Consider the following 985,901-nt stretch of genomic DNA (forward strand, 5'->3'; position numbering starts at 1 on the left):
AACCTAAAAAGTTAATAATGTCTCTTTGAATATATTATTTTGGATATCTATCTGTATTTGAAGATACTTTTATTACCTAAGATTCTATTAAAGATAATTCAGTGTAAATGTATTGCTTATTTTTTGTTAAATTGGTGTCCTCTAAACCAAAGTTATACAAATTAGTCATGGGTTCAGAAGAAAAAGATGGGAAGAGGAAATATACTATGACGAGAGACGCAGGAATCAATTTTTTGATATGTCACATAACTTGAAATAATTTGGCAATTGGACAATAGAGTTGTCTCTTTTATTAGCACATTCAAACAGCAGCAGAAAACAACCTTCCATTTGATTCTTACTGAGATTTATTATTTTTAATAATGCCACTTTTCAGAAGTATAGTCATGTGCTCACTTAGACAGGCTGACGAAGTGAAAACTTGTATGTGATGCAAAGTACCCTTTGGGCCATCGATTAAGACATAATATAATGCAGTGACAAGTCAAGTCAAATGCCCGCAGCAGACAACAAACCCCAGCCTCCCCTTCCCATGGCCTGGCTCCCATTTTGCACCATAGAACCCACAATGGAAATCTGGCAAGACATAGAACACAGATGGCTACTGACTGACAGGAAAAGTAAATTTTATTAAACATGTTTACATACATGAGTTGGAATTTCATTTAAAAGCACAGGGGAGTGTTAAGACAAGTGGTCAAAATAGAAAGATACTACCCAATTATAATCAGTTGATTGTTGGCCACTAAGACAGAACGGAATCTAGTAGAAGTGCACCAATGCTTCAGTTCCTCCTGCTCAGCATGGTGAGCAGTGGTCAATCTGTGCCCTGTGGAATGATGGGCAGATAATTCTGGCATGTGTAAATAATAATAAATAATTCACTTGGTGCAGGCAGTATGTCTATGAATTAAAACCTAGTGTGTACACAGTGTCTACATGTGTTACAGCCCCACAGTAGGAATCTACACCAAAATATTTATTAGAAGGAATTTGGTCCGTACTACATCACGTTTTCTGGAGGGTAAAAAATAAAGTCCATCTATAGACATTTCACCACAGACCCAGAGACTGAGTCTGGCTAAAACCTGCAAAATGTCTATAACAAAAATGGATGGCTTAGATTTCTTGATTATTTCGGTATAGTAATTAACAAGCAAACTGTACAAGTACATGCAACATACAAGCTGGCCTATGTGGAACTAACATACATTATTAAATAACCTTTTGTTTCTTTTCTTTTTAAAATTTTTTTTTACAAAATGTGCATGCAGCTTTGAACAGTTCCAAGTCATGCTGCTCTATTTGTGTAATCACAAAAGTGGAGTGACTCATAAAAGGAGGGAGAACATATCAATGCACCTGCAGAGACTGCAGTTTGTAGCACATGTACAGAATGTCACAAGGGAAATTCAAGGCCAAGAAAAACTAAATGAAAATGCAAATTGAAAGTTGATTTTGTTTATTTTCCCCCCAAAAAGTAAGATACTTTGCATTAAAAAATCAAGCTGTGTGCTTGCATCAGTCTCAAAGAAATGTAAACTAAAATTCAATAAAAACAATAGTTTAGTGCAGAATATTTCAACTGGAATTTCCAGTGGAATATTGAACAGCTCATACCATGCTCTTTCCAGGGCAGATGGGTGTGTCTACACTGAGGCATGGCTGAGAAGCCTGGGCATAGCTCAAAGTGTCTTAGGCTCAAATCCATTCCTAGTCACCATTTTTGGGAAGTCAAAGTATGGTTTATACACATGAGCATTTTTTTTATATCAGGAAGAAAAAGGCATTACAAGGAGTGTTTTCAAAGAACAATTATGCAGTTAGTTTTAGTCCCCAGCATTAGTTGCAGATTGACTTCTTTAAAAGTCTTCCATGCAAAACAATGGAAACCATAAATTAATTTTCTAGAATGCAAACAGATAGGCTCTTCATTAAAAAAGTACTTCTGTGATTATTTATTTTGGAAGATAACTTTTTGTCTCTTGGGTTTCCACACATAAGACTTTAAATAATTATAAAATGAAAGCTAGTGAAACCCTTCCTTGGCTTCACCTTATGTAGCTGTTTAACACTTTGGGGAGATGCTACAGAGACCACTTCAGCCCTTTTTTTTTGGTGCTTTTGGAAAAAAGAAGGGAAGAATCTCTGTTAGCATCATGAGGCCTGTCATGACACAGCCAAAAAAAAAAAAACTAGTGGAAATAACAGATGTGGTGAAAACAAAACAAAAACTCAAGAAACAAAAACTAACAAACAACATACAAATAAACAAAACACACAAAAGAACAAAACAATTCAAACATCAGGGAAATAACACTGCTTGTGGTCTGTGCAGAAACGTGTAGAATACAACTTTTCACAGAGTGAGAGTTTCCAGTTTGTTCAATTTGGTGTGTGTGTGTGTGTGTGTGTGTGCATGTGTGTATGTGTATGCGTGGATTTAAAGTTTCCTCTTTTTCTATTTGTTAGAAGCATCAGTGACTCTCACCAGCATGTTGATTCTTCCTGTAAATTTGATAGATTGCCTTGTTCTGTCATATGAAGCCATGTTTTAAATAACAATTGGGACATATTGAAAAACTACTACAGGCAAAACACAAGTTGATTGTCTGTCTCCAACAATGCTTTTGATCATGAAATATCTGGTTCAGATTATTATCCTGAAAAGTAGAGTTTTATTGGAATGACTCTGGTATGAGTTCACTATGATCGAATACAGGGAGGCCCAGTTGAACTTTCCAGAGATGACTGGGAAGCCCGGCGGGTGAGGGGAGTGAGTGTGGGATCCACCAGTGAGGACGGTGGGAACAATTTGTACCATCCAATCACCATGCTGGACAGGTCGAGTTCTTCCAACAAGATCTGAGCCACACCCATAAAGCATTTGTGGTCCATTCTGCCATAGTCTCCCCAGACAATCACCTGCAGAGATAGAGAAATGCAACATTACCTGGACTTCTCTCTGCTTCACATTTGAAGGGCTCAAAGCAACTATGCTGTAAAAGTGGGCCAGTCAGTGAAGCAGAGGAAAAGAGTAATGAATACAACTATCACCAAGGAGAAGGCACAGAGAAGAAGATACACAAACCTTAAGGTGCTCATAGACACTTCACAATAATTTTTAGTCTGATGGAGTGAAGGATTGTGTGTTCCTAGTCAATGAGGAGTATTATCTACATAAGCCATGTTAAAGAAATAAATACAGAAGATTAATTTTATATGAATGCAACACCTTTCTTGTGTGACTACTATCTAATTAGCGATGTGCAGGACCATAAAAATATAAAAATTAAAATTTGTGCAATTTAGGAGGGCAAGATGAGCAATCCAACTCAGTGTACCATGGAATGTATGTACCAGAAAGTATGTACAAATAATGAGAGTATTCATTTGATTTCTTTTGTATTATGGTCTTTTTAGTGAAGGGGTAGGTCAAAAAATAATTGTGAGCTGGTACCTTTTGAGGACTTGCCTGCCAATTTTGATTTAGATGATTAATATTTCAATTAGATCATTAAAAATTACCACAATCTAGGTCAACTTCTATTGGCTACTGGTGTCAGACAAGCCTTCCATTTCACATACTCCCAGGTTCTATTTTCTAATACTTCATTCATCTGTAAAGGTTCTCAACTTAACTCATTCACCTGTTTTACACAAGCAGAGTTGGTGGTGAATCACGCCTTTAAAATTTACTGAGTAACTTTGTGAAATTACTTTACCTCTTGAATCTCAGACAAAATCTTTAAAATGGGGATAATGATGCTTATTGCACATGTTAGTTACAAAATTTAAATAATGTATATAAGCACCTAGAAATGCATCTGGCATTCCACTAGGACTCAATATTTGCTGGTGTCTGCACACTTCTCTTTTCCTCTCCCTCTTCCTCTTTGTACCCGATGTTTGGTATATAGCAATGCTCAACCAACTATTATTGGCATTGTTTTGTTTGATATATCTATACCTATCTATCATCTATCTATCTAGTGAGGATATATCTCTATCTATCTATCATCTATCTATCTAGTGAGGAGTGAGGAGGGGCGGGAACAGGGCAAAGCTAGAAGGAGAGGATAGAGAGAGAAAAGACAAGAAGAGAGAGAGATAAAATAAAATTGTTCTCTATTAGACCCACCAAATATTTTTAATATTATATACTATTTATATTATAAACTAACCATTTGAATTTTGTCTATTCAAGAATATTATCCTACATTTATCTTTACCAAATTTTATTCTCTTTGTGTTTGACCATCTCTTTGATGTATGGATAAAACAGACATTTCAATGTCAAAGCCAAACAAACTATTACTGACCTGAAGAACTTTACCCTGTGGACTTTCATCAAAAACCAGAGACTGCTGATACAAAGGATCAAGGGTTTTTCGTGCAATTCTTGTCTTCTTCTTGGCTATACAGGCCCCATTTTCCAAAAGATAGACTTTGACATATGGAGCTAAACAAAGGTATATTAACATATAAGAAATTATTCCTTAAATTCAACTATTTTTTAATTAGAGAATTCCCTATTAGAGAATTAGAGATGCTTACTGAAAGTTTCCCATTGACTGTTTAAATTACTTAAAATTTCCATTGCTCCATAAATTCTGTTCCTTAAATCTATATGTTACCATTACTGCCATTTTCCTCATTTTGATTCAATGTATACGAAGTTATTTGAAGACTTTGACTTACTTGGGTTACAATGCAGGTTTATATCTTAAAGCTCATTGTTCCCTTTTTATGATTAGAACTATATTCTTTCTTTCTTTTCCCTTTCTAAGTGTGCAAAAAGAAAATAATTGACACAAGCTAAGAAACGACCATAACTAAACTTTAAAAAAATATTATAACATACTTCCTAACACCTTCTGAAAGAATAACTGTGCAAGGAAAACCCAAATCCATTTTAATAACATCAAAGAACACAGAAACACTGCTTTTTAATCAATCAGATGATGCAAAACAGAGCATATGAAATTAAAATGCAGCAAATATTTTTATTTGTTTGCCTATTAAGTAGTCCCTTCACCAAATTCAGGAATACTTCTCCTTACCAGGTGTAGATTTGGAACCAGGCTTTTGTGTGAGGCTTCGTGCTCTAATGACTTCTACTTCTAATTGGCCCTTTTTGTCCTCCATTCCAATTTGTATATCACCTGCAAATGGAAGGGAGCAAGATGTGTTTCAGCTTCTTTGCAGTTATGTGCAGTTAATACAAAAAGGAGAGCCCATAACAGACTACAGATTTTTATCTTCAAGATTTTGATAAGAAACTAATATTTAGACCCGTCACTCCACAATCCACTTTTCTTTCTTAGTTTCCAAATCAAATTTGGAGACCATTCTCTTATTTTTTCTGGTATTAATACCTCTTATGAGATCTGCAAATTAATAAATGACTATAACAACACTGAAATATTTCTATACTTCTCATACTTAATAAGATTTCTTACTCTTATTTCATCCAGTATATAATAAAAAATTGTAATCATATGTATTTTCATTATCCAGAGAAAGCCACCATTAATATTTGGTGAATATCCTAGCATTCTTATACTTCTATCAATCTCTCTGCCTGTCTATCTATCTATCATCTATCTATTATCTATCTATCTATCTATCTATCTATCTATCTATCTATCTATCATCTATCTATCTATCATCTATCATCTATCATCAGCAATCATGATCATACACCATCATTTTATTGACTGTATGGACTACTGCATGGACATGTCATTACCTATTAAATCAGACTCCTATTGATGGAAATAAAGGTTATTTACATAAACTATTTTATAGTGCAGTGTATGTAAATAGGGTTATAATGAACAGTTTTTTAAGAATTCTTGTACACATTCTTGTATCAGTTATTTTTTGAACATAAAATTCCAAGATTTAAAATTTTCATATCTAATAGTATGGACATCCAAAAATTCCATGCATACTGCCAACTCCTCCAGAAAGGTTGTACCAGTTTGCACTATCACCAGAAATATCATTCTTCCTGCCTCCCACACTCACTAACATTGGTATTAGCAGTATGACTAATCAGTATCAAAAATATGCTTAATTTTTGCCAATCTGGTTAAAATGATATTTTAATTTGCATTTCTTTGATTATTAAGGAGTATTATGTAGCTCATATATAGTTTGATACAAAATTAGATTAGCAACTAGAATGAGTCCCTTCCTTTTTATTTCATGAAAATATCTGTTTCATAATTTTCATGTCTCTTGAGTTCATATTTATTAGAACTCATCTGTGAAAACATCTGGGTGTATTCTCCCCATTTTTTGGTAAGTAGAATGTTAAATACTGGTAGTTATAGTTCTACTCAGGTTTTTTCAGCTTTCAATTTACTCTTAAATTCTTTGTGGTAGGTTATATTTTTTAACAACTGTCCCTCTTAAATAAATTTCCAAATTTTAAGCTTTATTTATTTATTTATTTATTTGAGACAGACGCTTGCTCTGTCATCCAGGCTGGAGTGCAGAGGTGTGATCTCGGCTCACTGTAACCTCCATCTCCTGGGTTCAAGCGAGTCTCCTGCCTCAGTCTCCTGAGTAGCTGGGACTACAGGCATGTGCCACCATGCCTGGCTATATTTTGTATTTTTAGTGGAGACAGGGTTTTGCCACGTTGGTCAGGCTGGTGTCAAACTCCTGACCTCAGGTGATCTGCCTGCCTCGGCCTCCCTAAGTGCTGGGATTACAGGTGTGAGCCACCGTGTCCAGCCTAAGCATTTGTATAAGTGGTATCATTCAGCAATTTTCTTTCTTCACTTAATAACATTTTCTTAGATATCCATCCAAGTTGATGTGTTGAGATCTAGAACATTCCCTTTAATTTCTCTATAATATTCTATTACATGAATGTCATATTTATTTATCTACTCTCCAATTAGGGGTCTTGGTTTTCCTATTTGGTGCTGCTACAAAAAAATGCTGCAAAGAGTTTCTTGAGGATATGTAATTAGAAGTTGTATTGCTGAGTCACAGCACATCTACATTTTTATTTTTACTAGATGCTGCCATATTATTCCAATTGGTGACTGCACCAAATTACACTTCTAACAGTAGTGTATGAGAATGCATATTTCTGAATGTCTTTGCTACTTATATTGAAAGATTTAAACAATTTGGACAATCTGATGTGCAAATACACAAATACACACACACATACACACGTGTGTTTTGTAGAAACGTTAACAGGTAAGTAAACTCCACTCTATTTTCAGTTTGATAATTTTTTATCATAAATTAAAACTGAATTTTATGAAACTTTTTTTGCATACTTAAGATGGTCATTTTTGTTTTTTTATTACAGTAATGTGATCAATTATATTATTTTTCAAATATTAAACCAAACGTGTTCATGAAAAAAAATCCCATTTGGTTGTGATAATATTATTTTTAGTATTGCTGAATTTGCTTTTCGTGGGGTTCATGAGGGTCTCTGGACAGTATGACTATATTTATTTTCAGTTCTCAAAATTTTTCAATTATATATATAATTTTTATTGTTACATTTTATTGTCTTTATTTTCCATTTTACTTTTTATTTATTGGTACATAATATGTACATAATATATGTACATATTTTTGAGGTACGTGTGATAATTTAATACATTCATATACTTTGTTATGATCAAATCAGTGTAATTGGGATATCATTACCTTAAATATGTGTTTTTTTTTTATGCTAGAAACATGTGAATAATTCTCACTCAACCATTATATTTTCAATGGCTTCTGGCCTATACTCCTTCTTTCCTTATTCTGGGACTAATTAGACATATATTAGACCTCACTTTTCTGCTCGGTCTTATAACGTCTTATTCATATTTTCCATTATTTTGTGTGTCCAATTAATTCTGGATACTTTCTTATGGCTCTGTCCTCCAATTAACCATTAACCAATTCTCTCCTCAACTCTATCTAAACTGCTGGTAACTCATCCATTGAATTCTTAAGTTAGTTATATTTTCCAATTCTATAATTTCTATTGGGCTCTTAAAGATTTGAGTTTTCTGATTAAATTCTCCATCGTGTTTTTTATTTTAGGTAATCTTCTTTTTCTTCTTCATGACTTGAGATGATGTCCTGAAATTGCATTAAGAAGCTTTTCCTTGTTTGTTTTGTACAGATTGTTCAGTTCACCACTCAGTGTGCTCTTTCAATCTCTCAGGTTTTATGTTTTTCTTAAACAGTTCAGGCATCATTATTTTTCTCCAAAAACTGTCTCTCTATTCTCTTTTTAGGCTCCTATTAGAGTAAGTTTGAGCTTTTTGGTTTATTCTTCCTACATCCTGAATTCTCCTCTCTTACAAAAGATTTTTTTTCAATTTAAATAAGCCATGTTATTGGTGGTATTCTATAGTTCTTGTATTTAATTATATCTTAAGCTTTGTTCAGTATACTATTTAGCTCATCCGCTGAGTTTTAAATTTTGAGTCATTATATTTTCCATTCTCTAACTTTCTTTCTTAAAAATATATGCTTCTTTTTTGTTTAATAGTCTCTTGGTGTTTTTTTCTGTGGATTATATGATAGTTTATCTCTGAAAATTTCTAAGTTATTTTTACTTAGTTGAATCATTTCCATTTTCTCAGGGATGGATTCTCTTTATTTGTCTGGTCAGTTGATCAACTTTGTTGTTCTAGACATTTATTAGTTTTATAATTCTGTTTTAGATCTCAGTTCCTAGAAGTCTTTTGTTCTCTTTTTGTCTTTTTAATGTTTCTTAAAGATTTTTTTTTAAATCACACACATATCCCCAACTGTTCTATAAAACCTGTTATGTTTATACATAACTAACTTCTACCTGTCTCTCAACTTCTTGTCTTCCAGAAATTATTGCTTCCAAAATTTTCAATATTTTTATCTGATTTACTTTCTGGAATTTGCCTCCTTATTTCTAGGCACTATACTTATATTTTCCTTTTTGCAGTTTCAGATATTATTATTGACTTTCAATTTTGATCTTTCACTGCCTTCCTACCCCTACTACATACGTGACAATTTCTGTCATACCATTCTCCCAATATTAATATTTATATTATTTTGACTATGTAGCCTTATGCATAACTGTGTGAACTAGAATATTATAACTACTTCTCATTTCTTAGACAGATCTTCCTTTTCCCTACACTTAATTAGTATCTTTTAAAAAAGCATTTGCTTACATTTTTATGTAGACCTCACTAGTTCAAATCTTAGTTTCTCCTGGTTGTTTATCTCTTCCATAAAAATCAAACCCATTAGGTATTCTATAGATTTTATCTCATGAAGTCTGACATGATGCAATTTGAACGCTGCTTTGAAACCTAGCTGCAGCTATCTTTAGTTCTTCCTTTGCTATCATCCTGGGTATCCCAATCATCTTTATCTTGTGAGGAAGCATTTATTTATTGGTTCCATCTTTTTTTTTTTTTTTTAGTTCATAATTTTGAAAATTCGTTTAGTTCATTTGGTCAAAGTAAATCTTCTAGTAGCTTTCTGAGAAATGATAGAAATGAGGAAAATGATTTGAGGCCTTGCTTGGGGCCGAGTATGTATCTACTCTGGGGCCGAGTATGTACCTACTCTAGCCTCAAAATTATTTGATAGTTTGGCTGGCTTTTGTATTCTAGGTTGGAAATCTGTTATTATTCAGAATTCTGAAGGTAACGCTAATAGTCTTCTGGCTTCCAGTATATTGAAGAATCCAATGAAAATATGAAGAGCCCAGTGAGAATCCGATTTTTTTTTTTCTTGGAGACGGAGTCTTGCTCTGTTGCCCAGGCTGGAGTGCAGTGCTGTGATCTCGGCTCACTGCAAGCTCCACCTCCCGGGTTCATGCCATTCTCCTGCCTCAGCTTCCCGAGTAGCTGGGACTACAGGCACCCACCACCATGCCCGGCTAATTTTTTTTGTATTTTAAGTAGAGACGGGGGTTTCACTGTGTTAGCCAGGATGGTCTCAATCTCCTGACCTCGTGATCCGCCTGTCTTGGCCTCCCAAAGTGCTGGGATTACAGGCGTGAGCCACCGTGCCTGGCGAGAATCTGATTTTTGATAGTTTTTTTGTAAAATTATTTTTCCTCTTAGGAAGCTTGCATGATTTTCTATCAAGCCTCAGTATTGTGAAATTCCACTATGTTGTGTCTTCAAGCTGATCTATTTTCATGCATTTTGCTGAAGTTCTTTCCCACTGCAAGATTACAGAAAGATTAACTTAAGTGTTCTCCAGTACTTTTTAGTGTTTTTCTCCACCTTCCCTTTTCTTTTTTATAGTTGAGTCTAAAATATTAACTGTTTTGGTAGGTTGTGTAAGGGTGAGGGAATTCCATTAATTTTTTCACACAGGTAAATAGTTATGTTACTATACTTTACTGAACAGTCTTTTTTTTCTTTTTTCCATGCTGTGAAATGCCACCCTTGTCCTACATTTACATCTATTATATCAGGGTTTCTGGTAATTCAAATATTTATGGCTAATTTTACTTCCTTTTTCATAATATCTCAAATTAGAAAAATGCACTTGAAATTAGAATAGTTGTTTGCAAACAGTAACTCCCTAGCTAAAATGTTGCTTCTCACTTGTATTGCTATTACACAATTTTAAATATTTTAAATGACTTTGTCAAACACAAAACATCAATTTTCCTGTAGAAAAAAAAAATGATTCTTACCCATTGCAGGGGTGGCAAGGGTTTGGCGGCCAACGAGCTGGGCTGGTCCCAATCCATCAAGAAAATCACTGAATTGACTGTCAGCTCCCAGTCGCACTCCAGGAAATATTAAACTATCAGCAAAAGGATAAAAACCAAAGGAAAAAACCCATGAAATCTTCTAAAATTCTTTTCACTAGTTTCCATTTGACTAATTATGATCATGAAACATAAATATTACTTAGACAATCTGTTTTTTAATTGATTCTTTGCATTGCCTTTGAGCCAAGCATATGAGGCTTAACATTGATTGAGGAAAGGTGTAAACTCTCAGTTTAACACCTAACCCTCTATTCAAGAGGGCTCAGTTATAGTTTTTAATATACCAAGTTCCAAATCCTTATATAAATGTGTTGCTGACAAAAAAAGTAAGATGCAAATTTTTATATCATAAACTTCACACAGATACTTGCTCATGAGCATTAGGTAACATTCACGCTAAATTTTTAAAGTGGCCAATAATTTCTTGAATAAATGTTATAACATAGTTCAAGTTCTTATTTATAAACATTTAATTGATTCAAAGATGAATTATTTGAGACTTTTATTTGGTTCCAATGGAAATTAGTTGGTAAAAAAATCTGTATTTCTTACTATAATACGACTTCCTGATAGCCCCAGGATGTAAGCTGCACAAAGGCAGCATCTGTTCTCTTCTTGTTGACTGATGTAGTTATCACTGGGTAATGAGAACTATGCTCATTATGTGGTAGGCATTCAGTAAGCATTTTTTGAATAAGCATATTTCTATAGAGACTTACTCTTCCCATTGTGCTTTCACATCTATTATTTCTCTTAATCAAGGGAATTAAATGGGACACAGATTATAATCCCATCCAGAGACCATGGAAATAAATCCAAGAGATTAAGTGGTTTATGATGGAGGCAAATTTTATTTGTTACTTTTTTATATCAGAAAATGATGTGTTCAAGTCTCATTTGTGTATTACTTTATGCTACTTCATCAAATATTGGTATTTTGTCAGTAAGTTTATCTCCATAACTTTCATACCTGCTGATTTTTGTTCTTAGATATTCCTTACTGGAAACATGCATAACAAGCCAATCATTTGACCAACTAAACAGAGACCAACTAGTTTCAGGAATGAGAAAGAATATCACAAACAGTAACTTGGCATAATTCTGTTAAATTTTCTAAACAATATAGAAAAATTCCAGTAAAGACAAGAAATTAGAAATATCAAATTGGTATATGAGTAATGTGAATGGTAATGAACACATAATTATGGAAAATTTATATGTGGTGAATCTCCATGTAATCCAAACAACACATTATTTACTTATTTGTAAGATCCACTATCTCAATAAAAATTCAATTTTACCAGAAATATTCTCAATCATAGGAAGAAGCAGGTTTTGTGCAGGATCCATATGAAATGGTAAAAAAAAAAAAAAAAAAAATCAGAGTAAATTTTTAAAAATCGTATTCTATTTTTTCAGAATTAACTAAAACATTTTAGTCAGAAAAATAATGAAGCTGATAGACCCTGGATTATTGCCTAAGGTAAAAATGAGTCAGCAATGTTTTAAAAACAAGAAAATGTAACTTACTTACACATATGACAGTGTTAGACTTAGAAAAGCTTAGGGTCCAAAATAGCTTGGAGAAAATCAAGAAAATGGGAAATCAGTTCCTTACTTATAAATTTTAATTTGGACTTTGGTGACAGGGACAGACTATGAGTTTCCCATATGAAAGAATCCATTACCTGTGGCATTTCTACACTAAACATCCAGTAAGGAACTAGTCTGGGCTTTCCTAGATGGAGGAAATCAATTTGTTCATGTGGACTCAGAATTTCTTCACCCTTTGAAAGGTATGAATGACCAAGTGTAGAGGTGTGTCCATGTGTACTTACTTATAAGCCATCAGGGTGGTTTAAAATGGATGGTTGAACTTCTGGTTAAATAGAGAAGCTGCACAGTAACACTCAGTGGCTTTGTTATCTTACTGATTAGTACACAATTCCTGGTTCCACAGCCATGCAGACGTGCTGACAGCACTTACTTGCCCTCAGAGCTGTAACTGTTGATGCTGCCATCAGTAGACTCTCGGCTCGGCTGCCTTACCATCTTTCTCATTTCAGCTGCCATGCCTGTTTCTGTGCTTCTCTGGATGGTACTTTTTAACTTTTTGTGGCCCGACTCTGACAGGAGAGAGTAAAAGAAACCCTAAGTTTTATTTAGACAGTTTTCCCCTGAATATCAATTGATCCTGCAAATCCAATAGTTAATTTTACACATAATTACAAATTTAATCAGAAAAATAGTAACCTAAGGGAGTACTTTGCTTGATTCAGGCTCCTTGCCAAAGTGTGCTTGGCTAAGGGGAGCACCACTGGATGCTACGCCATGGCCACAGTTTCAGTGACTGCCCAAATCTCAATCAGCCAAAATGAAATCATTGTATTATTGATGGTGACAACTTCAATGAAAATCTGAATTTGGCACCCAACTGTTATGTAGAAAGATAATGGTGAACAATCTGATAGGTTTCTCTTAATACGGAATTCACTAAATGTGTATGAATAGTTCCAAAGGACAGGTCGTGTTCTTTTAAGGAGAAGGTGCATTTGTAACCCAGTATGAAAAATACCACAGTTTTACTGTCACGTATCAGCAATCCTCATAAAGAGAAACTAGTATTTTAATTGATAATTTTTGCAACACTTTAACATACACTATGTAATATTTATACTTATTTGAGATGGTATATAGATCATGGAGTTAGATGTAACAGGTTTTATCTTAATTCAAAGACTACACAGCTATCTCATGGCCTTTTGACTCAGCTGCATGAGTTCTGACTGGCAGCTTTGGGGTGTCCACCTCCATTTGCACTGGGAATTACATACATTTGCATTTCAGTTCTTGATAAGTTCAGAGGAATTTTCTTGAGCCACTTTGAAATGCACTAACCAGCATTCTATTCATAGCATGGAAATAAATTCTAAAATATTTACTTGCTTACATGTATAAGCAGTATCAATAGGTTAGGAAAACTGTTAGACTTTATTCCATCTATACATCCTATATACATTTCTGGTTTTCGCTTTAGTTTCTGTATAGTATCATTTAATACCCAATAATAATATATGAAAAATGCTCTATATACATAATTACATACATAACTACTATATAAACACATTAACTTTTCAATCCACATAAAACCTTTACAAAGCAGGTACCTAAATACACTCTTAGATAAGCCATCTGAAACACTGCATTTTTTCTCTCTCATTTTTGGTCACTGGATTCCTTTTGTAAATTGTCTAATCAAAGATGTAACAGGTTATGCTATATGAACTTAATGCTGATGCTTCCTACACATTTAGTATGTTCATTAAAATTTTTATTTTTTATTGTTCTTAACCTTTTTATCGCTATTTTTGCTTACAAAGACAATATATGTATATTACAAAATATTTAAATGTTATAGAAATTGCCAACATTGAATGCCCCCTATAATTTCACCACTCAAGGAAGACAATGGTTAGTAATTTGGGAACTATTTTTTCTTTATACCTATACAAGCTTCTTCACTTGGCTACTGTGATCCACACTCTCCGTTTTTCCTTCTTTGATGTTGGTTGTTACTTTCCAGTCTCTTCTGTTGGATTTTTCCTCTTTGAGATTTTTAGAAATAGACAATCCCTAGACCTCAGGACTCAGACCTTTTGCTTTCTTCTACACTTACTTCCTAGGTGATCTCTAACACAGCTTTAACATAGCTAACAAAGCCACCTATGCCCTTGTGCCTCCCAAATATACATCAAGGTCTTAACCTTTCTCATAAATGCTGAAGTCATTAATCCAATTGCCTAGTAGCTCCATTTACAGATCTAACAGGCACTTCAACATTAACATATCCAAGACAGAACTCTCCCCCACCTCCACCACACTACCACCTCCTACTACTAAATCCTCCTCCTGCAGTAAATGGTACTGCAATTCACTTGGGTGATCAGGCCTAAATCCTTGTAATCATCTTTGATTCCTCTAACACACCCCACACCCAATCCATCAGCGAATCCTCTTGGCTTTGCCTTCAAAATGCATCACAAATCTGGTCATTCTTCTTCCTCTCCACAGCTCCAACCCTACGTCCAGACACTATCATCACTCAAAAGAGCAGTGCCATACCCATACAGCTGGTCTCACTGCTTCTATTCCTTTCCTCCTCAGAATATTCTTGACATAACAGCCATGGTGAGTCTTTAAAAATGTAAATCTGAATATATCATTCCCCTGCTCAAGATCTTATAATGATTAATCACCAAAGTCAAATGAAAATCCAAAATTGTTATCGTGGCCCAGGAAATGCCATTATCATCTGGTCCTTGGACACCTCACATCTCATCTTCTGTCCCTCATTCCATAGGATGAATGCTCTCCAGTCACACTGTCTTCCCTGCATTTCCTCAAGCCTGCAAGCATGCTGCTTCTGGGCCTCTTTTACTTCTGTTTGTCTCTTCTGACTTTCTTGCCTTGCTCCTTGTTCAGATTTCTGCTTCAAGAGAGGCTGTCTCCTCAGATAGGCTTTGTATAGTATCCCTTTGCTGTGCTTTATTTTTCTTCACAGCACTGCTTCATCTGCCATTAAACCTTTATCTTTTTGTGGTCTGTTTTCCAATTAGAATTTAATTTCTATGAGAGCAGGGCCATTGTGAGTATTGTTCACTGTTATTCCTCATATCTAGAACAGGAGTATAAACTGTTGATAGTGAAATCACACCACATATACTAATGTGCAATTTTCACATTCCATTTAATATAATGTAACACAAACAGGTATATATTTATTCTTTTTAAAGACTGCACTATTCTATTTTATGACTATGTGGTTCATCGTTAAACCATCTCTTTATTGATGGGCTATTGGATATTTCCAGTTGTTATAGGAGAGCTTCTACAGAATGAATTACTAGAAGTTGAAATGCTACTGAAAGGTAGGAATCTATTTAATTTAAATAGCTATTTCTAAATTCCCCTTTAGAAACACTGTAGTGATTTACACTCCTACCAACAGTCACATGGATGTGCCCACTTACCTACCTATGGCTCAAGAATTCTCTACCTTTCCCCTTTTTGGACTCTGTCTTGTCCACTTGACTTGTCACTGTGGAACGTGCACACTTACCGAAGGCAGGGACTTAATCTACGGCCATTGTAAATGCTGTTTAGTTTAGTTTTGGCATTTATTCATTTATATACTGATTCCTTTCTAGAGGTAATTCATTTGTGAAGTCACTATGGTAGAGCAGTGGCCACTCATGGCCACATACTGGCCAGATCCCACTTGAAGGACAGGGGTAAGCCCCAGGGGTATATTACCAAAGTATTGAGCCAAGATGAATTACAAGTGTTTATCCAAGACAGCATGAGATAATAAAATCTGGGTAGAACACCAGTTATTGAAAATCATGAGGATCATGCCTAAAGAAATTACAGGAACTTTAAATCTAAATGGTGACGTGCTGCTGGAAACTGGAGGAGAAACAGTTAAGAGGATCAACAATATGGCGGGTTCAGGTTAGAGTGTTAGTTCATTCTGTTTTTTGTTCATTCATCTATCTAACAAATATTTATGGAGCATCTATTATGTGTCATACACTGCTCGAGGTGCTGGAGATATATGGATGGATAAGAAATTTCCTGCTTTAAAGGAGCGTAGATTCCAGTTTGCCTGTGTATACAAGAAAGACAGCGAATAGGCTGGGCGTGGTGGCTCATGCCTGTAATCCCAGCACTTTGGGAGGCCGAGGCGGGTGGATCACGAGGTCAGGAGATCAAGACCATCCTGGCTAACATGGTGAAACCCCGTCTCTACTAAAAATACAAAAAAAATTAGCTGGGTGTAGTGGCGGGCACCTGTAGTCCCAGCTGCTCGGGAGGCTGAGGCAGGAGAATGGCTTGAACCCAGGAGGCGGAGCTTGCAGTGAGCAGAGATTGCGCCATTGCTCTCCAGCCTGGGCGACTCATCAAGACTCCTTCTCAAAAAAAAAAAAAAAAAAAAAAAGAAAGACAGTGAACAAAGATACAATATCGCTGATAAGTGCTATGGGAAAAAATTAGGCAGGATGAGAGGGGTAGAGAGTGATAAGGTGGAGCCGGAATTGTTTTGTTTGAAAAGGGGCCAGGGTCTGATTAAGCAGGGCAGGAGGAAGTGAGGACACAAGCCATGAGGAAAGAGAGAAGCAGCACACTGCGGGGATCAGTCCTGGTGACGGGAGGCTGTGAGTAATGGTGGCTGTGGCAGAGGGGAAGGGGAGGGCTGCAGTCTTCCAGGTAGCGCACAGGTCCCCAGGCTTCCTCTCCAGTCTTTGTAATGTCGATGTTGACTCCAACCCAGAGGCTCTGTCACCAGTGATCTCGGGCTCTGTGCGTTGCTGGCAGTCCAGATGACAGTGAAGTGCAGACTGTCAATAACTGATTTCTCTTGCATTATCTAACAGAGGTTTCACATGACTGTTGTTCATTACATATCTGGTGACGAATGAAAATGAAAACTGAAAAGAAAAACTTTAAAAGTGAATAATCTTTATTCATTTGTATATTTTAGTTGGGATAACAAGTTTTCTTAAAGGGTATATCTACAGGGTGTCTCAAAATTCTTACAGCAGTTTTAAACTTTAATAGCTTCCACGGTGTAAAGGATACAAATGCTTGTAAAACATCATTTGAGGGGCTAGTTATTGAATTTTCTTTTATATTTACTTGATTTTGTGACTTTGAATAATATATTTTTAATATTAAAGTTTTTGTTTTAGTCCTGCTGAATGAAGATGGCAGATGAACTGACATCTGTTGTCTTATTCAGATTAATAAATATTCATGAAAAGAGCTTCAATTGACTAAGCAATATAAAGGTCCAGGCAGAAGCTCAATAAACAGTTCTAGTTTTAAATTTGCCTTATTTAAATTCATAAGGGCCCCAATATTAATTTGGAATGTGAGGATTAGAAGAAATAGTGTTATATGAAATATGTGGAAACTAAATCTGGAGAAACAGAATTCATGCAACAAATTCGTTCAGCCCTTACTCTGGGTCCAGTCTTTTCCAGATGCTGGTAATACAGCAATGAGCACAACAGACAAAATCCCTGCCCCAATGGAGCTTACATTCTAGTGGATGTAATGACTTGCTTAACATCACATTAGTTAGCAGCAAAAGCTGAATTAGAAACCTGTCTTTCTAAATCTTAGTCTTGCAATCATTCCATTATACAACATTTTAGGAAAATGTAAAGTCTGGTCTTATTTATTTTGCAAATAGAACAATGGTTATTTACACAGGTATTTTTATGTATACATTAACATATGGCTTTACAAGTTAATTTCTAGAAGTTTGTTAAAAAGCACATATGTTCTATGCAAGCACAAATGTATAATTATCTGCATCTATGTACATATACTGTAATTATAACAAATATGTGTTACATCTATGTAATATGTTTAATGTCAATACAGTCCATTAAAATATATACAATATTAAAAAATGCTTTTACACTTTTAGGAATGCCATCATTATTAATTATTTGTATCCATTAAAGAATCATTAACCTTATAAAGACATAAAGTCTACTACCAATTATGACATGAAACCTTTGATTTGTGAACACCATCTGAATTATTCTATTAAGAATACAAAATATTAGAAAAGTAGTGCATTTTAATATTCTCTAGTCACATGAAAATTTACTAAAATCCAAAATGTCTGGGGGCAATATTTCGCCCGTGTTCCAGAAGGGCAAACTTTCTCTCAAAGAGTATTCCAAAAGGTGTCATATTTACAGGTGAACTCTTTCTCTCTTTGCTTATTTAGAGATATGTGTTACATTTAGAAACACCCACTGACTTATTCATTCATTCTATAAATACTCATTAAACACCAAGGTTCTAGGTGCTTCAGACACAACAGTAATAAGATAAAATAGGGAATACAGTAAACATGTATTTATAAGTTAGGACCATGAGAAACGGGTCAAGGCTAGAAAGATAGACAGAGAGATAGAATATATTGACATGCAGATAACAATTAAAATCTATGGTGCTAAATATAACAACTTAGGGAGGAAATACAGATAAAGAGTAAAGAGAACGGAGCTTGGAATATTCCCACAGTTAGAGGTACAAAAGAAATTCAGGACTGTCAAGGAGGCTGAAAAGGAGGACCTTTTAAGGTGGGAGAAAAGCAGTAAGTGCAATGGTACAGAAATCAGAAGAAGAAAGTGTGTCAAGAAGTAAAAAAATAATGTTGTTGATTACTACTTAAGAGGTTTAGTAAGAAAAAAATACAGACGTGACCACAGTGCTTGGCTTCATGGAGATAACTGACTGAGAGGAGTAGATTCAGTGAAGCAGTAGGGTTAGGTGCCCAAAAGGAGTGGTCAGTCAGAAGAGGGAATGAGAGGTGATTAAATAGAGACAGCTCCTATGACTATTTTGTAAAGATTTGTTGTGATTGAGAGGTAGTATTTGGAAAGTCACACAGTATTAGGGGAGGTTGTCCTTTTCTTTAAGATGCGTGGTAGTAGAGCTTGTTTCTATGTAGATTGGAATAATTAGATGAACAGGGAAAAACACATTGTTAGGCTTAATATTATCAGTTGGAGAGATGCATAAAAATAGATAACATCAGATAAATCACCTTCCAATCAAAGCAGTCTCTGAGGCCAAAGCAGTCTCTGATGGAATTGGATACACTATCCAATTCCATCAATTAATTGGAAAAATCAATAAAAGAGTATTACCCAATTGATTAAGCAATTTAGGTCCAAAATAAATGCAATAATGGTTGGTTAACTCACAAAAACAAAGTATCAAGTAAGTATAACCTTTCTGGTTATTCTGAAATAATATTTTTTTTTATTTTGAGGTGACAAATTCAGTTATTTTGTAAAAATTATTTTCTTAAGAGATAGGGTCTTGCTAGGTCTCAGTAACAAGATCACAGTAAGCTATGATTATGCCATCACTAGGCTGGAGTGCAGTGGTGTGATCACAGCTTACTGTTACCTTAAACTCCTGGGCTCAAATGATCCTCCCCTCTCAGCCTTCTGAACAGCCAGGACTGCAGGCACATGCCACCACACCTGACTAATTGTTTTAGTTTTTTTTTTTTTTTTTTTTTTAGAGATGGGGTCTTGCTACATTGCCCAGGCTGGTCTTCAACTCCTGGCCTCAAGTGATCCTCCCATCTCGGCTTCCCAAAGTGCTGGGATCACAGGCATGAGCCACTGTGCCTGGCCAAAATTCAGTTGTTTTTTTCTTTCTTTTTGTGGAACCGCAGTGAGAACTTGAAAATTCAGTTTTAAAAAAAATTGTTGTGGTTAGTATATTACACTTGTTCATTTTGTCCTTTAGTCATTCAACAAACTATTTCCTTAGTGCTTTGTGCCCCAATACTGTATATGTAAGTGTGAAAAGGAAAGAAGCTCATCAACCATTTCATGGTCTAGAAGGAGACATAGACAAGTAAAAGTCTCATTGTGATGTGGTATAAGTGCTGTGCAGTGGATTTATTTTATATGTATTTAACTTTATGTATTTATGTCATGTAAATTCAATGATATGAAGAGAAGAAGAGAAGGGGAGAGAATAATTCAAGCAGTGAGTGTGAGTCGCAGCTTGCAATGCCACTTAATGAGCATGTAAACTGGAGAGATCATGAGCTGAGAAATGCAAATCTTCTTTGTTTCAGTTCCTCAAGATAATTCTGGTGTTTATGAAGATTTCTAAAAAAAGGCTGCCTAAAAGCAAGCCAATGGCTTTATCTGGATTCAAACAAAACAGCACCAATGTAGTCAAACCGTGTAAAAGCAGACAGTATTGGAATTACTGAGAGACTGTAGATTGCTATTCAAGAGATTTTCACAGGAAATTTTAACTCTGTGTAGAGGTAGAGGACGGATGGAGGCAGGGTGGAAGGGAATTGTATAGTTGTATTTCAAGCCAGGAGAGCAGCATACGTAAAGGTCCTGAAGAGAAAGAGTATGGTCCCTCGAGATAACTACATTTCCTGAATCACCAGAGTTAATTTAATGGTGAGTGAAGATAGTGAGGTGTGAAGCCAGAGAAGTAAACACTGTAGGGTCTTTTATCTAAGGCCCTCAGGGTGCACAGTGACATATCATTTGAGCTGATGTTGTATTGTTATTAATGCTGTCCTTAATAATCTCAAGGTCCTGGTCTTCCTTATACAATTTTACCCATACACAATTGTGTGTAGTTTGTATTACACGCAATATAATATAGTAATATTGTCATCTATCTCCAACAATTATTCTTTTAAAAGAAAATATGCAGCAGCTCTCCTTTGTTGATGTCAGATGCTTCCAATGCGTGGTAACCATATAGTTGGAAATTTTTATTAGTCTTCCCTAATAGTGCCATCATTTTCTTTAGTATTTAAGCAAATAAACACAAATGTTCCTTTTGTGTTGTGCCAAGGTTTTCGAATATATTTTATCCCAAGCCAGATAAGTACAACTTGTAAAAATTTCATAGGTCGGAGGATTATTTTTAGAAAATGCCACGAGAGTTCTTTGGCTTTTATTGTTTTCCTCATTTTCTCTCACTTATTCTCCAGGTTAATCCTATCAGTCATAAACTCCACTATTTTCCTTCCATTTTCCCATTTTCCAAAGATATTTCTAATGAAAGAATACAGTGGTCAAGAAACTAAAAACAGTATCATTCTGAGTATTTTTGTGAGATAGATGGAATCATTCTTTTGATGATACTTTCCTTCAAGAGAATACTTCAAATCTTTCCTAGTGATGTACTTGTCCACTTTTATTCGATTTCCCTAACCCAAAAGATATAAAATGTTTTCTTTTGTTACCATGTACTTAGTTATTTACAGATACTACTTCAGAAAAGGATTCATCTGTTCGAACATTCACCTTTATTTTCAGCTCTTCCGTGGCTAATAGCTATTCTTTCATTAAAAATCTGGTATTGCTATGATTGACTATGAAGCCTTGCCTGTCAGATCTGCTTAGATCACTCAATTACACTTCTATTTTCAGCAAAATGTTAGCTAACATAACTTTAGGGTTTTTCCATTCGCTGAGCTATTGAAAGTATAAATAATAGCAAGTGCAACATGGCTTTTCATGTTTTAAATAATCTTCATATTAAACTTAAAAAGGCTGCCCAAAAATATTTAAGTAAAGAGATTTGTATACACCGAAACATACCATCCGTACTACCTCTTATTTTGGCTAAAGCCAGATAAGAGAGCGGGAAACATCCAAATGCTGAACTTCTCACTCGTGTAAATTGTTGGATTTCACAGATTCAATGTTTCCAAAGTATTTCTAGTGTTAGGAGCTAAATTATGTCCCTCTAAAACACATGTTGAAGCCCTAACCACTATACCTCAGAATGTGACTGTAGTTGTAGAAAAGGCCTTTTAAAGAAGTGATTAAGTTAGAACGAGGTCATTAAAGTTGACCCTAATCCAGTTTGACTGGTGTTCTTATAAGAGCTGGAGATCAGGCCTCACAGAGACACCAGGGGCCACTGGCACAAGAGGGACCACCCTAGGAAGACGCAACAAAACGGTGGCCAACAGCAAGACAAGGAGAGAGCCTCAGAAGAAACCAAACCTGCTGACACATTGATCATGAACTTTTGACCTCTAGAATGTTAAGAAAATAAATATCTGCTCTTTAAGCCATCCAGTCTATGGCATTTTGTTATAGCAGCCCTAGTAAATAAACACATTTAGGGAGTGGATTTTATTATTTTATCATGTTGTTTAATAATTGTGATGATTTAGATACTTTAAGCACGTGGGGATAAATAATCACCTACATTGTCTGAGGATGAGATTAAGCCCCAAATACTGGGATGGACTTGTTTTTCAGGTTGCCTTAAATAAGAAGTGGTCTGAAGGCCAGGCATGGTGGCTTATGCCTGTAATCCCAGCACTTTGGAAGGCCCACGTGGGAGGATTGCTTGAGTCTAGGAGTTCAAGACTGGTCTGGGCAACACAGTGAGACCCTATCTCAATTTTAAAAAAAAGTAATCTGAAGTATTACACGGGTATACTGAAATCATTTATTAACAACTCTTGACAACAGGAAGATAAAGGCTCAGATTTTATTTGCTCAGTAGTAGTAAAAATAGCACATTTACTTCACATTTGTTTTCTTTACTCTTCTTTGGTCTAAGTTAATACCTCAGATGAAGCTGGATTTCATTTACTGAGCATAAGCCTAGAATAGCTCCTTATTGTCTACCACCCTGACTTTAATAATAAAGTAATACTTCAGGTTGAAGCCCAGAAAGAAGCAAATGCTTTATTGCATTGTTTCATATATATATATATATATATAAAAATATATATATTATACTTTAAGTTCTAGGTTACATGTACACAACATGCAAGTTTGTTACATATGTATACATGCACCATGTTGGTATGCTGTACCCATTAACTCATCATTTACATTAGGTGTATCTCCTAATGCTATCCCTCCCCCCTCCCCCCACCCCATGACAAACTCCGGTGTGTGATGTTCCCCACCCTGTGTCCAAGTGTTCTCATTGTTCAATTCCCACCTATGAGTGGGAACATGCAGTGTTTGGTTTTTTATCCTTGCGATAGTTTGCTTAGAATGATGGTTTCCAGCTTCATCCATGTCCCTACAAAGGACATGAACTCATCCTTTTTTATGGTTGCAAGTATTCCATGGTGTATATGTGCTATATTTTCTTAATCCAGTCTATCATTGATGGGCATTTGGGTTGGTTCCAAGTCTTTGCTATTGTGAATATATATTTTTAAAAACTTTTATTGAAACTCAAGGTTTTGGGATCTTTCCTCCTATCCAATCTCAACAGGCAGACTAATATTCCAAGTGGAGCCTGGACCAGAAGTGGTTTGAGGGGCAACTCTGGACTCAGAATGCCTGGATTCAAGTACCAGCTCTACCACTTACTAGTTCTGTGCCTGCAGGCAGCCTACTGAGCCTTTTACACCGTAGTTTCCTCACCTTTGAAATGGGGGAATCAAAATACCTAGCTCATAGGGTTGAGTATTAAATGAGATAATTCATGTAAAGCACTCAGGCAAGTGCCTGGTACCTATTTAAAGTTATCTATTGTTACAGAATAAGATCTCAAAGTATTGTGCACAGATTACATCTTCAAGTAGAATAATGCCAATTCTCCTTGCTCCATTCAAAGCACATGTTCTTTCTAGGCCTCACATTTAACTCCAAATGCTATTTAGAATGCAGTAAAATTAAGCTGCAACATGTCACAGGTAATTACATGTGCCCCCAGTATCTATTCATCCTCACCATTTGTTTTACTGGTAAACTTCCCATCCTCTAAGTTAAGGACTGACCACATTTCCCTTCCCTCCTCTGCTCTTGAAGGCATGGGGACATGATGGTGGGAGCTAGAGCAGCTACTTTGGGTCTAGGATAGGAGAATTTGATGAAGCTGGTGAAGCCTAGTCCTCTGACATAAAGGAGTCACCATAACAGCCCAGACTGGGATGACCACTGGGACTATTATGTAAGAGTCTTGATTAAACACTATCTGTGGGTGCCTTGTTACAGCACCCTATCGTGTACCACAGAAGGTAATATTCTAAATCAAACACAGTGTGGATTTTTAAAATAATAAAAGTAGTTTTAGGAATAATAAAGAATACTCTCAGTTCTGTAGCTTCAAACAGAACATTTTAGTCCTCTACAGTTTCATGTTTGGAAGAATAAGGCTCCTCTTCTAATAAGACAGTTAATGGAAATTTTTCTTCCCCAGAAAGTCTCAGAGAATGTTGGGTTAGAAGGGAAGATTCTAGCAATAAACACCGTTTATTAAATACCCTCATGGCACCCTGCAGGGTACAATAAACAGAGGTGTCCTTTTCTTTTTCTTTCCTTGTCTTTTTTTTTTCTTTTTTTGAGATGGCATCTCACTCTGTCGCCCAGGCTGGAGTGAAGTGGCATGATCTCGGCTCACTGCAACCTCCATCCCCCAGGTTCAAGTGATTCTCCTGCCTCAGCCTCCTGAGTAGCTGGGATTATAGGCACCTGCCACCACGCCTGGCTAATTATTATTATTATTATTATTAATCATTATTTTAGTAGAGACAGAATTTTGCCATGTTGGCCAGGCTGGTTGTGAACTCCTGACCTAAGGTGATCCACCCGCCTTGGCCTCCCAAAGTGCTGGGATTACAGGCATAAGCCACTGCACCTGCCCAGAGGTGTCCTTTTCTAATAGTTTAATATTCTGAAACAAACACACATGTATGAAGTTCTTAATTATTGTGTGGCAATGACTGTACTGCACAATTTATAGATAGAAGAGAGGGTTTTAGATCACAAAGAAAATTAAGAAAAAGTGTTTTCTATATTCTGTAAAATGGAATAGATTCTCTGTACTTCTTACCACATTCCATAAAATGAATTAGATGGACTTTTATCAAAATTGGGGTGGTTTGATTTAGAATACAAACTATGCAGTATATGTGAAATTCCTTTTGGGAGACCCAGCAGGGCAACTTAAAGAGATAGGCAGCAATTCTTGAGAAAACGTGAAACAGAAGTACAATTGATCTAGGAGAGATGTGGCATATGTAATTAGTTATCATTAAAGAAGCCCCCACACTGAAACTCAAAATCACAGACAGCATCCGGTACTCTAAATGGTAGGGTGATAAAGGATAATTGGGCAGTTTCCTGTTGGGGGACTCAATGTACCTTGAAACAACAGCAGAGCAGGTATTTATTTATTCTTGAGTGCTTATGATTTTCCCAATCCACAATGGAGAGGCAGACAGCAAGTGTAGGTATACTTTTGTAAGGATGGGTGAGGTAAACACTTAGAACAACTTACACGGCCATTACTGAGAAGTCAACATTAATATTGTTCATATGAAGTAGTTAAATGTTACAAGGAAAGAATAAAATATGTTTGATGATCTCCTAAAGGCAAAGTTTGCGTAAAGAGGAATTTTGATTTCTTTACATCTTTTAATTGTATACATTTATCATATCAGGATTGGCCATGATTTCCTAAGAAACAAGATGAATATAGGTCTGTATGTAAAATAAAAATTCACAAAGATGAAATCAGTGAGTTAGTTAATCAATACAGGCAGTTTATAGGAATATATTATATTCAAGACACTGTGAAAAGATAGTAGCAGCTTGGCCTTCAACCTCTGCTTGGGGCCCTACTCTGTTCTTGCTTTAAAGGGTCTTGCTCTGCCCTCTTCTGATCTTACCTCTTCACATAGCATATAGCCTTCCCTGTCCCATAGATCAAGAGGGGGCCAAGAGGATGTGCCCATCCAGAGTCCATGCCCACTCAGAGCCCATGTTCCCTTCTGAACTAACCTTCAGATCCATGGGATCCTAGAATCTCCTGCCTAAATGGCCTCCATCCAATCCCAGAGCTAGCCCAGATGTCCTTCTAGGGTTTACTCTCCTGAGGATGGACGGTATCAGCAGTGTGCACACCCTGAAGTCCAAGTGGCAGTGGACACAGCTTGAACACATGCGCAAGGACACTCAAGGTACAGGACGGAGCCAAGGTTTGAGAACAGAAGAAGGTGGGTGACAGGTTTCAGCAGGAGGTGGGGTAAGCCAAGCCCAAGCACAGAACTCTGGAGAGCCTGAGAATTCTAAATTGAAATGTGACCTCCTTGGTCATTAAAAAGATATTTTTGTCAAGGAAGGAGACTAAAAGACCTTTTATTTAGCATTTTGTTAGTTTGATTTATAACTTTTAAATGGCATATATGTATGTGTACTTCCATTTGTTGCTCAGGGCCTCCAGTAAGCCTAGAATCTCTCAAGCATTAAACTGTCCCATGTTTCATAAACAATGAATCCTTTATTTTGATCCATTTGAAGGAACTATCATTAGAACAAGTCTGTTGGGTTAATTTTGTTTGGAGTTTTGGTCAGACTCTGAAAAACCTGTGATAAATTTTTGTGATTAAAAACCCAAGGAAATCTTATATGAGTAGCAAAATTTTATTCTCTCTCTCTCTCTCTTTTTTTTTTTTTTTTTGAGACAGAGTCTCTCTCTGTCACCCAGGCTGGAGTGCAATGGTGCGATTTTGGCTCACTGCAACCTCTGCCTCCTGGGCTCTAGTCATCCTTCCACCTTAGTCTCCCAAGTAGCTGGGACTACAGGCGTGCACCACTACGCCCAGCTAATTTTTGTATGTTTTTGTAGAGACAGGGTTTCATCATGTTGCCCAGGCTGGTCTTGAACTCCTGATATCTGCCTCCCAAAGTGCTGGGACTACAGGAGCCCAGCCCTTCTTTTTTATAGAGTTTTTTTCTCTCCTTAGTTCAGAAGACTTGAGGGCCTACAAGGAAAGGAGCAGATGTGGAAGAGTAACAGCTCTACTGGAGACTCAATTCTCACATTAACACAAAGGGGACTGGGAAATCTCTAGACCCAGACAAAATATTCCTCATGGAAGTGAGGCAGGATGACAGCAGGGTAGTCAGAAGTTTAGGGTAGCAAAACAAGGATATGCTAGCACATATTGTAATGACTGGTTTACGATCCTCACATAATTGGGTGAATATATCTCTACACATTTTTAATAGAATGTGAAAGCATTATTTACAAAGATTTGATTCAAGAAGAGTTTAAAAGAAAATTGGGGTGCTAGGGTCAGTCCCTCCAAAACTTATTGGAAATCATATAGTCTTTTTTCCAACTTCAGAATTTTCAGGAGAAAGTAAATTCAGATGCACCAAAAACCATCTCTTTTCTCTTGCATTTATAAAACCAAGAGGCAAGAATGTGGTCAGAGATATTTACCACTGCTAACTTAAAAATATTCCATTTCCATTTTACTAAAAGGGAAATTTGGAATTTTATTGGCAGATAATTCAGTAGGCAAAGATTACAAACATTTTCACTAGTAAGCTTCCAAGGAGCAAGCCAGCAAAAACTGCAGAGATCCCCTACAGGTCATATCTTAGTTACAAGCAATCCAAATCCAATCCAGGTTTGGGTCCCTTGTGTACCCAAACCTTGCCCCACTCCCTCCAGAAGTACCTGCATACAACTCTAGGAGATTTTGTCATCGTAGAAAAAGCAAATTCAACTGTGAAAAGCAATAACTACTCAAGGTAGCTGCGCTCTCCCAAAATGTTATCATCTAGAAATGTTTCACTCTGTTTAGTTATATCATAATTGGAGGTTTATTTGGATTTATGATAACTAACTACATGCGGCTGGTACAAGTTAGTTCATCAGTATAATTTCTAACATCCAACTGACATACCTATTCTAGAGGAAATGTAATGAAAACTTTAAAAAAAAGTTATATATTTACTGAGTGATCAGAAAGGTAATTTATGCTTTTAGAGGAGAAAAAAACTATCAAGATTATTTCGTAGGTATAGAACGAGTTAAGTTATTAGTAAATTCAGGAGAAATTTTGTAAAATGTAAGAAGAGACATAAAAATCAATTAATTAGAGGTGCCAAGAGAAAATCAGAAATGCTAAGCTTTATGAGGCAAAGAGGTCATGAGAGTGAGGATGGCCATCAGCACAGTGTGATTCTGACTGGCTAGTCCTTTTAAAGCAGGGGTCCCCAACCTCTGGGTCATGGAATGGTACCAGTCTGTGGCCTGTTGGGAACCAGGCTGCACAGCAGGAGGTGAGTGGTGGGCGAAGCTTCATCTGTATTTACAGCTGCTCCCCACTGTTTGCATTACTGCCTGAGCTCCGCCTCCTGACAGCTCAGAGGCAGCATTAGATTCTCATAAGAGAATGAACCCTATTGTGAATTGTGCATGTGAGGGATCTAGGTTGTGCATTCTTTTTGAGAATCTAATATCTGATCTGTCACTGTCTCTCATCACCCCCAGATGGGACTGTCTAGTTGTAGGAAAACAAGCTCAGGGCTCCCACTGATTCTATATTATGGTGAGTTGTATAATCATTTCATTATATATTGCAATGTAATAATAATAGAAATAAAGGGCACAACAAAAGTAACGCACTTTAATCATCCTAAAACCATCCTCCCCCTTTACCCCCTGGTCTATGGAAAAATTGTCTTCCACAAAACTGGTCCCTGGTGCCAAAAAGGTTGCTGACCGCTGTTTTAACGCAAAATACTCTGACTACTTCATTTCAGACTGGCACTGAGATCTACTCTAGCTCAAAGTATGGATATGACAAGAGGGTAAATAGGCAAATAATGTAAATTGTGCTAATTTGAGGCCTGGCCACACAGGCCTTGGTAGTAATTTGAGGGTAGGTTGTGTGACACCAATAAAGAATCATTCCATGACTGGGAAGAATATAACTTATGCATAAAAACTTAATTTGAGCCTGGATGCCTAAGGGTTTTGGGAAACTGCTGACTGGTTGCTTTTCCACTGACTGTGGTTAGAATAGGTACTAAATAACAAAACATAGTTGCATATCTGAAGACCAAAAGAAGACTCTTAGGAAATAAAAAGAAATGGTTTGGTGGTGAGAATTGGTACAATGAAGTATTAAAAACATTAGGTCTTTAGGGCCGGGCACGGTGGCTCACATCTGTAATCCCAGCACTATGGGAGGCTGAGGCGGGTGGATCACAAGATTAAGAGATCGAGACCATCCTGGCCAACAAGCTGAAACCCTGTCTCTACTAAAAATACAAAAATTAGCTGGGTGTGGTGGTGCGGACTTGTAGTCACAGCTACTTGGGAGGCTGAGGCAGAAAAATCGCTTGAACCTGGGAGGCAGAGGTTGCAGTGAGCCGAGATCCCACCACTGCACTCCAGCCTGGTGACATAGCGAGACTTCAACTCAAAAAATCAATCAATCAATCAATCAATCAATAACAAAATTAGGTCTTTAGTTTTCATCTCACTACTTATCTTTTAAAAATTAGATGAACATGAACTTGAAATATGCAATACAATAAAAAGTATACTGGTGAAGAAAAAATCTGGTGGATTAAGGTTTACCAATCTTCAGAACTGCATTACTGTATCTAAAGGAAATGACTAAATTACTTCAAGTACAGTATTTAATGATGCTGTGTGAGAAAAACAAATGTGCCTAAGCAGATGTCTAAGCTTTAATGAATGAAAATGCTAACAAAATGAGAGAGAAGAATGATAACATATTACTGACTCTAACTTGACATCCTTAGGAGAATCAATTACTTTCTGCCTCTCTTCTTTCCAGTTTGCTTATTACTCTCAAGGCATTGTCCTAACTTGACTGTAAACAATGACAATCCTGATAATTTGAGGAGTAGGAGGTGTGTTCGGGTTAATCACACACAAAAATGTTTGATTCTGGTTCAGCTACACTTCAATAATTGGGGATGAATGAACATGGCCATGAATGTGGAATTGATAACTCTTCCTGAGAAGGAAAACACTGTAATTCACAAGGTAAAAACAAACCTGACACTTTTTCATTAGAGCAGGTGTACATTTATAAGAATATTAAATACTGGCTTATACAATACTAAAACAGTACTAAAAATAAGCACTGAGCTGAAAACCCTGAAATTCAAATTATAGGTGGGTTAAATTGATCCATTTTAGAATAGAACAGATCAGAAACTTGGCACTGAAACCTTAAAAATAAATGATGGAATCCAAAGCCTGTTCAAAGAATCCAACGTGCAGTAAGGTTAAACCTTTAGCCTATGGTTACTTAGCTCCTTACCAACACAATGAAAATTAGAGCCTTAATCTTTCCACTTCTAAGTCTTTGACCTTTACTTTAGATAAAACTTTAATTTTAATTTTGTTTAAAAAAGAATTGTCTTATTATGAAAGCAGTGGACTGTGTCCTTTATTCCCAGGATTGTTTGTTTCAGAAATAACACACATTGTTACACTCCATTTGTTCACACTCTTAACAGGCCAAGTCCAACCTCCAGTGACTTTAGCATCTCCCTGCTTCAATAAATTGTTATGTAACAGGTCATGCAACCTGGCGGCAGCCATATATAGTTTCCCAACAATGAATAGCAAACCAATCACTGAAGATTAGACACAGTCCAGAGAAACCACTTTTAGTTCTTTTTGATGTTCTTAGAGATAGGGAGATTTTGTCTGCAAACCTAATTCCTAAGTATGCTCCTTCAAATTGCCCCTACAAAGGTACAAAAGGGAGAAAAGTACTGTATGTCCCTGTTTACTCTAAATTCTTGGTAAATTGATTTTGGCTGTATTTCTCTATACAGTAAGTTCACATTTTTTGGAAAGAAAATAAGCAGTCAAGTTCTCAATCAATCTCAGGAAAAAAGAGCGTTTTTGTAGATTTTAATGTTTCACCTACCATTTGCTAAGTTAAACACACACAAAAAAACCTTTAAAACATTAAAAAGATGGAACCCTAGAAAGCATGGCAAAGATAATTATCTCAGGAGTACATTAACAATTTTGATGAGAAATGGTGAGTAATTTTGTAAAGGTTAAATACCATGGAAATATATATCATCAATCTCAATTGTTGAATGAGATACTTTTACCTTTTATTTTCCTCTCAAGAAACCACACACAATATAATATTGACATGAAAAGTCGTGATTCTCACCAACACACATTTACGGCCTGTCCAACACAGATTATGAGGTCTGATTCTGATCCAGAAATTTCAAACAGGCTTCTAGAACCACAGGCCCAGAATCCTCGGCCCAGGTATTTTAGATTCTTGTTTTGAAACAGCCGTTAAGATTGCTGCCTTTATTTTAATACTTCACATTAGGACTTGCTGTGAGCCCAAGATGATCTCAACTGTCTCCTGGTTAGACTGCAACCCAGAGTAGAATAATTATATTCACAAAGAATTCCACTATTTGATAAATATTTTCAGTTTTTTTGATGAGGAAACCAAGGATGAGAGAGGTTAAATGATTTTGCTGAGATCATAGCCAGTAAATGGCAGAATCAGCTCAAATTCAGGGGTTCTAGCTCCAACTTACCAAAAGCTTTGCACCTTGAAAGGCACCAGGTGAACTATGGCTAAGGGGCTCGTCTATCTACACAGGGACTGGTTGGGTCCTGCCCACTGCCTCTTAACTTCCTCTTGAATGCTGGCCAGCACTTCAGGACGTGACCTAACAAACTACATTTCTGTCTTCCTAACTCTGGCCTTCAACTGATTCCTGATTCCTTCGACCTTTCTGGTGTCCATGGGACAGAATTTAGTCAGCTTTTCAGGGTATACTTCACACTTCAACTACATATGCAAATAAACATAAGACTGTAAAATTCAAATGTGGACAAAGTTTCAAGTCTTAATTAAAGTTGTCATAATAGTGCTCTACTAGAAGGAAAAACAGGATGACAGTTTGCTTACACATCTTAGCATCTGCAGCAATCACGTTTCCCCAGGAGAGTACTGTTATTTTACCAGAGTAATAATCCACGAGTTTTTTTCAAAGACACATATTCTGACTTACTAGCACTTGTAATTAATCCTACGATAGCATATGGCTGGGGGGATGTCACACATAGGTGAAATATCAATTAAATAAATTTGTGTAAGAACCACCCATAATAGGCCCTCCAGACCACACATGTGCACACACAGCACACACATACATACATACACATACAGACACAGACACACAGAGATATGAGAGAAAAGGAACAGCTTTCATTGTTATAAATACTTTAAATGCTTTTGATCAGAGTTGACAAATACAATTTTAAAATTTCAAGTTTTTCATATAAAACATCTCATATTTTTAGGAGAAGGCACATTTTCTCATATTCATTTGTCTTTAAGTTTCATGGGAAGACAAATTGCTCCCATACTTCCTCCCAACTACATCCTTCTCTACATCAAACCTCTCCTCCTTTTCTGTACTGGGAGAATGGTAACCCTCCTCTTCCTCTGCAGCATTCCTATCATATAGTCCCCTTCCTTCCTTTTCTTCTCTACTTTATTCTCTTTATTTGTACTCTTTAAGCCCCAGTACTCCCCAAATTTCTTTTTTCACAAGCTGCTTATAAATATTTATGTCTGCTTTCTAAATGCTATCCATACATGTACAAATATTCATACCTTCACTCCCCAAATATACATGCAGCACTTAAATGGTATTGTTATAAGCACTATAGATTAAAAATTAAAAGACACTTACAACCTGGTGGGGGAGGAAGGAAACCACATAAGCAATTCTATTTCAGTAGAATCAGAAGTAAAAAATATTCCTAAGTGAGAGATGAGACAGGGGATCAAGTTAGCATCTCTCCTGGGGTAAGTTAAAGAACTTCCCACTGAGGAGGAGATACTTGAACTATAATTTGAAAGTTAAATATAATTTGCTAGACAGATGAGAAAGGCAAAGGGCATTCATGACTGTGGGGGCAAAGGTCCCAAGTGGTCTTTTCACTAAGTAATTGTAACAGTTGTACCTCTAATTCATTATTATCTACTGTGTCTTGAAATACCTGAGATTTGGAAACCCTTTTAACAATCTTACTTAAATCACACTTTCAAAGTTCACAATAAAACCAATAGCCACTTCTTAGGGGAAATTCTGTCTGAAACTTTGGTAGCAAGGACCCCAAATACAGGTGGAAAACAGGGGAACCAATGCTGTGTTCCCTGCCTCACTGGAAATCTTGGAAAACCAGGCAGAAAGTATAGCAAACAGAGGAACAACTATGACTATATGCTATCTTAGTTATTTTCTTAGCTCTTTAATATTTTTCCCCTTATCTTTAACTCTTCTTTCTTCTGCCCCTTAAAAATGGTTTCTTCCAAGAATTAATCTTTGATGCAGAAGTTCTACAGCCTTCTCCGAGGATCTCCTTAACTCTCTGAAGATCTTCTTAACTCTTCATGTGGATAACTCCCAGGGTGGTATCTCTAATCTCCATAACTTTCGTGAGTTGCAAATCTTAATTTCCAACAGACTTCTGGCTGCTTTCACCTAGAAATCCTACCAGCATCTTAATGTTTACAATACTTTGGGGTTTTCTGATGTGTCAACTTGGCTAGGCTACTGTTGCCAGTTAATCTGGGGTTTCAATCAAATGCAAATTTGAGTGTTGCTGTGAAGGTATTTTGTAGCTGTGAATACAGTCTAGAATCACTTGACTTTAAGTAAGGGAGATTATTCAGATAATTTGAGTGTGCCTAATTCAATCAGTGGAAAGCCCTTAAGAGCACAGTCGAGGCTTCCCTGACAGAAGAAAATCCACCTGCAGACTGCAGCTTCAGCTGGTGCCTGAGAGCTCTAGTGTACCCTTGTCTCATGACCTGCCCTAGAGACTTGCCTAGCCACTTCTCACAGTCATATAAGGCAGTTTCTTGTAACACATCTTTTAATATACATCTCCTACAGATTCTGCTTCACTGGTTAGAATCTGACTGAGATATACAGACCCCAACCAGCCTCCTATGAACTTCCCATTTCTGGTAAAGGCACTGCTCTCTATCACTCACTATCCTCTCACTATCGAAACATGACTGTTAATCTTAACTGCCTTATCTCCTCTACCTGTTCCTCCCTTCTTACTTCAATTGGTCTTCCCACATTGAGATTCTTACCATTTCAATTGGCTTGGTACAGCCATAACAGCTTTTCATAGAGATGGCATATTGATCTCTTGTTCCAATTTTACTGGTTCTCCCCTAGTCTAGCATAACATTTACTGTGCTCCCATACTAGATTCACACCACTTTTGCCATATTTACCTCTTCCTACTCCCTGACAGCAACCCTCTGCTCCAACCAAGCTGGTTACATCCTGTTTCCTCTGCATGAGCTGACATGTTCTGCCTCCAAGCTTTTCCTCATCCCGTTTACTTGGGATGTCCCTTCCTGCGTTTCCCCTACCAATCCTTTAAGATTGCCTCAAAACATCTCTCCCAGCAACCAAGTGTGACCACCCTAAGCTGTAGTGATACTGCTCTCTAAACTCCTATACTATTTTCCCTGTAAATAAATAAGTAATTGACCACAAACTACTCTATGAAAACAGATTAATGCAATAAACTTTAAATAAAATCCTTCCCTTTTATCTAACTTGTCATCTGAATGTATGTGCTTCTAAATCTCTCCCCTCAACACACTCCCGCCAGAGCGCTTTGTGAAGACTGGTGCTTATCACCTCTTCACTGAGTGAGCTGGTGACTGAATTTTAGTAACTAAAACTTATAACATTAACTGTGTATGTATCTTCAAAGAAGCCCAAAGTGGAGGCCGAGGCAGGCGGATCACGAGGTCAGGAGATTGGAGACCATCCTGGCTAACACGGTGAAATCCCTTCTCTACTGAAAATACAAAAAATATATATATATATATCTGGGCGAGGTGGCAGGTGCCTGTAGTCCCAGCTACTCGGGAGGCTGAGGCAGGAGAATGGCATGAACCTGGGAGGCGGAGCTTGCAGTGAGCCGAGATCATGCCACTGCACTCCAGCCTGGGCGACAGAGGGAGACTCTGTCTCAAAAAAAAAAAAAAAAAAAAAAAATCAGACAACACTGATTCTGTACTGTTGGTCTTACACCAAGTTTATAACATAAGGGGGAAAAAAGAAGCTTTTTTACTTAGGTAGAAAAATAATTTCCTGCTGCCTATAAATATTATAACAAGCACAGATAAGAAATAGGACATTTTACGCAGTTGGTTAAGCACGATGATGGCATAAAACCAAATAGATGTTAAGATTCCTTTTAAGACAAATGAATGAAACTAAATTGGAATTATGGGAGTGAAAAATATAAATTACAAATGTATTAAAGCCATCCTAAGTATATTTATACCTTTATTCCACGGATAAGCCCTGCTTCTGAAGGTAATTATTAAATAAAATTGAAATTAGGAATTAATGTAATACAAGTATTACTCAGAATATAAAATAAAAATACATAAATAAAACACAAGCAACATGTAGATGACTCTCCTTGGATAATCTATGAAACCCTTCATTTGCAAAAGTATTCTCCATCATATTTTGATTGACAGTTCTTTTAGAAAGAAGAAAGGAAGTTATTGATAAATATGGATATTACTGCACAGATTATACGTTTAGTCTTTGGAGAACAGCACTGTTTTTGAATATATATATGTATGTAAGGCTGTCCTTTGCAAACTCTAGTGGTGACAACTGTACACTTTCAATTTCAGCCAGGCTGTTTGTGACATCAGAGTATCAGTGAATAAGAAAATGATTCTAGAAATAAATTATGAGGTTATACTTCTACCCACACTTTTTCTGAAAGCACAAAATAAATCTATTTTTGAAATTTCATCACATTATTAACACATGTTTTCTTTGGATCTAAAAGCTGACATTTCCCTGGTCCTTGCCTGAAAATAACAAAATAAAAGGCAAAATTTTGTAAGCCTAAATAGAAAATGTGACCGATAATTTCAAAATGCAAAGTAAATATACTTCTGAATTTCCAAAAGAAATGCTCATATATTTGCACTAAATTGTAGCTGGAAGGGCTATATTGTATATAGTATAGTTGACAAATTTTAAATAAGAATAAAGTTGCTTTAAAGAAAAATATAACTTTATGATACCATTAAGATTTATGTTTTGGTAGTAATGAGTTTAAGGACTGCTCACCTTCAAATCCAGCTTTAAAATCCTGTAAGTCTAGCTTTAAAGTTAATCATATTTGGATATTACAATTCTATAAATAAATCTACTGTTGCAACATCATTTTTTAATTATTTCATCCACTGCATAATTTTTATGTTTTTTCATTTTCATTTAATTATTTGCAATCTGAAGTATAACACTACCTTTGAAAACTTAACACTGAAAGCTTCAGACAAATACAGAAATTTGGCTTTTGGCTAGGTTTTATGAAACGTTATAAATTAAAGTTATAAATTAACAAACTCCCCTTATAACTTAGTAAATACATATATGGAACATAGACTTACCTTGTTTATCTTGAAAAAATTAAGTATCAGCATTAAATTGTTCTCTGGGGAAAACTGAATGCCAAAGAAGCTTTGACCTGGTTTAAATAACTTGTGCGGTCTCTGGCTGGAATATCTGTCTGAGCTGTCTGTGAACTGTCTTCTCTGTCTCTCTCCCATTCTCTCTCCTCCTCCCTCACCCTCTGACTCTCTCTCCTTCTCATGCATATACATGATATAATTAAATTGCTTCTGTCAAGAGTGCTTTTTTTCTATAGCTTATTGTAAGACCATGAAGTGTAACGTCACTAAGCAAATTTGCCATGTGTCATAAATCTGAAAACTGCTAAAGGGCCACAATTTGAAAACTGCCACAGTCACAACATTTTAAACAAACTATGTAACAAAGACATTTAAATCAAATGAAACGAAAATACGTTGCTTACTTTATTAAATACAATATAGTTTCTCCAATTGGTAAGAAATCTCAGAGAAGTAAAGCTCAGGGCTAATACATGATTTCCAGGATAAGTTTGTTTAAAAGGTTTTTACACAATTAAGGGGAAGGTTCCATATCGATCTCTTGTGTTGTACTCACCTGGCACTTTCAATACACATTTAATACACTTCAGCTGTCAAAATGATCACTTTCAATATCTACTTATTAAACACTGATAGGTTTCAGCTGCTTTCCCTGTTTCGTTTCACGTCCCACCCTCCTGCCAGCAGAAAAACACTGGAACACTGGAAATGGAAAAGCTTAGAAGAAAAAGGTTCCAACTTCTGTTGAGCACTTTTTACATACCATGCCTTATGCTGAGAGCTTTACACACATTTCCATTAACCCTCATCATAATTCTCTGGTGTTGGTATTGCTATGTTTTACATGCATGAGAGGTTCAGAGAGTTAAGAAGTAGTAAGCGGCAAAGCTACCACCACAAGCGAAAACAAAACCCTCCAAAACACAAGCACATTCTAAGGCCTGTCTTCTTCAACATCATGTTCATGGAAGGAATATGGAAACAACAGGATCATTTTACCATAAGAGCATATTTCCGTGTGGCTCCTCCTCACCTCCATAATGGCACTAAGGAATTAAAAACATTAGAGTCTAGAGTGTTCTGTTTTTCCTCTTTTTCCCTCCAGGGTTGTATCAACAGCGTGAAGGAGTAAAAGTCAGCAAGAGTGACCATTTTTTCATGGTTAACCAGGATAATCCTGGTTTATGCCCGTTCTAGCATATTACTAATGGTGGCCCTCATTTACTCACAAAGATATTCCAGTTTGGATGCTAAATTATATAGTCAATAGACATACAAGTGGTAGAGCAATACAAGTTAAACTAAACCTGCCTCAAAACTGCAAGTGATATTTTGGAATTTTGAAAGGACTGTTATTAAAATTGAAATGGCAAGGGATGAAATCTGTGTAATTCAAAAGTTTAGCCTACTGGTACCTTGGTAAACAACGTATCTGCCTCTCAGAACTTGGAGTATTTATCTGGGTTTATAGAAGGCTGCCATATCCATGTGGAATGCCATGGTAGGGTGCCCTGAAAATAGGTGGAAAATAAACAGTGTTAAAATCCTGCCAGAGGACCCCAGAAGGGAAGAGAAGGCAGAGAAAGAAGGTAAAAGAATGGCCTCCTCAAGCACATACTGCAAATTTGAACAAATCAGAAATGGAAATAACCTCATAGAACTTGTAGTTGGGCAAAGAGCACTTTTGTGCCTTAGAGCCCCTCACTGGCTGGACACCTCTGTGCAAAGACCAAACCACACAATTAGGTGGAGACTCTGGGCAGAAAACTATGGGAGCAGATGCTGTTGGTATCCTGGCTATGCCCCCTTGACATTCACTGTTCCTGTATGCAAGGATGCTGTCTTACTGGAAGCACCTCCAACCCTCTGCTGAGGGTTCCTTCCAATTGTGTAGTCAGCTGTGAGCTGTTGACATTCACTGTTCCTGTACGCAAGGATGCTGTCTTACTGGAAGCACCTCCAACCCTCTGCTGAGGGTTCCTTCCAGTTGCGTAGTCAGCTGTGAGCATAAGGAAAGCAGGCCTGAAGAAGTCAATTACTCTGCAAGCAGTCCCACAGCCAAGGACAAATGAGAGATGTTGGATAAATCCTACAGTTTCCTCATGCTCAGAGGAAACACTTCTCATAGTCTCCCATAGAACCCCAATTGCCTACAGCAGAAATCTGATAATTAAACACCGTATTTTGACTTCCTTTCCCTGTCTCATTTCCCCACGATCAATACTCGTGCTTCCCTGGGATCACCTCTCAAATAAACTACTTGCACTCAAATCTTTGTTTCAGGGTCTGTTTCTAGGGAAGCCTGACCAACATAGTTGCCAAAGAGAAGCTTACTCTACTTTGTACGGCTGGAGGACTGTGTGGTTTAGCCAATATTTGAGAAAGATAAGAGAATATTTCATTAATTAGTCAATTGATTAGTATTTTATAAAGATTAGAATGACATAACTTTTATTTGCCATAGACTATAAACGACTCACATTTCACAGGTAGCGTGTGGGGACTGCACACAGAGTACAGCCTCCTTCAGATACTCATGCTCTATGGAATAATTTTTATATGGCTATCCATCTTGACTGTTTTTAAAGGTGTAATTAGATCTTGATCAACAGAGAAATGTATCCCAGTGATACATTTCCTCGTTATAATGTATCAGAAGGGGCAGTAAGCTTTTACAAAACAGTGTAAAAAGCTGGATAAAGATATGCAAAAACCACAAAGAAAACAAGTGATGTCACTGGCAATATTGGGGCAGAAAAAAAGGCAAGCCAGAATAGAGTTAATAGAAGTAGAAGAGAGGGCTTGGCCTATTGCCAGGCTTGAAAAGGCAAAAGGAAAGGCCCAGAGTGGAGGAGTTGATGCCAGGCGACTCATCTCAAGATACCTCATGTTCCATGGAATCTGGTGAGGAAGGCATGGTGCCTCTAGGATCAGCAGTCTTGAAGTGTTTAAGCCCACAGGAACGGGAAGCTGTGTGGGATGAGGTTGCCTTTCCTCCCCCACACTACCACCAAGTACTAAATCAAATAACCTTTAAAATCAGTTAAAGAAAGCTTGGTGTGATTTGAGAAGGAGCTTTTTAATACCTGAATTATCCCTTTAACCAGTTGGTTGATGCCTGAAATGCCTGTATTTAGGGAAACTGTTTTCATTATACAATTTGAAATAAAATGCAAACCCCTGGTTGAAGAAACAGGCCAAATGAATCTCAGCACAAAAGCAGTCAATGAAGTATGCTTTCAGTCTTTTTTGTATGTTTTCAGTAGTGCTTAATAAATAATATTTTTTAAAAAAGAATCATTGTCAATGAAAAGGCACGCATATCAGAATCCTTTTTAGAAGCTAATTAACTTGTCTTTATATATTTCAACTCCAAATATTTCTCTTCATCCTAACTCATTTTCTTAAATCCACTCTTGCCATTTCCTCTTGCCCCAGCCCCATTCTCCAAAGCAAACAGGAAAAGCTTTAAATCTGCGAATCAAATTATGCACTATCTTTGCTCAAAACCCTTCAATGGCATTCTACTGCACTTTAGATGAAACCAAAATTGCAAACACAGTCACAAAGCCTTACTGGAGCTGGCCCTAACTTGCTCTTAAGAATGTTTTTGTGCCACTTTTCCCCTTTCTCCCTATACTCTACTGTTTTAACCTTTTTTTACTTCCTTAAAATTAGTTTCACCTTTTCCATCATAGGTCATTATCTATAACATTCCTTTTGTATGGGGTCCTCTTCTTTCCCTTGTGCTACTCCCTTCTGCCTTGCCCCCCATTCCTCATCCCTCAGGTCCTGGAGTAGCAGACTTCATTGCCACCAGTCTAGGTTAAGCCCCCATGTAGGACACTCACAGGGCCCTATACCTCTTCATAACATTTAATGCACTTGAGATGACCTTCCTGTTTCTGTCTTCTTGTTACATTATAAGATCCATGAAGGTAAGGACCATGTCTGTCCTGCTTATTACTGTATTCTCTAAGCCCAGCATAGTGCCTGGTATGTACCAGATTTTTAATAAATATATTTTTAATGAACAAATGAGGAGGGACTTGATCCAAGGTCTTCTGGTCCCAAATTCCATATTCTTTGTGCTACATCTCCCAGAACACATGGAATTGAACAACTGAACTAATAGGGAAAATGACATAAATAAATGAATAAAGATGAAGAGATGGTTAGAAATCAAACTTTGAAGAAAAAATGTTGACAAGAGTTCTACCTATTTATTTTTAATTTAGTCAAAAGATACAGAAGTGCTGAATGAAGCATTTTATCATGCAGTTGTTTTATCTACTATATGGGTACATTAAACAACTGGGGATAATATTAGTTGGGATTAAGTGAGATGCAGCTTGCTTTTTTTTTAAATTTGTATTTTGTTGTCTTCCCCCCTCATTATACATAAGTATACATTTTAGTGCCTAATTTTGTATTCATAATTTTGTTTCTTCATTTTCTTAAAGAGGCCTTTCCACAAAATTCAGACCCTGTAAAGCCTAAATCTGTCTCTGGTAAGTAAAATAATCTCCTCCATATCATGATGTCCAAACTTGGTGCAAGGGAACCATGGAGCCAGTCCACTAATAAATATGGTAATACTCATTTTAAAATTTCTTTATGTTTTATCCTTAAAGAAAACTTAAGTGGTTGATTAGCAAACTTGTACTACTTCATCCTAAATTAAACTGGTAAGAAAACAATGTTTAGTTTTTACTATTCAGAAACTGCGACCTAGGGAAAGATTGGTATGAAAAAAAATCCCTTTCCCTTTCTCAGTGTATATAGCACAACTCTTTGTTACATTTAAACTATATCCATGGATATCAGTCTGCTTTGGAATCCTCTGCTAGCATTAAAGATGGAAACAAAACCATTAATTTGGGCCAAAAAATACAATACAATACAATACAATACAATACAATACAATACAATACAATACAATATAATACAACACAATACAATACAATGCAATACAATACAATAATGGTCCTCCAAAGATGTTCATGTCCTAATGTTTACAACCTATGAACATGTTATGCTGTGTTACATGGCAATGGGGAATTGTGCTGGCAGATGGAATTAAGCTTGCCAAACAGTTAAAGTTATCCTGGATTATCTGAGTGAAGGCAGTATAATCACAAGAGTCTTTATAAGAGGAAGAGGGAGGCAGAAGTGATGTGAGAAAGACTTCATTAGCCATTGCTGGCTTTGATGATAAAAGAAGCCAAGGAATGTGGGCAGCCACTAGAAGCTAGGAAAGCAAGAAAGTAAGTTCTCTCTTAGAGCCTCCAGAATTAATAATTGCAAAAGCAATTGCGGTATTTATCATTACTCTTAATTAAGGGTGATAATTGCAAAAAACACACTTACTTTTGCACCAAGCTCATAACACAGCCTTGACTGTGTTATTGAAATACTTCAAAAATACTTGAAATACTTGAAAATACTTTGACCCATTTTAGACTTCTGACCTCTGGAATAAGATATAAAATTTGTGATTTTTGTTAATTTATTATAGCAGCAATAAGAAAGTAATAGCAGCCGGGTGCAGTGGCTCACACCTGTAATCCCAGCACTTTGGGAGGCCGAGGTGGGTGGATCACTTGAAGTCAGGAGTTCGAGACCAGCCTGGCCAACATGGTGAAACCCTGTCTCTACTAAAAATACAAAAAACAGCAGGGTGTGGCGGCACGTGCCTGTAATCCCAGCTACTCGGGAGGCTGAGGCAGGAGTATTGCTTGAACCAGAGACGGAGGTTGCAGTGAGCTGAGTAGTGCCACTGTACTCCAGCCTGGGCAACAGAGTGAGACTCTGTCTCAAAAAAAAAAAAAAAAAAAAAAAAAAAAAAACGAACGAACGAATGAAAGAAAGAAAGAAAAAGAAAGAAAGAAAGAAGTAAAGAAAAGAAAGAAAGAAAGAGAAAGACCCAGTTCCTACAGAAGATGACTCAAAAAGTTATCACTTTACAAAAGGAACCTCCCTAAATTTCTCTTTTATTTATAAGAAGATCTCATGATCCAAATCCTGAGAATAATATGAAGGTTTCCAAATAACTTAAAAAAAAAAAAACCTATCACTTAAACACAGGATTTCTAAGGCTAGGAAACATATCCACTATACCCATTATTATGTTCTCACCTATGGAAAATAGAGTTGTTTGTAATTAGAATACATTTAGTCAAATATTTATTAAGTATTAAAGAACTATGCACAAAAAAATAAAACGCTGTCTTTTTTCCCATCTTGTTTAGATAGCTGGACTGTATCCACGGTTTTATATATATAGTAAAAATATATATAGTACACATATATATAGCATAGAATATATTAAATATATATAGTATGCATACACACATATACATGTATATATATATTTCCCTTTTATTAAGACTCTGCAAATCTAGATTTAAATCCAAATGCTAGCACTGATATGACTTTTGGTAAGTTATTTAAGTTTCTTTTTAAGTAAAGTGGAAATTGCTCAGTTTGCTGGGAGGAATGGAAATGATAGATTTATCCATTGAATAACAGTGTACTGTGGACCCTTTGGTATTTTCTCACAAATACAGATTCCAAGTAATAACATTTCCATATATGTTTGAAAGCAGATGCTAACAGAAAGACTATTGTACAGAAAGACACAGTGCTCTGGTCAGAAGGTATGTGATAAATAGAACAGATTAATCTTATGAAAATAGAAACTTGTAATTAGCATTAACTATGATTATTCAGAGGGTGTTTATAGTCTATTATTTGATACAAATCAAAATACTACAAAAGCTAGATGCTACTTCCTGCTTTTCAAGGTATGGTGAGGAAGGGATGAAATGTAGGAGTCAGTGAGTAAGCAGAAACTAGTCTCTGCTTGGCAGTTTGAGATGGCTATAAAATTTGAATTTGGAGGGTGAACAAAACTCTGACTTATAAATTTTTCTGTTTTAGCCCAATCACTCCAATTAAGGCAAATAGACATATCTGATAAATTTTATACAACTTGTGTTAGAAATCTATGAAAACGATTGCATATTAAGTCTCTATCTTAAGGTCTCTGTAGTTAAGAGTACACGATGCTGTGAGAAAGTTGGGTAAAACAAGTATTTTATATGGTGGATTGCTGTCACGATTTTGGACAATAATTCTTTAGATATCTGCTCATGGGAAGAAATCACTTTAAAACATAATAACGTATTTTGAAACTCAACCTTGGGATGCACTTTGTGATTTATGTGTTGTGTTATTTCTCTCACATGACCCTTGAAGGGAAATTTTCAACTGGAAAGGAACCCTTGCTATTTTACACATTAGTTAAAAGAAATGCACATCAAAATATAGTAGTCAATTGATTTTCTTGTACTAGGGAGGTTTTGATGACTCTATGGGTGCTGTATGTTAATTTAATGAGCTTTGCTATTTATATTATAGTGTGAAATGGTCAATATTAAGGCAGGTCATTGAAGACGTGCCTAACTGGCTTTGTGATATTTGGAAAGGTCAGTCTCTGGATTAAAGAAAAAAAGAAAAAAAAAAAGCAAACTGCTTGTAGGGAAACAGCCTGTTGCATGGCAAGAGTGATTCTATCTTGAAGTGAAGCCACCATAATAACCGATGTTTGACCCCCACATGTAAAGGTGTTCTCAGTAACATCTTTAAACAATGCCTGCAGCATAGATAATCATGAAGATGTGTATCTAATCTCCCCAGTGGTCATTCGGTAAGAAAGTCTGAAGATGTGACCAGCACATTAAAAGCTTGCTGTATAAAGAATTCTTTCTGGAGGTTGATGCAAGGATCCACCATCTTGCAGCCACCTGAGACATCACTTCTGTTTGTTAAGTCCCTAGTTAATCATTCTTTCTGATAAACTGTATTTGTTAGCCTCTTTCTTTGGCCTCTCAGCTCTGTTGGCCTTTGATGGTAGGTTTGCTTATACTTGCTCACCACAGAACACTGCTTTCTAATGATGTAAGTTAAAAGTGAAGATGAAGCCTAGAGAACACAATAAATAGGAGATTAAAGAATGATCCTTAGGTGGCCTCTTTGAGGTTTAAGATGTCTCATCTGATCTGATATTTATGGTTAAGGCTCTGTTAATGCCCCGTGAGGGCAGTCAGTGTATTATCTGAAGACCTACCTATGGACTTAGGTAGCACCTAGGTAGTTAGCTGGAGCCTGATGTGTCAGATCACTGCACCACTAAACTTCCCACATCTATTCTTTCCCTCTTTCTCTCCTGTAACAATGTAAAAGGTGTCTTTCCTCTTGCTGGATGTGATCCCTCCTGCCTTCAATCAATAGACAAGGCTCTATTGATTAATTCTCTCATCTTTTTATCTTAAAATCTTCCTTTCAATAGAATGTATTTCAAAACCCATGCTCTTCCTTGACAAACTTAACTGCCTCCCCTTCTTTGTTCATATCTCAGAGAACAATTTTTAAACAAATGTCTTCCTTCTCTGTCCCCATGTAATCTCTGGAAAGTGTAATATTTTGCAAACATAAATTCTCTTGAATTTACAAGAAAGACTGGTTAGCAGTCTTTGCTAACCAGTAATTCTGGAATCTCAGCAGCCACTTCAAAATATTTGTTCCAGTTCTCATACAAATGAGAACTTTACTTTGTATTAGAAAAATACTCACTAAAAAAAAAGAGAAAAGTACTCACTGAAAAAAAGAGAAAAATACTCATTGAAATGTTTCAGAAATAATGATCCTAAAAACAGAATTGTAAAGATTTCTCTATCACTTTCATTATCTACCTTGACCCTTGGCCACAGTCTTTAATTATATTTTGTTGGATTATATTTTACAGTACCTATGCTTCTAATCTATCAGCACCTTTTTTTTTTCTTTCTGTTCTTTACTCACTTCTATGAGCAGCAAAAGGGAAAAATAATTTCATATAATTATATAAATCCAGTAATTGTTTTGGGACTCTACTGTGCTATACAGACAAGGTGGTGATACTGTTTAAAATGAACTGTTTCCTAACAGGCACCAGCTGTGTTTGAAATCAACGTATAATATGTGAAAGTTATAACTGCATAAAAATGAAATGTAAAGATGTTGAGCATCACTCAGAAACTGCTATTTTTTGATGTCTCAATCTCTATGAATAACAAGACCTAATATATGTTTATCTTTAGAAAAAATTAAAAAGTTAGGTGATACTTTTAGCATTATCAATTACCAATAATGCAAATTTCAGAAAATTTCAGAGTGGAATTATGACTGAGATACGGTTATGAGCAAGTTTGGTTCCAAGCTTACAGAAGTGCTAAATGTTGAATATCACATATATGTAAAAATCAAGTAAAGAAGGATTTGATTAAAGTCACTGTTGTGAAAAACAAGTTACAGAACCATAGACTGTAGAGCTTGGAAGTATTACAGATCCTGTAGAATCCAATCCCATGATCCTGCTGCAAAGAAAACTGGCTGAAAAGGTGAAAAGAAAATTGCCAAAGTCATATAGCTAGCCTCTGGCAGAGAGGCACCTGAAATACAGGTCTGTTGACCCTCAGTATGGTACATATTCTAATACAAGTAAACATACATACAGAACAATCCCCTAAGTCTATTGGTTACACCTTAGAATATTCTACCCATAAAATACTCCTATCCCAGGATGAGGGGCTGGTGCAGTTCATGTATGTGCACCACTCAGCAGCAGAACTGATCTTTCATCTGAGTAAAGAGATGAGTGATTGCAGGATGCCCTTGGGCTGCTATGAGAACATTTCAGCCCAAAGTGCTGGTCCCACTCACCCTCCAACTGAACCTAGTTGAGGATTAAACATCAAAGCAACCCCAAACCTGGAAGGTTAATGGGAAATCTTTTCTATAGAGGCTCCATGGAAAAGAATCTTTATTCTTTGACCCATGGGCTAAACTGAACTCAATACAAATTACTGAATAGCTTAGACAAATTTTGGTGCCAGGTAAAAAGAAGTTTGCTATCTGTGGTGTTTAGCTGTGCTTTATCCTATAGTCACAGATCTACAGCTGCAATAAAAAATCTTTGCTGTTCACCCACAGATATGTATGTCTGGCTTTAAAATTCTGAATTATATTCATAGGAGGAATTAAGCAGTGTTTCAGAGGATATCTGAAGCTCAAAGATAAATGTAGAATTTAGAGAAGAATGCTCTTTTATACTAAAATATTTTGGAAAAATTTTTATAGTAAACATTAGTATATGATAAGCAGAAGGCTAAAGTCTCATTTTATTTTATCTTATTTTATTTTATTTTATATTATTATTATTTTTTGAGACAGAGTTTTGCTCTTGTCACCCAGGCTGGAGTATAGTGGCGCGATCTTGGCTCACTGCAACCTCTGCCTCTGGGGTTCAAGCGATTCTCCTGCCTCAGCCTCCTGAGTAGTTGGGATTACAGGTGCCTGCCACCACACCCGGCTAATTTTTTGTATTTTTCGTAGAGATGGGGTTTCATCATGTTAGCTAAACTGGTCTCAAACTCCTGACCTCAGGTGATCCACCTGCCTCGGACTCCCAAAGTGCAGGTATTACAAGCGTAAGCCACCGTGCCTGGCCACGTCTCATGATTTTTTAGATAAAATTGAAGACTTAAAAGCATATTCCTCTTTTAGCTGCTGTTTGAGGCTATGCCCTGTCTTTCTGGAGATATGCACTACTTTCCTTTGCCATTAGAGGCCTTTCAGTGGAAGAGTTTAAGAAACACAGAACATCATTTTTTTTTTTTTAAACTTACCTTGGCAGTACATTTCCAAATTCCAGAAAGCAAGCCATAGAATTTCAGGTCTTCTTGAAGCTTAGTGATTTGGAGTTAAAGTAGTTTTTAGTTCATACGTTCCAAAGACAGGAAATAATTATGTTCTAAAGATACTGTTAAGGTCAGTTGTCAGCATAAAGTGGACATAATTTAGAGATTGTTGTGTCAAATGACTGGATATATAATGTTAACCTGTGTTTGGGGTATCACAGGAAAGCTTAACATAGTAGACTGGAATCACCTTCCAGATTATGTGGAAGAATTACATCAATGATGGTATATAATATTCTTTGTACTTTTTGAGATGTCTAAGCCAAATAAGTATCTAGAATGCAACAACAGAATCTTCTGAGAATCAACAGTGGGAGTCGTTATGTGTAATCACGGAAATGTCAAAAGTGTATTTTATCAGCAAATCTGATTATCATGCTCATTATGATATTTTTGTTATTGTTGGGGGAGGAAGGAAAGATGGTTATAAATGATGGGCATAGAATTAGACATGTCAGAAGACTTCATAGAGAGCTCAGTGATTCATTTAACCAAGCAATAAACCACTGGGAAACTAGATGGGAGACATGTATGTTTATTAAAATATCACGCAGAATAGGAGGTGGAAATATCCAGCATCTGGAACTGGCAGTCTCTAACCTGATAACATAACTGCTGCACAATTTTTCAGTGTAGAAAATCAGCTGCTTGTTATAAAGGTGTTTTCACTCATCTTTATGCATACAAAAGAGGAATAACACAATTAGCCTTTTCGATATAAAGAAAAATGGAACAATCAAGGAATAATAGCTTTAATAATTTAAAAATGTTTACAACCCCAAATATATTGTAATGCTATTATTTTCCAGGTTATTTTTGCTCTAACAACAGTATGTAAATACATATATTTTCTTGTTTTGAGAAGTTAAGATTTAGTTGTAATAAAAGTAAATCCTCTAAATAAACTATTTTTTAAAGGGTATGATAAATTGCAGTACTTACAGGGATTTTTATGTAAGTACTGAAAGATGAAGTTTAGAGACAATATAAAATCAACTATGGATTGACTAGAAGATAGTTGTATGTCCCTTTAACCCAAATTTTCATTTTGTCAAAAGTTATTAAGTGACACAACTGTTGTTTAAAAACAGAAAATAAAACTTAAGTATACAAAATGAAAGTATTCATTCTCCTTTCTAAGATATTGTCTACCTTATTGGTTGATAGCATTTTCGGTGCACTATTACAACACATAAAATTCTCCCCACACCAATCTGGCTATATAGGTCTATGAACATTCCTCACGTTTAATATTTAAACAAGCCACTGAGCACAAAACAATGAATTAAAAAAGCAAAATCTAACATTGGCAGTTGGATTAGCAACAGGGCAGACCTCAGATGATGTTTAGACTTACTTCTTGGCCTAGATTTATGTTAACAAGCCCCCAAAAGGTCTAAAGCACTAAAGAGGTTTGCCAACTACACTTAGATGTGGGTAGATGTTCTATGGGTTTACAAATACAAGGTGAATAAAACTGAATATACCCATCAAAATCTTTATATTCTACATAGCAAAAGAGTACTAGGAAAAATTAGAAATAAATCAAGTCTCCTATAGTTAATCAACAGCAACTCTCTCACTTAAAAAGTAACACTGGGCATAGCACATAGAGCATCTAAGTAACGAAATATATGCAATTCCAAATTTTAGATATTACACATTTAACTTTTTTTTGTTAAAGATGTGCTATGTAATCATTACAATTAACTACAGCAAATACATGAGTAGGTTAAAAATTGGTATCTCATATATCCCATAAATATATATACCTTTTATGTACATACAAAAATTTAAAAAAAATTGGCTTAGTGTTAGAAGTAAATTTAATAAAATAGAGTTCTAGCTTAAGAGCTAGAATTTTCCATAGTGAGAAAATTGTCCCCATGGAGTAGCTAAGACGACAGAATATGTAGGTGCAAAGCCTGGGTTTTATTTATTTGTTTGTTTGTTTATTTATTTATTGAGATGGAGTCTCACTCTGTTGCCCAGGCTGGAGTGGAGTGGCATGATCTCAGCTCACTGCAACCTCTGCCTCCCAGGTTCAAGTGATCCTCCTGCCTCAGTCTCCCTAGTAGCTGGGATTGCAGGCACGTGCCACCACACCCGGCTAATTTTTGTATTTTCAGTAGATAGAGGGTTTTGCCATGTTGGCCAGGATGGTCTCTAACTCCTGACCTCAGGTGATTGACCCTCCTTGGCCTCCCAAATTGCTGGGATTACAGGCGTGAGCCACCGTTCCCGGCCAAAGCCTGGGTTTTAATACTAGCTCTGCCAACCCCCAGTTACTTAATCTTTACACCTTAGTTTCCTTACTGTATACAGGAAAAATGTTAGCAGAACCTATTCCTTTGGCCTGTTTTAAAGATTAAATAGTGTTGATAAAACAACCTGTGAGAGTAAATGATATACAAATGTACATGCCTGTTATTTGTAGACATAAACAAGCCAAGAGTAGTAACTGAGTATCAGAGGTGAGAGAGAAGAGAGAGAAAAAGAAAAAGAGCAAAATAATGTGTGCTTTGTGACGTGACCACTTCGCAATCACCTTCCCTCCAATCCCCCCATGACTAACAGTTTCTTCATCAAAGTCTATTAAACTCATAAAGCCTGGACATGAACAAAGGTTTTTGTTTTGTTTTGTTTTATAAAGCAAGGAAATGGCTAAGCTTTATGAAGTCTATGTTGTATTGAACAGGGGAACCTGGACTCTAAGAGTCAAAAGAGGCCAGGAAATTTTAAAACTGACGAATGAATAGAAATTGTGGGGTCAGTTTTGGATTCTGACAGGCTTTGAAACTCGGATAAAGGGGCTCTCAAATTACATTGGCAGTGCACAAATTTTACAGTAACATAAGCAAGCACCAGTATTTTCAGACTCTACTTTAGAACAGAATTTAAACTCAGCCGGGTGTGGTGGCTCATGCCTGTAATCCCAGCACTTTGGGAGGCTGAGGCTGGTGGATCACCCGAGGTCAGGAGTTCAAGACCAGCTTGACCAACATGGTGAAACCCCATCTCTACTAAAAATAAAGTAGCTGGGTGTGGTGGTGGGTGCCAGTAATCCCAGCTACTCAGCAGGCAGGAGAATCACTTGAACCCGGGAGGTGGAGGTTGCAGTGAGCCGAGATCGCGCCATTGCACTGCAGCCTGGGCAACAAGATTGAAACTCCATCTCAAAAAAAAAAAAAAGAATGTAAACTCTCAAATGACTTAATTATTTATAATGAAACCCTTTTCAAGTTGTGTGTGTGACCGTCAGTTAGTGGTTTCTCCGCTTTCCAAGTACAGATTTCATAGTAAGTGGTTGCTAAGTCAGGGATTGTATTTCTCGGCTCCCATCCCTAGCATCTAGGCTTGGCTATGTGATTAACTGTCATTAATAGAGCATTAATAGGAATGATGTGTGATGCTTCTAGAACAAGGCTTTTAGGAGTCAGATATATGTTCTCCATTTCCCTCTTATACTTTTGCGATATGGATTCGAATGACAAAAATGCATAACACGTAAAGAACCTGGGCACCTGAACCACTGCACAGAGGAGAGTTGACTGCCTGCCACGAGCATCTGCCTCAAATTATTAAATTAACAATAAATAGAATTTTACTAAATGTGAGCCTTTATACTTTTAGGGTAAATTTTTATAAAAACTAGAATTATGTTAGCTAATATATCAAATTACTTGAGGATGATATAATAGTATGATGGCTAAGAATAAATTCTACCACACAAATACTATGCCTATTAGTTATTAGCTATGTGATCCTGGGCAAATTAATCTTTCTGAGTTTTAGTTTCCTTATCTAAATAAAATGATGATAATAATGGTACCTGTTTTAAAGTGCTAGAATTGTGCCAGTATGACTCATTGTATGTGTCTGATAAACCCAGTCTTTATTAATATCTACAATTAGGTTTATCCCTGTGGATGAGTGAATCAGCTAAATAAGCAGAACAAGTGAATCCAGTTTTCTTGTAAGCATACAGAAGCATTCTGAACAGTTTAAGATAGTCTACCAAGAAGCTGGCATGGTTGTACAGTAAAATGGTTGCAGAGTCAGAAGGTTCACTGACAGTGCCACCTCCTCTGCGAACTTAATGACATGCCCCATTTAGAGCACAGACTCTGTAGCCCAACTGCTGGATTCAAATTCCAGCTCTGCCCTTACTATATGAACTCAGACATGTTACATGCCTCTCTGTGTTTCAGTTTCCTCATAAGTAAATGGGACTAATAAAGTGAGGCATATCACTGAAGATGAAAAATAGTGGTGTGCTTCAACTTAGTCTTAGGGTATAAAATTATACAGATATACACGTTATAATTTTCTCCTTGTAAAAAAATGAAGTCCAAATTAAATATTTTTCTGGTTACAAATGACAAAATGCTCACCACCAACACTGAAGATTCTGGATATTTACAGGCAATTATACATTTAACTAGTACGTAACAGCACTGTAAACATACTGAAGCCATGTGGTATAGTGGTTAAGGACTGAGGCTATAGGCACAGACTAAAATTCTAATTATTTCTTTGCCACTTACTAGCCATGTGACAATGGTTAAGTGACTTAACTTCTCTCAGCTTCTGTGTTTTCCTTGAAGAATCCAGCCAATTGTCAGAGTCCTGTCACAGTCTCTTGTATCAATGTCATAGGGTTGCTGACAGGGTTAAATGTGACAATACACATTATAAGCCTTACAAAGGACCAGTTATATAACATGGGCTGAACAACTCTTAGTCATTCTTATTAGTAATTATTAGCCACTTGAGCAACATCTGTGGAATGAATGAAATAAATGTTTGACATCACCTAAACATGACTGTCAGTGATGAGTGAAAATAAAAACAGTAGCCATTTAAGTTCAGTGGAAAATGATTGCTGGTTTCAGGCAGTGCTGACCTAAAATTTAATGGTGGGAACAAAGGTAAAGCTTAAAACAGAGCTAATGGCATTTTTTTTTTTTTTTTACATCTTGGGGAGGTGAGTAGGATACAGCTAAGAATAAATCAGATAAATGCAATATGATATGTTACTAAAAACAGATTCTCTAAAAAATTACATTTCATATACCATGTATATAAATATGAAATATTTATGCTCCTTTAAAATTGCATTTAATTCTCACAATTATTTTTTAGATGAGAATAAAGTGAATTATTAAGAATATATTAAACTTTATGGAAACTTTGAGGAATAAAAAGCAGATATTTATATTTTACGTTAAAATTCATTTTCTTCAGGAAGCCTTCCTTAGTTAATGCATTCCTAATCTTTCCCAATCTGATAAGCCTTTTATTTTAAAAGCTTTCAATAATTTTGCACTCTGAGCTGCTGAGCATGAAAGGGCTTTGTAAAAGCTAAAGTTCTATAAAGAAAAAATCTCTCTTTGCCTGTTGATATACTACTTAGTAAATGAGCTTGTAAGTAACTCCAGGGCAAGATAAATGCTTTTACTTCTCATGTACCATAACGAGTGCTCAGTGCCAAGTTCTAAAGGGCATAGGCTCTTTTCAAATGCTTCAGCCAAAGGGTATGCAATGGGTGACAACTATGAAAATATAAAAGCAGAACAAAAGAATAGACAACTGGCATTACTTTAAATAATGTCACTAAGCCATTTACAGAGTAAAAAGCTGCCTGCTGTATTGTGCTATCTGGGCCAGTGAATCTAGGACATGCTGAATATGAAAAGAAAAGCACAGGCAGAGGCCTCCAGAAGACATGCTGATGCCTCCACTGCCATCAGCAGAAAGGAACCAACAGAGCTCACTTATCACAGAGCCACTTTGATTTAGGCACCAAGGGACTCATCATTGAAGCCACAAACCTCTTAGAAATTAAAGTCAATACTTGCAATTGCACTTAGAGCAAATTCAAGCAGCTCTGGAAAAAATATGCTTTATTATCATAATCAACACATTTACTGCAACATCAAAATATCTAAATTTAGCCTTTTTTCCTTCCTTTTTTCTGTGTACAAAAATTAGATTTTTAAAATTATGTGATTTATTAAATATTTTTCCCACAAAAATATACTTTTCAAGTTGTGCTTTGAAAGAGAATACAGAATGATCCATGAGAAGACAGAATTATTAAGCATTATAGAAAGCCAAAGAACTCAACTGAGAGTAAATTTTTACTTCAAAGGTAAATTTTTCCTACTATTTTCCTTGCTATTCACGACAATCTTCTCAATAAGTCTCCAATACCTATGACAATTAGTATGTTTTCTTCTTTGATTAGCTGAAGATCACAGAATCCTACACTAGTTATAAATCTCCATAAATTTTATGTAATAATTTCTTAAAATGACTCTTCTGTTTTTTTCCATTTTAAAAACAATTGAATAATAGGTTGAGTGTATTTCCCAAGGTAGAAACTATAAACAGGAACTAGCATTTTCAGCAGCAGGGTAAATTACCTGAAGATGACTAACTTTGTTTTGGCTTTATTTTTCCTGTGGGTTTCTAATCAACCCTTTCCGGTAAGTTTCTAATCAACACCCTTTCCTTTAAAGAATCCTTCCTCATTAGAGCATTTACATCCATTTTCAGTTTCCATAATGCAGGTAGACAGGTCAAATATTCATTCTTACAATGTCAAATTCAAAGTGATAAAAATATGAATATACGTTAATTAATTTTTTATATTTCCCAACTAATATACTTTTACATCATTACATCACTAGATATAGCAGTGTTTCAATGCAACTACATGCCTATTTATAAATGTAACTTCAGTTATTACAAATAAGTTTTAATCTTTTTCAGTTGAAACTTTCCTACGTGTAGTATAATTATTTACTATTTGATCACTTGTCAGAATCTTCATAGTTTCAAATTAAGAGAAAAATAAGTATGGTATTTCCATTTACAAAAACATCCTATGGCACTGACTTTGAGTCTGGAATACAGAATGTTTTTTACTAGACCTAGAACACAAAGTCTGTTAAGCTTCACTAAAACTATGACTAATCATTGTGCGTACCACATTTTTCGGTTGTAAGAAAATAATCTTTACAGTACAAATGATTTTGTAATGAGTATCACAATGTACTGCCTCAATATCAGAGGTTTGTTTCCCAAGTAAGAATTCACTAGCTTACTTGAAAAGCAGTTACAGTACATCCTTTATTCACAAGCCTCCTCTGGCCCTATGCCCAACAAAAGAAAGATTCCCAAAAAATCTGGACATTTTTGCTTAAATACTTAAGTATTTTCATAAGGTTAATGAACCTTTTATAAATGATATAAAAGGATGTTGTAAATTAATATCTTAATCATTATCTATTATTTCTCATAAATGTACATTTTTATCTTTCAATAATTTTCCAATACAATATTACTTTATTTGACATTTACTGTAATGGTAAAGTAGTAAAATCAGCACCAATTCTGGGGGTTCCACAAGGGGGAGAGGGCAGTAAAGGGAGTGAGTGCTGAAAAAAAGTAACTATCGGGTATAGTGAGTGCTGAAAAAAAGTACCTATCGGGTATAGTGTTTACCTATCGAGTGATGGGTACACTAGAAGCCCAAACCTCACCATTATGCAATTTATCCATGTAACAAACCTGCAAATGTACCCTCTGAATCTATCAAAAAATCAAAATCTTAAAATGATAATTATTTATTCTTGCTTATAAAAGAGTTAATATTTAAAAGCAATAAGGTAGAATTAACTGGTTAAATGTATCGAGAGCAATGTTCAGGTGCTTCTGAAGTGATATATAAGCAAAGAGAAAGAAAGGAAAAGGGAGGTTGCAAAGTAATAGACAAATCACTTCTACAGTCGTCCGACAGTAAACGTTGGGGATTGACTCCAGGATGACCACCGTGTGTACCAAAATCAAAGCTATCCCTCCGCATATGCAGGTTTCTGTAATATTTCCCATGAATACTTTATTTTGGATTTGCATTTGGTTGACAAAAAAATTTTGTATAAGCGGGCCTGCGAAGCTCAAACTGCATTGTTTAAGAGTCAGCTGTACTTGTTACAACTTAAAAAAGATGTTTTTATTTCCTAGGAATAACAAACCAAACGGGGAAGAAAAATTTACCCACTAAGAAGAGCTTGCTTGTCACAATGTTAAATATTATACCACGATTTGATCAATTAATTACCATTTGAGCATTATGTTTTGACTGAGCAAACATCATATTCACCTAATAGATGTTTATCAAGATTCTTCTGCATTAAATGCACTGTTGTGAAAGACTAGAAAAAACCTGTTCCATGGTCATTACCCTTGATTTACTTTGGAGTTCATCTTGTGACATGAATTCTACAGATGTAAACAGCACCACATGAGAACTCCCTAAAAGTCTTATAGGACTTAAGAAAATTACTTTTGGTCCTGGCAGGAAGTTGAAATTTGGGTAGGGCTTGAATGAAGAGAAAGATTTTGACAGACAAACTGACAGATTAAGAATTTTCTGGGTAGAGCACCTGTAGAGGTACAAAGAAAGAAGCTTTAAGTTGTGTTCTGTGAACCCCAGGAAGATAGGTCTGACGCATAGAAAGAAATGAAGTTACACATTTGAGAGATGGAACATCAATAAGAATCATTTGCTCATGTCAAATAAAAGTGGACATTTTTTACTACTATTTTTCTGTTACATACATCACATTGGTTTCACATGTGCACAATACCTGTGGCCTACACCATAAGTTAGATTATTAAAATAAGTTCATATCTATAAACTTTCTGTGATCTACTAAGAACAGTTTGGGGAAATCGAATAGACAATTCAGAATGCAGTAAGGGGGACTGAGTGGCCTCAGAAAGACAGGGAATACAGAAAACTCTTCCAAAAGTTTCTTTCATTCCAGAAAACTTTTCTGTATGTGGTACAGGCTTTGTGTTACATACTGGGATACAATCACTGAAATCACAGACATGGTCCTTGAGCCCCCAACTGGGAAAATTAGGGTTGAGTGACGTGCTTTTACTACTTTATGCAAACAACTAAGCCAGGTATCAATTTTAGGGCAAAGTTGAAGATATAAACAGTCTTATCTATGGGGGCATAAGTCTTCATTCTGAGAATCACTGTGTCTAACAAGAGATATCAATAGATGTATGAATGTAAACATGACAGGTATATGGAAAAAAATAAAATCATAGAAGTAGGGCAAATTAACTCCTGACTCTGAGAAGCAGAGAACAATGATAGAAATGATTATTGTTTACTAATACCTTCTTCTGCATTGCAGGCACTAAGTTGTTGGCCTACAGCAGACCTTAAGAAATGTTCTCCTTAAAGGACTAGACAGTAAATATTTATAACTTTGTGGATTAAGCAGTCTCTGACTTTGTAGCACGCAAGTAGCCATAGACAACATGTAAATGAATGAAGATGGCTGTATTTCAATAAAACTATGTTTATGAACATAAAAATTTGATTTCTCAGAATTTTCATATATCACAAAATATTATTGTCATTTTTATTTTTTTAAACCATTTAAAAAACATAAAAATATTTATTCTCTCATGGGCCCTAAAAACCAGGCTCTAAGCCAGGCTTTGGTGACCTCTAACCTAATAGAGTGAAGGCTGAGTAACAGAGCAGAAGGGAGGAAACTGGCAAAAGAAAACTTGGATTTCTGTCTGGCAGATTATGCCTAATTTGGGATGAACATACTTCTGGGAGTTCATAAACATCGTTCATGTTTGTTTACACAGTGGCGTATGTGAACAAGTGCAATTTACTGAGGCTAGGACTGACAGATTTCACCAGATCCTCAAAGGCAGACTTGACTGGAGGAACTTTGAGAAATACTGACTCAGAAGAACTCAAGCGTTAGATCTTAAGATTCTATTCCTGTATTCTATTAACTACATGTAATGAACAGATAACAATATTAGCTGGATTAATCTGCCTCTGACTGCCATTCATGAACAATGTCACTGATACCTTTTCTTTATCTACTTACTCTTGTGTTTGGTTCCCTAGAATTATTAAAACTGCTAATTATTATTACTGATCCCTTGCCATGTGTCAGGTGCTTTGCTAAATTGTTTAAAACATTTATTTAATCTCCACAACAGTCTTCTGAGGTAGGTACCATTTATGCTTCCATATTATAGTTGCAAAAATGGAGGCTCAAAAAGGACCTTTAACTTTTTGTTTTCTATAGGAGTCTCTTCTAGATCCTCTTTACTTGTATTTTATACTTCTTTCCTAAGTAACTTCATTGATTTCAATTGCCAGTTCTATGTTGTTGATCCTCAAATTGCCTAAACCACATTTCCAATGATGGTCTCAAGCTCAACATGGCCAGAATTGGCAAATGTGGTCCTTTCCCAACAATCACCCTCTTAGTAAATGGCAACATCACATATCCTTATCTCTAATATTCCTCTTCTCCCTATTGCCCAAATGCTCAGATACTAAAGACTGTTTATTCTAAGACATAATTCTAAGCTCCTTCCAGTTCTACCCTAGTACAAGCATCCCGTGATGGTGTACTAAGTGGTCTTAAATACACATTTTTTAAAGTGAAAAAAGGCAAGATTATAGAACAAAATTAAATATTATAAAGCTATGCTTGTTTAAAAAATCTATATGAAAAAGGTATCTCTCTGTGTGAACATACAGTTGGAAAGGAATTATAGTAAAGTGGTTAAGAACATAAGCTCTACTTCAACTTTTAAGAGTTGTGATACCTCAGACAAGTCATGGAACCTGTAAAATGCAAATAATAAGAGTATTTCATGGCTGTTTTTTGTGAATTAAAGGAATTAACACATGTAAAAAATTAAAACACTGGCTGGCATGTAGTAATTGCTCACTAAATCACAACTATTATTGCTAATGGTTTTATCAATATTAATAATACAAATGCATAGAAAGATTATCCAATAATAAACTATCATTTTCACACTGACTTTGCAATTAGTGGTGATACCACAGGAGTTTTATATATCTTCTTTTTGCCTTTCTGTACTTAAAATGTGAAAATCATTAGTAAAATAAATCAACAAAAATCTCTATTAAAAAACACTGAATTAAATAAGGATGTATTAAAATTGGTCATCTTAAAAATAATCAGACACATTTCTTGTTACATCTTTAGCTGCCTGAAATGTTTTGTGACACCTATTTTGAAACTGATCTCATGCTTAACAATTATCTTAGTATAGTTAAAAATATCACCACGTGTAATTATTTTAGTGCTAAGTGTTGTGTTTGAAGGCACTTAACAAATTTAGTTTCCTTTCCTCCTCCAAACCCTGAAATACAAATTAATTATAAAAATTAATTCCACTGAAATCAATAATTTTTTCTGCCAAGCCAACCTAAAAGTATATCTATATCTTAGCCAAACGTAAAATTTATATTTCAGAGCAAGGAAAAGAACAAACATAGACCAGCTGGAGTATGTTTGAAAATACTAATCCTTATTAGGGCATCTCTTCAGAAGATGAGTTACTTTAGCTAAATTGAATCTCTATTAACAGTAGTGAATTCCTAAGGCAGACAGCAACAGTAAATAAAAGAACCCATGCTTACATTCATTTGATGGTTTCGCCGACTTGAGAATCATTTCTGGCACCATGATTTTGTGTTCAGGAAACAAAGAACATGAAACATTACATTCTTCAGAATGTTTTTCTTGTGCCATTAAATGGATCAAGTAAATGAGGCAATAAGGCACAAATAAGGAATTTAGATTTCAGCAATATTTTGATCCACAGTAGCTTTCAGTTTCTGAAACTTTGGAAGGGCCTACATACTTTGTAAGAATTTTTGGCTTATATTGTTAATAATCAACAGAGCCAAGAAAACACTTCTTAGAATGTTCAAAGATACTACCTTAGCCTTCCTTCCCTGCAGCTGTAACATTATTTTTCTAAGAGAAAAGGCAGAGAGTCTTCAGAAAGCCATACCAGACTTAAAATACAGAGAATATTTTGGTAAACTGTATTGGTTAGAAGGAGAAAAATAAGTCCTAGGGCAAATGTCATCCATTTTCCCAAGGTAAATAAAGTAGGCTCTCCAGGAAAGTGCTCATTTGATTTATTTCATGACTTGCATTACCTGTGTGACTTTTGGGTAATAAAACTGGAAAAAATTAACAGAAGGAGATTTAATATTTTTCACATTGATTGGCATAATTATTGTCTAAGGACAATAAGAATTTTAAAATAATACCTGGAACTCATTGTAAATTAGCTTATTCAAGCACTATCCCTTTAGATGTGAGTTACAGTTATATCAGTGTATATTATTCATTTCTTGACAGTAGAACAAGGAAAATTTTGATAGTTTCTATGTATGATTTCATCTTGAGAAGTTAGTGATAATGCCTTGGAAATTCATAAACACTTATTAACCCATTTTGAAATCTGACATCTATAAATCTACCTAAAACACCTTAGGATACTTATATTATTGCCTGTATAATCTCGTAGAATAGTGAACTCCATATGGTTTTGAACTCCACTATGGACCTCCTGAAGTCCTTCATTCCATTGATTATAATGAAAGAATTATTTAATTTCCTAGAAAGAAATTGCCAAAGCAAAAAAAAACAAAAAGCCATTTACAGCCATATTAAGAAAAAGAATGAGCCAGGTGTGGTGGCTCATACCAGTAATCCCAGGACTTTGGGAGGCTGAGGCAGGAAGATCACTTGAGGCCAGGAGTTCAAGACCACGAAAAAAAAAAAAAAAGAAGAAGAAGAAAGAAAAGAAAAGAGTAAGATTTTCTCATTTCCTTGGGAAGACACAATATTAATAAATAAGAAAGAAAGAGCAGAGCTTCAATTTTCTCCAATAAGAATAATAATATGCACGCTAGAAAGACTCAAACTAAACAGTAAATAGTGGCCCAAGAGAGGTGAATCATTAAACGGGCTTAATAATCTAGACTTAACCAGATATTTTCTCAAAGTCTTAAAGAATGTGGCAATATATTCTCAAAGAATCTTATGGTCATTTCAGACACCTTGGCAAGGACACTGGAGATGCACAAAGGCAGGGGATGACAATCTTGAAAGACAAAAGAACAGCTAATGTGAACCAGATACCTGCAAGGGAGGCCTTGATCCCTGATAAATGTTTTTTTAAAGTTACTTTACAGACGACTTGCATTATCCAAACTTAGCTGGATAAGTGCTGCTCAGCAGGATTTTATTCATACCAATTAATTTCTTACAACATTGCTCACCCTATATCATCACTCTCTCCATTTGTTAATACCTCATTTGCACTGAGAAGATCAAGGAGCCTCTGACTCAAGCTCCTTCAGCTTTCAATATCCCCACTGCAATATTCCTTTGTATTTCAGCCATTTCCTCTTTTCTGTCATACTCAGCGAAAAAAAATCAACCTTCTCTGTCTCCAAGAATAAACTTGTCTTCTTGAATTATCGCCTCTGTTCTCTAGAACTTTGCACAATTAAAATTATTTGTATCATATCTTTCAATCTCTCCTTCTAGAGGTGTTATATCTACTCTTCACCTGGAAAAATGATCAGATTCCTTTGTTCTGAAACATGCGTGCACGCACACACACACACACACACACACACACCCCTCTTACTCCTACTACTCCCTCGATTACAGAGTCTGGTACATGAAAAGTGCTAATAAATGTTGGTAGAATCAAAGAAAAAAGGACTGCTACATTTGATCTCTTTCCTTCCTAACGCTAAGCTCCCTGAAGAAAAGTTCATAAGAGTTACCTCCATTTATCCATCTTGCCGGCCCCAGCACCATGCATGTGAACAGATTTTAGGGATGGTGAAGGCAGCCTCACTCTAACCCATTGTAGACCTTCTAGCCCTATCCCCTTGGGCTCCCACCCAGAGTATATCCTGTTCTAGCCTTTCCCACCCATGACAAGAACTGCATGCTAAATCTAATTGTGGAGGGGAATTAAGATAGAGATGAATGAGATGGTTAGAGAGAGGGAGCTGAAATGAATGACAAAATGGAGAGTGGAACAGGCAGCAAGTTGACAGTGAAGTCAGAGAGCTCTATTTAGGAATTCAGAAAAACAAACTGTTCAAATAACTGGGGACAACATATAGAGTTAGAGGGTCTTGAACAGGGTCTTGAAGGAAAGGATCTGCACAGGGGACAAATAAACTTTGATAGTGGAAAAATATTGGAAAGGTACAGAATACTTATTACTAAAGAAGCATAGAAGTGATTTTTAACACATTCATAGCACATCATAATTGACAATTGTTTGAAATTGTGAAAGAGTCCTGCAATATTTTCCATAATTAGAATATAAACATCAACATCATGTCAGTATTTGGAGAAAAGATATTATGATAACAAAGTATTCTCAGCTGTTAATGATATAATAAATAATTTTACTAAATGGTTACAACAAATCATCTACCAATTCTGTATGTGCCCTCATCCTAGTGACTTAGATCCTCGACCAATTTGTCTCCCCACTACCTTTGATAACATACATAAATAGAACTAGATTTTATTATTTCTGGCATTTTACTTTACGTTTTTTCACTTTGTTCCTTGGTTCATGTGTATTTCAGGTGTGAATGATTTCCTTCCACTGTAAGTGATATTTCTATTTTTGAAACACCCACTGTGCCTAGGATAGTACTGCAGATACAGTTACCCAATAGTACAAGTTAAAGTAAATTGAGTAATTTCTAGTTTATAAAACTGATATTTTACATTTATAGATGTCTTCCTCATAAAAGTTGAAAGTTCTATTAGAAATCATAGTCTCAGTTGTACGGAGCTTATTTGATTTGAAATCTGTCCTGAGATGAGGTATCCATGGGAATTAGAGAAATATTTCATATAGGTTTAGGTTCCACACAGATTTGTTTCTCATATCCCAGGAAACTAAGCACCATTTTCAACATTTAATCAATGGCCAGGGCAATCAGGCAGGAGAAGGGAATAAAGGGTATTCAATTAGGAAAAGAGGAAGTCAAATTGTCCCTGTTTGCAGATGACATGATTGTATATCTAGAAAACCCCATTGTCTCAGCCCAACATCTCCTTAAGCTGATAAACAACTTCAGCAGTCTCAGGATAAAAAATCAATGTGCAAAAATCACAAGCATTCTTATACACCAATAACAGACAAACAGAGAGCCAAATCATGAGTGAACAGCCACTCACAACTGCTTCAAACAGAATAAAATACCTAGGAATCCAACTTACAAGGGATGGGAAGGACCTCTTTAAGGAGAACTACAAACCACTGCTCAATGAAATAAAAGAGGATACAAACAAATGGAAGAACATTCCATGCTCATGGGTAGGAAGAATCAATATCGTGAAAATGGCCATACTGCCCAAGGTAATTTATAGATTCAATGCCATCCCCATCAAGCTACCAATGACTTTCTTCACAGAATTGGAAAAAACTACTTTAAAGTTCATATGGAACCAAAAAAGAGCCCGCATCGCCAAGTCAATCCTAAGCCAAAAGAACAAAGCTGGAGGCATCACACTACCTGACTTCAAACTATACTACAAGGCTATAGTAACCCAAACAGCATGGTACTGGTACCAAAACAGAGATATAGACCAATGGAACAGAACAGAGCCCTCAGAAATAATGCCACATATCTACAACCATCTGATCTTTGACAAACCTGACAAAAACAAGAAATGGGGAAAGGATTCCCTATTTAATAAATGGTGCTGGGAAAACCGGCTAGCCATATGTAGAAAGCTGAAACTGGATCCCTTCCTTACACCTTATACAAAAATTAATTCAAGATGGATTGAAGACTTACATGTTAGACCTAAAACCATAAAAACCCTGGAAGAAAACCTAGGCAATACCATTCAGGACATAGGCACGGGCAAGGACTTCACGTCTAAAACACCAAAAGCAATGGCAACAAAAGCCAAAATTGACAATATCTAATTAAACTAAAGAGCTTCTGCACAGCAAAAGAAACTACCATCAGGGTGAACAGGCAACCTACAGAATGGGAGAAAATTTTTGCAACCTACTCATCTGACAAAGGGGTAATATCCGAATTTACAACGAACTCAAACAAATTTACAAGAAAAAAACAAACAACCCCATCAAAAAGTGGGCAAAGGATATGAACAAACACTTCTCAAAAGAAGACATTTATGCAGCCAAAAGACACATGAAAAAATGCTCATCATCACTGGCCATCAGATAAATGCAAATCAAAACCACAATGAGATACCATCTCACACCAGTTAGAATGGCGATCATTAAAAAGTCAGGAAACAGCAGGTGCTGGAGAGGATGTGGAGAAATAGGAACACTTTTACACTGTTGGTGGGACTGTAAACTAGTTCAACCATTGTGCAAGTCGGTGTGGTGATTCCTCAGGGATCTAGAACTAGAAGTACCATTTGACCCAGCCATCCCATTACTGGGTATATACCCAAAGGACTATAAATCATGCTGCTATAAAGACACATGCACACGTATGTTTATAGCAGCACTATTCACAATAGCAAAGACTTGGAACCAACCCAAATGTCCAACAATGATAGACTGGATTAAGAAAATGTGGCACATATACACCATGGAATACTATGCAGCCATGAAAAATGATGAGTTCTTGTCCTTTGTAGGGCCATGGATGAAGCTGGAAACCATCATTCTCAGCAAACTATCACAAGGACAAAAAAACAAACACTGCATGTTCTCACTCACAGCTGGGAATTGAACAATGAGAACACATGGACACAGGAAGGGGAACATCACACACCGGGGACTGTTGTGGGGTGGGGGGAGGGGGGAGGGATAGCATTAGGAGATATACCTAGTGCTAAATGACGAGTTAATGGGTGCAGCACACCAACATGGCACATGTACATGTAGTAACAAACCTGAACGTTGTGCACATTTACCCTAAAACTTAAAGTATAATAATAAAAAAATAAATAAATAATTCAGAAAATGAAAAAAAATGTACTCTTCCTTCTGTTGTGCAAAGTCCTTCCTTGTATACTCATCCTGATTTATTTGTGTTTTGATGCTCAGGCTTTGCCTCTTCAAGAAAGCATCTTGGAATGAGTCTCATCCTTTCCTGTGCTTCCGTTCTACCTACCACTCCGACACTTGTATTTAATATAATTGTCTTTTCTGAGCTGAAATATTTATATGTGATTTGCCCTATGATACTGTGATATCCTTGAGAGCAGGAACAGTATGCCATTCATCCCTTTATCCCTAGTTCTTATCCCAGTGCCTGGCATGATGCCTAGCATGTACTAACCACATAGATGTTCAGTAAATACTTGAACTTATTTCAAAATCTCAAATGTGCTTGCACTCACTTTCTCTCTCTCTTTTTGTAAATTGGTTAAAAGCATGGGTTTGGCACCAGGTAGCCTGGGTTTAAATTCAGGCCCAATCTGTTATGAGACCTCGGGCAAATTACCCAATCCCTCTAAGTCTTAGTGTCTTCAACTTTAAAATGGGAATAGTATGTCCTGTGTCTTTTAGCTGCATAAATGTCTTCTTTGGAGAAGTGTCTGTTCATATCCTTTGCTCACTTTTTGATGGGGTTGTTTTTTTCTTGTAAATTTGTTTGAGTTCATTGTAGATTCTGGATATTAGCCCTTTGTCAGATGAGTAGATTGCAAAAATTTTCTCCTATTCTGTAGGTTGCCTGTTCACTCTGATGCTAGTTTCTTTTACTGTGCAGAAGCTCTTTAGTTAATTAGATCCCATTTGTCAATTCTGGCTTTTGTTGCCATTACTTTTGGTGTTTTAAACATGAAGTCCTTGCCCATGCCTATGTCCTGAATGGTATTGCCTAGGTTTTCTTAAGACACATGAAAAAATGCTCATCATCACTGGCCATCAGAGAAATGCAAATCAAAACCACAATGAGATACCATCTCACACCAGTTAGAATGGCCATCATTGAAAAGTCAGGAAACAACAGGTGCTGGAGAGGATGTGGAGAAATAGGAACACTTTTACGCTGTTGGTGGGACTGCAAACTAGTTCAACCATTGTAGAAGTCAGTGTGGCGATTCCTCAGGGATCCAGAACTAGAAATACCATTTGACCCAGCCATCCCATTACTGGGTATATACCCAAAGGATTATGAATCATGCTGCTATAAAGACACATGCACACATATGTTTATTGCGGCACTATTCACACTAGCAAAGACTTGGAACCAACCCAAATGTCCAACAATGATAGACTGGATTAAGAAAATGTGGCACATATACACAATGAAATACTATGCAGCCATAAAAAGGATGAATTCATGTCCTTTGTAGGGACATGGATGAAGCTGGAAACCATCATTCTCAGCAAACTATCGCAAGGCCGTAAAACCAAACACTGCATGTTCTCACTCATAGCTGGGAATTGAACAATGAGAACACATGGACACAGGAAGGGGAACATCACACACAAGGGCTTGTTGTGGGGTGGAGGGAGGGGGGAGGGATAGCATTAGGAGATATACCTAATGTTAAATGACGAGTTACTGGGTGCAGCACACCAACATGGCACATGTATACATATGTAACAAACCTGCACATTGTGCACATGTACCCTAAAACTTAAAGTATAATAAAAAAATAAATAAAATGAAATAAAAAAAGAAAAAAATTGGAATAATAACATTTCATAAGTTTCTTGTGACCAATGAAGGAGTCAAATTGTATATACTCGCACAAACATAACTTAAGAGGGCATGGAAAAAGCTCTAGAAAGGTAGATATATTATTTTTGTCCACTTAGATACATGAATACTTATCATTCTTATGATACTGATTAGTATAATTTCAAAAGTGTATTTAGAAATGACTTTGCACAGATTTGTAGAACCTTCCCAATAATGCCTTCATTTTCAAGTGAGGAGAAGATATAGGATATTATATGGAATATTATACAGTTAGTATTGAGTGAAGGAAGACAATTCCTTACATTACACAGGCTGGGCCACTAAAACCAACAGAGATTAAAAACTTTATATTTTAAAACCCAACCTGCATTTTACCTAGAGGTTCATTCAATTCCAAAATATTTCTGGCTCAGGGACATTTTCTTAAAATTTACCATTCTTTACTACTTCATACCCTTTCTATCTATATTGAAAGTAAGGGCTGAAAATTAAGAGAATCCAAAGTTATTTTAAGAGAGACATCTAAGAGGGGCTTTCTTATGGGAGATTAAAATTAAGTAATATTTCATGGGGGAAGAGGAATCCAGAAATACAGATCTCATGGTCAGTGCAGAATCTGAAGCAATAAAAACTAACATTTCTTAGAATAATCCTGAATTTTGTTAAATCTCTGTAGGAGAGATGAAAGATAATTAAATTAATGGAGAAAAGCACTAGTGGAAGTCCTAAGAAAGAGAAATATCAGGCTATGCACTAAAACAAAGAGGAGTGATAACTGAGGGTTATCAACATTTGTCACTTGCTTTAGAAAGATCAAGAAGATTGAAATCTAAGGATAGGCTATCAAATGAAAGGTAAAATTATTATGTAGAAAGAGAAGCATAAAATTTTGCACATAGAAAGTTCACAGGAGGACATCCCATTCAACCCATCATTATATAAGAAAATTGAGTTGTAGAGAGAAGTCAAAGTTCATTCATTGAGTCACTTTGGAACAGAACTACCTATTTTGGTGTCTTGGCTTCATAATCCCATTTCCTTTTTGCACCTGTACACTGGAATCCAATCTCTGAAAAGAGGATATTCCATGAAGTCATTAACAATACATCTTCTGGGAAGGAAGATATAATTTGAAGTCAACATCTGACCATAACTGAGATAAAACATAAACGAAAAAAGCAAAGAGGCTAAGTGTTTTGATGACCATAATTTGAACCCATTACTTATTAATACAAAGATGAGCCACAAGTATAGTTTTTATGCAAAATTACTGCTGTGTTTTATAAGAAAACTATGCTCAAGTAATGAATGATAGGGTGCTAACTAGCTAGAGGGGAAAAGAGGGTAAAGAGGGAGAAGAGAGAGAAAAAGAGCCTGGAAAGTTGAGGGAAGAAGTAAAAACAACTCTTAAACTTACAATCTCTCACATAAGAAACACTGGTTTCCTTCAAGGACATCAAATAACGTTTCCATTTCATTTAAGTATTTTGAAGTCTGGTGGTCAAAATCTTCTCCACCACCTCATGCTGTAAAGAATTACTTCAATACCAATAAAATCTATCCATCTGACAAAGGGCTAATATCCAGAATCTACAAAGAACTTAAACAAATTTACAAGAGAAAAACAACCCCATCAAAAAATGGGCAAAGAATATGAACAGACACTTCTCAAGAGAAGACATTTATGTGGCCAACAAACATATGAAGAAAAGCTCATCATCACTGGTCATTAGAGAAATGCAAATCAAAACCACAATGAGATACTATCTCAAGCAAGTTAGAATGGCCATCATTATAAAGTCGGGAAACAACAGATGCTTGAGAGGATGTGGAGGAATGGGAACACTTTTACACTGTTGGTGGGAATGTAAATTAGTTCAACCATTGTGGAAGACAGTGTGGCAATTCCTCAAGCATCTAGAACCAGAAATACCATTTGACCCAGCAATCCCATTACTGGGTATATATCCAAAGGATTATAAATCATTCTACTATAAAGATACATGCACACGTATGTTTATTCCAACACTGTTCACAATAGCAAGGACTTGGAACCAACCCAAATGCCCATCAATGAGACTAGGTAAAGAAAATGTGGCATACGTACACCATGGAACACTATGCAGCCATAAAAAAGGATGAGTTCATGTCCTTTGCAGGGACATGGATGAAGCTGGAAACCACCATTCTCAGCAAACTAACACAAGAACAGAACACCAAACACTAAATGTTCTCACTCATAGGTGGGAGTTAAACAATGAGAACACACGGACACAGGGAAGGGAACATCACACACTGGGGCCTGTCAGCGGGTGGGGGCCTAGGGGATGGATAGCAGAAATATCTCCTAGGAGGCCTAGGAGAAATATCTAATGTAGATGCGGGTTGATGGGTGCAGCAAACCACCACGGCATGTGTATACCTATGTAACAAACCTGCACTTTTCTGCGCATGTATCCCAGAGCTTGAAGTATAATTTAAAAAACAAACAAACAAACAAAACACCAAAAACCAGGAAGCACCACCATAAAAAAATTAAACAAAAGAAACAACACAAATGAAAAATGCCTCTTATACTTACTGTAAAGGAACTTGACTCTAAAGAAGACAAATAATTCTCCTTCATAACAAATAGAACAGTTCATCTGATTGGAAGGGCAAAGATGCAGATCTATCACAGGGATGCTAGCTATTCTAAGTTCATTCTAATCCTGTAATTTTAAGACATGACTCAAATTTCCTCCTTCTAATTTATTTGCCAATATATCCAGTAGAATGAATAATTTAAAATAGGTACTTTCCAGAATGCTGAGTGAGACATAAAAAGGATTTTGTGAAAGCTTTTTGGTATAAGTAAATTTTGTGATAAGGCTCTTGCTATTAAGGAACAGAAAATGGAACCAATGTTGGTTTTAAGAGAAAAAACAGTTGCTGACTATTTAAATCGCTTCAATATTTCACTTACCTTTGATTTTACATAGTATTGAGCATAGTAATGAATAATCTATCTGACCAATTTTATATAATTTTAAGCAGTGTTTTGTTATATTTTACAATACAAAAATAGCCACTCTCTCTTTTGTATTTGCTTTTTAAATATATACCTTTAGGACATTAAGCTTTTAAGCAGCAGAAAATATCTAAAACACATATTCGTATTAAAACATTACTCTTTGCATAAAACCACTGACCCATTTTTCTAAAGTAAAAATCGCTGCTGGGTTTTTACTTACATTGAAACTATAGCAAGTACAGTTCAATTATTATATTTATACAGTACCTTGAAGAGTATATGTCAAGTTGCACAACTGACCTTCTTTTCTATAGAAAGTATAGACATAGCCAAAAATAAGTAATTGAATTATGGAACATTTTGAAAAAGAGAACCCTGTTGCTTTTGTTGCATGTAAATAAATTTGGATGTTTAATACTTCTTTGCATTTCCTTGCATATTTGCAAATATGACCTTAATTTTTTTAATTAAAAAATCTGTCCACTTTACAGATTTAAAAGTGATACCTTGTGAAGAGAGCTGTACAGAAAAAATAAACCCATAAATTTAGCAGATTTTCAGAGACAAAAATAAATTTTCTTTTCAAAGAAGAACCAAATACATGCCACAATTCCATCACAAGCCATAGCATGAAGATCAACTTTTTCTCTCCATAAAAGAACTGAGTTGTTTAGGTTGAATTCACATCACTCACCTGTTTGACTAAGCTGGGATGTGCTTCTACTCCTTCGAGACACTATGGCAACCACTTTGGCACTAAGGCTGGATCTCCGTTTCTTTCCACCTGCTCCAACTGTACCCACGGCTGTGTCTGACTGGCTGCCGTCATTACGCTCCAGTGTGTACATCTCTCCGCTCACACTGGTGCTCTTCATAATGGCTCTTCCTGAAGTTCCCATCCGTCTGCCTTGCATTTTGGGGGTAAATGAACTATATTTACAAAGTAAAAACATATATGCATCCATAAATTACAGGTCAGCATCACTGAAATTCTAAATCTAATTTATTTTGAAACAATCCAGACACATTTTTAGGGGGACAATGCAGTTGAGTAGTGGTTCTATACCTACAAATACTTGAGTATCACATCACCATCTGCAAAGTATTTATTACTAGACGTGGCTTAAAACAATGCCATTTCAACATGGAATAATTTATAAACTTTTTAAAGATTGTAAAAATAAGTGCAACAAATGCCATGCAGGGGGAGATGAATGTTACTGACCAATTTTGTAAACAGTATAGTTACTATGTTACCAGAGAAAAACGAAAATATTTCAATTATTAAGAAAAGTTCATATATATTCCAGAGAGAAAAATAGTTTTAAAAACTTACACTCTTTAAATGTGCCACATAACAAGGCTTAAGAAATGAAAACAGCATTTGTTCAAATTTCCCTTTGGGATTCTAACTAACACATCTTGCTTAATGAGTCTAAGACTGCAAAGAAAGCAAAAACTAAAACAAAAACAACAACAACAAAATGCTTTTGGATTAAGTTTTCCCTCCTCCTTCCTTGTCCCCTCATGCTCCACTTCCTACACACAAACTTCATCTCACTTCCTTCTTTCAGTGCCTCACACTCGCATGATGTAGGCTGATTTCTTTTTGTTTTTTTCTTTCCTGTCAAAACTTGTCTACATTACCAGCTTGTACCAGTTCATCTGAATAGATTCCTTCTCTCCCCAAAGAATATATTATTGTTAATTATTTTATGCAGCATAGAAAGTTAGCTGGGAAAAACTCCTTTCTACTAGCCAAAGTAAAACTATGTCTGGGAGTTGAGGAGAAGTAGGGCAAGCAAGCAGGGAGCATGAATGTTAGGATTCTTACAACCTTTTAAATTACAATGCATATGCAGCTTTATTATCCATCTAGACCAGTACATTTCTGTCTAATAAAAACCTGGTTTGATACACCTAAAAAGACCCTCTTAATTTTATTTTTCCTCAAAATATTTGCAAAAACTAATTATATGACCCTTATTATCATTTTGATCTTCTTCATTTTCTACTTCTTGTTTTGAACTATAAAATACACAGTTGCTGATATAGCATCTTTAACAGTGAGGACATTTAATATGTGAGTCAGAATAAATCCTAATATGATTATAAATTATAAAACAGAAAGTCTTGGGATTATATAAGAAGTTTGTTGTCATATATATAATGAGAGAGAAATTGGTATGAAGTGAGTTCAGAAAGGTGGGAGAGCAAGATCAGGAAGGAAAGTTTATAAGCTACGGAAAAGAGGTAAGACTGGTCCTTAGGATCCTTCATGGATTGTGAATTGAAAATTGAGACCTCTATTTGATGAGGACAATTTGTAACTTTTAATACTTAGCTGCATTACTTGAACTTGTCCACATCAAAATTCTGATAATAATAAATGATTCTTATTCTTTCAACTTATTCCAGTCAGTTTTTCATTAACTCAAAATTTTAAAATTCATTTGCAAATCTGATAATTTTGCTATGCATTTTATATACATTTTTCGAGACACAAATGAGAGTATTATTACATATGATCAGTCCCAAACTGTTTCCTGTGGGATTTATATTCCCAACTCCAGGAGACTTTCTTTCCTGATAAGTATTATGGTCACTTCACCAACATACTTGAATGCATTATCTAAATATGCCACCCATCCTGAAGGCTACTCTATCTGCTTTTCTTTACTATTTTACTTGCAGAATTCTGCTGGAGAATCTACAGAAATGTCAAGATTTGGTCAGTTTCATAGTTACAATGTCCATGCTCAATCGAATGCCTGCAACAGAGAAAGCAGTGGTTTCTCATCTCTCATCAATTATTTCAGCCCACTCTCCACAGTGTTATTGAAAACTTCTCTTCTGATGATTTTTTAACCTTGAAAGGAAAGTATGAATTAATTAACATGTACCCTTTTTTCTTCCCATTTTTCCATAAAGATGGAATTCTATTATAGCTTGAAATTTCCATCTCTAATATCAGTCACAAAAAAATACCATTGTGAAATTCTGGGCAATGTTCTTTAGTTTATAAAGAAGTTTAAGAGTATAGGGAAATGTCTACTATCATATTTTATTATTAGAATTTAAGATGAACTGGGAAGATTCAAAAGTTTATTTCAAGGATAACCAATTTTAGCAGTGAAATATTCTACAGTTTTGACAAATAAAAGTTCTGGAAAAAAATAGAAAAAAATATATAACAAGTGTTATCATTGGGAGGGGGTTAAGTTATATGAAAAATGATTGGGTGAATAAAATAGGTGCTTTTTTTCTCAAAAAATACATGTCTAGATGCTTAAAAGCATTCTTTTATGAGGACCTGTGTAGCTTCCTAAACAGCCTATAATATTATAATATTCAATGAAAAACATTTAAGGTATTTTCATTTCTTCTAACTGAGGAGGTAGTTCATAGAATCTAATCAGTCAGATTAATCTAATCAATCTGAAGATTACAGCACAAATATGCTTTCTACTGCCCCATTTCTTAACTTTCATTTGTTCTGCTTCTGTTTCTTGAAAAATTATTCCTGTCACTTATACATATCTGAATCTTTTAAGACACATCTTAAGGTTTTCTGCTTTATAAAGCTATTCAGTCTCTCTAGCTTCATGACTGTTATCTCCTGGTCCTTTGTTTTACATTTTGTACTGGTTCTATTGGGATTCTGATATTTCATAACAGCATGCACTTTATGCACCACTAAAACTGCTATAGCCCCCTTCCCATTGCTGAATGAATTGATTTATGAGTAGGAAGTGAAAAAAAGAGATCAGTATAGAAACATACTGTGATATAACCCATCTTTAAAAGTCAAACAAAATCCCTTTCCTTTTGATTCCCCCCTTCTTGTAGACTTTTTGCTGAAAAATCTCAAGTAGTTATTTATATATCCTCTCCTCCTATTTTTTTCTGAAGTAAGTTGAATCAGGCTTTGTCCCTAACATTTCACTAAAACTGTCTTTTATCAGTCGCTAATAACTCCACATAGCAAAATCCTGTCACTTACCAGTCTTTATCCTTTTGACCTCTCAATATGTCAAGCATTTGGCAAAGAATTTGATTCCCTTGTCTTGAAAAACTTTACTCTAATGGATTTTCCAAACTTGTGCCTCACTGGCAGGATCTTGATCCTCTTTTATCACTAAATGTAGGAGCTCCTCAATGCCCAGCACTTTGGCCCATAGTCTTCTAAATGAACTGAACTCCATAGATGCCTCGCCTGGTTCCAAGCTTTATGTAGTATCTATATGCTGCAGATCCCAATTATTTTCCTGCACCTTGTGGTATAGATACTACATGTGGAAATCCTGGACTCCGGATTTATGTATCTAGCTGTCAACTGACATATCTGCTTGGATATATCTAATAAGGCTCTCAAACATTAAGTGTCCAACCCCTCAAAAAACCTGCTCCCTCTCCAATCTTCCATATCACATTATAGGCACCCATCTACCCAACTGCTCAGAGTAAGAACAAAATATCCAATCTTGGAAGTAAGACAAACCCAACCAAACAAACAAACAAATTGGTTTTCTGGCCACTTTTCTTGAGCATTCCCTAACATGCTTGTGCACTGGCTAACAAGAGCACCTAAGGGTCATTTGACTCTCTACAGAAGCGTAAAATTTTGACTTAGTATTTACTCTTACAATTATAGTCCAAACATTTTATATTCTTTGTAAAGTTAGATGTTAATTTGAAAAAAAAAATAACTAATAAAGGGCAAATGATTACTATCTGGCTCTAGAGCGGATAACCAATAAGTCATAGTTTCATTGACTTAGAATATGTTATCCAGTTTTGAATCTAACTTAGTAATCTTAGTATTCCATTTTTCCCCAATAATTATATGTACATGTACAAAATTACAAGAGTTTCTTGGATCATCTTTGGAAACAGCTTGTTATACTGTTGGTTTTCTCACTAATTAATTAAAACTCCAACATTTGCTATTTTTCTGGTGATTATTGTTTTAATTTGGAGAATTATGTTCTGACAGTACTGGAAGTCCCACCAAAGACACTTAAATGAACTCCCTATTTAAGCCAATTAGCTGTGTTGTCCAAGCAGGGCATTTCATGGGCTCTATAAGCCCAAGGATGCCTTTTCCTGGCTTCTAGATTTAACCTCAAGAGGCAACAGCACAGTCTTCTTTCTGTTTTCTTTTTTCTGACTCTGGTTTTCTATGCATGGTTTTGTTTTGTTTTGTTTTGTTTCTTTCTGGTTCCAGTTCTTGGCAAGACTGGCTCTGATTCTGCATTGCTTATGACTAATAATACTTTCCCAACTAGTGGCAGTAACAATAGGGAATCTACCTATGGGCGAAATCTGTCAGATGGTTGGCCAACAGATTTCAATGTCAGGAATACATTGAAAGCTGGGTGGCAGATGACAGAAAATCTAGTTTGATAGACTTTTTGCAAGTATTTTTCTTTTTGAATGCTACTAAAAACTCACATCACTCAAGAAATATATTGTGCACACTGAAAGAAGAAAAACCCTTTAAATTATAGGCTTAGATTACTATGTTAATTTTAACCCTATAGCTGAGTGGTAACACTGAACCTGCTAGTTCTGTTTGCTAAAAAATAATCTTTTCAATTGGTGACAAAAAAATTCTTACTTTGTGTATACCATAGGGATAGTTGTCCAGTAGCAAATACTAGATCCCAAGGTATTTTCTTTTTATACTTCTGTTTTAAAAATAAGTTTTAATTTTCAATTTCATGGGTACATAGTAGCTATATATATTTATGGGGTACATAAGATTTTTTGGGTGGAGTTCTTTTTTTTATTACACTTACTCTGAGATACATGTGCAGAACATGAAGGTTTGTTACATAGGTATATACGTGCCATGGTGGTTTGCTGCACCCATCAACCCATCATCTACATTAGGTATTTCTCCTAATGCTATCCCTCCCTTAGCCCCCCACCCCCTGACAGGCTTTGGTGTGTGATGTTCCCCTTCCTGTGTTCTCATTGTTCAACTCCCACTTATGAGTGAGAACATGTGGTGTTTGGTTTTCTGTTCCTGTGTTAGTTTGCTGAGAATGATGATTTCCAGCTTCATCCATGTCCCCACAAAGGACATGAATTCACCCTTTTTACGGCTGCATAGTATTCCATGGTGCATATGTGCCACATGTTCTTTATCCAATCTATCACTGATTGGCATTTGGGTTCGTTCCAAGTCTTTGCTATTGTGAATATTGCTGTAATAAACATACATGTGCATGTCTTTATAGTAGAATGGTATTTTACATTTAATAGAACTTCTGTTCTGATTGATCTGTACAGGTAAGTACTTACATAATTCTAGCATAGAGAATTAAAGAATCCCAGAGAAGAAAGAAACTGAACTTCTAATACTTTAAAAATGCTATCCTTTTAAGAAAATTTCCTTTTCAAAAAATTGCTAACTCAGCAGAATCAAAGTGAATTCCTGAAGATAGCAAAGTAGTTTGATAATTTTGGCTTAACAGCAGGTTTATGAAAACCACAATTATATTCTACTTTAAATGTACTAAGATGGCTATAATAAAAAATAGACAATAACAAGGGTTGACTAGAATTAGGAGAAACTGGAGCCGTCAACTTCGCTGATTGGGATGTAAAGTGATGCAGCTGCTTTAGAAAATATGATGCCATTTTAAATACAGGTAAACTAGAGTTACCATATGATCCAGCAATTCCATTCCTAAGTATATACTCAAGAGAATCGAAAATACATATCCACACAAACGTATATGAACTATTCATATCAAAATTATTCGCAAAAGTAAAAAGTGGAAACAAAACAAATGCCCATCAACTGATGAATGGAGAAACAAACTGTTAAATCCATACAATGAAATATTATCAACCATTAAAAGAAATGAATTTTGGGGACCTCATACTGATAGGTATGGAAAATGAGATCTGGTGATAATAACACTTTGGTCCACATTATAAATTACACATATGATTTGGTATGAAATAATTAAGCATTAAATGGAAAAGGTAATAAAGTATCTATACACATTCAGCCAAATCAAAGATGCCATCAGTATTAAGACACATCATTATTTTATGTATTTTTTTTGGTGGCTTAAAACAACACAAATTTATTATCTTTCAGTTCTGGAGGTCAGAAGCCCTAAAATCAAGGTGTCAGCAGGGCTATGTTCCATCTGGAGGCTTTAGGGGAGAATCTGTTTCTTTGCCTTTTCTAGTTTATGTAGGCTGCCCAAATTCCTTAGCTGATGGCTCCTTTCTCCGTCGTCAAAGGGAACAATGGCTGGTTGCATGCATGTGCAATCACTGTGACCTCTGCTTCTATTGTCATATCTCTGTCTTTGACTGACTCTGCTCCCTCCTTTTTTCACTTATAAGCACTCCTGTTACTACACTGGGCCCACTGGATAACCTTGTACAAGCTCCCTACTTTAAAGTCAGATGACAGAAACCTTAATTCCATCTGATACCCCAATTCCCCATTTTTCTGAGGATTATGATATAGGAACCCTTTGTTGGGGGCACATTGTTCTGCCTATCAGACCAAGTAACTCTGGAATGGGGGTATGGAGTCTCTCTCCTAAGAAAGAAAAATGCTAATTAAACGATGACATGGCATCAATTGTAGAATATGTACTGATTGTATAGGTGGTAAAATACAAACAAGTAATGTGGATAAAATCAATTAAATTATGGTAACAGACAAACAAGAAACGAATTTAAACAAGAATTTTTAAAAATAATAAAATAACATTAAAACATCAGAAGCTTACTTTCCCAAACATAGACTGTTACTTATAGATACAGAAGTGATGGGTGATGTAAGACAATCAAATCTGCACCTTCATTTGCCCGACTTTGGCTCATTATTACAATGTAAGGAGGCTGACACAATGTTTTGGAGGAGGATAAAAGATACAAGTCCTAAAATACCTTCTTTCAGAAAGCGAGAATGTTTTCAGAAGACACGAGGGGCTATGTCAGGATAGTTCCCACTCTTCATGACAAACTTGGCTTAAAAACAATTACAATGAATTTACATATATTCAATCCACTAAAAGAACCTAGAAGTCTACCATAATTCTATTGTAAGCCTTAAGAAGGAACGAGTAGTATAAAGAATAATAATGCATATAAGTTCACAATGCTGTTTACAAAAATTTTAAAAGTTAAATAACAAAAATTACATGAGCCTTACACTTACATCTGGATCAATACACAAGTTACTAACCACAAACAGTAGATCAATATTGTTGATCAATATTAAGAAGCCATCTCCAGGCATCCATCCTATAATTTTCAGTGGTCATAACACAGGGACTGGTGATTAATAATCAACGTGGCATTAAATACTTCCTAAAGGTGTCTGGTGGACCTATTTTGATAATAAGAATCAGAACTAAAAAATGAACTCAAGTTAGATCACTATTTATATTCAATCTCTTCAAGTAAGCTGGACCTTAAGAAGTAATGATCTATGTAATTTTTATTAAACCTCATTCCCACACACATACATGTGTTGAGTTTTATGTGAAGCTATAAGTAGTCTTCAGTTTTGAGGGCTTAGGCACATTTTGTTAGTTTATTCCTAGGTTTCTGAGATTTATTTCTAGGTATTTTATATTTCTGACTATATTACATTGATGGCATTTTGTAAATTTCATTTCCTAAGGTTTGTTGCTAGTACATAAAAATAAAATTCCTTTTTATACGTTAACCTTATACCCAGTGACTTTGCTAAATTCATTAATTCTAATACTTATTTTATATATATGTATTTTTATATAGACTTCTAGGTTCTTTTAGTGGATTGAATATATGTAAATGGACTGTAATTGTTTTTAAGCTAAGTTTGTCATGAAGAGAAATATTTTATATATTTCCTATATGCATAATCACATAAACTAAATAATGATCTATGAATTCATCCATCATTTATCATCCCTCTCTCTATCTGGACTCAATTTGCTAAAATTTTGTTTGGGGTCTATTTTAATGAGAGATTTTGTCCTATTTTTTCTATCTTGTAATGTCCTTACCAAATGTATCAAGGAAAGGCTGGCATCATCGAGTTTCAAAATGTTCCTTAGGAAAAAATTGTGTAAGATAAGAGTATTTATTCTTTAAATATTTGTAATTATCAGGATCCACTATCTGGGTCAGGATATTTCTTTGTGAAAAGGTTGAAAACAATTACAGAATCATTTAAGAAACTAAATATAGAACTCTTCAGCTTTTTAGTTTATTCTTATGTCATTTTTAGTAAGTTGTACTTTTCAGAAAATTTGTATATTTCATGTAAGTCAGGGTTAGAAAAATTTATTTTGTAAAGGGCCAGATAGTAAATATTTCATACTGACTCTGTTGCAACTACTCGACTCTGTTGCAACCACTCAATTGTTGTGGCGGGAAAACAGCCATAGACAATATATTAGGAAATGGGCATAGATGTGTTCCAGTAAATCTTTATTCACAATAATAGGCAGTGGGCCAGATTTAGCCTGTTGGCCATAGTTTGCTCACTGTGATCTGAATTGAAAAACTTACCAGCATAAGTTGTTTACAGTATCATTTATATATCTATAATATGTATTATTGTCCCTTTTCATTCTATGATATTGGTAATTTTTATTGAGTACATTTACTTTTGATGCAATTATTGATACAGATGTAGTTCAGTCCACCACTTTGTTTATTTGTAGTCATTCCATCTGTTTGTTGTTTTACTTCTCCTTTTTGCCTAATTAGGTATTTTTATTATTCCACATTTTCTCAACTAATAGCATCTGAGTTGTTCATTCTTCTATTATGCTATTAGTGACTACCCTAAAGATTAAAATATGCACTTTGACTTACTTAAATCTTCCTTAAGTTAGACATTTTAACCAATTTCAAAATAATGCAAGATCTGTACAATAACTTACTTCCATTTACTCCCCTCCCACCTTTCACTCAGGTATTTTATATATTTTTCACTTCTACATATGTTTTAACTACCACAAGATGTTGTTTTTATCATTATTAACTCTTTCCAATGTTCTTCATTCTTCCTCAAGGCTAGTGCTTCTAACTGGAGATACTTTTCTTCAACATGAACTCCCATTAGTATTTTTTGTAGTGCTGGTCAGCTTGTGATGAATTCTCTTTGTTCTCTATCATCTATCTATCTATTATGTATCTGTCTATCTATCTATCTATCTATCTATCTATCTATCTATCTATCATCTATCTATCATCTATCATCTATCTATCTATCTACCTATCATCTATCTATCATCTATCTGTCTGTCTATCTATCTATCATCTATCTATCTAGCTATCTATCATCTATCTATCTATCTATCTATCTATCTATCTATCTATCTATGCATGCATGCACTCATTTATTTATTTCCTGAAAGACATTTCTGGGTAATATTTACTAAGCATAAAATTGTAAGTTGGACATTTTTGTTTTTTCCTTTCAGAATTCTTTCTTTTGGCCATTTCACCAAATTTGGGGTCTCAAAATATGTGCCGAAATTTCAGCTAGTCATATCTTTGCTTCTCCGAAGATACTATCTCTTTTTTCCCCTGAGATTCTTTTAAGAAATGTTTTTCTTTAGTTTTCTGTACTTTGATTACAATAATGCTGATTTTTTTCTCTCACATATATTATTGGATATGTAAAGATTTCAGATTTGTAATTTGATGTCTTTTATCAGTCCTGGAAAATTATTGGTCTGTATTTCGGTACTCAAGCATTGCTTCTGTCATTTCCTCTCCTTCTGGGACTCTATACACATTAGAACTTTTTATCACGTTCCACTTGTTTATGTTCTCCTCCAATTTCTATCTCTTCTCTCTGTATATCAACTCATATATTTTCTACTGACTAGTTCACTAATCCTTGGTTTTACTGTTTCTCATATGTCATTAAACCCACCTATTACTTTTTTTAATTTTTAAATTATAATTTAATTTTTTAAAATGGATTCCAGGTCTCTGTTAAATAATCCATCCTCCTTTTATTTCTTTAATATATTAATCACAGATATTTTAAAGTCTCTCTCTATTTGATAACTCTTATTAGTGTTTAGCCAGGTAGTCCTTTTTTTCGTTATTAAACATAACTCATAAATTTTAATCAGATGTAAAACTGTGTGGATGAAACGCTGTGGAGGCTCTGGATATTATTTTCCTTCAAAATAGGGAAAATTCTCATTTGATTGACAGAAAGATTTCGTCTTGTTCTTGTACAGAGTTTGGGTTTAAAGATTTGCTATTACTCACAGAGTGTAATGCTTATTTCTAGAGTTTGGCCCTTCTGAGATATTTAAAAGAAACCAGAAGTGTTTGTCATATCCCTCTAACTATGGGATCCAATCCATCTCCCCAGCACTGGCAGCTGCTGGAATTTGTGCTTGGCTCTTTGGCCTTCCAGCTGCTGCTTTTTGTTTGCTTTCCTGGAACCTTCCCTGTGCATAGACAGCTCACTGGTCAACGTATGAGGGAAATCTATAGCAACATTTGAAGCTTTCCACCCTCACAATTTCCAGTTTCTCTGTCAGTTCCTGAATTGTGAAGTTTATTTTCTCAGCCTAGTAAGTAAGAATACTGCTCTCTGCTTAAGGCTCTATTATCCTATGTGACCAAATTGCAAAGTAACTTCAGAGGAAACTAGGATGAACTTACCACTTACCTTGTGTTTTCCCCTCCTTTCAAAAATTGAAACGACTCAAATTTCTGCCTGCTTTGTTGCTCTCAAAGGCCTTCCAATAGTTTTTGCTGTTGTGGTTCATTATTTGTTCTTGTTCAGCTTTTATAGTTTTATATGTGGAGAAGTTAGTCTGATATAAACTATACTGTCATGCCTGGGGAACTGTGACCATGTAATATTATTGCTTATTTTTGAATAAGGGTAGAATTAGACCAGTTATGTTGTTATCAAAATTTTCATAGGGTTTCATAATGAAGACATATGTTAAAATCATGCTATACCAGTTTATTTGTGAATCACACTGAACAGCTTTTGCCACACTGATTCCCATATACAGTCCCCCAATACCCTGCTTCTGCCACAGAATGGCAGACCTGAGATGGCCCTCTTCTGAGTCCATGTAGTCTGCTACTCTGAGGTATAAAATACTGTTTCAAGGTGCTCCAGGGCTGAAACTTCCCCTAGCTCTTACATATTCTAGAAGGGAATTTTTCGTTGGACTTTTTAAGGCTGTGACATTTATTTTAGAGAGCTTTACATTCTGTTCAATAGCTGAATAAGTAAGCATCTATTTTTAGCATTTCCTCTCATTTTGGTTCAGATTTCACTGAATTTGAAAATTGCTTTCTATAGCTTATTATTCACAGATGTGGTTAAATCCTAGTGTCATGTTAGATGGAGTTTTTAGTCTTTTTAGTGTTCTTATAAAATTGAGGTGAATAAACACATCTGTTCTCTGTAACTTTAAATCTGTGATCATGAGATCTCTTTGAGAAGTAAAATGAGTAGGACTTGATGACTCATTTGAACATGCATTCCCATTGGGAGTGATACTGTCCCCAGAAGGGAATAACTGATTCTTGGTGAAGGTAGAGGGAACAAAAAAATCTTAGATAATACAATGGTTAGTGGTCCTCCAAAGGCTTGCAGTATATAAATAGTATGTCTCTAGTATTAAAATTTCACGTGGGGAGGGCAATTAGGAAAGGAACACCTAAAAGCTCCCTTAGGGGAGTGATAATAAAAAAAGATTGAGAAACATTGAATTAGGAAGAGGACTGGGGAGAGGTAAAAATCTGCGTGGCTTCCAGTTTTTCTATTTGGGAACTGGGTGGATAATGGTGTAAAAAGCATATAATTATTCTGTTAAAATACTAAACAAGCCGATAATGTTTTCATACTTGTTCTAAGAAATGTCGTTTTACAAGTAACCAGTTAAAAATACATATGCTCATGTATTTCTAACCTATTGTAAATGCAACACATACAAAAACAAACCCATACTTGAACAAAAGCTGATATACATACTCAGTGAATACCAAAACATGAGAAAACAATTACTTACATTATGTATGGACCATAAAACTATATAAATGAGTCACAAATAGTAAAGTCATAAAATTAAAGACGAATGCACACAAATGCTGCCTTGATATATCTGTTGTAGTTTACAAAGTAAGAAATGATACAACTAATTTGTTGTATTAATGATTCAGAAAGCTTTGAAAATATTTCCACTAATTATAAGAAAATAGCATGTATGCCACCTTGAGGATACATCAAGGTCTATGCTTTCTTTATTCATTATGCTGCATAAGCAGTATGTATACAGTTAGCAAATATCAATCAATCCACACTTGGTTATCATGTCTATGCTTTAAGATAATCTAGCTGAAATCAAGGTAATCACATGTTAAAATGAGTAAAGAAACAAAGCTTTAAAAGATGATTTTCTAAATGAATAAAAAAGATAAAGTAAAAATATACTTTAAAATTTTTACTATATTGCTTTAAATTGAACAGATATCAAGAGTAGTATAAAAAAGCATAGTATAAAGTCTATTAACTGTACAAGCTGAAGTAATGAGCTTGGAAATAATATATATTTCCCTGGACAATCTATATAATACTATTTAAAGCTAAAATGCTAAAAAACAATAATAAGTGTTTATCTCATATACCAAGTGTATAATAAACATAATATATAGTAGAAAAACATACCAACTAAGACCAATATGGAACATTCTACTAGTTTTCTTTTTCTTTGAAATTTGTTTTTTCTTAGTGTATTATACTGAAGCATCACTATACATTGCATAATCCTTCAGCCAAATTATGGTACTATCTGAATTTTAAAAATAGGTAATAACTAGAGAAGTAGAACCACATCTCATATTTTAATTTTCTTCTTGGAAGTAATAGCACTAGAATTTACTGTGCCATGTATTTTGGTTTACAATATGTTTTTAAAGCAGCAGTGCCTAGCTTCCTTTTTAAAAATAAACTACTTCACAGACCTCTGTTGTACTAAACAAATACTAGTAGAACTGCTTTAGTTGAAGTTGCTGAAGTCCTGCAGTCTAGGAATTCTCCTCCCCGTTTAGTTTTTCTCCTGCTCCTTGGATAGTTTTCTCCTGTCTATCAGGCAATTCTTGGAGACGATAAGGTTCATTAGAACACCAACAGTCCATGGGCATAACTTTGAAAACCACTCTAATAAAACTGAACTCTTCAAGTGTCAAATCCAACTGTTAAATTCATCCAACTCACCATGAAGCACTGTGAAGTGGATAAGTTAAATATTAGTAATCAAAATTCAAATTTTAAATGCTGTTGCACTATATTATGTGTTAGCCGTCTCTCATAACACATTCAAGGATGGCTTAAAAGTATAAGGCAACTCATCTAATACTTCATACCATGTATGCAGTAACTGAGTTATAAAGCACAATGCTGTATTTTCAAAGTATTCTGATATACACTATTTCATTTTATTCTCAAACAGTCTGGTAAGGTAGGAGTGGCAGGTATGATTCACATTTTTCAGATGAATATACATTTAATATTATTATTATATTTGTATGAAAATCCACTAAAAACATAGATCTAGGAATAATGTGTTTTGTTTTATACTAGATAGTGTACAGCACCTGCATATAAGATGTAACCAATAAATGACTGGTGAATAAGTAAATGAATAAATGTATGACTAAGTGAAATAAAAAAATCAAGATCTAAAGAAGTTGTACACTTGTTGAATGAAGCTCTCACTATTGGTTAGTAAAAGTACTGATACATAGCTGACAGAACCAAAGATTCACATCTGAGTCAAAAGCAGTCTTTAAGGGCAGGCTGGTAGTCTTCACATTGTCCTGGCATAGGAACTCTGATCACAAGATGCTGTTTATTCAACAATCACTAACCAGTCCCTTAACTTCAGGCTTACTTCATTCTTCTCCCTTATATTTAATATCCTCTGAGACTTCAGAATCTCTTTCTCAGTTTGAGCTGTATCTACCTTTACCTCCCACATTAGTTCTTCATTCTCCTGCTTCCATTACACCTCATGACTGAAATGGTCCTGTCTCTGCTGGCACACTCTTCTTTCCCGAAAGTTTTCCAGTTCTTGGCTCCCTTCACCATCTCCTTCTATGTTCCTTGTTGTATTTTTCTTTAGCCCCTTAGATATTGCTTCCAGTTCAACATCCAACTCTGTTTGCTCTGCCTTGGCATTTGCCCTCTAACTTGGGATAAAGTCTCCAGGGCCCTGACCCTTCTTACTTTTCACACCTACAAGTTTTTTCTTATTTATTAATTATTTTTAAATATTATCTTTTTCAAGTGAGCAAATTAAAAAAAATTAAAAAATGGTAACACATCAAATATGAACTATTTCTGGCAGTATGGTAGATGATATACTCTGATTCTAAAAAATCCTTTCACTTCCAAATGCCTAGTAATTATGATGGGAAAATTACAACAAATGCCTGTTAAAATACCAACTTGAGGTCACAAGAAAGAAAGGCATATCTCCTTAGCCAAAAACCAAACGAGAACTAAAACAGGTCGGTAAGTGAATGATGAATCTTCAGAAACTTTCAGGTCTAGTGAGGAGTTAGAACTGAATCCTCATGAGTCAAGACCCTTAAAGAACAACAAGGAAAAACGTGTCTCAGTCTAAGCTCTCATAGACCCCCAGTGGTGGCTTTCTAATGTACTTTTCTCAGAGAGGAGAATGATCCAGAATGAAGGTCTAAGATGCATGAAAAATGGTTAGCAAAGAAACTAGAATACATACGGCTTAATATAAGGCATTTAAAAAAATAACATGCGATAAGGGGAAAATGAACCAATCTATAATTAAAACATTGTACAAGAATATGCAAATGGGGGAGGGACAGTAGCACAGCGAAGCATATGACAGTCATTTTTTTTTCCCTAGGAGACAGTAGAGGTAATTATTAACTTTAAATTGACTACTTAACAAAATTTATATACTTGAGAAACTAGTCAGTAAAAATCACAGAAACTGCATAATTTCCAGTGTAATGGAGGGGGGAAATAAAAGAAAAATAATTCAATTAAAAAACAATCAGGAAAGAGAATAAATAGAATAAGAAATATTAAAAGCATACACCAATAGAGAAGTAATTCCAAGTCTATAAGAATCAAAATAAACGCAAATTGATAAGCCAGCCAATTAAATGATAGAGATTGTGTGGTCAGAAAAAAATTAAATCTAGCGATTTGCTGTTTATGCGAGTATAACACATTGGTCATAGAAAAGTTGACACAAAAAGATATGAACAGTGAATAGTTAGATTGAATACTAACTGAAAATAGCTTGTGTTATCATGTAAGAAAAACTGACTTTAAAACAAAATAATATTATAAGGGATAAAGAGATTTATTACATAATGATAAAAGGTTAAATCGCCAGAAAGGCAAAAGAATTCTGAACTTGAACCTAATTAAGTAATCTCATATAAGAAAAAATGGACAGAATAATAAAGAAGTTGACAAATCCTCTTCATAGATTTTAACTGAGCATTTCAGTAAATACCAAATCAAATAGGCAAAAGAGTAGTAAAGCAATTGAAGTTCTGGACAGTGTGGATAATAAGCTTCATGTATTGGATATATAGATAACTCTAACTGAAGATTTTCATATGCTATCACAAAAATCCAAGGATTACTTTTGAATTTTATCCTGTATTCCCTTACCGAATTGAAGAACTGTGAAATAAGGGGCATTTGAAATTATTTTATATAACACTTTTCAAACATAACTGTAATATCAAGATTGACATTCCAGAAGATATTAACTTCTATATTTGTTATCACAACTTAAAATATAAAATAATTTAACCTATATTGTTTTAAAATCCTCAAATAAATAGAAGAACATTCCTTTCAGTATATGCTTACTGATTATTATGCCTACTGACAACAAATGCCAAATTTTACTAAATTTACCCTGCAAAGCCCCAGGCCAAGGGCAACTTCTGGGTGGTCGACATAAGCCTGATCCCAGCAGAGTCACTATGGTGGCAGAACACAGCCCTGTGCAGGTGCTGGCAGAACTGGGGTGCATGCGGAGCCTTCGCCAAGGACCTGGGGCCCTACTTGCTGCGAGATGCGCCCAGTCACCTGCCGCCACCCAGTGAGGGCTTCAGCATCAACTCCCTGCTAGGGAACTCTGGGGAGGGGGCACCCTGGTCGGGCCTGGTGCCACAGAGCAGCCCAGCTCCTTCAGGCATGGGGAGCAGTGGGGAGGAGGTGGTGCCCACCCCACCCCTGCCCTCTTCTGAAAGGCCTCTGTGGCCCCTCTGCGCCCTTCCCAGCCCCATAAGAATGCAGGGGGAGGCTTCCCAGCAGGGAGCCACTGGGCCCTCGCCCTCTCCACAGAGCCTAGGGCCTGGTCTCTCCACTTACTGCAGGACACCTCAGTTCTTGGGTGGCTGTCTAGTGGGGGACACAGGGCCTCCCTCTGGGGGCAGCTGTCCACCTCCTACTTGCCTATCTACACTCCCAATGTGGTAATGCCCTTGGCACCACCACCCACCTACTGTCCCCAGTGTCTACCGTCAACCGGCCCTGCCTACTAGGGAGTAGCCTTTGAAACCTGAGGGCCCCAGGACTGCTCTGGGATCTAGACACCCTCTTCCAGGAGGTGCCACCCAACAAAAGCATCTATGACATTTGGGTCAGCCACCCTCGGGACCTGGTGGCTCCTGGTCCAAGCTGGTTGCTCTCTTGGTGCAGACCGTGAGGCTCCTAAGGCAGGGGCTCCTCCTCCCTCCACCTCCCATCCCCAGCTTGTTGATAGGGAGCCAAGGTCAGGAGGGTGTCTGCAACCACAGCAGCCTCAAAACACCAGGCAGCAGCCTTGCTGAGCATCCACGGTATTTACCGGACTACCCCACACGTGGCTGTGGCCAGCTGGGCATGACCCTGATCCTGGTCATGCCTCCGTTTCCCCTACACCCAGAGGCAAGGCTGGAGGAGCAGGGCTGAGCCTGGAATAGCCCTTGTCTCCTCTTCTCTGTCCACCACCCATCCATCTGTCACCAGGTGTCACCTCCCCTCCCGTGCTCCAAGCTGGAGGAGGGAGAGCCTAATGGTAGATCCAGCCTGAAGTCCTGCCCTCTCTCATCTGTCTGGGAAGGAGGTAGCAACTTTCTCGGGAAAAAGGTTAGGGAGTAGACTGGATCCTACATGGTCTTGGTAGTGGGGAAGATAACAGGAATTTACAACTTTTTTTTTTGTTTTGTTTGTTTTAAAAAGAAGATAATAAAGTCCTTACACATGAGAGGAACTAAAAACTTTGCTGCTTATTATTACAACTTATATGTAAATATATTCTATCATTATAATTAATTAGCTGAGTAAACAGAACTATAAAAATTATGCAGATGTTAGTTGCTAAAAAATAAATAAGAAACAGTAATATATTAAGAAAAATTATTCCTCATAGTATTACCTATAAGGGCAGGGAACATTTACATCTGCAGAGCCCACAGTGCTTGTTCACAGGACTTTGATGCTTTTATGCTGATGTCATTTTATTCTTTATCATTCCAAACTATCCTCTCTCAGGTTTTTACTACAGGATTGACGATGGAAACAAAATAATTTCGTGTGTGTGTGTCTCTCTGTGTGTGTGTGTGTGTTTGTGTGTACTGCTGCATGTGTGTCTATGAGAATATGTAGACAGAAGAATGCATATGAAGGGATAACTAGTCTATGGATGTCAGAAGAGAAGACATGTCACATCTTATTTTTTCTCTCTATTCTTCCTAATTATTCTAAGATCAAATATGTACCGCATATGACAAATCACTGACATACAGCATGAGATTACAAGAAAAGTAGCTCTTTATGTTAGCTTAAGGGGAAACTTGTTTAACTATTAGCTGTAGTGCTTAAATTTACATAATCCACTTACATAAAATAAACTCTCAGTTTATATGGGTTTTAAACTACAAAGAAGGGAAAGGAAGCTGAAAACAAAAAAGTGCTTAGAGAAAATAGATTTATCACTAAGAAGTTTATTTGTACTCTTTTTAGGTCCACCCCTCTTCCCACCATCTTCACTAAATATGAAAATTCATATGAAGCAACAAAGGAAAAAAATCCTCTATCTTTTGCTTCTTGTCATGATATAGTCCATGCTGATTTGTTGAGTTGCCATGTTCTCCACAAAGTAACACTGGTTCCAACAAACTACTAACGTAGTTTTCCCCATTTTCCTTGTATAAAATCATAGTCTCTTGTCATTGTTTTCCTATTCTTTCTAAAAGAAATCACACAGCCGAATTTTATAGGAAGATAAATTTTTGAAGAATCCTACTTCTGAAATTTTAGGAGAATGAAAATGAACTCACAGGTTACTCTATGCAATTGGTTAGTAATACAAATTCCATTTACTAGTAATACTTTAAATCATAGGGCTCAAGGTACTTGGCTCTGCAGTGAATATAAACAAAAATTACTTTAAATTGTTTTCAGTGAATAAGGTAAAAAAAAGTCCTTGGTTATGTCCTATTTATTACATTCTTTGGTAATTCAATAGTTTTAAAAACATTCTATCTTATTAAGAATTCAATAAAAAGGAATCTATAAGGATACTTCTTACCCCTTGATCTTAGCTTAATATGGCTACATTCCTGAGCTCTTATAATTCTTCCTTAAATTTTAAAGAACCTTATATTCTTTTAGAGTCAGATGCTGAGAACACCAAAAGACAAAACATTTTCTACTAATACCTTTATCAGTTGAAATTGCTCATGTTAGATTATCAGAGTATGAAATTGTTAAATAACAGCAGGATGATTACTTTTAATTTGCTTCAACAATCAAGAGAGAATCTTCAAAATTCAGTTCATTGTACATCATCAAAATGTGCACTAACATCAGACTTTTAGAGTATTGCAAAAGTGTTTGTTCATATTTTTAACACTTATATTTATTGGACCTCTCATCAACCTCACAATTCCTTCAATTGTAATAAATATTTAGGTTACACAACTATAACTATATGAAACTTGGACTTCCGAAAACTAGTAAAGAACTAATACAAAACATGCTTTGTCCATAATCGATCTGCTTTAGTTTAGATAGCACTTGGATGTCTGGGGTCTTCTCCCTTTCAGCAGGGTATTTGTCTTTTAAGAACACAAAAGCACTACTGGTGACTTAAACAAAATTGATGCAAATGCCTTTCAACTCATATAACGTAACTAGGGATGTCTATTTTGTTACCACATCCACTACAGCCACATACACACACACACACCCGTGTTGATTTATTTGTATAGCTGTCACACTATAATGACATTGCTGAGTAGTTGCAACAAAGACTGTTCTTCAAAGCCTGAAATATTTACTATCTGTCCCTTTACAGAATACACTTCCTGATGTTGGACTAAAGGAAGGGAATTTAATCATATTAGAGGAAACTACTACAAATATGACTCAGAGTGATCTCTAAAATTGTGACTAGGGTTTTAAGCTGTATCTGATAGTAGTCAATACTAAACATTCTGTTGGCAATACTACATGGTAGTCGATAAATACTTAACCCACTATGACCTAAACTGTATTATAGAAAAAATATTCAGGAAGCTAGTTGTATTTTTATATCACAGATAAAGATCCAGTTTATATAAACAGTATTGCCAACTCACCTGATTCTACCCCTGGGGCGCTCAGATTGCTCTGACATAAAGCTTGTGCTGCTGAGGCGTGAGGCACTGCTGGTTCGGGAAATGGCGGAAACATCACTGACATCACTATCTGATGATTTGGCAGAGACGTTATCACAGCTTCTGTACTGATCTTTATGTATGTTATACTAAAGATTAAAAACAAGAAAGTGTGAGCTCCATCATTAGATAAGAGAAAAGACATAGATGGTGAGATGAATGACTATTAAGCCCACACCAAATAAAGGTGTACTTTCATAAAAGTAGCTGTAGTATCTAAAATAATCCAAATGCTACCATATGATTTCCAATATAAAACATTTCCAATATAAAAACATTATCCTTTGAGTGGTAAGAGATGGCTTATGAAAACTGAAATATAAATTAAACACAATCATTAAATGCTTGATTGGAAAAGTCATTAAATTATTTGTACATATTTAGAACCTCAAAAGTGTATTATTCGTTTTTTTCTAGTACATAGCTTCTCTTTTTTGTTTTCGTTTTCATTCTTGTCCATTTTATTCACCTTCTACTCTAGTCAAAGTATAGGCTGAGCATTCCTAATCAAAAAATTCAAAATCTGAAGTGTTCCAAAATCCAAAACTTTTTGAGCACTGACATGATGCGCAAAAGAAATGCTCAGTGGAACATTTTGGATTTTCAGATTAGGATGCTCAACTGGAAAATATATAATGTATATAGAACAAATATACCAAAATATGAAAACATCCAAAATATGAAACACCTCTGGTCCCAAGCATTTTGGGTAAGGGATACTTGACCTGTATAGACTGCTTCCACCTGTATATACTTTTTGATACTTTCTAAAACTAGTCAATTCAGTTAAATACTTTCTAAGACATTATAGTCTCTCTAACATTTCTTAAAAACATATCACTTTTCAAAAACAAGGGCTGATACAAACTGAGCAAAGAGGCAGTGACTTGTCTTTACCTTTCTACTATGGCTTCATTAGACAGTTTCAGATTTAACCTATTAACTTAGTATCAAAAGTAGAATACTGGATCCTTATTAAAATTTCATTGTACATTATATCTTATATTCAAAGATGCCTGTAAATTTGTCTCATATTCATTTCCTAAAATTTTAAGAATCATCAAATAAAAGACTAAAATATGTGAAGCTGTCAAAGCAGTTAATCTACTCTTATTTCTACTTCACTGTCTTATTGTGATGAACCACACAGTGAATAGCTTATGTATTACATATTATTTTTATATATGTTATAATTGTAATAAATAGGTTACATAACTATAAATAACTGAAAGATACCTAAAATGTAAGTAGTTTTCTTAGATACTGGAAGGTAAGATACTATAACTTCTTCTGTAAAACAAAATAACATATGGGTGTTTGTTTCTTAGCAAGCAATTTAATTTTAGATTTATGAGAAATAAAGTATGAAATATCAAATGTTTATTAAACCTGTAGAAAAAGTCATCTATCCTTTGTGACGTTCCATGTCAGAGGAAAGTTTTAATGAATTTGAACTGTCTTGCTAAAACATACTAAATTAACTGATGCTACAACCTGGATTTACATGTACTAAAAAGAAGATTAGACAATAACACTTAAAAATTACCCCAGAGAAAGGTCTCATGTTTATTTAATAATTTCTTACATGAGAGAGTAGTTTAGGACTGAAACATTTAAATGTGAGTTTTGTTTTTGTTTTTGGAGACAGATTCTCCCTCTGTTGCCCAGGCTGGAGTGCAGTGGTGCAATCCTGGCTCACTCCAATCTCCGCCTCCCAGATTTAAGCAATTCTCCTGCCTCAGTCTCCCAAGTAGCTGGGACTACAGGCGCACGCTGCCACGCCTGGCTAGTTTTTTGTATTTTGGTAGAGACGGGGTTTCACCGTGTTACCCAGGCTGGTCTTAAACTCCTGACCTCAGACAATCCACCCACCTCGGCCTCCCTAAATGTGAGTTTTATTTCTTTACCTCTCATGTGTATGTGTTGGTAAAAGAATTTCGTCTCAGGCATGAAAATAATTCCCAATATATAGGATATATATACAATTATTTTTCCCAAGGATTTTTCATAATTGTGTGATTTATCTCTCAAAATCATATGCCAAATTAGAATTCAAAGGAAATTCATGTTATTATATCTAAACTGAGCTATTAATATTTATATGATTTCATGTTTGATCTAAAATTAATGTGATTTAAGATAATGTATTAAAAGCAATGTGACAATATGGTTTACCAGCAAATTCAGTTATATTTAATAACATGATTCTGACTAACACAATTCATTGTAATCAGATCTGTTTTAAATTTACAGAGTATATGTGCTAAAAACTCAATTATGTTCACAGAGTAGAACCTGAATTTAACACTGTTGCTGCGTTACAAACACAACTCCTATATTATTGGTTTTTTGAAACACTGTGCTAAAAGAGAGATGCTATGTAATTATTGTCTCCAAATGTATTGGAATGATACCTTGCCCATGACAGAATATGAAATAATCCCTGTTTTGGGTGTTAGCATTGTGCTGATACCCAGAGCAAATGCTCCCCTTATTTGATATTTGACAATATTAAGCAGTGTACACTAAAGCATAAAGGTATGTGAATATATATGAAAATATTTTTTCAACTAAAATATTTTTAGTTGGAAATAAGCCAAAAGATGGCTTTACTTAAGCCATCTTTTCTTCAACCTTTTTGTATACAGACCTTTGTTATTCCAGAAAGTGGACAAAAAGGGATTTCAAAAATTATGTCATAATAATTTTTTTTATATTGAGACAAAGAACAATCATTCTGATATGATATCCCAGTTTTATTCACATTGATTATTTGAAGAAAGTGAAATACTTTTATATTCACTTTTAACTAATATGTTAACATTTTAATCACTTTGAATTTCATCAGGCATGATCTGTTAAATTTTGAATGTAACAATTTAATATTTTAATGGAAATACATAAAATATATTTTGAGGAACATAATTCCTCAGAAGGAATTTCTACCGATCCTACAGAGGGGAAATAAGTCACCGATGTGAGAGAAATAATTAAATACTACTATTTTTAGAAGTAAGTAATAATAAACACTCTTCAGCTACCTACAAAACCCATCACATCACTCTTGGTTGCTGTTCCTGGGTTACAGAAACATAAACATTGTTTAAATTGTGAGTGCCTAAATGTGAATTCACCTCTAATTATGAATGAATTTCACTTCATCATTAAGGCATGCAACTCTGTATACCACCAATAAAAAAAAAAAAATAGAATGGTGACACATTTCAAGGATACCTAAGCAGCATTGTTGTGCTTTTTCAAAAACAAAGTTAGTCCTAATTCCTTACTCAGGATGGATGTTAGGGTCATTTACTCTTCTAAAAGACGTACTAGGTTTCAAAAAGCATCTCAGGAATTACAGTTGTCTGACAATGTTTTGCCCTGAAAAAAAGTCCAGTTCTACTAGTGGTTGGTTAAAAGTATTTGAGAATAGTTAACTAACTTTGGCTTGGCATAAATTTCAACTAAGGTTCGTTGCTTCATCCAAAATGTCAAATGGATTAAGATGCTAAAAAAGAGTCAGTAACAGAATAAAGTTCAAAATTTAATCAATATAAAATTTTGCCAATACTGGCTCTTAATTATAGCCATAAAAATAGATCTTTGTAAAATAGTTATAAAATATTTGATGTAGAAGAATAAAAATGAAAAAGATAATTTCTCAAGTATATGCAAAAGGCTTGAATTAACAAAAATGGCTACTGAAAACAAAAAGTTCTATTGTATGTGTTAGTATATAATATAAATATTAGAGATGTGGAGAGTATTTTATCTTCTACTTGACATATAAGAAAAGATTAATCATTTGTTTTATCTTATATAATTTCCTATCCTATATTCTTATAAGTTTTTAAAGCTACCGTATCTTTGATCTCATATTTAGTTATTATAATTTTATTTAACATAGTAGTATCTATTCAGTAAAAGCCATAGTACTATATCTGAAAGTAATAGGTTTTAAAATAGTCAAATGCAATGAGAGGAAAACAAAAAGGGTGCCTATGCAAAGGAGGGAGGAAAGATAGAATATGCTAATTTAATTTTTATGCAAATTGAAAGCCACATGGAGACCTTGGAATCAATCTAGAGTAATGTGTTCATTTCAATGATATAAGTAGAACAAAGTCATACCCTAAGTCCCAAATCCATTGTTCTAGGCCTCTTCACTATACAGAGAGGCTCTACTAATTTTAATACAGATTTTAATTAATTACCTCTTTGATTCTGAGCCCCAGTTTTCATAAATTTGGTAAATAAGTGAGCTGGAGTAGAAGATTTTGAGATATTTTCAAGTTTTTAATGTTATGAGTCAGAGAATTTGGAGTCTGCACACCTACCTTTGGTTTACTATGACTATTAGTGGTGGTTTAGACTTCTGAGTACTTCATTTTGTCGATGTTTTGGATCGACTAATGATTAGAGTCCCAGCTCAGGATGATCCAGAAAGGCTTGCAGTATTTTACCCTGATTCTTTACTTGCCTCTTTCTTGTTTCCTAGACTGGCTCTACCTCTCCTTGCTGTTCTATTTGACCTCATCCTTCGAAATAAAGCTAAGAAACTGATAAAAATTTCCAGCTTAAAAGGAGCATTTCCAGTTTAAAGAAACTTTCAAATAACTGCATCCAACTGTAGAGGGAAAACAAAACCCCAAAATACCCTGCCTTATAATTCTTACTGCATTTGTAGTAAGAAAACAAAAACAATGATGATATCTACAAAGACAGATAAGTAGGCTGATTAGGTGATAATACCATAAATAAGTTGCAGACAAGATAAACCTGTACAGAGCTGAAATAGGCAATACTATGGGACATCAAGTTATTTTGCTTACCATCTTTTTGGTAAGACTCTTAGGGAGTTGGGCATCACTGAATCACAGTGACCCTCCAAACTGTCTCATTTGGAAGCTCTTCTGCATCTAACCTAACATGTAAAGTGATAGACTGTATCAAACACACATGACTCTTTGGTAGACTTGGTGATAAATCATATTTTGTAGCCACCTCTTTTTATTTTTATTTATTAGTCACAGAATATCTGGAAAGATAATGAACAACTTACACTGCTTAAAAATAAGTAGGTTTTTCTAGGTCCATATTTCAAGCTAATAATATTAATTCAGTGTAGTTTTATTTACTTTTGATTTCTAATAGCTTATTACTTCCAAAAGAGTTTGTTGAAATTAAATTACAACAAAAGTCAACCTATAATGGCTGCTGCTACTTTTGTAGTATTCTATAAAGAAAAAAAGACTTTTAAATAAACCAGATAATATATTTAAAATTACTTCATGAAGAACAAAAATCTATGCTATTTTATTTAAAATTATCAGATATTAGCAGTTTATAAATTCCTTAGTGTTTCCTTAGAAAATATTATTGAAATAAAAATTAAATGCTTATTGGCACTTGAAACTGTAAATTTCAGCTTCTAGAAGTTTGAAATCAATTACTTTTCTTACTAAAGACAGAGCAATAAGAAATCTCATATCACATAATTTTTATCATTCACAAATATCAAGAGTCAAATATCAATTCAAAGTTGTATTTAAGACTATAAATATATACCTTAATATCTTAAATGGAATATTTAAATGATGTTCAAGCAACAAAATGGCTTCATATAGCTTGGTTATTTATGTGAATTTGACTAATGCTAACCAATCATTAAGTGATTTTAATATCCAATATTTACATATTTTTAGAAAAAAATCAAATCCAAGTTAATATTTCAATGAAGTTATATCACACGAAAATATCAAGAGGAAAGAGTTTTGTTTTTTTTTTCTGGCTTTGGTAGAAATTATGATGCAGGACTATCATTTAATGATACCTTTTCTTTTTTTGTTTTTTTAGATGGAGTCTCGCGCTGTCACCCAGGCTGGTGTGCAGTGGTGCGATCTCGGCTCACTGCAACTTCTGCCTCCCAGGTTCAAGGGATTCTCCTGCCTCAGCCTCCCAAGTAGCTGGGATTACAGGCGCACACCACTACGCCCAGCTAACTTTTGTATTTTTTAGTAGAGACAGGGTTTAACCATGTTGGCTGGTCTTGAACTTCTGACCTTAGGTGATGTGCCTGCCTTGGCCTCCCAAACTGCTGGGATTACAGGCGTGAGCTGCCGTGCCTGGCCCAAATGATACCTTTTCTTATAGAATTCGGTGCTTTCTAATCCTGCCTGGTACACACACTACACATTTTTAAAAGGGAAACTATTTGTTGGATACTACTAATTTTACCTTGGAATATTGCTCGCGATCAAGTTCTTGACTAGAACCAGACCCTGTTGTCTGCTTAAATCGATGCACTTTCATTTTCATCTGTCTTGTTCGCTCCTCCACTACTAAGCTTGCTGCAAAAACACATAATGGAAGCCTATTAAAACACGTGAAGAACCTTTCAGGAACTGAATGGTTTAAGATTTCAATGCTTTTGAAATGACTTGAATTAAATAAAATTTAGAAATAACATGTGATTAATAAATTAAACAAAAATGCAGAATATACAGTACTAGCAACTGTTAATCTAAAGACGAACATGATTCAAATTACACAGAATGGGGAACATAAATGTTAGTAACACTCTATTTCTTGATTTTATATGAAATATTTTCAATTTCCTTCATAAATGACTATGTGAAACCAAATTTAATTGTAAAAATATGTTTTCAATTTAAACAACTGTTTGTTGCATGTACATATATAGAGAAAACAAGTATGCATACTTAACACATTGCACATATATGCACATGCTTACATGCATGCACACATCCACTTAACACCCTCGGCTAACAGTAGTCACCTAAAAATTGTTTTAATTAATAAGTATCTACTTTATTGAGGCATTCTTATAAATCTTTAATTTCTGTCAGTGGCTTCTCATGACTATTTCCCAGTCCTTAAAATGGACTTACTAAAAGATTAGCTCACTATTCCTTATGGCTATACCTGGACCACATAAATGAAATTCGTAAGCTTGAAAATGAATACATGACTTTTAGCCCTTTAATTTATAATATGTAAAGAATGCTTTTAAGCTTTTATTAATCTCCTAAGTAGCAGAGGAGGGCAAGAATTGCAGCCTTTGATAAAGTATGAATTATTCTAAGTTAGAGTCCACCATCAGCAACATCACTTCAAAACCTTGCCTTTAAATTTTGCATTTTTACAAATGAAGGAGAAAGAAACAAATAAGGTACAGTAATGTGTAGGGTAAACGATTCAAAAGCTTATACCTATGTTGTATGAGACCTACGTTTACTTTATACAACATTTGCCAACTTCCCAGACAACTCAACCTCTGCAACAAGTATTCAGATTTTTTTTTTTTTTTTTTTTTATACTTTAGGGTTTTAGGGTACATGCGCACAATGTGCAGGTTTGTTACATATGTATCCATGTGCCATGTTGATTTCCTGCACCCATTAACTCGTCATTTAGCATTAGGTGTATCTCCTAATGCTGTCCCTCCCCGCTCCCCCCACCCCACAACAGTCCCCGGAGCGTGATGTTCCCCTTCCTATGTCCATGAGTTCTCATTGTTCAGTTCCCACCTATGAGTGAGAACATGCGGTGTTTGGTTTTTTGTCCTTGCGATAGTTTACTGAGAATGATGTTTTCCAGTTTCATCCATGTCCCTACAAAGGACACGAACTCATCATTTTTTATGGCTGCATAGTATTCCATGGTGTATATGTGCCACATTTTCTTAATCCAGTCTATCGTTGTTGGACATTTGGGTTGGTTCCAACTCTTTGCTATTGTGAATAGTGCCGTATTCAGATTTTTAAGTTGTAGGGCTGTGTGTGTGTGTGTGAGCGTGCGCGTGTGTATGTATGGAAAATTGCTTATTGGTCACTGATGTACTGGGAACTTCTGCCAAGAGACTAATGGTTTACAAGTTAATGGAAATGTTGATATGTCTGATTGACTTGGCTGCTGATTTTATCTCTTACAAGGAGTTCATAAAGACATTTGCTGACAATTTTTTTTCCATTTCAGTGACTAAATGTGGCCTATCATTCTTGATTATAAAACGCAAACACACACTTTAAAAAAAGAAATAAATCCGTAACTTTTACTGTGTTCAAGTGCAGACCAATAGCCCAAAAGATAATAATATTTGGAATTTGTGGCTAAGTGTTTTAATCATACTTTTATCACTAAATTATAAAATGTTTCACTTTGTTTAAATTCAGTAAATTAGATAACCAATCGCAAATCCCTAACAACCCTTAGTTATGCAAACTAAGCAATGATATACTCCTGCTTTAATAATGTTAACTTCAGAGATAATAAATGTTGACTATTGTTACCATTACAGGATAGTTCAATGGAGAGCTTGAGAAATGTGGTTCACAAATTCATTACTTGGCAACATATAAAGAGTTAAAAGGAGTATTATACAGTAAAATGCTATGTAAGAGTAATTAGAGGGGTGGAGCCAAGATGGCCGAATAGGAACAGCTCTGGTCTACAGCTCCCAGAGTGAGCAAGCAGAAGACGGGTGATTTCTGCATTTCCATCTGAGGTACCGGGTTCATCTCACTAGGGAGTGCCAGACAGTGGGTGCAGGACAGTGGGTGCTCGCACCATGCGTGAGCCGAAGCAGGGTGTGGCACTGCCTCACTTGGGAAGCGCAAGGGGTCAGGGACTTCCCTTTCCTAGTGAAAGAAAGGGGTGACAGACGGCACCTGGAAAATTGGTTCACTCCCACCCTAATACTGCACTTTTCCAACGGGCTTAAAAAACGGCACACCAGGAGATTATATCCCGCACCTGGCTTGGAGGGTCCTATGCCCATGGAGTCTCACTGATTGCTAGCACAGCAGTCTGAGATCAAACTGCAAGGCAGCAGCGAGGCTGGGGGAGGGGTGCCTGCCATTGCTCACACTTGATTAGGTAAACAAAGCAGCCAGGAAGCTCGAACTGGGTGGAGCCCACCACAGCTCAAGGAGGCCTGCCTGCCTCTGTAGGCTCCACTTCTGGGGGCAGGGCACAGACAAACAAAAAGACAGCAGTAACCTCTGCAGACTTAAATGCCCTGTCTGACAGCTTTGAAGAGAGCAATGGTTCTCCCAGCATACAGCTGGAGATCTGAGAACCAGCAGACTGCCTCCTCAAGTGGGTCCCTGACCCCCGAGTAGCCTAACTGGGAGGCACCCCCCAGTAGGGGCAGACTGACACCTCACACGGCTGGGTACTCCTCTGAGACAAAACTTCCAGAGGAACAATCAGGCAGCAGCATTTGTGGGTCTCTAAAATCCACTGTTCTACAGCCACCACTGTTCTGCGGCCACCGCTGCTGACATCCAGGCAGATGGTCTGGAGTGGACCTCTAGCAAACTCCAACAGACCTGCAGCTGAGGATCCCATCTGTTAGAAGGAAAACTAACAAACAGAAAGGACATCCACACCAAAAACCCATCTGTACATCACCATCATCAAAGATCAAAAGTAGATAAAACCACAAAGATGGGGAAAAAACACAACAGAAAAACTAGAAATTCTAAAAAGCAGAGCGCCTCTCCTCCTCCAAAGGAACGCAGTTCCTCATCAGCAATGGAACAAAGCTGGATGGAGAATGACTTTGACGAGTTGAGAGAAGAAGGCTTCAGACGATCAAACTACTCCGAGCTACAGGAGGAAATTCAAACCAAAGGCAAAGAAGTTAAAAACTTTGAAACAAATTTAAATGAATGTATAACTAGAATAACCAATACAGAGAAGTGCTAAAAGGAGCTGATGGAGCTGAAAGCCAAGGCTCGAGAACTACGTGAAGAATGCAGAAGCCTCAGGAGCCGATGCAATCAACTGGAAGAAAGGGTCAGTGACGGAAGATGAAATGAATGAAATGAAGTAAGAAGGAAAGTTTACATAAAAAAGAATAAAAAGAAACGAACAAAGCCTCCAAGAAATATGGGACTATGTGAAAACACCAAATCTACATCTGACTGGTGTACCTGAAAGTGAGGGGGAGAATGGAACCAAATTGGAAAACACTCTGCAGGATATTATCCAGGAGAACTTCCCCAATCTAGCAAGGCAGACCAACATTCAGATTCAGGAAATACAGAGAACGCTACAAAGATACTCCTCGAGAAGAGCAACTCCAAGACACATAATTGTCAGATTCACTGAAGTTGAAATGAAGGAAAAAATGTTAAGGGCAGCCAGAGAGAAAGGTCGGGTTACCCACAAAGGGAAGCCCATCAGACTAACAGCGGATCTCATGGCAGAAACTCTACAAGCCAGAAGAGAGTGGGGGCCAACATTCAACATTCCTAAAGAAAAGAATTTTCAACCCAGAATTTCATATCCAGCCAAACTAAGCTTCATAAGTGAAGGAGAAATAAAACACTTTACGGACAAGCAAATGCTGAGATTTTGTCACCACCAGTCCTGCCCTAGAAGAGCTCCTGAAGGAAGCACAAAACATGGAAAGGAACAACTGGTACCAGCCACTGCAAAAACATGTCAGAATGTAAAGGTCATCAAAGCTAGGAAGACACTGTATCAACTAACGAGCAAAATAACCAGCTAACATCATAATGACAGGATCAAATTCACACATAACAATATTAACTTTAAACGTAAATGGGCTAAATGCTCCAATTAAAAGACACAGACTGGCAAATTGGATAAAGAGTCAAGACCCATCAGTGTGCTGTATTCAGGAAACCCATCTCACGTGCAGAGACACACATAGTCTCAAAATAAAGGGATGGAAGAAGATCTACCAAGCAAATGGAAAACAAAAAAAGGCAGGGGTTGCAATCCCGGTCTCTGATAAAACAGACTTTAAACCAACAAAGATCAAAAGAGACAAAGAAGGCCATTACATAACGGTAAAGGGATCAACTCAACAAGAAGAGCTAACTATCCTAAATATATATGCACCCAATACAGGAGCACCCAGATTCATAAAGCAAGTCCTTAGTGAGCTACAAAGAGACTTAGACTCCCACACAATAATAATGGGAGACTTTAACACCCCACTGTCAACATTAGACAGATCAACGAAACAGAAAGTTAACAAGGATACCCAGGAATTGAACTCAGCTCTAAACCAAGCAGACCTAATAGACATCTACAGAACTCTCCACCCCAAATCAACAGAATATACATTTTTTTCACTTCACACCACACCACACGTATTCCAAAATTGACCACATAGTTGGAAGTAAAGCACTCCTCAGCAAATGTAAAATAACAGAAACTATAACAAACTGTCTCTCAGACCACAGTGCAATCAAACTAGAACTCAGGATTAAGAAACTCACTCAAAACCGCTCAACTACATGGAAACTGAACAACCTGCTCCTGAATGACTACTGGGTACATAACGAAATGAAGGCAGAAATAAAGATGTTCTTTGAAACCAACGAGAACAAAGACACAACATACCAGAATCTCTAGGACACATTCAAAGCAGTGTGTAGAGGGAAATTTATAGCACTAAATGCCTACAAGAGAAAGCAGGAAAGATCCAAAATTGATACCCTAACATCACAATTAAAAGAACTAGAAAAGCAAGAGCAAACACATTCAAAAGCTAGCAGAAGGCAAGAAATAACTAAAATAAGAGCAGAACTGAAGGAAATAGAGACACAGAAAACCCTTCAAAAATTAATGAATCTAGGAGCTGGATTTTGAAAAGATCAACAAAATTGATAGACCGCTAGCAAGACTAATGAAGAAGAAAAGAGAGAAGAATCAATTAGATGCAATAAAAAATGATAAAGGGGATATCACCACTGATCCCACAGAAATACAAACTACTATCAGAGAATACTATAAACACCTCTATGCAAATAAAGTAGAAAATCTAGAAGAAATGGATAAATTCCTCGACACATACACCCTCCCAAGACTAAACCAGAAAGAAGTTGAATCTCCGAATAGACCAATAACAGGCTCTGAAATTGTGGCAATAATCAATAGGTTACCAACCAAAAAAAGTCCAGGACCAGATGGATTCACAGCCGAATTCTACCAGAGGCACAAGGAGGAGCTGGTACCATTCCTTCTGAAACTATTCTAATCAACAGAAAAAGAGGGAATCCTCCCTAACTCATTTTATGAGGCCAGCATCATCCTGATACCAAAGCCTGGCAGAGACACAACAAAAAAAGAGAATTTTAGACCAATATCCTTGATGAACATTGATGCAAAAATCCCAATAAAATACCGGCAAACCGAATCCAGCAGCACATCAAAAAGCTTATCCACCATGATCAAGTGGGCTTCATCCCTGGGATGCAAGGCTGGTTCACCATACACAAATCAATAAATGTAATCCAGCATATAAACAGAACAAAAGACAAAAACCACAAGATTATCTCAACAGATGCAGAAAAGGCATTTGACAAAATTCAACAACGCTTCATGCTAAAAACTCTCAATAAATTAGGTAATGATGGGATGTATCTCAAAATAATGAGCTATCTTTGACAAACCCACAGCCAATATCATACTGAATGTGCAAAAACTGGAATCATTCCCTTTGAAAACTGGCACAAGACAGGGATGCCCTCTCTCACCACTCCTATTCAACGTAGTGATGGAAGTTCTGGCCAGGGCAATCAGGCAGGAGAAGGAAATAAAGGGTATTCAATTAGGAAAAGAGGAAGTCAAATTGTCCCTGTTTGCAGATGACATGATAGTATATCTAGAAAACCCTACTGTCTCAGCCCCAAATCTCCTTAAGCTGATAGTCAACTTCAGCAAAGTCTCAGGATACAAAATCAATGCACAAAACTCACAAGCATTCTTATACACCAATAACAGACAAACAGAGAGCCAAATCATGAGTAAACTCCCATTCACAATTGCTTCAAACAGAATAAAATACCTAGGAATCCAACTTACAAGGGATGGGAAGGACCTCTTCAGGGAGAACTATAAACCACTGCTCAATGAAATAAAAGAGGATACAAACAAATGGAAGAACATTCCATGCTCATGGGTAGGAAGAATCAATATTGTGAAAATGGCCATACTGCCCAAGGTAATTTATAGATTCAATGCCTTCCCATCAAGCTACCAATGACTTTCTTCACAGAATTGGAAAAAACTACTTTAAAGTTTGTATGGAACCAAAAAAGAGCCCGCATCACCAAGTCAATCCTAAGCCAAAAGAACAAAGCCAGAGGCATCATGCTACCTGACTTCAAACTATACTGCAAGGCTACAGTAATCAAAACAGCATGGTACTGGTACCAAAACAGAGATATAGATCAATGGAATAGAACAGAGCCCTCAGAAATAATGCCGCATATCTACAACCATCTGATCTTTGACAAACCTGACAAAGACAAGCAATGGGGAAAGGATTCCCTATTTAATAAATAGTGCTCGGAAAACTGGCTAGCCATATGTAGAAAGCTGAAACTGGATCCCTTCCTTACATCTTATACAAAAATTAATTCAAGATGGATTAAAGACTTACATGTTAGACCTAAAACCATAAAAACCCTAGAAGAAAACCTGGGCAATACCATTCAGGACATAGGCATGGGCAAGACTTCATGTTTACAACACCAAAAGCAATGGCAACAAAAGCCAAAATTGACAAATGGGATCTAATTAAACTAAAGAGCTTCTGCATGGCAAAAGAAACTACCATCAGAGTGAACAGGCAACCTACAAAATGGGAGAAAATTTTTGCAACCTACTCATCTGACAAAGGGCTAATATCCAGAATCTACAATGAACTCAAACAAATTTACAAGAAAAAAACAAACAACCCCATCAAAAAGTGGGCGAAGGACATGAACAGACACTTCTCAAAAGAAGATATTTATGCAGCCAAAAAACACATGAAAAAATGCTCATCATCACTGGCCATCAGAGAAATGCAAATCAAAACCACAATGAGATACCATCTCACACCAGTTAGAATGGCCATCATTAAAAAGTTAGGAAACAACAGGTGCTGGAGAGTATATGGAGAAACAGGAACACTTTTACACTGTTGGTGGGACTGTAAACTAGTTCAACCATTGTGGAAGTCAGTGTGGCGATTCCTCAGGGATCTAGAACTAGAAGTACCATTTGACCCAGACATCTCATTACTGGGTATATACCCAAAGGATTATAAATCATGCTGCTATAAAGACACATGCACATGTATGTTTATTGTGGCACTATTCACAATAGCAAAGAGTTGGAACCAACCCAAATGTCCAACAACGATAGACTGGATTAAGAAAATGTGGCACATATACACCATGGAATACTATGCAGCCATAAAAAAGTATGAGTTCATGTCCTTTGTAGGGACATGGATGAAACTGGAAACCATCATTCTCAGCAAACTATTGCAAGGACAAAAAACCAAATACTGCATGTTCTCACTCATAGGTGGGAATTCAACAATGAGAACACATGGACACAGGAAGGGGAACATCACACACCAGGGACTGTTGTGGGGTGGGGGAGGGGGGATGGATAGCATTAGGAGATATACCTAATGTTAAATGACGAGTTAATGGGTGCAACACACCAACATGGCACATGGATACATATGTAACAAACCTGCACATTGTGCACATGTACCCTAAAATTTAAAGTATAATAATAATACATTTCAAAAAAAAGAGTAGAAACTGAGACAGTTATTGAAAAATGTGATTTGTATTCACAAAAGACACATGCAATATAGAAAATGTGAAAATATCTGCTCTCTGTCTTTTGCCTATGGTGTGAGTACTTCTGGGTACATGCTCAATCATCTGCTTTGAGTTTTGAGTAAGTCAAATGGACTGCAAATTTAGTTCTGCTCTATAATTAAAGCTTAAAGCAACTCAAAACAATCTCAATTTGTAATAAAAACAGACTTAAATGGTGTTAGCTTAACTATTCTCATAAAATGATATTAACTTTATTTAAAAATATGTTGACATTGATTAGCCCACAGCTCTGCAGCCTTTACTTTTAGTGCCATGTAATTTTTAGGGTAGATGGTTACTTAGACACTGATAATTATATCCCAATAGCTACGGGCCAGAAGCAGTTGGACACAGATCTAGGGAGTGAACCTTGCTAGGACAACACTTCATTTCTCTAAACATTAATAGGATTACTTAGCTTATGCTACAGCTGCATTTAAATCTTTATTTGCAAAATGTAAAACTAAATCATAAAAAGACTGGTAATATAACTAAAATGAATCTAAAAATGGTTCTAAATGATTTCATTTTACCTTCCTCAAATCATTACTATACTATATTTACTCCCAATGAAGTTAAAACTGACTTTATTTAATCTGTGAAAGTAAAAAAAAAAATCTCCAAATTAACATTATGATTCAAAATAATGAGCAGACTCCCTTGACTCTCAATCAAAGATGTAGTTACTATGCTATCCTCACTGCTTGCTCTCGGATTCCAACAACAAAACCAAAATGCTAATAGCTTATCATTATTTACTTGTAGCAAAAAGCCAGATAATTACATAGTATCACACACATTTTTTTAGTACTTTTCATTATTTCCCAATGACATGTGCCTTAATGCATATTCTGAAATAACTGTTTATACAAGTTATTGTGCTTCAGTAAAAGTTTTTTCATAATCACTGAAAAACCTTCAGTGTAAATTCTTTAACTTTGCTAAAGAGTTTACATGATTTCCATGTTTATTTTTCAACTATATATCTAGAATAAAATGACATTATTTCTGTATTACAGATGTGTCAAGCCAAATATTAAGACAAATTTATAAAATAAGATAATTACCACCAATTTGAACCAGAAGGCACGATTCCAATAAGTTATATGATTTATATGGAGAATAGTAGTAATGATTAAAAGTTAATTGAATTCTTGAAATGTGACTGTCTCTCTAGTATCTTAGTATAAGTAAAATTAACTGTAACTCAGACAGCTCAAATATCTTCCTTTAAAAAAAGATTACTGTCATTTAAAATTTTTATATTATTTTAACAATTTTAAACCCAAGAGCAAAACTAAAATAGTAAATAAAGTATTTTCCAATTACTCCACAAATCCTAGCATTACATTCACATTTTAGGAACATTCTGAATGTTAATAGTATTGTAAACTAACTAATCATTAAAATGCCAGTTGCTATTTGTTTATAGAAAATTTAAAACTGGGAGGCTATGTGGTTTTTATTTTTAAAAATTTCATAAATGCCACATAATCAAGAGCTAAATAATAACTCATTTTTTACAAGAAATATAATTATACAATTTCACTTAGTCTTTTAATGAAAATTTAGCTTATGTATATAAAAAGTCAAAAGATAAGGATATTTACTATAGACTATATTTCAGCATTAATTATAGATTTTGTAATTATATATCAAAAATGTGTGTATCCTAGTTCCTCAGATGTAATATTGCAATTTTATAAAAATGGGGTTGAAGGGTTGAAATATTTCACTATAAGGTACAAACTGAATTACATGTCTTATGTTTTAAAAAATGGTACTTTCAAAAAGCACATATTGGTTTACAAAAATGTATTTATTGAAGAAGATCCATTTTATTTATTCCAACTTTATATACATTGTTCTTTCCAAACTATGGCTTTTTTAATATTAATCTATGTATGTCACAAATCATTCCAATGTTAAAATTAAGAAAATGTAAAACAAACTTATTTTTAAGAGTTAAATGAAAACCATATTTGTGAAATAATTTCTTGTCTTCTCAAGCTCAACAAGAAAGAATCTGACTGGAGTATGCAAGATAAGAAAAATAAATATAATTTACAAAGTACTGTAATTATTACAATTTTCAAATGTAAACTATTAGTATTAAAAATAAAGATATTAAAATAACTACTCTCTTCATATTCTTTGCTAAGGATTCCTAATTTAGTGTTATCAATGATCTTTAACAAATCTATGACGAAACTAAAATCATTTTATAATCTTGTTTGTCCTATATGCATTTTTCTAGATCTATCCCTTTCATATTATTAAAAGGCCTATGACTTTAAAAATGCCCTCAAAAATCCTTAATAAATCTTCCCTAATCTATCATTTAAAATTTTCTATAATATAACCTCCTTCAAAGAGATAATGTAATTTTCTGGGAAACCTCTTTGACTTATCACATATTTGTAATTTGCTTTAAAATATTGTAAACATTATAGTTATATATAATTTAGGACGCTTATAATTTAAACTTGCATTAATATATTTAAAATATTATTCATAAATTTAATTATATAAAAATAAATGTGTTTGGATCTCAAAATTCCTTAAATCTTTCACATTTCTCTCTATGCACCTTGAAATTAAAATGAATTTGAAATTTCAGATGTTTGTGTTTGTAGGCAAAAAATAATTTATATTAATATATTGTTAAACCTCCTAATATTTTCAAACATTAGATGAAATATGACTGTAAAAGGACAGAAATAAGTAGAACTTTTATTAATGTAAAAATTATTTTTTAACAAGTTCAGCTCATATATGTATCAAAGTTGACACACGATAACATCTGGACAGGATATTTAAGCCTGTCTAGTTAACTATGATGTGCTATCATATTTTATGAATGAAAAAATTAGCATCTCTGCTTCCTTGTTGTATAGCAACACAATGAGTGTTCCATGATAGTGCAGTCCCATTCTTGTACATCTCTCAGGAAGAGCAGTGATAAATGACCGCTTATTTGGAAGTTGTCAGGTAGACAGAAGAATATAAATGACACACTTCCTATGCCTCAGTTATTGACTGCAGTGAAAAAAAAAGCTGAGATTAACAAGAAAACATGAAAAAGGTTTAGCTAATTGAATCAGTATAGACTATACCAAGACTGAATAGGAAGATCAGATCTGAAATATTTAACGTATAAATTATATCTTAAAATATATCAAGAAAGATGGTTTATTTGAAAATTCAAAAATACAATACTAGTCTCTGCCCACAGTTTTTTAGACTTTAGAGAAATAGGAATTGTTTATATGGATAAGCATTCTGCATATACCTGGAATCAATGTGGCAAAATAGTAAGAACCTAGGAATTGGAATTACTAGGCATAGATTACAGTCCTAGATCTACCACCATTCATCAGTTCCTCAATGTTCTTTTGATCAATTCCTGATATATCCCTCCATTACAGAGTTTTTATCTGTAAAAAGAAGAGACTACTCAGAGAACCTTCCATCAGTTGTAGTCTACGATTCTATAGTATTTTAATAGGCTATTTTTAAAATACTTATTTTTTTCATATTTGCAAAAATAGGAATCTCAATGACTTTTGTCTCTTGCTTTATTACCTAATTTCCAGATTTTAAAATTTTCCAATTGACTACAGGTGTCACGAGGAAAAAAATTCACCAGTTGTATTTTACACCACTATTTTCTATCATGTCATTTTCCCAATTTAAAAAATATCTGTTCAAGATTGATTCCAGGAACCCCCCCACCATATGTACCAAAATTCACTGATGCTCAAGTTTCTTATATAAAATGGCATAGTATTTGCATATAACCTAAGCACCTCATCTCATATACTTTCATCTCTAGGTTACTTATAAGAGCTAATACAAGGAAAATGTCATGTAAATAGTGCCTATATGCATTTTTCTAAATCTATCCCTTTCGTATTATTAAATGGCTTATGACTTAAAAAAAATCTCAAAAATCTGTTATACTGTATTGTTTATAGTACAATGACAAGAAAAAAAACTCTGTACATATTCAGTACAGATGCTACCAATCATTTTTCCCCCAAACATTTTTGATCCATGGTTGGTTAAAGCCACCATTGTGGAACCCATGGATGCTGTGGGCCAACTGCAATGTTTTATTTTCATGTTGATCCTTATTTTTGGAGTCATGCAAACATAGTGAGAAACTTTAATGTAGTGCATATCCAACTTCTACATCTTCACACACATATATACCATACATAAAGATTAAATGTTTAAAATATTTTGACTACATAGAAATGCCCTAGTTCTGGCACATTTTCTTGGAATAAAATGACTCCTTTCAACTTGTAAGTGTAAAAATGTTCCAAGTAGTTTCCCATTTTCCCTTATATAATTCTCTTGGATGTTAAGGATTATGCTACAATAATATAAACAATAAAAGAACATCTACCCAGCATCTACCAATAAAATAGACATCTACCCATCATCTACCAATAAAACATACATCTACCAGCACGAGAAACAGAAAATGCAATAAGTGAGTAACACATAAGTGAAAATACCACATTGCCTTACGGACTTTTAGAGCAAAGTACCTATGTTTAGATAAGTGAAATTGAACACTGGCATATGTGAAAGGGGCAATTTGTATATATAATCACTTAAGTCTCACTGCAGCCAAAAACCACAAGACCATCTCCTGTTTTAGCATACTTATTCCCATTGAACTCTCTAAAACGAAGCTCAGGATGTCCAACTCCAGACACAATTTCTCAATGTAAAACTGCCAATTCTCAGAGTGTCACTGAAAATACTAGTCACTGACAAGTAAGAAAGTCAGGCTCTTATAAAAGAATTTGTTATATAACTTGTCCTTCAGGGTTACCCAAAGTTAAACAGCTTTTAAAAGCATGTTTAGGTTTCGAGAGGGAACACTGTCTCCCATAAGATGCACTTCAAATACAATTTTTATAAAAAGCAACCTGTGTAATTAAGCCTTCTTTGGGGGATAACAAAACCAATCACTGAGGAAGCCATGTTATTTATACCAAGTGATCTCTAAAATGTTTAGCCATAATTTCTCATTACTCCAATAATACTAATGGATACAGAATCTATCCTGAAAGACTTGATTGGCACAATTCTGCTAAATTTAAATTTGATTTTTGAAAGTCTTTTCCCGTGTTTTACAATATTTGGGGAACATATACAGCTTTAGAGAAAATACATCAAAGAGCCTGTCCATAGTTAGACATCTGTTTTCCCTAAATTAGGTCTCTCTTGCAAGTTGTGTCTTGGTTAATATGTGTTAAATCCTTTGAAGCTTTAAAAGCCTATGATACTATAAATAAACACATCTGAATCACCAAATGGGAAAACACGGTCAAAAGCATTACTTCTGAATTTTTCTAATCAATCTGCTTAACCCTCTGGGATCTTGAAGTTAAAAGACAAGGCTACAATGACAACATATTTATGAGATTGTGCCAAAAAAAGAGATGGATAAATTACTTTTCCTAATGGAGCTCTAAATATTTATGAGTAAATATTCATTAAAATTCATAATAAGTGTTCAGGAGAAGCAATGCCCAGGAATATTAAGAAACTTGTATTTTCGAAATCTTAACATGCAATAACAGAAAATGATTCACCTGGCTTAATATGCATCTACTACTACTAATAAAAATGTAAATAAAACTGAGACCTTTGCTACTTAATGACAGTTAAAAGAATGCTGATTCTGAAAAACACAAAAATTGGTTTACTTATTTTAAAAAGAGTACATAATTTGTTCTTATAGTGTTTCACAACCACAGTACGCTATTGAAATGTGCTTAATTTTTATTTATACAACCGTACAAAAATTGCTAAAATTAATGTTTTTCACTTCTTTACTTGAATTCCACTAAATTAAAGTTAATACTCATAAGTTTCATGGAAAATATAGTTTGCATAACTTAGCATTCAAGCTGTTCTTGCTGACATTTAAAGAAGGAAAACACAGTTAACTTATTTGAGAACTTATTAAAGAAACCTGGTACTTAAAAATATAGTTGACTAGAGACAATCCTAATGATCTAGTTACAATCTCTATGATCTAGTTACCATAATTATTACATATCTTATTAGTGAAACAGAAAAGCAAAAAGCACCAAAATGCTATTTACTTTGTTCCTATAAATAATAATTTACTTACTTTAATTGTCTTTCATTCTCCATGTGTATAAACTACACACTATTATGATAAAGGAAATTCATATTTGTAGAAGAGATAATATGATGTGTTTTGTTATGATTCAAAATTGCTTCCAAGAGCCAAAAACTTAATGCACTTAAAAAATACTATCTAAAGGCATATAAATCATAAATTTATTATGACAATAACATTTTTCTCACCTTGAAGTCATTTAATTTCTGGTTCAGTTTTGATCTTCTTATATCATTATTTCGATGCCCCCAAACTACATTCATGGGCTCTTTAAAACTGTCCAAGAAATGTAGCAGAGAGGGAAAAATTGGCTTACTTTTAGAACGAATAATTTAAAATAGGCCTATAAAGCAGTTTGTGAAGACTAAGATGATATGGTCTTTCAGCTTTCAACATAAAAGAGGGAGTTAAAACTTAAACAAAGTACTATGAACATTTATAGTCCCTTGGTTAACTTTTTAAGCCAAAGGATGTGTTATCTTTGTTAGCTTTGTTAACTTTCAAGCCAAAGGATTTGTTATCTGTATGGCAATTGGAGGAGGAGGCCAGATGTAGAAGGCTTAACTGAATGCTGCAAAATTGGGTCAATAGGGAAAGGGAGGAAAAACTAAGTGGGCTTCTCCAAAATCCCAGTGTTGACTGGTGATTGTTACAGGAACATGGTGTGGAGCACAGAACATGGGCTGTGGATTCAAAATCTGGTTCTGCCTCACAGCAGCTTTTTTACCTTTGGCATTCAACTTAACCTCTTTCACTCTATTTCAATAAAACAGGGGTGAAAAAAACCTTCCTTGCAGTTATAAATGTGTTACTATAATTACGTGGTGATGCATGCAAAGCAGTTACTTAGTAAATGCTGCCTGAATGTTGAAGAGCCTACAGAGCAAAGTGGATGAGAACAAGTTCCCTGGAGAGGGATCTGTGTCTCGTTTCCTATTCTATCATTTACAAAATGAAATACTGACTGATGAGAGGCCAAGTTTTTAATATAACTTTTAGCTTTTTGGTGGGAAAATAAAGATACTAATAGTTAGGTCTCAGGTTGTTGTGAAAATATAATGAGATAAATATGTAACACTTTTAGTAGAGTCACTGACATAGAGTAAGTGCTCAATATAGCCTATCTACCATTAGTAATGCTTTGAGTATTTTACACTTCTCTTTATGTGACTTTACAAATATATGCTGTAAAATTAATAGACTGGTTCCCTATAGGGTAACCAACCATCCTCGTTTGCTTAGAACTGTCCCAGTTTTAGCACTGAAAGTCTTCCATCTTGGGAAAACTCTCAGTCCCTGACAAACTGGAACCACTGGTTGTCCTACAAGTTCATCTACAGTTAATCAAAAATAAACCCTAATGAACCCCTTAGCTTGTGTACTGGTCTTCATTTATCCGGGATGTACTCACAATAACCTGAATTCTCTAATAAGATAGATCCCAGCAAAGATAAACTTCGGCTCACAGAAGTAGGATTTCTATGCTGTGAACTTTTCCTTTCATTTGGGTTATGTGAGCTTAAAATACGATTTTAATGAAATTTCTTGAGCTTGCTTCTATTCTTTCAAAATTTTGAGAGCCACGTTCAGTGGCTAAACTGTGTTATCTTAAATCCCTAAGGAGAGGCGCAGCATTCTTTTTCTGACCTATACTTCCTGGATGCATTTTGGGATGTGCTTCTTTGGTTATTTCTAAACTGTGGTCTATTCTGTGAGGCATTTCTACATCCTGTTTTCAAGGAACGCTTGGAGAGGTGATGACACTTCTCAGCCAGGACACACTGACTGTATAAACACATAAACTGACATGCTCTGCAGAGATGCCCTAAATGTGCATATTTCATGCAGACTTTAGGTTATACTTATGGATTTTGTTTTGTTTTATTTAGCTAGGTACTGCTTTTGCCTAGTAATATATATGGAAAGAGCTCTAAATGAAGAATTATTATATTTTTCTTTCTTTTGGATAAAGGAATTAGATCATGGCCCATTTCCAATATGAATCTAATACTTTTAGCACACTAAAATTTATCCTGCAAATCCAACTACATTCTTCTGCACCTAAGTAAAAGTACATTGGTCATTCTTGTACTACTGAATCTAATGTTGTGTTTTCAATATCTGATGTAAAAATGCAGCAGGATGGCTAGAAATCTATGCAAAATCTATGGCCAAAACATCTTGATCTCACTGAATTTTTTAAATTTTTAATTAATATATGTATTGCCTAATATATCAGACACTATGCCAGAATAATATATATATGTATAGTGCCTGAATATAAATATTGTTAAATACATTTTTATAAATACAGATTAAATATGTAATTGAAAATGTTCTCTTTGTAATACCGAGATACATAACGCATAACTAAGTATGCTAAGAGTGAGAAATAATATATCTGGGATTTGTACTTACTAAAATAGGATACACCAACATGTAGTGGAAAAGGTCGAAAGTAAAAAGATCTGGGTTTGTAGTCTACTACTGACAAGCAGTTTGGGCAAATGTCATAATCTCTCTGAACTTGTGTCCTTATTCATAAAATAGGAATGATGTTACTTTCAGAACTAGCTTTGAGTTAATTTGTTGTTACTATGGGCAACAAATTAATTCAATCAGTCCACTTTCAAATATTGAAAAAATGTACTTTTATTAAATTATACAGAATTATATAATTATTAAATATAATTAACCTTATCACATTAAGTTGAAAACTCATGTTCAAATAGTTAATTATCAGGCCAACAGCAACTCTGAACAGAAAATGGTGTGGGCAGCATATGACTGTGGGGGGAAGCCTGCAACCTATTTGAAATTCAAGTGCAAAGACCAAAATGCTGAATGGTTTTCTTCTCCTATGACTCTCAGAAAGATAAAATTAATGGGTATTTTAACAGTATTGAGGCAAACAGAAGTAACATTTAGGCAGCAGCTTCTCAGATGTATGACTGCAGCCAGGGCCAGAACATTCACTAAGGTTACCACTATCTGGAAAGTAAAATCCAGAGATTTTCTACTTTTACCAGGTAGTACCCTGAATAGAAGAATTAAATCTTTTATGTATGAGAGCAGGGGAATGCAAACAAACAGAAACAAAGAAAATGTCATTTTCCTAGAAGAACTGTTTTCTAGTTGTCAGTGTAGATAAATTTTAAAAAAACCATTAATTTTAAATAAAATTTTTTAAAAACATTAATTTTAAAGTAATCTTCTCCTCTTTGATATGAACATAGAATATGAAATAATTAATATCAAATACACTACAAAATCATTTCAGGAAAATAGCTACCTGTTAATTTTGCTCATTATTTCAATAAATACAGTTATATAACTCTTGTATATTATATTTTTAAAAGTAACAACATTAAATGGTTAAAAAGTTATGTTAATATTTACCTTTTGTGGAAGAGTTATATTTTTCTTGTTCTTCAATGAATTAAATGCACATAATGATGGAAACAAAAGAAAGAAATCAGCAAATTTATAGTTAGACATGGAAATGTGAATTAACACAATGGCATGAATAATTAAAATGCATAACATATAATGTGACATGATAAATTGCAATGAAAAACCATGAGTTCCCAAATATGGTACTAAAATTAATCAAAGAAAGAATGAATACAGCAATTTAAAGATTTAAAATGAAACAAAAACATTGGGAAATTAGTATGTTTGGCATTTGAAAAATATATTCTATATTATTTTTTCTTTCCTTTTAAGAGCTGTATAAAATTTCAGTACCAATTTTATTAAAACATCTTAACTTGAATCCATTGTGTTTTTTTTTGGAAAAGCATTTAAAAGCATACTTAATTTTCATAACAAAAAATTTTATCATTTCAAAAATGAAAGTTCATATGATAAAGGTTCATATGATAAAATGAAATTTAATTTTTATCTGATAAGCAAAAAATAAATTCCATTTTTACACTTTGTTTGCACCATGGAAATTATTCTGTAACATTTTCCCATGAAAGAAAATTCTAATTTAAGTAATCCTTTTTTCTTCTCAAATTAATTAGATTAAAATACCCCAAAGTAAAATTAGTTGTTTTGTAGAGACTATACTTCTTAGACATTTTATAAGGCTTTATATCCATCTCTTTGTTTTATATTATTTACAGAGCACTAATGGCCTGTTTCTATATTTCTGAAGAGGAATATCATTGGAGTTTTAGGTAGGTGATATAATAATGGAAGATATAAAGCATAACTAACACATCATTTACTGTTAGTTTGTGAATCATCTCTAAATCCTTTAAAAGATCCAGGTGAGCACAAAAAAGTTACTGGTTGGCTTCAGAAATCCATTTTTATACAACCAATTAAGTTGTCTTCAGCCTTACTCTACATAAGGGATATGCTGGGATATTGTGTTGAAATATAACCAGAAAAATTTTGTGGAAGTCTTTGCTTTCAATTATCACATACCATTAGAGTTACTTAAATTATAAGGCTACTTTTTCAAGTACTGTACCTCAAAAATCTGTATTGTGATCACCTCTTTGTTTTTCCCCTAAATCTACTTTAACATAATCTGGCTCTATGTAGCAAATAGGTTAGCATTCTCAATTTTTAAAATAAACTTTAAAACACCTTTTCAAAAATTGATTAAACATGTGTTTCCAAATGATATATTAGCCTTTAAGAGATACTGCCCTTATGGTATAAATAGAGAGTAGTATATTTGATTTACAAGAAAAAAAAATACTTCCAGTGAAACAGTCAAATTGTCCTGGCATACATTCCAAAATCAGAAATGTAGATAACTGTACCCAGAAACGGTATATGAATAAAATTATTTTATAAGTGCCTCAAGAAGTTGTATCAGTATCTAGTAATCTAAACCATTTGAAATATTTGTGCTTACCAATCAGCTGTTTATTAAATTATTTCTAAACAGAAAATCACCCTTTGTTAAAAATTAAAAAAAAATGGGAAGGAATTCAAGTGCAGTAGGGGCTTAACCAATTGTAATAGACTGTGGTCAGCATTAATCTTCATGGGAGATGGAACTAAAGTTTAACAAATAATATCAAAATAATAAAATGACATAATTCTATAGCCTTAAGAACAACAATGAAATAAATCTTAAATGGAACATGCTAAATCCTATCTAACTCATAAATCAAATTAAAATTTACTTTTTTAAACATATTTTAGGACAAACAAAGCTGTCATGTGGACTGTTCATTTTGAAATAGAACCATAAAAAGATGATGGCAGACAGTATAATCATTTACCAAAAGTCCCAAAGCACATATTTATATCATAAAAAACACCAGGTCTCTTTTATTATAGAACATTTAGATATATAGATATATAAAATACATGCTTGTTGTCACATTTTTTAAAAGCTGTATGTATATAACTCTAAAGATCATATATTTCAGGAAACTCAACCAAAATGTTTATTAGTGTATTTGTCATATTAAATATCAAAATAACTCCACCAATGTAGTCATTCCCTTCTTCCCACCTCAATTCAATCCTTACAAATTGATGATTTCTCTGAAAGACAACTGTGAATATGAATATCATAAACAGTAACATCGATATTAACAATAGAACATGAGCTTTTTTAAAAAACCAAAATCCAAAATACAATACAACTTATTTTGTGGAAGCAATTCTTATTTCTACAGAAATAATGTAACCACAATCTCACTATAGGAGAGTTATATGCAGTACCCTTATATGCTTTTGAACCCATAAAATGTTTTATTTGCAACTGGAGGAAATGCAAAGAATTTTAGGAGCACATGACTTTTAGAATATCAATCTTTAGCAAAATATGATCGGTAAGACCGAGTTTGTAACTGAACACCCACATTTGTAGTTCTTTCAGTTGTGCAACAGGAGCTCATGAATAGATAATTTAAATAAACACCAGCTTTTGTTTTAAAAAATAAATTTTAAAACAATTTCATCTGGGTTATTGCCAGATTAATTACAAATAATTTTAAAATGTTCCCAGAGAGGAGAGGAAAAATGTTAAACATGTCAATGAATAATTCCAACAAATTAACTGCTATTTTAAAAAAGAAAGTCAGAGTTTCACAATGCATCATATTTTCATGATTCACTAAATGAATACCCTTTTAACAACCCTGAAAACTAAAGCATGGAGTATCAATAGAATATATTTTTAAAAATATAAACTCAGCGTTTATCACACCAATGTTACTCTATTAATAAGTTGATACCTTTAAAAATCTACACTAATTTTTCCATAATCAAGTATTCTGCAAGGCAATCTATGCCACATCAGTCTTTGAAACAATGCATTTACCTTCTGAGATCTTTGACATATCTGGGATACATTCAGTAAATCACTTCAATTAAGTGAGAAAAACATGTACCCCCGTACCCTCAATATAAAATGATATGCAAGTTTTCCATCAGCAACAATAACACTGCTGAAAAAAAATATTCAAAGTGTTAACCTTTCAGTTGTTTCATAGGGATGAAGGTTTTTAATAAATATCTTAAAAGTAATTATACTGCATTTATATTACAATCCAAAAGTAGAAATTATTTTAGTAAATTGCTTACCAAATCCCTGATTAAAAATATGTGATAAAAAATAATGATAACAAGTCATTTCACCTACTAAGATATGTGATAGCACTTTAGGTCACATGAAGAACACTATTTTAACGTAGTGTCTAAATCATCTAGCTCAGGTAGTTTAGAGAATTTAGTTTCTACTAAAATCAGACCATATACATTCTGTCTCTCTCTCTCTCTCTCTGTCTCTCTCTCTTTCTTTGTTGCTCAGAAAATGAAACAATAATATATGCATAAAATAAGGAAATCTTTAAGCAATATGAACTGCTGAAGACACTAAAACATGTGTTCTGTCATTTTTTTCATCATCAAACTTAAAATATAGGCTACTGCTAATCAAGTTAAATTAAAAAATTAGTAAAGGATTCAGTATGATTAAGTGTTTAATTTTTAAAAAATCTTTTAAAAGGTAAAATATTCTTTTAACACATAAAATGTCATATTGTAATGAGATTTTTAAATTTTATTTTCTTCCTTTGTCCCTTTGGAATAAGATGTTTCTAGGCCTACATCCCTTCTGTTAAATGACCATCTAAAATTCAATCATCCAGCAAAACTCACTCAGCAAAAACTGAGTGCATGCCATGAACCACTGTCACTAGGTGTTGGGGATAAAACTGTAAGAAAATTAAATTTTTAGGGTGCAGCAAACGACATATAATCAAAATACTATCCATTTAATAAAAGGGGTATAAATAGAGGAGGTTCTCAAATCCAAGATTTTTGGACAATGATCTCTCTTTATCGGATACCTTGTTCTATACTGCTGCTTCTCACTGGCACTTGTGGGAGCTGTCTTCCCCTGCGACTGCTGAACGATGTGTCTGCTGGAGGAGATTGTGTTGGACTTCTCTGTCGGTGCATTCTGCAGGCAAAAAGCAAAGTGGGCATGAAACAATGAAATTCCAATGTGGTCTGACAAAAATCTTTTCCTCCTTTCTGTTATGGTTAAAATAGACATAAACCTCCTCACTGGGCCAATGGGAGCAGAATCAAACACTTTTTATGATATGTGTAAATGGAATATTACAAAAAGGGGTTAAATGAGATAGGGCAATATGCACCACACACAGTTCTACATAATGAATTCTTAAACTGAGCAGAATCCAATTCACTTCTTTTCATTAACATTCTATTAAGTTGTTCTACCTGGGCAAGTTATTCAGTTTTGGCAGAACTGAACCAAATATATCTAATTACAGCCTCTGGATCTTAACAATATGGATAAATGAGGTAAGAAAGGCTGTTACCTAAACTGCTACTTTTAAATTGATATCGACTATAGAATTATTTATAACTGATAAGAACTCTAGCTGCAGACTTTTATAAATTACCATTCACTTGCACTTTATTTCTAAATAGGAACAAATTTGAAAGATATTTAAAATAATCCTGGACATATGTTACGAAATACACTGGTTCTAGCATTAAAATTACAAATAAAAGTTTGAGAAGTGTGCCGATATATTACTACTGCCCAGGATTAAGTGGACTTCCATCTGTTGGCATTTAAACACTTTTCAAACTAAAGAACTTTAGAACACTCTAACACTTTACTGAACACATATAAAAGATTTTTAAAATTTCCTCTTACACTTTTTAAAGTAAGCACACATTTAACTCCAGGTAATTTATCATAAAAATTTCACATAATTAAAAAAATTATATATGAATATGCCACAAACAGATGAAAGGACGTAACACAGCCAAATTTAATTTTCAATGAGAGCTAATTGGCAGAAACTATAGAATACCACCAGCACAGTGAAGATAGATGCAACTAATAGAGGATGTGGGAGAGATTTAAGTGTCACAAAGAAAGGATTAAAAGTTATGGTGTCAAAATGAGTGAAAGCTTCGAGTGCTCAGGAAGGTACAACACCACACCAACACCCGGAGGCAGGACACGAATGCTGAGGGGGACACTGAATAGCGACCTTGTCAGAAGCGGAGAAGGTGGCGCCGACCCTCCAGGGACAAGGTGGTGCATAGAACACAGTGTTCTGATACTAGAGTGCTCACTCGACCTTGAGCGAGCAGGATGTTTTCCCCTAATGACTGGCTGATCAGTTGCTCTTGGGGCTGCATGTCCCCTTCTAGAAAGACATGTTGGGAGAACCCTAAAACATTAGGGCCAAAAAAGATCTTCAGTCAGCAGGTTCACATTAACTTTGATACCAACACATTTGTCCAAGGAAAACCTGGTTACTCGTACATGACAGTAATTTCAAAGAAGAGAACCCATCACGCAATTATTGAAATGGAATTCAAATCAAACTGACAAGTTATTATTGCAAATGTGAAAGCCATGTGGTTTTTAAAGACTAATTGGTGTTGCTCTAATGTAATAAACCTTTTGTACGTTCCACCAAGGGCAGAGACTCCTGTCTCTATGTTTTTTTTTTGTTTTGTTTTGTTTTGTGTTTTAGAGCTGTATCTCGAGTGCCTACAACATAGCTGCACAGATAGCAAGAGCTCAATAAAGGTATGTTGCTTGAATGAGTGACTGTAATTAGGAAGATGAATACAGGAAAGCTTCAAGTGCTTGCCTTCAAGAAGAAATACTGTAGGCCTCTATATTTTTACAATGTTCATAATTTTACTCTGTAATAAGCAAGACTATGCCAAAAACAACAAAAGAAGCCTGCCTTTTGAGGTTAATCTAAGTAACAAAAATTAAAACAATATAAGGTGGAGAATGCTTCATTAATTATACATCTGATTAAATATAAATGGCTTGAATATGGATAAAAACATGTTCTCTCAGATATAACAATACCTGAAAATGTACGTGTCCATATTTTGACAACTATATTACTATGGTGTTTAAAATTACTATAAAGCCAATTAATGAATTAAAAATAAACAACTGATGTTTATATATATGTACTTATTTTTTAATGCATGCTTTTGCCTTTTTCGTTGATTTTGGTATACATTTTAAATAAAATGCATGATTAAAATACCTAGCAGGTATTATTTTGACAGAAAGAATAAAATGATACCTCATCCCTTTTAAAGCAATACTGTAAAATTCACTTAGTGACTAAAAATGTGTGAGAATAAAGAATACATATTTATCATCAAAAGCACATAAAGGAGTGTCATTCAACTTCTATTCAGATTGGCAATTTTTCTTTTAAGTAAAATGATTTTTATAGCTATAATGATTTTGATTCTGAGTATCTTATTCATTTAAGAACAACAAAACAGGAAAATGTCACGTTGAAGATAACAAAAAGATGTTCAGCTTAGGTCTTTAATAAAGGCGTATTTTACTTTCTTGAGCTATAAATTAATGCTTTATCACATCGTAATTCAAACGCTGAAACCTGGGCTGTTACCTCAATTTGCAAATTAAAATAAAAAGTAACTCATAGTGTTCTACATATTAAAACTGTTTATTCCAAATTGGCTTTTGACATTAACTCAACTACATAGAATTAATTTCTATGGGATGGAGTACATGATCAAGTCCTTTCCAGTGTTGAGAGTTTTATCTATTATTCTTTAAAAGTCATTATCATGACAATAACTTCAACCTTTGTTCAAGATACTCTTTCTAAACGTGGCTTACAAATGGAATTATACAGTTTTCACCTTAGTACTGAGAAATTTCATGGATATTACAATTTCACTTAAATCTTGCTCCATTCCTTAAAGCAATTCACAAGCACTAAAAGAAAAACTCAAATGTGACTTGAAATGCAAATAATTTAGGTGAACTTTCTGTGGCATCAAACTAAATGGCAAAAGTATAAAAAGCAATTTCAGGAGCAAATAAATGGCTTCCTGGGTGAATATTCACAGCTCAACCACATATAGCGTTCCATCTCCTGAGCTACGAGGCTTGCAGGGTCTGAAAACAGCCTGTAATGTTTGAGGTTAATCGTTTAGCACAAGATACGTTTTTTTCTTTGACATGAAAAGTCCCTCAATAATGAAAGTTCCTGCCCCCAGCCACTCTGTAACAAGCATGAGATCATAGACCAAAGGAGAAGCACAGAAAGCCACTTTGCCATAGGAAGAAAGGAATGTGTTGGCAATGCTGAATTATGGAGGGGAAGCTGGGTAGAGGAAAAATGCAGAGCTTAGAGAGAGAAGAGCAAGGTTTTGCAGAGGAGAGATAATAGAACCAAGTATAGTTTATTTTTAGGCAAGAGGAAAGTACAATTAATCAAGAAATTCTGAGGTACAGAGTGTAAAGTTGAAAGAATCCAGGCTGTTGTGCCCTGATCTTTCCAATGAAATGGGATGTGCTAAGAATGTAAGGATGTAAGAAGAATGACAGAGATTTAGAACAACCTGTTAGAGAATGAAACAGGGAGTATAGGATGGATAAATAACATAATAGTAACAGCTATTCCTTACTGAGCATCAATATAGGGTCATCTATTCATGCCAGGAACTGAAAGTGTTTGTGCGCATATGCAGGCATGCATGTATTCATGCATATTATGTATCTATATGTTTATACACACAAGTATATATCTTTTTGTATTCTCACAAAGAAGTGTTATTACTACAGTTTATTATTGTATTGTATTGTATTGTATTGTATTGTATTGTATTGTATTGTATTGTATTGTATTATTTTATGACTGAGGGTCATAGAGTGACCTGGAGAAAGATAAAGAGCTAAAATGTGGTAGAGGCAGGATCCACACAGGTCTGTCCAGCTCCAATTCTTGCTCTGTTTTCTGTCCAGTGAGATAGGATTGTTCATGTATCATGAAAAAAATGGTAATTTCACATCTCAGGATGTACCATGAATCTTTTAACACAAACCATATGTCCAAGTATCAAATTATTTGGCAAGACTTAACAGAACTGTGTTTGAGAGTTTGTGGAATCAAAATATATGGACAATGGTATTTAACAAATACCTACTCTATTATGTATATTTATATCTCCTCATTTTTAAAAAATGAGGTTTGCGGCCACGTGTGGTGGCTCATGCCTGTAATCCCAGCATTATGGGAGGCTGAGGCGGGTGAATCACTAGGTCAGGAGTTCAAGAGCAGTCTGACCAACATGGTGAAACCCTGTCTCTACTAAAAATACAAAAATTAGCCGGGCGTGTAGTGCACACCTGTAATCCGGCTACTCAGGAGGCTGAGGCGGGAGAATCACTTGAACCCGGGAGGCAGAGGCTGCAGTGAGCCAATATTGTGTCACCGCACTCCAGCCTGGGCGACAGAGCAAGACTCCGTCTCCAAAAAAAAAAAAAAAAAAAAAAAAGAGCTTTGCAGAGCAAAAGTTTAATTCAAACTTATGTATGCCTGACTCTAGTTCACCATCTTCAAGTATGTATCTAAACATTTACCACTAAGTTCAATCCATGCCTACTCTCCTTCATCTAAGACTAGAGTTTTGATTTACACTTAAGTAAAACATACTTCTCAATAAAAATGTGAGTCTTCAGTCAGACATTTTTGTTGCTGCAAATGGACTTGCAGTAAATTGCTTCTACCAAAGCCTAAAAACAATGTAGTTCTGTTATTTGTTTTTGTTTTTAAACAACTTGTTAAAGGATGGACATGTATGTGGTATTTAAGGTCAAATTTTCAAAGTGGTTCCTACTATGCTGGTCTCTTACAGGTCTGCACAGGCACTTTTGCAAGAACACACCATAAAATGCATATGTAAGCAATTCTAAATAGTAGTCCAAATAAAGAAATAAAGCATCCCCAAGTTAGAATGTAGAGTGTAGTTTCTACAGGAAGAAAAGTCACTAGAATGGAATGCAGAAATGATGGGCAGCAGTTCTCACGGGTGAATTCACATGAAGATGAAAAGCTAGACTTTTATCTTATCAAGAAGCTTCCCAAGGAAATATGATGCATTTCTTTAACTGGCTTGACACAAAAGATATAAATCAGTTCTACTTCTCTCCTAACGACACCTGGTCATCATCTCTTTCAAAATATATTCTTACAAGGCTATCTGTCATGAGGTTACATTTGTTGACAGCAATAAAAGGCCTTTAAAATTATGATCATTAAACAGCAAATTTTGCCAGAAACCAATGCAAAACTGTGTAGTATGACTCCTTTTTGGAAGGTATCAACTCTCAAAGGCCAGGAGTCAGTGTCCAAAGCATTTATACTGTGTCTTCGGTTCACGTGTAGCTAGAGGTAAATTCAAGGTATCTTCTTGATAGCTCTTATTCATAGATAACATAAATTAGAAAACCCAGGCCAGTTCTTCTTTTGTAACCTGCTATTCAACAATTCACAAAGAAACTAGGCATGTAGTTTACACTCTAATAAAAATCAATGAAAAGCTTTAATTATAATCAAACACATCTAAAAGGTTACAGCTTTCTACTTTAAACTATAAGCAAAGGCAAGGCAAGAGTACTATGAATATGATTCGTAAGTGTCATACATTTGAAAATGAAAGTCAATCAAATCCTTGCTATTCTGATTGGAGGATTTGTGTTTATCCACAGATTACATTTCAGAGTTGCAAAGGCAGATGCCTCAATATCACTAATCTGGAGTTAAGCACCTCCAGCTGACACTGACATCAACTATCATTTTCTAAAATAGTATCCTATTGCCAAAAAAACTTGTTCACTGATATATCCTTAATATATAACTACATACAGTAGTCACTCAACTAGCATTTTTTTTTTTTTTTTGAGATGGAGTTTTTCTCTTGTCGCCCAGGCTGGAGTGCAATGGCGCAATCTCGGCTCACCGCAACCTCCACCTCCCAGGTTCAAGCGATTCTCCTGCCTCAGCCTCCCGAGTAGCTGGGATTACAGGCATGTGCCACCAGGCCCAGCTACTTTTGTATTTTTAGTAGAGATGGGGTTTCTCCATGTTGGTCAGGTTAGTCTTAAACTCCTGACCTCAGGTGATCTGCCTGCCTTGGCCTCCCAAAGTGCTGGGATTACAGGTGTGAGCCACCATGCCCAGCCTCAACTAGTATTTTTAAAAAATGAATGAAAGAATACTGAATAGAATTAAAAGAATACAACTTCAAGGAAAAGGTTTAATCATGTCAAAATAATTGAAATTGTGTAGAGGGGGGCTGAAAATGATGGTTGAAGATTGAAAATTTATCTAAGAAATTATAGTTATTTACAATAATGGTAAAGAATTGCAGTTAACTGAGCTGGGATTAAAGACTGTGAAAATACAAAAATTGTTTCATCAAAGGCTATCTATCTATCGATTGATCAATTTCCTTCCTCAAAGTCCAACTCCTTTTACTACTCAACACTTTTCGTGAGTCCCCTGTATCCTTATTCCATTGTGAATCAAGTTCCCTAAATAGTCAATTATCTCCATAGACCACTGCCCAGAAGTAAATTTCATCTCCCTTTTACCTATCATATCGCTTGATATGTCTCACACCTACTCATTTTTCAGATTTCAACTCAGTGTTAACATCCTCTGGAAAGCTTTTCCTTTTTGCTACTTGCTATTTTATTACTTGAACTTAGCACATAGTTGGTACATATCTGTTAGCTGAATGAATCACTGAATTGCACAAATTCTATCTCTACTAGGCCTACTGAGATAGCCTGGCTGATGCCTTGCATCTACCCCTAGATCCTTTGATCCACCCTCCAAAAATCAGTCAAAGTGATCTATAATTTTGGAACTCAAAACTGATCCTCTACCTCCCATGTTTAAAGCACATCTGTGGCTCACAGATCAATAAAGAAGCTGAAATTCTTTAGCATGATATTAACATGGCATAGTGATGTCATTCATTTAACCTCTCAGAATTTCTCCAATTTTATTTTCAGGCCTCTTTTCTATTCACTGAATCCTGTTCTCCATCCCAAAACTGGTACCATTTCCCCAAACTCAAGATAATATTTCCAATCTTAGTGTTTTCTCACATTGTGCCCTCTTAGAATACTCCACTCTTCACACATACTTTTACGTATCTGGATTTAGCTCAAGGGACATCTGTTTATGAAGCATTTCCTAATTTCATCCTTACTGCACAACTTTCCTTGTGTTCATACTGTACCTGTGCATGCCTCTATAATGAAAGCTATAATACTTGAATACACTCATTCATTTACATCTGTGTCCCTTTACATGCTCTCAATCACTGCTGGATAAATGAATGGGTGAGTGAATATATGTTAGTTGCAATTCTTAGGTCTTTTAACACTATGTTAAAAAAAAGTGTCAATATGTTGTACCTAAAAATACTTAAAATCTTTGTGGAATTGGACAAATTGCAAACAAAAGGTTAGCAATCCCTTATAATTTTACATTAACTCAATGTATATCCTTGGTTATACCAGTAGAATATTAGAATATACATTTGTAGAAAAGTGATTTTTTAAAAAGATGGCATTATTTAGATAAATAAGACAGTCAATAATTTGCATATTCCAGGCACTACATTCATTGGTAACATTTAAAATGATATCAGAAACAAAATATTAATGTCCTAATATGTATATAGGAATGAGTATGGATTTAACCCTTATTAGTAATCAGAATGATCACTAACAGAAATACATAATTATTTTTTAAACCCTAAGATTTAAGAACCGCCTTGAAATTATCCTTCTCTTACTTCTTCAATGAGATCATTTCCATTTAGGGGTAGGTTTAGTTACATGAATGCCTTTAAACATCACAATTTGTGTTTAAGAACTGATCATGTAAAATGAGAGTGACAGCACCCCTAAACATATTCATAAAATGGAAGATGTCAGCACACCACAACACCAAGCCTACCTTTCTGCATCAGAGGCAGTGCCTTTCCTAGTCTGTTTTTGGATGCTAGATCTTTCAGACTTTCTGGAGTGCCTGCGGAATGAAATGTTAAACACAAAATATATGATGAATAAAGCCACATTAACATCATACAATGATAAACACAATAGACATGAAAAATGGCAACTATATTACCTAAATGATTTTGTCAGTCAGTACTTTTCAAAACTAAATAAACAAATAAATGAATGAATGAATGAATAAAATGAAAACCAGAATTGGTGCCAAGTGGAAGACACAAGTTGCCCAACAGAAGACATGAGAAGCTGACATTTCATTAGTCTAGACAAGTATGTCTAAAACAATGATCTAATATGAACCCCTACTGAGCAACTCGGCCTCTGCTGATGAGCAAACAAATGCAATGGTGAAATGTAATAATGATAAATGTGATGATGGTAATAGTTTAGGTGCTGAAAGGCTTCAAAGGGGTGAAATGCCCCCTACTTTTACAAGTTGAAACTTGGTGCTACAAAGATTTTTTTTGTTTTGTCCCCCACAAATTGTGAAGAAAGAAAAATGCTACAGTTAAAGACGTTTTATATAAATGAAAGTATTTATATAAACTATTAAAATCATTTAAAAATTTTTCATAAAGATGCTTTTATAAATTATATAGCATTTTTAAAAGCACATAGCATTTTAATCACATTACAAATCATAGTCCCCAGTTTATTCTACTTTTTAAAAGTACATATGTGCACTGAACACTTGAAATGCATTTTTCCCACAGAAATAATTTTTCTATAAAAAGTTTGCTTCCCCACAGCAGCTTACATATGTCTAACTAGCCTAAAATGTCTGAAGTACCATATATTTTAAATAAGTAATGTAAAATATTGTGGTCAAGAAGCTCACACTTACTACAAAAAAAAGAGAGAAACCCTAAGAATGTGTATTTAATATTATTAATTATCTACAAATTAAGCTTATTTTTCTTTACTGATATCCCTTCCTTCCAACAATGTTGAGAAAAATATCTGTCTTTACTTATTAATGTGTGACATCCTAATTAAGTATCTAGTATATACCAAGTTCTGCTAGGCACTAGGAACACATATCAAGGTACAAGCCTTCACAGGCTGTTATAGAGTTCTGGGACTGCTCATCTCTCCCAATCTCTTCCGCTTTCACAAGAAATTGTGTTCACACTCTCTTGCCCCTTCAATCCAGGGTTTCAGCTGTGTGTTTTCAGACTCACGTTAATCTGACATCCCACTTTTAAGATAAAAAAGGAAGAAATAGAGGAAGGAGACATCATATTCCCTTACCAGTTGGAAAAGAGCGTACTCAATATATTGAGGGATAACTATGTCAGGCACTGAGGGGGATATGAACTTATTTAAACTCCATGAAAATCCTTTAAGAATACGTCATTTCCATTTTATAGATGAAGAAACAGGCTCAGGGAAAGGCTACTCCGTTAGAAAGTGGCAAAGCTAGAATTAAAATCTAAGTCTATCTGGCTCCTAAGCTGTTTCTGTTATATACTATACAGCAAAGAGAGTGGAAGAGGTAAGATTCTGGCACATGCCTTATGGGTGTATCTTTGTTCTGGAAAGAAGAAATGAAACCATGAAATCAGGTACTGGGAAATCACTAACAGATGACTCTCTCTCTCTCTGACATTAAGGTTCTTACTTACTTTATTGCTTCTATGGGCAGGAGAGGGGATCATGGGTGGTAGGGGGGCAGAGACTTCATGATTGATTTCATGGCTGAAATCAATGGGAGATGGTTGTTGGGAATGGAATCTTGTTCCTGAAGCACAGGGAAGAGGGCATAAGCATAGTGGGAGGATGAGAAGTAAGGGGAGAAGAGAGGATTGGTAATTAGATCTGCAGGCTCAGGAGGTATTGGAGCTCAAAATAAAAATATAGTCATGGGAAATTTATGCTTGGTCCCCACAGTGCTCAAGGCAACTGACTGGAAGATCAAATGCTCCTTTTCTCATCTTCAGCACAAGTAGAGCAGATGAGAGCGGAGAGATTCAGGAAGACCCACAAAACTCACTGTCATTAAAATTTCCACTCATTCATTCATTCATCCATCAAATACTTGTGCATGTATATATACTAGGCACTGTTATAGGTGGTTGGAATATGTCTGGAAAAAAAAAGCACAATTATCTCTACCTTCAAGAAATGTACACTTTGTTGATACAAGACAAAAAATAAACAACAAAAAGTAGCTCAAACAAGTACATTATATAGTATGGGAAAAGGAGATACATGTCAACAACAAAAGCAAACCAGGGTAAGAAGGTGGGAGTTTAGAGGCAGGGGCATATTGCAATTTTAAGTAGCGTGGTTGGAAAGGACTTATTGAAATGGTGACATTTTGGCAAAGACGTAAAGTGAAGGAGATAGCCATGTATATTGTTAGAGAAAAAGTATCTCGGGAAAAGGGAAGAAATAATAAAAAATAATAAGGAGGCAGGGGTCAAGAGAGGTGATTCAGATGAAAACTTTTGCAGGAGAAGGCAGAGAAATTGTGCAGAATTGTGGACCCTTGAATAAAACTTCTGCACAATCAAAGGGCCATAGGCATCTTTTTGAAATAGCCTGCTTTTCTTCTGATCCCTGGCAACTTCTATTAATTTCTAGACCCAATCGATATTTCATTTCCTCTGTGAAACTTTCAAACTCTTCCTCCTCTTTTCATCTCCTAAAATGTAATGGATTCATATATGAGATTATCACAGTAATCAATGATCGTTATAACAGTGATGATGATATTAATAATATATAACATTTACTGAGATCTTTCTCTGTAATAGCATGTTCACTTTATCTGCATAATCTTATATAATCTTCTTTCCAATCCAGAGGTAGGTACTACTCTTTTATCCTTTTTAAGAATAAGAAAATTGAGAGTTAGAGAATACTTTGTTCTAGCTTACATGGTCATTCAACATCTAGCCAGGAGGTGAACTGAGAGTCCATAATCTGAACAGCAGTAATCATGTTGTATCTAGCATAAATGGCTAAAATAATGAATTCTAGAGTCAGACTGGGTGTAATCTCAGCTCTGTTTCTGGCTAGCCAGGCGATTTTGGTGAAATTACTTAATGTCTCTGTGCTTCAGTTTTCTTTTACCTAAAAAGTGGCAATCATACCACTACCACTGCACACACACACAGGTTTTGCTAATTTTAAATATTTCAGTAGTACTCAGTATTGTAGTATTTGTAGTATTACACAGAACTAGAATTGACTATGTTTTTTGCATTACTTGGAATTAGCAAGTGGTGCTATTAAAATATTGCTTTAAATATTTGTTTCTTAAAAGCAGAGACTTTTCTTACTCATCTATAAAAATATAAAACTCAGAGCCAGTGCTCTATAACTGGATAACAAATATTCATGCAAAGGCTCATAATCTAACCTTTTAATTTTTGTTTTCATTTTTAACCCTCTTATTGAGGATGCCCCTTTTTTCTCTTCAAATATCAATGAAATTTACCTCCATTAAAGATTCTTCTAAAGATAACTACAAAGCATATATCTTTATAATTCTTCTAACCCCTTAAAAGAATATGTAAATTAAGTTAAAATGATATGCACTTAATTGCAATAATTTTCTGTAAAGGAGCTGAGAATAAAATAGAAAATTCTAATGTCATTTTCTATTTTGAATCCAAATTATAGCCAAAATATTGTATATTTTAACACAGCCATTTCTTAGAATAAAGTGGATTGAGATATGTAAAATAGGAAAGATTGGAACAATCCATCTATATTCATGTACCATACTACTGAAACTATTAATTGTGTAATCACAACATAGATCACAGTAAAATGAATTACTTTCTACCTTATACCACTTTAAGTTCCCTGTGGTCAGGAATTGTGTCTGTTTGGATTATCAGTGTAATATCAACACCTAGCATATGGTAGTTGCTCAATAATTATTTGTTGAATGGATAGTTTTAAAGGTAACATTTTGAGTATTATCATTAAATTTGAAAGCCCAAAAATTACAGTAAAAAAGAACTAACTAGGGCTATAAAATCTAGTTTGCCTCAAATGAAAAAAATTTAAAAATAAAACTGCATAATTTTCTGGGCTTCAGCAAAATATAAAATACTTAAACATAACATGACCTTTGGTTTACTGAATAATACATAATGAACTGTCAGTCATTATCGAGGGCCTAATGTAGGTTTTAACATGATGCAACAAGGCAGTATAGATTCAATTTTAGAGTCTATAGGACATTAAAATTCAGCTATCCCATGTACAACCAGTTAAGTTCAGAGATGAGGAAACCTAGTCCAAAAGTTTAAGTGTCTTATCCAAGCTATGATAGACCTTAATAAGTTGATGAGGATAACACCATCACACCCCTATGTGCTTAAGTTCTCTGCTGACTCTGCCACATGTTCATTTTGAATGATTAGATGTTTATTTGAGAGATCCCCGGGCACGAGTGAACAAGATAAGACTGTTTCAGTGTTTCATTATGTCTTATTTTTAGTTTAAACATGCTTTTTTGTTCTGGCATAAATTTTTTATCTTTACAATATTATTCACAAAGAATATTTACTTGGTTTTAAACATGCAAGAATCAGAAATCTTGAGTTTTTCTCCCTTTATTCACAACTTAATAGTTGTGTGATTTTTGGCCTTATGCTTTCTAGTTCACAGTGTACTAAAGAAATTCTTTTAAAGCTATAAAAGTACATTCAACTGTAAGGTACAAAAGCAATTATTTTATTATTAAATCAAAGCAAGAGTAAAAATCAGAAAATGAGATGTTTCTACTTAAATCCCAATTCTTTTGAAGTCCCATTTTCTGTGATTATTTCCTTTCTATTAATTTAGTGTGAAGATTTATAAAATGAACTGATGAAAAACAGAGTTATTGTTAAAATCTATGTGTTTTCTTTTCCTTTTCAATAACTAATTTCACTTAGGGTAACTCCCTAAAGACATTGGTAAATAAAGCTTTTCTGAAGTCATTAAAATTTTATTAAAGGATAAAGTTAATACTAACATTTTATTAAAGGACAAAATTAATAAAATAATAATTATTTAAGACTTTTATAACAATGAAAACATAGTCTATTCTGCCTTGGAAATACTGTAACGAAAGTCTACTACATAATGTTTTCACTTAATTAGAGCTAACACTGATATCATAAGAATATATCTGTCCATATTTTGGCTGACTACTTACATGGCTTATACTGTCTTAATGTGCAAAGCAAATCTCTATCACCCTATTTACTCATTAAGTTTGGGAAGGAAAAATTAAATTTGAATAGAATCAACCTAAATAAGAGATGTTCCTATGCAGTGAAGATGGATGAATGCAATTAAGATACATTTACCTTCCTGTATATTATTGATATTTATGTATACGACTGTAGCTATTAAATAGACTCACCATATTTTAGTTCATGGATACACTTTGTTCATTCAAAGAAAGAGTATTTTTGAAAAGCACAGATAATAAAGGATATTATAGAGAAGAAGAAATAATAAGTAATGTACTGAATTTATTTATAAGTGGTTCTACACTAACTTTGAAAATATGTGGCAACTGCCATGAATCCTGGAAGTAAAAAAGTTTGTGATTTGTTTGTCCCAGAAAATTTTCAAAGGAGAAATAAGATTAATTCATTTTAAATCAAAAGAAACCACTTGATACTCTTGGTTGAGGATTCTTACAGACAAGTAGCTGCTACCAACTAATAGGTATAGGAAACTACACGAATTTGGTTATCTGCAAAAGAAATTAGAGCCACTTTAGCAGAACAACTCAGGAATTAAACATAGTGGGATGCTTTACTTAATTGAAAAACTTAAAGTTCTGGAAATAAGATTATTTTACCAAATATTTTTGGTATTTGAGTCATGCACTACTAAATTGTACCCTTAAAAATCATATATATATATATATATATATATATATATATATATATATATATATATATAAACTATTCACAATCAAAATATTGAAGCTAGTAACTGCAGTGATTTGTAAAGCCAGTGACATGTTAAAATATACCTCAAAATGTACCCAATGAAAATACTGCATTTTCTTGAATAAAACATTTACCAAAATAGTTTAAAGTTTTATTCAATAATAACTTACACTAGCCTTTCATTCTTAAAGACGATTGATTAAACTGTAAGCACTAAACTCAGAAATCTGATGCTTCAGGGCCATATTAAAATATATTTTTTCTAAATGGCTACTTACAAGTTTTGGTTAATTTCAAGCTACAACTCAATCTACATTTAATTAAAACTCATATAATTATGTATATATAGGTTCGTTAGCATTTTCATGTATTAAAATAATGTTATTTATTAAAGAGATGCTTTGTTATTGGAATGATGATTTTTTAAGGGTCAACATTTTTAGAAATAAAACTACAAGGAAATTTTCACTACAATTTTAAAATCGGAAACATCCCCTGGGATTCCAAATTTATGTATTTTTTCTTCATTGATGTTTTAAATTTCCTCAATTTCTAGAAAATATTCTTAGATAAAACTACCTTCATGTTAATTCCAAATAAATCTATGGTATCACTTGAGAAAAACTGAGAATGCTTACTGTTAAAATTAAATTATGGAGAAATGGTTCACTAAAAATTCTGTGTCTGTGTACACATACATGCTTTGGGAAACAAGAGGGCAACTAAATGCTTTTCAATTTATTTGAATGTACTGGATAACTCTCTTAAGGAATAATTTATGTTCTGCATTACAATGTTATTTTCAAAATAATCAACTACGGCCCTGATAGAAGATATCCAAAGTTGAATTGTAGAAATTGTCATTAACTTTAGAATATTTTCCTGGCTACCAGTGTCCAATGATAAAAGTCACCTAATGCCGAAATTCTTATGAACATTCACTATATCCAAATCTGATGCCATATTTACTTCATTTAGAAATTGGCAGAAACTTCTGAATGAGTAAATAAAGCTGGTGAGAAATGAAATGCCAGTGTTCATTACGATTTGCCAAGTGGTTGACACGGTAACCTATGAATGTAGCATCAGTTGACATAATTTATCTCTCATTTTATAAGTACATATTTGTCTTATATTTTAATAAAATTGTATTGTAAATAATTTTCTATTCTCTATAGTAATAAATAATAGTATCAAGAGATGTAAAGTGTATTTATTTCGGTTGAACATAGGACTTATCTATAAATATGTCACCATAAAAAAGCAAAATATGTATTCAAAATTATGTATTTAATAATAATTTATTTTAATAATCTTATCTAAAAGGATCATTTCTGGTCCCAAAATCTATTCTTATAGTTATATATACAATCTAGACAATCAAAAGGAATAATTCATATACCACTAAATTAAGCTAATAACATCTCGTGTATGTAAGAACTGAAAGTATTATTTGAATTTTCATTTTGCTTACTCAATGCCCAGATAAACTTACATTTATATTCATTACAAAGATCATCATGTTTAATTTTCCTATACTCAATCAATACAGAAGATGAAATCTACTATTTTATTTGTTTTGGAATACATACAAAGGTTTTCTAGAATTATCTTTTCTTTTTTTCTTTTCTTGGGGATGGGAGGGGGGCAGGGTCTCACTCTGTTGCCCAGGCTGGAATACTGTGGTATGACCACAGCTCACTACAACCTTGACCTCCTGGGCTCACAGACTGTGTGCGCACCTCACCCTTCTGAGTAGCTGGGACTACAGGCATGTGCCACCACACCCAGCTAATTTTGAAACTGTTTGCAGAGATGCAGTCTCACTATGGTGGCCAGGCTGATCTCAAACTCCTGGGCTCAAGTAATCCTCCCCACTTGGCCTTGGCATCTCAAAGTGCTGGGATTACAAGTGTGAGCTACCATGCCTTGCACAGAATTATCTTTTCTAAAAGAAAATTCTAAGTTCCTTGATGTCCAGGACTTTGTCTGTCTTAACCACTGTTGTAACCCAGCCATTAGAATAGGGTGCATAGTAGGGGTACAATAAGTTTTTATTGAATAAATGAGTAGCAATATAGATAGAAATTTTTATTTAATTTACACAATCATTTTATATTGTTTTTTGAGAAGACTCTACATTTGTAATACTTTTTAGATTGGTTACTAGTTTTTCTAGTCCCAGAATTTCTATCCTAGAAATCAGACAGTAGCAGAAAGAATTACATTTAACTTCCAAATATGTAAATATAAACCATATTGAGGCAAGTACCTTAGAGATTAAAAGATGCTAAAATGTTCCTGAAACCTTCATAAAATATCAGTTTGTAGTCTTTTCCAATATTTGTAAAACAACCTTAATTTTTTTCTTGGTGATAATGTTTCCTTTTTCTTTCAAGCTAAAATCCTGAGGATATCTTGATTGTTTACAAATACAGAAAATAGTGTCACGGTTAACTAGGGCTTAAATTACTCTGCCATATGCACACATACTAAAAAAAATCTGTAAGTTTACATGACTAATTATGCTGCTTCTGAGATACCACATCTACTTATCTGCTGAATAAATATTACCAATGTGTTGGCTGAATTTCTGCTTGAACCAGAAGAGAAGCACCTCAAACACCCAAAAACCTTTGTGACCAGTCAGGAAAACACATTTGAAGATAAAGCCTATATATATATATAGGCTTTATATATATATATATAGGCTTTATATATATATATATATATATAGGCTTTATATATATATATATATATATATATATATATATATATACACCATAAAATACAAAAACTGGGTCAACTTCAAACTGAGAATAACAACAAAGTAATGGAAAATATATGTTGTGGCACTTCTGACATATGTGCATAAAGTGGATTCAAAGCACTGATGCTATTTTTAAAAACCTACCTTGTGGACTGACCCCTTAGCCCTGGACAATATTGTGTTTAACAATACAGTATTTATAAAATATATAAAAACCAGGTATTTTACTTTATAAGACAGACATTTCTTAATATAATCAAAGTGTACACAGCAGCAAAACAAGACAACTGAGATAAAACCATCAACCAATATAACAAACAACAGGCTCTGTGACAGATTTTAATATACTCTAAAGCACCTGAGAATTTTTATTTATTTACTTGTCAACAAAAGCAGTATTTAAATTTGTTTCCAGAAATTCAAAACACAATCAAATGCTCTTCAAAACAGAACATCCTTTCAATGGATCCTGACTTCACTGTGTTTAAACTCTGCCATTTGTATGCTGTCCTCATTTCAGTAAATATTCTGAGGTGCTTTACTAGAGCTGGCTACATCCAACCTCAGGCTCCTGGAATAAAATACACCATATTCAACATTTCTCTTGGTTATCCTTCAGTTGGTGGCCTATAAGCTTCTAGAAGCCACTTGTCTGTGAGGAGGAGTTGACTAGTACCTGTCATTCTCCGGAGACGCATGCTGGATTTGAATCCTGGGACTAGGAGGTCGTCTCCTATCTAGGGAGGGGGACCATCTACCCCTGTTTGCCCAGTGAACAAGACAGGAAAAAACAGGACATTTAGTAACTCCTAAAATAAAAGAATACATGGAACAAGAGGACTGGAAAAGCACCCCATAAAGGCAAAGTGTAGATTCTTTTCTCCATAATTTAAAATCTTCACTATTATAAGCCTTGGAAAGATAAGTTACAATACTTTAAGAACATAAAACCTATAATCTTACAAGTGTATAAAGAAACAATTTATTTGGGAAGATGTTTGGAATCCGCCTAGTAAGTGTAGTTTTGTTCTTCCAAAATGTGCTTCTATGTGCATATTTAATCTATAAATATATAAATATTAATGTAACTTTAAGTTCTTAAAGATGCATCTTTAGGAATATGGCTTATGTTTGAATAAATAGGTTTAATAAGTTACCAATGATTTTGTGATACCAGGCCTTGAAATTACTGGGGAGAGTTGCAAAGGTGGGGATGTGTGAATTTAATACAAAGTAGGAGCACAGTTAAGTAGAAGAAACAAAAATGTTCTTTAGTGTTGAAACAGTGACATGAAGAAATAATTCATTGGAAAGCTACCAGTGAATTCTTAAGTTTTCTTGTCAAAAACCACAGGGCTAATTACTGAACTTTAAAGGCTGTAAGTAAATGATACTGATAAATAAAAGCAAAGAACATAGATACATGAAATGATAAATTAGCATTAATTTTTTTTTAGTTTCACTGGTATTTATTTGCAAAAGTATGTCAATTAAATGGATGCTTTTTAGCTCAGCATTTACAATAATACTTTTCTTGTGATTAACAGTAAACACAAGTTAGAAAACTATTTCATTCCTTTGTTAAGCTACCTTTAGATTCTGTCTGTGTACAGCCACAAATTTCAAATATCTAGTTAAAACTGAGGAAATAAGACACTGAATGGGTCAGAATTAAAATTTTTTATTTATTATATATGAAAATTCCAACAGGATATTTTTCTCTAGATATTGGCTTTCTTGTATGAAAGAAGGAATAACTGGATAGTCTTAAAGGACTGATTTAGGTATACGATTTTATAATTATCCAAAGGAGTCTAGTCCTAACATTTCAAAAAGAAAGTTTTCTTTTTGAAAACTTGCCAGATATAACTTGGTTTACTGAATATTTTAGACCATCTGGCCAAACATAGCAAAGGGCTTCTGTCACTCAGGATATGCGAGGTCATCAGATACTCAATTCTGAAATTCTCTGAAAGCCTCTGTTTAATCTATCTTAAATAGACAAACTTAGCATGATTCAAGTCAGGCTTTGAAGAAGCCATGAAGCAAGTGAAGACACTGAATAGCAGATTTTGAGCAGAAGATAAAAATGTGTGGAACATACTCTTAAAGGTGATAAATGTTTATAAAATAACCTTTTGCATTAATTTTATTTAATTTTTAAAAATTATTTAAAGGATTGGTCAATCCAATCTGAACGTTTTAAAAAGTTTCTTTTCACTGTACTGGCTTTTGTTTATAGATAAAATGAAGAAATATTTGTAAAATAATTGGAAAACAATTACGACGACAGAATTTTCTACATTAAGGTATATACTCAGTTGTGTTAAAACTTTTGGTGTTATTTGGAAACACAAATACAGACTTAGTATTTTTCTGTGAAGTAATAATATTAACTGGACAGAATTATGAATAACCTTGCTTCCTAGGGCAAAATTCCAGTCCTTGTGCTTATTTAAACATAAAAGTAAAGAAAAGCAAGTAAAAATGGCATAATTATGAAACATGCAGTGAAAGCTGTGAAGGAGAAAGATGTACATTTAGAAACAAGCAATTGTGAATGCAAGCGATTAAAAGGTAATTTTAAACAAATATTTGGTCTAATACATGTATATTTGTACACTTAAAGTCCTTCTGAATATGCTGATATGTAGTACCAATAATAAATCTGTTTGCTTTTTTCCCATATACAGTGGATACAACGAGAGCAGGATCAATTTATATCCAAGTTTTTGTCCTAAGAATAGATGTCACTTAAGTTTTAATAGCACATCTTTGTAAGTTTTAAATATACTAGCATATTTTATATGCTTTCTATAATAGGTACTACTTCTGTTTTTTTTCCTATTACAAAGAATGACCAAAATTAGAATCTTTATCTCTCTTCCCAACTCTGGTTATTGAGAAATATACACAGCTTCAACTTTCATTTTTATTTTCATTTTACAAGCTAATATGGCAGGCTACATTGGAGATTTTAATCATAAAGTTGAACTAAATCGGTCCTTTCTTGATTTGTATTTCCAAACCAGCCTATCTAAAAGTTCATTGCTTAGTTACTTAATAAATTATTCATACTTTAGTATCAGGTATTCTAAATTCATTAATTGAGGAACATCTATTTCTTGGGAGCCCACTCCTTTCACTGTGATCAGAAGAAAAGAAGAAAGATCACTCTGAAGGCTATAGGATTGAATAAACAGGCTGTGAACTCCCTGCAGAAGGAAATAGTGAGGCTTTTTTTTTTTTTTTTTGATAATTACATCCATTATGCATAGCACAGAATAAATAAATATTTGTGAATGTTTAAGTAAATAATGACATAAGGCTATTGGCTTTGGGGATAAGGAATAATGAGAACCTTAACCAAGAAATAAACAGTGCTATTGATATAAGGGGATTGAGAATTCATAGGCCTCAGAAAGCAATTAAATGATACTTATGTTGTAGCTCTTCCCTCTCCCCCAGGCATTGATAAACTTTAAAACAAATGTATATGTGTGTTTAAATGTGTTATTAATACCTGTACTTGCATATACACACATCTTTTAATGGTGCATACCTCTTGGCAGAACATGGCTAAGAAGCTTAATTATCTAAAAAAGGCATTATATAAAAATGTAAATCATTAATTCCATAAATAGTACAAATTAAAAATATGAGGTATTACAACATTAGAAACCAAAACAAATGAGATAACTGATTATACACATATATATTTTTATTGTGTCATTGTGTTTTCAATTAATAATTTTAGTCCTTAAAATTTTTCCCTATTATTTTAAACTAAATTTCGCTTATTTTATTTTTTTTCTTGAGACGGAGTCTTGCTCTGTCGCCCAGGCTGGTGTGCAGTGGCACCATCTTGGCTCACTGCAACCTCCGCTCCCCGGGTTAAAGCGATTCTCCTGCCTCAGCCTCCCTAGTAGCTGGGACTACAGGCGCACACCGCCACGCCTGGCTACTTTCTGTATTTTTCATAGTGACGGGGTTTCACCATGTTGGTCAGGCTGGTCTCAAACTCCTGACCTAGTGATCCGCCCGCCTCAGCCTCCCAAAGTGCTGGGATTACAGGCATGAGCCACCACGCCCGTCCAGTACTTATACTTTGAAACAAGATCTATGATATATATTTCAATTCAATATATAACTGTTGATTTTTAGGTAGGAACCTCCTTTCCCTTAAGTCTCATGTTTCCATTCTGAGGGAAATTCATTCAAGTAAGCCTTTCCTCATTGCACCCCAAGGAAGAAAGAGTGGCTTATATGATAGGTGACAATGGTAAAGAATTGGGCACAGGAAACTTAGCCCTTTCTGGATTCCTTTTTCCAAATTATGATGCCTGCAAACAGCACAATAAACAAACTTGTAAAGCAGTGATGAGATCTGAGGCCTGACCCTGCAGCAGAAGTTTGTGTGGCTCAGTGAATCTGGCTGATTCTGGGATTAGTTATTAGCCATCTTGCAGACTCAAAGCCACAGCTTTCAATTCTGTTCAAAGTACTTATATTGAAAATTAAATCTCCCATCTTTCTAGTACCTGGGTCTAACTCACAGCTCAATCCAAATTTGAAGTGAAAAATAGAAGGTGTTTTTTAAGCCCCTAAACTCCCCAAATGAACCATTTACCAAGTAAAAAATACATCATGTTGTCACTATAGATGGGAAAGAGAAATAGGATATTATCCCTGTCCTCAATTAGAAATTATAACATTAAAAACCAAACAAAATGAGATAACCGATTACATACATATGTATTTTTATTGTCTGTTCTAATTAGTCATTTTAGTCCTTAAATATTTTTCCCCAATATTGTTTTAAACTAAATTTATTTTAATTAATACAGATAGTTATACTCTGAAACAAGACCTATGATATCTATTTCAATTCAATTTATAGCTGTTGATTTTTAGCCAAGAACTTCCTTTCCCTTAAGCCTAGTGTGTGTGTTTCTTCCACTATATGGCAATATCGTGGAAGAATATCACAATATAGTGGAAGACACAAACATACTACAGTGCTAAGTAAAATACAATGTATTTTAATAGAAGTATATAAAATTAGGTGGGCCCAGAAAAGATAGTAAATAATTCTGACTGGCAAAAGAAAAGGAAGTATGTGCAAGTGTTGGTGGCAGGACTGAGGACAGGGGAGGAGGTTAGGAAGGGTTTTACAAAGATATGGTATTTAACCTATATTTTTGAACAGTGAGCAGAATTTTTAATCAGACAACAAAGGAAGAAGAATATTTTAATTTGAATAGAAAGAAAATGAGATATAAGTTAATAAAGACTATTAGAACTTAAGAAAATTAATGGGAGCAGGAGTGTCACTGGAACTGGAGAAGGGCTATTTATCAATAAATTCAAGGTGAGGGACCTGTTCCGAAGGAATTGATTGAATTTATTGTGACTGAATTTGTGACGGAGCAGGAAGACAAGTAGTTCCAGATTATGTGGCTGGTTATATGTCAAAACCGTAAAATGAGAGAAAAATTTAGAAAGAGGAAGGATTTTGCTGTAAAGGGACTGAAGGGGGGATAATGAAGTTGATTTAGACATCACCATTTAGAAATTTAGGCCTGGTAGGGTCTGGTCAATCACAGTGGAGGGTTGTCTTCATATGCATTGGAGTGGGAACCTTTTATAGAAATAAAATTTAAGGAACAGGACAGCATGGGTGGGGCAAAAGAGGAAAACTGAAGGTGGAGCTAGGGAAATACCTATCTTTATAGGACAGGGGAGTAAGACAAACCTCCAAAGGAGACATCATAACAGAGGTTTAAGAAAATCTGTAGAGGTACTTAATGGAGGAGAGATTCAAGTGACAGGGTGGGTAATGTAAAATGTTGCAAGATGTTGCTGAACAACTAGGGAGCCAATGTAAACCACAGAAGAATTTCAGTACAGCTACAGAGCACTAGGAATGAGTAGATGTCAGATTGCAGGAATTACTGGAAGGTAAAAAATGCAGGTGGTTAAGTATAAACTACCCTTTCATAAGCCTTCATCAAGGATAAGATTGCTCTGAAAGGCCAAGGAAGAAGGTAAACCATCCAAGAAAAGTAAGTTTTCTCTAGTGGCTCTAAAAATCATTGCTTCTGAACATGTAAGTAATAATTTGTTTGAAAACCTAGAAAAGCAAAGGTTAATAGCAGGCCTGTAAGTCACTCCTTGCCAATCAGGGAAGCAAGGGAAATGGGAAGATATAAATGATAAATTATTTCTTATTACAAATAAACCTCAAATATATTGATTTAAGAAGCATAACTGAATTGGAATAATTCACTGAATTATGGTAACCCACAAGCATGTTTTCCATTTGTGTAATCAACAGAACATGAAATGGAGGTGCTCCTAAACTAAAACGTTTTCCTTTCCAAACTGCTTTCTACATGCATTATTCAAAACTCATCCGTTAAAGTAGGCCAAACCATGTAACAAGGGAGAAACAACAGGTATATCTGATGGTTTTCAACTCCTTCAGGAAAAGAATGCTGCTCTTTTATCTTCTGAATCATTAGAAAGGTATTATATTGAGTACTGAGTGTGCTTTGACAATTTCACCCTTTATCTTAACAGAAAACTTGTGTTAAAGGTTAGGAGTTCAGTTGGTATAAAGGCATGTAAATGTTAATCAAAATCGTTTGACCATACATAGTTGACAAATTTGTAGAAATAATGTTCATCTCTTAAGAATATAAAATTAAGTTTTTAAAATATTTGCTCTAACATTTTATTTACTATGTATATATTAGACATTAATACAATAATCTCTGTGGTAAATTAGAGAAATTAAGTAGCCTCGAAAACCCTCTAAGCCTCCCTTCTCCTACTCTTCGCATACTGTCTGGGGGCTTTATATGCATTCTCCAAAGATAACAAAGTCACCACTCTTGATACTGTTATCTTCTGCTTCAAAGCTGCTTTATAGGCATGTTCACAAAGGGTACTTGTAGTCTCTATCCTCCAAACCAATAAGCATCTACAGCTTCTGTAATTACTTGATGAAACCTTATCTAAGGTTTATTTTACATTACATAAAATAATTGTTATTTATTTTACATTACATAAAATAATTGCTGTTCTTCTTGGCAACAAAGTGATCCCAATAAATTTAGGATCATTGATAATACCAAGACTTGTTTCATTGAGTTTTTAAATGAAAAATTCCTTTTTATTCAATATGTAGAGTGAATATATGTTTTCAATATTTTTTCTTCTTCTATTCAAGGTAAATACACTCACTTGGACTTTACAACAATCTGTACAATAACTGTCCCTAGATTATTTGTCTGCTGGTTGACCTGCTTTAAGGGTATTATCTGACAGATTAAATTTGCCAACATGGAGATTTATAAACTCTGTGGCTTCAGTGTCACAAGGGAACATATGCTAGATAGGCTCACCATAAGAATAGACCTGCACTGTCTAGTACAGGAGCCACAAGCCACATGAAGCCATTGAGCACCGTAATGTGGTTAGTCCAAAGTGGGAGTGGTGCAAGTACAAACTGTCTTTAGTATCTATAACTTATTATGCTGTAAAAAAGGGAGTGCAAAATATCTAATAGTTTGTATAATAATGACATGTGAAAATTATATTTTTAATATACAGGGTTAAAAAATTAAAATTAACTTAATCCTTTTAGTATGGCTACTACGAAATATTAAAGTATCAGCTTGCATTATGTTTCTATCAGATGGCACTGATATGGATAATATTAAAAATGTCAGGCTTCTATGGTCAGAAGATTCCGCTGACTTGAGAATTTCTATCCTTGTTTTACTACTAACCAGAAACATGTAAGAAAATAATAACTAAACATATTTTAAAATTTTCTTGCTACTCTTGAAATTACTTGGGGGAAGGGTTATATTTGACTAAAGAGAATGATAAAACAATTCCAATTACGATTTTAGAAGACTCTATAGTCATTTCAACCAAAATTTATGTTACAAAAGTAAAGGGATACAAGACAGTAATTAAATTTCACTTTTTTCTATTACACATTTTACAAATATAAAAGAACACACAATTTAAAAGTAAATTCTTAAGGCGCTAAAACAAGGTATATATACACGTGTACCTATTGTTCAATTCCAGAAATAAATATCTCATAAATAAATGAATAGACTCAGATTAGAAAGTTACCTAAAGAAAAGCTTTAAGTAGCCTACTAAGAAGGAGAAGTGGGTTACATTAGTACAACTAAATATTTTTCTTCAGGATTTGTAAAGAGGTAGTACGCAAATGTCTTCTGAATGACTTCTAATTAAAAAGAGATAGCAATTATAAACAAGACTATCAATTATAACTAAGTCTATTAAAATTATAACTAAGTCTATTAAAAGAGTTCCATCACAATGGAAAAATTAGATGCTTACATCTAGGAGACGGTGTAACACATCATCAATGAATTTATTTGAATTGAAATCAGAATTTATTAAAGTTTTAAGCAAAATTGTCTGTGTACATATATATGTATTTCTTTTTGTCAGGCATCAGGAAATCTATGAATAACATCATTTTTTGTTGTCAAAGTATAATTTAATGTAAAACATTATATCAAAGAGCAGATTGATTAAAAATGAATGTAGATATACAAAGGAAGTATTCTACTTAAAAAGACTTCCCGTTATGAGTTTATAGAAGATTGCTGTTAAACCTATAAATACTATTTATCAGTGCTACTAAGAGGAAAGTGATCCTCCCCTTCGGATAATTCACTGGACCTTATAATATTATCAGCATACTGAAGGTTTCCTGAATAGTCAATAAAATGACTGAACAGCAACAAAAGGGGAAAAGCAGCAGCCAGAAGCAGTTACAAATTACGTCACACCATTTGCAACAACATTCATAGAAATATGTGTATGTGTACCCTTGGGTTTATCCACATACGCATATCTCTAAATAGACATGTATAATAAGGGAAGGGGAAATGTAGACAGTTAGCAAAGTGTACATGAATGAATAAACCTGTGAGGCTGTCATGAAACAAAACAAAGTGATTGAAAAAAATCACTAGTACAAATGATAAGAAATTAAGAAAGTCTTTATTTTATACCTTTCTCGTTCTGGTGAATGCAAACTAGTATCTGGTCTCAAGCAGTTGGTACTAGCACTCCTAGCCCTGTCAAGAAAGGGCTGCAGTTCACTAGTGCCAGTGCATTGCATCCAGTGGTAGAAGAGAAAGACAGAGAAAACAAAGAAAGGAAGACCATGTTAGAGAGTAAAGCATAAAATAATGTCCCCTTTACACAAAATGTAGAATCACTGGGATTCAGTTCATAAGGGTGTGAGAGAGTTGACAGAATGACAGTGTAAAATTTTGTTTAGAAAATGAAGCTAAACAAAGATTATGCTTAAATTGCTTTGCATAATTTTTAAAAGTGTCTCAGACTGAAAAATGAGACTAAATCACACCTACTTATGAAAAAAACTGGATACAGAGAGCACTAAAACAAAATGCCTAAAATTTCATTACCAGGAACAGATGCCACACCAAAACAAAATGAAGGACATCAGAGGAGAAATAATTTTACAACTCAACTTTTTTGGTTCACAACAATAAACAAGGGAAATGGAAGACATCACTTCCAAATGTTCTTACCTAACCAGTATTTCATCAGTAAATCTCAATACTCTTGAGTTAAAGCACTCATGATGAAGGGAAATGTCCTGTCTAGTCACTGATTTGGTCTTAGTATGTGCAGGCAGAATTGAGCTTCACAAATTAAAATTACACAAAAATAAAATAAAATAAATTATAATTAAAATCAACAAGTACAACAATATACAAATGACAAAGCAACTAGAATTCTGACATTTGAGTTAGTAGATTTCATTCAGAGAGAAATATTCTAGTACTAAGTTTTACAGTTAAAACGATTTTAGATATCATTAGTTTAATGTTTCTCACTGTATAATTATTTCAAAAGAGTATTTTATTAAAGTGTAAATTTTCTATTTAATGTTTTATTAGAATGTGAATTTTCTATTTTTAGTAGGCCAGGGATTAGGAATTACTTTATAACTGGATGGGACTCACTGTTATGGCTCTTACCTGTAAATATTCCAGTGAGAACTGCTCTGTAATAAAGGCATCTTGGGAGGTAATGTTTTATAGTGCCTAACAACATGTCTGGAACGTAGCAACACAAACGCGCAGGAAACAGAAAAATATATATGAAACCAATTTTATTAAGATATTCAGAAAGTAGGAGGCCTCTAAAGCTATATAAATCTTTTGTCTTTTTTTCTCAAAAGAACCACAATAACTATTTGAAGGGAAGACTACAATTATTAAAATATGAAATCATAGACACTTGACTTCATAAAATACTCAAAATTATTATTTAATTATCTGAATTAGAAAAATACCTGCTAACCAAACTCTATGAATTATCATTGATCAATATGTAAATGTGCTACTTAATCTCTGATTTAATATTATGCCTACTTCTATGAAAGTAAACAACTCATAGCTAAAAGTAAAAATCAACTAATTTATATAATTTTGGGGTTACAATATGACTAAAAGAGTTAATGTTCTAAAACAAGGCAAAGTGTTGACTAGCATTCCAGGGACAAAGCTGGTCATAGTATCAAACTGCAGCAAAAAAAAGGAAACAGCAAAAGGCCAAGAAGTGATTGCAGAGGAGCAAGCTTTTTTTACTTATCAGCTTCTGTCTGGATCCAGACCCAACCACAGGAAATTTTCCTTTGGAAGTAGGGTAAGATAGGCATTAGATGCAAACCAGAATATGGATTTTGAATTGGCAGAAAATTGGCCCAACGGCACCTGATTCCTTTAAAATCTGTGAGGGTTTCTGGACTGTCTATGCCAAGAAGGACAAACTAGGTCCAGCCATATATTTTTTTGATAATTTAATAATGTTCTATAAATTTAATTACTAATTATGAAAATCCATTATCTACCTCAGCTAGCAGTAAAGCATAATCAAGAGGGAAGGGAATAAACATTTATCAAAGACTTCCTAAACATCAAACACCTCACTGGTTTAATCATGTTTATATTAATGATCAAATCAAAGGAAATCCCTTAAAGCTTCAGTTAAAAAATGAACTAAAATGCCATTTTCTTTTCTTTTCTTTTTTGAGACAGAGTCTCACTCTTGTTGTCTAGGCTGGAGTGCAATGGTGTGATCTTGGCTCACGGCAACCTCTGCCTCCTGGGTTCAAGCAAATCTCCTCTCTCAGCCTCCCAAGTAGCTGGGATTACAAGCACCTGCCACCACACCCACCTAATTTTTTTGTGTGTGTGTGTGTGCGCGCGTCTGTGTGTGTGTGTTTTTTAGTAGAGATGGAGTTTCACCATGTTGGCCACACTGGTCTCAAACTCCTGGCCTCAAGTGATCTGCCTGCTTCAGCTTCCTCCTTATTAAGTACAAGTTGAGGACAAATTTTACTGAAACTAAAGATTTAGCCTCCTTTCTAGATAGTCGAGTCTTCAACTCCTAACCTCAGGCAAATATCTTCAGTAATAGGTTGCTATAAAACTTTTCTAAGCATTGCTTCAAAAGTGATTTTTTTTTCAATAATGGGATCAACATAGAATGGGAAACAGCTAGAAAATAGTACAAAATTTATAGTCCGAATGTTCACGTTCCTGCCTTGGCTTTGCCACTTACTGGCTGTAACCCGGATAATTCGATTAAGTCTCCAAGCCTGTTTCTACATCCACAAAATGTGGGAAATAACTTCCACTTAACAGAGGTGTGTGATAACCTGTACACAATATTTAGGACACAGTAGGATACAGTAAGGCAACTACAGCCTTTTCTCTATACTACCACTTCCTCGACACACGTTTTACTAAAAAAAAGGTTGGGAAATTAAATAATTTGGGAGAGAAGAAACTAAACATACAGATTTCTTTAGAACATGACTTTAATATGCTGTGTGTATTAAATTTCAAGGTAGACATTTTCGGTTGCAAAGTTTCCAAAATGTATTTGACTCACAAAAACTCTTATTGGTGAAACATCTCACAGGACAAGTTTTCATATTTTTGGAAAAACTAGTTAAGTAGAAGATATCAAATAGACCTGATTTTGAATCCTTACTCTATTAGTCATCAAATAAACTTTCTTAGCTTTTTTCCTCATCTCTAAAATCAGGATAATAATATTCACAACATATAATTACTTTCAGGAAATTGACATAAAGTACATTAAGTATTTAACACTGTGCTTGTTATTAAATAAATGTTATTTTCCTTATGTTTACTAGAGACTAGTAAATCCTCAGATTTTATTTTTAAAAGTCCTAAGTGAACATGGTATGATGTATTTTGAAAGCTTTAGATTTTAGCCATGGATAGTTATATAAATAATAAGTGTCTATAGTTTATATGAAACTAAACTATATTATTGATATATCCATATAAAGTTGTGGTTATTTATATGTACACATTTTGACATTCATTTTTATTCAGATATAAATTAATGTTTTTATAAATACATGAATATAAACAGAGAAGAGATTACATACACATACACGCACATATTTTTGAACTCATGTTGTCTCCATACTTTTAGCATTACACATTAGAGAATGAAAGACAGGAAGGAGAAAAGACACTGGTAATATATGTTTTGCACTGACACATTTGGCTAGCTCAGCTTCCGCTTCCTATCTTATTGTCGTAGTACCTGTCCACAGGACATTATCTGCCTCACTGAATATTCATCTATTTTTAAGTTGTATACATACAAATATGATTATTTGCTTAAATCAGGAAATGCAAAGTCAACATACAGAGACTATTAAATAGGACTTGTGGAGCTCAGAATTATTAGCAAAGCACCAATCTTAAGGATAAGATTATATAAAATGATGCAACTATTATATAATATTATATAAGTATATAATATTTTACAAGTACAAAATAAGGGAAAGAAAAAATATCTTTAGTTATTATATTTATACCACTGGTGTGAGTATCCTAGAAATATTCATACACTGAGTGCTAGGCACACACTAAGTAGCTTAAAATATAAGGATTTTTTTTGTGTTTGTTTTGTGTGCATGTTTTTTATTTCTTTTGAAGCTTCAGTCACATCAAGAGGAGTGTGAGAAAACTTTCAGAATTAGTAAATGAACCATTGTTTTAAGAAACTGTCAAGAAGAACAAGTAATAATAAACCTGGATAGTGCATGCTTTGAGTTTCAGTAGGTTTTTACAATATGCATGATTTTACATTTTTTTCTCAGCAAGCAGAACTAATATTTCCTCGATTTTTTCCTGTGGCACTTCAAGCAAACATGGCAGTAGTTATGAGTAGTATAACTTCAGACTGTAAAAAGTTCAAACAATTTTTATTAGCCCAATTTGTTTGCATTATTGGGCAGGACTACATATTACACACAGACATAATAAACCATGCATTTGTCTTTGCATCCCAAGTACTGCGGTAATACCTCTTTCCTTCTCTTTCCTCTTGCTTTTTATTGCCTAAAATGTTTGAGTTTGATTATTATGTGTTAGTTTGTTTCACTGACTTACTACTTCCTTAACTTCTATATTCATTTCAAATATACATTAAGTATTTATAGAATATGTTCCATGAGTAATCTGTAAGAAGTTTTACTTTGGATATGAAATTAAAGATGTAATGAGATTAACATAAAGCATCAGGCTCTAAGCTCCAATTTAGAAGCAAAAATTATATCTTTTGTCGCTTCTAAAGAGGCATTCATATTGTTATATGCCTTTGTGGGAAAGTTTGTACTGCAGCATTTCTGACAACTGGTGGGCTAGGATAGTTAAGATCAGGTTGAACATCTTCACTTTTCATCAAGAAAGAAGCTGAAGCTCAGCCATTAAAAGTGAACTGTTAAAGATTTTATCAAAAGCAAACAGAATACAAACAATAAATTCTAAAAGGAAATAAAAAAGGCTAAAACAGAGCAAACTTACAATTATGAAACAATGACACTGCCATACACAGATTAGACCTCTTGTGACTAGACAGGAATATGTGTGGGAAGGTTGGGGGCACTCACAGTGCGCATTTAGAATTTTAATTGCAGAAACTGGTTCCTCAGTTTTAGAAATGCAAACAGTCCCAGAGAGGCCCACTGGTCTCTGGATTTTTGAATCTACAGATGGCAAAGTAGTCTGCCTGAATCGGAACTGAAATATATTTGGAACCTTTTCCATAACCTCAATATAAAACAAAACAAATTTCGAAAACTTGGGAAATTTATTTGACCTGCTTGTAATAATACCACTAAGGGAGAGACGGAAGAATAATAGAATGGAAAGAGAATCATCACACACAGTCACCATTACCAAATCCCTGTATTTACCTGGTAGTATGTAGGCATTCTGCACTTCGTCCTCGTTTTGCTCTGGGCAGCATAAGAAGCTCACTGCACAGACAGGATGGGTGGTGAGTGAAACAGATAAATTATGTGACATGGGTTATGCCAATGGTATGCCAATGAAAACATGAAAAGGGAAGAAACCAGATTGTCTGCACTAGCATATTTGCTTGAGAGGTTAAACAAAAATAAACATGAAAGCATTTAAAAAATTTAAACAATAAAGTACAAATATTATGGTTGAAGTCCTAGCTGTTGCTGATTTGCCATTGTATTTCAAAATGATTTTATAGAATATTAAAACAAAACAAAATTAAATATTCCTCAAATAAGATATTGGAATCTGTTTCCAATTATAGACAACTATTTTTTTAATACTATAAATTTGGCCTGATACTAATGGGAACTCTGAACATTTTTATATCTTTAGAACAAATTAAAGCATGATAGTTTTCTTGGCTTTTATAGCCACTGAAAATGCAATACCATATTTTATGTTTCTTATTAACCAACTAACAATATAATTGATTAGAATTTTTATTTTAAAATTAATACTTTATCTATATCCAAATTAATTTCACTATATTGACTGCCCTGGTCAAGTAGCCCTGTGCTTTCCCTCCTCACCTAAATTCATGGTGGCCCAAATGAATGTTAATAAAATAGCCCTCATTCAACTCAAGCTGAAATGTCTGGAATCCTATTCCTCAGAGCAGCTCTTCATCCTAGTACCTATTGTGACTCCATTCTTGAAGATCACAACGCTACTTTCCACAGTAGGATGGCAATTAGGTAGGTTAAGAAGTTCTACTTTGTGTCCTTGACTCCATGGTGAAAAATCATTTAGTACCACTATCATGACCCTTCTCCTCATTGAAAGTTTCTCCATTTTAAAAAGCCAGAAGAGAATATTCAACAAGGTGGGTATTATAAAACCTTAAATCAGATTCTGAGCTTATAATCAGGCTAATTGTACAGGTATATGGTTACTTCAAGAAGAAAGTCTGTGGGCATGCAGAGCAACAGATTCATAATGTAGATTTATAGTAATTATTTCTGTGAAATATTAGTTCACAAATGCAGAATTAAATCTAAGCACATATCCCCATAAGAACCCATCTCAATAATTTGTATTCTATAGACATTTTCTAGAAAGAGATTTTATGAAAAGAGGTATATAACGGAAACATTATTATTGAAGTTCTCATAGAAACTCTGCAATTAACTTTCAAATGACATGTATCCACAATGTTTTAAATTATATAAATAACATAATTTTTATGATTACTTAATACCTCAAATGTTGTGACCCACAATAAATAAAATATTTGAAAACTCCTTATGCAGACTCCCTTCTATAATTTAGGTCAGTATCTAAGTCAACAAGTTGTACCTTTAAAGCTGTCTAAGCATAAATTCTGATTTTGTAAAAGAAATTGGATAATTATAACAATATAATATTAGCCAAATATTTCCTAGAGTTGCATTTCTATTACAATATCTTAACAGTTGTTGCTTGAGAGAAACTCATTTTTGAGTGATAAATACTTTTACTCTCTAATGTGCTATGCCACAATATCTGTATATATTAAAACAGAACAAAAAATTCATAACATTGAGATCATAATTTTGACAAATACCTGTCTTGTTCTGATAAATACTGACTATCCACATCTCTGGCTCTATGTTCAACTGGACTTCGGGAGGCATCATGGTGTCTGGTTGGAGAACGTGACCTTCTTGTTGGATGAATTTCATCTAAACTCCTAAAATGATTACAAAATTCTTATATGTCAAATTGTATCATCTTCCCAAAACAGGCAGACAGACTAAAGTGAAGGAACTGGCAGTAATATGCAAATAAACACTGAAAAGTATTTGCATCATAATCAAAACCTATTTTATCAATGAATTGAGAGTATTTATTTTCTATGAGTTTTTGCCTGCGGCTGCATTTCTCCAACCTTCTTTCACACTTCTATAAAAATCGATTTTCATCGGCATAATTAATTACAATTTCAGGAGTGTATATCAGAGTAAAATGAAGTAGAGCACTACATTATATGTTTTAATTATGTTTCCAAGCATTTAAAGTGCTTCAAAGAGAAAATCCTAAATCTCTTCAAAGTCCATTCCGTCTCTTAATCTTTTTTTTTTTTTTTTTTTATTATACTTTAGGGTTTTAGGGTACATGTGCACAATGTGCAGGTTTGTTACATATGTATCCATGTGCCATGTTGATTTCCTGCACCCATTAACTCGTCATTTAGCACTAGGTGTATCTCCTTAATCTCATCCTCTTCGCCACTTCTCCCCACAATTCTGATTTGTTACAATTTTTTTCTAACAAGAAAGAAAACTAGCAAAGAGAATACAATAAAATTATTCTACAATAAAAAATAATACAATAAAATTATTCTACAATAAAAAAATTCTACAATTTTTTTCTAACAAGAAAGAAAACTAGCAAAGACAACACAATAAAATTATTCAAAATTATTCAAAAACTATTCCTGGGACATAAACAACTTCTACTCCCTGGGAAATTTCTTCAGATTAAACAACAGACTGCCACATAGGTTGGATAAAGAATAAAAAAACATTTTGCCTACAATTAATTCTGAAAAAAATAATTTGACCAAACTATTTTTTCATTTCAGTTAGTTTTGCAGCAATTTACACTGCATTATAATAAAAATGTACTGTCAGGGACACTGAGCCCATTTCAAAGCCTACCTCTGTAATGGCACATTTGGTAAACGTGAACGCGGCTTTCCCTGATCATTGCCGCGATGAGGAGATACTGAACGTGAGCGGTGATGAGTTGTTCTTTGCTGTTCTGGCACAGTTAATGTTGTAGATTTACTTTCTCTAGCACTAGACCTATAGCCTACTGGCAAAAGTACACACAGAAAAAATTTAGTCAGTATTCTTCTATAATGCAAACATTAACACAGAAATATAAAATTATTCTAAAGCAGCCATTGATCTATGAAGAATAAATGTCATGCCATCAGTATTAATAGCCTTATCTTCAAAAATATTAAGTATATACCTACACAGAGTGTAACACATACATGCATTGAAACAGGTTACAGTTTTGCTCAAAGGAACCATGGAGATACTAATACGAACATGACAGTTGATGCCTCAGACATTACGATGAGTTGGGGTACTGTTTCAATTCAAATAATGAATGAGTTTGTGACTTAGCAACACAAATGAAGTGCTTGACATGAAACTATAGTTAATATACAAGTCAATCCTTAGAAGTTTGGTGTCTCTTTAAATAAATTCTTCATTTCAATTTTTATTCTAGAGAATAAATTATTTTTGTTGGATTGCAGGTGGCCTCTTTAATAAGAAAAAATATATTATTCCAGTTTTAATTAACAAAGAAGAGTAGCAGATCTTCACCATTATACCGATTGTGAATTTTGCAAACCACAAAAAATACCGCAATTTTCAAATGTAGTATATGACTGAAGATGACTATCACAATAATTTAGAGAAAATGAACCCTTCTAAACAGCCAATCGCCAAATCTGCCTTACACATCTGAAACTACTCCATAATTATTTTAATTAGCATAATTAAGATACTATAGTTAACATACTGCAATTTAAAATAAATTATAACAGCCACTTTTTCCCTGAAGTAAAAAGGTTTATATTGTCTCTGATTTAGTTAAGATAAAACAATAATCTCAAAACCAAAATAAGAGTTTAGAGTTTAAAATTTTTTCACAAGGGTCACTGTTTTTTATTATCAGAAGGAAAATTAAAAAATTATGTGGCCAAAGTAAAAAAAAACTATATTTACAAATACATAAAACATACATAAACCATAAATACGTTAAATTTAACTGGGAAGCTAAAACTGCTGTTCATTTTTTACTTGACAACTCTCACATTATCTCAAAAATATGTTATGAAACATCATGATTAAAGGCAGGCTAATAGTCCCTAGCAGTTTATATATTGTGAATCCATGATCTTATGCTGAATTTTAAGGGACTTCAAACATTTCATTAAGTGTACTTTGACAACATTCAGACCAAAGAAATACAACCATTTTGTCACTCTGTAAAAACATATGTTTAATATTCATAAATGGTATAATTTATAATTTCAAATACTTTAATTTTTTATCTTATCAAAATATCAACTAAGCTATTGAGTTTTGTGTTAAAAGTCTGTTATTCAGATGTAATATTATATTGTAATTTTAAGACTAGAAATTATATTAAGGCTAGAAAGAGACCAACTAAGTTAACACGTAGTGAATACACTATTAATACATAGCTCACTGTAAAAAAAATTGGTCACTTTTTAAAGACAATTAATCCATAGTCTGAATTACTTAAACATTTTTAATTACTATTTGGTATCAATTATACAATAATTATGTAAGGCCAATATTGACTTATGAGCCCTATTTCGAGATTTAAGTGAGTATTCAAGGTATATAAATAGATTTTGTATAATTAATTATTACAGAGAATTCTGGCATCTTGCTGTAAAAGGTATATAATTGTTTCTTGGATTCTTTGTGTTTATATAGAAATTAATGCCCCTTTTATCCTTTTAAGAAGGGACTTTAAGGAAACAAGTGAAATCTTGAAACTTTTAACATATTAACAACTTTTAATGTAACTTAGAAAGTTCTGAATTCATAAAGTATACTGAAGGCAATGTGTACTATTTTGGTGACTCAAAGTCATTTTGAATATAACATATGCTATAATATTCAAAGTTTTAACATTTGACTCTATAGTGAATGATCTCAAATAAATATACATTTATAGTTCTTTGCATTTTACAAAGAAAAAGTTCTTTGCTTTTTACATTTATAGTTGCTTTTTACAAAAAATTTGATTTTCTTCACATTATGTTTAAGTTATTATTGACAACATGCACTCTATCTTCAGAACCATGACTGGGATTAAATTTTTTTTTTTTTTTTTTTCAGATGGAGTCTCACTCTGTCACCCAGGCTGGATGATCTTGGCTTACTGCAACCTCTGCCTCCTGTGTTCAAGTGATTCTCCTGCCTCAGCCTCCTGAATAGATGGGATTACAGGCATGTGCCACCAGGCCCGGCTAATTTTTGCATTTTTAGTAGAGATAGGGTTTCACCACATTGGCCAGGCTGGTCTCGAACTTGTGACCTTGTGATCTGCCCACCTTGGCCTCCCAAAGTGCTGGGATTACAGGCATGAGCCACCATGTCTGGCTGGGATGAAACTATTTTATGGTAATCTCAATGATTTAGTTGGCTCAGGGTTAGAGATTAGAGATTTTTTTTCTCATTTTCTGGTTGAAGTTGCTAGATTCCTCACCTCAGATGAGAGCATTCTGTATATGGTTATTTTTATTCTTCTTAACTAGCTAAAATTATTTACTTTAAATAACAATAAGGCTATAACTACAAAGTTAATAAAATGTGGCTCTGGCAGTCTCTACTGCTGAAAACCTGCTATATTTCCCTAACTGGAAAAAGATAGTAAACACATCAAATAAAAACAGAGAATTTCGTGTTCTAGAAAAGCCAAGGCATTAGGAAGTTTAAGTTTTGGCTGTAGTAGAACATTTTGTATAGAGCTTTTGAGCTTCTCTAGATAATATACAACCAGGAACTTCCTTGAGTACATTAAACATATATAGAAGACGACTTCCATATCTAAACAAATTTTTTCTTCATATTGGATGCTAGGAAATGTAGAAGCAAATTTGTAACCAACATCTAAAAGTACACAGAAATGCACTGTGCTAACTTATCACCTCACTTTATTTTAGCTTCTTGCCCTTATTTTACTGACTCGTCTTTCCTCTTCATTTAAAATGTATTGTATGTAACTATGTGACTAGTTATATTTGCCATACAGATACTACCACATACTCACAATGGATCAATGAAGACTATATCTGAAAATATTAATGAATTACATGATCTCCTTTAATTTATGAGGAGATCTTTGAAACATAAAATATTACTTATCGGTTTTATAAGTTACTAGTCATATTCTATTAAAGTTTGACTCATTACATTTTAACTGCTAAATAAAAATGAAAAATATTATTTGAAAAATACTGCTTTGTATGATAACAGAGATTATGCATGTTTGCAAACACTTTGAGGGACATGGTATATTTCAGTATGGAATAAAAGTATATTTAGAATTCAGTGCTCCTTGGTGGTACTCAAGCACTAATCCCGTCTCTAGTGGATTCCATAACTCACTTTGACTTCTCACAAGATGTTATCCATGTTGCTCTCTCAGAGAAAGAGGAAGAAACTCATCATTTGTGCAAGCATTTATTTAATTGGCCATTTATTTATTCATCATTTACTGCCCTGTCTCATAACTAAAAATATGAAATTTCAGGTCAATAAAATTTGGGAACCACTCACCGAGGTAAATTCTATTTAGATAAATTGGTAATGACAACATTAAGGCTGATTAATAGTTAAGATTCTTGTTAGAGGTGATGATTTTTCTACCATGTATAATCTAATTCCTATTTGAATATCCCAAATGAATTTAAATGTATAATCACTTTACTCTTTCAATTTCATGACAAACTAATTCGATGTTACATTTTGTGTGAACTTTTCTGTTGAGAATGTGTGTAATTATTATGGCCTTCTAAGAAATAAAAACAGAAAGCAAAAACGAAATTCTCTCCAGTATGATCTAAATCTCTCACTGATACACTGACATCAAAGGTTAATACATAAGTATATAGATTTTCACAGCACTAGATTTATTGTTTTAACAATATTTTCTACTTTCACACAGTGATTAAATACTACATTTTTGGCCAGGCATGGTGGCTCACAACTGTAATCCCAGCACTTTGTGAGGCTGAGGCAGGCGGATCACGAGGTCAAGAGAACAAGACCATCCTGGCCAATATGGTGAAATCCAGTCTCTACTAAAAATATAAAAATTAGCTGGATATGGTGGTGCACACCTGTAGTCCCAGCTACTTGGGAGGCTGAGGCAGGAGAATCGCTTGAACCTGGGAGGTGGAGGTTGCAGTGAGCCGAGATTGTGCCACTGTACTCCAGCCTAGTGACAGAGTGAGAATCCATCTCAAATAAATAAATAAATAAATACTATATTTTCTCTGAATTATAGGGAACAAATGAAACCTGATTTTAGAGAACTCTCCATAATTTTCTCCCAGTTTTAAAAAAGTTGTATGCATCTCTCCAAATTGTGAAGTTAGTATTGTAGAATCTACCAATTTGAGCAAAACCATTGCCCTCAAATTAAGTACACTCCCATCTCAGAAATTATGTAAATGAAGGGCATATATATCAATACTGTCTTTAAAAACTGCCTTTAAAATTCATATTTATACATTTTAAGACTGTCTCTTTCATTTCTTCTTATTTGCATATTTACTTCTCCTCTCGTTAGTAAATTTTTAAAAAGTATAGAATTAGTGCCTAGAAAGTAAGTCTTTACCACTTGATTTTACACACTTTTCTGACAAAAGTCAGATGAGAAACATTTAAACCCTACAACATCACAGAAGTTTTACTAACTTACACAATGATAAAGAGATGTTCACTTCAAATTAATACTTAATCTTTCTTAAACATATTATTGTTTTAAAACATATACACACATCCTAGGTATAATCAGTGGGAACACATCGCAAAAGCTTTAAAAGTTATAGCCATGCCACATGCAATTTTAAATCCTGCCATGCACCTTTCTCAGTATATTCCATGGAGGGCTACATTATTTTCAGAAATGGTGGAAGGAAAATCATAGAAATGCAAATATAAAACACAGAATAATGGAATTTTTATTTAATAACCCCATCTTTTCAAAATAAAATTCACATTTTCACTTATGCTCAGAGCATTGTGAAATAATGATTTGTTTCACCTAGTTAAACATGTTTCTATGGAAGAACCTCAATATGGGAATGCTAATTGGTAGAGACTAGTTCATTTAAAACTTTCTTAATAATTTGAAATGTAAGTCACCATGGAATAATATAATACTGATTTCTCTGTGCTATAAATCTTCAGTTTAGTATCCTAAAGAGGTCTGGAAGCTGACAGAGAAAACAAGCAAAGCAGCACAGTGAAGCAGGGCCATGCTCTTCACCCACGCACCTGGAGGAACTACGCCAATACCATCATCAACCTCATAATCTGAGATGTCACTATCACTGATTCGCTGAGATCCTGCACGACAGTAAGGCAAAGAGATACTTCTGTGTCTGGTTGGTTTATGAAATGTAAAGGACACTGTCAAACTTTTTTTAAAAAGTGAATTGCATTATTACTGAAAACTTATGAAGACTAATACAGTAAACACTGAGCTAATTTTAAAAGAAATGTTTGTTCTCTAAGGATAACATTTTATCAGTATTTTTTTCCTCATTACACCAAAGACATATAGAAACAAGGGGACTTCACAGAATAAGATTTTCAAATTAATTCTTTAATTAAAATATTATACTAAAAGCCTGTAGCACAGTATATACAGTACATTGTTTTCTACACAATTAAGTGCTTTCTTCTGCAGTTCAGAGAGAATAGGGCTGAGTGGAAAGGTTCAGAGACATTTCTTGGCTGGAGCTCTATTTAGCCTATATTAATGAAAAAACATCAGGGCCCTTTATAAAATATTTATGTTTAGCTCCCCAAATTAGTCATTATACTTCATTAAACATTAACTTTGAGGAAATTACTGATCAGGGAAGCATCAACATGAAATATTTAATTATGTGAGAAAAATAATTTAGTTCCAGATTACCAAAATGAGGCTTCTTTCAGTTGTTAACTTAGAAATGTAGTTATGACTCAAAAATTACTCAATAAGTACAGAAAAAAATAGCTTTTCCCAATCACTAGATGAATAGCAATAAAGATACTTTCTAATCTTTTAAACAATATTTCTTATGAATAACTATTAAAATATCTATGAACTGGCTGGGCATGGTGGCTCACGCCTGTAATCCCAGCACTTTGGGAGGCCAAGCCGGACGGATCACGAGGTCAGGAGTTCAAGACCAGGCTGGCCAAAACGGTGAAACCCCGTCTCTACTAAATATACAAAAATAAATTAGCTGGGCGTGGTGGCACGCTTCTGTAATCCTAGCTACTCCAGTGGCTGAGGCAGGAGAATTCCTTAACCCGGGTGGTGGAGGTTGCAGTGAGCTGAGATCACGCCAACGCACTCCAGCCTGGGCAACAGAGTGAGATTCTCTCTTGGGCGGGGAGGGGGGCGGAATCTATGAACTATAAAGTTATTAAGATCTCACAGGTAGCAACCCACCAATGATGACAGAAATTATTCCATCAGTCAATAATCAACAGCTCAATTGGCCCTGTGAAAGAATTTTAATTCAGAGGTTTTTGGTTTGCAGCTCTGCAATTACTCTGCTATGCTATCTACATTATTTTCATTGTGAAAATGTAGAAGTAGTTTTGCCAAGTTTCTTCATAAAGATGAACAATTTTCCAATATTTTGATCTCTAATAAAACATTTGAAAAAAAATCTTGAATTATTAATCACTAATTAGATCATTACAGCATAATTACTTTGTGGCAACTAAAAGGACCTTAACCTACTTTGTAGCTTTTTGCTAGAGCTTTCTCCATGAATATGTCGCCTTGGCATGAAAGGTGATGGCTGAGGCAGAGGTAGTGAAGACTCATCATGTGTCTGAAGTTTATACCAATGCGGTTCATCATCTAAAAGCGCTGTCTCCAATTCTATGAGGATCTGAGAGGGTAATTCTCAAATTAAATCAAGTACCTTTATCAAAACATAATGTAATAGCAATCACAATAAATATCACAAAACTTTATTAACTATTTGACTTGAGTTTTTAAAATATACATCACCTCTCCAAGAAATTCACTTTCTTCTTCTTGAACTCTTGGTTGGTCCCACACAGTTATTTCTAACATTCGTTCTCTAAAATCTCTACGATGTACATGCGAATAGACAAAAGTTTGATTCCATTTTGGTTCTAGTATTTTCTTTACTGTTTTTGTCCTCCTTTTACTTTTATCACTGAAAAATAAGTATGTTTTGTAAATGAAAAAGCAAGTATATGCTGCCATCTACTGTAGTTACATGTAAAACTGCCACTGATATTTATATTATTTTAACTTATAACTCATTGAAAGTCTATAAAAAGATAATAGAGTTTAATAATATTCTAACTTCAATTACAATATAAGCAGTAGTTATAATTATAGGGACACATACAAAGGTACATTCTAAATGATGTGTCGCTATCAAAGACTGATATCTATAAACAAGGTAATAGATTTTTTTAATTGACAGATTATTTTCAAATATTTCCAACACAATTCCCAACATTTGAGGGACTTCTTTTTTCAGAGATAATGTACTTTCATCTCCTCAGAAAGAATTATCTATTATATTTTTAAAAAACATCTCAAAAGAGAAAATTCTACCTTTTCTATTAGTACAGATTTTAAGACTTTTTTTTCTAAAATGATTCACTACCTTCTATCTGGAAGAAAATACATTTTTACATAGGGATTTCGAGGACGCCCATCTACTCTAGCAGGTAGATCTGTTGCTTGCAGGACATTTACAATCAGCTGGTGCCCCACTTTATCATACCACAACTTCACCTAGGAGCAATGAGGAAAGGAATTATTTGTAAAAATCATGAGGCATTACAATTTTACATAAAACAAAATTAAAGTTAAATTTAAATGAGGAAATTTTGAATTACAATATAATGCAATTACAGATATTTCTAAAAACATACCGATTCGAAAGCATAAACACACAGAACTTTACTTTTCTCTGAGTACTTTAAACATAACTTACAACTGGCAGGCCTTCAGTGTTACTGTATACTCTCACATATCATTTTATAAAATAAAACTAATAATAATTTTTCCAAAAAACTAAGGGAAGAGGGAGATATAAAATCATTATTCTTGTTCTTAAATGTTAAAAATAAGAGTTTGAAGATTATATGTGTCTAAATTATTATAGCATGACTAAATGCTTTCTCTGGTGTCACAGGTAGTTAAAATTAAAAAAAAATAAGAATTTGGATATTAGGAATAAGAAATATAAGGAATTAGAAGAGATCATAAAACATATTTACTGTGGGCCTATTTTATACATGCACCGTTAAGTATTTCCTGGTATTTTTTCTCATTTTTTTTTTTATTTTTTAGAGACATGGTCTCACTCTGTCACAGGCTGGAATACAGTGGCATGATCATAGCTCACTGCAGCCTCAAACTCCTGGAACCAGCAATCCTCCCAGTTCAGCCTCCCAAGTAGCTGGAACTACAGGTGTACCTCATCATGTCTGGCCAGTTTTTAAAATTTTTTGTGGAATCGGGGGTCTTGCTATGTTGCCAGGCTGGTCTTGAACTCTTTAGTCTCTCCAAGTGCTGGGATTAAAGGTGTGAGCCACTGCACCAAGCCCTCATTTAATTTTTAGAATTAAACTATTACAGGTTATTTTTCATGAGAGAAGGAGGAAAAAACTAAAGATACTACACACAAATGACATCTTCAAACTACAAGAAGGCCAAATGATATTTCTATTAACCAAGATTTCATGAGAGTAGACCAAAGAATAATGGAGAAGTAATATACTAAAATCCTATTGTCAAAATCACAAGAATTGGAATTTTATCAGTCATTACAGTATCTGCCCTGGCAGTGGTGATGACGCTTTAACAATGTTAACTTTAATTTTTTTCCTTTAATCTAGAAGTTACTTTTCATTTTATGTTTAAATAAGCATATGCTGTTAATAGGTATATGTTAGAACATATTTGAGAGTCATTATAAGAAAATAAACTAATTTAACATAGGATTAGCTTTTCACGGTAAGGAACAGATTAAGAATTCAAACCTGGATCTGTGTAAATCCATTTCTCTGATTCTCAATTGATACCTAAGATGTGATTTTCACAGAACCAGAATGGATTTCCATCCTCTTTTAAAATATGTGGAGAATATGAGAGATTTACACATACACTGAAGAAAAAGATGGCTGGGCAGATAAACCCAAAGGGTATTACAAAGATATTCAATACACTAAAAATAAAAGTTAAAACCATAAACGCCCTTGAGCAATAAGCTTACATGTATCTTCTCTGTCTCATTAAAATCAAGAGAAAACCACAAAGGCAGACCACAGAAATCCACAAATTATCAGAGGAGCAAAAGGTCATAATTTGTGTAACAACTTGAAACAAATAGTTTGAAGTCCTTAAATTATAATATCAACATCACATTTTCCATCATAATCTACAAATATATGGCTCTTCATCATACTTAACCCTAGTTTCTTCACTCCAGGTTTCCCCATATCACATAATAAGGCAATAGTGAGAAAATGGTAGCTTTTTCAGAGAGCTTTCAATGGCAACGAAGAGTTTTGCCAAATGCCTTAGGAAGTTAAAAAGAATATTCCAAATTTAGGCTCTTCAGGTTCTAGGCTGATAAGGTTGTTACATAAATGGGGCATGAACTCCTAATATTGTGTGTAAACAATTATTTACCTTAGAAACTTTTACATAGCACACCAAAAATATGAATTCTTTATTTACTTATGTTACCATTCATCAATTAATGTTCAGAGTATCTGGCACACTGCAAGCACTCAGTAATTATTTCTGAATAAATATGTGAATAAAGGAATAATAAAAAATGCATGAAAAACTAATGAAGTAGATTATGGTGTTAAATGACTATGTATTTATTGCAGGCTTCAAGGAAAGGCGAACATATTTAAAGACAGACTCAGACAGTGTATGCAAATACTAACAGCCTCCAACATGTACAAAAAATACATACAGAAAGTTGCCCTGGTAAGACTTGTGGGGCATCTTTTAGAGCTCCAGGACTTGTTGGAGAAATAACAGAAATGGAAGGCCTTTCCATCTTCTGAGATTCAAAGGAACTTGAACCTAAAACAAGAAAAAAAAGTAAGTAATATTTGTAAGTGTAGGAAATATTTTTAATAAAATGTTAAATGCATCCTTTATTTGTATAAAACCATAATTACTACCACTGATAACAGAACCCACTTTTAACGGGATAGATTGTCTTTAGTTGTCTATTTAAAAAATATTAAGAATGTTATAACGAAGTATTGTGCTTATTTCAATTGGAAAGAATTGATCTACATTTCTGGAGTGCACGGTATTGCACAGGCTCTTGTATGACTTCACATATGGGTAAAGGTCTGCTTCAGAGATAAGGAAGATAGTGCCTGAATTATCTTGGCTAATGGATCATCTATTATAAACTGTCCTTACTGAGAAAATAAAATGAATGCATACATAATAAAATTTATAAGCCACATCTAAACCAAGATTTTGTCATTGTTTCAAAATCAGATATACCATCTTTCAAAATCAGATATACCATCTATCTTAGGTTTTTTGTTTTTTTTTTTTTTTTTTTTTTTTTTTGAGACGGAGTTTCGCTCTTGTTGCCCAGGCTGGAGTGCAATGGCACAATCTCGGCTCACTGCACCCTCCACCTCCCAGGTTCAAGCAATTCTTCTGCCTCAGCCTCCTGAGTAGTTGGGATTACAGGCATGCACCACCATGTCCCGCTAATTTTGTATTTTTAGTAGAGATGGGGTTTCTCCATGTTGAGGCTGGTCTCGAACTCCTGACCTCAGGTGATCTGCCCGCCTCAGCCTCCCCATCTATCTTAGTTTTGATCTTATAAATGAGTATCTTGAACCTCTGAAAGTGCTGCTTCAAGTAATTCACCACTAGTGATTTGTTTCAACTTCACATGGAGGCGGCTGGGTCTCCTCTCGGCCACTTGGTGAAGTTCTTCACTGTTCAAGTATACCCTGACACATAGAGCAATATAGAGTGTTTATAGAAGGCTATTGATCCAGCAAGTATAACCTTGAACTCACCACCATTCAAACTTAGCCAATGCTTCACTGAGAAATACTGTTTATGAAGCATTGCCTGAGTATGTGCAATCCACACATTTTTTTCTATAACTACAAATTAATTCTCATGTCATCCTTTTGTGCCCTCCAAAACTTTTGCAATAAAAAACAGCTATATAAAATTGTTACTATGTGTCTTCTCTCAGGTATATTTAAAATACATTTTCCTTAAGTCTCAGAACAGGAACACTGTTATTTCTAATAATGCTTGTTTGTAATATTATGGCAATCAGTGTATTTTTTAATCATATCAATAATATAAATTATGCAATTAGTCCCACTTCCCTCTTTGTATTGGTCACCAGAAAGCTCAAAGCCAAAACTGGGTCAACCTCTAGCAGAACATGATGGTATGCATTTTATATGATAACCTAGTGTCTGTTTCCTTGTTTATGCTACTTTCATATTTTCTTTTCCCTTCTAATCACTATCACTGGTTTTCCCCTAAATCACCTTTTATTTTCTATTTCTTTAACCTGGGTTCTGTAAGAACACCTGGGGAATCAAGCCCAAGTATTAACTTAATTCCCACCCATTGCAAAGTAAATATTTGGGTCATTTCTGCATTATCATTGAAAACTTAATTGCCTATATTTTATTGCACACAATATCATCTTCTGTCATACAGAAATGACTTTAATTCCCATATAGATAATTCTTTCAACCCTCTGGTTTCACAATCCCTTGACCTATTATGTTTACTGAAGTTTACTCCACCCATTCACTTACAAAATCAATCCACACACTTTGTTATTCAGTAATACAATTATTTGTTAAAGTGCCTAACTAGTTTCTTCACTAGGCTGCTCTTGAGACTGAGCTGCTTAGCAATCAAACTGAATAATCCAGTATCACAATAAATGTTTATGTAAATAGAACTATTCCTGATATATTAAGCTCTGTAAGGGTCCTGACTGTTATGATAGTGAAGAGTATTCCCAGTAAAGACTTTTTTTTTTTAATCACATAAAGAAGTAGAGAAAGAAAAATCTTGAAGTAGAACTTCTTTGGATTTCCAGTTATTGCCATCGTTGCCAACATCTAGTACCAATGGAGACATCTTTAGTATAGTAATCCCAATTCATTATATCAAATAACTAAAGAAAATTAGAAATCTTTACTTTCAATTAGTTCAATACTTTTATAATAACAAAGAAATCTTATACTCACTGGACTCCAGCGGAGGGTGAGAGCTCTCAGGAATCCGGGGAATGTCACTAAAAGAAACAGGATATGGTGAAAATCCCATTAGTTAAATGACCCTGCCTGAGGCAATCACAGCCCATTATACGTGATGTGAAAAATCCTGCTGGGTCTTTACAGGTGTGGAAATGAACAGGAGTTACTATTAAGGCAACTACTAATGTGCATGAATGTCAAACACCACACAAAAAAAAACTGCAATAAAAAAGTTTTTACATATTTAAGAGCAAAACACTTTAACATGACAACAATCAGACTAATATTGTGGTTAAAATCACCACAATATTTTTACTACCAAAACAGCAGGTTTTGGAAATAAAAAATGTTAAAGGTAATACTTTCCTTCAATTCTAGGAAATCAAAATGACACAAATTTTACAAATCAGTAATATGCTTTAAAAACACATCTGAAAGAGTTTACTGAGTGAAAGGGATGGGAACATCTCAATAATAAAATGATGTGGTGAATATCATGGGCAAAGTTAAATGAAAAGGATGAGTTGCTTTGGAAAGTAAAAATGGTTCAAGCTTGCAACAAAAAAGCCAAATTATTTTATATATGTGAATATATAATATATATACACATATATACCCTTTATAGAGATTTATATCTCTATACTGAAGTTAGCTAAATATATGGCTATTTACTATATGGTTAGAAAGTGACTTGTGAGACCACCCATTCCTGCCACACTGACAAATTACTCTGATGAAATATATGTACTATAATCTCAACTTAATCCATTACCCATTATGACCTTAAGAACCCTAGATCACCTTGGTTTAGGTATTATACTGCATAGGACTATTTTACTTCTCCTTTTCCAAAGATGTTTTAATATCAATTTAAGAAGATTAACAATATGCAAATATTAACATGACATATTAAAGCAGACTGGAGTTAGCTAGTCCCAACAAAATTATAAGCATATTTTTTAAGAATTTCTAACCACCTACCTTATGAGCTAACTTCACTTTTTCTTTTCAATTTTGGGGGGAATGAAAACAAAAAGAGTTTTCCGTGTTTGATTGTTCTCTGCAGTTGTCATTTTGACTATTTTGTGCAAAGTAATTCTCATAATCAACTATAATTTATACTTCTTAAAAATGACAATCTGGCCTATGCTGTGTATTTTATACATTTTATTATGTATTTCTGTATGACTATACATTTATATAAAATCATTCGAATGAATTAAGAGACTAATTTACAATACCTAAAACACAGAAGAAACTATATATTCTGCTACTTTCTTCTAAATTAATGCAAGCAAATAAAAGTAAATTGTCAAAAAATCCAGCAACAATCAATTTTTAGATAGTATGACTTCTTAAAAAATCAAATTATAAAATCAGAATTTGAAGTTCTAAAGCCAGGTACAAACTTTGGAATTTACATGCCTGTGAAAAAAGAATGGTGGCAAAGTTGTTGAAAATATGTTAAAGTGACTTTTAGTTAAAATTTATTTATGTTAATTGCTTCAGCAATATTTTCAGGCATAAATTTCCACTGGATGTTTACATATCCAGTGGAATTCCTTATTAGTTCTATTTACCAGTTAGGTAGTAGAGCAGTTTTAATAACAATTAAAAGCATAAAGGTCAAGGATATTGTATTTGCTGGGTTCACAAAAAAAGTCAATACCTCGAGATGGCTGATGCCTCTTAGTGTGTACTGATCAATGTGCTTGTAAGTTATATTTACAATGATTCCTGAAATCACTATGCCACTACATTATGAATAAATATATTCTTTTTCCTTTAATTATAGTTGCTAAACAGAACTACATTAAATATTATTATTAAAACATAGCTTTCCAGCCTGGGTAACAGAGGAAGACCATGTATTTTAAAAAAAAAAAAAAGTAGCTAAAATTATTTTTCTAGGATTCCAATAATGTATTCACTAGAAAGTTGATACCACCTTTGATTCTGATTCAATTATAATCTTTGTATTCCATGTCCTTTGAATTCTATAATCTTTAAATTATAATTTTTGTATTCCATGTTTCTTTCAATTCTATAATCTATAATAGTTTAGAATTTGGCTGTGCAGATGATTACTTCTTAATTAACTTTCATAAAAAGTAAAAATAATGTTATTCCAGTCTACTTTAATTGTCTGTTACTTTTTTAAGTCACCATGAATCAATTCTGCTTTAGCTGTTTACTTTTAAACCACTATATATTTGAAAGTATTTGGCAAGTGCACAATGCTTGATTCTAAACTTTAGCTTTCATACTTTTGATTCATTTTCCAATTTACTTACCTCTTTTCCAGCCTTATATTTACCTCAGCACTAGAACATATGTCATGTAAAACTAGCATAAATTTTAGTATTGTTATTTTAAAAGTCTACATGGAAATGTACAACTTTTGCAAATGTCTTCAGTGTTCACTCTTAATAATAACCAGTTAAAATTGGTTAAAAGCTTGCCTTTATTTTATAGTTTTATATATTAATATTATTTGATATATGATCATACATTTTCATTCTTTAAGAATTATAATTATATCTTCTTGTATGTTTTGCATTGACATATATTCATGAGACCAATAAAAATTAAAGGTTAGCATTTTTTCAACATAAAAAGCCTTGAAATAATGGCCGTATTAAATTTTGGAGAATAGGGAAAAAAAGAATCATTTCCAAGAACACATTCAAACATTAAGCCAAGTATAATAAAATAATTCAAAATGCCTTTAAAAATTATAGACTGGCAAAATGAATATTTATTTTGGACCATGTGGGTTTGCCAGAAAAAGGTAACGATATGGGGAAATCTATATACATACATAGAAAATATCCCACCGGCTATAGGTAATTAAATTGTACTGAAAATTGAGGTTTTAAAAATATCATTATGACCAATTAAAATGTTAAAATATTTAACACTTCTTGCTTGATTTTAAATAAAAGTTGAAATTACTCATGGTTAAAGAGACAGAAAAAATATTCTATTCTTTAGTAGAATAATAAAAAGTTCATGTAGACATACGAAATCATTAATATTTTAAATATCACAAGAAGAGGAGTTTGTTAGTGCCTCTCTTAAAGGAAATACTACTTATTAAATTAGAATTACTTAAATATATCTGCCATTAAAAGAAAATATTTTACTTTATATTTCACTTGCAAAAAGGACATATTGATATTTTTTATATTACAATTGTTAAAGTGTGGAGCTTCTAAAATGTAGTGAACTCAGTATTCCAGTTAAAAAATTAAGAAATTTTTAATAATCTAAAAATGTATGCCCATAATTGATGCAAAAACTATCCATGTTAACATGTACTGTATGAATGTATAAAATTCTTTTTAAAACCCTACTAATACATGTAATTTACTAAACTTAAGAAGTAAGTTTTTTTAGCCTTACCCAATAGGCCTTGAAACAATAATTTCAACTTGAGGTTCTGATTTTGATTCTAAAATAATGTTGTAAACTTCTTCATTTGTAGCTCCCGGCAGGGGTTTACCATTCCATTCTAGAACTTCATCCCCTTGAATTTAAAAAAAAGGGTATTTTTTTACCTTATATATTCTGTTTATTTTTCGTATCTTTTCTCTTTTTTAACAAAGAAATGCAAAACATATACAAATAGTTTAATTGTCTAGGCTCTGCTTTCAAAAGCAAATTGATTGCCATATAATGTCAGCTAAATGGTTCTTCTACACACTTTTTCTTTTCTTTTCTTTGTTTTTCTTTTTTTCCCCCAGAATATTACTGGTGACTGGAAACAGTACAATACAAAACTACCTTTATCTTTTGAGATATACCAAAAATCATATAAAAATAATCTCATGCTATGGGATGGAATTAGCACAGCCTATTTGGAAACATTAAAAAATAATAATTAGCAGCATGCCCTCCATATAATAAATGTAGGCGGCTCTATTTTTGAAAGATTCTTATTAAACTGTGCATAAATCCTGTTTTATTTTTGGAAGAAAGAGCAATTAATATTTGTTAGCATGAATATCCCAATTACAAGTCATGCTTTGGTGTCTTCACCAGATGCACAACAGAATAAAAATGCATGAAAAGATTTGAATTCACACCCATCAGTTAACGCAGGTAGCTATGGCAAAATTACAAAGCAAGCAGATGTAAAACTGTTGCATGACAGTTAACCCACTTCCAGATGTTCAAAACACATAGGTACTATACATAATCTATATTGTGAACATTAAAGTACAAGTAGAAAACACTTTAAAATAACAAAACATTAATACAGTACGTAGTAGTTTGTTAAATATTCTAAGATTAATCAAGGGGAGTTAAAAGATGTTGCATTAAAAAAATACAGGCTAACAACTTACAGTTGTTATTTTAACTAGGGTTTTCACACCATAGGTCATGTGAAAAAAAGTATTTATTTTCATAAATATTTAAGAAGTTGTAGGTACCAAATGGTTCTCTGCCTTAGACCCTTCAATTCAAAATGGTAGTCTCAGCTGAAATATTCCAACCTCAATGATGCACTGAGGTGTCTTAATTTGTTGATGCTCATGCTTATTTTGTTGTTCTCAATGTCTAGAACATTTTATGAGCAAAGTAAATTTGTGTTGAAATACTGGATCAATATCATCAGTATACATTTTATAGCCAAGTATAAGCATAAAATCTTTTCAACATGTAGCTACAATTTTTTAAATAAAAGTAGGAAAATTGCTTTGCTAGTATTACTTTAAAGTAATTATTTTTTCCAGTTGTTTGCTCACTGAAGAGTAAAAAGTAAATATGCAAAAAGTACATGATGCTGCTTTGGTTTGGTGAAATACTATGGTAATCACCAATTTTCTTTTTTTTGAGGTGGAGTTTCACTCTTGTTGCCCAGGCTGGAGTACAGTGGCGTGATCTCGGCTCACTACACCCTCCACCTCCCAGATTCAAGCGATCCTCCTGCCTCAGCCTCCTGAGTAGCTAGGATTACAAGCATGCACCACCACGCCCAGCTAATTTTTGTATTTTTAGTAGAGATGGGGTTTCACCATGTTGGCCAGGCTGACCAGGTCTCCTGAACTCCTGAACTCAGGTGATGCACCCGCCTCAGCCTCCCAAAGTGCTGGGATTACAGGTGTGGGTCACCGTGCCCGGCCACCAATTCTAATAGACTGCCTTAAGCTGTTACCTAGAAAAGCTTTTCAAATAGGCAATGAATATACTTCAGTGTAAAAAAAAAAAAGAAAAATAATAATTACAAATTTATAATATATTAAGAGTGCTTTCAAAATTTTTTGACCAAGAAAAGAAACAAAGTTGACATCATGATCCTGTACACATATAATATGAACATGTATATATGTATGTGTGTGTATATATATATTCATATTATATGAGTACATACATATATATATATACACTAAAAACCATTTATAAAACAATACTTACCCTGATTTTTCTATCCTATTATGTTCTACCTCAATTTTTTAAAGTGGTAGATGCAAATGATTAAATTGATTTTACAACCCAATAATGAGTTGCAACGAGCAGTTTGCAAAAGCACTGCATTTTAAAACTCTCCTTTTTATAAGCAGCAACCTGGACGCATAACTTTTAATATCAAATTAAGTTAATACATATGCTTATTTATTTACAGATTAATAATTCCTAAACCATAATGCTTTTTTTTTACATTATTTATGTATGGATAATCAAGCAGGGATGTAGACAATGAGGGTACAAAGATGAAAATGACATTTTATCTGTCTTTAAATTTGGTCATGAAGAAATGATAAAGAAACATCTCTAATAAAATATTTTATATGCAACAATAGAAGTTCATTTGAGGACCAGAAATAGAGCCAAGTGGTGCCAGGGACATAGTAATCAGTTATTGTTCCAGGTGAGATATTAGGAACCACTTTAGAATTAAGGCAACTTCAGATGAATTGTGAAGGATGGAAAGGCCTTCGACAGGAGGAGTAGATAACTAAGTAGACAAGAGTCATTGACCACATCTTCTAGGTGGGAAACAGCCTGACAGGAACTTACAGGTGGACCAACATCCTGGACAGCTGAAAGTGTTAGTAGAGGACAAGGCTACAGAGCTTTGACTTGAACAAATGATAACTAGGAAACACCGAAGGGTCTTCATAATAAAGAGAGTGTCAGTGTCATTTTTGTGTTTTAGAAGGTTAAATGAAGTAGCAGTACAGTGCACAGACTTAAAGGGGGGCAGGACTGGAAAAAGATATTACAAGATTAAAGCAAGATTGCAAATATTAAATAAAAGTCATATTGATTGCACCATAGTTTTATAGGCTAAGGATGTTTATATGCAAATAATTCTATTTGCATAAATGCAAATATTTAGTCAGTTCCTAAATTATAATGTAAATCAAATAGGATATATGATTGAGTCTGCAAAATCACTTTACCTTCTTCAAATACATAAATTGCTTAGAATGAAAAGTACACTTGTCTGTTTTATAGTTCTTTAAGTTGAGCTTTTAACATTTCAGATTTAAGTTTCTCAGGCTCTTGGCTCATAAGGGTATTAAATGAAATGAGTCATTAACACATATTTTATATAGAACACCCCTCTTCTTTTACTTCTTAAGTAACTTCCTATTAAAACATAATAATGTGTTTATAATGTGTATATAATGTTTATAATGTGGTCTGCAAACTCAGGTTTCTGTAGTTAAAGTTATCTTACATTAGCCAACAAGGGATTCTCAGAGTTTCTGAGGCTTATTTTTGAGTCATTAGACAAACGCACACTCAGTTTATTAACAAAGTCAACCCTGATTATTTTCCTACTGAATCATAACTGGTCCTTCATAAGAAATAACAGTGTAACATATCTCTATACATATTCAAAGTTGTATAGCAAATGGAGAAAAATCTGATTAGAATTTTCTTCCTATACACCTGCACAGCAAGTCCTTGTCAAATTAAAAAAAAAAATGAAAATGATTTTGAACTGATATCCTGGTAAACAAATACACTGAAAAGTCTTTAAGAGTCCCAGAATATTTTGCCAACGTTTTCAAGAATCACAAACTTAAGGTTTAAAAGTTAAGAATATCACCTGGAAATGTACTCTTAGTGTTATGGGTTATTAATCTTTAATTCTACAGCTCAGCCAACCCTCTTTCCTTTATAGTTGTCTGGCAAATACATAAACAGCCATCTAACCAAAAGATTTCTACTAAGCTCTGCAGTCAAGTCAACCGGAAGAAATATTTTAATGTGATTTTAACAAAAATGAAAAACAATTTACCAAAAATAGATTTTAAAATGTGTTACTATTTAATATATGATATATTTACATATATTAAATAATTTCATTGTGTCATGTTCAGTTATAGGGTAACAAAAATAAATTTCTAAATACCAAGAGGTAGCACATCTACATGAGTCACTTTTAAATTTACTAATATTTTATTATACAATCTGTATAAGAACTGTGATTATGATTATGCTTTATAAAAAACACTGCTCCTGAATAAGTGTTTTAGGACCACTCTGAAAAAAATTTGGTAATTACTGTAGCTTAAAATATAAACTAAATAACCAAATAGTGATATAAATTTTTTTCTCAAAGATAAATTGTTTTAGATTTCAAATTTTGTAGCAATATTATGACGTCATCTATAAAGATGAGTAATTCTTCTATATTTTACATCTATTTATTTTTATAAAAAGAAGATTCCTACCCTTACTCTCCAGATTGCTGCTGATGTAGAGTTACTTATTATTGCAATTGGTAAATATTTATATCAGTCTTTATTCATACATTAAAATTTAGTGACTTAATTGATATATACATACATACATGTATGTATGTATGTATGTATGTATGTATAAAACTAACCCCAAATTGAAAACCACCAATTCATGTTCATGCATGGAGAACACACTGTTTAAATATTAAAAAAAGAAACTTTACCTGCTCTTAGGTGTCCAACTACATCTGCTAGGCTACCCTTCTTTACTTTGGTGATGAAAGCACCAAGTCGTCCTAAGTCAGTCATTTTTCCTCCAACAACCTGGATAATTACAAATTTATAAGTTTCCAAGACTCATACTAAAACATAAGCTTATTAGTTTGAGGAATTAATCTTACATTCTTTTATGATGTACTTGTAATTGCATGTAGAAACATTAATGAAGTGAAACACTTTTTTTTTTTTTTTTTTTGAGATGGGATCTTGATCTGTCACCCAGGATGGAGTGCAGTGGCATGATCACAGCTCACTGAAGCCTCGACCTCCCAGGCTCAAGTGATCCTTTTAACTTCGGCCTACCAAGTAGCCTAGACCACAGGCATACACCACCACGCCTAGCTAATTTTTAAAATTATTTGTAGAGACAAGGTCTTGCTATGTTGCCCAGACTGATCTTGAACTCGCGGGCTCAAGAGGTCCTCCTGCCTCAGCCTCCCAAAGTGTTGAGATTACAGGTGTGAGCCACCAGCACTTCACCTACATTTTTGATTAAAGTAGCTGGGAGCACAGTTTTGAAAACAAAACATCTCATATTTGAGATGACTATATGTCCTAAGGAAGTTTGTGTACTGATTTCTTTCTTTTCATGTACTGATTTCTTTCTTTCTCTTTTCTTTCTTTCCTTTCCTCCCTCCCTTCCTTCCTTTTTTTCTCTTTCTTTCTTTTTTTCTTTTTGAGACAAGGCCTCACTCTGTCACCCACAGAGGAGTGCGTTGAAGTGATCATAGATGGCTGCAGCCGTGAACTCCCAGGCTCAAGTGTTGCTCCCACCTCAGGCTCCCAAATAGCTGGGACTACAGGCATGTGCAGGCACTACAGTCAGCTAATTTTTTAATTTTAATTTTGTAGAGAAGGGGTCTCGCTATGTTGACCAGGCTGATCCCTAACTCCTGGGCTCAAGCGACCCTCTCACCTTTGCCTTCCAAAGTGTTGAGATTAAAGGCATGAGCCACTGCACCCAGGCTGTACTGATTTCTTAAAAGGAAGCTTGTCCAACCCGCTGTCAGTGGGCCACAAGTGGCCCAGGATGGCTTTGAATGCGGCCCAATAGAAATTTGTAAACTTCCTTAAAACATTATGCTTTTGTTTGTTTGTTTTTGTTTTTTTTAGCTCATCAGTTATTGTTAGTGTTGATGTACTTTATGTGTGACCCAAGACAATTTTTCTTCTTCCAATGTTGCTCAGTGAAGCTAAAAGATTAAATAGCCCTTTCTTAAAGTGACCTAACAATAAAAGGGCACCATAAATAATGCATATACATAGAAGACAAGTGCCAGGTCGTCCCTACCTAGTATCAAACAGCAAGTGTTTGACACTGTTTACATTAAAGTTCATTTTTCTTTATCACCCAAATTCATGTGTACCATTTGAATTATTATTTCTACATGAAGATAATATCCCATTGTCAAGATCAGATCTTGATCTCTTTTGTATATGTGTGGTAAAATGTAGGTCTATGACTATAAAGACTGAAGATTCAAGCCAAGAAAATGACACCTTTGGGAAGCAATTTACCATTGTGCAAAGCTTAACAGCCTAAATGCATCTCTGCAGCTGACCATCTCATCTGAAACATGTATCTATGCCTATAAGACTATCAAAGTCTGAGTTTTATTATAGAATATTTTAAAATCTATGATTAAGAATGCAGGGGCTCAAATATATATAATTTAAAATGAAGAGAATATCACCAAAAGTTGAGGTTCATCCACAATTCTTAGTGGCATACCCATTAGTGGAGGTAATCAGAATTATTTCATAGCAGGAGTAATTAATGGTAATCATCAGTAAGACAGCACTATTAAGTACATTAATTTTTAAAAAATTCTTACAAAACTACTGTAATTAGAAAGTGATCCTTTTAATGATGTTTATGTTGCTGATTAAGTTACAATAAAAGTCCACATTATCTATGCTACTTTCCATTTAAATCTTTTTAATGCAAAAAATCATCCTGAACTTTATAGTCAGAAGAAAATACATTAGTTTTGCTAAATTTTATTCAATTTTCCTAACACATCTATATGCTATATCAACAAAATTATATAAAATATTTAAATGACTTTAAAAACCATTGCCAGAAACTCTGATGAATACAGATCATACTGTAATTCACCCTTTAAGAAACATTTTAAACCAGCATACTTACTTTCAGACCCAGCAATGCACCTGATTCTTTGGGCATGGTTGTTCTCTTGTTAAGAATAACACGTCCAATTAATCGGTCCCCCTCTTTAGATGGTTGCCACGTTACAGGATGCTGTTAAAACATGAATGAGTTTAAAAAGTAATATATACAGAATGGAATGCATTCAGCTATAAAAAGAATGAAGTCTTGTCATTAGAGGTAACATGGATAGAACTGCAGAACATTATGTTAAGTGAAAAAAGCCAGGAACGTGTTAGTTCCCGCATGAAAGCTAAACACTGCATGTTCTCACTCACATGTGGAAGCTAAAAAAATGTTGATGTCATAGTAGTACAAAGTAAAATAGAGGATAACAGAGGCTGGGAAGGTAGGGAGAAGGGAAGGGTAGGGAGAGATTTGTTAAAGAATATACAATTACAGCTATATAGGAGGAATAAGTTCTGGTGTTCTATAGCACTACAGGATGACTATAGTTAATAATATATAGTTTCCAAAAGCTAGAAGGAGGACATTGAATGTTCCCAATACAAAGAAATGATAAATGTTTGAGATGATGGATATGCTAATTACCCTGATCTGATCACTACACATTATAGGTACTGACACATCACTATGTACTGCATAAATATGTACAATTATTATGTGTCAATTAAAAAACAAAACAGAATAGTAACAACTGGCAGAGTAACTTAGAAATCATTACTGAAAAATATTTTCATTTATAATATCAACCTAAAAATATTTTAAAATCCTAAGGAATTGATAAATAAACTGGGCATATCCAGACAAAAATATTATTCAGTGGTAAAAACAAACAAACAAAAAAGCATTATCAAGCCACAAAAAGACAGGGAAGAACCTTAAATGCATATTGCTAAGTGAAATAAGCAAATCTGAACAGGCTATAAATTGTATGATTCCAACCACGTGACATTCTGGAAAAGGAAAAACTATACAATCAGTGGCTGTCAGGGACTCAGTGGGGAAGAAAGGAGAGAGGGATGAATAAGTGGTGCCAGGGATTTTTAGAGCAGCGAAACTATTCTGTGTGATACTGTAATGGTGGACACATGACATTATAAATGTGTTAAAACCCACAGAATGTACAACATGAAGAATGCACCCTAATGTACACTATGGACTTTAGTCACTAATAATAACACATCAATATTGGCTCATCAGTTGTAACAAATGGACCACTCTAATGCAAGATGTTAATAACAAGGTAAACAGGTGGAAAGGGGTGGAGTAAGGAAGTGTATGGGAATTCTGTACCCTCTCCTCAATTTTTCTGTAAACTTAAAACTGCTCGAAAAAGGCCTATTAAATTTTTAAAAAGTACACAACTTGCTTTCTTTCCTATAGACACAAGTTATTGGTTGTAGCATGATGCAATTTCCTCAGTTAAAAGACACTCTAGAGGAAATTATTTCAGTGGACTCCATCCTTGGCTTATAACAATTTTCATTTAGAACTATATTTCATTTGCAGCAGAAATTTATACTAAAAGTTTCTTAAAGTGGTTGGCAAATAAGTATACATTTTTAAATGTTCTAAAATGGAATCAATTGAAATTTAAAAATATATCTGCTTACATAAAAAAACTGATTCTGTATGTTGACTTGTTAATATCAATATCCATAACCAAACATCTCAATCTTACTTATAGTCATTACTTAATAATCTTTTTTACTTAATTAAAAATTTGTTATAATTATTCAGTAATAACTGCTTTTTTCTTCAAAATTGTACTATCTTAAATGAAATCAATATTTGCCCTTACCAAATGAATAATAGAGCAGATATCACATATCAGACAAAGGACAATTAACGAGCACACATATTCCCTAAACTCCAAACACACTTTCCAGAAAACTTACCGAACTAATAGGTGATGTCTCCCGGCTGTGCCACGTGGCAGGATCCAACCAGTAATAATCCAAATCACCTGTGCAATACAAAAAGAATGAAAAGTGTAATGGTATTAAAGAGAAGAGTGTATCACTTTAAGCTTTACTTCTTCAATCTATAAAGTAATGGGTTTTAATATCATAGGCTTGAGCGTGTACATCGCAGAATGATGCACACCTGTGTTGCAAAGGTTGCGATTTGAATCACTGGAATGAATGTATACTACAAGTGCACTTCATACAATGAATGACTACCTTTTTCTCTCATAAATCAGTCTGGAAACACATAAATGTACAGAAAAAAAAAAAAAAAAAAAACAAGGTTAATCTGCCCCTCCTAGCCTTAAAGGACTGTCCATACCCAGCCACAACCTGCTATCTAGTGATGCTAGCTAAAACTTTATTCACTGAAATGAGGTAACTACTAAAATATAGTGTCTCTATACTTTCTGAACTATATAATGTCTTTCAAAATTATTATCTGATCTTTATCTTCTCTCATCAACTAAAAAACATAACATACATTTTTTAGGACATAGTGATGAGTAAATAAATACGAAAAATAACTTTTTCCAAAAGACTGGCTACAAATGACAGAGTACTCATAAGTTCTAACTTTGTAAATATGTGTTTATGAACCTTTATTTTTGATCTTTCGGCTTAACAATATAATGCCAAAGAAGGCATCTGAGGAAAACTGAAAAAACTTCAATGGAAAGTATCAGTGCTTTCAGTATTTGTATAGGATGAAAGGCCAGAGAAAAACTGGGTAACCTACATGAGAAGAGATATTAGGGAAAGCAGGGGAATAATTCCCTTTTAAATTTTCGACATCAGATTAACTCGATAAAATTTTTCTCTGCATAGATCTTGAAAGAGAAAAACATAAAGTGAGTAAAGCATGCTAGTTAATAATGAGCTATCTAACTGTTGGGCAAATATGCTTGGTTGATGCCTGTAAAGATCATAGGTAAAGAATTGTATGTACATGACAGGCATTGCAGATACAGGCACTATAAACAAAATGCTACAGGAAATGATTTTTAATAATATTTAAAATATTCAGGCATAAAAATCCATACACTTCAATTTTTTAGGAACTGCTTCCCTTTTCCTTAAATGTTATTTATACAGCTACTACAATAAACATTTTTCAAATATTCATGTAGATTACAGTAGTATATTCTATGCAGGGGTTAATATTAGAAATTTCATTAGAAAAAACTATATTCTGTTAAAATGTACTTCACACAGATTCCATATCTCTCTCCAAATCACATACTTTAAAAATGTATACATGGTTTGATGCCAAAAAAGACAAATCTCTATACTCCTACTGGGCCACCTCAGTTAATGGAATATTAGGAAGTCAGAAAACAACTTTTTTTCTTTTTTATATTTATTGTTTGTAAAAGTTCACATGACTATTCTTAAAGTAGCTCTCTCTTTAGTATTATGACAGCTTGTTCTGAAAGAAAAACTATATTAATAAAATTGAAATTACTACTAACACAAATGTTATAATTCAAAAGGATTGCAATTTGTAAAACTCTATCCTATAATTTCATATACTGAGTAAAAATGCCTAATGACTTCCTGAATGCTGATTCATTTTGAAATTCTGTGAAAATTAATAGAAACACTGAGATACTTGAAGAGAAAGAAAATTGTATTTCCCCCAAAAAGAAAAACTGATCATTAAATCAAAAGCTACTTTAAAAAGTCTTTGAAGTTTAAAAAAATGACAAAAATTCATTCTACTTTAAACACTTCAAGAAAACAAAAGTTTATTGTATCCCTCGATAACCTGCTTAGGTCTTGAAAACTACCCCTCAGGATTCTTCTCTGGTTCATGCTCCAATTTCTCATATGGTGGTTCAACCGCTTGTTTCACTCATATTATCCTAAGCAAATCTATTAATATTATAAATCAAATATGAGTGAAACATGGAGTTGAACCACCATATGAGATATATATATATATATTCGTGAATATTCGATCTGCAGAAAACTGTTCTTATAGGCAAAGGACCAAAAGCTGATGTTTCTGGGTAAGATTCAATGGTGATACTCAACACACTTTATTAAGAAAACAGTGCTATTCTATGATATATAAGCTTTGTAGAATAACGATGTTGAATGGAGAATCTAATTTAATTGGTTTGGTACTGGATAAATATTAAACACAGTCTGTCAGATGATTCCAGTGAGGAGCCAGGACTCATACAGTATCCTGTAATAAAATGGATGCTACAGATATTGCAGCTTAAACAAATTTTGTTTTTTCCAACTTTGGCCATACATAGTTTTGTAGCTATCTACTAAATACTGCTAATAAATGTAAATGTAAAAAACACATTCATTATTTTAGCATACAATATTTGTATATATTTTAGTATACAATTATACTTCCTTCATATTCTGAATGGCTTCTAATAGTTTTCTTATCACTAATTTCATCATTACCCATTAAAATATAACACTTTTGCTTAAAGACTTACAAAAAATAAAATCTAAAATGTAAATACTTAGTTGTAAACAATATTTGTTTCTTCTATCCCTCTAATTACTGTTTGAAAGATATTACTGAACTTTTAAGCACTCTTAATTTTTCTTTATAACTAAGATTTCACTATTATTAATGGAATAAGCAACACTCAACAAAACATGCTCCTAAAATATTCAGAGTCTAATATTTCATTAACACAAAACATTTTCCTTGATTACTTTTGTAATAGTTGATTAAAGATATTGACTGCCAGGTGGCATAGCTGCAAAATGATAAATTCACGGTATTTGCTTATGGAGTCAATACAAAAGTACCTTGGTCCTCACAGTCAATAAAACGTCCAAGGAACTAATTCACTATTACCATTAATTTAGAATTAGGAAATATGTCAGCTGCTTGTGTCTATGGAAATGTCTCAAGTTCATAACTAGCCAAGTTCAATGAAGTGATATAATTTCGAGCATTATTTTTTGTGAGGGATTTTAAAATTTTTATACTATCCCTTGTGAAAAAGTAGGTTGTTAAACTTAATAAACACACAACTATCAATGCAGAAATAAAAGTCAGCTAAATTACACACGAATTTTCTGTAAAGAGAACCAGTGTTTTCTAAACCCAGGTCATTATGATTAGAGTATGTAACAAGGCATAAACATGTATCTCTATCTCTATAATTTAGAATTGTGTATCTTACGATGTCTAGTGTTAAAGCACAATGGATTTCAATAAGATCAATCTATGCCAATTAAACAAAAATCCCTTCGAAATAATATACAGGCACGATTGAGCATGTGTATGTTAAAAGCATAAAAAAACCATTCCTCTAATTTCAAATATTAAATATCTATTTAGCAATTTATATGACAGCTCTACTTGACCAAGTGGAATGTGTACCTAATGTGCAGGTAGTAAAGGAAAGCTTATCTGTCCCAAAGCCTTGAAGTATTAGAAAATTTGAACTTCTTGACTATCTCTAGAAGTAATATGCAGCGTATCTTTAACATCATTATAATGAATAATAATAAAAGATGGAATTCAAACCAATTCTAAGATTGGCTCACAGCAACTCACAGCAATGAATAGCAATTTCAAATACATACACGTGGTCACCTTCAAAAAGAGATTGTTCTTTCTAGATATTAATAGAATAGATTTTCATTCAAAAAAATGTAAATTTCACAGACCAAAAATCAGAACAATTATCCTTCCCAGGTATTTCCTGAACCTCTTAAAATATTTTCCTCTTTTACTTTTTTGAGTCCTCTATGGCAGGATGTGAGTTGGAACTAAATGAAACATTGAACAAAATATGTTTATTGAATGTTTTTATGCACTGCATACACAAAAAGCTAACTGAGTTCTAAGAATAGGTTTTTAAGTTGAGACAAGGTAAGATATTGACACGTGGACACATACCGTGGTCAGCATACATGAGTTAAGTGCTGTTTTAGTTACACTGTGATATTAAAAATATAAACATTTTAATATTTTACAGGGATATTCATTTGGGAAACAGTCTTCTCATAGACAAGAGTTAAAATCTGAAGTCTAAGAACTAAGATAAACTCTTAACTCTGGGTTAATATACTGAAAATACATTTTGAAATGTTTCTTCATATTTCAGAAGTCTATTTAAGATGTTTCCATGCCTGCAATGGAAAAGTGTGTTTCCACTTCCCCTAAATTATATATAATAGAGGAGCTAACTTTGGAATAAATAAGCAATAATTTGCTATACAGCAAAGTCCTAGAAAGTCTAATTTCACCTAACTACAGGTCAGGGATAAGAAATAAATATTATTTAATAGGGCTTATTATCTAGGCATTACAATAAAATGAGAAGATACACTTGTTAAATTTAATCATTAATCATACAATCTATAAAATATTAAAGTGTATTTTATAAATAAATCTATGTGTACTGTTGCAAAATTTACATAAATTATCTTTCACAACTGAATTACTGTCATTCATGATTAAATTATTGTCAAAGTTCCTAGTATAGTGAAAATACTGGTCCTCAAATACTTTTTGTTAATTTTATCCTAAATTAGGCCAATATTCACTCTCTAAACATATCTGAAGGCAAACACTGCATAAAATTAGGTAATACAGATTTTTGTCCCTTGAGCTCAAGGCCTAAAGCAGGGCTAGGCCTTCAGCCTTCAGACCACTGGGCTTCAGCAAGAACTTCTTTAACAATTTTAAGTAACTTAAAATCAAATTTCTGGTTTTGGTTCTAGGACCAAAAAAAGGTATAAATCCTTGGGAGAGTTACATATTATCTCCAGCCATTAGGAGTTTGTTAGTGCTATTGTTTTCTAAATGCATGTTAGAAATTTCATTTTGAATGGCAGCTATGTTTACCACCAAAGATACTCAATATAAATAACAATCAAAGAAATACAAATCAAAACCACAATGAGATAGCACCTCATACCTGTTAGGATGGCCTATTATAAAAATTTAAAAAGAAATCAGTGTTGATGAGAATGTGGAGAAATTTTGGAACCTTTCTACATGGCTGATGGGAATGTAATCAGTACAGTCACTATGGAAAACAGTATAAACGTTCCTCAAAAAATTAAAAATAGAACTACCATATGGTCTAGCAATGCCACTTCTTATCCAAAGGAATTGAGATCAGAATCTCAAAGATATGTCTGCATTCCCATATTCACTGCAGCACTATTCACTATAGCCAAGAGGTTGAAACAACGTTCACTGACAAATGAATAAAGAAAACGTGGTATAAACATACAACATAGTATTACTAAGCCTTGAAAAAGAAGGAAATCCTGCCATTTTTGACAACATGGATGAAACTTGAGAACATTGTGCTAAGTGAAATAAGCCAAATAAGAAGGAAAATATTATATGAGGAATATAATGAGGAATATAAGTAGTATTATATGAAGAATCTAAAATAGTCAAACTCATGGAAACACAGAATAGAGTGGCAGTTGCTAGCAGATGGGGAACAGGGGAAACGGGGAGGTATAAGTCAAAAGGTACAAAGTTTCAGTAATACAAGATGAATAAACCCTAGAGATTTACTGTATAGAATTGTGTCTAGAGTTAACAATACTGTGTGTCATACTTAAAAATTTGCTAAGAGGGTAAATCTTAACTTTAAGTGTTCTTATTACAAAAAAGAAAATAATAAACAGGGTGGAAGTTTTGGAGGTAACGGATATCTTTATGGCATAGAATGTGGTGCTAGTTTTATGAGTGGGTATTTCTCTCCAAACTCATTAAGTTGTATACAATAAATATGCACAGCGTTTTCTATGTCATATATACCTCAACGAAGTGGTTTTTAAAAAAAGAAAACTATTTCCCTTTTAAAAGTTCCCCTTTGTTCATAATTGCACTCTGCTTCCATCCTCAAACCAAGAACATCCCTTTGTCTTTCTCTCTGATATATAACTTTGATAATTCAGGTAAACTGAAGTATTATTAAGTTGACTCATGTAAATGTATCAATTATTATTTATTAAGTTATTGGTGTGACAAAGATATTTGTATTCAGAAAATATTCGTACTCAATGAAACCTCCGGAGTTGAACTACCCCAGAGAGTGATTAAACATTTGCTTGAAGCCCTGTGGTGCCATCCTTACGTTTTATAATTTTAGGACACAGGCAAGGAAACTCAGTAGCTGGTCCAGGAAAGGGAAACTTTATTAACATATTTGGTAGCGGCAGTACTTTTTCTGGTTGTATGTACTGTTTGTCGAATTTGACAGCAAATTTTGGGGATGCAACCACCACCATGACACAACTCTACAAAGCAGTTATATGGAACTCAGAATCAAAATTTCTGGCTGAATCATGAGCGCAGTCATTCAAATCAGAAGATAACTCTCATAGAACCCCTCTTTCTTCTGAGGGTAGAATGAGATCATGTGCATGAAACTGCTTTGTAACTACAGAGCACCATAGAAATCCACATTGTCAGAGTATAAAAATGTATACTAAAAACATTTTGCAATTTTATATAATTATAAGCATTTCTGTCAATTCTAATAGCACGTACAAACTAAGAAAAATATATTTTTCTACCCAGCAGTTTACTTATTTGAAATCTTGAGTAATCACAAAACTTCATTATATTTTAATTTCTCCATCAACATTATATGCTAATATTTATAATCGTATTCATATAACACTTATAAAATCAGCGATTATGCAGTAAAAAGAACTTTGTACTCCGAGTTGGAGACTTGTGACTATCCTAAATCTGCCATATTAGGTGCATTCTCTTGATAATATCTCCTCATCTCTATTAACCTTGTCCTCTTTTACAAAATAAGAATAGTGCCTTTCCTCACAAACACTTCATGAGGATTAACTGAGATATGTCAGTATTGTGAATTGTAAAGGAGTTTAGAAATAAAGCTTAATGTCTCCCTACACACTTGAGATGAAGAATATGAAATCACGGTGTTAGAGATCAGACTTACAGTTAATTAGTGATCGTAACCAAAATATATGTAATATCTGTAATCTTTGCAAAATATGCTTTGAAATGGGCTTAGAAAAATGCTGAAGTCCTGTTGTTTGTAAAAATTATTAATTGGCCAGATTATTCAAGATATCCCTAACAATGTTTCCTTGAAGCCAGCTGGTATTACACCTTAAAAATTATTTAGTAGACATCAAATGTAAAATATATTTTAATATTTATTTTCTAATAGGTTGTAAACTTCCTAACTTCCTGTAATTTATTTTTTTAGTTTATATTCCTTTAAAAATTATCTAAACAATAACAGGATTGATGGTAGTAAGAAAATAACTATTGTAAGTTTAAACATGAAATAGGGTCACCATAGATAATGGGGCTTTGAGAAAACACAGAAAACATTGTGGGTTTGCTTTGAAAAGGGTAATTGATATTGAGAAATTAAAAGAAATTAGAGACAGTAAATATCAGTCATCAGATTAATTCTTCCTAATTTTAAAAGTTATGTACATTTATATAAATTTAGATTTTGAGACCACATGAAGCTTTGGGGTCCAGAAACATTCCCAAAACACCATGATGTTCGATGCCATCTTTCTTACCTCTACATTGGCCTGGTGCTATAAGGCCTTAGATAAATTTTATAAATTAAAATTCCAGAAAACTTGAACAACAAACACACAAACACATACACACACATGCATGCGCACACAACTTTGTGCCTTAGGATTATAAAATAAGAATGTGGTCATGGTCTTCAAGAAATCTAGACCATACTGTATTATCTGTATTAAATGACAACGAAAATGTATCTGAAGAAAAGTCTCCAAGGTCATTGATAATGGCCAAAATGCTTTCCACACAGAACAGAGTGGAGAAGAATAAATTTCATGTGTAAATATGACCTGAGGCCTAATAACTGAGAAATTTCTCTTCCAGAATCTAAATATAGAATAGTAAGGTAACCTGGATAACAAATCACAAAATTGACAATCTTAGGGATACTTGGTTTTTTTTTTTCAACACAATGACTCTTCATAAATAAGAATTTGGGAAGTGCTGTACAGCAGAAGGAAATATTTTACTGCAACTTTCCAACTGACCAGGCTTCCACATTGACACTGAGTATTCCATTCACGTGGGAGAACAGGTTGTCAAGTGCAAAGTCTCGGAATAACCAGCCAGGAAACCCTGTGGAAAAAATTGGGGTTTATTTGTTTTCATTGTTTGGGGACTGGGTGTTAACCATAGGTTTAAGAAATTGTTGTGCTGGGCAAGTTCACAGCAAAGACATTACAAGAACAAACTCTACATATAAATATCTTTGATAAAGGAAAATGTCAGTCCTTATCCAGACCCAGGCAACACTAGCAAAACAGCATTAAGTTGAAATAATATTCTGAATGTCAAATCAATTTTTACCTGCCTCTATATCCCAAAGACGAGGAAATAAAAAATGTAAAGATGGATACATGCTTTTAGTGATATAAATGAAAATAGTAAAATGATAATAAAGACAAATTTTAAGGGTGTACAGAACAAAACAGAAGTACTTATGTGGGACTGATACTTCTTATTTTAAAATATACTATTAATCTACAAAAAAGTAGAAAAGCTTATACTGTAGCAAATAGTGGGTAATATAAACAAGTGTTGACACCAGAGATCCCTCAAGTGACTATGAATAGTTTGTTTTTGCCTTTCTTTTCTATTTTATTCTACTTATTTTTTGGTTTGTCTTTGTTTTTATTTTGGCTATGCAAACAAATAATTTATAGATACATTAAAGGACTTTATTTTTCAGTTGGAAATTCTTTGACTGGCAGTGGAAAATCACCAGGCCCAGAAGCTTGGAGAACATTTTATTTTATGCCTCGGCATTGTTTTTGAGAAAACTTCTTGATAGCCATATTAATAAAACTCCAAAATTACGGCTATAGGAAATGAGGTTGCAAAACATTGCAGTCACTGGTCTAAATCTCTGACTCAATGCAAAAGTGGTCAAGCTTTATAAAGTCACATTCTTTCAACTGTACTCCAACTTCATGTGACAGAAGTAAATAATTTAAATAAGATAAACCACAAAAAATAAGGATAAAGAAGCAATATCAACAAATCCATATAGATTGTATATATATTTTTTATTAAAAAGCAAACTACGTTAATGTTGGTCAAAGACTAACTTATTGACTCAAGAAAGGAATCATCTTCCAGGGGTCCTAAATATTTGACTGAATAAACAGTTTTAAATCTATATTTCCAATATAATTATTTAAAAATATTTTCATATTGGAACTGTTACTTTAAAAAATAAGTAACCCTCACTGACCTAGACTAAAATTGTTCAATACTGGTTTCTTGGATTTGTCACAGATGCAAGAGAATCCAATTCCCAGCTTTACTGGCTGTTTAAATACATGACTTCACAATAACTAGCTGCATGGAACTACCCGCAAGTACACTTTAGAGAGTTTTCCTTGAAGATACTGCCCTACAAATTTTTGAAATGTTTAACACAAAGCAACAATATATACAGAAGTCTTTGTGAGGGCTATGTGGTAAATCAACTTATATTTTCTGAAACAAAACTATGAATTAATTCACACCATCAAACAACCACGCACCTGGAACACACTATATTTCTAGACAGTCCCTCTCCCCTCACTGCCCCTACAGTTCCTTTTATTGTATTGTCCTTTATCATTATTATATCAGGGTGTTTACTATATGGATCATGGTGACGATGATTCTCATATGGATCATGCTGCTTCTGCTCCTGCTGATAATCTCCTCTATGAAATAACAGAAAAGAAACTTTCTTTTGGTGTTGGTATCAGGAATAATTAGTGTGCACTTATGCAACTGGCTTTTTTTTTTTTTTTTTTGAGACAAGAGTCTCGCTCTGTCGCCCAGGCTGGAGTGCAGTGGCGTGATCTCGGCTCACTGCAAACTCCACCTCCTGGGTTCACACCATTCTCCTGCCTCAGCCTCCTGAGTAGCTGGGACTACAGGTGCCCATCACCACGCCTGGCTAATTTTTTGTATTTTTAGTACAGACAGAGTTTCACCGTGTTAGCCAGGATGGTCTCGATTTCCTGACCTCATGATCCGCCCACCTCAGCCTCCCAAAGTGCTGGGATTACGGGTGTGAGCCATCACACCTGGCCTGCAACTGGCTTATTTTGTGTTAAAGATGTTGTGCATTTGTAATGAATGACATTTTTTTGTGTTGGGATATTTGTGATTAAATATGCAGCCTAATTTTCTACCCTTATTTTCCCTTACTGATCTTTTCTATGTATTTTAAATTTATTTCACTTGGCTACAGTTTTACATTTTCGCAGCTATTGTAAATCACTTCTGACATTAAAATAGGCTTTAAAATGATATTAACATAGCAATTAAAATCAGATTAAATGATATGTACACAATATAATTTAGTATATTTATTGTAACTCTATTTTCATTACAATGCAGTTTTCCCTCCTTCAAACTCAAAATAACTTTGATTCAACAGAAAACAACAAAATGGAATTGACGTGCAGGTATTACTTTATAGTAAATAGCAAGTTATCTTAATTTATTTGAGAGCCTTGCCAAAGGATGGGAAGTAAGTGAAAAGGTCTTCTCATCTGGCAAAAGGCAATAGAACAAAATCTGAGCTCCTAGACTTTATTCCTAGAAAAACACACTAGACCCTCGCTCATAACTTTATAGCCACAATAATACAAGAGTTTCTTTGGTATTCAACCCCACAAAACCATTAAAGATGCACACTACAAATGGGAAAATGGTTTGTTGAAACAAGCACATTGACAGCAATAATTATTGACAAGAAAGGGGGCAGGGAAATCTAAACAAACAAATACACAAAAACAAACAAATCAGCTAAGAGTCTATGTGCCCTCAACACTGTGATACTGTGTGTAGCTCTATGAACATAACTGTGTTAAAGACTGCATGAACAGTTATATATGAAAATAACTGGATTAAAGGGCAAAACATTGATGTTAAAACAATATCCATTAGGCAATAACTAAAAATATTATAGTGTGTAAATTTTTATAAAAACAAGGATGAAATCCCTTTATAACCCTCCTAATTAAAAACAAAGTTTGGTAAATTATAATTCTGATGATATAAATTTTAATTAAAACAATGTAAACAAATAGCAATAATCATAACAATAAGCTGGTTGGCAAATATCTGGCACATCGAAAAACTCAGCTGTAAATAAGAAGAGATCTGAAGCTAAGTTTTTACAATTAAGTCATTATTCATCAACGCAACAAAAAGCAGAAACATACAGCAAATGCTTATTATTGTTTCAGATTAATCATGAACTTAATTTAAAGATTAAATGCACTGTAAATAATAACTCTTATCCCTTTGCATGCTCTATTTCCTGATATTTTTTAAATGCAATACAAAAAAAATGGAAAAGATCAAGTGCTCTTTGCATAATACTCCCCACACAGAGTAGAGGTGAATTGTCTTTTAAAGATTCTTAAATCAATGTCTTTTAAGTAAGAGCAAACCAAGTGAACAAAACTATCTTTTTAGAGAATTATGTAACTGAAATTGTGAAATTAAGAGATATCAGGTCAAAAAAATAAAATCGCAAACCATTGGCACTGATAAACTATTCGATAACACTAAATCTGAAAATTAAAATTACCATTTGAAAGATTACATTTATAAAAAATTAAATTGAATATTATTTTAGTAATGTTAAAAAGTCAATTTTTCATATTTTGTAATTTTTTATAAATCCATAACAAAACGTTCCCAATTGAGACATAAGGTGATGTCACTCACAAAGACAGTAAATATGTTTAACTCGGTTCTCTCAATAAAAATGTGCACATTGAAAATTGATCTAATAATGTCACCAATCTTAACAATATAAAATCATTCTGTTTCACCTAATTTCTATACAAACCAACCCAAATGCTAGCTAAAATATCTTACTGATCACAGCAAGATTGAGCTGGAGAAATATAGAATCCATGAGAAATATCAAATTATAGTAATTATAATAATCTCAGTATTAAGAAAAAATATCATAGCTGAATTTTATCTTTTATAAAACAAGACATTATGTTATATACAGGTATACTATAAATAAAATTAAAGGCTGATCTCCATTTCAAAATAAAAGAGCCAATCAATAGCACCTCCTAAACTCAACCTCAGTTTCTTTTTAACTGGCAAGACCATAAGTAGCATTTACCTTATAAATAAAATGTTTATTATTCACGTTTGAAATATATTTGTAAAGAATTTGCGATAATTGTTGCAACTGTATTCTAATGGCTTAGTTTTCAAATGAGAAACTCATTACTACCCTAGGCTAGCCATTTTGCATTATTTACAGTTGAAAGGGACTTAAAACACTGAAAAACAACGTCTTATTTGCCTTTATAATTTCCATTATTACCAAGAAAAGTTCCATGGTTCTATTTGTTTCTCAAAGTGATGTACTAATAGTCTTAATGAGAAAAAAAATCACACACACACACACACACACACTCACCCCAGATCTTTGGGCCTACCATAATCTCTGACATAATTATCACTGTATCACATTTTAGATCACACATATGGATGTGTACTTAGTTCACAGGTATGCAAACTGTATCCACTGCAATTTAGCTTTGTTAAACCATCCAGGAAATCTGTGGAGAATAAAGATATTACGTTTAAAGATTCTATATAGCAAACTCAAAGGGGACAGCTTCAAGGAAAAACTTCAGAAAGACTATTCTTGTTACAAACCACATGTTTCTTACCAATACTTAAAGGGTCTTTCAGATTAAAGAGATGTTTTAGAGCCCCTTATTCTGTGCTTAATTTTTCCATCACTTTTATGCCTTAATTGAATAGCTCTGATTACAGTAAAATCTCATAATAACAAATCTTATACAGAGATCTCTATAACTAAATGTCTGCCTAAAACAAAACTAGCCTCTGAAATCAGGAAATCACAACATATTTGTCAAAGAAGCCTATTGTCAAGAGAAACCTAGTCTCTGTCAAGCCATTCTAAACAGAAACAAGCTCAATGAATTTGCAGTTATTCCTAATATCTTTGCTTATGCCAATGATCTGTCTAATCATCACATATTTATCTTTTGGAGATTTAAGCTTTGGGTGTATTTGTTTATGATATAAAATGGCAGAGCCCATGAAAACACCAAATAGTAACTAAGTTTTTTTTTTTTAAGCAAGAGCAATTTGAAGCTGGTCTTGAGTTTATTCACTAACCATAGATGAGAAGTGGTGTACCTTTGTGTAGGCAGGACTTTTTCTACCACTGAATTTCAAGTACTTTTTTGTTGTGACTTTTAAGGAAAGGATTACAAACCTGAGTCATGCAAGTCCTTTTACACGGTCCATAATTACATTTAGAGGATCCACACACTCTTTTAAACTGTAAGTAAAATTTTGTGTGCAAAACTATTTTTTCCCTCAAGAGTCCATTGCTTCCTTTATTTCTCAAAGGCCTCTGATCTCTCTCCAAATTAAGAACAAATGGCTAAAGGGACTAAAGGAATGAGTGACTCTGAGTAGGGTATTATGATATGGACTTGTTGCTTTACCTTTAGCTCCCAGAATTATCCTCTCTTGCAGGTCCTCAGCCTCAGCAGTATGCTTTCATTAAGATCACTATTTAAGCCAGGCACTTAGGAAATCAAAAAACCATACTCAGAGAAAATGAGCTTTGTGAGTACATATAGAGAGCAAGGGAATTCACCTCAAAAAGCACTTTCATGACCTATCAACACTCTAATGAATTATATTTTTCAAAAGCCTTTAATATAGAATAGGCAAGAGAAATATTACACACAAATGTACTAACATCTCTTCTCTGATGAATACCTTAGACAATTTCAGATATATGCTAAATAGGAAAATATAGAAAATATAATAACAAACTTTATATAATCTAAATAAGTGATTACAGAACATAATCTTGAAATAAAAGTAAGAAAAAATTTAAGTGGATAAAAAAGTTGTTGCAATTTGAACCTACCCAGAAGAACAAGTTTCAAGGGCTAAGCATTCTCTAGAGAGAAAAACAAGAAACACTGCAGGGCTAACAGCCTCTTTTAACAAAAACAAACAAACAAAAAACCCTCGAAGCTATTTATAAGCCTAAAATATAAGACAGATATTATAGTATTGAAATACGTTTGTTAAAACTCACCAGCCATTATATCAATATGCCCCCCCTTTCTGAAGTCAGTTTTGAAATTTGATGTTTACAGTTCATCATAAGAATTTATTTCCCAGATATTCAAGACTCATAGAAGTCACATAAAACCTTCTCTAAAACTTACTTAAATTAACTATGCAATCAAGATTTTTGGTTACATTTCTGCAAGTAATTGACCCACTCATAATATAATTATGATTATTCCCTTCTTAAAGACAAAAGGTTGGCCTACTTGAAGCAGGTTATATAAAATCTAAAACCATTTCATTAGCCTACAACTTACAGGCATGATGATAGGTATTTAAAAGTTTTCTTGACTATTATCATAGTATCTAATAATTACAAATTCTTTCATTAATTTATCTTCTTTGATAAATTAACATGCTTCTTCCCAATCTCCCTAGCCTTAGAAAATTGAGAATGGCAAGCATTTGTTTTACTTATTAAAAGTGTTTACAGATGACCTGGAGAAGGATAGGGGAGAATATATATTTGCTGTTCATTGAGATTAATTTTTGTTTTTGTTTTCCAAATGACTTCTTCATTTCTCTAACAGAACCCTTGCCAAGAACATTCACAGGTAATACTTCAAAATGAAAATATCTATTTTCCTTGAAGATCTTCCTAACTATGCACTAATAAACAGCAGCACCCCACAAAATCAGAAAGTTGGAAGAGACTTGAGCAGACAAACTTCTATGGAATTCATAATCACTTTACTAATAAAGTTGTTGCCCTCATAAATATATGTGTAGAGACTTATAATTCAGACTGGTTCCTCAGAACTAGACAGAGAAATCAATCACATTGTTTCTCTTTTTCTTTTGTCTCTCATGTATATATATGTGGGAGCATGAACCATCATTGCCTCAGCCTTCCTCTCATAATGGTGGGTGTCTATTATTAAGAAAAAACAGCAAGTATAAACATGAACAGAAGATTCATGATCATTATAAACTGGCAATTATTAGCCGCTCTGTAAGCACATTGTTCAATTTACAATAAAATCCTTCCATCCTCACTAAAGAATATATTTAATGAGGCTAGACTCACAAACATTAACTAGTATTTGGTAGGCAGCAATCTGATTCATATTTTTGCCAGTGGAAGGTGGCTACTTTTCCAGTTGCCTCTGACCCTTTGGATTTTGAGCTTGCCTTCAGCAAAAAGCAGACCTCTTGAAAAACATTTGCTGAGAAAAGAAGGCAGGAGCTCTCTTCAGCTACCCTCAGCAATACACACTGAACCTGAGAGAGAGCAAGGGAGCAGTGAGGAGAGCCCTTGTCCCTGGCCGACTTTCAGGGAGCCCCAGTGCCTCTCTGCATCCAGGTCCTCATCAGGCTGCAGCACAACTGTTATGCCTCTTTCCTCTCCCAAGGAGTGCAGTCTTAATAGCAGGTGCCCTCAGGACACCTCAAACTTAATGCCTATTTGACAAAATAGTTACAATGAAGCCAATAAAAAAAAAAGCAAAAAAAAAGCTGTATTTACCTCTTGCATTAGGAAAACTGCATACCTTTAAGCATTTAATAATTGTGTCTTTTTTCTACATGGAAATCATCAATAGATGATCTTGAGCATCTGAAAAAATGTTTTGCCATTCCTACAGAGAATAACAGGAGAGTCTTTTTCCAAACTGGCAGAAGGGAAACAAGGGCCAGAAGGGGCTAGTCACTAGTTACTCTTTTAACCCAAGGTCACACACCTAAATCTCTGATGCAAAAGATTACACTCCTCTTTCCTTCTTTGTGTCTTGGGCTCTCTGTTCCCCTCATTGGAACAGTTTTCCCTTTAGTCCACGGCTTAACATCACCGAAAACACAGGCATTTCCACGAATGTGTTCTATAATCAGGACTGTCAATTAGGAGAAACCAAACCTGGTCAGCCTTTTTTCTAAACACTTGAAAAGAACAATCTATATATACTTAAATCTTTGTATTTTCAAGAAGATTAAGTTCTGACATTTTCTAATTTTAGTGAAAGTCACTAAATAGGGAAAGCAAACTCTTTGATCCACCAGAGAAGAAAAATGTATCTTTCTGAATTAATTGTATATTATCTAAATATCTCAAGTTAAGGCTTAAATGTAATACTAAAATGTATAATTTAATGTGTACTTCAGATAAACATTTAAAACATAAAAATAACTTTATGTAATACAAGTAATCATTATTGCATCCTAAAATATTTATATAAAGCAAAACATCCTTATTCTCTACTGATAGAATCTAAATGAAACATTTTAATATCTTACTCTTTTGGATAATTAAACAGTAAATTACATTAACTTTACATTTATCCATAGATTAATATAATTTAGTTTACCTGTTCCTGAGTGCAACGTATGAAGTAGTAGAAACTGCAGAAACCCAGCAAACATAACAGCAGCATCGGAGTGGTTAATTAAATGCCACTGGTATCAAATCATTAAATTTCAGCTAGCAATGGCAGCAAATGCACAACACAATTAAAAAATCCACCAAAATACAACATTTTAAATAAAATTCCCTGTGGTCCTTGCATTCCAAATCAAAGCCAAAAAAGCCTGCAGTGTCCAACATTATACAACAGTGACACTAAACAAGGCCATAAGTGCTGCTGTCATCAAAACAGATCTCTGCAGTGAACAGATTCTCATTGATTACAGCATTAATCTATAGTGCTCTGTGCTGTACTAAAGTAGCTCCCAGTGTAGCATACACTAAAGGTCTTTTAGCTCCTCAATTAACCATTTCCTAAAACAATGCACAGAAGCTGCTACCTTTCTGAAGCCAGAGAGATGAAACGTTGTGGTCCTTAAAGCTAACACAGAAGAAAAGACTCAGGGAAATGTTCAGGAGCTCATCTTGTACCCACTGACACTCACTGCGATACCCATGGGTTAAGATGACAAGGTTGAGCAGATGCCTGACTGTCAGACCACAGAAAACTCACCTGAAATGATTTGGTCCCATTATCAATCACTGGCAATCGTCCTGCCAAGCCCTGTGTAACAGATCATTTCCTCTGCAGTTTCCCTAACTGAGGAATCTTACTCAGCTCAATGACAACTGGCACCAGAAAGCATAAACCAAGAGTATACACAATTGATTGTTGGGAACACAGGCAAAAGTGCTTCTTCAGGCTCTTCTGATACGGCCAGCCTAGTGCTAATGGTGGCTCATCTCCAGAGGGCAAAAGGACAACCTCAAACAGGTTTTGCCAGGGAGTTGGGGACAAGAGAAGGTGGCTCATATTTCTGATATTGTTAAAGATGCATATTTTTGAGGACTGTAGATGCATAATTCATAATACAATAGATTTTTTTTTCTCACTGAGACACAATAATTATCCTCTCATTGGCTCACCTACATTTTACTTCATCCACCCATATTTTGTGTTACAGAACAACAGCAACAGTAACAACAAAATTAGTTGATTTGAAATTATGTTACTATCTCAATTACATTTTTATTGTAGTACAACATTCAGATTCCAGAAACAGCGATGAATAATGATACACTTCTCTAATCATATAGGGATTATTTGCTGAAAAACCAAGGTGGACTGCTTCTAGTTTGTTTTAGAAAACGAAATGGCCAAATGATGATAGAGAGAAAATTAGGAACATCTTTCATTTATTTAAAACAAATGGCGCTGTGTTTACTTAAATTACATGTACTTGTCAAAAATAATTATCTCATGAGAAAAAAAATTAAAACTGAGCCATGGATCATCTCATTACCAAAACAACTGCAAAATATCAGCCTTAAATGAAATGACTAATTTGAACAATTTTTCTCTCTTAAAAGAACATATTTACGGTCTCATTCAGAATCTGTTTGCCTTTTTTTCTTTTCCCAAACTTCCGCCTATGCTTAAAGCTGGCTGTGGTCAAAACCTGACCAAGTTATTGTTGGGAAAAGCAAAAGGGAAATAAGCATTAATTGAATGCTTATTATAAATAAACATTAACTGAATGCTTATTAAGTGCCAAATATTATACTATTAATTTTATTTAATTTATTTCTCATAGGCTTATGGAAAAATCAATAACACTTATCCCATATTAGAGATGGGGTTTAGAAGAGCTAATTAACTTGCCCAAAGTCACATGATTTATAAGTAGCAGAGTCGGGATTTGAACTTGGCTTTGTCTGTTTTGAAAGCCACGTATGAGCTTTTCACTACACCATGGTAGTTAGGAGTTACTGCAATTATTTTGTTGAATTACTTCAAAGTTATGTGAGTTTTTGTGAAAGTACTCGTGACTTGTTGGCGGTGCAGCGGGGGCCTATAATGATATACTTCTATTTCCCATGTTTCGAGGTGGTGAGGATTTTCCGGAGCAGCTACTGGGACTGAAGTCTTATACTTGCTGATCTTAAGTTGCTTCCATTATGATATGGTCATTAAGAAGACATACAGATGGCATGGTCTAGAGACAGACCTGCCGGTCCAGCAAGCATACAGAAGAGAACCAATAGAAAGGGAGTCAAAACTTTCAACAACCAATATACTCATTTTGTCTGGTTGAAATCGCTACCATATAAAGTTCTTTGACTAGAATTTAAGAATGCATGAATCAGGCTGGGCGCAGTGGCTCACGCCTATAATACCAACACTTTGGGAGGCCGAGGCAGGTGGATCACCGGAGGTCAGGAGTTTGAAACCAGCCTGGCCAACATGGTGAAACCCCATCTCTACTAAAAATACAAAAAATTAGGTGGGTGTGGTGGTGGGTGCCTGTAATCCCAGCTACTCGGAAGGCTGAGGCAGGAGAATCACTTGAACCTGGGAGGCAGAGGTTGCAGCGAGCCAAGATTGCGCCATTGTACTCCAGCCTGGGTGACAGAGCAAGATTCCATCTCCCAAAAAAAAAGAATGCATGAATCATATAAGCCTATGTAGGCTCAAGTCAACTGAAATAAAACATTTTAATACACTGCATGTGTCTATTGTTGTGCTTGAGTTTTGAGATTTAAAAAAATATTTATTTCTTTATTCCTATTTCTTTTCTCTTGTTTATTATCCAGTAGGGGCTTACTTCAAATTATAAAGTCACTTTGAATGTCATTAATCTAATATTTGTCCCTCATTCCACCTCATGAATTTATGTTAATTTAGTATAATTACCTTGAGTTCCCCAAAGTGCCTTGATATAAGAAAATTTATCAAATAGTAACAAATCGCATTTCTAACAGAAAATACTTGATAAACCCTGTTTGGATTTATCAAGTATTTTCTGTTAGAAAAGCAATTTTTTACCAAACCCTGTTGGATTTATTAAGTATTTTCTGTTAGAAATGCAATTTGTTACCAAACTCTGTTTGGTTTATTAAGTATTTTCTGTTAGAAATGCAATTTAATAAACCAAACAAGGTTTATTAATCAAAATGGTATTCATGGATTTCAAAATTACAGAATCAAAGCAGAGAATCAATATTAGAAGAGATTAATGTTGACCTTATTCTAAAATATCCTTACTCATTTCTGGGTACCACATACTATGAGCTTTCATGCATAGTAACAAGTGTTATTCACTGGAGCCACTGTCTAGGTAAAAGTAGAAAAAATCCTTCTATTTTCATTTTTTAAATTCCAAAATTTATGTTAACAATATTTACTCATTTAAAATACTTCTACAACTCTTGCATCTTGAGCCATACATATCCTTATTCTGGGTTATATATTTCACAGCCTCATACTTAGTTGTAATTCCAGAGCTATATCAAAGACCAGAAAACTGATTTCCTTTGGGAGAGAACACATAAAACCTAACATCAAATGCAATTTTGAGCTTGCTTCATATATTCCATTTGACCTTGTGCTATTGTAGTTTAGGTCAAGGCCTGCATTTGTGAAAAGGTTTTGGTACTTTCACAAGAACCCAGGAACCATTATTTTTAAAAAGTGACACAAACTTCCTATTTTTGAATTGACATCCCACTAATGATACTGCAATTTGTCATGTATTTCTCATTCTTTGTATGAGATAGTAAAGCATGGAACACATTGACAGAAAAAGAAAACCCATGCACAATTAAGTAGCCTGCTATTTTTTTTTATTATTTTCACAGAACATTGATTTTCTAATCTTCAAATCTTTCTTGATTCGGCTATTACACAGGAATCAATCATAAACATAATTAATCATCTTAAAATCATTAGGGCTATATTACAAACCCTACAATCTCATTTCAGAGAAACAGATTAAAGATAAAGTTGGTAACTGGAAATTTTATTCAATTAAGAACACTGTGCACCTGACACACAGAGAATAGAAATATTTTGACTGGAAAATAGATACAGTGGGAGTGTTAAATATAGATTTGGGTACAACTGGGACAAAAATGAAGTGGGATTACCACTATCTATTGCTTACCAGCAACTGCTCGTCGAGCTTCAATTGTTCCCTCTTCGGAATCAACAGACCTCACTTCTTCCCACCCTTCTGAAGAGACATGAATCCCAGGTGCACACATGACAGCAAACTTGCAAATAAATCCAGCTTGAGAGATTTAAGCCTTGCTGTTTAAACCACTCTCTGCTGCTCAAGATCTTATCTAAGAAGAGTGTGAAGTGCCTCCTTCATCACTCTGCTTATATCATTGAACAACAGGACCAGCAGAAAATGGAAACTGAAATAAAACATTGGTGTGAGAACAAGGAAGTCTCCTTGCATGACTGACTCAGGTCACTGCAGGCACTGTGCAGTTACCCAAAGGACTGCTTGGATAAAATACTGTAGACAAGCTTCGGTGGGCCTGATGGTGTGGGGACTGGTAGCATTTACTGAGGAGAAGCATATTGGCATCTCTGTTGGGTTTTAACCAGATCCACAGGATTCAGGAAATAAGCTCTCTGCCAGATGACACTATGCTCCTAGCCATTCCTTCTGTTTACTTATCGTCCAAATTACTCTAACTAGTGTCCTTTGTCGTGCTGTGAGCTTATTTGTGGAGAAGGCTAAATAAAGGATTTTTATGACAATGAAATGGCCATTGGCCCATAGAATGATTTCTTAACCAAACTCTTCTGCTTTTGTTCAGTACCATTAAAATTAATTAAATGGGAGCACTTATTATTATTATATCTTTGATTTATGAAGAAAAACACTTCTTTTTGTTTCTTCTTGAAATATTCAAACTTAGGCTGTATTTTTAACTGTTATATATTCTTTAAATAATACCTCTTATTACATAAACTTTTTAAGGTAGCTTCCCTCTTCCTATTATTTTTCTATCAGATGCAAATACATATATATGTGAATATATTATATATAGATTCCTATTTTATGTGACATGCTACAAAACTAATACACATTTCTGAAATATGAAGAGCTATACCTTCTGATAAATGAGATGCATGTTCCTAATTTATGAAAAAAATTATATATTTTTATCTACTTTAACTGTAGTCTTTTCACTAAAACAAACAAACTAAAAATTTCACATGTAATTTTAATTTAAGCATATTTTCCTGCAGGTAATTATTATTTTTTTGGATTTCAATACAGAAAATGTTGTAAATAGCAAAAATAACACAATCACCTTGCATTTGCATATATTTCATACTTCCCAAATAATATTCATATGCTTCAAAATGAATCTGAGAGGTAACAAAGATGGATAGCATTAACAAGAGAATCAACCATGTAGAGAAACAGACATGGAGTATTACCAAGACTGGTTTATCCTGGAAATGAAATTCCTAAGTCACTAACCTAAGGCTTCTACTTCACCAAACTTTCATTTTCAAATTAAACTTTGGTACTAATATGACAGCCAGAAAGTACAGCTAAAAACCTATTACAATCAAATGCCAATATTTTTAATGTTGAAATATTAATCACATATATCTTAGAAATTCCTTTTTATTCCTCCATAGTCCTATTAATTCCATGTGTAAAATAAATCTGATTTTCAAATCACAAATCTCCTACAAGTATCCTTTGAAGTAATAATCAATAATGTATAGATTTTCTAAGTTCCATATACCACCAGCGTATTAAGGACAGTACTGAAGTACTATACGAAAAATGTATATATTATTTCCAAACTCTTCCAAAGTACTTTCAAAAGCTGAAAAACATCTCTACTAATCTATAGCTGACTCACTTATGTAACATCCTCTGTTGCTTACAATTATATCTTGTAAAAAATGTATATTTCCATGTAAACAAATATGCTAATCATTTTAAATAATGAGAATGTCTACATAATTTAGTTGATAGGATGTAAATCTAGCATCTCATTCTTTATGGGACTACAGAATGAAGACTGCCCAGGTAGAACTAACACATTACTACTGAGTTGACTGGCTAAATCTGCTGTGTGAGCCCTGCTATATTGTATTAATGTATTGGCACTTAAGAATCAATGGCAGGACAAACTCTGGACAGAAGAGGGCAAATCCATTGTCTTTTAATCTGTACATGTGGAAACTCCAGATCCTTTTAGTAATACCAAGATTCTTAATCTGTACAACCAGTAGTAGAATATAATATGTATGAAAGGTTATGGCATAAAAACATGTTCAGGTTCACGATACCTCCTCTGAGAGGTTTTCATTGTCTAAACCCAATGCACATTAATCTTTTCATTGTTTAGCACTTCCCTTTAGGTCTTCAAGGGACAGTCAGCCTTACGTAATATTTCATTCTGTTATTTCTTCCAATTTTCACTGATCCCTGCATGCATGCATTCAGAACTTCTTTCAATCAAACAAAAATTCTGAGTATCAACTATACTAAGCACTGGAGTAAAAGAAAAAATACATAGAACAGGTCTGTGCCTTAAAGATTTAAATGCTATTACTATTCTCATGTTACAGATGAGGAAACCGAGGCTTAGGTATGATAAATGACATATCAAGTCAGTGGCAACACCAGAATTTGAATTCAACAAAAGCAATAATAATCAAAGCTAATATCGCTTTAGATTACCACTTCCTTAAATTTGGGGACTCTCACAATATCTGGTTCTTGGCAGTTTGTGATTGAGGCAAATAAATCTGCACTAAGTAAAACATACATTATGCTATTGGCTAAGATCCTCCATGAGAATATAGTATAGCTCTGCCATGCCTTGATCTCACAATACCAGTTTACAGAGATGTTAGCAGATGGTTTAAAATAAAAGGGACCCAATCACATGTATTCAGGACACACTGCATATTCTGTTCTTTTCTAGAAAAATAACAAGGCACGTTACCAGAAAAGGTGGTCAGAAGTCCTGCATTGAGGACACTTTTAGCTAAAGTTAGCACTGGCTAAACTTACTTGAGCATAAACAATATTTTCGGAAACATTTACTAAGCTTGTTATTTTGCAGAAATAGTTGGAAAAATGCTTGCATTATTAATACTGTGTATTCTGATTTTTGTTAAGCTATCCTAAGGAACAAGAAAGAGAGAGAAGTATTGGATCCCATTTTATAGATTAAGAGTTGATGTTCAGGACCATGTTGCTCCTTTGGGTAGTTTCTGTAATAAAACGGACTCATTGTCTTGTTCTGTCACTGGGATATCTGTGATTCGGCTACCACAAATTATCAACTCAGCTCTCCTTTTCCTAACCCAGATGGACAGCTTCTGTACCAAAGTTCCATGTATTCAACTCTACATAATCAAATGGAGGCAAATGTTTTTTGTTTTATGTTTCTTTCTCTCTTTTTTTTTTTTTTTTTTTTGAGACAGAGTCTCACTCTGTCGCCCAGACTGGAGTGCAGTGGCGCAATCTCAGCTCACCGCAAGCTCCGCCTCCTGGGTTCATGCCATTCTCCTGCCTCAGCCTCCCGAGTAGCTGGGACTACAGGTGCCTGCCACCACATCCAGCTAATTTTTTGTATTTTTAGTAGAGATGGGGTTTCATCGTGTTAGCCAGGATAGTCTCGATCTCCTGACCTCGTGATCCACCCGCTTTGGCCTTCCAAAGTGCTGAGATTACAGGCATGAGCCACTGCGCCTGGCCTGTGTTTATTTCTTTTGCTGAAACTTAAAATATTTCAAGACAAAGTCCAACTGACATAGCCCAGTAAATTCTGATTGCACATAGCTAAACACAGAATAAATCAATATTCAAGATACAATTTGTGAAGCAGCAATAACAAGATAGAAGGCAAAATTAGTTTCGAAGACATAAGAGTTCTCAAAATATTAGGATTTGGGAAATTAATATATTTAGTTCAATTTCTTCCAGGATTGACAACCTCTTTCATAATTACAATTTCCTGAGTTATAAGGCTTCAATGCCTCTTATATCACTATTTACAGGCTTCCCACAAAGGTGATTTGGACACTAGAAGCAACTCCGGTTATAAAATGCCTAACTGGAAAAATTTAAAAGGTTAAAAAAGACTCAAAGTATTTGACGCTATTAAGGGGGCTCTGGATCCCAAATTCCTCTGAAATTCAAATTCAAATTAAGTTACAGGTATGTAAATTATTGTTTTCAAAGTGTAGTAATGATGTCATTTATAACATAAACGAATATGAGTATCCAGTGAATTCTATTCTTTATTTTACAGTGTGTTAAAGGACAAGCATGTTTGAAAGAGATCTTCAATGAGAACTGGTCTGTATCATTTGCTTTGATTTGTGATGTCTTCTAAGCTAAAGAGCCCTAAAGCTTCCAGACCCTGACCCAACCATATGGAGAACCTGAGGCAATTACTTGATATGGAATAAAGGGGATCAGAATAGCAAACATGTCAAAATGTCAGACAGTGCCAGGATGTGACCCATGGTTGAGTAGGGAATTTTTCAGAGATAATATTTTTATTTGGAGAGACGACGTTTGGGTAGGAAAGGAAGATAAAGAAAGATATAAAAGGTAAGTTTGTTGTGTGCCTAATTAATAAACCTGATTCACCTACTACCATGGAATGTCTCTCCTCCAATTTTCACCTTCTAACTGATCTTACACATTACCTACAGGAGACCTTTTGAGTGTTTTTCATGGTGATTAGATATTTAAAGGATAATCAGAAGTTGACAATTTCAGCCTCAAGCTTGGCACAAATGTTTTAGTCATTACTGTATTTCTCTGTAAAAGACAAAAAACATGTCAGAAGAAAAAGGATTCCAATTTACAAAGCCAACATTTTAGCTCTCTGAGCACCATTTCTTAGCATTTGCCTGTTCTTTGTAACTTTAATAATTGATCTTACGGGAATGGAAAAAGTTTTGAGCTTAAAACTGGATGGGAAAGGTATTATAGAATGAGGTATCACTGACCAAGGACCAAATCTAATGTTATTTTCTTGATGTGGGACTATATTACAATGTAGGCAATATAAATTCAGTCTATAAAATCCACTTAATGAACAGATGAGCAGAATGAGATTTCAATTTATTACAACAGACTTATTGTTTGTTTTTGTTTTCACCCACAGTTCAGATAGAAATAAAATTACTCATTTACCTAAGCTGTGTCAAGTTTTATAGTCATCCTTCTTTCATTATGGAGAAAGCACTCTAAGTGTCCTGGTCTTGTATAAAGATGCAAGGTTAAAAAAGAGGTTAAAAATTGCCATTTCCTGCTTCTTAGGAGGGAAACATTCTCATGGCCCTGCGTGGTTTAAAAATGCAAGCCCCCAAACATTGTAAGTCTTGATTTATCCAGGCATATTGCTGAAGTATCACCTCACATACTTATAGATCTAATTTTCTCATTTCATTTCTGGCACTTGGAGGTTGGAGATTCCTCTTTCACACAAACTCAGCTATGCCTTAAAAAATGTTATCTTTATGCATCATTTACAGGTTTTCTCAGTGGAATTTGGGGGGTTTGGAGAGAATTTGTTTGTTTGTTTTGCCTACTTTTAATTTCCTCAGCCTCGGCAGCCATGTTACTGTAAACTGGAAGTAATTTCAAGTAGTGTCCTAATTAGCTTTTTCCCTTTGATATGTTGACAGTTTAAAATCTGATCTGTCAGTTCAGACGCCATTAAATGGATATATTTATTTGTCCTCAAAGAACTACAATTCAAGTAATGCTATCTGAAGTAATAGTGCCTTCTTTATCATCCTATTGCCCATACACCTAGTTGCTTCCTAGGTATAGTCATGGACATCAGCTATTTCTCCACAAAAAAAAAAAATCAACAAATTAAAGAAGCTAAATAGAAATGTTAGGCAAAATATGATGAGACTTAAAATACCAAGTTATTAAAGAAAGCATATAGTCAAGTAGAGTCAAGATTATTTACATGATGTACAAGCTAAGTAATTAAATGCTACACAGAAGCGTATGTCTCACTCTATTATTTCTACACATCATTCTACTTTTCTATTTATATGTATCCACCTGTTGTCCTCTCTATGTGAGAAGTATTTTGAAAATCTATTAGGAATTAAACAAAACAAATCAAAACCGGTGGTTTTCCAGAATAGAAGGCTCCCTAAATTCTCTCTCAGCTGAATTTCTAACCAAATCACATAAAGGCTAGTACTTTCTCTGGGTTATACCTTGCCTATAGGACCAGACTACTTCTTGCTTGTTTATTCCTCTCTCAAATAATTTTCAAAAATTTTTCTTAAAAATATTTATGAACTTTGTGTCAAGATACAAATACACATATAGTCTCCTACCTCTAAAACAATATTTATTTCAAAAAATAAATAGTCATACTACAAAACATAAATAAGATAACTGTAGAGCTGGAATCTTTAAAAAGCAAAGTGGTGAAAGTGGCTGAAGCCACCCAGCCCACTGAAAGGTAGTGCAGGTGGGTAGAGGCTCCTGGAGCTGCAATGTCCTGTCCTGCCAGTAGAGAAGTCAGTCCATGCCTAAAGCTCCTCCCATTAATTAGGCTAAAAGTAACCCCAGTCAATCCCTCCCAGGGTTGCCACTTGCAATGTGCTATATACCCTGTGACTTGGGATCAAGGTACTGGAAACTATGGAAGAAAAAAGTCTATGCTATATACCCAACTAGAATATCATTTAAGAAATGATAACAAACTAACGGTTTCTTACTACCCCCAGACACTCACTGAAAAAATTAACAAAGGACATGCCCTGACAAGAAGAAAAATAAAGCAGAAAGGGAAAATGAGAAGTAACCAAGAACAATGAAATCATTTAAACATGTTGGCAATTAAGTATTAACTATAATAATAACACTGATATCTATTTATGTGAATACTGAAACACAAGTTGAACTTGAATTCCAAATCATATCATAGAAGATAGAATAAAGACAGTAAATTTTTGAGAAAAGTGAAAGCAGGCTAAAAGTCTTCTTTCATAGACATATGATTTAATTTTAGATTTTACTAAAAAGTTCTAAAATTAAGTACTTCATTGAAAAGTGAAGGTTTGCATTAAAGGATAGAAATGAAATGCATAATGCCTTAAGCTCTAAAAGAAATGAACAGACACGGAAAACAACTTGATCGGTCTTTAAGAATGCATGAAAAGTAAAAAAGCAAAGCCAAGGAATGAATGATAAATAGAAAACCTGAGCAAATGCAAATACAAGAGAATATAACTATGGTAGGGGTTTAAAAACACACACAAAAAAAGACAACAGAAAAAAATATAAGCATACTCATTTTGGTATATGTCCTGTTAGTTCTCTGTGCACATATGTAATCATTTTTTCAAAAACACACCATATAGTATACATATAATTAGCAATCCCTTTCCCTCAAGTATCACAAATATATTTTTATGTCATTAAATATAACAATATATAACAAGATTTTCATGGCTATACAATATTCCTATAATCAGTGCTTTTTAACCAGTATCTTATTGTTGGAAACTAAGCTGACTTCCAATGTTTATATTACAGAGTTTGCTGTCATAAAAAATGCTTGCCCATATCTATCATAAAATATTTATTATGCCAAGATACTCTTTGTGATGTGATCACATTTTATAAACTAAATATAAGTAAGTCAGAGGTAATGATTGCAGCTATTAAATAAATTTGACAAGTTGACTCATTATTTGGGTTACAGAAAAGTTCTCACGTGATTTCAGTTCCAAACACCAGGCTTGGTTGAGTTTGAACTACTCCAATCACTATTCTAGTTCCCCCATTAATTGTGAAATACACAATCTCATGCTCAATTCAACTCAGTTTCCCAAAAGTCCCTAATTTCTAACCTAACTCATGGTTTCCCAAAGAAAGAGCTGTCTTGGCAGCCCTTACACCTAATTTAGAGCTCTTATTCTTTCTGGGGATTATGCCAATTAAAATTTCAGCTTCTTTCCTTCTGATCACTTAGCTGTCAGTCTGAGCTTCCTAACCTGTTTTGTGTTTCACTATTATTATTGATGTTATTGATGTTGCTTTATTTCTTTCTTAAATCTAATGGCAATTCTCTCTTAATAACTCAGGTAGTTTTTTCTGTGCATAATTTTTTTTCTCTTTCATTAAAATACACAATAAATTAATGTCTAATGGTAGGAATATTACAGTTACCTCTTTGTAGTTCAAAAATTAATGTCCAAATTACTAAAATAATTAAAGAAACAGAATCCTGAGAACACAGAAGTAATTACTTCTCTGTAATTAGGAGAGGTTTCCGTAATTACACAAGAAACAAAGTAAATAATGTCTTGTCATCCAATGAAAAGGTACTTATTGACCTAAGTAATTTTTCCCAAATGCATGGCCATTAAATCAATAAACTTAACAGATATGCCAAGAATTAGAAGACAAGAAAAATTACCCTTTTTCAAACCCAATCATCCTCAGCAGTACTTTTATATACATCTTTTCTCCCTATGAAATTATAAAATTTATTAGTTTCTTACTTTCTAATTACTTCTACAAATTAGAAAAGAAACATTCAACAATGTACAACTTAATCCAACAACTATAATTTAATGTATGTAACTATAAACTATCACTTTAGTAACCATAAAACAATATATAAATGTAGAAAGATGATTTCTCCATTTAGGCTTATGATTAATTTCCCTTAGGAAAGCACATGCAAACATTAAGAATAAAATTGGGTATTCAAAGAGAATGATTGAGGAGAAGGTGAAATTTGATTTTAGTTTTAAATCACAGCTAGAGATAGAGGACATTTTAAAAAGGCAGAACACTGCCAAATAATGGAGGTGGAAAAGTGTATGCTAAATGTGAAATACAGGAAATAAACACTAATTAGTCGGGAAGAACAGAGTTCTAGAGGTGATTGTGTCAAGACAAGTTAGGGCTACACTGAAGATTGAAGGGTATGGCTGAAGTTTTTTTGGATTTCATTCTGTATATAATGATAACCCAATCTATAGGAGTTTCACCACTGCACCGGTTGGAATGACAAAGTGTTAGGACAGTTACAATTACTACCTTTGTATGATCCTCAAGACTCTGAGCAGCACTTTCCCATTTATTATCTCAAAGTAGACAGGACTTTCAGTTTCTGTTCCAAATATATGCAAAGTCACTCTTGTGTTCCTCAATCCCTCCCTCATTTATGTGCTCCCAAGCACTACAGAGCTATCCCAGGCAGAATTCACACCTGCTAGTCAGTCAGAAAGTGAATTCCTGGGTTAGAGTTCCAAAATATACCTGGATTCATATAACTCTGTATTTTATTCCCCAAACATAAGTTAAATCATTTTGGATACTTTCCCAGTCAAATGTGTCTTCAAATTAATATGCAACTTTTTATTGGAAGCTCATCTTATGATACAAAAAAAAATTCTCATGGTAGGACTAGCACTTCATAATTTATGAAGGGTCAGGTTTGAGATTTGCCAATAACAATACTCAGGCCCCAACCCAGAACACTAAAATCAAAATCTCTGGGCTTGGGACCTGAATACTAGCAGGTTTTTCAAAAATCTCCTCCCTCAAGTGACTGCAATGTGCACTGAACTTATTCAACTACACATTAAAATAAATTTGGGGCACTGCTCCACATTGACTAAACTAGATTAGTTTTTGGTGCTGCCCCAGCACATACTTTTAAATACTCCTCAGATAATTTTAAAAGTACATAAAAATTTTAGAATCACTGATCTAATCCAACCCTCTCCTTCTGTTGCCCAAGGTAACCCAGTTCTTGACAGAACTAGGATAACCTGTTCCCTCAACCTGTAACCTCTGGGCTCTTTTCTCTCTACAGGTCTATAAGCTTATTCTTCCTAGAACAGTGTGTATGCCTGTCTTTCTTTGTTCATGCCAGTCTCCCTCACTAGAATGACACATTGGTTCTTTCTGCCCAAAATCTACCCCAGCTCTAATATTAAACGTTGGCATTCAAGCTTCCTTCCTCACTACTGTAAAATATATTATCTATGCATTCTATTTGGTGCCATAGAAGTAATATTTATGGTGCCAGGTGCGGTGGCTCACGCCTGTAATCCCAGCACTTTGGGAGGCCAAGGTGGGCGGATCACAGGGTCAGGAGATCGAGATCATCCTGGCTAACATGGTGAAACCCTGCCTCTACTAAAAATACAAAAAATTAGCCAAGTGTGGTGGCAGACGCCTGTAGTCCCAGCTACTCGGAAGGCTGAGGCAGGAGAATGGTGTGAACCTAGGAGACGGAACTTGCAGTGAGTCGAGATTGCACCACTGCTCTCCGGCCTGGCGACAGAGCGAGACTCCGTCTCAAAAAATAAAAAATAAAAGAAATAATATTTATGGAGTACTTGCTATGTATCAGGTACAAGGCATACAGAACCATGCATAATCTCATTTAATCTTTACAACTACTCCATGAGGTATGTGCAATTATTATTTCCAGGTTCTAAAACGATTGAACTTGAGGCTTAGAGAGGGGTTAAGTAACATGTCCTGGGTTATCAGTCTCTGGCTATGCCTAGAACTTATGTCCTCATGATCTGGGATATTAAACCCTCTTTATAAAGTAACTTCTCAATAAGGTTCTTCATGATCATATGTTCTTCATAGACAACAATGGAGACAAATGCCAAAATCAGTATTTATCATGTATGTACACAAACATCTACAGGCCTTGGTCTCTTTCCTCCTATGAATATTATCAGTGAGTTGAATTATGTCCCCCTCCAAACTCATCTGTTGATGTCCTAACCCCTATTACCTCAGACTGTAACTATATTTGGAGACAGAGTCTTTAAAGATGCAATTAAACCAAAATGAGGCCATTAGGGAGGTTCCTCATCCAATATGACTGATGTCCTTACAAGAGGAAATTTGGATACAACATGCACAGAGGGAAGATCATGAGAAGATACAGGGAAAAGTCAGTCATCTATAAACCAGGGAGAAAGGCCTGGAACAGATCCTTCCCCAGGTTCCTCCAAAGGAACCAACCCTGCCAACACCCTGATCTCAGACTTCCAGCCTCCAGAACTATGAGAAAATAAATTCCTGTTGTTTAGGACACCCAGTCTGCAGTGTCCTGTTATGGTAACCCTTGGAAACTAATACAATTATTATCTCATGTGGTACACAGCAGCCTCAGAAGGGTTTATTGGAATTAAAATTAGATCTGCCCTTTGGGATGAAACATGTGCTTTTAAAAAAGACTCAGTTGCACAAGTTTAGCTCAGTAGTTAAAACAAGACATACAAAGAAGATGGCTAAATACGATAAACCTAGAATAGCAGTAAGAATCAGAAATGCCCTACGAGGTATGAATAAGAATGATATGGAAGGTAGTATCTGGATTTCCAATACAGTAGTTGACATCAGTCAGTATCTAGGGATCCAGCTTCTGTCTAACTCCTGGACAGGGATTAGTGAGGGCAAGCAAAAGCTTCAGTTCTAAAGACTTGGGCAACAGAATCAGATTCAGCCAGAAGATCTAAGGAAATGGATCTAATAACCAAAATGAGGCACAACTCTGGAACCTGGTCTCAGGAATACGTTAAAAGTTAGACTGTTAGGGTTGAGCCCAGACTGCAGACAGAACAAGTAGAAGGACTGAGTAAATGCTCGTCCTCAGAGGGTACAAGATGAGTTCCAAGCTCTTCCATCTGCAAAGAATAAAGGGCTTCAAAATCTGGCAGATCTCAATACCCATGTTTCCTTCTCTGATCAACAGTGCGTGAAAGGAGAGATTTTTGTTTGCTTCTGAACCCTCTTCCAGATCTGAGATTTCTGTTATTCTGTTAAATTGAACCAAAAGTAAGGACAACCTTTTCATTCACTGGATAAAATGGGTCAAAAACACTGCAGTATGATTCTGCATTTTAAAAGGATACCAAAGAACAACTTACTGAGATAAAACAGGTGATACTGAAATCTTCAATATCAAATCTTTTTCTAAATGAACTTTGAAGCGTAAATGTTTCCCCTTAAAATGACCTTTAGTTACACATCTTTTTAAAAGTTCTATATTAAAGTTGTAAGCATATATTACATGTAAAATTTGTATGATTATTTTTGAAAATGTAGCCCTGATGTTAATTTAGTTTCTCCTGCTTCAAGAATAGAAGTTTCTTTCAAATGCAACTAAATGACTAATATTTCTAGCCATGGACTAATTTGGAAGAAATATTATTGGGTATAATCATGTTAGATTTACCAACTTAATTTCTTTCCTTTTTATAGAACTTATGTTTAGTCATAAGTCCTGTTTTAGAATCAAGGAGACTTTTTTGGTCGTTTATATATTAGGCAGAAGTTGAAACTGAAAATCCAGCCTCTCACCATGATTTCCAAATTTTTCTTAATGCATATTCTTAGAAATTAGAAATTAGCATGTTAGCTCAGACCATACACACACACACACACACACACACACACGTGTCCTTTCAATCTCTTCTCAAGATTTAAATTGCACAGATGATTAAAACAGCTAATGTCCATTCCATATCTACAGTAAGAAGAAATTAGTTCTCAGACTTTCTCTCTCTAAGGCATTAAACTGAAGCATCTAATGCCCCAAGTCATATGTCTCCTTTTCAGTAGTTAAGAGGGAGAATTGTTTATCCTTCCCTCATCAATGGCAGACAGTAGTTTCTCTTCTGTTTTATGCCTATTCTCATTTCTATCCTTCCTAAGACCAGAAAAAGTCAGGCCAGGTAAAACTGTTGAGCATTAGTGCTAAATGTCAACCTGTCCAACTGTCCAAATGTTTCCCTATGGCAATTTCTTTCCTCTTTTGGAGTAATTAAAGAAGAAACTACAGAAAGCATTTCACTGAAGACAGAGGTCTCTGAAAGTGTGTTCCTCACCTTGTGTGGGAAAGGGCCCAGGACAGATGTAGATAAAAGGGAAAAGCACAAAAGAAATCAGGTGGACTCTTTTGAGAGGGCCATTGAAGTCAGGGACTATGCTCTAAGCAATATACTCCCCAAACCTGGTAAGTGCCTGTCATATAGTGGAAGCTCAATGAAAAATTAATATATGAAGAGAAAGGAAAGAGAAACTAGCATAAAAAGAGATGTCAAGGCTTTTACAGTTCCATGTGAACCCACTGCTTTTTGATGTTCTGATTGCTAAAATACCAATTATGGAAGGCCCTAGAAGACACCAAAATTGGTTACTTGCAATTTAATAAAAGTAATATTAAATAGAATTTATTTTCTTATTTTAAAGGATATCAAATTAATGCATGCATATGATAAAAATTAAAATAAATAAGGGCTTCCCATGCATAGCTATAGTAATTGATTTCTCCTCATATCCCTTCTTCCCACAGTATCAATTCTACTTCCCAACCTTATTTTTAGATATTTTCTTAGTCGTTCTAATGGAAAACATCCTAATTTTAAAATAATTTGTCTCTATATGTTGACTGCTTTATTTGTAATATTATCTACTGGTTTCTAATATTAAAATATTACCTATTGTTAAAACTGATTAAAGATGAGATGCTCACTTTATTTACATCATTTTGGTTTCAGAAGCCAATAGTTTTATCTTTCTACAATTCTATATTTAAACATACTTAATCCTCTATTTCTTGTCCTAAAATCTGAACACAATCTTTTAACTCTTGAATATTTTACATAAGACTATTCATATTCCTGCCTATCCCTCCACCTCTGCCCTCTCCAGAGCACTTCAGCTCCCATATCTGTCAGTTTTACCTTTATTTCGATGCAGACACAATATTCATATTCAATTGTGTAGACATTTTTAAGTATTAAATGTAGAAAAGGGTTTATTCTAAAAATTGAAAACCAATAAGCAGCTTTTACAATTTCATTACATCTAAATACTCTAGAACCAAGAAAATGGCAATAATGTGCAAGGGTTAAATTTCCTTTTCTATAGATGCACTGTCAGGCATTCAGAGAAAAATGTAGTTAAGTTTATAGCCCAATTGGCTGTATCAGTTACTTAAATTACATCATATTTTTTCTTGCTTCACATTTGGACAAGGATTTTTTAAGTTTATTTTTTATCAATTTTTAATTGCCCATTTTTATTGTTGAAAGAAGACACAGCCTTTCTTTAACAAGTCTATGATGTCATGTAACTCATTCATTAGTCATTGGATATTTCTTGGAATCCATGACATTCTTCTTAATACAGACATTCTTATTGGAGCCTCCTGGAAATGACCTCCAGTTTTAATTTGAACAAACTTCTTTTTGCACATGTCATTCAGGGACTTCCTTGCATTGAATTTCTGGGTTAGTTCGACTATTTCTTGTTTATTATTTGTCTTGACTACATGATTATTATTCAGTTTTCTTGGGTGCATATATCCTTAAATAACATTCTCAGAACAAGAATAAAATGTAGGTTTTCTGAGAACTTTGAAGTTGATAGTTTAGATGAATACAGAATTGTGGTTTCAAAATTACTTTGCTCATAATTGATTCTGTATATTTTATTTTTATTAACAGATAATATTTGTACATAATTACGGGGTACATGTAATATTTTGTTACATGCATAGCATATGTAATGACCAAGTCAGGGTCTTTAAGATATCCATTATCTCATGTATTTATTGTTTCTATATGTTGGGAACATTTTAAGTCCTCTCTTCTAGCTATTTTGAAATATGAAATATATTGCCGTTAACTATAGTATACTTACTCTACTATCAAACATTAGATCTTATTCCTTCTATCTAACTGTATGTTTGCACCCATTGACCAGCCTCTCTCTCCCATCCCTCTCCCCCCAACACACCCTTCCCCATGTGTGCTAATTATCACTCTACTCTCTACCTCCATGAAATCAATCTATTAGCTCCCACATATGAGTGACAGTATATGATGTTTGCTTTCTTTGCCTGACTTATTTCACTTAACCTCCAGTTCCATCCATGTTACTGCAGATGATGATGATGATGATGATTTCATAATAACCTCCAGTTCCATCCATGTTACTGCAAATAAGAGGATTTCATTCTTTCATATGGGCAAATTGTATTTCATTGTGTATATGCACATTTTCTTTACCCACTCATGCACTGATGGACACTTAGTTTGATTCAGTATCTTTGCTATTGTGAATAGTGCTTCAATAAACATGTGAGTGCAGGTATCCCTTTGATATTCTGATTTCCTTTCCTTTGGATAAATACCAGTAGTGGGACTACTGGATTATATGGTTGTTCTATTTTGTTCTTAGAGAAATCTCAAAATTTTGAAGGCATTCATCAACCGTAGTTTATGTTCAGTCTGTAGTTCATCATTGCTGATGAGAACTATAAAGGCAGTTAACTCTTTTTTGTATATGACCTGGTTTATTTTTTAACCTCCAAAAGCTTATACATTTTTCCCCTTTTCCTTAGCATCTTTAACGGTGTTGGAGTTCCTCTTATGTTTCACAATTATAATCTTTGTACTCATCTTTGGGCATCCCCATGGCTGTATGGGCTTCCTCATAGGTAAGTTTAATGGTTGCCTCTTTGTGGTTTCAAAATTCATCATTTTTACTTCAGCTTTTGTTTTAATGCCTAAGATCAGGTTATTTTATTTCCTGGCTTGGAGAATTGCCCAGATACCATACCTGTAGGCAAGTGTGTGATACTGAGTTTGGTCATATAATCTTGTATTTTGTCCAGTCACCTTTGTCCAAGCACTTCAATGCTATAAATTTTGGTACGCAGAGCTTTCTCTTTATCTTGAGCTCTGTTAATAACTTTAATACCTAAAAAAGTATTTTACACAGAATATTTGTGTGTTTGGGTGAACAAATTTCCCTGTGGGTTAGACATTCCAGGAAGTATTATACTAAACTTGACCAAGATGTGTGGCATTTTGTTCTGTTTTTTAAGCATTCTTCTGCTCTTGAATGATCTCTTATTTTCAGGGTCAATGTGTCTTGGTTTATCTTGGTTCTTCCTATCTTTTGGGTTTTGTTGTTCATTCACATTTAAAATGAGCAACCAATCAGTGGATTTTCCTGTGTGGCTGGTGAGTGTTTCCACGTAGATCATTTTAGGTAGGCTGCTCCGGCAGATACTAAGTGTATCTATGACATTTGTGAATACAGTATGTGAATGGATAGCTTTCACTTTAGGATGAACGAGGTGTGAAGCTCAACTTTAGGATGGTATGGATAGGGGTTCCACAGTGGGGAGGCACCTACTCCTAGTATCTGATTTTTGCTCAAGCAGTGTGCTGAATTGCTTCTGGATATTTACCTAGGATTTCAATCTTGGGCCTTCAGTGTGTGCAAGGCAATAAGGAGGAAGAGGGAATGGTAAGAAGAGTGATGTAAAAGTGTGTGTCAACAAATACTGAATGAACATGCCAACCTGAAGTTCCCCCTCTCACTTCAGCTCCATTGAATCTGATGTCTCTGAGACTGAAGTCTTCATAAGATGCTTTATGGCAAATAGCTCTCTACTCCACCACCATACCCTCATGCCTACTTGGCAAGCACTTACGTGGAAAAGCAGGCTATATTCGCCTTTCCATCTGCTATAAACATCTCATCTACTCATAGTTCACCTTTTCTCATCACTTTTATGAGTATTTTATGGGAGTCTCATGGAGTAAGAAAAACGAATGCTGAGATTTGACAGCCATTTGAAGAGAAAGCTCCTTTTAACCCATCTCCCACTTAGGAAAAAAAAAAAAAAAGTGCAGCTGACTGCCAGCACAGTACTTTCAGGGCAAACGGGAAACGGGTTAAGTTGTAATTGTTTTAAGGTTACAATTTTTAAAATATATGTAGCTAAATTCTTACCACAGAGCCTGATTTTGTTTTGAAGCATCCTGTCTCTCTATAAAGTCCCCAGTTAGACAGATAGACAGACAGACAGACAGACAGACAGACAGACAGAGGAAATAGCCATGGTCCTTGCATTCATGGCATTTTCAACTGACTAGCTAGAAGAGTGCACTCATAATGCAGTAGGTTCTTTTTAGATATTTATTAAACAAATTAATACATGAATAAATAATAGCCAAATTTTTGAATTGCAAACCCTCTTAATGTTACAAGAAAAAATACTAGGACTATGAGAAGAACACAAAATGAATTCTTTGCTCCCAGGAAATACACATAAACCAATAACTTCTTGATATGGTTAGGCTTTGTGTCCCCACCCAAATCTCATCTTGAATTGTAATCCCTATGATCTACATGTATCAATAGAGAGACCCGGTGGGAGGTGATGGATCATGGGGGTGGTGTCCCCCATGCTGTTCTCATGATAGTGAGTTCTCACAACATCTGATGGTTTTATAAGTATCTGACAGCTCCTCCTTCACACTCTGGCCCTCGCCCTCTCTCACCTGCCGTCATGTAAGACGTGCCTCCTCCCCTTCCATCATGATTCTAAGTTTCTTGAGGCCTCCCCAGCCATGCAGAACTATGAGTCAATTAAACCTCTTTATAAATTACCCAGTCTTATGCAGTTCTTTACAGCAGTATGAGAATGGACTAATGCACTTCTAGTCAAAATTATAAGCACTATGTGAGCAGTACGCATTGTACTGCTGAAGCCCAAAGAGGATACTCCCAGCACGTTTAGTTTAAGAACTAAGCAACCATATAAAGCATTGCATAAGTTACATTTAAAGGATGTATCATCTTATAAGAGTTCCCGATTCCCCAATGATTGTCAGGTACCCAAACTTAACAGGCAATTATTCATATTGCCACAATCTATACTTGGTTGCCTAACACTACCTCTATATTTAGGGGTAAAAGTCACATCTGTTATTAAGGGTCCTCAGTCTTATTCAGCTACTCATTGTTTGATATTCTTGCATGTATCATTTCTTAGACTAATCCAGAAACCTTATGCTCCTCAAAAGACTGCTAAACACTGCCTAGCAGTAACAGTTATAAACCAACCAATTGTCCCTCCTTATACAGGTTGACATCTGAAGCCATTCACAAAGCACTGTAGAAATTCAAAGGCATAATTAATTTGTGTTGTACTTTCTCAGTTTACTAAAAGTCAGCAAGGAGAAGATAAAGAAAGAAGGAAATCCTGTTATCCTATGCCAGGCTCTTCTTCCAACTCCCCGCCTTAGGATTTATATATTAAGTTCCCTAAGTATAAGTGGCTTTCCCTTGGATCAAGACAGCACCTTAATTTCGTTGTTTACTCTTAGGCCTCTTTACTCAATTCCTCACAGGCAGTATGAATCTTCAGTAGACCTTCTCTCAATGAATTATATTATATATTTCATTTAAATTTAACTGTTATTTTACAAGCAGGATTTAGTTCACTTTTTCTTCCATTTAGAGAGATTTATATTAGTTAATATTTAGAAGCTAAAAGACAAGAGATGCCCAATTTTTCTCACCTGGCAATAGCAGTATGAATGGCAATCACTTGTAAAACGTGGTTGTTAATCTCAATTTTTAGATAATCCCACCAGATAAAGCCCATTGTTAATCAGTGTGTGTGTGTGCTGTGCATGTGTATTCAAAGGAATTCAACTATATTTAAAAGATTATATTGACTATAAAGGCTGTGTTATCTTTCAGATCCCATTTTGACCAGGTTATCTTTTCGTTTTGTGAGACAGCAGAACACATAGGAAAATTATATCAATACATCAAAGAGAAATGTCCCTTTGAGGCATTTATCAAGTCACATTTTATTGTGTAATTATTCCTTATTGTTTATTTTTCCCAATAGAATATAAACTCCATTAGAGTAGGGAGCATATTTATCTTTTTTTTTTAACCTCAGTAAATACATAGAAAATGTGAAATACCTTTTTTAACAAACATAAGAACCAACTCAGCATAAAATACAAATAACAGTAAATATCTATGACAATAATAGTGCACATATATTAAGTAGTTACCATATGCCAGGTACTGTGTTAAATGTTTAACTTATATGTGTAACTGATAAACTGTCCTTTTAAATTTTATTCCATGAAGATAATCTTCCCCCACCTGAAATTCAAAAATGACATACTATTCTTTTTAACAAATCTAATTCTGTGAAGAATGACATTGGTAATTTCATAGGAATTGCATTGAATTTGTAGATTGCTTTGGATGGTTATGGTCATTTGAACCATACTGATTCTTCTGCTACATGAGCATGAAATGTTTCTCCATTTGTTTGTGTCATCTATTTATTTCATCAGTGTTTTGTAGTTCTCCTTGCAGAGATCTTTCACCTCCTTGGTTAAATGTATTCCTATAGAACACATCTTCCACAAAGTGTTAGATTTTCAATTGTCATTTGAACTAAATATCAAGAAAACTTGAATTACTCCAAAAAAAAATTTCTTCCCAGATCATCCTTTGCCTTCTCACTCTATTGGGGCTCATAACACACAAAACTGTTTCTTTTCCCTTTTCTTTGTATATTATAGATATTGACAATTATCTCACAATTATGATAATATATATGGTATTAGTACCACAGGCAAAATAAAGATATGAAGAATGTTAATTTAGCATCTTATTATAGATGCATTATCTCATCCAAACCACTCAACAACCTTATGAGGTAGATACTTTTATTTCAATTGTGCTATAAGAAAATGGAGATTTATGGAAGTTAAGTAACTTGCGCAGTGTCGCAAGGTGCTGGAGATTATCATGGCTCGTTCCCAAAATCACCCTTAGTAGGTAATGGTGGGGTTTGCTAATAAAGTTATTAATAGCTATTACAGGTGGCATTTCTAATTAAGTTTGAAATAAGCAAATGTCTATGCTACAGTGATAAAAGGTGTTGCTCTTTATAATGTTTCATTTTGTAAAGGTTGAGATTGGTTAAAATATTAGAGTAGGATGGCCACTTTAAGGTATATTCACACAATTTATTTGAGAATGAGATCATTTATGTTAAGAGGAACCAGGTTGTCTTTATCAGATAAATGAGCATCTGGTATCCTTGTGTTCCCAGATGCACAGGTTTAACAGTAACTTCAGAGATGTGTACAACCCAAATGGTAACCAAAGTCTCCAGAGTGATAAATTCCCAAGGAGGGGAAACAGCATGGTGAGGCAATCGGTTCTTCACATCAGACAAGCTCCATCCCTCCAACTGCTCATGCCACCAGTCAGGTTTCTTTCATCATCTGCTGTTATTGTAAATAATTTTAGAATTTAATTATGTCTGATTCCATGCTCACTGTGATTTATAACACATATTCAATAAAAACTGGTGAAGAGCCCTTTAAGGAATGGGAAAATACACATATTGTGATGGTTAATACTGAGTGTTAACTTTATTATAGGATTGAAGGATGCAAAGCATTATTCTGGGTGTGTCTGTGAGGGTACTGCCAAAGGAGATTAACATTTGAGTCTGTGGACTGTGAAAGGCAGACCACCCTCAATCTGAGTGGGCACAATCCCATAAGCTGCCAGCACAGCCAGAATAAAAGCAGGTAGAAGAACATGAAAAGACTAGACTGGCTTAGCCTTTCAGCCCTCCATCTGTGCAACTGGAATAATTAGATACTAAGGTGGCAGGAGCCAAGGGCAGCACTCAACCGTCAAAGGCAAGGTGGGCATAGCTACCATAATGGACAGCAGAGGCAAAGCAGCAATCGGAATAGCCTGACTCACTTAGAGCTCTGGCGTTGGCAAATTAATCACAGTGTTCCTAGAAGTGAAATTGGTAGGACGCCTACTGCATTCTTAATTTATATAAGCAGAAGACTTCCAGGTTGAGTGGACAAAAGACTAATTTGAACTATTAAAACAGAGAATCACGGCCCCTCAATCAATTTCCAGACCTGAGACAGTTTACAGACCCAGCACCCATTGAATGAAGGGAAAGCTGGGTGCTCTTGAGAAAGGACCCCACTACACTATCGACAATTTATGCTGTTACTCTTTCTCCCATCCCTCCTCAAGGAGACCTCCAGCCTTTTACTAGGGTAACTGTGCATTGGAGAAAGGAAAAAATGACCAGACATTTCAGGAACTACTAGACACTGGCTCTGAGCTGACATTGATTCCAGGGAACACAGCACGTCACTGTGGTCCTCCAGTTTAAGTAGGGGTTTATGGAGGTCAGGTAATTAATGGAGTTTTAACTCAGATCCAACTTACAGTGGGTCCAGTGGGTCCCCGGACACATCCTGTGGCCATTTCCCCAGTACCAGAATGCATAATTGGCACAGACGTACTTAACAGCTGGCAGAACCCCCACGTTGGCTCCCTGACTGGTAGGGTGAGGGCTATTATGGTGGGAAAGGCCAAATGAAAGCCAGTAGAGCTGCCTCTACCTAGAAAAATAGTAAATCAAAAACAATATCGCATCCCTGGAGTGACTGAAGAGATTAGTGCCATCATCGAGTACTTGAAAGATGCAGGGGTGGTGACGCCCACCACATTGCCGTTCAACTCTCCTATTTGGTCTCTGCAGAAGACAGATGGATCTTGGAGAATGACAGTGAATTATCATAAGCTTAACCAAGTTGTGGTGACTCCAATTGCAGCTGCTATACCAGATGTGGTTTCATTGCTTGAGCAAATTAACACATCTCCTGGTACTTGGTATGCAGCCATTGATTTGGCAAATGCCTTTTTCTCTATTCTTGTCCATAAGGCCCATCAAAAGCAATTTGCCTTCAGCTGGCAAGGCCAGCAATATACCTTTACTGTTCTACCTCAGGGGTATATCAACTCTCTGGCTTTGTGTCATAATCTTGTTCTGAGAGAGCTTGATTGCTTTTCCCTTCTACAAGGTATCACATTGGTCCATTACATTGATGACATTATGCTGATTGGATCCTGTGAGCATGAAGTAGCAAACACACTGGACTTATTGATGAAACATTTGTATGCCAGAGGATGGGAAATAAATTCGACTAAAATTGAGGGACCTTCTACCTCAGTAAAATTTCTAGGGGTCCTGTGGTGTGGGGCTTGTCAAGATATTCCCTCTAAAGAAGGTAAAGGATAAGTTGCTGCATTTGGCAACCTTCTGCAACCAAGAAAGAAGCATAACACCTAGTGGGCCTATTTGGATTTTGGAGGCAACACATTCTTCACTTGGGTGTGTTACTCTGGCCCATCTATCAGGTGATCCAAAAGGCTGCTAGTTTTGAGTGGGGTCGAGAATAGGAGAAGACTGTACAATAGGTCCAGGCTGCTATGCAAGCTGCTCTGTCACTTGGTTCATATGACCCAGCAGATCCAATGGTGTCTGAGGTGTTAGTGACAGATACAGATGCTGTTTGGAGCCTTTGGCAGGCACCCATAGGTGAATCACAGCAGAAGCTTCTAGGATTTTGGAGCAAAGCCCTGTTGTCTTCTGCAGATAACTATGCTCCTTTTGAGAGACAGCTCTTGGCCTGTTCCTGGGCTTTACTGGAAACTGAATGTTTGACCATGGGTCAAGTCACCACACAACCTGAACTGCCTATCATGAAATGGGTACTTTCTGACCCATCTAGCCATAAACTGGGGTGTGCACAGCAGCATTCCATCATCAAATGGAAATCGTATATATGTGATCAGGCTCAAGCAGGTCCTGAGGCACAAGTAAGTTACATGAGGAAGTGGCTCAAATGCCCATCATCTCCACTCCTGCCACCCTGCCTTCTCTCCCACAGCATGTACCTACGGTCTCATCGGGAGTTTCCTACAATCAGTTGACAGAGGAAGAGGAGACTAGAGCCTGGTTCACAGATGGTTCTGCACCATATGCAGGAACCACCTGAAGGCGGACAGCTCCAGCACTACAGCCCCTACAGCCCCTTTCTTTTTTTTTTTTTTTTTTTTTGAGATAGAGTTTTACTCTTGTTGCCAAGGCTGGAGTGCAATGGCGCGATCTCAGCTCACGGCAACCTCTGCCTCCTGGGTTCAAATGATCCTCCTGCCTCAGCCTCCCAAGTAGCTGGAATTACAGGCATGCACCAATATGCCTGGCTAATTTTGTATTTTTAGTAGAGATGGGGTTTCTCCATGTTGGTCAGGCTGGTCTCGAATTGTTGACCTCAGGTGATCCGCCCACCTCAGCCTCCCAAAGTGCTGGGATTACAGGCATGAGCCAGCATCCCCAGCCCACTACACCCCCTTTCTAGGACATCCCTGAAGGACAGCAGTGAAGGGAAATCTTCCCAGTGGGCAGAACTTCGACCAGTGTACCTGGTTGTACACTTTGCATGAAGGAGAAATGGCCAGATGTGTGATTACATACTGATTCACAGGCTATGGCCAATGGTTTGGCTGGATGGTCAGGGACTTGGAAGAAGCATGACTGGAAAATTGGTGACAAAGAAATTTGGGGAAGAGGTATGTGGATGGACCTCTCTGAGTGGTCAAAAACTGAAGATATTTGTATCCCACATGAGTGTTCACCAACAGGTGACCTCCACAGAGAAGGATTTTAATAATCAAGTGGATAGGATGACTCGTTCTGTGGACAACACTCAGCCTCCTTCCCCAGCCACCTCTGTCATCGCCCAATGGGCCCACGAACACAGTGGCCACAGTGGCAGGAATGGAGGTTACGCATGGGCTCAGCAACATGGACTTCCACTCACCAAGGCTGACCTGGCTATGGCCACTGCTGAGTGCCCAATTTGCCAACAGCAGAGACCAACACTGAGCCCTTAATATGGCACCATTCCTTGGGGTGATCAGCCAGCTACTTGGTGGCAGGTTGATTATACTCGACCTCTTCCATCATGGAAAGGGCAGTGGTTTGTCCTCACTGGAACAGACACTTACTCCAAATATGAGTTTGCCTATCCTGTATGCAATGCTTCTGCCAAGACTACCATCCATGGACTCATGGAATGCCTTATCTACCATCATGGTATTCCACACAACATTGCCTCTGATGAAGGTACTCACTTTATGGCTAAAGAAGTGCAGCAGTGGGCTCATGCTCATGAAATTCACTGGTCTTACCATGTTCCCCATCATCCTGAAGCAGCTGGATTGATAGAACAGTGGAATGGCCTTTTGAAGTCGCAATGACAACACCAAGTAGGTGATAATACTTTGCAGGGCTGGGGCAAAGTTCTCCAGAGGGCTGTGTATGCTCTGAATCAGCGTCCAATATATGGTACTGTTTCTCCCTTAGCCAGGATTCACAGGTCCAGGAATCAAGAGGTAGAAGTGGAAGTGGCACAACTCACCATCATCCCTAGAGACCCACTAGCAAAATTTTTGCTTCCTGTTCCCACAACATTATGTTCTGCTGGTCTAAAGGTCTTAGTTCCAGAGGAAGGAACCTGTCACCAGGAGACACAACGATTCCATTAAACTGTAAGTTAATATTGCCACCTGGCCACTGCTACCTTTAAGTCAACAGGCCAAGAAGGGAATTGCCCTGTTGGCTTCGCTGAATGACCCAGACTATCAGGATGAAATCAGTCTACTACTCCATAATGGAGGTAAGAAAGAGTACGCATGGAATACAGGAGATCCCTTAGGGTGTCTCTTAGTGTTACCATGCCCTGTGATTGAGATAAATGGAAAACTACAACAGCCCAATCCAAGCAGGATTACAAATGGCCCAGACCCTCAGAAATGAAGGTTTGGGTGACTCTACCAGGTAAAAAACCACAAACTGCTGAGGTGCTTGCAGAAGGCAAAGGAAATAAAGAATAGGTAGTAGAAGAAGGTAGTCATCAATTCTAGCTATGGCCATGTGACCAGGTGCAGAAATGAGAACTGTAATTGTCATGAGTATTTCTTATTTTGTTAAGAACGTATTTCTGCAAGTATACACTTGTCCTAAGAAAATATCTTCATCTTATTTCCTTTTTCCTTTATCATGTGACATAAGATTTATTGACTTCATATTAGCACTTCAGTGTTGTTAACTTTATGTAACAGCATTTGGGTTGGGGATTGGTACTTTCTGGTTGTACAAAGGATAGTTGTATTATGTTCGGCATAATTATGACCTTATTATTGTCTTTATTTGAAGATTACATATGATTTCAGGAGATGTGTATGGGTTCAAGTTGACAAGGGTGGACTTGTGATGGTTAATATCGAGTGTCAACTTGATTGGACTGAAGGATGCAAAGTATTATTCCTGGGTTGTCTGTGAGGGTATTGCCAAAGGAGATTAACATTTGAGTCAGTGGACTGGGAAAGGCCAACCCATACTCAATCTGGACAGGAACAATCTCATCAGTTCCCAGCATGGTCAGAATAAAAGCAGGTAGAAGAACATGAAAAGGCTAGACTGGCTTAGTCTTTCAGCCTTCCATCTGTGTGGGATGTTTCCTGCCCTCCAACATCAGACTCCAAGTTCTTCAGCTTTGGGACTCAGACTGGCTTCCTTGCTCTTCAGCTTGCAGACAGCCTATGGTGGGACCTCACCTTGTGACCGTGTGAGTCAATACTCCCTAATAAACTCCCCTTTATATATACATCTATCCTGTAGCTATGTCCCTCTAGAGAACCCTAATACACATATCAATCTCCATCAAGAGATTTCTGGGCCAGGCGCAATGGCTCCCACCTGTAATCCCAGCACTTTGGGAGGCTGAGGTGGGCGGATCACGAGATCAGGAGATCAAGACCATCCTGACCAACATGGTGAAATCCTGTCTCTACTAAAAATACATAAATTAGCTGGGTATGGTGGTGCGCACCTATAGTCCCAGCTACTAGGGTGGCAGAGGCAGTAGAATCACTTGAACTCAGGAAGCGGAGGTTGCAGGGAGGCAGAGGTTGCAGTGAGCCAAGATCACATCACTGCACTGCAGCGTGGTGACAGAGCGAGACTCTGTCTCAAAAAAAAAAAAAAAAAAAAAAAAAGGATATCTGGATGCAAATTAAGTATATCTACATTTCTATTTAATACCTACTTTATTACTTCAGGGAAAAATATGTGTTCATAAAACAATATTAAGGCACAAAAGACAGTCAAGAGAGTCTACCCACCATCTGACTTTTTAGAAGCCCATAAATAATATGCAACTTATAAAGAGAAGTCATTGGAAGGTGAGCTGACTGATCCCATATACATACATTACATTCCAAAGATACTACTTTAAGTTGGGTTGCAGCAATAATAACAGAATGAGCCCTCCGTTCCTTCCTCTGTCCTTCCTTCTTTCCTCCCTTCCTTCCTTCATTCCTCCCTTCCTTCCTTCCTTCCTTCCTTCCTTCCTTCCTTCCTTCCTTCCTTCCTCTCTTCCTTCCTTCCTTCCTCTCTTCCTTCCTTCCTCTCTTCCTCTCCTTCTCTCTTTCCTTCTTGACGGAGTCTCGCTCTATCGCCCAGGCTGGAATGCAGTGGTACAATCTTGGCTCACCGCAACCTCCAGCTCACGAGTTCAGGCAATTCTCCTGTGTCAGCCTCTCAAGTAGCCTACAGGTGCACGCCACCACACCCAGCTAATTTTTTGTATTTTAGTAGAGATGGGGTTTCACCATGTTGCCCAGGCTGGTCTCGAACTCCTGAGCTCAGGCAATTCACCCACCTCGGCCTCCCAAAGTGCTGGAATTATAGGCAAGAGCCACTGCGCCCGGCCAGAATGAGTTTTCTTAATTGTTCCTACAGATAGTATGAGATTGTACAGACATATATATGTGGGGGGGGCCATATACATGCAGTTCGGACATAGAATGAGGAAGCGAAGTAATTCTTAAATTATAATATTTTGTATATAATTTATTATGCAATTTGGCAATTACAAAGAAAGCCAAAAACTGCAAACAGTCCCTCTAAATACAAAAACATTAAGAAACACTAATGGACTCCAACACTTCTACAAGGATGATGACCAGCACCATTAAATTTAGGACTGTGGCCACCTTAAATCTGAGTGAACAGAAGCAAAATGAGGAGAATCTTCAAAATAAGCACATAATTTTAATATTACATTGAAACATTTTCTATATAAGCACTATCTAATGGACCTTTTTGTGATAATCTTCTCGAGCACCAGGCTTTTTGGCTACTTCTTCAGAAGAAGGGGAGTTTTAAGTTCATTTTATTTAATTTAAATAGCTACATGGGGCTACAGTATTATATAGTGAAAATTCAGCCCATCACACAATATTCCCACAACTTTTGGAGTATGAACTTTTTACCTCAAAGTTACTACCCAAAACACCATACATAACACCTTGCTTGATACAATACTTGTGAAGTACAGTTGATGCTTGAATAACACAGGGGTTAAGGTTGACCACCAAGTAGTCAGAAATCTGAGTATAACTTTTGACTCCAGAAAACCTTAACTCCTAATAGCCTACTGTTGACAGGAACCTACTGTTTACTGATAGCATAAACAGTCAATCAACACAAATGTTGTATGTTATATGTATCATATACTCTATTCTCACAATAAAGTAAGCAATAGAAAAGTTATTAAGGAAATCATAAAGAAGAGAAAATATATTTATTAGTCATTACGTAGAAGTGGATCATCAAAAATGTCTTCATCCTAAAGGTCTTCATCCTCGTTGTCTTCACATTGAGGAGGAGAAGGAAAAAGAGCCTTGCTGTCTCTGGATGTCAGAGGCAAAAGAGGTGGAGGAGATGGGAGGGGAAGCAGAAGAGGCAGGCACACCTGGTGTAACTTTATGGAAATGCATAGTAATTTCTGTCTGACATTTTTCCTTTTTTGTTTCTCTAAAAATGTTTCTGTATGGTACCAATCCTTTTTCCACCATGTGCTTTAGTGTCATTGTCTCTATCACAGAAGGATCCATGTGGTAAAAGAAGTCAAAAGGAGTCTTGAACAACAAGAACCCTCTACCAGACTGTCTAATGTCAATCTGTTTTCTGGCACTGCTTCTTTTACATCTTCTTCCTCACTGTCTGTCATTGGTTAAGAAGCACTCATCCATTAAGTTATCTTCTGTTAATCCCTCTGGTGTGGTGTCTATTAACTCTGAAATCTATATTTAGAAAATTTTCACCCTACACCTTTCTTTTTTCATCATATCCACAATCTCTTTCATGATTTCCTTGATTTGCCTGTAAAGTCATGCACAACATCTGATAGTTTTCTCTAGAAGGAATGAATTGTTTTGGGTCTGATGGCTTTGATGGCTTTCATGTTTTTTTCTATAACAATGATGGCATCTTCAATGGTGTAATCCTTCCAGATTTTCATGATATTCTATTTATCGGGGTTCTCTTCCATAGCGTTACAGTCTTGTCCATACAGTACAATGTGAAATGAGCCTTTAAGGTCCAGAAGCCAAACTGGAATCTTTGTGTTTGAAGTCAAGTAGACCACTTCAACACCTTTCGTGTTGAACTCATGGGGTTCTGGGTAGCTAGGGACATTGTTCAATATAAAAAGAACTTTAAAAGACAGTCCGTTACTAGCAATGTACTTCCTGACTTCAGGGACAAGACATCCATGTATCTAGTCCAGGAAAATAACTCTTGTCTAGGCCTTCTTGTACAACCAAAAGGCTGGCAGTTATTGTGTATTTTTTTCCTTCAACACTCAGGGGGTTAACAGCTTTATACATAGAGGCAGCCCTTACTGCATTTGCACAAAACAGTAGAGCTAGCCTAACCCTTCCTGCCTTAAATACTAGTGCTTGCTTCTCTTCCTTACTACTAAATGTCCTTTTTGGCACCTTTTTTTTGTTTGTTTCAGAATAAAGCACCTTGCATTAAAAACCGGTTCAGGCACATATCCTTTCTCCTCAATAATTTTCTTAATGGCATCTGGAACTCATCTCTGCTGGTCCACAGAAGCTGCTTCTACTTTTGACATTTTTTAAAAGCCAAACCTCTTCCTTAAATGATCAAGCCATCCTTTTCCGGCATTAAATTCTCTAGCTTTAGGTCCTTGACTATCCTTCTGCTTTGTTATATAATGACTTCGCTTTTTCTTAATATTAGATTCTATAGATATACATTTTTATAGCAACCCTGCACCCACATAAAAGCTGCATTTTTAAGGCAAGATAACAGTTTTTTACAAAAAGTGCAAGGGTTTTGCTCCTGCTGACCTAGCTGCAGCAACAGCGTCACAAATTTCTTTTTCAACAATGGTCCTTACACTGGTTGAATTTATCTTGAAATGGTGGGCAACTGCAGCTGCAGACCTCAATCTGCGGTACACATCAAGCAATTTAACTTTTTCTTGTAATGTCATGACGTTGCTTCTTGGGAGAACTTCTAGTGTCACTAATGACATTCTGTATGGGTCTTATGGTATTATTCAAAGTTAATGGTTTCGCACTAAACATCACAAAAAATACGTGAGAACCACAAGATACCACGCAATTTACTGGAGAAAGAAGCTGCTCAAAGGGAGATGATAAGCATCACAGGGCATTTTAAAGTGGTGCTCGCAACACTAAAATCACTGGAAGAGGCTAAGGAAATTATTACAGTAATACAGTATGCACTAGAGTTAATTTCATGCAGCTATGATTTAATACCGCATGTTTACATATTTACATTTCTTCCCACTGCAAATGGCGCCATGTACAGTCTATAAGTGTGTGTTTTTCTTTTTAACTTTTTATAATGGATTCATGTACATTTTATGGTAGCAAATGATAAAACAGACTAGTATCTATATATATGGTATGTATTCATGACATACCTAACTTTTTCTTATTTTCTTAAAATATTTCCAGGCTACCCGGTTCGTCCACAAGTATTTAAAATTGCTGCAATTCTCAAAAAAAAATTCAGTATATTTATTGAAAAAACATCCACATATAAATGGACTCATGCAGTTCAAATCGGTATTGTTCAAGAATAAACTGTAATCTGTTCACAAATTGTGAGAAAGATTAATTTGAAGTTTGAAAAAAAAAACCTACCTTTGCAACTGGAATATTACATAACTGATGTGTTTTTTAAATGTCTACTTCCTTTATAAGGCATAATTTTCATTTTCTAGCAAACAAATTGTTTTTCACAGAATCATAAATCCACTCTAAAATAATATCTTAAAAATATTAGACTGCATACCAAATTTACCAGAATGACAGGACGCAAAATCACCAAGAACTTTTGTAGCCTAAACCTGGAGCTTGTTGTGTTTTAAAATCCCACAAATCAATCAACAAATTAAATTAATAAAAATAAGACCTTCCACTGGCGGTAACGCTGTCTCATCTGTGAGCATTCCCAGCCTCAATGCTGAACCCAGCAACTCGCCTAGCACCTGCACCTCTGCCCGCGCCTCTGCACCTGGCTGAAGTCCCCGCACAGCCAGCGCCGCCCCCTTACCTTTCTCGCTAACGCTCTCGCTCTCTAGCTCCACGTCCTCGCAGCTGGTGTACTCGGGCGTCGACACGCCCTCCTCCTCAGAGCTGCTCACCGACATCTGCCGCTTCTTGCCGCCCCTCTTAGACCGGTGCGGCTTGGGCGGGGACGGCCGCACCGACTCCGACTGGTCTGAGCTCAGAGAGTCGTTCCGCAGCATGGTCTCCACCTTCTCGCGCTTGGCCTTCCGCATGAGGACCGCCGAGCTGGGGTCCAGGCGGCTCTGCTTCCTGAGGGGCTCCTGGGCTTTGAGCTCCGGGGCTTCAGCGGGAACCGGCCCATGTCTGGGCGCCGGCGGGCTGTGGTTCGTTAGCTGCTTGGCGCCCGGCGCCCTGGTCTCAGCAGTCCTCTCAGCCGAGTAAGCCCGCGGCGAGTCCGGCGGCGAGGCCCTGGCCGCCGCCGGCGCGCGTTTGCCGGCCTTGCCCTCCGGCAGCGCCGCGCCCGCCTCGGTGCGCGGGAGCGCCACGTCGCTGTGGCGCCGCTCGTGCCTGGCGCGGGACACCCGGGCGTGCATGCGCATCTGCTGCTCCTCAGGCGGCGGTTTCACCGGGTACCGAGCCAGGTTCGGGTCGCTGCGGTACCTGGTCTGATAGTCCTCCTCTTTTCTTTGCTTTTCCTCATCCGCCGCTTTGCCCTCGTCCCGTTTTTCCGGCGTGTCTGGGTAATCCTGTGATCGCCCTTTCTCAAGCCTTCGGCTTTCCCGCCTTTCTTTGCGCTCCCGTTCTTCGACGGCCCCCTCCACGGGCTGCGCTGAGGTCTTTGGCACGCGTTTCCGCTCGCTCTTCAGGGCTCCTTTGCCATTCTGCTCGGAAAGCCCTGGGGTCTTCTTTCTATGATATACAAAGGAACGTCAGGGAGAGCAATTTATAAAGACTAGACATAAAAAACATGTTTTCTTCTCATTCCAGTCTTAAATCATTTCAGTTACAATAATTAGTTATAGGGATTTGGATCTGAAGGTGGAACTGTAAGGGCGTTGGAATTTTACAAGGTAAGGGATCTAATGGGAACACATATTAATTATTAGCAAATATAGTTTTCATAAGAGTGTGATGCTTGTACTATTTAGCAGCTCATTGAAGCATAGTTGCTCTTGTTAGAAGTTTACATTGAATCAATTTACTTTTCTTGAAATGCTGAAAAATACTTACCTTGCAGGGTTCCTGTGAGGTTTAGAGACACCATCTGTGAAGATGTTTTATGAAAGGGTAGAGTGTCATGCAAATGGAAGGAGTTCTCCGGTGTCTCTGATTCTTTGCTCTACTAATTATACTTTTTCTCATCCCTGCCTTTAATTTTCTAACTCCTTGACAGTACAAAATACGATCAAGAATTCTTCAGTAATTTAAAACAAATAAACAGAGTGTCTCTTTCAATCTTACTTCTCCCTGAAGTTGCCCAGCTCTTTACACCGGCCACCTCTCTTCCTGCTCCTGTACCTCCCAATTCCTCATTGCTTTCCTATGAATTTATATCATTAGTAAAGGTATTTGTCCCTATCAATCTTCTTCAAATTTTAACTAAAAAGTCAGAACAAAAAGTATCTATTCAGCCCTCGTTCTTGAAATTTTTGTAGTTTTTCACTATATGTCAAAAACAGAACTCTTTTCTCTTTAGAAACTTTACAGCTCCAAATTCTCTTATTTAAAGATATCATCTTCCAACCAGTTCCAAACTGCAGCTTCAGTATTTTTGTCTCTTCTTCTCCCACAACAATTTGTCACCAAATGCTATTAATTCTACCTTCCCTGAGATATCTCTGGTGTCCTTTCTATCCTTTCTCCAAATAGCTTTAGTTACACTCGTTCTCTCGTACTGCCCTCTTATACACTGTGTAGCTCCCCCACAACTCCTGAGTATCTTATAAAGCTTAATTCAGAAGTCACTTCCTCTATCCTAGGGCTCTCAAAATACTATACATACTGCCTAGCTTTGATCCAATTAGCATCCTGGTTAATTGCCTAGGTGTCTGTCTTCCCTAGGATAGTGTGTGGTCTCTTCCCTAGGATTTGTCAGAAAAGGGACCATGTATGTTCTAATCATCTTTATACCCTCTGGTTCCTGGCACAGTGTTTATCTGTAGTAAATACACAATGACTACTGGCTTGAATAATAGCTACATTCACTGAAAGCCTACCATGTGCCAGCTTGGGAACACATGTTCTCTTTTAATACCTGCCACAACCCTGCAAGTGAGTTTTTACTGCCTATTGTGAGTCCAGACCTATTTAACTTTGAAGTCCTTGATCTTTTACTGTATGGGCTTTGCTTGAAAAGGGGTTCAAAAGCTTTCCTTGGAGCCTCCTTTCTCCAAGTAATGGTTACACATACAAAAACAATAAGCCCAGTCTAGGTGCTAACAAAAGTCCTGGCCCCAAAATCATGAGCCTCATGAAGATAAGGGCTCTGTCTTCTTTGTCAACAATTTTTCCCAGTGCATAGCTTCATGTTTGCCCATGAATACATTTTTGAATGAATGAATCAAAGTAAATAATCTGATCATATTCATCCCTGTTTAAATATTCAGTGGCTTCCCTTTCGCCTACAATAAAAGCTATAAAATGTAACCTGTCCCTTCACTACCTCACCAGCCTTCTCTCCCCCCACATTCCCTCTGCTACTTGCACTGTGGCCAGCAGCTGTCCTTTAGGAGGCCCTCACGTTGGGCTTGTTCCTTCAGGCCATGTGTCTATGCAGATACCTGGAGCACCCATCCTACCCTTCTCCTGGTTAATTCCAAAGTCACTCTTTAGAGCTCAGCATAAAAGAAATATCCTTAAAGAAGGCTTCTCTGATGTGTCCACATACTTTCTGATAGGTCAGATTCCCCCATCACATCCTCTCAGAGCACACTTTTAATTAAAGGGCTAGGTTTATAGGTGAAACATGATCTAAGAGCTTTTCTGAGTTCTTTATTGGAAGTTGGTAGCTCAGCTGGGTGACTTAGTTCATGTTTACATCTGTGCGTGATATGAAAGAAACGCTTTCAACGAAGGTCTCCTAAGGAATACATTCTAGAGATAGACAACGCCCCTCAGGCCTGTTGTTTTTCCATGTGGGGCCTGAGAAGTACTACTTGAGGAGTTAAATTCTTGAAAACGGCTTTGCTCTCCTAGCAAAATCTTGCCTTTTGCTTACAGGGTGAAAGAACTATTACCTCTCTCTAGGAGGTTCACTTCTAGACCTGGATGAAGCCTGCTTCTGTTCAGGCCCCAAGGCTTGCTGTGAGAGCTCAGCCCCTTTGCTCCTGTCTGGCGGTGCGCTGGGAGGAGCAGCGTCCTGGGAGGAGGCAGCTGCTGTGCTCAGGGGTGTCTGAGACCGCGATCGCTCTTGGAGTCGTGCTTTCTTTTCTCTTGGTACCTCAGAGCCAGCACCTGTAGCTGTATCACTCAGGGTTCCATCCTGACTTGTCTGCTGAGGGCCACTTCCAAAGAACCATGCTCCAGATTTGGTTAAGATTTCTTGTTGCTTTCGACATAAATTGCATACCCACATAACCTATTTGAAGAAGAAAGAACAATATAAATTTTTCTGCCCTCTTAGAAATAACTTTTCAGTATCTTAAAATATATTTAAGAAAAAAAGAACAGTATTCATTTTCATATTTATCCTTGCAAATTTCTTGTGAAAATGGTCCTCCCACAAGTCACAGTCAAATATATGAATGCCTAGACAGGGACTTGTCTGAGACTAGAGAGCCTCTCAGAAGCCAGAGTAGAGGTTTTTTTTCTCAGCATTTCTAATTTGATGAGTCTGAGTTTCCTTTTACCATGTATCTGTCATATTTTTTATAATTGACTCTGGAGTGTTAGCAAAAATGTTCTAAGCAAGGTAGTTAACTGATTAGAAAAATGTTACCAGGAAAAAAAAAAAAATGTTACCAGGAACTACAGAATCAATATGTAAATATATAAACCTCAGTACTTGCAAGTATTTTTAAAAAGTCTGTCTTTTCAAAAATCATCCACAATTAAAGGCAATATTAAAAATATTCATATAGAAGAAACAAACATACAAAGTAAGCACACAAAAAAGGTCAATCTGTATATTTTCTCTAGTTTCTTAGTAATAAACTAACCTTAAGCTTATTTATGCTATAAAATATAATTTTCCATGCACATATTTACTAAAGCAATAAATGTGACTCTGAGTTTATTCATATGTGATCACTCCAATGTAATGTTCCCCGAGGAGAGCTATTGGGGAACCATCATTTAGCAACATATCCACTGATAAATTACAAGATGTAGCACCACTTAAAATAACCCTATACATCTGTTCTCCATTTGATGACCTTTGAAATGAATGTAATAATGAGGACGATTATCATAACAAAAAATACTAATAGCAGCAATGACTAGCTGTCACAGGGCAAAGATAGGTGCTAACGGCTCCATGAGACATCTTTTCAAATATCCTCAGTACCTCTGTTTCTTTGTGCTGTGACTTTACATTGCTGCCTCAGTTACATGGCTCTAAAGGCACTTCAGGTGTTTTGTGTTTGTTTCTACTTCAGAAACTACCTCCACAGAAAAGCTAATTACCAAACTCTAGGCTTCCTTTTCACAAATACTGACTCAATCAACAAGTACTCAAAAATATTGTATCAGGATGAATAAATTGTAGATACATTAATTGATAAGCAATAGAAAATAGTAAAAGAAGCATTGTTTAGTAGGTCAAATGAAGAACACTCTGAAAATATTCAGATAAATGGGGAAAAACTGTAACTATAGACATAGAATAAGATAAAGCTAAAATAAGAATAAGAAAAAGACAGGAAAAAAGTAATACATTTTTTTAAAAGGAAAATACTGCAGATGAGTTAAGAACTGCTTTCCAGGCAAGAAAACTCAAATGAATTATAATATAGGAAAAATTAAGACTGAAGAGAAATACTTGCTATAAAAAATTTAAAATTCATGAAGGTTAATTGATTTATTTAGACTTTCCCAGTCATAAAATGAAGTGTACTGGGTTCAAAAAAGCAGTTAGGTATAACGTCTACACAAAGTATTATAACCAATATTATGGAATTCTCATCTACTAAGATGTCAAACAAGATGAACAATTCATTGCATAAACCTATATCAAAATAAGGATTTTATGGGAAGTAACTTCAATTTAAGTGCTAGCCAAATAAGGGTATATTTTACAAAATCTATTACTGAGTAGGTCCCTCAGAAGTCCTGATTGTTTGAACATGGACATATTAAGGGTAACATTAAAAGGTGCAATACTTCAGGGCCAGGACCTTCATGAACAGTCAGTGACAGAGTCTCTTCTGCCCAGACCCTGAGTGGGGACAGGGGACATGTGTGTAGCGGGAAGGTTTTGTTTTGTTTGTTTTTTGTCTCTTTAGCTGACAGACCACAATAAGAAAGTTTGAAATTATGTAATTCAAAAAGATTGGTATGAAATTTTGACTATTTTACATCAAATAAGAAGACATTAAATTTGTATTTCTCAGACTAATAATAAGCAACTTATTACTCATCATTTAAAGTAGGTCCTTTTCAGCCAGGTGTGGTGGCTGACGCCTGTAATCCCAGCACTTTGGGAGGCTGAGGGGAGCAGATCACCTGAGGTCAGGAGTTCGAGACCAGCCAGGCCAACATGGTGAAATCTCGTCTCTACTAAAAATACAAAAATTAGCCGGGCATGGTGGTGCACGCCTGTAATCCCAGCTACTTGGGAGGCTGAGGCAGAAGAATCACTTGAACCTGGAAGGCAGAGGTTGCAGTGAGCTGAGATGCTGCCACTGTTCTCCAGCCTGGACGATAGAGCGAGACTCCGTCTCAAAACAAAAAGAAATAAAATAAAATAAAGTAAGTTCTTTTCTACAGAAATATCAAGGTATACTTAGGATAAATATGCAGTTTTTAAAAAACCAGAAAACACAAATTTACAATTACAAAGTTTCTAAAATTGAATAAAGCTAAATAAAGAAGCAGAAAGGAGCACAATAATACTGATAGAAGGGTAAAGGATACTCTTCATTTTACATTTGAATATTCTCTAGAAATCTTTATCACAATCTTATTTTGTTTGCTTCATATTTTTAAACGTTACAAAAAATGGGTCAATGAGAACCAACTGCCAGATTTGGGCCTGTTCCAAATTTTGAGTATGTGCAGAACTGCTACCAGATCAATTAAAAGAAACACAATTTATTATTATTAAATAAGTTGAATTTTACAATTTAATTTCATTTCCAATTTATTCAAAAAGTTACAATTAGTGACTGTCAAAACAGCATAGGCATTCTAAATTCTATTCTTAAAATAGTGTATTCATTTAAGTCTGTGATGCTTCGTTAATTTTTTTCTGTTTTTAACATTTAGTAAAATATTATATAATTCCAAACTTTTCCTATGTCTTATTTCCTTGTACACCACCACATTTTTAAATTTATATTTTTAAATTAACTGTAAGTGTAGTCAATCCATCCTCCCAACTGAAAGTAAAATTAACCATGAGAATGTTAAAATATTTATTTTTATCAAAATATCACCTCCCAGTCTCTATTTTCAGTTCTACAAATTAATCATACCACAAATTTTACAAATAAAAAATAAATTGCTCATGAGTTATAAAGAAAAATATATAAGATTACAATAGAATATTGTCATACATTTCAACACAGTTAATACCAAACATTGCAGACTTCTATAGTACATTTTGTGAAGTCAGTATTAAGTATTATATTTGCCTAAAGCTATAGATAATACAAGAGTGCGGTAGGGAGTCATTTTTAACAGATTTTTTTTTAAAAAGAGGATAAGACGTAACTTTGCCTACAAAAAAATGCTATTTATTTAAAGCACACAAACACACCTTTTAGAAAGTGCACTATGCAGGATTATACCCTGATTAAATACCCTGGGATGTGTTCCAAACTAATCTAAACTAAAGTAGGCCTGTGCAATAACTTAACAATTTACAGATGTTAAACAATCACACACAAACTCAATTCAAATACTATCGTGAAGTTACATGACTTTTGAAACACCATGCCACATATCAGAAAATATGCAGGATTGAAAATTGTATTCTGACCTTTTGCTGTAACTGCATTTTTAATTGTCTTTTCCTCTTAATTCTTAAGAAGTACAATAAACTCTTTCATAAAACCCATAGGAATTTTTTACCCAGAGAAATAAAAATTGCAACATGTTCTACTATACATATACAGAAAATTCCATAAATAAAACCACAAGTTTGGCAGAAAAACTAAAAAGGTATTTGAGTGGAAGAAATATTAAACTATTTACAGAGCCGGACACACAGAACAAAAGAAATGTGCCCTTGATTTATTCTTGATGATATTACTAAGGTGATTCATGATGAGGCCCAGAATAATTTTTTTTTTTTTTTTTTTTTTTGGGATGGAGTTTTGCTCCTGTTGCCCAGGCTGGAGTGCAGTGTCATGATCTCGGCTCACTGCAACCTCCGCCTCCTGGGTTCAAGCGATTCTCCTGCCCCAGCCTCCTAAGTAGCTGAGATTACAGGTGCCCGCCACCACACCCAGCTAATTTTTGTATTTTTAGTAGAGACGGTGTTTCACCATGTTGGGCAGGCTGGTCTCAAACTCCTGACCGCAGGCGATCCACCCTCCTCAGCCTCCCAAAGTGCTGGGATAACAGGTGTGAGCCACTGCACCCAACTCAGAATTCTTATATTAACACAAATGTCTTCCTTATAAGAATCCATCTGAGGTATTTAGTATTATAACATAAAGAATAAATATAAGCATGAAGGTTTAAAAAAAGAGATTGTGATTCAATTTTCATTTTATATTTTTACAGATAAATTTTAAGATCGATTTTCAATGAATATAGGATGTTTTTAAAAATTATTATGGTACCATTTTGAAAAACATCAAAAAGAAGATGAGATAGTCAATTACAGTTGCTCATTTTCCTTTCGCTATTCAGTAAGCACTCACCCTAGCAGAAACTGGGGACAAAATTATCAAGGTAATATTTCAACTTTGTTGACAAAAGTAGATGAGAGGGTAGAAAACAGTAGATGTCAGAATAAATGAGAATGAGCTCTCTTTGGTTCTTGTAGTGTGAATGTGTATGTGGGTGGGAATGGGTGGGTGTATGTGAGTATGTTTCTCTTAGTCTTTTATTGTTGTTATTGCTATTTCATAAATTTATTTCCCTTTGGAAGTTTATAAAATATGTGGTTTTATGAAAGACAAAAATATGATATAGAATGTTTCTTTTTAATGGGTGAATCACTTCCAATTCCACTCTTACTATTAGCATTTTAATACAATTTTCTATGCAAATTTAAAATAACTGAGATTCCACTGTAACTCTATATCCTGTTTATATATTTAATATTATAACACAAGTATTTCTACGTGATTCTAAACGTTTCTAAAGCATTTCAATATCTACAAAATATTTTATAGAGATGGAATATCACTTACCTAGCCCTTAAACTGCTTATAACCTTTCACATTAACACAGAACTCTGCAGTGAAAAGTGTGTTGATCAAACTTTTTTTCATATTTATGGTCTTTTTTTAGGATACATTAGAAAAAATCAAATTATTTGGTAAAATTTTAGAACATATTTAAAGCTCCTCTCATATAATCACTGTGTGGTAACATTTGGGGCTCTCTGTATAATTTGCAAAATACCTTCCCAAAAGGGGTGCTAAATTGTAACCCAAAAGTGACAATATCAGTTCTGCACTTTAAAATCTAATGACTTAATAATGGCCCCAAACCCTATACTCTTACAAATGTTTCAAATTTGAAATAATACAGTGAGATTCATTTAGACAATAGAACCATAAACCCCACAGCAGAAGAGGAACCTCAAGGAAGGGAGATAACAATGAATTTCTGCTAAGTGTATGTATGTAAAAGGGTGGTAAGTGAAACAAAATGGAGAAAGCTGTAGCTCAAATCACAGACGGAGGAGGGCCATAACCAAGAACAGAGATGATCTTCTCTGCAGAACCCACGAGAAGATCTAGGTTAGATGGCAGACACTATGGCAGGAGAGAAGTGAGAAATAGAATTAAAACAGATGACTATTTGTCTTTTTTTTTTAAGTTTATTTTCCATATGTAGAATGACCACTTTCCCACAAATCTGAAACAGACAGGTGTTGTTGACCTGCAAAGAGCCTTTCTCATTCTAACAGGTAGGTTTTCTCCATCCTAATAGCTGGTTCTCCAATTGGTCACTCAAAAACACCTCCCACATATGCACACACAAACACACACCCCAATCATCCATTCTCATGCCTCGTTTTTGTTTATTCCCCTATATATGACTAATCAAGGAAAACTAAACTATTAAAATAAAAACTATAACATTAAAGAGAAAGGCTAAAATCGGCATAGAGAACAATTAATGTTGGAAGAGTAAGAGATAATTCCAGGAAATATCTTAAAGAAACCTTAAAATAACCTTTAATTAGTGTTCAGATGTCAACCTTAAAAGAGCTTTTAAAATTAATGGTAAAATTGTCTCAATAAAAGAAGAATTTAAAAGAAAGGATGTATGAAAAAACGAGATAAGAAAACACATGAGATAAAACGTTAGAGAGATAAAACACATGAAACAAAAAACATGAGATAAAAGTTCTAGAAAAAAAGAACAAAATATGGAGGGGAATAAGTTGCAAAAATAATAGAAGACAAATTCCCAGAATGGAGAAGTCACTGCATATTAATAAAATGAATGGAAAAAGAAACCACCAAGATAAAAATTATTATGAAATTTCAATATAACAAAGCTAAAGAAAAGATCCTAAAAGTTTCTGGAAAGAAAATGTTGGGTCCTAGAGAAAGGAATAGGAAATAGAATGGTATCAGAATTCCCATCAGCAATGCTGGATGTTTGAAGACAAGGGAGAAATACTATCAATAGTCTTTGGGAAAATGATATGGGTCATGAAATTTTATATACAGGTAAACCATCAATCAAATATAAAGCAGTTTAAGAAATTTTCAGGATTTGGAAGAACTTGGAAAATTTACCACTCACACATATCCTTGTTAGCAAAACAAAATCTACCAAGAAAGAGGAAATCCAGGAAGCAAATGGTTTTCACAGAAGAGCAAGTGTTATCTCTTACTCTTCCCAGGATGAAGAGCCTTCCTTGAAACCCTAGAGAGAAATTTCGAGCAGGAGGATGGAGACTCTAGAATGAGGATTCTGGGAGCAAAAATTAAATAAACCAGAAGACAATAGCAACAACACAAAAGCCAAATTGATCAAATGCATAGTGTGATTTTGAACACAAAACAAATGAAACAAAAACTTCATAGGATAAAGGAATTTAGCTAAAGGGAGGACCCATTTGTATTTGAAGCTAAGAACATTTCCCATCAAGTAGGACAGTGGTCATGGTATCCGATCCATAGAATATGAAGCATAATCTAAATTTACTGCTTGGCTCTATGGTTAATAACTGTGTTAAGCTGCAGAAGTGAACCAAAGAAGAAACAAAATAGAGATTCTGGGTGGAAGGACAGAGGAGTGTCCAAATGATATCTCTGTGCTTTAGTATCTTCCTTTATTTTTATATGTCATGGCAATACTATATGAGCTGTGAAGAGTTTATTAGCTCAAATATAAATGCTTAATAGTGCCTTGTCTCTCATGAACAGACAAAGTTGGGGAAGAATAGTCAAAAGACTTTTGCTCTTTATTATAAGCCTTCTATTTAATCTTTTATCCACATATACACAGTTAAATAGTTATATGTAGTATGACATATAGTTATACATTTATCTTTTAACATATAACATGATTAAAAATAATTTTTGGATCATTTACCATTTATTGATGATTTTATCATTTTTTATTCATTTAAGTTGTACCATTAAGGTAAACACTTTGTTTAAAATGTTTTCCATGTTTGTTAGCATGTAAACTAACCTTTATCAATTAAATTCATAGTATTTCTTACCATTTTAATTGATTTATTACCTCCTTGATATAGTTTTTTCAAAATTTTGTTGCTTGCCATATTGGTTTTTTTCTGTTATCATAAAGATGGTTTTCATTTTATATCATCTATTCTATTATTCTCTTCCTTTGCAATCCTTCTGTTGTACCTTAGCTCAGAAAGTGCTTTTATAAATATTCACTTTTATTTTCATTGACTACGTATATGGTTGAACATTTTACATTGTCTTTCTTGATCTCTCAGAATCTATTTTGAGGTATAACAAGAGTTAGGGAACTACACACTGATTTCTTTTCATAGATAACTGTCTCAACATGTTTACTGAAGGATACTTCATTTCACTATCAACCTACAAAGAAGAGTGATCTCTAGAGTTAAACTGCCTAGGTTCTCATCTCACGTCCATCTGTCAATCCACTTACTTGCAATTCACTCACGCCAACTTGCAAAGCCTCCCAAAGACTCATTGTCATCATCTATAGACAGGGGGTAATAATAGTTCCTATCTCAGAGTTGTTTTGAGGGTTAAATGAGATAATACATCTAAATTGCTTAGCATAGTGCCTGAAATATAGTAAGTAAGCATTATCAGCATTATAATGGTTATTTTATCATTATCAGAAAGGTTCGGGGGGGTATCAGATTCATACAATATCAGTAAGAAAATTATTTTTTCCCATGGAGGGGTGTATATATATATATACACACATATATGTGATATATATTTATTATATATTATATATGTATGTTATATGACATTACTTAAAGTTTCTACATTTTAAAGTTGAGTTTACACACTATCTAATGATCTGTCACTCACTTTTATTGTTTCTGTAAATGACTAAAATTTTTATTACCTTGATTCTGTGTAGGTAATGGCAGGTAAGAGGCAGCAATGAATACTGAATCATGGTTAAGGAGCAGCCCTTGGAGGTAGAATATATGGGCCTGAATCCTTATTTGCTGACGTTCTCATTATCCCACCTAGGACAGCTTATATCTTCTCTCTGTGCTTCAGTATCCTCATTTATAAAATAGGGAAAATAATAATAATGATTTCATAGACTCTATGTTAGGATTGAGTTATACAAAACTGTGTTTGACACATAGTAAACATTCAATAATATTTTTATTAGCATCATACAATATTTATTGCTGATGTGTCTTCAAACTAAAGGTAAATAAATATTATTTTATTTTGCAATATAAAGTGATACACTCAGTACATATTTTTGATTTCCACAAATATTTTAGGTGCCTGTTATGTGTTAGGCATTGTTTTAGGTGCTAGGGATGCAGCACTGAAAAAAATAGACAAAAATTCTCCCCACGGAGTTTATGTTCTAGTGAAAAAAGACAGACAGAAACAAAACATAATGGTAGGCTGGGTGCAGTGGCTCATCCCAACACTTTGGGAGGCTGAAGCGGGTGGATCACAAGGTCAGGAGTTTGAGACCAGCCTGGCCAACATAGTGAAACCCTATCTCTACTAAAAATACAAAAAATTAGCCAGGCGTGGTGGTGGGCACCTGTAATCCCAGCTACTCAGGAGGCTGAGGCAGGAGCATCGCTTGAACCTGGGAGGCGGAGGTTGCAGTGAGCAGAGATCGCACCCTTGCATGCCAGCCTGGGCAACAGTGCAAGACTCTGACTCAAAAAGAAAACAAAAAACCCATAATGGTAAACATATGTGGTATTATAGATGGTGATAAGTACTGAGGAATAAATGCAAAAGACAAAGGCATTGGGCACTGCAAGTGGTGGTAGAGTACAATATAAAATTGGCTAGTCAAAGAAGACTTCATTGAGAAAGTGATATTTGAGTAAAAGTAAACTATGCAGGTATCTGGAGGAAAGCATCTCAGGCTGTAAAAATGGCAAATAAAAAGGACTTTGTGGAGCTTATACCTGGTGGTTTCAAGGCACAGGTGGAGCCGAATAAGTGATGGTTCAGGTCGTATAAGATGTGTTCAGTAAAGTAATGAGTCAGACCCAGTAGGTCTTTGTGGACTATAGCAATGACTTTGACTTCTATGATGAGTCATGACGAGCCATTGGAAGATTCTGAGGAGAGAAGTCATCTCATATATCTTTTGTTTTTGAGACAGGGACTCACTCTGTCACCTAGGCTGGAGTGCAGTGGCACCATCACAGCTCACTGCAGCCTCAACCTCCTTGGCTTAGGTGATCCACCCGCCTCTTCCTCCCAAGTAGCTGGGACCACAGGCAGGCACCACGCTCAGCTAATTTTTGTTTTTTTGTGTTTTTTTTTTGGTAGAGACAGGCTTTCGCCATGTTGCCCAGGCTGGTCTTGAACTCCTGAGCTCAAGCAATCTGCCCGCCTTGGCCTCTGAAAGTGCTGCAATTACAGGCATGTGCCACCGTGCCCAGATATAACTTGGGTTTTAATAGGATCCCTTTGGTTGTTGATTGAGAATAAAATATAGGGAATCAATTATGAAATATTTGTGACTTGAATTCTATTACTGCAATATTTGATCTCTTTTAGCTCATCTTTACAAAATGTGTTCTCTCATTCCTTTATCTTTTTGTGTTACTTTGTTGGAGGTGTTACCTCTGATAGACAGCACAAGGCTGAAATGTATTTTGGATCCAACTGACAATTTTTGTGTTATGATAGCACCTGAATATGCAGCAATCCTTACTTCTCTGTCTTATCTCAGGTCCTCCACTCATCAAAAGTAAATGCATAGACTCATGCACTGAATTTCATACTTTCTGCTGATTGAGGACCTCGCTTATCATTGACTCCTTTATTTTCCTGAGTCTTCAATCTCATGTTCTCTACTACTCCCTTCCTCTTGGCATATAACCACAAAAGTACACAAAATAATCAAGGCTTTTCTTCCAGTAATAACAATTTGAACTTCCTCTTTCTCGTCACTTTTTTCATCATCCTCCTTAAAACCAAGCCACTTGTTAAAGTAACCTAAACTCATAGTCTCTCAACTTGCTCACACCTCATTTCTCCCCACCATTTTGAAATCTGACTCATCCCTACAATTACACTTTTCTTCCAAGGACATTAGTGATTCCTTCCATAGTGCCAATTCTACTTAGTGCAACTTTTTAACTCTCATCTTAATAAGTTCTTTTGAGTATTTGGAATTCCTAACCATCCCTCATTTTTGGTTTCTAAAATTCAGCGACAATTTTCTTTTCTGGTCTTCTTCCTATTTGTATCACCTCTTCTCATATTCCTGGCTAAAATCTTCCTTCTTTACTCTTTTATTAAATGTTGATGTTACACAGGACTCAATTCTTGCTCTTCTACATGTGTTACTTAAATAGGCTTCATGAAAGATGTAAAGTTTTCCAAACATTTTAATCTCAAGCCCTCTGAAAAAATATTTTTGAGAAGGCTTATATAATAAATATTTGTGTAATGCATTATGCATGCCTATTAGAATAACACAGTATTTGCATTGTAAAACATGCAGAAGTAGAAATTAAAATAAGATAAAAATATAAATAGAATTTCAATTTTATTTTGTACCCAAAAAGAATACCTTGCACTATAAACTGCTGACTCTAAAATCATAATTTCTAGCTCAGACACCTTTACAAATATCCAAATCCATTTATCTTCTTATTTACTTATGGCCACTTAAATGTTACACAGGAGCCTCAAACTTAAAATATACAAAACAGAAATGATCATGATTCTCAAAAACTTTCTTGTCCAGCACTTCTTGTTTTAGTTAACAGTACCACCATCTGCAGAGTAACCCAATATATTGATCAGAAATTGATCTTAGCCTACCCTTGTTACAGTAGACAGACATGAGAAGGGCAGGAGAGGGATCCCCACCACTACCAGGAATGTCAGGCTACTATCAGGTGATGGTCAGGCAAAGTTGTTAACTATCTCTCTAAAATAAGAATTGATCTCAGCCAGCTCCAGGAAAAGGCAGTCTCCCGCTAGGAAAAAAAAAAAAAAAAAAACCCTGAAACTAGTGATCAGCAGCTTCCCAAGATCTCAGGAGGTGGGTGAGTGGGCTCAAGCATGTGCACCATGAGACAAAATGACAGAGTTTAACTGGTATATGACCTTCCTCTAGGAATGCTAGACTGGTAAAGGAAGAACAACTCAAATGAGCATTGCGTATAATTCCAGTGAACACACTGTGCATGTTCCCCTCCCAAGTGCTAGCACGCCACTGCACATGTGGACAGCCCACCCCAAACGAATAATCAGGAAAGAAGGGACACAAGACCTTAGAAGTATGCCAACATATAAAACCCCAGTCCAAACGTCAAACTGTGAATTTGATCTCACAAGTCACTTGCTTAGTCCTCTTCCAAGTATACTTTATTTCCTTTCATTTCTGCTCCAAAGCTTTTAAATAAACTTTCACTCTTGCTATAAAACTTGCCTTAGTCTCTTCATCTGCCTTATGCCCCTCAGTCAAATTCTTTCATGTAAGAAGGCAAGAATTGAGGTTGCTGCACACCCATAAGGATTTGCCACTGCTAACACCCTTTCCCCAATCTTTCATCAAATCTTCTTAATTCTGATTCTGGAGCATAACGACTCAAATTTATTCCCTCATGTCTATCCCCATTGTACTGCCTTATTTGGGCCATCTTCTCTAATAGCAGTATCCTAATTGATGTTCTTGCCTCTTTTTATTGCTCCTGCAATAAATTATCCATACCATTTCCAGATCTTTCAAAATTTTAAATTGCCAAAAATCACATAAAGAAGAAAATAACAAATATTAGAGTGAAAATAAATGAAATATAAAGTAAAAAAACAATAAAACCTAGAAAAAAATCAATGGACCCAGAAATTTGCTTATTGAAGGGATTAATAAAATTGATAAAGTCCCACAGCACTGGTCAAGAAAAATAACAGAAAATATAATTACTCAAAGAAAGGACAGCACTACAGAGCCTAGAATTATTAAAAATACAAATAAGAGAATATTATGAATATTATGAATATGAATATTATGAACTGTATGTCAACAAATTCAGTAACATGAATAGAGAAATTTCTCAAAAACTCGAACTACCAAAACTGACACAAAAAAGCAACTGAAAACCCGAATAGTCCTTTAGCTATTAAAGAAGTTGAATTAATAATTGAAAGCCAATTTATAATGAAAATGCCAGAACCAAATATCTTCATTGGCAAATTCCTTAAAACATATTTAAAGAGCAAATGATATCAATCTTACTTGAAGTTTACTATTTAAAAAGAGGGAGGAGAACCACGTTCACTTCTGAACTCACTTTATCAGATCAGCTTAGCCCTAATACTAAAGTCCTGACACAACAAATTTTTGAAAATGATTAAAAATAAAACTAAAAACTAATGTCTCTCAAACAGGGATGCAAAAACATTTAAGAAAAAAAATATCAAACTTAATACAGTACTATATAACCATATAAAAACATTATTACAAAGTGAGATTTATCCTAGCAATCCAAAATATATATACACATATATACGTAAAATAAACATATTTTATACATAAAATATATGTGTATGTATGTATAAATATATATTTAAGAAAAAGTATTGACAAAATCCAACACTTTTAATGAGAAAAAATGCTCAACAAACTAGACATAAAAAAGATTTCGAATAATTCCTCAATATGATAAAGTAGTCATCAAAAAACCTACCACTAACAGTACATTTAAGGATAGAAGGCAAATGTTCTCTACTTAAGATCAGGAACAAGGCAAATATATATACTTTTTAAACCTCTATATGCCAGTGTAATATAGATCATAACAAATATAATCAAGCAATAAAAATAAATAAAGATTAAAAAGGAAAAGGTAAATCCATCTTTGCAGAAGTTATAATAGTATATGTAGGGAATCCTAAAAAAATCTACAAAACACTATTGAGACTAATAAATTAGTTTAGCAATTAGCAAGATACTAAGTCAATAAACATAAGCAATTTTATTTCCATACACCAGAAGCAAACAATTAGAGAGTTACTTTTTTTTTATTTTTTTAAATAGAGATGGGATCTCATTATGCTGCCTAAGCTGGTCTCAAACTCCTGGGCTCAAGTGATCCTCCTGCCTTGGACTCCCAAATCTCTGGGATTACAGGTGTGAGCCACTTGCTCTACCTAGCAAAATTTTTTAATATACAGTTTATTTGTAAATACTCAAAAAACCAAAATTCATAAGGATAAATTTAACAAAATATGTCCAAGAGCTTTACACTAAAATTTACAAAATATTGCTGGGAAAATATTGCTGAGAAAAGTATCCCTAGAAAATTTGTATGTTGAAGCTCTAATTCTGAGTGTGGCTGTATTGTGAGGAACAGACTACAAAGAGGTAATTAAGTTTAAATAAAATCAGGTCATAAAGGTGTAGGCCTAGCTCAATAGGATTAGTGTTCTCAAAAAACAAACAAACAACAACAAAAAAAAAGCAGACACCAAGGAGTTCGTCTGTCTCTCTCTCTGTCTCTGTCTTTCTCTCTCTCTCTCTCACTGTGTATGTGTGCGTGTGTGTGTGTGTGTGTGTGTGTATTTCTTTCTCTAGCTCTCTTTTCACACAAGCCCAGAGGAAGGTCCTCTGAGGACATGGTGAGAAGGTAGCCAACTACAAGCCAGTAAGAGAGCTTTCAACAGAAACTAACCCTGTTGGCACCTTGTTATTGGACTTCTCAGCCTCCAGAACTGTGAGAAAATAATTTTATGTTATTTAAGCTACCCAGCTTATGGTATTTTGTTACAGAAACCCAAACATATTAATACAAAGAGCAAAATAAATGCAGACATATACCATATTTAATGACTAAAAAACTCAGTACTGTTAAGATGCCAATTCTCCCAAATAATAGGTATCAGTAGGATACCACAGGTCAGGAGAGAAAAGTTTAGGTATTTTTCCCTTTGTATTACTGGTAGTTTTGACCATTACTTCATCCCATCATGGTTCCTTTTGGGTGGCCTCCTCATTCATTATTCTCTTATGGCCCTACTAGCAGCATTTTTTCTCCTTACTCATTAGATCTAGGTATATTCATGGGTTCCAGCTTCAAATCTGTTCAATCTCTGATTGAATTAAAATAATCTGCCTCTTCTCTTACTGCCTGCAAGGAGCAAAAGTACATTGTCTCAGTGGATAACAGGATATAAACCTCAAATTATATCTATAATTTTTCAAGAAAAATATAAGTCATCCCTACATAGGCAATACCACATGAAAAGAGAGAGACATACACAGATAGATATAAAGGCAGAAAGAGAAGGAGAGAGAGAGAGAGAGGGAAACATACATAATGGAAATAGACCAACGGACCCACAGGAGATACAGAGATAATGGAGCGGATGTGTAAGGCACATATTTCAATATGTTGTTTGACAAGTTCAGTAAGTTACATAAAAACATGGAGAATTTAAACCGAGAACCTGGAATTACATAAAAGAAATGAAAATTCTAGAACTAAAACTAAACATTAAATGAACTTATATAATTAAGAACTAAGTAGACTTGTGTATTTTCAAATTAGACAAAACGGAATATAAGATTAGAGATTAGTGAACTCAAATTAGAATAAAATACATAGCCTTAAGTAGGGAGAATAAAATGTAAAATACAAAGCAAAGATGATTATAATAAATACACAAAATATGGAAAAAATATTTAATTATATGTATAATTGTTGTCTTAGAAGGAAATAATATTGAGTATGGAGCAGAAGCAATACTTCTGGCCATGGTTTCCCAAAATCAATTGCTATGAATTTAAAGTTATTGTCACCCCAAATTCATTTATTGAAGCACTTATCTGAAATATATTTGGAGTTGGGGCCTTTGGGAGGGTATTAGGTTTACTTGAGGTCATGAGTGTGAAACCTCCATGATGGGATCAGTTCCTTTATAAGAAGAAAAGGAGACTACACTGTTCTCTCCCTGCCATTTGTAGATAGAGTAAAAAGGTTGTTGTTTGCAAACCAGGATTTGAGACAACAAATCTGCTGTTACATCGATGTTGAACTTCTAGTCTCTAGACCTGTGAGAGAGACATGTTTGTTTTTCAAGCCACACAATCTATGGTATATTGTTATAGCAGCTGGAACTGTCTAATAAACCAATGAGAGACATTATGCCACAGATTTAAGAACTGCTGCAAACCATCAGTAGAATAAATACAAAGAAAACAACATATGGGAAAATCATAATAAAACTACAGAAAAATACAAACTTTTGTGGAGCCAAGATGGCTGAATAGGAACAGCTCCAGTCTACAGCTCCAGGCATGAGCGATGCAGAAGATGGGTGATTTCTGCATTTCCAACTGAGATACCGGGATCATCTCACTGGCGAGTGTCAGACAGTGGGTGCAGGACAGTGGGTGCAGTGCACCGAGCATGAGCCGAAGCAGGGTAAGGCATCGCCTCACCTGGGAAGAGCAAGGGGTCAGGGAATTCGCTTTCCTAGTCAAAGAAAGGGGTGACAGACGGCACCGGAAAATCAGGTCACTCCCACCTTAATACTGAGCTTTTCCAACAGTCTTAGCAAATGGCACACCAGGAGATTATAACCCACGCCTGGCTCAGAGGGTCCTATGCCCATGGAGCCTTGCTCATTGCTAGCACAGCAGTCTGAGATCAAACTGCAAGGCAGCAGCAAGGCAGGGGGAGGGGTGCCCGCCATTGCTAAGGCTTGAGTAGGTAAACAAAGTGGCCAGGGAGCTCCAACTGGGTGGAGCCCACCACAGCTCAAGGAGACCTACCTGCCTCTGTAAACTCCACCTCTGGGGGCAGGGAATAGCCAAACAAAAGGCAGCAGAAACTTCTGCAGACTTAAATGTCCCTGTTTGGCTGGAGATCTGAGAACAGACAGACTGCATCCTCAAGTGGGTCCCTGACCCCCGAGTAGCCTAACTGGGAGGCAACCCCCAGTAGGGGCAGACTGACACCTCACACGACCAGGTACTCCTCTGAGACAAAACATTCAGAGTAACGATCAGGCAGCAACATTTGCTGTTCACCAATATCTGCTGTTCTGCAGCTTCCACTGCTGATACCCAGGCAAACAGGGTCTGGAGTGGACCTCCAGCAAACTCCAACAGACCTGCAGCTAAGGGTCCTGTCTGTTAGAAGGAAAATGAACAAACAGAAAGGACACCCACACCAAAACCCCATCTGTACGTCACCATCATCAAAGACCAAAAGTAGATAAAACCACAAAGGTGGGGAAAAAAACAAAGCAGAAAAAATGAAAATTCTAAAAATCAGAGTGCCTCTCTGCCTACAAAGGAACGCAGCTCCTCACCAGCAACAGAACAAAGCTGGATGGAGAATGACTTTGACAAGTTGAGAGAAGAAGGCTCCAGACGATCAAACTACTCTCAACTAAAGGAGGAAGTTGGAACCCATGGCAAAGAAGTTAAAAACCTTGAAAAAAAAATTAGACAAATTGCTAACTAGAATAACCAATGCAGAGAAGTCCTTAAAGGACCTGATGGAGCTGACAACCATGGCATCAGAACTATGTGACGAATGCAGACGCCTCAGTAGCCGATTCGATCAACTGGAAGAAATGGTATCAGTGATGGAAGATGAAATGAATGAAATGAAGTGAGAAGAGAAGTTTAGAGATAAAAGAATAAAAAGAAATGAACAAAGCCTCCAAGTAATATGGGACTATGTGAAAAGACCAAATCTACGTCTGATTGGTGTACCTGAAAGTCACGGGGAGAATGGAACCAAGTTGGAAAACACTCTGCAGGATAATACCCAGGAGAACTTCCCCAATCTAGCAAGGCAGGCCAACACCCAAATTCAGGAAATACAGAGAATGACACAAAGATACTCCTCGAGAAGAGCAACTCCAAGACACATAATTGTCAGATTCACCAAAGTTGAAATGAAGGAAAAAATATTAAGGGCAGCCACAGAGAAAGGTCGGGTTACCCACAAAGGAGACCTACCTGCCTCTGATGGGGAAGCCCATCAGACTAACAGCTGACCTCTCGGCAGAAACTCTACAAGCCAGAAGAGAGTGGGGGCCAATATTCAACATTCTTAAAGAAAAGAATTTTCAACCCAGAATTTCATATCCAGCCAAACTAAGTTTCATAAGTGAAGGAGAAATAAAATACTGTACAGACAAGCAAATGCTGAGAGATTTTATCACCACCAGGCCTGCCTTACAAGAGCTCCTGAAAGAAGCACTAAACGTGGAAATGAACAACTGGTACCAGCCACTGCAAAAACATGCCAAATTGTAAACACCATCAATGCTAGGAAGAAACTGCATCAACTAACAAGCAAAATAACGGGCTAACATCATAATGACAGGATCAAATTCACACATAACGATATTAACCTTAAATGTGAATGGGCTAAATGCTCCAATTAAAGGACACAGACTGACAAATTGGATAAAGAGTCAAGACCCATCCGTGTGCTGTATTCAGGAAACCCACCTCACATGCAGAGACACACATAGGCTCAAAATAAAGGGATGGAAGAAGATCTACCAAGCAAATGGAAAACAAAAAAAGGCAGGGGTTGCAATCCTGGTCTCTGATAAAACAGACTTTCCACCAACAAAGATCAAAAGAGACAAAGAAGGCTATTACATAATGGTAAAGGGATCAATTCATCAAGAAGAGCTAACTCTCCTAAATATATATGCACCCAATACAGCAGCACCCAGATTCATAAAGCAAGTCCTTAGAGTCCTACAAAGAGACTTAGACTCCTACACAATAATAATGGGAGATTTAACACCCCGCTGTCAATATTAGACAGATCAACGAGACAGAAAGTTAACAAGGATATCCAGGAATTGAACTCAGCTCTACATAAAGTGGACCTAATAGACATCTACAGAACTCTCCACCCCAAATCAACAGAATATACATTTTTTTCAGCACCACATCACACTTATTCCAAAATTGACCACATAGTTGGAAGTAAAGCACTCCTCAGCAAATGTAAAAGAACAGAAATCACAACAAACTGTCTCTCAGACCACAGTGTAATCAAACTAGAACTCAGGATTAAGAAACTCACTCAAAACTGCTCAACTACATGGAAACTGAACAACCTGCTACTGAATGACTACTGGGTACATAATGAAATGGAGGCAGAAATAAAGATGTTCTTTGAAACCAGTGAGAACAAAGACACAACATACCAGAATCTCTGGGACACATTCAAAGCAGTGTGTAGAGGGAAATTTATAGCAGTAAATGCCCACAAGAGAAAGCAGGAATGATCTAAAATTGACACCCTAACATCACAATTAAAAGAACTAGAGAAGCAAGAGCGAACACATTCAAAAGCTAGCAGAAGGCAAGAAATAACTAAGATCAGAGCAGAACTGAAGGAAATAGAGACACAAAAAACCCTTCAAAAAATCAATGAATCCAGGAGCTCATTTTTTGAAAAGATCAACAAAATTGATAGACCACTAGCAAGACTAATAAAGAAGAGAGAAGAATCAAATAGACGCAATAAAAAATGATAAAGGGGATATCACCACCGATCCCACACAAATACAAACTACCATCAGTGAATACTATAAACACCTCTACACAAATAAACTAGAAAATCTAGAAGAAATGGATAAATTCCTTGACACATACACCCTCCCAAAACTAAACCAGGAAAAAGTGGAATCTCTGAATAGACAAAGAACAGTTTCTGAAATTGAGGCAATAATTAATAGCTTACCAACCAAAAAAAGTCCAGGACCAGATGGATTCACAGCCAAATTCTACCAGAGATACAAGGAGGAGCTGGTACCATTCCTTCTGAAACTGTTCCAGTCAACAGAAAAAGAGGGAATCCTCCCTAACTCATTTTATGAGGCCAGCATCATCCTGATACCAAAGCCTGGCAGAGACACAACAAAAACAGTGAATTTCAGACCAATATCCCTGATGAACATTGATGCAAAAATCCTCAGTAAAATACTGGCAAACCGAATCCAGCAGCACATCAAAAAGCTTATCCACTATGATCAAGTGGGCTTCATCCCTGGGATGCAAGGCTGGTTCAACATACAAAAATCAATAAACATAATCCAGCATATAAACAGAACCAAAGAAAAAAACCACAAGATTATCTCAATAGATGCAGAAAAGCCTTTGACAAAATTCAACAACCCTTCATGCTAAAAACTCTCAATAAATTAGGTATTGATGGGACATATCTCAAAATAATAAGAGCTATCTATGACAAACCCACAGCCAATATCATACTGAATGGGCAAAAACTGGAAGCATTCCCTTTGAAAACTGGCACAAGACAGGGATGCCCTCTCTCACCACTCCTGTTCAACATAGTGCTGGAAGTTCTGGCCAAGGTAATCAGGCAGGAGAAGGAAATAAAGGGTATTCAATTAGAAAAAGAGAAAGTCAAATTGTCCCTGTTTGCAGATGACATGATTGTATATCTAGAAAACCCCATTGTCTCAGCCCAAAATCTCCTTAAGCTGATAAGCAACTTCAGCAAAGTCTCAGGATACAAAATCAATGTGCAAAAATCACAAGCATTCTTATACACCAATAACAGACAAACAGAGAGCCAAATCATGAGTGAACTCCCATTCACAATTGCTTCAAAGAGAATAAAATATCTAGGAATTCAACTTACAAGGGATGTGAAGGACCTCTTCAAGGAGAACTACAAACCACTGCTCAATGAAATAAAAGAGGATACAAACAAATGGAAGAACATTCCATGCTCATGGGTAGGAAGAATCAATATCATGAAAATGGCCATACTGCCCAAGGTAATTTATAGATTCAATGCCATCCCCATCAAGCTACCAATGACTTTCTTCACAGAATTGGAAAAAACTACTTTAAAGTTCATATGGAACCAAAAAAGAGCCCGCATCGCCAAGTCAATCCTAAGCCAAAAGAACAAAGCTGGAGGCATCATACTACCTGACTTCAAACTATACTACAAGGCTACAATAGCCAAAACAGCATGGTACTGGTACCAAAACAGAGATATAGACCAACAGAACAGAACAGAGCCCTTAGAAATAATGCCGCATATCTACAACTATCTGATCTTTGACAAACCTGACAAAAACAAGAAATGGGGAAAGGATTCCCTATTTAATAAATGGTGCTGGGAAAACTGGCTAGCCATATGTAGAAAGCTGCAACTGGATCCCTTCCTTACACCTTATACAAAAATTAATTCAAGATGGATTAAAGACTTACATGTTAGACCTAAAACCATAAAAACCCTACAAGAAAACGTAGGTAATACCATTCGGGACATAGGCATGGGCAAGGACTTCATTTCTAAAACACCAAAAGCAATGGCAACAAAAGCCAAAATTGACAAATGGGATCTAACTAAACTAAAGACCTTTTGCACAGGAAAAGAAACTACCAGCAGAGTGAACAGGCAACCTACAGAATGGGAGAAAATTTTTGAAATCTACTTATCTGACAAAGGGCTAATATCCAGAATCTACAATGCACTCAAATTTAGAAGAAAAAGGCAAACAACCCCATCGATATGTGGGTGAAGGATATGAACAGACACTTCTCAAAGGAAGACCTTTATGCAGCCAAAAGACACATGAAAAAATGCTCATCATCACTGGCCATCAGAGAAATGCAAATCAAAACCACAATGAGATACCATCTCACACCAGTTAGAATGGCAATCATTAAAAAGTCAGGAAACAACAGGTGCCGGAGAGGATGTGGAGAAATAGGAACACTTTTACACTGTTGGTGGGATTGTAAACTAGTTCGACCATTGTGGAAATCAGTGTGGCAATTCCTCAGGGATCTAGAACTAGAAATACCATTTGACCCAGCCATCCCATTACTGGGTATATACCCAAAGGATTATAAATCATAGTGCTATAAAGACACATGCACACGTATGTTTATTGCGGCACCATTCACAATAGCAAAGACCTGGAACCAACCCAAATGTCCAACAATGATAGACTGGATTAAGAAAATGTGGCATATATACACCATGGAATATGACGCAGCCATAAAAAACGATGAGTTCATGTCCTTTGTAGGGACATGGATGAAGCTGGAAACCATCATTCTCAGCAAACTATTGCAAGGACAAAAAACCAAACACCGCATGTTCTCACTCATATGTCGGAATTGAACAATGAGAACATATGGACACAGGAAGGGGAACATCACACACCGGGGACTGTTGCGGGATGCGGGGAGCGGGGAGGGATAGCATTAGGAGATATACCTAATGTTAAAGGACGAGTTAATGGGTGCAGCACACCAACACGGCACATGTATACATATGTAACAAACCTGCACGTTGTGCACATGGCCATAAAACTTAAAGTATAATTAAAAAAATATAAATTTTTTAAAACAACCAGAGATAAAAGACACATTATTTTCAAAGGAGTAACCATAATACTGATAACTAACTTCTCAACCTAACAGAAGAAAAGACAATGCAATTATACTTTGGTGATGAAGGAAAATAAATGTCAAATGGAATTCTGTAACAGGAAAACATGTTTTTAAAAATAAAGGCATTTTGATTCAAACAAAAAGTGAATGTGTTACCAGAAGAATCACAGGAAAAGAAATACTAAAGAGTGTTTTTAGCTGAAGGAAAATGAAGCTAAATGGAAATAAAAATACAGGAAAGAATAAACAGCAACAGTTGATAAATATAAATGAATATTGATGATAAGCATAATTTAACATATTTGTCATTATAATAAATCACAGAATAATAGCATAAAATATTTGCGGGGATAAGCTATGTTAATGTGGAATGAGGTTCTTATATTGTGGTAAATGTTAGTATATACTAAGCATTAATAACATAAGATTTTATGAATAAAAAAATAATGGCAAAAGAGTGTATTACTGGCAAGATAAGGAAAAGATAGAATGCTAATATAACTAATCCAAAAGAAGGTAATAAAACGGGAAATAGAAAATATAAAGATGACAAATTTCAATACAAATATAGTGCCACCTATGGTATGTAAGAAAATTAAATCTTCCCATTTAAACAATCATCACAATGGACTTTGTAAACAACCTAAGCCAATGTTTTGCTAACTAGAAGAAAGACTACTAGAACATAAGGATACAGAAAGATAGAGTAAAAGATATATTATGCAAACACTGAACAGAAGAAAGCTAGTATGGTTATAATAATGATAGTACAGCCATCACACAAAGTAGACTTGATGCAGTAAACCTTTCTAGAGATGAAAAGGAGCATTTAATTATGATGAAAAATTAATTCACCCAAAAGACACACAACTCTAATTTCATATGCAGTAACAACATAGTCTCAACCTATATAAACTTAAATTAAAAAATAGGCAAATCACAAATACAGTGGGAGACAGAAACACATCTGTAACTGACAGAACATACAGAATAAAAACAGCAAGGATATCGAAGAGTTGGACAAAATTTGATCTCACTGACACATATAAAAAGAGCTGTGTTTGTTAACTACAGAATAACAAGTATAAATATGTTGTTCTACAAATGCTCTATATATTTGATGCAGTCTGCCCCCCACATGCCTGACACATAAATCCCGAAAAGGTTTTCCAGAATTGTATAAAGAGAGTCTAAAACTATCATGGACATTCTGAAAACAAAGAAGAACCAAAACAATCTTGAAAGAGAAAAATTTCAGAGACTTATACTGTTTTTTATTCCAGCATTCCTAAGTACAGACAGATTGCTTTTTTAAGCGTCAGTGCTACTAGACCAATTGCACAGTTATTTCTATATTATTTAGGCAGATGATTATTATCTGCTCTAAAAGAAATTAGTATAAGATACCTATACATGATTACATCTTGGATTATCTGGTAGTCTTGTATTCATGTAATTTAATTATTTCCATAAATGTCAATTAATAAAATGTTTAATTACATGTGGATAAATGCTTTCACACTTGTAAGAATTTTCACATTAATCCATTTGCATTTTTTCTCAGCTTTATTTAATTGTAATTGACAAAATTATATATATTTGAGATATACCAAGGGATGTTTTTTATACATAAACACTGTAAAATGATTACCACAATCAACGTATCCATTACCTTAAGTGGTAGTAGTTACGTTTTCTCTGCCTGTGTGGGGAGGTAGAACACTTAAGATCTATTCTCTTACCAGATTTCAGGTATACAATACACTATTATTCAGTACAGTCAACATGCTGTATTTTAGGCATCCAGACCTATTGATCATAACTCAAAGATAGTACCCTTTTACCTACTTCTCCCTATTTCCTTCATCCCCCAGGCCCTGCCTAGTAATCATTCTTCTGGAATCTATGAGTTCAACTTTTTCAGATTCCATATACAAGTGATAAGTGGTATTTTTCTTTCTGTGCCTAGCTTATTTCACTTAACATGATATCCTCCAGGTTCATCCAGGTTGTCACAAATAATAGGAATTCCTTCTTTTTTAAGGCTGAATAATATTACATTGTATGTTTTTATCACATTTTTTTCATTCATCTGTGAGTGGACATTTAGGTTGTTGCCACTTCTTGGTTACTGTGAATAACACCACAATGAACATGGAAGTGCAGATATCTCTTCAAAATATTGATTTCATTCACTCTTGATGTATACCCAGAAGTGGGATTGCTGGATCATATAGTAGTTCTATTTATAATTTTCTGAGGGAACTCCATACTGTTTTCCACAGTGGCTATGTCAATTTACATTCCTACCAACAGGGTATAAGTGTTATTTTTTTCTCCATATCCTCACCAACACTTGTTATCTTCTAATATTTTGATAATAGGTGTGAGGTGATATCTCATGGTGGTTGTGGTTTCCATTTCTCTGATGATTAGTGATGTTGAGCCCCTACTGATATACCTACAGGCCAGTGATATGGTTTGGCTCTATGTCCCCACCCAAATCTCATCTTGAGTTGTAACTCCCATAATTCCCACGTGTCATGGGAGGAACCTGGTGGGAGGGGATTGAATTATGGGGGCAGGTCTTTCCTGAACTGTTCTTGTGATAGTGAATGAGTCTCACTAGATCTGATGGTTTTAAAAAATGGGAATTTGCCTGCACAAGTGCTCTCTTTGCCTGCTGCCATCCACATAAGAAATGATTTGCTGCTCCTTGCCTTCCACCATGATTGTGAGGCTTCCCCAGCCATGTGGAACTGTAAGTCCAATTAAACCTCCTTCTTTTGTAAATTGCCCAGTCTTGGGTATGTTTTTATTAACAGCGTGAAAATGGACTAATACAGTATATTGGTACCAAGAATGGGGTGTTGCTGAAAACATACCTGAAAATGTGGAAGCAACTTTGGAACTGGGTAACAGGCAGAGGTTGGAACAGTTTGGAGGGCTCAGAGAGATGATTCAGGGTATCTGGAGGAAGAAATTTCTAAGCAGCAAAGCATTCAAGAGGTAACTTGGGTGCTGCTAAAGACGTTCAATTTTATAACGGAAGCAGAGCATAAAAGTTTGAAAAATTTGCAGCCTGACAATGTGATAGAAAAGGTTTAATTCCCAAGGCAATGAAAAAAATGTCTCCAGGGCATGTTAGAGGCCTTCAGAGCAGCTCCTCTCATCACAGGCCTGGACGCCTAGGAGAAAATGGTTTCCTGGACAGCCAGCTCTCTATGCAAGATGCTTATTTTTAGTGTCAGCAGCAAGATTCTTGGGGACACATTTGGGGTGCCCATGAGAGGGTTAAGGGGTGTCAACATGAGAGCAGTTCATTGTCAGGCTTCCTGATAGAATCCATGGAGTGGTAAGTAGAGCCCACAGCCTCTCTTCCTGCTCCCAGCCTCTCTCAACCATTCGGCTATGATGATTATCTTAGTAATCTGGGTGAAGCAAGAAAGAAGTGGGCCTCTAGGGCAGCATCTTGCACACCAGAAGGAGCCAGGAGTTCAAACACTATGTTCTCATTTTTCTCCATGGGATAAATAGTGGGCTAAAAGTCTCTCTTAGCACTGAGCTGTACCACCTTGAGGAAAGTGGGATACAAGAAGTGAAACTGTTCTTTTTATCCTCTTTGATGTTTCTATTCTTAAATTTCTTGCTTTGATGATGTGCTGGAACTTCAGTGAACTCCTAGATTCTCACAAATGTACTCTTATCTGTGGGTAGTTGTCAAAGTTGATACTTGCGCAAGGGCATGATGACAGAAAGAGTCTAGTCTTTCATCTTGCTGATATTACTCATTCAACTTACCAGGTTGTTCGCATTTGTTAACTTCTCATATTATGTTTTGACATATTTTTGCCTTTACATTAGTCTTTAGATTTTTTGCTATTTTGGTTATTGTTTTCATCTCTAATAAACTGCAATTCCTTGACAGGTGAATCTTTTTCCTTTTCTTTTATCAAACATCATATATCCTAGGCATAACTAATGCCATGTATTTTATAATTATACAATCAATACATCCATCTATCTGTCAGTTGTCTGTAAGCACAGCAACATAGTCCTTCATAGAAGGAGCCAAAAACCTCAAGCAAAAGATAAAAGGGAAAGATTTTGCTGTCTGTAAAACACATAACTTTTTCCACATGTAATTATTCTCCTAGCATGCAAATTTTTAGCTATTTCATATACAGCTATTCCTTATATCTTGTCTGTGTGTGTGCGTGCGTATGTGTATTTTTTTTTCTTTCCAGGAATCAAGCACTCTGCTAAGCAGAGATATTATGAAGTAGCATAATTACTTGCATATTCAAGATAATAATTATGTTCCTTCATTAGGTAAGAGTTATGTTCTCAATAGTATCTCCTCCTGCATTTTTATACCTAGCTAGCACGCAAAGAAGTTCTATTTTTTCATGCCTTATACATTTCAATATTTTGAACGTTTTTAAAATTTTAAACTATAAAAAAGTTTATATAGGATTACAACCACCTGTACAAACAAATGAATGCAGCTGTTTGTTATACTCATCAGATTTCTCAAAATATTTAAGAAGATACCAGTATAAACGGGCAGACCCAACCAAATTAGGTCTTCTTCCATAGCCCCTCCTCTGAATGTTTTCTAAAGTTCCTCTGGAATATTCTCCCTTGGTGCAGTAAGTACACAAGTCTTGTTTGACTGCAAGTATATTGGGGGTAGTTTTATCTGATTATTATATAATGCAGTAATGTCCATTTTGATTTCATTGCATAATTTATTGTAAAAAATCTATAGATTATTTACTTCAGTATTTTTAGAGCTAATAGAGATTAGAACATGGCCATGTAAACATTTAATTTCTTTTATACTAGAAAATGATATGTTATTGTGGTTCTTACAAACTTAGAGATTTTTAAAAGTCTTAGGATTGTTTAAGGTTTAAAATATTTGACCAAAATAGGATGTAGTTCTTTCAAATGTCAAGGGTTTGCTCTATGCTGAAAAAAAATCTCATTACTGGTTGCTTTAGAAGTTCCTGATTCAGTTCTAGAATTTGAAGATGAAAAAAAATCAACTAGTCCAACTCTCTTATTTTGAATATAAGTAAATTGATTCAGAATCATAAATTGTCCATGGTCTAACATGCAATTCGTTATGAGGTTTATTGGAGGACATAAGGGGAATATATACATATATTCCATATATATATACATAGGGAATATATACATATATTCCATATATATATACACATAGGGAATATATACATATATTCCATATATATATACATAGGGAATATATACATATATTCCATATATATATACATAGGGAATATATACATATATTCCATATATATACATAGGGAATATATACCTATATTCCATATATATATACATGGGGAATATATACCTATATTCCATATATATATACATAGGGAATATATACCTATATTCCATATATATACATAGGGAATATATACATATACACACACACACACATATATACATATATACATATATTCCATATATATACATATATACACATATATCCCATATATATATACACACACAAATACATATATTCCATATATATCTCTGTGGAATATATATCTTTCCTCCTAATGTAAGGTTCCACTTGTGCCAGAATCTCCATGAGTGCTGTGATAATATCAAACACATGCAAGCACACATTTACAAGCACATGCATGTACATTGTAGATATACACTGCACAAGAACACTGGGAAAATCTGTAGTATAAATCCAACGTTGGTGATACAGTTGGAGAACAGAGCCATAAAAAATGCCTTAAAGATGTCAGAAAAGCATGCAGATGATTTCACAAAGAGCTGCATAGCATAGTGGCTAAGAGTCACCTCTGTCACTTAACCAATTGTGATCCTAGAAAAGCTACCCAACTGTTCTCTGCTTCAGTTTTCTTGTCTGTACAATAGGCATAGTGATAGTACCTCTCCCATAGGTGTGTTGTAAGAGTTAAATTAGCATTTGTGAAGTGCTTGGAATAATGCCTAGCACATAGTAAGTGCTATAAAAATGTTGGTTAAGAAAATGAAATACAGCATTTAAAAATGAGCATTTTGCATCCAACCCATGCGATATAGTTTGGATGTTTGTTCCCTCCAAATCTCATGGTGAAATGTAATCCCTAATATTTGAGGTGGGCCCTGATAGGGTTTGGATCGTGGGGGAGAATCTCTCAGTAATGCTTGGTGCCATTCTCATGGTAATCAGCGAGTCCTCCTTATGAGTTCATGGGAGAGCTCTTTTAAAAGAGTGTGGCACCTCCCCCATCTCTCTTTGTTCTCAATCTGGCCATGTGCTACACTGGCTCCTCCTTTGCCTCCCACCATGTTTGGAACTTCCTGAGGCGCTCACCAGAAGTGGATACTGACACCACACTTCCTGTACATCCTGCAGAACTGTGAGCCAGTTAAACTTCTTTTCCTTACAAATGACCTAGCCTCAGGTATTTCATTATAGCAACACAAAAAATAACATACCATGCTATCCTTTCTTAAAGTAAAATGTCCTGCCCTATATGCAATGACATATTTCAGGAAAAGAGAGAGACAGTTAGAGAGACACATAGAGAGAGATATATGATACTCCTTTTCTTGGTTACAGAAAAACAAAGAATTAGTGATAAGAGCCCATATTGTATTGGCAAGGATTAGCATCTGATATAAGGAAGAACTTATTGACAATACAAGATGCCAAATACAGCTCAGAAAATAGGGACTGCAAGTTTTTCTTCCCTATCAGAGTATTTTTAGTTCACTAATATGAGTAGGTTGTAATGAGGAAGCTATAGAAAAATCAGAAACCCTCTCAAGATTTCTTCTTTATAATTTTAAGACTCATATATCACATCTTTAGACTTTAATCCTGATTCAGCTGGTTACATTTTCCATTAAAATAGAATATATGGGCCAGGTGTGGTGGCTCATGCCTGTAATCCCAGCACTTTGGGAGGCAGAGGCGTGTGGATCACGAGGTCAGGAGATCGAGACCATCCTGGCTAACACAGTGAAATCCCGTCTCTACTAAAAATACAAAAAATTAGCCAGGCATGGTGGCAGGCACCTGTAGTCCCAGCTACTTGGGAGGCTGAGGCAGGAGAATGGCGTGAACTTGGGAGGTAGAGCTTGCAGTGAGCCGAGATTGCACCACTGCACTCCAGCCTGGGTGCAGGACAGAGCGAGACCCCGTCTCAAAAAAATAAATAAATAAATTAGAATATATGTCTTTCCAACTTTATGTTAATTGCTTTCAGAAACCCTAAACAAAAATGATTTCAAATGGATTTATGACTGTCACCATGGTCCATCTAGACCAAATATAACAATAATTCTATCTGCAATTATTACATTCCTTAAGGTTAAAAAGCAGAAAAAGACATCAAATGGCACAATATAATCTGGAACCTGTGGCCCTTCACCTTAGAGCAGATGTCCTTAATTTGAGGAAAAGAGCATGAGGGGAAGCCTGAAAAGTAGAATGGAAAGGAAAACAAAAAGTCAGACTTAGGGGGAGGAGACATGTGAATAGTAATGAACAAACAAAATGAACAGGCAATTACTATTGCATATTTGTTTACTTCAATTCCTACAAAACTAGTTTGTGACATTAGATCACATGTAAGGTGACACATTTGTGGCTATACTAGCTTGAGAGATTTCTGCACAATAACCTGTATCTATGATTAATGAGGACAATGGGGTCAAATATTCTTGAATATTTTTCCTCACAAATATGAGAAAAAGTCTTCACAATCCATATTTCAATGTCTTCAATATCTCATGTCCTGATAATAGTGGTAGGAGGAAGACAAATCCTAAACAGATAGGGGTGGGTCCCTGGTGAAACCCCACTTTCAAGCCAAAAGACAGTTTAAAGTCTGAAAGCCAAAATATAAGTCAAATCCACAGATCAAATTGAGAACCTCTCTTCCCATTTGGTGCTTTCTTCTAATTGATCCTCACCCTTCACATATTTTACATATAACTACCCCTCCATAATTTTTTTTTTACACTGTCATGCCCACCTTTGACTGGCCTTTTTTTAGCCTTTTTTTTTTTTTTGGCATACTCACAAACCAATCAGCATGCCCTCCCCATTCTGAGCCCATAAAAGCCCCAGGCCCAGCCACACTGAGAGAAACCACTTGACTTCAGATAGGGGACCACCCTCACATCTCCTCTCTGCTGACAGCTGTTCTGTCATGAAATAAAATTCTTCTCCACCCCCTTACCTTTCGATTGTCAGTGTAACCTCATTCTTCTTGGATGCAGAAAAAGAACTCGGAGCCACTGAACATTAGTATGAGCTGTAAAACAGGCAGGCTAGGGCATGCCCAGCCACAGGCTGAGCACGGATCCCCTGGTGAGCACAGAATCCAGGCTGGTGTGCAAGCCAGGTGTGGCCCAGTGGGCCGAGTGAATGAGACACATCCTGTAGCAGGCCTAGGGCCAAGCAAGGCTCCAGCAAGGATGTTGCTGGCTGTGGAAGCCCCCAGCTAGCAAACTGAACAAGAAAAATCCTGCATTATTTCTAGGGGCTCATCCAGGATTGTCAGAGGGTGAGTGAATGTGGGCATATAATTCTTCACTTTTTTCCCAAGACTTTTTGTCCTCAGACATTTTTCTGAAGGCAGATAAGCACTGTACCTCCAATTAGCTAGTTAAGAGTGAATGGCATGGCCACAGAGGACAGGATGTGGGGAGGGCTCTGCCAGCATCCCTCACCCTCATCACTCTCAGGTGTAAGGAATCTTCACTTTGTTTCCCTTCATGGAGGTCTAGCTATCACGTGGGATCAGAATAAGGTCCTGAGGAAACTGAAGGCATCTGGCCAAGGAGACACCTCATTGTTGTCCTAAGGCCCCTAGACCAGCTCCAGTCCGCAACTGGAGGGGGTGTTAAGGTGTTAGCCAAGATGCCCAGATTTTTCAATGGTACTTTTTTCTTTCTTTCATGGATTGTAATGGCTGCTATTTCTTCTTTTATAATGTTAAAGGTGCTGTTGCAAACTACACAGATATTACTGGGTAGAATGGGCACTTGGCCCAGTCATAAGAAATGCAGTTTCTGTCTATTCTTAGAAACAGGGAGGATGCAGCAATTAAAGTTTTTTTTTCCCCCTGTTGAAGGAATCTATTTGCATAGAACAAGAGGCTTTGTCCCACAGGCACTTAAGCTGTTTTTTTTCTTTCCTCCACCATGTCAAGGGTTCACAAAGTCCTGTGAATAAAGGGAGCTTTTCTACGTGGCAGATTTTTTTTTTCTTCGCGGAGGTACTAGGGCAGGTTCCCAATTCCTGGGACTCCTTTTCTCTCCCTTATTTGAGGAGGCCCTGGTTCCACAACTTCACCTTAGCGTTCTGCTTATGATAGGGAAGCAACAGAGAAGTGGCCTCAACTACCCCCACCAGTCACTGACTGCAAACATGAGGGTCACCTTGAACTTAATTTAATGAGTCCATGTACCCTACTGAGGCATCTTTTTGTCCCAAACTCAATCCCGAGCTTTGGATTGAAGTCCTAGAAAAAAAAAACCCAGGTCTCAGAAAACCCAAAGGTTAGTGACAGCACAAGTCTAGGGGCACAGCGTAGTTGAGCATGACTAATTCCTGCTGACTAGGCTCCCCACTTCATGGAAGGAGGTCATGCTCGTATCCATGGCATAGATGAGGTAAAGGGAACTCAAGGTTACTGACAGCAGGGAGTATAGGCCAGTGCGTTAGGTGAGTGCAAATAATCCTACCCTCTAGGCCTTCCTGCTACATGGTGAAGGTCACACTGGCACCCATGGGTGGCACTGCCAAGGTCACCAGGACTTGAGGATATAAGGATAGAAGAAAAAATGGAGACATCTTTTTTTTCTCCCCCTCTTGTACCCCAGGTTTTTCTAGAAAGAGAAAGGAACAAAGGGATGCCTTTTCCCCCTTTTTCCAGATGGTTAACCAAACATCTTCAGTCTGTACTTCTCTTCAGTGCATCTTGAATCACTGAGACTCTTTGGAAAAGAAATGCTTTCTTTTTCCTTTTTCTCCTTTATCCTCTCTTCCCAGATGGTTAATTGTGTCCCTGTACCACAGGACACACCCCTCAGATGCATCCCCCAAACTGGAAAAAGCTTAATTTCCTGAAGCCTTAAACTGTTTGGCTTAAAAATGAGCTGGGAAGAAATTACAAATTTAGCTGAGCAATCTCTTGAGAAGGGGCTAACTTTTACAATATGAAGATAACCTCTTTTTCTGTTTCCCCACCGCAGGACTCCAGGGTCAATAGGGCTCCACAGTGTAGGGGAATGGAACCCAGAAGACTGAGATGCTGGCAAAAATTTCTTGCCAGTTGGACTTCTGGCCACTCTCTGTGCAAAATAGTTGCAGGAATGGTAAAAATTGCTGTATTTTCTGTCCTTCTATGAGTTCAAAAGCCAGAAGTATTGGCCATATACCATGGCTAAGGTCAGGTAATAAAAGATTCAAAAGGACTTTTTTAAAAACAGAGCACTATAGTTAAAAGTCAGCTTAATTAAAAGTGGATATCCAAGCTATAGGTATATTTAAAAGGCCTTTGTGCCTTTTCTCTTTGTGGATCTTGTTTTGCCAGAAAAACATTCTTTTCTTCTCAGTCAATGGAATTATTTTTCTTCACTCTTAATGCACACACACATGAGAGGCCCTAGAATAGGTTTTGATAGCCTGGGACTCCTTGGGAAACAGAGGAGGTGCCACTAACCCAGTGTTGGAAAAAATTTCTGTTTTCCTTGTGGAACCCCCAGGATAGAGCCCTTTCAAAATTTGTTTATGTCTTTCAGATATGCCTGCTTATTAGGCCCTAGAAATCACATGCTTTCCTAGCCCTGTTTCTTCAAGGGCTCCACCCTGAGGCCAGTAATCCAATTAAGAAACTGCCCAATGAAAAATCTTACAACTACTCGATCTTCTGTCTCTCTATGTAGTTATATATGTGTTATATATGTGAAGTTTATATAAAAGAGCTCTAATTAACTGGCTAAAGAAAAATAAATGCATAGATCAAATATTTTTGAAGGAAAAATTAAAGCTGTAATGCCTTTTAATTCACATGACTTTAATCTTTGAGAAATAAAAACAGCTTTAAAGATTATTGGTAAAGTAAAAATGTCTTCAAAACGTAGACATGTGGTCTAAATTATGCAGGTCAGATATCAGGTTTGCTAAATGCTTTAAGGTCATAAATTGCTTCTTTGGCTTTTGAAAATTGTTTGACTTGCCTGCTTTACAGTTGGTAAGGTCTGGGGACATATGGAGAGTTAACCACGCCCCTGATTATGCTGGAAAGAGTCAGACCTTATCTACACGTAGTACGTAACTAAAATAACTTACTAGGTTTTACATCAAAATTTAAAATTGCTAAGAATTACCATTATAACATGTAATTGAGACTACTTAAAATAGATTTACATGATAGGTATGTAAGGAAAGTAAAATGTGTTTTTAGTAAAATATTATAAGAAGGCATGGGAATATAAATTTTTGTGTAGGTTAGAGGGTTAAAGGATTGTTTTAAATTAAATAAATCTAAAGGTTTGAACAAGGTGTGGGAGGTTTGTAAAAGTTAATCTTGTAAAAGAAATTCTGTGTATGAACATAGTGACTAAATTCAAAAGGTTATTATTTGGTTTTTTAATTTGATAAATTGAACACTGAAATAAAAGCACAACATGGTTTTCTTAAGACACTAACCTGCTCTTTAACAAAAATTTGTAAAGGGTTATAAAAGATTTATAAGAATTTCACCTTATGGTCAAACTGGTTAAGATTTATCCTTAAGGTTTTATTTAAAAAAATGGGCTTGATCTTAATGGTGGAGTAATGCAAGGATGAAATTAAGCTTTCTACCTCTTGAACAAGGTTTTCATGTAACATAAAAGGATAATGAAAGATTTTTGTTTGCTTTGCAAATAAACTGAAGAAAGAAGGGAAAGACATGTGACAGACTGTTTGGAAAGCTAAGTCTTCCCTCCTGACGAGTAAAGATTTTGCCTTTTTAAAAATATTTGAGTCAATGCAGGTTTCTGATAGCTGTAGAGATTGTGACATTAGAATAGAGGAAAAATGTTCAGGACTCATGAATGTCATGAAGAACAAGAATTAACTGAATGAACTAAACTAATAAGGATTGAAGTAATCATTTTTTACTTTTTGCTTAAAATATTGCTGATCCTTTGTTTCTCAGAGTCAAGAAAATTTTTATTTTGAGCTATTTACAGCTTTTAACAATTGAGTAAGGTATACTTCTGTGAACAAAATTTCCAGCATATTTGTTTCTCTCTGCCTGGTTTCTCCACAATTTGGAAACGATTTGTGCGTATTCTTAACTTATGACAATATGGCTATTTGCATAAGTGCAATAAGAATCTGTTTTCTCTTGCAACAGGGTGCAATTGGAGAAACTGTTTTTGTTTGTTGTTGTTTGTTTTTACCAAGGCTTTGACTGGAAGGGTGTGCTTCCCTTTAAGGAATCAAGCTTGACTTGCAGAGCCAATAAAAGCCCCTTGGGAACACTGGCCTCATAACTTGTCTACACAGTCTTTATACAGGGTTCCTAACCTGTGGTCAGTAAAGAATGTAACTTTCCTTTTTTTTTTTTGAGATGGAGTCTCACTCTGTCACCAGGCTGGGGTGCAGTGGCATGATCTGGGCTCACTGCAACCACTGCCTCCCAAGTTCAAGTGATTCTCCTGACTCAGCCTCCCAAGTAGCTGGGACTACAGGCACGTGCCACCACGCCCAGCTAATTTTTATATTTTTAGTAAAGACAGGGTTTCACCATGTTGGCCAGGTGGACTTGATCTGTTGGCCTTGTGGACCGCCTGCCTCAGCCTCTCAAAGTGCTGGGATTATAGGCGTGCGCTGACACACCTGGCCAAAAATGTCACTTTCTAATAGGCCCAGAAGCCCAAGTTATCTTGCGGACATCAAGAAGAGAGGAATTTACCCAATTCATAGGTATTTGAAGGTGCAAACCCATGGCTGGGCTTGGCTTTAAAAGGTCTTATCTGAGATTCCTTATGAAACAGATTCCATCAAAGCCAATTTTAAAAAGCCTATGGGAAACATAATTATTTTTGCTGCACTTTATGCAAATAATCAGGCCAAGTATAAGACTAAAGTTTATTTTACAAACAACCCAGTTCTATTATGATTTGTTTTTAACAAAAGAACTGGAGAGAGAAAAATTATGCTACTCAGGAGGCTGAGGCAGGAGAATCACTTGAACACGGGAGACAGAGGTTGCGGTGAGCCGAGATCACGCCACTGCACTCCAGCTTGTGTGCCAAGAGCGAAACTCCATCTCAAAAAAAAAAAAAGAAAAAAGAAAGAAAGAAAAAAAAACCTTATCCTACGCTTGTCATTACATTCTAGTCTCATTAGTTGTTTTTAAGTTTTTCTCTACATTTTAGACTAACCCTCATTCCCATGAACCAACCAGTGATCTCCAGCTGTAGCTCAAAATAAATAAAAGGGATGGGTAATGTAAAAACCGGATCAATATTCTAATTCTGGGCAATTATCCTGCAAATCCTGCCAGGTGCTGGGGGTAAATGGGGTGTCTTTAACTTGGAGGCTTCTTTTTTTGGGGGGAAGAAGACCATGGCAGCTAACCAAAGCCAAGCCCCATGCACCCAAATCTTAGCAGGCACAACTGTAGCCACGAATTACCTGGTCATGTCAGCAGCCTTAGGACTTTTGAGCTGTCTTTACCCTCTACTTTCATTTTGATAAATGTCTATGTCTTGATACATGTCTCTTCATGGAGGTCCCCAGCGGGCAAAGTGACCAAGAAAAATACTGCATCACTGATATTTCATGAAGACAGGAGACACATTCTTTAGAGCTTCCATCTCAAAGTCCTGCTCTAACCAGGAAGTTAAGTAGATGTTACTCCTTATTTATTCTCTAACAGAGTGCATATTAGCTGCTTTTCTGAAATTCAGAACCATTGATGCATTGGCAAGAAGTAATCTTGAGTAAAAATGAATATGGCCTTAAAGTACACTATTTTGTTAATGGCCAACTGCTTGAATAACACTTAATAGATGCATAATGAATAGTTGTCAATTTTGTTGTGACTATATCTTAAATTGGTTAAATAATGATATGCTGCTTTAGTAATACTGGCCTGCATTCGCTGCTATAGTGGAAGAACTGGAAGCCATGAATTTCATGCAATAATTTTATCCACCCAAAATACTGTGGTCCAGGATAGGTTTACTTGCTATTATTGCCATCCTCACCTTTCTTTACTCTTCCCTGTCCTTTTACTCAACAATTCCAGGATACATATGCTATCCTTTAATTTCTTTTTTTTTTTTTATTATACTTTAGGGTTTTAGGGTACATGTGCACAATGTGCAGGTTTGTTACATATGTATCCATGTGCCATGTTGATTTCCTGCACCCATTAACTCGTCATTTAGCATTAGGTGTATCTCCTAATGCTGTCCCTCCCCCCTCCACCCACCCCACAACAGTCCCCGGAGTGTGATGTTCTCCTTCCGGTGTCCATGAGTTCTCATTGTTCAATTCCCACCTATGAGTGAGAACATGCAGTGTTTGGTTTTTTGTCCTTGCGATAGTTTACTGAGAATGATGTTTTCCAGCTTCATCCATGTCCCTACAAAGGACACGAACTCATCATTTTTTATGGCTGCATAGTATTCCATGGTGTATATGTGCCACATTTTCTTAATCCAGTCTATCGTTGTTGGACATTTGGGTTGGTTCCAACTCTTTGCTATTGTGAATAGTGCCACAATAAACATACGTGTGCATGTGTCTTTATAGCAGCATGATTTATAGTCCTTTGGGTATATACCCAGTAATGGGATGGCTGGGTCAAATGGTATTTCTAGTTTGAGATCCCTGAGGAATCGCCACACTGACTTCCACAATGGTTGAACTAGTTTACAGTCCCACCAACAGTGTAAAAGTGTTCCTATTTCTCCACATCCTCTCCAGCACCTGTTGTTTCCTGATTTTTTAATGATGGCCATTCTAACTGGTGTGAGATGGTATCTCACTGTGGTTTTGATTTGCATTTCTCTGATGGCCAGTGATGATGAGCATTTCTTCATGTGTTTTTTGGCTGCATAAATGTCTTCTTTTGAGAAGTGTCTGTTCATGTCCTCTGCCCACTTTTTGATGGGGTTGTTTGTTTTTTTCTTGTAAATTTGTTTGAGTTCATTGTAGATTCTGGATATTAGCCCTTTGTCAGATGGGTAGGTTGCAAAAATTTTCTCCCATTCTGTAGGTTGCCTGTTCACTCTGGTGATAGTTTCTTTTGCTGTGCAGAAGCTCTTTAGTTTAATGAGATCCCATTTGTCGATTTTGGCTTTTGTTGCCATTGCTTTTGGTGTTTTAGACATGAAGTCCTTGCCCACGCCTATGTCCTGAATGGTATTGCCTAGGTTTTCTTGTAGGATTTTAATGGTTTTAGGTCTAACATATAAGTCTTTAATCCATCTTGAATTAATTTTTGTATAAGGTGTAAGGAAGGGATCCAGTTGCAGCTTTCTACATATGGCTAGCCAGTTTTCCCAGCACCATTTATTAAATAGGGAATCCTTTCCCCATTTCTTGTTTTTGTCAGGTTTGTGAAAGATCAGATAGTTGTAGATATGCGGCATCATTTCTGAGGGCTCTGTTCTGTTCCATTGATCTATGTCTCTGTTGTGGTACCAGTACCATGCTGTTTTGGTTACTGTAGCCTTGTAGTATAGTTTAAAGTCAGGTAGCGTGATGCCTCCAGCTTTGTTCTTTTGGCTTAGGATTGACTTGGCGATGCGGGCTCTTTTTTGGTTCCATATGAACTTTAAAGTAGTTTTTTCCAATTCTGTGAAGAAAGTCATTGGTAGCTTGATGGGGATGGCATTGAATCTATAAATTACCTTGGGCAGTAAGGCCATTTTCACGATATTGATTCTTCCAACCCATAAGCATGGAATGTTCTTCCATTTGTTTGTATCCTCTTTTATTTCATTGAGCAGTGATTTGTAGTTCTCCTTGAAGAGGTCCTTCACATCCCTTGTAAGTTGGATTCCTAGGTATTTTATTCTCTTTGAAGCAATTGTGAATGGGAGTTCACTCATGATTTGGCTCTCTGTTTGTCTGTTATTGGTGTACAAGAATGCTTGTGATTTTTGTACATTAATTTTGTATCCTGAGACTTTGCTGAAGTTGCTAATCAACTTAAAGAGATTTTGGGCTGAGACAATGGGGTTTTCTAGATATACAATCATGTCATCTGCAAACAGGGAAAATTTGACTTCCTCTTTTTCTAATTGAATACCCTTTATTTCCTTCTCCTGCCTGATTGCTCTGGCCAGAACTTCCAGCACTATGTTGAATAGGAGCGGTGAGAGAGGGCATCCCTGTCTTGTGCCAGTTTTCAGAGGGAATGCTTCCAGTTTTTGCCCATTCAGTATGATATTGGCTGTGGGTTTGTCGTAGATAGCTCTTATTATTTAGAGATACGTCCCGTCAATACCTAATTTATTGAGTTTTTAGCATGAAGGGTTGTTGAATTTTGTCAAAGGCCTTTTCTGCATCTATTGAGATAATCATGTGGTTTTTGTCTTTGGTTCTGTTTATATGCTGGATTACATTTATTGATTTGCATATGTTGAACCAGTCTTGCATCCCAGGGATGAAGCCCACTTGATCATGGTGGATAAGCTTTTTGATGTCCTGCTGGATTCGGTTTGCCAGTATTTTATTGAGGATTTTTGCATCAATGTTCATCAAGGATATTGGTCTGAAATTCTCTTTTTTGGTTATGTCTCTGCCAGGTTTTCGTATCAGGACGATGCTGGTTTCATAAAAAGTGTTAGGGAGAATTCCCTCTTTTTCTATCGATTGGAATAGTTTCAGAAGGAATGGTACCAGTTCCTCCTTGTACCTCTGGTAGAATTCAGCCGTGAATCCATCAGGTCCTGGACTCTTTTTGGTTGGTAAGCTATTGATTATTGCCACAATTTCAGAACCTGTTATTGGTCTATTCAGAGATTCAACTTCTTCCTGGTTTAGTCTTGGGAGGGTGTATTTGTCGAGGAATTTATCCATTTCTTCTAGATTTTCTAGTTTATTTGCATAGAGGTGTTTGTAGTATTCTCTGATGGTAGATTGTATTTCTGTGGGATCGGTGGTGATATCCCCTTTTTCGTTTTTTATTGCATCTATTTGATTCTTCTCTCTTTTCTTCTTTATTAGTCTTGCTAGCAGTCTATCAATTTTGTTGATCTTTTCAAAAAACCAGCTCCTGGATTCATTAATTTTTTGAAGGGTTTTTTGTGTCTCTATTTCCTTCAGTTCTGCTCTGATTTTAGTTATTTCTAGCCTTTTGCTAGCTTTTAAATGTGTTTGCTCTTGCTTTTCTAGTTCTTTTAATGTGATGTTAGGGTGTCAATTTTGGATCTTTCCTGCTTTCTCTTGTGGGCATTTAGTGCTATAAATTTCCCTCTACACACTGCTTTGAATGTGTCCCAGAGATTCTGGTATGTTGTGTCTTTGTTCTCACTGGTTTCAAAGAACATCTTTATTTCTGCCTTCATTTCATTATGTACCCAATAGTCATTCAGGAGCAAGTTGTTCAGTTTCCATGTAGTTGAGCGGTTTTGACTGAGTTTATTAATCCTGAGTTCTAGTTTGATTGCACTGTGTTCTGAGAGACAGTTTGTTATAATTTCTGTTGTTTTACATTTGCTGAGGAGAGCTTTACTTCCAACTATGTGGTCAATTTTGGAATAGGTGTGGTGTGGTGCTGAAAAAAATGTATATTCTGTTGACTTGGGGTGGAGAGTTCTGTAGATGTCTATTAGGTCCACTTTATGTAGAGCTGAGTTCAATTCCTGGATATCCTTGTTAACTTTCTGTCTCGTTGATCTGTCTAATGCTGACAGTGGGGTGTTAAAATCTCCCATTATTATTGTGTGGGAGTTTAAGTCCCTTTGTAGGTCACTCAGGACTTGCTTTATGAATCTGGGTGCTCCTGTGTTGGGTGCATATATATTTAGGATAGTTAGCTCTTCTTGTTGAATTGATCCCTTTACCATTATGTAATGGCCTTCTTTGTCTCTTTTGATCTTTGTTGGTTTAAAGTCTATTTTATCAGAGACTAGGATTGCAACCCCTGCCTTTTTTTGTTTTCCAGTTGCTTGATAGATCTTCCTCCATCCCTTTATTTTGGGTCTATGTGTGTCTCTGCACGTGAGATGGGTTTCCTGAATACAGCACACTGATGGGTCCTGACTCCTTATCCAGTTTGCCAGTCTGTGTCTTTTGATTGGAGCATTTAGCCCATTTACATTTAACGTTAATATTGTTATGTGTGAATCTGATCCTGTCATTATGATGTTAGTTGGTTATTTTGCTCATTAGTTTCTATAGTTTCTTCCTAGCCTCGATGATCTTTACAATTTGGCATTTTTTTGCAGGGGCTGGTACTGGTTGTTCCTTTCCATGTTTAGTGCTTCCTTCAGGAGCTCTTTTAGGGCAGGCCTGGTGGTGACAAAATCACTCAGCGTTTGCTTGTCTGTAAAGTATTTTATTTCTCCTTCACTTATGAAGCTTAGTTTGGCGGGATAGGAAATTCTGGGTTGAAAATTCTTTTCTTTAAGAATGTTGAATATCGGCCCCCACTCTCTTCTGGCTTGTAGAGTTTCTGCTGAGAGATCAGCTGTTAGTCTGATGGGCTTCCCTTTGTGGGTAACCCAACCTTTCTCTCTGGCTGCCCTTAACATTTTTTCCTTCATTTCAACTTTGGTGAATCTGACAATTATGTGTCTTGGAGTTGCCCTTCTCGAGGAATATCTTTGTGGCATTCTCTGTATTTCCTGAATCTGAATGCTGGCCTGCCTTGCTAGATTGGGGAAGTTCTCCTGGATAATATCTTGCAGAGTGTTTTCCAACTTGGTTCCATTCTCCCCATCATTTTCAGGTACACCAATCAGACATAGGTTTGGTCTTTTCACATAGTCCCAAATTTCTTGGAGGCTTTGTTCATTTCTTTTTATTCTTTTTTCTCTAAACTTCCCTACTCTCTTCATTTCATTCATTTCATCTTCTATCAGCGATACCCTTTCTTCCAGTTGATCGCATCTGCTACTGAGGCTTCTGCAATCTTCACGTAGTTCGAAACTTGGCTTTCAGCTCCATCAGCTCCTGGAAGCCCTTCTCTCCATTGGTTATTCTAGTTATCCATTCTTCTAATTTTTTTTCAAAGTTTTTAACTTCTTTGCTATTGTTTTGAATTTCCTCTCGTAGCTCAGAGTAGTTTGATCATCTGAAGCCTTTTTCTCTCAACTCATCAAAGTCATCCTCCATCCAGCTTTGTTCCGTTGCTGGTGAGGAACTGCGTTCCTTTGGAGGAGGAGAGGTGCTCTGTTTTTTAGAGTTTCCAGTTTTTTTGCTCTGTTTTTTCCCCATCTTTGTGGTTTTATCTACTTTTGGTCTTTGATGATGGTGATGTACAGATGGGTTTTTGGTGTGGATGTCCTTTCTGTTTGTTAGTTTTCCTTCTACCAGACAGGACCCTCAGCTGCAGGTCTGTTGGAGTTTACTATAGGTCCACTCCAGACCCTGTTTGGCTGGGTGTCAGCAGCGGTGGCTGCAGAACAGCGGATTTTCATGAGACCACAAATTCAGCTGCCTGATAGTTCCTCTGAAAGTTTTGTCTCAGAGGAGTACCCAGTTGAATGAGGTGTCAGTCTGTCCCTACTGGGGGGGTGCCTCCCAGTTAGGCTGCTCAGGGGTGAGGGACCCACTTTAGGAGGCAGTCTGTCCGTTCTCAGATCTCCAGCTGCGTGCTGGGAGAACCACTACTCTCTTCAAAGCTGTCAGTCAGACAGGGACATTTAAGTCTGTGGAGGTTCTTGATGAGTTTTTGTTTGTCTGTGCCCTGCCCCCAGAGGTGGAGCCTACAGAGGCAGGCAGGCCTCCTTGAGCTGTGGTGGGCTCCACCCAGTTCGAGCTTCCTGGCTGCTTTGTTTACCTAAGCAAGCCTGGGCAATGGCGGGCGCCCCTCCCCCAGCCTCACTGCTGCCTTGCAGCTTGATCTCAGACTGCTGTGCTAGCAATCAGCGAGACTCCGTGGGCATAGGACCCTCTGAGCCAGGTGCGGGACACAATCTCCTAGTGTGCCGTTTTCCAGGCCCATTGGAAAAGCGCAGTATTAGGATTCCAGGTGCCGTCTCTTTCCCCTTTCTTTGTCTAGGAAAGGGAACTCCCTGACCCCTTGTGCTTCCCGAGTGCGGCAATGCCTTGCCCTGCTTCGGCTCGCGCACAGTGCGCTTCACCGACTGTCCTGCACCCACTGTTAGGCACTCCTTAGTGAGATGAAACCGGTACCTCAAGCAGAAATGCAGAAATCACCCGTCTTCTGTGTCGCTGGGGCTGGGAGCTGGAGACCGGAGCTGTTCCTATTTGGCCATCTTGGCTCCACCCTCACGATCCTTTAATTTCTAAAAACTATAGATGGCTCAGAGTTTTCATTCAAAAAATGGGGCTTTATCCAGTAATGTGCCATTTGTTGAAGTGCAATGCTTCTAGCAGAAAAGATGTAAAAATATGATAATGTAGAAAGTATTAAATATGTTTAGAAATTAATTGTATCCTCTTTTTCATTGTCTAGAGCCATCCTCTGCTCAAACTGGAGTCTGATCTCCACAGGCAGTGCTAAACATCAACTAAACACCAACACAGCATGATGGAAGGCTGTTTCATCACCAAGGTTTCAGTGTAGAACCTTCCTCTCTCTACCTTCAGTGCCATAGCCCATAATCACAGAAGCTGTGAAATAGTGCACGCATTTCCACATTCCATTGCTGACAGCCTCTTGACTTCATCCTGACCTCCACCAAGATCTACTTTCTGGAACTGACCATTTTTCCCAAATACCAAGGCCATAGGTTGAGACATTGTGAACCCAATATTTTGCTTTGGACTCTCTTTATGATGCCCAGCTGTCTTAAGTAATTTCAGCTGACTGTCTTTTCTCCAAAACTATGGCAGTTAAACAATATCCTATTTTGATATGCCTTAAATTGAAATAGAAACAAGGCTAAATCCATATCCCAGTCATCTAAAATGTATTTCTTTCTCTCAGAAACCACAACTACGTATATATTTAAAAAGAAATAATATATCTTTCTGCTCATAGTCTTGAGATAAATATCACATTTAAGAGAATTTTATCACTAGCCTATATGTTAGAAACAAATGGAAACAGCTTTCAATTAAAAATAAAGGGAAACAGGCACACCAACCACCATGAATACTATATTTTGGAAATAATTTTATCCACTACATACCAATACATCACAACATCACAATTCTTTGATCACAATTACCATGGTGATCAAAGAATTTGCAAAAATAGCCTGCTTAATAAAACTGTCCTAAGAAGAAAGCTGTTTGCATAAATTTCTGTGCTTCTAATAAATTAGTATTAGAAGGGTTTTTACCATGTACTTCATATACTAGGTAAAATTGTTATTCCCTTCCTAAGTCCGCATGTATTATTGCTGGTTGCAAAGTTTATTAAAAATGTCATCTATCTTCAAGTTTTTATAAAGTTTTTGTAAGTGTCCTCCTGCTGTTTATTTCACACCTGCTAGCATAATCCTTCCTTTATGGTGCGCTGTTTAGTTACCATGGAAATGATATTATAACAAAGCAGAAACAACTGTCATTGCAAGATGATTCCTGCTTAATTTTAAGCTAGTGGTAACCTCATTTCTATATACATAATGGAAAATGTTATTTGACAGTGATTTCACACTGAGATCAATCTGTGACCACTCATAAAAGAGCTATCTTTTATTGATGATCTAGGGTAGCTCTGATAGATTTTAAAAACAATATATGAATAATTATCTACTTTTTTCAGGAAATAGAAAGAGGTCATATCATAGACAAGGAATTTACCATCTAACCTGTTAAAATACATAAAACGATGTTCTACTAATTTCTGTCAGAATATCACTTTAAAATAATAACAAAATACCACATACATTGTTCCAAGGAATAAATAATGTGTTTTCATTTAAAATGGCACTGTAGAGGGGGGAATCACCATCTTTGGAGTTAGGCATACCTGCTTTGTAAATATAGTAGGTCAATTTACTTTTCTCCTACAAAGGGAGGACAATAATGTTTAACCCAATGATTTTTTTTTTCTGCCAGAAGAGATAAAATATTAAATGGCTTGATATTTAGAGGGGCCAGATTAAATTAATTTCCAGTCACATACTTAGTGTACAAATTTAAAAACAGTGATCTCTTATAGGACATCATACAAAATTTAAAAGACCCACTAGCAACTAAGACAAATGCAGTATGTCACTTTTAATAGATGTTTTAAAAGCATAATATAAAATACTTTATCAAAGAACACAAAGTATAAATATTTTTATTACAAAAATGTTAGAACTTGAAGGAAGCTAATAGGCCATCTAATTCAATACCTATCACTTTCTAGGAAAGGAAACTACATTTAGATAACTTGTCCACAGTGATACATTTTACTAACAGCTCAGCTGAGGTAAGAACCAACCACTTTAATCCAAGTCTAGTGACTTATCATGAAATTCTGAAAAACACATTTTAAAAATATAACACCAAAGATTTTTTTCACTATGCTTAAACACTTATTTAAAACTTTAAAACTTTAGTACATACTCTATCACGGGTTATATAAATTGTGTGGTAAAATTTAAATAAATGTATAAAATGTCAAAATGTGAGGAAAATTAATTAGGACCCTCCTTATTTTCTTCCATTTGAAGGCAAGTTTTATTCTTTTGAGTACTAAGCATGCTGGACACCATTCAACACTATTATTCTTATGGAAAATGTAACTTATTAATGGGAGCTTTGCCTCAAATTGCAGCCTCTAATTTACCAAGTGTCACAATAATGGATTATCAGATTTACTAGTCATTTGACTTAAATACCCAAAACCTGGAAGTATATTTAAACTTTTTTTGAGGTGGGGGAGGGAATTTGGAAATTTAATAGCATTAAAAGTTCCATTGGAGTTATTTTCTAGTAACAGCATGCTGATGGCCTTCATGCTCAACTGTCTGGCACTATGTCACTGATGCTCTTATTATCCCTCCCATATATTCATAGACCATACAGTTTCTCAATGAATCTTTATCTAAACTCCACAACTGTGTTATTAGATGGCTAACTTTACAGATTTGTTTCAAATAGTTTGTTAACCTATTAGTGAAAACATCTACTCCTAGAATATATGCAGAAATGTCTATCAAAATATTGTTGGAAATATTGGAAGTCATATCCACCTTAAAATACAGATATGTATAACCTACTACTCATCAATTGGGTAAATTACCAAGTTTTTCCTGCCATCCTGCAGAAGGATAGAGAACATCACCATCTTAAGAAATAAATTCCTCCTTCCTTGAAGACTTGTTCCCAATTTACTTTTCTCAACCCCAAACCCTTAGGAAAACTATGTACTTTTGCTAAAAAGTATCTTTACATCTATATGACAACAGGAAAACAGTTATATTTGAGTATATATTATATAAATGTTGATGTCTCTTAAGGACAGAAATACGAATATGAACTAAAATGGTCTGTAATCCTTGATAATCTGAAGATGGGAAATGCAATCCAAATGTCTTCTTTTCTGATCTCAAAAACCCTGGGAAGTTAGAGGTCTTACAGCACTAACACACATAACAGGGCTCTGCTTTCTTGTTGGAGAAATCAAAGTGCTTTTTCTCATACACTCAGACAAAATACAAATAACTATCATAAAGGGTGCAAGGAGTTAAGTTTTAAATATAGTAATCATGCCAAGTGGAAATATTTAATCATTATCTATCATACTGTATGATAGGGACATTTTCTCTTCCCGATGCTTTGTTAATTCTACCAGGGAAAATATTAAAGAATTTTTAAAATTCTAAATGTACTGAAATGCCTTGGAATGATTCGATATCCAGATAACCTCCTTATAGACTGTAGCCTCTGTTTAACTATGTTACCAACATAATTTCTGATTTTTAATTCTGTTACTACTTGGCAGATAGCATTATACAGAAACTAAAATAATGGTGTTCCTTGCTGATAATTATACATTTAAAAGCATTAAAGTGAAGACAATATTCTTTAGAAAGGCTGGCAGTTCAAGTGATTTTTTTTAAATAAAGGTCACAATAAAATAAATCAGTCTTTTATAGATTACTGATCAGAACAGTTTTCTAAACCAAGATAGCTCCACTTAGAGCTCAGACGTCCACAAGAATGAGGAACATTTTTCTTTTAGAGTAGTAGAAATAAGGTAAGCTGTTCCCTGTCTAGACCAATGCTACAGTTATCCCACAAAGTTAAATACAAAGAAATTAACTTGCTGTTTCCTTCATGACTGTTCATGTAATATCTCAAATCAATCTTCAAGCCTCTTATGTAAAATTAAGGCCTTTAATTAATTTTAAGCTAGAATTTGTTTAGGTGATTTGGAAGACTGTAACTAAAAACATGCTTCCTGGATTAATTTGGAAAGATGACAGATTGATTTGCATTTGGTCTGTGATTTTTAAGTAACTTAATAAAACAACAATGTACACATTAGGGAAATGTATTCTTTTGAAAAAACATTAAAAATAAAGAACTATATAAAGAACTGAAATCTGAAACTTTCCCTTCATACCAAATCTATTATAATTTAGTCCATCCACATAACATTTAATGTATATTATTTAGTGTCTATTATGTGCCAGGTACTAACCAGACCCTAGGGAAACAAGTCCGCATGATCACAAAGCTTATAATCTAGTGGGAAGAAGCAGATAACACTGACAATATACACTATGTTAGGTAGTGCTATATGAAATGTAAATTAGCACAAAGGGCCAGTGCAGGTTAGGAGAGGTGGGTGGGCAGTGCTTTTTAAGAAGGAATTTTTAGAAAGGGCCTCTCTGATGAGATGCCAAGTGAGCAGAGGCACAAACCTTGGGCCACACTCATAAAGGAAGTCGTTCTAGGAATAGGAAACTGAAAATGTTAAGGCCTTACTTGGTGTGCTCATGAACAGCAAAGTAACCAGTGTGTGTGGAGGGGATAATATGAGAGGATGAGATCAAGTTGGGAGAGGTGTGGTGAAGACAAGGAGCCCTACAGCTCTAATAGGACTTTTTAGGTCCTAGAAAAGGCTAGACTCTTTTCATATGTATCCTTCCAACACTATATGCACACATACACACACACACACAGACACACAGAGACAGGTATGTATCTTTATGTATACTTACGTGTGTGTATCTACATATATATACATATAAACATTTATATGCATTTGTGTTTGTGTTTATAGGAATTTTAATTTAGTTATTATAAAATACAGCACTGCTCATCTGTAATTTCCCTAGAATTTAAAAATATAAAAGTAGAATTGTTCATGGTAAACTCCTTTTAAATGTTCATGGAGGCTAACAAATTGCCCTTCACAACAAGCAGTAGCAACTTACACTTCCACCAGCAACATACGATAGTGACCACTTCTCAAAACCCCCAACAACACTGGGTGTTATTAGTCTTCTGAATTTTTGTCAATCTGATAGTGAAAATGATTTTTCATTGCTCATTATAGTTGATTTTTAAAAATATATTTCTTCATTTTTTGTAATGTGCCTTATGCAAATTTACTTTTTATATTTTTTTGTTGAATTATTTTTTATTTAAGACTGTCTATTTAGTTGTTTTTGTTTTGCCTCCCTTGTTCTCATCCCACTTCTCTGATTTTAACCAATGTCAATAGCCAGATGTGTATGCCTTCTCAGCTTTCTCCTGTTCATACAAACGTATACAAGCATTTTTACACATACATAAAATTATTTCATTTTCATTTATTTGAAAAATCCAGAAAAAGCAGATTTATAGAGATAAAAAGTAGATTAGTTTTTGTCTGAAGCTGGGGACAGGAATGAGGATTAATTGTAAATGGGCTTAAGGGATTTCATTGGGGAGATTAAAATGTTCTAAAACTGATTTGTGGTGATGATTGCATTACTCTGTAACGGTACCAAGAAACACTGAAAGTTACTAAGAAACATTAAATTGTACATTTGAAAATAGTAAGTTTCATTTGTGTATATCAATTAACTTGTTTAAAGAAAAAGATGTATACACATTTCTAGCAACTTGCTTTTTTAGATGAAAATGTATCATAGATATCCCACAAGTTAAAAGAAGGAAAGTCTACCTACCTTTGTGAACCGTCTATACACATATACATACACACACACACAGACTCACATACGATCTTTGCATTAAGATCGTATAGACTTGGCCGGGCGTGGTGGCTCATGCCTGTAATCCCAGCACTTTGGGAGGCTGAGGTGGGTGGATCACGAGGTCAGGAGATTGAGACCATCCTGGCTAACATGGTGAAACCCCATCTCTACTAAAAATACAAAAAATTAGCCGGGCGTGGTGGTGGGCGCCTGTAGTCCCAGTTATTCGGGAGGGTGACGTAGGAGAACGGCGTAAACCCAGGAGGCGGAGCTTGCAGTGAGCCGAGATCACGCCACTGCACTCCAGCCTGGGCCACAGAGAAAGACTCCGTCTCAAAAAAAAAAAAGATTGTATAGACTTAATTTTTGCAGACAACTTTGCATCTTAATTTTAGGACAGAAGAACAAAACAAGAAAGCTATAAAGTAAACAAACAATATCAGATTGGAATATATATATATTTAAAATGCATTTAATATATAAAATGCTAATATACTTAATATACAAAGAATGCTTACAAATGGACAAGAAAAATACAACTCAATAGAAAAATAAGCAAAGCTTATGAGCAAATAATTCTCAGAAAAATAAAAATTAAATGTCTCAAAACACATGAAACAATGCATAAGCTTAACAAATCAAAGAAATGCAAATAATTAAATTAATAATAAAATGTTAATTTATATGTATCATGTTCACAAGATTCCAAGAAAAGTATTAACATTTATTATTGGTGCTATGTGAGAAATGTATACTTTCAAACATTGCTGAATTGCTAAAACATTTTTGGAAAGCAGTTTGAAAATAACCTTTTTTTTGGAATTTATTCTTATAAAATGCTACTAAGAATATATGCACAAGGAAAACTGTGGTATTGTTCTTAAAAACCCTTGAAACAACAAGAATGATGAATAAATTATGGGATATACATATGAGATTTTTCAAATTTATTTTATATTTAGCCACCTCACTAAATTTCTCATTAATTTTTATTATGGTATACAATTTCATAGTCAACAAAAAGATACATCTTTACTTCTTTCTCTCCACTTTTATTCTAGTTATTTTATTTTATTGCCTTATATTAACTAAAACATCCAAGACTATGTTAAATGATAATCAGTTAGTGTCCCATGTCTTGATTTTTATTAATATAGTTTTAGTCTTTCACCTGTAAAAATAATAACTGTTGTTAATTTTTGGTAAATGTTCCTATTCATATTCAGGAGGCTTTATTATATTTAAAGCTAGTGTTTCATTAGAAATGGCTGTCAATTTTACCAAACATTTTTCAAGCATTTATTGATTTAATCATATAATTTTATACTTTACTTTTTGATACACTGAGTTATGCTGTTAGATTTTTTTGGTGTTAAGCCATCTTTATCTTCCTAAAGTAAATATTATTTGATCATTTTTTGCACTAAATTTTGGAGTGATTATTTCAGAAAGGGTATGTAAAAGGTAAACTTTCTGAATGTTTTTATGTCCAAAAATTTGTTAACTTTGCCCTCACAACTAGTTAGATACATAATTCTAGATTTCAAAAATTTATGTTTGTTTCAGAACAGTGAATATATTGCTTAATTAACTTCTAACATTTTGTTAAAGATAAATCAGAATGCAATAATTCTCCTTTCTTTGTAAGTAAACCTTTTCATCTTTTTTCTTGAAATATTTTAGGATTTTTCTGTTTATACTGAGTAATAAAATTCCACCAAGATGCATATTTGTGTAAGTATTTTTTCAACAATTATGCTTAACAATTTGGGAATATTTTCTTCCATTTTTGTATTTATGTTCTCGATTATTTTCTTTTTTCATCTTGTGGAACTCCTATTACTTGAAGTTAGACTTCCTTGATTAAGTATCTATGACTAACTCTTCTAACATTCTATTTGTTCTTCTTAAACCAATGAAAATATCATATATTTATCTTACAGATTACTGATTCCGTCCTCAGCTCTGTCTGCTATTTACCAGTTCTATTGGCTTTTAAAGACAAGTTTCGCAAATCTATTTTAATTCCTAACTCATTCTTATCCTCTCATTGCCCCTTTCCTCAGTAGACTGTTTTTATTTGGTGTATGCAAATCTTTGTTATTTCAAATTTCATGGAATCATCTTTATTCATTCTGGAATGAATTTCTTCTGCAATTGTGCAGGTAATAGGGTTATTTTCTAAAGATCCCCATCTTCTAAAGAGATGGGGTCACCGTGGGTTTGGTGTAAATGGGTAGGTACCTTGACTGACTGGCTTTGTTTTATCACTTAGACATCTTACACATGTGCAGAATGGCAGTGACCACCCACTGCTACCCAAACCCACATAAACATTTCTCAATTTTCACTTATTGAAACAAAGTTGGCTGTTCTCTGATTGTAGAATATCCTAGTGAATTTCCCTGTGATGTAGCTGCTTTAAAAATTCTTTTCTTCTCCTTTCCATGTCAGTTTTGGATATCAAGTTACTTCAGGCTCTCCTATTCCCTCATACCCTGACACTCACACTAAACATTCGTTCTCAGACACCGATGCCCATACTAAGCACCTTCCTCAAATAAGTAGCTAAATTTCCTTAGAGTACTGTCTACAAGTTCTCAAGTGTTAGAGAGTTAGCTGCTGCATTTTTTCTTTCAGTGGACATGTAAGGAGTAGTGTTGGGAGGTGAGGTGAACTCAAATGTCCTTGACAGTATGCATGATATTTTTGACAGTGAGGTGACATTATGCATGATAACTGCACTGACAGTTTCCTCTTCTTTTAATATTTATATTGAGTATCATTAAACATAATAAACTCTCCAGCTTTTATCTTTGTAATAATTTTCTATTGCTTATGTTTTGAGCTGGCATGTGGTTTGCTTTTATTAATTAACTCTTTTGGGCTTTCTGTCTTTGGGGAGTATCTAAAAAGTTATGGTCTGCTAATAACACCTTTTCTTACATTTAACTTTGTTCTGAATGCTCCTTGTTATTTAAAGGAATTTTGGGTGGGTGGTGAGGTGTTTATATATGTGTTCTATGCAGCATTTTGAACCAGTCTTCTGCATTATATATTTATTATTGTCACTTAACAAAAATTTTGTGCTTGAACTAAATGTACTCAAACTTAATGTCACATTCTGGAAAGCCTTTATCTCTCCAGGTTAAATAATCACTCCCTTTCTTTCTCCCATTTAACTTACTCAAAACATCTAAAACATCTGTGACCCTTATTGGTATTTGTTTATGTTTGTCTATCCATTAAGTGTGTTGTCGTTGAGACTAGGGAGAATGTATTTTTATTTCTTTTTTAGAACCTAATTATTGAAAACTAAGTGATCAAATTTTATTACTATCACTATCAAATGTGACAGTCAAATGAAAAATAGACTAGCCTACCTCATCTTAGGAATTTATAATGTGTATCATGTTAAGCACATTATAAATGCTAGTAATCATCCCCAAATACTAAGTAGAGAATATTATTGCCTCTATGAATAAGAAACTGAGACTCAGTGTAGTTACATAGATCATCCTAAGTTACCAAACTCATGAGTAGAGAAGCCAGGTTTTAATTCTTTTACACTTCTAAGTTCAGAATCCTAACTATGTTTTTCTATTATTTTCCTGAACAGTAATAATATCAATATTAAAGTGCATTAAAATCTGAAATTCTCATCTCAAAATAAATCTACACAAGCTAATGTTGTAAGAATAAAGATATAAAGCTGTGTGTAATGCTGAGAATGAAGGAAAAATGAAAATCCACAAAAATACATATGTTTATAAGTATAAATATCTATCACAATAAAAATTCATAATAATAAAGTATGTATTTTTTCTGTATGAAGGTAAGGCTTAAACATTACCCTATAAACAACCAGGAACCTGATGAATAAATTATATTGAAATATTAATGGTTTATGATTTAGGATACAAATCTTTCCAAAATGTGTAACACATCTGCAGTATTGTCTTTAAAAGAAGACATTGATAATTAGAAATATAATCATTACCACCATCATTTATTGAAGGCCTAATATATTAAGGGTGCTGTATGTATATTATTGATCACTCTTATATTAACCTAGAAAAATAGGCATTACTAACTCCACTTTGCAAATGAAAAAACTGAGGCACTGAGAGTTGAAATCGTTTTCCTGAAGTTATCCAGCTAATAAGTATGCAGCCAGGATCTGAGTCCTCAGCTGCCTAACACCATATTCCACCCTCTGTAACTATCTTTCATGCTTTTGGAAGATGACAAAGGAAAGATTTTGGATTTCTATTATGTGTTAGGTATCCTGATAGGGAATTTTCCCACCTGCATTATTTACTCTATCTAGGGAGGTTGTTGCTATGACCGCCTCATAGATCAAAAACAAACAAACAAAAAACCTAGTTGCAGAAAACTTAGTGTCATCCACAGTCAGTGAGTAGATGAGCTGAGATTTGAAACTACTCCAAATGGAATATATTTGACTCTAAATTACATACTCTTTTCTCTCTCTATAGCCATCACTGGAAGAAGTGGATTTATTTGCTCATGCTGCAGCAAGGGAGAACTGTAAATAGTCAAGTCCAACTGATATGTGCAAACCAGCTGCACTGTGCATGTCAGATCCAGACTGCAAGTTTTTGAATTCTTGTGTCTGTTTTTCTAGTTTTGAATATCCTCCAAAGTTGTAAGATTCTTGTCACCCAGCATATCTGCTAAATTGGAGCAGCCTTTCTTTTTTTCTAACGCATTTTACAAACTTGAAGGCTAGCAACAAAACCTAGATTTTAAGAGCTATGAATGACTGAGCCACTGCATTCTAGCCTGGGGAACAGAGTGAGACTCTGTCTCAGGAAAAAAAAAAAAAAAGGAGACAGAAAAGAAAAAAAGAGAGAGAGCTATGAATAAACTATGAGTACACTAAGTTCTCTTATGAATTAACGGCATGGATTTGACATGATCAAATTATTTGTGAAATTCCACAGTATCTTTTTGCTAACTTCCTGTTGCCTGTCTGTTTTTCAGACAGCATTCTCAAAGTGACATACGGAGCAGGTCAAGCATGGCCTGGAGAAATTGTGCTGTGACTCAATTTTCTCATTTGTCACAAGGAGATAGTAACAGGGTTGTCCTGACAATTAATAAAAAACATATGGATATTTTACACACATATACAACAAATAACACTGTATTAATATTATGTGCTCAATAAATATTAGTCCAAAAATGTCTGTTTTTCAGATAAGAAAGGTGAAGTTGATAGAGAGGTGAGTTTTGGATAAATGAGATGTTACTTCATTACTAAACCACATTCTATGTTTAGAACATAATATGATAGTATAAGATGTTTGGGGTGGGCCCAAGAAATCTACACTTGAATGAGTCTCTTGAGAGATTTGTCTGCAGTGGCTTAGAGTTTAAAGTGACCATATTTGAGTAATACCATTCTCCAACTGAAGCATGTAGCAAGTCAAGCATGACCTGGAGCAATTGTGCTATGACTCAATTTTCTCACGTGTCACATGGAGATAGTAATAAGGTTACCTCAACAACTAAATAAAAATAGATGGATATATGACATACACATATGCAACTAAGAACACTACAATAATATTATGTACTCAATAAATATTAGTCCAAAAATGTCTGCCTCAACAATTGGTGATATTTTCAAGTAATATATATTTTATGAATTAACTTGTTGCAGGAAGTCAGGGACCCCAAACCGAGGGACCGACTGAAGCCATAGCAGAAAAACGTGGATTGTGAAGATTTCGTGACATCTATTAGTTCCCCAAATTAATACTTTTATAATTTCTTATGCCTGTCTTTACTGCAATCTCTAAACATAAATTGTGAAGATTTCATGGACAGGTATCATGTCCTCAGTCAATACCCTTGTGATTTCCTATGCCTGTCTTTACTTTAATCTCTTAATCCTGTCATCTCGTAAGCTGAGGAGGATGTATGTCACCTCAGGACCCTGTGATAATTGCATTAACTGCACAAATTGTAGAGCATGTGTGTTTAAACAATATGAAATCTGGGCACCTTGAAAAAAGAACAGGATAACAGCAATGTTTAGGGAACAAGAGAGATAACCTTAAACTCTGACTGCCAATGAGCTGGGCGGAACAGAGCCATATTTCTCTTCTTTCAAAAGCAAATGGGAGAAATATCGCTGAATTCTTTTTCTCAGCAAGGAACATCCCTGGGAAAGAGAATACCCGCCTGGGGGTGGGTCTATAGACGGCCCCCTTGGGTGTGGTTGTCTTCTATGGTCGAGACTGTAGGGGTGAAATAAACCCCAGTCTCCCATAGTGCTCCCGGGCTTATTAGAAAGAGGAAATTCCCACCTAATAAATTTTGGTCAGACAGGTTGCTCTCAAAACCCTGTCTCCTGATAAGATGTTATCAATGACAATGGTGCCCGAAACTTCATTAGCAATTTTAATTTCGCCCCAATCCTGTGGTCCTGTGATCTCGTCCTGCCTCCATTTGCCTTGTGATATTCTATTACCTTGTGAAGTATGTGATCTTTGTGACCCACACCCTATTCGTACACTCCCTCCCCTTTTGAAAGTCCCTAATAAAAACTTGCTGGTTTTGCGGCTTGTGGGGCATCACGGAACCTACCGACATGTGATGTCTCCCCTGGACACCCAACTTTAAAATTTCTCTCTTTTGTACTCTGTTCCTTTATTTCTCAAACCGGCTGACGCTTAGGGAAAATAGAAAAGAACCTACGTGACTATCGGGGCAGGTTTCCCCGATATTAACTCTATGATATTATTGACACAATTGTCAAAAATGCTAATTTAGTCACAGTTGTTAGGTCTTCATACTCCTACTTTATCTTTAGAGAGAAACAGGTCCGCTTTCCACTATGCTTAGTATAGGAGAATTCTAACTCCCTTAATGTTGAAGAATGAAGATTAATGAATTTCTCCTTTCCAATCACAATTTGAAATATCAACAGATGTAGGAGATGGTACTTTCTCCATTAGAAAGGAAGGAACCAAGTCAAAAAGATATATTAAGAACACTATAGGAAATTAATCAATGCCTAGGAAACCAAATTGATCAATTTCTATTTCCTTCTTTCCCTCTCATTTTTAACTTTGCACTTTCTGAACTGTTGAACTTCTTTGAAATAACAATATAGAATATTTCCTGTTTTGGGGAGTCTCTCAAGGCTTTTTGACAAATATTTTGCCAATTTCTTTATTTTTGCAAAGAAATGCCTGGCCTTTGTATCTCTTACTATGGGCTTATAAATATTATTTTTTAGTGCCTTAGTGTATTTTCCTCAAGGCATATCAAAATGTCAATATTTTTACCTTTTATGAACTCCCCAAATAGTTGTGGGACATAATATTTTCCTGCAACATAAATGTCTATCATATATGTATTCCAAAATATATTTAAAAACAATGTGTTGTTGGTGGAAGATAAGATAATAACTAAAACAATAAAAGGACTAAACTAAAAAATTTACAATAACACTATCATCTTGCTGCTACCATAATAGAATTTAGTGGATCAAGCAGCACAATATCCCCAAAACACATGTCTCTAAGGAGATTATCATCATTATGACCTACTTTCATAATCGGTTCCTACCTTGATATTATACTTAAAAACAGAAGCAGAATATACACAATTTATGCTTAATGGCACAGCAGTAGCACTGTTAAATTTTGACCTAAAAATATTCAAACCTCACAGAAAAGAAATGAATATATGAATAAGTAAAACATGATTTTCTCTGGAAAATCAGGCGAGTATACAAAATAATACATTCAGAAAAAAAGTAGCTGGGAATGGCTTACACCACATAAAAGTAAATGTCATTCAACATATTAAATAATAAAGTTTCTGAAATAATCACCTAGTCAGAGAGTTTGGGCTCACACAAATAATTGGTGCATTCAGAGGAAACAATAATTTCAACTTCAAAATAGTCGGCAAGATAAAGTAAATAAATAAATATATTTTTCCAGAGTAAGTGAAACAAAATCGGTTGAAATTTCTAACTAAAATCAACTTATTAAACTGGTTTTATTTCTACTTATTTTACAAGACTGAAAATGATATTATCCTGAAATAATGTAGGTAGAAAACTTGTAAAGAAGGAATCATAGAAAAGTCATACATCACAATAATTGAACAGAAATCATAAGTAACAAATGATCTAGTTTTGCACTGTGACCTACCAGGCCATGTTTTGTTTATTAAAATTCATGTATGTTTCTCGAGACTATTTGGTCAGGCAGCCCTAAAGTAATGGTTGAATGCAGTTACCATTTTACCACAAAGATTACAAGCCAACAAAGCTGAACTGTCCATTTTTTTTTTTTTTAGCAGTTTTCCCTGGTTTAATACATTTTAAGAGAAGTAAATCACATAGGGTCCCATCTGCATTAAACGAGCAGTACTGATTAAGGCTCATCTAGATCTTTCTGTTCTACTTAGAATCCAAATCATATGCAAGAAAACATAAACTAGAAAACCCTTATACTCATAAAATATAATCTGAAATTAGAAATTTCTTACTATTTTTATCTGCTCAATAGCTCTGAGAAGTATGTATTGGGTAATAATGTTTTTCTCATTTTTACAAGTAAGCAAAAAAATCTAGGGAAGCTGTGATTTTTCTTTTTTTCAGGTAACACGACTGCAACACAGACCAAAATGATCCAACTCCTAGTGTGTCACTAATCTCATCATCCTAAACATGGCTACCTCTTATACCCAGTGAAAATTATCAATTCTCTATATAGTGAAATGTATATGCCATTTGACACACAGATTCACATGCTGCTGAGGTACTTATGGAATATTATGATGCTTCACAGATAATATTTCATAAGGATAGATCAATATAAATGGTTCTTTAACCATATGTAAACTTTCCACCAGTTTAACTTTTCAAAGATCATTTGAGGGCAAGACAGATAAAAAGACACAGGCTTCCTGGAGTCCAGAAGAGCTAACAGAGAATATTAAAAACAATTTTGAAGGAAACAATTTCAAATGTGGAGGAAATATCCGTAAAATTTGTTAAAGGCAGTAATGAAATGGGAACAATAATTATGCTATGTTACAGATTCTAATGAGTTGATTTAATGTCATAAAATGATCTGGAATTACTGTATGCAATGTGGGAATATTAAAGATGAATATTATTCTCACAAAGGAAATTAACACCTCAATGATGTATATGGTAGTAAAGCTACAGAAGGAAGAAATATTTCCACAAAAAAATTGCTGTATCTGGTCAGTTTGGTTTATTTCAAACATATTTAAGGAGTAAAAGTAATGATAGTGGTGTGGTGGAAAGTAATTTAAGATATTAATCTGTGTTTGTTGTTCCTGGATTTTTAAAGTCACATTCAAATCAGACAAAATATTCTTGATTTCTTTGTCTCAGGGACTTCTTATTTTTTCTGTACAATAGAAGACACATTGTGAATTTTAAGAGAGGAATCCTGGAAGATTCCCCATTCTTGAAGAAACTGGAGGCTGGCAGCCTGGGGAACAGCAGAGACTCACTCATGGTTAGCTGGTCATGTCCTGGGAATGTGGTAACACTTTTAAGAGGATGGCTGTGTTCTGGGTACAGGGAAGCTCTGTAAGGGTGAATATATATATTTTTAAAGGGGGCAAATACATTTTTTTTAAAAAAAGGACAAGAAGCGGGGAGTGGAGGGGAAGGAAGTGGAGAGGAGAGGAGGAGACAGTTTTCCTTCTTAAAAGTAAGTGAAAGGACTCCCTCCTTCTCTGGTTTTCTTGGAGCATTTAATTTAAATTTTCTGTGTCCTTTGAAATGTATGTACATCTTTTTTAAGGTTAAATAAGCCTTTTGCCAGCTTTAACACCCAGTATTGTCTTTTTTTTTTTTTTTTTTTTATGTCTCTGAGATATTTTTTTTTTTAACTTTTTTTTTCTTTTTTTTTTTTATTATACTTTAGGGTTTTAGGGTACATGTGCACAATGTGCAGGTTTGTTACATATGTATCCATGTGCCATGTTGATTTCCTGCACCCATTAACTCGTCATTTAGCATTAGGTGTATCTCCTAATGCTGTCCCTCCCCCCTCCCCCCACCCCACAACAGTCCACAATAGCAAAGAGTTGGAACCAACCCAAATGTCCAACAACGATAGACTGGATTAAGAAAATGTGGCACATATACACCATGGAATACTATGCAGCCATAAAAAATGATGAGTTCGTGTCCTTTGTAGGGACATGGATGAAACTGGAAAACATCATTCTCAGTAAACTATCGCAAGGACAAAAAACCAAACACCACATGTTCTCACTCATAGGTGGGAATTGAACAATGAGAACTCATGGACACAGGAAGGGGAACATCACACTCCAGTATTGTCTTTTTTAAGGACCTGGAGCCATCTGTTTGAAATTTAATCATCCAGGAAGACAGCACCCCTCTCTAGGTTTGTGAGGAAGAGTAGTCTGACTTCAGCAGGCACCTTGCTCCACATTGCCAAATAACCTCTTGTCACAAGGATAGGAGATGCTTATTTTCCCTTTGGACAAAGCCAATTCCCTAACATAGATTAGTTATCAGTTTACCAAAATTACCAATTTAGGGCAAACTATGTGTGCTAACTGCTGCTGCCAAGTCTTCTTACTAGAGGATTAGTTATTTTTAATCTTGAGAACATGTATGGAGTGGGTTGTGTCTACTTGGTTGTATGGAAGGGTAAGATTTATTTCTGTCTCTGCAATCTTAGCAGATTGCCTGTGATAGGCATCACATATTGGCTTAATGCTTATTCAACAAAAAAGTATTTTATTTCTCTACTACCTTCATGGAGAAGATTTCTGGGTTGGAAGAAGATTTTATTTTTAATTATATTTCCCTCAAAAGCTGGACCACAGGAACAGGGCCTCAGCTTCATCAAAGATAGCTATGCTTCAAGTAGGACACAGAACCTCTGGAGAGTGTCTGTACTAGCCAGTGTAGACGTGATGACTGGAGAAGCCTTTATAATGCTTTGATAGTGTCTATATAAGGCACGTCTGTGAGGTCCTGGGAGAATTGGAGGACTAAATTTCAATGATTACTGAGACTGAATTCCTTGCTGGCCTCACAAAATAAATTCTCAAGACATAATTAAGTTAATGAAAATCAATTAAGATAATTTAAATAACTTTATGTACACTGCACAGTTTATATCCCTAAAAGTTGAAAAACAATACATTTCAGTGGAATATACACAAGTGACACAAAACACACGAGGAAAAAAAAAAAAGTCATAGCATCTACTGGTATTAGCCTATAAGAAAGAAGAATGCAGATATAGTTGGTGAAGTAAATTGAAGCTCACAAATTAAAAACTACCTGATATTTTCCTTTTTTTGAAAAGAGACGAATATAAAATATTAACATCAATAATACCATCACTACGCACCAGAATATATGGAAAAATACTCTGGTAATGGGGAAATATGCATTGGGGTGGGTGTTTCTTCTCTGATATAAGCAAATTTATAAAACATGAATATAGAGAAGCTTTGAGAAGGAACCTTGGATCTTAATTCTCAAAATTATGCAAACTGGATCTTCATTCTCAAAATTATGCATGTGCATGTATCTTTTTCACATAATCACTTCTTTCCTTTGGTAGATACCCAGTAGTGGGATTGCCGAATCATATGGCACTTCAACTTTTAGTTGTTTAAGGAATCTCCAAACTGTTTTCCATAGTTGTTGTACTAGTTTACCTTCCTACCAGCAGTGTAGCAGTGTTCCTGGTTCACCATATCTAGGTCACCATCTTTTTTTTTTTTTTTTTTTTTTTTTACTTTTTAATTACAGCCATTCTTGCAGGTGGTATCTCATTGTGGTTTTAATTCACATTTTCCTGATAATCAGTGATGTTGAGCATTTTTTCATATATTTGTTTGCCACTTGTATATCTTCTTTTGAGAACTGTCTGTTCATATTCTTTGCCCACTTTTTGATGGAATTATTTTGTTTTGTTTTCCTTGTTGATTTGTTTCAGTTCCTTGTAGATTTAGGATATTAGTCCTTCACTGAATGCATAGTTTGTGAAGCTCTTCCCCCATTTTGTGGGTTGTCGGCTTACTCTGCTGATTATTTCTTTTGCTGTGCAGAAGCTTTTCAGTTTAATTATGTCCCATTTATTTATTACTGTTTTTGTTGCATTTGCTTTTAGGGTCTTAGTCATGAACTTTTTGCCAAACTAATGTCTAGAAGAGTTTTTCCAACATTATCTTCCAGAATACTTATGGTTTCAGGTCTTAGATTTAAGTCTTTGATTCATCTTGAGCTGATTTTTGTTTAAGGTAAGAGGTGAGGATCCAGTTTCATTCGTCTACATGTGGCTTGTCAGTTTTCCCAGTACCATTTATTCAACAGGGTGTCCTTTCCCCAATTTTTGTTCTTGTATGCTTTGTTAAAGATCAGTTGGCTGAGGAGTTCCAAGATGGTCAAATAGGAACAACTTTGGTCTGCAGCTCCCAGCGAGATTGATGCAGAAGATGGGTGATTTCACATTTCCAACTGAGATGCCTGGTTCATCTCACTGGGAATGGTTGGACAGTGGGTGCACCCCACGGAGGGTGAGCTGAAGCAGGGTGGGGGGTCGCCTCACCCAGGAAGCGCAAGGGGTCAGGGGATTTCCCTTTCCTAGCCAAGGGAAGCTGTGACAGATGGTACCTGGAAAATCAGGACTCTCCCTCCCCAATACTGCACTTTTCCAATGGTCTTAGCAAGCAGCACACCAGGAGATTATATCCTGCACCTGGCTCGGTGGGTCCCATGTCCATGGAGCCTTGCTCACTGCTGGCACAGCAGTCTGAGATCCAACTGTGAGGTGGCAGCCTGGGCTGGGGGAGGGGCATCTGCCATTGCTGAGGCTTGAGTAGTTCAACAAAGCTGCCAGGAAGCTCGAACTGGGTGGATCCCACTGCAGCTCAACAAGGCCTGCCTGCCTCTGTAGACTCTACCTCTGGAGGCAGGGTATAGCTGAACAAAAGGTAGCAGAAACTTCTGCAGACTTAAATGTCCCTGTCTGACAGCTCTGAAGAGAGCAGTGGCTCTCCTAGCATGGAGTTTGAGATCTGAGAATGGACAGACTCTCTCCTCAAGTGGGTCCCTGACCCGTGTGTAGCCTAACTGGGAGATACCTGCCAGTAGGAGCCGACTGACACCTCATACAGCCAGGTGCCCCTCTGAGACGAAGCTTCCAGAGGAAGGATCAGGCAGCAAAATTTTCTGTTCTGCAGCCTCCGCTGGTGATACCCAGGCAAACAGTATCTGGAATGGATTGCCAGCAAACTCCAAGAGACCTGTAGCTGAGGGTCCTAACTGTTAGAAGGAAAACTAACAAAAAGAAAGGAATAGCATAAACATAAACAAAAAGGTCATCTACACCAAAACCCCATCTATATGTCACCATCATCAAAGACCAAAGTTAGATAAAACCACAAAGATGGGGAGAAACCAGAGCAGAAAAGCTGAAAATTCTAAAATCCAGAGTGCTTCTTCTCCTCCAAAGGATCTCAGCTCCTCACCAGCAATGGAACAAAGCTGGACAGAGAATGACTTTGAGAGTTGACAGAAGTAGGCTTCAGAAGGTCGATAATAACAAACTTCTCTGTGCTGAAGGAGGATGTTTGAACCTGTCGCAAGGAAGCTAAAAACCTTGAAAAAAGATCAGACGAATGGCTAACTAGAATAAGCAGCATAGAGAAGACCTTAAATGACCTGATGGAGCTGAAAACCGTGGCATGAGAACTATGTGATGAATGCAGAAGCCTCAGTAGCCGATTCGATCAAGTGGAAGAAAGGGTATCAGAGATTGGAGATCAAATGAATGAAATGAAGTGAGAAAAGAAGTTTAGAGAAAAAAGAGTAAAAAGAAACAAACAAAGCCTCCAAGAAATATGGGACTATGTGAAAAGACCAAATCTTCGTTTGATTGGTGTATCTGAAAGTCACCGGGAGAATGGAACCAAGTTGGAAATCACTCTTCAGGATACTATCCAGGAGAACTTCCCCAACCTAGCAAGGCAGGTCAACATTGAAATTCAGGAAATACAGAGAACACCACAAAGATAATCTTTGAGAAGAGCAACCCCAAGACACATAATTGTCAGATTCACCAAGGTTGAAATAAAGGAGAAATCCTTGAGGGCAGCCTGAGAGAAAGGTCAGGTTACCCACAAAGGTAAAGGGAAGGCCATCAGACTAACAGTGGCACTCTCAGCAGAAACTCTACAAGCCAGAAGAGAGTGGAGGCCAATATTCAACATTCTTAAAGAAAAGAATTTTCAACCCAGAATTTCATATGCAGCCAAGCTAAGCTTCATAAGTGAAGGAGAAATAAAAGCCTTTACAGACAAGCAAATGTGGAGAGATTTTGTCACCACCAGGCCTCCCTTACAAGAGCTCCTGAAGGAAGCACTAAACATGGAAAGGAACAACTGGTACCAGCCACTGCAAAAACATGCCAAATTGTGAACACCATCAATGCTAGGAAGAAACTGCATCAACTAACAAGCAAAATAACCAACTAATATCATAATGACAGGATCAAATTCACAAATAACAATAATAACCTTAAATGTAAGTGGGCTAAATGCTCCAATTAAAAGACACAGACTGACAAATTGGATAAAGAGTCAAGACCCATCAGTGTGCTGTATTCAGGAGATCCATCTCACATGCAGAGACACACATAGGCTCAAAATAAAGGGATGGAGGAAAGTCTACCAAGCAAATGGAAAATAAAAAAAAGCAGGGGTTGCAATCCTAGTCTCTGATAAAACAGACTTTAAACCAACAAAGATCAAAAGAGACAAAGAAGGCCATTACATAATGGTAAAGGGACCAGTTCAACAAGAAGAGCTAACTATCCTAAATATATATGCACCCAATACAGGAGCACCCAGATTCATAAGGCAAGTCCTTAGAGACCTACAAAGAGACTTAGACTCCTACACAATAATAATGGGAGACTTTAACACCCCACTGTCAACATTAGACAGATCAAGGAGACAGAAAGTTAACAAGGATATCCAGGAATTGAACTCAGCTCTGCACCAAGCGGACCTAATAGACATCTACAGAACTCTCCACCCCAAATCAACAGAATATACATTCTTCTCAGCACCACATCACACTTATTCCAAAACTGACCACATAGTTGGAAGTAAAGCACTCCTCAGCAAATGTAAAAGAACAGAAATCACAACAAACTGTCTCTCAGACCACAGTGCAATCCAATTAGAACTCAGGATTAAGAAACTCACTCAAAACCGCACAACTACATGGAAACTGAACAACCTGCTCCTGAATGATTACTGGGTAAATAACAAAATGAAGGCAGAAATAAAGATGTTCTTTGAAACCAGTGAGAACAAAGACACAACATATCATAATCTCTGGGATACATTTAAAGTAGAGGGAAATTTATAGCACTAAATGCCCACAAGAGAAAGCAGGAAAGATCTACAATTGACACCCTAACATCACAATTAAAAGAACTAGAGAAGCAAGAGCAACCAAATTCAAAAGCTAGCAGAAGGCAAGAAATAACTAAGATCAGAGCAGAACTAAAGGAGATAGAGACACAAAAAAAACCCTTCAAAAAAATCAATGAATCCAGGAGCTGGTTTTTCGAAAAGATCAACAAAATAGACCACTAGCAAGACTAATAAAGAAGAAAAGAGAGAAGAATCAAATACATGCAATAAAAAATTATAAAGGGGATATCACCACTGATCCCACAGAAATACAAACTACCGTCAGAGAATACTATAAACATTTCTGCACAAATAAACTAGAAAATCTAGAAGAAATGGGTAAATTCCTGGACACATACACCTTCCAAAGACTAAACCAGGAAGAAGTTGAATCCCTGAATACACCAATAACAGGCTCTGAAATTGAGGCAATAATTAATAGCCTAACAACCATAAGAAGTCCAGGACCAGACAAATTCACAGCCAAATTCCACCAGAGGCACAAAGAGGAGCTGGTACCATTCCTTCTGAAACTATTCCAATCAATAGAAAAAGAGGGCATCTGGCTGGGCACGGTGGCTCACGCCTGTAATCCCAGCACTTTGGGAAGCCGAGGCGGGCGGATCATGAGGTCAGGAGATCAAGACCATCCTGGCTAACACGGTGAAATTCTGTCTCTACTAAAACTACAAAAAAAATTGGCTGGGTGCAGTGGCAGGCACCTGTAGTCCCAGCTACTTGGGAGGCTAAGGCAGGAGAATGGCGTGAACCTGGGAGGTAGAGCTTGCAGCGAGCCAAGATAGCGCCACTGCAATCCAGCCTAGGCGAAAGAGTGAGACTCCGTCTCAAAAAAAAAAGAAAAAGAAAAAGAGGGAATCCTCCCTAACTCATTTTATGAGGCCAGCATCATCCTGATACCAAAGCCTGGCAGAAACACAACGAACAAAAGAGAATTTTAGACAAATATCCCTGATGAACATCTATACAAAAATTCCTCAATAAAATACTGGCAAACCAAATCCAGCAGCACATCAAAAAGCTTATCTACCACAATCAAGTTGGCTTCATCCCTGGGATGCAAGGCTGGTTCCACATATGCAAATGAGTAAACATAATCCATCACATAAACAGAACCAAAGACAAAAACCACAGGATTATCTCAATAGACGCAGAAAAGGCCTTTGACAAAATTCAACAGCCCTTCATCCTAAAAGCTTTCAATAAACTAGGTATTGATAGGACATATCTCAAAATAATAAGAACTATTTATGACAAACCCACAGCCAATATCATACTGAATGGGCAAAAACTGGAAGCATTCCCTTTGAAAACTAGCACAAGACTGGGATATCTTCTCTCACCAATCCTATTCAACATAATGTTGGAAGTTCTGACCAGGGCAATCAGACAACAGAAAGAAATAAAGGGTATTCAATTAGGAAAAGAGGAGGTCAAATTGTCCCTGTTTGCAGACGACATGATTGTGTATTCAGAAAACCCCACTGTCACAGCCCCAAATCTCCTTAAGCTGATAAGCAACTTCAGCAAAGTCTCAGGATACAAAATCAATGTGCAAAAATCACAAGCATTCCTATACACCAACAACAGACAAACAGATAGCCAAATCATGAGTGAACTCCCATTCACAATTGTTTCAAAGAGAATAAAATACCTAGGAATCCAACTCAAAAGGGATGTGAAGGACCTCTTCAAGGAGAACTACAAAACACTGCTCAACGAAATAAAAGAGAACACAAACAAATGGAACAACATTCCATGCTCATGGATAGGAAGAATCAATATCATGAAAATGGCCATACTGCCCAATCTAATTATAGATTCAATGGCATCCCCATCAAGCTACCAATGACTTTCTTCACAGAATTGGAAAAAACTACTTTGAAGTTCTTATGGAACCAAAAAAGAGCCCACGTTGCCAAGACAATCCTAAGCAAAAAGAACAAAGCTGGTGGCATCACGCTACCTGACTTCAAACTATACTACAAGGCTACAGTAACCAAAATGGCATGGTACTGGTACAAAAACAGAGATATAGACCAATGGAACAGAACAGAGGCCTCAGAAATAACACCACATATCTACAACCATCTAGTCTTTGACAAACCTAACAAAAACAAGAAATGTGGAAACAATTCCCTATTTAATAAATGGTGCTGGGAAAACTGGCTAGCCATATGTAGAAAGCTGAAACTGGATCCCTTCCTTACACCTTGTACAAAAATTAATTCATGATGGCTTAAAGACTTAAATGTTGGACCTAAAACCATAAAAACCCTAGAAGAAAACCTAGGCAATACCATTCAGGTCATAGGCATGGGCAAGGACTTCATGACTAAAACACCAAAAGCAATGGCAACAAAAGCCAAAATAGACAAATGGGATCTAATTAAACTAAAGAGCTTCTGCACAGCTAAAGAAACTACCATCAGAGTGAACAGGCAATCTACAGAATGGGAGAAAATTTTTGCAATCTACCCATCTGTCAAAGGGCTAATATCCAGAATCTACAAAGAACTTAAACAAATTTACAATAAAAATCAAACAACCCCATCAACAAGTGGGCAAAGGATATGAACAGACATTTCTCAAAAGAAGATGTTTATGCAGCCAACAGACACATGAAAAAATGCTCATCATCACTGGCCATCAGAGAAATGCAAATCAAAACCACAATGAGATACCATCTCACACCAGTTAGAATGGCCATCATTAAAAAGTCAGGAAACCACAGGTGCTGGAGAGGATATGGAGAATAGGAACACTTTTACACTGTTGGTGGGACTGTAAACTCGTTCAACCATTGTGGAAGACAGTGTGGCAATTCCTCAAGATCTAGAACTAGAAATACCATTTGACCCAGCCATCCCATTACTGTGTATATACCCAAAGGATTATAAATCATGTTACTACAAAGACACATGCACACATATGTTTATTGTGACACTATTCACAGTAGTAAAGACTTGGAACCAACCCAAATGTCCATCAATGATAGACTGGATTAAGAAAATGTGGCACATATACATCATGGAATACTATGCAGCCATAAAAAATGATGAGTTCATGTCCTTTGTAGGGACATGGATGAAGCTGGAAACCATCATTCTGAGCAAACTATCACAACGACAGAAAGCCAAACACCGCATGTTCCCATTCATAGCTGGGAATTGAACAATGAGAATACCTGGACACAGGAGGGGGAACATCACACACAGGGCCCTGTTGTGGGGTTGGGGGAGGGGGGAGGGATAGCATTAAGAGAAATACCTAATGTAAATGATGAGTTAATGGGTGCAGCACACCAGCATGGTACATGAATACATATGTAACAAACCTGCACATTGTGCACATGTACCCTAGAACTTAAAGTATAAAAAAAAAAGATCAGTTGTTTGTAAGTATTTGGCTTTATGTCTTGATTCTCTATTGTGTTCCACTGGTCTATTTTTATACCAGTACCATGCTGTTTTGGTAACTATAGCCTTGTAGTATAATTTGAAGTTGGGTAATGTGATGCTTCCAGATTTGTTCTCTTTTCTAAGTGTTGCTTTGGCTATTCAGGCTCTTTTTTGGTTCCATATAAATTTTAGAATTGTATTTTCTAGTTCTGTGAAGAATGATGATGGGAATTGCCCTAAATCTGTAGATTGCTTTGGGTATTATGGTCATTTTCACAATATTGATTCTACTCATCTGAGCATGGGATGTGTTTCCATTTTTTTTGTGTCATCTATTATTTTTTAGCAGCATTTTGCACTTTTCCTTGTACAGGTCTTTTACCTGCTTGGTTAAGTATTTTATAAATTTTCTGCAGCTGTTGTGAAGGGGATTGAGGTCTTGAGTTGATTCTCAGCTCAGTCATTGTTGGTGTGTAGCAGTGTTACTGATTTGTGTACATTGATTTTGTATCCTGAGACTTTACTGAATTCTTTTATAAGCTCTAGGAGCTTTTTGGATGAGTCTTTAAGGTTTTTTAGGTATACAATCATATCATTGGTGAACAGCAACTGTTTGACTTCCTCTTTTCCAATTTGGATGTCCTTTATTTCTTTCTCTTGTCTGATTTGTCTGGCCAGGACTTCCAATACGATGCTGAATGGAAGTGGTGAAAGTGGGTATCCTTGTCTTGTTTCAGTTCTCAGGGGAAATGCTTTCAACTTTTCCCCACTCAGTATAATGTTCATTGTGGGTCTATCATATAGGGCTTTTATTACTCTGAAGTAGGTCCCTTTTATGACTATGTTTTTGTGGGTTTTTATCGTAAAGGAATGCTGGATTTTGTCAAATGCTTTTTCTACATCTATTGAGATAATCATATGATTTTTGTTTTACTTCTGTATATGTGATGTATCACATTTATTGACTTATTGAGTTGCTTATGTTAAAACATCCCTGCATACCTGGTATGACACCCACTTGATCATGATGTATTATCTTTTTGATATGCTGTTGGATTTAGTTAGCTCGTATTTTGTTGAAGATTTTTGCATCTATGTTCATCAGGAATATCAGTCTGTAGTTTTCCTTCTTTGTTATGTCCTTTCCTGGTTTCGGTATTAGGGTAATACTGGCTTCATAGAATGATTTAGGGAGGATTCCATCTTTCTATATTTTTTGGAATAGTTTCAGTAGTATTGGTACCAATTCTTTGAGTGCCTGATAGAATTCAGCTGTGATTCCATCTGGCCCTGGACTTTTACTTATTGGCAATTTTTTTTAATTACTGAAAAATAAAAAAAATAAAACAGCGGGAATCAGTGGAAAAAGCCTTCTATAACGGCAAATGCCACTACTTGTTATTGATCTGTTCTGGGTTTCTATGTCTTCCTGATTTAATCTAGAAGTACTGTATATTTCCAGGAATGTATCCATCTCTTCTAGATTTTCTAGTTTATGTGTATAATGGTTTTTATAGTAGCTTTGAATGATCTTTTGTATTTCTGTAGTATCAGTCATAATATCTCCAGTTTTGTTTGTAATTGGGCATATTTGGATCTTATCTCTTCTTTTGTTGGTTAATCTCACCAATGGTCTATTGATTTTGTATATCTTTTTAAATAACTGATTTTTAGTTTCATTTCTCTTTTGTATTATTTTACTTCAATTTCACTTAGTTTTGCTCTGATCTTTGTTATTTCTTTTCTTCTGTTAGGTTTGGGTTGAGTTTATTCTTATTTCTCTAGTTCCTTGAGATGTGACATTAGGTTGTCTATTTGTGGTATTTCAGACTTTTTGATGTAGGCATTTAACGCTATGAACTTTCCTGTTAACATTGCTTTTGCCATATCCCAGAGGTTTTGACAAGTTGTGTTCCTACTACCATTCATTTCAAAGAATTTTTTAATTGCATCTTCATTTCATTGTTAACCTAAAAATAATTTTCAAGAGTATATTATTTAATTTCCATGTATTTCTATAGTTCTGAGGGTTCCTTTTAGAGTTGATTTTCAGTTTTATTCCACTGTGGACTGAGAAGATACTTGCTATGATTCCGATTTTCTTAAATTTATTTAGACTTGTTTTGGTCTATCTTGGAGAATGTTACATGTGCTGATGAGAACCATAATAGTGAGAGGCTTTAATATTCCACTGACAGGACTAGACAGATCATCAAGAGAGAAAGTCAACAAAGAAACAATAGACTTAAACTATACCAGAGAACAAATGGACTTAACAGATACTTACAGAACATTCTTACTGCTTCTTTTGTTCCACTTAGGACTGATTGGCAGTATTGATCAGAAGAGAGAGCTATTGTACTAAAGAGGGGTCAGAAACTTATGACCTAGGGGCCAAATCCTGCCTGCCATCCATTTTGTATGGCACAGGAACTAAGAGAAAGATTATTAGAAATGCAGATTTTTTAGCCCCATTCCAAACCTACTGAATTAAAATTTCTGGGAGTGACATCAACAAATCTGCCTTTAAACAAGACCCTCAGAAGATTTGTACGCACTTGCTTAGAGTTTAAAGTGACCAGATATGAGGAACGGAATTCTCCAAGACAAGCATAGAGCAAATCAAACATGACCTGGAGCAATTATGCTGTGACTCAATTTTCTTATCTGTCACATGGAGATAGTAATAAGGTTGTCGTGATGATTAAATAAAAACACATGAATTTATGATATACACACACATACAACTGAAAGCACTGTAACAATATTATGTGCTCAATAAATATTAGTCCAAAAATGTCTGCCTCCACAATTGATGATATTTTCAATGGTAATGTTTTGCAAATTAATAGCTATTATATTTTAATGGTGAGAAAAGAAATTTAAAAATTGATATTTCATGACACATAAAAATTACATAAAATTTCAGTTTCCATATGTAAATTTATTGGATCATGGCCACATCTATTTGTATTATCTATGGCTATATATAGGCATAAAGACAAATCTGGGTAGTTGTAACTGAGACTGTAAAGCTCACAAAGCCTAAGATATTTACTCTCTCATCCTTTACAGAAAAAGTTTGCAGACCTCTATAAAGCAGGGAAATTAAGAAGATTAAATAATTGCCTAAATGTAAGTAAGTGGGGATTTGAAAGAGTAAATCATGTGAGTATAAATTTGTGGAACTGCATCCTGTATTACATTAATATGAAACACTGCACAGTAAAACTGTCTTCAGACTACTTCCAGTTTTCTTGGATTCTGACAATGGTCTCTGGGCTAGTTCTCTTTCATCTCCTTTTTATACACCTTGACCCACACTCAGAATTAGTTTCTGATGTGACAACATCCCTTCCCCCAACATCTGTACTTACACATCTTGATGACTCTTGTTACCAACCTAATAAAGATCATCATGGTCTAAGACAAACAGTAAGAGAAATGGTGTTTGGTACTGCCTATTTTTCAGTATAAAAGTTGAGGCAGAGATACTTCAAGTGAGTTGCCAATCCTTAGAAGACAGTTTAGATTGTGACTAAACTCAGATTCTCTAGCATTCACTGCAGTGCTTCTCACTCTAGTCCAGACTGCCTCAGTAGTCATCTCAGCAATGTCACAAGAAATACATTAAGTAGGAATAGAAAAGATGTATACTATTCCTAAACAAAAATATATAGTAATTACATATTTATATTCTGTCAGTAAGAATTATTCCTGCTAGCCATAGTCTCTAGTTCTAAAATATGTTTAAACATGTACAATTATATCTGTAACACAATTTAGAATGAAATATTTTAAAGATATTTTTGAAGGTTTCTGTGAATGCAAACAAAAAAAAGTTGGGTTCAAATGAAAGCATCTTAATATAAGAAATAAAAGATATGAAAAAAGAAATAAAGGATATGAATGAACCTCGAGCTGTGATTTTTGCATATATACCGTACATTAAATAATATTAACCCTACAGTCGAGAGAGATGTAGGAAATTAGTTATTTGCTATATCCAATTCACATAGTACAATTTGTTACAAAGTTTTAGCCTCCTGAAATTAAAAAGCAAAAATAACACCAGCAAAAGCCTTTAAAAATCACAAAAACATAGAGTAACTTATTATGGAGTAATATTATTTTAGAAAATTAGATTTACTCAAATACTTTCTAATGCATTAAACAAAAGTCTAAGTGGGAAGAAATTCTTACAGAGCATTGACAAACCTAGATAAAGGCAATCTCAAATATAGGTAACAAATTTAATTGCTTTGTAAATTCATCAACTTGACACTGTACATTTGATTGACATATGAAGGATAGCAAAAATAGTATATACATTATGTATTTAGGTCACAGAATTCTCAATAGATGCTCTTTCTAATAAAAAAGTGAATTAAAATAATGGATAAAATCAGTTTCTAATAATACTATGCTTTGTTAAAAATGTGCTATTTTAGGTATGTCTAAGAAAATCCAATGTCTATAATCAAACTCATATGCCAATCAAAGGTATGAATTTAAGTAATACATTCCAATTAATAATAAATTACTGACCAAGAAGTGTAAGATTAAGAAACATTCATGAAACAGAAACTGGATTACTTGAAAGATTTGAGTGAATGGTCCAAAACAATAAAATTTATCTGTTTCCATTTATCATATATGCAGCGTTCAGTAGGTAATTTATATTTGGACATGGATAAACAAAAGAGCTGGTGGGAGCCTCTTTTTATTCTGCTCAACTCAAGTATCTTCTAGAACTTTGTGTGAGGAAGAAGACCAAACATCCCTCCCATACCGTAAAATCTGAATAGAGTAGAGAATGCAAAGCCAGAGATCATAGGTTTGATAAGACAGCACCACAACAATAGCTAAGTACAGTTCTAATGATTCTATTTTAGGAAACATATTCTAAAATACAAAATTATGTTTTATAGTTTTAAACACTGGAGTTTCAAAACAACTTAATTAAGGGTAAAAAAAGGTACAGAGAAATGCCATTCATTCATTCACTTATTCATTCAAAGTTCACTGAGTGCTTTCTATACTTTCAGCACTATAAAGGCTGAGCAAAAGCACCATGAAAATTAAGCATGGCTCATGTCACCCAAGCAAACAGCAAAGTGAAGGAATTAACAAAAAAAATTTGATATTTCCTTTAAAATCTGTTATAAGCAGCATAAAATTTTTATAACAATAATTTATCTTGACATAAATTAATCAAATGATCTTATTTTAAAAGTCAGGAGCTCTGAGGTACGTGCCCTGGATTTTCAACCACATGCTGTCAACTTTATGATGTATAGAAAATCACTAAACTCCTCTGGTCTCACTTTTCTTATATACCTATAAAGAATTTTGCCTGTAATAACTAATACGACTCCAGTGTGAATAAAATTCCATGAAATAATGCATATTAGAAACTACTCTGTACACATTTAAAATAATATACAAATTTAAAAACAAATTATAAAAGTATATTTTTGACTGACTTACATTTACTACATTGTGTCAAGTTAAATTCTAATTTCCTCATTTTCTCTAATCATCACAATATCTTACTTCACCAGTGACAAAGTAGCTACAGTTCAATAATGAGTTTCTACATTTGAAAATTTTTTCTCTTTAAAATAATTTAGACATGCATTAAAGAATAATTACTTAATGTTCATTTGATATTTGACGTAATTACAGTTCATAAAAGTCTCATTATTAAAAAATGAATATACTATAGGTTACATTATTGGTGTCTTTTTATATGTTTTAGGGAAAGGAGTGAAATGATTAAAAAGTGTCTTGCATATAGCATTTATTGCATAGGACTAACCACTAATTGGGAATCCTATATTTTTCTTTGATATTTCAATATCATTTGCATTTCTGGTGTGTATTTTCCCATTGCAGTCACTAGGATACAAACTCACTGAATTTCACTAATGGGTGATCAGCCCAGTGAGAGTTGCAAATATTAAGAATTAGGGCAGGCCTGGTGGTGACAAAATCACTCAGCATTTGCTTGTCTGTAAAGTATTTTATTTCTCCTTCACTTATGAAGCTTAGTTTGGCGGGATAGGAAATTCTGGGTTGAAAATTCTTTTCTTTAAGAATGTTGAATATCGGCCCCCACTCTCTTCTGGCTTGTAGAGTTTCTGCTGAGAGATCAGCTGTTAGTCTGATGGGCTTCCCTTTGTGGGTAACCCGACCTTTCTCTCTGGCTGCCCTTAACATTTTTTCCTTCATTTCAACTTTGGTGAATCTGACAATTATGTGTCTTGGAGTTGCCCTTCTCGAGGAGTATCTTTGTGGCGTTCTCTGTATTTCCTGAATCTGAATGCTGGCCTGCCTTGCTAGATTGGGGAAATTCTCCTGGATAATATCTTGCAGAGTGTTTTCCAACTTGGTTCCATTCTCCCCATCATTTTCAGGTACACCAATCAGACGTAGGTTTGGTCTTTTCACATAGTCCCAAATTTCTTGGAGGCTTTGTTCATTTCTTTTTATTCTTTTTTCTCTAAACTTCCCTTCTCTCTTCATTTCATTCATTTCATCTTCTATCAGCGATACCCTTTCTTCCAGTTGATCGCATCTGCTACTGAGGCTTCTGCATTCTTCGCGTAGTTCTCGAAACTTGGCTTTCAGCTCCATCATCTCCTTTAAGCCCTTCTCTCCGTTGGTTATTCTAGTTATCCATTCTTCTAATTTTTTTTCAAAGTTTTTAACTTCTTTGCTATTGTTTTGAATTTCCTCTCGTAGCTCAGAGTAGTTTGATCGTCTGAAGCCTTCTTCTCTCAACTCATCAAAGTCATCCTCCATCCAGCTTTGTTCCGTTGCTGGTGAGGAACTGCGTTCCTTTGGAGGAGGAGAGGTGCTCTGTTTTTTAGAGTTTCCAGTTTTTTTGGTCTGTTTTTTCCCCATCTTTGTGGTTTTGTCTACTTTTTGTCTTCGATGATGGTGATGTACAGATGGGTTTTTGTTGTGGATGTCCTTTCTGTTTGTTAATTTTCCTTCTACCAGACAAGACCCTCAGCTGCAGGTCTGTTGGAGTTTACTATAGGTCCACTCCAGACCCTGTTTGGCTGGGTGTCAGCACCGGTGGCTGCAGAACAGCGGATTTTCGTGAGACCACAAATTCAGCTGTCTGATAGTTCCTCTGAAAGTTTTGTCTCAGAGGAGTACCCGGTTGAATGAGGTGTCAGTCTGTCCCTACTGGGGGGGTGCCTCCCAGTTAGGCTGCTCAGGGGTGAGGGACCCACTTTAGGAGGCAGTCTGTCCGTTCTCAGATCTCCAGCTGCGTGCTGGGAGAACCACTACTCTCTTCAAAGCTGTCAGTCAGACAGGGACATTTAAGGCTGTGGAGGTTCTCGCTGAGTTTTTGGTTGTCTGTGCCCTGCCCCCAGAGGTGGAGCCTACAGAGGCAGGCAGGCCTCCTTGAGCTGTGGTGGGCTCCACCCAGTAGATGACATGATTGTATATCTAGAAAACCCCATTGTCTCAGCCCAAAATCTCCTTAAGCTGATTAGCAACTTCAGCAAAGTCTCAGGATACAAAATTAATGTACAAAAATCACAAGCATTCTTGTACACCAATAACAGACAAACAGAGAGCCAAATCATGAGTGAACTCCCATTCACAATTGCTTCAAAGAGAATAAAATACCTAGGAATCCAACTTACAAGGGATGTGAAGGACCTCTTCAAGGAGAACTACAAACCACTGCTCAATGAAATCAAAGAGGATACAAACAAATGGAAGAACATTCCATGCTCATGGGTTGGAAGAATCAATATCGTGAAAATGGCCATACTGCCCAAGGTAATTTATAGATTCAATGCCATCCCCATCAAGCTACCAATGACTTTCTTCACAGAATTGGAAAAAACTACTTTAAAGTTCATATGGAACCAAAAAAGAGCCCGCATCGCTAAGTCAATCCTAAGCCAAAAGAACAAAGCTGGAGGCATCACGCTACCTGACTTTAAACTATACTACAAGGCTACAGTAACCAAAACAGCATGGTACTGGTACCACAACAGAGACATAGATCAATGGAACAGAACAGAGCCCTCAGAAATGATGCCGCATAGCTACAACTATCTGATCTTTGACAAACCTGACAAAAACAAGAAATGGGGAAAGGATTCCCTATTTAATAAATGGTGCTGGGAAAACTGGCTAGCCATATGTAGAAAGCTGCAACTGGATCCCTTCCTTACACCTTATACAAAAATTAATTCAAGATGGATTAAAGACTTATATGTTAGACCTAAAACCATTAAAATCCTACAAGAAAACCTAGGCAATACCATTCAGGACATAGGCGTGGGCAAGGACTTCATGTCTAAAACACCAAAAGCAATGGCAACAAAAGCCAAAATCGACAAATGGGATCTCATTAAACTAAAGAGCTTCTGCACAGCAAAAGAAACTATCATCAGAGTGAACAGGCAACCTACACAATGGGAGAAAATTTTTGCAACCTACTCATCTGACAAAGGGCTAATATCCAGAATCTACAATGAACTCAAACAAATTTACAAGAAAAAAACAAACAACCCCATCAAAAAGTGGGCAGAGGACATGAACAGACACTTCTCAAAAGAAGACATTTATGCAGCCAAAAAACACATGAAGAAATGCTCATCATCACTGGCCATCAGAGAAATGCAAATCAAAACCACAGTGAGATACCATCTCACACCAGTTAGAATGGCCATCATTAAAAAGTCAGGAAACAACAGGTGCTGGAGAGGATGTGGAGAAATAGGAACACTTTTACACTGTTGGTGGGACTGTAAACTAGTTCAACCATTGTGGAAGTCAGTGTGGCGATTCCTCAGGGATCTAGAACTAGAAATACCATTTGACCCAGCCATCCCATTACTGGGTATATACCCAAAGGACTATAAATCATGCTGCTATAAAGACACATGCACACGTATGTTTATTGCGGCACTATTCACAATAGCAAAGAGTTGGAACCAACCCAAATGTCCAACAACGATAGACTGGATTAAGAAAATGTGGCACATATACACCATGGAATACTATGCAGCCATAAAAAATGATGAGTTCATGTCCTTTGTAGGGACATGGATGAAACTGGAAAACATCATTCTCAGTAAACTATCGCAAGGACAAAAAACCAAACACCACATGTTCTCACTCATAGATGGGAATTGAACAATGAGAACTCATGGACACAGGAAGGGGAACATCACGCTCCGGGGACTGTTGTGGGGTGGGGGGAGGGGGGAGGGACAGCATTAGGAGATACACCTAATGCTAAATGACGAGTTAATGGGTGCAGGAAATCAACATGGCACAGGGGTACATATGTAACAAACCTGCACATTGTGCACATGTACCCTAAAACCCTAAAGTATAATAAAAAAAAAAAAAAAAAGCATGAAATGTGAAAACACGGCACTAAAAAAAAAAAAAAAAAAAAATTAAAGAGGAAAAAACACTTGGGGTTTATAAGAAAGAAAATAAAAGTACTAAGGTAATATTTGAATATATTTACCAAAAAAGTAATTTTTAATTATTTTTTGCTGCTTATTCTAGAATTCAAAAGAAAGTTTAAAAATTAATCGTGTAGAATGTCATCATAAAAATTAAAAGTTATTCAATTGGCAGAGGGCTACTATTCTATTCAAGGCCTTTCATTATTTTTCCAAAAGTTCAGCTTTATCAAAATTACTCAACAAAGTTTCAGTTCAAAAACACAATTTCCTAATCTTTCAAATGCTATAAAAGTATAAAAATAAGAATAAAATATAGACATATTCCATGACACAAGGATGGAAATCATTAATAATGTAGAAACCTTGAAAAAATTTTGGAAGTCATACAGATGAGAATCAAGCCTAGTAAAACAATGGTCAATCCATGATCCAAGACAGATGAAGGGAAGCCTTTGAAGTAAACAGATTTTCCCCGGAGAACCCTAAACTAAATGACACATGATCCTAGAGCAAGGATAGATGGGGGGTGAAGTGGGTGAGGGTAGAAAAAGCCTTTAATAACTACACCATGACTCTGCACACTGCCCTGTGGCTGAAAATTTCATTTATTTCATTACCTTTTCATGGCAAATATAGCATACCAGGTACAGCAGGGCTTTGCCTGTTGGGATTCTCAAGGTAGAGGGACTGTGCCAATTTAGAAGTGATACTTTGCCCTGGTAACATGAAGCTGACTCCACAAACTCAGAAGCCAAACACTTGCTTCTCAACATTCATCATATATTTAGAGTGGCTACCTGTGCCAGGCAAGTTTGTTGGCACTGAGAATACTGTAAAGTTAAAGTCCCCCTTTTCTACAAAGCTGGCAATGAACAAAGAAAGAGGTAGATATATATTTCACAGGGTGAAGTACTGTGGAGAAAAATCAATCATGGTAAAAAGAAAGGATATTCTATGGTTGGGCTGTGGCTACAATTTTATATGGAGTAATTACAGTGGGCCTCTTTGATAAGGTAATGTTTGAGCAGAGACCTGAAGAGAGTTTGGGAGTGAGGAGTGGAAATAATGTTCCAGGATAAGAGAGTTATGCTAGGAGCCTGAGGCAGGGCTTTGTTTAGTATGCACTGGGGCCAGGAAGAATACAGTGAGCAGAAAGTAGCAGCAGGCAGGTAGGACAGTGACAGGAGATGATGTGTGTATGTGTGGAGTACAGATGGTGCAGGGTGTTGGGTACAATTGTAGGGGTCTTTGCTTTCACTTTGGATGAGATGGGAAGCCATTGGAGGGTTCTGAGCAGAGATGTGCATGGCATGGTCTGGTTTACACATTCAAACAATTATTCTTGCTCAGATTTGTCTTTGGGAGTAGGGTGGGGGATGAGGTGTTGAGGAGGAAAGGCCAATTAGGGGTTCAATGCAATAAACCAGACTAGATGGTGTCTTGGACCAGTTTGGCAAAAGTGGAGGTGGTAAGAAGAGGTTGCATTGTGGATATATTTTGAAGACAAAGCCAAATTCTGGATGAATTGGATGCAGGGGGAGGAAAGGCCAGGAGGATTCCAAGGTTTTCAGTTTTGTTAACTTTAATAATGTATTAGTTTTCACTGCAGTGAAGAAGGCTGGAATAAGCTGGTTTGGAGAGCTAAAGCAGGGATTGGGTTTTACACGTTAAATTTGAGATGCTTATTAAACATCTGCTAATATATTTGACTACCAGGCTGAAGCCTCTTTGGTGGTCTCCTTACTGTTTACTAGGACAATTAGAACTCTGTTATAGATATTTGGAAGTGCAGAGGCACCTCCAGAGGCTGGAGACAAGTATGATCCATGGGACAATTGGGAGAAAAGAAATCTGAATCCCCTGAACAGTACTGAGGACGCTACCAAAGGAATGCAGACTAGGAATGCTAGAGTGGGAGTGGCCCAGAGAGAGACCTCTCCCAGAAACCCTGCCCTAAACTCCCTGCTGCCTGGTATCCTACTCGTTGCATCTTTCATAGGCTTTTCAAGAAATGGACAGATGGGACTCATAGAAAAGTAAAACTCTCCTCTTTATCTAAAACTAAAATTTAGAAGAAGATCAATATAAAATTCCTAAACCAATGGATGAAAACTTGAAAAAGTGGAACTTTACTGAGGAATCAGAGCAAATGTTTCTCTAAGAGACAGCGATATTATACAGTATTACAAGAATTTGGGGAAATTACATTAAAAAGAAAACTGCAATTCATATTCTTAAGGGGTTATGAGAAGACATTTCTTCCATGAAAACAGGACAACCTGCTATCACAAAATTTTGTTTTCAGATTATTGAAATTTACCTGGATGAATAATCATATAAGAGTAGCTTTGAGATTTTGAAAAATATTACTAATGGAAGGTGGTGAAGATGATGAGAAAAAGTATGAGAAGGTAGGTACAGAAAATTCAACATACATTGGGTAATAGAAAGGAGAGGTCAAAGTAGGTAGGTGAGAAACAATGATCAAGGCTAAAGAAAGACATGCCTACAGATCAAAAGAACACACAAAGAACTAAGCAACTTTAATAAGACACTGCCAATTATCCATGTCTTTATACAATGTTTTTCTTTGATCTTGAATACAAAGAAACATTAAAGACATCCAAAACAGACTCATCAAAATTACTTTGCTTTTTAAAGAACAGTTTTGAGGTGGAAACACAAGAAGTGCTAATATACAATTTTTTAACTTATTTTAGACACTCCCTATTACCTTTTATACACCATATCCACCAATTCATCTTAGGATCACAACTTTTACTCTTCACTAAAAACTGAAACTTTAGTTTTAAAGTTTCAAAGATAGAGGAAAAACAGAATCAAATATAGATTGGGAAAAATGAGATACATGTACTTGTAGTTAACCCACAGTGAGGGCAGGAGGATAGTCTTTTGTTTCCTCAATCTCCATGAAAAGAGAGAACTTTAAATAAAAAATAAGAGAGCATATGATCCTGGTAGATAATAGAAATGAAATAGTAAGTTAGGTGATAGTATTGTTTTGTTTCTTAAAATAATTTAGTGGTGATGATGTAGTCAAAGAGTAACAATTAAAAACAATAGAACTGGGCAGGGCCCAGTGGCTCACAACTGTAATCCTAGCACTTTGGGAGGCAGAGGCAGGAGGATCACTTGAGGCCACAAGTTCCAAACCAGCCTGGGCAACATGGTAAAACCCCAGTCTCCACACACACACACACACACACACACACACAAAATTATCCAAGCATGGTGGCAGGCACCTGTAGTCCCAGCTGCAGGAGGCGAAGATGGCCTCAGCCACCTCAGTCCCAGCTACAGGAGATTTCACTTCAGTCCCAGTTACAGAAGGGTGAGGTAGGATGATGGCCTGAGCCCAGGGAAGTCAAGGCTGCAGTGAGCCCTGATCATGGCACTGCACTAGAGCGTAGGCAACAGAATGAGACCCTGTCTCAGAAACAAAACACAATAAAACAAAACAAAACAAACAAACAAAACAGAATGGAATTGGGCTGATACCAGCAAATGCTAAGGCTGTTGTTGGATCTCTGATATAAACATCACAGGAATTAGGCCTTGTGATCAATCTAGTGTTTCAGAAAGACATGCCTAATAAACATTACTTTCTAAGAATGATTTACTGCAGCTACCACTACTAATATTTAATACACATATAATATGTCAGAATTGAAACGAACCTATTTCTTCTCTCATTTAATTAGCATTTTCCCAACAAATATGAAATTTATTTGGTATATTTTGTATAAATGTCTTCTCATAACCCCTTAACTGGCCCCTACCCAGTTCCATTGTTTTTAATTGTCCTTTGACCACATCATCACCACTGAACTATTTTAAGAAGCAAAACAGTACTGTCACCTAACTTAGTATTTCATTTCTTTCTTTCTTTCTTTTTTTTTTTCTTTTGAGATGGAGTCTTACTCTGTTGCCCAGGCAGGAGTACAGTGATGCAATCTTGGCTCACTGCAACCTCCACCTCTCGGGTTCAAGCAATCCTCCCACCTCAGCCTCCCAAGTAGCTGGTAGTACAGGCACCTGCCACCAGGCCTGGTTAATTTTTGTATTTTTAGTAGAAACAGGGTTTCGCCATGTTAGCTAGGCTGGTCTCGAACTCCTGACCTCAGGTGATGCACTCCCTGTGGCCTCTCAAAGTGCTGGGATTACAGGCGTGAGCTACCATGCCTGGCTGGGTTTCATTTCTATTATACATCAGGATTTTATGTTCTCTTACTTGTTCTTCAAGCCAGGTGTTCATCAGAGTATTCAAGGGTGTATATATTCTTTCCTTACCTGCCAGAAACTCACACATCAAAATGGAATCTGTGATAATGATGAAATGTAAATGATGCAGAAAGAGCTAATTCTGGCTGGGACACTCAGGGAGCACTCTGCATGGAGGATGGCATTTGAGTTGCTCTGACCCTTTGATAGACAGCTCTTCATCAATTGGAAAAAGTTTGACAAAAAGTACTTCAACAAAGAGAGAAACTAAAAACAGGTATGAAAGTATGTAAGAGAAAGATATACTAAGAGAAGTTAATAGTTATTGATAGCTGGTAAGTGAAGTTAATCCACATTTGATGCATAAATCTCATATACAAGAGTCCTCCCAAACGGTCCTTTGATATCTAATAACAATTTAAGCATCTCTAGCAATAGTAAATTTTAAAGAGAACTAAAATACATAGATTTCAGAAGATATATTTTTTATGGGGAACAATCATACACTAGTCTGACACGTAATTTAACAAAGTAATTGTAAAAAGTAATACAAGTTTCAACCATGTCTAAAAGTAAAATAAAACAAACAAACAAACAATAAAAACAGCAACAAACAAAACAAGAAAAATCCCAACTACCGATCTGAGGCTTGACTTACTGCCCTACCTAGAAACTTCTGTGATACTGTCCGTCAAGTGCATCTTCTCCTTGTGATTGTCATTCCTGGTTTAGCTTGTACTGAAAAACATTATAATTGCACATTGGCTCAGTAACTGTCATTGTTGGTCTTCTGTGTTTCTATGTAGTTTAAAAGACACAGACATTTTCAAATTCCGTAGAAGTAGTTGAAGAGTCACAAGGCATATTATTTTCTCCCTGAAAGATTTAGTTTTCTACTCTTTTCCATGTAATTTGCTGTAACAGCACTTCATTGGTCAATAAAAACAACTTGATTGATTTTTATAAAAATTAAGTCTTTTATAACAAAGATGTTCATAAATTAAATGCACAAAATTATTTTGCCACCATTATAAAGTGATTCAAAAGGATTACTCTCTGAAAACAAAATATTTGCTGTTGAAGTTTACGTGTGAAAAAACTATTGCATATATACATACAAAAACAAAATAAATTGGCCAATGAATAAATGTATTTGTTACATGCCTTAGTAAGGCCATATATAAAAACAAGTACTTTTTAAGATCTACATATCTAATTTCAAGTTATGGTTACAAGCTTTAGAACATATTTTTAAAGTTTTTAAAGTAACTGCAAAACTAATAAATTTAGAACATATTTTCCAAAATTTAAAAAATATTTTCAAAACTGCTTTAATAAATAGAATATGAGGAATAGTCATGGTCTAGTAGACTTGAGGCTTATAAGAAAATCGGCACGAGATGCTTTTGGCACTAAAAGGTTTGGTGGGGTGTTGGCTGAATTACTAGACAGTTGTCATCCTGTACACTAAGGGGAAATCTGAGGGAATTCTATTTATTCTTTAATATAACATTCATAAAATTATTATGCATCAACATAGCATTATAGTTATACTATACGTATACATATACGTATAGTAAAAATTTAAATTTTTGGCCTCCCAAAGTACTGGAATTACAAGTGTGAGCCACCACAGTAGCCTTTTTATTCACTTTTATTCATTTATTTATTCATTTGTTGGCTTACTGTCATCAGTAGTCTCATATATAATTATTTTTATTTCAAAATTACTATCTCATTCTTTTCAATAAATGCGTTTTACATGTTAATTCATGCCAAGATGCTCTCTTTCTGTTCATTTTAATATAAAAGTTATTTGTATTCAAGAAAATTCAATTGCATTTCATCACTAAGCTTACTTTTGTTTAACCAAGCAGCCACTAAAATTAATTATTATAATTAAGAGTAAATTCTATTCCTTGGGTTACATGAACTCATTCATTTATTCATTTATTCAGGGACTTTTAATTTAATTTTATTATGACTACATTAGGTTAAATAGTTAATATGCAATGCAGATAATAAACACTTTCTTTTGCAAGTTTATTATTTAATAAATTCAGCTTAAAATGTGTATCTATATGCACCATGAAAGAATAGCCTTTTAAAGTAGGCACTTAAGTTTCTCTGTTAATCTTGGACCTATGGCTGAGAGGTAAAACTGAAACTGCTAGTTCTCTGTGAGCTTAAAAAGCAGTCTTTTCAACTGGTCATAAAAATCTCTTACTTTGCATCCTAGGGATAGTTAGTCCAGACAGACAGATACTAAATTCCAAGTTATCTTAAATTTCAGAGTTCCTGTTTGGATTGACTTATACAGATTAGTAAGTACCTATATAATTCTAATTTAGAGAAATAAAGAATCCCCAGAGAAGAAAAAAATTGAACTTCTAAAACTTTGAATATGTCTTAAAAAATTCATTCTCAAGAAATTACTAACTTAGAAGCATTTTTATGTATGAATAAAAGTTCACACAAACTGAATCATTGGAGATATCAAACAAATTTGATAATTTTGGCTAAAAAAACTTTTATGATAACCACAATGAGATACTACTTCATTCCCTTGCAGTATGATGGCTCCTAATCAAAAAGACAATAACAAACATTGACAAAAATGTGGAGAAATTGAAACCCCCATTTATTGCTATGCAGCTGCTTGGGGAAAGTTTGGCAGTTCCTCAAAAGGATAAACATAGAGTTTTAATGTGACCTAGTAATTCCACTCCTAGATACATAAACATAAGATTTGACAATGTATGTTGACAAAAATATCAAGAATTTTGTCCATAGTCCTTAACTTTTTGGAAGCTCTTTCTATGATAGCCCTTTCCTTATACTAGAAAAGGCTAATTTCCTATACCCTTGAGCAGCTGACATAGTCCTACTATGAAACCTTATTTAATACTGATTGAAAAATTATAATTTCTTGAAACAGATTTTATAACTGTACTAAAAGATGATGCGGGAAGATACAAAACCAAGACTAACCAGAACTTTGATAATATGCAATAATATGCAATATGCAATAATCATATGAAGTTTAAAGAATAGTAAGGCTGAATGCAAGAGGTTAAAACAGGCTAGCTAATCTCAAAAACAGGCTAGCAAATTTCAAAAATAGATTTGTTATAAAAAATTCACAGCTTTCTGAATTATCTTCCATAAAAGTTTCTGCAATTTGATGTTTTATTACTCCCTAGGATAAGCTCAGCAAAACCAGACAACTTGTGAAATCTAATCAGCCAAATTGCCAAATGAAAGTTCTCTTGATACCTTCTAAACTTTTCTTATTGATATATTTATCTATATTTATAAACTTTCTATATAGACCTATGTTATTTTTCTGGGAAGAATTTCAAAGAGAACTTTTGTCAGAGAAATCTATCAAAACATCCAGATGAAAAGAAGAAAACATAAAAGTGGGTCCAGGCAAACTCTTATAATCACTTTTTCAAAAGATTGAAGGTTGTAAATTAGGATCATATGCTTCATCATGCCATGAGCTAAATATGGATAACTCGGAGAAGACTTTTCATAATAAGAATAAATATTTAATGCAATCATGCAAATCATTTTTAAAATGGTTATTTTTCTTGGTTGCCTTTAATGCTAGCCAGAGAAAGAAATAAATTATCACTTTGGTATTTAAGAGCTGAGTCTTTGAAAGTAATGTTTTTTAAGCTGTTAAGAATCAACCATCCCACAGACAACACCTTATAATACAGCCAGGTTCAAATTCAGTTGGCAATGTCCCATCCAAGCCAATTCCCACCTTTTATAAGTCTTTCTATAAAAGCATATTTATTTACTAACATATCATTTAGTATGATGTCTTAAAACAAACATCAATGGACAGTTACGAAAAACTAGTTGAAAAATTGTAACTTTGTCAATTTAGTGTCTTCTTATTACTTTGATATAAAAATTATTTTTATATGTGATACTTAAAAGGTAGGTATGTGCAGCTTTCATATGTTGAAAGAATAAGAAAATAGTGAGGTTCTGTTTTTCAGAGTAATGCTAATATTTATTGTAGAATAATCTTAACTTATAAAACCTGACACTTTCTTTGTGAAAATATAGATGAACTAGAAACATAGCAAGTTCATTTTAGTTGCTATATTCATCAACCAATCGTCCCTACTAAAAAAATAGTGATGAAAATTTATGGGAAATCCCAAAGGAATTAAATTTGCAGGATTCAATTCAGTTGGCTTAGAAGCAGCAAAGTGTTAAATATTATCAAGAGAGCTATCTAAATTCAGTCCTCTGCCACCAAATAGTAAAACGAAGATAAAAGTAATTTAAACTGGCTATGGGAAATTTTACAGTATTGCTATATATTTAGGCTTCAAGGACGGCTTTTAATGAAGTAAAAAATATAATCATAATTTTTCCAATGAGAGTGAGCACTTGACAACATAATTTTCTTTTATCAACCATTACATATGCCCATTACAAAGTCATTCTTTAGGACAGCAATTTTCTTTATAAGTAAATGCAAAATCTTCCAGGTTATTATTAGATATGATTTAGGCTGAGGATGAAGTTTTAAAATAAAATATTGCTGATATGGAAAATATGACAATATTTTTGCTGGGCTTAACAAAGGAAACATTTATAAATTAGCTATTCTTAGGAGTTCATTCATACTCCTTTATTTTAATCACAGTTCTTCACCAATTTAAGAGATCAAGTAGAATTTATTATTATTATATTGATCAAGATGAAGATTCCTTTTAGAAAAGTTTTATTCACCCTTATCTCTCTTCCCTTTCCACCCATACCAACACCACACACATGTAAATTATAATTTCTCTACTAAAAATAAAACAGATCAGAAGAATAGGGAAAGAACTGGCAATAAAGTATTTCATTTAATAGTCAGTTATTCTCTTTAACATGGCTAAGACAAAATGTGGCTTCAGTTTCCCTTGGCTAGAAAGGCCATTCATTGAACTCCTTCAATAGGCTAAAATGGTGTTTAAAGAAATTATGACAGAGTACTTAAAAATAAAGTGATAGATATATACATTCTAACCAAAGTGAAGAAAACAATTGAAAGTGATTATATTTTACAGGTCTTTCCATTCTATTTTTAGTCTGAGTCCACAAAACCCACCTGTATTCTCATTACACTATAATCATAACATGCACAAATAACCTACCGTTATGGGAAATCCTGTCAAAGGGATAGTGAGTTTGGCCAGCCCTACAGGAGAGCAGTTTAAATTTTATCACCAAATCTGCCTAAACACCAGCATTATTTACTTACACTTTTACTCTTGAAAGGAACTTTACCCACGTTTCGACTGTGAACTCATCCAAAGTAATCATATTGATGAAATTGGCATTATAATAATATCCCCTAAAATTATCCCACATACAATCAATGGTACAGACAAAAATAAATAGCAAAAATAGATTATCCCATATAATTTTTCAACTCTATTTCTTTTTCATAGAAAAAATCGACGAGCATATCCTAGCATAAATTTAGAAACACAGATTAATGTTCAATTTAATGTCATACTTGCTAATTATGCACTGCAGTGTGTCATATAAGCTTTAAATTTTTGAACAAAGGCAGCTCAGTTGATATATTGAACCTGAAATACTCATTGTCTCATTCTCATATTGGTAGATTAATGAGCTGTGAGGAAGTTTACACCAAATGAAGGTGCAATTTATACCAAATGAAGGTGTATAGTATGCATACAATTTACACCAAATGAAGGTGTATGGTAATTTACACCAAATGAAGGTGTATAGTGTGTATACAAAGGAAAGGCTGATTGAACATTCTACTTGGAGCCTATCTTCCCAGGCACAAAGAGCCTCTGTGGTTTCTACAGCTGATAAGAGTTAGAAGTGACCTTTTACTCTCCTAACAAGTTATTCATATTCATAGGAGAGACGAAAAAGACAAAATGTGGTTCAATATGACAACTCTGCTACCTGTGTTCCATAGAAAAATGATTATACTTTGGCCTCTTTACTTGAATTTGATCCATTCCCTCTACTAAGTGTTTTCCATTCCTTCCGCAATAAAGTTTCAAATCACCTGCATTTGCATGCTGAAAAAGGTAGAGCCCATTAGAATTTATTGTTTCTGAAAGTAGTTGGAATAATCATCAAAACTCAGAGTGAAGCAGATAAATGAGCTTGCAATGATATAAATTATATTAAAATTTCACTGTCATCATGAACTCAAACTATCCAGACTTTATCTATTAATATCAAACTCAGTAATGCTCCTAAATGTTCATTTTTTTTTCATGAGAACTGGAAATGAGCTCTTCCTAGTGTATAATTTCTTGTGAAATATAGCTATTAACAATACTAGGTGCAACATTCACTTAATAAAGTTCACAACAATACAGTAACAAATGATAGAAAAGAAAGTATGGATTCTAACCACTTTGTCCTCCTTTGGGAAAGCATCCAAGGAAGCAGAGTAGAGAAAGAAGAAAAAGAAAAGAAAAACAAAATTGAGCCATGTATTAATAAATTGGTTTTAAGAAAACAATTACGTGTTTCTTTAAAGTATTAATGCATAACTATTTTGAAAAGTAAATGTTTACTTTTCCTAAAAAATAGTACTTGTTCAATCCTTCATTGAAAATGCAAACATTATGGGTCCTGCTATATGTCAGATACAAGTTAGGCACAATAATTTCCTAATATTTTAGAACTTGGATTAGTAAATCTAGATTTAAAATATTCTTCATAAAGAAGGTTAATTCACTACCACATGTAGTCTACCTATTATTGAAAAATATTTTATTAAAATGCATAAAATTGTATGAATACTTTTGTCAAATTATTGTTAAAATATTGATAGTCACAATTTGGGAAAATGTAAAGAATGAGAAATGTTTGTAATAAATAAAAATGGGAAGAAAAATATGTTAACTATTTTGGCTATAAATTATTCCACAGGCAATATTTATTTGTGATACACATTTCAATGTTTATGTTATAGAAAAATACAACTTTATACAATGTTTTTGTCTTGTGCTCCAAATGAAATATCTTAAGATGTGTGCTTTCTTTTATTTTGTTCATTTAAATAGTTTTTCCAAGATTGGATGGGTTTAGTAAAGATGAACTACACTAGGCCTGAGTGTCCTCTCCAAAGCGTAAGTACCTCCTAGCTCAATTTTCTTTAAACACCCTCTCCTTTTTAAGACCTGATGACTTTAATATATCAATCATTAACTGTATTGCTACTGGCATGCCTCAAACCTATAATGAGAAGTTAAAAGCATTTAACAGTTGTGGGTGCTTAGCCAGCACTAGCACTCAGCTGATCCGCGCCTCATTGTTCACTGCAGCATCTTTTCAGACTGAACAGTGTCCTTACCACATGGGTTGTTAAGTATTTTGATGTTGCCTCCAAGTTTTACCTCTAAGAATTTATTCCAAAATAATGTATTAAAGAGCACTATAGAAGGGGAAGTTAACAAATAGATCTTATGTACTTTCTATGTGCCAGATACGACCTTAATATCCAAGTTTATTTTAGAAAGCCTATAAGGTGGCATATGATGATTGCCTATAACAAATCACTATTAGAAGAGGAAAAGAAAACTTATGCAGTCATAAGAATGGGACCCTAAAGAAAGATTAAATATACATATCATAAAGACCTAGATTTTAATTATTTTTATTTAATTTTCATAACACCCATACAAGGTAAATATTACTATCCAGTCTTCATAGGTAAAGAAACTGTTCAGAGACGTTATCTTCCTAAAACCACAGAGGTAGTAACAGTCTCACCTTAAAGTATGAGATTTATTGATCGGCCAGGCACTGTGGCTCACACCTGTAATCCCAGCCCTTTGGGAGGCCGAGACGGGCGGATCACCTGAGGTCAGAAGTTCGAGATCAGCCTGTTCAACATGGTGAAACCCCGTCTCTACTAAAAATACAAAAATTAGCCAGGCATGGTGGCAGCCACCTGTAATCCCAGCTACTCGGGAGGCTGAGGTGGGAGAAGCACTTGAATCCAGGAGGTGGAGATGGCAGTGAGCCAAACGCCACTGCACTCCAGCCTGGGTGACAGAGAGAGACTCTGTCTCAAGAAAAAAAAAAAAAAAAAAGATATATTGATTATACTCAGTGTCTTAAGTCCACTGGAATAAATTTTAGAAATATCTGACTTATAACTCAACTAGACTACTAAAGAATATAATGTTGATTGGGAGGTTTGTTTTAAATTTAACTGTAATGTGCAAATTAGAGAAATATCAAGAGGGCTTAAAGATTTCGTGTTATTTTTAAACATGACTGTATTATAATCTGTTAATGATTAGATAATATGACAAATTATTTACAGGAACACTGGGAATTATTTAGCTACATACTTGTAACTGTTCTACATTAAGCTGCAGATCTCTATCAAGGAAAACTCAGATTTCCCTATAAATAATTATTTGTTTATTTTAGAGAATATGATAAAGTATAACATTAAAATATATTCTAAACTAAATATTAGAATCACTCTAGTATTTCATAAATAATAATATTGGTTCCTATCATATTAGCATCTTAACACTTCAAAAATTGCATTTATTTAAAGCACTGGCATAATAGGAGTAGCTCTTATTTAAGCCAAATAAGGAAACATCATCAGGGGAGAATATATCTTATAGAGAAGAAAATGAGAAGTGCAAATCTCAATAGACTTTAAATATCTAAATAATTTCCATGAGATAAGCTTGCCACTATATTTCTTTAACATGTCAGCAATCTGAATTTACTCTCATAGAGGCTAATCATTGCTTAATATATGACATTCAGTTATTTTGCATTTTACATGCATTCAGTCTGAATACTAATGTTACAGAAATCAAAAATAGTTAACTTTTTTAAAAGAATTGGTCATAACTTTCAAGAGTTTTATAATTGATGATAATATTAAATCTACATTAACTGCATTTTTCAAAAACTAAATGAATTCTCACAGGTAATCTGTTGGTTTTGAATTGGAATCATTTATTAAGAAACAAAGATAAAGTAAGTTCTTTTTAGGAATTATTTTCATCAGTATTCCACTACCTTATTAAGGACATGAACAAAATGAGGGAGGTTCATTATAATGTGTATGTTTATGCACATGTCTGCTTTCTAAGATGCACGTGTTCTCACGTTTGGGAGGCATAATAGTTTTTATCCACATTCACAACGCCCCTTATGTTCATGGAATACTCACGTTGTTTGACCGTAGAGACACGCGGCCTCCGCAGCGCGCACAGAACTTAGTGCGACAATAGGAGCAGAGATGACCGCACCCATCAGCAAACTTTGTTTTATGACAGATTCCACAAGTCGGAGCATCGTCTTTGTGCTCGCCCTGGTAACGCCGCGCTTCTTCCCCTATTTTTCTCACTTGTTCCTTATAGCTTTCAAACTGTTGATGCAATCTCCTAGGCAAAAGAGAAAATGGTAGCAAACTAAGTAAATAGTGGAAGACAAAACCAAGAACAAACAAAACAAGGAATATTTCCTAACAAAAAGGAAGCATAGCTATTTGAACTAAAGCAAAACACACAAAGCTATTTTCCCCACTAACCTTACCTTCAAAGGTAGGATATGTGTTAGCATGATTCCATAGTCCCAGTTTTGCTTATTAGCACTGAACCATGTGTATGTAGAAGCTACATAAGCACTGTTTGTCGCCAGCAATGAAATTTGAGTATCTATTCCATGCCTCTGTTTCTTTTAGATGTTTCAAAATGTTTCAACTGAGAGCTCAACACTTTACAACTACAGTCATGTGTGCATATAACTGAAACAAAAATTACACAAAATATTTAGCCTAAATACATATGATGTACTCTACTATTTTCTATCTATTCTAACTTTAATACTGAATATAATTCAAAAATAAGTTTGTCACAATAAATTGATTCCATGACCCAGTATTTAAGCATGATGCATACTTTGAAAAATATTGTTTTAGACTATGTTGCTGGGCAATCTGTCTTCTACAAAATAGATGCCTTTGCCCCCATTCCTGGAGCCTACTTATCTATTTGGCATCAAGTATCTAATTTAATACAGTACACAGAATGTTAGCTTTTACATTATATTTGAGCTCCTAGTTCTTCCAGTTCACATCAAAAGTTCTAAATCTTACCTTATAGATATGCAGATTTTTACATAGTCCAATTTTTCATTATTTTAACCAGGTAATATGCATGAAGCTTGCTAGCAACCTGATTAACTACTGACTGTGGGGACAACTAAAGCTGTCTAGGGAAACCTCCCATTAGAATGTTCACATTTAATGTGATTAAAGTCTCCTCCCATGGACATCAGTTCAAATCCCAATCTTAAATCTCTATAAATAGAACTGTTTGCCGTTCTGAATGGAACACAAGAACATCCAGTGAATGCCCCAGTGGAAGGATGTCTTGGTTTTGAAAATGAGAACTGAGAGTTGTCCTGAGCCTAGCCAATAGTCGTTGGCTATTTCGCCAAAAGAGGGACTCCTGCTCAAATTCATCTGGGTATCTGAGTTCGTTTTCTGGATTTGAGTGTTCCTTAGGACACAGAGTACACAGATGCTTTTGTTAATTCAGGCAGTTAGTTTGATGTTCTCAATCTAAGATAACTGTGAGGAATTGATACTCCTTGGAAATAGAATCAAATAAGTTAGGTCCAGGTACTGCAGTGTTTGAGGTATTGAGACTTCATTATATTTTCTTTTTAACCTTAATAGCTCTTAAGCAGAACTTCTGTGATTACTTTAAAAATTCTCAAATCCCTTTGCTGCTTTGCCAGTTGACACCTTTTCTATTTAATTCCAATAATTAAAGCAAACATCCAAGCACCAGCACATAACAGTGTAGTTTAGGATCTGAAATATTTCCCAATTTAAAGGCCAGCTAATATCACTTCATAAAGGAATATATGTCATATTTCATTTGATGAATGCAAGAATATCTGGTCAATTTATTGAAGAGTTATTTGATACACTGAACTTTTTATACTTTAAGTATAATTAATCTAGGGTCAAGCTAGTAGAAAACAACTGTGGGCACTTGTTATTTCAAAAGTTATCATGCAAAACGGCACTGGCAATCTTACTTCTTCCGCTAAAGAAAATTATTTTAAGAAAGGGCCGGGCGCGGTGGCTCATGCGTGTAATCCCAGCACTTTGGGAGGCCGAGGCGGGCGGATCACGAGGTCAGGAGATCCAGACAATCCTGGCTAACACGGTGAAACCCCGCCTCTACTAAAAAAAAAAAAAAAAAAAAAAAAAAAATAGTCGGGCGTGGTGACGGGGGCTGTAGTCCCAGCTACTCGAGAGGCTGAGGCAGGAGAATGGCGTGAACCTGGGAGGCGGAGTTTGCAGTGAGCTGAGATCGCACCACTGCACTCCAGCCTGGGTGACAGAGGGAGGCTCCGTCAAAATAAATAAATAAATAAAATAATAATAATAATAATTAAGGAATAATAGCAAGGAAATATATCTAACCAAGGAAGCTCTAAGCATAGAATACATAAATAAATATTTATTGTGAGAACCACCAAATCAAATCTATTTAAGTAAATATAAATGAGAAGGAGAAAACTAGGCTAAGGAAAAAGTTTCCCTATAAACTTACTCTAAAATACAGAACATGATGTAGTATGAGTGTTGGCAAACTTTTTGGAATAAAGCCAGATTGTAAATATTTTAGCCTTTGAGGGTCACGTAGTTTCTTTTGCAACTGCTCATTTCTGCTGTAGTAGGAAAGTAGCCACAGATGGTATGTAGTGAATGAGTGTAAATATGCTCCAATGAAACTTTATTTACAAAAATAGATGGTAGTCCAGATTTTGCCCATACAGCAGTTTGTCAACTCCTGATTAGTATGTGCTTTATGCTAAGATATAATGGCTCGAAAACCAAAGCCTCTGTGTGTTTTTAAATTCAAACATACAGGAATTTTATATGGTGCAATCAAAAGGGAACCTGTTTCAGGAAATCTTTGTACAATATATACATGCAGGGCACTGACCACTGAGATAAAACCTTACTCTATTGCAATCTCATAGCATTTCTTTTGGGTCACTCATAGACCATTTAATATTTTTACTATGTTTTATTACTGTACATAACACCTCTCTTCTACCAAACAGTAAGCAATATTGGAAATGCAGTTTAGCAAATAGTTCAGGCATACACTTCCTCAGTAGCAGCCAATACACACACATATTTGCTGAATGGAAAATTTATACATATAGGTATTATTTTTCTTAGTCTGTTTTGAGAAAAAAATCCATACAACTTACAAACAAGTTCATATTGAGGACAACATATCCTAATACACCCTACTTCACAAAACACTGAAAATTCTGGGTGTAATATTTAAAAAGATAACTTTTAATGTACGTTTGAGCTGGAAAGTATGCAAATTCTCAAAGGACAAAAATGAAAGAGAAGCAGTAATTCAGAACAGTAACACATCTCTGAAGCAGATGCCAAAAACATGTACCGAAGTCCTGTGACCAAGAACTTCAGTTTTAACTCTTGTACAAGTGATTGAAAATAAAATTTTAATTAGGTATTCACCAAAAATAATTGAAATAGAGTGTATGATATCCAAACCAGTAGTGGAAAAAATATGGAATGAGAAAAAAGTCAATCCAAAAGAAGATAAGAGTTAAAATAAATAAATATATAAACATAGACAAAGCAGAACAATTAAATATTACAGTATGACATGGTAAAAAAATCTAACACATGAAGAATCACAAGTGTTACACATTACAAGAAGCATCCTCAAAAGACAAAGATCATCACATTAGATTTTAAAAATCCAGCTAAATGAAGTTTTGAAGAGATATACCCAAAATATAAAGGCACAGAATGTTTGAAATAAAAGGATAGAAAAAAGAGATCTCAGGGAATTATTAAGAAAAACAAACAGACAAGCAAACAAACAAAAACTGGTATAGAACTTAAATTTAAAAGCATTACTACAGAGTGTATACTATTAAAAAGTATTCATTTTGTTTTGCACATGACAATTATAAACTTAATTGTATATAACATATGTATATCTATCCAGTAGATTAAACTTACTAGTTAATCTTGTTGAGTTCTCTGTGTGTGTGTGTGTGTGTATGTGTGTGTATATATGTACATACATATATACACACATGCTTATATATATATACACATACATATGCTTAATACATATCTAAACTTTTCCCAAACCCTAGGACTCAAAATTCCTAAAATCATTTTATTTCTTAAGCTGGTGGCAGAGGGGTTACATGACGTAGTTTATTTTTTCTTTACACCTTACATATATGTTTTATAATACTGTTTTGTATGTATGAATGATTTAATATTAGAAAGAAAAAGATTCAGTTCTATCTCATCAAATAGCATTGAATAACAAATCAGGGCTACATAGAACTGAAGGTCTCCTGGCTGTGACAGGTGGGCAGGCAGCAATTGTTCCTTTTCTAGTTGGTCATGGCAAGTGAGTTGGTTGGATGAGACTTCTCCACTGAGGTATGACGGCGAGATATCTAGCTTCTCACTTTCTCCACGGGGGATCTTGGAGTAGGTCCTAAGGAAGACAGCCACCAGGGCACAGTGTTCTTCTCCCAGAGGGACACACCTAAGTGGCCTGGGGCAGCTTTTCATCAAGTGCTTCATCCCAAAGCTTATGAGGCCATTCACACAGCCATCACTCCAAACTCTACAGGGAATCACATCCTTCTGAATGCTGGCCCTTGGTGACCTGTACCCATCTATGCCCTCCTCTCATGTGCTTTAGAAATTCCTTTTTTGTTTCAGCAGCAGGTCTTGTTTAAACTACTGGTATAGACGTCCCAGTAGGGAGTATAATGAGAGAAAAAAGAGCTTGCTTTTTCTCAGCCTATAACTCTCTTAATCTTCAAATATTTTTTCTTTCTGGGTTTCTTCCATTACTTACAGATAAGATTCTCTTATTCTGCTCTGCAAGAAAAAGTCCAACTCAGGTCCCTGTCAACTTCTCCAACTTATTTCCTGCAATGCTCCTTATGTTACCAGCAGATATTATGGAAGGAAGGAAGGAAGGAAGGAAGGAAGGAAGGAAGGAAGGAAGGAAGGAAGGAAGGAAGGGAGAGAGGGAGGGAGGGAGGGAGGGAAGGATGGAAGGAGGAAAGGGAGAGAGGGCATTCCTCACTCCTACATCCTTAAAATCCACCTACTCCATAACCTGCACTGTTCTATTAAATTGTTCTCTTAAAATACAACCTTAATGCCCTTTTCTCAATTCATATTCCCCTGACATTACTCTGATATCTCATGTTGTCAAGAGGCTGTCCTCATAATAAAATGTGCCTTTGGAAGCAAGATACTGGTAGTGAAACCATAAACAGCACATTTATTTTTTGTATCTGATGTTTTAATGCTTTAATCTATATCAAATTTGTGACAGTGTTCTATTATGAATAATAAATGGAAATACATATTTTATTATATGGTCTTACAGTAAATGCGGGACTGCAAATGTAAAACCTTTTTGTGAAAGGTTTTTATTATTTGTACACTTCGATTTTAGAATTAACAATATATTCTTATTGACTAGTGAGGTTGACAAAATACATGATCACAAATCACATATTTAAATTATCCAAATGGGAAATGGAGAGTATTATAAAATACACAATGCTATCAAAAGAAAAGCATTGGTATTGAAATTTTCTCCCAGGATATGAGGTTCTGTTTTTTTTTCATTGTTTCACTATATAATAATTGTTGCATTATTTTAATAACTGTACATTCAATTCAAGAAACTCTAAAATTCAATTTGTAAACAAGTTGTTTGGGTGATTAATAGTATATATTTCGAAAGAAACAAAGATGAATGCCTAAAAAACTAAATATTATTCTGTAAATGTCTGAAAATCTAAATATCATGCTATGAATGCAAAATAAATAATTTAAACAAGCAATTATTGATGGCAATTGTACAAATTCATATGTATTTGTTGAACAAGTAAATCGTAATAGTGGAATGTAGAGAAATCTTTCTAATTAGCGCAGCAATTCACATTTTTCTATTTTGTATTTTTTCTTCTCCCATTCCCAGAGATATGAGAATCTAGGAGAAAATTCTACCTTTCTTCCTGGATTTCCTTTATGAGGTCTAGGCAAATAGAACTGGATTTTTCCAGAGGAGGAAAAGATGGAAGCTATTGTTTTAAAGTTTTAAAACTCTAAGTGGCAGGTTCTGAGAGCAGGTGAGGGCTTTCTCTGAGATAAAGCAGGGCAGAGGCCAGGATAGTTTGCGTGCAGTTCTCCCAAATGGAGGATTGCTTTAGAATGTGTATACAATGGTGGAAGGGCATAGGTGCTGAAAACAATAAGCATGACCTCTGTTTCCCTTGTCGCCCTTGGCACAGAAAACAGATCAGTACCATCATGCATTCCCTTCGTCAACCTTAGCACATGGACACCACCAAGTCCTTATGAAGTTAATGGCATGGATATTAAAGCCAGGAGAGTTGTTCTGAGAATGATGGACTGATTAAGAGCCTCCAAAAAACATGGGGGTTGTCCAAGAGGGAGCCCTAGTAATGACTGAAATTCAATGTTTTACTAGTCTAGTAGATTGGAGGCTTGTTTGTACACATTTGACATCACACTATACTGTTGAACATAAATTCACAGTTCTTGACTTCAATGAATGTATAATCAATTTAGAAAGTAAGTTATACATAAATATAAATTAGCAGTTTATGACAGCATATACCAGTGTCAAAGAAGGACAGTAAGTCATATAGTTGTACAGTTAAAAAACTCTTTGTTGTCCCCACAACACAATTGTCCCCCTTTTAGTGAAATTGCCTTTTTGATTCCACTCTATAATAGAGGAGCTGTAAAATTTCACAAAATTTCAAGAGTCACTATTTTTTTTTAAATGATGTTTGTACATCGTGGCTTCTTGTGTCAGAGTTGAGTAGAAAATAACAAACAGCACAGTCTTTTAGACAAAAAGGTTAAATAATGGAGTTTTCTGCTACAAAATAGTTGGAAGAGGGATGGTTGTGGGGTCTTGCACTGATCTCTTGGAATGCCCCTCAAAACAAAATCACAAGTTAACTACTCAAAGTTCCACCATCAGGCCAGGCACAGTGGTGCATGCCTATAATTCCAGCACTTGGAGAGGCCAAGGTGGGCGAATCACTTGAGCCTAGGAATTTGAGAAATGCCTGGACAACAAAGCTAAACCCAATCTCTATAAAAAAAATTTAAAAATATATTAGCCAGGCATGGTGGTGCATGTCTGTAGACCCAGCTACTCAGGAGGCTGACATGGTAGGATTGTTTGAGCCTTGCAGGTCAAGGCTACAGTGAGCCATGATCATGCCACTGCACGCCAGCCTGGGTGACAGGGTGAGACCCTGTCTAATACAAAAAACAAAACAAAACAAAAATACCAAAGTTCCTCAATCAGGAAGCTGCAGAAATCAGAAAGCCACTGTCCAAATGGCTAGTGTTAGTGTCCTACCACCTCAGCTAAGGTATTCTGATCTAGAAGCCACCACCAGAGCCACATCAGGAGATCGCAGGAAAATGATGCCCAGTATGTTGTTGTGGCTCTGCATCTAATTCAGTTTTACTTCAAATCTCATGCAAGCACATTTGACTGATGGAACCTAAATTACATCAGGAATTCTAGCTGCAGGAGAGTCTACGAAATTCAGTTTTCAGATTTCTAGCTTTTTCATAAGACTTCCAGAAATTGTTTTGAAATATATATTGTGAGGGTCAGTCTTCCACTTCAGCTACAATCCTCTAATCTATGTCAAATCGCTTAATTCCTTCCACTGTACCATGGGTGAACAATATCTGAGTCTAAGATCTCCCTTTCCCATTCATTTTCCATTTTATCTCTCTCCCCTCCCTCTCTTCCCCTCCCCTCACCTCTCCTTCCCTCTCTTCTCTTCTCTCCTCTCCCTCCCTCTCTTTTTCTTCATCATACACTAAGCACACATTACTATGGAAAGCATTTTGCCACCACCAGGAAATTTAAAAAATAGATTCAGTTCCCCAAGCCAATTACTTATATGAGGGGTCTTCAAAAAGTTCATAGAAAATTAATATTACTAAAAAACTATGCGTTTTCAAAACTTTCTTGCACCAAAATGAACTTGTAATAACTTGTTATAACATGTCTGAAAAGTACCTATTAATAGTTTGAGGCACTAAGAGGGATAAAATGTAAGTTTGAAAAGAACTCCTATGAGAGCAACATGATTCCTCTAAAACTGAAGCAAGAACAAACATGAAATTTCAAGTGACCGGGCGCGATGGCTCACGTCTGCAATCCCAGCACTTTGGGAGGCTGAGGCAGGTGGATCACCTGAGGTCAGGGGTTCGAGACTAGCCTGGAGCCTGGCCGGTGAAACCCCATCTCTACTAAAAATTACAAAAAATTAGCCGGGTGTGGTGGTGGGTGCCTGTAATCCTAGCTACTCGGAAGGCTGAGGCAGGAGAATCACTTGAACCTGGGAGGCAAAGGTTGCAGTGAGCCGAGATCGCGCCATTGCACTCCAGCCTGGGTGACAAGAGTGAGACTCCGTCTCAAAATAATTAACTAATTAATTAATTAAAGTAAATAAATAAAATAAAAATTAATTCAAGTGAAGTTTGGGTGGAAGAATGGTGAAATCACTGATGCTTTATGAAAAATTTATGGAACAATGTTCCAAATAAATCAGCAGTTTACAAGTGGATGACTCATTTTTAGAAGGAATGAGATGATGTTGAAGATGAAGCCTGTAGTAGTAGACCACATACATCAATTTGTGAGGAAAAAAATCATTTTGTTCATATCCTAATTGAACGGTACTGACAATTAACAGCAGAAATAGTAGCCAGCACGATAGACATCTCAATTGGTTCAGCTCACACAATTCTGACTGGAAAATTAAAGTTGACCAAACTTTCCACTTGATGGGTGCCAAAACCATTGCACCCAGATCAGCTGCAGAGAAGAGCAGAGCTTTCAATGGAAATTTTAAAGTGGGATACATATACTAAAGTATTTATTCGAAGAATTGTTAATAGTAGATGAAACACGGCTTTATGAGTATGATCCTGAAAACAAAGCACAATCCAAAGAATGGCCTTCAAGAGGTGGAAGTGGTCTAGTCAAAGTAAAAGCAGACCAGTCAAAAGCAAATGTCATGGCAACAGTTTCTTGGGATGCTCAAGCCATTTTGCTTGCTCACTTTCTGAGGGGCCAAGGAATGATGACATCTGCTTATTATGAGAGTGTTTTGATAAAGTTAGCCAATCTTCAGTAGAAAAAGTCCCAGGGAAATGCCATCTGAGAGTCCTTCTCCACCATGACAATGTTCTTGCTCATTCCTCTCATCAAACAAGGGCAATTCTGCCAGAGTTTTGATAGGCGATCATTAGGCATTTACCTTACAGTCCTAAATTGAATTCTTCTAACTTCCTTTTGTTTCCTAATCTTAAAATGTCTGTGAAGGGCACTAAGTTTTCTTCAGTTAAAGTTGTAAAAAATACTGCATTGGCATGGTAAAATCCCCAGGACTCTCAGTTCTTTAGGGATAAACTAAATGGCTGGTATCATGGGTTATAAAAGCATCTTGAACTTCACGGATCTTATGTCGAGAAATAAAGTTTGTATTTTTTTATTTTTAATCTCATTTTTTTTCTGCAAACTTTGTGGATATATGTACTTGTGTCTGTCTAGTTCATTTTGTCTCGTTAAGAAGCTGCAGGGACAGCAAATCAATGTAAAACTTGGACTGAGATACAAGGTACATATACAATCAAACAAACAAAAAACCTCCTTCTTTCTGTAGAGATTTAATGCACAGCACAAATCTATCACCTGTGAATGAAGGCCCTCATTATTCTTAGCTCGGATTATTTCATTAGCTTTCTAACTAGGCTTCGTGCCGATGGTTTCCATCATTCTAGTGCATCTTTCATACTGCCTGAATGATCTTCCTAATAAACTGAACCAATCATGTCAATCTACTGGTTAAATATCATCTCTGAGGTAGTTCATTTTCTCATCCTGTGGTACAAGGTCCCCACTTACTTATCTATTAGCATCTCTCACATACGTTTTCTCATACATCTTATACTACAGTCAAATTAAACTTTCCAGCTATTTGTCAAACACAGTAGAATCTTACAAACAACAATTCAACAAACATGTATTGAGGTCCGTTGCACAACCCACACTCCTTAAGGCTCTGGGAGTAAAGGAAGTAGCATAAGAAGGTCTTGAGTTTCAGTTATTTTATTACCTGATATTATAAATACAAGTTGTTTACAGGTGTCAGGCATATGCATAGTATCCTGCAAAAAGAAGCAATTGCAATTGCAAACATATGTAACTCAGATGAAATCGCTTTTACAGCAGTGTATTTTTCCTTCAGCCTTGAACTTCCTTTCATAGCTTGAACTCTTACCAAGTATCATTAAAACTTATCAATACTTTACTAATCTAAATTTACTTAGGTGAATTTTTCACCTAACACCAGCTGTAGAAATATAATATGCTATTCTAGATATGAGCATACAGGCTCTCCTTTGTTAGAAGTATGAATTATTCTACCATTTGCCTTTCTTGTCTGCTTCAACGCGTTTTGTGAATCACTTCTGAAATTTAAGAAATCTAGCTGTACAAGCTTAAAACCAAGGTTTTCTTCTCTGCCAGGACTTGGGGTTCATCACTATGGCATCGTTTAAGCACTTAGAGTGAGACAAGATGAAGGAAGGATTCCAAAACCCAGTGTAAAATGAAAATATTTGGGAAAATACAGACGCAGGAGAAACTCCGAAGATTAGTGGGTACAATTTCCTCATTTTATAAATGGGAAAATTTAGGGACATGCTTTATGTGCCTTACACAAGGCTGGTAAAATGGTTGGCGATAATTAGGTCCTCTATTTCAAACTTTCCACTACACCATTCTATTTTCAGAATGCTAATTTTAATTACGGCTAAAGGAACAGAAAGTTATTGCTTTGTAAGAGGTGTTTCCTTGGTATCCTCAAACTAAATATGCATCAGAATTATCTAAGGGGCTTGTTAAAATGCAAATTTTTGGACAAACCTACAGAGCTTCTGATTCAGTAGGTTTGGGATAAATTCCAGGAAGGACCTTTTTTAGTAATTCTGGTACAAATTATCCAGAGACCACCATGTGGCAGAGACTGCAAACATTAAGAATAAACTTGAAAATGAAGGCAATTTTTTCACAGATCTGTCATCTCATTTCATAAAAGTAATCATACCAATGAAACTTTAAGCATAAATGCAAAATCTGGGGCACTACCCCTCTGAAAATATGCTGAATAATTTAATATCATGTTAATACACATATTTAACCCGATAACCATCATTGTTTAAAACTTACAATTTTATGAATCACGGAAATGTGCACATTTGTATATGTGAGTTTTAAAAAGCATCATAGTGTTTTGTACACAGGCTTAAACATAGGTTGCTTCAGAGGCAATATTCTAAATATTTCAGTAATTCAGAAATTTACCCCAGATGTTATTGAGTAATTTTTGAAAACTACTACATTTCAACAAATTATCAGTTTGTATCTAAAAACATGTTTGGTCTTTAAAATGAGTATACTTTTTTCTTATTGCAAATGTCCAGCAGATGGCACTAAAGCTTTTTATTTTTGCATTCAATTCTGCCATAGTTATTTAAATTACTTTTCTTTAAAGCATCTTATGTGTTAAAAAAATTGGTACAATCAGCAGGAGATTTGACTTATTAGGAAAATGTGTTTTCAGAGGTGGCTGAAAAAGAACAAAAGAAAAATTTATAAAATGTTGCAATTTCTGCTCTTTTGCGGATGACTGTCATTCTACATACCCTTTTAAAAAATTACACATTAAGGGTTTTTGTATATTTTTCTATTGTTAGTAGTTTTTATGGTCCCCCATTTAGCATTGTTAAAAATGAAGTTCATCCAATCAGCATCCCACAGTGTTCTGAAAGCACTGAGAGATGACACTTACGAAAAATAAGAGCATAACCGATGATTAGCTATTAGCGTTTTATAGTCTATTACTTCAGTCAAGCATTTATTTTTAATTCCATTTTCAATTTACCATAGGAGGCCACTCCTGAGTAAGCATTAAATGAAGACATCTGAGGACATGGAGGCCCATTAGCATAGATTTAAGTTTTCTGCTGCACTCCATCTCCCAATAAATACCTTCACTGTGTTCCTGAATGCTGTGAGGTGCTACATGTGTAGAAGGCTCATGTGTTGGGTCCTAGAAATACTGTTTCTAGATTATGGAACAATATTACTGCTTTCCAATATTGGAAATATATCAGAGGTCTGAAACTGAAAACCTGGTTCAAGAAAGGGTCATTTTAATATTTTGACAAACAAGTTATCTCATTCACAGTACAATTCAAGAGAAGAAAATCAAGTAAAATTATGAGAAATCATAAAGTAGGATATGAATTAGGAATATAATTTTTAAAAGGAATGAAGTAAGTTTTAAGGAAATAATCTTAATAGGTAATATTGGGATCATCTATATAACAGATATGTATCAACTGATATTAAATAGGTCTAATCATACTCCATGCAAACTTTTCCAGAATGTATCACGTGATCATGCCAACCTATCTAATGCATAAAGAGCAAACTCCATGTGTTGGCAATGTAGAAGACAGTGGTGCCTACATATATGAGCAAGACAAAGTGTTAAGTAACCAATTCATGCTTGCATCTTCTGGAATGCACAACACACTGTAAACATTGCCTTTGCTCTATGGTTGACTATCTTCACCAAATTGCTTTGTTATGTTACTATAAGGAGGGAAAAAAGCCAACCCAACTACGTTATACAACTGGACACTTTTTGGAAGGAATTAAATATAATAGTTCAGGCATAAGTGTGAGTCTGGCCTGGTCAGGATCAAATCTAGTTCTATTACTCAGCTTCATGACCATGAGGAAGTTACTTAAACTCTGTTCCTCGGTCTCCTCATTTATGAACTGGTGATAATAATAGCAACTTTGTAAGATTATTGGGAGGGTTAATTGAGATAATCAATGTAAAGTGCTTAGCACCATGTCTAGCCTATGGTAAAAGCTCAATAAATACTAGCTATTATTATTATACGTAGGCATAGATAATACATGAGGGAAACAGAATACTTCGCTTTTAAGTTTCTGAGTACACTTAGCTGATAACTTTGGGAGGCAGTGATGACTGGCAGGATTTCCTGGCAGATGGGGATCAGTATGAGTGGCTTGGATGACCTATCAATAGATCACTAGTGAGGGGCAAAAAGGTCATCTTGTAAGATGGAAGTAGTCAGAGTGAAAGATGAACCCACAAATTTGTTTTGTGGAAACTCCAGAAGATACAACCACTGGTGGAACATGTGTAATTTTGTCTGAAAATTTTTTTGGCATTTTTATGGTCATTGCTGATTCACAACAAACAAAAAAAAAGAAAGGCGACTCTAAAAATCTGATATTTATAAGAGGAGTATTATCATTAGTATTATCACTGCACTGATAAATGTAAATTGCCTGAATCACAAATATTTCCAATGCTCTGAAATACTTGGTGAATAAATGATATACAGAAAAATTTTAACGTGAAAGACTTGTTTTCCTTTTCATGTTTAATACCTGATAAATTCACATACATCAAATGTATCCTTCTTATTAGTGAGTTAACCAAATTTTGTTGCCTTTTCTTCTTTTAGATGATAAACTATGTTCAGGCATGTGTTACCTAAGGGAGGGGGGCTTTCAACGTTACTTTGACAAAGTATCTTACCTTACATTTTTAATATTTGATCAGAATACTTCTTTTAAAATGTCAATGGTCCTATAAAGCTCTTCAAGCTGCTTTGTTTCTCAGAAATCACAGAGCCACAAGGGAATAAATGAGAAATGCAATGTCCCCTAATTTCCAGAACATCTAATGGCTTCATCTCCCTGGACAAATTCTTCTGTTGGTAAAGTTTGTGCTCACCCATTCTGGTTACCAGGGTCTCTATGTGGCCACCTATGACATTCCTGTCTTGTCTGTTCAGAGGTTCTGAACACCCACTTATCCCTAGTGAGGGTATAATGAAGATAGGCTGCTCCTACTCTGAGTGTAGAAGGAAAGTGTATTACTTGCTTCTTGACTCCAAGAAGTGAGTGCACAAGCATATTTCTTGGTTTTAGATTTGATCTCCATGTGTGCCAATACTTGAGAAAAGAGCAGAGCCCAGTGGTTCTAGGGCCAAATTTCCTGGGTTCAAAACTTTCTTGGGCTATTCTTCTTATTAGCTTCTGACCTGGCAAGTTATTTAACATGCAAAGACTCCACCTCTTCTTCTGTAAAATGAGGATAATAATGCCTACCTACTGTGGGGTTGTTGTGAGGATTAAAATGGCTAATATGTATGTGCAAAGCACTTAGGGAGGTGTGAGACAATAGTAAGTACTCAGTAAAATATTAGCTATTTTATAATTATAGAGGAAATAGTGAACAAAAATCAGATAAAACATCTATTATGGTCCTGTGAAGTGTAACATTATTCAATGGATTGAAATACATAAATAGGATCTAGAACTATGAAATAAAATACACAGATTGGCTCCAGATTCTTGAAAGCAGTGCCATCAAATATTCTATTTGTAAAGCTTAAGTTGAATAGCTGAGTAATAAAAAATTTATTCCAAAAAGGTTTCCTCTTTTTCAGTTTTAAAAGCAGAAGAATACAAGCTTCCTGAATTTTACTTGCACAGTATACTGAATTAGTCAGCCATCATTAGGTACAGTATTTTCTAATGCATTCTGGAGTGCATTTCAAGGCAAGTGACAAGATGTAATTTTCTTCCCATTACATTTGCTAATGATGACATCTGTTTTCATCATTTAATTAAAATACATTGTTAATATGCATATAAAACCTAACTATCATCTAAATAATATAACAGGTGTTGTAAATAACTTAAGTTCTTTTATATCCACGAAAGAGAGATCATAAAACCAATAATTCAAATATTACTGCTAACGTAGAATATAAAATTCCAGAGAATATCAGAAGGATTTTTAATTTATACAAATGCAGATGTATTCTATATCTGTCCCATGTAACCCAGAACCCCTACCACTGTTTAATCAACTTCGGACAACCTCTTCTACCCTCACCAGCCACTGCTTGGTAATAATCAAGTCTATTTTTAAAACTTTACCATTTTATGGTATGGTATATTTAGATACTAAAAAAAATGTCATAATGCTTTCACTAATCACAGTGCACTCAAAGCTAGGAGCAGTCATTTTACCTTTCATAATATTGCACCATCTATGAAAAACTTTGAATAATATCAAGGTACTTTGAATTTGAACCGCATTTAATTCAATAGACTGTGTCAGAACGCTGGACAGAAAATCTTGCAGTTTTTGTCACTGTCATGATCCATTCAAATTAAGCACGATCTAATTCCAACTCAACAGTTCTATTGATTTTGTAGCAATCGGTCAAAATGAAAACACTTTGCTATACTTCACTTATGAGCAACACCCTATTTTATCTATTTTTGGTCATTTCTTTTGAGTATTTGAGTAATCCCCTCTGATAAATCATCTTAACCTTAAAATCTGGGTCTCATCCTTTCTTATCCATTTCAGTAACCCCTGCATCAAGTCCCTTAGAACAGGCAATTGATAAATATTTAGAGTTCAATTGAATTGAAAGCTATTCAGCAGAGTAGCCCAGGAAAGAAAACCTGTGATTCTAAGGAGAAATCTACTTGTCCTCTGACTCTTTAAGTTTTATTGCCCTTTGCCCTTCTTAGGGTTAAACTTGGCATATTGAAAACATTGTAGCTACTCAGAGTGAAATTCATATTATATGAATCTCCTCTTATCTGAGGACTTTGAATGCTAAGTAATGTTTTGTTCCTACTGATTTCCCTGTTTTTTAAAGTGTAAGTAAGGCAGTTAGAGAAGGCTTCACCAAAAGGCGAAATTTGATCAAAGACCCGAAGGAGGTGAGGGAGCACGTTACAGAGAGCCGGGCTTGGCAGAGGACGCAGCAAGTGCCTGGTGAGGCTGAGGCAAAGCGGGTGGGCCCCCATGGTGGGAAAGGACTGAGCAAGGGCAGAGGAGGAAGAGGGTACACGGGTTATGTGAGCTTTCTTCATCTTCATCGGGATTTGGCTTTTACTCTGGGTGAATGCAAAGCCACTGGAAGAGTCTGAGCGGAGGAATCAGATAACTGGACTTACATTTTCATACCCTCCCTCTGGCTCCTATGTTTGTAATAGAAGCCAGCAAGGAGGAAAGCTGAGACTCCAGTCAGGAGGCCTGGCAATAATCCAGTTTACAGACAATGGAAGTCTGGACCATAGCTCTGATAGTGGAGGTGGGGAGTGTTCAGATACATCTTCCTTCTACCTTGCTTTAACTCTCCCAGAGTCTGTGCGGGTAGGCATATTTTATGTTCATGACTGTTATGTATTTTGTTTTTTATTTTATTTTTGAGATGGAGCCACACTGTGTTGCCCAGGCTGGAGTGCAGTGGCATGATCTCGGCTCACTGCAACCTATGCCTCCCGGTTTCCAGCGATTCTCCTGCCTCAGCCTCCCAGGTAGCTGGGATTACAGGCATCTGCCACCATGCCTGGCTAATTTCTGTCTTTTTTTTTTTTTTTTTTTTTTTTTAGTAGAGACACGGTTTCACCATGTTGGCCAGGCTGGTCTTGAACTCCTGACCTCAAGTGATCCACCTGCCTCAGCCTCCCAAAGTGTTAGCATTACAGGAATGAGCCAACGTGCCCGGCCCCTGTTTTGTTTTTTAAAAAACAATTGTCAGGTTGCATTTTTCTATTTTATTGAATTTTGAGATTGATTGAATTTTGAGACAGAGTCTCTGTCTGTCACCTAGGCTGGAGTGCAGTGCAGTGACACAATCATAGCTCACTGTAGCCTCAATCGCCTGGCTCAGGCAATCCTCCCATGTCAGCCTCCCAAGTAGCTGGGACTACAGGCACGCCCCACCATGCCTGGCTAATTTTTAAATTTTTTTGTAGAGATAGGGTCTCACTATGTTACCCAGGCTGGTCTCCAACTCCTGGGTTCAACTGATCCTCCTGCCTTGGCCTCCTAAAATGCTGGGATTACAGGCATGAGCCACCTCACCCAGCTGCATTTTTCTATTTCATACTGTGCATGTTTTCTCAGCATCAAAGACAATTATTGCCAAATCACACAAAGTGAAAGGTATTCAACTTTCTGAGCCTGAGTGACATCAAAGAAAACTGTGTCTCATAATTGGAAGAGGATGCAGAAGTATGATAATATATTATCTCATAGTTTAAAAATCCATGTTTATTTGACACTCTGTTGGCATCATGAATGAAGTATCCACCTGACACCTACCCAGCATCTGAAACCTGGCAATCACTGTAATATGAAGGTAGACCCTGCTTGATACATCAAACAGCTTAAAAGTTCCCAGAAATTTTAATTATTTTATATGTGCTATTAATATTGTGTAAGGAATCTGAATACACAGTAATCCCATGTCTGGAAATCTTATGTAAGTAGTGTTCCTTCAACCTCTTTTTGTTTCTTCTTGCTTCAGTGCCAAGTCCCAGTGGTCATACCTTTTTAGTCCATGTACAAATCAAAGTAGAGGTTATATTAAATGGTTATTAGAACGCAGGCTCCATGAAGGAATAAAAACAGCTCCAACTCTTAAGGGCTTTTTAAATAATCTTTTTCTGTTTGTTTTATAATAGATTCCACCTTTTCTTAGGAAGTTATACAAACGTGAACTGTGATGTGATAAAGTTAACTTCCTCAAACATGTTAAATGCTCAGTATGTATAGTGTTTGGGTGTATCTGTGTGTATGTGTGTATAGATATATACACATATAAATATACAAAAAAACTTTGTTAGATGATCCAGGATACTGCAGAGCCTCACGGTCTTCCATTTAATATGAGTTCTCATTGTGCAATGCTATAAATTTAGATATGGAAAGTAGGCATGTATAATTGGTTCAGATGCTGAGAAAATGCTCCTTTAAATAAAGGAGCATTGTTTTTGTTTGTTTGTTTGTGTTTGTTTTTGCTTCTCCTAAGTCTAGGAGAAAGCTTCTACCTAATGGAGCAAACAGGTAGTGAACTAAAGATAGGTTTGGTATAGCAACCTGTCTCAACTTCCGACATAGGCACTAGTCTCTGCTTAGTAAGCTCTGGGCATGGCTGCTGCAGCCACCACCAGTTTTGTAAGGATAAATATCCTTGCCAATACAACAAGAAAAATTTCACAGAGAAAGGGAACTTGCAAGGAAGATAATGCATGAAGTACTAGGGAATAGAACCGGAAGGAAAGAGAGAGAAACAGGGAGAGCTCAGATTAACTACAGGCAAAGAGTGAGGTAACATTTCATATTAATTACTTGCATCTAAAATCTGGTGTGTACAGTATGTCTCCTGCCCAAAAATAATTTAAACAGCCTGGCTAAGAGCACCACTAATTTGTCACTGTGTGCAACCTGCTGCTCACCTTTCTATAGTATCTGTGTGAAACGGCATTTTAAATCCTACTATAACCACATAATCCAAACATCACCAAATGATCAGATTGCAAGCTTCATTTAGAAATGCTCTCAAGTCTAAGGATACATGGATTATTATAGTTTTTAACAGATTGCTTTCAAAACCCAAAGATTTCTGGGTTTTGTTTTAGCTTTAAATACCATCATAGTAAACAAAAGCGTAGAGGCATGAGGCAAGGGGGGATTGTGTTATAAATTTTGGAAAACTTCACTATCATCTAAGGTGAAGCTATCCCCTTTCCTTTACTCCTAGGTTAACGAAAGCCCAGAAAAGGGTTTCATCGAATGTCCACGGTCAGCATCCCCTGAGTAAGGGCATTATTACCAGATACAAGCCAGGGTTGGAACAAAGGCTCTACCAGTGATTCGCTGAGTGATCATGAATAAGTGAATTAGTCCATCTAAGCTTTATTTCCCTCATCTGTAAATTGAGGGTAGTAACTATACCTCTAGGACTTTAGAGAATGTTGGTGTAATATCTGACACAGCTTTTAATGCTTAGTAGATCTCAGTTCTCTTTCACCACTTTCAATTTTCAGACGAGTGTGGTTTGCTCCTTATCCTGTTTCTACAGAAAAGGGTAGGAGAGAGGAATGGAAAGACCAATAAAGTAAGAAGACCTAAGCGTGAGTTGTGGTTTTGTCTCTTACATCCTGGACAACTTTGGACACAGCCCCTTAGCACTTCTGAACTGGGATTTTTTCTCTCTCTTAAGAGTGATACATTCATAAATTCAACACATAATAATTGAGCATCTACTGCACACCAGGTGCTTTTGAGGCACTGGTGATATAAACATGAACAAAACTAAGTCCTTGTTCACAGAAAACTTGTATGTAACTAAGAGAGGCAGGTGTTAAATCACATTAACAAAAGAACATAGAGAAATAGCAGGTAGCTTTAATAGCTAGGAAAACAAATAAAAGAGAGAAACATACAGACACGCCCCTGGCTAGGCGTAGGACATGGTTACACAGACAGGATTGTCAGGGAAGCCTGAGTGAGGAGTGGGATCCTGAAGGATGAGGAGAAACACGCCTTCCGCCCGTGCGGGGAAGAGGATTCCAGGTAGATGGAGCAGCCAGTGCAAAGGCTGGACAGGAAAGAGCTTGGGTCAGGGCAGACAAGGCAGAGTGGAGTGGGGATTGGAAATAAGGTCAGTTACATGAAGTCAGGAAGGCCTTGAGAACAATGGAAGGAATTTTTTATTTTCTTCTAAGAGGAATGGGAGGTCACTGAAGGATTTTTATTGACAAATGTATATGATGAGACAGAGAATTGAAAGAATCCCTTTGTTTTTCCCAGGGAAACCAGACCATAAGCAAGGCAGTCCAGGAGAGAGGCAAGCCACATGGTTGTTTGAAAGAGTGCTTATGCTGGAGGTAGTAAGGAAAAGTCAAGCTGCGGATTTTTTAAGCCCTCACACCAATGTAAAATATTATTTCAGCACAGAAAATTATTTCCCAGGATAGCATCATCCCTGGAAGTCTCTGGAGCGCACTTTATTTTTAACCACTTACTAGCTCTGTAACACTAAGCAAATTACTCTACCTCCTTTAACCCTCGGTGTTATGGACCGAATATCTGTGTTCCCCCCAATTCACATGTTAAAACTCTACCCCTCAGTGGAGGGGTCATATTTGGAGGTGGGGCATTTGAACGGTAATTAGGTGGAGATGAGGCCATATGGGTGGGGCTCTCAAGGTGGGATGAGTGTCCCTATAATACTTGGAAGAGAAACCAGAACCCTGTCCCTCTCTCCACCATGTGAGAGCACAGTGAGAAGGGGGCCATCTGCAAGGCAGGAAGATGGCCCTTGGCAGGGAACAAAACTGATGGGCACCTTTATCATGGACTTTAAGCCACCCAGCCAATGGTATTTTGTTACGGAAGCCTAAGCTAATACACTGAGTTTCCTCATCGGTAAAATGGGGATAATAATATTGTTTATTCCATAGTACTGTTGTGAGTTCTAAATGAAATAAGATAACTAAAGGACTTAGCACAGTGTCTGGATAAATAGCAGCCACAATTAATGTAATTTAAAATCCTCTCAAGTCATAATGCTTAATAAGGGTAAATTCCTAGGAATAGTAATTTTAAAAGTCTTAAAGCTTGCCAGTGAATATTTACAATAAATGTAATTCACATAGAATTACACATGAACAAACAGGTCACATACTCGCATATTTACTCATAGAGAATTTTTTTATTACTTTTTTCCCCTAGCTGGATGAATATGTTAAAGGTCTAGTCTAACAGAACAGCCTTCATGGAAGAATTCTGTAAAAACAATTCTTACTATTTAATTTTAAAAAACTTATTCAGAGCTATAAGACAGATAGCTCTGTAACACTAAGCAAATTACTCTACCTCCTTTAACCCTCAGTGTTATGGACTGAATATCTGTGTTCCCCCAGAATTTTTGAACTTTTATGTTATTTAGAGACCCACAGAAGGGATTTCTAGCGAACTGATGAGAATTATAGATGGGTTGGTGAGCATTCTGTTTTCATCTTCTAATAAATAATTTTTTTAACTTAAGCACGGATGCCAGAATTAAAGCTCTTTACATGATAGTCCATGTAGAAGTGAAAAATGAAGTTTACCACAACCAGAATATGACATAAAGTAATACCTCTTGCAAATGATTATTATAGGTTTCTTAAGATGATTTCTGAATAATGGACTTCATCATTAGAAGGATATCTCCCCCTTTTCCTGTGTGAAAATACTTAAAGAGGCCAAGTACAGTGCTCATGCTTGTGATCTCAGCAATGTAGGAGGTTGAGGCAGGAGGATCGTCTGAGCCCAGGAGTTCAAAACCAGCCTGGAACAACTAGTAAGACACTATCTCTACATGGTTTTTTTTGTTTTGTTTTGTTTTTTGTTTTTTTTTTTAATTAGCTAGGTGTGCTGGTATATACCTGTGGTCCTAGCTACTTGGGAGTCTGAGGTGGGAAGAGTGCTTGAGCCCAGAAGGTCGAGGCTGCAGTGAGCTGTGATTGCACCACTGCACTCCATCCTGGGTGACAGAGCAAGACCCTGTCTCAAAATAAAAGACTGAAGCCGGGCACAGTGGCTCCTATCTGTCTTCCCAGCTACTTGGGGGATGAGCAGGACTATGCCTTGAACTCAAGAATTTGAGATCAGCCTTGGTAATACTGTGAGACTTGATTTCTTAATTTTTTTAATTAAAAAGAAATAAAAAAGAAAATACTTAAAAGGATAACTACAATTGCACAGCTTCCATTAATTAATCCATAGACTTCATGTCTACGAATTCAGTGATGGATATTTGCTTATGTTAATTACATCCAGAAATCAGCTTACACCCTTAGAAAGTACTTACTGTTTACAGCAGCAGCTATCTAAACTGCAGAAACAATACACATACTTTAATTACCTTAGCTCAATCATCTTCAGGATACTGCCCTGCTAACAGACACAATGTTTCACTCTAATATGATATATTTTTTCCCCTTTGGAGGCAGGATCTCACTCCCATGCCCAGGCTGGAATGCAGTGGCACAATCACGGCTCACTGCAGCTTCGACTTCCTAGGCTCGGGGAATTCTCCCACCTCAGTCTCCCGAGTAGGTGGAACTACAGGTGTGGGCCACCATGTCCGGCTAATTTTTTGTATATTTTGTAGAGATGGTGTTTTGCCATATTGCCCAGGCTGGTCTCGAACTCCTGTACTCAAGTGATCCACCCACCTCAGACTTCCTAAGTGCTGGGATTACAGGCATGAGCCACTGTACTCAGCCTCTAATATGATTTTCAATAAGTCAAATCTAAATTTTAGCATTTCTGCTTTGGCCTAGATTTCAAACAAAAGAAAAATATACCAAGAACACAAAAAAATAACTATGAATACCAGCTATGTAACACAATCCATTATGAATGTTCCTTTGTGGGTATCTTATTTCATGAATCCCTTTAGCATATCTAGTTAGAATACTACCTCTCTTAAGGTAGTAAGGTAGATGGAGAGTGGGTCAGAGAATGTGCCCTACTCCCTTACCAGAAATATATGAAACTTAAAGGTTCCAGACCATTTTTGTGTTATGGACTCCTTCGGCAGTTTATGGATCCCTTCTCAGATTAATATTTTTAAGCATATATCATAAAATACATAGAATCATAAAGGCAACCAATCATGTTTAAAATGCTATCGAGATATTACATAAACAAAATTTTAATGTAGGCATACATACAGTCATTTTAAGTTCTTGGACACATTAAGGAGAATACTTTAAAAAATGGAATATAATAAACTGATGTGTACTTAAGGGGGCAAAGCAATGAGCTAGCTATAGTGATATTCGTAGCCTCACATCACAGAGTTAACAAATGAGGAAACCATGGACCAGAGAAGTAATTACATAGATAAAGGCAGAACTGAACCAAATCCAGGCCACTCACTCATCAGTGAGTAGAATACTTGGTTGTGTTTGACCAGAAAAGCCACTCCTTTTGAATAGTCATTTGACCTGGACACCAAAGTTAACATGCTTTCCTTTGTGAAATTTAATATGGCATTTTTCAACAGTGAGAAGCAATCAGATGCCCAGTGTTAAGTTTCATGCGAAAGAAAAATGGTGGAGATAGAAGTCTGGTATCTATCAAGAGCGAAACCCATCATTTGGCATGAGAAGTATTTTTATCTTTACTGAATTTTTGGCTCGCATTTTGAATTCATCTCAGTGGAAAATTCATGTTGCATTCAGTGTTTTTCTCTTTATTCTGCTAGCAATGAGTCTCAGTTTTAACCTTCAAGTATTTGTTCTGATTTCGTTAAGTGTTTAGCTCTGGCAAGGATATGATTTGCATTTTATTTGTATGAAGAGCCAATACGGATTCATACAACAAGAGATGTTTAGAGTGACAAGAGCTAAGACACAAAGGATGAAATTTCCAGTTTAAATTTTGCAGGTGCTAAAACAGAAAAACAAAACCCCCTAAAAATGGCATGGATGACAAAAATACAAATGCTGCTCAAGAAAGGAGCAGAGGTTTAAAGAGATACTGAGTATCTCACGCCATTTGCTCCACAGTCAGGGCTCGTAATACCCTTCTGAAAGCCCCAAGAGGTATTTCTCTATTGATTTTGCTCTCTCAAAATTTGTAAAACAATAAACATTGTTTTATTTTTCTTGGAGAACCAGGGAATAACAAAAAAACTATGTTTGGCTCACATTCTGCTCGGCATGAGGGCTGTGTCTATTTTGCTCACTGATATATCCCAAGGAGACAAAACAGTTCAGAAGTTCAACAAATATTTGTTGAATGAAATGTTGATGAGTTTTTTAAGCTGGAGGAATGTACAAGAAATTTCCAGTAACTTATCTCATGGCTGAATCACCCAGGAGTTAAGTTACTACAGAGGGGTGGTGTTGACATTGGTTTTCATTTTACTGGGCTGGGAGCTGCTTGAAGGCAGGAATCTTTTCTTGTTCATCTTTGTAACCTCCTTCACACCTTGCTTCGCATTGTGGTTTCCCAAGGTGCTCCTTAAGTGTTGAATGAATAACAAATGAATGTTGTTCTAGCAAGCATTTTTCTTCCCCGCCATACATACCTACTTTCCTAACTGATATTTGTTCCTGCTTGTTTCATTACCTAGAATCTCTGTGCCTTACCACCACTTATCCAAATCCAAACCAATCTTCAGAGCTCCTTTCGGAGCTCACTTCCTTCTGGAGGTCTTCACTGATCCCACTTTCTTTGAATGGCTATAGAATTTCAGTTTATGTACCATTCCTCCTGATGTTTTATGTGGCTCTGTCTTGTTTGCAAAATTCTTTTGTCTCCTGGAAGCCATATCTTGGATTCCCTTTGTATCCTTCACAATTATTTAAAAAATACTCCGCAAATAGTGAATGCTCAATGAATATTAAAATATGTGCATAATACAACAAAATTATTCTCTGAGACACTTCATGTAGAGAGAGATTTTAGGTGTAATTTAATCTAAGTTTCCTTCTGATCCTCAAATCTCTTCAACATCATCCTGACCCAGAGTTCTTCCAGACTGCCCACACCTTCAAGGGAGATAAGGGAATCACCTTGTGAGGCATATAATTCCATATTTACAATAATTAGTATATTTTTTATATTGAGCTTAACATGTCTGCATTATCTCCATAACTGGCATTACCCTTTTGGCTTATTCAGAATAAACCTAACCCTTTTTCCACATGACATTAATCCAAATATTTGAAGACTGCTATCTGTTATGTCCTTCCCTGAGTCTTCTTTTCCTCAGGCTAAGTCATTTACTATTTGGAACGATTTTTTAGCCCTTCACCGCCCTAATAGTTCCCCCATGAAAATGCTTCAGATATGTATTCCATTATGAAAGTAGGACATCTCAAACTGGAATCAATTATTTAGGTGTAGTCTTTCTATTCCTTATTTTATATTCTATACTTTTATTTATAGGTGCATATCACTTTAGATTTTTCTTGGTCATAATCACACAACTGACACCTATTTGAACTTAATGTCAACTAAAACTCCAACATCATTTTTGCACTTCCAAAAGCTAAATTGCTCTAATTGTGTGGTTGTTTTATTTAGGCCAACATACAGGACCTTACTGTCTCACCTGTTGAATTTTATCTTGCTAGATCTAACCCATACCTCCATAAGGACAACATACTTTTAAATTGTGACTATCTTATCTAACTTACTGTTTCTCTAAGTTTTCTTTGTTTGTTTGTTTTTTAAAGATAAGGTCTCACTCTGTCGCCCAGGCTGGAGTGCAGTGGTGCCTGTGATCAGGGCTCACTGCTGCCTGAATTCCCGGGCTCAAGTTATCCTCCCACCTCAGCCTCCCAAGCAGCTGGGACTACAGGCATGAATGACCACACCCAGTTAATCTGTTAAATTTTTTTGTAGAGACTGGGGAGTCTCACTATGTTGCCCAGGCTGATCTCGAACTTCTGGCCTCACGTGATTCTTCTGCCTCACCTCCCAAAGTGCTGTGACTACAGGCACGTGCCACTGTGCTGAGCCTATTTCTCCTAGATTTATATCTTGTGAAATGTAATGTATATTCTGTTCTCATCACCATAGGCAAACTTTTTCCTGAGGATATCTGTGTTCTAATAAAACTTATTTGTACCCATTGAAATTTAAATTTCATGTAATTTTCATGTTACACAGTATTATTCCTTCGATTTTCTTTGACTATTTAAAAATATAGAAGTCATTCATACTTCACAGGCTATACAAAAACAGGTGGGAGGAAGGATTTGGCCCACAGACCAAACTATGGTTTGCTGAGTCCTAATCTAAAAGTGATGTGAATGTGAGGGCCTTTGTCAAAGCTCCTTGACATGCACAAAAGCCTCCCTCCAGGTTATTCCTTCATAACAAGGGCTTAGCAATAAAACTGACCAAAGAAATTTTCAAATGTAAAGTTGAGGCTCTACGCCCTCAAAATCTTGTTCAGTGATTCAGGAGAGTGGCTCGGGAATGTGTATTTTGAAAACACTCCCTGGACGTCTCTTATGTACAGCACAGGTTTTAAAACTTGATTTTAAAGTTGTTAAGAATAAGAAATTCAAAATTTTGAATTTCTTTTGAAGAATGTCTTAATTGTTTTTATGACTAAGTACTGAGAATATAATGGTGAGCAACACAGGCAACAGTACTTGCCCTAACAGACTTCATCATATAATGATATTTTGTTGAAATCATTTATTATGATGCCTTTCCTCCAGTAGACCATAAGCTCCTTAGAGCTAACACCATTGTATTATTCATAATCAGAAATCAATACGTGTGCATCAATGTAATAATATTTCATATAATTATATGAATAAAATGAAATGAAATATGAATAAAAATAATTCATGTGATTTTCCATTTTACATATTTTTAAATGACAGATTTCAAACTACCTCTTTTATTAAATGATCCAAGAATTGTCTATGTGCTAATTTTTACACACTATCTTGCTCTTCATTGTATTATTAGTTCCTAGAATCTTGCCTAGCATATAGAATATTTGTCATTCAAGTATGTTAATTAAATACATTAATATAAGAGAATAATATGCAAGGTATTAAAGGAAAAATTGGGAAGGTATGATAAGCAAAACAAGTATGTCAAATTAAAATGTATGCTGAAACTATTGATAACACAATTTAAGTGTCATACATGTTTTCCTGGGAACAACAATTCATATAGTTATTCTGAGTACTGTATCTGCACCTCTACCTCATCCCAACACGTACAAATAAATCAAATTAAGTTAAGCACAGACCAGAAAACAAAACCAAGAATGCTTGCATGGATAGGAGAGGTCTTGACTGCTGTAGTGATGATCTAAGATGAATTTTTCAATCTGAAGCCTCAATTTACTAGTAAAAACCGAAAATCATATAATTGGCCGATGCTCAAAGATACTGTAAGAACAAAAGAGAGAGCTTCATCTCTCAGGAGCATCAAGAATACAGAAGGTTTTGAGCCGCAACACGTAGATCATAGGGTGAGTAATATTAATGCAGGTGCTTAGGAAACAAAGCATTGACTTCATATTCAAAAGAAATAGAAACAATTGCATCATTTTTCAAAATCCTGAGACATATATTTTTCATTTACCTTTGCCACAACACTAACTTGCAGAGCTAAAGCTTCCTCAAATAATTTCAATCTGATATTTGTCACAAGCATTGCTGAATTTGCCCTTACAGGCTCAACAAACCACCAGAGACTTCTATTAGAGAAGCTGGACAGTGAGCTACAGCTTGTTAGCTCCCTGACTGTTCAGGGCCTTCAGCTACCTTTTCCCTTTGCACCGCCACAGCAGTAGCTGCTGCTATTCTAATACCACAGCAGCGTTAACAGCAGCAAAGCACCTAGGTGCCACTGGCATCTCCTACAGCAGTAAAATCAGTAGCAGGGAAAATTAGGTCCAGCTTTCCATTTTTCCCCCAACTCAGTAGAGCATTAAAGTCATGCTTCCACTGTATGACAATATTACATTCACTTCCTTAGCTGTTACAACTATTGTTAGCCTCCACTGTACACCCAGTGTACTTTAATTGTATTACTCCCAAACACATCACCATCTACTATAGATTACTCCCTCTGTTTGTTATTTCTGGAGCTTTCCTCTTCCTCTGCTTGCTTCAGTTCAATTCCTTTCAGCAGTCCCATCGGCTCATGGCACCTCATAAATTCTTATCAGGCATTGCCACTTCTTGTTCATCATTGATGATACTGTTGCAATTCTGGCCATCTCCTTTCAATCTTCTCATAGCTTTGAATTGTTTCTCTCTCATTCACTCCCCCTACTCCTCCACTTCTCCCAGCTTTATTGCTATCTGCTTTCTCTTCCTCACCTGTTTTCTGCCTTTGAGGACAACTGAGCAGACCTGCAATTGGTGTGTAAGAGTAAAGAAAATATTTCATCTACCAGCGCTTAAGCATGATGATTTTTTGTGGACAAAAAAAATGGTTTCAAATTGTTTTGCATAATAATTACCCATACCATGTAAACTGAAAATCAATTTAAAAAAAAAGCTACCAAGGTTGACAGAAAAAAGAATTGAGGCTGGTTTCATGGCAGTGGTTTGTGAGGCAGATGGAACATGGTAGAATATCAATGGATATTAGAACATTTTCTAGTATACTCGTTACCATGGACCAAAAAAATTGGTCCCTGCCCTGTGGGATGTTTTTATCTTCTTCCAGGCATGAAAAAGAAGAGGCACTGGCCCACCAGTGACATCAGCCAAATCTTGTGATCAAAAGAGTGATATCCTTTCATTTCAATCACCTTCTATTGTATGATTCCTGAACAGTTTGGGTCAAGCATGAACTTCTAGGAATAATGTGATTCTGGGCAAGTTACCCATGTTTCTAAGCTCTCAGTTATTCCATCTGTAAAATGGAAACATTGCCCTCACATAATCTATGAGGAATATATAAATAGATTTTTAAAAGTACTTGACTCACATTAATGAAGAATATAACAGGCTCTGATTTTCTAATGTGTATCATTGGAAAAGAGTATAGTACTCAGTATGCTTCAGGCAATATATGTTAAGTGCTTTTTATTCATTGATTCTTATTGTGACAAATCTATATTGCAAATCTGCCATGTGCCAGGTGCTATTGTAGGCACTGAGGATGTCACGTTGAGTAAGACAAAGACCCTGAGCTCAAGGGGTATATGTTCTAGATGGAGAGAGAGCACATAAACAAATAAAGACATCACACAACAAATAATAGATACTATGATCAGAGTAAGAGGTTGGAGAGTAACTAGGCATGTGGGAGGGCAGTTTTAGATAAATTATCCTAAAAAGTCCTGACCCAGCCCCTCTATGAGCAAGTGAATTTGAATAGAGATGCAAATAAGGTGAGGCAACAGGTCATGCAAATATCTAAGGGAGAATATTCTAGGTAGAGGGAATAGCAAGTACAAAGGCACTGAGGGAGGAACAAGCGTAAGTAGCTGAGTAACAGCAGGAAGGTGAGTGGAGCAGCCTCAGCATGAGCACTGTAGGAGAAACTGAAGACATGGCCAGGGGGCAGTTGCTGTAGGGTCACATCAGCAATGACAAATTGCATACATTTTATTTTAGTGGGATGAGACCCGACTGTAGTATTTTAATCAGGGGAGAGACATGATCTCATTGAAAGATGTACAGGATCACTCTGGCTGCCTCTGGGGGCAGGAGGAATCCATAGTCGAGAGTAGGGGGTAGAAAGAGCAGATACGAATTGCTCTGGTGAAGAAGATGGGGTTCACCAGAGCAATTCATATCTGTAGTATGAAGTGGAGGATGGTCTAGGGTGATAGCAAGGGAGGTATTTAAAATGGCCAGATTCAGGTCTTATTTTGAAGGTAGAGCTCACAGAATCTACTAACGTATCAGCTAGAAGGTATGAATGAAAGAGAAGTTTTAAGGGTGACTCCTAAGTTTTTGACTCCAGCAATTAGGTAAATTATGAAGATTAGAAAGCCAGGGGAGGAGTTTATTTGAGGGAAAACATTCAAGAGTAGCATCTAGATGAAGTTAGGTTTGAGATGCCTACTAGATAGGTGAATGAAGATGTTGAATAAGCAGTTATTTATAAGTACTGGGCCCTCGGGAAAGTGGTTTGGGGTAGGGATACACATGTAAGTCTTGTTTAATGCTCATATTGTTCTAAGATGTAAGAACTATTATTATCTCAATTTTACAGAAGAGAAAATAGGCTTGAAGAAACGAAATAATTTGCTTTTGAGCACAGGGAAGGGTTATAAAGAAAACAAAAGAGGAAAAGGATCCAGTTTCTTTATAAATAGGTGGACTAATATTTGGGTTGGCTGAGGAGATAAATCCAACTGCAGTCAGTAGCAAAAATCTGAAAATGCATAATGATAAAACAAACTTGGATATTGACTGAGATTCAATAATAGCATTTATTATAATACTGAACGACCTCATAAAGAAGATTACAGTTTTACAGTCAGTGAAATGCAAGGAAATATTTTATCAAGTCACAAGTACATAATAGGTCCAATCTGCCAAGGATGTACCTGGAAAGCAACGAAGAAAACTGAAAACTCTAAATATTTTTATCTCGGCTAACTACGTATTTAAAGGGAATGTTGAAATCTGTAGATAGGTAAGAAGACAATGAATCATTTACCAACTTGTGTGTATCTCAAACGCATTTAAATATCTCAGGAAAGGAGGTTGTCCACATACTTGGTTTAATCTGAGTTCCTCCATGGTCTTCACCTGCATATATACAACTACCCCTGAGAAAAAGTTCAATGGAATGGAAAGGGCATGTGTTCCTGTACTTAATCTTGGAGTATTCCCAAAACAATACGAACTCAGTTGGAATATCCACATCCAAAATTCCTTTTTTTTTTTCCAGCTTCTCATTCTATTGTTTCTCTCTCAACATTATTTCTGATTCCTATTCTGCAAGCGATTATCAACTTTTATAAATGTAGTGTATCTGGTTAAAAGCATGACTTCTTGACTCAGCTAGCCTGAATGTGAATCTCAGCTCCATCATTTACCATTATGTGGTCAAAGGCAAGTCACAGAACCTTTCTGTGCCTTACGAAACTTTCACCTGTAAAATGGACATGATAATTGAATGTTCCTCATATGAGTATCAATTGAGATAAACAAAGGCAAAACCTTTGATAAAGTACCTGGCATGGAGTAAGAGATCAATAAAAGTTTAACATTATTATTGTTGTTATTCTATTATTTCTATTATTTTTACATGTACTTAGAATTCCAAGTGTCCTTTGTCTCTTTTTTCCTAGGAGAGGAATAAACAACTAACAAAAAGATAAAAATTATAAAAAGTAAAATTAACAACATTAATAATTTAAAAATTGTTAACATTCAAAAGGACAAAAGGTTTTTGACAAACCTTTTGCAATTTCTATTAGTAAAATTAGGCAGTGTTATTATTCTTTTTTTGTTTTTGAGACGGAGTCTCGCTCTGTCGCCCAGGCTGGAGTGCAGTGGCGCAATCTCGGCTCACTGCAAGCTCTGCCTTCCAGGTTCATGCCATTCTCCTGCCTCAGCCTCTCCGAGTAGCTGGGACTACAGGCACCCGCCACCACGCCCGGCTAATTTTTTTGTATTTTTAGTAGAGACGGGGTTTCACCATGGTCTCGATCTCCTGATCTCGTGATCCACCCGCCTCGGCCTCCCAAAGTGCTGGGATTACAAGCGTGAGCCACCGCGCCCGGCTATTCTTTCATACATGTCTTCAGTAGGTATCGATGGGATATTGTGATTCAACTTCTCATAAAAATAATTCCTTCATCTGTCAAGTTACTGGTAATACAAGTGCAGATGAGACAGGAGCCTTGACAAGAATTTGGTATCCATTAGGCACCACCAAATCACTCTCAGGCTTGGGTTTGTCCTAAGACCTGTTCAGCTCCAAATGGCTCTCTTTTCGCTCCATGTTAATCCATGGAAGACTTCCCTGCCCCTTTCACCAGGACGTGTTCTCCAATCACAGATAATTAATAACTAATCATATCACCATAATTTAGATTAACAACATAAACAGATATTTTAAACAGGACTTCAAATAAATAAGCTTCATACTGTTGCTCTCTATCATATACTGAAAATGAATAACAATATTTTAAAGAGGTGGCTGTAGTATACACCATGCCTATGTTACGGCAAACACATGCCTGCAAAAGGCATACACTAGAAAAAACAGGAACAAAACGCAGGCGCCGAATGTCCAAACCGTAACCCCAAACAAAATTCATCATTTTAACTTTCTTTCAAACAGAACCCTGCACCTGTATTTATACAAGAGACTCCTGGGGTGGTCCTTCAGAGCCCACTGCCCTGAGCACATCTTAAATCCACTCTCAGCTGCTGCAAAACATTTTTTTAAAACTTCATCATCATCATAGAAATGAAAAACAAAGTCTAGCTCTTTTATCTGCCAGATGAAGTCCAGTGAGGTTAAATGGCTTGATCAAGATGACGCACCCAGCTGTGCTGGAACCACATTGTCACAGCCTCGCATTCACAGCTTCCTCTCAAGTGGGCTGATCTTCTTCCCTTTAAGCATTTCTTCCTTCCTTCCCTCCCTCCCTCCCAGAGGACAGAGTGTTATGGGATAAGTCATGTCCCCTCAACAATTCATATGCAGAAGTCCTAACCCCCAGTACCTCAAAATGTAATTCCTTCCTTCCTTCCTTCCTTCCTTCCTTCCTTCCTTCCTTCCCTCCTTCCTTCCCTTCTTCCTTCCTTCCTTCAGTCCTTCCTTCCCTCTCTCTCTCTCTCTTTCTTTCTATGGAGTTTTGCTCTTGTTGCCCAGGCTGGAGTGCAATGGCACGATCTCAGCTCACTGCAACCTCCACCTCCTGGGTTCAAGCAATTCTCCTGTCTCCCCCTCCTGAGTCGCTGGGATTACGGGCACCTGCCACTATGCCCAGCTAATTTTTGTGTTTTTAGTAGAGACGGAGTTTCACCATGTTGGCCAGGCTGGTCTCGAACTCCTGACCTCAGGTGATCCACACACCTCGACCTCCCAAAGTACTGGAATTACAGGTGTGAACCACCACATCCAGCCAAGTAATTTCATTAGACTAATTTAATATGACTGGACTCCTTACAAAAGGAGGTTAAGACAGACAAGTAAAGAGGTAAAGAGGGAAGATGATGTGAGAACACAGGGAAAAGACAGTGATCTACAAGCCAATGAGGCCTCAGAAGGAACCACACAGCCACACTTCAATCCCAGACTTCTTGCTTCCAGAAGCCATCCAGTCTGTGGTACTTTGTTACAGCAGCCCTAGCAAACTGATGGCAACTTTAGTTTTTACAGATAAAACGAATACAAACTAATACGGAGATGAGATTTAAGAAACATGCAGTGGCCACATCATTAAGAACCACGTTAAAAAATGTGAAATTTCACCTAGAAGTAAATGTGAATCACCTGCCTAGAATGAGACACCACTGTAGTTGGAGGGTCCCTCCTCTGATCTATTCCACACGGATTGCTTCCTCCTTTATCCAGCCCTTGAGTGTTGTGGCTTCCTTGGTCGGTCTCCCACTAGTGGACAACATTCACCAGTTCCTTCAGGGTTTGAAGGTATGCCCAAAGTCCTGCTCTGGTTAACATCTGCTACTCCAGATTTTAACTTGCTTCATATTTCCCTAGTACAGTTTGGGTTATGTGCTTTTACACTTATTGTTTCAGGTATTGTCGCAGATGCTGTTGATGTCCCTCCCACGTTCCCTTTCTCTACTTCACTGGGGAGTCACATTCCCCTAGCTCCCATCACTTGCATTTCTGTGCCTGAGGGCTTTCTCTGACCACTGGAGCCTGCTTTGCCTAAAGTGCAGGGCAGAAATAAGGTAAGGGGGAATTAATACTTCCTCTCCCATGACTGATAGGGGTTTGTAAATATATACTCCTGCTCCTTTGTCCCTTTTAGTGTGGTAACTCTGAGGCTTGTATTTTCAACCTGTTCCTAAGTGTTGTTTTCCTGGAATTAAGTTCATTCTTCATCTTGCTTATCGTACCTGTTGTTATGGGTTGAATTATGACCTCCCAAAAAAAGATATGTTGGCGTCCTAGAGTTCTAATCCCAAGTACCTCTGAATGTGACTATTTGGAAAACAGAGTCCTTATAAAGTAATTAAGTTAAAACGAGATTATTAGAGAGAGCCCTAATCCATTAGGGCTTATGAAAAGGGGAAATTTGGCCACAGAGACAGACAAGTACAGAGGAAAGATGATGTGCCTTGTGAAGATGGTGGTTGTAGTGATGCCTCTACAAGCCAAGGGACACCTGACACTATCAGGAGCTACGGAAGTGGCATGGAACCATTCTGTCCCTAGTGCCTCCAAAGGGAGCATGGCCCTGCTAATCCCCAAATTCTGATGTCTGGCTTCCAGCACTGTGCGGCAATACATTTCTGTTGCTATAAGCCCCCCAGTTTTTGGTACTTTGTTAAGGCAGCCCTAGGAGATCATTATACCTGTCTTCTCACTTTACCATTCTCCTACAGGTAGCTCCTTTACCTCCCAAATAAACTACTTGAACTTGAGCTATTATCTCAGAGTTTGCTTAACTAAAATGTATTTTTCCAATTAGGTTTTGAGATTCTTTAGAAAAAACAAGCTCTCTGCTGTTTTTAACCCTTCTGATAGCTAGCAAACTATTCTCCATATAGTCAGTACTTAACAAAGGTTTGGAAAGGAAGTGAGACAGGGATGGAAAGAAGGAGGGAAGAAGGGAGAAAGTGGTATAAAAAAAGTCATAGGATCCAAGTAGTTTGTGCACATAAACATAGATAATTGAAAAAAATAATACAGACCAAATAAGTTGAACTACTATTTGGAAATGGCCAGTTTATGGTTGTCACAAGGACAGAATTGTCATACTTAGTTGCCTCATTACTCCTTTTAAATAAAATATAAAATATTAAGAAATAAATAGAAAAAAAACCCTAAATCTAATAATGAATTTGAAAAATTTTCAAAGTTCCCTGTAGATACACACTACATATCGAAGTTTAAATGCTATTCACTGCAGGCCATATTCCTCTGTCCCAATAGTCCCCTGAGAGATTTAAAGTGCCAGCATAAAATGGTGTCTTTTCTACTGTGAGTAAAGGTCAAGCACAAGTTATCCCCGTAGTTCTTGCTGACATAGCTGTGCTGAATGATTATATTTATGAACACTGCCATGAATATATTTATGAGAATGCAATTGTTTCTGTCTTTAAAAACAATTAAAGATTCCCCCTAGGGGAAAAATAAAAATGTTATTGTGTTATAAATCTTTTCTGGAATTACTGGTAACATATTTCAAATATTAAAAAAATACTTTTACTTGAACTTTATGCATATAATACATTGACCAACTTTGGCGGCTCTTTTGATTTTACAGTCAGCTATTTTCTCAGAGATGCTGAAACAAGCTTAGCGGAAAACTAGAGGAGGGTCCGGGAACAAAGGGTGAACTCCAGGCCTCTCCATCTACCACCACCACCTTATCTATACCCACATTTGACAAGAAACAGAAGAAAAGCCAGAAGAGGATCAGAAGTCAGAAAGCGGGTAATGCACAGCAGCTGAGTGAGTGCAAAGCAGGCCAGTCCATCCGTAGAAACAAACAGACTGTCAACCCATAGTTACTATTCAACATAATCTAAATGTAAGCACATGCTTTTAGGTTAGTAACATTGAGCAATGACCAGCCTAACTGTGTAACTAAAAGGATATTAAATTTTTTGGTGTCATGCTGCAATATTTCCAGTTAAGCTTCACATTTAATCCTGTTAAACTAATCTTTAATATCACATTATAATTTTGAATTAACAGTTTTTCTTATAGTTTGTATATGATAGTATTATAATGTCAACAAAGATATAGTGCAGGTATTTCATAATTCCTTCTGAATTATTTTAGTAGGTCTGAGCTATTAAGAACCAAGCTATATCATGGTAATTATGGAAAAAAAAAGACTAAACAAGAAGGTCAAATATTTGATTATATACAAGGTTCTAGAGTTCCAAATAATCACATACCTCACAAAAATCAATATTTTAAATACACACATCTATCATTTACCTAATTGAAATGCAAATATCAATATCAATATCTGTGTCTCAGAAGATGTTACTTACATAAAGTATACTGGAAAAAAAGAAGAAAATTTTCTCATTCAACAAATAATTATTGAGTGGCAAATAAATATAAGGAAATGTGTTAAGTACATGTGGAATTCAAAGTGAACAAGATTTAGACCCTATCCAGTAGCTGAAAAAAGCCTTGGTCACACATAATTTCAGTATAAAAGATTATACATTCAGTAATTTGAAAGTCAGAAAAATCAGTGTTATGAGTCTAAAAGAGGGAAGAACTACTACCATCTTCACTGTTCAGGGAAGATATAACTGAGATGCTGAACCAGGCTTAGAGGATCTAAAAAAATAGCTTTGGTATTTGTACCCAACTACAGTTGGGAAGGAATTTGATGGAGAAGAAAATGCATAAGAAAGAGAAGAGGTATAAATGCACAAGCTGTGATCTGGTAACAAGTAGCCCTACTTGATCAGAACAATAGTACCTAGTGGTGGAGAGCAGAAAATAAGGCAGAACAAAAACAGGTAGAGGCCAGAACAGGAAGGCCTTGGAGGTCAGATCACAGAGTCAATGAGGAGCTGAGGAAGGTTATTAGAAGTGGGAGAGTGGCACACTTACTGTAATGCAGATGGAAGTTTAACCTGGAGGCAGAGTGTAGGATGCACTGAAATAGTAAGTGTTTAGATCGGGGCTGCAAATTCAAGTGTTTATCAAGGTCAGGAAGATTCTGTAAAAAGCAGCTTCAGGCCAGGCGCGGTGGTTCATGCCTGTAATCCCAGCACTTTGGGAGGCTGAGACAGGTGGATCACCTGAGGTCGGGAGTTTGAGACCAGCCTGACCAACATGGAGAAACCCCGTCTCTACTTAAAATAATAATAATAATAATAATCAAAATTAGCTGGCCGTGGTGGCACATGCCTGTAATCCTAGCTACTCAGGAGGCTGAGGCAGGAGAATAGCTGGAACCCAGGAGGTGGAGGTTGTGGTGAGCTGAGATCGTGCCAGTGCACTCCAGCCTGGGCAAGAAGAGCAAAACTCCGTCTCAAAAAATAAAAATAAAAATAAAAAGCAGCTTCATTGAGGACCTACTCAGTTCTGGCTCATATGAAATTTGGCCTATCCAATTCTGCCAAATATTTCAGTTATTCCAGAAAAACTGCAAATCCAGATTTTGATGTGAAATTTTCTAATTCATAAATTTAAAATAATTCACATTTAATTGATTGATTCATTGATGACTGAAAGACGAATTCAGTTCATGGGCTGACCACCACTAATAAGTACATTAGAATGATTTTAGCATAAATTAATAAGGCATCAAATTGTATAGTGGCATTATATTTAACTATTCCTTCTTATAGCTTAATCAATCAATAAATTGAATTTTAATATATAGTAGTTAACAAGTCTAAACCAACATGATTTAGAAGGTATTTAAAATACCTCGTAGAGGGCCAGATATGGTGGCTCATACCTGTAATTCCAGCACTTTGGGAGGCCGAGGGGGGCGGATGGCTTGAGCCCAGGAGTTCAAGACCAGCCTAGGCAACATGGCAAAACCCCGTCTCAACAAAAAGTTTAAACAATTAGCAGGGCGTGGTAGCAGAAACCTGTGGTTTCAAGCTACTCAGGAGGCAGAGGAGGGAGGATTGCTTGAGCCCAAGAGGTCAAGGCTGCAGTGAGCTGTGACTGTAGCACTGTACTGCAGCGTGGGCAACAGAGCGACAGCCTGTCTAAAAAAAATTAAAAAATTAAAATACCTAGCAGAAATCTGTCATAGTTATATGAACTCATGAAACATATATATATTTTGTATGAAAAATCTAATAGAACCATGTCATTGTTATGTTCTCTGTATATACCATATAGTTGTTCCCAATGATAATCATGAATTTAAAGTTAGAAATAAGAAGACAGAACAGGTAGTAGATACATAGTCCTGAATGAAGGTTCCTTTTACTATCACTATTAATATGTTAAAATGAGTAAATTCATAGCTCTGTTGTAGTACTTTAAACACCCAGTCAGGAGGCTGTTTTCTTCCACGGCTAGTTTTAATAATGCAAATATTTTCAATACTTATTATACAGATAAAGAGGTCATCTGGTACTACTTTAATAAATACTTTCAGACCAAGTGCACTGCTTCTGTGAATTATGTGAAGCAAAACATTTTTCCTGAAACTTTGTGTTTCTCATGTTCACGTTAAGCTTTTTTATAAGGTGTGCTCATAGAATTCGGGATGTCCTCGGCAAGAAATAAGAGGAAGGAGGACTCCTCTGAATGGGTCCACAGACCTGCTGTCAATAATTCAAGAAAAAGGTCTTTGGGGAGGAACCAGAACCTAGGAGAGAATCCAAAGCAGGAAGAGACAAAACACCGATTTCTGGGCTACCCTCCCCTCTACATGAACCTCTAGGAGCACAAACACATATGAAAGGGGTCCTACAAGGGATGGGAGAAAAAAGACAGACTCAGTCAGGTGGAGATACACTGAGAACCTGGCAGGCAGTGCAACCCCCGAGGGGCTTCCAAAATGAAGATGGGTAGACCATTTTGTAATCAGACCACGTAATCAAGATGCTTATCAGTTTCTGGGTATTTCTATCTATAATCGTGGAGCCTTTTGTAAAATTTTGTTTAAATGATAAAGATGGGTGTCATCTCTGAAAAGAAGAATCACACAGAAAATCTGTCTTTACAGAACCTCTCTGAGGCTAGTCTGAGAGTTTCAATGGTGATGAGTGAGAAATCCAAAAAGTAAGGTAAGTTCTGGGAATAAAGGTCAAGGTCAGAAAGTCATGCTGTGAAGTCTTTTCTCTATATAAATTTTACAAGATCAGGGTTTGATTATTTTGCTTTAAGTGGACAAGTTGGTTTCCCTAACAACTTTATATCCACCTTCAGGGGAATCAAGTAAGTACTTTATAAATTCATGAGATTGTTGGAAATATTTTGTAAAGCAATACTGATTTCTAAGCAACTATGCAACTGCACCTATACTAAGTAGGGAAGCCTCTACATGGGTGAGTATGTAAATATGTTCTCCAACAGCCTTAACAATTGTTATTCTGGCTGGTGTCTAAACAAATGATCACCTTTACTAGGGTTACCTTCATCTCACTTTGCCTGGGACAGTTTCTGCTGGGATTTTTTTGTCAAAAGTGTGGTGGTTTGGGGCTGGGCGTAGTGTCTCACACCTGTAATCCCAGCACTTTGGGAGGCCGAGATGGGCAGATCACGAGGTCAAGAGATCGAGACCATCCTGGTTAACACGGTGAAACCCTGTCTCTACTAAAAATACAAAAAATTAGCTAGGCGCGGTGGCGGGCGCCTGTAGTCCAGTTGCTCGGGAGTCTGAGGCAGGAGAATGGCGTAAACCCGGGAGGCGGAGCTTGCAGTGAGCCGAGATCTCGCCATTGCACTCCAGCCTGGGCGACAGAGCAAGACTCTGTCTCAAAAAAAGAAAAAATAAAATAAAATAAAATAAAAAGTGTACTGGTTTGGACAATAATTATATAACAACAGAACCTTTAAGTAGTAGAGAAGGTTATCCCCATATAGCCATGTCAAAGAATCCGAGCCTGAATTTGCTGCATCCAAACACTGCTAACGATTCTCTTTTAGTTAGATAATATATGCCACAATTTTGTTGGCATGGTAGTATCCATTCTCCTGTATTTGTCGTATGTATTGGTTATATGGTTGGAGGTCCAGAAAGCAGTGAATTCAGACAATGTTATCTCAGCACCAAATGAAATCCACCAGTTTGGAGAGCCACAACTGAATATGTGAGTTTGAATTTTTTTTAACTTTTACTTTAAGTTTGGGGTACAAATGCAGGTTTGTTACATAGGTAAACTTGTGTCATGGGGGTTTGTTGTACAGATTATTTAATCACCCAGGTATTAAGCCAAGTACCCATTAGTTATTTTTCCTCTCCCTCCTCCCACCCTCCACCTTCTGATAGGCTCTTCTTTCAGAAAAATATCTGCAGATTACTTTGTGTTAGAAAAGTAATGTAGATTATAATATGTATTTTCCTTGTTTTAGCTGTCATGAAACTGAGAATAATTTTAGAATCTAGGTGTGCAAATTAGCTTTTCTTAGATATCCTTTAATATCTACTGTATATAGTTTAGGTAATCTATTTACTTATTTAACCTTAATTTTCTTATTTTCTATTATGTTTAACTTACAAGCAACTTCAACTTCCTTTGTAAAAGTGAAAGTGCTAAATGAATACTGAAATGAAGAACTGAAACAAATATTCTGAGACAACTACCCATTTAAAAGATAATGGTCATATTTGTCATTAGAGGCCAAATGCAGCACTCATAGGGCTGGCATGGTAGAATTAAGCTTTTAGGCAAGACAGTCATTCATATACTGAAGTCAAAATATGAAAATATGAAAGTAAAAAGTCTACTGTCTTTCCAGTTTGGAGGAGAAAAATCAGAGCAACAATTTCAGTTATGCATAATAATGCATAAGGCATTCTTTTATAGTCTGTTTTAAACTTCTATAATTTACATTTTTAAATTTATGTTTTAACTTTTATTTTAGGTTCAGGGGTACATGTACAGGTTTGTTGGACATGTAAACCGCATGTCATGGGTGTTTGGTATACAGATTATTTTGTCACCCAGGTTATAAGCATAGCACCTGATAAGTAGCTTTTTTTGATCCTCACCGCCTCCCACCCTCCATCCTCAAGTAGGCCCTGGTGTCTGTCATTCTCTTCTTTGTGTACATATGTACTCAGTGTTTAACTCCCACTTGTAAGGGAGAAAATATGGTATTTAGTTTTCTGTTCGTGTGTTAGTTTGCTTAGGATAATGGCCTCCAGCTCCATCCATGTTGCTGCAAAGGGCATGATCTCATTTTTTTATGGCTGCATAGTATTCCATGGTGCATATGTACCACATTTTCTTTATCCAGTCTACTACTGATGGGCATTTAGGTTGATTTCATATCTTTGCTATCGTGAATACTGCTGTGATCAACATATGCATGCATGTGTCTTTATGGTAAAACAACTTTTACTCCTTTGGGCATATACTCAGTAATGGGATTCCTGGGTCAAATGTTAATTCTGTTTTAAGTTCTTTGGGAAATAACCAAACTGCTTTTCACAATGGATAAACTAATTTACATTTCCACCAGTAGTTCATAAGCATTCCCTTTTCTCCACAACCTTACCAGCATCTGTTATTTTTTGACGTTTAATAATAGCCATTTGACTGAAGTGAGATGATATCTCATTATGATTTTGATTTTGATTTCTCTAATAATTAGTGATGTAAAAATAATAAGAACCATCTATGAAAAACCCATGGCCAACATCATACTGAATGTATAAAAGCTGGAGGCAATCCCATTGAACACCAGAACAAGGCAAGTATGCCCATTCTCACCACTCCTATTCAACACAGTGCTGGAAATCCTAGCCAGAGCAATAAGGCAAGAGAAAAATATAAAAGACATCTAAATAGGAAGAGAAGAAGTCAGACTATACCTGTTTACAGTATTTTTGAAAATGTCTTTGGGTTACTCATGGAAATACAAACTGTGTGACTTTTGACAAGAAAATTCACATCTTTGAATCAGTTTCTTTATCTTTAAAGGAAGATTAAGATCTCCCTCATGTACTTGTGAGAAATAAATATAACAATATATAAGGAACACCCAGGAGTGTGCCCTGGATGTAGCAGGTGCTCATGACATGCCACTATTATTCTATTTTAAAAAGAAATAAAAAGCAGTTTCTTGACAATCACAAAGTTTACATCCCAAGACCTCTGTGGACTCCCCAATTCTCAAATGTCCCTCTATTATTTCATGATGAAAAAATAGAGGGACATTACACCTTATACAAAAATTAACTCAAGATGGATTAAAGACTTAAATGTAAAACTCAAAACCATAAAAATCTTAGAAGAAAATCTAAGCAATACCATTCAGGACATAGGCATGGGCAAAGACTTCATGATGAAATGCCAAAAGCAATTGCAACAAAAGCCAAAGTTGGCAAATGGGATCTAATTAAACTAAAGAGCTTCTGCACAGCAAAAGAACTACCATCAGAGTGAATAGGCAACCTACAGAATGGGAGAACAGTTTTGCAATCGACTCATCTGAAAAAGGTCTAATATCCAGAATCTATAAGGAACTTAAACAAATTTACAAGACAAAAACAAATAACCCATCAAAGAGTGGGCAAAGGATATGAACAGACACTTCTCAAAAGAAGACATTTATGCAGCCAACAAACATGAAAAAAAGCTCATTATCACTGATCTCTAGAGAAATGCAAATCAAAACCACAATGAGATACCATCTCATGCCAGTCAGAATGGCAATTATTAAAAAGTCAAGAAACAATAGATGTTGGTGAGGCTGTGGAGAAACATGAACGCATTTACACTGTTGGTGGGAGTGTAAATTAGTTCAACCATTGTGGAAGACAGTGTTGTGATTCCTCAAGGATCAAGAACCAGAAATACCATTTGAGCCAGCAATCCCATTACCGAGTATATACCCAAAGGGATATAAATCATTCTACTATAAAAACACATGCACACATATGTTTATTGCAGCACTATTTACAATAGCAAAGACATGGAACCAACCCAAATGCCCACCAATGATAGACTGGATAAAGAAAATATGGTACATATATACCATGGAATACTATGCAGCCATAAAAATGAATGAGATCATGTCATTTGCAGGGACATGGATGAAACAGGAAGCCATCAACCTCAGCAAACTAACACAGGAACAGAAAACCAAACACCACATTTTCTCACTCATAAGTAGGAGTTGAACAATGAGAACAAATGGACAAATGGAGGGGAACAACACATACCAGGGCCAGTTTGGGGGTGGTGGGTGAGGGGAGGGAGAACATTAGGACAAATAGCTAATGCATGCGGGGCTTAAAACCTCAATGAAAGGTTGATAGGTCCAGCAAACCACCATGGCACACGTATACTTATGTAACAAACTACATATTCTGCATTTGTATCCTGGAACTTAAAGTAAAATAAAAAAATAAAAATAATAAAATGAAATTTGGGGACTGGTTTCAATACTCTGTGAAACAGTTTCATGAATCATTATTGCTTGATTGTATTTACAGAGTATTGTAAACTTATTCATGTCACATATATAAATTACTGCCAAATCTGATATTCTACTCTTAAGTTTTGTAAACCTGAATTTATTTCCTGATTCAAAAGCATTATTTCCTTATACTTCTTTGTGTTCTTTTCTATTCCAATACCAGCCATTAAAATTGGCTTCATTTCCAGGACCATTCTTCACAAAGGAATGAAATGCACCTCACTTGGGGAGAATAACTGCATATATCTTTATGTGTATAGTCCATGAATTTTCAAGCAGATGCCAAAAACACTCTAGGTAGATGGCAAGTATTCTGTGTAATCTTTACTCCTGTCTATCTTATCTCATGTTCAAAACAACCCAAATCTGTGTCTACAAAGTAACAAACCACTACAGGAACGGGGCTGACTGGGTCACTCATAAAGAGTAAGGTATTTCTCCACCAAAGCCAAGGGTCTACTGATTCTCTGTTTTCTTTCCCAGAAATTTGAGAAACACAGAAAGAAATTAAATAGGCAACATAAATATGCCATCTAAAAAATCAGATTGAAGGAGACTATGGTGCAAACATTTCTACATGAGCTACAGCTACTAGAATGTATGTATGAGTCATGGGGAGGAAAGAAACACAGCTCAAAGAGTCTGGTCATCGTATGGAACACAGGGACTGGATACACTTTAGAGAGAGGAGTCAGACCTATGCCAAGGTTGGTTAGACATCAGGATAGATCCTGAGAGAAATGCTTATAGAAACAGCCCGGGTTCTGGGACGTAATTAAACTTGGAAGGTTCACTTCAGGATGTATGAGGCTATCGTTCAGCTCTTCCTGTCTCTCCAGCTAGTAAATGGGTTAAATAAGGTTAACCCTGTGGTCCAACATAGTAGAACCAGTGTAACTGCAGGGATCCTCTCACTCAGAAGCACATTCCCCACCAGCTTGTGAATACAACCTTTGTGCTTTCCCTTTTCATACTAAAAGTGTAAATTGACAAACAACAGATCAAATAAAATGTCTTATATGGTATAATTATGTTCGTGCTATATTATTAGTCAAGCAACAACTAAATCAACAAGGAAGAGAATAACACATAGGCAAAAAGTACAGATGCTTTACCTATAGCATCTCATTTAGCTCTCATTAAACCTCAGTAAATCTCATATTACTTTTACACATAAGGAAGTTGAGATTAAATGATTTGCCCAATGTACGCAAGTGGAAAAACTGAAATACAAAATCTAGGTCAGTACAATTTCAAAGTCCATGATATTTACAGTCCACCATGCTTACACGCCAAAGAAATGTAGATGATGAATATTTTCTAATTTTAATAGATGAAAAAGAGTGAAAGCAGGTCAATGAGTGGTCAACCAAGGAAGTACACCTGCAGAGATAAAAAAGTGGGAGTGAAAGTTTCCAGAGTTCCTCTAAATACTCTTGTCCCTATTTCTCACTATTACTCTGTTCCTTCTACGTCATTCCTCCTGGAATTCCGCAAGATACTACAGTATCCCTTAAGCAACCTAGATGGAGTTCCCTGACTTACAATGGAAAATATCCTACTATATACACGTGCTACAGAGGCAGCAGGTCTTTAACTGGTAACCAAGCAAGCTGGAGGAGCTTCAAATCCCTCTAATGCTGTGAGGACTACACTCTCATCTTGATGGGGGACAGAATCAACATTTCATTTGAGAAAGTGCAACTGTATTCCAGAGGACTCAACACAGTTTTAACCACTTGAAACTAAACTAAGTACACCACTATCTTTACAATAAATAGCTTTAGAATTCTGCGATTTACCATTGATTGTGAAATTTTTGCAAAGCATAATATATCATGAAGAGTACATAAAATTATTCATTTGTTTCCACCTTGTTTGAATCCACCACTAATCTGTGAGCATCATTTTTTAAAACTTCTTTGGTCATCTAATAAGTCTACTACTGATTATGCTTGGGTGTACTAAATTGAAAAAAAAAAACAGCTAAATGGGCACTAAATTATATAATAGTTTGCAAGATTAACTACTTTTGTGGTTAGACAACAGGAGGAGAGTACACTAAAATAATTATCATTTGTTTTAATAAGCTTTTTACTTAGACAGAAAGTACATTTACTAGGATCTTACCATCTCTGGGGTCAGTGATTTACTGCCTTGTAGTTGATACCAAGCTTTAATGAGGCTTCACAGCATTATGACTTAGAATTCTCACTCGTAACGGGAATATTCTCAGGTGTGTCCTCTAAGAGCCACACCCTACTGTTTTAGGATTAGGCTTTCACAAGCCAGGACTAGGCATTACATCTAACAAGCCTCAAGAGGAAGTAGTTAGAACTCAGCCTCTCTCGCTAGACTACCCAGATTTAAATTCTGGCTCTACCACTTAGTAGCATGTGACCTTGGACAGGCAAGACAAACTTTTCTGGGCCTCAGTTTCAAATGAGTTAGGTACACCTCTAAACACATAGTAAACGTTCACTATTACTAGAAGGATAATGTAAAGTCCTTCCTTCTCCCCCTACCCTTCACAAAACAGAATGAGATTATTGCAAAGATGGTGCCTTGATAAAAGAAAAGTTGAGGAAGAAAACCCTAAAATTTCCAGGGCCAAGTTCAAAGTGGGTCCTATTCTTCATACCCTCAAAGGCAAAAGAAGACAAAGCAGTCTCTGGCCTTTGTCAGAGTGAGATAACAAAAAGGGTAGGAGGAAAAAAGAAACTATCTTTTGGAAGAGGTACTGAATTGACATAGTGGCGACTCTCTCTTCACTCTCCCTTCAATCTCACACTTCCTTTTTTCAAGTGTGAAATTTGATAATTCACACTGAATTCACACTGATAATTCTGTCCCCTGACTTGGGAACTGGTGATTGCTTCTTGTCTCAAAGGTATATCTGATGTCATTGGAACTGGAGAAAGGGGCAATATGAAGAGTGCTAGCAGACTGCATTCCCACCATTTGGAAAGGAAAGATAGAAAGATGATAAAATAGAGTCATTCCTGGATGTCCCACACTGGAGCACTGTGCAGGTTCCCACAGAGCCTTCTAAAAGTCTACCACATAAACCTTATGAAAAGACAGACATTTGGATATTCACCCCACAGAGGGTTGCTCAGTGTGAGTCAGAGAAGCAGTGATGACTCCCCAAGGGAGGCCAGACACACCCTGGATGCCACAGGAAGACTGTCTTCTCCCCTCCCAGCTCCAAGCCCCAGTACTAGGAGGACAAGGCAGGGAGGAGGGAGTCAAGTGTCTGAGGAGAGAAGACACACTCACACCCCAAAGCCTACACCCTCCACCGCAGGCCTGGGCCACAGTGACATATACTGAGGAGATAGGGGACAGAGCGAGGTGTGGAAGGAAAGAACTTGGGATTAAATGTGAGACTGAAATATTAAAGAGGATGGATAACTCACTCTTGATACCAGTTTATTTTTACTAAATGAAAGTGACTGAGAAGTGACAGAATTGGATGGACAAGGCTTTAAGAGAGATGAATTCATAGTAGGAGAATAACAGCAGGAGAATCCTCAGGAGGCAGTTTTCACTGGAAAAAAACAGAAATAATTTGATGTCTAGTCCTTGTGAGTTGAGAGTTCTCAATCAAAACATTTTCTTAAAACAATAGCTATTACAATGTCTGCCATGGTCATGAGCACTACACAAATCTGTTCTCAGGATCATCCTCCTCTCAGCCCAGATCCATCCCTCAGCAGAACCAATGGTGGTGGGGTGTGCGCGTATGTGTGAAGGGGTGGGGGTCAGGTGCAAACTCTTTATCACTAATTAACATTTTAGCCTCTTAAAAATCATTTTTCCTTTTCCCTAAGTAATTCTCTGAGTTTTGGGAAGCAGAGTCATCCTATTCTCTTTAATTTTTCTGACCATGCCTTCATCATGGCTTCTTCAATTTTACACTTAAAAAGAGAATTTTCACAAGAGTAATATATACTTACTCAATGTGGAGCTTATGACATAAAATAAGTGCTTTTTCTGAAAAAAACTGTGAAAATATTAGAAAATGCTAAAAATAACAAGGATCAATAATGGAAGCACTAAGAAATATTACTGTACTTCTTCTTCCTTAATTATCCTTTAATATTTTCTTCAACATTATCCTTAATATTTTTCCCCAAACGAAAGCCATATGTCCACAAAGCAAAAATTATACCCAAAGTCTTTTTAAGGGTTGGGAGTGAAGTAAGAACTTATTTTCTTTTATGTTGTTTGCTGACCTTACCTTGTACCTCAGTATTATGCAAACCTAAGCAATTTGGGAAACTGTTCTTTCTCTGTTGTTTAAGTTAAGCAATGACACTTAATCCTCCCACTTTGTCACTTCCTGATACTACACTTGCTGTTATTAGAATGCTCACTATCTTACTGCTATTGAATTTGACCATATCTGAAATAAAGTATAATCAGATGTTACAACTTGTGATGGATGCTTCTGTAATAAGAAGTTCTCAGTCATCTCTGCCCTCATGCTAAACTGTAAGAGGGGGTGAGTTCCCAAATACGGGCTCTGAACTCTGGAAGCTAATTCCAACCCAGTCAGTGAACACATAAGGAAAAAAAAAAAAAAAAACTTGTTTCCCCACAACAGGGCAAGGCAGTATTTTCCCAGTTCTTATGTTCTTTATGGGGCCCAGGCTGCCAGGATTCAGACACTTTTGTTTCCTCAACCTCTTATTTTGATTCTGGATCCCCTGAACTTGGCTTCTGGTCTTGGTCTCTGGCCCTGTGCCCTCCTGAATCAGTGTAAGCTTGGTCTGCTCTGAGCTCAGCCCCTGGTGGTCCTGCTTTTTAGCCACACTCTGAGTCCTCGGCATCAGCAGCACTCCACCTTCTCCCCTATGTCCAGCCTCCCAGCTTTGTGCAATCTTTGCCTGCATCCTTACCTTTTCTTCCCTGTCTCACCTGCCAAAGCCCTGGATCATGCCCACCATGAGGGCAGGATAGGGACTGCAGGTCAGGGGCAAAAAGCCAACACATGGTAGGGCTTATATAGACTGCAGTCAGCCCCTTCCTCAAATATTTTAACTCCAGTGGGAATTTGAGTTTAATCTCAGACATAAGAAATGAATTTACTCTCTGGTCTCAATCTATTTTCATGATTAAAGTTTTTTTTTTTTTTTTTTTTTTTTTTGAGACGGAGTCTCGCTCTGTCGCCCGGGCTGGAGTGCAGTGGCACGAACTCGGCTCACTGCAAGCTCCGCCTCCCGGGTTCACGCCATTCTCCTGCCTCAGCCTCCCGAGTAGCTGGGACTACAGGCGCCCGCCACTGCGCCCATCTAATTTTTTGTATCTTTAGTAGAGACGGGGTTTCACCGTGTTAGCCAGGATGGTCTCAACCTCGTGATCCGCCCACCTCGGCCTCCCAAAGTGCTGGGATTACAGGCGTGAGCTACCGCGCACGGCCGATTAAAGTTTTAAAGGTAAGAAAATAACTTCGATAGGAGGATACCGTTTTCCATTAACATTTTTACATTTAACCTATTTCCTAGCAGGCTGTTGATGGAACACCTCATCCACCAGGTCCAGATCCTTCATTATGGTAGTATCACCCACTGCTGCAGATTCATGTTTGTCTTTTCTCAAACGTTTATTCTATTTTATTTTGTTTTCTACATCCTATAGATGTTATCACACAACTCTTGAGAAGGCAACTTTTAGTCCACATTTTTCTGAAAGTCACTGATCAATGAAAACATATTATTGTCAGCTTTAAAGAATACTGTGCTGTGGGCTCAGGACTCAGGAGAAGGCTACAGTGTTAGCCAAAAAGGACACAGGCCATCTTGGCTAAGCCCCAGCAAAGGAACTTCGTTGGAAGAAAGCAAGCACTCAGACACCCATGAAGGTGATAATTTTTAAATATTTTAGTTCGAAATCCTTCTGCTTTGGATGCAAGAGCTCTGGTTCGGGGCTAGATTTTTGGACTATGGGTCAAAATAGCTCTTGTTATATTTGCCACATGAAGTTTTTTTAATACTTACTTTGTGCTCCACTGTCCACCATTCATACTTAAAAACATTGTATTTTGTTTATCTTCTGTCTCTCCAATAAAATGTAGCTTCATGAGAGTGGGATTTTTGTTTGCTTTGTTCAGTTTGTGTTCCAAATACATAGAAAGGTGCCAAGCACTCAGCAAATAATTTTTGAATGTATAAGTTGTTATGCTAGTAGTAGTGATGGGTTCAAATTCATTACTACTTGCTTACTAACTGGAATAACAGACGTAGAAAGCAAATAAAGACAAACTGCCCAATAAACCCAAAGATTTTGGTGAATAGTCCCAAGCAGTATCCAACTGACTTATTCAGTCACGAACCACACAAAGAGAATAGAATTAACAAAGACTTTCTGACTGGAAAGACGATGTTAAAAGTAACTTAATTCAATCATGTAATTGATACTAACTTCTTGCTTGTTTTAGTGGCCTAGTGTAAATTTTATCAAAGCAGGGAATTTAGATTATTTGTATGTCCTCTAATTTATTACATTCCAGATTGCCAATGAGGCCAAAATAGCTGCAAACTAGCCTCCACAGTTTATAGATCTAGTAGCTACATGTTTTAAAAGCTGTTTCTCTGTTCCATTAAACTTCTTTCCTTCATATGTTATGCTTAAATCTTTAGCTTTGAGATTACAAGGTGTTTAGTTCAGGCAGATTAACAAACTGCTTAAGGCTGGTGAAAATTAAAATAAGGTAGCTCCGCAATGTCCAATGTGATCATCATTTCTAGAATTACTCCAGCCCAGAATCCCTGCTCTGCAGTATTTATCAGGCCTTCAAAGAAATGGAGAAGCCGAAAATTCCATGGTTTGCATTGGGAATTAATTTGGAATTGTTGAGTATCACAATGGTGCTTCTCAGAAATAAAGCTCTACTAAGTAGTTATGTCTGATGAGCTTATTCAAAGAATCTCAAAACTGCAACAGAAGCACAAATAGAAAATCAATCTGCAAGTTAGAGGGTCACAAAAAAGCAATGAGGAGCTAAAACTAGAAACCTGAAGTTGCTTTAAAAAATATCTATTGTTTCTTTACACAGGACACTGTAAATTAGAAACATTTCATTTTAGGCTATATAACAGTAAAACAGACTTTTTTTGGTCAAACGTATATCATAATCTTCCTACAGTGATAAAGGTATTTGAGTAATTTATTTAATAAATATTATTTACTTTCCTGAGTCATATGACTTCAAATTTTATTTCCTTAATACAAAACAAAAAGCATTCTTTGGGGTAATTTATTTGTATTATTGTAGTTTTTTATATAACACTACAGCTTATAGTTAAAGAACAGAGAAGTATAAATATGGGAGCAGAAGTTGTTAAAACAGTCTCAGACATCTATTTTATATGATCTATTGGCCTGAAACAAATATTTAAGGCAAATATTTCTAAATATTCTTCTGGAATTCCTTGTTTTCAAAAATGAATTTTAAAATTCCAATTCTCAGTACCAATTTTCAAATAAATAACTGGCACCTGCCCTGAACCCCCAATTTATAGCAAACAACCTTGCCCTGTTCCATAGAAATGATATGGGTTAATTGGGTAAGATTCACCTCAAAGTCCTCCCACATCTTGTTTGCAAATATACCTTTCCCTGTTCCCATCCTTCTGTGTGCCCTAGTAGGCAACAGTTTTCTTCTAATCAAGGCTAATCCCTCTAAATGTGTTTGGATGTGGACCCCTGCAATATTCTCAGGAATACTATTTTCAAACTTTTCGGGAATTATTGACTCCAGCATCTAAACATGGTCAAAGTTCTTCTATGTCAACACCTTCCCCCAACAATAAAATCTCTACCCTATCTCACTCCCCTCCTAACCCTTTTTCACACACACACACAATGATGGATATGAGAACAGCACCAGGCAGCACTTTCTGAACCGACCAGAGGGTTACGTAAACAGACAACCTGATACTAAGGTTAATATCATCACAGGCTGGTCCCAGGAGTTCAACAACTTCCTGAGAGTTCAAAAGAGACACATGAGTGCTGAATCAGTCACTATCAGTCCAATTATTAAACCACTTATCTGTGAAGCAAAATATTATACTTTGCTTTTACATTAGCAGTGATAATTTTTTTAAAGAAAATTATAATCCCAGCACTTTGGGAGGCCGAGGCGGGCGGATCACGAGGTCAGGAGATCGAGACCACGGTGAAACCCCGTCTCTACTAAAAAATACAAAAAATTAGCCGGGCGCGGTGGCGGGCGCCTGTAGTCCCAGCTACTCGGAGAGGCTGAGGCAGGAGAATGGCGTGAACCCGGGAGGCGGAGCTTGCAGTGAGCCGAGATTGCGCCACTGCACTCCAGCCCGGGCGACAGAGCGAGACTCTGTCTCAAAAAAAAAACAAAACAAAACATTATTCCAAAGACACACACACTATAAGGGAAAATTTCTATTATCAAAACATTAAAAATAAATGTATTTCAAAAACAATAATATTGAAATTTAGCATAACATCTTAAATTAAAGGGTTTCAATTTAAAAAAAAAAATTTAAACACCAATAAATAATACAAAGACCCAAATTGAGGGAGGGGAAAGAATAAAGAATGCATATAAAAAATTCAAAATGAAAACATTATAAATGGCCAATAAACATCTGGAAAATATTTACATTTACTATTAGTAGTAAAAAAATACAAATGAAAATAATAAAAAAGAACCACTTATTACCTATAAAGCTGGAAAAGATTTTACAACATACAATGTCCTGTGCATCTGTGGAAATAGTCACCATCATGAAAATTGGCACAGCCTTTCAGGAAGACATTTGTCAATATACAACAAAAGCATTAAACTTTTATAATTTATTCTAATTAATTTTAATAAAATAGCATTGTAGCTTTTTTAATAATTACAAAATGCTGAAAGCATTTTAAATAACTTAGAATGTATTTTATCCAGGAGATTAAATACTATGGATTTCCCAGCCTACTACTAAAGTGAAATAAAAATTGTTTTCTTCAGGTCTTAGAGTTTTTAAGATAATGAATATGTTTGGTGAATCTCTAAGAGGGATCTAGTGTTCCTCTGTCTTTTATTTTTTATGTCAGGTTAATTAAATAAAATACAATGCAATATAATATGACTCATCATATTTTAGTGTAGTTTGATGCATTTTGACAATAAAGATATAAAACATTATCATCTTTACAAGTACCCTTATATCCCTTTGCAGCCAATTCCCACTCTTTCCCCGAGTCACTGTTTTCTGACCTTATCATTGTTGCTTTTCTTAGCATTTTATATGAATAGAATCCTATAGAATGTGGCCTTTGAGTCTGACTTCTTTTACTTAGCATGATGTTTTTGAGATTCATCAGTGTTGTTGTATGTATCCTTTTTATTGCTTACTAGTAGTAGTATAGATATACCATAATTTGTTTATTCATTCACCAGCCAAGACATTTGAGTTGTTTACAGATTGTGGCTATTATGAATAAAACTGTTATGAACATTGGCATATACATCTGTGTGCGGATGTGAGTTTTTCTTCCTCTTGGCTAAATATCTAAGAGTTAGATTGCTGGGAAATATATTAAACATATATTTAACTTAAGGAATTGCCAAACCGCTTTCCAAAGTAGCTTTCCATTTTATGTTCCCAACATCAGCCTATGATAATCTCAACTACACCAAGATTTTGTCCACACTTGTTAATGTTTGTGTTTTTAATTTTAGCCACTCTAGTGCGTATGAAGGGTATGTTGCTGTGGTTTTGATTTGTGTTTCTCTGGTGACTAAAGATGTTGCACATCTTTTCATATGCTAATTTGCCATGATCATCTCTGGTGAAGGGTTTGTTCAAATATTTTGCCCATTATCAGGGGGTTGTTTGCTGTCTTATTATTTAGTTATTTTTGGTATATGTCTTTTATTAAAAATGTGCTTTATAAACTTTTTCTTTAAGTCTGGTTTTCAGTCATTTTCTGAACAGTGTGTTTCAAGGAACAGAAGTTTTAATTTTGATGCAATACAATTTATCAATTTTTTCCTTTTATGTTTTATGCTTTTGTGTCCATTCCAAGAAATGTTTACCCAATTAAAAGACAAAAATATTTTCTCTGATGTTTTATTTTAATAGTTTTCTAGTTTTAGCTCTGATACTGAGGTTTATAATCCATTTTGAGTTAATTTTTACATACGGTGTGAGGTAAAGGTCTAATTATTTTTTGTTGTTTTCTTTTGTAGATGGATATTCAGTTGTTTCAGCAATGTCTATTGAATTACTTTAGCATATTTGAAAAGTTCTCCACACTTAATTAAAAAACCTATTTATTTTTAAACATTTACTGATTTCTCACACCAGTTTTTAATAAATCCTTTAATAAATTATTAATAATATATTAAAATGTTAATTACATCATTAAAAAGGAAAAAGCTAGCAAAGCAAAACAGTGTGTACATATCTGGACTATATGTACCAAAATATACACACAGGGGTTGTTGGGTTAATCATGGGTAATTTTACTTTTCTTTTATGTATTTCATTAAATTTTTCTTCATTAATGTATATATAAATTATAATAAACACTTTGAAATTTTATTCATTAAAATTTTTGATTCAATGCTTCTTCAGAGTTACCTTTTTATTTAAGCTATGAGTAGAATTAATAATTACATCAGTAAATAAAGTAAGGTTGTACTCAGTCAGGCAGAAAAGGGAAAAAAGTCTAGTTAATAGTACATTAGCATTTACTAAAAGCAACATCAGATTATATTTGACAATTTTACTGTGAAATTAATATTCTCAAAGGAACAGACTCAGAATTTTAAAGTTAAACCAAAGGTTCTCAACAGAACATATCCTTAAGAAGATAAAAAGTCAATGAATGATTTAGCCATAAAATTTCATTGTGCCATAACATCCAATTTTAATGTTGTTCTAGTTTTGACCTCCTTCAACACACTCACAGGTCTTCAGGAACTTTCCACTAATATCATACAGTCCATACAAAATATAAAGAATAATTGTTTGATTTTCTTTTAAAAGATTTTCTTCCTAGATTTTAAAGTAGAAAGATAAAAATGACAACTATAAACATTTATCTTTCTTTATCATACCTTTTCTCTTTCTTATTTCATAAGAATGATAGTTTTGGCAGGGAGGAACTTGCCTTTTCAGGAATTTCTTATTTGCATTCACAGTGTCAGTGATGTAAGTGATCTTGCAGGCGTGTGTGTGTGTGTGTGAGTGTGTGTGTGTGTGCAAGTTCTATGACTATGGCATTATACAGCACAGAGTCTAAGATAAATTGAAACATGGCAAAAATTATAATTAGTACCAAGTGGGTGTAGTGTAAGAGCTAAAAAAGCAAAGTAGAAGTCGGAATTCATTTTCATATCCAATTCAAGTGTCTGAAGCTAGCTCTTGGGTGATTTCTGATTGTTAAAATTATATTTCTTTTGAGCATTTTGAGTAGTAAAAGGATATTGCTTTTTCCACTGACTAATTTCACAGAATACTTATTTGGCCAAGTATTGTGGGTGGTCATTTTACACCTTATTCAAACATCATTTGGGGAAAATCTGGGGACCCATTTTTAAGTTTTTATCATGGTCTGCATGTTAAGAGCATTTATAATGTGAAAGGGAAAGGCAACTCCATTATAAATACTCCTAAAGATAGAACAGATTGTTATTTATTTGTAAATCCTAAGCACAATATGTTAACCTCAGCAGAGGAAAAACTTAGAAAAGAAATGCAGCATGCAGAGAAAGTACAAGTGTTATACAGCACTGTTAGTAATTTGGAAAAATTGCAGACACCCTATGTGGTATGTGGGTAAAGAATTTTAAAAACAAATTATAGCACATGTATACAGGGAAATATTCTCCAAATATTAAATATAATGTGGTTCAAGAACACTCATTTATATAAAATGTTATATATAATTTAAGACCTGATTAAACATGGAAATAAAATTGGGAGTAATTTTTATAACTGTTTTTTATTTATCCAGTGTCTTAAAAAATCTTTCTAAGTAACAGTAGAAACTTGTGAGATCTTAAGGCACAGCTATTGGAATAATACTTTCGTAAAAGTATGTTGCCATAGCCTTTCTCCATAAGAGGGCAGCTCCTGATCAGCAGGGTTTCTTCTCTCAACTGTAGCAAGTGTGCAGCAGAGACCTCTTTCTACTATTAATACAAGACATTTTAGCTTTCTATAGTGTCTGATCTGGGTTGAAAGTTTAGTATATTTGTGTTAAAACTAATAGCAATATTGTGTGTTATCCTAAAATGCACTCATTTGGAGAAAATGTTTTCGTGATACCAAGAAATATTGAACTATAAGAAGACAAAAATATATTGTAAAGCAAGACTTGGGCTTCTCAGATATGGGGAGAAGTAGGCTAACATAATAGTTTAGAGTTGAAGTCTGGAGTTAGGTCAGTCTTGGTGTGAATCCTTGCTCTGCCATTTATCAGCTGTGTTTACATAGGCAAATTACTTTACCTTATTAAGTCTCCGTTTCCTTAACTGTTAAATAAAATAAGAAAAGTCTCTATCCTATAGGGTTATTGTGAAGATTCAACGATGAAATACAAGGAAGATATGTGTTTTGTGTCTGCACAGCATTGGGTATGTGCACAGTAATAAATATACATCAATGCTAGGGGTCCATACTCTCTGACAACTCATGCATATGCTATAGTTATTTTTTGTTCAGTGAAGGCTTAGATGTGTGGAAGGAGACCTCACTTGCAGGGAAGAGGGAGTGAGACCACGTCTTATTAGACAAGAGAGAGTAATAGCAGCAGTATAATTTAAAATGTATTGGTAAAACAAATTTCATACACATATAAAGTTTCATAAAGCCCTAAAGTTGAGATACAACCTATGAAAAGAGTTTGATCTCATTTATCTGCTTTTTAATAGCTAAGCATCCTCCCTTCATCTTAAGTCATCAAGATAAAAACTATAACTTTTGATACCATATCCAGACAGCTTTTTAAGATTTCACAATGTACAACTTTCTTATAAAGCCTTTTCAAAACCTCTCTTTATTATCTAAAAATTAATAAAAATCTACAAAATTTGTTGGCATTGGCTGACTTTAGCAGGTATAGCCAGGTATTCAGGTTTTTCTCCATGGCCAGAATGCAATGCTCTGTCTTCTCAAGAGGTGTGATTCCAATCAGATGGACAGACAGAAAGAACTTCAGTTTGTTTATTTTTTCAAAATTGAATAATTATGTGCATAAAGCCCAACTGGAGCTACTTAATGTGTATTCCCATGTGCATACACACATACACATATAAGCACACAAACATATGTAAGCATGAAGTCAGTCATTATATTCTTAAAACAAATATTAAAGGTCAATTTGTATTGTCTATAAGGTGAGCAGGACAATTTAAAAAGAAAACATCTGAAATGATCGCCAGATAACAAATAGGCTTTTGGGGGGTTGTAGGGTTGTAGGGACACACCAAATATTTTTTAAACCATATTATTAATAATAAAATAAACTTTATCTTTGAACATCTGAAAGGAATTTATAAAATTAAAGTTCAAATTTAAATGAATACTAGAAAAATTATGAGTAAACAAAAGTAAAGTGAAACAATAAAATGGTCTTTTACCTACCAATCTACTATTTATTAGATTTATTTTAGCTTTCCAAGTTTGTTTAGTCATTAAGTGCTAGTGTATGGTACTAATATTCTTTTAATTGTAGATTCGGTAGCTTGCTGAGACATCTTATCCTAAAACCACTTACATATTTTGTATAATAGTAATCATAATATATGGAAGAGTACAGGTCTAATTTTGAGGTTGTTACCTACGTCCCCCAAATATACTAGCCCAAATCCTAAATTTCAGTTCAAGAAATTGTTTAACTTGACTTCAGGCTTAACTCTCAGGGCATAGTGTTTCTCATCTGTAAAAAGTATTGTCCTAAATGCTAGAATTCAAAATCTGGACAGGCATTTCCAAACATCACATTATCGTCATGCTGCCTAGGAAAGTCTGTGACTACTATTCATTAAGTCCTGTTATTGCTCTCACTTTAGCTCCAAATAACAGATGGCTGGAAACTGTAACTGGACACCAGAGTCTATCTTCACTAGTCTTCCAGTGGAATTATCATGCATAAGGGAAAATGGGACATAAGAATACAAATTATAGAACTGGAGAAAGAACGTAGTTCTACTCTTCATTTTGCAGATGAGAAAGTTAAAGTCCCTAGGTCCTAAGTACCTTCTATCCAGTATCATAGAGCCTAACAGTAGCAAAGTAATTATTTTAAAATTTCTTTTGTGTTAGTGGCTAAACGTATGTGCTGTAAACAATGCTAATTTGCAGTCTCTGTGAGTTTAAGTTACCAGTTCTGGCTTATAGCCTTTAGTTATGCAAAAAAAGTGAAAACAACGTTAAGACAAATATTGTAATAATTTGTATGATCCAGTATTTCTTTCTCCTTCCTTATTAAGCCTGCCCACCAAAGAATGCCATATTAATTATACCAGTTTTAGTTTAAGTACGGTGAATGCTTTGAATCATTGTACCTGTATTAGATAAGTGTCTCTGATACAATACACATTGGGCTAAAACGTCCTTTGGGGTATTAAAAATAATAACAACCCATTAAGATTTTTGAATATGCATTTTTAAATGCAAACTAATAACTCCACCCAAATCACAGAAGCAGATAGAATATCCGATACAAAAACTATTTTGTCCCAAAACTCCCCTGGAAGTTGGATCACAGAGGGTCTTGGTGCTTGGGAGGCAGAGGTACTTTGGAAGCGTTTAATGAAGGGCACCTTTTTCTGAGCAGTAAGAAAGTGTTTCAATATTTTAGCAATATGGCTCACCTGCAGATGAAGCCATCAGCCTTGCCTGAATATCAAGAATCATTTAAAACCCACTAAAATGTCAACACACTTTGATCAATCCATTTACAGATTCTTCATACTGTCAAAATGAATGTCAGGTACAAAGGAAGATCTGCTTCAGAAAAAAATTAACATTTTCTCTCTGTATTTGTAAGATTAAGAGAAATATGCCTAATATTTTTTGCTTTTCCTTGCCAAAAATATATAAGAATCATTAAATTGTTTTCTATATTTGACACCAATGATGACAATATGCTATCATGTTTGAATCAACATTATTTGAAACAGGTATGTTGCTAATTCACACCTGTACTTATGAAAAATACTGGTACTTCTTCTTTTGGAAAGCCCTTAATGAATGGTAGTTTCTGGAGAAGAAATGAATACAAACAAAAGAGCATTCAAAAACCACTTGAAAACTGTTAGGAAAAGTCAAATAAGGTCATTTTCAATATTGAATTGTCAGTGAAATCCTATTTTAATTTTTTTCAGATTATCACTGCTAATTAAAAGAAATATTTTTTCAAGTTATAAACTGTAAATATATCAGGAGACACCTAAGAGGGAGATACTTTAAAACAATCATTGTACAAGAAGACTCTTATAGCCCAGCCAGTTCAGGGCAACAGGAAAACACCTCATTATGGTAACTTGAAGAAATCCCAACACAAACCACGTAAGAGCCTTGGATACTTCATTCCCAGCAGGTTCTTGCAAAGTGCAGAACAGCAAGATATATCCTTGTTATTTCTGATGTACTTGCAGCCTGAACACTCTTCCTTTGAGGAACAAAATATGCAATTGGGGCTATCTGTTACTGACACTACTTTCACCACACAACCATTGATTTGCCGCATAACTGACCTTGATTCTTTCCCCTTCATAACCCTTAATAAATGGTTAAGTAAACACTTGTTTTAAAACTCCCTATTTCCCATTTCAATATGAGCTTATAAATGTTCAGTGGTTAAGGCCTAATACATCAGTTTCTATTTGAATTTCTACATGTAAGGTGTTTAAGCCCTAACACGTCTTTAAAATGACATGAACATTTGAAGGGTATTCTTATCTTTAAACATTACACTGAATTATGAGAAACTGTTTTCCCAAAGATTTTGAATACTATCTTTTTTATGGCTCTGATATGACAGTGTTTACAAATTACCACAGATTATCAAAAGCATACTTAAAAGAGAGACTTGCTATTCATTTCTAGAAATATCTTTGTAACGTCATTGTGGTTAATATATCTGGGTTTTTCATATCTCTGTTGTTTAACCTTTTTTACTGAGGACTTCAATAGTGTCCTTGGAAAATTGGGGGTGGAGAAGTTATATATAGATTTTATATATATGTTTTGCTTGTTTGTTCAACAGAGAACTGAATCAAAACTGATTCTCTCCATATCTCCAAAGAGGCTGGGATCATAGGTTACATCAATAACTGAAGAAACGCTTTCATTGTACACGTCAGAGTGCCCAGATTTCTTAAGAGATGAGCAACTCGAGGTGCAGTTCAGGACATATATGCCATATAATACCAAATGTTAAAGGTAATCAGTTGTTGATGTGGTTCTAATTGATACACAGAAACAGCTTCATTTCATTTGAGGCAATTGATGTCTCTCAAATCAACCAAAAATAGGAATAGTGAGGTGAAAACTGTTTGCTCTCTGATAAAGTAAGAACATAAAAAAGCCTACTATTGACCAGCAAAAGCACTGCCTTAAACAAACAAACAAACAAACAAACAAACAAACACCAAAAGAAAGAACAAAAAACCCAAAGGGCACAAGAAAACTTTTGGAGGTGATGGATATGTTTACTACCTTGATTGTAATGACGGTTTAATGGTCTACACATATGTCCAAACTCATCAAATTGTATATATTAAATATATGTAGTTTTTTTGATATCTCTATTACACCTCAATAAAGCTGTTAAAAAAAACTAAAATCTCAAGGGATCATTCGTATTTTGTTAATACACTCTGTGTATTGGTTACTGCTCTTATTTAACTTTAACCCTTTGGGCTCTTTTCCTAAAACTGCACAGGGTGACAAACTAAAATGCTGTGCCTTAGAACAGCAAAAGCCCTGGATTACATCTCTAATTATGAGAATACCAAAGTGTTTTTAGAATATCCAACTCTTTTTTTTTAATGCCTGCCTATACACGCCCCCAAATGCCACTAAATCCTGACAGTCACTTCCTTCTCCCAGTGCCACCTGCTCCCCGAACACCCACCCACGAGCTGCTAAAATCCTCCCGTCACCTCAGCCACATGCCAAAATAGAATGCTGCCTGCCACCCCCACCCCCAACCTCCAAACCGCCTTTGCTATAAGGAAGTAAATATACATAACTCAGTTCACTAAGGATTTTATAATGGCAAAGGGTGATGGCAAAGGGTTCTGGGCCTGATAGCTGGAAAGAACTTCATCATTTTAATATGTACAAATCACAGCTGTTGTTTCTGGTATGAATGTGATACTTACTCACAGATTCTGGTTGCTACGAGAAAGTTCAGGCTAAGATTTACTGATTGATCTAAAAGCAAAGTGGAGGTTATACCTCCCACTAGAGCATTAAAAATTCCCATGTTGCCCCCTTTCATTTCTAGCGTCAGAACAACTCTATATGCGTGACAACTTTAACAGCTCTGCACTTTGGATGGCTTCAGTTTGTTTGAACCTAAAAAGCACAAAGCTTTTTGAAAAATATATCTAGTTATTACTCCATTCTTTAAACAACTATTTACCTACTATATGTCATGCACAGTGAGGATATAGTGTTAAATATGTGGTTGCTGCTAATATGGAGATTATAATTTGCTTCGAAGCTCAGTTATCAAGTGAAAATATTTTCCAATATTTTATTAGATTTATTTTAGAGCCAGACTTACAGAGCTGAGGCTGGAAGTAGATCTGTTTACTTTGTAGGTTTTGGTATAAGTTTCAAACAGCAGCTTTGGGTTCAGGAACTATACTTACTTGTCTTTGTATCTCCTATGCCTTGCATAGTCCTTGGGCATGAATAAATAAATAGGTAAGTGCAGGGATGCATGAATAAACATACAAACAGGTCTGTGAAGAAATGAATGGGTACGATTTTCCACATTAGATGTTCCCGACATTACTGCAAACCAGGAGAGTCTTGCCCTTCCGTATTACATTTCACTTCTCCTTATCTATAGCTTTTGGAAAATTAAGAGACTCCTTAACTAAATTCCAGCTCTTAAAGGAAAGCAACAGCAACAAAAGCCAAAATTGACAAATGGGATTTAATTAAACTAAAGAGCTTCTGCACAGCAAAAGAAACTACCATCAGAGTGAACAGGCAACCTACAGAATGGGAGAAAATTTTCGCAACCTACTCATCTGACAAAGGGCTAATATCCAGAATCTACAAAGAACTCAAACAAATTTACAAAAAAAATCAAACAACCCCATCAAAAAGTGGGCGAAGGACATGAAAAGACACTTCTCAAAAGAAGACATTTATGCAGCCAAAAAACACATGAAAAAATGCTCATCATCACTGGCCATCAGAGAAATGCAAATCAAAACCACAGTGAGATACCATCTCACACCAGTTAGAATGGCCATCATTAAAAAGTCAGGAAACAACAGGTGCTGGAAAGGATGTGGAGAAATAGGAACACTTTTACACTGTTGGTGGGACTGTAAACTAGTTCAACCATTGTGGAAGTCAGTGTGGCGATTCCTCAGGGATCTAGAACTAGAAATACCATTTGACCCAGCCAATATATACCCAAAGGCCTATAAATCATGCTGCTATAAAGACACATGCACACATATGTTTATTGTGGAACTATTCACAATAGCAAAGACTTGGAACCAAGCCAAATGTCCAACAACAATAGATTGGATTAAGAAAATGTGGCACATATACACCACGGAATACTATGCTGCCATAAAAAATGATGAGTTCATGTCCTTTGTATGGACACGGATGAAACTGGAAATCACCATTCTCAGTAAACTATCACAAAGACAAAAAACCAAACACCGCATGTTCTCACTCATAGGTGGGAACTGAACAATGAGAACTCATGGACACAGGAAGGGGAACATCACATTCCAGGGACTGTTGTGGGGTGGGGGGAGGGGGAGGGATAGCATTAGGAGATATACCTAATGCTAAATGACGAGTTAATGGGTGCAGCACACCAACATGGCACATGGATACATATGTAACAAACCTGCACATTGTGCACATGTACCCTAAAACTTAAAGTACAATAAAAAGAAAAAAAAGAACAACAAGTAATAGGTCTCCCTAGGTCTCACAGAGGACTAGGAACACACAATGATTCACTCTCTGCCACAGTCATGCTAAGAGACCAACATAAAGGAAATTGATCTGGATCATGTTGCCATAAACTGTTAGCAGAATTTTATGAATTTGAGTATTTCAGGGAAAAATATGCAGCTCTTCTGTGCCTTAGAGTATTATAATGGATTTGAATCCACCAAATAACAATACAACAGCTACCTACTTGTTTAGTTAAATTTAAAGCAGGTAAAGTATTACTTTATTATAATTATTATTTTTTAAAAAGACCTTTCTATTCAAAAGTATTACTTGGTCTTTTCTGTCCAAAAGTATTACTGAGATAAATACATCCATTTCCCCTGTGGCTTTTCCGGAATTTAACACACTACAGCCACTAAATTTGGAAACATATCCCAAACTTTGCTGGTATAAACCCCTACCTGGAATTACCAGAACTGAAGTGGAAAGCTACTCTTTCTCTTCTTCCCATGAGTGAAGAATTGAGCCTCTTGGGAAGTCACTAAGGCAACCTGAGGCTTAACATGACTGGTTTTCTTGAGTCACTGAAAGAATTGCATGAACACACAAATTCAAATAATAATTTTCTACTGTGGGCACATTTTTCTAATTAATCTTAAAAAGATGAGAGAAGAAATGGGGGCTGAATCTCAGACACGGTATCACTGAAGGCAGTAGGACAGAAACCTGGATATTTGTCTTTGTTGCTAAATTAAAGGAGGGGGGTCTAATGCCCTTTAAAAACATTAAAGCACCAACCTTACAAAGCATTGAATGTTTTGCCTTTGAGTCTTCCATAAAATTACTAAAAATCTATATCTAAATTACAGCTTTCTATCACATTCTTAATCACATATACTCTGATAAAGGTTGGGAAATAATCAGCCCTCACCGTCTGTAGGTATCTGATATATTAACAACACCAAGAAGAATAACAAGGTAATAACAGGTAATTCTTATTAGACCCTTACCAATTTGAGGCATTGTTAGAAATTCTTTACAGAGATCTTCATAAATTCTTACTACAGCCTTTGATGTAGCTATCATTACCATAATCCCTTTTTACAGATAAAGACATTGAGGAACAAAGAAGTTACTTGCCCAAAGTAACATAACAAGTTGGTGGTGCAGCAAGGATTTAAACCAAGCAGTATGTCAGCAACTGGCAATGGATAACTAGTTGAGTATAGCAAACAATTAGTGCTATTGGAGATTGTTATTATGGTTTATAATGTCCAAACAGAAGCATTTCAAAGTTCTTGTATTCAATTAATTTGCTCATTTAAATAACGAAACAATTATGCATCTTAATTATGCAATTAAGCTCATATGTAAATATGAGCACACGTTTTCATATTTACATACCTGTATAACATCAGACTGAGAGCTGGAAGACTTGGGATCTGTCTCAGTTTATTAACCTAACTCATTAATAAGTCACTTAACATCAGAAGCTGTGGCTCAATTTCTTAGCGATAATAAAAATTACTTAGACAAAGTGACATGTAATATCTCTTGCAACTCCAAATTCCTAGAATTCTGTTGTCTCTTGATATTTGTTCTATCTGCCTGATAATAACTCAGATAATGAGGAAGCAATTCCATAATTTTACAGTTTACCACTTTAAAAAGAGAGTTTTAAAAGCCAGCGTATGGAGCACCACACCTGTTCCAGGAAAACATAATTCCTGAGAGCTGCAAAACACATTTCCATAGTTGCCCAGTCTGAGAAATATTGATTCAAAAAACTCAGGTCTTTGTACCGTGGAAATATCTTGTATTTGTGAATCATCCTTACAAAAGAGAAATTTGCTTATTATTATTAATAAGCGGGATTGACAGATTTAGCAAATAAGTATAGAGGACAGCAGTTAAATTTGAATTTTGGATAAACAAAGAATAACTTTTTAGTATGTCCTACTGAGGGACATCCCTATATAAGGGATAAGTATGTCCCATACTAAAAGTTTCAGGGACATAATAAAAATCATTCATTGTTTATCAGAAATTTAGATTTTACTGGGTACTTGTAATTTTTTCTGGCAATTTTACTAGTAAATGAATCACTCATTTAAGGTGAAAACACAAAACCAAAATAAAATAATTAGAACTTATGAACCACTGAGCATGCGAGAAATGCTAGTCTAAGGTATCATTTAATTTTCCTCATTTTGTAGACATCCGTGCCTACCCAACACCAAATTATCATTTATATAGAAAAAGACTAAATTACAATACTAGTTACTATTCAAACAGGCTATGGGCAGTAAAATATTTTTTTAAAAAATGTCTATAAACCAACCCTCTCAGAGTTGTTGTTCTTTAAGTTCCTAATGGTTTTTCTTTAGTCACTGTTACACTAGTAGAAAGGAATGTTCATGCCAAACAACAAAATAAAGAACATGGCCGGGCACGGTAGCTCACACCTGTAATCCCAGCACTCTGGGAGGCTGAGGCGGGTGGATCACCTGAGGTCAGGAGTTTGAAACCAGTCTGGCCAACGTGGTGAAACCCCGTCTCTACTAAAAACACAAAAATTAGCCGGACGTAGTGGCGCCTGCCTGTAATTCCAGCTACTTGGGAGGCTGAGGCAGGAGAATCGCTTGAACCTAGGAGGCGGAGGTAGCAGTGAGCCGAGATCACACCTTTGCACTACTCCAGCCTGGGCAACAAGAGCAAAACTCGGTCTAAAAAAAAAAAAAATTGGCAATTTTGGAAGAGATGACCACTGAAATTTGTTTTTGAAAAGAGGCACACGATGTGATAAGTATAGATGTAAATGATTGTTTATTAGGTAATTAACATGAAACAATTACATGCCCAGGGTAGGGCAAGCAATAGGCAGGAGCTTATTTGGTGGAATAAGGGCAAGATGCCCATGCATAACCCCACACTGCCACTAAGGTTAGCATACTGTAACATGCAACTTGTCAAGAGGGCTTTAATTTGGATGGTTAGTGAACAGAAGGTAACTAGGCAGCCATGATTTTGTTTTTTAAACTGTAGATCTAAGGCGAACAAAGAAATACAAAGATGAATTCTGGAAAATGCAACAGCCAGTTACAAAGAAACGGGAGGGTCAGGCAAGCCTGGAATGTTCATTTTCTTCTTCACTTCCTGAAAAATGTCTACTTATCTTTTAGGACCCAATTCCAGTGTCCCTCCTCTGCAAATCTTTCTCAGTCTTTTGTCATCCCATCTGCACAAATCCCTGCAGGCCTGGCTAGTTATTTCTTCTTTAGAACTCCCTGGTATTTTTTATGTACCCTTCAGTGCTCCCACATAGCCAGTGTCTTATTAGATTGAGTTAGGTGTCCACATGTCTGTTTTCCCCTACGAGGCAAATGCTATTTGAGAATAGGAGTTGTGTCACTAATAAGGGCACGTAGATCCTTCTGAATAAATGCATAAATGGTCACGTGAGATAGAGGATAGAAATAATCAGACATATAGATCACAGAATTTTACACACAAGATCTTTTATTCAGATACCACACTTTCATGGTCTACTTCCCATTGTGAATTTATTTCACACATTTTATTTTTTAAAATTCTACATTTCTTTTTAAGGAGTGGGGGTGAAATCTGATTGAAATGCAATACAGCATTTTTATTTACAGAGGATTTATACAGACAGAACTCCTCTTAAACAAACCCTCATGAATAAATATAAATCCATGATGTGCCAGGGGTATCCTGTCTTCTCTCCTAGATACCATTCATTTCCAGCTAAAATGAAAGAGCCCAGTACTCTAGGACAAGCCAAACTTAAACCCATATATATCAGTATAATGTGAGTACTGCAGAGAGAGCTCCAGGAAGCTAAAGTCTATTTGAGGAGTCTGGAAATTCACACATGAAACAACTGAGGAAGACAGTACTTTTAACTGACAACGAATCGGTTCTTGCTGTATTTTTGGTCCTCTCATACATTCCATTCTTTCTGTTTAATTATGGGTGATTCATTGTTTCTAAGGTCACACGGAAATACCCTCACACATGCACACATTTCCTTGCATACATACTTCCCCACAAACACACACCCCTACACAAACACACCTCTCACTCTCTCCTATACAACTTTGCTTATGTTCTTTAGACCCTGCATTCCTTCCTTTCCCCTGATATACATGCATCATTAGTCTCCAGTATGACCCTCTACAAGAAGACTTCCTTGAATATATTCCTCATTGTTTTCTCTTAAAGCCAATACTTTATATTATATTATAAAACTTTGCTTATGCATTCTAATTATTTTATGTATGCTTATTATTTCCATCTCTATTATTACAGCTTCAAAGGCAAAGCCTTTTTCTTCTAATCTGTGTTTTCTCATCCTTAATAACAGAGCATATTGCTGTGCATCTAATAAATGTTCAAGTAATAGATATTTGAGTAATAAATAAATAAAGAACTAAATAGAAATAAATAGATGTGGAAATGTAAGGATTTCAGGATTTCACCATAAGTGAATCATACTGACATTCAGAGGAGCTTTTACCTCTGCCTGGCATTAACCACCACATACTTCGGAAGCTGGACCATAATGCCGTAGGTTTGTTTTTATTGCTTTCTGAGTGTTTACTCATATGAAATTTTTTCCTATCCAACTATTTCCCCCGGATTTTAGTTTACATCAATTCAAGAGAATCTGAGTTCTATAATTACTTTCCTATATTGAGAAACATTTTCTATATTTTTAATCCCAGTTGCAAGAATAACACTTCCTTATTTGGAATCACTAGCAAATTATACTCAAGTATAAACTGCTATTCTAAGCTATAAATGAAAATGCTTTCTTGGGTGGATGAGTTGAGCTATAAAGAATGGGGTAGGGGCTCTGACAGAAGTATTGTTTAATCATTTATATACTGCTAAATATATACAGGAAGTGGTGGAACTAAAATCTCCACACTTCCCTCAGACAGAAAATCAGAGGTGATATCTCTTCTTTTAGCACTTCTTTTAATGTAGCTTCAAGCTGTAATCTTATAGTTTGTTCTTATTGCTATTTATGACCATCTGTGTAATCTTGGGTCACATGGGAGTGATCACAGGTAAACTAAAGGTTTGCAAAAGAAAGTTTCATAATTACAAGATATAATGTTAAAAACTGTCATGCCATGTGTTGTATTTATTTTACTTATTTGTTTTTATTCTAACAAGAAGACCTCAAAGCCTTCACATGAGATTTGTTAGAAAGGGATGGTAGACAAATAATAGAACCAAAGTTAAAAATCCATAGAAAGTATGTTTCAATTTCTTCTGTGCTCTTTTGTGTGCCATCTTTCCTAACAATAGAACAGTAAGACAAAGAGAGTTTGAACTAAACCTTTCTTTGATCTGTGATCTATTTTAGTGAAAATAGAATGGAAATAAAAGTTATCAATTGAAAGTAATGTTTCTTAAATTTTTCCTTTCTATTTATATGGCATAATTGTGTTGTTTAAAAAGATCACATGGATTTTGAATTTAAAGATTTCTTTACATCATTTAAAATTTTAGAAAAGTGAATATAACATTAAAAATTCCATTTAAAAACTAAATCTCAAATTTATTATAATAATTAAAATGTAATTGTGTAGTGTATCTTTTAAAATTCATATTATTTTATAATCATAGAAATAAATGATGGCCTATGACATGGCAAATTAATGCAAAAAAACTATGGAAAAATGTCATTGTAATTATAAATTTTAACATAACACATCTAGATTCCATTATGTTTTAATACATTACTTTACTTTCAAACATCCATTATGATAGTCCTAACACTACAACAGCTTAAGTAAAAATAAAAGGTCAAAAGTATATTCTGCTAAAATTATAGAAAAAGTCTCTTTATTAACTAATAGAGGGAAAAGTCTCTCTGAATCAAGTAAAATAATTTTAGCAACCAATAGCCACATCGAAATGTAGTCCAAAGACCCACAGCATCACATTACCTGAAGCTTGTTAGACATGCAGAATCTTGGGCACCACCACATGCGAATGAATCAAAATCTACATTTTAGCTAAAACCCTAAGGTGATTTATATGTTCATTAAAGATTGAAAAGCACTGGTCCGTATCTTGAAATTAAAGAACATTTATATCTATGACATGGTCTGGCCCTGAATAAACTTTTGACATCGATTTCCTTTAGTCTTCCTTTGGCATCTCGGGTCCTTACTTGCACGTGACTTCTCGAGGCCAAATCATATCTAGATTGTTCTCTACATGCATCTTGTCCCCTCTTTGAAATATACCATTTCTAGTTCCCATTCGCTCACATGTTCTCTTTTTATGTGACAATGTTAATTGATGTATCTACCTGCTTTGCCTAAGTATGACATCACTCAACAAATATAACAGCAGTAACTTACATTAGCTACATCTTTGGAATTGCTTAATATCTTAATTTTGGAGATAATAAGATGCCAGGAGCTAGAGCGTTTGAGCATAAGGGACAGATGTTTTTGTATTCCTCCATCTCCCACCTTCGTCTCACTACTTCAAAGATTTTGGTGCTACCTTGCAGAAAGTCTTAGCCTGTTCAGACTTCCATAACAAAATATTCTATACTGGATAATTTATAAACAACAGAAATTTATTTCTCACAGTTCTAGAGGCTGGGAAGTCCAATATCATGATGCCAACAAATTCAGTGTCTGGTGAGGACCCTGTTCCTTCTGGATGTCACCTTCTTGCTGTGTCCTCACATGGCAGAGGGGCAAGGCACCTCCACTCAGCCTCTTTTGTAATGGCCCTAATTTCTCATGACTTAATCACCTCCTAAAGGCCCAATCTCTTACATTGGCAATGAATATAAATTTGTGATGAGACACATTCAGACTATGGTATGTAGAAACTATTATTTATAACTTAACATGAAAATTATATGGAGAGCTACTTATCTAACTTATAAAAATCACAAAGTATTTTTTCTGCATTTGATCCAAATGTTTGCTGCATTTGACCAAAAACTTCAATAGTTTTACTGAGACTTTTGTACGTAAAATGCAGAAAGAGAGGTGGCAGGATAAAGCCACATCATAGAAAATAATAAGGCAAAAATTCCTCTTGGATTTTGTTTACTGAAGCTTAAAGAGTTTCCAAGCAAAACTCTTTTCCATATTCCCTTTTTACATGAACTGTGGTTACCAAGCAAACTCTTTAAACTTCAATAAAAAGTTTAATGTCAGATATGAGAAGACAAAAGTCTGACAACTTGATTATCCATTTTCTTCAGTACCACTATGGCACATTTCTGACTATAAGTAAAGCTAGTGTCCAACTGGTTCTGCAGAATATAAAGGGAAGATGAGCACACAGAAGGTGCACAATACATGTATGTTTATTGAATCTCCATCTTTACACAGACTTTTCTTTCAGCATCCAGATGATTTTAAGAGTCTGTATGTTTGGTAAAATAAATATATATTCTGAATACTTCTGAGTACTTTTAGTCTCTAAAATATTTTAAGAAATATCCTATTTTAATCTAAGGAAATTCAACTAAAATAACTGAAAGACATCCATGCTTTCATTTGTCTTTTTAGCAGGGAGTTTGGTAGAAAGGTGTGTTGACTCATCACCAATGTGATAATGCAGAAGCTGAAAAAGGAAGCATTTCATTTTCCATCATGTTGAAAATGGTATTGATTTAGGACAAGACTGTCAAACATTACTCAGCTTCCATTGTTGGCCTATCTGGCAGATTGTAGATTTCCAAATTCCATATGAAATTTTCACACTGCAAAATATATTTTCAAATTTTTAGGTTGTTACAGATATTAAAAATTAAATATTTACAAGAAATATCTACATAGTTAAGTTATAGTAACCAAATAATTGCATAGACTTCTTAGGTCAGTGTATTTACTAGTTTAACAAACATAACTAAATATTCATTTCTTATGAAATATTCTTTTAGAAATGTTACATTAGAAATATTATGACCAAAAGGTTAAGAATTGCACTGGGCTACATGATTCTTTTTACTAAATTAATATTGCATGACTAGCTAAGACCGGTTATTGTTGACTGCTTGGCTAAATCAAATAATCATTGTACTTAACACATCCAGTCAGAATTCAGAATATGTTTCCCTCCATTTAATAAAAATTTGATAGCCTATACAACCTGGTACATATCAGTTTGATTAGGCTTTTCTTTAATCTGAATTCTTAAGATAAGTAATTTTGCACACTGTTCTTACTGAGCAAAATCAAATACACATGGAAATGAAAACGGATGTCTCCAATATACTTAATGCCTCAACAGCATAGCAAAAGACAACAATCAAGACTATTATTATTGATGCTACCATGAAAATCTATTAGATAAGTATCCAAAATCTAAATCATGCAAAGTAAATCTGATAATCCTTGAGTTTCTAATTTCTCCTATACTCCCATTAAAAAAAACCATAAAAACTGAAACTGTTGTTATTGGATTAATTAAGGCATGGGATATAGTCTCAGGTGACAACTTTATGACAGTAAGAAGCTATCTATGAAAGAGGCTGAGACCAGTGAAATTTCTTAGGGCTTTTTTTTTAAATGAAGAGAGAGGCAAGTATACATTTCTAAGTGTAGAGTATTCCTTTAGTTCATTTCCAAGAACTTGATAGGGAGATAGGACTACAGGTCATGTAAAAAGGGAATATTTATATTAGATTGTTATCAGCAAATAATAAATCTGCTTTGATATACATTATTTACATTCTCTGAGGGCATTCCCAAGAAGTAACTGTTATATGTGTCATATTAATTTTTAAGAGTTTTGGTGGTAGAGATGTGGTCAAATTGATCATTTTATATGGCTCATTCTTGTGGTTGCCCTTTCAGAGAGACAAAAATTGTTTGCCCCAGCCACAGGGCCACATGACCTATTTGGCAATTCAAGTCTTCCAGGCTAATGAACCACAAGGCCTCCTGGGCTCGGGTTCTGGGTTCATCTGTTTCTGATGTAAGATAGAGTTTGTGTAGCAGCCAATAAACCAGAAGAATGCCAATTTGGTCTTAGAATGCATAGAAAATTAAGCAGTCACATTACACAATAAAAAAAATCTTGCCTGTCCAAATAATTTTGCCAATATTAATATATTAGTACATTTTAAATCATTCATATTTATATGCACACGTGATTAAAATTTCATTATTGTATTGTTCTTCATTTTTCTAGTTGAATTTAGAGCTTAAACTGCAGATGATGGATGAAAATGATTTTCCCATCTGATTTTCTATACATTCCAAGTTTTCTAATATGAACACATTTTATCTGAATTAGAAAATCAAAAGTCTTGGGAGAATCAAAAGCAATTTAGAAATGACTTTTGCCCTCAAGGGCTTTAAAAGTTTTTTGAAGAGATATGAAATGAACTTATAAAATGGTGATACAAGGTAGTATACAAAAAGTGCCACTACATAGTGAAAACAAAATACTATTTAATTTTTTGAGGGGTTGTTTGAGGTGATGGTGGAAATGATCTTCCTATCTGTTGATTAGATAAGGCTTTCATGTATAAGTTTTCATTTAAGTTGTTCCTAGAAGAAAGGAATGGTAGAAAATCTGGGCAAATTTCTCTAGAAACAAAGGACATATTCCTATATACGTTATTTTACATAATTTGTGAGGTTTGAAGAGTTCCAAAAACCCAAATGGACTCCACATTGGCAGATTCCTCCCTAGTCAAAAAGAATAGTTTGAAAAAAAAAATTGGGTGGGGTGCAGGGGGAGAAGAATACATTAGGGACAGAATTTTTGAGTCTACAATGCGAGGCTATGGTGTTTATACATTGCTCAATTGACAATAAAGAATCACCAAAGTTTTGTAAAAGGGAATTTAGATATAATATACTATAGGCCACCAGCTAGTATGTGATAAATCTGAGGTGGAAAGTAGAGCCATCAGATTCAACATCTGTGCTCTTTCAGACCCAATACACTGCCTCTCTATGCTGAACAAATAATAAAATGTTGCTGTTTTTCTTGAAATGTGGTAGCCAACCTCCATGATAGCCACTGAAAATCCACACCTGTAAAATTCGGGCTCTATCTAGACCTTCTCTGCATTGAAGCAGGGCTGGTCTGTAAGGCTAATAAAATATGAAGGAAGTGACAGTATGCAATTTCTAAGTCTGGGTCATAAAGACATTGCAGCTTCTGCCTTGATTTCTTGGGTTTCTTGCTCTAGAGGAGGTTAGCTGCCATCTTGGGAGGATACACAAGTGGCTCCATAGAGAGATTCATCTGTAGAAGGATGATGACCTTTTCCAGCACCAAGTTGCCCGTCATATCAGTGAATCACTTTGGAAGCGAATCTTCCAGCACTAGTCAAGTCTTTAGTTGAATATAGCATCAGCTGACATCTGACTGTAACCTCATGAAAGAATCCAAGCCTGAACACTCATACAAATTTTTCTCAAATTCCTGACCTATAGAAGCCATGAGATATAAGAGATGATTATAGTTGTTTGAAGACATTACATTTAGGGGTAATTTATGCAGGTGAAGCAATAGATAACTAGTATAAAAAGGTCCTAGCCATCAACTCAACTGGGAGTTCTACTAGACAAAATATTATTTTGGAAAATTAGTGCAACTGTGTGCACTATGTGTGCAGTATGGGCACACATTCCATTATAGGTAGAATAATGGTGTGTGGTATATTACTTATATCACATTATAGTTAGAGTATTATCTAGCAATATATAAATATTTTGCAAACTACCAGCTTCATTTTAGAGAAGCAGCAGAGGCAGTACACTGAAGTAGATTAACCTGTTTTTAAATTTCAGCTCTTCCACCTATGTGAGTAAATCCCTTCACTTCTTCACACTATGTGTGAGTGTGAAGCTGCCCTACTTACCATCACAAAGAAGGATCCTTGGGGAAAAACCAAACTCAAAGGAGCAAATGTCTGTAAAAGTCTAAAACAAATATAAGCAGCATGTGGCAAAAAAGCAATGCAGACTTTGGCCAGGTGCGGTGGCTCGTGTCTGTAATCCCAGCACTTGGGAGGCCAAGATGGGCAGATCACTTGAGGTCAAGAGTTCGAGACCAGCCTGGCCAACATGGTGAAACCCTGTCTCTACTAAAAATACAAAAATTAGCCGGGTATGGTGGCAGAAGCCTGTAGTCCCAGCTACTCAGGAGGCTGAGGCTGGAGAATCACTTGAACCCAGGAGGCGGAGGTTGCTGTGAGCCGAGATAGTGCCATTGCACTCCAGGCTGGGCAACAAAGAGACTCTGCCTCAAAAAAAAAAAAAAAAAAAAAATAACAGATTTTAAGAAACTGATTTCAATTCTCTGCTCTACTATATATTATTTAATATATTATTTATATGACATTGGACAAGTCAGTTGTTCTAAATTTCAATTTATTACCATTCTATTCAGAAAAAATAGGAAAGTACTATGAGACTTAAATTGATAATATATGGAACAGTGCCCAATATTTGCTTGTTTTAGAGTAGGCTTTGTAAGTATGTCATTTGACTTTAAGTTATTTTGGTTTTATTAAGTTGAAAGCTGGTGGAGATATTATTTGTAGCCTAGTGATCATCAAGTGGAAATGATCTGCAGACCCCTGAAAGCTGAGAAAATTTCAAGAGCCCATTGCTGACTAAATATATTGACAATGATATTAGGTGAAATCCTGGGAGCCAAATTTTAATACAAATAACAAATATTCTTTGAGTGCCTTGTATATGTCAAATATTTTACATTCATTATTTCATTTAATCTTCATAATAACCTTATGAGGTCAGGATTGGCATCTCCATTTCACAAATGAAGATACTAAGACTAGGAGATGATGTGTAAATTTTGACAAAGTCGAAGTCTATTAGATTCAGAAGTAGGAGTGCATCTTGCCAGAGAAAACAACAATAAGAGTAAAAATGAGAATTTGTAGAGAAATCCTAGGAACAGAAGAAGATTGGCATACATTACAACGAGGAACAAAGAAGCCAAGAAAGAAGAAAGAGTTAAGAAAATAAAACAAAAAACCTGTAGGCAGAAAGAGAGATGTAGTAAGAGAAATGTTTGAGATGCAAGTAAAGGAACTTTGCTTCGTAAGTTCACCTGTAGATTTCCTTTAAAGCTAATTAGTACATTAAAATCATGTTTTATAGGCTGATTTTTGTGATAAGTTATTGAGACACTAAAGCTTTGTAGTTTCACCTCATTAAGACACAGTCTTCTCATCTCCTAGATGGACATGACCTTTGAAGGAGTTAACCTTTCACATGTTAGCTTACATAAAATTTTCAGTATAGTGTCTGAAACATATCACGTGCTTAACACTTGATTCTTATTAAATACTATTTAGTACATTTAAAGTGTATTTATTTAAATATCTCTGTGAGTTAATATCTCTATGAACTAAATATCTCTATAAATTCAGCATGAAATAAATTTGGTTTCAATATTTTACACAAACAAGATACCTGCATAGTATAACGATACTATGTAATAATTCTGTCTAATCCAAATCAATGAAATTCTTGACTTAGCTACAAATAGTATAGGAATGAAAAAAAACTTACAAATTAAAAAATATCACAAAGCTATGTCTCCCACATCTCAAATAACGTAATAATTACTGAAAGTTTTTCTCTTTCTCTATTTTTTAAAACATTGACTAGAAAAAAAGTTTTATCAAATAAGGTCACATTTTCCTACAGGAAATATAATGCAAATCTAGATTTCTTGAGAGTGAATTTTAGATACTTTAAAATAATAACAAAAAAACCCTACAACTACAAAATATTGTAACAATTTAAGTTATTGGAATTACATATGAATTATTTAAAACTATCAAGTGTGTTAAAAACTTCAATTACATTAGAAAGCTACTGTGCTATTTATTTAAAACACGTAAGTATGACCCTGTTCTATATCACAAATTAGACCTAAAATGTATATGTTAGCTATCAAATCAAACTTTAAACAATATTTTTCTTGCTCTTTCAGAGTGTAAATGAGTTTTTTGCATGATTTGGGTAATTTAAATCACATTGAAAAGCTTCCCAGTTAAGACTAAATGACTATTTTTTTCCTTTGTCGAATTTCTCTGTAGAAAGCAAAATAATTCAAAAATCACTCCAAACAGAAACAGCCTGCAATTCTCAACTCTTTCCACAGATGGAGAACTCATGCACGAGTAAGCAGTCAAAGGTAAGGGAATGAAAGGACTAAAATCTGTACATTTATGTGTATCTGGATGTGTGTGTTTAATGTCACTGATAAAAATCATCTTGCAATATCCATATCACATTAAGAATACATTATGAAAAAAGCCTCTGCCTTTCTAGTCAGTCTCCTCCCCACTGTGTCCTCCTGCTTTAGGATTCATTCATTTGAGGCATTCCTCTTTATTTGCACCTAATGTGTTCCAGAAAATGGGTTCGATAGTAAATTTTCAGATAGTGAGAGTCTTTGTTTCAATATTTTAAATGGGAAAAAAAATAAAGAACTTGAAGCCTATCCAAAAATCTCGAACGAATTTCATCAAACACGACTAAAATCTTCTTAAACATACTTAACAATTCACCAAGGTTTTCTGCATAATGTAAAGCATTTAGGACACTAATTGCCTAATTATTTAATGCTTAAGGAGCTTACATATTTTGTCTGAAGTTAACAACAATACACTAAGGTATTGAATACTTTTTCTTCTATACTACAACAAATAGGTAATATAAATGTACCTAATGTATTAGAATATGTTAGAAAGGTGGATCACCTACTCTCCATATAAGTTTTTCGCTTTCACATCAGCATTTACATGTAATAATTTGGGGAAGATAATAATGATAACGCCCAAGTTTGAATAAGGGGAACAGGGGACTCCATCTTGCCGGGAGAACTGCTAAGATACCCCTGCAGCAGGCTCCACCTTTACGTGTAAACAACTTACGCGTTTTGCTGTCAATGGCTGCAAGTTTGTTACAGTGCGTTTTCAATTAAACTATAAATTTTCTGTAAATATTTTTGAAAAACAATATAGCTTCAAGTTAAAACATCACACGCTAATATTATCATTTTATTATTAACACTTGATAGTTCTTTTCACTTTCACTCCTAGCTAAGTGGGATTTTATTATACTTAGCTGTTCCCTAATATCCATTCTTTCTCTCTTTCATAACAAGATAACCTATCATTCTACTTGAGGATAAAACTGCTTGGAAAAAAAATTGTATTTTCAAACTCTCAGTATATGCAGGATGGCCATGGGGCCACTTTTTAGTCAATGGGATACGTGCCAATGTACTAGGTACAACTTCTGGGACTTACTCCTCAAAGGTGAGAGTGAGTTCTGCATTCTCCCCTTCCTGCTTTCTGATGGCTCCATGCAGACCTAACTGTATAGCAGTAGCCACTTGGGACCATGAGAGCGCTTGGGAATGAAAGCCACAAACAGGGGAGTAATAGGACAGGAGATAAGCCTGAGCTCTGGACCTGGTGAAGCACCACACACTTCCTACTGTACCCTTGTTAGACCTGAGAGAAAAATAAATTTTGATCTTGTTATTTGGGGTATTGTGTTGTTATTACTACTCCCAGACAAACATAACACCAACTAACACCGTGTTCTTTCTTTGTGCACCAGGTATACTGGGATTAAGTTTTACACATAACTTACTACATGCTGCTGCTATTATCTGTTCATCTAGATAAGGATCTAAAGGACAGGGACTGCATCATATTTACCTTTGTATACTCCAAGCATATGGAAAATAGTATAGATCTGATAAATGTTTAAAAAGAGTTGTTGTATACCAAATTGAGTATATCACTGGCAAATACTGTTCATCAACATCTGTCAGCTTCAATACTCAAAGCCCCTATAATTGCATTTTGAAAGCTTCTAGTATATTTGCATTAAACAACAAGTTCTTTCAATATAAACATGTGAATTCTTTACTTTCAACAGAAGGAAACACATTTATTAAGATTATTGTTTAAAAAAATTATGGTCTCACATAGAATGCCTTCTTGGAGGGAGAAGTAAGAGACAATTTCAATCTAAAGTGAGCCAACTCTTTATGATGAAATATGGGGCAAGATCATTAACTTTTATCTATCCATGGGCATGTTCTTATGAATGTAGCCAAATTAGAGTGACTGAATCATCTATTCTATCACATTCACTACAACTTTAGTTAGAAAATGAATCTGGAATATCTTGGAATTAAAAGAAAACAGATACAGTAATCAGTAGTATCACATAAAGCAGGTACTCAGTGATAACATATTAAAACAGTGGCTAGTATTCTAATAGGTTTTAGTTTCAGAAAAGAATGCTCACATTTAAAAAGTGGGTAATTGAGTCAGATTCCTTGTTGGAGTCTGGGCATCTTACTTGCACTCTTTTATCCAGTCTAAGCCATGTTCTCCAACTTGCTTCACCAAAGTATTCTTTGCGAGTTCCCAGCACTAGCCCACTAAAGAGACAGTAGTTCTTTGCCATATGTTATTGTTCTTTGAGAATTTCATGGGAAGAGTAGTCCAACATTTCTGACTTCTCCAGCCACAAACCATCAAATACCATTGAAATATCAAGTGCACTGCAAATGGAGAAATAAAAGGAGAGCAGGAATTGACCAATAGATGTAGCGAAGGAAGGAGAGTGAGAAGACCCCTAGGAGGTAGTGACCCTGAGGCACGAAGGACTTTGGCACAAGAAAGCAGCAGAAGGAAAGCAAGGGCTGCTGGTACATGGTGCAAAGAGACTGAGTGGGCCAAGATCTTGGGTTTAGAACATGGCTTTCCAAACAATTGAAGATGTTTTTACAAAGATAACACCAATAGGTTTTAAGCAGGAAAAACTATGTGATTTTAAGGATTTACTTTGGCTATTGTGCAGACTATTTGAAAAGGATTTTGCAATGCAGACACTTATATTATCTCCAGTACCTCTAAAGAAGGTAGGACAAACTTGCATCATAGAATGTTATCATTATAGTATTAATAGCAATTGTTAATTAATACTAATTGACTGCTATATTAAAAAGAGTAAGAACTGACTATATGTAGAACTAACTTTGATATGTTATTCCAAATAAGTGTAATTACTGTTATTTTCAAATAAGAAAACACACTCCGAGACGTTGAGTGACTTGTGGAAGCGATAGAGCAGGATTTGAACCCCAGTTTTCTGCCTCTGAAGCCTAAGCTCTTTGGGATGTTGTTTTTTTGTTTGTTTGTTTGTTTTAATTGTACTTTAAGTTTTAGGGTACATGTGCACAATGTGCAGGTTTGTTACATATGTGTCCATGTGCCATGCTGGTGTGCTGCACCCATTAACTCGTCATTTAGCATTAGGTGTATCTCCTAATACTATTCCTCCCCCCTCCCCCAACCCCACAACAGTCCCTGGAGTGTGATGTTCCCCTTCCTGTGTCCATGTGTTCTCATTGTTCAATTCCCACCTATGAGTGAGAACATGCGGTGTTTGTTTTTTTGTCCTTGCGATAGTTGTTGTTATATCAGTTCTCAGAATATCTGGTATAGCTTGGCAAAACAAGACATGCCCTCAATCCTCAAGGATCTTACAAGACAATGGTGAATACCACATTTGGACCAAGTATCTGGAGAATATATGTAAATTCACATGCTTATGTGGGGAAAAAAGCTACAATTAACCAGACTTCAAAAACTAAACTGATAAAATGCCATCACTCTCATCCTCCTCCCAAGACATAGAACCCACATTCCCACAGAGCCAAGATTCAGCACAGAAACCAAGAAGAAAGGAAAGGGAAAATATATTTAAATAATTTCCTAGTTTCTTTAGTCAGATTATCAAGGTGAAATAATTTTCCAGAATGTTAAGCCTATAGCCATTCAAATTACATTACAAAAATCCAAAATATAAATTCACATTTGATTAGTCTATGTTTTGCCTTATCTCTATCACAAATTCCCTCAAATAGAAAATGTAAAAGGGTTTTACTATAGTGATTGCTATAACACCTGCAAAGGTTTTTATATAAAAGATTGTCACATGTTATTCATAACATGACAACGTCACATGATTTTCTCCTTTTAATTTTCTTATCTGATCCTCACTTGAGCATTGGCAAGTGAACACAGTAAATATTAGTGACCTCATTTGCTGACCAAGGTTTGTGTTGACTGCAATCTATAAAGGGATCTTAGATATAACAACAGTTTAATGCCTAAATAAACTTCTAAATTGAAAGCCAATTACACTATACTGACAGCACGTGTATACATGTACAAACACCTACAAATCTGATTTCATTCAAAATTCATATAAATATTTTCATCCTATGGGTTTGGAGTTATCATACCTCAAACATGAAGTAATACCACATAAGGATTTTTTAGTATGAAAATATAGTAAGAGCCATAAGGTTTGCACTTCTCTTACAAGAACTCCATGATACATCAACACAGGGCAGGAATCACACTGCCGCCTGTTAGTCAATTTCTTATCCAATCAAGCAGGTCATCTAAAAAGCCAGTGGAGGCCTTCTTCCCTAATGGCTACGACTGTGCATTCCAACTCAGCATCTTTTCTAACATCTATTAAAATGTTGAGCACTATGGTCTAAGATATGGCATATAATTCCTTGAAATTATAAATTTTACATTCTTGGGGAGAATATCTGCTCAATCAAACAATGATTTCTATATTGCTGAACCAAATGGCCAAGTCTCAATCCTAATCTGCTCACTGTCTTCCTTGAGACACTCTTCACTGGCTTCCAGGTTACTACACTCTCTGGGTTTCCTGTTTTTCTCTCCAGCCTCTAAATGGAGAAATGTCCCACGGCTCACACCTGGGATCATTGCTATTTTCTCCCAATACTCTCATCCTTGGTAATCTTCCCAGCCCATGGCTTTAAATGACATCTGTATCCTGATAACTCTCAGTATATTTATCCAGCTCAGACATCTTCCTAAACTCTAGATTGGTGTATATAAATGCCTATTCTATATCTCCATCTATGATGTCTAATAGGCACCTCAGATTTATCTTGTCCAAAATCAAGCTATTGATATTTCAACCTCCACCCCCTACCAACACACACACACAAACACATAAATCCATTTCTTTAAAAGTCTTCCCCATCTCAGTAAATGGAAACTTCATTTTTATGTTTGTTGAGACCAAAAAAACTTAATTATTCTTGACTCTTTTTTCTTACACTCCATATTTTATCTGTCAGGAAATTCTTTCAATTCTACTTCCAAAATATATCTAGAATTCAACTAATACTTAAAACCTAGGCTGCTACTACCCTTAGCAAAGTCATTGCCTCTCATCTATGTTACTTCGATAGCCCTCAAGTAATATCCTTGTTTCTAGCCTGCACTCTTATGGGTTATGTTTAGCCCAGCAGCTACAGTGATATGGTTCAAATGTACCTCAGATCATATCACTTCTCAGGCCAAACTCTTCAAATATCTCCCTATGTCAAACAAAGCAGAATCCAAAGTGCCTCCATTGTCTAATAAAGATCTGCCATTTTGAAACCTCTTTGGCCTTGATTCTGCTGCGAGCACACATGCCTCCCCAGTGATCCAGGCGCAGCTCCATTTTGTGGATATTGCACTTGCATGTCCTTCTGCCCAGAATGGCTCACACACAATTCTTTGAGGTTGTTACTGAAATGTCACTTTCTTAGTTAAGTCCTTTCTTGGGTACCTACATATTATTGCAATATGTTGCAGCAATACTTCCTGCCCCTATTCTCTTTTATTTTGAAAATTTTCTCCTTAAGTATTTTTGAAAATTAAACTGCATCTATTTATCATGACTCTTCCTTAACAGAATTTATCTTTCTTATTTACTACTGTATCTCTAGAATCAAGAACAGTTTCTGATACATAATAAATGCTCTGAAATATTTTTAAATAAATAAACAAATGCCACCATTGTGATGCACTGTGTACGTCCACCATGCTAATGTTTTTACCTTACTTTATTTTTAGTATCAGTTCTCCATTGTGTGCATTATTTCTTATTTAAAATAAAGAAATTCAGCTCTTTCACATCCAATTGGTAAAATGGAAAGAATCACATCTACAGAGGCACTGTATACCATCTCAAGAAGCAAAGTATAGCATTTGTGTTATTTACAAAAAAGCAAATTATTATTACCACTGTTTTCACTGGCAATATATTTCAGCCTTAATGTGCTCCCATTAAAATGAAATTTAAGTATTAATAACTGAATCAAAATATGTAAATATTAAGATAGAGCAGGGATAAAAATAGGGAATAAACACTAATAGAAAGAGATGGAAGCATGTTCTGTTGCATCAGTTGTAGTGAACACATGTTGTCTCTGCCTATGTCTATACCAGGGGCCATCATGAGTAGACCCTACAGGGTGTGTTGGCACATGTGGTTTTCTCAAGAGGCAATATTTTAAAGATTTAATGGACTGAACTCAGCTAATAATATGAAATATTTTAGTTATGTCCATTAACACATTACCATTTCCTCACCAGAGCATAGATAATCAGGATTCCCACTGTATAAGAATTGCCAGGGTCTCATGTCAATGTTACATACTCACAAACTGACTATCCAGAATGTTTTATTCTCCCTATTGTAGGCATTGAAAGGAATTTTGATTCTCATCTACATCATATCATCATCATCTACTTTGTGTTCACATAAAGGTCCAACCGTCTCCTCAAAATATTGCAGATAATTCTCTTTCTGTCAAATACAGTTAAAAGAACACTACAGAAAAAAAGTACTTCTAGAATAAAAAATAAGGGCCTTCAAAAATTATGTCCTCCATAAAATCAATAAGAACACTGACAAAATTTGTCAAAATCAATCAATTTTTTGAGAACTTTTGAAATTAACCACAAGCTTCCAACAATCCAAGGAGCAATTATTCAAGAAAAGATACTGAATAAGATGGAAAGAACAGTATGTTTTATGCTGTTTTCACTTTCACTTATTCCATTCCTTTCTTCCTATCTACAATAGCCTTCAAAATCAGCTGCCCCAGAAACAAAGTATCTGTAAATACGAAAAGCCTAGAATGTGGCTTGTAGAAGGAATTCAAAAAAGAAGAGCAAATTAAACCAAAAGCAAATGGAAGGAAGACAATAATGACATGAGCAGAAATAAATGAAATGGAGAGTAGAAAAACAATACTACCCTGACATCAAAAGACAAACATATGATCCAAAAGGGAAACTGCAGACCAATACCCCTTATAAAAAAATCATCAACAAATTACCAGCAAACTAAATCCAGCCACACATAAAGAAGATTATGTACATCATGACCAAATATAACTTATCAAAGGAATGCAAGGTTGGTTTAACATCTGAAAGTTAATTAATATATCATATTCATAGAATAAAAGATAAAAAGTACATGGTCATCCACAAGATGCAGATAAAGCATTTGAAACAACCCCAAATCTTCCATAATAAAATAATCAGTAAACTAAAATAGAAGAGAACTTTCTCAATTTGATAAATGTCCTCTATGAAAAGCACCTAATATCATACTTTTTTTTTTTTTTTTTTTTGAGACGGAGTCTTGCTCTGTCACCCAGCCGGGAGTACAATCGTGTGATCTCGGCTCACTGCAACCTCTGCCTCCCAGGTTCATGCCATTCTCCTGCCTCAGCCTCCCAAGTAGCTGGGACTACAGGCGCCCACCACCACGCCCAGCTAATTTTTTGTATTTTTAGTAGAGACAGGATTTCACCATGTTAGCCAGGATGGTCTCGATCTCCTGACCTCGTGATCTGCCTGCCTCGGCCTCCCAAAGTGCTGGGATTACAGGCATGAGTCACTGCACCCGGCCAGCAGAGACATATTAAGTTATTTCCCCTATGACATTAACAAGACCAGATTGTCTGCTCTTACCACTTCTGTTAAAAAATTGTACTAAAGAATGTAGCCTGGGAAGTTAGGCAAGAAAAATAAATAAAAGATATCCAGAAAAGATGGAAAGCAACAAAGAATACTATTCCTATTTGCAGATAACATGATCTTCTATACAGAAAAATCTAAGCTGGCCACAAATAACTTGTTAGGATTAATAAACAAGCTCAGCAAGGGTGATGAATATAAAATCAATATACAAAAAATCAGTTATATAGTTTGAACATCCCTGATCCAAAAATTCAAGATTCAAAATGCTCAAAAATCAAAAACTTTTTGAGCACCAACGTAATGCCACATTGAAAAATTGCACACCTGACCTCATGTGATGTGCTGCAGTCAAAACACAGGCAAAACTTTGTTTCATGCAAAAAATTATTTCAAATATTGTATAAAATTACCTTCAGGCTATATGCATAATGTGTATGTGAAATATAAAGAATTTCATGTTTAGACTTTCATCCCATCCCCAAGGTATCTCATTGTTTATATACAAATCTTCCAAAATAAAAAAAAAATGCAAAATGCAAAACCCTTCTGGTCCCAAGCATTTTGGATAAGGGATATTCAACTTTTATTTCTATACTCTAGCAGTTAACAATATAATACAATAATAAAAAGAGAAATAACCTAATAAAAAATCTGAGCCAGAAAAGAAATAGGCAGAGAATTTGATTAGATATTTCTCCAAAGAAGATATATCATGAAAGGATGCTTGACCTTATTATTCATTAGGGATTTGCAAATAAAAACCACAATGAGATATCACTTCATACCCACTAAGATAGCTAAAATCAAGATAACTGATAATGACAAGGCAAGGATGTGGAAAAATTAGAAAACTCATTCATAGCCTGTGGGATTATAAAATGATGCAGCCACTTTGGAAAACGGTTTGTCAGTTCCACAAAATGTTAAACATAGAGTTACTACATGACTATTTATACGTCAAAAAAAATTGAAAACAAATGCCTACACAAAAGCCTATACATGAATGTTCATAGCAACATTATTTATGATAGCCAAGAAGTGGAAATAACCCAAATGTCCAACAACTGATGACCGGATAAATAAAAATGGTATATCCATATAATGGAATATTATCCAGCAATAAAAAAGAATGAAATATATATATATGTTCCATGCAACAACAAGGATGAACCTTGAAAGATTATGCTAAATGATATGGTTTGGCTGTGTCCCACCCAAATCTCATCTTGAATTGCAGTTTCCATAATACCCACGTGTCATAGGAGGGACCAGATGGAGATAACTGAATCATGGGGGTGGTTTCTGCCATGCTGTTCTCCTAACAGTGAGTGAGTTCTCGCAAGATCTAATGGTTTTATAAGGGGATTCCCCCTTCACTTGCCACTCACTTCTCTTCCTGTCATGCTCAAGGACATGTTTGCTTCCCTTTCCACCATGACTATAAGTTTCCTGAGGCCTCCCCAGCCATGCTGAACTGTAAGTCAATTAAACCTCTTTGCTTTATAAATTACCCAGTCACCAGTATGTCTTTATTAGCAGTGTGAGAATGGACTAATACACTAAGTGAAAACAAGTCAGTCATAAAAGACCATATATTGTGTGATTCCATTTATGTGACATGTCTAGGTTCAGCAAATCCATAGAGACAGAAAGTAGATTAGTGGTTACCAAGGATTAGGTGTAAAATACATGGGGAACAATTGCTAATAAGTATGGGTTTTCTTTTTGGGGTGATGAAAATGTACTGCAATTACATAGTGGTGAAGGTTGCACAACTTCATGAATAAACTAAAAACCAGTGAACTGCACACTTTAATACAGCAAATTTTATAGTATGTAGATTATATATCAGTAAAGATGTTATTTTAAAAGAAGACCACTGAGTTTCAGCTTTCCTAAATCTAGCATTTGAAATGAAGGAGAAATTGAGCCAAGAAGTAAAATGACAGACCTAGCCTTATAAATGTCATTGCTGTCTCCTTAGGCAAACTGCTTGCCTCTCTTCTGGATTTTCAGGACACTTAGTCCATATTTTCACATAACAATCACAGTATATTGTCATCATATGTTCCCAGGTCAGTCTTTTTCAGTCTTTTTCATTTCTCTAGTTACTTGTAAGGGTCACATATTTTGTCTTATACTATCTACACAGCCATGGCATTTAGCACAGTTAACATATACACTGGACATTCAAAAGATGGTTGGTGAATAAAAGGTCAGAATAATCAGAATTAGAGTAAAAAATTCTTAATTATAAATCCTGTACTTATTATGACATAATATTTATAAATTATATTGCTTTTTTTTTCATGGGCAAAGACCAATGTTCAGAGATTTGTTAGCTGTCTCCAGACAGGCGTAGGCAATATTGGGGTTATTTTCCGGGCATTCTCTAAACAGGTCTACTTGGCACAATATTTGTGTGATTGGCACACAAATAAATGAATAGGTTTATATAGTTATAGTCCTTGAAGGGACTTTAAGAGTCATTGGGATAAAATCCACCCTAGCAGTGTTTAAGAAACCAGAAACTAAAGTAGTGGTTTGCACAGCATCACCTACATAGACATAGAGAGAGGCATAATTTAAACACAGGTGTCTTGATTCCAAACGCAGTGATGCCTTTGCAAAACATGCTCTAAGACCAAATAACCCTGGGATGCATGCTTTCAAAAAATAAATGCTCTCAACATACAATTTAACCCAAACACCTCTAATTCATCGCCCGAGCCCATAATACCAGAAATATAACAGAGTGGTCTTTTCTAAGACATAATTTAAGTCATGTGATTCTCTAGCTTAAAGTTCTCAAAGGCTTCACATCACATTCCAAATCCAATCTAGATTCTTTACCAATGCCAAGCAGCTTTATTATAACCTTGCTGTGTACATCTCTCCACCCTTACCTTGTGGCACCATTCCTCTTGAGAATTCTCAGGTCCTCTCAGGTCCCAGTATACATCAAGTTCTCTTCTATGCCTCAAAACATATACCCAGGTTGCTTTTTTTTCCCACAAGCTCCACTTCTGTTATTTGTTTTTAATGACTAGTTATTAATCCTTCAAGTTTCAACTTTATTTTTTTTCAGTTTTTTTATTATACTTTAAGTTTTAGAGTACATGTGCACAACATGCAGGTTTGTTACATATGTATCCATGTGCCATGTTGGTGTGCTGCACCCAGTAACTCATCATTTAACATTAGGTATATCTCCTAATGCTATCCCACCCCCTGCCCCCACCCCACAACAGGGCCTGGTGTGTGATGTTCCCCTTCCTGTGTCCATGTGTTCTCATTGTTCAATTCCCACCTGTGAGTGAGAACATGTGGTGTTTGGTTTTTTGTCCTTGTGATAGTTTGCTGAGAATGATGGTTTCCAGCTTCATCCATGTCCCTACAAAGGACATGAACTCATCAGTTTTTATGGCTGCATAGTATTGCATGGTGTATATGTGCCACATTTTCTTAATCCAGTCTATCCTTGTTGGACATTTGGGTTGGTTCCAAGTCTTTGCTATTATGAATAGTGCCGCAATAAACATACGTGTGCGTATATCTTTAGAGCAGCATGATTTATAATCCTTTGGGTATATACCCAGTAATGGGATGGCTAGGTCAAATGATATTTCTAGTTCTAGATCCCTGAAGAATCGCCACACTGACTTCCACAATGGTAAAACTAGTTTACACTCCCACCAGCAGTGTCAAAGTGTTCCTATTTCTCCACATCCTCTCCAGCACCTGTCGTTTCCTGACTTTTTAATGATCGCCATTCTAACTGGTGTGAGATGGTATCTCATTGTGGTTTTGACTTGCATTTCTCTGATGGCCAGTGATGATGAGCATTTTTTCATGTGTCTTTTGGCTACATAAATGTCTTCTTTTGAGAAGTGTGTGTTCATATCCTTCGCCCAATTTTGATGGGGTTATTTGTTTTTTTCTTGTAAATTTGTTTGAGTTCTTTGTAGATTCTGGATATTAGTCCTTTGTCAGATGAGTAGATTGCAAAAATTTTCTCCCATTCTGTAGGTTGCCTGTTCACTCTGAGGGTAGTTTCTTTTGCTGTGCAGAAGCTCTTTTGTTTAATTAGATCCCATTTGTCAATTTTGGCTTTTGTTGCCATTGCTTTTGGTGTTTTAGACATGAAGTCCTTGCCCATGCCTATGTCCTGAATGGTATTGCCTAGGTTTTCTTCTAAGGTTTTTAAGATTTTAGGTCTAACATTTAAGTCTTTAATCCATCTTGAATTAATTTTTGTATAAGGTGTAAGGAAGGGATCCAGTTTCAGCTTTCTACATATGGCTAGCCAGTTTTCCCAGCACCATTTATTAAATAGGGAATCCTTTCCCCATTTCTTGTTTTTGTCAGTTTTGTCAAAGAACAGATAGTTGTAGATGTGTGGCATTATTCCTGAGGGCTCTGTTCTATTCCATTGGTCTATATCTCTGTTTTGGTACCAGTACCATGCTGTTTTGGTTATTGTAGCCTTGTAGTATAGTTTGAAGTCAGGTAGCGTGATGCCTCTAGCTTTGTTCTTTTTGCTTAGGATTGACTTGGCAATGCGGGCTCTTTTTTTTGGTTCCTTACAAACTTTAAAGTAGTTTTTTCCAATTCTGGGAAGAAAGTCATTGGTAGCTTGATGGGGATGGCATTGAATCTATAAATTACCTTGGGTAGTATGGCCATTTTCACAATATTCATTCTTCCTACCCACGAATATGGAATGTTATTCCATTTGTTTGTATCTTCCTTTATTTCGTTGAGCAGTGGTTTGTAGTTCTCCTTGAAGAGGTCCTTCACGTCCCTTGTAAGTTGGATTCCTAGGTATTTTATTCTCTTTGAAGCAATTGTGAATGGGAGTTCACTCATGATTTGGCTCTCTGTTTGTCTGTTATTGGTGTATAAGAATGCTTGTGATTTTTGCACATTGATTTTGTATCCTGAGACTTTGCTGAAGTTGCTTATCAGCTTAAGGAGATTTTGGGCTGAGACGATGGGGTTTCCTAGATATACAATCATGTCATCTGCAAACAGGGACAATTTGACTTCCTCTTTTCCTAATTGAATACCCTTTATTTCCTTCTCCTGTCTGATTGCCCTGGCCAGAACTTCCAACACTATGTTAAATAGGAGTGGTGAGAGAGGGCATCCCTGTCTTGTGCCAGTTTTCAAAGGGAATGCTTCCAGTTTTTGCCCATTCAGTATGATATTGGCTGTGGGTTTGTCATAAATAGCTCTTATTATTTTGAGATACGTCCCATCAACACCTAAATTATTGAGAGTTTTTAGCATGAAGCACTGTTGAATTTTGTCAAAGGCCTTTTCTGCATCTATTGAGATAATCATGTGGTTTTTGTCTTTGCTTCTGTTTATATGCTGGATTACGTTTATTGAGTTGCATATGTTGAACCAGCCTTGCATCCCAGGATGAAGCCCACTTGATCATGGTGGATAAGCTTTTTGATGTGTTGCTGGATTCAGTATGCCAGTATTTTACTGAGGATTTTTGCATCGATGTTCATCAGGGATATTGGTCTAAAATTCTCTTTCTTTTTTTTTTTTTTTTTGTTGTGTCTCTGCCAGGCTTTGGTATCAGGATGATGCTGGCCTCATAAAACGAGTTAGGGAGGATTCCCTCTTTTTCTATTGATTGGAATAGTTTCAGAAGGAATGGTATCAGCTCCTCCTTGTACCTCTGGTACAATTCGGCTGTGAATCTGTCTGGTTCTGGACTTTTTTTGGTTGGTAAGCTATTAATTATTGCCTCAATTTCAGAGCCTGTTATTGGTCTATTCAGAGATTCAACTTCTTCCTGGTTTAGTCTTGGGAGGGTGTGTGTGTGGAGGAATTTATCCCCTTCTTCTAGATTTTCTAGTTTATTTGCGTAGAGGTGTTTATAGTATTCTCTGATAGTAGTTTGTATTTCTGTGGGATCAGTGTTGATATCCCCTTTATCATTTTTTATTGCATCTATTTGATTCTTCTCTCTTTTCTTCTTTATTAATCTTACTAATGGTCCATCAATTTTGTTGATCTTTTCAAAAAACCAGCTCCTGGATTCATTGATTTTTTGAAGGGTTTTTTGTGTCTCTATCTTCTTCAGTTCTACTCTGATTTTAGTTATTTCTTGCCTTCGGCTAGCTTTTGAATGGGTTTGCTCTTTCTTCTCTAGCTCTTTTAATTGTGATGTTAGGGTGTCAATTTTAGATCTGTCCTTCTTTCTCTTGTGGGCATTTAGTCCTATAAATTTCCCTCTACACACTGCTTTAAATGTATCCCGGAGATTCTGGTATGTTGTGTCTTTGTTCTTGTTGGTTTCAAAGAACATCTTTATTTCTGCCTTCATTTTGTTATTTTATCCAGTAGTCATTCAGGAGCAGGTTGTTCAGTTTCCATGTAGTTGAGGAGTTTTGAGTGAGTTTCTTAATCCTGAGTTCTAGTTTGATGGCACTGTGGTCTGAGAGACAGTTTGTTATAATTTCTGTTCTTTTACATTTGCTGATGAGTGCTTTACTTCCAACTATGTGGTCAATTTTGGAATAGGTGTGGTGTGGTGCTGAAAAGAATGTATATTCTGTTGATTTGGGGTGGAGAGTACCGTAGATGTCTATTAGGTCTGCTTGGTGCAGAGCTGCATTCAATTCCTGGATATCCTTGTTAACTTTCTGTTTCGATCTGTCTAATGTTGACAGTGGGGTGTTAAAGTCTCCCATTATTATTGTGTGGGAGTCTAAGTCTCTTTGTAGGTCTCCAAGGACTTGCTTTATGAATCTGGGTGCTCCTGTATTGGGTGCATATATATTTAGGATAGTTAACTCTTGTTGAATTGATCCCTTTATCATTATGTAATGGCCTTCTTTGTCTCTTTTGATCTTTGTTGGTGGAAAGTCTGTTTTATCAGAGACTAGGATTGCAACCCCTGCCTGTTTTTGCTTTCCATTTGCTTGGTAGATCTTCCTCCATCCCTTTATTTTGAGCCTATGTGTGTCTCTGCATGTGAGATGGATCTCCTGAATACAGCACACTGATGGGTTTTGACTCTTTATCCAATTTGCCAGTCTGTGTCTTTTAATTGGAGCATTTAGCCCATTTACATTTAAGGTTAATATTGTTATGTGTGAATTTGATCCTGTCATTATGATGTTAGTTGGTTATTTTGCTCGTTAGTTGATGCAGTTTCTTCCTAGCCTTGATGGTCTTTACAATTTGGCATGTTTTTGCAGTGGCTGGTACCAGTTGTTCCTTTCTATGTTTAGTGCTTGCTTCAGGAGCTCTTTTAGGACAGGCCTGGTGGTGACAAAATCTCTCAGCATTTGCTTGTCTGTAAAGTATTTTATTTCTCCTTCACTTACGAAGCTTAGTTTGGCTGGATATGAAATTCCAGGTTAAAAATTCTTTTCTTTAAGAATGTTGAGTATTGGTCCCCACTCCCTTCTGGCTTGTAGAGTTTCTGCCAAGAGATCCGCTGTTAGTCTGATGGGCTTATGGGCTTCCCTTTGTGGGTAACCCGACCTTTCTCTCTGGCCGCCCTTAACATTTTTTCCTTCATTTCAACTTTGATGAATCTGACAATTATGTGTCGTGGAGTTGCTCTTCTCGAGGAGTATCTTTATGGTGTTCTCTGTATTTCCTGAATTTGAATGTTGGCCTGCCTTGCTAGATTGGGGAAGTTCTTCTGGATAATATCATGCAGAGTGTTTCCAACTTGGTTCCATTCTCTCCATCACTTTCAGGTACACCAATCAGACGTAGATTTGGTCTTTTCACATAGTCCCATATTTCTTGGAGGCTTTATTAGTTTCTTTTTATTCTTTTTTCTCTAAACTTCTCTTCTCACTTCATTTCATTTATTTGATCCTCCATCACTGATATCCTTTCTTCCAGTTGATTGAATCAGCTACTGAAGCTTGTGCATTCGTCACGTAGTTCTCGTGACATGGTTTTCAGCTCCATCAGGTCCTTTTAGGACTTCTCTGCATTGGTTATTCTAGTTAGCCATTCGTCTAATCTTTTTTCAAGGTTTTTTAACTTCTTTGCCATTGGTTCGAACTTCCTCCTTTAGCTCGGAGAAGTTTGATCTTCTGAAGCCTTCTTCTCTCAACTTATCAAAGTCATTCTCCATCCAGCTTTGTTCCATTGCTAGTGAGGAGCTGCATTCCTTTGGAGGAGAAGAGATGCTCTGAGTTTTAGAATTTTCAGTTTTTCCCCATCTTTGTGGTTTTATCTACCTTTGGTCTTTGACGATGGTGATGTACAGATGGGGTTTTGGTGTGGATGTCCTTTCTGTTTTTTAGTTTTCCTTCTAACAGTCAGGACCCTCAGCTGCGGGTCTGTTGGAGTTTGCTGGAGGTCCACTCCAGACCCTGTTTGCCTGGGTATCAGCAGCAGAGGCTGCAGAACAGTGAATATCAGTGGACAGCAAATGTTGCTGCCTGATTGTTACTCTGGAAGTTTTGTCTCAGAGGAGTACCCAGCCGTATGAGGTGTCAGTCTGCCCCTACTGGGGGGTGTCTCCCAGTTAGGCTACTCGGGGGTCAGGGACCCACTTGAGGAGGCAGTCTGTCCGTTCTCAGATCTCAAGCTGCATGCTGGGAGAACTACTAACGTCTTCCAAGCTGTCAGACAAGGACATTTAAGTCTGCAGAGGTTTCTGCTGCCTTTTGTTTGGCTATGCCCTGCCCCCAGAGGTGGAGTCTACAGAGGCAGGCAGACCTCCTTGAGCTGTGGTGGGCTCCACCCAGTTCGAGCTTCCCAGCTGCTTTGTTTACCTACTCAAGCCTCAGCAATGGCAGGTGCCCCTCCCCCAGCCTCCCTGCTGCCTTGCAGTTTGATCTCAGACTACTGTGCTAGCAATGAGCGAGGCTCCATGGGTGTAGGACCCTCCGAGCCAGGCGTGGGATATAATCTCCTGGTGTGCCGTTTGCTAAGACCGTCGGAAATGCGCAGTATTAGGGTGGGAGTGACCCAATTTTCCAGGTGCCGTCTGTCACCCCTTTCCTTGGCTAGGAATGGGAATTCCCTTACCCCTTGTGCTTCCCGGGTGAGGAGATGCCTCGCCCTGCTTCGGCTCATGCTCAGTGCGCTGCACCCACTGTCCTGCACCCACTGTCTGACACTCCCCAGTGAGATGAACCCGGTACCTCATTTGGAAATGCAGAAATCATTCGTCTTCTGTGTTGCTCACGCTGGGAGCTGTAGATTGGAGCTGTTCCTATTTGGCCATCTTGGAACCGCCCTCCAAGTCTCAACTTTAATGTTATCTTCCTAAATAGGTGCTTCTTGAAAACCCTAACTAAGTCGCAACGGAATGAATGTTTGTGTCCCCTGCAACATTCATATGTCGAAATATTAATCCCCAAGAGGATGGTATTATGAGGTGGATCCCCTGGGACGTAATTAGATCATGAGGGCGGGGCCCTTATGAATGGAATTGGTGCTGTGATAAGAATGGACACGAGAGCTTGCTTCCCCTCTGTGCTCTCCACCACTTGAGAGCAAAGCAAGAAGGCCATCTGTAAACCACAAAGCAAGCCCTCACTTCCAGAACCCAACCATGCTGTCACCATTATCTCGGACTTCCAGCCTCCAAAACTGTGAAAAATAAATTTCTGTAGTTTAGTAGCCAACCATTCTATCGTAATTTGCCATAGCAACCTGAATTGACTAAGACATCAGTCTTTCCGTTTACTATATGTTGTGTTACATTGATAGAACTCCAATTTTGTAAATATCTCATTTACTTGGTTTCTGAACCATATTTTGCCTCCCACTAATCTACATGTCCCATGTCAGGAGAGATCCAACTATCGAATTCCTTACTTTATCTCTAGTATGAAGCTCAGAATAGCCATCCAGCATGTTTTTTAGTTGAATAAGCAAATATTGTTAAAAACAGCCTTCTTTCCCAGCACAACAGGCCTTTGAATTCCAGAAGTACTGTAATAGAGGCAAGTCAGTGTCTTTCCTGGTACCTGATTATGGTTTTAGTCTACTCACTTGCCTGAATTTAAGGGAAAGCAAATACAATTTTCTCAAACAGTAAATAATTTTTAAGCTGAAATAAGTAATCTGTTTCGCAGCAATTGGTTAATCAGCAAACACTTACTGATCAGCTCTGTATTAGTTCCTAAGGGGTAAAGAAAAGAAAGATGATCTTTAGCCTCATTCCTCAAATTGCTTAAAATTGAATTGAAGAAAAAGAACGACCATTGTGAACAGTTAATTAAAAGTACATAGCTATATTCAGTAGGTGACTTGACCACTTTTGTTGCAGACGTACATTTTGGACACAGTCATATAGCAGGGACACTTTACATAGAGAGTCTACGTAAATTCTTATCACACACACGGACACACAGACACACAGACACACACACACACCTGCAAGCAAAATTGTATATCTGATAACTTTATTTTCTCTTTTCTAGAAACCCATTGCTAGCTAAATCTGTTAACTTCAGTAAGCTGAAAATTAGGTGTCAGAGAAAATAGAAAGGAATACTGAGGAAGATGGGTCAAGTGTCATTCATTCATTCATTCATTCATTCATGTATTCATCCACTCAGGCAAGCAGGAAGGCATTCTGTGAAGTACTGTGGGGAGTAAGACAACCATGATCACTGCCCTATGGAACTTAAAATCGGATACCAAGAAATATAGAAAAGGAGAGCATTTCAGGAAGGAAAAGTTTAGGTAAGGGTGTCCAGTGCTACAGAAATATTAAGGAGAATTAAGGCAAGAAAAGAGCCATAAGATCTGACAATGAAGAGATCTCTAAGCACATCAGGGTGTCGATGAGATCATTCCCTCTATACCCAACCTATCACAGTCACCCCCATAATCACCCTAAAAGTTATTTTGAGTCCTCCCTCATCTCTCCCCCTACTTCAGCCACTGAGTTCTGGTAATTCTCTTATAATCTGGCCACCCTGTAAGCTGACTGCTGTGGAGAAAAGATAAAAATGGATGTTTCATTAGTGGCTAGAAAGCATACCTGTGACCCCAATGGTGCAGGAGATAGAGACAGAAGTAAGGAGACTAGCAGCTTCAGACACACAGATTCTGCTATGTAAAAGGACAATTACTCCACTGAGTCTTTATTCCTTTATGGGATTTCTGATATGGGATTTAGCCATTTTCTTTCATTGGATGAAAGGGTAAACAACACTCCAGGTGAGTTCTATTTTTTTCCTGTACTTCTGACTTTCAACTTCATCTACTCATCACTCATCCTACCCAATCCTATTTTTATTACATCCTGCCTGATCCTGCCCTGAGTTCCCTGTTCACACAGCTCTGCGGGTTCCACAGGCATCACTAGGGTTCTTGTTTCTGAATGCACAAGCTTTTTGCCTTTGCTCAGTGAAATCCAACTTTGTCACTGCCACCTCCTCAGGCTTCCACGCACGCTTCCCTGACTGGGATGATGTGCTTATGGGAGCGCTGTGGCAGCGTCTGCGCGCTCCTACCCCATGCAACTTTGGTCTTTTGTTCTCTCCAGTTGCACTGAGGTATTTTTAAACATTTTATCTTTAGGATGCTATTTTGAACCTTTTTTTTTCCCTTTTCCAGACTTCTGGGGTATTGTTGCCAAGTCTGACAATAATGGTGCCACGGCTGCTACATCATCTTTCATATTCTATACATTTTAGAACTTTGTAATTTTTTTTTTTTTTTTTTTTGCTAATAACATCTTTTCCTCCTGTTGGAGCCTTAGTGACAGCTGCTCCTAGGACAGAGTTCAAGCAAGTTTTAAAAACGTTCTGATACTTCCTATTTTTTGACATTTTTTTCCTTTATGTTCTTAACGTACTGCCATTTGTAACTTTTTTATGAGTAATAACTCAGCATGCATTTAGCAGCAAGACGGACTGATGAGAGCCAGAAAATGGAGTGTGAGATCTCATCTTTGGCTTTCTTACCAACACAGTGGCAAACTTTAACAAACTTCTCCCCTACCATGTCCTTAGTTTTAACTTGATGACTTTCTAAAGTCATTTGAACAGCTTACATTATAGAGATATAAAGTAAAATGAACATTTTCAGCTCTTTTTAGGATTTCCATATCCTCATCCTCATCATTCATTCATTTACTTATTTATTTTGTGGAATGTTCTGTACCACATTTTAAGCAGAATAAGATCCTTCTACTATCCAAAATATCACAGGGATGTCCCTGGTTACTGATAGTCATTAAACCTCAAAAACTACAAATTCATTAAAACTTAGCCCTAGAAAACTATTTATACTGCTGCAGACAACCATAATATGTGGTGTTTGATACAATATACAATCAAAATTAGTATTAGATTAGTCAAAGTTTTAGTCTATAGTAACCTATAGGAATAAATGCTTGCCTTTCCCCCATCCTTCTTTATGCTTATTATTTAGCAAAACTTTGTTGTTTATATAATATGATCACATTAGATATTATTCCTTCCCTAACAAAGAGCACATTCAGGTGTATATGGGGCATGGGGTGAGTAGGGAGAAGAGAGAAAAAGGCATCAGTAACAGTAAATACTAATATAATTAGTACTAAATTGGTAACATGACCAAGAAGGGTGGATCATAGAGAACAAAATGCCAATTATGAGGATGAGATTATATGTGAACTGCAATCTAATGTTTGAGTAATGGTTTTTCATATATGGAAGAACAGAAAATTCATTTCAGGACAAGAGAAGAACAAAGTAAAATATATCGATGTGTAAGAATGCATGAGGATGAAGACTGGAAGAGCATGATAAGAATGTGCAGTGAGGCTGGGGTGACAGAAAGCCTGGAAATGTAGTATGTGGTCAGGCTCTAGAGGGTCATATACAGTATGCTAAGGAGATCAAGTTTCCTCCTTTAGGTAATTCTGATATTTTCACCTTCAGATAATGAGTGAAATGGATGACCTTAATTGAACTGAGAAACAGTGACTAGAAGCAGAGAATAGGAATTTTTTTACAGGTGTTTTAAATTTAGGATGACCACAGACTACAAAGACAGCAATATTTAGTTGACAGAATGTACAACATAATGTATCTCTGTATGTGCAACATAATAGTAGTAAAAAAAAAAAAAAAAAACATTTGAGAAGTGGGCAGAAGAGGTTTGACAGAAAAAGACTTTGAGGGAAGGATTATTGAGGAGGATGTGGGAAGGTTAATAGCTGTAAAAGTAATGAGAAGAGAGAATTTCATAAAAGATAGGACTATAAACAATGGCAAATGTCCAAAGCTGAGGAAGTCTGATGACAATAAATATAAAACAGAGTTGGTAACTGGAAATGTATTTGTGGCTAGAGGGGGCCGCCTTGAATGCAATGGCAAGAGCAGCAGTCAAACTTTAAGGCTTTAGAAGCAGCCCTCCCTTTGATGAGGTGTGGTAGAAAAGAGAAGGAAGATAGAACAGCAGTAGAAGTGGGGTAGATGCATTAGGGAAAGGCTTATCCACTTGTTTATTTGCAAATGGTAAGATTATTTAAGCGTGATTATGGGTTGTAGAAAAGATTGTAGAGAAGAGAAACAGAAAATGAAAGAATGTAGTAGCAATCATTATACTAAGTCTCAGAGGTGACAAACTTATTAGTCATTTATTTTCCAAAAACAGTGTTATAAATCTGCTAGAGATGCTTGAGGAATATATTTATGTAACTTGAAATTTTGTCATATCTTGAACTCAGTTGATGAAAAATAAATTACCTACAGGAGAAAATTTGGGTTGTTATTTTATACTATATCCCAAGAAATTTTTGCATCACTTGTGAGTCAGGATATGTTTTTCCACTTGATTTATAAGATTTATTAATATCATATAAGATTTATGTTATTAATATATCATATCATATACTGATATCCAAGAAAGATAAGGTAAATTGAAAGTTTACACTGTTTTTTTTCCCTCATTTGATCCATTCTCAGAAACTGGTTAAAATGAATAAAAAGAACAAATTAGAGAAGAAAAGTTCATCAATGCTAAAAATAATGAACAACAGATTAATATCTTAAATTTTGAGAACTATCTGTTAGAGAGTATTTCAATCTAAAGTGTAATAAGATGGTGGAATCTGACATTCAACTATCCTTCTTCAGAACAGTAAAATGACACAGGAACTGGAAGAAATTATGAAAAAAATCAACATCCAATTATGAGAGTGATAGGCTGGAAATATGTGCTGACTACAAAAGATGAAAATACTACACTAAAGACATCTTACCCCACAACCAACAAAAAGTAATTAGAAAATTCAGGTAATCGTCCTGCCTGCTTAATGCCACACTAGTAAACATCAACGTTTAATTTAAAAGAGGTGTGCATTAAATATTATTAAAGGTGGAAAATTTTAATTACCAAAGAATTACACCTTCTTACCTCAAAATGCCAGATTGAGACCAAATTTCAAGCTGTCAATGTTTATATACTATTAAAACCATCCAAGGTTAGGATTCTTGCCAATTTATTTTGCAGAATCAACAGAATTCTGAAAGGAAAACTTAACAAAGATAGCACAGAATACATAATTTGTAGAACAAAAGATAATCATTTCATATCCTTATCTTTGACTGAATCTCTGTGTATTTTTTTGTTCATCCCACCAACTAATAGCCAGGACTATGTATGCTATGTGTACTGGTAACACTAGTAGCATTCTCATTCAAGTCAGGAACAAAACAAGGATCATCGTCATCATTAGTATTTAGTATTGTTCTAGGAACCCTGTCCAATGTATTTCAATATGTACATAAAATTAAAAATCTAAAAATTAGGAAAGAGAAAGCAAGGTTACCAACATTTGGTATGATAGTCTATCTTGAAAGAATAACAAACAAAATTACGTATTTAAATTAGATTTTGATTAGGTGATCAGTTATAATCTATCTTAAAATAAAGATATTTCTATAGTCAGGGAAAAATATTGTAAAAGGGATCATATTAAAAAGTAGAAAAAACATCATAACAATATCCTAACTTGAATTGCAAAAGACCTACATAGAGAACTACAAAACTAATCGCATAGACATAAAAACAAATGAGAAAAAGGGTAATGCTAATCTTGATCTGGAATTAGAAGACAATATTGAAAGAGGCAAATTCATTTATAAATTTAGTCTAATGAATGAGATGTTCATTGGAATCTGACAGTTTTATTCTAAAGCTCATCCTGGAAAAATAAATATAGACTAGTCAGAACGTATTTGAAATGGCAAGGAAATGAGGAGCTCTTTGCTCTTTGCTTTTTTAAGTATGAAAGTGTATTTTAAAGCAATACTAATGAACACAATATAGTATTCAAAAATAGATCTGAAAGAAAAAGAGACTCTAAAAACTATCAACATACAGACAGACATATGACAAATGTGCAATTTCAAATCGATGATATGGATTTACTTATTTAGCCTTTTATTCAGCAAAGATTTATTGAGCAACGACCACTTACTAGGCATTATTCTAAATATTGAACAGGGAGTGGGAAAGAGATTAAAGTTCCCTGCTCTCTTGGAATTTACATTCTAATGGAGGAGGCATGCCATAAACAAACAGATTCACAACTCAGTTAAAGTAGTGATGAGCGACATAAGGAATAATAGCACAGCACAGGGAAGAGGCGCGAGGACCAGTGCTGCTCTAGCACTGCTCTAGATGAAGGCACCAGGAAAGCTCCTTCTGAACAAAGGAAACAGGAAACTGAAGAGTGGAGGGGACAACCACCCATGCACATGTCCAGGCGAGCAGTAAATAAGTGAATCGACCACTGAGGCCGATTGCAATAATATTCTAAATTTTAGAAACAAAAATATTGAAAATCCACAGAAAGTAGGTAAATGTTCCTAAATAATAAAGTGCTGAGAAACATTCTAAGTGCTGAGAAACATTCTAAGCATAATACATTCTAAGCATTTGTTCATGCTGGACAACTTCCTTCAATTCTTATACATTTTTATATTATTCCACCATTAAAAGTTTTTAAGAAGAGCAAGCTAATTTACTTTTCTCTAGAATAGAGTGGCACAGTAGTAACCACAGAGAAAGGTTTAAAAAAGTCACCTGGATATGTTGTACCTATTTTGTTTTCCTATCCACTTCATTTAGCATTTTAAAAACTCTGAGATTTTAAAATAGGAGCCTGTATTAGCCAGCTTCTCTTATAAGAACATGCATATTTGTAATGGTTCCTGTTGCCTGTAATCGCATTAACATTTCCTTTTTCTCTTTTTACCATTCTATATAGAACACACATCTAACTTGCTGTGATGAGATAAAATTATTTTCATGTTTGCCATTCTTATGCAATAACACCTCCTTCAAAACACCTCATTCCCAAAGTGCTATTTAAATTTTGTGATGATTTCTAACATTTCAGCCTAATTGTTTTGGCTTTAGAAAAGAAATTAATGAAAGGGACAACAATTTAAAGCACATGAGCTTTGTTCACACTTCATTCAATATTTTAAATGGCTATTTTATTTTATGGCTTTTGCATTCCTTTTGAATTTTAGCTGGCTTGCTTTCTATAACCAGGAATTTTGATACTGTATTCAAAGAAACCTTGCTGCATATAGGTATCATCTAGTTTATAAATATATTTATTTCTAGTTCTTATTATTCTAAAATGAAGCTAAATTCGAAAACTTATGTCAAGGTTTAATCATTTTAGGGGCAGGTAATGGAGTTCTTCATTAATATGAAAAAGTTTATTTTATCTCTATTCTAAAATTACATGAAAGTGAACTTTGCCTTTCTTCAAAAGTAATTAATTTACTTCATATTATACATTCTGTGCAGAGTAGTCATTAAGAAATGTTTCAGACAAAATGTTTTTATTGCTTTAAGGAAAAAGTGATTTATCAAAATTTAAAATTTCAGTAAGACCACACTGATGAAAATTGATCTGTCATTCCATATGCACACTTTATGATTACAGAGCAGTTACTACATCTGATTAGTTATTACCTATCAATTACAAAATCTACGAATTAATTTCATTATTAATTTGAAACTTGTATCATTAATCAAATCCAGTGCAATTTTAATGGGCAGAGAACAAAGTATCTTTGCAGTAAGACTCCTTTTTTTTTCCCCAAGAAATGCTCCTCCAGCAGCATGATGGATCTCCAAGGTTGTGTTGCCTTGTTTTTGTCACCTCTATCTATGCAGAGGTTGTGTCAGGCAGAACCCCCGGTGTGTACCTTCACAGTCCCTCTGTACAAAGACAATAGACATCAGTGAAGTGATCACAGGCACTATGACTGGGAGGTAATGTAGGCTCATGGATGAGCTTGTCATTTTCTGCCATCTTTATAAATAGTGCAGAGAAAATATCCGTTCAAAGAGAAAGGAATAAAGTACAAATTAGGAAAGAGAGCTTTAGGTCTTGATGTACCCCCGAATCCCTCCATTAAATTCTCTTTCCTTTAGCCATTGTTAAGTTTGATTCTGCTAGTTATAAATTTGAAAAACATAATAGTGAATGTATAGAGTGTAAAGGTATAAAACACAAGCACTTAGCATTAGTAGGGAGGCAAGGTTTTAATAAGGTTTTGAACGTACACATAGATGCTATTTATAGCCAATTTGATTATATAAAAATGGGATTGACTTAACGTCATGGTATATGTTGAATACAAAATTTTAGGTTTGAAGATGTTATAGACGAAATGTTTGAGGCTCTCCAAATTTTGTATGTTGAAGTCCGAACCTCTTGTGTGGCTATACTTGGGAGATGGCACCTCTAAGGAAGAGATGGTTAAATTAAGGTTAAATGATGCCTTGGTCTGATAGGATTGGTGTCCTTAAAAGAATAGATGTCTGGGAGTGGTGGCTCACGCCTGTAATCTCAACACTTTGGGAGGTGGGCGGATCACTGAGGTCAGGAGTTTGAGACCAGCCTGGCTAACATGATGAAATTCCGTCTCTATTAAAATAACAAAAATTAGCCAGGCATGGTGGCACTCACCTGTACTCCCAGTTACTCTGGAGGCTGAGGAAGGAGAATCGTTTGAACTGGGAAGGCAGAGGGTGCAGTGTGCCAAGATCACGCCACTGCACTCCAGCCTGAGCAAAAAAGCAAGACTCTGTCTAAAAAAACATATGTGAATAGATAGATACTGGAGAGCTCAAGCTCTCTTCTTCTGCATGCAGTAAGGCACCAAGGGAAGGTCGTGTGAGGACATAAGATGGCAGCCATTTATAAGCCAGTAACAGAGCTCTTACCAGAAAACCCAGAAGAAACTGATGTTGGACTTCCAGCCTCCAGAACTGTGAGAAAGTATATTTATATTGTTTAAGCCACTGAGTCTATGAGCTTTTGTCATGGCAGCCCAAGAAAATTAATACAAAAAAGATCATCTAGAACACGTCCAGTAAACACACACAGAAACAAACACAAACAAGCAGACAGACCCAGACACAAACATACACACACACACACACACACACGTCGTATTACAGATTAAAATAATCAAAAACCAGAGACAGAACAGCTTGCCTCAGCTCATACTGCATCACTGTAAAAGGGGATAGTGATTTACAATGTACTTATCCTCAAGAGTACAAAGAAAATATAGTCTGAGGCAGAAATGGTTGAGGAACTAGCTTAACGTTTGGAAATTCAATTTGGAAACAGTCATTTCTAAATTAATTTCCTTTTAGTTTTGAACACTGCATTTCAGACATAAGCTCAGCTTTTAAAGTTCTGCTTCAACTTCCCTCTGTTTTTTATAAATAATTCCTGAGGAGTGGCTCAACGGACCTCCCCTACATCACATGTCTTTTCTTCCCAGAGAAACATGGCTCACCCTTCATGACAGAAAGACTGTTAGAGCTACGCTATGAAGAATTCTGTGATCCTAGCTTACTTCTTGATATGTTAATAGATCTCACATAATTCAGAACATCTATTTCTTTCTAACAAAGGCAATATTTCAAAATAATTTCTTTGCTGAAGACTAGAACAAAAGAGTTGGCTTTGAGATGCAAAAACAGAACAACGGCCTTTGTGTTCTGGGCAGTATACCCGCCCTTCCCTTCCCCAGGCACTTAGTATCATAGTTCAGCTTTAGAGAAAGAAGCATGCAAGGCAACAAACATAATTTAAGGGAGAAATTATAACACATCTTTTTAATATGTATAAAATACAATCTTCATTCCACTAGCAAAACTGGACTGCCACTTCAGTTTATTTTCCTTTATTCAAAAGAATAGCTAGTGAGATTGACACATGCTTTTGGGTAGTTATGATGACAAGGTGAAGCATCCTGAGGCAGCTAAGTAGAAAAATACCATTTGGATGAGGCTTAGGAATAGATTGAGACTCCTTGGGCAATTAAAAAACTATATTTAAGACATGACAAAATGTCCCCATTATATTGTCAAAATGACTTGTCTAAAGAGTGCTCTTAAAATGCCTTATACCAATACCATGCTGTGTCTTATGTTTTATGCTTCTTGAGGGCAGGTACTTTCTATTGGCACATTTATCCTTCCAATGACAATTATCTAGTAGTTTCATGCCATTATTTGAACAACAGCTGGCCTATCAACATATGGTAAGGTAAAGAAGCCAAGAGGGTTTCTACCACATGGATTTGCTGGAAATATTTTCTCTTCTTTTCTAATAAAATGTTTTGCCAAACCCCAAATGATTTTTGCTTTATCTTTCTGAAGATCGATTTTAAAGTAATAACACTAAATTCCCCACATAAATCCTCCATATTGAAAATGACAAGGGAGATAAAAATAAACAAAAGTAGCTAGGGGAATTCCCATTACCATCTCCCACGAGCTGTCTTGATAAAACAAACTATAACCATCACTGATCATTCTCCACTCTCACTGACTTAAGAGTACAATGCTCTTGAATTGTAGTCACACAAAGATATATTTTTAGAAAATAAAGCATTTCAAAAAATCACAGTGAGAATATTGACTATGAAAATTGCTTAAACATTGTTCATTTAACCAACAATAGTATAAAAAATCTTCAATCTGTGACCATTTAATAGAAATAAAAATATATTGTGTGCATATCTGAGCCATAATTTCTGAAAGAACTCGTTTTTAAAATAGTAAGGAAATATCTCCCTACCACTATATGAAATCTTGATAGAATCCTCTATATACCAAACTTTATAAACTTTGCAATTTGAAAATAATTGTAAACCTAGAAAAGAATAAAAATGGTTGATGTGGGTTCAACTTGAAACTCACACAGAGCTGTCATTGTCTGTATGCTGTGAGTGCACATATTCACCTGGTTTGTTGCTGCTTTGTCCTCAGGTTTCTGGTTGTTTTGTCCTTATGTACCAAAGACAGAAAGAAGAAACAGAGACCTTTCACTCCATGATTAATTTCTACCAAAGAAGTCTTCCCATTTAAAAAATAGGCCAATTTAAGATGCCAATCACACCAAAAATATGCCAAGTCAAAATGCCAATCACACCAAAATAGCAATGTTCCTGTTTATGTTTCTGCTTTGCATGTCATGAACTTTGGGCATGAGAACAAACAGAAATGAGCATAGATTCCACCTGAAGCTTTCCCTCTCTACATAGTGTTGAAAACAAAACAAAAGAAAATTTAAATAAAGTCACAGAACAGAGGGGCCTTGAGAAACTTTGTGGCCAGTTACTGTCTGGGACCTGTAGGCAAAACAGTCTTCTTTTCTCTCTTTTAAAATGATGGGGAGTGAGTCTTAAAAACCTCTCTTAACAGATCATTCTGGTGTTATAACCACCTGAACATCAAGAAGCAGCTTTACCTATAACTAATCAACATCTCAACTGATTTTATTAAATCCAATTTCTCCTTAACAATCTTCTGTGTGTTTAGATAAAAAAAAAAAAAAACCTGATTAAAGTGCACTTGCTCATTTAAATTCCAATTAGCAGTCCTCTGAAAGTGAAATGTGATTATTTGAAAATTAAAAAAGACAAAGGCCAGACATGGTGGCTCACACCTGTAATCCCTGCACTTTGGAAGGCCAAGACCGGTGGACCACTGGAGCCTAGGAGTTCCAGATAAATCTAGGAAACATGGCGAAACCCCATCTCTACAAAAGATACAAAAACTTAGCCGGGTGTGGTGGTGTGCACCTGTAGTCCCAGCTACCTGGGACACTGAGATGGGAGGATCACCTGAGCCCAGGAGGTTGAGGCTGCAGTGAGCCATGAGCTGCGATCACGCTACTGCACTCCCTACTGGGCAACAGAGTAAAACTGAGGCTCAAAAAAAATAAAAAGAAAAAAGAAGAGGAAGAGGAAGAAGAAGAAGAAGAGGAAGAGGAGGAGGGGAGGAAGAGGAGGAGAAGAAGAAGAAAAAGAAAGGAAGGAAGAAAGGAGAAAGGAAGGAAGGAAAGGAAAGGAAAGGAAAGGAAAGGAAAGGAAAGGAAAGGAAAGGAAATGAAAGGAAAGAAAGGAAGAAAGAAAGAAAGAAAGAAAGAAAGAAAGAAAGAAAGAAAGCAAGCAAGCAAGCAAGCAAAGAAAGAAAGCAAGCAAAGAAAGAAAAAGGAAAAAAGATTAAACTGTATTCTCCGGATAGGCCTTGGCTGTCATGCATAATGTTCCTGGTGCAAACTGGCACCAATGACTCTACTGTAGTGGAGGCAAGTACCTCTGACAGTCAGGAAAACCCCACCCAAACTCCCTGTGTACCACTGGGCAGGATACTCTAATCTGACGTCTCTGAACCTCAGTGGCATTACATGTCATGCAAGGGAGCTGGATTAGATGATCCTTTCAACCTCTTTTAGCTGAGAAATCCTGACTTCTCTATTTTATATAATTTCTTTCCTATTTTTTCTTCTTTTTTGAGACAGAGTTTCACTCTTGTTGCCGAGGCTGAAGTGCAGTGGCGTGATCTCAGCTCACTGCAACCTTTGCCTCCCCGTTAAAGCGATTCTCCTGCCTCAGCCTCCCGAGTAGCTGGGATTACAGGCACATGCCACCACGCCTGGCTAATTTTTTGTATTTTTATTAGAGACAGCGTTTCACCATGTTGGCCAGGCTGGTCTCAAACTCCTGATCTCAGGTGATCCACCCGCCTCGGCCTCCCAAAGTGTTGGGATCGCAGGCGTGAGCCACTGGGCCCGGCCTATTTTATATAATTTTAAGGGTTAACATACAAGCAATTTTTTAAATAAGTAAGTTCCCGTAACAATACATTTGTACCTCCCACTAGATATATGAAGTCTCTAAACTACAGTACTTTATTTCTCTCTTGTTAATGTAACATATAAAAGACTCTGCATTTCATTTGATCACTAGACTGAAACTCTGCTATGAAATCGAATATCCTTGAAGGCAGGAATCCGGTCTGATATCTTTCATAATATTTAACCTAGTGATTTGCACACAGCATGTGCCTGTGTTCAATGACTAAATGAATACTAAATAAACTACACTCAATTTGGGGAATATTTGTTGAACACAGTCATTTGTATGACCTAAAAATACGGAAAGAATCCGGGTTTTAGGATGTGCTACTAAAAAAGAATATGGCCAAGTAAATGATAAAGTAAACAGTATAGAATTAGGCATTTTTAAAAGACATGTTCAGATGTTCTGGGGAAATCGACATAAAATGCTGTTAAAAAACTAAAGTTTTTTTTTTTTTTTAATTAAAAAGACAAGTGATTCATATAGTCCAGAGGCAATTTCAAAAATAAAGTCTGCAATTTAAAGGAAGGCATTTATAAAAATAAAGTGGTTACTATATTCCTCTCAGTATGGCTTAGTGAAGCAAGTCCTAGATAAAATAGAATATAGCTGAGGCTGGTAATTTTGACCTTATAAAAAAACCACTGATCTTTCTGTATTCACTTTGTTTCCTCAAATATAGTTTGAGACCAAAATCTAATGTACATAAACATATTTTAGAGCATCGTTAGATATGCCTTCTTAGATGTGACAGCATTCTGTTACCTTAATTGTTTTAAAATATATTTTATGAAGCCTTAAAAGACTGGTCTGCTATTATCAATAGATGATATTATTTGAGAATACCACTATCAAACTCAAAATGAAACCCACAGTCTCTACCATGTCCTGCATGACCTGGCCTAAGCCTGCTCCTCCAGCCTCACCCCAGGCCACACTAACCGTCGCTCAGAGTGTTCCAGGGACACGTTCCTCCTGATCTCGGAGCTTACTGCCCATCCTGTCAGGGACACCCACATCCCAGCTTTTCCCAGACTGCTTCTCCTCACTTTTCAGCCCCCAGGTTTCTCATGGAAGCCATCTCTGATTTCTTTATTAAATTAGGCCCCTCCGGGCCTCCGCAGGCTGGAGGAGCAGGCTTAGGCCAGGTCAGGCAGGGCACATAGAGACTGCAGGTTTTATTTCAAGTCTGATAGTGGCATTCTCAAATAATATCACCTATTAATAATAGCTGACCATAGTCTTACAAGGCTTCATTAAATGTATTTATTTAATTATGTTTAATTCAATTTGTTTAATGAAACAAATTAAGTATAAAATGTGACTTTATCTTAAATAAAATTATGCCCTTGGAGCAAAACAAAACTTCAATGCCTGTAACTGTAGTGAGTGAAGCCTCACCGTGCAATTAAGTGTATTGTAAATAAGCTGCACGTATCAGTGTTTCTTTCCAAAGGATAGGGGAGATGTTGTTAGTGAAGATTTCTGGAGCTTATGGAACATTTCTGGAGTTTGTGGAGTTTATGTCATTCTGGGTGACATTCAAATAAAACTGGGTAAATATATATTTGTAAATATATAAATAAATACATAAAATAAATAGAGGCTGTGATACGAGGTAGGAATGAAATGAACAGGGGCAATGGTAGAGAATAGCAGAGGGGCCTACTTTAATACAGAAATCAGAGATGGCTTCCATGAGAGAACTGGGGGCTGAAAAGTGAGGAGACACAGTCTGGGAAAAGCTGGGACGTGGGTGTCCCTGACACGATGGACAGCATGCTCTGAGATCAGAGGCAATGTGTCCCTGGAACTCTTTGAGTGAGGGTTAGTGTGGCCTGAGGTGGGGTTGGAGGAGCAGGCTCAGGCCAGGTCATGCAGGACACAGCAAAGACTGTGGGTCTTATTTCGAGTCTGACAGTGGAATAGCTCCTATTCCATGATAGGAAGGGCCTTATCTTTCTAACTCACTGTTCTATTCCTGGTTCCTAGCATGGTACTTGGTATGTAGCAGATGCTCAACATATATCTACTGAATTAATGAATCGATCAATGATTACCATCAAATGTAATCAAGAACCTGTAGCACCTACATTCTTATCCATTTGGAATAAATTGATTGCAACTGTTTGCCAATATTTTGTTTGTAATTAATCGTAATTGTATTTTTTCTCATGCTTTGAGATGAGACAAATTAAGTATAAAATGTGAATTCATCTTAAATAAAATTATGCCCTTAGAGCAAAACAAAACTTCAATGCAGGCTACCCCCTGGTGAGTGAAGCTTCACCCATGAAATTAAGTGCTTTGTAAATAAGCTGCACATATCAGTGTTTCATTCCAAAGGATAGGGGAGATGTTGTTAGTGAAGATTTCTGGAGTTTATGGAACTTGAGGCAGTAATAATGACTGCCTATAATGAAAATAACAGTTAGCAAATATTGAGCACCTGTTATGTGCTAGTCACTGTACTAAAGAAGCATTATTTTTAATTTGAGTCAGTTTAATTAGAAATTAATATGTGCTTATTGCAGCAATTCAGGCAAGAGCAGTGTTCTAGTAGAATGATCTCTTCCTTTCCCTTCCCATGTGTATAATGCACCACTATTGACAATGGTATGCATATACTTCCATACTTCTTCCATTGTTTATGCAATAGTCTTTGGTGTTGGATTTTTAAAGAGCTAGCTACAAACTGATGTTGGCAATTCAGCTGCTCAGAGCTAGAGTACCTTTTATTAAGCTGTGCCTTTTCCTTACAAGTTGTTTAAGAATTGTTTAATAATCTGAATCAGTCCCACTTAGGCATGTATATATGATGCTGTTGTATTAACAAATGGTCCCCACATGTAGATGGTAACATACAAATTACTTTATTCACATAAAAATATCCTGTTCCTATGTTTTCTAATAAAAAAAATGTTGCCAATAGTTGTAATAACGGTTACTCTGTATTACAGTTTGCTATGGGCCAGTCACAATTGTACAGTTTAATTAATTATTCCAACAACTCTCTAGGTTCACCCATTGTTTAGTTGAAGATGCTCAATTCTTTTCAGGAACTCCAAAGAATAACAAGAATTTCACAGCAGGGCAATACCATAATTTATTCAGCCATTTTCCTATGGGTAGACATTCACGTTTTTCCAATTTATCACAGTAAACACTTTTTGTATATATATTATTACATACTGACATCTGATTTCTGCCTGAAATATTCCCAGAAATGGGATTACTAGCTCAATGAGTATACACAGGTTTTTTTTTTTTTAATTCCTAAGTAAAGAATTTCGGATTTTGAATTTAGTTCTCATGGACCCCAAAGAACTTGGATAGGCAAAGCAGAAACTGGATGAAATTTTGAATGAAAAGAATAAGATAGACGAGGAAATGGCAATAGGAAACAACAAGATAAGCCCATGTGGCAATCAGGATTCAGACTCAGTAAAGCTGGTGGTATAATTTTGGGGCAATTAGATATGAAAAATTGGTTACTGAAAGCAGGCTAGCATGAATCTTGATGTCAACTGAAAGAATTTAGATTTGCTGCTATAGGAAGCAAAGAACCATTTATAATTATTATTGTGACATTTGCAATAATGGGACAAATGATTAAGCATCCTTTCAGAATTGGAAGAAAAAAAAAAAAACTCCAGCAGTCTGCTGACCCACACATATTTGAGCATGGTGTTCTTTTCCAGACCATATGGACTTTGGCAGTCTTACTTTCCTTAGAAACTCCTTGAGTAACAGAACTGGAACAACACTCACTGTTCAAATGCAAATGCTTTCTCATCAACGCAAAATTGCTCCTATTATCAAGTTTGAGAAATATGACAACAGCAAAAGCCCTCTAAGGACACAATCAATGACACACCACAGGCAACTCTCTATTCCCAGCCCTTTCTTCTCTTTTCACAAAATGAAACCAGAAAGGCTACTCAGCCAATCAATCTCAAACTCTTGACTAATAAGTCCACCTTCCTCCCAGTCTACATGTCTTTCTTTTCTATTGTAGCCGACCCTTCTGGAGTGATAATGATATTGTGTATCTCTCATCAACCACTAGGTCCAGCCAAGTGTAGTCTTATTAAAGCACAAAAGGTCAAGCCCCTAGGTATCTGTGGTGTTTGGTATTTGTTGTGAACTGAATGTTTGTACCGTCCCAAAATTCATATGTTGTAGTCTAATCCCCAATGGGATGGTATTGGGAAGTGGGACCTTTGAGAGTTAAGTCATGAGGCAGAGCCCTCATAAATGGGATTAGTGCCCTGTACAAGAGGAGACACAAGGGAGTTTGCTTCTTCTATCTCTGCTCTCTGCCTGTGAGGACACCATATGAAGATAACCGTCTGTAAACCAAGAAGAGGGTCCTCAACACAACTTGATCAATTCTGGCACTCCGATCTCAGATTTTCAGCCTCCAGAACTATGAGAAATCAATGTCTGCTTTTAAAGCTACCTAGTCAAAAGCATTTTTTAATAGCAGCCTGGAACTAAGATGACATTTTACAGAAGCCCCTAGGTTTATACAGTATCATTTAAACATAACAATTGCTCTACCAAAAAAATGTGGAGGAGCTTGACATGAAAGCAAGATAATCCATCACCTCTACCATATACAAAATCTAACCAGTCTGCATTTTTCTCTTTGACTATTTTTACTTCTTCTGTATGTCCTATAGATATAAATATTCTCTATGGCTCCATCATTTATCCTCTTCTCCAAATACTCTGTAAATGCTACCATCTACACCCTGAGCATCAGTGTCACCTCAAGTCAGGAGCCCCAAAACTTTCAGATACAAATTCTGCCCAGAGTTTCAGACCCTTAGTTATGATTCCCTATTGGACATTTTTACTGAGTCAAAAGCACTCTTACACAGCAGCACCCTTGGGCTATTGCCCATTCCAATTGATTGATATTCATTCCAATTGGCAATGCCCACACTGAACTGGTGGATAAATATTTTTCATATCATGCCTGGTCACAAGACATCCAATTTAGAATATCCCAAATGGAATCCCTCAATTATTTCTACTGCATCTTATCAACTACACATCTTTTGTTTCTCTCTCAGTTAATGGTGCCATCAACTCCACTGCCCAAATAAGAAACTTCAGAGTCATTTCTATTTTCTCCTCATTCAACGTCTATATCCAGTCATGATGTCTAGTTGTTTCTGCACTAGATTCTTATTTATAATCCATGCTCTCCTCCCCACCACAAGGCATCATCAGTTTCTTGATCACACATTGCCATCACTCATCTGGCCTATTGCCTTAGCCTTCTATCTGGTTGTCGTAATTCCACCATCTCCATTTTCCTGATTTTGTCCACCAGAAACATTTAGAAATGATTCAGTCAGACGAGGAATAAGAAAAATCATGGTATGGATATTATTAAAACAAACAAACAAGCTTCCTATTATGAGCCATTCTTTGTGCTAGACATTATGGACACCATGAGAAAAGACCTAGTATCTCTCTACTAAGAGGGTGAAACATTAAAAAAAAAAATAAAACCCAAAATTGTTATGGTTTCTTGACATCCAGTTAAGTTTGAATTTCTGATGTACAACAAATAATTTTTTCAGTATATGTATGCCCAAGTATTGAATACGACATACTTTCATGAAAAAAATATTAACTGTATCTGAAACTTAAATTTCATGAGGGCTTGGTATTTTTATTTGCTAAATCTAGCAATTCTAAGTGTAATAAATGATGACATATGTTAAAGTAAATATATTCAAAGTATAGAACTACTACAAAGTAGAGAGACTAACCCTGCCTGGGAGGCATAAGCAGCTTTTAGAAAGAAATGACACCAGTTAAAGTGATTAAAAGAAGTTTACTGGTGTGTGTGTGTGTGCCCATACATACACATGTATGTCTCAGACATAGTGAGGGGCACTCCAGGCAGAGGAAAGAACATTTACAACGGCAAGAAGGAGAGACTCAACAGAGTGTGTTTGCAGTGGTGTGCTGATAAATGCTTAACGATTGTTTCTCAAAAACTAAATAAATAAAAACAGAAAAGAAAAAAGAAAGTACCAATTACTGAATTATAGGGTTTGTCAATTTCCATGGTGTAAAACTCCCACCCAAGACATATTTCAAACCTTAAATAGGATGTCACTTTAACATGGAATTGGTAAAAGGTGTGTAGTGCAGTATTTCCACCATGAAGATATAATATATAATGGACGTGCATAACTCAAGAGCATAGACAGTGACATGTATCAAAATAATTAGGAAGTTGGTGAGTTGAGCATTTACCTTTACTTTAATATAATTTATCTATTTTATTTTATTTTATTTTATTTTATTTTAGACAGCGTGTCGCTCAGGCAGCAGTGCAGTGGTGTAATCATAGCCCACTATAACCTCAAACTCCTGGGCTCAAGTGACCCTCCCACCGCAGCCTCCTGAGTAGCTGGGACTACAGGCACACACCACCATGCCTGGCTAATGTTTTATTTTTTAATTTTTTTGGAGTCAGAGGTCTCACTATGTTGCCCAGGCTAGTCTCAAATTTCTGGGCTCAAGCAATTCTCTTACCATGGCCTCCCAAAGAGGGATTACGAGCATGAGCCATCATGCCCAGTCATAATACAGTTTTAATAATAGCCCTATTTAAACTAGATTGCAAACTTTTTGAATATCTAACAGTTGACTCTCCCAAGCTAGTATGGGCTGTCTCATGTACATTGCTGTGTGCTGGTGAACTACAATCTGTATTGGTGGAGTACAAAGTGTTTGTGTGAAGGAGGGAGAGTGTAAGAGTGCTAAGGAATAGGGAAGGGGAGGATGTTGGACCTTCCTTTTATACCACCCTCATCAGCTTATAGATAGATGGATAGGCAATAATGATCATATATTCAAACATAATAGATAGATAGATAGATAGATAGATAGATAGATAGATAGATATGTACATACATACATACATACATACATACATATATAGATGGATACATAGATATGAAGGTTTACAATCTCAACTTACAGGACTCAGTTTACAGTGTTCTGCTTGTTCTATGCAATGAAATAAAAAGAGCACCTGGAAACAGACGTCTGAGTAATAGCTCCATCAAGTACTGGTAACCAGTTTGAGCATTAATTTTCTCAAAGCACAAAGTATAATATAATAATGCCTTCTTCTCTGGGAAAAAAATTAACTAAGGTTTAATGTGTTGAGGGCTTGTAATATAAATTGCCAGATAAAAAATTTTAGTATCACTGTGGTTTCTACATTGTTTTCATAAGATTGTGCATTTGCTGCTTCTGTAAAAGGTAGAGCTGCTTCTGTAAAAGGTAGAGACACAGCCCTATTTGTCACAGTGTAGCTCCAGCAGTACAGTTTTTTTTTTCTTTTCCGTCAAAGATCAACCTCTTAACATTAGCTTTGAGTCCTTCCAGGCATGTCTACAACCTTTACTTCCCATTTCCCTTTCTGTGCCTCCTTCTATTTCATCTAAGAATTATTTAGCATTTCAGAATAGAGAGATGTTTTTTAAGCCTTTTTGCATTCTTCTCAGGCTGATATAAACATATGAGAGAAATCCAATGTTCAATTAAAAATACAGTTTCCTTGTCTCTAATACATTCTGGTTATAGCTATTGAAATAACCAACTATACTTACAATTGATTACACACAAATCAATCAGTAAGTAAAAATTAACGTATTTCATAAGTTACAGAATGTTACTGAAAGCATGTGGAAACCTATGATAAACACATAATAGAAATTAGCAAAGATAAGAGAAATGCCATGAAATCCAGACATCGGAATTTAGGCTTCACATGATAGGCAACAGCAAACCAAAATACATTTTTTAATCAGACAGTAATATGATAAAAATGGAATTTAAGAAAGAACATCTTTTAAATATACAAGATGGTTTGCTATGTAAGTAGCTTCTTCATATTTGTGCTTAAAATTTATCCACGATTTATTTCCCCCAAGTTTTGTGTAATTAGTAGACATAAAATCTGTGCAGAAAAAACATAAATCAGTCCCTGTGCTCCACATCCGAGCATTCAGGACAGTCTGGAAAGAAAACACAAAGAAGATGGCAAGTAGTCATTTCTCTTGTTGTGTATTCTGCAACATCCCTCTTCTGGTAACCACATCTGATGACTTATTTACTTTTAACTGAGAATTTACTTAGGCTGGCTGTACAATCTCAAATTTTCTCAAAAGAAAAAAGTCACAGTCCCTATGCCAATGTTGAAAGAAAAGAAAAAAAAATCAAGTTTATGTCAATAATAAAAAAAGCCCTTTTGTTCTGATTATACAATACTAACTGGGCCTTTCCCTGTATAACTTAATCTCTAAACTTAATATTTAAATGAGAAATAGAAAGAGACCAAGTGTGAGAGTGAGAGCATGAGCATGCTCTTGGTGGTTTCATTCTGGTATCCAATCCCACTTAAGAACCTATTGACCCTTTTTTACAACAATTAGGAAAATAATAGAGAACTAAAATAGAGCTCATAAACTCACAGCAGATCCAAGAAACACACAAATAAGAGGTAGAACATAATGTGTGCTCTAGGTAAGACAGGTATAACCAAAGCTCAGGGAAGAAAAAATTTTGGTGAAGGGGGTGGTCAAGTACGTTTTGGAGGAAATTGTTTTGGAGCAGAGACTTGAGTCACAGGCAGGATTATCATTGGTGGAAAAGGAGGAGTGGGTGAGATACTAAAACAAGCAGTGGCAAAAGCTCAGGGTGGAAATAGAAGGGAGGGTCATCTTCAATGAATAAGGAGTAATGTGGTTTTGTAAAACATTTAGACCAGAGAAGTTACTGTTGAAGAGAAGACAATCAGGCGCTGTGCAGGCAGGACTTAATTTATACACGGGCTACTGGACCTAAAGGCCTTCAGAGAGGGCAGCTGCTCTGAGCAAAGCTGGGTGGGATGAATTAGATTAGCAAAGGAATAGAAGACAAAAGTCCAAGGGGTATCCAACTCCATGCAAAAAGGAGAGCCTGAAATATGAGGATGGGAGTGAGAACTGACAGAAGGAACAGATGTGAGACGATTCAGAGATTCAGAATTAGACCTGACAGGACATAGTGACTGATTACACTTAGGGAGCACACAAGGAAGTGGGGAGCTGAAGATGACTCAGGGGTTTCCCATCTGCGTGACTGTGAGAATGGAAATGTCATAAATAGATGAGAGAAGGTGAAGAAGGATGCATGAGTGTGATTGTGCTTGGGTTTGTTGGGGTGTGATGTGGAAGGAAATACTGAGCTCAGTTCCATTTTAACTTGGAACAAACAACATAATATTTGAGCACCCTTATGTGTAAAGTAGCATGCACTGTCGAGAGGCAAGAACTTTAAATTTTGTGTTAATACCTACAGTCACACACACCCTGAAATAGAACTCAAAGTCACACGTTTTCCAAGCCTGAACATTTCTCATAAATGTGGCCCAAGACTATCAGCTGAGGTATCACACTAAATAATAAGGTCTCATAGTAAAATAACACTGCAAAGAACCAGTCCAAGTATTTTAACACTTTGAATGTTTCAAAGGATAATAGAAGGTGGAAATGGCTCCTTGGAATTGCATGGAAACGCAGTTAGAAAAAAGCGATAAAATGAAAGATGCCTTTATTCTCCTCCCTGATCCTCCAAATCTTTTACTCCATAATGTTTAATGGCTTGGTTTGCCATTATTAATAAGGGAGATAATATAATCCATCTTGAAATCATTTGTCAATTGGCATTCAGTATTCAAATCAAATCAAATCATAGTTCAAACCAAAAAAAAAAAAAGCAATTTATATCAAGTTACAATGGCACAGCTTAGTAGTATGCATTATAGTACACCAATGACTTCCCCGCAATACAGTCTCTTTCTTCAAGAGGTGAATACTGCAGGTGGGGAGGCGAGGCAAAAGAAATGAAAAAGTGAATGATTTAAAAAAAATAAATAAACTAAGGCAACCAGAGGAAACATATCCCAAGACAGCACACGACTTACTGCCAAATGACTAGTGCTCTTTAAAAGTATTGCCGGATTAGAGATTAAACCCCCTTTTCTGCAAGCAAAATAAAGAAGAGCCTTCGTGGTTTATAAATAAGGAAACTTAGATGAAAACATTACCAATGGCAATTTTGTACATTCTCTGTCCACTTTCATCTTTTCTATGAATTTTTTCTAATGTGGGGTGAATACCACAAAGAGTGTGACCTACTCACTGATTATATATTATGCCTACCATACTAGAATGAATTATTTGAATTAAGAATCCTATGGTATTCTTGTCTTCTAGCCCCACTAGAGCCTAGCCCAAGGTTGAGCAAGAAAAATGCTGCCAATGAATCCTGACCTGAATAGTTAAAATGAATAACCAGAAGTTAGTGGGTAAATGAACGTGATTATTAGTGGGTAAATGCACATGAGCAAACAATTTTCTTTTATGTGCCTCAGTTTCCTCATATGTAAAATGGAGACAGTAACAATACTTTTCATGAGGGTTAAATGCACATAAAGTGCCTAAAACACAATAGCATATAATTGCAGTTATTGTTACCAGAGTTGATAGAAAATCAGCAAAAAGCTAAAATTAGACACTCTTCTGCTTTAATCTTATGCAGAACTTAGGCTGGTGAGAAGTTTTGAAAATTTAGATGTGTGCTCTTTTTCTTTTTGATGTTCCCATATGGAATGATTCTCTCCATTGTGCCACAGAATCTTCTTTTCTGTGGATTTCTCTCAGGAATCAGAAAAGAAATGCATACTTTAGGAATGTAATTCCCTAGAAGTACTTGCCTTTTCTATCCTTATTTTTTATTAACTTTCCTTTGGTAATTCCCCGTTCCAAAATCTCAGAAAATTTTTGTCTTATCTCTTCCTTGTCCCTTTCATAACTACATCCACTTGTCATTAAGGCGTACCAGTTTCTTCTTTCAAATGTCTCCCTCATCCATTTTTTCTGGAGTCATTGCCATTATTCTTACCATTATTAGCCATGTCTCATCTATTTTAATCATCTACTAATTGGTCCCTTTTTCTCCAGGAATGCCGTATGCTCATCCGTCATAGATATTCCTGACAAATTCATTATCCTGAAATTTTCCTTTCAACTGGATAGGTCCATGTTCAGATACTTTCGTGTCTCCCTTCAGAGTAAAATCCGTTTATCAAAGCTGGACTTCAATGACATTCATAAACTAGCCTCAACTGCCTTTCACAGGTTTGTGTTCCTCCGACTCATCGGCCAAATATGCTTTTCAAATCAGACTATATATTCAATGTCCCCCTTGCCTGACTGCTTCATTCTGACTCCTGAACTTTTACCCACATTAATAATGTTTAAGATTTGTTATATGTATAATACATGAGTGCCTTCATTTATTCACCATTATCATTTTTCACTAAATACACATTAATTCACTGCATGCTTTGCCCAAGGTCCTAGGCATTATCTTTTTCTTTTATTTAATATCTTCCTTCTAACACTAGTGCAGTAGCCAGTGGGTACCGATCTCAGTTGCCACCAGTAAAGTCCACACCACCATTATATTTTGCCTCCTTCAGCTATAAGCTTCCTGTTTTTTTCACAACAACCAACTATTTTCTTGGCACAGGCAGACTGTTCTCATCCTGGACAAATGACTCTGTAGAAGAGCAGAGGAAATAGCAGTGATTCACAGAGTAACCAGGCTGAGCCCTGAGGCACAGCAACTTTCTAATAATAATATTGCCAATATTTATTTATCCTTGCAATATCTGTATATGAGTTTTGAAAGAGGTCCAATTCAGTGATATTCACATTAATTTTGACTTACAAAATTATCACCCATCCCATCTAGTCTTCATTTTTAATGAGCATATTAGTGGTACATATCAGTGATTCTAAATCAAGAGAATATGCCAAAATCACTTAGGAAAATTTTCCAAATACATGTTTCCTGGCTACCCTACTCATGCATTGTAAGGAGCATTTGATACATAATGGGGTAGTGTGTCATGGACTATAACCTTCTAAAAAGTGACTCTATGCATTTTTACATCATTCCCCTCAATAAGAAACATACAGAGATAAAGATACAGCCTATGTTTTGAGAGGATTGACCAAAAAAGTATTCTCAAATTGTGTCAAGTACACTGTAAGATCATGGTAAATATTTGTTAAATTAACGAAATAAATGAATAACATAGAGATTTTTCACTGCCACTTGAGTAGAATATATGAACAATATTTATATAGTACTTTATGGAATACACAATGCTGTCATGCATATGTCTAAAATTTCACGGATTTTCAGGTCTAGAATCCAGTTATCTTCCCCTGTCCTGCTGGGTGACCCTGGGGCAAGCCACTAACATAGGTCATGTTTTGTCTTCCATATGCCGGCCAAGTACAAGCATCATCAAATCTCAGTTGTTGCCACATCATGTGGCTTAATGTAAAGCTGCCATTAAATACACTCAATCAAAAGTCTGCTTGGGATGGCATGACCTTAGTTACACACACATACACACAACACACACACATACATAGTAGAACTACTTAAGTTCTACTCTTCCAGAACTAAATGCTTTTAATAGTCAAGAAATTGAAGAGGGCACCATCTTCTCTGAGCATTCAGAAAGCGAAAAACACAATATTATCATTAAAATAGCTACGGCAGAACAAGGGGCTTTGTAAGACTTTGTGAATTGGCATAGAACGATTTGCATAAGCCAGCAAATCATATAAAAAGAATGAAGACTATAAAAGCCACATAATTTTTTAAAATTCTGTCATTTCCTAATTATAACCATGAATTGGAAATGTGAGTGTACCTAGAATTCTCTATTTTCAGATTATTGGCTCTACTGACTTTATTCTAAAAGGCGAAAACATTTTATTTCCTAGTTGGACATTTTTTCTAATATCAATAGAAAATTGATATTGATCCCTACTGCAGGTGGTAATACAACTATCGCCTGTGACATTAAACATCTCTTATTTTATGTGAAAACAACTTTTAACGAAGCAAGAAATTAAAACTCAATACAATTTTGTTATAAACATGGCTAAAAATGTACAGAGAAGGCCTGTCTCAGAAAAATAACTTCATTCATGATAAAATATATGACTAAAAGATCCTTTGCATATAACATATTCTTTTTCTTCTTGACTGAATTTTACTCAGTAAATGAGACATATTTTTAAAAGGTGCAATATTTGTATCTAGCATATATTTTAAAAATCAGTTTCTTTACGGGTATCCAAACACCTAGAAAATTATTAAATCTTCTGTCCCAACAGAGTATCAAAGTAAAAAAAATCACAATAAAAATCTTTAAATAAGTTTAAGTGGAAAAATCTAGCAATCTTTCAATTTTTATTCAATTTTACTCTTCATAATTTTTGCCTTCTCTATTTTAAGTGCTATATAAGTATACCTAAAGTAATACACGTGAGATTTCTGAAGTATTCAACAATAGATACCACTTAAGATACAACTGCATCCATAGTAGGATGCTTAGGATTTCATGAGAAAATATGTACATATGCATTCCGCATTCAAAGAACAGTGACCCTCTTAAGCATGTTAGAGATTACACATAGGATTACAGCCTCCTCCCCTTAGTGCACAGAAGTTCCTCTTCTCTATTCTCCCTCATTGCTTTCAAAACTTCATGACTTTTGGCATTTGGCCAAATTCCACATGCTTCATCTCAGCTGCCACCAGTGGAGTCCAGACCACCATTATATTTTGCCCCAACTGCCACAACCGTCTCCTAAAAGATCTCTTATTTCCTTACAATCCATTTGCTACACAACACTGGATCATTATTCCCCCTTCTTTAAAGTGCTTTAAGGGTTCCTCAATGTAAGTCTTAGATAAAATCCAAAGACCCACAAGAGCTCTAGGATGGAACCCTTGCTTGTCTCAGCCATTGCCCTGTTTCTCCTCACTTGCTTTCTCTGGCCTTCTTTACTTCCCTAAACATGATACTCTGCTTTCCACATAAGGACCACTTCACATACCATCATCCTTTCTGCCTGGAATTCCTTTTTCCGGGCTCTTTATAGGGCTGATTTCTCATCTTTCAAGTCTCTTTTTAAAGGTCACCTCCCCTTAGAGCCTTCCTTGAGCATTCTTTCTGAATAGTTTTCCCAGTGTAGTTCTCTTTCATTGCATTCAGGTTAGGCCTTTGCTAAAAGTGAAGGGTTTTATCATCTATTTTTGTTTGTTGTTTAGATTGTCTCCTCCCATACCCCAAGCTTTATTTACAAGGACAAAGACTCTGCTTTGTTCATGATAATATCCAGTGCCTGGCAATACGTTATGCACACAGTACAAACTAAATATTTGTTGAAGAGAGAATAAATAGGCCAATTCATTGCATAAAAGCAGTGAATTGTTTCCTCTACTGCGCACTCTTCGACCAGCTGAAGAAATTCATTTCTCTTCCTTATAACGCTACCTTCTCAGCCAAAGCTGTTTTAACAGTGAAGGAAAGACCACATGGCTCAGCAGCAGCAAAGGGGCAAGAGCTCCTAAAACAGAGAAAGATGGGCCAGTTTCCAATGTTTATTGGGTCTTTCCCAGACATTGAGAGAAATTATATTCATGATGGGGATGTGTCTGAGGTGGTAACAGTCTACAAGTGGATTATCCATTCTTTTGTGTTGTCCCTGACATTTCTGCCACCCACTATTGTAGGACACAGAGTTGTGAACATTAGACCACGCAGTCTGGAGATCATGTCTAGTATGCAGAGCTTAAAGTCATAGAGAAATAATGACAAGAGCTTTTATCCAACTATTCACAATATCCAAGACCCATTCACACTTTTGTTTAATCTTTTAATTGATGTAAGACATAAATGTAATATGAGATATGTGATTATAAATGAGAAATCACATTTTCAAGCATAAAAATATATATTTCCTAATCTGCTATGGGAAAAGTATACACACAAACACACGTATAAAAACACACACATCATATATAAAAACTATCTCAAAATGAATCAAAGGCCTAAATGTAAGATCTAAAAGTATAAAACTCTCAGAAGAAAACACAGGGGTAAATCTTAATGGCATTTGATATGAGAATGATTTCCTGGATATAAGACCAAAACCACAAATAACCAAAGAAAAAATAGATCAATTAGACTTCATCAAAATTAAAAACTTGTGCTTCAAAAGTACTATCAAGAAAATGAAAAGACTATTCACTAAATGGGAGACAATACTGCAAATCATTTATGTGACAAAGATCTTCTATCCATTACATGTAAAGAACACTTCTAACTCAACAATAAAAAAGACAAATGACTCATATTTTGAAAGACAGATCATCTTTAGAGAAAACCCAATTTTATTCTTAAAACTGAAGAAAATATTTTGATAGATATTTCTCCAAAGAAGATATAGAAATAGCCAATAAGCCCATGAAAAGTTCATCAATATCATTATTCACTAGGGAAACACAAATGAAAACCACAGTAAGACACTGCTTTATACCCACTGGGATGTCCATAACATGAAAGAAAGACAATAACAAGTGTTAACAAGAATTTAGGGAAATTGGAATTCTCTTATTGATAGGAATGTAAAATAATGCAGCTACTTTGAAATACAGCTTAGCAGGTCCTCAAAAAGTTAAACATACAGTTACCATAGGACCCAACAATTTTATTCCTAGGTATATACTCAAGAGAATTGAGAACATCCATATCCCCAAAAACTTGTACCTAAATGCTAATAGCAATATTATTAATAATATAGTCAAAAAGTAGAAATAATCCAAATGTCCATTAACTGATGGATGAATAAACAAAACCTGATATGTCGATACAATCACTGGGCAATAAAAGGGATAAAGTACAGATATATGCTCTGAGTCTAGAAAACATTATGCTAAATGAAAGAAGCCAGATATAAACAGACACATATGATTCCATTGATAGGAAATGTTCAGAATAGGCACACTCATAAATATAGAAAGTAATGGTTTCAGATGCTGTATTTTGAGGAGAATGGGGTAATAAAAGCTAAAAGGTATGAAATTTCTTTTTCAGGGTGATAAAAACATTCCTGAATTACATAATGATGATGGCTGCACAGCTTTTTGAAAACCATTAAATTGTACTCTTTAAAAAGGTGAATTGTATGGTATGTAAGTTGTATCTCAATTTTTTAAAAACAGGTAATCGCCAGCAAAAACTAAAAACAAAACAAAAAATCAGAATTTACTGATTCATGTACCATGATTCAATTTACTCCTGATAATGTCACCTTCCACAGAAAAGCAAACATAATTTGGCTAAGCATAGTTTTTCCTTGGCTATCATATCATATTCTCTTTCTGGATTTTTACCTTCAAATTCTAACTTTATTAGTTCTAGGGTGACCAACCATTCAGTCTGCCCAGGTCTAACAGAAGTTCTCAGGACATGGGAGTTTCAGTGCTAAAATACAGAAAGTTCCAGAAAAACCGGGACAAGTTTGTTTTGCATGACATTGCATAATTTTCTTAAGTCCTCCAATCCTCATTTAAGTACTGTTTATACCCACTATAGACTGTTTATTTTTTGCATATATGAAATGTTTATATATTGACAGAATTTTTAATAACATATGATGTTTATCACCTACTCTATGCTAAACAATGACATAACACTTATGTCTCGATATCACTGGTGTCTGGCTTTTTAAAAAATTTTATTTTTCCATAACTTGGGGTACAGGTGGTATTTGGTTACATGAGTAGGTTCTTTAGGTGGAGATTTGTGAGAACCTGGTGCACCCATCACCCGTTTATAATCCTTCCTTTTATCTCTACACCTCCTCCCAATGCTATTTCACTTGTTTTAATGGTTTATGTTATAAGGTAATTGCTTACAAATTAGTGTATCTTTTCTAAGTCTCTCCTGAGTTTGAAATAGAATAGCCAACTGTTTTTTGAGTGTTGCAACTGGAGATTTCCTTGGCTACTAATACTCGAATCTAATGCTGTGTGTAAACCTGCCTTAGTGCCTAAATTAGCTCTCTTCTTGATTTTGTCATATCCATTTAATCTCTTGAGCTAAAATGAGTTATCTTGCCTCCTTTGCTTTCTTATCACATCTAATGAATCACTATACTCTAATTATACCACATGTGAAATTTTCTCAAATCTTCTCTACCTCCTGCCTCTCCTACCTAGTCCCCCTAATATATGTGCCTGAGACTGAAGAGTAGTCAAGTGTTTCTCGGACATTTTAAATCCATGATAACTCTGAAAAACACAAAAACCCCATTATTTTAAATCAAATTTCAAAATAAAATGCAGTATTAAAAGTAAAACCAAAGCCAAGGTACGAGTTGCTTATTTTCTCCAAATTAGATAACTGTCCTATTCTTCTGATGCAGCACTTCCTGCCTCTGATCTTTCTCTCTCTTTAACACACTTACACCCATACGCACCCACACACACAAATTCCCACCCACCCACGAAACCACATACACACATACACACACACTTCAGTGAATTCCTATAATTTTATGTTACCTTGGCATTCATTTTAAATATAAATTGAACATTCTCATACCAGAAGCAGAGCTTAGCCACCATTGGCACAGCTGCCAGTTCTCTGCCTCCTCCCTGTTCCTTAAGGTGATCGATCCAGATCTACCTCATACAACCGCCTGCTGGTGAAACAACTTCCCATGGGACAGCTAGTTGCAAGCTATGTGGTTTGCCCACTGACCCCCAACACCTCCCCAGATATGCCACAGGGACTATCTCTCAGTGCAGCATGACTCCACTGAGCTAGTGCCCCCTTGCTCTACACTGACCAATTAGAACTCCATGAGGAAAACCTGCGTGGGTAACAGCCTGGACACCAGTAAAGGCTCTGGTCTATGAGTCCCTCACTCTCTCTCTCTTGCTCTTCACTAGCTAGTTGCACGTGTATTTCTAAGACAGCTCCCAGCTTCCTGTTGACCCTTGGAGGCATGCCGGCCCCTTCTCGCTAGGATCTGTCAGTGACACATTGATTCTGTTATTTCATGTGTTTTATTGTGTTGCCTCCTCTGTGTCTCACTTGACTGACACACCTGAATCTAACTCTCCTCCTAGCCAGGGCTCTCCTAGACAACTCTCCTGACATCTTGGTAGGAATAAACTGGACACAGGTCAGTTAAGAGCCACAGGGGTATCTGCCATCATGAACAAGTTTCCTTTGAGAGGGGCATTTGGTCACAGGTCAGTCACTTTAGCATTAGGCCATTCACAAAGATGAACTATTCCATGAAAGGCACACTGTAAACATCCATGACCACACCCCTGGAGCCCCATTGACACGGGGCTAGAGTTTATAGCCACTCTTGAGAGCGACCTCAAGACCAAATAAAAGAAAAATTCAATGCACACAGATTCCAGTAGTCAGTATACGGTTTAAATTACCCCAGCACAACCTGATGTTCTGGGTCTCAGGGTAATTGTTTTCTGCTTCTGGAAGACGGTACCTAAACTTGCATACCTACTAAACTATTCAGTCTTTAAAATCCATATTACTGGCCAGGCACAGTGGCTCACGCCTGTAATCCCAGCACTTTGGGAGGCCGAGGTGGGCAGATCACGAGGTCAGGAGATCGAGACCATCCTGGCTAACACGGTGAAACCCCGTCTCTACTAAAAATACAGAAAATTAGCCGGGCGTGGCTGCAGGCGCCTGTAGTCCCAGCTACTCAGGAGGCTGAGGCAGGAGAATGGCCTGAACCCAGGAGGCAGAGCTTGCAGTGAGCCAAGATCGCGCCACTGCACTCCAGCCTGGGCGACAGAGCAAGACTCTGTTTCAAAAAAAAAAAAAAAAAAAAGAATATACGAATATACCAAGTGATATGAGTGCTATCACCCTGCTTCCTGTCTCTCCACCAACCACTCTTTTTCTTTTTCCCTACTCAGTTAAGCTTTTAGAGAAAGTCATGTACATTTACCCTCTCCTTTTCCCGACTTCTCATTTCCTCCTCAAGCCTACAGAAATACAGCATTTCCACCCACTTATATATTGAAAATGCAATGGTAAATGCCACCAATGGCCTCTATATGACCAAAACCAAAGCACACTTTTCATCCCTTATTTCTTGATTTTCTGCTGCATTTAACACTGTTGGGCATTCCCCTTGAATCCCTCTACTACCTTGGCTTCTGGTTCTTTAACTATTACTTCTTGGCTGAGTTGGGGGACCCTCATACTTTACCCATTCCTTAAACATTGCTTTTATCTAGGGCTCGCTCTTATTTGTTTTTCTATGTATCCTTTGGTGATGCCATCTATTTCCCCAGTTAACTGAGGGCTAAAGGTTAACAGAGCCAACCTCTTATTAGATATATATGCTTGGATAACTTACAGATATAACAAAATCACTATATGAAAATCTGAACTCACCACTGTCCATCTGATATGGTTTGGGTGTGCTCCCAACCCAAATCTCATCCTGAATTCCCATGTATTGGGGGAGGGACCCAGTGGGAGGTAACTGAATCATGGGGGCAGGTCTTTCCCACGCTGTTCTCATGATAGTGAATACGTTTCATGAGATCTGATGATAATATAAGGGGGGGGGGGTTCCCTGCACAAGCTCTTCTCTTGTCTGCTGCCATGTGAGATGTGCCTTTCACTTTCCAGCATGATTGTGAGACCTCCCCAGCCATGTGGAACTGTAAGTCCAATAAACCTCTTTATTTTATAAAATGCCCAGTCTCAGGTATGTCTTTAACAGCAGCATGAAAACAGGCTAATACACCACCTATGCCTAGATTTGGTTTACAGCTTTAATTCAACTTCTTGATAGTGGCTCTTAGTCACCCAAGCCGTTAATATGGTAATCCCCCTAAACTCTTTCCTTACAACCCATATTCAACTGGCAATCAAGCATTGCCCATTTTACTTCTCACTTAGCTCTTGAAATGTCTCCTTCCCATAACTTCTATTACTCCTTCCTCTAAGTTAAGACCTTATTATCTCTCCCTGGCCTATTGCAATAGTTTGTTAATTGATTTACTTGTCTCTAGTTTTGCCCACTTCACATTCATAGTCCATTTTCCCTACTTCTCCTAAAGCAAATAATACTTATTATCTATAGACATACATCTACTGATAAAGCAAATCTGATTATGCCATTCTTCTAATTAAAACCCATTAATGCAATCTTCGTAACTGCATTGTTTATTAAATTTTATATTTTGACACAGTTACCATATAGTGAAATCTAAGTTCTGTCCTAAAATACTAACCTGGGAGGCACTCATATTTTCTATTATCTTTTATTTTTAAAAAAATATTAAAAGAGGTCTGGTCACTAGCCTCTATTGATTTTCAGACCCACTGAAAATCATAAATTATAAATTTAAAAATATTGATCTATAAGCTAAAGCCTGTCCTCAATTATCCCCTCCCAATTTATTTTTGTCCTTTCCATGTTAACCTAAAAAGGGATTTATGTGGCTATGGAGAGTTCCATTCACAAACATTACTCTCTACAGAGAATCAGCTATCATACGGAATGAAAGCAAACTTTAAATTCTTCAAGTCACCGACAGAGAAGTTCATTATTTTAAACAGAAAAGAATTGAATGAGCAAAGAGATTGTCAAAAAGCAGGATCCAAAGAATCTATAGTTGCTTCTTCTCGGCCTCTAAACTCAAAGAGCCACAGAGAAGTTTCCACTAGGTGCAATTAAAGTGACAACAGATTTCTATAACTGTGAAAGTGAAAACAAAGTAAGAGAAAAATTATTTAACGTCTTGTTTTGGAGGATGGCAAATGCTAGTTCATATCTAATAATGTCTAATTTAAAATGAACTTTGGAATAGGTGAGACCAATTAAAATGAAACCTCGATATGTGGAATATAAAGAGATTTTAAAATCAATGTTAATTTCTCAAAGAATTTGAATTCTAAAATAAATAAAATGTTTTCTAATTCCTAGAATATAAGATGAAAACTGGGGATGTAAGTTCTCTACGAATTATCCAAAAAGTTTCAGCATACAAAAATGGCTTTACATACAGTCAGAATATCTATAGGAAAAAGGAAAATGACAACATCATTTAAAGTACTTCTTCCAAGTTTGTACATTTTAAAATGTAATTATCAATCATTTTTACTATTGCTAATTCAAAACTATTTTTATTCCTTGGAAAATACTGATTAAATGTAGAAGATGATATTCAAGTATACTTATTGGGGTAAAACCTATAACACCTATTAAGCCTCCTTAAATTTACCACATTTCATATCCTAAAACATAAATAATTTTAAATGATATGTTACTCTATGTAATATACAAAATATAAGCATTTCAATGACCAAATGAAGGGCAAAGCAGGGAGTAGAGAAGAAATCAAATCAGTCAACTCTGAGTTTCAAATGTGAATGAGACTCTTTCTGTTGGTCATTTAACTAATCATTAGCATCTACACTTAAGAATTCAATAATAAAAATGAAACTAGATGGACAATCCACTTCTGTTTTTGTTTTTGTTTTTGTTTTGAGACAGAGTTTCACTCTGTCGCCCAGACTGGAGTACAGTGGCACGATCTCGGCTTACTGCAACCTCCACCTCACAGGTTCAGGTGATTTTCCTACCTCAGCCTCCCAAGTAGCTGGGATTACAGATGCCCACCACCACTCCCAGCTAATTTTTGTATCTTTAGTAGAGACAGGGTTTCACCATGTTGGCCAGGCTGGCCCCAAACTCCATACCTCAGGTGATCCACTTGCCTCGGCCTCCAAAAGTGCTGGGATTACAGGCATGAGCCACTGCGCCCAGCTGGCAATCAACTTTTAAAAATTGTCAGTTACCTTTAAATAATATATGTTGAAGGTTAGATAATGGACTACCTATGCATTTCCCTTAAACACACTGGCCTCCACTCGGCACCCTGTGTGTACCTTGCCTCCGTACTTCCCTGAGGTGTTATGTTCCAGCTCATACACATTCCAAATCTAAAACAATCAAACAAACAAAAAAAGAACTGCTATCATTTTAGAGCCCTAAGAAAACTGTCCCTTTTCTCCAACTAGTTTAATTCTTTCAATATGGTATTAGAAACATCACTAAACAAAAATATTAAATCCAGAGCTCAGCTAATTTTATCTAATTCAACAGTAGCCTTTTTGTTATATATACAAGAGCAGCCAGAGTATCTACTCTCACATGCAATGTGAATAAATCTGTAGCCATGAGAGACGACATTTTCCATCAATAAAACCAATGCCATACTCACGGTGAAGGTTGGTGGGGCTGGTTTTCAGCATTTCTTGGTGTTTTGCAGGCAGCAGGCTTCGCCATATCCCTGACAACACACCTGGGGCGCATGATAGACAGCACAACGCACTATTAATTATAAAAAGGGTAGAACATATCTAGAAATTAAACACGGTACTGAAAAACAATCTAAGGGAGAGTCTTTGCAAGCCCCTTCAATATTAACCTTGGGACCCCAGCAAAGCCCTTGGAGTTGGACAACTTTGACTCAGGCTTCCAAAAGCTCAATTATACCCGAATAAAATCTGTGCTAGCCTCTGTATTTGACTTTCCTTTTAGCATCAATAACATGATTGTCAGCAGCTTTTCTCATAGCAGAAAAGCTACTGAAAGCTTTGGCGTGACCATATGAAGACGTCTGAAAGCATAAAAATAGGAACAGCTGTTGAGTTGATATGTTAAATTTTGAGCAGGATATTCTGTGACTTTTGCTATTTTACTAAAAAATACAGACTTTTCTTTCACATCATCGATCACCACACAGCTCTTTGTGCAAAAAGATCTGAGAGGCCTCAAGGCATCCCCCTTGTTCAAAATTTCCTCATGCTAAGAGGGGAGGAAGAGATCAAAAACAATGTTCATATATAATGTGAGTGTGTGTGTGTGTGTGTGTGTGTGTGTGTAAACTAAGAAAAGATACCTCCAAAATGTGAAAAAAAAAAGTAATTAAATGTCTGTGCCTTAAGTCATCCATCACAAAATAAATGCAGATGGTAGACAATATAACAAAGCTCCAAAGGGCAGCAGGAAGAGATATTCCTACTTTCATGTAAACAGGGCTTACAAAGCACTGGTGACATTTATCGGCAGAAATCAGAAAACACCTCCATCTGAGGATAAACTTGGATGGCTCAGATATTCCTTCTCCTCAAAAGCTTTAAAATAAACATGGCTTTGAATAGAGAAGGCTTGGTTATAAAACTTAGACCTCACATCTTAGTCTTTGCTAAATAAAATGCCCCTTAGGATCCAGAAGGCTTCAAATATGAATCTGGTTCTTAAGAGCTTTCATGGAGGCTTCTTGGAGATTTTACTACCCTGCTCATATTTAAGGCCAGTCATGTTATTCCAGAAGTGGATCACTGGTGAGGCAGTGGTAGATAAACTGTTTTCCCAGAGCTTAAGGCTGCATGGCAAATTTCTCCACTTCTGAAAGAAATAATACAAGAAAACATGGACACAACGCACAGAAACGTGCACACACACACTGCTCATTCCAAACAAGGTCAGTAAGACTCCGAAATCAATATGTAACGTGACAAGAAAAGAAAACGGTGCCATGTCAAAACCTCAACACACCTTCCCTTTGGGATAAAAGTTTCAAAAAGTGGTGTTCATCAAGAGTTGATGCTAAACTTTCAATGAATTGGTCAAGAGATGCGAGTCAACGACATCCACAGGACCCACAAAGCTTTGTGTTCTTTCCCCAGTGTGGTAGGAGAAGGCCAATCGTGATCAGCCTTGAAAACGTTCAGGAAGGCAGTTGCTAGGGAAGTGTAATGCCCTAGGATTTCTGAACTCTGAAATTTTAATATAACTTACACAAGCTAAAATGTCCGGCAAGTTAAACTTCATAGCATTCGAAAATCCTTAGCAATTCTCACTTAACTAAAAATAGCATATGCAGCATTTTTTGTTTGTTTTTGTTTTTTTTGAGATGGAGTCTCGCTCTGTCGCCCAGGCTGGAGTGGTGATCTCAGCTCACTGCAAGCTCCACCTCCTGGGTTCACATCATTCTCCTGCCTCAGACTCCCGAGTAGCTGGGACTACATGCGCTCACCACCATGCCTGGTTAATTTTTTGTAGTTTTAGTAGAGACGGGGTTTCACCGTGTTAGCCAGGATGGTCTCGATCTCCTGACCTCGTGATCCACCTGCCTCGGCCTCCCAAAGTGCTGGGATTACAGGCGTGAGCCACTGCGCCCAGCCGCAGCATTTTTAATCTACATGCATTGATTTGTGAAAATATCTGAAATATCACCAACTTGGAAAAATTCTAAAGCATTAAATCTATGAGAAATCTTAACTCACCTCTTTTTTTTTCCCTCAAGTCTTAGGTATTCATACAAAGCTTTAAAATACAACAAATCTACTACTGAAGAGTTTTTAAAAGTATATGCTGAAGTAACTATTTTCTAACAAATATAAGGTATTAAACAACATTAAAAGTAGGTTTGTAAGCAAACTTTTTTTTTTTCTGACTAAAAGGCCTTATCTGCTGGGCGTGCTGGCTCATGCCTGTAATCCAGCACTTTGGAAGGCGGAGGCCAGTGGATCAGTTGAGGTCAAGAGTTTGAGACCAGGCTAGCCAACATGGTGAAACCCCATCTCTACTAAAAAAAATACAAAATTTAGCCGGGTGTGTGAGGCATGCCTGTAGTACCAGCTACTCAGAAGGCTGAGGCGGGAGAACTGCCTGAACCCGGGAGGCAGAGGTTGCAATGAGTTGAGATCGTGCCACTGCACTCCAGCCTGGGCGACAGAGCGAGACTCCATCTCAAATAAAAAAATAAAATAAAATAACAATTTAAAAAGGGCCCTATCTTTGTAAGATCTAATCTCAAGTCCCAGTGGTTTTGGTTTAAAATTACAAGTTAATATACTGTTTTTGTCTATGTATGTTACAGAATATTTCTGAGAAAAACTTCATTCAATTTTTTGAATTTTAAAGTTTTATTGAATAATAAAAACACATTAATATTCAAAAGCAATATATTTAGAATTAATCTGAATAAAACAGGAAAACACATTTTCCATAATAAGATATATCCTGGCCACAGGACAAATATTCAAGACTAGAGCAATGTAGCTAGCTATTGAATCTGCATTTTGAAGGGAGGAAACTAATTGTTTCAGGTTGCTAATTATTTACCCAATTTTGGGGGGTTCTAAATCATAGCAGTAGATATTCCTGCATTTTCTAATTTGACTTCTTTTTAAGCTAAAATTTTTTCTAGATATAAGAAAGAAAAGGAAGAAAGTACCCTACATTAAGAGTAAGACACATAAGAAGTATACTCACAAGATTTTTGTTTGCTTGTGTGGATTACCGTTTCTTTAAAATTATAATTGAATTGGATCATAGTTTGGAGGGATAAAATCTTAATAGTTTTGACCGTTTTAACATATGGAAACTGTGTAACCTCAGCAATTTCCACTATCTCCTATGCATTACACTTGGTATAATAATATAAAACCCTCATACTTTAAGAGATACAACAATGATATTTCAGTATGTTGCAGCTTTTAAGGGGTCTGTCTCCGTGTATAATTCACTCCTTCAGCCAGACATAAGGAGACCACAAAAGCTGCCACAATGCTGACTTCCCAGAACTACCACGGATTGAAGGACTAGGAATTCAAAGAGTTTGACCTCTTATTCTTTGCAAAGTCTTTAATTACTCAGATTTATCAGATTGGGGCTCTTCCACAGTCTTCTAACTGCATGTGAGCATTCCCTCATCACTGAAGCATCACTGAAGATTTATGCAAATAAGACATTCTGCAACCGCCTCAGGGGAATGTTCCTCCTGACTCCGCCCTCAGCGCTGCTGGGTTTTATGAATGACTGCAATCAATGCGATGAATGGTTGCCAACTGCCCACTCAGCCACTTCCACTCTTCAGTGCACGTACACACGGGAGAAACTAACATTGCCACAAGCCTGCAGATGAAGCTATGGCAAGGCTTTCATCTCTCCAAACAGGAACTAAATGTGCTTTCAGATACTTAGAGTATGTGAATTAAAAATTCTAAATGCCTTCAAGAAACACAATTTACATAATTACTTTCTCTCTTTTGACATTCCATTTTGGTTCCTGCAATCACTACCCTCTACCCTCCCTCCCAAAGAAAACCACCACTATTTTATGTGAAACTTTATCTGAATTTGAACTTTAAATGGTTTTATCTTTCATCACTAATGTCAGGAAACTAGTTACTGTGCAGGAAGCGGCCACATAGTAGACTATAGCACATTTACATTTCTGTTCTCAATGTTATGGTTTTTTAATTTTCCTATCATAAATGGAGACAATTATCTCCAAACAGTGTTGGGGAAATACATGTGTTTGTGTCTACTTCCCAAGTGTTATTATAGAGTCCACATTGGTCCTAAGAGACCTTAGGAGCAGTTAAGATAATATAAGGTTGACAAAATGAAATGTTTTTCAAATATACAATTTTCTGATTTGCTGATCACTGATTAAAAGTAACTAGAAACAGACAAGAAGAGACTTCAGGGGCTCTGTAGCTGGCCATCTTTCCTTCTACACCCCCCATTCAGTGCTTCATGCCATTCTTCAACATGATATTAACCATAAAGTACCCCAAATACATGCAAAATTCCTATTTCCTGCCTGATTCTTTCTTCTTAACTCCAGTCAGACATCTAACTGCCTCCTCAACATTTTTACTTGGGTATTTAATAGACCTCTCAAAATCAGCATTTCCAAAATAGAACTTTTCATCTTTTTTCCCCCAAACCTGATCCTCCAGAAACCATCTCCACCTTGGCTGATCATAACTACATTTCTCCAGCTGTTCAGGTGAAAAACTTTAGACTTCATTCCTTGTTTTCTCTCACATCCTGTGTCCTAATACCAGACTGGACGTATTTTCTAAATTTGTGTAGAATTTGACCACTTATCAACCCCTCCACTATTGCCACCCTGTCCTGAGCCAATATTGTCTTTCATTTGAATTCTCACCATAGATTTTTAACTGGTCACCCAGCATTTACTATTGTTCTCCTCCTGGAGTCTATTCTCAACACAACAGCCAGAGTGACTCTTGTGAAAGATAAATCAGGTCCTGCCACCTCTACCCAATAGCTCCCTACTTTACTCACAAGAAAGTGCCAGAGTCCTTAGGATAGCATCAGGACTCCCTCCAGCTACCTTCCTGCCTTGAAATCTCTGCACCAACCTTTCCTGCTGTCTGGAATGCTCTTCCGCATACTGGTATGACTAAACCCCTTACTTCTTTAAAGTCTTTGCTCAATTGTCGAGTTTTTGATGGTTCCTACCCTAATTATCCTACTTACTACTACAATCTGCTCCCCTCACCACATCCAAATATTTCCACGCACCCTTCACATTGCTCTACTATTTTCTGAGATGTACTGTCTCCTACTGCTGAAATATGAACTTCTCAAGATCAGAGATTTTTGTCTGTTTGGATCACTGACATATGCCAAGAGCCTAGAACAGTGTCTTACATGTAATAGCAACTCACCACATATTTGTTAAATGAATAAAGAAGATAAAAAGAATGAAAATCTATAGATTTCAAGCTTGAGTAACTAATTTAACAGGTAAAACACAGTGATTTAAAACAGATTCTAGGTAATAGGTTTTGTCTTATTATAGCAAGTTTCTATTAAATATTTATAAAATATAAATAAGTGACCAAAAAGTTTTATGATTTGATTAACTTCACTAAATTTGTTTTCATATGGTTTGAGTAAGATTCACTCTCTTTCTGAACAAGAAAAAGAGTATTTCATAGAATATGACCTATTTAGTGGAAAGGACTCTTTAATATCCAATTACTGCTTTGAACCAGTGAAATACTATTTAACATCTGGTGTATCAATATTTTATCAAATAAGACAGTAAAGTAATTATATATGGGGAAATTTCTTAATAGTAAAGAGAAAATTAATCCTTTTTTTCTGATTTTTTCTAAAGAGAGTAGGAAAGTAAGAACTTCTACTTATTTAATACCTATCACGTACCAAAATACAGCATATCTCACGTATTCTTCATACCACCCTGCCGGGGGATATGATTCTCCTACTTGGCCAGTGAAGAAACTATGGATCTAAGAGGTTAAATTATTTTTCCAATGATAAATGGCAAATGTTGATACCTTAAGAAGTCAGGATTTTAATCAAGGTTGGTTTGGTATTAAAACTAATGTCCTTTCCACCATTCCAGGCAGCCCTCTGTCTTCAATACTTAAAAGATGAATGGAAACTGATAAACATCAGCTGTGAAGTTACAGAGTCCAGCATCCTCAGACATGTTTCAATATCACTGATTTCCTGATATAGGTATATTGCTGAAAGTATTCAAATCATCCTACATAATTCAGTGTTCTCTAAACATTATTCTAGTATTACCAGACCACATCCACAAAATATTACATAAAAGCAGAACAATGGTGACATCAGAATATTGAGCTGGCTAAGCTAGAAGTGTAAAGTGACCTTAAGACCAATGGCAATACTGGAATACTACAAAATGTGAAATGCAAGACACATTATCTGGTACGTAGAGAAAGGGTTTCTATAATACAAAAAAATAAAGAAAGATGAAAAGACAAAAGATTCATTTGCAAGACAAGTAGAATGCAATTGATAAAAATGTCTTCAAATATATATTTTAAAGGAGATCTTTAAAAGCGACCTCATTTCCATTCACAAATTCTAAATGAGGAAAAGCTGAAGAATATTATTTTAAAACTCACTTTATATAAAAATTTGAATATTCATGTCAATTATCAGTGAACAAATGAACATGATGACTGTTACCCATAAGATGAAGATGGAACAGTGAAAATTCTACACCACAAGGGAAAAGTGAATGTTGACATTTCAAAAAGCCAGATTTACTAATCACAAACCATCAGGTCCTGTTACACCACCAGTGTGCATTCAAGGGAGCTTCAGGAGTTTATCAGAGCAATTTTTACTTTCAAAAGGCACGGAAGATAGGTGAAGTAGGTTCCTAATCACAAGACAAGGGAAACCAGCCGGCCATTTTTCACAGTGAGTGATGAGAAATGTTGACCTTCCCCTGAAAAGGCCAGGAAATTATTCACAAAACAATATGAAAAGTCTAGGATTCTAAAATAAAGGTGATAACAGACCAAAGATTCACTACAAAGATTAATAGGAGATTTTAAATTTTGGAAATCAAATTTTTCAAAGACTGATAAGAAAAGAAAATAATAGGTAAAAAGTCAAGCTTCTGGTCTTCTTAATCATTGAAATCTACCCCATTTAACATCCTTTAGATCTCCAGAATACAAACAGGCTTGATTTTATAAGTTTCTCATATTGTTTCCAAGATTTTGGCAACATTTCCAATTAACCTCTTTTTACTCAAGCTATTATTTTCTGTTAACACAGTTTATTTCTCCATTCAGCAATTCTTAAAATGCAATACTTTACTTACTTATGGATTTATATCTGCCATTATTCCCTACATATTCATTCTCCTATTTGCTTTTATTTTCTACTTACTAACCTGCATTCATTCTCCAAAAACCATGTGCTGCCTGCAAATCCAACACAACTTTTGAAAAACTTAGAATGCCAGAAATTTCCTGCCACTAAACCTGCAAAGGAAAACCTGTTCATTCCATAACAAAACAAAACAAAACAAAACAAAACAAAACCTATCCACTGAGAAGTAAGGAATTTCCAGAAGAGGAAGGAATAGTCAGTGTATCAGAGGGAGGTATCAAATAAGATGAGGTCTGAAATCATGCTTTGAACTCTCCAGAAGGAGAAAGAGGTGAAGCTCAAGTGGAACTGCACTGGGCTGAGGAGAAATAGGGTGATGAGAAAATAAAGAGAGAATGAAGATAATTGCTACAAACATAGATGAAAGCTGTACTGAGAAAAGAGGGTATAATGAAGGGAAGATGGTCTTTCTTACTTATGGGTACAATTCTAGGTGAGTCATTACCCACGGGAAAGGGAGAAGTTAAAGATACAGAAAGAGAGGAGAGAAGGGGAAGTGCAAGCAAGCAGTAGGGTGAGGAAGGGGAAGAGGGAGAGAAGAGGAGAAGAGTTTAGTGACGAAACAAAGTTGCTGTGGAGGTAAAGAGGGATTACATGAAATAAACACATAGGGGATTATTTCTCAAAATGTCACCTTTCATTTGACCATAATGGCCATCTCCATTTTCTTCCAGAAAGATCCATGCAGGACAATGCTGCATTAGATTCATTTTGGAAAGGTTTAGAGAATGAAAATTATTTCTCTACCTCTTCACATATTTCTAACTCAGTTCCTAGAGGCAGAAACTTTGGCTCGATACTTCTTTCCCACCTGTATCTGTGCCAGAAGTGGGGAAGAGGGGAGACATCTGAGAGGGCTCTCTCTTCCCACCTATCATTCACTAATAGTTATGTTTTCACTATTTAGTGGGGTCATTATGTCTTCTGCAGGAAGAAATTGGCAGTTTCCTCTTTGGCTTGTTGGGCGCAAAAAAAAATTTTTTTTCACTTCTTCTTGAAGTCTTTCACCCCGCTTCTTTACAGGAAGCCCTCTTGGGCAGACCTCGGTAGGGCAGACTCTGCCAGGCTTCTAACTCTAGCTAACTCTCTTTCTTTCTCACTAACCCATGTCTACTTGAATATTTAGGTAAATACATCTGAAGCCTGCTTAGAAGGGTTAGTCTTTTAGATTTAAAGTTTTTTTAAAAAAAGAAAACTAATTTGGGAATGACAATCTACAGTAATTAGAGAGGACATGAGAAAAACTACAAGGACATCTAATATTTCCAGCAAGGTATGAAACATAGTCTGGATCCATAGATTCAGCGTGTTCGGTTCCATGACCCATTGCAGAAGGTGCTTCTGTGTAAAACATCATCATGGGCTTCAGTTGTATAAACAAAAGTCCCAGTCATTTTATTTTCCACTAAAGAAAACATACTGATCAAAAAGTGAGAATGACAGTATTACAGGAATAATCTTGGAACTAACATATGTTATCTTAAAGACGAAATTGTTTATAGCTTTTAGTATTTCCATTTCTACCAGCAAAGAATTCCAGCACCCCTCACAGCTAACTTTCGTGCCTTACAGCCCAATTGAAAACCACTAGTCTCACCTGCTGGCTTCTTCCCAAGCCAGGCTGTGTGTAGTCTCTCCATTATAAGAAACGATCACCGACTTCATTGAGAGAGAGGTGAGAGATTGTTTAGTAGGCAATAACATCAACTTCAACAGCTATATTAACTCTCTCAAAGAGAGGCAAATAACTAAAAATGGTCTTGATTAACTTGAAAAATCAATTCAGTAAAACAAGATGAATGTCAAGAAATGTAAACCTATTTAGATATGAACAGCAAACAACAACAAAACAGGAAAACAACAGTTAATAATAGCAGCTAAGATTTCTGGCACGTACAGTGGGCCTGGAACCATGATCCGAATCCCACATGCTTTTGGTCATGTCACATAGTCACATATCATATATTATGACTGGTGCTTTGTGAGTTTAAAAAAGGATAATGTCACCCAAATTACAAAATTTATTTGTGAAATACCACAGTTTCTTCTTAGAAGCACAGTTCATCATTTCAAAATTACCTGATATCTGTGAAGTATTTTGTGTTGAGCAAATAAATTATTTCGTTGTCACTCAAGTTGTAGCAGGAGCCACAAAATTACAATAGAATATTTCGAGTTGTAAGCATTAGTCTTTAATTCACGTCCCCTTCCCATACTGCAACATTGTAAAAGAGTAAGAGATAGTTGTCAGATAATGGTTGTCCACACTTTAAATGTTCAGGATAAAAAAAATGAAATTTAGTAGCAGAGGGGGAAATTGATGCCATTTGTAAGGATAATTGCCAGAGCTATTTTACGACTAAGAGTTTTCTGTTTTCTATTTGTATCACAAAACCACAGCTCTTTGAATAATGTTTTTAGGTACTTCTATGTATGTAAGTATGTCTTTTCCCCACAAAGCATTCATTTTCCTCCCTCATCTGGGAGCCCAATAGCTAAATAAATATCTACTGAGAGGTCCCACAATGGTTCCTTGGTGGGATTTAAGTGGATTTTAAATAGCTAAAATAAAATGGGAAAATGGAATTTGGAAAAGCATTAATGAACCATTTCAGGCACTACCTTCAATTAATTGTAACTATTTTTTCAACTGATTCACCTGCCTAGGAAGTTAGAGAAAAACTGGATCCGATGAGATATGAAAATGTGTTATTACGTGGGCTTTTACTTTTGTAAAAATATTAAAGTGCCATATGAGAAATATACACCTTTCATTTTGTATTGTGAATTAATATTTTTTTATTTTTTTCAAGAGGTCACAGGCCTCTTTTTCCTAAAATATGACCAAAAAGGGAAATCAAATCAATTTGAGACTTACATGGCAACTTTAATATTGGAATATGATTACTTGTTTGTCTATCTTTTGCATGTAGAATGAGAAAAGCAAATAAATCTTGTAAATAACTTTTTCATCCCCTTCATCCAAACTGATGGAAATATGAACAAACATTTAGGAAAATATGGATGAATAGTATGGCATTTGAAAAGATAGTCTAGCAAACAGAATTTCTTACTCCTCACTGACAAAGGTGAATATGCTCTAAGACATCTGCTTTCCCCCTTGACCTGATAGGGTTGTGATTTTTGTGGCCTCACCTGAGCTAATTATTCCTGAACTGTCATTTCCAGACTTCACCTCCCATTACCTGTCATGTATTAAATCTGTATCTATCAAAAATTCATAATTCCTAATATACCTTATTTCCTAAGTCTGATAAATCTACATCACATTTTTAGAACATCATTTTGTCACTTTGATCTCCATTCCATATCCTAGTTTTCTTACCTCAAATTACCTGACCCCTTCTCCCATTCCTTTAATTTTTAGTCCTTTAAAAACTCAAATGTAATGAACTCCAGAAATAATTTCAGACTACGCACTCTCATTTATCCACCACCAACTTCTTCAGGAAACACACGTTCTTATATAGGCATAAGAGAATTTGTTTAATAGCAACAGTCCAACTACTGGGAAAAAGTTCAAGAAATGTCTACATTGGAAATATATGAAATGGTAGTGTGTTCCACAGCTTCACTGGGAAACCCTGATGATTATGACATCAAATCTTTACATAGTGATTGGATGTAATCAACGAACAAATACAGGAAACCTGCTCTGTGCCACGTACTATGACAAATGTTACGATCACCAACCAAAAACAAGTCACTCTATTCATCAATAATAGTAGCAATAATAATAACTTACATTTATTAAGCACTTATGATAGGGACTTGTTTAAGCTCCTTATATGCATTAACTCATTTGATCCTCAAAGCAACTCTATGTGGTAAGAAGATTAAATAACAACATCTTGATAAAGCCTTTACACAGCTCTGCCCTGTATAAGTTGCCACAGCATTAGATTCAAAAGCTCAACTCTTATTTTATTACTAAACCATTTTATTTCCTTGAAGTTGCTTAAATTAATTTTTAATTAAAATTTAATTATATCCAAATATAGATAAAAACAAGAAGATCAAGCATAGGAATCTTGAATTAATAATATAATAAAGGCTGACTCTTTTTCCCCTAAAATGTTAAACTAAAATATATTTATTTTATAGAATAAAAATTTAGTTTATTATACTTTAAATATGTCTATACATTGTCATGTCATTTAGTGTTCTTGAGGGTTGTAAAATAATTTTAATTATATTATCATGTATAACTAATACTCACCTTGCTCTTCAGTGTCACTTCCAGAGTTCTAATTAACCCTGGCATTTACTTTGCATGTACTTATTTATAGATTCGTGTATATCGAAAAACATCAGAGGGTTTCAAACTCTACGACTGAAATTTGTCACCACTTTTGTCAAAGCCATTAACTTGTTCATTAGCATTCATGCTTCTACTGCAGGCAAACCTAAAACTACAGAGAATTCATCAGCCTTGGGATCGCTAACTCTATTGTTAAAAATTCCTTACTATTGGAATATTATTTTTAAAATGTTTACTGAAATCTGCCTTTATGTAACTTTCATACATCACTGCTATAACTTTGCTCTTGAAAAGCTGCATAGAGTAAGTTTGTTGCTTTTCTAAAAGACCATCTCTGGGCCGGGCGCGGTGGCTCACGCTTGTAATCCCAGCACTTTGGGAGGCCGAGGCGGGCGGATCACGAGGTCAGGAGATCGAGACCACGGTGAAACCCCGTCTCTACTAAAAATACAAAAAATTAGCCGGGCGCGGTGGCGGGCGCCTGTAGTCCCAGCTACTCGGAGAGGCTAAGGCAGGAGAATGGCGTGAACCCGGGAGGCGGAGCTTGCAGTGAGCCGAGATTGCGCCACTGCACTCTAGCCTGGGCGACAGAGCGAGACTCCGTCTCAAAAAAAAAAAAAAAAAAAAAAAAGACCATCTCTGTATATATTTAAATTCAGTGGTCCTGTTTCCCCTTTATCCTCTCTTCACTTCTGTTTTTCACATCAACTATCTCTCACTAGGCATATATTTCAGAGACCTAACTACTCTAGAGAAGTTTTTAGTTAATAACTTTCTTAAAAGTTGACTCCCTTTGTTGTGCAATATTTTTACTCTAGGTCCAATACAAATGCAGATTTTACAACCCTCTCTAATAACCAGGCCATATACAAAGGCCAACTGACAGAAATGAAATTCAAGGCAAATTATCTATGAATAGCTTCCAAACCTGGCTATACATCAGAAATATCTAAAGAAACTTTTAAAGGGAAGACTTCTTTGGGTCCTAGCTCAGACCTACATAGCTGGGATTTGGGCTCAGAAATTTTCATATTATTAGCTCTCCTGGGTGGCTCTACTGTGTTCAGGCAGGTGTTTGGGAACCGCTGTTGAAGAATGATCCATTCATTCAATCAACTAGATGAAATGAGTCCTTTCCTTAGAGGAAGCTAAACCACAAGAGGACTCCATAACTTGGACGATATTATCACAGTCCTTCATAAAAGAGCTTTCCCTGAACTGCATTTTAATGTTATACCCTCAGCTTTTATGAGAGGCCGATACAAGAAATAGCTGTATGAAGTTGGTTTCTGTCTTTACTGTAAAAGAGTGGTGAAGTCACTGACTATTACATCAGTTTGATTCCATTCTAATAAACTCCACATTAATTTTTTCAAAATCTAACACCAAGAAAAATGATATTCCTCTTATATTACAAATGTTTATTATGATTTATTTTGGTCAGGGATCAAAGGAAGCTCAGAGCAAACTTAAAGTTTACTATAATAACTCTGTTTACATAGTAAACATGTTTATAATATCAATTTTTTCTTGGTTGTAAGTTTCAATTTATATTATATTAATGCTTTATGTGAAGTCCTGTTGAGAGAAGCAAAATAGAATTGTGGAAAGAAAGAGAAAGAAAGAGAAAGATTAAAACCTAACAATACAACAATCTTAAAATCCTAAAGTACTTTTGTATTTCCTAAATTAGATATGTGGGAAAATTTAATCCTTGCAGTAGGAAGACTACATATGTCATGCTAACAGTAGAGTGGAAATATTAGAGATTAAGCGTTTCTACTATTCATACATACATTTCATATATATATTTTTTAGGCAAATAACTATATCTTCTTTTACCTATAGAGAAATTTTGTGAGACATTGTCTCTAAAACTACATAATTATCTCATTGAAAAACTTTTCTACCTTTTCCTCTTATATAGAAAACATTAAGTAGTAAATTAGCCTATTAAAACATTGGCAAGGAACAGTAAATGTGACACTGTCTTTATCAATTCAAATCACCCATAGTTTGTTGCTATGTAACTCAAAATAACCCCCTTACTTTAGAAGTAATCTTTTAGTTTTGACACTAAGTAGTTAAGAATTACTCATCTTTCCCTAACAATGAAAATTTAAATACTAAACTTTATCAAAATCTTAACAATTTTCCCCAAAAGATACTATTAAAATTATAAACATGCACTCCTAGACTCAGAGGAAATATTTGCATTACATATCTTAAATATACATTACATATAATTAGGTGCATATGTACATATACATATACATTACACATATGTACAAAGATAGGACTTGAATCCAGAATACATAAAGAATTACTATAAATCAATAACAAAGCAACCTATTCTATGACTTAGGAATTGATTTCTCAATATTTACCTAAGAGAAATAAAAATATAGGTCTACAAAATGATTTGTACCAGAATGTTCATAGGTCGGGCGCGGTGGCTCATGCCTGTAATCCCAGCACTTTGGGAGGCTGAGATGGGAGGATCACCTGAGGTCAGGAGTTCGAGACCAGCCTGGCCAACATGGTGAAACCCCGTTTCTAATAAAAATACAAAAGTTAGCCAAGCATGGTGGCTGGCACCTGTAATCTCAGCTACTCAGGAGGCTGAGGCAGGAGAATCGCTTGAACCTGGGAGGCAGAGGTTGCAGTGAGCTGAGATCACACCACTGCACTCCAGCCTGGGTGACAGAGTGAGACTCTGTCTCACAAAAAAAAAAAGAATGTCCATAGAATATTCATAGTAGTCTTATTCATTATAGTTTAAAATTAGTGATAATCCAGGTGTCCATCAATAGAATAACTAACTGAAAAAATCATGGCATATTCATAGAATAAAAAATATTTTTAACACATCCAGTGATATGGATGTATTTCAAATATTTTTAGAGCAAAGAAGCCAGACACAAGAGCTCTTACTATATAATTCAATTTTTATAAAGCCTAAGAATAGGCAAAAAGTAATCAACGATGACAAGAATCAGAAAGTAGTCACCTCTGGGGTGTGTGTGTGTGTGTGTGTGTGTGTGTGTGTGTGTGTGTGTGGAGTGTGTGTGCTGAGGGGTGGTATTGTGATGTTTTATAGCTTGGTTTGAGTTGTGGTAACACAGCTCATGCAACTGTGAACACTCATCAGACTAAGCACTTCAGATCTGTGGATTTTATTTTATGTAAGTTATATCTCAATAAAAAAGTAAAAAAAAAGAAAAATTACTGATAGACTCAAAAAAGTCAAAATTCTACTAATTTAAGGATGTCATCCTTCATGCCAGTAGAATATAATTAATGTGCTTTGGAAAGCAATCACTCCAATAAACAACTATGGAAGTCAAATAATTAATACACTTTTTCAAAGAAAATAATTTACTTCTTTATACCATGTTGGAATCAGAAGGATAAATGTAAACATAGTTAAAGCTAAGAAATATGTTTATGTAGGAAAACTTTTGCATCAAGATGAATTGTTTCATATACATGAAAATCTTAAAGGAGCTTTAAAGCAGAGTTCAGGAAAAGTCCAAACCATGCTACTGCATGTTAAAAAGCATTACCTGTTATGTAGATTATTTGAAAGGTAAATTTGCATTCAGTGTTTCTCAGAAAATATTACTTAAGATTATACTAACATTTATTGCTGGGAAAATCCTAAAATTGATACTTTGAAAGGCTTTATATACATCCTATGTAGAACCAAAATATGTCTTACATCATATATCTTACAGTAAGGAAAAGAACATTTATTTTCTAACAAATCATGGGTATTAGCTGCAGTTTCTAATAGCAACATCTCATACCAAAGGCTTTAAGAATTATTTGAATTAGAAACATACCTAAAAAGGCAAAAAAAAAATCATGAAAGTCTCATCTACTCCTATTACTTTAAAAATTAGATAAATAAGTGGAAGTTGTCCATCACTATGTTCTAACCCTGTTTAACTCTTCAATAGGCATAGATAGTTTAAGACCCTAAAGGGAAAAAGCAACACTCCTGTAATTCAGTCTGTTTGGCTGGGGAGAAGCATGAAAATAGTCTCAGAGCTGTAATTCTCGCATCCTTATTAGAGCTGCTGCAACTCAGTGGTCTCAACAGAAGAGCAGGTGCATTTGCTTTGGCTATCTTCCTCATTGAAAACTCAGCCCTAAGTGGTTTGAGAATCCTGGAGAGTCAGCTGGAAGTCACTAAATTAAGCTATTTCAATGTACTGTTATTCTAATAGGTAAGTATGTTTTTATATTTAGGAAAGAAACTAATTCTGAAAGGGAAAAGTACAGTGGTAATGGGAGGATATGAAATAATGGAAAAACAATGAGAAATAAGTCAGAATGTTAACATGCTTTCAAAAACAATTTACATCAATGGATCTGCTTCTCTACACTTCATGTTGTTTCCCCCTCTGTTTAAAGTATTGTTCAAAAATATTCACTCATTTTTACCTCCACCCCACTGTCCCACTTCGTTGTTACCAAGTTTAGCTATGCCATTTGCTTTAAACTCACAGTAGCCAAGGTGTATTTATTTCCCACCATGTGAACTGGGCCTTGCCACGTGACTTGCCTTAGACAATGGGATGTTAGCAAATAACACAAGAAAGGGCTTAAGATGTGCTCCTTGACCGGGCGAGGTGGCTCACACCTGTAATTCCAGAACTTTGGGAAGTTAACGTGGGTGGATGGCTTGAGGTCAGGAGTTCAAGACCAGCCTGGCTAACATAGGGAAAACCAGTCTCTACTAAAAATACAAAACATTAGCTGGGTGTGGTGGCGTGCACCTGTTAATTCCAGCTCCTTGGGAGGCTGAGGAAGGATAATCGCTTGAACCCAGGAGGCAGAGGTTGAAGTGAGCTGAGATCGCACCAATGCAGTCCAGCCTGGGTGACAAAGTGAGTCTCTGTCTCAAAAAACAAAATGAAAAAAAAAAATAAGATGTGCTTCTGCATTGGAGCTTGCCTTCTTGACTGCCATTACTGTAGGCAAACCTGAAACACATGGAACAAATCTGAGCCCAATCTGCAGCTTGAAGGCCAGGACTTGCCAAGCCTAGCATAGGTGACTTTCACCCAGCCAACCTGAGGAAGCATGAGTAAGCCCAGCTGAGATCAGCAGGGACCCTCCAGCTGTCCCACAGACCACCTGAGAAATAAACGCTGTGCCCTGAGATTCATATTTCTCCTCTCTACTCCAGAATCATTACTTAGCCCTGTGGGGATATCCAGCTATATGATTTCAAAAAAGACGTTTCCTCCCATTGCAGCAGGTCCAAACTTCCTAGCATATTCTCATGATGCCCAAGTTCCAGTTTTCCCGGTATTTCGTAGTAGGAACCTGCCCTAGGGCTGCTCTCTGGGGGGACACCACCTTCCTCCATCAACTACTTACCTCATTCAATATAGATTCCCAAGAGCCTCACAAATTTCCCGATTTCAGAAGTGAATTTGTAGTAGTATCAATGAGAATGATTACAGTCTCCGTAATAGACAGGACTTTGTTTTATTCGTTACTATATCTCTAGTTCCTAGAAAACTGTCTAGCACCTAATACGTGCTCAATATGTATTTGCTAAACAACTGAATAAACATGCTGGAACTTTTTTTTCAATATAGATAATTACTATATTTAGCAGGTCACTTTGATACATTCACCCAAATGACAGAGTTACTAGAGAATTTGGCATAGAGTGATGGTGGGAATTGGGGGCGGTGGGAGGTAAACTGGAGATTCGCAAGGCTTTTCCTAGGGTTCCATAAATAATCCCATGTAGGTTTCCCAACAACTCCACATAAGAGTACAAAACACTGTACATTAGACATTGTAAGTCAGGGTCAGGCCTGCCCATGATGGAACTGTCATAGGGCCACCAATCTGGACTGTCTTTTAACACTTCATCTGACTTCATTCCATGAGACTTGGGTGGAGAAAGCATGACAACCTCACATCCACATTCAATTGTCCAATTTTCACCTTATTAGGGAGCAGGGATATTGTCTTATAAAGAAAGGCAAGTGTGGTAGGGCAACAGGGCAAGAAGTCAAAAGACTTGAGTTCGAGGCTTGGTTTACCACATGACTGAGTAGAAAATTTTAGGTAAACAGGCCAAGCATGGTGGCTCATGCCTATAATCCCAGCACTTTGGGACAGAGTGCTGGGATTTGAGGCAGGGGATGGTTTGAGCCCAACAGTTCGAGACCAGCTTGGGCTACACAGAAAGACCCTGTCGCTATTTAAAAAAAAAAAAAATTAACTAAGTGTGGTGGTGCACAACTGTGGTCCTAGCTACTTAGAAGGCTGAGGCAGGAGGATCCTTTGAGCCCAGAAGCTCAAGGCTGCAGTGAGCCACGACTGCATCACCACACTCCTGCCTGGGTGACAGAGTGGAGACTCTATCACAAAAAAAAAAAAAAAAAAGAAAAAGAAAAGTGAAAAAATGGTCTTTTATCCTACATGAAATGTTACATTAGAAAGGCACTCCAAAATTTTTGGTTGAATGTAAGAATGTAGTTGAGTGAATGTCGTCATTATTAATACAGTGATGGCAATGTTTTCAGCATCAGGTGATTCTGAAAACAAGAAAAAACAAAACAAAACCTCCTGCAATAAAGAGCTAACCAAGTTGAAGTTGATACAAGCTTTAGGTAGAAAAATAATTAAAGAAAACAAGTCTTCATTCACCATGTTATCCATCCACTAAAGGAAACATAATCTGAACAGTGCGTCATAGATGAGAAAAGGGAAAAAAATATAAAAACAGCATCTTAACCTTCATATGTGCTTATTTTGTTTTACCATGTCTTCCAATCTTACAACTGTGGACTGACCATTAGTGTATTTGATTTTTGCATGCTGATTTTAAGAAAGAATTTAAATGCCATGATTTACAGCTATTTAACAGTATACGTCTTCTCATTTAAAATGTTGTAACATCTTAAAATGCTGGCTTTCTTTGTCAAGGCAGCCCAATAAAATATGTAAATAAGAAAAATAAGCATGCACAAAAGCCATGCTTCAGGCATTCTTCCTTTTGAGTTTTCCTTTTTTTTTATTTAAAAAGAAAGTCATGTTATTTCATCACTTTGGGAAAAAATGCATCAGACTATAATACTTAAAAACTAGCTGTAAAGGTAGAAGCTGTCTCAATAGGAAAAAAATGTTTCTGGAGGGAAACAAGCTATTTTAAAAATAAATCTTGACATGTTTGAACCAATCTTAGTTCTCAGACACACATACAGAAATTAGAGAAGAAACTTCCAAAATTATTCTAATAACTTTGCAACTGAAGGTTTCCTAAAGGTTGTTCTTTTAATTCACATCTTGACTTAGTTTGCTATCACCAAATCCTAATGATAGGCTCAAATGTCCAGTGTCTACTACTGTGAACAGGGAGGTTAAACACTCAATATCCAAGTTCTGGTTTCCTCCTTTCTGGAATTATTTTCTGGGTTGCAATTCTTGACTAGTTTCTGGTGTTCTTACTACCTAAAGGTTTCCATTATAACTGCTTTTTTTTTTTCAGATTAAGGTATAATCTACATACCATAAAATTCACCCGTTTTAAGTGCACAGTTAGAGGTGCTTTAGCAAATATACACAGTCCTGTAGCCACGACCATAGTAAAAATAAGAACACTTGTATCACCCAAGAGTTCTCTACTATCTCTTGTAGTCAACCTCCTTCCCCTTTCCTCATTAGACCCCATGATAACCAATGATGTCTGTTTTATCTCTATAATGTTGCCCTTTCTAGAATGTCAAGTAAATGAAATAATCTAATATGTAGTTTCTTGTCTGACTTCTTTGACTTAGCATAATTTTTTCAGATTTATTTGCGTTTGCACGTATCAGTAGTTGGTTCCTTTTTATTTGTGAGTAGTGCTCTACCTTATGGATTTACCATGACTCATTTATTCATTTACCAGGTGATGGCCATTTTATTGTGTCTAGCTTTTGTCTATTATGAATAAACCTGTTATGAATATTGAAGCCATGTCTTTGTGAAGGCATATATTTTCATTTCTCCCTAGTAAAACCTAGGAGTGGAACTGTTGGGTCATATGGCAAGTGTATGCTAATTTATAAGAAACTGTCAAACTGTTTTCTAAAGTGGCTATACCATTTTAGATTTTTGCCAGCAGTGTAAAAGAATTCCATTACTCTGTCCTTGACTGTTAAATGGAAATCTTATAATTAAACACTGTATGTAATACCACATGATGACTTGACAACTCATAGCCATTTGAGTTAAGTAAGTTTAACATTTATGGATATTATCAGCATGGCTAGCTCATTTCATTTTTCCTATATGTCTGTGAAGAGGGTATACTTATTATTCTTCGTTTTCAGATGAGAAAACTGAAGTTTAGAGGGGCGACTTTGCCCACAAAACAAGTGAAAAATTTGAAACATTATCTGAGGCAGTCTACAGCCTCAGTCACAGCCTACTTCAGTGTGTAAAAGACAATTGGTGGTTGCTTGCAAAAAATGTATTTAATAATGCATGGCGAATACAGCAGTTGTTCTCTCTCACTCTTTTTTCTCCCCATCCTTGGAGAAAGAAGAGAAAAAGATAATCATATCATTTAGAGCACCTTTCTTGTTAACTTGCTATGCCCAGAACCAGGAATTAAGGAGGTGATGTCCCCAAAAATCATACATCCTAATATAGGGTACTGAGATCAGAGTTGCAAGTCATGTTCATTCTTTCATTCTTATTCCAATATATCCTGAATCTGCACTAGGATATTGCAACGAAAGGCATAAAAATGCACCCATAAGCACTTAGATGGACAAATTCTCATACTACAAAAAGGTATTCAGCAGAGTTTGAAATGTACTTTAATCACCAGGGACAAGGCAGCCTTTACATATGATGGTTGTACTTGAAGCCCTGCTAATTGTCCCTTGCCTCTGCTTTGCAGGCCTGAATTAGCTTATGCCCTCACTCTATTTATAGGTTTGATGAGTAAACTTAGATTCACCTTAATCTTTAAAGACTGAAAACATAAGGGGATATGAATTGGAAAGGTCAGCATTACAGAATCTTTACACTTCCCCAGGGCATCCCTGTTCTAACAGCCCAGAAGAGTTCGCAAGTCACTTCAGCCTGTAGTGTTCTTTCCTGCCTTCTCCTCTAGGTTAGCTGTGTCCATCCCCACTGCCCAACCTATTATCCTCTCCATCAATGAAATTATTATGGCCTATGTAGTATTACTAGTAATAATTGTAAAAATCATGTTTTTCACGCTCATTATGTGCCAATCACTTTGTTAAGAGCATTAAATCTTCACAACATCTTTATGAGGTTGGTCTTATTGTCTCTAATTTACAGAGGAGAAATTGTGTATCATCAAAAACCCATGTAGCATGTGCCATGTCAGGTAGGCAGGGGCTCTGTTTTATACTGTTCACATTCAAGAAGGCTTTACAATTAGTGTCATCATAAATTGCCAGGGCAAAAGGGAGAGAAAGGTGGCAAACTGAACACTGCCTCCTAAGTGCTTCTATTAAGAAATATTCAATGTTACTAATTTTTATATTTTGTTGGTCAAAGTAAGTTGCATGACCATGCCTAATTTAAGAGATTGGAGAAGCATAATCATAGCAAGTGCACAGAAGAAAGAAAACCAAAAATATCTGATGAACAACACTAATGATTAGCTCATTCGATATCCTGAGCATTTAGTAATATGTATGAGGCCTATTTGATGGATGCTGGAGAAATGAACTAAATGAATATTTTCACTTCATGGTGTATAAGATACACAACCTGTGACTCTTTGCTAATAATATTGATTTCAATTGCTGTCTTATGAAATTAATCCCATTACTGCAGTATCTTGAACACATTCATTTATCCACCTTGAATATATTCACTTATAATTATTTAATAAGAATTTAATGAGAGATTAGTGTGCTAGGTACTTGTTAAGCTAAAACTAGTTACGAAATATAATGCCTGTCTGCTAAGAAATTTAGAGTGCCTGTACAAACATATCTACTATGATATATAGTACATTCATGTATAATATATATGTGTGTATGTATATGTTTGTATTTTGTTAATTTTATTTTTAATTGACAAGTATAAATTGTACATGTTTATGGTTTGTAACATATTTGATACATGTATACACTATGCAATGGCTAAATTATATGCCTTTCCTAAAATACTTATTGTTTTCTTGTGGCAAGAACATTTAAAATCTACTTTTAGCAATATTCAATTATACAATATATCGTTATTAATGGCAGCCATCATGATGTAATATAAATCTCTTAAACTTATTGCTCCTATCTAAATGAAATGTTATGTCATTTGACCAACATCTCCCCAATCCTCTCACTCACCCCAACCTCTGATAACCACCATTTTATTCTTTGTTTCTGAGTTTGACTTTTACACTCCACATATAAGTGAAATCATGTGATATTTGTCTTTTTGTAACTGGCTTATTTCAATTAGCATAATGTTCTTTAGGTTGAACTATGTTGTCAAAAATGACAGGATTTTCTTTTATAAGGGTGAGCAGTATTCCATTAGGTATATATACCACCTTTTCTTTATCCATTGATCTGTTCATGGACAGAGGTTGATTCTATATCTTGGCTATTGTGAATAATGCTTCAATGAACATGGGAGTACAGATATATCTTCACCAAACTGATTTCATATTTTTGGGATATATATATCCAATGGTGGCATTGCTGGAGAGAAAAGGGTTCCCTTTTCTCTCTATATCCTTACCAACACTTGTTACCATTCATCTTTTTTATATTAGCCATTTTAACGGTGTAGAGTGATATCTCATTGTGATTTTAATTTGCATTTCTCTGAGAATTAGTGATGCTGAGCACTTTTTCACATATCCGATGGCCAGTGGTATGTCTTCTTTTGAGAAATGTTTGTTTAGGTCTTTTGTCCATTTTTTTAATCAGGTTATCTTTTTGCTACTGAGTTGCTTGAGTTCCTTTTGCATTTTGGATACTAACCTTTTATCAGATGTACATTTTGCAAATATATTCTCTAAAACCCTAGGTTGTCTCTTCATTCTGTTGATTGTTTTCTTGGCTGTGCAGAAGCTTTTTAGCTTGATATCATCCCACTTGTCTATTTTTTTGCTTTCGTTGCCTACACTTTTGGGGTCATACCCCAAAATTATTTTCCCAGGCCAATGTCACAGAGCTTTTCCTCTAAGTTTTCTTGTAATAGTTTTAGAGTTTCAGGTCTTACATTTAAGTGTTTAATTCATTTTGAGTTGATTTTTGTATATGGTGTGAAATGAGGGTTTAATTTCTTTCTTCTTCAAGTGGATATCTAGGTTTCCCAGCACCATTTATTGAAGAAACTGTCTTTTCCCCATTGTGTGTTCTTGGCATCTTTGTCAAAGAGAAATTGACCATAAATGCATGAATTCATTTCCATGCTCTTTATTCTGTTCCATTGGTCTACATGTTTGTTTTTATGCCAGCACTATGCTGTTTTGATTACTACAGTTTTGTGGTAAATTTTCAAATTAGATAGTGTGATGGCCCTGGCTTTGTTCTTCTTGCTCAAGATTGCTTTGGCTAGTCAGGGTTTTCTGTGGTTTCATGTGGATTTTGGAATTGTATTTTTCTGTTTACTTAAAAAATGTCATTGGAATTTTGATAGGGATTGCATTGAATCTGTAAATCATTCCAATCCATGAACACAGGTATCTTTCCATTTATTTGTGTCTTCTTAAATTTCATAGATTAATGCTTTATAATTTTAAGTGTATAGATCCTTCACCTCCTTGGTTAAATTTATTCCATAGTATTTTATTTTATTTTTTGAAGCAAGTGTAGATCGGATTATTTTCTTGATTTCTCTTTTGGATTTTGCTTTTGTATCAGGTAACTTTACGCAATTCATTCATCAGTTCAAACAGTTGTTTAGTGGAATATTTAAGGTTTTCTGAAACCCCGTCTCTACTAAAAAATACAAAAATTAGCTGAGCGTAGTGGCAGGTGCCTGTAATCCCAGCTACTTGGGAGGCTGAGGCAGGAGAATCGCTTGAACCCAGGAAGCGGAGGTTGCAGTGAGTCGAGATCATGCCACTGCACTCCAGCCTGGGCGACAAGAGTGAAACTCCATCTCCAAAAAAAAAAAGAAAAAAAAGATTACATCATCTGCAAACAAACACAATTTAACTTCTTCCTTTCCAATTTGGATACCTTTTCTTTCTTTCTTTTGCTTAATTGCTCTGGCTAGGGCATCCAGTATTATGTTGAATAGAAGTGGGCATCCTTGTCTTGTTTCTGATCTTAGGAAAAAGGGTTTCAACTTTTCACTGGTGAGTATGATGTTAGCTATGGGCTTGTCATACATGATCATTATTGTGTTCATGTATTCACTACTCTGAGGCCTGGGAGGCTTACTTATTTGCACTGTGTCAATAGAATTCCTTCCCTCTAGCTCTGGATTGGTCTTGCCAATGAAAGGGACACACAGGCTGGCCGGGCGCGGTGGCTCACGCTTGTAATCCCAGCACTTTGGGAGGCCGAGGCGGGCGGATCACGAGGTCAGGAGATCGAGACCACGGTGAAACCCTGTCTCTACTAAAAATACAAAAAATTAGCCGGGCGTGGTGGTGGGCGCCTGTAGTCCCAGCTACTTGGAGAGGCTGAGGCAGGAGAATGGCGTGAACCCAAGAGGCGGAGCTTGCAGTGAGCCGAGATTGAGCCACTGCACTCCAGCCTGGGTGAAAAAGCGAGACTCCGTCTCAAAAAAAAAAAAAAAAAAAAAAAAGAAAGGGACACACAGGCAAACTAGAAGGTGAAGAGTGAGCTGGATGAGGTATTTATCTCCACAGAACCCCGCCTTTTAGATCATATCCATGTGTATGTCCCTCCAGTGCTGTGTCCCTTTACTGAGAGCTGCAACCCTCAATATCTCTTTTTTTCCCCATAGCTGTCTTTCTGTCTTTCAGTATTCTTTCTCCTTATTCTTTCAGGACTGGGGAGGCACAGTCCTCTGCTGTTACTGGCTCTTAATTACTTCACCATCTTTTGCTGCTTGTCGTAAGTGCTGCCCACATTTTTGTAGTTAGTCTTTTTATTAAACTCTGTCCAAATTACCACTTTTTCCATGCCATGTCTTTCCTATTAGAACCCTACTAGTACAGGAGATAATTTAGATAGAGGTCTTGAAAGTTTGCACATAGTATACTCAGGAAAACATAGATGTTATACTTTTCTGTATGGGGCCAAATCTGCAGGACCCTTCCCTTTACCACCTCTGTTACTACCTAGACCCCTGTTAACTACCTTTAAGATAACAACCCAATGTCTAAATAATTCAGTGAAAGTCAGTGGCGCATTGTCAAAAAAGAGCTTTTTCTATAATCTAGGTAAAGATCAATGTATGATCTGAATGCCAGTGTATACATTGTAATATTTTAGTTGAGTATTCTTAGGCCGACATCTCACATGATTTCTATGTAGATCACATGAGATAAAGTCCACACACCAATGTTACAAATGGATTTTATTGATAATGTTAGGAAATCTTTAGCCTGTTTTTCATAAAAATTCTCCAGCCTTATTTCCCATTATTTTCTCTCACTTCTCAATAGTCTCACTACTTTTCTGCCTCATACCAGGATGGTAACTTCCCTTTCTCTTCTCTCTAACACCCACTTCACACCAACTGCACATTTTCTAATATTACTCCATCTTCCTCAACATAGCCTTCAATCCCTCTCTCACATCAGGTTAAGCAAATCTTCCCAGAATGGTTGCATGTTATGCCCTGACAAGTGCCGGCTTGTCCTCCATTCCCAACACTGTGCCCCAGGTAGGAGGCTACAACCGCAAGAAGAAGGTGTGCCTCTTCTTCTCTACACAATTCTATGCTTATACCTCTATTTTCTAGCAATCTTCTCAAAAGTATGCACACAGCATTCACTTACAAGTCTTAAGCAATACAGAATCACATACACGTATGTAGCCTATTTTTAAATACTAAACATCTCGTTAGTTAATTTTTGTAATAAGACACATTATGAAGATGAAAATAATACCTAATTCATCTTAGATTTTATATTAACCATAATAGTATTTTACCAAGTAATAGATGTAATGTTTAAAGAGTTTGACAGGCATCATCTATTTTAGGCATTATATTTTATGTAGGCATGGTATGTTTCAAGAAAATTAAGTAAAAATGCTTAATTAAAAAGTTTTAAAGGAATTTGATTTTCTATATTACACGTTAAAATTTCTAACTACACAATTTGTATCTGTTGAATAATATTAAAATAAGTTTATCAGTTTGTAAGTTCCTATCACTTAATAGACTGAAGCCATTAAAGGCTTTGGATTGGCCATTTTACATGTGAGGGCTTCCACTCAAAGAATGGATCATAACTTTAGTGTTCAAATACACCATCGGAAAGCTGATACGCTGAAATGATGTGGAAGCAAAATAACTATCACAGCTATAATTTTGACATTTATAATAATTAACTGCTGCTTTTGAAAGGAAAAAAATACTTATTGCCTATACTATTATATATTAACTGCCCTTAAGTAACCAGCTTGCATTATGCTGCATTCACATTAACAGCCGGTCCTTTGATGTGTACAGAGTCACTGCATCATTAGAATCACTGATTATTACAGCAGTGCTAAGTTTAAGCACGGGTAAAAGTTCAACAAATTAAAGAGGAAAGTTTGTCCTTCTCAAAGAATGACTGGTTCCTCATCCATGTTAAACATTTTTTCACAGAAATCGCAAACTCTAACCCCTCTCAGAATGATGAGTCTTTGGGCAAAAAGTGTTCGGGATAATCCAGTGGGAAATCATATATAAAGTCATCCCTCCCAGACAACCTTAAAATTAACAGAAATCAACAAATTGTTCCCAAAGGAATCTTGTTCTGATTGGTCACCAGTATAATGGGTTTCAAATAGCTAAGCATAGTCAGAAATTATGGTAACCAAATTAGAAAATTATAGTTAAAATTTGAGGGTACAATGTCACCTAAAAATAGTTCAAGCTACAAATGAAAATTAATTATTTACAACTCAGTGGTAGGTAAAAATATTTTTTCTTTCTTTTCATAAAGACATGCCAGTACTATTTTAGTAGTAATCATGGTATGTGAGAACATATTCAAATAAACTGGACGGTATCTTGACTCTTTAAAATACTAGTTATAATATATTTTGACTTACATCTTATCTTAATACATGTCTTTCCCTTTTAGTACTCATTTTCCCTTTTTAAAGCACAAGTCGTTAAATACTTACGGTTAGTTTTAATATTTATATGAATTTACATTTAATATTTGTACACATTTTTCACTTAAAAGTAGTGCTCAAAATTAGTGCATGTTTAGATAAACTGTCCACGGATAAACATAAATATTCAGAGATTCAGAAAAAATCATAATTTATAAGCATCTAATTTTTATATGTGATATTCTTTTTTTATTCTTGATTCAAAGCTAATTTTTTTGTCACTTTTGATATCTCTTTACAAAATACCAGGTAACTTCTGATAATATAGTAACAGATTATACACTTTTAAAAAACAAACAAAAAGCCCTCCAGGAATCTAAAAGAGCTACCTGTATCTCTGTGTTGCTTAACAAATGTTACAATTACATGTAGCATAAACCTATAACCATAATATATAACATACATAAAATATGCTGTGGAAAAATAACAAAGTATTTTACTATACATGTCTGAATATTTTGACATCCAAATAAAAAATTCCAATTGCCAGAATATATGTATAATATCTATATAAACCAAGGAAAATGACCTCTACTAAAAATATTTAACTAAATTTAGAGTGATCAATTTTAGGTGTCATTTACAACCTAAATGATTCCTCTCTATGGAGTCTAGTCAAGGGAGGATTTAAGCAGTTAATTTTTAATTCTTATATTAATGGCACAGCAATGAACATAGAATTAGTTGCCTGACTCAGTTTTAGCAGTTATGGAGTTACCTATACTGGCCTTACACACAGAGTCAACGATTGCCATATACTATGTTTAAGGCCATGACAAGGAATTCCATGAAGATCTGCAGAATAAAAGAAAGTGGTCTCAGTCTCCACTCTGGCACCATGGTGGTGCACACTGTCACTCCTCCACATTCTAAAGCATAGTACTAGAAAACCCAGAAAGAAAGGGAAAGAAGATAACTTGACCAATCAGTGCCTACACATACATCTACCAAGGATTTGTTCTTTCAAAGGCAAGCTGTCAACTGGCAGAAAAGACAGTCTTGTAAAACTGGCGTCAAATTAGAAGAGTACCGATGGGAAGTGACTGTTAATTTCCTGTATGGGCCTGGACCCCCTATTCCAGATCAGGAAGCCTAGGCTTGCCCTGGATTGGCGTAGCACCCGGTCAAAAGCTGTAATGTATGAGTTCTGAAAGATAATGTCCCACGAAAACCAAGCAGACAATTCAAGCCAAGTTTTACTCAGAAGAATCTGGGCAGAGAAGCATTAAGCAGGAATGTGACAAGCAGATTCAAAGCAGACATAATATGGAGCAAAAGGCTAGCTCCACCAGCTGGAGATACTGTGAAGGAGAGGGCTGACTTCTGTGTGGCAAGAAACAGAAGAAAGGATGAGGGAACTCAGAAGATGGCATAAGAGGGGGAAGAAAACCCTGCATATTAGACCACAGCAAAAAATAAAATCAAATTGCTACATCAATCATCAAAAATGAGGGACAAGTAAAGAAATGTAAATAAACCATGGAATGTGAAACAATAACAGAACAATATTTATAACACACTTCTATGTAAAAAAGCAGGCGATAATGGATATTACAACTATGATTGCCACTTTTGTAAAACAAATGTGTATAACTAGCAAAAGATGGGATAGATAAATTCAACAGAATGCAAACAGTAATTATCTTTAAGTAGTGGGTAAATTTTATTTTCTCTCTCTTAGTTTAGGTACAATACTTTTATACAATAAAAATTATTTTTATAATTAGAAAAACATATGTATCCATAAAAAGAATAAATGGACAATTACATAGGTTTATTCAGTGAGTACTGAACTAAATATGCCCTGGTGAAAAAAAACTACATTGACACATCATGATATAAGGAAAAAGGAATTATATTTGTCAAAATCATAGACCTGAACAAGCCAGCCTTAAAGTTCTCCTCAACTTGACTAAATTTTCGACAAGTTTCTTGCTGACTATAAGACCCTGACTTCCCATTTCTCAAAGCATTTACTTAAAAAAAACCCCGCAATTATAAACTTTTTCTCAGCCCTTTTGAGACATAAATCTTCTGAGCCTCTTGCCAGTTTCACAACCCTGAAATGTCTTTTTTTCAAGGACCTGGGAGCCATCCCTTTGAAATATAATCTTAACAGAAGATAGTGCCCCTAACTCCCTTCTCTGTGGAATGGGGAAACCTAACTTCCATTAAGTGCCAATTAACAAACACAGATGGCCTAATCCCATTGGCCAACCTGCCTCGCCAAATCTTCCATTACTTTTCCACGAGCTCACCCTAGCACTTGAATATCCTTCTGCATTTTGTTTTAGCAGAATTCAGTTCAGTCTCTCTCCTCTATTGGAATAGTTTTAACCCTTACTGCAATAGTCTTGAATAAAGTCTTCCTTGCCCATTTAACTCTGCACAGTACATTTTTCTTTGACAGACCACACTTTACTTGTGGGCAAGTTTATTGTGCTTTTAAAAGCACTCTCTTTGACCCATTCCATGAGATTGGTAGTTCAGCATTCTTCTTCACTCTTCCATCCATGCAACCATATTGATATAGTAATATCCTAAGGTTTAAATTTTTGCAGGAAGTTTAGATTTTTGCTGGACTCCATGTGTGAACCCTGTGTTTACCAGAATTTCCAGTGTGGTTTTGAAAAATTCTGCCAGCTGTCAGTACAGTAATATTTTGTTTCATCTTTGGATATATGCTACTATAGTAATGCTTGTGAAAGGAGCAAGAACAGAAATAATGGATGTGATTGGAAGAAAGAATTCCAGAATCTCAGTTATAATGCCATCCCATAGCCCCAAACACCACTGTAATTCCTAGTAAGAATGATCATTACAACTTGAGTAGTTATTAAGGAACAGACACCATCCTTCATGACAATGGTCTCATTTAATGTTCATAGCAACACAGTGAGGTGAATATGGTGATTATCATCATTCAGATAAGGAAATTAAAAATCAGAGAACTTTATTAATTTGCCTAAGTTCACACAGATACTTAGTAACAGAGCAGGTATTTAACTCCAGGCCCAGTAGCTCCATTTACCACTATATGGTGATTTCAAATTGAGTTATTTATCTCAGGAGGCCAAATTAGAGTTAGTAATATTAACTACTGTTTGAATGTCTCCTCCAAAACTCATATTGTAACTTAACTGCCATTGTAACTGTATTAAGAGGTGGAAACTTTAAGCGGTTATTAGGTCATGAAAGCTCTGCCCTCATGAATAAATTAGATCAATTATAATGGAGTTTGGTCCCCTTTATCCCCTTTGTCTCTTGCACTCTCACTTTCTCTACCATTTGTTGCCTTCCACCGTGTTATGATGCAGCAGGAAGGCCCTTAACCAGATGCAGCCGCTCCATCTTGAAACTCCCAGCCTCCAGAATTGTGAGGCAAATATACCTCTATTTTTTATAAATTATCTAGTCTGTGATATTCTGTAATAGCTGCAGAAAACAGAGTAAAAGAGAAAATTGGAACTGGAAGTGGGCTTGTTGCTATAACAAACATCTGAAAATGTGGAAGCAGCTTTGGAAGAGGGTCATGTGTACAGATTGGAAGAAACTGGAGAAGTGGGCTACCAAAAGCCTGTATTGCCAGGAGTAGAGCATAAAGATTGATCCTGGTTAGAGCTCAGAAGAGGAGAGCTGTAGGAAAAGTCTAGAACTTCTTAAAGATTGCTTGAGTGATCAGAATGTTGATAGAAATATGGAAAGTAAAGGCCATTCTTATGACATCTCAGATGGTACTAATGAACAAGATATTGGAAACTGGAGTAAAGGCCATCTTTGTCATATAGTTGCAAAGAATTTGGCATAACTGTGTCCACATCCTAGGAATTTATGGAGTACATAATTTAAGAGAGATAAATTAGGATATATGGTAGAAGAAATACCTAAACAGCAAAACATTCAGCATTCAGGCTGCTGGGTGGCTTCTTTTAACTGTATACAGTGAGATGTGAGAGGAAAGAAATGACTTAAAGACAGAATTTATAACTTAAAAATAAGTAGAATGAAAAGATTTGGAAAATTCACAGCCTGACCATGTAAAGAGTGAAAAGATGTTTTTTTTTTTTTTTTTTTTTTTGAGACGGAGTCTCGCTCTTTCACCCAGGCTGGAGTGCAGTGGCGCGATCTCGGCTCACTGCAAGCTCCGCCTCCCGGGTTCACGCCATTCTCCTGCCTCAGCCTCTCCGAGTAGCTGGGACTACAGGCGTCCGCCACCACGCCCGGCTAATTTTTTGTATTTTTAGTAGAGACAGGGTTTCACCTTGGTCTCGATCTCCTGACCTCGTGATCCACCTGCCTTGGCCTCCCAAAGTGCTGGGATTACAAGCGTGAGCCACCGCGCCCGGCTTAAAAGATGTTTTTTAGGAGAGCAAACCAAGGATGTGATCAAAGGACTGTTTGATATAGAGATAAGTATAGATAAAAGGAAGCCAGGTACTATGTCTTCAAAAGACAATAGGAGAAAGACCCTAAAAGCATTTCAGAGACATTCAAGGTTGCCCCTCCCATCACAGGTCCAGAGCTGTAGGAAGGCAGAAATGTTTTAGGGGGTGGGCCCAGCGTACCCACCATCTTCACTCCCCAGAGCCACCTCAGGTTTCTGCTCCCTGAATTCTGGCACAGTGCTCTGTGGCCACTCCAGCCACAGCTCATGCATGTCCAGGTGTGGCTTGACCTGCCACTCTGGAAGATACAAGCCATAAACATGAACGGAATCCATGTGGTGCTAATTTTTCAGGCATGCAGAATGCAACAGTTGTGTAGGCATAGCGTTCTCTACATAGACGTCAAAGAATGTCATGGACAGAAACTATTGTGGGGTGAGGCCATGACAGACAGCCCCTACTAGGGCAATGCCAAGTGGACATGTGAAGTCAGAGCTGCCACAGAGTCCCCACAAGGGCAATATTTAGTGGAGGCATGAAAGTAAGGCCACCTCAGAGACCCTAGAACAGTACATCCACCACCAGGATGCAACTCTAGCATGGGAAGGCTGCAGGCACAACTCCAACCTACCCCCTCAGTGTGACCTGGATGTGGGACATGGAGTCAAAGGAGATTATTCTCTAGCTTTAAGACTAAATTTTGTTTACACTTTTGGGTTTTGGACTTACTTGGGACCAGTTACCCCTTTATTCTTGCCTGTATCTCACTTTTGGAATGAGAATGTTTATCCTGTGGCTGCCTCACCATTGTATTTTGGAAGTAGACAACGTGTCTGATTTCACAGCTAGAGGGAATTTGCCTCAGGACGAATCATGCCTTGAGTCTCACCCCTATTTTATTCAGATGAGACTCTGGATTTTGGACTTTAGAGTTGAAGCTGGAATGAGTTAAGATTCTAGAGGCTAATGGAATGGAATGAATGTATTTTGTATGTGAGAAGGACATGAGGTTTGGGGACCCAAGGTAGAATTCTATGGTTTAAATGTCCTCTGTTTGGCTGGGGAGAAGCATGAAAATAGTCTCAGAGCTGTTGAAATATAACTGACATTGAAACAATGTTAAGAGGTGGGACCTTTAAGAGGTGATTAGGTCATTAGGCTCTGTCCTCGTGAATGGACTGATGCCATTATCACAGGAGTTCAGCCCCCATTTTCCCTCTCTGTCTCATGTACTCTCACCCTTTCTCACCATGTGATGCCTTCTGTCATGTTATGATGCAGCAAAAAGGCCCTCACCAGCTGTGGCCCTTAATCTTAAAATTCCCACCTCTGGCCAGTTGTGGTGGTTCATCACTGTAATCCCAGCACTTTGGGAGGCCGAGGAAGGCAGACTGCTTGAGTTCAGGAGTTTGAAACCAGCCTGGGAAACATTGCAAAACCCTGTCTCTACAAAAAATACAAAAATTAGCTGGGCGTGCACCTGTGGTTTCAGTTACTCAGGATTCTAAGGTGGGAGAATCGCTTGAGCCTGGGAGGTTGAGGCCACAGTGACCTGTGATTGCACCAGTGCACTCTAGCCTGAGTGACACAGTAAAACTCTACCTCAAAAAATTAATTAATTAAATTTTAAAAAATTTTCCATCTACAGAACTATGAGCCAAATACATTTCTATTCTTTATAAATTACCTATTCTGTGGCAATCTGGCATAACGGCAGAAAATGGACTAAGACACTGGTCCCCATTAGTTTGACTCTGAAAAGTGCTTGCCTCTGTTAAGCCTACACAGGTAAGTTGAGGCAGAAAAGCCAATAGTTACACTGGCTAACAGGAAAGCACTGACCATCAGCTGGTGAGACCAAAGAGGTAAGCCAGAGAGTGATGCCTCTTCTCAAGCTCCTCCAGATTCCCAGAGTTTTATAGCAGAACTGGACAGTGATAGAAAGCTAATACTTTGGTCTTCCCTGAGTGTGAGCCATTTGACTACACCACTGTTCAGCTGATGGTTAAGAGAACTGTAAAAGGACTTGGGGAGTGACTTCTAATTCTACTGTACACACAACCGCTTTAGCAAAAGTGGGCTTTACAGGGCTTCCTATTCAGAATCAGTTTTACAAAATGGATGCGGCACTGGATAGAAGAGTAGTCACCAGAAGGCATTTTATTCCCCAAAGCCAAAAACAATCTTCTGAAACTTCTCTCATCTACCAGATCATTCTCTAAACTCAGCTATTTGTGTGCTTAATTCCAACATAAAAACACAAAAATCTAGGGCAGGTTCCATAGAGGAAGCTCTATTTTCTTTCTCAAGATAATACTGTTCATTGTTCTAAATTACTATTTCCAAAGGGAAGAACTGAACTAAACATTCTGCTTTGTGTGGGCATTTTATTGGCTTTTTGTTGATTAGTTTTGCTTTAGGTGGTGTAGGGAGGCAGCTGGTTGACTAATCCACAGGTGCAGAACCCTTTTACTCGTACTTTACAGTCATCAGTCCCTTATAACCATCCCTCACAACTTCCTTTTCTTCAAGCTTAAAACTGTGTTCTATCAGTGCCCAAAGGACAATCACTGGGATTTCTCAGTATTTTCTTTCTGAGATATGAACTGGAGAAGTTACCTGGTCAGTTTCCAGCATAAACAGCCATGATTAATTTTTCAATAGTTCATACTTTCAGTTGTGATTCTTTGGTGCTCCCAGTGAAAGATTACTTCAGGAAAATTTCTATGTCCATAATATTTTAGGGAGAACAGCAGAAATCATGAGAGGGAGATTTTGAAATTGTGTTCACAGAATCTACTTTAAACTTTTACTCATGATTTTGACAAGACAGGAGAAAGTCCAGCCAGTTCCTGCAGCCCTCAGTTACAACTCGTATTTGTACACATTTTTTTTTCTATATCTTTTTTTTTTTTTATTATACTTTAGGGTTTTAGGGTACATGTGCACAATGTGCAGGTTTGTTACATATGTATCCATGTGCCATGTTAATTTCCTGCACCCATTAACTCGTCATTTAGCATTAGGTGTATCTCCTAATGCTGTCCCTCCCCCCTCCCCCCACCCCACAACAGTCCCCGGAGTGTGATGTTCTCCTTCCTGTGTCCATGAGTTCTCATTGTTCAATTCCCACCTATGAGTGAGAACATGCGGTGTTTGGTTTTTTGTCCTTGCGATAGTTTACTGAGAATGATGTTTTCCAGTTTCATCCATGTCCCTACAAAGGACACGAACTCATCATTTTTTATGGCTGCATAGTATTCCATTGTATGTATGTGCCACATTTTCTTAATCCAGTCTATCGTTGTTGGACATTTGGGTTGGTTCCAACTCTTTGCTATTGTGAATAGTGCCACAAATACCATTTGACCCAGCCATCCCATTACTGGGTATATACCCAAAGGACTATAAATCATGCTGCTATAAAGACACATGCACACGTATGTTTGTACACATTTTTAAGAGCATATCAGGATGGGTCTGAGTCCAGACAGGACAGACAGAGCAATAAATAGGAAGAGAGGCAAAAAGCAAATGGGCCAGAGGGAAAATATTTATAAAAGCAAGAACAAGCTATCTTGTTCCTTTAATCTGCCCAGCTACCACATCTACACCAAACCATATTTGCTTAAGAAAACCCTATGCTTTTTAAAACTTTTTAAACAGATATTAATTATGTGATTACAAATTTTTCATTTTTTTCTTATCAAAATGAAAACAACACATATGTGAAAATATATGGCATCAGAAAAATTATTCATAACACTTAAATCAGGTAAGATTGTGTCTGACATACTATTAATTGATACATAAATTGTCTTGCTTACAGAATAAGATATGGGGTGGAAAGGAAATCCTTTTGCCTCATCAATCCATATGACTGGATAAAATATTGACTCTTCATTTCTGTTTGAATTCAAGAGTTTTCAGTATAACATCTAACTTAGTATCTGAGAAGTGAGAGGAAGGGTTAATTCTTTAGGTTAATTTTTGTCTCACTCAGAACTGCAAGAAAAGCTCCAAGGAAATCAATCCATCTGGCTACCTTAGGATGATGCTTTCTCTTTGTATACCCTTTTATTTTCCACTCAAACTGCACTTACTTAATTTGTCTTTTTATTCAACTTGCTTACTTTATCACTGGTCTCAATGTTAAAAATAGTTCAATTTTAGGGTTTTAATTCTGAATTTTATCTCCCCTCTATTGTTATAGGCGAACATACATGCACACATGAACACAAATACACATTAATTCTGGAAGAAAAGGTGGTTTTTCTACAAATACAATTCAGGGGCATTTATAAATAAACATAATAATGGCAGAGCGTGCCAATAATCGCACAGGTGTGCTAATAAAACGCGCAGGTGTGCTTCAGATATTTAATATTAAACAGCAGGAATTTGGTGTCATTTGAGAGTTATTCTTAGGAGACTGAGTCCAAGATCAGAGTCTGTATTAACTTTTTTCCTCTTCAATTAGCCAGCACTAATATAATCCCGCTAATATTGATTCCCCTTCCTTCCCACAATGACTAATCTATAAATCTCAGTAATGCTAGCAATGCCCACCTACAATTAGTGTGATTAGTGAACTACTGTATTTACCTCAAAAGATAAACATACGGTAATTAAAAGATAACTGTTAAGTATAAAATATCGAGGCTGCTAACATTACAACCTAAAAACAAACGTGTAACAGCATTAGAAGTTACAGTGACGAGCAGGGTAAACAGCTAGGGAGGGTGACTGAGTACAGTAGGGTATTTTTAGGTAGATAATTGTAATACTTGAAAGCTGACAAACTGTGATTCATCACAACCTATATTCAGTGTTAATATGTTCCATATTTATTTCTGGCTTTTATGTTAGGCGCCAAGAGTTTTCAAACCACTCTGACTATAAACTTGAAAACAAAGACAACAGTTATGTGTTTTAAATGATTTGCTGAAGCAAATACCAGAGGTAATGTTGGGTCATGCTGATATAAAAGCGCTCTAGGGAACTCTTGGAATTTAATTTTAACCGAACTAAGCACACACTGATGCTCACCCTTTTACTCCCACATCCCGGATCTTCTGCACAGGGTTGAGAAAGAACTTAAAACTGTACTGCCATGGAAACTTGAGGAGGTGGGAGAGTTCTCCAGGCACTAATTCAAGTATACTTTTACCTGCAATCATCAAAGTTATGGATTTCCCTTAGTCCAGTAAGGCCCACAAAGTAAGAGGTTCAGGTTGGACTTTTGTTTTGCATATTGTGTTTTTATAAAATTACTAAATAATTAAAAGATATATTAAAGTGTTCCTAAGATTTGAAATTATTTCAAATGGATAGTAATTGGATGGTATCAGCTTTGGAATGACTGTGTTAGAATGGAAATCTGATTGGAAGAAAGTCCTATGAAACTCTTCTGAAGCTAATTTCATATTGTATTTTAACACAATTTGTGTGTGTGTGTGTGATTGAGGAAGAGCTGATAGACATTTATGTGAGGGAAGTAGGGCAGCTAAAATCCTCTCCCTCACAGCATCTCTTCTCTCTGCCACTGGTATTTTGGTCTTAAAAAAATTCAATGGCAAATTATGTATCAATAAAAAAGTCCATTTCCGTTTCCAGTGTAATGCAGATGGTCATGTTAAATACAGAGATGCATGTTTCTCCATAATAACTGAATACTTTGTCAGATAATTGCAATTACTATTTGTTGAACAAATAATATAGATTAGAGCATCTACTGTGTGCCAGGCACCATGACTGACTCTGTGATACAAAGATCAGCAACTCAGTAGATCAGAGTCGACTGGGGAGAAAGACAAGGAAACACACGGGGAAAAGAGTGGGATGACGAATGCCGAGGTGAGAACAGACAAACCTACTAGAGTACACGAGAGGATACCTCAGGTGGAAGCGGAGTCAGAGGAGGTTTCACAATAGACATAGCCCCAGAAATTAATCTACTTCTCTTTCACAATTTTTCCACCCTTCACTGCTTCCTGTTCTATCTTCTTTCTCTTTATCTTCCACCTTACTCCCCACTCTCCCATTCTTTATACATATCTGAAGCACTGATGATACGACTTTGATAATAAGAAGTACAAATCATTAGAATGCAAATTCCGTGAGGGGACGGATTATTGTCCATTTGGGTCACTATTATATCCTTTAATGCCTAGAAGAGCACCTTGCACATAAAAGTATGTGCTCAGTAAAATGTATTTCAAAAAGGAATATTAGGAGCCCAATGAAGAATTTTAAATTTATGGGGCCTTTTGCTCCTCTATCTTTTTTCATAATTTTTTTCCAAACATGTCACTATTATGAAGTTTCTTTTCTCAAATTAACTTACTTCCCAATCTCACTCCACAAAATTTTACCATGGGATCATGATAATACATACCTGTAGTTCCAGCTGCTCCAGAGGCTAAGGGAGGAGGATTGCTTAAGCCCAGGAGTTAGAGAGTAGCCTGAGCAACATAGTGCACAGTAAAACCCCATCTCTTTTTTATTATTATTTTTTATTTGAAGCTCAGGGGTACAAGTGTAGGTTTGTTACACAGGTAAACTTGTGTCACAGGGGTTTGTTTTACAGATTATTTCATCACCTGGATTTTAAGTCTAGCATCCATTAGTTGTTTTTCCTGATCTTCTCCCTCCTCCCACCCTCTACCCTCTGAAAAGCCCCATTGTGTGTTGTTCCCCTCTATGTGTTCATGTAGTCTCATCATTTAGCTCCTACTTATAAGTGAGAACATACAGTATTTAGTTTTCTGTTCATGCCTTAGTATGCTAAGAATAATGGCCTCCAGCTCCATACATCTCCCTGCAAATAACACAATCTCATGCTTTTTTATGGCTGCATAGTATTCCATGGTTATATGCATCACATTTTCTTTAGCCAGTCTATCATTGATGGGCATTTAAGTTGATTATATGTCTTTGCTATTGTGAATTGTGCTGCAATGAACATACGTGTGCATGTGTCTTTACAATAGTATGATTTATATTCCTTTGGGTATATACACAGTAATCGGGTTGCTGAGTCAAATGGAATTTCTGTCTTTAGGTCTTTGAGGAATTGCCACTCTGTCTTCCACAATGGTTGAACTAATTTACACTTCCACTAACAGTGTATAAGCATTCCTTTTTATCCACAACCTTGCCTGCATCTGCTATTTTTTGGACTTCTTAATAATAGCCATTCTGACTGGTGTAAGATGGTATCTCATTGTGGTTTTGATCTTTGTGTTTCTCTAATGATCAATGATGTTAAAGCTTTTTTTTATACGATTGCTGGCCGCATGTATACCATTCCAGGACATAGGCACGGGCAAATATTTCATGACAAAGATGCCAAAAGCATTTACAACAAAAGCAAAAATTGACAAATGGGATCTAATAAAACTAAAGAGCTTCTTCACAGCAAAAGAAACTATCAATAAACAGACAAACTACAGAATGGGAGAAAATTTCTGCAAACTATGCATCCAACAAGGGTCTAATATCCAGGGTCTACAAGGAACTTAAACAAATTTACAAGAAAAAAAAAAGAACCCTATAAAAAAGTGGGCAAAGGACATGAACAGACAGTTTTCAAAAGACCTTGTCTCTTAAAAGAAAAACTCCATAGCATGTTGTAGAACATTTGAATGTCAAGCTATGTTTCCTTGAATGACACTCACTAGTCATCACTAATGATGAATTTGTTGTTATTATTATTATTAGATGACAGATAATTTAATATATCTGCAAATGGCTATTTTTAAATTCCTCTATACATGGTAGAGCTTACTCACTGAAAATAAGATTGTGTTTCTTTGGGTCAAATCTTATATTACTGTCAGATTTTCTTGCTGTTCTCTTTTATATTACATAAGCATATGTAAATTAGAGTTTGGATGTAAATGCCCTGTATTTAAATATATGACATTAAGCAAGTATTTCTCCTGAGGTCTTACATGACCACTTTAAATGCAAAATAATTTGATGAAATTATTTAGGGCTTACTATTTTTGAACTGGAAAGCATTAAGTTCCTTAAGGGTCAATGTATTTGAATTTGGTGTGTTAAATAGCAGTTATACAGGAATACATGAAACTATGAACACAAAAATCTATTCCAAGTGTCAAAAACACTAGTGTCAATAATATGTATTTAGTTATATCAAGATTTATTTCTATTTTTAGTGGCTTCATAATATAAAAGGGTCAATATGAGGCCAATCTCTTCTTTGCATATTGAGTGGATGCTGGTCTTTGTGCTTACACTGGTTCTGCTTTTAATCCATTCTGACTTTTCCAGTCCTGACCTTTACTTTAATAAAATCTAAACACTTATATCAGATATCTTCAGATTTGGGCTGTGCTAACATTATTTCCATTTCTAAATCTTCAGGCAAGCTTCAGAGCATGGAGAGAAGATAGTTTTGATTTTCATTATGAAAAGGAATTTTGAGTTTGTCAAAGAAAAGGGAAATCATAGGGGACACATACTTGGACCTCATTCACTCAAAAACCAGTAAAATATTATACAGAAGAGCAGCAGAAAAGAAATTAAAGGAGCCTGGATTCTGATCATGGCTCATAGCCTTCAAAGTAACTACCTGTTGGGCTTCAGTTTTCATCTATAAAACAAGGTAATAGACTGACTAATCTCTAGGGTCTTTTCATCAGCAATAGAATTCTGATTCTACGAAATGTTCAGACTTTCTAAAATCTGAAAGACTAGCATAACAATGATAGCAAGTTTTACTGAATTTCAGGTTTTATTATAATAACCTTATTGTTTATCATGTTTGTTATGTCAATTTTAAAAATATTCTAAAATAAATTAAGATGGAAGATATCATATTTAAATAGTCTTGAAATATGTCTCTGTTAATTAGAGCTTTTCTTAATGCCACCATTTAGCGTTATTACAATACTCTTCTGTCCTTTTCTCAGTAGGCACAGAGTGAGAAATAGTATTGGTAGAAATGAGAATACAACAACATAATGAACTATAAACATTTCAATAGGCCACCTAGTTTATTTTCTTTTTTACACATACATATTTTCATGTATTCACACCTTTATTCCCATTCAGTTGGGACTTTCAGGATTTACACAATAAAACCAAGTCTATCTTAATCTGACAATATTTGTCATCATCTGCATAATGTCATTGACCATTAGAATATTACCCATTATTTCCTCAAATATACAAATAAAAGTTTTCAAAACTAGACTGAAATATTCTGTTTTTATTTCTCAGCAATTGGAATAGATATTTCACACCAAGTTTTACAGAGTCCTGGAGCACATTACAATCATTCTTATTCTTTCTCACGTGATGCCAGTCCCATTAATTTTAATATTAGATGTTAAACATGATAACTTTCATATCTTTCGTGGCCTCAACTGAACTTTTAGACAATTTTTTTTTTGTATAATTTAGGGTTTTCAAAACCTCCCTCTAGCGCTGAACTGACCCAGATCTTTTATATTGTATCTTCATTCCATTCCAAATCTTCTCCCTTCTGATTAAAATGGACTTTATGGGAACCAAGTCCTCTTTGAATAATTTCCTGCCTAAATACAAGACAGGTTTTTCAGAATAGTATATACTGGTTTTCTCCCTTACTAAAATATGTGCTCACTAACTTGTTAAATAGTCTTTTTTCTCTCCAATAATTTTCTTTATTATCATTTTCTCACACTTTCCCCCATTTGACTTCTCCAAATAAAATGTACTTTGTTCTAAATGTGGCATATAAGAGTTTTAAAAAAATGCAAAATAAAAGCTATCTGCTCCCATGCTGTCACCTCTATTCTCTGATTACCTTCTACCTTCCTTTGAATTACCAAAGTGTTGGTCATTAACTCATGGAGCCAACACTGACCAATCACCAACTGTGTCAGCTCTATATGACCCTAGGAACACAGCATGAATTGAAATAGCCTGAAGCTCTGCTCTCATGGAGAGTACCCTCTACCAGGGAAGAGAAACATGAATTAAATAATGATGTTAAAAAACGGAAAATAGACAATGCAACCCAGACAAGTGCTAAGGAGAGGTGCAAGATGCTGCAATTTCTCTCTTTACTTTCACTAACCAAATTCAGCCTGAAAATGAAGGCTTTCAGTCTCTTACCAAAAAATAGCACTATGTGAGTATGTTTTTCACATATAGTAAATTATCGATGACACATTAACTTGGCGAAATTTTTCTTTTGAGATTTACTAAACTTTTTCTTGCTTCCTCTCTATTTTTCCCCAGGAAACACCTCATTCAAAATAAGCTACGCTGTGTCAATGATTTTCAACACTGGCTGCATGTTAAAATCATCTGGATAACTTTACTAAGCCCAGGTTCTACCCCTGGAGATTCAAATTCAATTGATGCAGCCTGGGAATCAAGACTTTTAAAATCTAATGTGCAGTCAAGATTGAGAAACACAGCTGTATGCAGTGCTCTCTAGAAATTCAAGGACTTGAGGAAAAAAATCTATTAGCTAATTTTTAGTCAAAATAATAGATTAGTAAAGAATATATAGATACAAATGTTATTTGAGTGAAATTTTAGTTTGTACATGTTCTTTTCTATAATAGGTAAAAACTAAAATTTTCTATAACTCAGTAACTAATATTGATTTTAATATACCCTCCATAGGGTAATCAGATAAAAGTTGGCAAAAATAAATTCAAATTTAATCAGGTTAGAGGATATATGTAGAAAGATGGACTTTGAGCATTATTTCAAATAATGACAAGGAAAACTGTCAATAAAGAATTGGTCAAATAAACATTGTTACATGAATACAGTAACATTTAAAATAATAATGTCATTCTACACATTCTGAATAAAAGGATGATCGGGGTATACTGTTAAATCTTTTAAAAATCAGATTTCAAGAGTTTAATGAAATTACTTATCTGTTGTACCTATATGTGTCTACAAAGATGTATGTATAAACACAAATTTGTTTATATATGCAAAGAATGAATGTCTGGAATCATCACATACTTTTCTGCAGAATGTGATTGGGGCAGGGCAAAGAGTTTGTCTTTTCATTCGTACACTAACATATTGCTCAGCTGTTAAAAAAATGCACATGCATTCTATTATTTGAAAAATGTAAGATTCTGATTTCTGCAATTTCTGCAGAGCATACTAACCTTCTAGCTTATGAAAAATATGAAGACTCTTCCATGATTTCAACCATAAAATAACTGTAGAATTCTGTAAAAGATTGTGTAGTTTCAAAAATAAAATTGGCAAGTGGCAATTTATAAATGCTTTCTGCCTGCCAGAAATAAAATTTCTGGCAATTTAATTTTATTTTTCAAATATTATAAATTGGTCTTTAATTTTTTATTTTAATATATGTGGTTTTAGGATACTGATGCTAATACATTCCTCCTTTTTCAAAGTAATGATAAAGTTCCAAAAAAAAAAAAGCTAACCATTACTTGGTATGTGGCCAGAATATTAAGGAGTATAGATTTCCCTAGAAATTAAACAATAATTTTCAGTATCATTCAATAATATATTTCCGTACTATGTAATCAAAAATAATCCTAACATATTTTCACAGTCAAGTTCACAGTCATGTATTTCATACTGTATGCCCTTGAGAATTTCAATGAATTTTGTCTAATCAGTCAATTAATAACATCTGCCTTTATTCACCCAAGACTAGCCTTTTAATTCTAACTCACTGTGACTTTTTTTTTATTCATCACAGGATACACTTATACATATTCAACCTTGTTTGAGTTTATTATGTTATGCAGTTAACTGTAATAATTTTACAAACCATTGCACAAAATTGTGCAGTAACAAGCACGAAAATTGTGAATCAGTCTGAATGTCTTTATCCTTCAGAGTAACTCTGTTAAGTTTATATTTAAGTAGCCATGTTCTGTTAATTTAAAATAGAAGGTTGCCGAAGAGAGTAGAGTGGTACACAGGTATTGAGAAAGATTCTTGTATTCTCTCCATTTTCCTATCTTAGAGTGAATACATATGTGGATAAATTGTTAATTGCCATTCATTTCTTCTAAAATTTTTCTGCCTTCTTTCTGTATCTCTAATCAGTTCAGAGAAAGTTCACTTTGGAATGGCAGTACTTTGGAATGGCAATATGGCAAAATGAAAAGAACACTGACTTTGGATCCAGACTCAGGATATAGCTTGGTTTGCCATTTATTGGGTGTATAAGCTTCACTCTGTTTTCTAATATTTGAAAGGAATTTAATAACACCTATTCATCCTTCTATTCTACATCCAGCACAATGCCTATTATCTCTGCTGGTCTAGGTGGTATTTAACAAATATTATATCCTGATTTTGTAAAATGATATCATGAAACGTACCTATGTAGTTAAAATTCACATCATGACTAATACAAAAGTTACTAGGCTGGTGTTAACTTAGAAGTTAAACACTTAGAAGTGTTTGGGCTGCTGTTATATCTTGAATTCTATAATAGGTTTATTCATTAACTTAATTGACGGGTATCAACTATATCCCCAAAGTAAGTCATAGCAATATTTGGTCTTTGATTATATTGAAGAAATGAGAGACAGGTTTGCGTTTGTTTGTACAATGCTGAGCAGACATCTAAGTGGACACTTAAAAATTAAATCAGCTTTATATAGATGACTTTATAGCAGTATTTTAATGTGTGTTATATTCTTTCATACTTGAAAATATTGGGTCTTTAAATCTGTGTCATTATTAATGTGACCTGAGATGGAAGACTTTTGTACAGCTAAACATGGGAAAGTTTTCTAGAGGAGAAAAATATTTTTAGTTTAGCAATTCAGAGTTCGTATCTAAAGTTACTGAATTAATTGGGCACTTTACCAATTCTCTATCTAATAGATTAAACATATAATAGAATCTTTGGTTGATATTTTAAAAAGCACCAGAAGGTCTGGGCGCAGTGGCTCATACCTGTAATCCCAGCATTTTGGGAGGCCGAGACAGGTGGATCACAAGGTCAAGAGATCGAGACCATCCTGGCCAACACGGTGAAACCCCTGCACTCCAGCCTGGTGATAGAGTGAGACTCGGTCTCAACAACAACAACAGAAAGAGTGTATTGACTTTTGAGAGTAACGGTTGAAATCGGGAACAAGCAGAAATGTTCTGTTTTTTGATATGCTTGGTGGTTACAAGGATGTATTCACTTTATGAAAATGTATCAAGTTGTCTATTTATGATATGTTAACTTTTCTTCATGTATATTTCAGTAAAAACATTTCTTGTAAAAAAAATCCACAGGGATAATACCTGTAAAATAATGTAATTGGTAAGACAACAACATGGTTGTCCAAAGGCATAATCACTCCGACTAAAGCCAATCCTTAGTTTTGAAAGTTTTTACAAAGTCCTATTTTAATGTCTAAATTTTTCTTTATTTATTCAAATTAGATTATGCAGTAATCCAGTCACTAACTTAAACAGCTGGACCATTTGGCACCTTTGCATTTCCCACAAATTCTGCTCTGTGACATTATAATTTGTAATATCAACCAACATTGTGGTTAAAAATTTCATCTAACTAGTCAAATTTTATATACCACATCAAATAGATATTCCAGCTTAGTAGAACACCAATTGTCTATTAAATCATTGTTCTCAATTGCATTTATACCTAATTACCTGCTCTTTAGCAATTATTTTTCCCATCAGCCTTACCCCCATAATTCCTGTTTCAAACAAAAAGGGAAAATAACATTTAACTTAACATATGCCTGACCATCTCCTGATTTCTTTTCTCATGAGAACTCTATGAAGTCTCATTAACTCCATCATTTTACAGATAATAAATGGAGCTCTGTCATAGCCTTTATCAGTCTGATTTCACTATATTGCAGCTAGGGAGGGAGAGCAGGCGACGGATGGATAAGGTCAGACAGAGTCACATTTAATTGTCCAAATTGACAAATCCAATTGTTTGAAAGGTGTAATAATACCAAAATAAAAGAGGGCAGAAAACCTCAAAAGTGAAATTAGTATTCTTTCCAAATTATTCCTCATTAACCCATTATCACTGAAAGGAAAATATTATATATACCAATTTCCAATAAGTAGTTATTTAAACATTGATGTATGCACTTGAGTGCTCATTAACCAACTACTGGGTACTAGGCAATTCACATGCCAAGACAGCACTGCACAGTGCCTACCATTGAGGAACCCAGACTCTGTTACAGAACATTCTTGAAAAAGAAGAAATGTAACAACTTAATTTTCGAAGTAGCGTGCTACTGGCGAAGGCAACACCCTCAAAGAGATTTTTTAGCAATATTTTTTTTTTTTTGGAGACAGGGTCTTGCTCTAGTTGCTCAGGCTGCAGTGTGGTGGCATGATCTCAGCTCACTGCAACCTCCTCCTCCTGGGCTAAAACCATCCTCCAACCTGAGCCTCCCGAGTAGCTGGGACTATAGGCACACACCACCATACTCGGCTAATTTTTTGCATTTTTTTTTTTTTTTTTGTAGAGATGGGGTTTTGCCGTGTTGGCCAGTCTGGTCTCAAACTCCTGGACTTAAGCAATCCGCCCATCTTTGCCTCCCCAAATGCTGGGATTACAGGCGTGAGCCACCACGCCCAGTCTATTTTCTTATGTTTAAAACAAATAAAGAAAGATAAAAATGCAGAGACAGGAACAAATCTTTAGTGACTTGTGATAAATTATTAATTCACAATCTTCAAGTCCCTAAATTCCTTTACTGGAACTAACCTGAGGATACATCCCTGCAGATGATATTACCAAACTGGTTACTGGGTGGGCAAAGCTCATTTCCCTTAGAGGCAAAAATAGAAACTTGTTCTTTTTTAAATAATGAATCTTCTTTCAGCCTGTCTAACAATTTTTTTGTAGATGGCTGAGGACATTATATGTTTCGTATTCTGCCTCATATTACAAACTCTAACCTAGGTCCCAATTACCAGATATTTTGATGGTAGAATTTATCCAATAGCAAAATAAAACTACTTCAAGTATGAAACATGCAAGTGCCTAATAAGACAAAACTACAATCAAACAAACAATTTAGCAGAAAGTGAGGGAAAAAAGAATACAATGGCAAGGAAAGACAGTTTAGTAAGATCTTTCCAAGAAAATGTATACACATGATTAGCTAATTACCAAACAAGAGTAGAATCAGTCCCTCTTTTCTAAGCAGAAAAAGCATCAAAATATATCTAGGTAGTGTGATTCCTCAAATGCCATTTTAAGCAGTCACAAAGGCCAGGCACAGTGGCTCACACCTGTAATCCCAGCACTTTGGGAGGCTGAGGTGGGTGGATCGCCTGAGGTCAGCAGTTCGAGACCAGCCTGATCAACATGGAGAAACCCCGTCTCTACTAAAAATACAAAATTAGCCCGGCATGGTGGCATATGAGTAATCCCCGCTACTCGGGAGGCTGAAGCAGGAGAATCGCTTGAACCTGGGAGGCTGTGGTTGCAGTGAGCCGAGATTGCGCCACTGCACTCCAGCCTGGACGACAGAGCGAGACTCCGTCTCAAAAAAAAAAAAAAAAAAAGTCACAAAATGAGGTATACTATTAGGCAGTATGCTGAGGTGTGGAACTTGCCCTGTAACCATTATCAACAGGCGTGTCCTTACCACAGGGTGGAGATGACAGTGACGCATGCCCCTTTCCATTTAATATGGCTTAAGGAGACTGAGAAAGACAGTGCCCCCATCTAACCACCTTGTATCCTGAAGAAAATCCTTACCACATAAGACAGTTGTAGGATCAGAATTCTAAACTAGAATTCTAATGCCTTTCAATCAAACAAAGAGCATTGCATGATTTTTTGCTTGTTAGTAAATATTAATGCCCCTCATGAATTTATCACATGCTAGCCTTTTAAGGTTAATTAGGAGTTGAACTCTAAAGAAGTTGTGAACTGTTTAGAAACTGTTTTAAATATGGAAACCTATCTGTGGAAACTGTAGAACATTACAAATGGAACATGAGTGCCTTAAGATCTGGAAGAGCAGGATGGAAGTTGAGGGAGGAGAGAGAGGCCCTGACAGTGGACAGGAGAAAAGCCTTAAATATCAATTTCACTTATCTCACAAGTTAGCCCACAGGCAGATCTTGGGTGCCAGCCAATTAAACACCAATATTTTTTCGAGCTATTGTTTTTATGGAGCATGTACATCTTAGGCATATTCCCATATTTTATTTTATTTATTCCTCCATGGAGTCTGGTCACTGCTCCTATTGAACACGAGAAATTACTGCTGAGAAAACAAGATGACTTTTACAAGGACATAATTAGCAGGCGGCAATATTCCTTTCTGCTAACATCTACGAACATCCTACCCCACTTCTGCTAACACATAACCTAAATACTCCTCTCATAGGAATAAACTAGACCAGCTTTCCTTCTCCTCCTTTTTCTTCTCTTCCTCTTCTTCCTCCTCCTTTTTAATACCTTACTTCATTCAAAAAGGATTTTGGGAGAATATTATTCAGCCATAAAAAGTAACAAAACTTTGACATATGCTAGAAAATAGATGGACCTTGAAAACATTCTGGTTTTTGTTTTGTTTTGTCTTTGAGACAGGATCTCGCTCTATCGTCCAGTCTGCAGTGCAGTGATGGGGTCATGTCTCACTGCAGCCTAAACCTCCAAGGCTCAATCGATCCACCTGCCTCAAAAATAAGCCACACACAGAAAGACAAATATTGCATGAGTGCATTTATATGAGGTACCTAAAATAGGCAAATTCATAGAGACAGAAAGTATAATAGACTTACCAGGAGGTGAGAGGAAGCGGGACGAGCAAGTTATTGTTTATTGGGTACTGGGTTTTTCTTGAGGATCAACATATAGTTGAGTATAGATACTGATGATGATCACATAATATTGTGAGTGTATTAATGCCACTGAATTGTATAGTATACTTTACAAATGCTTAAAATGATAAGTATTATGTTTTATATATATATATATTAGCACAATGAAAAATGACTTGAGGAAGAACTAAGAAATGTATAAACAGCATTATGTATATGTGAGAAGTGGAACTATGTGGAAATAAGAATAGGAAAACAGACCGAAGTTGGGTGAGTATACATATGCATGCCACTGGATCCTATATAGTGGATAAAGGTAAGATGCAAATTTAGTTCTGGTTTTCTTGGCAACCAAAACAAAAATTTACAATATCCACAAAATGACAACCAGAACAATTGCTTAAGTGCTGGTAAAGAAACCAGAGAGAAATGTCATCAGAAATTCCCATAAAGGAAATACCTCAAGATGTGGTGGCCAGTTTCCTCAACTGCATTTGCGTAATAAAGACAAAAATAGGTTCCTTTATGGTTGCTATCTGTATTAAATGACTTTTTTTTTTACACTTATGGTTCCCACTAGAGGAAGTATGCTATATATACAAAGTTTAGATTTTGAATGATTCACTACTTATGAAAAAAGCCTTCAAAAACTTGTCATCCCTTTTTCATAAGCAAATTTGTTTTAATGCTTGCTAATTCAGTAGGCAAACTTTCTGTAAGGCCAAAATGCAATTCAGTAAGTATGATTGTGCAAGAGGCCAAATCAAGTCTGTGTTTGTGAATCACTATGCTCAGAACAATTGTCTATAAATTTAATAGTTGCACTGGAAAATGGGAGTTTGGAACTTTAGCTTCCCTTTGACAAGAAAGTAGCTAAAAAATGGCTTGTGGGCGCAGTGGCTCACGCCTGTAATCCCAGCACTTTGGGAGGCCAAGGTGGGTGGATCACGAGGTCAGGGGTTCGAGACCAGCCTGACCAACATGGTGGAACGCCATCTCTACTAAAAATACAAAAATTAGCTGGGCATGGTGGCGGATGCCTGTAATCCCAGCTACTCAGGAGGCTGAGGCAGGAGAATTGCTTGAACCCAGGAGGTGGAGGTCGCAGTGAGCTGAGACTGCACTCCAGCCTGAGTGACAGAGCGAAACTCTGTCTCAAAAAATAAAATAAAATAAAATAATGGCTTGTATTGAAGACCAGAGTTTTAGTTAACAACCTCACTGACTTCAATGAGACCAGGGAGAGGTATGTCTGCCTCCCCTGCACAGATGTCCTCCTATCCAGGACTTCCAGAAGAATGGCTTTGCTTATTGTTAGTATGAATTACATGTGCAAATAATTACCCATTAAAAGTATCTGATATATGTCTCAGGAAGGGCAAATAAATAATTACTTTTAAAAAATATTACAACACCTTATTTGTTGGTTTGTTTAATAAACAGTGGGTACCTTTCTCTTTCTTCTTCTTAGCAAGGAATATGATTGACTATTTTTTGTAAGGAAAGACCAAATACAAAAGCAGAACTGCAGTTCATTTCGTTGTGTAAATAGGCTTGTTTAATGCTGGCTAGTTAAGCTATAGATCTAAAAGTCAACTAGAGAAAGCAGGTGACTTATAGGAAAATTTATTGATATTGTTATTTAGTCTCAGAACATAATACCTCATTTGTATAAAAACATTGATGGAATGAGTTAATTCTCATAAACAGAGTACCCATTAATTAAATTTTACTTACATAAGCACCAAGAGTTTATTCATTTAATTATTTGGGTAGAAAATCTTTCTAAATTACATGTGTCACTGGATTTTTTTTGGTCATTTTTAAAAATTAAACTTTTTATTTTGTAATAATTTTAGGTTTACGAAAAAATTATAAAGATAGTAAAGAGAGTTCACATTAACTCTTCACTCTGTGTGCCTTAATATTATATATTACCAGACATATTGTACTATGAAATCAACTGTGGTATATTGACTATTAAACTAAACTACAGACTTTATTTGGATTTCACCAGTTTTTCTACTAATGTCCTTTCACAGTTCCAGAATCCAATTCAGGATACTACATTGCATTTTAGTGCAACTGATTTTTAAACCAAGAATTTCTAATGTGAATTAATCTTCTCTTAAAGACTCATGTTTCAACATTATAAGCATCAATTATACTAAACCATAATTTACTGATTCCTTTAGGGTTTGTTGAAATGAGTTGCACTCTTTGAATCTTATATTAACTGGCCCCAGACAGCTGTAAATTTGAGTATATTCTCATGTTTATGGTGTTTTTATTGTTTGTTTCTTCCCCTGGTGGCAAAATATTGTTGTTTTGTTGGTCATCATAGTCAGAGTTGAAGCTTGGAGTTGAAGTCAGAGTTGTGGTGCTTGTTGTTACTTATGTTGTTTGGATATCATCCATCAATTGCAAAGCATCAAAATCCAACCACATATTTTGAGTTCTTGTTCTTAACCTCTTTCGATTTTCTGATACCATTGAACAGCCCTTTCATTCTTTAAAACATTCTTATTTTTCTCTTGGATTCAGTAACATTACAGTCTTCTGGGCTTACTCTTTAGCTGGCTCTCACCACCCCGTATCTACCTCAATCTCTGGTTACTCCTCGTCATTCTCCTTCCATAATGTAAATAGGCTATGAAGTTGCATCACTGACATTATTTACTTCTCTCTTCTACTCACCCTTTCCACGGCTTGCTTATCCAGTCTCATGACTTTCACCATAAGCAGTATCCTGATGATCCCAAGTGCCAGTCTTAAATTTTAAATTGCCTACTAGACAACTTTACCTAGATCCTAGCTGGCATTTCAAACTCAATATGGCAAAACCGAACTGATAATCTTCCCACCCATAATTGGTTTTTTTTCCCTTCCTGTGTCTTCTGTTTATATTTATGATACCATGCTCTCCCAGGTTAGCCACGGTCAAAATTTTGCCATTTTCCTGACCCCCATTTATCTTTTCCTCAATACCACATCTAATCAGTTATCCAATTATTGGATTGCACAGATTATTCATTGACTGAATCTCTATTAGTTTCATTAATTTTTCCCACCTATCTCTCCCCACTGACACGATCACTAGTAGCACCAACCATAGTGGGCATTTATAAGTTATAAAACAAATATAAAGCGCCCTTTGCCTGAGCTACTTCAATACCTCCTAACTTGACTCCTTTCCCCAAACTCCTCTTCCTCCAATAATGGACACTGGGATGCATAATTTATATTCCTGAAACCCACATCTAACTATGTTGTTCTTTCGTTAAAAAACTTAAGGTATGCCTTTAAGACTTGCTTTAATCTTTGCTGCCTAAGAGTGAAAGGCGTTTGCTTGGCATTAGTATCCTTCTGTCTGACTAAGGCCTTCTCTCTTTCCTACCCAGCCTTCTCTCTGGCCCTAGTCAGATAGAAGGACGCTAATGCCAAGCAAACGCCTTTCACTCTAACATGTACTACCCTCCTGGTCTGTACCCATTTAATTTACCTCTTATCAGTTTCAATACATGAACCGTCCTGGCTCTATAGTCTATTCTTCCTCTTTTCTGCTCAAGCTCATCCCCAGTGGCTTATGCAAGGACTTTGATCCCATTATTATGCCCTTCCTTCTGTACACCATCAAGATTTTTCTTTTAAACTCTTAATTGGCCTGTTCTCAACAGCACATGCACTGTGCTATTTCTCCTTTAAAAGAAAAACTTAACCTCATGACCCTGTCAAATTATCCCCATACTTCTGTCCCCTCTATATCAAGACTCTTTAAAAGAATTGTCCATCTTTGCAATTTCACATTCTTTCTTGAATCCACTCCAATTATGTTTTTGTCTTCACCATTGCAAGGGTCTTGCTCTTGACAAGGGTACTAGTGATCTCCACAGTGTCTAATTCAGCAGGCAACTGTCAACCTTCATCTTTACTCCCTTCCTCAGAAGCATCCGGCAGGATTATTTCATTCCACCCTTCTTAAAAATGATTCTCCATTTGGCTACCAGAACTCTACACTTTCCTGGCCATCTTCTATCTCATTGATCACCTCTCTCTATCTCCTCTACTGGCTCTGCATCCTCTTCTCTCCATTTAATAATCAGCACTCCCACAGCTAATCTTCACCTCTCCTCTCTTCTTCATCTCCTTTAGTCTTGGTGATCTAATTCAAGTTGCGTGGCTTCCCAAAACATCTACAATCTGACCACTCCAAATTTATATCCCCAGCCCCAAATACTTCCCTAAACTCCCCAACTTGAATATTCAACTACCTACTTAGTATCTCCAACTGCATATCTAATCATCATCTCAAAGTTTTCATGTCCCAAAATGTCACCCATCAATTGGACCTCCTCTCCAAGTGAACACCATCAGAGCAAATGGTACCTTAGTCATCCAGATGCTCAGGCCCCAAAGTGGAAACATCATAGACTCTTTGTTCTACTAACACTCAATCAAACCTATAAGAAAATCTTTTCACTTCACTTTTGAAATATGTTTTGTAGTCAATCACTCAAACACCAACCCATCCTCATTACTGCTTTGGTTGGTTCAAGCTATAACCGTCTCTCACCTGAATATCTGCAATAAACTACTAAATGGTCTCCTAAGGTCCACACTGGTCTCCTCACAGTATATTCTTCAAACAGAATCCTGTCACTCCCCTGATTCAGCCTCTGCTGGCTTTTCATTACTTAGCATTTATAATTCCTTGCTGAAAATTTTGTCCAACCAAGCCCTCGGTGACCTTCTTCCCTCTTCTTTAATCTCTTAGCTTAATCCTTTCTCCCTGGCTCACGGAACTTCCATCACACAGACTTACCGGCTACTCTCAACATGTAAGCACTCTGCTACCTCATGCCATTTACACTACTTGTTCCCTATGCCTGGAATTCTTCTCCACTAGATGTTAGCACTGTTCATTTCTCTGTTTCATTCAGGTTTTGGCTCAAATTACCCCGTTCTCAGGGAAGGCTTTCCTGACAATCCTACCTGAAACAGCAGCTCCTATTTTTCTCTATCCCTTTATTCTGCCCCCCTTTATATCCTTACCTCATATAATGTTATATAACTAATTAATGGTAATAGCCAGTGTTTACATAGCCCTTATGTGACAGGCACTGTTTTAAGCTCCTTATGTGTATTTAGCTCATTTAATCTTAAAACAACCCTACAAAGTAAGTAATTTTATTATTACCAATTTACATATAGAGAAACAAGCACAGAGAGGTTAAAAATCTGTCATGGTCACACAGTAGGCAGCAGAATGGCAATGTAAGTCTTTACTCAAACACTGGAATATAAACACCTCCAATTCCACAATACTACATTTACTTCCTAGAATGCAAGCTCTGTGAGGGTAGGAACATTGGCTGTCATTACTGTAATATCTTCTGAACCACAGGCACTCAGTTAATAAATATTAAATGACGAAATAAAGCCGCTGGTTGTCCCACTTCCCATCCTAACTGGCAATAACTAACTAATTAACTAACTTACTTAATTACATCACAAACCTAGACAAGTTAGAATAAACGAGCTCAGTGTAAGCCTGCAAGTCTGCCTATGAATCAAGTCTTCAAGATAAAATTTACTAACTGAGCAATATCCCTTTCGAATTCTCAAGGCATCTTTCAAAAAAGCATTCCTGGTTCGCTATAATTCTAGAAAGGAATGATCTCCAGATTAGAAAATTAATTATATACTCAGAAATCCAGAGCAATAACAATTTTATAAGGGTAATTTTAAAATCAGCTTAGAATTACTCAAAGCTAGAGTGAACTCTTAGAATACAAATACCAGTTGGTTCAGGTGACTCATTAACCACTGGAAGGAGAGCAGGCAGTACATTTTTAGAAGAGATAGAGAAAAGTAAAATTTTATTACCGCTTAGTAGGACAATGGTTTCAGCTATGGAGTCTGTGAGAAAATGCTCTGTAACATTTGTAACAGCCTACAAACACTCTAGTCAATGAAATGATCTTTTTGAATGCTAGTTACTCTAGTTGGCTTTTGCTAGAAACAACTTGACTATTGAGTGAAAATCTATCCTAGGAGCTCATTCCAGCTTTTCCAAGCATTAACCCACAAAACTCTTAAACTCTTCACATTGGAAGTGAGAAATTCCTATTCTGCTTTCTAAATATTGCCATTTTTCTCACCACTAATTTTCCTCCATACCCATTTTATTTATCAAAGAATTTGAGAGTGCTGATATGGTTTGGCTGTGTCCCCATCCAAATCTCATCTTGAATTGTAGCTCCCACAATTCCTATGTGTTGTGGGATGGACCCGGTGGGAGGTAATTGAATCATGGGGGAGGGTCTTTCCCTGGCTGGTCTCATGATAATGAGTAAGTCTCATGAGATCTGATGGTTTTATAAAGGGGAGTTCCCCTGCACACACTCTCTTGACTGCTGCCACATAAGACGTGACTTTGCCCCTCCTTTGCCTTCTGCCATGATTGTGAGGCCTTCCCAGCCATGTGGAATTGTGAGTCCATCAAACCTCTTTCCTTTATAAATAACCCAGTCTCAGGTATGTCTTTATTGGTGGTGTGAGAACAGACTAATACAAGTGCTCACTATGTGTCTGTCACTGTTTTAAATGCTTTATAAATACTAACTCATGTAATCCTCCGAACAATCCTGTGAGAAGTGGAAACTGAGTCACAGAGAAGCTAAGTGACTTGCCTAAGCTCTGCTATCTCCCTGACATTCTTAGTAGCCATATTTGTTATATGTGAGGGATAAGAAACAGAGTTTGTGGAGCAAGGGATACTAGGTGTTGTCAAGTGAAAAGGATTCACAGGTGCGTGCAAAGAAGGCATGTGAACAATCAGAAAATAGCTTGGACCACCTACACAGAGCAAACACATTCCATGATGCTGGCCTTTTACATTCAGAACTATTATTTAAAGAAAGGCAGGCTATCTCATATGTCACTAGACTGATTTCTTCTGGATAAGCCTGACCATAGTTGGAAAGTGGAGATAGAAGTGAAAAGTGACAGAATTGGGGAAGGATAAAAAGTAATATATGGAAAAGAAAGAAAACATATACATACATATCATTAGTCAGTATAACTGTAAATAGAAAAGTTGTCAATATATAAGGGGACAGGATTTAGACAGATAGGAAAACATTGAATAATACCCACAAATAAGAATAGAAGGCCTTGAGTCTGTATGCAAAATTTAGGGATACTTTCGCCATGTGGAAATTGATGTCATCATTATAAAAAAACAAGCTCCTCAAATAGGGTTAAATCAAAATACTACATTTGCTTATACACTTAAACTCATTCAAATATTTTCTGAGTGTCCACTGTATTTAAGGTACTCTGATAGTGATGTAGGTAGCACAAAGCTTGTTAACTTAGAATGACTGTGACCCTCATGCAACCTAAAGCCAGCAAAAGAGGCCCTAAATTTGTAGCACGGTTTGCTTCTTAACATTTGGTTTGTTTGGATTTGAGAAGCTTGTAATCAGAGGCCATTTATCCCTAAAGAGTTAACTTTACCCTGTAAAGAACAAATAAAATTATGGTGCCTCAGATAGATCTCAAAGCCTTTTGGCAAAGTGAGATGGAGACTACAATGATTTCTCAATTCAGCGGTTTTATAGAATAAGAAGTCTGTGTTTTGTAATCAGTAAGTATTAGCTAACGTAGGTATATAAACATATCTGAATTACTCTAAATATAAATTCTAAAATATCTAAATTACTCTTAACATAAACATCTAAGAATAACTTGAGGCATTTATCATTAAAATTAGATATTTAATCACACTCTAATTCTACTTTTAGTTTTGACGACTAATTCACCCTAACCTTTTTGTTAGTTAGAATTAGAAATTTCTGACTGTGTTATTTGCTCTAAACTCTGTGGCCAAGTTTTAATTTTTAAAGAAGTCCTTGTATCCACTCTTAAATTTTTTGTGGAAAAAAGAAATCTCTAACTTCCTGTTTGTCAGAAGGAATATCTGGTTTGGCATTCTAAGTTTTTTCTTATAAGCTTATGAATATTTGCAACTGGCCAAAAAAAAAAAGAGAGAAAACATTGTTTACAGTAGAAGCATAATCTGCCTGGTACATGGCAAACCCTGGGATCATATTTTCCTATTCACAAAGAAATATACAAGTCACTCTCATAGATGAAGGGAAAACTATATATTGCACATTCATCCTGAAACAGGAAAAGCAGAAGTCATACATTCAGAGCACGATGAAATAGGACTCCGCCTTTCCTAAAATGGGCAGTAAAGAGTGGAGTACAGCAGTCAGCTGTCCTTATTCCCCACCACACCCCAATGACTACTTTGGCTCTTCTTCTGAAGGAGTTGGTTAGTAGTGCTATAGATACTCTTTTAGCTATCATAAGGTCACTTTCTACCATACCTGAGTTGTAGAAAAAGGAAGTGTCCCTCTTACCCTAACCCCAGCTGTGTAATCCCATTTGCCCAGGGGAGTCTTCAGGAGTTGAGGAGAGAGAAGTGTGCTGGCATTAGGTTCAGGGCTCAATGGAAGGCCTGGAACTCACAGATTGGGAAATGATTCCTACATCCTACATACCAGAAACCACATGACACAAACCCATATGTTAAAATTCTTCCTAGAAGTGTTCTTTTCTTTACTTTTCCTCCTTTACTCCTTAAAGGGAGATCTTGAGTCATTTCTAAGCTCCTATGAATAGTCCCTTAGCAACCATTTTAAATAGGATTAGCTGTAACTGTTTTCTATTTAAGGGTGTTACATTATGGAATTCCCAGTATAGACAAAGAGATGGGGCGGGGGCAGGAGAAATATAAAATATATTCTTTAAGCACATTCAAGTAGATTGCAAAACTTATAAAAAGATAAAATGATTTTCCCAAAACAACAGTATTGTCTATAAAAAGCATTTAGTGTCTGTCAAAATACATTTGGTGCTCTACCAAGTAACCGTCCCTTCAAGCCCCTCCTCTTTGCATCATGTCAATTCATCTATTTGTCTATGGATTGAGATGCCAAGCCTAATTATCTCCCTGGAACATTTTTTAATAAGACCCACATTTAAATATTTTACAACATACAATTATATTACTAATTTTTAATGATAAAATATTTCACATATTTCAAGTAAATATACATCTTTTAATAAAAACAGACAATATAGAAACTTTGGGCTATATTAAGGCATTAGCACATACATAGATTTAGTAATTCAATCAAAGGAGCTTTTGGTTGAATAAAGAAAAAGAGAGTCTGAGTCCATTTGCCTTAAAAAGTTCAAACCATATCTGATTACATTCACTTGTTTTCAGAACAAAGGATGGTGTGTGAAATTTAAGAAGCTTCCATGAAGCTCATTTTTCACATTTGTTTTTACTTAGAATTTTGAAATAAAGGTATTTGTCTTTTGTTTGCAAAATAATACTGAAACATCAAATCCTTCTTTCCCATGCCACTGAGTTCACAGTAGACAGCAAATACTTTTCTCCTTTAAATTCTATTTATTTTGCTAATAGATTTTTCTATTGGGCAATATGATTCAGTACCTGACACATAATACTTACTCAATAAATATTTGTTCAATTAAATTAAATGTTTAAGCTTGTGTTCATTTCTAAGGTCTAATATTTGCCAAATGTTTCATCGGGACCTCTTGAACACCTTCTTTCCCATTTAAGATGTTCCTGATCATTGCAATGAGTCACTGCTCTGAGAAGCTTATGGAACTATCCTTAAGAACAATGCTATGACATTTTAAATAAATATGTAATCATATGAAAAAAGTCATTAAAGACACTCAGGCTTTATAAACTATTAGAATTTAATAGCAGTTGTAATAACAGCAATAACAAGGTAGATTATATAAATTCTACTGTAGCATTTTACATCTGTATTTCATGTTTGCTTTATTGTAGACACAACAAAGCAAGAAATAAATAGCCCGGGGAAGGGAGGAATGGTGAGAAATAATTAATTTGGGTATCAGAGATTTGTTTTCAAATGTTTCAATAACAAAACAAATTATGACTAACTGAAAATGTGTTATCTAAAACAAGAGAATTGTCTTTGCCTCTTTGAAATGTGTATTTCCTTCTGTTGTAGGTTTATAGCCCGCAGAAGAGGCAGGGATAAGCCTCATATTTTAAGCTAACTTCTTCATCTTCAGTTTTCTTCTATACCTAATTCCAAATTCTTCTCTTGACTCAACTGACTAGGTTCAAGACATGAACCTGAAGATTTAATAAAAATCTTATATCCACAGAAGAGCAGTAAAAATTTCAGAACATTGTTTTTGAAACTGAATACAAAACTTTTGACATTGGTGAGGGGAGAGCATTTTCTCCTTTCAGCAAAAGTACTATCGATAGGAGTTCACTCCCAGGGGTCTTAAACCAAGATAAAGAGAGGTCACATTTAAGAAATATCAAATGTAAAAAATAGCAAGGCCAAAAATGGAAATCCCTTCAAGACCTGAAATATGTGTTTCTTGGTATATACTGACTCATCAGGACCAATGTCTTATACTTTGAAAGCACCAACAGATGTTTAACAAATAAACACCCTTTAGTACTTCACTTTCAGACTGATATGTGTTAAAGAAGCAAAGATCTCAAAACTTTTGCATGTTCAAAGCTTTGGTGAATGAGATTTTGTGAGAACAACAGTAGCCTATTTCCATAGCGGTGATCCATGGAGAAAAGAGAAATACTTTATTTAAATGAATGTTTATATTTCCAGTGCTAAATCCACCAAGGGCCAGAGTATGAGGATGTAAGGGAAGCTTCTTTCCTTTACTATTGCCAAGTGACCACAAAGACAATCCATCTGCATCATACAAGCATCTAACTTATAAGAATTTAACCATATGCATGAGACAGAGAGATAGATAAGAAAATTGTTTTAAATAGTGGGCAGAAGTCCATCTACCATTCTAATTCTCTCCATAATATTTACCCTAAATGAGCCTAAAGATCTTCTACCCAAGGGGCAAACTCAGTTCCTGCGTGGCTCTCATCCACAGATGACCTCTCCAAGTTGAGTAAGACTATGGTATTCAATGAGTTCAATGACACATGGACACAGTTTTTAATGCAACATGGCCCTGAAAACATAAGCCAACAATGGAATCTGGAGCTCAACAGAACTGCATCATTCAATGTCGAAGGGCAAACTGCCTGTGTGGCATGTAACTGTGATGTTTGTCTTCAATATGGCTTCTTCCAAAGAGGTTTTCAACAATACTCAAGCAGCACCTTCTATACTGTTCTACCTTTAGAACCTAACGCCTAAATTAGATTTGACTCCTCTATAACCTTCACCCTGGCACAGCTTTAATTACTCTGATATCCCTTTATCTTCCTTCAATCTAATCTTCTTATTGGAGCCAGATTGATCATCTCATCCTCCAGAGCTACCAACTCTCCCCAAGTTCTTCTCCACTGTTTACTACGCCAAAAGATAGTGAAAATTTAAACTTTGGCTCAGGGTAAATGCTCGAATTATCAGAGGGCACCTTTTACATGCTTTCCTTGGAATATTCAAACTCACTTAGAAATTACCCCAACCAGCTTCCTTTGTTCCCTGTGTGGGCCCTCTGCCAGAGGCACACAGTATGTATGCAAAGGTTCTCTACGAACATTATGTGTGCTACACATCACCAAAAAACACATATGAAATATCTCTAAAATCCGTCCTGGATAACGAGGGATACAGAACAGAGTGAAGGGAGTAGGTGCTTTGATAAGACCTAGAGAGTGAGCAGGAATGAGTATGTTCAAGTCGTAAAATTTGGACAGTATTCATAATGTGGCCTAGTGTGTACGCATGGACTGGACATTGTATACCAACTGGCTACCACTGCCTGGGCCAGATCCCCTTTTCAGCCCAGGGATCCCATAGTCAACATATTGACTAAAATATGTCCAGTCCAAGAATGCACAATATTTCGCTGTGTTCCAAAGCTTCCAGAGTCAGACAAATACACTGAAACCTTTGTTTTACTTTGTGTTCTTTCCTCCTAAAATAATATATTTTTAAAATGCAGAGTTTTTGTATTTCTACTTAAACCTAAGGTTGTCAGCTTATCTAATAGACATTATGTTAAATGGGTAGTCATTTTTAATTTTCTCCTGACCAGGAGAAAAGTGTGTGCAGATAAGTACCTCTCTCTCTCTGATTTTCACAGCCTTCCAGAGGTTTTTACTACTGAAAAGTTATTTGCCATACCTAAGTTAACTTTTCCCTGCTACCTTTTAGATCTTTAAACAAAGACCTAGACAGTCACGCTGACATCTTCTGACCATTTAACTTACAGCACATAATTAGTGTTTAGAAAGAGGTGAGCTGACACCTCATCCGGGCTGCTTTTTTGTGTTCTATGAGAGGAGGGCAGACAGGATCACACCAACAAGACGCAGATTGCTGTGCCAGCAAGCACATTTTAGAATCCAAACTGTATTTAATAAAAGGCAGAGTCTACTTTAAATTTTTTTTCTGATCCAAACAATATAAATTTTATTATCAGCATTACCAATAATTACAAACCACTTCAGATAAATTAAAAACTAGCTCTGACATACACATAAAAAATACAGCTTCCTGAGAGTTTAATAGGCTTGGCAATAAGTTACAGAATCACATAATTATTGTTAATTTTAGTGCACCTCTGTATTTTCTAATGCAAGCCAGAGCCAAAACATTATTTTAATTAAGTAATTAATTAATTGAAATGAATGAAACATTCTTGAAAACTCAGAGACCCTAGAGGGTTAGATTAGAAACAGTGGAATCAAGATTAGAATCAAGGAATTCCTCAGCTAACTTATGATTTGGATGTCAATTTGCCCCACAGAATTCAGAGAGTCAACTCTTCATACATATCAAAATGCATGTCATGAAAGGTATGCCACTAAACGCACTCGGTGGTATCTATCACTTAATGTTAGAAAAAGACTATTTCATCAATATATTTAAAACTTTAAGTATGAAATAAACAGCAGGCTGGGCACTTTGGAAGGGCTGAGCACTTCCCAGCACTTTGGAAGGCCGAGGCAGGTGGATTACTTGAGGTCAAGAGTTTGAGACCAGCCTGGCCAACCTGGTGAAACCCCATCTCTACTAAAAATACAAAAAAAGAAAATTAACCGGGCATGGTGGTAGGTGCCTGTAGTCCCAGCTGCTCCAGAGGCTGAGGCAGAAGGATCCCTTCAACCCAGAAGGCAGAGTTTGCAGTGAGTCAAGATTGTGCCACTGCACTCCAGCCTGAGCGACAAAGCGAGACTCTGCCTCAAAATAAAATAAAATAAAAAGAAATACAGTAGAATCTAAATATTGATATATGAGGAAATCCAGAAAGTGGAGATTAAATTATTGTTAATTTTCTCTAATCATCTCTTACAGGTTTAAATACATACTCTTTGCAAAACAAACATTTTTAGTCATTGACTTCGGCTCTGGGTCTTAATTTTCTAAACAAAAATATATGGTGGTAGAAGAAACACTGTAAAAATGTTAATTACCAGATGAAAAGGTTCATTTAGGCTTGAACAAAACATATTGTAACATCATGCTGAAGGGGAAATAACAGGGGGTGCTCAAATTTTACCAATGACTGTGCTGCCAACGCAGCATCCTCCTCCTTTCTAAATGTGCTTTCTGCCTCACCCAGGGTTACTGTTTTGTCTGTAACACCTCAGAGCCTATGAGTAAATTAGATACTTATATGCAGCCACCCATTTAAAGTTACAGAAGTTGACTGCACCCTGACAGGAAGGCTCTCTAAGAAGGAGCAGTCATGTAGAGGAGGCTCATATGAAGCAGTGTCCACCTCCTATCTGTACCACTCCTCTCCAGGTCTCCCTCCCAGTATCCCTGAGGCAGATGGCACAAAGGGCTGGGTTCATCCAGCAGGAGAGAGCTCTAAGGGCCAAACAAGAAAAATCACTCCTCTCTGGAAATGACTGGCATTATAGACCAACGGATGCCTCATTTCTCTCTTCTGGGAAAATTCCCCACTGGGGATCTCATATTTCTGTCTCCTGTAATGGGAAGAAGGCGAGAGCAAAGAAAGGAAAAAAGAAGATAAAGTGACAATTTCTCCCAAGTTAGCCATCAATTCTTCCCTAAAGAAATAAAAACAGAAACTAAAAGCCAAGGAGTTGCCTCTTTGGGGTCACGGTAGAGGCAGGGGCCCAGGACCAGGCTTGGTCTTTAACCAAGAGTCCAAAACGGTAAATAGAAACACACTGCCCACTTTTCAGGCCACGTGGTGTGAAAGGTTTAGCAATGCCTGCTATAATAAAGGCAAAAGCCTCTTACTTTCAAATTTGAAGGAAATACAATTAAGGACTAATTCTCAGGGTTACACAAATCCTTTTTAAGTCATTTCCAGCTTAAGTATAAATAAAATTCTGGAAGGATTTTATCTTTTAGAAAATTTTCATTAAACGCTATGGAAAATATATCCAACTTAATAGAGTTTCACCAACAAAACACAGGTCTTTGTTCCATGCACTTGATTTTCTCATGAGTTAAACGTAGATAATTTGACATGTAAGTGGTATTATGGAAGTATGTATACACGCTGTGAGCTAGAACTTGGTATTGATAGTTAGAAACTTTTATTACACATTGGATTATTTTTTGAGTATTTTTATTACACCTTTGATCTCAGCAAAGGTGTAGAGCTGTGATGTCTGTATTTTTAAAATATTAGAAAATTTTTTAACTTTCTATCACTTCTAATTTTGTGTGAAATGTCAGCATTATGTCAGCTGTTCTGTGCCGTAAGTCCACATTAGACCTACGTTCAAGCAACACTTTAAAGAGCATTTTTAATATTTTTACAGCATTTATTTTAAATGTTTACTCAGGAATGCCATTGATTAAGGGTGAAAAGTCTGTTAATTGTTTAAGTAAGGTATTCTTATACAGTGAGTTTTCCTAGCTGGAGGTATTCCTCCATGCTAAAAACTCAAGATAGGGTATTTTTTTCCACTGAAGACAGACCATATGAATAATGTATATAAATCCCCATGCATTCATATGAGATTATAAACTGAAGGGGTAAGCCAAGATGCTTCCTTAGTAAAACAATAAATGTGAAGAATTAAATCTGTAAGCATAATGCAGGGTAAATCTATTCCACAGTGCTGCTAAAAGAAGGTTTACTACCCTAGTTCAAAAGAAAGCACCCAACTTCTGTGTATTCCCAAAGCTCAGGTAACTGCATTGTGCTAAAATCACTACAATGAATAAGAGTCTTCTGGCTTAGCACAATGTAAGAACCAAAGCTCCAATTGTGATTCAAAATTCCTTTATATAGTGTCAACATAGCAAGTACTATACGTTTGAGCTGAAATAGTACTCACACAGTGTAGATGCACCCGTCTTTACACTCAAAGAGATGTGAATACTGAGTGTGTAGTACTATTTGAATTCACACTGTTATAAAATAATCATTATTATAGCCAAAAGTTGTTAATGTTGCCCATGTGTGAGAAGCTGTGCTAAGTGTATTCTTAATATATTACTATTGTTATCCTATTTGCTCCTCCCACCCATCCCCATTTCACAAATAAGACAATTGGGATGGGTTTAAATGACCTATCAGGATCATATAGTAAAAGTGGTGGATCTCAGGATTCGAACTCAGGCCTCATTGATTTAGAAATCCACACACTCAGGCACTCCCCTCCATGCATCGCATAATAATTATTACTACTACTAGTGGTAAGAGTTTACATTAGAGAAATTCTCATTTATTATCTGCATTTTGGTATCCAGTTGTAATAATAGTTCACTTTGTTTCCCAGTTCTGTGGAATATTTACTACTTGTGCTGTGTAACCTTCATTTAAATTATTTTTTCTCTGTTTTCTTTTCTGTAAAGTAGGGATAGTATCCATAACTCTCACACCAACTGCACAGAGTCAGAGTAATAATAACAAGGAGTGCACATATGAGCACTTTTTGCTGTTGGTATAATGTTATTTGTTGATTATGACACTGTGCTGTAAAACAAACATACTATACTCAGAGAGGAGAATTTGCTCAACACTAAATGTTATAAGTGAGAAAGAAGTGAAGTCCAAACAAGGCCCACATATTAGACTTAAAATAACTGTTAGGAGGTTTGTGTCCCGTCTCCAAGATAGAAGCCATTGTTTGAGATACTCCCTAGATAGTCATTTCCATGTCAACATTTTCAGAATATTCTCAGTTGACAATCTCACTGTCACTTCAGGCCAGACTGAAAGTTAGAAAAATGGGTTCTAGATCCTATTCTGATGTTGGGAAATCACTAGAGCTTTCTGGGACACACTGGAGTACAGGCATAAGGAGGACAGGGACTTTGTCCCTATAGCCCCAAAATATTGGTTACATGGTTGTGTAAAACTCCATAGCTTTAAAAGGAGGGTGATAGAGTAGATTAGTAGTTATCAGATATTTCTTTTTGCAGCAGAACTCATTTTCCCCACAAAATACAAAACAGATAAAGACAGAGAGCTGGGAATCAAGCAGTAGTGTGTAGAGCCAAGACACCTGGAGCCTGCCCTGTTGCCTTCTTGTCCAGTCAACATTATTCCCCAACACTCTGGGATAACTGCACCAGACACAGTGCGGAAACCACTGATCTGGCTGCTAATGCTCTTCTCACTCAAATCCCAGGCATCCCAGTTTTTTTCTGTCTTCAACAAGTTAATTTTTTTTAAATCAAGGAAAGTAAACTAGGTCCATTTTTGGAAACAGGTAGCTTAATTAATAAAATATTAATTTATTAAATTATTCTAACTTAAATTTCTGAAATTAGTGCTCAGCAAATATCTCATGTGCTCTCCTACATTTCCTATCATCTCCTGCAGTTGCCTGGTCCTGGCCAATGGCAATAATAATGTACGTTAATTCTACCTGCTCTTTCCCTCTCTTCCCCAGCTGTGGCCATGTGTTTCAGGGATCACTGCTTCAAGATAGAAGAGGGCCACCTGATCCACATTGAACTATGCTAGTGAGAAAGTTGTATCATGCTAGGTCACTAAGATGTGAAAGTTGTTTGTGTTAATTTTTCTAACAAAAACACACTGCTAATTTAGTGGAGATATTTGGACTAAATTATGGAATAGATCTTCTAAAATGTACTGCTCCATTTTCCCATATAAAAGAAAAAAGTCCTCAGAGTTTAGTGCTAACAGAAGGCACCCACACCAAAGGAAGAGGTAAGGACTGTTTTTGGAACAATGGCTTAAATGGGAGGAGGGAATTTTCCAAAGACCATATGCCATAGTTGCCCTATAACTTAGGTCACTGAAGTAAAATCCCATTATTGCCTATCTTCAATATTGTATAAGATTCCTGCTATATTGTCTTATTTACAAAAAATTAGTGAAATGAAATCTTATAGAGCTAAAGATTTCATGAAAGCAAACCTTTCAAATCAAATGTCCTCAGTGAAGTCACTACCCTCCACAACTCTTATTCATTGCCTCACAGGCATTTGCAAGTGTTCTATAGATAGACTTGTAATTTAAGATTTGGATGATGTTGTAAATGCCCAAAAGAGGCCCACAATCTGGACAGTCTTACCAGTTGACTTATATATTCCATTTTGTCAATAAATCTTAGGTTTCTCATCATCCTATTAGTTGACTTGATATTTAACCTGTGAACTCCTTTAATATTTAGGTAGTTAAGAAATATTAGCTTTCTCAAACTTGCTATTTCAATCTTCAGCTAAAATCAGTGAGTGGATGCTGCACTAAGCCCAGATGTCTGTTGCAAGGCTGGGGTCTTACTCCTCCAGATGTCAGGATGCTATTAGTTGTCAGACTTCCCCTTGAAATTGCCCTCTGCTGAAGCCAGTCACCTCTCCTAAGGCTAGATCCTCTTCCCCAGGCAGCCTGAATCCAGTGACTGGTCAAAGCAAGATATTCCAGCTAGTCTCAGAACTCCCAAGGGACTCCTTGAGGCCTTAGTGTATTTGGATTATAGCACACTTTCTCCTACTTTCCAATCTGTTGACTTCCCTTCCCACACAGGTGTTGATCCTGAAAGAACTCCCTAATAAGCGTCTTGCACAATAATCTCCATCTCAGAGTCTGCTTCTGAGGGCTCTGGCCTGAAACAAATCCAAATTACTCTGCAACCATGAAATGGGAAACAAGTCAAACTGGTGTGGTCAGAGCTTTCCCTATCACACTGTGGGTATCAGACTGTCCCTCATGGTAAAAGATCTGAAGGAAATAATGCCATTCTTTATTGTGTATCCTCCAAACCTTTCAAGTTAAAAGAAACAAGGTCATCCTAGATGAAAGGACAAAAACATAAACTGACTAGATGAAAGATACATGTGAGAAGGAGGAAGGATAATTTATCTTGTTGGCAGAATGCCAATTTATGGAGATTGCATATGCATTTGTGTATATGTACATGCATATATACATACATGTATAAAAACAGACACATTGATTTTTGAAATGGAAATATCCTTTTTTTTTTTGTCTCAACATGGAAACTCAAAACTTAGTCTATTTCTAGTGCAGACTTAATATGAATGCAGACTTAGTCAAATTCCGTGTAGGGAAAAACACACACACACACACACACACACACACACACACACACACTACTAATCCTTATCAGGGCTCTTTTGGTTGGGAGAAACAGAAACCTACTCAAACGAAGTCAGTTTAAGATTACATAGGGATTGTTTTTTTCCTGTAAATTTGTTTACATTCCTTGTAGACTCTGGATATTAGACCTTTGTCAGATTGATAGATTGCAAAAATTTCCTCCCATTCTGTAGGCTGTCTGTTCATTCTGATCATAGTTTCTTTTGCTATGCAGAAGCTCTTTAGTTTAATTAGATCCCACTTGTCAATTTTTGCTTTTCTTGCAATTGCTTTTGACGTTTTGGTCATGAAATCTTTGCCTATGCCTGTATCCTGAATGGTATTGCCTAGATTTTCTTCTAGGGTTTTTATAGTTTTGAGTTTTACACAACTTCATTAAAAAGTGGGCAAAGGACATGAACAGACACTTTTAAAGAAGACATTCATGCGGCCAATCAACATATGATAAAAAAGCTCAACATTGCCAATCATTAGAGAAACACAAATCAAAACCACAATGAGATACCACCTCACGCCAGTCAGAATGGCGATTATTGAAAAGTCAAGAAACAACAGATGCTGGTGGGGTTGTGGAGAAAAAGGAATGCTTCTACACTGTTGGTGGGAATGTAAATTAGTTCAACCATTGTGGAAGACAGTGTGGCAATTCCTCAAAGATATAGACTCAGAAATAGCATTTGACCCAGCAATCCCATCACTGGGTATATGCCCAAAGGAATATAAATCATCATATTATAAAGACACATGCACATGTGTGTTCACTGCTTCACTATTCACAATAGCAAAGACATGGAATTAACCCAAATGGCCACCAGTGATAGACTGGATAAAGAAAGTGTGAAACATACATGCCACAGAATACTATGCAGTCATAAAAAGGAATGAAATCCTGTCCTTTGCAGGGACATGGATGGAGCTGGAAGCCATTATCCTCAGCAAACTAACATAGGAACAGAAAACTGAATACCACGTTTTCACTTATAAGTGGGAGCTGAACAATGAGAACACATGGACACGTGGAGAGAAACAATACACACTGGAGCCTGTCAGAGGGGCAGGGGAGGGAGAGCACCAGGAAAAATAGCTAAAGTATGCTGAGCTTAATATCTAGGAGGTGGGTTGATCTGAGTGCAGCAAACCACCAATTACCTACAACAAATCTGCACATCCTGCACATGTACTCCAGAACTTAAAATAACAGTTGAAGAAAAAAAGAAAGATCACATACATAGGAAACTGTTGACCCAGGCTTCACAATGATTCAGCTTGAGAGGTCAAATCAAAGACTCTTCTCTTTGTGTCTCATGGGCCAAAAAGCCTCTCTTATCTGCATGCTTTCGTCAGTCTCTCCCTTTCTGTTGACTCATCTTGTACATGACCCAGCACGGCTTCATCTGTAGATCAGTAATCAATTGTCTTGCTGATAAACCCACACTCTTGCTCCCCAACTCAACTATTTCAGACTTTTTTCTTTATCCTCAAATCTCAAACTCCCCTCACTCTCAAAAGATGAGCCAACTCCTACTTACAGAAAAAAATAGAAACAGACAGAAGGTCCCTCATCTTTTCTTTCCAGTCACAAAATACACTCTCTCTTTTATTCAAACCACCTCCTCCACTGTATTCTCTCCTTCTTTTATTTCTAAACATTCTTAACTTTATCCATTTAAATTCTATCTTAAAGAAACCCAAATTGAACTCCTCATTCTCCTCTAGCTATCTTCTCATGCTTCTTTCCCCTTCTTAGCCAAGCTCCTTGAAAGATTTACAAATAACAACTATATGTTTTTATTCATCTTTCTCCCATTCTACCCATTCCAATCTAGCTCTGGCCCCATAAATTTATAGAAAAAGCTTTTCCTGAAGTTACCAGTGATCTCCTTGTTACCGAATACAATAGGTCTTTCTTAGTTCTCATCCTATTTGATGTCTCTGTAGAATTCCTTTTAAAAAAAAAATTGATTCAGGTAAAATTTAAATACAGTGAAATGCACACGTAGTAAGTAAACAGTTTGGTCAGTTTTGACAAATGCATACATATGTATAATACATACCTCTATCAATATTTAAGATATTTACATCCCTCTAGAAAGTCACCTCCTGCCCCTTTCCAGCCAGTCCTTCACCCTTGCCACCATAGAGGAGCCTACCAATCTGATATCCACCACCATAGATTAGCTTTCCCTATTCTGGAGCTTCATATGAATGGAATCAATCATGCAGTCTGCCTGATTTGTGTCTGGCTTTTCCTATCTACCATAATGTTTTTGAGATTCATCCGTGTTGTTTATGTATCAATGTTTTATTCCTGTTTATTGTGGAATAGTAAATTTTTCATTGTGTGAGTATTTCACAGCTTTTAAATTCATTCTACTGATGGACATCTGAGCTATTTCAATTTTAGGGTCATTAACAATAAGGTTGCTATGAAGATTCTTAAATAAGTCTTTTTGTGAGTGTATGTTCTCATTTTTCTTACATAAATATCTAGGAATGGAATTCCTATGTCATAGTGTAGATGCAAGCTAAACTCTTTAAGAAACTGCCAGAGTTTTCTAAAGTGGCTCTATCATGCCCACAATCAATATATGAGACTTTTAGTGGCTCATTATCTTTATCAACATTAGGTGATTCCAGTCTTCTTTATTTGTTCATCTAATTTTAGCTATCATTGTCAGTGTGCCTTAGCCTCCTCAAAATACTCTCTTCCCTTTGATTTGGTGAAACAAGGCTCTCCTGGTTTTTATCCTATATCTCTGGCCATTTCTTCTTTAATGCTTTTGCAGGGCTATTGTCCTCTATCAATTTTTAAAAGTGAAACTTCATTAAAGCTTACTCCTAGGCTTTCTTATTGTCTCAATTTAATCACTCAGCCTCACCCATAGCTTCATGGCCATCTGTGTACACATGACTCATAAATTCACGTTTCTAACCCATACTCTCTTCTGAGTTCCTAACCTTTAACCTACTTAATATCTCTCTTGGATTTCTCAAAGTTACACAGAGCCAAATAACCAGGACTAAATTTGGGATCTCTCTTCCATCACTCCAGGTACTCCCAAAACTTGGTGGCAGAAGTCTGACATCAACCCATATTCAATCAATTAAAACAACAATAACAACAGTTGTGGCTTTTGCTTCCCAAATCTCTCTCAAATTTTAACATTTTGCCATCACCACCAAAGTTTCTGCTTCTAACATCTGCCACCTAGATTTCTACAGTAGCCTCCCAGCTGGTGTCTACACATACATGCCCCAGGACTTCATCTAATCTGCTCTTGATACTTCAGCCAGAATGATCTTTTAAAAATACTAATAAGATTATATCATATCTCTCTTCAAAACCCTTTGGCTCTTAAAGAAAAAACTCTGTAACATGACCTGGTGGGCCCTACCATGTCCAGTTTCTGCCTACCTCTCCAAATTCTTCTCAAACCACACTCCTGCCTTTTGCAGACTTTTTCCTCTTCCACGAGATTGGCATCCTTCCAGTGCTTCAGGCTCACCACTCCCCCTTCCGTCAGTGGCTCTCATTCTTTCCTTCTAGAGGGTACTTCACCCCTATTTGCCTGCTTAACTTCTGTTCATTCTCAGATCTTAGCTCAGTCCTTACTGTCATTTCCATGGGAAGCACACCTGGATAACTTGATCTTAGTCAAAACTCCTGATAAGTATTATTTTATCAAAATATTATACAATGTTCTGTGCTGCCTTTATCATAGATTTTAATTTTACATGGGTGATTATTCAAGAAAATTTACTTCCTTCTACAAAAGGCTATTAATTCTAGTACCACACCTAGCATATCACGAATAGTGCTCAATCCATTTTTGCTTCAAGAACAAATGAATGTGGATCATTCATTTTCTTTGGCCCTCTGATGATTTTCTATTTAAAAATTTGAAAGACACTCTCATTAGTATTTGGCCAGTCAATAAATCACCTGGCCTTGGGCCAACTGTCCACCATTAGTCCAGTTAGCTATAGCCATGGTGGGATCATATGGATGTAGGGCTGCTTCTTCCAGAATAGCCACTGGCATAAAATCCATAGAAAGGGCTGTGGGTGCAAAAGGTAATGCAAGTCATGTCTAGATCATACAAATATACAAATTCTGGTAAATTAGATAGAATTAAGTTCCTTAAGATTTTATAGAAGAATGTTTCAAGTCTTCGGGGATGTGGGTATGAGAGATTATATGTATGGAGGCACAGGTGAGATGAGAGTATACATATATGTGTGTGTGTGTGTGTGTGTGTATACAAATACAAGTTCTTAGATATATATGTGAGTAGTCATTCATGCCTCATCCCACCAACTTTCCTTGAATTACTGACCCACAGTCTAATTGAAGTCAAACCTCCAAGTGAAGAGGAACCAAAGAAAGCTCTTCTTCTTTGTGAGCAAAAATCAAGTGGCTTTTAAGAGTAAAAAAGCCAAAATATTATTTTAATATATACATAATTCAAAAGCATAATAGGAAAAGTTATTTGGAATCATAAATAAATTACTGCTAGTAAAAATGTACCTTTCAGGGAAAAATTTAAAATTAAAAATAAAATTATCACAATTAAGAAATGTTGACACAGCTTAAATAAAATTTCAACAAATATGATTCCAAAGGAAATCTTGAAATAAAATATTTCTTAGTCCCTGGCAATAATGTACTTATATAATCTGGCAATAATTTACTTATATATTATTTACTTAATAAAACCAAATTTAAAATGAACAAAGTAATTATAAGTTCTCATGGAGTTTTCTATAACAAAATAATATCTCAAAGAGAAAGCAAATAAAAACAGAAATGAAAAAAATTAAATGTTTGAATGTGTTGATAGTTAAAATGGAACCAAGTGTAAAAAGGGTGACGGTGGAAAAAAACCACTGTACTAGGACACAGAAGACCTGGAGTCTTATCCCTAGCTCTCTCACTAATGAAAAATGAAATCCTGAGTCTCTGGCCTCAGTTTTCTCTTCTTAGAGTAAAAATAAATCCTCAGTGGCTAGAATGTTTATTGCCATCTTTCCTGCCAACTCTTATCAGTTGATGGCCTGGAGCACTATGTTCAGAAAGGTTCTGAGGCATCTGACATGTATTAGTGATGCTGCTTTAGGTACAGGTATTTGCAGGCGAGCTGAGAATTTATGGATGACATAGTCACTGAGTTCCCACTCACACCTCAACTCAGCCTAATTCTGAAATGCAAAAGTCAGTGCTGTTGTGTCCTGGGCACACAGGCTATATGATTTAGTTCAACAGCACTTGCTGGAGGCCTATTATGTATGGGTTACAGAATTGGGCAATGAAAATGAAAAGATGATTAATATAAGATAACTTCCTTCAAGGATTTTAAGTCTAGAAGATGACTTAACTGAGGTATCCTTTTTTATTAAAAAATATAATCAGTAGAATGCTTTCTGGCAATACACTACTGATCTAATTCTAAATATCAAATCAGAAAACTAACAGTACTATGCTATAAACTGTCATGGAAGTTAGTGATGTTTTATTTCAAAGAAAATGTTTCCATTAAGCATATCTGACCAGAGGATTACTTTTTAAAATATATTATTTACATCCTCACTTATATTCAAATACTTTAAGAATGCTGTCTTTCAAAAACCTAAGAATGATAAATCAAGATACAACAGGACATCAAAAATTATACATTAATTTTACCTTATAATGTCTAGTATCCAATATATTTTCCTCATAAGTTCTGGTCAACCTGGTTCTCTCGATAACTAAAAGCAGTCAACTCACTGCTTGTTTTCAAAATTCGCTGACTGAATTCCCGTGGTTAGAATAACCGTCCCACTCTATCCTCCTACTTATACCCTTAGCAGCCCTGGGTGACTCCTCCAGTCCACATTCCCTGAATCTAATTCATTCATTCATTCATTCATTCATTCATCCATATACAGTTTTAAAAAATGGGCACCTATTCTATGCCAGGCAATATGCTTATATGAGGGATTCAAATAAGAATGATCCTCCTTTCCAGAATTTATGCTGTACTGAGAGGAGACTGTTAAGAGAAAGAGGTTATAGAAAAATCAAATAAAACAATCAAAAGAGGTTAAGATGAATACCAAAACCTATTTGAGAAGTCTGGGAAGATATGCCAGATAAGGTGTCACTTGAGCTAATTTAAAAGGCTAGGTAAAACTCAGATTTAAAAGGATATTTCTGATGGAGAGAAAAGTATGAGTTGGGTTACCATGTTGTGAAATAGCCATTACCCTTGAAAACTAGTTGAGCAAGATTATGACAGGAATGTATTCACGGACCAGAGAACAGAAATAGCAAGTAGGATCCAGATTACAAAGTTTAAGCTTTACTCTGAAAGCAAGCGGGTTTTTGGTTTTTTGTCCTTGCGATAGTTTACTGAGAATGATGTTTTCCAGTTTCATCCATGTCCCTACAAAGGACAGGAACTCAACATTTTTTATGGCTGCATAGTATTCCATGGTGTATATGTGCCACATTTTCTTAATCCAGTCTATCGTTGTTGGACATTTGGGTTGGTTCCAAGTCTTTGCTATTGTGAATAGTGCCGCAATAAACATACGTGTGCATGTGTCTTTATAGCAGCATGATTTATAGTCCTTTGGGTATATACCCAGTAATGGGATGGCTGGGTCAAATGGGTGCAGCAAAACAACATGGATACATATGTAACAAACCTGCACATTGTGCACATGTACCCTAAAACCTAAAGTATAATAATAAAAAATAAATAAATAAATAAATAAAGACCAAATATTGGCAGTCTTACTACTATCAAATTATACTTAACTATAAAACATTTTAAGGTATTAAAATCTGCTTCAAATAAAAAAAAAAAGAAAGAAAGCGGGTTTTACGGGGAGACATGATCAGACGAATTTTATAAAGATTCCTCTGGCAGCAATGTGGAGATCAGATCAGATGGGAGGAATTTTGATTAGTGGCAGAAAAATGAATCAGGAGGTTCCTTCAGGCATCCAGATAAGTACTGAAGAGAGCCCACATTAAGGTAATGACAATGGGATTGGAAAATAAGACAGACATTTAAAAGATTCCAAAAGATTAAATCTGTAGGATTTGATGATGGGTGAAATGAGGAGTTGCAGTGGTGATGCTACCCACACAGACAAGAAATACAGAGACACTGCGTTTAGGCAGAAAGTCAAGAAATTTATAACAGGACACAATAAAGTTGAAGTGCCTACAGGACACTCAGGTAGAGAAATTTAACAGGTGGTTAAGGACATGAATCCAGAATGTAGTAGAAAATTCTAATGCAGTAATACAGATCTAGAGATCATTGACATATATATGGTTGGAGCCATTGCCGGAGATTCACAAGGAACTGCATATAAAATGGGAGAATATGGAGAACAGGACCCCATGAGGATGCCAACATTTGAGATTCGAGAGAAGATAAAACAGAAGCATTTAGAAACATTGAAGGCAAATCAAAAGGATATGGAATTATAGAAGCAAGGGCAAGACGGAGCTTCAAAAGGTTCTTCACCTCTCATCATAATCACCACTCAATTTGCAGTATTTTGTGTTCTTGAGTATTTAGTCTTTTCCCAAAGTTCATATATCATATTTTTTTAAATTTGCACAACCTTACTAGCAAAAGTATCTGCTTCTTGTGCCCTGGTACCATGCTTATTTCTCTTCTATTGCATGTGGACCTCGTACAGCCTTTAACTATGCTGCATTTATGGAACTCAGGGACTAGATAGCCCCTGGACTGACTATCCATCATAGTTGTACCCAATAGCAACTGTTAAAGCTTAGGCTTTCGGAGCTCTAAATACCATAAAATCTCTTTCTAATGCTTGTGTCTGGCATGATACTTAGACCATAATATCTTTTTCAGACTAGCATCAAGTTTTTACTCCAGGTTGCTCTATATTAGATTTGACCTAGGGTACGTAGACAGCTGTAAATTGAAATATCCATTCTCAATATAAGAAGATTTTACAGTATTTTATTTTTCAAAATTACATTTTTATGAAAACTGTCACGATCATGAATAATATAAAAGTAGAATCTCTTTAGGATTTTGGATCTTACCAAAATTTCAATATCTAAAATAAACGAGACTGTTTATTTCAATATCCCTTTATTTCAGATACTAGGATGTAAAATGTCTTCATTTTTTCCCAGAAACAAAGGGGTTAGGAAAGAAGGCTTAAGCTCCAATGCTCCAATATATTGCAATACAGAGATAGCCAAGGAAGATAAATCTGCTAAGCTGTGTGAAATATAAAAGGAAAAGCCATTTGGTTACTTTACTTTTGTTTTCATCTCTTTCTACCAATACACTAAGTAATCTTTCTGACCTGGATAGAACCTCTAAATGTGGATATATACTACCATAGAGTTAAAGAAACCCAATACATTGATTTTTACATACCCTAGGTACTTCATATACAATCTGCCTATTTTTTCCAGAATAAATTGAAAACAAAACAGCTAGACATCCTATCAAAGAGTTTCTTTCTTTCTATTTTTTTTTTTTTTTTTTTTTTTTGAGACGGAGTCTCACTCTATAGCCCAGGCTGGAATGCAGAGGTGCAATCTCAGCTTACTGCAACCTCCGCCTCCTGGGTTCAAGAAATTCTCCTGCCTCAGCCTCCCAAGTAGCTGGGATTACAGGCATGCATCACCATGCCGGCTATTTTTTTTTATTTTTAGTAGACACGGGGTTTCGCCATGTTGGCCAGTCTGGTCTCAAACTCCTGACCTCAGGTGATCCGCCCTCCTCAGGCTCCCAAAGTGCTGGGATTACAGGCATGAGCCACCCCACCCGGCCTCAAAGAGTTTCTTGTTACATTGGTTAAAAGCTGTGTTTAAACAACAAAAACAATAATATGGCACACAATGCTTGTGCACCAATAACTTACAACTTTAAAATATATTCTTGAGATTAAGAATAGTCTTCAAATATTAAGCAATACTGCTTTAAGTACAGAAAGCCATATGTAGGTATGTAAGTTGTGAACTAATCAAATAGACGATGTAAAGTCTAGCAAATACAGCAAGAAAACTCCATCAAGATTACTACATTAGTTTCTACTTGTGAGTGTGTATATTATGCATGAGAGTCCATTAAAAGAAGCTAAATAGTGTAAGACTTTTATATGACAGTACAGATATCTTAATTGGTTTTCAATTTACATACCTTCTCTATGTAAATATACTAGCATCTTCCAGATGATAATTAAATTACCTGGCATAATGATGGGTAATACAAACAAATACTAAACAACGTATAAATCATTAGCATGGTATTATTTTCTATATTATGTAAAATATCTTTCATTCATTATGCTTCTTTAAAATAGCTAATATTATAATTAAGTGTACCGATTACTTACAAATTGCATGAAATTACTTTCTATAGCATTACCTTATTTTACTATCTAAACATCAGAGGAATTATCAAAATATTACAAATAACATGAAATTACTTTCTGCAACATTACCTCATTTTGCCATCTAAACTCAGAGGAATATCAAAATATTACATCCCAAAATCTATTTAAATAAGTTCTCACACATTAAAGATGTCTTCGGTAAACTACAGGCTGCTCTTTGCAAGGCTCAAAGGAGAATTCTCATAAAGACAGTCCTGTATGAAGTTGCAATTCATAACTACTATTATTTGAAAAATGTTTTGAAATTTTAAATTCAGCTTTGCCATAAAAAGTATCATTCTGTTGAGATTCCATAAAAGAGAATATCTTATTTCCTTTTTTTTTTTTTTTTTTAGACAGAGTCTCACTCTGTTGCCCAGGCTGGACTGCAGTGGCAGAATCTCAGCTCATTGCAGCCTCTGCCTCCTGGTTTCAAGTGATTCATCTGCTTCAGCCTCCTGAGTACCTGGGATTACACGTGCACTCCACCATACCAGGCTAATTTTTTGTATTTTTAGTAGAGACAGGGTTTTACCATGTTGGCCAGGCTGGTCTCGAACTCCTGAGCTCAAGTGATCTACCTGCTTTGGCCTCCCAAAGTGTTGGGATTATGGGAGTGAGCCACCACGCCCGGCTGATAATACCTCATTCTGAGAAAAAGTGTTCCCCATTTACCAAACAACGATCAAGATTTTATATCTACCACTTGCTTGCATTATTTATCGATGAGATATATTTTAAGACTGTTAATTACTTGATTTTCTGAAGTTATAAATGAAGAATTTGGGGAGGAGAAAGCAAGATTTAAAAAGAGGAAGACAATATAATTTGTCATCCGGGCTGAAACTCAAAATTGAGAAAAGGGGTTCCATACATAATAATAGCAGGAAATTGGTATAAACAGATAAAGGAAAATCAACATGTACAGTCATCTTCCTTTTAAACAGCTCTATTTTGCCTTTAAGTAAGCATTCGTATGAACAGGAAGTTTTCACAACATTGCAACAGAAGCAGAAACATCTAAAATCAATTCTGCAGAATATCCCCCTCTTGCTGTCCACAGAAAAGTAACCTAGTCGAAATAAGTGTATATGAACTCGATGTAAGAATGTGAGACTATAAATACAGAAAACCTAAGGCATCCAGTAAAGAATCTTAAAAAGTTCTTAAACACATGCAATTTATTACATCACTCAATGGTAAACTGACAAGAAAGAAAACTACCTGACAAATATACATGACCCCTTATTCAGCTAATTCTGAAAATGAAGAATTTATTAAACCCAGTGACACTAAAATTATTATTGTATTTCTCGAAATTATTTTCTGTAAAAGATGAGGAAATTACCCCAAGCTAATTTCTCGTCTGATTTTTGAATTAGGATTGCCTTTTAGATCTTTCAAACTTTATCACTTTGCCCACATTGCTTTTTGTGCTAAAAACATGTACAAGCTATTTAATGAGAGGGGAAAAAAAAGGAAAAGAAAGAAGGTAAATATAGTCTCAGACCAAGCCCTGAACTCATTTTACCTTTTAACTCCTTGTCAAATTCTCACGCTGGGAGCTGCAACCCTGGCAACACTGCAATGCTAGCATGAAAGGATAGATGGCTCTTCTCCAAGAGCTCATCTTCCCAAGCCCCCTAGCACCTTCAAAGACTACTGGAAAATATAATCTTGGTATTCTTCTACAGTTTTAACGAATAAGCATAATGATGGCACCTTTCTTGCAAACAGCATTTTGGAGGATACGATGCCTCCACTATCATTTTAAAGCTTCACAGATTAGAAGGACTGCCATTATAAATTCTACTTTACATATAAAATCTGATGCTTGGATGGATTATCTTGACAATGTTCACACCTATAAAAAGTCATAATGTTAAGACCAGAATCTAGTCCAGTGTTCTATCCAACTATCCAACACTCACCTCTTTTTCTGACTACGGCAGATTTAAAATGATAGGAACTCAGCCAACATTGGGCTGTAAGCAGAGGATTCGCCTTTATTCTACCCCAACAGCCTAATGCCTGACCTAATTCTAATACCTGAAACAATGGTCTTGTTGAATTAAATATCATATGACACTTTGTTAGAAATAGCCTATTTAATAAGTAAAATTCAGAACAATAGTGGCAAACAAAGATAACTCATGGTTAGGTGGAATGGTGGGAAAATTCTATGGTATTAGGGAACCCTGTGGGCAAAACAGCAAGCAGATAAGGAAAACTCCAGGTACAAATGGGGTTAGAGAGTCACCTGGGGCCAGAACTGGGGAAGCCAGACAGTTCTGAAGAGCCCACCCTCAGAAAAGGGTGGAACATGTTACTAGCCACATGAAGCTCCTCTCTCACTCCTTTAAGTTTTCTTCTCTGGACTCCAGAATCAAATGTCATGAGCAAAGGGCCAGGAAGGTACCAAGCTAGTTCTGGGAATTTCACTAACATTGGAAAACTAATAAATACTCACAGGCTAGAATTCTCTTCAAGAGGTGAGCCTGGATGAGTAAAATTTATAAAGCATCCATTCAAATGCATAACACATAGATGGTACACAATAAATGTTAGTTTCCTTCCCAATAGATGAGGGAAACAAATCATAATACCCAGCACTCAATGCACTTTTTTAAAGACTTAAAAGAACAATAATGGTTTGAGGTCAGTGTACATGGGTTCTGGATTCATTATGCTAGCTGCCATGTGCCTTGGGCAAATTTACTTTGACTCTTCAGGACCAACTCTAAAATACCCAAATCACAGGACCAAATGTATAAAAGTAGAAAACAGCCCATGAGGACAAATGAAATGCAACACAATTGACCTTATAAGCCATGGTACTGCAACCTCATCCATCTGCTTATTACAGGTATGGGAGGATAATAATATGATTTTAGGCATTTATATTTGATATATTTCCAGGAAGCTCACTGCACAAGTTTACACAAATTGTTCTCCTCATTTAAAAAGTTGAGCAAATAACATTCCCAAGACATTATGCTTCTGTTAGTCAAGTCAGCAGTAACACATCCAGCCCACACTGGTTTCCATATTCTCCTTCTAATTTAGTAATCTATTTACTTAAATAATGCCTTTTTCATATTTTGGGGTGTAAGATATTAAAATCTTTGCAAACCCTAATGAAAATATGGTACCTGCATATATAGGAAGTCTATCCTCATCCCCCTCAAGGTTCCCCAGATTTTCCTTCCACTTTTCTTCTTTTCCCAGTTGGTAACTGGGATCTGTCATAATGAACCTTATGGATATATTTCAGGCCACAATATTATATTTGTGTAAAGTAAGTAAAAGGAGGAGGAAAGCTGAAGTTACAGGAATTCTTCTCATTCTATTTTCTGTCTCATTTCCAGGAAAAAAGTACTAATTATGGATGATTAGAAAGCAAATGCTAGGTTACCTGTTAAGAAGAGAAGGAGAAGCCCAAAGTCAATACTCTTTATAAATCAATTCATACCATGGACTGAAGGATTTGTAGGAAAAAATGAAACTTCATACAATCTCAATTTAATTTTCTTGCCCATGTTTGCACAGTAAGTGGCAGAACTAGAACTAGAACCTAAAAACACTTGGATACAAAGTTAATGGTCTTTCCACTATACTGTGATGCTTTTTATTATCTTCCAACACTCTATGAAAGAGTATAGGTGAAGCCCCAGGCTCTGCTGTGAACAGCAGCTGATCTGAATCAGCCTAATTTTTTGCCAAGCCACTTCTCTGCAACTGAGAAAAGACTATAAATTCATTTAAAGAAAATACAAATGAAATAGAAGCTGCTTCTTGGTAGGAAGACAGTGTAGTGTACGGGAAAATACTTGGATTTAGACTAAAAGGTCTGATTTTGAATCCTGATTGGACCATGTTATGTGAGTCAGTTTAGGATATTACTGAAATTCTCTGAGTGTAGTGTGAGGATGTGAGAATTATATTATTTGGTTTACTTTCTGCACAGGCTATTGTGAGAATCCAAATATTTATACTTATAATAAACTTGAGCACAGTTTAACTATTTGGCATTAGATTAAATAACTTAGAATAAGAGCTAGTGTGAGGTTAATGTTCAATAAATGTTAGCTATTTACATCATATTCCAATATGGTACTCAATTCTCATCCTCAAACCATCGCCTTAACTCTCTACATTCTTTCTCTTCTCTTACTATTCGGTAGCTGCTTTCTCTATGAAGTGTTTTTGTTGTTGTTGTTGTTGTTTGTTTTTGTTTTTTACAAAAAGGAGTAAGATTCTAGATCTAATGAGATCTTCTCTGATTTAGGTCCCAGATAATGCAGTTTTCAGCCTATGTAATATATTGGCTTATGATGTCTAGTAACAGTTACTTGAAGGAGTATCCATCGAGAAAGTTAGGTTTCAGAAAGCCTTCAGAGCACACGTGTGTGTGCAAATGCATGCACACACACACACTCACATCCAAAACACTATTAAGATTAAGAAAAGACGTCTAATTTGCAGATAATTAAGTCAATCATTAGACATAATTTGTGGGAGCCAACTATTTCCAGTTATATGGCCATGGAACTTAAAATTAGTGTACTTTGCCAACAAAACGAGTTCTTTTTATGATAAAGTACTTTCAATTTCAAATAAAATTTTTCTAAGATCTTTATTTGAAAGTAGCTTGATTTTTTTCCATTTATACATATTTGAAGACACGCTCAAAACCAAATTCAACTAGTAATTTACAATCAAGGCCGATGAAACTTACAGATACATTTTAATTGATATTTTATAATGTTGGTTTCACATATTCATCCATCATTTTCTATTTTCTCTCTGTGCCTATTTTTATACATTGTGAAAAGAGAAAGCATGCACAGTAGGTAGCTTAAGGAGATAGTTCTGCACCAATAACACAAGTGAATTTTAAGTCTAATTGCCATATTGCCAGAACTTAAGCTTTGTAGGGCCTTTTGTGAAAGTAATTTCTCAGATGTGTGATTATGATCACCAATAATTACCACAAAAACTCTTCTCTGATGTAACAATATTTTAAAGCCCTGTTAAAATAATCCTGTTTTCCAATCTATTTTAACACAAAGTTTTAAAAAAGCCACCATCTATGACTATGTGTCATTATGTCCTCATATATATGTGTCATCTGAATAGTTCCCATTATCCCCAGTTTTTAAGACATAAAGTGGCCCCTATAAAAAAAAAAGTACAGCACTTTTCCACTAAATGCAGACAATGTGACATGCTTACATGGCAGCAAACTGGGATTCCAAAACACTCACCAATCTGTCACTGAACAAAAGGCCAAGACATTAGCAGAGGAGTTCGATCGATAAAGTTAATACAGAGGTCCAGGATTATAGAGAGCTGTTGTATAACAGCATCATATACTGTGATATTTTGTGAATCCGTGCAACAAAGGAACAATATATGCAAGCCAGTAGAAAGCAGTCACAGGAAAAGCAGTGGAAAAGATGTGTTAGACATGAGCAGTTAGACAGTGCTCCTAATTTTTATTTGCCCACATAAGCCCCTACAATCTTATAATTACTGTCCTTTGGCAGTTAGCAGGTTTGGAATTCTTTCCTAAAACTCACCCACTCCCACTTAAAATCCCTCACTCTCCACCACGCTTGAGACAGCCAATGAAGAGGCGTGATGGCCACTACTTGCACTGTGCCTTCCCCTTCCTATCCGGACTCTGGCAAGCAGCAGCCTATGTTTTCCACTAGCTACTGGAGGCCTCCATCCACCTGCTGTCTGCAGCAGACAGCAAAAGGAACAGCAGCAAACCTGTAAATCCTGACAAGCAGAAAAGGTGTTCAGGACAGGAGGCAGGGGCTGCAACCAGTGAGGACAGACGGACTGACAACCAGACAGACAGACAGCAGCACTATCAGACACCATCCATTACTTCCAGTCTCAGAAGAGGGGAAGCCTGCAGCACCAGGGACGTCATTCTTCCACTAGGGACAGGCAGCAGATTAACGAGGGTTCTGCCTCCCTCAAGCCGGCAGGCTTAAAGTATTTGATTTTTGGATGAGAAGGAGCAGGGAATTCAGAAACCTGCTGCTCTTTATAGAACCAGGCCAGCTCTGGCCTTCGGAGTTAATGGCCCTTTTCTGAATCTACAATGAAAGGACAGGAATGACTGGATTTCTACTATTTTGCTGTGACCTAACAGCCACATCTCTCCCTCAATATCCCCCTCCCCTATCTGAGTGTCAGTTGCCCTGGTTGGGGAACCATCAGTCTGTGAATGCAGCCTCCCTCCATTCCTCTCCTATAAGGCACTGCTGCACTGAGGGGAAGCAGAAGAAATCTTCCTCAGCAGCATCTTCTCTCCAGGAGGCACTTCTAGGGGGTGGGGGAGAGGCCATGCAGAATGTGCTCTGTGTCTGGGTTTCACCCCTGCTCCCTCCCCACCCCTCTTTTGCTATCAGCTAACTCCAGATGCAACAGGTTCCCTTTGGCTCTTCATGCCAATCCCCTGGCCCCAGATACACCTTCCAGCCTAAGCAGGGGACACCAAGGAGTCAATCACAGTCAGGGCCCCTAAATTCCCCTGCTTCAGAGTGAAAACTTTTCTGAATACATGAAGACTTCCCAAGAAAAGGCAGGGTTGAAGCCTCCTTCAGCTCTACTCTATGGGTGATGCTAAGCAAGGAAAGCCCCGTCTCTCTGCCAGTCCCTTGTAAGCAGTTTTGTCTGAGGCAAGCAGCAGCACAGACAGTGCCACACACTCCTGCACCACCAGCAAGTAGCCCCATCTTCTCCCTATCCCCAGGAAAATGGGGCATCAGACAGAAATCCCTTGAAGGGTTGATGTGCTCTAAAGAAGTGAGGAGGAGCGCAAATTCCCAATCCCTTATTGGACTGTTTCCTCCAGGAACTGAACAGGCCCCAGAGGTCTCTTGGAAACCAGTAAAGAGGAATCTCTATGTTATTCAGGCCAGAGTCCCTGCCAGCTTCTCCCATGATTAAAAACTTTGTGTTGCCAGTGGCATTACACATGGAGAAGAGAATCTGTCTTCACACAGGTATGCTGTGTAGAAGACTCTGAATAAAAGGTTAAAGAGAAGCTGGGGAGGCAGGTTACCAAAGATGGCAACTGCCCAAAAAAAAGACCCAACCTTGATCTGTGAGATGAATGATTACTAAAATGAACACTAAAAATAAGCATTTTTATTATATAAATATAGGCACCCTTCACTGGGGTAACCCCAACCAGCTAAACAACTCCAAGAAGAGAAGAGTAGCTGTCCTCAGCACCTCTTCATCCTGCCTCCCCTTGTTTCTACTCATCCCCTGCCCACTAACCTGTTCCCAGCCCAGGGACCTTCCACTTGGGTGGGATCAGCACCTCTCAGCTTCTGCACTTTCCACCAAGAGCGTGGCCCCCGTCCACCCATCCCTCCTCTGCACCCCAGTCTCAAGCCATCCTCCCCCGGCCTTTGGGTTCCTGGATCTGTGGCATATCCCGTCCCTCCTCCGGTCCCCTGACCTCTTCCCTGCTCAAGCCCCGCGCCCCTGGCCCAAGGCGGGTGCCTCCGTCCGCACCCAGCACCCTGGCCGCCCCTTCCCCACACTCAGCCGCGAGGACTAGGGGAGTGAGTGGTGAATGGACGGATGGAGGCACAGAGGCACGGATGGCGCGGCTGGGGCTGGCTTACTTGAGCATGGCTTCTTCTTTTTCCTCCTCTTCCTTCTGCCGGTCCATCACTGCCATGATAATGTTCCTCTCCTCTTCGGTCAGGTGGCTCAGGTCGGGCAGCTCTTGCATGGGGGGAGGCACCGTGGGTGGGCGAGGACCGCGGGGCCCCACGGCCGAGGACATTTTCGTGGCCTGCCCGCCCCCTCCGCTCGCTCTCTGGCTCTCACCTTTCGGATGCACGCCCAGCAGCTGCGCCCCTGCTTCCCCCTCACAGCGGAGCCCTCGCGGCGGCGGCAGGAGGAGGAGGAGCAGCGGCGGCGGCGGCGGCGGCAGCAGCAGCAGAGCCGGAGAGAGCGAGAACCCAGTCTTTCATGGTTGTTTGCATCCACCCAGCCCCGGATGCTGCCTTTGTTTTGGTCGCCCTAGCGAAGCTCGGGGCCGCCCGGCCGCCTCCCGCAGCCCAGCCTCGGCCGGCGGGGGCGGGCAGGCGGAGGCGCGGCGGGCGCGGCGGGCGCGGCGAGGGGGCGAGGGCTCGCGCCAGGCTCCGCCGATCCGGGCGTCTCCGGCAGGGCGCGGGGCGGGGGCGGGGCTGGGGCTGGGGCTGGGGCTGGGGCTGTGGCGGCCGCTGCCGCCGTGGAGGCTGCTCCCAGGCTCTGCTGCCTCCAATTTGGGGCTGCGGGAGGGAGAGGGAGAGTTTGGGTGTCAGTTAGGCGGAGTCTCAGAGGCTTCCATCCAGGGTGATGCCGCTGCTCTCGCAGACATAGCTGCCAGCCACTCAGTCCCGACGCCGCTCCGCCCACGGGCACCCACCCGCCCACTCCCCGGGTCCGAGCCACGCGTGCCCCGGCCGCTCCCCCCACACTCGCCAACGTGCACAGCACCTCGCTCTATCCCCAGGTACCCCTCACCCATGAGTCATCCTCCCTCTTCTGGTCCCTCGCCTATGTCATCCTCCCCAGCCCTATTTTGCATGGATTGCATTAATCATCATCATCCTCGCTACCATCTTCATCATAGAGCATTAATATTATTTGAGCAACCACAATGTTCTGAACAGCAGAATGGAACACCCTGTGGATACATTTTCTTTTTCCTCCCTGCCACCGTGTCTTTCTTATTTACTAGTTAAGTGTTCACAGCCACAACAATGTGATTTTTTGGATGCTTTTGATACACACACACACACACACACAGACACACACATCCTCCAACAGCCTAGATTTTCTGGGTACATTGTACCCATCAATGCAGTGTCTTTCTTGACCCGTCCTCGCTAGGACTGTTCTGCAGTGTATCAAGATGCCCCACAACACGGTAAATCTTTAATTTGTGTTTTTGACTCTAGGTAGCCCCATCACATCACATAACTGCTCTCTGGTGCTTGCACATGAGTTATCTACTCTAATTCCTCTAATGATGCTCGCTATCATCATACTCACTCACATGTAGTTCAGAGTATCTCTGTAGGTACTTCTCAAGAAACACTGATCCCAGATAAGAAAAACACTCAACCATATCCTATTGTATTTAAGAAGCTTCTGCTAATGCCTAGCCCAATGATAGGCATTAAGGATGAGCTTCTCTTGCTGATAAAGGCAGAAATAAATAGGCAATCCTTTCAAAATAGGTAATGTTATCAGCTTTGAAACCTGGAGACTGAATTTTCTTGAGATAATTATAAAAGAATCAATATAGAAAAGGGTTTAAATTGAACAACAATTTCCTAGTCAAGACTCCTTAGCAATAATGATGAGATAATTGATATGTTTCTCTCCTAGGCTATTTTTTTAACTTAATTTAATTTAAAGTTCTGGAGTACATGTGCTGGATGTGGAGGTTTGTTACATAGGTAAACATGTGTCATGGTGGTTTGCTGCACCTATCAACCCATCACCTAGGTATTAAGCCCCATATACATTAGCTATTTGTCCTGATGCTCTCCCTGTGCCCCACCACAGGCCCCAGTGTGTGTTGTTCCTCTCCCTGTGTCCAGGTGTTCTCATTGTTGAACTCCCATTTATAAGTGGGAACATGGTGTTCGATTTTCTGTTCTTGTGTTAGTTTGCTGAGAATAATGGCTTCCAGCTCCAGCCACGTCCCTGCAAAGGACATGATCTTATTCTTTTTTATGGCTGAGTAATGTTCCATGGTGTATATGTACTACATTTTCTTTATCCAGTCTATCGTTGACAGGCATTTGGGTTGATTCCATGTCTTTGCTATTGTGAATAGCGCTGCAATGAACATACATGTGCATGTATCTTTATAATATAATGATTTATATTCCTTTGGGCATATACCCAGTGATGGGATTGCTGGGTTAAATGGTATTTCTGGTTCTAGGTCTTTGAGGACTCGCCACACTGTCTTCCACAATGACTGAACTAATTTACATTCCCACCAACAGTGTAAAAGTGTTCCTATTCCTCCACAGCCTCACCAGCATTTGTTGTATCTTGACTTTTAATGATAGCCATTCTGACTGGCATGAGATGGTATCTCACTGTGATTTTGATTTGCATTTCTTTAATGATAAGTGATGTTGAACTTTTTTTCATGTTTGTTGCCTGCATAAATGTCTTCTTTTCAGAAGTGTCTATTCATGTCCTTTGCCCACTTTTTAATGGGGTTGTTTGTCATTTTTCTTGTAAATTTATTTGAGTTCCTTGTAGATTCTGGATATTAGACTTTTGTCAGGAGGATGGATTGCAAAAATTTTCTCTCGTTCTGTAGGTCGTCTGTTCACCTTGATGATAGTTTATTTTGCTGTTCAGAATAGCTCCAGAAGGAAGTCAGCACTCATGTTTTTCCTCCAAGCCTAACTTTGTTAATGGAGAAGAAAATGACTAGGATGATGATATTTATTAATCTTAAAATCTTCAAGTTTAAGGAACTTAAGACTTTAGTTGATTTCCCATAAAATGCAGGAGTTGCTTCTACATGGACACATCTATTTGAATACTTTCAGTAGTGGAAGTTTCACTTCCTCTGAATTCCATTGCTACATCTAACTCCCTCTTCTTACTGAAAACCTTTCAAATATTTGACACAGTTATGTCCTCTTCAATCTTCTCCAGAGTAAATCTTCACAGTTTATCCAACCAGTGTAGCCTCATTTTAAAGACTGATAATTTGGTCATCTGCCTTTGAACACACTTAAATTTTTTTCACCAGCCTTCCAGAATATGTATCAAGAATATGTGTAACCAAGAACAGTGCCTGACACTTAGTGAATGCCCAATAACGCAGTATAGTCATTATTTTTATTTGCGTAACTTAACATTGCTATAACTTTTTGATGGCTGTATCACTTATAAGAATGTCACTGAAATAAACATGTAGTCCACTAAAAGTTTCGGTTATTTTTCATAAGTTCTGCTGTATAGCCAGATTTCCCCTTTCCTATCATTAAGCAATTGTTGACATTTTATGATTTTATGATCTTGGGCAAATCACTTAACCTCTCTGAACTCTGTTTCTTCATCTGCAAAATGGGGATAAGGATATTTATCTCACAATAGAAGAAAAGTATCAAATAAGAAGACACGTGAAGCATCTAACTATGGGCTTTACACTTTGTAGTTCTCTTTTTCTTCTTTCTCTTTCCAAGAGATGTGTTAGGTCATCCCTCAATTATTAATGCACAGAAGGAAGTAGAAATGTAGATGATATATTTATTCTACCAGATGCTTTTCTCTCAGTGAGGAAATGCAGCGATACAATGGACAAATTCCTTGTTCTCAAGAGGTTTACAATCTACTTGGTTCTAATAAAATTCTTCTAAAATACAAATAAAGCTTCAGTAGACATTAGAACTAGCTGAGGAAAGCTCTTGAAGTCAAGGACCTAATGAACAAGTAACAGCAGTGCTTTAATTTGCTCCAATTGTCATTACAAAATACCACAGACCGGGTGGCTTAAATAACAGAAATTATTATTCTCTCCCAGTTCTGGAGGCTAGAAATCCAAGATCTAGGTGTCAACAGGGTTGATTTCTCTGGAGGCCTCTCTCTTACTTAGGCTTGTTTTGGCCACCTTCTTGCTGTGTCCTCACATGGCCTTTTATCTGCGCACATGCATCCCTGGTGTCTCTCCCTCTACTTATAAGGGCACTAGTTTTATTGGATTAGGGACCCTCCTTTATTTAACCTTAATTATCTCTTTAATGTGGACCCTATCTCCAAATGCAGTCACATGCCAAGGTACTGGAAGGTAGGACTCAGACATATGAATTTGAGAGGGATACAATTCAGACCATAATATGTGGTTTCCATTCATTAAAATTACTGTAAGAAATGATGATTGATGTGTATTATCTGGATAACTTAATGAAGAGAAATCTATTTCTCAATCATCTTTATAGTTATTTCCCTGGGCTCCATGTGTCTTTGTGAAATAAATGAGTGCATAAATGAATGAGTAAATGAGTAAATTAGTAGAGCCTTGATGCAGCCCATCAGTGTCTCCTCTTCTATCAGGAATCTCATCCATTACAGAGGGGTTCAGAACCAATTTCTAAAACCCAAGAGAGGTGTCTTCGCAGATTTACCTCCAGAAAAAGAGAACTTATCTGCACTTAGATAAGTGAGCAAATACCCAATGTAGGTGTGCCAAAGTGTGTAGCACAGATTAGTTTCTGAAAATGCTCAGTGTGGAAAAATGTTCATAATACCTCTCTCTTACACCTTAATAAATAAAAACAATGCTAACAAGCAAGTATTTACTGCAATAAAGAAATCTGTCTTACCTTAGCTTCCAGGGATTTAGTAGGGATGAAAGGTTGTGAATATGTACATAGTGCTTGGAAAATAGAAGGAACTCCATTCATTCAGTCTTTCGGTATTTCCCAAACACCTGCTTTGTGTGAGGTGCTGAGGATATGGTAGGGAAAAAAGCATATAAGCGCCCTACAGAGGATTGAGAAAACTGTGGCCCACGAGCCAAATTTAGCCAAATGACTGTGGTTTTATTTATTTATTTATTTATTTATTTATTTATTTATTGTAAATAACGTTTAATTGGAGCACAGCCACACCAATTGTTTTATGTATTGTCAATAGCTGCTTTCATGCTATAGGGGTAGAGTTGAGCAGATGCAATGGAAGTCATATGTCTCACAAAGCCTAAAATATTTACAATCTGCCTCTTTATGGAAAAAAGTTTGTTGACCCTTGCTCTAGACGCTGACAATAAAATTGGAGAAAATAGGCATAAATAAATAAACACACAAGAACAATTAGTGTATAATAATTACTCTAGAAAAAACTTGCCAGATTTAACAAAGCCTAACTGTTGGGAAAATAGGTAGCCATGGAAATCTTAAGAAGGGGTCCTGTAGGGCAGAGTTTTGAAGGATAAAAAGGAACTAGCCTAAGAAGAGCTCAACACGGAGTGTTACAAGCAGAGGAAAGCTAAAGACAAAGCCCTGAGTCAGGAAAGAGCAGTGTTCAGGAGGAACAGAAAGTAGGCCAATGAGCCAGGACCATTGCGAAGGGAAGAGAAAATGGCAGGAGATGAGCTCACAGAGGGCCTGGTCAGCCAGGTCAAGGAGTGAAATTTTATTCTTGTACAATGGGAAGCCAATGAAGAGCTTAAGTAAGAAGTTAAACGATACGCTTTGCATTTTGGAAAAGATTATTCCTTCTGTGGGTGGTGAGAAAACTGTGGCAGCAAAGGAGTGCAGAAACAGGAACTCCGGTTAGGAGAAATTAAAGTGGCTTGGGCTGGTGTAGTGTGATATGAATGGAGAAAAGTGGACACATGCAAGATGTGCTTTGCAAATAGAGCCTGGAGATCTGTTGAGTGATGAGGCAAGGAGTGTATGAAGAGAAGATCAATTATGATTCCTTGTTTGGTCTGAGCAGTAAGTCAGTTGGTGGTGGTTCCATATAGTGAGATGGGGAATTTGGGTGTGTGCCGAGAGAAGGAACAGGTGGTGAGTTAGGGATATCAAGAGCCTTTCATCATCATTTTGTCATCATCATCATTATTATCATCATCAGCAGCAAAACTTTCAAAAGGAGAAATATGTTTGAATTTAATTTGTTAATTGATTTCTCTGGCCAATTTTTTCCCCTAAAATCTAAAAAAGCAATGTTTCTTTTTCTTTTGAAAATTCGATCAAAGATTGGCCTGAAGACTGAAAGGGGCTTTGCAGCTCTCTTGATGATGGGAAAGGTGAAGATTCCATTAATGTCCAATCAGTAGAAATTTGTGCACACGTGTGCATTCACATAAGAGCTAAGAACAAGGTACTAATTAATTTCTACTCCAAAAAATAAGCCAGTAACAGATTTGTGGTTTCAAGATTTTGTACACACAAGCTATAATTGTTTCTAATTTCTAGAAAGTTTTGAAATAAATTATTCTGGAATGTCTTCATACCTAATGAGATAGAATCTTGGCTAACCAATGAACTCAAATCCTAGAGTTTTGACTTAAGTTATCATCACGTCCACCTATGATTTTTCAGCACACTTTTGTGAGCACCACCATAATATACTACACAATAAAATGCTTCACGTATAAGGTAATCATATGTCTTGATTTGTCCAGGACCATCTGAGTATGCCCCTGTTGTACTGGCATTAATTATCAGCAGCACCTCCTTTCACTTAAAAGTGTCCTAGTTTGTATGATAGATTATATTGCCACCCTATTTATACACAGTTATAGTAATTTGCAAAAATATAGTCTTTTGGCTTCAAAGAACATTTGGCTCTCAAGAGATTTCACTGAATATATTTGGCTGAAACTAGATATCATATTTTGGCTCAAATTCAGCCCAATACCTATTTTAATCTGATTTTTGGTAAGGTTCCACTATTGTCATTTATTTCATGAGGAATTCAATGAGTGGGAATGTTTTTGTCCTTGGACCTAGAAGAAGGGACATAATTCTGTTCTTTTCTGGTTGGTCATACCAGCCATAGATATACTTCCTCCAAGGATTAACATTCTTAGCTATTTTTAGTTTGAGGTAGTATTTTTCTTCAATACTTGTCTCCTGATTCAAAATCAGAGTTCACAGCCTCTGTGCATTCTTTTGAGGCTGATCACCTTCCACATTAGTCAAACTTAACATGTTTAATTGGCAATGTTTTAGAATAACTTCTCCACATTCTATTCTCTTCCAATTTCCTTTCTTTGCATTCATTAATTTCTTGAGTTATTTAATTTTGATTTTATCTGATGTGAAGAGTCTTCATTTTAGATACGTTACCAATTTATTGGCTTTATTCTTCTGAGAGTGTCTTCTGCAAGTTAGTGCTGGATGAACTGAAGTGCCAAAGACTTTTTATGCATGTATGTATGTATGTATTGAGATGGGGTCTTGCTATGTTGCAGAGGCTCGTCTCGAACTCCTGGCCTCAGGGGATCCTTCCACCTTGGCCTCTCAAAGTACCGGGATTACAGGGTGAGCCACTGAGCCCAGCTGAAGTGTCAAAGTCTTCAGCTCATTCTCCCCAGTCCAGCTTTTGAGTAAGATTCTTCTCCAATTATGATGGCTCTCTGCTTGAGAGTATGACAGATTAAATTGACTTTAAAAGAAATGTTACCTTTACCATCTAAAAAGCTAAAAACATTCACTTTCCTAAGTGGAAAATGGATTTGGGTAATAATTTCTAAGGCTAGATTATTTCATAAGCACTAGTTTTTTAGTAAGTTGGAAACACAATTACTAGATTTAATCTTTATTAATTATATTTTTATTAAAATAATATTTGATCTAAACAGAGATACTTAAAAATCAGATTTAAATAAACACTCCGTCCTAGAATGCGCTAATTTGAAACCCTGAGACTGTTTCCTGGGAAGATTTTTTGACTATTTTCCTCTTTTCCACTGTCTACTTTGAGATGGGCAATCCTACCCCACACAAAGAAGCCCTAGACAAAACTCCTTTCTATCCATAGTGGCACAGCCCTTGCAGGCAAAGAGGAAATCTGATAGAGGAATACAGGGATTTGGCTCCTTATTCAGGCACTAATCAGGCCTACAGACTTGAGCAAGTCACTTAATCTCCCTGAGTTTGAATTTTCTTAGCTGTAAGATGGAAACAGTTATATTTCCTTTAAATATTCCCAGCTTTTGCATAAAAGTAATAACATGTACTGAGCCTATTAAATGTTCCTGGCCTGTGTTAAATGTTCTAGATGCATTATCATATTTTTTTTTCTAACAATGGGTATGCATTATTAATATCCTTTGGGGTTCTATTATATTAGCATGACTGGTGTGGATCATTGTCCTTCATCTTCTGTTCCACAGCACCAGGAGACAGACCAAGTATTTTCCTTGGTCCCTCAAGTAGTGCAGCTTTCAGATTATTATTCTCCTTCCAATTTATACAATGTGTTCTACTCTGTTGCGTACACCCCTTTCTCCTTATCAGAATTGTTCTACCATGCCCTGATCTCATTTACCAAAGACTTTAGTTCACAGTCTTCCTTTCCACCCCAAGATCTGCTCTCATGGGAAATATATTCAACATCCCCATAGATGATCGATCTAATACCTTGATCTCCGCATATCTCAATTATCTCAAATCTACTCCATTCAGCATCCATTTTCATGGCCATTCCCTAGACTCTGGTATAAACTGTATCATTTCCAAAAGTCCCCAGTTCAAATCTCCCTTTATTGACTACAAGTACCATTACTTTCTACAGCTCTTTGATAAATTAGATACCTAAAATCCACTGATACCTTATTTTTTCTGTTTTAGTCTGATTTGAGTTTTACTTACCTTCATATTCAGCTGATATTACATAATTCCTTCTTTAGTGATATAAAATCCGATTTCTCCTCATTCATATGGTTATCTCCCTCTAGTATTTTTGAAGAGGAAGCAAGCAGAGTGTGCTGTCTCATGTATTCTCTCAGTTGGACTGCCTGCTTCCTGCTACTTCTCTGGCCATCTTTATCTTCTCTCTGCCATGGCCAACTGCACAATTTCCTCAAGGTCAACTGGAACTTGGAGATTACAGACCCTCAGCATCCTGGTTGATGGTGCTTCAGAACCATTATAGTGAAGGAGTAAGAAAGATAAGGCCATTTTCACCTGGTCTTGACTCTTTATTTCCATCTACCATCTCCACAGAGAGTTAGGAGGGTATCTCAGACTTTATCAAGGTGAGTGTCTTAGTCCATTTGGGCTACAATAACAAAATATTATAGACTGTGTAGCTTATAAACAACATAAATTCATTTCTGAGAGTTCCAAAGACTGAGAAGTCCAAGATCAAGGTGACAGGAAAATTGTTGTCTGGTGAGAATCATCTTCTGGTTCATTGAAGGTCTCATGTTGTTGCATTCCCACATGACAGAAGGAGCAAACAAGCTCCCTCATGCTTCTTTTAAGGGCACCAAGCCCATTCATGAGGGCTCTGTCTTCATGACATACCTCCTGAAGACTTCACCTCTTCATATGATCACATCAGGGACTGGGTTTCAACATATACATTTTGGGGGCACACAAACATCTGGACCATAGCAGTGAATATATCAGACTTTATCAAAAATATAGTAGGAACCAAAGCAAACTGCGAACTATAAGGGAAGGAATTTAAATTGAATGCTATATGTGACCTCATTTTAGTTCAAGGAAAAGCTATCAAGCAGTTAAATTTTTCCCAGTTTATTACCTCATGGGAGTATCCATTTCTAAAAGTATTCTCTTTTCCCTAGATTTACTTCTCTCTATTTCTCTCCATCTTCAAAACTGAGCAGTTCAAAGCTCCACTCACCTTTCTACTGACTGAATTTTGCATCTACCCTTATTTATCCCTGGTCACCCTATCCCCACTCCCTTAGCTTTATATGTCCCCAGGGATCCAGCTAGCTAGAACTTGCAATGCTGTGTAAGTTTAAATAATGATATGTGATGTTTTATTATTCTTCCAATTAATGGTACTGGAAGGCTAAGGTGCTAAAAATGTATTAAACCTAAAACCATTCATCAACCACACATACATGTGTGGGTACACACATACAGTTTTACAAGACACAGTGGGATGAAAAAGGGTACTGAACCAAGAGACTGGTTGTCTGGATTCTGGTTCCAGCTCTGATGGTGTGATCTTGAACAAATTACTTAATATTCCTAGGCCTCAGTTTCCTACTATGTAAAGGGTTTAGGGATCTAGAAATCTCCAACATTCTAAAGTACAAAAAGGTAGTAAACGATATATGGCAGTTAGTATTTAACAGAGTTTAAGAATCATTTTATGAAATAAGAGTATCATATAATGAAAAGGTATGTTAAGGAAAACCAGAAATATTAACCTAGCCAATTTATTTGAATCAAAGCTGTTCATTTATCTCCTGGTTGACCATAAGCTTGAGAAAAGAAAAAAAGAAAAAGAAGAAATCATACCTGTGGAATGTTACTAAGCAATAAAAAAGTAATGAACTGTTAATACATGCAACAACTCAGATGGATCTTAAGAGAATTATGTGGAGTGAAAAAAGATGAGAGCAAAAAGTCACATGCTGTATATTTTCACTTATATAACATTCTCTAATTGATACAATTATAGAGGTGGAGAATAGATTAGTGGTTGTTAGGGGATAGGGATGAGATAATATAATGGATGGGAATATAAATGTATAGCATGAACATGAGGTGGTTTCTTTATGCTGATAAAACAGCAGGTAGTGATTACCTGAATCTATACATGAGATATAACTGCTAGAACTACACCCTTTCACCTCACCCTCATACATATACGAATCTATGTTTTAAAAATAATGCAAATGGGGCTGAGCACCGTGGCTCACACCTGTAATCCCAGCACTTTGGGAGGCCGAGGCGGGCGGATCACCTGAGGTCAGGAGTTCGAGACCAGCCGGGACAACATGGCAAAACCCTGTCTCTACTACAATACAAAAAATAGCTGAGTGTGGTGGCAGGCACCTGTAATCCCAGCTGCTCAGGAGGCTGAGGTAGAAGAATTGCTTGAACCTGGGAGGTGGAGGTTTCAGTGAGCCAAGATCACACCACTGCACTCCAGCCTGGGAGACAAGAGTGAGACTCTATCTCTAAATAAATAAATAAATAAATAAATAAATAAATAAATAAAATGGAATGGGTCTGGTTAACAGAATTGTACCAAAGTTAATTCCCTCCAGGTTTTAATATTCTACTACAGTTACATAAAATGTCACTATTGAGAGAAACTGAGTGATGGTACATTGGACTCTACTGTTTTTGCAGTCTGCTGTGGGTCTATAAATATTTCAAAATAAAAGCTTAAAAAGTTGCCATTTATCTTATTTCATATTTACATCTAATAGTGCTCTCATCTACATCTATTTTACCCCTATAAATGTGTGGCTTTGGGGGTTGACCCCAGTTTCAGAATCGGGACTTAGTTGCCTAAGCCATGCTGTGGACTGTCTTTTTCTCACCATAGTGTGTAGTATTACCTTGGCCACAGGTACTGATTCAAAAGTTGGCCTGTGGCTGTTGATAGGTAGGCACATTCTATGCAGTTGATGTTGAAAATAACACATCATTTCATTCTACATCAAAATACATTTCATCCATGTAATGTTTAAGTTATATATTTTATCCCTTCTCTATTATAGTACAAAATAATGATCCTACTGCAAGATATAGATGAGCATAATAGAATTACAAAATCATAGTCATGAAATCACTAGTCTCATGAAGTCTTTGGGAATTCTGATATCCATGGCAACATATTATCTCCACTTCCTTCTAGACTTAACTTTCTGCATGTTTTCCTCAATCCATAAACTTAACCTTATATTTTCCAGTCGACTGTACTTCAGAAATCTTACATGCAGTACCTTCTGATTTTTCCAATGGAATCTACACTGTAGTGGATGTTGTCATATTTCACTGAGATCCCCCTTCAGAACTGAAGTACATATCACCGCTGAGGCCACTAGTTTGGCTGATCACAAATCATAGCTGTGTCCTGAGACTAAGAAAGCACTCTTGCCTTATATACCCTTCTGAGAAGAAGCGTTCTTGTTCAATGACTGGCTAATATTGCAAAATTACAAATAATCAGCCTTTCCATTTGGTATAAGGAGGAGGGCATCTTAACCTTAGAGGTCCCTGTGCAATTGGTGGAGTTTACAGTTGCAGCTGTGTGGCAGCTAAATTTTCTTCCTGCCCAATTCATACTTTCTCCATCACAGGTGTTCTCTAAAGTATACCACAGTAAACCTCCTGCATGCTAATCACAGAGTTTCAGAATATGTTTCCCTGGGAACCTGAACTTCAACAGTTCCTACCATAAATGGTTCAATAAAGTAGACTCAGAAATGTAATTGTGGAGCTGAATCACCTGCTGGCCAGCTGACAATGAAGAACCTATCACTAATTGTAGGTAGAATATGTATAGCCTCTGCCATTTAGCAATAATGCAATTGTTAGAATTTGTATTGGTAGTGAGCTGGGATGGGACACCAACAGACAGGACTTCACTTATGAGTGCAATATCCCAGGCATTTGAGAGGCACGGGAGAAGTATAACTATGAAGACTATGGAATCAGATGGTTTCTGTTAGGTTTCACTGATGCATTGGAAAAAGACATTGAGTGCCTTAGGGTGATTAATCACCAATGATGTCTAGGTGTAAAAGTCAAAGGACCTCCTTGGTGGCTGATATAGTTTGAATGTGTTCTTTCCAAAATTCAGGTGTTGCCAGTGTGATAGTATTAAGAGGTAGGCCTTTACGAGGTGATTAGCCATGAGGATTTTGTCCTCATTAATAGGATCAAAGTTCATAGAAAAGAAGCTACACCTAACATTCAGTTAGCTTATCTTTCCCCTTCCACCTTTTGCCCTGTAAAGACACAACATTCTTCTCCTCTGTAGGATGCAGCAATAATGCACCATCTTAAAAGCAGAAACCAGCCCTCACCAGACAACGAAACCTATAAGCACCTTGATCTTGGACTTCCAACCCTCCAGAACTATGAGAAAATATGTTTCTGTTCTTTATAAGTTATCCAGTCTCAGTTATTTTGTTATAGCAGCACAAAACAGATTAAGATAGCAGCATGTAAAAAAGAGCCTCATCTCCTGCAGCTGGAAAACAGAAAAAAAGATGAAATTCAGACCCAGGTCTTAATTCTAATAGTAATAAAACATTTTAGTTGATTTGATTCTCAACTTCAGTAACCCTGCTCCACCAAGATCAGAGCTTGAATTGAGAAGGCTTAGAACCTTGAGACATGGGATAAGAATATGTAAGTCTATGCATTCAGAAAGGTTAAATACCCAGATTACCTTGAACTCTCTGAGCCAAAATAGCTCATTCCTTTGTGTTAAAGGCTAGGGGTCCTCATCTGAAGACAGATTCAGTGTTATCATAAGATAATACCTCACCTTTCTCTCTGACCACCTGACCAATGGTAAGTATGGTTAAGTCATAATATAACCCAGCCAGAGTAGTGCTGAGCCTGTTTACAGAGAACAGGGACTGTACTCTGAAGGAATGCTAGGACCTTGCCAACAGGTATCAGTAGGAGTTGAGAAGTACTTACAGTCCTGGATCCTGAATGTACTAGATCAAGAGAGACTGGAAATAAAGTTAGATAGTGGAATGTTTATCAATGTGGATATAGAAGCACTTCCTCATGATACAGGATGCACATCCTCACAAGGATTCTGGGAGACAGTGCTGACACATTCCTGGGATTGCTCTTGGAAACATGGAGAAAAGTGTCAGACCACAATATGTGAATTAGAAATGCCAGAACTTCTGGGGCAGGCAGCGGGAGACGGGATCAAAAAAATCAGAGAAAGGAGCATGCTAGTGCGGATTTACGATAGAAGGCCAAAAAAACCAACAGCCAAATATCTTCTGAACAAGAGCCTGGAGTACACTCCATTTACCAAAACAGTAAGGAATAAGCTTGTGGAACAGGCACCAGCACCTTTAAAACCTCAATTGTGGCTGCCCTCTCTATGCCAGAAGTGATATTAAGAGATGCTGTTATAGGACTCGGCTCCCTGACAGAAGTGAGGATGACAGGATGCCAAAATTATAGAGGTCAGATGGATACAGTTATAATAAGCAAGAAGGTTGAAGGGGTGGCAGTTGTGGAAATGGCTAATTGCTCCATCTCTACAAATCTACAAAATAAGGATTTGCCCCATCTATACAATTTAAAGAAAAGATAGTGACATTTCTAGGGCCTTCTCAGTTTCAGAGCTCCTTATAGGATTGGCTGAAGCCACTGTTATACTTCCCTTCATCACAGTCCAGCCTTTTGCTTTGGTCAGTCCTACTTCCCTTGTTTCCTCCCCGGTGTTGATCCCAAGAACACTTTATAATAAATACTTCCTATGCACAAATATCAGAGTCTTACAGTCTGTTTCTTGGAGAACCTGACCCGTAAAACATACATCGCACTTCTCAATGCCTTATGCACATTTATTCAAATCACCATCTGTGATCACTAAATCTTCCAACCCAGGAAGCCCATCTACTCCTGCCTGTGTGAATAGAATGACAGCTAACCAACCTGGGCTCCAGGATCTCCCGCTTAGATGAAGCCTTCATTCATAGGATACTTTGCTCCTGTCTTAGTCTGTTTGAGCTGCTGTAACAAAATACGACAGACTGGGTAATTTATAAACATTATAAATTTATTTCTCACAGTTCTGGAGGCTGGGAAGTCGAAGGTCAAGGTGTCTGGTAAGGGCCTTCTTGCTGCATCCTCACATGGGAGAAGGTGGAAGAGAATCATGGGGTGAACTCTGTTCTCACATAGCGGAAGAATGGAAGAGAGTGAACCCATTCCTGCAAGCCCTTTTTATAAGGCCTTAATCAATTCATGAGGGAGGTTTCCTCATGACTCAACCACCTTCCAATACCATCACCTTGGTGATTAGGTTTCAACATGAATTTTGGAGAGGAAACCACATTCAAACCATAGCACTCTTTTTTCTTCTTCTACAATGTTGACTGCACCTATGTCCAACCCTGGTTAACCTTTTTTTTCTCTAGCAGGATATTAAATGACAAATTTTTCTGATTGGAATGGGCCTATCACATGACCTTGTTGGTGACATTCTCCTTCCTTGGCTTCCATGATGTTAGATAGTTTGGGAGCACTTTAGTCTCCCTGAGTCACCCTTCCTTGGTTTATTTAATGATTTCTCTCTTCTCTCTCCCCATCTGGTGGGTGGCACACATTTTGTCACCTGGTCTCTGACTCTACTATTGCATAGATCTCACTCAGTCCCAAGCCTTCAACTCTTGTATTTAGGCAAGTGACTTTTACATTTCCAGCCCAATTTTCTCTCCAGCATTCAGTTCCACATTTCCAATGGCTAAATAGGCAGGCCCACCATCACCTCAAAGATAAACTGTCTAATAATAAACTAATATTAAGCTTCTTACCAAAACTAATTTTTTCCCGACTCTCTCATTTAAACATTTTCTTAAGAAAAATATCCTCAATCCCATATGGTCATCTATTTTCTACCCATTTATTTATTATTTTACTAAATAAACCCTTAATGATCATTCACTAATTGTCAGATGTGCCATAATAAAGATTACAATGCAGTGAGAAAGAATCAATCAATAATTAATTAAAATTATTAAAAGTACGGTGAAGGGGAGGTAATCCACAGGAATATAACCTTTGGGTTCTAAAACCTCTGCCCAAATGAATAGGAAATAGCTAGGCAAAGAGGTAGGGAGAGAGAGGGCATCTGGAAAAGCTTTTATGTGAGAAGAATTTTAGGGTATTTGAATAACTGAAGCAAGGTTAATCTATCTAAAGGATCACTGTCAAATAGAACGTTCTGCATTGATGCAAGCTCTATGCAATGTCTAACACAATAGCCACTAGTACATATGGTTATTGAGTGCTTGAAATCTGGTTATTGCAACTGAGAAACTAAATTTTAAATTTTAACTAAAATAATCACATGTGACAATTGGTTACTGTATTGGATATTAAAGGTATTGAACATTACCATCATTGCAAAGAGTTCTATGGAATATTGCTTCCATAAAGAATCATGAGTGTGTGATCAGACTACAGGGTAGGTAATGCCAGGTCATGTAAAAGCTTGTAGGTAACAACGAATTCTGGCCCTAATAAGAAGGGGGAGGGAAGTCACAGAAGAGTTAAAGGCACGGCTGGCATGTTCTGATTGCATTGAACAGATTGCTCTATCCCTCACAACCAGTAGTTTGAGCAGCAGAAGTGTGTGGACCAATATATATATATTTATAAATCGTGTCATATGTTTAGTGAAGTAGATTGAGACAACAAGCAGCAACACGGGCTCATACATTTATCAAAGAGTGGACTATATTTGGATAATGTATCAGTTTTTCATTCATAGTTGCTGCTCTCTTTGGCTGAATTGATAATTTCTGAAGTCAGAGATTACTATACTTCTCTTTGATTCACAATTCCTATGATTGAGACTCATCAGATTTTACTACGACCCTTACATTATTTTCATAGCCATTCATTTCCCTTTTTTTTTGTTTGTGAGGCTTGGCACCAATCTCTTGAGTTTTTGCAATGGCAGATGAGGTTGGCTAGGCTTCCCAAGCTGGCTGGCCACACTCAGGAAAAGGAAGGAAAACAATATTTCAGAGGCAAACTTGAGTTTGGTTATGGCTTCTTCTGTTCCAGGGCTTCCTGTACTTCCTCCTGCCCCTTCTTGGGATGGGGTCTTGCTGTATTGCCCAGTCTGGAGTGCAGTGGCATGGGTGTGTCTTACTGCAGCCTTGAAGTCCTGGGCTCAAGCCATCCTCCTGCCTCAACCTTCTGAGTAGCTGGAACTACAGGCATGTGTTGGGGGCTAATTCTTTATGTTTTTATAGATACGAGGTCTCACTATATTGCTCAGGTTGATCTTGAATTCCTGGCCTCAAATGATCCTTCTGCTTTGGCTTCCCAAAATGCTGGGATTACAGGTGAGCCACCATCCCCAGCCTTGGCCTCCTATACTTGCCTCAGCAGTCTCATTTATCAGGCTTAGCTTAGAGCCCCTCCTAAGCCTTTGACTTCTACTTACTCCCTGAGTCATGAGAAATAATCTGGTATTGGCCTCCAGCCTCCAAGTGAATCCTGTGTCCAGGTGACCTTAGCATACTCGGATGTTCCAGACTAAAGCTCCTATTTTTGAAAGCTTATATTTTTGAACCTTTTCTCTATGATCCACAATTTTCCAAAACCCTCCCAAACTATTAGAGCTTCTCTTCTTTTTACTTCCATATGTGATCTCTCTCTCTCTCTCCCTGTTTTATTCCCTTCCTCCCTCTTCCTTTAATTCTCACTCTATGCCTCAAATTTGAGTATTTTTCTACTTATTAACTTTAATTACAAGTAATACTACTATTTTCTAAGACTTAACTACTGGAATATTAGAATCTATCATTGATATTTTTAGGATAAATGTATCCCCTCAACTTGTATCATACTTAATTTATAAAAATACATTTTGTGAAATATTTACTTGTATCAAGAAAATTCTCTATGTGCCCAGACTACAAAAGCCTAAATATCATTTTTCTGATAATGTATTTGGACTCAGCAAGTGAAAAGTATAGTATAATTTACTCAAATATCAATGTTTCCCAGAAAAGAGCTGCCTTACAGTTCTTTTTTTCTTTCTTATATTTGTAATAATAGAATAGTCTTGTTTTTCCCAGACAAGGAAGTAAATCTTCCCTGTTGTGATCCAAACATTTTCTAGGAACTTTAAGGAAATGCATATTTTAATAACAAGTAGAGATCATTTTTCCCTTTTCTCCTTGATCATTCTCACATAGAACTCAATCAAGCAGAATCATATGTTGAATATCAAATGTTAATAAGTGTGATAATTTTGACAAAGGCCAAGTTGACCTGATCCAATGAAAATAAAAACAATGCCCTGTTCTGACCCCACTTGTTCAGGAGGAAAAACTGAGGTATTACATCATGGCGCTGCTTACACTTTACATGCTACAGTAATAAATAGTGCCTGGCTAGATTTGATCAAAGTATATCGAGAGCCTATGATGTCACTGGGCAGATAATGCATGGTGGCAATCAATGGAAAGATGAAAAACTATATGGGGGTTTCTAAATTCAGTTTGACATGAAAAGAGCTTGGAAGCTGTCACTGCCGTCCTCACAATAAGAACCAAAGAGAAACAAACAGAAAATTAATGACTTTTCTTAGATCCATTAGAGAACTGAGGTTGCAGGGCAAACTACTACCCTGAAATCTGAAGATAAAAGTGAACACAGAAAATCACAGCTGAGATGAGCCTATTGGGAGCAGAACCACTGGGGCCAGTAACTGGTAGGAAAACTTTAATGGTAATTTTGACTAATTGCTGGGGGCTGAGTGTGGACTAGTGTGAGAATGGGGAACTCCTGGAGGCTGCTGTCTTAGGAGGAGCCCCACATTTCATCTATTGTACCTTGAGGAATGCCACCAGGTTCTCAGAGGCAAAAAACAAAACAAAACAAAAACACTCTTGTGGCTCTAATAAGGAGAGGGAAATTAATTTTTTTGCAATACACCCAGAGTTTTCTTCACTGCAAAGAGCTACTCTCTAGAGAAAAGACTTTACCATAGCCTTATTACACCTAAGGAGAAGGGTATTTACCAACTTTAGAAAACTTTAGTCTTGCAATCTCTTTTCTATGGGGAGGAGAAAAGTTAGGAAACACTGTGAAGGTCACATTCTAGGGAGAAAGGCCTAATGAAAAACTGAGATTTAATCGAAAGATTATGAAGTACTCTTCTTCCTCCATAATTTATCACCAAAGCAACAGAGTTCCAACAAATAAGACTGGATTATAGCTGCAAATGCTGCAAAGCACAAAAACTATTTAAGGAGGTGTTCCAGGGAAACCCACCGGAAAATAAAAATGAAAATCCTAGAGGAACTTAAAGCCTCTGGCAACTACAGCCACAGCAAACAGTAAACACAGCCAACTCCTAGCCATATCAACCAAAACCTCACACTACAGGCCTTTCTCTTCAATTCGTATTGAAGAGAATAAGAAGCTATTCTTTTAATAAGAAGTTACAAAGTGTGCCAAAAGGCAAGAAAGAGCATATTCAGAAGAGACAAAGCCAGCAGTAGAACCAGACCTAGATATAAACACAGACTTTGGAATTATCAGTAGGAAACTGAAAATACCTATGATTTATATGTTAAGGGGTCTAATGGAAAAAGTAGACAACATGCAAGAACAAGTGGGTAGCGTAAGCACAGAGACGAAACCTCTAATAAAAAATAAAAAATGATAGATATCAAAGACACTGTAACAGTAATGATAATCAGAATATCTAAGCACTGTGGAACAATTTCAAAACTTGTAATATGTGCATAAATATTAGAAGGAGAAGAAAGAGCAGAGCAGAAGACATATTTAAGGAAAAATGGCTGAGAACTTTACAAAAATTAATGACAAACATCAAACCACAGATCCAGGAGGCTCAGAGAATGCCAAGAAGAGTAAATAATGATTTAAAAAACTATTCTTTGGTTTATCATATTCAAACTATAGACAACCAAAAACACATAAGGATGAGAATTACAGCAAACTTCTCCTCAGAAAACATGTAAGCAAGAAGAGAGTGTAATGAAATTCTTAAAGTGTTAAAAGAAAAAATGCTACCAACATAGGATACTATATCTAGCAAAACTATCCTTCAAAAGTGAAGGAGAAATTAAGACTCTCTCAAACAAACGTTCAGGGAATTTATTTCCATAGGCATGTTCTGTAAGATATGTTAAAATAATATTCTTCAAGAAGAAGGAAATTCATCTAAGTCAGAAACTTGGATCTGCATTTAAAAAGAAGATAAGACAAGGAATAAACAAAGGTAAAATAAAATATTTTATTTTTATTATTTTTAGTTGATAAATGATAACAGTTTAATGAAACAATAATAGCCATGGTTAGTGTTATTATAGCTTATAGATATTATAAATATTATAGCTTATAGATCTTATAACTTTTAGATAAGTGAAATTAATGATAAAAATGGGAAAAAGAAATTGGGAATACTCTATTAAGAGGCACCTGCAATGCACATGAAGTGGTAGAATGTTATTTAAACATGTGCTTGGATTAATGGTGAATGTATACTGTGAGCTCTGGGGCAACAACTTAAAACTGAAAAAAAGGAAAAAAAAACTCTAATTAATATTCTAAGAAAGAACCAAAATGGAATCATATAAAATGCTTAATTATTATAGAACCAGAGAAGTCAAACAGAGAGTAGAAGGAAGCAATAAAAACAAGAGAAAGAAATAGTGAACAGTTACAAGCATAGTAGATATGAATCTAACTGTATCAATAATCATTTTAAGTATGAATGGTCTAAAAACACCAATTAAAGGACAGAGATTGTCAGAGTAGATTTTTTCAAAAACACCCAACTATATCTGTTTATAAAATCTCACTTTAAATACAGAGTCATGTGGGGTAAAACAAAATAAATTGACCCAGTTGCAATAAGATACAAAAAATAGGAATACACGGAATACATTTAACCAAGGAGGTTAAAAATCTCTGCCCCGAAAACTATAAAACATTTATCAAAAAAATGAAGTAAACACAAATGAAAAATTTTCCCATCTTTATGGATTGAAAGAATAAATATTGTAAAAATGCTCATATTATCCAAAACGACATACAGATTCAGTGCAATTCCTATCAAAATACCGATGACATTCTTCACAGAAATGGAAAAAATAATTCTAACATTTGTATGGATCCACAACAACTATGAATAGCCGAAGTAATCTTGCACAAAAAAAGCACAGCTGGAAGCATGACACTACCTGATTTCAAAATACACTACAAAACTATATTAAACAAAATATCATTGTACTAGCATTAAAACAGACATATCACCCAATGGAACAGAATAAAGAGGCCCAGAAATAAATCCAGGCATTAACAACCAACTGAGTTTTGACAAAGATGCTAAAAATACATAATGATCAAAGGAAAATCTCTTCAATAAATGGTTTTGAGAAAACTGGGTATCCTTTTGCAAAACAAAACAAAACAAAACAAAATCAGATCCTTATATCTTACCACATATAAAAATTGACTCAAGTGGATGAAAAATTTAAATGTAAAACCCAAAACTATGAAACTACTGGAAGAAATTGTAGGTGAGAAGTTATATGACATTAGTCTGGACAGTGGTTTTTTACATATGACCTCACAAGCAGAGACAACAAAAGTAAAAATAGACCTATGGGACTACATCAAACTAAAAAGCTTCTGCACAACAAAGAAAACAATCAACAGAGTGAAGAGACAATCTATAGAATAGAAGAAAATATTTGCAAACTATACATCTGATGAGGAATTAATATACAAAATATCAGTCATGTACTACATAACAATGTTTCTGTCAGCAACAAACCATTGTCCCGTTAAGATTATAATACCATATTTTTACTGTTCTTTTTTGTTTAGATACACAAATACTTACCATCATACTACAATTGCCCATAGTATTCAGTACAATAACATGCTGTACAGGTTTGTAACCTAGGAGCAATAGGCTATACCATCTATATTTGTGTAAGTACACTCTATGATGTTCACACGACAAAATCACATAACGTATTCCTCAAAACATATCATCATATTTTAGCTATGTATTGCTGTATAAGGAACTCAACTCAATAGCAAGAAAATAAATAATCCAATGTAAAAATGAGTAAAAACCGGAATAAACATTTTTCAAAAGAAGATATACAAATGGCCAACAAGTATATGAAAATCTGTTTATCAGTAATCATCAGGGAAATGCAAATCAAAATTACAATGAAATATCACCTCACTTCTGTTATAATGGCTGTTATCAAAAATACAAAAGATAATGAGTGTTGGCAAGGATATAGAGAAATGGGAACCATTGCACACTGTTGGCAGGAATGCATATGATTATTACTATTATAGAAAAAACTATGGAGTTTTCTCAAAATATTAAAAATAATACTGCACATGATCCAGCAATCCCATTACTGAGTAAATATCCATAGGATATGAAATCAGTTTGTCAAAAAGATATGGCACTCTCATGATTATTCCAATGCTATTAACAAAAGACAGGAGATAAACTCAGGTGTCCATCATTGAATGAACAGATGGATAAAAATTGCGTGGTATATTTGCACAATGGAATATAATTCAGCCATAAAAAAGAACAAAATCTTGTCATTTGTGATAACATGGATAAACCCAGAGGATATTATGTTAAGTGAAATAGGCCAGGCACAAAAAGACAAATAATGCATGGTCTCACTCATGTAGAGTCTAAAATAGTTCATCTCATAAAAGGAGAGAGTAGGATGGTGGTGAATTCATCCATTTTCACGTGGCTATAAAGATACTATCCGATACTGAGTAATTTATAAAGAAATGAAGTTTAATTGACTCACAGTTCCACATGGCTGGAGAGGCCTCAGGAAATTAACAATCACGGTGGAAGGTGAAGGGGTCGCAAGGTACTTCTTATATGGTGGCAGGAGAGAGAGAGAGAGAGAGCAGGGAAACTGCCACTTTTTAAACTATCACATCTCACAAGAACTCCCTCCCTATCACAAGAACAGCATTGGGAAACCACTCCCATGATCCAATCAGCTCCTACCATTTACCTCCCTCCACGCATGAGGATTACAATTCGAGATCTCATTCGAGATGAGATTGGGGTGGGGATATTAGAGGCTGGGATAGTTAGAGAGGAGAGGAAGATGGGAAGATGTTGTTCAAAGAATATATAATTACATTTGGGTATGAGGAATAAGTTCAAGACTTCTATTATATAGCGTGGTGACTTTAGGAAATGATGATATATTGTATTCTTGAAAAACGCAAAGAGAGTAGATATTATGTGTTCTCACCAAAAAAAAAAAAAAAAAACTGTGTAAGGTAATGCATTTGTTAATTAGCTAAATTTAACTATTTCACAATATAAATATACTTCAAAATCTCATGTTGTACACAATAAATACATGCAATTTTATCTACCAAATAAAAATCTACCAGTGATATTCTTTACTGAGAAAGCTATACCATGCTATTACTAATCAAAAGAAAGTGGGAGTAGCTATATCAATTTCAAAGTATACTTCAGAACAAGAAAATTTATCAGGAAAAAGATAGCATAACGTAATGATAAAGAGATCAAGTGTCCAAGAAGACATAACATTTTTTAGCCTGTATGAACCTAACATCAGAATATCAAAATACATGAGAAAAAAATTGATAGAACTTCAAGGAGAAATAGACCTATGCACTACCATAGTTGGAGGCTTCAATGCCCTTCCTTCAGTAATTGTTAGATCAAGGAGTCAGAATGCCAGTAAGGATATAGTTGACCTTAAGAGTACTTATCAATGTACTTGATCAAATTGGCATTTATAGATGACTCCTTCCAACAACAGCAGAATAGAAATTCTCCTCAAGCTCATGTAGAAGACAGACTAAGATGAATCATATTCTGGGGCATAAAACACACCTTAAAAATTTTAAGTGAATAGCAATAACATGAAAAATGTTCTCAGAAGATGACAGAAGTAAATAAGAAATCAATAACAGACAGCTGGAAAATACTCAGATATTTGGAGATTGAATAACACATTTCTAAATAACACATGAATCTAAGAACTCTCAAGATAAATTAAGAAATATTTTAAACCAAATGAAATACAGCATTTTAGAAATTGAGCGATATAGCAAAGACGTGTTTAGAGGAAAATTTTTATCATTAAGTGCATATATTAGGAAAAAATAAAGAGCTAAAATAATAATCTAAGCTTCCATTTTATTAAACCAGAGAAGGAAGCATAATTTAAGCTTAAAGCAAGCAGAACAAAAGAAAAAATAAAGCAAAAATCAGTGATATGGAAAACAGTAGAGAAAATCAATGAGCTCAAAAACTGGTGTTTTTGAAAAGATCGATAAGATGGATAAACTGCTATCCAGGCTATTCAAACATCAGTGAGAGAGAGAAATTGCTAATATCAGAAATGAAAAAGTAGTCATCACTACTGAACCCATGAACAGTAAAAGGATAATGAATAAACATAAACAACCCTATGCTCACACATTTGATGATTTAAAGGAAATGGACCAATTATTTGAAAGTCATAAACTGCCAAGACTTACATAAGGAAAAGTGGATCATATAAATGGGCCTATATCTATTACATAAATCTAATACATAATTAATAGTCTAAAAAAGAAAGCACTAGACCTAAATAGTTTCACTGTTGAATTCTACTTCACTTAAAGAAGATATGATATCAGTTCTTCATCATGTATCTAGAAAATAGAAGCCAAGGGAATAGTTCTAAACTTACTTAACTAAGCTATCATTACCCTAATACCAAAACCAGATAAAGACATTATTAAAAAAAAAAAAAGAAAAGAAACTACACACCACTGTCTCTTTTGTACACAGATGCAAATATCCTCAGGAAAATCGTAGTAAATCAAATCCAATAATATACAAAATAATTATACCAGGTGGTATGTAAGCTGAATTGATAATCAAAAATCAGATAATAGAATCTGCCATATCAACAGAGTAAAGAAGAAAAATAACAGAAACATATCAATAGGTGTAGAAAAAATATTTTACATGTTTGATAATATCAAAGCATGATTCATCAAAATAGTATTGTAAGTCAGGCTTTTAAAATTGTCATGATTAAAAACTCTCAGGAAACTAGGAACACAGGAAAATTTCGTCAACTTGATTAAAAAACATCTATAAAAAATCTACAGCTAACATGATACTTAACTGTGGGAAGCAGGGCATTTTCCTTCTCCCTATGATCAGGAATAAGGCAAGGATATCCCCTCTTACTAGTTCTATTCCAGATCATACTGGAAGACTTAGCCAGTGAAATGGTTATAAAATGTAAATACAGTTGAGAGTAAGAAATAAAAATTTTCCTTGTTTACAGATGATTATATAAGTAGAGAACCTCAAAGAAGAAGACACAGAAACTCTTAGAATTAACTAGAGATCATAGTAAGTTTGCAGAATTGAATTACTTTCTTATACATTAGCAAAAATATTGAAATTTGAGATTTTAAAAATTAAAATAGCACCCCCAAAAAGAGAAGTGCTTAGGTATAAATGTAATAAAATATGTATAGGATCTGTATACAGAAAACTCCAAAACACCAATGAGATAAAGCATATATGATCTAAATATTAATAAACAGAGACATAGTTCATATTCATTGGTAGGAAGGCTCAGGACTGTTAAGATGATGATTCTTCCCAAATTTATCTGTAGGTTTACCTCAGTTTTAATCAATATTCCACAAGCTATTACGTAAATACCTACAAACTGATTCTAAAGTTCATATGGAAAGGCAAAAGCCAAAAATAGTTAAAAAAAAATAAAAGCCAAGAATGATGGTTTCCAGCTTCATTCTTGTCCCTGAAAAGGACATGAACTCATCCTTTTTATGGCTGCATTGTATTCCATGGTGTATATGTGCCACATTTTCTTTATGCAGTCTATTATTGATGGACATTTGGGTTGGTACCAAGTCTTTGCTATTGTGAATAGTGTCGCAATAAACATACATGTTCATGTGTCTTTATAGCAGCATGATTTATAATCCTTTAGGTATATACCCAGTAATGGGATTGCTGGGTCAGATGGTATTTCTAGTTCTAGATCCCTGAGAAATCGCCACACTGTCTTCCACAATGGTTGAACTAATTTACACTCCCACCAACAGTGTAAAAGCGTTCCTATTTCTCCACATCCTCTCCAGCATCTGTTGTTTCCTGACTTCTTAATGATTGCCATTCTAACTGGTGTGAGATAGTATCTCACTGTAGTTTTGATTTGCATTTCTCTGATGACCAGTGATGATGAGCATTTTTTCATATGTCTGTTGGCTGCATAAATGTCTTCTTTTGAGAAGAGTCTGTTCATATCCTTTGCCCACTTTTTGATGGTGTTGTTTTTTTCTTGTAAATTTGTTTAAGTTCTTTGTAGATTCTGGATATTAGCCCATTGTCAGATAGATAGATTGCAAAAATTTTCTCCCATTCTGTATGTTGCCTGTTCACTCTGAACATGCACGTTGTGCACATGTACCCTAGAACTTAAAGTATAATTAAAAATAAGAATAATAATAGTAAAAGCCAAGAAGTACACAGTTGTAGGACCCCACAGCCAGACTTCAAGACTTACAACAAAGTTCCAGTAATCAAGACAGTGTGTTATTAGCGAAATCATAGAAACATAGTTCAAAGGAACAGAATGCAGAGCCCAGAAACAGACCCACACAATTACAGTCAACTAATCTTTGACAAAGGAGCAAAGACAATTCGATGGAGACAAAGTAGTTCTTTAAACAGATAATGCAGAACAATTGGGCATTCATATGCAAAAATGATGAATCTAGACATCAATTTTACACTTTTTACAGATATTAACTAAAGGTAAATCATAGATCTACATGTACAGTGCAAAACTATGCAACTTATAGAATAAAACATTCAAAAAATCTTAGTGAATTTGGGCTTAATGATGAGTTTTTGGATAACATCAAAAGCATGATGATTAAAGAAAGAATGATGTTACCCATTTTTGAATAAAAAACTTCTTTGTGAAAAAATACTGCTAAGAGAATGAAAAGACAAGCCACAGTCTGGAAGAAAATATTTATAAATAGACGTATCAAATATTAGATTTATATCCACATATTTGCAAAATACATATCTAATCATATTGGACTTGTATCCAAAGCATGCAAAAAACCTCTTAAAACTCAAATAACAAGAACAAAATCAACCCAAATGAAAATGGACAAAATATTTGATTTGAACAGACATCTCACTAAAGAAGATCTACTGATGACAAGAAAAGAGTATGACAAACAACTTACTATTACGGAATCGTGTATTAAAACAATGGGATACACTACACAGCTATTAGGAAGGCTAAAATGAGAAAAACAAACAAACAAACTGAAAATGCAGTCAAGAATGCTGAGCAATAGGAATTCTCCTTCATTGCTAGTGGAAATACAAAATGGTGCAACCACTTTTGAAGACAGTTTTGACAGTTTCCTACAAAGCTAAACATACAATCCAGCAATTGCTTTTCTAGGTATTTAACCAATTCAGTTGAAAACGTAACCGCATAAAAACCTGCATGCAAATACACAGCTTTACACATAATCACCAAAAACTAGAAACCATCAAAATATCCTTTAATAGGTGAGTGGATAATCAAACATCAGTACATTCGTGCAATGAAATACTATTCAGCAATAAAATAGAGTGAGCTATCGAGCCACAAACACATGGATGAACTTTAAACACATATTACTAAGGAAAAAAGCAGGTCTAAAAAGGCTACATATTATATGATTATAATTATGACATTCTGTAAAAGGCAAAGCTATAGAGAGAGTACAAGACCAGTGATTGCCAGTGGGAAGGAGGATTGAATAGATGAAACACAGGAACATTTTTAATGTAGTGAAACTATTCTGAATGTTCTGTAATGGTGAAGACATGGCATAATATATTTGCCATAACCCATAGTGCTGTACAATACAGAGTAAATCTTAATGCATGCTAATTAAAAATATATTTAGAAAGTTGACAGAAAGTCACAGGAAAGAATAAAGATTGTGATAAGAAAATCTAAGCATATTACCCATGTATGAAACAACTTCACTGAAGACAGTAGTGTAAAAGGTACTGGTGTAAGTAACTTTCAAAATGTAAGAAGAAAGATTATTCTTAGTTGATAAAGTTACTACCTGTGGGAGTACAGGTTAACAGTTCTGATAATGGAATTGAACAATTATGCCATGAGATGGCAGTACATGGGAACCATGTTTCTCCCCGCCAGAGCAAGAGCTTATAGATAAACAAGGAAAGGCGGCTTGAATAATCCCTGTGGGAAGAGCCGTTTTACCAGATTGCCTGGCTTCTCACTGTGTCCTCACTTGGTGGAGAGAGAGGGAGCTCTGCTGTCTCTTCGTCTTCTTATAAGGACGCTAACCCCATCCTGGAACCCCACCTCATAACCTCATCCAAATCCAAGTACTCCCAAAGGCCCCACCTCCAAACACCACCACATTGGGGTTAGGACTTCAACAAAAGAATTCTGGGGAGACAAAAACATTCAGTGCGTTACAGAATTAAAACCCAAAGTATAAAATAAAATAGCCATGATTTCATATTGATAAAATAAATGATTGAATAAATAAATAAATGGGGGAGTAAAACAAACATCGTATGCAGAAGAATTCCAAATAATTTATGTGGGTACTTCACCCTCAAGAAGGGAGCATAGGCCGGGCGCGGTGGCTCATGCCTGTAATCCCAGCACTTTGGGAAGCCGAGGCAGATGGATCACGAGGTCAAGAGATCGACACCATTCTGGCTAACACGGTGAAACCCCGTCTCTACTAAAAATACAAAAAATTAGCCGGGCTTGGTGGCGGGCCCCTATAGTCCCAGCTACTCCAGAGGCTGAGGCAGGAGAATGGCGTGACCCCGGGAGGCAGAGCTTGCAGTGAGCCGAGATTGCGCACTCCAGGCCGGGCGACAGAGAGAGACTCCATCTCAAAAAAAAAAAAAAAAAAGAAGGGAGCACAATTCCCCACTCTGTAAGTGTGGAAAACCCAATGAGTTGTTTTTGTTTGTTTGTTTGTTTTTGAGACAGAGTTTCGCTCTTGTTGCCCAGGCTGGAGTGCAATGGTGCGATCTCGGCTCACCGCAACCTCCGCCTCCCGGGTTCACGCCATTCTCCTGCCTCAGCCTCCCAAGTAGCAGGGACTACAGGCGCCCACCATCAAGCCCGGCTAATTTTTTGTATTTTTAGTAGCGAGGGAATTTCACCGTGTTAGCCAGGATGGTCTCCATCTACTGACCTCGTGATCCGCCCGCCTTGGCTTCCCAAAGTGTTGGGATTACAGGCACGAGCCACCGCGCCCAACCAGAGTTAAGTTTTATAAATGAAAGCTTCTGAGTGAGGGAAGGATGCAGAGTGTTCCTTTAGGAAGAGGAATCTGGGGATGGTAGTGTGAAAGCAGAACAGGGATCACTATGTGGCGAGTGCCTTCTGTTCTATATATGCAGGACATGGCAAAGATGTGAATAAGGATGGCACAGTGGGATGGAAACTGGAGGAAGGTGGCTGAGAGGAAGAAAAAGCAAGCAGGTGTGGAGGCAAGAAAGCGGTAATAGTTTATGGCACACTCTGCTTAACTAACATTAACTTAACGAATATTGCTTAACTAATATTAAATGCTTAACTAATATTGATTCTCTTTCTTTTTCTATGCTAACTGAACATTCTGATTCTGTTGAGGGCCACAGTGATTTCAGTCAAAAATACTTTTCGTATGCCCTTGCCTGTAGGAGTGCCATGTGGTCCAGTTTATCCAATGAGATGTAAGCAGAAATCTAATGGGAAATGGTTATTTTCCTGATTAAAAGAAGACAGTCTCTGCTAGCATCTCCCTTTTGTCTTTTCCCCCCACCCACTTCCTTTAACATCGGAAACGGACATAGACATCATGTCTAGAGTTGTAGCAATCACCTTGTAAACAAGGGGATGAATGCCACATACAGGGGAAGGTAGAAAGAGACAGAATCTTGATAACGTTGTACAGCTATCTCTGAACTTCATTTTAAATGACAGGAAAATAAAATATTTAGTTAAACCAGTGTGGTTGGATTTCTTCTACAATCCTAATTGAAACAGAGTAAAAGGTCACTCTAAGAGTTTAAGCCCTAACAAATTAGGAAATAATGCCTTGTTAATTCTCAATCCAGGGTAATCGGATAAGAACCAGAAGAGGGCTCTACTCCAGCAAGGGAAATCTTCCTAAAATAGGGGCATTGCCGCTTGGAATTGGAGCCAGGGCACCGCGAGTCATTAGACATGTTCTCATTCAGGTTGTATAAGCGCCTAAATGTGCTTTGCATTCTGATAGGTCAGGTCTATCACTCTCCCTACTATAGTAGCCACCATTGCTCAAGCCACTTCAAAATTAAGTAAGTTGTCACTAGTCCATTTCCATGCAGTGGTGGCAAGAAAGCAAGCAACTCCTCATTAGGTAGCCAAATCCTCCGTGTACCCATGAGGAAGGCACTGGTCTCCATGCCTGGCTGCTTTATCACCTGGGCTCCTTCTCTGCCTGCCACATAGATCTGACAGAATGGTCTATGGGGATAATGGTCTAATTAATAATCTATGAGGCCTAATGGTCTAAGGGGATACATGATGATTTATACAGATCTAATTCATTTCAAATTCTGTTACACCTGAGTTTCCGAGCCCAGAAATAATCATCATCCCTTAATTCCCTAATTGAAACCTAGCAATCTGTCAATATTTCTGTGAGGACAAGGGGTATGTCCTGACAACAGCCACCAAGCTATCTCTTATACCCTCCCACAAATTGCAGTAAATACATTAAATGAGATTTTGACTATTTTGCAGTTTTACTTCAACCTGTTGGGACTAGAGAACTGGAGAAGCAAGACACAAAGCACAGCTAATTAATTAACTCGATAAATATTTGTTGAATGCCTGAAATTTGCCTAGCACTGTTGTAAGAGCTGGTGACACAGAAGTAAACAAAATATGTAAAAATCATGCCCTCGTGAAAATATAGAGACGAGACAGAAAATAAATAAAATATATATTGTGTTGGAGATTGTGTTTCTGAGAAAGATACAATACAATGAAGAGTAAAGAGAATGAATGCTGAAAGAGGAATAGTCGATAGTTAAATAAAGTGGTTGTTGGATAATAAGGCCTCCTGAGAAGATAATATTTGAAAGAAATCTGAAGAAGGAATGAGAGGGAGCCACACAGATAATCAAACATGAGGGATGCATTACGAACTTTCCCGAGGAAGCAGACACTGGCTCTTTTCATCAAGTCAAGTGATTAGAGCAATACATTTACTCTGGAAAATGTACTGACACTGTCCATCGTTTTTGTACATAGTCATTGTGAAAAAAATATTTTTAATTGCACACTTGACACTGAAGATACATCCCATTGTGGCAAATGAGTTAAATAAAGTCTTAACACATGATATAAGACTACACGTAGTAAAAAATAAAACATAATAAGTAACATGGGAAAATGCAGGGATGTTTTAGTGGGAAAACAAGGCTATTCACAGATATAATTTTTGTTTATGGAACAAATCAAGGGTTTTTCTTAAAATTTTCCTGTAATCACAACTATATGATCATACAGAAAGGGAGAAATAGCAAATAATTGTTAATTCCATTAAGTAAACTCTAGAAGTATATTTGAAGTAATCCCACTTTATTTAACGCTGGTAAAGTAAGAGGCTGCCCTGCTGAGCGGGATGAAATACTTCTGTGTGTAGTTTTATTTTCACAGCAAATCTGCAAATAAGTGGAGCCAACTATCAGCAGTTCTGTGACATCTACAGAGTTTGTTTTCAGGGTCATCAATTTCCAGGCCCTACCTGACCCCTAATTTGTTTTTTTTTATATTGGCAACACATACAGCATTTACTATGTGTCAGGTACTAAGGGATTTTAAACGATAATAATGGGGGTGATGGTGATAAAAATAATGGCTACTGTTTTCAATGTCTGTCTAAACACCAACATTTTGCTTCATTTGATCTCCTTAGCAACTCCATGAGGTAGATATGAATATTTCCTCATTTTTCAGATGAGGGCATTAAATGTAAATATGTTATGTCACTTGCTTACCACGGCATGGCTAGAAAGTAGGAAAAGCAATGTGCAGAACTAGATCTGCCTAATAATATCAATTTCAATCTCATATACAAAGACAAAATAAAAACATAAGACAAAGGGGCACTTAAGTTATATTTTAGTTAAGCCCCATCTTGAAGGTAAACTGGAATTAGTCATTTTGGAATCATTTGTGTGTTGCGGGAAGGGAGAGCAGAAAGATATGCGAGGCTCGAATTTCAGAGCTTTTTGAGGACAAGCCAGGCCCCAGCTCAGATACTGCTGCTGGAGGCCTGCTCCCAGCATGTCTTCCAGAAGCTGGGTTTGCTCAGGATTTCCTGGCATTCCTCTCCCTCACATTCCCCCGTGAATGCCAGTCAGAGTCCTCTCCCCCTCTCCTTATCATAGGCCTCTATATATTAGTTTCCTATTGCTGTTATAACAAATCACCGAAAATTTAGTGGCTTAAAATAAAATAAATATATGCTTCTATAGTTCTGAAGGTCAGAAATCCAAAGCAGTTGAACTTGGCCAGAATTAGGGAGTAATCAAGCCTGTGTTTCTTCCAGACGCTCCAGGGAATAATCCATTCCTTGCCTTTTCCAGCTACAGGAGTCCAAGTGTCCTCCTGCACTCTTTGGCCCATGGTTCTGAATGACTCTGATGTCTGCCTCCATTGTCACATCTCCTTTTCTTACTCTCATATCTTGTTCTCTCCCTTGTAAGGACATTTGTGATTATATGAGTTTACCTAGACAGCCCAGGATAATCTCTCCATCTCAAGATCCTTAATCACATCTCCCAAGTTCATTTTGGATCACTATGTGCACACATTTGGGGGTCGTCATGCTGCTTACCACACTCTACCTTAGCTATTTATATTCTTAGCTTTTATTTTTGGAACAATTTGACATTTAATAATATTTCCAAAAACATCCCTTCCCCTCAGATATTTTAGAATATATCCTGGGCCATTCTACTGTTTCCCTACTCGTTTATGAGGTTTTAGTAAACTGTCCTCTACTAAGTTTAAGTACTCTGGGTTGATGGATTTTTAAAACATGACTTCCTTTTTAAAAATATATATTTGTGTCTCTCAATATCTTACCATGATAAATCAAATCCATGGCTAATCACCAGCAAACTATCATTAGTTAGGTTAAAATTTCAAGTCGAACATATATATTTTATCTTTTGATCAATCATTATCAGAGCTAACAGGATAATCTTACGACTGAAATACTCATCTAGAAAAAAAGGAACGCAAGAAGAAATCATGTGTTTTCCAACTGAGAAGAACAGGGAAATTCTTAGGCCCTAAACTGCATCCCAATATTAAAATAAAGGTCATTAACTTCACATCCTGGTGTGTAAGAGGCATGTGGATACTCAGACAAGATCTGCCATCAACCCTACTCACCAGATAGTGAGACGCATCAGAAGTTATACGTGGAAGCTAAACATTGAGAACACAAGGACACAACGAAGGGAGCAATAGATACCAGAGCCTACTTGAGTCTGAAGTTGGGAAGAGGGTGAAGATTGAAAAGCTACCTAATGGGTATTATGCCAGTTACCTGGGTGACAAAATTATCTGCGCATCAAACTCCTGTGACATGCAATTTGCCCATGTAACAAACCTGCACACGTCCCCATTGAACCTAAAAGTTGGAAGAAAAAAAAGAAATTTCTAAGTCAAATTACCTAAAGCAGGCATGCTCATGATAGGTGATTGATAGCTTTAAAAGCCCAATGTGGAATGAAGTACTGATGCACGTCACAACATGGATGAACCTCAGATGCATTATGCTTGGTGAAAGAAGCCAGACACTAAAGAACATACACTCCATAATTCCATTTATATGAAAAGTCCAAAAAAGGCAAATCTATAGAGACAGAAAGTAAATCAGTGTTTGCTTAGGGAAAGGGAGTGATTGTAAATGGGCACAAGACTTTTTTTTTGGAGTGACGAAAATATTCTAAAATTAGATTGTAGTGGTGGTTGCACAATTCAATGATTCTGTAGTCATTGAATTAGTGGTGGTTGCACAATTCAATGATTCTGTAATCATTGAATTATATGTATAAAATGGGTAAATTGTATGATAGGTAAATTGTACTTCAATAAAGCTGTTAATAGCAAAAAGTCCAGTGAATTGATTATACACCCAACATTTATTTCTAAATATATTTCATTTTAAAAACTATTGTATAATGATGCTTGATGTGAGGTATTTTAAAACAGAGAAGAGTTATAAGCAGCTTATATGTTCAACAACAGGATTAGTTTAGTAAATTATGGTAGAGCCATGTGATGAATTCTCTGTGCGTAGACGATAAAATTATGTCTAGAAGACTAATAAAATGAGAAGATGCTCATGCCATATGCCAAATGAAAAGACAGACTACTAAATCTCTATGCTTTACGACCCCAAGTTTTTACATAATTATAACACACATATGTTCACATAGTGCATGCTGTTAACCCCTTGTAATAGTAATTCCTGTTGTTCCTCTCATTGATTTAGTCAACAGGAGGGATCTGTTGGAGTGACTAACAATTGTTCTAATTCTAAACCCATTGACATAGGCCATCAAGAAAAAATGTTTTGTCATTGCCTAATACAAAGTTTGCTGTGCAACAATGTCAATAAATAGAGGACAGATGAAGATGTATGCATTTTTAATTGCTACGGTGATTGGCACTGATTGAGACAAACCACTGGAAGAAACAAATGCACATCATATACAAAAGTTCTCTTTCATGCAGGTCTAGTTAAACCAATTTATACATAATGCAAAATTTTCCCCAAAGATATCATATTCTGACTGTAGTACACATACTCGTCCCTGCCAATCAAGGTGTCTGCTTCTACTGTTTATTTCATTTGCAAGTGTTTTGTTTTTATTTTCTAATTCAACATTATTAGAAGATACTAGCCCCATCACTAGAATCATAGGAAGTAGGGCGTGTGTGTCACTGCAAATACTTTACTCAATTCATTCAAAATAGATTCCTGGGATTCTCTCTCCTTGTTTGTCTCTTCACAAGTTCTCATTAACCTGTACATTTCTTCTTTAATTTTACTAATTTCTCTCGTGTTATTTCTACCAATTTACCTTGATAGCATACCCTTTTCCAACGCAACAGTTTTACCATCTGATTAATAGTGTCCTTCTAACCTATTTGCACAATAACTTCTAGAAATTAGTTTAAAAATGTTAACAATGGTTTCCTCTGGATGGTGGGATGACAAGACATTTTTTATTTTTTCTTTATATTGTTTTGTATATGCCAAATAAATTTTTCATTTCGCATACTATATAAAACTATATTTTTCATTTATAACTTAAAAGTGAATGCGATTAATTTCTTATCCATATTTCTTTTGTTTCTTCACATAAAAACAACTGCAGCCAGTAATGGTGCAGTATCTTAACCTTGGCACTACTTTGATATTTTGGGCTAGATAATTCTTTGTTGTGAAGATGATCCTGTGCATTATAAGATGTCTAGTAGTATCCCTGGCCACTGCCCACTAAATGCCAGTAGCAACCTCTGCTTGTGACAATTAAAGTGTCTCCATACATTGCCAAATATCCCCTCCTGGGGGTAGGAGAAGGACACAATCAGCACAGGTTAAGAATCACTCTTCTAGAGCTTCCTTCTTTGTCCCTTCTGCACTATTTCCATTTTATATTGTTTCTCTTTAGTTTCTCCAGGGATGTAGAATGTGTAATCCTCTGTGGGCAGAGCCTGGTTTCCCTAGTATGTAAATGTCCTTGTGGACCATATCCTTTTTTCCTCTGGAGATCTAGGAACCCACAAACAATTGTCTGGGTAAATACTAAAAGCACGGGAAACTTTCATAATCTCTATGTATCTGCTACACCTTCTCCCAGCCCATTCATTCTCCAAACTTGGTCTGTAATGAGTATTAAATCACAATGAGAATACCAACAACCAGTGATAAATGAAGTTCTTGTTGCAAATTACAATTCACTACATGTAATTTTTAAAGATTTTGATATGTTTATCAGCTGTTGTACATTGCATTAACCTTTAAAACCAGCTTATGTGTCATTGGTTTATTTTACAAAAGTATATTTCCTATCCATTTTCACAATGAAAATAGTACCTTAAGGTTTCAATATTACCTTAAAGTTCATCTTGAATGTTAGGGCAAATGATGGAGAACTTCCACTTGTTATTTGAACATTCAATTAATAACAATAATTGTTTAATTAACAAATATAAATAATTGGCTTGTGTACTCAGATGCATGAATCATAAAAAAATGCTTATTAGTTTAGTTTTAGCAGTTTTAAAACTCTGCTTTCTAAATCAATAATTCACAGTACATCTGTAATAACCATTGCATAATGAGCCACCGAAAAGTATGTCTTCAAGTTATGCACTAATTTTAAAAATACTTCCATCATCCAATAATACAAATGTTAGGCTAAATTCACTTCCTTTGTAAATACTGAAATACCAGATGCCTTCTATAACTAAACAAAAGCATAACACTTGAATAATTTATCACATGAGGCACCTAATTTTCATCCTTATATCTGAGTTTTGCAGAATGATAATCATGACTTCAGATGTAGCGTTCTCTCTACCCCACACATCCTTCCTTCTTGTCTCTGCCTGGAAAAAAATCTATTCTCTCTTCAAAATGCAGCTTTATTTTTTTCTCTGCCTTTATGAAATCCCCCTTGACTACCTGGGACAGAGTTAGTGGTCCCCCCGATCTTCTTATAGTTTTTTCATCTATTAAAGCCCTTGTTACACTGTATTTACATCACTTCTCCCCATGTGACTTTTCCCATTCTAACCTATAATGTACCAGAGGGCAGAGATCCTTAATATTTTTTATTCTTTAACAAGCATTTATTAAACACCTAATTTGGTGCAGGCACCAGGCTAATAGCTAGAGATACAGAAAAAAAAATTCTACTTACAAGTTGCTTACCATCCAGGGAAGAGATAGAAAAACAAATACAATATAGCGAGGAGAGTACCATGATGCAGTCAAGCATGGAGTGTCTGCAATCATATGGGTTGAGCATCTCTGCCCAGAGAGGGATTCAGAGAAGGATTACTGAAAGAAGCAGCATCTAAATTGAGTTGCAACAAATGAAGAGGCATCATCTGCACTGGTGGAGAGTGGTTAGTAAGAAAAGTTGGGGTGGGATCAGGAACAAGGGCTAGGATGGGTGTTTCAGGAATGAAGTACTGGGTGTGGAGGCTGCACTGGAGGTCTTGGACCTCTCTCTGCTTCATCACTTCCTCTTGATTGCTTGTATCTTTGAAATTATTAGCAAGCTTTCTTGGGATAAGAGCCCTGATTCACATGAGTTTGATTTTATAGTGCGATCCTCTGCGTTATCTTGAAATGAAAGAAAAGCAGATAATTAGTCTGAATATAGAGATTTAATGCATGTTGGAGGGAAAGAGATGGACATAGAGGAAGTTGCTGTTTGATAAAAGAAGAGGTAAAGATAATCTTTTGAGAGTAATTTATGAGGAAAGAATCATGATGAAGTTATATAATAAATATATGGGAATGGGAAATGGAGATGACCATATAAACAAGAATTTTAGGAAAGCTTGACTGAGGTTAAATCATGGGTATCTGGCGTCTCCAATTTGCAGTTGTGTGCACATTTTCTCCAACAGTACTAAGCAACCTTGGTACAACTGCAGAAAAGATAGAGGATTGCACTATGTGAGTGTAGTGTATTTTTTTCTGTAGCTAAGCAGCAAAAAAGTTGCAGATATTGACAAACAAGTATTAAAAACCATAAGGCCAATTTAGTCTTTGTTCTCATTCCCCACCATTACCCCACCCATTGGTACAAAATATGAACACGGTTGGCCACTTAATATAAACATAGTTTGCTGCTAATAGACAACCAATTCTGTCTTTAATATTAAAAGGATAGAATTATGCATCACCTCTCTTCCTTTAATAGAACATTAACCAATGACTTTCTGCATTAAAAGGAAATTATGGGGTTTTTCAAAGTCATTATAGTATGGGTGGATCTCCTACAAATAGCAGATGCACTCACAAAAAGTCATGAGTAAGCTAAAATTTTATTAAGAAAACCCCCAAATTCATCAGAGATGCCCACCATTGAAAACACTCCTGTTTGAAAATCTAAGCCAGGTATTGGCAAACTTTTTTTGGTAAGTTCCACGTAGTAAATGTATTAGGCTTTGCATGCCATATGATCTTTGTTGTAACTACTCAACTCTGCCTTTGTATCGGAAAAGTAGCCACAGGAAAAATGTAAATGAGTGGACATGACTGTGTTCCAATATAGTTTTATTTGCAGAAACAAGTGGTCTGCAGATGATAGTTTACCAGCCCTGGATATAAACTAAGGTTTTGTTTCTTTTCTGTAAAATAAGTAGTCATGCTCTAATCTATTGTTGCATAAATATTTACTTTTATGTTGCTTACTTAAATTAAGAACTATATTTTAAGTAATGTATTTTTCTCTAAGTAATTATAAGAGTGAAAGACAAAGATGGCATGATTCTATACATATATTGAACCAAAATGTTCATAGTTAATTTATCATTAGCAAAATGCTTTTTGGAATCCCTAAAATTATACCTGGAAGCCCTATACCATAATAATTAGCAAAAATACTGAATTTGAAATTGCTAGTTTTCCAGATGGAATACTACTTCTTGGATCTTCAGAGAAATGTTTTGTGAAAGCAGCATAATTACTGACAGACAGCACAACATTCCTCCAATTTTTAGGGAAATGGTCCTTAGCCTATGAAGACAGCATGGATATGCTCCTTTTCAGAAGAAAGTAGAAATTATTATGCCTTAGAGTTAACTGTAGTAGCTTTTGTATTTGGTGTGGGAATAACTTAGACAGCAGTTCAGTAATAGTTACAGTTTTTTAAAAAACATTTGTGTTTATTAGCATGATTTATCTTGATTTATTCTATGATATTTTATAGTCACAGCATGAGTAACCAAATTTCAAGGCAAGCTTATTCTTTAATGAAGATGGCACAGCTTCAGTTCTGGAGAGCCTGGTGCTGGAGGTAGCTGTGAGCTCCTTGGAGAGTCTCCTACTAGAGGCAGTGATAGTCACAGAGCCCTGGAAGCAAAACAGAGGCCCACTGGGACTACAGCCATCACCAGCTTAGGAAAAGATGAAGGTGGAAATAAATTCCTTGGGGAAGGCTTCCAGAGACAATATTCTCAGAAGAACCAGTACCAACAGTCAAATGTCTAAACACATGACCAAAGGCTAGTTGAGAGGTTAGTTGTTCTAAGACATCTGCTCGTAATTGCCCTGATGCCTAATTATTTATCATAAATTGTGTTATCATAGAATTTAATGTGCTAACATAATTCTCATATTTCTTTCACTTACTGAACTTTTAATCTCAATTATAATTTTTTCCTCACAAATTATATCTGTGAAACCATTGTCATTATTTAAAAAGAGAAAAGAGATAAAGGGAAACTAAAACCATTTTTTTACATGACAGCTATGTTTCCTCACTTTTGTATGTTAGCCATTTATCTATTGTATATAGTGATATACACAATATAGACATTCTGGTTGGAAAAAAACACTTATATCACGAGATCATCATACAGGAACATGACCAAGTACTATAAAGCACCTCTTGAAATTCTGAGCTGGGCCTATTGATCTGACATCTACATTCTGCTTATTTTCCTATTACTGTATCACTGCTAATATTGGTAAAACATTGCTGTATACATAGAGTGATATTTGTAAAGGATAATTGTTTTAGCATATTGGAAGCTTATCACCTTTAAGAAGTGGAATACTGTTTAAAAATGTATTAGTGTGACCATTCTCAGGTAGTTGAGGGGTGAGTCGGTTATAAGCACCTACACAGCTAGAATAGACTTCTTGCAAGAGAAACCTTGATATGCTTCCATTGAACAGTGAGGAAAAAGGAGGCAGATGGGGTAGGATGGTAGAAATTTGGTTCTTTAACAGCTAACCACACATCACAGCCCTTTGTAACACTACTGATGAGGCAAAATTAGTCATAGTATATAGATGATTGTGTAAGAGGCTTATTGAATTTATTTTAAAGATTGAGATGAATAATTTCAGATAACTAATGAGAGAGTTAAACATTTCAGATTTAAGAAGAGCTATAGGATGATTTTCAGGTACAGGGTGAAAGTTTATGAGCTGAAATAAAGTGATGTAAATTTCAGCTCTCTGCCTTACAAAAGAAACACAAATCCTTTTAAAAAGGTATTGTTACTCCTAGAAACAAACAGATTACCTAAACTGACCCTAGATGAAACAGAAAATCTTGTAGAAAACCAAATTTAACGATAAACAAAGGAGAGACTGGTTTCTCGTTCATCATGAAAGAAGCTTGGAAGTCTTCCTTTCATCTCAACAAAAAAGTAAAGCTAAAGAAAATGAAATATCAACAACTCTTCATAGATCTGTCAGAGAAGTGAAGTCACAGGGCAAACTGCTGCCCCACAAATTGGATGAATTGACAGGTAAATACACAGGATCACCAAGTTACCAGAGCACAAGTAGAAACCTCTGAGGGGCCCACTACCACAGTAGTAGGAAAACCTAAACTGCAATTAACGAATTGCTTCGAGGTAAATGTGGACAAGTCAGAGAGTTAAAAACTCCAGGGAGACCCAATTATAAGGGGGGCCACACACATTTGTGACTTTTACCTCTAGGAGATCAACCAGGTTCTCAAAGGAAAGATTGAAGAAAAATTCCCTCATACTACTGACCTAGGGAGGGGAAATTAACCATTTTGAAATACACAAGAGCCTTATGTTATTTTTAAGGCCTGCCCTCAAGAGAAACTATTTACCAAAGCATAAACTGTCAGGTTTTTCTCAGTACCTACCCAACTTGGGGCAAGAAAAATACCCAACTAGAGCCCTCTCCAGCCTCTCACGTAGGAGAATGGAAATACCCAACTCCAGCCAATTCTACTCATCCCAGCCCACCTTAAGGAGGGAAAAACTGAGAAGCACTTGAGAAGTTTATAGTCTAGAGGCAAAGGCTCAGAACAAGAGCATTTATCAGAGATAAAGAAGGGCATTACACAATGATAAAGGGATCAATTCTTTAAGAAGACATAAAAATTCTTAATGTGTACATACCTAACAACAGAGCATTAAAATATCAGAGACAAAAAGTAATAGGGTTGCAAGGAGAGGTAGATGAATCGACAATTATTGTTGAAGACTTCAACACACTTCTATTAGAAATGGACAGATCCAGCAGTCAAAAAATCCATAATGACATAGTTGAATTAAATAGCAACACCAATAAACTGACTATTCAACAACAGCTGATTACACAGTCTTCTAAAACTCACTCAGAGTATTTACCAAGAGCACATTCTGATGCATAAACGCACCTTAACAAATTAAAAAGAATAGAGATAATACAATGTCTTCTCTCAAAGAACAATGGAATTAAACTACAAGTCAACAATAGAAAGATATTTGAGAAACTCCCAAATGCTTGGAGATCAAATAGCACACTTTCAAATAATACTTGGGACAAAGAAGAAACATCAAGAAAAATTTAAAAGTATTTTGAATTAAATGAAAATGAAAATCTAACTTATCAAAATGTGTGGGTTGCAGTGAAAGCAGTGCTTAGAGGGAAATTTATAGCATCCAACACATATATTAGAATAGAATAAATATCTAAAATTAATCATTTAAGTTCTACTTTAGGAAACCAGAAAAAGAGGAGAAAATAAAATCCAAATTAAGCAGAAGAAAATAAATAATAAAGGTTACAGCAGAAATCAATGAAATTGAAAATAGGAAATCAATAGAAAAGATCAACAAAATTGAAAACTAGTTTTGTGGAAAGATCAATAAAATGTATAAACCTCTAGCCAGGGTAACTAAGATAAAAAGAAAGAACATACAAATTATTAATATCAGAAGTGAAAGAGGATATCACTACAGATCTTATGAACATTAAATGGATAATAAATATTATGAACAACTCTATGTCCACAAATTTGATAACCTAGATGAAATGTACCAATTCCTTGAAAAACATGATTGGACAAAACTCACACAAGAAGAAATAGACAATTTTAATAGCTCCATATCTATTTTTTAAATTGAATCTACACTTCATAACCCCCCAAAGCAGAAAGAACCAAGCCCCAATGGGCTTACTGGCAAATTCTACCTAATTGTTAAGGAAAAAATCATATCAATTCTCTGTAATCTTTTCTCTTCAAAATGCAGTGGCAATTCTTTCTAATTCATTCTGTGAGACTGATCAGACTAAGGCATTTAAATCAGACCGAAATCAGACAACGGCATTAAAAGACAAAAACAAAACCAACCAACCAAACAAACAACAAAACCCACTACAGACTAATATCTCTCATAAATACCAGTGTCAAAATCTTCAACAAAGTCTCAGTAAATCAAATCTAATAATGTATAAAAAGAACTAAACACCATGACCAAGTCGGATCTATCTTAGATATGCAAGGCTGGTTCTAAATTCAAAAACGTTATTCATCACATCAGCAAGCTAAAGAAGAAAATCACATTATCATATCAATGGATGTAGAAAAAGCATTTGACAAAATCTACCATCTATTCACAATTAAAAAAAAAAATTCCCAGCAAGCTGGGAATAGAGGGGAATTTCCTAAACTTCATAAAGAACACTGCAAAAAACCTACAGCTAATATTATATTTAATGCTGAGAAACTAGAGGCTTTCCCTCTAAGACCAGGAACAAGATAAAGAATGTCTTCTCTCACAACCTCCTTACAACGTCACACTGAAAATCTGAATTGATGCAATAAAACAAGAAGGGAAATAAAAGATATACTAACTGGAAAGGAAGAAACAAAACTGTCTTTGTTCACAGAAAACATGATTGTTTACAAATTTGAAAAGAATTGACACACACACACAAACAATACTTGGAACTTATAAGCAATTACAGTGAGGCTGCAAGATACAATGTGAATATATAAAAGTTAATCACTTTCCTATATACCAGCAATTAATAAGTGGAATTTGAAATTGAAAACAAAATACTATTTACATTAGTACCCTACAAAGTCAAATACTATATATAAATCTAATATGCAAAAGATCTATATGAGGAAAACTACAAAACGCTATGAAAACAGATCAAAGAAGTAATAAATAAATGAAGAGATAGCCCATGTTTATAGATAAGAAGACTCAGTATCATCAAAATGTCAGTTCTTCTCAACTTGATCTATAGGTAAAATGGAATCTCAGTCAAAATTCCAGCAAGTTATTTTGTGTTTATCGATAACCTGTTTTGAAAGTATATGGAGAGGCGGCCGGGCGTGGTGGCTCAAGCTTGTAATCCCAACACTTTGGAAGGTCGAGGTGGGCGGATCACGAGGTCAGGATATCGAGACCACGGTGAAACCCCGTCTCTACTAAAAATACAAAAAAATTAGCCGGGCGTGGTGGCGGGCGCCTGTAGTCCCAGCTACTCGGAGAGGCTGAGGCAGGAGAATGGCGTGAACTCGGGAGGTGGAGCTTGCAGTGAGCCGAGATTGTGCCACTGCACTCCAGCCTGGGCGACAGAGCGAGACTCTGTCTCAAAAAAAAAAAAAAAAAAAAGAAAAGAAAGTATATGGAGAGGCAAAAGACCTAGAGCAGCCACCATTTGAAGGAGAAGTTGAAGGACTAACACTATATGACTTCAATACTTACTATAAAGCTGCAGTAATCACAATAGTGCGGTACTGGTGGAAGAACAAATACATCAATAGAACAGAATGGAGAGCCAAGAAATAGACCTACATAAATGTCTGATGTTCAGCAAAGGAGCAAAGGCAATATAATGGAGCAAAGATAGTCTTTTCAAAACATGAACCTAGAACAACTGAATATCCACATGCAAGAAAAATTAATCTGGACACCTTACACCTTTCCCAAAAATTAACTCAACATGGATCACAGACCTAAATGTAAAATGCAAAACTGTAAAACTCCTAGAAGATAACATAGGAGAAAACTTCAATGACCTTGGGTGTGGCAATGACACCAAAGGCACAAATCATCAAATAAATAATTGATTAGCTGGACTTTATTAAAATTAACAAACTTCTGTTCTGTGAAAGACACTGTCAAGAGGATGAGAATACAAGCTGCAGACTGGAAGAAAACATTTGCAAACCGCATATGTGAAACCGTATCCAAAATATACAAATAATTCTTAAAACTCAACAATAAGAAAACAAACAACACATCTTAAAAGCGGGCAAAAGACCTGAACAAGCACTTCATCAAAGAAGTTATATTGATGGCAAATAAGCATAAGAAAAGATACTTAGCAACATACATTACTAGGGAATTGCAAACTGTGAGATATCACTACACATCTATCAGAATGGCCAAAATCCAAAACAATAACACCACCAAATACTGGCAAGAATGTGGAGCCACAGGGACTCTATTTCATTGCTAGTGGGAATGCAAAATAGTACAGCCATGTTGGAAGACAGTTTGGAAATTTAGTTTTAAAGAAACTAAACACACTCTTTCCATAAGATCCATAAATTGCCTTGCTTGGTATTTATCCAGATTAATTGAAAACTTGTGTCTGCATAAAAACTACCACACGAATGTTTATAGGAGTCTTATTTATAATTGCCAAACCTTGGAAGCAACCAAGATGTTCCATAGCAGGTGAATGAATAAACTTTGTGACATTAAGACAATGGAATATTCAGCATTAAAAAAGAAGTGATCTATCAAGTAATGAAACAAAATGCAAGAAACTTAGATGCATATTACTAAGTCAAAGAAGCTAATCTAAAAAGGCTACATATTGCATGATTTCAACTCTATGACATTTTGGAAAAGGCAAATCAATGGAGAGAGTAAAAGTATCAGTGGTTGTTGGGTGGAGGGACAGATCTATTTTTAGTGCTTAAGTTACTCTGCATGATACTATACTGGTGAGTATATGTCATTATATATTTGTTAAAGTCCATAGAATGTACGATACCAAGAGAAAATCCTAATGTAAATTATGGAATTTGGGTGATAATTTTGTGTCAACATATGTTCATAAATTATAAGAAATGCTCCATTCTGGTACAGAATTTTGATTTTGGGAGATGCTATGTATATGTGGGGGAAGGGGTATATGTGAAATCCCTGTACCATCCTTCAATTTTGCTGTGAACCTAAAACTGCTCTAAATAATAAAGTCTTTTTTTAAAAAAAAATGGGCAATGTACTTGAATAGACAATTCTCCAAAGAAGATATATGCAAATAGCCAATAAGCACATGGAAAGATACTTAACATCATTAGTCACTGGGGAAACGCAAATCAAAACCACAATGAGATCTCACTTTACACCTACTAGGATGGCTGTAATAAAAGTAATAAAAAAGAAAATAACAAGTGTTGGCAGGAACATGAAGAAATTGGTACTCTCATACATTACTGGTGAAAATGTAAAATACTGCAGCCACTGTGGAAAACAGTTTGGCAATTCACCAAAAAGTTAAACAGAATTACATATGATCAGACAATTCCACTTGTAGGTATACACCTCAAATAATTGAAAGCAGGGACTCAAACAGAACACTAAAGTGTTCATTGCAGCACTATTCAAATTAGTCAAAAGATGTAAATAACCCAAGGGTCCATTAACACATGAGTAAATAAACAAAATGTGTTATATATGTACAGTGGAATATTATTCAGCTATGAAAAGGATTGAAGTTCTGATACATGCTCCAACGTAGATGAACTTTGGAAACATTATGCTAAGTGAAATCGGTCAGTCCCAATAGGACAAAATATTGTATGATTCAATTTACATGAAATATCTAAAATAGGCAAATTCATAGAGACAGAAAACAAATAAGAAGTTACCAGGGGCTGGCAGGAGTTGTTTTTTAATAGTCACAGTGTTTCTGTTTGGGATGATAGAAAAAGTTTTGGAAATAGATAAAGATGATGATTGTGCAACATTGTGAATGTACTTAGAACCACTGAATTGTATACTTAAAATGGTTAAAATCACAAATTTTATGTAATATATATATATATATTTTTACCACAATAAAAATGTTTTAAAAAAGGAATTGCTAGATATGAGCATTAGAGAAGGGGGGAAGTTGCTTTTTTCCCTTTCCTGAAAAGGTTATGTAACTTTATTTGAAGGAAGTGAATCCTTAACAAGAAATGGCTCAAAGGAAAGTTTTCTGAGAAATACATATATACATGTGTATGTATTTTAAGCATATATATGTATTTTAAGCACACACACACACACACACACATATATATATATATGCTTAAAAGATGTTTTCAATAACAATTAGGCAAAGGAGTAATTTCCAGCACAGAAAAATTTCCTAAAGCCTAAAGTAGTTTTCACTTTAAATTGCCTTCTCCTCTTCATAAAACACCTAAGACTAAAGCTACTCTTAAATTATATAAAGCTTTGTTTCTTCTTAATATGGCTCAGATTGTGTATATCAATAAGGCTCTATAATCAATACCATGCAAGAAGCTATTTTTAAAAATTATTTGATTGCAAAAATAGTGAAACGTTCAAAATTATCTTTTAATGCCTACCCAATTTATCTGAGAGGTTACCTGTTCGACACAAAAATCACTTAGCAAAGCCAGGAAGAGGAGAGTTTAATAACCTCACTGAGGCATTGATTTTCACCTGAGTAAAGGTAGTTTTAAAAATAAGTTTTGTATAATTTGAGATATCTTTTTTTATTTTCCCCCATTTTTCTCCCTTTTTCTGTAAAGAAGCCACTAGCTGTTCATGCCCTTGAGAAACTGTATGACAGAGTCAAAATCAAAATAACATGGAAGTCGCTCTGGTTTTTGCTTTCTGAAAGCCTAGGCTCTTAGGAGAACTTAGAGCATTTAAAGATGATTTAAAAGGGAGAGAGGAATTTGAAGACATAGACAGAATGTCTAGAAAAACCAAAGACCCAAGATTAAAAAGAGATTTTCGCAGCTGGTTAGGTAGAACCAAGAGAGAGGACTACGGTTCTGAAGATAAAAGAGAAGCTATATCTTCCTTCCTAAGCAATACTTTTGGTCACAGACATTCTGCAATAGAGCCATAGGTCCCAGTGCACAACCACTGAACCTGAAAAGGAAAGGCGGATATGGATGATGTTGGTTTCTATAGCATCTGCTGGATCTATGATGGAGAACTAATGTCCCTCAGCTCACTCTTAATATCTTGGTTCTGTCTCTAAAAGGACAGACATTCAGTTTTCTACTAGATCAGTAAAATAGTAGCTTGAGGTTAGATATTAATTTGAGTTATAAAAAATGAAAAGAGACTTGCACAGCTAAGTTGGTAGACTGTGATTTACGCTCGCCACAAAAGCAAGCATATACATGCCCTACTTAATTACAAAGCTGCATAATTGCTTTGGTGGCAACTCCGATAAATTAAAACCTGGGAATGCACACAACAATCTTTTCTAAGGAAATACGGAGCATGTGGCAAGAATAATTAGAAATTTTTTGCCTGGTTTTAAGCTGGAAATAGACTTCATAATAATGATGTCACAATTACATTTTACTTCAGGAAAACGGAGGATTTCTAGCAATAAACTATTTTGCTCTCTTTATTCACTCAGCAGATAATTATTCAATACCGCTGTGTAACAAGCATTGTTTCAGGTTTTATGACACCTGATAAATAAAACAGACAAATATCTCACCAAAGTGGAAGGGGAAACATAATAAACAATAAGTGTAATAAATAACAAAACCAGAGTACATAAGAATGTAATAAGTGCTATAGAATTCAAGAATGGATGTTTGGGTAGATTGTAATTTTAATAGGTTGGCAAAGGAAGACCTCTTAAGAAGAAGGTGAAGGAGTTAGCCAAGTACAAACATGGAAATTAGTTTAATTATACCCAATAAAGCTTTAAAGTTTGTAAGAAATAGGGCTCAGGAAGTTTCTCTCTGTACCTGGTTACTTTGATGAACATGCGAAGTTTGTTGCAAGTGACACTGGTTATAAAAGCATTTCCAAAAATCTTTTCAAAAAGCATAAAGGGACTCTAAGAGATTCGTCGTATATTTTCGGCACCAAAAAAGGATGCTCTAGGGTTGTTAACAATGAAGTAGAAGACCTAATGTATTAATGGCAAAATATGGTGACTGTATTCCAATAAAACTTTATTTATAGTCACTTAAATTTTAATTTCAAATATTTTCAAGTGTCATAAAATATTATTATTCCTTTGATCTTCTTTTTCAGTCATTTAAACACATAAAAGCCATTCTTGGCTTACCAGTCATGTAAAAATAGGTGGGCTGGATTTGGTCTGAGGCCCTGATTATGCCTACCCTTGCTCAAAATATTGAACCTCAGGACTTGGAAAAATGTCCTTATTTTATAAATCCTTTACCAAAAGACCAACCACAGTCTGGGTCACTGAATTGACCTAAACCAGGCTTGCTGATTCTTGCCAAGCCAGCACCAATGTGCGTTGTCACAAGCATTGTTCCCTTCCAAAGAGCAATGCCTTAATATAGGCAGACTTATTAGAGGAATAAGCAAAATGAAAAGAAAAAAAAGCAATGCTCCCAGCCTACGTGTCAGTATAAGCTTATGCTAAACAAAAAGAAGTAAATAGTTTTTAGGCTCAAAGTTAATTTGTCTATGGCCATATGATTTATTTTTTAAAATTTTAATGAAGGATTTTATGTTACTTTGTTTAGATACCATCTCAATTTGTTATTTCTAGCTATTGTGTTCTTCTAGATTTCTAATTTTGCCATTTAACATGTTAACCACTCTCCTAATTCTGCTGCCTCCAGATGTGCTAAGCATGACATGTTTATCTTCAATTAAGTTGTTGATGAAATATTAAACAGGGCAGAGCTGAAGGCAGAGTTACCTGAACCCTGTAATCAAGACCATAAATCAACTTCACAATTTATTTCCACATGTCTACAATATATTCACGAGAGACTTTGTCTAATGCCTCAAATACACTGTATTTTGATTATGTCTAAAAGTAAATAAAATTAAATTGGCTGATAAGACATGTTCTTAGAAAATTCATAATGTTTTTAGTGAACTCCTTTTATCGGTTGTCACTAGCCATACGCCTAATAAATAGTTGTAAAATTTTACTGAGAATTTATGTTAAACCCATGTCATTTCCAGTAAGAATTTACTGCTTTCTTGAACTTTGAAAATTAAAAGCTCGTTCATCTCTCATATTCTTAATCTTCTTTCTTGATCCACAACTCCATATAATGACTAGCATTGATGATATAATCATATCTGCAAGTATTTTCTGTACTTTGAAATGAAATTCATCAGTGCCTGGAAACTTGAACTCATTTAAAGCAGCTCGGTATGTTTTTGCTTTCAATAAAAATCAGCCGATACAGCCCCAAATTCTTCCAAATCTGCCCGTAATTCTCAATGTTTTGTCTGGGTCTCTCATTGGCTCGCCTTTTCCTTTTCCTTTTCCAATCTCTGGAAAACTGCCTCCTCCATTTATCAGAGTAATCTCAAAATTTAAAAGGTTAGAGTCTTTGAAGTTTTTAAAGTTTAACATTTTTCCTTCCACATGCCATATCAAGCACATTATAGAATCCATAGAGAAAAACTCATTTTAGTAGAATTGGAATCTAATTTTATTAAAAACTGGACTTTGTCATCGGGAACATAGGGTAGAAGAATCCCTGCGTCATCTCTAGAGACTCTGTGGTAATCTCTTAGAATCTCACAATGCGAAAACTCCTGGTAAGTTTTAAGCTCAAAATGTTGACATGCATTACCTCCCTAAACATCAGTCTCTGTGCTTCTGAGCTACTATGAGCATCTGAAGTTCCTGATCTGTCTCTTGACAGATTGTGGTTCAAGCAAATGTCCCATATAGAAACATGAAAATATTCAAACATTTAGACTAACCTTAATCGGCATAGTCTCAAGGATTTATAGTATTAAGACCAAGATATGAGGTTTTAAATCTATACTCTTTGAGATGGGATCTAACATTTTCTTTCTTTTTTATTCATTTACTATAGGTATTATAAATATGTCATTCTATACATTCACATTAGGTATTGTAAATATACCATATCAGATCAGCTTCTCAAATGTTTGTTCACACTAAAGACTCCAAATGATATTAGGCAGAATTTGGTTGCTATGGGAAAATGTGAAAGCAGGAAACCAAATGCACCTAAACCCTGCATTAAGAAAGGGGGGAAGGGTGCTGTGGCTCACACCTGTCGTCCCAGCACTTTGGCAGATCATTTGAGCCCAGGAGTTCAAGACCAGCCTGGGCAACATGGCAAGACCTCATCTCTACAAAAAAGAAAAAAAAAGAAAGAAGAGCAAAGAAAAAAATAGCTGCCCATGGTGGCACATGTCTGTAGTCCCAACTATTCATCAGGTTGAGGGTTGAGGTGGGAAGATCTCTTGAGTCTGGGAAGTCGAGGCTGCAGCCCACACCAGCCTGGGTGACAGAAGACAGAGAGAGTCCCAGTCAGTCAAAAAAAAAAAAAAAAAAAAAGAACAGCCTGGCACACTGAGACTGCCCTGCCCATGAAATTTAGTTGCACAGTTTCTGCCAAATGCTGACACTGGAGCAGAAGAATCAAGAACTCTACTCTCTGCTCACAAACAAAGTATTGTCCTGAATAACAAGAGATAGCAATCTATTGCAGAGGGGTGGAGATAGCTTGGGAGAGACCTGCTTTAGTGGCACAGAAGATGGAGGAGGAACAATGAAAACCATTCTCTGGTAGTCCTGATCTCAGTCAAGTCATAAGATATCAGCAATTTACCACTGGGGGAATTTGAAGCCTATGAAACACTGAATGTAATTATGGCAACAAGAAAACTCAACCCTGGTTTAAAACTACTGACTGGATCTACTCAACCCCCGCATTAAAGGCCTAAAAGTTGAAGAGGCATACCCATTTGGGACATATATACAATTTTCTCATTTTGACTGTTTTGTTACATGTAATATCTGTCACTCAATCAAATACCATAAGATAGATATAAAAATAAGAAGGAAGGGCCCATTTTTCAATACATAAGACAGTCAACAGAATCAGACCCAGAGATAGGCCAGACATTGGAACTATCTAAAATGGACTTCAAAGTAATTATGATGAATAAGCTAAAGAATCTAGTGGAAAAGGTAAAATACATAAATGAACAGAAAAGGAGCTTTAAGAATCAAATGAAACCTCTAGAAAGGAAAACTATGACAACAGAGGAGTTTTTTGAAGGGCTTATTTACAACCTGATTACAATAGAGAAAGCAATCAGTGATTTTACAATACATTTTAGGATCTTTTTAATCCCTTTGAAAGATAATTGACATATTAAAACAAAAATATTAACAATGTATTATGGATTTACAAAATTTTTACAAGTAAAATATATGATAAACATTGTACAAAGAAAGAGAGAGAGGAAACTTAATGTAATTAAAAGGTCTTTATGCTATATGTAAACTGACACAGTATTATTTGCAGGTAGACCACAATATGTAAAAGAAAATAAAGGTATATTGTAATTCTGAAGCAACCATTAAAAATATAAAACAAAGAAGTATAACTAGTCTATAAATGAAATAAAAGGGAATCATAAACATAATCCAAAAAGGAAGCAGAAAAAGAGAAAAGGACAAAGAATAATTAGATCAAAATCACAAATGATAGCCTAACAATAGGTTTAAACCCAATTCTATAAAATTTACATTAAATGTAAATGATCTCATCATGTCTACTAAAAGTCAGAGATTGCCAGACTTGATAAATATGTAAGTCCCACTTACTAATGGTCTACAATAAATCTACCCTAATATAAACATATAGATAGTGTGAAAGTAAAAGAATTCAAAAAAGATATACCATCCAAGCCTGATCAGAAGAAATCTGGAGTGGCTTTATTAATATCAGATGAAGAAGACTTTGGAACAAAGAGTAGAAGCAGGGTTAAACAGGGATGTTACATGATGAAAAGAGGGTCAAGCCAAGAATGAAAAAAAATTCTAAATGTGCACACATTTAATAACAATACTTCAAAATAGATAAAACAAAAACTTCTAGAAATGAAAGGAGATATGGACACATCCACAATTATAACTGGGGATTTAAACATAACTCATCTGGTAATTGATATAAGTAAAAAAAAGAATAAATATAGAAAATTTGAATAATACTATTAATCAACATGAATGAATTTACATGTAATTTACATTTATAAGATTTTTTTTTTTTTTTTGAGACGGAGTCTCCCTCTGTCACCCAGTCTGGAGTGCATGGTGCAATCTCCACTCACTGCAAGCTCTGCCTCCCAGGTTCACACCATTCTCTTGCCTCAGCCTCCCGAGTAGCTGGAACTACAGGTGCCCACCACCACGTCTGGCTAATTGTTTTTGTATTTTTAGTAGAGACAGGGTTTCACCGTGTTAGCCAGGATGGTCTCAATCTCCTGACCTCATGATCTACCTGCCTCAGCCTTCCACAGTGCTGGGATTACAGGCATGAGCCACCATGCCCGGCTCATTTATAAGACTTTCTATCTAACAACAGTGGAACACACATTCTTTTGAAGTATTCATGATAATAGTCACTGAGATAGACTATTTTCTGAGCCATCAAAGAAATCTCAATAACTAAGAAATAAAATTATGCAACACATATTCTCTGAGCACACTGGAATTAAACTAGAAGTATGTCTAGAAAATACACAAATACATACTTATAAATAGAAAATGGACCCAAAATTCAAATTAGTCAGAGAATAAAAATATTCCGTAATGAATGAACGTGAACACACAACATATCAAAATTTATGTAGTGTAGCTAAATGCTAATAGAGAAATTTATAGCATTAAATGCATATATTAGAAAGGGAAATATGACTCAGATAAATACTATGATCTTCCATCTTAAATTAGAAAGAGAAAAAATGAGGATACTAAACTGGAAGTAAACATAAGGAAGGAAATGGTGAAGACAACAGCAGAGATCAATGAAACAGAAAATAGAAAATAATGGACAAAATCAGTGTAACAACAAATAGTTTTTAATATCAACAAAATGATAAGCCTCAAGCTAGAATTATCAAGAAACAAAGAAAGCACCAATTAACAAACAATATCTTAAATCAAAAAGAACATCAGAGCACATCCAGTAGACAATAGAAAGATGGTAAGAGAATATTATGCAACTGTATGCCAATAAATTCAATAAATTAAGTGAAACAAACTAATTCTTTACAGTACATGTATTCCCAAAGCTCACACAGGAAGAAATAGATTACTTGAAAGCTCTGTGTTTATTAAGGAAATGGAATTCATGGTTAACAACCTTCCTCCAAGGAAAATCCAGATCCAGATGGCTTCACCAGAGAACTCTACAAACACATAGAGAGGAAATAATACCAGCCCCACACAAATTCTTCCAGAAAGTAGAAGAGATGGAATGTATCCCAACGCATTTTTTGATGCCAGTATTACTCTGATGCAAAAACAAGAGAGATGCCTTATACACAAAACAGTGACAAAGGGTCATTTTCATGAATGTAGATGTAAGCATCTTTAACAAAATATTAACAAAGTGATTCCAATAATATATTTAAAAAATAATATATAATTGCTAAGTTATATTTATTGCAGAAACACAAGATAGGTTCAACATCTAAAATCAATCAAAATAATTCACCACATTAACAGACTAAAAAGAATAAAACAAAACAAAACAAAACATATCTCAACAGTTCAGAGAAAGCATTTAGCAAATTCAATATTAATTCATGATGAAAACCATTAGCAAATTAGTAATGAAGATAATTTGCTAAACGTGATTAAAGAATTAGAATAGGAAACCTACAACCTACAGCCTACGGAGGATAGGTTATTAAGTACTTTCACTTTTTAAATTCAACATTTCACTAGAGGTCCTAGTTAGTGTAACAGGAAAAATGAAGGAAGGGAATACAGATGGGAAAGGAAGAAATATGTATAAGATACTAAAGAACCTGTAAAAAGTTATCATCACTAAATAACTTCATGAAAGTTACAGATTTCAAGGTCACAATGCCAGAATCAATTTTTTTTTTTTTTGAGGCAGAGTCTCGCTCTGTCCCCCAGGCTAGAGGTGCAATGCTGCAATCTTGGCTCACTGCAAGCTCCGCCTCCTGGGTTCACACCATTCTCCTGCCTCAGCCTCCCGAGTAGCTGGGACTACAGGCGCCCCCGACCATGCCCGGCTAATTTTTTTGTATTTTTAGTAGAGACAGGTTTCACCACGTTAACCAGGATGGTCTCGATCTCCTGACCTCGTGATCCACCTGTGTTGGCCTCCCAAAGTGCTGGGATTACAGGTGTGAGCCACCACACCAGGCCCAATCAATTTTATTTCTATATGTAAATATGTGTATATATATGGTGTTTGCTTCTCTCTCTCTCTCTCTGTATATATATACACACACACACATATAGAAACATATATACATATATACATATATACATATATATAATATGGTGTTTGCTTCTGTCTTTCTCTACTACCCTATTTTTGTTTTTTTAATCTTAAGATTTTAATATCAAATTTAAAATTTTATCTTGAATAATTCCTTTCTTCTATTTTTTAAAGTTATTTACTACTTTCCTAGTTTCTTAATTTTAACATTTCCTACACTGATTTTAAAACTTGCTGTTGTACATTTTAAGAATACAATTTATTCTGAGTTTAGTTTATGTAGATGCCATAGATTTTTATGTAGTCCCCTCCTTTCTTGAATTTTTTAATGAACTTGTAATTTTAGTTTTGATTATTAGTTCTTTAAAATGTTTTTTTGCAGGAGAGGTTTTATTGTTTGCTTGTCTCATAGATTACTATCTATAGAGTTTATTACATTTCTTTAAATTTTTTTTCTAATTATTAGATCAAATCGTATGAAATTACCAATATTTTACTACTTTGATCTATAAAAATGGCTATTTTATGTGATTCAGTCTAATATATGATTAGTTTGGTGTTTTATGGACATAATAGAAAAATGTCTTGAGTATAGATACAAACACATATATACCTATATGTATATTTATATGAATAAAAACTGAGCTCATTTAGTCAATCTTCAAATACCATTTTGATTGATTTTATCTACTGATGTTTAAGTTCTGAAAAAAATGTATTAAAATCTAACACCATAATTTTGTGCACAAATTTTTAGTTCTTCATGATTTTCTAGAAGAATTTATTTTGTTTATTAAACCACCATGATGCTTGGTACGTAAATATTAACATGTATTTTATAATTTTGAGAGGCTATTAATAATTAGGTGGATTAAATGAACCATCTTGTGAATGTCAGTCATTCTCTTTACTCAACCACCTGCTACTTGCCAAATGGACCCATGTACAAAGTGACCATGAAGGCGGTGATAGAGGCTTACGCAGGGACTTAACAGCAGGGCATCTACCTCACCAAGTGTGAGACAACTACCACCACTGCTAAATGCCCAACCTAACATCAGGAGCCAATGTTTAATTGTCAATAATCATCGTGCCCTGGGGGGACCAGCTGTTCCTTGGTCCCCCTACTTTAACCCATAAATTACATCAGATCTGCTTCATCATATTAGAGGTGAAGATATATCCTCAGAGCAAAAGACACACGTTCCAGGTATAGATTTGTCTTCCATGGCTGTCGCACTCTTTTGCTAGCACCATCATCTATGAACTTTCAAATTGCCATAGTGACTGTTTTCAGTCCACATAACATTGTTTCCACTTAAGTGACTCATTTCACCACGAAAGAAACATAACAACTGTGACAATGTTTCTGAATTGCAGTAATCCTACAACTTACTCCATTTCTCAGAAATTGCTGGCTCAGCAGAATGATAAAATGGCTCATGGAAGATTCAGTTATAATGCCATCTGCAAAATTACACCTTGCAGAATTGGTGTGTTCTGCCATAGAACAGAGTATAGTCAAAATAAACACGTCTGGGAATCACGAGTAGATATATCATCACTCCTAATAATAATATACCTGCTAAGGTTGCCTCCTATTTTTGTATTCTTGGTCTCTGATGGTTTAGAGGACTTTGTTTCTGAAGAAACACTTCCATCAACAGATACAATAAAAATGTCCCTGCTAATTGGGAACAAAATGAAATATAGGACAGCATAATAATATTACTCACTGATGTGACATTTTGGGCAATGGAACAATTTCACATAACACGTTAGCCTGCTAAATCTATTTACTGCCTTACAAGTTGATAATTTAGGTTACTGCATTGCAAAGTGTGACCTACAGGCCAAATCTAGACCTACAGCACAACAGACAGGGGTACCACTGTGAGCTGCAGAGAACAAGAGGCAGAGTTTCCCCTCTGCCCCTGTTTTCTCTTGGTGCCCAATGCTTTCCTCCCCAGTCAGCAGCCTGCCTTGCTACTGCTGGCAACTTCCCAGGTAGACGCCAGTCAGTGACTTAGTTCAGGGCTTTGCAACTCAGCTAGTAAACTTGCCTCCAGTCACAGAGAAAGAGAGAGAGAGAGAGAAAAAAAATGTATATAAATTGATATATTAAATGTGTAATTTGAAACATTATAATTTATGTAAGTAAATAAGTTAGTCAACAAACACAGTTAAAAAGTTAAATGTTAATAGCTTTGCGATTTTTAATTTAGCTTTTAGTTTAAAATTTGTACTTAGTCTTATACTGAATTAAAATAATTCTTTTTGCAAATAAAACACAGATATATGTATATCTATTATATACATAGAGTAAACAGATATAGACTACACTTGTGATATTAAAATTTGATGGGTGAGTGATCAGGAAAAATATTTTTAAAGGCTCCTTAAAGGGGCAGTAATAATAATAATTAATAATTAATGGATTGAGAAATACAGCCTTGAGGCAACTACTCAACAAAAAGCTCAGAAGTAATCAGCAGATGAGGCTTGCCTTTTGACTTATCAGATGTTTCCTATTCCACTAGGGCCTGGGACAATTTTTCCAAAACTCACTAAATAAGCCCCTAGTCCTCTTGAACTATGAAGGTTTGGGCAACTAAGTTAGAAAAATAAAACTTTATCTAACAGCAGGGTGTAAGCTGTAAAGTTTGAACATTAGTGTCATGAAGTTCTACTAATGTTAATTCTATAATGTTGCATAGATACTCCATTTCCTTTAAGATTCAGTGTTCTTCCAACTCCACTTATTTTCTAGGCAGATTCAAATAATGCCTAGAATATGAGTGGAATTCCATTCAAAATTACCCAAGTAAAAATTATCCTAAATATAGTTAACACAGCCTCTCATCTAAGTCTCCCTCTCAAAAATAACTTTGGCATTGTGGATCTTATTACTAATTGCTTCCTGATATTACAGCCTTTTCATAGGAGTTGATTCAAAGTTGATTTTCAGTGGTTGATAGTTTGGCTCTATGTCCCCACCCAGATCTCATCTCTAATTGTAATCGCTATAATCCCCACATGTTGAGGGAAGAACCTGGTGGGAGGCGATTGGATCATGGGTGCAGTTTCCCCCTAGGCTGTTCTCCTGATAATGAATGGGTTCTCAGGAGATCTGATGGTTTTAAAAAGTGTTTGGCAGTTCCCCCCTGTGCTCTTCTCTCTCTTACCTGCTGCTATGTCAGACATGCCTGCTTTCGCTTCCACCATGATTGCAAATTTCCTCAGGCCTCCCCCGCTATGTGGAACTGTGAGTCAATTAAACTTCTTTTCTTTATAAATTACCCAGTCTTAGGCAGTCCTTCATAGCAGTGTGAAAACAGACCAATACAGTGGGCTAGGTAGTTAGGCTGTCAGACAGTGAAAACAAAACAGAATTTTGATTGTCCTTGTAACGGGAATTGAGAGAGTAGGCTAGAGTTCGTGAACCATCTGTGTGTTCTGGGGAAACCAGAAGGCTCCTCGGTACATTTAGACTCTTAAGTGACACTGACTCATGTGTACATGGATTAAAAGAGTGCTATTTTTTTTCTACAAGTCATCTGTTTTTTTTTTTTTTTGAAAAAATTGCTTCCAATTCCTTGTTTTACTCTGGATGGTTGAAATTAAAAACGTCTGACTCCCAGGTAATTGGGTACATCACCTCAAGTAATTAAGTGCTACATGGAATCTTAAGTACTAGAACGTATACAGTACTTTAGAGTAGGAAATGATTAGTGAGGGCTTCTTATGAGAGGGCTTCTTATTCAAGCTCTGTCTTGAATAAAATACATGATATGAATGAAGGAGAGAATAGCACAGCATTCTGGGAGAAAGTTGCAGCAGGAACAAAGGCAAAAGAGAGAAACCAGCAAATCCCAATTGGTGCACACTAAATAACCTGGACGTGGAGAAGGGTTTATTTCAGAAAACAGAAATGCCAGGATGGGCACAGAATATGACAGGCCTTAGATTCCTGTTAATTTCTTTACTGGTCCTCTTCTATTAATACTTGATTCTCTAAGTTCATCATAACACAAGATTTAACTCTATTTTTGTTTTCCACTGTTAACTCAAGAATTATTCTCTTTTTCTTTGTCATACCACTTCACATCACGTCCCCCGATGGTATAAGATTTATAGTAGTTAGTCTTTCCTCTTTAACCCTCTAGTTTAAATTAATTATTCCTATTCTCACCTTGGTTTTTTTTTTTTTTGTCTTTTTTTCCAACCTTCACTCTCCTCCCAGCCTTCTCCCTTCGGTAGGCCTCAGTGTCCATTGTTGTCCTGCTGTACTCAATATTTAGCTCCCACTCATAAGTTAGAACATGTGGTATTCTGATTTCTGTTCCTGCATTAGTTCACTTAGGATAATGACGTCCAGCTTCATCCATGTTGCTGCAAAGGACATGAATTCATTCTTTCTTTTGGCTGCATAGTATTCCATGATGTATATGTACCACAGTTTCTTTAGCCAATCCATTGTTGATGGGCATCTATGTTGTTTCCATGTCTTTGCTATTGTGAATGGTGCTGCAATGAATATAGCACATGTGTCTTTGGTAGAATAATGTATTTTCATTTGGGTATACACCCAGCAAGGATTGCTGGGTTGAATGGTAATTCTGTTTTACGTTCTTTGAGAAATATCCTAACTGCTTTCCACAGTAGCTGAACTAATTTACATTCCCACCAGGAGAGTATAAGCATTCCCTTTTCTCTGCAGCCTCACCTGCATGTGTTGTTTTTTGACTTTTGAATAATAGCTATTCTGACTGATGTGAGAAGGTATCTCATTGTGGTTTCAATTTGCATTTCTCTGATGGTTAGTGATGTTGAACACTTTTTCATTTTTGTGGCTGCTTGTATGTCTTCTTTTAAGAAGTGTCTGTTCATGTATTTTGCCCACTTTTTAATGGGGTTATTTGTTTTTTGCTTGTTGAACTTGAATTCCTTATAATCTGGATACTAGATGTTTGCTGAATGCAAAATTTGTGAATATTTCCCCCCTTTCTCTAGGTTGTCTTTTTACTCTGTTGATAGTTCCTTTTGCTGGACAGAAGTACTTTAGTTTAACTCAGTCTCACTTATCAATTTTTGCTCTTGGAGCTGTTGATTTTGAGGATTTCATCATAATTTTCTATTTAATTTCTCTAACGATTAGTGATGTTGAGCCTTCTTTCACATGCTTGTTTATTCTCTCCTTTTACATCTCCGCTTTTGACTGGGTAGGAAAGATGAAAACAGAAATCACTGAGAAATGTAAAGCAGCAGAAATTGGGGAGTATAAAGAATATTTCTTAGAAGAAACTGTATTTGCACGGGCCCTAAAGTGAGAATGAGCACAGATACTTGTCAGGAACCAAAAAGCTAACATGGATACACTTTAGAGAGCAAGCAGAGGGAAGTGCAAAAGAAAGAGGCAGAAGCTTGGGCCAGACCATGACAAGCCTTGCAGATGCAGCTAAGGCATTTGTGTTTGTGACGAAGGCAATGACAAGTCATTGAAAGCACAATTTGAGTAGGAGTTTAGGGAAGAGTTGAGGGTAATAGGATTTTTTTTTTTGGAGGAAAATATTCTCTGATTATGCAGTACAAACGGATCGTAGGAAGCTTGGGGAAATGTGGGGCAGCTCGTTCAGAGATGACTGTAGTGGTCCAAAGAAGAAAGAATGTCAACTTGGACTAACTGCAGTGCAGACATGGAGAGAACTGAGTACGTGAAAGGAATGGCTGGTTGAAGCAACGCTCAGAGGTGTGTAAAGGTTTTATGGGCTTGATTCTTACAGAGGACATTTCTATTTCAAAAAGCACATTTTAAAACTTTTCTGAATTTCTTATTTCTGAACAGGTTTTGTAGGTCAGGTTGTCTAGCCTGCCCACAGCTTGCCCAAGTACCCAGTCCAAGTTACCCTAGTGAGGGGATCTTTTCTCCTTAGGTCTCATCTTCCAACTGTAGGGCTCAATTTCAAAAATATTTTTTATTAAGTATTAAGTAGAAACAAACTAATATTTATAAATTATCTGGAAACCACATGATTATCTCAATAGATGCAGAAAAGGCCTTTGACAAAATTCAACAACCCTTCATGCTAAAAACTCTCAATAGCTTAGATATTGATGGGACGTATCTCAAAATAATAAGAGCTATTTATGACAAGCCCACAGCCAATATCATACTGAATGGGCAAAAGCTGGAAGCATTCCCTCTGAAAACTGGCACAAGACAGGGATGCCCTCTCTCACCACTCCTATTCAACATAGTGTTGGAAGTTCTGGCCAGGGCAATCAGGCAGAAGAAAGAAATAAAGGGTATTCAATTAGGAAAAGAGGAAATCAAATTGTCCTTGTTTGCAGATGACATGATGGTATATTTAGAAAACCCTATGGTCTCAGCCCAAAATCTCTTTAAGCTGATAAGCAACTTCAGCAAAGTCTCAGGATACAAAATCAATGTGCAAAAATCACAAGCATTCTTATACACCAATAACAGACAAACAGAGAGCCAAATCATGAGTGAACTCCCATTCACAATTGCTTCAAAGAGAATAAAATACCTAGGAATCCAACTTACAAGGGATGTGAAGGAGGTCTTCAAGGAGAACTACAAACCACTGCTCAATGAAATAAAAGAGGACACAAACAAATGGAAGAACATTCCATGCTCATGGACAGGAAGAATCAATATCATGAAAATGGCCATACAGCCCAAGGTAATTTATGGATTCAATGCCATCCCCATCAAGCTACCAATGACTTTCTTCACAGAATTGGAAAAAACTACTTTAAAGTTCATATGGAACCAAAAAAGGGCCTGCATTTACAAGACAATCCTAAGCCAAAAGAACAAAGCTGGAGGCATCATGCTACCTGACTTCGAACTATACTACCAGGCTATAGTAACCAAAACAGCATGGTACTGGTACCAAAACAGAGATATAGACCAATAGAACAGAACAGAGCCCTCAGAAATAATACCACACATCTACAACTATCTGATCTTTGACAAATCTGACAAAAAGAAGAAATGGGGAAAGGATTTCTTATTTAATAAATGGTGCTGGGAAAACTGGCTAGCCATATGTAGAAAGCTGAAACTGGATCCCTTCCTTACGACTTACACAAAAATTAATTCAAGATGGATTAAAGACTTACATGTTAGAACTAAAACCAGAAAAACCCTAGAAGAAAACCTAGGCAATACCATTCAGGACATAGGCGTGGGCAAGGACTTCATGTCTAAAACACCAAAAGCAATGGCAACAAAAGCCAAAATTGACAAATGGAATCTAATTAAATGAAAGAACTTCTGCACAGCAAAAGAAACCACCATGAGAGTGAACAGGCAACCTACAGAATGGGAGAAAATTTTTGCAATCTACTCGTCTGACAAAGGGCTAATATCCAGAATCTACAATGAACTCAAACAAATTTACAAGAAAAAAACAAACAACCCCATCAAAAAGTGGGCAAAGGATATGAACAGACGCTTCTCAAAAGAAGACATTTATGCAGCCAAAAAACACATGAAAAAATGCTCATCATCACTGGCCATCAGAGAAATGCAAATCAAAACCACAATGAGATACCATCTCACACCAGTTACAATGGTGATCATTAAAACGTCAGGAAACAACAGGTGCTGGAGAGGATGTGGAGAAATAGGAACACTTTTACACTGTTGGTGGGACTGTAAGCTAGTTCAACCATTGTGGAAGACAGTGTAGCAATTCCTCAGGGATCTAGAACTAGAAATACCATTTGACTCAGCCATCCAATTACTGGGTATATACCTAAAGGATTATAAATCATGCTGCTATAAAGACTCATGCACACGTATGTTTACTGTGGCACTATTCACAATAGCAAAGACTTGGAACCAACTCAAATGTCCATCAGTGATAGACTGGATTAAGAAAATGTGGCACATATACACCATGGAATACTATGCAGCCATAAAAAAGGATGAGTTCATGTCCTTTGTAGGGACATGGATGAAGCTGGAAACCATCATTCTCAGCAAGCTATCACAAGGACAATAAAACCAAACACTGCATGTTCTCATTCATAGGTGGGAATTGAACAATGAGAATGCTTGGACACAGGAAAGGGAACATCACACACCGGGACCTGTCATGGGGTTGGGGGAGGAGGGAGGGAGAGCATTAGGAGATATACCTGATGTAAATGATGAGTTAATGTGTGCAGCACACCAACGTGGCGCATGTATACATATGTAACAAACCTGCACGTCGTGCACATGTACCCTGAACTTAAAGTATAATAATAAATAAATAATCTGTAAGATACAAATGTACTAATGCTATGGACATTCCTCCACTCACAACCCAATATCAGAAGAGAAAATTATTTCCTCTGATGCATGCATGCCCCTTTCTGATTCCATCAGAAAAAAATTTATTTTTTCTCTTTCTTTCTGAAAAAAAAAAAAAAAAAAAAAAAAAAACTATCCTGATGTTGTATTTTATTTATTTGCTTTGCTTTATACTTTTACCATATACCTATTTATCTATAATAGTATATTATTTATTTCTGCATGTTTTTTAAATTAAAAAAATATAGCACTTATTATTTTCTGAGTTTCTCTTTTATATCAATATTATTTTCCTAAGATTTGTCAGTATTATTGCATATAGCTATAATTTAATTTTTATTACTTTTTAGGACTTCATTGTATGAATATACCATAATTTGGCCATTTTACTTTTAGTGTCATTTGTGTTATGCATACCTTTTTAAAAAAATAATTTTTTATTTCAGAGAGTGCATCTATGAAGATTTCTGCATCTATTTCCAGGTGCACAGTCTCCGTAGTTTCTGTATTATACAAAAAACTAGTACTAGAACTCTTGGGTTGTACAGTACGTTCATCTTCAACTACAGTATATATGCCTAATTGTATTCCAAAGTGGTTGTACCAAGTTACACTTGCACCTGCAATACATAAGTACTCTAATCATAACACTATATTCACTTCAATACTTAATATTTTCAGGTAACTTTTTTTCACTTTTTACTTTATAGATTCTATTTTATGTTTATTTCCTATTACATTAGCTTCTTCTCTGATCTGTATTATCTTATTCCTTGTATTTCCTTTGGGTATATTATATTGTTCTTTGCTAACTTTCTATGTTAGATGTTTAGTAAATTCATCTACACAATTTCTATATTTCTAACGTATACACTATAAATGTCTCTTTAAATACTATTTAGCCAGACACCACAAATTTGACTATTGTATAGTTTTGTTATCATTTAATCTAATTTTTTAAATTTTAATTAATATTTAATTTTGATTTATGAGTTATTTAAAAGCATGTTTCTTAATATCATACAGATGAAGTTTAAAAAGTTATATTATTTACTACAATCATGATTATTAGTTATGGTCAGAGAACATGGTCTGTAAGAGGTCAGTTCTGAAATTTGCTGTGACTTGCTGTGGAACTCACTAAGTAGAAAGTTTTTCTAAATATTCTATTTATGTTCAAATGAGATATGTATTATGCACTTGATAGAATCTAAGACACTCTTAATCTATCTCTCTATTTGCAAAAACTTTAAATTACGTTATTCTGATATTCAAATCCATGCTTAATTTTTATTTACTTAATCTATCAATTTCTGAGAAAGTTACATCAAAATTTCCATTGTGATTTGTGGATTTGACTGTTCTTGATTTTCAGTGGTTTGCCTTATACATTTTGATGATATGTTATTAGGTGCATGGAAATTTGTTATATCTTCCTAGAAAAATGGAAGTTTTTATTATTATAAATAATCCTCTTAGCAGTGGAAATTATTATTTTTGCTTTAAAGCTTTTTTTCTGACCTTAATATAGATAAATTGTATTTATTTTGGTAAGTATTTTCTTTTTATCTTTTTCATTTTCAACCTTTCTGTATACATATATGCAGACATGAGTATTGCAAATAATATATAGCTGAATTCGTTTTTAATTTACTCAGTTTTTTTAAACAAAGCATTTATACCTTGTCATTTTGTAATTTTTATGTGACCCATCATGTCTGCATTCTGTCTTTTAATAGTTGGTCATTTTAAAATATATTACTTTTTCTCATTCTATTTCTTTGCTACTACTATTGCACAATTTATTTTACTTTTTACATGGTAATTCAAGAAGTTTTTAAGATTTGCATTTCTTAAATTCTAATATTTGATAATATATTTATTATTCTCCAAGAAATCCACTTAGTTTCCATATACTTAAAATACAATGACCATTTTCCAATCTATTGGATATTGTCAAATATTGTTCTTTTTTTTATCACGCAATGCATTATTTTAATTGTGGTTTATATAATCAATGTTTAGTTAGATTAATCACATATTACCATAGTATTTGCTCATTGTTCCTTCTTGCATCTCAGACTTACTCTCTGGAATCTTTTTCTCACACAAGTGCCTTCTTTATAATAGATTTTTGGCTATTGTGAATAATGCTGCAATGAACATGAGAGTGCGGATATCTCCTTGAGACCCTTATTTCAGTTTTTAAAATATATACTTAGAGGTGGGATTGTTGCATCATATGGTAGTTCTGTTTTTCAATTTTGTGAGGAAGTGAAATAAACTAGCTACAGAAGAAGAAATACTGCAATAAACTAGTTACAGAAGAACAAATACTGCATGCTTCCAGTTACATGAAGTATCTAAAATTGTAAAACTCAGAGAAACAGAGAGTAGAATGATGGCTGTAGGGAGAAGGGGGAAGGGAAAACAGGGAGCTGCTGCTCAATGGGTATAAAGTTGTAGTTATGCAAATGGAGTAAGTTCTAGACAGCTGCTGTACAACTTTGTATCTTTAATTAAAAATACCGTATGGTACAATTAAAAAATTGTTAAGAGGATAAACCTCATGTTAAGTATTCTTACCACAATGAAAAATAATAATTGACTTTAAAGAGTATCTCTTGGTGGCAAATTTCTATTTTATTTTGTCTGGAAATATTTATGTATAACTCCTATTCCTTAAAATATTCTTGCTGAGTATATAAATCTTGTTGTTATCATATTCTTTCAACACATTATGGCATTGCCTTCCAACTCTCAGTGCTGCTGTTGAGAAGTCAGATGACACTCTAAATGTCTTTAAAGAATGATAAGCAGACTTTTCCTATTGACTAGAAAGTATTTTGGGTTTGGCATTTTTAGTTTTCAATGTCACTTGGTTAAAAAATAATTTTGGATTTTGATTTTTGTTTATTGAGTTTGTTTGTTTGTTTGTTTTTCAGTTAGCCTGCTTCTGGGCTTCATGAATCTGTAGCTTGGTATTTCTTTTTTTTGTCAATTTTCACAATTCCTTATGTATTGTTCCTAAACCATGTAACCTCTCTTCATTTCTGGTTTAGGTAAGATATAAATTAGATCTTTATGTATCCATTATACCTTTAACACTTTTCCATATTTCCCATCACGTTTTCTCTTTGGACAACATTTAGACAAGGCTTGTGATTTCCATTTGTTTGTTAATTCTCTCTTTAGCCCAATAAAACTTGTCTATTGAATTTTTATCTCAATGTTCATACTTTCCACAGCTGGAGGTTTCATTCAAGTCTTTATTGAAATGTGTTCAGACACTTTAATAGTCTGTCCTTGCAAATATTTTCAGTTGTTCCTTTTATTTACTTAAACATATCATACATACTTTCTATATTTTGGTCTAGCAACTTCAAAATACTAAAAATGTGCAGGTTTTGTACTGTTGTCAGTTTTCCTGTTTGCACTTCCTCATATTTTCTTTTTTTATTTTTATTGCAAGCTCATCCTTTTTAGGTCTTTATCTGAGAGAATACTTAACAGTCTTCTTGTAAGTGACTTGCTCCGGAGAGACTCAGCATTCACTTCTGCCAATTGCTTAAATCTACTATAAAACAATAATGGTTTTAAACTAAATTATTGGCTTCAGTTTTTTGAAATAAATTGTATTGTGTGTATTTGAGGTTTACAACATGACATTATAAGATACATACAGACAGTAAAATAGTTACTATAGTGAAGTATGTTAACATACCTATCATCTCACATAGTTACTTTTTGTGACAAGAACAGCTAGAATCTGCTTATTTAACAAATATATTTAATGCAACATGATTTTATTAACTTTAGTCCTCATGTTGTATATTGGATCTCTAGACTGGTTCACCCTAAATTTTTGCATTTTTGTATCTTTTGACCTACATCTCACCATTTCCTCCCCTCCCCAAACCTGTGGTAACCACTGCTTCATTCTCTACCTCTGTGAGTTTGACTTTTTTTTAAAAAAATTTCATATATAAAGTGAGATTATGCAAGATCTTTCTTCTTTCTCTGTCTGGCTTATTTCGTTTAGCATAATGTCTTCTAGATCCATCTATGTTGGGTAAATGCAGAATTTCCCTCTTTTTAAAGGTTAAATAATATTCCATTGTGTGTATATACCACATTTTCTTTATCCATTCATCTGTCAATGTGCATTTAGGTTGTCTCCATATCTTGGCTATTATGAATAATGCTGCAATGAACATAAATGTGCAGATATCTTTATGAAGTAGTGATGTCATCTTCTTTGGATATATACACAGAAGTGGGATTGCTGGGTCATATGATAGTTCTATTTTTAATTTCTTTAGGAACCTCCATAATCTGTCCCATACTGGCTGTACCAATCTACATTTTTAACAATAGTGAACAAGGGTTCCTTTTTCTCCACACCCACACCAAAATTTTTTATCTCTTGTCTTTTTGATAATAGTCATACTTATGGGTAAGTGGTAATACCTTATAGTGGTTTTAATTTACATTTACCTTATGATTAATGATATTCAGCACTTTTCATATACCTATTGGCCATTTTTATGTCTTCTTTGGATTAATGTCTGTTCAGATCCTTTGCTCTTTTTTAATTGGGTTATTGGGTTTTCTGCTATTGAGTTGTAAGTGTTCTTTAATAAATTTTATATATTAGACCCTTATTAGGTATGAGGCTTGCATTTTTTCCCAGTCCAAAAGTTGCCATTTTATATTGTTGATTGCTTCCTTTTCTGTACAGAGGCTTTTTGATTTATGTAGTCAATTTATTTATTTTTGTTTTTGAAGCTTGAACTTTAGTTGTCAGACTCAAAAAAATTTTTCCTAAGGCCAAAGTAGAGATTATATTCTATGTTATTTTCTTAGAGTTTTGTGGTTTTGGGTTTTCTACCTATTTTGAATTGATTTTTGTGTATGGTGTAAGATAAGTTTTCACTTTCATGTTTTTGCAGGTGGAAAACCAGTTTTCCCAGAAAAATTTATTGAATAGGTTATCCATTCCCCATTATTTCCTCCTGGTGCCTTTGTCAAAAATTATTTGATCATGCATGTTTGGATTTATTTCTGGGAAACTGTCTTCTGTTTCATTAGCCTATGTGTCTGTTTTTATGCCAGCACCATATTGTATTGATTACCATAGCTTTGTAATATAATTTTAAATTATAAAATGTAATGCCTCCAACTTTGTTTTACTTTCTCAAGATTGCTGTAGCTATTCAGGGTATTTTTGTGGTTCCATACAAATTTTAGGTTTTTTCTATTTCTGTGAAGAATACCATTGGAGTTCTTATAGAGATTGCATTAAATCTATATATTGTTTTGGATAGTATGGACATTTTAAGCATATTTTTTTCCATCCATGAACATAGGATACCTTTTCATTTATTTGTATCTGCTTCAAATTCATTCATTAATCTTTTATTGTTTTCAGTGTATAAATATTTCACCTCCTTGGTTAAATTTATTCCTAGGTACTTTTAAAAAATGCTATTGTAAGTGGGATTGTTTCCTTGATTTTTTTTCTGCTAGGTTGTCATTTGTTTGGAATTGCTATTAATTTTTTATGTAGATTTCTGTGTTCTTCAACTTTAATTCATTTTCTAGTTCTAACAGTTTGTGTGTGTGTGTGTGTGTGTGAAGTTTTTGGGGTTTTCTACATATAAAACTATACCATTGGTAAATAGTGAAAATTGCACTTCTTCATTTCTGATTTAAATGCCTTCTATTTCATTTTTCTTTTCTAATTGCTCTTGCTAGTACTTCCATTACTATGTTGAATATAAGTGAAAGGTGTGGGCATCCTTGCCTTGTTCTGAATCTTAGTGGAAAAGCTTTCAGTTTTTCTCTGTTGATTATGAAATTAGCTGTGGGGTTTTCATAAACAGCTTTTATTGTGTCGAGGAACTTTCCTTCTCTACTCTAAGTGTTAAAAGCTTTTATCATGAAAGAATGCTGAAGTTTGTTGAATGCTTTAAATGATCACGTGGTTTTATCTTTTATTTTGTTAATTTGATGTATCATATTGTCTGATCTGTGAATATTAAACCAGACTTGCATGCCCAAGATGAATCTTACTTGTTTAGGTTGTATAATCTTTTTGATTGTTGTTAAATTTGGTTTGCTAATATTTATTCAGTATTTTTATATTGATATTTAGAAGAGATATTGGCTTGTGGGGTTTTATTTTTTTTAGAAAAGATACTGGCTTGTGGAGTGTATTTGCCTTGCTTAGGTATCAAGATGATGCTGGCCTCATGAACTGTCCTTGGAAGCATTTCCTCTGCTCCATTTTTTTGGAAGAATTGAAGAAGCCTTAGTCATAATTATTCTTTGAATGTTTGGTAGAATTCAGCCATGAAGCCATCTGGTCCTGGGTTTTTCTTTATTGGAAGATTTTTAATTACTTATTCAATCTCTTTATTTGTTATTGGTCTTCTCAAGCTTTCTATTTCTTCCAGATTCAACCTTGGTAGGTCATATTTTTCTACAAATTTATCCTGTTTCTCTAGGTTCTTCAATTTGTTGAGACATAACTATTCATAATAGTCCCTTATGATTCTTATTTCTGAGGCATCTGTTGTAAGATCTCTACTTCTTTTTCTGATTTTGTTTATTTGAGCCTTCTTTTTCTTTCTTAGTATAGCTAGAAGTCTGACAATTTTGTTTATTTTTTCTAAGAACCAACTATTGTTTACACTAATTTTTATACCATTTTCTGCTCTCTATTTGATTTATTTCTGTTCTATTCTTTATTATTTCTTCCTCTCTGCTAAGTTTGGGCTTGGTATTTTATTATTTCTCTTGCTTCTTGAATTATAATTCAAGGCTATTTATTTGAAATGTATCTTTTTTTTAACGTAGGCATTTATATCTCAAGGTATTTTAAATTTTCCTTTTGGTTTTTTTTGGCTCATTGGAACATGTTGCTTAATTCCCGCATATTTGGAAAATTTCTAAGAATCTTTTGGTTTTTGATTTCTAGTTACATACAGTTGTCAAAAACAATATAGATACAATTTGAATCTTCTTGAATTTGTTAAAACTTGTTTTGTGGCCTAACATATGTTCTATTCTGGAGACTGTTCCATGTACACTAGAAAAGGGTGTACAGTCTGTTGCTGTTGGATAAAAAGTTCTACATGTGTCTGTCAGGCCCATTTGGTCTAAAGTACAGTTCAAACCCAGCATTTCCTTGTTAATGTTGTCTGATTGATCTGTCCATTGTTGAAAGAGGGATATTTAAGTCTCATACTATTATTGTATTGCTATCTGTTTCTTCCTTTATGTCCATTAATATTTGCTTTATATATTTAGATGTCCCAATGTTGGGAACATATATATTTATATTTGTTATGTTCCCTTGATAAATTGAGTCATTATCACTAAATAATGACTATCTTTGAATTATAATAGTTTTTGACTTGGAGTCTTTTTTTATCTCATATAAGTATAACCACCCCTGCTTTATATTTGTAACTGCTTGCATAAAATATTTTCTTTAATCCCTTTATTTTCAGCCTATGTGTGTCCTTAAAGCTAAAAATGACTCTTGTAGGCAGCATATAGTTATATCTCATTTTTTAAATTTCATTTAGTCACTGTGTCTTTTGGTTGGAAAATTTAATTTACTTACATTCAAAGTTATTTTTGATAGGTAAAAACTTAATCTTACCAATTTGTTAATTATTTTCTGGTTGTTTTGTAGATCCTGTGTTCCTTTTTTCCCCTTTTCATGCATACATTTGTGATTTGGTACTTTTTCTATAGTGCTGTTTTGATTCTTTTTCTCATTTGTGTATGCAGTGTCATTTCTTACTTTGTGTTTTCTGAGACTTACATTAAACATCTCAGCATTAAAACAGATTATCTTATGTGGATAGCAATTTAATTTAGGTAACATACATATATTCCAGCCTTTTACCCCTAGACACACACAATTTATATTTTTCTTGCAAAAATTTACATTTTTTTATATTGTGTATGTATGTATGTATGTATGTATGTATGTATGTATGTATGTATTTATTTATTTGAGATGGAGTCTCACTCTGTGGCCCAGGCTGGAGTGCAGTGGCACGATCTCGGCTCACTGCAAGCTCCGCCTCCTGGGTTCAAGCGATTCTCCTGTCTCAGCCTCCCAAGTAGCTGGAACTACAGATGTGTGCCACCATGCCCAGCTAAGTTTTTGTATTTTTTAGTAGAGTCAGGGTTTCACCATGTTAGCCAGGATGGTCTTGATCTCCTGACCTTGTGATCCATCCACCTTGGCCTCTTAAAGTGCTGGGAGTACAGGTGTGAGCCACCATGCCTGGCCTGTGTATTCCTTTATGACTTATTGTAGCTATTATAGTTATTTTTGGCCATTTGTTTTTTTACCTGTATACTAGATATTTTAAATATTTATACGTCACCATCACAATAATGGAGTGTCATGAATTTGATTATGAATTTACCTCAATTAGTGAGTTTTATGCTTTTATATGTTTTTGTGCTTATAATTATTGTTCCTTCTCTTCCAGTAGAAGCATTCTTTTAAGAATTTCTTAATGTCATTCTTGCAGTTATAAATTCCCTCAGCTTTTGCTTGTTTAAGAAAGACTTTATATCTCATTCATAACTGAAAGGTAGGATTTCTGAGTATAGTATTCTTGTCTAGAAGAAGTCTTTTTCTTTCAGCAATATAAATATATCATCTCATTCTCTGCTAGCCTGCAAATTTTCTGCTGAGAAACTCACTGAGAGTCTAATGCAATTCCCTTGTATGAGATTTGATGCTTTTCTATTGCTGCTTTTAGAATTCTTTCCTTGTCTTTGAGTTTTGACAGTTTGATATAATGTTCCTAGGAGAGAACACTTTTGAGGTGTATCTATTTGAGTACTTTTGAGCTTCAGCGGATCTGGATGTCTATATCTCTCCCAAGGCTTGGGGAAATTTTCAGCAATTATTTCCTTAAATAAGACTTTTGTGCCATTCTTCATTTCTTTTTCCTCTGTGACTCCCATGATGACAAAATTTATTCACTTAATTGTTTCCCATAAGTCCAATAGACTTACTTTGCTTTTTTCATTCTTTTTCTTTTTTATTCTCCTGGGTTATTTTAAAAGACATGTATTCAAATTCAGAGAGTCTTTCTTCTGCTTGATCTAGTCTGATGTTGAAGTTCTTAGTTGCATTTTTTATTTCATTCATTGAATTCTTCAGTTCCAAAATTTCTGCTTGGTTCTTTTTCATTACATTTATTTTTGTGTTGAATTTCTCATTTAGACCATGAATTGTTTTTCTAATTTCCTTGAATTATCTATCTATATTTTCCTGTATCTTGTTGTAGTTTCTTAAGACCATTATTTTGGATTCATTTTCAGACAATTTATAAATTTCCATTTCTTTGGGGTCAGTTACTGGAAAAACATTATGTTCCTTTGTGGTGACAAGTTTTCTTGCTTTTTCATGTTTCTTGTGCCCTAGCATTGATATCCATGCAGATCCATGCAAATTTCATAAAGTTTGTTTTGTAAGGAAACACTATCATCTACAGATGTGTCTTAGGATATCATTTGAGTAGGGTAGGTTGGCTCTGGTTCTGGGTGGGTGTAGTAGTGTACCATGTGTGCAGCTTCTTCAGCTGTAATCTGTGTCAACAGTGGCTGCAGGTGCCTCAGCAGCCTAGGCTGAAGGGCTTTGTGGCATTTGTGGTGCAAGGTAGATTGTGCCATGTCAGTTCAGGCACTGAGGGGGCACAGCTGCTTTGCTGACTCAAGTGTGGCTTCCCTGGGGGTGGGGTGCCAGGCTGATCAGTGTGCTGAGTGGCTGCAACCACTATGTCAACTTGAACATGGCTTCCCACTTCACTTTATTTTTAACCTATGAAAGAAATGTGAGTTTCCTCAAACTTAAATAAAGAACAGTTCATGGTTATGAAGGGAGAGTTTTTCACTCAATTCAATGCCAAGATTTGAGACATGTAATTTTTTCTTCTTGTAGTTTATAACAGGTGTTATTTTTTCATTGCTTTTACACAGGAGCCCTTTGGTGCCCCAGACTTTTGTGAAGATGTTTCCAATGATATTTTCCTCATTGTTTTACCTCTGAGTTTTGTCTCCTGACCCTGTGCCCCACAGGCCATAACAATCAAATCTTAAGTTTAATCTCTTTTATTTCCCAATTTATGAATATGTCTGATATGGTTTGGCCATGTCCCCATCCAAATCTCATCTTGAGTTGTAATTCCCACAATTCCCACATGTCGAGGGAAGTGACTGAATTACGGGGGTGGTTCTTTCCCATGCTGTTCTCATGATAGTGAATGAGTTATATGAGATCTGATAATTTTTAAAAACGAGACTTTCCCTGCACAAGCTCTCTTCTCTTGTCTGCCACCATGTGAGATGTGCCTTTCACCATCTGCCATGATTTGGAGGCCTCCTCAGCCATGTGGAACTCTAAGTCCAATAAACTTCTCTCTTTCTTTTGTAAATTGCCCAGTCTCAGATATGTCTTTATCAGCAGTGTGAAAATGGACTAATACAATGCCTCTTGATAAATACGAGCTTCCTTTCTTTTCTCTCTTACAACATGTTTTAAGTTTCACTGTTTTTTTCTAAAATGTTCCTTTTTAAAGTAAGCGTTCAGCAAGTGAATGATTCTTTGTAACTGTATATTTAATCTTTCAGTATTCAATACTTGTTTTAATTAAAATGAGTAAGCTCAATAAATACAGGTTCTATTAGTATATCTGAAAAGTCTTGGTATAGAAGGTTTAGCAATACAAATTCATGCTTTTCAGGAATATATTCAGTACTGTAAACTTAACATTGGAAATTCATCAACCACTGTCATTTTATATTACTTCAGTAGTATTCAGAAATTTTTTCAAATATATGTTTTTGTCAAATAATCCTATCTAGTTACTTTGTATAAAATTATGGTGCTATGCTATTACAAATAAATTTACACATATTTTAAAAATATCTACTGTTGAAAGGTATAAGCAAAATAAATTAGATACAAAAACAATGTTATTAGTAAAAGTGACCAAGGTCAGTGAGTAAAAGCAAGACAGAAATAGAATGGTAAAATAATAAGAAAATTAATCATCCAAAAAAAGTATGTCTCAAAAGATAACATCTTGCAGCTTTAGGGCCCTTCCAGTATTATCCTCACCGAAGGTGACAAGTCTTTGGACTAGACTGTCCAGCATTCTATACACTTTTTATGATTTAAATGTATGTTGAAGGCCTTTGTCCAGAGCAATAGGTTTGAATGCCTTTTTTACAAAGCTGACTATCCTGTCACCACAGTCACCTACATGTTGAAAATGACAAGTGAATCAGGCTTATATAAAATGCTACAAGGTACACAAAAAAATAGAAATAATAGTCACATGATATTTTGCTCTGCTGTTTTCCCCATTGTAAATAATGCATTAGCTAGTCCTTTTTTTGCCTGAGACATCAAGAAACACTAAAATTTTAACATTTAAGTTGACACACCAAAGATTCTATTTCTAATAAAGTGCATTATATGAAGTTATATACATATCCATCTGTGAATCACTAGCATCATGATAATATACTTTAACTTGTATATTAATTTATAATTAAAAAGCATTTCATGTATAATATCACAGTCTTGTTTCATCCATAGAAAACCTGTTGAATAGGCAGATAAAGTATTATTATCCTCTTTTGCAGAAATTGGAAAACTGAGTCACAGGAGTAATATGTAAATATCTCAAGGTCTCACAGCTAATAAGTGGCAGCAAAAGAATACTATTTTTGCTTGGATATATTCAGACTTGAGTACTCTGGAAGTCCAAAAGCATGGGAGAATATTATAATAGAGGCATACTCCAGGCCTGGGGCAAAGGGAGGAACTGGAGAACTAACCAATAAGAATACTGCCACCTAACAAATTCTGCAAGTGATTATTATTAGAACATCCAGTTAGGTGGGAAGCAAGGAATGTGGTTAATAGGTAATATTTAAGAGTCGGGTCTACAGCAACAATGATTCTGAGCTCTCTTTCTGTATAGCTAAGATCCAGGCAAGGAAATATGGATAGGGTAAAATAGCTTCTAGAATGAGACTGAAAAGTATAAGGAAAAATATGTGGGCCTCTGCTAAATGAACTGCAAGTTTAAAGTTGATCCAAGTCCATAAAAATTTTGTATTAATTGGAAAGATGGTCAATTAAGGAATCAGAGCAGAATCTGAGTCTTACAGCCTGACAATAATCAGGGAATGTTGCAATACTGTTACTACACACAGGTAAGAGTTTCACCTTGATGCATTAGTCCCTGCTTTTAATTGATTAAAAGGATGACTTGGTTGGGATGAAGAAGAATCAATGGTGTTAGATTATCTGTTCTCAAATGAAGGGGAGTGGCTTAGTTTCAGCTGTTACTTGGGCATCTCTCATCCCTTCTCTTAAATAAGGTCAAGATTTAAAAAGTGTGATGCTGGTAGAAGATATTTTCTGGTCATTGGTTCAGCTATAGTTAACCTGATGCTCCATTATTCCAAATGCATTCTGGGGGCATAAAGTGAATGCAGAGGATTGAGATTCGACAAGGGTTTCACATGTTTTGGCACAGCGAGCTTTTTTTTTTTTTTTTTTTTGAGAGAAACAGACTTTCTGAATTAGATGGGTGATTTTTTTTTCAATGATGAAACCTGCTATTTTGTATCTTGATGCTTTTAACTCATTAAAGAGGTCATGGGTTGAACTTAAAGCAAGAATCCTTAATCTTTAAAGCCATTAAATTAAAAATATGGAGAAGAAATGGAAATCCAGCTACTGAAAGGATTTAGCAAAATATAGGAATGGGACATAGTTATTTTCTAAATGTTGTACAGGTGATATTCAATATAAATACATATGAACATAATAATCACAGGACTATTGTGGAAGTGGTAGAATCTTTGTGGACCTGGTCAAATCCATGAGCAAGCATTCCCTTGGAAGTCCTGGACTACAGTGAGAAGCTATGTGAGAGCTTGCCACCTGCTAGTGCTTGCGACCCTCATGGGCAGGTACAGTGGATATGGGCATGATTCTTCCAATTACAGAAGCCTGAGAATAAGAATTTTAGAAATAAGAGTATGCACTATAGTTTAAAGTAATGCTGGGAAGGTACAAAAATGGGCCTACTGGCTTTTTCAATTACAAGTCAGTATTAGGATGAGCATGTAATTTATTTCCAAACTGAGAGAGTTTCGAGATTAAAACAGAATGCTACCAATCATTATGGTGAGACAACAGGTGTACACTGGGACTGTCCCTGGAATTCTTGAAATATAGTCACTTGAGACATTCATGATCTGTGCCAGTAAAAGATTTAGATGATGGGTTTAGAAGTATGGGCTAATAACAATGACAATTTCCAGCACACACTAAGTACTGTGTATTATCATTTTTAAGTAGTTAAAAGTATCTCATTTAATTTTCACAGCAAGCCTAAGATGTAGGTACAATCATAATGTTCATTTTACAAATAAAGTTATTGTAGCATATAAAAATTAAAAATATTTAACCAATGTCACAAAGTCAGGAGGTGTAAGATCAAGAGTAGAACCTATGTTGCATGGCTTCAGAGCCCACATTCCAAACTACTATGCTATGTGCTGCCTAATCATGATGTGTATTAGTCCGTTCTCATGCTGCTAATAAAGACATACACAAGACTGGGTAATTTATAAAGAAAAAGAGGTTTAATGGACGCATGGCTGGAGAGACCTCATAATCATGATGAAAAGTGAAGGAGGAGCAAAGACACATCTTACATGGTGGCAGGCAAGAGAGTGTGGGCAGGGGAACGGCCTTTTATAAAAACAATGAGAACTCATGAGATTTATTCACTATCATGAGAACAGCATGGGAAAGACCCAGCCCCATGATTCAATTACCTCTCACCAGGTCCCTGTCATGACATTTGGGAATTATAGGAGCTACAATTCAAAATGAGATTTGGGTAGGGACACAGCCAAACCATATCAGTGAGTTAGAGAAGAATGGGGTGAAGTAGATGGCAGTGGAAAAGGCAGATGTTATCCTATTGTTTTTCTTTCTTAGTTACCTTTTTAGTGGCTTTTTAGAGAATGAAAGGAAAAAAATAGTGGTACCTAGAGGATCCTTAAGTTTATGAAAGGAATATGGGGAGACAAACATTTATATACTGAGATTGAGGATCCAAAGAAGAGATAAAGCTATAAAGTATAAGAGAGAAAAGGAGCAAGGTCTCCTTCCTAATGATCTCAATGGCTTTGTCCAAGCACTCAGATAAGAGACTTCTTCAATGTACAGAGGATTTTGCACACATCCCTCAGCTATGTATACCCAATGAAGAAACACTATCAGTAAAGTTCATTACTTAAGATCATGATTACATCTGTATGATAGTCTCTTGTCTATAAAATAGTTTGTTAAATGAATAAGCTAAAATTAATTTTATAAATTGTGAATAAGCTTTTAGGTTTTAGTGATTTTTTTCTTTTAATTTGACTGTTCTTAGTTAAAAGAAATTGTCTTTTAAATAGAGATTGTGGATCATCATGGAGGATGGGAGGCCGGACTAGATTAAAGTTCTAACTCAGATGGACAGAGCAGGGTGCAGAGGCTTGCATTGTAAATTTTTCCTCCAGAAAAACTGCAGGAATAAATCAGGAATCCTGAGAGGACCCACAGACCCTCTAAAGGAAGAGGACTGCTCCCCCAGGACTCAGGAGACACCCCAAATACTGTGAGTCCCCAAACTGCGGAAGTGGCAAAGGGAGATCCTCCAGCCCCAAACACAGATCCCCATGGGGGAAATTGAAGGTCTAGCTTGTGGGAGAAGACTCTGACCTTACCTGGAACTGAGTCAATTTAGAGAGCAGAGTGAAATATAGGGCTAGATGAAGGAGGCAGAAAGGGCCTGGGAGCTCGCTCGGTCTCTGAGGGGCCATTCTTGCCCGGCATCACACAGATTGTTCAGGTGGGTGGCCAGAGCTGTGGGGAAAATGCCACAGGGAGAAGGAAGTCTCCAGCTAAACTTTGTAACAATTTGAACCAGTTGAGAAGCCTCCTGGCCAGAACTTTGGGGAGGGTGTGAATCTGGTATGCAGACTCAATAGGCAGGGGAAGAAATAAAGCCCTTTTCTTTTGCAGCTGGGAGCTAGGTAGCCTGGGGCAAGTTGTCAGACCTACTTTCCCACTGCCTGGAATCAGACTTGGTCCTGTTAGTCGGGGGGCATGGTGGGAGTGAGACCAGCCCTTCAGATTCTGTGGGAGCTAAGTGAGGCCTATGACTGACAGCTTTCCCCCTGCATTACTAAGCAGAGGCAGCCATAATCCTCCTAGGTACAGAACTCCATTGACCTGGGAACCTTATCCCCATCCCCCACAGTAGCTGCAGCAAGACCCACCCAAGGAGAGTCTGAGCTCACACATGCATAGCCCTGCTGCCATCTGATGGTCCTTCTCTACCCACCCTTGTAGCTGAAGACAAAGGACATATATTATTGGGAGTTCTAGGGCCCCACCCACCATTGATGCTCTCCACACTACCACAGCTAATGCTCTCTGGAAAGCCCCACCTCCTGGCAGGAGGCCAACCAGCACAAAAATAGAGCATTAAACCACCACAAGTAAGAACCCTCACAGAGTCCCTTTCACCCTCCTACCACCTCCACCAGAACAGGTGATGGTATCCACAGCTGAGAGAACCACAGACAGTTCACATCATGGAACTCTATGCAGACAACCCCCAGTACCAGCCCAGATCTTGGTAGACTTGCTGGGTGGCTAGATCCAGAAGAGAGATAACAATCTCTACAGCTTGGCTCTCAGGAAGCCACATCCATAGGAAAAGGGAGAGAGTACTACATCAAGGAAACACTGCATGGGATAAAAGAATCTGAACAATAGCCTTCAGCCCTAGACCTTCCCTCTGACAGAGCCCACCCAAATGAGAAGGAACCAGAAAACCAACCCTAATAATATGACAAAACAAGGCTCTTTAACACCCCCAAAAAATCACGCTAGCTCACCAGCAATGGATCCAAACCAAGAAGAAATCCCTGCTTTACCTGGAAAAGAATTCAGGAGGTTCATTATTAAGCTAATCAGGGAAGCAACAGAGAAATGCAAAGCCCAATGCAAGGAAATCCAAAAAATGATACAAGAAGTGAAGGGAGAGATATTCAAGGAAATAGATAGCAAAAAGAAACAACAATCAAAACTTCAGGAAACATTGGACACATTTATAGATATGCAAAATGTTCTGGAAAGTCTCAGCAATAGAATTGAACAAGTAGATGAAAGAAATTTGGAGCTTGAAGACAAGGTCTTTGAATTGACTCAATCCAACAAAGACAAAGAAAAAAGAATAAGAATATATGAACAAAGCTTCAATGAAGTCTGAGATTATGTAAAAATAACCAAACCTAAGAATAATTGGTGTGCCATAGGAAAAAGAGGAACCTAAAAGTTTGGAAAACATATTTGAAGGAATAATTGAGGAAAACTTCCCCAGTCTTGCAAGACACCTAGACATCCAAATACAAGAAGCACAAAGAACACCTGGGAAATTCATTGCAAAAATATCATTGCCTAGGCATACTATCATCAGGTTACCTAAAGTTAAGATGAAGGAAAAAATCTTAAGAGCTGTGAGACAAAAACACCAGGTAACCTACGAAGGAAAATCTATCAGATTAACAACAGAAACCTTACAAGCTAGAAGGCATTAAGGTCCTATCTTTAGGCTCCGCAAACAAAACAATTACCAGCCAAGAATTTTGTGTGCAGTGAAACTAAGCATCATATATAAGGGAAAGATTCAGTCTTCTTCAGACAAACAAATGCTGAGAGAATTTGCCACTACCAGGCCACCACTATGAGAACTGCTAAAAGGAGCTCTAAATCTTGAAGCAAATCCTGGAAACACATCAAAACAGAACCTCTTTAAAGCATAAATTTCACAGACCTATAAAACAAAAATCCAATTTAAAAAGCAAAAACAAAAACAAAAACAAAAAAACCAAAGTACACAGGCAACAAATAGCACAACAAGTGTAGTGGTACCTCACATCTCAATACTAACATTGAATGTAAATGGCCTAAATTCTCCAAAAAAGATACAGTAAAATGTAACTACTTAAAAGATAACTACTTAAAATGCCACTTAAAAGATAACTACTGAATAAATAAGAATTCTCCAACCAACAACCTGCTGCCTTCAAGAGACTCATCTAACGCATAAAGACTCACATAATCTTAAAGTAAAGTGGTGGGAAAAGGCATTTTATGCAAATGGACACAAAAGCAAGTGGAGGTAGCTAGTCTTACTTCAGACAAAACAAACTTTAAAGCAACAGCAGTGAAAAATAACAAACAGGAACATTATATAATGGTAAAAGGCCTTGTCCATCAGGAAAATATCGCAATCCTAAACATATATGCACCTAATACTGGTGCTCCCAAATTTATGAAACAATTACTAATAGACCTAAGAAATGAAATAGCAACACCATAACAGTGGGGGCCTTCAATACTCCAGTGACAGCACTAGAGAGGTCATCAAGACAGAAAGTCAACAAAGATACAATGGATTTAAATTATATCTTGGAACAAATGGACTTAACAGATATATACAGAACATTCTATCCAATAACCACAAATACACATTCTATTCAATAGCACATGGAACTCTCTCCAAGATAGACCATATGATGGCTATAAAATTCTCAATAATTTTAAGAAAATTGAAATTATATCAAGCACTCTCTCAGACCACAGTGCAATAAAACTGGAAATCAACTCCAAAAGGAACCTTCAAAACCACGCAAATACATGGAAATTAAATAACCTGCTCCTGAATAATCATTAGGTCAAAACCGAAATCAAGCTGGAAATTAAAAAATTCTTCAAACTGAACGATAATCATGACACAACCAATCAAAATCTCTGGAATACAGCAAAGGTAGTGCCAAGAGTAAAGTTCATAGCCCTAAATTCCTACATCAAAAAAAATGGAAAAAGCACAAACTGACACTCTTAGTTCACAACTCAAGCAAATAGAGAAACCAAACCCAAACCCAACAGAAGAAAGGAAATAACCAAGATCATAGCAGAACTAAATGAAATTGAAACAAAAAAATACAAACATAAATGAAACACAAAGCTGGTTTTTGAAAAGATAAATAAAATTTATAGATCATTAACAAGATTAACCAAGACAAGGAGAGAGAAAATCCAAATAATCTCAGTAAGAAATGAAATGGGAGATATTACAAATGACACCACTGAAATACAAAAGGTCATTCAAGGCTACTATAAATACCTTTATGAACATAAACTAGAAAACCTAGAAGAGATGGATAAACTCCTGAAAAAAATACAACCCTATTAGCTTAAATCAGGGAGAATTAGATACCCTGAACAGACCAATAACAAGCAGTGAGATTGAAATGATAATTTGAAAATTACCAACCAAAAAAAAGTCCAGGACTAGATGGATTCACAGCAGAATTCTACCAAACATTCAAAGAAGAATTGGTACCAATCCTATTGACACTATTCCATAAGATAGAGACAGAGGGAATCCTCCCTAATTCATTCTGTGAAGCCAGCATCACCCTAGTACCAAAACCATGAAAGGACATAACCAAAAAAGAAAACTACAGATGGATATCCCTGATGAACACAGATGCTAAAATCCTTAACAAAATACTAGCTAACCAAATCCAGCAACATATGAAAAGGATAATCCACCATGATCAAGTGGGCTTCATACCAGGGATGCAGGGATGGTTTAACATCTGCAAGTCAATAAATGTGATACACCACATAAACGGAATTAAACAAAAATCACATGATCATCTCAATAGATTCAGAAAAATCATTTGACAAAATCCAGCTTTGCTTTATGATTAAAATTCTCAGCAAACTTGGCATACAAGTGACATACTTCATTGTAATAAAATCCATCTATGACAAACCCACAGCCATCATACTGAAACAAGAAAGTTGAAAGCATTCCCTCTGAGAACTGTAACAAGACAAGGATGCCCACTCTCACCGTTCCTCTTCAATGTAGTACTGGAAGTCCTAGGCAGAGCAATCAGACAAGAGAAAGAAATAAAGGGCTTCAAAATTGGTAAAGAGGAAATCAAACTGTCACTGTTTGCTGATGATATGATCGTTTACCTCAAAAACCCTAATGACTCCTCCAGAAAGCTCCTAGAACTGATAAAAGAATTCAGCAAAGTTTTTGGATACAAGATTAATGTACACAAATGAGTAGCTCTTCTATACACCAACAGCAATCAAGTGGAGAATCAAATCAAGAACTCAACCCATTTTACAATAGGACCAAATATATGTGTATACACACACACACACACACACACACACACACTTATGAATACACATAACCAAGGGAGTGAAAGACCTCTATGAGGAAAACTACAAAACACTGTTGAAAGAAATCATAGATGACACAAACAAGTGGAAACACATCCCATGCTCATGGGTGGGTAGAATCAATATTGTGAAAATGACCATACTGTAAAAGCAATCTATAAATTGAATACAATCCCCATCAAAATACCACCATTATTCATCACAGAATTAGAAAAAACATCTCTAAAATTCATAGAACCCAAAAAGAGCCCACATAGCCAAAGCAAGACTAAGCAAAAAGAACAAATCTGGAGGCATCACCTGATTTCAAACTATACTATAAGGCCATAGTCTCCAAAACAGCATGGTACTGGTACAAAAATAGGCACATAGACAAATGAAACAGAATAGAGAACCCAGAAATAAACCAAATACTTACAGCCAACTGATCTTCAACAAAGCAAACAAAAACATAAAATGGGGAAAGGACACCCTTTTCAACAAATGGTGCTAGCCAACATGTAGAAGAATAAAACTGGATCCTCATCTCTCACCTTATGCAAAAACCAACTCAGGATGGATTAAGGTCTTAAATCTAGGAGCTGAAACTCTTAAAATTCTAGAAGATAACATTGAAAAACCCTTCTAGACCTTGGCTTAGGCAAGGATTTCATGACCAAGAGCCCACAATCAAATGCAATGAAAACAATGATAAATTGTTGGGACTTAATTAAACTAAAGAGATTTTGCATGGCAAAAGGAACAGTCAGCAGAGTAAACAGACAATCTACAGTGGAGAAAATCTTCACAATTTATACATCTCACAAAGGACTAATATCCAGAATCTACAACGAACTCAAACAAATCACAAAGAAAAAATACAAACAATTCCATCAAAAAGTGGGCTAAGGACATGAATAGACATTTCTTAGAAGAAGATATACAAATGGCCACAAACATGAAAAAATGCTCAGCATCACTAATGATCAGGGAAATGCAAATCAAAACCACAATGCAATACCACCTTAGTCCTGCAAGAACAGCCAAAATCAAAAAATCAAAAAACAGTAGATGTTGGCATGGATGCGGTGATCAGGGAACACTTCTACAGTGCTGGTGAGAATGTAAACTAGTACAACCACTATGGAAAACAGTGTGAAGTTTGCTTAAAGAACTAAAAGTAGAAGTATCATTTGATCCAGCAATCCCACTACTGGGTATCTACTGAGATGAAAATAAGTCATTATACGAAAAAGATATTTGCACAGGCATATTTATAGCAGTGAAATTCACAATTGCAAAATTGTGGAACCAACCCAAATGCCCATCAATCAATGAGCAGTTAAAGAAACCCACTCAGCTGGGTTTGATGGATTACTACCCAGCTACAAAAAGGAATGAATTAACGGCATTCACAGTGACCTGGATGAGATTAGAGACTATTATTCTAAGTGAAGTAACTCAAGAATGGAAAACCAAACATCGTACGTTCTCACGGAAATGTGGGAGTTAAGCTATGAGGAGGCGGAGGCATAAGAATGATACAATGGACTTTGGGGATTTGCGGAGAAGGGTGGGAGAGGGGTGAGGCATAAAAGACTACAAATGGGGAGCAGTGTATATTGCTCGGATGATGAGTGCACCAAAATCTCACAAATCACCACTAAAGAACTTACTCATACAAACAAACAACAGCTGTACCCCAATAACCTATGGAAAAATAAAATAATAAAATAAAATAAAATAGTGTCACACACAATACATCATTAAATAGTACGTATCATAATTTATAAATATTATTATATATAAATATCTTTCTAATAGACACCCAATTTATAAAATGCAGTGTAATGTGTTGAAAATGTATGTATATACCAATACACAAAGCTAAAATTTTAAATGCTGAAGGTATTTCACATCTCAAAAATATCAGAAAACTCAGTAAAAATTTTTCCCATTTCATTTAAGATATTATTTAAACATTTATTTACATGGAAACTTTTAAACAATTTGATTGAAACTCAGTTAAAAATAATAGACAAAGTATATGTAGTAGACAAATTTATCCATTTGTAAATTCTTTCAACAAATATTTATTTAATGACTACTGAGTTCTCTCCTATAGGGATATAGTAATGAATCAAATAGGCCAAGCCCCTGCTCTCCTGGAGCTAAGATTCTAGCAAGCAATTAGCAAAGATAAGAACATTGGTAGATTTGAAAATATGGCTGTACCATCTAGTGTTTTTTCAGTCATGCTTAGTCTATGAGGTGAAGATTTCTCAATTGGATCACACATATATGTAACACGGGGCCAGATTCCCACTCTGTGCTACATCTTACTATCACATGAGAAGTTCTCTGGCTCTCCTCTTTCCTGCACAGACATATGTCATATTTTAATAACTGAACCCATTAGCATCTCATATAACTGGACTTAAAAGTAGTACACAAAGATAGGATAAATTCTGGTGTTCGGTTTGTGCAGGAGGGTGAACGTAGTTAACAATAATGTATTGTATATTACAAAATAGCTAGAAGAGAAGATATTAATTGTCCTCACCACAAAAAAAGATACATTTTTGAGATGATGGATATGCTAATTATCCTGACTTGATCATTACACAAGGTATACACGTATTGCCCTAAATATGTGTAATTATTATTATTGTCAATTAGTAATAAAACTTTAAAAATTATGACGTATTTTAGACTACATCTAATTTTATTACTTGGTTCACAAAATTAAGGAGTTGATTTAGTTGGAATCAATTAGATCTTAGGGCTATAAAATAAGTATTTTGCAAGGAAACAAACAATAAAATCACCAAACTTACGTAACTCTCCCTCTAGAGTGATGTGAGTAGAGGTCAGAAAACTTCCTATCTTCCCTGATAACCAGTGACTCCACTTTATTCCTGGACTTACACTCCTGTAGCTTCTAACATCCCAAATCTACTTTTCAAAGTTTGAGGATTCTGCCTTTTTTGACAGTTTCTCTGTATTTACCACTTAGTTTTATTAACTTTCTGTAAATTCTTTCATTTGCCAAGACTACAATTAGTGTTTTGAAATGTGTATTTTCAAATGTTAGAAACTAATTTTCTATATATCTGGTTCTCAGTCCTCACTTTATCTTTAAGTATTCCTTTTAATATTTTCAGTTATCCATTTAGAATATTTATTCCAGAGACTATATTCAGATACCCTAAAACTAGGAATCATTGTAATCCAAACCTACATTGTTTTGATTTAGGGGTTCTAAATAAGTCTAGTCTTAATGTCTAGGGTAGTGATAAATTAGCGTCAGGACTTTAAGTTGGGTAATGCAGACACAGATAAGATCATCTTTGAGACAAATTGAGTTGGATCCATGTTTAAATTTGTGGAATAAGTTCACTTGGCAACCTGGTGCAGAGTTACCATCCTTTGTGGCAGCTGACCACAGAGTGCTCATCTACAGAATGGATTGTCATTCTTTCAATTCCTACATATTTTCTTGTTTTGCTTCTGGAAAACCCCTACATTATAAATTGTGAACATAGATGGTCAGTGGAACTGAAGGTGATGATGTTGATGGTCACCCCAAAGGCAGCTTGCAACATACTAATTTACCTCTAGGAAACATGAAATGCCAGGTACGTCATGCTGGTGGTATGGAGGAGCCATCTTGATTTCCTCAGGATACTGAGTGAACCTTATTTTGTGATCCGTCTGAGCTGGTGTTGAATGAATGACAAGAATAGGGATTTCTTTCTAAGATGGAGATTCCCTTTTGTGATGAACTTTTCTTATTGAATTTTAAGAGCTTCGCTTTAGATCAGTTTTGCTTAGTATTATAATATTAGAAGCCATGAGGCAAATGATTCCTAGTTTGTCCAAAGATATAAAAATGTTATAAGTGTCTGACATATATTTTATCAACAAGTCAATTACTAGAGTTGCAGAGGTAATTCTTGTTTTTTTCTATTGTAAACTTTTTTGGGTTAGTCCCCTGCCTTATACTTTTCCGTAATTGTTTCTTTTCCTGTTTGATGACTATCACCATGTTTTACACATCTCAGGTTTTCAATATGCATCTGTTAAATAAATCATGGCTTCGGAAAACATTCTGAAGCCTTTCAGTACTGATATTTTAGGATATTTAGCTTGCAGTTTGAATTAAAAAAATTGTTCAGTTTCTCAACAATTAGGTTTTCAGCTTTCTGAAGTCAAAAGGAAAAAAGACTGCCTTATAATCAATACCAATTTTCAAACTTTTAACACAATTTAACATATGAATTTCAGTTGACAGTTGGTGTGTGTCTTATATCCTGTTCATTGCAAGCTTGCTAAAAGGTGATATCCAAAAATATAATATTCAATAAAAGATGTGTGAAAATAAATGCCACTTGATTTCAGTATTTACTTTGTGATGAAATTCTCACTTCACATTTCTTGAAGTAGATTCCAGTTTTCTAAATGTTGCATTCCCAAAATAAACATGTAAACAATGAAATGATGACGACAAATGTACAGTCTGAGAGTTGGAGAAACCTTAAAAAATGGATGTTATAGTTTAGACATGAAGGATTCAGTTGTGAGCTCATAGAAGCATGTGTTACTTTAAGGCATTTATTTCTAATGCAAGTGCCTTCTTAAATTATAGTTTTGCATATCTGGACTTCCTTTAAAGTGCAGACTTATCGTAAGTATGATAAAATAAATGGGATATTTGAATGTCTGCAGGTAAAAAACACAAAGGAAAAACCTTTAGCCATTTAAAACATATACTGTATGTGGGGGGGGGAACACAAATGTGTGTGCATGCACACACACACACACACACGAACACATATTCAGGCTGCACCTTTACAAAAAAAATCTATTTCTGTGATGCATAAAGACAAACCTATGGTGCATTGCTGTTAAAAAAAAAAAAAAAAAATATATATATATATATATATATATATATATATATATATATATATATGCACTTTTACTCTTAGACTCCTCCATCTCATCTGGCTATATTTTCCTCCATCCTTTGGATAAATAGAATACCCACCTCAGTATTTTACACAAATAATGCCTTCTATAATTTCTGCCTCATACATCAAAATTATCTCCTCCCTTTCATCCAAAATATTTGGGAAGAAACTTTAAAGGACTGGCCAGGATGTGGATGGGTGTTGGGGTTCAGTCAGCCTGGTGGGAAAAATATTAGCGATATTTACAGAGATAGACACAAATCTCCTTGGAAGGCTGAGAAGTTTGCATAACTTCGGTAATAGATCTGGCTGAAGTCAGCCTGGTCCCTTTACCATTAGTTAAACAAATTAAAGTAGTAATAAAGGAAGACAGAGTAGTTTACCTAGCTAGCTTGTTTACTCATATGATCTTAAGACTAACTTTTGAGGTATGGCAGGTGCTTAAGTGCTTTTTACTTGAGAAGTCCACAAAGTCAATTACCCTCTAATGGTGTCGACTCAAGCCTTTGTTAATTAATCTTACTGAATAAATGCAAGTCTCACTAGCTGATCAGCGCCATAATCACAGCTGTTTACAGCACTCAGCAGGGAGTCCGTAAGTGGCTCAGACACCCTCAGCTGGACTGGCAAAGCGGAATATCTGTGTGTCAGTGTACTTCATTCATCCATCCTCAGGTCAGGGGTCTGCAAGGGATAGACCCCTCGCAGCTGCTGCCCCTGTGAGAGGACTGTTGCTGCAGGTGGTCATAGGAACAGGGAGAGGCAGCTGGTGGAGAGATCATCCTCTTGCATACATTTCAGTGTCATAATTTTATAGAGTACTTGCTTCAGACGCTACAGTTTTCTACATTTTATATTAGCATGTAGAAAAAAATTCTGAAATTAGAAGTATTTGCAACAGCACCTAGAACTATATAAAATACACTCAGTAAATATTTATTAGGTTAGTATTCATGAAGCACATACACGAATAAAAAGCATATCCAAACAGAAAGAGAAAGTGTGTTTGAGTGGCTCAGAATGATGGTGTTAGCAGAAATAATGAAGCTCTAATTCCAAAGTTGTCAACACTTGGCACATCCATTTTAAGTGTATCTCTCTTTTAGATGCATTTTATTTGTTACAAATGTTACCAGCATTTTACGTGGAAATATTAAGTCCTTTCCCCCTTGATGGAAAGCTTAAATATTTCAGAATTTGGTAATATTAAATAACTTTAGAGATTATGCCTGTAAAGTTCAACATTTTGCAGATGAGGAAACTGCTACTTAGTGGAAGAAACAAGGTTAGCATGCATATCTCCCCAGCAACAGTCTTGGAATTTTTTTAATGCTGACACAGGTCAACATGAAAACATAGAAATCACTATATTGGAGAATGTAGTTTAAGGGGAAAAAAGTTCAAAATTAGGATTCTGAAACTCACCAAGAACATCTTATCATTTATGAAATTTTGTTCAGGATTTGCACTCAATTCTTCGTTAGAGAGCTCACATATTGCCATCTCATTAGGGTCAGTCAATGGATGTTAGATTCATCCTTTTGGGGAGTATATATTTATGTCTTTCATTGAAGGATTGGTTATTTACTCCAGTTTTCTATGTATGGCCTGTTTGGTTTTTATTGAATATATTTGCTTAATCTTTACCACTAGATCACTGCCTCCTTTCCAGCTCTAGTTGGCATCTTAAGCCCAAGTTTGCCTTAGTTCAGGTAAATGATTGGAGTGCAGCCTGTCCTGAAATGGGGAGGTTCCAAAGGATTTATCCCAGGAATGTGTCAAGGCTTTCTATGGGTTTATGCCCAGGGAACTAGGGATTTATGAACCAGGGAATTTATGCATATTGAACCAGGGAATCTCCTACCCCATGATGATACTGAAGAGCCACTCTGATTTAGCATCTCCCTTAGCTGAGTAGCAGAGCAGAGTTTCCAGGGCTGGGGATGGTAATGTGTCCAGATTTGGTGGGTTCTTGGTCTCGCTGACTTCAAGAATGAAGCCGTGGACCCTCACGGTGAGTCTTACAGTTCTTAAAGGTGGTGTGTCCAGAGTTTGTTCCTTCAGATGTTCAGAGGTGTCAGAGTTTCTTCCTTCTGGTGGGTTCGTGGCCTCGCTGACTTCAGGAGTGAAGCCACAGACCTTCACAGTTAGTGTTACAGCTCTTAAAGGTGGCATGTCCAGAGTTGCTCATTTTTCCCAGTGGGTTCGTGGTCTCACTGGCTTCAGGAGTGAAGCTGCAGACCTTCACAGTTCGTGTTACAGCTCTTAAAGGTGGCACGTCCAGAGTTGCTCATTTCTCCCAGTGGGTTTGTGGTCTCGCTGGTCTCAGGAGTGAAGCTGCAGACCTTTGCAGTGAGTGTTACAGCTCACAAAGGTAGTGCAGACCCAAAGAGTGAGCAGCAGCAAGATTTATTGCGAAGAGCAAAAGAACAAAGCTTCCACAGCATGGAAGGGGACCCCAGCGGGTTGCTGCTGCTGGCTTGGGTGGCCAGCTTTTATTCTCTTATTTGGCCCCACCCACATCCTGCTGATTGGTCCATTTTACAGAGTGCTGATTGGTCTGTTTTTACAGAGTGCTGATTGGTGCATTTACAAACCTTTAGCTAGACACAGAGCGCTGATTGCTGTGTTTACAATCCTTTAGCTGGAGAGAAAAGTTCTCCAAGTCCCCACCCGACCCAGAAGCCCAGCTGGCTTCACCTCTCAATCCCCCCGCTAAACAGGACACCCCAAATGCTGTTGGGAATTGGCCAATGACCATTCCAGCTACTTCCTGCTGGATAGGGGTGAAGAAGGGGCCCTGCAGTTGTAGTGTCCTCCAGAGGGGAATTCTTTAGGCCAGTGAAAGGGACAGTGGGTCAGTCCAAGGGTCCTTGGTAGAAGTTGTTAGTTGAGCTCATTTGGGGATCTTTTTGTAAGACCATCTGTAGCTTGATGGCCTTGATTCTACAGGAAACAAATTTGACAAGGAGTTTAAAAATACAAGGCCCAAAGGCAAGTAATAGCAAGATCACTGCCACGGGACTTAGAAAGGGTAGAAGCCATGCTGCCCAACTCCAGAGGTTGGTATAATAGTTTGAAAGGCATTGTCTGATTTCAGAAGCCTTTTCCTGTAAATGCGGGGCGGCATCTCTTACTATCCCTGACTGGTTAGTGTAAAAACAACACTCTTTCCCTAAGAAAGTGTAGAGTCCTCCTGTCTCAGCAGTGAGGAGGTCTAGGCCTCGGTGGTTTTGGAGAGTCACTGCTGCCAAAGAGTCTATTTGGGATTGTAGAGTAAGGATAGATTTTGTTATTTCTTGCAAACTGTCTGAGAAATCCTTTGGGAGTGTGTGGTAGTAGGATAATGAAGTAGATAAACTGGCTATTCCAATTCCTGTAGCAGTAGCCACTTCTACCCTATAAGTAGGGGTATTAGTTGTATGGCTCTGTGCTGACAGACTTGAGCTTTGAAGGGTACCGATAGGGTCTGATTTCCACAAGATTAGAAATTAGGATAATATATGTTTACACCTGTTAACTTTTAGCAAACTTTACTTTTGTTGAAAACCTTGTAAGTTTGGGATTCCAATTATTCTTTGCTATTACTAAGACCTCGTTCAGTCCATGTTAACTTAAAATTAGTATAGATGGCTCCTTCCTGATTGTGTAAGTACTTTAAGGTTTGGCTGAGTGCAAACAGCTCACACATTTGAGCAGACCAGTTATTAGGCAATTTTCCTAACTCTGCTTCTACAAGAGTTTCCTAGTCATTTACTGAATACCCATTGTGTCTTTTTTCCTTAATCGCTGGGGAGGAACCATCTATCATCCTGTCCTGAAGGGAGTTCCTCTTAGATCTGATCGGACCTTTGTATGGTAATTAATTAAGATTTAGATCCCTTGTTAGGAAACCTGCTGGGTTAACGATTTTTGATAGGAAGGCTACAGGTTGTCAGTGGCCTCTGTGCTTTTGGGCTATGCCCTTGTTTACACTGACAACAAAGTGGTATTGGAGTGTTATAGGGTTACAGAGAAGACCTTCATTATCAATTATAGGTTTTAAATTTACCCTGGCTTTTAAGGGAATAGGGTGCACTGTTTTTTCTTGACTACTTATATCTCTTTTTCTTTGACTTCTTCTGTCTCTTCCTCTCTGTCTCTCTCTTTGACTTTCTGTCTCTCTGTCTCTTCCTCTCTGTCTCCTTCTCTTTGACTTCCTATCTTTCTCTTTCTCTCTCTTTGTCTCTCTGTCTCTTCCTCTCTCTTTCTCTCTGGCTCTTTCTGTCTCTTCCTCTCTCTTTCTCTCTGGCTCTTTCTGTCTCTTTCTCTCTCTGTCTTTGTGGCTCTTCCTGTCTCTTTCTCTCTCTGTCTTTGTGGCTCTTCCTGTCTCTTTCTCTCTCTGTCTTTGTGGCTCTTCCTGTCTCTTTCTCTCTCTGTCTTTGTGGCTCTTCCTGTCTCTTTCTCTCTCTGTCTTTGTGGCTCTTCCTGTCTTTCTCTCTTTCCTTCTGTTTTTGACTTTGTCTCTCTCTTTCTCTCTGCTGGTCTTTCCTTGCCTCTGCCAGCTGCTTATGCTGCTGTTCTCCCCTCTCCTTCCCCTTTCTGATGGCTTCAGCAGTGTAAGACTGCCACTTCCTTGGGTTTTTGCATGAGTGCAATAACTCCATGATTTCCTTGTGGCAGTTAATGGGGGTTCCCCCAGAGGTTAGGAACTCCCTTTCTTTCCATATTGAAGCATGGGCATGTAGGCTTAGATAAGCATAATATCTGTATACACATTTATTCTTCTTCCCTTTCCCAGTTCTAAGGCTTGGGTAAGTGCCACTAGTTCTCCTAACTGGTTGCTGGTCCCTGGGAGAAGAGGCTTGCTTTCAAGTATGGTTACATCACTAACTATGGCATAACCTGCCCTTCGTATCCCATTCTCCACAAACGAACTTCCATCGGTATATAGGTTAAGGTCAGGATTAGGTCAGGGGACTTCTAAGAGATCATCTTGGGCGGCATAAGTCTAGACTATAAGTTGTTGGCAGTCATGCTCGATTGGTTCCCCACCCTCTGGGAGAGAAGTGGCAGGGTTGAGGGCCACACATGTGCATATTTGAAGCACCAGTCCCTCAAGGAGTAGTGCCTGGTATCTAAGTAGGCAGTTGTCTGATAGCCATAAGCTTCCTTTGGCACCTAGTATGCCATTTACATCATGAGTAGTCCAGACAGTGAGATCGTTTCCTTGTATTATTTTGATAGCCTCTGACACTAAGACAGCCATCGCTGCAACTACCCTTAAACAGTGAGGCCAGCCTTTTGGTACTACATCAATTTCCTTACTTAGGTATGCCACTGATGTGGGGTTGTCCCATGAGTCTGAGTAAGGACTCCAAGAGTTATTCCTGCTCTCCCTGTGACATATAAAGAGAAGTTTTCTCCTGTGGGAAGGCTTAAGACTGGGGCTTGAGGTTGTTCCTTCCAATGCCCAGACTTCAGGGTTGATTCCTTCCTCAAGTAGGGGACAACAAATGGGTAAGTTGTTCCCCATATTCATGTAGATAATAGCTCCAGGTTTGGCTAATATATCCCCCCCAATAAGGGTGTGGGACTTTCAAGCATAACAAGAAAGGCATGTGAAAAGAGCAAAGTCTCCCAATTACAACTGAGGAGGTGGGAGAAATACCTGGTTACAGGCTGTCCCAGGATTCCTTGAATGGTAACAGACCTTGAGGACAGTTGTCTGGGACATGAAGTTAACACGGAGAAGGCCTCACCAGTGTCCAGGAGGAAGTCAATTTCCTGGCCCTCAATGGTTAAATGTACCCAGGACTCAGTGAGGGTGATGACATGAGCTGGTGCTTGCCCTGGGCACCCTCAGTCCTGTTGTTGGATCATCTGGTTGGGGGCTTCTGACCCAGAGAACCTTTGTCCTCTAGGGCAGTGCACCTTCCAGTGATTGCCTCAGCATAGCGGACATGGACTAGGGGTGGCTTTCTCATTGGACAATCATTTTAAAAGTGTCCTTGTAAACCATACTGATAATAAGCCCTACCAGGTGATTGGCCTTCTCCATTTTCTGTCCTCTTTGAACCACCAAGGTTTGTTTGTCTGAGGGCCATGACTAAGGCTCTGGCCTTTCTCCGATCTCGCTTTTACTTTTGGGCCTGTTCTTCTTGGTCCCTATTATAGAACACCGAGGTTGTCAGGTTTAATAATGCCTCTAGATTTTGTTCAGGGCCCAGGGCTCACTTTTGGCACTTTCTCCTGATATCTGTGGCTGATGGGGTAATAAACTTACCTTTTAGGATCAATTGGCCCAGTGAGTTGGGTGACAGGGGAATATATTTTCTTAAGGCCTCCCACAGCCACTTGAGGAAGGCAGAAGGATTTTCTTCCCTTCCCTGAGTTATGGTGGACATCATTGAATAATTCATGGGCTTTTTCATAATTCTCCTTAGTCCTTCTAGAACACAGGTCAGCAGATGTTTATGACTCCAGTCCCCATGATTTGAGTCTAGATCCCAGTGAGGATCCATATTGGGGACAGCTTGCTGACCGGTAGGGAATTTGTCCCTTTCTTCAGCTGTCATTCTATCATTTACTTGACTAAGATAGCAGGTATCTCCAAACTCTCAGGCTGCAGCTAAAGCCGCATTCTTTTCATTGAAGGCCAGGGTTTGATCTAACAATAGCATGACATCTCTCCAAGTGAGATCGAAGGTTTGCCCTAGACCCTGTAGGACATCTATATACCTATCAGGATCATCTGAAAACTTCCCCAGGTCTGCCTTGATCTGCTTTAAATCAAAGAGGGAGAAGGAGACATGCACCCGGGTTGGGCCAAATTCCCCTCCCCCTACAGCTTCAAGGGGACATAACTGATAGCCCAGGGGGGTTTATGGTCCTTTGGAGATTTTTTGCTTATTTCCTTCTGGGAGGGGGAGATTACAGGAGGCTTATCATTAACAGGAAGGGGAGCTATAGGGAGGCTAGGATATGGGGGTAAGCTGAGAGATTCTCCTGTGGGATATAGATTGCAAGCTTTGCGTAGTTGTGTATTCTCCTTCAATGAAAAGAAAGCTTGGACATAAGGTATTTCACCCAATTTGCCTTCTCTCTTACAGAAAAGGTCAAGCTGCAGTATACTATTGTAATTTATACTTCCCTCAGGTGGCCACTTTTCCCTATCAGAGAGAGAATATTGAGGCCAAGCTGTAGTGCAGAAAAAAATGAGCCACCTCTTTTTCAGGGTTTGCAGGTCAAATTGGTCCCAATGGCTTAGGATGCATTTTAAGGGTGGGCCTGTTGATGCCTGAGTGTTTCCCATCTGAAGGACAAAGCTGCCTGCAGTTTTGGTTTGTTTGTTTGTTTGTTTGTTTCTCCCCCACCCAAGAGCCCACAATGGTCCCTGGACCCTGCTGATCAGAATAGTTGCACTCACTAATGCAGCAGCAGAAACACCTCTTGCCCAAGAATCTGCAATGGTCCCTGGACCCTGCTGAATGGAATAGTTGCACTCACTGACACAGCAGCAGAAACACTAGTTTTCCTCCTAGACCACAAGAAGGACCGGGGAAGGTCGGATTTAGTGACCCTTACCAATGCATTCTTGAAAACCTGTTAGAGTCCTAAGCATTCTCCTTTTAGTATTGGGACTTTACTCGTGTCCTATAAAGATATTGTGCCCCAAAAATGAAGTGGAGGTCCATACCCTGAGGGAGGGAAGGGATCTCCAGTGTTGGAAGGGTGATGCCTTTTGTCCTCACTTATATGAATAGGAAAGATAGAATTTCTGAGGCTCCCCATATCCTAGCTTCAGGAATAGCTTTTGTTAGGCCTGCTTGTCTGAGAAGGGATCCTAAAATTCCAGATAGTCCCCCTACGATGGAGCTTTGGGAAAAAATTATGTCTTTCTGACTGGTGAGCCTGGGTGCCTAAAGAAGGTAACAGAGTCCTGAAGTTTATACTAGAAATCATTCTTATAAGAGAAATTAGAAAAACACCAGAGACAGGGAGTGGTTTCTAGAAGCAGGACTAGCCTCAGAGAAGAGAGGCAAGAGAGAGTTTGTCTGGAAAGCATTAGGACCCAGGAGGCAAGGGTCAGGATAGATAGGATAGAGGGGAGAGTCTCACTTGGGTGACGTGACTTTGAGAGTTCTGCTCATGGCTGCAGGGTCAACCAACTTATTGTCGGGACCCTGGAGCTGAATGGCTTTCCTCTCTGTAGACCTTCAGCTCAGCCCAGAAGTACAGGAAAAGTGGAAGCTTGTTCTAGGCAAACAAACACTCCCAACTCCAAAGAGTCAGGGGTTGTTAGAGAGCCCTTTCCCAGAAAGGCTGACACCCGTGTCTTTAGTCTGGTTGCTGCACTAGTCACTTTTAACTGGCTGGCAGGTGCCTGGTATTTAGCCCCCGAATTCTAAGGAAAGATAGGACAGAATAGCAAGTGAAAGGGGTCCAATGGTACTCACTACTTGGTGATTGTCCCTTCCTGGTCACCAAAATGTGTCCAGAATTGGTGGGTTCTTGATCTCACTGACTTCAAGAATGAAGCCGCAGACCCTCGTGGTGAGTGTTACAGTTCTTAAAGATGTCATGTCCTGAGTTTGTTCCTTCAGATGTTCAGATGTGTCTGGAGTTCTTCCTTCTGGTGGGTTCGTGGTCTCGCTGACTTCAGGACTGAAGCTGCAGACCTTCGCTGTGAGTGTTACAGCTCTTACAGGTGGTGCGTCCGGAGTTGTTCATTCCTCCTGGTGGGTTTGTGGTCTCACTGGCTTCAGGAGTGAAGCTGCAGACCTTTGCAGTGAGTGTTACAGCTCTTAAAGGTGGCACCTCTGGAGTTGTTCATTCCTCCCAGTGGGTTCATGGTCTCGCTGACTTCAGGATTGAAGATGCAGACCTTTGCAGTGAGTGTTATAGCTCTTAAAGATAGTGCAGACCCAAAGAGTGAGCAGCAGCAAGATTTATTGTGAAGAGCAAAAGAACAAAGCTTCCACAGCATGGAAGGGGACCCCAGCAGGTTGCCCCTGCTGGCTTGGGTGGCCAGCTTTTATTCCCTTATTTGGCCCCACCTACATCCTGCTGATTGGTCCATTTTAGAGAGTGCTGATTGGTCCATTTTACAGAGTGCTGATTGGTCCATTTTACAGAGTGCTGATTGGTCCATTTTACAGAGCGCTGATTGGTCCATTTTTACAGAGTGCTGATTGGCGTGTTTACAAACTTTAGCTAGACACAGAGCGCTGATTGGTGTGTTTACAATCCTTTAGCTAGACAGAGAAGTTCTCCAAGTCCCCACCCCACCCAGAAGCCCAGCCGGCTTCACCTCTCAGTAGTTCTATCCTTTGTCTCTGGCTGTCCTCAGGGATTTTTATCTCTTCACATACTTATAATGCTTCCATCTCTTGGCTTAAAGCAAAGATGAGTCTGCTGAAAAGGCACCCAAGATGGGGTAAGATGGCTAACAGCCTCAATCTGACTTTTTCCAGTTTAGAAACTATGAGTTGGAGGAGACTTTCCAAGTGTTTGGTACCAAGCAGAATGGGAGATCGGGCATTGTGGATGTAGAAGTCTGATTCTGTTACCATCTCCTTGAAATTTTTTCACTTCTCTGTGGCTGTGGGAACTATTTCATCCTTATACTTGAGTTATGGTACATTGCTGGTAAAAATCTCAGTGTTGGCTGGGCATGGTGACTCACGCCCATAATCCCAGCACTTTTGGGAGGTTGAGGCAGGCAGATCATGAGGTCAGGAGATTGAGACCATCCTGGCTAATACAGTGAAACCCTGTCTCTACTAAAAATACAAAAAATTTGCTAGGCATGGTGGCATGTGCCTATAATCCCAGCTACTCAGGAGACTGAGGCAGGAGAATTGTTTGAACCTGGGAGGTGGAGGTTGCAGTGAGCCGAGATTGCACCACTGCACTCCAGCCTGAGTAACAGAGCAAGACCCTATCTCAAAAAAATAAATAAACAAAATTAAAAATCTCAGTGTTATATGTTTGTTTTTGGTTTTCTGTGTTGAGGGGATGTGGGGGAGCAAAGCCAGTTTGCTTCTATGCTGCCATTTTGGAAATAGCAGTTTGTGAGGCTTGGCATGATTAAAAGTTTCCCGAGGCCTTCCAAGCCATGTTTCTTGTACAGCCTATGGAAATTTGAGCCAACTAAACCTTTCTTCTTTATAAATTGCCCAGTCTCAGGTAGTTCTTTATAGCAGTGGAAGAACAAACTAATATAGAAAGCTGGTACCAGGAGTGGGGCATTGCTATAAAGATACTTGAAAATGTGGAAATAGCTTTGGAACTGGGTAATGGGCAGAGGCTGGAATGGTTTGGAGGGCTCAGAAGAAGACAGGAAAATGAAGAAAAGTTTGGAACTTCCTAGTATTTTCTTGAATGACCAAAATGCTGATAGTGATCTGTACAGAGATGGCCAGGTTGACGAGGTTTCAGATGAAGATGAGCAAATTATTGGGAACTGGAGCTAAGGTCACTTTTGTTATGCACTAGCAAATAACCCAGTGGCATTGTGCCTCTGATGTAGGGATCTGTGGAACTTTGAACTTGAGAGTGATGATTTAGGGTATCTGGTGGAAGAAATTTCTAAGCAGTATAGTGTTCAAGATGTGGCCTGATTGCTTCTAAAAGCCTATTCACACATGTGGAAACAAAGAAATGACCTGAAACTGAAACTTATATTTAAAAGGGAAGCAGAGTGTAAAAGTTTGGAAAATTCATAGCTTGGACATATGTTAGAAAAGAAAACCCCATTTTCAGGAAAAGAATTGAAGCAGGCTGCAGAAATTGGCATAACTAAAAGGAAGGCAAGGAGCAATAGCCAAGACAATGGGAAAAAGGCCCTGAAGATACTTCAGAGACCTCTGCAGCAGCCCCTCCAATCACAGGCCTGGAGGTGTAGGAGGGAAGAATAATTTCATAGGCCAGGCCCACGAATGTGCTGCAGTGTGCAGCCTCCTGAAAGTTTGCACCATACACCTAGAAAAGCCACAGACACTCAACAGAAGCCTTTGAAAGCAGCCATGGGTGCTTTCCCTGCAAAGTCTCAGGGGCAGAGCTGCCCCAAGGTCTTGGAAGCCCACCCCTTGCACAGTGTGCCCTGGATGTAAAGCATGTAGTCAAAGGAGATTGTTCTGGAGTTTTAAGACTTAGTGTCTGTCCTCCTAGGTTTTGGACTTGCCTGAGGCCTGTAGCCCCTTTCTTTTGGCTGATTTCTGCCTTTTGGAATTGGAGTATTTACCCAATGCCTGTATCCCCATTGTACCTTGAAAGTAACTAACTTGATTTTATTTAACAGGCTCATAGGCAGAAGGGGCTTGTCTTGTCTCAGATGAGACTTTGGACTATGGACCTTTGAGTTAAGAACTTGGGAGACTGTTAAGAAAGGATGATTGTATTTTGCAATGTGAGAAGAACATGAGGTTTGGGAGGGGTCAAGGTGGAAAAACATGGTTTGGATTTGTGTCCCCACTCAAATCACATGTCAGATTATAATCTCCAGTGTTGGAGGAGGTGCCTGATAGGAGGTAACTGTACCATGGGGGTAGAATTTCCTCATGCTGTTCTTGTGATAACGAGCAAATTATCATGAGATGTGGTTGCTTAAAAGCATATAGCACCTCCCTCTTCTCGCCCTTCCTCCTTCTCTCGCCTTGTAAGACATGCCTGCTTCCCCTTCACCTTCTGCCATGAATCTAAGTTTCCTGAGGCCTCCCCAGAAGCAGAAGCCTACAGGACCTGCAGAAACATGAGCCAATTAAAATTCTTTTCTTTGTAAATTATTCAGTCTCAGGTATTTCTTTACAGCAGTGTGAGAACAGACAAATACAGAAAATAAACAATAGATAATCGGGACTAGTAGAGAAGATTGGAAAGGGGGGTAAGGGATGAACTACCTATTGGACATAGTGCTCACTACCTGGGTGTTGGCATCATTCCTACCCCAAACCTCAGTGTCACACAACATACCCATATAACTAAACTGCACATGAACTCTATGAATCTAACATAAAAGTTGAAATTATTAAGAAAAACAAATAATCCAATAAAAATGGTCAAAAGTTCTGAAAAATACTTCTCAAAAGAAGACATATGAATGGCCAAAAGGTATGTGAAAAACTGCTCAACAGCTCTAACCATCAGAGAAATGCAAATCAGTGTCAGAATGAGATATTATTTTACCTCAGTTAAAATGGCTTGTATCAAAAAGACAGTCAATAATAGATGCTGTGAGGATATGGGGAAGGGGAAACTCTAGTATACTGTTGGTGGGAATGTAAATTAGTACAGCCACTATGGATAATAGTCTAGAAGTTTCTCAAGAAAACTAAAACTAGAACTACCATATGATCCAGCAATTATACTACTGGGTATATATCCAAAGGAAAAGAAATCCCAGGCTCAAAGTATTATCTGCACTCCCATGTTTATTGTAGCAATATTTACAACAACCAAAATATGAAATCAATGTAAGTGCCCATCAACATGTGAATGGATGAAGAAAATGCGATACATATACACAAGGGAATATTAGTCATAAGAAGAAGGAAATCATATCATTTGCACCAACATATGTGGAACTGGAGGCCGTTATAATAAGTAAAATAACCCAAACCCAGAGAAACAAATATCACATGTTCTCACTCACATGTGGGAGGTTAAAAAGTGAATCTCATGAAGACAGACATTAGGATGGCAGTTAGCTGAGGTCAGAAAGGGTAGGAAGGAGAGAGGGATAAAGAGGGAAAAAAATAAATATACTTATTACCACTGAACTGTACACTTAAAAATGGTAAAGATGATAAATTATATATGTATATTTTACCCAAATTATAAACAAATGAATGAATAAATAAATAAATAAAAGATTTGCCCTGAAAATAATAGTCCAATTTTTTATTGACAGTGGATCCAGTTTAGAAAAGTTCGAATTAACTTTATGCAATAGTGATTTAAAATCTCTCTATGATCAGCAGGGAGAAAACACGTTTTATCCCAGAGGAATTATGGTATCCTTGGCTCACAAATTATACCATATAAGCATCACTAGATGATCTACCTATTTGGGCAGTTTTATGCCCTAAGCAGTTATAAATATTGAAACTCACCTTTTCAAATCTGCTCCAATGCTCCTGTCATACTGAATGCTGACATGCAGTTTCATACTCTCATTTCATAAAGAATGAGGACATTAGAGCTTAAGATGAACTCAGAGTTATAGCCAGGAGCCATAAGTTCGATTTCTCTTAGTCCCCCATAATATTATTTTGTTTGTTTGTTTGTTTTAAGACAGCATCTCACTTTGTCACCAAGGCTAGAGTACAGTGACATGATCTTGGCTCACTGCAGCCTTGACCTCCTGGGCTCAAGTGATCCTCCTACTTCAGCCTCCTGAGTAGCTGGAACCACAGGCACATGCTACCCTGCCTGGCTAATTTTTGTATTTTTGTAGAAATGAGGTTTTGCCATGTTCCCTAGCCTGGTCTCAAACTCTTAGCTCAAGCAATCCATTTGCCTCAGCCTCCCAAAGTGTTAGAATTACAGGTGTGAGCCACTTGCCTGCCTCCCTTCCCATAATATTCTTTATAATACTCAAAAATAGTTGATTGAATGAACACAGATAGCAATGTAAAAGCCATAAATATGGTTGTTTAAGCTACCCCCATCCATCAGAACTTTCATAATTTAAATTTCATTTATTATTATTATTTTTGAGACAGGGTCTGGCTCTGTTGCCCTGGCTGGAGTGCAGTGGCGCAATCTTGGCTCACTGCAACTTCCACCTCCCATGCTCAAACCATCCTCCCACATCAGCCTCCCAATTAGCTGGTACCACAGGTGCATGCCATTATGCCCAGCTAATTTTTTGTATTTTTGGGAGAGATTGGGTTTCACCTTGTTGCCCAGGCTGGTCTCGAATTCGTGAGCTCAAGCAATCCTCCTGCCTTGGCCTCCCAAAGTGCTAGAATTAACAGGCATGAACAACCTGGGCCAGAGCTTCCATATTCTATCACACAATTTGGAGGAGGCAGGAAACAACTTTTTAATCTTTATAATTCTAACTGCTCATCCACACCAACTCTGGATTGGGATCAGATGTTGACTCCTGGCTTTCTAAGAAAATATGGGGTGCTGTGCCTACACTTTGGTAACATCAAAAGACACCAATGAAATAGTACAAAAGGGATAAATACCTCCTGGTTCAGTGCTTCCATGATGTCAGTAATCCAACAGTGCACAACGAGCTTTCATGTTTTTCATAATGAGTCTTCCAGTAAGAGTTTGGGTCTTAAACAATGGGTCTGTGGCAAAAAAAAAAAAGTAGAATAAAGGTTAAAAAGTATTACTAAGCCTTCTCAACGTTAAACTTCAATGAAAAGAGAAGCTATACATGTGATAAAAATTGAACTGACCCATCACATGCCCCCTTATAGATATGACCTTGAGTCTTGCCAAGAAGTGTATTAATAGTCAGATTGCTTCAGGGAAGATCTTTCCTGAGTCATACTTGCCCCAGCAAAGCAAAACACTTTATTTAAATAATGATTTTCATAAATATATAATATAGGACAAAATGTGACTTGGATTGGAGTATATAAATACTAAGTTACATTTTAAAAATCTGTGCACCTGCTCTAAAATGAATGTATTCATTAGAAAATTGACTTTGTTACAAATTATTAAAAAATTGTAATGTAAAAAACTTACATCATATGGAAATAATGGCCACCGCTGTTTTTGACTAGTGTTCAGCATCTTTTTAATTGTAGTTATATAGGTCTTAAGAAAGGTAAAAATTAATAATACGATGCTATAAAATTGAGAAAATATGTAAAAGAATTAGTAAAAATAGAGACTTTTAAGGAGATTTTAATGCAAAAATTATGATCTAAACAAACACTTTTCTGTGAATCAAAAGCTATCTGACGGGAATCCCTAAATACAAGGATAAGATAAGTAATCGGACAGAAAAATTACATCAATGATTTACGAGGCATAAATTGAAGCTACTATTATCTACCATAAAAATATACTGTGAGCTAAAATGATATACTAGAGATCAATCTTCCTATCATTTAAAAGCAAACTTTAAAAATAAATGAGTCGGGATTTTCACTTCCAGTCAAGGTAGACTAAAAAGGACTGGATTTGCTCTGCCATCTGAAATTGTCACAAGACCAGACAAGATATCTGCAGAACAGTTTTCAGGATACCACCCATCAGGTAATAAAAACCCATAATCTCTGAGAAATGGCATACAAGTGAGGGGATCCCTACAATTCCCTCAGGTCATTTCCTTGAGTGAATATCTAGGATGCAGTGAAGGGAGGATTTAAACCAAGTGGACCCTAGCAGAATTTCAGAGTTGATGAGATGGAACTGAGCATCCAGAGAGACACAGCTAGAGTGTGTGTAAGTAATGGAAAGGAGAGAACTGCACACGGGGACAACTCTGAAGATCTGCAGAGGGTCCCTTCAAATACTTAGCTGAGTACTGACTAACACATGTGTGTAAGAACACTACCTAATATTTGAAAAAGAATTGGAACAGTACCTGGTAGTCATGCAGGGCTTAAAATCGTACACATACTCCCCAGCAGACTGAAAAAAACCTCATAATTCTCAGGCCATTGAGTAAAGTACTCAGACTGGTCCTGAATAGTAATGAAGAACAATTAGCCCTAGACTAACCACTGAAATGATCACATCTAAAAATATTATAAACACAACATGAAAGAATCCAGCTGTTTGCAATAACTTAGCTGTATCTCAGAACACAACTTAGGAGTATTTATATGTATACAAAAATTTCCAGCACTCAACTAGGCAGAATTCACAATATCTGATACCCAATCAAAGGGCATACACAGAAACAGGAAAATATAACCCATAATGGGGAATCTCACCTAATTGAAACGGACTCAGAAGTGATATTGATATTAGAATTAGCAGACAAGATCATTAAAAAACATTAAAACATCTTCCATATATTTGAGAAGTAGAGACATGAATAATGTAAAAATACAAATCAAGCTCCTAGTGATGAAAATTATGATGTCTGAGATGAAAAATACACAGAATTGAATCAATGTCAGATTAATGTCAGCCATTGAAGAATAAATAATTAGTAAACTTAAAGATATAACAATAGAAACTACTCGAAAAAAACTTTGAAAGAGAAAAAACGAATCAAAATAAAAGGAGCATCATTGAGCTAGGACAATATCAAATGTATTCATATATGTGTAAATGGTGTCTCCAAAGGATAGAAAGGAGAAAGAACAGAAAAAAAATTTGAAAATATAATGACCAAAGTGTTTCCAAAGTTTATGAAATTATAGATAAACAAATACAAGAAGCTGAACAAATCCTAAGCACAAGAAAGATAAAGATTATACCAATACACATCTAATCAAATTGTTCAAAATGATTGATAACAAGAAAAATCTTAAAGGTAGTGAGATAAAAAAGACACACGGTGTAAAAAGAAATAAAGATGAGGATGACAGCAGATTTCTTGTAAAAAATTCAAGCAGGTAAGATAGTGGAACAACATAAAAAACACTGAAAGAAAACTCAGTATAAAATTCATTAGACATCAGAAATATATTTAAAATCAAAGGAGAGGATATATAAAACTGAAAGAATTCATCACCAGAAAACTATCACTAAAAGAACTGTTACAAGAAGTACTTCAGGCAGAAGGAAAATGAATTAAACCCCAATTTATTCAGAAAAATGTAAAGAAGATATCTCTCATTCTCTGAGGCCAGCATTTCCCTGGTCATGAAAATACACAAAGACATTACAAGAAAATAAGACTACAAACCAATACACCTCATGAACAGAGATGTGCAATTTTTTAACAAAATGATATCAATTCAAAACCAACGCAGGCTTGGTTTAACATTCAAAATAAATCAGTATAATTCATCATATTAAAACATGTTTAGAAAGCAAACAGTTGATCGTATTAATAAAGAAAAACATTTGACAAAGCCAAACATCCACTCCAGATGAAAACTCTCAGAGAACTTTGAATGAATGAAAACTTTCTTAACCTGACAAACATTATTGTTGAGAAGATTATGGTTAACATCATATTTATTCATGGAAGACCAGATGCTTTACCCCTAAGTTCAGAATCAAAAGAAGAATGTCTATTTTTAACTCTATTTAACATTGCACTAGTGGTTCTAGAGAGTGGAATAAAGCAAGAAAGAAAATAATGCTGTACAGCCTGATAAAGGAAGAAGTAAAACTGTCTTTGTGTACAGTTAATATGTTTGTTCATGTAGAAAAATCAATAGAATCTACAAATAAGCTACCAGAACTAATGAGTTTTATAATGTTTCAGAATACAAGATAAATACAAAAAAGCAATCATAGTTCTGTATACTAGCAACAAACACTTAGAAATTTAGATTCAAAAACAATATAGTTTGCAACAGCATCAAAAATAGGAATACATTTGTATATGACAAAACATAGATTAGACTTGTACAGTGAAATCGGTGTAACATTGCAGAGAGAAATTAAAGAAGAACTAAATAAATGGAAAGATATCCTTTCTCCTAGGTTGGAAGGCTCAATATTGTGAAGAAGACAGTTTTCACCAAAAGGATCTATAGACTAACCATGATCTCAATCAAAACGTCAGGGTTGTGTTTGTTTTTAGAAAATGAGATGGAGATCTAAAATTCGTATGGATCTGCAAAGACATAGAATAGCCTCAACAATTTTGAAAAAATAAAGTAGGAAGAAAAACATTATTTGATTTCAAAAACTATTACAAAGCTATAGTAACAACGACAGGGTGGTATTAAACTTAGACAAATATATTAATGGAACAGAATAAAGAGCTCAGAGATAGACATATATATTTGATTTTTTCCAAAGAAGCAAAATTGACTCAGTAGATCAATGATAGGCTTTTCAACAAATGGAACTGAAACAACCAGATATCCCTATGCCAAACAATCTTAACTTAGTCCATGCTCATTCCAAATACCAAAACTACTCAACTTGGCCATAGAACAAAAGTAAATTCCAAAACTTTTAACATTTCTGTGAGAAAACATAAAAGAAATCACTATGACTTGAAATTTGGCAAAATTACCTTGGATAAAACCTAAACATTTGATCTATTAAAGAAAATATTGATAAGTTAAACTTCATCAAAATATTGATAAGTTAAACTTCATCAAAATTTTAAAATATTGCCCTTTGAAAACATTTTTAAAAGAACATGAAAAGACAAGCCACAGGCTGAGAGAAAATAATTGCAAAGAATATGTATAATACTGAACTTTTATCCAAAATCTATAATGAACTCTCAAAACTCACTAATAAGAAACCCATATACATGAGCAAAAAACGTGAACACTGTCCCAAAGAAGATATACATATGGTAAACGAGCACATGAAAAAAATATTCGACATCATAACGATTAGGAAAATACAAACTAAATGCACAATGAGATACCACTACATACCTATTAGGATGTCTAAAATTTTAAAAAATAATGGACCATACTACGGGTTGATGACCATGTGGGGCAACTGGCTACACCACAGGTGGAACTATAAAAATGGCAAACTACTTTAGAAAATAGTTTGGCAGTTTCTTAAAAATTAAATATACCCATACATGTTTATCAGGCCATTCAAATTCTAGGTATTTATTCAAGAGAAATAGAAGCATATGTTTATTTAAGAACTTGGAGTTGTATGCCAATGTTTATAGCAGATTTATTTGTAATAGCCAGCAATTGAAAACAACTTAATTATCCATCAACAGGTGAATGGATAAATAAAATTTTGGTTTCCATACAATGAACTACTATTCATCAACGGAAAACAATAAACTACCGATACATGCAATAACATGAATAAATCTCATTATAATTATGTTCAGGGCAAGAAGCCAGGCCAAAAAGTACGTATTACATAATTTCCTTTATATAAAACTCTAAGAAATATAAACTAACCTGACGCAAAGCAAATCAATAGTTGTCTGGGGAAAGGTGGAACACATTAATAATGACTAGACATGTACTTTTTCATTGCCAATATATAAGGTTAACTCAGATTTCAGATTTACAATTGGTTGTATACAAGGTACAGGCAGAAAGAGGCAAGCAAGGCAGATCTGACCAGGAACTCCAATAGGAGGAAAATAATTATATCAATTGAAAATGAATACTGTTACTTGAGGCTGTGAACACAGCCTTGCCACCCTATCCACAAGCCTAGTTTAGCAATGGCCACATTCTTCCAAGTGATAATGAAATAGGAAGGAACTCACCCTAAGACCAAAAGATCATCACATAAAATATTAAATTGTCTTTCCATATGGCCTCTATCTGGTCACAACAGAGACCAACATTTGCACCTTGACATCTCAGCTGTGGTTTTGTTCTTTTCATTGTTTCTGGGCACTAACAGAACAACTTACTATTGTGATACAATGTCTTTCATGTTCCGTTCCTTACCTACCTCTTCAGTCTTATACCAAGCCATATTTTATCAACCTCCAAACTACTTCGGTTCTCCTAAAGAACGATGCTTGTTCATAATTCTATGCATTTGCATACAGCACTTTAGGGATGCCAAGTAATTTGGATTCAATCTGAAGGCAATAGGAAGTTTTGAAGCAAGTCAAGGTGGGCAGTGACATAGTTACATTTGCATTTTAAAAAAATGGATCCAGGCTTGAGATGTGTTGTTTGGACAAGTGGAACTATGTCTTCTAGGCCTATCTATAAGGGTACTTCATAGATTGCCTGTGGTCTCCTCCAAGGTGGGAAGTAGGTGATAATTATGCTAAACCATCCTTTACAAGAAGAAGGAAAGAATATTTAGGTTTGAGATGCATATTCTTGCAGGTACAAATGTGAAGGACCTCCTCCTGCTCACTGGGTTCAGAACTTTTCCAGTGGGAGCAAGCTGTTAGCATTCAGTTTCAATAACAATTTTGGAGGTTTGAAATAATTCTGAAGAATTATGAGAAAGCAAATAGTTATTTAAGATTTCCATGCTGCAATAGGGTTTGTAACCATACATTTTTTTTTTTTTTTTGGAAACCATACAGTTGTGTGCATTTAATGAAATTATTTAACAGCTTGGGTATAGAGCAGAAAAGCCAGAGATTGTATTAATTTAGTCTTAAGGATTGGCAGGGTAAGTATAGTAGAATTGCCAATTTTTTATGAATATGGGGATGACACCAGAAAATTATGGAAAGTTTGGAGAAGCAGAAGGGGAAACGGAGTGAGATAGAGAGTGGATATGACTATCGAACTAAGTTTTAGGAAGAAGTTTCATGCAGTTGGTGGTGGACCCATACACTGGCTGAGTCTGCTTCATCCCCTCTCATTTTCTCCCAGAGTCACTGTAATATGACTTCTCTCTTGCACCAAGCATCTGCTTCACCAAGGTAAACAATGCCCTCATTTTTGAATAAACCCTCGTCTTCTTAGTCCTTATCTTCCCTGACATCAGGAAAACCAGATCCCTATCCCAAGCCTGAGACCCACATATAAAATTTCATTAAGTATATTTTGTCTTGGGCCAGGCATGGTGGCTCACACCTGTAATCCCAGCACTTTGGGAGGCTGAGGCGGGCGATCACCTGAGTTTGAGACCAGCTAGGCAACATGGCAAAACCCCGTCTCTACTAAAAATACAAAAATTAGCCAGATGTGGTGGCACACGCCTGTAATCCCAGCTACTCAGGAGGCTGAGGCAGGAGAATCACTTGAATCCAGGAGGTGGAGGTTGCAGTGCACAGAGATTGCACCACTGCACTTCAGCATGGGCAACAGAGCAAGACTCCATCTCAAAAGAAAACAAAACAAACAATAAACAACAACAACAAAAAATACACCCACACAGAACATTTTGACTTGGATGTTTGAGAGGTACTTCAAACTCTCAGAACTTTGTTTGTCCAAGCCTGAAACTTTACCATTCTCCTGGAATTTTAATCTCAGGAAATAATACCACTGTTCATCTGGGGACCCAACCCTGAAACATGGGGGATTTTTTTCCTCACACTGCAGTCAACCAATCTAGAATTCCTGTCAGTTATACCTCCTAAATATCCTTCAATCGCATCCTGTTCCATTTTCAAATTGATTGGTATCTTTTCAGCTGTGGATGCTATGGATCATTCTCTTCAAAGGCATTTTTTCCTTGGTCTCTATAGCCTAATACTTCATTGGTTTTAGTTTTTTTTTCCACCTGATCACTCCTCAGACTCTTTTTGATAATAATTTTCCTATCCATTTCTCAAATGTTGATTCCTAAGCCAGCTGTTCTTCTCATTTTTACACATACTCTGACTATTCACTAACCCCCATGTACTCTACTACAATTTATGCTCCCAAATATACATTTAAAAGTCATACTGACTTTCTGAGTTTCAGATTCCCAGTGTCTACTGCTCCTATTGGATTATCATTGACAAACTCAGTATCCCGAAATATCATCTCATGTTCTCTATGCCCACTTCTTTGTTAACATCCATCATTTTATTACCATTTCTGATAACTTTTTAATTGGTCTTCTTGCCTCTAGTCTTTCCATACTCCAGCCAGAATTATTTTTCCATGACGCAAATTTGATCTGTCAATTTTGTCTTCCTGAAAAGGCAATGGTGGCTCTTTGTTGCCCTCCAATTAAAATTCCAAATTCTTAACATGGCTATTCAGGACTACTCCTACAATTCTCTCCAACATGATCTTCCTCCATGCTGTGCTCCAACTAGCTGACCTTTCAATTACTGACTCTTTCATCTTGTGTCTTTGCACACCTCATTCTCACTTTACCTTGTTTCCAACTTAGTCTTTACGGCCTCTCATGTAGGACTTGGTACATCGTAGGGCATAAAGGCACATATTACATTTCATAGAATGAATCAGTGTCTTAATGTTGACCATCTTAACTCATGAGTTTTTTTTTTCAGAGACAATTCTAGATAAACCAGGCAGATTTCATATATCTCTTTATCTCTGTTCAAAAATAAATCTCTTCTAAAATGTCAGTAGAGGAATAAATGAGGTATAAAACTGAAAGGAACAGAAAATGAGAGCATCAGCAGATGAGAGACTTCAACCCATTGTTAGAATATAAACAGCAGGCAGAGGAGAGATGAGTGACATGGAAGAGTAGAGAAAGTTGAACTTAAATGCAGACAGAAGGGATACAATAAGAAGAAAGTAGAACTGCTCACAGAACCGCAGCTTGTCTCAGAATTTCCATAGGTGTGATTACTGTGAAAGACAAGGATGACCATGAAGCCAGAAAAAAAAGGATTGGTTATAGTCCCACCCAAGGAACAATTAAATCTTCAGGTCCTCAGCACTGCCCCTAAACAGTCCAATTTCTGCCCTAGCCCTACATGAGCATGGAGATTTATTACTTTTTTGTCTGGAAAATTGGAACCAGAGAAGGGGACTCAGGGACAGTAGAAGAGCACATAAGTGGGTTTGGATTAAGAAATAGAGAAGTTAATTTAAAATAGTCATACTGGGAGGTGAAATCTTCTCCTACTTCCCTTCATCTACTTATCTCCCCCAACACTTGCAACTAGGCTTATATCATGAAGTGCAAAATAGTGGCAGGAGAGAGGAACACTTCTAAGGCTTCCATTTGACTATGCCGACTATGCTACAGTGAAGTCCAACAACCAACAAGCCATGTCATGCAAACAGTGCTTCCAATCAGCTTCTTAGTGCCTCACTCTAAAAGGAACTGAGAGCTAAGAATCCCTTGAAAGTTGAGGAAAGCCAGAAGTCAAGAAATGCAGACTAGGAAATCAAAATGTACCCAGATTATACAGAAGCAATGGAAGGTAACATGATATTCTTATCACTTTTAGGTTATGAAACACTATTACATCCATGAAACAAGTAAGAGTTGCCACAAAAAAAGACCAATAAAATCACAAGAAAGTATCTTTGGAAATGTAATCATTTAGGATCTACAAAATTTTGCTACGGTAACAACATAAAAAAATTAAAATGGTCTACTGAAGTTAAGCAGAATACATGAAAAAAGAAAAAGACACACTAAGACACAGCATTATGAATTTCACAATACCTAGGATAAAGAGACAATCTTAAAATTTTCCAGAGTGGAACAACATAGATTACATAAAAATGGAATACAAATTAGAATGACATCAGTTTTTCACATCACTTTGAGAAGCAAAATTGCAAAATTCTGAGTGAAATAATTTTTACACTAGATTTTTAGACTGTTGGTTAAATAATGAGGAAGTAGAATTAAAAATATGCAGATTTAAAAGATCTCAAAATTTTACATCCTAGGCATCCTTTCTTAGAAAGTAAAACAAGGGTATGAGCTACAAAACAAAGAAGTTAACCAAGAAAGGGGAAGGCATGGGGTTCCTGCTATCAAGACCACACAGAAAAGAGGCAAAGGGAAGTCTCTGGATGCTGGATGCTGGTGTAGGGAAGTTCCAAGATGGCATCTGCAAGCAGGCCTCGAGAGCCACCAATCTGGACTGAACTGGAGGAATCAGAGCTCTGGGAGGAAAGTCTCTAGAAAAAATTTAAAAATGAGACATAAGACTATATGGCAAATTGCACTAAGAAGTTGAAAGGAAGCTGTGGAAAGAATTAGTAATCTTTACACATAAAACTCATCAAATGACAAAACAAGCTAATTATTAACTTCAGGATCATCAAAAATTTGTACAAGAAAAGAAATTATTGTGCAGTATTTGGCAGAGTAAGAACAACATTCACATAATCATAGTAATTTAAACACAGAATATTTGATTTACCCTTTATGGGAAAGAGGCGGTGCAGGGAAGAGGCTGGATTTCAAGTTAAATTGTCTGTCTTCAAATAAAAAGGTAATGGCCAAACCTCACTAATAAATAAAAGCAGAATAAGAATACTAGCTAGAAATATGAAAGCAGATGCCAGAGAAACAGGTAAAAGAGTTAAACGTGATTGTTTATAAGGATGAAAACTATGGGATAGGGCAAGGGCACAGTAAAAGCCTGCCATTTAGAACACACTGACTTTTTAAGCTGTGTACAAGTATTAGTTTGGCAAACAATTTTTGAATCATTTAAAAATATTTTGGAAGTTATTTTAAAAAAATAAAGGGGGAAATGTGGTACTCAAAAGTAACAGTAGAAATAATAATGAATTCTTTGTTACAGCAACACTTATATCCACAACTGAATTACTCAAACCCTGTGTAAGGGGGAATTTCTGCTGGGATTTTTTATTTGCTTTGAGGATCTTAATGTTTTGTTTTGAATGGAGTCTTTGCTGAGCTCTGTGACATGTTGAACACCTCACCAAGGTCAGAGGCATATGTGGCAAGGGCAGTCCAGATTCTAAGAGGAAAAAGGGAATTAGGGACCTCCGAGAACAAATCAGGGACACAGGAAGGCTGGTAGCTCAAAGAAATGAGAAATTGAATTAAAAAGTTTTCATTGAATAGGTTAGACCTCCCAGCCATCACGCTTCATTGTCACCTGCTGGAAAAAGATCACACTAGGTGAGATCAGCCCTTTGAGTGGGAGTTGTGTGTATGAGAGAGGAAGGGGAAAGAAAGCAAAGGGAGAGCCAATTTATCTAGGTCAGATTTCTATTCTCAGATAAGCCACCTCTTTTAACTGTACTTAATTATTTCTTTTTTCATTCCAAACATTTACTACAGGGCCTTCAGGGATACTGAGAGTTTCCTTCATGGGTATGCAGTGATATTTGATACAGATTTTTAATGTATTACAATTGATAAGGCAAAGAGCCCACTAAGTTATACCCTCCACAAAGACATTCCAAACAAGTTCTGGAGATTTTTACCTAAGTAAATAAGAACAGAGCTGTGTGTAGTGTTTTTCTGCTGCATATAATGGAATCTTACAAGCAATCTGAGCAATAAGGTCGGGGCAAGGGCTTCCAGAGACTGGGATTCATTGGCACCTCACTGAAACCCATGTCCTACTTCTAAATGTGTGTAAATGGAGAGACTGGGTTTGCTACAAATGTTTTTGCTTTATAGGCAACCTTAATGGAGATAGACGAATAACAGAAAGACCTTTTTATTATTACAAGAAGTAACAGCAAAACAGGTCATGAGAGCAAGGGCACAGTCAGGAGATTCTGCTTCAGGAAAACTCATGTGGTAACAGTATTCCTTTAGAGATGGGAATGAACTATTTTGAGCTCTTTGATTTTCTGTGAAAAAGAGAATACTTTTGAACGTGCAATACACGTCTCCCTTTTTAAAAGTTGGCTGTCTGAAGAGACGGCCTTAGAGAGAAGACTAGCAGAGACAGCTCATAGTAATTCCTAGAAGGTCACTGGAAAGCTGATTTGCATGGCTCGAGATGCATGTGGAAGCCGTGGGCTTGATTCAGATGGTCACCACTGCCCTACAGTTATAGCATATTCTCTTCCTTATAAGAGGTCTCTAGACCCTTAATATCAAAGGGTAAACCTATCACATCTAAGTGTTAATGACAAATTTTGTTGTCACTTCACTCATGGGTTGAGTGTTGAATTTAGAACCAGAGAGAAGGCCAAAGCATATTGGATTTCCTGCCCTGATCTATGGGAGGTTGTCTTGGGTCAGAAGGTCCTACCCAGTTCTCATCACATCTGAGATTTTATATTTGCTAATTCTGACAAGGTACACAAAGGTGGTTACAAAATGAACTATTATGGTGCTTGCCTTATAGTAGGTATTTAGAATACTTTTAAAATTTAAACTTCATAGAAATAATTATCTTAGAAAGTTAAAAAGAATGCTTAGAAGGGTAGGATGGTATGCCTTTTTTGCATCAACTCAGACAAGATTTGTTGAAGAATGAAGTTTAGAGTTTAGATTTAAGTTTAGGTACAAGAGTCACACTTAACGGGGAGCAGGGAGGGACAAGTCTAGACATAGGGAATATTCTGAGCAAAAATTCAGAAGCAGGATAGGTGACCCTTGTAATATAACTGCCACATAACACCCAGGGCCAGCATTTTACAACCTCAAAGAAGATGTCATAAATACTGATGATTTGGCAGCAAAAGCAGCCCCAAGTGGCCTCTTCAAGGTCTATGTAACTTCAGATATCCTTCTCTCGTCACTCTCTGCCTCACTCATTCAATTTATAGGCAGCAATAAGTCATTCCTCATCCCCTTCTACCCCTTAACTAAGTGGCCCTATGACCTTCTTAGGGGTGGAAATCAAAATGAGAGAGATGAGTTTAAAAAACAACAAAATTAACTACATTTTTAGTTAAGTGTCAGGTTGATAGCTTTATGCTATTTAAATAGATTTATAATCTTGCAAATAGATTATGGCAATTGCCCCAAAACAAAAGAACACATGGCAGACTCCAGAAATTCTATTCTTCAGCATAAGATTAAAACAAAATAGATCTTGTCATTGTACATGGATGAAAATGCAATAAAAATAAGTGATTTTGTCATGCTACTGAGTGGCATTGAGACAAAATCTTCTTTATTATGTGTGATATGGGATTTGATGACGAGGATCATAAAATGAAGACCATAAATCAGTACAATGTGTAATGTATAATCTTGTCTCGGGGAATTTCTGTAATCGTCTCTCGAACTGAAGTTAAGAATTGGGTAAAAATTAACTAAAAGAAATTATAATTCCTATTATCCTTTCTCAAGTTAATACAACAAGCTCTTAGTACCTGTAGGTATTAGGAAACTTGCTGCAGTCAGCTCTGCCTCTCAGCAAAAGCCAGTGAATCAACCAGCTTTTTGCCCTCTGCTAGTTGCAGTGTCATGGAAACAAAGACTTGATCCACAAAGCCAGCCAGGTCATTTAAAATATCCACTCTTTCAAAGAAAAGACATACAAAGACTGTTTTATAGTTTTGGATATTTTTATAAGCAGCAGAGTATTTAAACCTGACCCATTTTTTTTTTCTGATATAACAAATTGTCAGCAATAGCCATAATAGTAGAGGCAAAATTAGTTTTATTCTTTGTTGCATCAGAAAAAATCAAATTATTTGGCCTTTTGCTTTCCTTTTACATATCAACAATTTTGGCAGTTCATAGGTTGGCAGTATATTATTTCTGATATGCAAAATTGAATCTATGAAATATATACATAGGGACTTTTTTGAAGTCAGATTTATATTGGCTCCTAAGTATATAAGTCCTATTCCCTCAAAGGAGAGAATGGAGAAATTGTGATTGTAGAGAAAACAGCATTTGATTCAGCTTCCTAAGACTTGAATTCAGAGGCTTAGAATTAGGGAAGATCTCAGAGACCATCTGGTGCTAGCCAAATCCCACATTTTACAAAAAAGGAAATAAAATTCTGAGAGATTGAAGTGGGGAAGATGGAACTAGCACCCTCCCACTCAATTGGGTGGTTCTGTCTATGAAGAACTCCATTGCCCTGGATCAGTCAGTTACCTTTCTTAGATACCTAACTGTAAACCAAGGGATGGAGGAGACTAAATTCACGTGCTATAAGGGTTAAGGTAGAGCAACTTCCACATTGTGTACTATAAGGGGCATATATGAAAATTAGGAGAAGTGCTCAATCTAGGAAACTTATTCAAATTAAAGCAACACCAATATCAACAATGTACCTATGTGCTGGCTGCTCTTCAATAAGTCCCCACCACCCAGGGAACAAATAATATATCCACTGGCCATATTTATTCCTGGAGCTATGGAACCGCCCCTTGATTTTCCAAGGTACCTCCGGTATGTACACGTATGGCTCTTTCCAGTTATGAAAAATTCCACAAAGCTATACTACAACACACACCTCTCTCCAGTTTACATTTTCCCATATCATCCTTTAGTGTCTCCCATCTTTTTCTTTTGAAAGTAACAGATAAACAAAAGAGCAGACAATGTATCAGTATGCTGTTAAAAGTGAAAACCAAATAAGCAAGGTGTACTGACCTTCTACATAGTGGTAATGACCCATGCAACTTATTGAAATCATAAATTACAAATATGAATATCTATTGTATAAAATATGATTTGCAGATATGATCACAATAAATTTTCACAAGAGTTGTGTGAAGTAGGTTCATTATGTTTTTTTGTAGACAAGTAAACTAAATCTCAGAATGGTAGAGAGACTTCCTCCAATTCGCCTACCCCAAAAATGGAGTCCATTTTCAAAACCAGATCTTTTTTCAAGCCAATGTTTTCTCACTAAACCATAATTAATTATTTTTTTCTAATAAGAGTAGGTGAATAGCACACCTATAGAAAACTATCTAATACAACGAAGTGCATTCTTTAGTCTTGCTTGCTTCTGCAATGGTGGATATAAACGTAATATTTAAATTGGGGGATCAAAAGTACCGGCATTTGTAGGTTTTCTATATGTCATACTGAATAACACAGTGTATTTAATGACTTGGCAGAAGACACATCAACATACAATTTTATGCAACATTTTAGTTTCTGAAGTTCTATATAATTGATTTTCTGTTACGTTAGGGAATATTCTTCTATAAACGATTTTAGTGATTCAGTTTCCTTCCTGATTTTTCACATGAGGGATTCTGACTAGGAAACGTGGGAAGGCTTCACTCAGGAAGTAAAATTTCAGTTGGCATTTGAAGAATGTTTAATTGCTTGTATTTCCGACCTGTTACGTTAAATTTTTTTGTCCCTTTCCCCAGGTCAAGCTCTGTAAACCAGAACTGTATAAAAGCAAACAAAAAAACTGGACAAAAGCCTACCTTTAGTGGAATCAAAAAATATGTTATTTGCAATATTAATATTTTAAACACATCTTTGATAAATGAAATAAGGGTATTCTATCATAACAATATGAATCCTTGCATGCTGATTCCTCTTAAGAAAGTGGGGTCACATCTGTATTATTTGAGACTTTGAATATAAAGAGAACATTTAGATAAGAACAAGACATTGAAGCAGATTTTTTTTCTGTGTCAAAACTATACACCAACTTGTAAGTGGCTTCTATGTAATTAGTTGAGGATTTATTTATCTATTTACATGCTTATTTTGTATTAAAATCATAAATTAATCAGGATCCTTAATGGAAGCTAGCCCAGGCACATGGAATACAGCCTGCAAAAGAGAAATAAAAGGGAGTAAAAAGTAAAAAAGAAGACATTGACAGATTCTACGAACTCTAAAGCCCCTAAAAGTTTCTTTCCTGATGATGATCTGACTCTGTGGCCCATTTTGTTTCAGTAAGGGCTGAACCAAATTACCTCCACCTGCCACCTCACTCTGATCTCAGGCTTATGCTAGTTTATGGTTTTTGTTTGTTTCTTCACTTTCAGATCTCCCTCTCTTGATGTCTCTAAACTTGGGCAGCTAACTTTATTCTAACTCCTAGTTGCATCCTTTGTATGACAATCTCATTTCAGGAGTCTTGACCTTGGCTTGTGCCTAGACTCATTAAATCAATCCCATTGAGATTGATAACAGAAATGTCATAGCAAAGAAAGGTACCTCTCTGCTATGATGTGTGTCCCCAACAATTTATTTGCTGGAAACTTGATCCCCAATGCAATGTTGTTGGGAGGTGGGGCCAAATGGAATGTGCTTGAGTCAAGGGGGGACCATACGCTTGAATGGATTCATGCCATTACTGCTGCCATGGGTTCATATTCTTGGAAGTAGATGTTCCCTTTCTCCCATGTGATACATTTGCCGTGATATAATACAACAAGAAGGTCCTCACCAGATGCCTGCACCTTGATTTTGTACTTCTGAGCCTCTAGAACTATGAGAAAAAAATTTCTGTTCTTTGTAAGTTACCTAGTCTCAAGTATCCTGTATAGCAGCCCAAAATGAACTAAGACACTCTCTTTCCGTAATTGTTCCAATTCATCTGACAATTATATTTTGAATCCCCAAAGCATTTGGGCAAAGCTTGTAACATTTTCTTCATCAGTTGAAATATTTACTATGTTACTAATATGATATAGAGTATAACAGGCATTCAATAAAAACTGGAAACTGGTTAGATTTTCTAGAAACTTGTTTTTGATTACTATGCAGCAACCACTCTGATCAACATGGTCATTATTTTAGAATTTAACTAAATGTGTTAGTTTCATGTATTTCATTAAACCCTGAAGAGAAAGGTAGATATAGGTTTGAAAGTACACAGAATATGAACTCTAACTTCAAAGTGTTTAAAGTCTGTCAAGGGTAATAGCTGTGAAAACAAATCAAGTACAATTGAAAATTAAATAAAAAATGATAAAAGAAGTGAAATCAGAATATCATGAGTAGACAGATGAAAACATAGTTAATTTAGGGTTTTATGGTGTATTTAAGCAAGGAAGTGGCATTTGAGTTCAAACTTAGAGAATGAAAATAATTTAACAACAAAGTGTGAAGATGTTGAAATACATCATGCATCATGCATTCAGTGAGGGGCTAATTGGAACTGGGCAGAGGGCTTTGGGGGCTGTAGTAAGAAATATGTCAGAATTGAATGTCACTGCTGTGCTGACTCTTGTGGACACAAAGCAATGAGAATGAATGGCCTGCTTTGTAGGGTATATAGTACACCAGGGAGTATCTATTACATTGAACCCAGTCCTGTCCTTTTCTGGCACACCATAAATTGCAAACACTTGTAGAATAGAATTGTAACCCAGGAGCTCCCTTGGGATTTCTTGCTCCCTTTTCAAATGTACAGGCTTTCCTAACTGACAAGGAAATCAGAAGTTTGGTCTCAGTCTTCAGCCTAGAAACTTTCTGGTACATCTTTGTACCAGGTGGGTCTTCCTGCTGTGCTGACTCCTCTGCAGGTGTTCTCTAGCATGACCTATCAACCCTTATGTAAAGCCATAGTGCCCTTGCTAATCCACTACCCCAACTTCCCCTCTATGAACACAAGCTCAGAAAGGAATGGGTCAGAAAGAACCCCCTTCTTGCCACCATATTCCTTTGATCTCCATTAGATTAATACTCCAGCCTGCACAAGCACATACAAATATATTACTGAAGGAGCAGAGGAATTTTAGAAAGGAATTTAATACAAATAAATATGAGGTAAAAGTTCTAGTTACTGTGAACTTTCTCTTAAATCTCAAATTCTAAGCAATTTAGAATAGTGGTGAGCCAAGGGAGAAGCCTGAAGAGAACTTTTTAGAGAGACCGGGAAAGGTGTTTACTAAGTGGGGAGATTGGTATCTTAGCCCCAGCTCAGTGGTAACCTCTACAGTTGATTATGGGTAGTTTTTAAACATCTCATCAGTAATAGCCCTAAAATGAAACAAATAATAATATTAGCCAGAAAATAAATGCAGACTGTGAAAAATCTTTATTGAGCTTCATATACATAAACATGTCAGTAAAAAGTAAAGTAACAATAAAATTTTTATTTATTATTACATTTTGAGATGGAGCCTCGGTCTGTTGTTCAGGCTGGAGTACAGTGGCGCGATCTCAGCTCACTGCAACTTCTGCTTCCCAGGTTCAAGCAATTATCCCACCTCAGCCTCCTGAGTAGCTGGGACTACAAGTGCACACCACTAAACCTGGGTAAATTTTTGCATTTTTAGTAGAGACGGGGTTTCCCCATGTTGGCAAGGCTGGTCTCAAACTCCTGACCTCAGGTGATCTGCCTGCCTGGACCTCCCAAAGTGCTGGGATTACAGGCATGAGCCACCACGCATGGCCAAAATTAATATTATAGTACAAAAAAAGAAATATACAACAAATGAACATTTTAATTACATTAATATATACATTGCAAAATTCTATCTATATATTGATTTGTCACAGTAATGAATAACCTTACAATTTAGCACAATTAAGTACAAAATAGAGCACAAGCCATTTTTCAAAGGAATGTTTCCATTTTTAAAATATTATTCAAAGTTAATAAAGTGTTTTTTGTCTTGTTTTGTTTTGTTTTTGAGACAGAGTCACTCTCTGTTGCTCAGGCTGGAGTGCAGTGGTGCGATCTCAACTCACTGCAACCTCTACCTCCTGGGTAGAAATGATTCTTGTGCCTCAGCCTCCTGAGTAGCTAGGACTGCAGGCATGCGCCACCACACCCGGCTAATTTTTGTGTTTTTAGTAGAGATGGGGTTTCAGCATGTTGGCTACGGTGGTCTCGAGCTCCTGACCTTAAGTGATCTGCCCACCATGGCCTCCCAAAGTGCTGGGATAACAGGCATGAGCCACTGTGTCCGGCCTTAAAGTTAATAAAGTGTTTTATGAGTAAACCAATATTTATATTTACCAAACAAAAATATTGCCCCTTGCAGTTTGCACCTGTTTCTCTGTTTTAAATTTTAAACACAAATACAAACTCCAAGAGGTCACAATGAATGACAGGAATGAAGTAACTTGTGTTCTGTTCCTTTGCTGCTATGATCACTGTGCGGTCACTATTTATTTGTAATCTACCATTTAAATGCAGGAATATGTAGTACCACAGGGGGTGGAGACACAAACCACACTTGAAGTGAGCGTCAACCATTACATACTATTAGGAAGTTACTCTCAAATATGAATCCCTGAAGCCAAGACTTTGTCTGTCAGGGGGCAACTGTATAAGTAAGGATTCTCCAAATTCATGTCCTTATGGAGTCCTTTGCTGAAGGATAATAACAATATGCTAATTTGAAGCCTATTATGTATTATTAATACTCAAAAAGAACTTAGACTAACAAAATATTTTTTCACAAGGAATATTTTATCACTGACATTGTTTAGAATTGTCAAGTACCTAGTAATAATTTTAAAAACTTTTGGTGAGTTTTATTACTGTTTTAAAATTTTTACACCAAATGCTTCTCCTTATTATCCGCACCCAGGGAGACATCCCCTATTGCCACTGCCCTAGCAAAATGGCTACTGAGCTGTAGGAATTTTGATATTCTCCTCAACTATTCAGAATAGAGCACAAGGGATATTGAGAGAACTTGAGATATGCACCCAGGAATATTAAGACTACATGTACATTTCAAAACTTTCAGCTGCTTTTCACCTGGGGAGTCAAGTGGATGCCACAGCACTAAGCTTGATTCAAGTCATTTGGAATGACTCCACCTAGAAAGCATTTTGTGGGAAAAAGTGGGCTCCAGGAGAAAAGGTAAAGATGTGTTACAGGAAGCAAGAGATCAGGAAATCAGCCAGAGAGAATAACACCCATATTGGGGAAGAGTGCAGTATGCAGGTTCTCAGAAGCGGATCTCCAGAGAGATGCTCTATGGAAGACCGGGTATTTGTCTACCTACCATGACATGCCAGTCCCCAAGAAGGAATCACAAGCCACATTGGCGAAATAAAAAGACATTATTCTTTTCCTCCTTCTTTCTCTTCTTTTCTGCCTCTTCTCAAACTTGGAGAAGGCAGAGGAATAGCATAGTACATGGGAGAGAAAGAGGAGAAAGATGAAAGTCAAAATTACAACCCATCCTTATTTTTTCTGCTGTTCTCCATTCTCTGGATCAAACCTGGGCTCTAAAAAGGGAATAATCTTAGAATGTATTTAAAGTAGCCTAAGATTTTACTGATAATAAATATGCTTTTTACACCTAAAAGTGATCTAAAATTATGACATTAACCAAGTGCTGACAGATCTTATGGAACCTATTTCAAAGCAATGAAAGAGAAAAATAAAGTGTGCACTGCAGAGTTCAGCCAATTGACAAAACTGGTTACACTATAATCCTACCCATAAACTAAACTAGTCTATCAAAGAACGATGTAGGAGACTGATAAGCCTTGTTTGATCACTTAAGACCATTATACATCTTTGACTTTATTCATAATGCTTGCAGACATGCAAGATCTTCCTGCTTCGTTTCTTGATCTCTGCTCCGCCAACAAAACCTCTTATTTTTTTTTTTTATTTGAATGAAGAGCTTCCAGAGCTCTTACAATCAGATTTGGAAAATATACAACTCTACAGTCTTCTAGCTCTATTCTCACCTCCTTAATTATTCTGAAAGCTCCAGATCCCCATGCAAAATGGCCTTTGGGGAGGGAAAAGAACACTGCATTCCTTTCTCTTCCCTTCCTCTTTCTACAGTGTCCTCCTTTCCCAATCCACCCCACATTTAGCCCCATGTAGGGAAGAGGGTCACTGCAGGTTCCCTTTGTGATCTGTTTTCTTCAGTACAAACTTCTTTAGGGGCTTGGGTTCATTGCTAGGCTCGCTCCATCAGGCAGCTGCTGCTAAGCACTCAGCCCACTTTCTCTTCCCTGCTTATTAGCACTTTGCCTAAGCTCCTGTTAGTAATTCCCTTTCCTATTTTGTGACACCTGGAGTGTTTTCAATTATCTCAAGAAATATCATGTAATTCTCAAAAATTCTCTAAGCCAAATCAAACTTTAAATCACTTTAAATAACAAACCTATGCTTTACAGCATTATAATCAGGGTAATACGCTATTCATACAGTTTGGGGGGCATAAGGACCCAAGGGTGGATACTGACTTGTTCATATTGTTGTTTCTTCCACTTTAACAAAAAAGCTCACAATGTGTGATGAGCACATTCAAATGTAGGAAGGGGTCTGGAAGATGTTTTTAGTGCTGTGAAAATGAGTGACAACAGAGTGAGTCAGATAGAGCCAGAAAGGATCAATAAGACCTTTGTCAAATCATGGGAACTCTTTCAAGATTACATATAAACTTGCTGCCCCATAACTTTTTAACTTAGTACTTTATACTTATGAGGTGCTGTTATAGGGACTTTGTGACATTATTTTATTTAATATGTACAACAGCCTTATGATGCATACATAATACTTATCCCTACTTACTGATGAAGAAGCAGGCTTAGAATAGTAAACCTTAGTAATTGTAAATACTGAATCCTGACCCTAGAGATCTTTCCACAATATGATGCCTTTTTTAAAACAACAAAGTAAAAATATTTCTAGTGAGCCTGTCTTCCTTAGTAGGGGGTGGGGGGATTGTGTAGCTTATAGCTACATATTTAGCAGGTTCTATATATCAGGAACGTTAGCTATGCAATTTCTGAGCATCTCAACTGTCCTGTAGTGAAGCAAGAGTGTGATGGAGCCAGCTCACACCAGCTAGTGAGAGTTGATTGTTATATTTTCAGAACTTTTTGAGATAGTAAACATTATCCTTATTAAAAATTAAATTATATAAACTCACATTAAAAATAAATGGCATTAAGAACACAGGTATTAAATTTTTAAAAATACTTCCTAATTATTTTAGGACATTTTATATATATATTATGCTCTTGAGTCTCCTTATACTTTTTGTATACATGTAGTGGAAACATACAATGGTGTGCTACTGCACTTCTCTTCCCAACTCCATGTTTAGTGACATCACATAGGGAGCTTCAAATTGGCCATGGCGAGAGTCTTTATATCATAGAAATCAACCACACTAAAAAGAGCTTGATATACCTTAGCCTACTTTTCATTAAAACAGGAAACCGCTGACCATTTCTTGCTTCTATGTGTCAGTAGCTATTACATCATGAATAGGACAAAAAATTTAGAAAACATTCTTTCAGTGTTTGATAACTATTATTAGATTCAACAAAGAATTCATTCACATCATTGATGAATGAGTGAAATTCTAGCATGTCTTCACTGTTTCATTTTTGTCTTACTCATTACCATAAATAAAATTATCAACCAATATTCACATCAGAACTACATTCACTTGTCAATGACATGAAGAGTTTCTTTGCTGAATTGGATAGTAATCAAGCATTTATTCATAGTCTGATATTGTGATGCTGTTGTTGGATTATAAAAATGATAGTGGATTCATAAAGAAATGGCAAATCACATGGAAATTACTATGGTTAGGTGCACTTTGCAAAAAATAATATTGCATATCTTATTATTTGTAGTGTCTATATAAAAAATTTATAATAAAGTTAAATAGGTATAAATATGGAAACACGTTCCAGAAAGAGTCAATTGTTAATTATTTACCAACACACCACTGGTATGAGTATTACTACCTGCATCTTGCAGAGTAGGAGACTGGGGCTCAGAAATTGTACTTACCTGCCCAAGTTTGAATCACTCGTAAGTGCAAGAGATATGACTGACCAGAACTCAGGATTGCCTGAATAAAACACATACTCCTTTCTTCAATGTTTTGACTTAGGGTTGATACCTAAATTTATTATAATGACTTTGCTTTCACTTTTAGGTTTGAGTCTGCAAGACCAGTTAGAATTGCTTTGCCTCTCTCCTCTTCCAGATTGCAGGTGTTCAACTTCAGGTGAAAAGCAGTTGTCACCTCATATAGGTGGGTTCGGATGGTTGACTCTCCTTTCGTGTCCTGTCCTCACCATCACCATCAGGACAGAAGAGAATCAAATGACTGTGTGAAAAGGGGTTAGATGCTAAAATAAGGAGAGATTGATGTTCAAATCTTCATTTGACTGTATAATGTATAATTTTAAACTTCAGTTTCCTGCCTTTTAGGATTGTTGTCTTAAACATCACATGTGAAAGCCCTTTACATACAGCTGGGTACAAGTAAGAGGAGCCACAAATTCAGATGCTTCAAGAGACTGAGTGAGAGAATGAAAGTGACACAATGTCAAGTAACAGTAAGCAGTGGGGATAGGGTGGACTGGAGAGTTTATAATTGTGGCTTCCAAATTAACTTCCCTGCAGAATAGATTGAAGCTGGAGTCTTCTGTGACTGACATAAGCCCAAGAAGATAGCAAAGTAGATGTGTTTTGAAAAACACATAATTTAGGGAAGGATCCTAAAAGACTACAAAAACCTAAGTGGGAATTAATGCCATTGAAATGTCCAAACGGTCATTGAGTTTTGCTTCATTAAATTAGTGCGGCTTTTTCCCTTAAACTTGGAAAGAACGGTCTTGTTCTGTTGTGTATTTTTAAATTGACCAGGGCTGTTTTAGGTCTTATATTTCTAACTCTACAACTCTATCACCTTTCTGCTTCTACAGGCTTCCCGTATAACCTAATCATCATTGAAGCAACAAATAGCAGTCCATTTACTACCTCTATTTACCAGTGACAGAAACCCCAGATGTCATTCCACAGTCTCTATATGGCCCCCCTATTGCTTCCTCTGTTAATGTTTCAAAACAGAGCATTGAAAAAAAACTTATAATATGCTAACCTATTTTCAAACTGTGTTAACTTTTCAAAATAGGAACTCCATAGCTCCTAAGAATTTCATTAAAAATTGTATGTATGTAAAACTTGACATGCATATAAAAAGTACTAAAATATATCCATATTGTTTTAAAATGATAATAAAATAAACGCTTACAGACTTTATTTCTTCTGGGGTTTTTTTGGCCAGGATGGAGGAAAAAGAACAAGATTTGTACTCCTGCCTGAAACAATCACACTCTGCCCTCCCAACACACACGATAAAATATATGAAAAAAAAATGATTTTCAAGAAACTGGATGTCAGGAAATGAAGGGCTATAATCTGTGAGGAACAGGAATTGAATGAGGCAAGACATAAACTTGTCCCAGCGTAGTGTTTTGAGAGAGTGTCTAGGCCATAACCCAAGGAGGAAGAAGCAGGATAAGTAGGGAGAACTCCCTGGGTTGGGAAGACAGAGATTAAAGTCTGGGGAAAGCAAGGCAGCTAGAATCCTTAGGATAGAGCTCCAGAGAGCACTTTAAACAGACAAAATAATACATGCCATCTACAGTGGTGTCAAATAACATCACATGATTAGGAATACATCTAAAGAAAAATTTAGTGTACTTCTGTAAACTAATATGTATTCACTCTAAACTGATACGTATTATTGAGAAAAATTTAAAGAAGACATGAATAAATTGAGAAATATTCCATATTAATTGAATGGAAGACTTAATATTATTAAGATGTCAATCACCACCACCAGAAGGACTAAAAAAAAAAGAAAAAAAAAGATACTTCTAAGTGTTAGTGAGCATGTAGAGCAATTAAAACTCATGCACTGCTGATGAGAAGATAGATGATTAAATGACTTTGGAAAAATGTCTGGCAATATCTACTAAAGCTGATCATATACATGCCCTATTATCTAGCAATAATATCTAGATACACGTTTAAATTGCATACATATGTTCACTAGAAGACATGTATAGTAATGTTATAGGTTCTATTTATAACAGCTAAAAATCAGAAGTATTCACATGCCTATCAAGAGTAGAATATACAAATAAATTGGAATGTACTTCCACAATGGACTCCCACACAGCAATGGGAATGGATAATCTAAAAATATATGTTAGCCAGGTGCAGTGGCTTACCCTTGTAATCCCAGCACTTTGGGAGGCTGAGGTGGGTGGATCACAAGGTCAAGAGATGGAGACCATCCTGGCCAACATGGTGAAACCCTGTCTCTACTAAAAATACAAAAAACTTAGCTGGGTGGGGTGGCACATGCCTGTAGTCCCACCTACTCGGGAGGCTGGGCAGGAGGATCACTTGAACCCGGGAGGTGGAGGTTGCAGTGACCTGAGATTGCACCACTGCTCTCCAGCCTGGCAACAGAGCGAGACTGCATCTCAAAAAACAAAACAAAACTATATATATATATATATATATATATGCTGCAAAATGGATAAATTGCATACCCGTAAGGTTGAGTGATGGAAGCAAAACAAGACAGAAAACATACTATGTGATTTTATTCCCTTCAATATATATACAAAATTAGTCTAGGCAGTTACCTTGGGTGTAAGTGATTAGAAGAGAACAAAAGTATTCTGGGTGCTGATGATGTTTCTAGGTATGGGTTACACGAGTCTTCTCAGTTGTGAAAATTCATAAAACTATACACTTTAAATATGCACATTTTTCTGTATGTATATGTTAATAAAAAGCTTTTTTAAGTATTTGATATCTGAAGTGTCAGCTTTATACTATTCCATAGAAAATGCTACATCTTGGAAACTCTAAAACTATAAAATGTTTTATAAACAGAGAACAAAACTAAATAAAGCTAACATAGTCCTCTAAAAAGCAGCAGTTTTAAATCAATTGCTATAATGATTGCTATATTGACAAATATAATCTCACAAATCTACTTTAGTTTATTGACAGCCCATTTTCTCTTTTCAAAATTGCTTCTTTTCTAACTATAAACTAATACATACTTATTGTGGAGAATTCAAGAAAGAATTATGGAAAGGTAAAGGGAAGATTATAGAAATCACTTGTTTTAAACACAATATTTTGTCATATATCCTTTCAAATATATGTGTGTGTAATTAAATTGTATTTATAAATATATACAGTTCTGGTGTTCCCTCTCTATATTAGATAACATATTCTACATTTCATTTTATGTGCTGCTTTTTATACTAACCATTACAATATGAGTATTTAAATGCAATTTAAAAATTTTCCTGGCTGACTCTCTTTTTGGACTCAGCCCACCTGCACCCAGGTGAAATAAATAGCCTTGTTGCCCACACAAAGCCTGTTTGGTGGTCTCTTCACAAGGACGCAAGTGAAATTTTGGTGCCGTGACTTGGATCGGGGGCCTCCCTTGGGAGATCAATAACCTGTCCTCCTGCTCTTTGCTCCATGAGAAAGATCCACCTACGACCTCTGGTCCTCAGACCAACCAGCCCAAGGAACATCACACCAATTTTAAATCAGGTAAGCGGCCTCTTTTTACTCTCTTCTCTAGCCTCCCTCACTATCCCTCAACCTCTTTCTCCTTTCAATATTGGCACCACACTTCAATCTCTCCCTTCTCTTAATTTCAGTTCCTTTCCTTTTCTCGTAGAGACAGGAGACGCATTTTATCCGTGGACTCAAAACTCTGGCGCCAGTCATGGACTCGGGAAGACAGTCTTCCCTTGGTGTTTAATCACACAGGGACACCTAATGGATTATTCACCCACATTTCAGAGGTGTCTGACCACACGGGGATGCCCACATTGGTCCTTCACCCTTAGCGGCAAGTACCGCTTTTCTGGGGGGCAAGAACCCCCAAACCCCTTCTCTCCGTGTCTCTATCTCTTCTCCACTTTCCTGGGGGGGAAGCACCCCCCACCCCTTCTCTCCGTGTTTCTACTCTCCCTTTTCTCTGGGCTTGCCTCCTTCACTATGGGCAGCCTTCCACCCTCCATTCCTCCTTCTTCTCCCTTAGCCTGTGTTCTCAAGAACTTAAAACCTCATCAACTCACACCTGACCTAAACCTAAATGCCTTATTTTCTTCTACAATGCCGCTTGACCCCAATACAAACTTGACAGTGGTTCCAAATAACCAGAAAACAGCACTTTTGATTTTTCCATCCTACAAGATCTAGATAATTCTTATCGTAAAATAGGCAAACGGTCTGAGGTGCCTGACGTCCATGCATTCTTTTACATATTGTTCCCTCCCTAGTCTCTGTTCCCAATGTGACTCATCCCAAATCCTCCTTTTTTCCCTCCCACCTGTCCTCTCAGTCCCAACCCCAAGCATCGCTGAGTCTTTCTAATCTTCCTTTTCTACAGAACCATCTGACCTCTCCCCTCCTCCCCAGGCTGCTCCTCGCCAGGCCGAGCCAGGTCCCAACTCTTCCTCAGCCTCTGCTCCCCCACCCTATAATCCTTTTATCACCTCCCCTCCTCACACCCGGTCCGGCTTACAGTTTTGTTCCATGACTAGCCCTCCCGCACCTGCCCAGCAATTTCCTCTTAAAAAGATGGCTGGAGCTAAAGGCATAGTCAAGGTTAATGCTCCTTTTTCTTTATCTGACCTCTCCCAAAATCAGTTAGCATTTAGGCTCTTTTTCATCAAATATGAAAAACCCAGCCCAGTTCATGGCTTATTCGGCGGCAACCCTGAGACAGTCCTAGACCCTAAAAGGTGAAAAGGCTGTCTTATTCTCAATATACATTTTATTACCCAATCTACTCCTGACATTAAATAAAACTCCAAAAAATTAAATTCCAGCCCTCAAACTCCACAACAGGACTTAATTAACCTCATCTTCAAGGTGTACAATAATAGAGTAAAGGCAGCCAAGTAGCAATGTATTTCTGAGTTGCAATTCCTTGCCTCCACTGTGAGAGAAACCCCAGCCACATCTCCAGCACACAAAAACTTCAAAACGCCTGAACCGCAACTGTCAGGGGTTCCTCCAGAACATCCTACCCCAGGAGCTTGCTACCAGTGCCGGAAATCTGGCCACTGGGCCAAGGAATGCCCACAGCCTGGGATTCCTCCTAAGCCGTGTCCCATCTGTGTAGGACCCCACTGGAAATCGGACTGTTCAACTCACCTGGCAGCCACTTCCAGAGCCCCTGGAACTCTGGCCCAAGGTTCTCTGACTGACTCCTTCCCAGATCTTCTCAGCTTAGCAGCTGAAGATTGACACTGCCCGATTGCCTCGGAAGCCTACAGGACCATCACAGACGCTCTGGGTAACTCTTACAGTGGGGGGTAAGTCCATCCCCTTCTTAGTCAATACGGAGGCTGCCCACTCCACATTACCTTCTTTTCAAGGGCATGTTTCCTTTGCCTCCATAACTGTTGTCGGTATTGACGGCGAGGCTTCTAAACCTCTTAAAACTCCCCAACTCTGGTGCCAACTTAGACAACATTCTTTTATGCACTCTTTTTTACTTATCCCCACCTGCCCAGTTCCCTTATTAGACCAAGACATTTTAACTAAATTTTCTGCTTCCCTGACTGTTCCTGGACTACAGCGATACCTCATTGCCATGCTTTTCCCCAGTTCAAAGCCTCCTTCACATCCTCCTCTCGTATCCCCCCCACCTTAACCCACAAGTATAGGACACCTCTACTCCCTCCTTGGTGACTGATCATGCACCCCTTACCATCCCATTAAAACCTAATTACCCTTACCCTGTTCAATGCCAATATCCCATCCCACAGCATGCTTTAAAAGGATTAAAGCCTGTTATCACTTGCCTGTTACAGCATGGCCTTTTAGAGTCTATAAACTCTCCTTACAATTCCCCCATTTTACCTGTCCTAAAACCAGACAAGGCTTACAGGTTAGTTCAGGATCTGTGCCTTATCAAGCAAATTGTTTTGCCTATCCACCCTGTGGTGCCAAACCCATATACTCTCCTATCCTCAATACCTCCCTCAACAACCCATTATTCTGTCCTGGATCTCAAACATGCTTTCTTTACTATTCCTTTGCACCCTTCATCCCAGCCTGTCTTCGCTTTCACTTGGACTGACCCTGACACCCCTCAGTCTCAGCAAATTACCTGGGCTGTACTGCTGCAAGCATTCACAGACAGCCCCCATTACTTCAGTCAAGCCCAAATTTCTTCCTCATCTTTTACCTATCTCAGCATAATTGTCATAAAAACACACATGCTCTCCCTGCCGATCATGTCTGACTGATCTCTCAAACCCCAACACCTTCTACAAAACAACAACTCCTTTCCTTCCTAGGCATGGTTGGATACTTTTGATTTTAGATACCTGGTTTTGCCATCCTAACAAAACCATTATATAAACTCACGAAAGGAAACCTAGCTGACCCCATAGATCCTAAATCCTTTTCCCACTCCTCTTTCCTTTTCTTGAAGACAGATTTAGAGACTGCCCCCACCCTAGCTTTCCCTGACTCATCCCAACCCTTTTCATTACCCACAGCCGAAGTGCAGGGCTGTGCAGTCAGAATTCTTACACAAGAACCAGGACCGCGCCCTGTAGCCTTTTTATCCAAACAACTTGACCTTACTGTTCTGCCTAGCCCTCAAGTCTGCGTGCGGCAGAAGCTGCCACCCTGATACTTTTAGAGGCCCTTAAATCACAAACTATTCTCAACTCACTCTCTACAGTTCTCATAACTTCAAAAATCTATTTTCTTCCTCACACCTGACACATATACTTTCTGCTCCCCAGCTCCTTCAGCTGTACTCACTCTTTGTTGAGTCTCCCACAGTTACCATTGTTCCTGGCCCAGACTTCAATCCTGCCTCCCACATTATTCCTGATGCCACATCTGACCCCCATGACTGTATCTCTCTGATCCACCTGACATTCACCCCATTTCGCCATATTTCCTTCTTTCCTGTTCCTCACCCTGATCACACTTGGTTTATTGATGGCAGTTCCACCAGGCCTAATCGCCACACACCAGCAAAGGCAGGCTATGCTACAGTACAAGCCACTAGCCCGCCTCTTAGAACCTCTCATTTCCTTTCCATCGTGGAAATCTATCCTCAAGGAAATCACTTCTCAGTGTTCCATCTGCTATTCTACTACTCCTCAGGGATTATTCAGGCCCTCTCCTTTCCCTACACATCAAGCTCGGGGATTTGCCCCCGCCCAGGACTGGCAAGTTGGCTTTACTCAACCTGCCCTGAGTCAGGAAACTAAAATACCTCTTGGTCTGGGTAGACACTTTCACTGGATAGGTAGAAGCCTTTCCCACAGGGTCTAAGAAGGCCACCATGGTCATTTCTTCCCTTCTGTCAGACATAATTCCTTGGTTTGGCCTTCCCACCTCTATACAGTCCTATAATGGACTGGCCTTTATTAGTCAAATCACCCAAGCAGTTTCTCAGGCTCTTAGTATTCAGTGAACTAATGGTCTTTTAAAAACACACCTCACCAAGCACAGCCACCAACTTAAAAAGGACTGGACAATACTTTAGCCACTTGCCCTTCTCAGAATTCGGGCCTGTCCTCAGAATGCTACAGGGTACAGCCCATTTAAGCTCCTATATAGATGCTCCTTTTTATTAGGCCCCAGTCTCATTCCAGACACCAGACCAACTTGGACTGCACCCCCTCAACCAAAAAAAAAAAAAAAAAAACTTGTCATTTGTCATCCCTACTATCTTCTGTCTAGTCATACTCCTATTCACCGTTCTCAACTACTCATACATGCCCTGCTCTCGTTTACACTGCCAGTTTACACTGTTTCTCCAAGCCATCACAGCTGATATCTCCTGGTGCTATCCCCAAACCGCCACTCTTAACTCCCTCTTAAAGTAAATAAATAATCTTGCTGGCAGGGCTATGCTGAACCTCCTTAGGCACTCTCTAGTTAGATGTCCTGGGTCCTCCCAATTCTTAGTCCTTTAATACCTGTTTTTCTCCTTGTCTTATTCCATTCTTTTTTCAATTCACATAAAACCGTATCTAGGCCATCACCAATAATTCTATACAACAAATTCTATACAACAATGTCACCCCTTACCACAAAATCTTCCTTCAGCTTAATCTCTCCCACTCTAGGTTCCCACGCCACCCCAATCCTGCTCGAAGCAGCCCTGAGAAACATCACCAATTATCACTCCAAACCACCCCCAAAAATTTCGCTGCCCCAACACTTCAACACTATTATGTTTCATTTTTCTTATTAATATAAGAAGACAGGAATGTCAGGCCTCTGAGCCCAAGCTAAGCCACCATATCCCCTGTGACCTGCACGTATACATCCAGATGGCCTGAAGTAACTGAAGAATCACAAAAGAAGTGCTATTTAAATGGCCTGTTCCTGCCTTAACTGATGACATTCCACCACAAAAGAAGTGAAAATGGCTGGTCCTTGCCTTAACTGATGACATTACCTTGTGAAATCCTTCTCCTGGCTCATCCTGGCTCAAAAAGCTCCCCGACTGAGCACCTTGTGACCCCCCACTTCTGCCGGCCAGACAACAACCCCCCCCCGTTTTCCTTTACTTACCCAAATCTTATAAAACGGCCCCACCCCCATCTCCCTTCGCTGACTCTCTCCTCGGACTCAGCCCACCTGCACCCAAGTGAAATAAACAGCCTTGTTGCTCACAAAAAAAAAAAAAAAAAAATTTCCTAAACACAATTTGAATGGGTCTAAATCATCCATATCAATATGCTAAATTACTGTTATTCATCTTATTATTTGTATTAACTTGCTTCCAAATGTTTCATTATAAGGAATATTGCAGTGAACACCTTTGCACATATATCTTCATTAGTACTGTTTACTTAGAATAAATTTATCAAAGACAAGTTGTTAAGTTAAAATACGTGATTTGTTCAAGACACTTAAATATATATATATATGTATAAATTATTTTGGAAGAATTGGGACCAGAATGCATTCTCAATAATTATATGAGAATTGTAGTTTCCCTGAACTTTTATTAAAAATAAACTTTTTTTGCATTTGTTGTTTCCATATTTGCAATAATTATTTGGTAGACAAAAAGTGTTTGTGTTTTAATTTTTCTTGGTTTTTAATGAAAATAAATGTATTTTAGTCATTTGCATTTTTTTAAGCATTGTGTATTAAGGTGAGCTAATATCAAGTAAAGTCTGAAATAAACAGAGGTTTATTTATCACCCTGTCCAGTAGGTGTTAAGTTGGCAGGTGGACACAAGCTGTTTGAGAGACTCAGGCTCTGTCACCCCCTAAAGCTTTATTATTGAGATTGGGTCATACCACACAGGCAGAATAGGAAAGACAGAGAGAGGGGAAGGTGCAGTACGCAGGCCCTCTGAAAAGCCCTGGCCTTGAAGTGGCACATCATTTCTGTTTCTATTCTACTGGAGATGACTTAGATATGTGGCCATGAGGTAGGCTGGGAACGAGTCTAGCCATGTGCCAGACTACATTTCTGTCACTTGTGAAAAGAGGGAAATTTTGTTGGCCAACTGGCACTCTCTGCCATGATGTCCTTTGTTCACCTTAATGGGTAGATTTAGTGAGTTTTCTCCATGAAATCTTTATATATAAATGACAAAAAAATTGCTGTGTATGTTACAAATATGTTTTCTGATTTACCCTGCTTTTTCTTTGAATTGGAATAATAACACAGAATTCTTTACTTCTTGTAATAAAAATATAAATTATTTCCTTTGAGTGTTCTTGCATTCCTTTTATATGTAGAATTTAATTTTCCATCTCAAGATCAGTAAAAGAACCTTTCATATTGTCTTTCTTTTTCCTAATAGATTTATGTCTTCCATTTAACTTTTTAACATCTCTATAATCCATTTTGATAAAGCAGCATCACTGATGAGAGATCATTTAACTATACACATATTTAGCATAGTTTATTAATTCTTCTCCCAAATATTTTATGATACCATGTTTATCACACACTAATTTTCTATATATGCCTTGTCTATTTCTGAGCTATCTAGTCTGATCTCTTTGAGCTTGTACATCTTCTCTCAGAAACACGTTTCTAATTAATGAGGTTTTTAATTTTTATATCTGGTAGTACATTTCCCACTCGTGACAATTTTTTCCCCGAAATGGCTATTTTTATCAGAATAAACTTGAAATCACCTTATAAGTTTCCAAAATGTATTGATATCTCTATCTTGTATCTATCTATCTATCCATCTATTTTCTCATTGACATTCTTATTGAATTGCATTCAACATTAAAATTGGTTTGAATATTAAGATATTCAATCTCTTCAATTCAGGAACATAATGTCTTTCATTTACTCAAGCTTTTAGTTTTTTTTCTTTTTAAATGTCGTTTGGTAAAGACTTCATGTTTTTACTTTAACTTTGCATGAGAGGAGGGTCTCTTGTTGCTCTCAGCAAGAATTAATAGCCACAGGTAATTAGATAAAACAGTAAACACTTGTTGAGCATCTGTGATATTTCTAGCACTGTGCTGGCTTGAGGGATTACCAAAAATGAAAAAAAGTGCAGTTGCTGTCCTGAAAAGATTTCCAGGTCCAGTAGTTAAAGAAAAAATATAAGTACATTATTATTATATAACACGTAAAAGATCACCTAAAAAAAAAGATGCATTTAGAAACCTTTTTGTAGAATTCTTCACAGACTTCCCTTCCCATTTCTTTACACGCAAATGAGTTCATTCAGCAAGCACTTTTGAGGGTCTACGGGAGACTCTGCTGCATTCCCTCTTTGATGGTCACTAGAAGTAGAACGTAGCCTCTGTCCTTGGTTAGCACATAACCAGCAAATGAACATGATCAAGGTATCTACAGCAATGTTAACTCCTTTGGAAATGGCGCAAATAGCTCCACATTTGATAATTACAAATCTATCCATCATAAATATCAACTGGTAAAAGTTGAGTACTTCAAATAAAGAGAGAAGTTAGGGGTGGTAAATATTCTTCACATATTCTCTTTAAAATTTGTTTTATTTTTAGCCTCCGTCATTTTTTCAATAATTTTTTATCTGATGATTTTAAAAATTGAATTAATTTTTAGATTTTCATCGTATCCAATCATTTTTCCTTTTCCCATAATAACAAAGTGCTGATCTTCCCCTTTTTGATAAACTTGATAAACTGTGGTGGAGAAAATGCAAGCAAATATCTGAAAATAGTGTAAGGTGGTTGAAAAAAAGGTTGGGGGTGGGGGTGGGGTGGAGATAAAAGCAAGAGGATACAGAGCCTCTCACTGCATGGGTCCGGCCTGAGCCTCCTGAGAAGCATTTGGCCTCGCTCACTTGTGCTGACGCTTGCTCACAAAGGAGGGAAGTTTCATTTCACTCCCACTCACATGCTCTAGTTTCATATCTGAAACCGTGACTGATAGGATGTGATTAGGTGCGGTCTCAAGACATTGAGTTACCTCTTTAATGAGATTCCTCATCCTGAGCTTTTTTCAGAGCGTGTACTGATAAACATTGGTCATTTCTGTAAGTTGCCTCTAAAATGTTGCTTATTGCACAAAATAACTAAAGTGAATTGTTTTATTCAAGAGGTTTGCCTGGTTAAAACCAACATTTCTGTCTCCAATAATGAACAAAAATATCCATATTTTAAAAGGAGATAGTATTACTCACATTTTTTATTTAGAATTAATATTTAAAGTTTTTTTCCTTCCTAAAATGTTGGAAATATTCTTCAAGAAATTCATGCTCATGCTGTTTCTTAAATTAATATTACAGTTTTTAAAGAGCAGGTCCTGCTGCTTAATAGGTCTCTGATCCATAGCACTGACTCCCAAGCTGGAACCTAGTAGGTGCTCAATAAACATGGAATTGCATGCCCAGATAGTCTTAGTCTCTCAATCTAGAGCTTTCCCTTACAGCTTTAAGTTAATTCTAAAAACCAGGGAATAAGGAATCATTTTCAACTGGTCTCATGTAAATTTTTACATCTTTAATAGTTATAGTAGAATTCTACTCTAAAATACAATTTTTAAACTTTAATGTAATATACTATCTATGTGACTATAAAAGTCTGCAGATAATATATTCCCTACAGTCTGTGACATTAATATGGTCTCTTTAGCCCCTATCATGGTCCATTTAGAGTTTCCTCCAGGGTAAAGATGCGTATATTTTCTGTTTCCTACTCTGTCTCCCTAAGAACATGCCAGTGCATAATAATGATGATATTAGTACTTGTGAAATAGCCATCAGTTCTAAAGGGATTAGTAACCAGGGAAAAGGAGTCTCTAAATGAGTTGTAATGGAGATCATGAACAGTAAATTAAAATAAAGGAAAGCAAACAAATGAAACCCTTCCACAACAACCTCCAAAGGTGGGAAAGTGCAATGAACTGATTTTAATTGATTTTCCTCTTTTGGAAAAATCAATTTTGAAAGGGAGTGATCCAAAATGAAAAAAAGAAATATGTAAAGAAAGGAAATAGAAAGCAAGTCAGATACATACTATGCCCGCAGATTTCAGATCTGAGATGGCAGGTTAAGACGTGGAGTGGCCCATGTGTATTTTTAGCAGGGTTAAAAGACTGGAGACCTGACAAAGGTCATCAGGTTGCACTAGTACTGCCTCCTCTAAGCCGGCTTTCAGCTACTTAACCTTCTTTTGGCATCATTTGTTTTTGACTTTTGTCCTTTACCTCTCACTCAGCTCCCTTATGGCATTTCCTGTTTAACCATTCACATTAAACCACAGCTGCATCCCTTCCGGGAAACCACTACCTTCTGTGGAACATATCTAACACTTGCTCACTCTTTGTTTCTTGCATGACTCTTGAATGTCTCTGGTTTGTGTCCTGTGTCAACACACAGATGACCCAATCATCATGCAGGTAACATTTAAAGACCAAAGCATTTTATATATAATCCATCTAAGAAATCAAGAAAGCCTCTTATTCATTTTTTAAAGGTCATCTACATTACTTTGCACTTTTTTTTTTTTTTGAGACGAGGTCTCGCTCTGTCACCCAGGCTGGCCTCAGCCTCCCAAAATGCTGGGATTACAAGCGTGAGCCACTGCGCCCGGGCTCCTTTGCACTTTTAACAGGTTAATTGGTCTTCAAAATATTTATAATAGAATCATGTTATATGCGAAGTGAGATTTTACCCTATTTGCAAGGTAACAAGTTAGCCTGGTACAGTTTCATGGATGCTGGTAAAAGACATGAGACTCCTGGGTCAGAAATAAAGAACTTTATTACTCTTGCAATAGCAGTAGCCAAAACGTCAGCATCTATTTCAGTTTCCTGAGCCCTAATTTCCACAGGGTCATGTGAAGAAGACTGGGTGATGCTTGTCCATGCAGTGGGTTATGCTACAGAAGGGAACCCCAAAGTTAGGGAACTTCAAATTTTTTTTTAAATTGACATTATGCTTGTCCTTTGCTGTGGAGGAAGAGACTATATTTAATACACTGGACAGTAAGCACATGTGCCCTTTAATCTGGAGGAAGACCCTATCTCTATCTTTCAAAACTGTTTTTAGTACAAACATTTGTGGAAAGACAGTCTAGGACAAAGGCAGTTAGTGCCACCACTTATAAGCAATCAGAAATAGGAAAGACCCATAAAATATTGTTTGCTAACAGTAGGGCCAAGAGTAGAACACATGGAAGAGGGCTGTCCTGGGTGCAGGCAAGATAGATATTCAGCATCTTCAATAATATCAGTGATCAATGGTCTTTCCTGAAAACAAAATACAACAAAGCAAATTTTTTTGCTCTAATTTTACATTTGTTTCAATTACAGGTGAGTTGAATAATATATGAGTAATATTCAAATTAGAATATTTTATTATTTATCCTTAAATAAAAATAACATGTACATCAGAGTTAATTTGGAGAAACTTCCAGTTATACAGTAAGTGTTCCAACACACAAGACTGTCACATATGTTCCTTTATAGAGTAAGTTTGCAAAAGGATGCAAATAATTCAGCATAATTCAAGCTCACTTTGGGTGTAGTTTGTAAGTCCAACCCATGAAGGACAACGCATTTCAGAGTTAAAACATTTAAAAGCACAAGGATCATAAAGACAAAGAGATACAACTTGAGTTAATTCAATTCTGCCATGCTGTGTGACCGTTTGGAGGATTTTATCTGTGTCTAATTTTTTTTCCATTGCAAAGACATTTGAAAGCTAATACAATTAATCCTGGGGGGAAATACATGTTGAAATTTCAAGAATTTTTTATGAATGAAATTTTTACAAATCTCTGTCAGATGTACCCTTATGTTTAAAACTTTTCCTAATAATTGGAATATCTGTTGCTTAATGAAAATTAAACTTTTTAAAAATTAAAATTAATCAGTGTTAATTAATGAAGTATAAGTAAAGATGGATTTAATCTATATATACTGTCTATTGAACACGTTTGTGCACAAAAAAGACAGCAATTGTCACAAAATCATTGACAAATTTATAAAACTGTCTTGAAACAGAAACTGTAATTTTATTATTCTTTGCTGTGACAACCCAATATTTAGGTACAAGTTTTTTCTCCTTTTTCAACAGATTTATTAGTGTAATTGAACAGTATCAAACCATTAGTTTTTTCCTTTTTGTACTTTTATAGTTTTTTGTAGTTAAAAATTTTACTGGCATGATTATATATATGAAGTTAAATAGAAAATCTTACTTATTTTCTGGCCATTAATATTATTTATTTTATTTTATGATTATTACTGAACATAGTTTTGCTGTATGGGAGAGAGAGCTGATAAAGCAAACAAACAAATAAAACTATCTTCTTCGGGTGTCAAATGTGCTACTGTAGGGCTATCAACAATGAGCCAGCACAAAGATTATGACTAACCACTAGTCTGAATAAATGTAACTGAGTCTTCAGTATTAACAAAATCTAAAGTGACTGAAAATCATAGGATCGATTGGGGTTATTGTTAAGAGAACCATCCTCCACAGTAAAACAGGAATTCTGCAGCACACAGATAGTATAGTTACTGGGATGATCAAACTATTTCTTTTTCATACCTCAATAAGTCAAAGCTCCTCATTATACCAGTTATGTTCTACTTCCTTATTCCAGCTATCATGCAAGAGTCCTTGAAACAATCTTGGTTACAATCTACAACCTTGGTTACATCAATTGCCAAGCCCTTAGTGTGTTGTGCCTATATATTTTATTAATATATTAATACAATTACTTGTTACCACAATTTCAATATGCAATTATTACACCCATTTTATATCTTGAATTATTTCATCAAGCACACTCACTTAAGAAGTTGATCCAGAAGTAAAACTTTTCTAAAGAGCCCACCCTAACCCCCCCAAAATATGCAATGTAGCTTCTAATCACACATTAAAATAGCTAAGGTAGCTGAGGTAGAGGAGAATTCACTAAACTAGTGTAAATAGATAAATGTATAGATAAATGATATACCTGGGATATTATATGTCTTCATAGTACCTACATTTATTATTAGAAAAATACTACTACAGAAGTGAAATTGTCCTTACTATAGAGACATGTTAATTGCACTTATAAGCATTAGATTTAGCGAGAAAAGCAAGATCACACATAAATTTCTTCTCCAATCAATTTCCCTAAGTGTGATGTTTTATGCAATCTTTAGCTTATAGATATTTTTGTTTCTTTTGTCATATAAAAATTCATGAAATATATAGACAACTAAATTTTCAAAAGTATGACAGTTTTAAGTTGCTTGTAAATAAATTCAGTAATTATGCTATATCAAATTTAATGAAGTATTGCAATTGTTATCTCTTTATTGTAGTATGAAATTTAGCCCCGCATGATGGGGTTGAGGGGTCTGGATTGATTTGCTGCCTCATCTGTTCCTCTTTAATGAAAATGAAAATATAAGTATTTTCTTCAAGTGATTGAGAATTGCAAAGAAAGATGCAAAATACCTGAAAATATCGACAGGTCCTAAATCTCTTAATCTAAATGAGAAGAAAACATTAACAATTCGATGTCTTCCCAATGGACAGAAAACTCAATAAGAAAAAGAGTGGTTCCACATATTAATCTGTCAGACTTCTCTTGTATTTTGTTTTTAATTACATCATTTAAACTGAGGTAAAAATAACCCAGTAATACAACGGAAATGGAAAAGATTAGAAACCCCAAGATGGGAGAAAACACTGCTGGAATTCTTCAGTGAGCAAAGAATAGTTCTAGATATAAGTGGAGTCTTAAAGATAATCTCTACTTTGTAAGAAATCTATCACAGTATTTTAAAGCCCTTCTTGCCTTAAATTCTACCTCTTTACAATGGCATAAAGGAAGCAATATTAAGAATGAACTATATCTGTAGTCAGTCTTGAGGCTAGAGAATCATCAATGCTACATTTGCCAGGCATCTCCCAGAATCTTTTCAGAGGTTCTAAACTATCAGGCAAAGATGTAATTCTCCATGGGAATTAGACAGGAGAGGAGAAATATGACCAGTCTCTCACCCTTATTAATGCCTGTGCAGACCAGGGTCCTGTTAGAATATTCCAATAATCTAACTTATTTAGAGGACCCCTTTCTAACAGTTTCTCTTTCTGTGGGACACACACACACATACACACACACACACACACACACACACACACACACACGACTGATAGGGAGGAAGAAAAAAATTTTCTAGATCCACAAAAGTTCAGGCTAGATACATGACTCAAGGTAATTTGTATACAACTCCAAAGCCACCTCTTTAGACCACTTGGAAATTTGATTGCCTGCAGAGTGTCTATCGCAGGCTGAATTGTGTTTCATACAAAATTCCTAAGTAGAATGTGGAAGCCCTAACCCCCAGCATCTCAGCAGGTGACTATATTTGGGATCTTTAAAGAGTATTTAAAGAGGTAGTTAAACTAAAAGGAGGTCACTGGGGTGGGCCCATTCAAAATGACTGTTATTCTTATAAGTAGAGGAAATGAGGACACAGATACACTCAGAGAAAAGAACATGGGAAGACACAGGAAGAAGATGGCCATCTATAAGCCAAGAGGAAAAGTCTCAGAAAAAAACAATCTAGCAACACCTTGATCTTGAGCTTCTGGACTCCAAAATGGTAAGAAAATGAATTTCTGTTGTTTAAGCCACCCAGGCAGTGGTACTGTGTTATGGCAGCCCTGGAAAGCTAATGCAGTGTCCACGAACCCCTACTGAGGTCCAGGAATGCCATGGCAGTAAACTGCATTCACAAGTTCATTCACCAATGTATTTGGAGAACCTGACATGCACTGTGCTAATATTTCTGGCTACACAGATGAGTGTGAGACCAAGCTCTTTAACGTCACTGCCTTTCTAAATTTTCATGGGCAAAGCACGCTGCCACACTGGCATCAGTGAAAAACCCAGGGCTTTGAGTCCAAATGACTGATTTCCCCAGATCACCAGCTTCTCTCTCCTCTATGTTCTGAACCTTCTTCCCCTAATCCCTTGTTTGAATTATCCATAACCACAAGCAGCAACACTGAAAGCTTTCTGACCTTTAAAGAAGCATTTGAACAGATGTTCACCTCACTAATAAACAAGGAAATGCAAATGGAATAAAACAATGAGATGCAATGTTTAACCCTTCAGATATACATACTTGGAAGGTGCAGGTTATGTTTAAATTATTTGAAGAAGTATTCTCAGAATATATCAATGCGATACGAGGATTACTTGAGATATTATAAATGATACACAAAGAATGAACAACTTTCTTTTGCAAACTGGGTTAAACAAAGAAAATAGATATTTTACTGCACTATGCCTCAGGCTCCTTAATCACAAATATGCCTCAAGAATCTCTCATGCAGCAGTTATCAGTGTTTGCTACACATTAAAATCACCTGGGGATTTTTTTTTAATTTTTAAAAATTCTGATGCCTTGGTGTGACCCCCAGAAGTTCTGACTTCATTGGTATGATGTATAGCATGAACATCCAGATTTTTTAAGCTTTTCTACATGACTTTAATGTGCAGCCAAATCTGGGAACCTCTGTACTCTATAAATAAAAGAGAAAGAGAATGTTGAGTTTCCCCAAATTAGTTAACCATACAGGTTTTGGAGTTTTTGTTGTTGGCTTCTTTACCAATCACCTACCAGCACCTCTAGAGGCCATCAATCTATCAGGCCAGCGGTATGTGATAGAAACAGTGGATCCCATGGTCCTGTAGTGGTCCTATAGGTCCTGTGGTTTTATGCAATGTTAGGCAGTTTCCTATATTTTTGAACTGAACACTCTGTAAGCTTGAATAGTAGTGTTGTTTGAGTCCTAAAGGAAGGAAAGCCAAACAGATTGCTGATATATTCATTAATTTTAGTCAAGATGAATTGCTGTCTGTAGGAGAATAGAAGGGGTTCAATAATATAAACTTTCTACTAAGTTGCTGGCTGGTGTTCTCAAAGGGTGGTGCCATATCAGGAGCTTGGGATGGTCAGTGTTGCTTGGCAAACTGAACACTTAACAGCAGCGGCAATTGTTGTCAGCTTAAGTGTATGAGAGTTTGTCTTAGTCTATTTTTTCTGCTATAACAAAATACCTTAGACTGGATAATTTATAAAAAACCAAAATTTATTTCTTACAGTTCTGGAGGCTGAGAAGTCCAAGGTCAAAATACCAGCAAATTCAGCGCCTGGTTAACGCTGCTCACTGCTTGCAAGATGGCACCTTGTTGCTGTGTCCTCACATGGCAGACAGCAGAAGGGCAAGAAAATACTCCCTTTAACATTGAGCCCTTTTATAAGGATGCTAATCCCATTCATGATAGTAAGTTCCATTCAGGATGGAGGTGACTTTAGCACCTTCCAAAGGCCATACCTCTTAATATTTTTGCATTGAGAATTAAGTTTCAACATGAATTTTGGAGGACACACTATCATTTATACAGAGTAGTACAATTGGATAGCCTTTATCCCTGCACCACAGTACTCTATGCTCCCATGGGGCCAACACTGGGGTAGCTGTAACAGAGATTGTATGACAACCAGCTGACTCATTACACACTTTTGGAGATAATGTGTCTCGGGTGTTTGTTAATATATAATGCAAAGATCTTCACACTCTGTGCCTCTTGCCTTGTTTGTGCCCAATAGTAGATACAATACTTCTGTGCTATAGAAGATTGCTACAAGGCCCATGCAATCCCATAGAATCTAGCTCATAATGAACAGTTAAGGACGCATCGTTACTTTTTCCATGGCCAGGGATTCTGTTTCTATCAGGATGCAACAGCATGCTGGGAGCTGATTTTTGAATAGTTTTAAATTTTCTGCTGCAGATGACATGGTTTGCTCCAAAACTCTTGAGTTCTATCTTGTGATTCTAATATCTGGGCTTGCCATGAACTCCATTGTGGCATATTTTCCCATCATGGTTACCTCTAATGGATGAGATCTGCTAGGTCACAAGGTCTATGAGACAGGAACATCTAGACTACAACCATTAACTCCTAGATCCCTTTTCTCTTCTGAGCCTTCCTCAAAGCTAGCCCTCTATGTCACTCAGTAAATGGGTCTAAGCACTACTCCTGTGTGAGTAATATGCCCCCTCCAGAACTCGAGAATCCAAGGAAGCTTCTAGGGCATTATGCTACCTTCTTAGCTGTGAGAAGTGAGAGATGTAGTATGATCCTGAATTTGTATTAATCTGTTCTAGCAAATTTGTATTTGGTATATCTAATTTGTATTAATCTGTTCTAGCAAAGCTATCATATCTAGCACAGCAGGTATAAATGATACTATTTGTTTGGCTAAGTTTGTAGTATTCCACTGCTACCCTCTAATATCCATGTCATTTACACAGGGGACAGGTGGTGAATTAGTGAAGATATGATGGCAAATCCCTTCCTTGTATATTAAGATCCTTATGGGAGGCACTAATCCCCGATGTCTCCTCAGGATGCAATGTTGTTTTTGATTTACTGTCTTGATTTGGGGGGTGGGGACGGGGCAGCACTTTGGGAGGCTGAGGCGGAAAGATCACCTGAGGTCAGGAGATCAAGACTAGCCCCCAACATGGTGAAACCCTGTCTCTGCTAAAAATACAAAAATTAGCTTGGCATGGTGGTGGGTGCCTGTAATCCCAGCTACTCAGGAGGCTGAGACAGGAGAATTGTTTGAAGCCAGGAAGCAGAAGTCGCAGTGAGCTGAGATCGTGCCATTGCACTCCAGCCCGAGTGACAAGAGTGGAACTCTGTCTCAAAAAAAAAAAAAAAAAAAAAAAAAAAAGTTTCTACCTGGCTCCTGTGATAGTTCTTACTCCACAGGTCGAAGAACCAGTGTGAGTTTCTGTAACTACAAAATATGTCCACTGTAAAATACATTGACAAACCAGGAAAATGATCCCTGAGTGGGTGGGTGGATATAGATAGCCCACTGTGAGCTGTATGGACCTGAGCCAAAACTCCATTCATCACCTGTTGCCCATGCACCTTCTACTCTAAGAGAAGGAACAAGATGACAGAATTTTGGTGGGTTTCCAGGAATAAATGTCAACTCAAATATAGTGTTGAATGGCTCTCAAAGCTGTTAACACTGTCTTTTAATCAATGTATGATAACCTGAGTAAATGGTGGAAGGTCCTTTTGGGAGAGGAAAGCAGGGATAATTACTCTACATGTAATTGTCATGGTGTTGCAGAGTAGAGTTCTTCCTCCTAGGAACTCAGCCTCTCCTTCAGTTGTGGCTTCTGGGTCTGAAAACTAGCCTAAGTATATAAACTGATCAAGGGAACTGTAGTAGTTTATTGGATACTGCCTCAGCCCCTTAAACCTCCACCTTGATTTCTTTGGATTGTATAGATTAAACAAAACCCTCATTTGGTTCCCATCTATCTTGCCTCTGGGATTATCCTGTTTTACTAAATATCATCATAGCTTTCTGTAAGTCAGGCTCTCTCGAGTGCCACTTTGTCCTTGATGCTCATTACAATAATTGTGACATTAACTAGGTATCTAGTTAATAACTGGATACCTAATTAATCATTCTTTATATAAAATTCTCTCTGTTTACATAACTGATGTGGTTTTTGTCCCTTGAATTGTCTTTGGTCGATACCTAAAATAAATATTTGCTAATGGATCAGTAAATCTATTCCTACTGGGATCCTTCCACAACATTTTCAGGGAGAATACCCACAGGACTTTTGTTAAAGAAATTCCTAGCATCTGGAATATTAATTTCATTTTTATATGTAGCTCAATGACCATGATTTCGTGGTTCTACTTGCTCATTGTTCTTTTTTGTTGTCTCCATATTGAATGAAAGTATTATTTTGTCCTCTTAACTATAGTTGCTCATCTAAACTCTATAGGAGTTTCTGTTCAGTGTGAAATTCAGCCTTCAAGGTTTAAAACCAGTAACAGAAATATATTTCTCATCTTTATGATACCATTGCTACATGGAGAAGCAATTTGTGGTCTCACTATCATTCTTTATATTAGTTTCCACAAATATAGAAAAAAATTTGTTACTTGGTGGTAATCAAATAGCCTGCTGATAAATTAACAGAGAATTTAGTGCTTGACATGTTCAGAACCCTCTAAACACCTAAGCATTAGTTCTCCCATTTTGTAATCTTGCATCAAGTGTGATGTTGAGGGTAACCCAAGCCAATTTTGAATATTAAAGTTAATATTACTCAAGTGATCTCACTTCTGTTCAAGAAAAGAAAAATTGCTTCCTAACAATCTGATAACACAGTGCTGAATTAAATGTGGCATCTCCTTGGCATATTTGCCAGTTTTTAAATCATAATCTGGAACAAACAGAAATTTAAATCAACACAATACCAACTAAAAGAGAGTTCCACACCCGTTTGATTTCTAACCTGTAAGAATAAATTAAATAGATGTTGACATTTACATAAGCTTAATTGGAATTTCAATTTGCTTCTAAACATCAGAAGTAGTCTTTGACATGTGAAACCTAAGAAGGAGGATCAGAATTAATGCCTCTTAATCCAGTGCAAATTGTTCACAAAGACACTGAGCTAGAAACGTAGTTCTGTTGATGGAAAACACCCATCTCCCTTGTTGGAGGTGTAGAATTTCTTCAAAATAAGTGCATCCGTCATCTTAAAGTATTTCCTTGCTTATCTTTTGTGTAAAGGAATTTTCCTCCATTTTATATGATGTATCTTGCATTAATCTTCAGTTGAAAGTAAGCTTTTTAATATTATTGGTACTTCGTTGATGTGTATTAATCAATATAAAATTGGAGGTTAAGCAAAAAATTAATTGGTGAGTTTAAACAGAGAACACAGCTCAGAATATCACACCCCCTAAATTCCATCTTACTTGTCTCTGTCTCCCTTACTCTATTTCCTGGTGACAAATTTTGCTGTGTTTGTAAGTGGTGCTAAAATGACATAAAGAAGGTGAAGTATTCAAATGAAATTGACTCTCACAAAACAGGATGCTCATCTAAGGATAGACAACAGAGTGAAGATTTAGGGAGAATGCTATATCTCATGATTTTGATGATCATCTCATCAGATCTTTATTTTCCATCTATTTTGACCTTCTTCTTGCCCATTCCTGAGTTTAAGCACTCCCCAGGGACTTCTAGAATCCTAGCAACTACACATTCATGGTTTTTGTTTTCTTTTCTTTAATGTCAGCTCTAAGATTAGAGGACAATCTTGGTTTAGACAGGTACCCTGGATCATTTGCAGATGCAATTATAATGCCAACCCACTGGTGGGCTCCAGTGTTAATAGTTCTCAGCACAAGGAGAATTGCAACATTATTTCTTTTGGCTTTTAAAATATTTCTGTAGAATGAAAGGCATTTCATTCCAAAATAGGTCATTTGAAGCATGTCTATAGTGGAAAGGGCTATATTTTTGCAGCCTCATTTCAGAGTTGTTGATAAACAAAGCAAGCAATGTGCAAAAATACCAATGAGGTTTGGGTTCTGCTCGATAAAAACAAGTTAAATCTAAATTTAGGTTTTTGCCACGTCATTAGCCAAGCCCCAGTTGTTCCTAGGTATTGCAGCACATATGGTCTGCAAGATCACCCACAGTCTTCAGGCTTCCTATTAGATGACCATATGGACTGGCTGAAGTCCCAGGGCGCAAGAGGGCCATCCAGACATCCCATTGTCCAGCATTTCAGAGTGTTTTTGCTGTGTGCATTTATCAGAGTATATTTTTTCCAATTATAGGTTTTTTCAAACTCATAATTTGGTATGTTTTAAAACATTTTGATTTTTTTTATCTTACTTTAAGTTATGGGATACATGTGCAGAACATGAAGGTTTGTTACATAGTTATGCATGTGCCTTGGTGGTTTGCTGCACCCATCAACCCGTTATCTAGGTTTTAAGCCCCACGAGCATTAGGTGTTTGTCCTAATGCTCTCCCTCCCCTTGGCCCCGACCCCCTGACAGGCCCCAGTGAGTGATGTTCCCCTCCCTGTGTCCATGTGTTCTCATTGTTCGACTCCCACTTATGAGTGAGAACAAACATTTTGATTTTCAAATAACATTAAGCTCTTTTTCCTGACTATAGCCAATACCATTTATTTGACATCAACAATAATAATATATAGTCAACTAACACTAAAATAAAGCTTTGTAATTTTAATAATTTAATTGAATGGTTTTAGGCTTGATCAAACTGTGATATTTCTTTTTATTTAAGTGGTCATTAAGTATTCCTTGTAAGAATTTCATTTTAAATTATTTTTCACTTATATACAAAGTATTTTGCATTACATTAAAAAATGAAAATGCAAGTAGTTCAAATATTTTATTTTTAGCCTTTATAGTTTTATAATACTATTTCATGGTTTTTAAATTATATGTATTATATGCTATATAAAGGTATATATGATATAGAGTTATACAGAGGAGTATGTGTTTATGTGTGCATACCTGTCTGTCCATTTATCTCTCTATATTCTAGGTTTATAGAGGAAGAGAAAAGTGAAATGATTTAAACGTGTACTATGTGTCAGGCCTATTTTTTCACTTTTAATATATTAGCTCATTTCATTCCTACAAGATAGGAGAATTAAACATAGAATAATAAGAACTCAGTAAGTTTAGACTGTGTTGCAATTTGTTGTTTTAATTTGCTGTTTCATCCTTCCAATAATATATGAGGTTTTCTAATGCATTATACATTAAACGGTGGTAAAATTGATCTTCACACAGACACAATTATAAGGCAAAATAGAAAGTGGAAAGAACAGCAGCTTTTAAATCAAATCAGACCTGGGTTCTAATCTTGCTATGCATTCTTAAAGCAAATCACTTAATTTTTCTTCTCTATAAAATAGACATATGAATATTCACTCAATAGGGTTGTCTTGAAGATTAATTCAAATCTCTTATGGAAAGTTCTCGACTTATGATTAGGATTTATTTAATCAATATCTGCCCCCCTTTTTTTTTTTTTTTTTTTTTGAGATGGAGTCTTGCTCTTGTCTCCCAGGCTGGAGTGCAGTGGTGCAATCTTGGCTCACTGCAACCTCCGCCTCCCAGGTTCAAGCGATTCTCCTGCCTCATCTTCCCTAGTAGCTGGGATTGCAGGCAGTCACCACCACACCTGGATAATTTTTATATTTTTATTAGAGACGAGGTTTCATCACATTGGCCAGGCTGGTCTTGAACTCCTGACCTCAAGTGATCTGCCCACCTCGGCCTCCCAAAGTGCTGGGATTACAGGCGTGAGCCACCACTCCTGGCCAATAAATACCTGCTCCTTACTCTTACTAGTTGTAATATTTAGCAATTTACCTGAAATCTTGGAAAGTCAGTTTGTTGCAAACATTGGGATAATAATTTCTATCCTTAGAGTGATTGGGAGATTGTAAAAGATTATATGTGTAAATTACCTTTAATATACAGTAAATTGTTATTTCTCTTGCTGCATAGGAAATAATGGAACAAGAATTTCTAATTAGGAGTTTACATCTTTGATTAAAAGTCATTATTATGGATATCAAAAATGAATTGAAAGCAGTCATTATATCCATCAATATAACCATCAATATAAATGTCCTCAAGTTTGTTTATAATTGATCTGGAGTGACAAATTTCAGAGGACTTTAGCAGGATGAGGCTCTCCTGTCAGTAACAGTTTTTGATTAAAGAATTGCAAGTGCATTGCTCCAAATAGCCATTAAGAGAGACCTTGCCCTGTGCTAATACTGCCTGATCATGCACAGGTTGAAACCAGACCATTCTATTCCCAGACTTTGGCAAACAACTACTATCTCATAATTAGGTTTGCAGAATTTAATTACAATTTGGATGTGCAGAAAAATGGTAAAGTTTTCATCCACATATGATTACATAGTCTTTAGAAGTTCTCACTTACAAGTTGTCAAGTTCAGCCATGTAGTCTCTGGGGATTATTCATCTGCTTTCCGCTTGCCCTCATTCATGGCTGCTGGAATTCATGACTGGTGAAATGTGCGGTGTGATCTTGGCTTGGTCAGAACTAGGTGAAGCTCCCTGGCTGATTGGCTCCCTTCTCAACTCCTGTGCCCTAAAGACCTCTAAATCTGCACACTTTCTCCATTCAGTGCCTTGGCCTGGTCATTTACCCTCAGCCTCCGCTGCCATAAAGGACCTGATGGCTGGCCCTCTACACTTCAATTTAGCATTCATGCCCCATGGTAACTCTGGGTAGTGTGGGAGAACAGAAATGCCTCAGGCCTTTAATTTCTCCCTGAGCCTTCCAGTTGATGTTGCCACGCCCTAGTTGTTTAGGGGAAGCTAAAGAAATTATCTCTTTCCCAAGTTAAATATTAGGAGTGCAGGCAAATGTACCCCAAGTCCATGCCTATCAGCAGATGCCCTTGCTTAGCACCCAGGGCACTGTGTGCTAACATGAGACCCTTACTTATCAGCCCTTAGTGAGATAAGCACATAGAAAGTAAAATCTGGACATAGATATCTGATTAGCTCTGATAGCTCTTTCTCCTTGTGCCTGTTACTTGTTCCATAATCCACAGGCATTGGAAAGAGTCTCAGTTTCCCTTTACTTTCCCTACATCAAATCCTTCTATCTGACTATAAAGTGAATTTAAACCCTTGGTATGTTACATGAGAGCTAAAGGAATCTGGAAAATCCTTTTCCAGAAAAATAACATGGCTTGAAAGGATATGTTTCTAACTTTGAGCATCCAAAGCTGCATCCTACCTGTATTTTTCTCTTTACATTTATCTTGTTACAGTCTTAATTTCCATACCCTAAGTTTTTCTTCCAAAAGATGGCTCTGGGCAATTAGGGTGACATTCATAGTCATGAAAGCACAGTAAAAGAGAAATATTAATAATTGCTTTTAGATATTACCCCCTAGTAAACATAGGATATCTTGGTTAAATGAGGGGAGAGCTGGAATTCTTTTTCTTTATTATTATTTTAATCTAGCAGGCCTAGCAAGGTTGGTTAATAGAAGAAACTACACTTAAATGTATTAACATAAGATAACAGTTATTTTCCTATTACAAAATAAAATTTAGCATTTATTCTGCAAACACTCGAGTGTCTGCTATGAGTCTGCCACTGTACTACCTGCTGGTGACACAGATATGCAAGATCCTGCTTTCCTGTCAAAGCACTTGCAGTTTATTAGGAAGGAAAAAGCAGTCCAAAATAATAAATATAAGTGCTTTTATTGAATTCTTAAGTCAGTGTCATTCAAAGCACACTATGAGAGAATACAGTAAGTACATTGTCTTAACTTTTGTGTCCTCCACTATACTTACTAAAGTGCTTTAAATTCAATTCTGTTGAATTCATTTGAGTGTTCCCAAGTGTGACTGTGCCAAGAAAGACATTTCTCAGAATTGAATAGCAGGTTGGTAGGAGCATCTCTTACCGTTTCCAAGATTTTGAGGTTCTATCCACTGAAATAGGAACAATAGTTTCTTATCTTTCCTCTTTATTGTATCATATTAATGGAACATCCCTTATTCTAAAACATCCAAATAAATTATTTGCCAAAAGTATATGGTTCCTGAATATGATCACATCTACCTGCCTGAAATTTTTAGACTATAATACTATGTTGTTGCTTGCCTGCTGCTGACCACACTCAAAGAAAAGGAGAATTTCAAGAAATATTTACCTAGCATAAACCATTAAATGAATCAAGAGAGTCTTGGGAATCAGATTCACAGCAAGAAGAATCTGCTTTCCAGCAAGCAACTGATGAGCCTACCCTATGGTATTAAAAACACACATACAATATTGAAAAGAATAGAAATGTATCACTCCCCAATTCTTTTCTCTTAGAAAAAGTTTTACAAAACTAAGGCACGTTCTAGCAAACTTTCATCCTCAGCGTCACAAGAATATTCCAAAATCAGAAATTTGCTTTGGATTCTATTTGTCTTCACACTTTCCTAATTAAAAACCTGACCATGTACTGCAGTTAAATTTAGACGACAACCACTAGTCAAGGGTATTTTAAAGTTTTAATTTTCCAGTTTGTGGCTTTTGAATTTGGGTCTTGATACAGGCAAAAGTTCTTTGGAGGCTTTACAGTATACAATTTCAGAACATTTTTCTTTCTTGAATTAGGGAAGAAAAAAAGAGTAAGGCAGCAGCAGTTTCTGCTTCTTGTGCAGTAACAAGTTATTGTTGCAAGTCTTTTTATTCCTAAATCTTCTGGTGCAGAGATTTCATAAGGAATAAAAATGAATCAAAATTGGCAGAACACAAAGTACATAGTCATGGAACCTAGGCAGCTCCAGAGGCACGTGGCAGTTCACAAAAAAAAATTAAGTTTCGACATTCCACATTGTTGCTGCTCTGAGGAGAAAAGCTCAAAGCTCAAAGGAATCGCTTCAAGCTGAAACCAGGTGGCAAACCTTTGCATCTGAAGATACATAAGTATAAACAAATGTGGTTTTCCCTAAAGCTATTACGTAAATTTGGAATCTAATAACTGGCAGTTTAAAGCAAAAAAGAATAATTAACTTGTTACTGGCAGGGATTCACTTTCCTGAGGTTTTTTTATCTCTTTGCCTAAGACTTTGTGGCACTTTAATAATTCCACTTCTCAGGCCAAACATTACAACCAATAAGAGTAAGGGGCAGGTATTTATTGGCCAGGAGTGATGGCTCACGCCTATAATCCCAGCACTTTGGGAGGTGAGGCGGGTGAATCACCTGAGCTTAGGAGTTTGAGACTAGCCTGGCCAACATGGTGAAACCCCGTCTCTTCTAAAAATACAAAAATTAGCCGGGTATGGTGGCATGTGCCTGTAGTCCCAGCTACTAGGGAGGCTGAGGCAAGAGAATAGCTTGAACCTGGGAGGCAGAGGTGCAGTGAGCTGAGATTGTGCTATTGCACTCCAGCCTGGGCCACAAGAGTGAAACTCCGCCTTAAAAGTAATAATAAAAATAATAATTCCACTTCTCAAACTCCTACTCTACTTTTTATATATCACTACAAAAGTTAATGTAAAATTTCCCTAAAATATGTTACTGAATTGTTTTGATAATTATTGTCTTAAATATGATGAATTTATCCACAATCATTTTATTATAGAATTTTCTTTAAAGATTTATTTTTCAGAATTTCTTAATATAGCATATTTGGCAATAATATGTGATATTTAAAATTTGGAAAGAAAGATAAGTCCCAAAAAGAGTCTCATGTATGTCACCCTCCCAAAGGAATTGGATCAATTAACTATTAAGAAACAAAGAAGGCAGAAAATGTTTTTCTAGGGCTTACAATGATTACTATATCTGGTTAATTAAATGAATCATAATCATATGAAATGAATGATTGGCCAAATCTCAAAATGATCTGAGAAATCCAATTCCTTCCAGCACATTTACTTGTTAGCTCAGGATTTTTAAAAGTAAAGCATCTAGTATTCCTTTTAGCACTTTTGCATTCTCATTCTATAATTACAAACAACAATACAAAGGCAGACAGATGCAGCAATTTGTCCAAACCTAAAAATCCAGAAAGACATAATAAGCTTAAGATTCAACATATCTGCCTTCCCAGGCCACTATGGCATTCACCTCTGTGCATGTCACTTCCTCTCACAGGCCACGTGGAAGAATCTCCCCTCTTCTAAGCATGTCTGTAGAGATGCCACAGTTTCTCTTCCCTTCATCTCGGATGCCATCCCCAATCAATGACTCCAGGGTGCAAGAGAGAAATGAGAATCGCCCAACAGACTCCTGAATAGAAACCCAAGTCCTAGAAACCACAAGGAGACAGGGCAGCAAAACTGGAAGGTGTATAGGTTGAGAGAAGTGTGAGAGGGAAGCCATCACATTTTTTGTCTCTAGGGCTCATTCTTTCACCTCTTGATCTTTGTGTTATCAGTTCTCTTAGGTTATTAGTATCATGGAAAGAGTAGGTAGGCTTGCTTTTCAGTTTCAACTCTGGCACAGATTAACTGACTAACTTCAAGAAACCATTCTGCCTTCTTGCTTTCCTTTTCCATAGAATGCATTGATAAAAATCACTGTTCACTCAGCCTCACTGGATTTGTAACCATGTACAATAAGCTTATGCAAAAGTTCAAGTATTTTGTAAGTGGAAAGTCTTGGTAGAGGTTTTTTAACCTGAGAGCTGAAGCCTATGACTATTCAGGGCATTTCCCTCTACTAGGCAAGGCTGTTGAAAGAAACAAATTCAAGGTCAGAGGATCACTAAATAAAATAGCATCAAAACAAATTGGGGAAAGATGGTCACAAAGTGCTTGAAATGACCCATCTTACTTAGGAGGAGTGTTTCTAATTAACTCAAGAATAAGTAATGAGTTTCTAGAATTAAGGTATTCTGTTTCTAAACACTAGTGAATATGAACTACCAAATACTTGTCCTTTGGCTTTCTTTTCTGTGCACTTCATATAGATCACTAACCTCCTGGTAGCAAATTGCCAGTCAGATCCTCTGATTTTTATTACCTAAGATTCACTTACTACCAGTTACTGCTAGTACTACTTATCACATACTTAATTCTAGTCATGTAGCCCAACACAGTATCTTGTAGAAAACAGTTTTGATGTATTTGTTGAAATGAAACCCTTCTACCTGGACATATATTCTGATCTATTAAATAGGGACTTGAAATATGTTACCACCTACACTATCTAGCAGGATAAATTCCATCTGCAAAAGGATAACTTCATTCATTATTATCTCCGGTTTCAAAGTCACATTTTCCCGACCTTGTCCCCACTTTGCTGTGTCTACATGTATTGATTATGAAGGATGAAACAAAGTCTTCTTTCTTCAGACCAGTTGAAATATCAGAATGGCTGAGACCCCTGTGACTTTTGCTACTAAACAGGACAAAGAAATACATGACAGATGCTGTTAATAAACCCATGTGAGTGAGGCAGAGCCCCATATCCTCAACTACAGGAAGTGTAAAAGGCCTGAAAAAATTGAGATGCACATTAATTAGTAAACTACCAAACTGCTATAGACTGAATATTTATGTCCTACCCAAATTCACATATTGACACCTAATCCCCTATGTGATAGTGTTTGGATGGGGGGCCTTAAGAGATGATTAGATCATGACAGTGGAAACTTCATGAATGGGATTAGTGCTCCTGATAAAAAAAAAAAAGTACCCAGAGAGCTCCCTTACCTCTACTACCATGTGAAGACACAGGAAGAAGTTGCTATTTATGAACCTAGAAGCAGGCCCTCACCAGACACCAAATCTGCCATTGCCTTGATCTTGAACTTCCCAGCTTTCAGAACTGCGCAAAATAAATGTTCATTGTTTACAAGCCACACAGTTTATGATGTTCTGTTATAGTAGCCCATACTGACTAAAGCACAAATGTACTGGCAGTGAAGTCTTCTTGAAGATCAAAAAGCCTGCATGGCTGTTGGCACGGTCACCTTACTGGCAGCACTCTTGGCACCATCATGCTATTGGCAAGTTATTCCACAATCCCCACCCAGTACCTGCTGTCTGCCTTATCTCTCCATTAGGTGTACTTCCTGGGATATGGAAGGGACAGAAAAGGGAAGTGAGGCACTCAATCACAGGAAAATTCCTGGAGGCTCCCTAATACTCTGTGTATTCACATGGAACTGGAAAAATTGTATCATTATGCTGCACTTTTGACCACTTCTCTCTGGGGGTGATATGCTGTTTCTTCTTGGCTCCTTGCTGCTTATGTATTACAATTGTTTAAGTCCAGCTAAAATCTTACCTCCTCCCTGAAAGCTTCTCTACACATTCTATAAAATCCTGGTTGGATTCTATCAAATCGTGCAGCATATGCCTCATATTCTAATTTATGTCATAATTTCACTATCTTGAAACTGTCTCAATTTATATGTATCCCCAACTAGATAAAAAAAAATTTGAATGTAACATAATCTAATCTAGGTTCTCTCTACTGGAATGCTATCAGCATTTCAGACCAGATAATTCTTTGTTGTGGGGGCCTGTCCTGTGCATTGTAGGATATTTAGGAGCATTCTTGGCCTATACCGACTGGAAGCCAGTAGCACCCTGAGTAGTGACAGTGAAAAATGTCTCCAGACATTGCTGAATATCCCCTGTAAATCAAAAACCAAGTAATTGAAAAGACAAAATTTCCCTTGGTTGAAAACTGCTGATCTAACCTGATATTGAAATATTTTTTATGTTTGTTATTAAAACATAAATTTTGGTATAACACTTGATTTTTATCAACCATAATTTCCATACTAAAATAGTACAGGCTGACCGTCTGCACATATCTGAAGAAGACTACGCCTTTAGGAGCCTGGAACTTCTGCGAGGAATACCAGAAGGCTGAGCCCAAATCCCTAAGAAATGTTCAGGTTCTTCCTTCTCTCAGTAAGAGAATCCTAATGGTAAGGAAGGCCAGCCAGAGATGATAAATGTCCTCAACATTCAAAGTGGATGCTGATCAACTTGGCTAAAGCTGCTTTGGCTTAAAAAGTCAGATAGATAAAGCCTTTGGAACTGTTGGTGACAAAAGCCTCTCCAGAATAGTATTTAATATACTGCTGGCTCCACAGTGTTCTACTCTGTAAGTGCTCTGACCTCAGCTCGGGCTGCTATCTTGCAGACATCTCTCTCCTACTCCCTACACACTCTACTTCAGAGTACAAGTTGGCCTCCGTCATCAGTGATAAAAGAATCTATTGTGACCTGGAGCTTAAGATGGAGTAGTCCTCAGTCAGTGGTTTTGGCTGCCTGGCTCAGGTGGCTGAGCCCTCCAGTTATACATTCCAGAATTAAATCCCCATAAAACCCAATACCAACTTAAATGGTGTATCAGTCACTGATGACTTGGCTAATGAATGAGTCCCAGGAAATTTGTTAGATCTTCTGTGATGACCATATGTCCCTGGTTGATCATTAAGGTCAGAGTCAGCAGGCTATTTGCTTTATCCCACTCATGAGCTCCAGGCTCTTGGAGTCCTAGAATTTCTTTGCAGATTCTATTCATAGTACTCTTCTGTCTGGACTTAAAACTAAAGACATATCTGTTCATTCCTATTCCTGAACACCCTTAAGAAAGTAGGTCGGTTTGCTGTGTTTTAATTGTAAAGCATCTTGTGAGTCTCTGTAAAAGAAGCCGAGTAAGTGCCTGTTGTTGTCAGAGTAATTATTTCCTAAGGAATGCACACACTCTGACTTTGCCAACGAAATCACTCCACAAGACACATAATTTAAACCACCATTTTATCTTATTTGTTGAATTAAGTAACAAGAGGAAAGCTAGCCTTTAAAGCAGGCTAGAAAAGAAAGCCCAGAGCTTCTACATATAATTCCCATCAATGAAAATTTGCTTTATGATACATTATTTTTCCTTTCAAATTATTGTTGTTAGGTTAAAATAGATGCACACATGGATGTAGAGTGCTAAGTGATAATATAAAGCACACATTCTTTCTTAAACTTGTATTTTAGGTTTGGGGGTACACATGAAGGTTTGTTACGGAGGTAAACGTGTGTCATGGGGGTTTGTTGTACATATTATTTCATCACCCAGGTATTAAGCTCAGTACCCAATAGGTATCTTTTCTGCTCCTCTCCTCATGTTTTGTGTATTTACTTTTTGATAACGTCATTGTCTTTTCATAAAAGAGGAAAAAAAGGTATTAAAAACTATAGTTAGGAAAAAAAACAGTGCTTCCCCAACTCTAACTTAACCATATATTTTTGCTGGTCATTTCCACATGGTCATATGTGTCCAAGCCAGGAACTACACAGAGCGTTGCTTTAGAATGGCAGATTTTTGCTCCATGTGGCCCATTTTAAGTAGATTCCATCTAGCAGAGAGTGGACCCATTGGTGTATTTCATGACATTAGAGGTTTCCTTAAAGAACAATGCAAAAGAAGGAAAAACAAATGGAAGAATGTATTGATTAGCTTGACACAAATTATCTAGAGAAAGTTGCTGCCTAGATAGCTTAATAAACCAAGTAATTGAAAAGATCAGGTAACAGCTTTTAATCTTACGAAAATTTCTGGTGTAGCAGACAAACGTGGAAAGAAAGGAATATTGAATTACTCATCAAGATTTTCTTTTTTTATTTTAGAAGTCTCTTAGGGCTTTGGATAGCCTAGATTATAGCTGCTTCTTTGTGCCAAGCCTTACTCACTCTTCCAATGATGAGGTCCAGGGCATGCTACCCTAAAATAGCTGAAGCTGAGGAATTTGAGAATACCACAAGGTAGGAAGTTCATTCTCATCTTCCTCTACCCTCTTCTTGTAAAACAGGTCATAACACCTAGGAAGGTTTTTCTGACCTTCCCCTAAAGCAAGTCATAAGACCCTCTTGTGAGAAATGCTCTCCCTATATCCAGAGGAAAGGACCATCCTTATCTTTGAAGATGAAAGGACACAGAGAGGAATCTGAACAAACAGACTTTTCTAAATTTCCACTAGTTTCCATTAGATTATATCCCCTTTATTCCATCATATTTCTCCACGGTGGTCCACTCCTCAAACCTTCAATAAAATACAGTCATGTTTAACTGTTGCTTTGAGTCTTTATTTCCTTATGAAGGCTCCTATATCACATACAAATTTGTATATTATATAAAAATTAAATAAATAGGTATGCTATTCTTTTGCCAATCTGTGTTTTGTTATAGGGGCCTCAGCTATGAACCTAGGATAGATGAAGAAAAGATGTTTATCCTCTCCTACACTGACATTCATTTACCTTGAAGGAAAATTGCCTACACAAGTTTTAGAGCAGTTCATGTCAGTTACACATTCATGCCACGCCCCCTCTGCTAATAGAAAGTGATTAGAAGCAGTATGGCTCGGTTGAAAAGAAGCACTTTTTAAACCCTGGGACTCTTGGGTTAAGGTGCACCATAAGTCCGTCCCAGCCAGCAGGAAGGAATGTTGAAGGGAAGAGTTTAGACTATTTTATAATCACTCAGGTTTAGAGGGGAAGCAAAAGTTTTTGGCCATTTCATAAATATTGTATTATTTGGAAACTTCATGGGCAAAATACAAGCAACATGATCTTGCTTAAACAGAAGGGTCAATAACCGACCTTTGAGGTCTCCATTGTGAAGAGTAAAAGGGCACAGGTTTATGGGCCTTCTATTTAGTTAATAGGTATCAACAAAGGTGATTACTTTTCATATGCTATAACTTTGTTTACATAAGACACAAAATGTGTTACCATTTATAGGGTTTATGTGTGAGTCTGTGCTAAGGGCTTTAAGTATATTAATACCAGGAGCTGTATTAAAAGAGGTCTCTCGAGAGTTGTCAGGTAAAGTACAGAATGGCCAGTTAGATTTGAATTCCAAATGAACATTCAACACTTTTTACATAAGCATATCCCAAATTTTGTCTGAAACATACTTATACTGAAAAAAAAAAATCCATTGTTTATCTGAAACTCAAATTTAACTAGGTATTCTATATTCTTATTTGCTAAATCTAATAACCCTAAATCTTAGCCCTTATAGGTTAAACTCAAAATATGGAAGAATTGGGTTCATAGTCATTCAGAGACAGAAACCAGACTTTCTAAGTACACAAATAATGGATCCATTGCTCAATCACATTAACCAAATACATAAAGGTCTATTTAATTACAGTAAAAAAACAACAGGTTGCTAAATACCCAGGTTAGCATGATAGACCCACACAATCCCTGTAAGCACATCTATATCATACTGAGATCAGGTAAAATTGGTTTTCAAGCACAAGAAGCTCACTGGAGTGTGTGAATGTTTTATGGTTTAAGACTAAAACAGGCTAAAGTATTAATCCCACAGTTGGAAACTTGGCAATGGGAACTTAATATTTAAAAAAAAATCTATTGGCTCAAATTTCCTGTTTCCCAAAAGTACCCAGATGGGTTCTACTAATACTTGTCTCTGTGACTCCTTTTCCTAAGCTCCCATGGGCTGTCCAACCCCCTACCTTGGAGTGACACATCCTTCCGTTAGCTGTATTAATAGCTCCAGTCATATTACGTCAACTCCTGCTGCTAGAAGAGACTGTTTTTATCCATTATGTGATGATTTTAAAGTTTAACTCTCAAAAGGCAATCATATTTCTTTCACTTCCAAATTCTTAAAGAACATTTCACTGAACTCCTCATGTATTTACTGTACTGGCTTGAGAGGTAGATTTTCTATAATACTATTTTCTCTTAATAAGGGAAATGCTGATCATCTTTTGTTTCAAGTCAAGTGTTTATCTGTATCTCATTTAATGCTCACTAAAAATCTTGGGAGAAACAGAGCACAGTATAGAGTAGCAGAACAGTATCTAAATATAGGTCTGTCTGGAAGCTACTATATCACTATAGCACTAGTTCCCACTTTTAAGTAAAATGTTTACTACGGATTATCATGTAAAAGAAAAAAAAAGATAAAACAAAGCTGGACGAATTTAGCTTCTCCTGTGGCTGAAGTATTCTAGGAGATATAAATAGACCATGGCTGGTGACCACTATGATACTATAAAGAAATGAGCACCAGCTTTGGAGTACTCAAGATCTCGATTAGAATCATACCTCCATCACTGGTGTGAGGGTAGTAGTCAAAGAGATCAATGTGGACATTGTTATGGGCTAAATTGTGTCCCCCAACAAAATGCATAATTTGACATCCTAACTCTTAGTACTTCAGAATGTGACTGTGGAGATACAGTCTTTAGAAAGGTAATTAAGTTAAAATGAAATTATTCATGTGGGCCCTAATCTAATATGACTAGTGTCTTTTCAAGAAGAGGAAATTAGGACAGCCAACTGAAAACCCAAGGAAGGCCCCAGAAGAAATAAACCCTGCCAACACCTTGATCTCAGGCTTCTGAACTTTAGGACTGTGAGAAAATAACCCACCCAGTCTGCGGTACTTTTTTATGGCAGCCCTAGCAAACATATTTCTTAACAGCTTAGATCCTAGTTTTTTTAAATTTTTTTAAAGGCATAATCCCCATGGGTTTGATGTGATCATTAAATAATTAAGTGCCTAGCATGATGCTTTGAAAAATGAATTTGCTCAAGGAATATAAGAACTACATTTTTCACTTAAGCTCACAACATGAACTAGCATATTTATTAATTATCCTTGGCAAATTCATTAAGGATCCGTTAGGTGCAAATACACAAATCAATATCACATTCCCAGTGTTTTTCTTCTGATGGAAGATGGGAGGGCAGTATTTGTTATCCCCAATCAGTGCTTTATACATTGTATTTTCTTGATTCTGCAGTGCATATTTTAAAGCACCCGTTTTATTTTAGAACAGTTTTAGATTTGCAGAAAAATTGCAAAGATAGTGCAGAGTTCCTATCTCCCCCAAACCCCATTTTGCCTATTATTAACAGCTTACATTAGTGTGGTACATTTGTTACAATTAATTATTAACAATGATACATTATTAACTAAAATTCATACTTTATTCAGATTTCCTCACCATTTACCTAATGTGATTTTTCTCCTCCAGAATCCCATACAGCATACCATATTACATTTAGTGATCCTGTATCCTTAGGCTCTTCTTGACTGTTAAGTTTCTCAGGCTTTCCTTGTCTTTGAGAGTTTTGAGGAGTACGGGTCAGGAATATTGTAAGATGCCCTTCTATTGGGGTTTGCTGCTGTTTTCTTAATGAAACTGAAGTTATGGCTTTGGGGAAGGAAGACCACAGAGGTAAAATGTCATTTTCATCACATCATATTAAGGGTATGTACTATCAACATGACATATCACTGTTGATGCTGACTTCGATTACCTGGCTGAGGTAGTGTTTGTCAAGTTTCTCTACTACAAAGTTTTTTACTCCTTTCCATGCAGTACTTCTCTGAAGGAAGTCCCTATGCACAGTCCACACTTAAGAAGTAGGGAGAGGCTGAAGCAGGTGGATCACTTGTGGCCAGGAGTTCAAGACCAGCCTGGCCAACGCGGTGAAACCCCGTCTCTACTAAAAATACACAAATTAGCCAGGCGTGGTGCTGCACACCTGTAATTCCAGCTACTTGGGAGGCCGAGGCAGGCGAATCATTTGAACCCAGGAGGCAGAGGCTGCAGTGAGCTGAGATCGTGCCACTGCATTCAAGCACCCTGGATGACAAAGTGAGACTCGGTCTAAAAGAAACAAACAAACCAAAAACAGTAGAGAGTTATGTGCTACTTCCTTGAAGGCAGAGTACCTACATAAATTACTTGGAATTTTCCTGCAAGGCAGATTTCTCTATTCTCCCCAATTTATTTATTCAATTATTTATATAAGTATGGACTTACGGATATTTATTTTATACTTTGGGCCATGATACAGTATTATTAGGTTGGTGCAAATGTTATTGTTTTTGCCATTGAAAGTAATGGCAAAAACCACAATAGCTTTTGTACCAACATAATACATTATTTTGTTGCTCAAATTGTTCTGGCTTTGACCATTGTTGTTATTTTTTTTTCTGATCAGTATTTCTTTATCTCCAATTAGTACTTTGCATACTGTATTTTGTTCGTTCTATGATACACATTTTTTATGTCTGAAATTTATATAACTAATAACGTCCTATAATTACAATTGGTAGTGACTTTTTTGTTCCTTAGTCACATGTAAAACAATAGTGTGCCTTTCAATAAATGGCATCTTAGATTCAATGAAACTCAGAAATTGCTAAACAATAAGAACTACTTTTCTAGGATACTGTATTCAATTCTTAGCACCCTTGCCCTGTCAAGCTTTGACATTTTATAGAGAACATTTTCTTCGAGATTGTTTTTGTTTGATCTTTTTGATTTACTGTAGACATGTTGCTTTTTCTCTCTGTTGATCATTTGAACACATGTACATTGATCTACTGAAACAGAGAATTTATGTTCAGGCATAAGAATATCAGCAACGGTCATTGCCTTACCCTGTTGGCTAATTCTGGGATTTAGGTGCTCTTATCTTCCTACTGGCATCCAATTAAGGCCATCCATTGACAGGCAAACTGTATAAGATTGGAACAATAATAAGTAGGACATATTTTAGAATTCTAGTCTCTTCCATTTTAGTAATAATGTCAGTGTGGATAGAGGGGTTTCAATTTGCTTATTACAGGATTTTATTTCATATCACTTACAAATGTGAAGATGTATCATTATACCTGGCTTGATAGCTGAACTCAATTATTTTAAATCCCTTTTTTCATTTATTAATACAGTTATTGAGCACCATTTATATGTCCAGTTCTATGCCCCTAGGTTTCTGTGTTTGCCCTTTAAGCAGCAAATATAAACTTCACTAGTATTTAGAGATTGTCTGAGGAACATTTATTTAATGACACTTCATAACAAGCACAAAATATTTTAAATATGTTCTCTCTGAAAATTTTAGAAAATATCAAATGGGTAAATTTTTGAATAGCTAATTTTAGTCTTTCTTAAATAACTTCCAAGCAGAAAGTTTTCCAAGATCAAGTAAACTGAATTCTGCAATAACAGTTAGCCTGTCAGCAACTCTATGAAGTAAAATATCAATCTTCACATCATATATAGGAAATTGAGCCTCAGAGATATTAACTATGACTTAGTGACAAACCAGTAATCAGTATGTCCAGCACTGATACACTAATAAAACCCTCATTTTGGGAGGCTGAGGTGGGCGGATCACCTGAGGTCATGAGTTCAAGACTAGCCTGCCCAACATAGTGAAACCCCATCTCTACTAAACTAAAAAAATTAGCTAGGTGTGACGGCATGTGCATGTAGTCCCAAATACTCAGGAGGCCGAGGGAGGAGAATCCCTTGAACCCAGGAGGTGGAGGTTGCAGTGAGCTAAGATTGTGCCACTGCACTCCAGCCTGGGGGACAGAGTGAGACTCTGTCTCAAAAAAAAAAAAAATTCATAAACCAGGCCATAGGCCTGGTTTGTTGATATTGCTATTTATTCACCAAAAACATTAAGGTAACTTAGCATATAAGCAAATAAATCATACAGTAGTTCTGATGCTTTTATAATGTCAAAGAGGGTATATTCTTTTCCGTAGTGTTAATGCTTGTCATCAAACACATTTAGAAACTCTTCTGATGAAATCTAGTAGCTACTGAAGGATTGTTCAAGCATTCATGACAAAAATGTATAAAAATTGAAATCTTTATGAGAAAAGACACCATCAACATTTAATTATATGATGCTTTTGCAAAAATATAATCTGATAAATGAAAACAAAATTTAATTTTCTGTAATGATTAGATCTTTTCACTGAGCAACAAAAGACATTTTTAGTACTTAAATAGTATATTAAATTTACAAAGCACTTTATATTCATTAATAATTTCCCCAAAAACCCAACAAAACAGATGGTTTGGGCAATTTTCAATAATGTTAGTTGGTTCCAAATATAGAGAAAAGAAGCATAGATGAAGGTAATTTGGCTAATGCAAGGACTAATGAGAGCCGCAAAATACACACCTGAAAGGAGAACAGTCTCTTATTATTATGAATTTTTCTTCCATGTTAAAGTCACCCATATGGCACATTGCAGAATATATTTCTACCAGAAGTTATTTTGCATGTTACATTTCTCAGTTACAACAAAATATATGAAAATTTCAGTCAACTTCATGCCCTCAAAAAATTAATTAATTATTCTACAGAATATGTATGATACCAAATTGATTACAATAATAGAGGTAGAAATCAATGTTACCCAAAGAGTGTACCCAGGAGTCTAGGTTATTTTCTTTAAACAATCTTAGCTAGCCCTTAATGATTTTTGCTGGCCCAGTTGCATTTTGTATGTGATACTGACTTAGATCAATGTTACTCTACTACTAGGTATGAGGTCCAAAGATGTTTATTATGTTTATACCTGACAAATTCTATTGTGTGTATGCAGTAGTGACTGACAGCATCCCACAGAATAAAGAGACAGATTTCAGTCTGTAGGAGATTTTAAAAACTGAGAATTAGTAAGAGTTTACATCTTCAGGGGGTGGAGCCAAGATGGCCGAATAGGAACAGCTCCGGTCTACAGCTCCCAGTGTGAGCGACACAGAAGATGGGTGATTTCTGCATTTCCGTTTGAGGTACCAGGTTCATCTCACCAGGGAGTGCCAAACAGTGGGTGCAGGACAGTCGGTGAAGCGCACTGTGCGCGAGCCGAAGCAGGACGAGGCATTGCCTCACTCGGGAAGTGCAAGGGGTCAGGGAGTTCCCTTTCCTAGTCAAAGAAAGGGGTAACAGACGGCACCTGGAAAATCGGGTCAGTCCCACCCTAATACTGCACTTTTCCAACGGGCTTGGAAAACGGCACACCAGGAGATTGTGTCCCACACCTGGTTCAGAGGGTCCTATGCCCACGGAGTCTCACTGATTGCTAGCACAGCAGTCTGAGATCAAACTGCAAGGTGGCAGTGAGGCTGGGGGAGGGGCGCCTGCCATTGCCCAGGCTTGCTTGGGTAAACAAAGCAGCCAGGAAGCTCGAACTGGGTGCAGCCCACCACAGCTCAAGGAGGCCTGCCTGCCTCTGTAGGCTCCACCTCTGGGGGCAGGGCACAGACAAACAAAAATTCAGCAGGAAACTCCACAGACTTAAATGTCCCTGTCTGACAGCTCTGAAGAGAGTAGTGGTTCTCCCAGCACGCAGCTGGAGATTTGAGAACGGACAGACTGCCTCCTAAAGTGGGTCCCTGACCCCTGAGCAGCCTAACTGGGAGGCATCCCCCAGTAGGGACAGACTGACACCTCACTCGGCCGGGTACTCCTCTGAGACAAAACTTCCAGAGGAACTATCACACAGCTGAATTTGTGGTCTCACGACAATCCACTGTTCTGCAGCCACCGCTACTGACACCCAGCCAAACAGGGTCTGGAGTGGACCTCTAGCAATCTCCAACAGACCTGCAGCTGAGGGTCCTATCTGGTAGAAGGAAAACTAACAAACAGAAAGGACATCCACACCAAAAACCCATCTGTACATCACCATCATCAAAGACCAAAAGTAGATAAAACCACAAAGATGGGGAAAACACAGAGCAGAAAAACCGGAAACTTTAAAAAGCAGAGCACCTCTCCTCCTCCAAAGGAACGCAGTTCCTCACCAGCAATGGAACAAAGCTGGATGGAGAATGACTTTGACGACTTGAGAGAAGAAGGCTTCAGATGATCAAACGACTCCAAGCTATGGGAGGAAATTCAAAACAATAGCAAAGAAGTTAAAAACTTTGAAAAAAAATTAGACGAATGGATAACTAGAATAACCAATGAAGAGAAGGGCTTAAAGGAGCTGAGGGAGCTGAAAGCCAAGTTTCAAGAACTACACGAAGATTGCAGAAGCCTCAGTAGCCGATGCGATCAACTGGAAGAAAGGGTATCAGTGATGGAAGATGAAATCAATGAAATGAAGTGAGAAGGGAAGTTTAGAGAAAAATGAATTAAATGAAGTGAGAAGAGAAGTTTAGAGAAAAAAGAATAAAAAGAAATGAACAAAGCCTCCAAGAAGTTTGGGACTATATGAAAAGACCAAACCTACGTCTGACTGGTGTACCTGAAAATGACAGGGAGAATGGAACCAAGTTGGAATACACTCTGCAAGATATTATCCAGGAGAACTTCCCCAGTCTAGCAAGGCAGGCCAACATTCAGATTCAGGAAATACAGAGAATGCCACAAAGATACTCGTCGAGAAGAGCAACCCCAAGACACATAATTGTCAGATTCACCAAAGTTGAAATGAAGGAAAAAATGTTAAGGGCAGCTAGAGAGAAAGGTCGGGTTACCCACAAAGGGAAGCCCATCAGACTAACAGCTGATCTCTCAGCAGAAACTCTACAAGCCAGAAGAGAGTGGGGGCCGATATTCAACATTCTTAAAGAAAAGAATTTTCAACCTAGAGTCTCATATCCAGCCAAACTAAGCTTCATAAGTGAAGGAGAAATAAAACACTTTACAGACAAGCAAACATTGAGTGATTTTGTCACCACCAGGACTGCCCTAAAAGAGCTCCTGAAGGAAGCACTAAACATAGAAAGGAACAACTGGTACCAGCCACTGCAAAAACATGCCAAATTGTAAAGACCATCGAGGCTAGGAAGAAACTGCCTCAACTAATGAGCAAAATAACCAACTAACGTCATAATGACAGGATCAAATTCACACATAACAATATTAACTTTAAATGTAAATGGGCTAAATGCTCCAATTAAAAGACACAGACTAGCAAACTGGATAAGGAGTCAAGACCCATCAGTGTGCTGTATTCAGGAAACCCATCTCACGTGCAGAGACACACATAGACTCAAAATAAAGGGATTGAGGAAGATCTATCAAGTAAATGGAAAACAAAAAAAGGCAGGAGTTGCAATCCTAGTCTCTGATAAAATAGACTTTAAACCAACAAAGATCAAAAGAGACAAAGAAGGCCATTACATAATGGTAAAGGGATCAATTCAACAAGAAGAGCTAACTATCCTTAATATATATGCACCCAACACAGGAGCACCCAGATTCATAAAGCAAGTCCTGAGTGACCTACAAAGGGACTTAAACTCCCACACAATAATAATGGGAGATTTTAACACCCCACTGTCAACATTAGACAGATCAACGAGACAGAAAGTTAACAAGGATATCCAGGAATTGAACTCAGCTCTGCACAAAGTGGACCTAATAGACATCTACAGAACTCTCCACCCCCAATCAACAGAATATACATTTTTTTCAGCACCAAACCACACCTATTCCAAAATTGACCACATAGTTGGAAGTAAAGCTCTCCTCAGCAAATGTAAAAGAACAGAAATTATAACAAACTGTCTCTCAGACCACAGTGCAATCAAACTAGAACTCAGGATTAAGAAACTCACTCAAAACCGCCAAACTACATGGAAACTGAATAACCTGCTCCTGAATGACTACTGGGTACATAATGAAATGAAGGCAGAAAAAAAGATGTTCTTTGAAACCAACGAGAACAAAGACACAACATACCAGAATCTCTGGGACACATTCAAAGCAGTGTGTAGAGTGAAATTTATAGCACTAAATGCCCACAAGAGAAAGCAGGAAAGATCCAAAATTGACACCCTAACATCACAATTAAAAGAACCAGAAAAGCAAGAGCAAACACATTCAAAAGCTAGCAGAAGGCTAGAAATAACTAAAATCAGAGCAGAACTGAAGGAAAGAGAGACACAAAAAACCCTTCAAAAAATTAATGAATCCAGAAGCTGGTTTTTTGAAAAGATCAACAAAACTGATAGACCACTAGCAAGACTAATAAAGAAGAAAAGAGAGAAGAATCAAATAAATAAAATAAAAAATGAAAAAGGGGATATCACCACCAATCCCACAGAAATACAATCTACCATCAGAGAATACTACAAACACCTCTATGCAAATAAACTAGAAAATCTAGAAGAAATGGATAAATTCCTCGACAAATACACCTTCCCAAGACTAAACCAGGAAGAAGTTGAATCTCTGAATAGACCAATAACAGGCTCTGAAATTGTGGCAATAATCAATAGCTTACCAACTAAAAAGAGTCCAGGACCTGATGGATTCACAGCCGAATTCTACCAGAGGTACAAGGAGGAACTGATACCATTCCTTCTGAAACTATTCCAATTGATAGAAAAAGAGGGAATCCTCCCTAACACATTTTATGAGGCCAGCATCGTCCTGATACCAAAACCTGGCAGAGACATAACCAAAAAAGAGAATTTCAGACCAATATCCTTGATGAACATTGATGCAAAAATCCTCAAAAAAACACTGGCAAACCAAATCCAGCAGCACATCAAAAAGCTTATCCACCATGATCAAGTGGGCTTCATCCCTGGGATGCAAGGCTGGTTCAACATACAAAAATCAATAAATGTAATCCAGCATATAAACAGAACCAAAGACAAAAACCACATGATTATCTCAATAGATGCAGAAAAGGCCTTTGACAAAACTCAACAACCTTCATGCTAAAAACTCTCAATAAATTAGGTATTGATGGGACGTATCTCAAAATAATAAGAGCTATCTATGACAAACCCACAGCCAATATCATACTGAATGGGCAAAAACTGGAAGCATTCCCTTTGAAAACTGGCACAAGACAGGGATGCCCTCTCTCACCACTCCTATTCAACATAGTGTTGGAAGTTCTGGCCGGGGCAATCAGACAGGAGAAGGAAATAAAGGGTATTCAATTAGGAAAAGAGGAAGTCAAATTGTCCCTGTTTGCAGATGACATCTAGAAAACCCCATTGTCTCAGCCCAAAATCTCCCTAAGCTGATTAGCAAGTTCAGCAAAGTCTCAGGATACAAAATCAATGTACAAAAATCACAAGCATTCTTGTACACCAATCACAGACAAACGAAGAGCCAAATCATGAGTGAACTCACATTCACAATTGCTTCAAAGAGAATAAAATACCTAGGAATCCAACTTACAAGGGATGTGAAGGACCTCTTCAACAAGAACTACAAACCACTGCTCAATGACATAAAAGAGGATACAAACAAACGGAAGAACATTCCATGCTCATGGGTTGGAAGAATCAATATCGTGAAAATGGCCATACTGCCCAAAGTAATTTATAGATTCAATACCATCCCCATCAAGCTACCAATGACTTTCTTCACAGAATTGGAAAAAACTACTTTAAAGTTCATATGGCACCAAAAAAGAGCCCGCATTGCCAAGTCAATCCTAAGCCAAAAGAAAAAAGCTGGAGGCATCACACTACCTGACTTCAAACTATACTACAAGGCTACAGTAACTGAAACAGCATGGTACTGGTACCACAACAGAGACATAGATCAATGGAACAGAACAGAGCCCTCAGAAATAATGCCGCATATCTACAACTATCTGATCTTTGACAAACCTGACAAACACAAGCAATGGGGAAAGGATTCCCAATTTAATAAATGGTGCTGGGAAAACTGGCTAGCCATATGTAGAAAGCTGAAACTGGATCCCTTCCTTACACCTTATACAAAAATTAATTCAAGATGGATTAAAGACTTACATGTTAGACCTAAAACCATAAAAACCCTAGAAGAAAACCTAGGCAATACCATTCAGGACATAGGCATGGGCAAGGACTTCACATCTAAAACACCAAAAGCAATGGCAACAAAAGCCAAAATTGACAAATGGGATCTAATTAAACTAAAGAGCTTCTGCATGGCAAAAGAAACTACCATCAGAGTGAACAGGCAACCTACAGAATGGGAGAAAATTTTTGCAACCTACTCATCTGACAAAGGGCTAATATCCAGAATCTACAAAGAACTCAAACAAATTTACAAGAAAAAAACAAACAACCCCATCAAAAAGTGGGGAAAGGACATGAACAGACACTTCTCAAAAGAAGACATTTATGCAGCCAAAAAACACATGAAAAAATGCTCATCATCGCTGGCCATCAGAGAAATGCAAATCAAAACCACAATGAGATACCATCTCACACCAGTTAGAATGGCCATCATTAAAAAGTCAGGAAACAACAGGTGCTGGAGAGGATGTGGAGAAATAGGAACACTTTTACACTGTTGGTGGGACTGTAAACTAGTTCAACCATTGTGGAAGTCAGTGTGGCGATTCCTCAGGGATCTAGAACTAGAAATACCATTTGACTCAGACATCCCATTACTGGGTATATACCCAAAGGATTATAAATCATGCTGCTATAAAGACACATGCACATGTATGTTTATTGCGGCACTATTCACAATAGCAAAGACTTGGAACCAATCCAAATGTCCAACAATGGTAGACTGGATAAAGAAAATGTGGCACATATACACCATGGAATACTATGCAGCCATAAAAAATGATGAGTTCATGTCCTTTGTAGGGACATGGATGAAGCTGGAAAACATCATTCTCAGTAAACTATCGCAAGGACAAAAAACCAAACACCACATGTTCTCACTCATAGGTGGGAATTGAACAATGAGAACTCATGGACACAGGAAGGGGAACATCACACTCTGGGGACTGTTGTGGGGAGGGGGGACGGGGGAGGGACAGCATTAGGAGATATACCTAATGCTAAATGATGAGTTAATGGGTGCACCAAAGCAACACAGCACATGGATACATATGTAACAAACATGCACATTGTGCACATGTACCCTAAAACCTAAAGTATAATAATAAAAAAATAAATAAATAAATAAATAAGAGTTTACATCTTTATTGTCGTAGGTCTCAAATCAGTTTTTATTCCATTTATTTAAGGAAATCCTAAAAATTAAAAACATACCTGAGACAGTTTTTATAAATAATATATACTTCTAGAGAAAATTCTGGGTTAATTATTCCGCACAATATTTATACATAACCTCTGCTCTCTGTGTATTTTAAGATAGTTCATTTTGAAACTGCTCTAATAAGCATTTTCGTAATAAAGAACAAGTTATTATTAGATGTGAAGACATATTGTCTGTGAATATTTGTATTTTTGTCTTTGGAGATTAGTGAAAATTAGTGAAATGGAGATTAGTGAAAAGTACAGAATTCTGTTCATAGATCGTAATTTTCTTGATACAGAAAGTTAACACTCCTTTAGGAAAAAACAAATCCTATTTTACCGTAATCTTATTAACTAATAGATTTCCTCTCTGGATGAGCCACTAGAGGCACTTTTGAGCAATTTTTAAACTGCCCTATTCCTGGAAATCACCTAAAATGCTAGTTTAAAAAGTCTGATTCAAGAGCAAAATGGTATAGCCACCTTGGAAAACAATTTGGCAGCTTCTCATAAAGTTAGACATAAACTTTTTGTATGACCCAGCAAACCCACTCGTGGGTATTTACCCTGGAGAAATGAAAATTTATATTCTCAAAAAAACCTGTACATAAATGTATATAGCAGCTTTATTCATAATTGTCCAAACCTAGGAACAAAGCAAATGTGCTGTAATGGATGAATGGATCAACCAACCCTGCTCCATTGCCACAGTGGAGTGCTCCTCAGCACCAAGGGGGAGGCACCATGGATACATGCAACGGCTTGGATAAATCTCAAAGGCATCACGAGGAGATGGAGCCAGTTCCGAAACGTAAGATGTTGTATGTTTCCATTTATTTATATTCTTGACAAAAAACATAGTAATGGAGAATAGAGGAGTGGTTGTACGGGTTAGTTATAGGGATGTAATCCCAAAGGGATAACATAGGGACCTTTTGGGGAATGAGGAAACAGTTTTGCATCCTGATTATGGTGGTGGTTCCATGAATCTGTACATGTATTAAGCCTCTTAGAACTTCATACCCCCAAAAATCAATGTTACTACATATTAACAAATAAAGTTCAAAGCTCTCACACTCAAAATATTTGACTCAGTAGGCCTAAAGCAGAGCTTAGGAATCTGAATTTTAACACCATAAGCACAGGTGCATGTTCAAGTAGTTCCAGCAAAGATGATTCATACTTCAAAAAACATCATTTTAGAAGAAAATGCATTGGACTTAAAGTTAGAAGATTATAGTATCCTGCCAGTTAATAGTCGTGTGACTTTGTGTACTATTATCACTTGAATTGTGACCCCCTCCCAAATATGTCCTAAACCCCAGTAACTCAGAACATGATCTTATTTGGAGTCTGGGTCTTTACAGAGGTAATCAAGTTAAAATGATGTCATTAGTTTGAGCCTTCCTCCAGTATAACCAGTGTTCTTTTTAAAAAAAAAAAATGAAAATTTGGACACAGAGACATGCACACAGGAAGAACACGTGAATATTACAGCTGAGATTGGGTTGAAGCATCTATAAGCCAAAGAATGCCAAAGATTGCTAGCAAACTGCCAGAAGCTGGGGAATAGGCATAGAACAGATTCTGTCTCACAGCTCACAGAAAGAACCAGCCCTGCACAGACCTTAATTTCAGACTTCTAGACTCCAGAACTGTGAGACGATAAGTTTTTCTGCTGTTTAAACCAACCAGTTTGCAATACTTTAATATGGTAGCCCTAGAACAACTTTCTTATTGATCTCCTCAGGAATTATTGAAACTAAGTGAGATAATACCTGTGCATTAGTTAAGACCTCAGTTGAGAAATCACAAATACCAATGATTTAAGCAATATAAGAACTTGTTTCTTTCTTTGAGAACAAAAATACACTGAGTAGGCAGGTCCAGATTTGTGTGGTGGTTTGATATTATCAGGGGCTAAATCTGCTACTTTTTTATTCTTTCATCCTTATGTGATGAACCTTGTCCTCATACTGGTAATATGGATGCTGAGTTCCAGCAAATACATCACAGTCCCTTGCAAAAGGAGAAGGGCAAATAGCAAAAGGAACAAGAGTAAAAAAAGGAAACAAGTAAAATCCCTGTCCTTTAAAAACTTCCAAAGTCCCACTCAGTAACTTTCAATTACATCAATTCTGTTTTATTGGCTGGTACTTACTGACTTATCTTCAAGGGAGTCTGGGTAGTTCATTATAGCTGATAAGATTGAAACCTACCCCATTTCCAGGTTTTAGCTTTCTTAGTAAAGAAAGAGAGAATGCATATCAGAGGAGAAAAGTATATAAAAGCATTCTGTAAATTATTTCACATTCCTCAATTGGAATACAGTATTATTATTTCTTTATGTGCCTTTAAAAACATATCTGTAGGCTAGGCATAGTGGTACATGCCTATAGCCACATACTCAAGAGGCTGAGGTGAGAAAATCACTTGAGCCCAGAAGTGGCTGAGTGAGAGTCCACTTAGTGAGTCCAGAGGCTGCCATGAGCCGTGATTGCACCTCTGCACTTCAGCCTGGGTGACAGAGCAATGCTCTGTCTCAAAAACAAACAAATGAAAACCCTCTAATTATAATGGAAAAAAATTCACATTTGAGGACATGCTGTTTTCAATGTCAAATGCTATACTTACTCTCTAAACAAGTCATTTCCAATTTTTTCTCTGCAGGACCCTCTTACACTTTTAACACTGTTAAAGCACCCAAAGAGTTTTTGTTTAAATACATTATATTTCTTGATATATGTACCATTTTAGAGATTAGATTATTAGATTAAACGTGAATATGTACCATAGTAGAGATTAAAAGTGAGTGGTTTCACATACATATTTCTTAATTCATTTAAAAATAATAAACCCATTACATATTAACATAAATTTCGTATTTTTATGAAAATTAACTATATTTTCAAAAAAAGCAAGTGAGAAAGAGTGGTGTTGTTTTACATTTTTGCTAATCTCTTTCATGCCTGGCTTAATAGAAGACAGCTGGATTCTCATAACTGATCCTAAATTAAATCTAATGTGGTATGTTTTTTCGGTTAAAGTACATGAAGAAAATCTGACTTCACAGAGATATGTAGTCAAAAAAAGGAAAAGAATTTAAGAGCCTTTTCTAATAATCATGGATATCCTTCATTAATACTACATCAACACTTAATAGGTAGTAATTTCTTAAAGATTACTTGCAATGTGGAATCTAAAATCATTACGATCACCTTTCACACTCTATTACATTAAAATTGAGCAGTCTACCTTTCACTTTGAATGGATGTTTTACTCATGTGTGATTTTAATTTCATAGAATCCTGAAAATGTCTCAGAAACCCGCAGGGGTTCACAGACTTTGAAAATGATTGCTTTAAATAAATCATTAGGATTATTCACTTTGAAGTTTGGGTTGTTCTAATTTTGCAATGAATAGAGTTTTAGACATGTGAAAAGTTTATATTGGCCAACCAGAATCCTCATTTTATAGATAAAAATACAAGAATCAAGAGGCTTTATCCTGATTACAATGGCAGTTTATTAATTCATTCAAGTATTTACCAAGCACCATTATGTGCAGAGCTAGAAACAGAAGCCAACTCCTCACCAATGCTCTTTCTATTAATACATATTGCATATGCTCTGCTTTCATTTATAACTGAGGGGCCTCAGATCTAACTTTTGTATTTATTAGTTTTTTTTCACTTTCCTTCCTTGTGCTTGAGTTTTTACGATAAAGACAGACAAACTGGTGCCTTATGACAACATGCAACTTACAACATTTCTTGTTCTTAAATTCCCAATAGTAATTTTAAATATAATAAGGACATTTTTGTGAAACTGAATATTAGTACTTGAAAGACTGTGGCAGGTGTATATTTCTCATTGAATCCCATATACTCCTCTTAATTTTCCAGCTACTATGAAGTTAGGGTTGCTATTAATATACAAGGCAGACATGACACATGCCACTTCAAGACCAATGCATTTAGAAGCTGGTGCACCAGAATAATCTCACTCTCTTTTCTCTTGCCTAGACAGACATGGAGGTCTTGAAATGAGATGTTAAGCCACAGTTTGGAAAACAAAATCTGGATTTTTTTAACTTACTACATACAGGAACCTGATTTAGGAATACTATAGACTTTGAATGATAAATAACTTTTGTTGTATTTAGCCACTGATAATTTATTTATTACTATAACATAGCCCAGCCTTCTCTGACTAATATAAAGGCAGAACTAAGAAGATTAATTCAACGTGATTAGAAATAATAAAATGCATTGTTTAATTAAATGTTTTGAGCCTGATAACAGTTCTAATTCTCAGTATAGCTGTTTTCCGTTTTCTTCTGGGGGAAGGAGGAAAAGAAGATGAATTAAAAATCAGGAGATTGTACTTTCTACAATGAATGAGGTGAAGCAATAATAACCCCCACATAGTCTTAAAAATAAACAGGAAATTAACCAAAAGCAGGTAGTTTCATAAAAACACAGATTGAATTTAAACTCTCACTTGATCTTTTAATAGTATAAAAATTCTAAATTCTCATTAACTGATTCAAATTCACGATAAGGATGAGATATTAACTAACCACATTACAAGCAAAACAAAACAAACAATAAGCAAAGCCTGCTGGCTAGAATCAGAGCCATAGCTTCCCTCATGAAATTTTGTCTCTCATCATCTGACAAAGGAAGAAATATGTTTGTGTTCTTTTGTGAAAGGGAATTTGTGTTATTTAGGCTTTGAACTCTAGCTGAATGAGCCCCTTCAACAAGCAAGAAGGTAACCCACGTTCACTGAATGAACGTTTTTACTTGAGAGCATCCTGAGGGTAATAAAGTCATGCAGGCCTTCAACCTGAGTTACTGAAATGTGCCGTCTTTTGAGTCCTTCTATGTAAAATGTTAGTAGTAGTTTACAATTCTAATTTTCTATATATTAGTTTTCTATTGCTCCCATAATAATTACCACAATCTTCATAGCTTAAAAACACACATTTATGGCCAGGTGTGGTGGCTCACACCTGTAATCCCAGCACTTTGGGAGGCCGAGGCAGGTGGCTCACGAGGTCAGGAGATCGAGACCACCTAGGCCAGCATGGTGAAAGCCTGTCTCTACTAAAAATAAAAAATGAAAAAATAGCTGAGTGTGGTGGCACGTGCCTGTAATCCCAGCAACTCAGGGGGGTGAGGTGAGAATCGCTTGAACCCAGGAGGCAGAGGTTGCAGTGAGCCAAGATCGTGCCACTGCACTCCAGCCTGTCTACGAACGAGACTCTTGTCTCAAAAAAAAAAAAAAAAAAAAAAAAATTATCATATGGTTCTATAGGTTAAAAGTCCAAATTCTGGCCGGGCATGGTGGCTCATGCCTGTAATCCTGGTACTTTGGGAGGCCAAGGCAGGTGGATCACGAAGTCAGGAGATCAAGACCATCCTGGCTAACACGGTGAAACCCCGTCTCTACTAAAAATACAAAAAGAATTAGCCAGGCGAGGTGGCGGGCACCTGTAGTCCCAGCTACTCAGGAGGCTGAGGCAGGGGAATGGCGTGAACCTGGGAGGCAGAGCTTGCAGTGAGTCGAGATTGCACCACTGCACTCCAGCTTGGGCGACAGAGCAAGACTCCGTCTTAAAAAAAAAAAAAGTCCAAATTCAAGGGCTAAATTCTAGGTATCAGCAGGCCTCATTCCTTTTTGGAGGCTCTAGTGGAGAAGTCTTTGCCTTTTCTAGCTTCTAGAAGATACTCATATTCCTCAGACCATGGTCCTCTCTCCATCTTCAGAGCCAACAAGTTTGTATCTCTCCAACTCTTCTTATGTAGTCATGGCTCCCTCTGACTACACAGGGAAGAGGTCCCCTGCTTTTAAGAATTCACGGGTTAGGCTGGGCGCGGTGGCTCACGCCCGTAATCCTAGCACTTTGGGAGGCTGAGGCAGGTGGATCACGAGGTCAGGAGATCGAGACCATCGTGGCCAACACGGTGAAACCCCGTCTCTACTAAAAATACAAAACAACTAGCCAGGTGTGGTGGTGGGCGCTTGTAGTCCCAGCTACTCGGGAGGCTGAGGCAGGAGAATGATATGAACTCAGGAGGCGGAACTTGCAGTGAGCCGAGATCACGCCACTGCACTCCAGCCTGGGCGACAGAGTGAGACTCTGTCTCAAAAAAAAAAAAAAAAAAAAATTCATGAGTTAAAATGAGTCCATCTGCATACTTCAGAATAACGTTCCCATTTCAAAGTCTTTAATTTTAATCACATCTGCAAAGATTTTTTTGTCACGTAGGGTAACATATTGACACGTTCTAGGGATTAGGACTTGGACATCCAAGGGGTAAAAAGAGGACATTCTGCCATCTATATTTTATAAAGAACCTGATCTCTAGAAGAAATGCTTCACCTAGAACTCAGAGACCTCTCTATAGACATGCCCCTTACATCAGGCCAAATGTGGGCAAATATTTAACTTTTCTGGGCTTTGCCAGGCAAACTATAGTTAATAATACCTTAGCTGGCACAAGGTACAAAAGTGGACAGCATGATTTCATGGGGGTTCCTTCTTGCTACAAAATCTGTAATTACATTATTTTAATATGGAAACTCAAGTCTATATTTGGGAGAATACAGAAGCTTAATCAAGTAGAAGAATAATTTAACAAAAATGAATAAATGGTAACATTTATTCATTTATCTATTTCCCTGTTAAGTTTCCCAGTCTCTCCTTCTACTTGATTAAGCTTCTAAATTTCCCCCTACCAGCAATCTTCCTTATCAAATTCAATCTTACCATGTTCATTTCACTTGGGGCAATATTCTGTATCAGATGAAAGGAGAAAGTGATAAATCAGACAAATGAACTAATTTAGCTAATAGTTTAACAAGCTTGTTTATTGTGCCTTAATTATACAAATAGAGTACCTCCAGGAGGAACCTGGATGGCAGGAATTCCAATAGAATGGTCATCACATCACTGATGGATTCCTCAAATCTCTCCCACCAGTTGCTCTGTGGAAACTTGGCTGCAAGAGCGATCAGGAGTACAAATGTTAAAGTCAGACTTATGTTTCAATCTCTTCTCTTCTACTTACAAGTTATATTTCAGACAAATTTCTTAACCTCTCTGAGCCTTAACTGAATTATCTATAATAATATCTAATTCACAGTGTTGTTATAAAGGTTAAGTCAGATAATGTGAGAAAGAGGGTAATGTGACCATGAGTAGTTGGGTAGGGTGGAGAGGAGATATGGGATGGTCAGGGAGAATGCAGCTTAGGATATGACGTTTCAGCTGCCACCCAAAAGATAGATTTGAGCCAGGAAAGTGAACAGCAAATGTAAACAAACCGAGACAAGACAGAGGATCATGTGTTGGAGAAACAGGAGTCTTGTAGGCAATGGTGAAAGTGGTAGGAAATGATGCTGAAGAACCGGGCAGGGGCCAGATTATTCAAGGTGTTAGGGCCTTGAGTAAACACTGAGGATTTTACTCTAAAAGTAATGACAAAACATCAAACTATAATATTTAAGGATAACATGCCTTCATATGCAATTTTACCAAATGATAGAGGGAATAGATTTGAATGTAGAAGGAAGAGATGGATTGACAAGAGTGGAGTCAGAGAGACTAGGAGGTTATTTCTGCATTCCTGAGAAAAGATTACAGAGGTTAAATATAGGATGACCTGCGTTTAATCTGTTAGGAGTGGCTGACATATTAAAGATACATATTCATCACAGAACAGTAAGATTTGCATTATATTGGGACAGCGAAGTAAAATTTATCCTAGAAAGAGAAGATTCAAGGACGTTTCATTGGGTTTTGACTCAAATTTATGGGTGGAGGGCAGTGGCATTTACTTCATTAGATAAGAAAGAATAGAAAAGGAATAGGGTTAGAAGGTGGTTGGAAAATAGGGACCAGAGTTCCCTTTTGGACATATTTATGAGCTATTAGACCTAATGACAACACGACAGGGGGTCAAAGAAGATCTCTAAGTTGGTCAGAATGACAATCAGTTCCCCTGTAGTCTGCGTGCCTTCCTTCTTGTATGCCAGTAGCTTCCTTGACATACCTGTCATGGATGCATCTCCCTGTCCTGATGATTGTGCTGGTTCCTCAGGCCCTGCTGGTTTGTGAGTGAGCTCCTTGGGTACATCTTTGCATTTCTAGGTAAGACTCAATGCCTAGCCTAATGTAATAGCCCAAAATCATGCCCTCCAAATAAATGAATGTATTGGTGCTTTGTACTTTAGCTTATCATTTCTAAGTCCAAGGATTCTACTATTAGAAAAGTGTCTTCTGTGAAGATAACAAGGGTCTGCTCCAATGTCCCCAGTCAGTTACCTATTATTAATGGTTTCTATCCTTTCATATGTGCCCAATGTTACCAGTAATTTTATCAACAAATCCAAAATTCTAATCTTTAATGGAATGGAAAATTGTTTTCTTGTGGCCCAGAACGGAGATGATTAGGAATCCAGTGTAATGCAGGGAGAAGTTCCCAGAAATACAAATTTTCCACTTGGTTTATACAACTGGACAGGATGTCATGTGTCTTCAGGAAGGGAAATATGGTATTTACAGTGAAGGGAAAGGAATGATCCATATAGTGAATAGTCTTACAGTTTTCATGATACATTTCTCCGAACATGAATCAGAAGAAAGTCTGCTTGATATATGGAATTGATGGTAAAATCAGGGTAGAAAAATTTGACTACATGAAATTCCTTTTACGGAGATTCACAATAACTATTAAAGGCTCTAGGAAGTCTCAATGACTCCTGTTTAATGCTGACTGGCACAGTATTTTCCAGTTTTATTTGATCTCATAATACTTTTTATTTTTAATAACACTTTTCAAAGTGCCTTAGAACTAGTGTTTTTGGAACACGCAGAGCTGACACAATCATGTCAGTGATTGATGAAAAGGCAGACCCAAGCCAGAAATGCATACACTTTAATACAAGTAAAGTATATAATAGATATATCTGCAGAACAGGGACACAACAATGCTACCTTCACAGCTATACAAAAGGGCAAGAATTCCACCTGATGGGACTGAGCATTCCATGAAGCTCCTGAGAGTGCCTCAACTGTTCTGCATACTGGTTCCACACCTGCCTGCTCACCAGGTGAAGTACATTGCAGCTTATTCCTGAAAGTTCAGCACTCAGGTGTATATCTCTTCTGCCATGCCTAAAGCCTGCACTTGCAATCCAGCCTCTGGTCTCAGATCAATATCTCACAGTATTAACTCAGCAGGCTCATCTTTCTTTGTCATTGTAAGACACATCTTATACCTCAGCCAGAGTAGAGCAAATGCTCCTTACTAATACTTCAATAACTACTTGAACTAGTCAATGAGAGGGTAGTATTGTTCTAATTAAACAAATAAAAGTAGTTCACTTTCCCTTTAATCATTTGACTTAACCCATTTTTTCATCTGTGAGAAACTGGGCTCCTACTAAATTGACTCCTGTTGACGTACATGATCTTCTCCAGCAGCTTATATCATTTTACTCTTTTCAAGCATTATTATGGACTCATGACCTTTTCCAAACTCGATTGGTTCAAAATAATGGTATTGTTTTCCTTTAGACATTCAAATTATCAGTATTAGGAAACCAGCAGCATTCACTTCCTGTTTTGTCTTTTCTGACACTGCTGAAGGCTCTTCCTCTGCCTCTCTGAAAGCTTCTTGCTTTCTGTTAAGATGTCACAGCTCATCTGGGCTTTGCTTGTCCCAAGACATAAAATTGGATTCTGAGTCTGGATTTTTTTTTTCAGTGGAGAACGATATTCTAGGCCAACATAATCAGCCAGCGGTGAATAAGTGTATGTGCCAATGATAAGTGGAGGAGGAACAGAGGAGCTACCAGCCCTCTCATAAAAAAAACATATAAATAACCATTTTCTCAAAGAATAGTGAGTCATGTTGATGCTTCCAATTAATATCTATATTTTTCCAGGTTTTATATATTCAATGCTTTTTTCCAGGTTTTATATATTCACAAAAGTATGTGTGGCATATATGTAAGATGTGATAAGTATGTCCGTTTTAAGCAATAAAACACTCTAGAACCTTAAAATTTTGTGTGACCTTTCCTGATATCACCCTACTCTCTCCCCTAACATCTGAATGTAGTCACTATCAAGAAGTTTGTGTTTATCATATCCTTACTTTTTAAAAATAATTTTACCACATATCCCTAGCAATGTATCCTTAAAGAATACATTGTTTATCTTTATCTATTTATAAACTCTATAGAATATATATTCTTCTGCAGCTTGATTTTTGCTCAATATTGTTCTTGAGATTTTTCCACATTGACACTTGCAGCTGAAGGTCATTTATCTTTACCGCTATATAAATTTGCTATTGTCTGATGATACAATAGTTTATTCCTTAGCAGAAGAAAATTTGGGTTGTTAACCAATGTTTTATTCTTAAAAATGTTGCTATTAGGAGCATTACTGTACTTATCTCTGAGTATATATATATCAAATAATTAATTTTAGGTATGTGTCTCAAAATGGAATTTCTCCAATGAAAATACATGCCCATTTTTACCTTCTTTCAATACAATCAAATGCTTTAGACTATCTTTTTAAATTTTACATTGTCACCAGCAAGGTATAAAGTATCCACTTGCTTTCTATTTATGCTTGTTCATCTTTACCATTTGTGCTAACTAGATAAATGTGGTATGATTATCTTAAAATTTTTGATATATACTTTCCTGAATATGGGTGAAATTCGGCATCTTTTCCTATGCTTATTAACCACTTGGGTTTCCTCTTCTGTGAAGTCACGGTGTCTCATAGGACCAGCGCTCCATCTGGTTCTTAATTCTTCCGGAATGTCTTTGCTCTTCCATGTAAATGTAAAGCTCAGCTAGACAAGTTGCACTGCAATGGCTTGGAATTTTGAACAGAATCTAGTACTTCTCAACCTGAGAAGTATAGTTATATTTTATACAATGTGTCTTTTATCCATAAACATGTCTCCATTCATCAGATCTTCCTTAATGACTTTTAATAAAATATGAAATTTATAATTTTCTCAACAAATGCCTTGAAAGTTTAAGTTGAATTATTTCTAGGCATTTAACATTTTATTCAGTTTTAATTGTATGTTTTTATAAATTACTTTTTTTATATTTATAAATGCAATTGTCTTAGATTCTATAACTAGAAACATTGTTAAGTCATCTCAATAGTTCTAATATATTACTGGTGAATGTTTTCTGTTTGTCTATACAGACAACTGTGTTACCTACGAATAATGATGGTTTTATTTTCTTCCTTCCTAATCCTTTTACTTTTATTTTTTTCATGCTTTACTTTGCTGGCCAGGACAATTAATTCAATGTTGAGTAAAAGTGATAATATCATTCTTTTATTGTTTCTAATCTAAAATGAAATACTTTAAGCAATTCTTTATTAATTTGATGTGCCTCCAGATTTACTTAGAGGCACAATTCACCTGGCCACAGAAGTTCCCTTATGCATGAAAAGACAATTAAAAATAAAAAGATATTAAAATTGCCCTTAAATACATGGAAAGACGTTCAACCTCACTCATGACTAACGAGATGAAAATTAAAACATTTCTTATCAGGCTTGTGACTTTTAAAAAGTATGACAATATAATCTGCAGGGAAGCTACTGGGGAAACAGGAACTGACATATATTGGTGGTAAGAATGCAAACCTATGTGATGCTTCTCAAGGGGAATTTGGAAATACCAGTAATATTATATATACCCTTATCTTTTGACCCAGCTATTCTACTTGTAGGAATTCACCCTGAAGATACATCTCCAGCAACACCAAAATACATATGCAGCACTATTTGAAATTGTAAATTATGAGTAACAACCTAAATATCCTTATGTAGGAGAATGGATTAAAAAACCGTAGTAGATCCACAAAGTGGAGTTATATGAAGTTGTAAAAAGTGAAATATCTCTATGAATAGATACAAACTTATTTCTCAAATATATTGTTGAATGAAAAAAGTAAAATGTAAAAGGTCATCTATTGTATGCTACCTTTACAGGAATAAGAAAATTTATGTATCTTTTCGTGTCTGGAAAAACTAAAAAAAAAAAAAAAACAAAAAAACCAGAAAACATAAACCAGAAATTAGTGAGACTGGTTACTGTGGCAGGCTAATAATGGCTCCCACACATTTGTTCATGCCCTAATCCCCAGAACCTGTGATTATTACCTTAGTTGGGAAAAGAGTTTATAAATATTATTTAGAATGTTTAGGTGGGGAGATTGTTCTGGATTATCTGATTAGGCCTTAAATGTAATCACAAAGGTCCTTCTAAGAAAGAGGCAGCCTGGAGTTTCACTCAGACACACAGAGAACAAGGTGATGGGAAGGCATAAAACGAGACTAGAGTGACGTGCCTACAGCCAAAGAACTCTAGCAATGCTGGGCAGCCACCCGAAATGGGAAGAAACTAGGATTTGATTCTCACTCAGATCCTCAGGAGACAGGGCAGAGGCTAGAATACATTCAGAGATGGGACTGGAATAATCAGCATGAACTCATGATTTTAATATACATTTAAATATATATTTATAAGCAGATGGGTGTAAATATTAATATATAGTCATAGTTATACTTTCTAGCTCAGTTTTGCTGATGGAGGCCTAAAAACAGTAATACCAGTAACACCAAGTACATCTTGCACCCAGATCTTCATTTCTAATTATCATTCTCCAATAAAAAGAACTAGAGTTCCTTGAAGAAATGGTTGAATCTCAGGCTGGACACATAAAGTACATGATGAGCCCGGAACATCTTTTCAGCCTAGCAAAGAAGAAAGTGCTCCAAAAAATGATGGGGATATTTTAAAAGGTCATAGGAGTGAACTTGAAGTGGCACCTAATTATCAAAACTAGGACAATTTGAAGAATAAAAGATATAATGGGAGTAATGAATTATAACACAGAAAGTATACAAATATTCACAAGTCTGTATTGAATATAAATACATGAATTAATAAATAAAAGGGGAGGAATAGAAGCTCTTCCTCACAGTTGAATTTCAATTATTAGATAAAGGTATAATCTTGAAAATCAAAGTTGACCATTTTAGGAAATCCCACAGTAATAATTTTTTGCAGTCAAGCATCATCAATGGATATTGAAAATTGTGGGCAAAAGTGTGGTGGGAAACAGAATATTTACACAATCAAAAAGTATTTCCACAAGACGCCTATTTAGAAAGAGGAAAATAGTATCTTTACAGTGAAAAAAACCCTAGCAAATTCTACCTTAACGAGTTGAATACAGATAACATTCTCATTAATGAGACATATCAGTATTGTAAGTTTCCTAGTAGGATGTACACAGATGATACCTCGCCTCTGTGATGTTCTTGCTAAAAATATGAAACCTGAGTTTAACAATTGGGAGTCATAACACAAACCTAAATTAAGGAACATACTACAAAATACAGACACACCTCAGGATATTGTGGGTTTGGTTCCAGACCACTGCAATAAAGTAAATATAATGATAAAGGGAGTCACAAGAATATTTTGGCTTCCTAGTGCATACAAAAGTTAGGTTTACACTATATTGTAGTCTATTAAGTAAACAATAGCATTATGTCTACAAGAACAATATACATGCTTTAATTAAAACTTACTTCATCGCTAAAAAAAAAAATAAAAACCAGTAACAATCATCCGAGTCTGCAGTGAGTCATAATCTTTTTGCTGGTAGAGGGTCCTGCTTCCATGATGCTGGCTGCTGACTTATCAGGGTGGTAGCTGTTGAAAGCTGAGTGATTGTGGCAATTTCTTAAAATAAAACAATGAAGTTTGCTGAATAGATTGATTCTCCTTTTACAAAAGATTTCTGTGCAGCATCCCATACTGTTTGATGCAATTTTACTCAGAGAACTTCTTTCAAAATTGGAGTTAATCCTCTCAAACCTTGCCACTGTTTTATCAGCTACATTTATGTAATATTTTAAACCTTTGTTGTCATTTCAACAATGCTCACAGAATCTTCACTGGGAGTTGATTTTATCTCAAGAAACCACTTTCTTTGCTCATCCATAAGAAGCAACTCCTCATCTGTTACATTGAGTCATGAGATTGCAGCAATTCAGTCATATCTTCAGGCTTCAGTTTTAATTCTATTATTTCTTTTTTATTATGTTTAATTATTATCAATACATAATAGTTGTATATGTTTATGGGCTATATGTGATGTTTTGATACAGGTATACAATGTGTTATGAAGAAATCAGGATAATTGAAGTATTCATCACTTCAAGCATTTATCATTTCTTCGTGTTAGAAATATTTTGATTCTACACTTAATTATTTTAAAATATATGAATTATTATTAACTATAGTCACCCTATTGTGCTATCAAATACTAGATCTTATTTATTCTAACTGCATTTTTCTACCCATTAACTATCTCCAATTTATCCCCACCTCCCTGTTACCCTTCTAAGTCTCTGGTAACAATCATTTACATTTGCAGTGACTTCCTCCACCAAAGTCTTGAAGTCCTCAAAGTCATCCATGAGAGTTGGAAGCAACTTCTTCCAAGTTCCTGTTAAAGTTGATACTTGACCTCCTCCCATGAACCATGAACGTTCTTACTGATGTCTAGAAGGGTGAGACATTTTTAGAGGTTTTCAATTTACTTTGCCCAGATCCATCAGAGGAATCATTATCTATGGCAGCTATAGTCTTACAAAAATATTTCTTAAATAATAAGACTTGACAGTCAAAATTACTCTTCGGTCCATGGGCCACAGAATGGATGTTGCATTAAAGCAACATTAATTTCCTTCTACACACCCATCACAGCTTTTGGATGACCAGGTGCATTCCTTCTACATCTCCATCGCAGCTTTTGGATGACCAGGTGCACTGTCAATGAGCATTAATATTTTGAAAGGAATCTTTTTTCCTGAGTAGCAGGTCTCAACAGTGGGCTTAAAATATTCAGTAACTATGCCGTAAACATATGCTGGGTCAAGTTGTTTCATTTATAGAACACAGGCAGAGTAGATTTAGAGTAATTCTTAAAGAAGCCCTAGGATTCTCAGAATGGTAAATGAGAATTGGTTTCAACTTAAAGTCGCCAGCTGCGTTAGCCCCTACCAAGAAAGTTAACCTGTCATTTGAAGCTAGGCATTGACTTCTCCTTTCTAGCTATGAAAGTCCTAGATGGCAGTTCCTTCCAATAAAAGGTAATTTTATCTAAATTAAAAATCTGTTTAGTGTAGCCACCTTTGTCAATTGTCTTAGCTAGATCTTCAGATAACTTGCTGCAGCTTCTCTACCAGCACCTGCTGTTTCACCTTGCACTTTTATGTTCTGTAGAGAGCTTCTTTCTTTAAACCTCCCACACCAACCTCTGCTAGCTTCAAACTTTTCTTCTGCAGCTTCCTTATCTTTCTTAGCCTTCACAGAATTGAAGAGATTTAAGGTCTTTCTCTGGGTTAGGCTTTGGCTTAAGGGAATGTTATGGCTGGTTTGGTCTTCTATCCAAACCACTTAAACTTTCTCCATATCAGCAATAAGGCTACTTGCTTTCTTATCATTCAGGTTCACTGAAGTAGCACTTTGAATTTTTTTCATGAACTTTTCCTTTACATTCACAACTTGGCTACCTGGTGCAAGAGGTCTAGTTTTCAGCCCATTTCAACTCTCTACATGCCCTCCTCACTAAGTTTAATTATTTTTAGCTCTTGATTTAAAGTGAGAGACCTGAAACTCTTCCTTTCACTTGAACACTTGGAGGACATTGTAGGGTTGATAACTGGCCTAATTTCCATACTGTTGTGTGTCAGGGAATAGAAAGTCCAAGAAAAGGGAGAGAGACAGAGAAAAGCAGTCAGTGGAGTAGTCAGAACACATAAAATAATATTTAGTAAGTTTGCAGTTTTATATGGGCATTGCTCACAGAACCTCTAAATAATTAACAGGTGACATGAAAGATAATTGATCATAGATCACTGTAGCATAGGAAACGAAAAAATATAAAATATTGCAAAAATTACCAAAATGTGATACAGAAACATGAAGTGAGCATATGCTATTATAAACATTATACCAGTAGACTTTCTCAATGCAGGGTTGTCAAAAAACTTCAATTTGTAAAAAACACAGTTATCTGTGAAGTGCAATAAAGCAATATGCAGTAAAACAAGGTGTGCCTGTAACTGGCCATTATTCTTCAAAAGTATCAAGTTTATAAAAGCAAAGAAAAAACTGAGAAACGAATAGTGACAAAGGAGATATGAAAAATAAATCAGTGTCTGGTTCTGGATTAAATTCTGTCTCAGAGAAAGTAAATTAGTGGGATAATTGATGACATTTGAATAAGGACTGTAGATTACTCAATAAGTATTATATTGATGTTAATTTCTGTGTGTTGATAGTTGCACTTTGGTTATGTAAGATCTTAACATTTGGATAAGCTGAGAAATTGTATACAGAAATCCTTTTGCAAGCTTTTGATAAGTTTAAACTTGTTTCATAAGGAAAAATTTCTTAATTAAAAATTTAGAAGTTCTCATTTATTCTTCTTTTGCTAATATTTTTAATTGAAATATTCAATTTTGAATTTTATTCACAAGAACAAGATCATGTCCTTTGCAGGAACATGGATGGGGCTGGAGGCCATTATCAAACTAACGCAGGAACAGAAAACCAAATACCGCATATTCTCACTTATAAGTGGGAGCTAAATGATGAGAACACTTGGACACATAGAGTGGAACGACACTCTCTAGGCCTCTCTATAGGAGGGTGGAGGATGGCAGGAGGGAGAGAATCAGGAAAAATAACTAGTGGGTACTACACTTAACACTTGGGTGATGAAATAATCTGTACAACAAACCCCCATGACACAAGTTTACCTATGTAACAAGCCTGCACATGTACCCCTAAATGTAAAAGTTAAAAAATAAATTTTTTTTAAAAAAGAGAATTGTATCAAATGATTTCTCTGCATCTTTCATGATGGTAGCATTTTTTTTCTTTCATCAGTTAGTATGGTGAACTACATTATTTTACTTTTCTAGCATTAATCAAAACTTGCACTCTTGGCATAAAACAACTTTGTCATCAAATATTATCTTTCAAATATTGCTGTATTGGTTTGTGGTCTTGTTTGGAATTTTTGTATCTGTATTAATGAGTAAGATTGGCTGTCATATTTCTCTCTTGTACTGCTCCTGCTTGTTTTCAGTTTCAATTTTGTAATATCTTCTCAAAGCAAGTTGGAGGGTTTTTACTTTTGTTTGTACACTGAGTTCATCTAAATATTAGGTTTTACTATATTATAGTCCATTGCTCTATTTTCAGAAATATCTCTCTTCCCTAGCCCTGTACTTTCTGAAAACAGTGTGCTTTCTGACCCCACTGCTGTGGACTTCGTCACATGACTTGCTCAGTCTAATGAAATGTCAGTGGATGTAATATGTGCCACATCCAAGCAGGAGCCATAATACAACTGGATACATATGCAGTCTTTCTTCTTCCTGTGTCCCCTATGGTGAGAAAGGCATATCCAGGATAGAGAAAGTTTCCTCAGTTTGAGTCCCAGAATTAGAAGACACATATAGAAGACATGATTCTAAAGCACAGCTAGAGAAGAGCTACAGCAAAGCTGCAGCAAAATAATATTATCATGTGAGCAAGAAATATGACATGCTGCATAAGACACTGCTACTTTAAGATTTCTTGTATGTAGTATAACCTGGCAAAAATTGACTAATATCCAATGCCTTAAATATTTTGTAGAACTTACATATAAAATAGTTTCGGTGGTTTATTTATGGGGAAGTTTTAAAATACTGATTAAATTTCCTTAATGGTTATAAGACTATTCAAGATTTCTATCTTTTCTTAAGTCAATTTGATAATAAAATTCTTAGAATTTCATCTATATTTTCAAGCTTACTGATACAACTTTTTCTATATCTTCTTTTTATCTTCCTAATGCCAGTAGAACTTAGGTACCAGTTTGTATTCCCTCATGTTGCAGATTTGAGCCTTCTTTCTTTCTCTCATTTTTTGTTTTCCTTTTTTTTGGAAAGGGGGGTGAATGTACCTAGAGATTTACAAATATATTTCTTTTAAAAGAGCCATTCCTTAGCTTTGTTGATTTTATAGGCAGAATTAGCTTAGATGACAGTAACAAGGAAATTCCAATTAACAGTTGCTTGATAAATGTAGAATTTTATCCCTGTCTCCCAGAAAGTTCAGAGAGGGATCTTTAAGTCAGACTACTGCCTTTATTCACGGAGACCTTAAGCATTAGGTTTATTCCGGTACATCATTTTACCTTTGTTCTCATGGTCCAAAAGAGAGGAAAAGCAAAGTAAAAAAGGAGCAAAGACATTCAGTAGCTCTCTTTGAAGGAAGATTCTCCAAAGCTTCTACAGAACATGTCCACTTACTCATGATTGGCCAGAATCTATTCCCATAACTATACCTAGTTGCAATTGCATTTATTACCAAAGTGTATTCCCATAACTATACCTAGTTGCAATTGCATTTATTATTCTAGGCCACCTTATGCCTATCTAAATATTGGATGCTGTATTAATAAGAATAAAAATAGAATACATATTAAGGAAAAATTATTACTCCTTGTAATTACTCCTTGTAATTGATCTTTACTATTATATATAAATTTTCTAATTCTGCTCTTATTTTTACTAACTTTCCTTCTTCAAAACTTGAAGTTAATCTTGTTGCTCATATTTTTACCAGTAAAAATAGCTAATTAATATTCAGAATAGAAGAAGTTGGTAGAAATTTTTTTGCATCTTACAGTTTAAAAACATATGATTACCCTCGTAACTTGTGTCTATTAAATATGAAAGTGAAATAAATATTAGCTCTCTAACACCCAAATTCATCTTATTTTCTTCTAACTATTATAATAATTTACTATGTTCCAGAACAAAGACTGGCCATCTTTATAACTTCAAGAATTTTTATTTTCATTTTCCTACTTCTCTGCATTTTCTAACTTTTCTTCAATAAAAATCTGTTGCATTTTAATCAAGAAAAAAATATTTAACCCAAGATAATGAAAATCAAAGATAATGAAAATTATCTATAAACTATTAACAAAAGTTATAACTACTACCCCATATAGAACAAAATAAAAATGAGCAAGAAAACCAAATAAAATTGAGATATATATTCAAAAAAGAGAATTAAATTGAATCAATTAAATTAATTAATACTAGAAAATTGTCATGATTAGCCTCAAATAAAAATATATTAAATTCAAAATATCTTGACACATTAATTAGTAAAGCAAATATAAGTAATGATGATATTGCTGATTGCAAAAGACATCAGATCATGTTGAATTTTCTAACGTGTCTCTATTTCTTCCTGATTACCCTGATTTATGCCAAATATACCCTGTGGCAACAAACCAGTCATGGGACCACACAACATTTATTGGACGTCTACAATCACAGCCAAATCAGTATTTCTCAGTCGTACTGCTAACAGAAATGCTGATTAACAGCCACCTAAGTGAGTCTTATTAGTGTATTTACTCAGACAGAAAATTAGCAAATCCCATTTACCCAATCATTACCACACACTCATCCAACACCTAATCAATGACCATCTCCTCTCTTCCTCTGTGAGGTACTGCATCTCTTAAGTTAGAATTCCATTTCCCGAAGTACCCAACATCCTTTGTCATTATTGACCAATGTAAACATTTGGCATTACAACCTGCAGAACACCCTGGGAACTGCACACATAAAGTTCTGAGAATTTATAAACAGATGAAGTGTTTTCTCAGGAATACAAATCAAATAGGAACGAACTGTTAGAAAGGTAAAGACAGCCAAATCTGGAAATTGTAAAAAATATAAATTTTATATTTTGGAAATTGCCGGAGGAACATTATTGAAAGTAATTTGTGGTTAAAGATACTGTAAAAAAACGTCCCGGTTTATGTAAAACATGTTTTAGCACATTAACAGAGAATATTACTTCTTAGGACATTAGACCAATTAGATGTATATGCCTTTTTTATTTTTTTGTACAGACATACAAATTTAAAAAATATATTCTTGCTAAGCCCATTGCCTCATGACTTCTGCCTACTGTTGTGTCTCTCTGTGTCTTTTCAGCATCTGCTTCTACTGCTAACACCTTCAGCTTTATCAGTATCTCTCATTTAAAGTTTCTGAGATAGTCCCCAAGTTACTTGACCTCAAAGCCATTTTCCCAGCCTATTACTGTCCTTTCCTTACATCAATATCCACATTCAATTCCATCACTTGTGATCAAGGCTGAGGTCATGCAGTACCAGTCAGGTAGCTTATTAAGGGACTACCTAGGATACTTCCCTCATCGGGAAATGTGCAAGTTTCCTCAGAAGGGAACTGTGAGCATGGCAACCATTTTGAGGCTAGTTTTTCCCACTATGGGTGTGTGACAAAATCGATGCGCAGTCTTCCTGAAAGGACAAATCGTTATGTGAAGCAAAGACCAATCAAGACAACAGTTTCCCTGTACAGACATCTTTGTGAAAAAACATAACTCACTTGAGATAAAGGAGCACCTATTATTCTGGCCCATATCATTTCAGGCCAATGTGTTGAGAGAAGGGATTTCTGGGGGATTCTGTCAGAAGGGCAACATGTGTTTTCTTTCTCTCACCCTCCACATATGTATAGATAGGTAAATAGATAGATAGATATTTTTCACTTTCAGAATTTGTTAATAAATGTGATGATATAATACAATTAATTGTTCCTAATATTAGTGTTCTGACTGCACCCCCACTCCCCACAGTATTGGAATAGCTTGTGGAAGAAATAGCTACTATAAATTTAATTGGACAAACCCTTTTTATTTCAGTTATCCTCTAGATTTATATCTTAGTCAACAACAGTTGAGAGGTAGTGATTGTCTAAAGTCCTGAGTGGAGAAGAATTCTGAATACAAATCTAGGCTCAGTGGGAAACGGGACGATGACTGTTCAGCAATGTATGCCATGGGAACAAAAGGAGAGAGTGGCAGGGTATATGCTTGACTTGATTCCTTGAACTTAGGTGGCACCCCTGTTGTAGTAACTAAGATGATTTCTTAGATACTTTGAAAGGAAGGACCGGGCCCGGTGGCTCACGCTTGTAATCCCAGCACTTTGGGAGGCAGAGGCAGGCTGATCACCTCAGGTTGGGAGTTCAAGACCAACCTGACCAACATGGAGAAACCCCGTCTCTACTAAAAATACAAAAACAAAAAATTAGTTGGGCATGGTGGTGCATGCCTGTAATCCCAGCTACTCAGGAGGTTGAGGCAGGAGAACTGCTTGAACCTGGGAGGTGGAGGTTACGGTGAGCCAAGATTGCGCCATTGCACTCCAGCCTGGGCAACAGGAGCAAAACTCCGTCTCAATAAATAAATAAATAAATAGACAAATAAATAAATAAATAAATACATAAATAAATAAAATAAAATAAAGATACTTTGAAAGGAAGGGCGGTTAAGCTAGCCAGAGCAGACTGGATTTGGAGTCAGATTTTGTCTGAATATAGGCTCTGCAACTTTTATTTATATTATATTTTACTTTTAAAAAAGTATAAAAATATTCTACTTTAATATAATAATATAATTTTACAGTTTAATTTTTTTCAATATCTCATGAGCAGCTACTATGCATCAGTCATTGTTTTTGGTTATGGTAATAAAATGCTAAGCAAAAAAAGACATAAGCCCTGCCTTATAGATGAGTAAAACAATAATTGAACAATCATAAAAATAAGTACCCATTACAATTGAGGATAACCATTAGGAAGATGTACCAGATGTCATAAAAGTTTATGGTGAGATGATATAGCTATTTAGTAACAGTTGATCTTGGACAAGTTACTTAACCTCTCTGAGCCTCTATATAATGAGGGCTAAAAATATGTCATAGAGATTTGTAAAAATTAACTGACAATATACCCAGTATGTATAATGTGTATAGGTAGCTAATTTATATTATTATACCTTAAAACACATAATTTATAGAATATACACATGTCCATTGAAATATCCTATTTAGTGGTTGTACATGATGTATATTAGTTGCTATGGATATATGCGGACATTCTATTTTTTGGCTGCCCCTATATACTCTATGTATTCCTTACAATCTATGTTAGCAGTGCTGCTTGACAGAGAAAATTGATATAATAACAGGAAACATACTACTTTCACCAAGAAAATGGAAAAATAATCAGCACTGATAATCACACAAAATTGCTATATGGAAAGAAGGTCCAAGAATGTGTTGCAAGATTGTGGACTAGCCCAAAGTATCAAGAAGAGAGGAAACTTGCATTCAAGCCCCTTCTTCCTGGAAAATAAAGAATTTGTTCCACCCTACAATAAGAATAAGATGATTAAGATACATTAATAAGAAAAAGAAAAAATTTAGATAGGGTAACTAGCAATTAGAACTTGTTGAATATAGGAACAAAATGGGAAAGTAAGGGGAAAAAGTTGAAGACGGGGCAAGCAGAGATTCTCTTCATAACCCTTGGGAGTCTTGGCCATGTGAGTACACACTTCAGGGGCAGACATCACAGGTTCTAATCTCAACTTTGCTAATAACTAGTTGCATAACCTTGGGAAGGTTAGCTGTTAATTTCTCTGTGAATCTCTCATCTGTAAAATGGAAAACATATTATTTGCCTTATTGGGTTAAATGAAATGATATAACTAAGGTACTTAGCACAGTGCTTGGAACATATAAGTAGGTACTATATAAGCTGTAGCTACTATTACTGTTGATATTATTATTATTATTATTATTAAAGCATTTGTAGACTCCTTTAGATAAAAGTACCACAATGGAAATAAAGGATGTTTTTCAGTAAGAAATCTAAGCTACTTCCACCTTTGATTTTTAGCCACCAATTAAATTCAAAATTGTATCAGTTACATATGTTCTCAGCTACAAGTGACAACTTTTACTTCCCTAGGAAGTATGACCTAATCAATAAAGACATTTAATTATCTTATATATGTAAGACTAGTGGTGAGGGTTTACTGATTTGGTACAGAACTGCAACAGTATCACACAAAACCAAGTCTCTTACTATCCTTCTCCTCTGCCATCCTCAGCTGATTGGCTTTTCCCCTCATGATAACAAGATGGCTACTGCAGCTATTAATGCAAACATATGATATCTGGCAAAGGGGAATGGAATTTTCATTATTTGGATCTAAACAGCTTGCCATTCTATACAAAACTGGAATTCTATTAAAAAAGAAGGAGATGTGGCTGCTGGCAGGCAGCTAACAATGTCTAACACAATCTTCATGATTTAAAAATGTTCTGGGTTGTACTTTCAAAGACAAATGAAATTACCTGTAGCAAGTTAAAGTATATGTAATATTTAGATACAAAGATCATAAGTGATTTAGATGAAAAAAGACAGAAGCATTGTCAGTGCTTTGGGCAACTTTTCACAGTGAATTTTAAGTATAACGTGTGCATAAAAACATAAATATATCTTCAGAAATGCAAATGAAGCACCTGGAATACCTGAAAATAACATAACTAGGTTTCTTATATTATCACTCCCAATCATATGGATTATCTGAGTTACAAAAAATGTTTTGAAATGATACTTAAACTCAACTTATCCTAATCCTCCTCTAAAAAACTATTCTCCTTTCTCCGCCTCCTTATACAGCAAAACTCTGGAAAGTGGTGACTCCTCTGTCTGTACTTCCATTAATGCTGTTCTCTCTTGAATACTCTCCAGTAAGACTCATGATCATTGTTCCATCAATCTCCTCTTGTCAAGATCATCATTCACATCCATGCTGCTAAATGCAATGGTCACTCAATATCTGACACAGGTCATCACGCCCACCTTCAAACAGTTTCTTCAACTCCTAACACACTGCTGTTTTCTGCTAGTCCTCCTTTACTGAATCCTCCTTACTTTCTCAACTTTCAGATGCTGGAGATCCTCCTTAGGATCCTGTAAGAATCAGACCTTTGAGCTTCTTCTCTTCTTCAGCCACACACATGCTCTAGATGGTGCATCCAGTCCAATTGCTTTAAATATCATCTGTAATGCCAAACACGTCTAAACTTAAATTTCCACTCAATACTTTTCACTTGAACTCTGGAGTCCTATATGTCAAATAGGCATCTCCAACTTAGCATACCCAAACCTATTCTCCTGATCATTCCCAAACCCACCATCAAAACTTGACCCTTACATGGGGTGTTCCCTAGATTAGTATTTGATTCTGCGCTTCACCCAGTTGCTCAGGCCCTGAACTTTGAAATCATCCTTGACTCATTCTTCTCTTCTTCCTTGCTATAGTATTTACTTGGAAAAAGATCAGAAGCTATTGGAGAGTTTCGAACAGAGGAGTGAAATAATCTGATTTCCTTCTGAACCTTCTCCTTTATCATAACTGGATGAATTCAAATAGCTCTACAAAATGCCTATGTTTCTATTTATGGAACATATCCTCCATATATTGTACATCTTTCTCTCTCTCCCTCTTACTCTGCTTCATTCCTCTTCTTTTATTCCTTTAATCCAACATCATCCACATTCTTGCTATTCTTCTGGATTTTGCTCCTTAGTCAACTGACAAATCCCGTAGGCTCAATGCTCAAAACCTATCTTGATTATGACCACTTATCACATTTATCCTATCATTGTGCTCCGAACCACTCTCGTCTAGCATTTGTTTATCACTATAACTGGTCTTCCTAATTCTGCCTTTCCTCCTACAATCTGTTCTCCACACAAGAGCTAAAACAATCTTTTAAAAATATAAATCAGATCATTTCACGCCTCTGTTCAAAATTCTCCAGTAGCTTTTGATCTTCTTCCAAGTAAGTCCTACAGTAACTTCTAAAGCCCTCTACATACTCTCCTATCTCCTCTTTCTCCACTTTCACAATTCTAAATATTCCAAGCATGCTCTTGTTCCTTCTAGCTAGCATGTTCCTCTCCTAGATAACCACGTGGTTATTTCTCTTCTCCTACATGTTTCTCTTCAAATACCTTCCATTAGACTGGACTTACCTAACCACTTGTCTGAACATTGATTCTCACCCCATCCCTCTTTATTCAGCTTGACTTTCTCCATAGCCCTTATAACCAACTGACACACATATTTGTTTGCTTATTGTTTGTGTGTTCCCACCAAAATGTTTGCAACACAAGATCAGGACCTTGTGTCTGTGTTATTCACTGCCGTATTCAGGATGCAGAGTGGTGTCTGGCTACTAGTAGGTGTTTATTTCATATGTATTGAGAGTATTGTGAGTGAGTTAATCAAAGAATGTCTATTTGCTGAGTATTTTTTATTTTTATTTTTTATTTTATTTATTTTTTATTTTATTTTTTTTTGAGATGGTGTCTCGCTCTGTCCCCCAGGCTGGAGTACACTGGTGCGATCTCAGCTCATTGCAACCTCTGCCTCCTGGGTTCATACCATTCTCCTGCCTCAGCCTCCCAAGAAGCTGGGACTACAGGTGCCTGCCACCGCACCCCGCTAATTTTTTGCATTTTTAGTACAGACGGGGTTTCACCATGTTAGCCAGGATGGTCTCTATCTCCTGAGTTCGTGATCCACCTGCCTCGGCCTCCCAAAGTGCTGGGATTACAGGTGTGAGCTACCGTGCCTGGCCTCATTCCCCTTCTTTCATTCCTTTAAGCTTCCACATTCTTGCTATTGCCCTTGATTTAGCAATTATATCCTCTGCTGGTTGTCTTTTCACATCTTTCATTACTGCTTAGAAATAATATAATAATGATGTTTCCTTTCTCAGTCTCTGGCCTTTGTTATTTTCCTTACTTTGTTCTAAGGTGATTTCATCTCATAACTGTTAAATTGCCGTCTACATAATCACAACATTTTAGGTCCCAATATCTAACTGATTTCATCACAATGACTAAAGTCAAATTCAACATCACTGAAAAGATTAAGGACACCATTTGTCCTCTTAAATCTTTTCCACTCTCCTTTTTCTGATCTGCACTACTTATTCTCTTCTTCTATACTTCTCAAACTTGCAAGTTTGATATATCTTTTTTCCTCTTTGTCTTCAAAATTATCTGCTTATACAACAAACAAACAAACAAAAGGTGGAAACCTCACATTACCTGACCACAAACTATGTAATTACAAAAGGTATTATAAAAGGCTGTAGTCACCAAAATAGCATAGTACTGATACAAAGACACATAGACCAGTGGAACAGAATAGAGAACCTAAGAAATAAAGCCAGACAGCTACACAGTCATCACATCTTCAACAATGTTGACAAAAATAAACAACGGAGGAAGGACTCTCTATTCAATAAATAGTGCTGGGATAGCGGCTAGCCATATGCAGAAGAATGAAGCTGGATTCCTACCTTTCATTATATGCAGAATTTAACTCAAGATGGATTAAAGATGTAGATGTAAGACCTCAAAGTATAAGAATCCTAGAAGAAAACCTATGAAAGGCCAACTTGGACATCAACTTTGGCAAGGAATTTATGACTAAATCCTAAATGCTTTTTGAGGGAAAGCAATTAAACAAAAACAAAAATTGACAAGTGGGATCTAATTAAAGAACTTAAACACAGCAAAAGAAACTACCAACAGAGTAAACAGGCAACCTAGAAAATGGGAGGAAATATTCACAAACTATGCATCCAAAAAGGTCTGATATCCAGAATCCATAAGGAACTTACACAATTCAACAATAAAAAATAACCCCATTAAAAAGTGAGCAAAAAAAATGAATGGACATATCTCAAAAGAAGACATGCACACATATTTAAAAAAATGCTCAGCATCACTGATCATCAAAAAAATGCAAATCAAAACCACAATAAGATAGCATCTCACACCCATCAGAACAGCTATTACCAAAAAGTCCAGAACTTACACATCTTTTTCCAGAGTTCTGATGATAAGCATTTGGAGTGCATTTATTCCTCCAGATAATAAATGTATGTTCAAGAACTTTTGTGTTTTTAAGGCATTCATAAAGCCTTCAGTAACATTAAATACAAAAAAAAAGCCCCAAAACAACAGACTTTTGTGAGGCTATGTGAAAAGGGAACACTGCCTGTGGGAATATATTTTAGTTCAACCATTGTGGCAAGCAGTTTTGAGATTTCTCAAAGAACTTAGCACTACCACTTGACCCAGCAACCCATTACTGGATATATATCCAAAAGAAAATAAATATTTCCACCAGAAAGACATATGCACTTATTATTGCAGCACTATTAACAATAGCAAAGGCATGGAATCAACCTAAGTGCCCATCAATGGTGGATTTGATAAAGAAATTGTGGAATATAGATACCATGGAATACAGCCACAAAAAGAAAAAAAAAAAAGAACTAAACCACGTCCTTTGCAGAAAACCAAATACTGGCTATTCTTGCTTATAACTGGGAGCTAAACACTGGGTACATATGGACACAAAGATGACAACCAGAGACACTGGGGACTACTAGAGGGAGGAGGATGAGAAGGGGGGAAGAATTGAAAAACTTACTAGTGGGTGCTATGCTCACTACCTGGCTAACAGGATCATTTTTAGCCCAGGCCTCAGCATCATGCAATATATTCATGTAACAAATCTGCACATGTACCCTCTGAATCAAAATAAAAGTTTAAATTTTCCTAAAATTATCAGCTTACACACAAGAGTTATGAACAACTGCTTGTAAGTAAGTTTATTTCAAATGGGTTGATTTTTAGCTATAAATTATACATTAAGTTGAAATCAAAACATAAAATTATTTGGAAGGCCATACTGCAAATAAAACAGCATAGAATTACAGGGAAAAAAAATCAGTCTTAAATTACAACACTATCAAGGCAGATCAGGCTAAAATAAAATTTTCAAATCTATTGATGTATTTTCCCCTTAGCTCAAAAATCTATGCTTTCCTTTCATCTTGTTAACTGAAACATGTTTTTATATAAACTTTCATAATTACCTGCTACCCACTGGGGTTTAAAGCTTGTTCACTAATCGTTTTCAGTTGTATAGTGTTTAGAGTTTGAAATCCATATTTATACCCTCAAAAGCATTGAACTTTATAATAGCACTGGGAGGTAAACATAATCGTTCCCCCCATATAGATGAGAACATAAGGACTGAGGAAGGTTAATTTTCTTGTTTATGTCACATAGCTTAGAAAGGGTACCAAAGCTAGAATACAGGTGTCCCGAGCCTTGGACAATTGCTAGATTTGGCTATCTTACAGATGTCTCTAGAATAGAACATTCATAAAAATATATACAAAACATTCTGTCCATCATCAGGGAGTAATTGTTCTATAATGACATAGCAAATGTACATAATGCATTTTTTCCCAATATATGTGTGTGAGTATGTATTTGTATAGCTCTAACTTTGCTTTGTGGAAATGTGATTTGAGTTTGCCCTCCTCAAGTGTTTAATAGCCTTATATTTATATTTGTGGAGAGACAGAGAGATATATATAAGGGATGTCGGGAGACCCCTGTGTTCAGATTGTAATTCTTATTTCAATTAGCTAACCAGGTTAGATTCTCTAAATCTAACATAGAATGAAAAAGATAAGCTGAAATACCTTGAGCTTTTATTTATCTTCCTGGACCTCAACTTCCTCATCTAATACAATGAAGAAAGTCTCATTCATGATAATAATAAAACCTATAATGAATTGAGTACTTACTTTAGGCCAAGCACAATTACATTTATTATCACATTTGACATTTGCAAAAATCCCTCGATAAGGAGACTGTTAGTATCCTGTTTTACAGATGGTGAAACTGAGTCTCACCTAAGATGACACAGCTGATGAGTGGCAGATTAGGATATAGGCCTTTGTCTGTTCTATCCAAACGTTTATACTCATAAGTCTCAAGCTGTGATGTCCCTCACTGCTCCACCTCTCTGTCATTTCTAAAGTCCCTTGCAGCAAGGATACTGTGTCCGGAATTGGTGGGTTCTTGGTCTCACTGACTTCAAGAATGAAGCTGCGGACCCTCGCGATGAATGTTACAGTTCTTAAAGGCGGCATGTCTGGAGTTTGTTCCTTCTGATGTTCGGATGTGTTCGGAGTTTCTTCCTTCTGGTGGGGTTCGTGGTCTCGCTGGCTCAGGAATGAAGCCACAGACCTTCGCAGTGAGTGTTATAGCTCTTAAGGCAGTGGGTCTGGAGTTGTTCTTTCCTTCCTGTGGGTTCGTGGTCTCGCTGGCTTCAGGAGTGAAGCTGTAGACCTTCATGGTGAGTGTTACAGCTCATAAAGGCAGTGTGGACCCAAAGGGTGAGCAGCAGCAAGATTTATTGCAAAGAGCGAAAGAACAAAGCTTCCACAATGTGGAAGGCGACCCGAGCAGGTTGCCACTGCTGGCTGGGGCAGCCTGCTTTTATTCTCTCATCTGGCCCCACATACATCCTGCTGATTGGTAGAGCTGAGTGGTCTGTTTTGACAGGGTGCTGATTGGTGCGTTTACAATCCCTGAGCTAGACACAAAGGTTCTCCACATCCCCACCAGATTAGCTAGATACAGTGTCCACACAAAGGTGCTCCAAGTCCCCACCAGAGTAGCTAGATACAGAGTGTTGATTGGTGCATTCACAAACCCTGAGCTAGACACAGGGTGCTGACTGGTGTGTTTACAAACCTTGAGCTAGATACAGAGTGCTGATTGGTGTATTTACAATCCCTTAGCTAGATATAAAGGTTCTCCAAATCCCCACCACACTCGGGAGCCCAGCTGGCTTCACCCAGTGGACCCCACACCAGGGCTGCAGGTGGAGCTGCCTGCCAGTCCTGTACCATGCACCCGCACTCCTCAGCCCTTGGGTGGTTGGTGGGACTGGGCACAGTGGGGCAGGGGGCGGCACTTGTCGGGGAGGCTCCGCTGCACAGGAGCCCACCGAGCGGGGAAGCTCAGGCATGTCGGGCTGCAGGTCCCGAGCCCTGCCCTGCGGGAAGGCAGCTATGGCCCGGCAGAAATTGAGCACAGCAGCTGCTGGCCCAGGTGCTAAACCCCTCACTGCCGGGGCCGGCCAGCAGCTCTGAGTCCGGGGTCCGCCGAGCCCATGCCCACCCGGAACTCCCGCTGGCCCGCAAGCACGGCATGCAGCCCCGGTTCCCGCCCACGCCTCTCCCTCCACACTTCCCTGCAAGTTGAGGGAGCCGGCTCCAGCCTTGGCCAGCCCAGAAAGGGGCTCCCACAGTGCAGCGGTGGGCTGAAGGGCTCCTCAAGTGCCGCCAAAGTGGGAGCCCAGGCAGAGGAGGCACCGAGAGCGAGCGAGGTCTGTGAGGGCTGCCAGCACGCTGTCACCTCTCAATACCTCATTATTTTATTCTCTTAAAGAGACATGAAATTATTTTCTGTTTTCTCATTAACCATTGAAACGTCCAGGACTTTTTTCCTTTATTATGAAATCAATATTTGTTGATTAAATTAAAGAACTAGGCAAGGAACCAATATAAGTGGGAAGTCATTGGAAGTTCTTAAATTGATATTGGATGTTGCCAAATTAAGAAAGCTCATCATTTCAGGAGAACTTGGTTAATAAAATTTCAATTAAAGCAAAATCACATAGTTTTATTAACTACAATGACAAACCTATACTCCCCGCATGCTCTCCTTTAGAACATTTACATTGGAATAACTTTTCAACTATAGATGTTTGTAATACATGCAATTGAAAGTTCTAGATTTATCTCCACAAATGTTTAAAATTTACATATTTATTATTTTTAGTTAAATATATTAATATTAGGTTAAACATTTTAATCTTAGAATATCACAAATCATTATGCCATATAAAATATTTTTTCAATATGATGTTTAAATTAAAAGAAAACTTTTTAAAAGTTTTTGGGATTGGTACTTTTCCTGCTGGAACTGACACAAGAATAATAGTAACCAGAATTAATATCTCATTAGTCATTTGTTTCTAAATAAATAAAATGAGGTTCAGAAGACCAATACTTAACTTTAACTCTGAAGTCTTAATTCTCCAGTTATTTCATATTCTAATGTAATCTTTATTTTCATACACTTTGATTTATGCACTATTAAAATTCTGCTATTAAGGAAAGAGAAACATATTTAGGAAATAATTTGATCTTTCTAGATAGATCATCTAAAATTTTTGCTTTAAAATAAAATTTAGCTATGTGCACGGTAAATTTACCAATTTTCCTATGTGAGACAAGAAAAATAGTTGAGACAAACAAAAAAATCCAAATTGAAGCATACCAGAATTCGGAGTTTAATATTTTAAAGCATAAAAGAGTCAGGCAATTCAAACAAGAACTTCTGAGTTTCTTGAAAATCAAGAAAGCATTAAATAATGAAAATGTTGACCACAGGTATCAGTTAATAATTTGTTTAAATTAATTTTTATTCACAATTGCTTTTGAAGAACTTCTATTGCTTTGGTACTTGAGGATAATCTTCAATAGTAAATAGAAAATAATTTGTCCCACAAAATATGAATTGGTCTTAACATATGTACCCATGCCATACCCTTAAACCCACTTCAAAGTGTTCCTAACACCAGTGGGCCAAAGTAACATAGTTGCTTATGGCAAATGTTTTTTACCTTTAAAAGATACTTGAAAGATACCTTTCCAAGTCTCCGGATCTTCAACAGCTTCCTGTTATGGCCAGAGCACCATCCATTAGGTTCTCAAGTCATTGCTTTTCACTAACTTAAGCCTGACCCCAACTTTCCATCTGGTTTCAAACTTTTGAAAAAGGCTTAGCCCTCATGTGAGTCTCCGAGATCTCTGGCTGTTTCACACAGGCTCAAACTAGACATGGACCTGGGAAAAGTCCTTGACCTTCCTCCTGGATGCTACTTTTTCCCCTTGCCAGAACCAAAAGTCCCGCACACCCAAGTCATTTCTACAGAGAAGTTCCACTCATGCACCCCTGAGCCTTCATACCTGAACTGAAAGGAGAGGTCTCATGAAAAGATTCACAGCAGATGATGATGATGGAAAGGAAATGTGCACCACAGTAGAAGAGGGAAAGGTGCTCAGGAAATTGAGAGGCTCGGGGCAGTAGGAATTTTCAGCAGCAGCATCTGCTAGAAGCGAATATTTGTCTGGGATCCCAAGTGAGCAGGCTGGGAAAGCACCCATAACAGTTGCCCCAGTCCAGAAATCTTTTGAGAAGAATTCCCCAGGGGAGAAAATGTGAAAAAATGGATTACTATGTGAGATCATGGATATGTTAATTTGCTTCACTACAGTAACTATTTTTACTATTTATATGTATCCACAAACAGCATATTGTATACCTTAAATATACACACAAAAAATAACTTTAAAAAAACAAGGGAAATTAAAAGTTGGAAGCAAGAGTTACAGACTGGAGGGACATCAGAGGATGAGGCAGAAGGAGAAGCAAGAGTCTCAGGACAAGAACTTCAAACAGCTCTTTATAGTTGAGAAGGGAGAGGACTCAACAGAAAGGATCAATCTGAGTGAAGACTTCTTTCGGCTTTTGCTGAAGGACTTTCTTAGTCTTTTCTTCTATGTTTTTTGACATAACCCCAATTCTACTTTCCCACAAATTTAATTTTTAATAGAAAATAAGTATGGATTCCAAATGAAAAAAAATGTTTCTATATCTGGAGAAAGGTGAATTTTGTCCTTGAATTATTATGTTCTCCTTAGTCTAATCAAAGACTGAATAAAATCTTCTTTTGAAAGAAAATCACAGTAACAGTCTTTTTTTCTTTCACAAAAGGGAATTCATTCCATCAGTCTTGATTCATTAAAACAGATTGAAATTGTATCTACTTTGTCTCTGTTGACCTTCATCTTTGAATGAGGCTTTGTACGCTCTTATAATAAATTTCTCCTGAGATTTTTGGTGTCAGTTGCAATTTTCAGGAATTAATAATAATAAAAAAGAATGCCTTGTGAGTACCAGAAACAGAAAATTGAGAAAGCCCTATTTCTTCTTCTTTCAGGATATTGTTGAACAATGAAATGAGCACTGAATAAGAACCAGAATTTAGGCTGGCATCCCAGGACTACAACTTTCTGTGTTTGACCCCAGGCAAGTCACTTAAGCTTTCTCAGCCTTAGCTTCCTCACCTGGAGAACAAAGCTAATGATGCTTGCCAATTCAAAAGTAAATAACATACACATAGTTAAAAACACATAAAGTATTCAACTTAATTAGTAATCAAATAAATAAAATTAACATATCTATTGAGTTAGCAATAACTTCTCCAAATATCCAGTGTTGAAGGCTAAATGAGACAGGCACTTTCACACTCTGTCAGAAACAAGATGGTATTGCATACCAGGAATCTTAAAAAGGTTCATGTAATTTAACTCAGCAGATCTCTTTCTAGGAATGTATCTCAAGGACTTCATTTTAAAAACAGACTACACTGTATTCACATGATAGTTATAAAGTTTATAACAGTGAAAAGTTTGAATCCTAAATATGTAGAGAAAATTCCCATATAAAACGGACCATAGGTGTACACAACAAACCAAATTCATAATACAATATATGTATATTGATAAATACACCCGTGGGCTTTAGAAAGCAGTTTTAACCTATTTCAGTGCCCTCATCAGTTGCTGAATATGAAATGAGCTTATATTTCTTTTTATATTCCAATTGTAACTCAAGTCCCCACTGGTGTGTTTGTCAAAAGTTTGCTCTGCTCTGAGTTTCTAGCAGCTGTTCTGGAAGTTTCCAGGAGCTCACACATGCTCCAGGAGAGCCTTTCAGCTGCTTTCCATCTCCCCTGGCCTCCACAGCCACTCGCTCGCTTGGCTACAGATGGTTGTCCATCAGAACAACTAGTGACCATGACTGAAGTGCCCCTGTGGCCTATGGAGGAGGCACTTTCTCCTCTGTTGCCCCAGCACAACCGAGAACAACTATGACGTTTATTGTCTCTCTGAGAACTCAGGGATAAGGGAAGGGCAGCCCAGAAAGGATCCCAAACCCCACCTTAAGGACCTACCAGGACCCAAGAAGATCACACACAGTGAGGGGCCCTCAACTCTTCCCAACAGGACTCTCCATATATCAGAAATGAGGTGTAACCCAAGCCCACTGCCCATATGCTCATATCTCAAGAGAGAAGATGCTGTCCATGCCTTAGGCTGATTGGGGAGATGGGGTCTCACTCTGTCACCTGGGCTAGAGTGCAGTAGCACAATCATAGCTCACTGCAGTCTCAAACTCTTGGTCTCAAACAATCCTCCCACCTTAGCCTCCCAAGTAGCTGTAACTACAGATGTGCGTTACCACCCCAGGCTCTTATCCCCGTTAATGTGGACTGTCTGACTCCTACAGTTAGGATCAGAGCTCAACCCACTTCTCAAAGTTTGTGTCAGTTAACCTTAAATAACACCAATAGTCTAGTCAGTGTGGTGCTGTGCAAGCTTATTCCAGTACCTCGTTTGGAAAGGTGAACAGATTACGTTTGAATATTCCCCCTACCATAGTTCAAGTCCTGATTTCCAACAAGCAGCTTCTTAGATAAAAAAAAATGGAGGGAGTTACTATCTAACACAGGAGTTGGCAAACTAAGCTCACTGGCCAAATCTGGCCAGCTGCTTGCTTTATAAATAGAGTTTTATTGGGACAAAACCATGCCTACCTATCATTTACATACTGTCCATAACTGTTTTTGTGCTGCAATAGCAGAGATGAAGAGTGGCAAAAGAGACCATGTAACCTGTAAAGCCTAAAATATTTGCTATCTGGGCCTTTGAAGAACATGTTTGCCAGTCTGATCTTAAATCAGGAAATACCGCCTTAGATTAGGAGACAGAAGCTGGCCTCCTGGTGAATAAGTCCAGGCAGCTAACCCGCACCAGAGAATTATAAGCTAAATCTGCACCAGAGAATTATAGACCCAATAAAAGAGAATCAAGAAAGAGAACAAGATAAAAGAAGGTGATGCAGGAGATTCAGCAGCTCGCTCTGTAAATACCCAACTAATTTCACAAGGTCAGACCTGGGGCTAACAGAGCAGACAAAGCTTTGCCGCAAATGTGATAATAACCTGTTTTGAAAACCTCACTCTGCCATCTCCCACAGTGATAACCAGGATAAAGATGGGACTTTCATAATGCAACTAACACAAAGCTGTTTGAAGACAGGGGTGATCTAGAAGGGAAACGAGTGTTCCAGATTCTGGAGTACTTCTTAACATGCCTCCTGTCTGCATCTGCACCTGGCTTCCATTGCAGTTCTTTTTTTTTTTTTTTCTTTTGAGGCAGAGTCTCTGTTGCCCAGGCTGGAGTACAGTGGCATGATCTCGGCTCACTGCAACCTCTGCCTCCCGGGTTCAAGCAATTCTTGTGCCTCAGCCTCCTGAGTAGCTGGGATTACAGGCGTGTGCCACCATGTCTGGCTAATTTTTATTTTATTTTGTATTTTTTAGTAGAGATGGGGTTTTGCCATGTTGGTCAGGCTGGTCTGGAACTTCTGGCTTCAAGTGATCCACCCTCCTTGGCTTCTCAAAGTGCTGGGATTACAGGCGTGAGCCACCGCGCCTGGACTTCCAATTTTAAGATATCTTACCAGGCTAAGCACTGTACACAGAATGGGTGTGCACAGATTACACCTTTGTCTAGTTTTCAGAAATTGATTTAATTTATTTTGATCCTCTCTCTGCATTCTTCCTGAAGTTGGCTCTGCATCCAACCAGACGATCAAGTTTGCACATTGATAAGATATGGGATGAAGAGAGCCCAAGAGGTTGAGATCCTCAACTGCTGTTTCACATAATTAGCTATCAGGTCATCTTTTATTCCTATCTACAAGTTCTTCACAGATCCAGTTTCAACCTCTGCTACTTTTTCTCAGCTCTCAAGAATAAAGAACTCATTCTGTCCTCCCACCATATATGGAGAACTAGAAACTTTATGAAGTTAGCTGGGGTCTTGTGTTCCTAGGGACATCACCGAAATTGTTTCTTGGGACTTGTCTCATCCCCAGGGATCAACTAACAAATCAACCAAGAAGAGAGGACACGAGTTCTTTCTTCTCTCAGGCCTTTCAGGGGTTCTGTTCCTGCACTCACTCCTGGGGAGGGAAGGAACAAGGCCCATTCCTCACAGGCTGCCTCCTGGTCCCCAAGAACCCTTAGTTTCCTTTCCAAGTCAGAAGGAAACTAAGAGTTCCTTCTCTCCGCTTAGTTTTTTTCCCCTAAAATTCGAATGCAGAAAGACTGCATCATATTTTTGTCTCAGATTTATTGTTTGCTACCCTTAGTCGTTTCTATTACCGGCAGGGCCTGAACCCTTGAAATTTAAAAGCCAGAAATAGCTCCTCCTCTGCTGCTTTTTGCCAACGCATTCTTTAGCAATCTAAAGCCATGAATCCAGAACAACCTCTCACCTTGAATTGACGATAGAGGAACAAAGGGGAACAGAAAATGCCAGGGGAAACTTAGTTAAAATGTTGCTAATATTTCAAAGACATAATCCCACTGAAACCAATTGCTCTAGTTCTCTCTAAATAATGGAATATGCCATAGATCAATATCAAGATATAGTTATATATCAAGATGATATATGTTTTGTAAGATTTTTTATAAATTAGTAAAAGAAAGTAAGAACTTGGCAAAGGACACAAAATAGTAATCTACAAAAAGAAGCAGGACGGGTGCAGTGGCTCACGCCTGTAATCTCGGCACTTTTGGGGAGGCCTAGGTGGTTGGATCACCTGAGGTCAGGAGTTCGAGACAAGCCTGACCAACATGGTGAAACCCCGTCTCCACTAAAAATACAAAAAATTAGCCAGGCATGATGGTGGGTGCCTATAATCCAAGCTACTCAGAAGGCTCAAGCAGGAGAATTGCTTGAACCCGGAGGCGGAAGTTGTAGTGAGCTGAGATCGTGCCATTGCACTCCAGCCTGGGCAACAAGAGCAAAACTCCATCTCAAAAAAAAGAAAAAAAAAAAAAAAAGAAGCAATACAGAATGCCATATATAAATGTATACCAAATATATTAACAGTAAATAAAGGGAAAATCTCCTAGGGATATTCATAGGGATGCAGCTTCAGAGGCCCCACTCTTGGTATGTTGATGCAGAATTTCAAAGAAGAAACTTGGAAATCTGCATTTTCAGTTAAGCACCCACAAATCTTTCTAGAGCCTACTAAAGTGTGGGTCCTACTGGTACTGACGAAATTATATTTGTTCAGGGATATCAGAGTATGACTAAATCAGGATGACAAATGATCCTAATCAGGAAGTTAAACTTTAAATTATCTAAAGTAGGAATCAAAATACTGACAGAAAGAAAATATTACCACTACCACCAACAGCAGCAACAACCAACCAACCATATCTGTAGATGGTATTCTACTGAGAGAACATTTCCTTCTCTCTCCTATGATCTTGTATCCAAGATTCCAATATATTATCCTGTGCTCTGTATCCTCTAACCTCCTTATACCACAATTTTTCCTTAATTTTTAATTAAAATTTTTATTGCTACTATTTAATTTTAAATCTTTACATACCTGCATATTATCCTTATCTAAAAATATTTCTTTTGCCTCAACTTGGTGAGCAGAGATAATCAGTTATTGGTTTTCCGGTTTTTAAACTTGTACACAATGCCTTGATTAATTTACAGAATTCAACTGCTAACAGAGAAATTATAATACCTGCCTAAATGAACATACACCTCACATGAAAACCAAATATGTTTTCAGTAGTCCTGTTACTAGGTGACATCTAGATGCATGAAATGTGGATAACACAGTGATGGCATTCCATAGATAAATGTGGGTCAACAGAGCCTAAATGAAACTCTCTGGAAATAGACTTGTTTAAAGCAGCCCGCTCTGTGGTGGTAATTACATTTGCATTTATTAACCAAATGTAAACAAGATATGCTATAAAGGAAAGGAAAGTGAGAAATTTCTACCATCACAAGAAGATTCCATTTAGAGCACTGCCATCATCTCCTGGCAGAAATATCTTGTTGGCTTCATTTTGGAGCAGATTGCTTTGATCTCCTCTCCATTCCAAAATTTGGGTGCCAAGCTCTGTAACTAGTATGTGAATGCCAATGTTTGTTAACTGACCAGAAAACAAAAAACAGTCACATTCTAACAAACGATATCTGTGTTATTAGAACAGTTCTTGTCCCTAAATATTAATTGGAAAGTCTTTATGAAAGTTGCAGGGAAGTTCTGGTTTAGAATGTAATAGAATATGCAGATACAATATTTAGTATTTTTCTTAACCTGCTCTATATCCAACTACTACTCTCTTTTCCCATGCTTATATAACACTTTAAAAAATTCACCTATGATTTCACAGGTTGTGTTGTACCATAATCACCTGTTTAGATGTCTGTCCCAGCTCCTCAATCATGAGTAACTTGAGGAAACCATCTCTGGCACTATTACATCTAGCATAGTATATGCTTAATAAATGTTAGCTGGGCAAATGGGTAACTCCATATTCAAAGAATAAGAAAGCCATGCTTATATATTTATGTCTAGCCAGAGTGTATACAGATGATGGAACAAACCATCTTATTCAGTGTGTAAGATAAATAGTGTCAACAGCATATGTTAGTTCTTATCAGATACAAAATTCAATTAAAAATTTCATGCAGTGTAGGTACTCATTAAATAGAGTTTGTACATGTTGAAGGAGTTCCATTTGTACCTGCTGAAGGAGTTGTTCCACTGTACATGTTGAAGGAGTCCTGCACAAAGTCTTTTAGAGGTAACTCTCATGCAGCTGGCTCAGGTGTAACTTCTGTTGTAGACAGCTTTAGCTTATCTTTATTCACCATAAAAAAATCCTTTCTCATCAAAAGCAGCAGCAAGAAGTATAGATTTTATTTCCTATATATTTTTTCAGTAGAGTCCCCTGAAGATTTTAAGGGGGATGGTTTAAATGCACACCCCACAGAAATCAGCTTAGTTAATATTACATTCCATATGTGTTCTTCTCCAAATCCCTCTTTTGCCACACTACTATCCAGGATTCCTATCATTCTCTCTAACCTTCCACACTCAATGGCTTCAGCCTCATCTTCCACAGGCTTTGCCATGCATCTTCCATCGTAAGTTTCTCTTGGACCAGATCCAGCAGACAGGCCACCTTTTAAGTAATTAAAAATACTATCATCTCATTATGTTTAAAATCTCTCATTAAGTAGCAATTAGTCAAAATAAACTTGAAGGCGAATAGAAAATATTTCAATCCAGGTATTTGGATATTCTACATTAAAAATACTTCTTAAAATTTAGAATAAGCTTCTGAAAAATTCCAAAGAATCAAAAAGTGGTGAATACCTATTATATAGAAACTTTTTTTCTAATTCTAATACTCCTATTATTACGGTCCATATTTATATGATTCTTTAATTCTTTTTTAATACACTTTAGAATAGGTAGTATCACAGGAATAGAGGTGAAATGTTTATCAGTTAACTCATTAGATTCAACTGTGTTCTTGAATGCAGTGATAGGTGCAAACAAATGTGATCCAATGTTCATAGATAATAATCTTGAGTGGTGAGAATGTGTGTCTTATTATCTTTTGTGTTTTTCCTTACTGTAAAATTTTCTTTTAAAAATTTCTTGTTTTCTCAAGCATTCTGTGGTCAAAGATCCCTTCCAGCTCCCCTAGTTTTCTTCCATGTCATGTGGTAACTTTCTTCTCATTTAGCCTCCAACTCTTCTTTCCTTGACACTCCTTTGCAAATCGTCTTCCTCCTTCTACTGCCTCTCATCTGTGAGCAGTTCTCCAATCCAGCCCTCAGACAGTCTTTCTGATGGGAAATCCCAGGAAAAGGGGGCCACCCATAAAAGCCAGGTACTTGAGTAGGTAAACAAAGTTGGAAGGTGAGAGTCCTGCGAGCAGCTTAGTCATTTGCTTACCGCAGGTTCCCTAACAAATCTGTGCTCACCTGAAAAGGTGCTCTTATCAAAGCAGGGGAAAATACTTGACACAGATGGGAATGTCCATTATCAAAACTTATTAAAGCCTGCAGCATTTACAAGATAAGCATTACAATCAGTAAAAATCAGAAAGTATGCAATGGTAGATTTCAACAGGACAATCCTTGCTTATTAACAAAGTGATCCCTTTGAGTGCACCCTGAGTCTTGGAAGCAAATGACTCCAGAAACTCCAGACACCTCAGCGTTACCAGGGAATCTGAGCCATTCCCCCCACCCAACTGGGCAGAAGTAAAATCTGGGAAGGGTGTTCTCTGACAGCAAGTGATGTACAGCCTGTTAGCATATCCTTATTTAAGGGGAATCTATTACTACCTCACAAATAAATTGTACAGGGCAATTAAATATCTCAAAATTGAAAATGTTCAATATTTCCCAAAAGCATTTTATAAACACTGCTGAGGGAAATTACCGTTTTCTTTTCTCCAAACCGTCAAAGCAAAAATTTCACTGGACTAAGTTAAACAGACAAGGAAGACTACCAGAATCCAGTCTGAATTCAACTCTGCCAAATAAAAAGGGGCACTGGAGAGTTTTTAAGAGCTATGGGGAGAGGAAAGGCATTGTAGGATATCTGTGTTTGCTAACTGGCCTTACCTAAAAGAGATGTAAACTTTCTCTTATCTTCAAGATAAAATTCCCAAGGAAGCTAGGCTCCTACCCCCGCATCAATACTGGGCGATATCTGATATCCCAGCCATAGCCACTTGCACTATCTTCCTTAATTACGCTTTAAAGGGATAGCTTACAGGTTCTTCAGAAAGACATTCCTGACTTGCAAAACTGGCAAGAGGCTGGGACATTTATAAACCTTTCAGAGGGGCAGAGAAAGAATTTGCAATGACAAGTTTTCTGCAGTAAACACTCTAAGCAAACGGAGATCAGAGGCCTAGAGTTGGGAAGAAGATTATCCAATGTTTAATCAAGGTAAGGGGAATTCTAAGCCCATCTTGCTCACAGTATTTGCAGGGTTTGACTCACACTATTCAAAGAGAATAATTCATGCACGGCTTAAAAGAAGGATAATTAGAGCAATACTACCCCTACAGCAATGCCTCCCCTGGGTAAAATGTTCTAAGATCATTGTCAATAAAATCTCATTTGGAATTTATTGTTTTCAAGTTAATTAAAAAGGAACATGTTTGCTTTAAAAAGAACTATTTAATCTCCAACAATATGCAAAAACCTTACAATGGCTTCCGTTATGATTTTGAAATATTCCCTGGGTAACAATGTTGATTAATCCTGAAAAAAGGATTTAATTGTATTACATAACTTTGGATAAGCAAATAATTTCTATTAAGATGTGTCTTTATTCAGCAGTTGAGCTATTCATAAAATACCTGAAATAAACACTAAATTTGGATCGGTGAAAATATTTTCTCTTTCTTTAGGCTATCGTTACATTTCAACAAATATTTTAAATTCTTATTATAGGCAAAGAATAATACCTCCAGATTCAATGAGTAAAAACATGAATAAGGCAAATCTTTGCTCTTAAACACACACTATCAAAATAGTTTACAAACATCACCTTGTAGCTCTAATACCAGCTAGTTTGAAATTAGTGCCATAAATGAATGTGAATTGCTGAGGCGTTACCGAAACAGGAAAAATTAAATCCTGTTATGTCTCTTTCAGCTCACAAGTATTTTGGTCAAGTATTAAAAGGTTGCACGTAACATAAGCCTCTGATTTTTCAACAAAAAGAGTGAAACATTAGCAAGCATAAATTTATCTCATGGAACCCAAGGCTAGCCTTCAGAAGCAAATCGATCCAGAAACTGGATAATAAAGAACCCAAAATTACTCTTTGTCTTTTTGAAGTGTCATGGTCTCTGATTTCTGCTTTTCTCCCTTTAGTTTTCTCTTTTTCTAAAAGAATTGCTTTCTCTACTTTGACATGCACAAGGCCAAGCATGATTGACCCAGACCTTAATTTGCATCACTTCTCAGTTCAAGAGCTAATAAAAACTGACCCATGCCTCGAAGACCCAAATCCAAATGCCCTGAAGAGAATGCTTGGAAGTATTTGGGCCTAAGTGGCCCAGCTTGGGCTAGGCATGCATCTCAGTCCAAACTTGTAATATTGTGATATAATAAGAAATATATATTTGATCTTTGCCCTTTGTTGCAGATAGGGGTGTTAGGAGAATCTTTTGTTCTAATATTTGGTCTCTGACCTAGTTCCTGACACAGAGCTCCTAGCACCTCGGCAATTTTCTGAGTGATAGGAGTATCTGGCATAGAGCTCCTAAGTCCCTTGGAATTTCCTCAATTATATGAGTGTCTTTTATTCTAATGAGGTAACACTTGGTGGGCTCCCGGATGGGATGGGAGGAGCTGGTTGCCAGAAGAATGAACTATGTGATTAAAGGCTGGAACTATCAGCCCTACTCTCAGACCTCTGGGGAGGGGAGAGGTACTAAAGGTTGAGTTGATCATCAATGGTCAGTAATATAATCAATCATGCTTATATAATGAAGCCTCCATAAAAATGTAAAAAGAGAGGTTCCCTATAGCTAAACGCATGAAGGTGCCTGAAGGGTGTCTTACGCAGAGGGCTTCCACGCCCCTTCCCACATAACTAGTCCTATGCAGCTCTTTATCTGTTATTCTGTGTCTTGTGTAATATTCTTTATATTAAACTGATAAACATAAGTAAATATTTCCCTGAGTTCCGTGAGTTGCCCTAGCAAATTAATTGAAGTTAAGAAGAGAGTAATGGTTACTCCAGTTTATAGCTGGTCAGTCAAAAGTATGAGGGACAACTTACTACCACTTGCAATTGGCATGTGAAGTGGGGGCAGTCTTGTGGGAATGAATCCTTAACTTGTACGATCTTATTCTAACTCCAAGTGAATAGTGTCAGAATTAAGTTAAATTGTAAAACATCCAGTCAGTATACACTGGAGAATTGTTTGGTGTGTGGTGAAAAATTCCCACATATCCGGTGTCAAAAGTGTTAAGTGGTGAATTTGAGAGTAGGAAAAACACTTTTTTCCTTTCTATCTCAAAGAAAACTATAACTAGAGGTTAAGGCTATTAAGGCTACTGAGATACAATGAGGCCCACCACTATAATCAGGAGAAAAATTTCCCAAAGGAAACATATGTTAGGACATTAACCCAAAATATGTCTAAGACAACAAGATAGATACTACCAAGAAGAACTCTCTTCAATAAACCTATTCTGTGGCATTTCCTCTTAGCAGAGATGAGGTTCTAAAGTCTGCACATATTGCAAAACTAAGTAGAGACAACATCACCTTTGAACTATCTTAAATAGCTCTAAATCCCTTCATGCGTGTGGTTTACATGAATACAACCCTAGAATCTTGTAGCATGTTTTTGCTACAAATGGAAAATAACTGGCTATTGACCCAACTGGCTAAAACAACAAGAAGGAAAACGTGTCATCTCACAAATGGCTCCAGGATTTGTCAGTTTGGTCATTCAGTGACATTATAAGCAGCAAAGTTCTTTTCATCTTTCTGTTCTGCCATCTTCAGCATGTCTGACTGCCCCCAAGCAAGTGCCCTTTGTGCTCACAAATAGCCACAGCCGACCAGGCACCAATTCATAAAGAATGATATCCGAAATCTCTTCCTTTTTCATCTAATTTAAGGCTTTCCCAAAGCCATCTCAGCCTACTCCCTCTAAGTCTCAGTCAGAAATGTGGCAGAATCTACCCTAAACAAACTCTGGGCTGGTGGGGCTGGATCACTGTAGTTGGTTTGTAACAATCACAATTTACTCAGCAGCCATTATGGGCCAACCTGGACACCATACAGAATTAAGCTTCTTTCAGTGTGGGAAAAGAAAAAAAGGAATAATTTGGAATTCAATTAGTATACTTTCAGTTCTAGCTGTGTTTATTTTAGCTCTAATTAAGAAAAAGAAAAGAGTGAAAATAAACCTTAAGTTCACTAAGCCTAATGAAACTTCAAGATTATTTACTTATAGAAATCATTTTTTTTTGTATACTGTATATTGACATCCTGTGACCTGGTGATCTGAAATACTCTTTGGGAACTTCTTGTCAAGGATATATAATTGAGGCTGTAAAGCCTAAAGAAATGAAACAAAATTACTATTTTAGGCCAAATGGAAAATATAAATAAACTTAGGCAGCTTGTGAAAAAGTCATTTGGGTAAAATGGAAGAATAGTTTTTCACTGGCCCAGTCATTCTGTGGCTTATATCACAGGGGCCTCAAGGGATCATGCTTCCCTCAGGCCCTTTGGGAACCCACCAGCAAAAGCTAAGGGTTATATACCATGCCTCTCCTCTAGGACATCAACGGGATCACATCTGGCTAATTGGAAGACCCACCTTCGCGTGTCTATTTACACCAAATTCCTAGTAGACTGAGAGACATTAAAATACCCTACAGAAATTTAACTCCAGGCAGCAAAAAAAAAAAAAAAAAAAAAAAAAAATTATTTATGTCTTAAAGTTCTTGTCTATACCTTTGTACAGATTTTCTATCTAAAAAACTGTATTAGTTTATTGTACTTAACTATAACCTTCTTGAGAGCAGATCATTGATACCCACAGCATTATGTTTGTGGCCAGGGTCATACTGCCCACAAAGTGTCCAGTAAATGAAAAGAACATTTTCTTTCTTTACCCAGTTCTGCACCTTTACCCAAGTCACAATAGTATGCCAGTTGTCTTATAAGTGCATAAATGTCATCAATAACTTAGCACAACTCTTGTAAAATGTTGCATAAAAACAAACACATATAAGGCCTGATGGTAAAATTGAACAGAATATACTCAGTCCTCAAGGAGGTCGTGCCACTCCCTAAATGTGGATTGTACACAATGACTTCCCTAGAAACAGAGGCCTATCTTGGAGATATTGCAGGTTCAGCTCCAGATCACTGCAATGGAAGAATGTCACAATAAAGAGAGTCATGGGAATTTTTTGGTTTGCACTGCATATAAAAGTTATGTTTATATTATACTATGGTCTCTTAAATATGCCACAACATTATGTCTAAAAATGTATATACCTTAATTTAAAAATACTTTATTCCCCAAAATTGCTAATGATCATCTGACTCTTCAGTGAGTCACAATGTTTTTGCTGTTTGAGGGTCTTGCCTTGACGTTGATCACTGCTGACTGATCACAGTAGTAAATGATGAAGGTTGAGTGGCTATGGCAATTTCTCGAAATAAAACAACAATAAAGTTTACCACAGCAAGCGACTCTTCCTTTCTCTATGGCGTACAATGCTGTTTGATAGCATTTTACTCCTGAAAGAACTGTCAACATTTTAGTCAAACCTCTCAAATCCTGCCACTGCCTTACCAGCTAAGTTTCTGTAATATTGTAAATCCTTTGTTGTCATTTCAACAATGTTCATAGAATCTTCAGTATGGGTAGATTCCATTTCAAGAAACCATTTTCTTTGCTCCTCCATAAGAAGCAACTCTTTATTCATTCAAGTTTGATGGTGAGATTGCAGCAATTCAGTCACATCTTCAGGCCCAACTTCTAATTCTAATTCCCTTGTCATTTCTCCCACACCTGTAGGGACTTCCTCCACTGAAGTTTTGAGCTCTCTCCCCCAGTCTTCAAATTCTTCCAAACAATTAATGTGGTTTAAAATATTTAGGAAACCATGGCATAAGCAGATGTGCTGTCATCCAAGCTTCTTTTTTTCCCTTTATAGAGCACAGGTAAAGTACTGTAATTCTTAATGGCCCTAGGATTTTCATAATGATAAAGGAGCACTGACTTCAACATAAAAGTCACCAGCTGCATTAGCTCCAAACAAGGGAGTCAGACTGTCCTGTGAAGATTTGAAACCAGGCATTGACTTCTCCTAGCTATGAAAGTACTAGATGATATCTTCATCCAATAGAAGGCTGTTTCGTTTAGATTAAAAATATGCTGTTTACTGTAGCCACTTTTATCAATTATCTAAGCTAGATATTCTGAATAACTTATTGCAGTTTCTCCATCAGCACTTGCTCTTTCACCTTACACCTTTATGGAAACTGGTTCTTTCCTTAAATCTCGTGAACCCACCTCTGCTAGCTTCAAACTTTTCTTCTGCAGTTTCCTTACCTTTCTCAACCTTCATAGACTTGAAATGTCTTATGCTGGTTTAGGCTTTGGCTTAAGGGAGTATTGTGGCTGATTTGATCTTGTATCCAGACCAGCTGAACTTTCTCCATATCAGCAATAAGGCCGTTTTACTTTCTTATCATTCGTGTGTTTACTAGAGTAGCACTTTTAATTTCCTTCAAAAAACATTTTCTTTGTATTCACCACTTGGCTAACTTTTGGCCCACGAGGTCTAGCTTTCAGCCTGTCTTGGCTTTCTACATGACCTTCTCACTAACCTTAATCATTTCTAGCTTTTAATAAAGTGAAAGACATGTGACTCTTCCTTTCACTCAGAGGCCACTGGAATTTTGTTAATAGGACTAATTTCAATATTATTGTGTCTCAGGGAATAGGGAGGCCTGACAAGAGAGAGAGATGGGGAAATGGCCAGTCACTGAAGCAGTCAGAACACTCCCAACATTTAGCAATTAAGTTCATCATCTTATATGTGCACGGGTCATGGTACCCTAAAACAATTACGATAATAATATCAAAGATGGGTGAATTAACAATCACTGATTACAGATCACCATAACAGATAAAATAATAATGAAAATTTGAAATATTGTGAGAAGGACCAAAATGTAACCCAGAGACATGAAGTGAGCACATACTGTTAGAAAAGTGGAGCTTATAGACTTGCTTGGTGCAGGGTTTACACAAGCCATTACTTTATATTAAATGCAACATCTACAGACTGCAATGAAGTGAAGCACAATCAATGAGGCTGCCTGTGATACCTCATAAAAAGGGGGGAAAATAGTAACATTTCAGTGGAAAAACTTGACAAACATTACTTCAGCCAGGTGATCAAGATCAGCATCAACAGTGAAAAGTCATTTTGATAGTAAGTACTTTGAATATGATATGATAAAAATGGTATTTTTATAGTTTTTCTGTCCAAAACACATTGCCACAGTCTAGTCATGAGAAAAACCTCAGCTCATCCCAATAAGAGGGCATCTTACAATTTATCTAACTGGTACTCCTCAGAGCTCTCAAGGTCATCAAGAACAAGGTTCACCTGAGAAATTGTCACAGCCAAAAGGAGCCTAAGGAGACACGATGACTTAAGGTGATGTGATATCCTGGATAGGATCCTAGAACAGAAAAAGGACCTTAGGTAGAAAGTAAGGAAATCTGAATCCAGTATGGGCGTTACTTAAAAATAATATATCAATATTGGTTCATTAATTGGAATAAATGTACCACACTGATGATAAGAAGTTAGTGATAGGGAAACTGGATGTGGGGTATGTGGTAACGATCTGAACTATTGGAATTTTTCTGTACCTCTAAACCTGTTCAAAAAATAGTTGTTTTTTTAAATTGGGAAGAATAACATATCTACCATTTATCACTAGGAATTTAGTACTTTCTATAAAGATGTTGGAATGCATCACTAGAGGAAACATATGGGTCTCCAGAGCAGATACAATTGCCTAGATCTTTACCTCATGCTAGTCTGGAAGAAGAGAAATACAATCCCCAAACTGTGGCATTTCGATAGATTATCACCCCTTTGTGAGTCTCCAAAGAGACACCACATACCTTCGTAATGGGGAAGAGTACATAAAGGGTGAGGCTGGAGACCAGGCAAGTCAGTCTGTTGAAGGTTGCCCACATAGTATGTACAAAAGGAGCACTCCCTGGCATCAGGTCTCTTCTCCACATTGTCTACTGTCACGCAACTAGGGAGGAAGCAGGAAGACCACTAACACTTGGTTGACAGGCCTGGAAGAATCAATCCAAAGTCCCCTGAACTTTAAAACTCTCCTCCCAGAGTTTTGTCTCCTCAGAACCAATAAAGATGCACAATATGTTCTTGAATTTAAAAAAGTTTACATTACAGTACTAATCTTCTCCAACAAATTTTTAAAAGTTTTAAACCAGTTCTACCTAAGACAGATAAATAACAAACGAAATAAAGGATGAGGTTGCCTGGAGCTGGCTCAACTAGTTTGTGTGCTGGTTATAGAATGAGAACATTCTACTTTTTAAATTACAAATGTTATAAACACTGGAAAAAGAGACTGAAAGATAACACATGGTATTCAGTCAGAAACAGCTGCATAGAGCCAATCTAGATGCCTGTTTCTTTCTGATTCACAAGGTATATTTTAAGGATCCTGAGAATCCTTGTCATGGAAACCTGTTTAACTTTGCTTAACCCAGCCTTTTCTAACATTATTTGAAGAAAAAATTCATTTTTTTGTGGTTATCTCATAGTGATTAGTGTCTGTAAAAGACTCTGCGAAACACTCGAGATTAAAAGTTATAAAAAAATTAGACTTAGGTCATGGCTGTAAATCAATGAACATGCATATTTTATTCTACAGATAATTCTTAGTAAATTAAGAAGTATTGCATCTCACTACCCACTCTGTAAGTCCCTATTAAAATGTTCAGACTCAATGTGCAACAATGAGCAGAGAAAGAAGGTGCTCTCTATGAGTAATTCTTTTTTCAGAGAGGAAGATTTACACCAATTGTGTATGTGTATGCATATGATTATCTTTGTACAACTCTAAAGATTCTAGGACTACTCGCTCTTTCAGGTTATCTGTGTCACTGCTTCTTCCAACTATTCACTGATCATTCATTTTACACTGTCTGCCTGTGCTGGTTCATTCTGTTTCTTTTCCAGAAGTGTGGGATGCTAGAGATCAGCAGACAAATATGTCTCTACTTCTGCCTTTGACAAGCTCTCACAACTAACCAGGAGCATTTCTTCCTTTACGAATGTTATTTTAAGGGAGTTCTAAAACAATAGGTTGCATATATTACTACTTATCATTCATTTATTTGACAAATATTTATTGAGGATCTACTATATGCCAAGTGCTGTTTCATGTACTGGAGACAGTGATGAATCAAAGTTCATGCCCTCGTGGAGCTTACATTACATGTGGGAAATAAATATATACATGAGCAAATAATGTGTCAGGGGGTGTTGAATGCCATGAAAAAAATGAAACAAGGTAAAGGGGGTAGAAATGGAAAGGAGAGTGTTATTTTATTTAGTGATGTCAGACAAGACGCATCAACAAAGTGGCATTGGAGCAGAGATCCGAAGGCAATAAAGGAGCTGGCCATGCCAAAATTATGGTGAAAAGTGTTCCGGTGGGAAAGCACAGCCAGGCCCTGAGGTGGGAATGTGCTTGACATGTCCTAGGAATAGCAGTGATGGCCAGTGCAGCTGAAGTAAGGGATGGGTGTAGGAGATCGGGGCAAAAAGCTTGGTAAAGAAGCAAAGCCAGATCATGGTCAGGTTTTCATTCACTGTTAATACTTTAAATTTAATTTCATTCAAATTGGGAAGCCATTTTAGAAATTATTTTTTAAACATTTTATTGGGATTAATGTTCTAATTTCTCTGATTTCCCTATTTTTGGCATAAAAATATCAAACCACAATAATCAGCAAAGTTACAATGACAGAAACATTCTCATCAAAATTAAATTCTGAAATTTTTCTTCTCTAGTTCAATGTTCTCCTCTTGGCAGCATCAAAATGATACATTATTTTCCAAGTTCTATGATATTTTGCCATAGATTTTAACTCAAAAAATTATACATTCTTACTTTCAATAATGACTTTGAACTTTACTACTTCTGGCTAAGTTTTATGTTTTTTGATTAATCATTCATAGAGGTCTATCCTTTCCTTTCAATTTTCATTTCAGCCCTCAAATCCCCAAATACATAGGTTTATAGTTTCTTATTTCCCAAAGTTGTTATGCTGAAAGATTCTCCTTCCTTCGCAATGGTCCATCTCTTCACTGATTTATCCTCTATCCTCAATTCTTCATTGTCTTCGACTAATTTAATTTATGAAGAAAATCCACAGTATTTCAAAGGAATCTTTTCCCATTAGCCAAGGTTGTTCACCAGCCAAGAAACCCTTAGGGCCATACAAACTCCCCATTAAATCTTGATGAAGATTGGAGAGATACAGGATTTGCTTCCTTCTGTTGGCTAACATATAAATGTAGCAGTAATATTTTGTAACCTAAATTCATTACCAATTATGGACATATCAGATATTCTATTTTGGAATGTGTTGCACATCAACTTACAGGAAAAGAATTCCAAAGCCTGCCATCAAATTCTTCTTTGTGTCACTTGACAACGAGGCACTAAAAACAATTACAACACATGGATATATCCCAAGATCATGAGCCACAGTTTTATACAGAAACTGAGAGTTTTAAAAGCTTAAAGCAGTTGAATTAACAAATCATTGAATAAGTCAAAATAAATAGTTCACAAATTGTCAACCAAAATGTACACATAATTTTGATTAGGGAAAGAGCACATTAATAAATTTGACCCATGACCTTAACTTAAAGGAACTCATCTGTTATCAGTATAAATTTAAAGCAGCACAAACAGACACCTTCTTGTCACAACAGACAAACCCAAATTGTTTGCTTGAAATATATGAATTTCCAGTCTTTCTCTGAAAATTTTTAGTTCACTTTTGAGAATTACTAGCTAAATTGTATAAAACATATCTGTAGTACTCCCTAATAATATTTAAGCACATATATATTCTTAAGGATATATATAAATTCAAATACATATTATATATAAATACATACTATATATAAATATATATATGGTATGTTTATACAGAGGATACATATGTGTCTACTCCTCATCCTGTTAAGATAGCGCTTTTTTCCAAAATAGCATTTGATAATTCACATTAAAATATGGGGGATAGTAACAATTTCTAAAGGACTCCCAATCCGGCTGATGGGAGCTTAAAAGGGGATCATAAGGAAAATGTAGTGATACTGTTTTGTCATTCATGTTTAAAGATACTTCAGTGCCTACTCTTTCCTGGTGCCCTGATAGGCACAATGGAGAATGGAAAAACAATGTGGTTCTGGACCTCAAGCAGCGTGTCAGTAGTGGAAGAGATAAGGTGCACAATAACTAGATACAAAGAAGGATGTGAAAGGTATAATGTGTGACAACAGAAACATCTGGGACTTAAGGGGAGATAGAGATCATTTCCACTTGAGAATGTTCTAGAGACTGCCTGTAAATAGAACAATGATAATTAGCATAGCTAAATTAATAATTACCTAAACAGGTTGAAAGAAAATAGAGTAGCAGTGAACAAAACTGATTCTTTGGATCCTGTCAGAATCTTATTAAAATGGTGTCAGATAAAACATTACATGGAGCCCATAACTAAAAGACACCTTGTTGATGTGGCTATAATATGCAAATTAACCAATCTGACTATCTGATCAATATGATTCCTAAGAGTTTTATATTAGTTTTGCTTAGCAATTTTACATTATAGTTTGTCATTATTTTTTAATTTTTAAAGAAGCTATTTATCTCTAATTTATGCAACCTGTGTGCCAAAACTTTTGAAGCTTTTAGGTTGCTCAGTCATGGCTACAAAATAACTAGCATGAAACCTAAGGTTCTGGGATAAAATATTTAGCTAGAAATTTAAAAGCCTAGTTAATACATTTAACACAAAAACTTATATAATAATAATGATAATGAATGTGACTCATGATAACCATTAGAGTTGAATAAAAATTAAATTAATGATGGTTTTGAAACATAAAATGATCATTTCAAGGGAAGATTAGTTTTGTGTGACCATATGGTACAAACACAGAATAGAATTTGATGCCATGAAGAGGCACTGTGATAATACATAGGCAAACATTTCTCCTGTATTTGACTCAATTATCAGATATTCAGGAATTCTCCGCCGTCTAGGGTTAACCACCTCCCTACTCTTCTCAGCATGAGATACCAGACCTCTCACACTTGCGGCTGTGCCTCTTTTTCTAGTATCCATCTCATCTACACTTTGCTTTAACAAGGTTCTTGGGTTTTTTTTGTTTCTTTCTTTTTTTTTATTTTGTTTAATACAGCATGCATTTCCTTATCATGACTTTTGCTGCCTGGAGAATAGACGCTTCTCCACATCTATGGGCAGAGTAAGCCCATCGAGGCCCAACTAAAATATTACTTCTATCATAAAGTAAAATAGTTACTACAGCCTTAAACTTGACTAGACATTGTGCTACATCTTAGATAATTCACAGGGGCAGTGGGAAGAGTGCAGACATTGCAAAGAAATATGAAGAGGACACAACCACTGGAGGTACTGGGGCCCTAGGAGCAGTGAACCTGAACGAAAGGAAGGAAACTGGAATCAAGCAAAATAAGGAAAAGCAGAGAAACCAATGCAGAAAGCTAGCTCAAGGGGTGTGTGCTTGTGTGTAGGAGTATGGAGAAGGGAAAACAGTGTTTCAGGGGGTAACTAGGAATCCCATGTAGTAATGTGGAAAATTCAGACTTAGTTTCTACAGAGATCAATCTTTTTTTCATGTTTCCCTGTTCTCATTTGTTTTAAGTGTAAACATCTTTATTGAGATATAACTCACATACCACACAATTCACCCATTTAAAATATGTGATTTTATGTTTTTAATATATTCACAGATATATGCAACTATCATCACAACTTTAAATCATTTTTGTCACCTCACCAAGAAATCCCTTATCTTTTAGCCATCACCCTTTCCTCTATCCCCATTGTCACAGCCCTAAGCAAGCACCAATCTACTTTCTGTTTCTATAGATGTGACTATTAAGTGTCAAAATCAAATACTATGTGGTCTGTGTGACAAGATTCTTTCACTTATGTGATGGTTAGCTTTAGGTGTCATCTTGAGTGAATTAAGAGATACACAAATGGCTGGTAAACATCATTTCTGTGTATGTCTGTGAGAGTGTTTCCAGAAGAATAAATAAATAGATTGAGTAAAATGATTCACCCTCACTGAATAGGCTGAGGGTTGAGTCATGCATCTTCTCCTGACCATAGTGTATTAGTCCGTTTTCACACTGCTGATAAAGACATACCCAAGACTGATGGTTTTAAAACACAAAATTTACAAAAGAAAAAGGTATAACGGACTTACAGTTCCACATGGCTTGGTAGGGCTCACAATCATGGCAGAAGGCAAGGAGGAGCAAGTCACAGCTTATTACATGGATGGAGGCAGGCAAAGACAGAGAGAGCCTACGCAGGGAAACTCCCAGTTTTAAAACCATCAGATCTCATGAGACTTATTCACTATCATGAGAACAGCACGGGAAACACCTGCCTTCATGATTCAATCACCTCCCACTGGCTTCCTCCCATGACATGTGGGAATTACGGGAGTTACAATTCAAGATGAGATTTGGGTGGGGACATGGCCAAACTATATCACATGGACATTAGAACTTCAGGTTCTCTGGCCTTTTGACTCTGGGACTTGCACTAGCCACTACCCTTCCCCACCAGCACTTTTTCAGGCTTTTGGTCTCAAACTGAGAATCACATCATCAGCTCCCCTGGTTCTCATGACTTGAAAAGTGGACTCAGCTACCCTACCATCTTCTCTGGTTCTTCAGCTTGCAAATGGCACGTCATGGGACTTCTCTGCCTCCAAAATCATGTGAGCCACTTCACCTAATAAATCCTCTCTCAATTATCTGTTCATATATATTCTATTTTTTGTCGTTTTTCTGGAGAACCCTAGTTAATACAACACAGGATATGTTTATGAGGTTCATCCATGTTGTATCAGGAGTCAGTATCTTAACAGGTAGACTAACCCAATAGAAGGCAGAATCTGCCACTGCAAGTGGTGGAACAAAAACCATGTCTCAAAAAGATCCACCCTCTCAGAACAACTTTGTAAAAGTTAAACCAAGTATGAGAATTCCCTATCAAATTGGCTTCAGTTTAGAGCAAGTCTTCATGTCCAAGGAGGACTTCAACACTAAGATGAATAAACAAAATACCAGACTAGTTACTGACTAGGCCAATAAAGATAGAGGCAGTAAAGACTAGGCAACAAAGAACGGTGTCTCCTGACATCCCAAATATAAAGTCTGGCAACAAAGCAAACTATAGACTAAACCCAATTATTGCAGTCTCATAGCTCCTCCTTATTTTTGTATCATAGATAATGAAACAAATTAACAATAGCAAAAAATAAAAACCTATAGGTCTTCTGTAATAAACATATCAAGAACAACACAATAGGCTTGTTTTGGTTATTATAAACTATCAATGTGATTATGATCATGAGAAATAAAATCACTTCAGAACAAGACTTTTTCATGAGGCAAGAATTGTTTACTTACGAATTTGGGAATGATGTACTATTTTCTATAACATCTGTTCATTGTTCATATATTGGTAAACTTGCAATACTCTGTCCTTGACAAAGAGGGACAGTTAAAGTTCTTAAGTAAAAATTTGAAATAATTAAAGTGCATACTGACCTACCAGATTCCTACTGGTTTAAAAAACAGATAAAATATTTATATTGTTCAGGATTTTTATAACTAATTTACTGTTAATTTGAAAATTTGAAGATCTTATCTAAACAAGTATTTCAAATTCATAATACTTTCACTTTACTATAAAATATTAGAAATTAAAATCAGTAGCAATGGTTTCATAAATATAAATGAATTTTTGTATTATTTAATGTTTTTTTGTATAATATAAGGTTTTCATTAGCCCATGCCTTTTCTCTAATGTGTAGAGATTAGATGTGGAAAAGGGACTACACTCCAGGGAGTTCACATTAGGTATATTCAGGTAGAGCTAGCCTTCATATTAATATATAATTTCAGGTAAATATTTTAATGTTAAAGTTTTTCAAAGCACTACAGGATTAAGCTCATTAATATTATTTTAATGAAACCTTTATTGAGGTATAATTCACATATAATAAAGTTCATCTCTTTAAACTATAAAGTGTCATGTTATTCCATGTTTTTAAATGCAAAATCACCATCTTTACTTTAGAGTCAACACCTCTCATTCTATAATGGGCACTAATAACCAAAGCTAGAAATCTTTGTTTGATCTTTTTTGCCCTTCTTTTTTACCCTCTTTATGAAATATGTCAAAATCACTTTTCAATCAACTTTTGAAATGTTCACTGGTCTCCTCCTTGTGGTTAGAAACATTATTTAATTCCTTCCACTATTCTTTTAATTTTTTTCTTTATCAGGAATGCCTTCTCCTCCCTTCTGTCTGATATCCAAATCTCATCCATCTAAAATCCTATAAGATTGTTCTCTATCATACAAATATGTATGTGTTATATAAATAAATACATACATTTTATGCAAATATTAGAAATACAAATTTGCCACCTTAAGACATCATACATTTTCAGATAATTCACACACTTATCCTTATTGTGTTGCTGAAACACCAGGGGTTCAGTCTAGGTCCTGCTGCTCACTGCACAGAAAGCCAGTGACGGAGAAGATAGGTACTGCCAAGGAAGAAAGCTTTAATCTGGTGCTGCAGTAAAGGAGAAAGGAGCTCAGTCTCAAATCCATCTCCCTGACCAGCTAAAACTAGGGGTTTATATAGCAGGGAAGAAATGTAACAATGTGTAAGAAAACAGGCACTAGGGAAGGGCAATGAAGCAATCATGATGAATAAGGGGTTGAGCATCTCACTGTCTGTATGTGGCAAACTGGTGAGTTCCAGTTTTTTGGTATTTTTTGAGAGGCCTGAAGGTCATTTCCTGCAGAAGGAACTCAGATAAAACAAATGTAAGGTTGAAGCTTTAAGACCATAAAGGTTAACTTAATCCTCAGGATGAGGATATTAAAAATGTGGTTTTTGAATCAGTTGAAAAATCAGTAAAAGTCAAGTCAATGAAACTGGGCAATAGTATCTTCAGGTTTTAAAAAAGTATGTCAATAAAAGACAGGTAGTCTCATGTGGTTTTGTAAATTACTCTGAAAGCAAGTCCACATGACAGCATTCCAAATTTGTTATGCTGTGGCAGTTCCAATGGACTTAGTCTGCCAAAGTGACCCTTTGAATAACAATATTCTTTTGAGTACACAAATTACGTTTCGTATTTTAATCATACCAATCTGCTACATATTATTCAAAACTTATTGTTTTATATGTTGTCTTCTAAAAATGAAAGATTGTAAGCTCCGTGAGGTCAGAATTTTTGCCTAATATGTTCATATTCTTCACAATGCATAATAGCTTTATTTCTAATGAAGTGGCTATTGTGGATTCACTGACAAAAGTCCACACAATGTGTACAGTGCTTCATCATACAATTCAAGAATCAGAGAGATGGCTCACATATTTTAAACAACTTTTGATTTTGCTATGAGATCTACATAATGAGTTTTCATTATAAGATCTAAAAGTCCCTGAGGAACAAAGCCAAAAGCAATTTTTTTTAAAAAAAAAAAAAAGAAGAAAATGGTAAACTGCATTTGCAGAATTGCTTTTGGGTACTGGAATATACAAGAAATGAATTGAGAAAACAGGGGGTGAAGCCAAGATGGCCGAATAGGAACATCTCTGGTCTACAGCTCCCAGCGTGAGCGACGCAGAAGATGGGTGATTTCTGCATTTCCATCTGAGGTACCAAGTTCATCTCACTAGGGAGTGCCAGACAGTGGGTGCAGGACAGTGGGTACAGTGCACCATGTGCAAGCCGAAGCACGGCGAGGCATTGCCTCAGTCGGGAAGCACAAGGGGTCAGGGACTTCCCTTTCCTAATCAAAGAAAGGGGTGACAGATGGCAACTGGAAAATCGGGTCACTCCCACCCTAATACTGCGCTTTTTCCGATGGGCTTAAAAAATGGCACACTGTGAGATTATATCCCGCATCTGGCTCGGAGGGTCCTACGCCCACGGAGTCTCGCTGATTGTTAGCACAGCAGTCTGAGATCAAATGGCAAAGCGGCAGTGAGTCTGGGGGAGGGGTGCCTGCAATTGCCCAGGCTTGATTAGGTAAACAAAGCAGCCAGGAAGCTCAAACTGGGTGGAGCCCACCACAGCTCAAGGAGGCCTGCCTGCCTCTGTAGGCTCCACCTCTGGGGGCAGGGCACAGACAAACAAAAAGACAGCAGTAACCTCTGCAGACTTAAATGTCCCTGTCTGACAGCTTTGAAGAGAGTAGTGGTTCTCCCAGCATACAGCTGGAGATCTGAGAATGGGCAGACTGCCTCCTCAAGTGGGTCCCTGACCCCAGAGCAGCCTAACTGGGAGGCACCCCCCAGTAGGGGCAGACTGACACCTCACACAGCCGGGTACTCCTCTGAGACAAAACTTCCAGAGGAACGATCAGGCAGCAGCATTCGCGGTTCACAAAAATCTGCTGTTCTGCAGCCACTGCTGCTGACACCCAGGCAAACAGGGTCTGGAGTGGACCTCTAGCAAATTCCAACAGACCTGCAGCTGAGGGTCCTGTCTGGTAGAAGGAAAACTAACAAACAGAAAGGACATCCGCAACAAAAACCTATCTGTACATCACCATCATCAAAGACCAAAAGTAGATAAAACCACAAAGATGGGGAAAAAGCAGAGCGGAAAAACTGGAAACTCTAAAAAGCAGAGCGCCTCTCCTCCTCCAAAGGAATGCAGTTCCTCACCAGCAACAAAACAAAGCTGGATGGAGAATGACTTTGATGAGTTGAGAGAAGTCTTCAGATGATCAAACTATTCCGAGCTACAGGAGAAATTCAAACCAAAGGCAAAGAAGTTAAAAACTTTGAAAAAGAATTAGACGAACGTATAACTAGAATAACCAATATAGAGAAGTGCTTAAAGGAGCTGATGGAGCTGAAAGCCAAGGCTCGAGAACTACGTGAAGAATGCAGAAGCCTCAGGAGCCAATTCGATCAACTGGAAGAAAGGGTATCAGTGATGGAAGATGAAATGAATGAAATGAAGTGAGAAGGGAAGTCTAGAGAAAAAAGAATAAAAAGAAACAAACAAAGCCTCCAAGAAATATGGGACTATGTGAAAAGACCAAATCTACGTATGACTGGTGTACCTGAAAGTGATGGAGAGAATGGAACCAAGTTGGAAAACACTCTGCAGGATATTATCCAGGAGAATTTCCCCAATCTAGCAAGGCAGCCCAACATTCAGATTCAGGAAATACAGAGAATGCCACAAAGATACTCCTCAAGAAGAGCAACTCCAAGACACATAATTGTCAGATTTACCAAAGCTGAAATGAAGGAAAAAATGTTAAGAGCAGCCAGAGAGAAAGGTCAGGTTGCCCACAAAGGGAAGCCCATCAGACTAACAGCTGATCTCTTGGCAGAAACTCTACAAGCCAGAAAAGAGTGGGGGCCGATATTCAACATTCTTAAAGAAAAGAATTTTCAAACCAGAATTTCATATCCAGCCAAACTAAGCTTCATAAGTGAAGGAGAAATAAAATACTTTACAGACAAGCAAATGCTGAGAGATTTTGTCACCACCAGGCCTGCCTTAAAAGAGCTTCTGAAGGAAGCACTAAATGTGGAAAGGAACAACTGGTACCAGCCACTGCAAAATCATGCCAAACTGTAAAGACCATTGAGGCTAGGAAGAAACTGCATCAACTAACCAGCAAAATAACCAGCTAACATCATAATGACAGGATCAAATTCACACATAACAATATTAACTTTAAATATAAATGGACTAAACGCTCCAATTAAAAGACACAGACTGGCAAATTGGATAAAGAGTCAAGACCCATTAGTGTGCTGTATTCAGGAAACCCATCGCACATGCAGAGATACAAATAGGCTCAGAATAAAAGGATGAAGGAAGATCTACCAAGCAAATGGAAAACAAAAAAAGGCAGAGGTTGCAATCCTAGTCTCTGATAAAACAGACTTTAAACCAACAAAGATCAAAAGAGACAAAGAAGGCCATTACATAATGGTAAAGGGATCAATTCAACAAGAACAGCTAACTATCCTAAATATATATGCACCCAATACAGGAACATCCAGATTCATAAAGCAAGTCCTGAGTGACCTACAAAGAGACTTAGACTCCCACACAATAATAATGGGAGACTTTAACGCCCCACTGTCAACATTAGACAGATCAACGAGACAGAAAGTTAACAAGGATACCCAGGAATTGAACTCAGCTCTGCACCAAGCAGACCTAATAGACATCTACAGAACTCTCCACCCCCAATCAACAGAATATACATTTTTTTCAGCACCACACCACACCTATTCCAAAATTGACCACATAGTTGGAAGTAAAGCTCTCCTCAGCAAATGTAAAAGAACAGAAATTATAACAAACTGTCTCTCAGACCACAGTGCAATCAAATTAGAACTCAGGATTAAGAAACTCACTCAAAACTGCTCAACTACATGGAAACTGAACAACCTGCTCCTGAATGAATACTGGGTACATAACAAAATGAAGGCAGAAATAAAGATGTTCTTTGAAACCAACGAGAACAAAGACACAACATACCAGAATCTCTGGGACACATTCAAAGCAGTGTGTACAGGGAAATTTATAGCACTAAATGCCCACAAGAGAAAGCAGGAAAGATCCAAAATTGACACCCTAACATCACAATTAAAAGAACTAGAAAAGCAAGAGCAAACACATTCAAAAGCTAGCAGAAGGCTAGAAATAAGTAAAATCAGAGCAGAACTGAAGGAGAGAGACACAAAAAACCCTTCAAAAAATTAATGAATCCAGGAGCTGGTTTTTTGAAAAGATCAACAAAATTGATAGACCACTAACAAGACTAATAAAGAAGAAAAGAGAGAAGAATCAAATAGATGCAATAAAAAATGATAAAGGGGATGTCACCACCAATCCCACAGACATACAAACTACCATCAGAGACTACTACAAACACCTCTATGCAAATAAACTAGAAAATCTAGAAGAAATGGATAAATTCCTCGACACATACACCCTCCCAAGACTAAACCAGGAAGAAGTTGAATCTCTGAATAGACCAATAACAGGCTCTGAAATTGTGGCACTAATCAATAGCTTACCAATCAAAAAGAGTCCAGGACCTGATGGATTCACATCCGAATTCTACCAGAGGTACAAGGAGGAGCTGGTACCATTCCTTCTGAAACTATTCCAATCAATAGAAAAAGAGGCAATCCTCCCTAACTCATTTTATGAGGCCAGCATCATCCTGATACCAAAGCCGGGCAGAGACACAACCAAAAAAGAGAATTTTAGACCAATATCCTTGATCAACATTGATGCAAAAATCCTCAATAAAATACTGGCAAACCAAATCCAGCAGCACATCAAAAAGCTTATCCACCATGATCAAGTGGGCTTCATCCCCGGGATGCAAGGCTGGTTCAACATATGCAAATCAATAAATGTAATCCAGCATATAAACAGAACCAAAGACAAAAACCACATGATTATCTCAATAGATGCAGAAAAGGCCTTTGACAAAATTCAACAATGCTTCATGCTAAAAGCACTCAATAAATTAGGTATTGATGGGATGTATCTCAAAATAATCAGAGCTATTTATGACAAACCCACAGCCAATATCATACTGAATGGGCAAAAACTGGAAGCATTCCCTTTGAAAACTGGCACAAGACAGGGATGCCCTCTCTCACCACTCCTATTCAACATAGTGTTGGAAGTTCTGGCCAGGGCAATCAGACAGGAGAAGGAAATAAAGGGTATTCAATGAGGAAAAGAGGAAGTCAAATTGTCCCTGTTTGCAGATGACATGATTGTATATCTAGAAAACCCCATTGTCTCAGCCCAAAATCTCCTTAAGCTGATAAGCAACTTCAGCAAAGTCCCAGGACACAAAATCAATGTACAAAAATCACAAGCATTCTTATACACCAATAACAGACAAACAGAGAGCCAAATCATGAGTGAACTCCATTTCACAATTGCTTCAAAGAGAATAAAATACCTAGGAATCCAACTTACAAGGGATGTGAAGGACCTTTTCAAGGAGAACTACAAATCACTGTTCAGTGAAATAAAAGAGGATACAAACAAATGGAAGAACATTCCATGCTCATGGGTAGGAAGAATCAATATCGTGAAAATGGCCATACTGCCCAAGGTAATTTATAGATTCAGTGCCATCCCCATCAAGCTACCAATGACTTTCTTCACAGAATTGGAAAAAACTACTTTCAAGTTCATATGGAACCAAAAAAGAGCCCGTGTCACCAAGTCAATCCTAAGCCAAAAGAACAAAGCTGGAGGCATCACGCTACCTGACTTCAAACTATACTACAAGGCTATAGTAACCAAAACAGCATGGTACTGGTACCACAACAGAGACATAGATCAACGGAACAGAACAGAGGCCTCAGAAATAACGCCACATGTCTACAACTATCTGATCTTTGACAAACCTGACAAAAACAAGCAATGGGGAAAGGATTCCTTATTTAATAAATGGTGCTGGGAAAACTGGCTAGCCATATGTAGAAAGCTGAAACTGGATCCCTTCCTTACACCTTATACAAAAATTAATTCAAGATGGATTAAAGACTTACATGTTAGACCTAAAACCATAAAAACCCTAGAAGAAAACCTAGGCATTACCATTCATGACATAGGCATGGGCAAGGACTTCATGTCTAAAACACCAAAAGCAATGGCAACAAAAGCCAAAATTGACAAATGGGATCTAATTAAACTAAAGAGCTTCTGCACAGCAAAAGAAACTACCATCAGAATGAACAGGCAGCCTACAAATTGGGAGAAAATTTTCACAACCTACTCATCTGAAAAAGGGCAATATCCAGAATCTACAATGAACTCAAACAAATTTACAAGAAAAAAACAACCCCCTCAAAAAGTGGGTGATGTATATGAACAGACACTTCTCAAAAGAAGACATTTATGCAGCCAAAAAACACATGAAAAAATACTCATCATCTCTGGCCATCAGAGAAATGCAAATCAAAACCACAATGAGATACCATCTCATACCAGTTAGAATGGCCATCATTAAAAAGTCAGGAAACAACAGGTGCTGGGGAGGATGTGGAGAAATAGGAACACTTTACACTGTTGGTGGGACTGTAAACCAGTTCAACCGTTGTGGAAGTCAGTGTGGCGATTCCTCAAGGATCAAGAATTAGAAATATCATTTGACCCAGCCATCCTATTGCTGGGTATATACCCAAAGGATTATAAGTCATGCTGCTATAAAGACACATGCACATGTATGTTTATTGTGGCACTATTCACAATAGCAAAGACTTGGAACCAACCCAAATGTCCAACAACGATAGACTGGATTAAGAAAATGTGGCACGTATACACCATGGAACACTATGCAGCCATAAAAAATGATGAGTTCATGTCCTTTGTAGGGACATGGATGAAACTGGAAAACATCATTCTCGGTAAACTATCGCAAGGACAAAAAACCAAACACTGCACATTCTCACTCATAGGTGGGAATTGAACACTGAGAACTCATGGACACAGGAAGGGGAACATCACACTCCGGGGACTGTTGTGGGGTGGGGGGAGGGGGGAGGGACAGCATTAGGAGATATACCTAATGCTAAATGACGAGTTAATGGGTGCAGCACACCAACATGGCACATGGATACATATGTAACAAACCTGCACATTGTGCACATGTACCCTAAAACTGTATCAATCAACCAATCAATCAATCAATAAGTAAGTAAAATTGTTGTTAGTTGAAAAAAAAAGGAATGAATTAATGAAAAATACTGGAGTGAGAAGTTTTATATTATGATCCTAAGAGATGTTATGATACAAGCAAAACTAATCAATGCAGATTATTCAGTTTAGTTATTATTTCTACTTCAAGGGGATTCCTGAATCATTAAACTTAGTAATTTCTATAGCTACTATGGGTCTCTGATTATATTGCTCACCTAATGAAACAGTTAACAGATTACCACATTGAAAGTTCTCAAGGGGGAAAATGGCTAAAATATTCATCTTTTAAATTTCAAGTCTTTAATCAGGATTGTTAGCTAGGGTGGACTTAATGAAGTTTCATCATGTACCTAAATTCAATTTTTAGGGCATGAAGATTTTTTTTTATTTTTTAAAACATAGCAATAGATATTTTTATGATATTTAAAAGTGAATGTTGGTATGGCCACAAGATTTGAAGTAAGCATTTATAGAAACAAAGCATCAGTTCTTGAAGTTTAAGGGAAAAGCTGACAATATAATTGTATAACTGGGTACTTTCCTAATCTTCCTACGTCTGCACCCTGTTCTCTTTAAGGAAGTGAACACCATGAATACCTTTTTGAGGTGTCAGTCACTTCATGGAACCCCTTCTACAGAATAGAGTTCACCTCCTACAGGATTGAATACCCCTCCATTAATAAATCTTTTGGACCAGAAAGGGAATATCCTTAGAACTACATAATAACTTTGGATAAGAAACTGATGCCATGAAATACTTTCTCATCTGAATCTTATCTTTTGATGTCTAGTGGTTGGTTGAGTGGTGGGTTAGCTTCTGTACATGTAAAAGTTGACGTGTGATTTTCAAGGTACTAGGGTGATGGTACTATGCAGTTTGCAAAAACAGGAGCAGTAATATGTTGTTAAGAGTGAGAAACAAACAATATGAAGCTCATAGTGCTGCACTAGTAACATGTTGTTACAGGTGGGAAACAAATAATATGAAGCTCATAGTGCTGTACTAGTAACATGTTGTTACAGGTGGGAAACAAATAACATGAAGCTCATAGTGCAAGCAGAAAAAGTTAAACTCTATACAATCATTTTAGTCCAGTGGGACAATCATTTAAAAAGGTTGAGAAATCCAGGGTAAGCCACCTAGAAACAAGTTATTTAACCCTAGTAAAGATTGCTTACTTTTTGACCACACTGATCAACTCTACTCTTGTTTGTTTTTGACTCTCGAATGTGAAATGCTTGTACAAATAATCCACACATACATTTAGTTTAATGTGTTAACAATTGAAAATTATTTTGAAAACAAAACTCATATATGATACTCTTCACTCCTTTCTGCAATAAGGAATTATGCTGTTTTACTCTAAAAGAGGGATCCTTAAAGCACTCGTCTAAGAAAAGTACATTGTGGATGATGTGAATGAATAGAATCTCCATGAATGTGGAAGAAACTCATATGCTCTACCATTATCCTTTCTCTGGGCGTCTATGCTAAAATCCATTTGCAGATCACGTTGCCTGTGATAGGGTGTGAACTGAAAACCTAGACTTTCTCTCTAAGTCCAATCCCGTGGTTCAACCACTTGTAATTGATATTTATGTATAAAATAATACAGTGCAGCTCCACATTTTAAATTACTTAGGCTAAACAGAATACACAATATTGCCCATGAATAAAGCATTTGAATTATTTACATGTTAATTTCAAGCTCAACCAAACCTTTTTATTAAACTAATCTTATTATTTACTCCTTCTCTCACTCACATAGACCAAAAGTATAAAGAAAGAATATATCTGAAGTCAAATCAACTCATATTGTTTTCAAATGTTTGCCTTACATGAAGATATATTTTAAGCAGATATTTGACATCCATTATTTGACTCCTCCAGAAGAGCTTATCATCCACTCATTGCACTTGACATCAAAGCAAATATCAGTGTACAGACTGACTCAGGTCTTTATGTTATATACTGCTGCATGTGATCAATTTGGCATACGATATATGGCTTACATTATTTGGAACAGATTTTTGTTTCAAAAACTGTTGCTTGTAACCTATTCTATAAGCCCCATATTTTAGATAAACAGTATTTCTATTTACCATGGAGAAATAGGACTCCAAGAGAAGCTTGCTGTAAAAATTCAGTAAATATTTGAAATTGAACTGATTCTACGATAGTTACATCTTTCAGGAAAAGTGGTAATCCAGAAATCTTTTACCTCTCTGAACCAAGGAAGGTAAGAATTTAGGAACTGCCAGAGAGAGCCTAACATAGGCTTATTCTTAAATTTAGTATTTATTATTACTGCTTAATATGTGCTACTGAGCAAAACATATTTCTGAGTCCACCGTCTAGTCAGAGAGAAGTCAAGTAGCCCAATGCCATCTTATAAGGTGCACTGATGACGGTCAGTATGGAAAGCTAGAACAACAGAAAAGGAGTGCATAGCCAGGCCTCATGAGCGGAACTGAGGATAAGTAATCAGGGAGTGCTTCTGAGAGTAGTTGACTCTGACATGACTGAGTTTTGGAGGAGAGAAGTGGGTTGAGGGGTGAATTGAGTGAGTGCAGACATTACTGCCATAAACAACGGCATATACAATGACTCAGAGACACAGACAAAGAGTCTGCTCAAGGAACATCAGGTAATTCAGCATGGGTAGAATAAGAGGAGTTGGAGAAGAAAATGGGGGAATAGTAAAAGTTAAGAACTTAATTTGCAATTTTATGGAGTTTGGAATTAATCTTTAAGGCAATGGGAAATCACTGAAGGCTTGTAAGTGAAGGAGTGACGTGATCTGATTTACACAGCCTGAGGAGCGCCCTCGATCCTTGCTAGTGTGGACTGGGAGAACCAGTCAGAAGTTAGAGCCACTGGGCCAATGGGAAAGTGAAGCAGTTTAGATTTTTACTGTGAAGTTTTAGTAGTCAGCTTTAAGTATAATGAACTTCCTTTATGTTAAAATCTCTAGCTAAATGTAAGTACCATATCTCTTTCCCAACACTAATGTATTTAGCTGCCATTCTCAGCCTGAACCACTGCTCTCTGTGCTTCCTTCTATCATGCTGTTCACTAATACTGGACAAGATACACCCACTGCTCTCAAGGAAGCTGCGAATGGAGACTGTGGGAAGTGTTTTCGAGGAGGACAAGCCCAACTCACGTCATCAGGCAGACTGGAATCAAATCTTGGTTTAGCGGCTTTAGCTTTGTGGCCTTGGGAAATTCCTTAAACTCTTGGAGCCTTGGTTTTCTCACCTTCAAAATGGAAACCAAAATATCTAGCAGGGTTGTAAGAATTCAAGGTCATGTACACAGGGCTTCTAGCACAGAGTAAGCCCTCGAACAGTATACACATTTTATTATTAAAGACAAAATGTACATATAAGACAACATTAAGACAAATTTCCTATTTTCTAGTTGCTCTTTTGAAGAAAAAAAGACATTGGCAGGAGCTCACAGTAGAGGAATGGGGCCTGAGACTCTCCTGTCACTCTGATTCCAGGTCATTAGTGCTTGTGAGTAGCTAAGCAGCTGAGCTGCTCCAGAAAACCTATGCAAAACAATCTTGGTTTTAACTATGTAATCAACATGACAGGGTCATGGCTGAAATAAATATGAATGCTATGGCCAGGTGGCCTTGGGGATTGTGGAGTGCAATTAACCTGCCCACTCCCATTCCCAGAACTCTTCTCAGAGAGGTAATTTCCTTGTCACTGGTTGAGTTTGGTTCTGGCTATTAATTCCAAGCAGCATTTGTGCTTCCTCAGTGTGGTCCTGATTGATCGTACCACTTCCAGAGATCAGAGGAAACTAAAGGAAGACTGTCTGAAGCATCAATTCCCCTTCCAACCCTTTCAGAAATTTCAAAAGATGTTACTGAGCAGGGTAGTGTAGGAGAAGGAGAGTTGGCACTTTTCTCCTGTTTTCATAGGAATATAATGATCAGACCCACCCATTTCTGAATGTAATGAGGATGCAATCCTCAGTCTAAGCAGAAAAACCTGGGTAGAGGGCAAATGGGGAATTTTATCCCTAGCAGTGCAGTGTGACAGCTTTGGGTAGAAGGTATGGAACCAGAGAAGGAAAGACTTCTACCTAACTGGCTTCCAATTCACTTTCATTTGGTACTGTTTCTTCTTTCTGTTCCTAAAGTCAGGAAAATCAGAAAAATACTTCCCTCCATAGCTGCAGCTGGCATTTTTGCAGTGATCATTAGTAGAACATGTTGGCAGTGGAAAACAGCTTTAGCATTTGCAGAACTGGCTGTCATTTGTGCCAAAAACAAGTAGGAATAGAAATAGTAACACCAATATTGTTACTACCATACCAGAAGTCAGCTAGCTATCCTTTGCCTATAGCTTTTGTAAGTCATGCCTAATACCCTTATCTCACCTGACCTTCATCTCACATTGTGTATGTGAAATGGGAGAGAAGCAGAAAGTGGGTTGAGAGGAAAAAAAACTAAACTTGTCACTGAGTTTGAATAGGCAGCTTGACTTTGCAGCCCATGACTATCTATTCGCAAAGGGTTTACCTCTTTTAATTGCAATAAAAACTTTAAAAGTAAACCCATTTTAGTGGAAGATTAATTCGTAGAAAATTTCCAGAAAGCAATTTAGATAATTTGACCATATTTACCAATAGCCTTTTCAAAAATTCATATTTCATCCAGAATGCCATTTTTAAGACTATACACTGAAGAAATAGTTTTAAATGCACACAAGGATTTTTAAGTACAAAAATGTATATGACAGATATTTATAATAAAAAAGAAATAATTGAATAAACATCCATAAAGTATAAAATAGTCATTAATTTGTATTAAATATATTCAGTTCTTAAAGGGGTTTTATAGAACTTTAAATTATATGAGAAAAACACTTATTGTTTTCTCTTTTTCTCATTACAAGGAAAAGAGTTCCACTCAAGTTATCTCAAGTAAGGGGAATTTTTTCATAAGGATACACATGAAGTGAAACTAGCAAGGATTTATTTATTTATTTATTTATTTATTATTATTTAATTTTATTATTACTATACTTTAAGTTTTAGGGTACATGTGCATAATGTGCAGGTTTGTTACATATGTATACTTGTGCCATGTTGGTGTGCTGCACCCATTAACTCGTCATTTAGCATTAGGTATATCTCCTAATGCTGTCCCTCCCCCCTCCCCCCACCCCACAACAGTCCCCGGAGTGCGATATTCCCCTTCCTGTGTCCATGTGTTCTCACTGTTCAATTCCCACCTATGAGTGAGAACATGCAGTGTTTGGTTTTTTTGTCCTGAAACTAGCAAGGATTTAAAAAGCCATCAGGAATTGGGAGAGAAGCTGCTAATCTGTCCACTCTGCATCTCTTTTCCTCCCAAAGCCATCCCATTAATTCTCTTTCTGCCAACAGGAAGGCTAACACACATGCCCACATGTTTCCAGATATGGCTGTTTATCATTGCCTTTCAGCCTGGGTTAAGTAAAGAGTAGTTTCCCTCTGAAAGGCCTGTGGGGAGCTAGGAACATTGACAGTGATGTTAAATAAAGCAGGAATCAAAACTACATTTATGGTATCACCATTCACTGACTCACTCAACACATATGCATTGAACACTCACCATAAGGTGGCAACATTGGCATGCATAGTCCTTGCTCTCACAGCTCTTCTAGCTTAGAGAATGAAGGCAGTTCAAACCCATGTTCGTGGTGCTACAGTACACATGTGTACATGATAGGAGAGCATCCTGAAAGAGGTCCCAACTCAAACTTGGAGAAACATCAGAAAAGCATGTCCAGTTAATTTTTCTCCAGAAAGTAGCTTAGTGTGGCTATTTGAAGTTGTGTGTTTTTAAGGGGTTATAACTTAATGTGTTATGGGGTATGAAGAATTTTGTAAGCCAGAGTAAAAACTGTTAGTCTTCTGAGTGGCAATGGAGAACTATGATAAGTTTGGGCAGGGGAGAGAGGTGATCAAATTTGTAGGTTACAAAAATCCATAAATTCACTGTAGATAATGTGTTGGCTGATGGGCAGCCTGGAGTCAGAGGGCCCAGTGGGAAACTTTAGTAATAATAGCAGCAAAGTTGAAGGAGCCCATACTAGAGCTAGTACAAGTGGAGGGGGAGCAAACTACATGAACTTGAAAGATGTATAGAATCAACTGAACTTGGAGAATGATAATTTGTGTGGGATGAGTGAGGGAAAGGAGTCAAGGATAAAGTCCAGTTTTATAGCTTAGTGTAATTCACTGAGAATGAAAACAAAGAAGTAAGTGAGGGAAAGATAATGAGTTCAATTTTAAATACATTGAGTTTGCAGTGAGAATGAGACATCTAGGGATGATGCCCAGGAGGAAATTCGATCTATGCATCTGAAATGCAGAAAGGGGTCAGAGCTGCTGGAAACAGAGTTTGATATGTCATATGCATACGGGCCATACTTCAAATAATGAATATGCATAAGAGAGTCTGAGAATTAAATTATAATTTTTAATTATAATCTTTATAATTAAAAAATAAGAAAAAAAAGAGCTGAGGGCAAGGCACAAACATACCTGAAGGACACAAAAAGAAAGAAAGAGAAACTCATGCAGAAAGGAGATGGAAATAGCCTTCAAAGAGGGAGGGAAATAATCCAGTGTGCAGCATTGTCACAGAAGTCAAGAAGAGAGAGCATCAGGAAACAAGAATGACTTGGTGATAAGAAATCAATTTATAAAATATATATTAATAAGTCAAAGGAGAAAAATGATATAATCATATCAACAGATGAGAAAAAGTCACTGGTACAATCTAATGAATATTTTAATGGCAAGTGCTCCTTTAACATAATCATACATATGTATATACGCATTTGTATTTATATATGTCTATATATGCCAGTGTTGTGTCTTTTGGGAGTCTCCAAGACCACTCTAGTTTTGATAGTTTACTAGGAGAACTCACAGGACTCGGCATATAGTTGTATATTCTCACAGCTATGATTTATTACAGTGAAAGGATATAAAATGAAACTAGCAAAGGAAAAAAGGGCACAGGGTGAAATCCAGGGTCCTCTCCCAGTGGAGTCAGACAGGATGAGCTTAATTCCTCCAGCAATGAGTTATAACAACACAAGTGAAATGTCTACCAGGGATGTTCATTAGAAGCTCAGGGCCCCAGTTTTTTTATTGGGAGCTGGTCACACAGACACTGTCTGCCTAGCATTTTCTAAAACCTCAGAAGGAAAGATGTTCAGTATAAACCATATTGTTTGCACAATTTAGGCATATAAGGTATTCTTAACAGGAAATGGTAGGAATCCTACTGTGATCCAGGTGCCACCCAAGGGCCAACGTTGCAAGCAAGTCTTTCTACAGATGGCAGTCTCAGGTTTGCCATGTTAACTCTTCTCTCTCTCTCTCTCTCTCTCTGTGTGTGTATGTATGTGTCTCCGTGTGTGTGTGTGTGTGTGTGTGTGTGTGTGACAGAGAGAGAGAGAGAGTATGATGGTTGCATACACATTAGAAAATCAGGAGAGATGCCTGCTCTTTCCATTATTACTAAACATTGTTCTGAAAGTATTAAACAATATAATTAAATAAGAAGGAAGAAATCAGACGAAATAAATATTGTAAAGTAGGTAATGTTACTTAAGAATAATACAATTTTATATTTGAAAATTATAGAAAATCAGTTCTAGCTTTGCACAGTGGTAGTATCATAGCCACTGAGGTCTGAGATGCAATTATTGCTCATTGAAAGCTTTTCCCAAAACCCTGTCATGATGATTTGCAATATAGTTGACACTGGTAATTTTTGACAGTCTTTAAGGAGACCAATTTTTTAAAAAAGAAGAAAATCAGTTCTAGAAAGTATCAACATAATAAAATGATTTGGAAATTTTAAAAATACACCAGAAAAATTAGAATATGTAATAAAAATCAGAAAAGAGAAATGATCTAAGAATGCACTTTGAGGAAAGTGCAGGAAGTCAATTCAGTGTGTGTGAATAGGTCCAGACCATATCAGGAAGAAGGGAGAAACCAGTATGACTACAGCTGAGAGTAAGGTAATAGCGAATGAATAATGAGGCTGGAGAGTGAAAATCGGGGCATAACATGCAGGGTTTTGTAAGCCATGATCGGGATTTTTAAAATTCCATTCTTAAAGCAATAAAAATTTTCCGAAGAGTTTAAAAAGTTTTAAAATACAATAACATTTGCACTCCGAAAGCATCATTCTAGGTGCAAATGTGGAAATAGTTTTGAGGTGAGCCAGATACATACGCTTTGGATGGAGATTTACAAGAATAATATCTACTATAGAATGAAATCCAGACAGTAGATTCTAATAGTTTAGGCTGATGGCAGTAAAGATGAAAGAAAACTAGAATAATTTAGCGATATTTAGGAAATACAACTGGTAGCACTCTATAATTAATGGGATGTGAGGATGAGAGTGAGTGAGGAGCTTCAATGACTTCCAGATTTCTGGATTACACAGCTGTACAGATGAGAGCATCATTTTGTGAGATAAAAAACACTGAGGACGTAACTCAAATAGACTAAATTCATAACTTGAATCTTTTTTTCTTTAAACTATTATTTTAACATGTGTTTCAATAGCTATTTTGAAACTCGGAAAACTGAGGAATGATTTTTTAAATTCTTTTATTCTCTGAAGACATAGGCTCACATCATCTGAAGGGGGATGGCCAAAGGGCAATAAAAAAATTACCATGACTTAGAAGAACATGTTTAAGTGTACGAAAATAGTATCATGTCAAATATAAAGTTTTTATCTAATGAAATTATAAGCAGAAACCTAATTGTGCCCTCCTCTGGATTAGTACACTGGGAAAGCAGATTTGAGGTTCTCTTAAGCATCGTGTGAATGTTTTACAGGAATTTGTATTTCTGATTAAAAAAATTAAAAAGTCATCTTGGAAAAAATAAAGTTGTTTGTTTTACTTAAAGTAAAAAACTGAAAGGAGTAGGAAATGTCAAACAGTAATCAAATGTAGAGTTCAAGCAAGGTACAGGCTAGAAGTGTCCACCACATTTAGGAGAAGGGAGGTAATCGGTGACCCTGCGGAGCTAAGATTCAGGGGTCTGAAGAGCATCCAGACAGCAACAGCTTGCGAGGTGACACAAGATGAAGTGGAAACTTAAATATTTTGAGAAATTGGCTAGCAAGTGAAATAGGAGCTAGATGGTAGCCAAAGAAAAAAACAAAGTCTGGAAATATGCTGTTATGTTTAACTTTAATAAAAGATGTATACATGTTTAATTGCTAGTGAAGAAGTTTCGAGAGATTAGAAATTAAAATTTAAAAAATATTAAGTAATTTTAAAATAATGTAATGAAATATACCAAGATAAATGTATTTTTTATGCTTGGATTTGGGAATCTGGAACAATTTTAAAACTTTTATTAGAATTATAGGAATTTTTAAAATTTACTCTAGTAAAAAAAGATTTTATATTGAGAAAAACAAGGACAGTCAGCCTTATTTTACAGAAGAAAAAAAAAAGAATGCTGGTCTCTATCCTCTGCATATGAGCCGAGGGGCCAGAATCTAAGTGATTTGTATAATGCTCTGTCCTGACTGCTCCTTTCCACCCAGGAGCAAGATCACTGTGAAAATTTCATTCTACATGATGTTAGAGGGCTAAAAGTTTATAAAATAATGTTTAAATGGAAAATAAATGTTAAAAAATTATAATGAAGATTTCCATGTCATCCTATCTGAAGGTAGTAGACACATTTCACTCTATACCTCTCACCTAATAACACCTAAAAACCCGGGACAAAATACATAAAACAAACATAAGAAGATTCTGAAATGTGAAGAAAAGAAGGCATCCTTCTTAGAGATGTTATACTCAAGGAATAAACTGGCAGGATGTTTCCTGCCTCCTAAATATCCTAGCCTGGACACTGGAAAATTTCACAAGCTAGAAAAAATGGTAAATGCACACCCCCAAAAAACAAAAGAAAACAAACAAAAACCAACCAACAAAACAAAACAAAATAAGCCTATTTTCTTTAGCCAAAGGACCTGGAAGGGAGTGCCTATGCAGGGCCTAACCTTTTGGGTGACACCAGAGACACTCCAGAGAAAAAAACGTGCCCTCCCCCACCCTGTCATTTGCAGCAGCTGACACCAGGACTATGTCAGCAGACGTTACCACCACAACCCAGTAGCAGCTACGTGGTGCTCCCTCTTGGATGGTAGGTGTCTGTGGAGGCTTTGTGTGTGAGAGGGGCCTGACTGCCATGCCAGCCTGGTATTAATGAGTAACATGATCTAAATACAATAAAAAGTAACTTATCATGCCAAGAACCAGAACAATGTCAAGTTTAATGAGAAAAACCAATCAACAGGTACAATACCAACACAGCACAGATACTGGAATGATCTGACCAGATTTTAAAGCATCTATAATTTTTAAAAAATACCTCAAAAAGCAACTATGAACCCTCTTGAAATGAAAAAAAAAAACACACAAACATTCTCAGAAAAAATAAGAACCATATAAAAAAGAACCAAATGGAAATTTAAGAACGGAAAATACAAAAACAACAACAACAAAAATTCCTGCTTTCAGTATTGGTGGAATAGCTGATATTAACCGATACTCCCATAATGAACCATTAGAAAATTTAGACTAAAGCACAAAAACATCTATTTGAAGGAATGAATGAGAGACCAGAAGAGACAGGACATGAGACACAGAATTTCAGAGCAAAAAGAAACTCATTTAGGTGAACATTATAATCTGCAGCACTTTTTCACTTGAGACATTTGCTATTGTTTAAGCAGGAGGAAAAAAAAAAGAAAAGAAAAGCGGAAAGAGCTTGCTAACAGAAACCTGAGATGAGATTCTGGGGAGGCTGTGAAGGCAGAATTGGAGTTCAGGGATATCCATGCAGGTTGGACTTGAAGAAAAATTAATCCAGAGAGAAACAAAACACAGTTGGGGAGTCCAATACCTTGACTCATGTTTCCCTTGAAGGAATGTGCTATCTGTTGAGCAGCACAGAAGCTTGAGGAAGAGATGACAAGCACAAAACAGTGTCCATTTCTCTGGAAAGATGAGCAGAGATCTTGGAAAAATAATGAAGATAGGGAAAAAAAAATGGAGTCCAGAGCTCTCTAAGGAGAAGGGGCCCTGATCAACATCTAAGATTTCTAGGCAAACGTCAGAAAGAACAGTATCATAGGAGTGAAAATAAGTTGGAAACAGAGTGGATCTCACAAAACTGAATTAATTGCAGTCCAGCTTCCTGTACTTTAACTGCCTGTGAGAAAGCAAAATAAATTCTCTCTGGAAGAGTAAAACAGCAGCCAATGCCTCCAGATATCTCTAATATTTTTTATTATTCAATCTTCTATAACACATAGGAATGTCAAGAAATAAGACAGGATTAGCAAACCCAAGAGAAAAAGTCAGTAAAAATATGTGGTGATCGATTTTTCATCAATATTAGGTGATTAAGATACTGAAGTTGTCAGAGGGGACTTCAAAATAACTAATTCAATGCTCAGGAAAATAAATGAAAAGATGGAAAATTTCACCACAACATTGGACTCTACTAAAAAGTCAAATCAAATCTACAAAAAATTATTAAAATGTAATCAAATGCAAAGGGCAACAACTAATTTTTAGAAACAAAATTATAGATTTATTGCAGCAGAAGAAAAGGATAGCAAACTACAAGACCAGTCAATAGAAAATGTCCAGATTAAACCAAACTAAAAAATATTTAAAAAATTTTAAAAACCAACTTGAGAAAAATGTGAGTCATAGTGAAAAGTCCTAGTATATGCGCAATTGTAGTCCCAGTACAGGCGATAGAGAATTATGACAGAAGTAATACATAAAATGACCAAACATTTTCCAAAATGATGAAAGACATTATGCTACAGATTCAGAAATCTACAAATCTGTAGAAGCATAAATTTAAACTAAAAGAAAATCACACAGAGGTGCCTCATAGTTGAACTTCTGAAAGTCAAAAACAAAACAAAACAATAGCATTTAAAGCAGTCAAAGGAAAATGGCATATTACCTTCAAATGAACAATGACACTGCTAAAAATCAACGTCTCAGAAGAAATTATATAAAACAGAAGAAAATTATATTATTAAAGAGATTAAAGAAAATAATTTTGAAATTCTATATCATTAAAAAGGTTTTTTTTTCAATTTGTATAATTTTATGGGCTACAAGTGTCATTTTGTTACTGGATAGATTGTGTAGTTAGTGGTGAACTCAAAGCTTTTAGGGTATCCATCACTTGAATAATGTACATTGTACCCACTAAGTAGTTTCTCATCATACAACCTCCTCCCACACCTTGCAACCTTCTGAGTATCCATTGTCTAACATTCCACACTCTTGCATCCATGTGTACACATTGTTTAGCTACCACTTATAAGTGAGAATATGCAGTGTTTGTCTTTCTGTGTCTGAGTTGTCTCACTTAAGATAATGACCTCCAGTTCCATCCACATTGCTGCAAAAGAAATGATTTCATTTTTTATGGTTGCATTGTATCCCATTGCATATATATACTACGTTTTTCTTATCTAGTCATCCACTGATGGACACTTAGGTTGATTCCGTATCTTTGCTATGGTGAATAGTGCCATTATAAACATATGAGTGCAAGTGTCCTTGTGATATAATGATTTATTTCTCTTAGGGATAGATACCCAATAGTGGGATTGCTGGACTGAATGGTAGTTCTACGTTTAGTTCTTTGAGAAATCTCCATACTATTTTCCATAGAGGTTGTACTAATTCACATTCCCATCCACAGTGTATTAGCCTTTCTTTTCTCCATGTCCTCTCCAGCATCTGTTATTTTTTCACTTTTTAGTAATAGCCAATCTGACTGATGTAAAATAGTATCTCGTTGTGGTTTTAATTTGTATTTCTCTGGTTATTAGTGATGTTGAGCATTCTTCATATGCTCATTGGTCATTTGTATGTCTTCTTTTGAAAAATGTTTATTCATGTCCTTTCCCTATTTTTAATGGATTTTTTTAGTTGTTTGAATCCTTTGTAAATTCTGGATATTAGCCCCCATTGGGTGCATAGTTTGCTATTTCTCTGTGTGTGTTGTCTCTCTCAAGATACTGGCACTTTGATCTTGGACTTCCCAGCCTCCAGAACTATGAGAAATAAATTTCTATTTATTATAAATTACCTAACCTGTGATATTCTGTTATAGTAACACAAAATGGACTAAGAAAAAAATTGGTATAGAAAAGAGAGGCTGTTGTTATTCATCAAGACAATGGGAGAATAAGCCAGGAAGCATTTCAGAGATCTTTGAGGCTGCACCTCTGATCACAGGCCCAGAGCAAGGCCTTGGGGCAAGGTTTTCACAGAGGCACTCTTGAGACCTCAGTGTTTGTTTCCCTGTGCCACCTCATGTCTCATCTCTGCTCCCCACATTCTGGCACAGCACCCCTCAGTCACCCCAGCCATGGCTTGAGTGGGCCTAGGTGCAGCTTGGACTGCTACTCTGGATAGTGCAAGCAATAAACCTTGGCAGCATCCACATAGTGCTAATTCTACAGGCCTGCAGAGTGTGTGGGCTATTGGGCCATGGCAGCCACCTGGATTTTAAAGGATGTATCAGGCAGCTTGGGGCTTAGGCAAAATCCTGCTGCAGGAGGGGTGCCACCACAGAGTTCCCACTAGGGCAATTCCCAGCAGAGCTGTAAGGTTGAAGCCACTTCAGAGTCCCCACTAGGCTTAGTAAAGTGGTGGGGATGGGACTACCCATGAAACCACAGAGCTGTAAAGCTACCAGCTTGAAATTCCAGTCTGGGAGAGCTGCAGGGATGAGACTCCCCATAAGAGCTGCTTTGTGGGCTGAGCCCAGCAAAGCCATGGGAGGCAGGGCTATCCAAGTCTTTGGGGGCCAAACCCTTGCTCCAGTGTTCCCAGAGGGAATACAAAGAGTTAAAGATTATTCTGGAGTCTTAAGATTTCATGCTGTTTGTCTTGTTGGGTTTAGGACTTACTTGGAACCAGTTTCCCCTTTCTTTTCACTTGTTTATCCCTTTTGAAATGGAAATGTCTAGCCTCTCCCACCATTGTATTTTAGAAGTGGATACATTTTTATTTCAGTCTCACAGATGGAGGAGAACTTGTCTCAGAATGAATCATGTTTTGAGTCTCATTTATATCTGATTTTAAAGGAGACTTTGGACTTTTGAGTTCCTGCTAGAATGAGTTAAGACTTTGGGGGCTATTGGAATAGAATGAATGTAGTTTGCACATGAGAAGAACATGAGTTTGGGGGACCAGAGGCAGATGATATGATGTGAAAGTCTTCCCCCAAAGTTTGTCTGTTGAAAATTTGATCCTCAATGTGACAGTGTTGGAAGATAGAACTAATGCTGCTTTTTTTTTTTTTTTTTTTCAAGAATGGGTTTGTCACCTTGGGAGTGAGAATAGTAAGTTCAGTTCTGTTCTCTCTCTCTCCCTCTCTCTCTTTCCTCCTACCTCTCTCCCCCTCTCCCTTTCTCACTCCCTCTCTCCCTTTCCTGCTCCCTCTCTCCCCATCACCCTTTCCCACTCCGTCTTTCCTCCACTCCTTTTCCCACTCCCTCTCTCCTTTTTTTTGCTTTTCCAAGTGGGATAATGCAGCAAGAAGGCCCTCATCAGATGCTGGCACTTTGGTCTTAGACTTTCCAGCCTCCAGAACTGTAAGAAATAAATTTCTATTCATTATAAATTACTCAGTCTGTGGTATTCTGTTATAGCAGCACTAAAAAGACTAAGACAGTACCTAAAGGAATTGAAATCAGTATATTAAACAGATATCTGCACACCCATGCTCATTGCAGCATTATTCATAATAGCAAAAATAGAGATACAACCTATGTGTCCATCAACAGATAAATGAATAAAGAAAAAATGTGGCATATATACATAATTAATAAGGATAATTAATTAGGCTTAGAAAAGAAGGAAATACTGCCATTTGTGATGACATGGATGAAACTAGAAAATATTATGTTAAGTGAAATGAACCAGGCACAGAAAGACAAATACCATATGATCTTACTTATACTTGGAACCTAAACAAGCTGAATTCATAGAAGTAGAGAATAGAGGCCGAGCGCGGTGGCTCACACCGGTAATCCCAGCACTTTGGGAGGCCGAGGCAGGTGGATCACGAGGTCATGAGATGGAAACCATCCTGGCTAACATGGTGAAACCCCGTCTTTACTAAAAATACAAAAAAAAATTAGCTGGGCGTGGTGGCGGGCACCTGTAGTCCCAGCTACTCAGGAGGCTGAGGCAGGAGAATGGCGTGAACCCAGGAGGCGGAGCTTACAGTGAGCCGAGATCACACCACTGCACTCCAGCCTGGGCAACTGAGCAAGACTCCATCTCAAAAAAAAATAAAAAAAGAAGAAGTAGAGAATAGAATAGTGGTTACCAGGTGCTGGGGAGAAAGTTTGATGGAAAGAAGAGAGATGTTGGTCAAAGGTTACAAAGTTTCAGTTAGACAGCAGGAATAAATTTTAGTGATCCTTTGTACAGAATAACTATAGTTGATAATAATGAATGTTTCAAAACTGCTAAAAGAGTAGATTATAAATGTTCTCACCACACCAAAAAACATAAGTGAGGTAATAAATATTTTAATTAGCTTATGTAATAATTCTACAATGTGAATATATCAAAACATCACATTGCATATGATGCATGAATATATACATATTTATGTATATATATAATTTATCCCATAAATATATACAATTATTTGTCAATTAAAAATAGAATAAAAATTTAAAAACATGAATTTAAAAATCAGAAATAAAAAAAGAGAAAATACTGAAATCCAAAATTACAGTTGGAAGTTTTAACACATCACTCTTGGTAACTGATAGAAGAGGTAAATACAAAAGCAATAAAGATACAAATGACTTGAACATCCCTAAATTTGATAAACTTGCCTTAATTGAGATATTTAGAATACTGCCCTTGATATTGGCATTTTTCTCAAGCACGTTTGGTATATTTACCAAAACTGATTGTTTGAACCATAGAACAAATATCCAAAAATATCGGAGAATTGACATCATATAGAATATGCCTTCTATTGCCATTTTTATTCAACATTATACTTGAGGTCCTAATCAGTGTAATAAGGTTAGAACAAAAATATTTAAATCCTAAAAAATTTGGAAAAAGTTCTTTATTATTCCTAATTTTGTATATATAGAAAGAGTCAAAAGAATCTACAAACCATTATAATTAATAAGTGAATTTAGCAACATGGCTGGATACAAAATCATTTGTATCTCTATGTATGGCAAAATTTAGAAAATAAAATTATATAAACAAGATAATGTGAACATACAAAATTAATTCATAAAAGAGAAAAAAGAGATAAAACTAAAATCTTACAATTAGATATTGAGTAAAATTAGTAAATGTGATCTGACAACAAAAGCTGTATACAAAGAAAAAAATGAAAGTACAGAATTGTACCTTTAATAGAATTAATATACCAGTGAAACAAAGAAAAATAAGATAGAAAAACAGTTTAATTCTGCTAAGGACTAATGCCATTTACTTGCTTTTAATATATTTTCATATTATTTTATCCTCTATTGTTTTCTTATTTTCTTCTACTTTGTTGTACTTTATAAGGTGTTATTCTGATTCTGCTTCCAACTATTTCTTTAATTTTTATCTTTTAAACTCTCAGTTTAAACTTTATTTAAGTTTTCTATTTCATCTTAAAATGTATATGTACATTTTATCCCGTATCAGTATATTAGTATTTAGTATAAACTTATATATTTATTCTATAAACAAGTACATTAGTAATTTAATCTATGTTTGACCACCCCCCACCCCACCTCAGAGTTAAGTTGATGCTGTACTATATTTCCCTCAAAACCTCAAAAGCTCAGAAGGTATGTTACCTCAATTTGCAGAACCTAACCTTCTATTTCCCTTGAAAATGAAAGCTGGTTGGGAAATACGTAAGGCAAAAAATGATGGCGTTTGCTAAAAGTCTGATGCTAATAGTCAAGTTGAGGAATCCTTTACCTGAATACTTCCTCCAGAAAAAAGATGTGCCTGCAAATAATTTCTGGACACAATAAAGAATACCAAGTACCAAAAGTGAGGATGCTGCTGAGCACAGGTTAACACTATATATCATATATTGTCTGGGACTCCTGGGGATAAAAGACAGGGAAGACTCCAAGCTTTCACCTTTTTCAGCATTTGTCATTCTATGTGTGTTTTTACCCCTTCATTTGTTGTCCCTTTGATAAAATCTTCTGAACTCGCCTGCTCTTTCATTCTAGATGCTTCTTCCCTTTCTCTGACTCTCCACATCTTCCATAATATCTTGCCATGCTGTTAATGCTGTGTTTTCAGAAGGCTTGAACTACTGCAAATGTTGTGCCCCTCAGAATACATAGCAAGAGACACGTGCATAGCCATCATTGATCATACACTTAGGCCAGTCAAGTGGGTGACAAACAAAGGGGAGGCAGTTGGGCAAGCCAGTGTATTTTAGAATGCACAAAGGTTAAATAGGTTCCTTACTTAAGGAATGAAGAAAGCGGAATCACTCAGTGAGACTGTGAGTCATACCACACTCTTTTGTGTAGGTTGGTGTTACCTACTTCTATAATGAACCTATTTCTTTATTTATCCTCTGTGTAGCCTACATGGAGAAACACAAAAATATTACTGTTAAACTCCTGCAGATTGGAGTAATTTATTGGTAAAAAATATGGAAATAAAAAATGCATGTGTGATTATGAAAAGTTTTATTTCTTATTTTATAATATATTTTCTTACAAGATCACTAAAAATCACTTAGGAAGGCACTTCTTTTTTTAAGCTTTTCTCTGGAATCATTGTACTATGGTCTATTTTTTAATACAGGAAATGAAAGTTTCCATTGTGAAAACAAGCTTGATGTTCTGCAACTCACAGGCCATCACAGAGTGTTCTAGAAAGTGTGTCATTTCCTTTTTTAATCTTTTTTGATAGTTAACCAATTTCCTCTATCTTATAAATATCACACAAGTATAATATTGGCCAAAGAACATACACAGAGAAAGAACAGATATTTGTATAAAATTCATTTCCATGTTCCAATGTGTGCATCTCCTAAAAGCAAGTAAAGGCAGTCCAGAACACCTAATTTTGTAAATTTTTGAAGTTTTTAAGTTCTATTTAGTCATTATTTGAGGGAGGTGCTCAAACGCCCAAAGACAATCCTAACAAAGAATACGTAATCAACAATCTTTAATTTAACTTCCTTTCAGTGCTAAGTAAAAATAAATAATTTTTTAAAAACAGGAAACTAGTACTCAAGCCAATTTGTATGTAACAATTGTAGAATACAAAATACAAAGAACTAAAGCAACTTTATAACAATCCCCAAGACAAATAAATTTCCATCAAATACAGAAATTTGACTGTATTAGGCAACTGTGATAATTTCTAGACCCCTGAAGTTTGCTGTATTCAGGAGATACAGGTAGGCTCCCTTCTCCAGAGGGCAGTGATAACCAAAAGCCTTAGTAATCTTTGACATTTCCCTCTCCTAGCTCTCAAATGTCTGTGTCAATGATTTCAAATTGTATGCATTGTTTAAATTTATCCTCTTCTTAGTTGTGGTTCCTATCCAAAGCTACAGACTTAAGACCACTTCTCTCGCTTCAGACCTATATTTCTACAAAGAGCAAGTCTCATATAACAACCATTGCAAAAATTCAAATGTTATCATAACTATTATTTTCTCTTTAGTTAAATCCTAATTTCTTTTAGTTAAATCCTAAAATTTAACTAACTTTAACTGCCATGATTAATAATATTTGACTACACTAACTAGTACTAACCTTTCCTTTAAATTCCCTTTTCAACAAAATTGAAAAAGTATATATGTGTTACTGGACCAAAGGCAAGGGACAGTAGCCATCAGTTTTCAAAACTTACTTTATTGCACATGCCGTAACTCACCAATGTGAAAAAAAAAGCTCTTGAGACATTCCCTCCTATCCAACTCAGTAGTTTTTGGGTGGAGCTCAGAGATATTTATTCAACAAGTTCAAGTGATTCTGATATCCAACAAAGTTTAAGAACAATTAAAGTGATCAGGACAGCTAGATATAGAATTTTTAAAAGATCAATTTTGGATGAATATGGTATTTTTCCTTAAAAGGAATCTTCTACTTGCTTTTTCCTTTTAGCGGTAACTTTAAATGCAGGATACTCCTTGAGACTCCTCACTTGATCCATAGAAAGAGCCAAGGGGAACTCCCTCAAAACTCTCTTATGTCCTAAAATTTTATTTTTGCTTGTAACAGCATGTCAAGCAATACAGAACTACAATTATCTTTGGGGCAAAATTTGGATAAAATATTCACCATTTTTTTGTCTTTTGAGTATTTTCAATAATATCATTTTTTATACTAGAGCAGCTACTATCATTCAGAAAGACACTTAATACCATCTGCAGAAACTCAATCTGAGCTTTTAAAGCTTGAGATTGATCTTTCTTCTTGCCTGCTTCTCTGGTCCTAGAAACGCTGATCAATAGAAAACAATTGTCATCCCAAATACAGTATACAATTTCCTTGTGGGATTTTAAATCCAAGGTATATCTGTATTCATCATTTTATGTGTGAAAAATATAAGAGAAATAAAACTTTGTCCGTTATATTAACTCCTTCTAGTCCTCTCATTTTGAAGCATTGGTTGGATTCTTAATCCTCTATTGTCTCAAGATACTAGAGCTCTTTCACGAGCAGAAATCCATTTAGATAAAAACCTTCAATCATGTGATCCAAATGTCCAGGTGCTACACCAACTTGGTATGCCCTCATCTGTCAACCTTAATCACTCACCATCTCATATCACAGGCTCCCAGCATCCTTCTTTTAAATTCTTCCTTACAGATTATTTTCAGAAACACCTTCTTACTAAAAATTACCTTTTGTGTATTGAGCAGGTAATGTCTCTTTTTAATGATATTATTGTTGAATACCTGTTTTTCATCATTTAATCACTTATTTACTCTTACCCAATGAACTTGAAATTCACAGAATCTAAAGTCTCAAAATCCTCAGACACTGTTTATGTAAACAAAACTATAAAATATCAGAAAATTGACTTATATTCTACTCTTGTAAGGTTTGTTGTTATTCATTTGTTTTGCATTGTTTCATTCACATGAATATGTGAATTAGATTAGTATTTGCTTCAGAGGATAACCTGTCCTAAAGATAATTAAAATACTTCCAGTCCAGCTATTTAAGTCCATTTTTTTTCACCCAATAGCCAGGGACACCTATCTGAATGCAAATATATTAATGACATGTTCTTTAGTGATTCCTCCATTGTGAATCTCTACCATAAAGTTGGAACTCTTTGGCAGGGTGACATACAAGACCTTTCATATTTTGGTCATGTTTTCTGCACCCCTTATTTTGTAATTATGCTTCTGCAAGACATACACTTGATTATAGCTGAAATACACACACACATACTCACAAACACACGTGTCTTTCCTCTCCATCTATACTCTACACTTGTATTGGTCTTACTGTCTTACTTCTTCAACCTATAAATGAGCTCAGGTCAACCTCTAAGAAAATCTTTCATGATCCCAGTTCCAGAGTGAATTATATGACTCATCTTGGTGCTCCTATAGCACTGTGTCTATTTTCTATCAATGCGGTTGATGTTACTGTGTTTTACTGTCTATTAATACATCTTCTTGCCTGCTATTAGTGAACTTCTTGAGAACAGGTACTCCATCTTATTTATCTTTTATTCTTCTGGTTGGTATCAATGGGTGCTCATAAATGTTTGTTGAATAGATGAAATAATTAATGTATAAATACATAAGCTCAGTTAATGTGGTAGCCTAGAGAAAGAAACATGCTTAAATAGAAATAGGTTCCTCTGTTAGCAAATAGGGCACGAGTTTGGTATTCCAAGTATTTAAAGGCAAAATTTGTCTCATAAAGTTCTATGTACCTTTTTAAGTATTCTTTTCCTAAGTAATACTTTTTTTATTCTGACCATTTTCATTTTTAAAAGCTTAATCATAAAATAATAAAATATTATGTCTTCTTTTTTTCAGTGGTAGTATAGAGGGTACTAGAGAACATGTGGTGTGTGGGATTAACGTGGGAAGACCTGGCTGACTTCCCATTTTTCATGTACTGTCTGTGAATTTGATTAGGCCACCCAACTCCTCAATGTCTTGATTTATGTGCATAAAATGGTATAATAATACTAATCCACACTACTCATTAGATTTCAGTGCAGATCAAATGAGACAGCTATGTGAGCATACAGTAAGAAGTGGATTTTTGTTTTGTCTTTGTTTGTTTGTGTTTTTTTTTTGATGATACTGTCCTTTCCCCCAGTGTGTGCCCTTGGGGCCTTTGTCAGAAATCAGTTGACTACAAATGCATAGATTTATTTATAGGTTTACTATGCTGTTCCTTTGGTCTCTATGTCTGTTTTTATGCCAGTACCTTGCTGTTTTGGTTACTATTCCTTTGCAGCATATTTTGAAGTCAGGTAGTGTGATGCCTCCAGCTTTGTTCTTTTTGTTCAAGATTGCTTTAGCTATTCTGAGTCTTTTGTGGTTCCATATAAATTTTAGGATTGTTTTTCTATATCTGTGAAGAATATCATTGTTGTTTTCATAGGGATTACATTGAAGCTGTAGATTACTTTGGGTAATATGGACATTTAAAAATATTAATTCTTCCAATTCATGAATGCAAGATATCTTTTCATTTATTTGTATCCTCTTTAATTTATTTAACCAATATTTCATAGTTTTTAATGTAGAGATCTTCCACCCCCTTGATTAAATTTATTCCTAGGTATTGTATTTTTTATAGCTATTATCAGTGGGATTGTTTTCTTGATTTCCTTTTCAAATAGTTTGCTATTGGCATTTAGAAAAGGTACTAATTTGGGGGATGTTCATTTTGTGTCCCGCAAATTTACAGATCTTTCTTATTATTTCTAAGAGTTTTTTGTGGAGTCCATCAGATTTTCTATATATAAGGTCATGTAATCTGCAAAGAGGACAATTTGACTTCTTCCTTTCCAATTTAGATGCTCTTTATTTCTTAATCTTGCCTAATTGCTCTTGCTAAGTCTTCCAGTACTATATTGAATAAGAGTGATGAGAATGGGCATTCTTGTCTTATTTCAAATTTTAGAGGAAAAGCTTTCAACTTTTCCCATTCAATATGTTAGCTGTGGGTTTGTCATGTATGACCTTTACTGTGTTGACGCATATTCTTTCTATTTTTAATTTGTGCAGAGTTTTTATCATAAAGGAATGTTGAATTATATCAAATGCTTTGTCTGCATCTGTTGAGATAATCATATGTATTTTGTCCTTTATTCTGTTAATATGATGTATCATGCTTATTGATTTGCATATGTTGAATCATCCTTCAATCTCTGGAGTAATCCCACTTGATCATGGTGAAAAATATTTTTGAGGTACTGTTGGATTCAGTTTGTTAATATTTTGTTAAGAATTTGTGAAAAATTGAATATTCATATGCAGAAAAAATGAAACTAGGCCTCTATTTCTCATCACTTACAAAAATAAACTCAATATGGAGTAAGATTTAAATGTAAGATCTAACACTATGAAACTACTAGAAGAAAACACAGAAGAAATGCTTTATGATATTGGTCTGAGTAAGGATTTTTAAGATTAGACTAGACTTCAAAAGCACAAGAAACAAAAGCAAAAATAGACAAATGAGATTACATCAAATTACAAAGCTTCTGCACAGAAAAGGAAATAATCAACAGAATGAAGAGACAAGCTACAGAATGGGAGAAAATGTGTGTAAACTATGTATCTGACAAGGATTACTTTTAAGAATATACAAGGAAATCAGACAACTCAACAGCAAAAGAGGAAAACCCCACAAATAAACCAATTAAAAATGGGCAAAGGATCTGAATAGACATTTCTCAAAAGATGACATAAAAATGGTCAACAACTATATGAAAAAAAAAGTTCACTGTCATTAATTATCAGGGAAATGCAAATTAAAAGCACAAATAGATTCATCTCAACCCAGTCGAGAGGACTATTATCAAAACAATAAAAAAAGGCTGGGAAGCAGAGCAAGATGACTGAATAGAAGCCTCCAGCAAATGCTGCCCCTCTCCGCGCAGGAACACCAAATTGAACAACCATCTACAAAAGAAAGCACTTTTATAAGAACCAAAAATCAGATGAATGACCACAGTACCTGGTTTTAACATTATATCAATAAAAGAAGCACTGAAAAGGGAAGAAAAGACAGACTTGAATTGCCAACACCACTCTTCCCCCAACCCCCTGGAGCAGCAGCAGCTGTGTGGTGCAGAGAGAGAATCTGTCCACTTGAGCGAGGGAGAGCACAGTGATTGTGGGACTTTGCATTGGAACTCAGTGCTTCCTGTCAGAGTGGAAAGCAACACAGGGCAGAAATCGCCAGTGACTGCAGATGCCACAGGGCTGGTGACCATTTAGACCAGCCCTAGCCAGAGGGAAATCATCTATCCCAGTGATTGGAATGTGAGTTCCCAAAAGCCCTGACACTATGGGCTAAAGTGCTCTGAGATCCTAAATAAACTTGAAAGGTGGTGTAGAAAAGAGCTGCAGTTCCTAGACATGTCCTGGTGCTGTGCTAGGCTCAAAGCCAGTGAATTTGGGATGCATGCAAGCTAGTGAGCCATTGGCGAGTGTAACCAAGCGAGCACTTGTGTTGCCCCTCTCCCAGCCTCAGGCAGCACGCTCACAGCTCCAGGAGAGACTCCTTCCTTCTGCTTGAGGAGTGGAGGGGAATAGTAATGAGGATTTTGTCTTGCAAGTTGGATACCAGCTCAGCCATTGTAGAGTAGGGTACCTGGCAGATTCCTGAGGCCCCCATTCTAAGCCCTAGCTCCTGGACATTTCTAGACACACCCTAGGCTAGAAGGATACTCAGTGTCTTAAAGGGAAGGACTGAGTCCTGGCAGGATTCATAATCTGCTGAATAAAGAGCCTTAGGCCTTGAATAAACATCAGTGTTACCCAGGCAATACTCACTGCAGGCCTTGAATGAGACCCTGCACTATGCTGACTTTTTGTGTTACCCAGCACATTCACAGATGCGGTAGTCATGAGAAGAGACTCATTTGGCTTGAGAAAAGGAGAGAGAAGAACAAGGGGAACTTAGCCTTGCAGCCTTGCAGCTTGGTTATCAGTTCAGCCACAGTGAGGAAGAGCACAAAGCAGGCTCCTGGGGTACTCAATTCCAGGCCTTGACTCCTGATTGACTCTGGGCCAGAGGGTAGTCCACTGTCCTGAAGTAAGAAACTCATGCCTAGCAGCATTCACCACAAGCTGGCTGAATGGCCCTTTGTCCTTGAGTGAAAACTGGCAGTAGCCAGGTAGTACTGGCTATGGCCCTGGGGCACTGGTGGCCACAGAAAGAGGCTCCTTCTGCTTATGGAAAGGAGAGGGAAGAGGAAGAAGGACTTTGCCATGTGGTTTGGGTGCCAGCTCAGCTGTAGTAGAATAGAGCACCAAGTAGATTCCTAAGGTTACTGACTCCAGGCCATGGCTCCAGGACAACATTTCTGGACCTTCCTTAGACAAAGGGGGAGCTTGCTGCCCTGAAGGGAGGGCCACAAACCTGGCTGGATTCATCACTTGCTGATTGTAGAGTCCTAGAGCCTTGAAGTAATATTGGTGGTAACCAGGAAGTGATCCTGGCAGGCCTTCGGTGACACCCAGTGATATGTAGGCTTCAGGCCTGACCCAGTGCAGCCCCAGTGGTGGGGGCAACAGGAGTCGTGTGTCACTCCTCCCCCACCAGGCTGCAGGCAGCTTAGCATAGAGAGCAAAACTTCATTTTTTGGGGAGAAAGTCAGGGATGAGAACAAGAGTCTCTGCCTAGTAATCCAGGGGAAGCTCTTGATTCTACTCAAGACCTCCAAGGTCGTAGCTCTATGAGTCTGCAAGAGCCACAGAATTATGGGCTTGAGGTGCCCCCTAAGGCAGATATAGCTGCAGTGACAAAAGATGTAGATCACAGCACCCAAGTCCCTTCAAATACCTGGAAAGCCTTCCCAAGAAGGATGAGCATACAGAAGCCCAGACCACAAAAATGATAATAAATACCCAAGCCATTGAAGCCCAGACACCAACCAACATCCACAAGCATGAAGATCATACAGAAAAAACATGATCTCACCAAACCAACTAAATAAGGCACCGGCAACCAATCACAAAGTAAAAGAGATATGTGATCTTTCATACAGAGAATTCAGAATAGTTGTGTTAAGGAAACTCAGTGAAATTTAAGACAACACAGAGAAGGAATTCAGAATCCTATCAAATAAATTTAACAAAGAGATTAAAATAATTTAAAAGAATCAAGCAGGAATTCTAGAGCTGAAAAATTCAATTAACGTATTAGAGAATGTATTGGAGTCTCTGAACAGCAGAACTGATCAAACGGAAGAAAGAATTAGTGAGCTTGAATACAGGCTATTTGAAAATACAGTCAGAGGAGACAAAAGAAAAAAGAATAAAAAAGAATAAAGCATGCCTACAAAACTCAGAAAGTAGCCTCAAGAGGGCAAATCTAAGAGTTATTGGCCTTAAAGGGGAGGTAGAGAGCTAGATAGGGGTAGAAAGTTTATTCAAAGGGATAGTGACAGAGAACTTCTGAAACCTAGAGATATATATCAATGTTCAAACACAAGAAAGTTATAGAATACATAGCAGATTTAACCCAAGGAAGACTGCCTGAAGACATTTAATAATCACACTCCCAAAGATCAAGGATAAAGAAAGGATCCTAAAAGCAGTAAGGGAAGAAAAGCAAATAACATACATAGGAGTTCTAACATGTCTGGAAGCAAACTTCAGTGGAAACCTAACAGGACAGGGGAGAGTGGCATAACATATTTGAAGTGCTAAAGGAAAAAAAAACACACACATACACACTCACTTTTATCCTGGGATAGTATATCTAGTGAAAGTATTCTGCAAACATGAAGGAGAAATAAAGACTTTCGCAGACAAACAGAAGCTGAGGAACTCCATTAACACTGCATCTGTCTGATAAGAAATGCTAAAGGGATTTCTTCAATCTGAAAGAAAAGGATGCTAATTAGCAGAAAAAAGCATCTGAAGGTACAATACTCATTGGTTATTAGAAGTAAGCAGACAAATACAGAGTATTATAACACTGTAATTGCGGTGTGTAAATTACTAATATCTTGAGTAGAAAGATTAAAGAAGAATCTATCAAAATTAATAACTACAAATTTTCAAGCCATAGAAAGTATAATAAAATATAAACAACAAAAAGTAAAAAAGCAGGGGTGCTGAAGTTAAAGGGTAGAATTTTAATTAGTTTACTCTTTGCTTGCTTGTCTGTTAGTTTCTTTTTGAAATCACAATTAAGTTGTTATCAGTATAAAATAATGGGTTATAAGACATTATTTGCAAGCCGTATGGTAACCTCAACTCAAAAAACATAAAACACACACCAAAAAAAGCAGTAAATTAAAACACACTACCAGAGAAAATCGCCTTCACAAAAAGAAAGACAAGAAGGAAAGATGGAATGAAGAGAAGACTACAGAACAACCAGGAAACAAATAACAAAATGGCAGTAGTAAGACCTTATCAATAATAACATTGAATGCAAACAGACTAACCTCTCCAATTAAATGACATAGAATGGCTGAATGGATTAAAAAAAAGCCCCGTTGATCTGCTGCCTATAAGATATACACTTCACCTATAAACACACATACAGACTGAAACTAAAGGGATGGAAAAAGATATTCCCTGCCAATAGAAATCAAAAAAGAGCAAGAGCAGCTATACTTTAATCAGAAAAAAATAGATTTTAAGACGAAAACTATAAAAGAGAAAAAGAAGGTCATTATATAACAATAAAAAGTTCAATTTGGCAAGGGGGTATAACAATTATAAATATATATGCACCCAACAGTGGAGCATCTAGATATATAAAGCAAATATTGTTACAGCTTGAAAGAGAGTGACCCCAATATGATAATAGCTGGATACTTCAACACCCCATTTTCAGAAATTGACAGGTCATCCAGACAAAAAATTAGCAAAGAAATACCAGACTTAATGAGCACTATACATCAAATGTACATAAGAGATATTTACAGAACATTTTATCCAATGGCTGCAGAATACACATTCTTCTTCTCAGCACATGGATCATTCTCAAGGATAGAACATATGTTAAGCCACAAAAAAGTCTTAAAAATTCAAAAAATTGAAATCACATCAAGTATTTTTTCTGATCACAATGGAATACACCAGTAATCAAATAGTAAGAGGAACTTTGGAAACTATACCAATACATGAAAGTGAAACAATATTCTCCCATATGACCAGTAGGTCAATGAAGACATTGGAGAAGGAAATTGAAAAATTCCTTGAAACAAATGATAATGGAAATACAATATACCAACACCTGTGGGATACAGTGAAAGCAGTATTAAGAGAAAAGTTTACGGCTATAAATGCCTACATCAAAGCAGTAGAAAAACATAAAATAAACAATCTAACAATACATCTTAAAGAATCAGAAAAGCAAGAGCAAGCCAAACCCAAAACTAGTAGAAGAAAAGAAATAATAGAAATCAGAGCAGAAATAAATGAAATTGAAACAAAAGATATAAAAGATCAACAAAATGAAAAGTTGATTTTTTAAGATAAGCAAAACCACAGAACTATAGCAAGATTCAGAAAAAGAGAGAGAATACCCAAATAAATAAATTCAGAGATGAAGAAGGAGACTTTATAGTGGATACTGTAGAAATTCAAAGGATCATTAGTGGCTACCATGAACAACAATCTGCCAATAAATTGGAAAACCAAGAAGAAATGGATAAATTCCTAGACACATACAACCTACCAAGATTGAACCATGGAGAAACCTAACACCTGAATAGGCCATTAACAATTAATGAGATCAAAGCCATAATAAAAAGTCTCCCAGCAGAGAAATGTCTGGGATGTGATGGTTTCACTGCTGAATTTTACCAAACATTTAAAGAAGAACTAATATCAATTCTACTCAAACTGTTCTAAAAAATAGAGGCAGAGGGAATGCTTCCAAACTCATTCTATGAGGCCAGTATCACCCTGATACCAAAACCAGACTAAAACACACCAAAAAAAGAAAACTACAGGCCAATATCTCTGATAAATATTGGTGCAAAAACCTCAATAAAACACCAGCAAACTAAATTTAAAAACACATTTAAAAGATCATTCATCATTACCAAGTGAGATTTATCACAGGGATGCAAGGATGGTTCAACATATACAAATCAATCAATGTGATACACCATATCAACAGAATGAAAGACAAGAACCATATAATCATTTTGATTGATGCTGAAAAAGCATTTGTTGAAATTCAACATCCTTCATGATAAAAAAAAAAGCCTCAAAAAACTGGGCATAGAAGGAACATACCTCAACACAATAAAAGCCATATATGACAGACCCTTTCGCAGTTATACAAGAGAAAGACATAAAAGGCATCTAAATTGAAAAGGAAGAAGTCAAATCATCCTTGTTTGAAGATGATATGATCTTATATTTGGGAAAACCTAAAGACTTTACCAAAAAACTATTAGAGCTGATAAATTCAGTAAAGTTGCAGGATACAAAATAAACATACAAAAATCAGTAGTATTTCTATATGCCAACACCAAACTATCTGAAACTGAAATCAAAAAAGCTATTCCATGTTCATGGACTTAAAGAATCAATATTGTTAAAATATCCATACTACCCAAAGCAATCTACATATTCAATGCAATTTCTGTCAAAATACCAATGACATTCTCCACAGAAATAGAAAAAATAATTCTAATATTTATATAGAACCATAGAAGACTAAGAATAGCCAAAGCCATTCTGAGCAAAAAGAACAGAACTGGAGGAAGCATAATACCTGACTTTCAGTTATACTACAGGGCCATAGTAACTAAAACAGCATGGGATTGGGATTAAAAAAAAAAAAAAGACACATAGACCAATGCAACAGAATAGAGAACCCAGAAATAAACCCATACATCTACAGTAAACTCATTCTTTGACAAAAGTGCCAAAAGCATACACTGGGGAAGAGAAAGACATCTCAATAAATTGTCCTGGGAAAACTGAATATCCATGTAAAGAAGAATGAGACTATACCTTTATCTCTCATCATATACAAAAATCAAATCAAAGTGTATTAGATACTTAGATCCAAGACCTCAAGCTATGAAGAAAGAGATATATACAACCCATGTTTATTGCATCACTATTCACAATAGCAAAGATTTGGAAGCAACCTAAGTGCCCATCAACAGATGAATGGGTAAAGAGAATGTAATATGTATATACACAATGGAATACTATTTGGCCATAAAAAAGAATAAAATTCTGGCCGGGCGCGGTGGCTCACACTTGTAATCCCAGCACTTTGGGAGGCCAAGGCGGGTGAATCATGAGGTCAGGAGATTGAGACCACAGTGAAACCCCGTCTCTACTAAAAATACAAAAAAATTAGCCGGGCGTGGTGGCGGGCGCCTGTAGTCCCAGCTACTTGGAGAGGCTGAGCCAGGAGAATGGTGGGAACCCAGGAGGTGGAGCTTGCAGTGAGCCGAGATTGTGCCACTGCACTCCAGCCTGGGCGACAGAGTGAGATGCCCTCTCAAAAAAAAAAAAAAAAAAAAAGAATAAAATTCTGTTGCTCATGGCAACATGGATGAGCCTGGAGGACATTATGGTAAATGAAATAAGTCAGGCACAGAAAGATAAATACTACATTTTCTCAGTCATATGTGGGAGCTAAAAAAGTTGAACTCATAAAAGTGGAGAGTACAACTGTGCTTATTAGAGGCTGGGATGCAGGCAGGGTAGGGAGAGTTTGGTTAATAATACAAAATTGCAGCTAGAGAAGGGGAATAAGTTCTAGTGTTTTATAATACTGTAGGGTGACTATAGCTGAGGATAATTTATTATACACTTTCAAATAGCAAAAAGAGGATTTTGAATGTTCCTAACACAAAGAAATAATAAATGTTTGAGGTGAACATTTACACCTTATACATTACACATTATATAAAGTATGAAAATATCACTCTGTATTCCATAAATATGTAGAATTATGTGTTAATTTTAAAAACCCCAAAATCAAAGCAACAGTGTATTAATAGCTCATCTTCAAAAAGTGGGATTTGCCTGCTCTTCCTGGCAGTCTGTAGCTTCCTGTGCACCAATTTAGAACCAGGTAGGGAAGAGGAAGGAGATGACTAGCCTAGCTACTCCAAATCTCTTTCATCAATCACTTTCCCTGACCAGTTCCTCAGTTTCTTCTCCTCACTTCTTTATCTCTTAACTGTCAGCTTGTACACCCTCTCCCCAACTGCTCCAATGTTTGCCTTAGATGCCTCCTCCATATGATTTAAGTTGAATTTTCTTTTCGTTTTATTTTTCTGTGATGTAATTTTTCTCCATTCTATCTTTTCTTAACATTTCTGGTTTGTTGATGGCAATTTTTCTTGTTTTCCGAGGATATTTTTGACTTTTTGAAAGTATCTCCTTTATCATTTTGTAAGATTTTTGGTGGTTGGTAGGGTGTAGGTGTTTGTGCTTGGTTGGTTATTTTGATCCAATCCTTATTAAATAGTGTGTGTGGGGAGAATCTCTTTGTTTTTGCATAATTTTCTGTCCTATTTCTCAGGTTATTCTGTTCTCCTCTAAATGATTTTTTAAAGGAAAAAGAAAAACTAAGAGTTGAGCTGAATACTGAATACCTTCTTCACTTATACATTTTTGTCTCTACTCTCTTTGTCCTGGAAATAAAAGGCCAAATAAACTAAATATATTCACAGTGTTGGAAAAAAAGACAAAAAAGAACAATTGCTGGTGAAGATGTGGAGAAAAGGGAACTCAGACACTGTGGGTGGGAATGTAAACTAGTACAGCCATTATGGAAAACAGTATAGAGGTTCCTCAAAAAATTAAATACCATATCACCCAGCAATCTCACTTAGCATACATTCAAAGGAAATGAAATCAGTATGTTGAGGAGACATCTAAACTATTATGTTTATTGCAGCACTATTCACAGTAGCCAAGATTTGTAATCAACCTAAGTGTCCATCAACAGATGAATGGACACTAATATATTTGCACAATGGAATACTATTCGGCCATTAAAAAAGAATGGAATTCTGTAGCTTAGAGAAACATGGATGTGCCTGGGGGACGTTATGTTAGATAGGATAAGCCAGACACAGAAAGACAAATACTACATGATCTTATTCATATGTAGAATCTTAAAAAAGTGGATCTAGTAGAAGTAGAGATTAGAATGGTGGTTTTCAGAGCCTGGCAAGGATAGGGAGGAGGGGGAATGGGGGGAGGTTGGTCAATGGGTACAATGTTATAGTTAGATAAAAGAAATAAGTTCTAATGTTCCATTGCACATACAGTGGCCATAATTAAAAATAATATATTGTACATTTCAAAATAGCTTGGAGAGAAGATTTTGAATGTTCTCACCACAAAGAAATGACAAATGTTTGACCTGATAAATATGCTAATTACCCTAATTTGATCATTATATATTGTAGACATGTAAAAACATCACACTGCACCCCATAATATGTACAATTGATATTTTTCAATTAAAAAATAAAATTTCAATTAAGACGTGCTTTTTGACTGGGTGCAGTGGCTCACGCCTGTAATCCCAGCACTTTGGGAGGCCAAAGGGGATGGATCACGAGGTCAAGAGATCAAGACCACCCTGGCCAACATAGGGAAACCCCATCTCTACTAAAAATACAAAAATAAGCTGGACATGGTGGCACATGTCTGTAGTCCCGGCTACTCAGGAGGCTGAGGCAAGAGAATCACTTGAACCCGGGAGGAGGAGGTTGCAGTGAGCTGAGATCGCGCCACTGCACTCTAGCCTGGTGACAGAGTGAGACTCCATCTCAAAAAAAAAAAAAAAAGTGCTTTTTTCTTTCTTTTCTAAACCCCTTGGTTTTATGTGATCCCCCACTCAGTATGGAGTTATATTAATTCAAACAGCCCAATATCTGAAGCACTTAAATATTCAGTAAAATCGTTATTCATGTTCCTCAATGAACATAAATTTGTAAACCACAAGCTCTTAAAATTCCCTTGTACGGCCCCATTCTTCCTGCATTTCACTTGTCTTTTCTCTCATACCTGGCCTGAAGCTTCATTCTTCACATCTCATTTTCAACTCTGCACTAAAAGCTTTTACCCAACAAGTGAAGGCTTTTCCCTCACTCCTCATTTGCCCCATCAATATCTTCTATTAAGGGGTCAGAAAAAAACCTGCCCACAAATATTCATACATTTGTAGTTCATATTCCAGTTTTATATACATGATGAGTAGAGCTCTAAAGAGCATGTCCATTTCCTCCTGAGCCTGCCACTGACAGAGAGATTATAGTCTCTCGGCACTCTATGCCTCCACAGTCATAACCCTGATCACACTTAACTGCCACAGCCTACCTCTTAGTACAGGGGACAAACACAAGCATCCCTTTTTCTAGTTCAATCATTCATTCATTCAATGCTTTTAAATATCATCTCTGTGCCAGATACTACACTAACAATGAAAATTCTGGCCCCTGACTTCAGAGATTTCAAAAATACAGTGGAAGAAAAATACATGAAAATACAATTTATGTTACCATCTCATAAGTAAAATAATTAAATTAGTTAACCTTAATTTTTCTCCTTTGGGCTAGTCACTGCACAAAGATACTATGATAGAGTGGTGAAAAGTGCAAGTACTAAAGATATTTATGTAATACAAGGAACATTCTGGGAAGAGATGTCGTCTAGGAGACCCAGCAGGCATCCCTGAAGAAAGTATCTTTAAGCTTTTACCTGAAGAATGACTAGGATTTTACCAAACCTGAGGCAAAAGAATTGGCATGTCTGGAGGTCTAGAGGCCAGATAGAATTGAACATAGTAACAATTGAGAAAAGTTTATTATCTTAGAAACATATGCTGAAAGTGGAAAGAGGAATACACTGGAAAGGTATGCAGGCACAGGACATGGAAGGGCTGGATAAAACAAGGGCTTTACCATAAATGCAAGGGGAAATTACTGACGAGTTTTAAATTGACAGATTTGAATTTTTGGAATTTCATCATCCTGGTTCAGGGCAGACTACAGACTACTTTAAACTCTGGGGGACCAATGCTTAGGTGACTTCACTGGTCTAAATAGATAAGCTGGTATTGTAGATTAGGGTGATGGTCATCAAATGGGAGAAAACTGATGTATGTAGAGATGCTTAGAAGATGGAATTAGTAGTATTTGAAATTCATTGGATAGACCATATAGAGAGAAGGTGGGGTTTCTGGATTGATTAGAGGGAAACAGTGATTGAGATAAGGACACTGGAGGAGAAGCAAATTTGGAAAGGAAGATGGTGAATTCAATTCAAGCTATTTTAGAGACACTTAGGAAAAGATTTCAAATAAGTACTATGTTAGCCTGTTCTCACACTGCTAATAAAGACATACCCAAGACTGGGTAATTTATAAAGGAAAGAGGTTTAATTGACTCACAGTTCACAGGGATGAGGAGGCCTCAGGAAACATACAATCGTGGCAGAAGGAGAAGCAAACATATCCTTCTTCACATGGCAGCAGAAAGAAGTGCCAAGCAAAGAGGAAAAAGGCCCTTACAAAACCATCAGATCTCGTAGTAATTCACTCACTATCACAAGAGCAGTATGGCAGAACCACCCCATGATTCAATTACCTACCACCAGGTCCATACTACAACATGTGGGAATTATGGGATTACAATTCAAGATGAAATTTGGGTGGGGACACAAAGCCATATTATATCCTTCTGTCCCTGGTCCCTTCCAAATCTCATGTCCTCACATTTCAAAACAAAACCTTGCCTTCCCAACAGCTCCCCCAAGTCTTAACTCATTCCAGCATTAACCCAAAAGTCCAAGTCTAAAATGTCATCTGAGACAAGGGCAAGTCCTTTCCACCTATGAGCCTGTAAAGCCAAATCAAGCTAGTTACTTCTTAGATGCAATGGAGGTACAGGCATTGGGTAAATACACCCATTTCATGTGGGAGAAATTGGCCAAAACAAAGAGGCTACAGGTGCTATGCAACTCACAATCCAATAGGGCAGTCATTAAACCTTAAAGCTTCAAAATGATTTCCTTTGATTCTGTGTCTCACATCTACATATCACTCTGATGCAAGAAGTAGGCTCCCATGTCCTTGGTCAGCTCTGCTCCTGTGGCTTTGCAGGGTACAGCACCCCTCCCAGCTGCTTTCACAGGCTGGCATTGAGTGCCTGTGGCATTTCCAGGTACACAGTGTGAGCTGTTAGTGGACATATCATTCTGGGGTCTGTAGGATGGTGACCCTCTTCTCACAGCTACACTAGGCAGTACCACAGGGGGGACTGCTGTGTGGGGGATTTGACCCCACATTTAGCTTCTGCACTGCCATAGCAGAGGTTCTCCATGAGGGCTCCACTCCTGCAGCAAACTTATGCCTGGACATCCAGGAGTTTCCATACCTCCTCTGAAATCTAGGCGGAGGTTCCCAAACCTCAATTCTTTACCTCTGTGCACCCATAGGCCCAACACCATATGTAAGCTGCCAAGGTTTGGGGCTTGCAGCCTCTGAAGCAATGGCCCGAGTTGTACCTTGACCCTTTTCAGTCACAGCTGGAGCTAAAGCAGCTGGGACACAGGCCACCATGACCTGAGGCTGCACAAAGCAGAGAGGCCCTGGGCCTGGCCCAGGAAACCACTTTTCCCTCATAGGCCTCCAGGCCTGTGATGGGAGGGGATGCTGGGAAGGTCTCTGACATGCCCTGGAGACATTATCCCCATTGTCTGGGTGATTAACATTCATCTCCTCATTACTTATGCAAATTTCTGCAGCCAGCTTGAATTTCTCCCCAAAGATCGGTTTTTATTTTCTATTGCATCATCAGGCTGCAAATTTTCCAAACTTTTATGCTCTGCTTCCTCTTGAATGCTTTGCTGTTTAGGAATTTCTTCTGCCAGGTACCCTAAATCATCTCTCTCAAGTTCAAAGTTCTACAGATCTCTAGGATGGGGCAAACTGCCACTAGTCTCCTTGCAAAAGTGCAGCAGAATCACCTTTGCTCCAGTTCCCAAAAAGTCCCTCTCCATCTGAGACCATCTCAGCCTAGAATTCATTGTCCATATCACTATCAGCATTTTGGTCAAAAGCATTCAACAATCTCAAGGAAGTTCCAAACTTTCCCACACCTTGCTGTCTTCTGAGCCTTCCAAGCCTCTGGGAAGTTCCAAATATTTCCACATTTTTATGTCTTCTTCTGAACCCTCTAAACTGTTCCAAACTCTGCCTGTTACCCAGTTCCAAAGTCACTTCCACAATTTTGGGTATCCTTGTAGCACTATCCCACTCTCTGTGATACCAGTTTATTGTGTTAGTCCTTTCTCATGCTGCTAATGAAGACACACCTGAGAGTGGTTAATTTATAGAGGAAAGAGATTTAATTGACTCAAAGTTCAGTATGGCTGGGGAGGCCTCAGAAAACTTACAATCATGGTGGAAGGGGAAACAAACACATCCTTCTTCACATGGCAGCAGGAAGAAGGAGAGTCAAGCAAAGAGGGAAAAGCCCCTTAAAAACCATCAGATCTCATCAGAACTCACTATCATGAGAACAGCATGGGGGAAACTGCCCCCATGATTCAATTACCTCCCACCAGGTTCTTCCCACAACATGTGGGAATTATGGGATTACAATTCAAGATGAGATTTGGGTGGAGACACAAAGCCAAACCATATCAAATACTTAATGCACCATGTGAAGCTCAGGAGTAAGGGTTAGATGTTGGTTTGGGAGTAATCCAAAAATGAAAAGTCCAACAACTGAAAGTGATCATTGGATTTAGCAATAAATAGGCCATTGAAGATCTTAGTGAAAGTAGTTTGAGAGGAGGGGAGAACTGGGAACAAGGAATGGAGTGACGACAAAGAGCCTCAGTCATACTAGCTTGTATAATAGATCATCCCCAGAATATTGTGTGGCTTAATACATTGAACTTTCATTCTCTCTTCATAGTGGACTAAATCCAAGCAGTAACACAGGGACACAGGTTCTTCCCATTTTGTGGTGCAATCATCTTTAATAAATAGTCTTCAGGGTGGGTGAGAAGGGTAAAAGAGTGAAGTCTTGCATGTGAGAGCCTTTTATGAAATATTAGAGCAGCATTTATCCCTTCCATCCATATTCAATTGGCTACAATCAAAGTGATACCCCTCAACTGCAAGAACTAGGAAATCATTTAATGGGCACCTAAGAAGAAGAAGAGAAGCCCAAAAGTTAAAAAGCGTTAGCATTCACCTGCACAAGAAGCAACCATCTTTGGCAGGATGGATGCAGACTGGAAGAACAGAGAGAATTCTAGGACATTTTAAAAGAAAGTGATGTTCAACTTGAGCCTTGAAGAACAGTTCACTGGGAAATCAGGGATGGCATTCTGGGACTCAAGAACAGACTATGTCAAGGGCATAGCTTCTTCATACATAGATCATGGATCATAAGGGAGATACAGGGAGAAGTGCAATCGGAAGTGAAGGAGTCAGCCATGTAATCCTACATGTGAAAGAAAGCTGCCTTTCAAAATAGTTATCAGTATTTCACCCCAAGGAAATTTCCAGACAAGTTGGTAATCAATCTCCAAGATCTGCTTTAGGTGCAAACAATAAGAAAATGGGAAAACAACAAACTTTGTATATTTTCTTTTGTTTCTTTTCCTTTCACAATGCTTATTATATTCTACTACATGTAAAATAAACTCTCCATAATCATGTATTTAATACATAGAAATACTACACAAAGACTTTCTCTTTAAGGTTTGATTTTTAAAATTTGTTTTCTTTATTTATCCTCTCCTAGCTTTATTATTTAATCTTCAGTGAGAATGTTGGCAAGTTTAACTCGGAATCTTAGAAAACATTGTTGCCACTTTCTTATCAGAATTCCATTAAAAAATTACCTTGCTATAATGTGAATTTCTATTGCAACTACTTTTAATAGTTTTTCTAAAAAGTTAAAAAAATTCTAAGAAGATGAACCTGAAAAGGGCGCATCAGGACAATATTTTTTGTTTCATTAAGAAGCAACAACAACAAAATGTGATCGGCAACACTATTAAGGATGATTGGAAGTGTAATTATTCCAGAGAATTTTAGATTTAATTGTCATTTCACTGCACATGTTATTCAAATACCTGCCAGTCTCTCTCCAAAGATGTCAAAATCAATGGCAAAAATAATATCTAATTAATTGATTTGTGAAGCTGTATATTTCAAAATTAACATGTCACCCAGTATGAATTTTATTTATGAATTTTGTATATTTCAACTATTTCCAGAAGACATTGAGTTCATTGTAACTAAAAATTATTAGCTATATATTAATAAAATCCTTTTCCATGAAATCTTCTATTTATGACTGAGATTATTGAAATGTAGATTAGATTTATTAGGTTTTAATCTTCTTGTTTGCAAAATGAAAAGTGAAATAAGTTTCGATTCTAATAGAGTCAGTAGATGTTATATAAAAAAATTTTTTACAAACATTCTCCAGGAGTGGAAAACTTTAAATAAAGGACTGAAATGGAAGAATTGCAAATACAGACAAAAACCTACCAAGGCAAAAAGAATTCCAGATTATCACACATGCAAGCATCTTAATCAATTATTCTGTTAGTGTTTTTCATGCCACTTGAGAATTCTCATTCTTGGTATTCCCTGAAGCATCTACAGAGACAGAAAGGCTATACTGTCTCAGGTTGTATCTATTTACACCACACACCTGGAGGAAACTCAAAAATTCATCAATAATTCCATTCTGCCACTTATTATGAAGACACTGCGAAAGAAGAAAGAGTGCCACCTAGTGAATTCCTTCAGGAATCTTTCCTAACAGTCATTCATTTGATACCCTTCTAAGGGTATCTACTCAGAGCTATCTATGTACTGGGTACATACTTCTCTTGAGCCACTCATGCTCCTAGCAGCCTTCCCACTGCCCTGTTCCCTTACACTTGGTGTCCTGTGTCTGGAATGATTATGCTCTTCTTGTTCACACCTGCTAAAATTTTACAGGACACAGTTTAAATGGTGCCTCTTTGTTAAGACTTTTCCAACTGCCCCTCTTCCCAAGTAGAGTTACTTTCTTGGGGGCTTTGTGCTTCTACCACATTATCTATTATCCTCCTCTCTCATACATGTGTGTATATGTGGCACATACTCTGTTACTATTTTTTTAGATGCCTGTATATCACATTCTGTATATTTTTAAGGGCAGAAGCAATATCTGTCATATAATAAATGCTCAATTAATGTTTGTTGCATGAATCAAAAGACTAATTTTAAAAGGGTCACTTTCATTTTGTGGTACTAGTACCCATTACCCTGCTCAAGCAATCTAGATTTTAGAATATGTTTTGATAGTATCAGAGATATTGATGACTACTTCTGTTGTATCTTTAAATTGGTAGTCATCAGCAAATTGACTCTCTAAGATAATGTTTATCCACTACAGACATCTTTACTGCTAGATGAAAATACAATTAATAACTAACAGTCTCTATGTGTCAGCCCTTGATTACTTTATAAAACTAAAAACAGACTCACAAGATACTCAATGAATGTTTGTGAATAAGTTAATAAATTCATGTTGTTAAGAACTTCAGGCCGGGCTCAGTGGCTCATGCATATAATTCCAACATGCTGGGAGGCCAAGGCAGGTGGATCACAAGGTCTGGAGTTCAAGACCAGCCTGGCCAAGATGGTGAAACCCCGTCTCTACTAAAAATACAAAAAAAAAAATTAGCCAGGCGTGGTGGTGAGAGCATGTAATCCCAGTTACTGGGGAGGCTGAGGCAGAGAATTGCTTGAACCGGGGAGGCGGAGGTTGCAGTGAGCCGAGATCATGCCACTGCACTCCAGCCTGGGTGACAGTGTGAGATTCTGTCTCAAAACAAAACAAAACAAACAAACAAAAAAAGAATTTAATCCATGTTAGGGGCTATGTCAGAAAAAACAGATGATGAGAACATGATCACTAATAGACCTGGAGAAGCCCTAGTGAGAAGTTCTGCACTCGCCATCCTGCAATGCACTGTACACACTCCCCAGCTTTGCACCTCAAAGTTATGCCATAACATAAAGAAAGTTTAGTGTCAGAGGCAAACAACAAGAGGTGAAATGAACCAAACAGAGCTTAACAATACAAGGTATACGGGAGATCCAGGAAGGCCGCTGGGTCCAAGGGTTCGCAGAAGAACCACAGGGAGAGGATCAGGGCTTGGTCTAGAGGGAGAGCAGGGAATGGGTGCTCCTGGAATCCCACTTCATATAGATTTCTATTTTAGAATCCCGCTTCATTTTACATGAAGAGAGATTCTAAAACAGAAATCAGGCAGTTGGAGGAAAGTCCAAATAGGTAAGAGGATTAAGAACTCAGATGAGAATACAAGTGTATTCTTTTTTTTTTTTTTTTTTTTTTTTTTTTGAGACGGAGTCTTGCTCTGTTCCCCAGGCTGGAGTGCAGTGGCGCGATCTCGGCTTACTGCAAGCTCTGCCTCCCGGGTTCACGCCATTCTCCTGCCTCAGCCTCCTGAGTAGCTGGGACTACAGGCGCCCGCCAACACGCCCGGCTAATTTTTTGTATTTTTAGTAGAGACGGGGTTTCACCGTGTTAGCCAGGATGGTCTCGATCTCCTGACCTCGTGATCCACCCGCCTCGGCCTCCCAAAGTGCTGGGATTACAGGCTTGAGCCACCGCGCCCGGCCTACAAGTGAATTCTTAATCAGAGTTGGGCCAAAAAATTAGATAGCAGGAGGAAGGTGCCAGCAAAAAAAAAAAAAAAAAACCCGCTAAATACTGCCCCCAAAGTCTTGTCAAAACAGAAATCTGTCTCATATTTAAACACCCTATACTTCAGAGAAAAGAGGAACATAAATGCTTCTCAAACTTGGCTGCATACATTTTTAAAATCTCAATATCCACGTCACACCCCATAACAATTCAGAATCTCTGGGGTTGGGATCTGGGTTTCAGAACTTTCTTAAAGCACCCTACTTAATTATAATCGCTAGCCAGAGTTATGACCACTGCTCTAGTGTGACAGGCAAGCAGAATAATTTTCTCAAGCCATCTCTGAAGAAAACCAAACTCCCAGGCCGATAACCAATCAGCTGCTTTCAGGCCATGGACCAGAAGAGGACTGACATAGCCGGAGGTTCAACATCATGTTGAAAGCACCAGGATCCGGCAGAGAAAGCCGTGGAGATGGCGGGAGATCTAACCCAGAAGAATTAAAGCAAGACTAGAAACGGAGTAGAAGCAAGTCTGGCCTGGGGCCTTTCTGGAAACCTGCAACCAAACCACGGTTTTGATCAGAACCAGGAGAGTGATTCAAAGTAGGATTGCGTACATGCACCAGAGATTAAAACAAGGCAATCAGTGGAGACGTTACTATAAAATAATAATTACTGTATGCCATGCATTTTCTGTGCCTTTGCTAGGTCTTGCTGAAAAAACAAGTCTATAACTGGAAGATCCATCCGTTTTTGTTGTTTTTGTTATTTTTGTTTAACATATACTTCTGGGTGGAGGAGTAGAGGGCTATAGAGATAGGATGAAAAGCCCAAAGGAGAGAGCATCTTAATGAAAGGAAAATTGTATTGATGATGAAATATAAATCTTTAGTTTCCTCCAGGTGTATATATGAGTAGTTGAAGGACTGTTTGAAGAAACTTTTGAATTAAAAATAAACTGATTAAAGGCAAAATAATTTAAATGATTATACAATTCAAAGAATGTAAGTGAAAACATATTATTCGTTCTTATGGTTATCATCCCTATTTTTTATGGAATCTATTTAAAAACATAGATGTGAGATTTACTTTACTATGTAAATATTTATGATTAATTTTGCTTATGGTATTTTCCATCTTATTTTATATGACTCATTTCAAATATGAAGGCTCTTTCAAAAAAAACTGAATAAAAATTCCCATTAAACAAAATAAGTATGCATAGGAGGTTATAAAAACTAAGTGATAATATATAATCTTCCAAAATAGACTGTGACAGTCTCCATCAAAACTACTATAAATTTACAAAAACATGCAGATGATATCCTGGCATAAGCTGCTCTCACTTTTTAATACTTTTTGCATCTGCTTAAATAACAGTATTTTGAGAATCTCTGGTTAAATATCAATTTTCTTCTGCATCAAGAGAGAAAACAATCAGTGGTATCTTTATATAATACAAAAGTAAAACATAATAATAAAATCCCAATCAACTTCACCACATTAAAAGAACTGATCTACAAATACATGCAATAATATGGATAAACTTCACAAACAATACATGAGAAAAACAAAAGCCAAAAGAGGACGTACTGTGTGAGTCTGTTTATCAGAGAAATAGGTAAAAGTGTTTCTGCTATTAAATATCAGGACAGTGTTTAGCCTTGAGAGTGGGAACAACTGGGGGCTTCAGCTTGAGAGTGGGAATAATTGGGGGTAATGTTCTATTTCCTCATCTGTTCCTCATTGTCTGAGAATAGTCAGTTTGTAAAAAGTTAATGCAGAATACATTCTGATAGGTGTACCTTTCTGTAGATATATTATGCTTTGATAAAATGTTACTTTTCAAAATCCCACCAGAAGTGCCTCTATATGCCCATTTTTTACCATAATGGATCAAATTAGAAGCAGCATGAAAGACTGTTTATTCATCTTGGATTCGGAGTCTGGTAGCTTGTGTTTCAGTCTTGCCTCTATTACCAGCTGTGTGGTCTTGGAAAATGACCTAAACTCTCCAGAATCCAGGCACCTCATTGATAAAAGGTGATTTTAAAAGCCTCACCTCACAGAATTATTGGGAAGTATAAATGATGATTATAAAACAGCACTGTTTCCAGTACACGGCTGGATAAATATGAGCTTCAGTTCCATATGCATTCCCTTCACCTATGGGGAACCTTAACTTATCTTATAACATCTACTAAAACTGTTATATTGATATATTTTCTTCATTTCTGTCCTTCTCCCCTCAGTTCTAATACAAACTCAGTAAAGGCAGAGAGAATGCCTCATCATGGAGGTGGAGAGTTCACATGACTAAAGGTGTTAGGCGGATGTAGATATCAGCCAGGTGATCTTCATGAAGGAATTCTAGGCCTGGGGCACACCCAACCTAAAACATTCAAATTAAGTGGAAATATATGTAAATACTCCAGTAGCCAAACAGAACCCCTGTGCAGGGAAGGACTAGCCCTTGGTTTCTTATCCTTACTTAGAAATCATACTCTTTAACATCATGGGCATCGTAGTCACATACCACCTCATTCTTTTCTAGCTTTGCCTCTTAGCTGTTTTAACTTGAGCAAGTTATTTTACCTTCATAAGCCTCATTTGATTCATTTGTGAAATGGAGATCATAACATTTTACATGCTGCGTTGTGAGGATTAGATGGAGTTATTCTGCTCGTACCTGGCACATATTTTTTGTAGCTAGGGAAAATAGTATTATTTTATATCTCCCAGCTCCTTGATTGATGGGCAGAACTAAAAGACAGTCAAGAGGCTAACATATTATTAAAGAAAAACAAAACAAAGCAAAAAAATTAAAACTGCAATTTCCTTGACTGGCTGATTGATCAAACAATAGATGGATTCTACTTTGTGTATTAGAAAAATAATAAGCATTTTTTTCAACTCACTTCCTAATGAAACTTGACTGCTGACTATAGACTGTACATAATTTTGATTTATTTTGCCAAGATCTGTGATTAAGTTTTGTTTATTTGTCCATTACACCCTTTGATGCAGAAAATGCAAAACTATGAAGCCCCTGACTTAAGCTATGGTCTTGGAATAGGATGATGCTGTCTAGCGCATGACCTTGGCTTGCCCAAACTCCATTAATTTCATTCAAACAATGCTAAGCATGTAGAATATACATGCACATTGATGGGCATATAAGAAGCTATAAATGTTATTAAAGCTCAGTTCCTTCTATAAAGAGTCCTGGAATGAACTAAAGGAGTGTATTAGTCCATTTTCACGCTGCTGATAAAAACATACCCAAGACTAGGCAATTTACAGAAGAAAGAGTTTTAATGGACTTACAGTTCCACATGGCTGGGGAGGCCTCACAATCATGACGGAAGGCAAGGAGGAGTAAATCACATCTTACATGGATGGCAGCAGGCAAAGAGAGAGAGCTTGTGCAGAGAAACTCCCATTTTTAAAACCATTAGATCTTGTGAGATATATTCACTATCATGAGAACAGCATGGGAAAGACCCACCCCCATGATCCAGTTATCTCCCACCAGGTCCCCCTCAGAACACGTGGGAATTATGGAAGCTACAACATGAGATTTGGGTGGGGACACGGAGCTAAACCATATTGGGGGATATATTATGCATTTCTAGAACTATCTATATGTAGAACTAGCACCAGGCAGATTTGAATTGACTAAGTAAAATCTTTCAATTGCGAAGGTATCTGGGAACACAAGGAAGGCAATAAAGTCATCATCCAGTCAGGTGCGTAGAGAGGGAAATACATAGAAAAGATAACTTTGGAAGAATAACTATTTGTAGGAGGTGGAGAAAGAAAGATGACCCAGAAAGAACACCTTAAGAAAAGTGAACTCAGAGACAGAAGGAAAGTAATGAAAAAATAATTTATTCTTTGAAAGTCAGTAGAAAAGAAGACATTTAAGAAGAAATGTTAGACAGCATCTTCTAACATTTGAATGGATAACGAGGATGGAGAGCAGGCCACTAGTTTTGCTGTGACTTGTTATTTGGATCACTAGTGACCTTTTCAAGAGCAGTCTCAGTAGAATGCTGAAAAAAAGCATTAAGGAGGAATTGGGAAGTGATTTTGCATATGCAGCTTATTCTTTTGGGAAGTTAGACTATCACAAATAAGAGAAAAGTGTGTAGACCAGTCAAAGGAAGAGAGTTAGTGATATAGTTTGGATGTGTGTCCCTGCCCTAATCTCATGTTGAATTGTAATCCCCAATATTGGAGGTGGGGCCTGGTAGGAGGTGGTTGGATCATGGAGGTGGATTTCTCCTGAATGGTTTAGCACCATTCCACATGGTACTGTTCTCACAGTAGTGACTGAGTTTTTGTGAGAGCTTGTTGTTTAAAAGTGTGGCACCACCCCGCTCTCTTTCTTGCTCCTGCTTCACCATGTGTCATGCCTGCTCCCCCTTTGTCTTTTGCCATGATTGTAATTTTGCTGAGATCTCCCCAGGAGCCAAAGTGATGACAGCACCATGCTTCCTGTAGAGCTTGCAGAACTGTGATCCAATTAAACCTCTTTTCTTTATAAATACCCAGTTTCAGGTATTTAGTTATAGCAATGTGTGAACAGCTTAAAACAGTTGAGGAGAGAGTAACTATACAGATTATGTGAGGGAATTTCAAATGTATCCTAAGCCTTAAAATATGCTGAGGTGAGGGGCAGGAAAGGAGGTAGACATGTCGCCAGATTGTGTCTGGGAAAATCCCCATGCCCATAACGGAGAGAATTAATGGAATTTTATTCTGTTTTTAGTTTGGGGCTTGGGGGTTATTTATTTTTTACAATGTCCCTTCAGAGGTTGCAAAAGGGAATCGTTGTAATAAGAGAGTGAGTGAGGCTGGAATAAAACAAACAGGAGATGATCAAAGGATATTGTATCAAATCACAAGGCAGGGAACTACTTCCACCAAGGTAAGAGCCAACAAAGAAAAGAACAAATACAGAGTATCGTTTTTAAAAATTTGTGTGCATGTGCGTGTTATCTTTTGTGTAGAAGGTATAAATCAGGGAATTGGTAGTCTTTATCCAGTGGTGAGGTAAAAGAAAATTGGCCTTTTCGGAGACAGAGCAGAAGTGAATCTTCAAGGGGATTGCAAAGGTTGGGAGAGTCACTGCAAGAAAAGTGACTTATGGAGATGAATCAACTAGCCCTGAGCAGTGTCTTAACACCCACCTTAGGGTAAGCACTGATGTGCAGTGGAAAAGCTGGCAGACACAGCTCCTGGGCCTTTCTACAGCAACGTGTACCAGCATGGAACTGTGGAAACCAATGGAGTGGATGGGGTGCATGTAAGAGCAGTGTTAAATAAGGAAGCCAGCCAAGCAGCGATGTCCAGTCAGGAGGGAAGATGCAGTGTGGGGATAGGAGACGCCACCATGAGAAACTACTAAAAACAATGTTTAGTCGACAGATGGCAGAGTGTGGGCAGAAAGGGGTGTTTCCAAATCCTAGGATTGACGTAAAGTAGTTTTAAAGGACAAGAAGATATTAATCAATTAGCAAATAAAAGTGAATCTTTTTTTTTTTTAGAAAAGCAAGTCTTCTTAGAGGAGAAGAGCTTAGGACAAATACTATATTGTGGCCACAAAATAAAGCAGTATAAGGAAGATCAGGAACCTGGAGTAGAAATGGAGGATGGGGGCTTGGGGAGGGGCTGGTTAATATATGTTGGTCATAGAAAGCCTCACTGATGAAGTGACATTGGAAAAGACACCAGAATAAAGGTAGACGCCATGAAGTTATCTGGAGGAAGGTGTTACGGGGAAACGGAGAATGGCCCTCTATTGAGGATGTACTCTGGTGTTCAAGGAATAGCAAAGATGCCGGTGTTGCCAGAACAGAATGAAAGAGAAAGTATTATCCATCACTGGCATAGATATTGTTAGTCAAATTCAAACATTCAGTTTTTTAGGATAAGGTGCATCTAATTTTCTTACATTTTACAAAGAAGTTTCTGGTTTTATTTATGATATATTTATAGATTATGTTTTGTTTGTAACATTTTTGATTATAAGGACAAATGTTAGAGGGTTAGAGCCAGTAGAAAGAAAGTTGGAAATACAGAAGAAAGACTGGTGAATTGGTCTAGTGAGTCTCTAAAGGGAATAAGAAAACGTGGGATTTAGAACACGCGAGCACGGATTAGTCTTGGATGGGAGGGAAGGGGATAAAGACAGGCACAGTTGCAGATGTGTGTATAGGAAGGGATTTGAGTCTTGATAGATTCACTAGTCTCAGGTGAGATCTCTCCAGTTAAGAATGATGAAGACTGTGGAGGCAGAGTAGGCAACTTAAAGAGAACAGTTTGGATTTGGAAGAACAGTTGGAATGAATGGAAGAGAGTGCTGAACAAGTATGTGCCAAGGATTGCTAAGTGTCATGGAGCATCCACGTTAAGCTTGGACAGTACATATCGTGGGGGTCAACAGCCCACATAGTTGCATGATTTTCTCCAGCATTTCCTTGAAAGCTAAAAGATAAATTCTGATTTTTATGGAAACCAGCCCCCCTCCTAAACAAGATGCAGCAGGAAAACGTATAGGCTGGCTCTCTGATATAAATGTAACACTTGCAGAATATTAAATATACATTCACTGATTCAATCATTGGTTACTGAGTGTCCTCTAAATGCTATGAGTAAATACTAGAAACAGTGGTCTCATGGAAACAAGACATTAATCAAATTAGCTCACAAATAAATGGAAAATCACAGTAGTGGAAAAGAAAAGGAAAAGAAAAGACAAAGGAGCCATAACAGCATCTAACAGTGATTTTTTTCCCATTGCAGGATGGACTAAGAAGCTTCCCAGAGGGAGGAAGAAGAGACTGAGCAAGTATCTGAAGACTGAGTAGAAGCTCTTTAGAGGAAAAGAGTGAGAGAATCGTAGCCTGGGTAAAGAAAACAACATATGCACAGACCTTGGGGTGGGAAGGAGGGGAGAGCACAGTAAGTACCAGGGGCTGAAAGCCAGCAAGAGGAAGAGCAGAGTTAGATTCTAAAGATAACAGAGCAGGCCTTGAGGGTCATGCTGAGTATTTCCCTTTATCATTAGAGCAAAGGAAGACACTGAACTTGTCAGCAGGAGAATCTAGTGAGCAGATTTGCATTTCTCAAAGACCACCGTGAGCAAAAGGTGGATGTCAGGGGGTTCTGCAGGAGCCTCTACAAGAGATAACAGGTCTGAGATTGGTGAGAAAGGGGCAGGGGTGAGGGAGGCAACAAAGTGAATGGTTGCAAGAGAAATTTGAAGTTAAAACTAATATAGATCAAGTATAGTGGATTGAATAAAAAGCATCAGAGAGAAAGGAGAAAGTAAAATCACCTGGGTTTCATATCATTCAACAGGCTAGATGGTACAGCTTTGGGGATTGTAGAGGAAGCTCATGAGTTCAGTTTCTGTCATATTCAAATTTGCACAATCGGAGTAGGAACACTTACACGATGTACTTGGCATTAAAATAATTTGAAGTAATAAATTTGTTGACAGCATTAAATATAACCTACATTCTAGTATTTGGTTCTGATATTACATATGTCTCTTCAGATTTTGCCTTTTGTATCTACATTGTATGACAATATTGAATGACAACACTCTCATCTGCAGAGAGACAATCGTGGTACAATAACCTGCTTTCTATCAGGGAGCCAAAACTTAACGCCATTTTACGGGTTAGGAAATTGCAGAGGAAAGAAGTCAGGAGCAGCATATAAAGAAAGAATACTGGGTTAGCTATCTGGAGTCCTAGACAGCTCAGCAGTTAACTGACTCTCTGACTTTTAGCCATTGCTTAACCCCTCTAAACCTTAGTTTATTCACTTTTTAATGCAAGATACAAAGAAAGAATAAATGGGTTGAACTATGATCTCTCCAGAGGATCTTCCAGCCATAAACCTTAAAGGAATTACTTGAGAACATAAAAAACTACACAGTAAGTAACTGAAGTTTATATTCTGTATTCTTAGATTTCTGAGTTACTATGTGAGGGCAGAGTTCTTTTCCCCAAATAGAAAACAAATTAAAAAGAAGAAAGAAACAGGTTCTAAAGTGAATAACAGGTCTGAAAGTGAAAGGCTTAAAGTAAAGGCAACAGAGGTCAAGATATGTAGGCAAAAAGAGAAAAAAAAAATTGATACTTTATGTATTATCAAAGAAATGCCAAGAACAAGGCCACTAAATCAATAAATAGTAGAAAGATGTTACAAGAAATAAAAAACAATGGAAGAATGACAATTAGCTATTAACAACAGCAAAAAAAAAATCCCTATAGTTTATTAGCCTGGGATACGCTATATTAGGGCAAAACAAGATTTTCTTCAGTGTTGCTATTATAAATCTGAACAGTCACTGCAACTTTAATTATCTCTTTTTTCTTGTTATTAAAATAATCTGCATCATTTTTAAATGTAAAAATTTAACAAAATGTAAAGAAAACACTCTTAATTTCATCTACTCTAGAGATTAATGTTTTATTTCCTTTTACTTTTACTGTTTTGAGTAGCAGTAATATCTACAAATAGAAGATTGGGAATGCCACACAGCCTAGATAATTGTGTGTACTGCTGTAAATATTGTTAATCATTTATGTTAACACTCATCTTTCCTAAATATTTTTCAAACATTTCGTGCATACTTAGTAATTATTTGGATGTTTCATAATTCAATAAATTGCAACTCCCAACTCTAGGGACGCCCTTCAAAGTTTTACATACCCTGCCTATGTGATTGCTTCTGGTATGGACGTGTAGCACAGCTGGGCTAATCGAGAGTTTTAGTAGAACTTTTGCAGGAATTATTGGAAAAGAGGTTTATTTCTTTAGGATGAAACTCAGCTGACAATTAAATAAGCACCAGCTAAGAACACTAGGTAGGGGAAAGAGAAAGAGAAGAAGAGTGAGAGAAGGAGAGGGAGAGCGAGCGAGCGAGCGAGACAGCCACAGTCAATGAGCAAGAGTGCTGATGAGATGACAGTCTATAGGCCAGCCCGACCCCCTTTCCTCCTCTCAGCACAGTAGTGCTGGTTGTTACCTCGAAACAAACAAATGCAAATCCCATTCTGGAAACCCTGCAGAACATATATATATAATTTTTTTTTTTTTTTTGAGATGGAGTCTCGCTCGGTCGCCCAGGCTGGAGTGCAGTGGCACAATCTCGGCTCACTACAACCTCCGCCTCCTGGGTTCAAGCAATTTTCCTCCCTCAGCCTCCCGAGGATGGGAGTTACAGGCATGTGCCACCATGCCTGGCTAATTTTTGTATTTTTAGTAGAGATGGGGTTTCACCATATTGGCCAGGCTGGTCTCGAACTCCTGACCTTGTGATTCGCCCGCCTCTGCCTCCCAAAGTGCTAGGATTACAGGCATGAGCCACCGCACCCAGCCAGAATATATTTTTTAAGATCTTTATTTGTATTACCTTAAAAGCCCAGGGATTTTACATAGTGCTTCATGCAGAGAGCTTTCCAAAAAACAGTTTAGATATTTGTCTGTCTTCTTAAAACTTCTCAATCTAGGTGGTTACAAAAAGTCTCTTCACTTTCTTCCAGAGCCTTTATTGCCCATCTTCCACTTTGCCCTCCACTTGGCCACTGGGCTTGGGAACATCTGTCCTATTCTCAGCCCTGCGTATAGAATCTGGTCTACCTTGCTGAAGCTCTTCCCTTACAGGGAACAGCTCCCTGGAACTCTGGTGAAGAACTCTTCCACTTTGTGCCACACAGAACTGCTAGTTCAGGATCTAACTTCCCTGCTAGACTAAATGCTCCATGTGAGCCACCATCTTGTTTATTCATTACTCTATAGCCACCATCTAACATAGTGCAGAACACATGATTAAACCCAACAAATATTTGCTGACTGAATGAATATGTAGACCTTCCCAGCATGCAGTGGAAGAGGAGCTGTGAAAGATTGCGACCAGGATGGAAGAGGAGGAGAGTGGGCAAGGGAAAGGAGAAGGCATAGAGCAGACAGTAGAGTATTAGAAAGCATAAACAGTATTTTTCAGTCAAATCAGAGAATCTCTATTTTCAGACCCATTTCTTTCTTTTCTTCCATTGTCATTTCATCAATTTCTCATTCCGCTAATCCATTTATCAGTTGCACTGTGAAAAGTGACAGGACAAAGCTTTCCAGGTTCCCAAACACAAGTGGCTACTCTCTGATATGCTGCGAGGTTCACCCCCCAATCTCTGACTATGCCACTACTATTGTCTTCCTGCAGAAAAGGATATTTGCAAATGTGAAACAGAACATCCTGATTGAGATTTTCTACCTGAAGTCATAAGAATTATAAGAGCTTTGAAATAGAGAGCACTTTAAAGAGAAAGCAAGCAGATTCTAAAGCATTTGTGTATCAAGAATACTCGTGGCTTTGTCCTTTATGAAGGAAATTCTGAGTTTTTCTTGATAGAAAACGTGTGTAAGAAGAATCAGTGATACTCAATGTCATCTAAATGTCAGAAAGAAAAACATGTAGGGAATCTTCTCCGTAGGGAATTCCATTTTTTAAAAGGCAGGGTTTAGCTTTTGTTTTTGTTTTTAGCCACTGCAAGAAAAGAAGACACAACTTGTGTTTTGACATTAAGTTTGGCAAATATAATCATCTGAATTTAGCTTTCAGCCAATCTAACTTAATTTGTATCTTAAGATTCTAAACTTGGTTTAGAAAAAGTCATCACTCCTAGCATATCCCAAAATAATAAAGACAAACATATGTGAGAGAAAAGATAGTCACCAATACATTTTTTAGAAATCATATCTTTTTTTTTTTTTTTTTTTTTTTTTTTTTTTTACCACCAGTACCAGTAAGAAATGGAACTAAATGACCCATCACAAACCATAATTTTATGAAGACTTATCCAGTTTGGCTAATGGGAGGGTGAGTGAGCCTGCATTCCCAGCTGTCTACATTCTAGAACTAATTACTAGCAATTATCCTGAATCTAATACATATTTTTTAACCAACATTCCTATGTGAGAACATGTCTTCTTCCCTCTTCCACAACCACAGCACCTATTCCTTCCACTCAAGCAGAGTCTATTGTTATGCTCAAAATTAACCTCATTTAATTTAATTAATATTAAAAAAAAAAACACTTCCACCTAAATGGGATTAAATGTAAAGTGATATAAGAGAAAGAAAAAGGGGCAAAGTTGTAGGATATAAAAGGAATTCTTCCACAGCATGTCAGCTTAACACAGAGAGAAATAACGGGTTCTATTTGAACCCCTGAAGGAAAGTTTTGTAGTTAAACCTCTATAAAATGTAGCCAACAGACTGGTCCATGTGATCACTGGCCCAAAATTCTCCTTGGATTTTCTAATGCTTTATGTAAGTTCTTAGAGATTTAAGTATGTTCTCTAAAGCTTAACCTCAGATATTAGTAAAAGCCCCCGCCTGATGGTGTGGGGAAGATATTACACAAAGGTGTGTCACGGCCAGCTTCTCCTCATACACAAGTTTGCATTAGGACCAACCTGTCACCTATGTGAAATACCTAGTTGTGATACATAATAGAAAAATGACGAAGTGTTTCCCACAGTAAGTTCACATAGCATGACTACTATTACAAAACCTAAGCGAATCACTTTGGTAAATAATATGTCCGTGGAATAAATAACTATTGGAAAAACATTTCTGTATTTTATTAACTAAGTTAATGAAGCACTGTATCCTGGACCTTAGGGATCTAAATCTATTTTAAAAACACAAAACAGGATGGGCACAGTGGCTTACGCCTGTAATCCCAGCACTTCGGGAGGCCGAGGCGGGTGGATCACAAGGTTAGGAGTTCAAGACCAGCCTGATCAACATGGTGCAACCCTGTCTCTACTAAAAATACAAAAAACTTAGCCAGGCGTGGTGGCAAGCGCCTGTAATTCCAGCTACTCAGGAGGCTGAGGCAGGAGAATCGCTTGAACCCAGGAGGCGGAAGTTGCAGTGAGCTGAGATCACGACACTGCACTCCAGCCTGGGCGACAGAGTGAGACTCCGTCTCAAAAAAAAAAAAAAGAAAAGAAAAGAAAAAGAAAGAAAAATAAAAAAACACACAAAACATTGTTCAGGGCTGAATGGTGGCCCTAATAAAGGTATGTGTGTATCTTAGTCCCCAGAACTTGGGCATGCTGCCTTATTTGGAGAAAGGGTCTTTGCAGATGTAATTAAGTTAAGGATCTTGAGATAAGGAGATCACTTTGGGTTATTCTGATAAAACCTAAATCCAATGACAAGCATCCTTATAAATGATACAAAGCAGAGAAGAAAGGTATATAAAGGAGAAGGTAATGTGAAGATAGAGGCAATGATACAGCCATAAGCCCAAGAACAGGGGCAGCCACCAGAAGCTGGGAGAGGCAAAGAGCCCCTGAGGGAGTACGGCCCTGCCAGGTGTTGAACTTCTGGCCTCCAAAACTGTGAGACAATAAATTTCCATTTTTTTAAACCACCCAGTTTGTAGTGATTTGTTATGGCAGCCCTAGGAAACTAATACAGCCATCTAGATTATTCTGTCTTTAAAACTCATATAGAGAATAAATTCCAGTTATAGAGAAAACCCTGGACTGGTTGTCTTGTACAGGTACACCCAGAATTCACTGCGACATTGAGCAAGAATCTTGAGTTTCCTGTTAATCAATTTCTTTCTATGGAGTTGAACTAGATGCTCTTAAAGCTTCCTTTAAAATCTACATTTTAAAGCCCTCAAATCTACATTTCTGATAATAAGTGACAGTGTAGCACACTGAAGGACAAGCACAACTAGCATTGAATGAACTTAGTCACACCCACAGACAAGTCCTTAAACACACACACACACATATTTTTACAAGCAAATTTTAGGATTTTGTTAGAGAGAAGGAAGACATAACAAGATTAGCTATAATTGTTATCATTTATTATGCCAAATGTTACTTCATGTACTCCTCATGATAAATCCTGCTGCAGTCCAGGTCCAGTCAGGAGATAGAAACCATACAATGGTTAAACAGGGAAAGTTGAATATAAAGAATAATTAAACTATAATAAAGTAGAAACTAAAAGATAAGAAGAAATTTTATATAGTACTCCAGGACTGATAGTAACCAATAAAGGAAATTTGGAAGAGGGTAAGACTTTGTTGGAGAAGGGGTGGTTCAACCACTAGACAGTGGAGACGTTTGATAATTTAGCCGGGCTAGAACTAGAATTGGCCTAGAGTTGCTGGGCAAATGACAGGCCACCTTCCAGAGGGTACGTAGTGGGCAGGTGAGCAGGAACTGGTGGCATGAATGTGCAGTGGCAATCTGGGCACCGGCTAGGCCTTCAGAGTGCAGGGAATGTGGCAGAGAATGCAGAAGGAATGACTACCTGTTTCGTGAGTCTCTGGGCCCTGGCAGCTGCATACAAGCTGCACAGTGCCCCAGGTTCCGTGTAAAGTGAGCTGCAGCATGGGCATTGTCAGGCCTAGGCTGCAAGATCACAGAGAGACTGCGTCTTGAGCCAGTGGCTGGGACAGTCTGTACCAGATGTCCTCACACCCACACTGCTCATCTCTCCATCCCACACCAGAAATTGCAGGAAACCTCTTCCTTCCCACTGTCCTTCCAGCATCCTCTATTAAGAAAACCTAGCATTGTGCTCAATTTAAGTTAGAAATGCTTAAAAGACTCCTGTTATCACAGAACATATGCTGAAGAGTGCGTGTGGAAATGAGAGGCAATAAATTAATAACTGACACACTTGCAAAGTAACTATTATCTATACTCGCACAGGACACACCAAGGCTTGGAGACATGAATGCAGCCAGGAATGATAGAGCCGGAAATTATGTTCAGCACCCCAAATGATTGGTAATTTCTAAAACTAGGTTCTAACCACACCCCAAGAGCATTATGATGAAAACTGTCCACTCAGAGTATTTTGTAGATGGTTCTGTATTTTGAATCCATTATTAGACTTCTTATGATCATCTGGTAAAACTATTTCATTAGAATTTTCCCATGCTCTTTTTGTTAACACAAAGAAGCAGATGGGAAAACCATTCCTATTTTCCAATCACCTCTTCCTCTCCATACTGGGTTAAATGTCTCTCTCTTCTTGGTTAAATGGCCCCCTCTTCTTAGCAAATGCATCTGTGGATTTCTTCAAGGCACTCATCACACTCTAATGTAATTATCTGCTACCCGTGTGTTCTTCACTCCAAACTGCAACCTCCTCAGCTGTGGAGGCTGATCTTTGCAGTTCCGGGACCTAGGTCACTGCCCTGACTCACAATAGATGTTTAATATAAGGGTGTTGAACCAAACCAAAGAGAAGAAATGTACCTCAGGTATTTATTCAAATAAGTCATTTCTAGGATATAACTCAGGGTCGAGACTGTCCACTGATCAATGGGTTGAAGGACACATACCAATCAGTGCCACAGGGTCTTTGATGGCATACAAGGTCTACAGCAAAGGATCAGAGAGTGAACTTCCAAAGCAATGTCCTGGAGAGAGGCCAAACATGCTCAGAAAATCCAGGCCAAACAAAAACCTTAATCAAGGGCAAGGCGCCAAGTGTCAAAAGAAAAACGAGAGTATGTAGTTGGAGGATTTGAAGTCCTGAAACACAAGGAGAGCTGCTATGAGGGAATATTGCAAGCAGGTGAAAGAGAGGAGGTTTGGATTGATTCCCCGTGTGATAAGCCCTGACAGCTTTTAACATCCTCTCAGCACGTTTGTGGAGTTATGTGGAGTTGATTTAAAGGGTTAGGAATGGAACGCGCAGCACATTCTCCAACATTATAACTGGCTGGCTCATTCTTTTTAAGGTCTCTCACATGGGTGTCTACAGTCATTTACATGTTTAGGTGTGACCCCACTTTAACAGATCAGATCCATAGCCATAGGCAAGGTGCCGGGGAAACCACATTCTCATCCCTGTAGCAAATACGACTTTAATCAAGTCACTTTATAATACCATTGGGTACTTCTACTCTTGTGTCTATCTAAGTCCCCTCTTCTCATTCTCCCAGTTCCTTGGAGAATACTGCCTTGCCTGTCCCTCCCTACTCCTTCTGAGACTAATGTTCTAATTTCCATGTGTTTTCCCAGGTTACCTACATCCAGGCCTTCCAAAAGTTACAGTCTTCCTGGATCTGGAGTGTTCCATTTACTGCCAGACCTTCCTTCCCACCTGTAAGCCATCTATTACTTCCTGTTGGATTCTTAGTTGTCACCTCCCCACTAGCAAAGACCTTTCCTGCTTGCTCTCCTGGAACCTCCTCTGGACTATATGCCAGCCCCGATGTGGGAATATATCTGTGTCTGGTTTTCTAGATGCTGAATATCTTTTATCTAATCAATATACTGACAATTGAGCCCCAGTGAAACCACATTAGCCACATCTACAGTGCTACAAAGTGATTACTGATGTTCAACACTTTGACCTAGATATACTACTTGAATCACAGATATATGAAAAATATAAACTTAAGTTCACAAAAGCTAAATTACATCAAATTTTCTCTAGTTACCAGGAATATACATTAATCAATATTAGAAAGATTTCCAATGCAAGGAATAAAATAAGAGGTATCAAGCTAATATTAATTTAACCAAAAACCCAATTAATCTTAACACCCATTGCAATCAAACATTTTATTGTCAGTAATCAGTTATAACACCACTCCAAACAAAGTATGTAGGTTTTCGTATATATATAAATATACATATCACCACTGTTTCGATCCCAAATGTGGTTAACAGACTTCCACAATCGCTGTTTTGGAAATTCTTTTTTTTTTTGGCTCATTTCTCCTCACAAAAATTTGATATGTAGGACAATATAATTTTAACAGCAATTTTCGCTGTGAAGAGACATAACGAGAATCTGGAAGGGACCCTCCGCTCACAGGGCTTGCAGGATATCTTCTAAGTGAGTCCAGATTGAATTTTGAGCACAAGTAAATCTCTCACAATTTACTGTAAGCACCAAAAGTTTTCAAATTTTTACTTTAGTTTTTGACATATTTAAAAATTTGAATAACTGTACTTTCACTTCCAATCAAGACAGGTAACCAGGACCAGATATACTCACTATCATTAGACAACTAAGAAACTAGTCTAAATATATTTTAGACATCAAAAAACAGACAGTGTGAGAAAGATCTCTGAGAGATGGGAAACAAACTAAGTGAGCCCCAGGATGTCCCCACTTACTGCTTGCAGAGTGTTTCCTGGCCACCGTGCTGGGAGTCTGAAGGTCTTCCTGCGCTGAGGAGACGGAGTTGAGAATTCAGAGGCAAAGGTGGATGGAATTTGCAGAGCAAAATACTGGATAGGAAAGAGTTGCACAGAGAGAGGAGAATGACCAAGAGAGTTGCACAGAGAGGGTGAGAGAGAAAGAGAAAAACAGAGAGAGAGAGAGAGAGAGAGAGAGAGAGAGAGAGAGAGAGAGAGAGAGAGAGAGAGAGAGAGAGAGAGAGAGAGATCCAGAGATTGGTAGAAGGCTTCAGCTGGGTAATGATGAGCACCTGTGTGTGAGGAAACCACCTGAGCAGGGAGAGAATTAGTAGCAAGGAGCAAACAGGAGAACCTCCAGAGCTCACACAAGGTGGGAAATAGTTCATATTCCCACCAGCCAAAATAGGGGGAAAAATCGTAATAAAATAGGCATTCGGTAGAGTATTTGGAAGAGTATTGCCCCAGTAGTGAGGAATATTTTGTCCTAAATTTAATACTCTGGTCTCACCTAACAAAGCTTAAAAGGAGCAACTTTAGGGATCAAACTATTTCTAAGTAACTTAACTGCAACCCGGAAGAAAGCTTAAGAACATTTAAAAGAAAACAAAAATAATATCAGCACTGAACAACATGAAATTCACATCTGTCATCCAGTCAAAAATTACAGATATACAAAGAAGTGAGAAATACAACCCATATAATGAAGGAAAAAAGAATAGAAACAGCCTCCAAAGTACAAAGTAGCATAGATGATAGAATTAGTAAAAAAGGACATTAAAACAGTTATTGTAGCTATATGCCATATGGTGAAAATCTAAATAACGTAATTACTCTTGGCAATAATACTACTCATTGAGTTTTAAAATATGGCTATCTACAACATGAAGGCATTCTTATTTTGTTGTTACAGAAAATTTCAGGGACTATAGGGCCTATATACTTCAGTTATTTTTTCCTTTTCTTAACACGAACATTTTTCTGTATTGCATAGGCTAGGAAGTTAAAATATTTCTGTCTGCCGAATTCAAAAGAAAAAATTTGTTGCTGCTTGGACTTACTTCTCTATTTATATCATTGTTTTACAGAATTACCAGTGTCAAAGCCCATTGGAATTTTTGAAAACATTAAAAGCACGAAGCAGTCAAAATTCTACTATTGTATAGTAGAATTTAGTTAAAAGCCAAGGAGTAAGTAGAAGAAGAAAAGAGAAAGTCAGAAATCATATCATACTGCCATGCTTAGCAGACCGGAAACACATTCATGGCCATGGTGTCTGTCAATAAAAATGAGGGCATATCCTGAATTACAGCCAGGTCTAATGAGCCTTGAGGTGAGTAGCATGCATGCTTAAGCAATGAATTACACCCACTCCAGATATCTAGAGTATTATTCATTTTATTTCCTGGCTTACAAAATAATACCCCACAGCTGGCCAAATTACTCAAACCTTAAAGTACCACACACATGGGGCCCAGTCTAGCTCCTTCAGCTACCTCAGAAAGAGCTCCATGGGGGAATGAGTAGTGCTGGGAGGAGTGCAGGCTATGCTGCCCAACTTTTTACTATACACCAACATCTGTCAGTAGCACAAACAATGCAGAGACATAAAGAAGTGGTGATAATTTTTATTATTAACTTGTCCTCACTTTTACCCCTTTCTCCCTATTGATTTCATGAACTCATCCCAAATCACTCTATGTACCTCTGATAGACAACTTATCTTTAGATGTCAGTTTCATGATGTCACTCAGAACTATAATGGTCTTGTTACTTTAAAATATCAGGTCGGAATTCATGTTTCTTATAATTAAGGTCATTAAATATGTGGCCTGATTCTCCTTTAAATGTATCCTAGATTCAGCAGTCAAGCTTTCTAAGTACCAATCTTGGCTCAACTATTCTTTGGCTGTGTGACCTTAGGCACTAAGCCCCAGCTTCCTCATTAGTAAAATGGAGATGAAAATGGTGCTATCTACTTCACAGATTTTTGGTTAAAGATGAAGAGAGATAATTTACGTAGGACACTTAGCATTGTAAGCACTTTATAAATGACAGCTATTTTTACATATTCAAATATATTTACCTGTCTTTCAGAACAGGAATATTCTTTCTCCCAACAGGGATATTTATTATAGCCTGCTCGTCAACACACACACACACACACACACACACACAAACATACACTTGTTTCTACCTCTGCTTGTTCTCATGCTCGTCTTTTTCTAAAATCTGTGCCACTTCTTGGTTAATCTATCCATGCTTTAAGAGTCACCACCAGTCCCACCTGAATTATTAAAGCTTCTGAACTACTCTAAACCCCTGTTATAACTCTTTTTTTTTAATTTTGAAATGCGAGTGATTATATTCTCTAGTAAAGCAATTTTTACATACTGATTTTTAATAAAAAACATATTTGATATATTTTCATATATGTATTTTGTCTCCCCAATAATAATCTGAGATCCATAATGACAAATAACTATGACTATGTTTTTCACAGATGATTCTTTCCCCTTTGGTAGATATTGCAATGTTCAACTCAGGAAATCATTATTTATTGATTTATTAAATGCAAGACAAAATTTCAAAAGACATGAACAACTTTTAATGAGTTTATATGGTAAGAAATTGACTTAAAGGTGTCGAAGAGGACAAGGTATGAATTTGGCCTGGGTGACATACCAAAGAAGAAAGATGCAAGAAATGAAAATATAGTACATTTGGGGTTACTCTTCTATGTCTGAAGTTTGAAAATGAAGTAAATAACTTTCTCTCTCATAGTGTTTTTGTTTTCATTTCTCAGCTTTAATTCTAATACTCTCTGCATACCAGAGATGCGTATTTAAGCAGTTCTTTCATTGCCTGGCCCTAGAAGTAAAAATGCATTAGTCAGTAAGCAGTCAGCTACAAAAGTAAAAGTAAATTAAAAATTTAAAAAGCCTCTGAATTGAGAGATAAGATAAAGAAAAATTTTCTGAATTTTGAAATCTAACAAAAATCAACAGTTGATGAATATCAATGTGGCAGAATTAACTTACAATGGGAAAGGTTTTTTATTTTTATTTTTATTTTGTCTAGAAAAGAACCCACCATATCCAATCGAGAATGCATAGCATCTCTTTAAAACAACATACATAATTATTGATTTGGTATTAGAGAAAGCTGTTGCCAAGTCAATCATATTGTAATATAATAGCCTGAAATATTTTATCTTAAATCCATAATCCTGCACAAATTCTAAAACTAGAGAGCCATAAAGCAGTAAGTTAACAGATTTTATTCAGTTGTCTCCAGAAGAGGATGCTTCTTCTAACTAACCCTCAAGGAGCAATAGGTGTCACTGAGGTTGAGATATTTGCAAATTGAAAAAGTGAAGAGCATCCACTAACCTGGGTTGTTGGAAATGTGTCCCAAGAATGTCTATGACCTTTGTTCCATTTTGATGCTGAGTGTCCCAAGAATGTCTACGACCTTTGTTCCATTTTGATGCTGAGTGATCAACATTCTGATCTCTAATTTGATTTCCTAAATGAGTTCAACAAACAGGCTAAAAATTGGAGGCTCTGTGAACATATGGTCAGTTGGCTATTGTGCAAGATTTCAAATTCTGTGTATAGTCATATGTGATATATGGCTGAAAATCAGCTTCTTATGAATCTAGTTATTATGGGTCAACACTGAGACTGAGCTCACATGTGGGAGAAATAATAAAATTGTATCTTAAAGTTCAGAGCTTGAGTCTAGTCCCAAAACCTAGTGACCCATCAGGAGCTGCAGCAATGCTGAACATATGACTGACTTTGTTATTTGGATCACAATGACGATTCTCTCCCTCTGCCCGGAATACCCTTTCCTGCCTCATGGCCTGATTTACGCTCAACAACTCCAGTTAGCTTTCTTTGGCCTATTTTCCCAATCGCCCCACCCCCATACTCCTGCGATTAGGTGCTCTTACCTGGTACTCTTTGGAAACATGGCTGGTGCTGCACCTGTATGTTATTTTTAAATGATCCAATTATTTGTCTGTTTAACTGCAGTGTTCTTTAAATGAAGGTTGGGCCTTATTCATCTTTAAATTCTTAGTGCCTTGTATTTTGCTTAATACCTGGAGAGCCCTCAATACACTTTTGAGTTTAAAAATGTTTTGTTATAAGCTCCTATATGTAGGAAACAATAGTCCTTTCTATGTAAATACTTTTACAGATATTTGAATTAAATTTCCTACTAGAGCTCAACTTTCATAACATTTGCATAAATGACAGTTCCCAATATGGGGTCATTCTTGGGTCAACAAATGGTTATATTTCCCAGTAAATATATTTTAAAATGCATATTTTATATGACACTTATACAGTATGTTTTGTGTACAAAGAATTATTCTAAGTGCTTTATAAATATTAACTTGAATTATGCTCGTATCAAATCTATGAAAGAGGTGATTTTACTACCCCCACCTACTACTGGGGAAATGGAAATACACAGAAATTATTTAATATGTAACTTGGCCAAGATTGCTCAACTAATAAGGGCAAGAACCAGGACTTGAATCCAGGCAACCTGGCTCAGAGCCCTGGCTGCCCCTGCAGCTCTAATGGATATGCCAGTAAGTCTTCATCCACAAAATGAGTGGGCATATTTGTATGCAGAAGCCTTAATATATATATAGGTCATTTCCTCCCTTTTCCCCCTTGTCTAGTCCTCTTAAACAGATGTCTTTTAAACTTCACATGTTAGACAACTATTTTATTGAATTACTTGCCTCTAAGGAGCCTGACCTATTTTACAAAACGAAAAATAAAAAACAAAAATAAAAACAAGAGCTCAGTAATCCTCGCTAAATCCAATGAGGACTATAATGCTAAGAAAAGGAAATATTTTTAAATGGTTATTAGCTAAAGTCTTACTCCTCTAGGACAAGACTGGATAATGATTTCATTCTGCCCTGAGAATGAAAAAAAAAAAAAAAAAATGTTCTCGTAAGTCTTGGAAAGGAAGCAAAAGATCTAAGGGCTTTCAATAAAAACCTTCCATTTCTGTTTTTTTGAAATTCAAATCCTGCGATGATTAGCTGCAGCTGACCTTAACTCTTTACAGTGCTTAGGGAGACTTATACTATCATAGAAATCAGAAATCAAATAAATTAGGCTCTCCTTTCAGATCAACACTTTAAATTGCAGCTGGAAGAAACCATCTATACACTAGTTAGTCCCCAAAAGCCTTTTTTCAGAAGCATATATGACAAAAGGAGTGTGGCTCCTCTGCTGGGACTGCAATCCAGTCATAAAGGAGAAAAGCAATAAAAAGAAAGCTGCCAAGACTAATTGAAAACTGTATAATAAAAGGAATGTTATCAATTAAATTGTTGTGTGCTTAAAAGTATCAATAGGGGTCAAAGAAAAGATATTTTGCCACTGTTTAGAAAATTGATCAGGAAAACTCCTCAGGAGACTAACTTGGAAAACTGTATCTCTAGCAAGCAAATGTGTGAGGAACACATTATATGCTCAAATAAGCCCTTATCTTGTCTATTGGAAAATGAGAAAATTCCTGTTACCAAAGAAGATTGGGAGGGACCTACTACTTGGAGTAGTAGGGACCAGATTTACCCTCTAACCTGGAGCAACAACAACAACAAAAAGGCAAAATGTATAAAACAATGCTTTCCAAGATGCTAGACTTTTCGGCAACAAAATACGGTGGCCACTGAGAGACAGGAAATGAATGGGGTGAGGCTTATGACTGCCCTTGAGTATTGCCTTGATAGAAATTCCAGATCATGGAGCAGAGAGGGAGAAACCAAGTGGAGTTCTCTCTAAATTGGGGAGAAGAAGGCAATTAGAATTCTTGAAAGAGAATACTGGAGAGCAGAAAGATACACAGAGAAAAAATTCCGGATGTTTGCAAAGAGTCCCCTCCGGTATTCAGCTGTCTCCTAGTGTTCATTGCATGAATTCAGGGAAACTACACTTGACCAGAAAAATAACTAACCAAAAGGATTCGTGGTAACAGTTCATGTCCATAAATACAGTTACTGTGTCTGGTGCTCCTCTTCTGTTTAGATCACCCACTCATATTTCTACCTGGTACCATCTTCCTTATTCTTGAAGGAGTTTATGTAACATTTCTTGTAGTGAGGGTCTGCAGGTGATGAATTATTTTAGCTTTCATAGGTCTGAAGAGGATTTTATTTTGTCTCCATTTTGAATTCTGGGTATAGAATTCCAGAGTTTTATTGTTGTTGTTGTTGTTTTGTTTTTGTCTTCCAGTATTTTTTAAACGTTGTGTTACTGTCTTCTTGCTTCCACTGCTTCTGATGACATATTGATGTCAAACTTATATTTGTTACTCTGTATTGTGTGTGTGTGTGTGTGTGTGTATGTGTGTGTGTGTGTGTGTGTGTCTCTTTATTCTCTGGTTGCTTTTAAGATTTTTCTCTTTATCTAGGGCTTTGAGGAATTTGATTGTGATGTGCCTTGATGTAGTCTTTGTTTCTTGTGTTTCAAGTTGATTGAACTTCTTGGATATGTCAGTTCATGGTTTTCAACAAATTTCGAAAAATTTTGGCCATTTTTCTTCAAATACTTTTGATCTCTGTTTTCCTCACATTCAAGGATTTTGTTTGAAGTTGTCCCACAACTCACTGATGCTCAGATTTTTTTTTAAAATTATTATCTTTGTGTTTTATTTTGGTTAGTTAATATTGCTACATCTTTAAGATCATCAATCTTTTCTTCTACAATGTTTAATCTGCCATAATGCCATCCCACTGTATATTTTTTATCTCCCATTTTATAGTTTTCTTCTCTAGACATTTGATTTGGGTCTTTTTCTTTATATTGTCTATGTTTTTGCTTAACTTATAAATGTATGAAATAAAGTTATAATAGCTGTTTTAATGTTCTCATATGAAAATTTTAACATCAGTTCTGGGTCAATTTTGATAGATTAATTTTTTTCTCATCATGGATCCTATCTTCTTCCTTCTCGGCATGATCAGCAATTATTTATTAGGTCTCAAGAATTATGAATTTTATCTTGTTTGTTGCTGGATATTTTTGTGTTCCTATAAATAGTACTTAAGGGTTTTTTTTTCCTGTGATGCAGTTAAGTTACTTGGAAACAGTTTGATCCCCTTGGGCCTTGCTTTTTATATTTGTTAGGTGGGACCAGGGCATATTTAGTTTAGAGCTAATTATTCTGTAATGCTACGTGGATTATGAGACTGTCTAGTCTGTCTAGTGTGAACAAACACAATTTAGGGTCTGATATGAGCCACATGAACTGTTATAGCTAAACCTTTTGGATAGTTCTTTTTCTGGCCTAGTGTAGTTTTCTCACATTCATGCACTAAACAGTACTCAGCTGAAAACTGTAGGGGACCGTTTGCAAATACCTAGAGTTCTCTCCCTATGTATCTTTCTGTTTTCCAGGAGTGTCTTCTAAGAATTCTAACTGCTTTGCTCTTCCTAGTTGAGAAAATCTGCTGGGCTCCACTTGGTTTCTCCTCCTTGCCCAAGATCTGGAATTTCTGTCAAGGCAGTAAACTGGGGAAATCATAAGGTTCACCTCATTTTCCTGTCTCCACTATATTTTGTTGCCTGAAGTCCAGGATCTTAAAAAACATTGTTCTGTATATTTTTGCCTTTTGTTGTTGTTTCAGGTTAGAGGGTAAATCTGTTCCTTACTACTCCAATGCAGCAAATCAGAAGTCCCTTCCCATCTTCTTTTGTAATAAGAATGAATAATTCTTTCATAATAAGAATTTTATAATAGAAAAGATAAGAGCTCATTTAGGCAGTTTGTTTCTTACACATTTACTTGCTAAAGGCACTCTTCCAAGTTAATCTCCTAAAGTGTCTTCCTGACCAATTTTCTAAATACCTTAAATTATTTTCAAATATTAATTCAAAATGAATCATAGACGTAAGTGTAAAACCTACAAATATAAAACTTCAAAGAGAAAACATACAAAATCTTTGATACCTGGGATTAGGCAAAGAGTGACTACACTGAACTCCAAAAGCCCAATCTCTGAAACCAAAATTAATCAATTGGACTTCATCATAATTAAAGTATCCTCTTCCAAAAGCGCTGTGAAGAAAATTAAAAGACAAGTCACAGATCAAGAGAAAATATTTTCAAATTATATATCTGATAAAGAGCTTGTATTCAGAATATATAAAGAAGTTCTACAACTCAATAATAATAAGATAAGCAACCAAATTAAGATAAAGGCAAAAAATTTGAATCAACATTTTGCCAAATAATATATACAAATGGATAATTAGCATGTAAAAAGATGTTCAAAATCATTAGTCATTAGAAAAATGAAAATTAAAACCACATAAGATACCACTATGTATCAACTAGAATGGTTATAATCAAAAAGACTGACAATGCTGAGTGTTGGCAAAGATGTGAAAAAACTGGCAACCTCATGCATTGCTGGTGGAAATGTAAAATGATACAGCTACTTGAACAAATAATACGGCAATTTTTAAAAATATTAAACATTAACTTACTGTAAATTCCAGTAATTCTACTCCAAAGTGTCTATCTACCCAAGAGAAATGAAAACTTATGTCCACATGGTTGTATGTGAATGTTCACAACATCATTATTCATAGTAGCTAAAAACTGAAAACAATTCAATGCCCATAAAGTAGTGAATGTATCAACAAAATGTATATATTGATACCACACAATACTGTTCAGGAATTAAAATGCAAGAAACACTTACAAATGCTATAACATGGATGATTCTCAAAAACATTATGCTAAGTAGAGGGAGTCATACTATAAAGACTACAGATTGCATAATTTCACTTATCTGAAATTTCCAGTAACAGCAAGTCTATAAAAGCGGTAAGCAAATCAGTGGTTTCCTGGGGCTGAGGAACAAGGAGTGGTTACAAATGTGTTTGAATGATATTTTGGGGATGGTAGGAGGTTCTAAACCTAGATGGGTGCACAATTCTATAAATGTACTAAAAATCATTTGTCACTTACAAATCATGAATTTGATTGCATGTAAATTATAACTTAGTAAGACTGTTATTTTCCCTCCAATTATTGTCAATAAATCAACAAAAAAGGTAAATTTAATGAGTCTATATTTAGTAATTTTTTCCAAAATAATGAGATTTTATCAAGAAATTAAAAATCTGGGCTCTTTTTTCAGTTTGGGGAGGAATATAAATTATTGATTTTTTTCTAGAAAACAAAACTATAAGCAAAAAACGGGCAAGGCAAATTGCTAATCTTCAGCAATTATACATTAATATATATTTGTTAAATTATTCAGAGAGCTATCACAATCCTATAATGTAGACAGACAAAATAGATTTAATTCATTTCATAAGTTGAAGAAACCTAAGGCTGCACTAAGTTCAAAGGGTTTGTCAAAAGTCATGAGATCTCTAATTGGAGGAAAATTGTAATTTTCCTTATAATGACTACTCACTTATGTTTGAATTTTCCTCCACAACTCTCTCCAAGAGCTTGTCAAATCCCTGCTGAAAGATCCTTCATACCAGAGAACTTGTTATCCTCAATAGGAAAAGTTTTCTTCTTTACAAAGGACAGGCATCTAGAAAGACCAAATATGAACTCTGTAGCTTCTATCCACAACATGAAACTAATGGGTGGAAAGAGGTCTCTACCAATATCCTGATATCCTGGCTTCTACAAATTCACACATATTCACGATACAAATATTGTATATAAAAAAATCAGTGGACACAATCCGGATCTTAGAGTCCCAATTCTCCATTAAATACAAGTTCCTTGAGAACTTGTATCAAGGTTCATCACAGTCACCATTGTATGCCTAGAGCCTGTCACAGTGCCTGATAATTTAGGCACTCAGTCAATAATTTTGAACCAAACTTAGAATTTTATAATACAAAACATGCCTATGCAAATCACTTGAAAATTTTTCTAATGTCCCTATTCCATAAACATATTTATTTTATGCTGCTTTTTGCAGAGATCAATATCTTTTCTTGTTATATGTTGCATATAAACAAAATGTGGATATGGGTTAGAATGGGTAAGGCAGGAACTGTATGATGAAAGTAATGATTTTACTGATATGACTATGAATGAGTCTGAAACTTGCCACTTTCAAAGTGAGCTTTGATAACTATTACTTTTATTAGAAAACAATCCTGAGATAGTGTTTATCACCATGCTTAGACTCCAAATTATCAGAAGGCTTAAATCATGAGAAGTTTTCTTTTGAACTATATAGTGATAACAACAGTCATAGTAACAATTGACATGTGATCCTGAGAGTGCCCCCTACTCTAAGTTATTAAAGAATAATAGCTTCTATTGTTACACATACAAAAAGAATAAGTTGCCATTTTAAAAATCCACAATTTTAGAAGTCGGGAGACCTACATTGAAATCTGGCTTATATTAGCTGTAGTGAACTCATGCAACAACCTCTCTTTGCTTATCAAAAACAAGCGGATTATAATTCCCACAATCTATGCATGATGAGGTAGTTGTGAAGCTCAAACAAGATAGTGGATATGAAAGTGATTGGGAAACTCTGAAGTACTCATCAAAAGTGAGAGATATGTACTAAATTGCTAAAATATTATCCATGTTTATCACATTATATAATTCTTCAATAATCCAAATATTCAGTTCCCTGAGATAGCAAGTTTGTTCTATTTTTTCATGCTATCAATTTTACAAATGAACGTCACTACTCCGTGTGACAAAGTCCATGCCTTAAGTGTTGGAACCAGTACCTTATGCCAAGAAAGCATAATGCATTCTTTGCTTGTAATAATCACTTAAGAAAAATATTTATTTGAAGAGATGCTCTCAGATATCCTTTAATTATCATATAGAAGAAGATTAATTCTACGGCAGCTTTTACAAATTATCTACATATTCATTTATTTTTTTACTTAAAATTTGGCATGCATGGCTCATTTAAATTGGTGGTTTTTAAATGGGTTTCTTAAAATTCTTGAACACCATTGGCAATCTCATGTAAGTGAGAAAGTCTATATCCAATAAAGAGCACATATGAACACACATTTGAAATTCGGATTATAATATCAGTAATTCACAGACCTTGTGTGGCCTAACAATTGATCTATAGTTCACAGACCCAGGTTAAGAAATTCTGTTTTAAATTTGTGTGAACATTCTTAAATAGCATAATTAAATGCTATATAATAAATTAAGTCTCTTATTTTCTCTATAGATTGTTTAAATAGTTTTCTACATTTGCAAATTTAAAGCCCTTATTCTGACTTTATTCTGACTTAATTTGTCTACTCAGCAAATAAACAAACACAAAGTCATTATTCAATATGAGATAGCATTTTTAAGAGTGATGAGGTGGAAAATTAATTAAATGTGGCTGAAAATTATGAATTATTTAACTAAACACTGTAGGGTAGGGATAGGTGGTCTTTCTGAAAGCCCTTTACCTTTTGCAAAATTATTCCTGGAACTCAAAACAGCAATCACACAAATGTTCCAGGAACTTAGGCCAAAGCCTTTCTCTCATTTCTTTGGATATTAGCAATGCTGCTGTTTCCAAATAGACTGTGCAATTCCCACATATATTGTGTGTTATACATTAAATCTGATAAGTATATTTATGGATGTATCCATGGACCTCAGATCCTCTTTTCCAGGCTCTGCCAAGAATTTGACTCTCTCCTGCAAGAGTGCTGATTAAAATCTTGCGTACCAAACAACCCAATTCAGTGCGTACTGGGTTAGTTTCCATGAAAGTAAAAGCATAGTTTTAAGAAAAAAGTGTCTGAGTTCTCAACCATTTCTATACAGATATAATCACCAGCATAACTGAGACCTTTCCCAGGATTATTCAGAAAATTAATCCACATATAGCTGTTTGGTTTTGGTTTAGAAAGATATACTGTATGGAAAACAGATTATTTAATCTTTTTCATAGTTCTAGTCTGCTAAAATTCTCATAGTTAACTACAATCAGATTTTTTTTTCATTTGGAGAGAGCTGTTACACATGACCCACTAGCAAAATCCATTTTTAGTTTAAAATTGATATCTATTTATGTTGTAACAGATTGTGTAATCACTGGATCTAAAACACTCAGCAGTCTGCCTACATTTAGGAGGCAAGTATCTGTATCTCACAGGCCGTCTTGCAGATTTTTCTAGGGAGTTGGTTCTCATTTCCATCCTTCATCATCCTTAAAAAGGGATAAAAAATTTTCTTTCCACAAACTAAACATGACCGAAAGTTTTTCTCAGATAACCACATGTCCAAAATATATTCTGTTTTAACCCTAAAGCATTAGCCAGTAAGGCAAAAATCTAGTACTAGATGTAAGGAAGTACTCTGCCTTCTGTCTTTAGAAAAGCCTTCAGTTTTAGTGAAAATAAAGAGAAAGTTGAACTAAGAATTTGGCAGCCAAGGAGATCTGACATCCAAATATTTTTAAAATATTTTAACTTATAGTAGAAACACATTCTTTCTCATCAACCCCATCACCACCCCATTCCTGATGCCAAGTGAGCAATTGTGATGCTATTTTCAAAACAGCTACAAAGAGCGACATTGAGCCCTAAGAGGAAGAAGCAGCGTTTTCCAGGTGAAGGAGTATCTGTTTCCTCAGTCCATTGGACGAAAATGCCTCTCAAAAGTGTATATGCTTTGCTGCAATTAGGAAACTCTAGATAAGTGGCAGAAGAGACACCTGTCTCTCATGCCCCACCTGGTGTTTAAGCAGCCAGCTGTGAAAACTCAGTTAGAAAAAAATATCAAGAAGGACCTTTTGGGTACCATTCTTTCACTCCTCTCATCTGGTTGGCCTGCCTTCTCTCCTTCATGAAAACCCAGCACCTTTAGGTTCACTGTACCTGCACCACTACATAGTCTGCAAAGCAAATGCCAATAAAGGGCTATAAGGATGTCTTTGATGTCTGTAAAGGGGGCTTACCGGATCTGCTCTCTTCACCATATATCTGGCCTCTAATACCCAACCGTCCATACCAGATGCTCAGTCAATCCTGGCTGCAGGAATTGAGGAATGTTGACTGAAGACAACTTAACAGCATACATCCTCCCAAGGGCTTGTGTGATTTAGCAAGTGCTAGAGCCTCAAACTGAAGTAATCAAGACTAGAAAATAGATATCCATGACCAGTCTGCCTGAAGGGGGAAGCATAAGTGTCCCTGAAGAACACCAAAAGCCCAAGATCACTCCATATCCCATACATTTAGGATGGTTCTGTGTCTTCAGAATGGGTGTCCCCTGCATGTCTTCCAGTCCTCAAGTAAGAGCCAAAACAAACACTAACTCTACCTCCATTTAGTCCCTCCCTCAGGTCACAGCAAGACCTAGCGGTGGAGCCTGGAAAGCAGGTTGGAAGTAGATAGTGGACACTGAGGAGAACAGCAGTCTGGGAGTTCTTGAAGGAAGACTGTGTGCTCCTTTCTTCACCACTGAACACCTAGAGAACAGAAAAGAGAACTGACTCTGTGTTCCTTCTGTGTTCACCATTAATTAAGGGTCTAGATCTAAACATCAATGAATGGAATAAAGTTAGTTAACATTCTTTAGTGTTTAGTATAAGCCCAGTCTTGTTCTAAATGCTTTTCACTCATTAATGTAATCTTCACAACAATGCCAACAATAGATTTTACTATTACCTGCCCCTCTTCCACTGATGAATGAACTGTGCCCAAAATAACACAGCTTTTAGGAAGTGAAGCCAACAACAAAATAAAAGAAAGACCCACAATCTTCTATGGTCTGTATTTTCATCTCTAACCACACCCCACTTGGATTTTGCTCCCTGGCAGCAAAAGGCATTACTTATCTTTCAGCATTATGTTTAATATTATTTTTCGAATTACTTGAATTGATAAAAGCACCGAACCAAATCAAATTAGCAACTTTTTTTCATGAGTATGCTCCCATCGGTAATAGTTACAAGGTTTTAAACTCTTACCCATTAATTCCCAGATAAATTGTAATGGGTGGGGAGGAGGACGTTGGGATCTCCATTTAGAAAAGGTGTGTTGCATTGTACCTTATTTCTAACTCTCAGCAGTTTTCACATGATCGTGACTCACAGAAGTGATGAGGAAATTATGTTAATTAACAAGGTTAAAATTTCAGACTATGCTCCTAGAGTGATTCATGTTGTACATTACTGGGGGGAAAAAAGGCTAAAAACCAATATTTTAAAACTGCATTGTAATTGTATTTTTGACAAAAGTCTAACACACCAATACCAGAAAGCGGCTGCCCCAAATGCGTTCAAAGAGCCAGCCATGTTTCTGAGGATTTTAAAACACCTTGTATTTGAGGACGCTATAAATAAGGGGCTGAGAGGTAGGTCGGTCATGGAGGTTCCATAACGGTCCGGGGTGGGGGGCGGAGAATTATTTAGAAGTGCCAACATTGGGAAAATGCTGCAGGTTTTAAACAGAAAATTAGTGAATCATCGTAATCAACCAGAGGGGCCAATGGTGGGGTCTTGGAAGTGAGGTTAGAATTCTGCTGAACTGAACTCTGGTGGCGAGTGGGAAATGGGCCCGCGGTACCTACTTCAACTGGTGCTGCCTGTCCTCTGCGCTTTGGGGAGGAGGGCGCCCGGCAGTTCCACCCTGGGAAACCCCAGCTTCCCACGGTCTACAGGCACAAAATGGAATTCCATCCATGGAGAACTCTCGCAGGCCTTGCACCTTTCTTCCCTTCTGCCTCTTAGGCTGCCGCTGCCGCCACCGCCACTTGCTCCCTTCCCCAAGCTCATTTCCCTGCGCGGGGACCAGAGGCTAAAAAGCTCAGCTGGAAAGCTACAGTGGGGCGGCGCCAGCGCGGGGACTGGCTCCGCGAGCGCAAGGTCCTGGATGAACTGGGAGGGAAGGAGCGCCCGGCCGGCCTGGGTTCCTGAAACGCCGCCGCTGCGCGCAGAGTGCAATGGGGAGCCGGAGACCCACCAGCGCGCCTGGCTAGCGAGTTGGCGGCTGCTTCAGTTAATGTTGCGTGGTCAGTGTCGTGTTGCAACTGGTGCCTGCTGCTAAAAGAGACATCGCCACATTCTTCTCATTTGTTTTCTTTTTTGTGTAAAGCTTTTATTTTTAAAGCGCCCGTTACATATGAAAATTAATTTCGGTCGTTGCTAGGATTAAGAGGAAGTAATTTGAAGGGCATAATGTGTTTGAAGATATGTGGCCTTTAATATGCATCTCCTCACTTTATTAAAATTTCCTGACACTTGAATACAGTACTAACGATCTGCACGTGTTATATGGAAGTGCACCATATTGAAAAATAATAACACACAAATTGCACAAAAATTCTTAAAAACGTAATTTTTTTCGTAGTAGCTTTACAGTTTCGGATCTTACATTTAAGTCTTTATTTTTGAGTTGATTTTTGTATATAGTGTGAGATAAGGGCCTAATACTATTCAGTTTTCCAACATCATTTATTGAAGAGGCTGCTATTATACAACATGGGGACTATAGTTAATAACAAGGTATTGTGTACTTTAAATTGCTGAGAGTGGATTTTAAGTATTCTCACCATAAATTAATAAGTATGTGGTGTAATGCATATGTTAATTAGCTTGATTTAGCCATTTCACAATATATACATATTTCAAAACATTATGTTGTGTACCATAAATATATAGTTTTAATTTGTAAATTAAAATAGAAACAAAAAAATGTATAACAAAGAAACAAAAATGGGAGATTATGTGATTGAAGAAGCCCTTTGCAAAGCAGAAATGTTTCTAAAACTCTCCCAGAATTACTGTGTGGTTTGTTTAGCACCCAAAGTGTGTGTTTTAATGCGCTCAGCTGCTCCTGGGCCTTGAGAATCAAGCCTGTAATCAAGATCACTAGCGACTGGCATCTTCATAGGAAGCAATTGACAGAAGACTCAGGATGAATGGAAGACGGACTCTCCCTGCCTTTCCACACTGAAAATATATTTCAGAGGATTATTTCTTATAACGTGAAAATTTCTTATAATTAATTGTAAGGGGGAAGTTTTTTGTAGAGCTGAGCACCAAAATAACACAGATTTATGCCTAAACTATATCAATTCCATTAAAATGAACACAATTATTTCAGGCGCTAATATGAATTACTACATACCATGGCTGCTGACTGGGCTTCTTCAGATCGTTCCTGATTATTCCTATGTTAGAGACTATGCTCACGAAATGTGTACAGATGACAGAACATGTAATACTAAAAACAGAAAAACAAGACCAAAATAATGCAAATGAAGCACCTCAGGGTATTCTGAGAGGAAAACTTAAGGTCAACAGAGGCCAATGTGACAGCTATGAGGATGACCCCTAAGGACTCTTTTTTGTAGTGTTAGTGGGGTGAAACGCCTAAAAAATCTAAATCAGACCTTGTATCAGCAAAGAAATGCTTCATAAGTTGGAGTAGAGATATAAATTAAACTCTAGTTGACTTCTCTACACATGGACAGGAATATCTCAAGATTGACTGTATCATCAGGTTCTAGATGTCCTGTTCTGGGTTGGGGGCTATAGGAGTTTCAAGGTGAGTCCAGGCTCACAGAGAACCTTCTCTAGAACTTTGATCTAGTTCCCTCTGGATGCGTTGGATTTCCCTCTTGGAAACTAAAGAAGAGAGCAGAAGATTCCCCGGGCCTGTCTACATCCACCACTCTGTCATTCTACAAGTATGCACCAGAGCAGGAGAAGTCTGTCCTAGAAGCCTCACAAGATAACTGGGAGACTAAATGGTAAACAGGAGCCAGGCCCTGAAAAAAATCAAGAGGTACCAAGTTTTGAGAAAGGCCTATATTTAAGGCATGGAATAAATTCAGCCTGAGTCACAAATAAGAGTTTTGAAAAAGATAATAAGGAAATAGCCAGGTGCAAAGGTTCACGCCTGTAATGTCAGCACTTGGGGAGGCTGAGGCGGGCAGATCATCTGAGGTCAGGAAATCAAGACCAGCCTAGCCAGCATGGTGAAACCTCGTCTCTACTAAAAATGCAAAAACTAGCCAGGTATGGTGATGTGCCTGTAATCCCAGCTACTGGGGAGACTGAGGCGGGACAATTGCTTGAACCCAGGAGGCGGAGGTTGCAGTAAGCCGAGATCGTGCCACTGCACTGCCTGGAGCAAGACTCCATCTCAAAACAAAAAGAGAGAGAGTAAGGAAACCATGCTTTTTTCCTATTCACTCAACAGAACGTTAAGTGGCTCCTTGCCTGACCAGGATCATTGAGTTGGATAAAGGCAGATGGATTCCCTGCTTTCACCTTTCTTAGCCTGGAGAAATGCAGAAACAGAAGTACAAATGGGAAGCAGATTCAACAAAGTGCAAGCAACGTGGATCTCCCTGGGTGGTAAAGTCACAGGTGATAGTTATGAATTTCTGATTAGTTCGCCATGTTTTCCACATTTTTACAACGAGCATGTATTGTTTTTCATACACACACACACACACACACACACACATATATATTTTTTTCCCTTGGGCCATAAAATTTTATTGGCAGATCAGGGGAAGAGCAAGGGGTAAGGGTCCCTTCCTTCCCATCCCCCTACCCAGGAGACACCCTCCAAAGGACAGCAGAAGCCCCTTAGCCTGCTGCCTCAGAGGACCTTGGAGGCAGACAGGTTGTTGTAGTGATCTTCCTGGCCCTCGAGCAGGCTACGGTAGGTGGAGATCTCCTGCTCCAGCCGCGACTTGACGTCCATGACCTGCTGGTACTCCTGATTCTGCCGCTCACTATCAGCTCGCACATCGCCCAGCTGGGCTACAATACAGTTGATCAGCGGCTGGATCTGCGCCAGCTGGGCTCCAAAGCGCGCCTACGTTTCTGCCAGTGTGCCTTCCAAGGCGGCTTTCATGCTCAGCCGTGACTGCAGCTCAAGACCCTGGAGAGTGCGCCGCAGGTCAGCGACCTTGGACTGGCTCATCTGGAGCTGATCGGTGTGGCCAGCTACCTCCCGGTTCAATTCTTCAGTCCGGCTGGTGAACCAGGCTTCAGCATCCTTCCAGTTCTGCACCGCTATGACCTCGTATTGGCTTCGCATGTCACTCAGGATCTTGGCGAGATCGGTGCCCTGAGCCGAATCCACCTCCACACTGACCTGGCCTCCCACTTGGCCCCTCAGCCCACTGATTTTCTCCTCATGGTTCTTCTTCAGGTAGGCCAGCTCTTCCTTCAGGCCTTCGATCTGAATCTCCAGGTCGGTACTGGCCAGGGTCAGCTCGTCCAGCACCCTGCGCAGGCCGTTGATGTCGGCCTCCATGCTCATGCGCAGAGCCTGCTCTGTCTCAATCTTGGTTCGGAAGTCATCTGCAGCCAGACGGGCATTGTCGATCTCCAGGACGATCCCGGAGTTCTCAATGGTGGCACCAAGAATCTTGTCCCTCAGGTCCTGGATGGTCTTGTAGTAGTGGCTGTAGTCACGGGAGGGCCTGGGCCCCTGCTTCTGGTACCAGTCGCGGATCTTCACCTCCAGCTCGCGGTTGGCTGCCTCAGGGCGCACACCTTGTCCAGGTAGGAGGCCAGAGGGTCGTTGAGGTTCTGCATATTGAGCTTCTCGTGCCAGCCAGCAGCCCGTCGGACGCGGCCAGGACGCCTCTGTAGCCCCCCAAGGAGGACGAGGACAGACACTAAGCGGGCGGAGGACACGGACACGCCTCGGCCGCTGGAGCCCCAGTGCATGCTGGGTGCGCGAAAGGCGACCCCCGGCCCAAAACTCACCGAGCCGCCACCCAGGCCTCCGAAGGACTACTTGGCCCACGACTGGCGGTAGCTGTAGGAAGTCATGACGAGGCGGAGCACGGACGGAGCGACCCTGGTCCCAGAGGCTGCGATTCGAGGGAGGAGCCATAAATTTTTTTTTAAATAGCTACTTTACATAAAGTTGTACAAGCACTTGACGAGGGAAATGACCACTCAACAGGTGAGCTACCTAAGGCAGAGGTTAAATGGCTTACTAAGATCACAACTGGCCGGGAGCTGTGTCTCACGCCTGTAATCCCAGCACTTTGGGAGGCCGAGGCGGGCGGATCACGAGGTCAGGAGATCAAGAGCATCCCGGCCAACAGGTGAAACTCCATCTCTACTAAAAATACAAAAATTAGCTAGGCGTGGTGGCGCGCGCCTGTAGTCCCAGCTACCCCAGCTAATCAGGAGGCTGAGGCAGGAGAATGGCTTGAACCCGGGAGGCAGAGGTTGTAGTGAGCCAACATCAGTTGCCACTGCACTCCAGCCTGGCGACAAAGCGAGACTCCGTCTAAAAAAAAAAAAAAAAAAAAAAAAAGCACAGAACTATAGTGAAGAAGAAAGATGGCGGACGCACATAACTGCATATTACCAAAAGATTTTTTTGTTTCTTTTCCTTTTCCTTTTTGCAAGACAGCCGAGATTAAAATCTAAGCTTTCTAAGTCTCCGGATCTGTACCCTTTCCACCAGCTGACAGTCTGCTAATAACGATATGCACTCTCAAGGATCAAGGTAAGCACTGCAATATATTCATTCACAAAATAATGAAATGTAAGAAACCTATATATGAAAAACATTTTCATGTCTCACTCTCTTGTTTTACTCTGTCACTATTCCTTTTTAATTTTTTATTTCTTTTTATTTATTTTGTATCTCTATTAGAGGCTTACCCTTAAATTGTATTTGGAGAATAAATAAAAGGAAAAATCACATATTCTCATTATACTAAAATGACCACAGTTGATAAGCAAGTTAGGTATGGTCAGACTTAAAATATAGATTGAAGCATGCATAAAATTCACTTTATGTGCCTACAAGTCAAAAGTCATCGGGCACACTCTCCCATTATAGGAAGTGCTCTAAAATCTAGATGCTTCTCACACAGGCAACTCTGTGGTTTTCTCTGGGGTGAATAGCAGCATCAACCCCTTCTATCTGTATCCATAAGACAACAAATTTCCTTCATTTTCCAATTTTTCTTCATCTTCTACGTCCTCATTTGGGTTATTGTAAAAATCAAAAGAAATTAAAGAAATAGGTAAAGTACCAGTTATGTTTGCTATTAGCAATAGCCTTGATACGTTCTCACTTTTTTCAAGAAACCTTCATTTACAACCCTATAGGGAGTAACCTCTCCCTCTGCTGTTCTGCTAGCATTTTCTTTGTACCTCTAATAATGCAGAAATGGGGTATGTCTTGAGTTGGAATTATTTATGTACGTGTGTCTATTTTCTACCCTGGATTATAGGCGCCTTCTGAGCGGGGATCATATTTTATTCATTGTATTTTGCCCACATTGGGCAGGGGGACTTGTACTGTGAGGGCACTTTGCCAAGTGTAAAGTACTATCAACTTGATGATTTGCATCAAGCATATTCTGAATTGTATTGCATTCTCTGTCAGTGAGGGTCATTACTACTCCTCTCCTAGAGCAACGTTTATGAAGTTAGAAGTTAGGAAATTCTTCTTTCAATGAGAGAGCAAGCCCAGATGGCAGAAATGTGGAGTCCAGATACATCTTCTCATTGTTCTCCCTGGAACAGATCCACTTTCCTAAAGATGGAATTGTCTCTTTGCCTTAGTAGCAATGTAAGTAAATAGAAGTCACCTTTTCTAATGAGACACTTCCTCTTTCATGATTTCTTAGACAAGGGCATGAAGACACAAAACTTCTCATTATCTAAGTAACTGAGGCAGTGAAGAGTAAGGAAGTATTGAAGAAAAGGCATGGTTTATGACTTCTTTTTCAGTGGTTTGGAAATTCAAAGCTATGGAGAAGGGCAAACCATGGAAGGCTATTCCTGTAAATGCCCTCAGCACTCACTTAGTTCAAGTCTTTTGTTCACACCTAAGGAAAATGAAATAGAAAAAAGTGAAGAAACATGCTCAAAAATTATGTGGTGAGAGGAAGAATCTCTGTTCTGAAATGAAATTTAGGTCAACCTATATGAAAAGTGAGGGGTCAATTTGAAATGATTTCGGAGTCTTCTAATTTTAGGCATCATACCTTTCTAATACCAAGCGTTATCTTGCCTTTGCTGCCACAAAGCTGACAGAGGAGAAGAAGCCAGGACAGACAGGGGAGTGAAACAGTATCTTTAAATGAAGCTTCAGGAAATGCTGCTCTGAGGCCTCCCCAGAAGGCCTAAAGCTGAAAAGATTCCTGTGGAGAAGGTCACACTGAAACTCAAGTTTCGAGAACATTACACGTTCCTTTAGGCTGCAGGGTCATTGTCGTCCCAGGGTACCTGCAGCTAGTAGGACCAACTGCAAGATGCAGGCAACCTTGATTGCACCTGACATGGGGCCAGATCTGTCAATGATATGAAAATACTTACTTTATCTCCTTCCTCTTTATCACACTCTTGTTATTTGCTTTCTGTATCAGCTGTGCAGAAATTGGCTCTCTTTAATCACATTCCCGTCTCCATTTCATTACCTCCCCATCCCTATCTTCTGCACATCATCGCTTGTGCCTCTCTGTTTCTGGTTCCATTGTCAGCCTCACCATCCTTCCCTGCATGAATCTAGACAAATGCAGAAAGGCAAAAAAAAAAAAAAAAAAAAAGTCACCAAAAAGAAAACACTTCTCATCCTCCCATCCCTAAGTCACAAATGGCAGAAAATCACATGTTAAAATTAATTAAACATGAATATGCACGGTATCTGATCAGAAAAAGTAAAAAAGTAGAGGGCTGTGGTTAAGAGGGAAGACTCTGAAGCCAGATTCTCTGGTTCAAACCCTGGCTCTGCCACTCCATCACTTAAGTTCTGTGTGTCTCAGTTTATCCAACTTTAAAATGAGAATGATGATGGTACCGACTTCAGTAGTTACGGTAGTGGTTTGGCTGTATAATGATAAGAACAAAAGTAATAGCCACTTAAATGACATAGAAGTTTGCTTCTCTTCAATATAGGAGTCAAGGGCTGATAAGGTGGCACCATGATTCTGTGGAGTTTGACTCCTTCTGTCTTTTTATTCTGCTCTCTCAAAAGGTGGCTTCCATCTCATGGACCATGATGGCTATTCCAGCTGCCACCAGGATATCTGCATTCTAGCTAGCAGAAGAGGATAAGAAAAAAGGGAATATGTCCTCATTTCCTTCAGGAGTATGATCCAGAAGTTCCCACATCACTCTCACTCACAATCCCATTGGCCAGAACCTAGTCAATGGCCACATCTAGTTTCAAAGGATGCCACATGCCTTGCTAAAACTTTATCACTATAGCAAGAGGGGAGAACAGAAATTGGGGGGAAAACTAGTAATCTCTGTCACCCCGATGATTTAAAGCTGTGCAGATTAAAATAATTACATACAAAAACACTTAAAATAGTGCCTAAAACATAGTAAACCTGTGATGATTGTTAGCTATTAAAACAATAACAATACTAGTGAATTACTATTCACTAGTGTTTTCTTACTACTTTTGTACTATATGTTCATGGACAGTGAGAATCATGACGGTATTTAGACCCCTTAACTTAAAAATAACTATGCATTAATATGAAATATATGTTAATTTTTTAAAACAAAAATTGAAAATTAAAAGAACAAAACTGTCCATCTAACCTTTCAATTATAAAAAGCTGCATTATTATTATGGAACCAGTTTTGAGCAGTAGAATTTTTCTGTGTTATTTTCAGAAAATCTATATGTATACATCAAGATATTAACTAGGGAAATTAGAAACTGTGGAATTCAAAAAAATCAATGTTTATATGGGCCTATGATCGCTTATGGTTGAAGGGCACTGAGTTTCTTAACAGAAAGAGTTTACAATTATAGAGCTATTTTCTTTACAAAAGATCAAAAGATTTAATTTGCTGGCCTAGCACTTCTTTAATCCAGAAACACACCCAACAGTGTTCACTAACACCTATGAGTATTTCTGACAGTATAAGGAAAGCCTCCTAATCTAAATGTGAAAACAACAACAACAAAAAAAAATGAAAGTAATCTTTTTAAACCAGCAACTGGCACAACTTTGGCCTGATTCGCTGTGTCTAAATTAGACTCTCTTCTCATACAAGAATCTTAGTTTCTTATCTCTAGCTCCTTAGGACAGTACAGAAGTTGATTTTTCTGCCTTATGGATTAATTTATATTTTTATACTGTTTGTTACCATGAAACTTCATTAGAGTCTTAGAGATCTAGGTAGAACAGAGTACTGGTTTTGGAGCCAGACTATCTGGGTTTAAATCCTAACTTTACTTACTGGCCATGTGACCTTGGGCAAGTTACTTAACCTCTGTGTACATTAGATTTGTCATCTGAAAATAGAAACAATAATAGTATGTACCCCATACAGTAATTATGATGACTAATTAAAATAATATGCACAAAGTTTTTGGAGCAGAAGCATTCAGGAAGTGTTGGCTATTTAATTATTGATATTAACCAAGTCTTCTGAAAGTTTTACAGCATTGCAAATGTTAACCCTTTACTTTCACAAGGCTTTACCAACCACACAATTCTTTTATATCCACTGTCTCATTTTGTCTTCACTACTGTTCTCAATTGGGGTCAGTATCTCCATCTTAAACACAAGAAAATGGAGCCTCACTGGCAGGAAATAACTTGTCTAAAGTCACCAGCCCTTCAAACCATGGAGCTGGAGTTCACGTCTATGACTTGGTACTCTTACAGATAAGCTTCCCTTTGCTTTAATCAGAGGAACACCAGTGGCAATGATACAGGAAACTTGGGTAATCCGGTCCAGGCAGCTCCTATGGAAAGAATCCCAAGCTATGCCATGTGACCACGCCTTTCTGGACACTCCTGATTAGGCCAGGCAGCGAGCACATGACTTGAGGGCAGTGCAGAAGCTCTACCCAGAGATGACAGCCACTTTCTATTCCAATCAGATTTTCTCTTTCAGAAATGTGTACATTTTTAGACCTGACATTGGCTTGAGAAAGAGACTCACTCCTGCTCCATAATCTTTATCACTCCCCACCTCAATTCCTTAAAGTAGGCAATTTTATTAATAATGAAAACATCATTTTAAGGCCCTTTTCAAACCTCATGCCTGCCCTTGAGTCTCAGCCATACAGAAATCCTAAAGATGCCACTAAAAGGAGACTTGAGTAGTTCTTACCCGAAGCTGGAAACATACAAAGGGAGGCCAGGGTGCTCAGGTGGCAACGTTCAGAAAGATGATCCCGTGGTAATGTGGCTATTGTTGGGTAGCACCAGTACAGAGTGCATTTCTGAATTATGTTAAATGCAAAAGATGAACAAAATCTAAGTTCCTAGGTGCTAAAAGTTAACCCAGTTCCAGTTTCTGACTCAGTGTTAGATTCTGCCTATCTGGAAACCCATGAGTCTTGCTTCTTTCAGCTCCACAGGGCCCCCCTTGTTATTACACGAATGGCCCAAAGTAATTTGATTGAATCTTTTTTTTCTTGCCAAAAAGCCTAAGACAAGAGATACGTAAAATATGCATTAAAAGCTATGTTAGGACTTTTTGAAACAAAAGTATTCTTTATTTTACATATTAAGCCATATAGACAGAGACACAAAGGGAGCTGATCTGCAATGAGACAGAAGAATGAGGCAGAAGCACCAGGAAAAAGATGCAGAGAAGCAGAATCCTTCCTTTCAGCTCATCTTTCCCTTAGGTTTTCTGACACCCAATGGCCTTATAACCAATTCTATTCTGGGGGCTTAAGCTAGCTCACATCAGATTTCTGTAGTTTACTACCAAAAATAGACCTAATGCCTATGTTTCTCATCTCAGAAATCTGTGGGGAATTCAACTGGATTCACTCTGAATGAGCAATTCAGATATAAATACATAAATTAGCCCCAAATAGGCTGAGAAACCTAGCGAAGCATTAGGTTTCACTGAAAATTCTGAAATTAACTGTAACTGTCTTTGGTTTTGAGAAGATAGTCATGCACCCACTGATATTCAACTAGGGTGAGAGACTTGTTGGCAGACAATGTTTCATAAATACTGTAATGTTTCTGAGCAAAGAGCACTGGCACCTGGGTTAACAGATAATTGAGGCCAGGCACAGTGGGTCACGCCTGTAATCCTAGCAGTTTTGGAGGCCGAGGCGGCCAGATCACTTGAGGTCAGGAGTTCGAGACCAGCCTGGCCAACATGGCAAAACCCCATCTCTACTAAAAATACAAAAATTAGCCAGGCATGGTGGCATGTGCCTGTAATCCCAGCTACCCAGGAGGCTGAGGCAGGAGAATCGCTGGAACCCAGGAGGTGGAGGCTGCAGTGAGCCAAGATTGCACCACTGCACTCCAGCCTAGGTGACAAGAAAAACTCAGTCTCTACAAAAAAACAAAACCAACAACAAACAAAACAGATAACTGAATAGCAATCTTAAAGATAGATACCTCCAGAGACCCATAGATATTTAGCTCCTGGGAGTCACTCACATTCCAGAGTGGTGAAGGTGATGAAGTAGACACCTTCCCCTGCTGTCCCCAGATAGGATTGGTTCACATTCCAGAGCAAAGTTATCTCTATCTCTATCTCTCTAATTCTTTCATTCTCTCCCCAGCAAAGAGGATGTGCAGGCATGCCAGCCGCCCTATGTAAGTTCTGAGTTTCACAATGTGGTATTCTCTCTTGTGCCACCTGTGCAGGTGTATCTGGCTCTCGCAAAATTGCCACACGGGGAATTGGGGTGTGGGAACTGACCAAAGATGCTCTATTAAGAGAGATAAGAGATCTATTTTCAGATCCGACTAGAGGTCTTGTATTTCTGTTAGAGTGTAAACGCATGCACACACACATAAATATGTACATACAAACATACATATATGCACATATGCAGACATATGGTGGCAGGCTAATTTGTTAGCTTGCAAGTATGTTAATGTCTCTAACTCTGTTCAGTTTCAAACTTAACACTACATCCCAGATTGCCCAAGACAGTCCTAGTTTATACCCGTTAGCCAGAGTAATTAATGTATCTCCTTTCGCTCTCAAAGGTGTCTCTGTTTTGAAAGATAAAGTACATGGCCATCCAACATGTGACCCATATAATCTCAAGAAGGATCTTCAGGAAAGTACAATATTACCTAACTTTTTGGAGTATTTGATATTTGGTAATTTACTCCTTTAATTTGCCAATTCACGTTATTCTGGTTACATTGCCAGTGAAATAGTAAAATTGTTCCTTGAGTCTTCTACCTTTCAATTTCTGTAGAACTTGATGCTAGTGTTGAAGCACACATCATCTTCTGCTTTGTTGTATAGTATATTTACTATACTTTTGTCCCCCGTATTTGTCCACAATGTATTTCTTCATATATGTGTCCACTGACATTCATAGTGTGGAGTTCCACAAATAAATGATATATCTTTTGGATAAGGTAAATGATTATCCCCAAGTTTAACTGCTTCAAGATTCAGACTGTTTTCAGGTTTACTAAGAATATGATTTACCAATGCCAAAGTTGTGCAGCACCAACTCTCATCTTGTAGTTTATACAGGTTCGCTATTGGTTTTCCTCTACAAATGGAAGATCGAGACAACATTAAATCATTTATCCCAGGTTAGTGGCAAAAGGGAAAACAAAATCACAAAACATAGCTGCTAGAATTCCTGTTCAGCATTCTATCCTCAGTGTGAACATGTTTTTATGTTATGTGCTTGTTTTGTGGACATCTCTGTCTGGCTGTATTTCATTCATTGTAAGACATGCGTATGAAATATTGAGCTGCCTTCAGTCTAATAACACAGCATTAATAATATTTCATTCTTAAGGATCATGTTTTATTTATAAAAGATAGGGGAAAGAAAACTGAAAGAGATACAGCTAAACAATAGAAGTAGCTATGACAGCTAGAGATTTTGGTAAAACTTAATCACAAGCTGGAAAAAAACTCAAGAGTAAAGATATCACTTGATATTAATAATATATACATACATATATAAAGATAGTTCCAGAATTAGAAATTTTGTTCAGACCTAGGATGGGAATGTGAATGCATTTAATAAAGTTACAATTTTTTTTAACCACCGGAAGGAGCATACTCCTTAAATTTAAAAACTAACGCATATTAAATTTCATTTGATTTAAATTACAAAATTTTCTACAACTGGAAGAGCCTGGTTCGCCCACAAATTACAAAAATAATGTGTTTTCTTTGCCATTCATTCCCAGACAAATATGTGAGGATTCTGTGGGAATGCAGGAGAGTAACATTTCCAGAGCCTGTTTAAGTAGGTAGCTGAGTGGGTAGCACAGGTTCAGAATGAACAAAGAAAAACCATATTAAATTTATTCCCATGTAGTCTGAAAGAAAACAAACATTTAGTGGCCGAGCCCAACCGCCTTATTGTACTGAAGCAGAATTATGCAATGGATTGGGATGCAGAGCTGTAATTAGAAGTTGGGTAGCCTCGTGTTCACTGGAATGCTGCACCAACTCCACTGTGATGCACAGTAGCGTGTTTCTTCATGGTGTTCCTTATAAAGAAACAGGGAGAAGTGGTAATAATGAAGCGAAAATTAGGGGAGAGAGAGACATGATCTCATCTATATTCACTGTAATTAGTCTACTAAAACTATTTGTTCTGGTCCCTGAATTCAAATTCAGATAGTCTGAAAAGAAAACCCAAGCTTTTAAACACTCATGCAAAACTCCTTTCCTGAAACATTTAATAATATTAATAAATATATCTTATTTATCAGTCTATTGGATTCATGCAATTATATAGTACTGTAATGTAATATGTTTGATTTAATGCATAACCATTGGCCTACGGGGTTGGAAATCCAGATCTTCCATTATATTACTTAGGTCATTGAGACTATGGAATAGAACTAGGGTGAGAGCAGTTTCTGGTAAGCTTCCTCCCCTTTTCCCAGAGGCAGGGAGAGAATTATTCTTTGCAAAGTGCCTTAGGCTCTTTGGAAGACAGCTGCCATCATAATACATATTTATAATCATTTTGGAAATGAATAATGTAAGGGAATGTTAGTAGCGCTAGTAACTAATCCAATTCTGAATTTTGAGAGTAAATGTCTGAACTCTAATTCTTCCTGTGTCAGTTTTGGGTATTATAAAATACAACCCAATTATAAAATGTTTCATTATAGCGGTCTTTTTGCTGTGTACCTAGTGGTGTGCAGAGTTTTTCTCTCACTGTAAAACAGATACCCCACAACCAATAAACACCAATTGTTAACAGGACCCTGCTGTGATGTTTAATATACAGGGAAAAAAAAAGAAGAAAATCTAAACTGCAGCCTTAGGCTGGAAGTCTGTAGCTCAGCCATTTTGCATTTTAACCAGCCTAATATATTAAATATTTAGGCGTAAGGGATCTGTGAGAGTTTAGACCCAGCTATAATATTGGATTAACAATCAGGAAAAATAACTTCCCTATCTCAGAAGCGAAATTAAAGTAACAATAAACTGTGTGATTGACTGAATGTTATAACTTTGAGCTATGTTTCAAAGATGTTCATCTTCCCGTTGTCTCAAATAGTGAGAGTAAAGTCATCATTTAATGTAATTTATCCAGCAATGAACAACCCAAGAATAAGAACGCCTAATAAATTGTATAAATGTGTTTTATTGATGCACAGCATTTTACATTACTCTATGTACATAGAAATATACCCCATTAATCCAGACACCACAATTTAGAGAATGAGTTAATATAGTTACTGAAGAGTTTAGAAGTTGCTCAGACATAAGATCTCTGTTAGGATTAATGATGCAGCATTTAAACAAGTCAAGTGCTGAAAGGGAGAGGAAGAAGCTCAATGTCTTAAGATCCTTTTAGTTTGATGTTTGTAACTGGATTACTATTTTGGAATTCAAGTGTTGATAATAAGTTATGTTAAAACTCACTGGATAAGAAAGTATTGGGGCCAGGCGCGGTGGCTCACGCCTGTCATCCCAGCACTCTGGGAGGCCAAGGCGGGCGGATCACGAGGTCAGGAGATCGAGACCATCCTGGCTAACACGGTGAAACCCCGTCTCTACTAAAAGTGCAAAAAATTGGCCGGACGCAGTGGGGGGCGCCTGTAGTCCCAGCTACTCGGGAGGCTGAGGCAGGAGAATGGCGTGAACTCGGGAGGCAGAGCCTGCAGTGAGCCAAGATAGCGCCACTGTACTCCGGCCTGGGAGCGAGACTCCGTCTCAAAAAAAAAAAAAAAAAAAAGAGTATTGGGAAGCCAAATATTAATAGCATAGCTATTTGAACCTGACGAAGGTTTGAATCTCAGCTCTGCTCTCCCACTTATCTAGCCAAGCAAGTTATATTTAATGAAATTCTGCCTTTAGTGAACAAACGGGGAGAAACAGTTGCAATTCATTATCTCACTTATATATGGAATCTAAAAATGTCAAACTTACAGAAGCAGAGAGTAGAATGGTGGTTGCCAAGGGTTGTGGGCGTGGAAAGAGGGGAGATGCTGGTTAAGGAGTACAAAGTCTCAGTTAAGATAAATACATTCTGAAGATCTGTTGTACAGTGTAGTCACTATAATCCATAATAATGTATTGTATACTTGAAATTGCTAAGAAATTAGATTTTAATAGTTCTCATCATGAAAAATAGGTATGTGAGATAAAGGGCATGGTAATAAGGTTGACTTAATAATTTCAAAATGTATACAGATATCAAAGTATCATATTGTACATTGTAAATACATACATTTTTTATCTCTCAATTATACTTTAATAAAGCAGGTGGAAAACACTTGGAATGGAGTCTGTTCAAGAAAATCTTGACAGTATGGTCATCATGTATATGTTCTTACTAAGACTGATTCCAATATACACTGATTCATTAAGTTACAGAAACCCAAAGTACTCTTGACACTCAGACATTTATTCCACAAATAAATTCCACCACTGGTCCAAAATGATCCTGAAACAAGGCTGCCTGCGGGGTAGAAGGGAGAGACTCATCGCTCATAAAGGCCTGGAGAACGATTAATTTTGGCAAGTCTTTGAATATCTCAGAGCTTCATTGTCCTTTATTAATAAAATGGAGATAATAGCAACTGACAGCGTTCTGGGAAGAATTCAGTTAAATGAAATAATACTTCAATAAGTAGTAATTTTTATTGATAGGCAAGGTATTAATATTAACATAATTTTAAAAACAAATACTTGGTATAGATGTTTTAATTATAGTCATTTGAACATATCTAAGAAATTGAAATTCAAATTATTATTTTCAATTTTCTTTTTTTATTATACTTTGTTTTAGGGTACATGTGCACGACGTGCAGGTTAGTTACATATGTATACATGTGCCATGTTGGTGTGCTGCACCCATTAACTCATCATTTAACATTAGGTATATCTCTTAATGCTATCACTCCCCCCTCCCCTTACCCCACAACAGGCCCCGGTGTGTGATGTTCCCCTTCCTGTGTCCATGAGTTCTCATTGTTCAATTCCCACCTATGAGTGAGAACATGCGGTGTTTGGTTTTTTGTCCTTGTGATAGTTTGCTGAGAAGCTGGAAACCATAAAATTATTTTTTTAAGCTGAAACTAGCATCATTTGTTAATCCATCCTAGTGTCTTTTAATAGTGTTAAAGAAGCTATGTTGCTTTTAATCTTTGCAGGTCAAAATTCAAAATGTAAATGATTTGCCTAAAATCACATGGCTAGATTATATCCCCCATGTCTTGATTCCTAGTCAAAGACCTTTCTGTTATAATGATGGCTTTTATTCCTCTTCTTTTTGTTCTCTTTATTTTTCAACAGCAGAATTATTTTTTCAAATGAAATCTTGCCTTGAGTCACAATACTTAAAACAGAAAAAGTGTAAAGGGATCACTCGCCTTTCACCAATGCTTTCTTTTAACAATTTCACACCTTTCATACCTTTTTTGGGAAACCCTAAGGCTCTGTGAAACACAGGCTGCAAACTGTTGTGTTCTAGACTGCTGCACTGTTTCTAAATGGCTCATTTGGGAGGAGAGGTTAAAAAAGTGAATATTCTTATTCATATTTTAAAGTAATAAATCTGGGCATTATACCATATTTTTCAAGGCTTTTCTATTATGAATTATTGAAGAAATTTAGGTTCAAGTATTAAACCTTATTACAAGGCTTTTTCTTCATGAAGCTTATGTGATAAAATATGTTCATCTGATTTAGAAGTGAGTACACTTTTTCCTGTTATTTTCTAGCCTCTTTAATACCTTTCATGCCATTTTATTTCTTCTAAAAATGTCAATTAGAATATTATGAGCATATATATATGTGTGTGTGTGTGTGTGTGTGTATACACACACACATATATAGCTTGCTCTTATATATGTAAGATATAAGAGAGCAAGCAGTAAAGAAAATAAGTGCCTAGTATAGTTAGGCTAGTACTAAGCCTTTTATAGTTATTTTCTCACTTGATTCTTACGTAACATGAATGTACCTAGTTCTCAAATGCCCGTGGATAAGAATGAGGCTGTATTAATGTTAATATCCAATCTTGTTTCTCTGTGTCCCACCTGCTCAGTAAAGAATTCCTAATCTCTTGAAAACCTCCATTCATGTATTGCTGGATATATAGTATGTACAATATGTGTTCATGAACCCACTGAGTGATCACCTATCATTGGCTTCTTCCCCTCATCTTTCACCAGTGTTGCCTGCCCTCTGCACTGCCCTGGATGCCTCTGCCTCCCCGACCTCTGCCTCCACAAAGAGCAGAATCTTCCCAGAATGAAAATGCAACCTAAGCAGGGCACAGTGGCCCATGTCTGTAATCTCAGCACTTTGGGAGGCCAAGGCAGGTGGATTGCTTGAGGCCAGGAGTTCGAGACTAGCCTGGGCAACATAGCAAAACCCCATCTCTACTAAAAATACAAAAATTAGCCAGGTGTGGTGGCGCACACCTGTAAACACAGCTTTTTAGAAGGCTGAGGCACAACAATTGCTTCAATTGCTTGAACACAGGAAACAGAGGTTACAGTGAGCCAAGAGTGCACCACTGCACCCCAGCCTGAACGACACAGCAAGATTCTGTCTCCAAAAAAAAAAAAAAAAAGCAACCTATGGAGTAGGAGGAAATATTTGCAGACTATATATCTGATAAGCATTAATCTCCAAAATATATATAAGGAACTAATAACTTGATTTAAAATTGGGCTAAAAACTTAAATAGACATTTCTCCAAAGATATATAAATGGATGACAGATATATAAAAAGATGCTCAATGTCATTATTCATCAGGCAGATGCAAATCAAAACCACAATGATATATCCTCTCACCTCTGTAAGGATGGCTATTATCATAAAAACAAAAGACAACAAGTATTGGTAAGAATGTGGAGAAATTGGAACCCTTGCACCCTGTTGGGAGGAATGTAAAATGGTGCAGCCACTATGGAAAACAGTATGGAGGTTCCTCAAAAAATTAAAAATAGAACTACCATCCAATCCAGCAATCCCACGACTGGGTATATATCTGAAAGAACTGAAATCAGGATCCCAATGAGATACCTGCACTCCCGTATTCACTCAGCACTATTTATAATAACCAAGATGTAGAAACAATCTGTTTATTGAAATATGAACTGATAAAGAAAATGTGGCATATACATATAATGGGATGCTATTCAACCTTAAAAAAAGTGAAATTCTGGCTGGATGCGGTGGCTCACACCTGTAATCCCAGCACTTTGAGAGGCCAAGGTGGGTGGATCACCTGGGGTCGGGAGTTCGAGACCAGCCTGACCAACATGGAGAAACCCCATCTCTACTGAAGATACAAAATTAACCAGGCGTGGTGGCGCATGCCTGTAATCTCAGCTACTTGGGAGGCTGAGGCAGGAGAATAGCTTGAACCCAGGAGGCGGAGGTTGTGGTGAGCCGAGATTGCACCATTGCACTCCAGCAACAAGAGTGAAACTCTGTCTCAAAAAAAAAAAAAAAAAAAATTCCACAAAATGGACAACATGGATGAGCCTTGAGGACATTATGCTAAGTGAAATAAGCGAGTCACAGAAAGATAAATACGATAAGATTCCATTTATATAGGGTATCTAGAGTAGTCAGACTCAGAATCAAAGCGTGGAATGTTGGTTACCAGGGACCAAAGGGAGGATGAAATGGGAAGTTACTAATCAATAGGGTTAAAGTTTCCATTAAGATGAATAAGCTCTAAAGATTCCCTGTACAACATGTACCTCTGATAAATTACAATGTATTGCACACTTAAACATTTGTTAAGAGGGCAGGTCTTATGCTAAGTATTCTTACCACAGTTAAAAAGAAAAGAATCCTCTCAATTCACCTCTGCTCCTGAGATGGCTCCTGTCATTTGGTAGCATGAAAGGACTGAGATGGAAACCACCACAGCTCCACTGAGGAATGCTCTGGGGAATGCAATGGCATAGTTAGTTGGAACCTAAAGTATTACAAAGAGCGAGAGCACCTTCAACTCTCAGGAAACGCTTGAGTCAGAACTTTTTGTAATCATTTCCTGAGCTCTGTCCAGAATGACTAGTCCCCTCATAGCACTTCCCAGTGCCGAATAAAGTGGATTCATTGTATTACACTTCTTCTCCCCTTTGTGAATTCTCAGGGCTTCCAAAATCACATCACCAAAATTGTCTTCTTTGTCACACTTTGCCCAAGCCAGCTAAAAATTCTTTGTGTCTGAATCTTGGTTGTGAACAAAGTTCAGGGATTTTTGGTTTTGTTTGGTTTACTGTTTTTGTTTGTTTGTTTTTGCATTTCATATTTGTATTTCCTAGAAGTTTTCTCATTGCAAAGATAAAGCAGGATATTTAAATAGATACTTAGGGAAGAGGGAATATTGCTTAACTCATACCAGACCTAAGTCTCAGTTATAACACACAACATACTTCTATCAACCTTGGGTGTTACTATCCCAATTTTACAGAAAAAAATAGGTACAAAGTAATGAAGTAACTTATGAAGCAACATAGCTAGTAAATGACATGGCTGAGATTTTAGCCCAAGTAGGCTCTGGTTAGAAAGCTCGTGATTTTTTTTCTATTTGACAATGTTTCTCTTTACTATTACGCTGTATTTAGGCTAAGCTAACTTGCACTAGGTAACAAGTGGAGGGTGTTTGCTATGTAATGAAGGCCCTGTGTATCAGTAGCTTTAGACCTTATATCATGGTTCTAGCAACAAATTTGCAAGGTACGTTTTGCCATCCCCATTTACTTATGAGGACTATCCTGAATCTGGCTGCCCAAAATCAGATTCTGAAATGAAGATTCTTGTGTGAGCAGTTTTTGAAGGAAGCACTCCCAACAAAATAGGAAAGAGGGTGAGGGAATCAAGGAAAAGGACAGAAAGAAGCCAGACATGCGTAGGATTTCAGTCAAAGTCCTGCTTCATGAAACCTCATATGGCAAGAGACCTCTGCAATGGCAGGCAAGACTTTCTAACTCCCACAACCGTCATCAGCTAAGGACCATGGAAGTGTAAGGATGGGGGCTGGGTGTGAAAATGAACTAGGAGGCCCACAGAAGTCAGGGTAAAGGCCCACCGAGATAGTAAAAGAGACACCAGAAGATCTAGGAGGAGCACCACTTTGCCTATTGGAAAGTAAAGTAACTTGCTAAAATTCACAGAGACAGCGGGAATCTGAGCCAAGATTCCATGGCAGATACTTTCTGTAATGCCCTACTAATGTTATCTAATGACAAAATTTATCTCCTAAAAAAGATTATTTGCTTTTAGAAATTTTGAACTGTCAGATAACTATCGATATCTGTAGAAGTTAGATAGGGATATGCATATCATGACTATACATTTTTTATATCCTTGAATTATATAGTTTCAGATAGTTTTTTAAATGATTGTTGAATTATTAAATGCATGTTCTAAGGTATTTAACCTTATAAATTCAACAATCAGGAAAAAATATTTTAAGGTTGTATGTCTCAATTTGTTTCCTGGATTTCTCCTGTATTATTTTTTAAAAAACAGCTTTCTTAAGGTAAAATTGACATAAATAAAGTGTGTAATTATATATATATGGGTGTATTATGAAATCACACCACAATCAAAGTAAAGATCATATCTATCAACTGCAAAAGGTTCCTCATGTCCTTCCTTCCTATTCTTCCTCATACCACCCACCCATCTCCCATTATCAAGCAACAATGATCTGAATTTGGTCACTGTAGATTAATTTGCATTGTCTAGAATGTTTAATATTAGTAAATAGAATCACAAGGTTTATACCCATTTGTCGGGCTTCTTTCACTCAGCATAATTATTTTGAGATTCATTCATGGGTGTCCAAACTTTTGCCTTCCCTGGGCCACACTGGAAGGAGAATTGTCTTGGGGCCACACATAAAATACACTAACACTGACTATAGCTGATGAGTTTAAAAAAAAAGGTCTGTGGATAATTTTCGTGATATGTGCCACCACAAATAAGCAAAAAAGTTCTCACATTCAAAGGGCTGGACACAGCTGAAAGTTATACTATGTATCTATAGGTTATTCATTATTATGAATTAGTAGTATCCCACTGGACAATCAGACACGAGCATATTTATTTAATCACATCTGGATGGACATTTCTGTTGTTCCCAGTTTGGGAACATTACAAACAAAGCTGCTATGAACATTTGTACAAAACTCTTTGTGTGAATATATGTTTACATTTCTTTGGGGTAAACACCTAGGAACAGAATGGCTGGATTGTATAGTAGGGAATATATTATAACAGATCCCCTTATTCATGGAGGATGTGTTTCAAGACCCCCAGTGGATGCCTGAAACCATGTATAATATCAGACCCTATATATACAGCACTATATTTTATTCTATACATGCATGTTTATGATAAAGTTTAATTTATAAATTAGGCACAGTAAGAGATTAACCATAATAATTAATAATATAATAAAATAATACTAAGTAGATCTGATAACCAAGATGGCTACTAAGCGACTGATGGGCATGTAGTGTATACAGCACACAAATACTGGACAAAGGGGTCATTCATGTCTTAGGTAGAACAGGGCAGAGTGGTACAAGATTTCATCATGCTACTCAGAATGGTGTGCAATTCGTGATTTAAAACTTATGAATTGTTTATTTCTAAAGTTTTTCATTTAATATTTTTGACCACAGTTAACTGCAGACAACTGAAACTGTGGGAAACAAAACTGAAGATAGGAGAGAAGTACTGTATCTATTTAACTTTTAAAGAAAGTGCCAAATTGTTTTTTAAAGTGTTTGCAACTTTTTACATTCTCATCAGCAATGCATGAGTTCTAGTTCTTTCACATACACGCCAACACTTGGTAAGTTTAGTTTGTCTTTTTTATTGTAACCATTGTAAAAGGTTTATAATGGTATAGTGTCATTTTTATTTGCATTTCTCTCATGACCACTGATGGTCGACATCTTTTTTTTTGTGCTTACTTGCCATCCTTATATCTTGATTACTAGAATGTCTCTTCAAGCATTTTTCCAATTTTTACATTAGGTTGTTTTCTGTCTTAACACATTGGAATACTATAACAAAACACTATGGACTGGGTGGCAAAAAACAACAAAAATTTATTTCTCATAGTTCTGGAGGCTGGGAAGTCCAAGGCACCAGCAGATTTAGTGACTGGTGAGGGCCTGCTGCCTATTTCACAGACAATCGTCTTCTCCCTGTATCCTCACATGGCAGAAAGGGTGAGGGAGCCCTCCTAAGTGTCTTTTATGAGAGCATTTACCACGTATTGATAAACCATCACAACAGAGGTTAAGATTTCAAGATATGAGTTGGGAGTGGGTGCACAAACATCCAGCCTATAGCATTTTCTTAACATTGAGTTTAAGAGTTCTTTGTGTAAGCTGGATACAAGATTTTTATTAGATTTGAAAATACTTTCTCAAAATCTGTGGCTTTTTTTTCATTCTCTTAGCAGTATCTTTGAAAAAGCAGTTTTAAATTTAGATGAAGTCAAATTAATTATAGTTTTGGTAAATTATCTTAGCAACTTCTGCCTAACCCAAAGCAACAAATATTTTCTCATATGCTGACTTCTATAAGTTGCCTGGTTTCAGTTTTACATTTAGTTTTATAATCCGTTTTGAATAAACTTTTACATATGTTATGAGATATAAATAGAAGTTATTTTGGGGGCATATGGATATGGTCTTTTTTCAGTATCATTCAGTGCAAGCAATATTCTTTCTCCACTGAATTTTCTCTTCACCTTTGATGAATAGCCTTCGTTCATACATGTGTGAATCTATTTCTGAGTTCTCTATTCTTTTCTATTATTCTATTTCCCTCTCTTTATGCCAATACCACACTGTCTTAATTACTGTAGCTTTAGAAGTATTCTTGAAGTCGGATAATTTTAATTCTACAACTTCCTTCTTTTTCAAGGTTGTTTGGTCTATTCTCCACCCTCTGCATTTTCACATGGATTTTAATGCCAGTTTCTGAACTTCTGCAAAACAACAAAAAGCCCTCTGGCATTTTTATTGAATTGATTCTGTAAACCAATTTGGGAGATTTAACATCTTAACAATATTGAGCCTCTGAACTCATACACATATTATGTTTCCCTATTTACTTAGGGCTTCTTGAATTTCTCTCAGTTATGTTTTGCAATTTTCAGTATGCGGATCTAGGGCATCTTTTGTCAGATTTATTTCCAGGAATTAAATATTTTGATGCTATTTTAAATATTTTAAATTGTAGTATCAGATTTTTTATTGCTAGTATACACAATTGATTTTTTTTAAAGTGATCCTGTATCCTGTAACCTTGCCAGTAGCATTTATTAGTCCTGGCATTTTTTTAATAGAGTCCATCTATGAGTTTTGCTTCATGTATTTTGAAGCTGTTATTACATGCATAAAAACATTTTATATTTCTAAGTCTTCCTAAAGAATTGATCCTTTATCATTATGAAATAACTTTCTTTATCCATGAATATATTTATACATAGATTTCAGAGCAAGAGTTTTTCTGATACTAATATATCCATTCCAGGTTTTCTTAATTAATGTTCATATGGTATATGTTTTCTATGCTTTCATTTATTTATTTTTTACCTATTTGTATCTTTATTTTTAAAGGGTGTTTTTTTGTAGGCAGCATAGATCTGGGTCTTGGTTTGTTATCCAGTCTGATAACTGCTGATTTAATTGAAGTATTTAGATAATCTACATTAAATATTATTATTGATATGGTCAGATTTAAACCTATAATTTTGATATTTGTTTTATATTTATTCCATCTGTTTTTTTCTTTTTCTTCCCTTTCTGAATTAACATTTTAAGTGATTCAATTACATCTTCAATTGGCTTATTAGATCTAGCTCTTTATTTTTTATTTTAGTAGTGGCTGTAGGATTTATAGTATACATCTTTAACTTATCACAGTATATTTTCAAGTTATATTATACTACTTTGTTATAGTATAAGAATGTTACAGTGGTACATTACTCTAACTCTCATCCTTGCTTTTGTGTTATTATTGCAATATGTTTTACATTTTCAAATGGTATAAACTCCACACTGCTTTGCTATTGTTTTTGTTTTAACAGCCAATTATTTTTTGAACAGATTTTTTACAATAGGAAAAAAATCTCATATACTTATTCATGCAGTTATAATTTTCAGTGCTTGCTGTTTCTTTGTATAAATCTATATTTCCTTCCTCACTAAAGGACTTTTTTTGATGCTTCCTATATTGCAGACCTGCTAATGATGAATTTTTTCAGCTTTTTAAAATATTCTATTAAATTTTTATTTCATTTAAGTTTTCAAATATATTTTTACTATGGAATTTTGGGTTAATGTTTTTTCTTATATAACACATAAAAATGTTGCTTCACTGTCTTCTCACTTGCATTGTTGATGAAAATAAAATTCTGTCATTTTTTGTTTCTCTTATGTGTCTTTTTTGTTCTGGCTGATCTTAAGATTTTCTCTTCCCAGTAGTTCTAGCACTGATAAAAATGTGCTTTTTTGCAATTTTCCTCATAATTTTTTTGCTTAGGATTTATTGAATTTCTTGAATATGTGGGCTTATGGCTTTTATCAATTTAGAAAAATCTTGACCATTATTTCTTCAAATTTTTTTTTTATTTTCTGTCTCTTCAGGGATTCTAATTGCATACATAGGTCACTTAATATTTCTCTACAACTTATCAATGTCCTGTACTTTGTTATTTGATTCTTTTTCCTCTGTGTGTTTTACTTTGAATTATTTCTATTGCTTTAACTTCAAGTTCACTATATTTTCTTCTGCAATGCTAATTTGTCATCAGTCCTATCCACCATACTTTTTCACTCATACATTTTAGTTTTCATCTCTAGAAATTTGATTTGGCCATTTTTTATATCTTACATGTAGTCATTTAACTTTTGGAACATATTATCTACAACCATAATAATTGTTTAATGTCCTCTTCTGCTGTTCTATTTTCGATGTCAATTCTTGGTCAGTTTCAATTGCTTATTCTTTTCATTATGGATCTTGATTTTTCTGCTTCTTGCATGCATAATAATTTTTATTGGATGCCAGACATTGTGTTACCTTGTTGAGTACTGAATTTTTTGTATTGCTATAAATATTCTTAGCTTTTGTTCTAGGATACAATTATCTTCAAACAGTTTGAGTAAGTCAGATCCTGCTTTTAAGATTTGTTATGCAGGACTGGAGCCGTGCTCAGTCTATGGCTATTTCCTACAACGGAAGAAAGGCCCTGTGTACTTTACTCAATGCCCTATTAAGTAAAGAATTTTTTATTCCAGCAGGTAGAAACTGGCACTATTCTTAGCCCTGTGTAATTGCTGGATGCTATTCCCTCTAATCGTTTCAAGGAGTTCTTTTCGGGACCTTGAGTATTTTGCTCACTTGAGTACACTGATCAGGACTCTTTAACTTTAACTTCAAGTTCACTATATTTCCTTCTGCAATGCTAATATCCAAAGATATCAAAGAATACCTTCTTCAGATCTTCAGAGTTATTTCTCTGTACAGATCTCTCTCATCCAGTACTCTGTGCAGCAAACTCTAGTAACTATATTCTCTTGGACTGTTAGCTCTGTCTCCTCAACCCAGGGAGATCACTGGGTTCCCCTCCATACACCACAACCTGGAAACACTCTCACAGCTCTAATGTTGTACACCTTGTTCATTTCCTCTCTCCCAGGAATCACTGTGATGCATTACCTGATGTCCAACATATTGAAAACCATTGTTTCATATTTGTACATTTTTTTGTTTTGGCCAGATTGTAAATCCAGTTCCTGTTATTACATCTCGATTGAAAGCATAACTTCCTCATGATTTTTTAAAATTATAAATATGGTTACTTTAGACATGTAGGAGTAAGAAGAAAATTGCCAAATACAAAGATAAACCTCAATAAGGTGTCACCTTTGAGAATTCAAGGACAATACAGACACAAGTAATAGGGGATAACAGGAAAAGATAGCACATTATAAATAGTTCTGAATCACCAAAGCACAAATATTTTTCCTTTTTAAACATTTCATACCTCAACACTAGCAGCATCGTCTGGTCACAGTACATTTATATAAGGCTGACCTGCCTTAAAATGCATGAATCAACCTTTATTTAGAATTAATTTTTGATCCTTTAACCTTTTATAAATTCTTAGCTTCAAAATGTCAAAAAGCTTCAAAAGTTTACTCAAAGTGATGTAATTTCTTTTCATGGTCAAATTCTGCATTGTGCTTTTGAATAGTGAGTATGATTATTACACCTGTTTTAACTTATACTCCTTTTTTTTTTTTGACAGAGTATCACTCTGTTGCCCAGGCTGGAGTGCAGTAGCCCAATCTTGGCTCACTGCAAGCTCCACCTCCTAGATTCATGCCATTCTCCTGCCTCAGCCTCCTGAGTAGCTGGGACTACAGGTGCCAGCCACCATGCCCAGCTAATTTTTTGTATTTTTAGTAGAGAAGGGGTTTCACCGTGTTAGCCAGGATGGTCTCCATCTCCTGACCTCGTGATCCACCTGCCTTGGCCTCCCAAAGTGCTGGGATTACAGGCGTGAGCCACCGCGCCCGGCCCAACTTACGCTACCTTTCTTTTTTTTTTTTTTTTTTTTTTCTTGTTGTACTTTGCTTTATTGTGTTTTGTGGATACTGCATTTTTTTTTTTTTTTTTTTTGCATTATACTTTAGGGTTTTAGGGTACATGTGCACAATGTGCAGGTTTGTTACATATGTATCCATGTGCCATGTTGATTTCCTGCACCCATTAATTCGTCATTTAGCATTAGGTGTATCTCCTAATGCTGTCCCTCCCCCCTCCCCCCACCCCACAACAGTCCCCGGAGCGTGATGTTCCCCTTCCGGTGTCCATGAGTTCTCATTGTTCAATTCCCACCTATGAGTGAGAACATGCGGTGTTTGGTTTTTTGTCCTTGCGATAGTTTACTGAGAATGATGTTTTCCAGTTTCATCCATGTCCCTACAAAGGACACGAACTCATCATTTTTTATGGCTGCATAGTATTCCATGGTGTATATGTGCCACATTTTCTTAATCCAGTCTATCGTTGTTGGACATTTGGGTTGGTTCCAACTCTTTGCTATTGTGAATAGTGCCGCAATAAACATACGTGTGCATGTGTCTTTATAGCAGCATGATTTATAGTCCTTTGGGTATATACCCAGTAATGGGATGGCTGGGTCAAATGGTATTTCTAGTTCTAGATCCCTGAGGAATCGCCACACTGACTTCCACAATGGTTGAACTAGTTTACAGTCCCACCAACAGTGTAAAAGTGTTCCTATTTCTCCACATCCTCTCCAGCACCTGTTGTTTCCTGATTTTTTAATGATGGCCATTCTAACTGGTGTGAGATGGTATCTCACTGTGGTTTTGATTTGCATTTCTCTGATGGCCAGTGATGAGGAGCATTTCTTCATGTGTTTTTTGGCTGCATAAATGTCCTCTTTTGAGAATTGTCTGTTCATGTCCTCTGCCCACGTTTTGATGGGGTTGTTTGTTTTTTTCTTGTAAATTTGTTTGAGTTCATTGTAGATTCTGGATATTAGCCCTTTGTCAGATGAGTAGGTTGCAAAAATTTTCTCCCATTCTGTAGGTTGCCTGTTCACTCTGATGATAGTTTCTTTTGCTGTGCAGAAGCTCTTTAGTTTAATGAGATCCCATTTGTCGATTTTGGCTTTTGTTGCCATTGCTTTTGGTGTTTTAGACATGAAGTCCTTGCCCACGCCTATGTCCTGAATGGTATTGCCTAGGTTTTCTTGTAGGATTTTAATGGTTTTAGGTCTAACATATAAGTCTTTAATCCATCTTGAATTAATTTTTGTATAAGGTGTAAGGAAGGGATCCAGTTGCAGCTTTCTACATATGGCTAGCCAGTTTTCCCAGCACCATTTATTGAATAGGGAATCCTTTCCCCATTTCTTGTTTTTGTCAGGTTTGTCAAAGATCAGATAGTTGTAGCTATGCGGCATCATTTCTGAGGGCTCTGTTCTGTTCCATTGATCTATGTCTCTGTTGTGGTACCAGTACCATGCTGTTTTGGTTACTGTAGCCTTGTAGTATAGTTTAAAGTCAGATAGCGTGATGCCTCCAGCTTTGTTCTTTTGGCTTAGGATTGACTTGGCGATGCGGGCTCTTTTTTGGTTCCATATGAACTTTAAAGTAGTTTTTTCCAATTCTGTGAAGAACGTCATTGGTAGCTTGATGGGGATGGCATTGAATCTATAAATTACCTTGGGCAGTATGGCCATTTTCACGATATTGATTCTTCCAACCCATGAGCATGGAATGTTCTTCCATTTGTTTGTATCCTCTTTTATTTCATTGAGCAGTGGTTTGTAGTTCTCCTTGAAGAGGTCCTTCACATCCCTTGTAAGTTGGATTCCTAGGTATTTTATTCTCTTTGAAGCAATTGTGAATGGGAGTTCACTCATGATTTGGCTCTCTGTTTGTCTGTTATTGGTGTACAAGAATGCTTGTGATTTTTGTACATTAATTTTGTATCCTGAGACTTTGCTGAAGTTGCTAATCAGCTTAAGGAGATTTTGGGCTGAGACAATGGGGTTTTCTAGATATACAATCATGTCATCTGCAAACAGGGACAATTTGACTTCCTCTTTTCCTAATTGAATACCCTTTATTTCTTTCTCCTGCCTGATTGCTCTGGCCAGAACTTCCAGCACTATGTTGAATAGTAGCGGTGAGAGAGGGCATCCCTGTCTTGTGCCAGTTTTCAGAGGGAATGCTTCCAGTTTTTGCCCATTCAGTATGATATTGGCTGTGGGTTTGTTGTAGATAGCTCTTATTATTTTGAGATACGTCCCATCAATACCTAATTTATTGAGAGTTTTTAGCATGAAGGGTTGTTGAATTTTGTCAAAGGCCTTTTCTGCATCTATTGAGATAATCATGTGGTTTTTGTCTTTGGTTCTGTTTATATGCTGGATTACATTTATTGATTTGCGTATGTTGAACCAGCCTTGCATCCCAGGGATGAAGCCCACTTGATCATGGTGGATAAGCTTTTTGATGTGCTGCTGGATTCGGTTTGCCAGTATTTTATTGAGGATTTTTGCATCAATGTTCATCAAGGATATTGGTCTGAAATTCTCTTTTTTGGTTATTTCTCTGCCAGGTTTTGGTATTAGGATGATGCTGGCTTCGTAAAATGTGTTAGGGAGGATTCCCTCTTTTTCTATCGATTGGAATAGTTTCAGAAGGAATGGTACCAGTTCCTCCTTGTACCTCTGGTAGAATTCAGCTGTGAATCCATCAGGTCCTGGACTCTTTTTGGTTGGTAAGCTATTGATTATTGCCACAATTTCAGAACCTGTTATTGGTCTATTCAGAGATTCAACTTCTTCCTGGTTTAGTCTTGGGAGGGTGTATTTGTCGAGGAATTTATCCATTTCTTCCAGATTTTCTAGTTTATTTGCATAGAGGTGTTTGTAGTATTCTCTGATGGTAGATTGTATTTCTGTGGGATCGGTGGTGATATCCCCTTTTTCGTTTTTTATTGCATCTATTTGATTCTTCTCTCTTTTCTTCTTTATTAGTCTTGCTAGCAGTCCATCAATTTTGTTGATCTTTTCAAAAAACCAGCTCCTGGATTCATTAATTTTTTGAAGGGTTTTTTGTGTCTCTATTTCCTTCAGTTCTGCTCTGATTTTAGTTATTTCTAGCCTTCTGCTAGCTTTTGAATGTGTTTGCTCTTGCTTTTCTAGTTCTTTTAATTGTGATGTTAGGGTGTCAATTTTGGATCTTTCCTGCTTTCTCTTGTGGGCATTTAGTGCTATAAATTTTCCTCTACACACTGCTTTGAATGTGTCCCAGAGATTCTGGTATGTTGTGTCTTTGTTCTCGTTGGTTTCAAAGAACATCTTTATTTCTGCCTTCATTTCATTATGTACCCAATAGTCATTCAGGAGCAGGTTGTTCAGTTTCCATGTAGTTGAGCGGTTTTGACTGAATTTCTTAATCCTGAGTTCTAGTTTGATTGCACTGTGGTCTGAGAGACAGTTTGTTATAATCTCTGTTCTTTTACATTTGCTGAGAAGAGCTTTACTTCCAACTATGTGGTCAATTTTGGAATAGGTGTGGTGTGGTGCTGAAAAAAGTGTATATTCTGTTGATTTGGGGTGGAGAGTTCTGTAGATGTCTATTAGGTCCACTTTGTGTAGAGCTGAGTTCAATTCCTGGATATCCTTGTTAACTTTCTGTCTCGTTGATCTGTCTAATGCTGACAGTGGGGTGTTAAAATCTCCCATTATTATTGTGTGGGAGTTTAAGTCCCTTTGTAGGTCACTGAGGACTTGCTTTATGAATCTGGGTGCTCCTGTGTTGGGTGCATATATATTTAGGATAGTTAGCTCTTCTTGTTGAATTGATCCCTTTACCATTATGTAATGGCCTTCTTTGTCTCTTTTGATCTTTGTTGGTTTAAAGTCTATTTTATCAGAGACTAGGATTGCAACCCCTGCCTTTTTTTGTTTTCCAGTTGCTTGATAGATCTTCCTCCATCCCTTTATTTTGAGTCTATGTGTGTCTCTGCACGTGAGATGGGTTTCCTGAATACAGCACACTGATGGGTCCTGACTCCTTATCCAGTTTGCCAGTCTGTGTCTTTTGATTGGAGCATTTAGCCCATTTACATTTAACGTGAATATTGTTATGTGTGAATCTGATCCTGTCATTATGATGTTAGTTGGTTATTTTGCTCGTTAGTTGCTATAGTTTCTTCCTAGCCTCGATGGTCTTTACAATTTGGCATGTTTTTGCAGGGGCTGGTACCGGTTGTTCCTTTCCATGTTTAGTGCTTCCTTCAGGAGCTCTTTTAGGGCAGGCCTGGTGGTGACAAAATCACTCAGCGTTTGCTTGTCTGTAAAGTATTTTATTTCTCCTTCACTTATGAAGCTTAGTTTGGCGGGATAGAAAATTCTGGGTTGAAAATTCTTTTCTTTAAGAATGTTGAATATCGGCCCCCACTCTCTTCTGGCTTGTAGAGTTTCTGCCGAGAGATCAGCTGTTAGTCTGATGGGCTTCCCTTTGTGGGTAACCCGACCTTTCTCTCTGGCTGCCCTTAACATTTTTTCCTTCATTTCCACTTTGGTGAATCTGACAATTATGTGTCTTGGAGTTGCCCTTCTCGAGGAGTATCTTTGTGGCGTTCTCTGTATTTCCTGAATCTGAATGCTGGCCTGCCTTGCTAGATTGGGGAAGTTCTCCTGGATAATATCTTGCAGAGTGTTTTCCAACTTGGTTCCATTCTCCCCATCATTTTCAGGTACACCAATCAGACGTAGGTTTGGTCTTTTCACATAGTCCCAAATTTCTTGGAGGCTTTGTTCATTTCTTTTTATTCTTTTTTCTCTAAACTTCCCTTCTCTCTTCATTTCATTCATTTCATCTTCTATCAGCGATACCCTTTCTTCCAGTTGATCGCATCTGCTACTGAGGCTTCTGCATTCTTCGCGTAGTTCTCGAAACTTGGCTTTCAGCTCCATCATCTCCTTTAAGCCCTTCTCTCCATTGGTTATTCTAGTTATCCATTCTTCTAATTTTTTTTCAAAGTTTTTAACTTCTTTGCTATTGTTTTGAATTTCCTCTCATAGCTCAGAGTAGTTTGATCGTCTGAAGCCTTCTTCTCTCAACTCATCAAAGTCATCCTCCATCCAGCTTTGTTCCGTTGCTGGTGAGGAACTGCGTTCCTTTGGAGGAGGAGAGGTGCTCTGTTTTTTAGAGTTTCCAGTTTTTTTGCTCTGTTTTTTCCCCATCTTTGTGGTTTTGTCTACTTTTTGTCTTCGATGATGGTGATGTACAGATGGGTTTTTGGTGTGGATGTCCTTTCTGTTTGTTAATTTTCCTTCTACCAGACAAGACCCTCAGCTGCAGGTCTGTTGGAGTTTACTAGAGGTCCACTCCAGACCCTGTTTGGCTGGGTGTCAGCACCGGTGGCTGCAGAACAGCGGATTTTCGTGAGACCACAAATTCAGCTGTCTGATAGTTCCTCTGAAAGTTTTGTCTCAGAGGAGTACCCGGTTGAATGAGGTGTCAGTCTGTCCCACTGGGGGGATGCCTCCCAGTTAGGCGGCTCAGGGGTGAGGGACCCACTTTAGGAGGCAGTCTGTCCGTTCTCAGATCTCCAGCTGCGTGCTGGGAGAACCACTACTCTCTTCAAAGCTGTCAGTCAGACAGGGACATTTAAGGCTGTGGAGGTTCTCGCTGAGTTTTTGGTTGTCTGTGCCCTGCCCCCAGAGGTGGAGCCTACAGAGGCAGGCGGGCCTCCTTGAGCTGTGGTGGGCTCCACCCAGTTCGAGCTTCCTGGCTGCTTTGTTTACCTAAGCAAGCCTGGGCAATGGCGGGCGCCCCTCCCCCAGCCTCGTTGCCGCCTTGCAACGTGATCTCAGACTGCTGTGCTAGCAATCAGCAAGACTCTGTGGGCATAGGACCCTCCGAGCCAGGTGCGGGACACAATCTCCTAGTGTGCCGTTTTCCCGGCCCCTTGGAAAAGCGCAGTATTAGGACGGGACTGACCCGATATTCCAGGTGCCGTCTGTTTTCCCTTTCTTTGACTAGGAAAGGGAACTCCCTGACCCCTTGCGCTTCCCGAGTGAGGCAATGCCTCGCCCTGCTTCGGCTCGCGCACAGTGCGCTTCACCGACTGTCCTGAACCCACTGTTAGGCACTCCCTAGTGAGATGAAACCGGTACCTCAAGCAGAAATGCAGAAATCACCCGTCTTCTGTGTCGCTGGGGCTGGGAGCTGGAGACCGGAGCTGTTCCTATTCGGCCATCTTGGCTCCACCCCGCTACCTTTCATATACATTGTAAATGGAAGTGACTTAAGAGTAATTATGTATTGATTCAATTTACTACAATGTTACGTCTAAACAAATATTGTCCTGCAATACCTAAACCATTAAGCAAATAATTTTGGAATTGATCTCGAAAAAAAAAAATTTGAGCCAACCAGAAGATCTGTCCAATTATTTTACCTCTTATTTCCTGCCTACACTCTTAGCTTCTGCTCGGTTTTGCTCTATACTTTGCCCTATGAAGCTTGAGCAAGCAAAAAAAAAAAAAAAACCCATGTAAGGATCTGCAGGTATTCATTACTAAGAGCTGTGCCCAACAGATGGCAGAGGCAATAAGGTCTTAGTGAACCAGGCACTAAACCCAATCAAAAATGAAGATGATGAGTAATGTCAGCACGATGGCTGACTAAAGGTGCCTAATGCTTGTCACCTCATACAAAGGACCAAAACAATAAATAAGCAACTACATTTCAGCTAGAGTCTGAAGGAGAGCACTGGAGTATGGGCAGGGGTGGAGGAGAGTAGAGAAAATGATACGGAGAACAGAAACTCAGATTGGCAGCATAAAGGGAAGAAAATGATACACCTCTTCCATCCCATCTCCCTAGTTGAGAACAGCTCCAAACTAAGAAAGACTTCTCTATGCAGGGAAAAGGTAAACAGGAGGCCCCCTCCGTTTGCCACTCCATTACCACTGTAGATACCCAAAGTCTCTACTACTGGACAATTCTGCAGTAATACAAGGCCCTGAGCCCAGTTTAGGGAACTGCCTGGAGTTCACATGGCTGCATTATTCCAGAGGAGAAACCCACCCCAAACCCCCAGGACCCATCCATCATACTGTGATGCAAGCTGCTATGGCACACTGCCAAATTGAAACTGAAGTCACTGCTAGAGTACATTCTGGTCAGGGGGACAGTAGCCACTGTGCTCCTCCATTTCTGAGGCTGCACTGCCATTCTACCATGCTCACACACCTGGCTACAGTGCCACAATATCAATAATTAGAAGCTAGGCAGTATAACAGCTGTAAGCCCAGCACCCAAGCCCAGGTAGTGTCCTATTCTCCAGTGTACAGGTGGTTGTGCACAACAGGGATGCTGAGGCAAAGCCAATGAACCCCCTTCGTTTGAGAAGCAGCCCACTGTCCTGGCCCCAGCAAAGCCATACCACTGCCACCACAAACTTCTACAGCCGAGGCCACTGAGAAACTCACAGGCATCACTGGCATTGATTACAGCTGAAGAAACCCCATGAAGCATACTTTGCACCTACCTAGAACCAAAGCCAATGCACACTACTCAACTGACATCCTAGGACACATCTGCAAGGAAAAAAAAAAAAAAACTTTCTCTAAAAAAGCTACCCCATAAAAATGCAAGTAACAAGTGTCCCACCAGATGTGCAGATATCAAGATAGGGACACAAGAAACAAAAAAGCAAGAAAACATAACACCCTCAAAGAAGCACAATAATTGTCTGATAACTGACCTCAGAAAGCAAAAGAAAATTTAGGAAATGCCTGAAAGGGAGTTTAAAATAATAATTTTAAGGAAACTCAAGGAGACACAAGAGAATACGGGAAATGAAATGAGGAAAACAATTCATAATCTGAATGAGAAAGTCAACAAAGAGACAGATATTATTATAAGGAACTAAACAGAATTCTTGGAGCTGAAGAATTCAATAAATGAAAGGAATAATACAACTCAATACAACTACCACCTACAACAGCAGACTGGATCAAGCAAAAAAAAAAAAAAAAAAACAGAATTTTTGAATTTAAAGGCAGATCTTTTGAGATAACCCATTCAGAGAAAACAAAAATTAAAAAGAATAAAGAATGCCTACAGATCTTATGAGACACCGTTAAGTAAATATTCACTATGCAATTTTTCAGAAGAAGGAGACAGGGAAAGGCACAGGAAGCTTATTTAACAAAATAATAGCTTAAAATTTCCCAAATCTTCTGAAAGATATAGACATCAGATGTAGGAAGCTTAATGGTCAAATTCAGTGCAAACAGGTCATCCCCAAGGACATTATGATCAAACTTCAAAAGTCAAAGACAAAGACAGAATTCTAACATTAGCAAGAGAAAAGTGTCAAGTCAGATATAAGGGAATCCCCATTAGACTATGAGCACATTTCTTAGCAGAACCTTGTAGGCCAGGAGACAATAGGACAATATAATCAAAGTGCTGAAAGAAAAAAGAAATAGTTATATCTTGTCATCACTGCTCTGAGTTCTCTGCTCCTAGACACTCAACATCTGTGGTGCTGTGACTGGCAGGTATTGGGATATCCATAGCTAAGATGCCAGGATCCTGAGAAGCCTAGAAATGGACAAATAAAATTCGGTGATGTGGCTACATAAAAATCATCATGTGCCCTCAGTTTCCTGACCAACCTGGTGCTTCTGCATGTGGTCCTGCATGGCTTGGTGTGCCCCCTTATCTTGGATCTACTTACAGAAACATTATAATAACAAAAAAGTCCTGGCTGCAGCTGGTGCTCTCTTGAAAGTGCCAAATCCTGACTGGAGACTAACCAACTTAGGTTATTACAGCAACTCATGATAGAACAACCCTGATCCTAGGAAGAAGAAGACAACAGCTAATTCCACTGCCTGCAACATCCTGGATAACCAGAGGTTTTTTTTTTTTCTTCCGAGACAGATTCTTGGTCTGTTGCCCAGGCTGGAGTGCAGTGGCACAATCTCCATTCACGGCAACCTCCACCTACTGGGTTCAAGTGATTCTCCTGCCTCAGCTTCCCCAGTAGGTGGGACTACAGGCACACACCACCACACCCGGCTATTTTTTGTATTTTTAGTAGAGACGAGGTTTTGCCACGTTGGCCAGGGTTCTCAAACTCCTGATCTCAGGTGATCCACCCACCTCGGCCTCCCAAAGTGCTGGAATTACAGGCGTGAGCCACCATGCCTGGCCAGCCAGAGGTGTTGAGTGTGTCCACACAACAAATTCACTGCTAGCATAACCAGCATTAGAGAAAGCCAGAACACTAAACATATCTACAACCAAAGACTCTCACAGAGTCTACGTCACCTCCACTAGAGCAGGTGCTGGTATCCATGGCTGGGAGACCTGAAGACAGATCACATCACAGTACTCTTTGCAGACATTCCCCAGCACCAGCCCAGAGCCCGGTAGCCCCACTGGGTGGCTAGAGCCAGAAGAGCAATAACAATCATTGCAGTCTGGCTCTTAGGAAGCCCCATCCCCAGGGGAAGGGGGAGAGCACTATATCAAGGAATCACCCTGTGGGACAAGAGAATGTGAACTGCAGGACTTGAGTTCAGACTTCCTAATAAAATAGTTCACCCAAATGAGAAGGAACCAGAAAAGTAATTCTGGTAAGATGACAAAACAGGGCTCTGTAACACCCACAAAAAATAATATCAGCTCCCCAGCAATGGATCCAAACCAAGAAGAAATCTCTAAATTGCCAGATAAAAAATTCAGAAGGTTGCTTATTAAGCTACTCAAGGAGATACCAGAGAAGGGTGAAATTTCTTAAAGAAATTTAAAAAAACAATACAAGATATGGATGAAAACTTCTCCAGAAAAATAGATCTTATAAGAAAAAACAATCACAACTTCTGGAAATGAAAGACAAACTTAGAGAAATACAAATTTCACTGGAAAGTTTCAACACTAAACTAGAACAAGTAGAAGAATAAACTTCAGAGCTTGAAGGCAGGCTTTAGAATTAACCCAATCAGACAAAGACAAAGAAAAAAGATTTTAATAAATGAACAAAACTTCATAAATGAAGGAGAGATAAAGTCTTTTTCAGACAAAGGCTGAGAGAATTCACCACTACTAACCTAGAATTACAAAAAATGCTAAAAGGAGTTCTAAATCTTGGAACAAAACCTTGAAATACACCAAAATAGAACCTCCTGTATTAGTCCATTCTCATGCTTCTCTGAAGTAATTCCTGGGAATGGATAATTTATAAAGAACACAGATTTAATTGACTCACACTTCTTCGTGGCTGGAGAGGCCTCAGGAAACTTACAATCATGGTGGAAGGCACCTCTTCACAGGGGAGCAGGAGAATGAGGGCCGAGAGAAGGGGGAAGCCCCTTATAAAACCATCAGATCTCGTGAGAACTCACTTGCTATCACAAGAACATCATGGGGAAAACTGTCCATGATTCAATTATCTCCACCTGGTCCCACCCTTGACGCATGGGGATTATTACAATTCAAGGTGAAATTTGGGTGAGGACACAGAGCCAAACCGTATTATTCCACCCCTGTCCCCTCCCAAATCTCATGTCCTCACATTTCAAAACACAATCATGCCCTTTCAACAGTCCCCCAAATTCTTAACTCATTAACTCAAAAGTGCACAATCTAAAGTCTCACCTGAGACAAGGCAAGTTTTCAAAACTAATCATGTTTTTCCCCAAATCATCCCAAAGTCTTAACTCATTCCAGATTTAATTCAAAAGTTCACATTCCAAAGTCTCATCTGAGACAAGGCAAGTCCCTTCTATCTATTAGCCTGTAAAATCAAAAGCAAGTTAGTTACTTCTTTGACAAAATGGGGTACAGACATTGGGTGAATATACCCATTCTAAAAAAGATAAGTAGGCCAAAATGAAGGGGCTACAGGCCCATACAAGTCTGAAATCCAGTAGGGCAGTCTTCTAACCTTAAAGTTCCAAAATGATCTCCTTTGACTCCATGTCTCACATCCACGTAATGCTGATGCAAGAGGTTGGCTCCCATGGCCTTGGGAAGCTCCTCCCCTGTGGCTTTGCAAGGAACAGCCCCTCTCCCAGCTGCTTTCATGGGCTGGCACTGAGTGTCTGTGACTTTTCCAGCACACAGTGCAAGCTGTCAGTGGATCTACCATTCTGGGGTCTGGAGGATGGTGGCTCTCTTCTCAGAGCTCCACTAGGCAGTGCTTCAGTATGGGAGCTTCAACCCGACATTTCCTCTGCACTGTCCTAGCAGAGGTTCTCCATGAGGGCTCCTTCCCTGCAGCAAACTTCTGTCTGGACATCCTGGAATTTCCATACATCCTCTGACATCTAGGTGGAGATTCCCAAACCTCAATTCTTGACATCTGTGTGCCCACAGGCTCAACACCACATGGAAGCTGCCAAGGTTTGGGGCTTGCACTCTCTGAAGCCACAGCCAGAACTGTATCTTGACCCCTTTTAGCCATGGCTGGAGCACCTAGGACACAGGGCATGAAGTTCCCAGGATGCACACAGCAGGGGACCATGGGACCATCCCATGAAACCATTTTTATCTCCTAGGCCTCCTGCCCTGTGATGGGAGGGACTGCCGTGAAAGTCCCTGATATGCCGTGGAAATATTTTCCCCATTGTCTTGGTGATTAACATTTGGCTCCTCATTACTGATGCAAATTTCTGCAGCAGACTTGAATTTCGCCCAAGAAAAAGGGTTTTTCTCTTCTATTGCATCATCAAGGTGCACATTTTCCAAACTTTTATGTTCTGCTTCTTCTTGAATGCTTTGCTGCTTGGAAATTTCTTCTGCCAGATACACTAAATCATCTCTCTCAAGGTCAAAGTTCCAAAGAACTCTAGGGCAGGGGCAAAATGCCATCAGTCTCTTTGCTAAAGAGTAGCAAGAATCACCATTATTCCAGTTCCCAACAAGTTCCCCATCTCCATCTGAGACTACGTCAGCCTGGACTTCATTGTCCACATCACTATCAGCATTTTGGTCAAAGCCACTTAGCAAGTCTCTAGGAAGTTCAAAACTTTCCTACTTCTTTCTATCTTCTGAGCCCTCCAAGTGTCTAGGAAGTTCCAAGCTTTCCCACATTTTCCTGTCTTCCTTTGAGTCTTCTAAACTGTTTCAACCTCTGCCTGTTTCCCAGTACCAAAGTCACTTCCACATTTTTGGGTATTCTTATAGCAGCACCCTACTCTCTGCAGTATCAATTTAATGCATTAATCCATTCTCAAGCTGCTATGAAGAAATACCCAAGACTGGGTTATTTATAAGGAAAAGAGGTTTAATTGACTCACAGTTAGGCATGGCTTGGGAGGTCTCAGGAGACTTACAATAATGTTGGAAGCACCTCTTCATGGGGTGGCAGGAGAGAGAATGACTGCCAAGTGAAGGGGGAGGCCCTTTATAAAACCATCAAATCTCATGAAAACTCACTCACTATCATGAGACCAGCATGGGGGAAACTGTGCCCATGATTCAATTATCTCCACCTGCTCCCACCCTTGAAACATGAGGATTAATACAATTCAAGGTGAGATTTGGGTGGATACACAGAACAAAACCATATTATCCCCTTAAAGCATAAATTTTACAAGGCCTATAGAAAAATAACTCACACACAAAACACAAGATACTAAGACAACAACTAACATGATGAATATAACAGTACCCTACATCTCAATACTAATGATGAGTGATGTAAATGGCCTAAATACTCCACTTAAAAGATACCAATGGCAGAAAGGATAAAAATCCACCCAGCAAGTATCTTCTGTCTCTAAGAAACTATCTAACACATACGAGCTCACATAAACTTAAGGTAAAGGGGTGGAAAAAATACTCCACCAAATGAAAACCTAAAGCAAGCAGAAGTACCTATTCTTATATCAGACAAAATAAACTTGAAGCAAAAAGAGTAAAAAAAAAAAAAAAACAAAAACAGAGAGACATTATATAATGATAAAGGATTAGTCCAACAGAAAATATCACAATCCTAAATAAATATATATATATTTAGGATTGTGATATTATATCTATATATATAAAACACTTGAGCTCCCAAATTCATAAAACAATTACTACTATACCGAAGAAATGAGAGAGACAGCAACACAATAATATTGGAGAACTTCAATACTCCCCTGACAGCACTAGATGGGTCATCAAGACAGAAAGTAAACAAAGAAACAATGAATTTAAACTACCCTAGAACAAATGGACTTAACAGATATTTACAGAACATTCTAGCCTACAACTGCAGAATATACATTCTTTTCATCAGCATATGAAACGTCCTTCAAGATACACCATGTGATGGGTGACAAAACAAGTCTCAATAAATTTAAGAAAATCAAAATTGGCCGGGCATGGTGGCTCACACCTGTAATCCCAGCACTTTGGGAGGCCAAGGCGGGCAGATCCCCTGAGGTCAGGAGTTCAAGACCAGCCTGGCCAACATGGCAAAACCTCATCTCTACTAAAAATACAAAAAAAAAAAAAAAAAATTAGGCTGGGGTGGTGGAACATGCCTGTAGTCACAGCTACTCAGGGAGGCTGAGATAGGAGAATCACTTGAACCTGGGAGGCAGATGTTGCAGTGAGCCGAGATCACACCACTGCACTCCAGCCTGGATGACAGAGAGAAACTCTGTCTCAAAAAAAAAAAAAAGAAAATCAAAATTATATCATGTCCTCTCACACCACAGTGGAATAAAAGTGGAAATTAACTCCAAAAGGAACCTTCAAAACTATACAAATATTTGGAAATTAAATAATATGCTCTTGAATGATCTTTGAGTCAACAATAAAATCAAGACAGAAATTTAAAAACTCTTTGAGCTGAATGGTAATAGTGAGTGACACAACTTATCAAAACTTCTGGGATACAGCAAAAGTGGTGCTAAGAGGAAAGTTCACAACATTAACTGCCTATATCAAAGTCTGAAAGAGCACAAATAGACCATTTAAGGTCACACCTCAAAGAACTAGAGAAATAAGAACAAGCCAAACTGAAGCCCAGCAGGAGAAAAGATATAACAAATACCACAGCAGAACTAAGTGAAATTGAAATAAAAAAATATAAAAAATAAAAGAAAGAAAAAGCTGGTTCTCTGAAAAGATAAACAAAATTGATAGACCACTAGCAAGACTAAACAAGAAAAGAAGAGAGAAGATCCAAATAAGGTCAGTTAGACACAAAATGAGATATATTACAACTGATACCACAGAAATATAAAAAATTATTCAAGGCTACTATGAACACCTTTACATGCACAAACTAGAAAATCTAGAGGAGATGGATAAATCCTGGAAATATATACAACCCTTCTAATTAAATCAGAAAGAAATAGAAACTCTGACCAGACTAGTAACAAATGGTGAGATTAAACCAGTAGTTAAAAAAAATTGCCAGCAACAAAAAGTCCAGGACCAGATGGGTTCACAACTGAATTCTACCAGATATTCAAAGCATTGGTACCAATCTTTCTGAAACTGTTCCAAAAGATAGTGAAATAGAGAGCCCTCCCCAAATCATTCTATGAAGCCAGTACCACCCCAATACAAAAATCAGAAAAGGACAACAAAAAAGGAAAACTAGAGACCAATATCCGTGATGAACATAGATGCAAAAATCCTCAGCAAAATACTAAATACCAGCTAACTGCATCCAACAGCATATCAAAAAGATAATACACCATGATCAAGTGGGTTTTATACCAGTGATACAAGGATGTTTTACATACTGAAGTCCATAAATGTGAGAAAGAGAAAAAAAATCAAAGCTTAGCACTACAGAAAACCAGCAAACCAGAAAGATAAATGAACGAATGAATGAATGAATGAATGAATAAAAGAAAGAGGAAGAAAGAAAGAAAGAACGAAACAACCAGAAAACACTTAACAAAATGGCAAGAGTAAGTCCTTACCAATCAATAATAACCTTGACTATAAATGAATTAAATTATTCAATTAAAAGATATATAGTGGTTAAATATTTCTTTAAAAAATCAAGACTTAACTATATGCTGCTTACAAGAACTCACTTCACTTGTAAGACCACACATAGACTGAAAGTGAAGGGATGAATATAAGCTACACCTATATCAAATAAAATTAACTTTAAATCCAAAACTGTAGAAACAAAATATTTATCATTATATAATGATAAAGGAATCGGTTCAGCAAGAGGATATAACAATCATAAATATTTATGCACCCAACATCAGTGCACCCAAATATATAAAGCAAATATTAGTAGATCTAAAGAGACTACAATACAATAATAAGAGGAGATGTCAGGCTGCTGCCATGTTGTCGGATGCTGAAGGCTAGTATGCATTGACGTGGTGGTTACTCTGAGTCTCTAGCTGGACTTGAATGTCTGTGTTGCCATTGCTCACTGTGGGTTCATGATCTGGGGGTGGCAGGCCCAGGTCCTATCATCTGGGAGCTGGACCCCAATTCTGACTAGGAGCCAGAGGAACGGAAGCTACAGGAGGTGGAGAGGTAACGGCTCCTCCCTGGGCCCTCAGCTTGAAGCAGGGCCTCATGCCCTGGCACCCCAGGCCACACCCCCTTGGTTCCAGGTGTCCTGCTGCTACATGCATAAGGGCCCTTGTTTCTTCTTACCCAATGTCCAGAGCACAGTGTCAGGTGTCCAGCTCCCCTGGGACCACTAGTCCCTTCACTAGTGACATATTTCATCACCAGTTTAGAGATCTCGGCATGCTTACAGGCAGTTATTGTTCTAGGTGTTAGGTTTCTGGGTTTACAGAGCAGCTCCAAGCTGGCAGACACGGCCCGATTGCCCTTGCTATCAAAGAGAAGAGGGCTAGGTGCTCCATGATTTAGCCTGAGGCTCTTCAAACATCCGTCCTGCTTCCACACATGGCTTCTGCCATTGGCTCTCTCCCCTAGCACCCTGCAATGACAGAAAAAAGCAATCCGATCCCAGAAAATTTGGAGGCAAATGGAGACACCTGGTGTTCTGCCCAGAACCCTGACATGGGAGCCCATGGAGTAGATCCCGTATTTACATAAGGAATCTGCAGGGTCCTGGTCAGTTCCCAGGTTGGCTGAAGGCTTTGATGTCAGCACTGATGTGATCTCAAGAGTTTTAAAAAGCAAGTTTGTACCCACATTGGAGCTGAAACTGAAGCAGGATCAAAAAGTCCTTAAGAAAACTGGGGTTGCCACTTGCTCCAGCGGCTCCAGGGCTCTGGAAATACCTCAAAGCCACTCCCTGCAGGCCACTCTGTATCAGGCTCTTTGCTTATGCCAGGGCATGAAGCCTCATCCAAAGACCCGAATCACCCCACAGCTTTGAAAGTGATAGAGTCAAACACTCACAAGACAAATGTACCAAGGAGATGGAAGGGAAGGAATAAAGGAAGCCAGAACCTGGAGAAGGAGAGCTATATGCCTCTTGCTGCAGCCCTATATCATCAGAGAAAGCTGCAGAAGTACTCCAGTGCTTCTGAGAGCACCAGAAGAACTGATTATGTTAGGCTGCCAAGTGATCAGAAGCTGGAGAAGTTGAAGGCAGGGGAGCCAGGTCGCTTCAGCAGCAAAGTAGTGCAGAGGAGGCGACAGATTCTTTGACAGCAACAGGAACTTCCTGTTCAAAATTTGAGCTGGGTCTTGGCTTGTGGAGATCCCTCGTGAAACACAGCTGAGCAATTATTAACATATATGGAGCAGCCTATATTTCCGTGTGTGGATAAGCCACCTTAGATTAGCAAGAAGTGATGAGCCTGGACTGTGGGAGGAAAAAGCTGTTTTGAGATATTGAAACTTCCTGTGGCAGGGCTCCCAGTCTGACCTCTGTAGATCTTCAGTATTCACCCTTCGTGCTTGGGCTCACTATGTGTTGAAAAATAGCCTGTGTCGCATGTGTTGTTACAATTTTCTGTGATACTTGCAATATGTGTTTGGGAGGAAGTGGGAAAAAAAATAGGGATGTCAACACCCCATTTTCAATAACGGACAGATCATCCAGGCAGAAAATCAACATAGAAACATTGGATTTTGACTGCTCTTCAGACCAAATGAACCTAACAGACATTTACAGAACATTCCATGAAATAACTGTGGAATACACATTCTTCTCAACTGCAAATGGAATAGTCTCCAGGATAAATATGTTAGGCTACAAAACAAGTCTAACAAATTTAAGGAAATAGAGATCATATCAAGTATATTTTCTCACCACAATGATATAAAAATAGAAACAATAACAGGAGGAACTTCTCAAATTTTGCAAATACATGGAAATTTAGCAACAAGCTCCTAAATAAACAATGGATCAAAGAAGAAATTAGAAGGTGAATTTAATATTTTCTTGAGAAAAAAGAAAATGAAAAAATAACATACTAAAACCTATGGGATATAGCAGAAACTGTTATAAAAGGGAGTTTACACCAATAAACAGCTTCATTACAAAAACTCTCTAATAAACAACTTAATGTTGTAACTCAAGAAAGTGGACAAAACTAAGAACAAACTAAACCAAAAAATAGGAGAAGAAAGAAAATAATAAAGACCAGAGCAGAAATAAATGAAATAGACACTAGAAAAACAATACAGAAGATTAACAGACTCCGTTTTTTAGAAAAGATAAACAAAATGAACAATTCTTGACCAGTTACAGTGGCTCACACCTATAATCCCAGCACTTTAGGAGGCTGAGGCAGGCGGATCAATTGAGGTGAGGAGTTTGAGACCAGCCTTGCCAACATGGTGAAACCCTGTCTTCACTAAAAATACAAAAACTAGTGGGGCGTGGTGGTGCACGCCTGCAGTCCCAGCTACTCAGGGGTCTGAGGCACAAGCATCACTTGAACCCGGCAGGCAGAGGTTGTAGTGAGCAGATATCATGCCACTGCACTCCAGCCTGGGTGACAGAGTGAGACTCTATCTAAAATGACAAAAAAAAAAAAAGAACAATTAATTAGCTAAACCAAAAAAAAAAAAAAGAGGAAAGACACAAATAAATAAAATCAGACTTGAATAATTATACGTCAACAAACTGAATAACCAGAAGAAATATATAAGTTCCTAGACACATACAATTTACCTAGATTGGATTATTAAGAGAAAGAAATCTAAACAGACCAATAATGATGAGGAAATAGAAGCAGTAATAAAAAGTCTCATCAAAAAAAAGCCTGGGACCTGACAGCTTCACTACTGAATTCTACCAAATATTTAAAGAAAACCTAATACAAATTATTCTCAAACTATCCTAGAAAATTGAAGAGAATACTTCCAAACTTATTCTGTGAGGTCAATATTACCCTCATACCAAAACCGGACAAGGACAAAAATAAAAAAATAAAAAAACTATAGAGTTCCCTGATGAACATACAAGCAAAAATCCTCAACAAAATACTAACAAACTGAATTCAATAGAATATCAAAAAGATCATTCACTATGATCAAGTGGGATTCATCCAAGGGAGGCAGGACTTTTTCAACATATGCAAATCAATAATGTGATGCATCACATTAACAGAAAGGACAAAAACCCTATGATCATTTCCATAGATGCTGAAAAAAATTGACAAAATTCAACACCCATTCATGATAAAAAAAAAAAAAAAACTCTCAACAAATGAGGTATAGAGAGTATGTATCCCAATGCAATAAAGGCTATATATGACAGACTCACAGATAACATCATACTGAATGAGAAAAAGCTGAAAGCTTTTCCTTTGAGATCTGGAATAAAACAAGGACAACCACTTTCACCACTTCTGTTCAACATAGTACTCGAAGTCCTAGCCAGAGCAACTAGGCAGGAGAAATAAATAAATGGGAAAAGAAGAAGTCAAATTGTCTCTGTTTGCAGATTACATGATTTTATGTATAGAAAACTCTAACAACTCCACCAAAAACTGTTAGAACTAATACATGAATTCAATAAAATTGCAGAATACAAAATCAACCTATAAAAATCAGTAGCATTTGTATACACCAATAGCAAAGTATCTGAAAATGAAATCAAGAAACAATCTCATTTACAATAACTACAAAAAAAACCTAGGAATACATTTAATCAAGAAGGTAAAAGATCTTTATAATGAAAACTAGAAAACACTGATGAAAGAAATTGAGGAGGACACATAAATAGAAAAATATCCCATGTTCATGGATTGGAAAAATTAATGTTTTTAAAATGTCATACTACTTAAAGCAATCTATAGTTTCTGTGCAATGCCTATCAAAATATCAATGACATTCTTCACAGAAATAGAAAAACAATTCTAAAATTCATATGGAATCACAAGAGACCCCAAATAGCCAAAGGCATCTTGAGTAAAATAACAAAACTGGAGGCATCATACTACCTGACTTCAAAATATACTACAAAGCTGTTGTAACCAAAGATGCATAGTACTGGCATAAAAACAGAAACATAAACCAATGAAACAGAATAGAGAGGATTTTCAATGTTCTCACCACAAAAGAATGGCAAATGTTTGAGATGATGGATACGTTAATTACCCTAATTTGATCATTTACGCAATGTATACATGTATTGAAACATCACATTGTGCCCCGTAAATATGTGTAATTATTATGTGTCAGCTAAAATGACACAATTAAGATGACACAAATAATACGTGCTCTGGTGTCTAATGCACTGATGTCAGTTGGTGACATGAGAATAAATTCCTGAGTTCTGTGCATATGAATCATCCAACTTGAGTGGCAGAAAGTTACAGAATTAACATACACAATACAATTTAGAGAACCTAGGGCACTAAAAAATAATTAGCAGAGACCTTTGCTGCTGAACAACCACAGTTAAATTTTATGTGAATCATACCTAAGCTAAAAGTAGTAGTTATCAAGAGCTTATCAAGGGTCTGGCACTGTCGTCCACATTTGACATACATGTCTACCTCAATCATCACAGCAATTTTGGAAGAGTGATACTCTAGTTCATACTCCACAGATAAGAAAACTGAGGCACTAATTATGTGGCAGAATTGTTATTTGAATTCAAGTCTCATTCCAAAGACTTTTTCCTTCTTTTTTATGTATTCATTTTTAATACAAGTAGATGTAAAGGATACAGAAGTGAAAAGGTAAAAAAATGACATAAAATAAAAAGTAAGTCACTCTCCTGTCTTTATCCCCAGATTCACAGTTCCTCTCTCAACTGAAAATCACTTTGTTAGTTCATGTGTACTTCTAGAGATCTCTTACCAACTATCATGGTGGAATATTTTCTTTCTCATTTCAGTTTTATTAGTTTTTGCCTCATGTATTTTGTCAGTCAGTTCTCAGGTTCATGAAAGTTTAGTGTTGTTATATCTTCTTAGAGAATGGACTCCTGTATCATTATGTAATGCTCGTCTCTACCCCTAATAATCTTTCTTATTCTGAAATCCACTTTGTGTGATATTAATGTGGCTCTTCCAACTTTCTTTTGATGAGTGTCAGGATCGTATTTATTCCTCCATTGCTTTAACTTGTCTGAGTTTTATATTTAACATAGATTCATTCCTTGCAGACAACATTTACTTGGGCCTTTTTTTTTTTTTGTAATCCATTCTGACAATCTTTGTCTTTTAGTTGATATATTTAGACCTCTCACATTTAAAGTGATTATTGATATAAAAAGATTAATATCTATTGTCTTTATAACTATTTTCTATTTGTTGCATTGATTTCTTGTTTTTTGTTCTTCCCCCACTGCTGTGGACTGAGTGCTGTTTCCCTCAAATTCATATGTTGAAGTCCTAATCCCTAATGGGTGGTATTTGGAGACAGAGCCTTTGGGAGATAGTAGATAGTTGGGGTCAGATGAGGCCATGAGAGCAGTGCCCTCAAGATGGGATCAGTATCCTTACAAGAAGAGAGGCCAGAGAGCTTGCTCTCTCTTTTTATCTGTCTACCATGTGAGGACAGAGAGAGTAAGTAGCTATCTGCAAGCCAGGAAGCAAGCCTTCACCAGAACCATGCTATATCATCCTGGCCTCAGACTTCCAGCCTCCAGAACTGTAAGAAAGTAAATGTGTGTTGTTTAAGGCATCTACATTACAATATATTGTTATGGTACCCCTAGCTAACTAAGATACCTACTTTTTATGCCACCTGGATACTGGGAGGCTTGATTCACTGGGGGCATTATTGTAAAAATCTATCCTAGTCTTTCTTTTAGCCCCATGGATTCACATCTCTTCCACACACAAGATTTACTCACCACCTCTGAAGACCCCCAAAATCTCATGCAATCACTACATCGGGCTTAAAGTCCAGGCTATATTCATCTGCATGAGGTCCTGATGCAAATGAGGCTTCTTAGGTGAAATTTCTCAAGGGCAGTATTTTGAGAGAAGCTCTTCTTAAGCCATGGATCTGTGAACTAAGTAGTTATTTTCATGCCACACATCCAAAATACATTGGTGAGATGGGGAGATGATAACTTCAATCAGACTCTCACATTCCAAAGAGAGAGCAACAGAGGCATCATAGCAGTCACCGATATATAACAATTACACAATCCTGCCAGGCACTTGTTGTCAAGGCCCACAACTCTGGGGATGGGGAATTTTCTGTGATAGAGGTCAGTTCTGTTTCTTACCACTGGTTTCTTAATGCCTTATTTTCCTTAGCGTTGTCTTTGATTTTTAGCCATTTTAATACAACATGAGTTTGCTTAAATTCAGTAGCACTTCCTGAATCTTTACTTTGGAGAATTTAACATAGTTATGTCCATAGATATTCCTTCTGCCTCATCCTCTCTCTTCCCCATTTCTGAAATTTCAATTATACAAAAGTTTAATCATCTCACTGAGTCTCATGCTGCTCTTGCATTTTCATTTGCTTTTTGATACTTATGACTTCCACATGAACCCTGTTAACAATAACAGAGCCAGAGCAAGAACACTCAGTTGAGCTGAGATGTACTGGAATATCCAGCACTTGTTCCAGATGAGTTTGTAGACTCTTGGACCATTAGGTCTGAAAGAATAGAAGGCTGCATTTACTCTTGAGTAACAACTAATGATATGCTGTTGCTAGAGAGAGAAAGAGAGAGAGAGAGAGAGAGAGACCATTTGGATATCAAACAAAAAAAGAAGGTCCATTATTGAAAAAAAGAGTGGGGGAATAAGGAAGGGAACCAGGTGCATAGAGGGGAGTATTGCACAAAACCTGGGTTATAAGAAATATTAGCACTCCTCTGATTTTCAGTTCAACATCCTTAGTCCAGACAAATCTTTCCAGACATTCTATTTCAGCATACTATATCATCATCCAGTTTTTATCACTACCCAACTAAAGAAGAAAAAAAGAAAACATGGATAAAGAGGTAATGCATACGTGGAACTTTCTCTCTCTCTCACTTTATCAATCTTCAATAATTTAGGACAGGAAAACTTTCATGAGATTTCCACATTTATTCGCAGCTACTCTAAAACACATGCCCCAAGAACGTGCAGAATTTGCTGCATAGTCTTATGCCCCCACTACGTACAAGTAAATGAAGATTTTAGTAGGTAAGGAAGTGGAGTCAGTGTGCTGTAAGCTAGCTATTGATACTTCTAAAATAACCACTTTCAGCTTACTAAAAGATGATGAGACAAATCAGTATCTTATAGGAGCTTGATTTGGTAGGAAAGTAAATGGACTCCTTCATTCAAAGGAAAACAAAGGAATTCTGAATTCATCTGAAAAATAAGACTTTACCAGCACAAAGAAAACCTTCAAGTTAAGTGTGTTAAAACAGATAAAATAGGTAAACGAGAAAAACAAAAAACCCTTGAAATATACTATAGCAAAAAATGGTGTTGCACTTAGGCCCAGAAATTGATACCAAATATGTCACTTACACACTTTGTGACCTTTGGCCAAATATTTACACACATTAAACCTCAAATTTTACAACTTTAAAATGGAGAGAGGCAGGCAAACTCTACCTCCATTATTATTTTATCAGAAGGATAAAATGAGATAAAGTGCATGAAGGCATTTTGTAAATCTCTGAGCACTGTGCAAACCTAAGACATTATTTTTATACTGATACCTATTATGAGAAAAATAAAAGATTAATTCAAGACATATTGCATGGTTATGAAAAACTCTGTACTTTAAGATATTCAGTTAATTTTAAGGTCCCTCATTGCTATAGACATGAACATTTAATCAGTCACTGGAAGAAGAAAAAAAAAGAGATTGCGTAAGAAAAACTGATAAAACAAAGTCATGCCATGTTTGCTTCGCAATCTTCTTTCAGCATTCTTTCACCCTTCCTGGCTGCATGCTTTGCATACTTGGAGTTTTAGGCCATTGAAAATATGTATATTTGTTGAATGGAAATGATGCAACAGAAATAGATGCCATTATTGTGGTTGGTAAAAATCTAGCTTAAGGGACAGTATCTGCAGTCAAATGTGGAGCTAACCCAGTAAAGCTCGGTTTGCTCTGTTATAGAAAAGGGATGCTGAATCTGCATGGGAGTAAAGAGCATTCTTTCCCTTAGGACTTTGTCACTTCTGCCGACACACCTCACTGGTTTTATCTTTCAGATCAAAGCTTTAAAATAAGAGAAACATAGGAAATCATTGGTACAGGGATAGAAAATTGGGAGGTTACCATAAAATAAACTTAATTTTTAGCTTTTTTACATTGTTGCAAGTGTAAGCACAAAATAGGAACAGAAGTTTTCTTGCTTACTTAGCAGTGTCCTATTTTCCTTAGCTATTCTTAAAGACTGAGTAAGAACACCTTTATGCCATTCTCCTTCCTGATTCTAAAAATAGTGAGCAAAAGTAATGTCATAGAGATAATATAAAAATAACTGCCATTTATTGAGCATCTACTTCAGACCAGTATCTACTGTCTTATTACATTATTACACTTTGGGAGCATTCCAGGCAGATTTCATAATTCTCATTTATGGATAAGAAAACCAAGTTTCAGAAGGTTAAATAATTTAAACAGGTAACACAACTAGTAAGTGGCAAAGTGCAAAACAAAAAACAAAAAACAAAAAAACAAAACCTTATGGAATGATGGAATGACTCTTTACTTGCTAGGAAAATTTGTTAGCCAGGTAACAGGACATTTGGGGAATGGGAATATTGCTTTATTTAATTTCTTGATAGCTGAAGAATAATCAGAAAATGTGTTGTTATAACCATTGACACAAATATCTGCTCATAATATCCCCTTTTCTTCCCTTTTATGTAGTGGATGCAGCCAGTTTAAAACCCTTTGGAATAAAGACAGGGGCTAACAGAGTAGGAAAAATGGGAAGCAAAGAGAAGAGGGAAGAAGAGAAGGGGCAAAAGAAGAAACTAAAACATAATTGATTAATATTGATATTTGATTATTATTTCAGAGCATCAGGTCATTATTTTTATACATGAATTCTGTATGTAATTGAATGAGATGCAGGACATTGAGGTGATTCTACTGTGGAACCTTGTTTGATTAGTCAGGACTTTTCAGTTGCAAGAGAAAGAAATCCCAAATTAAACCAGTTTTGGTAAACAGTGGGATGGTGGGGGAGTTTGGTGGGGAGGGATTTATTTGGCTCATGTAATTAATTGGGAAGTCCATGAAAGGAGGTTGATTTGTTGTTGTTGTTGTTGTTGTTTTGTTTGCCACAGCCAGAGCTGGGAATTCAAATAGTATTTTCTTTCTCACTGCCCTCTTAGTTTTACTTTTCTTAATGGTACCTTAATTTTCTCATCTGTTCAAAATATGCAAAGAAAACTGTCACCAACGTGCATTGTAACTAAATGTAGCAACCCAAAAACCTGGACAAAAGGTTTGATCAAAAAAAAAAAATTAATGCTCTTCCTAGGTGTTGGTAAACTTTACTTTGAATACAACGTTGTAAATTTGGTACATTTCAATGGCTTATGGGTACTAGGATATCAGCAATTTAATTGGCAGTTTCAGTGTGCTGTGCAACATGCCCCTGCTCAAAAACTAGGACCTGAGATGATTCTCAACAGGAAACATCGATACACAAAATTACCTTAAAGATACTAGCTTCAGGTATGCCAGGGTTGGCTCTTATATATTAAAAGATTTTTCTTTATATAAATGAAAATTTTGTCAGAAAGGTACTGATCTGCTATGGAAGCAAAATTAGAAAGAAAAACTTTGGTATGATTCATCTAAGAAGTCTCTGGGTAAGAGGGTCTTTGAACAGAATATCTGACTGGTTGGTTCGCTTTCATTGAGATGATGGCCATACAGCAGAAGGATCATGGGCTTTGCAATCAGGTAAGTCTTTCATCCACCATACAAATATTTCCTTAGCACCTACTATGTGCCAAATACCTTTTCTAGACACTTAGGGTGTGTCATTGAGCAAAACAGAGAGCCCCCTACTCCATGTAACAGATGACAATAAGCATTAAGCATAACAGATAAATCATATAGTATTTCAGAAACCAAATAAGTACTACAAAAATGAAAAAAGAAACGAGATATAATTAATTTGAATGATCAAGGAGTTTTTGTTGAAAAGCGATATTTGAGAAATGATCTGAAGGTGGCAAGGAAGTTTGCAAGTGGCTATCTGAGGGATAACACTCTATGCAGGGAATAGCTATAGCAACTGCCTCAAAGGTAGGAACATTGCTGGTACTTTTGAGGAATTCCAAGAAGGCCAGGGTGACAGGAGTTGAGTGAAGACATGGAAAAGTAGCAAGAGATACAATCGAAAGAAGAGGTGACTAGGCCATTGTAAGGATGCCTGCAGTAATTCAAGTGTGAGACAGTGGCAGGGTCTGGGGTGGTAGTAATGAAAGTGGTAGGAAGTCATTCTGGATATATTTCAAAAGGAGAGAAAAATATGATTTCTTGAAAGATTGGATGTGGAGTGTTAGAGAGACAGCTGTCAAGAACAACGCCAAGGCTTTTGGCCTGAAAAGTTTCAGGCCTTACTAGCCATGTCTTCATTGGTAGCTTACTTTATCTCTCAGTTTTCTCCATGGTAAAATGGGGCTCAAATGGTACCAAATGCACAGAATGTTTGTGAAGCTATTAAATGAGATGCTGTTTGCAGAGCATCTGGCACATGGTAGACACCAAACAAGTTGTCATCATAAGCCACTTCCCTTCTGTGACTCACTCATCAAGCCAACTTCAGAATATGATTTAGCCTTCTCTCATGTTGACTTCAGAGAAAGGCTACACCAGCCAGAAAACACAAGAATCTAGGAACCTAGTCCACTCAGCAGTTATTATTTTTATTGTAAATGCATTGTTAGTCCAGTTTTGTACTTGAGTCTTTCTGAGCTCCCATATTCTCAGTACAACCCTGAGAGATCAATCAATCCCTAGTAGTTGGAAGAGTCTGAGCCGGTGGAGCCTATGCCTGTGCTGCAGAGTTTTCCCCGAAATTTGAACCCTTTTAGTGGACAGTCTCTCTTAAACATATCCTGGCTCTACTAGGAGTTTTTCTTTAATCAAATGAAAGTACACATCTAAAACTGAGACTTACCTAGACATTTTGGGAAATTTATCAACAGTATTACTTTAATTTCAGTAAACTAGATTTAGAGACACTGGTTGTACTCATAGTGTAAATATTTGAAGAAATTTTATTTTTTCAAAGGCATTATCAAAAAAGAACATTTTAATGTAATGTGATTATATTAATATTACAAGAACAGCTACCATCTCTTGAACATCATCTACCATGTAACAGGCACTATATTCGACATTTCACATTGTATAATCTCATTTAGCCCTCAAAACAATCCTTCAAGGCACTATTAGTTTAGCTGGGCAGGCAGGGTCTAGACCCCAGTGCCTGCATATGTTTCATAAGCAACAAAGACCCTTGTGAAGCCAGATGTGTCTACTACCTTAGCATGTTTTTGTTGTTTCCATTTGTTTGCTCGTCTAGTGGAGAGGAGAGGAGGTTGTTTTGTTTTGCTTTGTCTGTTATTCACTATCATGCAAATAATAGATCATGTTTACCTTTAGCTCTTTTTGGCCTGTTTGTTACTCTTTGTTTACTGATCCACTCTTTGCCCCCGACCAGACTTCAGAGCACTGGGAATGGGACGGAAACTGGAAGTAGCTGCAATTTCCAAAATATGTTCTGCAGAGCCCCGGGCTTACAAGTGGCTAACTTAAAAATGAGTCCTCACCCAAAGAAAGTCTTACAATAAAGAAAATAGTTTTAATCATGTTTCATCTAGTAGTTTCCAAAATTTTTGGACCACACAGCCCTCTTATATTGAAAAATAACTGTTGACATTCCTGAGACTAGTTCTGAGCAGCAAATAGTAAGAATCTTCTTGTTACTCAATCCAAACTGCTGAAAATCTTTGCAATCCAAGGCGGAAAAGTGAGTAATGATGCTGTTTGTCAGGATGACAGATCAAGCATTAAATTTAGAATCTGAATCAAAAAGCTGCTCATGCAGAATACAGGGCAGCTTCAAGAATATGCCTTAAAATCCTGTCACTCAGATCTGTCCTTGTATAATGTCTGGGAGTGGCTGGACCTGGCATTTGCCTCTTCACCTCTCACCCCTGTCTGACCTACATATATTCTAGCCCCACAGGAACCATATTTCACATTCAGATATATGAGAACCAACACATGAAAAGCAAACAAGCCCCACCTTATTATTGCCCATCTTCAGGAAGAGCTTGAAATGATTTTTTTATTTCAATAGTTTTTGGGGAACAAGTATGTTTTGGTTACATAGATGGGTCTTTAGTGGTGATTTCTGAGATTTTAATGTGCTCTCGTCACTCAAGCAGTGTACACTGTACCCAATATGTAGTATTTTATCCCCCATCCCCTTTCAACCTTCCCCACTGAGTCCCCAAAGTCCATGATATCATTCTTATACTTTGGCGTCCTCAAGCTTAGCTCCCACTTTTAAGTGAGAACATACGGTATTTGATTTTCCATTCCTGAGTTACTTCACTTAGAATAATGGCCTCCGACTGCATGCAAGTTACTGCAGAAAACATTATTTTGTTCCTTGTTATGGCTGAGTAGCATCTCATGGTGTATATATACCATATTTTCTTTATCCATTCATTGGTTGATTGGCACTTAGGTTGCTTCCATATATTTGTAATTGTGAATTGTGCTGTTATAAACATGTGTATGCATGTATCTTTTTTATATTAATACAATGACTTCCTTTCTTTTTGATAGATACCCAGTAATGGGATAGCTGGATCAAATGGTAGTTCTACTTTTACTTATTGCTATTTTTTTTTTTTTTTTTTTTTTTTTTTTGAGATGGAGTTTCACTCTTGTTGCCCAGGCTGGAGTGCAATGGCGCCATCTCAGCTCACTGCAACCTCTGCCTCCCGGGTTCAAGTGATTCTCCTGCCTCAGCCTTCCGAGTAGCTGGGATTACAGGCGCGGCCACCACACCTGGCTAATTTGGTATTTTTAGTCAAGACAGGGTTTCTCCATGTTGGTCAGGCTGGTCTACTTTTATTTCTTTAAGAAATCTCCATACTGTTTTTCATAGTGGTTGTAGTAATTTACATTCCTACTAGCAGTGTAAAAGTGTTCACTTTTCACCACATCCATGCCAACATCTATTGTTTTTTGACTTTTTAATTGTGGCCATTCTTGCAGAAGTAAGGTGGTATTAGATTGGTGCAAAAGTAATTGCAGTTTTGCCTTATAAGTAATGGCAAAAACCACAATGACTTTTGCAACAACCTAATATCTCATTGTGGTTTTAATTTGAATTTCCCTGATGATTAGTGACTTTGAGCACGTTTTTCGTGTTTGTTGGCTGTTTGTATATCTTTATTTTTTGAAATCCTACTGAAGCTATTCCAAAAGATAGAGAAAAAAGAAATCCTCCCTAAATCATTCTTTAAATAATTTTTTTTTTTTATGAAAAGGAAGCCACCCTCCCAAACCACTTCTCACCAATTCCTACCAAAAATGGCAGAAAGTATAACACTGGGCAAAGCTTCTCTACCTGTGGTCCCACTCCTTGTTCCACCCCCAATCTGACCCACTCTCCCACCCCACTGGCAGCACCACGCCAGTTACTAATGACAGTGCCCACTACTTGGTTTCTGGTAGTCCTATTTCTGCAGTGCTGGAATCAAATTATTGGTTTAAATTAAAGATTTCATTAATTTAACTTAATGACTAGCTTAGTTAATATCTGGAAGGGCTTTTTGTTATTTGAAAGGAACACTTACCATCACTTTTATTTTATTTAATGTCCAATTTATTAAACTTATACTTCATTTCCAAAACTATGAAAATTAAATTTCCTTAAACAGTTAAACATTGATTAAAGCTTTACTTAATTAAAATATCTTTCATTATTTAAACAATAATTATAATTCTATGACTAATTCTTTTGAATATTTTTAAACTCCAAAAACAAGAGACAAAATGTGTACAAATCCAATGAGTATAAAATGTATTGCTATACTTACACCTATTTTGTAAAAAGCTGGACTCTGAGTTTATTTTTTCTCAGTATTTCTTCATTATTTTATATTTTTCTCATTTTTGTTTTTCTACTTTCTTGTATTATAGCATGTTTTTGAAACTGAACCTGCTTCCTCTTCCTCCAATTAACATCTCAGATTTGTTGAGGTTCTAGGATTTGGGTAACCAACCAATTGCTTTTTGGCTGGGCAAAGAATCTGCCTACTTCTGCCAAAATGAGTCACATGTGAGCTACTAGTCATCTCTCTGAATTGTTTGTTTTGCTTTTTATAGTTAAATCTTATATTTTAGCTCACTAAGGCTTTTTAACTTCATTTTTTTCACCTAGGATTTTTGCAACCTAGCATCTCACGTTCTCTTCTGCATTTCCTTTTCAATCTTGCATGGTCAGTGTTTTATGACTCATCATTTTGTATAGACCTGAACTGCTAACATTATCAGAAACTCACATATGTTTTGTTAGGCATTTTATTAGAGGCACCATTGAGGTTTCATCTCATAGAAAATAAGTCATAGGGCTTGCTCAGTTGTTTATTCCTTTATCTCTTGTTAATTCGCAATCTTAGTACCCCTAGTGTTGATTTCTTCCTACTTGGTTATTGCATGAACCAACCCTTCTGAATGTGGGACCCTGTTGTATCTGGTTGTTCAATGTACTCACTAGTACCAAAAGTTCTTGGTCCAGTTACTACATTTCTCACATCTGTTTGACTCACTCACTTCCTAATTACATAGAATAAAAGAAATGCATATCTATACTTTATAAATATAAATTTAATAATAAATAAAGATATTCATATATAAATATTCTCTACTAATTAAAGACAATACGACAAATACCATTAAATTTTTATTTCTTCTCACTTATAGGTGGGAGCTGAACAATGAGACTACATGGACACAGGGAGGGAAGCAACACACACTGGGACCTGTCAGGTGGTGGCATGGGGGGTAGGAGAGCATTAGGAAAAATAGCTAATCCATGCTGGGCTTAATACCTAAGTGATGGCTTGATAGGTGCAGCAAACTACCATGGCACATGTTTACCTATGTAACAAACCTGCACATCTTGCACATGTACCCCAGAGCTTAAAAACAAAAATAAACATTAAAACAGATTTTCTTTTCTCTTCGAATTATTGTGCCCCTTATATTGACATTTCTTAAATTTTCAAGAATTAAAAAATACTTATTTCCATTAACTCAAATCGGATTGTCACAACTTCGTCAAAAGGAGCTTCATTGAGCTGCCCTTTTATTTTTTTAGCACTACCCCCAACATCCTTGAAAAGATTTCTTGCTTTCCAGCAATAGTAAGATGATCTTTGCTTATTCTGAATTTTCCATTGCCTAAGATATGGAATCAGCTGCTTCCCTAGGAATGCTGGCATTTCTCTGTGAAGACAATATAAGAGACCAAATCTGTGCACATAGCTATGTGGATTCCCATGTCAGTGGTAGGCAAATACACCACTGCTCCTCTTGGCCACTTTTCATACAGACCTGGAGAGGATATTCCTTTTAAAGTTCATAAGTTTACTTTGGTTTTTCCAATATGACATGATAAATTGTTGCTCCTTGGGGTTTTTAAAGACCAAGACTCCAAACCAATGGACATAACCCATATTTATAAACCCCTGATAAGTCATTTTCCATTAGCTTGTATCCCACTGTAGTTATGGGGCTTCTATATGAATCAGGCTCACATTTTCTCCTTCATGATTGGAATAATTGGGGTCCCACAAGTGCCAGAACTCCTCCCTGACCCATTCTTTGCCATCTACTTGTTTGCTATCCATAGCACATTACGTGTTCAGGCTCTGACGTGTCTAATCTTTTCATTGCTCCTTCTACCTTCTGAGCAATCAAAGGTCTTCATGACAAATCAAGAATTTTCAGAAATTCTACTTTAAGCAGAACTATATTTCTGGTAGATAATTATATTTGCATCTTTCTTTTTCCTCTGTAAGTAAAATTTCCTTTTCAGTGAAATGCTCTGTTAAGAATTAGACACTTTCCCAAGCTATAAAGATTTAGAGCGATGCAGTAGGTGGGACATTTGTCCAATCTTTCTAGTCCTTGAGCAACATTTCTGAAGGATCCCCGCTACTAAAGAGGAAAGTGGGCCCACAGGCAAGCCACTTAGAAAATGTATATCCTGGATGGTAGCAGCTCTTCTCCTCTTAGTATTTCCCCAGGGGACTTCATTACCTGAATGGAATACTTTTTCCTGCCATAGTAAGAGGCACTTTGTCCTTTGGCAAATCTTAGCCATTTGCTATTTCCTCCAGTAAGTAAATAGGATAAACTACCTCCTCTGAGGTATTCTTTGCTGCTCAGTGCCATCCAAGTATCTCCTGGAAAAAAATAGTCTGGAGATATTAATACTATTAACTACCACTATCATTCCATTACCAAGCATATATCACAAATTGAGGACTATTGTTACATATAATCTCAATTAATCTTAAAAACTGCTTGCAATAATATCACTTTTATTCCATTTTTCCAGATAAGAAAACATAGATGTAGAAAGCTGAATTTCACCCAGCTTGAAAGTGGCAGCACAGGAATCAGAACTCACAGTATCACCTCTGAGTCTATATTCTTAGCCATTAGCTCGACTTCCTTCTTCCTTTTCATCCTTTCTCACACCCCCTAATTTCACATTTAAAGAATGAGTCCCCAAAACAGATTGTATATTTCATTAGCCTAATCATAGCACAATTCTATCTAGGTACAGTCCTGGCAACAGCAACCGTTCCTTATTTTTATATGGTAATTGACAGTAACCTAGAGACCACATGCCATTTCTGAACTATGCCCATTAAGTTTATATAACATCAAAAGCTCAACTTCTCTTATTGTTCACCTACAACTTCCCTTCTGCTCTCTTATCGGTGAAATCAATTACAGCATCCTGTTCTTGCCTTTCACATATTGTCAAATCATTTCTCACACTACATGTTTAGACTAATTGTGTGAATTCCACTCCCCTGAGTTACTGGCTTTGAAAGGTTGCTGAGCTCTGTCACCACCTGGCCACCAATGTGTACACAATCTTCCTAAAATGCTGCCATGGCCTCATTTTGTATTAACTCTTTTCTGTTACTGTGAAGGTATTTCTTCTCTCAGCTCAAATTTTCCCTTTCACCAGCAACTTCATGTTCAAATATGGTATCAGCGATGATTTCATTAGAGTATGTGACAAAAAGAGTGAGGTTGAAATATTAAGAATATATATATGAATCAACTTCTTGGAAGATAGGTATTTATTATGCACCAAACATGGGAAAAGAAGACAAAGGAACAGGAGAAACCAACATTAGAGAGAGAGATACATACATGCATTTATGCATATATGAACATGTGTTTTCTTCAATATATCATAAGTTCTCATGAATATCAAATTTTTAAAAATCCAATTTGAACAGAGGATAATGTTTAAACATTCCAACTTTTGCAAATAACTTTAACATCTGAGTGTTACCTCCCTAGATCTTTCTGATGAGAATTGACATTGGGTTACTCAGAACTTGCAGAGGCCTCAGACTGGGACCATAGACACACAAATTTACATTCTCTTGGACCAGGTGGCTCTACATTTTGAACTTTGTTTAGACATTCAGTGGACTTTCAGAATAAATGCCGGTAAGAATCTTTTCTACCTCTGTTTCTCCCCATCTTATTACCTAATGTATGCTCTAAGTTCTCATTTATAATATCGGTAATGACTTCCATGATTGTGAATAATAAAATATCAAAGAATGCCATCAAGGTAGCATAATGGAATTTAAATGGTACTACGAAAATATTCTCAGCATGTATTAGAGAATTCTAAATTAGGAAGAGATCTAATAGTTAGATCTAATAGTTATTTCCTTCATTTTACACATAGGAAATTTAGGTGTTTGTTTATAGAAAATGATGATTATAGCTTTTAATAATAATAATATATTTTATTAATAATAGTAGTTCTGTAATTCCTGTCCAAATTTAGAACGAAATTTAAAACTTTTAGGTTGGGTTCGAGTGGGAAAATGTGAAAAATATCAGGATTCATTGCATTTCTGAAACAATACTGGCTCCATCTGGTGGCCAAAGTAATAATTCCCAGTCAATAATGTGTTTATGATTAATACACTATGCTTTCTTGAATTGAAAATGTCCGATTGGGTCCAAATATTGAAGAATTTAGAATATAATCCTAAATTCTTATATATTTAATCTATAGACTATTACCGTTTCTACCTGTGATTAATTTCTTCCAAAGTGTATATGATTAATAAATTTTAAGTTGAAATTGAAAAAGAGCCAAAAATCCAGTTTAGAAAAATGAAGATAATTTCTCAACTATCTTTTGAGAAAAATTTGTATTCATCTAAAAATATATTAATATATTTTTTATGAAAAACGGCAACAAAATCCATTACTTTTTAATCAAGGCAATATAATTAGTACCAATTTATTATTTAATATGTATTACCAATGAAAATGTAAAACTCAACATAAATTATTTAGTGATTTCAAAAATCAATGAGGTTGGTACTGTATTATCATTTGTTCCTGTTCTTTGAGCTAAGAAACTAAAACCAAATGAGTTAGGCTGTTGTATTCTCGTAGGGAAAATCTACTTTGTTTTTATTATTAAATAAACACAGGCATTCTTTCCTGTGGTTCTGTGAAAACTTTGAAATTTCAAGCTAGTCGTTTTGTGTTAGTGCCTATTTTAAAACAAGAGGCTTCAACTTTCTTTGGATTCTGAAAAGAGCTTCTAGCACCTTAATCATTTATGAAACTGTGTACTAGTCACACAAGTGGGTTCAGTTTTTGAAAATTCATCAAGTTGTGCACCTAAAATATGCTTATATATTATACTTGAAAATGAAAATAACATTTTTGGAAGTTTAAGAACCATTGTTTTTATGTCCCCAAATTTAATATATACTAGTAATTAGCCTTACCATAAGCTGAGTTGAATATATGGTAAAGGTTATTAAAACCTTCTGAGAATCAGTTTCTCTAAATTTAAAGTGTAAATAACTTCCCATGGGTTGTTAAGAAAACTACTATATAAAATTAAAATTGTTTGGAACTTCATGCTTGCTTCTGAAATCTACTCAGACGTCTTCTCACGAATTCTTCCTCTACAGCTGGCCAAGTGATGTTTAGAATCGTCGATGCACTCACTGCCTGAGGAATGGAATTATATGTTTATTCTCACTATCTTCATAAGAAGGGAAACTTAAGAAAATAAGGAAAATAAGCGATATGCACAGTTTAGATAGTATTACAGCACCAGTGTCAAAACATGGCTTTTCAATACCTCTCTGCTGGTTATTTATTTCTTGCCTCTCAGGTCCAAATTCACCTGGTTTTTCGGCTATAAAAATGGATCTGGGCCCTTTAAATATATATATATATATATATATATATATATATATCAGCTGGCCTTCAAGCTTTGTGAGTAGAAGGTGCTAGAGAGACACTGCAGGAGAAAAAGAATTTTGCTTCCTGGTTCCAGGGTACTCACTAGGCAGGTTCCAGCACTGGGTACTTATGGTACTCACAGCATCACTAATGTCCAGTTTCTGCAGTCTACAGTAGTCAGCAGCACTCAGCAGCCAGTAGCTCTTTCCAGCAACCCTCCCCTCCCACGCAGTGAATTTGTAGCCAAGCGCTTCCAACTCCTGTGGCATGTGCGGCATCTCCTGGGTGCAGCTCCTGCAGGGTATGGTAGTCAGCGCACTCTGCTTCCCCGCCCACTGTCCCTTTATATGGTTTGTTACGGAGCTCCTCTTGTGCACTAGCTCCCCATGAACAGCTTTCCCGGCTCTCCCGAGGGTGGGTTGCCAACAAATTCTGCCCACAGGACACCACAGCAACTCCTCTGTCAGCCAGTGAGCCAGGGAAGTGATCCTTCCCAACCAAGTCTGGATCTAGCACCTGAGCTCTCTCAGCCTGAGGGCGCGCTCCAACCTGAGCTCTCAGCCCGAGAGCCGTGTCTCTCCTTACACTGTTATTCATATATTCTTTCCAATTCTTTCCAGTTCTTATTGCCCAACCCCTTGTATTCTAATCCCCGTTCTAGTTAATAATTCTTTGTGTGAAACTTTCCCTGTTCAACTTACTGCATGGTTGCTCTCTCCTGATTGGATCCAGAATAACACAGCCTCTTATTTTTCACTCAGCTAAGATGAGTAAAGGAATCTATTACGTATATGAAAGGAACAATAACTAGATTGCCTTCATTCAATAGAATACTTGGTCTGGTTACACACAGCTGTGTGGCTGGCTAAGTTTTCTTCACAAGGATGTAAAATACATGAAGAGTAGAAACTAATCCTTAATTGATGGGATTCGTGCAAACAGTACCGATTTGTGCATGTGTAAAATACAGAAATTTGTAAATCAGTTATTTGTACAATGAAGCTCTGGAACATTTTGAGAGTTATTATTTAACTAATCCAATATGGTTCTTTTAAGGAAAGATGTCCAAAGACATCTTGAAAATAAAAAGGATGAGTCACACTGGGGATAATAAGGTTAGATTATTGTGGTAGTCATTTTCCATTGGCAAACCAGGCTCTCCCACTCTCAACCTGTTGTTTGTGTGGGTTTGACCTAGTCCAAACATTCATCCCTCCCCAGGCCCTACATCTCCTCCAAGATATTGAGATGGTGGGAATGTGACACAGGCCCAGCTAGTCAGCTCTTTCATCCTCTGACCATGATGATTAGTTCAAGATGGACAAATAAAACAAATCTGTCTAATGAATGTGATCTGATATATTTTGCTGGAATTTTTGGAAAAAAAAAGGTCTCTTTTGGTTGGGTTGCTGAGTTGCTAGGAAGTGAGCCTGGATCTGCTAGTCACTATTTTTGCCAGTGCATGGGAGGAACCAGTGTGATAAAGAGGGAAACACAGGAAAACAGAATCAAAAGATTTAAAAAGGGATTCCAGATGACATTATTTGGTGACTTGGATCTGGCCTCTGGCTGCAGATATCTAAAGTTTTCAGAAACATAAGAAAATAAAAGCCCTAAGTCAGTCTAAGTTTTATTCTGTCAGTTGTGAATAGAGTCCTGACAGCTGCAATTATGGTGATTTGAATAACTGAGGCCTTTAGATCAAAGACCTAAGTAATTCACTGTTTCCTAGGTTAAAGTCTAAGAGTCAATTTTGGTCAGGTATGTGTCACGTGCTTACTTTGTATACAGTACTCTATGCTAGAGAATGGGCATTCGAATTGCCAAATCTAAGAAGTGTTTCAGGGATGATTGATGTCATTACCAGAGGGGATGCTTCTACCCTTTGGTGTTCAGTAACAAAGCTACACTATTCTGGGTCAGGCAATCATTCCTAAAATATTAGGAATAAACACTGGGTGAAATGGCCAAACATAATGTTTTAAGCTGCAATTTTTTTTTTGCAATCTGTGACCTATTGTTTCTCATTACTTTCACCAGCTGATGTTGGTAGAGATATTGAGATAGAAATAAACTATAAAAATATAGCTTGATTTCAGACAGATCAAAAATGTAAAAGTGTAGTCATTAAAAGTCTTCTGCTCCTCTCCTTGTCTCCCTAACAGTAGCATTAGCATGCTGCCCACACTGACATGTCCTGTGTCACCTAACATGATTGATTAAGGGATATATTTTTAAATTTCACCACTGCCTTTGTTTTTATTTTTTTATTTTCTAGGCTGCTTGTCACATGCCCCAGATCTGTGAAAGGTTTGTATAAAATAAAAAAGCATATTTTAAAAGAAATACAATGTGTGACATAATGACAAAAGCCAGAAAATTGTGCGTCCCGACGGACACGCCACTCTTCACTCGGGTCCCTGCTTTGTTTTCTTCAGCTAGGAGAGTGACAGGCTGAAGGACCTGGTGTTTGTCAGTTTATGTCACAACCGTGATATTTAAACATAGGCTTCTTTGTAGCTATTTTCTTCCATCCAAAATCTTTCTGGAAATGTGCCAAATATACATTTACTCAAACAAACACAAAAGGTCAACTTTTTTCCCCTGCCTTCCCTTTAAAGCAAAATATTGCTTAGTTATAATCCATTAACTAATGTTAGTTTTTATGATCTAATCTGTTTTAGGTGTTGAAATTATCTTCTCTATGCCTATTTCTATTTATTATAACTGGTATTTGTTCTTTTGTACTTAAAATTCAAAGTTCAATGCCAGTCTTTTTTAAAACTCTATAATTCTTTTATCTCTATGAATGCTTTTCAAGAGGGATATGTGCTTACAGTAGTGTTTACATGGCAATCTTGGATTAATGTTATTTGTTACGTAATGTCAACTTTTAAATGTATCATTTTAAATACATCTATCAAAAGATAGATTCTTATAAAACTATTGTAGGATACTACTAATCTGTCTTACAATGTACTATATGATGTTCACAGTGAGTTGTCAGTTATAAGAACTACAGTTTTTTAATGATGTAATAATAAAACAACATATTTTTCATGTTGTTTATTGGCACTTTGTCCAAAAAGCTGACACTCTTTTTCTTGACACGAACATTAAACATTATATAGATTATTGACAGATTATTATATAGATTATTATTTCTTGACACAAACATTAAACATTACAAGACTAAAACCTGTTTTACAAGTATTCTAAAATAAAGTAACTTCTTATCACTCAGAGCCAAACAGAATAGAATGTTTCTATTTTTTTTTTCTGTGATCAAAAGATGGCTTTAATGACTGACTAGGTATAGCCACTTTCACTAAGGACATTAATATTTCTGGAATTCTTAAGGACATACTGTTGAATAAATGAGTGTTTTCTCCCAAAAAAGTTGTAGAAGGAAAATGTTTGCAGTATTTTCAACTGCTGAAAGTTTAAATGTATTGTAAATAGTTAAAAATATGAATTACTAACAAAATTGAGGTATGGTTGTTCTACAGTTAGTTACACATTATTATTTAGATCATGTTAATTTTAATCTACATATTTTCTATTGCTAAAACATTTGAAGTTTTCATAATAAAATATAGGTCACCAAAATCATCAGGACAAAGCAACATTAGCCAATTAAAAAGGTATTAAGATAATTGTACCTGAAAAAAAAGATAAGCTAAGAACAGCTTATATAAATTTTTCCAGGCAAGGCAAAAAATCAACTATAATACATTATAGTTGATTATCCATATAATGACCAACCAACATAAGGAAGTGTAGTAATTTAACAGAAGAGATAAACATTTTCAAGCTCCAACCCCCAAAATTTTATTGTTTCAAAGTTTAAAGAAGAAAAAGTTAACTCTACTATTTTTCATATGTAAAAGTTTTTCAAAAATACCAAAAAGTTTATCATAGGACCAGCTTTCATTTATTAACTAGCCCTAATAGCCAAGATTAGTAGTTCAATCTTTCTTTTGTGAAAAAGTGTTTATGAAGCAATAAAGTATATTTTTAGGTAAATGACTCTAATTGATATGTAGGTCATACACAGAAAAGATCAAGAATTAAACTGCTTGTAGTTTGGTGGTTTCCAACCTGTTCTGGGCCAAGCTCTAGAAATTCTGTTCCAGGGACTCCATACTTAGCTGGCCATGCTCCACAGAACTCTCCATTCTCATCACCCTCCCTCATTTCAACAAAAGCAGCTCCTCTTTTATATACTTTAGCCCTCTGCATGAAATTTTATCTAAGGCACAGTTTCCAAGCTAAAAATGGTAAGTCATTCAGATTCAACTTCAGGCAGCCTTTTGTAGCTAGTTTTTTCAACATCTCTTAATACTTCTTATAATTCTAAGAGGAAGTCATTATTATATCTATTTTACTGAAAAGAGGAAACTGAGAATTTAATAGGAAGTTTATGAGTGGAGAAGAGGTCAGTTTCCTGAAAGGCCAGAGAGTTGGGGTTTTGAAATCATTGAGGAATGTGACGGGAACGTGTTTTGGAGACCAGCAGTAATCTGGGAGTCTTTAAGAAAGAAGGAGAGTGATGCAGAGGCTGGTCAATGACTGCTGCAAAGAGTACATACTAGAATCTGATAGGAAATTCAGTCCCAGAGATTTTTGGAACAGAGAAAGAGTCAAAGGTCTAGAAGCAGCAATGAAGAGCAAGAAAGATATCTATGCCCCATCCCAAGACCAAGGTATGAAAGAAAACATGACCTCAGGGAAGAACCAGATATCAGCTAGAACAACATCAAGGGAATATTGTCAGCGAAGAACTTGGGGACAAAGATTTATGCTGATGACTAAGCAAAAGTTCCAGAGGGCACAGGGAAAGGATTTTAGGTATTGAGGGGAGGTTGAAGGTGGAGTTAGAAAAGGAAAGTATAGCACCATGGCAGCTTCCAGTGGTAGTTGACATAAACAGGAATGGTAAGAGTTTTCCTGTTGGTCCCATCGAAGCTACGAGTATTAAGAGAGAAAGAGAAGGATCTTGAAGGAGAGCCCAGATAATTAGGTCTCCCCCTTGACCCCTGCTGATGGAATAATGGACTCTATACAGGGACAGGTTTGCACTCAGTACCTGGGTTTACCGCTAAGTTCTGCAAATGGGGCAAAAAGCCTTCGAGGGGCAGACTCGCCCCTCATGTGGGAAGGCTGTCATTTCAACCTTTCTCACAGACGTATGGAGGCCAGAAGAGGGGTAGCCCCACTCTGAAAATCATGAGTGTTTCCTCTTGACTTCTGCCGGTTCTCGAGCTTACAAGTTACATATCCAGCTTGCAAGATAAATTATCCCTTGGTCCTATTTTGAAAATTCCCTGGAAGCATATTCTGATTGGTCCACTTTGAGTCTGGGTCTAATTATCTGTAATCAGGCCCAAATGATAGTGTTGTAGAAAGTGACTACGAAGATCCCCTCAGTATGATGGAGGGAGGCAGATAAGGGAGTGCTTGCATGCGGGGCTGACACTCCAACAGGTGTTGATTTAGGGGTTTCATCAAATATAGCTTTAAAAGACTTTTTGATGGCTGGTGTCTGTCAACAATTGGTGATAGAAATAGGTAATGTTAATGGCACACTTGGCATACACATGTTCCCAACTTTGTGCCAAACAGCAATTTAGACTTTCATGATGCAGAATTAACAGAGGAGAGAAAGAGAAATGACCTAGAATGGTTGAAGGAATTTTATGGAAAAGAAATACTTGGGAATAGCTGCATGGTATGCAGGCAAAGTAGACAGGAAAGGAAAATAGGATTTTAAGAAGCATTTATGTGGACACATATTATGTCATGATGTTTAACAACCATAAAAAATAATTTTAACCACTTTGAAAGTACTTTTGCCGCTGGATGTGTTCCAGTGCTGTGACCCCAAGCTCAGGCCAGTCCACATGGATTGTGGATTCAGCGAATTTCAATAAGTAGGAAGAAAGAGCTGGGTTTCTGGAAACAGGGGGACTTGTGCAATGAAAACTGGACACCTAAGTAGAGACATCTTAAATAATTGGACATATGAACCTGAAGTTCAAATGAGAGGTCAGAGAATTTATATACATAGAGCTGAATGTGAACCTTGAGACTGAATTAGTTGTGCATATACAGAGAGAAAAACGGCTGTGAGGGACTGAGCCTCATAAAAGACTCACAATTGAGATGCACAGAAAGAAAGAGAAGACATAAAAGATAGAAACATCAACAGCTATGTGGTTTATCATGGCAGAAGTCAGAGGACAATATGCCAGGAACAAGGAAGAAGTCAAATACTGTAACAATTTTAAAGAATTCAAGAAGCTGCAATGGGAAGCATGCCCTTAGTATCTTTGACAGATGTCCTTCCGGATGAGCAATCCCCATTATGGGAAGCTCTTCTCAAGGATAGTGCACTCCACTACTGAACCAGTTTAGTTGTTATAGGTTATCTTGCATTCTTGGGATTATATTGCCCTCAACAGTGGGAGAATTGGTTCTTAGGGTTAATCCAAAATAATTTTACTTTTTGTGTAAATATATGTGCATAAACATAAACATATGCAGTATATCTGTACTATTAAAACTTAACTGCAAGCCAGGAACACTGGCTCACACCTGTAATCCCAACACTTTAGGTCATAAATAGGAGGATCGATTGAAGCCAGGAGGTCAAGACGAGCCTGGGCAACAAATCAAAACTCCGTCTCTAAAAAAAAAAGAAAAACAAAAACAAAAATTAGCCAGGGGTGGTGGTGCATGCCTGTAGTTCTAGCTACTCCAGAGGCTGAGGCAGGAGGATTGCTGGAGCCCAGGAGTTTGAGGTTACAGTGAGCTATGATCATGGCACTGCACTCCAGCCTGGGTAACAGGCTGATTATTATTATTATTATTATTATAAAAACTTCATTGTGAAGTAAGGGTGAGCAGCAATTAGGAAAAAAAAAGTCTTTAAAGTCTTCTTAATAAAAGATAGTTGAGATTCACTGTCTTCTATTAATCTGCAGGTAGCAAATTCCAGTGGCTTAAAAGAACCACACCTGTGTTGCTATTAGTGTTTCGTGAGGTGTAAGTGATGTGATGGTAGCAGTTTGGGCGGAGTCTGCTCAAACAGCTACTCTTAGATTCTAGCTGACAAGTCTACAGGATTTTGTGGCTGGTGTCATTATGGAACACTTTCTTGATGGGAGAGCAACTGGAAAATCACTCATGGCATTTACTGTTTAAGCTGGAGGTCACACTCATCTCTTCTGCTCATATTTCATTATCCAGAACAAGACACACACACACTGTGTAAATTCAGGAGGACTCGGAAATATAGGGGAGCAACTATTTAGTGAGCATCATGATGTCTATAGTCTTGTCATACCTAGCTGAAAACTGCCTCTTTAGAACAATTCACAGTGGTCCTTGTATGGCACCTTAGAGCAACACATTGCCACCTTATTCCCTCTTCTGCAAAAGAGAAAATTAATTCTCTTTAAATACCTTTCACCATCTCTAACATGAGAAAATTACCAACACGTTTATCAAACCACTGCCCTGGGGCACATATCCCCACCTACCTGGATGTTGTATTTCAAGAAACAAATTCAACTGTGTGCTTATGTTTCTAAGTAATGTTAAAGTTTTTATGCTTCTAGAAATTTCTACATGGAGTATAGTGTATAGTAAGATCATGTCCCCAGATCTAAGTATGAATTGTTCAATGCTGTCCAGTTATTTTTTCTTTTGCCACACTATTTTATGTGCTGATACTGAGCTGTGGTCAGCCAAAACCTGAGCTATTTTTTACACATTCTGCCACAAAGCAAAAGAGTCATTGTTTTTTTATCAAGGATTAGATACTGATGGATAAAATGTATCTGTATGATGCACTTTCTAGTAGGTTATCTTGTTTGTTTGCTTCTTTTTTGTTTAAAAAAAGTTAAAATGAGAATAGCAAAAGCAATGACTATTTAAAACAACTTACAATTTTATGTTTTTCTTAAAAAATAAGTTCCACTAGAATTGAGCCCTGTGTTTGGTGCTTGTGTCTTTGTGGTTTTTTTGTTTGTTTGGTTTTTGGTTTTTTTGAAGTAACTATGCCTTCATGCAGCTTCTGAAGCTTGCCCCAAGCACAATGGCTAATCAAGTAGGTGAAAATCAAGTGCCTGGGATTTTCAGCCACTGGTATTCTTAAGACATTGTCTCAAGTCTCTTCTGGATTTCAGTGACAATTATTATTGTACTTCTTGTTCCTTTTTACACCCTTTATTCTCATATCAAAGTTCACCTTCTCACTTTCTAGATCAAAAAATACTTACGTGCAAGACACTTTGTAACTATGAAACATAAATGTTACAAGTCAAATTTTCCTTATACAGTAAAGTTTCTTACCTCCCTTCCAGCTGTCAAGGAGCTTCCAGAGAGAGAGAGAGAGAGAGAGAAACATTGAAAAAGACTTGTGAGGCAACTAGTAGAATTTACATGGACCCGTGGGAGACTCTCAGAAAAGAACCCTTAGAAGGAGAGAGACTTCAACTTTGTCAATATTATTTGGAAAAGTACGCTAATTGGGGGAAGGAGCTTTACATTTTTCCACATTTGGGATATAATAAGAACAGAAGTAAAGTAGTAGTAAGGAAGTTGCATGACCAAACAGACTAAAGGGACTAAATGAATAGAGAAACTTCACCTGAAACCCAGAGTTTGTGCTGAGAGTAATGAAAGACATGGTTAGAAAGAGAGGTTCCAGTCATGTTACGCTGGAAACAGAGTTTGGACTTGGCACTGAAGGGCCATTAAAGACTTGTGTAGAGAGAAGTGACATGATCAGTCAATTTTTATGACAAGTGTTATGATAGCAGTATCTGAAATAAATTTCAGTAGAGATACAATGGCAATAGGAAAAGGAATTAGAAAATGAATGCACTAGTCCAGTGTGATATGACAAGAGCCTGGACTGGGGCTAGAGAACCAGAGTGAAAATAAAAGGAAACATAAAATATGGGAAAGGTTATGAGAGGAATAAAAGTCAGGCTTCATTAATTGACTACAAGTGAGAGAAGAATAGAAAAGAGGCTTCTAGTGAATATAGTAGAGTAAGATGCCAAGTGAAATACTCCTCTTCCATTTTTACCACTGAGAAGTATACCACAACCACAAAAGTAAATCCATAGCTGAGCTGAACTAAAAGAGTGGTAATAGGGAGTTAAATCTGAAGGCTTAACACGAAAATCAGGATGGATAGTAACACTTGCCCTAGGAAGCTTACTGAGAGCTGTAGCTGAAATCCTAGAATCAAGAAGGGTCACCCTATAGGCAAAACAGATATGAGAAAACCAGCACCTACCAGACTCTGGAAAGCAATTGGAAAGCTTGTCAAAATATCAGGTCCATGGGTAAAAAATATTTAACTGTGAGAAATAAGAAAATCAGGCCTGTGCCACATGTATGTGTAGTTAGTATTAAAGCAACCCATATGGTACAGAAACCCTTTTCTAAGAAATTAACTTAAAAACGATCTGGAACCAGTGAAAATCCGTTAGTCCCCTGCAGAAGCAAACACTAATTACTCTCTGAGGTTTCTCATACAATCTATGAAAGAAATTACAATTCGCAGAGTAAAATGGATCACTATCATTGGGAGTCAGCTGACGGAGAAAAGAAACAACAATTTGTACTTGTGAAACAAGTGATAATAGATTTTTAAAAGAGACGGAGTCAAGAATGACTAGACAATCAAACTTGAATGATTAGAAAAAATGGCTGAAACTCTTATAGAAACATTCCTCATCTTTTTTATGCCCAGAGAAAAGACCCCCAAACAACGAAACCTGCTGGATAGTGAAAAGGAAACCTGAGAAAGGGGAGAGCCAGAAAAGCAGAAACCGAACTTGACGCTTAAATTTAGCTCAAGTCTCTGGATAATCTCTGAACTAAACACTTATGAAACAAGCAGAAAGTAACTTGCAGCTAAGAAGTAACTTATATTTGAGCTGTCAACAACTGCAGACATGAAAGTATACAATTTGAGTCCAACCAAGTCAACTATCGACTAAAACAAAAACTTCAACACTCTTTGAAGCAATATGATGGATTCTAGAGTCTATACAACATAATATTTATAACGTCCAGGGTACAATCCAAAATTATTCAGTGAAAGTCCAGAAAATATGACCCATTGCTAAGGAAAAAGACAATCAACAAATGCCAACTCTGAGATGACCCAGATGTTGGAATTATCAGGTAAGGAGTACAAAACAGCTATTACAATTCTCTTCAGTCAAGAAAAATGTGTTCATAAGTGAGAATAATTTACTTGAAAATCTTAATAGCAGAATGGAAATTACAGAAGAAAGAGTAAGTGAACTTAAAGATGGATCAATAAAAATTATTCAATGAGAAAAACAGGAAGGAAGAGGAGGAAAAGGAGGAGGAAGGAGAGAGAGAGAGAAATTATACTAAGCAAGAACAGAGCTTCAGGAATCTGCAGCACAATTTCTGAAGGTCTTTATATGGGTAGCTAGAGTCCCAAAAAGGAGACAGAGATTGGGGATGGACGTTCTCAAATGCAAAATACAAAATATTTATAGATATAATGCCTGAAAGCATTAAAAAATGGCAAAAACCGTAAATGTACATATTCAAGAAGCTCAGTAAACTCCAAACAGGATTAGTTAGAAGAAAACCATGGCTAAGAACATGATGGTCCAACTTTTGGAAACCAAAGATAACAAGTATATCTTAAAAATGGCTACAGAAAAATGTCACTTTACATATGGGAAAATAATGATTTAAATGGTCACTTGCCTCTCAGCAGAAACCATAAAGACCAGAAACCAATAAAACAATGTTCTTAATGTACTGAAAGAAAATAAACTATTGATCCAAAATTCTAAATCCAGCAAGAATGAAGGTGAAATAAAGATATTTTCAGATTGTAAAACAAATAAAAACTGTAAGGGAACTTATTGCCTCCAGATCTGTGTTGAAGGGAATTCATCAAGCTAAAGAGAAATGATACCAGAAAAAAATCGAAAAATAGACTTCATGACAAAGAGTACTACTAAATATAAAGAGAAACATTTTGTAATAAAAAAGATTCAGTTCATCAGTAGGACATAAAAATAATACATGGATATGTGCCAAATGACAGCCGCAACACACATGAAGCAAAAATTAATAGAATTAGTGGAATAAATATTTCCACAATTTTGAGAGGAGAATGTTACACTCTTGTCTAAACAACTGATAGAAAATTGAGACTAAAAATTCATTGGAAACATAGAAGAGCTAGAAGGCATTACCACATGGATCTAATTGACATTTATGCAACATTATATTCAGAAAACTTCTCCATGAAAGACAAAGAACAGTACAGTCTCTATAATTCCATTTATATAAAATGTAAATGAGTCTATAGTGACAAAAAAATCACATCAGTTGTTGCCTAGGACAGAAAGCAGAGAGACATGGAATGGGGAGTGAGGAATCTTTTGGGATTGATGCAAGTTTGCTGTGTCTTTATTGTGATGGTAGTTTCATGGGTGTGTATAACTGTCAAAACTTATCGAGCTGTGCACCTACATGGATGGAATTTATTGTATATGAAGTGTTTCACTTATTGAGTTGATAAGAAAAATAAATATTGAATATCTTGAATTTGAAAAGAGCATAAATAATATCCTATTTTTCTAATATTTTAAAATTTATCTCCCTAGTGATTTATGCATAGAGAGATTTCCTAAGTAACACTTCTTAAATGATTATGATTGTGATTTTGAGGAGGTGGAAAATTAGGGGTAAGATTATTTTTCTAAGTTTTCAGTATTGCTTATATTTCCTTCTATAATAACCATTTGTCATCTTTAAAAAATCAATAGTTAATTTTTGAAAGTGAATTGTTAATGAGGATATGAAAACAGCATAATAGAACACTTCTTTCATATGGCTGACAGCAAATAGAAGCAAAAAAATTATAACATGACTATGGGATATATTAAAAGGGGAGAAGGGTTTTCACAAAAGAGAAAAATCTTTAAATATGTGAAGTAGAGTTGTGGAGGAATGCTTCACTTTCCCCTCACAGATCCTTGAACTTTGTTTTCTTCTGTAGTAGCTAATTAATCTGTGAAGAAAATTTATGCCAACAGGCAAATAATTATTACAAAGATTTTCTGCTAGTCAATGTCAAATTTCCACTTCATTGAAATGAAGGAGATTCAATCCCTTTTTCCTAAGGGTCAATAATGTTGCAAAATAAATAATTTGCAATACAAAATAGGGTATGAAATAGGTGCTCAATCAATTTAATTTTAGTAAACAAATGAATACATGAATGAAGAAACAATAGCTTTCTATTATCGCTGAAATTATGCTCCATCAGTAATTGCATATTCCACCCCAGCATATGTCTGACCCACCTTTCAAGACCTTTAAGTTGGAGGTGATTTAGTTACAAGATCAGTTTCTCAAATGATAAGAGAGGCTGTATATAAAGTACATTTATACTTCAGTGCATCATGACACCTGTGTACATATTGAGGGACATACAACTTTATAACCATATGTCAGAAATCCAGAATAAGATTCTGTCTCTCAGCAGTTCTTGAAACTGAATTACAATGTTCAACAGTAGTAACTAAGCTTCCATGAAATACATTATGCACCAGGGATAGTTTGCCTTTTGAAGTATCTTTACCATCACCCATTTCTGGTTTTATTGTTTTATATCTGAAACAAAAACACAGCTCAATGGTAAACATAAGCCCAACTGCCAGGAAATGATGAAAACTTAAGTGAAAATTTTGTTCACTATGTTTATAAAAAATGTTATAAATATCATCCAGATATTTAAATAAATGAGGTTTCTTAACTGCAGATTTTCAGTTTTACCTAAGAACTAATCATTCTTAAAAGTCCCTCTAGGTAAGTATTTGTAACTTTTTTCAAAATAACCTATTTTTATGATATTATTTTTGGCCAAAACTTGAAATATTAGATGCTGTTGCCTTTAGCAACAAAAAGCATACATAAATAAAGCAGTATTCATAAGATAAATCTAACAAGATAAGGGGTCATGCTCCTGACCCATTATGAATTCAAAGATTTATAGAGTTCATAAGGTTCAAAGCTGTGAAGACCATACCAATTTTAGGCATTATCATGGCTGCTATAGGAATCTAATTGTAAAATTTCATATGACATATTTTTCTTCAAGAGAGAAGAAGAAAAGTTATGGTTCTGAATTACACATTATCAAAAGATTTTTGGTTGCATACCTAGGAAGTTTAAAAAATACTGATGCCAGATCCTACTCTGAGATTGATGTACTGGTATGAGATGTCCCTAGGCATTAGGATTTTTTTGGTGGGGGGAGGGGGATGGAGTCTCACCCTGTCACCTAGGCTGGAGTGCAATGGCACAATCTCGGCTCGCTGCAACCTCCGCCTCCCAGGTTCAAACGATTCTCCTGCCACAGCCTCCAAAGTAACTGGGATTACAGGCCCCCGCCACAATGCCCCGCTAAGTTTTATATTTTTAGTAGAGATGGGGTTTCACTATGTTGGCCAGGCTGGTCTCGAACACCTGACCTCATGATCCACCTGCCTCGGCCTCCCAAAGTGCTGGGATTAGAGGCATGAGCCACTGCACCTGGCCAGAATTTTTCAAAACTGCAGCTGTGGAACTATTGCTCTGGAATATCCTGAAACCTTTCTGTTCAAGAGCTAAGTAACTTTTCTGTTATGAATAATAAAGAGATTTATTTGTTTCTAGCAATCATATGTAATTTTGTCATTATCTTGAGGTTCCTATTTAGCTGGCAACAAGAAACAGTGACTGAAGTTTGGGAATAAACTATAGAATCCTATGAGAGCTGTAGAGTGAGAAAGTCAACTAAAAGCATTGAGGAAATCACATGTTTTTCCTTACAAAGATGATAAAGCAAATACTTGATACGTACACCACTCATATTTGACCTAAAAAGCTTAAACATGAATATTTTAAGTTGCAAAACCGAAAAGTATGTTACTGAAATGCAAAATATGTTTGTATGTGTATGTATTTATGTGTATGTGTGTGTGTGTGTGTGTGTGTATAGTCACGTACCTCATGACAATGTTTGGTCATCAAGGGGCCACATCTACAACAGCAGTCCCATGAGATTATAATGAAGCTGAAAAATTCCTACCTAGGTATGTCATAACATCATAGCATAACCCATTACCCATATGTGTTTGGTGATAAAGGAGTACACAAACCTACTGCACCACCAGTTACATAAAATTATAGCACATACAATTATGCGCAGTACATAATACTTGATAATCAAGATTATGTGACTGGTTTATGTACTTACTATGCTATGCTTTTAGTCATTATTTTAGAGAATACTCCTTCTATTTATTTTTTAAAAGGTTAACTGTAAAGCAACCTCAGGCAAGTCCTTCAGGGAGGATCCCAGAAGAAGTCATTGTTATCATAGAAGATGACAGCTCCATGTGTGCTATTATCCCTGAAGACATTCCAGTAGGACAAGACGTGGAGGTGAAAGACAGTGATATTCACGGTCCTGACTCTGTGTAGGACTACACTAACGTGTGTTTGTGTCTTAGTTTTTAACAAAAAAGTTTAAGTAGTTTTTAAAAAATAATAATGAAGTTTGAAAACCAAAAACCTACAGAAAATGGATATAAAGGAAACATTTTGGTATAGAAGTACAATGTGTTTGTGTTTTAAGCTAAATATTACAAGACAGTTTAATAGTTGAAAAAAATTTGTTTACAAAGTAAAAAAGCTACAGTAAGCTAAAGTTAATTTATTATTGAAGAAGGAAAACTGTTTTTATAAATACAGTGTGGTCTAAATGTATAGTGTTTATATCGTCTACAGTAACATCCTAGGCCTTCACATTCACTCTCCACTCACTCACCAGCTTACGCAGAGCAATTTCCAGTCCTGAGAGCTTCATTCCTATTAAGTGCCCTAAATAGATGTACCATTATTTATCTTTACTCTGTAATTTTACTGTATCTTTTCTATTTTTAAATATGTTTAGATGCATGAATACTTACCATTGTGTTACAATTGCCTACAATATTCAGTACAGTAACATGTTATCCAGGTTTGGAGCTTAGGCTATTCTATAAAGCCTCGGTGTGTAGTAGGCTATACCATCTAAGTTTGTGTAAGTACCATTCTGTGATATTTGCACAAAGACAAAATCTTCTAATGATGCATTTCTCAGAACCACCCATCATTAAGTGACATATGACTGTATATACATACACATACATATACACATATATATTTACATATATATAATAAATACACGTATATCATCTAAAATGACCTCCCCTCAAGAAATATCAATCTTAGCTTTTTGAGAAGTAAATTTTTAAGTTTATTTATATTTATATTTAACATAGCAGTAATGCATGCACCTGAAATAAAATTTTGAAGTGACCTAAAACTAATATTGTTATTAAATTTTTCAAATATTTGTCTATGTCCAAATAATAATTTTTAAAGTGTAAACATCACCTAACATTATTTTCAATTAGTAAACTACTTCTAGACCAGTTTTAGGTTCACAGCAAAATTGAACAGAAAGTACAGAGAGTTCACATACACCTTCTGCCCCTGCATGTGCCTCCCTTACTATATTAACATAAGGCACCAAAGTGGTACATATTTAAACATCCATGAACTTAGAATGATGCATCGTTATCACCTAGAGCCCGAAGCTTACCTTAGGGTTCACTCTTGGTGTTGTACATTCTTAACATATTACTTTGCCATATTTGCTTAACTTGTTTTTGTTTAAAAAAATAAAACATTACATATTCAGTTAAAGCCCTTTTGTACCTCCTCACTCCCTTCTTTTTACACAGTATGAGTACCCACATGCACACACAGCCACCCATTGCCCTCACCATCTTTGTCTCCCATCCAAGTACTAACCAGGCCCGACCCTGCTTAGCTTTCGAGATCAGACGAGATCGGGCGCGTTCAGGGTGGTATGGCCGTAGACCCCTCACCATCTTTGTAAAGATAAACAATATTTTAATGTTGGTGGATGTTTTGCTCTCTTTTAAAAAATAATCTTACTACATATGCATGTATAGTATTGTACAGCATAGTATGCTATAATATAGTAGTATAATTTCTTAAACTTTTACTCGACTTTCTCAACTAAATGTGTTTAAAGTTGTGATAAGGGAAAGCATATGATATATATAATTTTGTAACTTGCTTTTTTCACAACATGTTTTCATGATAAACCCATGCTGATATATATGAATCTAGTTTATTTAAATTGCCATACAATATTTTATTTGCTAACTATATCAAGCTATATGTATTTTTCTGCTGATGGATACATAAACTGTTTGCTCTTTTCTGAATTTATAAATAATACTACAAATAATACGTATTCTTTCTGCATATCTATGTTCATGTGGCAACATTTCCCTACATTACATAGGAGGAGAATTTTAAGGTTTTAAGGTATACACATCTTCAGTTGTCCTAGGTATTGGTAAACTATTCTCCAATGTGGTTATGCCAATTTATATTCTTACCAACAGCTGGCATTGTTAAACTTTTAATTTTGGTCTTTCTGATAGTTTGAAAATTGACTGTTGTCTTAATTTGCATTTCTCTAATTACAATTTAGGCTGCATATTCTTTCAAATGATTGCTAGTCATTCAGGTGTCCTCTTTCAAGAATTGCCCTTTAACCTTTGCTCATTTTCCATTGGATTTTACATCTTTTTCTTGTTGATTGTAGGAGTGTAAGAGCTCTCTATGTACTCTGGTTACTAATCTTTTGTCTGCTGTATGTGTCCCACATACCTTTCCTGTTTGATTACTTACCTTTTTTTTTTTTTTTTTTTTTTTTTTTTGAGACGGCGTCTCTGTCTGTCGCCCAGGCTGGAGTGCAGTGGCATAATCTTGGTTCACTGGAACCTCTGCCTCCCGGGTTCAAGCAATTCTCCTGTCTCAGCCTCCTGAGCAGCTGAGACTACAGGCGCATGCCACCACGCCTGGCTAATTTTTGTATTTTTAGTAGAGACAGGGTTTCACCATATTGGTCAGGCTGGTCTCGAACTCCTGAATTGACGTGATCCTCCTGCCTCGGCCTCCCGAAGTGCTGGGATTACAGGTGTGAGCCACCGCACCCGGCCTTATTACTTACTTTCAACCTGTGTATGATGTCTAATGTCACACAAATTTTTAATTTGAATATATTGCATTTATTAATCTTTTCCTTTATGATTTATGCTCCTTGTGTATGCACTTAGGTTTACTTCCATAGAATAGAAACGTAACTATTTGGTTTAAAAAAACTGTAAATATCTTGAAACTTGATAAAATATTCAAATTGTTTGAATTATTGAAGAGTTAATACATTCACCATCAATGTGTGAGAGAACTGATTTACCATATTCTTGTAATGGTTAATCTTATGTGTCAACTTGGCTAGGCCACAGTTCCCAGATGTATGGTCAAACACATCTGGATTTTGCCGTGAAGGCATTTTCTACATGAGATTAACATTTAAATCAGTAAGTAAGCTTTGAGTAAAGCAGATTACCCTCCATAATGTGAGTGAGCCTCATTCAATCATTAAAAGTCTTAAGAAAAAAAAACTGACCTCTCCTAGGGAAGAGGAAATTCTACAAAAAGGCTGCCTTCAGCCTCAAACTGCAATATCAACTTTTTCCTGGGTGTCTAGACTGCTGGCCTATCCTGTAGATTTTGGATTCGTCAGCCTACACAATCACATTGAGCCAATTCCTTAAAATAAATCACTCTCTCTCTGTGTCTATATATGTATATAAATACACATCCTATTGGTTCCGTTTCCCTGGGGAACTCTGACTAATATAGTTATATTACACAATGTTTTACTTCCTTGTAAGTTAGATATATACGTAGCCCAGTGTCATTCATGGTTAATATGAGACGTCAGCCTTTCTGATTCCAGTTTTTCTATTAGAATCATGTTTTAATTTCAAGCGTAATATTCACTTCCTTTGTCTCCTTTGATCATCATGTTGGTCTTTACCATGAGTTGGTTGACATTTCATTTGGATGGACTCCTTATAAAATGATGCCCCTATTAATAAAAATTTTGTACTTAGAAAGTTCATTTCCACCCACCAGATTTCTTCATATTACCCTGCATTTTTAAAATCACTGGCATGCATAATTGATTTGCTGAAGTACATTTATGTTTTCTAATTTTCCAGTAAACTAATAGTAGTATTTAAATAAAATTGTACCTTAGAAGTACAAACCAATTTCTAATTATTTAATTTGTCTGTTTGAATGTGGTTCAAGGGGATATTTTTGTATTAATAAAGACAGCAATAATTTTTATTGCTGTAGTTATTTTTAGGTTTAGGAATATTTCAAAAAATGTATTCTAAAAATCAGCTTTTGTAGCATTTTGTGTATGACCATATCTATGTGAATGTGTAGAACAAAATCCTTTTCTTATCTATATAAAATATTTTTTATTTTAATTTGATGCTTTATTTAAAATATAGCTTGAAAAGCATAACGAACTTTCAATAAATAATCTCACGGACTGAAAATGGGAAACTTGCTGTTGTTCCAACTTCCACAGTAACCAAACCAGCTTTATTCACATTCCACACCAATAGCCAATGCCATTCATGGAACAAAATAATTGCTGATAGCAACAGAAATATTTCTAAACTACCCTCTTCTTTTTATTCACATCTGTTCGGCGTTTGAATGAATTTTAATTTTGTTTTAGAGAATGTGCTTAACTGTATATTAAGTAGCTAGGATCTGTGTGTGTGAATGAGTGAGAGAACAGCTGATTTACGGGGCTGTAACATAATATGGCCACAGTGACCCATGCTGATTTTTCCCTTGTAGGATAAAGTAAAGAGAACTTGCTATTAGTTTTCAAACATAAACAGTACCCATAGTTGTGTGCTTTATCATTTTCAAATCATGAGGTGTTATTGTTAAAAATACATGCTGACATTAAAAATAGGTACTGAATGCCTAAGATTTTTCACAAGACTTAATTGTATTACAGTGAAAACTGCCTTCTGATTTTCATACTTATCAGGACCATATTTTCTATGCAGAAAGAACGTAGCAATAGAGAAATAAGCTGCTTTTTAGTGTTATCTTCATGAAGAAGTAACTATAACTGGAACTCAGAAAATCTTAAATAAAAGTCTCCATAAGACACTAAAATTTAAGAGAAAAGAGTTCATTTCACACAGCCAGGTATCTGCCAGTATTTGCTGCCTTTCCCAAGCTAAACAACTCTAATAAACCTGAGTGAGGTCATAAGCAGTAAGAATCTCTTGAAGCTACTGAATGCTGAATGCTTTTTAAGAAATGTCCCATAAAGTATGTCATATCACAAAGATAGGTCCAGTTATTACCTTTTTTTTTTTCACATGAAAAACCTGAAGTCAACAGTGGTTTCTCAACCACATGGCTCACAGCTGAGTTGTCCTTAATTTCCCTTTCCCACACACCCACACCAATTCCATTAGCAAGTCCTGTCAGCCCTATCTTCAAAATATATCCCAAGTCCAACCAGTTCTTACCACTTCACTGCTGCCACCCTAGTTCAATTGGCAACTATCACTCTTCAGAACAGCTGCAACAGCCTCTAATTTCTCTTTCTGTATGCGTTCCCACCCTCTGACTATCCAGTGCCTACACACAGCCAGAAAGTTCTTTCCAACGTTTAAATCAGATCATGTGCCTCCTCTGGCCACAAATCCTCCAATGACTTCCCATTACCTTCAGGGCTTTTTGTGATTAACCCCTGCCTATATCTCTGATTTTACCTTGCTCAACTTTCTCCCCAATTCACCATCCTCCAGCCAAATTGGGTGGCTTTCTGTGCTTCAGACATGCCAATATTCCTGGCTCAGGGCCTTTGTCCCTACTCCTGCTTCTTTCTGGGTTTCTTTTCCTTCAGATCTTTTCATGACTGATTTTTTTTAAGAGAAAGGGTCTTGCTATGTTGGCCAAGTTGTTCTTGAGGTCTTGAACTCCTGGCATCAAGCAATTCTCCCACCTGAGTCTCCCAAAGTGCTAGGGTTACAGGCATGAGCCACCGCATCCAGCCATGATTGCTTCTTTATGCTCAGTCTTGTCTAACTCAAGTGTTACTTCCTCAGAGAGGTTCCCACCCTTAGCAAAGCAGCTTTACCCCCATTCCTCTATCATATTGTTCTCCTTTATCTTCTTCATAACACTTATTGACATCTGAAATTATTTTATTTATTATGTGTTTATCACTTCCTCAATATTAGTCATCAATCACTGCATGATTATGTAAAACTTTGCAGCTTGAAACAACAGCAATCATTTATTATCTCACATACTTTTTAGTGAGTTAAGAATTTGGGAGTGGCTTAGTTGGGTTGTTCTGCCTCAGAGTCTCATACGAGGTTGCAGTTAGATGTCAGCCAGGGCTGCAGTCATCTGAAGACTTGACTGGGGCTAGAAAATCTGATTTTAAGATGGCTGACACACATGGTAGGCAGGTTTATGCAGGTGACCAGACAGGTCTCAATTCCTTGCCACATGGATTTCTCCACAGGGCTGCTGGGGTGTCCTCACAATATGGCAGCTGGATTCCCCAAGAGCAAATGAACCAAGAGAAAGCAAGGCAGAAACCACAATGTGCTTTTTTATCTAGATTTGGAAGTAACACACGGTGGTTTCAGCACTGTCCTATAGTTTATACAGGTCATCCCTATTCAGTGCGAGAAAGGACTAGACTAGGGCATGAATATATATATATATATATATCTCATATGAATATGTATATATCTCATATGAATATATATATATATCATATGAATATATATATATCTCATATGAATATATATATTGAATATATATGAATATAAATAAAAATATATATCATATGAATATATATTGAATATATATGAATATATATTCATATGATATATATATATAAAGAGGCAAAAATCATTTGGGGGGCACTTTGGATGCTGGCTTATACACCCTGGAAATCCTGACTCTGTCCTGTTTAAAAATATCCCTACTGACCAGGAAAATATCTGATGCTCAGTAAATGATTAATAGTTGACCAGCTGGTTAATGGAAGATTTGTGTCTCAGTTTCTGAGTTTGTGTTCATGCATATGTGTGTTTGTAAAAAATACTAACTGGGAGTCAAAGGAACCGAGTTCCTTCTTAGCTTTGTCCTGACTTGGTCATGCGCCCGTGTATAAGTCACTTAACCTTCATAATCTTCAATAGCTTCATCCATAAAATGGGAAGAATATCTATCCTGTCTCATTCCCACATTTGTTGTAAACATTGTGTAATGGAAACTTCACTCAATTTGGATTCAGAATAACAAATTCTGGATTCAAATCTCGTGTTAGTAAAGTTGTGTCACATTAGTCCTCACCCTCCATTTCCTTTTTAACAGAACAAATAGGTTAAATTAGATCATCTGTAATGTTCTTCAGATTCTATAGTCTCTATGGCTAATGCAACAAATGATGTAATTTGAGGGCACTTTAAGAAACAGTATTGTGTGGTTTTGCAAAGAACATTATTATTATTGCCAAAAGAGTCACAACACAAGTCAACCTGTCATTAAAGCAGCAGTTTGGCATTCTGATTGAGGGATGGGCAGGCCAGCATAGCAATGCCACACATTGTTAGAAGGGCCTAGAGGACAATTGGAGGTGGAATTGGCAATTACTGGCAATCCCGACTTCAGCTGATCATGCTGTTGCTACCACTTCACAGGCTCCACTTCAGCAGGCTAAAACCTTGCCAATGGCCTCTGAGGTTTCTGATTTGATGGCCCAGAAAACTTAAGAAAGTGTGAGGAAAAACTTTCTCACCAGGGCCCCAGAGGGCACCCTTGCACCTTTCTAGAAATGAAGGGTAACAGCCCCAACCACAAGTCAGCTGTGATTTGTGAGTACTATAAACACAGACTTATTTTAGAATTCTGGTCAGCCTCTCTCAGTCCCCGCATGTACTCATGGACGTCAGCCAAGAATAATTCCCCTCTCTAAATTGTAAGAAATCTTCAAAGGCCACCAAATCACTAAATGCAAAAGACTCTTGGTAAGACTCCTTCATCATAAGATGTCATTTAATATTCTCTCTGCTTTTGTTTGAAAACTTGTTTATCAGAAGTCAGTAAGAATTGAGGCAATAACACCTATCACATTTGTACTTCAGGCATGTTTGTTTTTTCAATATCATTTGAAAACTAAGATTTGTAGGTTTTGCAAAAAACATTTTTTTTATTTGGCATAGAGAGAGTTTAACTTTGAGATCTCTCTCTAATGGTTTTTCTTACTAAAACAGCTTCAACTTTGGCAATCATAACCCACTTGGTCCTCATAATGGACAATACGCTTAGCAGCCTGGATTTTATAGATATATATATATATATACACACATTATACATAGTAACAGAAAAGCAAATGTCTACAGAAATGTTATTGTTTGTATCTTGTATGAATAACATACTTCCTATACTTCTAAGAACTCAGAAACATATCTTTCATCTGTCTTTAGAATAAACTCTGGGGTGTGAAATTCTGAACAATGATGTAACTGATATATTTGAACAAACATCTGTAAAGCAAGACAAAGTGTCATTGATTTGTTTGTAGAACTAGACCATTTGAAGTCAAGCATGTGGATCTTAGTGGCTTGTCAGCATTCTTACCAGTGGTGGCTAGTTATAATAAGCTTAAAACATTCAAGCATATTAACACAGCTCTGGGCATAGGACCCAAAAGAAAACACTAGGATTCAAAGCAATACAAAACAGTGCTACCAATTACACTGCATTACGCTTCTTAGATTTTTGATGCTTAATCCCTCAAAGCCACCTTGAACCATGTGCCGAAGCCACCAAGAGTGTTGAATGAAAAAATCCAGGGGGATTAAGGAGTCATTTCCGCTAGAGAGAAACACGTTTTCTCAGCTGTTCTGGTTTCTATGAGGAGGGATTTTCCCTAAACACTTCTGCCCTCTTTCTGTTCCTTTACTCCCTTTCTTCTGGGGAGCAGAGTAATCTATCTTATGGGGAATTTAAGGGTAAGTTTGGCATGCTGAGCTCAGTTTCACCCACCATCATTTTTGGAAGAAAAAGACCCTCTGCTCCTTCATTCTTAAATCCTATCTGTCAAGCCAACGCCCCCTACCCCGCAAGCTGGGGAGGCTCACTAGGCTCCAGCATTATAAATAGAGTGGATAAGTCTCTGAGGGTCAGTTAGCAGAATACTTCTTTCTCACAAAGAACAAACTTCAACTTTCCCAATATTTTGGGTTTCCATCCGTCAATCTTTATCTTATAGTGTGTAACAGTATCTTACAGTATCCAACGGTGTCCAACAAACCAATTAACAGAAACGTTTCTCCACATTTTTTATATCCCCCAAATCTAGCCCACGCTTGCAGCTATATACTGGGTTTGAAGAAATACACATGTTAAGAAGGTATATAGTTAAGGTTGAGACTTAAGAAAATGCTCTTGATACCATATTAAAAGAGAGGTAAAAATTTTTTCCATATTTTGAACACTGCATGAAGCATTCATGAATGTCCACTTTTTTTTGCAAAATCACAAGTATTTTATTGAGTTTTATAAAATATTTTTACATGCTTTAGTTGGTTCTCTGCCTACTGAAATACGTCTTATTATATTTTCAAATAGGTTTCCTAAGCAGAGACCTCTTGCTTAGCATCCAACTCAGAAGAAAAAGCTATTTTGTGTAGAAAGCAAAATAGTTGTTTTATAATCAGCATATGCAGTATCTACAATTACTGTTATTTATTTTATCCAGTCAATATAGAGGAAATGAACTTTCTAGTGTTTCTTCCTTATCTGTGTTTTTTCTTCTTTATTCCATACTTTTTCCTATGCTTTGGAATCATTCAAAAGTCCCATTTCCTTATTTTTATTGTTATTTTTGAGACAGCCTGATTCTGTCGCCCAGACTGGAGTGCAGTGGCATGATACCGGATCACTGCAACCTTCACATCCTGGATTCAAGCAATTCTCATGCCTCCGTCTCCCAAGTAGCTGGGATTACAGTCACCCACAACCACACTTGTCTAATTTTTGTATTTTTAGTAGACACAGGGTTTATACATGCTGCCCAGGCTGGTCTCAAACTCCTGGCCTCAAGTGATCCACCCACCTCAGCCTCCCAAAGTTCTGGGATTACAGGCGTGAGCCAACACACCAGCCAAAGGTCCCATTTCTTTCTTGACAGCCACTGTCAGGAACTCTGATCTGAGTCAATAGAAGTTGGACGGGATTCTGAAAAATTTTGAGGCCTGCCTCAATTCAAGCACCTAAGTGAGTCCATGAGAATATTATTATATGTCTTTAATATTTTTAATATTCCTGTAATTAGATTGATAGCTATATAATGAAGCTAGGAGAATCACATATACAGCATTGAGGTGGACTGCTCATTGCTGTTACACTGATATGAAGAGAAAACTCTAATTTTCAGGAGGAAAATTTTGTATCATTCACCACCTAAATGTTTCAGTTAATATTAAGGTCTAAATTTATTAATAGTTCTACCTTTTCAGCCTATATTCAGTCTACAGGCTAGTAGGAAATGTTCCATGTAACGTGTGTGTGTAGGGGGGGGTTAAAAAATAGGTGTGAGTTGAGGATGCTCTGATTCAGTTTGAATGCCTGTGTCAGTGTTTTTTCAGCTTCTTCTATAGTACACCTGGGCATTTAAATCTACTTTCTCAGGCTTCACTTGAGAATCATGAGAGACTCATCATTTGCTTTCAAAGCACTCCTGCCTGTTGAGTTCCTCAGCTAACTTGATTTATTCCTTAAAAGCCACAACAGCCATCTTTTTCTTAATTTTTCAGGATATAACAAGAAAAGGTGAGAGATCCACAACTTTGTTTAATATTCTTCCTCTGAAACTACTTAGGATTTTGAAATTACAGAATAGGCCAAGAAGAAATATTTAAGGTGATTTGTTTCAAGGAGGAAGTGAACAGGATAGGGCAGGACCCAACATGAAATGGAATAAAAGAAAGGGGAAATGAACAAATGGAAGATGCTTTGGATTAAGAAGTAAAAGTAGAAATTAGGTGACAGAGACCTTTCATCAGAGAGTTAAATAATTTTTAATTTACTTAGACTATAAGGAGAAATGTGAGGTTCTTTTAAAGCAGTTTTCATTTCATTCACTATGTCAAGATTTTTGTTTCTTTTATTTTATGATTATTATTTATTATGAAAGAGCATTAAAACATTAAAGGAATTTCTAAACATAAAAACACTGTTTCCCATTACCCTAACACACTGAACATTTGTGTCACTTCCCTGAGCCATCCTCTTCCACCCTCAGGCCAGATCAGGTAACCTATTTAAAGCTCTCTATATTTGTTTTCACATATTTAGCCCAGTTGAACATGAAATTTTTACCCTTGATTGTATGCCCAACATCTAACGTTGTGTGACACATAGTAGGTATTCAATATTTTGATAAAAATAAATGATGAATAAATATTTCTCTTAATTATTCATCCTTGAACTCTGTACGTCCTAATGCCTCACCAGTTTATATATATAAATGAAAACATTTAAATCATTAAACTGAATTTCATTAGCTTTAAGGCCTCACTTGCTTGTGAAGGAGTTCCTGGATCCTAAAATATCCCTCTTAAATATTTAAATTCCCAACATTCTCCCTGGTCTCTGCTCCTCCAAAGAACAGGTCTCTGTCAATCCTACCAGCACCAAGGCTCTCAATGCCATATGGAAAAACAAAAATAGTTTCTTCCTCCCTCTGTCTGCACTTTGATGTACTCAGTTACAAATGCCCCACAATAATACCACTTGGTCACTGATATGTTACAAAGCTTAACAGGCTCACAGTCGCTTCTTCTCTATGGTAAACCCATGCTGGCAAATAAGAGTCAACGGACTCCGTATGAGTCGATCAGTTCAGACAGCAGAGAGAAAACAGTGTCTTCTAGTCCGCATGCCGGCTTTTATACCTATGCATTTAGGAAACCTGTTTACCCAGCAGTTTTGTCTTGATATGGACATACTTGATATGTTGGTAGGGGGTCTGATTTTTGTTTTGTTCCCATCACTGTACTTAACCATCATCTGAAGATTTTTTTAATCCCCTAATTGTATATCTGGAATATGTTGTATCTTTCTGGTCCCTTTTAGATATTAGAACAGCCTCATTCAACTCTTCACATTTCAAATTCTACTGTTGTATTTCTTCTTCCCCATAGCTAAGGCTTAGTCTTTAACCTGGGGGTGGGGGTCTGTAGTTCTTAAGAGACATGGTCTGCTCTTTTACTCATCCCATCCCTCTTCCAGGGAGCTGTCACATGGGAAGAAGAAATAGAAGAAATGGCAGGGGTCATACATAGCTGGCTGTCCGATGCTGGGGGAAGGTGACCCTAGAATCTATTCCTCGAAGTCTCCACTAATGTGAGACTCTCTACATAATTGTTGTTATGCACAATTTTTTAGGGGCACTCTTCAGCTTTGCTATGATCTCTCCTTTACTTAATAACCCTACAGAGAGGATCAACCACATCTCTCTTTTGGCTACAACAGGGACCTATGCCTCCAAACCCCTCCATAAGGGAGGGCATCATCTGAACAGCTCCATATCATCTATATCTTCTGCTGCCTCTTTCTCAAGTGTTATGCACCTTCTTTTGTTGTTGTTGTTGTTGTTTCTTTGAGACAGGATCTTGAGCCATGGTAGCTCCTGAGGTCCTTGTGTGGGACCCCTGATGGACTAGGAGTTAGTCCATCAGGTGGCCATTTTCCCTTCATGTTCCTCCCATGTAACCTATTACCCTGGTGACTCCACTGATTTAGCTACTCCAGTGAGGCCTCTGCCTTATGAAATGACCAGGTGAGAAATAAGCACCAGTCTTCATGTTCACATTTGGACCCACAACTCCAGGGAACAAACATCAAGATCTCCTGAGATCTCCCTCACATTCTGTCTCGGGGGATGGGTCAGGTGGCTCTACCAGTTCTGCAGCTCAATAAACACTTAGTCAAGAATGAGAAGCCTGTTGTCCCCTTCTTGCAATTCACGATTTCTGTTCAAATCTCTCTCCCTCTTTGCTTTTGTTGAAGAGAGAGCCAGCTGCCTATGAAAATGCATGCTCCCCTTTCATGATGTATATATGTCTCTAACAGACCATGACCCATTCAGAGACTGTGTTTCCTAGCCTCCCTGTCATGTAGGTAGGACCATGAAACTTGGTCTTACCAATGAAATACAAATGAAGGTGATGTATCTGCACCAGGCCCAAGCCTTTAAGAAGCTGGTAACTTCTCTCTGCTTTCTTCTGCAGTTGGATGAAGAGGACTTTAATGCCTTGGGGGATGGTCAAGATACAGAATGCAAGAAGCTTTGATTCCTAACTGACTCCATAGAGAAAAGCCATTGCTGACCAATAACACACACATGGATTTTATGTCAGTAAAATATAAATCACTATTGTGTTACGACTGTTCTGCATTCTGTTAACAGTACCCAGAAGTACCCCCAAATAATATACGTAGGCTAGGCACAGTGGCTCATGCCTGTAATCCCAGCATTTTGGGAGGCCAAGGTGGGCAGATCAGAAGGTCAGGAGTTCAAGACCAGCCTGGCCAGCATGGTGAAACCCTGTCTCTACTAAAAACACAAAAATTAACCAGGCATGGTGGCAGACACCTGTAATCACAACTATTTGGAAGGCTGAGGCAGGAGGATTCCTTGAACTTTAGGAGGCAGAGGTTGCAGTGAGCCAAGATCATGCCACTGAGCTTCAGCCTGGGCAACAGAGCAAGACTGTGTCTCAAGTATATGTGTGTGTGTGTGTGTGTGTGTGTGTGTGTGTGTGTATGTAATATGTCTGTGAGAGAAGGCAAAGAGTTTTTACGTAGTCACTTACAAGGCCAGACTTCTAAATGAGTTATAGAGATGCCTAGATCCAATTGTTGGATATTTTCCTTGAAATACAGGTAATGAATTGGCCTTTATTTCATCAGCTTTGAGCCCTAGTCACTGTCATCATCACAGTCATTATTACCGCCTCACAGCTAAACTTTGCGTGCCAGAAACCATTCTTATCACTAGCTTATTTAATTCTCACACAACCACATTTTAAAGATGAAGAAACTGAAGCACAAAGAAGTTTATGGAATGTGCTGAAGGTTACATCAGGAAGTGGTGCAACCAGGACTCAAACACAGGTAGTCTTGTTCTAAAGCCCAAGTTTTTAACAACTAATGCATACAGTCTACAACTTCAGAGTACTGTCACATGTTCCAGGACTTTGAGAATAGTCCTAGTCAGCATCTTTTGCTATGTGTATCTTTATGTAGTTATATAACTCATGTTTCCCTAGACCATATGTAGTAAATATACACATTAAAAATGCAGTGGCAAAACAGGTATTCTCCCATTTAATTCAGGAACCATGTGTTTCCAAATGGCCATGCCATTCCTCTCTTGTGTCTAATTGCATCTGTTCTGGCCACAGCTTGAGTCTCTGTAATAGAAATGAGTCTGGCCTCACTTCTGTACCAGCCTTTACTGCTCTTAATAGAAAAATGGTTCTACTCTTAACATTGTCAAAACTTCTTTTTAGAATACAAGACAGAAAGTTCTTACCTTCTTTGTAGCACACACACTACACACACAGACACACAGACACACAGACACACACACACATTGTTCAGCTCATTTATGTGACTTCTTTTCCATTTTTAGCTTCTCTTCAGACTTGGCACAAGTGCTTGGGAATAGGGAAAAAGGCTATGGAAAGAGGTTGAGTTTGAAGAAAATCCAAGTGATATTCACTAAATATTGCATCAAAATGGCCTCTGCCCTTGTCTCCTGTCTTCACCTCTCACCCAAACCTCCACCAGTGTCTCTGCCCCAAGCTTATGAATCATGGTGCTCTCTCTGGCTTATTTGGTGAACTTCCCAATAGCAACATGTACAGCCCTTGCACCCTCTCCATCCTCCCTAGCCCATATTTCTTTTGAGTCTCGGTGATAGGACCAGTCACAAACTCCAATATGTTCAACTATTGCCTCTCTGGAAGCACTATTTAAGTTGTCACAGAAATAGAATCCCCAACAGCACTCATTCCCCAGTTAGTCCATCTAAAAAAACAGAGAATGTTTTGATTAAGTTGAATTCAAAGCAGCCCCCACAGCTAAAGTCCTTACTCTGGAACTATGGCTGTGATTTTAACCTTAAAGTAGAGAAAACTCTCGCTCTACTTTCTTTTACATTATTTCATGGTAATCTTTCATGTATCAACAGTGGCTTTCTAGTTTTTATTTTAATAGTTTCATTCGATCACAAAGATTGAAAATAACACGTAATTATTCTTTTGTTAATAAACATTTAGGATTTTTTTTGGGTCCCACTTCATTTTATTTTCGCTAAGGAAAAAAATTACTGCTATGGTATTTTCAAAAAAATTATTGAAATATTAATCCTCGTTCTCTAGGGGAAAAAGTACCTTTATGAAGTAATAATTTCCTACAGGATCTCAGAGTATCAGCTAGTGGCTTCAAGGCTGAGTCTATAAAACTATGTGTGGTAAGTTTAAAGGTGCCTATTTGTTAAATGATAAACTTATGAACAAGATTTTTCAGACTGTATTTACCTGGGGATTCTGAGTCCTCTGAAGAGGCCAATAATTGTGAGAATTGCTTGATAATTCAAGTATTCCTGGAATTTCCAGCGTGTTATGAAGTTTGATTATTAAACCTAACTTTGGCAAAGAAGGCAATGATGTTTTTTGCAATCTATTGCTATTACGAGCTTCTCCCCAACTGCACTGAGGTTTTTATGTTGAAGAACCACGGGGCTTGAAGAAACGCAGCAGAAGACTCGGCAATAAGAGGCCTCACTGAGCGCAAAGGAGCATGGCCCCTGGGTCCAAGGCCCAAGGTGAGCAAGAAGAGGAGGAAACTGAATCTTCTATGAGACCACATTTTAAGAAGAATGTGGTTAAGATACAAAAGTTGTAGCTGGAAAAGCAATGCAGAGGACAAAGTCTCATGTGAAAAGCAAGGGTGAAAATGGAAGAAACACGTGATAGGATCAGAACTCCAAAAAATGGAGAGTTAGTCAGGATGGAACATTCAGAACAGGTATAAGAAACAGCTTTACGGTGGCTGTTGCAACTTAAAAAGATCACGGTCTGACACTCTATTAACAAGTATTATTACAGGTTAATGATAATGTAGTTACATAATAATAAACTGAAGGTTATAGAGGATCTAAATATGCTTCCAAGTGCTAAAAAATAAAATCTTTCATCAAATCTAAGATGCTATTGTGTGTAAGATGTATCTGAATGTTAGAGGGTTAAGATGTGGAATCAGGTGTGACTTAGAATCTAAGATATATGGTAAAGTGAATTCTCTTCCATATAATTTAAAATGCTGGCTATTTTATTATACCATGATTCTTTGAAAGTGGCGGAATGTACAGTATATTTTGTAGTTACGTACTCATTCCACAGATTATTTAATAAACCCCTGAAGTGAAACACACTACACAACAATCTCTAAAGGTAGAGAATTAAAGGGTGACATGGATCATGTTTTCCCAGATCATATTGTTTTGTAATAATTTGATCAAATACCCTATCTACAAATACCATATCTTTTGTTATCTTAGGATGGGCTGGGCCTTAATGGTCTCAAATTGACCCTCAAATCTCAGTAGAGTAATCCAACAAAGGTTTTATTCTAGATCAGCTCACATCACAGTCTGATGCTATCAGGAAGCCTTTCTCCATCTTGGAGTGACAAAGTCTGGAGCATAGAGTCTCCTGGGCTACTACAGCAGGGAAGAGACATGGAGGGAACCTACTGAGACCGTTAGCAGCCTTGGCCTGAAGCTCGCTTCGTTCCTCTGCTTGTGGTCATTGGTGGAGCATTCATCTAGGCCAACTGAACTGCAAGAGAAGCTGGGTACTATTGAAAATCAGAATGGAGATTTGTGAACACTATTTCTGGGATAGGAGTTATTAAATGGCTTTACTTGGACAGAAATCCTCTAAACACCATGTGATTTCATGAAGCAATCAATGAAGAAGTTGCCTGACTCCGTGATTGACATCTGTGCTCCACATTTGACCTCCTTTGTATATCTTTTTGAAAATAAGTGGCATCTTTTTCTATCTTAATATTTTATAAATAACATACTCTTCTGTAAAAATAAAATATAATTTATTTACAATAATCTCATTAGGCATGAACATCACTTTTGAATTATCATGGACAAAGTATTTAGAACCATATAAAAATTATAATTATGGCTATGCAAGCTCCCCTTTGGATCTCAGGCTTTAAAGATTTAAACATATAGCACAACAAATAATATTAGGTATGACAAAGCTACTGCATCCCCAGGCCCAGGGAGTACCATTTGTGTGTACTGGGAGTGTAAGTGGTGTGTGCAGGGTCATCTGAAAAGAGCAAGGCAAGCCTACCCCTGGAGTTGTAGGACACACAGCAGCCCAGGGTGGAAACCTGAAAAAAATACTCATTTTAATCTTTATTGAAAAACATTATCTGCCCTGAAATTATAATTATGGACTCTCAAGAAGAGAGCAACTTTATGGAATAAAATTAGAGAGGCGTTTTACCTAAAACACTCTATTTGAAATGACGTAAAAATGAACGAATAAAGGAATTTAACTGCTGGCCTGAAAATGTAAGCATAGAAATAAATAAAAATAGAAATATAGTCCCTAGTATTTTAGAACAAGCCCAGGAAAATGGAGATTTTAACAGCAGAAACCATTAAAATTTTTGATGCCTCACCACAAGAAGGTGGAAGCTTCCCCATTCCTGAATCGTTTCAACTGCCTTCTTTTTTTCTTTTGTTTGTTGTTTGTTTGTTTGTTTTAGAGACAGGGTGTCATTCTCTCACCCTGGCAGGAGTGCAGAGTGCCATCATAGCTCCCCGCAACCTTGAACTCCTAGGCTCAAGTGGTCCTCCCACCTCAGCCTCCCAAAATGCTAGGATTACAGGTATGAGCTACAATGCCCAGCCACTTTTAATTATTTTCTTTCGCTCTCTCTCGAGTCTGATTATATATTGTTACTAATTTTTAACAAACATGCCAGAGTTTTGCATTTAAATGAATGTTGTTTCAGTCTAAGTAGTCATCTTGAGAGTCTGTGGGTTAATTTGATTGATGTTATCATTGTCCAAATATTTTTGGAAACTCCTCTTTTGGAATTGCCTTCAAAGTCAACATCACATACTTTGGAACAGTGACAAATCAATGTCCTAAAAGGAAGACTCTTATTTGAAGCCACCAAATGTTCTTTGAAGTTAAATTTATTACCTAAAGGAAATTATCCAGCGTATTAATATCACTTTAAATTCTAAGATATATATAAGAAGATATGACCTTAATAGTAATTATGATTTTACACAACTTACACACAGGTATGAAAGATATTTTGATAAAATGTTTTGAGCAAAAATAGCTAGTGGTAATGTTGTTGGTAGCTATCAGTCCATGGAAATCTCTATTAAGTCTACTATATTTACTTAAAATCGTTTTTTGGCTCTTTTTTTTCAATTACACTTATGTTTTCAGGTACAAATTCTCTGTCTGAGCATTCTAACCAAATAAGGCCAGATGACTTATGGACCCTTCCACCAGTTTTTAAAATTATGGTGTCATTTTGTATTTCTACCTCCTTAAAATAACTATATAACCAAATTAAACTCATTAGGATTTTATATTCAATTAACATTAACAGTTTTTTTTAAAAAAAAATAGTTTTGTAATAGTTTTAAAAAGCATGAGATGAAAGGAAAAAGCAATAGATTTGGGGTGCTTAATCAATGCCAGGCACTCAGCCTGACTGAAACCAGAAGACAATTGGAGTGGGGAGAACCCAAGCCAAGTGTGTACTTAGATCCTCCTTTTGGATGAGGGCACAGTAGGCCCTCTCAAACCAGGATGGGACAGACCTTCCTGGGTGCCCTGTTGATTTGTCCCTCAAACCACACAGCGAAAGTTACCTCCCACTGGGAAGATGCCATAGGAAGGCCTGATTTCCCACCACTAATGCTGCTGAAGCTCGGGCTTGTTGGTTGTTTTGTTTTAGAGACAGGGTCTGGCTCTGTTGCCCAGGCTGGAGTGAGTGGTGTAATCATAACTCACTGCAGCCTCCAACTCCTGGGCTCAAGTGATCCTCCTGCCTCAGTTTTCCACATTCCACCTGCTGGGATTACAAGTGTGAGTCACCACAATGGGCCTGAAACAGAGACTTAATGTCCCAATCATGGCCACTGGATACTGAGAGAAAAATTTCTGTGTACGGATGGGAAGGGTGAGGCTTGGCAGGCATAGCTTTTGAGACAGGAAGAGGAAGCCCCTCTTTTCTTCTCCAGATTGTGATTTGGGGAAAGCCAGGAGAATCTCAGAGTCCTGCCACTCAAAACTAACCATCCTATATAATGCATCAAAATCTCATTATTTTTATCTATTTTATTTATTTATTTATTCATTTTTATTTATTTATTTTTTTTAGATGGAGTCTTGCTCTGTTGCCCAGGCTGGAGTGCAGTGGTACAATCTCGGCTCACTGCAACCTCCACCTCCTGGGTTCAAGCAATTCTCCTGCCCCAGCCTCCTGAATAGCTGGGATTACAGGCACGCGCCATCACACCCAGCTAATTTTTGTATTTTTAGTAGAGATGGGATATCACCATGTTGACCAGTCTGATCTCGAACTGCTGACCTCGTGATCCGCCTGCCTTGGCCTCCCAAAGTGCTGAGATTACAGGCATGAGCCACCGTGCCCATCCATCATTATTTTTAATAGATCTATAATGTTCCATATTATGACCATATCATAATTTATTCAACTATTCCCCTTGTAATGAACATCCAACTTGTTTTCAGGTTTTTGCCACCTGAAAAATCACCTGTTTATTACAGAGCTTTTACTTTACAAGTAATAAACCCTTTAATAGACATGTGTTTATGTACTGGTAATTCCTCAATTGGGATTACTAAATAAAAGTGTATGATGTTTTAAATTGTAATAGCCATTTCCAGTTTAATTTCTAAAAAGGTTTGAGCAATGCACACTCCAGCAGCTAGGTAGAGGGCCTACTTCACTAATGTTGGACAGTGTGTTACCTTTTCTTCTTTAAATTTTTGCTTATCTGGTGTGTGAAATATTCCATCTAATTTTCTTATATTTTTCATTTCCTTGATTCACTAGTGAAAATAAAATGTTTGTGGCCCATTTTCTTTTCTTTATTTACGACTTCTTTTAGTAGTCATTTGTACATTAGGGATATCACTTACATGTCTTCCGATGGCATTCTGATTGCATATATTTTTCCCAATCCATTGTTTTGTATAAGATATGTCTTTAAATACACACAAGTACACACACACACACAGTCATGCACTGCATAATGACATTTCAGCTAATGATGGGCCTCTTATAGGATGGTGTTTCTGTAAGATTATTGGTCCTATAAGATTATAATACTGTATTTTTCCACTACCTTTTCTATATTCAGATATGTTTACATATTAAAAACTTACCACTGTGTTACAATTGCGTACAGTATTCAGTAAAGACACAAGCTGTAAAGGTTTATAGCCTAGGAGCAATAGGCTATGCCATATAGGCATGTAGTAGGCTATACCATCTAAGTTTGTGTAAGCACTCCATGATGTTCGCAAAGTGGTGGAATCACCTCATGATTTATTTCTCAAAATGTATCCCCATTGTTAGGTAATGCATGACTATATATGTATATATGTACACACACATGTATATATATTCCTTCATTCTAATCCAGTTAAATATAACCATTTTCTTGCTAAGTTTCCTACCTACCTTAACATCTCTCTTGACCAAAATTGTACACGTATTTTTAAATATTTTGTTTTATTTTTAATTTTTACATTTTGTTTATATTAAAATTCCATTTAAAGATGGGTTCAAGGAGGAACCCCCTAGAAGCTGATGAGCCTTGCAAGTTCCAGTAGTTTGCAACTCATCTTTAGGTCATTTCTTCCTCACAAATCATTCCTTTCTCATCCAAGTATTTCTCCTGTTTCCATCAATATACTTGGAAATAACAAACCACTTTTCTTTTAAAATAGTGAATCCAAAATTTGTATTGAATTTCCCCCAATTAATTAAAATAAATTTACTTCAACAAGCACTCTCTATTGCTGTCTGCTGTGCATCGGGTGTTGGGGAAACATTGGCAGAGATACAGATAGGGGAAAATGTGACAGCGCAGTTTTCCATAGGGCACTTCCAAACTGGATAAGATGTTCTTTTTTAGACCAAAGCTCTACAAAGTTACAGTTCAACTTTATATCAAGGGACCAATTTTTCACACACTAATTATCATTTAAAATTGGGTGGTGAAAAGGGAAATGGCAGAAAAATTTTGTGGAGTGGGGGTTGTCTCTTTTGTTCTCTTGTGGGAAAAACAAAAAACAAAATAAAATGTGACTGTTGCTTCCTTCCCCCACATCCCAAACTCTATGTGGTTCGGAGGAAGGAAGTGTTCAGGAGAGAAATCAGTTTCCTAAAGTTTTTACAACCAAAAGACTTAGGGGATTGAATTTTTTTCTAAAATAACAACTGCAAACGGATATTTATATAAAGAGTTAGGTCAAACCTAAGAACTAAGAGTTTATTTTTAGATTTCTGCTTGGCCAAGGGGGAAATATGGTAAATGAGCCTCATGTTCTTAAATGGGCATGCAGTGGAACTCAAAAGATTTCAGAAATCTGAGAAAAGGCACTTAAGAACATCAGTTTCCGCAGGCATTATTAGAAACCCCTAGACAATAACAATATTACTACGGGTTTTCTTCCTTCCCCCCCGGCCCCCAAAATTACTTTCAGTTTTAGTGCTCTGGTTTCTACATTCTTGAAGATACCAAAACAAAAAGAATAAAGATTATGTAAACATGGAAGATATAAATAGAATGTCAAGTGACTTTAGCTGCACAGGTGGTGAAGCTGTGCTTTCTGTGGGGCAGCCCCCAGCCCTGTGTGGCTATGAAGCATTTAAATGTGGCAAGTCCAAATTGAGATCTGCAGAAGCATTTAGTACACATTGGATTTAAAAATGAAGTATGAAAAAATACGAAATATCTCATTGAAATGTTTATATTGATTACATATTGAAATGGTCATATGTTAGACATAGTTGGTTCTACAAAATATATTATTAAGATTAATTGCACCTGTTTCTTTTTTCCTTTTCTAAGTGTGACTACAAGAACATTTAAAATTGCATCTGTAACTCAGAAAATCTTTCTATTATATAACAGTGGTACAGTATTGGAATTAAGAGCTGGGCTCTGAAGTAAACCTACCTGGATTCATAGTTGGGCTACTGATACACAGGCGAGATGACCTTGGGTAGGTTCCATAGGCAATCTGTGCATCAAATTTCATATTTACAAAACTATGAAGGATAAAAGCTTTCCTATTTCAGAGGGCTGTTTGAGCATGAAGCGTTCAGAGCCTGGCACAGTATAAGAATTCACTAAGGCTTGGTTCTGTTATTTTTACTTCAGAATCCAAAAAAGCAAACACTTTTTTTCTGTAAGAGAGAAGCTCTAAAAATAAACAACAAAAAAAAATTAAAATCAGAAATTTGATGCCTCCCCCACCTTCCTTCCCCATTCTTTGCAGCCAACTTGTTACATTGAGGAAAAAAATCAAACTATCCTTCTAAAACAAAATATTTTCAAGATGTGAGATTGTCTGTTGGGTATTTTTTACCCCCCATAGCTGTGCCCAGTTCTCTGAGAAGACCAATGCAATTAGAGAAAACTATAGATTTTTCCTTTCTATTAGCACATCTCATACAGAATTATTGGCTGTAGTATTGGATCTGACTTTAGAAAAAATAAGAGCATGTATCTGATGCCCCTGACATCATGGAAGTGAGCCTGAAAACAATAATAGTTACAAGGCATAACTTGAAGTTATTGTGGGTTCAGTTCTAGACCACTGCAATAAAGTAGACATCACAATAAAAGGAGCCATACTATTTTTTTTGGTTTCCCAGTGCATTTAAAAGTTATGTTTATACTATACTGCAATCTATTAAGTGTGCAATAGCATTATGTCTAAAAAATGTACATACCTTAATTTTAGAACACTTTATTGCTAAAAAATTCTAATGATCATCTGAGCTTTGAATGGGTCCTAATCTTTTGCTGGTAGAGGGTCATGCTTTGACAACCACTGCTGATCAGGGTGGTGGTTGCTAAAAGGTGGGGTGGCTACAGCACTTTTTAAAAATAAGACAACAGTGAAGTTTGTCACATTGATTGAATGTCCCTTTCACAAAAGATTTCTCTGTAGTGTATGATGCTATTTGATAACATTTTACCCACAAGAGAACTTCTTTCAAAACTGGAGTCAATCCTTTTAAAACCTGCCACTCCTTTATCAACTAAGTTTATGTAATATTCCAAATTCCTTGTTGTCATTTCAACACTGTTCACAGTATCTTCACCAAGAGTAGATTCTATCTCAAGAAACCACTTTCTTTGCTCAGCCATAAGAAGCAACTTCTTATCCATTCAAGTTTTAACATGAGATTGAAGGAATTCAGTCCAATCTTCAAGCTGAACTTATAATATCAGTTCTCTTGCTATTTCCACCACATCTACAGTTCCTTCCTACACTGAAGTCTTGAACCCTCAAACGCATCCATGGAGGTTAAAATCAACTTCCAAACTCCTGTTAATGTTGATATTTTGACCTCCTCCCATCAATTACGAATGGTCTTTCTGACATCTAGAATGGCAAATCCTTTCTAGGAGGTTTTCAATTTGCCCGGATCCATCGAGAAATCACTATCTATGGCAACTATAGTCTTATGAAATGTATTTCTTAAAAAATAAGACTTGAAAGCCAAAATTACTACTTGACCCATGGGCTGCAGAAAGGACATTGTGCTAGCAGCATGAAAATAACATTAATCTCCTTATGCATCTCCATCAGAGGTCTTAGGTGACCAGGTGCATTGTCAATGAGCAGTAATGTTTTTTTTTCTTTTTTTTTCTTTATTTCTTTTCTTTTTTTTTTTTTTTTTTTTTTGAGACAGAGTCTCACTGTCACCCAGGCTGGAGTGCAGTGGCACGATCTCGGCTCACTGCAGGCTCCGCCCCCCAGGGGTTCATGCCATTCTCCAATGAGCAGTAATGTTTTGAAAGGAATCTTTTTTTCTGAGCAATATGTCTCAACAGTGAGATGAAGATACTCAGTAAACTGTGCTGTGAACAGATTTCCTTCACCTAGGCTTTGTTGTTCCACTTATAAAGCACAGGCAGAATAGATTTAGCATAATTCTTAAGGGCCTTCAGATTTTTGGAATGGCAAATGAGCACTGGCATCAACTTAAAGTCATCAAATTGCATTAGCCCCTAACAAGAGAGTCAGCCTATCCTGCAGAGGTTTGAAACCAGGCATTGACTTATTTTCTCTACCTATAAGAGTCCTAGATGGCATCTTCTTCCAATAGAGGGCTTTTTTATCTTCTTTGGAAATCTGTGGTTTAGTGTAGCCGCATTCATAAATTATCTTAGCTAGATCTTCTGAATAACTTGCTATAGTTTCCACATCAGCACTTGTTGTTCGGCTCTACCCTTTTATGTTATAAAGATGGTTTCTTTTCTTAGACCTCATGAACAAACCTCTATTAGCTTCAAACTTTTCTTCTGCAGCTTCCTCATCTCTCTCAGCCTTCATAGAACTGAAGAGTTGGGACCTTGATCTGGATTAAGCTTTGGCTTAACAGACTGTTGTGGCTGGTTCAGTCTTCTATCCAGACCATCAAACTTTCTCCAAATCAGCAATAAGACTGTTTTTCTTTCTTGGCATTCATGTGTTCACTGGAGTAACAAGTTTAATTTCCCTCAAAAACTTTTTCTTTATGTTCACAACCTGACTAACTGGTGCAAGGGACCTAGCTTTTGGCCTATCTTAGCTTTTGACATGCCTTCCTTGCTGAGTTTAATCATTTCTAGCTTTTTATTTAAAGTAAGAGACGTGCAACTCTTCCTTTCCCTTAAACACTTAGAAGCCATTTTGTGCAGTTATTAATTGGCCAATATCAATATTGTTGTGTCTCAGGGAGGCCTGAGGAGAGGGAGAGAGATGGGGAAATGGCCATTTAGTGGAGCAGTCAGAACACACACAACATTGATCAATTATGTTAATCAATTATGGCAGTTCATGGTGCCCCAAAACTATTACAATAGTAATATCAAAGATCACTGATCACAGATCACTACAATAATAATGAAAAAATATTTTTCATTATTATGAAGTATTTTTATTCATGTAATTATTTAATCAAAATTATTTGAAGATTATTGTTAATTTATTCAAAATTATTTCATATAAATAATTTCAAATTTTTCAATATTATTAAAATAGTGCAGTAGTTACTAATATGTGACAGAGAGACAGGCAGCAGGCACATGCTGTTGGAAAAATAGCACCAATAGACTTGAACAATGAAAAGTTACCACAAATCTTCAATTTGTGAAAAACATAGTATCTGTGAAGCCCAAGAAAGGAAAGCACAAGAAAACAAGGTATTCCTGTACTTCTGCAGAGCTTTTCCTACTTGTGAAGCATTACGCCCAAGTGCTTTACATTTTTTGTCTCATTTAAATTCATACAACAATCCACTGAAATAAGTATTATTATTTTCTCCATTTGGTGGTAAGATGGTGTCTTGGAGAGGTTAAGTAATTGCTGGAAGTCACATAGTTAGTGACAGGGTAAAGATTAGGTCTAATCTGGGTCTACTAAAGACATATATTGCCAGGGGGTCTTATTATTTCTCAGACAACTATCAATAGGTCTGCACAGATCACAGCCTCGTGGAGAAAAAAATGCTCTTATCCTGTAGCAAGGATATGACATAAGTGAAAGAGAAATAGTTATTACGCTCATCACATTGTTTCTGCTACAGTATGACTTCAGAAATTAAGTTATTTTCATAATTTCTTGCAGTTCACTCTGTGTGATGGTGATGTTTTTGAGATAATTTCACAGCACATAATGTAACACTTAGCATATAGTTATTGCTTATTTAATGATTGTTGATAAATAATCGTATGAGTATGTGTGCCACTAGCTTTTCCTAACCAGAGCTTGTCATCTGAACCACAAAGCACAAAAATATTCTGACTGATTATTTACTCAATCTTTTCAAGTATTTATATAGCAAACACCGTTCAAGATCCACAGGAGATAAGTTAATTTATTACATGCAATAGATGCCTTAGGACAATGGGGCTTAATTCCCTCTTGGAATCCTATAAAGAACTATACTTAAATTAATCCATGGTCTTTGAGGGTTACCTTAACTTTAGTCAGGGGTGGCAAACTACAGCCTGTGCCAAATATGACCTATAGATTGTTTTTATAAGACCTCTGAGCTGAGAAAGCTTTTAAAACTTTAAAGGCTTATTTTAAAAACAGAAAGAATAATATGCAACACAGGCCATATGTAGCTTGCCATGCCTAAAATATGTACTATCTGACTCCTTTCAGAAAAAAAAATTAATCTCTGTTTTTGGTCATAGTACCTATATATCCAAGCAGAGCAACAGCTAACTTAACTGTTATTATTTGAGAAGCCCCCTAAGACACACGGCCTATAAAGTATTTGCTACCAGTCTTATCTTCAGATATAACATTCATACTTGTTTTCACTTGTACATTGAGCATTAAAACAGCAGCCTTGCCACCCACACCCTCCACTAAAGGCCCTTGCACAGCAGCATGGCATAGTAAGTAATGCCATAGACTCAGAGTGACATGAGTACCAATTTCAGCTATTATTAGGTATTGCTTATTAGGTGAGAAAATTGGACATGTCAGAGATAATTTCTTCATTCATCAGTAATTTGCACAGCAGAGTCTCATAAATAATGCTTCTTGGTACATACCATGTGTATTGGATATCTATTGCTGTGTATCAAATGACCCTGAAATGTAGTAGCTGGATAAAACAACATTTACTATCTCACAATTCTGTAGTTCAGGAATCCAGGCATGGCTTAGCTGGGTCCTCTATCTAGCTCATGGTCTCTTACAGGATAAAATTGAGGTGTCAGCTGTATCTCCAGTCATCTCAAGATTCAGCTGGGATAAGATCTGATTCCAAGATCATTCACCAGTTGTTAGCAGGATTAAAGTCCTTGGCAGCTGTCGTCAGAGACTGCCACCAGTTCTCTGCTGTATGAGCTTTTCCATAGGGTAGTTTAGAATACTGCAGTTAGTTTCCTTAAACTGAGGAAGCAAGCGAATGCCAGCGAGACAGAAGTCAGAGTCTCTTGTAAACTAATTTCAGAAGTGCTATCCCATCACCTTTGTTGTATTCTATTCATTAAAAGCAAGTTACTAAGTCCAACTCACACTCAAGGGGAGTAGACTACGGAATCTTATTACCAGGAGGTGGGGATTGTTGGTTAGCATCCTAAAAGGCTGCCCAATACACCATGATTGTCATGAGCAGGGAGTACATAGGATGGAAACATATTCATGATATTACCAGAAAAAAATGCAAAAATTATTTGGAATATATCAGCATCTCAAGGAAGGCATATGTTGAACATCACAGCTCTGCAATAAAACAGAAGTGAACACACTCCTTTGTTCTGTGACTTACAAACTATATATTTTTGGACAAGGTACTTTATGTCTCTGAGTCTCTGTAAAACCTACCTTGTAGAATAGATGTAAAGATTAAAATAGATAAGGCCAAAAACACCTAGCACAGTACTTGGCAAATGGTATATGGTCAATAACAATAGTTACCATTATTTTCCTTCTTACATATATCCTAGTCTATCCAACTAGAAATCAATATTTTTAAAACCATATAGCCCTGTATAAAGACAATGGCATGTAGGAATGATGTTTCAATGACAACAGTGTTGCAATAAAAATAATATCTTACATTAGTTTAGCACTTTTCACTCAACAAAGTGTTTTCACAAACTTTATCTTACTTGATCCTCACAAGGTGTGTGAAGGCAGTTTGGGGCTTATCAAGGCTCATCTTTGTAAAACAGGAAAACTAAGAAACAGAAAGGTTAAATAAATTACCCAGGATTGCACAATAAATCAGTATATCAGGACAAGGATCTCTAAAAAGATATGGAAGGGATTAGGAGTGTCTGGTGGTGGTAGGACCAAAAACATACTGAAACCAGAAGTACCAGTAAGGCAGGGGGCCACTTAAATCCAAAGAGTTCTATGAATGGAGTAAACCTGTGAGTCAGCAGTCAGGAAGGCGAGGGCAGTCAGAGCTTCCCCTGATCAGAGCTCAGGGCAAATATGTGAAAGGAAAAAAAAAAAGCCAGAGCTCAGGGCAAATATGTGAAAGAAAAAAAAAAGCCAGAGCTCAGGGCAAATATGTGAAAGCAAAAAAAAGCACTCAGAGAATGACCATGTTGCCAATGCAGAAGAACAAGGCAAGGGAAGGTCAGGCATGGCTGATTTTCAAAATTTTTGTCAGATAAATTTCTTTCATTAAATTGATTGAGAACTATAAAAAGACATCAGAAAAGCAGTCAGGAACCTGTAAATCAGGGGAGGATGTAGGCAGTAGGCGGAGCGAATCAGGAAAGGGATTTGGAATGGCACTGACAATCAAAGTCATGCTCCACTAAGAACTGTGAATTAACTTAAAGTAAATACAGTGAGTATATCCAGATATACAGATATCTAGATATACAGACCACACAGGAATATTGTCAACTACAGTCTGTATACAACTCCATTTAGGTTATAGTTCATGATGTAAAAAGAAACCCTTAGGCCCAACTTAAAATACATATAGTTTCATGGTACACCTCCCCAACTTCATCTCCCCCACGTTGTGCATACGAGAGAGAATCATACAGTGGCCCCAACCAAGGGACCTCGTGGGCATTCCATATAATACTTAAGACACATTTTGACAGAATATAATATAACTGTACAAGTTGTGTTTTTAGAAAGTGTATTTTCATGGGATGGTTAACACCAATATTCATTTGGAAAATAAGATACTGCCGACCTACATGCTGAGACACAAACATTTCTTTCTCCAAGGGCTTGACCTCAACAACATGCCACCTTAGTAGAATACCTTTGCAAACCTTTATAAACTATATATATATAAAAAAAAAACAAATTCTCCCTGTGAGAAATTTGTTTTACTGTAATCTGACTTAACACCATAGCCTAAGTTACATGAGAAAAAACAATGACTATTTCTCTTAGGATATAAAAAAACAAGAGACATAAGTAAAACTGTTCTCCTTAAAGCTTTTGTAAAAATGGGATGGGCTATGAACACACGTGCATTTATTTTATAAGACAAAATTGCTGTACCCAAGTTGCCCCAAATCTAGAAAACTGAAGAAACATGTAAATTACCCACCTAAATAATGAATAATAAATGCTTAGAGGTGATGATAGGGCCTAGAGGAATTAAAAACAAAGGGGACTTTTGAGCAGAGGAAACATTTAAGTAGAGCTTCAAGAGACTAGCAAATGTTAAGGATGCAGCTGTTAAAAGAAAAACTATAGCCAAATTAAATGTAAAAGAGTTTAATTGAGCAAAGAACGATTCACAAGTCAGGCAGCCTGTCGAGGCAGAGTTGGCTCAGAGACTCCAGCACAGCCACATGGTGGAAGAAGAGTTATGAACTCTTCTTCCATAAAGGAAGAAGGAAAAAGGAAAATGACATACAGAAAAGGAAAGTGAGATACAGAGACAGCTGGATTGGTTACAGCTCGACGTTTGCCTTATCTGAACACAATTTGAAAAGCGGCCACCTTTGAGGAACTTGGTGATTGGCACAGGCATAGACTACAGTCTGTATACAACTCCTTGTAGGTTATAGTTCACGATGTTCAGAGAAAGCTTTAGACCCAACTTAAAATATGTAAGGAGGCAGCTTAAGGCTAAACTTAATTTAACAGTGCTGAAACATAGCAATTAGCTCAATAGCTGGGACACCAGTGTATGAAGAGGAACATTGTCTTAGTCAGTTGAGACTGCTTTGTTACAAACTACCAAAACAAAGGAACAGAAATATATTTCTCACAGTTCTGGAGGCTGGGAAGCCCAAGACCAACAAGCTGACAGAGTTAGCGTCTGGTGAAGGCCCTCTTTCTGGTTCATAGATGGCTCCTTCTCACTGTGTCCTCAAATGGTAGAGAAGCAAACAAGCTCTCTGAGCCCTCTTTTATAAGAGCACTAATCCCATCAGTGAGGCCTTGCCCTCATGACCTTATCACCTCCCAAAAGCCTAACCTCCTACTAGCATCATCTTGGGAGTTAGGATATAAATTTGTGGGGTGACACAAACATTCAATCCAGAGCAGACATTAATAGGTTGGTCTACAGAGGTTAAGGAGTTAAACCTTGAGGAGTTAAGGAGTCAGGACTCTTTCCTGATAGCAACCTAGTTCTGTATGGACTAATTTTAAGTAGAGAAATGACAAGATCAGATTTGTATTTTAGAAAAATCACTTGGAGTCAGAGACAGGGATGGAATAATTGGGAAAAGACTTTTAGCAAAGTAATTTATTCCTGGAAAAGCTTCTGAGAAAAGGATGTACCTAATCAAAACAATCTAATTTTATGCATACTCTTCCACTGTAGGTTTTGTACCTGGTTCTATTTTTAACCCATTGTTAGTGATTCCTGTTACAGACACATCTATTTTAGACTGGAAACTACTTTAATTGGTACCCTGGGTGATGAGGTCTTTTCAGAATATGAGGTACTGTGATTAACTTCACTTATTCACTAGCTCCCTAAAGACACACTGTTACTGGGTTTGATGGCCACTGTATTTTTTTGTCATTTATAGTTGGGTTTATGTTCTTTTTCAGAAATAATAACCAAAAAATAGGGTCTTTATAGAAATAATGAGCCATAGAAGAATTTTTTACCATTTGTTAGTGGCATCTGCCAGTCTGCTTGGCCGCGCATGACAATAAATGCTATCTTTCTTGCTTTATGGAAATGACAAATTGAAATATGACTTCACTTTAAAGTGCATTTGGAAAGGAGTAAGACACATATCATACGTATCACAAGAACAATAAAGCATAAGGAGTTTCACCTGACTTTTTACACCTCTTTTTGGACTTCTTTAGTTGTAAAAAAGAAAAGGCATGGAAATTACTAAATGACACACAATAGGCAGCTGACACCCATAGAGCTGAATATGTAATTCTGTGGCCTTAGGGAACTGGATATTGTTTTTCTGTGTGTGAGGGGAGAAATAGTGGCCCAGAATCTATAAAACAAAAATACTGTCATGGACCTATGATTTATGCCACAGATGATCTTAAATGTTTACTTTTTCTTTTTTTTTTTTTTTTTTTTTTTGAGACAGAGTCTCGCTCTGTCGCCCAGGCTGGAGTGCAGTGGCGCAATCTCGGCTCACTGCAAGCTCCGCCTCCTGGGTTAACGCCATTCTCCCGCCTCAGCCTCCCGAGTAGCTGGGACTACAGGCACCCGCCACCACGCCTGGCTAATTTTTTGTATTTTTAGTAGAGATAGGGTTTCACCATGGTCTCGATCTCCTGACCTTGTGATCTGCCCACCTCGGCCTCCCAAAGTGCTGGGATTACAGGCGTGAGCCACCGCGCCCGGCCAAATGTTTACTTTTTCTAAATTTCCAGAAGTAAATGCCAAGTATTGAGCATCGATGCTGTGCAGTAATCATTAGTGCTGTTCACCCAAAATTTGGGGTTTTCTTCTCAAGCATATGGTAAGGCTGTAGTTTCCTGCCCCTTTTAAATGAAAAGCACCCAAGTAACTCACTTTGGTCAAAGAATTATTTTTAAAAAATGACGTGTGCTATATCTGAGGAGAGGTTTTAAGATGCAGTGGCTCTCTTATCCCTCTGGCATGGCACGTGGGCATGTTCAGGAATGTGGTTCTCCATCAGTCTGGGTCCCTGGGTGACTACCAGAGACCCATTTTAGACCTGACAGACAAGTAACAAAGCAAGAAAGGAATGTGTATTTTTATGGCAGCAAAGCATCTATCTTGAATGATACAGAAATAAGTACCTAGACATGAGTGCTACCATAGCAAATAAGCCTAAAATATATGGTAGAGGCTAACAGCTGGGCAGTAGACAGCAAGCAAACTGCCACTGGAGACGAGAATGATAGTGATCGTTGTAATGCAGTAGCAAAACAGTTGGTAAAACTGTTGCCTGGGATAACATGGAAGATAGAAAATGTAGTTCTAGAGAATAAGATAGGAAAACAGTGTTAGTGATATGTATTGATTATAATTGGCTGTACAGTCATGCACTGCATAATGATGTTTCAGTCAACAATAGAACACATATATAACAGTGATCTTATAAGATTATAATGTATTTTTACTGTGCCTTTTCTAGATATGTTTAAATATACAAATACCCACCAGTGCATTATAATTGCCTACAGCATTCAGTACAGTAACATGCTGTCCAGGTTTACAGCCTAGGAGCAATAGCCTATACCATATAGCCTAGGTGTGTAGTAGGCTCTACCATCTAGGTTTGTGTGAGTACATCCTGTAATGTTCACACAACAACAAAATCATCAAACAATGCATTTCTCAGAACATATCCCTGTCATTAAGCGATGCATGACTGTATTTGACAGGGCACCACAAAAAGAGATGACTTCAGAAACAATCAGGGAGGTTGCAAACATCAATAAAAGAAAATAGGGGCTGGGCGCAGTGGCTCACGCCTGTAATCCTAGCACTTTGGGAGGCCAAGACAGGCGGATCACTTGAGCTCAGGAGTTCGAGGCCACCCTGGGCAACATAGTGAAACCATCCCCCCCATCTCTACTAAAATACAAAAATTAGCCAGGCATGGTGATGCACACCTGTAGTCCCAGAAGTGGGAGGTTGAGGCACTAGAATTGCCTGAACCCGGGAGGAGGAGGTTGGAGTGAGCCAAGGTCGCGTCACTGCACCACAACCTGGGCGACAGAGAAAGACTGTCTCAAAAAAAAAGGAAGTGTCCAGGAATTTGGGAACCTGCAAGATTGCAGAAGGTGATTTTGTCTCTTCAACAGTTAAAAGATGAAACTAGAGGCTTTGAAGCAAAGGTCACCTGGAATTCTGCTTTGGGTCAAGGATCATATCAAGGATGTTATGGGATGTATTGTACACCCTTCAAGATTCATATGTTGAAGTTCCAACCTCTAGCATCTCAGAATGTAACCCTATTTGGAAATATGGCCTTTAAAAGGGTGATTAAGTTAAAAGAAGCTGTTTGGGTGGGGCCCTAATCCAGTCTAGTTCTTATAAGGAGAGAGAAACACTGGGTGTGAGAGTTGTTCTATGTACCGATTTTAGTGGCCCACTGGGTGGCCCATATTAAACATTGTTTCTGAGTGTGTCTGGGAGAGTGTTTCTCAATGAGATTAGCACTGGAATCAGTGGACTCAGCAAAGTTGATTGCCCTCCCAGTGCGGCTGGATGTCATTCTATGTGTTGTGGTCCTGAATAGAACAAAAGGCAAAGGAAGGGGGAATTCAACCCATTTTTCCTGACTCTCTGCTTAAGCTGAGACATCTCATCTTATCTTCTGCCCTAGGACTGGGATGTGCATCATTGGCTCCCCAGGTTCTCAGGCCTTTGAACTCAGATTGAATTGTATCACCCACTTTCCTGAGTCTTCAGCTTGTAGATGGCAGATGGTGGACTTCTCAGTCTCCATAATCATGTGAGCCAGTTCTGTATGATAGATAGATAGATGATAGATAGATAGATAGATAGATAGATAGATAGATAGATGATAGATAGATAGATAGATAGATAGATGATAGATAGATAGATAGATAGATAGATACATAGATACATAGATAGATAGACAGACAGACAGATAGATAGATAGATGATAGATAGATAGATAGATAGATACATAGATACATAGATACATAGATACATAGACAGACAGACAGATAGATTCCCTTTGGGTTCTGTTTCTCTGGAGAACCCTGATACACTAGAAATACATACACAGAGAAAAGACCATGTAAGGATACAGCAAGAAGGCAAGCATCTGCAAGCCCAGGAGAGAGGCCACATTAGAAAGCAAACTGCCAACACCTTGATCTTAGACTTTCAGCTTCCAGAACTGTGAGAATATACATTTCTGTGGTTTACACCACTCAGTCTAAAATGTGATAGCAGCCCTAACCAACTAATAAAAGGAAATGGCTGCCAGGTGCGGTGGCTCGGCTCACACCTGTAATCCCAGCACTTTGGGAGGCCGGGGTGGGTGGCTCACTTGAGGCTAGGAGTTCGAGACCAGCCTGGCCAACATGGTGAAACCCCATCTCTACTAAAAACGCAAAAAGTAGCCAGGCCTGGTGGCACACGCCTGTAATCCCAGCTACTCAGGAGGCTGAAGCAGGACAATCTCTTGAACCCGGCAGGCAGAGGTGTCATGAGTGGAGATACTGCCGCTGCATTCCAGCCTGGGTGACAGAGCAAGACCCTGTCTCAAAAAATAAAAAAGGAAACGTCCATCACTTCACTGAATGAAATAAGATGTTCCACAAAAACCAGTAAATGGGTTCAGTTCAGTTGGACCAGGTATCACAGACATCAAAGATTTCAAAATTAAGTCAAGAGGAAGAGAGAAGCATAGGAGCAAGGAAGACTATAAATATGGTACATCTAAGAAATATGTCAAGAGAAGAACTTTGGGTGGCCATTGACACATCTAGTTGTTTGAATCAAATAGAAATGAAGCTTTGTCAGTTTGGCAGGAAGTAGATGGCATACACAAATTATGTAACTGAAGGAAATGTAATAAAGAGGTAGTCTACAGAAACATATCAGAGGCAAGGTACCAATTAGGAATGATGAGGTACTCAGGAATTAGCAACCACAGGAAACCTTTGCCACACCTAGGCCTCAAAGACAAAGGGACAGCACTGTGTGGAAGGATCCTGGTGAGGTCTGGAGCCAGGGAAGAAAAGCCTTTAGAAAGGAGCTAAGACCAGCTGGGTAAGGCAGCCACTGCCAGGATTGTGACAAAGTTGAGGAAGGGAATGTCAGGATAGGGATAAATACTGCAATCTCTCTCCCTCTCAAATCCTGCCCTTCAATTTCCTACCTCTGTCTTCCACTTGCCCAACCAACAAAAATCCAGAGTATAAGGAATTCTGGATAATGCAGTCCATAGAGGTCAGCTCCTGGGACACAGAATAAGGCAGAGAAGGGAATATATTTAATGGGGTAGAGAATAACCAACACAGAAACTTATTCAATATTTCAAAAAGACATACTGGCGAAAAAGAAACAAGCCTGGATGGACAAAGTGACTGTGTGAGACTTAAAATGGTCCTGGAGCCCCCAGTCTTCTGTAGGCCAAATGTAGGAAAGCTGCTCATCTCTCTTGAGTTGGAGACTTGGAGCCTAATCAAGCAATATTTCCCATCACCTGGGGACCATCCCTTCTGCCCAGCATGTTCTTTTGGTTTCTATGGATCAGTGATTCCTGTGTATCTCCCTTTCCTTCCCTTTCTGAATGGAAGTATTTATGAAGTTATCGTGCTCTTGCTTTTGCCATGGCATATCAGATGTATAGGGGACAGGTAACTTGTCTTATAGTTCATAGATCTCTGGGTCATAAGGAACCACACTGGTCCTGCATGGTGCTGTGACTGAATGGCACTTTAGCGTGTTCTGCCTCTGGGAGGCAGTAAATGTACATATCGTGAAGGAAGAAAAGAAAACTTTGTTTGTTAGCCAGACAGATGTCCAGTGGTAGTCATTAGTGCTATTCTGCATTTCTCCACCCAGCCAAATTTTCCTTGTAACATGACTTGCTCTGGCAAATAAAATGTGAGCAGAGGTGAGACGGGTGTAATTCACTGCACACTCTCTTTCCCTTTCCTTTTGGCACAGCCAAACACAAGTTCAGGATGGTAGCTCCTCCATCTGACTGGGTCACTGAGGGCCCACAATATGTAGAGGTAATGAATATACATCATTAGCAAGAAATAAACTTCAACTGTTTAAGTCACTGAGAGGTTTGGGCGTTACATGTTGCCACCATGCTATCCTAGCCAATCCTGAGTGGTACATGTAGACAGTGAATTAATTAGCACCTGCAGTTTAGACTATGTAGTAGTCACTGCTGGGGTGGAAACAGTAACTTTAGAATCCTGAATATCAATATCTTTATTGTCATTCTTTAGGGCTAGCTATGTTAATTGTGAAGCAAATGCAATTTGATTATCATCTCCATCCTCCTCATGCCCAGTAAAAAACTTCCCTGTCCTATTCCCCCTTGGATATAATGTGAATTGATCTGAATCATAATGGCTAATAATAAGTGTGTGTTTCTCCTTTCACTGGTACTCAGAGAAATCTTCCAATGTGGCAGCACATTTCTCAGCCTCAAGTATACTACAGTGAACAAGACAGATGTAGCCCCCACTCTCACAAAGCCCCTTCTAGCAGGAGGAACAGACAATGATGTGAGTGACTCAGCCACATTAGTGGGGAGGCTGAAGGAGTCTTCTCTGAAGAGCTAACAGTAAAAGTAAAATCTGAACAACAAGGGACCAGCCATGTGAAGACAGGGAGAAAGAAAATCTAGGGAGGGAAAACAGCTTGTGCAGAGTGCCTTACCACAGGAATGAGCTTGACACATTTGAAGAACAGCCCATAGTCCACAGTAGAGTATGGTGGTTGAAGGGGCAAGTAATAGAAGCCTTTTGAAGAATAGGCAGGTCCAGATCATAGAAGGCTTTAGAAGCTAGGGTAAGGAGTTTGGGATTTATTCCAAATGGGAAAACACTAGAGGATTTTGAGCACCAGAGGGATGTGATTTCATTAAGTTGTAAAAAGTTCACCCTAACTGAAGTGTGGAGAATGAATTAAGAGGGGGCAAGTGTGGAAGGAAATGGACCCAGGAGAAAGGCACTGTAGCAGCCCGGGTAAGAGGTCAGGATGATGGAGAGAAGAGGATAAGTTTGAGATGTTTTAAGGTGGGTTTGACACATCTTAATGATACATTGCATGAAAAGATGAGGGAATCAAGAATAACTCTAAGACATTGGCTTCAGCTACTGGGTGGAGATTGGTACCATTTAACTAAGCTGGGGTAAATGTCAGCTAAGGTGTTTTGATAACATTTGCATTTAGTTGTGGCCTTTAATGTCTTTAGCAGGAACATGAATATTTAGGAGATTGCAGAAATAGTAGGGAAATACTTTTGAAATGCTGAGGGGAGAATGCTTCCTTCCTTTAAAAAAAAAAAAAAGAAAGAAAGAAAAACTGATTTTCTGAATTTGGCAATGAAAGCTGGACCTCCTCAATGGCATGAGGTGATATGACCTTTTCCTGCTAGATTCACCCCTCCACTTGGCAAAATCTCTTTGGCCCAAAGAGCAAGAAGGAAGGGGAAATCCTGATTTTCCTTTAATGCTTGATCCAAATATGACTCTTCCTTTGGTATCTTTGAGCATGTCTTTGACACAGCATGAACATTTAAATATGAAACAGATATAAGACATACCATGAAACTCAATTTTTCAGTTTACCAAGACATAACTTTTCCCCAACTTTCTGTCCACTACAGATCTCTTTTAAATTCCTTATCCTTCCTCAGGAGGTGGAGATAGTGGGGTGTTGGGAGTCACTGTTATCTTAGCACATCCACCATCCAAACACTCAGTCCAAGACCTCTCCTTTCATCTAGCCTGGTGTTCAAATTCTCTCTCTTTCTCGTACACAAGGCCTCCCCTTTCTTGGATGAATGATGCTGGGGATAACCCCTTCCCTATCCAGAGGACTGTGGTATCTGCCTCTTTAAGTTCAAAACAATCACATACGAGCAATACACATGCACTTGCTGGGGCAGGAAGGGGTGGGATCCTTTCCTTCCTTTAGCCTTTTGGCATCTCAAATTAGTCTATGTGAAAGGCTTTCTCTTTACAGACACCTAATGATTAAGAAGTCAGACTCTGGGGAGAGACCACCAGTTTTCAAATCTTAGCCCTGTTGCTTACTAGATGAGTGAACTTAAGCATTTATTTAACCTCTCTGAGCCTCAGTTCTTCTTATGAAGATCAGGGATAATAGTACTAATCTCACAAGGTTGTTGTGAGGATTAAATGAGATGATATATGTAAAATGCTTACCCCAATGACTAGTTCTTAGTAAATTCTCAATATACATTAGCTATTATTATTATTATTACAGAAATGTCATCATCATCATTATCATCATCATCATTATCATCATCCCAGTTCATATTGAAATCAAGATGTACAATCGTGGTCACAAATTTTTCATAAACTCAACCCAGAAATAGAGTGCTTTGGTGCAATTTCTGGGGCATATGCATAAAGGATCATAAATAAATTAATAACTAAGTTTCTTTCTGTATTTCCTCTATGAATCTGTAAATATATTCCTTTCTTGTATACTAAAAATAAAAATTAAATTCGTGATATCTAAGGCCATGCATTCTAAATGTTTTAGGTGTCCACTTGATATTAACTCTGTTAGTACAAAATTTCCCAAATACTCACCTAATCCTATGCCTTCCAGCTTTATTATAACTAACAGTTGCCTCTTTCATAGTTGCCACCATGTAATATCAAATGAGCACTCTTCTGTTATAAGTTCACTATAGAGTAGTTGTTTGCAGATTGCTCTTAATAACAGTATAGTTTTGTTCTGAACCTGATTCATGAACAAGTTTGAAAACAAAAAGGCAGAAGATGAACTATAAATCCTAATGCTGGGAGAGAGAACCAGGCTATTCAGGCAGATAGATCTCAGATATCTCAGAATTGTGATCTTCTGGGTCCTCATCACTATTCTCAGCAGCAGGGAGAATTGAAAATAGTTGCATTTCTACAATGGATAAATAGGTGGCTTATACAAGATCTTTCTGTTTGGGTCAAAAATAGAAATACAAATAAAAGCAATGAAACCGTCAAATAGTAAAGATATTCTTGAACCAAAAGAGCCAGAGTTCAGCTGTACTTGCAATAAGGCCCATCGAGGGAGCCAGTCATTCTAAAATATCCCTTTATTTTGTTCATTTTTCTCTTTAAAAGACAAAGAACAAAACAAGACAAAACCACAAAAGAGAGGAGACACGTTATATAATCTACACACTGGAAGCCTAACCATTTTTATTTCTTATTGCAGTTTGAATTGGAAAGGAACACAAAGTCCTAGAACATGGTAATTCATCTCCCGTTTCTTTGTCTGCAACTACAAGTAGGAGATAGTTCAGAACCATGCCAATCAGAAAACACAACAAAGCTGTATTAGCTTCTTATTTGTTTACTGACAGATCACAGGCCACTTCCCTGGAATCTCAGACATCCTGTTAGGTCTTAGAGGCTCCATCCAGGCATACCTAGAGAACTTCAGAAAAGAAAGGGCGTCTGAAAGGGCTCCTCTTTTTGTTCTGTGAACATATCATAGTTGAGTTGAGTTTTTAAAATATTCTCCACCCTTGTTTGTTTCTTAATGCAATACCAAGATGTAATTTGTATGGAAGCCAAAACTAGAGACATGCTGAATATGTGAATACTGAGGAAGTGGTTTCCTTAGCAATAACAGGCATGTGAAAGTCAAAACTTCCTTTCCTTCTCATGTGACCTTTTTCAAAGCAATTCAGATAGAGGACAATGGAATTGAATTCCAAGCACCCACAGTGTTCATGAATTGCTAAGCAATGATTCACCAAGTACCCAAATTACTCTAGACTGCTTGAGCATTTTATTAGTGAAATTGCTTTGTATTTAAAATTTCCTTCCTCACTTTGTACATCAGTTTTCCTCATTCCTACAGGCCACTTTTCCACCACTTTGAGACAACAGACATAAATAGAGCAGTACCAAGTAGTGATTAGTATAAGGACTTCAGAATATCAGAGTGTCAGAGCAAAACATTTCATACAATATTCATAACTATTTCCTTCCTTTGGAAACATTAGCTACTAGATGCATATAGAAAAAGTTTGTTTGATAACTAGCTAAAGTTTGTTATTTCCTCAAAATAAATAATATAACTTAATTTGGGGGAATTCATTCAGTTGTATTTTAGAAACACTGAAGTTTTCTTTTGTTCTAATTACCGATGTATTTTCACCCACTCATCCTGGAAAAAAAAAAAAAGTGCTACATTTGGCTTACAAATTGCACATTTGGCTTAGTCCTCAAAGGTGGTAATTTATTTAACAATACATTAGCAAGCTGGGACCTTCAAGTGGTATTTTTTTTGCCTTTGATTAAATTGTAGTGTTTTGAGGAACATAGACAAGGCAATCTTATGAACTCTTATTTCTCTTTATAGTCTGTGAATTGTGAATTTCAAAATGACTAACATTACTTAACTTCTTTCAAAATTCTATTAAGTGACTCTGCAGTGAGTGTTGCCAGACAGACCTAATACCCAGGTAGCTATAGGTCTGTGATCCTGATCCTCTGTGCTCCTGATATTTGTGTTTCACAGGGCTGTAATAGTGGCTCTCATACTGGGTTATTATAAGTATTCATAAAGTGTGTAAAGCAAATGGACTAAGTAGAAAGGCACCGTAGCAACCCAGGTGAGGGGTCATGATGATGGAGGCAAGAAGGCAAGATCTGGGATGTTTTAAGGTGGATTTGATGCTCTTAATAATAAATTATATGAATGGATGGAGAGAATCAAGGATAACTCTAAGATTTTGGCTTCAGCAACTGGGTGGACATTGGTGCCATTTAACTAAGCTGGGCTGGATGCAATAAGGCGCTTTGATAACATTTGCATTTAATTGTGATTTTTAATGCCTTTACTCAGGACCACGAGTACTTGGGGAATTGCAGTACTAGTAGGGGAAATACGTTAGAAGAGTGGGTGTTGCATAGTAGCTGCTCAATAAACATTAGTTCTCCTTTCCCCTATCTGTCTCTTTGTTGTGACATGGACTTTGTTGTGACAGTCAATTTAACCTAAACTGCTCCTAGTTTAATGGCTCTTCTGGACTCAGAAGTAGTGCAACATACAGCCTTCATATTCAAGTGGCCCCAATCGTTATCTTCCTTGACAGTAAATAAGAGGTGAGTCTTAATAAAAGTATAAGGATCTCAAGTGAATTCACTATCTAACCACCTTCTACAGGGCTTGTGAGATTGTTTAACAGTCTGAGTGGCCCAGGCAAGCAGGGTAATTTTTCACACCTTTAGACAAATACAGTGGAGATACAAAGTTTGCAGCGTTCTTATCTGGCCCCCACACACTGCACTCTGGCAGTGAGAGAGGTCGGGCTTTCAGGAGGTTTTTTCTGAACCTGGACACGCATCCCACAGTGCGTGTGCACTGCTTACCCTCAGCGAAAAGTGGTTCTCATTTTTAGTGGCATAAATCCTATGATCATCCCCTCCCTTTTCTAACCAAAGCTGGTTCTGGAAGGTGGGCACTACCCCACAGTGTTGATTTGACTAGTCCTGCTGCCACTGTAGCCAAAGTCACTGAGAAAGTACTTGATTGTCTTTAGCAGTAGAACAGCCAGGGTAAGCCAGTGGAAAGATGTTACAGAGTGACAAGTAAGTGCTTGCTAAAATATTTTTGGTACTCACTTCAGGTTGACTCAGCGGGTCAGAGAAACGTGAATCCAGAAGTTAGGAGTGACCTTGGCTAAGTCACTTTATCTCTCCAGCCATTGAAAGCTTGGATTAAATCATAGGCTTTAGAGCTAGGTTCCATGGAGCTTTGGAGTTCTGTTATACATGTCACGGGATAGGGACCATTGATAAAAGAGACTCTTAGCAGATGAGAATCTGGACATCTGGGCTCAGAGAAGCTTTGAATTTACCTGTTTTTATACACTGATTTAATTTGTTTAAAAATATCCATGAGCGAAAAGGAAAAAATAATTAAAAGTATAGGCTAGATGGTTTCTAATTTCTTTTGAACCTGGACATTCTAAAATTGTTACAAGAATAGGTATATAGATTGTAATTCATATAAGAACCAGTTAACTAATATAAAACAACAATAACATGAACAACAAGCACTGTTTCATAACCAAAGATTACTCTCCTAATCTTAGCCAGAGTCTTATAAATGTCTATTTTTGTCCAAAGAGTATTGAGAAAGATATAATAAATAATTCAGAGTAAATCTGTGGCAACTAGGAGAAGAAATTTAAAAAAAGAGAGAGAGAGCAAGCATGAGGTTAAGAAGCTGGTAAATCAGCGAGGTTCTCCCTCTAACTTAGGGAGAAAAAGTTCCTAATACCAGCCATGCCTATTGGCCGAACTCATTGTTACCTATTTTGCTAATTTTTTTTTTTCTGACCTTTAAAAATGTCATAGGCATTGTTGGGTGTTCAAAGTGAAAGTCTTAAAGGAAATAATACTTTGTCCACATCATCGGGCAACATTAGGAAGAATCAGAGCCACAAAGGGATGAAGACAATCCTCTTTGTAGCCATGTAGTGGTTCTATCAGTAACAGCTGGAGTCAATCTCTCTGTGCAGCATATTTTTAAGAGGTGAGTTGTTTGATACCTGTTCCCCATTATCCAGCATCTTCAGAAAAGGCTGAAGCAGCCTTGCAGTTTTTCTGGCACGGTTTTACCCCTATTAAAAAGGCTATTGTTGAACTGTTCAAATTGGGATGCTTTGATTGTTAGCACGTTCAGTGCTCTGTGATTACCGTAATTACAGACCTGTGAAGGTCAAACTGACAAAACTGAATATAAACTGGAACTGAATGTAAACTGGGACAACTCACTGCATTAGTTCTTTTTGCACTCTTTGGTTGTTGTTGTTGTTGTTGTTTTTCCCTGTTGCCGTTGTTGTTGTTGTAAGAGTTGCCAAGTGTTAAATCTATAATAGAAAATACAAATGAAAGTCATCGATTTTACAGTTTGGCTTTGACTACATAGAATCAATATTCAAGGAACTAAAAGGAACGCTCCATTGTACTTTCAGGTCCAGTTATACTTTCGGGTCATTACCTTCCTCCATCGTCATGGTCTTGAGTTCATGTGATGTATCCAGGTATGTTTTAAAAGTGGGTCATGAGTCTTCAATGTTTTGCAGATTTTTTCCTTATTTTTCTCTTTGCAGGAATGTGACTCTAAATACAAAATACATTTTTTGTTTGTATATGTATAGAGGAATATGTAGCAGAAATAGTTCTCATGTAAGGGGAACCCACACAATTATACAAAAATAAATGAAATGGTCTCCCTATAATTGCATGGCCAAAGACCAGAATAAAATTACTTCTCAGGTACACCAAACACAAACTAGTCTTTATTTTCCTTTGTCCTTACTGATGGCTTCAAACAATAGTTTTAAGTAATAACTAAGTAAAAATAGAGGCTATTATCTTGTATGCCATGTGGAGGCATGAAAAAAGGTAGAAAACAAAATAAATATAAATTCTTTCTACACAACACACAATGCTGTTTGCATAGTGCCAGGAAAAAGTTTGGGGTCAGGACAAAAGCTATGTCTAAATGAAGCCAAAATAGAAAAGCCGGATGGAAATTAATCAATTCACAAAATCCAGATGTTTCATCTACTGAGATCCAGCCATCTGAATTTTGGCTGCCTGAAATGTTCATGTTTCATCCAGATGTTTGCTTTCAGGTAGACATAACGTCCCATGCTTAATTTCATTATAATTTACCATATTGTTCAAAATGTTAAGTGTTCTCTGGCTAATGGCAAGAATAAGGATAAAAAACACTATTTTTCATGTTTTGGTAGAAATGGCATTGTTAAAGGATGATTGTTTAAAGGATAAAATAATGACTCTTATAAAGTATAAAATGAACATGTGTCACAAACTTTATTTCACTCATCAATTAATAAGGAAAATGTTACAACTAGTTCAAAGAAGCATCCCAAGGAGATATATATATATATATATACCCATTCATACAAATATATATACAGTAAGGAACTTTGAAGTGAAATAACAAACAGATGCAAAGTGGGTCTGTTCATAGGGCAATAGACTATTGCATTTTAGCAGATATAATTAATTTTTATTTCTATGGACAAGAGTCATATGCATTTTTACCAGTTTTCTACAACTTTCTGAGTTGTAAAGTAGTCCAAAGACAGTGGAAGGCAGAGATAACCCAGAGGAATGCACTAAATAGAACACTTGCTAATCTTTTTTATTCCTATTTCAAAGTCTTTAAACTTTAAACTTTTTTCATTAAATATTTTGTTTACTAAACTAAAATTATTTATGTATACAAACATTTCTGAATTTTCATGGTACTTTCAGTTAGCATCACATAATTTACCACTTGCTTGGACACTCCTAATTCTATTCTTGATTCCTGCATATATCTTGCCTCACACACTATGTTGCGATTCCTCATTTTAAAATTGCCTCCTATTCACTCCATTGGTGAGGAAAGGATTTCTCTGTAGTGTTATGGGAATGGCCAAACACATAATACTTCACACTGGACAAGTGAGACCAACAGCAGTGTATTAGTCATATGTACTCACAGACCACGGGAGAGGGACACCATGCCAACAGGGTCACATGCAGCCTGTGCTCAGGAACAGAGTGGGTGACAAGGAATGTGGGAGGCAGGCTTTGTAGTATTAAGAGGATAAGGTGCCCCCCGACTCCCATGAGAGAATATGAGTGATTTGTTTGAACAATTCCACAACAGGAACCCACTAGTCAGAAATAAGCAGGAAATGCATCCAGACTGTTTGATAAGGAGGGTTGTTTGACTAGGGGGACGATATCCACAGAACAAGAGTGGGAACAATGCTTAGACCATTTGAGATCCTACCAATTTTACCAGAGGTCAAGGCAGCACATAATATTGAGCCTCAATTTTAAGCCTTGCACCACACTTCTTGAGAGCAGCAACTAAACTTATCCATTGAATTAACAATTCATTGAGCTCCTATGATGTGCCAGGTACTATTCCAGGCTCTGGGCATGCAGCAGTGGGAACAAATGTTAAAAGATTTTTGTTCTACATTCTAGGGAGAGTCAATAAACGAAAGAGAAAAAATACTTAGTATGATAGATAGTGATAAGGGCAATGAAGAAATTTGAAGCAGGGGATGAAGAAAGAAGTGCAGAATAATGGGGATGGGGTTCTATGTTGAAATTTTAAATACCATGTGGAGGAGCCTTTACTAAGATGACATTTGAGGTAGGACCCAAAGAGGTAAGCCATGAGGATATCAGGGAAAAGAGCTTGGAGATGGAAAGACCAGCATCATAGCCCTCCACAGTAGAAGAATGTTCTTATGTCCGAGGAAAGCAAGGGGTTCAGTATGGTCAAAATGCCCTAAGCTAGAAGAAAAGCAGAAAGAAATGGGGTCACATTGAGATACAGGGGTTAGAGCACAAATTGTGCAGTGCCCCCCAGCATTTGATTTTTACTGAAAGATATGGGAACCCAGAAAAGGGATGTGGATAAAAGAATGGCCTGCTATTTGACCAACTTTTCTCTTTCATCTCTCAAAGAGCCTAGCAAAGTACTGAGCATATAAAGACTGCTGAATATATTGTGATTGGTTAATTGTAAAGGGAGCAACCCCTTTCTTCACTGCTTTCCACAACTTTTTACCTTAATCACAATTAGACGCAGGTTTATTTCTACCTAAAAATAGACTTACTGTAGAGATATGGACACTAAGAAAATTCAGTTTATACATAGTTGAGGTGTGAGCCAAAACCCATTTCTTTAGTGATGAGACCTGGATCTCTCATTAAAATATCACAGGTATAGTAGAAACTAGCACACTTACATACAGTGAAGGATACAGCCCATGCCAATTCTAGAATTTTCTACAGACCTCTACCATAGGACAAGGGACATTTGAAATTTAATATATTAGACACATTTCACCTAGCTTTTATTCTTCATAATTTTTTTAATTTTTAATTTTAATTTTTATAAGTTCATAGTAGGTGTATACATTTATGGGGTACATGAGATGTTTTGATACAGATATGCAATGCATAGTAATTATCACACCCTTCATAAATTGTATTTACATAGTGGAAATATGTTTCAAGCTGTGGAGCATTTATAAATTTATATTGGGATAGCATCTTAAAAATTTTCCCTTCTATGAATAAGTTCACATGGAAAAACAGTACATGTTATAAATTCTGAAATCAGCAACTTGACTCTATATTGTGCAGTTTGACAGACAGGACTCATAATTTAGTTCAGTCATGGTTTTCCTGAGTAAATGTAGATCTATCACTGACATAATTAGCCCATCTTCATTTTCTCCCACCTTGGTCATAGATTTGATTTTTTATCGTTAGCATTTAGAGAGAGTAGCATGTATAATACAATAAAGAGTTGGATATGGGACGGAAAAGTTGAAGGAATCCCTTCACCTGCTGCAGGAATGTATCATTCTGAACCCTAAAGCTGATTCTATTTGGTTTTAACAAGTTATCATCTCCAAATCCTATCATGTTATATTATGTTAGAAACATTAAGTTACAATGGGAGAGTCCCAGTAAGTGGAGAAAGTTGAAGGTTGTCCGATAAAATTAGGCAAGGGTTCACATGCATGCTTTGTCACACACTTCACTGTAGACACATCTGAAAATGCACCCCCAACACCCCTAACATTGTCTTCCTGGAAAGCACCATTTATTAACAGGACTCAAACATGACCTACTCAATAAAGATCTTTCTTCCTCTGTTCCTCCCTCCCAGAACTGACAATGCATTCACTGTACCCTATATACAATTTCACTACTGATAATATGTACCTCTAGGTCTGTTTCTCCTATTGGACTGGAAGCAATTTAAAGATAGTGACCTCACTTTTATTATCTTTTTATCCTGAACTCCCAGCACAATGCCTGGCACATGTAGGACTGAAGAAATATTGTTAATTATTTAATTTTATCACACTCACTAGATCTAACATGATAACATGAGAGAAGGAAATTCTACTTCAGCTCCATAATTTGAGAAAGGTCATTCTTCTTTCTTAGACGCAGCACCATGACATAACAGAGTCACCACTAGTGGCAGTAGAGTTTGGTGTATAAGAAGAAATGGGCTGGGCACAGTGGTTCATGCCTGTAATCCCAGCACTTAGGGAGGCTGAGGCACGCAGATCACTTGAGGTCAGGAGTTAAAGACCAGCCTGGCATACATGGCAAAACCCCGTCACTACTAAAAATACAAAACTTAGCCAGGCGTGGTGCTATGCGCCTGTAATCACGGCTCTTCAGGGGACTGAGGCAGGAGAATCACTTGAACCTGAGAGGCAGAGGGTGCAGTGAACTGAGATCGTGCCACTGCACTCCAGCCTGGGAGACAAAGTGAGACTCCATCTCAAAAAATAAAAATGAAGAAGAAGAAAGGGATCACTAGCCTCTGAATAATTCTGTTTCAGCATTCTGTTACAAGTTTTTTATTTAATGAAGGTATTTTCATCTTCTCTTCAGCAGTAGCATCACTTAAAAACCCATTACGTGTAAGAGGTGGTGTCCTTGAAACTGGAAGTAAAGATTTCCCAACTTTCTGAGACTCTAAGGGTTGAGCTGAAATTTGTCTTTCATGCAGAGTCTTGCTTTGTGTGAGAGAGACCATTCTGTAGGGCCTTTTTAAGTCATGCACGTGTAATGAATTTACTTATTCCTTGACAAAGTTCTGACTGGTGAAACATTCAAATGTCATACTTTTGAATGGAATTTATACATTCTGTGTTCTGGTTTTGTTTTGTTTTGTTTTTCAAGCAATGGTTGCCTTCTTGGAGGATAGAATGACACTTCTAGGACCATTATAATATCCAATAATGTTTCCTCTTATAGGCCCAGATATAGGGAGTTGGGGCTCTATGTTTTAGGAGGAGGAGAGGACCTAAGAAAGAAACTAGGGACCATGGCTGGGCGCCACACTATGGCAGCTGTCAGGGAAAAGAAGGAGAGACCAAAGGGGTCCTTTGAAAAATAATATAGACTCTGACAGTGATAGGTTAAACTCTTTTTCCCACCTCAGAAACAGAAAGCCAAATACTGCATGTTCTAACTTCTAAGTGGGAGCTAACTACTGTGTACACATGGACATAGAGTGTGGAATGATGGGCATGGGAGCCTAGGAAGGGTGTGGACGGTGAAAGGGGGGTGGGCGATGAGAAATTACTTAATGGATACAATGCACACTATTCTGGTGGTGGATACACTAAAAGCCCTGAGTTCACCACTACACAATATATTAAGGTAACAAAATCGCACTTGCACCCCTTAAATTTATACAAACTTTTAAAAGTGGTGTTCCCTTCTGTATTATAAATCCCCTATCATGTCTTACAAGTCTTCATTTACTTTGTCAAACACGATATCTTTGTGTTTGGGAAATAAAGGAATAGTGGCTGCAGCTTAGAAAAGAGTAATGAGATAATTGGTGGGGTGTGGCCTTAGAGTGGTGGTCCCTGGTAGCAAGTGACAAGTGGAAGCCGGAGAAGCTTTACGCAGCATTTAGACACTCACTAGGGATTCCCAGAAATGTTGGGGAACAGCCCTAGAATTCCTAGTCAGGCAGGTTGGGAACTCAGCTGGCTGTTACTATCAAAAGAAAGGGGAGCCTTGGAAACCAGAGAAACGAGAAGCACTTGGTTGAAAACAGATGGCTTTTTTCAAAAGAAAGTTAAGGTAAGACTAAAATAAGTATACATTACACTATGTCTCTCCTAAGGAGCAACAAAGTTCAAGTGCATGTTCTTGGGTTACTTTTCTGTCTTTACTCCTGAGGACTAAGAGACCCCAGAGACTGGCAGGTGCCTCCAGAAAGATGAACATCTAGTCAGATGAGAAGGTAAATGAGGAGAGAGGAGGACATGGCAGCACAGAAGGAGGAACACAGGGAGAAACTGGAGAGGTACCCTCAGTGGTGAGAGAATGCTTCGGGGCTCTCTCAGCGGCTTGGACTAAGAACAGAGGTGATAATTATTGTAAGGAACAGGTAGCAGGGCACAGGCTCTGACCAGTCAGGACAGCTGAACCAGCCCATCAGAATGGACAGGGCACAGGCACTGACCAATCAGGACAGCCAAACCAGCCAATCATAATGGACAGGGCCACGAGCAGCCAGTAAGGGTGAAGGTTCACAGGGAGTCCCACAGACACTAGGGGTCTCCAGTCCTCCCTACATGTATATGTCAATCACTCTCATCAGATGGACCACTCACTAGTGAAAAGCACCCTGCCTTCTGAGGGTGGATTTGTGCATCATCACTGGTAAGGAATTTTACCATTTTGGTCAGTCCCTTTCCCCCCATGCCTCTTTTTCCTCCCCCCTTCTCTACTGGGCTCATTTATGAGCTATTTTTTCTCTCTTCCTACTTTTCCAGCGTGTTCTGCAGCATGCACTCAGCTCTTTGGAATTCTGTGGGTGGCAAGGGTTTTCTCCTCCATTTCATGTGCTCAGTGATGTGGAAAGAGAAGTATGAACTCTGACACTTTCCTTTTGCGAACATTTTGATGAAAGGACAAGTGATAGTCACAAATTTCAAAACATGTGGCAGGGGAGATGTAGAAGACACCTCATTTGTTACCGGCAGCAGCTTCTTTCTCAGATCATCCCAAAATGCTGGCATGTGCCCAACAGCTTAATTTGGAGAGAATCCTATTTTATTCAAGCCTCAGATAGAATAGGCTATGAATGGTTCATTGGATAAATACTCATTCTCTCCCTCCTCTAAGCCCTAGGTCTGTCCCTCTTGCACCCTCGTCATCTTTGCTATTTCTCTTTCATTAAATTCCTTTGAAGTAGTGGATTATTTCTTCTGTCTTTGAACATTCCTTCTGGCTAGTGGATTTCAGAAGCGCAAGTGCTTTAAACTTTTCTCTCCCCTTTTGAATTAATACTGTATTCCACATTTTTTTCTTTCCATTTTTGGGGGACCAACTACTGTGTTGTTTTATATTGCATTTTCATTTCAGAACTATTTGAAAATGGAACTCATGCCATGCACGTGAATATTTTGCTTCCTCTTAGCTGATTTAATCAGCATGGATACCATTATTCATGCAATTGCATGAATAATTTATCTCACTGTTGTAAAAGTTTAATAAAAGTTTTCTTGTCTTTATCAAATTCCATGTTACTCTTTGTTCATTTTATAGCAGCAACATAATCAGAATATAAAGCAGCTCATATCAAAAAGCAATGAATGGCATAGACTTTATTAGAGCTCTTATGTTATTTTGTATTGCCATTTTACCTGTGATTGAATAAGATTTTATATATGAAGAAAATAAGATAGATCTATTGATCTCAGCATGACCAGCACTAACCAATCCATTTCACTTTTGATTAGAAAAATTTGGAGTCACATTATTACAACTAAGATGCCCAGCCTTATTTGTACTATCCGACAGAACATATGTTTCTTGTTCATGCACATGTGTATATATATGAGACTCTTCTACCCACTGTGTAATACTATTTTATGACTAACTCTTAATCCAGAATAATTGGTATTTCTTGCATAAAGGCACCAGAATAAATATTATTTGTTCACAGTTGATTTTTCTGTTACAGCCACAAATTAGCCACTTTGAATCAGTGAAATTACTCTACAGATTAAAAGTATTTTGATAACATTTACATGTTTTCCGTTAATGTAAGAGCAGCAAACCTTATAAACAAGAACCATGAACACAATAGAGGATTAAGTATCTATACACAAGAGCAATACATGGTAACTTAAAGTAATGGCACCTCTTCTGTGGAATATTCATTGATCTTTGGAAGAAATAGTAGCAATTTTACAAAAGAAAATAAAATTACTAAATATATTGTGCATGCTCTCTCTTGCATGCACTGTCTCTCTTAAACATAATGCCTTATTTTGGTCTTTCTATAGTCATAGAGATTTAGGAAATGGTAGAAGTTCTAGAAGAGAGACAGAAAAAGGACTGAAGGCATAAATGTGTGTATATAAAATATTATATATAATACATACTAATATATAATAAAAGGTTACTAAGTATGAAGATATGTAAAAAGATTATTTGCATGTATTTATGAAGAAGGGTGTTTCAGTTGTAATTTTTAAAAAATTTGCTTGAGAACAAATCAAAAGTAATGGATTTTACTTGAATTAAAAGATTTAAGATCTGGAAGAGGCATCAGTCATACTCATATTGCTTAGTTATGGTAACGCCTAAAATAATTATTTGAATGTTTCCTGAAATTAAATTTTTTTTTTTTTTTTTGAAACGGAGTCTCGCTCTGTCGCCCAGGCTGGAGTGCAGCGGCACGATCTCGGCTCACTGCACGCTCCACCGCCTGGGTTCACGCCATTCTCCTGCCTCAGCCTCCCGAGTAGCTGGGACTACAGGTGCCCGCCACCACACCCGGCTAATTTTGTTTTTGTATTTTTAGTAGAGACAGGGTTTCACCGTGTTAGCCAGGATAGTCTTGATCTCCTGACCTCGTGATCTGCCTGCCTCAGACTCCCAAAGTGCTGGGATTACAGGCATGAGCCACCATGCCTGGCCAAAAATTTTTATAATTTAATCTATGTGATTATGATTAAGTTCCACATCTTTGTTTATTAATACATGATGAATAATATCAATATTTGGCATTGTTTACAAACATCAAAAATAACCCTGAAAAATTAAAGGAGAAAAGAAATGTATTACAAAGATATGAGAGCTTCTGGTTAGGATGTATAAAGTCAAGAGACCACTGCTCTCACCCTAACAAAGGAAACAAGCCAGAGAAGTTATAAAGGTATGATTTTTTTTTTGCATTAGATTGCTAAAGACTAAAACAAAATTTAAATAAATTAAATTCCAGAAAGAGAAAAGCCCTTTCTGTGAGAGAAGAAACCAAAATCTGTGGACACGTAAGGAGAAAGAGCAAACCCGCTATAGACAGAGGTAAGGAGAAGCTAGCCAAAATTCTAATAAAGGTTTAATAGCTATGTGTGGCTAGCCTGATGTATGAGATTCCAAGGTGGTCTGTGAGAGTGCACTTACACACCCAGTTGCCAGTCTTATTTCACAATACCTTCACTGAACACATGCAGTAGCTTGCAGAAGAATAGGAGCACAGCAAGAGGGCAGAGAGAGCTTCCTGCACCTCAGGCCCTTAATGAGTGCACAACGGTGCTTCTCCAATGCCTGGGAACAGGGAAAGAAGGTAGAAAGATATTTCCTCTAAAGTGGATCAATTACACAGAAACCAAAAGCTGGAGGCACAATAGTTGAACTGAGAAATATCAGCCACAAGTCATTCAGAGCCTTACATGAGTGCAAGATAGTAACATGCCAAAACCTAAGGGCAAAGCAGCAAAGTATGAATAGATTTTGTGAGGCTTAGAAAGTCAGAAGCAGAGCTAAAGAGACAAAAGACCACCACAGGAATCCCCAAATCTGGGTAATATAGTCATTGGGATGTAAAACATAAAGACATTTCCAGAATTATACAGTGCCCAGATAAACTAGTTCCAATGCTGCCTGTAAAACATTTGAAACATATGGTGAATTAACAGATCTAACAAAAGCTACAACAAACCTCAGACCCAGCTCAATTATACATCAGATTGCTTTAGCTTTATCACTTGCAGCCAGTCACAAGAACAGACATTTCTTTTCCTTGAGTAAATAATATATATGTACTTTTACACACAATTTCTGGCATAAAAAATTGTGTGGTATAAAAACAAGCAGATTAATATGACCCATAATCAATTCAATAAATAATCAATAGAAGTAGACCCAAATGTGACCACAATATTAGAATTAGCAAATAAAAAATCTGATATAAAAATGTTAAATATTTTTTAAGAAAAACTAATGGAAAACATGGTTCACATGTGGGAACAGATGTCAGATTTCATTTTAGTAGAGTACTGGGAACATAAAAACAAAGAAAAATTCTAGGATTTGGAAACCCAATAGCATAAATGAAGAATTTATTTGTTTTACAGCAGCCTAGAAAAAGCAAAAGAAAGGATAAGTGAATTGGAATTACCTAAACTAAAATGAAAAAAGAAAAAAAAAATTAGGAACTGAGAAAAGCAACCAACCCCATCTGTGGCACTGTATCAAATGGTCAACATATGTGTATTGTATTCCTAAAAGTAGAACAGAAATAAAATGGTGCCAAAGAAATAATTTGAAGAGACATTGGCTAAGAAACATTGAAAACTGATAGAAGTTATCAACCCACAGATCCAAAACCAAATATGTAGTGAACCTCAAACCGTATAAATACAAAGTCAAGCCTCAAGAAAACTAAGATAAAAAGAAAATCTTAAAAGCAGCCACCACACACATGCATATGCACACATAACACACACACACACACACACACACACACGCACTACATTTAGAAGAAAAAGAAAAAGAAGAATATGACAGACTTCTCAACAGAATCAATGGAAGTTAACTGACAATGGCATGACACCTTTAAAATGCCGAAAGAAAGAATTACACTATCAATTTAGAATTCTGTACCCCATAAAAACATTCTTCCAAAATTAAGGTGAAATAGAGATATTTTAAGATAGAAAGAACTTGAGAGAATTTGGCTTTAGAAGACATTCACTTAAGGAAATGTTGAAAGAAGTTTTTTGGGTATATCAGACAATATCCAGTGAAACATACATTACACATTTCAGGTCATATGGTTGTCTGGTGTTTCATATTCAGATGCTCAATTTCCACAAAGTATCTCTAGCAAACCATGAACTATTTTCAAAAGAAGAATAGTACACTGATGAAGAGGTCATGACTTTTCTCCAGCCTTTCTGTTGTGATTTTTTTTTTCTATTAGACCTTACCACAAGTTTCATGTCTCATCCTGCTCTTCCATAAAAAATTTTAAGAATTATTCGATCCATTGTAAGAGTTAAATGAGGGAGGTGCTCATAGGAAGCCTGAACTAGCTGAAGCCTCTTTTCCTCCCTCTGGAGCATATTTGTTGTGAAGACACCTCAAACTATATCATAAAAACTATAGTCAAAGCAAATAAAATATGTATGATGAGTTATAGTACACTCTGAAATAATATAGTAATTCCTTTACTAAACATCATGTTCTAGTAATTCATTGCCGACTATCGAACTACCCCGAAACTTAATGGTTTAAAACAGCAACAGTCATTTGTTTAACTGACGAATCTGCAATTTACACAGGGCATGACAGGGGAAGTGCATTTGTTTTCCACAGAATGCCAGCCAAAGTAGCTTGAGTAGGGCTAAATAATTCACTGTTCAGTCACGTAAGTGGCAAGTTGGTGATAGCTGTTGGCTGGGACTTAGCTGAGATGGTTGGTTTGGGACTTCTCAGTTTCTCTCACATGGGCTTCTTGGACTTCTTGACAGCATGGTTGCTCAGTTTTAAAAGCAAAAATTCCTATAATACAGCACATAGAACCTGCTAATCTCTTAAAGCATGACCCAAGAAGCTGCCACAGCATCACTTCCACTGTGTTCCATTACTCCAAACAGTCACCAGCCCCTCTTTCTCAAGTCAAGGGACAGGGTAAAGACTAACTTTTAATGAGATAAGTGCCACAGAAATCTGTGTTTCTCTTTAATCCACCACAAATCCGTAACCCTTTACATTTTCATAGCCTTTGACAGTCTAAAAAACACTTTCCTACACATTTCTTGTTTGCTCTTCATAACTACTATTCACATAAAAAGGATAGAAATATTTACCCCCAGTTTACATAAAAAACTGAGGTTCAGAGACATTAAGTGACTATCTCAGCTTATCCTATGAAGTAAAAACCGGACCATAAGTTTTCCAATTCTAAATCTAGATTTATTATTATCTTCATTATAATGTGCAAAATAATTTTATTTCAGGCTCAATATGTAGTAGGAAACCTACATGTCTACTTTTTATGGATAATAGATTTGTCACCCAATGACAGAATCATGTCTCTGCAAAATTTGATAAGAGTGCCTCCACCTCATGATTGGAATCAACGGGTCTAAGGACATCCTTGCCACAAACAATCTCACCCTGTTTCATAGAGTTTGGGTATGCTGTTCAACCTGTTACAAATATACCAAATCATCCCCTTTTTCAAGCTAAACCTCTAATTACTGCAGCTGGAGTTTCCGTATCCCTTTTCTGGATTATTTTTCTGCATTACTTATTGCTCTAGCACTCTTGACATTTATCATACACTATCTCATGTAACATGTTTGAGTATCTCTTGTCTCCACAATTTAAGATCCTGGAGGCTGTGAGAGAGTGAATCATATTTCTTTTTCTTTGCCTACAGGGCCCAGCATGGTAGTTTATACATGGATATTGCTCAATAAATATCTGTTTGAAGAAACAGATAAGCAGTTTCAAGAGAGTGTGGTACACATTGTTCAGATTTGTTGAAACTCCTTTATTTTATTAGTTCTAAAATAATCTTTCTCAAGCTTCACTAGGCAAATCCTGTTCTTGGTTGACTACACAGCATATTCATCCCAATGACAACTTTCAAATTTGGATAGACTTTATGCAAATACCATTTCAGTTTTGAAACTAAGATTAAGTAATAAGCAACCATTGAATAGAAACAGATGACCAAAGAGCCATCTAAAATGCATCTTTGTTTTGCTTTAATGGAAAGCAAATTAAAATAGCCTTTCATGACCAAAATAAAGCTTATTTTCAGTTTAAAAAACTTATTGGTTGATTATGTGGAAATAACTTTAATAAATACAAGAAAAATTTTCTGATTTCCTCTGACATACAAAAATTAGAGCTATTGAAAACCATGTATTTAAGCTGAAAACTTTTTTTTTTATTATTATTATACTTTAAGTTTTAGGGTACATGTGCACAATGTGCAGGTTTGTTACATATGTATACATGTGCCATGTTGGTGTGCTGCACCCATTAACTCGTCATTTAGCACTAGGTATATCTCCTAATGCTGTCCCTCCCCCCTCCCCCCACGCCACAACAGTCCCCAGTGTGTGATGTTCCCCTTCCTGTGTCCATGTGTTCTCATCGTTCACTTCCCACCTATGAGAACATGTGGTGTTTGGTTTTTTGTCCTTGTGATAGTTTGCTGAGAATGATGGTTTCCAGCTTCATCCATGTCCCTACAGAGGACATGAACTCATCATTTTTTATGGCTGCATAGTATTCCATGGTGTATATGTGCCACATTTTCTTAATCCAGTCTATCATTGTTGGACATTTGGGTTGGTTCCAAGTCTTTTAAAAATCTGCTAGGAGAACAGGTGCAGGACAGAAATGTATCATCGAGCATTGCATTAATTAAGGCAACACTAGTTACAGTAACAATACACCACCAGATCTTAGTGGCAAAACATCAGTTTATTTCTCACTTATCTAACAGTCCAATCTGGATGTTTCTAGTCAGGCATTGATGGAGGGACTCAGTCTCCTTCCACCAGTGGTTCAACTATGACTCTCCAGGTTAATCCAGAAATCAAAAACAGAAACAAAGGAGATTGTATAAGAAAAGAAAATTCAGTCCCAAAAAAATGAGTTATTACTCCTTTTGTCCTTTTAAACCATTAAGCAATAAACTAACAGCTGAACATTAACCACTAGAGCTCTAAAATGAAAGACTTTAGATGAAATGAAAAACAATTCATGAATATTGCTGGTAGCTTAGATCATACCTTACTCTCTGTCTATATAATTGTTTTTGCCTCTTTGCCTTGACAAAACTTAAAACTCTACTAACTGATTTTGTTTTTCTTTTGTCTTCTCAGATGCAGAACTATGATTTTCATTTGAAATCAATTTTATATTACTTTCTATAAAGATAGTTCTATTCTGCTGAATTAAAGATTTGATTTACTTTAATACTTCTACTTAAATCCTGCAGTTTACACAACGCGATGTATCCCCTGTGAAAAGTAACTCTGAATTTACTTCGTCATCAGTCACTCAAGTAACTTCATTTAAACTCAATGCTTATGATTTTAATTACCCAGTAAATATATACTATAAACAGATACCATTATATCATCACATCAACTATGTAATGGAGATTTTCAGTCAAGGTAGTGCCATCAGTTCATGCTTTGATGCATCCCTCTGCTCCAAATGTGTGCCAATAACATGTTGAAATTTTTTTAAAAGAAAGCCAAACACTAAGTCCAAGATTAAAAAATATGATAAACAATTCTGTGGCTGAGAAACAGCAGAAATAAAAATAGATGAACCAGAATAAGTTACAGATCTGGTAGGGTCCTAGTTTAGAAGCAGGCAACACTGAGCAGGTGCTTGCTCTCCTGATTCAAAGCAGAGATTTGAACCAGGTATCAATTGAAGTTAGTGGCTATGGTGAGTCTGCCCTCTTCTCTGATCAAAAGTGGCTCAGAACATACTACTGATTATTAACAGTGGCTAAGCATTACAGCAAGCTGTGAATATAGGGATGCTGAAGGAGGAAAGAATCTTGTGACTACACAGACAACTCTCCTGGTTTGATGACTGGATTCACAAGGATCCTATAGTCATCAAGAAGGAAAACCTCATCAATCAAAACTGCCATTGTTAAGACCAGTTTCTATACTGCAGTGCTAAGACCCAGTGGTAATAACTACAAAACGGCTAGACAGGAGGGAGGAAAGACACTGGAAGAGAGAAAAAGGGAAGAATAATATTTAACAAACAAAACACTTCTCAAAATGAGCCCATATTTCAAAGTTCTAAAACCCACAAGGAAATGCAATTCTAGGGAAGACAGCCCTCAAGATGAAATTAATGTTGTACAACAGTCTGAAAAAGAGTTGTTTTAAAGTATGTTTAAAGTGATCAAAACTTTAAAATGAAAGTCCATAACTCATTTAAAGCAGGGGTGTGCAAATTTTTTTCGTAAGGTGCTAGGTGGTAAATACTTTTTGTCTTTGCTGGCCACACAGTCTTTTTTTTTTTTTACTACTCAACTGTGCTATTATAGTAAGAAAGCAGCCATAGACATAAAGATGCTCCTCAATCTATGATGTAGTTATGTCTTGATAAATCCATCATAGGCTGAAAATAGCTTAAGTCAAAAATGGATTTAATACACCTAGCCCACCAAACATGATAGCTTAGCTTATTCTATCATAAACATACTCAGAACACTTAAACATTAGCCTACATTTGGAAATTATCTAACACAAAACCTATTTTATAATAAAGTGTTAAGTATCTAATGTGGTTTTATTGAATACTGTTCTGAAAGTGAAAAACAGAAGTTATATGGGTACTACCATTAAGATACATAGCTGGAAGCACTATTGGAAAGTCAAAAAACTGCAAATTGAACCATAGTAAGTTGGGGACACTCTATATATAAATGAATAAGCATGTGTGTGTTTCAATAAACCTTTACTTATAGAAACTAGCAGTGACCCAGATATAGACCACGGGCCACAGTTTGCAGACCCCTAATGTAAAGAATCATTAAATTACGAAACAAAATTAGGCAGAAATGTAATAGGAACTGGAGATACGAAAAAATATTAGAATCTTGAAATTTAAAATGTGCCCATGAATATAAAAACACAATCAAGAAGAAAACTGATAAATTATTTATTTTAAGCAAAGCAAAAAGAGAGATAGTTAAAGCCCATTAATGTTTTTTTGAATTTGGGTACAAGATTAAAATATTACATACATTTAGACTTTGTTTAAAAAAGTGAAATACAATAATCCTGCAGTATTTGTGAGGGATTAGTGCCAGGATTTCCTGTGGATACCAAAACCCATTGATGTTCAGGTCTCTGACATAAAACAGTATAATATTTACATATAACCTATGAACATCCTCCTGTATACTTTAAGTCATCTCTAGATAACTTGAAATATCTAATACAATATAAGTGCTATGTAAATACTTGTTTTACTCGATTGTTTTGGAGAATAACGACAAGAAAAACTCTGCACATATTCAGTACAGATGTCTGTTTTTCAAATATTTTCAATTCATGCTTGGTTGAATCCACAGATGCGGAACCCACAAATATGGAGGCCAACTGTGTAGTTAAGTAGATAGGTTTAAAGCATATTTAAGAACAACCATTAAAAGCATAAGAATATATCGTATTGTTTTCAACCCAACAGAGGGGAATAAAAGTATTCAATAGGACTATACACAAATATCCTTTTCTACCTGGGCACATGGCAGCATTGCATTTCCTTGCCCATTTGAATTCAGGTATTCAGGTAACTATAATACTTGAATTTAGTGGCCAAGTAACCACTTGTAGTCAATGGGGGTGGGAGTGCCCTGTGTCACTTCTAGATGGAAGCTTGAAGAGCCACTGAGTGTTTGGCATATTCTCTTTTATTTGCCTTTCTTAGGGAAGTGTGTGTTGAGATGGAGCCTTCATCAGTTTGGGTTTCTGAGAGACTAAATAAGCCAATGTACAATGATCATGCAAAATGGGTGAGAAATAACTTTGAATTGAAGCCACTGATAGTTTGAGCTTTGTTATTTTAGTAGCCCATGCTTTTCTTGCTAGGATTTAAGCAGTCAAATTGAAAACATGAAAGGGGAAAACTAAAGGTAAAGAAGTAGGCTGGCAAAGAGAAAACAATGTAATAGTAAAACTAAACATATCATAAACCACAGGTAGATGAGATTAAACGAATCCATTAAAAGAAAAATTTGTCAGATTAAAATAAAATTAAACATAGACCTCTTAAAACATGCTTTGCAAGTGACACATACACAGTGCATTAGTTCAAGTTCTCGAAGAAGCAGACACCGAGACAAAACTAGATGTGTAAGAAATTTATTGGAGAAATGTTTGTAAAGTAAAAGGGAGAAGAGGAGAAGGAACTCTTCAGCCTGTCATGCAGGTCTGACCCCTGTGAAAGGGAGAGGGAAGGTAGGATTGAATAGGAAGAGTCTTAAACCACAATCCAGTTCCAAGGCATTTTTGACACTCTAATTGGGAGTCCTTAGGACAAAGTCACCTGGTTGTGGAGTTTCATGTGTTCCAGAAATGGACCTGCATTAGTTCTCCTGTTATGCTCAGTTGCTGTTTGAGTGGCCTGTGGGAAATGTGGCCTTAACATGAACACAGTGGTGGACCCAGAAGAACAGCAGCTGGGACACCTGGTTGATTATGCTCCCTGAGCAGGAGATATGAGCCATGGATTTTCATGTCTAATACAAATAGAAAGTTAAATAAAGGGATGAGAAACTTCTATGAAGCAAAACCTAAACAAAAGAAAGTACTGTAAGAAGATTAATATCAAACAGAATAGTTAAAGGCTAAAAGCATTTAAAAGAATAAAGAAAGAAACTAAATAGCGAGGGAAACTGTGTTGGCTTTGTGCAGTCATTTTAGCTAATCTGAAACTAGACTTTCCAGAATCCCCATCCCTGTATGCTTCCAGATTAGGGCTGGCCTCAATAGAAATTTGTGTGACATTTGGAAGGCAGGAGTTAAGTAACAACCATATTTGTGCTCTGCAGCTCAGCTGTTGCAGCACCTGGGGCAGCAGCTGGTCCCAGAGCTCCTCTCACTCTTGTTGGACCTCTTCCCACAGCTTCTGTGACTTCTGCACCAACATGTGCAGCTCTGTGGCAAAGGGCTTCAGCTTCCCCTACAGGTGATTAATATCATCAAATGTGGAGGCCTGAAGGCAGTGAGACAGACACAATTTCCAGTGTGTCCTCTGAGTTTTCATTGCCTTCTCACAGCTTCTGGTTTATTCTTGCTCTCCCCATTGCATGTCCACTTTCCTTCCTGTTGGCCCTGCTGCCTTTAGGTGCAGCCCCAGACAAGCAGCAGCACAGACAGTTTAGCCAGAGCCCACAGTTGTTTATGGTCCAACCCTTATAATAAATCCCTTCCTCAACATTACTCAAAGTCTTCCTGATTTTGTGATCACACCCTAACTGATAGGAAGAATTATCAAAGACAATTAGACCATGAAGAATAACAAGGAGAAACTCTGCAAATCACAATCATAGTATAGGAGTTTAACATACTTTTACTAGAAACTGAGGGATTAAGTACACAACAAATTAGTAAATATCTAAAAAATAAAAACAGCAAATATAGAAAATATACAATATAAACAACATTGATGATAGATATATATATATATATTATCTACATATAACCCAGAAAATATAAAAAGAAAATTTCAGTACACAGGAACAATATTGTTCACAAAGTATGTTTCAATAAACTGTAAAGAAATTATACAAAACACGTTCTTTGATAACAATTATAAATTATGAATAAAAATATAGTAAAATATATATTAGAAACTAAAACTCCTAAATAATCGTTGAATCAAAGAGGAAACAGAAATGGAAATTACAAAATTTTTAGAATGAAATTTTTATGCACTATATAAAAAATGTGTGTGATAAAGCCAATGTACATTCATAGACATAAGTGCATGTATTAAAACAAAACAATATGAAAAAGAATTTCAAAATATCCAGTGTATTCAATTCAAAAAACTAAAAAAGAACAGCAAAGTAAACATAAAGAAAGTAAAATAATAATAATAAAAATGAAAGCAAAAAATGTATATATAAAACTTGGCTGGACGTGGTGGCCCATGCCTGTAATCCCAGCACTTTGAGAGGGCGAGGCAGTTGGATCACAAGGTCAGGAGTTTGAGACCAGCCTGGCCAACATGGTAAACCCCGTCTCTACTAAAAATACAAAAATTAGCTGGATGTGGTGGCACATGCCTGTAATCCCAGCTACTCAGGAGGCTGAGGAAAGAGAATTGCTTGAACCTGGGAGGCGGAGGTTCCAGTGAGCCAAGATCACACCACTGCACTCCAGCCTGGGTGACAGAGTGAGACTCCATCTCAGAAAAAAAAAAAAAATATATATATATATATATATGTGTATATATATAAAAACATATATAATATATACAATTATATATGCGTATGTATACATATAAATATACATATACATATATACATGTATACACAGAGCAAAAACATATCAGTTATATATATGTACATATATGTGTGTATATATATATAAAACACATTAATATATACATACATACATATATAACTGATATGGTTTTGCTCTGCGTCCCCACTTAAATCTCATCAAGAATTGTAATCCCCACGTGTTGAGGAAGGGATCTGGTGGGCAATGATTGGATTATGGGGGCAGTTTCCCCCATGCTGGGCTTATAATAGTGAATGAGTTCTCATGAGGTCTGATGGTTTAAAAGGTGCAGTTTCCCCTGGCTCACTCTCTCTCCTGCTGCCTTGTGAAGAAGATGCCTTCCTTTCCCTTTGTCTTCCACCATGATTGTAAGTTTTCTGAGGCCTCCACAGCCATGCAGAACTGTGAGTCAATTAAACCTCTTTTGTTTATAAATTACCCAGTCTTTATAGCAGGTAGTATCTTTATAGCAATGTGAAAACGGACTAATACAAAAGCTAAGAAACAATAGGATGAATCAGGAAAACTAGCTAGAACCTCTGGAAATACTATTTAAGAAACAGAGAGGTGATATGATAAACTATCTTAAAAATTAAAAGAGGACTAATTGCAGATATTAGAAAGATTTTAAACAGTCATATGATATACTAGGAAAAATTTTTGGCAAATACGTTGTACAACTTTGATGGAATGAATACTATTTAGGAAAATATAAATCACTAACGGAAACTCAAGACGAAAAGGAGAACCACAATAAAGCAACAAACCTTAATGGAATTATATTGTTAATAGTTAGATTATTATTATATTCCCACAAAAGGGCTGAGGTCCAAATTGCATTAGTAGTAATCTTGACTCCAAGGAAAAAATTATTATTATTTTATAAAAACTGTTGCAGAAAACCACAAGAACAATAGCAACAAAACAATAATCAATAACTGGCAAGGAATATACAAGAAAGCATTTCACTTATTAATTGTACATAAGTGTTTCACTTATAAATATAGATTCCAAAATATTAAATAAAATGCAAGCAAATGTAACTAAGCTATCTATTAAAAATAAATATATCATGAATATATCATGAGATTTTATGATGCTGAACCATCTTGGCACCCCTAGGTGCCAAGAGTAATAAGTAAAGGACAGAAACTACAGAAGCATCTAGGTAAATGCTGGAAACATATACAAATTTTTTTTAATTACATTTATAACAAAAAAATTTAATAAACTCAGAAGAGAAGGCTATTTCCTTATCCTAACTTAAAAAATCTATTAAAAACCTAAAACAAACATTGTCCTTAATTGTAAAACTTAGGGGCATTATTTTAAATCAGAAACAAGATAAACTATCACCATTTTATTCAACGTTTTATTGGAAGTCCTGTCCATTGCAATAAGATAAGCAAAAGAAATAAAAGATACAAGTATTAGAAAGAAGGATATGACTATCTTTATTTGAAGATGATATGATTGCATGGAAAAGCCATAGAAATATAAAAAATATTTTAAATATTGAGAAATCAGGGAAGTTTTCTGTTTATCTAATCAGCATACAAAATAAATAGCAACTCAATACACTAGCAATAACCACTAAGACAGATGCTATAGATGCTAGGGTTCTAACAAAATATGGATAGAGAGACTCAATAATATGAAGTTAAAAAAGAATTTCCCCAAAATTTATCTATAAATGCAATATGATTATAGTAAAATTCTCACACACATTTTTAAGAAATTTGACATTGTTATCATAAAATTCATTTGGAAAACTAAAGGGCCAGGAATAGCCAAGACAACTCTGAAGATGAGCATTAAATGGGGATTTGTCCTATAAGATAGCAATTTCTATATTTATAATGATTTAAAAAGTAATGTATTAAGCCAAGGACAGACAAATTGACAAAGAGTACAGAATGCAGAGATCAGAAATAGACTCAGACATATCTCAAATAATGTTGTGTAACAGAATTGTCATTACAAATTAGTTGGGAATTACTAATTATCCAATAAATGATGCAGCAACAATTGGTTTTTCTCATGGCAGTGAGAGGGAATCAGATATAAATCCCTACTATACAGGAAAATAAATTTCAGGCTTATTAAATAGCTCCAATGAAAACTAAAACTTTTAGAAGGAAAAAAATTTTTAAACATGTTTATGAGTTTAAAGTAGGGGAGAATTTCTTAAATGGGGCTGAATAAGCCAAGACTCTTAAAGAAAAATATTGATAAACATGACATTAAAATAAAAAATGAAAACCTTATTTGTGTCTGTATTAGTCTGTTCTCAGACTGCTATAAAGAACTACCTGAGACTAGGTCATCCATGAAGAAAAGAAGTTTAATTAACTCACAGTTCCTCAGGCTTAACAGGAAGCATGACTGGAGGCCTTAGGAAATTTGTAATCATGGCAGAAAGCAAAGGGGAACAAGCACCTTCTCACAAAATGGCAGGAGAGAGAGACAGAGAAGGGGGAAGTGCTACACACATTTAAACAGCCAGATCTCTCATAAGAACTCTATCATGTCACAGCACTAGGGGGGTGTTGCTAAACCATTAGAAACCACCCCCATGATCCAATCACCTTCCACCAGGCCCCACATTGAACACATGGGGATTACAATTCCACATGAGATTTGGATGGGGACATAGAACCAAACCATCTCAGTGTCCCAATACGCCCTGAACAAAACGAACAGCGAAGAACAGACATGAATATGAAACTTGCAAAGGCTCTGAGTTATACTTTTTAGTTTACATGAAATTAATTTATATTATTTTTTATCTTTTTAAAATTTAAATCAACAGTCATATTTGAAGAGTGGACATTGCATCTCTGTGTGACCAATTTCTTAAGTTTTTTTCTAATTTCTAAGATGAACAAACTTTTATAATTTTTTTTAAAAACTTAGTACCCTACTGAATTTATGTTGAAAGTATGTTGTCATTCTTCCGGTGTTGAAAACATGTTTATGCTTTTTAATAAAACTATAAATAAAAATATTTTTATAGTTACCTCAAATAACTTCTGTAGCTTTTGAAGTACTCAGTATGTGTAATTCAAATGAAGGATAATGCTCCAGACTCAGCCCTTTTGTTAAAAACAGTGAGTAGGATATCAGAGACAACCTGTGAGCTCTGTTCCAAGCCAGAATTAAGTGCAAACACAGAACTCTTGCAATAGTTCAGTGCGTGTTCTGTGAACTCTGGGTTTACAGTGGTGTTCTTAGGCTCAGGCCCACTTGAGTGCACCTTTCAGTTACGTGTTCTCTCCTCACGTTGCTTCTTAATTATTTGGCAAAGACAGTTTTTCCAGGCCAGTAGTAAAGATTTCTCTAAATTAACTGGGGAAAAGTAGTGCTGGAAACACGGGGAGTTTAAATTAATAGCACTGTTACGTTCCCATTTCTAGTACCATATGGTTAAAATAAGCTGAAGGGAAAAACAAGATATGGTTTATTTCTTTCCCTAGAAATTTCTATTTAGTAGTGACATACTTGGAAGCAGTTTGAAATGGAGAGTTCATGTTTGAAGAGCCTCAAAGAAGTTGTTCTATTAAATTCCATTGACAATAAAAGTGCAAAAGGGATCTTGTCAAGTCCCCCCTACCACCATGGTCATCATAAGAATAAACACGGTGTCAGAGAAACTGGGCCATGAAGACAAGGGAATCCTTCAGAGTGGAGTGATTCCTAGGACCCTATGACATTGACAAAGGAAAAGGTAAGCGAAAAAAAAAAAAAACAACATAGTTTCTAAACTTCGACTGTGCTTCAATTAGAATCTGAGTCACAATGGAATGACTGCATTCAGTTAAGTGATTACAAGAATAAACCATGTTCTCTCCTATTCAGAATATGCTTTCTCTAGGTTTTACTTTCTTGCCTACATAATTACAGCACCTGTATGCTTTTGCTGCCAGTACAAGTTTTGGATTAGGATAGAAGTAAGGAAATTTGCTATTTATGTGTGTGTATGTGCATAGGTGTGTGCCTTCATTCATCTGACTATAGAGACAGCATTGTGCAATAGAAACTAAATAGGTTTTGGAAGCAGGTGGACCTAGGTCGAACCCTGTTTCTTCCACTTAGGTATTGTATCCTTGACAAGTTACTTAGTGAATTTGATTTCTTATCTGTAAAATAGAAATTATAATACTTAACAGAGAGTAATTATAAGAAGTAAGGATTGCTTAAATGTGTCAAGTATATGGTACATAATAAATAATCATCTTCTCTCCTGGGTAGGGTAAGCTAATAATAAGCTGTCAGTTTTTCAATAGTCTTAACACGTCATTTAAGTCTTTTTGGAAATGCTAGTATCTGAAAGAACTGAAATGTGTCTACAATTGGATATCTAACCTCTTTAAATAAAATTCCTTTAAAATAATTAACTATTTTGTTCACATTATACTTAAAGTTTATGCTCGTCAAAATTATACGTTATTGAAGCAATAAAATTGGTTTAAATGTTGTTCATATGAATTTTTACTTGGACATATTTGTATATATCAACAAAATATATATGTACTTCACAAAGATCTTCTGAGTCTCTTGAAATATTCAGCATATTCTTGATTGAAAATCTAGGCTGGGTGCGGTGGCTCACGCCTGTAATCCCAGAATTTTGGGAGCCCGAGGCGGGCAGATCACCTGAGGTCAGGAGTTTGAGACCAGTCTGGCCAACATGGTGAAACCCAGTCTCTACTAAAAACACAAAAATCGTCTGGGTGTGGTGGCAGGCTCCTATAATCCCAGCTACTCAGGATGCCGAGGCAGGAGAATCACTTGAACCTGGGAGGCGGAGGTTGCAGTGAGCCAAGATCGTGCCATTGCACTTCAGCCTGGGTGACAAGAGTGAAACTCTGTCTCCAAAAACAAAAACAAAACAAAACAAAAAAGGAAATCTAGAATACAGCAAATAATAGTTCTGAGCTTAACTTTCTGAAGATTTAATCTAAGATCCACACATAATAGATTAGAAAATAAGTTCTTCATCAACAGATCAAAGTCTTTGTTTGAGATAAATCTACTTGTTTTATTTATTCAATTATTTTTTCATCCATCCAATCAAGAAATAATTATCAGGAGCCAACCAGATTTTGGCCTGGCACAGTGGCTCCTGCCTGTAATCCCAGCATTTTGGGGAGGCCAAGGGGGGATCACCTGAGCTCCAGAGTTTAAGACCAGCCTGGGCAACACAGTGAAACACTGTCTCTACAAAAAAAAAAAAAAAAAAAAAAAAAAAAAAAAAAAAAAAAAAAAAATTAGCTGGACGTGGTGGCAGATGCCTGCAGTCCCAGCTACTCAGGTGGCTGAGGCATGAGAATGACTTGAGCTGAGGAGGCAGAGGTTGCAGTGAGTGGAGATCACACCACTGCACTCCAGCCTGGATGACAGAGCAAGACTCTGTTTCAAAAAAAAAAGAGCCAACCAGATTTTAATTACTAACTACTATATTTGATCACTGGACAACTAGCTTAAAAGCCAGGGTTCTTCCATCTCCATAGGCTTGCATCACCCACCTGCCTTCCTCCACTGAATTCTCTTCTGAATTACCAATTCCTCCACGAGGAATGGTATGCTTCTTCTATAGAAAACCAGCAAACTGTCCTTTTCACCCTTTTATCTAATCACATAACACTTTGGAATTCTTAAAGTCACTCTTCAGGGGAAACAACATATTAATAAGTTGTACAATTACAGACATAACTCACAACCTACTCAATATTTTCTGAACATCTGTGTTATTTGTATCAATAACAATGGCATTTTTAGAAAAGAAAGAAACTATATTAACTTACTTATTTTAAGACAAATAATGCTCTCACATGAAACTTGTTTAGTTGCTTTTGTGACAATAAATAATAACTCCTTAGGTGTACTTATCTGTGAAAGATAATAGTAAGTGTGAGAAGATAGAATGGCTATTGACTGGACATAGGGATTGCTATGCTAAAAGGCCCTTAAGGCAGCAAGAACAGTCAGAGAAGGCAGTTGCAGAAAGAAGAGATTTAAATGTGAGCACTGGGAGATGGGTGTGAAGAGGTTAAATAGGGATAATGGAATTAAGTGGAGGAAAGTTGTATTAGTATAACACCTTCTCCAATGCCACCATCAAACCCCCTGAACTTAAGTAAAATTAAAATATTCGAAAGTAGTAAAAGTGATATAAATTTTAGGTGGCCACAAAAGAATGAAATAAAACTCACCTATAAGTTTTAATACAATTTAGCAGCCAAAAGCCTTGCTTCTATCAATTCCCTATTAACCAGTGGTTGTCACTACACAGACAGGATTGAAGTATTGAAGTCTTAGTTGGCAGGCTTTCTTATGACATAAATTCCTTTTATTCTTTAAAGTTATAAAGATTAAAACAATGGGGCTAAAACATTCTGATGAATATTTAGAACACTAACGTAGAAATAACATGACACCAACTCTCTCCGAATGGCTAAACTAGCATCTTGCCAATGTCTTTATTGGTAGTAAAAGCAGTTCCAAAATATGTGTTGGTATTTCATCATTTCTAACTTAGAATTTATAGTTCATTAGTTCCACTGATACAATGGTGTAGAATAATATGTTCATATTTCAGTTTGATAAATGCGTATATGTTTGAATGATGGAAAGATATGGAGGTGCTGTAGGTTCCCAGACTAACCTACTGAACTTTGTTAACCTATCATGTCCCTGACTGTAGAATAGATCTATACTGATACTACATAAAGCCTACCTCAAATACCGTCTTTTGTAACGACATCTCTTAAGAAGATGTTTCAGGGCAATGTTTTATCTATTTATGTGTGTTCATTCATATGCTATGCACACCACACACATATATATGCCAATATAGTTCACAGTCTAAGTTGGTGAATAGGATCACGTTCACCAGCTTTTATGAAGCAGGAGCATTTTTGGTCATAATTCCATAAAGTACTTCTAGGGAGTTCCCATTTTTGTTTTCTGATACAAAACCCAGTGGTACAACACAATTTTCCTTGTGAGTAGATTGTCTGTATTGCTTTGATGCTTTCTGATATAGTTTGGGTGTTTGTCCCCACCCAAATCTCATGTTGAAATGTAATCCCCAATGTTGGAAGTGAACCCTGTGGGAGATATTTGGATCTTGGGAGCGGACCCGTCATGAGTGCTCAGGCCATCCCCTTGGTGATAACTGAGCTCTCACTCTGAGTTTACATGTGATCTGGTCATTTAAAAGTGTGTGGCACCTCCCCACCCAACCTCCTGCTTTCACCATGTGTTGTGTAAGCTCCTGCTTTGTCTTCCACTATAATTGTAACTTTCTTGAGGCCTCCCCAAAAGCAGATGCTGGTGTCATGCTTCCTGTATAGCCAGCAGAATTGTGAGCCAATTAAACCTCTTTTCTTATAAATTACCCAGTCTCAGGTATTTCTTTATATCAATGTAAGAATGGCCTAATACACTTTCTTTGTTGGACAGTTTTATTTATTTTTTATTATTTTTGTTTTTTTGAGACCAAGTTTTGCTCTTGTTGCCCAGGCTGGAGTGCAGTGGAGTGATCTCAGCTCACTGCAACCTGTGCCTCCTAGGTTCAAGCAATTCTCCTGCCTCAGCCTCCAGAGTATCTGGGACTCCAGGTGTGCACCACCATGCTTAGCTAATTTTTGTATTTTTAGTAGAGACAGGGTTTCCCCATGTTGGCCAGGCTGGTCTCAAACTCCTGACCTCAGGTAATCCACCTGCCTTGGCCTCCCAAAGTGTTGGGATTACAGGCGTGAGCCACTGTGCCCGGCCTGTTGGACAGTTTTAATGATCTATTCAAACTGATGTTCTGTCACATCTACCAGGTCTCAAGGGAATGTCCTCTCTGTTGATCAGGGAGAACTTTATAGTCCTAGGGACGTCTTCTCAGTTGAAGTCTTGCTCTTGTGAGGCAGCTCAATGTGGGAGCACCTCTCAAATAGCCTCTCTGGAAAAATGTTCATTGCTAAGCTGTTCAGTGCAAATCCTTCTTTGATTGGTTCTCAGCTCTAACAGGTCTCCATCTTCACGCCCCAAAGATTTATTGATCATCTTTCTGATCATCTTCCTCATTGATATATTGATCTATGATTATTTACTAAATCTTGATTATAATAGGTTCTATTTTGCTTTCATTGTCACATCACTTTGTAAAAATTTTAATTGAAGTGGAACATTCATACCCAAAGTACACATAAACATATCATAGCTCAATGAATTTTCACAAAATGAGTGCTCCTGTGTAACCAACACTCAGATCAAAAAGCAAAAGGTTACCAGCACCCCAATAGCCTCCCTGTACACAAGGATAATAATTATCCTGATTCCTAACAGCAGAGATCAGTTTTGCTTATTTTTGTACTTTATGTAAATGGAATCATACAGTACATATTATTTTGTGTGTCTAGCTTTTTTTTTTTTTACACTCCACATGTTTGTGAGATTCATCCATATTGTCACAAGTAGAGGTAGATCTTTTGTTTTCATTGCTGTAGGGTATGCTGTGGTGTGAATATACAACAATTTGTTCTCTCATTTTATTGTTAGGGGCATTTCAGTAGTTCCCAGTTTGGGGCTATTATGTGAGTACTGCTATGAGTATTCTAGTACCTGCATTTGGTGTTTGTACATACACATTTCTGTTGGGTATATACCTAAAAGAGGAGTTGCTGAGTCATAGGGTATACAGATGGTCAGCTTTTATTACCATCAGTTTTGAAGCTGCTATAAAATTATGATGAACTACACAAAACTACTACATAAAACAGGGTTTCTTGGGAAATAATGTCTTCACATTTTCAATTTAATACATGCCTATATGTTATTTGCTACATACTAGCCTGTCTTCTCAGCATTCTATAAATTTGTATTTATTTTATAATCCTCTTGACTATCTCATGAGATTGATAACACACCCAGTGAGTAGCAGAACCAGAATTTGAATCCAAGCAGCCTGGCATTAAAGTCTGAGGTTGACTTTTTTTTTTAAATTTTATTATTACACTTTAGGTTTTAGGGTACATGTGCACAATGTGCAGGTTTGTTACATATGTATCCATGTGCCATGTTGGTTTGCTGCACCCATTAACTTGTCATTTAGCATTAGGTTTATCTCCTAATGCTGTCCCTCCCCCACCACCCCCCACCCCACAACAGTCCCCAGAGTGTGATGTTCCCCTTCCTGTGTCCATGAGTTCTCATTGTTAAATTCCCACCTATGAGTGAGAACATGCAGTGTTTGGTTTTTTTGTCCTTGCGATAGTTTACTGAGAATGATGTTTTCCAGTTTCATCCATGTCCCTACAAAGGACATGAACTCATCATTTTTTATGGCTGCATAGTATTCCATGGTGTATATGTGCCACATTTTCTTAATCCAGTCTATCGTTGTTGGACATTTGGGTTGGTTCCAAGTCTTTGCTATTGTGAATAGTGCTGCAATAAACATACGTGTGCATGTGTCTTTATAGCAGCATGATTTATAGTCCTTTGGGTATATACCCAGTAATGGGATGGCTGGGTCAAATGGTATTTCTAGTTCTAGATCCCTGAGGAATCGCCACACTGACTTCCACAATGGTTGAACTAGTTTACAGTCCCACTAACAGTGTAAAAGTGTTCCTATTTCTCCACATCCTCTCCAGCACCTGTTGTTTCCTGACTTTTTAGTGATGGCCATTCTAACTGGTGTGAGATTTTATCTCATTGTGGTTTTGATTTGCATTTCTCTGATGGCCAGTGATGATGAGCATTTTTACATGTGTTTTTTGGCTGCATAAATGTCTTCTTTTGAGAAGTGCCTGTTCATGTCCTTTGCCCACTTTTTGATGGGGTTGTTTGTTTTTTTCTTGTAAATTTGTTTAAGTTCATTGTAGATTCTGGATATTAGCCCTTTGTCAGATGAGTAGGTTGCAAAAATTTTCTCCCATTCTGTAGGTTGCCTGTTCACTCTGATGGTAGTTTCTTTTGCTGTGCAGAAGCTCTTTAGTTTAATTACATCCCATTCATCAATTTTGGCTTTTGTTGCCATTGCTTTTGGTGTTTTAGACATGAAGTCCTTGCCCACGCCTATATCCTGAATGGTATTGCCTAGGTTTTCTTCTAGGGTTTTTATGGTTTTAGGTCTAACACGTAACTCTTTAATCCATCTTGAATTAATTTTTGTATAAGGTGTAAGGAAGGGATCCAGTTTCAGCTTTCTACATATGGCTAGCTAGTTTTCCCAACACCATTTATTAAATAGGGAATCCTTTCCCCATTGCTTGTTTTTGTCAGGTTTGTCAAAGATCAGATAGTTGTAGACATGCAGCATTATTTCTGAGGGCTCTGTTCTGTTCCATTGATCTATGTCTCTGTTGTGGTACCAGTACCATGCTGTTTTGGTTACTGTAGCCTTGTAGTATAGTTTGAAGTCAGGTAGCATGATACCTCCAGCTTTGTTCTTTGGGCTTAGGATTGACTTGGCGATGTGGGCTCTTTTTTGGTTCCATATGAACTTTAAAGTAGTTTTTTCCAATTCTGTGAAGAAAGTCATTGGTAGCTTGATGGGGATGGCACTGAATCTATAAATTACCTTGGGCAGTATGGCCATTTTCATGATATTGATTCTTCCAACCCATGAGCATGGAATGTTCTTCCATTTGTTTGTATCCTCTTTTATTTCATTGAGCAGTGGTTTGTAGTTCTCCTTGAAGAGGTCCTTCACATCCCTTGTAAGTTGGATTCCTAGGTATTTTATTCTCTTTGAAGCAATTGTGAATGGCAGCTCACTCATGATTTGGCTCTGTGTTTGTCTGTTATTAGTGTACAAGAATGCTTGTGATTTTTGTACATTGATTTTGTATCCCGAGACTTTGCTGAAGTTGCTAATCAGCTTAAGGAGATTTTGGGCTGAGACAATGGGGTTTTCTAGATATACAATCATGTCATCTGCAAACAGGGACAATTTGACTTCCTCTTCTCCTAATTGAATACTCTTTATTTCCTTCTCCTGCCTGATTGCCCCGGTCAGAACTTCCAGCACTATGTTGAATAGGAGTGGTGAGAGAGGGCCTTTTCAGATGGTGCTAGTAAATATTTAATAAATATCAGCTATCTTCATTTCACCACCCTTGGGCAGACAAGGTGTTTGCTTGTCATGGGGGTTAGAGCTCTAGTGCCCATGTTGTCCTCCTGGACTGTGAAACTCCTGCATGTTTCTCAATGGTGAGATCCTCATATTTTTCTTTCCTTGGATCCTGTATGCTGGCCTAATTTTTTCCCCTTCCACAAAAACTATCTGAGTTTTGGAGGAGGATCTCTCTTCTTCCTACCCACGAAGAAACAAAACCATTCACGGTTTCCCTTGCACTTCCACAGCTTTGGAAAATTTCTGTGCCAGTAGGACTGCGGGACATACACGTGATTCCTTCTCAAGCTAACATTCCCATCCTTGCCCTCCCTGCCCCTTCTCCCCCGACAGACAGATACCCACAGTTGGTTTCCGTTCTTAGGGAAAGATAAGAAGCAGAGTCAGTGTGGTGTTGTGTACCTGTAGTCTCAGCTACACAGGAAGCTGAAGGGGAAGCTTGAGCCTAGGAGTCGACCAGCCTGGACAACATAGCAAGATTCTGTCTCAACAAAAAGAAAGAAGGAAGAAAAGAAAGAAAAAGAAAGAAAGAGAAAGAGAGAGAAAGAAAGAAAGAAAGAAAGAAAGAAAGAAAGAAAGAAAGAAAGAAAGGAGGAAAGAAAGGAGGAAAGAAAAGAAAGAGAAAGAGAGAAAGAAAGAAAGAAAGAAAGAAAGAAAGAAAGAAAGAAAGAAGGAAAGAAAGAAAGAAAGGAAAGAAGGAAAGAAGAAAGAAAGAAAGAGAAAAAGAGAAAGAGAGAGAGAGAGGAAGGGAGGGAGGGAGAGAGAGAAAGAAAGAAGGAAGCATTTATGATGCTTTCATTCATATCGCAAATTTGTTTAGTACTTACTATGGCCCAGAAAGCACTAAGCATTGTGATCGATGTAAAATGGAATGAATAAGAACAAATGATCTTAAAAGGCATAATGTCTAAGTGAAGAAATGAGTGAGATTTCACTTAAAAAGTATGGTATATGAAGCATATGTGAAGGAGTGAGACTAAACAGTTTTAACATCTATCAAAGCATAAGCATTGAATGAGACTGCATGTGTGTGCAGCCAACAGCAGAGCTGCAGCAGTTAGTAGCCTCTGAATACCAGCCCAGCATGTGCAAGGGATGATACTAGACGGAGCCTATCAGCAGACCACGAACACCCAAATGCCAAGTGACATGCCTTGGCTTTATGCTCTAGGCCCTGCAGAGCCACAGAGCAGTTCTGAGTATGGTTATGATACAATAGAGCTATGTTTGGGGCTTGTTTCTCAGCCTTTAACCTACTGGCAACCCAAAGCCACAGAATAAAGAGATTGTTCTTTCCTATTCTCTTGTAACTATTTCTCAACAACCTATGACCCACACGTTGGCATATAATTTTTTCAAACACTAGAGCTTGATCAGATAAAGACCAGATCTGGTTAGCTGTGTTTAGACATTTCAAATATTGTATAGTTGTCATCCCCCAAGAAGCAGATAGCCAGCTGAGATTTTGACTTGTGTGTGCCAAAGAACAACCCAAACAAAAAGCTCACAAGGGGATGCACTATATGACTGGAATTTCCCTCTGCCAGCTGGCTGCTCTGACACTTGTGCTTCTTTTCATAATGTTTCCCATTTTGAAGGCTGCTGAGTAAGCCAAAGAAGCAAAAGTTACACTGGGGACTGGGCAAATCCCAGTAGAGTCAAACAAATGGAAGAATGTGGAAAGATGTGTCAAAGAGACACACCTTTTGGGTTAATCTTCATAAGCATGTCCTATTTAGCACTATTCCTTTTCATTGTATTTTTTTCTTTTGAGAAAGTGTCTGTTAATTTCTCTCATACGAAATGGGCACTGTTTCATCTACCAAGGATAAGTTGGCTAAAGTTAACAGCTTGTTTACAAAACAGGAGTGAAAAATCTCTTGGCTCACTGTTTGCAGAGGATGGCATGACGGGTATCGTGTAGGCCCTGATGTTAGCCTGCCTGTGTGTGATTTCGGGCTCCACAGGACACTTGCTGTGAGATCTTGGGAAGGTTTCTAATCATCATTTTTATCATCTGTAAAATGAAGATAATGTTCGCTACCTATTTGGGGTACTGAGGATTAAATAAGTTACAATTTATGTAGAAAAGAACCTGATATGTAGTAAGCACACAAAAAATGTGAGTTGTGGCCAGGCGCAGTGGCTCACGCCTGTAATCCCAGCACTTTGGGAGGCTAAGACGCGTGGATCACGAGGTAAAGAGATCGAGACCATCCTGGCCAACATGGTGAAACCCCCATCTTTACTAAAAATACAAAAATTAGCTGGGCATGGTGGCGCATGCCTATAATCCCAACTACTCAGGAGGCTGAGGCAGGAGAATTAAATGAACCCAGGAGGCACAGGTAGCAGTCAGCCCAGATCACGCCACTGCACTCCAGCCTAGGCAACAGAGCAAGACTCTGTCTCAAAAAAAAAAAAAAAAGTTAGTTGTTTGTTGTTTCTCTTAGTATTATTGTATTCGTTCTTTTGAGAAAGTGTCTGCTAATTTATCTCATATGAACTGAGAACTGTTTCATCTACCAAGGATAAGTTGGCTAAAGTTATCCCCATATTTGTCTAGATCTCTATTTCTCAATAGGAAGGAATAAATACCCTTTTGTTAATAAAGTCTATCTACGTGCCACAAACTACTAAAGATACATCTATCTCTCCCAAGTATAAATTACTAACAAAAAAAAAAAAACTAAAACTTTTAGAAATGTAATAGAGAGTCAAATATTTTTGCATATTTTTTCTCAAAGATGACAGGTCTCCATTAAGCTCTCTTTCTATTTTTCTGAACAAGCTAGCCTACGCTGCATGAAAACAAGTAATACTTCTCTAATCATAAAAAAGATATCTAAAAGATCATTAAAATACCTGCTCACTTATCAAATAAAAATATGTAATCAGTAATATTGATTATTCTTAAAAAAAAATATGAGAGTGTCACCCTTGGCTGAACATGTAACTCCTTCCCCGACTGCTCCTCAAGGAACACTTGCAAAGGTACGCTTTGCAGAGAGAGCAGACATCTCAGAGGGAGCTGCACTGGTCAGAGATGCACTTCACAAATGGTTATAAACACTGGTTATAAAAGGGAATAGTGCTCAGATGCTAAGAAAAAGGGAAAAGCATCAGCCTAGAAATCATGTGACTTGGATTACAGTGTTGATTTTTGGAGTGGCTTTCTGTTTGATTATAACACAATGCCATTGCTTTTTG

The 985,901-nt window shown here is 36.5% G+C and overlaps 1 protein-coding gene, 1 long non-coding RNA gene, 1 other non-coding gene and 3 pseudogenes across 53 annotated transcripts; 4 read left to right on the forward strand and 2 right to left on the reverse strand.

Annotated features, from left to right (window-relative positions):
* Positions 1 to 267: 267 nt before the first annotated feature.
* On the reverse strand, positions 268 to 531,855 carry RIMS1 (regulating synaptic membrane exocytosis 1). Of its 50 annotated transcripts, XM_055256418.2 has the most exons (34): positions 531,206 to 531,855; positions 447,473 to 447,553; positions 320,362 to 320,575; positions 317,560 to 317,571; positions 230,029 to 230,369; positions 226,836 to 227,701; positions 176,188 to 176,255; positions 174,308 to 174,418; positions 172,101 to 172,200; positions 167,579 to 167,702; positions 164,165 to 164,211; positions 161,872 to 161,984; positions 159,541 to 159,671; positions 158,907 to 159,078; positions 158,631 to 158,784; positions 157,166 to 157,237; positions 151,763 to 151,919; positions 150,667 to 150,792; positions 149,012 to 149,074; positions 144,741 to 144,818; positions 144,288 to 144,401; positions 143,742 to 143,831; positions 135,348 to 135,431; positions 125,931 to 126,002; positions 119,148 to 119,330; positions 117,963 to 118,075; positions 96,031 to 96,143; positions 89,716 to 89,882; positions 69,749 to 69,984; positions 12,753 to 12,891; positions 10,685 to 10,797; positions 5,064 to 5,165; positions 4,323 to 4,462; positions 268 to 2,925 (listed from the first exon to the last, which is right to left on the reverse strand). In XM_055256418.2, the coding sequence occupies exons 1-34, from the start codon at positions 531,367 to 531,369 to the stop codon at positions 2,707 to 2,709; spliced, it is 5,079 nt and encodes a 1,692-aa protein (XP_055112393.1). In that variant the 5' UTR covers positions 531,370 to 531,855; the 3' UTR covers positions 268 to 2,706. The 50 variants fall into 50 exon arrangements, with proteins under 50 accessions (XP_055112393.1, XP_055112397.1, XP_063486569.1 ...); XM_055256422.2 differs by lacking the exons at positions 119,148 to 119,330; positions 144,288 to 144,401; positions 144,741 to 144,818 and adding an exon at positions 114,034 to 114,063 and having other exon boundaries at positions 151,763 to 151,916; positions 531,206 to 531,453; XM_063630499.1 differs by lacking the exons at positions 119,148 to 119,330; positions 144,288 to 144,401; positions 144,741 to 144,818; positions 447,473 to 447,553 and adding an exon at positions 114,034 to 114,063 and having other exon boundaries at positions 151,763 to 151,916; positions 531,206 to 531,453.
* LOC129463741 (forkhead box protein H1-like) lies at positions 86,003 to 89,030 on the forward strand (annotated as a pseudogene).
* Positions 531,856 to 771,163: 239,308 nt separating the features above from the next.
* Positions 771,164 to 771,300, forward strand: LOC129477428 (U4 spliceosomal RNA). Its single transcript, XR_008655640.2, has one exon. It is a non-coding gene; the product is annotated as a U4 spliceosomal RNA (small nuclear RNA).
* A 65,906-nt stretch (positions 771,301 to 837,206) lies between these two features.
* On the reverse strand, positions 837,207 to 838,512 carry LOC129462783 (keratin, type I cytoskeletal 19-like; annotated as a pseudogene).
* A 31,822-nt stretch (positions 838,513 to 870,334) lies between these two features.
* LOC129462070 (neugrin-like) lies at positions 870,335 to 877,330 on the forward strand (annotated as a pseudogene).
* Positions 877,331 to 923,679: 46,349 nt separating this feature from the next.
* Positions 923,680 to 975,162, forward strand: LOC129469802 (uncharacterized). Of its 2 annotated transcripts, XR_010118616.1 has the most exons (6): positions 923,687 to 923,814; positions 927,505 to 927,627; positions 952,628 to 952,696; positions 958,422 to 958,560; positions 961,480 to 961,562; positions 975,031 to 975,162. It is a non-coding gene; the product is annotated as an uncharacterized lncRNA (long non-coding RNA). The 2 variants fall into 2 exon arrangements; XR_008653100.2 differs by lacking the exon at positions 927,505 to 927,627 and having other exon boundaries at positions 923,680 to 923,814.
* The last annotated feature ends 10,739 nt before the right edge of the window (positions 975,163 to 985,901 follow it).

This window comes from Symphalangus syndactylus, chromosome 2 (genome assembly GCF_028878055.3).
Source record: "Symphalangus syndactylus isolate Jambi chromosome 2, NHGRI_mSymSyn1-v2.1_pri, whole genome shotgun sequence".
NCBI lineage: Eukaryota > Metazoa > Chordata > Mammalia > Primates > Hylobatidae > Symphalangus > Symphalangus syndactylus.

Excerpts from the sequence above, each read along its gene's own strand:
- RIMS1 (XM_055256418.2), bottom strand. The coding sequence starts at position 531,369 with ATGTCCTCGGCCGTGGGGCCCCGCGGTCCTCGCCCACCCACGGTGCCT. Across the intron at positions 144,819-149,011 it reads GAATGCCTACATACTACCAG|ACATGTTGTTAGGCACTATA; the intron begins GTAAATACAGGG and ends GCTACGTTCCAG. Across the intron at positions 69,985-89,715 it reads CGCCCCAGGGGTAGAATCAG|TTCATTTACCCCCAAAATGC; the intron begins GTGAGTTGGCAA and ends TTGTAAATATAG.